The sequence below is a fragment of the Myotis yumanensis genome, unplaced genomic scaffold, assembly GCF_028538775.1.
Source record: "Myotis yumanensis isolate MYYU_CA2020_CCGP unplaced genomic scaffold, mMyoYum1.0.hap1 SCAF_2, whole genome shotgun sequence".
Taxonomy (NCBI): domain Eukaryota; kingdom Metazoa; phylum Chordata; class Mammalia; order Chiroptera; family Vespertilionidae; genus Myotis; species Myotis yumanensis.
The window spans coordinates 51650240-52803672 of NW_027223753.1; the positions used below are offsets into that span (position 1 = coordinate 51650240).

At 37.1% G+C, this 1153433-nt stretch overlaps 1 protein-coding gene and 3 pseudogenes across 1 annotated transcript; 1 reads left to right on the forward strand and 3 right to left on the reverse strand.

The window, feature by feature from the left end:
- The first annotated feature begins 13056 nt into the window (after nt 1–13056).
- LOC139004739 (small nucleolar RNA SNORA48) lies at nt 13057–13201 on the forward strand (annotated as a pseudogene).
- Nucleotides 13202–18057: 4856 nt separating this feature from the next.
- Nucleotides 18058–18202, reverse strand: LOC139004733 (small nucleolar RNA SNORA48; annotated as a pseudogene).
- Nucleotides 18203–65498: 47296 nt separating this feature from the next.
- Nucleotides 65499–66387, reverse strand: LOC139002410 (chromatin target of PRMT1 protein pseudogene; annotated as a pseudogene).
- Nucleotides 66388–86578: 20191 nt separating this feature from the next.
- On the reverse strand, nt 86579–963886 carry NEGR1 (neuronal growth regulator 1). The gene is made up of 7 exons (XM_070405386.1): nt 963366–963886; nt 631807–632039; nt 476345–476470; nt 398311–398442; nt 287781–287901; nt 268614–268765; nt 86579–90522 (listed from the first exon to the last, which is right to left on the reverse strand). Exons 1-7 carry the CDS (start codon nt 963539–963541, stop codon nt 90398–90400), a joined length of 1065 nt encoding a protein of 354 aa, XP_070261487.1. The 5' UTR covers nt 963542–963886; the 3' UTR covers nt 86579–90397.
- Nucleotides 963887–1153433: the final 189547 nt, after the last annotated feature.

The window sequence follows — 1153433 nt, forward strand, 5'->3', positions numbered from 1 at the left end:
AAGTCTTGCCAGAAGAGGTGAGATCTAAAGGATAAGAAAGGAAGAATGCTATAGGCAGAAGGGCAGCAAGTTGAAAGGCCCTGAGATGAGAATGGGTTTAGTATCTCTGAGGCATGAAATGAAGGCTAGTGTGGCTGGGGTGAGATAGACAAGGTTGAAACATTGATAGGACCAGATGTGGAAGAGGTAGGTAAGAGTCAGACCATGTAAGGTCTGGTTGGATATAGATAGGTGTTTAGATTTTTTTTTCTCTCTAAAGTCGATAAAAGGACATGAAGGTTTTTAAGCAGCAGAATGGATTGATCTGCTTCATGCTTTCAGAAGATGATTTTGGCTGCTGAGTAGAGAACAGACTGGAGATGGGAAAGCTGCAAGAGTTGAGGCAAGGAGACTTCTTAGGAGACTATTGCAGTAGTTGAAGTGAGAAATAATTGGGACTTGGACTAGGGGTGTAAATAATGGAGCTATGAGAAATAGTCAGATTTGGGGGCCATACCAACAGAAGTAGCTGAGAGGTTGGATGTGGGAAGTGAAAAAAATGGCACCTTGTTAGATTTACCACTTGAGAGATTAAAACCTACATAGCAATTGTCCTTCAGAATTTAGTCATGCCTTTATTTCATTTTATGCTTTCCTAAATAACCTGGAACCTCCTTGAAAATTGTGACCCTTCTGACCCTTCTTATTTATCTTTGAATCACCAATACCATTACATAGTTGTTGCTCAGTAAGTATTTGTGGAATGAATGGAAGACATGGAGATAACTCTAAAATTATTCAACTTAATAGACTAATAGCTGCTGTGTTAAAAAACATTTATAGGACATGTGTATGATATAAGAATAAAGGATACAACTTCTTGGAACACACTTTAGGGAATGAGATGATTCAGTAGATTCACACAAGCAAATGTATAATCTAGAAAGGAACCTGAATGTTTACAGGTGAAAAGCAAGTGTAAAACATACATATGGACAGGTCATATATATCTTCTCATTTGAATGCTTAAAGTTCAAAGTTAGGTAAGATGCAGGTCTTTCATTAATTGCTTAAAAGAAAATATAACTACCTTAAATATTAAACTATTATTTGCAATATAAGGGAGACATCTCTATTAATTAGAATACTTTTGGGTATAACTGACTTCCCAAAACTAAATGTTTTAGGAAGAGAGAATATTGACCCCTGTAACAGAAATCCAGGAGAAGGCCTACTTAGAAAACTGCTTACAAGGGTTTAAATGATGGGTTCCTTTCCCTTGTTTTATAGCTTTGTTTTTTACTCTTGCTTTAACTTTATTTTCAAAAGATTACAAGATGGGAACATCAACTCAAGAGTCACAGCCTCTGACTTTCAGCGGAGACAGGAAGAGCTTCAACAGTGAAACAAATGGCTTGACCCTGGCTCCCACATGCTCAGTTTGGATCATGTGTCCGGCACCAAATCATTTGTGTGGCATAAGGTAAGTGGCTCCTCAAAGGAACTTGTGGAACTATTGGGAAGAAGGGATAGAAAATGTCAAAATCTGTCAAACTTTTAAGCGTGTGTGTATGGCTGAAAAAATATATTTTGAGGGACATTTGACTTTCAGCTTCAAGAATACAAGAATTGACCCTGGCCAGGTAGCTCAGTTGGTTAGAGCATTTTCCTGATATGCCAAGGCTGTGGGTTTGACACCCGGTCAGGGTACATACAAGAATCAATCAATGAATGCATAAGTAGGTAGAACAACAAATTGATCTCGATCTCTCTCTCTTGTAAATCAATCGATAAAATAACATAAAAAAAGAAACTACAAGAACCTTCAGTTATTCCTGTGTCCCTGGGACTTAATGAGTGCATGATATAAAGTACGTACCCCATAATACTTGTTGAATGAATGAGTAAACACAAGACATTGCTTAACCTTACAGAAATCTTTGCTGGACTTCTCTATCAACTTGTGTGATAAAGCAAAATAAATAGTTTGGAAAAATTATTTATAGACTACCAAAAAAATGTAAAGATTAAATTGCTAGATTCAATTAATTATAGTAACCTGAAAAGGTTTTACAAAGAGAGAGATTTTGGCCTGTATTTCAAAATTTGGTTTCCTTTTGATCTCTCTCACCTTTTGAGTATAAAATAAACGCCATATTTCCTCTGGCATTTCAGATAACTGAACTTGATAATTCTGGCGATGCTACTTTGCTCTTTTGAGACATTCAACAGCAAGCACATGTGTGTCTGACTAAATGTCACTGTGCTTAAGGTTTCTGTAATTTGGATTTGGAAGCTGGCAAAAGGAGAGGGAAGATAGAATTTTTTAGTTTCTTATTAACCTATCCCATGATGTTTCTTTGTTCTTTTGATTCTAATGATTCCTACAGGAGTTGAAACAAAAGCTGGAGGATTGGCCTACCATGGGTTAATTACTTAGTGCAAGGGATATTTCTTGAGTCTAGTGGTGGGGAATGAGTGGGAAAAGACTAATTAGATAAGCTTCAAGTTCTAGGGAAATGGTAGTGGAACAGGTGAAAATAAACTGGTGATAATTGAGGGGCTAATTATCCTTCATCTAGGAATTGGCCACCAGTGTTCTGTAGTACAAAAAAGAAGGGACTGGCAGAGTGGCAGAGACTGTTTTGTTTAGAGAAAGGAGAACTGGTGGAGGGAGCGGAGGGAGGGAAGGCAAAAAAACAAAACAAAAACAAAACACACCAGAGGATTTAAAATCCATAAAACTGTGTTTCTTATATCTTTCACTTGTTTGCTACTTCATTGGATAGAAACTGGACCAAGGATATGTGCTGGTGTTTTGTTTTACTTATTTCTTTTTAAAGAACTTGTTCCCCTTTTTATCTGTATAATCATGATGTTATTAATGTTGGGTATACACATACATGTATTCTTGTAATTGAGTTTATTAATCACAATCTTGTCATTTAACAGTCTATATGGTGCATTTATTAGATGGAACTTTATTGGCATTTAGAAAGGCCAGGATTAATAACAGAATGGAAACCAACCTGTCTGAATTGTTATGAGCATTGGTTTTGTAATGACCAAACTTTCTTTTATTTGTGCTATATCAGAATGTAATGAGTTCTTAGACTATTTTTAGTGGTATCAAACTATTTCATAAAGGAACTCTCTTTTACTGTCCTAATTTGTCATTTTGAAAAAGTCAATATTCAGAATTCAGTAGCTAAACAAGGCTATCCTTGATGTAATATTTTATAGGTAACGTAAGTCAATTGAAAGATGGGGTTAATGATTACCATTAAAATAATATAATATCCCATTCATAAATAGTTCTACAAGACAGGAAGAGCATGACAAAGGCAGAAAATAATTTAAAATGGCAGAGTTTAAAAGTATACTGTAGCTCAGACATATGTGACTTACCGCGTGCTGTCCTTGTAACGCACAGGCTCATTTGGTCTAGAGCAGAGAGAGCATTGCCCCTTTGGAGCAGGCAGTTTCCTGTGGAGCTGACACCTGTCCTACGAGACCCCTCAGTGCTCAGTGGGGGTGAAGCTCTCAATAGTGATACTGTACTGGCCTAGGACATCTATGCTGCAGGTTGAATGATTGCTTTCAGGCTAACAGTTGCTTTTTGTTGTCTTTTTCTGCTTCCCCTGGCTTTGCTGTTGCATTTGGAAGGCAGAGCAATGTAAGAGTGACTTTGGGACTGGATTTGAATCATAGCTCTATCACTGACTAGGGCTGTGACTTTGAGAAGAGACCTTAAATTCACTGACTTTTGCTTTTACTCATCTGTAAAACAGAAGTAATGGTTATTGGCCTGGAGAGAACTTGTAAGTATTAAATAAAATGTAAATATTTTTATCATTAGGGTCTAAACAGAAAAATGAAACTACAGTGTAGTGTATACATACTATGAGTATACTTTAATTGAATGCAGAGAATATGTAACAAATGTAGTGGAGTCATTGAACAGCTAAACAAGGAATGGTTAGGCAACTTGGGAGTTAATCGCAGTGGGAAGCAAGTCCCACTCCTGTGCTGAGAGGACAGGGAGAGTGGGCAGTGCTATTGGAACCCAGGCATGAGGTCGGGCTTGGCAAGTCAGAATTGCAGCTGATGAGTCTCCATGGAGGACACACTGACAGTGATGCTCTCAGAAACAGAGAGGGGAAATACCCTGCTTCTGCTTGATCCTATCCTCCAGTCTCCATCCCTTGCCTCCCATCAGCTCAACATAGCCAGAAGCCCACCAGGCATGGGAGGCAGCCTGAGAAATGCAGCAGCCTGTCAACTCAATTCCCCAGAGATACAGAGAGAACCGGAGAAAGGCAAAGGGTGGCTCAGATAGCAGTAATCCAAGGACTGGTGCCCAGGACATGTTGCCTGATATGTGGTTGGTACTTAATGGAGGTGTCAATGGATCCATAGCTTTTCTTTCCCTTGGGTCCTGGAGCCTTGCAGCTTTCTTTCCTCTCCCTTACTCTGACCTTGTGAAGCCTGGAGAGGTCAGAGAAGAAACATCATCCTCTGCATACGGGCTGTATTCTCTCTAGTGCCTCTACCTTTCTATACCACCGACCTCCTTGGAATCCATCTCTTTTCCTCCATTTCTCTGAGAGAAAATAATTTATCCCTCAGATGAATACAAGGAGTGAGGAGTTTTTTAAGTCCTCTTTTCCCAGATTCCCAATTTGTCATCTTAAATCCAGCGAACCTGATTTACTTTAAAAGCACACATACAAATCATTTAATCACATTAGGTGCTAGAAAACCTTGCTATAACTGACTTTGATGAATGTTACTCTTCAGAACAATGCCCATGCCTGATTAAAGGAAGAGCCATTTTTAAATAGCTGCTAAAAGTTGACAAACTTAGCTACATTTATTATAGAGTTCTTAACAGGCTGGTGTATCTTTCTTTCCTACCGTCAGCAGCTCATTGTAACTGAGGACACTGTAGAGAGGTAAGGAGAATGGGGACAATAAAAAAGTACACACAGCCTTACAAGTAGGTCTGGATTTGGTGGAGAAATATCAAGAAAGGAAGAAGGAGAGCCAAAATGAACCAAACTGTGTTCCCTTGCTGGTCTTGATGTGGATGATGATCTTGAATAAAGGAATATTGAATTATTTTCAGCATCTTCTGGAGAAGGAGGCTGGATGCCTCCTAAAAGATTTTGAATAAAAAAAATGTTAAAGACTTAACTTAGTAAGAAGTAAGCCTCAGTTGTATGAATAATTATCTACTCTGGGTTATTTTGGTCTGCTTTTATGCCATTTAAATGAGGTATTACTCTATAGTAGAGCCTGCTTTTTCTTTTAAATAAGTTGCCCCACATAGAATCATCAAAGGTTTATCACTTTCTAAAAGCCGAACGAAGAGCAGATAACATTTGTATTGTAAAATAAATGACTTTTTTATTTTTCGGTGTTTACCATGTATGCAGAAATTAGACGTTAAAGATCAGAGAAAGACTACAATTGCCTTTTTTTTTCTTATTGTGCAAGTACCCATCTAAGAAGTCCTCATACTTAGAACTAGGCATCAGGAGAGGCATCTGTGGAGAAGGGAGTCATGGGGATTAAAAGTTAAAGATAAGAGAAGTCTGAGTGTGTATATCAATCCACTGGGGAAGCTGTCAGCAGCATAATTAGAAGAATAAGCTGCGAAGGGACCATTCAGAATACAGCTGCTAAACTACAAGTCTATGACAATTTAGAAAATCCATCTTTTTTAGTCTTAAAATAAAAGCTTTTCCCACATCAAGGACTGTCTGGAGAATATGTCTTCCGTAAACTCTGCACGAAGACCTATTTAAGAATGCTGAAATAAAAAACACAACGTATTTCATTGGGGACACGTTCCCAAATTAGAATAGCTTCTCTTTTACAGTCCTCCATCTTGTTAACTCTGGAGTTGCTTGAAGTTCTTGATTTTTGTATGGCTCATGTGTTCCACTTTTTGAAAAGATGCTTAGCAACAATGTAAAATATTCCAGAGGAAGAGTCAGCAATGGTTTGATTTAGTCAGCTCCAATAGCCTCCAATTCCCAAGAGAAAGGATAGGTGAATAAATCAGCTGAGTACCACACTAAAGCATCTAGACAGGCCAAAAGATCTATTACCAAGAAAGCCAGCACATGTCAGAGTAGAGGGAATGGTGACAAAGAGGTGATTATAGATGCTAAGCCAAAGTAGTAAATTTTATAAACACTATAAGGTTTCAGGAGAAAGCTTTATGTTCCCATTAGTTAAGTGTTATTATTGTTGTTTGCAGGTAATAAAAATTCACTGAAGCTGGCGAGACAAAATAATTTATCATAATATTAATTTTTGGTTATTCTTCTTTAACTTCTTTCTTTCCTCATTTCAAATAGATAGCCAGCTCTTTTTTATTTCATATCATTATCAGGGTCATTTGCGAGACCTAAATTAGAAGCTGCTTAAAAACAGCACTTTTTACCTTTTCTGAAAGCCTAAACTCCTTGAAGAGATTATGAAAGGAGGGCTGGGAAAGGGAATATCATTAAGAGAATTTAGAAGGGAGAGGGTGAGAGTGAGGGCGAGAGCAAGGGCTCTTTTCCTCTCTCAATATGGTGAGATGTGAGGGTTCCATGGGTAGTAGGGACTTTTCGATGCTTATGACAGTGACATCAGAAGAGGCAAAACCTCAGAAGGGATGGAATTGTGGTCATTGCTGGAGCTAGGCACAAGACCTCCAGCTTCACTCGTTTCAGACACTCTACGCTCTGCATGAAAGTTGCTGAGTCTCCAAACCCCAAGAAACCCTAAGGGCTGACATAACGTGTCTCAGGTGTAACCCCTCATGATAATGATAGATTAGTGAAGGAGCCTTTCAGAGCCATTGATGTTGTCCAAGATGCTAGAACTTTTACATAATACTTTGGGTGGATTTGAAAGTGGGAGCAATGACAAATGAGATCAAATTCCAGTCAGTATGGTAGGATAAGAGCAGGATGATCGATGTAAGTAGATTTAGAAACAAAATTTGATAGTTTTCATAGGTTACTGACTAAGCAGATTTAGACTCACTATACTTAGGCAGAAATGAAAAAGTTATCTAAGGATAAAATGATATCCTTTCCCTTGCTTATGTCTCCAAATCTATTTCATTCTACCACTCTCCTTCCTTACTGTACTCTAGACATGCTAATTGGTCACCAATTTACCGTGCTCCTTTATGCCTAAGTATCTTTGTACTTAAACTTCCTTTTTCCTGAAAAATGCTCCTCCAAATATTTGTATGCCTGGGTTTTTCTCACTTTCAGATCTTACTTTAAATGCCATTTCCTAGAAGAGGTTATCCCTGACCACCCTAATAGAAGGAGTCTTCTCTCACACCCACTTCTATGGCAAAGCACTTATTATTTTATTTTTTATTGATTTGAGAGAGAGAGAGAGAGAGGAAGAGAGAGAGAAACATCCATTTGTTGTTACACTATGCATAACAAACCGTAGAAAAGTCAAATAACATTAAGTTACTAGCCATCTATCTATGTCCTATCTCCTGTAATATTGTTGGCATTTGTTACTGGCTATTTTCTTTTCTTTTTTTTTTTTTTTTAACTATATTTTATTGATTTTTTACAGAGAGGAAAGGAGAGAGATAGAGAGCTAGAAACATCGATGAGAGAGAAACATCGATCAGCTGCCTCCTGCACATCTACTGGGGATGTGCCCGCAACCCAGGCACATGCTCTTGACCGGAATCGAACATGGGACCCTTCAGTCCGCAGGCTGACGCTCTATCCACTGAGCCAAACCAGTTTCGGCATGACTATTTTCTTTCATGCACTTTTCATTTTGATTTTACACGTTTGTTCTTCCTTTACAATCATTTTAATAGTGGTGTGGGCTAAATGTACAGATTCAATGTTTCATGTTTAATTTAAAGTCAGCTATGTTACTTTAAGCTTTGTTTAATATAACTTTAAAGTCCTAAACCCAGGAGAATTTCTTATTCTTCATTGTACTAAACTTCCATTCTAAGTGCTTCAACACATATATTTTTAAAAATTAATTATGTAAGAAGGGGTATTATTCAGGAAATTATAAATAGCATATTTAACATTGGCTCTTTTTGCTGTGGATACAGTGAAATTTTTACATACGAATCTGGGTTAATATAACAAAATGATATCAGGTTACATAATAACATTTATGTTGTTAAGAAGGATATTTGGCTCGAGGTAACCTTCAGTTTCAGTTCTCATCAATTGCCTGGACAGACCCTACCTATAGTCTACCAAAACCATCAGCTTGCTGTTCTCCAAAGAAAGCTTCACACATTTCAGCCTTTGTGCTCTTGTTTTGTGTATTTCTTCTTAGAGCGATTCATTCTCACTTGCTATAATCCTTTTCATTTTTCAAAGCCAACCTCAAAAATCACCTTTCCTGAGGCTCTTAACTAGATATTCTGTCTCTCCTTTTTTGTTTTTGTTTAAATCCTCACCTGAGGATATTTTTCCATTGATTTTTTTTTTTTTTTTTTTTTTTTTTGAGAGAGAGAGCAAGTGGAAGGGAGGGGGAGAGACAGAGAGAGAAAAACATCAATGTGACAGACATATCAATTGGTTGCCTCCAACACCTGTCCTGACCAGGGCCAGGGATCAAACCTGCAACAAAAGTACTGTGCCCTTAACTGGAATCGAACCCAGGACTCTTCAGTACTTAGGTGGATGCTCTATCCACTGGGCCAAACTTGCTAGGACTCTGTCTCTCCTTTGAACTGAGTATTTGTACTTCTGGTCCTTGACTGTAGTCAAGTTGTGAATGATCTTGGTTTATCTTTCTTGCTAGACTATAATAGTCTAGAAAACAGAGAAAGTCCTAGTCAGTTCTTTTTTGAGTGCTTTTCCATTTATTAAGAGCTCAATAAAATCTCTTTTTATTTTTTGACATTTATATTTATTAAATTTAAAATCATTAATAATTTTATATTTTACAGACACAGATATAATGACCAATTTGATTTCAATTTAACTCCCACATCACAGTAACTTTTATTTGATTAGTATTGGGAGGTATAAACGTTATTTAAATACTAGTCTCTACAAAATAGAGAGCTATTTGTTAATACTATTATGCACCTCCCACCCTGCCAAACTGAAACCCAAACCAAAACATTCTAAATCCAAAAATCATACTTAATTATCTTATGACATAGACAATTTGGGTATTTTTAAAAATTAGGGCAGTGTCTTAAGAACTGATTTCATAGATTTATAAGGAAAGGTTTTAGAACAAATTTCATGTAGGCTTAAAGACTGCCTGTTCAGTGTAAAAGACCTAAGGAGTAGCTTTGGTTATTATTAGAATAACAGAAAATGAAGAAGACATCTGTTTAAAAGATATTCCTGCTGAAGCAAAATTGGGAGCAGAGATCAGTAGTTTAAGAAGGGAAGAGAGCAGAACTAAGCAGATGATACATGGAGCAGTTTTTCCCCAAGAGGTTTGACTACAGAGAAGAGGTATTACCAATGTACTAAAAGCCCTTCAGGGAGTCAGAAAGCTTCAGTGCATTGATCTGTGCACAGAATTGGATATTGAGAGGCATGAAGATAGGCCGGCTTCAATAATTTCAAAAGAGTTTGACTTCCTCAAAAGCCACACACATTTCAATATAACAAATAGTATATTTTTTTCAACTTTGCACAGCATTCCTGAGTAATAACCAATGATTTCTTCATTTTTTTTCCCATGGCTATGTCATCAGGGAGAAAAATAAAGCATATTTTCTTTTTCTACATACTGTACACGTGAGCAAGTAGTGGCATGTCACAAGAAAATGAAAATAGAGGAGGACATAGGACTTTCACAAATTAAGCAAAAGGAGTGGCTAATAGACCAGTACTTTGTCACATGACAGGTAGGTAATAAATATCTGCTAAATAAATAATAGGTGAATGCCTCAAATCTGGTCACTGAAGACTAAGTAGTAATTGGTAGTTTTAAGATGATATGAAAGGAGTAACAAGAACAAATCAAAAAATATTTTTTTTATATATGGTGACAGCAAAACATGCTCCCTACACAGAACCACAGCATGTTAGAACAGGTTATAGCAAATAACTCATAGTTCCTCATTATGCCATTGGGAGCCTAGAACATGGGTTGTTGAAGTCTTGTCCAGTGCCCAAAGTTAGGACTAGAATTCCAGTCTCCTCCTTTTTTTTTTGTGGTGCATTTATCATGCTTTTTCTACTCTCTACTCTGCCAGAAACAAGCCAGGATTATTGAGCAATATATGCAACAGCTATTCATTTACCAAAACAAACAAACAAACAAACAAAAACTTTGAATACTTATTTTTTTAATCAGGACAATTTATATTATTCTTCACTTATCTGTGTGTGTAGTGGTATTTGTCTCCAACTAGAAGGAATGTCATAACCACATGCCTTCATTCATTCACTTGACCAATATTTACTGTATTCCTACTATGTGTTAGTCTCAGAAAAATCTACTGTTTCAGTTCATTGACGATATCCTCAACAATGATGAGTTTGGATACAAAGAGCTGCATCCATATGTTTTAAGGGGAAATAGGCTTTATAAAGCACATGACCCTGCTTTACTTAAGATCCTTGCATTTGGTACCCAACCTGTTTTATTCTTGGCTATAACCAATTCCTTTAACCTCAGGCAGTCCTTTGTAAACCAATGCCCTTAATTCTAGAACTATAGAGAATATGAATCATTGTACTTTAGTCTTTTACATGGTAAATGTATAGCAGAGTCATATTATTATGGACAGGGCTACAAGGAAACAGAACTGGTCTATATTGCAGATGCAATTTTCTTTCTTTTTCTTTTCTTTTTTTTTTTTAAAGAATATAGTACTAAACATAATGTTATATAAAAGTAAAGTAATCTTAATAGCTATTTAACTCTCTTCCTGGAACTTGGTCGTTGGGTGTTAGTAAGGAGCTTTTTGAGGACATCGGCAGTGGCTTTCTTTTTATAGCTTTCATGATTATAAGGCAAAAGCATGTCATGAGAATAGTAAAACCATGTCTTTTGATTCCTGGGCAGGTCTCTGTAAGCAATTTAATATGGTTCACCAAGAGAGGGTATGGTAGCTAGTCCATGTTAAGCCTAAACAAACTGCAGTAGAAATTGAAATGGTTGTTCCCGGCTCAATTCATGCCACTGGATTAAACTGAAATATTATCCATGTCATGTAGGGATATTGAAGAGAGTTGTAATTCTGTTGGTTTCAACTAGGTACTGCCGGCAGTAACTGCTATATGAAAAACAGTGAAAACACATTTCCTGAAGAATTATTAGTAAAAGGTGAAACTCCAACAAGGAGTGCAATTCAAAATAGTAATAAAATACAGAATAAAAAATTACTTTCCATCTATCTAGAAGAGTAAAATTATGAAAAGCTGTCATCAGTGAAATTACCCTCCTCATAGAATTACAGAATTGTTTAGATTTCTTTTACAGCTTCTGTTGAATAAGCCGAGTTTACATTGTTTCAAGAGACACACACGTTCTATTATTTATTTTTGTAAGTGGTAAAATTCCAGCATCATAAATAACTTTCTACAGCCTATATGGCTTTATTTAGTGTGTACATATTAATGCCTTAAATTACATTTCGATAGCACATTCAATGAGCATACTAATAAAACCACAGCCGCTTCAATGACCTTGAGACTGAACCCCAGTCTTTCACCTACAGAATTTTAAAACTACAGACATAGAGGAGGCATGGGGAAGATGCATGAGTAATTGTGGATTCAAAGCATATGTTTATCTCTGGGAGTATTTGCTCCCCAAATGCTATTAATATTTAAATATACTTTTCTGAAAGCAGCCATCCTCTAATAATGAGAACTCTTGCAACTAACCTAAGATCATGTAGGTGCTGATCTTTCAGTTGGTTCCCTTAACTGTGCTGGTCTCTGTAATAGTGATTGTCAGCTTGGCAATCCCTTTAATCACCAAAGCACTTCGCTAATATTAACCAGGAAATCTCACATAACTCCTTTGAGATTATAGTTCTCTTCCTTCTTAAAAAAGGAACGACTAAGCATAAGAAACTTGTCCTATAAGTGCAAAGGAGAGTGAGGGACAAGACTGGGATTAAAATTCTGGGACCAGCAACTACTAAACCCAACAATCTTGTATTAGCAAAGCCATTTTGTATTTTGATTCCCTAATGAGGAAAGGAGTATAAAGACATGAAGGTATTAAAGTCTATTTAGTTAAGTGTGTTCATGCTTTGCTTTTGCCATGTAGGTTTATGTTTCCTTAATTCCTAAGAGTGAGGTTACAATAAAGCATAATGAGTCCAACAAAAACCCTAAAGTAATGATAAGCTTTTTTTTACACTATTGCAATCTGGAGTATTCCCAAAGCTCACTACTACTCAACCCTCAGAAATACTTGAAAAGAATATTTTCTCTGAGAATATTATGATTGAGGACATTCCAGGGATGGGTGATGTGGATTTTCTGGTTATCAAATGAACTAAGTATTATACCTGTTATTCCTCATATATTTTTAGTCTAATAATACCATAGTATTTTATTTTTTGTTAACCCTTGCCCAAGGATACTTTTCCATTTATTATTTTACGGGGAGTGGAAGAGAGAAGGAAAGACAGAGAGAAACATTTATGTGAGAGAAACACATCTATTGGTTGCCTCCTGGGAGCCCTGATTAGTGCCCAGGCCTGGGAGGAGCCTGCAACTGAGGTACATGTCCTTGACTGGAGTCGAACCTGGGACCCTTTGGTCCGCAGATCAATGCTCTATCCACTGGGCCAAACCGGTTAGGGCTGTACCATAGCATTTTAAAAAGTAGATTAAAAATGCACTTTTTGGCCCAGCCAGCATGGCTCAGTGGTTGAGTGTCGACCTATGAAAGGATTCGCCCTTGGATTTCTGGTCAGGGCACATGCCCAGGTTTTGGGCTCAATTCCCAGTGTAGGGCGTGCAGGAGGCAGCCGATCAATGATTCTCTCTCATCTATCAATGATAGATGTTTCTATCTCTCTCTTCCTCTCCCTTCCTCTCTGAAACCAATAAAAATACATTAAATACACACACACATACCCCCTGGCAATGGGCAAGGAGACACCTGATTGGTGGTGTTGCTCTTATATCAGTCAGAGGCAAAGCAGATGTACAGTCCTTAGTTCATCCTAGCTTGATGCCTGTGTCGGTGGCCAGAGCTGTTTCATGCCTGAGGCACATAAAAAAAAAAATACACACACACACACACACACACACACACGTACTTTTTGGATGGTTGCTTTTTTACCTCCTGCTGCTTTGAGGAAAAATCAAAATTAAAAAATATATTTTTCAAAACATTTATATTCTACTTTGAAAATTTTTATTAAATTTAGATCATCATATTTTCATTGTGATTATAACATATACTTATAAAGCAGTATTATAGAAACGTAACAAAAATAGAAAATCTATCAATTAGGATAACAATGCAGGAAGAAGACAGAAGAAAAGAGAGAGACATGACTAATATTCTGGGCAATTATTAATGTGCTCTACTTTTTACAAAATTCTAAACCATAAGCTCACTGAATATTTTAGACCTAGAAGGACATAGATATTATCTTTTAATATAATGTCTTCATTTAATACTGCATTCTCAATACTTTAGACCACATTTTTTTTTCACATGTTAACACCCCTAATATTGAAGTGCATCTAACAATCGAAAGTATCTTATTATTGCTTTTGGGTAATGTTTCTAATTTTCCAATAGATATTCATCTTTGGAATTCATAAATGAAAAATCAAAATTTCTGGAAAAAATTAAGAATTGGCTTAATTATGTTATTCTGCATTTTTCATAATACATTATGTATTTTAAATAATAACCAGTGACCATAATAATAAACAATGTATCATTTTTCTGTATTAAGATTATACTAAGAGTTTCAGAGGTTTCCTATTTAAAAACGATAGGAAATTCATGGCTTATTGACATCATGAGTCAATATATTATAATAATTCATAAATGTCTACCTGATATAGACATCTCATAATAAGACACATTTTTGAAGCTAAATAAATATCATTTAAGATATAAAAAGATTATACTAGATATTTAATATTTAATATTACATTATTCTTAAAGTAAAATTTTAAAACATAAAGCATTCATTACTCCAATTGATAATCTTCATCTTTGTTTTGTAACAAATATTCCAGTTATAAAATAATTTCATTTTGTACTGATGTTGATCTGATCGAATGAATACTATATCCAAAGCAACCTCAACTTTGTCAAGTTTGTTAAGGAATATGTTGCTTCACATGAACTCTTTAAAAAAAAAGTGAAGATAATTATTTAGTTGGCCTTGATGTTGAAATCAACATTGCTTTTGCTATTTCTTATTTTAGACCGGTTTTTATTTCATATTGTAGTGTTCCACAACAATGTCCACATATTTTTGTTGCATTTCTTTTGTTAAACTATTTACAGGGAAGTGGACCTACAGCAAATATTAAAAAACTACAGAATGCCAGTGAGTATTACTGGGTAGTATGATAACAGGATTTGGATGTCCTAGTAGAGTTAACAGTACTACACAGATTTACATGTCAAAATTGCTTATTTAAGGATTCAAAATTTGTTAGTTTTTGGAACACCACACAGGACTGATATAAACATACTATGCTTATAAACTTCCCAATACTTATTTTATTTGCAAGAATAGCTCGCTATTAGCTGCAGAACAAGGTCACAGACTCATATACGACATGGAAATGACAACAATAATGATTGATTAGTAGTGGCTTTCCATTTATTGTTGAACTTTATTTGTTCCAGAGAATTATAATACTTTTCCTGTTTTCTCTATTGATTTTCTACAAGATTTTGGATTCAGAGATATGTATAAATTTCCTAAGGAATTTTCATGTGGAAACACTACTGTCAATCAGACAGCAGTTATGACACAGTTGCTGCCTATGCAGTTGTAAACATCAACAGAACCGGCATCAGAGTTTATAGAATGAGTGACATCAACTTAGAAGAAAATTCCAGAGATAATAGTAGAGCATTCTTTTAATTCTCACTCTAGACTAAAGGGTTGGGAAGAAAAGGTAGAGGAGGCGATGTATCATAAATGTTTGATAACATTGCTGAAGCGAGTTTCACAAGTAAGATAGTTCTACATAATTGTAAGGTGTGCTTAAAGCCCAACACTAAAGGCTTTAGTTTTCTTAGCATTTTTTTCTTTGAATGCTGCACCACCAATAATTTTGATGGCACGCAAAAGTTATAGTGTGGGGAAAATGGACATCAAATGACTTTGAGTCAAAAAGTGATTCAGAAAAGCTGGAGTCTGCAAGTGGAGATCTTTTAGAAGGACCTTAACCAATTTAGATTGCTTAAATTTTTCTTTTTAAGTAGGCATACGATAAATGATAAAAATGTTATAAACAATTAAGTCTGAGTATTAAAACATTTTCAAAGTGATGGAGTATTTTTCTCATAGTTTAATTGGTAGTGTTTTACTTTCTTAATGGTACATAAAATAATAATACATCTTATAATCAATGATATGTCTGATTTGATAAAATAGAGATGCAGGGATTGATACAGAGAATTAGATGACTTCCCAAACATACCAATACATGTGATGTTTTGATATACGTGCACACATGATGTGAAACTGTATATGTACATTTTAAATTGATCCTAACATTTTTGAGGTCTACCTATATTAATATATATGGATCAAGCACATTACCTTAATTATTGAATCGGATGATTACATGAATTTCCCACAATTTACCAAATCTCAACTGGTGAGCTTTTCCTGTGTCTCTTATTAACAATGCCACAGCAAGCATCTATATTGGTAAAGAAATGTTAGCAACTCTGATTACAAATCTCCAAATGTATCATGGTTTAAACGTGATAGAATTTTATTCCCAGATCACATAAAGAACAAAATGCATGTGGCTGATTAGTGGAGGCTTCCCTCCAAGTAAGAGGGACCCGGGTGTTTACATGTTAAAATTCCAATATTTTCATCATATAGCTCTCAAAGTCTCTGCTTGTTTGGTTCAAGCTAGTGGGAAAGGAAAGAGCATGGGGATTATGTATGGCTGTCTGTATTTTTATCAGGCAGGTCTGGAAGCGCTACACAGTAAATCCTCACTTATTATTTACTAGAGTTTATTTGCAGGGTCACATCTGATGAGGAGGAGGTGAGGAAATTTAGTCTTACTGTATGCCAAGGAAAAGGAGGATATAGGTTTAGTGACGTACTAGTCAACCTCTGTCCCAATGTTCTTATACATGTCTCCTCATACCTGCTTATGAGGGTCTAGCAGCCGTGGGCAAACTACGGCCCGCGGGCCGGATCCGGCCCTTTTGAAATGAATAAAACTAAAAAAAAAAAAAGACCGTACCCTTTTATGTAATGATGTTTACTTTGAATTTATATTAGTTCACACAAACACCCCATCCATGCTTTTGTTCCGGCCCTCCGGTCCAGTTTAAGAACCCATTGTGGCCCTCGAGTCAAAAAGTTTGCCCGCCCCTGACTAGGGCATATACCTAATGGGGAATTGTTGAGTCTTAGTGAATAGATCTGCAACTTATTTAGATATCAGTCACTGTGTAAGTGTGCTACTATTCTCATATCCTTGTCAGCTCTTCAGCTTATCAGCTTTTAAAATATTTGTCATTTTATAACTGTGAAACAATAGCCATGGCTTTAATTTGCATTCCCTTGATTGATGGAAATGTTGATAATCTATTTTGATTATTTGCTACTCAAGCAGCTTTATAAAGTCCCTGTTATTATTATTATTTTTTGCTAATTTTTTCTTTTTGATTATTATTTGTTCTTTATATATTCTAGGTAATAATTCTTTGATGGTAATTTCCATTGCAAACATATTCTCCCAGTTGTGGCTTATATTTTTATTTTATTTACGGCTCTTGATATACAGAAGTTAATTTAAATTTATCCTTTCCTCTATCTTTTGTGCTTTTTTGTGTTTTGTTTAAGAAAATTCTTTCTTCTCTGATATCATGAACATATTTGCCTATGTTCTTTTAAGTGTTTAAAGCTTTGGTTTTTTATATTTAGCTTTTAAATCAACATAAAATTTTTTATAGATAAGCATAAGGCAGTAATCTAATTTTTTCCATATGTATAGCCAGTTGTCTCAGCACCACTTATTGAATTATCCTTTCTTTCCCAACACATCAGTAATTATGTTCTATAACATGATTTTCCATATGTATGAGGCTGTTTCAAGTTCTGTTTCATTGAACCTACTGTGTAGCCTTTAATATTTTTCACAGAATGATATACTGATGTACATGCATCCTTAAAATGGAGTTTCTGCTATTTTTAATAACAATGAGATATGATATAGATATTACTCTTTGTCTTGCTCTTTTCATTTCACAATCCTTCTCTGAATATTTTTTCAAGTCACACTAATTCATCTTCTTGGATGACTACCTAATAGTTTCTGGTATTAATATGGGATATTAAACTATTGGCATATTAATGGAAATTTATTTTATTTCAAAATGTTTAACCTCTGAAAATAATACGGAACTAAACATTCTTGAATATATGGACTAAGATTCCTTATCTACAACACTCAGTTCAAGTAGCAGGTCTGAATTATATGGTAGCTAAATAGAAGATTTTAGCACATTTTTACAAATTGTTCTCCAGAAAAATGGTTTCAGCTCCCATTTCTATCAACTGCACATGGCATCCTTCTACCTCCTCTTCTCTTCTTTGTGCCCAGCAATAGCTATCACTGCTCTTTGCAATGTTCAGCAGTCAGGTGAAGGGCCTTGTTATTATGCTTTACATTTCCATTAATAATAATGAATTTTAGTATTTCATCATTTTTGACCATTTGTAATTGGAATTGTCAAATTGCCTTTTGGATTTTTGCCGTTTCTTAACATTTTGAAGCAGTTTTTTTATAGTATAGATATTAGCCTTTTTTGTCATTATTCCACATTATGAATTTTTCTAAATCTAACATATAATTATTTTGACTTTATTTGCAGTACCTTCTCAACAATATATTTTTTTTATGTGCCTCAGGCATGAAACAGCTCTGGCCACCGACACAGGCATCAAGCTAGGATGAACTAAGGACTGTACATCTGCTTTGCCCCTGACTGATATAAGAGCAACACCACCAATCAGGTGTCTCCTTACCCATTGTCAGGGGGTTAACAATATTTTTACTTCTTTTTTTAATTAAATTTATTGGGGTGACATTGGTCAATAGAGTCAAATAGGTTTCAAGTGTACATTTCTATGATACATGATCTTCAACTGCATTGTGTGTCCACCACCCAAAGTCAAATCATCTTCTATCTCCATATATTTGGCCCCTTTTATTCTTTACTACCTGCCACACCCCATTCCCTCTGGTAACCAAATTTTTGCTACAATAATTTTTTAAAAATATATCTTTGTTGATTTCAGAGAGGTAGGGAGAGGGAGAGAGAGATAGAAACATAAATGCTGAGAGGGAATTATTGATTGACTGCTTCCTGCACTCCCCCTTCTGGAGATCGAGCCCACAATGTGGGCATGTGCTCTGACCAGGAACCCAACCATGACTTTCTGGTTCATAGGTCAATACTCAACTACTGAGCTTCACCAGCTGGGTGTTGCCACAATAATTTAAATGTGAATATAGTCACATTTATTTTTTTCTTATTAAGACAGTCATCCCACTCAAAATAATGTGTTACTTCATACCTCCTAGGATGGCTATAATTAAAAAACACACATAAACAAGTGTCGATGTGAAAAAATTAGAACCCGTCAACATTGCTGATAAAAATATAAAATAGCCACTGTAGAAAATAGTTTGGTGGTTCCTCTAAACGCTGAACATGAAATTATCATTTGACCCAACAATTACACTCCTTGGTATATACTCAAAAGAATTGTAAACAATGACTCAAACAGATCCTTATATTCCAATGTACAATGCAGCTCATTCACAATAACCAAAAAGGGGCTCCTGGGCTAGAAGCAACTTGCTGACCCCTGCTTTAAGCTTCTAAGTTTTGTGATCTTGCCTGACATATCCTTCAGAACCCGCCCCCCCATGGATAATCTGCAGCTCATCACAGCAAATATTCCTAGAAATCCTGTATAGACACTTCCCATTTGCCAAAGTCACACTCCTTATAGTAGCTGTTCAAACTTCATCTTCCCTTTCTACTCTCTCTCTGCCAGATCCTAAGCCCTTTTATTTCCATCAATGTACCTCCAAGTTATTTGTTCTGTGAAAATATTTACTCTCTTATCACGTTTTCTTCCATTTTTCTTTTATTCTTAATCTCTGAAGGATAAAAGGGACCTGCCCACTTAGAAGATCAAGTACATAGGAAATGTACATATTTATCATTTACTTAGCACACATTATTTACTCATGCCAGTGATACTACCACTTGAGGCTATAAGAAAATTCTTAAAAGCAATGTTGTGTATTAAAACTAAACCCCTTTAAAAAGTAATGTTTCATATGGATAGGAATAAACAGAAGGCAGGATTGAGTCCCTCCTAATACCAAGGCAAGAAGAAATGACCACTAACTGATATATCATAGTTAAATGCAACCACAAACCCAGAAATATTTAAGGTGTGATTCAGCACTGCAAAAATTTTTAACTCCATTTCAATAGATACTGACGTTTAAACTGGAAGTGCACTGTGACAACTTCAGCAAAGCACTATTAGGTTACACACATCTGCACTTGTTCAGATAAACGTACTTACCAAACTGTGTAATTCCCTGCGGAGGGATAAGGAAGCCCATTAACCGAATCTCATCACTGACCAGGATGGAACTGGTTATCGTTTGTCAGGGACAGTTTATAACACATCCCTTGGTACCTAGAGCTACTTGATGTGCTGGTGGTATCTCACACTGTGGAATACATTTTCCAGTCTAATATCCAAATAAAATGAAGAAGGGTAAAATCGGGCTCTCCTTTCACTATTTTCTTTTCCTCGTAACATCCCTCATACAATTTTAATCTGAAAATCTTCTTTCAGAATATTTTCTAGGACAAAGATATGGATCAGGACATCAACCCACAGTGGTCAAGTCTAGTTAATTTTTAAAAAAATATATTTTATTGATTTTTTTTACAGAGAGAAAGGGAGAGGGATAGAGAGCCAGAAACATCGATGAGAGAGAAATGTCCATCAGCTGCCTCCTGCACACCCCCTACTGGGGATGTGCCTGCAACCAAGGTACATGCCCTTGACTGGAATTGAACCTGGGACCCTTTAGTCTGCAGGCCGACGCTCTATCCACTGAGCCAAACCGGTTAGGGCAAGTCTAGTTAATTTTGACCAAAACGACAGATGGAGAAGGAAAAGAGGAAAGAAGAAGAAAAGAGAAGGGGAGGGGAGAAAGAGGCGATAAGGCCTGAGAGAGGGCAACATAGGGAGGGGGGAGGTTAGGAAAAGGGAAACAGTGAGGAGGGCACAGGACAGAGAGAGTAGAACTTACATTAGAAAATAAGGGTTATCTTCTCCTAAGACCTCCTGGCTACAGAGGAAAGAAGGAGCTGTCTTAGATCCTGCCTGGTAGAAAAGGATTAACAAATTTAAAACTGCTGAAAGCTCTGTTTTATTGGCAGAGGAGCTGTGTCAACGTTAACAGCACTTTTGAATTGTTTGAACTAGGTTTTGTCCCTAGTTCAAAAACTTCGGAAAAGGGATAAGCTTTAAAAGTTCAAACAGGAAATACCTCAGAGACTGGGGTCTCAAGTGTTGATGTCGGGATACAGCGCGATGATTTCATCTTACCTGCCAACTGTCAGCACTTGCTCTATTCAGAGTGCTGTGCCAAGAGCCCTGTGCCACTTCTGGGTGTGATATTGGCAAGTGCACCATCCAGATCATTCTCTAAGGAAGGCTTTTTCTGTCCCCAGCTTCCAGAGAGCAGTTGGCAGACAGCTTCCAGCATTCAGCTGCCTCAGGGTCTGCCTCAGCTGCAGAGAATCATTTCAACCAAGGTCATGCCCTTCCCAAGGCCGCCTGCATCCAGTGATTGATTGTGGTGAGGCTAGGAGGGCCCAGCCATGTTTGTCCTATGGCAGCAGAACAACTCTGATGGGCGTATGCTCTGGAGTTTTCACAGTTGTTATCTGAGGCTTTGTCAGGCCTGCATCACACTCCATTTCTCCCTCTGCCTGATCCTGTTTCCTCCCCGTGGCTTCCATGGTGTTAATCCCTAATCAATAACCAGCACCCACACTCCATCTGCATCAGTGTCTGCTTCCAGAGAACCCAGCCCGCAGCACTTGCTTCAGGAAGAGAATGTTGTAATTGATTTGTCATGTCTGCCATGGGCCAGGGCAAGACACTTTTTGCCAGGACTTTACCATTCTTGTTCTTTATGCCTCAAACCATCAGGACAGAATAATCAGGGACTTTCTGGGCCCGAGAGTTAACATCAAGGGGAATATTGGAATCTTGTGGGAAAGACACCAGAAAGATTCAGTCATCTACACTAATAAAAGAGAAACATGGTAATTAGCGTACGACTGCTACCCTTTTCATTGGCTAATCAGTGAGTATATGCAAATTAACTGTCAGCCATGATGGCGGCCGGCAGCCAGGCAGCTGGAAGTGAACATGAGGCTTGCTTGCTGCAGTGAAGGAGGACTCCAACGTTCCCCGCCTGCCTTGCCGGCCTCTGAGCTGGTAGTTTGAAACATTCTAACAAATATAGAAGCTAAACAAAAGGCTGGGATCTCAGAGCTGGAGTTATACATTGTTTCGATTATAGAACGCTCAGCAGTGGAAGCCTCAGAGCTAGAGCCAGAGCTAAAGCTGGTCCAGAATAAAATAAAAAAAAAGAGAAAAAAAAGGAGAGGTTGGGAGCTTCAGTCAACAACCGCCAGCCTGAAATCAGCCCTCAGCCCCTCCCCCAGACTGGCCAGGCACCCCAGTGGGGACCCCCACCCTGATCCAGGACACCCTTCAGGGCAAACCAGCTGGCCCCCAGGCCTCTATCCTATATAGTAAAAGGGTAATATGCCTCCCAGCACTGGGATCAGCGGAGCTGCGAGGCCTCCTGGCACCGGATCAGTGTGACAGGGGACAGCGCCCAAACCCCCTGATGGCCCTGTGGCTCTGTGTGTGACAGGGGGCGGGGCCACAACCTCCCTATCCACCCTGCTCTGTGTGTGACAGGGTGCGGTGCCCCAACCCCCACCCCCCCCCACAGGCCCTGCCTCTGTGTGTGACAGGGTAGAGCCATAACCTCCCCATCGGCCCTGCCCTGAGTGTGACAGTGGCGGCACCCCAACCCCCTGATCTGCCCTGCTCTGTGTGTGACAGGGGGCGGTGCCCTAACTCCCCTATCGGCCCTACTCTGTGGGTGACAGGGGGGAGCTCCCCAACCCCCTGATGGGCCCTGCTCTGTGCATGACAGGGGGGAGCTCCCCAACCCCCTGATGGGCCCTGCTCTGTGCATGACAGGAGGTGGCGCCGCAACCTCCCCATCGACCCTGCCTTGAGTGTAATAGGGGGCGGTGCCCCAACCCCCCAATCAGCCCCACCCTGAGCGTGACTGAGGGTGGCATCTCAACCTCCCAATCCGCCCTGCTCTGTGCATGACAGGGGGCGGCGCCCCAAATCCCCAATCAGCCCTGCTCTGAGCCCGACCAGGGGCTGCACCTAGGGATTGGGCCTGCCCTCTGCCACCCAGGAGCAGGCCTAAGCCAGCAGGTCGTTATCTCCTGAGGGGTCCCAGACTGTGAGAGGGCACAGGCCAGGCTGAGGGACCCCCCCTTCTCCCCCGAGTGCACAAATTTTTGTGCACTGGGCCTGTAGTTTATTTATAAAACACTTGGTATTAGCTCCAAACTAGTTAGAATCTAGTAGAACATACTAACAATTAAAACTTAATTTAGCTTGCCAGGTGGTTCAGTGATTGAGCATCAACCTATGAACTAGGAAGTCACAGTTCAATTCTCTGTCAGGGCACATGCCTGGGTTGTGGGCTCCATCCTCAGTGGGGGGCATGCAGGAGGCAGCCGATCAACGATTCTCATCATTGATGTTTCCATCTCTCTCTCCCTCTCCCTTCCCCTCTGAAATCAATAAAAATATATTAAAAAAACACACCAAAAAAAACCCACACAAACAAAAAACATAATTTAATAGCTACTACCTGGGACCTTTTAAAGAGTGTGTGGAAGCATAGATAAAAAAGGGAAAACTTTGCTGAGAGAAGTTGGGAAGAGGAAATGACACCCATTTCCCTCTCATAGAAAGAATGTGGCAGGGCTCCTCACATACTCCAGGAGGAAGGTACACAGGTGGCGAGTCAGGCAGCATGCATGGTGGTTCAGCAGGATGGAGTGTAAGGTGGGGAAGCCTGTAGAGAGGATCAGGTGGGGAGGCCGAATATGAGACTAGAAGATTTGGTTATTGCCAAATGGAGAAGGTCTTTTTTTTTTTTTTTTTTTTGTCTGGGAATTTGGACTTTATCCAGCAGCCAGTGGGCACTTTGGGAGGGAAACTGATTATTTTGTGTGTATCAAGGTCTTCAATAGATGTTAGGCTTTTCTTGTGTTGTCTGGATTTTAATATTGTTGTCCTTGAGATTAGTTTACACCTGTGTGGGCCCTTTATCCCCTAAAAAGGGCAAGTGTTTCAGGGACCAATTGAAAGATGAGTAAAACATGACCTGTGAATCAGATGTCTGAATGAACTTTCTCTGTTATCCCAGAGCTGTAGGGAAATTGTGTGTAATGGTGTGTGTCTGGGCTGGACTGGGGGTGTCTCCCTGGTGTGCCAGCAAGTGGAATTAGGAAACAACCTGCTGGAAATCCTCCAATTGCTCTGGGCAGGCTGTCTCCTTCACCCGGATAGGATGCTTAGGGACACAAACAGATGTCCGGCCACATTGCCTGATTTGTCTGGGTCTCAGGAGCCTCATGAGAAAGTCCATAAACTCATTCACACTTAGAGTTCATTACAGATACAGCTGATAGACCCAGGGAGGGGGTGGGAATTCAGGATGGTGGGAGGGAGGCAGGATGGCGCGTGACTGGGGGAGGAGTGGACTTTCAGGAAGTATGATGTAGGAGAACCAACAGATAAGTGTAAGCTGAGGAGTACACTCAGCAGCAGGCCTACAGGTGGAGTCATTCAGGTACAATAAGAAGTTGTACTTAGAGCTGTGCTCACAATACTGCCTCCTGTGGAAACATATGCTCACTGGGACGGAGGAAGCTAGGTAATCAGATGGTTAGGATTATCACACAGGTAATTCTACCATAAACCCTCAGCATAGAGAGCTGGACTAGAGAAGGGCTAGATAACACCCCCAGCTAGAGTGACAGGTGTGGTCCAGAGACTGGGAGGCACTCACTGGTGTCATTAGAGAGAAAATAAGATTCTAATCTATGAATGAAACTTGACACTGAAGAGAGAGGAGAATGTAGGTGGTAACATTAATAGGGACTGGCATTAAATGTGAGGAGTGAGTGAGGCTGAGGATCTAACAATGTGTCTGTGACTCTTAGGTAGACAATGTTATAACAATTTAGTAAGGAATGCAGGTAAAAGAACCAGCATGAAGAAAAATGAGAAAACGAATGCATTTGTTTGGGGAAAGTTTTCATATGTTGGAGCATGTTGCTTCATTACCTGGTATCATGTTTGGGATACTAATACACCAGGCAGTAGGGTAACTTGGATTAGGAACTTTTAAGAGAGTGGCAGAGGAAGAATTAAAGTTGAAGATGGCTAAGAATAGAAGCCTAGAAAATACCATATTTAAGGAGCCATCAGAGACAGCGGGATGAAAAGGAAGCAGAGCGTGCATAACAAAAAACATAGGGGGAAACAAGGAGCTCCCAGGATGAGCACTTTGTGGAAGTTTTAGAGATTATTGCTATCCTGGAAATATATATTGGAAAGAGGAGATAGTAAGGGTCAGGTCACCACTGTGAGGTCAGGTGGTCATTCAGTAAGATCAGAAGGTGTGGCCCGTGAAACTGTTGATCTGTGGTCACAGAGCTGGGGAAAGTTCCTCCGATTACCAGGAGTATAGCTTGTGAGGATACGGACTCTGTAGCCATGTGACCTAACGCATTGTAGCGTAGAGAGAAGATGTTAAGGATCTGCTCTTAGGAACCAAAGAGAACGTCCAACCCTAAGAAACAAATGCAATTATTGAGAAAGGGAGGGAACACAATTAGTGCCACTAGGTTACCTACCCTGTTATTTTCCCTTTTCCATTCTCTGCTCGCGGCTCACAGCATGCCCAGGGGAGCTGCCTCAGAATCTTGAGGGGGTAGACATGGCACTGGGCAGGTGTGTGTAGTTTGACAAACATTTCTCAGGAGATTTTATCATGTGTCCCCATGGCTGAGAAACTCCTGCTTTAGACCTGCACTTGAACCATTTCTCAAGTGCCAGGGCTGAGAAGTGTTCTAATAGTTAGAGAGCCCAGATGGCTACTAAGTGAAGATTGTAATGCCTAAGGAGGAACTACCTTCACATGGTCACCAGTGCTTCAACGACCCAGCACTATGTAGGAAGGGCTGTACAACTTGGACATGCTGCTTTTCCGGGATTATTATTGGATTCAGATGCATTTTTGTTGAAGAGAAAAATCAGCTACCTCTCCTTTGTCACCCTTTTCAGACCCTGCCTTGGATGGCGCCATGCTTCAGGAGAATACTTGGAAGTCTCACCTCCTGCCTGTGCTCTCTCCACACCCCCTACCCCACCCCATTCCTTCTTTTCTGAGTATGCTCCAGGAACCCCAGCTCCTCCACAAAAATTACCACAACTGGGTATTAACACTGAAGAATCATAGTTTGCCTCTCTCCAAAGAAGGGTAGATTTTTCATTTTTCCTCAGATATAAGGAAGTAGACTAGTGCCATATTTTTTTTGTTTTATCATGCACACAAGAAGGAGAACAGCAGGATTTATTGAAGAAGAACATGCAAATATTTGTTGTTTATAGTGTGGAAAACTAAGTTAAACCAGCAAAGGCAATTTTGGCTCTTGTAGCCTCTGAATAATATTAACTTTTCTTGTAAATGATGTTTACCTGAGATCTGGTTTTCAAACTGCACAAAAGTAGAATTAATTAATACTTTCCTCTTTTAAAAAAATTGTGGCGTTGTTTTCAAACTTGATTGAGACATTTGAATCTATTAATAACAAAAATGTAAATGTTATTATTAGCATAAACTAAGCAAAACTGAAACTCCTTTATAAAATGCTCCTTACAGACGCAAGAGAGCTGCCTGATTAAAATCAATCACAATAAGTCCAGAAGTGTCTCTTCTTCCTGAGAAAAAAATAATGTAATTGTTTAGCCAGAATAGAAGAGAATAGCTCCTCTAAATTATTGATTAAAGTTCAATGAGCTTCTCTATAGTGTTTTGAAAAAAGTAACTATTTTGTAGGTAATGGAGACCTTCTGAGATAAATAAATGGAATTAGATAAAGGACACTTATTTATATTAGGGGGATCTCATTTTATTAGTCACTCACATTAATTGAAGCATAATAAAATGAATTCTTAGAAATTCTGATATAATTTCTTATGGTATCTTAAGGCACAACAGTCTATATGCTTTCCTGACATTAAAAAGATTCATTTATTTGTTCTCAGATATTTACTGAACACCCACAATGTTCCAGGCACTATGTTCAGAACTCTTAGCAAAAACCCTCTCAATTTAATTTTGCTTTATGAAGAATTAAGAGTGAAAACATTTCCTCTTATAATCATGCCAGAATACAACTTTCTTTTATCTCTTTTCATGCAGAAATTTTTTTTGGCATAAACATATTTTCACTTTTGACAAAACAAAATAAGTTTCATTCTCACAGCTAACAACAAATCTAAAGGCATCTTTTTAAGTTCTTGTCTTAAATTTGATTATCATTTGCTTTTCCTTTCAGGGTTCTCAGCATTACACAGGAATATACTTAACTTCCTTTCTTCTCACTCCCCTTTACACTATTCCCACTGCTCTCCTTAGAACCTTTGCTATGAACTCTTATCTGGCCAAACAAGAGCAAACAACCTTACTGGCAAACATAAACAGAGTCTAGTTAAACATGCTAACATCTCTAGTATATTCGTTTTAGAAATTGACAGCAGCTATAGCAGAGTTCACTTTAACCTTCTTAGGCCACTGGAGGCCACCAAATGCCTGTTTCAGTTTTATTTAACTGAGAAAAATTAAATTAACCAATCACATTTAGAAAGCAAATCAACCAACCAAATCAACAAACCAATTAACTTAGAGGAGCCCAGAGACCAAACTGGAGATGGCATTGTAGCTGATTCATGGGAGGGACCTCAAGAGAGAGTGGGTTGGAGAAGACAGCAAAGCCCTTCTCATAATCAGATTTTGCAGATCAGCAGTGAGAAAACTGATAATTCCTTAATGTATTGACAACTGAGTGAAGCTGAAATTTCATATGAATGGAGGTATGTGGTGATGTGCACTTCTAAGTGGTCTTTGTAGTGAATTCCTGACCTCCATTTCCTTCCTTCCTTCCTTCCTTCCTTCCTTCCTTCCTTCCTTCCTTCCTTCCTTCCTTCCTTCCTTCCTTCTTTCCTTCTCCTCATTTACTGACAAAACAACATTATTCTTACTTTATGAAGATGAAGCAGGAATAGATGAAAGCTTCTATATAGGGCTCCCTTGAGGTCTTAGACAGATGTTAATATTCTTGCCCTCAAAGAAGTCATAGTAAGTTTAGTGGTTAAAAACATGAATTTTGAAGTCAGATGAATCTAGGTTTAAGACTCTATTCTCTTGCTTATTATCTGTGTGACCTTTAGCAATGTACTTATCCTCTCTGTATCTCAGTTCCCTTCTCTGTAACATAAAGATAATAATAGTATTTACCTTATAGGTTTGTACTAAAAGGTGAATAATAAAAAGCAGCACTGCGCATGTTTTAAGACTTAGACAAATATGTTTTGAACATCTTTGAATGAAGAGCAATGACGCATGGCCCACGAGTACTTGAAAAAAAGTGCCCTGGAAATAAAGGCCAGGCATATGTAGAAGGGGTTTCTCTGCCATTTACTGTTTTCAGGGTCCATGACTTATTCATCATTGCATTCCCCTATCAAGCACTATTGTCAAAACAATAGTGGATGGACATTCAGTATTTGCTCAATAAATGAGTGAATGATCTTGAAGACTAAATAAATTTCATCTTCTGTGCCAAGTCTGGTTGGTAGGATTCAGGAAGAATTATAAGGGTACATATGTGCTTGCTGCACCAATCAGTCTGCCATGTCAAAGCATAGGCAGAGGGAGCAGTGGCTTGAGTGCTACTGAGGCATTGACCTAAGCCTTGGCCCCTAATCTAGTCAAAGAAAGAGATGAAGAGTTAGAATTGAGGCGATAGTATTTCCTTCTGTGTCCACTTGCTCTTAATTAGAAGAGACAAGTAATCTTACCACATTCATCTCGGAAGGATTGGCATCAGAGAAAGTTGTGTTCTTCACAATCTAAGGTCCAATTATGCAAAGCACAATCAGTACTTTTCTCATTATTTCTTTTAGACCCAGAAAAACAGATGTTTCTTCCCCTTTAATTCTGCCCATTATTTTTTAAGGTTCCTTTTCAATTCAGATACTGGGGTGTCTTGCATTTAATTTGCTTTCTGACAGGTTTTGCTCCACTAAGCTAGGTCAGATTTACCAGTAGAGATTTTAAAAAGTAACACTGGAGCACTGTTTATGTCTGGTTTTCTCTAAAGCTGAGGTGGCAGCCAAACACCCGCTCTCTGAAGAGTGTAGTGCAGTGATGGCGAACCTTTTGAGCTCGGCGTGTCAGCATTTTGAAAAACCCTAACTTAACTCTGGTGCCGTGTCACATATAGAAATTTTTTGATATTTGCAACCATAGGAAAACAAAGACTTATATTTTTGATATTTATTTTATATATTTAAATGCCATTTAACAAAGAAAAATCAACCAAAAAAATGAGTTCGCGTGTCACCTCTGACACGCGTGTCATAGGTTCGCCATCACTGGTGTAGTGTTGCTATTAATCATGTGGCATCTTATGAGCTGCATGTCAGTGATGCCTTTTATCTGTGGCCTATAATTCCATTGAATATTCAGTACAACCTCTTTTTTCTGCATTCTTTGAAGACCAAGCTGAGGTAAAGAGGGAAAATGGAAAGCAATTCCCCAAATATCTAAGAGGATGTGAGAGTAAACTCTGCCTTCCAAAGTTTAAGAGGCCTGAGATAGATAACTGACAAACTGGCATAAAAGCTCCAGTCTTCCCTGGAATTGGAGAAGAAGTTAACCAAGCTCCTGCTAGACCTGAAGACCACAGCTTCTGCCAACAATATCACTAATGTCTTATGCTTCATGGGAAAGTACCTGGAGGAACAGAAGGATAACAAAACCACCTGCAATTCCAGCTGGGATATCGTAAGGAATTAGAAATCAGGCCCAGGAGGAGGAAGACCCATTGGGAAAGCCTGCTGAAGTGTTAGGTAAATAGACCTAACATCTCAAGGCAACAAAGCAAGTCCTCCCATTATAGTAGGTCCCCAAATCAGCTCCTTGAAGCTCTTAATCTTCCCCATTTGCCAGAAGACTGCTTTCCTTCATTGGTGTGTGATATATGTTAGCAGTTTGGGCTACATTCTAGGGAGGGCAGGAGTAGGGACTGAATTCCCTGCTATTCTAAGCCCTGAGGTTTCAACACTACTGGGAGGCCATTATTTATACACCAAACAGTAAAACAGTCACACCCTTGGAATAATACTTGCCTTACCAAGTTTTCATGAAGATAAAGTGTAGTAACATTTGTAAAAACATGGAAGGGCTTGGTCCTTGTCTCTCTTATCTATCCCCAAAGCCTAGAAGAGTCCTTGAGAATATCTGTTGAATGACTAAATAAATGTTATTCTTCCTTTCCTCATCATCTGATCCACCTTAGCACTTTTACTCTATCTTTCTAATGACATTTATTATATTTTATATTGTAGTCTTATTAGCCATATAATCTCTTGCATTGTACAATAAGCTCCTTTAGCACAGGGTTCACATCTCTCATAGCTTTGTTCCCCTATAGAACATAACATAGTATCTGGAATAGGAGTTGAATGAATTTATGTTGCATGTATGTATTTCGCAAGTAAACCCAACACATCTTACCTAATAATAGACAAACATGTAAATTAACCATCCCTCCGCTACGCTCACCAGCCAATCAGGAGAGTATGCAAATTAACCCAACAAAGATGGCGGCTAATTTGTATACATAGGGGCGAAGCAGCAGAGCGAGGGCTGAAGGCTCCATCTGGAGTGAAAGCCTGGGTCTCAGGTGCTGGAGAAAAACCAGTGCCAGCAGCCAGGGGAAGGGAAGGCCTATTGCACGAAACTTTTCGTGCAATGGGCCTCTATATGTATATAAAATGAGTGCTCATCTTGTTATTTTCATAAGTGGTGTTTATTGGTAATAGAAATAGTCCATCCCAAATCTTCCAAGTGAATTTGGCAGAAAAGAGAATTATTGACAATATCTTACTTTTTTTTTCAACATTGTTGGATAACACTGCTTGGTTTTTAAATTCTTAATACATACAATGACTATTTCAATGATATTTAAAGTCACACAAATATATAAAACCTATTATAATAGGATTTTTGGAAACAAAAAGTTATTCTAAGTAGTGTGGTTCTTTTCTTTTTGCAGAATGCCTTCAGCATTAGGCTCAATGGGAAAGAAGGGAAAATTGGGTTGATGCCTTATTTTTAGCCTCTGTTAGATGATTGCAATTCATTATTTGCTAGGTTACCTGAGGGTATACTTTATCAACTTTGATGCATTTAGCATGCTGCTGCTTTGTGACTTCTGAGATCTAGGGTTTCTCAGCCTACCATTCCTCCTGAAATCTCCCCACTGTTTCCCAAAGAAGTAGTGTGTCAATATTATGCTTTTATTGATAGCCACACAATTCACATTCTACTTCTTTTCTTAAACTTTTTCATTATGTGATTATATCTGCTGGCTTAGCCCTTCCATGCTAGCCATTTGTTTTGCCCCCAAGCTTCTGGCCTTTAAAACTATAATGCATCTTCCTGGCTTATTAAATAAGAGATGTATGACTGTGTTTGTAGTCAGGCATGACTGTGCTTACACACTAAGTCTTGCTGAAGTACTCAGCTTCTTCAATGCTGTGTTAATTCTCATAATGGCCTGACAAATTTCCTACTTGATATGTGATTATTAAGGTTATGCTGCATTAAAAAAGTAAGTTGGGACTGATATTGGTTCTAAGACTAAAGACTTTAATCTCCTCCACCCCCAATATACTATAACGTACTACTCAGGCCATCAAATGCACATGCAAAGTTATTTTGTATAGTGATGAAGTGATACTCCTTATAAACAAAGAAGAAACAATAGATGTAAAATATTTAGTTTTCAGAAGCATTTGATTGTGCCTCATATCATATTTTCATTCACAAACTAAAAATTAATGGCTTAGAAAACATTCTTCTAAAATGTGAGTTCACTATTTACAAAATAATTATAGATACAGAGAAGGCAGAGAAGGCAATTATTTTTAGCTAATCTAAATGACTTGCTCTAAATGCTGTCAATGAGCCCTGGCTGGTGTGCTCAGTGCTAAGAGCGTCAGCTGACCCATTGAAGCGTCACAGGTTCAAATTCCTGGTCAGATTCAATCCCAGCATGGTCACGGCACATGTGGGAGGCAACCAATGGATGTATCTCTCTCACATTGATGTTTCTCTCTCTCTCTCCCCCTCCCTTCCACTCTCTAGAAATCAATGGAAAAATATAGCCTCCAGTGAGGATTAACAAAATAATAATAATAAAAAAATAAATACAGTCAATGAGTAGAAAGTGAGTAATGTTTGCTAAATATCAATGTATATTTTTAAATGTTATTTTACCTAAGTAATAGAGACAAGCTTAAGATGGTTTAAAAAATCTAGGGAAAAATAGGAATAGTATTTATAACTTTGATATTTTAAAAACATTAACTATAAATAACTCATAAAAAATGGTAGCATATATAGAGAGATGTACCAGCCTATATATAGTTGTAATATAAGGGGAAATAGATAGGCATGACTTTAAGAAATTTTTAAAAAGTGCTGGAAATCAGAGTGAAAGCCCTACAGGTTATTAAGCTATTAGTAGAATGTGATCCTCCAATTAGTACTTTAATACCTCAATAATAGCATATGGTAGCACTTACCAAAATGTATGCTAAAGGTTCATGTGTCCATTTCCCCCCATTAAACTGGAATAGAGTATACTATTCATTGTATCTGCAGCACTTAATCCAGTGCCTAACACAGCGCAAGTTTGCATTAATCTTTAAAATTAATCAATTATTATCAATAATTTAATGAATTAAATAAATATCATAACTAAAATATAAAAATAAATGTGTACTATAGTAATAGGGAAGTAAAATTAAGAATTAAAAATAATCTGTATACTATAGTTAACATTTGATGAACTTTTTAAAATGATGGGTTTAGTTTTAGAGTATAATTTATAAAAATAATATTGAGAAACTTGCTAGGTTGGAAGCAAGACAACATTCCTCTTGGAGGAGCTATGAAGCTTGTAATTTGATCAACTCCTCCAAAAGATTAGACAGATTCCCATGGAGTTTTGCTATAAGGATTTATAAAAGGGCAGGACTCTTAATTCCAAGATTTCATATATTTGGCTGTACAGTTATCCTTAAGGTTAAATTTTAAGTAGATGTTAGAATAATGATACTACTTCTATATTTGCTAAGACCGGGTTAGTTAGGCTGCCAGCAACAAAGACCTGAACCATTCACTCCGGCCCAAAAGTGTCTTAAGATGGACATTTATCTCTCATGTAAACATGACTACAGTGAGTTAGTCCAAAGTTGAGCAGCACTTTCAAAAGAAACATATGTTATTTCTCTCTTGTTTTATTATCTTTAGCATATTGACTATGATTAAAAGTGGTTGACCAAATCAGTCATGTTTCCATTCCAGCAAATAGGAAGAAGAAATCCAGAAAGTTCCATTCTTTTTCTTAAGGAGACCACTTAGAATTTGCATACCGAAGTCCTGCATATGTTTCATTGGCTGGGTTCTCTTTCTGTTAAAGAGGAAGCTCAGCCATATATTGAAAGGCAATCAGCAGTTCCTGTGACATGATTTTAAAAAATGCCCATGGTAACAACAACAACAACAAAAAGAAAATAAAACAAAAAACACACATGCACAAGAAACAAAAAACATACAAACCAATAATGTAGAAGGATACAGGTGCACAGTTGAAATTTCCCTGTCCCTGTCTAAGGGAATCTGTCATTGCAGTTTGCTTAGACTTTTTTTGAACACCTCTCATGTTTTCAAAAGAAGAGAAGAACAAATTTGTATTTTGTAGTTTTTCTTCCAGCCAGGATACACATATGTGATTTAGGTTATACCAACTGCAAGTCTGTATGAAGCTTTGATTTAGAACTAAGAGGTGGGGCTCAGGGCATCCATTTGCTGGAGCAAATTATGGCAGAGACATCGCTGTTCTGGAGTCAGTGGCTATGGTGACAAGTTCCTGGGTCTTCCCTCCCTGACTGGGGAACTGCTAATGTGAGGCTCTGGCAGTGAGGTTCTGGAATGGGCAGCCACGGGAGCAGCTTTTGGATTCAGCAGCTCCTTGATTGTTGCAGAGGCAGCAGCTCTGTTAGTTGGCCATTCCTGTTGGGTGTGTCTGGGCATCTTATGGACCCTCAGTTTAGGGGCTCTATGTTTGGCTTCTGCAGAGATTCTTTCAGCCTAAGAAATTAAACACTCCTATGGAGTTGAAGCTTCTGTGCAGACCCTTCCTGATCAGCATCTTCTTTAACTCCTTCTTTTAAAAAAATAATATTTTTATTGTTGATAGTATTACAGATATCTCCCATTCCCCCCTTCCCTTTACTCCCCTCCTCCCAGCCTCTACACCGCCCCTACTCCCAGGGCTTCACTACCCTATTACCCATGTCCATGGGCTATGCATATAAATGTTCTTTGGTTTATCTCTTCTGGACCCTCCAATCCCACATCGAGGTATGTCAGTCTATTCCATGCCTCCATGTTTCGGGCCTTATTTTGTTGGTCAATTCATCTTGTTCATTATATTCCACAAATAAGTGAGATCTTATGATTCCTTTGTCTTCTTTGACATCCAATTCTTCCCCACACCAAGATTATCACTGTCCTGAATTTGGTACTTATTATACCATGCAGTTACATTTTTTTAATATCTCTCTCTCTCTCTCTCTCTTCCTCTCTCTCTCTCTCTCTCTCTTTCTCTCTCTCTTTCTCTCTCTCTCTCTCTCTCTCTATATATATATATATGCATATATATATATTCTTACATATAAAATACCTATAAAATATTGTTTTATTTGAATTTACTTACCTATATAATAAAAGCCTAAGCAACCATTACAGTGGAACAACCAGAATGATTGGTTGCTATGATATGCACTGACCACCAGGGGGCAGACGCTCAATGCAGGATGTTCCACAGGGGGAGCGCCACTCAGCCAGAAGCCGGGCTCATGGCTGGCAAGTGCAGAGGTGGTGGCGGGAACCTCTCTCACCTCCGCGGCAGCGCTAAGGAGCAGTGAGCAGGTGGGCAGTGAGGAGTGAGGGGTCCAGGAATGCGAGAGGGATGTCCGCCTGCCGGCTTAGGCCAGCTCCCTGGCCTAAGCCGGCAGGCGGACATCCCCCCGAGGGATCCTGGGCTGTGAGAGAGTGCAGGCTGGGCTGAGAGACCCCCCCTCCAGTGCACGAATTTCATGCACCAGGCCTCGAATATATGAATAACATCATTCTTCAAGTGTTCTGTTGCTTTATCCACAACACATTATGTTCATGAGATTCACATGTATTGATTCATACAACTTTGGTTTATTCATTTTCACTATTGTATAACATTATATAAATTCAACATAATACATATCTATCTCATGCTAATGGAAAATTAGTTTTTGCTATTATTAATAAACCTGCTGAGAACTCACTTTTAAAAATCATATATGTACACTTGTGTATACAACCAAGAGTTTATTTAGAGAGTATGCCTAAATTTTTATTCTTTTAATAAAAATAAATTATAATAAATGTATTTACATATAATAAATCACATATATTATATAAATGTCAATACAAATAAATATTAATAAACATTATTCTCATCTTTTTACATACCCTAGATCAGTGATGGCGAACCTATGACACGCGTGTCAGAGGTAACACACGAACTCATTTTTTTGGTTGATTTTTCTTTGTTAAATGGCATTTAAATATATAAAATAAATATCAAAATATAAATCTTTGTTTTACTATGGTTTCAAATATCAAAAAATTTCTATATGTGACACTGCACCAGAGTTAAGTTAGGGTTTTTCAAAATGCTGACACGCCGAGCTCAAAAGGTTCGCCATCACTGCCCTAGATGTTTACATCAAATTTTGACAAGAACTGGCTTTAAATAAATATCATAACTAAATTAAATAAATATCATAGCTAAACATACACCAAACACACCTATAGTCATGATTGAATAATTGTACTTATAATCAATGTACACAATTGCTTTAATGATTTTTAAAATGTGATATTTTAAAGCAATACAGCTATAATTTTTGTGTGGAAGACAAATTTTTTTTAAAAATCACAGGCATTTATACTTTGAATAGTTTGTCATTTTTTGCACTTATATGACTTTACACTTACAAAATTATTTTCTGTCATAATAAATAAAAATTCATCTATTTTATATCAGATATGTCTCTGAGAAAAGAAACATTTTACAAACAATTTACAATAGAGTTCATATCTACTATGCCTACTAAAAGTGTTACATCAATGGGGAAATCAGTAATATTTTGCTAGTGGTGCAAATGTTATATTATTTGCTTCTAAAAATACTATATGTTTTATAATAAATTATATGTTACTTGAAGTTTGGGCTTGTTAAATTGTTCATGGTTCACACAGTATTTTCTATTAAGTTTTAAGCATCGCTTTGAAAATATGGCATGCTGACCCTCTTTGTATCTAGAGATGCAATTAAAAATAATGGCCAAAATATTCAAGTAGTAGAGAGCGTTGGCAATATGACACTGAGACTATTCATTTGACCTTCTTTTGTGGCTTGCAGGCATATAGTTTGTTTTTAAATGGATGGCACGTTAAAGATCTGCAGTCATGTCATTTTTCTCCTTGACAATTAGGAAGATATAGAAGGAGAAAACTTTCATGAAGAGAAATTCCAACTCAGCTACTACCCACAGATCAATAACATCTAGTGTTTCCATAATGTAAATATACTTTAAATCTCTAGGGACTGAAGAAAGATCAGCTTTGTGTACACGGGTTTTTCATTTGATAAGTAAACAATAGATAAAGAAAAACATGTGCCATAGTTCTTCATGGAGTGTTTCTGGGATTTAAAAGTGATTTACAGATATAATCAATTAAAAGATAAGTTACTTTAGTTAAGTATCCCATAATCTGTAACCATAAAAAAGATTCTGGAACCACATCAAAATTACAACTAAAATACTGAACAACTATCATTCAGAACTACCTAAATCTGGCTGACTGGAAGTCTTACAACTAGAGAAGTAAAGAAGAAAGCACACCAGAACTGGTAGAAGGTGCAGAGGCATAGAATGGGCTGGTGCAACACTCACATGTGGTGTTTTTTTTAATCAGGAGGGATATCTCAGCTGTGGAAGCCTTCCTAGAGGAGCAAGGAGTCCCAGACCCACACCAGCCCACCAGCCCAGGATTCCAGAGCTGGGAAGAGAAGTCCCTGTTATTTTGGGCTGTGAAAACCAGTGGGGCTTGTGGCTGAGTGACATGGAGGCAGCTGGAGAACCAGGCAGTTCCTCTTAAAGTGCCTGCACACAAACTTACTGGGAGTCACTCCCTCTGAGCTCCAGCACTGGGCAATGGCTTTGGAGGTTCCAGGGACATATGAAGAGGAACTGGATTGTCTGGCATCAGAGCAAGAATTCAGGGGCACCTTTTTCACAGACAGGGGTGTTTGCATGGGTCATTTTTCCTATGCTGAGAGAGAGCCTGGCCTGCATGGCTCAGTGGTTGAGCATCTACCTATGAACCAGGAGGTGACCATTCAATTCCTGGTCAGAGCACATGCCTAGGTTGTAGGCTCAATCCCCAGTGTGGGGTGTGCAAGAGGCAGCTGATCAATGATTCTCTCTCAGCATTTTTTGAAAATATATATTTTTATTGACTTCAGAGAGGAAGGGAGAGGGAAAGAGAGATAGAAACATCAATAATGAGAGAGAATCATTGATTGGCTGCCTCCTGCATACCTCCCAGCTGGGGATCAAGCCCTCAACCTGGGCATGTGTCCTGATAAGGAATTGAAACATGACCTCCTTCCTGGTTCATAGGTCAATGCTTAACCACTGAGCCATGCCAGAGAGCCAGGATCTAGTATTTATTCAAAGGAATTGAAAACTTATATCCACACAAAACCTTACACACAGATGTTTATAGCAGCTTTATTTATTAATTGCCCAAACAGTAACACCCTCTACTGATTATTTTTTTTAGCTTGAGGGAGGTGGTCAAGTATAACATTTTTTTTCTATTATAGTTGACATTCAATATTATTTTATACTAGAGGTCCAGTGCATCAATTTTCATGCACTGGAGGGGTGTCCCTCAGCCCAGCCTGCCCCCTCTCACAGTCCGGGAGCCCTCAGGGGCGGGAGGCAACCTGGCGATCAGGAGAAGGCGACGCCTCCATCACACCTCTGTTGCTGCCACTGCCGGCAGTGCAAGCCTAGGTCAGCCCTGGTTACCTGAGCCTCAGGCCGGTCCTTGGCAGCTGGGGGGCTGAGAGGACAGGGGGACTCCGGAGGCAGGTGTGCAGAGTGGCCAGGCCCACCTGGGGGCAGGCCTGGCCTTGCCACACACCTGCCGCCCTGGCTGGGCTGAGGGGACTGGGCACCACCATCTTGTGGCTGTGGGCATTGCCATCTTTGAGGGCATGGCAGTCAATTAGCATATTCCCTCCTTATTGGCTGTGGGCACCGTCATCTTTGAGGGTGGGACAGTCAATTAGCATATTCCCTCCTTATTGGCTGTGGGCGCTGCCATCTCTGCAATAGTGTGAGGGTCAATTAGCATATTCCCTCTTTATTAGATAGGATTAGTTTTATGTGTACAGCATAGTGGATAGACATTTATATAATTTATGAAGTGATCCCCCAGATAAGTCTGCTACCTACCTGATACCATAAAATGTTTTTACAATATTATTGACTATAACATATTCCCTATACTGTATTTTGCATCCCTGTGGATACTTTGTAACGACCAGTTTGTAGTTCTTACTCCCTTTGCTTTTTCTACCCAGGCCCTCTTCCATCTGGCAACCATCAGTTTGTTCTCTGTATCTATGAGACTGTTTCTGTTTTATTTGTTTATATTCTTCTTTAGATTCCATATATAAGTGAAATCATGTGGTATTTGTCTCTCTCTGTCTTACTTATTTCACTTTAAATTGTTCTTTCCTGAGAGTGCCCAGGATTTGTTCTGTTCTGAAGCTGTTCTCTTAATTTTATTACTGTTTGCCATCTGAAGACACTAAAATTTCAAAACTACTAAGTCCTGGATACTTTCTGTTTAAGAATTCTGATCTTTCTTTGAGGTTTTACTATAAGAAACTTGAAACCAGGTAGCACTTTCAGCATTCTACCTTGAAATCTTTTATAGCTAGGTCACTTGGCGAATTAGATACATTTTCTATTCTCTAGATTAGCATAGGCCACAGCATTGCTAAATTTTCTACCACTGCGTACAGGAACCCCTATGCTCTGATTTCCAAGAAAAGTTTTTATACTATCCTCTAAGCTCTCACTAGAAATTCCTCAAAGCCATCATATTTCCACAAATAATTTCTTCAACGCACTTTGCATTTTTACTAAAACTCTCCTCCAAGTCCCCCCGTTTCTACACTGCCCAAGAATCAAAATTAGTATTTGTTATCTAGTGCTGCATAACCTTTTGCTCTATAATATAGTAATTTAAAAACAACAGAAAACATACTGACATTGTTACATTTTCAGCCAACATGTACATAGAGATACACTACATTGGATTTTTGAGATAGTGTTGTCCTATAGCTGAAAGATAATATTGAAATAGCCTCGGAGGCAACTAGATTAACTTTTGGTCATAGAAATATATGCACAATGAATTATTTCTAGATCTATTTTGCCCAACTGTATTCATAGGAAGTCAGAGACATGTGCAAAATATAATGTGTGAGTTTTTTTAAAAATACAGAAGCTAAAGAGAAATGAGGGATTAGTCATTATCGCAATTCATAACTGCAAATAGACCTCTTAAAACTGGTGAGTTGTCTATTTTGTTACCATGGACATTAAGTGATTTGCTGTTTGAGTCTTATTTGTATTTGCTGGACAGCTGAAAGGAAAGAAAGACTATTTTATAAGAAATATTCTCTCGTTAAAAAAAAAATAACAGGAATTCAACAAAGTTTTTGTAATTTTGAATTGGTTTTGATAGATGAGGGTAAGGATGGGACAGGAGGAGGGAATCTTAGAAATTGCCTGCGATTTCTGGTAATATAAATGATGTACAACTAATCTAATTTAATTAAATTTAGAATCATAACAGACCTCTTTTAAGAGCTAGTGAATTGCTTTTCTTTTGTATATCTCCTTACTGCTGAAATGCAGTACATTAAAATGAATAAGAACAATAGAGAGTTCCCACGAAGCTCATCTGCAACTCCATCTGATCGAATGTGAAGATTTTAATTAAAGCTGGACTTTGTTCAAAAAGAGGAACTATTGTAACAAACCTTAATTAAGTTGATTTTTTTTCACAGTGCATGGGTCACACATTCATTTTTTATTATATTTGGTTCTCCTAGTGTCTTTAATTTTTTGTTTGTATATTAATAACAAATTATGAATTTTCTCTTTTTTCTATAACAAGCATTATTCATTCACCTCAGTGATGATCTGTCTTGAGATATTACATCCTTAGAAACTTTTGGACACCTTTCACACATAAATATAAAACAAATATTAACTCATTATGTTCCTGTTTCCTTCTATCAAAATTAAACATAATTATGAATATAACTTATTCGTCTAATTTACTTGACAATGTACAGTCCACACACACACACATGCACAAGACATAAAATATACTGTTTTTCCTCTATTTTATGTTCAGTAGTTCCCCCTATGTTATAAGTGTACCTTGTTTAATTTTAGTGGGGTCTCCAGGAATAACTATAATTGCAGCCCCCATAATGATCAAGGCCATGAAGCTTTGCCAATTGGTGCATTTCAGCAGATGTTAAAGTTACTAATATAATAATGAACGTCAACTGCAGTTAAAAAATCAAAATGAAGACAAAAAACAACAAAAAATACAGTTAAACTCTTTAATTCAGGTTCTTTAACACTCTAATGTTCACTTCTTTGGAATAATCTGTCTTTTTCCCCTCTAGCTTATTTCTCTTCAGGTTTGAGTCTGTTTTTATTTCTCTTGCTTGGGATACATACTAGTAGAGCTTCTCAGATCTGTATATTTGATATTTCCCCAATTCAGGAATATTCTGTCATTATCTCTTCAAGAATTGTCTGAAGCAGGGGGTCCCGAGGGGGTGAGGCCGACGGAGTCCTAACGAAGCATGCCTGACTCCGGAGACCGGTTCAGTGACGCAGATCCAAGTTTATTGTGTGAGTGCAGCAACATATATAACTTTCCAGACCAATCAGAAGTTTACAACATCCATAGGGCAACCAATAGTAGGAAAGATCAGGGTACTATGTAGGGGCTCTAGGGGGTCTGCTCAGGCGGGTGATGCCACTTCCTGGTGTGCCAAGGCAGCTTGTGCAGGCGGAGTGTGCTCACGCCATTGCATCTGCCACAGCACTGAGATAAATCTCCTGAGCTCTTCCCACAATTGTCCTACCTCGCTTTCTCTTTCCTCTCATTCTGAAACACAAATTTGTCATGTATTAGACTCATGTCTTCTAATCTCTCTCACATTTTTAATCATGTTACCCGTGCATTTCCCATACTATCTTATGACCTCTATTCAAACTCAATAGTCTATTCTTCAGTTATAGCTACTTTCCTATAAGCACATTGATAGTTTTAAATTTTAATAAATGTAACTTCCATTTGTAAAAGTTTTAATTATTACTTTTAATATAATGAGTCATATTTTAAAGTTTGATTGCCAATCTTTGCATTTCAATTCCTTTCATTTATTCATAGTTTGATAATTATAGTATCAAAACTTTCTGTATATTCTGCTGTATGACTTGCCATCTGCTTCTCACTCATAGTACTTTGTTCTCCTTTCAGGTTTGACTGTGATGTTACATTTTTAAGCTTAACTGTAAAAATTATTTGCATTCCAGGAGGAACACAGGTTACTTTAGAGTATATTTGATTTGCTTCTTCCAGGAACCTGGAGAATTGGTCTAGGGTTAATAAATTTTTAATTCTGTACGTAAAGTTTTTTGGACCATCCACAAAATATTCATTTTTATCCCAATGATTTGAAGAAATGTTTTTGGGTTAGGAATTCCTAAAGAAGACATTTTCTCTTCTTTATTTAGCATCAAAATTCAAGATGGAACTTTCCTTGTCATATTGAATGAAAACTGTAATTGAAAAAAATGAAAAAAATAAAGTACTAGTACTTTTCACTTGCAGTATTTCTTATGAAATTGTTTTAATTATAAGGGGATAACATTTTTTTTCTTATCACAAAGTAATGCAGAAAAATGGAAATTCAATCTCATAGATTCTATGTGAATGTAGAAAGATAGCTCATGTGTGCTAAGCTATCATACTGAGAAAGAGCAATGAACATGCTCCCTTTCTTTATATCTTTTGTAGGTGACCTCACACAATTATATGGGCTTGCTCATACCACAGTTTTGGTCAGGGAGACATTAGCTTCCACACTGAAGCTTATCTTCTCAGAACTCTCCCTCTTGGAATTCAGTATCCATGTTGTAAGTTAGTCCTAGCTCCCTTACTGGAGAGAAGTTATGTGGAGGGGCCCTGGAGGATACAACATCACACAACAATGGAGGTAACCGAGGCCCCCAGGCAGCAGCCAGTTCCAAGGCCCAGATATGTGAGAGAGGCCTTCTTGAATCTTCTGGCTCAGCCAACTTTTCCTTTTTTAAGATCAGTTACATTTTTAAAATTGATGTGTAATTGACATAACTAGCTCAGCCTATTTGGATACATGCAGTCTCAGGGTGACCCCAGTGGACAGACACTAAATGGAGAAGAAAAAGAGGCCAATCAACCTCAGAAACATGAAAAGTAATACATCTCTGTTGTTTTAAGGCACTCAGTTTTGGAATGGCTTATCATTCAGCAATAGAGAAGAAACATCATGTAAGACTTGATAAATTTTGCTTTCTTGCATAAAATCATGACATTAAAAGCCAAAATAAGTATGCATTCCTTTTATTTTGATGCTGTTTATTTCCAAAGTACTTTAAAATCTTTATTAAAATATACATTGGAGACCTTTTTCACATCCTCCCTCTTTAATAATATTTCACAGATATTTTATTTGTAATGAACCCATTTGGCAGAACTCAAATAATTTTATTATTATTTTGATCTATTTTAAGTAAAATATTATGCAAATGTTTGCTTTCACTGCTAAGAGCTGTCACGAAAAGATTTATATTCTATACTGATTAATAATCCCAAGGCTGTGTTTCATGCCCTTTAATAAAATTTTGACCTTATTTGCTCTTTAAAATATTTTCCTCTGCTCTCAAAGGCTGCAATTCTGTTGAATGATTTCTCAAATGCTTGAGGAGTCATACTGTGTAATATTGGCTATTCTTCACAGTATGCAACATTATATTGCATGTGTTTTACTATCGAGTGATTTTATTTTGTAGTCTTGCTAGTACCATCATATAATTAAATTGTAAACTCATGTGGTGTAAAGGTCGGGCACTTTAAATACACAAAAGCAAATGCTAGGTGGATTTAGGGTTCTACACTTTGCACACTGAAATCTGCATAAGGAATGAAAAAATCATGTATATTTCAATTGAAATTTCTAGTCTCTGGAGCAAGGTTTGGCAGCATCCTGTTACTATAAAGGAAATTTCCACAAATCCTTAAATTAAAAAACAGCCTCCAGTTTTTTTAGAATATTCAAGGAAGAAACACATTCCTATTAGATATTTTCAACCTTGTCAGGAATAAGACTGTTCACTGTATCTGGTGGCTGCTTTTTCCTTCTTAACAATTTCCCTGTAAATACACCTTGATTTTTGCTTTGTGGTTGCTTTCACAGCATGCCTTTTGGGTGACCAGAAATTTGGATGATCCTAGCTGACTTATTCTTCATATCATAGATCTTTTAAAATGGGTACAATGATTTGTAACTATTTCTAACTTTCTTTAAAATCCAAGAAAACATGTATGCATATACTAATTATATTTATTCTATGTTAATCCTTGTACCATGGAGATTCCAGAGAAATCAAAGCTTAACCAATCTTGGGCAATATTGTTATTAGATGGACCATGAGGCTGTTTATATAAATGGTCCTTTGTAAAAAATAAATATTCCAGTTATTCTTTGAGAACATTCTGAATTAAATTTAAATGTTCCAGGTGCTAATATGATAGAATAATCATATCATTCATACCACATTACCTTTTCAGAAGAAGAGCATTAGATTATTTATTCATTTACTTAGAATCTGAGAATTATCCTAGAGTAGGCATATATATATATATTAAAGTTTCATTTCTTCCCTTGATCATTGATATCTTCTACCTTAAGTCTTCATAACAAGTGAGTCCATGACAAGGCTTCCTGAGAAGTTCTATGTATATATCCATATATGTATTCATCTGGGAAGAATGTTCAGCACTTTCATTAGATAACTGCAAAGATGTTATGAACTTGATTGTCCACCTCAGGCTTTACAACCCAAATGTGAATACTTTCCATGATGAATAGTATGCAATTTCTTTAAATTCTTATGTTGAGATTAAATATATTTCCACATTTTTTTCTATTCCTAGTTCTATCCCTTCTAATAATTAAAAATAACTATTTTGAATATTCTCATTACTTGTGGATGATAGGTAATATAAGAAAGTATTTTAGAGTAAGCCCATTAATAATTTAATATCAGCAAGACCTTGATTTATGTGCAGTGATGGATGGAAATTTTGGCTTCATCTACTGTACTCTTGATTTCCTGTAAATTATTCTTTATTTCAGTTAGTGTATATTTCATTTCTGACTGGTCCTTTTTCATGCTGTTGAGATTCTTACTAAGTTTATTAAGCAAACTTATACCAGTGTTCTAAACTCTGCATCTATGCCTGGCTGTTATGACTTAGTGCTTGAGCGTCAACCCATGAACCAAGAGGTCATGGTTGATTTTCCTCATTGGGGCACATGACCGAGTTGTAGGCTTGATCCCCAGTAGGGGGCTTGAAGGAGGCAGCCCATCAATGATTCTCTCACATTATTGATGTTTTTTAAAAAATAAAAGTCCTGCCTGGCAGGTATAGCTCTCTGGTTAGAGCGCAGGCCCATTGCTTTTCTCCATTTTGTTTTAGTTCTTTTTCTGGAGTTTTGTTCTGTTTTTTTCATTTGGCACATGTTTCTTTGTCTCCTCATTTTGTAAGTGTGTGTGTGTGTGTGTGTGTGTGTGTGTGTGTGTGTATGTCTGTATTAGCTAGAGCTGCTACATCTTCCAAGCTTGGTAGAGTGGCCTAATGTAGTCAGTATTCTGTAGGGTCCAGTGGCACAGCCTCCATGATAACCTAAGCTGAGGACTCAAGTTTTAGCCACTGTGTGGGCTGTATAGACACTTTTGTTGTAGATGAGTCATCATTGCTATAGGCATGTCAGTGGGAGGTATTTACCTCTGGGCTAATCATCTACAAGGACTGGATTTGGCCATGGACCACTGATGTCTTACCACTGTGGAGGATCAGCTGTGCTGAAGCCCACCCCACAGAGCAGGACTTACCAGAGTAGGGCTCTGGTTCCCACTAAGTCTACCCATTGAGTGTGCTGCTTGTGAAGGTGATTGTGTGGTGGTGCTGTGACATAGACTGAAACTGTCCACCAGGTGCACTGGCTCTGGGGTGCAGGCCCCACCTTCCTGGAAGGTGCAGGCCAAGGTCAACCACCACCTGTGCCCTACCCAGGGTCACCCAGCATGAGCTACAAAGCAATCTGCAGATGGCTGCTACTTGTGCTGAACTTATGCAAGGCAAAACTATGAACTAAGACTGGTTGCTGCTAGTGCCAGAGCTTGGGCCACTTAGCAAGATGTATGGGGCACACTGAGACCAAATGCTGCTTGTTTGAGAGATTTTAGAAAAATCTGAAGCATGAGATAAGACAGGCCATTCATTTGAGAAGCCAATGGCAACAGCTTGGGTGGGCCTGGAAGCTAGGTGGGGCAGGGTCTCAGGGAATCACCAGGATGGGACAACCTGTGAGTCAGGTTGATGGAGTCTCAGATATGGTGCCCACCTGCCAGCTCTATGGGGGAAGGGCTTGTCAAAGGAATGATGGTCTCTGTCAGCTCTTCTGTCCCAGAGAATGTTGCCACCCCTACCCCCTAGTTCTCACCTTGATGCCAACTGTTCAGTTCCTCCATGTATATTTCTGGTGCCTTTCAAGCTGCTGTCCCAGTGCAAGAGCTCAGAGGGAGTGAGTCTGAATAAGTCCATGCACCACTCACTGGTTTGCACAGCCAGAGTTATGGGGACTTCTCTTCCTGGCACTGGATGCCTGTGATGGGGACCCTGGTATGAGGTTGGCACTCCTTGCTCCTCAGGGTGGACCTCTGTAGCTGAGATATCCCTCCCAATATTCATCTAGTGTGGAATCAGCCCATTCCAAGTCTCCTCCCCTCCTACCAATCTCCATGTGGCTTCTTTAATTCCCTTGTTGTAGGACATCCATACAGACAGATTTCAGATGTTTCATTCTGTAGGTCAGTTGTAATTTGTATGTGGTTGTGGGAGGAGGTAAGTACCACCTTTAACTATACCACCCTCTTGCCTGGAAGTCTAAGGTTTATTCTTAAAATAGATATAGTAGTTATATTTTAATATTAATATCTAGTCATAACCTTTCAAAAATAAATAATTGCTCTGGACTATATTTCAGGAAATATCTGAATATCACTAATATATGCACAAAGGTTACAGATTCTTAAAATTTTTTAAACATTTACCTAGAACTGTTAGAGACATACTCTGCAGAAATACTGATTTATATGTTGTGACATTATATGTCTTTCCCATTAGATGCTTTTGCTTTTGTTAGTGATTTTTGTTGTCTTTTTATTTTTATACATATATATATATTTTTAAATATATTTTATTGATTTTTTACAGAGAGGAAGAGAGAGAGATAGAGAGTTAGAAACATCGATGAGAGAGAAACATTGATCAGCTGCCTCCTGCACATCTCCCACTGGGGATGTGCCCGCAACCCAGGTATATGCCCTTGACCGGAATCGAACCCGGGACCCCACAGTCCGCAGGCCGACGCTCTATCCACTGAGCGAAACCAGTTTTAGCTATTTTTATATTTTTATAATAAATTTTTATTGATTTCACAGAGGAAGGAAGAGATAGAAACATCAATGATGAGAAAGAATCATTGATTGGCTGCCTCCTGCATACCCCCTACTGGGAATCAAGCCCACAACCTGGGTATGTACCCTAACCAGGATTTGAACCTTGACTTCCTGGTTCATAGGTCAATGCTCAACCACTGAACCACACCATATATTTTTATATGCAGATAGTTAAAATGTCTCCTGTATCTGACTGTACAGAGAGCATAAGAATATCTTTTTCATTCTGGGTCATTGTTCTAACTACATCTCATCAAAAGGAAGGAAAAGATGAATTTATCAACTTAAGAGCATCAGGATGTGTACAAAGAGTTGCTAGAAAATCTTGTTTAATTAGGATTATGTGTCCTATAAAATTGAAGTCAAGACCATTACATAGACATAATTCAATCATTTATAAAACATTTTAAATTTAGCATTTAATTAGAAGAAAGTTGTATTCAGTTTTTGCACTATTGAAATATATTAAGTATTTCTGAGGGACAGACAAAATGTTTCCTTTTGTATTATATTTTTATGGAAGAGATAATTTTATTCTGTATCTGGCTAAGTGTGAGAGCTTTGTTATATTATGAACACTATTATAAACAAATTACTTTGATAATTTACCATGATAATACATAATAATTGGGCATGCCCAATTTGATTTTTAAAAGAGTATATTTAGAGAGGTATAAAAATAGTGAGAAGATGAAGTTAAATCCATCTTCTGACACTAATTTTGATTCCAACCATCTGATATAAACATAATACTACCCTAAAATTAGAATATTTACTAGATCAGAAGAAGGTATCATTCACAATTACATAAGGATTATCTTCCATATTCTTAAGCTTAAAGACTTTGAACATCTTTTTTTATCCTTCCTGTGAATCTGGAAGGCTGACAGAGTTGCTTGGAGGTTACCTTTAAACAGGTTTCTGAATACTGCCAGAAAATGTGTTACTTATGTACTTGCCAATATTTGGCTCTACATTTTTATTTACATATCAAAAATTGTATCCCAAGGTGCTTTTGAAGCTATAGTTAAAAATAAATTAAAAATTGCTAAAATATTATTTTAATGAGCCATTTAGAAAATTAGCATTTAAATAGAATTAGCTCCCACATATTCATCACCTAGCTTCTGCAATTTTGCCAATTTTGTTTAATGTATTCCTTCATTTTTTTTAAGAAAAAAATATTTTTAAAGAAAATCTCAAAAGACATTATGCTATTTTAACACAAACAGTTCAGTATGCATCTTAAGTTGATAAGAACTTTTATTTTTAACTGCCATTCAATTTTCATACTTTTCACAATTCAAAAATAATTTTTTTTCAACGTTTAGCTATTGAAAAATATTAAATTTTCTGAAAAGTTGAAAGAAAAGTTAAATGAATACCTACATATCCTTCTTTCATTTAGAATCAGCACTTGATAAAATTTTCAATGTCTCTCAATTGTCCAGACGACCCACTATAGTTACTTATTTTATTCTCAATATAAGAGTTAATCAAGCATAATACTTTGTAGTTAGCCTCCATTAATCTAGAACATTTCCCAAGTTCTTTTGTTGTTGTTGTTATTGTTTTGTGTGTCTTTCATGACATTGAAGTTTTAAAATAGTCCAGACCAATTGTTCTGCAAAATGGCCTTCAATTTTCCTGGCCTTCAATGGCCTGATTGTTGCCTTATGATTAGATTTTATTTATTTATTTATTTATTTATTTATTTATTTATTGTTAATTTTCATCAGAGGATATTTTTTTTTCCCATTGATTTTTCTAGAGAGAGTGGAAGTGAGGGGGAGAGACAGAGAGAAACGTTGATGTGAGGCACATTGATTGGTTGCCTCTCATATGTGCTCCAACTGGGGCAAGGGATGGAGCCTGCAATCAAGGTACCTGTTTCCTTGACAAGAAATTGAACCTGGGACCCTCCAGTCTGTAGGCCAATGCTCTAACCACTGAGCAAAAAATAGCTAGGGCAATATATATTTTTTTTGGCAGGAACATTACATGGTGTTTATGTAATATTCAAGGGTTATATGGTATAAATTTGTTCCATTAGTGGTGATATTACATTTGCTCATTTGGGTAAGGTTGTGTCCACTAGATTTCTTCATTATAGTTTTTCTCATTATAAATAATAAGTAATATGAAGAATAAAACAAATAATATGTAAATATCTTATGTCCCCCAAATTTTCACTAAAATATTACTACCTATATTATATTACCTTATACACAATTTTCATATAAAGTTTCTTCTTTGCCTATAAATATTTTGAGTTTTTAGTTTAAATTATGATCCAGAGTTTACACATTTTCTCTAACAGTACCCCTTCCCACTTTCCTCACTCTCTTTCATATCCTTCATTGCTTTGTTACATAAATTGGATCAATTACCATGTAGAATGATCCTTTCCTTGTGTTGTATTCAACTTGAACTTTTATTTTCCTTATTTCTTGTAGACTGGTATTGATGTCTAGAGAACTGATTAAATTTAATTTCAGATTTCTTTTCAAAAGCAAATACTTTATGTGCTGCTGAAGTCTTCCCATTTGTGTCTTAAAGATAACATCTTAACTGGTTTTATTTTGCAACTAGAGCCCCGGTGCAGGAATTTGTGCACAGGTAGGGTCTGGCTTGCCCGCCCCGATCAGGCCGGCTGGCTTGTGGGAGGGACTCGGGAGGTTGGCTGGCTGGCCCCGCCCCCCAATTGGGGTGGGGGACTTCCGGGGCGGGCCTGCTGGAGGGAGGGGCTGTGGGTGGTTGGAGAGCCAGCTCCGCCCCCTGGTTGAACTCCTGGTCGAGGGGACAATTTGCATATTAGCCTTTTATTAAATAGGATAGTGTGACAACAGATGACACAGTTCCATTCTGTGAAGGTGGGTTCACTGCCTGTGTAGAAAGTGCCATTACTTTCAGGATCTGAGTAGGGACAAACATTCAAATCAACATTTTCTGGCTCATAAGCATCTTATTATGGCTATGACCATAAAATAAAGAGAAGAATAACAGAAAATACATCTGTGTATGCAAGTTTAAGACTAAAGTGGGAAAACTTGGAGCAACAACTACATTTATCCTATAAAAGTTGTATTTCATCTGCCTACATGACACCTGAAAGACAGAGAGGACTTTAAAGCAGAGCAAGAAGAAGTTTCCAGTTGAGTAGCTATGTAACATCTGAAGTTGTACTACTTTCATATACACAAATATAATGCAATGACCATTTTAAATAGAATCCTTAATTTTTAAAACTAAGAGGACAATGTGATTAGTCACCCAACTTTTGCCTGAATATCTCCAATGAAAGGGTGCACTCTTCTCTCTGAAAAAGACAATTCTATTGTTAAGTAGTTGTATTTCAAATGATACAAATTTTCCTACACTTTCTTAAAAGCTGTCTCCCTATAAACTCCACATTTAGGTCCTACTTATGCTTACTGTGAAAACTTAGAGTAAATTCATTTTCTTAAATGATTGAGAAGCACAGCAATAGCTTCTTCTTTTTAGACCACATATAACCAGAGCCTCACCCAGGGATCTGTCAGGTCACAAACTGACACACCTATGGAGAATAGCTGGTGGCGTGGAGGTGTGAAGTTGGCTGGGCTAAGATGGAGAATCCATACCTTTTGTAAAGAAGATAGGCAGCAGCATCCAAGATTGTCACCAAAGGGAATATGTGGGGTTTATGCTGCCAGAGCTTTTAATTTCAGAGAAAAATCTAGAAATATAATTTGTATGAGAAATCTTCTGACTTCTAAATATTAGTATACATTCTAAACTCCAAAGCACTGTGTAGTTTAGCATGGTCCAAGCCAAACAGAAGTCATTTGAATGGTCAGATTCTACTTGTCCACTTCCCCCTCTGACTTGTGTTTTAATAATTCTAACATTGAAAGAAATCCATACTCCTGGTCTTTTTCTTTTGGAGGTCCTGTAATTTATCCATCACCTTCTTAAAATATAGTTCATGGAGTTGAAACCAGTTTTGTTATGATGCTAAGATCATAAAATTGTCAGTTCTATTAATTCAGCTTAGGTATTACTCCCTTTTGCCACTTTATCATTCATTACCTCATTTCAGTGTGGTCTACTAAAATATCCAGATTTTTTTCACATAACCCACATTTAAGCCATGCAGTGCCTCTCTAATAGATATTCTTTCCATTACTCTAATCCTGCATCTGTTTTTAAAACTTACTGTTCTTTGTTATTTGAAAACTTTTACATGGCAGTTGTATGTTTTTCTTTAAATAAATATGTTTACCTTTGAAGAAATAAGAGTTTGTAATGGGAAAAATCTAAATAATATTTCTGTGTTTAACTTGAACAGAGGTTGTGTAGATCACAGAAATATGACAAAGATATTTGTTACATAAAAGTCTGATTGGGAAGAAGTGATGCTTTTCTTTTTCAGCTCTTTAAAGAAGTGAAATAAACATTTCCATAAAATAGAAACATGTTGTTTAATTTTGTATTTGGCAGGATAGGCTGAATCTCAATCTGATTATCTGATATAAACTATTGCAATATCCATTAAAAAGTCATTCTGTTAATGGCAACAAATGTGCAAATGCTGCTTCCTTTACAAACGATAATATACTACTATAATAGTTGTTATTATCTCATTAGCTAAGATAGCAAGCAGTTTTTGTTTTGTGGTTATTTTTAAAGTGTTTCTAATTTAAGACCATTCTCTGCTGGATGCCAGTGGAAATTCTGAAAAATAAGTAGTTTTATTTTTTTTACATGGTTACAATTGATCAATTTGTTTAAGGTCTTCAATACAAATTTGATTTTTAAGATGGAATTAATGAAAAATACCATCATATATTTAAATATCAAAACATGATGAACAACACCAATTTCTAGATTTTTCAGTAGTGTTTAGTCTTTAATTAAAACTACAATAAAAAAAAGAAAACAGAAAAATGGACACAGGACATGAAAAGACATTTCTCAAAAGAAGACATACAGAGAGCCAATGGACATATGAAAAGATGATCAACAACACTAATCATCAGGGAAATGCAAATCATAATCACAATGAGAAATCACCTCACACCAGACATAATGGCTATTATCAAAAAGTCAACAAATAACTTTTGGGGAAGAAGAGGAACGAAGGGAACTCTTCTGCACTGTGATTGGGACTGCAGACCGGGTCAGCCCCTACGAAAAACAGTATGGCGATTCCTCAGAAAGCTAAAAATAGATACATCACAGGAACCACAATTTTACTTCTGGGTATTTATCCAAAGAAAATGAAAACATGAATTTGAAAAGATATATGCACCCCTATGTTCACTGCAGCATTATCTACAGGAGCCAAGATATGGAAACAACCTATGTGTCCATCAGTAGATGAATAGATAAAGAAGATGAAGATGTAGTATATATTTATATACAATGAAATATTACACAGCCATAAAAAAGAATGAATTTTTGCCATTTACAACAACATGGATGGAACTGGAAGGTATTATGCTAAGTGAAATAAGTCAGGCAGAGAAAGACAAATGATATATGATTTCACTTATATATGGAATATAAAAACAAAACAAATAAAAAACAGACTTGTAGAAACAGAGAACAAAGGGATAGTTTGCAGAAAAGTGGGGATGAGTGAATGGTGAATGTAATCAATAATATTGTGATAAGTTTACATGGTGATAGATGATTACTAGAATTAGAAAGGTGATCACATTGTAAGGTATAAAAATGATGATCACTATATTGTACACCTGAAACTAATATAACCAATTTAAGATTGTATACCAACTATATATATATATATATATATATATATATATATATATATATATATATATATATAAGCCCAGGGACTGGAATGGTGGAATGACCAGAATGACTGGTGGCTATGACATGCACTACGGCCGCCAACCAGCCTGATCCAGGCCCCTATCGGCCCCCCAATCCCCTGGCCCAGTCCCCGATTTTCCCCCAACACAGAGATCAGGGGTGGGGCCAGCCGGCCAACCACCTGCGGCCCCTCCCCGCCACCAGCCTGGCCTGATGGGCCCCCATCAGAGCAGGCCAAGCTGGACCCCACCTGTGCATGAATTCGTGCACCAGGCTTCTAGTACTTAAATAAAAATAAATTAAAATTTTTAAAAGAGGAAGAAAAAGAAAAAAAGAAGCTTGAGTCCTATATTCTTATTTCATGTTTCAAAGTTCAAATTTATTTCTAATTTTTATTATTGCATATTTTGTCATATATATTTTACTTTTGCAAAGTAAAATCATAACATTATCTCACATTTTTTCTCTTCTCCTGTCATCTTTTAAAGTTCAGTGATGTTTGATATTGGGACTTTGTAGGATGAAAATCTGGTTCTATGGAATAATAAAATATGTGATAATAAAACTGGGCAATTGAAATTCTATTTAAGTTTTGAAATTTAAATTTCCCTGCCATTTGTAACACAAACACAACCAAAAGAGAAAGCACACTACTCTGAAAGCAGCATAATCATCAGCTCTAAAAGTGTTCACTTAAAGAAGAAAACGTCACATAATGTTGCCTGCTATTTTACCTTTGTTCTACTAAGTGTTCCAAAATTTTCATGAAAATAATCCTGATTATGAAGCCATTTTTATGCAAATTTAAAGTAAAAATGCAGTCAAGTTTATAAAAGAAGACTGAGTTTTATAAGTATGTATATCATGTTATAGTTGATATTGTCTTTATTCCTATCATCTATTCATTATGTTAGGTGTTTTTTTTTAAGTGCTAATAGAAAAATGCTAACAGAATGGACTTTGATAGTGTATGACCAGAATAGGGTCTGCATGTGTGCATTGCTGGGAAGCATAGATTTCCTACTTACACAGCATTTGCTATCAGTCTTTTTGTCCAAATATATTAAAGCACTTTGTTGATGATTAGAATTGAAAAGTGTTAATGACATAATGAAGCCAAATGCCAACTCCAAGTAGCAAGAATATAGGACACATTTAAAAACTTGATTTCTAAAGGTTAATTTTAAGGCAAAGAAGCATTCAATGGTTTCATTTAAAATTAAAAGCATAGGGAGTAGATTGTCCACTGCTCAAATTGTTAAATATTTTTTTTTCCTCTGAAAAAACAGTTTAATGACTTCTTGGTGGAAGAGGTGCAACAACTATAGTATGTTAGCCATTTCAACATATCCCAATGGCTGTGTTATTATAAAATGACTAAAAAGTTGTGAATGTTTCCATTTACTTTCAATCAATAATATTTGCGAAAATTGGTAAATTTCCATAAGCCTCCACAGATAAATATCCAGAACTCTGAAATTTGAGCTATTGGCTGGGTATGCATCCAAACAGAGGAGAAACAAGTGATATATAGTCTCCATCAAGTTCTTCAGTTCAGGGCCACCTCCTGTGTGGGCTGTGGACCAGTCCACAGGAAGAGGAGATGAGAAGTTGTATGTGGGCGATTAAAAATTGTCAGAGCATGTTGCCATTGCTGCTATTTTTAAGCACATGATCAGTGGGCTTGTCTGTTAAATCTAATCAGAAGTAATTGAGCTTATTTTCTGCTATCTCGCTGCATATTTTCATTTCATGTTTGTAATTTATTGTATCACATTTTACAAGGAGATGTTGAACAATGGATGGGAAATTAAAACAAACAAAACAAAGGGTTCTTCACCAAAGTTTGACAAGGACTGATCTAAATGTTAACCACCTGGGGCCTTGAGCTGTGTTACCCTCTTTTCAGAATCCACCAGGCAAGTAAGTGTCAGGGGTGACACTAAGCTACTGGATGCCTGGCTTCACAGATGTCAGCACTATGGAAGAATTGTAGTTATTAATTTTTAATTCACCCTTTCTTCTCTTATTTATTAAGATGGATTAGTTTAGAAAAGATGACAGACAGTGCCAAATGAAATCTGGAACAGTATTGATGTACTAGTAGGTTCAATCCTGTCTCCATTCCTCATTGCTGAGGCTCAACTTTCTTATCTCTGTAACAGCAGTAGTCTCTCTTGCAGGGCCACTGTAAGTACCAAGGGGTGTAGGTTATGCAAAGTACCTGAGACATAGTAGGTGCTCAACAAAGAGAGAAAGATTGGCCTTTTCCTTTTCCTTTCTCCTCTGAACACAACAGAGAAAGCTCAATTTTAATATGCATGGCTGAACCTGGGTCAGATGCTCCTGATCAACAGTTTTGACAAATGTATATTCATTTCTTAAGAAATCCTTTGGAGGAGCCCTATTTTATTTTGCTTTTATAAAACTTTTTATGAGTGCAGATTGCTATGAATATACAACTAAAGGAAAGATATAAATCAGTTAGATGTTTTTCTCTACCTGCTGATCCCTACAGGAAAGCTGTGACAATAGACAAGGGGATAATATCATAAGCCATTATTATTTTCTCTATCAATGAAATGATTTATAATGATCATTGGGCAAGCTGTGTGCTAATAATGAAGTCATTCGGTATAATTTGTAAAAGCGACATATGGTGATACACCACTTCCTACTGTTTTACATTTATTTATAGCTTAATTATCTGTTGTTATTGTTAAAGGGGTTGTTTTGAGATTGAACAGTAACTGAGCTCAGCTGATGGCAAAAAATGTGTAAAAATGTGTTTAGCTTATTTTGTCATGTCTCTCTTTGCGATGCAATGCCCAAATCCCTATGATTTGAATAAGTATTTTGTGTTTGGTTTATAGATTAGATACAGTATTTACTTTCAATTTCTATATGCATATAAAAAAGTTTTTATATCTGGTGCCATTAGTAACATGATTGCATTGTTAGATCCAGTCAAGGAATAAATTAGGCTCATTTGAGAACATTTCTTGTCTGCTGATAAGATACTGTTTCTAAAATTATTATGGTGGGTAATGACCACAAAAGTGTTAATGCCCTCAGCAATGTACCTCACTTACTTCCTCAATGACTCGTTGGAAATGTAGGTAGTCATATTTTCAATTTTTCCCCTTGAATTCCCTTTGGCTTGAGCACTATCATGCATAGCAGTTTTCCTTTTGTCTTTTGAGTGTGTATGTGCATGTGTGTGATGCAATTAGGTTGCACACTTTTTAACAGTAGTTTAACAGTAGTTACTTCGAGAGTTAAATAATTGATTGTGTTTTCCCTAATTTGCCTTTGTTCATAGTTATTTGATATCGTATCAAATTATTTGGTTTTAAAGCAAAACAATTAACAACACAGTGTTTAAATGATGTGGGAAGGCACTAGATAAATAGTTCTTCAAAGAACATTTTGGCAGACTGAAATGATTAAAACTAATTATTGGTGTTCTACATTCATAGTGCTGTTAGAAAATTACTCTCCATAGTAATATATCGTGCTATTTTGGCTTCCATACAAGTTGACTTCAGGGGACACAACCAAATTTATTATAGACGGTCACATCATTGAAGATACCACTGTCTAAGCAGAAAACAAAAATGCCTTAGTGGGGCATTATGGTATTCACACTACTAGCTAGAGAATGACGAAGTTACCATTCTTTAAATTAGAATACATTTAACAATTTTGTGTTGTGGAACTGTTTAATATATTAAATGATCTGCAAGATCCTCAGTTTATGTAGCATCCCCAAAAACATAAGGTTGTTCAATAAGGGCCTATGCCAGTGATCCCTGCCAATTATTAAAATGAATAAATAAGCACATTAGTTAAACTTTATAAAGCATTAAAAGTGTTATTTATTTAAGCTATGTTATGTCAGAAGCAAATGAATGGTCATCATTGTTGTGTTTGTTCCTTTATTTATTTATTTATTTATTTATTTATTTTTAATTTAAATTCTTTATTGTTTAAAGTATTACATGAGTCTCCGTTTTCCCCCATTGACCTCTCCCTGCCACTCCCATCCCCCAGCACATGCCCTCACCCCCCTACTGTGTATGTCCATTGATTATGCTCATATGCATGCATACAAGTCCTTTAGTTGATCTCTAAGCTCCCACTCCCCTGCCTTCCCTCATAGGTTGGACACTCTGTTCGATGCTTCTATGTCTCTGGTTCTATTTTTGTTCATCAGTTTATGTTGTTCATTATATTCCACAAATGAGGCTTATATTGCTTAACATAATGCTCTCTAGTTCCATCCATGCTGTTGCAAATGGTAAGAATTTCTTCTTTTTTACAGCAGTGTAGTGTTCCATTGTGTAGATGTACCACAGTTTTTTAATCCATTCATCTGCTGATGGGCACTTAGACTGTTTCCAAATCTTAGCTATGGTAAATTGTGCTGCTATGAACATAGGGGTGCATATATCCTTTCTGACTGGTGTTTCTGGTTTCTTGGGATATATTCCTAGAAGTGGAGTTACTGGGTCAAAATGGGAGTGTCATTTTTAATTTTTTGAGGAAACTCCATACTATTTTCCACAGTGGCTGCACCAGTCTGCATTCCCACCAGCAGTACAGGAGGGTTTCTTTTTCTCCGCATCCTCACCAGCACTTGTTGTTTGTTGATTTATTGATGATAGCCATTCTGACAGGTGTGAGATGGTACCTCATTGTTGTTTTAATTTGCACCTCTCAGATGATTAGTGACTTTGAGCATGTTTTCATATGTCTCTGGGCCTTCTGTATGTCCTCTTTTGAAAAGTATCTATTTAAGTCCTTTGCCTATTTTTTGATTGGGTTGTTTATCTTCCTTTTGTTAAATTGTATGAGTTCTATGTAAATTTTGGAGATTAATCCCTTATTGGAGGTAACATTGGCAAATGTGTTCTTCCATGCAGTGGGCTTTCTTGTTGTTTTGTTGATGGTTTCATTTTCTGTGCAGAAGCTTTTTATTTTGATGTAGTCCCATTTGTTTATTTTCTTCTTAGTTTCCATTGACCTAAGGGCTGTATTGTTAAAGATATTGCTATGACATATGTCTGATATTTTGCTGTCTATGGATTCTTCTAAGATTTTTATGGTTTCCCATCTTATGTTTAAGTCCTTTATCCATTTTGAGTTTATTTTTGGGTATGGTGTAAGTTGGTGGTCTAGTTTCATTTTTTTTTCCATGTATCTGTCCAATTTTCCCAGCACCATTTATTGAAGAGATTGTCTTGAATCTATTGTATGCTCTTGCCTCCTTTGTTAAATATTAATTGAGCATAATGACTTGGCTTGATCTCTGGGTTCTCTGTTCTGTTCTATTGGTCTATATGTCTGTTCTTGTGCCAGTACCAGGCAGTTTTGAGAACAGTGGCTTTGCACTATAGCTTGATATCTGGTATTGTGATCCCTCCAACTTTGTTCTCTTTTCTCAAGATTGCTGTGGCTATTCAAGATTTTTTTTTTGAATTGTTATCATTTGATACAAATAAAGAACATTTAAAGTCCATACATTTTTCTGGTCCTTGTGCAGAGTAATAATGATCCAAACCAGAACTATGGCCTGTAGTGCCTTGGTAGTAGTCCAGGTTCTCTTTAATCATCTTCTTAGCTGGTTGGGAGCTGATTCATATGGAGGTTATAGAATAGAGTATGTATAGTTACCTTCTCCCTGGAGAAAGGGCTTGGGCCTGATGTGGAAATGGAAGTATGTTGGGGGCCAGATGTAAGCTGGCAAGGTCCTTGCACCTGAAGGGGCTAGCAAGGCTGGGACCCTTACCCACACAGTTTTCCCAGACTTGTTTGGATGGCGATTGTCAGTAGAACGAGAACAGCCTTTCATGGCTTACCAAGAAGTCTGTAACTATTTACTGAGATATGCTGTACTGAGAACTTGTCCTTCTGTTCTGTCTCTCCCTTAGAGATAAAGAGGAACAAAGAATACATTCCTCTTGACAGACCTCCTATTCAGTGTGTTGTGTATAAATAGGATTGTATAGCTAATAAACTTGCTTCAGTTCCTCAAGAACTGGAGTCCTCCCAATCCTGCTTTCCTGTCTTTCTTTCTTTTCTCATTTCCCACCTCCCTACCTCAGCCCGGCTCAACCTGTCAGGCTGGCCCTGACAGAAGTAAGCAATGAACTTGGATCTCATGCTCCCTCCTGTGACTTCAAGAAAACATTTAGCACATTCACTTTCAACAGGGGGAGCTTGACCAAGTAAACTGAACCCTTCTCACCCTGGGTGCCAATGAACATTAAGTCAACCCAGCTATGGCTTAGACCAAACCAGAGCCTAGAAACCCAGGCCTGCTACTGCCACTTTTGACCTGGACAGCCATAGTGTCACTTAAGGCATTTTTAAAAAACCTAATAAACGTTATCTCTTTAGAACAGTTTTAGGTTCAACAAAATTGAGCTGGAAGTAGAGAGTTTCTGTAAATCCCATCTCCCTCACCAACTCCCCACAACCTGTCGCATTATGGATATCCTGCACCACATGAACTTACAGAGATACAGCACCCAATATCTATAGTTTGCATTAAGATGCTGTAAATTCTATGGACTTAGACAAATGTATAACAACATGTATTCACCATTGTATTATCATATAGAATAGTTTCAATGACCTAAAAATCCTCCTCGCTCTGCTTATTCACTCCTCCCTCCTCCTAAACCCCAGGCAACCACTGATCCTTTTACTGTCTCTATAGTTTTGCCTTTTCCACAAAGTTATCTTTTTCTTAAGATGATTGCAACCTCATTGAGATGATAATTTATCAATGGAACTTTGAAAATGCTAATGAGCTAACTGGAATATTTATGAATATGGCATGCATGAAAGTTACTATTAAATTTCTATAGGTTTGATTTTAAAAGCACTATACATGAAGAGTAAGTATGCAAGTTGTAGTAACACCTCATAGCCTTATTGTACCAACTTGCCATGGGGAAATCGAAGTATCATTACTTTATTAAAGTACCTAATGTAAACTGAAATTTAGTACAGGAATTAAAAAATATATATCAGATAGCTTCTTAATTAGGCAACACATAATTATTAATTGTTCCGTCCTTTTACTTGAAGCAAAACAATAAAACTAACAATATGGACTTACTTTTCATTTGAGAAAAAGGTACATACTGGGTTAACAAAATGCAATTACATTTTATAGCTACAAAATTATTTCAACAGGACCATTAATTGCTCTCAAGATATAACAGGTAAAATTTACTGCTAGCAACAGCTTATTTTGTAATAATCACATGGGAGAATTTTTCCTAAACTTTAATTTCAATAGATATTGCTTTAATTTATCAGAATTTGCCATTATTGTGTTTTTAAGTAAGGCATTAAGTTATTACTCAAACACAATGGTGTCTGAGTTCTTATGTATTACAAACTGAGTGAGCAGACAGAAACAAAATTATATCTCATTCTAGTAAAAATGACAGAAACATTTTTTTCTCTAATAGCATTCTACAGGAGGCCCAAACTGATTTGCAGTCTGCTCTCTTTGTATAGTTAATTAATCTAAAAGACACATTTATTAACTTGAGTTTTTAAAGTTTGCTTAACTATAATTTTTAAAACCCCTCTTAAGATTGCACATTATTTACCAGACAGAAGCAAACAAAGTTGATGTAGTTCCCTAAGACCCTAAAATGTACTTGATAAGAACATGTATTCCCAGTTGTGAAAACCCATAGTTTCCACCCTCCTCCCTATTCTCTTTCTCTCCCTTTCTTTTTATACTAGAGGCCCGGTGCATGGAATTCATGCTGTGCTGATGGCAATTTTGAATTCTCATCTCTGATCTAACCTTCTTATAGTGCGAGCTCTGTGAAGGCAAGCATTAGTCTTGTTCATTCTTAGTTCACTCATGGACTTTACCTGTGTCTATGCATCTATGCTAGCACTGCATGGTGACTAGTCATTTTGGTTGACATGGTCACTGCCTTTTTATATATATAGATAAGGGATAGGGGTGTCCCTCAGCCTGGCCTGCACTCTCTCCAATTCGGGACCCACAGGGATTGGGCCTAAACCAGCAGTCAGACATTTCTCTCGAAATCCAGGACCACTGGCTCCTAACCATTCACCTGCCTGACTGCTTAATGCCCCCAATACCCCTCCTCTGCCTGCCTAGTCCCCCACAACTGCCCTCCTCTGCAGGCCTGATCACCCCCAACTGCCCTCCCCTGCCAGCCTGATTTTTCCCCTAACTGCTCTCCCCTGCCAGCCTGATCACCCCTAACTGCCTCTGCCTTGGCCCCCACCACCATGGCTTTGTCCGGAAGGAAGTTGGACATCCAGAAGATGGCTGGTCAACTGGGTCTAATTAGCATATTACCCTTTTATTACTATAGATAGATTATATAGGATAGGATTGCTTAAATGGCAGGGGTGGGGGGAGCCTTTTTCAAAAGGAGGAGATGCTCTTGGCAGACAAAAATACATAACCCCTATATCAGGACTGATAGCCAGCTATATGCACTATACTGCCAAACCAGTCATTAAAAAATTGAACCGCTTTCGTACACCTTACACGAAACAGCTGTTGCCCTTAAAACCCCTCCCCAGTCCCCACCTTAGGTTCTGACTTAGCAGTTCACCCAGTTAGGTTCTGATTGGTTGGTTTCTATGCCAGTCAGCATCAAAAGCTCTGCCTCCTAGGCAGCCGTTGGCTCTTCTGGGAAATCCAGAAAGGCCCCACCATCACATCAGTGCCAGCTCTTCAGTCACGCCCCCAGTCCACTATCAGGTGTATCTCTGGTCTGTGCTGGTGGCAATTTTGAATTCTCATCCTTGACCTAACCTTCTTACAGTGCAAGCTCTGTGAAGGCAAACATTTGTCTTGTTCATTCTTAGTTCACTCATGGACTTTCCCTGTGTCTATGCATCTAGCATCACATGGTGACCAGTTGAACTGTCATTTCGGTCGTCACGGTCGCTGCCTTTTTATATATATAGATAAGGGATAGGGCAGTATAAAGGGAATTAAATTGGATATTGTACTGGTTTCCTATTGTGGCTGTATTACCACAAATGTAATTACTTAAAACAACACAAATTTATTTTCTTATAGTCTGTAGTTCAAAAATCCAAAGTGGGACTAATTGGTCTAAACTCAAGGTGTTGGCAGGGCTGCCTTTGTTTGTTTGTTTGTTTGTTTTTGTTTTTTTTTAGTGGCTCTAGGCAAAAATCTGATGTCTTGACTTTTTACTTATTTTTTATTGATTTCAGAGAGGAAGTTGAGAAGAAAAGAGAGATAGAAACATCAATGATGAGAGAGAATCACTTATTGGCTACTTTCTACAAACCCCACATAAGGGATCCAGCCAGCAACTGGGGTATGTTCCCTGGCTAGGAATCAAACCTTGACCTCCTGGCTCATAGGTCGATGCTCAACCACTGAACCATGCCAGCCTGGCTTGACTTTTTAAATAGTATTAAAGTGAGACTACAAAAAGGAATGAAGTATTTGAATGATATTTTAATACAATACTGCGCCTTAAAATTATACTTCCAAAGCTCATAATTAGTTAAGAGTTAATGTGATTCAGAGGCTGGACATTTGTACTATGGTTTCAAATTTAGAATATTTTAAGATTTAATCCCTTAATAAATGTTAAAATACAAGTTCTTCTGTCTCAGGTTATTAATACTAGACAGAAACTCAATTTCCCTAATGAACCATTTTCTTCCTGCAACCTTAAATCTGGTAAATGAAAGTTCCTTGTCACTTGCATTCTCTGTAGATGTTGACCTGAAAAGTCACATATAATGAGAACATTGCTAAAGTAGTAACCATGTCATTTTTATAAAATTTCAGCCAATAGTTTCCTGATATCAGCAATAGATTCCACAGATAGAAGAACAAGTGACTCTCCTGAAATCCTATGACCTCAATAGAATGTGAAAGTAATAAATGCATTCCTCAAGAGAGATGGTGTGGTTGAAGCAGCAGATGTTTACAATTTGTCTCTCAGCTCTCAATAATAAGAAATTACACAGATTCAATACCTAAATGAAATTAATCATTGTCTCTTTGTCCAATACAGTACATATAATGAGTTATGTATAAATGGCAATTCATACACAGATTTGACACAGATGGTTTATGCTCTGTTATATCTTAATTAATCATATCAATCACTCTAATGTACTAGAATTTTTAAGGTTTTCAAACATTCCATTTAAAAAATAAAATTCATGAAAGTAGTATAGAGTGATGATTAAAAGAACTGACCCTGGAATTAAATCATGCTAAAAAAAACTTATAAATTTTACTCACAATTAAAGAAGTTCAAAAAATTAGATTTTATGTACTTGTTTTAAATGGACATCAACTTTAGTCTTAAAGCTTGAAGAAAAAAGTCATAATTTTATTAATTGGAAATTTTATGTAAAAACTAGAGGCCCGGTGCACAAAATTCATTCAAGAGGGGTCCCCTCAGCCCAGCCTGCACCCTCTCTAATCCAGGACCCCTTGGGGGATGTCCAACTGCTGGTTTAGGCCAGATCCTGAGGATCTGGCCTAAACCAGCAGTTGGACATTCCTCTCACAATCCTGGACCGCTGGTTCCTAATCGCTCACCTGCCTGCCTGTCTGGTTGGCCCTAACTGCCCCCTCCCTGCTGGCCTGATCACCCCTAACTGACCCCCTGCTGGCCTGATCACCCCTAACTGACCCCCTGCTGGCCTGGTCGCTCCTAACTACCCCCCGCCGCCAGCCAGCCTGGTCGCCCCCCCTGCCAGCCTGGCCACCCCTAACTGCCCTCCCTGCCAGCCTAGCCACCTCTTACTGCTCCTCCTGGTAGTCTAACTGCCCCTAACTTCTCCCCCTGCTGGCCTGGTTGCCCCCAATTGCCCCCCTGCCAGCCTGGTCACCCCTCACAGTCCCCACTCTGGTCTGGTTGCCCCACACAGCCTGCTGTTCAGTCGTTTGGTTGTCCCTCACTAACTCCCCCTGCCGGCCTGGTCATAGGCAGTCATCTTATGAGGGTGTGAGGGTTAATTTGCATATTACCTCTTTATTATATAGGATACTCAAAGAAGTCAGTAAAGATACTAAAGGTATTTATAAATTTTATTAACTAAATATGTACATTACAGACTTTGAAAATTTCATTTTGTTAAACTTTTATGTTGAATTTAGCTTTCTTTTTTTATGGAATAAACTTTTAAAGATATATTTGCCTATATAAATGGACTTTAAGTAGTGCCATGAGTATAAATATGTTTAACACCTAACACTATATCCAAGTAGAAAATAAGATTCACTGAGACTAGCTTCTTGTGTGAAAACTTTTCCAAGTGTATGTACTTTGCCAATTCATCACATCAGGAAGTCAGTGAAAGGAGACATTTTTTAGTAGGGATTAGACACCAAAATCTGGGTACTTCACCTGAATGTAAGATTTGAAGTAGAGAAAATGGTCATTTTAGTGTGGCTTATTTTCAGCTATAGAATGAGTTATCTAGATATTGTCTTTGTACATACACATCCTTTCCATGTCTTTTTGATTAGGCTGTAAATCTCACTGTCTTATCTAGTACTAATATGGATTTTCTTTTATTGTTTTGTCAGTTTATGTTTTTATCCATTTTTTCTTCTTAATATGATAATTCTATAATTTCATTGCTATCAAATAATCATTTCCTTTAAACATAGAGTAAACTTGGAGTCAGGAAAAGATAAAGTCGTAGAACTAATAGAATGCAGTTTGTACAGGGAGCTCTGGTTTTTAGCTTTCTTGTTATAATAAGCCAGACATACAAGATTCTACTGAGACTAACTGCTGACAAAATACAGTTGACCTTACAAACCTTCAAGGGAAATAAGAGGATCAAACAAAGCCAATGTATGGAAAAGACTGGTTTGGGATAAACATAAGAATTACATCCAGCATGGGTATCTTTCTTTTACTTGTTAATCCTCACTGAGGATATTTTTTCCATTGATTTTCAGAGAGAGTGGAGAGAGGAAGAGAGAGAGAAAGAAACATTGATGTGAGAGACACATTGATTGGTTGCCTCCCGCACACGTCCTGACCAGGGCTGGGGGTCGAACCTGTAACCCAGTATGTGCCCCTGACCAGGAATCCAACCTGAGACCCTTTGGTGCACAGGGCCAATGCTCTAACCACTGAGACACCGGCCAGGGAGCATTGGTATCTTTTGACCCTCCCCAGCAGGTATCTGCCATAGTTCTCCCATCCCTTCTGAAGCTTCTGTTTTCCCTCTCTATTGAACGTAAAAGCCAACCCAACAGTACCCCATTCCATGATGCAAAGCCAAGAGGGAAGTTTATAACTCTTATTCCAGGGTAGAAAGTATCAAACCACACAATCAAACCAGCACACATTATGTGGTGTCAGTGCACATGGTAGCAACTTCAATCAAATCAGAGCTGCTACCATGTGTAACCTGTTATGTGAGCCTATAGCCAGGCCAGTGTTCCTAATTTACTATACTAAAATATCAACATGGCAGAATGCATTTTTGAATTCCAGATTTTCTAAATACTTCTAAGAGGCTATTAAAGTGATGTAGAACAGAACTGTATTTCAGAAAAACAGGCATGAGGGCGGGATATTGATGGATGCTTTCTGGGACTTTTTCAGGGGTACAGTGAGGAGCAGAGGAAATGTTAGAACACCACACCATATATGGCAGGTGAGGGGAGGCAGAGGTGGGAAGAGGGCTGACATATTCATGTTCAAAGAAAAGTCTGGGAGAAGAAGAAAAGAAAAAGGAACAAAACAACAAAAGGTAACCAAACCCAAGTCAGAGGAAAAAAAGGTTTCACACAGTACAATATCAAAAAAGTAACAGGGGGATGGGGGGTAATGTGGAGATAAGGACACATATGTAATAACTTAATGAAAAAAAAAGTAACAGGAACACACTAAATGCACAAGCTGGTGGTAGGTAACATTGTGATAGGTCCTTCCGGCATGGGCCAGGTAGGTTTCTTCTGATCTGTTATCTCAACGTTATTTAGAGGTGAGAACTTTAGCAAGAATCTCTCACGGGAGGACAGGCATGCTTCACTCATTGGTTCGGGATCTGTCTGTACCTTGTAGGTACCCAACTCAGCATCCAGGTGTCTTTTTTTTTTTTTTTTTTTTTTTTTGACATGCAGGCTTCCAACTGGCTGTCCAGCTGCTCCTTGATCAGTACAGGGCGAGCCAAGCACCTCTCCCTCGGCTACCCTGTCCTCTGCCTCCAAAGTCCCCTCTTCCCGACCTATCATACCTCGACCTCGACCTCGACCACTGATTCTGCCGCCTCTCCCGGACCTCCACGACCTTGACTACCACCTCTTCTTAAGCCCGTGTGGGGAGCTAAGGCTTGTCCACCTCGGAGCAGATTTTGACCTGGGAGAGACACCTAAGTAGGGTTCTTGCGGCACGTTCCCCTCACCCCGCCCCCCCCCCCGCCCCCCCCCCCCCCCCATCCTCCTCTGGGCACGCCTCTCTGAATTAAGGGCAGACCTCGTCCCCGGTCGCTCCCCTGGCCAGGCCTACGGGCCGGCCTAACTGTGCTTGGAGGTTCCTCTTACCCAGGCTCTGCTCTAAGCTCTTCTGCTTAAGTGTCAATGCTGCCAGGACAGAGGGTCAGCTTTCCACCTGCTGAGCCAGTCTTCTGATTCTGGCGCTGGCTCGCTGCTGCTGTTGCTGCATCGAAGTCCGAATAATCATGGGAACCGGCTTTTTGTTCTTCAGCTTATTAGAAAAGCGCCCATTGAGAGACATCTTGGTGGTGCGTTTCAGCACAACGTTCGGTGCAGCCATCTTCAAATTCTGAGAATGGGAGGAAAAGGACGCCAGTGTTCCTCCTAGGGCTGCCACCACTGTTGCAGAAGGCAGGCCAGGGCTGAGTAACCTGAGTTGATGGTGAGGAGGCTCTGGTTAAGTTGTTTGGGGTTGGATAGGTGTGTGAGCGGTACACTGCTAGGTTAGTTCGTTGTTATTGGCTGTCTGTCTGGTCAGCGAGTCCACCTGCTTGCCCCGCCTGCCCTTTCCTGCCTCTTGTCTGTGCCACCACAACCCCAGCCAACTTCTGCTTGGTGTCCAAACAAAATGCACTGTTAGTTCTCTTGCTATGTGATGACCTTGACTTACGCTGGCTCCTCAGATTCTGCTCCCATTGATATGTAGCAATGGGGCCTCATCCTATATAATAAAAGCCTATGTGGCCGTGTAAGGAGCAATCACCAGGAGGCTGCATGTGCAGAGGGTGCATGTGGGTGGGGGAGGCTTGATGCTGCCAGTGCAGTGCGAAGGTGGGTCCCCCGGCTCCCGTCTACCTCTTTAGGGCAATCCATTGGGGACTCCCGGATGGGTGGGCAGGGCCTATCTCTTTGGGGCTATCAATCCGGGGCTTCCGCACTGTGAGAGGGCACAGGCTAGGCTGGGGGACCCCACTCCCTCCCAGTGCATGAATTTCGTGCACAGGGCCTCTAGAGTTCAGATAAAGAAAAAAAAAGAAATAAAGAATATGGGGGAGAAATGATGACAGAAATTCTTCTTCCTTATTATTAGTAAGCCCTTTACAGAGTTGTACCCATCTAAACACCAGAGAAAGGGTAAATTATGGAGTTATCATGATGCCTCATGGGGCTGCCTGTGAGTTTTTACTATAGGTTGCAAAACCACATAGCATGCTTTCCCTAGAGCATGGCTATTATTTCTTGTCTTCATGGAGGACAAAATGTTGCTTTTATCTGCCATGGTACATCTTAGCCTTTGAGCTGGGAGAAGAACATATGCTCTTTGAATTGTGCATCTTTCTGATGAAGCTGTGCCTGTAAACCTAAAGTTTATGTTGTCATTATTGGTCATTTTTTAGTGACAAATGAAACCTATCAAAGGAAAAACTCAATAGTGCTTTGGTTCTAACCAGCAAATATGATTACAGAATACTGAGATTGGAAGAAATATATTGTACATTATGTTGATTACTGTGAAATCAGAGTTGGATTAATTATGCAGTTTGGGATGAAAATACACTTGATGTGTGAAGAGTTCCATAAAGCCTTGCTTTCTGTTATTTACTTGTTATGTATGTGGTCCAGTTTTTAACTCATGAAAAAAAATAGCACAAATTTCTGTTGTGATTAGCTTACCATGTCAGGTTTTACCATCTCAGTAGTGATGTTTTCAGATATTAATCAGTATTGCTTGACCTGTGTTAGAAGACAGCATTCACAAATAATATTCTATCAACATAAAAATAGAAGACTGGTTCAATTTATGTTTCATTTTTCCTTGTTCTTCTGAATACCTATTCAGCTCATCTCAGACAAACCTAATTATTATCTGCTGCCTGCACTTTTCTCTATCTGTGGATTCTTTCTTCAGCTCCTGAATACTTTTATTAATTTATCCAATTATGCCTTAAAATGTACACTATGTAAGTCAGATACCATAGAGCACTTACATTCAATAATGTTAATTTATTGACATTTAAAAATTTTTTCAATGGATTTCTGATGTAAAGTTGGATTTCTCACATACTTTGTTGGTTTTTTTCCAGTACATTTTTGTCATAGCTATGTGACCATATAATTTATTGACCACAACAGAATACTTTGGATTGAAAGGGAGAACTATTAATAATTATGCCATGCCAATAGATACAAATTGGACCTATCATGGGAAAACTATGGAACATGGACTAAAGACAAGTCAACACCTGCTTTTGAAGAGCCCACAGACTAAGAACAACTTTTACATTTTTCAATGGAAAAATGGCAAGAGAAGAATAATATCTCATAATGTGAAATTTATATAAAATAATTTGTGTTCATAAATAAAATTTTATTGGAACACGGTCACATCAAATCATTATAAATGGTCTATGGATGTTTTCTTACTGCAGTGGCAGAGTTGAATAGCTGCAATTCACCAATTGCTTAGGATATTTACTGCTTGAATCTTTAGAGAAAAAGGATACTGCCCCCTGAAGTAGAGTAATCCTAGACCTAGCCCAATTTAGATAATTCATTTCCATAGGGCAGGATCTTTTTTTATAATAGTCCCCATGAAAATGGCATATCTACAAATAATACTTGCATGTATTATTATCTATATATATAAAAAGCTATGTGACTGACCATCTGTCCGTCTGACCATCCAACTGACCAGCTGGTACATATGATGCGCACTGGCAATTTAAAAATAAATGTTAACTCGCACATGTGCGGTACATATAAGGCTCTCACTGGCACCAATCGCACGCTTGTGTTTGTATCTGTCATTGATTGTGAATTTGGTGAATTTTGAATATACTCGATGGAGATTTTCACACCTATTTGAGTGATGATTCCATCGATTCAACAGATGATGCCGAAAAGGAAAATTTTCCCATTGGATTTTTTAATAGTATTATACCTTCAGGAATGCCATGTCATAAATTAAAATTGAAAGTAGGTGCAATCATCATGCTACTGCCAAATCTTAATAGTAAATAGGGTCTTTGTACTGGTACTAGATTTATTATCAAAAGATTGTGACCTAACATAATTGAAGCTGATGTATTAACAGAATCTGCAGAGGGAGAGGTTGTTCTGATTCCAAGAATTGATTTGTCCCCGTCTGACACTGACCTCCCATTTAAATTAATTTGAAGACAGTTTCCCATGATGCCAGCATTTGTGATGACTATTAATAAATCACAAGGACAGCCCTAACCGGTTTGGCTCAGTGGATAGAGCGTCGGCCTGCGGACTCAAAGGTCCCAGGTTCGATTCTGGTCAAGGGCATGTACCTTGGTTGCGGGCACATCCCCAGTGGGGAGTGTGCAGGAGGCAGCTGATCGATGTTTCTCTCTCATCTATGTTTCTAACTCTCTATCCCTCTCCTTTCCTCTCTGTAAAAAATCAATAAAATATATTTTAAAAAAATAAATAAATAAATCACAAGGACAAACTCTAGATAGAGTCGGAATATTCCCATCTGAACCCATTTTTGGACATGGTCGGTTATATATTGCTTTCTCTTGAGTTTGAAGAGCTTGTGATCTTAAAGTTGTAAATACTTCATCACAAGGGAAATTAGTCAAGCACTCTGAAAGTATTTTTACTCTTAATGTGACATACAGGGAGATATTAGAATAAGTTTAATCAATTTATCAGTTATTGTTTTTATCAATGTTTTTATATCATGTTTTTGTTGTTTTTATATCATGTTTTTGTTATTTTTATGTCATGTCTTTGTTGTTATATCATGTTGTTATTGTTTATTTATTAATAAATTTATATATTATTTTCATATATATTTTACTAATTTTCTTTCATCTCTGACACTTTTATTATAGAAAAAGGGCAGATAGTGATATTAAAATATTTATTCTAATTAATTTTCTTTCAATGTGCACAAATTTTTGTGCACCGGGCCAGTAGTATATTTAATGCTGATGTTAATGATGATATTTCTGGTGATATATTTACCCACTCTGTAGTTGCCTATTGACAAATCTCTTCCAGGTCACATTTTTGGCTCCATCATAAAGTCTGCTAGAAGATCTTTAGTTCTTCAACAATATACTTTTATTTATCTTTTCAACAGTATACGTTTGCATGCAATTATTCAATTTAATTTTGATATGAATTAAAAATAGATTTTTCTTCAAGAACCATACTGCTTCTATTTTCTCTAACAAAAATTAGTAGGCAACCCTGAAAGCAGTTTTGGGTTTTTGTCTGAATGCTTTTAAAAGTGTGGGGTAGAGTAATCTTTTAAAACAACCTCATGCTGTCTCTTTGGTATTGAATCAAAAGAGCTACAGAAATTCAACCTCGTTGTCCAGTAGGCCAGATACATTTCTCTTTTAAAGCGAGTCATTTATTTATTGGTTAATTAACAAGTCAGGTGCTCTCATCAAAGCTGACACAATTGGAGTATGTGCATCACCATGTCTATGAAGCTTAGCTGAATGTGTGCTTATTGAGACTCTTCACCGATTTTCAGGTCAGGTTGGCTCTGTCCTAGGCATATGTGGAATATTTTTGAGACCAACATGAAATACAAAAATTATGTAGATCTTGAAATTAAGTTAATCTGAAATTACATTGTCAATAGAACAACAAGCTTATTGTTCTTGTACCTTTCATTAACCATTTGGATGTCCAAATGTTGACTTTTGTGAAATATGGCAGCCAGAATGAGCTGGAAGCCTGTTAGGAATGAGATCTGAATTAGTATTCTCTTGGCACCAAAAATGTGCCATTCATATTTTCTTTTGTAGCTCTAATTACATATAATAATTCTAGGTTTTTCGTTTTTAAAAGAGCCCTTCATGTATAGAATACTGTAAAACTATTCAGTTCATATGTCAACCCTAATTAAAACCTATCTCAGAATTCATTAAAATTGGATCAACTGTTTAACATCCCTTACAGCAGTGCACCTTTAGATGAAAAAAACTGCACCCTCCATTTTCCCTTTTCAGTTTTTGTGGTCTAATTAATAGAAACCATTAATTTGGAGGGATGAATTAAAAATGGAATGAATAGTATAGTCTTTGTGTGATTCTCCAAAGGTTTTCTATGCCATAATCAAGGTGAAGAAAAATATGCTTATTGCAAATGTACTGAGCTGACAGAACCATATATTTGGAATCATTAAGTCTGTGGTAACTAGTGAAAATAGAATGTATATAATGAGGATAAAATTAAATGGATGATAGATTCCAAGCTTTAATGACTCAAAGAAAAAAACAACAACAACTCCAGTTCCTAAGTCCATGCTAGTCAAAGGGAAATAAAACTCATTATTTCAAAAAAAAATTAGCAAGATGCTTTACGATTTTTATCCAATTTGTAGTGTGGTGATAGAAATTTGTTGAAGTGGCCCTCGTAGACATTATAAATATGTATGAAAAAGAATAATGAGTCTTTGCTATTCAGAGAAAATGAAATAAAAAATGTGATCAGCTGAGTAATTAAGAAAATATATGCTTTCCAGGAGGGCAGAAGTGTAAAAAGCTCTGTGTTTTCACACCAGTACCAGAGTGGTTGTCCTTCTATTTAAAAAAAAAAAACTTCGAGAAGGTGTTCATAGACAAAAGTCTGACTCCAATGGCTATGTCTTAGTCCATTCAGGGAAATTACCATAGACTTGGTATCTAAACAAAACACACAAAAAAAACATCTATTTTTTCCCAGTTCCAGAGGCTGGGAAGTCTAATCTCAAGTTGCTGACAGAGCCAATGTCTGGTGAGAGCTGCTTCCTGGTTCACAGACGACAGTCTTCTTGCTGTGTCCTCATGTGTTGGAAAGAGAGCTAGTTTTCTGGGGTCTCTTTTCTAGGGCACTAATCTCATTCATGAGGGTTCTACTCTAATGACTTTCACCTCCCAAAGGCCTAACCTCTTAATACCATCACACTGGGGGTTAGGATTCTGACATATTAATTTGGGGGACACAAACTTTCATTATATGCGATGGTGATAACTCTGAAGATGATTCACAATGAAGCCATTGCCATAGCTTTGCACAGATGATCTACTAGAGAATAAAACAAGTACTAAAGAGGCTAACATGATAATCAGAGGCTAAAGCTAGAAGTAATGGTCTAAGAAGTTATTCCTTTAAGAGATTTGTTGTGGGCAACCTCCATTAAAAAATTTTAGAATGGTTAAGCTAGTGATATTTTAATTTCTACTCCTGGTTCTGTCTTTAACCATTAGAAATAAATTATTTGTATGCAAAAATCTCCCAGTAAAGTAAGCTCAGATTATTATTCCTGACCTGAATCATTTTCAAAGTTGAGCTACTACTGGGAACTGGAATTTGTGCTTTAATGGGAAAAACTATCTTGGAATTTGATGCAATGGATACCAACACCATAAAGCCTCTGTCTGCACCCTAAACTTGCTCCTGGGACTTCTGCATGAAAAGAATTCTACACACTAGTCATTCATATACAAATTAAAAATATAACTTAACTCAATGATTTTGTACTTTCAACAAAGAAAAACTAATTTTGTCTTAGGAAACATGTTTCATCTGATGCTTAAACAGCTCATTAAAGACACATGGTTGATCTCAGTGATATTGTGAATTATTAATTAATTTCTTAAAAATTTATAAGAATGCATTCATATCCTTTTCTACTTCCCTGAGTCTTGAACACTTACCAAGTTTGGTATGGGTATATCATAGTGAAAACTGTCTTTCATGAGATAAGAAACATGTTCAGAAGGCATGATTCTAAACCCATGCCAAAAAGATAAGCCTGAATGAGTTTTTTATGTCTTCAAATTATACTACTTGTTGCTTATTTTTCATTTTTGGAAATCAAGCTGCTAATATTAGGGCAAGAGTTCTCAGAAAATGGAATACCCATAGACATTATATATTTCATAGAAGTTCTGAAACCTTTTTGTCATCATCATATTTGCTATCATATAACCTGAAAATAGGACAAAATAAAAATATTCTCTCCAGATAGTAACAATCCTTCAAAGTTAATAGCTATGGCAGAAATTGGCTGCTAACAAAACTGGTTTTCCTTTCTTCTGAATCCACAGATAGACATCATTTATAAGCCTTTCTTGAAGTTGGATGGGACCACATGTCTGATGTCTGGCTCCGTGGCCCGTAGGTTGTGAGTAGAAGCAATGTATCCTACTTCTAACTTGACTCAAAAATCAAAGTGAATGAAGTACAGAAATTTTGGAATTGAAAGAAGTGGGAAAATGGCTGTCACTACACTTCTAAAAATAGAAAATAAAATTGAAATACTTCTGGAGAATCCAATGGCCTATGACAAAGATCAGACCAAGGGTGTGGAATTCTTACTGAAGCAGGAATCAGACTTCCAAGGCCTCCACAGGCCCGAATGAGGACCTAATCGCCCACACCGACTTCAGATATGGTGATGGAGATGGTAGACATTTCCACAGGGTAAAGGAAAGGGCCAGGGAGAAAAATGGATGAGAGCTGTTCTCAGAAACTAAATTCAGAGTCTAATCAAGAAATATCCCCCTATCTATGTTTAGCAACCTTCCAAATATCTGCTTGGCAGGATTTCATAAATTCTTACCATAGTCACTTAATTTATTTATTTTTTCCTGAATGGAAGCTTTTATTGTAGTGTTTTTTTCTTTTCTTTTCTTTTCTTTTTTTTTACTAACTTTGTAAATTGGGCATGTGTATGTTTTGAGAGTAAGGAATGGAAATATACTGATTTATATTCATAGTGTTATCAGTCCATAAGGAACCACGTTCAGATTTAATGGAGAGTTTTTGCATCACCAGAAGATACTAAACTTCTAGCTAGATGAGAGACTAGACAAGACTTTAGGGAAATGTGAGAATGAGTTCTACATTTTGTTGTGGGAATAAAACTAAAATGAACATTTAGTGACTATAAGACTGAGGCATAAACTGGCTAAATTTAACAAAAATCATTTCTTCTTTCATTTTGGCACACATTTTCTGGTCTTTCTTATCACGCTTAGACATGGCATATAGAAACTTTTCATGTGTTCTTCTACACTTTCTCTTCTTCTGCCTTGCAGTTGATGTTGAATGCCTGAGTTGACTATAGAAGCCATGTTTTGAAGACGAAAGAGGCTTCATCAGCCTGGGCTATTGAACACCTGTATGGAGGAAAGTACCCCTCACCTCAACCATGATTTTGTATAAATGAGAAATAAACTTCATTTGAAATAAACCACTGAGATTTCAGCATTTATCTGTATATATATATATATATATATATATATATATATATATATGTATATATATATATGTATATATATATACACACACTAGAGGCCCGGTGAACGAAATTCATGCATGGGGGTGGGGGTCCCCTCAGCCCAGCCTGCACCCTCTCCAATCCAAGACCCCTTGGAGGATGTCTGACTGCTGGTTTAGGCCCGATCCTGGGGATCGGGCCTAAACTGGCAGTGGGACTTCCCTCTCACAATCCAGGACCACTGGCTCCTAACTGCTCACCTGCCTGCCTACCTGATTGCCCCTAATTGGTCCCCCTGCCAACCTGATCACCCCTAACTGCCTCTGCCTGCTGACCTGATTACCCCTAACTGCCCTCCCTGCCGGCCTGGTTGCCCCCAACTGCCCCCCTGCTAGCCTGGTCACCCCTAACTTCTCCCTCCCTGCCAGGATGGAAGCTCAATACTGCCCCCCCGCCAGCCTGGTTGCCCCTCACTGCCCCCCTCTGCTGGCCTGGTTGCCCCTAACTGCCCCCTACTGTCAACCTGGTCACCCTTAACTACCCCCCTCTGCCGGCCTGGTCACCCCTCACTGCCCACCCCTGCTGGCCTGGTCGCCCCCAACTGCCACCTCTGCTGGCCTGGTTGCCCCCAACTGCCCCCCCTGCCACCTGGTCACCCCAACTGTCCCCCCTTGGCTGGCCTGGTTGCCCCACACAGCCTGCTGTTCAGCTGTTTGGTCATCCCTCACTAACCCCCTTGCCGGCCTGGTTGCCCCACTCAGTCATCCGTTCGGTTGTTTTGGATGTGACAGCCCCTGGTTCTCTCTCTCTCTCTCTCTCTCTCTCTCTCTCTCTCTCTCTCTCTCCTTGTCAAAATACACAGCTTTTAAAAGTCCCACTTAAAATAGTATTTTTAAGATTAAGAAATCCAACATAGCATATTGCTGATTTTAATTGAGATTATGTTTGAAGTGATAAAAATCATAAAATTTTGGGTTATGTTATAATCTCAACAACTAAACAACTTTTCTGTTTTCAGTACTATCAATCTTATTGACATGGAAAGACAAGAGAGTCCTTTTTTTTTAAATATCCCAATGATAGTATTTTGCATGAATTTTTGGAAGGAAATAGAACATGAAGTTGCAAAAATCTCATTACAAATAAAATGAGTCTGTGATATATTTTTAGGAGAATTAGAAGAAAATTGGGAAACATTTTTCATAGCAAGAATGTTGGCATCCATTAAGGTTCAGCTCAGAAAAGTCACCACCTCAGTTCTGCAGCTGAAATTCTAGCTTGGGAAGGAATCAGTGGAGACTGTGGGACAGGGAAACTTTCCTTATGTATTACTAGTTTCCTCCTCCCAGTTGTACTAAGGGCTTCTGATTTGGCAAGAAATATACATATTCACACTGCCTTTTTAGTAGTTTCCTAAGAACAAGTGTGAGTCAATACTCAGTATTGAAATTGATTTCTATAATCCTGAGACCTTATGTTGCATTTTATTTATTTATCTATCTATTTATTTATTTAACAACTATTTATTGATCATCTATTATGTCAGACACTGCTTATAAATATTAGAGATACAGTAGTGAACACAAAATTCTGCCATTATGGAGCATACTTTGATGAGAAAGACAGAAATTATGAAAGATAAATCGCTAAATTATATATTGTTAGTTAAAAATGCTAAAGAGAAAAGCAAAGAGAGAGAAAAAAGAAGGATACAAATAATTGAGATAGAAATTATAATTTTTAAAAGAGTGGTAAGATTTCAATGAAAAGGTAAAATTTGAGGAAAGATATAAAGGAACTTTTGGACCTATCCACACTGATATGAAAGCAAGATCATTCCAAGTAGAAGGAGGAGCAAGTATGAATACAGGAATAGGTAGCATACTTGACATGTGTGAGGAACAGTAAGGAGGATCATGAGACCAGAGTTAAATGAGTGTGGAGGGAGAGTTGCAGGGAAATATTTATTGCAATTTACCATCAACATGAAACATATTGCAAGTTCAACTTCAATGTCACTTCTTTGAAGTCTTTTCTACCTTCTTCATACAGTTAATTATTGTGTCTTCTGTGCACCACAAATACTTTATAAACATACTTGCAATATTTGTGTTGTAATATTATATTGCAACATTTTCATAATTTGTGTTGTAATCATTTACTTATGTTTCCAACTCTTTCATTACATTGTGAGTCCCTCATCCTTATATAACAACACAGTGTTTTGGTAAAAGTGTGCACTCAATAAACATGTGGTGAATGAATGAATGAGTGAATGAATGAACGAATATCACATTATAAGTCAGTCTAAATGATATAGAGCAATGCAAAAAGGAAATTTATTGAGTGTTAAAAATTACCAGTAAATATAGGGTCGTCATTCACTTTTCTAAAGATGAAAGCCTGATAGGTTAGGGGAATAATGCTACCTCTTTTTTGACTGTAGCCATGCATTGCCATTATGAAATAAAGGACCTACAAAATAATTAGTCATGAATGTGCCATTCAACTAATAATTATGATTTTATATTTGTATTTTTCTAGCTTATAAATTTTAATCTTTTCTCATTATTAATATTATTCAAATTATTGAATTAATACCTTTATAGAGAACAGAGTTTAGATACAATTTTCTTTCTGAGGCATAAATCTGGAACTTGGTTCAAAGACTTTTTGAAAATGTTCATGTTATGAGAACTTATCAGTGTTCAAACTAACATTACTATAATCTCAATTTAAAAGAGAGACAGTTGATCTGATTTGGAATTCTAGGCTGTTCTATGAAGCTGCTTTCCCAAGGGTAATTAGCTTTGATATAAATTTTAATATGAATCTTACAATTTGCTCACACACATAATCTTGTTTTAGGCATTGAATTAGAATACAAGAAAAATGCCTCTTAAGACTAAAATATCAAACACATATATAAATCCTTTATGCTTCTCTACACTTTAAACAAATAATTGTCATGAACACCAAACTACTGTTAAGAAACCCCTTGTTTGAACTATGCACTGAAAGTGTATAGATTTAAAATGATATGCTAATTCTATTCTAAATAACATAAGGCAAATATTTTGAGTGAGAGAGTCTTTTTGTCTGTGTGTTTTAATTGCTCTTTTAAAAAAGAAAACTAAGCAAAGAAATTGCTTGCTCATTTTTTTCCCTACTAGAAAATGTCCTTCTTGAGGAAAGAAAAGTTGTTTCTATCTATCTATCTATCTATCTATCTATCTATCTATCTATCTATCTATCTATCATCGATCTATCATCTATCTAATCTATCTATCATCTATCTATCATCATCTATTTATAATCTATCATCTACCTAGCCATTCATTCTACCTCCCCAAATTGAATTTTTCACCTTTATGAACTATTAACTTCAGACTTTATGTAAACTACACTGTACTTGTCAAGACTACATCAAAGAAAATATAAAATTCTGATGAATTTTTTAATACATTCATTTTAATGAACAGCTGAAGAACTTTGGTGTAGAAGACCCTAAATATGAAGACATAATTGGATCTTTTTCTCTAATTACATTAAAATAGATAAACTTTAATAAATTAGTATGGCAGCAAACATATAATGGTATTCCATCTATAATTTTTTACACTCACCTACTTACAGGTATGTATAATGGACAATTTTTATATTTTTACTAACTTGTATCTGAACACCCTGTCCCTTTCTAAATGTCTCCAATGAATGGATTTTGGTTAAAAAAAAGGCCCTGTCTTTTGATTCTAAAACTTCAGTGGGGTAGATATTGCACGCATCTGAAAGCTTAATTCTTGAGTATATAAGCTTAGGTATGGCCAACTGCTCAGGACTATGGATCTTGGGAAAGTGAAGCAGATGGGAACAAATAGATATTACTTAGGGTAGCAGTAATAGAGCTGAGATTCAAGTGGAGGTGACAGATGTCCATGAAGGTAGTGCGCTTACATGTGGCATGACCTTAGCGGGGTTTGGATGCCTAATGGCTGCATTTTTGGTTGCATTTCCTGTCTTCGTGTCATCTTGTTCTCCTGATTTTCCACCATTGTGAAAGCTACCCAAAATTCTTTCAGTGAATTCCTTTTCTGCTCAAGTTAGCCAGTCTGTCTCTGTTGTTTGCAACCAAGACTGATGAAATATGACATGTGAATATACTGATAGCATAAATTTATGAAACACTGACACCCCTTAAAATAAAGTTTCACTTTAATTTGGTTTTGGAATAGATTTTCCAATTTCCCTTAAAGCCTGATATTAAGAATTAAATTCTTAAGGCTTTGGAGATTTCTTTTTTACAGACATCACCAAACGTTTATATCTGACCATTATAGATCTGACTTTACTTCACTGTGAATATTTATAAAGTGCTGACCTATCCAAATTCAGATGTTATTTTTTTGATTGAGCAGTTTTAGCAATTGTTAGGAGAATTCATCATTAACAAAGTCATAGAGCAATGGAATTTTTATCTCTTTTATTATGTTATGTGATGAAATAAAATATTGTCATATTTTCTTGAGAAATGGGTTCACTGCTGTCAAAATCTAATTTTAGATGAATAACAACTAAAATTTTAAAACTTAAAGGAAGCAAGAGGAGTGGCAACTTGAAAAATATAGAATACCAACCTTTATTCACATCACTGTGTTTACTAATTATAAATGTGGAAATTGAAATCATATTGCAAAGAGAAGATATTATTTTTCATGATAGATCCAGGGAGCAGGAAGTACACACACACACACACACACACACACACACAGGAAGTTTTTCCTTTGGCAATATTTTATTTTTTTTTAAGTTAAATTTTTATAGGTGACATTGGTTAATAAAATTGTATAGGTTTTAGTGCACATTTCTATGCTACATGGTCTGTATATTGCATTGTGTGCCCACCACCCAAAGTCAAATAATCTCTCACCATATATTTGGCCCCCTTTCTTTCTCTCCCACCCCTTTCCTCTGGTAATCACTATACTATTGTTTGTATCTATGAGTTTCACTTTTATATCCCACAAATGAGTGAAATTATATGATTCATGATTTTTCTCTTCTTTTTTGACTGACTTATTTAATTTAGCATAATATTCTCAAGGTCCATCTATGTTGTTGCAAATGGCTGTATTTTATCTTTTCTTATGGCTGAGTAATATTCCATTGTATGTATGTACCACATCTTCTTTATTCAGTTATCTATAAATGGAACCTTTGGTTGTCTCCATGTATTTGCCACCATGAATAATGCTGCAGTGAACATAGGGGTGCATATATCTTCGCAAATAAATGTTTTCAAAATTTTCTCCATGTCAGCATTTAAAGCAGTTTCTAACTTCTGATTAAACACAATATGTTACTTGTGCTACAATCTTAGTCAATGAATCTTAAACAGAAACTGTTGGCTTCACTCTTGTCATTTTTTTTCTTCTCCTTCTCCTTCTCCTTCTCCTTCTCCTTCTCCTTCTCCTCCTTCTCCTTCTCCTTCTCCTTCTCCTTCTCCTTCTCCTTCTCCTTCTCCTTCTCCTTCTCCTTCTCCTTCTCCTTCTCCTTCCTTCTCCTTCTCCTCCTCCTCCTCCTCCTCCTCCTCCTCCTCCTCCTCCTCCTCCCACTTCTCCTCCCCCTTCTCCTTCTTCTTTTTTTTAAAATTACCTAGAACATCACATGCCTGGCTTGCAAGCTTATTTTCCAGACCACTTATAGCAATGCGGGTTTGTGTTTGTGTGAATATGTTTTGTTTCATCAGCTAGCGATTTCATCAAATCTCTAGCTACAATTTCTTAAGGAGTATGTCATAAATGAGCTAATGACCACATTTATGCCATGTCACTTGTCAAACATGTGGTAGGGACACGTCGAATTTGGGGATGACCACAGTCCATGTTTAAGAAACTACAACCATGCTTGGGTGGGAATTGCTGTTTAATATTTAACGCTGCTGACTTGGCTTCTGTCATTATTTGCTTGCTATTTTGATTTTCTGAATTATATAAATCATCCCATTCGATTGAATACCCTATTGATAGTAATGTAAATATCCCATTGGTTGTGGTCATACTGGTTTTAGAAACCACATTCCTCTGTACCTGGAGACCAGGTCTGCACAATTACTCTAAATTGCCTCAGTTGGCCCTAACCGGTTTGGCTCAGTGGATAGAGCGTTGGCCTGCGGACTGAAGGGTCCCAGGTTCGATTCTGGTCAAGGGCATGTACCTTGGTTGGGGGCACATCTCCGGTAGGGGGTGTGCAGGAGGCAGCTGATCGATGTTTCTCTCTCATTGATGTTTCTGACTCTCTATCCCTCTCCTTTCCTCTCTGTAAAAAATCAATAAAATATATATTTTTAAAAAAATAAATAAATTGCCTCAGTGGCTACAGATAATGTGTTTCCATTGACTCAGTGGTCCCAAGACCCGATGGCTCCAGATAATGTGTTTCTGTCAACTCAGTGGTCCCAAGACCCAAAACTATAATTAATCTTTGTAGATAACTAATCGGCTCAATTTAGCTTCTGTAACAAACTGCTTTTTTGCAAACCAAGTTCCTCATTCCAAACCCCAAGATGTAATCAATACCTTTGTGATTTTTGCCTATATAAATCTGGTGGGGCTATGTGAGCACTACAAGATTTGGAGAGCAAAATGCCCCCTCTTAGTCCCGGCTTCGAAATAAATGTGACTCCATAATTCGACTTCTTGAGGCGTCCTTGTGTGATTCGCGGGGTACATTACAACATACTTAGAGAACTATGTAAGAGTTCTGTGGATCTTACCAGGTGCTTTAGAACCAGCAAGAAACCTTTGTTCTTTATTATTAGCATATTATAGTCTCCAAAGAATATTCTATAAGTCTTTTTTCTAAAATATAGTTCCCAAATTTTCCCAGGAAATTCCATGAGCTTGGAATACTTGCTTAAACACAACTCAGAACTGCAGGAGATAGAAGTATACTGTGGTTAAGTGTGAAGTTAACTTTTTTTTTTAATGTGAAAAGGTCAAAATTAATGAAGAAACTAGCAAATTCTAAGTTCCACTGAGGACATTCCAATGCTTTTAGCAATTCTCTTGAAATGGAAGAGGAAAACCACCCCTTAAACATTTTAAAGCTTTGAAAGACTAATGAGCCATGCTACCTCCTGTAGTTTCTACCAAGCCAAGATTTGTGCAAGGACTGGGCTCATTAACATTTAGGGGAAACAGATCATTCAACTCTTGCAATAGCTTCTTGAAATATTTTCATCATTACCCTTGTATTTGGTTGCTGAAATATTGCTTTCTCAACTGTTACTTCATATTTCTTCTTGTTGTTAATGTAAATGTAAAATGTTGATTTCAAGTCCCATATATGCATAACTTGTGGGCATAGACAATGGGGTGGAGAGGGCTTGGACAGGCGGGGAGATGGGAGCTGGATGGAAGAGGTTAATGGGGGGAAAAGGAGAACCTATGTAACACTTTCAACAATAAAGATTTAAAATAAAAAAATAAAATCCCACAAATTAAATGTCCCTCTCTCCAAATGACAAAAATACTTTTTCTTTTCATGTGTCTAAAATATATTCATTTTTCAACAAGATAGGTTCTTGATGCGAGTTGTTCCTGTTATAGTTTAATTGTTTACTTTTCCCCAACTAAATAAGGGAGAAAATAAGTAATTAGAATATACAGAAAATAGAATATTAGGTATATAGATAACTTATGTTTTTTTGATTCATTACAATAAAGGTTACTATATTATCAAAATATTAGCAATACATTTAACTCAACTATTTTTAAGATTTTCATATCTCATAATTTTAGGGAAAATTTTGTGTTGCAGTGAAAAACCCCTACATTATTTAGAACACACCCTTCCAGGTTACCTAATTCTAATTCTATGAGGACTTTAACTTTTATTAATTCGAGCTATTCTACAAGGTTTAAGTAAGTTATACTAAGGCAAAATGTACAGGGGGGTGGCAAAAGTAGGTTTTCAGTTGTTGGTATGGAAAATAATGCAATAATTAATACATAATAATAGAAGAATAAACTGTTTTATGTACTAGCAACTGTAAACCTACTTTTGCCTAACCTTGTATCTTGTCTATAGACATGTAAATAAATTCTGCTGGTTAAAGATTCAAGTGAATTCTCCTCCTTCTCTGGAAAAAGCCAGTTTTGTTCTACTAGTAAATTAATTTCAATATTCTAAATTTATAAATGTGTCTGTTACTTATTGTCCTTTTATCTGGTTGTAACATCTTACCCTGGCCTTCATTAATTAATTGTGTTCATTTTGTATCTCTTCATTTTTTTAAAAATATATATTTTATTGATTTTTTACAGAGAGGAAGGGAGAGAGAGATAGAGAGCTAGAAACATCGATGAGAGAGAAACATCGACCAGCTGCCTCCTGCACATCCCCTACTGGGGATGTGCCCGCAACCCAGGTACATGCCCTTGACCAGAATCAAACCTGGGACCTTTCAGTCCGCAGGCCGACTCTCTATCCACTGAGCCAAACCGGTTTCGGCTATCTCTTCATTTTTTTCTTCAAACTACGAAGTTATGTCCACAGGATTGGTATTATATTTGTCTTTTTACAACAAAAATACAAATGTATTTCTTAGGTTGTATATAATTTAATTTCTAAAATTAGAATCTCCTTCTTGTTTTACTGTCCCAGCACAAGCAGATGTGCATAAAATTAGTATTTTGACATAAATTGTCTGAAACATAACTCAAAATTAAAATCAGTATTCTATTGTGAATTTTAAAAAATGTTTTCATGTATTTTGATCTCCATTTCCCTAAGAATTCTGTTGATTGAAGATGCCTGGGAAATAATCTTAGTGGATTATCCCAAAATTAACAGGTCTTTTGCAAAATGCTATGTTAGAAAGATATATATGACTAGAGGCCCAGTGCATAAAAATTTGTGCACTGGCGGGAGCGGGGGGGGGTGTCCCTCAGCCCCACTTGTGCCCTCTCACAGTCTGGGACCCCTCGGGAGATAACGACCTGCTGGCTTAAGCCCACTCCCGGGTGGCAGAGGGCAGGTCCAATCCCTAGGTGCCTGCCCCGCAGCCCCTGGTTGGGCTCAGAGCAGGGCCGATTGGGGAGTTGGGGCACCGCCCCCTGTTAGGCACAGAGCAGGGTGGATCAGGAGGTTGCGATGCCACCCTCAGTCACGCTCAGGATAGGGCCGATTGGGGGGTTGGGGCGCTGCCCCCTGTCACACTCAAGGCAGGGTCGATGGGGAGGTTGTGCCTCCACCCTGTCACACACAGAGTAGGGCCCATGGGGGCATTGGGGCGCCGTACCCTGTCACACACAGAGCAGGGCCGATCAGGGGGTTGGGGAGGTCACCCCTATCAGGAACTGAGCAGGGCCGATCAGGGGATTGGGGCACCTTCCCCTGTCATGAAGAGAGCAGGGCGGATAGGGAGGTTATTGCCCAGCCCCCTGTCACACACAGAGCCCCAGGGTGATCACGGGGTTTGGGCTCTGCCCCCTGTCACGCTGCTCCAGGGGCCAGGAGTCCTCGTGGCTCCACTGACCCCAGTGCTGGGAAGCCTTGTGGCTCCGCTGATTCCGGTGCTGGGAGGCCGCGTGGCTCTGCTTGACACAGGGGCAGTGAGGCCTCACTGCTCCGCTGATCCCGGTGCCAGGAGGCCTCGCTGCTCCGCTGATCCCGGTGCCGGGAGGCCTCGCGGCTCCGCTGATCCCGGGGCGTGAGGCCTCGTGGCTCAGCTGATCCCGGGTTTGGGAGGCCTCGCGGCTCTGCTGATTCCGGTGCTGGGAGGCATATTACCCTTTTACTATATAGGATAGAGGCCTGGTGCAAGGGTGGGGGCCGGCTGGTTTGCCCTGAAGGGTGTCCTGGATCAGGGTGGGGGGCCCACTTGGGTGCCTGGCCAGCCTGGATGAGGGGATGATGGCTGTTTCCAGTTGGTCACACCCCCTTCAGGGTGGGGGTCCCCACTGGGCTGCTTGGCCAGTCTGGGTGAGGGGCTGAGGGCCGTTTTCAGGCTGGTGGATGACTGAAGCTCCAAGCCTCTCCTTTTTTTCTTTTTTTTTTTATTCTTGGATTTATTTACCTTCTATGGCTGTCACTGGAACTGAGAGCCGGCTTTCTCTCTGAGGCTCGGCTCCAGCTCTGAGACCTCGGCTGCTGAAAGCAGGTATCTGGTTTGTTTGGGTTCTATAATCGAAACACTGTTTCAACTCCAGCTCTGAGGCCCGGCTGACTGAAAGCAGGTTTCTGGGGTTTTGTTTAGCTTCTGTATTTGTAACAAAGTTTCTTAAACTGGAAGCTCAGAGGCCGGCAGCAGCAGGCAGGGAACGTTGGCTTCCTCCGTCACTGAAGCAAGCAAGCCTCCTGTTCACTTCAAGCTGCCTGGCTGCCGGCCGCCATCTTGGTTGGCAGTTAATTTGCATATCACCCTGATTAGCCAATGGGAAGGGTAGCAGAGGTACGGTTAATTACCATGTTTCTCTATTATTAGATAGGATGATGATAATATCCCCCATTTGGTGTGATGGGCCTAACATTACAAGGGCTGTGTGTCCAAAGGCAATTGCATTATATGTTTCATACCCCAAAAGTTTTAGATGAGATGTATACCATGATCTGCCTTTACACCACATCCCCTCTGAAGACATTGGAAAATAAAGAGATAGATTTAAAGAAAAATAATAAAGTTACTTATATGTATATAAATATACTTACAGTTGTTTGGGAAGCTAGAGATGTAATTACATCCTTCTTCTGTTCCTAAGGAGGCTAATGGAAATAGAAACACATTTTCCATTGCACATTTGGCTCAAACCTACCTCTTAGTAAAGTATAATCTTTAGCAAGTGACTTAAAATATCTGAATCTCGTTTTCATCAATACATAGCAATGTCTGCTCAAGTGCTCTGCCACTGGAAAATGTAAGGTAAAAATAGTTGTGGCCCATCAGGAGTAATTCTAGTGGCTGCATCTGTCTCCGAGGCAAAGCACATTTCTTAGATTCAGGTGTTGGGAGAGTCATGCTAGCCTTAGTATGATTGTGGGCGGAGCTTTTAGGAAGAAGACCGAACAGTGTTCCTTCTTCCTTCCTCTCCCACAGACTGAAAATTATTTGTCAATCTGTTCTCTTTCCTCTAGAAATGTGAATCCCTAAATATTTTCAGTAAATAGAATTGTTAGAAAAAGGTGCATATGAAGGTGAAATCATATTCATTTTGGGAAGTTCAGGGGAGGTACTTTGGTGTTTGGATCAAATTTCACTGTTAAATGAATTATTCTTGGAAACTTTTCTCTTAAAATTCTTACATTTCTGCCTGACACGCTAAAGTAAGTAACTATTTCCCAAATACCTGGGTGTGGTTTTGAAGTATCTGTGTTCTAATCCTGTCATGTTCAAAGAAAAAATAGCTCTCTTCACATGCTAGCTTGCAGGGTCTGAGACTTGATGCTTCTGCGTTCATGTGATTGTGATCAAGTGTAGTATAAAAGTTACAAGGGGATAAATAATGAGCCAGTGGGAAAATCAGATGTTTATTAGTGTGTTTTTATTTTTATGGGGGTAGGGGTTTGGTAGATGTGGTTTTCCCAGAATAGCAATGACATGCATATTTCAAAACAGCTTATTTCACCAAGCATGTATCTTTTTCAAAGGTTTGCTGTTTTGTTTGTTTATGTTCCTTTTTATTTGGTTGACCATCAGAGATGGACAGATTTGGAGATGTGGGCCTAAGTAATTCATTAGGGTGGCTCTCATTTGCATATTATAGTAGTCACAAACTAAGAGCTCTCAGAAAAATCATGTTTTACTTGGAAAGCAGTTTTTAAGAAAATTGTATCTGAATGCCTTGAGGTGGAGTATATGTTCCCTGTTTTATACCCAGCTGTCTTATAAAATTATGCTATCTGTCTGAATCCTATAGGCATTTGAGTTTTTGGATACTTAGCCCATAACACCAACAAGATTTTATCATCAGTCTCTTGAGAACTCTGCTGCTTTTCAGCAGATAAAAGTTCTAAATAATGACAATAAAATCTTTCCAGAAAACTTCTTCTTTAGGATGGATGTCAAAGCTTTTGGAAAGGCTACAATGTGGAGCCCTTTGATACTATAGCATCTCACATTTTCACCCTGTATTTCTTTGGAGTACCTGAAAGATGTGAGTGTGGTACAGTGGATGGATGAAAAACAAAGAAGGGAATAGCAGAAATATGTTTAAATAATTTTCTTCCTTTTTTTTTCTCTTAAACTAATAGAGTTTTAAAATAAATCAAATACATATTTTAATTGATAAACTGAATTTATATTCACCTATTGGAAACAGTACAACATATCTTACATCAGATTACGAAATATGGATGTTTTACTAAAAGACAGGAAGAGTTTTTCCAAGTCTTTAAAGTAAATACATATTCAAAGGATCTTAAGGCATACCATTTATTCATATTCATATCTATTGAAATACTGTACATCCACATACTTCAATAAATAGTTAAAAACCTGACCTCTTTTTAAATCATTTCTGAAATTCAAAAAACAATTTTTATTGAAAAGATTAAATAGGTAACTTTTGGCTGTGTCACAAAGCTAAACACAATGGATAAATTAACAATATTCAATAAATTTGATCAATATAGATGATTGGCTTTGATAAACTTCTCAGAGTTTTCACACATTGGGGTATTTATGTATATATAATTTGTCCTGAATTATCTGGCTAATTTTCTCAGTTCTCCAGTCTACTTTCTAGACATAGTTTAAATGTCATGATGAAGCATTAATTTTTCAGTTAAGTTTTAAATCCTCCAAAAGTAGCTTTAAGTTTGACATTCGCTCTCTCAAATCTTTTAGAGTCCCCCATAATACACAATACTATAATTTGGGTAGCACTTTTCATTATATAATTGCTGCATAATAGGAACTTCATGGTGTAACAAGACTTTTGTTTTGAATAGGATCACTGTAAAACATAATTACACCATTTTTAATTAAACCAAGAATGCAAATGAACTACCCTAATATTCCAGTTCTTCCTCTCTTCCTCCTATTCTTGCTTTCCTTCCTTTCTCCCTTCATTCCTTTCTTCCTCCCTTCCTCCCTCCCATTCTCCATTCTTCCCTTCCTTCCTTCTTTCCTTCCTTCCTTCCTTCCTTCCTTCCTTCCTTCCTTCCTTCCTTCCTTCCTTCCTTTCTTCTTTCCTTCTTCCTTTTATCCCACTGTCTTTACCTCCTTCACTTTCTGTCTTTTCCTTTTCTTTCTACTATCCTTTCTCAACTGCTCTTTATTTTTTTCTTTCTTCTTTCTTTGAAAAAGAAATTCAGGGCAACAAAAGGAATCCCACAAATGTAAGTTGTGGAAATATAATGCTGAAATGAATAGCTAGAAAAAAAATTATTATACATCAAAAGATAAATCAATTTCATAAAACTGCTATTCTGAAATTGCAACAATCTTGTACAGTCAGGACTGATAAAATGAAGTAATCAGACGTCTCATATGTCCATAAATGTAAAATCATCTACTTGAACATTATATGCAATACATTCACACAAAAAAGCAAATACTGTAGCCTTATTTGAACAATATTGAACTCATAAATACTCATGATTTCACTCTGTCCAGGGGTCTAGGAACTAGGAATGTTGCTGTGATACAGAAAAACATAGTGAATACCTCCTCTATTTAAAAATACCACTCAAGAACGTCTCTTCTAACATAAAGGCAAATACATATAGCTACTGAGCTATGACTGTACTTCTGTCACATTCTATGGTAATAACACCAGACTCCACAAATTTGGAATCATGACAACACTTTGAACTAATTATTTGGTTCATCCATAGTTTATGTCTCGATTTACCTCACATTTACCCTACAAACCTTACAAAGAGGAGGTATTTTTAACTCTAGGAAAGCGGTCACTGTATAATATGCATTCTTGATCTGTTTCTTTCTCCCAAACAATGATACTGATACTGATGGCTAACACTTTTGTGGTAGCACCACTATTTCTAGTAAGTAGATTATTATGGAGTGTGCCACTTTAAAGCTGCAATACAAAAACAAAAACAACAAAAAAAACAACTTTGTAATTTGCTCCCAAATTCCACAAAGGATATTTTAAAAAATCAAGTCAATAATAATCAAAGTTAGAATGTTGTATGTATTTAAAAGAACATTTTTAATACATCAGTCAAAATAATGTAATAAATTATTAGTGAGTAAATTTAATAGCATCATGCCATGTTATTGCCATTTTGTGAAAACACTGTATATTTATGCCTCCTCATTTAGGATTCATTTTTCTAATTAAAATAGATTTATGGTGTACTTTGGGACTAATTTTACTTGGAAAAAAACACAATTTCCAAGTTATCTCTTTCTGGGAAAAAATATGAGATATCCTAAATATGTATAATTTCTAAGGAATTTCCTGTATTTATCTTTATTAGTAAGTTTTTGGTGTTTTTATGGCTTGCAAAGGGGACTATTTGCAGAAATCTCCATTGGTGTAATGAAATTGGTAACTTTATCAAATTTGTAAAATGACTTTCAAGGCTATGGCCTTTTTTTAGTAAAGAATAAAACCATCAAACTATTCCTGTAATATAAACTACTTCTTAAAGTAACAGCATTTTCCTTAAAAAAATGTAGTTTTCACCGTGATATAATTTAATACTTAAGATAATTTAATAGTTAATATCTTAAGATATTCTCATCACTGGTCTTGTCTTCATTTGATCATATCATCCTTATACCATGTAAGAAAAAGATAAAGCATGGCAAAATTTTTTTCTTGGCCTTACTTGTTTGGGTTGACATGGCTATAGAGAATTATTACAGAATTTATTACAGAATTAGTTATTTCAGGGATTGATCTGCTACAGACCAGCATGAAACATTTGTTGTAATATATTTTGAACAATTGTTTTATATAACATGCATCCCAAACTATCAACTGAGTGATGTTTTCAGATGAAAAATATGCAAAATGCTCCAGTCAACAGGAGCACCTTCTCATACCACCTCTCCTGCCACGGAACCAGTGCTTACCAAGTCAGGTAATATTAGGTGATTGGAATTTGTGTCCTTTCTGAAAAACCTTCCTAGCCATTTTGGCTTGGAATGGTGAAAGGAAAAGATGGGTTGCGGGGCAATCTATTGGCTGGACTGTGCTGCCATTTTAAAGGGAATTATTTCCCAAAGTGGATCTAATATTTAGCTACATTGAAATAAATCATATGTCAAAGGTACCTGTATTATGTTAATTAAATTGTTTTTCATCACAAAATTGAGTTATTGTGGGGCAAATTTCGCAAACCCCACTGGTAATGAAGAGATTTTTACAGTCCTATAGCTACTTTACTCTTTAGAGATCAGATATGGTTTAACTTTATCATTATAGTTTATTTTTGTTTTCAATTGTAGGGTTTGGCAATATGTTTTTATTAGTCAAAGGCAAAGAGAGAAATACTTCATGAAGGCACACCCATGCTGAACTTACAGGAAAGAGAAGCAGAGCTGCACAGCCAGTTATATTACAAGGCTCATTCCTGAAACCTGAATATCATGCGAGCAGAAAAATCTAGATATGTGTGTGTTTTGAAGAAATGATCTGAAGGCAATACTATTTGCTTTTTTTTTTATCAAAAGAGAAAAAAATGCATCTTTGTAAATGCGGATTGATTCTTATTGAAAGAGGGAAATGAATGCTTGTATTGCAGCCTTAAAGAATCACATATTCACTGCAATATTCGTTTTTGTAAACTACAGCCTGCAACCCAGCAGACCATGACTGAATGCTTTTGAAAAGTTGTAGATTACAAACATGAAATCACAATTAATATCCTCTAAAAGTAATTTCAGAGCCTTCACATCTTAAAAAAAGGACAATGTGTACTGCTTCACAAGGTAATGTAGCTAATCAAAAAAAGAATAGAATTAAAGTATTTACATAATGAGCAATTCTACAGAAGGCGATCATCCCCTTGTAAGCACTGCTGATTATATCCCACGCTGCTTTTAACAAACTGTACCAGATTGGATCCAGCCATCAGCACTTTCAGAGAATTCTTAAGAGCCTTTTATGGGTCTTTAAACTTATTGTAGAATGGCATTCTTCAGGTGGAATATGCTGGTGAAAGAGGACAGTGTCAACACAAGGTACCAGCAGGAGAAAAGAACGTCGGCGCTCCCGGTAATTCCATACTGGGCTGTACTTGGAGCTGGAAAGAAATGGAGAAAGACTAAATCAAAATCTAATTCGTGTCTTTCAGGATCTTAACGATAATCAAAAGGCAGCTGTGTACATTGGGGAGAGCCCTGGTATTGGAGTCAGACAGAATTAGGTTCACATCTGTTTCTGCTGTAGGACAATGTGTGACCTATTCGACTAACCTTTCTGAGCCTCATTTTTCTTAAGGAAAAAAAACAGAAGTGATATAATCCACTTGGCAGGGCTGCAGTGAGAATTGGAGATGAAGTACATATAATAACACATTGCACTGGGCTGAACTCATGCTAAATACTTACTATTTCACAGCTAACATTATTCCTCTTATATGCACTGTTAATATTTGTAGTAGTGAACAATATTCACTCATGCATATTTTTCAAAAACATATTTTTATTGAAATAAAATTGATGTATGACATTGTGTAAGTTTAAGATGTACAACAGTGTTGATTTCATACGTTTATATATTGCAATATTATTACCACCATAGTGTTAGCTAACACCTCTATTATATCATATAATTATCATTTCTTTCCTGTGGTTGGAATAATTAAGATCTAGTCTACTAGCAATTTTTAAGGTTATAATATAGTACTGTTGACTATAATTACTATGCCGTGCATTAAGTCTCCAGGACTTAATCTCTTGATGAGTTCCAAGTTTATACCATTAAACAACAATCCCAAATTTCCCCACCCCTAGCCTCTGGTAAACACCAACCTACTCTCTATTTTTATATGTTCAGCTTTCTTAGATTCAACATATAAGTGACATTATACATGTATTTGCACATATATTTGTAAATCTTTTTTACTGGTAAAATATTGTACTAAATGCTGGAACAACAAACAAGTTCTCTCTTCCAACAATGTTTTTGGCGGTGAAGAAAGATATTCAAAAATATAATACAACCCTAGAAATATCAGAGTTGCATGTGCAAACTTCAATGACACAGAAATTGTGTATTTAAATCTGTCTGTGCAAAGGAGGGATGATTTAACAGAGAATTTTATCATAGGGGATGGTCGTTTGGGTAGAAGTTACAATATATTCAAAAGCATGAGGAAAAGAGAGAGCACAACATATATTCTAGGATCTAAAAGTAGATTAGTATTGTTGCACCATGAAAATGGAGGCCTGAAGTAGAGGGAATTAAAACTGGGACTCTAGGCAGATAGAATGATCTTAACTATAAAGAAAAGAGTTTAGCTCTTTATAATAAAGCAAATTTTGAAGAATTTGGAGCTGTTGAATGATATGATTACATTTATTTACACATTAGAAAGATCACTGTTTTATACATGAGAAGCTCATGTGGTACCTGGCTAACAGACATGTTGAATATTTACTGAGAGATTTCACCCAGAGACTGACCACACTTGGGAGTCTACTGAACGAATTCCACTTCATTTCACAAGAGAATAGTTACCTCTTTGAATGCGAATTAAATTGTGTTCCAGAAATTGAATGTCGCAGACATGCTCAGCCTTGCCTGAGACTGATTCTCACTTACCATAATAATTATAACAGCAATAATAAAAAAAACCTCACCAACATACTTTTAACTACTTTTTCTTAATGAAACCTGGATTTCAAGCACTGTTTTCTAATACAAAATAAATAATGTAATAAAAATATATTATTTCACTGCCAAATCCATAACTCAAACCAGGAAGCAGTTTTAGTCACTGAATTTGAATTACCAGCAGGTAGTTTTAATGGAACTTTCACCAAAGACTATATTTCCATGTTACAAGAAGAATAAATTGCCTTGTTTATACCTTTAAGAAATTAGAGGGGATGACAGATGCATTGGACCCTGCCAGTGGGAAGTTTTCTTCACATTACAATTGTTGGTTCCAGGTGAATGAGATTCAAGGGCTAAGATTACTACTCTTTAGTAAACACAGAGCAAAATCAACTATTTAATGCTTCTATTTGCATCACAAATGAGTCCTAAAGAATGAAAAGATTATGAAGAAAATACAACTTTATCATTGGACAAAGGTTTGATATATAACAAGTCTAATATAAAACCACAAAACTCCTTAAATTACTTTCTCTTGTTCAAGCTTAGAAAGATGCTGTATTTTTTAAAATATAAATAAATATTTAATTGGTCTGTTGCCTTCTCAATGACAGCTATTTCAGAGTTATTTTTGCTGTGGTTTTTAAAGAATCTTGAGTGCAATCAAACCAGTATAGCAGTAAAGGACTAATAACAAACAAAGCATATAAAATGATTTCATAAATAAGAAATAAATCTCAAAAACTAAGCATGTATAACAAAGATAAAATTTTATTATCTTGACTAATTAAATAGTGCATTAAGTGGGTAGAGTATAAAGGGCCCTCAAAACTCCATATCTATACTTTAAAGTGCATTTTGGGGGCAATCTCTTCTAAATCTCCTCTTCTCCAACAGGCTGAGTAGATTACCCTAATGTGTCATTAGGTCACTATATATATTTCTTTTTATACAACTGTAACACTGCACTGCTAATATATTTATACATAATCTATTTTACTAGATTGTAAACTCTCCTAGTTCATGTTTTATTTATTTTGATGTTTCCAGACACGAAGTCTGGCAAAGTCTGGTACCTAGTAGATGCTTAACAAATGTCTATTGAATGAACAATTCAGTTAAATAAATAAATAGGTCAGAATTAAAAGGGGTATTTTTCTCTTATAAAAGGACTTTCTTCTAAGGCAGTGGTTCTCAACCTTCCTAATGCCACGACCCTTTAATACAGTTCCTCAACCATAAAATTATTTTCGTTGCTACTTCATAACTGTAATTTTGCTACTGTTATGAATCATAATGTAAATATCTGATATGCAGGATATATTTTCATTGTTATAAATTGAACATAATTAAAGCATAGTCTTTAATCACAAAAACAATATGTAATTATATATGTGTTTTCCGATGGTCTTAGGTGACCCCTACGGAAGACAAAGGGGTCACGACCCACAGGTTGAGAACCGCTGTTCTAAGGCAAGCCACTTGCCTACAGGCTAGAGAATCTTCAATACACCTCTTTCAGTCATCCAGCAAATAGGTACTGAACTAGGTACCAGGCACTGTACAAAGTACTGGGAATACAAAGGCTAATATGATAAACATGGTTCTTTTGTTCCTTAATTCCATATATGGCCATACGTACTCTATATTCTCCTTTTTATCATATACCTTCAATGCCATCTTTTCCCCCTACATGCTTTTACCTTCTACCCAGTCTCCTATTGTCTTAGATAAAGGTATATCAATAATATATTTAAAAATTAAATACTACTTTGCAACTAACAGAGTATATATTTGTCCATTGATGTCTCATATTGATGTACTTTTTAGTCTTGTGAATGCAATACTTCTGTTAGTCTTAAAATAAAGTAGGAACCTTTTGCTGCATTGTTAGCATGCAATTACTATAAGAAATGAACTGTAGAATAGCTATTGACAATTAGTAGGCCAAAAAACAGAGCGGAGGTAGTCAAGGGAATGTGAGGTCAATTACCTAATGCCAAGTCATCTATCATGATTCATACTCCTTAAGTAGATGTTGAACATCTTTCATGTGCTGGAATTGAACACAGCTAAAAATTAATACAACTCAATCTCCACTCTAGGAAAGGTTCATTCTAGTTGAATATATAAATAAAAAATCAAATATAGAACATTAGAATATATATAGTGAACAAACATGAGAGGGCTCTCCAAAGAGTCATGGTAGAGGTGAGTAGTCTAGGCAGCAGATACAAATACAATTATTTTTCACAAAATGCAATGATATACACATCCTAGTACATGTATATCTCACTGTAAAAAAATGGTGGCATTGGGGTTCATTGACTTGGGGTATCCTATTACTATATAACCTTAGTTCCATTGACTGATATTTATTTTTGTTTGTTTGTGTGTGTGTGTGTGTGTGTGTGTGTGTGTGTGTGACTTGTTGACTCAGTGATTTAGAGCACAAGACCAATAGCACTAAACTTAGGAGTCTCAGTACTATTTGGACTAATTAGATTTGCTTGGCATGTTAAATCCCAATCAGCTACATAAGAAATTATAGGAAATCTTAAGAAATTACAGAAAATAACTGTTAGTTATTAGTTATTAGAAATTAACTTCAAGACCCAGTTCAAGTATCCTCTCCTTTAAAAGAGAAAACTCTTTATAAAATCCCACTTGCCAAATTAATTTGGCATCATTTTTGATATCTTATTTACATATCAATCACATCATATTTACATATCAATTTTTTTCATTAGACCGAGAATGTCAAGCCAAGATTTATTATATGCATCTTTGTCATTGGTATTGAACACAGAGTCTGATACTTAGTAAATGTCCAATAATATTTATTGAATACTGATAGTCCATTTCCCAAACTATCACCATAAACATACAAGGAGGTACAATGCCTTGAACACTTTTCCCAGAATAATATTGCTTTTCACCATTCATTGTTTACTTTCTAAGACTTGTACAGAGTCAGAATACTTCCCTTCAGTATTTGAGCAAGAAATAGATCTTGAGGCAGCCTATATAATGAAAGAGCAGGCACCCAACTTTGTACCTCATCCTTATTCAGCAAGAGACTGGGAGTATAGATAAACTTATGGCCCTTAATATACATCTGAATTTCTGAGGAGACATCCAACTGTGCCTTTGGGGTGGTCATATCTTTTGTATGTCCTTTGCCATGTTTTTAGTTGCCTGAGAATATCATACTGCTTCTCATCCTAAGTAAAATTAGGAGGAATAGGACATGTGAGGGTTTTGGTTTCATTCTGAGTGATATGGAAGCCTTAGGAGAAGTTTGAGCAGGGGAGGTTAGCTGAAAGTTTTAAATAATTGCTTGGGTATCTTGTGACCAAATGACTATACTAGCAGATGCGAGTAGAAGACTATGTTAGCCTGAAATCTTCAGGGGTCTCCACTGACTATTAAGGGAAGCCAAGGCTCTGTAGCTCAGTATTCAGGGCCTCTGTTATCTGGCTCTATTTAACTTATCCAAACTCATGCACACTCAGCTCCAGTCACACGAACCATTTGCTGAAAACATAAGTGTTTTTATTACTCCCTGTCATTTGCACACTCCATACCCTTAAGCCTAAATGGTCCTCCTTCCTATTTCTCTTCTTTATGCATCAAAGTCCTACTCATCCTTAAAGATCTAAAATACCACCTCCTCCAAGAGGCCTCCCTAATATCTCTAATAAGAAGTGCTAGTCTTCTTATTCCTGATTTCAGAAACAGTTCTTTTAAAATTTATTTCATATATATATATATATATATATATATATATATATATATAAATGTATAGCTTTCTCTTTGGTTTATAAAGCATACGGAAGTCATGGAACATTCCTCCTTATAATGTGAGCATCTGTATCTTTTATAAATGTGTTCAATAGATGTGTGTGACAATGAATATGGAAAAATGTTCTTAAATATGCATTTATCTAATTCAAGACAACTTCTATAAAATACTTCATTAGTTGCTCCTATGATTTTTTTTACTCTTAAGACAAAGTGTGTGAGAGGGAAACTGTTCTCTTTCTTTTCTACTACGTCTTTAATTGTCTTTTTTAAAAAAATTGATTTTAGATAGAGAGAGAGAGAGAGAGAGGAAGGGAGAGGGAGATATTTAAAACACACACACACACACACTCAGAATGAATTTGCTCATTCATTTAGCAAATTGGATGTGTGCTATGTGCTAGGCATTCTCTGAGCAAAATAGAAGTGGCCTCTGTCCCCATAGAGCTTTCTCTTTAGCTTAAGATGTTTTCCATGAAACAAGCATATTTTACTTCAATCTTAATCTACACTTGGTTAAGAAATCAATGTTTCTCTGCCTATACAAACTGTCCTGCAAGTTATCTGCAAAAATATGTATTCTCTTCATTTTCTGGGTTTATTTTATTTAATGCCATTTACTGTACTGTTAGATATTTGGCCATTCTCCTGGTTTTCAGGCTCCTTGAGGGCAAGGAGTATGACCTCTTCCTTTCCCCTTCCTCTGTCTTTCCCCGAAGAGAAGAGTGCGGTGTATGGCCTTTAGAAGTGGTTCCAGAGCTGATCTAGTGCTGTGTTTGGTTTTGGCAGGGCTCCCAGGCCTGGAGCAGAAGGGCCTGGGCTAGGTGTGGAGTCCAGGCCTTTGGGATCTCTCCCAGTTGTCAACAGGAAGATCCAATCTGTGTTTTAACACATATCTTACATCTTGTCTAATTATAATTATCACCCCCAATTACTTACAGCTGCTGCATATTATTTTCAGTGTTGGCAGTTTTCCCTTGTATTGCTCCAGTTTTTATTTTTAGGCAAAAGCCAATGTAACTGTGAAATATTTAGTTTTGGTATAATACCAATTACTTGCCTAGGCAATTTTCTTAAATTACTCAAGTTCATTACTCAAACTGCTAAGATTCTTGTTGCAATCTTAGGTAGAGTTACTTAAGCTACATTAACTTTGCTTCCATAAGTAAAAACTGGCCTCAACTTACGTTTTACTGAGGAAGATTATGCCTTAATGAAAAAGCGAATTATTTACACCTAAGTTAGACTAGACCATATAAAAGAGATTAATGTGGATTCAAAATACAGTGCACATTAGTTTACTCAGAAATCACGCACCACTGATTCTATCCAAAAGACAGTGAAACTCCGTTTCATTACATACTGTGGGAGGCGTTTGCTCCACAGATATTTGAGTCCTCTCTTCGGGGACATCTGCCTCTTAACCCCATCAGTAGATGGAGCAGATACCCAGAACCTCAGATGACCCCCACACTTTTTTTGTATTGCTTAATTCTGCCTAAATAGTTGGGGGAGATTAGGAAAGTGGAAGAGCCCTAGACCAGGATATGCTTTACAATAGACTGTACAACCTTGGGTGTGGTGTCTGGAAGAATCAGGCAAGTCTCAGCACAGATAACATCAAATCATTATTCCTTTTTATACTATTTCCTGGCAATCATATGGCCCAGGCCCTACGATGGGATGTGTTAAAAACACTGCACAAACCATGTCTTCTCATGGACTTTGCACATCTGGGGCACAGTGCCTTCTGAGGGAAGGGCTTTGTTTGTGTAGACATTGCAAGCTCCTGTACTTAGACCCTCAAGATCTTCTGCTTCCCCTTTGGCTTTGGGGTTGAGGAATGCCTGAGTAGCATAGTTGTCATGTGGCCGGGGCACCGATATATACACTTACGGATTCCTTTTACACAAAACACCTTTATTGTACAAATTTCATGCATGGGGGCGGGGGGGAGGGGGTGTTCCCCTCAGCCCAGCCTGCACCCTCTCCAATCCGAGACCCCTCAAGGGATGTCCGACTGCTGGTTTAGGCAGTCGAACATCCCTCTCACAATCCGGGACCACTGGCTCCTAACTGCTCACCTGCCTGCTTGCCTGATAGCCCCTAACTGCCCCCCCTTGCTGGTCTAGTCACCCCCAACTGTCCCCCTCACTGGTCTGGTTGCCCCCACCTTTCCCCCCCGTGGACCTGGTTGCCCCACTCAGCCTGCTGCTCGGTCGTTTGGTTGCCCCTCACTATCCCCCCTGCAGGCCTGGTCTCCCCATGCAGCCTGTTTGGTCGTCCACTCGGTTGTGATGGTCACTTAGGCTTTTATATATATAGATAAGCAGTTCTCAGACTGGTAGAATCAGGTTTAATTTATGAGCTGCTATTATCATAGCCAGCTTTGAATTCCTGCCAGTCAGCCTTTGTTTTTAACATTTTTAGAATGAATTAGGCTAACCAGTGCACATTGGTACATTTTTATGAAATTCGAGGTATAAGTTATAGAAAATCTGTATGTAGATGCTTATTTATGTTCATTGCAGCATTATTTACAATAGCCAAGATTTGGAAGCAGCCCAAGTATCCATCAGAGGATAAAAAAGCTGTGGTACATTTACACAATGGAATACTACTCAGCCATAAAAAAGAAGGAAATCTTACTCTTTGCAACAGCATGGATGGACCTGGAGAGCATTATGGTAAGTGAAATAAGCCAGAAAGAGAAAGAACTGCCACGTGATTTTAGTTATATGCAGAAGCTAATGAACAGAATAAACTAACAAACCAGATAGAAACAGACTCATTGATAGTGAATAAGCTGACAGCTGTCAGAGGCGAGGAAGGTTGTAGGGCTGGGTGAAAATAGTGAATGGATTAAGAAAAGACAAATACAAAAACACTCTGAGACACAGAAAAAAAGATACGTATTCTAACATTTTACATTTTTACTTTTTCACTTGGTCAAACTATCTTCAACACATTCCAACATCTTAAACAGACCAAGCCTTCACCAGCATAAAATTATAGAGTCCTTATTTTCACTGAAAGTATTTCCACTTTGATTTATAAACAATGAGGGGAATGGCTAGAGAAATCATACCATTCCTTTGTCTCTCTGACTCGTGGAATTTTCCTGGCAGCCTGTTCCCAGCCACCGCTAAGCTGTTTCTCTGGCAGACTCCCAGCCTTGAATCTTTTGTGCTTGCTGACTAGCCATGTTGCCAAAGTTCATGGTACACAGTCCTATTTACTCAACGTCAACTGCATTAGGAATATTAAGCATTTGTTTGATTCTGCTATTACCTACATTCATAAATCTGCCTATTTGTAGATAAATACTTTTATCTGCAAATAGCCAGCTAAAACTCTTCAAGAGAAACAAATTCTGCTGCCCTTTTCTGTCCTTCATATTCATTGAAAATGTTTCAAAGCTTGAATTGAATTGTTCACTGATATCTTGTAAATGTATTTTTTTGTTTTATTTTTTAGCAAGTCAGAAGTGATTTACAATCATCTATATATACTAGGTCTTCAGGAGAAGTGTGTTGCCAGAAGCGGTGATTTTGTAGAACCCTAACTGGTTCTTTGAAATTGAGCAAAGCACAGTTGTTCAGTTCAGGTAGGTTGCAGATGGATTTCTATATATGTGCTATACATATTTTGGAGTATGTGTGTCTATGTGTGTGGAAGGGAGTATGTGTGTTTTAAAAGCTGGCTTTTTGTGTATGAAATATTTACACAGACATACAATACAAATTGCCTTGACTACATAGATTTTAGTTTGGGCCTTTAAGGAATCATTTAGGTGAAGAAAAGAGGTTTTCACAGCAATAAAAATAGAAACCCAGCTGTGCTCTTAAGGTCACTAATAGTCACTGCCATCAGCTGTATCATCAATGTGACATTGCTAGTGTGGTAAAAAAAAAAGGGAGAAGTTGCAAACCAGTAAACATTGTTGCAAGTTGAAGGCATTTTTAAGGTCTGCATGTGAGGCTATGTGAGTGTGAAATTATTTTTGATATAAGTGTTTAAACTTGGAGCTTTGATGATCAAATTGTCTTGTTTATTACATTTTATTCTTTACCTCTTTTGTGTTGGGAAGGTTATCCTAAACTAGCTTCTTTTCTGTTATTCTGCAAACATTGTTCTTTAAGAATGAAAAAAGAATTTCAGAAGGTTTGATTATTTCTCCCATTATTTTTTTTTGGGGGGGGGGGAATACTCAATTTACCTTCCAATTTTTTTCTTAACTTTTCAAATGCAATAAAGCCAGTGATTACCTGGCCTGTAGTTCTGATTCACTTAAATTGTTCCAATTGTTATGCTCCAGGTTGATTTTCAGTGACTCTCAATGATTCGCTAATCATTTCCATTATACTTAGGCTATTTAAAAAACCTTCATAACATCCAAGGCCCTCTGTAATCTTCCTGAAAGTACCTCTGCAGCCCTATCGCTGACTGCCCTCTGACAGGGTCCTCTAGTCACAGGAGGCAGGAAGGCTCTTCATTCTCAGAAAATGGCCAGACACTTGTGAATTTGCTCACACACTGCCTTCCTCTGGGATTGACTTCTGTATCCTTTATTCTAGAGTATGTTAGAATAAAACCCATCTTTCTATGCCTATCTCAAATGCAAACTGCTCACAAAATTAGACTCTGTCAGAACTTTAAGGATTATTTATTTTTTTTAAATATGTTTTTATTTTTTAAATATATTTTTATTGATTTCAGAGAGGAAGGGAGAGGGAGAGAGAGAGAAAAACATCAATGAGGAGAGAGAATCATTGATTGGCTGCATCCTGCAGGCCCCCCCACTGGGGATCAAGCCCGCAACCCGGGCATGTGCCTTTGACCGGAATCAACCCCGGGATCCTTCAGTCCACAGGCTGACACTCTATCCATTGAACCAAACTAGCTAGGGCAGAACTTTAAGGATTGTGGAGGACAGCCTAGCCTGCTGCTGCAGGGGTACAGGAGTGGGAACCCTCTTGCTTGTGGGGCTCTTGGGGAGCCACTGAAATAGCATTTTCAGAAGCCTCCACGGCACAGAGTTATATTCCTTGGGTTGTCATGTCCCAGTTCTCCCAAGCCAGTCCTGAAAGAGGCAGCTGGGACTTCAGCGGAGCCAGAAGCTGGGCCAGTGTCCAGTTTCCCTTCCATGTTGCAGCCAGGTGTGGGTCAGCATTCAGGCCAGATTAAAGCCTATCAGTCCATCTGTGGAGCCCCACATGGCCCTGCACCATGCCACACAGGGAGCGCAGACCCCTGCAGCAGGCGTCCAAGAAGACAGGAGTATGAGAGAGAGAGAGAGAGAGAGAGAGAGAGAGAGAGAGAGTGAGAGAGAGAGAGAGACACCTTACTGGGCATGCGTCTATCTGGTCTTCCCTTTCACTCCTTTCCTGGTAAATATTAACAATGGCATCAGCGCAACCCTTCAGTTTTATAGATGAGATGAGGCTGGTGGAGATTGAATGATGTGCTTAAGGTGGAGGCAAAAATAAAACTAGAATTCAAGTATGCTGACTTTTTGTGCTTCCGTTTCTATGAAGTTTCCTGATTTGCTACCTAACTCTAGTTGGAATTAATCTGCCATTTCCTCTTTTCTCTTAGAGCCATTTGTTTTTACCTATACTTTATCACTCCCCTGTTAATTTCCTTCAGTAGAGTCTAAGTTTCTTGAAAACAAAAATCATATTTAATTTAATTTTGTATGACTCACAACACTTGATCAAGTGACTGGCACTGCAAAATATTTATTACAGAGAACTATAGAAAAATTGTTTTCATTTCTGCAGTTTAATGAGATTTTACTATACAGTTCAAGAAAAAGAAAGGCATATTATAGGGAAGGTAATATCAATGAAGAACTCAGGATTTGGAACCATTGATGACCATTGTAGAGGGAGACTGGTTCTATTTTACTGAAAAGAAGAATCTTGTATTCTTTAGATGTCTCTGACGATATCATACCATAAACTGGCAGAGCTACACACACACACACACACACACACACATTGAGAGAACTGTTGGAGAATCACTCTTGTCTGTGACTTCTATTTGAATGCATTAGTTATGGATGGAGACCTTATTTGTACCAAGCACATCATGTTCTAGATGAGCATTTCTAAGCCTCAGTTTTCTCAGCTGAACAAAGGCAGTAAAAGTATCTTCCTCATAGTGTTGCTGAATAAGCAAATGAGTGAAGAAAGTGCTTAGTTAGCTAGTGCTCATTTAAGTGTTCATTAGATGGTAGCTTTTAAGATGCATTAGTATTTGTACAGACCAATGCAAACCCCTACTTTGGCCCAAGAAGAAATATCCAGCCCTGGCTGATTTGGCTCAGTGGATAGAGCATTGGCCTGCAGACTGAAGGGTCCCAGGTTTGATTCTGGTCAAGGGCACATGCCCAGGTTGCAGGTTGATCCCCAGTAGAGGGCATGCAGAAGGCAGCCAATCAGTGATTCTTATCATTGATGTTTCTTTCTCTCATTTCCTCTCTGAAATCAATACAAATATATTAAAAAACAAACAGAAGAAATATCCAGTTGTTGGAATGAGGTTATGTGTAACTCAAAATTCTACCACACCAACAATACGTTACAACTGTAAAAATGAAGACCAGGAAATTCACTTATTAAACTAATAATGCCTGAGGATCTAAAAATACTTATGAGGACTTCTTGTGCTCTGTATACTGTTCTGTGGGCTGGGATAGAGTCTTCATATATAATTCTTCTAAGTAGAACACAATGCTCTGAGCAAACCATACCAATAACCCCTTGGGTTTCAATTCATGTTTGTTTGTCTTTTTTCTACTTGGAATCACCTTCTTCTACTTCTTTCCAAATTTCAAGCCTCCATGTAGAATGCTTTTACTTCTCATTAAGGACACAATTCAAAGGTTATCTCTGTGATAACTTATTTGGCCCTTTAACCACCACTTGTTCTCTCTGCTGAGGCCCCATTGGAATTCAAACCCCTCCCTCATGGCTTTGCTCACTGACTTGCCTTCTCACCCAGACTGAGTTCCTAAAGGGCAGGAACCTTGACTTTTCCATCTCTCTTTACTTCTTTTTTTCTTTTCCCTAGTGGCTAATACAATGACTGCACATAATAATGGTTTAATGAATAACTGCTTCTTTTCCCTCCACATAAGATAAATTTGCAGAATATATTTGTTTCACAGAACTTTTGTGTCTTACCTTACATCCTCTTATTTATTACCTCTTTACTTTAGCTACTGCTATGACAACCAGCTGTGTGCAAGGCAAACAATTCTGAGATATATTCCATATGGCTCCTCAGAGGGTCCCCAGAAGGGAGGGGCCCAGTGACCCAAGGACCAGCTCCATAATATGCTCTTGGACTGGCTTTCCCTTCTTCCCTGTTTAACTTGTTCCAATCTCCTTGAAATTCCTTTCCAAAATAATCACCTATAAGTGAGCTGCTCATTTTGGGAGGACCCAGACAAAGATACCACTCTTATATGAAGCAGAGAACAGCAGGTTATAAGTACCGTGCCTAGTGTAACTTCCTACCCTCCTACAATGCACGGTGCTTTGCACATAGTAGATGTGCAGTAAATTAACTTTGGATAAATTGATAAAAAGTAAACATCCTATCTCTTCATCTCCACTTTTTTTCGCCTTTAATAAGTCACTTGCGTTGCTTTTATGAGGTCTGCATTAATTATATTGTTAGCAGGCACATATTCTTAATAATGTAAAAGGGGCTTTAATTAAATCTGATTATTTTTTCCTCATAGATTTTTATCCCAGGAATATTACCCACTGTTTTATACCATCATCATTTTGGTTTCTGCTATACCAGCAACATTGCCTAATGAAAGTTCTGTCTCCTATTGTATTTCTTAAATATTTAAAAGCACCCATGGCTCTTATATTTTTTATTATGATTTCAACTATAAAATACTCATGTCCCTACAACCTTGAAAAGCTCATTTTCAAGGCTTCAGACTGCCCTACAGTTTCTGCCTAAGTTGATCCAACTTGTAAAATGGGAAAGTGGAAAGTACAACTGCTATGAAAGGAGCTTAAGGACGTGTGCACAAAAATTAGGTAATTAGAGAACTCTAGTGCAAAGATGGTCTATCTGAGGATGCAAAGAAAAAAAAGATAAATACATTTTCAGAGTGATTCTAGCACTGAACACGTTACCCACTATGGATTAATATTGATTTTTAAGGATATTTCGTCACGTTCTTTCCTCCAAGTAGAGACAATATGATGCTTATAATTTCTCTGGACACTAGTCAAGCTATTTTTTAAAAAGGGGGAAGAAGGGATAAAGAAGGGGAAAATTGGGGGACATCTGTAAACAATAAAATAAAATTTAAGAAAAAGAAAAAGAGGGCGAGAATTTTCCAAACTATTATATTAGAAAACCTTACCACTGCCTCATTTTTTTATAGATATGGCAAATTTGATCGCATTATTGTTTGAAAGAGTTTTTGACTATAGCTGAAGTAAGGCTTCCTGGAACTACATTAATAAGTTTTTCAGTCAATCATCTGATAAAATTATATCCACAGTTCCTTTGATCACAAATCACAAGGAGAAGCCTTGTCATTTCATAAGACAGAGCCTTTAATATATTAACAGAAGCCACACTTTAACAGTATTTTCCATTATCCTTAATCAAAATACAGCTGACCCTTGAACAATACGAGTTTGAACTGCACAGGTCCAATTGAGGATATTTTTCAAAAAATACTGTAAATGTATTTTCTCTTCTTTATGATTTTCTTAATATGTTATTTTCTCTAGCTTACTTTATTGTAAAAATACTGTATATAATACATAATATATAAAATATGTTTTAATTGATTTTTCATGTTATCAGTAAGGATTCTGGTTAACAGTAGAATATTAGTAGCTAAGTTTTGGGGGCGTAAAAATGATACGTGAATTTTCTACTGCATAGGATGTTAGTGCCCCAAACCCAGTGTTCAAGGGTCAACTGTATATACATTTAAACGTCAAACTGGAAAATTAATCTCAGACTCAAATAATTCAGAAACGAGTAACTTAAGAAGAACTGAGTTTTATAATATTAATCACATTATTCATTCAACAAATGCTTACTGAACATCTACTTTGTGTTAGGCATTGTGCTCAGTGCTGAATGTACAAAGATGAACAAGACTTACTCCTTGGCTTTGAGGAATTTTTATTGTCAAGTAGAAACAAAATATTCTACTCTGGAAGAAAAGGGATAACTTTTTACCAAATCATGTATTATTAGAATTCCAAGTTTAAAAGAAACTTTGAGAGACTCTATTCCCCTTTGTCAAGTATAATCAAATCAGAAATCTAGTTAGAGAAAGGCGTTGTAGGGTTATGCCATTTTAAAGCCAAAGGGACTGAAACCTAGACAGGAGAGAGCTGCACAGAGAATTAATTTAAATCTTCAGACTTTGAGGTTTGTGGCCTTTCCAGCACATCGCACTGCCCACATTAATTTTAGTATTGTGTTTCAGGTTTCTATAACTCTTACTGCTTATTAATATTGAATGAAGCAAATACCATCTGCAAGTGTTTCTAAATAAAATATGATCAAAATAATTTCATAATCTACTAAATTATCCAACAGTTACACATCACTTTAATTAGTCATTTCAAGTAATAAAACACAAATGAGTTTGTTCTATATACATGCTAGAAGTGATAGTTATTTTTCAAAATATCAAATCTTTGAAATAATTTCCAAGATATGTAGTAAATGTATGCTTTATGTATACCTATCATAACGTGTTCAACTTGCAATTTTTAATGCATCAAGCATATTGAAGCTCATAGTATTTCTTGATCAAATATTAGTGGTATCTGAATAATTGTCATATTAGAAATCTAATACGAATGGTTAATTTATTTGTATAAAGAAGAATGAGAACACTACCTAGAATCAAAATAATAGGTATCTAAAGTTCTGCAGAATGTCTAGATTATGTGTTGATTCTTCAGTTTCTCAAAGGTACACATGAATTCAGAAAAAGTAGCATTCAGAATATCTCTGCATAAAACACAGTGCTTTTTCTGTTTGCTTGTTTTGTTTTTAAGTAAAAACCAGTTTCAGTTTGTTATTCATGCTTGAGGTCAGGACTTGAAAAATGGAAAAGGAATTAAGGGAACTCTAGATTTTTAGAAAGTAAGGCCTGGTATAAAAACAATAAATGTGACAATTTGGTTTTATTGCATTAACAGTTTCTGTACACCAATTTCTAAATCATTGCTAATGAAATCAGAAAGTCACATGTAAATATATGTATTCTAATATACATTTTCTATTTCACACTAAATTTTTATATAATTGCAATGAATACATTTAGTATTATTCTAATGGTCAAAAAGAGTTTCTAAAATTTCCTGTAAATTTATGTGCAAGATTTAAGGAAAGCAACCATAAAGCCATTTCTTTTGTATTTTTAGAGAAATATCTTAATATAAAAAGGCTTGGGCTATGTAATTGAACTTGGATGTACTTTAAAAGTCTTGAAATTAGGAAAAAACAGATGATTATTTTCTCCCTTCACCAAAAAGGAAAAGTATATTAAATGTTAATATCACATTGTTACAACCCCCCCTCCCCCAAAGAAATGGCATATAAAAAGGTTGCAATAAGCACTGTGAATATTTCTACTAATCTTACCAGAATCTCCTCATATATTAAACCATTTCTTGCTTACCCTGTTTAAACTGTTCTTCTGATATTCACATATGAACAATATGATCCTTTCTTTAAGCATTATGGCAGATACCACATTATAAAAAAATAATAGAGCAGCCTTATCTACATGTCTGAATTAGGAACAAGAAACTCACCAATAGTATAAATAGAATTTTTTCATTAAGCAGCATTCCTATTTATTACAGAGCAACAATATTTTTTTTTTAGATTTCAATTTAACACTGAAAACAAATCCCAATTTTCCATCTCTTTGATGCAGCTGGCTGATATACAATGGCAGTGCCTATTGTTATAGAACTGGCTTATTTGTGTACTGAAAGCTTCACTCAAACTTGTATGGTTTAGAATTTCCATGAAATGCACACAATGACTCATTTCAGTATTCCCTAATTTGTCTTAATGTTTTTTTTGGGTGAGAATTTTTCTTCTTTTAGATAGCCACAATGCCATTTTTATTTCATAAGGAACAAGGTAACAATTCCTGTGAAATCTCAAAGTCTAATGCTAAAGGTAGGGTCCTAGGTCAAGCTCAAAGTCATTTATAGGACTATGAAAACTACCTCAGACTAAATCTGGGGTTGCCAGCTACGGAAAAAAAAAAGCCATGGAAAGACTTGTTTTATTGTTTGCTGATAATGAAGTAAAATATAACATGGACATATTATGAAGAGGATTTTTAAGTGAAAGGAAGTGGCTGAGAAGAAACAAGTTTTAAAAACATATTGAAACATAAACAATTCTAAGGAAGGAGTTGTCAAGGGAGATCCCATGATTAAAAGATTAGCAGAAAGACAATAATACTCATTTTGGCAACTTGCAAATACATCTCTGCACATTAGAAATTTTGAGTCTTTTCTACTTAAGGATGTGCTTACTAAATTATGAGTCTGGTAATTCCAACCAATCTTTGAATATCCATCCTAAAATACATGTTATACTATTGAATGACATTTGTGTTTGTTAAGTTACAGAAAAGGAGTCTTAAGTCAGTAAATATGGCTTAATCTCTAGATCACTGGATCATGAAAATAGATTCAAAAGCTGTATTTGTAAAAGAGAAAACTACAGATCCTGGGGGAAAAATTGAATGTCAGTATTTCTGAGGTACCAAGTAGAGACATATTTGTTTGTTGTTTATTTGAAGAGAGTACCTTTTTATCACTTCATTGGTAGTAATGATCAGAAGTCCTTTTTTAGTTGGTAAGACATAATGCTGGAAAAAACTAGACTCTTCTACTTGACATAGGTAACTTACTATTTTAATTCCTAATAAGACGTACTTCCACTGTTCAATACAGAGTGGTTATTGCAGTATTAATAATCATGGGTTATTGAGAGTATTGGGGGAGATAATGTTTGTGACTATGCTTTATAGTGTATACATCAGTTTATAAAAGCAATTTGGTTCCAGGCCATAATTCTCAGGTGCTGATAGTTGGGTCTTTAAAGAAAAATGTCCCTTTTAAATTTGTTGTCATTTGTTAGACAAAGAATGGTACTCTTCAGGTGATCAATCAACCCCCTCAAGGCCATAAGGTGAAGTATAATGACCATCAAAATCTTCTTACCTAGATGCTCAGCTTTATCTATTAGCAATTGGTGTGATGAGTTATCTTAATTCCAAAAGTATCTCTTTTATCATTCATTTGTTCATGCATTTGTGAATTAATTTAGGAAATATTTACTTAGCATCTACTCTGCAAGAATTCTCTGGGTGTGACAGGTAAACCCCATCTTCCAAGATTCCCATTTCTGGCTAATGAATCAAACACTAATCAAGATACTGCTGTGCATGGATTTTGTGAATATAGTTAAAGTCCCAAGTTAGTTGACCTTAAAATATGGAATGATCTGGGTGGGCCTATTCAAGTCTCATGAACTCCTTTAAAAGTAAGCTAGGTCTGCGTGGCTCAATGGTTGAGCGTGGCCCTATGAACCAGGAGGTCATGCAGGGTTTGATTCAGGTTGGGGCACATGCCTGGGTTGCAGTCTCGATTCCCAGCAGGGTGTGTGTGTGTGGGGTGGGGGGCGGGGCAGCCAATCAATGATTCTCTCTCATCATTGATGTTTCTGTCTCTCTCTTCCTCTCTCTTTCTCTCCGAAATCAATAAAAATATATTAAAAACCAAAAAGAAAAGTAAAAGTAGGCAGTTTTCTCCACTGGTGGCAGAGAGGAAGTCAGAGACTACAATCCAGAGCGACATTTCACTTGCTCTTGCTGGCTTGAGGACAGAGGCCCTGTGTTAAGGAACGCATGTGACCTTCAGAAGCAGAGAGCAGCCTCAGTCTTACAGCAGCATGGAAATGAGGACCTCAGCCCTATAACCCAAAAGAACTGGGGCCTGACACTAATCTGAATGAACCTGAAAGTGGATTCTTTCCTGAAGCCTGTAGACGTCTTGCAAAATTATACATGCATCTCACCAAAAACTTTCATTTCTTTTTAAAAACATGTATATTTTTCATTTTTAATTTATAGTCAACATACAATAAATTAGTTTGTGGTATAGAAAAATTATTCAGGGTAATTATTTTCTAGCGATAGAAAACAAATGCAACCAACGATCTCCTTTCATATTGGAACACATCACATAAAAAGCAATGCAAGGGTTAAGGAGACAAAATTTAGAAATAGGAAACCAAAAGGTGGAATGATTGAACATCGAATAAGCAGCCCATATAATAAGTGCTCTTAGTTACAAGAAAGCTGTTTCACAGAGGGCTGGACTGTTTTGAGTTCTTCCTAGACCAGGGTGGGTATAAAGCATGGGAATGCTTGGCAGGGCATAATTTCTCTTATAACGTCAAACAAATCTCCCTTTGAACCAATCTGTCTATCTTTAATTCATGCTTTTTTTAGGTGACAGTCTAGAATCCTATGCTGTGTCTGATGTCTGTGTTTTCTACAAACCTTTCCTCAGTTTTGCAAACAATAAAAACAAAGGTTCCAATCAGAGATTCCAGGGGTCAGTACTATTGTCCCATTGAGTTGAAAGGAAATAATCAGGAATCACTTATAAATCCAAGATTATTCCAATTCCACGCTGAGTCCTGAATGAGATAATATGTACATCTATGTAATCTCTACCCAGAGGACTGCACGAAAGCTTGACCAGAGCTGTGTGTGCATCCCCCTCACACCTTTAATTGTAAAAAGCCTACAACTGCATACTTATCAATGAATAACTAATCCTCGTAAGCACATAACCATGCTCATTTTCTAACCCCTTTGTGATCAAATAATGAATACAGATGCTACAGAAAATAGGCACCATGGCAAATTTGGACAAATAGCATTTAGAGGCAGAGACAGAAAGCTTTGTCAAGCATGATGCTAACAAAACATAAAGCAAAAATCTGGACCAAAAAATACAAAGCAAAACATCAAACAGTCCCCAGTGGCTCATGATTGCACAAGAGTCTGTATCTGGAGTCTCTTGGTTTAACATGACGCCCTCTATTTTTCTAGCAAGCACACTTTTAAGGCTAAAAGATGTTTGTAGTATAACACTCATTATTTACAGCAGCTATTGAAGCTGCAAGAATAAGTAAGTAAATAAATAAAATTAATAAGTAAATAAATAGATAGATAAATAATAAGTAAATAAATAAATACATAAATAAAATAAAGCCCTGAGCTCATCTAGTTTTCCCAAGGTTATAATCTAATTGTGTTTCCAGTGGGGGAAAAGGCACACACACACACGCCCCTAAAATGCTTTTTTAATAGACAAAAAGTAAAGCTGACGCTTTTTTTACTTGTACAATTTCTTCATTTAAGCTGCTATTTGCTTCTTTTCATGCATGAGTAGAAGAAAGGATGGAATGAACAAAGCATGGATTTTCATTGTTCCTGCCATGTAAAGTTACAGCAAATAAATTACACAGAGGAAAGAATAAATGTAGAAATAACTGAAATCTTTTTATGTAGATGAGGTGAAAAGCAGTCTCCTTTAGAATTGCTTCTCTAGGTTATAATAGCAATTTATGTTAAAAGTCGCTATGACAAATCAGCCCATAATTTATTTTAAGAAGTCAGACTAGCAAGATCAAGTGGACGGTAGGTGGTATTTCATCTTATCGTATTAAAACAGTCTTCCCAAATGTAAAAGATAATCTCAACTGCAGTGTTCTGTAAGCAAGCAGAAAATTATGTAAATCTGATTTCCTTACTAGGCGTTTGCTATCTCTTTAAAGCTTACTAAATCATATCCAGATTTGTAAACACAAAAGCACTGGATCCAAGATACATTTGCTTTTCAAACACTCAGAACGAAAAAAAGTAAAAAAGGGTATTTTGCAGGGTGTAATTGAAAATTTCCTATCTGTTTTCAAAAGCTAACAAATCAACCATTGTGTGAAATTTTAAAAAAGTACAAAACATCACCTCTTTACTTATTATGGGCTTAATTGCTTCCTCATAATGGAGTGTGATTGCAATAAGAATAGCGCCAGCTTTGAAAATTACATATCAAAGACATGCCTGTGAGGAGCTGGAAGCCTACCTGGCAGCCAGGCAGAAGTTCTTCATCTGTACCTTAGTTGGCACGACTCCCTACCCCATCTCCTTTGGGCCTGTTTAGGTTGATTCCTAGAATAACTGGTATTTACTGTGTAAGCTCACCTAAAAATGTCTGCACCTGTATGCCCAAGCCTTGAAACTCGAAGGCATGTAGGCACACCCAAGTAGTTGGGTATTTACCTGAGCCCAAACTCAGAAATTGTCTTCCTTCTAGACACACAAGCCCCCTGCATGGCCCAGGCTACAGCCTGCTTTTCCAGGGTAGAGAAGAAGACAGACCTTGTGAGCCAGATTGCATAAGCATCTCAAGTCAACAAGCAAGCCAATGGATGGACTGTCCTCATTCCCGCCCCCCCCCCCCCCCCGCCCCGCTTTTTTTTTTCTGAAGAAGAAAATCTTTTGATGTTAAGGTTAATTAGTTAAGTTCATTCCTATCATGGATTTGCATCCATTTGTGTTAACATAGCTTAATCTTTTTGTAAATGTATGTCTGAGCTTATATATTCTTTCACCAATGATTTCTTACTTTGTGTTTATAGCAAGAGAGAAAAGCCTTTACTTTTTCTATGAAGAGCTGACCAAGGGAAATAAATCAATAGGTTAAAAAAAACCATTTAAATTACTAGCTATGTTTTAGTTAATAGAGATGCATAGTATTTCCGGCACCTTTTAAAGATGAGCATACTAAAAACCAACTCCATTTCCAGATCCTGGCATATAATATGTTTAAGTGTTTGTTGAATAAATGAATTGTATTCAATAAATACAGTAAGCAATAAAACATAAATTTAATTTCTATAGTAAGGAATCATGTCAATTGTAAAATAAGTCCATACTCCATTCTAACTGTCTAGAATTTTAAGTGCTAGACTAAGACAATGACATGAAGAGAGTAATGTTGCACTTCAGTATGGCATGAGCCCTACAAGAACAATATGCAACAAAGAGTGTAGGAAAACCAGTAGAGATGTGCTCAAAGGGAACTATGCAGCCACATATAAGAACACACAGACTGCCAACACACACACACTTCTCATATATACCACCAGTTCAGAGACACACGTAGACACTTATCAAAGGGACAAAGGAAGACTGAGAATTACCATTATGGGTGGGGAGGGAGACTGCCCCAGCATTTTGTGTATAGGCTAATGCTCCAAAAGACTCCGAGCATCCTCCTGTATTTTCACAGCTGAAAATACGAACGGCAGTGCCAGCTCTCGGTGCTCGCCCTTCTGGCTGGATGACATTAAGCTGAGCTCCGTGTTTAGCCTGTGGGCAGAAGGGTTACACACCTGCTGCAAAGGCAGCCTGTGGTAAGTCTCATCCTAAATAGCAGACATGGAGAGACCAAGCCAAAGCTTCACAAAAATAAAAAGGGCTTGTCTCTTTATCCATAAAACAGCTACAGTGTGAAGGCACCGAGGATAAGCCCTAATAATTTCAAATGCTGGGAACATAATGTCAGTGAAATACAAGGCTAAAGAAAATAAAACAATTTACATGCTTGAAGACCTCTTGGACTTAGGACAAAGTAAGAAGAATAGCTGATTCTTTCATAGACCTATATACGATGTTTAACTATTGTTCTAAAAACTCTGCAAATATAAATTTATTTACTCCTCACAACAGGCTTATTCGCCCCAGTTTATAGATGGGACAAGCTGACACATGTAAGTGCTGCAGATCTCTTTTCAACCCAGTCTATATGATTTTGAGATCTGTGCTCTTAACCACTTTATCATGCTGCCCTCAGAGAGAAGCAAATAATCCAAAGGTAAAAAATGTTTAGAATAAGATCTGCCATTAAGAGCAAACAAGCGAACACACACACAAACAAAACCACCTTTGGAGTCAAATAAAGAAAAAGAAAAGAGCACTTTAAAAATATTTAGCACCTAGAGCTTAGGTACAGATAAAACCTTTTAAGACATCGCTTTTACAAACAAACCAGTATGAGTAAGGAGAAACCTTTGCGTGACCTACACATCATTTTTTTTTGTTTGTTTTATGGTTAAGAGGTAACATCTGGGTAGTTTCAGTATATTTTTCATAAACCACCTTGTCTTGCATTGCTGATACCACGCTATAGCATAGCCATGTTATTTTCAACGAACTTAGATTCAATGTACCATCTATTTCTAAAGAAGGAACAAACTACCACCCAGTGTTTAAATGGATTCTTTTACAAGTAAGAAATATACATTGCCTTGTACCACAGCAGTTTTTATTATTTTTAAGGTAAAATGAAAAAAAAAAAGCCTGAAAGATTAAGTAAAGTCTAAACTGCATTTCATTTTTAATTCAAATGTTCAGTGCATTGCAAGATAAAATCCTTAGTGGCGAAAATCTGGCTGAGTAAAACTTCCTTTTGTTAATAGCCTGAGCCAAATCACCCGGAGCCAGTGGCCTCTGAGGCAGTCTGAACAGAGAGCCATCCATCGGGGGCTCTATCCATCTGCCAGGCCCACTGTACAGAGCGTGCCATTTTGTTCTCACCCTGGGAGCTCTCTAGCCAGTCTAGACACTCCCCCCCGCCCCCCCACCTCATTATTCTGCAGCCAGACAAATGGGGGCAATTAGAACATAGTGGTAGGGGTGACATACGATGGCATGGTTGAGAAGGCCGTTCCATTAAAAAAACACACACAGGTTGTTTTGCTTAACACTTTCAGATGGAAACTTTGTGTTTGTTTTCAGTTCAAAGTGATTCTGCAAGTGAAATTTTTAAGAGATGTATTTTGTTTTATAGTGAAAATACATCTTGTGGGTTACCTGTGCTCATTTATGGAGGATTCACTGGTGTGTGTGTGTGTGTGTGTGTGTGTGTGTGTGTGTGTGTGGTGATGTACATTTGTTATTCAATGAAGTGTGTTTAGTGCCTACTATATGTTAGAGGCCCTTTGCCAGCCCTGATCTCTCTTCTCAGAATGCCAACTGCCTAGTAGGGCAGGGAAAACCAAGGCCTGAAAAAATGCTACACAAATACCAAGTCCCCAGGGCCACTGTTTATGGCCTCGTGCTGTAGTATCAAACGGGGACAATGTCCCTTTAAACCACTTGGGCAACTCATCTTTGCACTTTTGTTGTTTGGTATCTTTTGGCAAACTTTGGCCATTAGTTGGAAGATGCCTTTTCTCCCTTTTAGCGAATAGGAAGATACCTGTCAGATCTTTGGTTTGCTTTGGGCCTCAGCTGCTTTCCTGACCCGACCTCTGCTCCCAGGTTTTGCCCTAATACACCCTTTATCTGCAGCTCTCTGCTGCTTTTTCTTGAGGCTTCACTAGGTAACTGGGAAATATAATGTGCCTTTTTTCCTTGTTTTTATTTAAAATTAAGTTTTGTGTTTCAGATTTTTAAATGAAATTAAATACTGTGTAGTTAATGCAGTCATACTGTATTTTCACTGTAAAAACTCTTAGATGTGTGAAAGTCCTATACCACAGAATTACTTATAAAACATTGAAATTTTAGCTTGATGATACAGAAAATATATAATTCATACATATTACTAAATTTTCAGAAATAGTGTGTCTTATAACTTTTTTATAGCTGTGACTCTCCACATAAGAATAAAGATAGAAGTGATTATTTTTTTTTGTTCAGGCAATAAATACATATTCCCTGACATTGTTTAGATGTATTCAAAACCCACAAATACTGATTTGAAAGCAAAAGAAAATGTATCTGGAAATATGATGCAGCTATAAATCATGAATTCAGTTTAATATTAAAAAAGTACAGTTTGGATAAGGTAAAAAATGGCTATAAGATTCTAAGTTTTCTAGTAAAACATGCACTAATGGGAGAAGAGGAGATGAAAGATGTGTATGCAGGACCCTACAGAAGGATGTTCGTGATCAAGCCTCCTCATTGTTTCAAATATTTCATCCAGTGACTATAAAATGTCAGCTCTAAAAGCAGGTTTATAGTTAGCTTGTCTGATTAGAAAACTCTCTCATCTTTTGAACCTTTCAAAGTTTCCTTCAGGTCAAAATAAAATCAGGCATTCTTTTTACCTAATTAAATTAATCTAGGATTGCATTCATGTTATACAATATTAGGAATAATTTTAGGACAAAAGCTAATTTATAGCCCTCAAAGCAGAGTTGATAATTTTAAATTGTACTCAGAAAAAAATGTTATGTAGAAATTCCACGCTTCTGTATTGGAGATATTTTATCTGAAGAGAAAAGGATCCATATTTCATTCATTCATTCACCCATTTGTCCAATTATTTATTCACTCACCCATTCAACAGACATTTATTCAAGACCTACTATTATCCAGGTACTACTTACACACTAGGGATACAGCAGTAAACACACAAGTTTCTTGCAATTAGGGAGCTTCTATTCAGGCAGGGGAAGGGAGAAAAAAAATCAATCAATTAATCAATCATTAGGTGGTGATAAGTGTTGAGAAAATAAAAAAAATAGAATATGGGAATAGAAAGTGATCAGAAGGGTTGGGTGCTGTTATATGTATGGTCATGAATTTGGAGATTGTGACTAGAGAGTTGAATAAAGTAACAACATGAGCCATAAAGATATTTGAAGGAAAACTGTATTAAGCAGAGGGACCAGTTAGCATTAAGGCCCCAAGGCAGGAGCATGCTTCATGTGTTTAAAAACAAATAAAATGAGAACAGCTAAAATACAGTAGGAGAGTCCAGTGAGAGGGTGATTGTAAGAGGTGAGGTTATAGAACTGGGGACAATATCATACAGGCCACGGTGGAGACTTTGGATTTTATTTTTAGTGAGACAGGAAGCTACTGGATGGTTTTGAGCAGAGGAATGACAAATTTTAAATGTATCACTCGGGCTATTGGTGGTAAAGAGTAGATGAAGCTGGGGAGACAAACTGTAGTCCATAGGCATAGCTCAAGCGAGACATATGTTTTTGTAGTTGCTTTTAAGGAATCTTCAAAGTAGACACCAGTCACTGGGCTCCGCACTGTCCCATAACTGTCCTGGGCAATACAGCAGTATGACTCCTGGAGCACAGTGTGCATGGGAGACACACAGGGAGATTATTCTCTGCAAGCTTAAAGGTTTGTTGATACTGATAATAAACATGGTAGTTCTCTATATTCAGAACAACTTGATAAGCAAACAGAAACAACTGAAAAAAAATGACTAAAAATATGTTTTCAGTCAAATATATTTTTTTAAGAATTGAAACCATATTGAGGTTGTTGAATCAGTAATGACCCATCAACTTAGAAATAAGTCCTGTTTCAAAATGTATTTATATATGTCCTCAACTATATGTTCATTTTTAGAGCTTTAAATATAAGCTATATTAGTAGTTCTACAAACATTGTAGGTACACGACTGTAAATATATGGTTCAGAAAAAAATAATATGAAATATATTTATCTGCATAAAGGTAATCAGTAAAATCATTATAAAACATTATTATTCCATTTATATGAAATGTCTAGAATAGGCAAATACATAGAGACAGAAAGATTAGTGGTTGTAGGTCTGAAAGGGATGGGATGTTTTGGGGGGTGATAGCTAGAAGGTATAGAGTTTCTTTCATAGGTGATAAAAATTTTATAAAATTGATTGTGGCTGTGGTTGCACAACTCTGAATATACTCAAAACCATTGAGTTGTATGGTATGCAAATTATATCTCAAAAAAGTTATTACCTCCCCCCTCCTAATGGATGATGAAACTGATGGATGAAGTCTTACTCATTCATATAAAGCCATGGCCACATAAATTCATGTTAAAAAAAATCTAACACATTAGTGAGTCAAGAATTTAAAATGCTTTGCACCAAATATGAGAATGTTTACAAACTTTCTGTCCACTTTGCATTTATGAATGATTATGAGAAAATTGGGGACAGGGGAAGTCAGGCTGAGAACAAACTTGTTCGAAAGAAAAAGTATCATTAATCATCATTTGACTACCACTTATCATTAATTAACTGCTCCATGAAAATTAAGTGCCTGAATTTGTGTTTGTCTAACATATGTCTAGGAGATCTGTTTGAAGTATCCTTTGTGCTTATGGTAAATTTCAGGCAAGGAGACCTCATCAGGTCAGGCATCAAGAAAAAGTGTGACTTTCTTTAAGTCAATGGAAGATTTATAGTGAACATGTTCTTCTTAAAGCAGAACCGCTTTTTAGGGGCTTTAAGACTTCTCATTGTTAACAATTTTAAAATCTGGAGACACTTTCTCACAGGGATTGCATGCCCTGATGGACATGGTTCTTACATTTATTTTATTTCAGCAATAGCTACCAATCCGTGGTTCAAACCAGCTACCTACCAAATTACAATGCAATGAAGAAAATATTTATTTCTTGTTTTTGTTTTGTTTTAGGTTGAAAAAGTACCTAGGCACAATTAGTAGTTTAGTAGTTTGCACTGGTTTGGAGCACCCCACAAAGGGCCCTGGATTAAATGCTGTGATGAACTGGTCTCAATCCAAGCTCATGATTCTAGTTGTCAAAGGAACCTAGACATCTCGCACAGAATATTGCAAGTGAAGTGGGGCCAGACACTCTTGAGTGAGCACCTGGCCCCATTTGGCGCCAGGAGCTGAATATGCTGATCTGAAAGACTGGCAAATGTCCCTGGCCAGTGACAGAGCAGTGGAACCCTGCCTCTTCTTGGTAGCTCACAGGAAGAGCAGGATCCAGGGGTCGGAGGCAAAAAAAAGTGATTACTTTTGTGTCTGGCTGGATTATATTTCTTTTTGTCCTGCCCTGACCAGCAAATACCAGGTAGCTAGCTGTTCATTACCCTGTCTAAAATTCCCACAAAAAATCAAAGTTCCCCTACATAACTTTCCAAACAAATCCCCAAATGCTATTTCCTTTCTTTACTCCTGATTACATTTTCTATCACTGATTTTATTCTTCTCCAAACTACTCTAACTAATCACATCTTTCAAGCACTATACAGTAAGCCTTTACTTAATTTGTCAAGGTTCTTAGAACTGTGTCTTTCATCAAAACGATGTATAAGGAAACCAATTTCCCCATAAGCTAATTGATATAAACAAGAGTCAAGTTCCTTTGGCATATTTTTGGTCACAAAAACATCACCAAACTTCTTTTTTTTTTTTTTTTTTTTTTTTTTATTTTTCGCTTAAAGTATTACAAAGGGTATTACATAAGTGTCCTTTTTTCCCCCCCGCCCTTGACAAACCCCTACCCTCCCTTACCCCCCAGTGTCTTATGTCCATTAGTTATGCTTATATGCATGCATACAAGTCCTTCGGTTGATCTCTTACTCCCCTCCCCCCTGCCCCCCAACTCTCTCTGGCCTTAAATCCAAAATGCTTCTAATATTAAACATTGTAATAAATGTGAACTACACAAACATTTAAAGAAGATCAATAAAAACAAGTGAGATAATTCTTTCTTAACTTGCTTATTCCAGTTCAGGTCCTGGTTGGTTAGAGCCTGTCCCAGCAGCTCGGGGTGCACCGAGGGAACCTATACTGGACAGGACACCCTTCCATCAGAGGGCGCACTCATAGCCACACCCCAAATCACTCAGACTGGTACAATGTACATGTGGTAGTTCACCCCACATGCACATCTTCGGGATGTGGGAGGAAATCAGAGCACCTGGAGAAATTGCAGGCGGACCTGGGGAGAATGTGCAAACTCTGCACAGACAGTTGCCCTGAGCAAGAATTTCCCTCCCTTTCTTTCCTTCTTTCCTTCTTTCCTTCCTTTCTTTCTTTCCTTCCTTCCTTCCTTCCTTCCTTCCTTCCTTCCTTCCTTCCTTCCTTCCTTCCTTCCTCCTTCCTTCCTTCCTTCCTTCCTTCCTTCCTTCCTTCCTTCCTTCCTTCCTTCCTTTCTCTCTCTCTCTCTCTCTCTCTCTCTCTCTCTTCTTTCTTTCTACCCCCCCCCCCCCCATTCATGTTATAATGAAACAATGTTGAACTAAATGGCAGTTATTTGAGTAACTGCTGTATAGCACTGTAATCAATTTTGGGTAGGGCTCTGTGAATAAGAAGATCAACTGATTTTATAGAAGCAAAAACTGAGAAAGGTGAATGTGAACCATAAATGTTCAAATAGGAGCAAAAGTGTCAAGTCTATTATTTATTGGCTGGGTTTCTAGGGTGTGAATGGAATTTTATCATATTACCTTCCCTTCAATAAATTTTAAAATATACAATTATTTCCACTGATGCCCTATGTCCTTTCCATGGCTTATTAAAGGTCCTAAGCAGGACTCAGGGTGAGAAATTCCTATTTTCCCTTTTTTAGACTTTCTTAGCACTTCTGTCTGCTTCCCAAATTGTTTTACTGTTATTTGATGATCTATTTCTGTTCCCTGGTTTGTAAGCCTATTGAAAATAGGTGTCATGTGTCATCAACTATCACTGATTCACCTACAGTATCTACCACCAGGTAATATCCTGGTAGGTGCTAAATATTTTGAGTGAACAAAATAAGTGCCTTTATCCAAAATATATTGCACCTTATTCTACAAGTAAATCAATACATTTTGTTCATGGATAAACACAATGACTGATAGTTTATTATGAAGTGAGACATACTGAATTATCAGTAAAGTCTCATGAGCATTGATCCAATTTACCTGTCCAGGTGTAATTCTGTATTCATTGCCAATAACCACAGCCTGTAATAGAGTAATAAAGTAGTTGCTATTTGATGAACATGATTTTATTTTGATTACAGATCTGTTTCCAAGTTATAATTTCTATTCATTTTCAGCATACAAAAGTATCTCAGATCTTTGATACATGAAAAAAATCTTCAGTAGTCTACATGTTGAGTTCACTTCTCATTATTTTAAATGCAGTTATTACAAGACTCATGGATAAGGATTTTATTCAGAAAGGGCTATCTTTAGACCCTTGCCATTTCAGTGTGGTTTGAGCACCAATAGCATGTGTCTAAAATCATTGTTATGTAAATTAGTCCAGAATATATTTCTCCCAGGCAAAATTCATGGCCATGTCTGAGAATGTGATCAACCACATGACCCATGTGCTATGTGATCAACCATCACTTGGAAGTAAAGTGAGGATATCAACTACTTTGAAGTCAGTGTGACTGGGTACGAAAAGGAGTCAGTGATCAGAAAAACACAATCATGTGAATTTGTACGTAATTGGCCCCAATCCATTAGCCCTCCCTGTATCCATACCCTTTGCCATGTACTTTTCAGAGCCTCCCGCTGTAGGTAGTACTTCCCTGCTTATGACTTTAGTTCAGTCATAAGACTTGCTTGAGCCAATGATAAGATAGAATTGGCACTGTACCAGTTCTGACCCTAGGCATCAAAAGAACTTGGAGAACAGTGATGCGCAAGAGTGCATCATGTGAAGCTGGGGAGATGAGCAGAAGTCAGAGCATTCAGGGTCCTGTAGACAACAGTAATAGATTGGATTATATTTTTAGTGATGGTGGGCTTTTAAGAAATCCCATTCTACCCTCTAGCATAGGTATCTGAATACAGGTTATCACCTTTACTAGATTTTTATAGTCCCTTGATGATGGAAATCTATATAATCTATCATTGAACTCTTCTATGTAAGCACAAGATGAGTGTTTTGTAAGTATGTCAAGTGGTAATTGCAATGGTTATGTGTGTTAATATGCTACCAATAACACCATTGGGCAAGCATTTACAAAAAGATAATAATCAGATGGGGAAAAAACCTGAAAAAATATTGTTTATACTGACCACATCTTTAGTACTTTTTGGTCCTTGAAGATGGGAATCTAAATTAACCAACACTGAATACTCTCCATGGTTATCACAAGGTTGATATTTGGTAAATATGTCAAGTGGTAACTGAAATAGGTACATGCCATTTATAAGTCAATTTTTTTAAATTGCTGATTATGACATCCTATAAAAGAAACAGAATTACAAAATGGATGTGTTCATTTACCATGTTAGAAAACACATCTCCATGATTTACTTTGAATGAAATATATATATATTTTCACCTTTATATACTAGTAAATGTTTAGCAAATAGAAACTCCGCATGTTACATGAGCATTCATATATGAAGTATTTTAAATAGTTTTACATTACTTTCCAAAATAACACATAAACAACTTGCTGTTATGAAATAATTAGACATTTTAACTTCATGTGGCACAATCCTAGCAAACGTTTAAAACTGTAGTAACAGTAGGCCAAGGTAATGGGAATTAGTCTTAAAACAAAAACATGGGATCTGCCTACTGGGCCTTGTTTTGATAGAAGGTTATGGCTGACTCTGACCTTTTGTCAAACAGTTGAGGGTTGTTGTAGGCAATCATCTTCCTAGATGTTACAGCATTTTTACAGAAAAAATCCTATGTTCTTTTCCCCCTTTATTCAGGATACTAGTGTGTTCAAGTTAATCTGTTATCTGTACATTGAAAGGCTCAGATAGCAGGGGGAAAGAGGGAAGAATTGGTGATTTCTGCCACTGAGTAAATACTTGTTTACCATGAACCTCTTCGTGGGTCTAGGTCTAGGATCAGGGTCCAGAAAGCTGACAATTTTGCCTACTTTCTTCAGCTACGTAAATCTTAGATATATATTTATGCATCAAACATTTACTGGGTGTTATTTACCCTTGAAATTCCTTTGTAAATCTCTTCTCTACCAGGAAGCCTTCACTGATCATTCTAGGTCTTAATGATCCATTACTTCTCACAAGTCCCTATTTCTTGTATTACTTATTTGGCACTTAAGAGATATCGCCTTTGAATGCCTTCTATCTTAAGATTATATCAAAACATTTCATTGGGTCCACTTTTATTATCTATGTTATTTCTACAATTAAAGAATTGCTGAAGGGCAGAGGGAGCTCCTCATATATCTTTGTGTCCCCATAGCACTTAGCGGGGAATAGACAATATATATTTGTTGGTCAAATGCATGCATGCATGCATGAATGAATGAATAAATGAATGGCTTTGTGAGCATTATTCATTATTTTTTTTCATGAAATTATATAGTGTCTATTCTTGTGAAGCTCATATTTTAATTGGAAAAAGATCACATCTGTGTATTTTTATAAATAGGATGTATTTCACCTAATGCTAACAGTTTTCTATGATTTGTGAGAAACATACACTAGCCTATTTTTTTTCTAATAGATGTAAGTAATATTCATTTGATGTTTATTTATAGTTTTTAACAAATGGTAATATATAGCTAACTCTTGATTAAATGATGTACAGATTTTCTACATTTTTTCATTAGCAACTTCAACTGTGTTAGAGGGTTAAAATGAGAAGTAAATTTCAGTTTTTGTTGTAAAAAAACTGTTGTAAATTGACAGAAAGATGAAAGCCTAGCCCTATTGATTTCTGTGACCCTTTAACATCATCTGTGGACATCATTTATGCTTTTGGTTCTTGAATCAATAATTATCAGTAACTGAGAATTGTGTTCTGTATCTACAGATTCTCGCCAACATGTGTGGAAATACATCTTACTCTTTCTACTTGTACCCCTTACTACATTTTAACTATAGGAATCCCAGGGCTTGAAGATATGGAAATTGTTATAATCAGAGAATGTAAGGACAAATGCCTCCCATCATTTCCAGTCCCCTTCTGTAAATGTTCTGCTGTATAGTCTATTTAATAGTTGCAACTACTCAACTCTGTCATTAAAACACAAATGCATTCAGAGACAATAAGAAATCAGTGGGCATGGCTATGTTCAATACAACTTTATTTCTGAAAATGGACATTTTAATCTTATATAATTTTCAAGTGTCATGACTTTTGATTTAAAAATAAATATTTAGTGCTCGGCCACCATGGTTCAGTTGAGCATTGATCTATGAACTAGGAGGTCACGGTTCGATTCCCAGTTGGGGCGCATGCCTGGGTTGTGGGCTCAATCCCCAGTGTAGGGCGTGCAGGAGGCAACCGATCAATGATTCTCTCATCTTGATGTTTCCATCTCTCTCTCCTTCTCCTTTCCTCTCTGAAACAAATAAAAATATATTTTAAATAATATTTAGTAATTTAAAACCCATTTTAGCTGAAGGACCATATAGAAACAATCATTAAAAATATATAACAAGAGCAACAACTTCCGGCGAGCTGGGGGGGGTGGGGAGGGAAATATATATATATAACTACATTTTTGCTACTACTGCAGAGTTAAATCCTTGCAGCAGGGTTAAGTACTTGTGAGAAAGAACATAAACCCATAAGACAGAACTATTTACTATTTGGCCCTTTAACCCTTTGAGTGCCAACCAATATCCTAGGAATTATGCTAAAATTGCCAAGGCATTGTTGCTGATTTTACAGCAGTTTAGGAAAAAAATTATGAATCGCAAGTAAATGAAGTTACATATTCAAAAACTTAAGGAAACCTTTACTACATTTGTTTTCATCTTTGACATATATTGTTTGCTGATTGTATTATAAAATACTAGTAGAAAAAATTTGAACAAAACATATAATGTTAAAATAGAGGGACACCCTTCTCCAATATCTTCCACAAAATTGTCATCTTTACAGCAAGAATTGACATATTTAGCAATATCATCATCACTAATAAAAGCAGACTTAGAACCGGATGCCATTTCGAAGCTTTAGGGCTACAAAATCTGAGTAAACTTCATAAAATCGTAGTATCTGTAAAAAATTAGGCAGATAAATGCCAGTGGTCAATTTTAGAACCACAAACATTCGGCATCATAAGTAATCTGCACTTAGGTGCCATCTGTCAATAAAGAGTGAACTACTAGCTTCTAATAGTGACACTGCAGGAGGAGCGCGATCACGCTCCCCGGCACTCTAGGGGTTAAAAAAAGTTTGCCAATCCTTGGTTTAGATAGTAAAATAGCAGTAAGTATTCAAATGTTGTACAAAGTATAATATAAAATACATTTTTTGCCCCCAAAGCAACACACATTATAACAATAATATTCATGAACTCACATAATGTATTTTGAACAGCTACTATGTACCAAGCTCTGTTCTAGGCATCAGTTACTACAGCTCAATGATATAAATAGGCATAATATCCACCCTTATGGAATTTAAATTTCTGTTTGAGAGCCACATAATAACAAATAAACATGCACACACACAATGCATAAGGTAATGTAAAATGATTCCCACAAATACTTCTGGCTTCTGAGCAAAATTAGAAATCACAGAAGTAGTACCGACTATTTTATTTTAGGCTGTCCAAGCTTGGGGCTGCAAGCTGCCCATTTAAACTCTAGTTGGGGTTAATGACTAATGAAGAAAGCTTAAACTTTGTCTTGTCAGAAATGGCAATAAATCAAAGAGAAAATACAAGCTCAAGGTTAAGATAGAGCCTCAGTGTATTTTTTAATGAGTTTAAGCTTCAAAACTGTTTCAAAGCAAATATTTTAGATAATAGAAGAATATAATTAGAGAAATTTAGAATTCTCTATGGAGCCCTAGAAATAAATGTCTCTAAATATTGTTGCACTTGAAGTTAGTTGAAGATTTACGGTTATAGAGGAACAGATTGATAGACCATAAAAATGAATTAGAAATTATGACTGGAGACAGTAAGTGATCTGCTTGGGGCCTGACTCCTGAGTGTTCTGACTTTAGTTAAGTTTTCAAAGCAAGAAACTTCAATCTAAACTGTGGATACCTGAGAACAATTCAATTTATGATACTGGGAGAATAAGACAAGAAATATTCATGGCTTTAAATAAAAATGGAATGCTTCAATATGTTTATTCTTATGTTCTAGCAAGCAGTTGGCTTCCTGATGAGAACCTGCATGGGAGAAGTCCAACGGTCAAGTACAGTGTTTCAGTCATAGTTATATGACCTACTGGATATCTCCAAGGACATTTAGCAAATGCCCTATACAATGTGACTCTGTAGTGTAAAATCCCTGTCACTGAATGTCCTAGCTTTCTGTTGTAAGAATTAAAAAGAAAAGCACAAGAAGGAAACAAGATCATATTGTATCTTTATTTTCGAATCCTCCCTCATATTTTCACTTTACTTATTAGAGTATCCTTTTGTAAGGAATTGTCAAAATAGCACTAAAATGAACACTACTATTGTTGGTGCAACTCAGAATATAAAATTTCAATCATGTTGCTGTAAAGAGTGATGAGTGCAGAGGACCTCGTGTGGCCTTTGGAGCATCTATGACCACATTAGAAGATATTTTCTTCCTTATGAGAAGCCACGCTTCCTCACTTGAGATGAACTCATTGGAAATCATTTCACAGAAAACCGCGAGGAAAAGGAAATAAGAGGCATTTCAAATCAGTTGTGTACCAAATAGATTTCTGTTTATTTTGTCCTGAGACAACCATCTCAGAAAACATAGCCGGGGAGGTTTCTTAAATGTCATCAAATAGTGATTGTTTCATAAAATCGGAAACAAGCCTCTGCAATGTGCTCATTATTTTGAGAAAGTAAAATGAATTATTTTTGACAAGATTGACTTTTAAGAATTGTGCACAACACTATTGAGAAGGGGAAATAATTCAAAACTGACATGTTTTACATGGATTATGTCTCTATGACCAATTTCAGAGGCTACAAATTTAGTTGGCATGTTGTGATTTTAATTAAAGATGGCCATATTAGATTGTTGTTTGTTCAGAACAGACACTGGGTATTCATTATTACTTTTTCTTTTTCTTTTTAATGTAAACTTTTAAGTGAAGTAGAACAGAAATGTGCATAAATTGTAATGTATAGCTTGAAGAGTTTTTACAAAGGAAATATATTCACGCCACCAGCGTCCAGATCAAGAAGCATCCCTGAAGGAACTGTGGCCTCCTTCTGGTAACTATTCCAATTAAAAAAATATTTTTATTGATTTCAGAGAGGAAGAGAGAAGGAGAGAGAGATAGAAACATCAAGGATGAGAGAGAATCATCTATCAGCTGCTTCTTGCATGCCCCCTACTGGGGATTGAGCTCACAACCCAGGCATGTGCCCTGACACCATGACCTCCTGGTTCATGGGTTGATGCTCAGCCACTCTGCTACCTCAATCAGGCAACTGTCCTGATTTTTAAGAGTAATCACTATATTGATTTCTAACTGTGGCAATGTTTTAACTTGAAATAAGCAGAATCAAACAATATATACTCTTTTATGTTTAGCTTATTTTCATTCAATATTATGTGTGCAAAATTTATTCATGATAGTGTATGTAACTGTAGTTCATTCATATTCATTTCTATATAAAATTCCATCTGTTCTGTTGATGGACATTTGGGTCCTTTCTAGATTTGGGCCAACACTATTATGAATAACACTATTCTGTACATTCTTGTATATAACTTTTGGTAAACATATGTCTATTATTTCTATAGGTATATCTAAAAGTGGAATTGCTATGTCATAGAGTAGGAATATGTTCAGTTTAAATTAATACTGCCTAACAGTTTTCCCAAATGGCTGTGCCAATTTACACCCTTCCCCAAATGCTTGAGTCCTGCTTGTTTGATCCTAGCCAACCATTACACTCTGTCTTCTTCATTTTAACCATTCTGTTGGGTTTGGAGAGGTTTCAAATTGTGGTTTTAATTTTTATTGCCTGATGACTAATGACAGTAAGTGCCTTTTGAAACATTTATTGCTTATTTGGATGTGGTCTGTGTAAAGTACTTATTCACTTTTTTTTATTGATTTGTTGCTTGCATGTCCAGCCATAATTTTATTGTTTATATAAATTTTTCTATATGTTCAAGATACAAGTCCTTTGTTGAATATATGTATTACAAATATCTTCTCCTTAACTGGACAAGTGGTTTGTCTTTTTATTTTTTATTATGTTGTATCATATTATTGAATAGAGACATTACCACTTTTTAATATTATCTTCAATTATTTATTTACCAATTAATCATAGTAAAATACATGATTTATTTGAGTCTTATGAAGTCCCAAATAGAAGGATCTATTTAACCAGCATATTCAAGTTTGGCCTATATTGCAAAGTTCTATTCAGAAATTTTGCCCCTAAGGTATGATTGAAAATCAGGCTATATAATATGTTCTACCTTTTTAATTATCAAAATAATTTGGTCTCAGTGTTTTTTTTGTAATTAACTATCTAAATTCCTGTATTTAAAAATATGATCTTTTCCAATTTTGAATATAAATAAATGCTCAAAAGACTTGAAGATCATTGAAAATAAAAATAATTATATTTTACTGACTCTATGAGTATGAAGCTTTCATACCCAGTATTTCTATGCCACAACCTCTTCTTGCACTGTATGTGACTCCTTGGAGTCTGTTTTATAGTGCATTATCCTCTTGACTAGTATCCCTACATTGCCTGCTCCACCTCTGCCGGAAGCTAATTCCAGCAGGGCATAACAAAATGCAAGAAGTCCTCAAAAGGTTGATGGACTTCTGTATTCAGCAGGGCTGAATCATGTTATTGCTGCTGGAATAGCTGAAAGCATTTCCCCAAACCTAAAGATTTGCATATATTATTGCCTGCTGCCTGACAGCCAAGGGCAGTTCCCCCAACCTGACAATGCCTACTGTTTACCAAACTTACCTTTGATATGTATATCTGCTTTGCTATAGGGCAAAATGTGTGAATAAAGAGCCCTGGGTCTGGAGATAGAGAAAACTTGGTTGCTATAGCTAAGTCTCCTCTGGCTCCCCCATGTATTCCAAATTTATATTTCCAGTCTCTTTATTAATTTACATGCAGCCCCTTCTCCAGATTTCTGAACCCTTCTAGATGCTGAGAAAGACCCTGGCACACCTCCATGAAATATACCCTCCTTCCTGTTACCAGAGGTATCTCTATCAATGTACATTGACATAGATCACACCCCAGGTAGAAACATTCCTATGCCTTAAGATAAACATTACTTGCAATTCTTTAAACAGCCAGGGGTTAGAACTCTTCCACAATTAGAATGACTTGACCCTCCTTATTTTCTTTAAACTCTGACTCCTTTAAATCTCAGTTTATACACCTTTGTAAGGCCTTCCCTGACCTTCATAAGCACAATTGATTCCACCATCTGGGCTCCCCAAATATTTGAAAACAAGTCATATTTATCTCCCTGTTTATACATTTTTCTCCCTAATTGACTGTGAAATTTCAGGCAGAGACTAATGTCTTACTCATTTTTCTGTTCACATTGCTTGGAATGGGCCCAACAAAGTGTCTGGTATAAGTCTGTTGAGTGAGTAAATGAATGAACCATTATTTTCTGTAAGGTTTTTTCCTTTTCGAAATACTACAAAAATATTAATAAAATTTGATTGCAGAAATTATGTCTCCTATCACAAGGAATGATTAAAAATAAAGAATAAAGGCAAAGCTCTGGTCAGGTAGCTTAGTTGGTTAAAACTTCATCTTATATGCAAAGGTTTTGGGTTCGATCTCCAGTGAGGGCTCATACAAGCATCAACCAATGAATGTGTAAATAAGTGCAACAACAAATCAGTGTTTCTCTCTCTCTCTCTCTCTCTCTCTCTTTCTCTCTCTCTCTTCCTCTCTCTCTTCCTTCCTCTCTTTCTAAAAATTAATAAATGAAAACTAAAAATAGAAGAAAGCATACATTTACATGGATACTAAAAGAGGAAATTCTTCAGTAAACTTGCATTTTTTGATACTTTCCCAGAGCTGAACGTGAACCCTATGGGAAGGAAACATATGACCCTAGAGAAGGACATTCTAAGCTTTTTCCTTTCGTGCAGTTGGGCTATGTACCGGTCAATAAATGGTTATTTGAAAATTTTCGTATTTGGGGCCTTCAGTCAGTATTGAAAGATAGAAGTGTTGAAAGGAGAGAAGAAAGGCTTTACAGAGCTGAGAAGAAAGAGATGGTTTGCAGTGCCTGCTGAGAAAAAAAAGCCATTGTTCCTTACACCCTGTCAGATAAGAGAACTCCTTGATAAGAAGAGGCTGAGAGAGATTAGAGAAGTTGATGCAACATTCCAGAAGCAGAAAACTCTAAAAGCAGGTGGCAGGGCAAGGTCTCCCAATGGATGCAGGGCAGGCTTCCAACAACCACTATCTGACAAAAACACAAAGAAGGTTAAGGTGCTCCCCAACTGAAATGTAAGTTATACAATTGGCTCCAACTGTTTCATAGGAAACATTCTAAGTTACATCGCGAAGAGCTTTCTGAAATCTTCAAGTACAGTGACAACTGCACAATAAAAGGGCAGAGGATAAAAATCTCATTACTTTTTATTTTTTTCCCCTTTTCAGGAGGCTTATGTTTTGATGCTGTGTCTTTGTCAAATTTATTTGAGTTGTCAAAGAGTAACGTGAGACTGTCACAGAGATAGTCTTAAAGCATAATGCTTTCATGCCTAGTCCGTGTGCTATTCATACAGAGGTATCATGCTATTATCTACACTACCCATGCCATGTAGGTGTTAGATACTTCAGTGTCTCCCTCAATTCGAACCTGATCATAGCAGAATTCATATTGACTATTGCAATATCAAGGCTGGGAGAGGTATGAGAGTTAATCCAAATATTTAATCATCCAGCCCTGGGCGGTGTGCTCAGTGGGTTGAGCACTGTCCCATGCACCAACAGATCACAGGTTTGATTTCCCAGTCAGAGCACATGCCTGGGTTGTGGGCTCAATCCCCAGTAGAGGACCTATCATGGATGTTTCTCTCTCTCTCTCTCTCTCTCTCTCTCTCAAATCAATAAAAACATTTAAAAAATTCAATCATCCATAAGAAAATTTTACTGTTTCACAATATAAGCTAGACTGATTAGAAATCGCTAACATTTAATTACTTTGTCACTATTTACATTGACTAAAATTATATTCAATGGTACCTGCATTTTTGTGAATTTTGAACAATAAATTTTATGTGGAAAAATAAAACAGCACTACATTTACGGCAGTTATTTGAATAAAGGGTCACCATACTGATCAAATCTGAGCTTCAAAATTACCTCTGAATTTTTTAACTTGCAAGACAGACCATGCTGGTAATATTCATTTTAAGTTAGATTCTATGAACCATTATGCAATGACAGATACAAAGAACTACAATTCAATTTTTGGAATTAAATTTAAGAGCTACATTTTTATTGTTGTTCTTAATCCTCACCTGAGGATATTTTTTCCATTGCTTTTCCAGAGACAGTGGAAGAAAGGAAGGGAGGGAGGGTGAGAGAGGGAAACATTGATGTGTGAAACACATCAATTCCCTGCCTTCCATGCAGTGAACCTGCAACCCAGGTATGTGCCCTTGATCGGGAATCAAACCTGAGACCCTTCTGTGCATGGATGGACACTCTAACTTAGTACACTGCCCACAGCAAGAGCTAAAATTTAAGTTTAACATAAGTAAATTATGTGCTAGCATTATTTGAGTAGCTACTTCAAGTTTATAATACAATTTCATGTACATTACTAGTATATCACTTAATTCTCATAATACATTTTTCAGCAAATTTTACCCCCCCCCCCCTTTTTTATACATGGTAGAACTGAGGCTCAAAGAGATTGAGTCATGTGCTCAGGATTATACAGTAATTAATTAAATGGACTCAGGACTCACACTTATGTCTTAGAACTTCAAATCCTAAACCACATTGTCATCTCAGCCTGGACTGTCTTTTTTTCTTTTCTTTGTATTTCTATTGAGTAGCATAAACCCAGAATATAATTTAAAAGAATGAATAAATTTATATTTGCTGTTTTTTTAAATTAGGAGCTTATCATTGTATACCCATTATTTTTTACTAAGACTTCTTTCTGTCATGAGTTCAGTGCATATCAAGAAAGGATGTGATGTATCATTTAAATTATAAATGCTGTACATAACTAAAACATGAGAAACATTTTCTTAAGAGGAATTATTAATATGTTATTCTAAAAAGTAGATGTAGTTTCAATAGTGGTTATCTTTGGGTATTGAAAATATGGATGACTTTTTCTCTTTTATGTTTCTATACTTCCCAGATCATCTTTAATGACTATGTAATACTTGTGGCACTGGAAAAAATGTTTTAAAAGAAAGTGTATGGTCTCCTGTTGGTCTTCAATGTTTTGAAAATTTGAGCCAGCCCAACCTCTAGTGTATTGGACTTCAGAGAGCAGTCCAATTCTTACATCCTCTCCCCCAAACCTTTCATTTCTAATCAATTACACCAGTTGGGCATTTGGAAGATGCTCCTTCCAACTCTAGAATTCTTTAGCACTCCTTCGAGTAGGTCAGATCTGCTTGTTCAAGATAAGCTTTAAATAGAAGTTCTCAAATTGTTCCAAGACTGTTATAAAAAAAGTCTGAATTTCTTTTTTTATCCTACTCTACAGTAAAAACTTATTTCAGGAAAGAACCAGTAGAACCAACAGGTGCTAGTAGGTGCTACAGATTTCCTAGGAGTTGGAATCATCACTCATTTTACAGCTTGACTATTGGTCTTGAGGCCGATACTAAGCATGTAGAAACAGACAGGGCTCTGCCTTTGTCCTTGAGGAGACTGTGTGAAAACCATGTTACTATGTTTATAAAAGCAAATATTTAAAGTTCCTTTGAAAAAGGATACTTTAAAAATTGGTTATTCTCATTAAAAATATTCAACAATCCTATTCTATATTCTAGTACATAATCCTAAAAAATGAGTCCCAGGTGTGATTTTGTTTTTTAACAGGTAATATTCATTAGACTGTAAATTCTTTCAGGGAAGGGTCCATATCATATATATATATATATATATGTTTACACCCACATCCTATCTCCCAGCATCAGTAGGGACTGAAAATTATCAGCTGAATAAATTCCATTCAAACACCATGAGGCATCTTTCATGTTACACTGAAAATATTTATGATTTTATTGTGAGGAAAATAGTAGTTCCTGATAGCTGATAAATTGTATCAATTTATAAACTACCCCAATACACATACACACACTCATACACATGATTACCTTGAACCTCCTTGTATTTTATCCCTCCAAGTATTTATTTGGGTGGCTAATTCTCATCCCATTAGGTTTTATTAGTGCAGAGATGTGAAGATAATCCTCAATGATATCACTACACATAAAGCGCAACAAAATGTCTTAATTTTTAAAATTTTAATAAGATTTCCTGTTAAAGTAGTAATCTACATTGCTACAAGGATTGAAAATAATTTTTACCGTTTATAACTGATGTGGTGAAACTTCTCATTTAATGTTACAGATACAGCAAGGGTTTCCACAAGGGCAAGATAAAAGGGTTGCTTTTAGACATGCTCAGAGCAGGAGAAAATGCATTGTGAAAACAGTTCATGGGGGAAATACGGATTTGAGTAGTCATTAAACCCATGTCCCTGTCTCATCACAGGGCTCATACTATCACTTCAGTTAATGATTTTGAAGCCTCCTTTGCCTTTTTTCTCAGCCATCCAGTCATGTTAACACTCCCTACCATCTACCAAACTATGAAGTTTCAGATAAATGAAAGCAGTTATTAATGAAGAAAAGTTGAAGCCTATTCATTTAAAACAACTAAGGTGAGTAAAAAATAATTTCAAGGAAGACACAACGTAATAGTTCTAGCTCCAGCAATGTCATCTGTACTAACAACCTTTATAAAAGCACCTATAGCAGATTTATTGCAGTAGCATAAACACTGGAAGAGTCCTTTGACTTCCAAGAGGATGAAATAATTCGTAGGTCATGAATACATAAGGTTTATCTCTTTAACCGAAAGTATTTCACCACTTCAAGAAGTATTTATGAGGCAAATTACTGGAATAGCATGGAATTAAATTTGGTTTTATATAGCATCCTTCATATCCCAAGTACCTCAATAGCTTTTCTAAAATACAGAAATGCAGTGACAATTAGAACCTGAAGAAGCTATTATGCATTTAAGGACAGATGATATAGGCTTGGATTCAGAGAGTTGCTTTATGGATTTAGGGAATAGGATATTCTCCCACTCATCTTTGACAAATTCGGTGTCCTACCTGAGCTGCAACCAAAGACAGTCAGTGGGCCTCAGTGTAGTATCTCCCTTAATTAGAGAGTAACCTGTCCCTAGGGTTGCAGGGATGGGGTGGCAATATTAGACAGACTTTGGTTATAGGATTGGAAATCCTCAAATCTCTGGCCCTGTGATGAGTGAGTCATCATACTTGATCTAGCATATGCAGTGGAAAATACCAGTCAGTGCCCAGGCTATGAATAAATTTGCATTTAATTTCCTGGGAAGACGACAGTGACTAAACCAAGTTTTTTGCCAAGATGGTCAAGAAATGGGAAAACTGGAGACATATCAGCTTATTGTGAGGTGGAATTATAATTGTTGCCAGGCTGGAGAAAGGTCTGAAATAACAACAGCAGCCTTTTCACTAAGATGTGGGGAAAAGGAGCACAAACAAGTGCTATTGCCCTTCAAGGTATTTTATATGGCAGAACTGTTTGTAACTGGAAAGTATTGTTCTGTCAGAGAGGAACTCCCAGGGAAATGAAAAACTAATAAAGATCAACATGAAACCTGGAGTGGTTCTGAGCAGAATGTTCACTGATGGGGAACAGTACTAAATGGAGAAGGCCCCACACGCAGTAGTCCAAAGGTTAGAACTCAGCATTGTACACAAAAGAAATAACCTCTGCCCTTTACTCTAAAGTAAGCCACAATTGCACTGCAAATGTTAGTCTCACATTTGCCCACAAAAACTGGTGGCTGATATGGCCCCACTGTTTTCTTCTTTGCTGTTTCTTCTCTTCAACCCTAATTTGCGAGCTTGCTTTCTTATTTTTGAACTTATATAGCACATTCTATAGACTTGAATTCTCCATTTCTCAAGAATCTCCATAGCCTTAATTTATTCTCCACCCACCTTCTCAACTCTGTGCCAATCAGCATCAAATGACAATTTAAATGACTCATATTTCTGCCAAATTTAAACATTTCCTGTGCAGTTTGTGTTTAAGAAATTTTCACTAGAGTGTTTGCCTGCTCTTCTTTCTTCAGACCTTATAGTACTGTCTGTTGTCATAATTCTAAATCCAACTGGTTTTGTCTTGTTTGTTTAATACAGCTTCTTGTCCCTTTACTTGATAGGAAGAGTCTTAGATATTTACATTATCTTCCACATAGATACTGTTCACATATATTACCACTACTCTCTGAACATATTCTCATCTTCTAACATGTATTCACATCACTTAATTGAATCATTTTTTAATTTGTGTGAGGGGAGATGGAATTTATTCAAATATCCAGCTTTCCTTTGGAAATTTCTTTTATTTACCTTCCATTCTTACAATGTGGATCCCGAAACCCTGAATTGGGTGGAAAATTCTTGATTCTTGACAGGAGCATGGGAAAACAGAAAAAGCATCACATCTGTGACCAGAAGAACCACCTTCAGATTTTGGTCTCCCACTTAGTGTGTATGCTTCGGCAAATCACCCCTTTCTATTGCCTTGTCTAGAAAATTAAGATACTTATAATATCTACCCTACCTATACCACAGAGTGAATCGGGGAATCAAATGTGATAAATGCAAAGAGGCTTTGTAAACTACTGTAGTGGACATACTAGTAAGGTGTTATCTTACTCAGCATCCTTTCATAAGACACCATTCCTTCCCTCTTAGAATTTGTGGTTATATGAAGGTGGCTCTAGCCTCTTTCAGCCCTGCCTTGTGGGTAAGCAAACTATCCAAGTTTGTCCTATTAGATCTCATGTCAATTGCTTTTGAATGCCAGTGAACCAATAAGACTTAAATATTGAATAACAGTTGGGAAATTTATTGAGACCAATGATCACATTCTGAAGAAGCTATCTATTATTTTCCATGATGCAAATTCCAAGAACTGATCTCTGTTCTTTTGCAAAGATAAGTTTTTCAATATTGCCTACAATTCCATTATCCAACTTATCCAAAGTATCAACAGTATTGAGGTTGAGGAATTTTTTTATTGTTTAAAGTATTGCATGTCTCCTTTCCCCCCCTAATAACTCCCCCTGGCCACTCCCACCCCCAAGGGCAAGCCCCCACCACCCCAGTGTCTGTGTTCATAGGTCATGCTAATATGCATGCATACAAGTACTTTGGTTGATCTCTAACCCCCCCCCCCCCACACACACACACACACACCTTCTCCCCGAGGTTGGATGGTCTGCTCAGTGCCACCTTGTCTCTGGCTCTATTTTTGTTCATTAGTTTATGTTGTTCATTATATTTCACAAATGAGTGAGATCATGTGATATTTATCTTTCTCTGATTGGCTGATTTCACTTAGCATAATGCTCTCCAGTTCTATCCATGCTGTTGCAAATGGTAAAATGAGGTTGAAGAATCTTGCTCTAGAAAGTTGTGTAGTGCTGGGTATAAAATACACTTATTCTGTCACTCCTAACTCTCTCAATAAGTATTAACGGAATGACTATATGACTGACTGAATGAATGTTGGTGATCAGATGGAAGTCTATTATCATTAAACAGCTTGTTCAAGTTCATACAGTTAGCTTTTTGCAAAGGTGGGACTTGAGTTAAGTCTTTTGACTAAGAGATGGTGCTTTTATTGCACTGTCTTTGTTATCTTTTCATGTTTCCCGATTAAAGTTCTTAATTTATGATTAATCACTGTAAAATTATATATGTATGTTCTATCTCCTGCGACTTATAAGCTCAAAGACATAAAACTTGAGATTACAGTATGTGTATGTTTCACTGCTAAATTACAAAGTATTGTGTGTAACTCCTCAAAAATCCCAGTTGGTTCAGAATTTCAATATAGAGAAGTTCCCTTATTCATTACAAATACATTTTCAACAAAGAATATTCCTTTGTAATTAGTTCTCAATAAATGGGAATGCATATCATAAAAACGTAATCAAAATTCAAAACTAGAGTCAAATTAGAAGATTTCTAAAATCCCTCTAAGGTTTGAAGATATATTTAAATACTTGCTTAAGTATAATATAGATATATCTTGAGGGACTCTAAGCAGAGCACTGCGGAAAATCTGACCTGCAGAAGAAATCCTTGCTAGGTTCCAATAAGGGTGTTTTTTGTAGAATGGAGGATCTCACTGCTTGGTCCCTTTTAGTTCATAGGTAGGGAGAGAGCTTGTTGTCCAGTGTAATGAGGCATGCACAGATCTGGTCATACTATAAGGGACTTGATTATTTTGGAAGGCAGTAAATGTGCCCTAATCATTTTTTTCATCTTCACAAAGACTGGCTCATGGCAAAATATTTTCAGGAAATTTGTAGGCTGCTATTACACAAAACTCTGTGGAAAGTTGAGAGGTAAAGAAAATTCTGAAAAAGTTCCTATAAGACACACAAATAACTACAAGCACCAGTGAACATGTCCTGAAAAATTTACCATATAACTTGGCACAGATAAATCTCATTTTGTTCTTCTTTTCCTACATTTCTCCCTCCTTCTATGCTTATTTTCCCCAGTTTTTAAAATGTCTTATTTTGGCATTCCAGCAATTTCACTGTACCTCTGTGAAAGGGAATGAATGACAACTCATCCCAATTTATTTGAGACTTTATTCGTTTTAGCACTGAATTTTCCTGTCCTGAGAAGCTCTTTGACTTCTTGCTTCCCCGATAGGTTTTTATTGGGTACACTACTACCTTCCTCTAGTTTCTAGGAGTCCTCACATCTCTTTCATCCTCCTCTCTCTTCATTTGGTCACTAGGTCCTGGGATTCTTCCTTCTCAGGGCTCACATCTACCTCTTTCCCTCCTTCCACTCACGGTCTATGTCCTCCTCATTTCTCCCCAATGCCTGGACACCAGGATAATATTTGTAATGTAGCATCTCATCAAATCACTCCTCTCTGCTCAATGACTTTCAATGATGCGTCATTGACTAATAGATAAAGTTAGGATCCAAAGATCAGGAACAGCCTCCTACTTCAATTTCTAATATTTTCTTTCATTCCTTTTGAATGTGAACTCTGTAACATAAATGGATATGCTCAGGACACTCAAGTCCACTTTTAATTTTTTTTCAGTCATTTACCACATGTTTACAGTCCCTGTATGACTCAAAAATGGTGCTATGTCCTAGCGCAAGGATTTTCAATCTTTTTCATATCATGGCACACATAAACTAATTACTAAAATTCTGCAGCACACCAAAAATACATATTTTGCCAATCTGACAAAAATAGGTATAATTTTGATTTATTCATATTGAACAGCTATTGTGTTGACTGTTGTCATTTTTTTTTTTTATTTGACAATCTAAGGGAAAAGAGGTCAGTGCCCCTGGCTAATCAGTCAGGTATTGCATGTTTTAAACATTCTTGTGGCACACCAGTTGAAAATCATTGTCCGGGAAAAGAGGAAATGAGAGAGAAGGTTTCTGACCTTATATGTATTGTTGTCTAGCAAGCTTTTCTTATTGCAAATTTAGTGAGGAACTAACATTGTAGACACTCACACTTGAATTTACATGTATTATTTCCCTTAGTTCTCACAACAGCTATGTGAAGTGACAGCTTATTGTTTTTCCTATTTTATAAGAAAGGTAAATAAGACTCAGAGAAGCTACATTACTACCCAACATCACACATCACACAGATACACAAGTCTTCCCTTACAGTCATCATAGTCTCTAAACTCCCACAAACTTTTATTATCTGCACCAGTCCTTTGTCATTAGATTAAACATTGTCTTGTCTTAATATAGTGTGTATTTGTGTCTTGCAAACTCCGGTAAATTGAGAGCTCTTTGATGACAGGGATCGAGTGATATAATTTACAGTTGCCTCTGTAATGCCCACCATAGTAGTGCTTTACACATAGTAGGTTCTTATTAAACATTTATTTTCTATTGTCAGTTTGCATTGCCATGTTTTAAATAATTTCATTCAGACTGTCTCTTTGTTGCTCAATTTTGATATGGTTTTAAGTATCTCAAAAGTTGGAACTGTGTCTTTATTCACTTTTGTGAAGCCACTTCCTATCACGGGGTCTGGTGCACGTGACACACAACACATATTCCCTAAACGATTGGATGACTGAATTAGGACTCTGACTTCCTCATGGTAACAAGGGACACGTTTTCTACCTTCTTTTCCTAGTGTTAATCAACTACGTCTTTGACATAGAATTATATTGGATCCACAACTTGGTTATTTGTTACCTAAATGACTTTAACTTTCTCTTTAACAACTCTCATGCTTCAGTATCTCCCAGTTTCCATCAGTCTCATATGTCTCTGACAAAGTTATCTCCCCTCTGCCTCTTTGATCATGTCACCCTATTCCTCAAAACCTTCCCCTGACACACAAAACCAAACCAACTCGCAGACTGCAAGCTTCAGGTTCTTTATCAGTCCTGGCTACTTTTTCCACCCTCCTTGTCTAGTTTATCTATTTTCATTGCTTTAAGCATTTTCTTTCTTCAAGTAAAAATTAAACTCTCCCCCTTCTATCTTTTACTCAATATTTTGAAAACTACTATTTCAACTTGGGGATACCTTTTCTTCCAATTACATCCATTCTTAAATTTAAAAGATCAGCTCTGAAGGGGACATCTGTAATACTTTTAACAATAAAGATACATTTAAAAAAATAATAAAAGATCAGTTCTGAGATTTTTCTCTTCCAGAAAGTCTTCTCTAACCCTCTTCTAAGAAAACACACCCACAAAATAAAAAAAATTAACCCCCCCCCCAAAATCTCTCTAGGGGTACCAAATTTATCTCTCAAATGGTTTACAAATCTGAGATTAGAGTGCTCACACCTCAATTTTCATTTTTTTCTCTCATATGTGACTGCATTAATACATTTTATATCTTTAAATATGTAACTTTCACACTCAATATCTTTTCAAAATGTTCTGCTGCCCACCAAATTAGGCTTGCATTTAAAGCGCCTAATGATTGCTTTAAACTTCTATTTTACTCTGTACCTTACCTACCATTCCACTATCCTGGCAAACTTTGCTTTGTACCCCACCAAACCTTTTCTACCTCCGTTCCGTTGTTCTTAATAAACCCTTCAGCCAAGCATGCTCCCCTTACTCTACATCTGCATGTCCAGATCCTGCCAATCCACCAACACACAGGCTACGTGCCAACTCTTCCAGGGGCTTCCCTTAACTACCTCCACTGAGAATCCCAGCCTAAGCACTCATAATGTTTTCTCCACATAATCGACTATATTCTGCATTACATACGAATCACTCATGCTTGTGTCTTTCCCTACCTGCTATCATGCCCAGAATTTCCTTACTTTCCTCTTCATGTACTAATTTCTTCAACTTTTAGATATCACCTCAATCATCACTTCTCATAATGCTTCTAAGAATTATCTGAACAAGTCAAATGTCAGTATTATTGTCACTCACAGCACTATGTACTTGGTCATGACACTTGTCACAGTTGCAATTTACTTTCAGTTGAGCGATTATTTCATTAATGTCTGGCTCTCCCTCTCTGCCATAAAAGCAAGTCGCTATGTCTCTTTTGCTATGCCAATGTACACATTCCTAACTAGGCACAGTATTTGGATTGTAGCAGGTACTTAATAGTTGAATAAATGAATGAGTGATACATATATTTACAGGCTGAGGATAATGTTTCATAGAAAGAATCACGTATTAAAGTGATTTGTCACTTGATGAATACCATCAGTATTTCTGAGTTGGGGGGCACTGCTGAATGAGCCACACAGGAAGTGAGTTAGATTGCTTCAGTTCTTCTGAATATTTGTGTGACCATGGACAACAGAGCCCGGGATCTGGTGGGATAAGCAAGGCACCCAGGGCTAATGTATAAAATTTAAGTAGGTTCTTACATCTTGGAGAGTGAATGCCACACTAAATTTTACATTCTGGATACTTTACTTCCTTCACCCCAGTCTCTAAGCCTTGATAGACATTTTTCTTAACCTCTGTCAACACCGGTTTTCTTAATTATAAAAAGAGTATTAAAAAAATGTATCTACCATATAAAGTTGTTTTTAATATTCTATGAGACAAAATGATGGTGTACCTGGTGCGTAGGACTTGTCAATAGGTATTAGCTTTATTACCTATTGTCACCAAGACTAGAGTAAGGCCTTGAGACAAGGTAGGTTTAGATGGCATGATAAAGCAGGGCACATTCTGCAATTACCTGGAAAAAGAAGTTAGAAAGCACTACAGATAGTTAAAAGAAATATATAAAGAGCAAGAATAAAAGAAAGAGGAGTAGACAAGTGTCAGAAACAGACTCATTTGCTTACTTCTGAATAGGCCTAAAAAGTTTTATAGTGATAGTAAAAGCAAGTTTTGAAGTTTTGGTTTTTGGTTTAATTCAGGTTGTATAATTTAAAATAAACTAATTCCATATCATTGACAAATAAAATATTTTTGAAGCTGACTGGTGTCTGAACCTGACCTAACCCTCTCTGGTCTTCCTCATGGATGATGAACTTTCTATTTAAGTGCTTACTTGTCTTCTTCATGATTGAAAAACTGTTCCTTATTTTCAATCAATAAGTGTTCATCCAATGACACCTATTTACAATATCAACACTAAAACCCCTTATTGTATAAAAAACATTATTATCCATTGTTATTTTCAAGAAAGGTAGTTGTTCCACATCTTTGGCTAAATTAACAAAAATATAAATTTTTTCTTGCCAATTTATCATGTTACAAAGATTTTCCTCCCCAAATTGTACATCTTCCTAATGTATACTTCTTAAAATAAGACAGATCACTTCTAAATGATGGTCTTTAAGATTTGCATAATTAGCCAAACTAAATTAACATCCTGAACTTGGTCATGATTGCCAAATGTGAAGGTCTTACATCCATTTTTGTTGAAGAAGTTTGGATTAATTTATTCTCTTATAAAGTTTGGATGCATAATCAGATTCTAATTTGATTAAGCAAACTGGCCCAGAAAATTTTGCAAATTACTCTAATAGGTTCTCTTGGTATTTCCCACAGAAGGCCAAACGGATGTTGACAGAGGGACACACTGCTTGTTTATGTCTAATTTTCTCATCTGACTTATATAAATGTCACAAATGAATCTCAGACACATGGCCATTGTCAAATATCCATATGATGTCCTTATGAAGAAGCAATCTACATTTAAAGACTGATTAGGGAAGATGAATATTTAGCCTGAAAGAAACTGATTATTGAGGTGTGAGAATCAGGGACGGCATAACAGTATGGAGAGAACTTTGAAGAAAGGTGTTTATTCAGAAAGATATTCGGTGAAGATATTGTTGAGAAAATAGTCCACAGCATTTTCTCTCTGAATGCCATGTGCTATTCATTGTATGTAATAAAGGCTTTATATAACTCTTCCTATTTAATCTTTATGGTCTCTTTAGCCTATGAGGAAATGGGATCTTAAATAGCTCAAATAATAGCCAGTGTCAGAAAACTGGATTCAAACCCTGGTTTTCTTATTCCTGAAGTTACAATTTTAATCATCACATCATACATGGGTTTGGCTACATTAACCTACTAACCTTCATTCTTTAAAATGAGGTGTTACAGAACAGTTAACATTATTAGAGTAGTAGATAATTGCATAAAAAACCTATCAATAAAATTCACTTATCGGTAAAATCAACGATGTAAACCAATGCATGGAGGGGAAAAATACTCAGCAGCTTTAGCGTGAAACCCATAATTGCTCCTTAAGTAGGAATAGCCTAGGTTTGTTAGGGATGCCTTTTAATCTTCTTTCAGGATAGGACCCATCTTTTAAGATCAAGTAAAGATTTAATAGCTGGTATTAGGAAATTCAACAGAGCCTTTTAGAAGAGGAGCCTTTTCATGACAGTGTGCCAGTGAGAGAGCAGTGGAAATGCAAAGAGGAAAATCAAGCACTAATAGGTGCTCTCAAGGTAGTTTCCTTTTGTAGTGCAAAGCAGGCCTGAGACAGCAGGGCTGTGCCCAGCAGGATGACCTCCTGCCTGGCTGGTGACTGTGAGCATTAGGCCAATCATAGAAGATACTTCAAATGATTTTACCCTGGGGAGTGTAGTGAAAAAGGCTTTTGTATTAAAAGACAGAGGTTGCTGGAATCTAATGAACAAAATAAACTAACAAACAACATAGAAACAGACTCCTAGACAGAGAACAGTATATTTTCTTTTCTTTTTATTTCTTTATTTTATTTTTTTGAGGTTCAAGGCTGAGGTTTCTTTTTGTTTTGGTGGGGATTTTTTGTTTGTTTGTTTTGTTAATCCTTACCCAAGGATACTTTTCCATTGATTTTTATTTTTATTTTTTTAAAATATAATTTATTGATTTTTTACAGAGAGGAAGGGAGAGAGATAGAGAGTTAGAGACATCGATGAGAGAGAAACATCGATCAGCCGCCTCCTGCACATCTCCTACTGGGGATGTGCCCGCAACCCAGGTACATGCCCTTGACCGGAATCCAACCCGGGACCCTTCAGTCTGCAGGCCGACGCTCTATCCACTGAGCCAAACCGGTTTCAGCTTCCATTGATTTTTAGAGAGAGTGGAAGGGAGGAGGAGAGACAGAGAGAAAACATCCATGTGAGAAACATTGATTGGTTGCAGCCTGCAACGGAGCGAGGTGCGTGCCCTTCACCAGAATCGAACCTGAGACCCTTCAGTCTGCGGGCCCACGCTCTATCCTCTGAGCCGAACTGGCTGGGGCTATTTTTTTCTTTTGAAGGAAAATATAAGGAGCATATTTTTTTGGTACTTTTTATTTAAAACAGTCAATTGATTAATTGGTAAACAAGTCTTGACACCAAATTTTATTTATAAATTGTGAGTTTCAAAAGAAATAATCCATTCACAATGACCAACTTGAGAAGACTCACACATATGTGTGTTTGTGTGTGTGTGTGTTTATAGTCACACTAGATAATACATATGATGAAATAGGGGAAAACGTGGAAAGAAAATAAGATGAAGCTAGATATAGGCATGCCGTAAGGACTTGTGTAGTTCTTTCTTTTTACTGGATGATTCATTTACTTAACAAATATTTATTGAGTGCACCTTATGTACCTGACCCTTCTTTACATACTGAACGTTTGAAGTGAACAAGGAAGATAAAAATGTCTGCCTTCATGTAAATTACAATGGAGATTGGATGGGGCGGGGCGGGGGAGGAGGATGGATAAGCATAATAGCTCAGTAAATTGCATGCATCGTACACAATAAAGTAACAAAAACTAAGCAACAAAATTAAACAGCAGAAAGGAGGAGTTGAGGAATGCTGGGAGAGGGGTATAGAATTTTAAGTGGGGTGCTGTTTTAGGGGGATTCACAATATTCTTGTTCATCTGCTTCCAGAACTATGACAGGACTACACTGCCCTGCCCTGTTGAATTTTGTCATGGTCACATGACTCACTTTGACCAATAGAATAGGATCAGAAATGATGTGTCACATTTGAACAGAAATCTTTAAGGGAAGTTCATTATTCTCCAAGTTTTCTTTTTCCTAACATGGCAATCAGTCACTGATGGTACAGGTTCCTGAGTCCACGGGTAAGGACACAGGGGCAGTGCTCTCTGCTGACCCTGACAGTCCTGCAATGTGAGCAAGAAGCAAGCGCACTTGATGGCCATTTATTACCTCACTATTACACCCATCCTGAGAAGTATAAATGATCTGAGTCCATTTTAAATAGTTGCTGAAACCAGACTGCCAATGGGATGCTTTATAGCAGGAGGCTGCTGAACTATAGGCCAAATCTGACCCCACCATCTATTTTGTATGTTCTGCAAGTTAAAAATAATTTTTACATTTTTCAGTGGTTAAAAAAATGAAAGATAAATCCTGTTTTGTAACCCATGAAAATTATGTAGAATTCAAATTTTAGTGACTATAAATAAAATGTTATTGGAACCGAGCCACAGCATTCATAATGCAATGCTTCTGGCGGCTTTCCTGCTACAACAGCAGAGTTTGTCGTTGCGTTGAGATTGCAAAGCCTAACACACAATTAGGCCCTTTACAGAAAAACTTTGCTTAACCCTGCATTATAGCAGTCGCATGGCTACATCATTGCTGAGAAAATGTGGTGTTACTCTTCCTGGGCACGAGAACTCTAGTGTATAAAACCTTTCCATAGCTCCTGTTACAGGAGAACCTGTATTCATAACTCTCGAATACATTCACCAGGAGACTTTCTTATTTGCATTTCTTATTATGGCACATTGCAGATAAATTCATAGTTCATTAAAAGCAGTTCTACACTGGGACACAATGATGCAACTACATGTTTTGTGCAGGCTCTGTACTAGACTTGCTTTAACTCTCAAGGAATTTATACCCTAATTAGAGAGCAAAGGCCCCCAAGAATACTAACATTAAATAGACAGGGCCTATGCTAGATTATTTGTATGGCCAAGAACCCAAGGGAGACTTCATCAGTCAGAATGAGGCATGTCCCCTTGGAGAAGGTCAGAGTTAGACTCTTCTCTTTCATGGGCTGCTGCTGTTGCTGTTAAACCCCAGTTGGATTTCAAGACATCTGCAAAGGCTCCACGTAGTTAATAAAAGTAGATTAAAGTCAAGTTTTCATCCTCTATCAACAGATTGCTTATGTAGCCTCTTCATTAAAGAAACAGAGCAAAACAAATCAGATTCTCAGGTCAAAGTTGACCCCATATTGTGTTATCAAGTCAGGGTTGCGCAACTACTACATATGATTATTATTACTGGGTTGCACATTACTGTATCCAGTAAATATACTATACCATACATTACTCTGATTTTAAGTATGACTCAGAATGGTTAAGGAATATGGGAAATCTGTTGGATTAGGAAAGATTCAATGGCTTTTAGTTATTAGCAACACGGTTAAGTTTAAAAGAGAGAGCAAATGAACTAAAGAGAAATGTAACTGAACAGCATGCACCAAAGGAAAGTGTTGAGGGAATGATAAAGAAAAAGGCAATGAATGACATCTAGTCAAATTAGGGTCCAAGATTCCCCCCACTCCCCGCCCAATATGAATACCAAAATCTGTGGATGCTCAAGTCCCTTATACAATATGGTGTAATATTTGCATATAACCTACCACATTCTACTGTATACTTTAAATCACTTCTCGGTTACTTGTAATAACTAATACAATATAAATGCTATGTAAATAGTTGTCATACTATATTGTTTAGGGGATAATGACAAGGGAAAAAAAGCCTGTATATGTTCAGAACAGACACAACCATTGCAGGCCTAACCATACAGTACATGTCAGCAACAATGAAACTTTTTTTTTTTTTTTCTAAATGGTTTTGATCCTCAGTTGGTTGAATACACAGACCTAAACCTGTGGATCTGGAGCGCTGACTGGATGTATCCATGTTAGTGCCATTCCCCTTTTAACTTTACCAATTTAACTAAACCAATATGATTTTTAAATTGTCTAAAATGGAAAACTAAAGACACTGAGTTTTATTATAGAGTACCAAACCCTCCCAAGGATACAGTTGTACTGCAGGTGTAAGTGCATGCAGAACCTACATGTATATAAATTAAAGAGCTTTCTTTACAGACCACAGCAAATGAAGCACACCTGCAAGCCAATTCCTCTGGGAAAATGTGCTTTCCAAATGAAATAAAAGCATGCTGCCTCAATCCTGTGCACATCATTGACTAGACAGAGCACCTCACACTGGAAACTTGTTGAGGGAAGCCTACACCATGGAATCCTATATAATAAAAGGCTAATATGCAAATTGTCCCCTTGACTCAGAGTTTGATAGGGAGTTTGACCAGGAGTTTGAGTGGGGGAGGGGTCGACCTGCCAACTGCCCGTGGCCCCTCCACCCGGCCGGCCCTATTGGCCCCGATTGGGGTGGGCTGGCTGGACCCCACTCATGCACTAATTCGTGCACCAGGCCTCTAGTCTAAGATAATAAATTGAAACTGTGGTTGAAGCACCACCAAAGGCAGTGTGGTGGCACACAGTTCTACAGCCAAAAGGAGCTTGGCTGGTGATTCACTCAAGAAAATCCAAGTCAGCTCTATCTTCAGGAGAGGATTACATTTCTAAGACCAAGAAAGGCACTTCTCATCCTTCCTTCATTGGGAAAATATCTGGGGATGCTTGGATGCTGTTTCAGACCTTCAAATTTGCACGTTTTATTTCATTCACCATCTCAAATTCCCTCACCTACTGCAATGTTAATACAATTACAGTACAAATAATGGGAAACAATTTTAAATTAGAGTTTTTGTGAGATCAACAGCAATAAAAACAATAAAGTCATTTATTGAGGGTTATTTTGTTCCAGCTACTGAAGCAGATCTGAGGATGCAGCAATGAATAGGACAGTGTCTGCAGTTCCTCCTGAGTGGCTGCCAACACAATCCCTAACTTATCCACTTCATTATTGCAGGAGTGGAGCAGTGCTGGGCTGCACATTGGTCCTGCTGACAACTCGTCCCCTGTCTTTGTGATTTGGGTACTGGATCGACCCCCTAGTCTTCTAGAACTTATTTTAACAACATCCACACTTGCTGATTTGGAGAAAAGGAGTGACACATTTTTTTTGAAGACAGTGATGATATCAGGGTTGCAACTTATTTAAAGTTGTATATTTATGAGCCCATTAAGTTACATACACAACTCAATTTTGCAGTTTCATTACTCATTTTATCACTACTTTCTTCAAGTCCAACTTTCTTACCAGGATGGGCATTGGGGAGTGAATAAGTAAACTGCATCAGTGAATAAAGAGAAACTGTACTTAATGGGAACACATTGGAGGCCTCTGATCAGATTAATGGTATTATTATAGTTACACTTTAGGCAGAGGAACCTAGCACAGGTTATAGAATGGATAGAAATAGAAAAGAATATTATTTGGGGAGATATCTTAGTTTATGTTACAAATAATAGGTCCTTAAAATAGAACGTATATATACAGGATATTGAGGAAAAAATGATTATTATAACCGATTTCTGTCAAGTTGATATTAGAGATTAGTATTTTATGTGTTGTAAAATGATTAATAATATAATCTTTGAAGATTGACAGACCCACACTATACTCCTAACTCTCATTTCCTAGCTCTGAGAGAACTGGAACTCTTTGAATCTCAACCTGTATGCAAACAATAGGGACTACAAAAAGAAATATGACGATTTGTGTGAAACAGTTAATGGTGCCTGGCATACAATATATAGATACCAAGTGAGAGCCCTTAGTAAAAGAAGTAGCATCAGTAATGGTAGTAACAGTACTACTAAGATGCTATGTAGTTACATATAATCAACCAATGTCCAGGGTTTGATGTATATGGTCACTATTTTCAATCCATTTATTCAACAAATATTTACTGACCACTTACTTTCTGACAGGTTTTCCCTGCTCTGGGACCTGGGGACACATGTACTTAACATAGTACCCCAAATTCCTGTCCTCTCAGAGCTTAAGTTCTAGTAGGAGCAGATCGATTACAAAATTTACAATAATAAAAGTGTAATACGCTAATTAGACTGAACGTCCTTCCAGAGGACCTTCCGGATGAGGACGGGGCTGCGAGGGAATCCAGGGTCCCGGATGCCAGAGGGAAGCCAGTGCCAGCAGCTGTGAGAAGGAAGGCCTACTCTTGCATGAATTTTGTGCATTGGGCCTCCAGTACAAATCATGGGCAGCCCTTGAGCCAGCTCTCAAACAAACCTGGAAAGAGCTTTTTCACATCTTTCACGCTTTTTATTTTACAAGTCACAGCCAGAAGATTTAGTCCTTGTCCATGGTCAACTTTTATATAGTAATACTAAAACATGTATTCATAAAATATGCCTTATGAAATTAATAAAGGAAAGGAAAGGAAGATAAAATTGGCCTCTGTCTTCTCAGAAGTCATGCATTTGGCACAGAGCTTGAGGCTGAAAAATTGCCTTAGATTAGTCAGTAGGTTAAATTTAGAACTGGAATTATATGACTGGATCCTGAGGCTGTGTTGGTGTTTAAGGCCTGAGAGAGGCCTGCCTGAGTTCTGGTGATTTGTTAAAGTGGGTGACATCATGTGAAAATACAAAACACGGTAATAAACGAATGCTCAGATAATGATATAATCTGCATTGCTCTTGTTATCTATCTGTCATTCATGCTGTACTGCAGAGCCAAATTTCACTAATGCTTTAGGAACAGTAGGTGAAGGGTGCCTTTACTTTTTATTGCCATATTTTTAAAAGTAGAAGGTTTTTAAAATGAGAGGAAATTTTAACTAGTGAACTACTTATTTTGATCTGATAGAATTTTTCTCATTTGCATTTTGGACAATTATTTATGACTTCTATAGATAATTAGGGGTTGTGTGTTTTTTAGAATACTGAAAATAGCATTAAAAACATTAGCTGAACCAGTAATTTCAATGGAGGTATGAAGTACTTTATATTTTGACCTTTTAAACATATTGTCCTATTGGAAAAAATTGCCTGTCAAAATTATAGTTATCTTTCCAATTGATATCCAGCATTGTAAACAGCTCTTGACTTAGATATAACACATTTTTAAATCTAAATATTTGGTTGTAACCACTGATAATTGTCCTCATAAATCAAACTTCACTGGTTTTGAATATTTTAAATGGAATCATATAGTATATTGTAAATAATAAATTATCTTCTAGTGAAAATTCTGTGCTTTCCAGAATGTTTAATTATCATTCCTCTCAACATATCTAAGGGTGAGAAACTTTTGTTTGTTATCCCACAGACAAGAAAACAAAATAGATTACACATATAGAAGTATCTTATTAGCAACTTAAAATGATCCAGCGGTATCATTTGTCTTGTCCTTATAATCACATTGATGACTTGGGGGGGGGGGGTGGTATATTTTTTTTTATTATTATTTTGATGTTTCATCGGTTACTTCTATTTATTATGTTAGTTTAGACAGTGGGGCTATGGGCTATGTCTAACCATGACTATTAATGAATCTTCCACGCGGGATGAATCCATCAGTGTTAAAAGTCTTACTGCCAAGACTGAGCAAACACATTTCCTAAAATCTTATCAACCTTGACATGGAACAGATGAGCAAAAAGTTGAGCTGAACTGATGAAAAGTATCCCAAGTCATTAACTACTAATGATGGAGCTTGTAAAGTACCACATCTCTGGAGGAAGAAACTGGCTTGCCTTCTATGCATCATATTTTTATCTGCATTTCAATACTGCTTAAATATGTACTTCATTACTGGGCACAACTACAATAGAAGGGCACCTCCTAAGTCAGAGCCATAAAACAGATCTACAGCCTGCTGGCATGTAAAATTTCTCTAATTTATATTTTTTATGAAACTACCCTCACATTATGTGGTTGGCAGCATAAATAATAAAGCATGTTACTTAAGCGATTTTACATTTACTGTACTAGTAAGTAAATGCAATGGCCACCCTTATTCTCGAACAATAAAAACTACCCAGCCTTTTCATGAAAGATGATTGCAATTTCCATTGGCCTGTATGTGCAATAAAAAACCATAACTCATCAAAATTTCAGCTATTTTCTCTTAAGATAGAAGAGCATTTTGCTTAAACATCGAACGTGATATTAAATATTCATGAAACTGAATAGAGTTTAAGTACTAACTAAAACTCAAATTCTTTTCAACTAGATTGAAATTCTTTTGAACTAGGTAAAAACTGCCACTAACCTGGAGAAGTGTTCAAAAAATACCATAAAGCGATTGTACAATGTGTTCAAAGGGCTACAGTTATTTGGAATTGATTTTTCTGAAAAACGTGTTCCTCCTCTGAAATTGATTCATGATAACAGACTCCATTTGGGTCAAACAGTATTTAACCGCTTGTAAATTTTAATTAAATGATTTGTCACTTTGAACACATAGTTTGTCATCTTGCAACTAAACGATGTGTCTTTATCAGAAAATGACTCAGGGGGAAGGCATTCATCTAATTTGTCACTTGGACACCCATTAAGATAATTTGGTTGTTGCATAGGGATAAAGTTGAAAATTTATAAAATAGAGTGCACCACTTTTAGTAAGCAGGATCACATTGTAAACTATTAAAAAAACATAATTTTCTCTATAATTAAATTCTAATAAGTACTTTACTTCTGGTCATTTTTCATTAGCAGATGTTTAACTTTCTGAAAAGAGAAAATTCTCTGGCTGAATTTAGTATCTGCGTGAAAATATGGGGCTACACATGAAAAGCTATCCGCTGAATTACAATGCTCTGGGTTGGGGGGCACTCATTCATCAGAAGCATTTACATCATCACAGACCCAGCTGAGACCTTGTCTGCGGCCTGATTAATATGACCAGAGATAGCCTGGGACAGTGACAGGGACACGTGACTAGTTATTGAGATTGCAGAGATCATAAAGCCTTTCTCTAAAGAAGGGCATATTTGGCAGAAAGGAAGGCACTAAAATTATTCATTTAGTGCCCAAGAATTACTCAAAGGTTAGTGTATATACGTTTAAGTGCTCAAGTCAAATAGGCCAAAGCCGATAATCACTGTAGATGACAGTGCAGTGGGATCTTTTCCACACTGACATAGTGGTGACATCACCCAACAGGGAGCACACATATTAGCCAACATTACAAAACATGAAATTGCAGAGTAGAGTCTTTTTAGTCGTATTACTCTCAGGAAGTCCTGAACAACTCGGTGATAGAACAGGCTTGTGTGAAGTGAATTGGACCTTAACTATAATACCTTTTTCCAACTAAAGTCTAAGTCCCTTGAAGTCAAGGACCAAGCCTTAGATGCCAATATTCACCTTCAGAGTCTATGAACACAATGCATCAAAGTCTTCTGGGAGTGTTTTTATTTATTTATTTATTTATTTATTTATTATTATTTTTTAAAAATATATTTTATTGATTTTTTTACAGAGAGGAAGGGAGAGAGATAGAAAGTTAGAAACATCAATGAGAGAGAAACATTGATCAGCTGCCTCCTGCACATCTCCCACCGGGGATGTGCCTGCAACCCAGGTACATGCCCTTGACCAGAATCGAACCCGGGACCCCTCAGTCCGCAGGCCGACGCTCTATCCACTGATCCAAACCGGTTTCGGCATATTTATTTATTTATTTATTTATTCCAATGGTCCAATTTTCATATATGCAGGTTCAGATCTGGAGTAGGGCCCAGGTACAGGTATTTTCACATTCCGATTGGCAGCCAGGGTTAAGAAGCACTGAGCCTTCATAGGCAGTGCTCAAATAATGTGCAATGAATGGGGCAATCCTCATACAAGATGTGAGAAAGGCTTGTTTCTATTAGTAGAATAGGTGATCTCCTAGGCATTCACATTTAAAATTTAGCACTATCTTGAATTTTTATTTCTTCCTAACATCCTTTAATCATCCCTCATCCCGCCACCACCAGCCTACCAACTGTTTATTCTTCTTTGATCTCCATTTGTTCTCTCTCCTCATTATGTTTCATATATTCTGACACATTTACTAATAGCTATTACAAATCTGTTTCCCAGCTAATGCTGTTTTCTGTCTCTCACATATCTCATAACTCCATTAGTAAATGCTCCAAAAATCTTTGTAAAATACAACGCTTATTAAGTTATGCCTCCGCTTGGAAACCTCCAGTGGCTTTGGAAACTGAAACCATCTATCCCTACCTAGTTTACTAGTTACATTAATGTATTTCTCTTCCATTGTCTTTATTATCAAAGGAGATTCTTGCCTAATAAATAAATGATATTGTGCATTGCAGGGACTTCCTGAGAGATCCTTTTATTCTTCAGCAAAAAGCATCAGTAGTTTATATCCTAGACTTTTTGAATTCCTCATCTCAAAAGTCTCAAAATCCTCTCCTTGCTGTGTCCAAAAATTCTAAACAATTGTATGGTGATCCTTACCCTATCCTAACCAAGTCCCATGTTGAAAGGCCTACCCTAAACTATTCAGCAAGTTCTCAATAAAACCTAACCTGATCTTCTGCCTCTGGGGCACTACCAAATTTCTCAAGATTGTCTTTTTAGTTACCTACATGAACATCAAACTCAGCACTGTCTTATCAACATGTTGTGTTAGTGATATTTGGGAAGCCAGTATTCTACACTTCTTCAATCCCAGAAGAACCGTGTCCCAGCATTCCTTCCCAGCCTGGTATTCCATATCTTCCAGAGCAGAATCTCAACGATCTTTCTTATCTTATCACTTACAATTCTCCTTTACCTACTCCGTGTGTCAGACTATGTGGGCAAACTTCTACTCTCTGCAGACATCACAACCCTTCTTATTCCATGTTGCTCCCTCATACTAACATCTCTCTTCTGCTTAGTTTTCACCTGAACTAACATTTGAGGAGAATTTATAACACAGCTAAACAATTGGGATTAGATTATTTTTATGGTCCCTTTGAATCTTTTAATGTTAAGATCTATCATTGAGTCTATGCCAGCAGTGTGGGAAGGAGTGAGCAATAGAGGGATATTGGCTAAAAGGATGGAAAGATGTTGATTAATGATATACTATCAACCACAAAATCCCCTGACTGGCTATGATCTTTTTCTAATTTAGAGATATTTACACACTTGACTTTCACCTTATCTTCTTTCATTGTTTGTTAATGTCAGCCTTAGTATGGCTTTAGTGAAATTTCAATAGGTGAAGGTTTTGATCCCTCCTCCTCCAGGATCATGATTATGGCGTAAAAAAATGAAATTCAATTGGCGTAGTGAGATGTGTGCCTCCCAAAGACATTTTGATTCTTAGTACTCTAAGATCTCTTAGGCACTCGGACATTGGATGTACCTTGATTTATCTGTAGCTCTATTATCATCCTGGGCTGTAGAGCCAAGCTGACTGATCTGAAGTTCTCTTGGTTTCTATTTGTTTAGAAAGAATGGTGGATTTGAAACCTTTCCTTAGACTGGGGGTTGGTGGTTGGAAAAGCTATTTTGTTTTATTCTGAGTCATGAAAAGGCAGTACATTTATATTCTGTAAGTGATCATTCATAAGGCATTTGGGAAATGAGTATCACTTAGACACTTAGACATCCATTAAAAAAAGAAATTATAAAACAAAAACAGGTAGAAATAAAATAAAAGCAAAATATGGAAAAATATATGAGATCAAAAAGTGAAGAATTAAAAAAACCTTACTTTGGGACAGTAGGGCAGAAAAAGAAAAAGTGAACCATAGAATAAATTCACAGGAAGGGTGATAAAATAATTTTAAAATATGTGTTAATAAAATATATGTAAGATAAAATAAAACAGAAGGTAAATTGAAGGACTCCAACAATTGTATGAAATAGATTTCTGCAGAATAAAACAGGGAATAATAGGGAAGCAATACTTGATAAGAAAATAGATGAAAATATTCCAGAATTAAATAAGCATGAGTCCCAAGATTAAAAGTTCTCATTGAATATCAGAAAGATAAATGAAATTAAATACATACTTGACACATGAACATTATAATGAACCTGCAAAGGACAATAATAGGGAGAATATCTTAAAAGTTAAGAGAAATAGAGGATAGATTATCTCCAAAAGAGCAAAAATTAGACTGACAGAAAATTTCTTATTAGAGTAGATGTCAGGAAATCAGGAAAGACAGCTTGAAATTACATAGGGGGGAAAAAAACCCACTTAAAAAAAACAAAAAAAAACCTGTCAACCTAGACATACAATATCCTATAAAACAAATGGGAGGTAAAATGTTAACACTGAACCTATGATTTCCTCATTATCTATTGGGTTGGCAACTGGGGGGAAGTGAATGACCTTTAGCTTCCTTATAAAATACCAATGACCTTGAACAGACCTCTGTGCAGTATGATAATGGTAATCACTACAGATAGGGAGTCTTTATCTAGAAAATGTTTTTCATAGGATATACTTTGCGTAACTAGATTGCTTCTTGTAAATGAGCCTGGAGTTTATGGATTTATGGAGCATGGCTTGCTGGAGAATGGGGGGTAGTCATCTAAGCACTCCCCTATGTCTGTAATTATCAGAGTATAAAATAAAAGAGCTCCAAGTCCCTAATGTCTTATTTTATGAAAAATTTAGTATACAGGGGTTGGCAAAGGTAAGTTTACAGTTGTGAGTACATGAAACATGAAGTTTATTCTTGTACTATTATGTATTATTTATTATATTATTTACTTGTATTACAACTGTAACCCTACTTTTGCCTGACCCTTTATGCTGCTCAACATTATTCTGTTTATCTGAAATGGAAACACATCCTAACACAGGGAAAGGAACATTTTTAGAAGCTGCATATGTTGGTTTTGAGTTCTTGCAGGAAATGAATGTCTTGCCTGAGCTCTTGCTTGCCTGTATCCTTTGAATCATTAATCAAGTTTGGTGCTGGGTAAGTTCTATAATGTGCAGAATGTTCTTTGGCAATTCAACCCTTTGGGTTAACACAGCTATCATTAAAATATCCTGAATAAATTTTCAAGCATACCAAGAATAAGAAAGCTTGCCATCCACAGACTTGTACTGGAAGAACTAGAAGATGTTAACAAAAAGAAAAGTTAACCCAGAGGGAAAGAGGATACAAAAGAAACAATGGTGAATACAGAAAGTTATATATTTTGGTAAAGTTAATTAACTGTTAAAGGAAGAAAACAACAAAATCAGTGAGTGTGTACAGTCATGTGTTACTTTACAGTGGGGATGCGTTCTGAGCAATGCTTCATTAGTCAGTTTGTCATTGTGCAAACATAGATTTCACCTACACCAATGTAGGTAGTATAGGCTACTACACTATAAAGTATACCGCTGTCATATATGCAGTTCATCATTCATTGAAACACTGAGCATGTATGTGTGTGCATATGTGTGCATATGTTCATTTTTGTGGGTGTGTGATGCTTTATATAAACTCTCATGAGTTTTTCCTTATATCAACTTGACTTATCTAGAGAAAATATGAGCCAGTTGAATGATTTATAATTGAATGGCAGGAAAGAAAAAAAAAGTAAAGGAAGACCATACTAGTCTTTAATAGCTTTAACAGATTGTAGAGTCAATTCTTGACTCATGTCCCTTTTGTAGCATTCAATTGTCATTTTTGACAATACAAATTAAAATAAATTTATAAAACAATATATGGCCACTCATACTTTATCAGGTGTGTCTTAAACAAGTTAACCTTGCCAAAAGAGGAGTCTTTCCTTTGGTCTTTGCTTCTGGGAAGCCACATCTAAGACCTTGGAATAGTTGGTAGGAAGGTCTTTGTTTGCCTGGGAGTCTTGGCCAATGTAACAATGCGGCTTTGAGCCACATCAAAAATGTGATTGAGGGTGGGGGCTTTGGGTCACATGGTATCAGCTGTGTCTTCTGAAGGGCTGGAAGCTGAGATATCCTATGGGAAGTCAACAGTGTTTATGTGATATAGGCCCAGTTAAGGCTTGGGACACAAAGGTTCAGGTGAGCTTTGCTGGTTGGCAATACTCTGTGCATGTTTCACACATCAATGCCAGGAAAGGAAATCTTGACTCCCTGGGGAGAGAACAATGGAAACTCCACATTTGGAAGTTTTCCTGGATTTTGCCCCATGTTCTTCCCTTGGCTGATTTTAATGTGTATCCTTTAATGAACAGTAATGAACAGTAATTGCAAGTATAGCAGTTTTCAGTGAATTTTGTGAGTCCCAGTCTAGTGGATCATTAAAACTGAGGTGGTTTGGGGGACCCACCAAACTAATACTAGGTAATATGAAAGTACATAATGCATGCTCATCCACGTGATTATAAGTTTATTTCTTTCACCCTGGCTTGTCAATAATAAGCACATATTGTTGAGTATCAGCTTGATATGTACATGAAAAAGAATATTGTCTATGAATCAATTTTAATTCTAACCAAGGCTATTTGGTAATATTCCTTATATTAAAAATTGCTGAATGTATGCAATTTTATTATTTATTTATGTTTTTATTGAATTTATTGAGGTGACATCTACACTAATAAAAGAGAAACATGGTAATTAGCGTACAACTGCTACCCTTTTCATTGACTAATCAGTGAGTATATGCAAATTAACTGTTAGCCAAGATGGCGGCCGGCAGCCAGGCAGCTGGAAGCGAACATGAGGCTTGCTTGCTTCAGTGAAGGAGGACTCCAACGTTCCCCGCCTGCCTTGCTGGCCTCTGAGCTGGCAGTTTGAAACTTTGTAATAAATATAGAAGCTAAACAAAACCCCAGAAATCAGCTTTCAGCCACCAGGATCTCAGAGCTGGAGTTATACATTGTTTCGATTATAGAACGCAAACAAACCAGATACCAGCTTTCAGCAGCCGAGGCCTCAGAGCTAGAGCCAGAGCTAAAGCTGGCCCAGAATTAAAAAAAGAAAAAGAAGAAAAGGAGTGGTTGGGAGTTTCAGTCAATCGCCAGCCTGAAGGCAGCCCTCAGCTCCTCACCCAGACTGGCCACGCACCCCAGTGGGGACCTCCACCCTGAAGGGTGTGTGACCAGCTGCAAACAGCCATCATCCCCTCATTCAGGCTGGCCAGGCACCCCAGTGGGGACCCCCACCCTGATCGAGGACACCCTTTCAGGGCAAACCAGCCGGCCCCCAGGCCTCTATCCTATATAGTAAAAGGGTAATATGCCTCCCAGCACCGGGATCAGCAGAGCCACAAGGCCTGCTGGCACCGGATCAGCGTGACAGGGGGCAGCGCCCAAACCCCCTGATTGCCCTGCGACTCTGTGTGTGACAGGGTGCCGCACCCCAACCCCTCCCCCCCCCCACAGGCCCTGCTCTGTGTGTGACAGGGTAGAGTCATAACCTCCCCATCGGCCCTGCCCTGAGTGTGACAGTGGCGGCGCCCCAACACCCTGATCGGCCCTGCTCTGTGGGTGATAGAGGTGGTGCCCCAACCCCTTGATCCGCCCTGCTCTGTGTCTGACAGGGGGCGGTGCCCCAACTCCCCTATCGGCCCTACTCTGTGAGTGACAGGGGGGAGCTCCCTAACCCCCTGATGGGCCCTGCTCTGTGCATGACAGGGGGCAGCGCCCAACCCCCTGATTGGCCCTGCTCTGTGCGTCACAGGGGGTGGCGCCGCAACCTCCCCATCGACCCTGCCTTGAGTGTGACAGGGGCGGTGCCCCAACCCCCCAATCAGCCCTACCTTGAGCGTGACTGAGGGTGGCATCGCAACCTCCCAATCCGCTCTGCTCTGTGCATGACAGGGGGCGGCACCCCAACTCCCCAATCAGTCCTGCTCTGAGCCTGACCAGGGGCTGCACCTAGGGATTGGGCCTGCTCTCTGCCACCCAGGAGCAGGTCTAAGCCAGCAGGTCGTTATCTCCCGAGGGGTCCCAGACTGCGAGAGGGCACAGTCCGGGCTGAGGGACCGCCCCCTTCCCCCCCGCCCCCAGTGCACAAATTTTTGTGCACCGGGCCTCTAGTTGTTTAATAAAATTATATAGGCTTCAGGTGTACAAATCTCTAATGCATCATATGTATATTGTATTGTGTGTTCACCACCCCAAGTCAAGTCTCCTTCCATGATCATTTATGCCCCCCTTTACCCTTCTCCACCTCCCTTCCCCTCTGGTCATCACCATGCTACTGTCTGTTTCTATGAGGTTTTTTTGTTTGTTCATTTTTGCTTACTCCCTGCACCTTGTTCACCCAGCCCCACAACCCCCTTCAATGTGTGCAATTTAAAGTGTTACAAAAACAATAACCAGGCAGCTTTGCTTTATATTGATTATATGAGGCAGATATTTCAAAGTCTGCTTTTTGTGTGTGTGTTTTAGCAGCAAATTTTGTTGACTTTCACTGGAAGCCCATCTTTAGGGCAGAAGATTTTGGTGAATATTTTTGTGCAGCAGGTTTCTTGACATCTGTGTGTGGAAAGCTATTTTTCCCCTCTCACAGGGACTGGTCAAAGGCTGAGGTTTGCTTTCAGTGACATTGCGTTAATTGTCTCCCTTGAGGCTGCCAGAGCGCTGAGGGCAAGTTAGCATTTCCTGACTTCTGCTTCCTCTGGATTCCATGCTCCTTGCCTCTAATAGCACTGTTTATGCCTGCAGCGTGGCTGCTGCCACCTCCTGCTTGGCTGGGACTTGCTCTACTACCGTTTACTGATGCCTGTCTAGTGAACTTAAGGGAGAAAGTGTCCAGCTACTTTCGTCTAGTTAGCTGCAGCTCATGCTAGATGGACAGAGGGCTGGTTTCAAGGAGAAGCAGGGTTCCTGGACAGTGAAGCCCTTGCTTGAAATCCTATGACCCTTCTGCTCGAGGCATTTTGTTCTCTCAGTGGATTATAGAGCTTCGTTATATTTATTTTCAGTCTACATTTTGGGTTTGATCTCAAATGTCTCCCAGAGAGAATGAGGAGATATCCCAATAAACAGATCATGATATTATCCTCTGGGAACGGTTTTTTATTGTTTGTTTGTTTTGATGCACAAGATCAACACCTATAAGGAGACTGAGGGCATGAGGAATAAAAGAAGTCACAATGATCTTGCACATGTAGCACTTTATCAGTGTTTCCAAATAAACGGAAGCCTGTTTCTATTGATTTGGGATGCTTTTTCATAGGCTCCTCATAAGAGGAATGTAAGCTGTTATCCTTTGTCTCGCTCTGCTTTGTTCTCCAAGAACGGACACGCCGTATATTATTGATTTCTTTTGCTATTAAAAGACACAATGACTGTGGCACACTGAGGATGTGTGTGCTGCGCACATGTGTATGTGGCATAAAGAAATTCCGACCAGTCTACAAAGGTACAGGCTGAACATGTTATTCCCCTGATTAAAATCTTTCAAAATCCCTGATAGCAAGGAAAAAAAAATCTCAAATTCATTGACACGGCATTCGAAGCATTTCATGATCTGGCCCATAGACCCTTTTCCAGCTTCAATAATTCACAGTTACAATGATTATTTGTGAATATGACATTCCTCACTCATATAAAACATGTTTCATAGTAAATAGGTTGAACTTCTGAAAATGATTTTTAAGTCCCTTCCCAGTGTCTATATCCTTCTCCTTTGCCCATAGTAAGTTGATGTTTATCTGGAAACTGCACTCTTATCCTAGTCTCAGTTTGGGGGGGATTAATCCCCTATGTCAGCACATCCTATTCCTCTGGATAGTAAATAGTTAATGATCCAAATTGAGCCACAGAATAAAAGGAAGTCACAAAATATAGGTAGGATCTACCAGAAGAAATCACTTTTTCACCATTACCCCGACCATGGTATTGAAAGGAATTTTAGAGATAAAACAGGCAGAGTTAGGGAGTCTTAGGAATAAAGAGGGTCCATAGGGGAGGGATGCATAGGTGAGGAAGGCATACATGCACAGAGAATAGAATAGTGCCACAGGATAAGGGGAGAAGAAGGCATACACTCACAGAGGATAAAGAAAAGTCACAAAGTATTGGGAAGAAGGAAACATACTTTCACAGAAGAGAGAGAAATGTCTACAGATGCTGGAAAGAGGGAAACATATTTTCACAGGAGATAGAGGAATGTTGCAAGATAAGGGGGAGAGCAAGAGGGGGCACCACATGGGTTTTGGACTTTGAAGCTGATATTCTGCAGAAGGGTGACTAATTAGAAAGCATGGGGTCATAAAATGGAGAAGGGGTCCAATTAGAAAGGAGCATGAAGAGATAAAGAACTACAGCATTTATAAACCTTAGAAAAAATGGGGCTTAGTTGGTTACCCCCTTGGGAACCACTCCCTACGTGTGAGTCTGTATTTGCTTCCAATAAATTTCCACCCTTTTACTAACAAGACCTTTTAGTCTGCAAATTTTATTCTTCAAACTTCATGAGGCAAGAACCTGCAAGGGGGAAATCCGCTTTCCGAACCCCATGTTTTAGTAGTAAAACATGTGTGAGAATGAGAGGTCTGGAACTTGTCTACCACTTTGCTTCTACAGGGAGAGAGAATTTGATTTGTTGGATGTTGATGTAGGCATGTGAGGATGAAGCTGATGTCATGGATGATGAATAGACAGACACAGGGCAGAAGTAATTTCTCAGTGCTATTAAGAGCAGCTTGATCAAACCTTACCTGGAGCCTACCCTTATTTCTCCCCAGCTTTATTGCGATGTAATTGACACATAACATTGTATAAGTTTAAGGTGTACACTGTGTTGATTTGATCAGTTATATGTTGAAAAATATTTACACTATAGATTAAACCTTACCTAAAGACAGCACCCCTTATAATTTTTGGTTAGGTGAGCCAATATATTCCTTTTGTTATGCCATTTCAAATTTTTGTCTGACACTTTAAAATATAGCCAATGGTCCTACAAACAACTGCTTTGTAAAAACATATTAAAAGTACAGTCTAATTATAAAAGTTTCTTTATTGATAAAATATTTTCGGTATGAACCAGACAGAACTAATCATTTTACTTTTCTAATATAAAAATAATTTAGCTCAAGAAACCTGATTGGGCTTTATATGTTTTCAAATCTTTACTTATCCTAGATTCTGCTTAGCTGAGCCCGTCAGTTGAATCTGCTCTAATGATATTCCCTGTGCTTCTTTAGTTGGCCTGAACTTACTTCCTGCTGCATTAGTCTTGCTTGCTCCTTCCTTTACCTGCTGCACCTCTCTTAGGCACGTATGCAATACCCTGACATGGCATGAGAAAAGCAATCAGAAAACCAGCATCCCATTGTAGCTGGTTAGATGTAATCCAAATCAATTCACTATCTAGTAGAATCAATCAGCAGAAAAAAGTCATTATAAAAGTATACCTCACTTGCTTGTTTTCTCTCCCAGACAGGCTAAATATTTAATAGGAATCCAGGTGTTATTTATTCATTTTTATTAGGTTCTTCTGACACCCAATCCTACATTGTGATGGGCAATTAAGGTAAATATATGCATATGGAGAGAACTTTGCTCTGGGAAAGTATTTTTACACCAATCCCAGTCCAATTGAGTTATGGTTTAAGTATCTCTTGCTTAAAAACTTTATTTATAGACAGTATATATACCTTAAACTATTTGTATTCTTTTATTTGTGAGAAAATCAGAGACTCTGATTGGTAGTGAATCTTTTTTCCATGCCAATATGCAATTAATATTGTCATTGATTTTGTTATCTACAATGGTGTTGTTGCTTATTAAAGACTCTTAGTAGCTCAGTGATTGCTTGCATGTAAATAAATTACAACTATACAATTGTTTAGTGTGCTTTGAATATTTATATATATTTTTTACATGGTTTATCTAAATTTTACTTGATTATAAAATTTTCAAGGATGACTCATTTGATATTTTCAGGCTTTTAAAACATTGAAAATAAAAACAATTAGAAGGTCCTGAAAACAATGAAATTGGTAGACTACATTTCAGTCAACCTATATAATTACAGTGGCTATATTTCCCTAACTCCTATTAATAATAATAGCAATAATAATATTAGCCAATACCTATTGTTTATTTTTAATTTTTTTAAATATATTTTATTGATTTTTTTTTTACAGAGAGGAAGGGAGAGGGATAGAGAGTTAGAAACATCGATCAGCTGCCTCCTGCACACCCCCTACTGGGGATGTACCTGCAACCAAGGTACATGCCCTTGACTGGAATCGAACCTGGGACCCTTCAGTCCACAGGCCGATGCTCTATCCACTGAGCCAAACTGGTTAGGGCACCTATTGTTTATTATGTAGCAGGCATTATTCTGTTCTTTATAGGGAATATAAGTTTATATAAGTGCTTTATAGGAAATAATTCATTTAAGCATCAAAGCAATCTTATTAATGACAATACTATTTCCCCCAATTTACAGATGAAGAAACTAAGGCCAGAGAGATTAGGTAACTTGCTTGACCTTTTATTATAATAAGTAACTAATAAATAAAACTGCAAATCTCTCTCCTTCTTACTTTGTTGTACCCACTCCCCTTCCCCTCCTCCCTTCTCTCTCTCTCTCTCTCTCTTTTTCTCTCGTTCTTTCTTCTACCCTCCTCCTTCCTCCTCTCTCTTTCTTAGAAAATCTTTATCACTTTCTAATATACTGCATAGTTTACTGATTTATTATGCTTATTGTTTGTCTCCCTCTGTTAGAAGGAGAGCTCCATGAGGGCATGAAGTTTTGTTTATCGTATACCCGAGGTCTGGAGCAATGAGGGCACAAAGTGGGTAGGCAATGCCTGCTTGCTGAATGAATGAATGAATGAATGAAGTTGTAACGCCAGCAGTAAATAAAGGGTGTCTGGCATCAGAGTACTTGCTTTTATTCACAACTCTATCTCGACTCAGAACCAACTGGAAACAAGTAGAACTGGGCTCTACAGTAAAAGAAGAGATATTTAAAATAATAACTTATGAATCACGGCCACACCAGGACTTTTTGTATCCCTAACCTCTAATTCTCTCGAAGAACCTTACAGGTAGGAATAATTATTCCTAGTTTAAAATTAATGAAACAGGGGCTCAGAGATGTCAAATAACAGCTCTAAAAAGGTAGAAAATTACAGTGTATGACTAGTAAAGATGAAAGCTTGAGTCTGATGTGCTCTTTTCACACTCAGATATTAGGTTCCTTCTATTAAGCTGTAATTTCTTTATTTTATAAAATATCAATAGGTAATGTTTATTAAAAAATTAGAGGCCCGGTGCACGAATTCGTGCACCAGTGGGGTCCCTTGGCCTGGCCTGAGGGATCAGGCCGAAACTAGTTCTCCGACATCTCCTGAGGAGTCCTGGATTGCGAGAGGGCACAGGCCAGGCCGAGGGACCCCACCGGTGCAAGATTGGGGCCGTGGAAGGATGTGGGAGGTTGGCCATCTTGGGAGGGATCGCGGGAGGGCTCTAGGGCATGTCTGGTCTGTCTTGCTCAGTCCCAATCAGCTAGATCCCAGCAGCAAGCTAACCTACAGGTCAGAGCATCTTCCCCCTGGTGGTCAGTGCACGTTATAGCAAGTGGTTGAGTGGCCTTAGCATATCATTAACATATTACACTTTGATTGGTTGAAAGGCCAACGGGTTGACCAGACACTTAGCATATTAGGATTTTATTATATAGGATAAACACCACTATGACTGCTTTGCATGCTTATTTCATGTAATAAGTATTATTCCATAACTTCATAATTCAGGCACTATTATTAAGCCTTCACCAGGAAAGAAAATGAATATAGCATTTGATTGAGGTCACATAGCTAGTCAGTGGCAAAAGTACTTCAGAAAACCCAAACCCAGGCCTTTCCACACTGTCCTGGGCAGCCTTCTTCTACAAGTTCCTGCTAGAGCCCAGCCCAGTGGGTGCTCAGTCCATGCTCACCCACATGAAGAAATGAGAATTTTATATATATATATATATATATATGAATAAAAATATATGATAGAATTGAAAAATTAATTTAGCATCTATAGGCAAAATTTTTGCCAACTGAAAAATTTCTCTTTATTATAACCAATGACTCTTTTGGGAGCATAATCACTTGGGTAACAATAACCCTTTCTTGGTTTAGTCCATATATACTGAGTATTCTTGTAGGTGGCTCACTTTGCTTTGTGCTTCTCTTTTTAAAATGGTACAAATGATAAGAATGAACTCTATCATTTGAATATCAAAATAAAACAGAACTTTTGAGTGGATTGGTGTTCTTTGGAGCATGGTTTTATGGGAGTAGTCTTTAGCTATTTCTACCAATGAAGACTTTAGAAACTATCACAATTATTCACAGTATGACCTTTTAAAATAAAACTATTTTGTAAACTGTATTGCTAAGAGATAATGTATAATGTTAGGCACTGACTTTCTTAATCCTCCTCTCCCTGTTTTGTTTTTTCCTTTTAAGTGTTTATTTGAGCGGCTGCTTTTATAAGTATCAAATTTTATTTAAATTGTTTCCCTTTTCTATTCATTTGTTTGCCTGATGAAGAAATGCTTTTTTAGTCACATAAAAATTACATTCATGCCTTTGGTTTAAAATTTATTAAATTTACTTTTGTTGTTGTTTTTCTCTTTGTTTCTCTCTCTGAGCTCCATTTTTCTCATGTTCCCTGTATCCTTGTTTTCTGGACACTGGCCCAATCCTGAAGACCAGAGCCCAATTTCTGGAGCGAATTACAAATAATTGAGCCTTGGGACTAATGTACCATCTCATTTCAAGCACCAGGTCTTTTGATATTGATGAAACACTGAATCAGGAGCAATGAAGATTGAACCCCTGCTTATTTTTTAAAGTGCCATTAATTCCTTTTTACTGATACCTCTATACACTAAACAGCCAAAAGACAAAAACAAAACCCATGCCACAAATAACTTTTCATCTTCATTGCTGCCAATGCATAAACACATTAATATTAAATAACCAGTTTTCGAAACAGTAGCAAAAGGTATTTTCGGCTGAGTCACTGAGAAACATCTTGCATATATAGGATTTTTTTTAGCATTTAGGGGAAAAAACACCTGCCACAGCTCATCTCTCTAAACAAAATAAACTGTTAGGTAGGTGGTAGGAAACAGTGAGAATTATATTTGCCTAATACACAAAATCTTTTCTGATTTAAATATCTTTTTACATATACAAAATAGCAGTCACTATTTTAAACATAAACTCCAGTATCAAAATATGACTAAGACATGTTGTTCTGCCTTTCCATTTTTATTATTTATTTAGTTTTGACTTTTAAATTTTTATTGTTGAAAGTATTACGTATGTCCCCCTTTTAAGTTCTCATTTCTTAAGTCTTACATAGAAATTTGTGCCAGTAGAGAATTTTGTGATTGTTTATTAAGAATAAAAATATTTGGGTATCTATCATTTTTTAAAAATATATATATATTTTATTGATTTTTCACAGAGAGGAAGGGAAGGGGATAGAGAGTTAGAAACATCGATGAGAGAGAAACATCGATCAGCTGCCTCCTGCATACCCCCGACTGGGGATGTGCCCGCAACCAATGTACATGCCCTTGGCCGGAATCGAACCCGGGACCCTTCAGCCTGCAGGGCGATGCTCTATCCACTGAGTCAAACTGGTCAGGGCAGGTATCTATCATTTTTAAGCCACATCTAGGAAGTCTCCAAACTGAACATGGCGAATAGAAGTTGTCTTTACCAGGATTATCTCAATGCCTACTTCACATCCGTATTTCCCCTAGTCCTTGTGGGTGGGCATAACTTAATCCAGTGAGCCATGTAGGCATTAATTCAACAAATAATTGACAGGTAACTATATATCCTCTGCAATGGGTGCTGGGGATAAAGTCCTGAGTAAAGCACTGCCCTGAAGGACACTTCCATTCCAGTTGAGCAGGGGAAACACACTCTTGTAATGCAAAAAATTATTCAGTACAAGTGAGATAAAGACACAGATTAACCAGGGAAGATACATTGAGAATGGCTTGGTGGGCTGCATTTAGAAGGAGCCTGGCCAGGGTAGGACACACCGAGAGAGGACATCTGAGCAAAGACTTGAAGAAGTCATTACAAGGGCACATGGATATAGAGAACTGTATTCCAGGAAGAAGGGCAGCCAGTGTAATGGCCCTGAGACAGAGGCCACTGGACAAGTCATGTTCTAGGAATAACACAGAGCTTAGTCTGAGTCCACTGGATTGGCCAAAGGAGAGAGATTAGGAAATACAGTCATAGTAACGGCAGAGTGCCCGATGATGTACATTTATGGAGACTGTTACATGGTGCTGGGCTTTTACTCTAAGTGAAAGGGGAACCTATGGAGAGTTTTGAGGAAATAATCCACAATAGAGATGATGGTATAAGTATTATATTTTCACCTCCAGGGATGATTGGACTCCAGTGAGACGTATGTGTGTATGTTTACTTATATAGAGAGATAAGCCAAAGTAGGTTTACCATTGTGAAGCACAGAGTTTATTCTTGTATTTTTTTTTTTTAATATATTTTATTGATTTTTTACAGAGAGGAAGGGAGAGAGATAGAGAGTTAGAAACATCGATGACAGAGAAACATCGATCAGCTGCCTCCTGCACATCTCCTACTGGGGATGTGCCTGCAACCCAGGTACATGCCCTTGACCGGAATCGAACCTGGGACCTTTCAGTCCGCAGGCTGACGCTCTATCCACTGAGCCAAACCGGTTTCGGCTCTTGTATTATTTTTTATGTCTTTTTCCATATGAACAACTGTAAACCTACTTTTGCCTGCCCCTGTATATGTAACTATACATAGAGATGTATCAAACCTTTAAGGTGGGCATGGCTCATAGGTTTTATCTTCAGTGCCAACTCTCATCTGTTGGTAGTGGCTGCCAGGTGTGCTGTGATGAGAAAGAGTCTGAGACCACGTTCTGGCTCAGAGGAAAGTGTCCCACAGTGTGTGAGGTGGTGTGGAGGTGATATCAAGTATGTTCAGTCTCTGTTCAAAGGCAACTGTCACTAGTAGATTTTAAATAGCAAAGACTTTCTTTCTCTTGGCTTAGAACACATAAACTATCATTTAACAGTAATTTCTACAATAGCAGTACCTAAAAAAGGTTTTTAAAATGGCACTTTCACTAAGAATTTTCTTCATCAAGATATCTGTTCCTTAGCACTAAAGAACAAAATGTACCTCATTTTCTATACTCTCTGGAAAATAACTGATGTGTTCTTACAGAGTATGAACTTAAAAACCATACAGGCTTTTTAGGTAAACTAATTAACTATTACCATGTTCTCCTTAATATGACTATGGACTCGGAGCCCTGACTGAGAAGTACTTTTGCTAATATCAGCCTTCCATTCTGTTTCAGCTTTTGCAATGGGCTTCGCGTATACCAATTTTCATGATGATTTCAGAATTCTTAGAATGACTTCATTTGGGCACATGGATAAAATACAGGCTAGATGTTACCCTCTAGTACTATTGGGATAATATTCCCCTTCACATAATGTTATATTTTTCATCCCCAGGGCCAACTAATTTTATTTATTGCTACTTCCTGTAACCCTTAAAGAATACATATGAATCTCCATATACATGTGTATAAAATAAGGCCTTAAAATGATTTATTCAAAATAGCAATCATTTGCATTTAGCAGGCATCGCAAATTTATCTTTCTGTATAATGCTGCTACATCTTAAAAAGGCAATATCACAAATGAGATTATCCCTTCAGAAAGCAATCCCAGACTAAAATAAATCAAGATATGTAGACTTTACAAATGGCCTCTAATATGTTGAATATTACCAGAAAGTGTATGCAACTCAAATGTTCTAAGACAACAATTCATTGTGGAATTCTCAATGAAGGTTTTTCTTTAAAAATATATTACCAGCCTCAATCCAAGAGCATTAATAATCTTCTACCTTTTCAGAGCTGAGAAGATGGACATGGGATCGTACAAACTGAAGTCTTCCAGTCCAACTCCCTCTTTTTAGGGATGGAGAAACCGAGGTCCAGAGAGTTGAACAACAGTTTAGTGAGCAGCAAAGACAAGAAACTACTGGTGTTAACTCACTAAGGACTCTTTATTATACTACACTGACTTGGTCCAAATTTTCTTTGTATGAAACTCCAACTTCCTTGCCATAGAATAGAACACAATATACCTTTAATATGTGGAGGTGATAAATTGGCTATACCATTTTTTGGCTAGTGGAAATATTTACAGTGTTTTCCAATAGGAGCCAAAGTTATGAATTAAATAACCATCACCAAGATTGAGGTTATTTTAGTGAGATGAGGAACAGGATTCTGAGTTTGGTAATTTTCGTCTTTGTTTAGTTAGTAGATAATTGTGGGAGTCAATTGAGAAAGGAAAGCAAAGCAGGAGGTGTGGTGGGAGGAGACGAAGAAAGGAAGAAAGGCAAATTTACTCTATCACTTATCCTCTTCCTTTCTGGCCATAGCCTTTACCATATAATTTTTTTAAAAAATATATATTTTTATTGATTTCAGAGAGGAAGGGAGAGGGAGAGAGAGATAAAAAATCGATGATGAGAATCATTGATCGGCTGCCTCCTGCACTGCCCTCATTGGGGATCGAGCCTGTAACACGGGCATGTGCCCTTGACCAGAATTGAACCTGGGACCCTTCAGTCCTATCCACTGAGCCAAACCGGCTAGGGGCCATATGATTTTCAGAGTAAATAAAAGAAGACAAAATTCAACCTATCTGTCTAGGCAGGAGAAGAATATAAGAGGTTTGAGACAGACCTTTCTAATAACCCAGCTGATGCTTCAACTAGTATTAGCATATCCCCAAACAAAGTGACATTCAGACTCAAGCATAGCATACTGGGCACAAAACAGGCTTTGCCCTTTTAGTCTCTGAAACCTTTCTATTGCTAGTTCAGCTTCCACTGTTAGAAAGTTGTTTTTAATGGCATATTTTTCTGACGGTATGTTATGTGTCCTACACTGACATTTCAACATCCTTTCCCCTCCTGAATTCAAACCAAGTTTAAGAGCTAGAGATAAAATAAAATTATCACAGTTCCTGGCAACAGCATCGAGTGAAAAAATACTATTAATAATATTAACAATACTTTAAATTATAAGTAATAATGCTATTGTTTCTTTTTGTTATGTAAATTCATATAGTACCTAACATCTCCAGTTATTTTCCCCCCACAATGTTCTGTACCATCATCTTTTTTTTTATTTTTATTAAATCCTCACCCGAGGATATTTTTTCCATTGATTTTCAGAGAGAGTGGAAGAGAGCGGGAAAGACAGGGAGAAACATCCATGTGAGAGAAACACATTGATTAGTTGCCGCCTGCATGCTCCCTGACCAGGGCCCACAAGGAGGATCCTGCAACCGAGGTATGTGCCCTTGACTGAAATTGAACCTGGGACCCTGGGGTCTGCAGGCTGATGCTCTATCCACTGAGCCAAACCCCCTACGGCTGTGCCATAGTCTTGAAAGTTTGGTCAGGTGAAGGAGTGAGTATACTTGGCTATGCAAAACAGCAAGGCTGCACAGCAGTTGGAAGGGTCTTGACCACTTGTGCTTTATATAGAGACAGAAAAAATTAAGAGAGAGTGAATACCTAGAAGATTTTTACACTTCAAAGTTGTTTATAAATGAAAGAAGATTCATCCTAAAATTGGCCAGTCTTTCTTTCATAAGACCACGCCACACTTTTAGGAAATAATCCCTAGTAATTATTGTGAGAGCCCAGCAGAGAAGAATCAAGAATGTTCTTGATGGCACAGTCCTACCTACTAATGCTTTGTTTAAGGTGGCAGTGACATCTGAAGATGCATTCTCCTCTTCAGCTACCCGGAAACTACTTTCGCCTTTTTCCTCACTGCTGCCTCCCAGGCAGATGATTTTAGTATAATACCTGTAACTACTCAGGAGCTCCCTCCTGAGATGTGCTTTGTTCTCCAAAGCCTTTTCAGTTGCTTCCCTCTGATTCTGGTCCCAGAGCTTCGTGGCTCTTACACATTGTTATTGTAAATTCCACAAGTTGTTTATTCACTTATCAAACTCTCCGAGTTGCATACCTTCCTCCATACTATGTGGCCCTATTTTAGTAACATTAGTCAAATTTCCTACTATGAAAGATGCCAGGGTGGTTCAAAATGAAAATAATGAGCTAGCTGAGAAGTAAATAGTACTGATTTATAAAATGACAAAGTTTTGCTCAAAAACTTTGCTTATGGTGCGAATGGTTTATGTTGCCTAGATACCCTAGCATCCGGTAACATAAAAACAAAAATATTTTGTGAACAATGGGCAAAAGTTACCTTTTGTAAGCAAATGTACTTTTCCTTTAAATTTAAGAAACTTTTGTTTGCTCATTAATTTTTCTTTACATGTAACAAATTTGCAGCAACCAATCCTATATTCTTTATTTTTTAAAAAATATATTTTTATTGATTTCAGAGAGGAAAGGAGAGGGAGGGAGAGATAGAAACATCAATTATGAGAGATAATCATTGATCACCTGCCTCCTGCATTCACTACATACTGGGGTTCCAGCCCACAACCTGAGCACAGCTCTGACTGGGAATCAAACCGTGATCTTCTGGTTCATAGGTCAACGCTCAACCACTGAGCCATGCAGGCTGGGCTATTCTTTCTATTGATATGCATATTTTCTAAAACATGTTAAGAGTGTGGTCAATGGAACAGATTAGCTTACTTGTCATTTTTTTCCAGCATCTTCCTGATGGGTCTTGTACTACAGAGGCTGGAGAGCTAAAAAATGGCATTCACTGACTCACCTGGAGTTAGGTTCCCAGATGTGATATATAATTTGCAAATAGCTGTATATAAGATTCAACCTCAGCACTTAGGTTAACAGACAGGGAGGGAGTGGTATATGGGTCCCTTTTGCTCCTGTGAAACTTACAGGAATAGTGCGGTTCTGGAGTTGACAGTATGGCCTACCCCTTGCTGATCTCAAGATTCTAATTAAAGAAGGGTGTTTCCAGAGGCACCAGTTTTTTGCAGAATTTCCCAGATTCTCCAGCTTTCTAGCATTGGCTAATGTAGTAATTTTCTTGGAGGGAAGGTATGAACTGCTGTTCTAGAGCCAACCATGGAGGCCAGCCTAGAACCTGTTATTGCAGCCTTCCAAAAATTTTGTTAGCATAATTCCCTGTGAAAGTCACTTTCTGCTTATGATTCCACAGAGATGTTTTTGCCACTGAACTTTCACTGAATCAAGTTTGAGGTCCTAAGACTAGGGTTTGAGGAACTGGATGGTTTTGAATATTCTCCAAATTCACCATTCCATTCCTCAAAGTCTATTTTTTCCCCAAACAGTGCTATGATTTTCTGCCCATGTCGTTATTCAGTAATTCACAGAAGCAGATACTTCATGCAATTGTTGGCTAAATTAACCAAATGTATTTGCCACTTTTGCCACCATGTACCAAGAACTACTTGCATCCTTTTTATATTATAAACATATTTTCCCTGATTTCATACACAAGCCATTCAAATAACCCATCCCAGATTCCTGTCTTTGAGTGTCTGTTACCTGCAACACCAATGCACCAGAAAGATGATTCAATAAAATTAAAGGGTATCCCTCCACCCCCAAATATGGTGTTGTATAATGAAAGGATTGTAAAATTTGGAAATAAATCAATCTAAATTTGAAAACTGGCTTTACAATTTATTTATTACTAGAGGCCTGGTGCACGAAATCTGTGCACTTGGCGGGGGGCGGGGGGGGGGGTCCCTCAACCGGGCCTGCATCCTCTTGCAGTCTGGGAACCCTCGGGGAATGTCTGACTGCCAGCTTAGACCCGCTCCCCATGGGGAATGGGCCTAAGCCCGGCTTCTGGCTGAGCGGCGCTCCCGCTGTGGGAGTGCACTGACCACCAGGGGGCAGCTCCTGCACTGAGTATCTGCCGCCTGGTGGTCAGTGTGGGTCATAGCGACCGGTCGTTCCGCTATTGGTCGATTTGCATATTAGCCTTTTATTATACAGGATTGGCATGGCTTTAGAATAATTATTTAACCTTTTGGATTCTGTTTCTGAAGAGTTAAATGCCTTATAGAGTTCTTGTAAAGATTAAATGAGATAATATATTCACATGCATAAAGCACATGTTTTTCCTAGTGGACAATTATTCTTCCCCATTCTGTGAGGAAGTAGGAAAGATAAGCAGATCCTACAATAAAAGCCAAAGGAGGCAAGTATTTCCTTTGTTTTTATCAGGCCACATAGTGGACAGGAACAATGACCTAAATATAGTGAATTGAAGGTCTTTCCTGAGATTTTAAATCTTCCAGGTAGATTGAAATTTATTCATTAAAAATACTAAGAGGGTAAGTGTGGAGTCCTGCCCTCACAGTTTCATGCTGACTGTCCAGTTTTCTATTTCTTGTCCCTTGAGAATTCCCTTGCTTCCTGTCCATACTCAGGCCTGGTTCCTGTCTCTTGTTGATGCTGTTAGCTCCTAACTTTTCTTTCCAATAAATTAATTTTTTATTTAAGTTCTTCATAGTTGGTTTCTGTTGTTTCCCATAAGGAACCCTGATTGGTAGAGTATTCATTGTTCTACTCCAAAAGAGGAAACTAAGACACAAGAGGGTTTTGTTACTAATCCAAGGTCACATAGCTATGAGGTAGTAAAGCCATGATTTAAAGTTGGGTCGTTCAGACTGCAAAACCCCAGTAAAAGCTGTTTTTCTGCTTAACAAGAACTGTCTCACTAAGCCCAAATTTGTCCAAGTGATCTTATTTCCCTGGAGTATACCTAGGAAGCTCCTATTCAAGCCAGTTTGAGTTACTGTAAAATAGGAAGGACAGAAAACAAAAGGAGAAGGATTTGATACATTGCTTTCAATTCATCACACCTTGGCCCTAAAATTGGATAAAAACAGAAATGATTGCACTTATTGGAGAGAAAAAAATAGCCTCTCACCACCCAAATGAGGCAATAACCTTATGTTAATCCACAAATTAAATTGATTCACATTATCACTTAGGTTCTAACCTATATAACCCACTTACTATTTAAAAGTATGACATAATTTGAATAGATTCATACTATGTATTTTTCTTTACGTTATAAAATAATCATTGGACTGTCAATGTGATGTCTATAGTTCTATAATAGACACAAAGTTCTTGTTTTAATTAAAAAGTGTTATTTTCCAAATCATTCTTTTGTAGGACTATGTTTTTTACTTTGTACATACCAAGACTCTAGAAATCCAGCCAAAGGTGACAATAACTATTATATATTTGTTCTAATTTTGAAACACAAATTTAGAACTAATATACATTTTTACTCATCTAACTAATATGAAACTTCAATATTCTTATTCAAATAGTGCTTATGACAATAGGATACAGTGTTCATGGCCAATGACATTATTTTAAAAAGCAACATGTAAGACACACAATGTGACCTAAATGAGCATTATTTCTCCAACTTTTCATTGATCTGTTTTATCATATCTCTCTCTCTCTCTCTCTCTCTCTCTCTCTCATCTATATCATCTATCTCTATCTCTATCTCTATCTCTATCTCTATCTATCTCTATCTCTATCTCTATCTCTATCTCTATCTCTATCTCTATCTCTATCTCTATCTCTGTATATCTATATCTATCTATATCTATATCTATATCTATATCTATCTAGTTAATCTATGTGTATCTCAGATATATTCTTTCTTGTTGGCAGAGTCTAGTGACTCTGGGGTAGATCCCCATTAGTCTAAACAAGTCCAGGTAATGTTATCCCCCCACCCCCATTGCTTGAAGAAAGACCATGTGACTCAGTCTAGGCAATGATTGAGTCATATCTCAGCAATGCAGGACCGCTGGTGAGGTTATTCTGGGGAATGTTTCCTCAGTGATAAAAGGAACCACAGAAGAAGAAATGGCTCCTTTTTTTTTTTCTTCCTTTGGACATTGATGTGTCTGCATGCAAAGCCTGGAACTGTAGTTAATTTGTGATTTTAAGGGCCTTAACAGAACACAGAGCAGTATTAATGGAAAGAGCTGATTCCTGAGTCACTGAATTAACTAACTATGGAGCTGCTTTCTTGTTATGTGAAATAATGTTTCCTTATTGTTTAAGCAACTTTTTCTTGGGATTTTCTGTTATGTGCAGCCCAAAACATCTTAATTGATACATAAAGCAAGTATTTCACAGAAGATCTTAGCACAATGACTGGCCCATAGTGAGTGCTGGAATAGCATTTATTAGATAAAGAATGAATGCCAGGAGGTTAACATTATTTGGAACTCACAGACTTAAGCAAACACTAAGGAACCCATATTTATTTGGGCTACGGATGATAATAACAGTGGCTAAAAGAAAATAATGGATATAATACAAGTGATACAATTGAGGGAAATGCAGGAAAAGGAACATTTCAGAATCTCTAGTGACCGCCTCAGGGCTTGACCCTTTTTTTCTTGAGTGAAAACATGAACTCACAGCAGAGTGTTTTCTACTCACCGGTCATCGTAGTGTGAATGTCATTCAACCCTGCCACCGCAAAGGTGGCCCTCCACATTTCTAGCCTATAGGCACCACACTAGCAAACATGCTCTCATTCCCAAAGGGCTACATTTTCAAAATGGAAAAATAAGACAGCCGCCAAATGTGTAAAATATAAAACAAAACAGAAGAATGTGCTCATTGGCTTTTCTATCAGCATTCTAGGAGATAGAAATGTGTCTTTTGAAGGCTCATTTAATTGAGAAAAGAGAAAATATAAACTATCGTGGAAGGAAGATTCTCATTTGAGGGAGAAAGGTAGAGATAGCAGTGAAGAGCATATATGTTCCTCACAGAGAGAGCCTGACTACCTCTGTCCCTTAGGCATAGGGTATATTCTCCTTCTAATGAGAAGTTCTACCATTTGCAGTAATGTCAGTACCTCTTGAAAATTATCAATTAAACTTTAATTGAAAAAAAAAAACATTAAGGCTTTTTCTCTACCCTCATTATTAAAACCTCCCAATTAACCAGGCCCTTGATCTTGAAGCTCTGGCCTTCAAGTGTCCACACAATGTATGATCCTGATCTTTCTCCCCTACCTCCTACTATAAGGCTCTTAGTTCAGCAATTTCTCTCTCCCTTCTCCAAGCAGTCAGTACCTTCCTTTCTGTTTTTCTCTATGTCCTCTTAGTTTTTATATTTATGGATTTCTCTCAGAATTTTATCTAAGTAATTTAATATAAAAATATTTACTGGAACTGTTCAAGACACAAAACTGGTTTGGTAAAACAAAATAAAAAAAATGCTTAAAACTTTGACCCTACTCTCAAGAATGACAGAAGTAAGTTTAGTAGACAGATACTTAAATAGTCCAAATGTAAAAATTAGGAAAATTTCATAATGAAAAATCTTTAAGCAATGAAAATAGAAGGAACTGGCCTCCCACTGGAGTCTAAATGTAAACTGTTTCCTGCCTACTGCCTACTGAACCTCTTTCTTCATTTCAAATTCACCACCCTTAAGAACAGTGGTTCTCAACCTTGGCTGCACATTAGAATCACCTGGGAATCTTTTTAAAATCCTGATTCCTGGGCCTCATCCTCTGGAAATTCTGTTTCTTTGTTGTGGGGTGGGGCCACAACATTAGTAACAAACAGAATTTACAGAAGACGAGGCCCAGAAATCAGGATTTTAAAAAGATTCCCAGGTGATTCTAATGTGCAGCCAAGGTTGAGAACCACTGCTTAAAAAGGAAATTTACCATCTTTCCTCCAAAAATTGTTCTCCATTGTGATGACTGTTTCTACCAGTACTAGCAGTTTCACAGTTAGTCTAGTCACTCATGCTTGAAAGATGGGTATTCTTCACATTTTCCTCAGATTCATGCTCCCCATCTAGCCATTTACCAAGGTCTGTTCATTTTTCTTTAAAACATCTCTTTTACCCTCCTGTTCTATAGTCATTACCACCTTTCTAATACAAAATGGGATCACTTTACACCTATATTCCTGCAATTTCCTGGCAGATGTCAGTGGATCCAGGCCTTCCCTCACTTGAATCATTCTGTGTACTTCAAAACCCCCCCCCCAAAATTCAATTCTAAAATAGGAAGAGACATTGTCCTCTAAAGCAAACATTTCTACAAGTTAATTTGAAAATGCAGGTGAATAGCCATCTACTACCTGAATATTGATAGTAACCAACTACCTAAAAAATGTTTAATTTATAGATTATTTTAATTAATAACAAGTTTTTTATATTTCCCTGCCCAGTGTGGCTCGGTTGGTTGAGTGTTGCCCTGTGAACCAAAAGGTTGCCGGTTCCATTCCCAGTCAGGGCATGTACACAGGTTATGGGTTCAATCCTCAGTATAGGAAGCAACCAATGAATGTTTCTCTCTCACATTGATGTTTCTCTCTCCCTATACCTTCTCTATTGGAAATCAATAAAAACATATTTTAAAAAATTATTTTAAAAAGTTTCTTATATTGTTAGTCTATACTTTTTTTGATCTATTTTCCCCCATTAAATTTTAGTTTTGCTCATTTGAAATATAAAATCCCATCAGGCCTTTAAAGAAAGATATCGTCTTTTTTAAGCCCTATTTTTAAAAAAATGGCTAAATAGACACTTCCCATAATTGAGCCTGATAGAAATTTTAAGCCTCATCATTTTGATTGCCTTCTTTTGGTACTTTACAGTTCCCAGGATCATTTAAAATGTGGAAATAAAAATACTTTGGAATTTCTCAACATAGAATTTTTATCATTCCACTCACCCCACAAATTCAAGAATCTTAAATATTCTCAATTTTTATAGACCCAAAGCACAACTTCTGAATTACTGTCCTCTGTTCTAGCCCAACTTATTTCTCTCCACTTCTAAAATATCTCCTGCATTGCTAGATGGGCTCCTCACTTCAGTGTTCTTTCTCTTTCGTTCATTCACTTATACATCTGAGCCTTTCCTTATGTTTATTTTTTTTTACCTGAAATGTCTTATCTCCTGTCTTAATGTTCTCTTTCCTTTAAAACTCAGTTCTAGACTATGTTGCAACGAATCCAGCCTTGCTAAAAGAGAAGTCTAGATTTAGCCCTGGACCTTTGGAGATTTCTAGGCCTTTGGCATGTCCTGCTTGATAAGAGTGTCTCTGTTTGTCTGGGGGCTTTGGCCACTGCCAGACAGTCTAACAATATGGTGTAAAACAAGGGCTTTGAGGCCGTGCTCCATCAGTTCTGACCTCTGTGAGTGGGTGGAGACGAAAAGGCAGCCACACGAGCAGTCTGTGATTTTAAGCCCTAATAAAAAATTGGACACCAAAGACTTGAGTGAACTTCCCTGGTTGGCAGTACTCAGTGTGTATCGTCACACAGTGTGTCCAGGAGGAAGAAACGCCATTCATGACTCCAGAGGAAGAGGTCGTCCAGAAGCTATGATTTGGACCCCTCCCAGACTCTGCCCTATGCGTTCCTTCCTTTGGCTAAATTTCTGTATCTTTTTTTTCTGTAATGACCATAAGCACAATAGCTTTCAATGAGTTCTCTAGTCCTTCTAGCAGATTGTCAAACGTGAGGATGATGGTGGGGATCCCTGAATTCATTGTCATCTGGTCTGAAATGAAAGTGGCCCTGGGGAACCCACAAAATTACAGCATATGTCTAAAGTGAAGGTAATCTCGCAGGGACTGTTCTCTCAAACTGTACAATTGGTTAAACTCATTTCCTATTTAAAGCCTCCTTTAATTACTGTCTACTTCACTGATATCCTCTTCTCTTAAATAGCTATAATATTTACGTTGAGCATCATAAAATCTGTCATAAACATATACCATTGAAGGTAGATTATTAAACAGACATTAAGGTAAGTATCAGTAAAGGCTTGGATTTTGGCAACCACAGAAATTTAGTACTTTGATAACTTTTGCGATCAGAAGGAAGTGAAAGAAAAAGAGGGGGGACTATATAATGCTATGAAAAAGTGGGGTAAAGAGAAGATGATAGTAATATTGGCAATAGGATATTAAGTATTTTCATAAGAAACCATTGCATTAAAGGGATAGTTTAACAATTCTATCAACATTCAATGAGCATATACTAGGCATTGAAAATGTGCCACCAACTCTCTGAGGATGAATACTTGAAGAAAGTATCTAATAATTGTTATTATTTTTTTTGACAGAAATTTATTTTTGAGTCTTTAGGTTTCGAGAATCAATCTAGATCTGCCTTTCCCACATCTTAAATTTCAGCTGAGAGACTGTCTACATGCTCACTGCTTGTGACTGGTTGTTTACTTCTTAATTATAACTTTTTTTAAAATTAAAGTTATTGGTATTACATTGGTTAATAAGATCATATAGGCTTCAAATGTACATTTCTATGATACATGATCTGTATATTTCATTTTTTCCTATTTCCTTTTTATGTAAAAGATGCCAATGGTCAGTATGCAGCTCTTGCCCTGTTTAACAGAAAGGGATAATTTTAAGTAATGTAAGATACTCCAAAATAGAAAGAGTAGTCATGAATAGCACATAAGTAGAGCTCATAAGTAAATATACAGATGGAAATAGGGCATAAAAACCAGAAGGGATAGAGGAATTAGAGGGCCAGAAGTGATCTCATGTTGGCATCTGCAACTAGTGTGAGGAAGATATCCATGGAAACTTAGAAAAGTCCTGAAATTAGAAATGGTGATGGATTGATTCTTGGTTTGAGTACAGCAGCAGGTGGTGGAGGAGGGGGTGGGAAGAATGAAGGTACCCATTGGCCAGAAGTTTGATATACTCTTCTTGTATAATACACCTTGTTTTCCTGATCTTATTTTTACTTTTCTTAGAACTGTAAGGGGATCAGTTCCTTGGGCTAAGATTATGACAGATTACATTCTTATTTATTTTATTTGGAGGTAATGCTTTTCAGAAAGAAAATCATCTCAAATAGGCATCCTGATGAGTCCTGATGCATCTTAAATTGGGACAATTTTGTAAAAACAGAGTGTTTGATTTTCTGCATGTTCTGCTCAAATAACACTACAGACGCTGGCTGAGCTAGGGAGATGTGCAGTAGATTGGTAACAAAGCAAGAATTCATTGTTTACCTACCAGAGTCCTATGATTTATCAATGGAATAAATGTATAAACCCCTTCTTTAGAGGCAGTCTCCACATTCCACCAGACCCCTTCATAGATAGTTAAACCACTTGCAACTTTGCTAACATCCATCCTCAATACTTGAAAATTGATCAAACAAAGTGATACATTACATTTTGATGTGCTTAGTCTGGCTTCTGTTTGAAACATTAGCTTACATGAAACAGATAAGCTAGGCATATTGTGTCCAGTTTCTATAATGCTGATTCTAATACACTAGAAACAATAGGGAGACGAGCTTAATTAATAATGAGATTTCCAATAAGAAATGCATGTTTAGTTGAAGTGATACTAGCTAGTACTTTACATACTGGGCCAGTAAGTGCTGATCAATTGACAAATGAGGCTGTTCTTATGTAAAGAGAAACTTCTTTCTGATTGAAAGATAAGAAATACACTTATTCAGCAAAACACATATATCTTCATGATTTTCTGTGTTCCAATAGCCATCTGAAATAATGCCATATATATTGTGTATTATAAATACACATGGAACTATCTGAATTTACTCCGCAAATTGTTTGAAATGTGCATTTTTCTTTAAACAGAAATATTTATTTGTATTCCATAGTTTTAAAAAATTTCCAAATATGTTTTTCTCAAAACAATTTGAGAACCTTTTTTAAAACTGAGGGTTTTCAATCTCTTTTATGAGATCAGATGAATAAATTACTTTCAAGGCAGCTGATTCCCCAGGGTAGAATTGGTTTGTTGTTTCACTAAATTGTGGTGGTTTAAGAACTCATTTTTTTCAATATAGAATCGCAACTTCTTTAAGAAGCTAAATAAAGTGGTTGAAGAAAGAATGTAATTGCAAATATGTAGATGTAAATACATGCAGCATAGATATATAGACATGAAGATATATAGATCCAACAAAAATTCCATGTAAATAAAACCTGACACTAATGTGTTCTATAATTAGGACCTCATTTTCTATTTGCTAGTATTTGTTTGAATCAGGATAAGATGTTAAATTACATAATTTTTATGTTTCAGTCAGGGTAGGATGCTAAATAAAATATCATCTCCATCTTTTTTTCATAAAAAAACCAAATGGACGCTGAATTAAAACTTAAGAGCTAATAATCCTCATGGTCTCTAACAAAATACTGAAAATCAACATGAGTTTATTAATAATTATGTAAATGATATTGTTTCTGTAAGTCTGGGACTATCTAAAATAAATATGCAAACAGAAAAACATGGGCTGTTTTAACAGCTGATAGGTAGTGGTCATCTAGTATCCCCTTTTCTTGGAGTGGTTTAAAATTTCTCTGTATATATTAAGGTGAAGTTTGTTGCATTCAAAATCATAGCATCGTAAAGCATGCCTTTATCTTTCTCAAACACTTCCGTCTGGGTTAGGAAGTATTCTGCAGTAAGATAGTGTGTGATGGACTAGTTGACTTCCCAAGGTCTCTTAATCTATGAAGTGAAAATTAATATCCTTTCATCAGACAAGGCTGGTATCCAATTATCTGTAGAGCAGATGTTGTGCTTTTCTGCTGGGTATAAAGAAAGGAGATGTGCTTCTCATGCTTCAAGAGCTGTACCAATATGAGTAGGGCATTCTCACTCTGCTTTACTACCATCCTAAAGATAAATTGCTTGACTGTACAGCAACCTCCTACAATCCCTCCAAACAGCAGAAATGAAAAGCAGAGCTATGAAAGGTCCAGCTTGGCTCTCTTCGTCAGTAAATTATGGGAATATAACTCATACAGCTGTGATGGGTACTTCCTGTCTGCCAGATCCCTTTGCTTCCATTTCTTCTGCCCACTGGGTATAGCCAGTCATTTCCAGAAGCTAATTTGCAGTTGATTATGCAATCTGCCAAACCCAATCAACGTACATACTCATGACCACTCGTAAGATTATTTGCCTTAATCATAGGAGACCTCTAGGTCATTACTCCACCAGAGAGAATATATTCAGTGGAGTTGGTTGAGAGGGTGCCCATTGCACAGCTGCCTGCCAGGTCTCCTGGCTTCCATTATTTTCATCTCTTGGATGCTGTCAGTTCCATCCAAAGTCATTTCAAAGGCAAATATTTCCCATCAGTGAAAAAACATCTGCTGACTATTGCCTTCTGAGGCAGCAGGGTAAATACAAAGACCTTGAGGTCACTTCAGAATTCAGGCTTCTTTTTTTTTTTTTTTTTTTTTTTTACTTTTAAGGGATAATAATGTTAGTTTGGAGTAAGTTTATTTTCTTCTATGTAGCAAAATAAACTAACAGAATGTTTACAAACAGGTGTCTAACAGAATGGTCTTCTAAAAACCAGGTCTGTTGCCCTAGACCAGTGGTTTTCAACCTTCCTAATGCCTCGACTCTTTAATACAGTTCCTCATGTTGTGGTAACCCCCAATTTCATTTGTTACAAATTGAACATAATTAAAGCATAGTGATTAATCACAAAAACAATATGTAATTATATATGTGTTTTCCGGTGGTCTTAGGCGACCCCTGTGAAAGGGTTGTTTGACCCCCAAAGGGGTTGTGCCCCACAGGTTGAGAACCACTGCCCTAGATGGTTTGGCTCAGTGGATAGAGCATTGACCCTCAGACTGAAGGGTCCCGGGTTCAATTCTGGTCAAGGGCACGTACCTTGGTTGTAGGTTCCTGGCCCTGGTCAGAACACATGCAGGAGGCAACCAATTGATGTGTCTCTCTCACATCGATGTTTCTCTCCTTCTCTCTCCCTTCCTTTCACTCTCTAAAACTCAATGGAAAAATATCCTCAGGTGAGGATTAACAAAAATAAAATAAATAAATAATCAGATCTTTTACTATTGGCATTTGTTGGCCTATAATCCCTCTCAAATCACTGTTTGAAATTTTTATATTCAAGTTTTTTTTAAAAAATGAGTCAGATCATCATATTTTAGCAATATATATGTACACATACATTGTACATGTATATTGTGTCTGTTTTATGCTGGGCACTATTATGGGCACTCAGGATGCAACAGCAAACAAAAATGACAATATTCCCTTCCTCATGGTGCTTACATTCTAGTGGCAATTGAAACATTGGTACATTTATTGCAGGATCATTTCTTCCTGAGCCCTGACAGAGCCATTGCACCCTTCTCAACCTCTGCTTTGGATAGTCACTATTAATCAATAAGAGGGAACATTTAGAATGAGACTATTGGACATCTCTGTTCTAGTGCAGTGTATCTGCCATAGAGAAATAGCTCAGCCACAAAACAAAGTTCATTATATTGAAATACCTAAATCAAAATATTTACACCATAATAAATGCCAGATCAATCTATGGACCCTTAACTATCTAAGCTACACCTCTTCTCAACACTGAGTCTCATTGAACTGTCAAGAAAAGTGATTCTATTTATTGAATGAAACTTCAATTTTAAAACATATCCTAAAAGGCTAATTAACAAATTGTTATTAAAGAATTTTTAATAAAATTTTTATAAACCCCCAAACCAAACATAATACCAAAAAAATCAGTTGTATAGTTTCTTCATGGCTCTTCTTCTGTAAATATAAATATATTTCAAGAAAATAATCCATAGTTAAATTTTGTTTAACTCATTACATCATAGGTTAATTTGGCTGCAATTGTGTTGAATATATTATTGCCAGTGACATCTTGGTTTGAGCAGGTTCTAGCCTCAGCTATTAGGGTTAGAGTAGGTTGAGAATGAATAAAACTATGAGTGGACAAGTTGATGCTTGTAGAATTAATCTAAATGAGGAAATGACAGTAATAACTTTCTTCATTTTTTCCTACTTTGAACTCTTCACTAGGATCCCAATTTTATGCTTTTTAAAATCTGATATCTAAAGTGAAAACCCAATATTTGACAAGGATAATGTCTTGCTTTTGGAATTCATCAATTTCTTTTTTTTTTTTTTAAATATATTTTATTGATTTCCCACAGAGAGGAAGGGAGAGAGATAGAGAGCCAGAAACATCGATGAGAGAGAAACATCGATCAGCTGCCTCCTGCACATCTCCCACTGGGGATGTGCCCGCAACCCAGATACATGCCCCTGACCGGAATCGAACCCGGGACCCCTCAGTCCGCAGGCCGACGCTCTATCCACTGAGCCAAACCGGCCTTGGCCATCAATTTCTTTACATCTGATACATAAAGAAGTCCCATCTTCTTTGCTTGTATAAATGTTTTTTTTTAACTTCCAAAGAGTACTATCTTATCCTCAAAGAGTTTATCATTTCAGCCAACTGCAATAGACTCCTCTAATATCTATCAACATTAATGTTTGTAAGAATAATAGCATATTTAAATATGATAATTTAAAATCTTAAGTTATAACTTTCTTATGTGGTCTTTTGAAATTGTCACAGATTTTATTCTCCACAGTAGGATTGACATTAGTATGCATATGGTACCAAAGAATGAGTATGAGATTTTCCAGGTATTTATTATCGGCCCACATAATTATTATCTATTTACTGTATACACACATGTACACACACACAAACTTCTATTTGTGACCTAATAAGTTGATATTTAATAAATACACAACTTTTAATCACTTGACATATATATAATTGATTTATATTTTTAAGAAAACAATGGCATATTTTTTAAAAATTAATATATAATTTGGGACACATTAATGGTGATTCAATGAATAAATGAACATTAATCTTACTATAAAGTAAATATTTTCAACATATTTTTAATGTAATTTGGGATCTAAAGAATCCCATAGTCTGTAATATTGCTGAATGCCTCATCCATCAGTTTTCTGGTTATAAAATGGATTTGACCTGAATTTGAGAAACAGTAAAGTAGGCTTTATCATTTGATTCTGCTTCTAAAAGCTGTATGACTCTAGAAAAGATCTCTATGAGCCCTTTACAAATAAAAAGCCAATATTTTATGTTAATACAAATATGTGCACTCCCTGGTAACATGCCAAAGAATGACAAAATATACAACACGAGAGTGAAAAGACAGTGCTTATGAAAATGCAAATGGTAAGAAATTTCATGCAGCCTAAGTACAGATGAGGAGAAAAATACATTAGGGACATTTATATATCTTCCCTCAAAAGTGTTTATTACAGCTATTGCAAATCACATAAAAACATTTTGTTAAAATAAAGCATATTCATTCCTTGTTTATATATTCAGAAGTTAAACATTGATCAGCATCTTGCCATATGTACAGAGTTCTATTGACTTCTTTCTTACACTTTCAGAAGGCAAAACACATTCTACCTAAACTTCAGGTTTACCGTAAGTAAATTTGAATATATAATTAGGTATGCCCTGTGGTTATGCACTCACAGGCCAAATCTTTTGGAAAAGAAGATACACTCATACCTGAAGGTTGGTACACTGAGTGTACTCACAATTCCTTCTGGCTATGAATGTCTCCTAAGGCATAATTAAGTCTGTAAACTCTTGTGTTGCAAAAAATGGTTAAAATGCCCCCCTAGCCCACCCCTCCAAATCTAGGGTTGGCTTGATGACTTAGTACAGTGGTTCTCAACCTTCCTAATTCTGTGACCCTTTAATACAGTTCCTCATGTTGTGGTGACCCCCAACCATAAAATTATTTTCATTGCTACTTCATAACTGTAATTTTGCTATTGTTATGAATCGTAATGTAAATATCTGATATGCAGGATGTGTTTTCATTGTTACAAATTGAACATAATTAAAGCATAGTGATTAATCACAAAAACAATATGTAATTATGTATGTGTTTTCTGATGGTCTTAGGCGACCCCTGTGAAAGGGTCGTTCGATCCTCAAAAGGGTCGCGACCCACAGGTTGAGAACCGCTGACTTAGCAGATTCAGGCTATAAAGTTTTGTTGGAGTGTGACTTGGGAAGATGGAGCAAAATGAAAACAGAGCATTTTGTCAGCTTTTCGGGTACCTTAGGTACGACTGATACCAAGCCCTGCAACATTAGGTTTTGATTAATAAGAAAGGAGGAGTAGTATTCTAGTCATTTATTAGCCTTCTGTATTGCAGGATATCTCATAGTATCTACTGTGCTTAATGTATAACTTGAATTTTCAAGACAATGATATAATATGCAGAGTCTCCGAATCTATTTGACCAAGAGAACCATTTTGTCTCAAAATACGCCATAAGACTAGTATTTGCAGTCAAGTATATACAATGAGTGGCCAGATTATTATGACCACCTGACGTTTGTAGGCAAATTAGCTATAATTTCACACTGAAGTTGCTTGAGGGCCAGACCATTATAAATAGGGAAGCAGGTTGTTTACCACAAGAGTAGAAGTGATTTTTTTCTGAAGATATGGGTAAACAACGCGATTTAACAGCCTTTGAACGTGGGAGATTATATATATACTGAGTGGCCAGATTATTATGACCACCCTATCAGTACTTCGTTGGGCCACCTTTTGCCTTCAATACCATGGCAATGTGGCGATTCTTCTTGGCATTGACTCCACAAGATGTTGAAAGGTGATGCGAGGAATCTGACACCATGCCTGATGAATAGCACTGTCCAGTTCTGTGAGATTTGATGGTTGTAGAACCAGCTGCCTGATGGCTCTTTTAACTTCGTCCCACAAATGCTCAATTGGATTGATATCTGGTGATTGTGGGGGCCACCTAAGCAAAGTAAAGTCTCCCTCATGTTCTTGAAACCACTCCTGCACAATACGAGCACCGTGGCATGGCGCATTGTCTTGTTGGAAGAAGCCATCTCCATTGGGATACAGCATCAACATGATAGGATGAACCTGATCAGCAACAATACTTAGGTATGTTGTGCTATTCAGACGTTGTTCCACATGAATTAAAGGGCCTAAATCATGCCAGGAAAACATGCCCCAAACCATAACACTGCCCCCACCAGCTTGAAGGGTTGTACTCATGCATGTGGGGTGCATGCTTTCATGCTGTTTCCGCCAAATTCTCACTCTGCCATCTGCATGATGCAACTGGAAATGTGATATATCGGACCACATGACTTTTTCCCAATGCTCGTCTGTCCAATCCTTGTGTTCTTGTGTGAATTGGAGACGTTTTATCTTGGTAACTGCAGACAGCAAAGGTGTTCGAACAGGCCTTCGGCTGTTTTGCTGATACTCGCTCTATGGCTACGAGTGCCAGCAATCATCCCACGTTCAAAGGCTGTTAAATCGTGTTGTTTACTCATATCTTCAGAAAAAAATCACTTCTACTGTCGTGGTAAATATCCTGCTTCCCTATTTATAATGGTCTGGCCCTCTAGCAACTTCAGCGCGAAATTATAGCTAATTTGCCTACAAAGGTCAGGTGGTCATAATTATCTGTCCACTCAGTGTATAAACTCCCCTCTGGCTTCAAAAGCCTTTATTTAACTTTTACACATCATGTGTATTACATTTACTTGTTCATCAGATACTCAACCAAAGTGGAGAGGGTTTAGCTTCTGAGAGCCCAGAGACTTCCACAGAAGTTCCACAGGGTTGAAGCATTATTTTTAGTTATTGATTCTATGTAGATCAATGTCAGGATGTTGTAAAATCATCTGATAAGAAATGCTTTTGTGGTTCTGTTGAGATAAGCTTAATAATAATAAAAAAAGATATGGGCATTTTTTTTTTAACATTCTCATGGCCACAAACTCTCAGCATCTGTATTTGCACTGAGGTGATTGGTCAATAAAACAAACAAACCCATAGAACAAATGTTAAATATAACTGATGTGAATAAATGTGAATGTAAATACACAATAAGCACATCTTTCTTCTTTTACATCTAAACTTAAATCAGTCAAATTCTACATCAGGATTTTAGAAAAAATACCCTCACATATGCATCTAATTTAGGGTTTAGATATTATAAGTGTGATTATATTCTGTTACATAGGTAGATTCAGTGAAAATGTGTTAGAATTACTGGCATTTTAGATGCAAGTGAATTATAACATATGATGTATAAGGAAAATAATAAGAGTTTGCTTAAAGCATAATTATTGTTCTTTATTCTAAAACCAAAACTGATATTTTCTTCTCAAAATATAAATATTTCTTCATTTTTGTAAAACCAAGTGTTATATTTTAAGTAACTGTCAATTACACTAAAATAAATCTTTTGTAATAGTAAATGTTTTCAGTTGGAATTATTACATGTAAAAATAGTTCTCCCCCTCCATAACAGTGTTTACAAAGTATACCATACACAAAGACTAAATGTCAATGGCACACAAAATTTGTATAATATCTGTTCACAGAAAAATTATGTATGACATTCCTAAGCTAGGTTGCACTGAGAAGGAAACAAATATTGACAAATTTTCAAAAAAATTGTGTAGCCCTAACTGGTTTGGCTCAGTGGATAGAGCATCGGCCTGTGGACTAAATGGTCCCAGGTTTGATTCCGGTCAAGGGCATGTACCTTGGTTGCGGGCACATCCCCAGTAGGGGGTGTGCAGGAGGCAGCTGATCGATGTTTCTCTCTCATTGATGTTTCTAGCTCTCTATCCCTCTCCCTTTCTCTCTGTAAAAAAATCAATAAAATCTATATTTTTTAAAAAATAAAAGTGATGCCTTTAAAAAAATTGTGTAAGTAAAATAAACTATAGGCATAAGGTGTAATAGAAACTGTGAACATCAAGAAACTAATAGTTTTGCTATATATGTAACATGGATAAAAAATACCACATACACCGAGTAAACTAATAAATACAACAGAATAAATAATTTCCCTGATAGAGGAACTATAGAACAATTATATAAGTGATTTAGAAAGGCCAAATTCGGCAATTCTTGTCGAAATCAGTTTTATTACTTTATAAGCAGACTGTATATAGTAGCTCAGAGTGTTAAAGTCTGGGACATTTTTTGGTGTTGCTTAGGCATATTTAGTTCATTAGGTTGCTGAACATATTTTCCTTCCTGTTTTCTGTCTGATACTGAAATCTCTCCTCACCTCCACCTCTCAAAAAAAGTGAGCCATAGCCATGAGGAAAAGTACACAGTGGATTTTATCTTGGGAAATCTACCATTATTTAAGGTCTGGCTCTCAGTTTTGTGAGAAAAAAATCTATTTCTTCTATGTTCTTTAGTTAATAAAAAAAGGTAAAGGGCTCTTGCCACATAAATGCAGAAGAAACTGAGGTAGGTATGCCAATTTCTCAATCCTATCTAATAATAGACAAACATGGTAATTGACTGTACCTTCGCTACACCTCCCATTGGCTAATAAGCACGATATGCAAATTAACTGCCAACAAAGATGGCGGCTAATTTGCATACTGGAGGCAGATCCCGCTGCACCGCCCTGCCTGAGTCTGGTGGCAGCGCAATCCCCAGCCGCTGGCTGCCCCAGCGTGAGATCCTGGCCTGCCATGTGTGGGGCGGGCGGCAGCGGGATCCTGAGCCTCCGGCCTGTCCCAGCGCAGAATCCGGGCCTTGCCATGTTGTGCAGGTTGGGGTGGGCGAGGCGGGCGGCAGCACAATCTGAGTGGCTGCCCGACCCAGCGCGGGATCCAGGCCTGCCATCTGAGACCAGGGGAGATGGGGCAGACACCGTGGGATTGGGCGTGCCATCTGCCGCCAGGGGAGCGGGCCTAAGCCAGCAGATGGTTATCTCCCAGACTGTGAGAGGGCACAGGTTGGGCTGAGGGCCCCCCCCCACCCCCCCCCCGCGCCAGTGCACAAATTTTTGTGCACGGGGCTTCTAGTATATAATAAACACTTCGACTGATCAGCATCTTTCTCCTGAAGACAAAGCCAGCATTAGCACTGATATCTACCTTTATTACATACATTCGAGTTTATAGATATTTTCTTAAAATATCTCAAAGCCCTAATAGGTATGTTTTTATCTTCGGAAACTGAGGTTTAGGGAAGTTCAATAGCCTTTTAAGATCACACAACTAGTAATTCACCAAGTCATTCAAACCAAGGTCTTAGGCGGTTTATTTTGATGCAGTGTTTCCCAAACTGATATGTGTCTGAATTCCTATTAAATAGATAACATATTCTTGTGGACCTGAGACTGTTCATGGACCTGAGATTTTTAAAATTTAATTATTATTCATTACATAGGGGGATGTCTTTTTCATATCTGGCAAAATGATTCTCTAAGGATTGCCATAAAAGTGAAAAGAAACAAAAAAACAAAATTCTCATAGAATTTGTGGGCCCTTCAGACTATGGGTGAGAATCTCAGTTGAGAAACAGGCTTATTTTTTAAGATCACAGAATTTAGAGTCAGATAAATCCTTACTGCAATGACTCTCTCAGCTTCCCCCCCCCCCCCCGAGAAATTGCGATGAGAAGATCTACCCCTAGGGTTGTCATAAAGGTTAACTGAGATGATGTATTTAAAATTATGTAACACAGTGTTGGCTACAGAGTAATTGCTTAATCAATAGTCATGCTGTGATTTGGGTTTCCACCCAATGCTGGCCACTAGGACCTGCTGACACCCCCACCCCCAGTTACTATAATGTTGCTCTTATGTCTGGATTCAGACTCAGCCCCAAGCGTCCATGTCCTGCTGGCAGATCCAGTTCATTTGTCTGCCAGAGACATCTTCCCTGCACAGGGTTTAGAGAGACAATGTTTTGTCTCAAGGATTCCCTTGGCCTGTTACAAATACACACCCTACAGTCCGGAAGATCCGGAAACTGTGTACAAGGCAATCAAAGGCCTAAATCTTTTGTTTGTTTGTCTGTTTATTCAAGGTAATGCTTAAGCCTTATCTGTTTACTATTGGAAAACAGACTTATTTCCCAGTTCTTGATGTAACACTTCATTTTGGTTCCTGAGCACTACCTACAGTGAGAAATATCTTGTGTGAAAAAATACGTACAATCCACTGACCCATAGGTCTTCTCTAGTGGCACAGGCATAGCTGAGACAGGGAAAGGCAAGAGGGGAGAGTAGATGGAGAGAATGGGAAGGTGATTTCAAATCTGCCTTAAGAAGGTATGAGGAAAAAATAAGAAGATATGAGGTACCCTGCCTTTATTTGCCACCAGAAACTTTCTGTCACTCCATCCCAGTGTAGCAGGCTTTGAAGGGTTCATTGATCTGTGGTTACAGGCGCCCTCTGGAAATTTTTGCATTTGTACAAGACCCATGATTTTTGCAATTTTCCGGGGTAAAGGACAAGTTAGCTATGATTTGCCACGCTTGGGAATTTTAGTTAGTAGCCTAATAATATAGGAATCTGTAGGGTCATTTTCTCTCACTTGAGGTTTGTTCCATGGCCTCTGACCTGGAGCAGCAAGATCTGTGTCTGAGTTGAATCTTTTTCATTCTAAATTCCCAGATTTAATTCAAACGTTTCAGAATAAACTATATTCACAAAAGTTCTATGACCCTCTGACTGGGAAACAGTCAATTTAACTAAGCTCATAAGGAACAGCATGGCAATTTCACAGCTGATTTAGAACCATAGACCTTTTATACCTTTTTTGTAGGAAAGCCATAGAATTTAAGAGTTGAAAGCATTCTTTAAGATCATGTAACTCTATCACTCCATTTTTACAGTCTATTTTCCCAGGGAAATGAGAGTTCCTTGAGGACAAGGACCACATCTTAATCATCAACGTTCACAAATACGTTGGGACATGCCTGACACCCTAAACTAGTCACTGACTTGATTTTACATGTCCTAATAATTGTGTTGTATTCCCTAATTAGATTCTTTTATAACACTCAGTCCCAAACAAATGAAATGGTAAATGCAAATAGATGAGTGTGGCACCGTGCATTTCAACCACCAGGGAACGGGGTGGAATTTTTCATTTCTCAATTGGCTGTGGATAATGAGCAATTTCAATACATTACTATTAAGTCTGTCGGAGCAATCCTTGCCCAAGGGGTTAGTGCAAACTGTACTCTCAGGAATAGTACTGTAAGAAAAAAGCTCTTATAAAATTCCACCACCAGTCAGTATACGGAAAGAACACTTGTGAGTCTTCAGTAGAGAATACAGCACAGAGGTGCCACCTAGTGACGGCATTCTTCTGGCTGTGAAAAGCACAGGTTTGTTAGCATGGAGAATGTGATTTGAATATAGTTAGGGCATTTTAAAATGCATTATAATAGAGAATGTCTCTTCATAATTTGCTCTGCTCTGTCAAATGCAGTAGATAAGCTGGGTAATGCTCTGTAAGCCTTTGTAAGTCACAAAGGCAAACCAGTGTAAGATGTTTATCCAAGTGCTTTCTCCTTATGGGTGCACGTAGTCTCATCTGTAAATAAATCCAATAAACAGAATTGCTAACAGATGACATGATAAAAAGCAGAGGACGCATTTCTGCAACCACTGTAATATTTTAGGGCTACCTCCTAAGATTATTTTTTAAATATAGCACACTCTGTACCACACCATATACACTTGATAAAGGATGTTCAATGAGTGAATGCATTTATGAATGGATAACTACATGAATCCTTGAATTTAAGGAATTTCAAGAGAGATGACATTACCTTTGAAGACGGAGAGGTCTAATTTGTCCTCACTGTCTAGATGACCCGCAGTGAGACCACCATCTGGGTAGTTGGGTATAATCTCATTTGAAATCTGAGAGAAATTCTGAAATCAAGGGACTTTGGTGATTCAAGTTAGGAAAGGGGTAGAGGAAAAGGTAAAACTAGAAAAAGGATAAAAAAGTACTATGAATGAAATATAATTTGAGAATTGCTGAGATGTGACAGCAGAAATCACCGCTAATAGGATATATGCATTCATGGTGTGAACCACGTCAAGTTGTCATTATCAATTGTAAAATGTGTGTATAAGACCTCTCTCTCTTTCCCTCCCCCCCCCCCTCTCTCTCTCTCTCTCACACACACACACACACACACACACACACACACACACAGTAAAGGCCAGGCTCATGTGCTCACATGTGTGGTTTCCTAACAATTATGCACCTTGCTGAGTTGATTAGTGCTACTGTGATACAATAAAAAGAAATAAGAAAATGCACTGAGCAGTCCAGGAATTGAAAAGATTTTGAGTACCGGGCTGCATGATCAGAGGCAGAGGTCCATATGCCCAATCAGTGGTTTTTTGAAAACCATTAACATCATCTCTCTTAAAAACTTCTAAGATGCAAGATGTGACATTAAAGGATGACATTTGTTTGTTTAGATGAGCAAAAGATAGTTGATTCACTTAACAAGAAAACTAGTTGGCATATTACTAGGAAAAATGCCCAAACAAGGGCCTCCCACTCAATAATGGCTCAGATTTGTGATCATTATCAGGCAGACAATCAGCAGTTGAGTTTGGTTTGTTAGATTGCTGTAACATTGGGATGAGAATAGAAGTAGCACCCCTAACACAAAACAGAAAGACCCTTCCAAAGAAAATATTTGCTGAGTCTTTGGGTCATTCCTTGGGTAAGTTATTTAAACTCTCTGAACTTAAAATTCCCTTACTTGTAAAATGTTGATACAAATAATTCAGATATCACAAGATGCTTTTGTGAAGTAGATGTTGGTTGAAAATAATTTTAAAACTGTAATTCACTTTGTAATATGAGTTATGTATATCATCATCTTCAAACAAAGCACTAACAGCCTTGTCTATTTGTACTTGCAAAGCCTCTATTTCAGCGGTTCTTAATTTGTGGGTCGTGACCCCTTTGGGGGTAGAAAGACCCTTTCACAGGGGTCACCTCAGACCATCAGAAAACACATATATAATTACATATTGTTTTTGTGAATAATCACTATGCTTTAATTATGTTCAATTTGTAACAATGAAATTGGGGGTCACCAGAACATGAGGAACTGTATTAAAGGGTCGCGGCATTAGGAAGGTTGAGAACCACTGCTCTATTTAGTCTACTTAAGGTACACAATGGGTTGCAAAGTTGGCTACTACAGCTGAGCAGATGGTCAGGAAGAGGCCTAGGATATAGATTCCTGGATTTAGTGATTTATATGGCAACAAAAAGGCTCTTCTATCTGATAATAATCTCTCAATGTGCATGGTTAACTTTGAAATTTGCAACATTAGAAATAAATTATTTAAAGTTAAATAGGTAGCCTTTTTAAAAACACAAATACCCCTAAGAAGGTGTATAATTGAGGTTGTCATTAAGCCCATCACAAAAGCATACACTGATTTAACAACTTATCTATACTAATAAAAGGGTAATATGCAATTAGACCAGGAGACCTTCCGGACAACCTTCCAGGAATTAATGGCGGAGCACAGGCCGGGTGGGAAACACCTGCCTCTGCTCTGCCATTGATCCCAGAGCTCCAGCAGGGTGGGCAGGGCCTCCGTGTGGGCGGGGATCAATGGTGAGCCCAGGCCTGGTGGGCAGGGCCTCCCTGTGGGCAGGGATTAATGGTGGAGTCTGGGCCAGGTGGGGAACATCTGCCTCTGCTCTGCCATTGGTCCCAGAGCTCCAGCAGGGTGGACAGGGCCTCCGTGTGGGCGGGGATCAATGGTGAGCCCAGGCCTGGTGGGCAGGGCCTCCCTGTGGGCAGGGATTAATGGTGGAGTCTGGGCCAGGTGGGAAACACCTGCCTCTGCTCTGCCATTGACCCCAGAGCCCCAGCTGGGTGGCCAGGGCCTCCCTCTGTGCAGCATTGATCACAGAGCCCTGGCAGGGTGGGCAGGCAGGCAGGGGGAGGCAGATGGGTGTGAGCAGGCTGCCAGGGTGGGGGCAGTTGGGGGCGATCATGCCAGCAGGGGTGGCATTTGGGGGCGAGCAGGCTGGTAGGGGTGCCAGTTGGGGATGAGCAGGTTGGCAGGGTGGGGCAGTTGGGGGCATTCAGGCCAGCGGGGGGGGGGGGAGCAGGCTGGTGGGGGGGACAGTTGGGGGCAATCAGTCTGGCAAGGGGTGCAGTTGGGGGTGAGAAGGCCAGTGGGGGGAGGGAAGCTGGGGGTGAGCAGGCTGGCAGACAGAGTAGTTAGGAGTGATCAAGCAGGCAGGCAGGTGAGCAGTTAGGAGCCAGTGGTCCTGGATTGAGAGAGGGATGTCAGACTGCTGGTTTAGGCCCGATCCCACAGGAATTGGGCCTTAATCGGCAGTTGGACATCTCCTGAGGGACCCCAGATTGGAGAGGGTGCAGGCTGGGCTAAGGGACCCCTCCCCCCCATGCACAAATTTCATGCACCAGGCCACTAGTCTACTAGTAATAGCTGGCTGAAATTTGTTCATTTTCCCACTCTAGATATGGTCCTGGATTTCTAGTACAGTGAGAAGTTCTGGCTGCATACACCAACTGAGGATATGGATGCTCTACAGGAGGCCAGGGGCCACCTGTTCTCCAAAGGTGGTTGAGAACAGCAGAAATCAGATTGCTTATCTTCCAAGCAATTCACCCTTTATTCCTAAATGCAAAATCCCCATTAAAACACTTCTTTTCCTTTTCAGTTTGTTTTCTAGTATTTAGAATTGAAGTTAACTTAAAATAGATGCATTCCTACTTAGAACTAAAAACAAGCATTTACTTGTGGCTTTTACAGAATCTGGTGTCCAAGAACAAAGGAAATGTTTCCTACATGTATTAGTGAAAGACTAATCACTTAATTACACCAAAAGTCATTAACTCCAATTCTTTCAAGATTTACTAGCATTTCTGATTCTTTCCTGTATAGATTCTTTCTCTAATTGACCAGTGGGCCAGTTGGGATTTATTTTTAATGTTAAGATCTTTTAGTCTTCTCTGTGTGTGTGTGTGTGTGGGGGGGGGGGGGGGGGGGGGGGAGGGGGGTATATGTATAACATCAGCTTATTTGTTTTACAACGTAATATTGTTGCCAATAATGTGGCCTGGTGAGTGTGATCTTAATAGATATTTTTACCTCTTGTACAATGAAATAGATAACTATAAATATCTATAATAATAAAAACATAATATGCTAATTAGGCTGGACATCCTTCCAGATGTCCTTTCTTCCAGACAAAGCCGCAGCAGGTAGGGGCTGAGGCAGAGGCGGCAGAGGTCCCTGGCCACAGCGGCGGGCGGGGGCCGGGACCAAGGCCCTTGCATGAATTCCATGCATCGGGCCTCTAGTTTAACATAAAATCTAATGGTCAAATAGCCTGTATTCTCAAACTCATTACCTGCATATTAAAAAAATCCAAGGAGACTGGATTCTGAGGGGAAATATTAGATGTAGAGACAAAGAATGATTTGATTACCTGAGGTGTAGAAAGAATAATGGCCTCCAAAAGATGTCCACATACTTATGACTGGAAGCTACGAACTTATTATATTACATGGCAAAAGGAAGTTAAGGTAGCAGATGGAATTATGGGTGCTAACCAACTGACCTTAAGATAAGGAGATTGTTCTTTGTTATCTGGGTCCACTGTAATCACTGTAATCAGAAGGGTCCTTAAATGTGACAGTGGGAAGCAGTGGAGTCAGGGTCATAGTGATGTAGTATGAGAAAGACTTGAATGGCCACTGTTGGCTTTGAAAATGAAATAAAATAAACAAAGGAATGTGGGAATCCTCTAGAAACTGGAAAAGGCCATAAAATGGATTTTTTACTAGAACCTTCAGAAAAGAATGCAGTTTTGTTGATAATTTTAGCCAGTAGGATTTATTCTGACCTCCAGAACCATAAAATAATAAAATTGTGCTGTTTTAAGCCACTATGGTTATAATGATTTGTTGCAGCACCAATAAGAAACTCATGCACCTAGGAAATCATCCATCCATCCATTCATCCATCCATGCATCCAACAAATCTTGCATGACTCCTAAATGCAAGACACTGCCACATTCACCTACTCAGGGTTCAGCCATTGGAACTGCCTTTTGCTAACTTCTATTTTCTTTCTTTCCACTGGTCAACCAGGAGTGGTTAGATGAGTAAGAAATTTTCTCTTTTTCGTGGAGATTTTGGGAGAAAATCCTACTTTCCATCAGCCTTTGGTTTTCTCTTTTTGAGTAGATATATAATGAGAACTCTTTCCTAATGTAAACCTGGGCTCATGTTGAACTTAGAATAATGCATGTATTTTTCTTTTATAATATAAAATATAAAAAAATATGCATTTCAATTCTTCTAATTTTTCATCATGTTGAAATACTCCTCACATTAATTCACTCATCATTTATGTATTCATGCAATGAGATTGGATGTTTCAGACAATGTAAATAGAAAAAATAAAAAAAAAATATAAAAATCTTGCTTCCTTCTGTAAAGGGTCTTGAAATCTAGAGGTAAGATAGACAAATATCTCCAAATATAATGCAAGGCATTATTAGTTGCTTTGATGATTGTAACATAACTCTATAATGTATTATACAGTCCTATGCAATAGTATGTACTTGGTAAATACTTATTAGAAACTCTAATGTCTGTGTTATTTTATGTATATAGAGTAAAGTAGTGGTAGTCATTAGTAATCTTGATACTTCCGTTATATATAAATGATTTGATTTAACATTTTAAAGGCTTGTTACTAGTATGTATGTGCTTGAGGTATTAATCCCTATGCGTGGCCATACTTTACTTTGAGCCCATTGTAACTCAAAAGACCAATAGCCTAAAAATAATATCTTGAGAAAGAGCTGATGATATGTCAATGAAGAAAGGATTGAATAAACAGAGCAGAGAGCACCCCACTTTTCATTATAAAAGACCATGCTATTCTAAATTGCATGACAGATTTTTTGCTATACTTTTATCTAGAAATTAATCAACTAATTATGGGTAATTATAATTAATATCTGAATTCATTATATTCAGTCATATCATTAGAATTTGAAATATATTCTGAGCTGTCTTAAATTCCGTATACTCTAACAATCAGAGAATAATGGAAGCTTGATTGTTTCAATTAGAAAAACCCACAAACCTTAAAATAAATTTTGAAATAATATCACAAGTTTGATACTTATTTTGCAGGAACTCATCACCAGCTTTTACAGATATGTTTGTACTCAGATAACTATTTTCTTAAGAGATGGAACCAAACTTGTCCCTAGGACTGCACTTTTAGAGACTGCTTAGTGCCTACTCACCTCCATTCTTGATTTTTACAAAATATACATTAATAATATTCTCATTACACAAAACAGAACTTTGAATCTTTTCCCAAACAACAGGATAAAGTCTAAACCATTTGGTGTGACATTGGGGGTATTTTTGCTATCTTGGTTGGCATCCCCACCGTCCATAGAGAGGTGGGATTCATCCTTGCTTGACCCTTTCCTTGTCCTCTAAATCTAATCAATAACCAAGCCCTGATGAATTTTCTTTCTAAATAATGTTTGAGTTGGTCCCATTTTCTCCTTGTTACTACCACTGTCCTATATCAGGCTCTTATCTTTTCCCTGATGCCAGTCTTGCTCATATTAACTCATCTCTTACCTCGACCCTCAGAGTTACAGGAAGCCTAATAATCAGCCTATGTCTATGTTTAAATAGACCAAGCTTCCAAGCAATGGACAGAACACCCTTCATGAACTTTCCCATCCACTTTCCTAGTCTCACTGCACTCTGCTCAATTTACACTCCAGGTATTACTTGGAATTGCTCTCAAACACACTGTGCTGTTCTATGCCTCTCTTCTTTTGCCCATGCTGGGTTTTCCATGTAGAATGGCTTTCCCCCTTTACTCCTATATTTAAACTACAGAATTGAAAATTCACCTCCTTCAGAAAGCCTTTCTAACATTCCTCAGGTGGAACCAGAGTTCCTAGAGTGCAATACACACATCTCTGTGAAAGCATGTGTTGCATTATATTAATTCCTTCTGTTTCCATTCTCTCTGATCACCGGGATGTGAGGAAATTGAAAGACAGGCAGCGGGCCAATCACTTTGCATCTCTAACACATAAGGTAGGATCTGAAACATTCAGGTGCTCAATAAGCATCTTGCAGTTCTTGAGAACTGACAGAAACTTCACAAGCTGACTTACATGTTTAACTTCTACCAGTTTCCTCGCATTTATTATGCTCTAGTTCTATGAACCACATGTAAGTTTATCATCTAGTCATCCACCCATCCATCCACCCATTCATTCATTTAGTCATCCATCCATCCATAGATAGTCAGGTATATGCCTTTGATTTAAGCATTTTCTATTTAGTAAACAGCTGGGTAAATTACCCAGCCTTTTCTTGCTATCATGTAAGTACTTTATATTTATTATTTTCACCCTTCTCTATTCATGAGTTTTACTGAAGCACACGACTGTTACTTATGTTATTTTTCTTTTCAAAAATATATTTTATTGACGTTTTACAGAGAGGAAGGGAGAGGGATAGTCAGAAACATCGATGAGAGAGAAACATCGAACAGCTGCCTCCTGCGCGCCCCCTACTGGCGATATGCCTGCAACCAAGGTACATGCCCTTGATCAGAATCGAACCTGGGACCCTTCAGTCTGCAGGCTGGCGATCTATCCACTGAGCCAATCTGGCTAGGGCTATGTTATTTTTCTTATGTCCTAATCCTGAGGACTACCTATGAGTTTCTAAACTATTTATTCAGTTTTTCACTCATCCATTTCTTGAGGTAAGATAAACCCGTGACAAATGGACATTTTTATTTTCTAACATAGAACACGATGATGCAATTAAAAAGTGGTTTAATATGCTTTCTCAGTTACCATTGGAAATGCTAGAATATAAATATTTTTAGCCTTTAATATCTATAAACTGTTGTATGAGAGTGAGTTTTGGTTTAATTGGTAGTAAATTTGTTTTTATTATCTTTTTTTAGGTGTGTTTTAAAAATGATAAAAGATATGACCTAATGTAAACCAAAAGATGTTATGTAGTTAGTTGTCTATAAACTTTTTAACATTTGTGTGCAATTTTTGGTTCAAATGCTTTGGCTAGTTCAGCATTTTTGTTGAAGCCATTTGGCATACCCGGAGAACTTGATAAGTGCAAGGCACAGTAGATAACACGGATGAAGAAATCAAATCAGATTTCACCCTGATTTTTGTACTTTCTACCTCTTTGACTGTTTAAGGCTTTCTTTTGCTTGTGATAGTACCCACACTTTTTGTAACTATGCTTAATCTATGAAGATCCTGTTCATATATATATGGAGATCCTGTTCATATATATATGAAGATTTCCTTCAGGCAAAGTTGCCTATTTCCTTTTCTAGACAGAAATTATAGGCTATATTATCTTGAATAATGGTTAGTTACACACATGCCATTCTCTTTAATAGGTTATAAATCCCTTTAAGATAATAACCTTATGTCCCCAGCACTCAGTGTCTGATACAGCTGTTACTCAATTCATGTTTGCTAAATGATGAACAATAACCTTCAGAGGAAGAAAGGAAATGGGGCTTCCTGGTGTAAGTTGAATTAAGGCATTTCCTGTTTTAAAAAGTCCAGAAGAAACATTCTATTGTTTTTTCCCCCAAAAAATGATTTCTGGTGTTTAAGTGAGGTACACATAGTTGATGATCAACTATGTACTGGACATTTTCATTTTTGTTTTGCTGTATGCTTGCTGACCTTGGGTAAAAACAGTTGTTTCTCTCTTTCCTCAGCTGTAAAATGAAACTAGCCTTGTTGTGTGGACTTTAAAATGATGGCACAACACTGATAAGTACAATGTGCTATTTTAAAGTAACGACATTTTTCAAGGACAGTTTAAGCTTTTGCATTGAGTTTTTGTGTGTTTCCAAATATGAAAAAAATCATACTTCTTGTTTGTTTTTGTTAATCCTCACAAAAATATTTTTTCCATTTTTAGAAAGAGTAGAAGGGAGGGGGGAAGAGAGAGAGAGAGAGAGAGAGAGAGAGAGAGAGACATCCATGTGAGAGAGGCACATCAATTGGTTGCCTCCTGCTCATGCCCTGACCAGGCCTGTGTATCAAACCCACAACCCAGTTACATACCCTTGACCAAGAATTGAACTTAAGACCCTCAATGTGCAGGCCAACACTCTAACCACTGAGAAACACTGGCCAGGGTGGAGAAATCATATTTTTAAAGCACATTTTCATTTGTCTAAAGATTTATAAATAAGCCATTTTTACTACAAATAATAATGGCATTAATTAATTTAATTACAAAATAATATTTGTTTACTACTAAAGATTACTTCTAGGAACAAATTAAAGACAAATGTTAGGTGGGGCATCTGTAATGCATTAACAAACCCCAATTCTTTTTTTAAAAAAATATTTTTAGAAATATTTTTATTGTTTTCAGAGAGGAAGGAGAGGGAGAGAGAGACAGAAACATTAATGATGAGAGAGAATCATTGATCTGCTGCTTCCTGCACACCCCCTACTGGGGGTTGAGCCCACTACGGGGCATGTGCCCTGATAGAAACTGAACCCTGTGACTTGGTTCATAGGACGACATTCAGGCACTGAGCCACACCGGCCAGCCAACAAACCCCAATTCTTAATCTTTTGCCTACAGACTAAAAAAAGTTGGCTGAAGTAATGTCTATTAAATTTTTTGAGTCCACGTGAAGTCTAGTGAATGTTCATTTGGCTAGACTTTCACTTTTTGAATAGTCAGCTTAATGATCTGTAGATAGTTATAACCTAGAAATGTAAATTCAAAATTAGAGTGTCACTGTGAATTTGATTCTAGAGTAGGAATTTCAGCCTTGACTTGTTGGGCTCAAGGTCACAGTAGAGAATTCTTTTGTAATATATTCAGGCAAACATGCTGCTCTAGCAAACTAATAGTTTTAAAGATACTAGTTTGTCCTCTTCAAGGTTGACAGATTTCAACTGTAACCTCCTTTTCATCCTTTAACGAATAAAAGTCAAATATTAATCTTAAAATATACTTCAAAAATGATCACAAAAATGTAAATTAAAAAAATGAGAATGGTTAAATAGCTTTAATAAGATGCTATTGGTATTGGCCTAATGGCAAGCATTTTAGGACCACTACCCAGAATAGCACATAGCAAAGCAATTATAATAAAAGTAGTCTAAATTTTCAAATTCACTGCATATCTCATTTGTTGTAAAAAAATGCCCTGTACCTTTCAAACTTTGAGACTCTGAGACTGATCAAAGAAGAGTTTTCTTTTGTTCTTATTACTTACTATATTTCATGGCCTTTTCTTGAATAATGACTTTAATAATTCAATTTTCATTCCCATCAATTGAAACAGATTCCGACTTGTCAAGAATATAAAAATATAAGTTATGACTTTAGGACCTTCATTTCTTTAGAACTTATGGACATAAATGATATAAATCCACTTTTTTCAGTATATTTTCAATGTGTCCAATATTTTCATAACTATATCCACTTTATCTCTGCTTTAACTCTCAGGCAGTAATATTACAAAAATATGATCTGTCTTGAGTTATTTTATGTTCACTTTTTCCACTTATGTAAAAGCAGTAAATGAACTAGTTTAAAAATCTGATATTTCTTATCCCCTGAATACTTCTGTGAGAATTTTCATTTACTATTTTTATTTGGATAACATGTTTTTAAAGGTTTGTTTTAAATGACTGGGCCTTTTAACAGATTGGCTTTATTCACAGGATAAATTATCTTCCCATCTACCTTTAATGATCTTTTGCCTAGGGTTATATACTGCCAAATTTTTCATTTTTGTATCTTGCACAGCAGACTGCACATACTTTTAAAAGCTTTGTTTATCACTTATACCACTCTTTAAATCCTGCTATAACCACATGCTCTTCAGATCCCTGATGAAGCAAGCCAATCTCTGGATGCCTTTAACAAATTCACAATTAATGAAGGATAAGTTTCATTGAAAGCTGTGTTTGTTTTTTGATCCTTCTATTTATTTCAATTAAACATATATTTATTAATTTTTCTACAATAATTTTTTTAAAAGCTTACATTATCTCCATCAAAGACTGCAGTGATAAGGAGTTCAATTTTAAAACTACTTTCATGTGTTCATAGTTTTGAAACATTGAATCCTTGCAATAAATTGACCATTTTTGGGTCAGTGTCTGTTTGACTATTTTAATGTCTGTTGCTTTAGGCATTCTATATGCAGTGGCAATAATTTTAAGGTCTCAGAGAACTTGAGAGAGTACATAGCCCTATTTTTATATAATACAATATATCTCTATGTATATATTACATATATTAATATTTTATATACATATGTTATATGCATATTTTTTCCAAAATTTAATCTACACTTTTATCATACTTCCTATATAGTAGGTACTTTACCAATATTGACATACTCAATTTTCATAATAGCTCTATACAGTAGATACTATTATTACCCCACTTCAACCTATTTTACAAATGAAGAATTTGAAGCAGAGAGGTTAAGTAATTTGATTAAGTTTACACAGCTAATTCTAGGTAGCAGACCTAGGATTCAAACCCAGGCAGTTGATTGCAAAGTCCATGTTCTTAACCCTTATGCTATGCATTGTTTGAAGACACATGAATCTTTGTAGAAGCAAGAGCAATTTCTTTGTTTGCTTTATGACGTTAATTTTTTTGTAAGAGTCCCTGCCACTGAAAAAACTTTTGATATAAATGGTCTACTAAAAAAATCCTTAAGTCAACAAATACTATGTTACTAAATGACTCCACATACCACTTCTTAAAATATTTTGCATCCCATTCTTCTTTATCTGAATAAACAAGGAAGATAATCTACCTTTTTAATTTATCAAGACTTCCTCTAATAATTAGGACAATGGTTTAAGAAGAAAGTAAGTACTTATCTAACTTCATTTCAATCCATGAGGTGACACAATGATATGGAATTTACTTAATATCCTCTGTAAACTTGATGGAGAAAAAAGATAAAAAAGTTGACTGACAAGATTAACAACTCTAAGGTCTTATATGAAGCTGAGATTATATAACTCTGTGGAATCCATAGGTATTCATAACAATAAGACTTAGTGAGTCTTTTCATAAGTTAAGAGAAAATTAGATTCAAATGACTAAAAGTTCTAATTATATTAACATGGCATTCAAACTCAGGAAGCTATTAATCCTACCTTTAAAATAGAAAAATGTTATTAATTATATAACATGAACCTTGTCTATATCAACTATAAAATCAGTTAAAATAGACTACTCAAATATGTTTCAGCTGAGGGATTATGAAATGTATTCTATAATTTGACCAGAAAGTGTTGTATTATGAGATTCTTTAAATATATAATCATAGACTTACTTAAAATTGCTTCATTTGCGGGGTGGGGGTAATTCATAATCATCTAAAGTAATTTTAAGCATTTTTGATTGATTACAATTTGAGATATATTTTTTTTTTCATTTCTAAAATACTCAGTTTCTCAGATCAGCAAATCCTGTTTTAGACTAAAATTTAGAGGCATTTCTGGAATGAGAGGAGAAACAACTATTTAACCAACTTATACCTCTTCATGGGTTGGCAGCATCAACAAATTCTTTTACTCAGCAGTTACAAGAAAGTCTATGAACTTTCTAAAGCTAAATAACTTCAGCAGTTCCACTTTCTTCTTTAAAGAGCCAGCAGCCAACATTCAAAATGAACTTCTAAATTCCTATATAACAGGATAAAAGTTGTTTCTAATATCAATAGCTTTTATCTTGATTTCATGTCACTCAGAAATGTTCACAATAGAAAACAACGCTTAAAAACTCACTTATACCAATGGCCTATCTTTTCAGACTGAGTATTTCTGGTTGAATTAGGAACAATCTGAAAATAAAACCCAATTGAAAAAAATCCTTTGACTCGTCAGTTTCAAGAGACCCAAATCTCCCACTATTATATTCCAACAGTGGAAGCATAGGTATTTCCCCAGCTATTGTTCCGTTTAAATGCGCTAAATGCTGTCCTGTTTTGTAAAGATTTTATAATAATGAAATACTACACCTAAGTAAATAGTTTTTAAATAGCTACTCAGGAAACATTGCACACTCTCTACAGACTGGTTTGCAAAGATATTGCAGAAGCTAATTGCCTGGCAACTCTGACACAATGTGACACAGATTTACTGCATAAACCCTAAAGAATAAAGTAAAAGATATTAGTCTCACATCAGGGTCAGGTCACAAAATCCAAAGGGAAGACAAATCACAGACAGACGAGGACAAGTAACAGACGTTAGAGCAGCACCGCAAGCATGCGGCCCGTGTTCCACTCAGTTTATTTCTATAACAATGAAGAGGTCTTGTTTAATGGAGAAAGTACCCAGACATACTTTGTGAATGTATGTGGATACTGACCTGGACTTGTGACAGGACTAGAGGTAGTAGGCTCAATAATTTCTACAAAAAGGGAAAAGGAAAGAAAAGAAAAACATTTTGCGTATTAATCATACATAAAAGACAAACACTCATGAGACAATCAACGATCATGCAACATATACACAGGTGGTCTTTTATTTGAAGGCTTCCCTGACCTTGGGAACCACTGAACAAAGACCAGCCTCTGAGTTTACACAAACCCCATCAGTGTCTTTGATGTTAAGCCATCTTTCATACAGAGCCAACATTTAGGAGTCCTTTCTGCATTCTAATCCATGGCATCATGTTTGACTGTGCTAAGGTTAAGGACTGAACCTTAGAGTCCTTACAACTTCTTCCCAGAAAAACAATAAAACCTATATGTACAATGTCGTATTCTGAGAGAGCTAATGCCAGTTCCTATAAAGTCATTCAATCAGTTGTTGTTTCTTAATATGTACTAAAAAATGGGTAAAATTAAAATAAACTCAAAATGTCTTTTTGAAGATAAATATCATATTTTTACAAGCATATCAACAGAATTTGGTCACTTCGAGGACCAGTGATGTCTGCCTTTATGTCTCTACATAAAATGTAAACACACACAACCCACACATATGCAGAAACATGTACACATTTTGAATTACCTGAAATATATTCATGACTACAAGGCACTGCTGGTTGTTGTCTAGATATAACTATGCCACTGGTCTATCAACCTAATTTTCCAGCAAGTATCTAATAAATAATAAATCTTATCAAACTTTAAATTATGTATGTACTTTTATTTAAGATTTCTATTTTTAACTTTTTAAATAGGATGTTTCTTTTCAAGTGTTAAATGGTGGTGATCATAAGAATAATAGCAATACAAAAATTAAACACCATTATTGATAATCCTAAAGGCTATGAGCAATATTTATTGAAGGAGAATGCAAATATCAGGAAAACATGGCATTTTTGAGACACTCTAATGATGCATTGTCCTGAGAAATTTATTTCAGTACTAACTGCACACAGGTAATCTACTCCCTTTTAACCTAGTTAACAAACATGTCCCATAATAGTAAAAAAACCAATCTAGATTCTTAGAACTAAACGCAGTGAGTGTGGCTGTGAGAGGTAAAAGTATAGATGGTCATACAACATTTTACCTGTGAGCAAGATTTGCCTCCTTGCTCAACTATGTTCCTATGACCTACAAGAGAGTTTGTAGAGCACAGAAAGAAAATTTCCCTTTAAATTTGCTAACTCTAACTGCTTTGAGGCTCTTGCTGTCTTTCACTGATTCTTCCACTGATAAGGCCATGACAAATTCCATTCAATGGTGAATTCAAACTCCTTCTCTAATGGTCTAGTTCAGCTATTGCTTGGAATAATAAAATCCTAGTTTAGCAAGAATTATAAAATGGAGCTTCCAAAAATATTTCTGGGGGTTGATTTTTTGGATGAATTAAAGCCTGCGTGTGTTCCCGTCTGCAGGATTCCCTGGGTTGTGTTTTGACTGTTCTGAGCCAATGGGTCATGTAAAATGTTCAGGAGAGCGGATTCAGGTCACGGCTTAAGTGTCATTAGATCTGGGAAGGGGGAATATAACTTTTGAAAAGAGACATTGCAAAATAATTACATAACAAGTTACAATTAAAAATTCAAAAGTCTTGTCATCCATCTGGCAGTGAGACTTGATGTCGTCAAGAAGTGACAACTTACTAAGACAACTCTGCACTAGCTTACTTAAAAATGAGAGAATTTTTCTAATTTCCTTTTCCGAGGACAGCTATATGCACTAATGTAACACAATTAATATTTATTTTATGTGTCAAGCTATATTTTAGGCGCTGGGATTATAGTAGCTAATAAAACAGTTAAAATTCCTGATCTTATGGAGTCTATGGATTGTATAATGTAGGTTTTGAAAATATTACAATATTTCATTCTTATGTCAAAATTCCATTATTTATAGAAAATTAAAATTTAAAATAAAATATCATAGATAAATGCTACTCTAATTTAAAAATTATTCTTTTGTCAGGTTGCATAAATCCTCAATTATTTTTTATGCATTTATGGTTTTAATTTTTCTTTAAAAACTCCTTCAAAGAAAAGAAAATCTATGTTTAAATTTGTTTAATGCTACATAGTGGATCTCATTAATATACATTAAGAGTGTGTACTCAAATAAAAGGATTTTATAACTCAAGAGAAGATTGAAAGCATAAAATGGATGGAATAGTAGAAACTCAATCAGAATATTTATTCAGGGGGAAAACTAAATTCAGTAGGGCAGGGAACAGAGTTTTCTATGTTCAGTAATTTGGACATTTTCACTTCAATTTCTTCAACAGTTTGGCTTCCATAATTCTTATTTGAGTGTTCATTGGAAAAGATGGAGTGGCATGCAACTACAACTTCATCTCAGTGCAAGGATGGTAGAAGCAAACAACTGTCTCTGTAAAGCAAGCTCTTCATTGTGCTTGCTTATGTAGAGCTAAACTGCTTATGTAAAGCAACATTGTCTTTTAGAAAGGTCTTTTGCAAGAATACAAAACTTTAGTGCATAAAAAATTACGTTGTACATAGGATCCATTCCATAATTTCATAGTCAAAACATAATTTAGTTTCAGAGTCAATGCAAGATATTTGTCCCACATTGGCCTAGTAAGACAATTTTATGTAAAACAAGAATTGGGACCAGCTAAGTTGGTTGAGTTGAAGATTTCAGATTATAAAAAGCTAGAGGTCATCCATGGGGCTGGATGGACATGAGCGGAAGAGAAACCAGAGGAAGTGAGGCCAAAGCACCAAGATTAGAAACGGCTGGTGCAGAAGGTTGTGGATGAGAGTCAGCTCAATTATTTGATGTGAGACAGTTTGACGAGTTAGAAAGGACCCAGATTAAACTGGTATTAATTCTCAAATTTGCCATTATTCAAGTATGATGGTGAGCAACTTAACAAACCTATCCAACTCCAGTGTCCTCCTTTACTGACCATAGAAAAGAACTCCTACTTGGATGGTTGTTGGTAGGATTAAAGATATTTTATGTAAACAACCAAGTGAGAGTGAGTAGCAGAGTAGTTTTTGTTATTACTTATAAACGTGAATGAAAAAATTAATATCTGAATCAATGACAAGAAAAGTAGAGTGTTAGGATTTGGGGGGATCTAACTTTATTAGGTAGAGAAAGATGGAGAACACCATGAGCAGTCGAAACTATATAAATAACTAAATTCCACCTAGAATGTGAACATTGATTTTTTCCAATTAAAAAAGTTAATGTATTATGCTTTTGGGTAATTATTTGGGAGGCATATTGGCTCTTGGAAAATAACTATAGAATTCAAGGTATTTAACAGTTCTGATTTAAGTAAGAGTAGAAATTTATAGATCAAGATGTTACAAGTTTTGTGAGGGAGAAATGCACTTTAATTTTAAAATGAGGCTTTTGTGGCAAACTGTAGGCATACATTATTAAGATATACAGAGATATGTTAAAATAAGTCCCCCTTATATCTCCAAAGTATAATGATTCCACTAACTCAATATGGCCAAGTTCTTTTTAATGAAATCTTTTATTACACAGAAAATACATACAGCTTGGATAATAGTTGAAGCTGACTAGATCCAGTAAGTCTGCTATAGATTTCCTTATATTCTTCAGGTATTGATTCAATTTTTCAAGCACTACTTTTTAAACAGCTGTTAGAACAATAGTATTATTTATTATTATATTAATTAAAATTACTAACGTTTATTAAACTCTTAATATGTGCCAGGTACGGTTACATATATTAACTATATATTAACCAATTTCCTTATCTCAAAGACTCTAGATATGCACTATTATTAATTCCCCCTGTACAGATGAGACAATGGAGCACAGAGAGGTTAACTAACTTGCTCATAGTCACACAGCTAATAAGGAGTAGAAATGGGAGAGATGCTGCAATAGGATGTTTTAGCATTCCACTTTCTCAACCTTTCGGAAAAAATACTGTGCTGACTTTCATTACAGCTTTACTTCAATGGGGCATTCTTATACAAGGGATCTTACAATTAGTTACTCTTCTAACTTTCCCAGTAACAGGGTAAGTCTTTCTCTTAGAGGCAGGTAATAAAGGAGTGGCTTCTGTCACCAAATTGGAAAAGAGACATAGTCAATTTTCATTTTGGAGGCGTCTTTAGTAGAGGACTCTGCTTGGAGAAAAGGGTTCGTAACACATAATTTTCAAATCTTGTTCTCATATTCCAAGTCAACACTAAATATAGTTGTTCACTTCTGTATAAGCCTTCATGCCATAAAGGGACACTTCTCCAAATAGCTCAGAGGACATGGACATAACTGGATTACACGGTCGAATAAGAATCTTGACCTTGTAAACTCCCACTCTGTTAGCACAGTTTGACCAGATATTGCTTAGCTTTCAAGAGCGTTGCTGTTTTTATATGGATCGGATTTGAGCTGTTGTTTCATCTCAGTAATCAACTTGGAAGCAGTGAAATATTCTTCAGGAGGTGCCAAGTGGGCTCTCCTGATGAACAACAGTAAACGTGCTCAGTGAGACTTTCTCATGTGTCTCATTATGTGGAGAAGCAGAGTGAGCGCTCCAGGGTTAACAGCAGAATATATCATTGTAGGCAATTGTATTACTGTAGGGAATGGCCTCAGCAAAGAGCTGGTTTTAATTGTACATAAAACAGAGGTGAAGAGAAGTTCACCAAGACAAACATTGTCGACAGTTATGTGGAGAAAGGAGGTGTCCTGAAAAACAAGATTTTCCTTTGTTAGTAAATGTGAATTTGGCCAGGAGAGGAGGAAATGCTATTAAAACAAGGTGTTAAGGAAACAAGTGTATTATAAGCAGAATGAGCCTTTCTATAGATTTCAATACTATTGTTTACATTTTTCTAACCCTGCACACACAATATAGTGGTAGATTGTCCAGCATCAAACCTCTTGGTTCCTATGTATTTTGGAAGTTCATATTTGGTTTCTTGGTTGTTATTTTATCTTTATATTATTACACAGCCATGATGTGTGTGCTATCTTTTAGACTGTAGAGAGATAACATGATTTTGTGTTGAGACATGGCAGGAATTAATCCTTTTGGTTGCCATGGTTTCATCTGAAAGCTCTGACTCCCAATCGTTGCAGAGTGGAGCAATGTCATTTCACAGGAGAATAAAGAGGATGTTGCCCTGCCATGACCAAGGTTAGTGCTGATGGAAGCCGCAGAAGACAGCTTGTGAGCTTGGTTGGACACAGAAGGCAGAAAGGTGACTCTTCTTTTTACCTTTGCGGGGAGGCCAATAAAGGGTGTGCCAGGCCTCCTAGGGCATTGGAATAGCAGAGACTTTGTGCAGTGAAAACAATTTAGACATCACACTTTTGCCTCCAGAGAAGAAACACATGACCTGTGAACGTTCCTGGGGTTGTAGCTGACATCAGTGACCACACGGTCTCATACAAACAGCACTGTCCTGGCGATTAGGTTCCATCCTGTCTGCTAATCGGAGGTGTGTAATTCTAACCCGAGCCCACTTTTCTGACATGTAATTAAGAAGCTAGAATAGCTGGCCCTCATACTTCACTGAGTTATTTTTGTTTTCATCACATGGTTGTTGTTTAAAAGATGGTGTAGCACAGTGGTTAATAATAGAGGCTCTGCAGGAAACTTACCTAGGACCAAACCCTGGGTCCAAAACTTATAAGCCACTTACTCTCCCTAACTTTGTGCATTTCATAAAATGAAGATAACAATAATATCTACGATTCAACGTTGTAGTGAGGGTAAATGAGAAAATGCATACAAATCACTGTGCACAGTGACTGCCTAGCAAATAATTAGTCATGGCTCTATAACAGTTAACTTATATTTTTAATCAACATGATGATAAATGACCTTTAAAACTATTACAGCACTATCAACTATAATAACACGTATTATGTTATTATACGTGACTATCATATAATTCAACCTGAAAAGTATTTTTCCCCTCAAGAAAACCATTTCTTTTAATGAAAAAAATTGTAAAGGTATTTTCAAAATTTTATAAGGAAGAGCTTACATGTCAAAATTAGCTGCATTTGCCCTCCCAGAATTCACTGTAACTTTACAAATGAACAAGATTATTCTGCATTTATTTTGAAGAAGCTTTCGTGCCTAGTGGGAGGAATATGCTCCAGATAGCTGTTGTTTGCAGTGCTTGAGTGTGTGTGTGTGTATGTGACAAGGAAAAGGAGGATTCACAGAGGCATAGAATTAGAGTCTCATTGAGTATCTCTACATATGTGTTTAATTCCAGGATCCATATGAAGACAAAGCCCTGCATTGAAACTAAAATAAGCATGTCTGTTATCATCCTGATAAATCTGAGGGTGTATAAATGTTGCTGTACTTAATCTTGGTCAAAACAACTTCTTTGAATATAAAATATCCCCTTAGTTGACCCAAAGCCTGTTCTGAGTGAGGAAAACAGTTTCTGCAGTAGCAAAGGAGCATTAATAACAGATGGTGTACTCATATGCTTAATAATATTAATAACTTTCTAGACATATCAGTTGTTTTAATATAGTTCTTTACTGGGTCAGATTTTGAGAGAACAATTTTGGTCCATGTTATGCATTAAATAGATTGAAACGTTTGTTCTAAATAAACTACCAGCTTTCAGTAAATAGCATCATCTCAAAAGGCCACCAAAGAACTTTAGGTCTCAGTGAATATTTCAATAGCACTCTGGCGCCAGACTCTGTGACTTTTGTCATTATGTCAATGATCTCTGGAAAGGATCTGATGAGAGTGCTGTGCTACTTCTCAAACATCCCACCCAATATCACAGGACAATACATGCCTCAGCTTTCAGCAAACACACTTGGTTTTCACTCTCATGCAAATTAGAACAAATATCGAAGTCAAAAGAATGTAGTTAAGGACACAATACGGTTCCAAAAGAGGAGAATTAACCACTGATGTATTCATAAAAGTTCATTGTATTGATGTCATGCAAGGAAATGCAAAGCTCAGACAGCTGGTAATTAATACTTGGACCGTGTATTCTCTTAAACCTACAAAATCCTAATTACTTTCAAGGACTGAAATGCAACATGTGAGCCCTTTCCAATTCTTCCCCACGTATGGTATGACTGTCCAGAGGAATGGCTTTTAGTGACCGCCTCTGGATTTTGTTGGCACAGGGATCCCCAAGGAGCTTGCAAATGGCCAGATACTTTGTGATACTCATTTCACTGCATTAGCACGTTACTTTATCAGTTTGGTACACTGGATCTAAAAGGTAGTTCGATGAATTTAAATCAACACTATTACTGAGACTTAGGCACGTGAGGTATGCTTTTAATATGGTTGGAGTCAGAAGAAATATATTTAAATCTCTGCCATATACTAGCTGTGAGATGTCTTTTTCTAAAAATCTTTATTGTTGAAAGTATTCCATATGCCCATTGAGTTCTTCTAACCCATCCCCACCCATACCCCAGGCCTTTACCACCCTATTATTTGTGTCCATGGGTTATGCATATATGCATACAAGTTCTTTGGTTGAACACTTCCCACCCACCCACTCTCCCCTGCCTTCCCTTTGTGATTCAACAGTCTGTTCTATGCTTCTATGCTTCTATGCCTCTGGATCTATGTTCATTTAATTTATTTTGTTCATAAGATTCCACATATGAGTGAGATCATGTGATACTTATCTTCCTCTGACTGGCTTATTTCTCTTTTGCTGTGATATTTTGTATACGTTAATAATCATAGGTAAAATGGGGTTTTCAAAATGAAGAAACAAGATGAGACACCTAATAGAGTGATGGCATACGGCAGAAAGATACTAAAGTTTGCATGTGCGATTCCTTTCTTACTGTGATTAAAAAATTTTGATATCGTAGAAGAAAGCTTTTAGTCTCTAGCTATTCCTAGACCCTACTTGGGCAATATATTTGTGAACACTGGGCAATAAAGAAAAACACACACCTTAAAACTAGTAATAACAAGGCAGTCTGAGGATGGTGACAAATGTTCCTTGGAGTATTGGCTTCCCTGAAAATACATTAAATGTGTTTACCTGTTGGCCAGTGTGAAACAGCCTACAATGGCAAACTATGACCAAGAAGGATACTATGGAATATCTGTAATAGGCACTGAAGTGAGTTGCACTGACATGCAGCTTCTGTAAGCTGGGTAAGAACAGGTTCAACATAGAACAGCAGAAACAGAAAAGGCTGGCAGATCGTGTGTTCCTAGAGTCGCCCCATTGCTCTGTTTGAAGCCACATAGCAATGATACAACTTTTCGGATACCAAAGGTAGCAAAAATGAGGCCTGCTAAGGAGCAGCTATGCTATTCGCTCAGCTAAGAAAACAATACCAAAGGCCAAGGGCAAAGCCTTGAGAGATGATCACAGTGGGTTTCCTAGAGAAGAGGTGCATGATCACTGTCACAGTGACAAATCAAATTATTTGAAGATATTCATTTTTTTAACACACCTTTTGGGTATCTATTTCCATGACATTCTGCTAAGTGTGTGGGTTCAATGGTGATAAGACAAATTTCCTTCTCTTTAAAATACATTACATAAGAGATCAGCAATGAATAAAACAAAATAATTCATAGTTTACACTGTCGTAAGAACTATGGGAAACAAATACAGAGTACATTAGGAGCATGTAGCAGGGGAATCTGTCATGTAACTATGATGTGGGATTAGAAAAAAACCTGTTGGAGAGCCAATACACTAAATTTTAGTTTTCATATTTCACTCATGTGCCTTGTCCAGGCTGGTGACTGACAACAACACAAAGAGATGTCAGATGGATTCAATGCTGGTGCAAGCTTCTAGCAAGTAGCTACCACGCAGTCTGTACTGGGCACTGCTTTTGAGAATATGGGATGGTGAGAGGCCATGACATGATGGGCTCTCTAATAATCCCAGCTCGAAACAGATGATGCTACAGCCTGAAGACATCTTCAAGGCTATCCTGATCCCACTCATTTCTAACTGATGAGAAAATGAGTCCCAGACAGATACGTATCGTGATGTTCCAAATCACACAGCCCCTCAGTTACAGAGATGGAAGTAGAAGCTCTTTGCACTACAGATCCAGTGACAGTGAAGAAGAGAGAAATCTTTGCAATGCTCTACCCAGTAACATTACTCTGAAAATGGCAATCAAAGAGAGACAAGTCTCCTTAGTAATGTGCCAGGGTAGGTGGTATCATAATTTTACTACTGGCATAACGTTTGGTCCCATAACTCTATAAGGCAAGGGGAGTAGGTGACTGAGGGTCAAGGACTCCACAAGCAGTTTTACTTGACGTCAAAGCCTGACTCAAACAATTCTGGAACATATTCAACTTTGAAAAAATGTTCTGCTTTGTCTAAAATTGACTTAGAAAAGTGCAAATGTGCACATGTATATTTAATAGACTGTCAGGTGAGTGTAATAGAGTGCAACAAGAGAGTATGTAAAATTACACACACTCATACATACATGTATACTGTATATGTATGCATATATGTGTGTTGCATGATATGAATATACATATCATGGTAAGCCTCTTTGTTTATTTATTTCCTGTATTTATCACTAGAATGTAAGCATCATATAGGCAGGAAACTTGTTTTGTTATTGTATTTTCAAAGCCTGGAACTGCCTAGCACACAGTAGATGCTCAATAAATATGTATTATGTGAATAAAAGAGCATGTGTGCAATTGCATGTGCTTATGTGGGTGCATCTGCTCATGTGTAAATATTGTGATGAGGACATTTGCACATACATACATGTCATATATATGTGACAATTCTGCAAAATCCAGTGAAACAGGAGGATTCGTGACTCACAGACTCCAACCAAATATCTTAAGGATACAGTTTAAATAGATTGCCAAGATGAGAAGAATTCTATTACTGAGTCTGAATGGAAGTTTCAGCTTTGCCTGCAAAATAAAAGCTTTTTCTTAAAAAAAGATTTATTTTTAATTATGCAGGATTGAAGCAGTTACTATTATGCAAATTGAAATAGTAAGTCTGATCAAGATATTTGTTGTCCTGACCATATAATAATTTTTATATTTTATTCTCCTGCCATTTAACTCCAAAATGTTTCATTATCACAAAGAAAGAAGATTGATAATGCAGAAGGGCATAACGAATTAGACTTACATGTGTCCTATTTGCACAATCTAATGCACATACATAAAAGAGAAACATATGGTTATAGTCAAGTTTCGTTTTAAAGAACAAACTGTTTTCAAGCTCAATGTATTTAGTTATTACTTGGTCTGTATCTTCTAGTAGATGTTGTTAATATAAAGACCTTTAACATACTCAGAAACAATTTGAGCAAATATCAGTTATGACTGGTTTTTACCCCCAAATACATATTTCAGCAAAGCAAGTTATTCTTGGGCACACAGAATTAAACTCTTAGGAAATAAGTCCAGGATACAGCACCAGTTGATCAGGGTGGATAGAATGTTTAGCCATTCAAATCATATTAGGTTTAAGGCTTTATATGAATTCAAAACAGTTGGTTTAGCATTATTTGCTTATTTGACTTCCTTTCTCCACCACAGTATTTGAGGAAGATGCGCTCATTGAGACAATTGTCAGAAACAACATTATCTATGTGGCAGGCCCCTCCCCCTTTATCTGCAGAGGATACAGTCTAAGACCCGCAGTGGATGTCTGAAACCACAGATAGTACCAAGCCCTGTATATATACATTTTATTTTTCCCTATACATACATACCTGCTCACTTAAAGGAAGCACTTTACAGCTTCTCTTTGCCATAACTGAATTGCCAGCATCACTACTCTTGTGCTTTGGGGCCATTATTAAGTAAAATAAGGTTTACGTGAACACAAACACTGCAGTGCCAGAGCAATCAATCTGACAACTGAGATAGCTGTTAAGTAACTAAAGGGTGGGCAGGGAGCGCATACAGCATGAAGACACTGGACAAAGAGAGATTTCACATCCTGGGCGGGATGGAGCTGGAAGGCGTGAGATTTCATTACAGTACTCAGAATGGTGCGCAATTTAAAACAGATCAATTGTTTTTTGCTGAAATTTTCCATTTAATATGTTCAGACCCCAGTAGACAGCAAATAACTACAACCACAGAAAGTGAAATATCGGGTAGGAAGGACTGCTGTATAGTGCCTTGCCAAATTCGGAAACTCCTGGACCTTCCTCTAATACAGTGGTTCTCAACCTTCCTAATGCCGCGACCCTTTAATACAGTTCCTCATGTTGTGGTGACTCCCAATTTCATTGTTACAAATTGAACATAATTAAAGCATAGTGATTAATCACAAAAACAATATGTAATTATATATGTGTTTTCTGATGGTCTTAGGCGACCCCTGTGAAAGGGTCGTTTAACCCCCAAAGGGGTCGCGACCCACAGGTTGAGAACCGCTGCTCTAATGGTAGGCTCTCCCTTCCCTTCCTGCTCACTACATCTTTCTATCATTTGCTAAAGTAGTCTGTTGTAAGTGACTTATTTGTTTAACATTCATTTATCTAAATCATTTAAATAGAGCATTTTTTACAAATTAACATTAGTTTTGCATTAAAAGTGCCTAGAGGCAGTGGATGAGAAAAAAATAAATCCATACTAGAAGCCAGAAAACTTGAGTTCAGGTGGTGTCATTTACTAGTTTAATAATTTTCGATTAAGTCATAAATGCTTTGAGCCCCACTTTGTCACTTGGAAAAAATGGGGAAAGTAATATCTATCTCTTTTACCTCACAACGGTAAAATTGGTAAAATGGTAAAATTAAGCACTTTCTCTGGGCTTTGTTTTACACAACTGTAGAATGGGAAAAATAATGACTTGTCTCATAAGGGAATTGTGAAAATTAAATGATTTCTGTCAAGATTTTAGCATAGCACTCACTGGGTTCATAATAGGAACTTTAAAAAGTTAGCAATGATTATTAACTTGATGAAAATAAATTACATATGTGTCCTATATTAGTTATTAAAATTATTTGCATTTTCTACCTAAAGACAGCACAGGATGGAAAACTGTTGGGGAGGTGGATGGAAGGCAGTCTGAGTAGCTATGGTTGGAACGAATGAATTAGTTTACAATCTACAATTTCATTGAGATCCGGGTTACTTTGAACACAGCAAGTTTCAGTAGAAGGAAGGTAGACTATCCTGGGACTCTATCATGGCTGTGATTAACTCTGCAGCCCTGGGCAACTTACCTATGCCCTCTAGGGTGTTTCCTCAGTCAAAAAGTGAAGTGAAGAGTCAAGAAAGAGAATATAACTTATCAGCTGCCACAGGCTAGTTGTGATCAGAATTGAGCTCAGAGTTCAGGTTTTCTGACTGCCGGGTCAGGTCTCCTGCTTTAGAGGCTAATTGGACGCTGGCTCCACCTGAATCACTTCATTTATTAGCTCAGGCTACAAAATGTATTAATTATTATAGGGAGTAGATTGGGTATCCGAGATATGAGTGTGCATGAAGAGACAGAATCTCTGCCCCATGAAGCCTAGTCTAGTAGGGAGGAGTGGTTTGGGCTATGGAGTCCCATGTTGGATTCATAGAATCCCAGCTGAGCTCAAAACCACAGATCTGAACTGGTTTGTCTACCTTTGACCTGTCCGCGGAAGGAACAGGGGTACCTTACTGTGGCAAGCTGGCACGGCCATGGCATACTCAGCCCCAGGGCACCTTATGTGCCATGCCAGTTCATCCTGGTTCAGTGACCATGAGAGGGGGTGGTGAAGGATTGAGAAAAGACAGACAAGAGAATGGCTGGGTCTGGGTGGGACACTGCTCCCGGATGGAGAGACAGCACCAGCACCCACAAGCTGTGTCTTTATTTTATAGCAGATGCCACGAGGCAAAGTAAGGGTGTGGTCAAGATGTTTACAGCATTCTCCTGGGTTTCGATCCTACTCAATTACATGCACCTGAACTCTATCAAGCCCACATCACTCAGACACGGGGGCCACGTGTTCGGACCATAGGTTCAAGCTTACAACTATAGCTGTTGGTTATAATTGTGCTGGGAGGGCCCTGCCCTCCAAGCTGGGACTTGCACGTGGCAATGAGAGGACTGTGCCCTCTCCTCAGTCCAAGGCTTGAATCTGTCCAAAACATTGTAGCGGCTCCCCACACCTTATACTTTTATCAGGTAAGGGCATACTACACACGCACCTTACTTTTTAGGGGTTTCACTAGCGTCCATGGCAACTACCAAACAAGTTTCATGGGAGAGAAATCTCTCCTGAGCTATCCCAGCTTGGAGGTAATTAGACTCCTTTGGAAGCCAAAGCCCTGTGTTGACTTCAGTGTTTCATAGAGCCCCTTTAAATACCAATTTTGCAGATAGTCTACTGTCTTCTGTGTCTTCTTTCCTTTTGCTTCTTTTCGTCTCTTTCTCTCTTGACATATTCTTACCTTAACTTTTTTTCCTTTGTCTTTTAATGGGATGTGGGCCATGGCACTTTTGTACATGACTCATTTTGTGATAAATCTCCCAATATTTCCATTTCCTATGGATTTGATGAGCCACCTGGAGCAGGCAACCCTGGCAACTGCCTCTGCAGGAAGAATCAGACTTGGTGGGGGAAATTCAGGCTGTGTAATAGCTCATAAGGCATAACTTTGACAAGGATGGACTCTGTATTTACAACTTATTCCATGTATGTATTTAAAGACATCATGATTTTATGGACCAAATGGTTATATCAGAGAAGAGGAACTTGGGTCTGATAAGCATATAAGTGGTATCCTATCAAAAGGAAAAGTAATCTTTTATTTAAGATTTAAAAGAAATGAACACAACAGCTCTTCAGTCACTAGTGACTCTCCCAAACTATATAACCAGGGTTGGTTATAGTTAGAATAATGATAAATTGAGCAAACTTTCTTTAATCCAAATCAATAAGGAATGCCCATAGCATATACAATTTTAAAAAGGCTCATTCGTTCAATAGACGATAAAATAAAACTGTAACAGTGAAAAATAAAATCACTTGGTTTATCTATTAATTAGCTAATTAATGAATTAATCTATCTATTTAAAAGTTGACTGAGTTCCTACTGTGTGCCAAGTACTATACTATGTGCTGAAGATACAAGGATAAATAAGACAACACTCATTTTCAAGCGGGGGCAAGTTAATTAAAATAAAATCTATGTAACATCACATAAAACATAAGGAAGGCAAATATGTTTTTAAAGGTGGTGATTTTAGTAGTATGCATGAATTGAATACATGCATACTACTAATGTTCTGAATGCTTTAAACACATTAACCCTTTTAAGCGTCACAACAATTCAGGGAAGTAGATACTATGATGATCCCATTATTAAAGAGGAGAAAACTGCATGTAAATAAATTGAGTCACCTGTCTAAGGTGACACGGAAAGTAAGTGGCCTAGCCAGAATTCAAATCCAGGGTACGTTCACTGTAGCCTGTGTGCTTAACACTGAAGCCTTGGAAGGTATTATGGTTCTTAGAAGGTATTGGGGAAGGGTGGTTCTCAGTATAACTGGGTGGAAAAGATAGCCTACAAGACTTAAGGGAAGAAGATTTAATATCTGCATTACCAATGATCAGTTTTATATATGAAGAACTGCTCTATTGGTTGATGCCTCTGTAAGTCATTTCTAGCTACTAGCTAATCAGGTCACAAATTCAAATGGATCATGATGAGGGTGAAAAACTAGAGGGAGGCTGGCAAGTTGGCTTGACACCCTAATCACTGTAAACATTGCTCTTATTTTATTTTAAAAACATCTTTTATGACTATTACAGCTAATAACTGTGTCTACCAACTTACTTTTCTTCCATAATTGTTTTGATTATGGCCACTACTATGTTTTCATATAGTTAAAGTAAGAGGTGGAAAAATCCTTCATGAATAGCTCTCCTATTCTCCTTGAAGCTTCTTTGTTTGAATCCTCATTTTATTGCCTGTTCAAAGTAAGAGTCCCTTGCCTTATTGTCTGATACTGTCCCTCTAATTTGTTCATCTGTCAAGAGACACAGACAATAGACTGGAGAGTATTTGTTTGGGGATAATTAATTAGAAATTAGAGCACGTGTGTTTTGCAATTTAGCAAAGTCACTGGAGTAGAAAGAGGCTAGGCTGTGCCTGCCACACACAGGCTATTCTTATGTCTTTCCGATTTGGAAAGAGGACTTCCGAAAACTGGACTCATAGCTCTGCAGCTTTAAGATCTCTTGGAGAAGAATCAAACAAAAACGGTCCACTACAGAAAGAGAATATAAAGTGAGAGATACTTAGAGATGTACAAACATTGTAAAGTAAGCATGGGAGATTAAATAATAGGAAATTCTTCCATATCAGTGTGGTCCCAAACAGAAGTGGAAAAGGGAAGAGCGCTGCTTTGCCAGTTCCGCCAAAGCCAGCCTTCACGATGGCTTGTTAGTCACATCATTGTACCAGAGCTGGTGTTTGACCAACAGCATGTGGCACAAGTGATGGTATGTATCTTTGCTCCAGATGAAATGAGACAATTCAACTTCTGTCTTGAGCCACTGCCCACCCGCTCTGATCAGTAGCTTGGGGAAAGGCATCCTATGAGCAGCTCATGGAAAAGTCCACATGGAAGTGACGATCTCCTCCCAGCAACCACTCTGAGTGATCTTGGAAGCAAATCCACTAGACGCATCAAACCTCAGATGACTACAGCTTCAGCTGTCACTTTGAGTGCAGTCTCATGGGAGACCACCTAGCTAAACCACTCCTGAAATCCTGGCCCCTAGACACTGAGATAACAAATGTTTGTTGTTTTAAGCTAATAAGTTTGGGTGGTTTATTATGTAGCAAAGCATAACCTGAATGGTCCCACTATCTCTCTTCTTGAGATAGGACTGGTTCTGTGTTCATGGTAAGCCTTTCCATAGCTGGTGGCTTTTCTCAGCAGCAACATTCCTGCTGTTTGGGCATAATGCTTCTCTGAGATACCTTCACACTACGCGAGGTCCACGCTGCCTTCAAATGCAAGGGTTTGTAATAATGGATTTTGTAGGGCTTCAACCCTCCAGGCCAAAACAGTGCCCTCCAAATATCTCAACTTTCAGAAAAGAGGATACATAATACTTTCAGGCTTTGGGCTCCAGTCTAGATTTGACTTCAGCTTCTCGCTGTCTCAAAGACATCTTAGATTCTTGGATATTCTTGACGTTTGAATCATGTGTCAAGATGTTGTTGATTCTAGTGATGGCAACATTTCATCTCATATGCAGAGCAGATTGTTAAAACATGCTGAGGCTGTGGTGCTCCTTCCCATTCTGCTGTTCCCAATTTTATTGTCACTTCAGAAATAAACTACAACACAGAAAGGAGCACTGAGGAGGCGGCTGTAGGAGCCCTGGGGTAGAGCTAAAAGCAGCTCCCTTGATTTTATGTTTGAGCCATCTGGTGCTTACATCAGCTACCACTTGTTTTCAAATATATATTATTTGTGACTTTGTAGAGCTGAATAACACGAGTCCCTTTGGTACAGCAAATATTGTCAACGTACAGTGATTTAAATAAAAGAAGGAGCTAGTCATTTTATATAAGTCTGTGTAGAGAGAGGTTAATAGCTTCTCTGTACTGAGAATAGGAAAGTTGTAATACTAAAAAAGCCTAAAACTTCAACCTCTTGGACACCAGGAAAATAAACATTTTTAGAGACAGCATTTGAGTCTTGAGTAAAGGCTAGCATTTATCGAGTGCTTCCTTTATCCCACACACTGTGCTAAGCACTTCAAATGTTTTATCTGATCCAGAAAAAAGTGAGAAAATTCTGCAGTAATGAGAAACTTTTAAATATCAAGGAATTAGCTTAAATATTATTTGTTGTCTTGCTATCTATATATTCCACAGAGAGCAGGTTAATTTCTTGTTATTGTACCATTTGGAAAGAATAAAAGTTCTTCTTGATCAGCTTGAGAGGGAAAGAGACAGTGCTCTGCATTGGCTCTTCTACACTTTGATATGGAAGCCACATATACCATGATTGCTCAGAATATCATTGGTTGGAACAAGTCACATGATCTGGCCTACAGTCTTCCTATATGCCTGCAAGGAAAGGAAAGCCAGATCTAAGGTCTCCTTCTAGAAGTCTCTAAAATACTTTCTTTAAGCAGACATATTTAATATGTGAAGAAACCATAACACAGAGAGGTAAAGTGATTTTTCAAAATCATTTATCTAATAAGTGGTGGAACTGGGTCTGTTAAAACCCAAAGTTCATGATCTTCACCATTACATATGGAGGAAAGGATTCCTGACCTATAACAGCTCTAACTGGGGGATAGGTAGGGTCATAATATATCTATTCTGCCTGCATAGCATTATTTCATGGGTTGTTTCAGATGTTTATTTCATATTCCCTAAGTGAGTGAGGGCAGGGATCATGTCAGCATTTTACCACCATTGAAAGCTCAAGTTCCTAGTATATTGTCAGGCACATACTCTAGTAGCAAGTGCTCAGTAAATTTTGGTTGAAATCTATGGAATGGATGCCTAATTTGTGACAATTATGTACTAGTATTACTGTATATGCCAGCATCTGAAGAGCATAGTCACTGCTGCTTTAGGAAGAATAAGAAAGTTTCCAATAGTCATTTCCTTCCTCATTTGTACAGTAAAACAGTAAAGTTGAACTATATTAGAAAATTCTCACTCTTCCATGAATGTAGAAGCATTATGGGGCAATCATGTCTACTGTCTAAGGCCAAATGGTGGAGCAGTCAGTTCATGTTTGAGTTATTTTGGCTGCTGCTTTCCTTGTCACATGTGTCTTATTTGGAGCTCCCAAGTTCATCACATATTAACTTCTTCATCTACGACCATTTTCATTCTCCTTCTCATTGTCCTATTACTTTCCAAGCTTCTCATACATTATTTTGTTTTCACTTGTTCTAATGTATAAATAGCATAACATTTTCAAGTTGAGACTGTCTGGACCTTGCTATTTTATTCCTTCTGAGCTCCTTCCTCTCCTAGGTCCTGAAGTTGCCATTTCCCCAAAGCACATTTGCTTCAAGAGTCCATTCAGGCTCTAACTCACTTGCTCCTGTCAGAATCCTGAAGCTGACATTTTGCTGCTGACCCGATTTCTCTTGTCTATTGCTGTGAACATGACTTTTCTTGAATCCAGCCCTCCATGCCAGAACACTATGACCACAACTATGGGGCATTGATACTCTCACCAAAGCTTGAGACATTTGGATAAAAAATTCTTATTCCCTTCTTTATAATACCCAGTATCCATAGTCAACCTTTCCTCTAGCTCCCGAGACCACAGCCTAACCTGGTGCTCAAGGGCTGCCCCCTATTATTCACCTGCTGCTCCTTATCACTTGTCAGGAGAAATTGGACCATACTTTTTCCATGGTACAGAAATAATCTGCTTGTAGTACTTAGAAGACAATCAGTGTATGGAGAGGGATTTAGAAATTTTTGTTCCCTTTTCAGTATCCTGAAATATACCACCTAGGAAAGCTACGAAATTAGTCGTACCTACAAATTCATTGTTTTAAGAGTATAATACATCTCTCTGAGTATAACTTAGAACACCTACATCATGGGCATTATGTTGTCACAGAGACCAGCATTATAAAAGGAATTTATTAGACTACAGCGTTGTGCTCTACATTTTATGTTCTTATGAAGAATTTTTATGGATAATGTTTATAAGTACTTAATGAAATGATATTGTGTACTCTATCCGGATTGCCAATGGAATGTCTCTTATTTTAACATAAAAGTGCAAATATGACTATACTTTTACAATATGCAAACATACTCTTTCAAAGTGATCTTTATTTCTTATAAAATATAATCATTGACAGTTTTTGAAAATAGATCACATTCCATTAGAGATAATCATGAGGGAAAAATCAATCATAATTGAATTTAATTGGGATTTCAATCTCATTGTCTCTCTTTTATAAAAAAAAATATATTTTATTGATTTTTTACAGAGAGGAAGGGAGGGGGCATAGAGAGTTAGAAACATCGATGAGAGAGAAACATCAATCAGCTGCCTCCTGCACACCCCCTACTTGGGATGTGCCTGCAACCAAGGTACATGCCCTTGACCAAAATCGAACCTGGGACCCTTCAGTTTGCAGGCCGACGCTCTATCCACTGAGCCAAACCGGTCAGGGCTCTTATTTTTAAATAAATAATGAGAAAGGGAAGGTGAAAAATACATTGCCTGATACACCATATAGTTGAGTATTTCAAAGACATTACAGGCAGCCATACCCATATGTACACACGCATACCTGTTTACAGCATATGATTATGTACACAAACAATATATTCTACTAATACTCAGTGTAATATACAAAAGGAAGACTAGAAATCAAGACCCGTGGTCTTGTTCTTTTCTGCACTTATTCATGTTTAGACTCTTAGGTAAATTACTTAATGTTATTTAGCCAGTTATAGAATAAAAAAATTAAATCAGAGCAAAGAGCATGGATGCTAGTTTCTCCTCTCCTACATGTAGACATTGATCAGGGCACTCATTTCTGCTGCCAACAAGGCAGTCTCAAACCTTTTATAGTACAGCCGGCAGCTCTTCCAATTGATTTGATTTTACACTGATATAAAGTCCATTGGTCATCCCAGGAAGATGACTTTAAATGTTTCTTCTGCAATCTCATTAAAAAAATATATATTTACCATCTTTCATATTGAAAGAATATGCTAATGTTCTTGATAATAACTTATTCATAGTTATGTGGATAATAGCAAAACAAGTGATAAGAGTATAAAAACATCTATATCTTTAATTACAGATATTATTTCCTTCTCCTTCTTGAAATACATTGTATATAAATAGGCAAAAATGCATTTTACTTTACCACATAGTCTGAGTAGAATTCAGCAATTGAAACTCCCCAATTTCTTGACAACACAAAAAATGATGTTTCTTTGCATTTGACTTAAACATAGGGACATACACCAATATTTCTACTCATAACTTTTTGCAACACAGATTTAATTTATTTACATTTTATATCCTTCCACAAAAGAATTGAGTCAGCTTGTAAAAATGACATATATTTATGATGCAATTGCCTGCTTTTTTCTTGTTTCCTCCTAATATTAAAAATTCTACTGAATATACTTTCTAAATTAAGATTACATTTCAAAATACATTGTTCCCATAGAATATGTTTCTGAGCAGCATATACCATAGTATTTTATATTTTACTAGAGGCCAGGTGCATGAAATTCATGCATAGAGAGGGAGGGTATCTCTCAGCCCAGCTTGCACTCTCTCCAATCTGGGACTCCTCGGGGGATGTCCAACTGCCGGTTTAGGCCCGATCCCTGTGGGCCTAAGGGAACCACAGGGATCTGGCCTAAACGGCAGTCGGACATCCCTCACACAATCTGGGACTGTTGTCTCCTAACCGCTTGCCTGCCTGCCTGCCTGATTGCCCCTAACACTCTGCCTGCCAGCCTGATCACCCCCTAATCGCTCCCCTGCTGGCCTGATTGACACCTAACTGCTCCCCTGCCAGCCCAATTGCCCCCAACTGCCCTCCCCTGCTGGCCCAATTGCCCCCAACTGCCCTCCCCTGCCGGCCATCTTGTGGTGGCTATCTTGTGACGACGTCACAGGAGGGTGTGACACCACCTGGGCTTTTATTATATAGGATACTTACCTTCCTTTTGAGAGGCCAGTCTTATGTCTAAATTTTCCTGTATCTTTAAATAATGAGGCTATTTTAAGCATTTCAGAATGAGTAGTTAATTGCCTAGCCTGGAATCTGTCTGGTACCAAAGTATTAATGCCTGAATTAATTTTCAACTTATAACTGTTTTCATTTACACCTACTTCCTTGGTAGTTATTCAAGGCAATTTCATCTTCCCTGTCTGTGGCTTATATGTTAATGTATTTCATTTTAATGAACACTCTTTAAGCTGTAGAAGTAGGCCATACGCTATCAGAATGTGTCATATGTGGAGAAATCTGACTCAAAGATAAAGCTTTCAGATGAGAGGTTTAAAGGAATTGTACAGTGGAGATATTTTTAAGTCATAGCTGAGATTTAGTCATCTGACTTATATTTCTATAACAGGTTCCATCTTTTTCTAGGAATTAAATACAGATGAGGATTCATATAGGTTTGTGCAGTTTTAAAAAATTTTACCCGTGACTATAGTTGTGCACACAAAGCAATCTAAAAAAAGTATGCTGATAGCTTTCAAAATAACTTATTTGACAACTCAAATAGCTTCAGCCCAAGTATCTTTACACTATTAACATACTCCTAATAATTACATTTAATTAGGTACCAAATTTCTTTTCCTGTTTAACATATTTCTTTTGTTAGTGCCAAATATCTCATCATAGAACACTTTGAAAGTAAGACTTAATAGTAAATTGGGCTTATAAAAAAAAACTTTTTATTGTAATAACCAAGTCAGCATTCTAAATGAAGATTTATTGCTTTAATTAATACTTTTGATAACTAATGCAAATAATTTTGTTGTTTGGATTTCATCTTTATGCCTTTCAGATATTTTAGATGCTAGAGTAGGGAAATAAAAATGGTTTATCATTATATAAACATGTTTACTCAACTTTTGAGCCCTGACAAGTTTTCTTTTTTGGAATATTGATTATTTTCTATTATTGAAAAAGTGGGCATTAGTAAATATAAATGAGGCAGATGTCAATCAAATGCTAATTATAGACCATGTTATTTTGCTAATTGGGCAATATTGTATGCTAATTAGGGACATTATTTTCAAAGAATTAAATACTAATGTAAAAATCAAACACTTGTATTAACTTTCTTAATAATTCAGTCAGCAGAGATATTGGGGTTTCTCAGCCTCCTAAATCCTATTATTGCCTCAAACTCCAAAACATACAACACAGGATATTACATTTCTATTCTTGGATGGGACTTCTTTACAGACCCCATCTGTAAAGAAATTACAGTAGAAGAGTATTATTATCATACTCTTCTACTCTTCCTGGTAAAAAAGATTTGGACAAGTTAGAAGAAAATTCTGAGGCCCAATTTATCATTTCCCTTGATTAGAAAACAGCTTTAGAGCATGTTGTTCCTGGAATTTTTCTTCTCTGTATTTGACCAATTAGGTTGCCAGAATCAAAGATGCCAGCATGTAGAGCTGGCTAGAAGGTTGAAATTAGAGCAGCTCAAGTACCTAAAGGGGAAGGTTCAGTACACCAAAATTCCAGGAAACCTAGAACTTTAAGCTCAAGATCTTTCCAGTATCTCCGGTGAAAGACACCAATAAGTACCCCAAGTTACTCAACAGTTTTGTTTTTCCCTCCGTCCTGAAAGTGCACTCTTTCAAAGAATCATTGCCCACCCCCAAAAATAATTTGGGGAGAAGCCACTTGGAATTCAATTGGAGAGCAAGTATTCTAGCCTTTTGAGTCCTAAGTTGAGAAGCTCTCCTTGGATATTGCTGCCCTGCAGCGTCCTCACTCTCACATTACTGATATCATCTATTTTATGTCATACCTAGTTTAAACAGCTAGTCGTTTTCAAATATCTTTCAGCCAATGAGGATTTCTGGCATGCTGACTCTGATTGATTGGTAGTGTACATGGCTTAGTAGTAAAAAGGCCTGCCTTCCAGGGAAGAGGAGAGAGAAGATGCCTACATGCCATGTTAGCCCCCCACCCCACCCCTCGCCATAGGGAGAGATCATTTCCTTTCTGAATTTTGGTTTATGGTATTATTTGCCATATAAAAATGGGAATTTTTATAATGTTTACTACTTGCAAAAGATACATAGGTAAAGGAGCCTGTTTGTGTTCTCTGCCCACAAGGAAGGAGAAAGTGAAAATGTTATTCTAAAAGTGACCTGGAAGTGAGAACTCGATGAGTACTGCTGAGTATGCACAGAGCAGAGCACTAGCCAGTCTCAGGGATCAATGTTTAATATTTTGCCAAGTTCTATTCCTTTTGTAGGTAACTTTTAAAAATGAGGTAAACATAAATTCATTAAAATAAAATAAGTATCCTCTAGTAAGACTATATGCAGTTTATCTTTGAATGGGTGAAAGTCACTTTCTGATACTCCTTTGTTGCTATCTGTTACCCTAGGAGTTGAGAATATCTTCAAATGTCCTTCATCCTCACTGAGGTATTTGTAATATATAGGCTTGAGAATAAGATCCTTGAGGGATTTTTTAAAATTTTTTTTGGGTTTCTATCTGGCAATGTTCTTACATATTAGCCTGAAAACTCAGTGAAAGATATTTTTTTCTGGTGTTATGTTATCTATGAAAATATGACTATAGATCATCTCATATTTGATAGTACTAGATCATAAAAGATGGTACAGAGTTCTGAACTTGACATACCTAGTTAGAGAATATTATTTAATGTACTATAAAATATCATTTACCAGACCTCTTCTCTTGAAATGAAAATAAAGTAGTTTTTATATGAATTCTGATAGCCCAGATTCATCAAACCTTAATGCACAATAGCAGTCTCTATATTGCATCGAAAACTAGGATTTCCCTGCTGGATTTTAGCCTTTGAATTATAGAACTCATATTCCATGTAATGTGTCTGAAAAATCTTTCTATATTAAATGTCTGAAGCAGTCTGCTCATTACCTAGTCAAGAGATTGGCCAGACAGAAAGTGGGAAGTGTTTGCTGAAGAGAGGGGTGCATACAGCTCTATTAGTTAATAGGGAAGAATTTGACTGTTTGAAGAATTAATGCAATGTGGCCATTATGTCAAATTGAATGTTATGGTTTACTTTGCAATTCCAGAAACATTTACTATGATAATGTATAAATTCTTGTGCATACATTATCTTAGATAAACATAAAGTTCTAAGAAAAATCATCAATATGTAACATTTTATCATTCTATCCTTTCAGTGACAGTGTTTTAAAATAAAATTTTTCCATTTCTTAACTCTACACACAAGTGAATACACACACACAAACTCATACTCACACAACCACACTCAGGAAAAATAGAACACAAAGAAAGAGAGAATGAGAGGTATAGTCTCAAAGTGCAAATGTGAAGGGGAGGATACATATATATATATATATTTTTTTTTTTTTCTGGTTTTGAAGGTAGACATAAATGTTCAATTAACCTATTTCTCATGTCTTTTTTATGACTACATATGGTGACAAATATCTATATATATAAAAGCCTAAGTGATTGTTTGACCGCTCAACCATCTGACCAGTAGCTATGATGCACAATGACCACAAGGGGCAGACGCTCAACGCAGGAGCTGCCGAGCTGTGGTGACTTGGCAGCTGCGGTTCTCAGGTGACGCACTCAGAACTAGAGAGGAGGAAGCCCAATTCGGGGTGTGTCACCCGAGAACCACCCTCTCACAATCTGGGACCCCTCGGGGGATGTCAAAGAGCCGGTTTCAGCCCAATCCCCACAGACCAGGCTGAGGGATCCCACTGGTGCATGAATCCATGCACCAGGGCCTCTAGTTCCTAATAAGAGGATCACAGAACAACAGATGTGTAAAACAGAAACATGAAAACATCTCAACAGATGTATAATATTTATTTTGGGTGAAATAAATAGGAATGTGGACAGCACATTTTGCAAAGCAGGAAGAGTCCTTAAATTAGGAAGGCTATGTGTTGGGATGGTTTTAGACACGTTCTATGTATTGATTTGAAGAATTCAGGAAATACCTTTTCCACTGCATATTCCCAAATACTGTGAGACTTGACAGTTTGTAGTTAAAGAATTAGTTCTTTGAAGTAGATGTAGTTCATCTCCCACATTTCTTTTTGGAAAACACAAATGTCTTTGGGAGGGTACATTAGAAAAACAAACCATCTTAAAGACTGCAAAATAGGGGAAGAGACTGTAAAGAGAAAGGAAGGAGCAGAGTCTTAAATCCTGAGTTAGGTGAGGGCTTAGAATTGCTAATGACTTCTAAGTAGGGTGAAGCCTGAAAAATTTGGCTCTGTTCTAAACAAGTGTTAGCTGGAGGTGATATGGAACCAGGGACTGTCAAGCCCAAAAATGCTTTGATAGTTACATCAAGTATTGGAGGAAATAAACCAAAATGAGGGAGAAAGCAAATATTGGTAAACTATTTCTAGTTTTTCTTATTGTATTATTCCATTAGATTAAATTAAATTGCTTATCACTTTAATCAAGCAAAGTCTCTATTTTATACTAGAGGCCTGGTGCATGAAATTTGTTCACTCAAGGGGGGGTGTCCCTCAGCCCGGCCTGCATCCTTTCGCAGTCCAGGAGCCCTCAGAGGAAGTCTGACTGACTGCTAAGCCAGTAGCCAGACATTCTTAGTGCTGCCATTTGCTCGCCAGCTGTGAGCCCAGCTTCTGGCTGAGCAGTGCTCCCCCTGTGGGAATGCACTGACCACAAGAGGGCAGCTTCTGCATTGAGCATCTGCCGCCTGGTGGTCAGTGCACATCATAGTTACCAGTCATTCTGTGGTTCAGTCAATTTGCATATTAGCCTTTTATTATATAGGATATTTTTTTCCTTTAACTTTTTATTTTGAAATAACTTCAGACTTACAGAGGAGTTTCAATAGATATAATAGAGAGTCGACATATACCCTTTACCCAGCTTCCTCTGAGGTAAAATCTTATGTAGCTATGAGACAGTTACCAACTATAAGTTATTGATAATCAATATAATTACCAACACCAAGAAATTAACATTGCTACAATATCCTTAGTTAAACTAGATTTTATTCAGATTTCCCCTGTTTTTCCACTACTGTGCTTTTTCTATTCCAGGATTCAATCCAAGAAACCATGTTGCATTTAGTTCTCATGTTTCTTTTGTCTCTTTCTAAAGATAGCCTGTGATATTTCTTTGGTGTCTTTCACTACCTTGACACTTTGAAGTGTACTGCTTGGTATTTCACAGAATGTCCTTCAATTTGAATTTCTCTGATGTTTTCTCATGATTAGACCAAAAGTATATTTGAGGGAAAAGTATAGTTGTGTTTTTTTTTTTTTAGCTGGAGGTGACATGGAACCAGAGGAATGTCATGAGACAGAGCTGATATTCCCTGCCCTTCCCTTTCTACCATATCAGGGTACAGTCTATCAATATGTTTATTGCCAGTAATGTTAGCCTTAATTGTTAGGTTACAATAGTAGTTTCCATTAAGTTTTTCCACTGTAAAGTTACTATTTTTTTTCATACTCTGTTTATTAGCAGTGAGTCACTAGGTCCAGTCCATAGCAAATGAGAGAGAAATTAAATCCCTCCTTTTAGAGGGTAAAGTATCAAAGAATTTCTAGATTTACTAGTATGTTAATTCCTCACAAATTAATACATATTTTGGGGATGATACTTTGAGGATATGCAAATATTTTATTTCCATTTAAAACTTTCCCACTTATTTTAATACACATCTGCTCTTTTTTTTTAATGTATTTTATTGATTTTTTACAGAGAGGAAGGGAGAGGGACAGAGAGTTAGAAACATCGATGAGAGAGAAACACCAATCAGGTGCCTCCTGCACACCTCCCACTGGGGATGTGCCCACAACCAAGGTACATGCCCTTGACTGGAATTGAACCTGGGACCCTTCAGTCCGCAGGCCAATGCTCTTTCCCCTGAGCCAAACAAGTTAGGACTACACATTTGCTCTTACCTGCAGCATTTATTGCCATAGTATTCTGATGGTGGCTTTCTATTTCCCACATTTATGAATTAGAATTCTTCAATAAGAAAGGATTATGCATTACATAATTTATTTCTATCCGTATGGACACACAGATATTTATTTTATTTTTTGGGTTATAATCCATGCTATCAATATTTATTTTGTAGCTTAAATTGTTCCAGCTTTGGCATTTTGAACTCTTTTGGGTAGTTCCTATGTCCTTTTGACAATCTTTTCAACCTTTATTATTATTATTATTACTATCTGTACTCTCTTATCTATGGGCACCACAAAGTTTTCTAAGCCCATCTTGTATTTTCCCTGCCCATTCTTAGAGTCAGCCATTTCTCCAAGGGCACTTGGTCACCTGGTTCCTATTATTGAAGAACTAGAGGCCTGGTGCATGAAAATTCATGCAATGGAAGGGGGGTCCCTCAGCCTGGCCTGCTCCCTCTCACAGTCCGGGAGCCCTCAGGGGTGGGAGGTGACCTGGCAATCAGGGGAAGGCGATGCCCCATCATACCTCTGCTGCTGCCAATGCCGGCAGCACAAGCCTCAGCTGGCCCTGGTTACCTGAGCCTCGGGCGGCCCTGGGTGGCTGGGCAGCCACCATCCAAGGCTTCCCCGTGCCTCGGGCCAGCCCTGGGTGGCTTGGGGGCTGAAGGGTCTGGGGGTCTCCAGAGGCAGGTGTGCGGAGTGGCCAGGCCCGCTCAGGGACGGGCTCGGCCTTGCTGTGCATCTGCCGCCCTGGCAGGGCTGAGGGGACTGGGCACCACCATCTTGTGGCTGTGGGCGCCGCCATCTTTGAGGGGATGGCAGTCAATTAGCATATTCCCTCCTTATTGGCTGTGGGCTCCTCAATATTTGAGGGTGGGGCAGCAATTAGCATATTCCCTCTTTATTGGTTGTGGGCACTGCCATCTTTTGCGATGGTGTGAGGGTCAATTAGTATATTCCCTCATTATTAGATAGGATGGTATTAGAAATCAAGATCTAGGTGTGAGTTGTGCTCATCATTACTGGGGTGTCAGTGCTTCTAGGCCTCTCAGCAAGTTGTATTAGGGAATGTATCTATGTATACTTACTGATGTAAGCACACATATCTAATTTACTTATATATCTATTTGTATCCATATTGAAATCAACATGAGTTCATATTGATATTTCCAATCCTAATCAAGCACCACCATTAATTATAACATTTTGTCTTTGCCTATTTGTAATTTTTTCCTCAGACAATGGAAACGCTGACTCTCATTATCTATAAAATATTTACTTATTTTTTCATCCTAGTATACATGCAATATTGATTTCAATTGCTAACCATAATTCTATGAGAAATAAATGTACTAACTGAGTACAGTTTATTTTTATCTTTAGCCTTATAGTATCAAATCAAAAGATAATTTTAGTAAGTTCCTTAGATCTGCTCAATTCTTCCACATTAATTTCAGTGTGGTTATGTGATTCATTTGTTACTCAGTTAGATTCATTTGTCACAGTCTACATTCCATCTTGGGTTTCTCTGACATCCTGTTTAATTTTTTAAATTTACATAAAATAAAGTTTATTTTTCATGATGTACATTTCCATGGATTTTGACAAAGGCATAGAGTCTTTTTAAAAAATATATATTTTATTGATTTTTTACAGAGAGGAAGGGAGAGGGATAGAGTTAGAAACATCCATGAGAGAGAAACATCGATTAGCTGCCTCCTGCACGCCCCCTACTGGGGATGTGCCCACAACCAAGGTACATGCCCTGGACCAGAATCGAACCTGGGACTCTTCAGTCCACAGGCCGATGCTCTAGCCACTGAGCCAAACTGGTCAGGGTAAGGCATAGAGTCTTGTATTTACTACCACAGTATCATGCAAAATACATTCATCATCTCCAAAGTTTCCAGCAAAGTTTTCTGAAATAAACAACAACAATAGCAACCCTTTAAGTTTTAAATACAATTCTTAAAATTACTTTGTGATTTGCCTCCTAGGTTGGACTGTGTTAGCCTCTGGACAGATTCCACTATTTGCAGGGGACCTAATACTCCACAAAACACCATTACATGTACACATCTATCCACACTAATATCTCTTAAATCACAATATAATTCTGGTCAAAATAATCTACAGGGATTGTAAATGCTGTGAATATTTCATGATCTATAAAAGACTCCCAAGATCTAGCTTAGAACTGCTTGTTCAACCTAATATTTCACCTTATCACTTTTTCATACTTTATTTTACCCTCTCACTTTTCATACTTTATTCTGCCCAGTGTTCTCAAAGCATTGTCTAAAGATCAGCTGCCTCACCTTCACTTGAAGTCTCATGTCTATGGTTATCACCTGCATAGATATTGCCCTAGTCACAGAGAGGCTGTAGTGATGATGACAGTAAAGATAATGGTGATGATAGCTATAAGTCATTTATAAAGAACTTTTATAAAAAAACTTTTTACAGAATTTTTACAGATATTAAGTAAACCTATTATTACAATATCCACTTAAAGATGAGGAAATTGAGAATCAGAGATTATCTCCAGGCTAAAAAGCCAATAAATAACAGATCTAGGACTTAAATCAGGTCTTCTTTGTCAAAATTCTTACCATTTTCATTATCTTTGTTGAATCTCTTCAGTGCTACCACAGTGGGTGAAGGGGAGGGAAAGGGGAGAAGTAATAAAATCAATTTTCATCACATATTATCTTAATATATATCAAGTATTGTATAATTTTCCTTCATATATATTCTACAATTTACTGCCTTTCTTTAATTCTTTAAGGTTAATACGACCAGATGAGGACACCAGGACTCAGAGGCAGAACAGCTTCCCCAAGTCACCCATCAGACTTAACATCAAATTATGTGAGCAAAGACTGCATTTTCTTTCCACTAGATCACATTGCAATTTTGTTAAGGTGATTGGAATTACCCTTATCTCTGAGACCCAATGTTTTGTGTCTCATGAAGGTGAACATTTTGGACCCCCTAAAGGACCAGCCAAGACTCTAATGGGCACTAAATGAGACAGGATTTGATGCTGTATGAAAGAGCAAGCTTTATATCCATTCTCTTTTCTGATGTAGAAAAAAAATCTGACTTTTGCCTCCTAGCTTTCTAAAAGCTGCCCCTAAGGGAAAAATTCTCAAGAGCTTTAAAAAAGTAATATAGCTTTTGCTAGCTAGCTACAACTGGTTTTGAATCAGGTTTCACTATGCATTAACTATATGGAGTTGGACAGGTTATTTAATGTCTTTGAGATTAAACTTTATGTTCTGTAAAATTGGGAAACTATGTCATAATGTTGCAGTGACAACTAAGTAATATGCTGCATATGAAGTCCTTAGCATATTCTGTCAATGATCATGAGAGCAGGTATTAGGGTAGGCAACTCTCAATCTCTCTGAGCTATTTCAACAACCTCACCTTCCTTTTAGCCAATAAAGAGATTGAGTTTAAAGAGTTTACCAGGAACATAATTAAAGCAAACCTCTAACAAAGATCAATGGTCCTATTAATTTTGATTCAGCATTTAGATTCCGAATGTTCCCATAGCCAGTGTGATTATATGTCCTAGTTTGCCTAAGACAATCCTTATATAATTTTTAATAGAGCCCTGTTTTACTCTAGTAGCTTACTATATAAGTTTTTCAATTTGGATAGTAAGCTATGAGCTCACACTACTTCAAATGTTTTTGTGGGTTTTTAAAAAAGTCTACATTAGCTAGTTTCATTGTCTTTTACTCCTTAAAGATAAACAAAAGAGACTTACTGAACTGGATAAAATTACGTGCTCACTTGAATTTATAAAATACTAAGTCAAGGTAAATTTGAATTGATAATCCTAAACGTTTTGTAGAATAAAAATAAAGCTGCTGTTGAAATAGTCATATGAAATAGAAGTGCTTAGGGTCCAAAGTTTTCAATATAATTGTTCCTCCACAAACTTTGGATTCCAAATAGCTAAAGGCCAGCATAAACTGTGAATGCACAGACACTCGGAATCCTGTGTGGCCAATCATATTGAGGTCTAGAGTTTTCAGTGTTGAACAGATGGCTTAGGTGTCATTTTAGTATCTGCTCTGCTTACATCAAAAAGAGAAAAAAGTGACAAAGTATTTTTTTGGTTCTTTCTTTCATGAATATGCATAAATATAGCATTCATGAATCATTGAGATGTAGGAGACTGTTAAGTTGCACTTTTGCTAGAGTTTAAAAAACACATATGATTAACCATACTTTGAGTAATTACATGTCCTTATTTAGAAGACATTTTTTTTTTAATCTGTTCCACTGCTGGTTTTTTGGGTTGAAGCAAAATGTAGGCACAAAAATACACTGATGATGAATTATTAAAGGTGTTATTATTCCCCTGTGGCTAAAAGCTTTCAGGTGTCAATGTAAGTTCCAAAGGTTTGATTCCATTATCATGAATAAATCATATAGATTATTTGGAAAAATAATAGTTAAATTTTTAAAAATATGTATTTTTATTGATTTTAGAGAGGAAGGGAGAGGGCAAAAAATATAGAAACATCAATGATGAGAGAGAATCATTGATCGGCTGCCTCCTGTATGCCCCACACTGGGGATAGAGCACGCAACCCCCTGCATGTGCCCTGACCAGGAATCAACCTCCTTGGTTCCTGGGTGATGCTCAACCGCTGAGTCACAGCAGCCGGGTGGGAAAATAATAATTTTAAAAGATGATGATGAGTGAGTGAAAAGAGTACACTTTCTCAATAGAACTTATTCTGCATTGTTGCCTTTTCTGTTGTTATCTTCCCTACCATTTGAAAGCATAGATTTTCCTTAGAATCAAGAGAAATAGTGTTTCCTTCTTTAAAATACTGCATATAAATTTTCAGGTTTACTTTGGTATTTTTCCTTGTTCTAGAATAAGGTTAACAAATGTATTGCTGTGCTTACCATTACTCCCATCATACACCAGCAAATAATAATCTGTATTTAGGTCATATTTTAGTCTACAGTTGAGGGGCTTCATTTTACTTCCCTTTAAATCATTAATATGGGTCCTCTTTTGCTAGCCCATGCTATGGTAATAGTCTTAAAATATCAGTGCCTCCAAAAGAAAAAAATTATTTCTTACCCAAGTTACTTGTTGGCAGTAGGTGAACTGCAATTCTGCTCCTTCTCCATGTATCTTCCTTCTAGGGTCAGGTTCAAGGCCTATCTCTTACCTGGCTCATGCCCTTCTTATGTAGAGAAAAAGTCCAAGACAGAATTACTAATAGTTCTGGTGGCTTCTGTTCAGACATGGTGTACACTGATGTTGAGGGAAGGGAGGTCTTACACATCACTTAGAAGTGTTAAGATGTATAATCCTCTTAGAGGAAGGAAAGGGAGAATTCGTGACAAACAGTAGAATCTCCTGGAGACATATGCTTCCTAGTTGTTTGTTTTTTTTTTTTTTGGAGAGCTATTGCACCATGCAACATATTGGAATAGAAAGAGACAGAACTACCTTCTATTTAAATGCAGTCAGAGATTTCAGGTTTCCTGCTGACTCTGGGAGATACTTAATCTCCTGGAAAGACACATCTATGGCTTTTGACTAGAAACCAATAGATAAGTGGCCAGTGCATGAACCCAAGATATGGCTGATTTTTTCCCCTCGTGGTTTTTATGCTGCTTTGCACCTGGACTCCATGAGCTAGTTCAGAGAAAGCCCACAGAGCATTTTCGGAGAATAATGTTTTAAATGCCCACATAATTTTGATTACAGACCATGCTTAAATGGATAATTTAAAATATGCTCCAGTCATACAGAGAGAGAGTAAATTATCTTCTATTATTTACAGAAATATTAGAAAGACAAGTAAACAGTTGCTAGGTCTTTTGCTATCACTTGAAGAAATAAAAGACTATCAAAAATGGTAACACCATGAGCCTGGAGGAATGTAGGTGCAAGATATACTTAATTTTGTGTTACATTTTCTTAACAGTAGTAAGTCTGAATCAAGGAAAGATAGACTTTTACTGGGAATACTGCCTTTCCAGTGTAAAGGAGGTTGGCAACTTTAATCAATAATTTTTAGCTTTTGAGAACTGGCAGTGGTGGTTTCAAAAGAGAAAGAATCACAGTGCTGAATGAAAGTTTGGGACTTGTCTCAGCAGGTTGACATAAGATGACTTAAAATGATGCACTGTTGGTGTCCTTTGTCCTCACCATAGGTGATAGATGACTTTGATACAGAACAGGCACACGGATCAGAAAACAAAACAAAACATAAAGCCAAGTTTCCTATCTATCATTTCAAAGTAAAGATGAACTTATGCTCAAATGGGGAAAGATGAAGGACAAAGGCATTACGTTTATTAAATACCTGCTCCCTTGCTACTCACAGCTTTGGTGTTACCCAGGAGCTTGTGAGAAATACAGACTCTTAGGCTCCAGCTCAGACCTACTGTATCAGAATCTGCATTTTAACAAGATTCCCAGGCGATTTGCATTAACTTTAAAGTTTGAGAAACACATCTCTAGGTTGACCAGCTCCTCGCTAGGGAATATGTGTATATCATCTTACATAATCATTACCACACGGTCACAACCTTCCTTTCCAAAGGTTAAGAATAAGAGAACTTGTATCAGATCTCATAAATTTGGTAAGATCACATACATGGTAACCAGTGAATCCATTAGTTTTTATATCTCTCACTCTGCCACCTCCTCTTACTTTTATATTTTATTCTTTTTCTCTGAATATGGAAAAAAATTATAAGCTCTGCTTCTTTAACAACTCCATTTTTACACAATTCAAAACCCAATGCCCTCTCTACTCATATTTGCTCTCTTATCTCCCTCCCCTTCCTTAGAGCTGACAAGCACAAAGCTATACCGTAGGCACTAAAAACAACAACAAACAGACCTTCAAAAATCAAAATGATCTTTTGTAGTTCAAAGAAATAAGGAAAAGATTTATCCATATCTGTGCTTTATACTTATGGATATTGATGGTTTTCATAAAATTGCCAAGGCAACAAGTACTATGTGGCTATGATCGAATATTTACGTTCCACAAAGGTAAAACTGGAACTCAAAGATCATATAATTATTGAGTCAGAGCTAAAAAGGGTGTTAGAGATCATCTTATCCCATGTCTTAAAACCTTAGGTGACTCAAAGTTCACCTCTTATAGTGCTGTGTTTAAAATCCAGGTGTCCTGATCCCCAGCTTGGGATTCATCTTTTTCTACTACAAATCACACTACCTTTAAAGAGGACCCATTAGTTAGAAATCATTACAGAAGCAAACACATTGTGCATGGTATTTTCAAATAAATAACCAGTCCTAAGAGCCTCTCCTCACACCAGCCAATGACCCATTTATTGAGAGGTAACCGGGTAGAATAAAATGGTACTAAAGAGAACATTCTCTGATGGCTCCTGGGAGGAGGCCCTCCTTCCACTGCTTGGAGGCTTTCCATGAATTCTACCCAGAAACAGGGTTGAATTAGATCCCCACTGAGATCTTACTTGACTTAATCCTTGGCTTGGGGTTATTAGAGAATTAAGGCATATTCAAAAGAAAAGAAAAGGAAAAAATAAGCAGCTGGAGTTTGTGTGCTTGTGCATGCTTATATGTATATAGACACAATGGTGTAAACCTGACCAGGACGTCTATGATTCATGTCATTTCTTGTACACAGACTTCATCTCAGTTCTTAATGGTTTTCAGTAATAAGCTATTTGCTTAGCAAGAAAAATAAATGTCTCTCCCTATGATTGCCAACATTGTCCTGGTTCCTGTGCAGAGCACATTTCCTCTTTAAGAACTCAGGCCTGCTAAGTAGGACAGAGCAACAAGTACTGGCATGCAGACAGGAACATGCAGAGTGCCAGCTGACTGATAGTCTCTTTCCCAGATACACAGAAATACAGAGAAACAAATAAAACAAATAGCAATACACTTGAGAGAAGGAAAGGAACATAGACTAAATATAATGAATTAAGTGGAAGTCATGGATATTGAAAAAGAGAGAATACTCATGGGGTCAGTGAGGGAGGCTGGAGAAGACATTCTTAGAAAGAGGGTAGGAATGTCCTCTCTAACAAACTTATATAATATTTTAACACTTCCTAAATTTATGTTTTTATTCTGCATATTTTGATAATTCTTTCCTGCTGATCTATTCCCACAGTTAAGTCCATCATAAAAAATAAATGCTATGATTGAACACAACGTCTAGCACACAGGTAAAAGGCCACTGAAGACAGACAGAGATGGGAGTTATGTTGCCACTAGCCAAAAAACATCAAGGATTGTCGGCAATCACCAGAAGCTAGGAGGGAGGCATAGAGCACATTCTATTCCAGAAAGAACCAACCCTAGCAACATTTTGATTTTGGACTTCTGGCTTCCAGAACTGTGATAGAATAAATTTCTGTTGTTTTAAGCCAACTAATGTGTGGTAATTTGTTATGACAGCCCTAAGAAATTAATACAAAGATCTAAATGAATACATTTTGAATATACCTTTAGCTTTCAATGTATTTAGATTTTTAATATTATATTATCATTAGAAAAATGTGCCAACAAGGAAGAACAAAATATTTTTTAGTATTTTCTGTATTTTAAAGTTAGGAAACCAAGGCATAGAGAAGGCGACAACTAGTAATACAACTTGCAGGCAACTTTATTAGGAGCATTTATTGAACACTATTCTTCATCAGATAATTTGCTCTGGTGGTATTTGTGCATCTTCTCATTTATTCTTAGAAACAATACTCCCTGTGAGATGGGTATTATATTTTCCAGATTAAGTAACAATGTGAATAAATAACAGAGTTGGGTTTGAACCCAGGTCTCTTTAGTCCAAGTAAGTCCATGGTTTCAAACAGGGGTCAGAAAACTTTGTAAAGAACCAGGTAGCAAATACTTTTGGCTAGGCAGGCTAAATGACCTTCTTAGCTACTCTCCACTCTGGTCTTAGTATCTGCAGACAATGCATAAGCAAGTGGGCAAAGCTGTGTGTCCACAAAACTTTATTTATTGACATTGAAATTTGAATTTCATATGATTTTTCACTTGCCATGATTTATTATTCTTTTGATTCTTCCAATGATTTATAAGGGCAAAAATAATGTTTAGTTCATGAGCCATACAAAAATGGGTGGCTGAATTTGTTCTATGGACAATAGTTTCAGACCCTTGTTTAACTATAACAAGACAAAGGGGACAGCCATGAAAAATCCTGAGAAGTAAAACTAGAAATATACTCTAAAAGGACACAAGGATTTTACTTCATTGAATTTGAAAACAAATATTTCGTTTGAAATGTTTTCTTTGTAGCATCTCTCTTATAGCAGAGGTGTCTCCTCTTCTCCCTACCAGTGTGAGAGTCAAGTTCAATTGGCCAGTGAGGTCTTCTGTGAAAGAAAAGTGAATAAAGGTTTTGGATAGAAGCATAAAGCAGGTGTGGCAGAGGCCAGAATGAGGAAGGATTGGCTCATATTGAGGAGAAACAGGGAGAATGTTACACTAAATACTGTGTTACCTGGGACCTAATACAGAGGGAGTTATCAAAGGGTGGCCATGCAGGATAGAGAGGAAGTGGTTTAAAAAATGTCAGGTGAGTGGAGCATGGGGAGAAAACAGTAAAAGACCATTTTAGAGGGACAAGGAACCAATCTGGAGCTGCCTTCTTGCCTTCCTGCCTTCAAAATACCTGCAACCCAGACATAAACTAGTTGATCCTTAGCTTTGCCTGCAAGAGGAAAGTCCACAATTGTTTTTTCTAAGACTTATCAGTTGACTGCACTCATGACTGATCCTAGATGAGCAGGAGATGTCTCTGTCCCTTCTTGACTCCTTTCACCCATGTGGATACCGCATCACCATACTGACAGGCCATCTGGTAAGATCATAGGAAGCCGTGGCCTGAGACTCCTACATCTGATGTTATGGGAGCCAGAATGCCCAAGCCTGACATTCTTGAGCTGAGAAAATGAGTGATGCCTCTTATTAATATTCTAAATCAGTGGTTTCACCCTCATTGCTCTCTCTCTTTTTCATCACATTTAAAATTTTAAATGTAAGATAATCTGCTAGTACTCAAAACCTTTTTAATTGATACTGACTCTGAAGTAGAATATACAGTGAAGTATAGAATCAAAAGATTAGGCATTAAGAGTCTAGAAGAAGTGTTCTGATTCCCTCAGGGCAATTTGACAATAAACAGAGAAAAGAAAGCTATCAATTTTATTTAGAGAAATGCAGACCCACAAAATTATATTATTTGCTTTTTGTTGTGTTTTCTTTCTTTTATCCCTATTTACATTATATTTCAAAACTATTTACTTGAGATAAAATGTATTAAATAATGCAGAGTTTGGCAGTTTCAAAAGAGCATTTTTTATATAGACTCTGCTATGAATACAGTAGTTGAGTATTAGATAAATGACTCAAGGGAAGATTGTTCTAAAAATACTATTTTCCAGCAAAAGGCATAAATGATTTAGAATTGATAAGCATGTACTATTACCTATACTTTTATCAACTGTGGTTTTTTTTGAATAGTCACTTATATTTTCTAGTAATGAATGTTTATATGCAGTGCTTTTCTGCTTTCTCGATACTTAGAATATAACTCAGGTAAACCACTAACGCTTGATTTCCACATAATAAAGGCATATGAAAATTCAGAGTTTTCTGTGTTATTTATTCTAGATTTCACATTGTAATTGATTTGTCATTGTTCAGCTCAAAATAAAGTATATCAGCATATGCAATGTATAAGTTCAAAGATTCATAAAATGATAGCATTTCCATTCCACTCATTCAATCACACGGTGTATCAAGAGAAAAGGCACTTTTGTTCATTGTCAGTTAGATTGTTGATTTCCTTGCCTGTTTTAGGGAAGTCATTTTATTAACCTGTTTCTGAAGTGGGCAGATTAGAGGACTTTTAAAGCTTCCTTGACAGGGAATATTCATTCTACACATGAGAGCCCTAGGACCTCAGAGTATTATGAGCTCTAAGAAGAATCTTGCCAAATGTTTAGTCCTTGTGCCACTGATTCTATTATTTTCCCCCTGAGAGATAGTCTGGAGATGTAGGGAGAAAACCCAGAAGGCCAGGAACAGGGCTAGGTTTCCAGGAGTCCCCGAGGAATATAGAAGTTATATGCCAGATGTGAAAACCCAGAAATAAGTAATTTATTAATTATTAATCACTCAGATATTTATTGCAACTGCTATGTGATGAGTTCTCTGCTGGAAATTGGTTTTCTAATGGTAAATAGAAAAACATATTAGTGGGGATGTGAAGAACACCCTCCCAAAATTATAAAAATGTGTTCATATATAAATTTATATGTAGTTTGTATATATTGTATTTCCTATATGTGTGTATATCATCTGTGTTTTTAGAGTCAGGTTCAATTGGTCAATGAGGTGTATATATAGCATATAAAGTAAAATGATACATATTTCATATGTGCATAGGTATGTACATATGTATATATGAGTGTATGTGTGCATACAAACATAAATATATCAGTATATACATATATAAGGCTTCTTGTGGCAAGGATCTTGTATTATCTACTAGAGGCCCGATGCATGAAAATTCGTGCAAGAGTAGGCCTTTCTTACCCCGGCTTCCAGCATCGGCTTCCCTCTGGCACCTGGGACCGGGGCTTCCCTCCTCCCGCTGCCTGCAGGCACCCAGGACCCCAGCCAGCTTCTCTCGGGCCCCAGCTTTGTCAGGAAGGATGTCCAGATGTCCGGAAGATCATTTGGCTGTCCAGTCTAATTACCATATTACCTTTTTATTATTATAGATTGTTAGGAGTAATGAATGGATTTTAGAATGTTAAGTCACTTCACATAAGACTGGACCTAAGGAATATATTAATAATCTGGGGTGGAAGGAGGGGTTGAGAAGAAGAAAAGGGGAAGGAGAGTAAGTGAGCCAGCACACATCTGCTGTGCAGCTTTGTCAAGATGCAGATAGGTAAACATGGTACTTGGAATCTCCCACAGTGACATCCAAATTACAACGAAACTACACAACAACCATCATTCAGACTGCCTGAAATCTAGTTGAACACAAGTCCCTGAACTCAGGATATAAAGATAAAGCCACACATTGTCTAGGTGGTTAGAGTGTTCTCCCAATACATCAAGGTTGAGGGCTCTATCTCTGGTCAGGGCATATGCAAGAATCAACCAATGAATAAGTGGAACAACAAATTGATGTTTCTTTTTCCCTCTTAGTCTCTCTCTCTCTCTCTCTCTCTCTCTCTCTCTCATCAATCAATCAATAAAAAGAGGCCACATCAAGATTGGTAGGAGGGGCAGAGATGCTGAAAGGACTGGTCCCACACTCATTTGTGGCAGATAAAAATCAGGAGGAATATCTCCGCTGCAGAGGTAACCCCTGAGAAGCCAGGGGCCCTAGCCCTACACCAAGCCCTGCCCTGGGTTCAGTGCCAGGAATAAAAGTCCCCATAACTTCTGGCTGTAAAGACCAGGGGGGAACATGGATGAGTGAGACAGAAGCTCCTGGAGTCCCAGGGAGTTCCTTTTAAAGGTTCTGTATACAGATATAGACTCTCTTGCTCTGAGCCTCAGCACTGGGACAGCAGCCAGAAAGATACCAGGGAGATATGGGAAGGAGCTGAATTTTTTGGCATCAGGGTGAGAGCTGGATGGTACATCTTTCTTCCAGACAGAAGTGCTGGCAGAGGCCATTGTTTCTTTGATGAGCCATTTCCCCACAGAGCCAGCTGATGAATCTAAGTCTCCATCAACCTTGGCTAATACTGTTCACCCCGCCTTGGTGATTCCCTAGGAAACTGTCATACCCAATTTTTTGTCCCACCCAAGCCCTTTCCAGTGGTTTTTATGTATAAATGGCCTGTCTTTTCTCATATTGCAGACTTTTCTATAATCTCTCAAACAAGCAGCTTCTGTGTATCCCATACCTCTGGCTAAGTGGCCCAAGACCTGGCATTAGCAGCAGCCAGCCTTGGTTCACAGCTTGGCTTCTACTGGGTACCTCCAAGCCCAGCAGAAGTAGCAGCCATCTGCCAATCTCTTCGTAGCTGATAGCAGGTTTACTTTGGAAGACACAGGTGGCACCTCCTAGAAATCCCTAGAGCCAGTGTACTGAGTAGAAAGCTTCAGACCATACTGAAGCACTACCCATTCACCTCCACGAGTGACACATTGAGGATAAACTCAGCAAGTACTTGAGCCCCACCAAAGTGAATTCCACTCTGTGGGGTTGGCCCCTGCACAGTAGGTCCTTCATGATGGCCACAGCCAGTTCTCATAGCCAATTGGCCTGGGGTGGGGGAGAGGTCTCAATCAAGGCCCAACTACAACAAGAAAGTGTACACAGCCCACAGGGAAGGGTGCTCCCTGGAGCACCCAACTCAGGTGACTTAGGAAGCTGCATCATTGGGCCCTAGAGGGCACCTACTATAGAAGACCATTCTATCAAGACCGTGAGACATAACAGCTCTACTTAATACATAGAAACAAACATAGATAGTTGCCACAATGAAGAGACAAAGAAACAGGTCTCAAATGAAATAACAGAACAAAACTCCACTAAAAGAACTAAATAATACAGAGACATGCAATCTACTAGATGTGGAGTTTAAAACACTGGTTATAAGAATGCTCATTGGATCTAAAATAAGAATAGAGGAACTTAGTGAGAACTTCAACAAAGAGATAGGAAACATAAAAATGGAAATAGAAAAAAACAAACAAAAAAAACACTAGTGGAAAGGAAGGAAACACTAACTGAAATGAAGGATAATTTACAGGGAATCAACAGTATAGTAGAAAAGCAGAGGATCAAATCAGTGATTTTGAAGATAAGGAACCAGAAAACACCCAATCAGAATAGCAAAAAGAAAAAAAAAATACAAAAAATGAGGGTAGTATAAGGAGCCTCTGGGACAACTTCAAGCATATAATCATTCTCATCATAGGGTTGCTGGGAGGAGAGGAGAGAGAGCAAGAAATTTAAACCTATTTGAAAAAATAAAAACATTAAACTTTCCTAACATGGGTGAAGGAAAGAAAACATACAAGTCCAGGAAGCACAGAGGGTCCCAAGCAAGATGAACCCAGAGGCCCACACCAAGACACATCATAATTAAAATGCCAAAGGTTAAAATCAAACAGAAAACCTTAAAAGCAGTAAGAGGAAAGCATTTAGGTAGCTCCCATAACACTACCAGCTGATTTTTCAACAGAAACACTTCAGGCCAGAAGGGTTTGGCACAAAATATTCAAAGTATGAAAAGCAAGGACCTACAACCAGGATTACTCACTTTATCAAGCAAAGCTGTCATTTAGAATAGAAAAACAGATAAAGTGCTTCCCATACAAGAAAAAACTAAAGGAGTTTATCACCACCACCAAATAAGTATAATAAGAAATGTTAAGTGTTTCTTTTAAGAAGAAGAAGAAAAAAAGATAAAAATAGAAATAACAAAATGGCAATAAATATTTACCTATCAATAATTACTTTAAATGCAAAAGGTGAAATGATCTAATCAAAAGACATACTGAGGCTTAATGAATAACAAAACAATACCCTTACATATGTGATTTTGGACTACTTAATTTCTTGATGACTCAGTTTCCTGAAAACCAGAAAAAATAAGTGTTGATGCAAGATAATTTGAAGGACCAGATAAAGGATTTTTAAGTACTTAGTGTAATTCTGGCAATGTTATCTACTGCTGTTTTTCACAATCTTTTGACACACACAGGAGTTTTTCAGGGGAAGCCCATATTTTAAAAGGATTCTGGGAGAGAATAGCTTAGTAATTTTTATGTCTTTTATAGCAAGAAGTTGTTTTTAATTTGTTATTATTATAGACTTGGAATAAATACTTAATATATAAAAACCCTAATATATAAAAGCCCTGGGTCATAATGACCAGTAACGACTGAGGCTCGACCAACCAGAAGTCAGTCCTGCAGTCAGCGCTGGTTTGGCGTGGCAACCCAGCACTGACTGCTTTTGCTACAGGTGGGTGCCCCAGCACTGACTGCTGAGGGTGTGTGAATCAGGGCCAGAGAGAGGCCTGAAGAGAGAGGCAAGGAACTGATCCATTGCCTCTGTGGCAGCTTTTGATCAGCACTTGCCTCTCTCTCTCCCAGCCTGGCCAGAAGCTGGCCTTCATTTCTCTCCAGGCCTCTACTAGGGCTGCTGATCAGCCCCACTTTTCTGATCAGGCCCCATTGATAGGCCCAGAGACACTGACTGGCATAGAAACTGACCAATCAGAACCAAATCTGGGTGAAGTGTGAGAAACCAATGGCTGCCTAGGAGGCAGAACTTTTGACACTGACTGGCATAGAAACTGAGCAACCAGAACCAAATCTGGGTCAACTGTGAGGCGCCAATGGCTACCTAGGAAGTGGAGCTTTTGACGCTGACTGGCATAGAAACTGACCAATCAGAACCAAATCTGGGTCAACTGTGAGGAGCCAATAGCTGCCTAGGAGGCAGAGCTTTTGACACTGACTGGCATAGAAACTGAGCAATAAGAACCAAATTGGCTGGCAGAGAAGGGCAGTTCCGGCGAGATCAGGCCTGCAGGGGAGAGCAGTTGGGGGCAAGATCAGGGTGGCAGGGGAGGGCAGTTTGGGGTGAGATCAGGCCAGCAGGGGAGGGCAGTTAGGGACGAGATCAGGCCAGCAGAGGAGGGCAGTTAGGGGCAATCAGGCAGGCAGGCAGAGGCAGTTAGGGGCAATCATGCAGGCAGGCAGAGGGGTTAGGGACAATCAGGCAGGCAGGCAGAGGCAGGTGAGTGATTAGGAGCCAGCAGTCCCAGATTGCGAGAGGGATGTCCGATTGCCGGCAGTTGGACTTCCCCCAAAGGGTCCCCGATTGGAGAGGGTGCAGTCTGAGCTGAGGGAACCCCCATTCATGCACGAATTTCATGCACTGGGCCTCTAATATATATATATATATATATATATATATATATATATATATATATATATATACCACTTATGGTCTTTTATTTGACAAGTGGCACATAGTTACATTTGTACTCCAATGCCACTGACACTCTCACAGAACTTTATATGTACCTTCCCTGCTAATACTACTAGTATATAGTTCATTGGGGTCTGAATATATATGTTTTTCTTAATAGAAAAAATCATCATACTCCCCAAAAGAAAAGTAGCTGAAATGTTTGTAAGCTTTAACCAAATTGAAAGGCTAGAGAGTTAATAAAATATTTTGTTTGTAGCTAATACTTAGTCTAAAGCTTTTGTAATTGTTTTTTGTTGTTGTGTTTGCATGGTTTTTGTTGGTTGGGTGGTTTGTTTTACATTCATGGAAAAAGACTGTTTACTGATATGTATCTTTGATACTAAGTAAGTTAGCTCATTGTGAAATTAAACTGATGATGTTTCAAGAAGTAAAAAGTTTCCAGAAAACTAATCAATACATTAATGAGTGAAGAGCTCATATACCATGTGAGAAAATTCATATTAGAAAGTGGGGCACATTCTAGTAAAAAAATAGCATTTTATTATTACTTCCTTCTTAGTCATGAATATTTTTGAGGGCAGGCATATCTAAAGATTTCTGAAAATCAAGATGCAGGAGCCACACATGTTCAGTTGCCTCACAAAGCATGTTTAGGAAAGATGTCCTCACATTATTTAATCAATACAGGACTATTCCCTTAGGCACGAAAACATCTATTGTTAATCATGATCTGAGTCAGCATCATGAACTTACCATTTTAACAAATAAATAGTAGTTTTCTGTATGATTGACCAAATTGATTTTGCCATGACCCAGGTCAAACAAAATAATTGGCAAAAATGTGCAAAACTAATAGTAACAAAAACAATAAATAACTTTTAAAATCTGAAATATGAGATGATTATACAGAAAGCTGATATCTTCCAAGTACATTTTTTTTGGAAAATGCATTTTTTAAGAGTCAGTAGTATAAAACTGGCACAAACAAATATGCCTTGTCTACATCACAGCTAATTTTCATACCATGCTCAGTATAAGCATGGAGTGGGGCAGACAAAATTTCCAAATTAACTCCGAGGATCAGCCTTTCTCTCTTATATTAGAACAATGATGATTTCTGGGTTTAAATACACTTTATTTAGCTCAGTTGCAACTTGTTCATTAGAATTTAAAACTCTAACAGTCCATCAAAGCATTTGTGGCCTCTCTAATCTCTTCCATTCCTTATTCTTAATCACAACTACTGAAAATGTCCATAGGCTTGCAAACACATAAGTGTTTTAACCCACTTGAGGTTGGAATCATTGTTATGGAAACAACTCTAGGTAATAAATGCCTGACTGCACATATCACTGTGCTAGACACTCATAAATGAATAGAAATGGCACCTTGCCTTCTGGTTTGTTATATCCTCAAAGGAACCCCTAGAGGAGTAATCAATGAACAATTGAAATAGGATGGCCGTTTTACATTGGTTTGCTAATATCTTTTTTTTATCAAATATATTTTATTGATTTCAGAGAGGAAGGGAGAGGGAGAGAGAGAGATAGAAACATCAATGATAAGAGAGAATCATTGATCAGCTGCCTCCTTCACACCCCTTACAGGGGATTGAGCCCAAACCTAGGCATGTGCCCTTGACTAGAATCAAACCCAGGACACTTTGTTCCTCAGGCCAATGCTCTATCTGCCGAGCCAAACCAGCTAGGGCGCTAATATCATCTTTAAAGCAACTTTTAGTTCCCAAGAGATGACTTGCAAAGGAAGTGTCCCTAGAGGAGCCTGGGGCTGAAGGAAACCTCCAGAGATTTCTTATAGTGAATAAGAACACCTTTGCTGAAAGCCTCTCCTTCCCATATTTGAAGTCACATGATGTCACTGCCTCTGGTTTAAGAACACTGGGTTTGTTTAATATGGGTATGAATTGTTGTTTGCTAAGAATATAAATAGTTTGAGATTGGACTGAGGAAGTTTGTATTACTAAACGCATGCATAAGAAATAAAATATAATTCTACCTTTATATGCCACCAAAGAGGGCTATAAAGAGAGCTTGGTTTAGAAATAAACAATGGTCTCTATTAAAAATGAGACTCAGATAGATTATGATTGAATGGATAGAAGCACTGTATGGAGGGAAAGGAGGTTGGACATTGGGTTATTCACACTCCACATCTTCCTGATAGCAATTCAAAAGGTTAAAAGATTTCTTTAAGGCCTCTGTAGCTATCTGTTCACCAGCCAATGACATCCAGAGCTGTGAGATGTGTTGTGTAAACCAGCAAGCTTGCCAGACCAATTTGCTTTTATCTGACCCTGTGTCCCTTGAACTATGCCTCACTGTCTCTCCTGGGTAGAGGTTAAGCGTTACAGGAGAGAGCAAAATATCCATCTAAGGACCTGAGTCTACTTTCCATATTTTGTTTGCACCTGACCAACCTCTGGGTAAAATGCTTAGCTACAATAAAGATCAGAGGGACTTAGTTAGGTTATTAAAATTTCCAAAAATCAACCTATTTATTTAATCCCACTCCATTTCCAAAAACAAGGGCAACAAATTTCACAGACATGGAGTGACTGCTCAAAGACCAAGTAAGTGGCTAACCTAGGAAAAGAAGCAACCTCTTCTGAGTCCCTGGCCAAATTTCTGATTTAGGCTTTAAGAGCTCATTCTGTGGGAACAGCAATGGACCCAACTGAAAAACAAACTATACTTTCTAGCCTTCCTTACAAATAGAGTGGTTATGTGACACAGTTCAGGCAAATTGGGAAAGCTCCTAAAAAGATAGCAGATTCAGCCAGCCTATGGCCCTCCCTTCTTACTTGGGGCATGGTTGTGATGTTGGAGTGCTGTCTGCTATCTTGTATCAATGAGACAATAAGAACATGCTAAGAGAGATTGAAGGAATAGATTCCATGATCCTGTTAACACTGTGGTGCCAACATGACGGCCAGTTTTCCTATCTCTAGACTTGTAGTTAGTTGCACAAGGAAAACAAACCCACAAAGTTTTAAAGACACTATTTATCAGACATTTTTTACTAGCAATGAAAATTAATCCTTAACTGATATACATAAAGATATAGAGTATAAACACATATGTGTTCATATAAGAACATATTCACTAAAGTCTCTGAGTCTAACTTATAACACTAGGAATAGATGTTATCTTAAATTGGAACTCTGCCTACAATTGCAGGCATATTCCATTGCATAAGTAATTCTACCCTTGAGGCTGTGTTTGTAGGGAGAATCTGGTGATGAGGCTTCTGGTCTGGGCTCTGCCACTAACTCTCAGGGGTATGTTGGACTAGTTATTGGGCTGCAGTCTTCCCACCTCAAATATTAAGCTTAGATAAGATGACCTTTTTAGGACTCTTATAGCCTTGACACCTGAGATTTAACAACTAGATATTTTTCATTCCCCTTATCTCAATCAATTTGGGATCTCACTTTAAGTATATTTTGGACTAAACAGACTTTTGTGAACCTGGGAAAGTTTCTTTTGCTTTGGGGATTTAAACATACTGCTTCCTCTCCTCGAAGCCCTCTAGCCTCTCCTTTTTGCCTGGCTAACATTCACTCAATCTTAAAATCTCCGACTAGATACCAGTTTCTTTAGAAAGTGATGTCTGATCCTTGAGTGTTACATTGGTCTGATAACACATCTACATCTTCCACAGATTATACATTTCTTGAGGATTGGGGCTATGGCTGCCTTATTCCATTGCATCACTGGATATGGGTCCTAGCACAGAGTTCGTATTTAGCAATGAAAAGATGAATAAATGCATGTTTCTGTAGAGAAAAGATATTCCAACTTTCAAATACTGGGCTAATGAACCAATAATTTCCAGTGGAACATGGCTTACCTATGTGTAGAGGTAGTTTCGCTAGAGTAGATATATATTTATTTATGTATGTGTGTGTTGTGGTATGTATAAAATTAAAGACTTTTCATAATATTAAATCTTAGATACATTTTCTAAGTATATACAGGTCCTGACTGGGTTAGTCATAGAAATTAATAGGAATAGTATACAATATTTGATGTGGTTTGGACACTGATAGTGTAATTCATAATTGTGGCCTTCAAAGGCAACTTTCCTAAAAGCATTTCAAGGAAAATAAAAAGTTCATTTTAATTTTTTAATTTGAGTGTATTTTTTAAAATTTTTATAGAGAATCCAAATAATCAGTTGAATAAATAAGCAATGAGATGACTGTCTGGTCCTTGATTGAATGCTTTTGGATGGACTATGTCCCACCTCACCTGCAGAATTGAAAATGATGGAAATGAGTTTGCCCTCTGAAAGTTAAATGATGAAAGCAACAGATTGGAACAGATATATGCAAAATTACCTCTTAAAGATAGAAAAAGATTATACAGCAAATAGAACTCGACAGAAACCTGATGGACTATATTAATACCTCTAAACAAAGAGTATGTTACTCCTAAGGGGATAAAACATAGATCGAGGGTCTGGTCAGCTGCATGCATAGATAAAGGAAAGTCACAGAGGCCCATCTGGAAAGAGGAGAAATTCAGAGATAGATGTGATGCATGCACCACACAGAGAAAAAAGAGCCATGATTACTAAACTTTATGCATATTTTGTCCCATTATTAAAACTGCCATTTTTTTTAGAAGAATGAAGCAATACTGATTTGACCCTGATGCCATTAAATATTTGATTTATTTATCTCTCCTTGTTCTGATTCCAGGCTCACCAAGCAACCTGCTGACTATGATTTGGTGTCCCACGTGGGTTCCGCTACAGAGAGTGAGCCAATCCTACAGACTTCATGTATTTTCTGTTTTCACCCAGTGATTTCTGATGATGAAATAATAAAATGACTTCTGATTATGACATGGCTTCTCATGTAGCTTCATTTTAGGAACAGAGTGAGCTGGTCATGATAATATGAGTATTATAATTTAAGTCACTCTCTTATAATTAATAAAGCAGTATTCTGAGGTCTACTCAGGTATATGTGGTGGCCTCATATATTTTTAGTCAGTATCAGTCTCCATAGTCTTCTAAGTCCTAGCCAGTGGTCTATAAAGACTCTCTGGGCCTTTGAAATAGAGTCCCAGGATCTAGAACAGTGGTTCTCAACCTTCTGGCCCTTTAAATACAGTTCCTCATGTTGTGACCCAACCATAAGATTATTTTCGTTGCTACTTCACAACTGTAATGTTGCTACTATTATGAATCGTAATGTAAATATCTGATATGCAGGATGGTCTTAGGCGACCCTTGTGAAAGGGTTGTTTGACCGCCAAAGGGGTCGCGACCCACAGGTTGAGAACCGCTGATCTAGAATATGGTGACTGAAATAAACCATTCTCAGACCTACTCAGACTTCCCTCAGAGCCTTACTCTTTAATGAAGTGTGGTCCTTAAACTTGCCGCATTCGCATCCCTGGGAACTTAAAGAAATTTAGGATCTCAGCCTCTGCTGCAGACTTATTGAGTCAGTCTGCATTTACCAAGGTCCTCGGGATATTAGTGTGCCTAGGACAATTGGGAAGAACTCCTTTAGAGAATATATCCACCATGTTTATCTTTCCAACTCTACAGGCTGATGGGAGACACTCCTTCAATGGTCTTTCAAACTGGCACATGCTTTTTGGGAATGTTTAGAATACAAGGCCTCAGTAAATAATAAAGAATAAATGCTCTTTTTTTCAAGCCACTTCCTGTGGAATGAGGCAATGTCTCTCTCTGAGCACGCTTGGTTCCATAAGCTCAGCAATCTTCTCCTGTTACAGAAGCCATGGCAAGTAGAGCATCCATGTAGGCCATTCATGTTGCTCCTCTGTGAATTTGGGGCTCAGGGAACAGATGCAAACATAGAGACATCTGGCTACTGTGAGTAATACAGTCTTACATCTCTGACCCAGGAGTCTTACATTTTCTGCCAGCAGCCACGAAACTGTGGCAAGTTAACATTAGCTTATAAGCAGGGTAAAATCTCAGACTTCATAGGTATTGACACAGATGCCTTTTGCCTTTTTTATCATAGTTGCCCAAAATAAAGTGTTAGGAGAACTAATTTCATATCTAAATGTTGAAGTAATATATAGAAATGTTTAAAAATGCTTTGAGGATGCCTGGAAAATGTCTAAGAAAGGTTTAAAATGTTTGAGCTAACTTTCCTTGAAACTTAAAGCATGATATTAAGAACACACTCCTCACTGCCCTGAAGCGTGTGTCCCTCATAGATAAGGATTTGAACTTCAGTAAATAACTCAGAGTGACCTGTCAAAATAACCATCTGAGTGAGTGATGTACTCTCCCTGATAAACACATGTAGCCCCTTGCCCTGTTTGAGATAAACATGTGTGCATAGACGTAATTAATTGATAGCCACCTGGACTGCTGCAAGTGGGGTGCAGGCTTTAAAAGTGGGGGTCCCAACCAGCCTGGTGCTCATCAGTCGAGACAGCACAAAGGCACGTCCTCTTGCCAGTCCGGCAAGCGACACCACTCCACGCTCCTCTCTCTGAAAGATGACGGAAGAACGAAGAACGGCCAATACCTCCTGATTGAGATGCAACCGAGCTCTTGGGTGAGTAACATCGGCCGCCTGCATCCGGACCAGACCAGCCTAGCTGCTGGACCCCTGAGGACAGCACCACTGGGATCCCACTTAAGCCTGTACCTGCAGCACCAGGAATTGTGTGAGTAATAAAATGCTGTGTGATTTGCAACTGCATATGTTTCATGTGGTGTAATTCCTCTGGCAGTTAATTGAATTATTTTGCGTACACTTAAAGGTTAAAATTAAAGTTTCTGGTTTCCTTTTGGTCCTAAGCCTGCCCTCTGGTCCTGCTTGCATAGAGTAGCCTCTTTGCTAGCAACTACTTGAATGTCCCACATCTACACGGTTAAAGTTTATCTCAAGGGACACCTTGGATAAACACCCCAAATCCTTTCCCAGGATCTATTTGGGACACTAAGTTCTGCCATTAACTACATATGCCAAAGAATTGTATTTTCCTCTTCTCTATGAAATGAATGCTTCATGAATAAAATGAGAGGTGAGGAGAGAAGGATGAAGGGTTCATGAGAGTTTATAGATGCTTAGTTTCTTGAGGGCAGGGAGTATGTCTTCATAATATTTTGTTATTGTTCTCTCCTCTAAAATTCAGCATATTTTTTGAATGTTGGAAAAATTGATAAATATATGCCCTATTTTAGCTCAAGGGACTTGAGAATCTTTTATAGAACCCTATTAAGTTATTTTCCTTACTCATTATACTTGGGAAAGAAATAGAAAGATAGCCGGGACCGGTTTGGCTCGGTGGATGGAGCGTCGGCCTGCGGACTGGAAGGTCCCAGGTTCGATTCCGGTCGGGGGCGTGTGCCTGGGTTGCGGGCACATCCTCAGTGGGGGGTGTGCGGGGGGCGGCTGATTGATGTTTCTCTCTCATCGATGTTTCTAGCTCTCTATCTCTCTCCCTTCCTCTCTGTGGGAAATCAGTGGAACGTATTAAAAAAAAAAAAAAAAAAAGAAATAGAAAGATATTGGTCAAAATTGCAGTTATGTAAAATGATAAAGTAAAGAGAGCTAATGTACAGCATGATGACTATGGATAATAACACTGTATTAATTACTGGGAATTTTCTGAGTAGATTTCAGATGTTCTTATCACACAGACAGATTGTAACTATGTGAGGAGATATGATAATTAGTCAGACTGTAGCAATCATTTCACTATGTTTGTGTGTACAAAATCAGGTTGTATACATTAAATATATATATTAATAAAAATTAAAAAATACCACTGTTTTACCTGAAAAAAGAAGTGTAAGTGGTATACAGATTTTGGGAAGCATTTATAAAAGAAAATGGTGAGACCTCCTTTTCTTTGTTCTTCCCGCAGCCTGAAGTATAGATATGATGCTTTGAACTGGAGGGCATACCTTGGACCACTGAAGGAACTGGAGAACAGATGCTACAAAGTGGAACAAAGTCATTCAAGGAGGCCATGTCATTTATCTTATGAGGCCATGCCAACCTTGGACTCTCTATTGCTTTCACATGAGAGAAATAGAGTTGTATTTTGTTTAAGTTATTATTTTGGGTTCGTCATTCACAACTATTCCTACCCCTAACACTGATGCTTCAGAAACATTACCTAGAAAGTTATTCACGGACTTAAAAATTTTGTGTCAGTCCAGTACAAGTCTCACAAGATTTTAATATTAATGAATAAAAATGATAAATTAGTTTACAGAAGATTTTTCTCTACTGGTGGAGTCTCTAAGCATTTCAGTTCCATAGATTTTTAATGGTAAGGTAAAATGTAGATAAAATTACTTCCTTTTGTTTCTAGACATTTGTTTAGACATTTAGCTTCACGGGTTGTTTTAAATAAGACAAATGTTAGAATTCTATAGCTTTAAAGGATCATCTATGAAGAAGCCTATGACATGGCTGAAACTATCAACAATGTTTGGGGACAACCGAGCTCCTATCTGATGGTGTTTTAGAATGAACTATAACAATTATAAACTATACACATAATAATGGTCATGAAGAACTGAAATCAATATTAGGCGGTTTTTAATCTAGCTTTACACACACACACACACACACACACACACACACATACACACACACTGTTAAATTAATCATCTCTAAACATTATGATAGAGTCCAATTTATTGTTTTCTATTTATGTGGAAACCAGCCCAGTTTCTAGTCTGAAACTGTCCTGTATAAACTTGTCACTTTGTTGCATTTTCCTCTATAAATAACAATAACAACAGCATAACATTACATTTTTCAAAACTGTTAACAATTAGGCTACCTCACATTGAACTCAACTATTATAAATCACAAAGGGTAATAATGCTGTCCTTTATATTTAAAGAGAATGATTCTGAATCACTATCAGCAGAATACTTGCTAGAAGCTATGGTTTTGTTTGTTTTTTAGTACCAATACTCTCTCTGAACTGCTAAAGCCAAGCTTATCTTATCTAGACAGAGCACTGCATTACAATTTGCCTTTTCTCATTTGGTAGTTGAGCCTAGATGCTAAGTCTGATCTCACAACTAGCCATATTCATAAGCATTTATATCAATAGTGGGGCTGAATTTGTGCTAAAAATATCTTAGCTCTCTCACCTGGGGAAAGTACATATTATGCCAGATATTTCACTGGAAAGAAGAGACTGTAACTAAATTGGTAAAACTACTTTTATGATCTATTTTCCAATACATGGAAATAATTTTCAAGGGTAGCTATCAGCTGCTATTGTGAAATTACTAATCACGTGATTCTCAAATCAGAAAACAATGTGTTATAAATATATATAGGGAAGTTTCCATGGGGCAAGAAAATTTAATTTTATTATATATAGTACATAGAGATAAACAATTTTGCTCCCAAGTGTCTTTGGACAGCTTCTTGCCACATACTGTGTAATTGAAAGAAAAAAGAGATTAGACCAAACTATTATAGTGTTCATTACTGAAGAGATTAACAGTGTACTAGAAAACAAATTAGGAGAGGAGGGTAAAGTTTAAAAGGGTTAAAAACTTCATTAAATAGTTCAGTACTAATTATTTTACTATTTAATCAGCACAATAGGTCAACAGAGTAAAATAAGTGTTCTTCCTTTAAGTAAAAATTGGCCTGAGCATTTATGGTTTTCTAGAAATATATAAGGAGGTAATACATGGGTATATGTATCTGGGGAGGGCCAAAAGTGGCAGAGGAATTAAGACTCAGACCAAAGGTAGTCTTTATCTTAGTAACTGAACTAGTTTTACATGAGATAACTTAAAACGAAAGTATTACATAAATTCCAGGAGTAATTATTGGTCTCTTTTGTCAGTAACATTTAAAAAGCTATCAGTAGTATATAAAAATAGTTTTTAGATGACGACACTTCTAGAACATGCTAAAGAAGGTATTTGTTTACAAGGCCTTTCATGAGCCAGCATCTCCCTTCCTCCCCATCCTCATCTTTCCACATTTCCTTCGGTTGTCATCTGTGCTCCAGCCATATGGGATTTTTTAATCATTCATAATCTCTCTCTCTCTCTCTCTCTCTCTCTCTCTCTCTCCCCCCTCTCTCTTTCTTCCTCCCCCCCCCACCTCTACAAAGTGATCATGTTGTGTGGTAACTAGTTGTGTTCCCAACCTCCCCTTCCAACATAGCAGTCTTCAGAAGGTTAAGAATCAAATATTATTAGCTTACCTTTATATTTCCATCATAGCACAGGACCAGGCATTTAGAGGTCAATACACTTAATGAGTGAATACATACTGAAGTTTTAAAATGATGACATATGTCTCAAGGTATGCAGCCTATAAAATATGGTTTTCTTATTTTAAACAAAAAGAATGTGAAAATGAAATAACTTAAACATTTTGGGGGAGTCATATAAAACACACACACTGATCCCACCTATATAAAAAGCAACTTTTTTTTTCTTTCCCTCTTTCTTTTTTATCTTTAATGTTGAGAGTATTAAGACAACCTAATGAATGTGTATTCCTCCTCCTCAGACACTGGACAGATTAGAGGAGAGATAACATTGGATCTGAAATAGATTGTGAGGTTAATATAAGACTTTGAACACTTTTAATGACTAGGTGATATATTTGTCTTTCTGTTTTCATAGGATTAAAATATTATAAGAAAGCATCCTTCAAGGCTTTACAACTTTAATTTTAAATGTTGCTTAAAAATTGACATGGAGTGGAAATGAGGCATAGTGATAGAGTCCATTTTAAGAGGATGATGTGTTGTGTTGCAGCAAATGTCAACAAGGAATGTTTTCTGCATGTGTGGGCACTTAGGTATGCGTGAGTTTATCATGAAGACAGAATGAAATCTCAATTGTACTGGGGCTATTATATGAGTTTGAAGAGACTGAGTCAGATCATCCCTACCTTACAATAAAGTTCAAGAGAGTATAGCTATAACAAGGGTGACTGAAGCTATGGAGGAGAGAGAGGAAAGACAACTAATGAATCCCTACAAGGTGCCAGGTGCTTTACGTATATCCTGTTTAATATACGCTATTTCCACCTCTAGGTGAGCAAAGTAGAAAGAGATGTAATAACTCAAAACTCCCTTATAATTATATAATCTTATAATTAATCTTAATTATAAATATATAAAATAGGTACATAGAGATAGTAAGGTCTGTGTGAAAATAAAAGTAGTCTTGTGAGAAGGTTAGATACTGTACAATTAATATGCAATACAAGGGGTAAACACAAAAAATAGACATTTATAATGAAAGCCTGCTATGCCTTAGAAGAGTGTTTGTAATGTTATTTTGTGCCAATCTTAATAAAATATTTTGGAAGGAAGAGAGGGAGGTATCATAGAATGCAATGTTATGGAGACTATGAAAGGTTCCTTTGCTTCCATTACAGTAAACATATTCTTTTTTCAACTTCTGCTTCTAGAACTATAAATTTCAATATATTTCTGACATTTTTCTATATCTAATAGCACAATATCACATTGCCTTATTTCCCCCTCATTAATTTTCATTTGCCCTAAGTTTTAGTACATGTATCGAAGGATTAGAACTCATATTTTCAAAGTCTGGAGAGATTCTTTGGGAGAAGCAAAGTTTTCTCAAATCCAAACAAACATAAAAATAAGCAAAATATCCTTTGGACAGCCAATTCTCTGACTAAGAGAATATTTTTAAAAGTAAGCCTGATTTTTCCCGAGGAACATATGAGACAATCTTCCTGCAAATTTCAAGCACAACTGAGTTGCTTCCCAAATTGGCCATTTGCACTCCAGGGCTAAAGCTGAAAGTGCACAGAATTGCCTGAGTAATTCAATTGCAGCAGAATCAATGCAAGTGTGAATGCTGCCCTGGTCAAAGGTTGGCCCTTGGGCTGAAACTTAAATCAATTTGGGGTAAGCTAAGTTTGATTACATTTTCAGTGATGAAGCTTTCAAAAGCAATGTTGAGCTTGCCTATTCAGAAACTGCTTAGTTCTATACCAATCCACACTCCTGGTTAGAGAACCATCTACCTATCTGTTTTGGTAATGGTTAAGTCCTAGAGTTGAGGAAAAATGAGAGAAAGAAAGAAAAACAAAGGACATAATTCAGAAAGCAGAATATAAATAGCAGACAAGAGTCTGTCTCTAATAGTATGTGAGTCAGTGTGGTTTTTGTCTTTTGAAAAAAATATATATAATGATGACAAGAATAAGAGGGGCAAAGGAATCAGGGAGTATGCTAACAAGGAAAAGAAAGGTAAATCATAGATGGGAGATGATTATGATAGTAATATGTGTCAGTCTAAGGATATTTCGGCATATAAGACCCATGCTTTCAGGTGCTGCTGGCAGGAGGGATATTGGGGAAATACAGGTGGTTCTAAAGTATGAAGCGAAATGGGTGTAACAAAAGATGTCAAACATGGACTCCAACAAGCAGTATGCTAGCTTGAGAGAAATAAACCCTTTCAATTTATCTTTTTCCAGCAGAGTCAAGCCTGCAGGGTTGTGCAACCAAAGCTTATGCAAGTCTTCTTAAAATGTATTTACTCAGTTAAATAGTTTGATTATAGATATTATCTACATTTGGGTAAGCATATCATTATACCATAAACTACAGGTCTCCCAAGATGTTATGATTTATTTTTGGAGAAAATATAAATTTCCCTACAGGTTCAACCACTAGTTCTTAAAACATTAAACTATCATCCCACCAGTTTTAGGAAAATATGTTGTTATATCTTGAGTCATGAAGTACTTTAGAAACCCAGTGATTCCTTATAATTGGACAGAGTAGTACTCTAATGGTTCTTTGACAAGAAAGATGATCGGCCTCACTAATTAGGCTGCTCCACATATGCACTAATTGGATTGATTAAAAAATTAAAGAAAGTCAACAGAAGAGCATGTGACTGTCTAGAGTTGAGTAGCCTAAGTTACCTCTTTTCCTTAAAACTGCTGGGAGAGAAAGCTTGTAAAAAAAGGACAGAATTAGAAATATCCAACCTACTAAACATGTCTGGCCATGCCATAGGTGAAATAGCATTTCTATGCAAGCACATCTTGCTTGACTTATTCAAATATTACTTAAGTATACACTGGGTGGATATCTAATTTGCATCTCTGGAGAGAAATTTCCAATGAATTATATTTATAAGTAAGGAAACTGAGTCCATGCTGAATGGGCACATTCAATAAGGACATGGCATTTTCAGCCCCTTCCCCAGCAGCTTTATGGCTACTAAAATGGAATTTACAGCATTTTAGAGAAAGCACAGCCCACTAAAACATCATTGCTTTCACAATTAATTCTTTCTATTATTTTTCTTAAATCTGAAACATCAGCACAGGAAAAAAAAAGCCAATTTCACTTTATTTTTTTCTTTTGGTGATGTTCTCTATTAATTATGCTTGACATTGCCCAAGGAGAAATGGGAAGTTTTATAATAATGCCACTTAGTACTTTGTTATAATCAGTATATTCACACATATTCTTGAATTTTATAATAGGGGCTGCATTTCCATTTTTTTTAGAAAAAGAATCACAGCACAGAAGTGGAGGTGGGAGAGTAGATCAGAACTTATCATCTGATCAAACTATTAGATCAAACTTCAAATCTAGTCACAACTGCAGAGAAAGCATTGCATGATGGGTAAATATTCAAGAGACTTCTTAGAAATAATGGAAGGGAATCTCTCAGAGGACCTCTAATACGCTCTGTCAGAGTAAAGGCTGAGAAAGGCACTATTAAAGTAGATGATGGTAATTTTTTTTGCTAGAAATATTGGCATATTTTTATTCTTTCAATGTCTTAATAGGCACGGCTCCCATTTTATAGGGTCATGTTTGGACCTAGTTGGTTATAGGGTTTGAGCTTTGTGAAATAAAACAGCAAGCACAAAGGTCTATTCTAGTGCTTTTTCATAGGTTTTTGGGCTACAGAATTGAAGCTGTGAACATGAAGGAAATTTCCCTGAAGAGTAAAAATCTTTGCAGAGATGACATGATTAGGCCAGCGGTGCTATTGAGCTAAACTTCATGGAAACTCACCGCAGAGCAAAACACATAAAAATACAATTCTTTCTGTCAATAAAAAATAATTTTGAGTTCAACAACAAAAATGTACAGAAGGGAAAAATATTGGCAGTATTTCTACTTTGCTAAGGAGTAAATATAACTGTTTTGAATAACAATCAATAAATACTATTTTGAAACATATATAGATTTCTTAGAACTTAAAGCATTAGAGCTGAAAGAGAACTTGGAGGTTAGTTATTCTCATGACTTCATTTTATAGATGAGGAAACTGAGGCCAGAGAGTTAAGTATCTCTACAAGTAAAGGCCAGAACTTAAATAGTCTGACTCTTAAGCTAGGGCTCCCAATAAATTTTTGTGGTTAAATTTGAAACTCCTTTAGCTTTTGCTATATCTTTTTGGTACCTAATTCCCACACGGCTGCTACATTTCAAGGCTGATCAATGACAGTGGCAAATACCAAAGCTCCCCTCTCTCTTTGGCATTTACTGACCCTTTGTCAGCTATGGGGACGTATGTACAGTCTTAGTAGCTTGAGGATACAGCTGTCAAATTGCCTTTTAACCTGAGAGAAACACATTAGTAGAGTAATTAATCTTGTACAACCTTCTCCATCAACCTGACTACTTTTTTCATCATTGCAAGCGAATGCTTATGTGCATGGCTGATTTAATGAATAATTCTAATAAAAAAAGACAATATCATGGTGATATACATAAGTGCATTAGTAAATGAATCAAAGAACCGGTGCTGTCCTGGGATGCTCAGTGAGATACAGTTACACAGTTATTGAGGTGTGTAGATCTGGGAGTCTCTTGGCTTACCCTTCAATGTTTGGATTATACATAACAGAGAGGAAAGGAAAGGAAACTAACATTTAATGAGCACTTCCTTTGAAGTAGGCACTCTATCTTAGTCAGCTTATATATCCTACCTCATTTAATCGTCACAAAAATCCTATAAAATAAGTTTTCCCCCTCTTATTTTATGGGTGAGATGACTGAAGCTTAAAGATTGGGATTGAGAAAACCGTCAACATACTGAAATGTAGGATTGCGGTTTCAAATCAGATCTGTTTGATTCCAAAGCTTTTGGTGGTTGGCTGTACAGTGGAAAGAACACTGGAAGTAGAAAAATCTAAGTTACATTCTAGCCCTAGGTCTGCTGTGACAATGTACAGCTTTGAGTTCTGATTCACCTTCTTTGGGCCTAAGTTCCCTCACCTACCAAGAGAAATCTAGACCAGGAATTTTAAAACCTAAATTTCTGGAATACTATAACTTTTTGACTGTCCTGGGGTCACTGTATCATTTGATACAGAAGGAAAAAGAAGGAATTTTCCAGGTTTACCTCCAAACCAACCAAAGTAACCTCAATTTTATATTTGTTGTATAAAAAGTTTGCATTAAGTTTTATTTGGAGAAAGAAAGGAATTCATTGATTTAAAAAGTTTGAAAAAAGATTGACTAGGCAATATCTGACTTACTCTAGCTATAAGGTTATGACAATTGACATGGGTAACTAAATCTCTGTTAGTATTTGTATTTGGTTTTCACTGGTGGCAATTTGGCAAGCTGGGGCAGCACAGGTTCCAACAGTTATTCTGTTTCAAACTGTTGGGTTATTCGCGAATGGCACTGAAAGACCATTTTGTGTCTGGCTTCTCAAGAACACAGCTCTAGGTTTAAGTTTGGGAGGGAAAAAAATCCTCTTTTTTTTTTTTTTTTTTTTTTTTTTTTTGCTCATAGTCCATTTCAGCAAATTTGCTTGCATCCAATAATCAGTCTGCATTTCTGTTTAGTAGAGTGCAATTCCATTGGCAGATTTAGATATATCAAAATCTACCTACAACTGCAAACCTGATTTTTGTCAAATATTTTTTACTAAGACATCCACAAAAGGCTTCACATTAACATAAAGCTGTGAGGATAAAACAAGTTGCCTCACACAGCATGCTGTCTTCAACAATCATCAATTCTAAATTTATTACGGCCTCTTTCAACCAAAACCCCATCTCTTTTAAGTTGCAAGATGAGAGATCAATTTCAATCTAAAACATGAATCATTCAGATTTGTGGTATCACCTTTCACATGGAATCAAGGTTCATTATAATAGTCAAAAATAACAGAGAGCCATACAATTGCTAAGTGGCATGTGGAACATTTGCAGCAAGCAGAGAGATGAAATATTACTTACAAGGGCACAGCTGGTTCCATATTCAACAAATCAGTCAAAAAATAACGTTTGCCTGCATCAGTCAGATCTAAACAGGGAAAAACTGTTATGCTATCCACATTCACACTTTCTCCAATAGCCTCTTCCATTTTCCTTTCAGATATAAGCAACTGAGATATATATCAAAGAGGAGGTGTTCATCAAATTAGAAATATTTTCTAACATGAGAGGAGATTTTCTAGAAAGTTATATAGCACTGATTCTATAAAGCATTTAAAATTGGAACGTCATTATCGTCTCCACAGGATTGCTAAGGCAAGAAAAAGACAGTTTGGGTGGATCCTTTGGATATTTTATATGTAATATTTCTTAGGCAAATGTTTTACTATATGAATAAATGTGTGTGTGTGTGTGTGTGTGTGCGCGCGCGCGCGTGCACGCGCACCTGTGAGCATTAGAACTTATCTTCCAGCAAAAGACTTGATACCACACTTTTGGGAACATTAAATGGGGTGGGGGGTGGCATCCACACATTGTATTAGTATTATTGGTATCTATTTTGAACTGTAAACGCTCTGCTAATATTAAAGCTTGAATTGTCCCAAATATTTTCTTATATTAGGTTTCAGGAGAAGGTTGTATTAAACTAAGTTATGTACATTTTAAGCGCTTGGTTTATGTAGCTATGATCTCCTCCCCCTTAACTAATTCTTTTTCCTTTTCCTTTTAGATTGAGTCTTTTAATACATGTTCTATAAAAAAATCTGTTCTTTTGTGAAACTGGGAAATGAAGCATATATCAAATGTCTTACTTATACTAGTAGATGTTACTTTTATAGGTTATTAAATTGCTGATCAAAAGATGGTGTACATTTGATTAACTGGGCCCATAGATGGCAGGATGGGACCATGCAGCTCACATTCTTTAAGGAGAAGACTTAGAGGAATCATCCCTTTCAGTTGCTCAGTTCAGGAAGCAAAAAACACAGTTGAAAATAATAATAACATAACAAATAATTATGAACCCAATTTTTACTTAACAAAAATATTGTTTATGAACAATTGGCACACTGTCATCATTGCTAATTTTGTTAAAGCACTTGCTCCCTGAAGCTGATCTACAGATGATTTAAGTGACTGAAGAATATTTTCATCCTCTCTTTCTCTCTCTCACACACACGCACATACATGCACACACACACACACACACAAATACTTTTTAAAAATATATTTTATTGATTTTCTACAGAGAGGAAGGGAGAGAGATAGAGAGTTAGAAACATCGATGAGAGAGAAACATCGATCAGCTGCCTCCTGCACATCCCCCACTGGGGATGAGCCCGCAACCCAGGTACATGCCCTTGTCCGGAATCGAACCCGAGACCTTTCAGTCCGCAGGCCAATGTTCTATCCACTGAGCCAAACCGGCTTTGGCACACACAAATACTTTTTAAATGCAGACATATTTCAGAAATTTCTGGATAGACAATCTAAAAGATGAGGGATCCATTGTATACTAGCTTTCCTATAGTTTTTTTCATGATCCAGTTTGTTTTCCCCTTACTTGATAAAGTATATACTCTACCCGAAGTAATTATATAGATGAAATTACTAACTTCTGTACTTGGAACTACAGTCCCTCTTATAATTACAGTCTAAGGCCTGCAGGCCATGGAAGGCAAAGGCATTGAATCATATTAAATCAAAGCCTTTCTTCTTTACCTGGGACCAAAGAAGCATGTGAGAAAAGAGGCAAACTGGAATGAGGGAGGCTTGCGAAGCAGCAAGAAGCATGGCAAGTATAGTTCACCAAAGACTGACATTTTTGCATCTTTGTAGGCTAGAGACATATTGACAGACACACAGCAATTTGGCCTTAAGAAACCCAAATCAGACCAGCTGCTGAGGCATCAAGGCAAATCATCAGCCTGTGTTCTTCCTTTCATAGCTTAGCCTACAGAAGGAGAAGCTTACTGAAGTGTTTCTGTTTCCTCATCAACTTATTTAACCTTAATCCATAGCAATGTGGCATCAAATCTCAGTTTTCTATAGAAACTGGTCTGGTGAAGATCACCAGTAACTGCCAGTTGTCAGAGACAGTGGCTGCTTTTCAGACTTTCTCTGACCTGATGTAGCATCATCACTGCTGACCTTCCCTCCTCTTGAGCTGGCCTCCTGCCATGGCTTCCACAGTACTGATCCTCCTCTGGCATCTCCACTGACACATGCTTCTGTAGGATGTTTTTCTTCCACTGCACACTCCTCCATGCTCCTGATGTTGATTTTGCTTGGATTTTGGTCCTTGCTCATCTTTTCACTCAACTAAAGCTATGCAAGTTTTAAAGCTATGCAAGTTTTAAGCACTTGGTAGTCTCATAACCGAAACTACCACCTCTCTTGTGATAACGTCCTAACCATCTCCATTCTGGACTTCATATCCAGCTACCTACTGAACATCACTTCCAACAGATATGTCTAAAATTTAACTTATTTCTCTTCTTTCACTCTCTACCTTCTTCCTGGATCTAAAAGTGCTAATTTTCCTATCATTTTCTATCCTGGTTAATGCCATCCAAACTAACTGTTGGAAGTTACCAAGGTTCCTACAACTGCCTGCTATTCTCTCCAGATTTGGAACTTATCTAGAGTCCTACAATTCCCTTTCTAGTCTCTATTCACTCACTCCTCTCTCCTAATTATCTCTTAACTCTCTCATTCCTGCTACTCTTTCTGTGCAATTATCTCCTTTTGCCTTTATTATTGTAAATCTATAGCTTTCCACATTGCCTAAGAACATCTTTCAGAAACAAAATCTGTTTATATCCGTTTTTCACTCTCCAGAACCAGAAGGATAAAGTCCAAGTTCCTTCCTGTCCTAATTCCACCACCTTGTCAAGCCCAATCTTACAACAATCTCTTCTTCCACATTTTACTCTAATCATATGTCTTCAAATTATTTCATACTGCAATGAGCTGTTCCATATGAGAGAATTTCTCTATTTCTCTCTCTCTCTCTCTCTCTCTCTCTCTCTCTCTCTCTCTCTCAATACGATTCCAACACTCAGGCTCAACCCAAGCACATCCTTAATTCAAAGGTCATCTCCTCTATACCTAGCCCTGAGTCATTGAGACTGACTTGATCATTCTCTTATTGTGCTCATAATTATTGTTGAATAAATTCTGTGGAGTTCTGCCTCTAAAAATAAGACAGTGATGACTAAAATGGAGTTTGAGCTATAGCTTAGTCATAATGCATGTAGTGATATTACCTGCTCTAGAGGACATTGCTTTGATGATGCTGGAGACTGAATTATCAGCTTCTTCTCTACACTACTACAATACCATTGACTAGATTGCATTAGTTTTCTATGTTCTTGTCCCCATTCTATTATGAGTCTAAGAATTCTTTGAGGATGGGATTCCAGGTCTATTAACATTTTATTTCCAATATCTAGCATTTAGCACAATGTTTTGAACATTATAAACAGTCAATATGCATATTTGAAGAATGAATGTTGCTATTGAATGAATTGTCTGAGCCTGAATAGAACAATTGTTTCAGTTCTGCATTTACTCTTTGAATTTTTTAAATGTCTGAACTTCTATGCTGCAAACATCATATTAATCTGGAATTAGTGCCACAAAGTCTGTTTTGTGCACTGAGAAAAAATAGCTTTTATAAATTAAAGAATAGCACTTTAAATTATTAAAGAAAACTTGATAAAAGCTACAAGATGAACAAACATAATTACATGTTTATTCTTTCAAAGGGTATGTTGCAAATGACACAATTTACCTCTTACTCCCCTGATGGTTTTACATTCATAGTGATGGTGAAATGTAGGAGTGAAAAGCTTGGGCTCCAAAGCCAGACTGTCAGGATTCAAGTTTTTGCTTTGGCTTTATTATTTATTAACTTATTAAGCATTTGACTTTGGCCAAGCTTTTAATCTCTCTTTATCTTAGTTTCTTCATCTGTAAGAGGGGAATTATAAAATTTATCTTTTTAGGTTGTATGTGAATTAAATGAACAAGTTTATATGAAGAGATTAGAGTAGGATCTGGTCCATAGTGAGCTAACAATAAGTGCTGTGACATGATTTTGTATATCTAAATGCACATTCTACAGCTAAAACCCAGTTCATTAATTTATTCATTGTCCTTTCAATCACTTACTCAATGTTGAATTTATTTATTCATTAAAGATTTGCTGATTGCCTGTTAAATATTAGGCACTGTATTTGATTATATGAAATATAAAATATTAGATATGACCCTGTCTTCTCAACAAACGTAATTTGGTAAAGAGATGAAAATACATAAAAATAATTACTGTACACAGGAATGCAATAAGATCTTTAGACGAAGTTGTACAAGAGTATTATATATGAATATTTTTTTCAGACTTCAAGGGCTATGTTCATCATTATAGACAATGTGGACTGCATATTATGTCTTTAATCACAAGTAAAACAAATTGTGTTAGTACTTCATAGCACCTCTAAAATAGGAAGCTGGTGGCAAAGAGAGAGTGAGATCATTGAAGTCCAACCCAAAGACACCATGTTTAGAAGCCTTTTGAGCAGAGCTTCACTTCCAGATGATTGTACTAAGGTCCCCAGAGTGAAATAAAGGCTTAAATAAGTGTCATTTGTTTCTAATTTGTGGCATTCATGAATGCTTCAACTTTGAATATCAGAATGTGACTTAGAAGTTTAAATAGCAAAAGCTTAACATATTATTAAGTCTTAAATTTTCTTTACTTTGCCTTTCTAATTCAGTTATTCTTGCAGATTCTTGAATATTTAAAGCATTTAAAATATTAATAGCATATCGAAGAAATACCAATATTTACATTAATTTGGAATTCACAGTACTCTATAATATTTTCAGTGCTTTATATTATTCATAATTACACTAAATAAAGCATCCTCATGGAAGGAACTCCAGCAAGTATAAATGCCTATTGCATGACAAGCAATACTTTTCTTTCAGAGTGGAGATAATAAAAATATTAAGTAATAATATTAAGTAATATTAAGCTAGAAAAACAAATGAGGTAATATTTGAAAAGTGTATATAGAACAAATAATTTTTGAATGACTTTTTTATTAATAGCAAACTGACACATATATAGTATATATATTATTTAACATCAGAGGTTTTTAAATCATGGTAATTCAAAGTTTACAAATCATAAAACTTCTTATTATAGTAAATTTTAAGTAGTAGGACTATTATATATCCCATCCTCATTTCTTCAAAATGGAAATGATCATGTCTGTGATTAAATAAAAATATTTGCATTTTTCAGAGACAGTTTAGGATTATAGGATGATAGCATAAATATATACATCAGGTTTCAATAAAAATATAAGAGATAAGGATGATTCAGCTAACTGTGGAACTGAAAATACAGTGAATTCTCTGTCATCTCCTTTCAACATTTTGAGAAACACACCATTTCCAAATCAGGAATATCTAAGGGTTACAACATTTTGTTGTTGATTCAGCTACTAAAAAGCACTAAAATGAATTGCAGGAGGAAACATTACATTAGGTTGCAGACCCCTCAACTCATCCTCGTGTTAGCTCTTCTGTTTTCATTTTTAGCCCTTAGGAACTAAGATATATACTGTATTATATATATTAGTAAAACCTTAAGTTGTATTCTAAAATACACTTTTGAGTATAAATGTTCTCTTTATAGATAAAATATTCTGTATGTCATCATTTACTTACTATTTCATTGTGTTTATGGAATGTGAAATTCTTACTATTTCAAGATGAGTATCTAAAGAACATCAACCAAGAAGAGTACATTCAACCCAAATTAATCCACGTTTCAAGATAATATAACACATTTTAAAAGACAAAACAAAAAACAAAGAAAATCTCACTAAACTAAATATCTTTAGTCAGGAGACATTTTTCAGTGGATCTTATTATATATGCTTTTTTTTCCCCCTTTTCTCATCTCTAAGACATTTTTCTAAGCACATGTAGACTTCTATAGAGATTATAAAATTCTCAAGCACCCATATTATTTTGGGGCCAAGTTACTCTGTGTAAGAAATGTATCACATCAAGTTGTGTTCTAAAATGAACATACTCTTTTACGTTTTATCTCTACTGATAGATAGAAGCCAAGAGGCCCATGGGGGCATTTTGGCAACACTGTTACTTACGGTTGAGAGGCAGGCTCGCATTGGTTGTGCCTAGCTTGTTGGCAGCCACACAAGTATAGTTCCCGAAGTGCTCCTGTGTCACATTGGTAACGGTGAGAATGGATCTTGTGCTAAAATTTTGAATGATAATTCCTTGTTGGCCATTGAAGAGCCTAGGAGACAAAATAAACTATAGGTAAGTATGTATTATAAGTATCATTTTCATTTTTATTTTAGATGGGGTTGTAATGGCAACCCATAGACAGTTTTGACAACTGGCATTGGTATATAACGTGATAATGTTGAATTATATTTTCCTTTTATTAATAGATATTGGACAGAAGAGGCTGTATGACAACTGTAGACTGTTCTTATGGGATTATTTGCACTATTTAACAAACTGAGCTTAGATATGCATGACTGATTTATACATTGTTTTGTATTTTAGAAAATTAAACATACCAAAACAATGGCATCTTATCTGTTAAAGTCAAGAAAAAGTAGAAAAAATTAAATATAATAAATAGTCCATTAAAAGCACAAACTGATAGTTTCTAAGTAAACTGGTTGGGATATGTCTAGACCAGTGGTTCTCAACCTTCCTAATGCCACGACCCTTTAATACAGTTCCTCATGTTGTGGTGACCCCCAATTTCATTGTTAAAAATTGAACATAATTAACGCTTAGTGATTAATAACAAAAACAATATGTAATTATGTATGTGTTTTCTGATGGTCTTAGGCGACCCCTGTGAAAGGGTCGTTTGACCCCTAAAGGGGTTGCGACCCACAGATTGAGAATCGCTGGTCTAGACCAGTGGTCGGCAAACCTCGGCTCGAGAGCCACATGCAGCTCTTTGGTCTCTTCAGTGTGGCTCTTCCCCAAAATACCACGTGCGGGCATGCACGTACAGTGCGATTGAAACTTTATCTTTTCTGGGCCTTAACATAGATTCAGTTTTTCCAGATTCCACCTGGACTACCCATTAATCTCTCTCCAGACTACCAGCAGAGGCTCTCATTCTCTCACTCTGGCTGGTATAGCTTCTCACTGCTTGCTATGCCCAGACCTGTTTCACTCTTTTCCTGAATCTACACTCAATGCTCATCATCTTCTTTTATCTCTGCTATCTAGAGCCTTCCCTCCTCATTTAGGTCTGATCTAGTCCCATCTCCCTTTCTCTGATGCACCTTAAATGAATCTCCTCTCTTTCACTCTGCATGTATCTTACCAAATGGTTGTGGCATTTATAAAGCAAAACCATATCCTTGAATTGTTTTTTCTATCAATTCCTATGCACACAGGTCTTTTCAACCCAAATAAATTCAGGTTCCTCACAAAGCACAGCCTTATGGACATACTTTATATTTGAATCCTACATTGCACTTAATAGCGGTATCCTCAGTAACAAATAGTTCAGAGTCAATGGAGTCTGGGTGATGTCCCGACACCACAGGGAATGGTAAGCTTCTTTCAGTGCCCCTTCAGGAAATGCTCTCTCTCATTATGAATTCTGCTGTAAGGAGGATGCCAATCAGATAATAACTTCTCCTCAACTAGCCCCTCTGTTTATTGTGAAAAAAGATGTGCTGATCACAATATGGGCTATGTAGGCTCATGTTAGTTTTACCTCTTAATGTGTTTAAGTTTTAGCACTAAATATTTCTTTACTTTTAAAGATGCTAATAAACGGCATTCCTCTGAGAGTCTAGATTGAAATTCTTTGCATTATGTTATGTGACTTGCATCTGAATTTAGATAAAATACACTGCAGTTATATGCAGATAAAAATAAGCAGCCATCCTTGATTACTCTGGGAATTACTTATAGTTCATGTACTAGCTGGATTTGAATTATCTAAAACTCAAACTTTAATCAGATTAATAAAGCTTTGAGTTGAAAAAAATATTGAAAAACTTTAAATTGAGCAATAAACCTGATGATCTCAAACTCTGACACAAGAAATTAGGGCATAACAGCCTGGCTGGTGTGGTTCAGGGTTTGAGCGTGGACTTAGGAACCCAGAGGTCACTGGTTTGATTCCTTGTCAGGGCACATGCCTGGGCTGCAGGCTCAATCCCCAGAAAGGGCATGCAGAAACATCGGCTGAACAATGTTTCTCTCGTGATGTTTCTCTCTTCTCTCTCTCTCTCTCTCCCTTCCTCTCTCTCTAAAATAAATAAAAGTGTATTTACAAAAACTAGGGCATAACATATTAAGACTATGGCAGCTTTTACTCCTCTGTCTCATATTGTAAATCTATCAAAATGTATGCTAAATTCAGTGATATTGCATATTTTTCTGCAACACATTAATAACTTTGCCTTTAATGAATTAGTTTATGTCCTATATTAAAAAAATTACAGTTTCATTGTTTTTAAGAACATAAGCATTATAGCTCAAATCAATTTGTTCATAATTATGCTATGGACTTATTTTCCAGAGAACTTAGCAACTCCCTAGACTACTAAACCCCATTGTGCCCCATCTACCAAACCAAGATCAATTTTGTTGCTAGATACTTGAGAAAAAGTCAGTGTCTTCACTTGGCTAGACTCTAGGGAGAAAATCTCAAGGGAATATTGAAATTCAATATTCCCTTGAGTTACTTCAAGGCACTGTGGGCTTATGTTCCTTATGGCTATCGTTCTAAGCTGGCTTGTAGTTCTCTGTCCTTTAATGTTGCTTGTAGTTCTCTGTTCTTTAATGTTGCAAAGCCACAGATGTTGCTAGATCATGCATCACATCCATGTTCTGAATGTCTAGGCCCATTTTTGACTTCTGCCAGCAGTGCACATCAGTGCTCCAACCCTTGCTGCTCAGATCAGTCTGGCAGGTGATTATGGCCAATGAAAAAGAAAAGGATCTTCCCTGGGGTTGTTTCTTCCCTAGGGGAAGCCAGCTCTCTGAGATTACTGGAGAATCCAAGGCTTCCTTTCTTCTGTAGTTGGAAGTTTCAGAAGTGCTGACTCCTCAAGCATCACTTCAGAACCTATCTTTGCCTGGTGGATGGCTGCGACAGCCTTGGCAAAGCTGACCTTGAGGGAGAGTGACTTCTGAGATGGAGTGGATCTCTTAAGAGTATATCTCTGTGATTTTCTTGCAGGTATCCTGGGGGTAATAAAGGACTTTCTCAGCTATTTCAATTCTGAAAATAGTAATTGAAATGCTACAAAGATGAGTTCTGCGCTGTGATTAGGGCCTGGGCTGGGCAACACATGTTCTTTGAAGATTTTTGAAGGCCCTGGAGAAGATCAAAGCTGAAGATAAGAATCAGGTATATTAACAAGTGTTTACAACAGAGGGCATTTTAATCACAAGGGAGACCCTGTTAAGATGAACACATCTATTCTCAGTTACTGCATATAAAAATTTGAGCCACACCAGGAAGTCCTATCAATATGGCTCTAATGTAATTTTACTCCTTGATAAAAAACAAATAATAAAAGAGTTCTTTAATTGATGGAACTTATTTTTTCTTTAGGAAACAGATTTAGTTTAATATGGTCTGATATAATTATCTGTAAAGAGAATCATTCTTTTTTATCAGTAAAAATATATATTTTTCAAATTGAATTGTTATTATGTGTTAAAATTCTTGATCAGTTTGAAGCATGTATATATGAGCCTGTTCACAGATGATCCTGGCCCCATAGATTTTTCATATCCATTTCAGACTTGTTTGAAAGCAGACTTCCTTGCATCGGTGATGTGAAATCTGAAGTGGCAACTCAAGAAATTGTTTATATCTTTCAATAAAACCAGAGAACTAAATTCAGAATATTGCCTTATTTAGAGTTATGTATCTCTTTTCCATAAACACTTAATTCTTTCAAGTTCTAAGGGAACCATTTTTGTGTTGTCTTAGATTATAGAATGAGATATTTTTTCTCATAGTCCTCCTCCCCCCAAAAGAGAGAGTAACTAATTTTGCTGGGTTAGGGGTTAAATATGGCATTCCTTCCCTTTAGCAATAGGTCAGCAGCATATGGTGCTTTCTTAGAAATGTGTGGCCATCTTTATTTTTTCACATTTTTACCATTCAATGGATCTCATGGCTATAAGATTCTTCTATTGCTATGGTCTCCTACCCTCAGTCACCAATAGGAGTTTGTGCCACTATAACCTGAATATTTGTGTCCCCCAAAATTCATATGTTAAAATCCTAATCCCTAAAGGTGATGGTATTAGTAGGTGGGGTCTTTGAGAGGTGCTTAAAAGGGATTAGTGTTTTAAAAAAGAGGCTTCAGAGGGATCCCCAGCCCCTTCTGCAATGTAAGGATACAACAGGAAGTTTGCAACCCAGAAGAGGACAGTCACCAGAGATGCTGACACCTAATCGCAGACTTCCAGCTTCCAGAACTGTGAGATAATTTTCTGCTGTTTCTAAGCTACCCAGTCTGTGGTATTTTGTTATAGCAGCAGAAATGGACTAAGACACATACTGAGGACCATTGACCTTATTCTTATTCCTCTGCTTTGTGCTAATAAATGCCTCAAATCTATGAACTGCAGGATATTAGCTTTGCCAGAAGATGCTGCCAACTTATCAGTGACACAGCCTTACCAACTAACTAGTCCTGAATTAGGGCAGCCTCTTATATTTTCATTAGAGGCCCGGTGCATGAAATTTGTGCATGGGTAGGGTCCCTAGGCCTGGCCAGCAATTAGAGCCGACTGGGGCCTTCCAGCTGATGGCCGGGTCCTTCCGTTGTTCCACACCATCCCCTGGTGGTCAGTGCACATCATAGCAAGTGATCGAACTCCCGGTCTCCTGGTCGAACTCCCAAGAGGACACTTTGCATATTAGTAGCCATATATATATGTGCGTGTCAGGGAAGTATGGTAATAACTAGCAATACTTATATTTCTGACTCATGAAATGTTCAAAATCTTTACAATCATCACTTTCACTCAGTCTGTAGCTACCTAGGCCAGCCAAGAGAGTACACAGCAACACCACAGAGCAAACCTGACCACATAGCCATTGGCACTGATTGCTAAGATTGTGAAAATAAATGGACCAACTTACACCAGACCTCACCCATTTTATTTTTATAAATTCAGCCTCACTACACATTTTGAGGCTTTTATTTATTATCTGCCTTTCAAGTCCGCAGTAACAATAAATATTTCTAGAGATCTAACTTTCAGGTGCAAATAGTGACAGAAAAGCTCCATTGCTAATATAAGAAACATATACGAGAGTAGCAGATGATAATATTTATAATATTAAAATAACTTGGAATAGGAGTGGTAGAGATGTTCTCAAATAATGGTAGAACTTTCATAAGACTTCATTTATAAGGGATTAAGATAATAATATATTATGTTATATAACTGAATAAGCTCAATACAGTCTTATTAATTGATCTTTGGGTATTAGTATAGCATAGATGAAAGAAAGTTCTTAAATCATACAAGTCATTTTTACAGAAAGAAATGTAACTTCCTGCAATGGAGTGTATATTTGCAGCACTCAAGAGGTGGTATGAGCTAAAGATATAATTCAAACAAGGAAATTTAGAAAAAGTCATGGGTAATGGTGAGGCAGGTTAGAAAAAAAAAGAAAAGAAAAAAGGAAAATTCCTTGCCAGTGGAATGCCAGAACAGCTGAGCAATTAACAGCCAGCTAATAAATCACAAGACTCTATCCTACTCTCTATCCAAAGATATCTAAGAGCAGGTAGTTTAAATCACCTTAGTCATGGTGGTAGATAATTAAAAATAAATCAACACAGTTATAGTCAGATTAATCCAAGATAGAGATGAAACTAACCAATGTGCTCATTTTAATACATCCACATACTAAACAACATGCCCAGAAATCTAATGAATATTCTGTTGATACCCTTCCCTGGAATCTCCCCTAATATCCCCACCTATAGAAAATAGATAAAACCCTCAGGACAAAGGACCCCAGCAAGTGCTCTTTGACCATGTCCTTGCTCCCCTTTCCTCAGACATGCAATTTTCTTCTTCTATTCTAAGCTCTGAGGGTCTGCATGAGACTTGCACCCAGAGGAACAGTGGGCAGTGGCAGCTTCTCCTGGGCTTACCCCCTGATCTTGTCTCCAGGGGCCTTTCCTTTGCCACACTGTCCCAAGCTGCAATAAACTTACTCTCACTTTCACCTGGATTCATGTCCTGAATTTTTCCTGCAGGAATCAAGAACCTGGAGGTCGCCTGACAGGCACACACATAAGGGTCAGATTGTTCAGGTGCAGGGCCAGCCCTCAGCACTGAAGCAGTCCAGTGATAGTGGTAGGACTCTGATATGGTCTTAATGGAAATGAAATTTAATTTGGTCACCAAACGATGATTGAGTACCTCCTGTCCTTGAGACACTGGTTTAGAAACCAAGAGGAGGAAGAGATATGACATGGTTATTATCTAAAGGACCTTAGATCCACATGGAAATCTGAAGATGAGATTGAGATGGCATATAGATCCTTGCACAATACACTTCATAAAAGCCTCTCTCAATGACAGTATTCTCGCTTCAATATGTTTTGGCTCTAAATCACTGTTGTACTTCTAGTCTTCTCATTGTGAGTATGAATGTTTTTATTTGTGGAACATGTTAGCTGTCTTAACAGCTTATGACTGAAGTAATCTAACAAAGATTTTTAGCATTGCACAAAAAACGGTTGATGTTAAAAGTATGGAAAGTTGACATTCAGAAAACATTTAAACATTTTCAAATGTATGTCAACTAATCTTCATCTCAAGCTGAGGAGGTAAGTATTATTAGACCATTTTACAGATGAAAGATAAGAAGTTTAGAAAGATTAAGTTAATTAATCTTGCACCAACTGATATGTAATAAAACCAAAATTCAGATCCAGGTCTTCTTACTACTATTGGTATTCTCCCCAAGTAGCTATTGGCATTTAAATCACTAAGTAGGAACAAGAATATTGCTTTTATGTTTGGAGAAGTCAGAAATCATCTTGGTTCAAGGAAATCAACTCAAACCAGCAAATAAAACAAATGGAGCTAAATAAAGTGTTATGTGGCATCTGAAATATACAAATACCACAAATACCAAGTTCAATCCATGGAGTGAATCTAATGGGGTAGAAAGTCAAATATAAATGTAGGTTCAATTTAGGGAGCTATTTGGGGGTTTCCTTGGAGGTTAACTATTATTTTGGGGCTAGTTATGTGCATCAGTGCAGCCTCTTACAGAGGCTGTCTTCAGCCTCCAAAAGAGTCTGCCTCTCCAGGCTACTCTGAGAAACAAGAAATGAGTGTCGCCTTCCTCTCTTCTCAAACTATATCCCCCAACACACAAAACTTCAGTATCAATTAATGTTTGTTTTCTCCCCCTAGATTCACTAAATATTTGGGTGGTAATCTCACCCTATAGTATATATGCAATATGTAATTAGAATGGCAGAAAAATACAACCTAGATAAGTAGCAAGAATGCAATATTTTTAAGTAATTTCAAAATTGTTTCTAAAGTTCAAGTGCTAGTGATGCTACAGAGTTATTGTCAAGTCATCATCATATCAAATACTTCTCTTGGTGACACCACTTCAGTTGTAAGTTTTATATATTAGTATGGCTTTGATTGCTGTCAATATTCCCCTAGAATGCAACTCTACTAGGGTAATATTCCTGGGTGGTGTTGCTATTCACTGTATTCCAAGCATGCAGCATAGTGCCAGGTACTTAGTAGGTACACAGTGAGTAATTGTTATATGCCTGACTGAATAAATTGTTTTCACATTTTAATAATTTTTAGTTTTTTTCACCTGTGAAATTGGAAAAAAAATAAAGGCAATCTGAATAACGTGTTGATGTAAGAATGTTTTTAAAATATATAAAATGTAATATCTATGCACATATATATATCAAATGAAATAGGCACTAGATATATGATAGGTGTTATTATTGTTTAATGATAGGGTCTGTTTCTTAGAAATAACAGATACATTTCCTCTCAGATGGCAGCAAAATATTAAATATTGAGCACACAGGAAATTATTTTTAAAGAAAAGATGTAGGAGAGTGACTGAAAAGATCGTGGCATCATGATTTTAAGATGTGCCATGTTCTCTCAGCTACATGAGCATTATCAACCTCATCTAGGCTTTTCACAGATGCACAGGGTAGGTTTTAAAAAAGTTAAAAGGAGGAGTAAGAAACTAGAGAGAAATTAAAATTTTTGTGAATATGCTTCTATAGCAACCTATTGGTTTATCGTGTTGCTTGGTACCCAAGGCTCAAAAACAATATGATATCAGTTATTCCTAGAAACAGACAAGAATATCATGCATCACTGTCTTAGCCCCAAGGGTTATCTATCTTTAGTTGCACATTTGAATATATTAATGCTATTATAATATATTAGGATGCTTTAATGATTTAGACTTTATTAGGCTATTTAAAATGTCTTATTTACTTTGTCAATTTTAATGACATTGATAATTTTAGATTAGAGAGCTTTGAGCTGCTTTACTTGTGACAGTTTGATTCAGTTTGGGGGAGATACTGCCTTTTAACCCTACATCGAATAAACAAAGCCTACAGTGCAGGTGTCAATCCTCTCCTGACTGCAGTGAATCTTGTATCCCTGACAACCTGGCCTCTGACTAGATCTCTCCCCTATGCTTGAACTGCTTTGTGAACATCAATGTGTCCATGATTTTAATGTCAAATTTCATCCTACAATATACCAACACAAGCATTTTGCAGAGACCACATTCACATAATAGAAATCTTGGGAAGTCGGACTTGAGCAATAGAAACTGTCTTCCTTTCTGTAATCATATATTGGGTTGACAGCATCACAAAATCTAGGGTGACAGGATGCATTTGTACTAATATCCTCTTATCAGTTTGGAAGTGTATTAAAATAAGAATGGCTATACTTTGTTGTTATTACAAGGCCACACAACTCATTTTTACAACATAGTGTATTCCAAAACACCATGTTAGAGTCAATGAACAATGGTAAACAGGGCAGAATCCTCTCTCTTAGGTAGATTATAGTGTAGAAGGAGTGATGGACAAGTAAAAAAGGTGAATATCCTATATAATAAAAGCGTAATATGCAAATAGACCAAATGGAAGAACAACCGAACAACCAATCAAAGAGTAATATGCTAATGAATGCTAAGGCTGCTCAACTGCTCACTATGATGTGCATTGACCACCAGGGGGCAGATGCTCCCACTGATAGGTTAGTCCCTCAGCCTGGCCTGCGCCTTCTCACACCAGGACCCCTCAGGGAATGTTGGAGAGCTGGTTTCAGCTCAATCCTACAGGCCACTCCCATTGGGAGGGCGCCAGACACAGGGCTGATGGCTGATGAGTACTGCATGGCTGGCGAGCCTCTCCCAATCAGGACTGATTGGAAGTGGGACTGATTGGGAGTGAGCCCACAGCAGACACAGTGGGGCCCAGATGAGCGGGAGCAGCAGGTAGGAGCTGTAGGCAGCATTGGACTGTGGGTTTCAGCCCGATCCCTGCAGGCCACCAAGAGGGACCCTACCTGTGCATGAATTCGTGCACCAGGCCTCTAGTGCTTTATAGAGATAAGTTCATGGGAGTACTTTTGGAAAGCTTCCTCCAATAGTGAAAAAGGCTCAGGGTAGTTTTCCTGGAGAAGGTGACATCTCAATTGAGACTTAAGGACTAGTGGAATAAAGCAAGCCAAAGGTAACTAGGCAAGAGTGTGCATGTGGAAGGGTGTTATAGGGGTCAACATATGAAAAGGCCTGAAAGACAAAGACCATGCCACAGTTTGGGAAATAAAATATTTCAGATGGCTATCATCCCTATTGTGAGAGGGCAGGAAGGCAAGATTCACAGCCAGAGAGGTAAACAGGGGCTAAAACATGAAGGTCTACCATACCATACTGTGGTGTTAGGGACCTTATTCTAAGGACAATGAAGAACCACTGAAAGGATTCAAGTATAAGTTCAGACATTTATTTAAAAATTTAACTATAAATTTAAGAACATGAACACATTCCAGGGGAATGTGAGGCTGTGTATGCAGTATTGTATAGATCAAGAGCAGAATGGATTTCTTGGACACCTTTGACAATTTGGAGTCACTGTCAGCCATGACAGTTATGTCAAGTGCTATGTCAAGACTGAGGTTAATGGGATATAATGGAGGGGTCCTAAATGCCCAAAACCACAAGTCTGGATGCCTGGATAAGGACTCCATCTGCACACCAATATGAGTGGGACCTCCACCCCTGGTGGACTATAAAATCTCAGAGCTCCACCCACCCAGTGCTCTAGCTTGGCTGTACCATGGATCACACTCAGAGTCCTGCCAGACTTTCACTCCATGGGATGTGTGCCACTACTGCAGACACCTGGCTTAAGAGTGACAACTGCCTCTCCACCTTTGAAGGTGGCCAATAAAGGGACTCTGTGCCAGACGCTTGTTCTGCTTACTTCTATCAGCTAAGCTCTCTCTCTCTCTCTGTCACATGCATGTGACTCTATTGGCTTATTGAAGCTGTTTCTCCTAATAAACCTGGCATTATGGAAAGATACAAACGTGTGTGTGAGTCCTTTCAGGGATGCTCCCTTACTCAGGAGAAATATTAACATCTCGGTGTCAGTGTGTCCCAAACCAAACTCAGCCCGATCCCTCCCAGCCTCAGATAATGGCTTCACCATTCACCTTGCTATTGAGATAGAAAACTTGGGATACCTTCAGATTGTCATTTCGTTGTATCTAATCAGTCACTGAAATATACAAATACCACATTTCCTCTCTTGCTGTTTTTTATTTTCAACTGCACAACCAATACCCTAGCTTCAATCAATTACATATTTTCCCCTTCCATTTCTCCCAATTGCTCCAAGAAACATTTGTGAGACAGGGTGTGGGTCATTTTACTACCCGTGCAAAGCTCTTCAATGCCTTCCCAATGCCTAAGGAATAAAATTCAAATGTCTCATCCTGACATTTAAGACCTTCTGATTCTTGCCCTGAGTCTTTCTAACCTTACCTCTTATTACACCTGATTTCACATCCTGCACCACAGGCACACAAAAAACTCTTCACATCATGGTGTGTGATGTTGCCACTGTTGCTTCCTTGCCTGTGATTATTTTTGATCCCTTGCAATGTATGTAAAGGCTGCTCACCCTTCAGTGTCCAGCACAGAAGTTACCTTTCCCTGAAGCATGTGTTAATGATCTGACTTGAGTTGAATGGACTCTTGCTGTGCACTTTTACCAGACTCAATTTAGAGTTCCCTTAGGTTTTCTGACTTAGTACCTAATTCACTGTGATGAATTTTATGACAAATCATAGACTCTAAGTCAGGGGACACAAGCTGGAGATGGTCCATTTTCAATGTTGTATGACTAGACCCAAGTTTTAAATATAATGACGTGTATTTATGTCTTGCATGGACACGTGCCCTCCAGTTCTCAGTAATTGAAATGCTCCCACTTGTTTCACATATTTTTCCCTTATCTTCCCGACCTCAGATGACAAAGTCATCACAGAGGTGATGGAGTTGTGCTAATAAGAGTTTTGTTATTGAAAGAAGTGAAATATCAACAGAATGGAATTAATAAAATAACGTAAATAAATAAACACAGAAAAATAATAGAGAGGTAACATTATAAATTCACGTTCCTTCAATATCGGAACTTATTTCCTTTAAAAATCTTCAACTTATCTCACAGATAGTGTCCGAAACATGATGTTGAATGAAGTAAAATCTGAGCTCAGCAAGGAAAATCATTTTTTTCTTTTTTAAATTAAGGGATGATGAAAACACATATCGGCACAATTTCACAACTTGGTTTTGAGACTAGAGGTCCACGGAAAGTCAAGCAGCTATTACAGAAGATGAGGAAGGTTTTTGTTTTTGTTTTGTTTTGTTTTTAACATATTTTTATTGATTTCACAGAGGATGGGAGGGGGAGAGATAGAGAGAAACATCAATAATGAGAAAGAATCATTGATCAGATGCCTCCCACATGTACACCACTGGGGTTTGAGCCTGCAACCTGGGCATGTGCACTGACCGGGAATCGAACCGTGACTTCCTGGTTCATGTGTCAATGCTCAACCACTGAGTCACACCGGCTGGGCAAGGAAAATCATTTTAACATGGGTTCATAATGAAGTTATTTCTGGTATCATTCTAAATATAAACATGTGACTGCTCACTCTTAAGAGATGAAAAAGAATGAAAGAGTGATGGGGAAAAGATATATTTATAGTCTCTTCTGAGTAATCAAGGTTGTGGTGTGAAATCTAGATGAGGGATATTCTGGCACAAAAGACAGGAAATTAAGAGTTTGTCTTGTTTTCTGCTGTTTTAAAAAAATCACTTTATTGAGGTATATAAAGCTATATATATTTATATGGGTTTGGCAAAAGTAGGTTTACAGCTTTTCATATGGAAATAATACAATAATTAATAAATAATAATACAGGAATAAACTGTGTTTCATGTAGTCACAACTGTAAACCTACTTTTGCCCCACCCTGTTTTGTACATATGATGTATACAAGCCTACAAATATATTGAGGATATGTATACACCTGTGAATCATTACCAAGGCCATAGACATATTCATCATCTTCCAAGTTTCCTTGAAATTAGATTTTACTCCTTATCCAGCACTTCCCTCCAACAAGTCATATAATCTTTATGAGATACAGTCCTCCCTCAGGTGTAATTTAGTTAAAATTGTGCAAGGAATGGGTAAGATTATATGTGTGTGGTAAGATTGCAAAGTCAGCATGTAGGGTAAATGCTGCATGTCATTAAAATTGTCCTTGAAAATTCCTTAAACTTCCTCACTTTAAACTACCATACTTTAAAATAATCTCTAAAAGAGAGGGCAAGTACCCCAAGGGGGGGTAAAAGTAACTTTTTGGAGTGTGGGAAGAAAACAACAGATAGTCCATCTAAGAATGTCCATTGGCATCTTATCTTTTAAATTTGATCTGTTGTACTTCATTTAATGTATGCAATATACCAGTTCAGAAATGTATGTGCATAATTTGTAAATAAGTATGTATATATTGGTAGTTTTTGCTAAGGTTTAAATTATACTCATCAGGGTATAGGTTCCAAAAGTGTTCTAGTTGTAGACTATTGTTTTTATATCACTATCCGTGGTGGAGCTCCAGATGAAGTAGTAGTTTTAGAACAATGTTATATTAAATACACATCTTCAACATGAGACTATCTGTTAGATTGGAGAGCTACACTGTCAGAGGCATATGGAAATGAAGACCAGTTGAAGGAACAGCAAACTATGTCCCATTTTATGTCTTTCTGAAACTCATAGAGCAGTGTACACATCTGCACTATTTGAACTGTTATTACTATATGTTTATATCTTTCTTTTTTCTCTCTCTCTCTCATGCAACACTCCAAGTTTGAAGAGTTGACTCTATGTAAGTAAAATGTAAAAATGTGCACATTTTGCAAAACTACCATGTATAAAAAATGCTTTGAATATCACAATGTGTTATACAAATGTAATGTATTCCTACCTTTGACATAAATAAATTATATGAAAAACAGCAAAGAAAGAGGATCATTGATGCTACAAAGAACTATTTTAACTCATTTTCTGCTTTCCTTGAAAATAAAAGAAGGGAAGAAAACCCCCTCACTTATATTCTTTTATTAAAGTGAATACTACTCAGATAAAATTTATGGCCTTTCTAGATGATAGGGATGTATATATTTAGAATAGGAAAAATGAGAGGAAAGGTCACTTTAGTTCATTATGATTTCTCAAGTTCATCTCACCTCTGTAGAACCAAGAATGAAAAATCATCATTCCCTAAAGTAAAAACCTAACCTAACTGAAAAAGGTCAACATACCTCTGTGTAAAGGGAGCATGGCATAGTCTACATGGTTAATTTGGGGCATTTTCCTATCCATTCAATAATACCTACATACATTTTGTAAATATCTGTACATGCATGTCTTAGGCACATAGATAGCTAATCCAAAGCAAAACAGTAATGCTTATCACATTTCCTCTACAGCAGTGGTATAGACTGACTAAACAATTAACAGGATTCTGAAATGAGAGATATGCTGACATGATATTGGCTATAAAATGACTTAAAATGCATAGATTAAATTTAAATTTATTGCTTAAAATGTCAAAATATTATAGGTACTCATCATCAAATACAAAATATTTAATTTCTTAGGTACACATTTGTTTTTTAACTGATATATAAATAATTTGTAATGTTTTATTATATATTTGCTTTTCATTCATGGAGCTAATCTATATTTACCTCATTTGTAACTTTCGTATCCCTATCTTAAATTCTGATGGAAGATTAAGAAAGAAACCATGTTGTTATTAAAGAATTCCAAAAATCATTGCTGCTATTGGTCATTTGCCTGAATATAGGAAAAGTGAATAATGTACTTTTTAAAAAAAAATGCCTAGAGCAGTTAAATGTCATTAGAAACCAGTGGGCTTGTCTTTCTAGGCCTCAGAGCGGGATTTGAGGATATCCAAAAGAAGGAAGGAAATTCAAACAAGCAAGCAAATAGCAAAATTCCAATCTGAGACAAAGGGTAATGCCATCTTCACAAAGTAATGTAAATCCCATGTTTTTGCAAAATGTTAGTCCATTAAAATTTATGTATATAGTCTTAATCATAAATGAATGTACAGCTCTTAAGCCATAGATTAACTTAATTTCATGTCATCAAAAATATGATTTGCTTAATAGTACTTGCCTGGTTCAAAGTGTCTTTTTACTACATATATAAGGAATATATTTCTTCTTATCAATCTTCTCTATTACTAATAAAAACATTAATTTGTGGCTCTCTATATAATTGAACACACAACTCTGATTTCCCAATATTTAAATGTATCTGAAACAAAATTAAGTCTAATTGTACTATCCCTGCCAGGTATGCTAAAGAGATTACAGTGTTAAAAAAAAATGACCATTTTATAGCAAGGGAAAATATTTTCATAACAACTATTAAAACTTGAGTCATTCTCAATACTTATCTAAACAATGCAATGCATTACAGTCAAGTGGCTAATATTTCTAATACAAAATAATTATATTATCCATGATGGAGACAGTGTGGGAGTCATCTTTGAAGATGGCATCTAATGATTCTTATCTCCTGATATTTATGTCCCTGTGTTGCTCCTCTACATTGATTAGGATCACCCTGTGTAATCAATCAAGTATTGCAGAAATGACAGAGCATGGCATCTGAGACTTGGTCACAAAAGATACCTTCAGCTTCTACCTTGCTTTTTCTTGGATCACTAGTTTTGGGGCAAGTCAACTGCCATATCACGTTGACAGGCCAGCAGTCCTATGAAGACGTCCACATAGGGGTTAACTGAGACTCTGTCAATAACTAGCACTAACCTGCCAGGCATGTTGGAAGTGAGCTATCTTGGAAGCAGTTCCTCCAGCCCTCCTCAAACTTCAGATGCTGATGAGAGATCCGGAGCCATAAACATACAGCTTAGCTGACCCTGATTTCCTAACCCCAAAAACTGATTGAGATAATAAATGATCACTATTTTAAGCTGCTAAATTTTGGGTTAACTTGTTACTTGTCAATAGATAACTAACAATGCCAATACATACAGGGAAAAAGAACATGGACTAAGTGGTTGACAAATCTAAAATGTATCTTGATGGCAACTTAAAGTTGATAGACTCCAAAGGACATCTCAGTTTTGCCTTCAGTAAATTGAAAATAATAAATTGTACCTCACAGAGATTTGAGGACTAAAAAAGTTAAAAGTATTTAAAGGGCCTGGAAAAAATGATTTGTCTTCAGTAAGTATTTGCTTTTTTTTAATGTTCTTTCAATTGTGCTAAATTTGACAAGATTTTCTTTAAGGTTATCAAGTGGATTATTTCCAGTACATAGACATGGATTCCATAGAATGCAGAATGCTATGCAGAGAAAAGACTAGGGGTGGTCAGGTACTGTCTCTGTTTTCGTTTGTGCTTATTTGTTTATATTTATTTTATTGAAAATCTGACTTTGAACATTTAAGAGAGGTGACTTTTTATAAATATCCCCTTAATTAGAAATAAAAACAGTGTGTAAGTTATTTCTGAATATAGTTGTAAGCCCCAAGTATAAAAGATCTCTAGGAAATGAAGCTTCTCCAGATGTTGCGGAAACTCCCCTTGACTCTGACAGGGTCTCTGACAGCTTCGTGCTCTAGTCAGACACCTGGAGGTCAAGAAAACAATTCAGAAACATGCTCTATCTGTTGCTTCTCTGTGTGCCTACTCTGATTCCACTATTTTTGTGTCTTTGACTAAATAAATGGGGAAATTATAACTGGGTGTTTTTATGTGTCATATTTCCTTTTGCTAATTCATAATTGACTTGCAATGCCTTTATGTTTGGCTTTTAATGTTGACATTTCAATTGATTTTTGGTAGACTCTGAGGGGCCATAACTTAAACTAAGTTCCATAGTGTAGGGGTTAAACTCATGGACTCTGCACCAAGAATTGCAAGACTTTTTGGGTTCAAATCCAAGCTCTGTCACTAACTGTATCAACCTGTTCAAATTACTCTGAAAACACTCTGTTCTTTTATCTCTCCCAAACAAGTAGAAGAAAATGATGATATCTATCTTACAGGTTCATTATAAAAATAAGCTGGTTAATATTTATTAAAAATTTGGAACACTGTTTGTCAAATAGCAGTTGCTTGTGAGTTTTTCATTTTGATGAGGTAAATATTTGAATGGCCTGGGCTTTGAAACTACCATGTAGATCCAATTAGTGAGTGTAACAACAACTGCTCAGCAACAAGCATATTTCTTTCTCCTATTTCCTGCATATATTTAAGTGTGCTTTACTATAATATTGAGAGGAATTTGTATATTCTAATTATGTTTGAGAATTTGAATATTTCCTCAACTTCAATCCTAACAAAGATAAATGTATACTTTTCTCTGAAATGAAAATATGTTTGCTATTTACATATGCATTTTATTTCACAGCTCCTAGACTTTCTCTAGGTGTACAAGTATGTTGGGGAGTGACACTGATTGGGGAATATTAATCTATCTTTGATAGGAGTGGTTTTAAATTTCTTTGAAAATCCAATAATAGCTATAGTCCATCTCCTCAGTAGGAAAAAAAGTCACTGAAGTTATGACTATGAGCATCAATTGGCATTTTGCTATAATTGCTATAGGCCAAAAAAATGGACTAGGGATTATTACAGCCATTTTTTAAAGGTGCTGTATTTAGGAAAGGGAGAGAAAGAGAAAACAAGAGAGAGAGAACAAAAAACACCCCCAAAACAAATGAACAATCAAAAACTTCAGGACATCACCTCACAAAATATTGGAAGCAAAGTGGACTTTAACAAATGAGTTCTGATTTGCACTACTGGGAATAATTGTTTGTTAGCTTTTAAGAAAAATGTCAAAAATGACTGTAGTTTGTCATTATTTAAACTTTTTTTTTTTAATTTTTAATTAATTAATTATTTTTTTGTGTGGAAATTCAGAGGTGGGGCCGGGAGGTGTGGGGGGACTGCAAGGATGTCCCATGAAAGGGAGGTTTCTGAACAGGTGGAATTAAGGTTCTATTCATCCACCCCATATCTACCAGAGAAGTATTACTTTCATACTGTAGCTATTACTTTTTGAGCTTCTAAACAAGATTGCATTTGAATAAAGGAGTTCTTAACTTTCAAAGTATTGAGAACCACTTTTCTAGATGATTGTCCATAAAGATAATCACAAATTGAAGTTATCTCGCCCTGGCAGGTTGCTCAGCGGTTACAGCATCCACCTGCAAACCCAGCGGTCGAGGGTTTGATTCCTGGTCATGGGCACATACCTCGGTTGTAGGTCCCTCAGCCCTGGTAGGGAGTGCATGTGGGAGGCAACCGATCGATGTAGCTCTCTCACGTTGATATTTCTCTCTATTTCTCTCTCCCCTCCTCCTCCCACCCTTCCACTCTCTCTAGAAATCAATGGAAAAATATCCTCCGGTGAGGATTAAAAAAAAAGAAGAAACAAATATGCTAAAGAAAAAAACAAAAACAAACAAACAAAAAAACAAATTGAAGACATCTCATCTGGGTAACCAGTTGAATCTGAGAAGGTTGTATTAGGGGATATATAATCTTATAGGGTGCAACAACGGTGACCCAGAGAGGTTTGTCTTATTCTAAGTAAATAAAAACATGGGGGGCTTCCATGAAGCCACAGAAAGGTAGATTTAAAATTAGTAAAAGATTAATTGCTTAGTTAAAAGAATTAAAAAGGGAATATCACAAATGGTAGAAGAGATTCTATGCAAAATAGCTGCAAATTTTTTTTAAGTAAAACTACAGTCATGGTTGAACCTAACATTTGCTTGAATACATCCCTCCCTGGTTTTAAAGTGAAATATATATATATATATATAGTATGGCTACTACCCTTCCCTCTACATCCCATCTTCCAGTTAATCCACAGGGGTCCCGCTCTTCTTTTATAGCTAAGACCAGCTAAAGAGGTTTGAATGATCTTACTGGTTGAAAATAAGGAAAAAGTAGTGGAGTCCTGACTTCTCTTGTTCAAACGCTCTTGCCAAGGCCTTCTGAGGTTTCTCAAGGGGACAATGGTACAGAGCTGAAGTTAGAGGAGCCTTAAAATCACATTGGATAGTCCTTTAACCATGTACTTTATTTCCTCTACAGCCCCTTTAGTGACAGAATATCTAAAACACAGTGAGCTATAAAACAAAGTGTTAGAATGTCTTGAGGGAGAGCAAGGCAGGTGAGAGGGTTGAGTCTTATCAAGGAAGCTGGGCAGAGACAGAGGCTCCCATGGCTTTTGGAGTGCTCTCATGGAGTCTGTGCCCAAGTCCTTTAAGTGCTGGTTTACTTCCCAATTAAATGTGGTTGCCAGCAAGAGCAATGGTGTGCTGGTTCAGAAGGGAGAAGAACAAATAAAAGAATCAGCGATGAGGGATTTGCAGGCATCTCTCAGATCATATAAACCAAAGTGGACATTTCTTCAGGATGCTATTAGCTACTCTTCTTTCCCACATGGGACCCTTCAGTTTGCTTGCCTGCGAGGAGGCTGTTGAGAATCATTCAAGCCAGTTAAAGAAATTGCTTAAAGTAAGTATCTGAAACACAAACGCATTAGCTCAAAGTGCTTGGAACACAGTAACAATCACAAAGTCCTTACTTCTTTTCTCCTTTGTACCATTCGAAGGCTGGAGGCGGCACACCTGCACCTTCGCATCTTATCAATCCACTGCGTCCAGGGGCCACGGTACCGGATTTAATTTCCTGGATGGTAGGAGCAACTGAAAAAGAAACACACACAAATAAACCGGTGGGTAAGTAAAAAATAATCTTCAGCAGAAATATAACACACATATATTTCCATTCCTTCTATATTCAAAGCAATCTTACACCTGATAGGCCAATGCATCACATTTTCAGGGTGTTATGCTTCTAATACAAGACTTTCAGCTTCATTTTTCAAGTTGGACAATAGACGAATGTTCCCAGAGAGTGTAGAGTAAATGCAATACATTTTGGCCTTGCTTCCTATTGGAAAACGGCATTGGTGAGGGACACACTTCATCTACACTCCAGTCAAACCATACTCCAATAATAGCTCTCAGATATTGAGTGATCGCTCGAAGCCAGGCACTAGACTAGGTGATTTTTTGTTCATGATTTCCTCACAGCATTACCTTAAGCTAGATGGTATTATCCCTTTTTACAAATATAAAAATTGAAACTCCGAGAGGGTAAATAATTTGTCTAAGGTCACACAAGAATTTGAACTTGAAGTCAGGCATGTTGACTCAGAACCTAAGCTCTTTCAATATTCTATGCTTTTCCCTGTCTGCTCTTTAGCGATTTTTTAAAATGTGGTTTCTTCTACCTGGAATGTTGTTCTTCCTCATTTCCACAGATTCAAGTGCTAATTTAGGTGTCACCATCTCTAAACTCTCTCCTATTGCTCTGGCTACAAACAGTTTTACCGTCTCTAAGTAGTGTTTATAAATTTCCCACCCCAAACTATTTCTATCTTGTATTGCATTTATTTATCAGTAGCTCAGGATTCCTTGTTAGTTTCCTGAAGGCAGGGTAAGTATGTGATCAATTTGCATATTCAGATATCAGAGCACAATGCTTGGCACAAAATGATGCTTGAAAAGGTTTTCGGTAGAATAGTCATTCCTTTATTTATTAAATAGTTATTGAGCCATCAACTGTCAGGTATTTCCCAAGGCACAAAGCAGTTAAACTTCCTGACAGGATGAAGCTTATACTCTAGGGGATGGAGAAACAGAGTATAAGCAGTAAGTATCATAAATAATTAATTTAAATGAAATGTTAGAATCTGATAAAACATATGGTAAAACATACAGCAAAGTAAGAGACATTAGAGCAAAGAATGGATTGCAATTTTATGTAGGGTAATTTGATTAGGACTCATTGAGAAGGTAAGATTTCAGCAACACACATAGTCTTCCAGGAAGAGGGAGCAGCTTGCAATAAAGGTCTGAGGCTCCAGCAAGCTGATTTGTTTGAAAAAATATCAAGGGGATCTGTGTGGCTGAAGCAAAGAGACAGAGAGAGAGCAGAAGATGGAATGTGATGGGTAATTTTGTGTCATCTGGACTGGGTTCAGATATTTGCTAAAAATTACTTCTTGGTGTGTCCATGAAATATTAGCATTTGAATCAGTGGACTCAGTAAAGCATATTGCCCTCTCCAATGTGTGTTTGCATCATATAATCCACTGAGGGACTAAAGAGAAAAAAAGGCACAGGGAGAACTCACCTCTTCTCTGCCTAACTGCTGAGCTAAGATAATCTCTGAGTAGTTATTAAACCATTGGCTTCTCTGGGTTTCAGACTTTCAGACCAAGACTGAACTACGCCACTGGTTTTTCTGGGTCTCCAACTTATAGGCAGCATATTGTGGAACTTCTCAGCCTGTATAATCACTGAGTCAATCCCTTATAACATAATCACTATATATATGTGATTATATATGTGGCCCAGTGCATGAAATTCATGCACATTAAAAGGGAATTATTTAGAGGAAATATTTTAATATTGCTATTTTCCCTTTCTCTATAACAGAAGTGTCAGAGATGAAAGAAAATTAGTAAAATGTATATGAAAATCTTCCTCCTGTTAGAGTCTGGGGTGCACCGCGGGACCCAGCGTCAAGTCCCTGCCCACCTGCATGCTCCTCAAAATCACGCGAGATCCAGACCAAGTCGGCCCCACCCCCATCTAGCCCCGCAGGGAGGGTGGCGTGGCCTCAGGTCCCCCAACCCCAGGACAAGGGCGCAAGGGTGCGAGGGCATGAGGGTATGACAATCATTTGCATGTTAGCTCTTTATTATATAGGACATATTTATATAAATACTAGAAGCCCGGTGCACAAATTCATGCATGAGTAGGGTCCCTCAGCCTGCCCAGTGATCGAGGCCTATCGGGGGGCCGGCCCAGGGGGAGGGACCTCAGAAGGTTGGCTGACTGGGGGAAGGGGTCCCACCCCCAATTGGGGTGAGGGGTCCAATTGGGGGTGGGGCCATCCAGGGGGAGGAGCCACAGGCAGTTAGGGGTGACCTATTGGGCCCAGATCGGGCCGGTTGGCTACCACAGTGCACGACATAGCAACTGCTCGTTCTGGTCATTCTGATCGGTCCACCATTAGGTCATTGGGCTTTTATTTTTTTATTTTTTATTTTTTTAAAATATATTTCTTTTTTGATTTCAGAGAGGAAGGGAGAGGGAGAGATAGAAACACCAATGATGAGAGAGAATCATTGATAGGCTGCCTCCTGCACACCCCCCGACTGGGGATTGAGCCTGCAACCCAGGCATATGCCCTTGGCTGGAATTGAACCCGGGACCCCTCAGTCTGCAGGCTGATGCTCTATCCACTGAGCCAAGCTGGCCAGGGGGCTTTTATATATATAGATATTTGTGTGTGTGTGTGTGTGTGTGTGTGTGTGTGTACACACATATACATACATATATACATAGGTGTTTGTATATACAGTTGACCTTGAACAACACAGGTTTGAACTGCATGGGTCTACGTATATGCAGATTTTTTTCCAATAAATTCATCAGAACATTTTTTTGGAGATTTTCTTAGTACTCTGAGGCAAACATATCAATTACACTAGGCTAGCATAAGGCAATCATATTGCTGCTTCTTTATTACCAATGCATGAATGCCTATATATAAATACCAATTTCTTTTTCACATTATCTTTTCATTTCTGATGTCTACGAAGCTCTTTATTTCACCTTCAATGTTAAATGGTAGCCTTTCTGGGTAATCTTAGTTGTAGCTCCTTGCTTTTCTTCATTTTGAATATTTCATGTCAATTACTTCTGGCCTGAAATGTTTCTGTTGGGAAATCAGCTGACAGGCTCATGAGAGCTCCCTTGCAGGTAACTGTCTTTTTCTTAATTCACTTAAGATTCTCTCTTTATCTTTAACCTTTCCCTTTTTAATTATGATGTTTCTTAGTATGGGCCTCTTTGGGTTCATCTTGATTGGGACTCTGCTTCCTGGACTTGTGAGTCTTTTTTCTTCACTAGGTTAGGAAAGTTTTTAGCCATTATTTCTTCATACAGATTCTCGATCATTTGATCTCCCTCTTCTTCTAGTACCTCTAGGATGTGGATGTTGCTATGCTTGATGGTGTCCCAGAGGTCCCTTAGACTTTCATTTTTTAACATTTTTTTGATGTTGTTGGTCTGTTTGGGTGTTTTCTGTTATCTTGTCCTCTAAATTGCTGACTTGATTCTCTGCTTCTTCTAACTTGCTGTTGATTATTCCTAGTGTAGTCTTCATTTTAGATATTGTGTTCTTCATTTATAACTGTTTCTTTTTTATTGTTTCTATGTCCTTTTAAATATTTTTTATCTTCTTGTTTAAATATTCACCGAGAATTTCCATTGTTTTCCTAAGGTCTTTGAGCATCCTTATAGCCATTGTTTTTTATTCTGTATCTGGTGTCTTGGTTGCTTCCATTCCATTTAGTTCTTTTTTATGGGGATTTCTCTTCTTCTTTTATTTGGGGCATATTTTTTGACTCCCCATTTTGTCTGACTTGTGTTTATTATTGTGTATTAGGTAGATCTGTGATGACTCCTAAACTTGTTATGGTGGTTTTATGTTGTAGGTGTCTTGTGGGGCTCAGTGGCTCAGTCATCCAGATCACCTGAGCTAGGTGCTCCAGGAATGTCTCTTATGTGGTTTATGTGCACCCAGCCAGTTATCGTTGAGTCCTAAATGATATGGGTGGGTTTAACCCTCGGGCTGACTGACTGTAAGGATAAACCTTGATCATAGTGGAGGAGCTGTCATGTGGGGGCTGTGCCCCTGAAGGGAAGTTGTTTTAGCAGGGTCTGGTGCCTGCTAAGATCTCTCTTTGGGTGTGCCACTTTTGTGGTTAGTTGGGTCAGATTCTGGTCTGCTCTAAAGCCCTCCACTCATTGTGTTGGTTCTGAATCCACTTGGATAGGGTTCCAGTGCATGTTTATATTGGGTGCTTCCTGTAATCAGCCTAGAAATACCTGCCTGGAACTACCACACAATTCACTGTTTGTGGCTGCATCTATTGGGTCAGAGTTTGCATAGGAGAGGCCAAGCTGTATACAAGGGTCAGCTTCCTCCAGCTCTGAGCTGAGGGTAGATCAGTAAAAGTTCCAAGGCACTGTGAGCTCTACTTCATCCTCTTGGACACTCTCTATGTGATTTTTTTAATGTGATTTTTTTTTTCTACCTGAAATGCTGTTCCTCATTCCCATACCCTGAGGTTGACTGGTCTGTCTCAAGAACTTTCCATAGAAAGATTGTACAGTGGGCCCAAGCTGGCTTCAAGCCACCGACCCTTACACAAGGCCCAAGCTCCAGAGGGCAGAATATCCGAGGGTCAAGAGAATGGGGCTAGTGGATCTCTGCTTGCGGGCAGTGTGGAAGGATGAAAGAGCAAACAGGACCTTGAGAGTCGTTTTAAAGACTTAACTTTCCTCTGAGTGAAATGGTGAACCTCTACAGAGGAAGGACATAATGTGACATTTGTTTTAAAGGTACCACTCTGGCTGTTGTGTTGAGAAAAGACCAGTGACGTCAGGATGAAATCTGAAAACTAGTAGAAAGCTATTGCTGTAAGCAAGGCAAAGCTATGTTGACAGCTCTGACTGGGGTCGTAGTACTAGAGGTAATGAAAAGTGATTGGCTATAGTCTATTGTAAAGTTGGAGCCAATATGATTTCTTGACATATGTGAAACAAAGAGAAGAATCACTTTGGAAGGTGAGAATACCGAGAAGGAGAAGACAGTATAAGTAGAAGAAATTGAAAGGAAACATTGGCATTGTAAGCATGTGTCCTTTTTTAAATAGAATTTTAAGAGCAGTTTTAAGTTCACACACAATTGAGCAGAAGGTACAGAGATTACCCATATATTCCTTGCCCTAACACATGCATAGCCTCTCCATTATCTACATGCCCTACCAGAGTGGTACATTTATTGCAATTGACAAACCTACATTGACACATCATTGTAACCTAAAAGTCCACTTCCCTAAAATTTTTCTGTACTTTATTTATCTCTACCACCCCTGAGAATCATTGATCTTTTTACTGACTCCAGAGTTTTACCTTTTCCAGAATGTTATATAGTTTAAATCTTATTATATGTAGCCCTTTCAGTTTGGCTTCTTTCCCTTACTAATATGCATTTAAAGTTTCTCCATGTCTTTTTCATGGCTTGCTAGCTTATTTCTTTTTAGCATTGGATAATATTGCATTGTCTGATGTACCACTTTATCCATTCACCTACTGAATAACTTCTTTGTTTCTTATAAGTATTGGTAATTATAAATGCAGCTATTCACATCTGTGTGAAAGTTTTTGTGTGGACATACGTTTTCAAGTCCTTTGGGTAAATACCAAGTCCTTTGTATCATATGGTAAAAGTATGTTTAGTTTTCTAAAAAAAACCAACTGTCAAACTGTCTTTCTAAGAGGTTGTACAATTATGAATTACTACCAGCAATGTATGAAAGTTCCTATTGCTCCAATTCTTACCATCATTTGGAGTTGTCAGATTTTAGTTATTCTAATAGGTGTGTAGTGGTATCTCATTTCTTAAATTTGCATTTCACTGATGCCATATAATGTGGAGTGGCTTTCTACATGCTTCTTTGCCATCTGTGTATCTTCTTTGGCGAGGTGTTTAGTAAGGTCTTTGGGCCATTTTTTAAATTGGGTTGTTTATATTCTTACTGTTGAGTTTTAAGTGTCCTTTGTATATTTTAGATAACAGTCTTTTATCAAATATGCCTTTTACAAATATATTCTCCCAGTCTGTGGCTTGTCTTTTAATTTTATTGATAGCACTTTACACAGAGTGAAATTTCTAATTTTAATAAAATCTAGCTTATCAATCATTTCTTTCATGGATCATGCCTCTTGGTGTTTATATCTAAAAAGTCATCACCAATCCCAAGGTCATCTAGATTTTCTCCTATGTTATCTTCTAGAAGTTTTATATGAATGTCTTTTTTCATATTTTCTCTTCCACCAATATTTAAAACATAGAATACATTTTAAATAACATTATGAGAAAAAGTTCAATATAATAAGAACCTTGAGGATGAAAATACTAATTCATTCAGATGAATGACCTGAGTAAATGTGCACTTTGGATATATTTTAGGCTTCTTTAGAAAATAAAAAAGTACAGAGTTTAATGATTTTTCAAAATGTGGTGAATATGAAAACTATAAACACTCTTAAAACAGAACATTTCCTTTTCTTTAAAAAATGCCCTTGCAACTTCATCATTTTCTGTTAAGGGTGATACTTCACTTTGAAATTATAGACCTCTACATGTCTGTGGTATTTTTATTCTTAATAGTAAAAGTCTAACTTATAATTCTGAAAAAAAATCAAATAAATATTTTTATTGAAGTGCTTGACAATAATGCTAAAAAAAAAATAATGAACATATTTACCCAGAAAGTCTCACCCATAAGAAAATGTGAGATAATATACATACACACATTTTTTATATATGTATATATGTAAATATATACTACATATACAGAGTGTCCCAAAAATGTATACATACTTTAACAGCTGATAGCTCAAATTTTAAAATGAATTCTACTTTTAATAAACACCACCTTTATAATTTATGCAAAGTGTCTATATACATTTTTGAGGGATACTTTCTCTCTCTCTCTCTCTCTCTATATATATATATATATATGCATAAGTACAAACACTCAATCATATTAGGAATCATTTTAATAATGGTTTCTATGTTAAGCAAAGATCCATGTTCTCCTATAAAAGGAAATAAATATACAAAAGACATCTATAAATAAAAACCCACCTATTAGTCTATTATTATGACACTGTTTTGCTTGTGAAAAGTATAGATCAGATTGTATTTTCACTCTTGTCCTCACAAAATGCCATCTCTCTTTTTCCCTGTCAGACTAAGGGACCATAATCTTTTATGATATTCAGTTGTTATTGAAGATGAAATAACCATATGCATTAGGAGACCCATCACAAGCTTCTATTGATAACCTGGTTAGATCAATTAGTCTCTTGTTTGTCAAGGGGGCTGTGACTCATTACAAACTAAACCATGAAATCTGGAACACTGCCTGAAAACCCAGGTGTAATGAACTGAAATAAAAATCTAATTTGTCATTAGAATGCTTTTATGCAGTACAGTGTGCATATGGCTCAGCACTAGGTGTTTCTCCACACAAGTCAAAGGAACATGATGTTCTTGTCTAAGGGTTCATGGGCTGCTGTGATGAACACCAAAAATGTCATATGGAAGTGTATAAATAATGAATCAAAAATTAAAATTGAGCATAATAAAAAAGTCCCCAGAGTATTTTTTTTGTGTTACAGAATTAAAGAGCTATGAGCTATGGGTAATCAATATGGAGAGGAGAGTCTCACATAGATTTCATTTTGAGGATAAAATTCTTAACTTGAACTTGAAGGCTCTATTGATTATTCTTGGAACATGAATAAACTCTTATTCATGTTATTCTGCCTCTTTTGTAAATGACTACTTAAGAGGAAGAAGATTAATCCACTTATTTGCTTTTAATACCTTCATCAATTCAAAAAATATGTTTATTATGGGCCACATTGATAAAAATAATACTCCTGGCCTCATAGAAATATTAGTTTTGAGATTTAGGACTTTGGGGGTTTATTTTTTTTGGGGGGGTATATATACATGTGCAAACAGTAAATATATTTTTAAATTTATATAAATAATAAGAGATTGATATGAACTGAAATGAAAACTGAACAAGGTAAAAGAACAGACCCTTACTGATAAGACATAATTGAACAGAGCCTTGAATGATGTGAGAAAAGGAATCAAGTAGTTATCTGTAGGAAATTAGTAAAGTAAGAGGAAACAGAGAAGTCAGAGACCTGAGTTGAGAGCATGCTTGAGGTAGAAACGTGCTTAACAGATTAAAGGAGGGACAAGATGGTCTTTGAATTTTATTCTAAGGAGATGAAGTTTTAGATATTTGTAGTAGAGGAGTCACATGGTTTAATGAACATTTTATAAAGATTCTTTAGCTGATGTGTGAAACACAGTCTACAGAGAGCAGCTAGAAGTCTATTTTTAGAATGATGAGAAAGTCATTGGCCAATCCACAAGAAAGGTGGGAATTGAGATAATTTTAATTAATTACATCATTGGTCACGAATCAACTCATTTTAGTTAACGGGCAGTGACAGGACATATAGTCAAATTTCCAAGTTTACATCATTCTGAGCCCTATTATTTTGCATACATAAAAGAGTTATGTGGCCACAAAAATGTCTGATTATACCCAGTAAGTTTCTTTTTTAGAGCATATCTCAGAAACTGTGATGTATGAATTTCTTATCATATGGAAACTTTTTCCAAACATATGAGACCACAAAATTGCAAAAGTTTTTATATTTGAGTTTTTGTGGGTCTCTATTTCTTGGGACATATTCTGGGTATACTGGACAGTTGGACTAGTAGATTTTTAAGGTCTATTCTACATGCTATGTTACGTGATCCATGACTTTTCAGGTCAAAAATCATCACAGATTCAACAGGCTCATGAGCTATAATATATTTATGAATTTTACATGAGGAGAAGACCTCAATTATTTGCATTATCAAGATACTTACTTGCCAGAAATATAGAATTCACAACACTTATGACTAATTAATTCTACAACTGGAGCTATAACTATATATATAAAAGCCTAAGCAACTGGACGACTGAACAACTGAGTGACCAGTCGACTGGTCGCTATGATGCGCACTGACCACCAGGGGACAGACTCTCAATGCAGGAGCTTCCCCCTAGTGGTCAGTGCACTCCCACAGTGGGAGCACTGCTCAGCTAACCAACAGGCACCAGACACCAGGCTCAATGCTGGTGAGCGCAGCTGCCATGGTGGCTAGCCTCTCCCACCTCTGCGGCAGCGCTCCTGAGTGGCAGGCACAGCGGGGCCAGGATGGGCGGGAACTCTCTGGTGCCCAGCCCTGGCTTGGGCTCCTCCCTGGCCACCTGCCACTTCATGCACTGCTACACTCCTCGGGGCATGTCGGACTGCTGGTTTCAGCCCATTCTCCACCTGGCCTGCGGGGATTGGGCCGAAACCATCAGTCTGACATTCCCCCAAGGGGTCCCGGATTGTGAGAGGGCACAGGCCAGGCTGAGGCACCCCATCAGTGCACAAATCCATGCACCAGGCCTCTAGTAGTGAATTATAAGCATGCTTGACTAAGTCATACAAAGCACTCATTTCCCACTAAAATGTTCCATGTCCTACGAAATCAAATTGGGCCCTTCCTAGAAAAGACAATCACATAATACAACCTGAGTGATTGTTCCCAGAGCCTATTTTGTTTACCACCACACTCTATTGCTCTGTGAATTCTGGCCAGGACTAGCAATACAAGTTGTTTTTATAGGGAGTGGGAGTGTAAATGTGTGCATCTACATGTGTTTGGGTTTCTGGAACTGTTTTTCTTTCCATGGAGATAGTTTTTTGTTCTGCTCAGATATAATGTCTTCCAATTACATCAAAGAAGCAAAGAAGACTTCTCAAATTGATGAGTACAAATGGCATCCTTTGGAATAAACTGATTCATCTGTATTGCTGAAATTTAGGGATACTGTCTTTATGTCAGATTATAGATGACTATGAGCTGAAACAATTGAACCCTAAAACAAATTAATTTCAGAAGAATGTTATTATAGAGATGTGGGGAACAGCAAAGAACAGATGTTGGGAAAAGTCAGGAGTGAAAGGGTGTAGAAGGAATATTTAACTCCTGTGTGATTAGATGCTTAGAAAGGAGCATTCTTCCATTTTCATTTACTCAATGGGATTATTTCCTTTCATTGTTTAGCCAGCAATTTCAGGATGAAGATAATTGAAGGTTCTTCATCCCAAACTCCAGGCTCTGCAGGTGCAAGCAACAGAACCTTAGCACTTGGCACCCAATAAGCCTAATTGAGATTCAAGGTTTTTTTTAGTTACATGACACCAGCCACAAAGACCTTCTTCCTTTCTTGCCATCCTCAATGGGAACGTTGGTTTTGTACAGTCTTATTATTAAAAAAAAAAAAAATAAGAAAGAGTGAGCCTTAGTTGAACTGAGATAGTTGAAATGAAACGTGAGAGTTCCAATTGCAAAAGTATTTTGAACATTACCCTTTCCCTCTCAAAATGATGGACAATGATGAAAGTACCATATTAAATAATTACAACAATAAAGAAGGATGGAAATTAGTAAAATAAAATAACTCATTAAGAAATTCATTCTGCAGAAACTACATAAAAATCACTGTGCTAAATAAGCATGTTGACCTTGGTCTAGATTCTAGAACTTGTGAGCTACACTAAAACAGCCTTGATAAAATAGATAGTCTTTAAAAAAAATCTAAGGTTTCTAGTACCTATCAGAAGAACACATCATATAGGATGTGTTCAGTAAACTATTGTTACAGATGAAATTGATGATAATTGCATAATTTGACAATCTTTCAAAGGTTATCATAGATCCCATAGAAATGGATCACAAGTTCAATAAACAACTTCTATGAGGCAAATATATCCTTGCATTATGGACTAATTTGTTCTCACAGAAAACTAAGAACTCCATGTTATTGCTAAGAGAACCATTTTAAAAAATAATTTATTTAGTAAGATTTTTTTGAAAAAAATCACACTATTGAAATACAGCTGAATCATAATCTTCATAACATAAAGGACTTTCACATTGAATAACATCCCTGGCTGCTTTCTCAGGGGATGAAAATAATCCAGTTTATAATGTATCTCCAGCTTCCCCAGGACCTTAAACATTTAGCCAGTGGCAAAAGAGTGTGGTGAAAAGGATCTGCCTTGCAGTCAAACAAAAGTGGTTTTAACATTCATTGTTTACCTAACCCTTCTAAACCTTAGTTGTTTTTCACCTGTAAATTAAATAATGCCTACTTTACAGGATTGCTGTACAGACAACATAAAACACTACATGGAAAGTGCTTACCTCTGTGCTTTTCACTGAGTTAGAAGTAAACATTAGCTATTATTAAACAGGAATTATTACAAGTTTATAGGGTGTCATAGACATGCTTCATTTAAAAGCATGGAATCATGATAAGGAATGGATAGAAAAGGGAACTGATTATTTAAAAAAACACATTATCTAAGTACTGTACATGTGATTAATTTAATTACAATCTGGACTAGTCTATCATTTTTACTTTCCCAGAATTCCATCCATATTCTACTTTTTAAGTGTAGTTAACCAAGAAAATCTCTTTGAAAGGCATTTGTGGTAAGTCTTGTCTTATTTCTTGTTGACCAAGAAGGAAGAGGCATGAGTTCATAAATGTGATACAAAATAAAAATTGTATGGAACACAAAGGTATCCTCTCATGAAAGACACGCAATGGTGAAGGTATGTTATATGTTAGGGCATACAGATTATCATTGTAAGGCATAAAAAGATCAATGTATTGATTCAGTTAAGCATGTGATGAAATCATTTTCTCTTTCACAGGAAAGACAATAATAAGTGGAATTTCATATATAAACTTGACTTCAATGGCTTTATTAAACATGCATTGTATTAAGCTGTTATCTCGGATCACTTATTTTTGCACAGGTACATAAAAACAAAATATTCTGTAAAGCATTTCAGAGCTAAGATAGCAATTGCATATTAAGTCTGATTTTAGGGGCATTGGTGAAGGCCTTTGCATTGGTCCCCTAAACCAACAACAAAAATATCTGTGCATTTTTAAAAACTACAACATCAGAAATTCTTTCCCTAAATTTATGGTTGGATGCTTTTATAATAATAAATGTGTTCAAAGTGGTTAAATGTATGCAAGCTCTCACTAGTCATTTATATTGTGGTGTGAATGGATCTGAAAGGGTGTTGATTATTAATGTGTATCTGCTAGAAACCATTGAAGAATGAACGGTGGGGTTATCTGTGACTCATGAAATCGATAAAAGAATAATAAGGAGAGAAAGGGTTATAGAATGAGGAGTTTGTTGGTGCTTAGGCAGAATTCATTCATATATAATGTTTTTGGCAAGCGGTAGCACTAGTGAAATTACGGCTTGAAGAAGCTGTCCCCTTATAGTCAGCAATGTTCACTCCACTGATGCATCAACTGTAAAATGCCTGAAATGTTTTGGGCCACCAGCTTTATCAATAGGAATCAAACGGTTCACTGTTTTCCTAGCTGGTGAACCCAAACTGTCTTTCTTTAGACTTCACTCATGATTTGATCTCTTCTCTGTTGTCAGTCATGCTGAAACTATCGTTGTATATGATTGATTTGGATACAAGGGACACATTTGCAAGAACAGTGAAGTTGGGATTTCCAAAGGCATCTCTGTTCTCAGCATGTGCTATCTTGTAACAAAAGTTGCCCATCAATCCAAACCTTCTGATTTCTTAAACATTTGAATGCATTATTTTCCTATTAAATCTATTATACATTTCCTAAAATAAAAATTATTTTTCAGTGAATCCCCAAAAAATAAAGATTAGAAGAGTTCAAATGTTTTCTTTAGATTACCCATAAGACATGAAAATATTGTTAGGAATTTTTTTCTCATAGGAAAATTTTCTAGTTGTAGTAATCAGTCAAGATATGTTATTTAAACCTCTATGTTTTTTGTTGCTGCTCTTGTTATGTTTTAAGTCATGGTTCATTTTAAAAGATTAATATTGATCTCTCAGAGTATAAATAGATTAGCCTTATATATAAATTTAAGATTTTTGCAGTCCATCTATGTAAAAAAATGACAGCAATAAAGATGTATTTGGTAATAGATGGGGATAGCACCAGCGGGATCTTTCCTTGGGCTGGTTTCTCACCAGACCTTGTTTCTCTCTGGCCCCAGGGCCAAGTTCTTCAAGGGCCTAATAGTACATGTGAAGGCACAGGGAGCCTTGGGCTGGGATGGTGTTGGCCCTATGCTGAGTAATCACTGGATCAGATTTTTTAGTTGACTGAATGGCTTATTATTTCTTTTTGTTTCTGTGGCCTTCAATAGTCTTAAAATAGCACACTTAAAAAGCTGATTAAAATTGTTTAATTCTAAGAAAAATGAACAATTCATATTACTAATATATTCTGAAGAATTACTTTCCAAACATATTCTTGGAGAAAAGAAAGCTTTTGAGTAGATAAAAAATTAAAATAAAAAATAAGTTTTATATTATAGAAATACAGTTGTAAACTATTCTTTTCTCCCTGCCCACCATCCTCAAATGCATGATAGAGAATGTTAGACGTCTAGCAAGAATATAGGAATGTGTTAAGTGAATGACATTTTCCAAAAGTATAGGTACAGATTCCCTAGTAAGAAAATGAGCATTGAACTGAACCATTTCTCCTCTCCATGTATTTTGAGGTGGCAATCAGCTGTGTCCTTACACCTGCGTCATGGAAGTTGCATTGCTCTAGTATTTCTGTGTGATTTAAAGAGTAAAGCAACAGAGGTCATGACAGTGACACAGATGTTCTTCATGCATAGACTTGCCATTTTCTTATGAACAAGTAGAGAAACAACATAGCAGAAAGGGATACTAGGTGTAGAATTGAGAGGTAATTTTTCTTTGCATTTGTAAAACACAGTTTTGCATACTTCTATGTATGAAGAAAGTTAAATCACAGCAAACATAATATGTAATAACTAAGAGCAAAAGATTAAGAAGACATAAAGTAAGGGAGACATTTTACCCACAGATAGTATATCTTAAAGAAATCAAATGACCCGGGAGGAAGGGTGGTAGAAGCACTGTAATTTTCATAAATAATAGTATGAATTTATTTGAGAGTATGAATGTTTTACAAAGAAAAAAATGTCATCCTTCAAAAAATCATTAAGCTAAACATGGTATGAGAAAACTCCAACAGCCAAAGTAATTTGACAACTAAAGGGTGTGTCAAGAAAAGAAAAGTCTGACTAACAAGTAAGAAATTCCATGTCAGCAACAGCAGCACACGAATGTTTGGGCTCTTTCTTCCTTTGCTCAGAAAGAATATATATATTCAGCTGCTACCTTCCTTATAATCTCAATCTTATTTAGTGCCCCTTAAGTCAAAAATCGTGAGATTCCTCTCTATTTATTGCACTCATCCTGTAAAACTTATCTGAGCCTTTGATGAACAGTTGCTATTACTAGTCCATAAATGTCGTTACAAAACATTCCCAAGTCTTGAGAGACTCTATAATTTTGTAGGTCTGGCTTTAAAATGCATCTTATCACTCCTCACCACCTTATAACTACCATGATGGTGCAAGCCCACATTATCTCTTGCTTGGAAATCTCATAACTGGTAACCCCTGGTTTTGCCTTTCCTCCCTCTACAGGCCATTCTCAGTGTAGTGGCCATCATGTTTCTGTTAAAACAAGAGACATCCTCCACCTTTACTACTACACACAACAATGCTCTGGCTTCCCCCTTCACTCAGAATACAAGTCAAATGCATTACAGCTGTCCACAGATCCCTAAATAATCTGACTTGCCTGCTCTTTCTCTGACTATACTTCTGTCCATTTTCTCTCTTGCCCAATCAGCTCTGGCTACACTGAACTGACTACTAGATATTCATGGAACATGTAACAAGAGTGTTCCTACTTTAGGTTCTTTATACTTGGTAATTCCTCAGTCTGGAATACTCATCACTCCGATATATGTATGTCTTGCTAGCATCTTCATTTCCTTTTAGGCCAGCGGTTCTCAACCTGTGGGTCTCGACCCCTTTGGTGGTCAAACGACCCTTTCACAGGGGTCGCCGAAGACCATCTTGCATATCAGATATTTACATTACGATTCATAACAGTAGCAACATTAGAGTTATGACGTAGCAATGAAAATAATTTTATGGTTGGTTCACAACATGAGGAACTATATTTAAAGGGCCAGAAGGTTGAGAACCACTGTTTTAGGCTCTACTCCAATTCCAACTTAGTTAAGAGGACTACCCTGACCCTGTATATAAAATATAATCTTATCCTCTTACCTACACCCCCTTCCTTCTTAATCTTCATTATTGTTCTCATTAATAATAATCTCCATACAACATAGTAGATATTTACTTCTTTGTTTGATGATTGTCTTTTTTCCCTCATTAGAAAGTACAATCCATACAGGAATTGTGTGCCTGTAAAATGAATAATGCAATATCTGCAAATAGGTGACCTTCATGTTTTTGCTATATAATATAACCTTATTTTTTCATCTCTTTAAATTTAGATGAATATGTAAAATACATATATTATCAATATATAATCAATAATAAATGTTTAATATATTTATTATCCTGTATAATAAAGAGGTAATATGCAAATTGACCATCATACCCTCACACAAGATGGCTGCCCCCATGTGGTCACAAGATGGCCACCACAAGATGGCCGGCAGGGGAGGGCAGTTGTGGGAGATCAGGCCAGCAGGGGAGGGCAGTTGTGGGAGACCAGGCCAGCAGAGGAGGGAGAGCAGTTGGGGGGGGGCCGTGACCAGGACTGCAGGGAAGGGCAATTAGGGGTGAACGGGCTGTCAGGGGAGGGAGGGCAGTTGGGGGGGACTGAGCCGGCAGGGGAGAGCAGTTGGAGGTGATTGGGCCTTCAGGGGAGGGAAGTTGGGGACAACCAGGCCTGCAGGGGAGTGCAGTTAGGGGGACCAGGCCTGCAGGAGAGGGAAGTTGGGGGTGGCCAGGCCTGCTGGGAGGGCAGTTAGGGGCAATCAGGCAGGCAGGGAAGCAGTTAGGGGTTGATCAGCCTGGCAGGGGAGTGGTTAGGTAGTGATCAGACTGGCAGGCAGAAGCAGTTAGGGGCAATCAGGCAGGTGGGCAGGCAAGCGGTTGGGAGCCAGCAATCCCGGATTGTGAGAGGGATGTCTGACTGCTGGTTTAGGCCCGATCTCACAGTCAGACATCCCCCAAGGGGTCCTAGATTGGAGAGGTTGCAGGCGAGGCTGAGGGACACCCCTCCCTGAGTGCACGAATTTTGTGCATCGGGCCTCTAATATCTATTTATGTATTTAATTTAATTTAATATATTCCTTATAGTACTTAGATATTATTTGAAACAAAGCATCAGAAAGTAAATGGTTAACTTTAACATTTTATTCTTATATACAATATAATATCAAATGTAACACTATATAACTTGGCATTAAAATACTATATTTCTGGACAGCAGAGTTCTAGAAAAAATTCAAGCAGTGTTTGTCTATGGCTTCTACCAATATATTGTGACTCAGAAAGCAATTACTGATAACCTTTGGGTTTATGCCATATTTTAGTCAGCTATTGCCACACTAATACTATGTAACAAAGAACCACCACATCTTGGTGACATATGACAGTCAACATCTATTTCTCACTCATGTGTCTGCTCCCTGTCTTATCTGTAATGCCCATTAGTCAAAGCAGTCACTTGGTCAAGTCATCAATGAGCCATTCTGGCTGAAAGTCTCTTCCATACTAAAGTCACAGAGAGTTCAATGGGTTTACCTTGAAAAGTTTATTTTCCACTAAGGATTTCTTCTTACTGAAGTAATCTTTTGAGATAGCCTAGTCATAGCATCAAAATAAATTATTTCAATGTGTGTGTGTGTGTGTGTGTGTGTGTGTGTGTGTGTGTGTGTTTTAGCTGTTTCTTCCAAGCTGGAAATAAACCTGTAATTGGTAACTAAACCAAATGTTCACAGGGCATTTTAAATGCATAATTCCTAAAAACCAAAAATAGTAAAACAATAGACAGACTCTACTGACATTCATTTAGCTATAGAAAATATGCAAAAACAGTAGGTAGAACAGGTTTTGTCTTTTAATATTTTAATAAGCTTTGGAAATTTCATGCCTAATAGTTATGTTGCCCTAATTACTCATTATATTTCTAATAAGCATTTTATATTTAATTGAAATGCTTATAAACATTTGGTATGGATAGTAAATTATTATAACGAGCATGTGCATAATGATTATGAACTAAATTTATTAACTTTGCTACCACCATTCAGTTCTGGTAACTTTCAGTTTCACCTTGGTGATTAACCACATTGCCAAGTTAAACAAATATTTGCATAGAATTAATTGTAAATGTCAAAAGCAGTGTCCTCTTTTTTGTTTCTTGCCAATTTTCATCAAATTTTATTTTTATTAGCTATTAATTGAGACAAGCTCATTTAAAAATATTAAAGTATTATTAATTTTTCTTAATTATTTAAAGATTGTAGGCTTGTTAAGACATTTCAACAGGGGGCCCAATGCCAGGTGATTAGAAGCTTTCTGCTAGATAATAGTGAGTGGTTTGCTGAGATGTCAGCTTATTTACATCCCAAACACAGAGGTATGCAATGAAAAAATGGTAATTCTCATGTTTTATAAACAATGAGAATAGTTGACTTATATCAATAAGAATTTCTTTTCCCATTTGGCATAAGTATTTCCACAACTCTCAAATGTTCATTCTTTATCAAATTATTTAAATTAAAAAATACTGCCGAGCCGGTTTGGCTCAGTGGATAGAGCGTCGGCCTGCGGACTCAAGGGTCCCGGGTTCGATTCCGGTCGGGGGCATGTGCCTTGGTTGCACGCGCATCCCCGCTGGGGGGCGTGCAGGAGGCAGCTGATTGATGTTTCTCTCTCATAGATGTTTCTGGCTCTCTATCCCTCTCCCTTCTTCTCTGTAAAAAATCAATAAAAAAACATATTAAAAAAATACTAATAGCTGCAGATTAATTTTCTACCTTGAAATTTAGTTCAGTGTTTGAGTCAAGTAGGCAATCAATACATGCTAGTTGATTATTAGGATGGTAATAAGATTTCCTTGTAAAAATTCACATTCACTTAGAGATAAATAAAAATAACCTGAACTTGAATGTTAATGAAAACATATCTTTGTCAGTGGAGGTCCATATTTTTGGACTCCAGATAATCTTATTCCTGACCTGGGTAATATTTACCTTCAGTGAACAAGGGAAGGTATGAAAGACAAAGGTCATGCAAGATAAGCAAGGAGGATTTTATCTAAAAAATTCCTTGATATAAATATATAGTATAGCAGCTAAGAGCTCTGCATTAAGAATTCAGTTAGGATCTTAGCTCATAATTAGTTACTAGTTGTGGAATGTTACCATATATGTATATGGTAACATTTTAAAAAGTTTAATAGTTTTAAATATTTTTATATAAAGAATGACTACATAAGTATATAAGGAAAAGCCTTGAAAATGCTAGGTACTATCACAAATACTACTGCCACCCCGATTCAAAGTGATTATTTGGCAGAGCAATGCAGGTAACTTAACATTCACCTTTATCAAATTCTCCAGGATCATATCATTTATCCATTGATGAGTGAAATATATATTAGTATATATATATATATATATATATATATATATATAATCATGTATATGTGTATGTATACATAAATATGTCTATATTTGCATAATTTTTAAATCACTTACATGTCATCAGTTGACCATTTAGAATATAGATATAATAATCTCATATATCATTCCAGTGTTTACTATGTACTTATATTCTAGTTTGCCTTTTGCATTACTTTTATGAAAGCAATATTCTCAAGACTTGTATGCTATTTATATATATAAATTAATATTGTTTAATTTCTATGATAGCAGTGTTATTAATAATAAAACCATTATATATAACCATCGTATTATTTTATGCAAATTGTGGTATTTAAGTATGCATAGAAAACACATACAACTGCATATTAATATAGCATATTGTTAGTATAGCATCACTATTAGTAATAATGCTATTATCTCCATTAGTACTTTATAGTCTCTAAGCTATGGTTTATTTCTTAGTAATCATTTTTTCTGTAAATAGCAAACATTTATTGAGCATTTGCTGCTTGTCATTTACCATGACCTTAGCAGCAAGAACTATGCTTTGCACATAATAATTTCTATGATTTGAGTAAATAAATTAATGAATTATAGTTTTCTTATTGTGTACTCTGTTGACTTACAATAGGAAAGCTTTTTCAAGATTACTTTTACTTAATAGACTGAGTCTAAGGGTAAGGGGAAAATAACAAAGTGATAGATAAAACTTATTAATCCAGTAAGTGTTTTCATGGCAAGATTCTCTGAATATTTATTTAATTTCATGAATTAATTAATAAAGCATTTTGTTAAGAAATATACATACTGCATAAGTCCTTTGAAGTATTTTTAACACGATTTAGTTCTAAAAACTTAAGTTACTTTGAAATTGAGTTTGGGCCAAATTGTATATTCTTCTTGGTAATATAATAATACATAATATTAGAATAAATAAAAAAACGTTTCCTGTTTTTCTACCCATTTTTCTGTCATCTATGCATTTGATTGTGCATGCCCAATCTCAGATTTTCGTAACTAAACAGTCTGTACCTTGTCTATGCCTGGAGCTCTTGGTTCTTGCCATCAGGAATTCTTTGTCATCTTGTCAGTAATTATATATTATAGTCCCTTGGCAGTCACATGTTAATATTTACATTTCTCAACTTTCCCTGAGAGATTTCAAAACCTCATTACTTGTATTGTTATTTTTCTGTGATGCAGAATTGAATCTTGTATAATTCAATGGTGGGTAGGGTGGACTAGAGGAGTTTGGGTTTAAAGGGGTGGAAATTGGCTCAGTTCAGTTCATCATCCAGGGCTGAACTATGGAAGTGTCAACAGGATTGGAAAGTCCTGGGGGAAATGATTGACTAAATATGAGATTTCAGGAGAAACATCCATTCTTAGGGAAAGTCAAGGATGAGGAGAGATTTTAATTTCATATATTTGGCTTCTCTCTACCCACTTGTTCACTCCCATCCATAGAAAGGAGAAAGACTGATATTTGCAAGTAGAGAGGGATGGTCATTTATAGATTGACCACATCTCTCTCTTTCCTCTTAAGTACCTAGCTCTCAGAAGGACATGAAAGCTTTACAAAACCAGGCAGCTCATGTGGGGAGACCTGCACTTCCCCAGTATGTCGCTGACTGCAAGATAAGTTCACTTCTCTTGAACATTACAATCTGGTGCACCGGACCAGAAACCTTGACGAATAGACAGGAGAGAAATTTAAGGCACAAAATAAGCATTCAAAGACAGAGGGTTTTGGCAGGACCAGGTTGCTTTGGACATGAGTTACACGTACTCTGTGAGCAATTTCTACAATTGTGTAGCTGTCTTGAATAGCTCTGACCAAGAGTACAGCTTTAGGTCTTAAATATGCACTGTATGGGATATTCACACTAGCTTATGGGTCTTTGTCCTAAGAGAATTATTTTTATGATACAGATGAGCAGAAATCTTATAGTCATTTTTAACCGGAGTGCCTTGGATTATGAATGTTTGAGTCAACTGTGCAAAGGTATTAATTGATGTTATGGGTAGGAATGAGATTGCAGGATTGAGAGAGAGTTTTTCAAAAACTGGTATCTCCTATTTTGTTCCTCTCCATCTTAAGAATACTCCATATTGTCTATGCCAGGCTAATAATATAGTATCCTGTTAGCAATAATATTTTTTTGATCTTGTCCCCGGAGAAATGATATTGTATACAAGCAGAGAATGTTAGACATAAAACAAATAGTCAAAGAGAAACTAAATCTAAACTAGAAGTAATTGGTTGTTTTTAAAGTACTCTTAATCTTGTGTGCAAATACTTATCTGTATTTTTTTTTAATATATTTTATTGATTTTTTAAAGAGAGGAAGGGAGAGAGATAGAGAGTTAGAAACATCGATGAGAGAGAAACACCGATCAGCTGCCTCCTGCACATCTCCTACTGGGGATATGCCCACAACCCAGGTACATGCCCTTGACCGGAATCGAACCCGGGACCTTTCAGTCCGCAGGCTGACGCTCTATCCACTGAGCCAAACCGGTTTCGGCAACTTACTTATCTGTATTATACAAATATAGGTGATTCTTTCATACCTTTTAAATATTTTCTGAATAGAAATCCTTAGAATGGTAGTGCTATAGTAGTCCCAGAAACAACTAAATATTTTGTTTAAAAATGTATTACAGTAAGTTCTGAGAAAGAAGATTGTTGGACTTTTCAAAGAGAAAGTAAATAATTGGAAGCAATTTTAAAAAATCCAGATACATGAAGAAAATAATTTCTATTTCTAATTGGTTTCAGGAAAATTAATAATCTAGAAGTTCTATGTATATTTCATACCTTCCTACTCTTTTGTAAACCATTTCATTTTTATTTTTTATTTTTATTATCAAAATGGTGGTAATAGTTTTCTAAAAGGCAAAGGTAAATAGACTTTCATGTGACAAGGAAAACTATGAAAGATTAGAATTACTATCGGGGCAAGGTTTATCATGGAATGATGGATTTACAGGAAATAGCACTGAATCATTGCCATCAAAGGCAAACTTCTCCATTTTGAGAGAAAATTCCATAAGATTCTATCAGATTCTAATGTTTTCTAAGAGATATCATCAAGTAATATTTTCCAGACGTCCATGGCATATTGGTATTTGATTTTATAGAATGCCTGTACTATTTTGAGTTAGCTATCATATAGTTAGTGATTTTCAAAAAAAATTATTAAAACAACTATTATCATAACTGAATGCTATTCAATGGAAACTTTAGTTACAAGCATAAAACATATGTGTTCCACTTAGCAACAATCTGGATAGTATTTATAAATGTGCCTGGGATTCTTTAGAGGAGTCTTTTCCTATATCCCTAAGGTCCTGTTTCTGTAATAGTATCCCAGGTCCTCCAAGTCAGGGAAAGGACTGGAGTAAATGTCAATGCAGATGCTTACAAGTATTTATGTGGGGAACAGGAGTAGGGTAAATAAGGAGACATTTATTGTATGAACTGTATGGCATACAGACTATCGATAAAGATTTGTTCTATGTTTCCCTTTTTATGACAGAGAGGAAAAGTTGGTATTACAACATTTCCCATAGTTAGGGGGTTCTAATAACATAGTGTAAGTATCTTAACACACACCACTAATGTGAACTGCTTTGATATACACTCCCTTCATATGCAGAGGCCTAACAAGCCAAATAAACCAGGACATTATTACATATCATCAATCTCCAAGTTTTTTAGGAACAAATACTCATCAACTAATTTATACATCCTAGAAATTTAGGACATTTACAGGTGAATGAAACAAATTTTTTCAGTTCAAAGAGTTAGGCTTTTCCCATATTGTTGTTTGATTAGAGGCCTGGTGAACAAAATTCGTTCATGGGGGTGGAGGGTGTACCTCAGCCTGGCCTGCACCTTCTCTAATCTAGAACCCCTCGGGGGATGTCTGACAATCCCTCTCACAATCTGGGACTGCTGGCTCCTAACCACTCACCTGCCTGCCTGATTGCCCCTAACTGCTTCTACCTGCCAGCCTAATAGCCCCCTAACCATTCCAATGCTGGCCTGAATGACACCTAACGGCTCTCCTGCCGGCCCAATTGCCCCCAACTGCCTCCCCTGCCAGCCATCTTGTGACCACATGGGGGCAGCCATCTTGTGCAAGGATGTTGCAATCAATTTGAATATTACCTCTTTATTATATAGGATTATATGTTTAATTATATGTGATCATACAAAAGTAAAATATCCTAATATAAAATTAAGGGGAAATAGATTAAAGGAGTGCTTAATTTAACTGAGATGGACTTTACAGTGATGATTATTTTTAGGTATATAATTTGGTATGAGGCAATTTAATTTCCATGGATAGCGAAGATAGTAGTGATAGAAAAAAGTCTAAATGTTTTCTGCTTACAGAAATTTTAAACAATCTATATAAACTTTCATATTCTATGTAATTTTAATCATAATGAAGATAGAATGGGAAACAGTCACATTGATGTCATTATGGCTAATCAATATTTACTAAGTATTATAAATATTTAGGAGAAGGAGAAGAAAAGGATGAAGGGGAAGAGGAGGAAAAGAAAGGGTTAGCCGACACTTACCTTGGTCACTTAACCCATGTTACTATCTCTGGCACCATAAACCCATTCTGTCGTCACTCATACAGTCCCTAGCTAAGTACTAATAATGAGAATTAATCTAAATTAAGCATATATTAAGTGTCAAATACAGCAAAGTTCTTTAAATGCATTATCTTAAGAATACATATATCTTAAGAAGTCTGAAGCTATTTTATTTTATTTTTATTTTTTTAAAAATATATTTTATTGATTTATTACAGAGAAGAAGGAAGAGGGACAGAGAGTTAGAAACATCAATGAGAGAGATCGATCAGCTGCCTCCTGCACGCCCCCCACTGGGGATGTGCCCGCAACCAAGGTACATGCCCTTGACCGGAATCGAACCTGGGACCCTTGAGTCCGCAGGCCGACGCTCTATCCACTGAGCCAAACCGGTTCGGCGAAGCTATTTTCTTTTTATCTTAAGGATGAAAAAGTTGAAATTAGAGAGGTTGAGTCACCACTCAAGTTCATTTAGCTGACAAATTAGATTCAAATCCAGATCTTCCTCACTCAAAATTTTTCATTATACAGGTAAACATAAGATATTCCACAAGCAGTTTGGACGTGGCTATCTCGGTTCATTTAATTTCATTGTGAGAGAATAATCTTTTCATCTCAATTAAGTTTGCCACCTCCTCCTTGAGGACCACATAAATCCTCCCAGAAAGATATCATCCCTCCCTTCAGCCCGATCTCATCTTGTGGATCACATGGGCCTGTTCACATGGCAGCACAGTATAGCTTTAGAATGGATTTAAATTCTGTGAGTCTTTGAGCTCCACAATCCTGTTTACTCCTTGGTAAAATGGGAATACGCACCTTCATTGTAGAGTTGTTGTAAAATTAGATTATAAACGTAAAGCACTTAGCAAGTTTTTAATGTTTGGTTCTCTAGATTGAATGTGAATTGGACAGTGATAAGAACATAGACATTCTTCATATATTTAAAATTAACAAGAGGACCCAGCATATATGAGTACATGAAATTCATATATGAGAAAATGAAATTCAGCCCATTATTTCCAATCCCAATGAAGGACAAGGGACATGGCAAAAGCTAGCATAGGTTGAGCACTTATTTTGTGCCAGGAACTGCTCTCAGCATACACAGTTCATGGGCTAACGCATTTCACTTTCACAACAATTCTATAAGTACTATTATGATTTCCATTTCACAGCTGAGAAAAGAGAAGCAAAGTGTCTGAGGTCACACTCTTAACTGCTACCGTTTTATGGGTAGTAAACCTTTTGATTTAAAAACTCTTCATATTCATAGAAAGGATCTTTATTAACATACTGGGCATTTCCCATAATGTTTCCACCTGTGTATATGCTAACTGTATTTTCTGAATCCTTTAAAAACACCATGTTCCCAATATTCAGAATCTGTCACTGGATAATACCACCATGTCAGAATACTGAGGGAAAAAATGGCCAGTAGATTTTAATAACTATACTCATACTCATTTCACCTGGTACAAGGGGAAGGGATAAAATAGAGATATCATGAATGAGAATAAGTCTATACCCCAAACTCACACCTCATGTGAAAGCCCAAGTCTCTCCTGTGCAGGTACCATGGTGTCAAAGGGAAGGCATGTTCATTTCTCAGCCCCATGAGCCAGTGCAGAGCACTGTGCAAGTAAACAGAAAAATAGACCATCTTTGCGTGCAATGCTGCTGCATATTTGAGGAAAAATATATGGGCAGGGGTGGGGGGAGGCACAGAGCAAGTTCCCCACGCCAATCAATGGCTTTGTCAACTAGGTGAGTTTATGCTTTATCATTTTCATCAGCAGAAAAAAAGAGTTGCAATTACTGAGCATTTTCACAACTCTTCAATGTGCGGCTACAAAGAGCTCCTTCAACAAAGCGCCTTTTCATCACAAAGGTTTGTGCTCCTATTTCTTTTGTTGCTCTTGCTGAAGACATTTTGTCAATATTTTCTCAGTCTTTGTGTTTTGGGTAGTATGAAGGTTAGTGTCTATGATGGTCTGGCAGTATGATAGAAGAATGTGTGTGTGTGTGTGTGTGTGTGTGTGTGTGTGTGTTGTGTAGGAAGATGGAAGGTGAGGTATAGTCCTTTGACGCTATTATTTTTTAAATGTTTTCTCAGAGCAAATACTGCACTGCTGGTGAAGAGAGAAATCAGAGTCACCAACTATTATTCATTTGTGTTTGGGCTCCAGGCATTTGTGACCTGCCAAGTAATGTGGTGTGGGCCCAACAAGCATGTGTCGTTGATGCACCTGAGTACCTGAGGCAGCATGAATAGAGATGTACATTTCATCTACAGTGACTTCATGATGTATTAGCAGAGGGGTTGAGAAAGGGGAGGGGAGGACACGAAACCAATCAGGACTCTCCAAGGAGAAAAATCAGGTCACTCAGTGCACAGTTCCTCACTTCAGTCCTAAGGATGATTTCGACTGTTTTTGCCAACAATCATTCATGCATCCAGACAGAACTGCTCTTCTTTTTTTCTGAAATGCTCAATTCCAGGCTTATGTATTGCCTGCCCTTATGACTCATATGTTCATTTATACAATTATGGGCCAACTATGTAGCTTCTATTATTATTCTCTAAGAGCAAGTAATGCTTGTAATGTGAATAAACTGCTGTTCAGTCAACAGTTTCCACTATGGGTTACCTCATTGCAGGAACAGATTATGTGTTAAATGCAATTCAACATGGGATTCTCTCTTGGTTGCTCTGGGGCCACACTGCTATCATAATGGGCACAGAAACCATGGCCATGGAGAGAGCTGTGCATATGCAAAATTGGCTCTGTAGAGACTCATGGAGTTCAGGACTAATCTGCCTGGAACATGGAGCTTCCCTGAAACTGAAATGATGCTCTTGGCTTCAAAAGATACAATGCTGAGGAGATGTCTCAGAGTGTCAAAGTGAATTATTTCTCTTCACAGCATTCTCTAGTCACCCCTAGTGATTCAAACCAGGAAGCAGCAGAAATGGAATATCCTGGCTCCTTTTAATGGTAGGAAGTTCCTGTCTTAATGAAAGTGATAGAGCATGAGAAGTGGTTGGTAAATTTTAAGTCTTGGGAATTGAGTATTCCCACCCATCTAAATCTCTCCCAAGGTGACAATTACTTGAAAAATAAAGTTCTTCATTAATAATTTAATATCAACTAGAGGAAATTATTTCAAGAGCTGAATATATATAAGAGCTTAAATATTCAACCTCAGTTTGGAAGATTAAAAAGTCATTTATAATTTACTAAGAAATTGAGAGCTTTTGACTACAACATAAAATCTAATGACTAACTTGGAGTCACCAGATATCTGCCTTATTAATAGATTGAAATGAATGGATAAAAAAAACCCCAGACATTATTCTGGGTGTGTGTGTGTGTGTGTGTGTGTGTGTGTGTGTGTGTTCCCAATACACTCATGGAATGGATGGTGGATAACTCCTCACCATTGGGCAATTAGCCAAAACTTCTCAAACAAAAAAGTTCCTCCAAAATCTTTGTAGAGAACCAGCTGCTAATTCTGCTGGTGTTGATTTTGCAGAACCCACACAACAAAGTATGTAAATCCACGAACTCAGATGGCGTTTCTGAGGACACTGCTCATTACGACTGTATAATAAATGGGAGTGCACAAGTCACCATTAGCACAGAACAGATTGTTTGGGTAGCAAAGACAGCAGCTGTCACAGCTTGACAGCTTTCTTGTTAGTAAATCAGCTTTACTGACAGCCTATTTGATTGAGAACCACTGTTCACTGACAGTGTGTTATAGCTGATATACATATGTATCTCATGAAAAATGAGACAGTTGCTGAAAGTTTGAGGAGCTACTACCCTGTGAACTACATTAAAAAAGAATGAACTTATGAAGCAGGTCTACTAGTGCATAAAACATGTTGTGTTCTGAAAAACAGAATGTTACTAACCAAAGTACACATGAAAGCAATGATGGGTGACCTAGTGGTCTCGTTTCTGTGCATTGTTTAAATGTCTTCCTGTTATAAGAATTTTATTTGCAACCAAATGAGGCCAAAGTGAAAATAGAACCTTTGGGAGAAGCCCATTCATCCTACTTATTAAATCTTGGGATGGTCACAGGATAAATGTCGGGGGGCGGGGGTGGGCATCCCTTCTCAGATTTGCACTTGGGATAGATGTACCATGAGCAGACAGGGGATGACATCAGTAAGAAGAACCAGTCAGGGATAAGGCAGGTGAGTGTGGTGTACACTGCCTAGCACAGACTTGGCGATGCATTTCAATGCTGAAAAGTTTCTGTTCAGCCAGAGTAGAGATATAGGAATAAGAATAGTTTACATATTTTTAAAAAGTGACAAGAATGACATTTCACTGGAACAGAAGTACCGCTTTCATTCATTTGGTCTTCTCTGTGAGGTTCACTAATCTATGGTCCCTAAGCTTTTCTTTAGAAAGATCCCCGTATGCTTGGGGCCTTAGGAAATATGGTGAGTTAATGCATTTACCCGATCATGTTGTCCAAGTTCCCATTTTCATCATTACCAAATTAGGCAGAGTTTCTGGCTTCTATGCAAATGAGAGGCAGGATTGGAATAATCAGCATGCTTGCAGGTCAGGTAGCAGAGCAGCTACACTCAGACATTGATTGAAGTAGGCTGGCTGGGTTGTGCCTGTCACTACTGGCAAATCTAACTGTTCTTGGTGCAGGTGCTGCTAATAATGCCTGGCAACATGGCCAGAAAATAAGTGTTTGAACAAATTATAAAATGTTTAAACCATGAAATAAAGTATAAAGCTGATCATGTTTAAAAAGAGAGGAATATTAATATATAATTTGATGTGTGTATAGAAAGAAAGAGAAATGAAGGAAGGAAGGAAGGAAGGAAGGAAGGAAGGAAGGAAGGAAGGAAGGAAGGAAGGAAGGGAGGGAGGGAGGGAGGAAGGAAGGAAGGAAGGAAGGAAGGAAGGAAGGAAGGAAAAGGCAAAAGTAGAAAAGGGAAGTGAAGGGGGAGAGAGATGGGTAGAGAGGGGGAAATAAAAGGGGGAAGAAAGATAAAGAATAAGAAAGAGATCATGGGTATATCAATGAAATATTTTAAATGGTTAAGGAGATCACAAATTAATTAGGGCAGCAGGGTTTTTTTGTTTTGTTTTGTTTAATATGTTCATTCATTCACTAAATTCACTAGAATTAATAAAATAGGTTGTTCTTGCTCTAGTATTTAGTATGCAGTGGGAAATCTATAATGTTTCTTATAGCTTACAGTAGGCAATATATAAATATCTGTTCTATAAAAGTTGAATGTGTTTCTTCCTCATCTCTTTCGATATTCCTTCTTCTGAGAGTCTGTAGCAGCAAGAGTCTCAGGCACAGAGTCACTGTTTTATCTAGTATTGGACTTGTATTACTGTGACTTTTAGGCAGGGCTAAATATACTCGTGAGTGAATAAGAAAAGTTAAAAATAAAAAATAAATAAACAAAAAAGAGAAGTAAAATCAAGCAGATAAAGGAGCACAACCATAAATTTGGTGTTGCCAATCCCTTTTAATGAAGATGATTGCTATTCTATTTTGGGCAACAAGGTCAGCCTGATTAAGTAGGGTGCCTCTTCTTCAGTGAGATGTAAGATGATATGAAATGGCCTGTACCTCAGATATTTCCCCTACCCTCCTCTGGCCTGACCTGGTTTCCCCAATTCTTCCCACAATATTAGGCTTGTCAACAAGTCTATAGAATACAGTTTCCAAAGTTCAACCTTTTGGACAGAAGAGACCTTATGTTTCAAGCAACATGTCTTTTGAGTGATCATGGTAATGTTGGTGAGTTAGTGATTGTAGGAGTATCTCATGCTAGAAAAAAATGAATCATTGGAAAACTGGTGGTTGAATTTGAGAATAGATTGCAAAGTCAAGCAGCAAATGTTGCATCAAAAACATTAATTTCATTGACTTTTCAACTGTACTGGGCTAAACGTAGCTGAAAGAAATATATTGGCCCGGCCTGTTATGCTGCCTCTGTAATTTTCTAAGACCCACTCTTAGGAAGCCAGATAGATGAGAAAAGAACCAGTGTTTAGGAGTGGGAAGGATATTGTTATTCTTTACATTGCCACTACCCCAATCATAATTCAAACTCAAATGCATATGCATGTGGGTGGTTGCTACAGTTTGTAAACTTCAAGCTTCTTTGAATTCTGGTTCAGAAATATTGTAATTTTTCCCAAATCCAACAGGACCTCATAAACAATCTATACTACTTCAAGTGGTAAATAGAATGCATTTAGTACTGGCATTTGATATGATTTGGAATCATAAAGAGTCAATAAAAATAATTAATTAGCTTTTCTCATGGATTTTGTAAAAACTGAATCATTTAAATGAATAATAACCAATTTGTGGTGGTTTTTATTACTTAACAAAAATGTTTCATGTGGAAAAACATTAGGCCAGAGGGGAGGGAACACAAAGCAACAGCACATTCTTTTCTTGCCCAGTTAGAGCTTCTTCCATGCGCTGACAGCGGCAGAGCTCCCAGCAGCCCAAGGGAGCAACACATTCAACTCGGAGCAAAAGCCATCATCACTCCAATGGTTCTCACCCACCCAGATTCTGACCCTGTGACTCTGACTGCTTCTCCTGTTCCCTGTCTGCTTTCAGTCCTCTGCAACTGCATGAGTCTCACCTTCAGGCCTCAGCTCTAGGTTTTTTCCCTGGAGCTGAAAACATTCTTCCCTAGATAGCCACCTAATCACCTTCTTCACTTCTTTCAAGTCATGGCTCTAATTTTCTCAAATAGTCTATAGGGAAAACTCCATTCATAATATAATTCCCCACTTGGCCAGCGTGGCTCCATGGTTGAGCTTTGACCTATGAACCAGGAGGTCATGGCTCGATTCCTGGTCAGAGCACATGCCTGGTTGCAGGCTCGATCCCCAGTAGGGGGTGTGCAGAAGGCAGCCAATCAATGATTTCCTCTCATCATTGATGTTGCTCTCTTCCTCTCCCTTCCTCTCTGAAATCAATAAAAATATATTTAAATATATATATATATATATATATATATATATATATCCTATCTAATAAAAGAGAAACATGGTAATTAGCTGTATGGCCGCTACCCTTCCCATTGGCTAATCAGTGAGATTTGCAAATTAACTGCCAACCAAGATGGCAGCCAGCAGCCAGGCAGCTGATGCGAACAGGGAGGCTTGCTTGCTTCAGTGACAGAGGAAGCCAAGCTTCCCCGCCTGCCTTGCTGGCCTCTCAGCTGCAACTCTAAGCAACATTGTAACAAATATAGAAGCTAAACAAAACCCTGGCTTCAGCCAGTAGGACTGCAACATTGTTTCAAATACAGAAGGTAAACAAAGGCCAGAAACCTGCTTTCAGCAGTGGAGGTCTCATAGCTGGAGCCGAGCCTCAGAGCTAAAGCTGGCCTAGAATTTAAAAAAAAGGAAAAAAGGACAGGTTGGGAGCTTCAGTCACCCGCCAGTCTAAAAACGGCCCTCAGCCCCTCACCCAGGCTGGCCAGGCAGCCCAGTGGGGACCCCCACCCTGAAGGGGGTGTGACCAGCAGCAAACAGCCATCATCCCCTCACCCAGGCTGGCCAGGCACCCAAGCGGGACCCCCACCCTGATCCAGGACACCCTTCAGGGCAAACCAGTCGGCCCCCACCCGTGTACCAGGCTTCTATCCTATATAGTAAAAGGGTAATATGCCTCCCAGCACCGGGATCAGTGGAGCAGTGAGGCCTCCCGGCACCGGGATCAGCGTGACAGGGGGCAGTGACCAAACCCCCTGATCGCCCTGTGGCTCTGTGTGTGACAGGGGGCGGGGCCACAACCTCCCTATCCGCCCTGCTCTGTTCATGACAGGGGGGAGCTCCTCAACCCCCTGATTGGCCCTGCTCTGTGCGTGACAGGGGGTGGCGCCACAACCTCCCTATCGACCCTGCCTTGAGTGTGACAGGGGGCGGTGCCCCAACCCCCCAATCAGCGCTACCCTGAACGTGACTAGGGGTGGCATCGCAACCTCCAGATCCACCCTGCTCTGTGTATGACAGGGGGCGGCGCCCCAACTCCCCAATCGGCCCTGCTCTGAGCCCAACCAGGGGCTGCACCTAGGGATTGGGCCTGCCCTCTGCCACCCGGGAGCAGGCCTAAGCCAGCAGGTCATTATCTCCCGAGTGGTCCCAGACTGGGAGAGGGCACAGGCCAGGCTGAGAGACCCCCTCTCCCCCCCGAGTGCACAAATTTTTGTGCACTGGGCCTCTAGTAATTCCCAACCATTGACTGTCTGTATCTTTAATTTTTACCCAAAGTGCTATCACATTCTAATATATAATTTACTTTTTTGTTGTTTTGTTTTTTCATGCCAGTCGTATATTATCTGTCATATTTTACTAAAGTGAAAACTCAGTAAAGCCAGGTTCTAGTTTATTCACTCATGTATCCCAGGACTCTAAGAGAGTGTCTGCCATGTGATAAGTACTTAATTAATAGTTGTCAAATGAGTATAATAGGTGTGAGATCTTGGGAAAGGCACTGAAAACACATAACTCAATTTCTACAGCTTTTAATTGGAAATGATATTGATGTAGTGAGGATTGAATAGGAGAGGTATCAAAATGCTTACCCTCAAGCTTGGCACATCTACAATATCCTTATTATTAATAATAAAAGGATCTTCTACATCCTCTTGTGTTACTTCCAGTACCATAGTGATCCTTATCCAGAGGCTTATTCTGATAATTTTCCCAGATTAGAGTCTGTTCATACACTGAGTGGCCAGATTATTATGACCACCCCATCAGTACAATGAAGTGAATTAGTTATGCAAATAATAATAATAATAATACCTTGAGAGTATTTGCTTAGGAAGTTTTCAATATTCAGTATTTTTGGAAGTGTCAATGAAGTACTGATGGGGTGGTCATAATAATCTGGCCGGTCATAATAATCTGGCCCCTCAGTGTATGAACAGACTCTAATCTGGGAAAGATTCTATTGTTAGTGAAGGATTCTGAAGTCTACTAGAAAGAACTATTTTTTTCACCATCAAACAATTTCCCTCTTCTGTGAGTTTCCTACAAGCTTTTCCTACAGGCTGTTCTCATACCATTTATTCATTTATACAAGTCTATATCTTATGCCATTGTGCTACCTTGATAAGCTATATTAAGACATTCTCTTATGCACTCTACCTCTCAAACACAAATTAGGAACCTACCCATGCAATAAGGCAGGTTTGCATCATGCCCTTTCAGTTTTCTATTTTTCAATTCTAGCAGAAATCTTAGATTACATTTGAGTTTAAAGTTATTTTTAGAGCAACTTCACATTTTCTGACTTTTGAAAAATGCAAGCACTTTTAGAGTGCTTTGCACAGAGTATGCTTGGAATACACATTTGTTGAATAGTAGGTAAATCAAGCTTTGTGATATATTTTGAGCATAACAGCTCAGAATACTAAATATCCAAGTCAGCAGTGCCCCCACAGTTTATGGTTTAATCCTTTAATGCAGAAAGAAATATGAGCACTTAATAACAGCACTACTTCTCACATATTACGCTTTATTTACATAACATAGTTTTAGGAATACAACATATTCCTGAATTAGGTGGTATTTTTTTATTTGCACAGCAGCAAACAAGAGTAGTCTCTCAAAAACTATTTTTATAATAAAGTAACAAATGAGTGAAATAAATCATTACCTTAGGACTTTTTATGCTTATTAAATATTCAGTAGAACCATTTTTGAAGCCCATGGTAAGATTTAATTTCTCTTACAGAAAATGACTAAGCCTGAAGTTTCTGGACATTTGAAGAATATACGAGAAGCAAAAGAGGCTAACATTTATCTCCACATTGTCTGTAGTTCCTTGACAGATTAGGTAGAATAGGAAAAATGGGTTTTAAATTTTATTCAGGGTTAATCAGTGGACACATATTCGGTTGCTGAGAAGTTGAGTAATGATTGAGAAGTTCCATATTTAATCATTGGTTGCCCGCCTTGCCCTGCATAGGTCATGCCCTCTAGACAGGTATTTTTAGATTGTAACATTCTTACGAAAGAAAAATTGCTTCTCGGAATGTGATCCTGTTCTTCTACTGCTCCCATTATCTTACAGAAGTGGAAATAGTATTAGCACTTTGCCCCAAAATGTGAAAGTTTACCATTATAATATTTGGTCTTTGCAGACATGGATTATTTGCCATTTCCAACAATGTGTGTGCATGTGTGTGTGTGTGTGTGTGTGTGTGTGTGTGTACATTTACATATATACATTGATGTACATCTATATATTACTCATATACATTAATATTTTAAGCAGTATTTCATTATTTTTCTTTGTAGTTTCCTAAGAAATAGTGAATCTAAATCGGTAGGTCACTCTGAACTGCCATAGTATCTCTTCTAGAAAAGCAGCATTGCCTCATAATTTAACTATAACTAACATGAACCCTCATTACAAAGGAAAATATGCCAGAAATATCTATAAGTGAACTGATCCTTCCCCCTCCCCCCCAAGAACTATATAGTACATGGCAATTAAGAGAAAGATTGATCTTAGGGCACACTTAACACATGGGTTCATCCTGGCTCTCTGCAGGAGGATGTGTATCAGAAAGCAAGGCAATCTATTCATGGTAGGAGAGAATTATTAATGAGCACTACGTATTTGAAAAATGGTTTCTCTCTTCATGTTTAAAAATACATATATTATTTCAAAGTAAGGCATAATGGAGTCTGTTTGTCCTTGACCAGAAATCATATTTAACTTTAGAGAGAAAACTGATCTGTTATGCTTCTGCACTGCTGAGGGGGATCTTCAGGGCTTTCCCACAGGAACACTGCAAGGTTGTAAATGAGACCAAAGCAGAACTATTGAGCTAACGTTTCTAACTTAAAATGTTGTCCCTCATTAATATTTCTACTAATTATTATTATTATTACAGATACTGACTATAAGTGAATATGTTAAGGAACTAGTTAGCTATGGATATGGTATTTCATTTAAAAAAATGATCTTCATGCTAACAATGTGTGGCTCTAGCCATGTCACATTTATTTAAAATGTATGCCAATGAAATAACTTATTTATCCAATAAAAGAAAAACCAACGGAATTCTTTATATTGTACCAAATGTGCTCAGGACTCTTTTGGTTCACCTCCAGTCATTCTTCATATGCTCTTTCCAGTCCAAGTCTAAGCCATAGGAACTTTCTTTTGCCACCATTTTCTATCGTTGGGAACCACCGGGGAACACTGATTCATTTGGAAGGTTTTCTAAATGCTTGCATGCAGTCATCACTCTTTTCTAACTCAAGGGTCCATTGACCAGCCAAAATTCCACCGTCTCCACAGAGTTTGCATTGGCCCCATCCCTGGTATGGAAGGGCAATCATATATCTTTCTTACAATCTTATCTATATCATTATTGGTGAAGAAGTAGTCATTTGCTTACAATAAACATTTGAGGCCGCATATAAGTACTTTGATTCTGTGCTAATAGATGAACTACCTATTAGCCATTTTTCTTTTTTCTTTCCCCTCCCTCCTGACAAGCTCTAATGACCATTCAATGACTCAGGAATGAGATTTAATTCATTTGTTATTTTCTCTGTGGGAGTGATAGATTTATACTGATTCTTCTACACCTTTTTCTTCATTCCCCTTTATGCATAATGTTACTCCTTGCAGCTAGGGGTGAAAAGAATCAAAGAACAGGAATTGAGTGGATGATCTCAGCCTTATTAGCAGCATACACTGATACCTACAAATGTCAAACAATCTGCCTTCAGACAGTGTCTAGCACACTATGTGTGTGACCATAACAACGACACATTTCTATGGAAATCAAATTATGTCATGTCTACTACAGATATTATTCATAAGAGCATATGCAATACGGAAAGAAGGTAAAAAATATATGAGAGAAAGCAATGGAGAACTCCTTCAATTCCAACACAAAATATTTAATGTATTATACTAGTTTTTCTTGAGCCAGAAAAATATGTAGTCGACTGGCACTGTTCCCATTCACAGTTGCTTATAAGTTTCTTAAAATAATGCTTTGGGGCTAAACTACCTTATAAATCATCTTGGTCAAGAAACAATTTTGTTCAGAAATTCAATTTAAAACAAAAACCAGACCAGTTTCTGAATTATCTGACCACAGGGAAAAAAGCCGTTCAGCTATCAAAGAATGTATATGCAGAGAAACACTTTTTTTTTTTTTTTTTTTAAGATTGGCATGGCCCAGAAAGCAGAGAACTTGATTGCCACCAATAAGCAGGTTAAATCCAATAATTTTGACCAAAGCAAAAAAAAAATGTTCATGTCTATTTGGTTCTGTCTTCTCATTTTAAAGATGAGGAAACTGAATTTCAGGGAATTTAAATAATTCATTCAAGGGCTAAACATAACACTACAACTCTGTTTGCTTAGAGATATTTTAGTCCTAAAAAATTGTGCAGCGATCACTCAGCTGAGAATTAGAAGGCCCGAATTCTACTTCTGGCTCTTCTAACAAGATGAGAGCCTCGGCAAAGCCCTTACCTGCTCCGTTTCCTCGCGTGGAAAACTGCGGAGTGGAGCGAGAGCATCTCCAGAGGATTCTCCCAACTCTGAAGAGCCATGATTCAGCCACAGAAATGGCTACGTTGTTTCTCTTTCTTTTCGTTTGTTTTTCTATGAGCCTTTAAGGGTGCCCTGACCACAAACCATTCCTGTCAATTACTCAGGGGACTGCATATGGAAAGGTTCACTCGCCTTTCTCTGACTTGTTCATGATTTCTCTCCACCATGTTCTGTTTTCAGTTACCATTCCCTCTTGTCACCTAAATCTTTTTCACTTCTTCAGCTCATTTTTTTTTCTGTTCAGCTCCACACCTCAGGTAATTTTCCAATGACTGTCGAGACTATGGCTAAATGCTTTCTCTGATCCTCTCAGCTGAAATTGACCCTTACTTTCTTTGCGCACATTTTCTGAATTTCACCACTCTCTAGTTATTTAGATATATGTAGAAATGTCTAAGAATCATGTGACAAATGTCCATTTTACTTTTAATCAATGCAAACTGAAATCAGATGTCACATTTTATCTATCAAACATGAAATATTATACAATGATAATATTCAGTGTTAGGTAGGGGAGGCTGGGGGAATGTCAAGGGTGGGGGGAAATATTCAGTGTTAGTTGTGTGTGCAGGAAAAACAAAAGTTTCATGTTCTCAGAGTATCATTTTAAAGTGGCACAGCCTTTTCAGAAGGATAATTTGCTAACACATATCAGAAGGCTTAACATGCATTATCTTATGACCCAAGAATTTCAATTTAAAGAATTTATTCTAAGGATACAGATAAAGATATACAAAAGAGCAAGTGCTAGAATTATCATCTCATCATAGTATTACTATATAACCAAATTGAAAACAACCTATTAAAAAACAAAATGCTGTTTTAAATTGTGGTATACCAGTATAAGATACCATTTAGCAATTTAAAAGCATGTTTATGAAGATTAGCTAATTGTATGGGGAAAGGATAAAATATATTGAAATGGAAAGGGTACAAAACTATATACATGGAATCTATAGAAACATAAAATTAAAAATTTTAACAGTGATTATTTTGGGATGAATATTATTTTTCTCTTTATTCTCTGATTTGTAAAACCCATGATGTACTGCTACTACCTAAGAAGTCAAATTGTAAATGTGGAGATACGTTATGTTTTTCCTGGCAGGGTGTCCTGGTCCAGGCAGTTTGAATGCTGAAATGAATGCTAGGTGGGAAGTCAGAGTCTGTGGCTTTACTCTTAGGTTTCTTCAGTGTGAACTAAAGACAAGCCAGACAAATTTTTTGACCTTCAATCTCCACATTTCTAAAATGATGTGATTGGAGAAAAGTGACCTTATACAAAATATACAACAAAATTGAATACACATGGAAGTATACAGTAAGGAGTTGCTGAACATTTTATTACTAAGTCTGACACTTAAGATTTTTCAGTGCTCCCATATAAAAATAAATAAATAGATGTATGACAGGAAAAAATCGTATTTCTCTTTTGTCTATTTATTGGTGGAAAAGTTTTAAACGATCGAGTCAGCCTATATGGAAATGCTGTGATGTTAAATAGAGATTTCAGTGACCCTTGCATAACAGGATCCATGATTGCCAGTTTCTTTCTGGTTTGAACTGGAAGTTGTAGTTTACACTATTTATGTGCATAATGACTCCATACAGATGGGGAAATCAGATCAAGTGGAATCAGAACTTTGGGTTCTAATTAGATCCAGCTGTTCAGTGGAAGTTGAATCTTTTATCTCTGAGGCAAAAAACTAGTAAGCACAAGTTTCACAATTTAAAGAGCATTTGGAACCTGTGAAGATATAAATGCAGAACTAGCAAATTTTGAAATGTAGAACTGTGTCTTTATCATAAATGAATCCTGTCTTTTTATGTTGTTATTGAGAAAAGATCATAGGAGCTTTCTATCTGCAGCTTCCGTATGAGAACACTTTTCTTTCTTTTCCTTTTGGCCTTGCATATTTTTCCAAAAAGAAAACTTTCTACCAATAAAGCTTTATTTTTTAGTTGTATTTTTCTAAGTTTTGATTAAAATAACTACACTGTCATCACTGTATTTAGAATTGTGATTTTTAGTGTAAAAAGAAAAAATTAAAAGTAAATATCAACTATATGGAGATCTAATTTTGCTTTCTAATGACTTTGAGGCATCAGCTTTTTGACACCTTTATTTAGGAGAATAGAATAATACTTAGATAAATAACTTTGTGCTCTTCTATGAGAGAAATATTAACAGTGTTTTGATAATACACTCTTACCTCAGTCTTAAAAATAATTTTTTCAAAAAGCAAAACCAACCAAACAAACAAAACCCGACTACTATGTGGCAAATATCTGATCTGTGTTCCTTACTGATGTATGTCATTCCCTGGAATGGTGCCTAACACACAATAAACATTCAAAAATATATTTTGGCCCTGGCTGGTTTGGTTCAGTAGATAGAGTGTCAGCCTTTGGACCAAAGGGTCCCAGGTTTGATTCCAGTCAAGGGCATGTACCTTGGTTGCAGGCTCCTCCCAGGCCCAGGCCCTGGTTGGGCTCCTGCAGGAGGAACCAATCAATGTGTTTTTCTCACATCAATATTTCTCTCTCTCTTCTACTCTCTCTAATAATTAGTGGAAAAATATCCTCTGGTGAGGATTAAAAAATACATATATTTTTTGAATGAATAGAAAATGAAATTCAAGGATATAAGTATTTTTTGATCAATGAATGAAATATGCTATATAAAATTATTTACATTGAAGAATAACAATTGACCTCTCTATGTGGGGTTAAGCTTCCACTAAGCTGAGCTTGTGGAGAGAGTCTGTATAGCAGAGTGATAAGAACATTGACTGGGGGGATGGGAATGGTATGAGTTCAACTCCAGGATAAGCATTTTGCTTATATAACCTTAGGAAAGTCACTAATCTTTTGAATCCAGATTGCTTTACTACAAAGTATGTATAATAATGTCCAGCACAAGGAGTTGCTTTGAGGTCTGAATAAGAAATGTACAGATTCCATAAACAGCGTCATATTAAGTTACTGCTCCCTGAACATGCCTATCTAACCCCTGTTTCTCTCTTTTGCTCTCATCCTTTATCTTTCATAACATTCAGCTCCACTAATTGAAATACAATTTATTCTACCCAGTTCAAATGTAATTTCTCTATGAATCCTTTCCTGATTCTCCAATCAGATTTAATTTCTCTATCTCTGTCATAGCATTATCACATTCTATTCTGCATATTTTGAACTCACTTTTGAATGTATATATCTTGCACATTACTGTATTTAGTAGTGATAGTAACAACAGCAGCAGAAACTAGTATCAATTGAACACAAGTGTTTAAGTATTTTTCACACATGATCTTATTTAATTCTCACAATTTTACATAAGGTACTATTATTACTTTTTTTTCAGCATTCTATGTTAAAGTTACCTAACAACTAAATAACTACCTATAAATTCTTTAAATGCACCTACTCTATTCCAGGAATTATACTAAGTGCTTTATTAAAAGCTCTTATGCTTGTTATCTAAACCAATTTTATGATGTAAGATACATCTATATTTGACAAGTAGGGAAACTAAGGCACAGAAAAGTTAAGTAACATAATCAAAATTATGTAAACATAAATGACACTTAAGATTAAAAATTAGGTACATCCAACTCCAAGTCCAAAATCTGCATTCTTCCACTTCCCAATAAACAAGAGCATATTATTTCTACCAATTACTCAAGAAATACTTCTTTGAAAAAAACTATATTTCTTCTCACACATAATTATTCCACTATTTGCACGGTGTCATAATATGGATCTGTATCATTATTTGCACGACTTGTCAGACTTTAGTAAAAAATAGTTTGATTAGTCATTTTAGTTTGTAATCTGAATAAAATGTTTTCAGGTTAATTCCACTCTTTATCTCATTTTCTAACCTATAAGTGAGCAAACTGGTCAAATCCAGCCATCTGAATAAAGTAAAGTTTTATTGGAGCATAAGGTAAGCATCTGTTTACATATTGTCTGTGGCTATTTACACATTACAGTATCAGATTTGAGTGGTGGCCAAAGAGACCTAAGGGCCCACAAACCTAAAATATTTATTATTAGCCCTTCACAGAAACAATTTGCCAGGCCCTGTTCTAAATCATTATGGGTTCTATATGATAGTCTCATCTTTGGTAAATTGTCTCCTTCCCTCTAATTCAATATTTTAAACTATCTTGGCAGATGCAGAAATTCATTGAGTCATTGACTCCCACTACTCCCCAAGGCAAAGTAAATTCATTGACACTAGATCAAGGCTCTGTATTAAGTACTTCAAATATCAAGTATAACCAACATCAATGCTAAAAAACAATCTGTTTGCTTCAATTTTTATGTTTTAAAATCTCAATTTTCAGGTTCATAATTTATTATAATCCTTTTTAGTAAAAGGCTGAAAGAATAAAAAGTGGCAATGGTGACTGTAAACATAGTCTATGAATCTGTAACTCTTGACTTTCCTGTCAATCTAATATCTCTGATCTCACTAAAACATTCTTTGGAGTATACTTAGTAAACATGAAATATTTTAAATATTTCAGAAATGCCTAATATCCATGTGGTACTCCAACTCCCCCCATCCCCGAAATTTAAAATTACATTAACAATTTAAAAAACTTTCTATTTCAAAAATTTTTGCTCAACTAGATGCATTACATAAGGATTCTTTTTCCACATCATTCACTTTCTATTTTGCTTTCATATTTCATTGTATAAATTAGCTTAAAGTTTTTTATATTTGTTTATTGTATTTTTGGACCATTGACTTAACAGTATTATCTGATTGCTAGTATTACTCTACTTGCCTGTATTTATGAAATAAGTGATGTTTATTAGAAGCAGACCTTTATCACTGAAACAATGTTCTTGTATGCCAAGCATGGTACTACTACTTACATGGTCATCACAGCTCCTGCCTCTGTTGTCAGCATGATCGGGTACTGTGCTAAGGCTTTACATGTTGTTTTGTTATCATAACCATTTCAAGGTGGATAATATTTCCATTTGAGAGATGACAAAACTGCAGCTCTAAGATCTTTAGTAATTGCTCAAGCTCACGGCTAAAACATGGCAAAGCTACTTTTAAAACCCATGGCTCTAAGGCTCCAAAGTCCTATTCTTTTCATTACATGCCACCTTAGATAACCCCCTTTGTTATTGAAAAACAATCATTATAAAACCGTCTGTGCATTATTTAGCACTTAAAAGAGATAAGCTGTCAAGACATGACATGGACAAAACTTAAACACACATTGCCAAGTGAAAAAAGCTAATTTGAAAAGACTACATCTGGTATGACTTTAACCACATGACATTCTTCAAAAAACAAAACTATGGAGACAGTAAAAACATCAGTAGTTGCCAAAGTTTCAGGAGAAAAGGATAAGGGATGATTAGGTGGAACACAGGACATTTTTAGAGCAGTAAAAACTATTCTGAATTATTCTGTTATGGTAGGTGAGTGACATTATGCATTTGTCAAAACCCAAAATATCTAGATATATAAACCCTAGTATGCAAATAGACAAACAGCAGAACAACCAAACAACCCATAGCTATGATGTGTGCTAACCACCAGGGGGCATGTGCAGAACATGGCAGGTGTCTGCCATGGCGGGATGGTGGAGGTGAGCGGGGACACCAGACCAAGGTGGGGTGCCAATCACTGTCATTGGGGAGAGCTTCTGGTGGTTACTGAAAATTCTTTGGTGCTCACACCCACTGCTGGCGCTGGTCCCGCTTGCACCCGCAGCTGGTGCCAGAGTCACTGCTCACACTCGCTGCCGGGGTCCGGCACCAGCTCCATCAGCAGGTGCGAGCGGTGGCTGCTGGCCCCAATTGCCCTGAAGGCTTCTCCACCTCCCCCTGCTTCTGAGGGGTAATTGGGGCAGCAGCCGCCACTTGCACCCACTGCTGGTGCCAGCTGCAATTGCTCTGCACCTTCAGCGGGTGCGAGCAGGACCTGTGCTGTCAGCATGTGGGAGCGGAGGCGAGAGTGCTGGTTGCCAGCAGACAGGGAGAGGGCCATGACAGGAGGGGCCGGGCAGGAACACAGAGGATGGGCCAAGACCCACCCCTGTGCCCAATGCAGCCTCTCAGTCCACAGTTCCTTTCAAGGTACATGAATTCGTGCACTGGGACCTTAGTACAAAATATTAAGAGTAAACCCCGATGTAAAGCTTAGTTATTATTAATATATCAAGATTGGTTTATCAGTTGTAACAATTATACCATACCAATGCAAGATACTAATAATAGAGGAAACTGGTGGTAGTGTTAGAGTATTCAGCTAGTTAGGTACTAAGCAAAGAGAAGGGAAAAAGCTAGATAATCTTAATCAAGTTAGGAAAAGAGCTTCCCAGATACTCCAGGGGATAGCCGCATGGCCCCACCAAGGAATTAATGTCCCTCTGTCTCTCCACTGGAAGGACTGGCTTTCCAATCAGCTGAGGGAGCAACCAGTCCCTTTGTCCAGATTAGGGTAGGGAGAATAAATGATAAGGAGAAATTCCTCTGCTCAGGCATTCCCAGGAGACAAAATGGTGACTACAAAGGGAAAGAGACAAACCTGGGAAAAGGGGATTGGACAGGGTTAGGCCCTAGCATAGCCCTGAGAAGACCCAGGAAAAAGACTGGATAGTGTGAAAGAAAGCCTGCTTTCATCCAAGCCCAAGGAAATATAATCAAAGCTTAACAAAGGCCGGAGGCATTCTTACTCTGGTGGCCATGCAGGCTAAAGTACTCAACTGGATCTCAGGCAGGATGGGAACAGAGAAGGTGCTGGACTATTGGAGCCCTGAAGCCAGGCTAATGGCACGCAGCTCTGGGGCCTGGGCCTCCTTCTGGGCTTGGTGGGGACAAGTGCAAGTCTGTGGCTCCAGAGGCTGGACTTCTCAACTCTTTGGAGCTGAGCCACCTGGTGGTGGATGAGACATCACCTAAGTCAGTGATAGCGAACCTTTTGAGCTCGGCGTGTCAGCATTTTGAAAAACCCTAACTTAACTCTGGTGCCATGTCACATATAGAAATTTTTTGATATTTGCAACCATAGTAAAACAAAGACTTATATTTTTGATATTTATTTTATACTAGAGGCCCGGTGCACAAAAATTTGTGCACTCGGGGGGGAGGGGGGTCCCTCAGCTCGGCCTGTGCCCTCTCATAGTCTGAGACCCCTCAGGGGATGACCACCTGCTGGCTTAGGCCCACTCCCCAGGGGATTGGGCCTAAGATAGCAATCAGACATCCCTCTGGCAGCCCGGCAGCCCTTGGGGGATGTCCACTTGCCAGAGGGGAGCAGGCCTAAACTGCAGTCAGACATCCTTAGCGCTGCTAAGGAGGCAGGAGAGGCTCCCACCACCACCGCTGTACTGGCAGCCATCAGCCTGGCTTGTGGCTGAGCAGAGCTCCTCCCATGTGAGAGCACCCTGACCACCAGAGGGCAGCTCCTACATTGAGCGTCTGCCCCGTGGTGGTCAGTGTGTGTCATAGTGACCAGTCATTTCCAGTTCCTTCTGCTGTTAGGGTCAGTTTGCATATTACCCTTTTACTATATAGGATAGAGGCCTGGTGCATGGGTGGGGCCGGCTGGTTTGCCCTGAAGGGTGTCCCAGATCAGGGTGGGGGTCCCGCTGGGGTGCCTGGCCAGCCTGGATGAGGGGATGATGGCTGTTTGCTGCTGGTCACACCCCCTTCAGGGTGGGGGTCCCCACTTGGGTGCCTGGTCAGTCTGGGTGAGGGGCTGAGGGCTGTTTTTAGGCTGGCGGGTGACTGAAGCTCCCAACCTCTCCTTTTTTCTTTTTTTTTATTCTGGGATTTATTTACCTTCTATGGCTGTCACTGGAACTGAGAGCCAGCTTTAGCTCTGAGGCTCGGCTCCAGCTCTGAGACCTCAGCTGCTGAAAGCAGGTACCTGGGTTTGTTTGGCTTCTATAATTGAAACACTGTTGCGGCTCCAGCTCTGAGGCTGGCTGACTGAAAGCAGGTTTCTGGATTTTGTTTAGCTTCTATAATTGCAACATTGTTTCTTAGAGTGCAGCTCAGAGGCCGGCAGCGGCAGGCAGGGAACCTTGGCTTCCTCCATCACTGGAGCAAACAAGCCTCCTGTTCACTTCAGCTGCCTGGCTGCTGGCCACCATCTTGGTTGGTAGTTAATTTGCATATCGCCCTGATTAGCCAATGGGAAGCGTGTCGGAGGTATGGTTAATTACCATGTTTGTCTATTATTAGATAGGATATTTAAATGCCATTTAACAAAGAAAAATCAACCAAAAAAATGAATTCGTGTGTCACCTCTGACATGCGTGTCATAGGTTCGCCATCACTGACCTAAGTCCTTCCTTTGTTTTCACTCCAATAAATCTTGCCACTATACCTCAAATCCTGCTATGAGTGTATCCCTGAAATGGATTTTCTGTGATACCATATAAGAAGAATCCTATTTCCCCTGGCAACAGTCAGAGGGGAAATACAGGAACTCTATATTTCTGCACAAGCTTTCCCAACCCAACACAACCTAAAATGTAAAGACTAGGGCTTCTGGTTTTTAGTGCTACACACAGTTCTAAAAGTGAGTAAAAAAGCTGAATAGACTGAAAAAAACAACAACCTCTTCTTGGATCCTAAGAGAGGGAGGAAAGGTGGGGAGGGTGGGGCTGCTGCACCCAAGGTTAAAGAGACACAGTTAAATACAGGAAATCACAGCTTACAGGAGCAGGGACCCATCAGATGAAACCACCCAGGGAAGCTAGGCCATGGTTCAAACACCTGAAATGTAAGCGATGAATTGTCCAAGGCTCAGTGAGTAAATTCTGAGAGTTAAAAACTCCAGGGGGATGCAGTTATTAGTGGGGAGGTGGGGGCACAATATTGTGAGATTTACGTTCAGGACTTTGACTAGGTTCTGGCAGTTAGTATCTGAGTCAAAGCCCCTCAGGCTTCCAGCAGGCAAAAGGGAAAGGAACCATTCTGAAATGCACCAGAGCGCTCATTTCATTTGAACAAGGCCAGCCCTCAGGTGAAACTAGTTAACCAAACTGACATGAGCAGAGCAAGGATGATGGGCCAGGTACAGAAACTCACCAGGCAGAAAGCCCCGGATGCCTAGCATGGAGCAAAAGTGGGAAAACAAGAATCTTGCCTCCAGGGTTTCCTTTCCTCCCCTAGCTTATCACTGGTCATGAGACTTGGACCCCTGAGCTTTCATATCGCTGGTCACGTGGCTTAGACTCCCTGAAGATAACATCTAGGTCTCAGTTATATTTCATTTCCAGGCCCAGAAAAGCAGCGGAACCAGACAAGTGGCGCCATGGCTACCTCAGGACCAGCTGCACTGACATTGATTAATGACTCCCTGCCCTGGCACCGACCAGTCAATGGAGACCATGACCCTGAAAGAGCACTCCTGGAGAGCTGATGAATATTCTATTAAGATCCGCCCCTCCCAAGATTTCTACCTGCAGGAAAGAAAGAAGGAAGGAAGGAAGGAAGGAAGGAAGGAAGGAAGGAAGGAAGGAAGGAAGGAAGGAAAAGAAAGAAAGACTCTCAGGACAAAGGACCCAGAGCAGGTATTCTCCCTAGGGGAGCATGCCAACCCCATTCCCTTTTCCCCTCTTCCCTTTAGGAGACCCCATGACACTTGCAACCAGGGGAGCAATGGGCAGCAGCAGCTTATCCCGGGCTAACCCCCCTGAACCTGTTTCCAGGGCCGCCTTTTCTCTGACTTTCAGTGAGTCAGAGCAGCCCAGTCTAGGCTTTCCTGTTGCCTCCTCTATGCCCTTCCTTATTTCATTGTCCTAAGTATATTTTTGCTGCCATCATGGACCCAATACCCTTTGGCTCAGTGATGTGTAGCCCTTCCCTTTGGGTATCCCCATCCCCACTTCATTTCCCTTAAATAAATTCAATTTCTTTAGTCTGTGATGGCTATTTAGCCTGCCCACACATCACAGACTTGAACCTTTCTCAACACCTAACTTGCTGAGGTATAATCAGAGCCTAACTGACTTGGAGGGGAAAAAAAAATACCTGACTCTAGACCAATCTAGACATTCTGTCCCACCAAAGGGAAGAAACACTTGTGAAGTTCACAGTCTAGAGGCAGAGACAACTAAAAGACAGACCTAAACTTCAGATTATAGAGCAATCCCCTCCCCCCCACACCTCACCACCATATTATAAAAGCCTACTTAATGCAGTTTATCTTATCCAGTACATCATGAACAGCTAGCAAGAAAAATTATAAGGTATACCAAAAAACAAAAAAACCCACACAATTTGAATAATAAGAACAAGCATCAGAACCAGGTGTGGGAGGGAGGTTGGAATTATCAGACCAGGTAACAACTATGATTAATATGCTAAGAGTTCTAATGGATAAATAAGACAGCATGTAAAGATGGGCAATGTAATCAGAGAGATGAAAATTTTAACAAAGAACCAAACAATAGATGCTTATGATTAAAAATAATTGTAATAGAAATAAAGAATGCCTTTGATGGGCTTATTAGTAGACTGGACACAGCTAAGGAAAGCATCTTTGAGCTATAGGATTTATTGATAGAATTCTCGAAAACTTAAAAGCAAAGATTTTAAGACTGAAAATAACAGAAAAGAATATCCAAATATATAGGACAACCGCAAAAGGTAGAATATATGCATAACAGAAATATTAGAAGAAGAAAGAGAAAAAGAAACAGAAGAAATATTTGAAGCAATAATAACTGAGAGTTCCCCAAATTAATGTTAGACACCAAACCATGGACACAGGAAGCACAGCTCAGAAAGAGCCAAAAATGATAAATGCCATAAAATAAAAAAGTAAAAATGAAATATATCTAGGCATGTCATTTTCAAATTTAAAAAAATTAAACATAAAGGAAACATTTTAAAAGGTGCCATAGGAAAAAAAATACATCTGCTTACAGAGAAACAAAGGTAAGAATTATGTCTGACTTCTAATAAAGCATGTAAGCAAGAAGAGAGCAGGGTGAAATATTAATGTGTTAAGGAAAAAAAGCAACCTAAAGTTGTATGCTCTGTGAAATTATCCTTAAGAACTGATGGAGAAATAAAGACTTTCTGAAAAAAACAAAAATTGAGAGAATTTGATAGCAGTACACGTGCTTTGCAAGAAATGTTCAAATAAATTCTTTAGAGAGAAGGAAAGTTATACAATTGAGAAACTTGGATCTACATTAAAAAAAAGGATAAGGAAAAGTATAATAAAAACAACTTTTTCTTATTTTTAACTGATTAACAACTAACAGTTTGTTCAAAATAACATCAACAAAGTATTTGCTTAATTTCGTTATGTATGATCCATGCACATAAATGTTTATATATATATACATATATATATATTTGTGATTATGTATGCTTATATATAAGTGAAAAAATGGTAGCAATGACATGAAAGAAAGGAATTACAATGATTTTGTTATTATTCCCCTACCTGTGAATAACAGTTACTTGAAAATAGATTTGGATTAAATGAAAATGTATATTGCAAACTCTAGGGTAACTGCTTAAAGAAGTAACAAAGAAAAAAGAAGTATAACTAATACATTAATAAAGAAAGAAAATGCAATCATATGAAATGCTCAATTAAAATCACCAAAAACAGTTAAGGACATGATAGATATTAACCCAACTACAAAACCACTCTGAACATCAAAGGTCTATATGCAGCAATTATTCTATAATAATAAAAGGGCAATATGCTAATTAAACCGGGTGTCCTTCCGAATGTCAGGATGAAGCCGAAGCTGGGGCTTGAGTGAAGCCTGGGTCCTGGGTGCCTGCCGGCGGCCGGAGGACAGAAGCCTGGGTCCCAGGTGCTGGGGGGAAGCCAGTGTCAGCAGCCAGGGGAAGGAAGGCCTACTCTTGCACGAATTTTCGTGCATTGGTGGTCTAGTATATATATATATATATATATATATATATATATATATATATATATAGATTGTGAGTGGATCACAAAACACAACTATCTTTGTAATATAGGAAATCCACTTTAAATATAAAGACACATAAAGGTTAAAAGTAAATGGATGGAGAATAATGTAACAGTAATTTCAGATGAAACAAACTTCAAAGTAAGGAAAGTTATCAGGGATAAAGGAGGGCATTGAATGAAAAAGGAGTCAATTCTTGAAGAATATATATAATCCTTAAAATGTATGCACCTAACAACAGAGCATCAAACTACATGAGCTAAAAACTAATAGAAGGGAAAGGAGAAAATGATAAACTCACTATCATAGTTGAAGACTTCAACACTACTCTCACAGAAATGGACAGATCCAGCAGTCAGAAAACCAGTAAGGATATAGTTTAACTCAAGAGCACCCTAAATCAACTTCATATGATTGACATCGATAAATTATTTTATCCAACAATAGCAAAACTTGCATTTTTTTCTCAAGATCACATTGAACATTCACCAAGATATACCACATTTTGGGCCATAAAATATACCTTAATACATTAAAAAACATAGAAATTATACAGTAGTTGCTCTATAACAACAATAAAATTAAACTAGGAATCAATAACAGAAAGATTAATAAAACGTCCCTAAATACATAGATATTAAAATCATACTCCTAAATAACACATTGGTCAAAAGAGAAGTCTGGAAAAAATTTAAAATATTTTGAACTGAATGATGATGAAAACACAAGTTATCAAAATCTGTGAGGCAGATTTTAGAGGGAAATTTATAGCATTGAATGCATATATTAGAAAGATCAAATATCAATAATCTAAGTTTCACCGTAAGAAACTATAAAAAGAAGAGAAAATTGAATCAAAAGTCATTAAAAAAAGAAAATTATAAGAATTACAGCATAAATCAATACAATTGAAAACAGGAAATAGAGAAAATCAATGAAACCAAAAGTTGGTACTTTAAAAGAAATCCACAAAGTCAGCAAGCCTCTAGCCAGACCAACAAAGAAAAAAGAGAACCACAAATTACTGCTATCAGAAATTAAAAAAAAAAATGTGGTGTCACTACAGATCCATGGAAATTAAAAGAATGGAATTAAAAGGATGATACTCTGAATAACTCAATGCCCACAAATTTGATAACTTAGATGAAACAGACCAAACCCTTAAAAAACTAAATGGAAAAAACACACAAAAAAGAAAAAGACAATCTGAAGAGTCCTACATCTATTAAATCAATTGAACCAATAATTAATCACCTTCCAAAACAAAATGTGCCAAGTCCAGGTATGTTCACTGGTAGATCTATCAAACATTTTAGGAAGAAATTATAGCAATTCATTATAATCTCTTTCAGAGGAGAGAATTAGAAATAATACATCCTAACTCATTATATGTGGTCCTATTATCAACTCAGCCTGAGACAGTATAAGAAAAAACATCATACCCTAATATCTCTCACGAACATTGATGCAAAAATCCTCAACAAAATATTAGCAAATTGAGTCCAAAAATGTTTTAAAATATTTATACAGCATGTCCAAGTGGATTAATTCCAGGCGTTCAAGACTGGTTCAACATTTAAAAAATAAATCAATATAATTCATGCCATCAACAAACTAAAAAAGAAAAATCACACAATCATATCAATAATGAAGAAAAAAAGCATTTGACAAAATCTAACACCCATTCATATAAACATTCTTAGTAAACTAGAAATAGATGGAAAAATTCTCAACTTGATGAAAACTATCCAGAAAAATTCTACAGCTAGCATTGTACTTAATAGTGAGAAATTCTTTCCCAGTAAGACGAGGTATAAGGTAAGGATGTTGTCTCCCAGCACTCCTTTCAATGTGATACTGCAGGTCCTTACTAATGCAGTAAGGCATGTTCACTGATTGAGAAGAAAGACACAAAACTGTCTTCATTCACAGATGACAATTATCTATGTAGAAAATCCAAAAGAATGGATAAAAAAAAACACTACTGGAACTAATAAGCAATTAGAGTAAGATTGTTGAATACAATGTTAATATAGAAAAGTCAATTTCTTTCCTACATACCAACAATGAGCAAGTGGAATATGAAATTAAAAACATAATACTATTTATAAAAATTAAGCATTTAGTTGTGAATCTACTTAAATATATACAACTAGAGGCCCGGTGCACAAAAATTTGTGCACTTGGGAGGGTCCCTCCGACCAGCCTGTGCCCTCTCACAGTCTGGGACCCCACAGGGGATGACCACCTGCTGGCTTAGGCCCGCTCCCTGGGGGATTGGGCCTAAGCTGGCAGTCAGACATCCCTCTGGCAGCCTAGCAGCCTTCGGGGGATGTCCAGTTGCCAGCGGGGAGCAGGCCTAGCTGCAGTTGGACATCCTTAGTGCTGCTAAGGAGGCAGGAGAGGCTCCCACCACCACCACTGTACTGGCAGCCATCAGCCTGGCTTGTGGCTGAGCAGAGTTCCCCCTGTGGGAGCACACTGACCACCAGAGGGCAGCTCCTGCATTGAGTGTCTGCCCCCTGGTGGTCAGTGTGTGTCATAGTGACCAGTGATTCCCAGTCGCTCTGCTGTTAGGGTCAGTTTGCATATTACCCTTTTATTATATAGGATAGAGGCCTGGTGCATGGGTGGGGGCCGGCTGGTTTGCCCTGAAGGATGTCCCGGATCAGGGTGGGTGTCCCGCTGGGGTGCCTGGCCAGTCTGGGTGAGAGGCTGAGGGCCATTTTCAGACTGGCCGAACCCCCTTCAGGGTGGGGGTCCCCACTGGGGTGCCTGGACAACCTGGGTGAGGGGCTGAGGGCCGTTTTCAGGCTGGCCACAGCCCCTTTAGGGTGGAGGGTCCTGCTGGGGTGCCTGGCCAGTCTGGGTGAGGGACTGATGGTTGTTTGCAGGCTGGCCAAGGCCCCCAGTGGGGACCCTCACCCCATGAAGGTGTGACCATCCTAGGTGAGGGGCTGATGGCTGTTTACAGGCTGGCCAAGCCCCCCAGCTGGGACCCTCACCCCATGAGGGTGTGGCCATCCTGGGTGAGGGGCTGATGGCTGTTTGCAGGCCACCCAAGCCACCCAAGCTCCCAGTGGAGGCTGGCTGGAAGCAGGTGTCTGGGATTTATTTATCTTCTATAATTGAAACTTTGTTGCCTTTAGGGGAGGCTACAGCTGGCCAGGGCAGGCGGGAAGCTTGGCTTCCTTCATTGCCCCGGTAACCAGGCCTCCTGCTTGCTCCAGTCTATGGCTGCTGGCCACCATCTGGGTTGGGTTAATTTGCATATAGTCGCTCTGATTGGCTGGTGGGCATGGCTTGGGCACAGAGAAGGTACAGTCAATTAGCATCTTTGTCTTTTATTAGTGTAGATATCTATAGAGGAAATTATAAAACTCTGATGAATGAAATCAAATAACTAAATATACAGCAATATATTTCATATTTATGAATAGGAAGACTTGATGTTTTTAAAATGTTAGTTCTAAATTGATCTATAGATTTAATGCAATCCAAATCAAAATCCAAACTGGTTATTTTATTGGTATCAAAAAATAATTCTGGAGGAACCAAGATGGCGGCGTAGGGAGCGGACCTGTGTGTGCTGCTCTCTCACAGCATCATTGAAACTATCAACTATGATGTAAACAACCGCCACTCAGAACCATGGGGAAGTTGGCCCAGTGGGAGATCTACAACTGGAAGAAAAGAAAGAAGCGCAGTGAGACTGAGTGGGAGCTATGGAGGCACCAAAACCAGAGGAACGCCTGGAGATTTTGTCTGGTGGGGAGCCGCCGGCAGGGGACAGAGGGCCAAACTTCCTGTTTCCCCGGTAAGGCTGGGATGGCCCCGGTGAGGTCGGGATGGCCCCGGTGAGGTTGAAACGGCCCCGGTGTGGTAGGGACAACCCCGGTCAGGTTAAAACAGCCCTGGTGTGGTAGGGACAACCCCGGTGAGGTTGAAACGGCCCCCGTGAGGTAGGGACGACCCCGGTGAGGTTGAAACGGTCCCCGTGAGGTAGGGACGACCCCGGTGAGGTTGAAACGGCCCCGGTGTGGTAGGGACAACCCCAGTCAGGTTGAATCGGCCCCAGTGTGGTAGGGACAACCCCGGTCAGGTTGAAACGGCCCTGGTGTGGTAGGGACGGCCCCGATGAGGTTGAAACGGCCCCCGTGAGGTAGGAACGACCCCGGTGAGGTGAAACAGCCCCGGTGAGGTTGAAACGGCCCCCGTGAGGTAGGAACGACCCCGGTGAGGTTGAAACAGCCCCCGTGAGGTAGGGAAGACCCCGGTCTGGTAGGGACAACCCCGGTCAGGTCGAAACAGCCCCGGTGTGCTAGGGACAACCCCGGTCAGGTTGAAACGGCCCCGGTGTGGTAGGGACGGCCCCGGTGTGGTAGGGACGACCCCGGTGAGGTCGAAACGGCCCTGGTGAGGCTCAGACGGCCCTGGTGAGGTTGAGACTACTCCAGTGAGGTTGGGACAAATAAAGGGGACCAGTATGGACTGATGAACAGGGTAGATACAGAAGCAGAGCAACATTGAACAGAATGTTAAACTACAGTGGGAAGCCTGGGGAGGGTTGGGGGGGGATTAAGAGACCAACTGAAGGACTTATATGCATGCATATAAGATTAACCAATGGACACAAGACACGGGGCGGGGGGGGGCGGGGGGTAGGGGCCGGGGGAATGTCAAGGGGGGGAAAAAAGGTGACATATGTAATACTCTTTGTAATACTTTAAGAAATAAAAATTATTAAAATATATAAAAAAATAATAATAATTCTGAAGTTTATATGGATAGACAAAGGACTCAATCTAGCCAACACAATATTGCAGAAGAAGAGCAAAGTTGGAGGACTAACCCTAGCTAACTTCAAGACTTACTGTAGCATGATAATAAAGACACTGTGGCATTGGTGAAAGAGTAAACAAGTAGATCAATGGAATAGATGGCTCAGAAACAGATGCCATAAATATAGTCAACTGATCTTTGACAAAGAATCAGAAGCAATGTGATGGAGCAAAGACAGTATTTTCAACAAATTGTGTAGAAACAATTGAACATTTTCAAGCAAAAAAAAAAAATGACACAGACCTTACACTCTTCACAAAAATTAACTCAAAACATATCACAGACCCACATGTAAAATGCAAAACTATAAAACTCTTAGAAGATAAAACAGGAGTAAATCTAAGTGACCTTAACCATGTCTTTTTAGACACAACACCAAAGACACAATCCATGCAAGGAAACATTAGTAAGCTGGACTTACTAAAATTAAAAAAAAAAAAAATTCAGCTCTGTGAAACACAATGTCAAGGGAAGTAGACAGACTGGGGGAAAATATGCAAAAGACATATTTGATAAAGGACTGTTATCCAAATACAAAGAACTCTTGAACTTCAACAATAAGAAAAACAAACAACCTGATTTAAAAAATAGGCCTAAAAATACCTTAAGAGAGACCTCACCAAAGAAAATATACAAATGGCAATGAGCCTATGAAAAGATGTTCCACATCATATGCCATCAGGGAAAGGCAAATTTAAACAGGAGGTACTATTATGCCCCTATTACAATGACCAAGATGTAGCACACTAACAACTTCAAATGCCGGTGAGGATGTAGAGCAACAGGAATTCTCATACATAGTTGGTCGGAATGCATAATTTTACAGCCACTTTGGAAGGCAGTTTGGTATTTTCTTACAAAACTAAACTTACTCTTAACACTAGATCCAGTAATCACATTTCTTGGTACTTACCTAAAGAAACTGAAAACTGATGTTCACACAAAAAATATGCACACAGATGTTTATAGCAGCTTTATTCATAATTGATAATAATTGGAATCAACCAAGTTCTTTAGTAGGTGAATGGAATAAATAAACTGTGGTAATCCAGACAATGGAATGTTATTCGATGTTAAAAAGAAATGTGCAATCAAGCCATGAAAAGACACAGACAAACCTTAAATACATATTTCACTAAGTAAAAGAAGCCAATGCCAAAAGGCTGTATATGCCTATCAGTAGATGAATGGATAAAAAAGCTGTGGAACATTTACTCAATGGAATATTATGGAGCTATGAAAAAGAGAGATCTCTTACCCTTTGAGACAACATGGATGGGCATCTAAGACAAATATCACATAATTTCACTTATTGGTGGAATATAATGAACAAAACGAATTGACTAACAGAAGAAGACCCAAAGCATGGAGGCATGGAATAGATGGACATACCTCATGTGGGGGTGGAGGACAAGGAGAGATAAAGCAAATAACTTACTGGGTATATACATATATGAAAAGTATTTTTTTAGTATAAGTATATACTATAAGTATATACTTATAGTATCATACTTTGTATGATACTATAATGATAGATATATGTGCTTATGCTTTGTCTAGATCCATAAAATATTACACAAATAATAGGATGGTGAAGACCTGAGAGGGTGAGTAGGGGCTGGGCAGAGGTGGGTAAGGGGGGTATGTGAGACAACTGTAATACTTTCAACCATATATATATATATATATATATATATATATATATATATGGTTGAATGATTTCAACTACAGTTGATTTTTGCAGAACCTGGGTGGATAGGAGTACCAACCCCCCCCACCCCTATGATTAGTTGAATTCAAAGATGCCAAACCAGGGATACAGGGGGGAGGGCTGACTATATTTTTATTGGGGGGGGTTGAGGAGGGAACCCATGCAGTTCAAATTGTATTGTTCAAGCATCAACTGTATATGGCATTTGGGAAAAAGGCAAAACCAAACCATGGTGACAATAAAAAGATCAGTGGTTTCATAGATCCTGGTCATTCTAACAGGGTTGTACAATGATATCTCCTGCTTAAATTTGCATTTCCCTGAGGGAATTTGCTATGGAACATCTTTTCATATGCTTACCTGCTGTGGGAACCCTGATCAAAGTATGCCGGATGTTCAAGGCCAATCTGAGTGTGGGGGCCCTGTCCAAAGTACCCTAGATGCTCAAGGCCAATTTGTCATATGCAGGTGCAAAAGCAAGGACATAGTGATTACTATACGCAATGTGCAGGCATGCCTTTCTGTAGCTCAAATATTGATGTCACTATTTGGCAAGAAGCCACTTTTTGTCTAAGTTAATATAAAGATGTGTTGTTGACCACCTGGTGTGAGGCTGCTTGGTATGGCTCCTGTGTTTGCTACTGTTAGCAAGGGCTGCTTTGTGCGGCTACTTCGTAAACTTCTTTGAAGAACTGTTTTGTCTGATGGCTCCTTAGTAGTGATGGCTCCTTAGGCTACAATAAAGACTCTCCTATATACCTAAGATTGTTCATATCTTCTCTGTCTAATACCCGGCGTCCATGAAGGTCCAGTTCCTCGCAGAGGACATGTGCACCCCACAATTGCCATTTACATACCTTCTTTGGTGAGGTCTTTCTTAAGGTTTTTCTGCATATTTTTTTAATCAGGTTGTTTTCCTATGTAGAAGTTTAAGAGCTCTTTGTATTTGGATAACAGTCCTTTATCAGATATTCTTTTTCAAATATTTTCTCCCAGTCTGTGGCTTATCCTCTCCTTCTCCTGACATTGTCTTTCACAGAGCTGATTTGTTTAAATTTTAATAAGTGCAATTTACCAATTTTTTTCTTGCATGGAATGTAAAGATGAATAGGCAGGGCACTGTGGATTTTTAGAGCAGTGAAAGTACTTTGTATGATACTATAATGATAGATATATGTGCTTATGCTTTGTCTAGATCCATAAAATATACAACACCAAAAGTAAATCGTAGAGTAAATTTTGGGGTTTTGGTACTTATGAGGTGTCAATGTAAGGTTCATTCTTGGTAAAACATCTATCAGTCTGGTGAGTGATGTTGATAATGGAGAGTGATATACATGTGTTGAGGCAGCGAGTCTATGAGAAATCTCTGTACCTTCCTCTCAGTTATGCTGTAAGCCTGCTCTAAAACAGTCCACAAAATAAACTCCACTGAAATATAAAATAAATAAATCATGAATATGGTTGTGATTTCACTCATAGTTAACTCATTTCCTTCGTCCATTATCTGTTCTTGAAAGTGCATATTCTGTACTCGGAACATATTCAGTAGGGTGTGAAAAGGCAGTGCCAGCTATGAGATAGGATGCAAGATTTATTGTTGGTTAATATCAACTAGGTCAAGTGATAGATAATTTCTGAACTCATTCTGACAGAAATGACAAGTGATACTATTAATGCAAGTGGATACATTCTAAACATAAATAAAGTTTTGACATTATGGGGTTCTGGTTTTCAATGGATACATAAATTTGGGAAAAGTTTTCTAACACATGAGTTCAGTAATAGAATACTAAGTATTTCCCACTGACAAAAAATTCCCTAGATAAATGGTGGTGAAAAAATGCAAGATATTTTATATTGTGAGTTTTAGTATTGAAGTGTAGTAAAATCACCCATCACAGATAGGCTATACATATTTGAATTTGCATGTTTGTCAATGGAATTTTCAGTTCTGTGCTTGGCTACCTCCATTCGAAACTCTTCCTATGGAGTCAAAACTACTTTTAATTTCATTCAGAAGAGAATTTATAATGTGTGCTTATATGCATTTATTCAAGAAGTTTTTATTAAATATCTTCATTTTGGCAGAGTCCAGAACTAATTACTGAGTTGAGAGGTTTAAAAAAATATATATAGTGATGTTCTGAATGTTCAAAGGTCTTACACAAAGTTGAAGAATAGCTTAAGCTAAGGAATTAATAGCATATACTGGGAAGATGAATTTTAGGGCCTTTTGTATTGATATGTCTGAAGAAAAGAGTACTAAATGTACTAAACAGGTAAAAATAAATATGAAAATATCACCCTTTGTAGCCTAAAGCCTATCATAGACTTAAAAACAATAAGTTCCTTGAATAAAAATTTCATTGAAAAATTTACACAAATGTATTTTCAAGAAATTTGTGGACTCCCATTCTTCCTGCAGTGAATGATTCTTCAGTATTGGGAATCGCCTAGCCTTACTATATACCAATACAGAAATAGCTAGCAGACCAGCTGTATCACACAGCAGTATCTGTGTGATACAGGGGTATCTGGTGAAGTACCAATTACTGTTTTTGCAAGTGCTTGGGAAGAACTTGCAAAATCTGATTCAAATTCCTCTCATCTACCTGCATTGGGAATAATCTATAGTTTTGCAGTGTGATCCAGGGCATGGATTTCTGAACACCCACTTCCCGCCATATACTTCCCTACTCGACTCTTCCTCTGCTGTTTCAGAGTCTGAAAACAGAACAGTAATACCCCCATGTATTGTCTGTTTGCCAGGCACTGTGCTGCTGGAGGAGTCACTTGAGGAGTAGAATGGTAAGCAAGGCAGACCAGTCCTTGTCCTTCTTTAGGTGTAGAAGGCACTGAGCAAATTATTACACAAATGATTGTTTAATTAGAGTTGTAAAAGGCACCAGAAAAGGGAAGGAAAAACTGCCAGCCTATTACAAAGCATAGTCTCTTAATTCTTATCCCAAGATCTCCTGAGCAGTTACCCTAGCAAGCTTTGGCTTGGTAACATTAAGTACCATTATTATTACACATTTAATGTTGCTATCTCTTTGAAGTGCATATTTAATACAGAATTCTAAGCTAGAAAATATATATATATAATAGCTTTCTTAATCCTGCACACAATCCCATTTAATTTCCCCCATTTTAAAAGTGAAAAAGTGAGTAAAGCCTGTCCAACTCCAGAGTATTTATCAACCAGGATTGAGTTCTCACTGAGCCTGATTGACCCAAAGGTCGATCCCAGCGCTCACCTTCCCTATCCCAATCAAGTGCATTGCCTATTTCAAAAATCTAGTGCATTGATGTAAAAATGGCGTAATTATCATTAAACCCTCATGGTACAGTGAAAAGGCAGCATTTTATATTAGAAGGAAAAACAGTTCTGCTGGCCCTTCTGCCCCTTCTGCCATCAGAGAGAAGTTCTTAACATCTTCAAGCCTTTGTTTATCTATAAAATGAGAGGTAGGACTAGATATCTCTTAGCCTTTTTCTATCATTGAAATTATGATAAATTTTGTTAATTAGATTCTACAGCCCTGACATAAGGGGAATTCTCCTCTGAAGAAGAGAATTTGGTGATTTATCTTTATTAATTTAAGTACCACCTTCCAAGTCTCAGTTATCTAGATATATCTGGTAAGTTCTTAGAGAAGGTTTTGACCTGGATTTTCCAAATAGTTGTAATGTGCCTCTAATTCATTTATTAACACATGAAATTGGTGTCCCCAAATTGGCTCCAAGGCCATGCTATTGCAGCATAGACATCTAATAATACTCTTCACTTCAAAAATAATAACTAGGCATTGTTACACGGTACATAGAAAGATGCAAGAGTATTGAGCAAGGAACCCCATGGGCCACTGTAGTTTGATAAGGAGATCTGAAACAGCAGTCCACAAAGAATGTCTTGAAATAGCTTTACACTCAGACAGTGAAGCACAATAGTATAAAGAACTAGTGAATTCTTTAAAAAGCAAACAAAACCTCATGTTTCTTCACAGGAACCATCCCTGGGATTGGGCTCTAACAATGGTTCAAAGAGATTCTATCTCGACCTTTACGAAAACTGTAATAAGTGTTGGGAAAGGCCTGAAATCAAGAATAAAATAGAATTCTCTGCCAAACATCTGTTCTTAGTGAATTAAATACTCGTTTTGGCTCTAAACTTCATACTAGTAAACATCATCTGTACACTGATTTATTTGTTGCTTTATATTACTATAAAACCAAATCACTAATCACAAAAGATGCCCCCAAATTGTGCTAATGTACTTAGAAATAAATATTCAGTTTCTTCCTAAATGTCCAACATGAAGAAACTAATTTAGAAACTAGATCTTTCTAGAAAGAGTATTTTAATAACGTCAAGGATAAAAAAGAAAGACAATATTAGGGTCTGGCAGGAGAAGGGAGCAGATGCCAACAACTGAGAAAAGGAGCTTACAGAGAGCAGGCTGGGAGCCTGCCTGAACTTTACATATGCCAACTTTGATGGCTTGATTGTCCCTGGGGGCTCCTTTGTTAATAGATAATAAGGATGAAGTTTGTTACAACTATTGGGGATGCTTTATAAGTGCTTTCATAATAGAGAAAAGAAATGTTTTCAAAATCTATAGTTAGATTTAGAACTAAATTAATAACTACAACAGCATGGCTGAAAAACATATATTTTATTCTTGTGTAGTAACTAACTCAAATAGGTTTAGTGACTTGTCCAAAGTCCCTTGACTACACATTATTTCTTTTTCTACCAAATGACTAATCTTTTCAGTCATATTTCAAATGTCATTTCCCTCAACGATCCCTGCACAGCCCATCCAAAGCATAATTAATTGGTCTATGCATCCATTATATCATATGTATACTCCCACATGTTTTATTTTGGAGCGTGAGCTTCTTAGGTGCAGGAATTGTTCATTTATCACTTGATCCACAATAGTTAGCACAGTGTTTGATGGGTAGAGATTGCCATGTCAAGATTATTTTTGTTTATATTCTTTTTAGGGATAAATGGGTATATAATTAAATCTTTAATTGAATGAACTTATTTTTGTTGCCTACATGCTTTATGATTTATTCATTAATTTGGCAATAATTACAATTTTATATGGGCAGGAATAAACTACTTTTTTTATCTGCATCAAGGATTAGAAACCTGTATTTTCAAGTCTGTGCCAAATGCCTTGTAAATGTGCCAAACTTCTGAATCGCTTAATAAGGGCCATGTGTTAAAGAGCTGCAGAATTGTTTGTTATGGCAAATGGTGGCTACTGCACCTCTGTGTCTTGCATGGAATCTTTTTTCTTCTTCTTGACAAAACATTTTTAAGATGAGGCCTCTGATTACATCTGACCTATATAATAAAATAATAAAAAACAGAAAAGTGTAAAATAAAATTAACCAGAGTTTATACAGAAATACACATTTTACCCACTTTAAAATAACTCTGGAAGGCTAAAACTCTCAGAGAACTACAGCCTTCTGAATATATTCTATGTCTGTAAGTTTTGTATTTGACAATTAATGTGAAAATATTATTATAGGCCACAAAATTATTACTCAAAATAATTCTTCAGCAAACCCAAAATGTAAAGTTGGAAGTCTCAATAAGGAGAGTCTTAAGGGTTTAGACAATTATTTTTGTGACACAATTGTGCAGGCTAAGAAATGTTCATTTTTTTGTAACTAGTTTGACCCAATCTGATGAAGTGGAGATACTGACTTTATGGAAAGACCACTGATCTTGGAGTTGGAGGTCTTTTGCTGACAGTCAATTTTCAAGACTTGCTAGCTATTTGACCTTATTTAACTACTTCTCTGAGTTCAGTTTATAAACAGCCAATAAGATTCCTAATCCTCAGTTATTTGAATGGGGAAACCAGAAACAGTTGGTAGTTTGTATGTTGCATAAAGGCACCCATACAGGAGAACAAGTTGGCTTAAAATCCAGTCTGTTCTTCAACAACCAAATTGTGAGTCCTGGAGTTGGTCTCTGTGAATCAGGAGGAGGGAGGGTATTCTCCTTTGCAGTTTCTTTTGCTTACCTAAGCTTATACCCCCCCGGGCTGCATCTGCCCAGAGAAGGTGAACTTTTTCTAGTTCACTCACGGTTGTCCTATAAGCTCCTGTGATCCTGATTGTGAAAAAACAAACCAGAAGCTGTATCTATAAATTCTACACACATAAAAAACATTATTAATTTTAAACAACTTTGTGGGGTTTTTTTTTGTTTTGTTTGTTTGTTTTGATGTGGTCTTTTATCAAACATGTTATAGGAGTGGATTACCAATCTATTGAATAATGAATTATGCTTTAAATTTTTATCATTTAATGTAAATGATGAATATTCTAAGGTTAGTACAAACTTTATAGTTCTATATATAACTACTAGAGGCCCGTTGCATGAAGATTTGTGCAATAGTCTTTCCTTCCCCTGGCTGTTGGCACTGGTTTTCCTCCAGCACCCGGGACCCAGGCCTTTGGTCTGGCCACATCGGAGAAGCCAAGCCTCAAGGCTAGGCTTCTCCACTTTGGCCTCAGCGAGGCTTGGCTTCTCCGCTCCGGCTGCAGCAGTGAGGCTTGGCTTCTCTGCTTCAGCCACAGCGGAGATGCCAAGCCTCTTCAGTCTTCAGTCGTCTTCAGTCTTCACTCGGGCCGGAGCCTTCAGACTTCACTCTGCGCCTGCATATGCAAATTAATCCGCCATATTTGTTGGGTTAATTTGCATACTCATCCTGATTGGTTGGGGGTGTAGTGGAGTGATGGTCAATTTACATATCTCTTTTATTAGTGTAGATTATTATGCCCACTTCAGAAGAGAACTGAACTCAAATGAGAGAAGTAAATGTGCAAAGTCAGATAGCTAATTTGTGAAAAAATGAGAATTCAAACACAAATCTACCTGATATTCAGTCCTATGTCCTCTTTCCCCTACCCTACCATACTGCCTATATTAGTAGAGTTGAAAGTATTTCTCTCTCCATTCTGAATCTTTTTTTTTTTTTTTTTTTTTTTTTGTTTTTTTTTTTTTTTTAGTATTGGCAGAATATTGGCTAAATTTCTAATTCTTCTGCAAAAAGATATTGGTTTTTTTTTTTTTTTTTTTTTTTTTTTTTATTTTTCGCTTAAAGTATTACAAAGGGTATTACATAAGTATCCTTTCCCCCCCCCCCCCCTTGACAAACCCCTACCCTCCCTTACCCCCCAGTGTCTTATGTCCATTAGTTATGCTTATATGCATGCATACAAGTCCTTCGGTTGATCTCTTACTCCCCTCCCTCCTGTCCCCCAACTCTCTCTGGCCTTCCCACTGCAGTTTGACAATCAGTTTGAGGCAGCTCTGCCTCTGTATCTATTATTGTTCAAAAGTTTGTAATGGTCTTTATTATCCATGAATGAGTGAGATCATGTGGTATTTTTCCTTCATTGACTGGCTTGTTTCACTTAGCATAATGCTCTCCAGTTCCATCCATGATGTTGCAAATGGTAGGAGTTCCTTCTTTTTAACAGCAGCATAGTATTCCATCGTGTAGATGTACCACAGCTTTCTAATCCATTCATCTACTGATGGGCACTTAGGCTGTTTCCAGATCTTAGCTATGGTGAATTGTGCTGCTATGAACATCTGGGTGCATATATCCTTTCTGATTGGTGTTTCTGGTTTCTTGGGATATATTCCTAGGAGTGGGATCACAGGGTCAAATGGGAGTTCCATTTCCAATTTTTTGAGGAACCTCCATACTGCCTTCCATAGTGGCTGCACCAGTCTGCATTCCCACCAGCAGTGCACAAGTGTTCCTTTTTCTCCACATCCTCTCCAGCACTTGTCGTTTGTTGATTTGTTGATGATGGCCATTCTGACAGGTGTGAGATGGTACCTCATTGTTGTTTTGATTTGCATCTCTCGGATGATTAGTGACTTTGAGCATGTTTTCATATGTCTCTTGGCTTTCTGAATGTCCTCTTTTGAAAGGTGTCTATTTAGATCCTTTGCCCATTTTTTGATTGGATTGTTTATCTTCTTTTTGTTAAGTTGTATGAGTTCCCTATAAATTTTGGAGATTAAGCCCTTATCAGATATGACGTTGGCAAATATGTTTTCCCACGAGGTGGGTTTTCTTGTTGTTTTGTTGATGGTTTCTTTTGCTGTGCAGAAGCTTTTTATTTTGATGTAGTCCCATTTGTTCAGTTTCTCTTTAGTTTCAACTGCCCTAGGAGCTGTATCAGTGAAGAAATTGTTTTGGCATATGTCTGAGATTTTGCTGCCTTTGTATTCTTCTAGAATTTTTATGGTTTCCTGTCGTACATTTAAGTCCTTTATCCATTTTGAGTTTATTCTTGTGTATGGTGTAAGTTGGTGGTCTAGTTTCATTTTCTTGCATATGTCTGTCCAATTTTCCCAACACCATTTATTGAAGAGACTATCTTGGCTCCATTGTATGTTCATGCCTCCTTTGTCAAAAATTAATTGAGCATATTGGTTCGGGCTAATTTCTGGACTCTCTATTCTATTCCACTGATCTATATGCCTGTTCTTGTGCCAGTACCAGGCAGTTTTGAGAACAGTGGCTTTGTAATACAGCTTGATATCTGGCATTGAGATCCCACCTACTTTGTTCTTTCTCAGGATCGTTGCAGCTATTCTGGGTCTTTTTTTATTCCAGATGAATTTTTGGAGAGTTCGTTCTAGATCTGTGAAGAAGGCCATTGGTATTTTAATGGGAAGTGCGTTGAATGTATAGATTGCTTTGGGTAGTATGGACATTTTAATGATGTTGATTCTACCAATCCAAGAACATGGTATGTTCTTCCATCTGTTTATGTCTTCCTCTATCTCTTTTTTCAACGTCCTGTAGTTTTCTGAGTAGAGGTTTTTAACCTCTTTAGTTAAGTTTATTCCTAGGTATCTTAATTTTTTTGGTGCGATGGTAAATGGGATTGTTTTTCTGATCTCCCTTTCTGAAAGTTCACTATTGGTGTATAGAAATGCCTCAGATTTCTTGGGGTTAATTTTGTATCCTGCTACATTGCCAAATTCATGTATTAAGTCTAGTAGCTTTTTGATGGAGTCTCTAGGGTTTTGTATGTATAATATCATGTCATCTGCAAATAAGGACAGTTTTACTTCCTCTTTTCCAATTTGGATGCCTTTTATTCCTTCTTCTTGCCGAATTGCAATGGCTAATACTTCCAGTACTATGTTGAACAGGATTGGTGAGAGTGGGCATCCCTGTCTTGTTCCTGTTCTTAGGGGAAATGGTGTTAGTTTTTGTCCATTGAGTATGATGTTGGCTGTGGGCCTGTCATATATGGCTTTTATTATGTTGAGGTATGATCCTTCTATTCCCACCTTTCTGAGAGTTTTTATCAAAAATGGGTGTTGGATTTTGTCAAATGCTTTTTCTGCATCAATTGATATGACCATGTGGTTTTTTTCTTTCAATTTGTTTATGTGATGTATCACATTTATTGATTTACGGATGTTGTACCATCCTTGCATCTCTGGGATGAATCCTACTTGGTCATGGTGTATGATCCTTCTGATGTACTGCTGGATCCGATTTGCTAAGATTTTGTTGAGGATTTTGGCATCTATGTTCATGAGGGATATTGGCCTGTAATTCTCTTTCATTGTGATGTCTTTACCTGGTTTTGGTATTAGGGTGATGCTGGCTTCATAGAATGAGCTTGGAAGCGTTCCTTCCTCTTGAATTTTTTGTAGTAGTCTGAGGAGGGTAGGTTTTAGTTCTTCCTTGAATGTTTGGTAGAACTCCCCTGTGAAGCCGTCTGGCCCTGGGCTTTTGTTTGCTGGAAGCTTTCTGATGACTGCTTCAATTTCTTCCATAGTTATTGGCCTATTGAGGTTTTTAGATTCTTCCTGATTGAGTTTTGGAATGTTGTATTTTTCTAGGAATTTGTCCATTTCCTCCAGGTTGTCCAGTTTGTTGGAGTAGAGTTGCTCGTAGTATTGTTTAACAATCATTTGTATTTCTGTGGGGTCTGTTGTTATTTCGCCTCTATCATTTCTGATTTGGTTTATTTGGGACCTCTCTCTTTGCTTCTTGGTGAGCCTGGCTAGGGGTTTGTCAATCTTGTTTATCCTTTCAAAGAACCAGCTCTTGGTTTCATTGATTTTCTGTATTGTTTTTTTGGTCTCTATTTCATTGATTTCTGCTCTAATCTTTATTATCTCCTTCCTTCTGCTCACTCTGGGGTTTTCTTGTTGCTCTCTTTCTAATTCTTTGAGTTGTAGAGTTAGATGATTGACTACCATTTTTTCTTGTTTTTTGAGATAGGCCTGTAGAGCTATAAACTTTCCTCTCAGGACTGCTTTCATTGTGTCCCAGAGGTTTTGGATTGTTGTGTTTTCATTGTCATTAGTGTCCAGGATGTTTTTAATTTCTTCTTTGATGTCATCGGTAACCCAATCAATATTTAATAACATGCTATTCAGCTTCCAAGTGTTTGAGTATTTTGGGTTGGTTTTATTGTAGTTTATTTCTAACATTATGCCATCGTGGTCTGAGAAGAAGCTTTTTATGATTTCAATCTTCTTGAATTTGTGGAGACTTTGCTTGTGACCCAATATGTGGTCTATTTTTGAATATGTCCCATGAGCACCTGAGAGGAATGTATATTCCGCAGCTGTGGGGTGAAGTGTTCTGAAGATGTCAATTAAGTCCATCTGATCTAGTGAGTCATTTAGGATTGCTGTTTCTTTGCTGAGTTTTTGTCTAGTGGATTTATCCAGTGATGTCAGTGGTGTATTAAAGTCCCCTACTATGATTGTATTGTTGTCGATCTCTCCCCTGATATCTTCCAGAAGTTTTCTTATGTATGTGGGTGCTCCTGCATTGGGTGCATATATGTTTACCAGGGTTATATCTTCTTGTTGTATTGATCCCTTTAGTATTATGAAGTGGCCTTCCTTATCTCTGGTTATGGCCTTCACTTTGAGATGTATTTTGTCAGATATAAGTATTGCTACCCCAGCTTTCTTTTCCTTTCCATTTGCGTGAAAGATATTTTTCCATCCCTTCACTTTCAGTCTGTGTGAGTCCCTTCTAATGAGGTGGGTCTCTTGTAGACAGCAGATGTATGGGTCATGTTTTTTTATCCATTCAGCCACTCGATGTCTTTTGGTTGGAGCATTTAGTCCATTTACATTTAAAGTTATTATTGAAAGGTATTTGTTTGTAGCCATTTCTTTTTTGTGTGTGTGTATGTGGCTGTTTTCTTTCTGAGCTTGATATTTCTTCTTTTTACACCAGTCCCTTTAGCATTTCTTGCATGGCTGGCTTGGTGGTGATAAACTCCCTTAGCCCTTTTTTGTCTGTGAAGCTTCTTATTTCCCCTTCAATTTTGAATGATAGCCTTGCTGGATAGAGTATTCTTGGATTCAGTCCTTTGCTTTGCATCACTTTGTAGATTTCCGTCCATTCTTTTCTGGCCTGATGTGTTTCTGTTGAGAAATCATTTGATAATCTAATGGGAGATCCCTTGTATGTTACTTTCCGTCTCTCTCTTGCAGCCTGTAAGATTCTCTCTTTATCCTGAACATTTGCCATGGTAATTATGATGTGTCTTGGTGTGGGTCTTTTCGGGTTCACCTTGTTTGGAACTCTCTGGGCTTGTGTGACTTTTTTCTTCCCCACCTCAGGGAAGTTTTCTGATATTATTTCTTCGAATAGGTTTTCTAATCCATGTTCGTCTTTCTGTTGTTCTGGCACCCCTATTATTCGTATGTTGTTTCGTTTCATGTTGTCCCAAAGCTCCCTTAGGCTCTCCTCCTGTCTTTTAATTTTTTTCTCCATTTGCCGTACAGTTTGAGTGTGTTTTGCTTCCTTGTCTTCTAATTCACTAATTCGGTCCTCCGCTTCTCCCAGTCTACTGTTGATACTTTCAATGGAGTTTTTTATTGAAGCTATGTCACTCTTCATTTCTTCTTGGGACTTACTTAAGTTGTTGATTTTTTCATCTGTTTCTTCTAGCTTCTTGCATAAGTAGTTGAGTTTTTCATCTGTTTCTTCTTGCTTCTTGAACATGTGGTGCATGTACTCTAGGAACCTTATTCTGAATTCTTTTTCCGTCATGTTGCATATCTCTGTCTCACTTAGCTGCTTTTCTGGGGAGTCCTCCTTTTCTTTCCTTTGGGGGTTTCTTTGCCTACCCATGTTTGATCTCGCTGACATATGTAGATGTTGAGATGTTCAGTGGCTGCTCCCTGGGTGGCAGGGGCTCCTTGGGTTGTGGTTGCTGCTCAGATGGTTGCGGTAGCAGCTGCTTTCCAGTTGGCAGCAGCTCCTCTGGTGGGTGTTGTTCACAGCTGTGTTGGCTCTTCTGGCTGGTAGGGGGAGGCTTCAAGTACAGTTGCTGTTCCACAGACAGAGGGTGTGGTGATCAGGAGGCTGTGGTGATCAGGAGGCTGCGGTGCTCAGGGGGCTGCTGTTGCTTGGATCTGCGGTCTGGGAAACGCTCCTCTCTTATGGGCACTGCATGGTCTGATCAGTTCCTCAGGATGCCCCCTTTAGTCTCAGTTCTCCGCAATCACAAAATCCAAATCTCAAATCTCCTGGCGCCAGCAAACCCGCGGAACTCCTTACCCTGGTCAGGGTCTGTGTCTGTCCCAAGAGACGCGGCTGTCTGCCATGCGGTCTCCCTCCGACCCTCTGGGCTCAGGTCTGGCAAACTTTCCTGCCCAGATCCCTGGTTTTTAACCTTTCCAGGGGAGGTCTGCCCTTCCAGGCTGCAAGCCGTCTCACCAGCTGAGTAAATTTGCCAATTCGGGGTGGGTGTTATTAGTTTCAGCTGCTTACTCCGTTTGCTCCGGGACAAGACCTGGGACGCGTCTGCCTATATCGCCGCCATCTTCCACCCTCCCCATTCTGAATCTTACTAGTTTTCTGGCTTAAGGCTAAAGGTTTAGAAGAAATGTAACATGGAGATTAAAATTTTAGGCTCAGGAATCAAAGACACGGGTTTAAACTCCAACCCTGTCACTAAAATTGGGAAAATGAGTCCTTCTTTGTAGAACAGAGATAATGATAGTACTTTTTAGAGTTATAAAGATTAAATGAAATAATATATAGAGAGCTGTTAGTTAGCACCATGCCTGCATATAATACATAATCACTAATCTTTTCTAATAGGGAGTAAGAATTTGTAGTTTAAATCTCAGTTCTACTATTGACTAAGCACAAAGCCCTGAATAAGTTATTTAACCACTCTCAGCCTCAGTTTCCTTTATTAGTAAAAATATAATTAATTGCCAGTACTTATCTCATAGTGACTTGGAAAGAATTAAATAATCAAATATAATTAACAAAGTATCAGCATCATTCTAATCTGTAGATAAAGCTTAGATGTTTTTGCTATTCTCACTCTGAAATTCAGTGGTCGCTAAAGGAAATGATTATGTATGGACCATGGAATTGAAAAGCAGCTATTGATATAGACAACTCTCCCACCCATTTTGCAATGCAGCATCTATTGAGAGATATTCAGGTACTATCATGTCCTACCTAGACTTGTAGACTGAATCTTGGTTATATCGCTCACTGAAAAAAATATTTAAATTTTTGCCCCAGTTTTCTCAACTGAAAAATTAGAGTTTTAAATAATAGATATATCACATAGTTACTATGGGTATCAATACTTTGCATAGAGTAAATTACAATGCAAAATGTGATCATCTTTATAACTTAAAAAAATGGGAATTCAGAATATATAACTAGTGCAAAGTGACAATGAAAATATACATCCAAATCATTTCTGTGAAAATTGTACTCATCTGAAATTCCTCAGTATTTTTTAGGTTAATTTAAAAATAGAATTAGAAGTAGTTCAGTTGTATTAAAAGAATATGTACACATGAAAAAATTTTGATTTATATAGAAACACCTCAAATATATCAGTCTTGCTATTTACTTTCTGGAATTAATTATTTTTAGCACTTTTGATTTTTAGTATTTATAGTAGTTACTTGTATTACTTAAAAGAGTATATTATTTCCACTGATTATATTTAAATTGTATATATTCACTCCTGGGGATGAAAGATGAATAGATTAGAAATTAATCCTTCTTTCTTCTCACTTTCCTATATCTTAATTCTTGTCATGTTATTTTATATCATCACTGTTTGCAACATACTTATCTTTTATTACCTATAATTAAGTTTTCTTTCCCAAATCTTGAACCCAGTAATTTAAAATCAACAAAATCCATCTTTGCAACTTATGAATAGATACATATTCTTAATTACAAACAGTAATTGTGTTTTGCTATGCCATTAAATTCTTACTCCTAAAAGAAGAAATTCCAAAATGCCAAAGTCTACTGGAATCCCATTTAATTACTTTTGCATTTTCTTTGCTTTTGCCAGTTCAATCAGTTGCCGTTTCTTAATTTGTCTCGTGCCATTTTATTTCTTATAGCCTTTTAAAATTTTACTGGAGTACATCATTGAGAAATTGATCTAAACTCTGTGCCTTTGCCTATTTGAAATGAAATGTCTTTATTTTGCCTTGATAGTTTGGCTTGTATGGAATTCTACTAGGTCCAAAGTATTGGTTTTAGTTGTATTTGCATATTATTAATGTACTTGGTTTAATTACCTGGGTAGCAGTCCTAGGTTTTCTTTAAAGGTAAGTCAACTGTCTCCCTATCTGACTTCTGTGTTAAAAAGGTAACTAACTCTCTTGAGAGATAATTATGGTGTCTATTAAGTGGGCATACTAACTGTATACTGACTGGCCACTTCCATTTTAGGATGTGTGAGGGTGAAGCTGCTATACATGCTGAGTCCTTTAATTGTTAAAATAAGAGACCATTGTAGTTCAGTAATGAATAAAAAACTCCAGTGCATTTCCCACTGAAGTACAACTGACCTCTTTGTTTTCTTTTTTAACTTGTGCTCTTCATACCTTTGTTAATATCTAGCATTTTCAAAAATAATTTCTGTCTTCCTTAGATCCCCACACCCACATCATAAGTTCATAATATGCAGAAAATTCTCTCCTTAGAATACAATTCCTGGGTTTTATTTATATGCCCAGTGGAAGCCAGTGGGATGAAATAATAGAGTTCTACTATTCTACAAGCAGTTCTTTCATTAATTACCTTGATGATTACCAGTGATCTGTGATTTCAGTTTCACTTCTGAAATTGGCACATGATGCTTCTGAACTTGGGAAAGATGGCTCTTATCCTTGTATTTGTTATTTCATTATTTTCAACTTCAATCCCATTCTATGTAATATTTTATATTCTAAGATTTCCTCAAAATTTCATTTGCGATTTTCCAGTTCTTCTTACACACACATGCACACACACACACACACACACATACACACAATTTTTTGTAATTTCATTGGAAATTTGCAAGATAAGGGAGTTAGATGTGTGTTTCAAGTCTGTTATTTTGTACTGAAATAAATAATGTTGAATCTATTAATTTTGTTTTTGAACATAATTTGAAATGAAGCCTTGTGAGACTTCAACAACTTTCTTTTTCACACAATCAATCAAAACTTTGCCTTGTGTTACTTGGCCTCTAAGAGAAGAAAAAAATCACACCTCTCTGGCAAGGTTAAGGTATATTGTACAAAATATCTTTTTGTGTTTCTGACACTCTTTTTCCCTTGATCTGTTTAAGTTGATCCTATTATTGCAGCAGAATAGGAGAAGAATAGTAGCCTGCCATTTGGACTTACTTTATCTAGAAAAATGTAAGTTTCTGGGATAGATAACCTTTAATAAGAAGGTATAAACACACATTTTCCATCAAATCTTTTTTGGAATGACTATCCAAATGTGGAAATGAGTTAAATCCGACAAGATCGGGCCAAAGTAAAATAACTGTCAAAAGGTTAGGTCAGCAAAAGAAAATTTAATAACAGCATATCAAATATTTACCAAAGCTATTTGCAAAGTTAAATCATTCATGAAAATATATTAAACACTTTAAAATAGGCTTTCATATGACAGATGAGAAACACTTAGGAAGTAAAAGTAGAATATTCTGTAATAATAAAAATAATTTTTCTAAAACTATAGTTTCCTTTACACACAATTTTCATTTATCTTGGCTGTCTGGGGACAAAATACATATTATTTTAATCCCATGTTTAAGTTCAACATACTTCCTATTGACTTTAAATTATAAGGAGTTAGTGGGGCTTATATAAACAAATGGATATTTGGGTTCAGAGGGGAAAATGAGCAATATCCCTGAGAGATTTCTATTGAGCCTGAACTATATTAATTCCATACATATTTGGAATCTTATCATGTGATAGATATGAATATACATGCAAGGGATAAACATGGTTCCTGCCTTTTAGGAACTCACACTCAACTTTGCTTGAATACTTGCAGTGATGTAGCACACACTCAAAGCATGCAGTTTGTTCCAATGTAAAATATTTATTTCCCTTAAATTGAGCCCCACTGTGCTTCATTAAACTCTCATCCACACGTTCTAATTCTTTGCTTTGGAACTACACAGATATTCATTCCACTTTTCATTGAATAAAACTTCATATACTTTGAGACTAATTACAGCTCCCGAAACCTTTATTCTTCTGGATAAAATATTACCAGTTATTTCAATTGTTGATAGAACATGTGCTCCAGAGTTTTTACACCTTAGCTATCTTCCTTGAAGGCATGCATTTTATTTTTTAAACTTTATAGGTTCTCTGGTGCCTACAACATAGAGTCCAACTTCTACTATAGGGCTCACTCATCCTTAAAATATTAAATATGTTTATTTGACAGATTCTGTGCTGGGCATTTTGGACACAGTGGTAAACTAGAGCTAGTCCCTGCCTTCAAAAAGTTAACAATTTAGTGATCAGTCTCATTTTATGTTATTCTCCACACACATTAAACACTGACCCTGCTCCTCAATGTGAATGTGCCAATGAACCTAAATGCTTCAGAGAACCTATCGAAATATCTTGGTCACTCAAGTACATTATTTATGATCTACTTCCAAATAATGGTCTTACCTTTTAAAAAAAATATTTTTTTATTGATTTTAGAGAGAAAAGGAAAAGGAGAGAGAGAGAGAGAGAGAGAGAGAGAGAGAGATAGAAACATCAATGATGAGAGAGAATCATTGATCAGCTGCCTCCCGCATGCCCCCCACTAGGGATCAAGCCCACAACCTGGGCATGTGCCCTGACCAGGAATCAAACCATGAACTCCAAGTTCATAGGTTGATGCTCAACCACTGAACCATGCCAGCCAGGCAGAAAAGTCTTATTTTTTATACCATTTCCCTGTTCTGAAAATAGTTTAAAAACTTTAGGATAGTCAATACCACTGCAGACAATACTTATTTGCATTAAAAGCATGGGTCTCAAAACGTAAGTCATTCCTTCATGGAAGCCACATGCTGAGAAAGCCCTTGAGGGGGTTTCACTTGTCTACCTTGGATTGCAGGGTGTGGAGAAAAGACCACCATGGAATAGGGTAATCAGCTCTTTTAGAAGCCAAAGCATGGGCACTCAATCAGCATTAAACATGACACAAACTAGCATCCATTGTGGATCTATTACTGCAGAAATTTATTTAGGCTGGGGCATAGAATAGGCAGTGTTCATCTTTGGAAATGCCAGTCAAGCCTTTCACAGGAAAAAGAACCACATTCATGGTGAAATATTTCAAGCCCAAACTGCAATTATGTTGAAATTTACTACAAATCCCTCATCTAACAATATACCTTCTCAGTAGTGAGAGCTTGCTCTCCTTTTGTTCTGTAAATCTATGCCAAAATATAGTTCTCATTATTACTTCGGAAGCGTTACATACTGGAGAAAGTTGTGCAGACAGGGCTGAAGAACGTCTGCACTTCATCACTCTTTAAAATGTAATTTTGAACATTTTTTTAAAGTTGCATTGTAAACCACATTACAAGCCAGGATTATTTATTTTGCTACCAAAGCCATTCTATTATTTCCCAACTACAGAGTCTATAGAAAAATGTCTCGTGAACTCATATTTAACAAACCAATTGCAGTATTCTGAAAGCATCTGTCTATAGGCATTAACAAATATTTGACCAGGTATTAACATTTCTAATATTATTATAGTGTACCTTTCTATAGAAAAATGTTAATTATTATATGTCTGGTTATAAATTGAAGTCCATAAAGCAAAAGAAAACAGAGTAGGCTGTACTGAGGAGGCAGTGCATTTGACCAATGTTGGGTTCCCTAAACAAGGTGGAAACCATATGTTAAATAAATAGAATCTTATCAAATGACAAAATAAAACAATTTATTTCTTGACAGATTTAAGGCTAGAGTTACAAAGGTTTGGCTTTCAATGTGAGTGTTGTCAGTTAAAAGGTAAATTCAGAATATTTTGAGCAATCAATGCAAACTGCCACAGTGACATTAAAAGCTGGTCTCAAAGACATTGTAATGAATGAAGCTTTTTCATGTAACTATGTAATAAAACCAAAGTCTGTGAAATACACACAAGTGAGAATGTGAATAATAATTCCAGAAATATGGTGCCAGATGGGCAAATTAGTGCTGCAATCTGGTGACATGGCGGACAGAGGTCCAGATGGGGTCAGGAGATCTGGGTTCTAGCTGCAAAGCTATGCCTTGGAGAGAACTATCTAAATGGGAAGGAATACAGTACAGAAGAATTATGGGACGGTTTTAAGGAAAATCTTTACCTCATAATTTTGTTAAAAGAATCCATATAAGGTGTCCCAATAGTGCATTGTTTGATAAAGGCTTTACTAAAACTCAGCTATTACCTTTAAATTTAGTCTAACAAAATGAATAAGGGCACAGCCTCCTAAACCAGACTATCTGGGTTCAAATACCTCCTTATACCTACTAGATTTGTGACTCTGAGCAAGCTATTTCACCTCTCCTAGTGTCAGCTTTTGCACCTCTAAATTAAGCTTCATAGTAGGTTGCAAAGAATTAATGCTGTTCAGTGCTTAGAACAGTGCATGGCATGGTTTGGGCACTAGATACATTTTAGCTATTAGTATTATTAACACTATTAATATGATTAATCTACATAAAAGTAGCAATGGATTATATCTAGCCCACAGGTTTACTCTTCTTTTTTTTTTCTGAAATACTCAATTAAAAAAACAACAACACTTTTTTCCCTCCTCTTCGTATTTTTTTTTTTTTTATATATGTATGTGCTAACAGTTAAAATCATTATTTTGGTTGGGTTGAGCCAAATATAACTTTCAGATAAGAATCTTTTTGTGTGTCATTTGGACATGTCTGACCAGCTCACAGAGAATCACAGAGGTTCATTCATAGTGGTAAATAGCCCATTACTCTCGCTCCTCTTTCTCATGGGAGAACAATGCGTCCTTATTTGACCAGAGGAAGCTGAAACTCCTCACACTCTCCTTTGATGGGGGAATACCTGGGCAATTACTGCCTGTGTCATTCCCAGGGCAGCAGTGGAAGCAGCCACTGAGAGCTGCTAAAGCATCATTTTTGTGACTGTCAGGCTAGAGGAGAAAAGAGCCCGGTGCTTTTTAGCACAAGCATGAGGGTACAGGACTACTAAATGTTAGAGTTACACTCATTCTTAGATAACTATTTTCATTTACAACTGATAAAATATTTATCTTTGAAAGATATGTATCATTAAAGATGTTACTAGTATTGGAAACAACGGTTCCATGGTTCTCGTTAATGGGAAGATAGAATGTGATGGAGAGGACTAATATTCTCTTTTTCTTGGGAACCTAGAATCCACCCTTTACCTAGAGCAGTGATAGCGAACCTTTTGAGCTCAGCATATCAGCATTTTGAAAAACCCTAACTTAACTCTGGTGCCGTGTCACATATAGAAATTTTTTGATATTTGCAACCATAGTAAAACAAAGATTTATATTTTTGATGTTTATTTTATATATTTAAATGCCATTTAACAAAGAAAAATCAACCAAAAAAATGAGTTCGCGTGTCACCTCTGACACGCATGTCATAGGTTCGCCATCACTGACCTAAAGCATGAAAAAATCAGAGTCACCTGAATAACACCTGGGAATTCCTGGAGACTTAGGGAAGAAACACAAGGAAGGATGACTTGTTTAGAAGAGTTGGTGTTTTCTAACAAAAGTGGGAAGAGTCTTGCAGAGAAGGACCCCGTGGTTATAGTCAGAATATGAGGCTGGAGAGCCAGGCCAGGAATGGAGAGAAAGTTTCTGAGATCAGAGAGCTTTGTGTGAGACAACAGTTTAGGTCACATATGTTTTCTGCTGTTCCCATATGATTGTAGATTTGCCAAAATCTTTTAAAATTATATTAATTTTTAAATGTATTTTGATTCTATTTTGAGTGCATGCAGATTTAGAATTTTGATGTATTCTTAATAGTAGACCTCTTTATCATTAATTATGAAATGTCCCTCTTTATCTCTAATAAAGTTTCCTATCTTAAAGTCTAATTTTTCAGATACCAGTAAAATTATGAACACCAATTCTCTTTTGGTTCATGTTTCATGGTATATCTCTTTCTATCTTTTTGTATTCAGAGCTATATCTTTGTATTTAGGTTGTGTCTGAACATCCCTAGTCTTTGAATCTTAGTATATATTCCATTTACTTCCATTGAAATATTTGGATATATATCTACCATCTTACTATTTTTTCTCTAACCTGCATATGCTGCATTTTATCTTCTTTTTAATTTTTCTGAATACCTTATTGAAAATATTTTTAATATTTTATTTTTTCTGTGTCACTTTTTTGTTGAAGATGTTTTATTATCCTTTTGATGATGTTTCTAGATATTAAAGCATGCAACCTGAGCTACTGCAGTTTAATTTAGATGATTACTTTTACTATTTTACCTATAATATTAGGATCATAGAACACTTAGCTTTACTACTTACCTACCATCTTTTGTATTGTTGCCATCATTTTAATTCTAGGTATGATTTTAATATTCTAAGATGTTATTAATAGTTCATACAGTCAATATTCACTGATATGGACTTCATGTTTACTCTCTTTCTTATTCTTAATTCCTTCCTGCATTTCTGTGTTACCATCTGTGATCATTTTTCTTCTACCTGTAGAACATTTTTTATGTTTTCCTTTAGTGCTCATTTGCTAGTGATGAATTATCTGAGTTCTGGTTTATTTGAAAGCATTCTTATTTGACTTTATTTTTGAATAATCTTATTGGGGTACACAGTTCTGGTTTGATATTATTTTATTTCAGCACTGTAAGTTATTTGCCCATAATCATTATGTATTTTTTATTTGAAAAATTAGGAGGGATAAAGGGGGCAAAATATTTGATAGTGGAAGATGATTTGAGTTTGGGTGGAGGACAAAAGCAATATACAGATCATGTATCATAGAAGTGCATACTTGAAACCTGTATGATCCTATTAATCAATATCACCTCAATAAATTTAATTAAGAAAAAAGAAAATTTATCTGATTGTCTTATTGATGCTCTTTTGAAGATATCGTCTTCTTTTGGCTGCTTTTAAGATTTCTTTTTTTTTTTTTTACTGTCTTTAGTTTTCAGAAATTGGCCTATTATGTACTTTGCATAGAATTCTTAATATTATATATCTTGTGGCTCATACAATTTTAAAATTTTGATTCCATCACTTCCATCATTTTGGAAAAATCTTAACTATTAGAGCAAAATATCTCTTCAAGTTGTTCTTCTGGTCCATTATCTTTCTAGTCTTCCCTTGGAATTTCAATTATCCATATACATTTTGTACAATGTCTACTATGACTCATATTCTTTTCTGTACTTTAGTGCTTTCTCTTTGAGCTTTACTTTGAATATATTCTATTGACCCATCTTTCTATTCACTAATTATCTCTTATTGCATGTTTGACATGATGTTAAACCCGTAGGTTTATCTCTGAATGTCAGTTATTATATCTTTTTAGAATTTTCACTTGATTATTTGTATAGAGTCCAATATGCTGATAAGATTCTCCATCACTTCATCTATTTCTTTGAAACTATTAATCATAATTACCTTATTGTCTTGTCTATTACTCCAGCGGCTTGGTTATGTTTATGTCTCTTTCTCTTATCTCTTTTTAATCTCTTGGGTTTAGCCATTTGTCCCTGTCTTCAGCATGCTGGTTTTTAAATTGGATGCCCTACATTGTGTATTAAAAATTACAGTTTCTAGAACATACTTTCTTCCTCCAGAAAACTCCACTTTTCTTCTAGAAAAATAAGGTCAGAAACTGATTATGTTAATCAAAAGTAAGTGATCTTCATTAATGTTTTTTAAAGTCTCTACATATCTCTGGTTGGTTCCCACTCATGGGCATAGCCATTTGTGAGTTCCAAACGCAAGTCAGGAGCTTACCAGGGACCTTCCCCTTGGTATCTATAAAAATACCAAATATTTTCTCAGTGTAGAAAGATTGGTAGAAACTCAATTCGGTTTTCTTAAGGCTTTCCATTTAGTTTCTAAAATTTCCATGTTATTCTTAAAATTTGCCACATATATTTTTTGGGGAAAAATCCTGTTAGGTGTAATTCCTTACCTGTCTTTTCTCACCTGCATATTGAACATTAAAGCCCCCTCTCACCCAGTTTTGTCTCCTCAGCATAGTGAGGTCTGAAAAAAATCCCTCTGCTCAAGAAAAACCTAGATTTCTAGCTTCCAGTCCTGAACCTTAAATCAGCAGAATAAAATGGCTAAAAATGTTAACTCATAATATCCTCCCTTCACAAATGTTTGCCTCAACAACTCTTTAATGCCTTTAAGTAATTCTTTGGTATTTTTTATATTTTCTTCTTGTGTTTCATCTTGAGCACAAGTCTACCTCAAAAAATTTCATCCTTGTTGAAAGTAGAACTCTAATAATCTGTTTTTAATATACTAAATATTAATCCTCATTCTGTTATATTGTGTTATTTTAACTTTGTAGTAAAGAACTTTATATATTTACTAGAAGCCCAGTGCGTGAAATCATGCGGCTCTGCCCACCCGCTCAGGCCCTGCCTGCTCACCTGCAGCCCTGCCCACCCACCTGGAGTCCCACCATGCTCGCAGCCCTGCCCACCCATGCTGGTCTTTGGTCGTTACAGCCACAGGCCTTTTATAACATAGATTATTATTAGGGTTTTCTTTTGGTCTAATTGAGTTTGATGCGGAAAAATGATGAAGTAATGTGAAAGCAATTCCACTTCATTTTTGGTGAAGTTCCAGAGATAAATGACTGGTGTCTTGTAATGAAGTTTATACTCTTGCTCCTGTCTATAGCCAACAGGTCAACTCAACTGTAAACACTGGGGAAGACTTATGAGGTAAATAGCAACATTCAAATTGCTCCATAGTTAGTAAAATTCAACTTTAAGAGGAAAAAAATTCAACTTTAAGAGGAACATGACAAAACCTTGACAACAATTATGAATAATAATTGAAAAAAGGGAAATTATAGGAAACAACTGTAAGTGATAGAGTTTGAAAGACAATGATTTTAATAAAGAAGATATAAAATGTATCTAGGAGAAAATTACTTTATATGGGAAACATATTTTAGGGTATTGTTCTCAAGCAATGCTATCTAGTGTATTGTTTATAAGCCTGCCACCTTGCCAAGTTCATCATACACTCAACTCTATCTTAGTCTCCAATCTTTCATCCTTCAGTTGTCTCTGCTTCCATTATATTCCTCATTATGTATGGCTTGATCAATATCATGGTCAGGGTCATTCTGATTATCCTTTATTACAACCAACTCTTCTTCAACTGCATTATTAGTTTGTAAATCATAGGTTCATGATAGTGTTCAATGAACCACACTTACCAAATTCCACTTTATCTACCTCACTAGATTTATTATTCTTGTTTCACATTTCTAAGACAGATTTTCTTCCTGTCCTATATATATTTGTACCATCTCATAAATTACTTTCTTAAAAGTTACTTTAATAATAAGGGTCATGCCAAATAACTGCTATGGATGGCTAAGTATATTGAAGGATTAAACTTACCAATTTAATACTGATTCCTAAAGTTAATATCTTGCTTCTGAGAAAATTTAGGGCAACATACCCTTGTAATATTATTATTCACTTGATTAAATTTTTGATGTGGAGACCAAGTGAAATTAAAGAAAATTATTATAGTCATTAAAAATTAACCAAATGCCATCTTTGTAGCTTTTAGACAAAGATAAAAGATACTGTGGAATAGCATTTTTAAAAATGTATTTCAAAGAACATCTACTTCTTGCTCAATTGTACGTTCTACTAAGGCAGAAACCATGTCTGCCTTGTTCGCCACTATGTATCCAGATTTTTACACAGTGGCACATTTTAAGTGCTTAGCAAATATATGTTGAATCAATAAATATATGAAAGGGGAATATTGATGTCAATCATGTCAATCAATGTACTCTTCTTCACAACCACTCAGAACCTTTCATTGAGGAAGTGCTCTGAGATTACTCAAAAGCAGGATAGATTATTCAGTGTTTTCTTAATGTAGCTTTCAAAATAGCATGCTGTAGTAATCACTTTGATAGAGGATTATTATTATTACTAGAGGCCCGGTGCACAAAAATTTGTGCACTCAGGGGTTCCCTCAGCCTGGCCTGTGCCCTCTCGCAGTCTGGGACCCCTCAGGGGATGACCACCTGCTGGCTTAGGCCTGCTCCCAAGGGGATTGGGCTTAAGCTGGCAGTAAGACATCTCTCTGGCAGCTCGGGAGCCCTCGGGGGATGTCCACTTGCCAGCGGGGAGCAGGCCTAAGCTGCAGTCGGACTCCTTAGTGCTGCTGGGGAGGTGGGAGAGGCTCCTGCCACCACTGCTGTGCTGGCAGCCTTCAGTCTGGCTTGTGGCTGAGCAGAGCTCCCCCTGTGGGAGCACACTGACCACCAGGGAACAGCTTCTGCATTGAGTGTCTGCACCCTGGTGGTCAGTGTGTGTTATAGTGACCAGTCATTCCCAGTCCTTCTGCTGTTAGGGTCAATTTGCATATTACCCTTTTATTATATAGGATAGAGGCCTGGTGCATGGGTGGGGGCCGGCTGGTTTGCCCTGAATGGTGTCCCGGATCAGGGTAGGGGTCTTGCTGGGGTTTCTGGCCAGCCTGGGTGAGGGTTTGAGGGCCATTTTCAGGCTGGTCAAGCCCCACAGTGGGGACCCTCACCCCTCTGGGGTACCTGGCCAGCCTGGGTGAGGGGCTAATGGCCGTTTTCAGGCTGGCCACACCAGCGGGATGGAAGCAGGTATCTAGGATTTATTTAACTTCTATAATTGAAACTTTGTAGCCTTGGTTCGGCTAGAAGCTTCCTGGCAACTCAGCACTTCCTTGAGTGGAGGCCATGGCGACTGGAAGCAGGTATCTGGGATTTATTTAACTTCTATAATTGAAACTTTGTAGCCTTGAGCAGAGCCCACAGCCGGCCAGGGCAGGCGGGAAGCTTGGCTTCCTCCATTGCCGGGGGCAACCCGAGCCTCCTGCTCGCTCCAGCTCCATGGCCACTGCCATCTTTGTGATGGAGTGAGGGTTAATTTGCATAATACTCTTTTATCATATAGGATTATTATTATTATTATTATTATTATTATTAAACACAGGCCTATTCTTCAATACAAAACTAAATTAAACCTGGGGGTGGGGGGGAGCAGTTGTCAATAAATTGTAAGATAATAAAACTAAAGTTGAGTTAGGATGAGGAAATATTAAATTAGGATTTTTTTTTTAAGGCATATCATACCACAATTAGCTGCATGGTAGGACACTATGGAGGTCACTAGTAAACCCAACAAATGCCATTCAGTGCTTGTACCTACATACTATGTCCAGGGCATCAACTTATTAGCATACTAATGAGTAGTTTTGTCAAAGTTGACCAGGCATTGAGGTATAGTAGACAAGAGAATCCAAATGTGTTATCCTTTGTTCACACTTTAATATTCAATAGGAATGTGTTTAGTGCCATCATTGTGTCAATTACTGAAGGCACAAATATAACTTGGTTCCTGTCTATTTTGAATTTATGAATTAAAATACTAGTACTAATATTTTATTAGTCCAACAATGCTATTTCGGTTGGTACTTAATGTGAAAAAATATTCTCTTAATATTTTCTTTTTCAACACTGAAAACAAAGAAGCTTTAGAAAATGCATTTATTTCTCAAAAAGCATATGCTTGTAATGAATAGCATCATTTGTTCCCACTACTTTAAAGATAAATGAGAGATCTACACACATTTATCTTTCCCATGTTTTTAATAAAAAATGTTTCCAGGAATTAACTAGAAGTCTAACTTCTTTCCACCTAAAAGAAAGCATCCACATAAAATCAATACTTACTACTATCTTAAATAGGTCACGATTTTGAAGTAAGCACAATGTTCATTTTTCACCCACAGAAAGATCTTGAAAACTGCAAAATGAACATTAGACCAAAAAATAATATATATAGAATAATCCCAAATTAGGACATGTTCGCACTTCCTGTGCATTTATTATTGCATTATTGCATTTATTTGAAGGTATCGTTCCACTTGTACTACTCAACTCTTCCTTACTTATAAAAAATGATAAGTTCTTTGTTGCCTATTCTATTTATATTTCATATTGTACTACATATCTAATGCTTCTATGCAGTAAATCAGTCCATAATCTTATAGGCTCAATTGGTCAACAGATCCTGGAGTACACACACTGACACCAATACACACACATGTGCTCTACTTAGTACTGTAATTTAGTACCAGGTGTCCTCCTGGATGACCTTCCAGACAAAGCTGTGGCAGTGGGGGCCAAGGCAGTGGTGGGGGCCAAGCCCCTTGCACAAATTTCGTGAATTGGGCCTCTAGTCTATATATATAAAAACCTAAGCAACCGAATGACCAAACGACCGAATGACCATTTGACTGGTTGTTATGACGTGCACTGACCACCAGGGGGCAGACACTCAATGTAGGAGCTACCCCTGGTGGTCAGTGCGCTCCCACAGCGGGAGCGCTGCTCAGCTGACTGATGGATGCCAGACTCCAGGCTCATGGCTGGTGAGCACAGCTGCAGCAGCACAAGCCTCTCCCGCCTCTGTGGTAGTGCCCTACCTAGCAGCAGCAGCCATAGGCACAGTGGGCTGTGATGAGTGGGAGCAGCGTGGTGCCCAGTCCGGGCTCAGGCTCCTCTCCAGCCGCCTGCAGCTTTGCATACTACTACATCCCCTGAGGGGTCCCGGATTATGAGAGGGCGCAGGCCAGCCTGAGGGACCCTACCAGTGCACGAATCCATGCACCGAGCCTCTAGTGCAGTGGTTCTCAACCTTCCTAATGCCGCGACACTTTAATACAGTTTCTCATGTTGTGGTGACCCCCAACCATAAAATTATTTTCGTTGCTACTTCATAACTGTAATTTTGCTACTGTTATGAATCATAATGTAAATATCTGATATGCAGTATGTATTTTCATTGTTACAAATTGAACATAATTAAAGCATAGTGATTAATCACAAAAACAATATGTAATTATATACGTGTTTTCCAATGGCCTTAGGTGACCCCTGTGAAAGGGTTGTTTGACCCCCAAAGGGGTCGCGACCCACAGGTTGAGAACCACAGCTCTAGTGTATTATAATAATTATGCATTGAAAACTAACATTGTATAGATAAGATTGCCTTGAATGAACAAGCTAAACACATAGTTTTCCCCATCACATTCTCCAGTGAAACTCAAGTAGAACCTTACCAGAAGGACTTCTCTTACATAGCATTTCTGTTACTTTCTACTTACTATTTATTTTTTTCCTTGATAGCATTAATCAACACCTTACGTACTATGCATTTGCTCATTGTATGCTTTTACTCAACAGAATGTAAGTGCCTTGAAACTTGTCTGCTTTGTATCCTTAGTGACACCAGCAGGGTGACATTCTAACACTAGGCCCATTTGAAATATTGGATATATCTCAGATGTTTTATGCACATTATACGGAATTCTTAGAAGTAATATTCAAAGAAGGCCTTAGTATGCCCAATTAACAAATAGGAAACAAACTAATTTTAGGAACTCTTAAGTTACAGAGTTGGGCGTCTGGTCTTGCCTGACACCAGAACTACCACTCCCTCTGAATGAGTCTTCTGGAATGTACAGGTACTCAAGAGTCCTTCCACAGAAACATTCATGGCATTGAGCCATTCTGGGGGAGCAGTATAGACAGTGTCCCATTCCCACTAGGCCAGTGGTCAGCAAACTGCGGCCCCTTGAGTGTGGCTCTTCCACAAAATACCACGTGTGGGCGCGCACGTACAGTGCGATTGAAACTTCGTGGCCACACTCAAGGGGCCAAAGAGCCATATGTGGCTCACCAGCCGCAGTCTGCTGACCACTGCATTAGGCCATCAAGGAGAGGAAGGTGTCTTGTTTTAAAGGGTATGACAAGAGCTGTTCTTGGCACCTGGAGTTATGAGTTTGAACTTGGATTGTATTTTCCAAAGGAATAGTGAAAAACCAATATTTACTACCAGACATATAGTTCAGATGCAATAAATTAATCTCTGTGGCCAGCTGCTAACCAAACATGCATGTGGCACATAGTATACAGCACACAAGTTCTATATATATATATAATATAATATATATATATTAATATATATATATATTTATATATATATTATATATAATATATATTAACATATATATTATATATATATATATTAATTGATCTCAGAGAGGAAGGGAGAGGGAGTGAGAGATACAAACATCAATTATGAGAGAATCATTGATTGACTGCCTCCTATATGCTCCCCACTGGGGACTGAGCCCACAATCTGGGCATGTGCACCCTTCAGTCTATCCACTGAGCCAAACAGGCTAGGGCAACACACAGTTTCTTTATACTGATAATAAAGAGTGATTGGACTCCCAGCACATCACTACACTTTTATAAAAGTCAGCTAATCTATTTGTAAAACAGGAAAAATTCTATTGGTAACATAGAATAGTTGTGAGAGTTAAAATTATATAATTTAAAGTGTTTTTTAAGGTCTACATTTTAATTAATTCTACTTTTTATTTGGGAAAAGTGTTCCAAGCCATGAAAGACATTTTGGGGAGAACACATTTGTAAATTGGGGACCATGATTATTCTGTAAATTACTGTTAAGAATAATTTCCTGCCCTAACACATTTGGCTCAGTGGATAGAGCATCGGCCTGTGGACTCAAGGGTCCCAGGTTCGATTCTGGTCAAGGGCATGTACCTTGATTGCGGGCACATACCCAGTAGGGAGTGTTCAGGAGGCAGCTGATCGATGTTTCTCTCTTATCGATGTTTCTAACTCTCTATCCCTCTCCCTTCCTCTCTGTAAAAAATTAAAAAAATCAATAATCTATCTATCTATCTATCTATCTATCTATCTATCTATCATCTATCTATCTTCATATATATATATATGAATAATTTCCTTTTCCTATGCGTTAAAGGTTTTGTGGTTTAATAATGAAAATAAGGAAGGTAAATATCTTCTAAATGTTATCTCTCGGTTAAAAGACTATTAGCATCTGGTAAGAAAAACAATTATCTTCTGGGCTTATATCATTTTCTCTGAGTCCCCAGTTCCAATGAGCCACATTCAATGCAAATACAAGTGACATTAGAATGAAATGATTGCTGGAAGACAAGAAAAACCAATAACAACCAACTGTGAGTGACCTCACATGAAGTAGACTATTTCTTCTCCATCTGCACTTTCTTCAATCCCTGTTGAGTGCCTTGTTTGGTAAAAATATCCCATCTAGTAGTCTCCATTGCTTGCTAACTAATATCTCTTTAAAATGTAACCCAAAAGGTGCATCGCAGGACCTTTCTTATTGTGTTTTTTTTTTCTTATAAGATAGATCCATCTGATAAAATAGATGAAAAAATAAAGTAGTTTACTCCCTAAGTCTCTCTTACAAATCATGTCAGAAGAAAGGGGAAAGATCGAATTAAAAGAACGTTGAGGGGAGGAGAACATGCCTAGAAAAAGACATTAGAAGGAAAATTATAACACAGTAAAATTGCAGGTAGCTCCCTTGGTAGATTCTCAATAGAGAGAGTGTAACTGATAGTTCATAGCTTTAGTTTTCCAATCAGATAGATCACACCCCCCACTGCATTGCATGAGCATGTGTGGGTTAAACTCTCAGAATTTTATTTCCTTCATTTTTAAAATAGAGATAACATTAACTAGACCCTTAGATTATTGTAGAGATTAAATGAGATAATGTGTGCAGAGTGTTTAGCTACCGGCTGGGCTGGCACATTGTTAGCCCTCTATCCTGGTGGTCATTATTCTGCCCCACATGCTCAGAGCCAGCACTGTTTCCATTTCCATCCTCCATGATTCATTGGTGGTGACAGGAGCCATTTGTTCCCACAATCTGCTCCCTGGATAGGAGAAACTCGTAACTCACCACCACCCAGGCAGCATTATCTTTACTGCATGCTTTTTAATGATTCACAATCAATTACAATATCATCCTTTAAATTCAATCCAAAGCAGTCAAATAATTATGTACTATAATTAAATTAATGATATTGAACTTTAATTTTAGTTGCATGGCTGCCTTTGTTTGATGTCTGCTGTACTCTCATTGAGCGAACATTGGGTTCTAGTGTGAAGTTATTGCATTTGTTTTCCATTCACAAAAGAGCAAACCTTTAATATAATTTAAAAAGATAACCACAAATAGAAGTATTTCCACATGAGCCCATTTGGAGGTTCACATTTGCTACTCATTAATTTAGGGATTGAAATTTTAACATAAATTAAAATAAAAGCCTGTCCCACAGAGCATGTGTCTCATTCTTCATGTCTCAGCATGACCACACTGATTTTGGTGTTTAGTAATTTCCTTAAACATAATTTACGAATGAGAAAGTTAGTTGGGCTGGAGTAATGCATCTGTAACTTGCAGTCTAGCTTCCCAATACATTAAAATCCTGTTAATCTGAGACTCAAGTTGTAAAGAAAGAATCAAGATTATCAAGTAAAATGTAATGGAAAATGTTAATAAGATTTATTGTAACAAGACATTGGGTTATAACTTATCCATTTTAATATTTTAAGTCAATTTGGAAATTGGTCTCAAAAGTTATGTCCCGATATGGACTGAGCCTCAAATTCTATTAAGTTTTCTGGTGTGTGTGTGTGTGTGTGTGTGTTGTGTTGTGTTTTTTTACAGAGCACATGCAGATACACAGTGATAAATTTATAAAGTACAATAATAAAGGAAAACGATGTACACACCTCCAAAACAATTTATGTAAACAAGTAATGAAAAGTGTATGCATTATTATATTTATATTATGAGGAAAGATAGGGGGCTGGCTGTTTATGTCTGGTTGGAAGTAACAGAAAGGGGATAAAGGTAATTTAAACCAGATACATTTCTTATGTGTATTTGGAACACTGAACAGCTATGATATATGGCAAAATGAATATTCATATTAAAAGCTTGTCTCTTTACTATATAACACTGAAGCTTAGCATCTATTTCATCAGTCAATTACATGGCATAGTAAGAATGTGATTTATTTTATGGCAAAATTGGTATAATGCAGGAACTAATGAAGTGTTTATGCAAAATTTATCTTAACGTGGACACATTCTGAGTGACTGACCATAAACAAATTTAATAATATCCCCTTACAAACTGCTTGTCAGGTCGGTCTAGAGCAAGCCTAATGTAATGGCCACATCAAAGAACTCAATGTATATTCAATAACAATATGCATAACACCTCTGTGGAAATTTCCTTACACTGTGAGCAGGCTACCAGAATGTGCCATCTTTTGGTCTTATTTATTGAAGATTTCATACAATAGTTATCTATTGGGTGTCAGGCACAGTATTTAGGGCAGAGTAGAATTCACCCATCAGTAGTAGGGCCGAAAAAAAACATCTTCAGGATGGTGCATTCATACACTCAGAGTTAAGAAACCATGGTGAACATTTATTAAGCACAGAGATTCATCTTCCACCATTTCAGTCTAAGTCCCTAATAATAAGAAAAATGTTCATATTTTTAAAATGTACTAATTTGTATTTAATTTCAAACTTACTGTTGGTTAAATAACTATTGCATGTTAGTTACCTGTATCTGCTATCTGTACAGATTTTCAATAAAATTTCATTTGGAAAAAAGAAAAAGAGAAGAAACCATGGTGAATTCAGAAAACTGTGAGTACCTCTGAGTGGGTGGGACACCATACTAAGAATGAGAAAAGAGGAGCCTGGAAGAATACCCGGCAAACCAGCAGAGGCCAAATCAAGAAGGGGCTGGCAGATTGCAAAAGGCTGATATAATCCTGAAGGAATAGAAAGCCGTAGGAGATTTTTAAGCAGGAGAGTGACAGTATCAGATTTGTACTTTGTAAAGATTACTCTGGAAGTTACACGGAGAAGCTTTGAAATAAAACTAGATTTGAATTTCAGCTGTAATTTGCCCATTACTTAGTTTCTGGTCTCTATAAAATATTTAGTGCTCTACTTATCATTCTTTCCATCAACCTCACACCATCTACATTACAATGCATGTTCCCCCCCGCCCCCCAAACACACACACACTTTCCCCCCTGTCTTCTTTAGGACTGACTTGAGTTGTCTTGGCTTCTTTCTTCTTCATGTCAATTTTAGAATCAGTTTATCCAGTTTGACAAAAATATCTGTTGGAATCTCAATTGAAACTGTGTTTAATTTATAGATCAATTTGGGGACAAGTGACATGTTCACTGTATTTGCAATACTGAGTTTTCAGATAAAAAAAAAATAAAGGAGACCACCCTAGCTGGTTTGGCTCAGTGGATAGAGCATTGGCCTGCGGACTAAAGGTCCTGGGTTCAATTGTGGCCAAGGGCACATGCCCGGATCCCTACTAGGGGGTGTGCAGGAGGCAGCCAATCAATGATTTTTCTTTCATCATTGATATTTCTCTCTCTCACTCTCCCTTCCTCTCTGAAATTAACAAAAATATATTTAAAAAAGTACAGCAGACCTCTCTATTCATTTAAACTCTCTTAAGTTCCTTCCAATAAACTTCTATCCCAGTTTTGTTTGTTGTTGTTTTGTTTTTTGGGGTTGTGGTATGTTTAAATTTAATTATTCAAATTTTCATATCTGGAAGCTCTATACAATTTTTATTCAAAACTGCTTATTCCTTACTCATATTTAAACTTAACTTTTTCTTATTAAAAGTATATAGTTACAAAATTCAGTATCTGAAGATTCTGTAAGTTTACTTTTCTTATCAGTTGTTTTTGCTAATTGTCCTCTATGTCTCATTGTTTCATTGTAAGTTGTATGATTTTTGTCTCTGAGATTTTAATTTTACTTGACATTTTACTTATAGAGATATTTTGGAGCCTAGAATGAAGTTGTAATTCTTCAGGGAAGATCATCATTTTGTTTTTAAATTTAACCCTTTGGGGGGTCTTACTTTCATGCAGGAGGAGTCTCCTATTGTTTTAATGGGTCTTGAACTTAATCTTCTCTATGAATCTGGTAAAGTCATCAAAATGGGCATTCAAAGTCTCAATAATTCAGCAGATACTGTGAGGAAAAATGAATGTTTTATACTTACTTATCTCCTAGTTGTCCTAGAACATTAATTTTAGGGCCAAACATTTCTTTTTATGTCCACTCACAGTCATGTATTGTATTTATTTGTTTTTTTTTCTTTTTATTGAATTTATTAAGGTGACTGGTTAATAAAATTATGTCGGTTTCACATGTACAATGCTATAATACATCATCTGTGTATTATGTGTTCCCTATCCCAAGTCATTAATCCCCATTTTACCCTCTTCAACCGCCCCCAACTCCCCTTTCCCTCTGGCAATCAACATACTGCTGTCTGTGTCTGACGATTTTTGTGTTTTTTTTTTTCCTTCATTTTTTCAACTTTTTCACTCCCCCCTCCGCCAACTCCCCTTTCCTCTGACAACTCTCAGTCTGCTCTCTGTATCTATGAGTCTGTTTCCATTTTGTTTGTTAGTATATTTTGTCCATTAAATTCCACATATAAGTGAAATCATATGATACTTGTCTTCCTCTGACTGGCTTCTTTCACTTAGAATAGTGCTCTCCAGGTTCATCTATGCTGTTGTAAAAGGTAAGATTCTGTTAACATAGTGTACTTGCTCCTGCTATTTCTTAAAAGACACCAAATAAGTTATCTAAGGTTTTTTTCAGAGGTTTGGAATCTTGTCATTGTGGTTTGGGAATTAAAATTTGTTATTAAATTTGGATCAGAACATATGACTCATACTATTTATGCTTTGGGGAATTTTTTGAGATATGTTGTAGCTAATTTTTGTAGATAATTATAATTTATAAAAATTCTGTGGCTGCCCTGAAACATAGTCTATTCTTTGAGAGTGCAAAATCAAGTATATATATATTCAATATCACTAAAATTATCAAAATTCTTTATTTTCTTATTTACTTCTACTTGATCTGCAAAGGATGAGAGGTTTAAATAAAACCTTCTGCAAGCATTGGTAAATTTGTAAATATTTCCTACGACTTTATACAGAGGATCTTCAAGTTAACAATGTTTCAACTTACTGCCGAAACCGGTTTGGCTCAATGGATAGAGCGTCGGCCTACGGACTGAAAGGTCCCAGGTTCGATTCTGGTCAAGGGCATATACCTGGGTTGCGGGCACATCCCCAGGAGGAGATGTGCAGGAGGCAGCTGATCGATGTTTCTCTCTCATCGATGTTTCTAACTCTCTCTCTCTCTCCCTTCCTCTCTGTAAAAAATCAATAAAATATATTTTAAAAAAAACAATGTTTCAACTTACAACTTTTCAACTTTATGATGGTGCAAAAGCACTACTTAGTCATACTTTGAATTTTAACTTTTGATATTTTCCTGGACCAGCGATGTTCAGTACAATACTCTCTCATTATGCCAGGCACTGGCAGCAAGATGATTTTGCCCAACTGTAGTCTAATGTAAGTGTTTCAAGCCCATTTAAGGTAGCACATTTAAAGTTCTTGTTTCATCCTAGAAACACATATAAATTAGATATAAGTTCAGTGTCCTTCAAAATAATTCATCTTCTCTTTCCTAGTTTTCATTTCTTTGGCATTTTCATGTATATTTCAGAAGCATTCTATCTTAGTTTTACTATCTAGGCAATCACCCCTAAACAATGTATTGTTTTCTTAAATTTATTTTGGAATTTTATTTAAACAAGGTCATGTTATATATATTTATCTATTTTCCTTTAACTTAATATTAATTTTTGAGATTCATTCAGACTGAATATAGATTTCTTTCATTTCTGTATAGAAGTTTATTATATGGTAAGTTTTGTGTTGATGAACATTTAGGTTGTTTTTAGTTCTGTTGATACTATAAAGAATGCCTCTACAAACATTCTTTATGCCCTCTGGTTGATACATATACATATTCAGGGAATATACCTTGAAGAGAAATTGCTAAGCTGTAGGGTATATACATGTTCAATTTTACTAGGTGATATAAAATTGCTTTGCTAAATTATTGTTTAAATTCACATTTCCTCAACAGTATTTAAAAGTTCTTTTTGTACTATATTCTCACAAAAATGTAATATATTAAGATGCAGTGTTCTTAAGCTGTTCTTGTATAATGATATGTGATTATAGTTTTAATTTGTATTTCCATAACAAACATGATATTGGACATCTTTATGTATGATCCAATAGATTTTCTTCTGCTATATATTATAGGTTTTCTGGGCTCTTTTTAAAAAGCAAATTCTTTTAATATATTTTCTGTATATTTATTCTTTGTAGGCTTTATGTACTTTAATACCTTTCCCAATTTGTGTTTTTTCTTTTTGCTATCTTTCATAAAAACCTTAATTTTATTGTGGTATAATATATGTCATTGCCTTAATAGTTTTCATTTTCCTGTGTAGTTTAAGAAAATTTTTCCTACCAAGAGTTGGAAAGATAGTCTCTTATATTATCTTTTAGAGGTTTTTAAAAATTTGCCTTCTACAATTACATACTCAATTTATCTGAAATTAATTTTTCTTACGTTGGGAGGCAGAGTTTCCTTTCATTACCTTTTACTTTTTACTTATGAAAACTATTTGCTCCAAAATGATTCATCTTTTCCCTTCTGCTCCATAATTTCTTCTCTTTTATATATCAGAATTATATGTATGAATGGATCTGTTTAGGGGCTCTCTGTTCTACTCTAGTGGTGCACTTATCTATTGTACTGATACCACACATTTAAATCTCCGTAGAGTTATATTGCATTTTGATATCTGTTAGGGTATCTTCTCCCCCAGACTTTTTTACTTCAGGCATTTCTTACATTATTAATATAAAATTTAGAAGTAATTTTGAAGTTTCATGAAAACAAAAGTTTGATATTTTTATTTGAATTCTAATGAATCTGTATTTTGTTTGAGGGTAATGATATCTCCAAAACAACTCTAAGTATGCTATGCTTCTCCACTTAATTAGGTCTAGCTTAATGGATTTAAATAATTATATATATTTCATTAGATTTACCCTTAGTACATTTATATTTTATTGATATTCTAAGTATTATTTTTCTCAATTGGACGTGCTCTTTTTTTGGTTTATAGCAATACAATTCAATTTGGTATGCTGATTTTATATCTATTAATCCTAATAAACTCACTTACTTGTTAATTTATCAGTACATCCTTCTAGGTTTTATATATAGAAAATGACATCATCTTGGAGTAATGTCAGTTTTAATTTGTATTTTCAATACTTTTACCTCTAATATTTTCTTGTTATTATTTTCCTATCCTGACTATAAAAAAGTAATGAAAGGGGTCATCCATGTTTTAACTGATCTTAAAGAAAATGTATTTATATTTCATCCATGTGTATGACACTTACTATAAATTTTTACTGATGCCCTTTGTCAGCTAAATGTATTTCTACTTAGCAAAGAGATTTTGTAGAACATTGATCAATTTGGATGGCATCCTATTCTTTCATGATACTTTAATTCCCTTTTCATTTCTGTAAGCACTTTAACATCTTGTTAATATTCTATTTGCAATATTTCCAATCATTATATTATGTGTATTTATTTTAAAGTTTGTTTGTATTTCTGCTGCTGGCTTGTTTTCTCTTTTGTGCACTGGATTTTTTTTATTAAGAATTCGTGATTCTTAAATACCACTTATGAAAAATTGCAGCTTAGGTTTAAAATGTTTTTGACAGAAAATATTACTTTTTCCTCTGTAGACATCTGAAGGGCCATACCCTAGCACCACTTTAAATTCAATTTTCTACTTGGCATTTTTCAGGGTCTGGTGTGTAAAGTCAGCCCAAATCTACATGAGTGAACCTTGTGATATGAAATTATCAGAGCATAATTTTCTTTTTTATAAACCCTTTCTCTTGCCCCACTGCCCTGTATCAAGAGGGGGATAAGCAGATAGAGCTTTTGGTTTGTGTCCTGATTTACCACTTTTTCCTCTTTATGGTTTGGTGATACCAGTTTTTGTGTGGCAGAAATGTCTTCTGGTTTCATATGTTTAAAACATTTTTCTTGCCCGGCTGGCATGGCTCAGTGGTTGAGCGTTGACCTATGGACCAGGAGGTCACAGTTCCATCCCTGGTCATGGCACATGCCTGGGTTGTAGGCTTGAACCCCAGTGTGGGGCTTGCAGGAGGCAGCCAATCAATAATTCTCTCTCATCATTGATGTTTCTATCTCTCTCTGTCCCTCTCCTTCCTCTATGAAGTCAATAAAAATATATTTAAACGAAAAACAAAAAAAATTCTCTGTTTTACTATAGCCAATCATTTAAATACTAGTTTTTAAAAATGTGTTTTCACTTATTCTAGTGCATATTTGCATATATTCTTAGGGTTCCCCTATCTCTTTCTGAGAAGTGCTCTAATTTGAACGGATGCTTTGCAGTATGTAGTTTGTAAATACCCCACTCACTGTCTTCCTGATTTCTAGTTGGATGCATTTCCCAGGCCATAGTGCAGAGCGTGTTTATGGTCACAACTGTTCTCTCCTTTCCTGGGCTTACCAGGGGCAATTCAGATACACTTTTCAGGACCAAATTGCGTTTCTTTTCTACCAGTAATTTCTGATACCACAATAGTTGGAGCCAATGGAAAGCTATAATCCCCAACAGATCAGGTTCTAGTACTCTTCTCATCTTTTTCCTCCCACATATGCAATTTTAAATTGTGGAAACATTCCCTTTGAAATGTAATGGACCAGTGGATAAAGGAGGGTAGGATGAAAGCAAGGGAATAATACTCTGTATGTCTTCAAACGCTGCAACCATATACAGAGGGGAGATTTCCCAGTGTTGTCTTTGGTGCAGTCTGGAAGTTTTTAAGCTAAGCAGTGGGACGGCAGAGTTGTTTCTTCCACTAGGGCTAAGCGGGGTATAGCATTGTTTTATTTAATTGTGTGTGTGTGTGTGTGTGTGTGTGTGTATGTGTGTGTGTGTGTGTTATAATTCTGTGAGCCTTTTACTTTGTTGAAATTCCACCTGAATACTACTGGCTGTGAATTACTTTTTAAGTTTTGAAGGATTTCCAACCATTGTGCATTTTTCTTTGTTTTTAAGTCATATTTTGTCAGGAAAGATTATGTCAGAGGTACGTGGTGAGATGCTATTTTGAATCCAATTGTATTTTTGAGTCAAATCATACATATAAAGCCTGAAAGGCATGATATTCATAGATTATTTCTTCATGAATGACAAAATTTGCAATTAAATTTAGTTGGCTATGCTTCATCTAGGAGGAAAAAGAGATCCATTATATCCTTACTCTTCTAAGAGAGCTTTCAATCATTGTTTCTGGACTATATTTTTTAAAGAAAGATATGAGGCAAGTATTTCTACTCTACACTGAGTATTTGAGTCTATGTAATTAATTGTATTAGTCAGGTGAGACTAAGCTGTGGTATCAAATCAACCCAAAACGTGCAATGAGTCAACAAAAATGAAGGTTAAATATCACTCACCTAATAGACCATAATGTTTCATTTCAGTGAATGGTTAGGAGTAAAATGAGGTACAGGGGTAGGGACATTCTTCTTCATACGATTACTCATGGCATCAAGATAACAGTAGCTGTGTTCACGTCAACGTATAGCTTTCAATGTCAAACTATGGCTTACTATCCATTAGCTAGGAAGGGAAACAAGCATGAAAGTGTGCATGGGGCTTTTTTACAAGCCAAGCCTGGAAGAGGCCCAGTCATTTCTGCTCACATTTTGTTTGCTGGAAATCAGTCACAGTGCCAAAACTACCTGTTTGTTTGTTTGTTTATGTTTAATTTTCAATTACATTTTACATTCAACATCTTTTGTATTAATTTCAGGTGTGCAGCATTGTGGTTAGCCAATCACATATTTTACAAAGTAGTATCCTCTGATATTTCAAGTATACACCTGGCACAATACATAGTTATTGCAATATTATTCATTGCATGCTGTATTTGACATCCCTGTGACTATTTTGTGACTACCAATTTGTACTTCTTAATACCTTAAGCTTTTTACTCAGTTCCCTAATTCCCTTTCACTCTGACGACCATCAGTCTGATCTCTGTATCTATGAGTCTATTTCTATTTTGTGTATTCATTTGTGTTGCTCTTTAGATTCCACATTTAAGTGAAATCATATGGTATCTGCCTTTCTCTGTCCCACTTATTTCCCTTAGCCTAATATCCTCTAGGTCCATCCATGCTGTCACAAATGGTAAGATTTCATTATTTTTTATGGCTGAGTAATATTCCATTGTGTAAATGTACCACAAATCCTTTATTCACTGGTCCATTGATAAGCACTTGGGTTGCTTCTATATCTTGGCTATTGTAAATAACACTGTTATGAATATAGGGTGCATATATTCTATTGAATTAGTGTTTTGTGTTTCTTCAGATATATACCCAGAAGTGGAATCACTGGATCATAAGACAGTTCCATTTTTGATTTTTTGAGAAATATCCATAGTGTTTTCTACAGTGGCTGCACCAATCTGCAGTCCCATCAATAGTGCGTGAGGGTTCCCTTTTCTCCACATCCTCACCAATACCTGTAATTAGTGGATTTATAGATGACTAGAGGCCCAGTGCACAAAAAATTGTGCACTTGGGGGGTACCTCAGCCTAGCCTGTGCCCTCTTGCAGTCTGGGACCCCTTGGGGGATGACCACCTGCTGGCTTAGGCCTGCTCCCTGGGGGGATTGGGCCTGTGCTGGCAGTCAGACATCCCTCTGGCAGCCTGGGAGCCCTCGGGGGATGTCCACTTGCCAGCAGGGAGCAGGCCTAAGCTGCAGTTGGACATCCTTAGTGCTGCTGAGGAGGCGGGAGAGGCTCCTGCCACCACCGCTGTACTGGCAGCCATCATCCTGGCTTGTGGCTGAGCAGAGCTCCCCTTGTGGGAGTGCACTTACCACCAGGGGGAAGCTCCTGCATTGAGTGTTTGCCCCCTGGTGGTCAGTGTGTGTCATAGTGAGCAGTCATTCCCAGTCATTCTACTGTTAGGGTCAATTTGCATATTACCCTTTTATTATATAGGATAGCCATTTTGACAGGTGTGAGGTGACATCTCTTTGTGGTTTTAATTTGCAATTCTCTGATAATTAGTGATGTTGAGCATCTTTTCGTATGTCTATTGGCCATCTGGATGTCCTCTATGGAGAATTATCTATTTAGTTCCTCTGCTCAATTTTTAAATTGGAGTGTGTGTGTGTGTGTGTGTGTGTGTGTGTGTGTTGAGCCACAACTAACTACACACTATAGTCGAAGCATTGGGGGAAGAAAGGAGGTAAAATATATGTTTTGATAAACCCACTTAAAATTTCTACCACACTAAAAAATCTATAAAATTCTATCAGGGCACTTAAGTCTTAGTCACAGTTATGCAACTTGATCCTTAAATAATTCACAAATCATCAGATCCTTCTATTTAGTAGTGAACTGTGCAGAACATTTCAGGAGAGACTTTATCAAAGACTGCATGTGCATGTGAATTGCACTGAGTCCAAAGTCCTTTTGACATCCACAGAGAAAAATAGAAGGATTTGCAAAACCAATAGGCTCACAAATATGAAACAACATTAACAAGTAGCGTTTGTGAACTTTAGCTCAGTACTGATGTATTAGTACTTCATCCATCTGATAATGTAAATCTAGTTGCACTAAATGCAGAAACATCCTGAATATCTGTTTTAGGCTACAGAATGCTGACTTATTTGGACTAACAATAAGTATAACTTACTGGAGAAAAATTAAAGTGCATTAAGCTACTGTGGCCCATTATATTATTTAAATATTAGAAATTTTATTAAGTTTCTAACTCTAACTCTGAAACAACTGGGGAGTTGTCAACGAACTACTTTTAAGTTGTTGATAAATTTAATAGAACAGACCTCAAGGCAATAAGAGCAGAACAGTGAAACTTTTTGTTTTGTTTTATTTGTTTTCTTCTGGTTAAAAACACATTTTATTAGATGTTGTGTTTAGAATATATTTTCATTTGTATGTGATAAGACTTATCAATATTACTATCAATATTAATAGCAGTATATGGTATTATTGTCAACATTTCAGAAAGAATTTTACACTTACTTTTCCTCAGTTGAATTTTAACCCCCCCCCCCCCCCCCGACACACACACACATACACACGCACACACATTATTTTCAATTTAGGGGTGTTGACAAAAGGCTTTATAAAAAATGAAATTCTATCACAAGAGTAAGTTAAATTTAAAGACATTATCTAAGAAATTCTTCTCATATGTAAACTATCATTCATTATACAGAAATAAGAATATTGTTTCCAGATGCCAGTTATTTATTGATTTTTCTATTGCAACTATTTTTGAGCACATATATAAATTCCAGAGAAAGTATATGGAAAAAAACTTTAGAAATTCTGTAATAGCAACATCCTTTCCAATGTAATCATCATCATTATCTCTAGATAAATACCATTTGAATGAATGTTATTTGATAAAATTGTTATGTACAGGGAAAATGGATTCTGAATGCAGATTAATCTGGCTTTGAACCCCATTTTTTTAACTAAACTTATCTTAGATAAATGACTTTTACCTCATTAAGGCTTCATTGTCTATATGTTAAATAAAAATAACTTTTTGGAAGTCTAATGAGTATAATATATGAGTAGATTATGGCATATTTTGGCATATAGCAGGTGTTTAATAAGTACCACTAATTTAGTGAGGATTATAGCGGTTCTCAAAGTGTCATGTGAGGATGTCTCATGGTTTCTGACATACTTTAAGAGAACTATTTATTTGTCCAGAAAACTATTTTCATTCTAAGTTTCCATTTGAATTTTCACTCACCCATGTATAGAGGAGTTTCTCTGACACTACATGATGTGTGAAGACTTCATTGCTCTGACTTATAAGTCTAATCTGCTTTGTGTTTATTTTAGTTATTTTTTAGCTGTGATTTAAAATATAGAAAACATAATGTAATCTACTTTGTGTGTTTTTTTAATTTTAACTTTTAATTTTAAATATAGGGAACATGAAGAGATGTAATGTATATAATCAAAAGCTATTTGGGGATCTCAATAATCTTTAGGAGTGTAAAAGGGTAGTAAGATCAACAATTTGAGAAAGCTGTGCTATAGTCTCAAACACAGGGTCCTGCACATATTGTGATGCAGCTCCCAATACGGAGCTCTGAGTGTGCGAGGATGTTTCATGGAATGGACCATGACTGCATGGCGATAAGAACAGAGGAGTGAATCTTAAACATGAAACAAATACAGATTGTTCTAAATAAAACATTATCATCTTTCATTTTAATTATAAAAACTAGAACTGTTTAATGTCCCAGCAGAATGGGCTTTTTTGTTTGTTTCTTTATATTTGGGGTGTGTGTGTGTGTTTGCACTGCAGTTAACTTCACTGTGCAGCAGCAAGCAGGCAGGCTGCCTGACCCTGCCACCATTACATTCACTATTAAACAAAAGCTCTTACTTCAGACAATATGTGAACAAACCAATTCTGAGAGCAGCGTTATTCCCAAGGATTGTTTATTGTGATTATCTTATCTGTTCACTTAGAATCCTAATTTCCTTGGTTCTTCCCTTTATTTCAGTGTCAGCCATCCTGACAGCTAGCACCTGTGTATATTCTGGTTATTCAAATCCTTCCTGCATCACACACAATGATCCTGCATTGTTACCCTTCAGATTACATACTGTCTTTCATAAAGCCGCTGGAGTTTATAGGGTTGACTAAAAAGAATTACATTCCATTTTTGTTTACATGGAGGCAGGCTGATATAATAAAATAGCCTTCTCCTAATAATTAGGATCTCAGGATTCCATTCTGAGCACTCCTGTGAACTCTAAGATCTAATTTACAAAATTTTGTGAATGCAAATGCATATATCCATCAGGGGAATAAATCTGGGAGATTTAACAACCATTAACCGTAGAATTCCATGTGTTCTTATTTTATATTAATTAATTAATTCATTCATTCATTCACTCAACCGATAGACATTCATTATCAGGCACAGTGTTAGGGATTGGGAATAATAATAATCTGCACTAAACATTTTCATGTATTACTTTCATGTAATTACTCATACTCTCCACCTAATCATTTAAGAAACTGGCACACAAAAGCTTAATAATTTGACGAAGCTCTCAGAGTAATAACTGGCAGAGCTAGACTACAAAGCCAGAATGACCAGCTCCAGAGCTTGTCCCTGTAACCACTAAGCGACACTGCCTCAAGCACAAAGGTGAGTAAGAGGAGTCGCCCTCTTGAAAAACTTGAGGCCACAGAAGAAGGCAGACATGTAAACAAATAGGGCAATGTGGCAAATGCTACAAACTAATATTTTTAGAAAGACACTTGCCTTGTGCTAGTCACTCTGTTGTTTCAATATATTATGACATTTAATCCTCAGAACAGATAGGTATAATTATCTCCATATATATATATATATATATAGAGAGAGAGAGAGAGAGAGAGAGAGAGGGAGAGAGAGAAGAGAGAGAGAGAAACTGAGGTCCTGAGAAGTTAACTAGCTTTCCAGTACTCCATAGTTAGTAAGTCATTGAGCTGGGACTAGAAAACATGTTGTCTGATTCCAAATCCTCTATCAGTCTCCATTGCAGGTACAACATTTCTACTTTGAAATTCTCTGAAATTTATTTCTCTTTTGTTGTACTTATTCTTTCCATGTTATTAAAATTTTTAAAAGGTTGCCCAAATTTGCCAACAATGCATGAGAGAACAAATTATCACCTTTATAAACAGCTGAAAGAATTCACAAAACAAAGAATTGGGTTGCCTGGAATCATTAGACACTGAAGGCAAAACAGTTGCTTTAAACTTTTGCTTCCTGCCTCCTGGGAGTTGAATCCATGCAACCCCTAAAAACCTTGAACTTTTGGATCATGGAAACACATCGGTATCTCAGATTTAAGGGAGACAGTAGAGATGCTTTTCTCATTTTAGAAAGGGGGGTTAATATCTAGGAGTTTAAGTTCATTGTCCAAAGTTTTATAATTAAATGAGTTAAACATAGAATTCAGACCTCCTGTCTCATACTCCATTATCCAGTAATCTCCAAACATATATGTTTACTAGAGGTCTGGTTCACAAAATTCATACACTAGGGGGGGGTCCCTCAGCCCGGCCTGCACCCTCTCACAGTCCTGGAGCCCTCAGGGGATGTCCGACTGATGGCTTAGGCCTGCTCCCAGGGGGCCAGAGGGAGCAGGCCTAAGACGTCAGTCATATATCCTTAGCACTGCCGTGGAGGTGGGAGAGGCTCCCACCACTGCCACTGTGCTCGCTAGCCTTGAGTCTGGCTTCTGGCTAAGTGGCACTTCCCCTATGGGAGCGTACTGACCACCAGGGGGCAGATCCTGCATTGAGCATCTGCCCCCTGGTGGTCAATGTGCATCATAGTGACCGGTTGTTCTGCTGTTTGGTTGACTTGCATATTAGCCTTTTATGCCTGCAGGATTGAGCCAAACTGGCTCTCTGACATCCCCTGAGAGGTTCTGGATTGTGAGAGGGTGCAGGCAAAGCCAAGGGACCCTACCTGTGCATGATCAGGGCCAGGGAGGGATGCAGGAGATTGGTCAGCTGGGGAGGGACTGCCAGACGGCCCCAGAGCATGTCTGGCCCATCTCACTCAGTCCCAATTGGCTGGACCCCAGCAACAAGCTAACCTACCAGTCGAAATGTCTGCACCCTGGTGACCAGTGCACATCATAGCAAGTGGTTGAGGGGCCTTAGTATATCATTAGCATATTATGCTTTGATTGGTTGACCAGACAACCAGACACTTAGCATATTAGGCTTTTATTATATAGGATTATTATCACCAAGAAAATTTCTAAAACATTTTACCCATTTGTTTATAAGGAAATATAATATAGACCAATTCAGCATACTGAGTGGTTATTTAGTAATCTGTATATTTAAAATGTTTCCAAGATGATTGAATAAAATTCATTGCTAATTCTCATTATATACATGTCTTCCAAAATTGGTTTAATATTATTGTATATGTGGGTAGAAATAAGGGGAAGAGAAAGGAGGGAAAATATAATGAGCAAAGAATACTAATGGACAAGAAAGAGAAAATGAATATACACATGAAAGAAGGAATGAGTGGGGACAGGCAAAGCAAGCTCAGAGGTACAAAGGGAGTTTCCCCAAAATGTGGGCCCTTTTGTTCAAAATGTATCTACCACAACTCTTTTATATACTGCTTTCATTTCTACCATTCTATTCCCCTAATCACTCCACCTTCACTCTCTTCATACACATGCACGCATGTACACAAAATATACAAATATGTGCAATAGCAGACCTAAGAACACCTGACAATTCCTGTGGATTCTCATGTTAACAATATGGAAAAGACCCAAGATTAATTCAGTGTTGCTCCCATTCTATGAATAGCTCTTAAGTGTTCAGTTAGAATGAATTCAATTCCATAAATTATCATGCTTGATATGTATACTCACTGAGGAAATATGCTGATGAAGTTGAACTTAAGTAAATACAGGTTTATGAACTGTGTGTTTGTGCAAGGTTTGAACTTTCGATCAGCTTGAAGAATATATTCATAAGAAGCCACCCTGAATTTTTCAGAGTTTGACACTTTGATATCTTACTAGAGCATGAATCTAGATGAGTACACCATCAGAGAAGCACACATATAAATGGGAGACTATACATATATTTTTTTCCTAACTTCACCTCCTAATTTGGCATAAAATAGTTTTTAGTCCAGAGCATTTTACTCTGTTAGAATTGCTTTCTTACTGTTATCTAATGGCCAGACTTTATCATGCTATTAATTAATATACATTATATATGATTTATATAAATACTAGAGGCCCGGTGCACAAAAATTTGTGCACTCGGGGGGGGTGGGGAGGGGGGTCCCCCAGCCCGGCCTGTGCCCTCTCGCAGTCTGGGACCCCTCGGGAGATAACGACCTGCTGACTTAGGCCCGCTCCTGGGTGGCAGAGGGCACGCCCAATCCCTAAGTGCAGCCCCTGGTCAGGCTCAGAGCAGGGCTGATTGGGGAGTTGGGGCGCTGCCCCATCATGCACAGAGCAGGGCGGATCGGGAGGTTGCGATGCCACCCTCAGTCACGCTCAGGGTAGGGCCGATTGGGGGGTTGGGGCACCGCCCCCTGTCACGCACAGAGCAGGGTCAATCAGGGGGTTGGGGCGCTGCCCCCTGTCACTCACAGAGCAGGGCCGATCAGGGGGTTGAGGAGCTCCCCCCTGTCACTCACAGAGTAGGGCCGATAGGGGAGTTGGGGCACCACCCCCTGTCACACACAGAGCAGGGCGGATCAGGGGGTTGGGGAGCTGCACCCTGTCACATTCAGGGTAGGGCCAATGGGGAGGTTATGGCTCTATCCTGTCACACACAGAGCAAGGCCCGTGGAGGGGGGTTGGGGCACCACCCTCTATCACCCACAGAGCAGGGTCGATCAGGGGGTTGGGGTGCCGCCACTGTCACACTCAGGGCAGGGCCGATGGAGAGGTTATGGCTCTACCCTGTCACACACAGAGCAGGGCCGATCAGGGGGTTGGTGTGCTGCACCCTGTCAAACACAGAGCCGCAGGGCAATCAGGGGATTGGGGAGCTCCCCCCTATCAGGCACAGAGCAGGGCTGATCAGGGGGTTGGGGCGCCTTCCCCTGTCACGAACAGAGCAGGGCGGATAGGGAGGTTGTGGCCCCGCCCCCTGTCACACACAGAGCCACAGGGCGATCAGGGGGTTTGGGCGCTGCCCCCTGTCACGCTGATCCCAGTGCCTGGAGCCTCGCTGCTCCGCTGATCCCGGTGCCGGGAGTCATATTACCCTTTTACTATATAGAATAGAGGCCTGGTGCATGGGTGGGGGCTGGCTGGTTTGCCCTGAAGGGTGTCCTGGATCAGGGTGGGGGTCCCCACTGGGGTGCCTGGCCAGTCTGGGTGAGGGGCTGAGGGCTGTTTTCCAGCTGGCGAGTGACTGAAGCTCCCAACCGCTCCTTGTTTTCTTTCTTTTTTTTTTTAATTCTGGGCCAGCTTTAGCTCTGAGGCCTTGCTGCTGAAAACATCGATACAATGTTGCGGTCCGGCTGGCTTTCAGTCCGGCTGGTTTCTGGGGTTTTGTTTAGCTTCTTATTTGCAACATAGTACATAGTTGTTTAGAGTTGCAGCTGAGAGGCCGGCAAGTTAGGCGGGGAACGTTGGAGTCCGCAGTCACTGGAGTAAGCAAGCCTCCCTGCTCGCTTCAGTGCATGGCTGCCGGCCGCCATCTTGGCTGACAGTTAATTTGCATAAGGATATGCTGATTAGCCAATGGGAAGGGTAGCGGTCGTACGCTAATTACCATGTTTCTCTTTTATTAGTGTAGATATGTACATTTTCTAATTGATAAATACCAACATAGAAAGAACTATAAATAAAACAAAATAAACAGACTCACCTAGCAAACAGTTTTGCTCACATATAAAAGCAAGAAAATTATTTCATCTTCCAATTATAAAGAAGATAAATAATAAAAATATGTACATGCAGTTACTACAGATGCATTTTAATGTTCCATGAGCACAAGGGTGAAAAATTACTAATAGACTTTTAACACTAAAACTCCTCTCAAATCCTAGATAAAACTATGGAAGAATACATTTAAGTTCAATTGAGTAGCAGACTCATTAAGTAAAAATAGCCTTGGCACACTTGTCATTAATTGAAATGTAAGTCTAAAATTTAAAATAAAGGATCAATGATGTCTCCTTTAATAGAAGGAATCATGTATTCCTTAACTGAATGTTTAACAACAGTTTTACTTCAACTGAGGGATTATATAAACCATAGAATTAAGTCTGTACCATAAAGTCCCAAGGTGAAAATGTTTTACTCTTAGATATTTTGTTTTTCTATTGAGAAGAAAGCTTTTATTTAAAATTATACTAAAGGCCCGGTGCATGAAATTTGTGCGGGGGGCGGGGGGAGAGTCCTCAGCCCACCTGCCCCTTCTTACAGTCCAGGAGCCCTCAGGGGATGTCCTACTGACTGCTTAGGCCCGCTCCCTCTTTGGTTGCTCCAGCTCAGTGCAGTCTGACAGACCCAGCAGTGACTAGTCCCCTGATTTCTATGAGGCTAAGCAAATGCTGCTGCATCCGTTTGGGAGAATACTCTTCCCACCACTCCCTCCCCCAAATACACACTTTTAAAAATAACAAATATATCTCAAATTCAATTTTGTCCTTCAGACACCATCAGGTTCAAAGTATCTTACAAGCTTCCCATGATACCTCTAGGCTGTGTTTGGTGCCCTTCTGATAGCCTTGAGCAACACCTTATGATTGGTTTACCAAAGCACGTGCCACATTGCATTATAACTATGTGTTTCTTTTTCTTTTCCTTTCCTTGATGGTGTACTTGAAGGCAAATATCCCAGGCCCTAAGACCTTGAGTCTCATGGTAAACAATAAGTAAATAGGTAAATGAATATATAAATATAGATTTGCTGAAGTGCTTCATTATTACTCTAGAAATGGCATATGAACTAGTACTTTATTTAGAAGACAGCAATAGGCATTATTTACACCCTGAGTTCTTCCAAAGAAGTGTCAATTAGCCTATAAAGAAATATAAGATATAGGGAAAGAAGGTAAATTTTAAGCAAATGGGAAAGATGAAGTAAATGGAAAGTGACGTAGGGGCATAAAATGAAGCCAGAAATATAAACTAAGGTGATAATTATAAATTCACATAAAACCATTTCTCTCTGGTCATGATAGTATCTTTGCCCTATTCAAACTCTAAATGCAGAGATTTTATCTTTATTTAAAGAAGATCTGTTTGTCACCTGCAATTTCTTCTAGTCTTAAGTCTGACATGCTTCCCTAACTTGCCCAAAGTTTTGGAGACAATTTTATGAAAAACTTAAGAAAACTGCTCAATTCATTAGAAGCCTTGTCCTCCTCCTTCTCCCAGTGGCCCCTAAATTCAGGCTTTGATACAATTGTACTAAGTTATACTAATTGGTACATTCTATTCCATATGTTTAGAGCTAGTTATATTGAAAGATAAAGTGCATATTTGCATATATAAATATGCATCAGATGCAAAATAATGCACAAATATATGCCAGTGATTTATTATATAAAACCTTAGTTCACAGTGTACCCAAAAATATCTTCACTATTTGTCAATAGGAAGTATAAATCAATTCTATTTTACTGGAAATTGTGTACAAAAAGTTTTCTCAAACCAAATAAAATGATCAATGCATAAATTTGACTGTCATGAGTGAAAACTGAAATGTCTAGACCTATTTTTATCTCAATCTGGTTTACACTATAGTTTTTCTGCTTAATTAATACTTTCCATTATTCATGTCTGTTTTGTTCTTGAAAATCAAAGAAGTTATTAAAGGTTAGAATCTCCCCGAACTTCAATATTCTTATCTGTTAAAAAATGGAATTAGTGTTTCCTCTCCTTGGGTGAAAGCACTATCTAAATATTAGGCTACCTTTATTGAATCCACCTGAACAATTTAGTAAAAAGAAATATCAGAAGTAAATTATTCAACATACTGATTTCATGTTTTTCTTGGGAAAAAAACACACAAAACACTTGAAAGTGTGGAGAAAACCTAATATCTTCTTCCTGTTTTGTCTAGTAGAATGATTCCCTTAAAGAATGCTAATCTTTTTAATAATTAATTTATTCAGTGAGTATTTTGGGGGTGTATCCTCTGGACCAGGTGATGTTCTACATGACAGGAACACATCATTGTATAAAGGAAAGGAAAATCCCTTACTACACACACACACACACACACACACACACACGAGAGAGAGAGAGAGAGAGAGAGAGAGAGAGAGAGAGAGGAGAGATTGATTTTATTCAGTTGCCTACATACATCAGGCACTATAGGCTTTGTACTAGTATGTACATCATTTCATTTAATCTTTACCCAAACCCTGAAATTTTTGTATCTTCGCCCTCAGTGTACAGAATTTGAAACAGGCTCAGAAAAGTAAAGTGGTGACCCAAGTTCTCAAAGCCCAACAGATTATAGAACAGGGGTTTAAATAAGTTATTTCTGAGTATAAGGGCCACATTTCTAAAACAGTTACCCTTAAGTGAGAGAATGCATCTAAATAGGGTGGAGAACAATCAGCCCCTGACAAGATCAGAGCACCCTATCCCTTTTACTAATAGTATTCCTTTTGAAGGGCTAGGTCATGTAGGCTTCCCTGATTTCTAATATCTGGGAATCTGCTCCCTATAGAGGGCTACATTACTTAATTAGTCTATGATACTTCCTAATCTTTCCAGATTCCAGATTTAGCTTCAAATAAGTCACCTTTGCTGGTTTTATAGAATCTGAGTTCTCATCCCTAACCAGACTTTCATAGCTCCTGTTTTTCCCGTTTCAGTTGCACCCATGGGTTTTCTGGAAGTCATTCATTCTTCCAGTGTGTGTGTGTGTGTGTGTGTGTGTGTGTGTGTGTGTGTGTGTTTAACAATAAAAATTGTGGAACTACGATAAAAATAGGATGCTCTAGGCTGCTTCTGGGATAGAATACAAATGCAAAAAGAACAAAGAAACTGTCCAACTCTAATCCACTAGCTCCCTCTGGCTTAGCCTACCAACTGGTCCAAAATTTTCTCTCTCTTGCTATGTGTATGTGTATTAATCTTTTAAGGTCTAATTAACATACTGCCATAATTCCTTTTTATTATTTAGGTGTTTTTTAAAAATTTTCATGAAATATATACATATGTTAAGTGCATGTATATATGAAGACATTTTTATATATAATTATGAAATACAGATAAATACAAAGAATAGTCACCTACAAAATCTGTAAATAACTCAAAATTAGCCATTTTATTAAATCAACTAACTAGTCCAATCTATACAAAATACGTCAATTATACCAATCACTTCACTACACAGCTGTTTGATTAAATTGAATAGAAATTCACATAACAGAGTGGCAAATATGATGTTATTTTTTATATGGCAAATACGATGTTATTTTTATTATATGTGTGTGTTTTATAATACAGTGAATATGGCAGAAGTATTAGATAAATAATTAACATCAAACATTTCTAACTTGCAAGGAACCTAAATCTCTTTCTCAAATTGACTTAACACATAACTAAGTTTATTAGAGCTTATAAAAATTTATTATATTTCATCTTGAACCCAATTTGGGAAAAAGGACAGAAGTTCTCTTCAAATTATGTCACAAAGCGACTGCAGTTATAAAAGCACAATCGATATTGATTAATAACGATGAAAAGAATGGCTGCCTTGAACCTGGCACAAGTCTATCCTCAGGGACTCTTGGGGCTGTCTGGGGATGAGCAGTTCTGTGCTGGTAACATAAACCACTCTACTCAATTGTGATCATTGACAAAATAGAGTTTGCTCTGTAGGGTTTGGCTCATTTCCTTTGGGAAATCATCCCAGTAAAATCCTTAGATAGTGCTCAATTTTTTAACTTAGAAATTCATAAAATTAACACTTTTCAAACCTCCTCATAACTAGGAACAACTACACACATACACTCACACACCTAAATGACTTAGACATCATTGGTATATGTGTGACACAACTATTCCAAACAAAGGCAAAATTTAGGTCTTGACCAGAAATCCTCTCTTACATTAAATACTGATTCAATAGATATGAATGCAATTGATCAATCAGTATTATATACAATTCTTCATGGTACATTTAGGAAAAGGTAGGCTATCTTAAGTATAATTTTGGAAGGAGCAGCAGACAAAGTTGATTGTTTTAAATTATTAAAAGTTCTATTGGGTCCATTTTTTTAGTGTGAGCTATGTTAATATCATGTGTGTACAACGATTTGCACTTAGGACTGACTATAATTTAACTGAAATTAGTTCTTTAAAAAATAAAGGTTTCCTGTGTTCTGATTTTAAAAAGCAACCTCTTTTACTTTTACTCTAACTTTCTCTTTTTCTTTCCTGTTTCCCTTCTGAAGGTAAAGTTGGTTAACAAAGTCTTCTTTCCTACCTATCCTTAGGTGTCTGACACGCTACAAAGCCCCTGAAGCACACTTTTCAGCTGATGCAACGTCTCCAGGCCCTGCTTCAAACTTTCCTGCTCCCATCCTGTGCTGGAAAACAATTACCCAGGGGCCTCTTGTGTTTCTGCATGTCTTGTGAGCAGAGGCACTGACAGCTTTTGTTCCCAGCTGTCTTTTCAAAAATGTGTGTAATAGTGAACAGTCTCCAAAGACAGAAGAAGTAGCTCTCCTTATGGAGCAAAGGGCAGGTTTGTTTACAGTCAAGTATAATAAAGATAATTGCTCCCTCTGTGGTAAAGGGCAGGTTTGCTTGCTGCCATTATAAAAAACACACAAACAAAACAAAACAAAAAACACACACCAAGTTTCCTAAGCTCAGGGAACCTCAGCTATGACATAAACTGGGCATGTAGGTGTCACCCAGCCCTCATTGTATCACCCTGAGTGTGCCTGGGGAACTGCTGCAAGATGACAATACTTCTGCCTACTGCTGTTGCTATGAGTAATAAACTGCCCTTTCTCTCTGTCTCCTGCCAAGATACATGAAACTGTGGAAGATCCTTCACTGTTCTAGGCATCTTGTGTCCCTAGTTTCTGTCCTTCTGTTTTATATAAGGACTAGAGGCCTGGTGTATGAAATTTGTGCATGGGGGCAGGGGATGTGTCCTTCAGCCCAGCCTGCACCCTCTCCAATCTGGGACTCCTCTAGGGATGTCTGACTGCCCGTTTAGGCCCGATCCCACCAGGACATCCCTCTCACAATCCAGGACTGCTGGCTCCTAACCGCTCGCCTACCTGCATGCCAGATTGCCCCTAACTGCTTCTGCCTGCCAGCCTGATCACCCCCTAACTGCCCTCCCCTGTAGGCCTGATCACCCCCTAACTGCCCTCCCCTGGTGGCCCAGTCACCCCTAACTGTTCTCCCTTGCCAGCCTGGTCACCCCTAACTGCCCTCCCCTGCCGGCCTGGTTGCCCCCAACTTCCCTCCCCTGCCGGCCATCTTTGACCACATGGGGCGGCCATCTTATGTGTTGGAGTGATGGTCAATTTGCATATTATATCTTTATTATATAGGATTCTCTTCTCCACCCAGATCCTGTAGATGATGACTCATTGGTTGGTCGGTCAGTCATCTCTTAATCTTTCAATTCAGTTTCTCTCAAATTTCTGCCTCCTTAGTCTAAGATCTCCCCTTGTGTGGAAAACACAGAATCAAATTAAATAGTAAGTGACAATGAACTAAAGTCAGGGGGATAAAAAGGATGAGAAAGAAAGTGTAAGTACAAAGGGAAATCTGGATTATCTGTGGAGGATGGGCCAAGAGAATCCTTATAGAAGCTGGATTTTCGATGCCATCCCCACTGGAGACATCCCTCGCGGGTCTGGGGTTTTGGAGTGGGATGCCTTGCTGGGCTGGGTGCCTTGTTAATTTAACAGTTTACTCCACCTTTTCATTTTTTTGTACTCAATGCTAAATATATTACTTCCATAGCAGTTCTATTTCTTACTTCCCTTCCTACCACTTCAACAATAAAATCAGTAGACTAATACTCAGATAAATATGGTTAGTAGTCATGATTTTTTACCTCTAATTTTAGAGAGTTCAGGAGGGATGAGCAATAGCAATCTGCAACTGGAGTCATGAGACTCAATGGCTACTTATTATAAATGCAGATCTGCAGGCCGTGTATGCAAAGGATTTTGATTCAGTAGGGTTGATGTGGAAAAACATAAATTTTCCATTTTTAATGAGCTTCGTGGATAAATCTAAAGTTTGTCTGCAGGTCATATATGAAAAATTCTGCACCTTTGCTCAGTCTCACGGAGATAGTTCAACCCCAAATGCATAGATTAGACACTGACAAATCTTACTTTATGGCAGTGATTTGACTTGGCTGATGCTCTACTGCCAGGGGTATTTAGATAATTATTTTTGGCCCATGAAATGGAAAGATATATGTTAATATGAAAAACTTCTTTGTTCTAAAATTTTGGCATATATTTGGACATTTTTTTTCTGATCTATGGTATGATATATGAATTATTAACAATAGCCATCAATAGGAAGATGTATAAATAGAATGAAAAAATTGAAAGCTATAACTTGTACTCACTTGGCAAAATACTAGTCCCTCCAAAGTACTTTATTTGAATAGGTTAAATAATGCAAAATTTTTTGAGGAAAATACTAAGGGGGTATTTTTAAAAGTTAAGACTATTGCATCAGATAGTGAGATCATGTGATACTTGTCTTTCTCTGACTGTCTTATTTCACTTAGCATAATACTCGCCAGGTCCCTCTATGCTGTCTGAGGAGCAAAACAGACCCAAAGACATGAAAGCTTGGAATAGACGGACTAATCTCAGAGGAAAGAGGGGCAAGGCGGGAAGAGATTAATCAAAGAGCTTATATGCATACTAGAGGCCCGTTGTACGAAGAGATTCATGAAATAGGCCTTCCCTTCCCCTGGCTGCCAGTACCAGTTTTCCTCGGGCATCCGGGACCCAGGCCTTCTCTCTGGCCAGAGCCTTCAGTCTTTGCTCTGCCACTTCATGCGCACATATGCAAATTAACCGTCATCTTTGTTGGGTTAATTTGCATACTCTCCTGGCTGGTGAGTGTAGCAGAGGGATGGTCAATTTACATGTTTGTCTATTATTAGGTAAGATATGCATAACCCATGGACACAGACAATTGTGCTGTTGAAGGTCAGTGAGTGGTAGTGTGAGATGGAGAGGTCAATGGGGGAAATAATCCTTTCAACAATAAAGATAAATTTTTAAAAACTATTTCAGTTATGGCTGTTGAAATCATAAGGTATAAAATAGGGTGTTAATGAAAAATATTTTACATCAACAGTTTGAGATGCATTTAAAGAAAGGGCATGGCTAGTGACATTGATAGTTCTGCAGATATCTCTCACTACACCAACTTCCTAATAATGATGTTTATGAGAAAATTTATTTTTCTCCATGTTTTTTAAATTAAATAACCTAAGTAATAGGAGCAGCACAGTAACTGCTTTCTTTGTTGAGTACTGACCAGCACACTTCATTTCCATCAGGTTTGATTAGGGGTCTCACAGTTACATTAAGTCAAAACAAGCTACAGTTGAAAGCTACAAGAATGACGAAAATACCATGTGTCTGCAGTGCTTTAGAGGTAGGGATACCACTGTTTAGAATGGCAGGGACTCGGGGGATAGAGGAAATATTTCCATCTGCACATTCAACTGAATGATGATGGGATTATTGGGGATAATTGATGATACATAAAACAATTTGACCAATATTTTAACATATACGCATTTTTCACATCATTAAGTGGTCTTTATCAATAGACTATTAAAAACAGCAACATAAATTTCAGACAGCATTTTTCCTCTGAGGTTGTTTTGATAATAGTTGATGGGACTTACAGTTTACGACGATTTTTACTTTCTTCACATCCGGGAATGACACATCGTTTTCTGCACTGCATTCATATTCTCCAGCCTGGTCCCTGGTGATTCCATAAATGTCCAAATACTGTCCATTTTCAAATGGTTTGGCTACAAGAAAAAAAAAATTAGAGCATGTTTAATTGTAGCCACCTAAGGCTTCATTCAAGTAAAACAACAAACTTGGGTCTTCCTATTAGATACTGGTGACAAAACAATTTCAAATGAAACTGTGGAATTATTAAAACCTTTGTTCTCCTGTGTTCAGAGGAAACGTCAGAGAAAAAAAAGCAAAAACCGAACAAGGGGTTCTATAACAATACTGTTTCCCCAGAATAGGATATACATGTGTTCTTTTTAATTGATTGTGGTCTCCTAACCTTGTCACGCATCAAATAGAGCTTGGCACATTTCTGTAATTGAGTTCAACAACCTCCTAGCAGTGCAGATGAAGTTCGCTAATATCACTTGGTTCCTATTGACTTTTATACACTGTATGCTAGCAACCTGACACTTAACCTAACTAAATGTTACTTTCCTTTTGGGGAAATCTCATTCTCAGTGTTTCAAGCCAGATGGCTTGAAAATAGTAGAGAGATATAATAAATCATTACCATGTTTCAGTTTCCAAAATTATTAAATTTTTTTCAAGAGAGGTACATCTTATATACTATATATGACTCACACAATAAACCTCAAAAAATCTTTATGGCTCTCAAATGAAAAGTTATAGTGGTCATTAAAAGCACACTAAATTATCTTTATTTTTTAATATTTCAGGGGAAACATCCTATTTGACTAAAAACTGCAGCAGATTAAAAATATAAAGACATAATCACAGGTGAAAGAATATCCCCAATGAGTTAGATTGAAAGAAAGAACGATGCCTTCTGAAATAATGGAATTTTTATTTATTTGAAAGCAGAGAAACCTGGGGCGGGAAAGGCTGTGATTATCATGGCAAACGAAATGTGAATTTCAAGAGGTTGCGACCCTTCTCCCTTCTTGGACAAGTCTTTTAAAATTACATTTCGAGGCATACCAAAGAAGACTGGAAAATAAAACAATGATTCCATTAAATGGTCTGTTTCCAAAATCATCCTTAGTTTCGTTTTCATCTTACTTTGTCACCAAAACTATTCTAATAATGTATGTTATACAACCAGTAAGAATATTGAATTTCATGTGAATGAAGCAAAATAAAATTTAGTTATGCTTCCCCCAATCTAAAATCCACGTCAATTAAAAACAACAACAACACTTTTATTTTTTTCCTGTGGGCTCTGTTACCTGGCCCTAAATCAGTTACTGCTCTGTCTGCCTTCTAGGTTACTAAGACTTTGTTAGTTGCAACCTGGAGTGTTTAGGATGTATATTATTAAGGCATTACTTCTTTTTTTTCTGGTTAATCACAAAGTGTAGACAGAGGAGAGTTATACTTGGATGGTGATTGGCTGGTAAGCTATTTCAGGTATCAGAGGAAAACTTAAAAAAGCAGAAGTTGTCTTCAAAGTCCAGATACAGTGGGGCCTTGACTTACGAGTTTAATTCATTCCAAGACCGAGCTCGTTAAGGAGCTCGTTAACTCAAATTACTCTGTCAACTCAATGCAAAAAATCGGCCGAGAGACAGCTGGTATCTCAAAAAACTCGTTAGTCGGGACACTCGTAAGTCAAGGCCCCACTGTACTTAAAATCTGATTCTATAATCACTTTTTTGGTTCCACCCAGTGTCCTTACCTGACTCCAATATACAAATAAAACATTGATTGGTTTTCTATTGTTCCCGTCTTCTTCTCTTATTTTCACTCTTATTAATGAAAATAATCTAAGCTTATATGTATCTGTAAAAACTACTGAAATATAGGGAGGGCAGAATCCTTAATCACATCCTAGAATTTTTAAAGTATAACTTGAATTAATGCAAGAACAATATTAAATGGAAATTAAAGTATGGAAGAATTGATATACTGTATCAGAATTAACCTGGATAGCAATGAAAAATGAAGCCAATCACGTTAAAGGTATCCTACTGTGAAACATTGTAAAAAAAAAAAATTATTAAGGCCTAACTTATTTTCAGCATTAAAATATTACTTGAATATTTCTATTTTTGTGTACTGAGATAATTTAAAAAAATGTATCCTCCAAAATGAATTTTTTGATAAAAAATGTACATTATACCTGTTTGAATAATCAACTATTTTCTAATTCTTAAATAAATAATTAAATATGGTGTGTGTGAGTTTCTGTATTACTGCCTTTTGCTGTTTAAACATTGTAGATATATGAACAATTATTCTTAAAGTATTGAAGGATAAAATGAAACACATTAGAAAGGTATGTCTACCAGGAAAAAATAAAAAAGGCTCTGAAAGATTAAAAGCAACTATAATAAGCTGTACAACAAAGATATCTCCAGTGTCAGAACCACTACATCAGTCAACTCCAAAGAACACCATTTATAACTAGTGAGTGTTTATCTCTGGAGCTCACTACACAATCTACCTAACCCTATTTCGGGATCCTTCTCAACTCCACCAAAGAACAATGTCCCTATTTGCAACTACCAGGATTAGCAGTAAGTGTGTATGCATTTCTTAATTCAATGCCTATAGAACCCGTGAATGAATGGTATGGCCAACACTAACCATCGGTAATACAGCACTAATATAAAGACACTTATGGGGCGGGGAAGTATAACTTCATGGTTAACTTTATTTTTCCCACTTATATTCAACATACTATGCATCAGCTCTCCCTGTATGTGTGCTCTAAGTATTCCCTTGTGTTTACACAAGTAGCACTGAACTCTTCCTTGCTCTCTTCTCAGTCTGATCTCACCAGGCATAAATTTCAGGTTTGAAACTTGGAGTAGACCATCAGGACTCAAACTCTGAAGCTTCCTAGTTGTCCGTACTTGGCTTGGCTGCCTCTGGTTTTTGTTGTCCTATTTTCCCCAATAGTAATTTTTCACCTTAGTTGTGGAGCCCAGGAAACCAATCCTCTTTCATACTTGGCTGGGTTGCCTCTTTTTCCATCACTCCTGACACAAGGGGAGAGGATTTGAGCATAGTACATTAAAATGCAAAGAACATTTCAGTCCATGCAATGTAGCTCAACTACTTTCCCCAAAGGGAGGGTAAAGGGCAAGGCTGAGTAATATAGGGAGCTAGAGACATGAGGACCATCACCAACACCAAGCCTTTACAATGTTTATGAGGATATTCACTACCTTCGGGTGCTCTTATAAATTTAGATGAAAAATAAAAACATTATGCAATATTTTCTTATCTTCTAGGATACCAATATAAATAAATGTCAATGAAATACGGCAGCCCTCTCTGGTCACAGATTTTGCCAATCTCTGTGAGTGCAGTGACAGTTTCTGTTTTGTTCATCTCTGTGTATTCAGCCCCAGGGGCATGACTGAAACATCATATTCTTGGTAAATATTTGAGTAAATAAATAAGGTCACTTATAAAATGAATGAATAAAGTCCAGTAAAGATAAGAGCACAGAAAATCAAAACTAAGCACTTACATTTCAAAGAAGTTGTCACTTCCCTTTCTGAGTCCAGGAGAAGGAAAAGGAATTTACAAAGCATTGCCATCTTTGCTGACATCCTGAAGTGATAGGTGATGGCCGTGGTGAGAACAGACTACAGCTTTCATAGATCCTTTGCAAAATCATAAAGACTAACAAAAACTTCCAATATGTTTGAAGAAAAAGGGATAAGTACTGCCTATACTCTCAACAATAGTTCTCTTTTGTGTGTAGTCTCTTCCAGGCATAGGTAGACTTGTCTCAAAAAATGAAGAACTGAAAAGATTCCCCATGCTTTTAATAATGCCACTATTATCACCATTTTCAAAAGGAAAGCTGAAAAAATAGGATGTAGCTAAGCTTTATAAAATCTCTCTCATCAGATTTATAAGAACCTGGCCAGAAATATTGCTATGGTGGCCATGAAAAGGGTGTTAAGACTTAGCTTCATGGTTTGATAAGTCATATGAACCATACTTTATATTGCATATAAAAATTGTTAGCAACAGCATCAAATTTCTACAAAGTACTAATAAGTTTCAGGAAAAAAACATTTGACAAAATAAATCTTGCTTTTCTTAATTTCTAGGACATCATCTGTCATGAGTTTTCCTTTCATCTTTCTGACCATTTGCTTTCACTTTTTCAAGAGAAATCCTTTACTGTTTCACATCCCTTAAATACTGATTTAGACCTTTTTTCCCCTCACTGAGGACACTATTTACAGGGAATCTTGTTCATTCATTTGCATTTCATTACTATTTATGTATTGATAAACCCTTGATTGATCTACTTAGTCCATATCTATATCTTGAAACTTAAATACATTTAATCGGACATCTCCATTTGGATGACTCACCGACATCTCACAGTTGACACACTCAACACAGCCTGCCCTTCCCTGCCATCTCTGCAGCTCCTCCTGTGCTTCAAGACTGTGAGTGCTTTGACCATCACCCAGTTGCTCAAGCCAGAAACCTCATTATTAACTTTGACAATACATTTTATCTCAGTGCCCACAACCATCAGTCACTGTGTCCTGTAAATTTTGCCTCCTAAGTAATTCTCAAACCACTTCTAGAAGCCCCGTGTCTCAGTTACTGGTATCTGAATGCATATACTCAGGTCAGTGATTGTATATTGATTTGCAGAGTTATTTCAATCGTTTTCCAAAACCCTTGCTCAGAAGGAGTCATCTACTTTTCAAGGTTTTACTGCAGGAGTATATTTTGTTAGGGTCTCATAGCCATTTATTACTGAATGGTCACCTGCAAGTGAATTCTCAAAATATCCTTTGAAGGGTTTATTTACATTTATGATTGTTATTTTCTGTCAGCTTATTATCCACCAGCATATTTGGTATCCTGCAAGTATTTCTTCTACGGACTGTACCATACTGAGAAGTTAGGGATGTGGGTTCTAGAACTGTCTATCTGGCTTCAAATCCCAGCTCTGCCGTTTATAGATATATTATACAAGAAATTTAACAGTTAGTTTACTCATCTGAGATGTGTGAGGATAACAGAACCTGCCTCATATGGATGTTGTGAGGATTAATTGGGTTGATGGAATTAAAGCACTTAGAACTCATCATAGGAATTAAAAAATGCATTAGCTGTTACTACAATGCACAGGTTTAGGCATGCCAGGAAGGTCAATTTAGATAAATATTGTTTCCATAGTGAGAAGTCACTATATTCGAGAATTAGTGCTTCTGTCTTAACATGTTATTCAAGGGAACAAGAAGTTAAAGTAAGAAAGTCACTCAAGTAGCATTATTAGAAATTACCAGTTCAGTTCTCATATCACTGTAGGAGATCAGTACACACATCTGCCCTGTAGATCTGTAGGTGGAGTTGACAGTTGATCTCATGTGGGGTCACTTTCTCTGTCTGAATGCCCAAGGGCAATTTAACCTTCTTTATTCACTCCACTTCTCTCCTTTCTTTATATATATATGTATATATAATATATATTATATAACATATATAATATATATAATATATAATATATTATATATAGTGAATATTATATATAATATATACATATATAATATTCACTATATATATATAGTCTTCCTTGAATAGTCTCTGATCTGAAAACAATATTCAAAGATGGCTTTTAGCTTTGAGTTTGTGAAGGGAATTGTCAGCTGAGTGAGATAGCATCCCTCTGGACTTTTTTTAACTTTATGCACTTTATTCTTGCTGCCTGAAACACCTTATCCTTCAATTCACCCTAATCACTGCTTCTCATCCTTCAGGTCTCTGCTTATGCATTACCTCCTCAGAGGAACCTTTCATGACTTACTCACAACTCAGTCTAGTAGCTCCATGTTACATGTTTACTATATATAGATATCAATAATGTTATGTGTTATGTACATGTTTCCTATTACTTATTTAATTATTAGTAACTTTTAAAATATTTTTTGTGTTACACTGTAAGTTCTGTGATATAAAAAGCCTCAACGTATTCCATGTTTAGTATGGGCTCTATATATTTGTTGACTATATGATTAAAGAAAGATAACAATAGAAAGTTCAGAAAATTTGACATTTCATTAGAGAAGGTAGATTAATCTTCTTATTTAAATAATTATTAACCACATCACCATAAATAAAAATAACAAATACCTTTTATTAATTCCTTATTGTGTGTAATGTATTGTGCTTAATGCTTTTATTATGGATTCCTCAGTTAAACTTATGTATACATATGAGGTAGATTTCATTACATGTAATAAGACTAGAGGCCCAGTGCATGAAAATTTGTGCACTGGGGGGGGGGGGGGGCCCTCAGCCCAGCCTGCTCCCTCTCACAGTCCGGGAGCCCTGAGGGGATGTCCTCTGTAGGAGGTGACCAGGCTGATTGGAGAAGGTGCCGCCACCATAAACCCGCTGGTGCTGCCACTGCCGGTTAGGGCAGCTGCGAGGCTTGAGCCCCAGGCCTTGCAGCCACTGTGGTTTTGTCCGGATGGATGTCTGCCCTAATTAGCACATTATCCTTTTATTAGTATAGATACTAGCATTTAAAGAGGTTACATTTCTTGCTGATGAGCCCATTGACAGATACGATATTCAGAACTAATTTCAAAACCTATATGCCTGATCTATATATCATTGAAATGCTACATTAGCATTAACTTTGTAAATGGTGATAATAAAGATGCTTATTCTCTATATGCACTAAAGTAGGTCACGTCTATGTAATCCTTGCTCTTAGAACTACAAAGTAATATATAGATATTAATTTAATTTTTGAAGGATGTTATTGGTCTTATGTTAGTTTTCTATGGCTGTTATAACAAATTACCACAATTTTACTGGTTTAAAATCATAAAAATTTAGTATTTAGTTCAGAAACAGCACAGGTCTGTGATAATTAGAATAATGGGTCCCCCAAAGATATCCATACCCTAATCACTGGGGTCTGCAACTCTATTAGCTTGCATGGCAAATAAGACTTTGCAGATTTGATTAATGTCAAGTACCCTGAGATGGGCAATTAATTATTTGGAAGGGTCCAATCTATCACATGTGTGTGTAAGAGTAGGACAGGAAGAAAAAAGAGTGCACTGAGAGATGTGACGGGATTAGTCACTATGGCTGACTCTGAAGATGGAGGAAGTGAGGTACAAGCCAAGGACAGCAGTGGCCTCTAAAACAGGGAATGGCCCTCAGATGACAGCAAGGAATTGATTCTCCTCTAGAACTTACAAAAAGGAACACAGCTTGTCAACACGTAGCTTCTAACCTGCTGATACTGGTGCCAGACTTCTGACCTACAGAAGTGTAAAGTAATACATTTGTGCTGTTTTAATCACTGACTTTGTGGTAATTTGTTACAGCAACAACATGAAATGATACAGGATCTCATTGAACTAAAACATAAGTGTCAGCAGTACAAGATTCCTTCCTGGAGGCTTGTTTTGCTCCTTCAGGTTGTTGGGAGGAGTCTGTTCCTTGCAGGTGTAGTGCCAGGATCCCCGTTTCCTTGGTGGAGGGTTATTCTCAGCTTCTAGAGCAGCGGTTCTCAACCTGTGGGTCGGGACCCCTTTGGGGGTCGAATGACCCTTTCACAGGGGTCGCCTAAGACCGTCGGAAAACACATATATAATTACATATTGTTTTTGTGATTAATCACTATGCTTTAATTATGTTCAATTTGTAACAATGAAATTGGGGGTCACCACAACATGAGGAACTGTATTAAAGGGTCGCAGCATTAGGAAGGTTGAGAACCACTGTTAGAGGCTACTCTCATTGCTTGGATCACAGCCCTCTTCCTCCACCTTCCAAGCCAGCAAATGGTGGGTCAAGTGTCTCTCTAATTTAAATCTCAATTGCCTCCAGTCTCATCTCTCTGAGCCACTCTTCTGCCTTTCTCTTCTACTTTTAAGGACTCATGTATTAAATTTAGTCCACCTGCCTGATCCAAGATAATATCCTTAATTACATCTGCACATTCTCTTTACCATGTAAGGTGACATAGTCACAGGTTCAAGGGATTGGGGCATGGCATTCCTTGGTATCATTATTCTGCCTATCACAGTTCTTCACTAGACTTGGCAGTCCTACTTGCATGTACAAATTTTAATTTGTTTATAATTTTCAAAGACAGCAGGAAAAAATAAGTGGCCTTAGTTATAAAGTTGTTGAGTTTATTAATACCTCTGAAAATATGAGTGAAGTTAGGAAAAATAAATCTAATAAGACATTCCTTTGAAGCAAATTATTTTCATGAGAATGTACCACAAATCTAACAGGTAATATGATTCTGGGAAGTTTTGTTAGAGCACAGAAATAGTGGGGTTTAAAGGAGCAAGAAGAGGAGGGTGTATGGTCAGATGAAATTATGGAAATTATATACTAAATGATTGAAACAAAGGTATCAGAAGCAAATAAATGCAACCAGTGATTAAAAGCTCAAGGTTTTTATTGTTTTGTTATTATAATTTATCATAGTACGCCAGATAGCACTGAAGGAAAGCTCTCAATTCAGCTCTTGATCAATTGCTGCTTTCTTTCCTGCCTGCATTCTTTCCTCCCATTCAATAGATATTAATTATGTGAGAATCTCTGACCAGTGAACAAGATTTTTCCCATTAAAAAAAGCGCATAGTTCATTGGGGAAGCAAAAGTATAAGCAGGCAAGTTCAATAAAGTGAAATAAGTATTATATTTGGGACAAATATAAGATGCTATGCCATCATAATTGTGCTGTCATAATTTCAAGTAAAATTTCTAAAAGTTTGGCCTGGCCAGTATGCCACAATGGTTGAGTGTCAACCTATAAGCCAAGAGGTCCCAGGTTCAATTCCCAGTCAGGGCACATGCCCAGGTTTTGGGCTCAACCCCCAGTAGGGGGAGTGTAGGAGGCAGCTAATTGATGTCTCTTTCTTTCATCAATGTTTCTATCTCTCTGTCTCGCTCCCTTCCTCTCTCGCTAAAAATCAATAAAAATATATTTTAACAATATAAAAAATTTTAAAAGTTTGGTTAGGTAAGAGCATTAATTTAGCAAGAATGGGTAGAGGTGAGGCTGGTATTTTAAGCAGAGAGCAAAGTCTTTAAGGTCTTGGACAATTTTTTAATGAATTTGTTTGAATTTTATAACTTGAGGAAGAATTACACTACTATAACCAAAAGAGTATGACACATTTGAATATTTTTAAACAGATAACTCTGGAATTCTGCTTCTAGTTACATTTAGGAACAAAGACCAGACTTACCTTTTTTGCTATAAACCACTAGAAACATTGATAAATTATTTGAAAGAACTTTTCACACATTCACAGCATATGAATTCACAGCACAAGGTGAGCGCCATGGCTGTCTATCTGAAAGCAACTTTCACACCCTAAGCTCAGAGAGGTGGAAAGAACAGCCCAATGATACCATTGAGCTAAACAATGAAAGATTAGAATACAGGCAGGCCAAGGGCCCTGGAAGTAGTGGTACAGAATTCTAAGGAGAAGAAACCCACACAAACAGCTACAGAAATCAACATTTGTTTCCTTGCATGTACTGAGGCCAAGGCTTTACATGCATAGGAAGAAACACCAAAAAAGTTGGAGAAAGAAGAATGAGTTTGTAAGCAGGAGAATTCTGAGAGGTCAGACAAAGAAAGCAGACATTTGATCTCTGACCATCAAGAACTGGGAGGCTCCTATAAGTACCAGAGCATTCAGTGGAGGGCTCATGTTTAAGTAGTAGGGCTGGTAAAAAACAAAACAAAAAAACCCCAAAAACAACAACAACAACAAAAAACACAAAAAACAAAAGTAGAGTAAAGACTTATATAGACTTCTTTTTAATTTTTTTAAAAATATATTTTATTGATTTTTTTTACAGAGAGGAAGGGAGAGAGATAGAGAGTTAGAAACATCGATGAGAGAGAAACATCGATCAGCTGCCTCCTGCACATCTCCCACTGGGGATGTGCCCGCAACCCTGGTACATGCCCCTGACCGGAATCGAACCCAGGACCCTTCAGTCCGCAGGCCAACGCTCTATCCACTGAGCCAAACCGGTTTCGGTGACTTCTTTTTAAATTTTAAAAGCAAGTTTCAATGGACCAAATTTATCTTTAAGCAATGCAGCTTCTTATGAGAAAAAAAATCCAACACTTTAAAAACAAAACAATATCTAGACATTCAACAATGTAGCAACACAAGGTCCAATATTCAATAAAAATTACTATATATTCCAAGAAGCAGGAAACTAAACATATAAGGGGAAAAAAAATCAATAAACAGAAAGAGATATAGGAATGATAGAGATGATAGAATAATCAGACAAAGGTTTTAAAGTAGCAAGCTATTAAAACTATGTTCAAGTATTAAAGAAAATACATGAATATAATGAGATAAGTGGGAAATAGAAAAAAATGAAAACTTGATATAGGGACACAAAACATTTCAAATAAAATATTAATTAGCTGAAATCAACAGCAGAGTAGATACTGAAAAATTATTAAATTTAAGAGCATAGCAAGAGTATTTCATATTTATGCAATCTGAAGCAAAGGGAGAAAAATACTAATAATGAAACAATCAGTAATAAGTGGAACAGTATAAAATGTTTTCATATATGGATACAGTAGGTCCTCAGGTTACGTCGGAGATCCATTTCTACTGTTCCACATAACGTGATTTTCACTGTAAGTTGTAAGTTGGAACCCACTTACATAAGCACCTATGTTACTCACATGGAACACATACACAGCAGCAATGAAGTGAAACAGTAAAAAAAAATTAAAAGAAAGATAACAACCTCTGACCTTTACTTGTGGTAAATAAATATTAAAAAACATAAAATACATATGTACATACGTCGAAATGACGGAACTTTTTTATATATAAATAAATGGGAGATGGCGACGGAACCACGAAACCACATATGTCCAGTCCGACGTAACCCGAGGACTGTATGTATTGGGATCCTATGAAGGGGTTAGAAAATATATTTAAAGAAAATAAGGCCACATATTTTCTAAACTTGATGCATACAGTAAAATGGCAACTCCAAGAATCTTACAAACTTCAAGCAGTATAAACACAAATAAAATCACTCAAAGGCACTTTATAATTAAGCTGCTGAAAACCAGAGAGAAATCTAACAAGTGGCCAGATATAAAATATACACTGCATACAAAAAAATAGAAATAAGAAATTTTCAGATTTCTTATCTAAAACTATACAAGCTTGAATACAATGGAAAGACAAGAAAAAAGAATAAAAATTTTAAATTAATCTCATAAGCTTCAACCCTACAAAGCTAGAAAGAGAACCAATAAAACCTAACTTTAAGTAAAATTAAAAATGGGCAAAATAGAATTAATGAAACCAAAATATATTCTTTTAAAAATTTACTGAAATGGATAAATCTTAGCCAGATTAATAAAGAATATAAAGAACGATGACACAAATTAATAATATCAGAGGTGAAAGAGAGGGTATTACTATAGTTATAAGAAAAAAATGAATGGCTACTAATCAAATATTAAGAAAAACTTCCTATCATTTAACACAGTGGTTCCCAAACTTATTTGGCCTACCGCCCCCTTTCCAGAAAAAAATATTACTCAGTGCCCCCTGGAAATTAATTTTTTTTAAAATTTTAATAGCAATTAAACAAAAAGATATATGTATTAATGTTTCTACCTTTTTCGTAAAATATAGTAAAGAAAGGTGTAAATTAGAAACATTGAAGTTTGAAATTATGAAACTATTTATTGAACTCAGAATAGAAAGGTAATACAAAAAAAAGTTAAAACAAATGCACCTGTGGCCATCACCGCCCCCTGGATCACTGCAGCGCCCACCAGGGGGCGGTAGCGCCCACTTTGGGAATCACTGATTTAACACCATAATTTAAATTAAGTAGACAAATTCCTTGAAATACACAAATATCCAAACTGACTTAGAAAAATACAAAATATCAATATTTAATATGCATGAAATTCGAAGAAATTAAATTTGTAATTACCCACAAAGAAACCTCCAAGGTCATGTTTATTAAGATTTTAAGGAAGACATATCAGTCTTACACAAATTCTTTCTGAAAATGGACATGGAAAACTCCTCAATTCATTTTATGAGGCTAGCATCATCTTAATATCAATACTAAAGGCAACACTAAAGGGAAAAAGTAAATATGTACACAAATATTTTTAAAATGTGCAGTAAACAAATCCAGTAATATTTTAAAATTATAACACACCAAACCAACTGTGTTTTTTTCAAGGATTGAAAGACTTGTTATATAACTGAAAAAATAAAGCAATATAATTCACTATATTAAGAACAACAACAGAAATATACAAGTATTTCTAGATGCCAATTACTCATTGAAAAAATTTAACATTCATTCAAGATAATAAAACAGTTTCAGAAAACTGAGAATTAGAGGGAACCTTTTTAACCTGACAAAAAATTGTATGAAAACCCTATATCTGACCTCATATTTAATTATGTAAGAATAAATGCATCCCCCCTAAGATGTGGGTCAATGTATGGTTGTCTGCCCTGACCCATATCTTACATATTCTACATAAATTAACTGAACACTCATCATTGACCTAAATGTGAATCCATACAGCTATAAATATTCTAGAATAAAATGAAGGAGAATGTCTTTGTGACCTTGACTTAGGCAAAGAGTTTTTAGATATGATACAAAAGCACAAGCCACACAGAAGATATTGATAAATTGGATTTCGTCAAAATTAAACAAAATGTTTGCTTTATAAACACCATTAGTTAAAAAGGCAAGCTACATAATGAAAGAAAAGTTTATAAATCACATTAGACAGAGGATTTGTATTCAGAATATATAAGGAACTCTCAAAATTCAGGAAAAATATACAACTTCATTAAAAAAATGAGCAAAACACTTAACCCTCACACCCTCACAAGATGGCTGCCTACAACCAGGCCAGCAGGGTGGTTAGTGAGGGACGACCAAAAGACTGAACAGCAGGCTGTGTGGGGCAACCAGGCTGGCGGGGGGCCATGAGGAGTGACCAGGCTGGCAGGGGGGCAGTTGGGGGCAACCAGGCCAGCAGGGGGTCATTTGGGGAAGACCAGGCTTGCAGGGGGGCAGTTGGGGGTGACCAGGCTGGCGGGGGGTGCAGTTGTGGGCAACCAGGCCAGCAGGGGGGTAGGTGGGGCCAATTAGGCTGTTGGGGGGGCAGTGAGGGGCGACTAGGCCACTGGGGGTGCAGTTGGGGGCAACCAGGCCAGCGGGGGGGGGGGGGGCAGTGAGGGGCAACCAGGCTGGCAGAGGGGGGTAGTTGGGGGCAACCAGGCCAACTGGGGGGGCAGTAAGGGGTGACCAGGGAAGCAAGAGGGGCAGTTTGGGGTGATCAGGCTGACGGGGGGCAGTTATGGGTGATCTGGTCAGCACACAGAGGCAGTGAAAGGCAATCAGGCCGGCAGGGGTGGGGGGGCAGTTAGGGGTGACCAGGCAGGCAGGCAGGTGAGTAGTTAGGAGCTAGCAGTCCTGGATTGTGAGGAGGATGTCTGATCACCGGGATCAGGCCTAAACCGGCAATCGGACATCCCCCAAGGGGTCCTGGATTGGAGAGGGAGCAGGCTGGGCTGAAGGGACTCCCCCCCACACCCCCCCCTGCACAAATTTCATGCACCGAGCATCTAGTATGTATACAAATGTTTATATTTACTTTATTGACAATTATTAAAACTGAAAACAGCCCAAATGTCCTGTAATCAGTGAATGTGTAAACAAATTGTGGTACATCTATTAATGCAATAACACTAACCAAGAAAATTATTCATATATGCATAACACGAATGAATCTCAAATACATTTTACTAAATGAAAGTAATAGACCCAAAAGGCTACACGTATTATTTCATTTATCTGACATTCTGGAAATAGAAAAACTATACAGGAGAATAATAGATCAGTTTCTTTTGTTCAGGGTTGGAGAGGGGAGGACAGTTGACCACAGAAGGGGAGTATGAGGAAATGTCTTAGAGCAATGAAATTGTTCTGTATGTTGAGTGTGGTGGTGGACACATGAGATGTGTTTGTCAAAATCCATTGACCTTTACACCACAAATAGGGTCCATTTTCTTTATATAAATTTAAAGAAAATCCATATTTGTATACTACTACATAGCCAATAAAATGCCCCAAATTTAAAAGATTTTATAATACCAAATGTAAGTGAGAAGATGGAGCATTCAGCACAGCTCTCTCCTCAAAATGCACAGTCCTTTCCTGACCCTTTCCGCTCTGTAGGGAAGGAGTTTTAGCAGTAATCTAATTGGTTCTTGGTCAATCATATTTTAGCAATTTCATAGAGGTGATATGAATTACAACGCACTTTACTGTATGTTGCCTTAGGATTCCAGCTGAAGGTTTCATTTTAGCATCCTGTTATATTAGCTTTGTGACTCAGAGCTCTCTGTGGATAATATACTCTGTACTCCAGAGCCTGGCCAGAGAAGAGAACTTTGACTTCTTTAGTGTTTAATTATTAGCACACATTCATGCAGAGAAATAGAACTCATCAAGGATTTCATGAGGAAAATTCATTTAATTCTTCAGCTATTTAATATTTTTCATTTCAGAATAAGCCAGATAACTGTACTCTTTCGCTACCACATTCTGGTTTCTATTAAAATTTCCTTTACCAAACTTTCACTGAGGGACATAATAAGAAAGGCCATATGGAATTTCCTATTACATTTTTATCATAAAAGTTATTGAGTTCCGACGGCTATAATCAATGTGTCTATTTACTAAGGACCCCTGGGAGAAATTCTTTGTGCATCTTAGCACCAGGAAAGGCTCTACTTCTGACATGCTAATTTGCTTTGATAGTATGATCCATGATCTTATAAACTAGTTGTTTCTCTTTTTTTATAGCCCAGTAGAAAATTTAAAGCCACAGTAAAGGAAAATACACTTTTGATGTTTCTATACCTAATGGTGTTTTGAGGATCATTAAGTAATATGTGGATAGATCAGAATATCATAAATAAGAATATAAACCAAAGAGATTTGGAAAATAGTGATATTACATATATTGGTAATAGAGCAGAACTCCATTAAAATCAAATGGATTAGATGAGTTCCTATTAGTTATTACCACAGAGACTTTGGATCTTACTTTGTTTACAAGCAGAAATATTTTCTGAGGACACAGAAAACAAAGAAGCATGATGTCTAATAGAAATGCTGTAATAATTCTGACACCACCTTGAGAATATCAGATAACATTCAAGTAACTAATCATAGTGAGGCTTCTAAAAGTCACTCAGCATTTTGAGGGAGTAGACAAATACCAAAGTTCACTCTAAAACAGTGGTTCTCAACCTTCCTAATGCCGTGACCCTTTAATACAGTTCCTCATATTGTGGTGACCCCCAACCATAAAATTATTTTCGTTGCTACTTCATAACTGTAATTTTGCTACTGTTATGAATCATAATGTAAATATCTGATATGCAAGATATACTTAGGCGACCCCTGTGAAAGGGTCGTTCGACCCCCAAAGGGGTTGCAACCCACAGGTTGAGAACCGCTGCTCTAAAACGTGTTCATGTGAATTCCTTTATAAAAAGAAGGACAAGAGAGATAATTATGCAACAGTAATAGAGGAAGAAGTAACTAGGAATATGGGCTTCAGAGCAGATGCACTGGGTTTCATGTGATGTGAGGTAACATTTTGAATCTCTCTTGGGGTCAATTTTCTCCTATGAACAAAGAAAACAATACCTACTTCATAGGAGTAATATGAGCATTTATTGTTAGAATACATCTAAAGCACTATATAAAATACCAAGAATTTTTTTAAATTTGTATTGATAAAAATGTATTAATAAAATAGAAATGATGACATGTTGTTCATTGCCTATAGCATTTGTACTTAAAAGGTAAGAATTGTGTCCTCACATATCATGACATAATTTGATTTTGTTAACCAAAGCTTACAGAGCCAGGAAAGCAGTTTAATAGTTTCAAGCGGAAGAAACAACACATATGCCTATGCCCATCAGGTAGGGATTATATTCACTCAATATTGCACTAACAGATCCTCTCTACCAGCCGTTACCCATTTTGGAGTTTGTGACTGTTTTTCTGGCCTCTCTGCATTTGGTGGTCTGAGACCCATTTTCCCTGGGAAATAAGTGATTTAATCTGCAGTGGTAAGTTTAGTCATTTAGTTAACACATTGTACGTTATATTGGGGAAGAATTACCCCCTCCTCTCTCTTTCCTCCTCTGCCCTTAATGTAAGCACCTTGCTCAAGAGGGGTTAACTTTGAAAAGAAAGTGCCTGCAGAGAGAGGAACCAGCTGTTACTATTTACATGCTTGTTTGCAGCTAAGTTCTGTTCAGACCAGGTTGAGGCACTGCAATATTTACTCTCTCTGAACAAAGCCATATGTTATTGGTCTGCACTATGTGAAACCTCTATTATGTTCTATTTGAACGTATTGTAACTTATCTGAATGCACTAGTCTACATTGGCTGTAGTCTAATAAAGCTATCTTCTCCAAGTAACAGTAGTTTCAGTTATAGAAGGTTAAACTGGGTACCAAAAAAATATTGTTTACACTTCCACTATGCCTATAACTCACTCTATGGCTTTAAATGTCTCTTGATATATTTGCTCCTTATTTTTGTATCTGCAAAACAGAAAATGTTTTGTTCCTACTATTACTTTGCTAGAGTAAATCCCATTCACAGATGCTGCTCTTCACAGTCATGTGAAATAGCCCAGTGCCTATGTAGATCTGAAGAGCTCATTTTATTTTATTTTTTAATAAAATATATCTTTATTGATTTCAGAGAGGAAGGGAGAGGGAGAGAGAGATAGAAACATCAATGATGAGAGAGGATCATTGATTGGCTGCCTCCTGCACATCCCCCACTGGGGATCAAGCCCACAACCCAGGCATGTGCCCTTGACCGGAATCGAACCTGGGACCCTTCAGTCCGCAGGCTGACACTCTATCCTCTGAGCCAAACCAGCCAGAGCTAGAGCTCATTTTAATTATGTGTCATAGCTCTCCTATGTGTCTATATATTTTTCATAAGTTTCATCAAGGTCAAAACTTAATATATTGATATTTTTAAGGTACATGTAATATATAATAGTGTTCTGTTTCAGGAACAAAAATATAAATCTTCAATGAATGCTTTTTGGTTAACATTGCTTCATGTTATGGGCTGAATTGTGCAATTCCTAAAATACATAACCTCTGGTGCTACAGAATGTGACCATGTGTTTGGATAGGATCTTTAAAGTGGGCCTTTCATTAATTTAATATTAGGTCCTCAGAATGGGCCTCAATCCAGTATGACTGGACAGAAACATGCACAGAGAAAAGACTATGTGAAGACACAGGGAACTATGGTAATCTGTAAGTCAAGGAGAGAGGTTTGGAACAGATCCCTTCCTCATGCCTCTTACAGGGAACCAACATGTTAACATCTTGATCTTGGACTTTTAGCCTCTAGAGCTGTGAGAATACACATTATTGTTGCTTAAGCCACCCAATCCGAGGTACATTGTTATGGTAGTCCCGGTAAACAAATACAGATGTCTTATGAAGACAGTAAAGGCAAAGCCTGCCTGTTATGATACATTACTTATATTTATAATGCTTGAAATGGGACATATTGCCTCTTTTAACTTTTATTCTATGCCATTTTTCACAAATTCCAAATATTTGTTTCTACTATTTATCCTTAAACAACATGGAAATTATCAAAGAATGTAGATAAGAGCCTGTCATTTTTCAAAAGCACTCAGTTGTTTGTTGTTCCTTTTTTTTCCTGTGAAAAACACTTGTAACATATAAAAAAACCAAAGCAGTAATCCCTTCATTATTCCATTTCTGTCTCCTTTATATTCTCCTTTGTCTCTATTCTAACACTCCATCCTATTCCCACTAAATAAGGTATCCCCTTCTGTATGCTTAAGAGTTTGCCTATTTGTACCAAATCCCTTGGTCCCTCTTATAGAATTTCAGTCAAAAAAAAATCTATAATATTTCTATTATGAGCAAAAAAAAAAAAAGAAGAAATACTGATTATCTAATATCTGAGGTTGGTGTTGGAAAATAAATAAAATAAGAGTTTGAGCTTGAAGATGTCATGAAAAAGAGTTTGAGGAAATAAATTGGGCCATTCTCTGGGGAAATAGTTTTAAAATCTTTTGTTTTTACCCCAAATATATCAAGCCTTGATTTCTGCCAATAAATATCCTTTGAGTTAGCCCTTCTTGAATGTGAACTGACATGATGATATATAAAGCTTAATGAGAGGTTCTGTTCTTAACTTTTACTCTCTCTACAGTCAGTATCTAAGAAACAGAGAACTCCAAAGTGGTGGCTTATTAATACACTAGAGCAGGGGTGGGCAAACTTTTTGACTCAAGGGCCACAATGGGTTCTTAAACTGGACTGGAGGGCCGGAACAAAAGCATGGATGGAGTGTTTGTGTGAATTAATATAAATTCAAAGTAAACATCATTACATAAAAGGGTACGGTCTTTTTTTTTTTTTTAGCTTTATTCATTTCAAACTGGCTGGATCCAGCCCGCGGGCTGTAGTTTGCCCACGGCTGCACTAGAGGCTCGGTGCATGAAAATTTTTGCACTTGAAAGGGTCCCTCAGCCTAGCCTGCACCCTCTCACAGTCCAGTACCCTCGGGTGATGTCCAACTAATGACTTAGGCCTGCTCTCCACGGGGAGCAGGCCTAAGCTGTTAGTTGGACATCCTTAGTGCTGCCACGGAGGCGGGAATGGCTCCCACCTCTGCCGCTGTGCTGGCCAGCCATGAGCCGGCTTCTAGATGAGTGGTGCTCCCCCTGTGGAAGCACACTGACCACCAGGGGCAGCTCTGCCTCCTGGTGGTCAGTGTGCATCATAGTGACTGGTTGTTCCTGGTCGTTCCACCATTAGGGTCAATTTGCATATTATTCTTTTATTATATAGGACTAGAGGCCCAGTACACGAAATTCATGCATAGGGGGTTTGTGCCATAGCCTGGCCTGTGACCTCTCCCAATCCAGGACCCCTCAGGTAGGTTCCCTAGCAATCAGGGTCTATTGGGGCTTTCTTTCCCCCAGCTGTTGGCAGCTTGCCCCGCCTCCGCCACTGCCACTGCTTGCCATCTGTACAGCACTGCCCCACCCTCCCCCGCCACTGGTCACCTCCCTCTGCAGGCAACAGGCGTGGGGTGCTATCACTTGGCTGGACTGTGCCTCCTTCTGTGGGGCAATTGCAGGCCGGCTCCACACACCCACCACAGCATCGCTGGCCGGTGGCCTGGGCCTCCCTCTGCGGGGTGATCTATTGTGGGGCTCTGCAATCAATTGCCCAGTAGAGGGAGGCCCTTCCCACTGGGCCGGAGCTTCATGATCAATCACTGCACAGAGGGAGGCTCCATCCACCCATTGCAGCGCCACTGGCTGGGTAGCCAGGGCCTCCCTCTTTGGGGCGATCGATCGCCGGGTTCCATGATCGATTGCCCAGCAAAGGGAGGCCCTGCTTACCCAGCTGGTGCTCCATGATCAATTCCTGTGAAGGGTGTGGCCTAGGTCTCCCTCTTTGGGGTGATCGATCATGAAGCTCCCCCATCGATTGCCCCCCAGAAGGTGGCCTGGGTCTCCCTCTGTGGGGCAATTGTGGGGCAATGGTGGGCCCCCCCGACCAATTGCATTGCACCTGCCTTGCTGGTCTGGCGCCAGTGTGTGTCATAGCATGGTCATCCAGAAGGTTGTCCGGACGGTCATTCTACTGTTTGGTCGTTTCGTCAATTTGCATATTACACTTTTATTACTATAGATGGGCAGTGTTTATTGTATTTGTTATAGAAAAAAGTCAAAAGTTATTGAATGAAAGAACAATAGAATAAACCAAGAATGAATTTACAAAGTAATGAATTTCCTGGTCATTTTAGAGTTTCATTGTTAATGTACTTGCCTCGAGGCCTGATATATTCAATATATTGGTGGATCTGAAATTGATATAAAAAATGGAGCTAACATAATTGTTATCATCATCTGGGATGACCTCATGCTAGCAGTAAGAGAGAAATCTTCTACCATCATTACATTCCCAGATCTTTCAAACATTTCTGGACAGACCAAATAGAGCCCACTATTTTTGAAATGTCAAGAGCAAAGTGAGAAATAGAGACACTGTAGAGTACTTAGAATGAAAAACAATCAAGTTTGACCAAATGTAATCTCATGAACTTAGAAAGAAGCCTGTACTCCACATGATGACTATTTCTCATATAATGCCCATTCACTAAGAAAAAGAAAGCTAAAGTGAAAAAGGCAGTTGTAAAAGTCTATGATGGAATAAAATCATTCTTTCTTTAAATTTTTAGATGTTACTATATGATTATAAGAGGAAATAAGGAAATGACAGCTATTTTAAAGAAAAAATGAATACAAAGACGGTAGATATCCAATAGCAATGACAATTTTAAAACAAAGCAAATATTTCCATTTTACAATATTGTAACAATACATGAAGGGATATATTGTGATATAAAATAGGTGATAGGAATATGCTGGTTCAATAAAAGTGATACAATCTATTAACTATATCACTGCCACCTCTATGCAACAGGAGGAAAAAGAAACTCTGTTGAGGCCATAACTGTCTTTCTCTGTGTAGCTGAATCAGAAGCAATGTACAAATAATCCACACATATGCATGGCGGATGAGACGTAACAGGCATCAAAAGCTTTGCCAACTATCAAATACATGTATTCAATGCTGGTTTTCCTGTGACTAACATTCCTGTCATCATCACTGATTCTTTTAGTTAAAGGCATTTTCCCCCCTAGAAACTCTTGCTTAAAATGTAAATGCAATAACTAAGAAGTAAAATATATAAACCTACAGGTGCCCTATTTCCTTAAGAGATCTAAAATGAAATCCTAGCTCCACCACTCTGTGAGCCTAAGCAAATTCCTCGATCTCACTTTAACAGATTTCTGCATTTGATAAATGGCATACCAAAGTGACTACTAAGGATAAAAAATATTGCACAAAATAGTAGAACCAAGTTTTCTGTGAGGGCTAAGAGAGAAATGCTTTGATGAACTCCAAACTTTCAGTTCCATCATAATCTGCCCAAATACGAGCACCACTATTCACAATCCTTGTGTCTTCTGAATTCTTTCTCTGTAGGAAATCAACAGTTAAAACTATTACTTTTACTGTGAACAAGGAGGTCAATAGTTATTTCTCCAGAGAAAATATCAGCTCGCACTGCAATATCTTTTCAAATATAACAGGTGGAAGCAAGTCAGATTAGATAAAAGTGTTAATTTATTTATAGAGCAGCAGAGAGAAAATCAGAGATACAACGAGTTTGCACATTTAAACACAAATCATTGACCCTGCCAGAGATTTAGGCAAGTCGATTTATTTCACAAGCTATGAAAAGAATTTTACTCAAAAATGGTGTGAGCTTGGCAATCTTCCTTCCCTAAAGATTTCTGGTATTCACACCACTTTTTTATTTCTATTTTCAAACTGGGAGAAAGTTGATTCCCCTGTCCTTTAGTCTCAAATCACACTCTGACAAAACATTTATTTAGCTCATTATGGTGGTCAGTTGAAGAAATATTCAACAAGTATTTAATATAATGAATATATTGATTGCCTCTATGAGAAAAGGTGTGTGGCATTCAATCATTCAGTAAATACTTATTGATAAGAAGGGTCCCAGGTTCGATTCCAGTCAAGGGCATATGACAGAGTTGCAGGCTCGATCCCCAGTTGGGGGTGTGCAGAAGGCAGCTGATTAATAATTATGCCCTAGCTGGTTTGGCTCAGTGGATAGAGTGTCGGCCTGTGGACTGAGGGGTCCCAGGTTTGATTCCGGTCAAGGGCACATGCCCGGGTTGTGGGCTTGATCCCCAGTAGGGGGCACGCAGGAGGCAGCTAATCAATGATTCTCTCTCATCATTGATGTTTCTCTCTCTCTCTCCCTCTCCCTTCCTCTCAGAAACCAATAAAAATATATTTAAAAAAATACTTATTGATAAAACATTCTGTGGTGGGCATTACTTTAAGAGCTGGGAATGTAAGAGTGAACAGCATACCTATTGCCCTTGTTCACACTGGACTTTCGGCCTATGAAGGAATAAAAAGATGAAAGAGAAAAGTAAACACAAAAGAGACTATCAGATAATTATACATGATGGGCAGGGAATTAAAGTGGAGCATGTTATCGGAAATTTTGCAGTACTAATAGGTTAGTCATATAATTCCTGGCTATAATATCAGTACACTGTACAATGTTTAGAGTTTCCCTGGCCTCTACCCACGAGATGCTAGTAGCAGTCACCCCATCTCAAAACTTTTCCCACACATTTCCAAATGTTCCTTACGGGACCACACTGGCATCTCCAGTTGAGAACCACTGAAGTAATGTGATATGATAAAGAGTGTCTACCTAGTCACTGGATGAATGGGCTTTAATGATCACAATAGGCCATTTAAACTGAGCCCCTAGAGCAGTGGTTCTCAACCTTCCTAATGCCGCGACCCTTTAATACAGTTCCTCATGTTGTGGTGACCCCCAACCATAAAATTATTTTCGTTGCTACTTCATAACTGTAATTTTGCTACTGTTATGAATCGTAATGTAAATATCTGATATGCAGGATGTATTTTCATTGTTACAAATTGAACATAATTAAAGCATAGTGATTAATCACATAAACAATATGTAATTATATATGTGTTTTCCGATGGTCTTAGGCAACCCCTGTGAAAGGGTCATTTGACCCCCCAAAGGGGTCGCAACCCACAGGTTGAGAACTGTTGCCCTAGAGCCACCTTTGTAAAGACTTCAGAGAGAGCCATCCATTCAAAAGAAACAGTGAAATGGCTGTAAGGCAGGAACAAGAATGCCTGGTTTGAGGGACAGAAAGACGGCCAGTAAGGGAAAGAGAAGTGTGAGAGGAGAGTGGGGAACAGAAGTTAGTTTACACATGGTTTTCCACCAGGTAAGGAATTATATTTTATTCTACGTGTAAGGAATATTACCTGGCTTATGTTTTAAAACGATCACTTTGGCTTCTGTCTGGAGAATGAATTGAGGAGGCATAAGTAGAAGATGGAAGACTAATTAGGAGGCAATAACTGTTGAAACAGTGAGATGATGATGGTCTCAATGATCTGCAAATATCTGTACACCTTCAGGAATCATGATTGGCATGTACACATTGCAAATGTGTGTTTTCTTTCCAGACCCTTCACTTGTGCATAGGCCACCTCCTCTCTTTCCTAGCATCAGAAATATCATATATATATATATATATATATATATATATATATATATATATTCCTATTTCATCAATACAATAGGCCATTACATTTTTCATTTATTTATATAACATTTACTTTATACATTTATTTACTGAATAAAATTAAGCTGCATTAAGGGATGTAAGAGATAAGATCCCTGTCATTAGAAGCTAACTTTTCACTGAGCATAATGTTTCATATTATACTACATTGATTCCATAATTTTTGCTTCCTACAGTCAGGAAGATCTTTTATAATTTTCTCATTATGTCTGTATGACAGCAAGGAATAATAGGAATAAATAAATGGGCATTGAAGTCAGATATGTTATGTTTTGTTTTAACCCAGAGGCAAGCCTTTTTAACATTGCTTGAATTCTTTAATTGTTTATAAATCACAAAACCTATATATTTTGCAAGGTTTTTTATTCATTAGAAGAAAACTTTTTTTTTGGCCATTTAATGTATGTTTTGTTTTTATTTTAAACAGTTTCATCCAGCTAATACTGTCATGTAATAAAATGTACATATTTAAATACAATTTAATGTTTTAACATTATAATACACCCACTAAACTATCACCCCAGTCAACATAATGAGCATATCCATTGCCCTCTATAGTTGCTTCATGCACCTGTCTAGTCCTTCCTTCCTGCTCTGCCTGTCCTCCTACATTCAGGCATACTGCTTCTCCTGTCATCATATACATTAGTTTGTGTGTCCTAGTATTTTATATAATTAGAATCATACTGTTGCTTACATAGTTTCTGACATAAAATCTTTTGTCATTCTTATCTTTGTTCCTCTATTTATACTGTGTCCTCTTTCTCTGGCTTCTATTAAGATTGCTCCCTATTTTCACTGTTTTTTGGCAATTTGTTTATGATGTGTCTTGTAATATTTTTCTCCTTTCATCTTTCTTGGGCTTGGATTTCACTGAACATCTTTGGTTTCGGTGTGATATATAGAAATATATTTCCTCTTTGTCCCGAGTTCCTGGCACAGAGGTCCCAAAATGCGTGGTATTTCATGAGTGATAAGAAAAAATAGGTATATTTTTCGTTCTAATGAATTCACTTTTGGTGGGTCCTTAAATTTCTTCAGGACAGGAGTTGGTGATCAGAAAGTCTAAATGCTGATTAGAAGCTTGGAACTTTCAGGCCCCCTCCCCTACCACACCACATCCAACCTCCAGGCAGGGAATAGAGCCTGGAGACTGAGTTAATCACTAGTGGCCAATGATTTTATCAACTGTGTCTATATCAAGAGACTTTCATTAAAAAATGACAACCTAAATGATGGGGCTCAGAGCGCTTCTAAGTTAGTGACTGCATCCACATGCTGGGAAGGCTGTGCATCCTTGCTCCTTGGGGAAGAAGCTCTTGTGCGCAGGTCATATTTTCCTGCTTATTTGTGTGCCTTCTAATTTCTTATCAGATGGAACACGTTGTCAATTTCACTGATGGATCATTAGATAGTTTTGTATTACTATAAATATTCTTCAGTCTTGTTCTTGGGTGCACTTAAGTTACTTGAAAACAGTTTAATCTTTTCCAGTCTTGCTTTGAATATTTTTAAGGTGGGACCAACACAGTATTCAATCTAGGACTAGTTATTCCCCACAGCTCCAGACACTGTTACCTTTAATTCTTTTAGTTGATTTCACCCCCTACTCTGTGTTTTTCTTCACATGAATGTGGGAAATGTGCTAATAATATTCAAGGGAAGACCATTTTTCCAGACTCTTAGCTGCATCTTTTTATCTCTGTGAGTGGGCGAGGCTTTGCTTAGGTTTCACTTCCCTGGACCACAGACTAGTTGCTCTCTTAAAGCAGAAAGCTGGGGAAACTGTATGGCTTTCCTTCCTTATTTTCTGTCTCTGAGGATTCATCATTCTTCATTACTCAATGTCCATTATCTTCCAAACCATTGTTTCATATATTTTGTCAGTTTCTTGGTTTGTCATAGGGAGAACTAGTCTCTATTATTCCTTGGCTGAAAATGAAATCAAGATGTTTTCAAAATATCTGGCCCACAAAATGATCTCAACAATAATAAAACCTAAAATTTAATATACTTGGTATTCTAGGTATTTAGGAACCTATACTAGGTCCTTTAGGTGCATGGCATTTTCTCTCCATGACTCTCTCCCTAGCACTCATTCACTGGGAAGTTCTGTGGTTATATACACTCACCTTGACACTTCTTTGCAATGATGCAACTAGGCACCTTTATAAGCTGTACTTGAAATTTTATTTTCTGTATCACCATGGTGAAACTTTGTCATTTGTTCCTCTATATTTCTACACAATTCCTTTTGGTTTCTTATCTAAATGCTCTTCTATTTCTATTTATTTATTTATTTATTTATTTATTTATTTATTTATTTATTGCTGGTAAAATTTTAAGATAATTCGGGGTTTAAATCTCCTTCATGCTGATGAAGGTTAAGAATGTAGGTTAACTACATTATCATCAGTTAATCCTGTGGCCCTTTTTTAGTTTTCTCTGTAATCTTTGCTGAGGAGCAGGTAGTTGTATCATAAGTGAAGGGAATATGCTGAACTTTAAGATTAATCATTTCCTATTTTAACTGTATCTTCAAATTTTTAAAAAAGGAAAATAAAACCTGTTTAAGACACAACGTTAGCTTTTAGCCCTAGGGAATTTATTTCCAGAGTACACGCTCAGGAAATCTCTGTAGACAGGGCTTTTATTGTTATTATTCTCTTTGAGAATACTCTGAGAGATCTAACTTTCTTTTCTCCTTTTTTTTTCTCAGTTGATACATTTTAGGCATCTTGGATTATGGCACAATTTCTAGTATTTACTCAAAAGCTCAATTAGGATGATACCCTATGTCAAATGAGGACAGTATCCCTGCTGCTTCTCTGTGATGGAAGAATTGATGTTATCTGCTCCACATCTCTCTACTTCCATTTTTGTCCTCGTGTCTGTCACAAGTTGGTGGAAAAAAAATTAATGAATATGCTATCTTTAGGAAATGGGCATGCTCTGAAGAACCGATCAAAGATAGCTTCTTAGTACTGATGCCTGTGAAGGATGTTGGATGACAAATTGCTGCTGTTGTGAGTTATTGGAGTTAGTATTTAGAAAACTTTAAAAGTACTTCCCTGATACTTATTTGAAATACAGCTGTCACTGTCAAAGCTGGAATCCTTTTTAGTCTGTGAAATCCGACTCTGAGTGTTTCTTTTATACTTTGTGCAAGTAATAGTAAAGTATCAATTTTTACTCCCCCCTAGTTTTAGAGTGAGTAGAAGAAAAAGAGAAATTGTGAGAGATTTTTCTTACTTTGCTCTTCAGAGTATCACATGATAACTGCATTAGCTCTGATTCTGTTCTTTTAAGGTGACAGAAATTCATTTTAAGCTACTTAAACAGAAAAAAATATAATTTACTGTCTCAGGCAATTGAAGAGTCCAATGTTCAGTCACTTGAACTGAGACATTTATCATCAGAATTCATAAGACCTACATTTCTTGGTAAAGCTTCCTTTTCTGTTTTTTATTATCAGACAGGTTTCTCTATGTATCAGGAAAGAGAGACAACCCCCTCTTTGAAAAGAGGTGGAAATTAACACATCTTAGTGTGCTTAATCTCAGAAGGATTGAGACCCTTTCTTTCTGGTATCCAATCAATTCAACCTAAAATTTCTGATAAGCCCGGATGTGGTGATGTGTCCATCTCTAGAGCAATGTAGTGAAGGAAATCTATCTACATATATAAAAGCCAAGCGACCAGAATGACAGAGCGACCAGAACAACCAAAATAACCGGTCATTATGACGTGCACTGCAGCAGCCAACCGGCCCGATTGGGGCCCAGATTGGCCCCCCAACCACCAGTAGTCCTTCCCCCTAGTCATCCCTGCCTCCAATTGCTCCCCAACCCCAATTGGGGGCAGGGCTGGCTAGCCAATTGCCTGTGGCCCCTCTCCCCAGCTGGCCCCACCTGCAACCATGCCCCCTTGATTGGGGGTGGGGCCAGCAGGCCAACCTCCCGGTTCCCCTCCCCCTCCACCAGCCAGGCCCTGATTGGTCCCAATCAGGGTGGGCAGGCTGAACCCCACCTGTGCAAAAATTTGTGCACTGGGCCTCTAGTGATATAATAGAACTGATGAAGCTTCCATTCCATGATCATTCTGGAGGAGATACAGTGAATCTGTATATCATACCACCTAGAACAGTTCTTTCCCCAAAATATTGACTTTCATTACCAATGGAGAAAAAAGAAATGGTTGGCACACTTTATCATAAATATCTACTATTAAACACCTCAGGTATACTTCTGTGGCATGCCTCACTTGATATCATCAAAGCTTCTAGTGCATAGCTTAGTCTTCTTAGGTTCAAAAAACTGAGTCCTTTACTGTGGTCAGCAAATGACTGAGGGCTTTGACATTAACAAGATGCTGGACTTTCTGCCATCTTATTTATTTCTGTCCCTTATTAATCATCCATGATTCAACTAAGCACCCTTTATAAGCTGAACTTAAATTTTATTTTCTGTATCACTATGATGAAACTTTGTCATCTGTTTCTCTATATTGCTACCTACTTCCTCTCTTTTTCTTATCTAAATGCTCATCTATTTCTTATAACTTTCTTTTTCCTGTTAAAATTTCTGAGTATATATAAGTTTAATATATGACCTAGAGAGGTAAACAAATAATAACCATTTTGAGTGAACATCAATAAAATAAATCCAGGCTATGCCAAAAAATCCAGGAAAGTGGTGAGGTAAATGGCTCATATGTTGATAAAGAATTTTTCAATTAGTCATACTTCAGGCATTAAAAATCTATTAGGGTCCTAATGAATAAAAAAAAATCAAGAGAAGTAGATATAACTCATCTACTTCTCAAAGATATCACATTCTGATTTGGAAGATGCACAAGCATCAATAAAATAGATCCAGAGCATGCAACATACTGATGAATCTCAAAGGGAATGGGAGGGTACAAGCAGGAAGAGCTTAACTAAATAACTTATATGCATATAATCATAGCCCATGGACACAGACAATAGTATAGTGAAGGCCTGAGGAGGAGGCTGGAGTGGATGGGGCGGGGGGAGGGGCGGTCAATGGAGAGAAAAATAGGAGACATCTGTAATACTTTCAGCAAAAAATAATTTCTTTAAAAAGCATAAATATTAGAACAGATTTTTGTGTGCTGTGGTGTAAACATTCATAAAATCTCAAAAACTCTCAGAATGGAGCACTCACTGAAGACTCTGAGGGAAAAGCAAGACTTGTACAGTCTAAAAAGATGAGTTGCCATCATGGAGGGCATTTCCAGTTAACAGTGAAGGAAAAAGGTTCATAGGCAAGAATGATCTTATGGCTCTAGCCAGTTTGGCTCAGTGGATGGAGCATCGGTCTGTGGACTAAAAGGTCCTGAGTTCAATTCCGGCCAAGGGCACATGCCTGGGTTGTGGGCTCAATGCCCAGTGTGTGGTGTGCAGGAGGCAGCCAATCGATGATTCTCTCTCATCATTGATGCTTCTATCTCCCTCTCCCTCTCCTTTCCCTCTCTGAAATCAATAAATTAAAAAACAAGAATGATCTTATGTCACATGTGGTAGAAACAGTCCTAAATCTGCTTGAGCAGAATGTGGGGTTTATGTTAAAGAGCAGTGAGAAATGCCCTGAGAACTGCTGGTGGGGTATGAGGCCTTATCAGTATGAAAAGTTGGGAAGCACCCTAACCGGTTTGGCTCAGTGGATAGAGCATCGGCCCAGGGACTGAAAGGTCCCAGATTCGATTCCGATCAAGGGCATGTACCTTGGTTGCGGGCACATCCCCAATAGGAAGTGTGCAGGAGGCAGCTGATCGATGTTTCTCTCTCATTGATGTTTCTAGCTCTCTATCCCTCTCCTTTCCTCTCTGTAAAAAAATCAATAAAATATATTATAAAAAAAAGAAAAGTTGGGAAGCAATAGCACAGGCCAGGATTAGATGTTAGAAAGAGGCAAACAAAGTTTGGCACAGTGCAGTCATGACCCTGAACCACCCAATCTGAGGAGAGGTGTCTGAAAACCATGCAGTCTGCTCAGTACACAGGCTTCTGGTTTGAATCCCAGACAGCAGAGGCAAGGTTCCTATGGTGCGCAGGGGAATGTGACTAGAATGTTCAGTCAGAAAGGAGTGCACTGCCTGGTCTGTGTGGCTCAGTGGTTGAGCATTGACCTATGAACCAGGAGGTCATGGTTTGATTCCAGGTCAGGGAACATGCCAGGGTTGAGGGCTGGATCCCCAGTGTGGGGTGTGCAAGAGGCAGCCAATTAATGATTCACTCTCATCATTGACTAGTGGCCCGGTGCACAAAATTTGTGCACGAGGGGTGTCCCTCAGCTCGGCCTGCACCCTCTCCAATCTGGGACTAAACTGGCAGTCAGACATCCCTCTTGCAATCTGGAACTGGTGGCTCCTAACTGCTCACCTGCCTGTCGGCCTGCTTGCCCCCAACTCCCCCCTCCCCGCCAGCCTTCTTGCCCCCAGCTGTTCCCCCTTGCTGGCCTGAACACCCCCAACTGCCCCCCAACTGGTCTTATCACCCCCAACTGACCTCCCCTCCTGGCCTGATCACCCCTATTAGCCTCTGCCTTGGCCCTGCCACCATGGCTTCGTCTGGAAGGACGTCCAGAAGGTCTCCCAGTCTAATTAGCATATTACCCTTTTATTAGTATAAATGTTTTTATCTCTCTCTCCCACTTCCTTCCTCTCTGAAATCAACAAAATATATTTTTTTAAAAAGAGAGGAGGGTGCTGACTGAAGTCAGTTGCTTATATAGGTGAGGATCGAAGAGGCCAGTGGAGGGTGGGATGGTGGTTCATTTCAATTCAATTAAACGAATATACAACCGGTTCTGGAAGTAGGAGACTTGTGCAAAAATCTGTAGACAAAGAAGGAAAAACAACCTCTGGGGTCTTACCCGAATGAGTTAGAGAGAGTAGGGACTAAGACACAGGACTGACCTTGCTACTGAGAAAACTCCTGGTGAGATTGATCTTTTTTTTACTGCCCTCTGAGATGAAGACTACAGACCAAACACATTAAAACAGTTCTATGTTCTGATTTCCCTCTCTTTTATTGCGTGTTCTTAACACATCTTTTATTGATACCTTATAAAAATTATTTCAACGGAATTAACAATTTGTTTCTCCCCTTTATTTTACAGTGGGCTGTACTGGTTGTGTGATTTTAGGCAACTTACATAATCCCTCTGATCTTCATTCCACTCATCTTCAAAATGAAAACAATAATGACTGACTGTCTCTCAGAGTTTTGAGGATTAAATGATATAAAATATGCCTTAGTACATAGCACAGAGCTACCCAAGTGCATGTTTATTAATGCAAGTTTTCTTCAGTTCTTCACACCCTACTTTCTTCCTCCTTTTTTCTATTTCAAAAAGAGGTGGAAGTTAAGAAAGGCAATGAGCAGCAAAATCAAGTTATTCTCCCATAGTGATGTTCTACCCTGAGAGAAACCTGATAAGAGAAGGATGAAGGAGCTGAGAGGCAGGTATTTTCTGTGGTTTTGATGTGTGATGGAGAACCACTACCCAGCTCTGCAGGAAAGCCTGATAAAAGAAGAAATGTAAAATCTCCACAATGGCCTAACAGCTATTACTGATCTGACCTGCTCTCTGATCTTTCAGATTTGATTTTCTCACCTCTCTCCTTTGTTCTCTCTGCTCTAGCCTCACAGGTCTCCTCACCTCTCTGCAGACCTGAAACTCTCCTGTGTCAGGGACTTTGCTCACGTCTTTGTTCAAATGTCACCTTCCTAGTGAGGCTACATTTTAAATGGCAACATCTTCCTTCCTGCTCCAGCATTACCATTCCACTTAATCCGGTTTTACCTCCCCACTCCCTACCCATCTATTTAATCTGCTTCTAACATACTATGTGATTCCATATCTATTATTTATTGTCCATCTTCCTTACTGAAAAAAAAGGCTCTGCAAAGAATAAAGCTTTTATCTATTCTATGCACTCCTCTGTCCCAAAGTCTGACACCTGGTAAAATATTAATAAATCATTAGTAATTTAATAAATAAAAGTTGTACTTTACAAGATAAATCTGAGTGACCTACATTAGTAACTTAACAAAACTCATTAAGAGATATGGCTGAATGGTTTTAATGAGAAAACAATTAATTAAGATTTTTTTTTCTTTGATCAGAAGACAATACTTATAAAGGTGTGTCCAAAACTAACTTAGAAATAAAATTGGATAAAAGTCAACCAAAGTAATTAGAAAACAGGAAAATCTCTGTTCAATCTAGTAATTGGAATGGGACCAGGAAGATGAATTCTGGAACAGACAAAAATTCTAATGTCAAGGGGCATAAGAGGCTTCCTAAAAAAATGTTTTTTACAATAAGAGGATACAGACAACCTAGAGTAATTTATTGGAGAAATAACTGGCATGTGTACAGATTTCTTAGGAATAAATAATGCAGTATGGGATGGTGACAACTAGAGCCTCAGAGAGAGCTGCTAAAGTGCTTATTTTTCACTCTGATCAAGGAAAATGATGATAACAGCAATAGAGAAGAAACAGGAAATGATTTAGAGAAATAGATACAATTCCGAAAGTCTAGAATAAAGGTCTACATGTCTAAATTGCAATTCACGCTGAGATAATAGTAATAGATAATGATGCCCATGATTTTTAAAAAATATATTGTTTTGGTACAGTATATATGTCTTATTTAACCAAGGTTTGTGAAAGAGAGTTTTCACAAGAAAGTCCTATGTGATGCACACATCAAATCATCATATAATTTTCATATATATATATATATATATATATAATTTTTTTCTTTTTTTTAAACCTGGAAACTATATATGATTTTCCAAACTTGAAAATGCCTTTCTGAAAAGCATTTTAGATTCACTGCCACATTTTCCAAAATATTATCAAATAGATGATTAACATCTATAATTATTACAAAAAATCACAAAATATAAATAAAAAGTTCTTTCCAATATTCACAAACTTTTTTTGCTTTCATTTAGATTTAGTAGCCAAACTGTTTGGCATTTAAACCTTCTTGATCCATCCATACCAACAGATTCAGATACACATTTGCTGCTAGGGTAGAGAAGCACTGGTATTTCTCTCCCTGTGTGTGTGTGTTTGTGTGTGTGTAGTGGTGGAGTGTATTTCCTTTTATAAAGAAATTACCATGGAAAAGAAAGTGATCCAACAACAAAACAAAAAGGCAACCAAATGAATGCGAACAACAGCTCAGACAAGGGGTTAATATCCAAAATATATAAAGAACTCATACAACTCAATACAAACAAACAATCCAATTAAAAAACAGGCAGAGGACCTGTTTTATTTTTCTCCCAAGAGGATATACAAATGGTCAACAGATATATGAAAAGATGTCCAACTTCACTAGCTATTAGTAAAATGCAAGTGGAACCAGAATAAGATACCACCTCAAACCTGTTAGAATGGTCATTATTGACAAGACAGGTAATAAAAAGTTCTGGAAAGGTTGTGGAGAAAAAAGAACCCTCATTCACTGCTGATGAGAACGTAAAATGATACATCCACTGTGGAAAACAATATGGCAGTCCCTCAAAATATTAAGAATAGATATAGCATATGACGCAGAAATTCCTCTATGGGGTACCTATCTGAAAAAAAAATGTTTATTCACAAAGATATATGTACCCCTAATTTCATTGCAGCATAATTCACAGTGGCCAAGACATGGAGACAACTGAAATGCCCTTCGATAGAGGACTAGACAAAACACAATGGAATACTACTCAGCCATTAGAAAAGATAAAATACTGCCTTTTGTGACAACATGAATAGACCTTGAAAATATTATGCTAAATGAAATAAGTTTTCAGGAAAAGCTAGGAACCATATGATTTCACTCATATGTGGAATATAAAACTGAAACTCATAAATACAAACAATAGTATGGTGGTTACCAGAGGGAAAGGGGTTGGAGGATGGTAATGAATAAAGGGCGCCAAATACATGTAACAGAAGATGATTTGACTTTGGGTTGTGGGTACAGTCTGAAAATACAGATCATGTGTCATAGAAATGTATACTTGAAACTTATATGAAGTTAATAACTAATGTCACCTCAATAAATTTAATTTTAAAAAGTGAAAGAGCCTTCCACCAAGCCTGCTGCTTCAGCCACAGGCCCGTGTGACACAGTGCCTGGACCCTTTGGTGAGAGAAAAAATGGGGAGATAAAGAAACAACCCCCAAAGGAAATAAAAGGAGGAATCACCAGAAAATAAACTAAATGAAATGGAGGCATGCAATCTTTCAGAAAAAGAATTCATAATAAGGGTCATAGTGTTCCTAAACCAGCTGAATGAAAAAATCAACTTATGTAAGAATCAAGAAGAAATCAAGAATGATATAGCTACAATAAAAAAATAATGAAAAGTTTCAATAGTAGACTAGAAGAAGCAGAGGACTGAATTAATGAGTTAGAAGACAGGTCAGAAAACACACACAATATGAACAGCAATTGGAGAAAAAAAATTAGAAAGCAGGAGAGCCTAATGGAGCTTTGGGACAACATGAAACAAAGCAACATATGTATAATAGAGGTGCCAGAAGGACAAGAAGAAGAGCAAGGATTATAAAATCTATTTGAAGAAATAATGACAGAAAGCTTTCATGATTTGAGAAAGAAAAAAATCGCACAAGCAGAGAGAGTCCCAAAGAAGATGAACCCAAAAAGACCCACACCAAGACACACTGTAATTACAATGGCAAATGTTAATGACAAAGAGGTAATCTTAAAGGCTACAAGAGAAAGATAGAGAGTTACCTATAAGGGATCTTCCATTAGATTATCAAATGATTTCTCAACAGAAAAACATCAGGCCAGAAGGGAATGGAATGAAGTATACAAAGTGATGCAAAGCAAGGGACTGAATCCAAGAATTTATCCATCAAGGCTATCATTTAAAATTGAAGGGGAAATCAGGAGCTGCACAGACAAAAAAAAGGCTAAGGGAGTTAAGCACTTCCAAGCTAGCAATGCAAGAAATGCTAAAGAAGAAATAGAAAGGGAAGAAGGAACACAGGCATAAAGAATAAAAATGGCTACAAACAAGTACCTATTAATAACAAAAGAAACCATCAACAAAACAAGGGAGCCCACTGCATGGTGAACATATTTGCCAATGTTATATCTGATAAGGGTTTAATCTCAAAAATTTACAGAGAACTCATACAACTTAACAAAAGGAAGCTAAACAACCCAATGAAAAAATTGCAAAGGACCTAAATAGATACTTTCTGAAAGAGGATATACAGAAGGCCAAGAGACATATGAAAACATGTTCAAAGTCACTAATCATCCGAGAGATGCAAATCAAAACAACAATGAGGTACCATCTCACACCTGTCAGAATGGCTATCATCAACAAGTCAACAAACAACAAGAGCTGGAGAGGATGCAGAGAAAAAGGAACCCTTTTGCACTGCTGGTAGGAATGCAGACTGGTACAACCACTGTAAAAACCAGTATGGAGTTTCCTCAAAAAATTAAAAATGGAACTCCCATTTGACCCAGTAATCCCACTTCTAGGAATATATCCAAGAAAACAGAAACCCCAATCAGAAAGTATATAAGCACCCCTATGTTCATAGCAGTACAATTTACAATAGCTAAGATTTGGAAATAGCTTAAGTGCCCATCAATAGATGAGTGGATTAAAAAACAATGGTACATCTACACAATGGAATACTATTCTGCTGGAAAAAGAAAGAACTGTTACCACTCACAACAGCCTGGATGGACCTGGAAAACATTATGCTAAGTGAAATAAACCAGTTGGAGAAAGATAAATATCACATGATCTCACTCATTTGTGGGATATAGTGAACAACCTAAACTGATGAACAAAAATAGATCCAGAGACAGAGGACCATCAAACAGAACATCAAACTTCAGAGGGAAGGCAGGGGAGGGTGAGTTGGGGGTAAGAGATCAACCAAAGGACTGTATACATGCATATAAGCATAACAAATGGACACAGACACTAGGGGGGTGAAGGCATGTGTTGGGAGGTGGGAGTTCAGGGAGAGGTCAATGGGGGGAAAAGGAGTCATTTATAATACTTTAAACAATAAAGAATTTTTTAAAAATGTGAAAGAACAATAGCAGGTAAAAAATGATTTAATTTTGTCACTATTAGACTTTTTACTTTCTTTTTCTCCTAATAAGCATGGAGGCTCAGAGAGCAAGAAAAGTAATTTGTCAGATTTTGTTCTTAGGTGGATTAGTGATTTCAGCAACTTAAGGAAGGTAAGACCAAGGAGATCATTCTTATTAACAAGACAGTATAAGTCAGGAAGGTAAATTTCATGTGATGAATTTTAGGTGGTATGTGTTCTACAGCCTCTCTCCTCCTCATTTTTTAAGCCAGCATATGCCATTTTTGTGGAATAAAATACATAGAACTCAACTCTCAGCATTACCCTTGTAGGAGCTCCCTTTACTCAGATGGCACTATTGTCAATGGCCATCACTGCATGATTACATGATGGTGGCATTCAGCTTCTGTGATTAGCACTTAGGGTGAGGAGTGATCGCTCTGACATCTCAAATCATACTTTCCAAAAAACACATGTGTTTTGTTTTTTTTAAGAAGAGAGAATATAGCAAGATATATCATTTAAAAAGTTAACAAAAGTATTGCTAATTAGAGGTAATTTTTTGGTAGAAACAATAATATAGGGTGTCCCAAAAATGTGTACAAACTTTGAATTATTATAAAGTGTTTATTAACATACAGTTCATTTTCAAAATCTAAAAGAGCCTACAGAAATGAATATTTTTTGTCAATGCCTATTTTCAAACTTATGATCATTCTGGTCCAGGTTCTGCTGATAAAGCGAAGCAATGGAATCGCAAGCGTCAAGAATAATTTTGGTCGGTATTTATGAGCCCTCAATTTGACTGTTGCTCGTGTTGTACCTTAAACTTTATGTTTTATGTATCTCCATAGAAAAGTCTAGAGGCACATTAGGATGAATTTTCTTTGTTCAAAGCTGTGTCTTGGTTCACCCATTATTTCAAACCAGTTAAGCCTGGAGAGGAGTGAAAATTAAATGATTTATCAGCTGTTAAAATGTATATACATTTGGGGGGGTGCCCTACATAATGGAAAAAAGACAATTTCTTCAATATAGAGTATAGAGACAGGAATTCCTTTTTTGTTGTTGTACCAATTTCATTAAAAGACAATTACACATTGCTTCTCTCTTGACTCCCTCCAGAAGAGCAGGCAAAATTGGAGTTGCCTAAAGTGATGGTTACAGTTATATGCCACTGCAGAAAATACAAAACTGACATATTGTTTTCATATACAGTGTCTTCTGAATACTAGAGCTTTACTAGCACATAAGCATTACATGGAATGAGTATACAATTGTTGGAATTTAATTTTCAGATAGTTTGAAGTTCTGGAGTAGTACTTCTATGAAAACTTGATATCTGCTCCTATTCACAAATGAACAAGGGGAAGTAAATGAGGAGAATCAATAAGCATGATTACTTGTTAGGCTTCCATTTACACTTTCATTGTAAAGATATTGATTTAGAATTGATGCCTCCAGTTTTTATAAGACAGAGGTCCTTATCGGCAATGAATAATAAAATATTACATTTCACAAGTCTATACAGACTGTAGATAACTTGATTTTCTATCAGGGACAATGTGTTAAGGCAATGTGTTCGATTTTATACTCATCAATTACTATCTTTAATTCATTAGTGACACATTCAACACACATTACTGAATGCCTCTTTTTTGCCACTTTCCATGTTTTATACTAGAAATATAAAGCATGTAAACTGCTTACTTAATTAATATGCCTGTTCTTCTATATTGCAGATATTGTTTTGTCGTTAGCCCAATATTTTTAATTTTAAAGAGGTATCTGGGGGGAAATGTAATGCAACATTCAAGTAAAACTTTGGGTACCAATTTCCTGAGATTGCATTTCATAGTTCTTTTGAAAGGCACTTGCATTTTATATTACTAATACATAAATACTCAAGAATCCTGACTTTTCTCCGAACTGCTATTGTTCCAAGAAGCACAAATCAGAGACTGCAGCATTGCACAAAATGTATTTTCTGTTTTTTTGTTTGCTTGTTTGTTTGTTTGTTTTGGAGGGGGGTAGGAGAGAAGAAAACAACCGCCTTGAATAAAAAACATTTTATAGGACATGCTCTTGATAGGATTATAGAGAACATGTTTTCCCATTTTCAAATAACTTTGGGAAATACTGGATTAAACAGAAGAAGCACATTTTCAGATTCTGGACTTCTTAGAGCCTTTAATATGGGAATGTGCACTGTGACTCCTCAAGACAGGTGTGCTCAGCTTTCCTCAGGTCAGTTTGGTCACAGGAATTTGTTTCCTGTAGATCATCTACTGGTTATTGTCCCAAAGAAAACACTTTGGGAAAGCTGCCCAGTGTGCTGATTAGCTTCAGAGATTAGACCGAGATCTAAAAGTCAAGCTTATCTCCATCTTAATACTGAGACATCGGATATGTGTACTGCTGTTTGGAAGGAAGCACATTGTCTTTGTAGAAAATGATAAGAATTGGAGAGGGTTCAGAGTGTGGAAGTCACTCAGATTGTTTGTGGGAACAGTTTTCAGCTGTGCATTTTAGCATCTCAGAGGCAGCATTCCTCCAGGGGACTTGAATATATACACTGAGTGGCCAGATTTATTATGACCACCTGACGTTTATAGGCAAATTAGCTATAATTTTGGGCTGAAGTTGCTAGAGGGCCAGACCATTATAAATAGGGAAGCAGGTTGTTTGCTACAACAAGTAGAAGTGATTTTTTTCTGAAGATATGGGTAAACAATGCGATTGAACAACCTTTGAATGTGGGATATATATTATGAGTGGCCAGATTTTTATGACCACCCCATCAGTACTTCGTTGGGCCACCTTTTGCCTTCAATACTGTGGCGATTCTTCTTGGCATTGACTCCACGAGATGTTGAAAGGTGATTCGAGGAATCTGACACCATGCCTGATGAATAACACTGTCCAGTTCTGTGAGATTTAATGGTTGTGGAACAGCTGCCTGATGGCTCTTTTAACTTTGTCCCAAAAATGCTCAATTGGATTGAGATCTGGTGATTGTGGGTGCCACCTAAGCAAGGTAAAGTCGCCCTCATGTTCTTGAAACCACTCCTGCACAATATGAGCACCATGGCATGGCACATTGTCTTGTTGGAAGAAGTCATCTCCATTGGGATACGCCATCAACATGATAGGATGAACTTGATCAGCAACAATACTTAGGTATGTTGTACTATTCAGACGTTGTTCCACACAAATTAAAGGGTCCAAATCATGCCAGGAAAACATGCCCTAACCATAACACTTCCTCCACCACTTGAAGGGTTGTACTCATGCATGTGGGGTGCATGCTTTCATGCTGTTTCTGCCAAATTCTCACTCTGCCATCTGCATGATGCAACTGGAAACGTGATTTATCGGACCACATGACTTTTTTCCAATGCTCGACTGTCCAATCCTTGTGTTCCTGTGTGAATTGGAGACATTTTATCTTGGTAACTGCAGACAGCAAAGGTGTTCGAATAGGCCTTGGGCTTCCATATCCCATAAGATGCAGTGTACAGCTAATTTGCCTACAAACATCAGGTGGTCATAATAATCTGGCCACTCAATGTATATATATATATCCCACATTCAAAGGCTGTTAAATCGCATTGTTTACCCATATCTTCAGAAAAAAATCACTTCTACTGTCATGGTAAACTACCTGCTTCCCTATTTATAATGGTCTTGCCCTGTAGCAACTTCAGTGCGAAATTATAGCTAATTTGCCTACAAACATCAGGTGGTCATAATAATCTGGCCACTCAGTATATTATATATATATATATATATATATATATATATATATATATATATATTAAAAGAAAAACTTTCTTGGCAATTTTAGTCTACTTTCTAACTGAAGGTTACCCTGTTCAATTTTTCTCTTATTCATCACCCTGCCTCCAGTTTGTTCAAATTGTAAATGTCACAATTTAGATTAAGTGAAAGTAATGTAGATCTGATACATTATTTATATTTCAGCTTCATATCACACTTTTGGCTGAAGAGCCCAAGGCTGTAAGAACTTTCAATAAAGCAAAAGTAATAGAAGTTAGTTGGAAAGTGGAGAAGCTACGGCAAGGAGAATGAGAATGAAGGACCCAGAAAAAGTAAGAGTAAATCCTGACAAATAATTCAAAGTTCATTTTTTAAAAATATCAGAGTATAAAACAATCTATATATATAAAAGGCTAAGTGACTGACCATACATCCATCCAACTGTCTGACTGACTGGCCAGTACATATGATGTGTACTGGCAATTAAAAAATAAATGTTGACTCATGCATGTGCGATATTTGTCCCTGTCTGACACTGGCCTCCCATTTAAATTAATTCAAAGAGAATTTCCTGTGATGCTAGCATTTGTGATGACTATTAGTAAATCACAAGGACAAACTCTAGACAGAGTAGTAATATTCCTACCTGAACCCGTTTTTGAACATAGTTATATGTTGCTTTCTCTCGAGTTCGAAGAGTGTATGATGTTAAAATTAAAGTTGTAAATACTTCATCACAAGGAAAATTAGTCAAGTACTCTGAAAGTGTTTTTATTCTTAATGTGGTATACAGGTTGATATTAGAATAAGTTTAATCAATTTATCAGTCATTGTTTGTATCAATGTTGTTTTTATATCATGTTTTTGTTGTTTTTATATCATGTTTTTGTTGTTTTTATGTCATTTTTATGTCACGTCTTTGTTGTTGTTATATCATGTTGTTATTGTTTATTTACTAATCAGTGTATATATTATTTTCATATACATTTTACTAATTTCCTTTCATCTCTGGCACTTCTATTATAGAAAAAGGGTGAATAGAGATATGAAAATATTTCTTCTAATTAATTCCTTTCAATGTACACGAATCCATGCACCAGGCCACTAGTAGTAATATAATATAACAAAATGAAATGGCACAGAATTAGGTATATCTTACAAACGTATGTATAGTATGAATTCCGTAACAGAACATATCACTGACAGTCTCTTACAAAGAAGAAACAGAGAGTCAGATGTTATGCGCCTCCACCATAGACAATTTATTCATTCCTTTTCAACCATCATGTTGAAATTTCCTAAATTGGAAAGTGTTAAATCTTTCAACAAGATTAAATCTTTCAACAAGATTAATATCTAGAAAATCTGGTTAATTTTCATACTTCTGTAAGATTCTCATAAAAAAACACACAAAAAAACCTAGGCTTTCTCATATTACTGAGAGCCATTGATTCCTTTATGGTAGTGTGGGACTGACACATTCCAAACCTTGCCTGGGACCCTAAGGAAGGGACAGAGTACAGAATTCACAGAGATACACCAGGTTTATTTGTAGAGCTGGGGCTCTGAACCCAGATGGCCTCAGTTCAAGTTGTATATCGTTCCTTTCTGTTAGGGTGACTTGGGGCAAGTTTGTTAACCACTCTTAGCCCAGCTTCAATGTCCTTATCTATAAAAATGGGTATAATAATAGTATATACACCTTGTAGAATTGTTGGAGGATATACTAACTTATTTTTTAAATATGTTTTTATTGATTTTAGAGAGAGAGGAAGGGAGAGGGATAGAGATAGAAACATCTGCTGCTGGGGATTGAGCCCGCAACCCAGGCATGAGCCGTGACTGGGAATTGAACTGGTAACCTCAGTGATGGCGAACCTATGAGACGCGTGTCAGAGGTGACACGCGAACTCATTTTTTTGTTTGATTTTTCTTTGTTAAATGGCATTTAAATATATAAAATAAATATCAAAAATATAAGTCTTTGTTTTACTATGGTTGCAAATATCAAAAAATTTCTATGTGTGACACGGCACCAGAATTAAGTTAGGGTTTTTCAAAATGCTAACAGGCCGAGCTCAAAAGGTTCGCCATCACTGCTCTTGATTCATGTGTTGACAACCACTGAAGCACACCAACTGGGCATACTAACTTATTTTACACAAAATGCTTTGAATAATGCCTAGCATTAGTAATAGCACAATCAATAATTATTCTCATCATTATTTTGATATTATAAGCAACTTTTATCTATTAATTATCCTCTTTCTTCTATGTCAATGTCTCTACACTGTCTTCTCCCTTTTAGTCTGATTTCCCCAAAGTGAAAATAAATGTTCCGTGAGCTATGCTTCTAACTTAATCATCCATTCCATTTTTCTCCTTCTCTTCCTGCCACACTTCATTAAAGTCTCATTCCTCCCAAACGCAATCGGTCCTTAAACCTCTGTCATCTTAGTGAACCAGGAAACAGCTTTCACTCAGTTCACCAATGGCCTCTTAGCTTTAAATGCATTGAGCCTATGCATAGTCTTGCCATCATTGTCTTTGATAGGCTTAAATGCCTTGTTAGCCTTTTTAAGGGAGCATGTTCCTCTTCAGTCACTTAAGTGGTTCTTCCCTCTCTTTGCCACTTAATTTTAGTCATCCTCCTAAGCATCTTTCCTCGGCATTTTTAAGTTCAATATATATACTTCCTACCTGAGAATATCTTTTACCCCTTCAGTTATATGTTACTCACTTCCAACTTTTCTTCACTAGATGTGGCCTATTTTTTTATTTTCAGTTACTAGTCACATTGACATTTCCACATGGATGCCCCATCAGCACTTCTAACTCAGCATGAATTTCCCATTTCTTGATTCTGTTTCATCCATTATAATGCTGCCAGATTTGGTATTCATCTTTCAGTGCACACTTCAGATAGACCCTCCTTTACAGATCCTTCTAAGAGTTTCAAGTTAAATTTTAACAGAACCCCACTCTTTGTTTGAATCTCTTACATATATGTGGTTAGTTTTTACATATATATCCATTTTTAACCCACTACTGACTATAAGCTGCTGAGAGCCCAAAACATTGTTATAATTTTTAAAGTTCTTAAAAAATGACAGATGAACAAAAATATTATAATTAATAAATGGTTGCTGAATTGAATCGCTAGACATAAAAGGAGGTATTACCTCTTAAAATGATAAATGAGACAGAGTGATTACATGATTTGTACAAAAACATATAGGAGCATAATACAGTTGCAGAAATTGGAGTAAAAAATAAACAAGATTCTAATGACTATGATAAGAATAGCAAAAATGAATATTTATCTATAGATTTTTATATATAATGTATACACATATAATTAAGTATAAAGAAATTTAAAAGCATAAAATTAATTATATGCTTATATTATACCCAAGCTACTTTTGTGATGATAGGTAATAGAGGGCAACAACTAAACAATGATTCATCCTAGAATAATATTATGTGCTCAAGGTCATTTAAGAAAAATTAATTTTAAATTGTTACATATGAATCAAAGGGCTAGAAAGGACTGAGAAAGTCATCTACTTTATACTCCTGCCTCAGGGGTATAGAGGGCTTAAAGTTTTTACATTCTATTGAAATGATCAATTAATATTCAGTGAAAGAGGCTATTCATAGAGCTTCAGACAATGTGATTCAGGGTCTCCCTAGATTGTTATTGTTTCAATATTTTCATCACTCTCTGTGTAAAAAGCCTAAAATTACCAGGGATGTTGACCAAAGCCAGATTAGCTAACTAGATAGAAACTCTGTTTTATTTTTTATAAAAGAAAATACTACCCTCTAACTTTTGAAATTAAATGAAATTTTTCTTACTGATTATTTTCTGTTATTACACATAACCTTTGTATTATAGTATTAGATTCTCCTATTTTTTATATTTTTGGAAAATATTTTTATGAATCTTATGACCAAAATAGAATCTGGGTTTTGATATTTAAGAATTTGTAAAAGAATATATACACATATATGTATCTTTACAAAAATTATTTTTTCTTCTTTTTTATGTATACATCCAGAGGTTATGAAAGTATAAGCAATATATTTTATTTTACATATCAATTTTACAGTTAACCATTACATTAACATTCAAAATGCCCATTTTCTTTCAAAGTTTGTGCAACAACATTAGAGAAAATCATATGACTTGAAATAATCAGTAATTTGTATATGATAATTGGTACAGAGTACAGTTTCTAGATAAGGTACAGTTCTTATCTAAGCCTCTCCAAGTTGTTCAAGCCAAGAAGCCATCTACTGGTTGCCTCTAGGGCATAGTTTGAATGGAATCAGGAGAGTCCTCAACCAAAGTTTCCACAAGAGATTACCTGACAGCCAAGCACCTTCACTGTCATCATGCCTTCTAGTATCTGTCATAATAGAACTAAATGTTTGCTGGAGAATTAAATGCACTTTTCAAGATGAAGGAGGAGAAAAAAATGTGGATAACTATCTGCTTTCTCACAAGTAAGAAAAGCCAACTTCTGCAATTCTATTCCAACCAAACTAAAAATGCCAGGTGATGTTTAACATTGTGAAGGCACATTCTGGATGGGCTCTGTAAGAGGAGATAGGAAGGAACACTTGAAAATGCAATGCAGTCAAGTTGGGTGCTTCCTAAAATTGTTCTCTAATATCTGGATGGGAAGAAATCAGAAACCATTCATACATGTTTTAAGCAAAAAGAAAGAAAAGTATGTGAGAAAAAAACACACAATTCTTTCAGCTATAATAAACTCCAAGCAAAAGTAGAGATGTTACCTGAATTTTAAAATAAGTCCTTTTGATTTTTCAACTTATGAAAAAGGAAATGAAACAAGCTCAATTATATTGTATCCAAAATGTCTTTAAGATGTGACCTTTTATTCAACCAGTTTTTTAATAGTTCTAAAATTACAAATTCTAGTCCTGACTTTTCTGTATATTTCCTACTCAATCACCTTTGGGATGGAGGTAAGAAAATAACCTTTTTTCTTGTAGAGGAATACTAATGCTGGCTAAAAGCCATAAGCCTAAGTTTGTCCCATCCTTCAAAATGGAGATAAAGGTGGATAAATGTTATTGTTACAGTAACAAAGATAAGAAGAAAGTAATAAAGTGCTAAGAGTACCCCCTCACAATGCAAGTTACCATCAGTTTTAAGGCTTTTTGACTATACACATGACAAACGAAGTGGGGAGTAAAATATGTTTTATACTTTTCCACTCTTCCTTCAGACAAGGCCAAAATAACTATATGTATATTTCAAGTGAATTTTCCTACAGTGCCATTTACTAAGAAATTAAAAGTTGGATCTAATAGCTGCCTTTTCATGAACAGGTAATAAACACCATCACCTCCTCCCTGACCCATTTTCTGGATCTCTCATATCAGGCTTATAGCCCCCATGGCTGGCAAGGGTTACAATCCTTTTAGGCAACCCTGTATCTGCCCAGAATCAATATTTGCTCCTTCCATCAGATGACTTCCTTCCAACAGCTATGGGAGGGAGAGGCCTTGCTGGGGTATGAAAGTCTTGTAATCCCTTTTTTCTCTCCTTTCTAGGTTACTACTATTCCATCTCTTTCCCCTTAAGTAGGATTCTAAAAATCCTGAAGACTTTGTCCTCTATGAAAAACCTTCTATGAACCTCAAGGTCTTTATTTTTAGTTACTGAGTATACATAGAATTGCATGATATGAGCTCCCTGCTTTTCCTATCTAATTCAAATTATGGCCTCTCTGTTTATTAGTAGGAACTAAAGAGACAACATAACAGGAGAGAGAGAGAGAGAGAGAGAGAGAGAGAGAGAGAGAGAGAGAGAGAGAGATCAAAACAAAAAAATCAAAAACCAAAGTCAAAAACCCTCTTAACCCTCTTAAATCATTCTTATAAATGACTGGATAATTCCCTCATATTCTACTTTTGTGCAATTGCACCTTTTCCACAATGAATTCTAGGAGTGTCTAAAATAAAAGCTTACTTTTCTTTCATGACCTTCACAAAATCAGGAAATTGATTCATTCACTCAATAAAAACTTTATTCAGAACATATTAAGATCTAAGTGACATGAATATAGTAGTGAACCAAAAGAATAAAGTCAACCATCTTCATGGAGTCAGTAGATTTTTGTTTACCTGCTTCCACATCCCTATTGATTGCATATTTATAAAGCATAATTCAACTTACGTTACTTCACTGCTCTAAAATATTTAATGACTTTCCAGTTTTACCACATAAAAAATAAGGTCTAAGCTTCCCACCATTTGTCCTAAATATCCTCACTGAATTCCCAAACACTCCTTGCATAGGACCATTTGATGATACCCTACTCCAGACTTTCCCTCCTCTCTCATGAGCTCTACTATTGGGAGATCACTTCTAATTCAAATACTTCATGATGTCAGAATTTTATGTGTCCCATCTAGATCTGGTATACCACATCTATGCCTTCCCTATAATTGTATTAATTATTTCTCTTAGGAAATGTACATCATTCATTTCTATAATACAACTATGTATACCTCCATCTTCCTAATACACTATAAACTTTTAAAGGCAGTCAACCTTATTTGTATAATTTTTCAGCCATTCTTCATTATGTGGGCCTCTAATAAAGCATAACATATAGATAGTTCTCATCAAATTGTGAATGAATTATCCCATTATTGCTGTATAATATTTGTATTATTCTTTAAGCTTGCTACTCTGTACCATATATAGATTCTGTATATAGAGATTAAAATAAGTATGTTTTAAGAGAGGAACATGTAATGGATTTAAATATCTAGTTCACCTAAAAAATACAAAGCCTACTTTTCCTCCTGGATAACCCACATCCTAGGAGCAAGGTTGGGACCTTAAGGAAATGAGCTTATATGATATCATAAAGATGTTTCCTGGGACGATAATGGAAGGGCTTGTCTGCTTGCTGTACACAGGAAAATAAAACAAAAAATAAAATAAAATAAAATAAAATAATAAAATAAATCTTGACCAACTGAGATTTTGATTTATTGAAAATTCTATGTAATAAAAGCCTAAGTGTCTGTTACAGCAGAATGACCAGAATGATCAGTTGCTATGATGCACACTGACCACCAGGGGGCAGATTCTCAACACAGGAGCTGCCCACTAGTTGTCAGTGCGCTCCCACAGGGGATTGCCACTCAGCCAGAAGCCAGGCTCATGGCTGGCAAACACAGCGGTGGTGGCGAGAGCCTCTCCCCACTCCATGGTAGTGCTAAGGAGCAGTGAGCCAGCCGAGCGGTAAGGAGCAGCGAGCAGGCAGCGGTAAGGAGTGATGGGTCCCGGACTGTGAGAGGGATGTCTGACTGCTGGCTGAGACCCACTCCTCAGAGAGTGGGCCTAAGCTGGCAGGCAGACATCCCCCAAGGGGTCCCAGACTGCGAGAGGGCACAGGCCGGACTGAGGGAGCCCCCCTCCCAGTGCATGAATTTTGTGCACCGAGCCTGTAGTTTAATATGTAAGGTATACCATTTAACATCACCCCAGGCAAATTTCAGGGGACCGTATCTTTGGTGCCTTTTGGAACCAGAAAGCAGACATACTAGTACTTTAATATCATCATTTTATTACCTTCATAAATAAGTAATGGGGATGTTTTAACAAATAATTTTATTGTCAAGCTAGGCCACTGGATGATTCAGAGTTGATAAGTAAAAATTTATTTTCAGGAATTATTTTGTAAGCCTCCTGCTTCACTTCATTGTGACTCAGAATACTGAAAGAGACACCCTAGAGATGTTTCCTCAAGTACCCCAGTAACCATCAGAACATGGGGTCTAAATTACTCACAAAAAAAATCTGACCAAATGATTTATTTCATTTACTGTGTCCCTTTTAGGCACTCAACCACTTGACATTGTATACTAAATTCCACACATTCATTATTGCTCTAAGGAGAAGACACCCAGAGTCTTGGGCTGATCTGTTAATTCTTTATGTGGATCCTTTTTGGGCTGGAGGTTTAACAACTATAGTTGCAGAACATAGTGCAAAGTTACACTAAAATTAGGGCTCAGAAAATATCTTAAAATCTTTCTAATGATATGGAGCTCTGAGCATCTATGAACACTATAAAATTAATAGGAATGATGATGAATATCATATTTGTGTTTATCATCTTTTGCCATTACTGATCAATTTATTTTTAAGTCATGTGATAGTTGCTTTCTCATATAACCTTATCCCTTCCATTCCTTTGTGTTTCAAAAGTAGATATTCTGTGCTTTAGATCCTCCAGGCTCATCTTCTTGGGAAAACTAATTCAGCTCTCCAAATATCCATTCATCCTTTATGTAAGTATTTGCCAAGTTACCTACCACATGCATTGCTTCTTAAGTTAAGAACTATGGAGGATCAAAAATATATAACACAGAATTATCTTTCAAAAAGAAAGTAATATGTCATTGAATATACATGCAAAATAACCTTTGCAGAGGTAGAAATAGTACAGAATTGCAGTTACCTGATTTTATCAGTAAGATTTTTATTTGAATAGTTTATAATTCAGCTGTCATTGATTTCTTCAGCCTAAGAACAATTTCAACTAAAATTTTCATAACTGGGTCAGCCTCTTTGTTAACAATGAATCTTAATTTTAACTAATGCTTAATATGTTGAATCTGAAAATGTCTTTCAGTGTGGTATTATTAAAAATAATGTCATTCATGTTCAAAATGAGCCTTACTTATAGATTCCCTTTAAATGCTATTGTTCTGTCAGACTTCCAACTCAGGGCCTAATAGCCTATAAAATGATCTTCAGTGAGGTGTCAGTGTGGGTGAAGATCAGCCTACAGTTGAAGAGCTCTATTGCCTTTCTGAGCATCTTTCTACCCTGAAGCTGGGTATCATGCGTGACTTTCTCATTTAGTTAATTGGAACTTAGGTCTTGTGAATTGAAATGTCCTTTCTTAGTCAGATAATTGAAGCAAAGTAGACTCTACTCTTAGCTTCTATTTATTCATGCATCATCTCAACACTGAAAATTACATCTATATATATAAAAGCCTAAGTGACCGAACAACTGAACGACCGGTTGACCGGTTGCTATGATGCACACTGACCACCAGGAAGCAGATGCTCAATTCAGGAGTGACCCCTGGAGGTCAGTGCGCTCCCACAGCAGGAGTGCCACTCAGCTGACTGACCCATCCTGGTGGCCCACCAACCTACCAGCAGCCACTCACTCCCTCAGTAGTCCTGCAGGTACAATCTCCAGAGAACAGGCCAGGCACTGACAAACCAGTGCCACTGGCATGATCCCAACAGCACAGCTGGCCTCCTGGAAGTTGGCTTTGGGCACCGTGGCCGCTTCTCCGCCCTAGATGCTCCACAAGGAAGAAACAATATAAAAGCGGCTTCCAGGTGGCTCCCGACAACCAGTGCGAATGTCAGCAGGACAGATCTGGATTGTGGGCCGGCAAGGTCATCCCACTGCCCACCGGGAGGGTCAATTATGTCCCGGCCCCCCCATCCCTCTTGGGATGGGTGCTAGATGTAGGGCTCATGGCAGGTTAGTGCTCCTGCGGCAGGCGCTAGCTCTCCTGATCGGGACTGACTAGGCCCGAGTGTGAGGGCCAGGATGAGGGGATGAGCGGGAGTGGCAGGCAGCCTTGGACTACAGGTTTCAGGCCAATTCCTGCAGGCCACGCAGAGGGACCCCACCCATGCACAAATTTGTGCAACAGGCCTCTAGTATGAAATAACTACCTTCTTAGTCAAGAATTGGAAATATGATTGGTCCTGCAATTATTTTTCTCTCCTTTCTGGTTAATTCTATAATCCTCTTCCACCAGCAGCTTGGATGACTTTAGGATTTACTAACAAAAAAAAATGCTGATTTAGTTCTATATCTGGGGAGCAAAAGTTGTCAACTAAGCCTAGGCAGATGACATTTGGAACTTGTCATTATTGTTTTAAGCCTTTGACTATGATATAAAGAAAAAGAACATACATTTTATAGTTAGAAAGCTCAAATTCCAAGATCTAATTTTGTTCTTCAGACTTAACTTCTCCTCTGTAAAGGAGGGATGATCATAGAATGTTTATGATAACTAAGTAAGATAAAAATATAATGTGCTTAGCAAATGTAATGTAGCAAGTGCTCCATAAATAGTAGCAATAATGATAATAGTCCATGTAAGATTAAAAACACATAAATCAATATCAACACCATATATCCATATCCATGACATGCAGTTTTAATTAATGCATATATGCTCATCTGTCATCTCCAATTTTAACACAGGAGTCAGGAAACTTTTACAGTAAAGATAGGGATGGTAATTATTTTAGGTTTCCTGGGATATACTATCTCTGTTGCAACACTCAACTTTGTTGTCCTAGCATGGATGCATGCTTCAGTAGGTTGGATTTGGAAAGGGAGCTGAGGGTGAATGTGGTTTGCTGACTGTTATGAACTGAATATTTGTGTCCTCCACAAACTCAAATGTGTAAACCTAATTCCCAAGGTGCTGATATTTGGAAGTGGGGCCTTTGGAAGGTGATTAGCTCATAAGGGTGGAGTCTCATAAATTGGATTAGTGCCCTTATAAAAGAGACCCACATATAAATCCAAAAACACAACTCTTTAAACAAAAAAATGATAAAATAGACTAAATAAATAAATAAATACATACATACATACATACATACATACTTCTGCTCTGTGAAAGAAAATGTCAAGAGAATGAGAAGACAAGCCATAGGACTGGGAGAAGATATTTGTAAAAGACACATCTGATAGCCCTGACCGGTTTGCTCAGTGGATAGAGCACCGGCCTTCGGACTCAAGGGTCCCTGGTTCAATTCCGGCCAAGGGCATGTACCTTGGTTGCGGGCACATCCCCAGTGGGGGGTATGCAAGAGGCAGCTGATCGATGTTTCTAACTCTCTATCCCTCTCCCTTCCTCTCTGCAAAAAATTAATAAAATATATTTTAAAAAAAGACACATCTGATACAGCACTGTTATCCAAAATATACAAAATGCTTAAAATTCAACATTAAGAAAATAAACAAGCCCTGGGCCAAACACCTGAATACACACCTCACAAAGAAATTATAAGAATGGCAAATAAACATATGAAATAATTCTCCACATCATTTAACATCAGAGAAATGCAATTTAGAAACTATAAAATACCATTACACAACTATTAAAATGGCTGAAATATGGAGCACCGATAATACTAAGTGCTGGAGAGGATAGAGAGCACGTTGGAATTCTCATACATTGCTGGTGGAAAGCAAAAAGTGGTGGTATGCATCCACTTTGGAAGGCAGTTTGCTGTTTGTTTTTGTTTTGGGTTTTTGTTTTTAACTAAATAGACCCTTAGCTTATGATCCAGCTTATCATGTTCCTGGGCATTTACTCAAAGTAGTTGAAAACTTATGTCCACATAAATACCTGCACACCAATGTTTGTTGTAGCCTTATTCATAATTGCTAAAACTTGGAAGCAACTAAGGCAGGCTTTAGTAGGTAAATGGGTGAATTAAATGTAGCACCTCCAGATGATGAAATAGTATTTAGTGCTGAAAAGAAAGAAGTTATCAAGCAAATGAAAAATAAATGGAGAAACATTAAGTGAATATTACTAAGTGAAAGGAGCAAATCTGAAATGGCTACATACTATATGATCTCACCTATATGCATTTTAGAAAAAAAAACAAACAAAAATATGGAAATAGTAAAAAGATAAGTCATTGCCAGGGGTGAGGGGTTGGGAATAGGTAGAGCATTGAGAATTTTTAAGGCAATGACAATACTCTGGTGATATTTTAATGATGGATACACATCATTATATATTTGCCCAGACCCAGAGAATGTACGGCACTGAGAGTGAACACTAAGGTAAACTATGGAGTTTACGTGAGTATGATGTGTCGATGTAGGTTCATTTTTGTTAACAAGTGTACCACTCTGGTGAGTGATATTAATAATGGGTGAGGTTATGCATGTGTGGAGGCAGGGGGTTAGTGGGAAATCTCTGTATCTTACTCTTCATTTAGTTGAAAACTATACTACTGTAAAGAGTAAATTATTTAAATGAAAGAAAACAAAAGTTAAATCCCCAGAGAGCTCTTTTACTCTCTTTCCATCATGCTAGGACATAGTGAGAAGATGGCTGTTTATGAACAAAGAAGTTAGTTCTCACCCAATTTGTCAGTACCTTGATCTTGGGCTCTGTTTCCTCCAAAAATGTGCAAAATAAATGTTTGTTGTGTAAGCAGCACAGTCTATGTTTGTTGTTGTTGCTGCTGTTACAGCAGCATGAGCTGACTAAGACACTGTCCCTATTGTAAATCACAAAATGTTTTCACAAAAATCTTCAATCCACATCTCCTTAACATAAATGTTCATAGATCCAACTAGTAAAATGACCAATGTCTGTCCCTGGTAAAGTTTTACTAGAGAAATGAGAGTACATAATGAGTTTTTTAAAAGACAAGTAAAGGTTAAATTAAAGCAACTTCTTTTATTTTGACAAACTGTTCTCTTTTGTGTTAAAGCATTTAATTGAGGACTTGATGGTGACAGATGATGTAAGTTAATTTTAAAGATTTTATTTGATCTTATAAAATGCTGACTCTATCCACAATATCACTCACCACTGTGGACCAAATAATAGAAATTGCATGGCCACCAAAGGTAGTGCAAAATTATTGTTTTAATTTCTATAAGAAAATACTTCATTATTAGTTTGTAAAATTATATTTCTAAGTTGAATAGGAATTTTAAGGACTTTTTGTCCAACCACTAGCTTATACATAAATTGTCATTCTAGCATACCTTATATATTCCAAGCAACTGAAATGCCCTCTTTGAACACGTCACGATTTCAATGAAAGCTTGCTTTACTTTTACAGCACTACTGGAGTGTGTTCTCTTTTACATAAAAGTAAAAATCTACCTTCCTGTAACATTTAGAATACACATAGTCTTTTGTCTACCATCCAGGATTACACCTAAATGATTGATAGTCATCACAGAACATCCTTTTGATATTTGAAAACAGCTCTCATTCACAAAATAAAATAGAACAAAACCATAAAAACCTCTCTTCTAGTTAACAAGATAAAAATTTTCCCAGTTCTTTCCATTTTTCTTAATTTTTACTTGAGAGAGACAGACAGAGAGAGAGAGAGAGAGAGAGATTTCTTGTTCTACTTATTTATGCATTCATTGGTTGATGTTGTCTGCACCCTGACTAAAGATTGAACCCACAACCTGCCATATTGGGAGGATTCTCTAACCAACTGAGCTATCTGGCCAGGGCATATCTCTAATACCTATTTCTTAGCCTCACTCTTAGTCAGTAATTTTGCTTTGTAATTGCATTGATAAAATACAGTGAATCTGATGAGAAATATCAGCTCTGATAATCAAATATATAGGCTTATCAGCATTTGAATCTATAATCATTACATTGAGATTTTTAACATTTAATTAAAGATGATAAATTAAGATAGGTACTAGTATAAGAGAAGGAATATATCGTGCTCATAGATAAATAAATGACTGAATATTGAAAACATGCCAATTCTACCTCTTTAATCCTCAAAAATTCCTCTGGGCAATTCGTTGTTTTTGTTGAGGAACTTCTCAAAACTTTCATATGTACTTACATGGAAGAATGAAAATCCAAGAAGAGCTAAAAACAATTGTAGCCCGGCTGCTGTTGCTCAATAGCTGAGCATAGACTTATGAATCAGGATGTCATGGTTCGATTCCTAGTCAGGGCACATGCCCAGTCCCTAGTGGGGGGAATGTAGGCGGCAGCAAATCAATGATTCTCTCTCATCATTGATGTTTCTATCTCTCTCTCCCTCTCCTTTCCTCTTTGAAATCAATACAAATATATTTTTAAAAATTGCAGGGAGTGATTATCACATCATAGCTAAGGTGCTATAAAGCCATTTAATAAAACATATGGCAAATATAAAGGGCAGACAATTAGTCTAGTACTCTGTGTCAGGCTTTATATAAATATGTACTTAATGAATAGATAAAGTTATTAAATTAATTGCTAAGGACTGCAACATGAAAGGATAAAGGCTACCTGGAGGAAATAGTGCAATTACAGAAGACAGCGAACTAGGATAGGCTGTTCCAGCACACCTGAAATACTCTTTTGTCTAAATTATCTTGTTATACCTGAAAGCTATTAAATACCCTGAATTCATATTTTTTTAAAGCAAGAAAGAGTCAGCTATCTTAAACTTCTCATTATCTAAATCCTTAAGTGACTACCAGTTAAGATTTTTTTCCCTATTAACTCTCGCTGGAAGTTAACTTCCAAAAATACAGGTAAATTAAATTTTCTCAAAGTATGTTCTCTGTTCTGCCACTCTGTCATAACATTCACACAATATCAACTCACCTGAAAAATTATATATATAGTTTGCATATTTCTAAATTTTCCAAAAGGAAGTTAATGGATGTTTTCTGCAATTTCATCCCTCTTTTAATTACATGGTATACTCCCTCTCTAAAATGCCTTTCAGTCTGCCTAGGTATTAGCCATTGAAAATGGAATATTGCTTGTCTCAATTACGTAAGAAGCTTATCTGATTCTAAGGGTCACTGAAGTTTCTAACCCTCTTCCGAAAATAAAGGATATAGAGAGCGTAAATGATTCCGTTGCATTACTGGCTTTCAAATGACAATTAAATTGAGTGTAGGAGGGAGGCTCTCTTCCCTAAGACTATTTCCTCCAGTGAGTAGTAAAATACATCAGCTTTTTATTACATAAAGAGGCAATTGACTTAGTGACAAATAGACACAGTTGTAAAGAGCTATTCTGAAGTCAGGCATATAAATCTCATTTTTAAAAAGTGAAGTATTTCCTGTATAGATATTTACCAGAAGGGATTCTAGGTAGGCATATCAGTCAGCCAATCTCCTTCCATTAAACCCAGCTCAGTATAGCACATAGAATCAATATTAAAACATATAAATATAAATGTTGGAATCAGTGTCACTTCTGAGTGAAAACAGGCTTGGGGAAATTTTCTTTTCATCATCTTTATATAATAATAGAAACCTTAACAGAAGAGTTGGGGTGGGTTGATTTTTCATTTTTATAATATTATTTTTAATCCTATCCCATCCTTACCCCACACTTCACCCTGGAGTTTTACACGGAAATTTTATTAGGGAAATCTAGATTACAAAGTTTTAGGGAAGAAAATAGAAAGAGTTGGAAAGTTGAAACTACTTCCTAGCTCCCAGGTTCTTTCAAATCCAGTTTTGTAAGACACAACATGTCTCCTAATATCCTACTGATGCTTGCTTCAGATTGATTTTCAAAATGCTTTTATGTTGATTATTCCATCTTGTCTTCAAAGTAATCAATTTGGATAAGTATAACTTTTCCCATTCTGGTTCAAGAAAATTAAATTCCAAAGAGGTTAGTTTACTGGCATAGGCACAATTTGCAGAGCTGTGAGAGAAAACAATTCTGTTGACTCCCATTCCAGTGCTCTTTTTATTTTCCCTACTTCACCCCAGAGAATACATCACGGGGTCTAATTAGCCTTTTAAGCAGGAGTCTGTCCTTCAATGTCAGTGTTACATGTTCCTTGATTATTGATTATGCTGGTTTACAATGTAGTTCCCAAGGGTAAATATGAAGCTCATTCCTGATAAAAAGTACAAGTAGGACTGAATGGACTCATTGAGTAAATATAAGTACCTTCACTCTTGTTTTAATTAAAAGGTAGACTGCTATCTGAGTAAATATAAGTACCTTCACTCTTGTTTTAATTAAAAGGTAGACTGCTATCTTTTGGTGGAAATATGATGATATATTAAGACATTATCAATGACTCATGATGTCTGTAACGTGGAAAAAAATAAATGAAAAGTTTAAAGGTTATGCCCTTTGTTTATGTTTATGTATTTGGTGTGTTCATCCCTTTTAATTGACTAATCTAAATGAAATTAACTTTCTTTTCAGCCTTTAAAAATTTTTTATGATCATTTTCAGAAAAAAAATACCCTGGGACCATTTGGTATTGACATAATGGCATAATTTAAAACAAATGAAATGAAACAAATACATTTCACTTTGGTTTGAAAATGGACAGTGTCTCTAATACTTGGAGAAACTAAGTTCTATAAAGGACCATAATATGCTTCTTATGATTCACACGAGAGGAGAAAAAAAGGCCATTTAGAGATTGATCAAAGAAAACTCTCTGAAAAGAATGGAATCAAAAGATTGCACAATGAGAATGGGAGCAAACTAGAAAAAAGGCTCACCATAAATATAACAAGATCGTGATGCTATTGTTTTTCTTGAAATGAAGCAGAGTTTAACTTAAAATAAGAAGGATGTTTTTACTATGTGCTACCAAAATATACTTATTTGACCCTGAAGTAACAAACAACTTATTCATAATAACAGCATCTGGAATAAAATATTCTGATGTAATATGTAGGGGGATATTTAATTAAGGAAACAGTTCTCCTTTTTACCGCTATTACCAAGATATCACAATTATTCACTGAATTACCATTTGGCAAATTTCATTTTGAATAAAATACTGAATTCAATGTTACCTCAATATAAAAACACTCATATTTTATGCAGGCTAACTACATAGCAACAGTGTCTCCTAATTTAGTATATCCATTTAGTTATGTAAACCTCAGTTTCTTTGTGAGTCAAATAGACATGATAATAATAGCACATCTTCTTTGCATTGTTACAAGAATAGGTAATATGGCACACTTGAAGCACTTAGCATAGTATCTGTCATGCTATCGCTACTAAAGAAAGGATAGTTATTTATACTTTCAAGCTTTTGTCTCTGATATCCAATCTTTGACTGCTACTTGGGGCCTCTAATTTGAATTCATGTGTCCTGTCCCTGTCCTTCCTGCTGCAGCTGACTCTCAGCTCTAGCTCCACTTCCTAGAATCTGGTAAAATAGTCCCAATCTCACTTTTACATTTCTAAAGGGCCAGTCCAGTTCCAAATTTGAGACAAGTGGTTGTGTTGAACCCTTTTCTTCTCCCGCCTTTCAAGGCTGTATCTCTTTATTAAGTCAGGTCACTGTAAAGCGGCACACCTTTAACATTCATCATGGAGCAGTGATGGCAAACCTTTTGAGCTCGGCGTGTCAGCATTTTGAAAAACCCTAACTTAACTCTGGTGCCGTGTCACATATAGAAATTTTTTGATATTTGCAACCATAGTAAAAAAAAAAGATTTATATTTTTGATATTTATTTTATATATTTAAATGCCATTTAACAAAGAAAAATCAACCAAAAAAATGAGTTTGCATGTCACCTCTGACATGCGTGTCATAGGTTCGCCATCACTGTCATGGAGTAACATAGAGACAGTCATTAGAGTTCCATTGACCATTTAGTGCCCTATGGTTACAGACATTATATTGGCATGTAAAAATTCTTCTCAAAGCTCACAAACAAATCAATCTCTCAGGATGCAATGTTTTGCTACCTTCTTTTGAACAGCAAGATTTATATAAGCTATTGTAATGGTCTCTGTGCCCTATGTGTGTTAATCAGCTCTGATTTCAATTTTTACTGAGCTGCTATTTATTTTCCCAGAAAGCAGGTCTATTACTTAATTTTTATCTTTCATACCCCGAAGTATTTTAGTTCATAGTCAGATCAAGACTCTGTGTATGTGTGCTCATGTATGTAAATTTCATGTATCTGTATTTTAGGACAATGTAATGAGACAGAATGTTGTATGCCCCATCTACGGAACTTAGCTTAACTAGATATACAGAATTAAAGAACTTTGGCAGGACATGCCTTAGAGTTTCTCATATGCCTGCACTTTAGGTGTAGGAAAGCTGTGTTCTTAAGAAGCTAAGGGGCTTGCCCAAGAGCTCATAGTAAGGTGGCAGGGCTTACACTTAGGACTTTTTCTCTTTTCATTAGCCATGCAGTCTTGCTATAGAAAAGATGTTCTATCAAATGAGAAAATTGTGAAGTGCTTGGTGTACATCTCATTCCTGCTTTGTGGGTTTTTGTTTTCTCTTTTAGCCTGCATCCTCTAACACAGAGTAATATCCAATGTGATTAAGGAATTCAGTGGTTTCAGGTTTTGTCTCCTTTTTCTAAAAGTGATGAACTCTTACCTAAGGTCAGCCAGGAGCTTCCCCAAACCTGTCCTTTTAATTTGCCATTTCAAACTTATATACACAGTTTACGTATTTCACTTTTAGTGATAGTGCTTATTATAGTTTAGATTGCTGTATAATTTGAACACATCTAGATATGTATTTGACTGCTGGAACAGTCAATGATCAACATTTAACACAACGAATCCCCATTAAGGGCATATGAGGCTCCGCTGGGGATGTCTCTGAAGATCAATATTATTAAATCATACATTTTCCCATTGTTTGAGTTCCCAAATCTCAAACAGAGGCCTTATTGATTTTACTAGGCAACCTTTTCCCCCCACGGTTTGTTTCTTGTGCTTTTCTCTACCCACTGGATGTTGATCAAGCAGTGACTTTTATCTTACTGCGTGGGAGCTATTCAGCCTAGAGCTGCTTCTGTGGCTGTCATTCAATGAATGCCCACAGGCCTCCTGAGCAAATGTACAAACTTCTTTCCCAAGAAAAAAATTCTGCCTCACTCAAAGGTAGCTACATAAATTGGCTTAAAGCAGCATTCTTCCTAGAGAGAAGTCCAGAGACAGATTTTCTCTGTCTAAAGAATAATGTAATCAAGGATGTGTCCATTCTGAACTCAGTAATATAAACCATTCTTGGAATAGATATGGAGGTAATTGTGTGAATGTAGTATCTATAAAAACATGAAAATCTGAGATTTTACATTTTAAGAATTTGAAGAAAGGTCAGTAGTCATCTGGTTGACCGAAGCTCCGCAAAATAAAGCAAAAATGGATGCATTTAAAGAATTAGTTGAAGAAATAAGGATATAGTTCTTACTGGAATTATATAACAGTTAGGAAGTACTAACCATGAAATCAAGTATTGGCCTCTAGAAATTCAGCAGCAGTCCCTGTTTGGTATAATACTAAGGAGGAAATGGGATCGTTTTATAATCTATAGCAGGAGTAAGAACATGGGAAGGACCAGATAATAAATATTTTCAGACTTGCAGACCAAATGGTTTCTGTTGCAATAACTCACATTTGCTGTTGTAGCATGAAGGAAGTCATGGACAGTACAAAAATAAGTGGGCGTGGCTGTGTTCCAATAAAATTTTACTTACAAACACAGACAGAAGAAATTTGTTCTACAGGTGTGGTTTATTAATTCCTGATCTAGAGAAAATATACAAATTTGGTTTAATTGACTTGATAGATAAGTAGATAAGAAGGGTATCTAATGTAAAATTATCAATGATCTATTTTTGCATAGCACTCTTTTATTTTAAACTAGTGGCCCAGTGTATAAAATTCATGCACTCAAGGGGGTGGTCCCCCAGCCTGGCCTGTGCCTTGTCACTATGCGGAACCCCGCGATCCATCACCCCAAAGAGGTAGGCCCTGCCCATCCATCTGGGGCTCCTTGATGGATTGCCCAAAAAGGTAGGCTGGAGCTGGGGGTCTTGCCTCCATGCTGCATGAAGCTGTGGGTCCCTAAGGCCTCGCCGCACAGAGCCAAGGGACCTCCAGGTCTTGCTGTGAGGAGGCCTCTGCCGGGCCCCGCCCCAGGGCCGGGCCATGCAGAGGTCTCCAGGCCCCCGGCAGAACCATGTGTAAGCGTCTGCCGGGCCCCAGGCCTCCTGGTGATGGATTGTGATGGCGTGACACAAGTATGCAATGCTGCAAGTCCCTGCCCACCCGCGCCTGCTGTGCACGCAGCCTGCGGATTGGTCATTACGTGTGATGGCGTCCCAACCATTTGCATATTACCCTTTTATTAGTATAGATGTGCATCCTTTCTTCTTTTTTGCATTTACATATTTTAATGAAAAAAATGATACTAAATTACAAAATTTTGTTTAGTATAATATATAGCTAATTATACATTAAGCAAATTTTATAATTTAATTAAATTACAAAATTTATAATTTTAATATATTATCCTATCTAATAAAAGAGTAATATGCAAATTAACTGTCACTTGTGACAAAGATGGCAGCTCCCATAGCAGCTGGGGCAGGACGCTGGCAGCATCACCCTGGCAAAGTGAGCCCAGCAGGCAAGTGAGGCCCGCAGGCAGCACCCAGCAGGGTCTGCTTGCCCATCACAGTGGTGTGGAGCAGGCAGGCCCCGCAGAGATCAGAGAAGAGAACCATCAGTAGGACATCCCCTGAGGGCTCCCGGACTGGAGAGGGTGCAGGTCGGGCTGTAGGGCCCGCCCCCCATGCATGAACTTCATGCATCGGGCCTCTAGTATATTATAATATCATATATGTATACATTAAACAAAATTTTACCACTTGTTCTCACTTTTATTTCATAAAAAAAGATATGTTAGTAAAAAAAAGAAAACAGGGTACACATTTAGAATAAAAGACAGTGCTTTGTAAAAATGGCTAGTTGATTACATATACATTATATACACAATATGTCTATTATATCTAAAATATATAATTGTATCTTTTTCTGTGGAGAACCTTGACTAATACACTGGCCTATAAATACAATATCATGGTATTAATCATTAGTGCATTCTCTCACATTCATAGGTAATATTCCTCATAAGAGATTATGTATTCTTTATTACTATCCCAGTAATAGGGAGTTTACTACCTAATAGGGTCTGGACTTCATTTTACAATAGCTCTCATTATTAGAATTTGTTCCAGAATATCGTGTCCATTTTGAGATTAACACTATTCTATAACAGTAAGCCCATAAACCAGAAATTCTAATTCTATTACTAGCAACTCCATGTAGCCAATACTTCATACCCCATATGCTCCTTTTAGTGATGGTTAATAGCTTGGGCTTTGGAGTCTATTGAAATTGATTGTGATTTTTAACTCTGAAACATACTATTGTAGTTCTGGGGAAAATTACTAAAATTTAAAGACCAGGTTTTTTTTAGACTTTAAATGCAAATAATGCCACTTATAGGATAGAGTGTTTTCTTTTTGAGGTTTACTTAAGGAAATGAATATAAATTGCATGGCAGATAATAAGTGCTCACCTAAAAGGATATTACTGATATTATTGTTGCTAGTGGAAATAGAAGAGATAAAATTATTACCCAAAGTCACCAGAAACATATTTCAGTTTTTAAGATTCAGTCAAAAAATTTAAGCACCTACTATATTAAAAGCACAATGAAGACAAAGATAGAAGTGTATTCAGCTCTTATGGATCTTTTACAGTAGCAGAGATATTCCTGTACCCATATGGATCCTCAAATGTAGGCCCTGGTTAGTGGGTTTGTTAAATCTCAGTTTTGGGCCCATATCTGAATACTTCCAAAATAATAATATGCATCTCTATTAGCAATCACAGAGGTACATACTGCCCTTTTCATCATTCATGATAGGGAATCACTGAAACCAATACTGTCTTTGCTTGTGGACTGTTAACAAGATTCCTCCACTGATTTTCTAGTGATTATATATACCCTTGTTTGTATTTTGGAAATGGGCTTTTCCCATGTACATTGTAGGTCCATATCACCTATTATAGATAGGTTTTAAGATCGTGAATGTTTTTAGAGATATAAATAAAAAATAATTTTAAAATAATAAAATTGAAAGGAGTGTATAAGAAAACTGATGCTAAGACAATCTCAATTGCATATCTTAATCCAGGCATGTTTGATGTTTAGTCTAGACATCATGATTAAAGATAATTATGTCAGGGCCTTAACAAGCTCAACATGTGTCCTTCTTTGCTTTAGTGGGGTTTGGAGAAATCATATTCTATTCAACCCCTTACATCTGATTACCCTACCATCTGTAGAAAGAAATCCTAGAGAGGATAAATTTGAATACTGAAACCTGGTAAAGGTGGGTATCTAATTCCATTATCAAACTGTCTAAATCAGAATTTTAAATCCACCTTAATTCTTTCAGATTGTAGTCTTGGACTGTACATGGATTCAATTTATCACAAGCAATATTTGAGGAATTCAACACAAATTTAAGAATCTATCAAATTCACCAAATATACCATCTTAAAAAGTTTACTTTTTGGCTTATAGACTCAAATTGTATTTGACTGATTATTTTCTGTATTCAGAGTGAGCCAGTATACTTTTTACTGTACACATCAGAATCAACAGGTGTGTAGATTGTAACCTTTTTTTTCTCTAATCATCTGGAAACTACACCAAATCACTTCCTTCTTCCTGATTTAACTCTGTGGATCCAACATATGCTCTGTAACATTTCTGAATGGTGATAGGAACATTTGGCAATGTGAGATGGCTGCAGAGCAAGAGAGCACCTGGGAAGAGAAAGGCTGCCTTTTTTGAAGGCTGCACCTCTGTTAAAGAAAGAAAGGAAAGGAAAAGAATAGTGATTCCTTTGAGCAATAAACTGCCAGGTGACATTTCCAGGCTGGTGCCATTCAGAGCAGCAGATGCCTGGGGTGATGAATTGGGCATAGAGCACACACAATTTCTGGACAAAGCAATGGAACAGAACTAAGAGACAGGGCATGTTATCAAAAAGAGGAGAATAGAAGCTTTCCTGAAAGAGCTGGAACTGAGAAACTTGGTGCTCCTCATAACTGACAGGAATGTTTCGATGACAGAGCTGAGGGAATGGAGCTTGTGACCAGCACACAATTCACACCTGTGAGTTTTTAGCTCTTTGTGAACTCTGTTGATCACCTTGGGTTGAGGTACAAAGCATAAAGAAGGAGGCACCACTTTTACAATCGCTACTACTTCTGTTTTGTTTTTATGATCTATTGGAGTTTAAATGTTCGGCAATTACTATTACTAATGAACATTTTAACATAAACATTTTTGTGGTTTAAAAGAACCTCCTTTAAGTTGGAGAAGGCAACACAGATGAACAAAATTAACCATGCATTGATAATTGTTGAAGCCAGGACAATAGGTTTGTTATATTATTCTGTCTCTTAAATCTTATACAACAGTTGAAACATCCCATTACTCTCCTCCTGTCACTAAAAATTTCTTGAAAGGGATAAAATTTCTCCACTGGTTCTCCACACCACACCTCATTCCTTATTTAACCCACCCTATCTGGCTTCGTTTCCCATAGTGTCACAGTTTTATCAACATCAGAGTAATTTCCACATTGCCAAACACAATAGACACTTTTCTGTATCTATCTTATTATTCCTCTCCTTACATTTCAATTCATTAGATATTTGTTCTAATTATTAAAACAATCTCCTCTCTGAGCTTTATTCTTCTAGGTCTTCATCTCTCAGTCTAGCAACCCTTCCTAAGTCTCATTGCTCTCTTGTTTTCCAAATTCTCATTGACCATGGGTGACCTTCTTGTGTCTCTCTACTTGCCTCCATATACAGGCTTATACTCATGACAAGTCTTATTTCTTATTCTGGCCTCTTCCTTAAGAATGAGCCTCATATATCAAATCATTCATTGACATTTCAATTTGCATGTCTAATATGCCTTACAACTTAAAATGATCAAAATTTTAATTTTTCTCCAAAATATATTTTTCTCCTGGTTTGCCTCACCTCAGTTGACAACACGCCCATTCTCCAAGTTGAGAAAGCCAGGAAGCTAAAATCCACTGCCCATCTCCCACCTCTCCAAGTCTTCCGATTTTACCTGTATAATATGGCTTTCACCTACTTTATTCATCTTCACTGCAATCACCCTTGTTAAAGTCAACATAATTTCCCACTTCACCTGCTACAGTGGTTTCTTAAATGGTCTCCTGCTTCTTCTGATTTAGGTTCCCTGCAATTTGTTCTCTACATAGCACCACAAACTTCTATAGATTAGCAGCAAGTCATGCCATTTCTGTGCTCAAAAATTCGCCATGGTTTCCTTTTGCATTTAGAAAAGAAAATCTTATCTCCTCACCATGGCCTACAATCAATCCCTAGTTGATATGAACTCTCAGCTAATTTCCAACCTGACCTTAAGCCACTCTCCCCCTTTTTACCAGCTAGTTCCAGGCTTTCTGTTTTAGAGCACACCAACTTCTTTGCTGCCTTCAAGCATTTACGAATGCTGTGCTCGCCACAGCGCTGCTAGACACAGCAGCCTCCCTCTCTTCAACTTCAAGGTTCAGTTTAGAAGATAACTTTTCAAAGATGCCTTATTGTGTAAGCTTTCCCTATGGGGAGCAGCCCTCACCATTCTCTTCCTTCTTTCCTTCCCCTACAGGCAAGCATCTCCTAAACTCTAAGGGTCCCCACAAGACTTGCAACCAGGGGAGCAATGGGCAGCAGCATCAAGTTCCAGGCTAATTCACTGAACCTGTCCCTAAGGCCCCCCTTACTCTGACTTCCCGTGAGTTAAGGCAGCCCAGCCTCAACTCTCCTGTTGCTTTATGCTAAGCCCTTCCTTGTTTAACTATACCCAGCTTTAATAAATGTACCCTCATAGTAAAAAGAGAGAAAGAGGGAGAGGGAGAGAGAGAGAGAGAGAGAAAGAGAGAGAGAGAGAGATGCCTTATCATTGTGTTCAGTCTTTAGTAAATGTAGTATTGTCTCCCTCTTTTTTTAATATTTAGACATTTTTTAAAATATATTTTATTGATTTTTTATAGAGAGGAAGGGAGAGGGATAGAGAGTTAGAAACATTGATCAGCTGCTTCCTGCACACTCCCTACTGGGGATGTGCCCGCAACCAAGGTACATGCCCTTGACCGGAATCGAACCTGGGACCCCTGAGTCCGCAGGCCAACGTTTTATCCAGTGAGCCAAACCTGTCAGGGCTATTGTCTCCCTCTTTACCTGACTATTTGCAACAAGATTGTGAATCCCTTAAAGGTAGCAGCTGTATATTTTCCTCTTACAACTGTATACTCAACGTTTAGCAAACTGTATAGCATGTGAGTATTCAATAGATGATATTAGAAGAAAATACATTTAAAATAAATATTCAAAATATAACCATTATGTGATGAGTTAGAGATGTTTTACTTAAACAATCTACTCTTTGTAAAACATGTAAGCCAGGCGGAACACTTGAAACCCTGGATGTGCTTGTACTATGATGAAATTAAGAGTTTCTCTGTGTGTTTTTATAACATATGAGATATATCTAAGAAAAACTTACGCTTGCAATAAAACTTATTGATCACTCATGACAACTCAATCTAGTGGAAACAGTTAGGAGCTGGCTAAAAAGAGTTGTTGATTTTCTCATGAGTTGCCTGCTGATCACCTTTTAGTCAGCTATTGTATATCTTTACTTGTGTCTTAAAATTTAAAAAGTGTCAATAGAGACTTTATTTGAAAGATAAATATTTTTCATACCTACTTCATTTTAATAAATCAGTTTCTAGGTTAATTGTATACTGTAGGTTTATCTATTAAATGAATAGCATTGCTTATACAACTTTCCCCCAAATCAATTAAATGTTTCCCCGCAAACCACCAGTCCTCTACTGTTCAAACACAGGGTAGGAAAGCCTTTATCATTACAGATGCGTGTTCAAAATCCATAATTATTCCTTGTCATGTCACAAAAGAAAAAAATGGTATATATTTCCATGAAATACCCGGTTGTAATAAACTCCACGGAGAGTCTTGCTCAGAGAGTTCTCTCCTTCTCTTCAGTCGGTTCTTTTGTCCTGTAATTGAATTGAATTTGCTCCTCGCCCCATTCCTTCTAGACAGCTTCTCATTTGAGGGCTCTGAAGATGTATTACACTAATATATCGTCTGAATGACAATGCTATGATGATGCATGGGTATAATACATCTTCAGGGCTTCAGCACTGTCCAGAAACAATGCAGCTGGCACTTGATTAAATTTAAACCTAATGCAGGAGGAAACACTAAAACACCACTACTGGCTAACAAGGAAGGCAAAAAAAATTAAGAAATAAAATAAATAAAAAACCCACACTAAATGAAAAAGTTATTTCAATGAACTTCATAATCCTATATACTTTGAAGACAAGTTTTCAAGACTTTAGCATGGCTTATTATCAATTTGTCAAGTTATGCAAGACTATTCTTTATGTAAATTTATAAAGATGACAAAGAAATGTGGCCCGAGTTAAACAAAAATACACAATAAATCTAGTTATTTAAATCACAATTTCTTCGGCAAAGCGTACATATAAAATTTTATGTAATAAAAGTTTCATTTTGCCTCTTTTGTCAGTCTGGCAAAATTAGTCTCCACATTTCAGGAGTTATTTTCATTATGCATTATACTAGGAGACATTTCATGAAGGTTGAACTTCTTCCCTTAGGACAAAATTCCCTTTGAAACATTTTCATAAAGAGTCAAAGTACTGTCTTCTGAAAGAAAATATTTCATAAATTTTAGGAAACTTTAACAGGCTGAAATTGGGTGGCATAGTACTAGGATAACTTATTGATGATGATGATGATGATGATAATAATAATAATAATAATAATAAACAGAAAAACATAGCACTATTATTCATGTTCTCCTGGTCATAGTATCCTTTTTATTCTTTATCTTGCCTTTTTTCAGGCTAGTAATCAAACCGAACTCTTGAGAGACTTGGGCCTTTATTATAAGGGCAACCTCTCAGTAATATATAGCTGTTTAAAAGAGTTTTATTTTGTTCTTTATTTTTATACATTTTTTATACCAAAAAGTAAAGCAAAAGAAAAACCCAAAGGTATCCCTCTAATGCATTGTGTTTCTTGTCCTTTCCTCTCATCAATAGCCTTTTATGAGAACCCAAATAAATAATTAAAACTTTGTTTGTAGAAGTTATTCTGGTAGTTGCTCAGTAAACAATTCTCTTCTACTTTCTATGTAGAGACAACTACAAAATAACATCTCACTAGTGTAGGAATGCAATCATTACATTGCATTTATCTGATTTTAATCAAATAAGAACACAGTGTTTATCACTGACATCTTTTATCATATGTCCTCAAGCAATTTTTACATAAAGATAAACTGAAATAAATTTTGATAATAGCTTAGAATTTGGCACTCTTACTTGTGTTTGCTTTAAATACTTACATGTACTATCTCCTTTATATAATAGCCCTGTGATATGATTATTTATTATTATTATTGTCACCTCCATTTTGCAGATGAAAAAACTGAGGCACAGAGAGCTTAAGAAATTTGCCCAGGATGACACAGTGAGTGGCAGAGCAATGATTTGAAGCCAAGTAAGTCCAAGTACTAAGCATGCCCTTTTAAGCACTATGCTATGTTGCCTTAATAAGAGTTGGAAATTATAAAAATGTTATTAGCTTTTTCTACAACCTCATTGGGGAATAATAGATTCACAATTATTATAAATGAAAATAATTAATGGTAATATTAATTTTTTAAAGACATTAATCAGTAAACATAACTTCATTGATCATGTAAAGAATTTATAGTATTCTAAAACATTGTCATTTAACAGTTAATTATTGAGAACCTACTCTGTAGCTATATTTGCCTGGTAAATAGATGTTAAAATGAGAGCACCCAAATAATGAGATAAATAGTGTTTATCATAGTTTTATTGATCTATAATCCAATATTATTAAAATCATTCTAATTTTACACTAGTGAGAATTTTTCCTAATTATGGTCAAATTAATCAAGAAAAATATAATTTTAAAACAAGCTGGAGTATAATTAAAAATGCAACAATAACATATCCATTTTGAATGAAGAAAAATGGTTACAGTGCTTCTTTACATAGCAGGTCATAACTCCTCTATAAATAATTATTGCAAGCCAAACATATGCTCATGTCTATAATTGTCAAGGACATTTTGAGTCTTGATTTAAAAAAAATCATTATTAACATATTTTCCTTTTATTATCTATGTATATTTTCATAATTATCCTGTAACAGCTCTAAACTTCCAGTTGGCCTTGTTTGCATACAAATGTAGCCTTGATGGACATGATCATACATTTATGGGGAAGTAAAACCAAGTTGTACCTTCATTGACTGCCCTGGCTTCAAAGGAACATAATGCACTTTTCCTCATGAATGTGATACATGAAGTTATAATACTTCACATGTAAACTAGTGAATATATGTTAACCTAAGATCTATTAGAACAGTGCCTGGAACACACTAAATGCTAATGAATAATACTTAAATACTTTTTGGGTTCATTTTATACATTCACAGTACCTACTGGTGCTCTTTCTGCATCTTTTTGGGATCTATCTCAATAGTATGAGTGGAATTTTTACCCAGGAAGTCCTACCTCAGCATGAATTAGCATGACATTTACAACCAAAGTAAAGCTGCATTTTCTAACTTTCATTTGTCTGTTTCTAAAGCCCTCTCTACTTTTATTCAGTTAGTGGTGGGCTCTCTGTATTCAGAACCTTTAAACAAGCCCCTAATTTGTTTAGACATAACCATTTATGTAAAACCTTTTCCTAATACATGCAACATGCCACTGACATCACTTAGAAAAAAGACTCTACCAAAACCTAATTCCTAGAATATAAACACCCGAATGCCAATCTTTAACCCCAAATTTAGTCCATTAAAGGGAGACAAAATCCAGATCTATTATGAAATGCTTTGAGATGCTTGATGGATTCCTGTTTCCTGTTTCATTATGGATAAAGCACTTTCCTCTTAGAACAGTGGATTATTTTTTTAAATTAATGCATCGTACCATCAGATCCATTGTTTAACCTTATATGTGTCTTAAAACACTGAATATTTTCTTGCTATGTACAGTCATATAGTAGGCGTTATCATCGGGTCCATTGTTTAGCCTTGGATTGGTCTTAAAACGCTGAATATTTTCTTGCTTTCTATAGTCATATAGCAGGCATTAACAGTTCTGAGTACAGAGAGCCCACCACTAACTGAATAAAAGCAGAGGGGGCTTTAGAAACAGACAAATGAAGGTTTAAAAATTACTATAAAGACAGATTCAGAACAAAGAGGCAATTGTAACTGCATACATAAATTATTTGTATGCAATCTCATGGTAAAAGTTTAACTTGCCGTCGTTATGTAGATTCATTCATTATATAATTTTCTTTTAGTAAAGTCATGGAAGCTCCCCAAAGCTCTACATAGAGTGTGGCTCTACAATGGAAATGGAAGCATAACTTGTAATCGGAATATCTGGTATTGTTGAAATGGCATGAGCATAAATTGCTGATTTTACTGAATTTTTTCTTCCTAACACTAAATAGCAAAGTGTAGTGTCAGGATTGCAAACCTGAGAAAATGTTCAAAGAATTAAGTGTTAGGGTGATAGGCTGCCAGCTTGCAAGGAGCACACACACAGCCTCTTCATCATCACACTCTTCGTGTTGGCCCAGCACCCAAGTATTTCTTTCACAAGAGGAAATTATAGTAGAATCAAGAGCAATAATAGAAAGTAGTACTTTCCAGATTATACCTGTGATGATTTAAACTATTATCAGAATTATTAACAGCAGATTTCAGTAGTATACATGAGTTTTAGATAGTAACTTTCATTTTACAGCCTTTTATGTGTGTTTTTTTCTGATAATTAGTAATTAACATTTTCTCTCTTAAGAATGTATTTAATTCTCTTTAAAGGTTACAGAAGCTTTAATGTGCTAACATTAAACTTGTATGTCTTGCAGCTGTGAAACAAAATGTAAAGCACCTCTTTTAAAATATTTAATGCAGGGCTCAGCAAACTTATCCTTAAAGGACCAGATAGTTTAAGTTTTGTGTAATTACTCAACTCTATTATTATAATACTAGAGGCCCAGTGCATGAAATTCGTGCACAGGTAGGGTCCCTAGCAGCTGCTGGCTGCCAGCCGGGGCCTTCCTTCATTCTGAGCCACCCCCTGGTGGTCAGCACACGTCATAACGAGCAATCCAACTCCGAGGGGGGGGGTTGCACTTTGTGTATTAGGCTTTCATATATATGTAGATGACAGCAGCCATAGACAATATGCAAAAGAAGGAGTGTGACTGTGTGCCAACAACAACTGAAACTCCATTTATGACAATAGACTGTAGGCCAGTTTGGCCCACAGACCTTAGGCTCCTGACCCATGGTCTAATGAATATTTGACCTTGTTTATTGTGTTTATTCGGAAATAACTCTCATTTAGTAATCTCAAAGTCCTTAAAATTTCTTCATTTTGAATAATTTATTGTATTCCTGATTGAAAATTTATGTTATTTATCTTATAGAGGAGACAAACCCATAGCAATACTTGTAGGAAGCATACTTATGGAAAGCATAGGGAATATTGCCTTTTATCTTTCAGTTTCTATATTTTAATCCACATGATTTCCAAATAATGTCTTTGGCCATTTTATGGCTACTTCGATGTTAAATGATGACTGACAGTATTCTATCCCAAGCAAAAATATACTTCAGAAATGAAGGCAAAGCAAGATATGCACAGATGAAGACTGCTAAGAGAATTTGTCTCCAGAGCATAATTTGTGCCTGGCCTTGTGCTAAGCCATGGGATACAATAGTAAACCGACACTGTTTCCCAACATAAAGAGTCCCCTGTCCCATAAGCCTTCGCCAGTGGTTCTCAACTTTCTGACCCTTTAAATACAGTTCCTCATGTTGTGACCCAACCATAAAATTATTTTCGTTGCTACTTCATAACTGTAATGTTGCTACTGTTATTAATTGTAATGTAAATATGATATGCAGGATGGTCTTAGGCGACCCCTGTGAAAGGGTTGTTCGACTGCCAAAGGGGTCGCGACCCACAGGTTGAGAAGCGCTGTCTTAGACAAACAAAGTCACCAACTATAATTCTGAAAAATAGTTCAACTCAAGTGGTGCAACTAAGGTACAAAAAGCACCCCACTTTTCCTGGGGTGCTTAAGAATGGTTTTATTATGGATTGGATACAGGGATAAAGGATATTCCTAATAGCAAAAACAATGTGTGTTAAAGTAGAGAAATCAAATTTCCATCTAGACCAGTGATGGTGAACCTATGACATGCATGTCAGAGGTGACATGCGAACTCATTTTTTTGGTTGATTTTTCTTTGTTAAATGGCATTTAAATATATAAAAAAATATCAAAAATATAAATCTTTGTTTTACTATGGTTGCAAATATCAAAAAATTTCTATATGTGACACGGCACCAGAGTTAAGTTAGGGTTTTCAAAATGCTGACATGCCGAGCTCAAAAGGTTCGCCATCACTGATGTAGACTAACTGGATGCATAGTTTTGCCTCACATCTAGTTCTTCACTGCCCATATGCTTTTAAGCCTCCACCACTGAGTTTCTGGCCCATTGTCACTGAATTGTCACATGATCACCAAACAATCCAATGCAAAGGTAACTATTTGGCTCTTCTCTGACCTGATTAACATTGCTCACTGCACAGTGCTCCAGGAAGTGTTTTCTTCTTTTAATCTCAAAATCATGGCTTTCTGTTTGCAGTCTTACATCTCTGACCCTTTGTTTGTTTTCTCCTTTATAAAGTTTAATAATATTTTTATTAAACAAAAGTGATCCATGTCAAAAGACTGCATTCAGGAAATAGTTTAAATTTGGGCAGTGGGAGTCAAAAGGAAAAGAAGAGTTTAAAGAGGATATTAATGAAATAAGAATCTAAAATAATGGAAAGAGATGTAATCCAGAACATAACAGGAGAAAGGTGCCTGAACTTATATTGAGTTAGGTAATAGCTTTAACTCCTATGGATAATTACGATGCGAATATCCTGACAAAAGGCATGAGGCAATTGGAAATTAGACAACAAAGAGTCTGAGACATACAGCCATTGTTTCTCTCATATTTTAGCTTCAGAACCAAAATAATATCTTCATCAGATAATAAATAGCAGCAGGATAGAGTAAGAACATACCTGGAGATTTCAGATATCAAAGAATAGGAATACACTAGGTAACAGTGATTAAGATAAACAGCAATGACTAGTAAGTGAAGATTTGACAGAGGCTTTAGAAATATCTCAGGTTTGTAAACTGCAATGTATCATTTAAAAATTTATCTTTTAACTTTTCCTATTTTTTTCTGACTGAATCTAGATTTATTAATAAAATGATATGTGGTTAAAATGTTTATTTTGTCATTGTATTCAAAATCAGGTGGCTTATGTAAACTGTCAATGTTCTCCAGGAGTTTGAAGTGATTTTTGGCTTCATAACACACTCATTTGAGAACAGTTATATGAATTGCATTTAAGAACTGTAAATAGCCCCCTCACTTTCAAAAACAGGCTTGGAAGAGTCTATCTAGTCAACATTAAACACATTTGAGTAGTCCATTAATAGTTAATATTATGGAATATTTGCTCTAAGTTATGAACTCTTTTCAATACCCTATGCCATTCTATTTAATCCCCATAATACTTCTATGAATTATTATCATCACTTATTACTTAAAATTAAAGAGGTTAACAATTTTGTCTAAGATCTTACACTTGGTATGAGAAGACCGGTGTCTTAAATTCAATTCTGATTGTCATCAAAGTTCATGATCTTTATCCCTGCTATTCTGGTACTACCTGGTGCATAAGAAATCACTGATAAGAATAAGAACAAATCATAAATTTTATGTTAGGGCTTTGGGAAAAACCTTAAAAATTTTCTGAGTAGGTAAGAAACTAGTCAGAGATTACTTAAAACAATTGGATTTCTTATGAACAAGGATGTATGAACCTATTTAAATGTCCAGCAATAGAACAATTTCCTACTTATATTTTCCTTAATATAAATATTTTTACTATTAATTCCATAAGCATTTTTGTATACACACAACATTGCTGGCCCCGTTCCATGCTAATTGTTAGAATAAACCAAATAAAATACAGTCTACCCTTTGAACTGAGGTTATGTCAGGTCTTGTGGTTATAATATCACAGGAAGTAGCCTAGGCCTCTGAGTCTCTGATAATTTTGCTCTAAGTCAGACTAACTGTTAGCTCTCTTAAACCAATATGTAATGATATTAACCCTAAGTGTATGGTTTCTAATCATTTGCAGTAAGTGAAGTGCTTGATTCCAGAGCTGGGGCAAGAAAGACACAAGATGAGTCTGGCATATTTTATCATCAAGGAAAAATGAAAATGCTAAAAAAAAGTAATGGCACATATCACAACAACACAAGAGTCAGAATGAAATCACCCCACTGGCCAAATAAGGGACGATTTGAGCATCAAAATAATTAGAACAGTAATGAACTATAATAATTTTTAAAAGTTAGGAATACATAAGTTTATGTCATAATACATAGATAAATAAACAAATAAATAAATAACAGGGGGAAATGAGGTTCTTGTTGACAGCAGAATGCCAAGTGCTAATTGGTGATAGTAAAAGGAGTACTTCAGCTTGAAAAAATCCTCTTTGATGATTATTAGGGTAAAGATTGGTTCACAAAGGAATCACCGGTCCTAAGTGTAAGGTGGACAAGTAGCAGATATTTATATGTTATGACCTTAAAATCTTCCCCTACTGCTTATTGGTAGCATAGGGCAAGAAAAAATAGCTGCACAGTACAGAAATCAGACAACATCTTGTTGGGTAATGGAAATTAACATAAAAAATAAGGAACAGATGGATATCCTGTGCCTCTAGATATCATTCCTTGAGAAGGTTACAACTTCATTTATTTATTTCCAGATGGGCATAACTAGATTGCAATAGTGAAGAAATGAGCCAAACCCAAAATGAGAAATACTCTGTTTTAAACACATTGTTGAAAAATATCAGTGTTCAGTAATGACAAAGAAAGATAAAGAGTTAGTCCCCAGACGAAGGAAGGCTTAAGTGATATGACAACTACATACAAAACTTGGATTCCATACAAGAGAAAAAAGAATTCCATAAAGGACACTATTCGATCACTATTCTCACATCTGCCAGAATTGGAAAATGGATAGTAGTGAAATACAAGTATAATGACAATGTTAGATGTAGGAACATCTGTGGTTATGTAATAAATGTCCTAATTCTTCAGAAATGCACACTGAAATAACTGGGGAGGAGAGAGCATGATGAATATAGGTTGCTTTCAAACAATTCAATGAAAAGATATGATACATGTATTTTCATACATATTCTACACATAGCAAATGATGAAGCAAATGGGAAAATGATCATGAATGAAAATTTTGATTAGCGCTTCAGAGTCCACAGATACAGAGGGCCCACTGTATGCGCTGATCGTATAAGTCCCCCATTTTATATAGCGAACTTAAGCATCTGCAAATTTTGGTGTCTGAGGGTGGTGGTGGTCCTGGAACCCATGCTCCTTTTATAACGAAGGATCAAGTTAAGTTTTGAGGAAGTAAAAATGATAAGGCATGAAAATATAATACATGTATTTTTCTACATATTCTACACATAGCAAATGATGAAGCAAATGGGAAAAATGATCATGAATGAAACTGAATAAAGGATATAGTGTGTTCTTTAAGTGATACTGCAATAATTTTTAAATATAAATTTGAAATTAATCTCTGACTATAGACTAGAAAAAATAGAAAGAAATCACCGGTATATGTAAACTCTAAGGAAACTCATATATCCAAGACAGTTCTCAGGAGAGATGAGTTTTAGGAAAATACACTGAGTTGTTTGAACTGAAAAGTGAAAGAGCAACTCCAATGGCCTCAGGTGATTAATGTCTGCGGTGTGGTGGAACACACAACCTAAGTTTTCTGTAGATTAGGGAGAAGCTCTGTGGAGTGATCATTCTGTTACTACATATTTCTTGTTAATTTTAAAAATGGAAATAGACCATGAATGAGTTGGCAAAAATTATCAAAGGTATTGATAAAAAGATCAAAACAAATCACACAAGTACAAAAGCTAGACATCTCTTCCAATGTTGACAGGGAGGACCGTTGACCCTGGAACTGCATGGTTCCACTTACATGTGGATTTTTGTCAATCAGTTCCCTGTGCTAATTTTGATGAGTGCTTCAGAGTCCACAGATACAGAGGGCCCACTATACGCATGGATCTAGGCCATTTTACATAGGGCCTGAAACTTTTGGTGCTATCAGGGTGGGGGGTGGGGTCCTAGAATCAATACCCCTAAATAACCAAAGGATAAGTTAAGTTTTGAGGGAGTAAAAATTTATAAGTGGATTTTGGGATGCACAGTGCCAGCACCTCTAACCTCTGCATTGTTCAAGGGTCAACTGTGTATCTGTTTTTAACACTAAACTTTGCTCATATGGTGACTGCTGTTTTGAGCTACATTTCTTTCATGAAATAGCAAAATTCAAAAAAAGAGAATATACAAAATACTGATATTTCTTAGGTAAAACATTAACATATATGAATTTTACAATTTAGCATTCAAATATCTACACTAATAAAAGAGAAACATGGTAATTAGCGTACGACCGCTACCCTTCCCATTGGCTAATCAGCATATCCTTATGCAAATTAACTGTCAGCCAAGATGGCGGCCGGCAGCCAGGCAGCTGGAAGTGAACATGAGGCTTGCTTGCTCCAGTGACTGCAGACTGCAACGTCCCCACCTGCCTTGCCGGCCTCTGAGCTGGCAGTTTGAAACATTCTAACAAATATAGAAGGCCGGGATCTCAGAGCTGGAGTTATACATTGTTTCAATTATAGGACCGAAACAAACCAGATACCTGCTCTCAGAGCTAGAGCCAGAGCTAAAGCTGGCCCAGAATAAAATAAAAAAAAAGGAGCGGTTGGGAGCTTCCATCAACAACCGTCAGCCTGAAAGTAGCCCTCAGCCCCTCACCCAGACTGGCCAGGCACCCCAGTGGGGACCCCCACCCTGAAGGGTGTGTGACCAGCTGCAAACAGCCATCATCCCCTCATCCAGGCTGGCCAGGCACCCCAGTGGGGAACCCCACCCTGATCCAGGACACCCTTCAGGGCAAACCAGCCGGCCCCCAGGCCTCTATCCTATATAGTAAAAGGGTAATATGCCTCCCAGCACCGGGATCAGCGGAGCCGAGAGGTCTCCTGGCACCAGATCAGCATGACAGGGGGCAGCGCCCAAACCCCCTGATCGCCCTGTGGTTCTGTGTGTGACAGGGTGCGGCGTCCCAACCCCCTGATCGGCCCTGCTCTGTGTGTGACAGGGTGCGGTGCCCCCAACCCCCCCACCACCACAGGCCCTGCTCTGTGGGTGACAGGGGGCGGTGCCCTAACTCCCCTATCGGCCCTACTCTGTGCGTGACAGGGGGGAGCTCCCTAACCCCCTGATTGGCCCTGCTCTGTGAGTGATAGAGGGCGGTGCCCTAACTCCCCTATCGGCCCTACTCTGTGCATGACAGGGGGGAGCTCCCCAACCCCCTGATGGGCCCTGTTCTGTGCGTGACAGGGGGGAGCTCCCCAACCCCATGATGGGCCCTGCTCTGTGCGTGACAGGGTACGGAGCCCCAACCCCCCTGATGGTCCCTGCTCTGTGAGTGACAGGGGGCAGTGCCCCAACCCCCTGATTGGCCCTGCTCTGTGAGTGACAGGGGGCGGCGCCCCAACTCCCCAATCAGCCCTGCTCTGAGCCCGACCAGGGGCTGCACCTAGGGATTGGGTCTGCCCTCTGCCACCCGGGAGCAGGCCTAAGCCAGCAGGTCGTTATCTCCTGAGGGGTCCCAGACTGCGAGAGGGCACAGGCTGGGCTGAGGGTCCTCCCCTTCCCCCCCGCTGTGCACAAATTTTTGTGCACTGGGCCTCTAGTAAATATATAAATGGACAAAAGCTAATAGAATTATCAGGCATGTTACTTAAAGCAGGAACTCCACAGTTCTGCACATTTAAATATAGATAGTTAACAAATTATAATTTGAAAATATTGGAAGCATTTATAAAAATATCAGCCATGTCTAGCTATTTATTGGATAATAGTTGATACTTATGCTAATTTTTCTAATTTGCTCTGTATGGCAGGAACAGGAAAACAAATCTATGTACAGTTTAACTTATAAACCCAATCTGTCTTCTTTCAGCTTCCTGATGTTATCCATTATCATTATTCTAATAACTTCACTAACCAATATTCATGCTATTAATTAAACTAAAATGTACCCAAGCACTTTAAAAAGAAGACTATGCATAATAACAAGCACTGCAAAGCAGGAGAGTTAAATCCAACATATTAATCTTAAATTGTATAAAGATGGAGATTCTCTGCCTCGTTCTTACAAAAAAATATATTACCATATCAGATTTAAATCCCTGGAAAGATGATTAAGAATCAGTCATACATTTGCGTATCATCTTATACTTTATAAAGCACGTTTAGGCCTAGTATCTATTTGCAGTCTCACAATAGCCAGGGGTTGTTATCATTTGATTTTGGAAAGTAGGAAACGAGCTGAGAATAACCGAGGCTAAGCGATTTGCGCTAGCATTGGTTGCACTGATGACTAGGGAATTGGCGATGGGAACACATTTATCCCAACTGTTAGTCCTGCGTTTGTCTCACACTCCACGGAGAGCCCTGTCACTAATTCAGTGCTCACATGCCAGTTTTTATGATCCTGTAGCGACTCTAGAGAGTGGAGCGTTTGCAGTCAAGAGCGCACTCATGCTTTAGAAACATTATAGAGGCCATAATGCATATCGTATAAGTGTATACTGCTGTTATATTGATTTCCTTCTCACATTAATAGTAATACTAAGCATATGATGTGAGTAAGTCTCATCAGACCTACTGCATAAATGAGGAAACTGAAAGACACTTAAGGATAAGTGATATTAAAGAAAGCATTAGCAGATCAAATAGATGTTCCAGCTGTCCTCTTCCTATGCCTCTATAAAATGTGTCTTTCTGATTTCTTTAAAAGCATTTTCATCACAATAGCCTTGTTGAAACTATTTCCACTAAAAATATAGAACAAATAAAAATCAATTTTCATTATCTGAAATGTTGTGGCATCCTGCTCATTAAAAGCATCGCCTTCACTTCCATGGTAAATTTAAAGCTATAGAGTTCAAATGTTAAAATCGGACACAAGCTGATGATTCTGTTAGAGTCGCTGCTGTGAAAACAAAAGTGTTTTGATGATTATCCTCAGTTTCCTAGGGTGAACTTCCCCTCTTCATGTCACGCCCCTTAATTCCACAGAGGTACATGGTCTTGTACAAGTCGCTTAAACTCTTGGGTTTTAAGATCTCTTCATCACTGGAAATGTAATTCTAACTACCAGATCCTTGATTCTGAACTGAATTTTCAAATTAGACCCAGCAACCTCATAATTTGTATAATGTGATTTCCCCCTGATTACCTTAGCCGTTCATGATGGCCTATTAACATGTGCATGCGGACAGAATAAAAAGCCTTACACATGTCAACGAAAATATTTCACTTGGAATATTTCCATTTGGGCTTTTTGTCTATTGATGTGCAATTCTCCAGGATACTAAAATGAAAATAACCTTGACTAAGAATCATGAGACACGGGTTCTATTCCAGGCTCTGACAGGAAATGTTCATTTAACTTTTGTGAGCGACAGCATATTTAGGTATAAAGAATAAGTATAAAAATATGCGTCCTGCCTACCCCATGAATAAGATGTAAGAGAATAAATTGACTCAAGTTTGGAACAAGTGAGGTTAAAGGAGAATAGTGAACAGCACAAACAACACTGGCATAGTTCTGCTTTACCTGACGGGGAGATGTGCCGCCAAGAAATGGTAGGCTCTGGTTTCCCAGTGGCCAAACAAATTAGGGTGACATTGGTTCCTTCATTGATGGTCATATCACTTGAGATGTCATATATCTTCGGAGGAACTGAAATGGTAAAACATGCAGTGGTCAGAAAAAAATATATAAAATTCTGTTGAGCTATATATGATAACTCCATGATCTCATGCACTAAAGCTGGGGTGGTGAAATGCACTTGTGGCCTATGATCATGATCAGTACCCCAAAGATAGATTCTCTAGCTCCTCAAGACTCTCCCAGAGTTTTCTTTGTTAGTTGGTTAGTTTTATTTTTTTCTAAATTTTAGATGTGTAATATTTAATAACAAAAATGTTTGTGTTGCTTAAATTAAAGTTTTATTGTGGATATTTTTTATTGTTGTTGTTAATCCTCACCCAAGGATATTCTTTTTCCACTGATTTTCAGAGGGGGGGGGAGAGAGAGAGAGAGAGAGAGAGAGAGAGAGAGAGAGAGAGAGAGAGAAATATTGATGTGAGAGAAACACATCCACTAGTAGCCTTCCACCTGTGTCCAAACCAGGGCTAGGGATTGTGTCTGCAACCAAGGCATGTGCCCTTGAGCAGGTTGAATCCATGACACTTCGGTCCACAGGCCAACACTCTAACCACTGAGCAGAAACCGATAGGGTTATTGTGGATATTTTGTATTAAATAAACTGGAGTATTCATAATCAATCTGTTCTATCCATGTATCTTCACCATAATGATGGTTTTCTTGTTGAAAAGAGTAACAAAAGTGGAAACTTAGAAGAAACTTCAGCTAAAACAGTTGTGCCTACATCTTGATTCAAAAGCTGCGTAAGATAAAAATATGTGCAGGACTGGGAAGTAAGATTCCAGGTTCTCAAGGCATTTTGGGCCTCAAATTTCTATCTGCTAAATAGTAGGGCTGGAGATTGCCAGCATTTATGTTCTAAGGGACACTATTATTAGGGGCTGTGACACTTGTGTTCCACAAGAGTTTTCTTGTCAGTGATGGCTGGAAATCACTGGTTGAAACAGTTCTTTGCTTTTGGATTTCTTAGAACCTCTGTTATGCCCACTGTACCTCTCAAGAGTAAAGGGGAAAATATTATGTTGTATTTTTTTATTTTCTCTGATGTATTGGACTATGGGAGCTTTTATCCCAGCAGCATTTGGTAAAAAGTTTACAGACCATGGAATACAAGTTGGGAAAGTTGTTAATTTAATCCTTAAATTAACTTCCGGGATTAAAAGGTCCATTACTCTCTCAAATACCAAATGGTCTCATTTAAACCTCAGACAACATGGATATGAATCCTGGGTCCTCTACTGGCTAGTGAGTTATCTAGGGCAAGTTACTTAATGTGTCTCAGACTCTGTCTTCATCTGAAACTTGGAAGTAATAATACAAACCCCATGTAGCTGCTGGGAGCATTCTATAAGTCAATACATGTTAAAGGACTTAGAAAAGTACTTGACATTATTAGCTATTATTTTTAGATGCCTTAAAAGACATATCATATTGTATTTAATTTCAGTACTGTCCTTTTCCCATGCCTTAAACTGCTCTTAGAACTTCATCACTTTTTTAGTGTATGACTGGCTTATAATACACATTTTGGTTTACTATATAAAAATTATAGTGTACTGAGAGAAACATCCACTGGTTGCCTCCCAATGGCAATTAGATACCTTGATAACTATTAGAAAAATATGCTTTTTTTACTGAAATATTTTAATTGTTAGAGTTTCTTCATGCAAGAGATATTTAGACAGTTATTTAAAAAAAACAGTAACTAAAATCTATCTTAAGGATAAATTAAATTACCTATCCTGTGAATATCATCTTTGATTTTTTAAATGAAATCATAACTCTACTATAAGAAAAATCTAGGATAATTATTATGGGCATAAAGCATTTAATTATATGTAACTGTTGCTATGATTGAAGAAAATGCTTATTCCTAAGTGATATACTATTGTAACTGTTTCTAAATGACATATTTTTAATGAGCATTTAAAACATGTTATCATTAAGCTCTTCAGTGAACTATTCTCAGGCAAATAATAAAAAAAATAAAAACCATTTTAAACAGGTGCTCTTTTTAGCTTAACTGACACAGAACAAAAATATAGACATTAAGATACTATAGACAGAAATAGGAAAAAATGTGAATTATCTATTACTGGTGAACAGGAGAGTTAATAAAAATAAAGTTACAACATTAAATAGGAATACCATTAGCTATGTGGATGTAGGTATAAATTTGATATGGCAAACTATGAAATACATGTATAAATATGTGAGAATATACAAATATACACAAATGCACATACACACAAATACATATATACTAATGCCCACTATTAATAAAATAAAAGAAAAAGTTACTTAGTACTTTCTCCTTTATATGGAATATAGTACACAGAGATCAGCCTAGGATTGTTAGTTTATTTATATATTTTAAACACATAACTGATTCAACTTTAGACAGAAGTTGTGTGTATATTTAAGAGAAATGATGAAGTGTCATAAGACCATACATCCTATCCTCTCAATTACATTATTTTGTCAATTCTATCAGATTTTAAAGTAGTTTAGTTTCACCTTATGCATCTGCCTGTATTTTAAGCAGTAAACATGAGTGGTACACTGATATTAAGCACAATATTTGACTTCACAAAGAAACAACAGAGTTTTTTAGCCATAAACTTAGATTTGACATTTAACTATGGGAACTTAGTAAGGGAAGAGTACTGAATTCCAGGTGTGGCATGTCATCTCAGTGATTGCAATCACCTCTTGGGGCCTCATGATTCAGGATATGCTACAGGGAAGGAACATATGGAAAGAGGAGGGAAATAAGGGAAATCCCTTTGGCAAGGCTCTTCTCCCCAGAATGCATCACCTGTTGGCACCAGATACTGTGTGTTAGGGTGCGAGGTGGAGGCAATGAAATCTTTCACATGCACTGTAGTTTGTGGAGGCAAAAACAGATGTTGCTTCACTGAATATTCAAAGCATGTGTCCATTCTGTTTAAGAGTTCTACCGAATGTATGAAAGGTTAATTCTGGACACACAGCAAATGTAGACATTTCAAAGCATAATCCTTGCCATCAAGGAACTTAAAATTAAGAGAAGGAGGCAGATAGGAATGTAACTAAGATAAGATAAATATTTTCCACATTTTTCTTTACCATTTTACATGAATAACACATATTTAATAGCTATGCCTTCTGTGTTCAAATCGGCAAAGATTGGTTTATTTTAATGTGAAACATGTAGAACAACTTATGCACAAAGCTATTTGGTCCGGTGCTATTTATAATGGAGAAACACTATTAATAACCTCAAAGTAGGACAACACAAATGTAGACATTGTCAGCTCTATATCCAGAATAAGGCATGGTGCTGGGGAAGGGTTTGGGATCATTCCAGGTGCATCAGGCTAAGGGAAAATGGAAGAGAAAAGAGATGCTTCTACGTTGGGTGGCAGGGACTGGGAACAATGCTGTTATCTCAGGCATCTTAAGACCATCTGGTCCTGGGTTACAGATTGTGTGTAAATGATCCACAAGCACACAGGTGGGAAGGACTCTATTGAGACTTCTGAACGACAAAGCAAGCAGTGTGGCTTATGGTATGTCCGATATGCTGTGCTCTAGCATAGAAAAACAAGAGTTAAAATAACTTACTACTAATTCTAGATGCATGTTCCTTTTCTATATAGTGCATTCCAAACTTTCTCAAATGCTTTATTTAATAGATTTTTATTGACTTCAGAGAGGAAGAAAGAAGGAGAAAGAGATAGAAACATCATTGATGAGAGAAAATTATTGATTGGCTGCCTCCTGCATGCCCCACACTAGGGATCAAGACCACAAACTGGGCATGTGCCCTGACAGGGAATTGAACCTTGATCTCCTGGTTCACAGGTTGATGGTCAACCACTGAGCAACACCTGCTGAGCTCAAACACTTTATTTAGAAATTTAATTTAAATGATGTGTTTACAAAGGAGCAAATATGTTAAATCAATTCAATTATTTTAAGTAACTATGAATATTTATAAGCATTTTGGACTTCTGTGATATTATTAACGTATTTATGACCATAGTAGGGCAATAAAGAAATATGTTATTCGTCTAAATGTAAACTTGTTCAATTTACAGTAAATAATTATTATAACATTATCATTACTCTCATCATCAACATGACACCATAAATAAAAACAGTAAAGGACAGAAGTTCTAGATTTCATACAAAATCATAGAATATCTCTGTCCTAATTGGACTTTAATTGGGGATATATGAGATTTTATTATTTTGTTTATAATTATGTGTTGTGTATGACCAGTGAAAGAGATTGTAAAATATCAGAAACTTTCCAAAAACAGAAGTTGGGGGAGGAGAACCAAAATAGAGGTGTAGGCAAACACCTGTACTTGCCGCCTCCCACAACCACATCAAAATTACAACTAAAGTACAGAACAACCATCATCCAGAATCGCCGGAAAGCTGGCTGCATAGAAGTCCTACAATGAGAGAAGCAAAGAAGAAAGCACACAGGCTGGTAGGAGGTGCAGAGGCGCAGAACAGGCTGGTCTGGCACCCAGGTATGCTGCTTTTTTTAATCAGGAGGGGGATCCTCTCTGCTGAGGCCTCTGGAAGGAGCAAGGGGCCCCAACCCACACCAGACTCTCAGCCCACAGTCCCAGAGCTGGGAAAAGAAGACCCTACAGACAGTAAGAACTACTGGCTATAAAAACCAGTGTGGATTGGGGCTCAGTGACACAAAGGCTGCTGGAGACCCAAGTGCTCCTCTTAAAAGGCCAGCACCATGAATTTAACTTACAAGCTCCTGCTTCCTCTGAGCTCCCATGCTGGGTGAGTCTCTGGGGGACACAGAAACATATGAGGAGAAACTGGACTGTCTGGCATCGGGGCAGGAACTCAAGGGCAGCTTGCTTTCAGAGGAGGTGCTCGCAGCAGTCGTTGTTCCTGTGCTGGAACCTTCACGGTGTCAGAGCTGACTGACAGCCATTTCTGTTTGCTCCGCCCTGGTAATTCCCTGAGACCCTGCCTCATCCAATTTACAACCCCATCCAAGCTGTGCACTGCAGCTTTTGCATATTAATGGCCTTTCCTTACTTACGCTAAAAAACTGTCAAACAAGCTTCAGCTGAGTCAGGGAGCCCCAAACCTATCGATAAAAGGCCTAGGACCCAGCACCAGGAACAGCCTGCCTTGCTTCACAGCTGGGCCTTGTCTGGGCACTTCCAAACCCAATACAAACAGGAGGAATCTGCAGATGTCTCTATAGCTCCTGCTGGATGGGCCCAGTCAGTGGCTGACTTTGCACCCCCCTGGAAACCCAAGAGCCAGTGTACCCAGTGGTCAGTGTCAGACCATACCAGATTACAACTCTACACATCCATAAGTGACACACTCTAGAGGCAGACGCAGTGAACACCAAAGCCCCACTGAAGCAAGTCCTGCTCCATAAGGGTGTGCCTTGCACAGTAGCTTTCCCACTGTAGTCACAGCTGGTCCCCACAGCCAATTGGCCTGGGGGTCAATTCCTCCTAGTGATACCAACAGCAATCAAGGCTCAACCACAATAAGACTGTATGCACAGCCCACAAAAGGGTAGACCTGGAGTGTCCACCTCAGGTGATTGTGGAGGCTGAGCCCCTGACCCCTATAGGACACCTACTACACAAGGCCACTCTATCAACTCAAGGAGACTTAGCAGCTCTACCCAACACACACAGAAACAAACACAGGGAAGCAGCCAAAATTCAGAGATAAAAAACATCTCACAAATGAAAGAAATGGAAGAAAGTGAACTACTGAATATAGAGTTCAAGACCACCATTATAAGGTTATTCAAGAATCTTCTAGAAACCTCCAAGGGACTTAGTGAGACATTCAAGGATCTTAGTGAGAATGCCAAAAAAATTGAAAAGGACCAGTCATAAATTAAGCATACACTGACTGAAATAAAAAATATTATACAGGGATTCAACAGTAGACTAGACCATGGACCACTGGTGGTCTCTGAGGTCCAAAAGGTTGGCAACCACTGGTTTAAGTAAACCTTTGGAGCAGTGGTCACCAACCAGTGGTCTGCAGCCCATCAGTGGTCCGTGAGGTCTGAAAGGTTGGTGACCACTGAACTAGAGGGTGCTGAGAATCAAATCAATTATTTTAAATATGAGGAAGCAAAAAATACCCAACCAGAAGAGAAAAAAGGAAAAATAATCAAAAATATGAAGATAGTGTAAGGACTCTCTGGGACAACTTCATGCATAACAACGTCCAAATTATGGAGGCGCCAGAAGAGAGAGAGCAAGATATTGAAAACATATTTGAAAAAATAATGACAGAAAACTTTCCCTACCTGGAGAAAGAAATAGACTTACAAGTCCAGGAAGCACAGAGAACCCAAAACAAGAGGAACCCAAAGAGGATCACATCAAGACATATCATAATTAAAATGCCAAGGGCAAAAGACAAAGAGAGAATCTTAAAAGCAGCAAGAGAAAAGCAGATAGTTACCCATAAGGGAGTACCCATATGACTGTCAGCTGATTTCTCAACAGAAGCTATGCAGGACAGAAGGGAGAGGCAAGAAATATTCAAAGTGATGAATAGCAAGGACCTGCAACCAAGATTACTCTACCTACCAAAGCTATCATTTAGAATTGAAGGTCAGATAAAGAGCTTCACAGACAAGAAAAAGCTATAGGAGTTCATTACCACCAAACCAGTATAATATGAAATGCTGAAGGGTATTCTTTAAGAAAAGGAAGAAGAAGAAAAAGTTAAAGATTAAAAAATATGAACAACAAAGTGGCAACAAACACCTATCTATCAACAAGTGAATCTAAAAATCAAATGATTAAAAAATCTGATGAACATAATAAATTTGTGAATAGAATAGAATCAGGGGCATGGAAATGGAACAGACTGACGATTCTCAGAGTGACAGGTGTATGGGGCAGGTGCAGGAAGAGATTAGACGAAGATCTTATGTGCATGTATGCATTAGCTATGGACACAGATAATAGGGTGGTGAGGGCCTGGAGTGGGGTGGGAACCGGGTTGAGGGGAGCTATGCAGGAAAAAAGAGAGCTATCTGTAAAATCTCAACAATAAAGATTTTTAAAAAAGAATCAACCAATGAATGTATAAATAAGTGGTAAAACAACAATAAATAAATAAATACATTAATAAACAAAGCTATAAAAACAAAAACAGAAGTTGGAAGTAGATTGAAAGTTTGTGTTCAACTTAAATTTTTTATAAAATTTCCATATACATTTCTTCCTCTTTATTGAATTGATTAGGGTGACATTGGTTAACACAATTATACAGGATTCAGGTGCACAATTCCACAATGCATCATCTGTACACCATATTGTGTGTTTACCACCCAGTCAAGTTCTCCTTCCATCACCATTTATCCCCCCTATACCCTCCTCCACCTGCAATCCTCTCATTGCTGTCTGTGTCCTTGAGGGTTTTTTTTCCTCTTTTTTTTCCCATTTTTGTCAATCCTTCCATCCCCCCTTTCCCCTGAGAGCTGTCAGCCTGCTTTCTGTCTATGGGTCTGTCTCTATTTTGCTTGATCATTTTGTTCATTAGATTCCACATATGAGTGAAATCATATGGTACTTGTCTTTCTCTGACTGGCTTATTTCACTTAGTATAATGTCCTTTGATGTTGCAAAGGGTAAGATTTCCTTCTTTTTTATGGTCCAGTAGTATTCCACTGTGTAAATTTACCACAGTTTTTTTATCCACTCCTCTACTAATGGGCATTTGGGCTGCTTCTAAATCTTGGCTATTTTAAATAACTTTGCAATAAATACAGGGGTGCATATATTATTTTGAATTAGTGTTTAGTGTTTCTTCAGATATATTCCCAGAAGCGGAATCTCTTGGTTGTAAGGCAGTTCAATTTTTAATGTTTTGAGGTAACTTCATACTGTTTTCCACAGTGGCTGCACCAATCTGCATGTCCCCCAACAGTGCAAAAGAGTTTCCTTTTGTCTACATTCTTGCCAACACTTGTTGTTTGTTGATTTATTGGTGATAGCCATTCTGACAGGTGTGAGGTAATACCCCATTGTGGTTTTAATTTGCATTTCTCTGATGGTTAGTGATATTGAGCATCTTTTCATATAGATCCATGAAGAGAGTGCAGAAATAAACCTCACATTTATATGTAGTCAATATTTGACAAAAGAGGCAAAAACATACAATGAGGTAAAGATAGTCTATTCAATATATGGTGTTGAGAAAATTGGACAGATACATGCAGAAAAATTAAACTAGACTATTTTTTACACCACACACAAGAATAAACTCAAAATGGACTGAAGACTTAAATGTTAAACATGAAACCATAAAAAACCTTGAAGAAAACATAGGCAGTAAAATCTCAGACATTTCCTCATAGCAATATTTTTCCTGATATATCATCTTAGACAAGGGAAAAAACAAACAAACAAATGGAACTATGTCAAGCTAAAATTTTTGCACAGCAAAAGAAGCCATCTATAAAATGAAAAGATAACCCACTGAATGGAAGAACATATTCACCAATGATACATCTGATAAGCGGTTAATATCCAAAATATAAAGAACTTATAAAACTCAACACTAAAGAAACAAAGAATCCAATTACAAAATTGTCAGAGGACTGGAGTAGAAACTCATCCAAAGAGGACATATAGATGTACCATATGCATTTAAAAAAATCACTCTGGATCCCTCAAATTAATAATCTGCTTTGATTTTAATTATTCAAGGGTCTCAAATGCAACTGCTACCTAATATACCCTGTCTTCAACTCCTATTCAGTTACTTCCATCATGAGAGAATGGTGCATATTTCAATGTATCTATAGATTTAGATTCATTAAAGGTAATTTACATCTCTTGTTGGTTTCACTTTCTCCAAAAAAGTAGGCAATGTGACCTGCCCCAATTGCCTTTTGCCCATTTGAGTCGTCTATCGTAGTGTCATTGGGCAGGGTATAAAGCAGTATCAGCAAGGAAAGTCGGATAAATCACATTCAGACCAAGTACCAGTTGGTATCATTCCCTACCGTGTGCAATATAATGGGCAATTGAGTTTGTGAGAGGTTGCATGGTTTACTTTGTTGTTGTTAATGTGTACTTATTTCCTGAGCTATATAAATAGGTTTTTGTTGGTTTAATCAGCAGCCTTCACTGATTTCAATTAAATTTCTTCCAATAATTCATCTTGTAGTCTGGAACATAGCCATTAAAAAGTCAACACGAGGATGACTAACCTACACATCACAGGAGTCATATGAGCATAGTGTTTTATTACACTAAAAGTCTGTTCAGATGTTTGTTTGTTTTTTTTAGAAATAATATATAAAATAAAGTTTACACCTGTACTTAGTTGCATGAGATTCAAGTCTAGGTCATACATAATATTGAGAACCATTAGAGGATGTATTTGATGGTGAACTTAACTGTAAATTCAAGACATGGACTATTTGGATCTGTAAATTTACATCGGCTCACTGGAATCAATTACATGCACCATCGAGTTCTTAAGTTGTAATAGACCATGAAACACCACAGATACTAATCCATTGGAGGCCTTCTTTAGGCTGCCAGGGATAAATGTTGAATAGAGTATTTATTTAATCCAACATACATAACATTTATTTAGTTACACTCACAGATTATGAAAAAAAATCAGTTTAGCATTTATTGTAACCATGATATTCCTTAGTCAGGGTGTAAAATTCATGTTTTAAAGGAACACACACTGAGTGTACTCCCACTCATTCTCTGAAGTCATAGACTCATTACAAAAACCTTTTAAGTTTTTACTATATCTGTCTGAATTATGCACACAATCACTAGATCTCTCCTTCAAACATGTTTTCCAGGCCAAACAAGAAATAAAAACAAAAGTGACTCTATCTTTTTGGGGTCCTGCTTGACAAACCTCTTCACAGTGAATTCTTCTACCCTAAAAACCTATCAGAAAGACAAAAACACTGAAATGTGAATTTTGTAGTGAATGCTAAAAGGTTAAAATTTCATTTTAAAACACTGCATCACTGATAACATCAATCATCTTAAAGCAAGACCCAATTTTTCTGGGTATGTATCTTGCTGAAATAACCATTTGCACCCATAACCCCCTGTCCCTTATCACTCCTCTTTTTCTTATAGTCTTTTTGTTATAGTATGCTTTGCAATATGTCATTGTCATTGGTTTTTATTTACCTGTTCATTGCCTGTCTTCTCTTCATAGAACATAAGTAAAGTCCTTGTTGTAGAGACACCGTCTGCTTTATTCAACAGCATATATATCACCAGCACCTACAAAAGTGCCTGACATATATGGGATATTCAACAAGTATCTGTTTTATTTTTCTTTCCTGTACTGAGCTAATATTTCTTCAATCTCTTAAAGATTTCCCATAGAGTTTCATACTCTGGAGAAAATGATGTAATAAAAACTCTGAGAAGATAGTAAAAATATAATTATAAAGCCAGGGGTTCTATGTGACTTTTTCAAAGATCTTCTCAGTTTGGGGATTCAGTATTCCTTTTAACTCTTCTAAAAAAAAAAGGTACTTTTCTATTCCATTACCTACCATATTTTTTGCTGTGCAAAAATCAGAGAAATAATTGGATGATGGTCCTATATACTGATTTTCAACAGAATGGGCTGGGGCACCTTAGGCAGCACTGTGCACACTGGTTACATATTCATTGATTTTTACTTGAGAAGTCATGCAAATTTAGGGTCAAAAGGATTTGACTGTACCTATTATTTTTGCTTTTTTCTCCCCTCTCCACAGACTTGGAATCTGATTTCGTTGGAATAAACAATATCTCTGAAGCTTTTTCAAACTGTTTCAGTGAACAAGCTAGACATAACTATAAATCTGGGGAGAACTGGCGTTTCTTGCACTCCATATCTGGAAATGGCTGGCAATATCAAAAGAACAGTCCTACTTTCCCCTGGCTGCCACTTCCCTTCTCTGTCTTGGCCAGCCCCCAGAAAGCAAATGCGGATCTACGTTACATAACAAACCTCCTGGAAAAGGTGTTGTTCTCAAACTGAAAGAAGAAATTGTTTCATGATTTTTTTTAAATTGGTTTGCTTGCAGGTGCTGGATGATTTCCTGGCCTGCATCTAACTAGCAACATTGTTTTCTCCAGTCACGGACTCTAACTGACTTTTTGTAGTTTATGACATTTCACAGACTTCTATGGCTTCTCCCCTCATTCCATCACACAGGTAGTGACAGGAGGAAAAAATATCCAGGCATGACTTGCAAATGCAGACTTGCCAGATTTGTGAATTACCTGCTGATGGAATACAGCAGAACTACTTTTGGGGGCAAAGAACATGTTTGAGGAAATATCTTTCAGACTTTGGTTCAAACTTTGAATCATGTTGCTTAGTGGTTTTTCATTTTTTGGAAACCCACAAACATTTTTTTTTCTCAATTGACTGTGTCTTTCAAGGGGTCAGTATATAAAACGGCAAAACAGTCAATGACCTATTTTAATCACTCCATCCCTCCATCCATACAAATATTTATTGAGCACCAGCTTGATTAGGCAGAATGATCTTAAAGAGTACATGTTTAAAGAGTTAGAAAGACCTAATACTATCCTATATAATAAAAGCCTAATATGCAAATCAACCAAACAGCGGAACGACTGGCCACAACTACTGGTTGCAACAACCGGTCACTATGATGCTCAATGACCACCAGGGGGCAGACGCTCAACACAGGAGCTGCCCCCAGCCCACAGGCCCTGACTGGTGGCGGTGGGGCGGGGGGGGGGGGGGGAAGGGGAGGTGAGGCTGTCAAGAGGTGGCACCAGGCCAGCCAAGGTGGGTGCCAGTAGGGGGCCCCCAATCTCCCACCAGTTGTCTCCCCGCCTCCCACTGTGGGCAACTGGCAACTGGTGGGCAATCAGGGGACCCCCCACTGGCAGTGCCAGGCCAGCCAAGGTGGGTGCCAGTGGGGGTGCCCCAGTCACCCTGCCAGTCACCCCGCAGATTGGCCCTGATCACTGGCCAGGCCTAGGGACCTTATCCATGCACGAATTTCATGCACTGGACCTCTAGTTAATTATAATATGGAGTCATAAATCCTACAAAGTGGATTTTGTAACTACAAGGTGTTTGGGAAACACAGAGTAGTAAATATAACTCTGCCAATGGAGTCAGAATTGGAGAAACTAGAGAGGGCTTTATGAAACAGATGGCATTTGAGTGGAATTTGATGGTTAAAAATAGTTTTCTGCATCCAGACAATCATCAGGCTAATCTAATGAGACTTTTTCAACCCTAGGATTGGGAGGAGGGCTAACTCAGGAGATCCTAGACCAATAGTTATTGAATAAGTTACAAAATCTATAGGTTTGAAAACTGATTACAAGGTACCAGAAAGACCACTGCACACACATTTCTTATTTATTTAAAACCTCCACTCTAATCAGGAAGGCCTTCCTTCACATCCTCAGAGCATAGTTATTTACCTTCAGGGGCCTAATCTATAATAATAAAAACATAATATGCTAATTAGACTGAATGTCCTTCCGGATGTCCTTCCTTCTGGACAAAGCCACAGCGGGTGGGGGCTGAGGCAGAGGTTGCAGAGGACCCGGTCGTGGCAGTAGCAGGCAGGGGCAGGGGTTAAGGCCCTTGCACAAATTTCATGCATTGGGCCTCTAGTCTATATATATAAAAGGCTAATATGCTAAGTGCCCCTCCCTCATCTGACCGGTAGCTATGACGCACACTGACCACCAGGGGGCAGATGCTCAACGCTGGAGCTGCCAAGCTGCAGTGACTTGGCAGTGGCAGTTCTCAGGTGATGCACCCCAAAACCAGAGAGGAGGGAGCCCAATTCCTCACAGGGCCGCAGGATTCTACCTTCGACCATGGGTTATGTTGTTGCTGGGGCACTTTTGGCCCTGAATCTGGTTTACTGCATACTTGTGTTTGCGTTCCATACCTTGTATGATAGCAACTTTGCAGAGTGCCCTCTTGCACTCTGGGACCCCTCGGGAGATGTCGGAGAGCCAGTTTCAGCCTGATCCCCACAGGCCAGCCTGAGGGACCCACCTGCTGGAGGGACCCTGTTCATTCCACCTACGCCCTTGGAGCCATGGCACCACCCCAGGTGCGGCCGGCTGGGGAGGGACCTGGAGTGGTTGGCTCCAGGGTGTGTCTGGCCCTTCTTGCCCAGTCCGGCCATCCAGGCCACCTTCTAATTAATTTCCTTTTAATGTGCACGAATCCGTGCACCAGGGCACTAGTATTAAAATAGAACTACCCTTAGAAGAGATGAGACTTGAGTAGCTTGATTTCTTTTCATACTTCCTGAGAGCAGCACGATGGAAGTAAAGAGGGCTTCAGACTGGAGGTGGAAAGTGCCATGGGCAACTTGTCCCCACTGGGTTATTTTCCCTTGAGAAAATGCAGACTCCATTTTTCGTAGCAGTGAGCGAGACAATCAGCAGTGGAGAGAAGAAAGTAAGCATCTAAGAGGAATCCCCCCACAGGATATGTAGTTATGGAAACCTCTCTTTCCCTTTTCTCCATCTCGACTTAATCCTAAATCCTAAATTATACATCGAGTAGGATGAGAAAAAGTAACTACTTCCTAACTTTTAAGACAGATTTCTTTTTTCTCATTGAAGAAAGATGCAGTTATTTGCTAGGTAGATTTTCAGTGGCAAATACACACACACACACACACACACAATCTCATGAGGCTAATGGTTTAGAAAGGATAGGTTTTGGTAGCATAATATTTATTTAATGATTTTAAGTTTTTTGATTGAAGGCAACTTTTTTACCTGCTATCTAAACATTTTGAAGTAAAACATGCAACATTGTTTTACAAGTTTCAATATTTTAGACTATAAAGGTGTTTCTTTTGCTTCATTTTGGCTAGAGGATCAATAGATAGTCTTTACACATGAGTGTTTATACAGCAGAGTGCAAATCCCTGCTGTACCTCAGACTAGCTTCAGCTCCACTTATTGGATGGCTCAAAATATAAAATACTGCTTCAAATCAGAACCATAATAGTAGATACCCCCTCAGGCGGCGGCAGCAGTGGCAGCAGCAGCCGCAGCAGAAAGGCCAGAGCACACTTGCAGCCGGTTGTATATCACAGGGTGTCTACCATGCGTGCTTAATTCACCCTCCTCCCTAGCAGAAAGCAGGGACAAAATACAAAGGAACAATGCCACAACTGAAATACCTTAGAGCACCCAAATGCAGGTCCCCATACCTAGTGAGGCAGAATTCTTAAGGAGCCAACTTTATCTTTAAAACCAGCAGCGATAGTAATATTTTATTAAGAATTAATAATGAGCTTTTTTCCTGGAAACAATTTGGCAGTATATTTTAAGAACTTTGAAAAATTCCAACCCAAATGAGCCAATGATTTCTCCTTCCAGGAATTTATCTTGAGGAAAGCAGGTACCTTTTGTGAATATCGTCAGTATTCCCATAAACCTGGTGGCCGGCTCCACTGTTCTGTTTGGAAATGTGCCAGAAAACACCCCCTGAAGAGACCCGGGTGAACTTTTCTTGCCTCATCCTTGGCAGTGAACTCTTCTCCACATAAACCAGAGGAAACAGCCCAGCTGTGTCATACTAGGATCCAGCTGCCTCCTTTTGCAAACATTTCCCATCTCTAAAAGCTTGCTTTAGAATTTTTTTTTTTTTTTTTGAAACATGAGTCCAATGTCTACCCTTGGACTCCTAGAGTTATAATGTAACACCTGGCTTCTCCTTTCACGAGGTAAGTCTGTTTCTATTATATATGAGTTCCCCTTGATAAGCTCAGGTTTTTATAAATGTATTTTGGCAGATTTCTGTATCTAAAGGCTGCTAGGTTTTAGGGACTTGCAGAGCTGATGTGTCATTGCAGCACAATCAGAAAAATCATGCCTTCTATAAAGTACTCTGGTTTCTTTGTTCTTTGAACATATTTATTTTCCTAATTATGAAGGCAGTACGCACCTCTTGAATAGAATGTGGAATTAGATATCAAGAATGAGGGGGGGAATCTATTAGGTTGAAACATCGAACATTGCCTTTTGGCAGGTTGAAATCAAATGGCTGCTGGTAATATCATGTGAATCACTCTTAATTGTTTGATATATTTTACTTTGTATTTTTATGCAGGTATTTTTACGAAGATCCATGAGGCCCAACAACCTCACCAGAAAATTGTGCTTAAGCCTTGGCTGAAAATAAAGTGTCCTTTTCTCTAAGACATGCATCCTCTAGAAACTGAGCTAGAAGGTAGTAGGAGAAGGATTCAAAATCCAGCACTTTAGTTCTCTTCCTTTTCTCATTGGACACAGGTCTAACAAAAGGATATCTATAGCAAAGGTTAATATTTGTTGGACGTTACTATGTGTAATGTAGTGAGAGGTTAATCACTTTTACTTTGTTGACTGAGTGGGGCCTATCATGGGGCAAAATTTTACATATCCAGTCCCCCATTTCTTCTTCCACCCACCCACTTACTTCTTTGTGAGTTGGCTTATGTGACAGTTTTATAATGTGGTCCCAAGTTCTTCCCCCATTATAAATGGGGTCTTTGTATTTTCTTTGCCCCATCCTCAGTTGAATTTGAGTAGGCTCCTGGATGCTTCAAATAACAGAACTGAGAAGAAAAGCTAAGTGACTTCCAAGACTGAATCATAAAATGTCATTTGTCATCTGCCTTGTTTTCTGAGGACACACTGACTCTTGGCGGTCTGAGTTGCCACATAATTAGCCTGACCACCATGGACCCACCATGCTGGAGAGAATGTGTGGAGACCCCACATGGCGAAGTTCGGACACAACAGGAACAAAAAGAGAACTTAGGAAGCACCTCAACACTCTAGGCCCTAACTGTTGAAGGCATCCCAGTGAGACTTCAAATACCTTGTCCAAATTGTGATATTGTGAGCAAAGTACATACTGGTAGTTGTTTAAAGTGACCATGTTCGGGCATGGTTTGAAAAAGAATGGTGAAAGTTAGAGGACTTATGCTGGAAGCCAATTCCAGCATGTCATAATTTCAAGAGTTTCATCAAAAGGTTGATGGAACTTCGGGACTCAACAAGGGCTGAGTCACATATGTTGTCACCTGTTGGGAATGGCTGAAGGCATTTCCCCAAACCTGAAAAGGGATGATTGTTTGCTGCCAGACAGCTCAGAGCATCTTAATCTACATGTTATTGCCTCCTACTGGCCAAACACCTGAACAGCCATAGGCTAATTCTCCCCATTCTGACAATGGACTCTATATAGGAAACCCTGACCCTTTGAAGTATATATCTCCACCTCGCCTCAGGACAATTTGTGTTAATAAAAAGCATGGGGTCCTGAGGTGAGGAGATCTTAGCTCCTTTTAGCTAGGCTCCTCTGACCCCCATATTCCTTTCAAAATTATGCTTCGTCTCTGGACTCTTAAGTTACACACAGCCCCTTTTCCAGATTCCTGAACCCTTCTTGGTGCCGGAACAAGAATCCTGGCAGACTTATACTAACTGACTTCAAGACATTATACAGTTACAACAAAGTGTAGCATCAGCATCAAAATAGACAGTGGGACAAAATAGAGACTCCAAAATAGATGAGTACACTTCCCATGAGGTCCAAAGCCCTGGTTGCTTATATTAAAAACTATGATACCTAAAGCAATGCATACACAACATCGTGACTGATGTAGGCGAAGAGAAAATGTGCAGATGTGCATTGTGCATTGTGAGTGATAGAGCCTAGTAGGGAGCACCGGTCTAAAGGGGGCAGTATCACTGATAATTTCCATTTAGGAAATAGATGTCTAGGTTTTCCCATCTTTCAAACATGAATTTTTCCACTTTTTTTAATGCCATACCAAACTCATCCAAGTATCTGTGACTTACCCTGGCCCCAACCCAAAGGGTACCATTATGGGAATTAGAAAAATTTGCCACTTACTGAAGACACTTGATCACCACATACTGGGAAACTGTCATAATATAGAAATCTACATGGGCTATGAAAGCAAACAGGGCCCACGGATTTATGTGTGTACAAAATCCTCACCATGTGTTCCAAACCTTGTGCAGTCTGGATTCAGTCTTAAAGTCCTAATCTTGCCATCACTGCCTTCCATCCCTCAGGCTCTTCGTTTACCTTGTAAGACCCAAGGATTCTGTTTTCACATTTACATTGCTTGGTTCCTCATCAAAGCTGTGCATTTTCACACTAATGTGTGGCTGCTCACCTGTCATAGAATAACCATGATTAGGTCTCCAGAGTGACCAGAGTCCTGGCTTAGGAAATATTCTGAGAATGAAATTTATCCAGAAATTTAAATAATAAAAACATAATTCACATTAACATCCTGCCCCCCCCCCAATAATTATCATCTACATTTTAAAAATCATGTTACTTTAGATACTTTTCTCAAATGCTTTATTTATGTTTTCTGAATGAAACAGCCAAAGGTTACTCTGCAACTATATGCCAGGAGATCTCAGTAGAGTCCTGTTTACATGCACAAATTCTCTCTAAAATTGGGTTAAAAGGCAATTTGCCATGTTGCCAGTCCCTAGATCATTAGTCACAGTGGCCTAAGTGCATTCTGTTATAATTCAATACCAAAGAAATTGCTTTTATGGCATTAACTATATTATATTCAAAATTGTATAAATTATTGAAATACTACTATGATTACTGCCAAGATATAAAATGGTTCACATGGAAAAAAGTTGCATTTTTAATTATTCATTGGAAAAAAGTCAGACTCTTGCCAGAAATTATTTTATACTTGGTCTAGCTTCTGGGACTTACATTTAAATATGAATCACAAAAACTCTGAAAATTTCATATACTCATAATTATCTTGCTTTAAATAAGAGTTTTATCTTTTTAACTCTTTAATTTCTATCAAGTGGGTTGAATATTATAAATTGTCTTGTATTGAGGTGTTATGTTAATGAGCATTTCATTAGTATCAGAAGACAAAGTAATCAAAGGTAATTCCTTTTAAGTTATGATAAAATGATATAGAGGATTCATATAAAAATACTGAAATTTTATAACTAACATTTATTCAGTATTTTAAGTACAATACAGAAATTATATAACCAATTATATATACAAACACATAAACTATAGTATACATCTATGTGAATATATATTCATATATTTTGTAGTGATATATATATACATTATATTTAATATGTGTGTATATCTTTTAAAGTCATAGTGTTCCTCTGTTTATGCTGAAATATGGTAATAAAGTGGTAATTGTAATTATAGAAAGCTAACCTCAAAAGATCTCTCTATATAAATGTATATATATCATTTATTTGGTCAGAAGATATGTTTTATCACTTGCTATGGCACCAGGAAATATGGTAGGTTCTAGTTATTTAAAAACTAATAAAATAGAATTGCTTCTTTTCAGCAATTTATATATAATGGGAGAAAGCAAAGATTGAAGTGAATTACAATTACACGAAGTTATAAAAGAGACAAATATATGAAATATTAATTCTAAAGGGAAATCACCTCACCTAGATGAAGGTAAAAGCATGGTGATGGAGATGCAAAGATGCACTTTGGAATAACATGTTATAACTATCTGAACAGAGAAGTGTATTCCAAGTAGAGGCACAGAGTTGGGAAACATCGGGACTCATCTGTAGACCATGTATTCACCACTGTGGTTGCAACAGTTGAATGAACTAATTTAGCTGGAAACAGCTAAAATTATTCCTTCTTTTCACTTTCAAGATATGAACAAATTATTTTTTCTGCACATTTCTAGAGAACTCGCATAAATGTAGGAACTATTTTCTGTTAATCCCTGATTACTTTGCAGAATCATACTTAGTATACAGTAAGTGCTCAGAAAGTGTTGAATAAGAAGGTTTTCATCAATTCTAAATTTTCCTTATTTGAAAAGTTAGTCTTTAACACATTCAATGAAAATACTTTGTGAGTAAACTACTCCTTGGGTATCCTATATAATAAAAGCCTAATATGTTAAGTGTCCGGTCGGCTGGTCGGCCATTTAGCCAATCAAAGCATAATATGTTAATGATATACTAAGGCCACTCAACCACTCACTATGATGTGCACTGACCACCAGGGGGCAGACAGTTGACTGGTCAACCAGTCACTATGATGTGCAATGACCACCAAGGGGCAGATGCTGCGACTGGTAGGTTAGCTTGCTGCTGGGGTCTGGCCAATCAGGACTGAGCGAGATGGGCTGGACACTCCCTGGAGCCTCCCATGGTCCCTCCCAGGCTGGCCAACCTCCTGCATCCCTCCCTGGCCCCGATTGTGCACCAATGGAGTTCCTCAGCCTGGCTTCCATCCTCTCACAATCCAGGACCCCTCGGGGGATGTCGGAGAGCCAGTTTCAGCCTGACGGCAGAATGACCAGTCGCTATGATGCGCACTGACCACCAGGGGGCAGATGTTCAATGCAGGAACTTCCCTCTGGTGGTCAGTGCATTCCCACAGGGGGAGTGCTGCTCAGCCAGAAGCCGGGCTCATGGCTGGCTAGCGTAGCAGCGGTGGTGGCGAGAGCCTCTCCTGCCTCCATGGTGGCACTAAGAATGTCCAACTGCCGGCTTAGGCCTGCTCCTCCAGTGGGCCTAGGCCGGCAGTCAGACATCCCCTGAGGGGTCCGGACTGTGAGAGGGTGCAGGCCGGGCTGAAGGACCCCCCTGAGTGGACAGATTTCGTGCACCAGGCCTCTAGTTATTAAACAAGAAATATTCATTTATTTAGCCTCTCCAAGGTACTAGGTGTGCATTGTTATATTACAGTTGAAAAGTACCATTTACTATTATTTTTGCTTCTCAAATAATATAATATTATATGTTTAAGAACTTGAAAATGCAGTTAAGACTGAGAAATATATTCCCTTGGGCACATGTTCTATCGCTACATCTCCTACCTGCTGAACTTTCTTGTTTTAAACACTCCAGTCTCATCCCTTGGCAAAACCTCCCAAAACAAGCTAAATCCTCTCCTCTTTCTGAAAGTTGGAACACTCAAATAATCTACACAATAAAAACTAGCTATTTTTTTGCTATATATTTTTGCCTACCCTTAACTATCATTATTTATTCTTTTATTACAGCTACTACTATAGTGGAAGGGTAGAAAATATATCTACATTTTTGGGTTGAGTGTTGAGAGAAATGAAGGGCTAGGTGTAGCCATGTCAAAATAACTAAATTTACTTTTTGGATAGGTTAACTAATATAGTAGATAAATGAATTCTATGAACATATGGAGTTTATAAAGACCTCAGGAGTCATTGACAGTTGTTAATGATAGTTCAAACAACAGAAGGGAGACATGGGGATGAGGAACTCACACAGCCAGGAAGAATCCTGTCTGCTTAAGTAACTACAACTAATGTTGGCGGGTGGATTCATGTCAGTATGAAGTGAGAATGTTAGAGATGTACCATAGGAATCTGTGCTTTGCCTCCTGCTTTCTTCATTGTTAAACAACTTGGATGAAATTCTTAGAGACATGCTTATTGATAAAACCATACCAGAGATCATGTGTTCAGTCATAATCACTAGAGTTTAAGAATGGAACACTGATATGTTACTTTACAATTTAGTGGTCAATCAGAAGAGTCAAGTGCCCAGGCACAATACCATGTATAGACACAGCTGAGGTAGCTACATATTTACCTAAAGATAAAAAATATAAGAAAGAGAAAATTTTGGATTGATTTGTGCATTTATTCTTAGTTGTTCTGGTGGGCAGAATAATGGTAGATTTCTGGTCATTATAATAAAGTATCCTAATAAGAAGTGCCCTCACAATGAAAGGGATTATTTTATCTATAATAATAAAGGCATAATATGCTAATTAGACCAGCCTGCCAAACGACCTTCCGGACGTCCTCCTGGACGACCTTCTGGACGAAGCTGAGGCTGCGAGGGCTGGCCGAGGCTGCGAGGGACTGCAAGGGCAGACCGAGGGACTGTGAGGGCCGACTGAGGCAGCCAGGGCTGCAAGGGCCGTGCCCCTTGCATGAATTTCGTGCATCGGGCCTCTAATAAGAATATAAGCTCCCTGTCATCAAACCATTCTCAGAGAATATTGAAGACGAGTAGGATTAGGGAAGGGATTTCTATTTTGAGTTGGGTGCTTGGGTCAAATGTGTTCTTATGATTTTTCAACTGTTTGGTTCTTTACTCTTTGCTGCATGGTATATGGTTATATGATGAAGCAAATCAGAGTAAAACAAATGAACATAATAAAGGGTCTGGGTAAATGGTTATTTCCTATATTTCCTCCAAGTGCTTAAGATAGAATAGGTCCAAATAAGTTCTACTGGATTTGTGGAATGGAAAAAAAATATTTGATTATTATTTTAGGGGAGAAAAGGAGATGATTCTCTGCTATTTGAATATTGCATTGGCCAATTTTATATTTGCCTTTCCAAACATATGAATATTGCATCAAGTGTTTATACCTAAGCAAATTTTTGAGTTTGTGTGCATTATACCAGTCACAGTGAATGCATCCAGATCAATGTGTTAGTATAAGCAGATGGAAATATGTTTCTCAGTTGATGAGTAACATTAGAGCTCTTCTCATCCTGTTTCACCAAACACCTAAACTCACACACTTTCTGCCCTGGTTTCTCTTTTGTTCCACATTTATCTCTGAGTTGCTTTTAATCTTCAGAGACTGGATGACCACCTGCCCTGTAAAAATATTTTTAAAACAGCAGTGACTATGGTTTATTTTGCCAGCCAGTTATTTTATTGAAGAAAGCATGTACCAAATGACAGCAGAGTCACCAGCTGATGAGAGGAATTATTATGTATATAACATTGTGCTTTTTGTAGGGAGTCAGCACAACTGTGCTGTGATTGCAACATCAAATAGTTCCTATCAGGCTGAGAGATGTAACACTCAATGGTCCCTTACAAAACTGAGTGGTATGCTTGATGCTGAATGGTACTTTTTTAAAAAAAGTGGAATTAAATAAAATTCACAGGAGAAGAAAATAAACTTTTGTAGTAAAGATATATAAACTGTTCCTTTCTGGGTACAGCAAGCGTGCTAATTGATCACCAAATTCATTTTCTCTTCTTGACATACAATTAGATTGTGTTTCCCAGAATATTTTGCAGTTACTTATGACTGAATTTTAAACAATGGAATCTGAGCAGATATGATGTGTGTAAACTTCTATGCTTGGCCCACAAAAACTTTCTTTCATGGTCCTCCATTTTATTTCCCCCTTTACAGCTATGCACGTAACTTTCAAAACTGAAAATCATATTTGGAAGATGACAGAAATACAAGATAGAGAACTGGTCTCTATTAGCAAAAAGTAGCCTGACTGCTAAGGCTCAGTGGTTGAGCATTGCACTATGAACAGGGAGGTAAGGCATATGCCTGGATTGCAGGCTCGATCCCCAGTGAGGGGGTGTGCAGCTGATCAATTACTCTCATCATTGATGTTTCTCTCTCCTTCTCCCTCTCCCTTCCTCTCTCTGAAATTAATTAGAAAAGTGTTTTTTAAAAAAGTAAATAATACACACAGTTTTATAGAAGAGATCTACCAATATTTAAAGGAATAATCTCTGTTTTATAACCCACTCAAAAGTAGATTTATAAAGCAGAATGTAAAGAAATAATTGGTATAAATCATTTCCTAAAAATAAAAAGAGAAAAACCTCACCGATTCATTTTATGAAACCAATATAATATGACATTAAATATGGACAAGGACTGTCCAAGAAAAGTAATTTCACTTATGCACAAAGAAAAATTGTAATTATAATACTGAATCTATCAAGTGAATCCAGCAATGTATATTAAAAATCATGCCTTATTCTAAGACTGGGGATATTAACAATTTATCAACTTAGTACTCCACAGAAATAATTGAAGGAGAAATGATCATGTCAATAGATTTAAATAAAGCATCACATAAGAAAAAAACACTAAATTTATAACAAAAATGTTGCAAACTAGGGACAGAAAGTTTTTTTCATAATGTGACTAAAATGATCTACCAATAATTCCCAATTATCATTATCTTTAATTATGAAGTGCTGGATATATTTCATAAAAATGGAAACAAGGTTAGAAAGTCCATTTTCACTACTTCTATTTTACACTGTCCTGAACTTCCTAAGCAATTCAATAATTTAGGAAATAAGTTAGAAGTGCAAGTATTGGGAAAAAAATGTCTAAAACAGTTATTGATAATCTATATATATAAAAGCCTAAGCGACTGGCCAACCGGCAGACCAGTAGCTATGATGCACACTGACCACCAAGGGACAGACAATGCAGGAGCAGAAACCACAGGCATGGAAACAAGGAATAGACTGATGAATCTCAGAGGGAAGGGGAGAGGAGGAAGGGTGGGAAGAGATTAACCAAAGATCTTATATACACACTAGAGGCCCAGTGCATCATGTACTGGTGGGGTCCCTAGGACTGGACTGTGTCCTCTCTCAATCCAAAGAATGTCAGAGAGGCGGTTTCAGCCCAATCCCAGCAGGCCAGGCCAAGGGACCCACAAATGCACAAATCCATGCACCAGGCCTCTAGTATCCTATATAATAAAGAGCTAATATGCAAATAGTCATCACACCATCACACCATCACACCTTAATGGCTCAGACACTCAAAACTGGGGAGAGAGGAAAGGGGACCAGCCAGGCACAAATGAGCTCACAAGAGAGGAATGGGGACCAGCCAGGCACAAATGAGCTCACAAGAGAGGAAAGGGGACCAGTCAGGCTTCAGCCCAGGAGAGGGACAAGCTGCCTGTCCCCCAGTCCCAGGAGCCAATGGCTGTGCCTGCGCCTGTGGCCCAGGAGAGGGACAAGCTGCCTGCCCTGTGGTCCCAGGCACCAGAGGCTGTGCATGCAGCTTGGGAGAGGGACAAGCCACCTTCCCCATGGCCCCAGGCACCAGAGCCTGCACATACAGCCCAGGAGAGGGACAAGCCACCTGCTCTTCAGTCCCGGGTGCCTGCATCTACGGCCCGGGCAAAGCCACCCACCCACGGTCCCCTGCACCTGTGGCCAGCCTGGGTGAAGCCAGCCCGGGTCCTGGATTACTGCGACCGGCCGGAGGAGGGAATCCTGGGTCCTGGGTGCGAGGTGATGCAGAGGCAGTTAGGGGCAATCAGGCTAGCAGGGGAGTAACTAGGGGTGATCACATAGGCAGGCGAGCGGTTAGGAGCCAGCGGACCTGGATTGCAAGAGGCAGTTGGACATCCCCGACGGGTCCTGGATTGTAGAGGGTACAGGGAAGGCTGAGGGACGCCCCCCCATGCATGAATTTCATGCACCGGGCCTCTAGTCCTATATGATAAAAGCCTAATATGCTAAGTGTCCAGTCGTCTGGTTGGCCATTCAACCAATCAAAGTGTAATATACTAATGATATGCTAAGGCCACTCAACGGCTCACTATGACATACACTGACCACCAGGGGGCAGACAGTCAACCAGTCACTATGATGTGCACTAACCACCAGGGGGCAGATGCTCTGACCAATAGATTAGCTTGTTGCTGGGGTCCAGCTGATCGGGACTAAGTGAGATGGGCCAGAGACACCCTGGAGCCCTCCCAAGGTCCCTCCCCAGTTGGCCAACCTCCCGCATCCCTCCCCGGCTCTGATAATGCACTGGTGGGGTCCCTCAGCCTGGCCTGCACCTTCTCGCAATCAGAGCTGAGGGACCCCCCCCCCCCCCGAGTGCACAAATTTAGTACACTGAGCCTCTAGTATAATATAATTGTCTTTGCAGAATATTCAGGAGAAGTTACATATTATTGAAACTGATAAAAATGGTGAGACTTTAGCTAGCATACAATAAAAATACCTTAATTTTTCCTCAATACATCCAAGAATTTTAAATTACATTAAAACTTCCATTTGTATTCACAGAGTTCAGCAAGGTTAACCTGGTATTAATATTGAAGGTTAGAGGACAAAGATTAGCCACAACCACCTTGACTAAGAGAAAAAAGAAAGATAAATTAATTCTTTCACACTCTTAAAAATTATAAAACTCTGGTGGAAAAATACATACCAGAATGAAACTGATTCATACAAAACACATAAAATGCCCAGAACAAACTCACTCAAAGGTTTAGATAATTAATTGCTACAAATTAGGGGAAAGGAATGTATAATTCAATCAGTGGTATTAAGAAATTCAACTACCTTAGGAAAAATACAAAAGTGGATCCTGACCTCACATCATGCATATAAATAAGCTGGACATATATTAAAAGCCTAAATATAAAAATTAAAATATTTAAATGTTTAAAAAATATAAAGTAACTTTATTATATTGAAGTTGGGAAGGAGTAAGAGAGAAAACACACACCATAATGAAAAAAATCAATAAAGGTATCCATGTTAAATTTTAAAATGTGTACATGTAAATATATGTATACATATATGTTTGTGTAAAACATGCCATATATATGTTTACATGCATAAACATATACATGACATATTTATATATGGTATAAATATATGACACCATAAATAAATGTAAGTGAAGTGGCAGCTTTATCGGCAATATTTATAATGAATTTACACACACAAAAAAAGATTAGTATTCTAAATATGTAAATAATTTCAATAAGTTTTAAAAAAAAGAAAGAAAAAGAATATGTTATTAAAAATGGATGAAGGAATTCATAAAAGAGGAAAATGTGATGACTCTTTAAGTAGTGAAACTTCATTAATAGAAAAAATTAAATTTAAAGAACACAATTTCAAATCCATAAGGTGAAACTTTAAAAATTAGATAATACTTAGGTAATGAGGGTGTCAGAAAATGGAATGTCATATGATAATGAAAACAATATAAATATCTGAACAATTTGAAAATAGCAAATCAAACTGAAGATGCACATATATCTCTACAGTTTCATTTCTAAGTATTTACATTCCCCAGAGCCTTGTTACTTTAAAGTGTGGTCCTCTATCACCTGAGAGCTTGTTACAAATGCACATCTCAGGTGCACCCAGATCCACTGACTCAAAAGCTGCAATTTAACGAGATCTCTAGGTAATATACTATATGCATATTAAAATTTGAGAAGCAGTGTCCTAGATAAAAGTAGTGGTTCTCAAAATTGGATGCACATTAGGAAAACCTGGGATGTTCATAAAGTATTCCAATGCATGAACCCTAATCCAGACAAACTGAATTGCCAACCATATATTATATTCAAATAAATAGTAACTTAGAGCAGACAGAACAAGGAATCAAGAAAGGGAAATAGAAAGTAAATGTTTAGCTGCAAATATTATTTCCATTTTTAAGTGAAGTGAATTGATATCATCAAATGGTTAAATTTGTGTATTGGTATAATGATGTTGATATCTTTTCAGTTATTTGTATTTTTCGAATTTCAAAATAACTTAGAAATTTAAACAAAATGTGTACTAAAAGGGGCCTTATTTCATGCGGTGTTGTGAACCTGAAAAGGGACGTGATGCTTGAAAGAAGAAACGGTTTTGTAAAGTAAATGCTATGTAAGTATTAGCTGTCATTATTAATAACAATTCTTTTAAGAGAAACTAACAAAACACACTGATTAACTTTTTTTTCTCATAAAAAATGAAACTCATATAAAAGGAACTAAAAGCATTCATCATTTTTCAGTCTCTTTCTTTTTTTTTAATTACTTGCTTAATGCTTATGCATACGACTTATTCATTCATTGCTTCTTCCATTCTCTTTTACACTTTTCTTGTTTCTCTCAACCCATTATAAGTGAGATATGCAACAATTCCACAAGTACATTATCACATGGTTTTAATAAAGAATTTCTGTACATCAAACATTAAATGTTTTTGACACAACATATGATTGATGTTACAATAACATTGAATTATTTAAAACCAACAATCACACAAAACGAATATAAGCAAAAATACAACAACATCGATTAAAAAAAACATTAATTTATCTTTTTGTTGGCTTCATTTTCAGGAAGGAAATGATGTTTGATGTTTGGTACCACCAAATATAAAGCCAATGGATTGAGACCAAGGGGGCATTAAAAAGATATACTTTCCCCACCTTATTTGGAAACTGAAAGTTCACATCCTTCAGGAAAGAAGCAGTGCTTTGTTTAATGGTATACTGTGACAGAAAGAACAGCTATCATTTGGATCAAACTAGCCATTGGGGATCATTTCAAAAGACTCAGTCAGTCCCAGAGAAATGGTGCGTTTCTCTGTGTGCACACACAGGTCTCAGATAAGCCAACTTTTGGTCATAAAAATCTAGCTTTTGTAGCAATGCTGATGCTAACCTTGGTCTCCTGACTGCACATCGATACAGCTCTAAATTCTGATTGCTAAACATTTGGTTAGCCTGAGTTTCTATCCAATATCTTGACCCTGGCCACCACGGACAATAGCACAATTTTCCTTCTAAGTGTATGGCTGCCTTTTTTCTGTGTGCTCTACCTCCTCCATTGCACAGTCTGGGCCTGCTTTAGACAGTGCAGAATGAGTCGTATTATTTACCCATCTCCTTGTCTGCAGGTGCTTTTGAGAAGATTTTCTGCCAATGTATAGCATTACCATTAAACGCATTCCTCCCTTTATTTTGAAGACAATGATAAAGTTACTGTGTTTTTTCAACTCATTCAAAAACAATACTGAGTTGGTGCTTTTTTATCATGTTTAAATGATCTAGAAAATGGAATGAGATTAATAGTCAAAAGAGAGGTTCAAGCAATCTGTATGTAGCAAAACCAGGGGTGACTGAGTTGCTTGTTTTTTTTAATTTATTGGGGTAACATTGGTTAATAAGATCATAGAGGTTTTAAGTGTACATTTCTATGATACATGATCTGTGTATTGCCTTGTGTACCCACCATCCAAAGTTAAATCATCTTCCATCTCCATATATTTGGCCCACTTTACCCTCTACCACCCTCCCCATCTCCTTCCCTCTGGTAACCACCATATTCTTGTCTGTCTGTGTCTCTGAATCTGAGCCTTATATCCCACATATGAGTGAAATCATGTGATTCTTAGCTTTTTCTGACTGACTTAATTTGCTTAGCATAATATTTTCAAATGGAGTTGCTTGCTTTTAGTACAGCACATAATTAGCTGAAAGAATTTTTCAAAATGGATTCCAGTGTAAAAAAATACTTCATTAATTTTATCCATCATAAAGTTGGTAAATACCTATCATGCACAAGGCAGTGTTCTCTCTTAAAAAAAAAAAAAAAAAAAAAAAAAAAAAAAGCAGATGTCAACTTCCCATCAATCTCCTAGGGAACCAGGAGCCATGAAAGTACAAAGAGAATCACAAAGGGAGACAATTTCCCAGACAAAATAATGGGATACCAATCAAGTTCTGGAAGCATCGAGGAGCACTTTAGCCTGGAGTGCTAGGGAAGACTTTTCACACAGGGGCCTGATATACCAAATTAGGAGCCTAAAGGTAAGGACCACGGGGTTGCAACTTTTACAAAAGACACTAACTTATTTACTTGTCTTTATTTCCTCTTAATAATGTGCAGTGGGTGCTGACTCCTCATCTAGGATTAGGCCTTGCCCCATAAACTATGTCATACATTTTCTATTTGTATTCATCATCTATTTGGAATATTTTTAGAAAAAATAAATAGAGCTTTTTTATTTCACTTTATTTTTTATAGTATCTGAAAGGGCGAGGACTAGGCCCTCCACCTTGCCCCAGGGTAAGGGCTAGGCCCTCCACCTTGCCCCAGGGTAAGGGCTACGCCCTCCACCTTGCCCTAGGGTAAGTGCTCCATCTTACCTTGGCCACGTGCTTGGCAAGGAGCTTCTTCCCGGAAGTCTAAGCCTCTGCTAGCCACACCCAGGAACAAGACACAGACTTGTGCCTGGCCAATCGGCAGAGCACAGTCCTTTCTCCTCCCCTTCCTCCAACTCCCCCTATATAACCGGTCTCCACACAGAGTTATCTCTCTCTCTGCTTCCTGTCGCTGCGTCGGCAAGGTGGGGGAGCCGAGCTAGCTCGAATAAAGACTCTTATGCTTTTGCATCGGACTGGCTGGCTCCCTGATGTGGTTTCTTGGGGATCCTGAAATCTGGGCATAACAGTATCCAGTTATAGAATTTGCTCAAGTATAATATCTCTATGTTTTTTTCCCCGTTAAGTATAATTTCTTGTCATTTTTTAAAAAAAGTATGTTTCTTTAACATCAGCCAATCGGTGGCAGACATTAAAGGATACTGAGCCACAATAGTCCCCTTTCAGATCCAGGTGTTCTCTTTTCATATAAAGCAAACAGAACACAGCTGGGTGGAAGCAAGAGCACAGAGAAGCCAGAACCCAGAAGATATGAGTGGCTTTTATTTTTATTTTTTATTGTTTAAAGTTTTACAAATAGTAGTACATATGTCTCTTTTTTTTTCCAATTGACCTTCCCCCAGCTTTCCTTACCCCCCAGCACATGCCCTCACACCCCTCCCAGTGTCTTGCGTCCATTGGTTATGTTTATATGCATGCATACAAGTCGTTCGGTTGATCTCTTACCTCCCCCCATGAGTGGATTTTTGTATTGTCACTCACTCCAGCCCATTTAGAGGGTAGAATCAGACTTGGTGAAGAAGGGAGTGTCCACAGTTAGCCCAAAGATAAAACGCAATTGAAAAGATAAAAAAATAGTCTTAAATAGAAACTTCATGGTGAGGAATCATCTTAAATGAGAAATAAAAGATGCAAAGGGTAGCCTGGCCAACATGACTCAGTGGTTGAGTGTTGACCTATGAACCAGGAGGTCATGGTTCGATTCCCAGTCAGGGCATGTGCCTAGGTTGCAGGCTCTATTCCAGTGTGGGGCATGCAGGAAGCAGTTGATCAATGATCCTCTCTCATCATTGATGTTTCTATCTCTCTCTCCTTCTCCCTTCCTCTATGAAATCAATAAAAATATATTTTTTAAATATGCAAACGGTAAATATAAAAATAACTCCTACTAATGAGTAAGAAAAATATTATAAAAAGGAAAGGTGACAAAGCTAAGACACTGGGTAGAAATCCTATATAATAAAAGGGTAATATGCAAATTGACCCTAACAGCAGAACAACTGGGAATGACTGGTCACTATGACACATACTAACCACCAGGGGGCAGATGCTCAATGCAGGAGATGTCCCCTGGTGGTCAGTGTGCTTCCACAGGGGGAGCTCTGCTCACCCACAAGCCAGGCTGACAGCTGCCAGCACAGCGGTGGTGGCGGGAGCCTCTCCCGCTTCCTTAGCAGCACTAAGGATGTCCAACTGCAGCTTAAGCCTGCTCCCTGCTGGCAAATGGACATCCCCCGAGGGCTCCCAGGCTGCCAGAGGGATGTCTGACTGCAAGCTTAGTCCCGATCCCCAGGGAGCGGGCCTAAGCTTGCATGTGGACATCCCCCGAGGGGTCCCAGAATGTGAGAGGGCACAGGCTGGGCTGAGGGACCCCCCCCCCCCGCCCGTGCACAAATTTTTGTGCACCAGGCCTCTAGTTTAAAATAAAATAGTAAGACATATAATCTAATTTTGATAGCATGTTCACTATGTGCTGGACACTCTTCCAATCACTTCTATATATTAAAGATTCCACCTTCACAGTATTTATGAGAGACGCCACTACTTCCATGATAATGATGGGGACCCTGAGGCAAGATCATTGACTTTCTCAGATCATCTACCTGTTAATTAGGAATCTAGGATTCAAAGTGAGGTGTTTCGACTCACACCTGATCTTGTCTCTAAGACTATATAGCAGAAAAATAAATAAATATTAGAGATTTATAAAACAAACTCTGAAGAGAAGAGAAGCGCATTACATATAGAAAACGTAAAAGCGTTAGGGAAGAGTATTGGCAACCTGCCACTATAATCCTTTTTGACCTTCTATTTTGTGAGCTTGCCCATGAATGCCTTCATGACTTGATGTACTATATATGTTGCATATAGTAGCTGAATCTACTATATTAAGATATTTATTACTCTGCATAATTAAATATATATCTTCACTTGTCTGCATTACCACACTGTGGGCCTCTTGAGGGTAGAGAGAAAGATCTTGTATTGATTTGTGTTCTCCATCATCAGGAGGATGTCTGATAATATTGTAGGTATTCAAAACTCCTAGTTTGCTCTTCTCTTTATCCCTATTCCTTATTCCCATGGCACACCATTCATATCCTCATATTCCACTTTCAAAATCATTTGTTTTCTCTCCACATGGAAATTCTCTATGCGCTTATGAACTTATGCACTGCCTTCTTCCTTTTTAGCAGACATGTTCCTCTGTTCCTGTACCTGCCTAGTCCTCCAATGGGCATGGAACCCAGTCCTTTCAATGGCTCAAGAGATTCATTATATCAATTATTCTGCTGTCTCCTACATCATCCAGTATTTCACATTTATTGGGTCATTCATATAACATGTGCTCTAATTTCTGGAATCTTCAAAAACAAAAAACAAAAACAGAAACAGAATAAAGCAACACAAAACCTCTTGAGCACTCTTTCCCCTTCAAATATTACATCACTTTTAGAGTAAAAGTCCTCAAAATAGAGTCTATACTCACATTCCCAATTGTCTCAATATACTTCTCTCTTGATTTTATTTTAATTAAACTTCCAGCACCACTACAACTCTATATTGCCTTCTCTCTTATTACTCCACAGTGATTCATGTTGTTTCATCCTGTGGCCAGTTCTCAGTCCCCATTTTCTTTTATTTATTTTTCCTCCTTTAAACACTTTCTCCATTTTACTTCCAGGTTATCACACTCTCTTTTTTTTTTTTTTTTTTTCAGTGGCCTCACTTCCCAGTCAGCTCTGATGGTCCTTCCTATCTCACTGGCCTCCTGATGTTAGCGAATCTCAGGAATGAATTTTTGGGCCTGTTCTCTGTCTACATTATTCCTTTAGTGATTCCATCAAATTGCATGGTTTTAAACACCACTAGATGACAGATCTTCCCTGAATTATAGACATCGAGATTTTTGCTAAATTATAGATCAAAAAATGTATACACACTTTGAATAATTATAAAGGTAGTGTTTATTAAAATACATTTCATTTTTAAAATGTGATAGAATCAGCTGTAAAAGTGTGTATACATTTTGGGGGGGACGCCCTGTATAGGACTGCCTGCTCAGTATCTCTACTTGAGTTCTGACATATACTAGTACCTCAACCTTAATGAGCCTAACAAGAATTCTTATTATTCCTACTCAAATGTTCTATGCTATCAGCCTTAAATCATAAATAACGATAATTGGTGCTTCCAATGTGCTCAAACCAAAATCCTTGAAGTCATACTTAGATTCTCCCTTTTTCTCACACTTCACACCCAATGTCAGCAGAACTTTTTCACTTTGTTTTCAGAAACTCCTAACTGCTCTTTCTGTTACCATTCTTGTCCTCTTATTATCAATTCTCAACAGAGAAGCCAGAGTAACTTTTATAAAATAAAGCAGACGCATTGCTATTCTGCTCAAAGCATTTCACTAGTTTTCCATCCCTTGTGTACCGCATTGTGTTGTTGATCACAATGTGGATGCTAAAGGCAAGTCCTGTGAGAGCTCAGAAAGAAAAGAGCTGTACAGAAAGCTTCTATTATCTTCTAGAATACATTTATCATTATGAATGGATGTTCTTAGAAATATGAGCATTAAGAGTGCTTCTGATGAGGTGTCAGATGAGAATGAGGAATATGCTATTGGAAACTGGAGAAAAGGCTATCCTTGTTATAAAGTGGCCAAGAGCGTGGCTGAATTGTGACCTATTTTGTGAAAGGTAGAACTTGCAAGCTATGAAGTTGGGTACTTAGCAAAGAAGGTTTCTAAGCAAAGAGTTGAAGGTGCAGCTAGGTTCTCCTTATGACTTACAGTAAAATACAAGAGGAGAGAGATGAAATGCAGAAGGAATTGTTAGGCAAAAAGATACTAGAACTTAAAGATTTGAAAAATTCTCAGCCTATCTCTATTGTCAAAGTGAGAAAGTGTGTTCTGGAAAGAAAACCAGGGGTGGGACTGGATCATCACTCCCTAAATCCATTTCCTATGCATTTAATCAGCCATCTCAGCAGAAGCCGGGATGAAGCAATAGAGCTATTCAGCTACCAATCTGCCTTACCTTTCAAGAAAAGGGAACCTGTGGCTTCAGAGTTTACCCGGGCTGCCACTCCCACCACAGGCCCAGAGCATCCAGTCCCAGAGGACAAGGCTGCTTCCACCCATTTCAGAGGGTGAGGCCACATCCTGGGTTTTGTGTCCCAGGATAACCTTGCAAAGAACCGTGGTGCAGGGCCTTCTCAAAGAGCCAAGGAAATGGAGCAGAAGCCTGGGGCTATGGAGGAGACATTGCAACCCCAGTGGGCCCGAAGGGCAGAGCATCCAGCCAGAGAGGATCATTCTTAAAAATTTAGATCGAGTAGAATTTGTATTGCTAGGTTTTGGATTTGTTTGGGATCTATTACCCTTTCCTTTGATCTGATGTCTTCCTTTTGAAATGAGAGTGATTAACCCATCTAACCACTGCATTTTTTGCACAGAGGAAAGGCCATGTGAAGACATAGCAAGAAGGGGGCTGTCTGCAAATCAGGAAGAGAGGCCTCACCAGAAACCAACCCTGATGATAGTTTGGTCTTGGATCTCCAGCCTGCAGAACTATGACAAAACCAAATGTCTGTTGTTTAAGTCATCTAATCTGTGATAGTTCATTCTGGTAGCTCCAGAAGACCATCACACCCAGAGAAAAAGGTAAAGTCATTCCAATGCTAACAGTGGCCTTTCCCTTCTCATCTTATTACTTTTTCAATATCATATGTTACTCTGCTCTAGACCCACTAGCTTCTTGCTTTCTGGACTTCCCCTGCCTTAAGGACTATAATTTGCAGTTCCACATGTTTGGACTCTTCCTTCAGATATCTGCAGAATGTCTTCCTGTACATCTTTTAAATCTTTGGTTAAATGTCACTTTAGGGAAAATCTTTTCCAGGGTCATTGTATTTACAAGTTTCACCATTCCACCTTCCTTAATAAAAATTCCTTCATAGAACTTATCTGAATTATTTACGCATTTTGTTCTTTGTCCACTCTCACATATTTTTATCAATATTTGTCCCTGTGAAATCCTCATTACCTAGAATAGATTCTGTCACATTGTAGATGCTTAATAAACATTTATTAAATTGATTGAAATATATTTAAATTTCCTTCTTTGAGAGTCAAATAATACTTTCATCTTTGAATTTCAAGTGCCTATAGGGTAAATATAAAGTATTAAATTTTATGTTAAAATAATTTATATCTTATTAAAAAGAGTCAAAATAAAGCAATACCTCAGATATCAGTCTTACATGAAAGAATGAATGTTTGATGATATTAAGGAGAAGAATTGGGCATCTAAAATCACAACACTACCATTGCCATAATTTCTGATATGTATAAGAACATTTTAAGTAATTTTTGAAAATTATTACTAAGAATCTGACACTTATTTTAGACTGTTTGTTTTTTCATGTGTTAGAAACTTGATAATAAACAGCAATCACATGCCTTGTTGCCAATCTTCCCAACGACTGTGAACGTTGCTAGGTGGATTAATTAGTAAGAACAGATGTAATGCAGTTCTAAGAGATCTGCTGGCCATGGTCCAGTAACTGGCCTCTTAGTATAGTCTCAGGAAAGTACATTTTCATATGTAGACACCATCCTATTTACATTCACGTGTGAAATCACAGAGAAGGCTGTATGTGATTTTTGAATATCACTTTCAATGATAATAACACTCTAGCACAATTTTAGAGATAATTGGAATGTTGTGTGTTGCTGGAGATTTCATTGCAAGCTCATTACAGTTTGCAAACAATATTTACAATTTTTCATGTTTCTCTTTGTAAAAATGCTTAACTACTTGCCTACTGTAATGTATAATAGGAGGAAAATTGAAATCCATCTGCACTTGGTTTATTTAAATGACAGATTTCATTCATGTTCTAAGTAATAGGTATTGGAATGGCAAAGAGAAATTAAGTGGTTAATGAAAAAATAATGACTATAGAAAATTTTCTTTTGCAAACCTCTCAAGCTCTCATTATCAAAATAAAAATGATTGAAAATAATCCCCAAAGAATATAAAGATTTCAAACTACTACTTTTTTCAGTAATTGTGTGTGCAAATTAGCTGCCACTCTCTTACTATGAAATTTTCATTATTATTTTTAATATAAAGAAAGATCTAATTCAATAATTTCAATTTTGGGTTGGATAATACATAATTATAAATATGTCATGAAAAATCATGTCACAATAAAAAAGTCTTTGTAACCCCAGTTTTTCCTGGCTTAATCCTTTTAATCAGTTGTTTCTGTTTAGCCAAGAAACTATAGAAAATATGATATTGAGATTGTAAAGAAAATACTTTATAAAATATTCACAAATTTAACACCTGAGGCTAAACATCTTTGGAATGAAAAAATTATCTTAAAGTTCTCTCATACTGGATTAAGAATCCCTATAACTTGGGGCTTATATGGTCAAAGAGTAAAGCTCTGTGGTAATAAAGTTTTTACCACTGTAATATAAAAAGTATCAAATGAATATGTAGTTCTATGCAATGTAAAAAAAAATTAATTACAACTCAAAATCATTTTGGAAATACCCTCCTTATCCCTCCCACAATAAAAAATCCATCAGGTATTTTTCTCACTTCAACTATAGCTTCCTTGTGTTAGAGCCATAAATTGGTTTGAAAAATTGTTTTAATATTAATATTAGTTCATATTTATAGAGAAGTTAGTATTTTCCCAGAATTGTAGTAAGAAATTTCCATACATTATCTCATTTAATTCCCACAATGACCCAAAAGGAGATATTCTTAGTATATCTATTAAATAGGTCTTTTAAAAATGAGTAGATAAGTAATCTGCCCAAGTCATGAGGCAGGTACATATCTGAGCTTGGCTAAGATTTAGATGTCTTTTGGCACTAAGCTCTTTGCTTTTATTCACTATTCTATAACTCGAGTATATCACACAAATGTAAGTATCACACAGATATATTCATCTACTTTTGCAATGAATGGACTACAGGATGTTTTGAAGAGTTACTGAAAAATATATAATTGAATTTTGTGTAATTTGGCTAATCAAGGCTTACAACTTAAAATTTAAAGTTTGAAAATTTATAAATTGATAAATTGGCCCAGAAAGCATGCTTAGTGGTTGAGCATTGATCTATGAACTAGGAGGTCACAGCTTGATTCCCAGTGTGGGGTGTGCAGGAGGCAGCTAATCAATGATTCTCTCTTGTCATTGATGTTTCTCTCTCCCTCTCCCTTCCTCTTTGAAATCTGGAAATATATTTTAAAAATAGAGAGATTGAACATTATCTGTAAGAGGTAAGAAAATATAAATAAATCAAACATATAACAACAACAACAACAAAATATACTGAACAAAGACTAACCAGTAGTGTATACAAATAGAAGTAACAATGGACAAAAACAGAAGTAAGGACAATGATATTACATTACAAATCAATGATTTAATTCCTTGTGAAGAAGAACTGAAGTTAATAGAAATCTTTCATGTTTAACTTCATATGATGCTTTATGCAATTCTTATGCTATGTTATAGATTTAGGCCCAGTTTATGTTTTTTTTTGTTGTTTTGTTTTGTTTTGTTTTTGTTTCCAAAATACTAGTATATGATAACAAACCATATCAAAATTTTCTAAGTCAACATTTAAACCCAAGAGATCCATTTGAATTCTTAAGATACAATGGAGAAAAGAAAGCCTCTTCAATAAATGGTGCTTAGAAAACTGAAAAGCCACATGCAAAAGAATGAAACTAGATTATTGTTTGTCCCATATACAGAAATTAAAAATAGATCAATGACCTAAATATAAGACTTGAAACAATACATTACATGGAGGAAAACATATGCAATAAACTTATGAACCTTGGTCTTAGGGAAGAATTTATGAATTTGACTCCAAAACCAAGGAAAGTAAAAGCAAAAATAAATGAATGGGAACATATCAAACTAAAAAGCTTTTGCACAGCAAAAGAAACTGCTAACAAAAAAGAGGTAGCAAACTATTTCGGAGAAGATATTTGCCAACAACATTTGCAACAATGGGTTGATATTCAAAATATATACATAATACATACAACTCAACACCAAATCAACCAACCAACCAACCAATTAAAAAACAGGCAAAGGACCTGAACAGACACTTCTCCCAAGGAGACATACAAATCATTAACAGGTACATGAAAAGATTCTCAACTTCACCAGTTATTAGAGAAATGCAGATCAAAACTACAACAACATGATTTTTGTACAAACAAGAGAATGTACTTCATCTTCCCTGAATCCAAGGCAATACTAGTTCTTAACTTCTAAAAGCATTAAAGTGAAAATAAATAGAATCTTTCGCATAATTACTTTCCCCAACTCCCAGTTACATAATGTTATTTTAGATGAAAGGAGAGAACAATAGGAGAAAATGAGAGATTTTTCACAGAGTGGTAAAGCCCAAAAAGGATATGTGATTTTTTTTTTCTCCCCAGAGAGTAAATTATCTAAAGCTTTTAAATCAATGCATACCAAATTGGCTCAAAGCAAATACAAAACAACAACAACATCCATCTATGTGTAGTTTGCTTTCCATACATGGCAATTCCTCACTGGCTAGCGAAACCTAATAAGAATGTTGTTTGCCATTTACCATGATTAGATCCACTGTGATTGAAAAGCCTCCCTTTAAAGATCTCCACCTATTGCTTATTAAACATACACCTCCATGTGAGCTAAAGCGGCAGCAGCAGGGGAACTGACAAGATAAGTGATGGCTGCAAAGGAAAGAAAAATGGCTATGCCTCCATTCACTGTTTGCTCCCAGTTTATTGGTGTTGCGGAAGCATGTGGGTCCTTTTGGAGAGCTGTGCTTTTCTGAGCTTTTGATTAACCTGGATCATCATGCGTCTCCCATCATCATGACACAAGGGAGCTAAGTAAATAAAGATAATAGGTGGTGGTTTTGTCTCTGGAAATTTATTGCTATGGATAGTCAGCCAGTTATCTCATTTACCTCTCTTTTCAAAGAGTGATTTAAGTGTCACCCACATGGTGCAACAATAGTAAACTAAGTCGCCATAATCATTCATTCATTCACAAAATATTCCTTGTGCATCATCTGTTTCTCGGGCTCCTTCCTAGGCACTGAGGTTATGAAGATGAACGGAGCATGCTTTCCAAGTCCTTTGCAATGTACTAGGTGTACCAGTTAATAATGCAGATTTTTTTTTTAATAGATGGAGTTACACATATGTTGATATATATGCGATTTGATATGTATGCTATTTTGTTGTATTGACAACAAATTTCAAAACTTCATACGTCAAATTTGCTGAAGGTGTTAACATCATAGATATTTTTACACTTAAAAATGTTGAATTTTGTGCCATAAAAAAAAGCATTTGCGGGAAGTTTTAATTCATTACTTTATTTTGAAGAGAACTGCTGCTGAATACTTCTGGAAGCTTATGGTGAACATGCTCCATCTCAAGATAATTGTGAACACTGGTTTAAACACTTTAAAAGTGATGATTTCGATGTAAAAGAAAGAACGTCCAGGTCAACCAAAAAAAATTTGAAGACCAACAATTACAAGCATTATTGGATGAAGATGCATGTCAAACTTAAAAACAACTTGCAGAAAGATTAAACATTGCTCAGCAAACAATTTCCGATAGTTGACAAGCAATGGGAAAGATTTTAAAGGAAGGAAAATAGGTGCCATATCAACTGAACGAAAGACAAATGGAAAACCAAAAAGTCATCAATAAAATGTTGCGTCAACGGCATGAAAGAAAGTCTTTTCTGCATCGAATTGTGAGTGGCGATGAAAAGTGGATTTATTTTGAGAATCCCAAATGCACAAAATCATGGGTTGATCCAGGTCAACCATCAGCATCAACTGCAAGGCCAAATCGCTTTGGAAAGAAGACAATGTTCTGCGTTTGGTGAGATCAGGAAGGAGTGGTGTATTATGGGCTTCTAAAAACAGGTGAAATCATTAATACTGATTGCTACCCACAACAAATAATCAATTTGAACCATGCTGTGATCGTGAAACAACCAGAATGTTCCAGAAGACACAGCAAAGTAATTTTGCTTCATGATAACGCACCATCACACACTTCAAAACCAGTTAAAGACACATTAAAAGATCTGGCCTGGGAAGTATTAACCCACCCGCTGTATTCACCAGACCTTGCTCCTTCAGATTACCACTTGTTCTGATCAATGGCACACACACTTTCTGAGCAGCACTTCAAAACATACAAAAAAGTAGAAAATTGGGTCTCTGAATGGTTTGCCTCAAAACAAGAAAAGTTCTATTGGAATGGTATCCACAAATTACCTGAAAGATGGGGAAATGTATAGCTAGTGAAGGCCATTACTTTGAATAAAGCACTTTTGATGTTTCTCTTGAAATTATCATGTTTTTCTTTGATTACAAAATCCACATTATTAACCGGTACACCTGGTAATGAATCCAGATGATAAAAAATACTCATTAAAGATCCAAAATTATTCTCTTTTTCAAAGGTATTCATAGCAATAATTAATGAAAATAAATAATTTTTCTGTTAACTATTCATTGAGTTTATAGAGATATCATTGTTATATACAGCATATAGCTTTCTTTCTGCCAACGGGAAGCTGATATATCTGATTTGGTACTGAGAAGTGTATGTGTGTAGACACTCAACACTCTAAAAGAACATCATTTGTACAGATACAAAAATGTAACATGACTACTCAAAGTTTTTTATTCTCTTTGGATCCTAAAACATCTGTATCTGTAGTTTGGAAATAATTTCTTTAAGCAAGTCAAGGGAAACCTATAATAATAAAAGCATAATATGCTAATTAGACCTGGTGTCCTTCCAGATGAAGCCAGGCTGCGAGGGAAGCCCGGGTCCCTGGTGCCAGAGGGAAGCCGGTGCCAGCAGCCAGGAGAAGGAAGGCCTACTCTTGTACGAATTTCGTGCATTGGGCCTCTAGTATAAAATAAAGAAGAAAATATGGTTGTGTATGAAAAGAAACTGAAATCATCTCAGAAAAATAGTAGTAATTGTAAAAAGATTTTACAGAAGGTTTTATTGTCACTGAACTGGGATGGTTGATCCAAATGAAATTGATTATGAACCATGAGCTGCTTTAAGTTAGAGGAAATAATACATTTTCATTTAGTCAAGCTAGCAATCTGCACTATTAATAGTTACTAATACCCTGACTTAACTGGCAATGGCAGACAGAGGGGCAGTTTGGGGGAAGGAAGAAGGCTCCTACACTGAGGTTTAGCTTGCCTTTGCATGCTGGGGCCTAAGGGTGGCTCTCCTATTTGTTTTAAATTAAAACAAAGTTATTTGAAATGATATTATAATGGCATTTTTAAAAATCATAGTGTTTCTTCTACACAGAGAATGAGATTAACAGCATGGTGTGCTTTCCCTCCAGAAAATCTAGTATATATTTGAGCTACTCACCTTATTGTTAATTTTGTAATTTTCCAGTCAGGTAATCTAATCACCCTCATGGATAGAACTGGAACAGTATTAAAACTGAATAAAAAATATTGAATTGCAGTAAAAGCTTTTTAATGAGTTTACTGAAATAGAAATATTGTACAAGACTTGCAAAATATGTTAACCCTTGTTTATGAAGTTATGTATTTCTCAAATTTGCTTTTCTACAAAAGGGACATCCATAGGCCAAATATCAAGAAAAAACTCCCATGAACATTGTGGTGGTTTTTAACAAGATGTACAATAGCAGAATATTCCATTGTAGGTTCTGTGAAGCACTTTATGGGAACTTCAGTGTGACCCAAAGGAGTCAGTACAAAAGGTAGATTAGAGTTACCCTTAAATCTTTCAGGAAACTGTACCGTCTCTGTGAAGAAATACTGAAGGCAAATCCCATTTTAATAATTACTATCTCCAAGGCACTGTGCCATATATTATTTATTTTTATAGTAACCTCTAAGAGAATATTATCACCATTTATTACTGAAGGAATTAAAGCTCAGAAAATTTAAGTTTCTTATCTCATTTGACAGAGCTACCCAACTTCCCCTTTGACTGGAATACTTCTTTTGTGTAAGTGGTTCCTTCTTGTCATTCAGATCTGAGCACCAATGTCACCTTCTTGGAGAGGCCTTGCCTGACCACTTTATGAAATAGCAGCTGCATCTCTCAGTCCAAGTCAGTGACTATCTCATTAATTCCTTTTATTTATTTACGGTACTTACAACTTGAAGTGATTTTACTTATGTCCATATGCATGCATGTATATAAGTATGTATGTATGTATGTATGTATCTTTCTCCCTTTTCTACCCCGCCACTAAAATGTAAGCCTCTGAAAGAAGAACTTTTTAATTTGTTATTTGCTGTTTACCAGCCTTTTGAAAGGTGCCTATACTTAGTAGTTGTTAAATTAATATTTGTTGAATAAATGTATGAATGAATGGATGAGTGAGTGAATAAATGAATGAAGTAATAAAGCCAAGATTCAAATCCAGGTTGTTGGATTCAATCCTATATAATAAAGGGATATATGCAAATCAACCCAAGGGTGGAATGACTGGTTTCTATGATGCACAGTGACCACCAGGGGGCAGATGCTCAATGCAGGAGCTGCCCTGGTGGTCAGTGCGCTCTCACAGAGAGCTCCGCTCAGCCACAAGGCAGGCAAGCGCAGCAGCAGTGGTGGGAGCCTCTCCTGCTTCCATGGTAGCACTAAGGATGTCTGACTGCGGCCAACATTCCCTGAGGGCTCCCAGACTGCTAAAGGGCACAGGCCATGCTGAGGGGACCCCCCTACCCCCCGAGTGCATGAATGTCCTGCACCAAGCCTCTAGTATTTAATGTTCTTTTACTATATATCCTGTTGCCTGCAGATACTCTAAATCTGAGGATTCTAATCAGGGTTTCTGTTCCTTGCATTTACAAAGAAAACAATTCTTCAGCCCACTATGCTATTGGTAAAATCTGTCATCACTACCCTCTTTCCTTTTCTTTTTCAGTATACCTATCAGCTTCTCTTTCCATTTAAGTCAGCCAGTGATCTCTGATAAACTGGATCATAATTAGAGATTGTAAAAGGCTCAACCTATTTCTCTTTCTTGAAATTTGTCTTCCTTTTCACAATCAGTCAACACTACCCTTATATCCTTAATTTGCTTTTTACTCAAATTGTATTTCAAAGTGCATCAATAAGATCAATTCCTTTCAAACACCCTAATTTCTTCACTCACATTATCCTTTACGACATTCGTCTGGGAAAACTCAAAAACCCAGTAAAATCAAAGTATTGCCTATATACTTGCTAGCTACTGTGAATTCAAATTTATGTCCACAAAATTACATGAGACCTGAATGGGTGCAATCCGAATCACTTCCCTCGCATCCTGGCTTTCCAGTGCTCAACAAATCCATAGCTTCTCTTTCCTCAGATCTCCTATATGATTCCCTGCCTTTTTACCCTCCTCCCCAATTACATGCCTCTAGTGGAAAATTTGTAGGAAATCTCTTCTCTTCTTACCCCCAAATCTCTCACTTAATGTGTATATGTTTCTACACTCTGCCTTCTGGACTATTACCATGGATAAAATATTTCTGATCCTATCAAAGGCCAGCCATTTGAATTGTACCTGTATTACATCCATTATGCTCCTGAAAAGCTTTCCTTTTCAAATCATGTCCTATTTTTTAGAATTATCTTTAGTTACCTCTTATTAAAAAAACAAAACAAGCTTTATATTTTGATGTAGTCCCATTTGTTTATTTTTTCCTTTGTTTCTCTTGCCCTAGGACAGCGGTTCTCAACCTGTGAGTTGTGACCCCTTTGGGGGTCAAACGACCTTTTCACAGGGGTCACCTAAATACATCCTGCATATGAGATATTTACATTACAATTCATAACAGTATCAAAATTACAGTTATGAAGTAGCAACGAAAATAATTTTATGGTTGGGGGGTCACCACAACATGAGGAACTGTATTAAAGGGTCACGGCATTAGGAAGGTTGAGAACCACTGCCCTTGGAGAAGTGTAGGCGAAAATTCTGCTATGTGAGATGTCTGAGATTTTACTGCCTAAGTTTTCTTCTAGGACTTTTATGGTTTCACCACTTGCATTTAAGTCTTTTATCCATTTTGAGTTTATTCTTTGGCATGGTGTAAGCTGGTAGTCTAGTTTTATCTTTTGCATGAGATAATACCTCATACCTGTCAGAATGGCTGTCACCAATAAATCAACAGACAAGTGCTGGCAAGGATGTGGAGGAAAGGGAACTCTAGTACACTGCTGGTGGGAATGCACACTGGTGCAGCCCCTACAGAAAACAGTATGCAGTTTCCTCAAAAAATTAAAAAATGTAACTGCCATTTGACCCAGTGATCCCACTTCTGGGAATATATCCTAAAACTCTGAAACACCTATCAGAAAGGATATATGCAACCCCTATGTTCATAGCAGCACTATTTACTAATAGCTAAGATTTGGAAACAGCCCAAGTGCCCATCAGTAGATGAATGGGTAAAAAAGCTTTGGTACAAAATGAATTGACCAACAAAATAAGACCTGAGGCATGGAAGAATGTGACAGACTGACATATTTCTGTGTGTGTTTGTGAGGGGAGGAGGGGGACTTTGAGAAGAGATCAACCAAAAAACTTATACATTTATATGCATAGCCAATGGACACAGACAATAGTGTGGTGAAGGCGTGGGGGTGGGAATAGGGGCTGGGCAGAGGGGAGTAAAGGGGGAGAATGGAGGACATCTGTAATACTGTCAATAATAATATATATATACTAGAGGCCCGGTGCATGAAAATTCATGCACTGGAGGGGGGTCTCTCAGCCCAGCCTGCCCCCTCACAGTCCAGGAGCCCTCAGGGGTGGGAGGAGACCCAGCAATCAGGTGAAGGCGATGCTCCCATCACACCTCTGCTGCTGCCACTGCCAAGCCTCGGCCAGCCCAGGTTACCTGAGCCTCGGGCAGCCCTGGGTGGCTGGTTGGCTAAGAGGACTGGGGGACTCCGGAGGCAGGCAGAGGCCCAGCCTTGCCACGTGCCTGCCACCCCAGCGGGGCTGAGGGGACTGGGCACTGCCATCTTGTGGTTGTGGGCGCCGCCATCTTTGAGGGCATGACAGTCAATTAGCATATTCCCTCCTTATTGGCTGTGGGTGCCACCATCTTTGAGGCGGGGCAGTCAATTAGAATATTCCCTCCTTAATAGCTGTGGGTGCTGCCATCTTTGCAATGGCGTGAGTGTCAATTAGCATATTCCCTCTTTATTAGAAAGGATATATTTCAATAAATAAATAGATTAAAATTTAAAAACAATAAAAGCCCTCTTTTTCCCCTTTTCTAGCCTCCATTTATTCATTTGCCTTCATTGTAAACTGACTTTCCAACTTTCTGTAGTTGCATTATCTCCTTAAAACTCTCCAATTAAATTTTTGCTTCCACCATCTATTGGAGACTCTACATGGGAAGGAGACCTATGGCCTCTGTGCAGACATGGAGTGTACTTCCTCATTTCCCTCAAGAAAGGACCACTGTGCAGCGGCCAGGGGTTGTGGTCAGCAAGTTGGCCAAATATTTCTTAGATATTTGCTGCAGTTTGACAGTTTCTTCCACTTAGTCCTGCTTACTTTCTCCTTCATTTCACAGGTGTTGTTCCCTAGTAAATATCTTATACCCCCAAATCAGTATCTGCTTCCAGAGAACCCAACCTGTGACAGTCAGTACCTGGAGGGATTTCAGAATCCAGGCTGTAAAATGGGGTTCAGTCTTAGGAGCTGAATCACAAGTCACTAGGCAGCCATGGCAACTCATCACTAGCAAGGGGAAACACAGGTGTTGCCTTGGACAAAGTGGCTGTGCAACTAAAACTTTCAACTTTGGTAATTTGGTTGAGCATGAGGATATATTGATAGACTGGCATATACTAGCAAGTGACTCCATTGCTGTTATTGAAGTGTATGGAGAAAATACTCTATCCTATATAATAAAAGGGTAAAATGCAAATTGACTGAATGGCAAAACGGCCAGTCTCTATGATGTGCACTGACCACCAGGGGGCAGACACTCAATGCGGGAGCTGCCCCCTGGTGGTCAGTGCACTCCCACAGTGGAAGCGCTGCTCAGCCACAAGCCAGGCTGAAGGCTGGTGAGCACAGCAGCGGTGGTGGGAGTCTCTCCCGCCTCTGCAGCAGCACTAAGGATGTCCAATTTTGGCTTAGGCCGGCTCCCCATCAGTCGGACATTCCCTAAGTGATCCCAGACTGCTAAAGGGCACAGGCCGGGCTGAGGGACACTCCTCCTCGTGAGTGTACGAATGTCATGCACTGGGCCTCTAGTATATGAATAACAGGATTACATAGCTCTTGCTAAGCAACACAGGTGCCCTGTAACCATACAGCCTAGTAGAGTAGTGGCTCTTATGTACTTGAAATCTGGCTATTCCAAACTGAGATGTACTATATGTGTAAAAATCACACCAGAGTAGAAGACTCATTACAAAAAAAAATCATAACTCATTAATTTTTCATGCCAATTACATGTTGAAATGCTATTTTAGTTATACAGGGGTGTGCAAAAATAGGTTTACAATGATGAAACAGAGTTTATTTTTTCAAGTTAATAAACTCTGTAATAACCAAAACCTGAGTGTCTTTCCATACACACAACTATAAACCTACTTTGGATCATCCCTGTATTGAATTAAATAAAACATTATAATTTCATGTTTTAGTTTATTTTGTTTAGTTTCACTTTTTAAAATGTGACTACTAGAGATATTTTAAAGTATATATGTTCCTTGCATTATACTTCTATTGTACAATACTGCTCTATGGAAAAAAATAAACACCTGAAATTGAATAACAGGCAGTTTAAAGTTAAATTTAGAAGCAAATGGGCTTTTTGTTTTTATACAAAGAAACTAGAATTGTCCCTAGGGAGAGGTTGGAGAAAGCTGAGGGCCCAATTCTGGATTTAATAGTCAGATTGTACAAACATTACAGAGGTTTAAACATCAACTTAAGGCCAAGGTTAGGATGGAGACATCTGGGTACATTCCTCTAAAAAAGATCACTCCCTAGATTTTTTGAGTTTTGTGAGCCTGTGGTAGGACCTACCCACCTACTGGGAGTTTGCACCTGCTGCCAGCCCTGTTGAAAGAAAATTTAAAGTCCTCTCTCATTCAGGGAAATATGTACCCACTTCAGGACTTGTCCTTCTCTCCTATGGCACTGGGCCTTAATCTATGATTGAGCCACAGCATAACCCAGGTAGTGATCTGTACCCTAAAAGAGCTACCAGACCCAACCAATGTGTCCTAAGTGGGGTTGGATAAATGAATGTGGGACTGGATTCCAAACAGGGTTATTCAAAGGATCTGCAATATAAAATTGGACAGGGAAAGGTTTATTGACTTGTGTGTGTCTTCCTAAGGTACAGGATTTAACTAGCAAGGTTTCTCCCCAAAAAGGTTGTGAACGCCTTACTAGGACGACTCCTAAAAACTAGGGGAAAGTGATAGGACACACCGAGCAAAGCTGAAAAGCCAGGATGTCATGGCAGGTGCTGGAAGAAGGATATAGGAGGCTCAGACAAATGCTCAAATGAATATGCATTGTACAGCTGGAAGACTCATCAGATGACTACATTCCACACTAAGGCCATTTTCTAAGGCCATGAGGAATGTGCTAAAGGGATGGCACCAGCATCAGTGAAAGTTCATTGGTAGCTGTCTGGACAGAACTGGAAGAGAGGAGTGATGTTACAAAGCTTTGCTCAATAACATCAGTGCAGGTAATTGAACTGAAAAACAAGAGAGACTAAGTGGCAGTGCTTAACTACCATTATCCAAGAGGCTTTCATTTTGTTGTAGTGAATGAATAAATAGCCAAGGAAGCCTGAACCACAGGTGGCCATGGAGATTTTAATAGAACAAGGCATCCTTAGGGGTCAAGTAGATGAGCTGTCAAAGGGAGTACTCAGCTTGTACCAGCAAAATAACTCAAGGTTAGATGAGCAGGGCATGACGGCAGCCATACTGAAAAAAAAAAAGTTATAATCCTTTGCCCAGTTTCTAAAATTGAGATAGTTTTCAACCAGAAGACCCATTCACTGAAGATGGGATAGGGTTTCCAGGTGAAAGGTCCTCACTATTGTATGGAAAGTATACATGGTGATGATGCCCCCAGTCCTTCCTCCAAAAGACTGTGGTCATTTACTTGGGGTAAGCAAATGCCTAGATATTTGACAACTGTTAGACACAGGGTCTTGGATGACATTGATATCCAGAGACCATCATAATGGTCTTCCTGGTAAAGTGAGTGTAGATAAGGGCCAGATGATAAATGATAAATGTAGTCACGGTCAATGTCCATACATATCCACTAATGGTATATCTCCTAATGGTCAATTCTCCAATCCTTGAATGTATAATCAAGAATGGCACTTAGAAGTGTGATAAACATTTTTGTTGAATCTTTGACCACTTGGGTAATAGCTACTATATTGGGTAAGGTCAACTGAAAGCCCCGAACCTGTTCCATCCCCTCCATAGTCATCAGGAATTGAACAACATTGTTGAACTGTGTGAGTGGGGGAAGAGATTAAAGATTAGTGCTGCTTTTATGGATCTAAAGGATGAAGGGACATTTGTTTCCATAACATCATTATTTAATTCACTAGTCTGAACACTAGAGAAACAAGATGGATCCTGAAAGATAACTGCAAGCTTAACCCAGTAATAGTCCCTTTGCAGCTGCCATGCCAGATGTGGTATATTTGCTAAAGCATATTCATATGGCCTCAGGAACTTGGTATGAAGCCAATATTCTGGGACATGTATTCGTTTCTATCTCAATCAGAATAGACAGTCAGAAACAGTTCACGTTCACCTGGATTGAACAACAATATTAATTTACAGCTTTGCTCACAGCTATGTTAATTCTCCCACCCTCTGCCATAATCCAGTCTGAGAAGATCTGGACCATCTGGACAACTCATAATACTTCAAATTAATCCATTACATCGATGATATTATACTGATCACGCCAGATGAGCAAAGAGGTAGCATTCTGGAAGCCTTGGTAGAACACATGCATTCCAGAGGGTGAGAGGTCAAAACTCTGTAGATGAAAGGGCCTCCCATGTCCAAAACAATTTACAGGGCTCTAAGTAAAGGACAAATCACTGTATATTGCACAAAGTAACACAAAGAAGGAATCATAAAGTCCTAGCAGGTCTTTTAAAGTTCTAAAACAAAACATATTTCTTCCATAGCTAGAAATGTACTGGTTGGCACACACAAAAAAAGACATTTAGGAAAGCTCAGAACAGAAATGGGCTTTACAGCAGATCCAGGCTAAGGTGCAACAGCCCCACACTTGGGTCACAGAATATGGTGGATCCTATGGTGTTGGAGCTATAAGTGGTGAGAAGAACACCATATAGAAATTGTGGGAAACTCCAGTGACAATCATAACACATTCCCCTGGATTTCTGAAGAAATGATATACCATTTGCAGAGGAAGAATTGTATACTTCTTGAAAAACATGTGCTGCTTGGTCCTCGCAGAGACAAAACCCCTAATCATGGGACACCACTTGATGTGTAGAAATTACATGATCCTGAGATTGGTCCCTTCAGATACACTGAGACCTAAGGATTATTTCTGGACCTCTCCCAGCAATGATAAAAAGATGAAAGTGGTGCATGTGGGGTGGAGAATGAGCAGGACAAGAAAACACAAGCAAGATAGCAGATAGCTCATGACCCCACAGAACCCAGCACTACTGCCACATCACCCCTTTCTCCAGCCCACTTCTAGGGCACATGGAGATGAGATACAACCAATTGATAGAGGGTTTACAGAAGTGTTGTCTTTGTTTGCAAGTCAAAAAATATAGAGCAGCTGAACTACAGGGTTAGTGTACGGGGTACCTTAAAGGATAGTGGTGAGAAAAAAAATTACTTTCCTGATTTGGGACCTCAGGCAGGGCAACTGGTCACGTACTGTGTGTGAAAATAGAAGTATCCCAAATGACAGTTGAGAGGTGGCCTGTGCAAATGTCCTGGAAGTAAAAGACTGGTACTCTAGCCAAGGAGTAATGAGGCAGGGGTATATAGATGGACCCATAGGAATGGGCACAACATGAGATCTTTGTATCACACATTAAAATCCACTAGAAAGCATCCACAAGGGAAGAGGTATTAAACAACCAAGCAGATAAAATTATCTGGCCACATAGGTAACATGACTCATGTGTCCTTGGCCACAAAGTGCTGGCACATAAACAAAGTAGCTATGATGCCAAATATGAATATTACACATGGATCCAAAAGCATCAGCTCCCACTTATCAAGGCTGCTCTAGCTACTATTGCTGCCAACGGCCCAACTTCCCACCATAGAGACCAATGCTGAGCCCTGGATACGGCACCATTTCTTGTGGACAAGTTGGCTACGTTGTTTTACACCTGGGAAGACCACTGGTTTGTTTTCAGGAAAAGGCATTCATTCCCCATATAGGGTTCCTTTTCTTGCCAATAAAGTCTTAGCTAGCCCCACTATCAAAGGCTCACAGTATGTTTGAGCCACTGGCATGGAATCCTACTGACCAGGGACCCCCTTTTGTAAACTTTATTTATTTAGTAAATAAGATGCAAGAGTGGATCCATGACCCCAGGCCCCACTGGTTGTATCACATACTTCACCCAGACTGCTGACCTTAAGATGTGTTTGAATAGCCTGCTGAAGTGCCAAGTTGCAGGCACTGTTCTGCACGGAGGGGGTACAGAATATGGACTAAACCCAAAACCTTTATATTTGCTATGGTACTGACTGGAAGAATAGGTCCAGGAGTGGAATCACTTGATCCTAATCTAACTCTATGGAGACAGGACAGCTCCCTAGACTGCTGGAAGAGGTGCCTCCGATTCAGCCTCAAATATCTCAGTAATGGAGATGCCTCCCTCCAAAGTCCAAATTTCTGCTCATTTCTTACACCAGGTGATACACTTTTTTACAGGATGATGGATAGTGAGTACATCCATTCTTTTCTGAAGAAAAACAAATTTCCACTCAGTAGGATATAATCTTTTCCCAATCTTGTGAATGGGGTTATCACAAATTATTCCTAAATTGAGCACGGTTTATTCCATTATGTCCACAAAACCTTGTTGTATCCTTTCTATAATTCTGGGTAAAAACAATTGTGATAAGGAATAGAAGTTAAGAGATAAATACATTGTAATTTTTTGGGGGAAATTTTTTTTTTTAAACAAGATAACAAAATTTGCATTTCCAGGGTAATTCTGTCAAAAGTTATAGAAAATAAACTTGAGGTTTTTTATATATTTTATCTTCCATTCTCTGCACACTTTTTTTTCTCTACTTCTCAGTATCTCAGAACTGAATCTATAAACCTTAGGACCTATTTCCTAAATTTCAAGAAACTTAGGCCTCACACCAGCGTTTTCAGTCAGTATTTTGTTTCTTCTTTCATATTTCCAGAATTTTCATCTCTTTGGGAAATGTCTGTGCAGATAAAGTGTTGGGAAAACACCAGCAATGATAGCAGATTTACCACCTGCCCATTTACTGCCTGCAGATTTATGGCCAATGCAGCCTATTTTGCCATCTGGGTCAAAGTCATATTTTCACTGAAAATATTTTGGTAAGTTATCGCTGGCATTTTTTACATGCAGGTGGTGATTATACAGGTTTTATGGCACTTTCATAACTGTGCGTCTGACTGAAGTGCACAGAAGCTGATCTTTTGTGAATGTCTACAGAAGCGATTTGATGAAATGGAATGCACTCTATTCATTACATTTACCAGTGTATGGGGAACTCCTTTAACATAAAATGTAATCTGGAAAAGGAGCCAAGTTATCTTCCCTGGCTGTATCCAGAAGTATAGATTATGGTGCTAAAAAATAAAAATGGACTACTCTTGGACATTGAGGCTAGAGTCATCTGTACAAAGAGATTTTCAGAGTTGGTCTGGGCATTTCTCCAGAAAAGCACCAAAACTAGTAAATTTTGATGCTTTGGCCTTTGCAATGTTCTCATCTTTACATTTTTATTATTAAAGAAGATGTTTCAGTCTGGTGTATTTTTTTATAGTTATGTAGCTACATTGTGAAGGAGAGCCTTATGATTATATAGGAGCTATTGGAAAAAGATAAAGGCATGAAACTTGAAATAAGAAGACCCAGAGTAAAAAAAAACAACAAAAAAAGTGAAGGGACTAGCAAAAACAAAGGAAAAAAACAACCTACAGACATAGAAAACAGTATGGTGATTGCCAGAGGGATAGGGGGTGGGGGCAGGTAGGAGAGGGTAAAGAGGGCATAAATGGTGGCAGAAGGAGACTTTACTTTGGATGGCAAACACACAATACAACATACAGATGCTATATTATAGAACTAAAACAGATATAATTTCAGTAACCAATGTCACTCCAATAAATTCTATATTTTTTAAAAAGAAAGAATGAGACCTGAATTTGATGTAAGTTCTATAACTCCAGAGCCATAAATCTTACCTTATCCTCTCTGAACCTCAGTTTTCTCAGTTGTAAGTGGAGGAAGAGAGTAATAATAGGAACTATATACTTTTTAAAAATATATATATTTTTTATTGATTTTTTACAGAGAGGAAGGGAGAGGGATAGAGAGCTAGAAACATCGATGAGAGAGAAACATCGATCAGCTGCTTCCTGCACACTCCTCACTGGGGATGTGCCCGCAACCAAGGTACATGCCCTTGACCGGAATCAAACCTGGGACCCTTGAATCCACAGGCTGACGCTCTGTCCACTGAGCCAAACCAGTTAGGGCGAAACTATATACTTTTTAAAATGAAATTATAACTTACATGTACAGATATCAAGTTTTCAAAACAATGAATTTTGACTTCTGCACACTTCTGTGCAACCACCATCCAAGATATAGAATATTTCCATCATCCCAGAAAACTTGGTCATGCCCCTTTCAGTCTATCTATCCCTGGCTCCCTCCACACATACAAGAAATTACTTACTGACTTCTGTAGTCATAGACTAGTTCTGCCTTTTCTTGTACTTTATGTGAATAGAATTATCTAGTTTCTATTGCTCAATAAAATGTCTTTAAAATCTGTCCATGTAACATATATCAATCATTTGATCTTTCTTATTGCTGAGTAGTATTGCAATATATAAATATACAACAATCTGTTTATCCATTCTCCTGTTTAAGGATATTTGAGTTATTTTAAAATTTGGACTTTTATGATTGAGGTTGCTATGGACATTCATATACAAGCTTTTTGTAGAGATATGTTTTTATTTATCTTGGATATATGTCTAGGTCTAGGTACCATTTTACACTCCCACCAGAAGTTCTAGTTGTTCTACATCTTTGTCAACACTTGGTATTATAAGTCTTTTTATTTTTACAACTCTCGTGGGTATAAAATAGTATTTTATTATTGTTTTAATTTATATTTCCTAGATGAAGAATAAAGCTGAACTTCTTTTCATATGTAAACCTCATAGAACTTAAACATGCTTTAAATTCCCTTCAGAAAACAGTCTAATATATGAATTCTTTTTTTATTTTCCCTTGATATTTTATAAATTACCTATGAAACTTTGAAAAATAATACATTAAAGGTGTATAATAGAAATATACACTTGAAATCTCTATGATCTTATTAACCAATGCCAACCCAGTAAATTTTAACGAACAAACAAACAAATTAGTAAATTAGCACATGTTTTTAATTCTACTTGCAAACATTTTAATTCAGAAGATATGGCATAAGGCCTAGAAATATGACTCTGATTAAAAAAATAAACCAGTGGATTATGTTACATGTATCTGAATAATGTTATCAATCTGTTTATTAGATCATAAAAAAGTAATATAATTTTTTTTATTGATTTCAGAGAGGAAGGGAGAGAGATAGAGAGATAGAAACATCAATGATGAGAGAGAATCATTGATCGGCTGCCTCCTGTATGCCCCCTACTGGGGGGCATCGAGCTGGCAACCCGGGCATGTGCCCTGGCCAGAATCGAACCTGGGACCCTTTAGTCCGCAGGCCGATGCTCCATCCACTGAGCCAAACCGGCTAGGGCATCATAAAAAAGTAATATAAAATTAAGAGCATAGACTTTAAAATAAAGAAGACTGGATATCAGATCCTAGTTTCCACTTACTGAGTATGTGATTTTGGGCAAGTTGCATAATCTCTCTATATCTCAGGTTCTTCATCTGTAAATTGAGGGTAAGTATAAGACTTACTCTATCGAGTTTTGAAAATCACCAAATGTGATGATGCATGTAAAATCACTACCATTGTGTCAAACTCATAACATATGCTCAATATGCCTTGGAAGGAAGGAGAAAAAAGTGAGAATTTTTTGAAAAAACTAAACAAATCAGAAACTTAATGTCGGTAATTTGATATATGCCTTTACTACTACTGTTTAAACTATTCATAAACTGTAGACAATACTCTATAAAATGTTTCTTACTTTGTTTCATCTTTCTTTCACCTGTATCGTCTTTGTAGACTGACATGTTGTCCCAAGTGTTGGTGTCCCCAATTTTCATAAACTTCTCATGTGATGAGTAGTAGAAGGTGTGCTTCTGTCAAGCTGTTAATTAACCAGTACAATGTCTCAGGGATGACCTCTGGTTTCCTCCTGCGTCTCTGTTTTCATCTGATGTTCTGATCTAAATTGCTTGGTTCTTGTTTCTGGATTCTCAGCTCTTTTTCCTTCCCTTCACACATTAAATGAAAATATGCAACCAAGCATGCTCTCTCTTTCTCTATTATTTTAAATCTACTTATCTGTATATTTCCATTCCATTAGCACACTCATGATGATTTTTAAAATTATTAACATAAAGGTTTCCTTTCATATCACAACCATGACTCTACCTATGAATTACTTCATTCACTAAATGTACTCTCTCCTTTTTAATGAAAACATCCGTTTTACACATTTGAGATTCATTCTGCTTCTGTCTGTTTGTTTGTTTTTGTTTGTTTTGCTTTGTTTTATTTTACAAATCAGCTGCACTGTCCCTGAAAATGGAGGAAGGAAAACTCATCAAAATGGAGGCAGGTAACCATGAAAGGCGAGTGTTCAGACACTGCCACTCATTGCAGCTTTTATAACTAGCAAGAAGAGAGATTTCTTCCCAGCCTGCCTCAGCAACAGAAACAGCACTCTCTCCAGCACCAATAAGAAACCACCACAACCCCACCAATAGGCTTCTGTTCAGTACAATCCTCCCCAGTTTCCTCCTGGAACCCAACAAATGCTGAGTTTCCTTTCATCTCTTCAGATTTGCCTATGGATTGACTTGGTTTGCAAGTCTCAATCTGCAAATCCTCTGCTATTCCCCAGTAAACTCACTGATCAGATAACTGTTTGCTGTTTAATTTTTAAGGTTGACACTTCCTGTTTAAATGGGGTTTCCTTCCTTTATCTGAATAATTTGTAATCAGCATGACATACATTTTCTAAAAGGAGATATAAGTAGATTTTCATTTCATTAAGATTATATATGAACACATGGAAGTAAAACAGCAAGATTTCCTCCCCTTTTCTCTGTGAAAAGAAAGGTGTAATATCTTGGTTTCAACCACATAAGAGCGTTGTCTGTTACTCATTTGTACAAATGTACACAGTCCAAAAGGGAAAAGATTTTTGAGTTATTAAAATTTTCTTTTTGTTGATGAGAGCAGGGTTAGCTAGTAACCAACATTACTATATTTCTACAATATAAAAATAAAATGACTCTCTTTATAGAGTACTTTTTAATACATTAGTGAAGCCTAAGGATAATGAGAAACATAAGAACATCCTTTAAAATAAATGAATATTTGTCAGTAGTTAACATTTTATTAATGATGATAGTCCACGTTCCTTTATTAAGGGAAGGTGAAAACAACTATTACAGATGTCCTCTTTGTTTTTTTGTGTGTGTTTTTATTTCCCTATTGACCCCCTCTACCCTGCACACGCCACTCCCAGGGCTTCCCCATACTATTATCTGTGTCCATGGGTTATGCATATATGCATACAAGTTCTTTGGTTGATCTCTTCCCACCCACCCACTCACCCTTGCCTTCTCTCTGAGATTCATCAGTCTGTTCCATGCTTCTATGTCTCTGGGTTTATTTTGTTCATCAGTTTATTTCGTTCATTAGATTCCACATATGGGTGAGATCATTGTCTTTTTCTGACTGGTTTATTTTGCTAAGTAAAATACGCTCAGGTCCACTGCTTTTAAACTTATGCTTTTGCTCAGAGCGGTTTTCACTTTTGGCATTTCTCTTTTGACAAGTGATTTCTAAAAACATGAGAGTAATGGTGAAATTTAGATTGCTATGAGAGTTCAGTAAATACCCAATAATTATATAGAAAATTAAAGAAGTCTTTGTTTTATATTTTACTTATTCAAAAAAATGGAGCAGAGAGGAAAAGGAAAAGGTTTTGCTTGAGAAATAAAGTGTTTTACTACTGAGCAATAGAAGCAATCCGAGCTTTACCTCTGATGGGTGAAATTTGGTAGACTGCTGAAAATTCTCACAAGAATGTCTAGCTTTCCATTTTCCATGTAAATTGAAGGGTCTACATCTCTTACCAACAGTTATTTTGTCACACAATCCTATCCAATCAATGGATAGGCTGAAAGACTGACTGTAGATAACCATTCTTCAGATTTTTATGCCATAGGTTTTTCTGCTACAGTTTGTAAGTCAGTGTTTTCGGTTTTATGGTAAATGCCAATAGAGAGTGGGGGGGGATAGAGACAGAGAAAAATGACTAGTGCCAGGACTTGCTGAAGTCCCTTATTTATATACTAGAGGCTCAGTGCACAAATTTGTGCATGGGTGGGGTCTGGCTGGCCCAGCCCCAGTTGGCAGATCAGGGCTGGGCCTGTTGGGAGGAGGAGATGGCAGGAGGTTGGCCGGCTGGCCTGCCCTGATTGGGGTGGATCAGGGTTGGGCTGGCTGGGGGGAGGAGTTGTGGGCAATTGGCTGGTGGGCCCCACCACTGAATGGGGCTGGGGGAGGAGCCATGCTAGGTTGGCTGGCCAGCTCCACCCCTGGTTGGTGTGGTGGGGGCTGATTGGGGTTGGGGCCGGCCGGGGGGAAGGGCTGTGGGTGGCGAGATGGCCGACCCCGCCCCTGAATGGGGTTGAGGGGGCTGACTGGGGGCCTGCAGCCTGGGGGAGGGGCCCTGCCCCTGATCAAAGCGGGGGGCTGATCGGGGGTGGAGCTGCCTGGGGAAGGGGCAGTAGGCTGATTGGGGTGGTGGGGGCACATCTGGAGCAGGGCCAGCCTGGGGGAGGAGCTGCAGGCAGTTGGCCAGCTGGCTCTGCCCCTGATGGGGATGGTGAGGCCCCATCAGGGGCGGGGCAGCTAGAGGAAGGGGCTGCTGGAAGTTGGCCAGCCAGTCCCACCCCCTATTGGGGTGGGGGGACAACCAGGGGTAGGCCAGTGGTAGGGGATGTAGGCCGATCTGGGTGTTGGTGGCCTATTGGGGATGGGGCCAGCCTGGGGGAAGGGCTGTGGGGGGGTTGGCTGGCCACTCCACCCTCGATCAGGATGGGAGAGGCCAATCAGGGGCGGGGCCAGCTGGGGGGAGGGACCAAGGGACGGTGGCTGGTGCCCCCCCCCCCCCCCCCATTGGGCCCGTTTGCTGGCTGCAGTGGGTGTCATCACAACCGGTCATTCTGGTCATTACAGCATTCTGGTCACTGGCTATATATATATATATATATATATTTTTTTTTTTTTAAAGACTGTTCTTAATAGATCACCCAGAAAACACAGACATTAAAAACAAATGGCAACATAGAACTCTTCTCTAAAACATGTTTCCAGAGTTAACTATCTGAAGAGAAAAACAAGCAATACACAATTCTTATTCTTTTGATTTCAAAACTGTTTCCTTCTTAGAACAGAATTGTTATGTAACTATACCAAGAGATAAACATTGCATTAAAAAATACCATAATGTCCTCAAGATTTTTATCTCCACCTAAATTGACCCAGATAAAAATACAAACCCCTTGTCTACTATAAATAAGTAAACAAGAAAAAGAAGAACAACATGTGAAACCAAATGTGAGGTCATGTCAAAAGTTAAGCTAATAAATATTCAATTTCTGACCATTTCTAGAATAATTCACAATTCCTTTCTAATACAGCTAAAGTTTCAAAATCAGATAAAAGACAGAAATTTCTTTTACAGCCAAAGGGGTATTCAAATTTTAGAATTATGCCATTATAACACTATCCTATATAATAAAAGGCTAATATGCAAATAGACTGAGAGGTGGAAAAACTGAACAATCAGTTGCTATGATGTGCACTGACTACCAAGGGGTACGTGCGGAACATTGCAGGCATCAGCTTCGGTGGGATGGTGGAGCAGGTGAGCCAGACCAAGGTGGGGCGCTGGTCGCTATCATCGGGGCGAGCCTGTGGTGGTCACTGAAAATTCTTTGCTCCCACGAGCTGTGGTCCCACCGGGCGCTCACACCTGCTACTGGCACCAGCCCTGCCCCTCGCAGCTGCTGCCAGTGCCTGGCGCCAGCCCTGATCACTCAGCACTGTCAGCGGGTGTGAACAGCAGCTGCTGGCCCCGCTCGCCCCTCAGGGCTTCTCCACCTCCCTCTGCTCCTGAGGGGCAATTGGGGCCAGCAGCTGCCATTCGTACCCACTGCCTGTGATGGCCCAGCTCACACCTGCAGCCAGTGTCAGAGCTGCCGCTTGCACCCACTGCCAGCACCCGGCACTGGTCCTGATTGCTCGGCGCTGTCAGTGCGTGCGAACAGTGGCTCCAGGCCCTGATTCCCCTGAGGGCTTCTCCACCTCCCCCTGCTCCTGAGGGGTGATCGGGGCAGCAGCTGCTCATCCCACCTACTGCTGGTGCCAGCCCCAATCTCTCCGTGCCACCAGCGGGTGTGAGTGGGGCCAGTGCAGTCAGTGTGTGGGAGTGGCGGTGGCAGGAGCAGGGCTGCCGGCAGACAGGGGATCAGGGGCTGTGGCGGGAGGGGCCAGGCGGGGGCGTGGAGGATGGGCTGAGACCTGCCCCTGTGCCCACCGCAGCCTCACAGCCCACAGTTCCTTTCAAGGTGCATGAATTTGTGCACTGGGCCCCTAGTGTACTATAAGAAAGATATGGACTAAATATGTTGGGGTAATTGAAACGGAATAAATAACTGATTGTAATTACTCTGTACTATACTTCTTCATCTCTCTTACTCTACAACTAGACTGAATTTCAGAGCAATGTGTGTGTATTCATATGTGTCCAATATGTTTAATTCATTTCTATGCGTATTGTTAGTATTCAATAAATGTTTAAAAATTTTCTTTAGTCTTGCATTCGTTCTAATTTTCATCCTTTAAATGGAAAGCAGTGGTAGGAACAGAAAACAAAGAAAATGACCATAATAAAGAGAAAAGAGCAGTTGTATTTTGGGCTCCTAAGGAGCAACACAGAAACACACCCTGTTGCTGTTACATAGGCTTTTGACCTTTTCTTTTTCCTTCATTACAAAAGACAGGTTTTCTTTTCTCTCCTTTCTTTTATTATTTTTTTTTAAATGTTCACCTATACAATCCGCACAGCTCCCCACAATTCCACTCTGTCTTTTTACTCTTCTAATGAGTATGTCGGTCATGTCTGTGGGATACGAGTCTACATTGCTTCCTATTTCCCAGTAACCTCGGCCTATTGCCATCAGAGACCAAATTCTTGAGTTTCTAACTTTCTAGCAAAGTACACCTGCTGTCCTGCACTCCACAGGAGCTGCTGTTTGTTCTGATTCTGTGTCATTATTTATTGCCTGCAGTGTGAGCTGTGCTCCCTCAAGGAAAAAAAGGTTTGGCTTATGTTTTCCTCCCAATCAATGCACAATAAATACTACTGACGGCTGAGCGATGAGAGGAGGCTAAAGCCTGAGGGTCAAGGGCCTGTCTATGTGTTTCAGAACAGGATCCATTCACAGAGAGAGAGGAGGGACATACAATCATAATTGGAAACTGTGCAACATGAGTATAGTTTCACCCTCCTATCTCATGTCACAGTCCATTGCTATTATCTGAAGTCTGAATCCATATAAGTTGGAAACAAGACTTCAATGTATTTCATGATTAAAAAAAAAAAAAGATTCTTGAGTTTGGAGGAAGTTTGGATTGGACTATTATGTAAAATCAAACTGAAGTCAATTATAATTAAATTTCCCAAGGTGGTTTTTTTTGGTCATATTCCTTTCAGTTTCTTTTCTATGACAAATTAAATTAAAATCATCATTTCTTTTGAGGTCGAAAAGATATTGAATCCAGCCTATCTCTGGCATCACCGACCTGTAAGGAAGACTCTGCTGCACTTCCAGCAATACTCCAAATCTCAACGCAATAAGCTCCTATCCATGTGATGAGGCAGACAGCTCACTGTTTTCAGAGATAGCACACTCCAATTACTTCTGGCAGGGGCCCTGATATATAATCAGAGCTGCTGCTACTGCACTACGTCAGCTCAGGATTCTAAGGTTCCAAACACTCTTTTGGTCTCTTGACCATTATGTCTGACTCATAATTATGTGCTCATTTCCACCAAAATAGCAACAACCAAAGTGTGATGATTCACATGTTTATGTTCGGCTAAAATTCACATGTCAAAATCTTAACCCCCATGTGATGGTATTGGGAGATGGGGCCTTTGGGAGGTAATTAAGTCCTGAGAGTGGAGCCTTCATGAATGGGATCAGTGCCCCTATTAGAAGAAGCATGACAGAGCTTGCATCGTCTCCCTCCCTCCTACCCTTTCTCCCTCTCTCTCTCTCTCTCTCTCTCTCTCTCTCTCTGTCCTTTCTGCATGTGCCACCTATAAACCAGGAAGAGAGATATCACCAGAATCTGACCATGCTGACACCTTAATCTTGAACTTCCACCTTCCAGAACTGTGAGAAGTAAATGTCTGTTGTTTATGAGCTAATTAGCCTGTGACATTCTGATATAGGGGCCTAAACTGACTGGCAGATCAGGGTTCCCCTCCTTTCTAACCGTAGGTCTTTAACACGCTCTTTCCAAGAAGAGATATCTCAGAGTCCCTAGGGATTCACAGTGGGTCCACAGTGAAATGTCTAGTTCTACTCGTGACATGCACCACCACCCTTCCCAAGGCGGCGGGGCCAGGAAATGTCAGGCACAACCCTTTAATACCCAGAATAACCACTTTCGTAAAGTAGTTCCACATGTAGCCTACCCAGGATTCTCAGATTTCTCCTCTCAATGGTGATTGTATTTCAGAACCTTAATTGACTTTCTACTCTAATCTTCTTTAAAGGCACAGGCCATGAAAAGATGCTTATACAAATCTCTGCCAATTGGGACTAAATTCAGATTCTCTTCCACAGCACTATGGGTCCCCTATAGATCCAGGGATAGGACTAGACATCTATTTCAGAGTCTCTAAACATTTCAAGATACACAGAGGGCCCTGGAAGGCATGACGGAGTATTATCTAACAAAGTTTTATCTCTGACTCATGTATTTATTATTTCATTAATTCATATAATAGACATTTACTGAATATCTAATAGGTGTCAGGCACTGCTCTAGACCAAGGATGGGTAACATCTGGCCCTCAGGCTGTAGAAGGCCTGAAAATTCTTTTGGTCTGGCTCTGCTAAGGCATTAGGGGTGAGTTAATTAAATGTCTGACCAAGTACACCAGGCTAACTTTTAAGCTGATAATTTGGTACGGCCCTCGAATGATGTTATAAATATCCAAATGTTCCTTGGCAGAAAAGAAGTTCCCCACCCCTGCAGTCTGGACCAAGAGTTGAAAACCTTTTCTGGGGTTTTGTTTGTTTCAATACCTGTTTAAAGTTTCTCCCTGAAATGTGTTTTCATTAGAGATGTTGAATTGGCTTCAATGCTTCTTTGATTATCCTTATCGGATATTGCTTAACAGTCCTATTGATGAACACTAAATGCAGCTTAATGGCATGTAAGAGAAGAGTGCATATCTCTCTTCCTGTGCTTATTTTCATGGTCTCCCTCTTAGACATATGTCACGGTGGTGATGTTTTCAGCATTCTGAGTACAGCTCCTATGTGAATGTTAGTTGATAGTTTCACTGATGTTAAGGAGTAAGACAAACATAAACAGTGGAGTCATATGTTGGAACTTCTTTCATCTGTCAAGAATGTAAGTGGATGCTGAATTAGATAATAGTTTTGAAGACAAAAACATTTCAGTTTTTGTGCTAGTGGCAGTAAAACAGCTATAGGCAAGACACACTTTTAAATTAATCTGTATTTTCAACATTTTCTTAAATCTAAAAATCAATAAAATAATAAATTCAGCCCTTAAAAAAAAAGAAAACCTTTTCTGCAAAGGGCCTGATAGTTAATATTTTTTGCTTTGCAGGGCATAAAGTCTCTATTCAAACCATTCAATTCTGCTTATTGTAGCACACAAAAACAGCCATAGCAAACATGTAAGCTAATGGGAACGGCTGTGTTCAATAAAACACAAGGCGGGAATGTTTATGTGGGCAGGTTTGAAATACCATTCCATTAGGATAGTTCTCTAGTTTATCCCATATTGATATTTCCTTCTCTGAGCCACTACTAAAGCTTAGCTCTTAGCTGTGATATCTAGTCATTCACTCCACAAGCATCCCCTTAGTGTTCACTGTGTGCAGGACACCATACGTTATAGGAAAACATAATTCTATAAGCAACATTTTCTGCTGTTAAGAAGATCACACCATACTTGCAGGGGAAAATTGTGTACCATTAGCATCCTCTGGATCCAGGAGTTCTGGAGATATTTTAACCTGTTAAATTAAGAAGTGTTTCCGAAGGCTGACTCGACATTTCTCAAGGTGGCCTTAAGCAGGGGCACTTTACATGGGCGAAGGGAAATGAAACATACAGCAGCTTTCTTTGGTTTGATAGGTCCACACGTAAAGATGCAAACAGAAAACCAGCATCCTGTCCTTTAGGACAGTGTTTTAGCTCAGCCAGCAGTTGCTGTGACAGACACAGAATCTTGTGCTCTGGAAGCCTAAACATTCAAATCCCAGGTTCTCAGTTACCATCACTGAGCTAGATTCTACTAAAGGATCATAGGGCTAATTATATGTGGTTTCTGTCCATAAGGAGCTTTTTGGAAGAAAATAGTTACAAATGAAACAGATTGCTTCACTTCATGAAAGCTCCTTCATCCTGGGGTATGCCTGTTTATCATTACAATCATCTTTAGATACAGGGCATATCGCTAAACTTTTCTTTGGTTTAGAGTTAAGTATTTAGAAAGGAAGAGTTTTAAATACTCCAACAAGTAGTCAATGAGAAGCTACTTCCAGGCAAATACTTCTGGACACATAGGGTTACAGAATTAAACAAATTAAACAAGGGACTGTTTCTGGCGTCAGAGGGCTCATTATTGAGTGGGAGACACAATCATGAGAATAGACAATTATAGCACACAGTGATAGGTGCTGTTACACAGTATTAATGGTTGCTATGGAAGCACAGGGGATTTGAGTGTGGACTGAAGCTGTTAGAGAAAACGTTGGGAGAAATGAAACTTGTGTTGATCTCTGAGGATGTTAGTAGGATTTCAAATAAGAGAGGGGATGCTGAGGCAATTTTGGGTTGGAAGGAAAACATTCAAAAAGCAATGAGGCAGGAATAAGCATGCCACTTGGTGTGGTATCCAGGTGTACTGGGACAAGTGGGAGCCCTGGTGTGAATGGAGTAGGATGTACCAGTTTGAATGTGTTTATCAAATGGTAAGAGGGAATGACTCTAGGTTATTCAACAGGAAATAACAGAAGAACAGTGGAGCTTTAGGAACATTGGACTGGTATAATTATGAACGATGGGTTAGAAATGGTCAAGACTGGAGTGAGAGAAAACAACTGAGCATCCTTGTGAGAATCACAAGCCTAGATGACTGAGGTGGTGATGGGAAAGGAGAGGAGGGCAGGAGCTGAGAGACAGTTCAAAAGCGGAAATGACAGGATGCAATGACAGACTGAATACTAGGTTCGAACGAGAGGGAAGAGGAAAAGACAGTCGGGGAGAATGGTGAAAGCAGTGACAGAATCAACACAGCCCCTGCAAACTGACAGGCAGAGGATCAAAGTGACACACCACTAGACGCAGATGTCTGAAAGCTCTTCATCAGAGATACTAAGCTGAGAGGAAAGTTTCCTCTAGATTTTTCTCGCACAGGAGTACATGGATACATGATGAACTTTACCAAAAAAAAAAAAAAAAAAAAAAAAAGGTCCTGTAAGGCTGTAGCCAATGTGACCTCATGTGTCAAGCCAAATTAAGGCCCGCAGAGTAAGAGTCAGCTCTGATGTCTATACAGTTCAAAACTTCAGATAGGCATTGCATTCTCCTTGTGAAGTTTCATCCAGGTCACCTGTAAACTATAATAAAACATCAAATAACAATACCTGGTAGGCCTTGAATAGAGATGTGTTGAACTGGACTGAGGACTCGGGGTTAACAACAAGTCAGTGGGGAGTAGGTCTAACTTTTTAACACCGCCCACCATGTAAGCGGAGTGGAGAAAGAACAGCTTTAAAAAGCCATGAAGCCAATGCCCAGTGAGGTGAAATGTGATGGCCTTCGAAAAAGCAAGTGCTAAGTGCATTGCAATGAGTACATGGAGAATTTCAATCAGGAAAGCCCATCCTATCTGGAATTTGTTCCCTTCTCTATTTAAATGTTTGGCTTTGTCCGAGTGGTCCTGATTGCAAACATGTTAAGAACATATAGGGCTAATTAAATAACTGGGTATCTACATATCTGTGAACTCAACGTGGAAAGAACCTGTCATTCTTTGGGCTCTGAGGTCACGTTTGATACATGGAGATAAAAGCATCATGAAAAACAGATTCAGAAACTGATACAGAGGGAATGCATTTTCATTACTTAATCAATAAAGAGAAATTATCTGTTTTCCTTGATGCAAGCTATTGTTTTTGAGGTGATCAGAAACAGATTTTGTACTGCCTATTATGTATTTATTCACAATAACATAAGTCAACTACATGTGTTGTTGTTGTTTTTTTACCTGAAAAACACTCTGTGCACTGGGCAGTGGCAAGGTGTTGGGACTTTTCTTTGAAACAGGAAAATGAACTGTATCTTGTACAATTCTGAGTCAGATCCTATTGTTTTCTAAAGGCAAAAGCCATTAACTTCTATCAATGTTTCCTTCTCAAGAGTTAGAAAGAGGAAATTATACACTGTGAGAGAAAAAAACACACATTTATTTTTCAATGGTTGATCAAGCCTAGAATGTGTTACAGAGAGAATCTTTCTGGAAGAGGCCAGCATTTTTATGGGCTGGAGATAATGGAGAGGAAAGCAGAGCTGCATGCAAAATAAATGGCAAATGTCATTTTGAGTTGGTGGCTCTCGCATGCTGGTACCTGGTGTGATTCTCTATTCTGTCTCTGGCAATATATAAAGCTGGGTCAATCTTTTAGTATTTGTCTTTGGTTTATGGCTGTAGTAGAATTGGTGTTATAAACCAATTGCACCAAATATACTAATACATTGTGTTCTCTACAGAGTGGGTTGAAGAAATGTGGGTCCAAGTCCCATTCTTAATATGCTTACTTATTCTGACAAATTGTTTTAGAATTTTATGTGTATTTCCCTTTAGATCCATAGCACTCTCACTGCAATATAAGTATGGCATTTAAACCAGGAAATTTCCAGTTAGTCTACATCCTTGCGAATAACTCGCCTTGTTCTGCCTACATTATTTAGCTTAGAGTTCTTTCTGAGATCATGGATTCTTTTAAAATTAATTTCATAAAAATGCCAAGCACAGGGCCTAGCATATGGCAGGCACTTAATAAATGTTTGTTGAATAAATAAATGAGTTTGCTTCAGTCTTGGATTTTGGCCTATCTTTTTATAATGTTATCCAAATAAACTGGCTTGTGTTGGAGTGAAGCCAACTCTATGGATATTGGAATTTGCTTCATAAACATCTTGATTCATGCTTTAAACATCTGGATTGGAAGTTAGGAGAAATTTATATCTAGATCTTCATTAACTGTTAATTACTTAACTTGTTTTCTTCTGGGCAGGACAAGACCTGGGCATAAGGTCATACAACTTGAGAGTAAATACTGGCTCCCACCATTACTATAACTATAACAGAGCTTTGTTAGCTCTAAATGCTGTCTTTAGATTTTAGGCAATCATATTTATCACTTATCTACTGCTGCATAAGAAACACCCCAAACTCCCAAACTTAATGGCTTATTTGTTTTTACTCATAAGTTTAGAGAACATCTGGGCAGTTTTGCTGATTTAGGACAGGCTTGGCTGGTCTCAGTGAGGCTTCATTGTAGTCTTTGCCTTATAGCTAGTTAGCTGTCAGCTAGGGCAATGAAGCTAACTGGGTCATGCATTCCCATCAACATTTTCTCATGGTATGGCAGAAGTTCAAAACAGTCTTCTTTTTTAAAATATATTTTTATTGATTTCAGAGAGGAAAGGAAGAGAGAGAGAGAAACATCAATGATGAGAATCATTGATCAGCTGCCTCCTGCACGGCCCCTACTGGGGATCAAGCCAGCAACCAGGGCTGCTGCCATGACAGGGAATTGAACCCTGACCTTCTGGTTCATAGGTCTACACTCAACCACTGAGCCACACCAGCTGGGCTGCCCTCAGTCTTCTTGAAACCAAATTAAGAATTTAGCAAAATGTTGCCTCTGCCACTTTCTATTGTTCAAAGCAAGTCACAAGATGAGCTGAAATTCAAGGGTTGGGAAAATAGATTCTATTTTTAAAAGATATGTATTTTTATTGATTCAAGAGAAGAAGGGAGAGAGAGTGATAGAAACATCAATGATGAGAGAGAATTATTGATTGGCTACCTCCTGCACGCCCCTCACTGGGGATCGAGTCCATAACTGGGCATGTGCTCTAATGGGTAATCGAATCATGATGTCCTGGTTCACAGATCAACGCTCACCCACTGGGCCACACGAGCCAGGCTAGAGTCTATCTTTTAATGTGAATAATTGTAAATTCACATTGCAGAGGCGTAAGGACAGAGAGGACAGTAGAGAACTGTGATCATTTTTTCAATCAACCACAACCTAAGAAGTTGTTCATAGTACCTGCATATATGCATTTAATAGAGAGTATTTATTGTTATTATTAACCTACAACCTGTGCTTTCTTGTTAGCCTTTTTCTTTCACTCACACCTTATTCCTTTTATGTGTGCAATTCCATGGTATTAATAAAAATCTATGATTGCTCAAGTAAAATTTTGTTTATCCCCCCTATCAGGTCTCTGATATAACTAAGAAGTAATTACAGAACAACCTATAGCCATAAGGGATGACTCCTGTAATTTTATTTAATTCTCCAGTTTCTTGATCTTATAATTCACTGTTGAAGTCAAGTGAGGCATTAATGGCAGCATGGTTAAGCAATAGTCACAGAGTTAGAATTATGACTGACAACTCATATCTATGTAATCTTGTACCAGTTAAGATTTTTATACTTCAGAGTTATAGAGTTACTGAGACGTTTAAATACAAGTTTTCTATATATTTGTGTGTAGTATATAGGGACCCTGGTATGTATGTGTGTTTGTATATTACATTTAATTAATTAATTAATTTCAGTGAGAAATAAAATCATGAGTCTGGTCTCTTGGATAATTAGCAGACGTGGCAAAAATAGTGTTGTGTGGCTGGTTGACTGGGCCTACTCTTTTTTCTCACATTGACACCAATCCTAATCTCTGACTATGTGTGACAAGTTATTGACCTTTGAGTTAAAGCCAAATAGGCAAAAACCCATGAATGTTAAACCTACATATTCTATTTTTAAAGAAAATCTAGGCATGTAATTAGACTTTATTTTTCTTAATTTATACTATACTAGAGGCCCAGTGCACTGGAAAATTCATGCACTGGAGGGAGGGTCCCTCAGGTGGCTTGTCCCCTCTCACAGTCCAGGAGCCCTGAGGAGCAGGAGGTGACCCGGCCATCAGGGGAAGGCGACGCCCCATGACACCTCTGCTGCTGCCACTGCTGGCAGCACAAGTCTTGGCTGGCCCTGGTTACCTGAGCCTCGGGCGGCCCTGGGCGGCTGGACAGCCACCATCTGAGGCTTGCCTGCACCTCGGGCTGGCCCTGGAGGACTGAGGGGACTGGGGGACTCTGGAGGCAGGTGTGTAGAATGGCTGGGCCTGCCTGGGGATAGGCCTGGCCTTGCCGCACACCTGCCACCCCAGCAGGGCTGAGGGAACTTGGTGCTGCCATCTTGAGGCTGTGGGTGCCGCCATCTTTGAGGGCGTGGTAGTCAATTAGCATATTCCCTCCTTATTGGCTGTGGGCACCACCATCTTTGAGGGTGGGGCAGCCAATTAGCATATTCCCTCCTTATTGGCTGTTGGTGCTGCCATCTTTGTGCTGATGTGAGGGTCAATTTGCATATTCCCTCTTTATTAGATAGGATTCTTTTGTTTGGTTCTGCTGTTCCTGAAGTTTTGTTTTCATATTTTTATTTATTTTATTTTATTTTAATTTTTAAATCTTTATTGTTGAAAGTATTACATGTGTCCCCCTTTTCCCCACTTACCTCTCCCATCCTGCCCCCACCCCCCAAACCCAGGCTTTCTCCACCCTATTGTCTGTGTCCATGGGTGATGCCATACATTATTACTCTCCACCACACTTCTGAGGAAAGCATGTTGGCCAAATCAGACCAGATGATTAAATTCCCTGCACTTGCACAGAGCTAGATTTAGCAGCATTTCTAAGAAAGAAAGGAGAGAGGGCAGAGGGGGGAAAACAGAAACAAAAGTTGTACCTCATAGTATTCAGAAAATTTGAATTATGTTGAAGTTACCCATGTATTTGTATATTAAATAAAGAACTGACAGATCTAGTGTCTTCTAAGGTCAGGCAGACTCTTCTTGTCTTTTCCAACCTCCACCAATACTAATCTGCCAGCAAGCAACTCCATGATTAACAACTCAAAGAGGCCTCTGTATACTGCTTTGGAACTGCTTATGAGGAGTGTTTAATAAAAACAGTGGAAATAATACCAACTGTTATTTATAGAAGTACTTCTTTATATGTCTGATACTCTTCTAGGTGTACACTTATATTATCCTTGTTTCTAACAACAGTCTTCAAAAATAAATATTATTCTATATTTTGCATAGAGGACAGATGCAAAGTTGACGAGCTTATAAGATAAGGACATGGATTCAAATACAGATTTGTCTCATCCACGACTTTATGCTTTTATTGTAAAAAATACTTGAACACAGTCGTTATATTTCTCTTCATGGCTTTTACTTGAAATATATTCATTCTTTATTTTTCCCAGAACATTCACTCATGTTTGTGGTCCTCTTGTTAGCACTCTCCTTAGTCTCTATCTCCCTTTTAATAAGGGGACCCAATTGAACCTAGCACTCCACTTATCCCATAGTAAATAGTTTTATAACCTTATGTTTCCCACATGAAATGTTCTTTTAATATTCTTAAGCATGCCACTGCAATTTTCCCCTCATTGACACAGCCTTAATTAACATCCCTTTAAAACAGTAAAGCAAGATCCATGAAATAGATATTGAGTTAGTGTTAATCATTCACAATTGGGCACTCATATAATTAGGAAACTACTGAAAGATATAATCTAGTTCTCTCATTTCTTTTCTAGATAAGTCAATAGGAAGAACATTTCAAAAGTTAGATGAGTTTGGAATCTCCTTGATGTTCTAAATATATTACTGTCAGAGAAAACATACATTAAATAAGACTGACAGTAATTATTTTACTAAAAGTTTTATAATCCTGGATAATATCCTAATTTTTCACATTACATGAAGTACATTTATGAAACAAATCTGATCTTATATTTTTCAGTTTCTACAGTTTAGTTTTTTTCTTTTTCATCCAAAACAGTATATAGTCAAAATATGTATTTTAAAAAGTTACCTGGAAAATCATAAGTATATGCATTTGAGAAAATGCTTTCTTTACAAGAAAATGAATATGGATGATACAAATAACTCAGAGGTTAGACACCATGGAGAAAATATTAATGTTATATTAATGACAAAGGTGAATTGTATCTTAATTGTTTTTAAATATAACCACATAAGAAAGCACAAAATTCTATGTACTTTGGGAGCTATGTATTCTTGGAAATTAATTATAACACTGAGTGATTCCTTTCTTCAGAAAAAAATTCATTTATACATATATACAAAACCATTAGGGAAAATCATTATTAATGCTAACTAAAGGACTCCTAGTTTTGGTGAAAGTAAAATCATTGATATGTTTGGATCTCAGGATTCTACTGGAAAATATTTAGGTAAGAACAAAAGGCTGCATTTAGCTTACTGATGAGCTAAATTGGAACTATTAATGCATATTGTCTTTAAAAGTGAGAGTGAAGTGTTTTGTTTCATTCAGAGTAGTCTTGAACTCCAGTCTGTTAAACATCTTCATAAATGATCTGCAGTTAGTTTTTAATGACATTAATTAAATTCTCAGATGAGAGAGGATATCAAGTGATGAGATATCATATAATAGTACAAAAAGCCTAGAAAAAATGGCATGAAATTAATCAAATGAGATTTAATCTTGCATTGCATAGGCCAGTATTTGATTAAAAAATAGATCCAATAAAAGTTGAAGTAAAATTAAAAATTGGTTTCAATAAAGAGATTCTAATAGTTAATATAAAGTTGATTTGATATTCTGTAATGGGCTTTGAGAAAATGCAAGCTGTTTTTAAAATAGAAATGAATATGAAATCCTCATAGGAATCATCACCTAAAAATTCCAGTGGCTGGCTGGCCACATTGGGAAAGTTGAAATGTCATGGACAACTTGTGCTGTAACAGAACCTTCATGACCATTAGACACCTCTCCAGCAGAAGGAACCCAGGACCCCACAAGGACTCTTTGGAGAAGAAGATTGAAAAAGAAGTACAGCTGGAGGAAAAGGCATCTGATTTGTTATGACGATTTTCTACAAACTTTTCAAAGGTACCAAACTTTTCTAAAGAAGTAGTAAAAATTAAAATAATGGGGAAAATCAAGATAGATAAAAATATATAGCTTTGATAGATTCCATTTTGATTGTGATAAAATAGGCTGCTTCTTCATTAGCAGAGCTGAACACATCACTTGCAAATATTAAAGAGGATTTTATTTTAATGAAGGCATTTAAACTCTTCTCCATAATAGAGCCTTCATCCTTATTTATGCAAATATTCGAGTATGTATTGGGAGAAAACATATTCACAGAGGGTTCTTCAAAGTGTTGCTTTTGCAATAGTTTTTAGAGCCTTCATATTGTTATTCTTTGAAGGAGATGCTGAAACTCCAGCTTCATAATTACAGCGTTACAAAATAAGTGCTTTCTTTTGAGGGTCTTAGTGGCGATTTCTTCTTACTAGTATTAGGATAATGGCAACAGAACATAGCTGCAGGTGATGATGTAAAATAGATACCAAACAAGATTGTACCAAAGCTTTTCCATTTTTAGCAAATGTGATTATATGTATTATCTCTAGAGCGGGTTTCACCTTTTCTGTAAATATAATTCCTGAAGGAGCTCACTTTATGGAAGGACTATAGACGTGTGCTTTTTTTTTTTGAGTTTCTCTTTCATACATTACTTAAGTGAGCCAGGACACATTGGACATCAACATCTGAGGATTATGTTCAATTACAGCAAACATGTTTAAAGTTTCACTATCATAAAAACTCTAAAGTGTTCAAAAATACAATGTCATTAGATTATGTTAAACATCAGTATTTTTATATGTTCCGAAGTAATTTTTTATTTTATCTACATAATTTAAACAATAATAAAATGATTTCTATTAATTTGATTAACTCTTCAATGGGGTCCATTCAAAAGACTGAATTCCTTTTCATTGACAGTAATAAGTTTCGGTGGCTTTTCAGATATGAAAAAAAGGCTTTAACTATTCTGTTTTGCCACTGCTATATTGAAAAATTAGTGATTTGGTATGCCTAATTTAATTTTTACTTTAAAAATGTAGACCTCACTCTACTAAAAATAGGATATGATACTCACAATAATCACCACCTAAAAAATTCCAGTGGCTGACTAACCACATTGGCCGCTTGGAATGAGATATACTAGTATAGGTTTGTGCTACAATAAAACCTCCCTGATGACTTATGTCTCAATTGGGCTAAGTCACAGTGCCCAGGTATTTGGTCAAACATTGTTCTGTATGTTTCAATTAGGTTGTTTTGGATTGGGATTAATATTTAAACTGGCACACTTTGAATAAAGCAGCTTGCTCTCTACAATGTGGATGAATCTCCCCCAATCAGCTGAAGGTCTGAATGCAATAAAAGATTGACCTCCTGCAGCAAGAGGGATTCTGCCAGCAGAGGGCCTCTAGATTTGAACTACAACATAAACTTTCCCCTGGTCTCCAGCCTGCTGGCCTACCCTGCAGATTTGGGATTTTCAGTTCCTTAAAATAAATGAGCCAATTCCTTAAAATGAATCTCTTTTTTCTATAGTACAGTTGACCCTTGAACAATGTGAGGGGGTAGTTAGGGGTGCTGATCACCCATACAGTTGAAAATCCATGTATAACTTAAGTCAGCCCTCTACTCATACTTGGAAAATTCCCAGATGAGCGAACCCACATAGTTCAAACTGCATGTTCAAGGGTCAAATGTACATACATTCTATTAATTCTGTTTCTCTGAGGAACCTTTGATAGTACAAACAAAATGCATGACCATCAGGTACCCACTCAATGGAAGGAACGGGGGTTACATGAGAACTCTTTGGCAAAGAGTATTATATAAAATATAAATGTTGTTTCAGTTTCTGTATAAAAATATAAATTACAAATATACATTTAAATTTAAACCCTTATTTTGAGAAAAAAAATGAGGCCCTTATGGGAAAAAGGGTATGGCCACTTTCTATAATTCCAGTATTCAAGAGCTAGCTTTTTAAAGATATATCCAACATGGTGTCAAATCCCAAATTTGAGAGACTGAGACAGACAAGCACTTATTTGTATCTGGCAATAATGATCCCCCCATTTACTCTATTTCACAGACATATTTGTACATACCTTTCCCCCCTCTGGACAATATACTATAATGTGACTCAGTATAATGTGGTAGTTATTAGCGCCCATCCTGGTGTCATGATGAGGGAAGGTCAGGTAACCTCTCAAACCACCAGGTTCCTCATCTATAGAATGAGACTACCAATACCTACTCCACGGGGCCAATATAAGGATAACATTGCAGTGCTCTTCACATAGAGCATCGTAGGATCTGATTCTTCCTTTTAGCCTCCTTAAGGAGCAATGGTGGTTTCTTACGTACATTCCAACCCACCCCACACATCACCTAGTTCAGTGTTTTCTATGTGGTCAACTAGATAATAACTAAAGATAATAGCTACCAAATATTGTGTGTTTATGGTTTATTAAAAAATGTAGAATTCTCATAAATTCCTATTTTCCCCATTTTTTGGATGAGGAAGCTAGTGCTCCAAGAGTAGTAGCTCTGAATGTCACACACAGCTTCTCAACAGTAGAGTCAGCAATTAATTTGAGTCTAAATCAAAACTGTGCTCACCGTGCTTTGCAGCACGCTGTCACTATCTATTAGATGATGGGTAATAGGCATTTGTTAGTTCCCAAATCGCATGGGAAGTTGCCACTGATCACAATATTCTGTCCTTTTATTTCCTTTTTATGCTGCTTGATGATATGGCTCTGTCCCACTTTGAAAGCTAGGAGTCTGACTGTTTTGGCTTGTTAGACAGTGTAACAGAGTAAAAAAGAAAGTTATGAAAGCATCTTCCTGTTGATTCTTTTGAAGGAAAAACATACCATCTATTGAGCTTAATTTTTAGATTTCTCATGCTTGGACAAGATATAAACTTGTCATGGACAGCATCTATTTTTCAATGCCTCTTTCCAGGAGGCTAAAGATAAGTATTATATATGTTTTGAAGATTCTTACAGACCCCCATGTCTATGATCTTAACAAAATAAGAAATTTCTCTAAAATGTTTGAAAATGTTCTCCATTATGCCTAACAAATACCACACTAATATACACTGGGGAGATGTTCCCATGTACATTGTTAAACATGTGTTTCAACTTTTCATGGAGCATTTTTCTGCATGCATTTCAGTTATAATAGCATTAGAGATTTCATGTAAAAAGAAAATATTAGTCTAAATATTAGTTCTATTGTATGTTCTTGCCTCCTTTGTCAAATATTAATTGAGCATATTGGTTCAGGCTGATTTCTGGGGTCTCTATTCTATTCCATTGATCTATATGTCTGTTCTTCTGCCAGTACCAGGCAGTTTTGAGAACAGTGGCTTTGTAATACAGCTTGATATCTGGTATTGAGATCCCACCTACTTTGCTCTTTCTCAGGATTGCTGCAGGTATTCGGGGTCTTTTTTTATTCCAGATGAATTTTTGGAGAGTTCATTCTAGATCTGTGAAGTATGCCGTTGGTATTTTAATGGGAAGTGCATTGATTTTATAGATTGCTTTGGGTAGTATGGACATTTTAATGATGTTGATTCTACCAATCCATGAACACGGTATGTTCTTCCATCTGTTTATGTCTTCCTCTATCTCTTTTTTCAATGTCCTGTAGTTTTCTGAGTAGTCTTTTACCTCTATACAATGGAGCCAAGATAGTCTCTTCAATAAATGGTGTTGGGAAAATTGGACAGATATATGCAAGAAAATGAAACTAGACCACCAACTTACACCATACACAAAAATAAACTCAAAATGGATAAAGGACTTAAATGTACGACAGGAAACCATAAAAATTCTAGAAGAATCCAAGGGCAACAAAATCTCAGACATATGCTGAAGCAATTTCTTCACTGATACAGCTCCTAGAGCAGTTGAAACTAAAGAGAAAATGAACAAATGGGACTACATCAAAATAAAAAGCTTCTGCACAACAAAAGAAACCATCAACAAAACAACAAGAAAACCCACTGCGTGGGAAAACATATTTGCCAACGTCATATCTGATAAGGGCCTAATCTCCAAAATTTATAGGGAACTCATACAACTTAACAAAAAGAAGATAAAACAATTTCATTCAAAAAATGGGCAAAGGATCTAAATAGACACCTTTCAAAAGAGGACATTCAGAAAGCCAAGAGACATATGAAAACATGCTCAAAGTCACTAATCATCCGAGAAATGCAAATCAAAACAACAATGAGGTACCATCTCACATCTGTCAGACTGGCTATCATCAACAAATCAACAAACGACAAGTGCTTGAGAGGATGTGGAGAAAAAGGAACACTTGTGCACTGCTGGTGGGAATGCAGACTGGTGCAGCCACTATGGAAGACAGTATGGAGTTTCCTCAAAAAACTGGAAATGGAACTCCCATTTGACCCTGTGATCCCACTTCTAGGAATATATCCCAAGAAACCAGAAACACCAATAAGAAAGGATATATGCACCCATATGTTCATAGCAGCACAATTCACCATAGCTAAGATCTGGAAACAGCCTAAATGCCCATCAGTAGATGAATGGATTAGAAAACTGTGGTACATCTACACGATGGAATACTATGCTGCTGTAAGAAAGAAGGAACTCTTACAATTTGCAACGGCATGGATGGAGCTGGAGAGCATTATGCTAAGTGAAACAAGCCAGTCAATGAAGGAAAAATACCACATGATCTCACTCATTCATGGATAATAGAGACCATTATAAACTTTTGAACAATAATAGTTACAGAGGCAGAGCTGCCTCACACAGATTGTCAAACTGCAGCGGGAAGGCCGGGGAGGGTTGGGGGGCAGGAGGGAGGGGGGTAAGAGATCAACTGAAGGACTTATATGCATGCATATGAGCATAACTAATGAACATAAGACACTGGGGGGTAGGGGAAGCCGGGGTATTGTCAAGGGGGGGTGGGGGAAGGACACATATGTAATACCCTTTGTAATGCTTTAAGCAATTAAAAAAAAATTTAAAAAAATAAATAAATATTAGTTCTAAGATAGAGTGATTTCCTCCATTATGAAACACTTTTCAAATTCCAGGGAGTAAAACCTTTGATTTCAAAGATGTGCCTCACAATGCTATCATTAAATTACCATTGTTATTCCTTAACTCAGGAAACTCTGTTATGAAGTCCATAGACTGATTTTTGTAACCAATAGATCTGTTACTCTCACATACTGAATTTTGTCACCAAGTTAACTATAAAATGACCCTCTTTGTGAAATAGAAGATTACAGCAATTTCCCAAATCCATGGTACTATTGCTAGTTTAAAAAGGAACTTTTTAAAGCAATATTTCTGCCTTTTTTATTTTTGTAAAATTATTTTACAATTTTCAGGGTAAGTAAGCATGGCATTGCCTCAAGTGTCACATCAGGTACATCTAAATGGCAAATGCATGTCAGTACCGTACCCATGAGGGCACTCACTTTGATTAAAGAGGACATCCATGGACAAGGAGGGCTGCTGTCATCAGCTCCCCAGCGCCCTCCTGTTTGCAGTGCAGGGGGCAAGGAAGGACTTTTATGATTTCTTAGAAACACAGCTCTAATCTTTGCAGGGAAATAGACATAGATATGGAAATAGAGCATCCAATGGAAAAGCAAACCAATAAAAGCAACAAAACTTGCAATTTGTTTGGAGAATTTTAAATAAATCCATTTCCCATTAGAGTACAGAAATTGGGGGTATTGTCTGTAGTGCACTGAAATGGAAGTTAACAGGGTGATTTTAGTGGCTATATCCTGCCAGAGACAAGCCTACTAGGCAAGGGTTTGTCACAGGCCAGTTTTGCATCCTTTATATGTTCTTAACATTAGAAGGGATTTCTCTTAGAGCAAAATTAAAGTCTCATCCTGTTGTTACAAAGGACAGTGAATAAGGACCAGGACCAGAGAAACAATTGTAATAACTCTAAAGACCAAAAGAGAAGGAAGTAGTGTCATTAGTGAGACCTAAAGCCAACTCCAGAGCCAAGCCTTTTGAATATAAATCTTAGTTCAGCATTTGAAAAATTTGAAATTGGCCTATTTTTTACACCTCATTGTTTTTCTAATTGAAAAGGCAAGCAAGACACATGAGATGCGTTATCTATTAGGGACAGGATTGCTCCATTAATTCAATATTTTAGTGAAACCTTAACGTGTCTAATTGACAGGAAGCGTAAAGTTTAAAATCTGTGGATGTGATAGGCAGCACTTACTGTGCTGGGATATTGAACAGCTCTCTCCCTACATTTGCTTCAGTTTCTCCAGAAAATCAGGCTATCTTTCTTTTAATTGAACTGGGGATGGAGGGGGGAGAGGATGTCAGACCTCTCCCACTGATGAGTGTCACATCCAATTGCCACTCTTACCAGAGGGAATGAAACTGGGTTAAGGGGACAGGTTCTGTATTTTTTAAAAATTACCTGCCATGTATTTTTTTCCCAAATGTCAGGTGGCGGCCTCTATTAGAGGTATACCATTAATCAAACTAATGAGAACCATGGATGTAACCATCCCTTAACAAAATCATAATGCCTCAATGCGGAAAGGAGCAGAATGGAAGAATTTTATGAAGTAGACCTTTCTGCATAAACACTTGCGTTTGAGTCACTCCAGGGTGTGCAAATCAGGGCCTCCTGATCCCTGCAACAGTTTAATGTTCTCTAAAGGAGAACACTGTGTGACTGAATCAAAATCGTTTTGCTTATGGTTCAGAAAAAAAAATCACACTTGCTTTGCAACGATAAGGCATTTCAAAATTATTCTTAATGATCTCAGTCTTATTGGTGATCCTTCAGGTTTTTGAAGACTATGCTAAAGAGAGAGGAAGTATTTTTAGGGAAATATGATCTTGTAATCAGTGGTAATGTGGGGACTGTTCTTGATTTTTTTTTTTTTTTTACATCTCTAAACTACTCTGAGTTATTCTGTCATACTGTTAAATGTAGACTAGCAAGAATGGCATACAAATCAGAATTTTATGCCTGCAGGCCTGAAAAGAAATAAATTAAAAGTTCCTCATCAGATAGTTCAGCCTAATAGAAGAAGCAGAAAAGAGTTGAGAGATGCAAGCAAAGAGCAAAGTCAGAACTCTAACACGTAGGGACTTGCCTTGGCCATGCCATGGACAGAGACTGTCCTGACCAGCTACACATCATGATGAATATCTTTGAAGAGGCAGGACTGCCAGAGGTGAAAATCCATATATACTCAAGAAACTGCATTTCAATAAGAGTTTGCATTTGCAGATAGAGATTATTTTTCTGTTTTCAAGGTTTTGGAAATGTGTCTTTAAAAGTTTACTTAAAATTTGACTAGACTTAAACTAAAGTTGACCCATCATTCTGAGGACAAGCTAGAGAGAGGTTTTTATTAAAGTTAAAAATAATATAAATAACTCTTTTCTTTTCAAACTAATCAGTGGAGTCACTAAATATTTGTGGAAATTATTCTTAATACACAGTGACTTACATAATATTAATTGCAGAGTATTCAGTTATAACACATTTCCCATGATAATGCCTATCTAACCTTATGGTCAGAAAAAATAGCCTATTTTTGTCTTATTTTTTTCATAATGGATTATAGATTTTTATATGTCTCTACAAAACAGATTTCATGCTATAGAAAATAATGTTATACACATACGAATAGGCAGAAATAATAGTCAGTTTATTAAATAGTCAAAATGTAAATTATTATACTTAGAAAACCAGAATGAAGAGTAGGAGAAAGTAAGAGAAAAGATAATGTCTCACCTAATAAACTCCATAAAGACTTTGTTCTCTAACCCAGGAGAACAGTCTTCCACTTTCTTCACAAGTAGCACTAAAACTAAGTACCAAAACAAAGTGATAATGAATAATGATATCTATTAAGCACTTACTCCGTGCTATGCCCTATTCAAAACACTTAAACATTGAACTCAACTTTCCCAATAATCTTATTCATAGCTGAAACTATTATCCCCATTTTTAAACAAATGAGAAAACTAAAGCACAAAGAAATTGTTTGACTTAATTCACACAGCAAAAAGACAGCAGAGCCAGATTCAAACCAGGTACAGATAGTATGACCCCTGGGCCTGTGCTCTCTGTTATGCATCTGGGAGCCAGAAATGTTCCTGTTTTCTCTGCTCTAAAGTTGGCCTTACAATTTGGGTGAGTGAAAGGCAAGTGTCTCCTCTCAGCTAAACAAAAATTTAACTTATATTGCTTGTCTAACACCAAGTACCAAGAAGTACTATTAGTCACACCTACTGAAAATAACAAGAGGGCTTAACTACTGGTATGTGATTATCTCCATTGGTCCTCAGAGCTTTAAACACACACACACACACACACACACACACACACACACACACTAGTGTAGGTTATGGCATTTAAGATTGCCAACATGTTTTCTGAAGTATGTTTTCTGTGCCAATAAAAGTGAGCAAAGAGTAAAGTTAGTCATTGGCCACTTCCTACCTTCTTTTCTGCCTCATTGCACCCTACAACACAGAGAAACTCAGCAATTCTATACAGATTGCTCATTAGCTGTCTTCTCTTTACCATCACACACATTCAAACATCATTATCTTGTTAGACTACACTCTACTTTCAAAAATGAATTCTTCCTTCTTCTTTTCATATAACTACTTCTCTTCACTGGTATCACCTAGCAAAACCTCTCATCCCTCACTATAAAATGTTTGACCCAAACCGACTGCAAATTCTGAATCAATAACACAAAGGTTGGGAATATTTTACTACAACGGGGAATAAGGCCTCTTAAGGCCTTATCACATCTCCTTTGGTGTGTTGACATTGACTATTTGGACTATCACTGAAGATTTCTTCATTTTAGTGCAAAATAAACTCCTACACAGCCCTATTAGGAATATCCTCTGCCAAACCAATCTGAATTCCTACTAAGTGAATCTGTATATATTAGTATCTACATGTTATTTTTTAATCTTCTTTTTTTGGGGGGGAGGGTAGGATGATGAGAAATTATTCATAAATACGTGGGCTTTTGATTTTATAATATTTTTTCATGTTAATATTGAGCAAAGAGAGCACTGAAGTATGAAAAATTGGCATCGTGTCATACATTCGGATGCTCTAATTAAACTATAGGGCATCTAGAGAATGTAATCTAGATGACTATCTCGGGGTGCCATAATTGCCTATAAAGATCCCAACACTAGTTTTAGTAAATGTCCTCATTAAAGTATACTTAAATGCTCAATCCTGAAGCACTGCAGGTTGAGAGTTCCCTGAGAGCAAAGGGTATAGCTCAAAATCACTTTTTAATCAGAGTCTAGGAGACAGTAGTCTCATGGACTATATAACATCAGGCTACCTGTATTTATCTAACCACCCCTGATGGTTTCCAGTTTAGTGTGTTTCCTGTGAGCCCTCCAAAGTGCTGAGCTGGGCTATTTGAGTAGAGAAGAGAGTTTTCCTAACAAATAGCTTTGGCTATCTACATGACAGCAAAGGAATATTTTGGCAGGAAACTACAGAACACAGCAGGATACCAAGGTTTGAACAAAATGTTTTTATGCACTGTGTTACCAGGGGAATTGGTTTACATGTTGACACTACCGCCCACACAGAAGCCCCAGTTTATTTCCTGACCAAATGAGTTTTTCCTCCTAATGTTTTACAAATACATCCTAAATCTAATTTTTATATAATTTAATGAATGGTTTTGATGGCTTATATTGAACTAAGATTTTTTAAGCACTTCCAGCAAGAGGTGAATTTCTTTTAAATAGAGTTTCTTTTAAATTAGTATTTAGCTACATTTAGACATAGCCTACTCTTTGTATCAGGAAATACAAAACCCTGCAATGCTATATTTCTCATTTCAATCAACACAGTTTTATAGCTCCAACTCTGAGCAAGGGGCTTTGCATGATCACAATAAATTGATATTGGTTAGTAAAAGAAGTAAGATCTGTATGCACATTTTAACACAAGGTAGATGAGAGAGATGCAGGTACAGTCATATGGAAGCTTGGTGGAGATTACTTCTGGTGAAAACAATCAACTAGAAGTAAGTTTTTTCTTTCTCTCATCTGGAGCTTATGCATGCCAGTCTCTACCACTCCCTATTGTTTATTCTACCCACTCCACTCATTTTGTTACCTACCTGGCCCTTTTAGGCACTTGAGTTTGTGACTTCTATAGACAATGGGTCATTGTTGATTGTATTGTAATGGGGGTGGGGAGTTCACAGGTATTTTCAGGACTATAATATATCTGCAATTTTCAGATCTGGTTAGAAGAAGGACAATACCGAAAATAAATAAAATAGAAGGTTTTCAGTAGTATAAATGATAGGTAAAAAAGGTGTCATATTAATGCAGAAATGGCCAGAAAAGAATTCATATAAAATTTATTCCAAAAGTATAATCATGAGGATTTTGATAACTGATTGGGGGAAAAAGAGAAAAAAAAGATTAATATTACTAAAAAATGACTGGTGTGCTTAATAGAAATGGGATAAACCAAAATATGACTAGAGATTACAGATATTTCAATTTGGAACATAATAGTGAATTTGGATTTTTAAATTTAAGGAAATTTCCAATTCTCATGAGTCATGGCAAAAATCAATGCTGACCTTCAGAAATATTTGCAGATTCTAATCAATGACAATAAACTGACAATGATGGGATTATATCTATTCATGTCGTCTCAGAGCTTGACAAAGTGTATGTATGCCCTCATTTTTATTTAATTAAATTATAGATAATATGTATACATTTTTATCAATCATTAGAGTGCTATCGTATTTTCACAGACCCTACTCATAATTTTTGAACAATTAAAAGTAAATTTGTCATTTTCAAATCTACAGAATAATGAATTCTCAGATAGAACTCTGCTCTTGTTAATTATTCCATGTGAAGTATAGGAATTTAATGTGACTTTGCTGAATGATGATTACAAAAATTCTGAGCTATGTTTAGAAGTCCATTAAAAGATACATGTTAAAATTTTCAGAGACAATTGTGTAATGTATAATGGAGTAGAATTCCACCAAATTGTGTCTTTGTCTTGAGATTTCCATGAGCATATTAGGGATTTGATTCATTCAAAGTAGCAAAAAGAGGCAGAAATAAGAAGCTCCTGCTAGAGAAAATTGAGGGCTAATGAGAGAGACATATCTTGATTCTCTTTGGTTCATTCTTCTGTGACTGAATTTACAGGGTTTCTGCTCACAACAGCCAGATCCAGAAAGGCTAAAGAGACAGAAGAAGAAAGTAGAGGAATAAAGAAGCTTTCTGTTATCATAATCCAACTTTGTTTTTTACAAAAAGTGCCAAAACTTGTCTATGCTTTCCTTGGGAGAGGATTACATTTACAAAGCAGTACCCTTTTGGTTGTTAGCACTGCTGAAATCTGTTTTAATGTAAATGTGCTTAATTCATAGCAAAATGGAGTAGTCATGAAATGTGCAAAATGAATTACTAAATGAGACAAGACTGGTGGTTTTCAGACCTCAGTTCAAAGGGCAGAGTAAGTGCCAGCTGATATTGCTAATTCTGTATTGTGGTCCATTAGGGAATTTGATTTTTACTGAAAATGATTTCTTCGAATAGTTAATGTAATATTAAATCTCTTCACCTTCAGATATTTTGTTCATTCTGATTTGCCCTATTCCTTGTCAACCTGGAAAACTCTTATCCACTCATTAAAACCCATTACAACCCCTATATCTTCTTTAAAACTATCCTTAATCCCTTCCTTCAAAATTTATTGGGTAGCTTTCATATACCTCTATTTCATATACCTCTACTTAACATGCTGACTAGAATTTACTTCCTCTGTGAGCTGTAAATGTGAAATCTTATATTTCAAGCCCAAGTTATAGTTATCTCGATGTTCCTAGTATAGTACTAGAATACAATAGGTTCTCAATAAAGTCATGGTGGGCAAATGAATGAATGAATAAAAGTATATTTTATGTACCCCCAATATCTAATACAACCTCTGGTATTTAAAAAAAGATGGAATGAAAATAGATTCATCTCAATACCATAAATCAGTTGGTCAGTCAGGAATTAATGAGAACCAAAAAGTTGTAACAGCCAATGTCCCTTGAAGCCAAGACCCAAGCAATTTTAGGATATTACAACAGAATAAGGTCAGTTATATAAGTCTTTTGAGTTTACCCTTTTCTTGACCTATGAGTTTTGATGCTTGAATTTAAGCTCTTCCACACTTCTTATCGTTAAATACTCCCCAGTGAATATCACATTTAAGCATGTAGAGGTTCTATAAATCACTTTCATTGCCCAAAGTCCCTTTCTGAAAATGTACCTCTGTTGTATATTTCCCCATATGCAGTCTGTCAGGTCAAACTGCAACCCATTTCATTTTCTTTCAATAAACTCAAATCCCTGACCTGCCAAGTTCCTTGTAAGAAAATGTGGCAATTAGAAGGCAAAACAATGTTTATTCAATCGATATGTATTTGCTGACAAATAACATTTGTATAATCTCTCGTTTTCCCTGATGGACCTTGAAGAAATTTCATTTTTTTCCCACTAGTGAGGTTATTTAGAAGACCCTTAATAATATATTTTTTTCTTTTAAAATAGAATAAATGAATCTGGGTGCTCCCTCAGTCCTAGGAGAAAAGCAGCTGATTTATGAAGCAGAAATAAGCCAACCCAATTGTGGAGGAAGCTGCCAAAGCCATTTATCCTCTCGGAGAAATACAGAAAGTCCTTTAGAAGATATGTATATTGACATTTAGAAGATGCCGAAAAATAATTTTAAAATGTTTAATATTGAGACTTAGAATGTATTAAAGATAATGTTTATTTTTTGATTATGCTTAATCATCTTTATGGTTTAGTAACTATAGCTTTGAATTAAGTATTTTAATAAATCTTGAAATTAAATTTACAGTATATTTTTCTTCAAGGTACTCAAAGTATTTTGGAGGGCACAGGTAATAATTGTTATCATGAAAAAAATCATTTTAATAGATGATTACGGTGGTGATAAGGTGAGTTAATTCTATTAGGAAATGGCTGGATTCACAAAAATACATTCAACGTGTCTCATATTGGAAATTTTATTCTTAAAGATATAATTCTGGATCATGATTCCAGTAAGCAAATATCAGTGCATTCTACTCTCCAGCTGTACTTTGCAACCCTTCCACTTACTCCCAAAGATGCCTTTTTACAATTCTGTGTCTTGACATGCTGCATTTGCTATACTTGCTATACTTCTTATGCCCACCCTTACAAGCCCCTCTGGCTAAGAGTAAGGATGGGGTAGAAAAAGGCAGATATTTTCAAAGTGTTCACCTTCATAGTAGTAAAGTCAAAATAATGAGTAAAAAATAGTGCCTATTTTCAAGGAAGAATTGGTCTAGTAAGAAGACAGTAATCGCCCTGACCAGTTTCGCTCAGTGGATAGAGCGTCAGCCTGTGGACTCAAGGGTCCCAGGTTTGATTCTGATCAAGGGCATGTACCTTGCTTGGTTTTGGGCACATCCCCAGTGGGGGATGTTCAGGAGGCAGCTGATCGATGTTTCTCTCTCATTGATGTTTCTAACTCTCTATCCCTCTCCCTTCCTCTCTGTAAAAAATCAATAAAAAAATAAGTCAGTCAGAGAAAGATAAATATCACATGCTCTCACTCATTTGTGGATTATAATGAACAACATAAACTGATGAACAAAAACAGATATAGAGACAGAGAAGCATCGATCAGATGCTCAAAACTCAGAGGGAAGGCAGGGGAGGGGGAGGGGGAGTGGGAGAGATCAACCAAAGGACTTATATGCATGCATATAAGCATAAGTGATGGATGTGGACAACAGGGGGTGAGGGTGAGGGCAGGATTGGGGGGATGAGAGGACATTGGGGGGATGAGGACACATTTATAATATACTAATCAATAAAAGGAAAATAAAAAATACAATAACTATATATATGTGTATATATATATTTTTTTTCTCAAAAAGAAGACAGTAATCTACCCAATTAAGTGCCCTACCAAGTAATATATACTTGAAGAGACATTGGTTCATAAAGAGCCATTTATACAGTATTGAGCGATCTCCTATAAGGAAGCACACGGTCCCAGAGGGAACTGTTGTGTCATTAACAAACATGTATTCTCTGCCATGTGCCAGATACAGTGGTCAGCAAGATTTAGTTCCTTGTTTAAAATAACTCACAGTCTAACACACGTCATATTATGGAAGCAGATAGGTTATGCACCTAACAGTTCTTGGCTTAGGCAGGGGAATATAAAGAAAGGTTTCAAAGTAAAAGTAAAGCAATAGTGAGATAAATAGAATTCCAGACTTATTGCAAATATCATCCATCTTTTTACTCTTTTGTCCATTTTCATACTTACTATCTATCAGCCTGCTTTGGAGTCAAAAGAGTTGGGTTTTCATTATTATTTCCGTATCTAAGATTTAGTTTCCTCATCTGAAAATTGGAAGAGCAAATGAGAGAGTGCAGGCAAGGCTTAGAAACAGGAAAGAGTAATGTTCATGGTGGTGGTACATGATTCTTTACCTCCAACTTCTGGGGGATTATAAAACTCCAATATTGTTTTTGAAAACAGCATAGAATCCATTGATTTGAAAAAGAACATGGGTATTTAAAAATACCTTATTTTAGAATTTTTAAAATACGGGGTTGAAATTGTGGTTACAAAACCCTTTGTCATTTAAATTTCCCGAGCCAAGGTTTTCTCACCTGAAAAATATTCTGACCCATAAACATTGCTGGTTTTGTAAGAGGATGTATATAAAAATGCTTTGTGAAGTGTTAAGCTTTGTAGACATATACGGTGCTATTATTTACCTCTTGGCTATGATAAATTAATTATATCCAGCTTAGTTTCAACAAAACATTCACTTTCCCTTTATCTCAAATATTCTATAAATTCCATGCTTTCCTATAATCTCTAGAGAATCTAACTAATGGGATGATTCTTCTTAAAGGCTTGCTGTAGTAAGTCTTTCTTCTTTTTTTCCCTTGAAAAACTGAACATTCTTACAGGACTTCCTTTCCCTCAGAACATTCTCTAGGGCATTGGCTTTGGCAGATTCACTTTCCCTTTCAACTCTCTAACACCACGTGTTGTAATTTGGCTTTCACTTTCTTCCATCCGAAATTCCATTTTTCTAAACATATTTTCCCTAGTGTTCTGCTGAAGTGGTGATCATCGGTGGTCAGTTTGCAGCAGCACAAACATATTTTTGATTAGTTGATCCTTCGGGTCAACAGCCTAGAGAGCTACTATTCAGATGTTCTTCTCACATGCTTATCCAAAGCTCCCGATGAAGAATGCTCTTCTTATTTTGATTCTTTTCTAAAACTCAGACTCCATTGCTCACAGTGAAGTTTCCAGTTAGTCTTGCTGCTAAATTTTAAAAGCCATGATGGCGTTTGCATTAGGTGAAACAGACTGCCTGCAGAGCAAGGCATTTGTGTAACCATCTCTGAACTCAACATGTAAAACCTGAGCTTTGTGGATTTTAACGGGAAATTATTACAGTGGAACTTTGCTAATTCATGTTAGTGATGAAGAGTCCTATTTTAAATTGCTGCATTTCTCAGTGATGATTGGAGAAAAGTAAAGAGAATTGAAAGGAACTTAGCTGCTATTTTCCTCCTGTTTCAGACTGCCTGCATATTCACAGGGGACATTCAAATCACAGCCTCCTTATGGAAAACAAATGAACAAATAAAAACATCTTTAAATCCTAATTAGTAAACACCTTATGTCTAGCCCAGCAGATGTATATGGAGGACAAGTTATTCATACCACAACTATACTTGCATGAAAGTAAGAAATACTGTTTTATTATTCCATTTCAAAATGACATTATTTTATTTCCCTACTCTAAATAAATGTGACATTCCACTGAAAATCAGGTCTCTATTATTATCATTACTATTTTAAAAAATATATTTTATTGATTTTTTACAGAGAGGAAGGGAGAGGGATAGAGAGTTAGAAACATCGATGAGAGAGAAACATTGATCAGCTGCCTCCTGCACACCCCCTACTGGAGATGTGCCAGCAACCACGGTATACCCTTGACCAGAATCAAACCTGGGACCCTTCTGTCCACAGGCTGAGGCTCTATCCACTGAGCCAAACCGGTTAGGGCTATCATTGTTATTTCTTACCACCTCTACTACTATTTCCCAAGCCACTGTCTTCTCACGCTTAATTTTCACAACATTTCCTAGAAGTTCTCCCTGCTCTGGCCTTATTCCCTATCAATGTGTTTTCAACTCAGCAGCCACAGAAAATGCTGTTCAAATGTTACATGGGATGTCACTTGGGCAAAACCCTCCAAATACCTCCCAACTCACTCAGAATACAATCAAAGGACTTACGATGGCCTCCAAGGCCTTACATGATTACTTGATACCTTTTATCCCCAATTCATGATCGCCTGCCTCTCCCACCTTATTCACTCTGGGCCTTTCTGCTGTTTCTAGAATATTCCAAGTATCCTCCTATCTTAGAGCCTGTGAACTTGCTATTGTTTCAGCCTAGTATGGCTTTTCCTTAAAAGCTGCATGGCTTCCTCTCTCATCTCCTCAGTGCTTTACATAGATGCTACCTTTTCAGTTACTTATCCTCTGATCATTCTATCAAAAATATATCCTGTTCTTCTTCTCCTTTCTGGCTTTATGTTTAACCATACAACTTACTAGAATCTAATTCAGAGGTCAGTAGAAATTTTCTGTTAAAAGAAAGATCCAGATTCTGCAACCAGTCTGTACTAACACAAAAGCAGGTAAATGAAAGGGCATGACTGTGTTCTAATAAAACTTTATTTATATAAGCAGGAAGCAGGACAGATTTAGCTCACAGGGCCTAATTAGCTAACCCTTGACAAAACATATTATATATTTTACTTATTGTATCTCTGATCTGTTTCTTGCCACATTTTGGATATGAACTTCATGAGGGCAAGGGTTTCATGTCTCTACCACCATGGCCACAACCGTACCTGGAACACAGGTGACACTCAATAAATTGACCGTTCAGTAGAAGTTTTTCATTTATGTATCTAAATCTCAAGGTAACAACTCACACTTTAAATGAGGACAGTGGAAGAGGAGGACCTCTGTCTCCATAGCCCTGTTCCTACTTTTTCTGGAAAATAACACAAGGACCATCTGCCATACTCATAATGATTAATAAAGAAAGAAGAGGTGCCAATAGTCTGTTTCCAGATCCCTACTGCTTTGTAAATTCTTGCAATATGCCTGAGCATTCCCTTCCAAATCCTGCCAATCCAGGTCAAACATACCCTGCTATCCTTATTGTGGTCATACCAAGAAGCTAGTAGGCCTATGATATATGTACTCATGTGGCTGGGGGAGAAATTCCACTCACTCATGAACTACCCATGAAGGGAAAGTTTGTGAGAGACAACAGACTTTTTACTTATTTCCTTTTAACACGCATTTCTGAAAACATGACTTCGCAAGTCTCTTAGAAAGTAGATCATCGCACTGAACAACCATTCTTTTATTACACTCTTTATAGTGCTTTCTTCGGCAGCCTATTCACAATCTTTGCCCAATGGATCTTGGGGACCATCTAATATTGTCTAAGTATAGTGGCAGGCTGTTTAGAAGACTTTATGTTTCAGGAAACTATGATTTAAATTTACATTAGAGCAACTCTTTAACACAAATGTTTAATTCAAATAGTTTTTAAAATCATATATTAGAATTTAGATGATCACTAAATATAATGAGAGACTGTAAGATTTACTAGAATTTACTGTGTGCAAAATACAGTGATGGGTAAGTACCCAAATTATAACAATATAAAGCTTCAATTCCATTCCTATGTAATTGCAGAAGGATAACATTTTAGAGTTGAAAAATCACTAAGGATTTGAATTACACCTTTGCCTTTTATGTACAGATGAAGAAAGTGAGCCCCAGAAAGGATAAGCAATCTCATAATTCATAAAGAATTTCTGTGGTTAGGAATAGAGAACACACCGACTTGAAAATATTGGATATTATTTTTATAGAATAGCATATTTGCATAAGCAATTTAAAATATAATAATTTGGCATCTGATAAAACCAAAAGTAAGAAGAGGCCATAGAGAACAATTACTAGTTTGCTAACAACTGAAAGCTACAAGTTACTCTCTTTTAACTATGGTTTATTTACATCCTACGATAGGGAAATGGATGATTTGAGAAGGCACACAGCACAGTGCTTCTGATCACAGGCTCTGGAGCCAGCAGCTTGGATGTGAATGACAGTTTCAATACCCAATAGCTGTCTGATCTTGGGCAGGTTTCTTAATCCCTCTGTGGCTCAGTTTCCCCACCTGTAAGACGAGGATGATAATGGCACCTACTTCCTAGAGTCATTGTGAGAATTAAATGTGAAACACTTAGAAGAGTGCCTGGCACACAATAACCACCATACACTATTATTATAGTCTAAGGGGGGTGGACTGCACAGCTACGTGGAGTGTTCAGAGGGCTTCTGTACTTTTCTCTAGAGGCAGTTTTGGTTCCCTCCATTGGAGATGCTAGGAGGCACTGAAGTGCCTACAAGCATTGGAAATAGCTGAGACAGAAATCAGATTTTCAGGCCCCAAATTCAGTTATCTGCAGACATATTTCCATCCCATGCTGCCCTTCCATGCCAGCAAGAGCAGGAGAAATAGATCTGCCTGCATCTCTAGCCTTGGCTTAATTTGCACAGTCTAGCAAGTAATGAGAAAGGGATAGCTTCGCTAAGAAAGATGGCTAACCTTTATAAATAAACTGATTGTTTGCAAGCATAAAATGAAATTAATTTTGGATTATTACAGGGGAGACATGAGTAAACTATACTTATTAGGGCATAATGTAGTCACATTAATTCAAGATAGTGAGTAATTATCACTGTTTCCATTTTTCATTTTAACCATTGAAGAGGTCTGACTCAGCAGAGTTAAACTGAATGAAATAGATTTCCCTCCATGAAAAGTAAAACCATGTATTTAGATAAAGTAGCTTCTGCCAGGACATCATTTATAAAGATCACATCCGCTTTTCTGTGACATGATGTAGGTTTTACACACACAGAGGTGACAACCTGCAGAAATAATTTAGTTACTCAAGACAAAAGAGCAATATTTGAGAGGTTTCTTTTTGCATTTTGAGGGTGTTTCCCCTGCATTATGCGTGATTCATAAATTTGGCTTAATTTCTTTTCAATGTGTATAACAGTTTTTTGAATGCTTATTATATGTAGGTCCCCCACCAATCATTAAAAAAAAATCACTTTCTTTAATTTTCCTGCCACAATGCCCCTGCCACATTTATTAGATGAGGAACTAAAAGGGATGAAGGACTCAGCTAGAAAAGGGCAAAAGAGGGAATTAAATCTACAAGTGCTGACTTTATACCTCACACTCCTAACTCTTTATGTGACAAAGCTATGCTCAAGTTCCCATTTCACTCTCATTTCTGATGTGCCATAATTCACCCATTTTAAAAAAAAATTACTATGAGATAACTTCTGTTCCTTCCCTCACTCTCTCTTTTCCTAGATGTCTCCTACACAAAACTATTCTGGCCTAGTGATCTTACAAAATCATCTCAACCTGCATCCTGAGGTAAATCTTGGCACTGCCCATATATTCCTCTGCTCTGCACTTCTATTAAAAGATCAATGTCTTTCCATTCTGTTCTGTGTACTGTCCCATACATTTTAGATTTTATTGCACTATAACCGATCAATTGACATATCTGAGTGCCTCTCAAAAGAGGGGCATGTCTTTAGATATCTTTAGGAACTCAGTCGCTAGCACAGTGTTAAGCACACAATATGCCCTCAATAGATGTATTTGAATACATGGGCGATTGAGAGAATATTGGTTATATTTATTTTGTTTATTTGTTTTTCAATTAGAGTTCCTACACGTTTATTAAGTTCCCAAAGCAGATGTCATCTTCCACAATCAGGAATAGAAAGTGTGTCTCCCGCAGCCTGCTCAGGGAGTAGAACTGACTGGTCTGGCACCAACCCAAAGTGGTGATTACACATGATGAACAGGAAGACTGTCCATTATTAACAGGATGTTAAAAGATCATTTCTTATGAATTCCTATGCGCTAATCACTTTACAACTGTTATCTTTAAGATGGCATTTTTTTCCATGGGTCTTTTATAGATGAGAAAAACGAGACTTGGCAAAGTAAATGAGTCACTAAGTCACACAGTACTGCTCAGAGACTACCTCAGATCTCTCTGGCAAGATCATTTGATGCTAAATTGGATTCCCTTTCTGGCTTTTCCCTCACTTATGGTGAGCAGTATTCACTGGTGGTGACCACATGGTTGCCAAGGAGCTATAATAGCATAAGGCCCCCTGGTCCATAGGCTCCATGGTCTCACCTTTGGCATTGCTCATGCTAAATCATTTTCTGTTATTGAGACTGCACAGCTAGTCCTTCTGGGAGACACAGGTCTGCAGTTCATGGGCACAGTTGCTTCCTGGAAGGGAAGTTTTATCCCCTCCGTCACTTCATCCCCAGGGCTGTGTGACATGGCCTGAATGCTCTAGCTGTGACTAGAATTTAAACTTTTAAGAATATTATGTGCATAATTTGCTGGCCTTCCCTACAATTTGATTACACCTAAAAATTAGAAGGTCATCAGAGAAAAACAAGAAAATAAATTTCTCTGTGAGGGAATTGTGACTAAAGTAATTTTTCTTGATATATTGACGAATGTTGTATAGTAGGTGAAAAAAGTGGCAGATGACATTTTTTATTTCCTTAATTTATTGACACAAGTGCCCTTCAGCCTCCAAAGAACCTTCATCTGACAGAAATTAAACAAAATTTCAAAGAAAAGGGCAACACAAGACAGACGCTATGTCCAGTGCTGAAATAGAACAGGAACCACACAGTAAATAGCAAAATCCCTCCTACAAAGCATACAATAAATAAAACATCAAAAGCACAAACAGAAGAACTCAATTAAAGGAGTAAAGTTTCAGTCTTCCCCTGAAGGACATAAATATTATTATTTATTATTTATACGGTGCTCTACGTGCACATGACTTTATATCCGAGGTTGAATAACACACGAGAGAAAAATAATTATCCTGTACTATTTCGGTTTTAGGAACACATTGCGAACAGGAGAAATGCATAGGCTTTTTCATATGAAGAAAAGCAAATATACTGAAAGCAGTTCTACAGTCCCCTTTGTAGAGAGGACAGTTTCTAGTAGGTTTTGAGAAGAAGAGAAGTTAAAGGTCAGAGCTGACTGGGTGTTTGCGTTACTATAACAACTATTAACATGGTGAATTAAAACATGGCAAGTAGTAGGCCTGATAATATGGCCAGAACTTTCCAGTAGCCACTAGCTGAATTCCTTCCCATCTTTCTTATTTTTAGCATTTGTCCCCTGGTAGATCAGATCTGAAATGTCTTTCTAGCCATGCCTGGAAGCTCAACATAGAACTTCTCCAACAATCTCACAAGCACTGAAACCCCTGCATAAAAATCTCCTTGGGTTTGAAATATTTTGAGTGTTTTCTGTACAGAACAAAGACATGTACATGTTAAAGATGTCTTATGAATAATACTATTATATTCTATTGTTCTCCTTCTGTGCTGAAAGTGTTATTTTAAAAATGGCAACATCTAAAATATACCACAGTTTTCCTAACCCAGGTTTGAAATACCCTCATGTTCTATCATTGAGCATGTGCAAATAAGGCTACAAACAGAAGTCTTCTTTCCCCTTACTTAAAGGAAAGGATGAAGAGAGAAAAGAGGCAAGTTAAATGCCAAAGGTAGTTTCTCTTGGGGGAAAATCTATTTGAATAATATAAGAAAGACTTAATTGAATAAGTATCAAAGAAAAAAATTGAGAAGAACAGTAAAATATCTTCTAAGTAGACCATTAGCAATTACTAGAAAAAATAAATTTTGGTTTCAGAGGCAGAGTTGAAATTGTTTTTGACATGATGTTCCACAACATCATATCATCCATTATAATGTCAGTAAGAATAGGCTAATCAAATAATAATAAAGAGCAGACACTTTCCCAACTATTTAATTCTTGTAATATCACAATATTTGAACAATGATAAAAGGCCATAGCTATTGTGAACAATGTAAGCTGTACTTTAATGACACAAATATCTGACCTTACCAAGTTTTGCACATTTTACTTAAAATGGCTAAGATATTAAATTGTTTCATCAGAGTTTTCTTCCAATATTTTGACCCTTTAAATATTCTGTACTGTTTAGCAACTCTCACCAATGTTACTGGTAGTTTATAGATTCATCTCTGGACAGGGCTACTTTTGTGTTAAGCTTGTGCCTGATTTTATGGTCAGTAAACAATATTTATAGAAGGAAATATAATATATTTTAACAACTATAGTATATTTAAAAATAAATTTGGTGAGGAGAGAAAGTATAATGGGATGCTTTCTGGATGTAGTGTCAAAGATTCGTCAGGGTTCTATACCTAGAATTATGAATTTGGCAAATCATTTAACCTTTCTGAATTGCAGTTTCCATATCTGAAATATGGGAATCTAGCTAATTCCTTTTTATTGCTCTGATTAAATAAGACAGTGTAAGTGAAAGTTATTTGTGAGGCATAAAGTTCATAGAAATGATAAGTATCAGTTTTATTGTACCTTGAAAAGGGAAATAGTGAACAGAGAGGTACATTATCCCTATCCTAAAGGGATTTAAATCTATTGAAATGGATAGAATTAACCTAAATTGTTTGACTAATATGTCATATAAAGAATGATGAAGAAATTGGGGTTGTTTAAATTAGGGAAAGAAATACTAAAGAGGGATTCAATCTCTATTTAAAAATATTTGAAAGTTGGTAAAATAGAATAAGGAGTTGACTTCTCCTTTGGTGTTTCAGAGAACTGGTACATTAATTATCTTCTGATCAGAACTTCCACACTGTTAAATAGTTACTATAACTTTCTATCCACAGAGACATATTAGCAGTAATGAAAAACTGCCACACATGCTAAAAAATAGAATAAAACATTTTATAGATATGGACATTTAAGTCTCCTTCCAACTTTAAAAGTGCATAATCCCTTCAAAAACTAGTATGTATGTGAAGTAATATCAAAACAGCAACATTTGTTAGTTTTTATTGAGTCTCCATATTTTAGAGTAAGTTAATTATTTTACATACAAGCAAATAAAGGAAAGCACACAGGTTGATTTAAAGAAACATTATTTGGGGAGGCTTCTTCTCTCTTTACAAATTGAAAACCAAAAAACGACCAAACAAAATAAAACTCTACCCTTTACTTGGAAGATAGGATTTCCAAAATTCAACTCAATGTCACCTTTAAGTAGTAAAATTCTACATGTGTTAGGAATGGTCTATTGGAAGTATGGGGCACTGATGAGAAGATAATTTAAAAATAATTAAAGAGTTGAGATTTCCTTTGAAAATAAATAATGGTGAAGTCCATTCTGAAAAAGGACTGCGTGCAGAGACACATCAGATTAGGAAGCAGTGGTAAGGCGAGCAAATTTTTAAGTTTAGCTTGATCTGGAGAATCCAGATTTGAGTTTATAAGTTAATCACTGTCAATACATAATTTACCATGTGAAGGTGCATACAGGCCACAATAGAAACTGTTAGAGGAAAGGGCTCAAACTAGTGACGCCAAGACAAATACCATAGAATTCAGTAAGGAGAGAACATTGAGGCTGAGACACTGAGGAAAGAATTCATGGATTTGGTGAATTATCCTGGTCTTCAATTTGTAAAGGCTACCACTGTTTGAGCACAACTGTTAGCCAGGTAGGGAAAGATCTACGACAGTGGTTCTCAACCTTCCTAATGCCATGACCCTTTAATACAGTTCCTCATGTTGTGGTGACCCCAACCATAAAATTATTTTCATTGCTACTCATAACTGTAATTTTGCTACTGTGATGAATCATAATGTAAATATCTGATATGCAGGATGTATTTTCATTGTTACAAATTGAACATAATTAAAGCATAGTGAATAATCACAAAGACAATATGTAATTATATATGTGTTTTCCAATGGTCTTAGGTGACCTCTGTGAAAGGATCGTTCGACCTCCAAAGGGGTCACGACCCACAGGTTGAGAACCACTGATCTAGGATTTTTGAGGGGCTTTATACAATTTTGGTGTCCCTCTGTAATAAAAATAATACAAAATTAGAAGAATAAAATTCAGACAGAGAATTACAAATTTGTAATACCTGAGAAATATCAGAAACATCCAAACCCAGAAAAATATTATATTATTTAAATATCTGACTCACATAGGAAGTCATTCCTCCTCAGCCTTTATGTTTTAGCATAGACATCACCTTTTCTCATAACTTGTATCCTTTACCAGTTTTTACTTTCTATGAAGGCAGGATCTTTCTGTGTCTTGTTTATAAATTAATATTTAGCACTAAGTAGAGTTTCTAGATTAAAATAGTGGTTAAGTAAATATTTGATGAAAGACTAAATAGATGAGAGGAAAGAATTCTAAATGAAATTAGGCAAACTAGTTATTTAAATCAATTGATACGTCTTCCAAATCTGACTTTTATATGGAAAGAAACTGGTACAGATATTTTAAGAAGATATGAATGATTATAGACTAGAGAAAAAAAGTCCTAGAATATAGTGCCATGGTTTTAAATAAATCTTACTAGAAAACATAGCGGGCAAAAGTGATTACCTTTCCAGAATCCTGGGAAACAGATAGTCCATAAGGGGAATGCAATTAGACTCACACTTATTTAAGGTGACGGATACTCATTGCTCGATAACGTTGATAGTGCCACATCAGGCTCATTTTCAGGTAATAGAGCACCGTGGTGGCTAAAAAGGTAGTATAGGTTGGGAATTTGCCCAGACAATATTTGTATAGGTAAAGATTATGACATGATAATAAAAATAGGGAATATATGTTCAGCTCCTAAGAATATAATAGCTCTACAGTGTATTTTGATTTCCTTTTTCCTCCCTTTTACTTAATAGGCAGAAACTATCAGTATTTTTTCCAATAATCTATGGTATATAGCAGTAGCCTTAATATATATTAATGGATTCTTCAAGCTCATTTGTAGTTGCATCAAATATTTCTTTGAAGTATTTGTCATAAATTGAGCACTCTGAATATACCAGAACTGAAAAAAACACACTTGCTTTAAACATTTTTAAATCTTGGAATGCAATATTGACAAAGATCTATAACAAAGGCTACAATTTTAAAAGATTAATTTAAATAAAGGAATTAAAATAGTTCATGGATACTTATATTAGTTAAAGGAACATTTAACAGGTTATTTCCTGCTCTTTGGCAAAACAACAGATTAGTTTGAATAGGTCACCAGTAGTTAAATAAAATTCAGAAATTGGATGAGAATATATACACATATATTAAAATGGCCTAAGTTAAATTCGTATTTTATTTGCACCACAATTAAAGCTTTGTCGGGGTGAGGGAGTGATTAAGTATAGCTGCCTGTTATTTTTAATTCCAGAATTTTGTGTTATACTGTCTTAAAGATTAGGTAATAATTTTACTATTCATTCTTACTCTTGTGAAATTATGCTGGCCTACAGCTAGGTTGAAAAATCACAGGCCTATGCATGTGACTATTATCTGGCTCTATAAGTGCCTTTTTATTCATTCAAATCTGTGTGCTCAAATTTGAGTTCATATCACACTCATGCAATGTTTTTTAATGAATGTGCTAACCTGAAGGGGTGAATGTTCAAAACACTGGAGAGGCAACATTCACCCAAAATGCAATAAGCTAACAGATTTTGTATGTGCCTCGCCTAAGCAGAGTCTTGAAAATTCACCCTGAAGGCTGGAATATTTTGTTTGTAAGAATCTCAGCTTTCATACGAACACTTGGGGATAAGAGTGCCGTGAGAAGCAAGTCTAAATAGAAGTTAAACTCTATTGCAGAATTGCATTAAGTAGAAGAGCCATTCAGAAGTTCTCCTCAGTCTTAGAGCTCTTTCTCCAACATGTGTCAAGATTATCAAGTACTTGACTATTTATCATCAATGTTTTAGTGACTTGGGAGTACAAAGTATATGTTATAAAGTGCCATTTATATAAAGGCTTACAAAAGTAGTGACATATTATGCTGAGACATGAAAAGACATAGCCCTAAGGAATGGACTCAGAAGTGAGTGACCTAGTCATTTTTAGAGGTCTTACCTAAGTCTTAGATCTCTAAAATTGCTATAGTTCTTCAGACTCTAAATTGATAGAACAGTATTTCTGGTAGACTATATGTGAGGACTACAATGTTTTGAAATAATTTTGCCTTGTCAGGGCACCTCTCATAGCGCTATTATAAGTATCACGAGAAAAGTCAAAATAAAAGTGACTGGCTTAGGACTACACAACTTTTTTTTTATGTGGTGTCTCAGTTTTTCTGGTTGCTTATGTTCATTCTGAGCCGAGAATGCATATTGAGCAGCCCTGTCAGTTGCAGACACTTTACACACCTTGTACATTTGTTGTAAGCCATGAGACAATATGCTTTATATTGGCATGCCACTGCATGACAAGTTAAACTAATTTGTACTAGACAAATAAGAACCTAACAGACTTTGAAACCAGTAATGAAAGCTTTAAATCACATTACCATCTTTTCTGGCAATAAAATAGCTTTTTTTAAAAAAAAATCAGATTTAAATGTATGTTCCTTTTATTTGTTTCAGAAGAAACTTATTTTCTATACTGCCCACAGAGGGTTCTTGTTTTCATAAGGTTTCATTCATGAATTAAATTTTCCATGAACTTGAGCTCTAATAATCTACTAGTATTTGTGTTTGAGAATAAGGGAGATATCAATTTATTCTTTCTGAAAAGAATTATGTGAAGTATTACTCACAGCAGATTTTCTTACTATAACTTGCACAAAATTAAACACTCTCTGCAATACTAACCTTGGACTTTTTGTCTATGAAATCTACATAGTATTCTGGCCAACTCAATGATAAAGTGGAAATAAAAATAAATGGTGGGAAACATAGGAAATATCACAAAACTAGTGAAAAGCTATAGTATATTCAACTGTTAAAGAATTTCTGAATCAATCTGATGATAATTATATAATTAAATATTGCCTCAAATTTGCTATGAAGAGGTGTGGCATGTAGAAAACCAATGATGATTCTGTCTAAGTACACTTAAGTAGAAGCCTGTGTTTTTTTCTGAGATGGTTTTAATATATTCTACTAAATTAACTACTTGTGTTTTTAAGCTCTATGGTTCCCTAAGACATGGTTGTATGGATTGTTCTAACAATTAAACTTGTTGTGTTATAGACAGGAGCGCTGTTAACCAAATTTATCTGTGTCAAACCAGTTACAGGGGTCTCAGGACTCAAAATGAGCAGAGGGGAATGTTATCAGCAGAGGTGATGTGTGTCACTTCCTGGTTGGTTGGAGAGCCTCTAAGGCAGGGGTAGGGAACCTTTTTCTCCCAAGGGCCATGTGACTATTTATAATGTCATTCACTTAATATAAATTTATGTTGCTTGAAAAAAGCTCTTAGATTTACTGAATGTCAAGTCCCGCCTGTGGTTGCCTTGTCAAGGACAGACCAAATGAATCTGGGGGACCTTATACAGCCTGCAGGACAGATATTCCTACCCCTGCTCTAAAGCATTCTCTCTTTTCCCTCCAGCATAGTATCATGTTCAAGATGGTGGCCGATCTGTTTTCTTGGATCTGCGTCTATGATGAAAGATCCTCAATCTAGCACAACTCACATAGAACATGAACAAAAAATAAAACTTGGTTATTGTAAGCCACTGAAAATTAAAGGTGTTAAAATATTGCAGTGCAATTTATTTAGCCCATTCTGACACATATGGGCTGTATCCAGTTCAAATTTCAGCAACATACTTCTGGCCACACTGCTGGGAAAGCAGTTTGTATGAACTTAGAACAAACGTAGGCAACGGTTTATAGTATCTAAGATTTTGATGGTATAATAAACCAGCAGTACCACTAGTTCTCATTCTTGTTTGTTCCCATGAGCACATTGTTGTCTCTCTTTTTCTACTTCATTTCTTCTGTATTGTCTTCCTGAAAATGCTTTAGGAGGTTAGTGGAAGCTGGGCTACCCTTAGACTTCACCAATGTTCTACATTCAGACAAAAGCACCTGCATTTTATGACTCAGACATACTTTTTTTTTTTCTTTGCCTCTTAATTCTTATGCATTCTTAAGATGTAGAAAAAGCAAATAGGTTATTCTGAGATTTTGAACAAAAAATAAAATCAGAGGGAAGTGTTTTCAGCAGTGTTTTAATGCAAGCATTTACTTACTTATCCAGAATAACATTTATGTTTATAAAGAAATTTGAGCTTCAGACTAAAAAAAAAAATGTTTAAATATAAAAATAAATATATGAAATATATAAAACCATAGCAAAACATTATTTCTAAATTCGTTTTGCAGTGTGGAGAAGCTATAATATATGCTAATGAGAAAAAAAACTACAAAATTTTTAAAAGGAGAAATGTTATTATAGTATTGTTTAGTGAAAAAGTTTTGGAATAAAAACATTAGGGTAAGTCCCTGATATAGAACTTTCTTACTATACGACCCCATGTCCATTAATTAATATATGTGAATTATTGCCTCTTTCACTTTAAAATATGGGGAAAAATGACATCTACCTTACTAATGCGTATGGTAGCTGTATGCAATTAAGAAAAAATATATAAAGACATTGTGCATATTTCAAATCTGCATATACATATGCAAAATTATCATACTTCTCATGCCTCTACTCTCAATCAATGGAAAATATGAATTGAGTATGATGGGTAATGCCACCAGTGAGTCAAGCCATGGTGGGTGTTACTGTAATAGTTCATATTCATCATTGCTATGGTTGAAAATGTGCATTTAGTTGAGGTTGAATAGTTCACATCAAAACAAAATCTCATCTGTATGACAGAAAATGTTGTGTTCGGCTTTGAACATAATCCAAGACACTCAAGACAGTAGCAAAATTAGGCAATTGGAAAAATCAGAATAAAAAAGGCATTTCTCATGCTTATTTGCTTCAAAGGATGCTCTGATTTTGTTAATTGCCTCAAAGAGTGCTTCGATTTGCTATTTTCTGCAAACAGTATTCTAATCTAGTTTATCCTCTGAGTCGCAGCTGTGTTCAAGTATCCTAATAGATTTGGTGCATGCTGAACTATTTTTCTGCAATTAATTCACTTGGTTGTTCATGTGAAATGATTTATACCTATTTAGATCTAAATTGGAAGCATTGCTTATGAAGTCATTAATATAGCTTTTAGATGACATTAATTTGCACTTAGTACCTCTCGTATAAGGATCTCAAAGCATTTTATGAAAATACATTGTTAATGGAAGGAAAAAGAAGAATGAACACTGTACTCAGGAATGATGTGCAAGGTACGAAATAAAAGTTTATGTTTTAGTGTAAAATAGTTCTACAACCTCCAATTTCTCATTTTATTCCCCTGTCTAGTAAGTTTGTGGGTTTCTGTTTTCTTTAACCACAACCCTGTAGACCAATCTCATACTTACAAGCCAACATTGACTGATTCTTTTGCCAAATGATGTGTCCTCTCCATTATTACTTCCTGCCTTTTAAATATACCAACCTAATATTATAATTTGCCTGCTCTGAGAAATATTGAAAGCATGCAAATTACTTTGAAGTGGGTCGAAGCTGCCAGGCCTGCTTTTTAAGCATGGTCGCTTTCTAGAGGTCCAAGTGTCTTCAATTAAAAGATGCTAAACACTAGAAAACTTGGGTTTTTATTCATCACCATAACATCAGAAGAAAATGTTCTGCAGATATTGATTGCTGAGGAAACTTTTGGTTTCCATAGAATTTATTTCCTCTGTAAAATATGCCTTTATTAAATCACAAAGACAAATGTGAATAAACTGGTAAGCCTTAAAAATGACTTTGTAGTAGATAACACTTCATAAGGAGTCTTGAGAAAAATGAAGTCTAGCCCCAATTCGTCATCCTCCTCTCTGCTATGTTAATTTGCTTTAATTGTGCTGAAAAGCAGGTCTCTGTTTTAGACCATAATTAGAATATTCTGTATTGTCTTTATGAATTTGTCCTTATCCAGAAGTGTCCACCAAGTAAAGGTAGTTATACTGCCAAGTTAGAAATTTTTTATTTAGTCTTAATCTCTCCTGAACTTGGTTTCCATACTCTGCGTATCCCCTAAGATTGCTACTCTCTATAGTTCTCAAATTTTTAAGCTAATGAAGATAACAAGAAGCTTTTTTTGGAGAGTGTCTTTAAGCATTATTTTAACATAGTAAACGCCCCCCCCCCCCTCAAAAAAAACAAAAAACAAAAAACCAAGAAATTCTTGAATATAGTGGGGGGTTTTTCTTTGAACTGTCCAGTACTATTCTATAAGGTTAGTATTCTATAATTCTAAGCTAGGAATATGAGAAACAAATCAGTTCACTATCCATTGCTAAGTTAATGATAAATATTAAAGGTATTTCAGAAGATGAAGCATAGGCAACAGTGCTTAAGAAAGATCTTAGGAGAAAGTGGAAACTTGAATTAGACCTTAATGGACATTTCTCTATAGATTTTTAAAAATATTTTGTAGATATAACCATTCATTCATTCATAGCAAGCAATCTGAGGGTCTTAGATTTGTCTGAAAGTTACATAGAAAGACAACAGGAATGAGGAGTATATTTTAGCTGCAGTGGAAAGCTCACAGGTTTGAAATCCCTGACTATAAATAGTATGTGGAGGACAGGAATAAATGAAATTGCTATAAGTCAGAGTTTCATTTGGGACTTATCCTATCTAATAAAGAGGGAATATGCTAATTGACCCTCCTGCTGTCGCAAATATGGTGGCGCCCACAGCCAATAAGGAGGGAATATGCTAATTGACTGTCCCACCCTCAAAGATGGTGGCACCCACAGCCATAAGATGGCCAGCAAGGAAGGGCAATTAGGGGCGACCAGGCCAGCAGGGGAGGGCAGTTGGGAGAGACCAGGCCTGCAGGGGAGGGCAGTTAGGGGCAACCAGGCCGGCAAGGGAGTGGTTAGGGAGTGATCAGGCTGGTAGGCAGAAGTGGTTAGGGGCAATCAGGCAGTCAGGCAGGCGAGAATTTGGGAGCCAGAAGTCCCTGATTGTGAGAGGGCACAGGCTGGTGTGAGGGACACCCCCCTGCCACAGTTCAATAATTTCGTGCACCAGGCCTCTAGTCATGTAATAAATGGGAATAAAGCACTGGTTTTAAACTAAACAAACTGGAAAATAGAGAGGATGAGGAATTTAATGTGATAAACCAGTTTTAGAATACACATGCTACCTGCATTTTGGAGACCAGGATAGATTGACAAGAGACTTAGAGAAAGTGTACCCTATAGAAAGAAGTTTTCATAGCCCAGAAAAGATATAACAAACTATGGCAGTAATATTGAGAATAGAAACATCATGTAAAACTCTAGCAACAATGACTGTGCAGGGTCAGGGGTAAAATGTGAAGTAGTGAATGATAAAAGAATCAAAACAATTTCAAAATAATGCTAGCACAGTGGAAAGAGACAAACAAACTAATAATAATCAAGAGAGCCAGCTCTACCTAGAAAAAATTCCAGCAGGGGACCAGAAGTAGCTACATATGGCCTTAGAAGAAGGAGTAAGGATTATAATCAATAATAGTAACTGTATTAGTTTGATAGGGCTGCCAAACCAAGTACCACAAACTGGTGGCTTAAATAATAGAAATTAACCATCTCACAGTCTGGAGGGTAGACTTCAGAGATCGAGGTGTCAGCAGTTTTTCAAGGTGTTTTGGAGCCTTTCTTCTTGGCTTGTAGATGATTATCTTCTATCTCTATTATTTACATGGTCCCTCCTCTGTGTCTGTGCTAGTTCTAATCATCTCTTCTTCTATGGATACTAGTCATAGGAGATTATGCTTTACCTTCATGATGTCATTTAACCTTAATTACCACTTTAAAGACCTATGTCCAGATACAGGCATTCCTCTTGATATTGTATTACTAGAGGCCCGGTGCACAAAAATTTGTGCACTCGGGGGGGAGGGGAAGGGGGGGCCCCCAGCCCGGCCTGTGCCCTCTCACAGTCTGGGACCCCTCAGGAGATAATGACCTGCTGGCTTAGGCCTTCTCCCAGGTGGCAGAGGGCAGGCCCAATCCCTAGGTGCAGCCCCTGGTCAGGCTCAGAGCAGGGCCGATTGGGGAGTTGGGGCGCCACCCCGTCATGCACAGAGCAGGGCGGATCGGGAGGTTGCGATGCCACCCTCAGTCACACTCAGGGTAGGGCCAATTGGGGGGTTGGGGCACTGCCCCCTGTCACACTCAAGGCAGGGTCAATGGGGAGGTTGTGGCACCACCCCCTGTCACGCACAGAGCAGGGCTGATCAGGGGGTTGGGCACTGCCCCCTGTCACTCACAGAGCAAGGCCCGTGGAGGGGGGTTGGGGCGCCACCCTCTATCACCCACAGAGCAGGGCCGATCAGGGGGTTGGGGCGCCGCCACTGTCACACTCGGGGCAGGGCCGATGGAGAGGTTATGGCTCTACCCTGTCACACACAGAGCAGGGCTTATCAGGGGGTTGGTGTGCTGCACCCTGTCAAACACAGAGCCACAGGGTGATCAGGGGATTGGGGAGCTCCCCCCTATCAGGCACAGAGCAGGGCTGATCAGGGGGTTGGGGTGCCTTCCTCTGTCATGAACAGAGCAGGGCAGATAAGGAGGTTGTGGCCCCGCCCCCTGTTACACACAGAGCCACAGGGCAATCAGGGGGTTTGGGCGCTGCCCCCTGTCACACTGATCCTGGTGCCGGGAGCCTCGTGGCTCCACTGATCCCGGTGCCGGGAGGCATATTACCCTTTTACTATATAGGATAGAGGTCTGGTGCACGGGTGGGGGCTGGCTGGTTTGCCCTGAAGGGTGTCCTGGATCAGGGTGGGGGTCCCCACTGGGGTGCCTGGCCAGTCTGGGTGAGGGGCTGAGGGCTGTTTTCCGGAAGCGAGTGACTGAAGCTTCCAACCACTCCTTGTTTTCTTTTTTTTTTTTTTTATTCTGGGCCAGCTTTAGCTCTGAGGCCTTGCTGCTGAAAACATTGATACAATGTTGCTAAAGCCGGGCTGACTGAAAGCCGGTTTCTGGGGTTTTGTTTATCTTCTTATTTGCAACATAGTAATAGTTGCTTAGAGTTGTAGCTCAGAGGCCAGCTAGTGAGGCGGGGAACGTTGGAGTCCGCAGCAAGCAAGCCTCATGTTCGCTTTCAGCTGCCTGGCTGCCGGCCGCCATCTTGGCTGACAGTTAATTTGCATATACTCACTGATTATCCAATGAAAAGGGTAGCGGTCGTACGCTAATTACCATGTTTCTCTTTTATTAGTGTAGATTAGTGTAGATGCTTTATTGTGCTTCACAAGTGTTGTCTGTTTGACAAATGGAAAGCAAGACTAACAGAATGGATCCAGAGACAAGGAAGCAAGGAACAGAGTGCAGAATCTCAGAGGAAAGGTCGGGATGGTGCGTGGGTAGGAGGTGATCAACCAAAGAACTTGTGTGCATATATGCATAACCTGTGGGCCCAGGGCGGTGAAGGCCTGGGGTGGGGGGACAAAACAGCTCATATGTGATACTTACAACATTAAAGATTAAAAAGAAAAAGAAAACAAGACTCTTCACCAGCACAAAGGCTGGCTCCCTTCACTGTGATATTTGCTCTTTTACGGTGGTCTGGAAGTGAACCTGCAATGGCTCTGAGTACAGTCACATTTCTAGATGCAGCGGGTCAGGACTTCAACATGTAATTGTTGGGGTGGGGGACACAATTCACTGTTAACAACCAATAAAGTAGACTTGACAACAGTGGAATTGTCCTGGTGTTAATTTACTATTTATACTTTTACAATAATGTGCATTACTTTTATAAGATGAAAACAATAGCATAAACTGATGGACAAAAATAGACCCAGAGACACAGAAACATCAAACAGACTGTCAATTCGCAGAGGGAAGGCAGGGAAGGGTGCAGTGGGGGAAGAGATCAACCAATGAACTCATATGCATATGCATATATACATAACCCAAAGACACAGACAATAGGGTAGTGAAGGCTTGGGGGAGGACGAGGAGAGGGAGAGGACAATGAGGAGGGAAAAAGGACATATGTAATACTTTCAACAATAAAAATTTATTTAAAAAAAAGAAAAAAATTGGGGAAAATTATTTGCCTCAGCAGATAGCCTGAGATGCCCCAGGTATAAGTACTTAGTCCTTTATGAAGGTAGTCTTATTAAGCTTTATATTATAACTTAAAAACAACAAAATATAGCATACCCTGAACTTTATTTAGACTTCCATTAGTTATATCAGGGTAATCATTTACTATTTTGCTGTCTCTAACTCATATTAGAAATGACTCCAAAATCATCCTCTCCTCATAATTTCAAACAATAGGAAAAATCCATTCTGACTTTTATTTGGTGGGTAGAGAATAAAGAAATACTTGAATGACTTTTTTAAATTAATAAATAATCTAAAATCTATTCTGGCCAATTTCAGTGGTCAATGTATTCTTTTACATTTATGTTTGCTTCCCTTATAAAGCTGTTTTGCAAACATCTCTGAATAAAGCCCTCTCTTTATGCTTCCCAGCAGTTGTTCTCACTTTGACATAAATTAGAATCACTTGGAGGGCTTGATAGACTATTGCTGGACCTCACCCTAAGTTTCTTATTTGTAGTCTGTAGTGAAGCCTGAGATTTTTCATTTTTAGTAAGTTCTCGGTAATGTTGATACTGCTGGTCCAGGAACCATTCCATGAAAACCTCTGCTCTACAGTCATATTTGCAACTAAAAAATCAAATTATTCCATTTCACTTTGAAAAAGTATTTTTTCAGAATGAAAATATATAGTTTTAATTAAATAAATTAGGTCACCATTATGAATGATGAGAAACTGATGGAAATAATTATGACATGCATGGTATCTAAGAGGATATGAAATTAACCACTGCTATCACCACCAAGAACCAAATGAAGAGGTGAATAACTCTAAGAAGTCAGTGTTCATTTAAAGTATTTGTTGCTTGACCATGTGTCACCTTAGTCTTAGCCACATTAGTGTGAAGCTAATAAAATCAATATCATAACTATCAGTGTATTCCTCTATTAAGAGCTATAGCTAGGTCAATGAAATAATTGTCTCCATTACCATTACAGATCCAGAGACAGAGAAGCATTGATCAGAATGTCAAACCTCAGAGGTAAGGTAGGGGAGGGTGGGGTAAGGGGAAGAGATCAACCAAAGGACTTGTGTGCATGCATATAAGCCTAACCAATGGACACAGACAACGGGGATGAGGGCATGAGTGGGGGGGCATTGGGGGGAAAAGAACACATATGTAATACCTTAGTCAATAAAGAAAAAAATAAAATAAATTAAAAAAAAAACATTTTGAACACGAAAAAAAAAAAAAAGGATGATAAGTGGTGAGAGGTATTTCTTGTTGCCCTTGATTGAAGCTAAGGGCACTGTGAGAATAAGAGATGATTCTCACCAAACATAAAAAGAGAACTGAAATGAAATACATTGGCAGCCTTTAAGGAGTTAATATCTAAGAAAAGAGAATTGTTTTGAGAAACTAAGTTTGCCTTTAAGGAGATGAGAATTACCAACAAGTTGGCTCAAGCCCAGCTATTTTTAGGGAGGCTAATCAACCACAGGAGACATTTATGGAAATGTGGACTTTTCTGATGAACCTTATGCTGACTCTATGGATGGAGAGATAATTAAATGCACCATGATAATTACAGAGCAAACTCTTGCTCAAGAGTTTAAGATCCCTAAACATGCAAAAAGTTCTAGTTTATCAAGAGTTTTGAAGATTTTTTTTTCCTCTATGGAAAATGTCTTAACTTTTTTGCTCTTTATTAAAGTCTTTAATCTTTTTAAAAAAAATCCTTACTCTAGGACATTTTTTCTGTTGATTTTTAGAGAGAGTGGAAAGGAGGGAGAGACACCAAAAGAAACATGGATGTGAGAGAGACACATCTATTAGTTGCCTCCTGCATGCACCCCAACCAGGGCCGGGGATTGAACTTGAAACCAAGGTACATGCCCTTGATTGGAATTGAACCCTAGATCTTCAGTCTGCAAACTAACACTCTAACCACTGAGAAAACTGGCTAGGGCACATTTCCTCTTCTATCAATATGTTTCCTAGTTAAATGTACTTATTGTTCATATTTCAAAGAAGGAAGGCTGCATTTTGAAGTGCAGTTTGTACCATCTTCATAAGTTTAATAAAATTATTACTTTAATCCATTTAAAAATATATTTCTAGAGATAAAAATGATATTCCCTATTACCCAAAATAATTCTGTAAAAATATGTGAAAACTGTGTGTTAGCAGAAGCAAGTATCTTTGTTGATGTCTTTTCCTTTGTTGTCCTCTGGTCAAATTTAAGACAACCTTTGGTCCTAGATGAGTTTTCTTTTTGCAAACATTTATTTTTTTACTCCTTTGAAATGAGCTCCCAATATTTTGATAAGATAAAAAACCTTATAGTTTCAATGAAGCTTTTTAAAGTACTCTTCTACCCTCTGGTAAAATATTATTTTGCAGCCTCCTACCAAGATAACCTACTGCCTTCAATTCTGGCTGTATGCATAAATATTTTTCTTCTTCCCTAAAAATGCAACACCTCAAAAAAAAGGTTAAGAGCATTGGACAAAGGCTCTATGCTTCCAGCTGTTAGCATTTTCCTTAAGACCTCATATCTTCTTGCTACAGTGAAGAATAAGTAGTGGAGGGGCCTTGATGCTTAATTATTAATATTTATAAAAATTTAGGTTAGATTTCCAGCTGAAATTAAACATTTTGGAGTTCTGTGAGAATGATAGGCAACATATCCAGTAAATATAATAACAATGGCAAGTGCTCAGAATATTGAAAGAGAGATGTTCTCATACTTAAGACATTTATTTTATGGACTCATCTTTCCTTGGTATCTCACACTTTTTATCTAAAAAGGACTCTCAAGAGAGTTCTGTTCAATTAGAATCTTTCCTACAGTGCAGTGTGTTTCAGAGAAATTTCTCCTCTATAAATTCTATAGATAACAGGATCCCTAAATATGCAAGTGTTTTATGAAAAACGTTTGTTTGGGACAATAAGAGTCTGATGTAGAAAAGGATTTTTACCAAAAGAAGAAGAAGGATGTTTAGGAAGGGAAACTAATTTGCTTTGGGGCAAATTCAGCTTTTCATAAGAATACTGATGGTTTCTTCCGTACGTTCTGGTGACATCAGCAAGCCTTCTGGTGCTTGCATGCAAATTCTTTAAAGAGTTTTAAATCTTAGTCTAAAATAAATCATAACTGTTAATTTTTTGGCAAGTTTCACCTCAATTAGGCCTTTGCACAGACTTCTACATTTACATTTCTCTAAACTTGTTATTATGTACGTGTATTTTAAAATATACAGACTATTTACGTATAAAGCTGTAAATAAAGATCTTAGCTAAAGGTTCTGCAAGGTACATTTGTTTTCTTGATTTATTTTCACTTGATTATGGATTATTACATTTAAATGGGTGCATTTTTACTATAAAAATGCATGTGAGAAAGAAGATGGGTGCAAATATTTCTTGACTATATAATGAGTATAATGTGACTTTCATCTATTGAAAAATGTGCCAGGCCACAAGTGAGTTTCCAACTGAATTATTTTAGTCCTAATATGTTCTTTTTTGAAAGTCTCTCCCCTTCACCCAACTGTGTTTTTTCCTTATAGTTTTGAAGGTATGTGCTTAATCTTACGATTTCAGCTATATCTGTACTGTAGAAGGCAGCCAGTTCTTAGAATGGCTGATAAACTAGTTGACCTCTGTAATCTACATTTTTAGAGAAATACATTTCAGCTGCAGATGTTTCCAAAGGTAGAAAATCTGGGAAGAAAATTAATCTGTAGCCGACAGATGTTTTCATATTAATGCAGATTGGAAATACTCTCTTCCAAACATGTTGCCTTCCTGTGGAATTCAAGAGCACTGTTATCTCACTCCCCTAGGCTCTCAGATCCTAAAGCCTGGCACCAAGATGGCCCCTCATCTAAATAAACAGATTCAAGCCTTGCTTTAAAGGGTGCAACTTAAATCTGTTGACTTCTACATTTGCTCCTTTCCATTTAATTCAATTAGTTGTATAACTGGTGATAAAAATATTTCAAAGTCCAGTAGAAGGCACAGTGAGTTGCTTATATCAAAACTCAGAGTCAGTATAAATGTTGCCAGAAGATCTCATCCTATTTGGGCATTTAAAGCATCTTAGGGAATTGTTTTTCCCCCTAAGGACTTTATTATTAATGGAAGCTGCCCATGTGCTCTAAGGAAAGGATGGACTTCCTCAATTAGAAGACCTTTCAATAGAGTTAACCAAGAATTTATTTTCTCATTTAGGGAAGAGAATGTTTCCTAGAAGAACACTGAATCTTTCATGGCTGCCTTTCTTGCAAACACAATATGTAAAAATTTTAGTTCCTTAAAAATTAAACACACACTGTGAAATTTAATAGGGCCAAAAAGGAACCTATTTTAGTATTCCTGTTTTCTCACCCCCGGGTATTCGTCATAACAGGTTATCAGCTCCACATACTAAAAAAATTAATCTTCTTCAGAAAAAAACAAAAACAAAACAAAACAAAAAGACATGTTAGGTACTTCCAAAATATTCAATTTCAGTGGTACCCAATCTAGATCTGAATGAGGTTACAGGAATACCTTTTGTATACCATTTACTATGTGATTATGAATAATTTCCTTTGCCTTCTGCTGATCTGTTATTTGAGAGCCATATTACCTACTTCACAGAGTCTGAAAGATTAGAAAAAAATTATCTAGAATATCTAGCATATGATAGGTATTTAAATGGATAATTTGTAATGGTTCATCAACTGCCAAAATATTTATTTCTGTTTAACTCAATATAGGTGAACTCTAAAAGTATAAGTTCAGCTTTGTGTCTGTTTGGACTTAGAATGTTAATCTTTTGGGAACTCAGTTTTTTTCTATGTATAAAATATTACTTCAACAGGTATAAACTACACTTTACTCACTTCATCCATAGCACTATTGTAGGGTTTATTCATCACAAAAATATATTTCCTTAATTATACTTCATTCAGAACATAAAACTGCCACCTTTTATAATGTTACACATTGCATGCAATAATGAAATGATTTTAATAATTTCCTTTAGATTGAAATACCTGACTAACTATATAATCATTGTATATGTTTACTTCTGTGATTTAATACTAGAGGCCTAGTGCATGAAAATTCGTGCACTCCAGAGGATCCTTCAGCCCGGCCTGCACCCTCTCTCAGTCCAGGAGCCCTCAGGGGAGGTCCACCTGCCAGCTAAGGACCACTCCCTGGGGAATCAGGCCTCAGCTGGCAGTTAGACATCCCTCTGTCAACCCCGGAGCCTTCAGGGAATGTCAGACTAATAGCTTAGGCCCGCTCCCCATGCTGGACATCCATAGTGCTGCCGCTGCTGTGCTGACCAGCCATGAGCCAGCTTCTGGCTGAGCGGAGCTTCCCTTGTGGAAGCACACTGACCACCAGGGAGCAGCTCCTGCATTGAGCATCTGCCCCCTGGTGGTCAATGCACATCATAGCAACTGGTTGTTCCAGGTAGTTCCACTGTTAAGGTCAATTTGCATATTACCCTTTTATTATATAGGATGCTTTCATGTTGACTAATTCTGGAATTTTAGTTAAATAAATAGAAAAATCAAAATGCTTATTTTTTTTTTCAACTAGAAGTTTATCACAGATAGATAATTCAACACAGAAATCTGACCATTTAATAAACTCCCCAGAGGAGAAAGTTTGTCTAGCATAATGATAATTAGAGGTTATTACATTGAAATATAGTTTTCAGTGATATAAAGGAGATATTTTTTCCTAAAGTTAAAATGTACTCACTTGATAACCTCACATAACACAAATTGTTTGCTATTATTGTTAGAAACAATACAGATTTAAATGAGATAATTTTTCTGAAAAGTGTAAAGAGAAGAGCTAACAGCAGCCTAATTAAAATAATTCTCTGTACTTTCTTTAGTATTATGACTCTTGTGTCCTTAACCATAATGCTATTCTGTCTTTATGCTTTACTCAAATCAATAAAATGATGTGGTTCAATTTCTCCATGGGGCCCCTTAAAATATACAAAAATAATTTCATTTATTCTCTCCTAACACAGATATCTTTCTTAACATTGTCTTTAATTGGCAATTGTTTCCCTCTGTGGGTGGTGAGCAGCTTCTATCTTTACCTTACTTTTCATTGTTGGTTCTTTCTTTTGTTTCAAGGGTGATATTTTTCCTCATTTCTTGGCAGAAGGGGTATGAAAATTTTTCAAAGAATTTCAATTGTTTTGCAAGTCATCTATTATTCATTGTAACTGGACTACCCACACCCTCACACACAGACTCAACCACAGTCTAAATTTATACCATAACTGATCACTGCACATGCGAACCATTCAAATATTAGTGCACTGGATCAATTAGTTTATAAATACTTCTATTTAATAAGTTAATCAACCAAACCAAATCAACAAGTGATTAAAATCACAGAATTTGAAAACTGAAATATGTCTTAAAAATCTTCTAGATCCAATTCAAATGTCATGTTTCTCTCTCCGAGTAGAGAGAGGGTTGAATTTCTTATTGTACACCTATGGTATGCAAAATCCTATACTTGGCATGTGGGAAATGGAGAACTAGATGATACACTCACCACTTTTATGAAGCAAGTACAACAAAGCGAAGTTATATTTTGAAAGAGTATTTAATGATTATTCAGAATGAAACTGAAAGACATGTCAGGAGCTAATACTATATGATAAAAGCATAGTATGCAAATTGTCCCCTCAATCGGGAGTTGTTCAGGAGTTCAACCAGGGGGTGGGGCCAGCCGGGGGAAGGGAGGGAGGCCCTGCCGGCAGCCGGCAGCCACTAGGGACCCTATCAGTGTACGAATTTCGTGCACTGGGCCTCTAGTCACATATAATGATTCAAAGCAATTGCCTGGTTGTTGGTTTAAATCACTTTGAGAAAGGCTGGGTTTGCTCTTGATCTTATCTCTTTTTGTAAACGTTTTTTCTCTGTATGTTTCAGCTGGTAATGTGAAAGAATCAGAAACAATTTACTGAGAGTTCCATTTTGACAAGCTAAGACCTATGCCAAGTGCTTTTAAAATCTTGTTCATAAATCTCAATGGCCCTTGAATCCCTCTGCCTTGGTCAAAATGGAGTTAAACTGTGGAAGGGTGAGTTTTTCTTAGCACAGGTACTGGTAATTTCAGTCCAATATCTCTCCACCTGGGTGATTCTAAGGATGTCACAAAATAATGAGCACAGTAAACAATTAGCATCATCCAAGAAACAGCGCTCAAATAGTCTGTGGCATCTGTTTGGCCCTAGCTCTAAAGCTAATAAGAGCCAGGACTCTCCAAGGTACCTTCCTTTTCAGCTTCAAGTCTAATTACACTTCCTGCATTTCAAACCAGTGAGGTACTTACGGCTAGAGAGAACATTCACATTATTTTATAGTAAAACAAATTAAGAAACCCTGCATAAGTGGGCAGAATGCCAGCTTGCAGTTCTCCCAGAAGACCTGACTCACATAGCTATGGTCCTTGTAGGAATTCTACTTGTTTAGATTTTTTTAAATATTTTTTCCTTATTACAAGGAAAATTTTAACATTAGCTCTTTTAAAAACTTCTGTAGTAAAGCACAACATTAACAATGCAACTATAAGAAAGAGGATCTGAAGGAATAGAAAAACACATGGAGTTTACAAATAATAGCCAAAATATGCAATAAAATATCCAATCTTCCTAAAAATGGTTCACAAGCCATTAATTAATCACACTGAACATGATTTTTTTAATATACACAGAAACACTAGAGAGTAGGGAAGTACTCAATATTGTAGGGAATTCTTTATCTATGATCACACACATTAGCATTATTATGATGTGTCCAACTATCTAGTAACATACTGTATGTTTCTCTTGAAACCTTTATCTGTTCTAGGTTCACTTGGATATTTTTCATAACCGGACAAATGGGTTTTTACACACAGCATGGACATTGATATGTTTTTCACAGAAATACTAGGTGTGTTTATGTAATAAAATGGGTAAGATAGACTCATGCTTTTAATAGGAAGGCAGGCAGAAGACTTAGTTTAAAAGATTTAGACTTAAAATACTAATTAAAATCTTGAGATGAAGTTTCTATATCAAAAGACAACAGCATTTTCACTTATGCATGTCTGGGAAAAGACTATCAACCATTAACAGTACTTACAACAAACTTAAAGTCTGATGTTTGCAAGCTTTCAAAGGAGTTGCTAATAATACATAGAGGAACAAAAGGTTTTGGAATTTGGAACAAAAGGTTTTGGAATTTGTAACAAAAGGGTTTAGACTAGTCCAGGGAAGTTTCTTGGAGTCAAAACCTGCTAAACATGTTCTAACCTTGAGAATTATGATTACTAGATATGCCTTAATAAGAATAGTGAATGAAAATGTTATACCTATTTTGACAATGATAATTTAAGAACAGTAAGACCTAAAGCTTATATTTTATTTTTCTTCCAAGGTATTAACCCATAGCTACTAGTGTCATATTATATATTATGTATCTTTGTGGCCTCTGATTATACTACAACTAGAGGCCCGGTGCACAAAATTTGTGCACAGGGGGGCGGGGTGTCCCTCAGCCTAGCCTGCACTCTCTCCAATCTAGGACCCCTCGGGCCTAAACTGGCAGTCGGACATCCCTCTCACAATCTGGGACTGCTGGCTCCCAAACGCTCGCCTGCCTGCCTGCCTGCCTGCCTGATTGCCCCTAACCGCTTCTGCCTGCCAGCCTGATCACCCTCTAACCACTCCCCTGCCAGCCTGATTGACGCCTAGCTGCTCCCCTACAGGCCCGATTGCCCCCAACTGCCCTCCCCTGCCGGCCTGGTTGCCCCTAACTGCCCTCCCCTGCTGGCCTGAGTGCCCACAACTGCCCTCCCCTGCTGGTCATCTTGTGGCGGCCATCTTGTGACCACATGGGGGTGGCCATCTTTGACCACATGGGGTGGCCATCTTGTGTGAGGGCGTGATGGTCAATTGCATATTACCTCTTTATTATATAAGATGGTCTGTGTAGAGTATTTAGTCAAGGATTATGGAACAAATAAAGGAAGGAAGGGACAGATGGGAGCAGGACAGATAAATTAGTCTTTAGTTTATCTTGTGTTTATCACATCTAATGAGGTAAATTATTTGTTTTAGGTGAAAGACTCACCCTCACTTTTTAATATCAGTTGGCTTCTGAAATGGCCATATAGATGGTAAGAGGCATTCTAAAGCTTCTTACCTTTCACCCTCTTCCCAACTTGCCTTAAACAGAGAGAAAGATAGAGCACTACTTGAGAGGCATTGTATAGGTATTGTATTTTTATATGTATTTTATTTAATAATTTTCTGAAATAGAGGCCAGAGAGATGCTAAGAAGTGAGGATAGGAGCAGAGAGGAGAGGTTGTGTCTACTGCTGTTATCACTTAGTTATTTTGCACAGACCAGTGCTAAGCACAAAATTCCACTTTGGGTGTAAAATATTGACCTATTTATCTACAAACAGAACAAGTTTTAAAAATGCAAGTCTGTTTTATTTATTTTTTCTTTCTTTTCCTCCTTATTCTCATCCCACTTATGAGGTCAGGAGCAAATATCTACTCCTTTGTATTAGACTATTTTTTATTACCTCCCCTTTCTTTACTGCCACAGTTCTTGCTCCCCAATATTCATCTTTGTTACCTAAGGATAAGACTGGTGTAAACTAACCTTCTTTATGTGAAATTCCTAATCTAACTGCTCCCACCCCCATCCAGAGTCCCATTCACTTATCTGTATGTTTTTTAACTTTTTGTTATATTTTATTTTTATTGGTGACATTATTATAGATGTCCCCATTCCTCCCATTGCCCACCTCCACCCAGACACCACCTTCTCTTCCCTCTGGCCTTCACCACATTGTTGTCTATGTTGCTGCAATCTTCCTGGTGGGTAGTACCAGAGAATGTCAAGGTAGCTTCACCTTTTGAAAGGCCACACATTTACACTCCTTAAGAATGACAAGCACGTATATGAAAGCCTGACAGTCTCAAATTTATTAATTTTGCCACTGGCCCAGAGTAGAGGTTAGCCTAAGTACTCTACTATTTTGAGTTATCTCTGTATAGGAAAAAAAAAAAAACTTATTTGGAATAGGGGAAGTCAAAACACAGAATCTATTAGTATTTTCTTGAGTACTACCATAAGTTCAAAACAAAAACATTATTAATAGTTCAAGAATAAGAGGAGGTACATTTAAACAGGAATAGGGAATATTTGCAGCATCTTTCTAAAATTAGTAACAATGACAGTATTTTCTATGTACTGAGCAGTTACCATGTAACAAGTATTACACTAAATTATTTGAATGGATGATACCACTTTCCCTTAAAACAACACTGAAATGTATGAATTACTCTCCCCAGTTTACTGATAAGAAAAAACAAGTTCAAACAAGATAAATAATTATTGAGATACTGGTTGATATTCAACCAGCACTAGAGGATCCTGATTACTAAGTTAGCTTACGTGTTAAAGACAAAGGTCTTTTAATAAAACTTGAAATCATTTACTGAGTTTTAACTTTTTTAAAGAACCTACACAAGGAAAAATAAGGTCATACACAATTTACTAAAATCTCTCTATATAAAAGACTAATATGCAAAGTGGCCCCTCAGGAGTTTGACTGGGAGATCAGGAGTTTGATCACTCACCCTGATGTGCGCTGACCACCAGAGAGCAGCATGGAACATGGCAGGCAACCAGTGGTGGTGGCAGCACATGGGTGGCGGGGGAAGGAGGAGGCGGGGAGGCAGGGAGGCGGGGGACCTCACAGTGGTGCTGCATAGGGAGCAAGGGAAGGAGGAGGCGGGGAGGCGGGGAACCTGATTGGCCCTGATAGCAAGTCAGGCAGGCCTCAGGACCCTACCCATGCACAAATTTTATGCACCAGGCCCCTAGTATATAATAAATGTCTATAAATTGTTTCCAGGTACTTCTATGATATGATTCTGGAGTTAACTGTCATTATGGACTCAGTAGAACATTTTGTAAATGGTTGGATGGAAGAGACTTGAGTAATAGGTAAATTAGGTTTTACTTTGGGTTCTAATGTATTTCCTACTTTTATGCCTCAATTGGACCAAGGTTTTGTTATTATTGTCATCATCACTATCAACTAACTTTAATAAATACTTATTATTTAATAGATACAGTCCTTCCCTTTTCATATATTAGCTCACTTATTCTCACAATAACCCTTTTAAGTGGATTTTAATTTTTATTGAGATATGACCTATATAGCACAAAAGTTACCCTTTCTTATGTACACTTTCATTGTTTTTAGTATATTCACAAAATTATACAACCATCACCATATTTTCATCAACCCCATAGAAATGCCATAACCATTAGTATTCACTCTCCATTTTCCCTTCCCTCAAACCACTGATTTATTTTCTATTTTTATGGATTTTCCTACTTTAAATCTTTCATTTATATAGTCTTTGGTGTCTGACTTATTTCATTTAGTATAATGTTCTAAGATTCAACCATAATGTAGAATAATAGTACATTATTCTTTTTTGTGGCCAAATAATATTCCATTCTGTGAACATATCACATTTGTTTATCTCTTTATCAATTAGTGGACATTTGTTTTTTTTTTTCTCTTTGGGGTTGTTATCAATAAAGCTGTTAAGAATATGTACAATTTTTATTTGGATATATGTTATTGATATATATAATATCTGGGAGAAAATGTAATTATACAATAAATGTAATAAAAAGTTCATAAAAACTTTTGAGTTTAAACAACTTAATCTAAAATTTGGTCAATCTTCATAGTATTAGATCCTTGTAAATAATTTGGGAAAATATAACCAATAATTATAGTTTCACTGTATATTTATCTAATAGTTTAGATAAATATTGCATTTTAAAGGAAGAGATAGAATACAATATATTCAGGAAGCCAGGAGAAAACCATTTCTGATTTAGAAATTTTAAATAACAATTTTAGCTCTTTTAGAAAGTTAATAGAGGTTTTTGGCTTAGGTATGGGATTTCTTTTTGAGGAACTGATGCATTTTAAGTCCTCAAATGTCACAGTTACTAGTGTGCCATGTCTAATAATGGAAGAAGACTCATTAACTAGGAATTACCGAGAGTCTGTAAATAGTACATAATTTATCTTCTAAAATTTGGCTAAAGGCACTCAATGACATTTTGAAGTCAGTCTGATTGGTGTTTATAATATCAGTCATTAGGGAAGTTAACATATTCTTTCTCAGTGCTATGGCTGTGTCATTTTTTTTTTCTCTCTCTCTTTAAATCCTCACCCAAGGATATGTTCTTATTGATTTTAGACAGAGAGGAAGGGAAAGGGAGAGAGAAAGAAAGAAACATCACTGTGAGAGAGAAACATCAATCAGTTGCCTCCCACAAGGGCTCTGACTGGGGATCAAACACACAACCTGGGTATGTGCCCTGACAGCCTTCAGTGCACAGACTATGCTCCAGCTAACTGAGCCACACTGGCCAGGGTTATTTTCTCTTTTTAGTATATTTTATCCTCTTTATGTAAAAAGGATTTATCTTAGAAAATGCTTAAAGACATAAAGATCAATAGGTTTTTTTAAAATGAAAGGTCCTATACAGTTTATATGCTTGTTTCATATAATATTTTAGAAGTCTAAAGCAAAGCTTGAAATAATTGAGTTCCAAAGGTTCTGCTTGGGTGAAAAGAGAGCAATCTTTCACATAGATGCCTAGAACTACAATAGGAAAGATGTTTGTAAAAGCAAAATTCCATGGTGAACATGTCCATTTTTAAAACCTCTTTCAGGAAACTGAGAAATTAAACCATTGTCTCCTGCATTGATGCCTGATAAGCAGTTGAATGAAGGTTTGTCACTGTTTTCTAAACTTCCTACATAGATATCTGAGTTCTGAATATAGACCTTAGACTGAGACCCTGGGAAAGGGGGAGTTCAGTGTTATGTCAGTACTGATCTCTGAATTTCAGGGTATGGAGGATGATCCAAGAGGGAGAGAATAGGAAGACAGTGATAATAAGCCTATGGGCCCTGGTCTGAAGATAGGGTCAACAAACATTGGCCAGAGATTCTTGGATACCAGACCTGGAAAAGAAGGTTAAGAAAAGAAGTGAGGAATTATAGCCTGAGATTCTCTGAGATTCCAATAGAAAGGAAGAAATACTGAAGAAGAAACTGTTAAGAGCACCAATTCACTAAGACCTCCAACTCCAGGAACTGGTTAAAATTTTACACAACTTGCATTTTCAGTTTTACAGTTTCTGCCTATAGGTTCATTTACCCAAATTAAAACCAATATTTATATTCTAATTAAATGTGATTTAATTTAATGTAGAAATAGTTATTATTAATGTTGGAATGTCTTTAAAGCAAGGTCATATTATTCATAACTAGTGGCCTGGTGCACAAAATTCATGCACATTAAAAGGGAATTAATTAGCGGAAATATTTTAATATTGCTATTTGCCCTTTCTCTATAATAGAAGTGTGAGAGATGAAAGAAAATTAGTAAAATGTATATAAAATAATATATAAATTTATTAATAAATAAACAGTAACAAAAGGATATAACAACAATGGAGGCATGATATACAAACAAAAACATGATATAAAAACATGATATGAAAACAACAAAAACATGATATAAAAACAACAGTGATGCTAACAATGACTGATAAAGTGATTAAACTTATTCTAATATCTCCCTGTATACTACATTAAGAGTGAAAACACTTTGACTAATTTAACCTTGTGATGAAGTATTTAGAACTTTAACTTTAACGTCACATACTCTTTGAACTCAAGAGAAAACAACATATAACTGACCATGTGTGAAAACGGGTACAGGTAGGAATATTACTACTCTGTCTAGATTTTGTCCTTGTCATTTATTAATAGTCATCGCAAATGCTGGCATCATGGGAAACTGTCATTGAATCAATTTAAATGGGAGCCCAGTGTCAGATGGGGACAAATCAATTCTTGGAATCAAAACAACCTCTCCCTCTGCAGATCCTGTTAATACTTCAGCTTCGATAATGTTAGGTCGTAATCTTTTGATAATAAATCTAGTACCATTACAAAGACCTCATTTATTATTAAGATTTCTCAATAGCATGATGATTGCACCCACTTTCAATTTTAATTTATGACATGTCATTCCCGAAGGAGTAATACTATTAAGAAATTTGATGGGAAAATTTTCCTTTTCAGCATTATCTGTTGAGTCAATGGAATCATCACTCAAATATATGTGAAAATCTCCATTGAGTATATCCAAAATTTCTTCATTTAATTTTTGAACATGCTCATTTTTTGGACAGATAATCACACGTTTAGATATATTTTTAATATTATCTATAGATAAACTATTTCCAAAGGTAGCTTCAATAATAGATCCATTACAAATAATTTCATGGGGGATTTCAATAATATCCATTCCTAAATGAAAACTGCTATCAACTTTGCCATCTCCAAGTTTTACTAACCATTCACTATAAGCAGAATCCTCTGATCTCATATTTGTTGTAAGAGATAACTTTCTGAAACATCCCCAAACATTACAGAACTTTAAACTTGTTTGTACTATGGCCAATCACATAGCATGCGGTACAATACTGAGACATTGTCGAAAATCCCCTCCAAGAAGGAGAACTTTCTTACAAATACAACATTCAAATTCTTAATTTCTCTTAGTAATCTGTCTATGGCATTTATAGCATGACTGGATGCCATGGTGCTTTCATCGATAATGAGAAGTTGGGCCTTTTTAATAGTTTTAGCAACTTTACTGTTTATATCGAGTCTAGAAATTGAAGTTTCATTTAGAATGGTAATTTATATTGGGAATGAAAGGTCCTTACACTGAGAAGTAAATTTGCAGCAATTCCTGTAGACGCTGTGGGTAAAACAGTACTGCCATGACCTCTAATATAATGTATTAAAACTTTATATAGATATGCAGGTGAAAAGGATTCCTAGCTGGCAAACCCCTGACAGCAAGCTGGCCACCTATCGATTCAGTGAGGAATGGGGCTCCCTCCTCCCTCTTGTCAGGGTCCGGGGTGCAGGAGAATGGGGTTCCTGGCTGGCAGGCCACTGACAGCAAGGTATGCAACAGCAGATTCTGTGAGGAATGGGGCTCCCTCCTCCCTACTGTCAGGGTTTGGTTTGAAGGCCGGCCACACCCCCTGTTGGACCAGACCCAGAGTTCTACCACGCTGTGGCCTCTGCCTCAACAACCCAGGACTGACTGCTGCTGGGTGCTACTGGTGCTCCCAGGGTGGGTTCTTTTCTCAGGCTTCATGGGAAACAATTGGGGGAGGGTGCAGCCCTTGGCAACACGACCCAGGACTCAGTGCGTTCACGCTCTGAGGGCAGGTTCTTGCCTCAAATCTGGCCCTCATGGGAAACAGCTCCCGGAGGGTGCAGCTGTTGCCAAGACGACCCCTGCAGGACTGACTTCCTTCTGGTTGGTAGAGCCTCAGATGTGACGCGTTACACCCAGGGTTTTTATATAAATAGGTTAGAGCTACTCCATTCTGGTCAGAAGCCATTTTATTCCTTTTCATAGCAGGTTTGTCTGAAATTTTCCAGATGTTCCCATTTAGTTTCCTCCGGAGCTCATCAAACATGTACTAACGTTTTCTTCCACCAAGTGTCCAAATGACAGTACTACTGGCCAAAGAACCTCTCTCACTGGTGCTGATTTTTCTCTGGCCCTGCAGCCCTCCTTATGTCCTTCCAATAGGATAGTTATTGGAGTACTTGAGGGCTTTCCAAAGGGCTACAGAGAAAATGGGGCTTGTGAAGGAAAACATTTGGGTTCGATACAACCAACAACCCCTCATCGTTGCACTGTCTGCTCAAGTAGTTTTCCATTTTTTCTACTTCCGACCAAATATTACAGTATGCTATTTAGTATGCAGTCCTGCTTAAGGAAAGTCCTAAGCAGTTTCTTTGACCTGATATATGAGGATTTCCTCACAATGATAAAAGCCAGGGGTTTAAGAACTCTTATATTAGATGCTACAGTAGAGTTAGACCACATTTAATCACATAACTTATGAACTAGAGGTTTAGAAGTATAATAACCTATGCTTTCCCCTATTAGTCTCTGTTTAATATTTACACAATACATTCTTTATCCAAGTCATGCAAATAAGCACATTACTTACTGTTATGAATTAAAATTATTTATTGCATTCACTTTATTATGTTGAATTGTCCAATTATTTTTGAGGCAATTTAACAATGTAAAAATCCCTAAGCATATTTATTTAGTTTTGGAAACAGAAATAGTTCATTTTCATTTAATAATATTCAAATCATCTTAATTGCCTTCACTGATACATGTAATGTTTTGAATCTTAATAATTAGAGTTATTTAACTTGCAGGGTAGCCAACTATGTACTGGAAAATGAGGGCAGGGCTCCAATTAATATGAGAAAAGAATGTTTGCATGTTTTAATAACTTTTAAGAGGGAACATAAGATTTAAGCTGTAACCACAATTATAGAAGCTAGCGATAGCACATTTATTTGCTTAACTTATCTCTCAATATGTACAGAATTATTGTGTACATATTGAGCTGTTTTGTTTAAATAATATTAATTTGAACTGGGGAAGATATATTGAAGTGAAGAGACTCTGAAACAGAGAAACAAGATCTATTACTAGGCTCTAATTGTATTTAGGTATTAAATAGAGAAGAGTGAAAGAAAATATATAATCATCATCATCATCATTATCATCACCATAGCTAAGCAGTACTAATATGTTTAAAATATTTCCTGATTAATATTCATATAATGTATAATAAAGTTATTTCAACACAGATCCATCTGACCTTAACACTCATTTTTTTACACTAAAGTCATCTGATAAAGACATTAAATATACTTTCAAATACATATTAAATTATAAAAAGTTAGTATTTTTCTGGGTGAGCTTCATTTGTAGATTATGTTTCCATGTGTTCTTGTGATAATAACTTATTGGCTATGTTAGTTAAACAAAAAAAAAAGAAAAACAACTATTGAGTCTAGGACATACTAATGAATCATTGAAATACTATGATTAATCCTCTTTTATTAGCTTTCCATTTTTATTTTTTATCTATCTATGAAATTTACTTCTGCTAAGTCTAGGATTTTTACATAAAATAAAAAGGAGGAAACAATCCATAATATGTAAACCTCTAGAGACCTAGTTGAAAAATTAGAAAACCAAGTTCTCTTCACATTACTATTACTTAAGCCCAAGTTCACCGTTGTACACCCATAGAGGCACTGTTGACTTTTGATACCACTGTGGTGATATCTAACCATTTTTATTTCTGCTCATATTTTTAGTATGTTTACTGAATTAGAAATGTTATTTAGCTTAAAATTATTTTGCTCTCCAGATAATTAAAGCAGGAATTTTATTTTCAATGCTATTTTTATGCACTTCACTTTATAAAACATTAACCAAACTTGACAAAAAAATTGTTATATGATGATAGCATTTCAACTAATATATTTAATATGTCAGATATTGTTAGTCTTAAATCAGTCAAAGAGCACCATTTTGACCTCAATCTTTCAACTAGAGATATAGTAAAAGTTCCCTGACTAAGGTTATGTATTTAATCATGTGACAAGAGTGATCATTTATGGAGTTTGGTATGTATCCAAATACATTTCCATTTTATGTTTTTTCTCTTACTTTGAGGGATGTTATATTTATATCTATATCTATCTATATCTATCTATCTATCAAGTATAATTATTTTCCTTTTCTGTAACCAGGCAGATATGTGATAGGCATGCTATTATTTATTGAGCTTAATGTTAGTGTACAGAAACAAAGTTCTGGCCTTATAATTTGTATCAGTCATATTTGTTCATTTAATAACAATTGATTTATTACTTTGCTTCCCTATTTATACAATACAAGAGCTTATTATGATGAGTCCATGTCATCATTCTGCTATGTATTATATTAAAATCCTTTAGTCTATCTTTTATCTACCCAAAATGAAATTCAGTATGAAGCAGTGCCTCAGGGAACAAAAGCAATTGTGATTCCATCACTAAGGACAGCAACTGTATTTATCAGCATTACATGAAAATGAAAAGAGGGGGCTTGGGCATGTTTATTAATAATGTGATTTCAAGTAGATACTACTTACTAAAATTATAATATTGATGAAGAAAGTATATTACAAATTATAAAACAGCTTGATTAATAACTTTTATGTGCCCATCTACATAACTGGACAGAAATGCTTGACAATTGTGGTACAATTTCCAAAATCTAATTGAGTTTGCCTTATGGTACTACACAACACTATCATTCTTAAATGAAAGATAATACAATTGCCATGGTAGAGACAGAAAGTCTGATAAAGTAATATAACTTAATATAGTAGCAATGTTCCTTAAACTTTTGAACACTGTCATTCAAGATTTATCTCTGTGTCTCTTCCAATATAGGACTTGGCAAGACTAACAGTCTCTTCTTAAAAAGAGAAGTAATGTCTGTCTGGAAACTTGTATAAGCCAATCTCTATACAACTGCCTGTTTCTGCAAGCAAACTCATTAAAGAATGATCATGTTTATTAGTATTTCTCCTCATTTGGTACCTACCCACTCAATATGTTGTCTGGAAAGAGCTCACAATGTAGATGATGGTGGCATCTGGCAATTTTACTATCAACACACACACATTTGCTCAGAAGAGCATGATTATGTGATCCTACCATCAGCAGTGTGGATTCTAGCATGTACCATGCCCAAGACTGCAGCTTGCCTGTGAGTCCTTATTACCAATAGAGACAATAGTAATTCAATCCATTCCAAATACAACTTCTGAATGAATGCTACAGCAGCCACCTTAATTCTCTCCGTAATTAGAATGCTCTCAAAGGACTGTGAAATATTCTTCTTCTTTAACCAGGACATTTTGTATAGCTACCTGGTTTGTTTTGTTTTCACAGTTTGTAACTTAAGAATAAAGATATTTGATCCAATATTTTGGTTGAGACTTTTGAAAAAGTACTTAGTGTCAGTTATGATGTTATTCTTTGATTTAGTTTTCAATTCAGTTTTTAATGCTTACTTGTCTGCAGACACAAAACAAAAAAGGTTAACTATTTTCTCTTAAAAAGCTATGTTTAGATATAGCTCATTTATTTTAAAATCATATTTTGAGAAATCCAAGGTACCTTATATTTTTACAAACATGCCTTTATTTACATTTACGTATTATTCATACCAAGGAAATTCATATGTAGTTGACATTTTCCTCTTATGCAGAATCTAATTCTTAGAACAATGTAAATATGATCAATAAGAATAAAAATCATGAAGATTACTTATTAAGTTAAACAATATGAAATTCATTGGTCATTAATTAGTCCTTTGCTGTATTGATAGAGCTAATGAAGTAAAATGTAGCTCTGAATTTAACAATAGTTTGAGATAGCCTCTCTAATATAGGAAAAATTAGAAAGCTAACAAAAAAGAGAATATGTTTAAAATGGGATCCACTGATCACTGCTTTCCAAAGAAATTAAGCCACAGGTGATAAGCGATTTAACACATTATGCTCATGGGTAAAAAGAACAGGAATATTACAATACACGTATAATTTACAAAAATGACATTTTGAAGGCTCACTAGAAATATATGACCTATTAACTCTTTCCCTCTGCCAAAATAAAAACTAACAAAAAAAAAACATATAGTACAAGGTGAAGTATACACTTGGCATCTTGATAACTTGGATTTCAGAAAGTGTTTCTAGAGCTAAACTAGTTTCTATCTCTTAGCTACACCCAACTCTTACCTAGCCTTAAGAAGCAATTAGTAAAGGAAGTTATCAGGAAGTCAGTTGCAATTCAGAAGACTCTCCCTTTGTTTTCTTGCTTTGATTGTTACTGCCACCAGCCTGCTGGTTAACTCTGGTTAACTCCAGGGAAATTGTTAGAGATCAGTCATTTTGTCTTGGTTCTTGACCCTCATGGGGGTCAGTCCTCTTACTCTCTACCTGCACTTAATTTTATGTGAAAAAGTTTAAACTAAAAGGGATGATCAATATTTATAGAATATACTGTTTCTAATTTAATGGAGATGATAAATGTTGCTCAAAGAGAGCACTTTCATGAAGATTTAAAAGTAATGTCTAGGTCTATTCTCTGTTTTCATTACTATATCTCCATAGTAGTTGGCACTTATTGGCTCTAATTTGTGATAATATGATTGGCCAAAACTCTGAATTACCCATTGTTACAAATATCAATTAAAAGATTTGGAATGGATGCAAAATTATCTGAGGAAGAATCTGAAAAAAGACACCAGTTAAGTCCATATGAAATAATTGCTGAGTCTCTTATATACAACACTAGAGGTCTGGTGCATGAAATTCGTGCATGGGGGGATCCCCTCAGCCCAGCCTGCACCCTCTCCAATCCGGGACCCCTTGGGGGATGTCCGACTGCTGGGGATCGGGCCTAAACCAGCAGTTGGACATCCCTCTCACAATCCTGGACTGCTGGCTCCTAATCGCTCACCTGCCTACCTGCCTGGTTGCCCCTAACTGCCCCCCCCCCCCCCCGCTGGCCTGATTGCCCCTCAGTGCCTCTGCATGCTGGTCTGATCAGCCCTAACTGCCCCCCACTGCTGGCCAAGTCGCCCCCAACTGCCCCCTCCCTGCCAGCCCTGTTGCTCCTAACTGCTCCCTGCCCCCCCCCCGGCCTGGTCACCCCTAACTGCCCCCCCCCCGCCAGCCTAGTCACCTTTCACTGCCACCCTGCCAGCCTAATCGCTCCCAACTGCAGCCCCCCACCAGCCTGGTCACCCCTAACTGCCCCTCTTTGCCAGCTTGGTCACCTCTTACTGTCCCCCCTGCCGGCCTGGTCACCCCCAACTTCCCCCCTCTGCTGGCCTGATCACCCCCAACTGCCCCCTGCCGGCCTGGTCACCCCATGCAGCCTGCTTGTTCAGTTGTTTAGTCATCCCTCACTAACCCCTTTGCTGGCCTGGTCGTAGGCAGCCATCTTGTGAGGGAATTAGGGTTAATTTGCATATTACTTCTTTATTACATAGGATGCCTTAGAATCTTTTGTAGCACAGTTTTCATTCTAATTTAATGCAAACATTTCAAAAAGTATAACCACAATTATACGTCTGAATTATGGCAAGGTTTAATCCAAACATAGACCAGTTCTAGCAAATGTGCTAGAGTTGAAAGAACTCCAGACAAAGAGAAGAGCAGAAAGGGAACGGAACTAACATGAAATGAACATTCCATGTTTGACAGGAACCCTGTTACATACTTAAATGTCTTAAAGGTATCAGAACCCCATATAACATCCTCAGAGATAGGCAATGAGCCTCAAAAGGTTGAAGAAAGGAGGCTGCAAGAGTTCCTCCAATTAGGAAGAAGCAGAAACAGATTTTAAATTTAGATCTACTTGACTCCTTGCTACCCTATAACTACCAAAATCATTCAACTAATATGAGTATTAGTGGCCATAGCTGTGAATTGAGACAGTTGATGTCTAAAACTTCTATGCATAAGTTCTATTATCTTAAGTCCATCTAATCAATGCCACAGTTATTAACCACTCAGAGCAGCATATATTACTACTTTTCTCTATTCCAAACTAACTCATGTGTTTTGTTGTTGTTGTTTGCTATTGTTACCAATGTAGACACTAAATAATTTTTAGTTTATTTCTATTTCCTTTCTTTTCTCAAATCTAAGAACATAAGCCAACTTATATGCCCTCATTTATTACATACATATATATGTTTAAATAGTGCAAAGTTTAACACTGTTGACAAAGGACAACTCATTTGGAAGCACTCAGGATTTTAAACTTGGAACTCCCAGTAATGTTATTTGAAGTTTAAAGACTCTTGCTGCTGAGATACTTGAAGAATTCCCTTTGGATTGCTTGTGAGGTTTTCAAAACAATTAAGTCTACACTACAGTGCCCTGAGGACATAATCCTAAAGATGAAAGATGCAATGATTAATTTATAGAGAGTAGGCTTTAGAGAAGGCATTGCTTCATGCTGTCATGTATAGCGCACATGGGCAGAAGCCCATTTGAAATAGCTGGTGTTTGTTCTTTCATAAAGTATTCCACAAATCAGGCAAAATAGAATTGGAAATGAAAGAGTGCGAGGAAACTGGAAATGATTGTAAAAATACAACTTTATATTTCTTCAAAGATATATCCGGGAATAAAACAGCCTTTTAATGTTCTGATGTTTGTTGAACATGATTGCTTTGTCATTGTTTGGTTGATCTCACCAAATCACTTCTAAATTATATATAAAATTTTTCTTCTATCTTGTTCTTTTTGTTCTGAGCTAGGACAAGATGATAACAGTGGCTGACATTAGTGAGTTAATTTTATAACCAAAACTGACATCCCATTCAAATACCCACAATGTAAGAGAGTAATACATTGTCAGTTTTAACTAGAAAGGGGTTTTTATGTGATTTTTAGAAGACTTCTGAATATTTATTTTGTTCCACTTTACACAAATCTATATAAGATTTATCTCATTAGTTCCAAATGTATGTCTCTCTTGGACAGATTTAAAAATAAGTTAGACTTCACAAACATTATAAATACTGAATCAATATGTTAATATTGAGGAGGTGTTTGAAAGATATATTAACACAAAAAGAAAGCATATATTACATCAACATTATTAAATATATTTAATCAAAGTCATTTATTGTAGGTATGCATAGACTATAAATAGTGGAGGATTTACTTAAGTATATTATAGATTCAGTGGAATTTATCATATGATTAGATGCTTACAGAAAAAAAAAAAGGAAAAGCATTAAAACTAAACTCGACGGAGTAGGATAGCACATCTTGGTTTTATTTTTAAAGGTTATTTTCCTCATCACTGATTTTTAAAAGTAACTTCACAAAATCAGACATTATAATTTAGCCAAAGGACTTTCAGTGATGATTCTCACGCATTCAACCAATATTTAACAAATGTTTACTGGAGGCCAGACCCCATGCTAAATGCTGATGATAAACTTCAAGTAACATATCATCCCAAACTTTAAGACATTGAGAACCCAGTGGGTACATAAGCAAACAAGCAACTAAAATTGAAGTGTGAATATTTAAATACTGGAATACTTAGAAAGGCTTGTAGTCCAAACCAGTTTTAAAGGTGCAATTTAAATGAAATACTTGAATGCCTATTAGTACCAAGAACCCTCAAAGACAGGCCTGATTATCCTCATTTTACAGATGATTAAACTGACCCTGCCTGATTATAACTTGAAATTTTTCACTGAAGGTACAATGTTAATCATGGTAGAGTGGGAATTGAAGTCCACGTAATTTGACTCAAAAATCCATTCTATTTCTGTTTTACAGCTCTGCCTACCATTCTAATCAATTAATAAGTGAAATTACATTCAAAGTTACATTCAGTTTATTTGACAAAATCCTAAGCTTCTGGAGTAAGTTAAGAGACCATGTCTAAGGCTATCCTAGAGCCTTGGCTTCTAGCCAGAATTTCCTGCAGAGTTTAAAAAATATATATATCCAAGTATTAGCACCACCTTAGCAAGACAAATATTATTTTATTGGTTTACTTTCATTGAAATCCTTCTCCAGATGTAAACATATCAAACATTTACAAAGAAAAACTAAGGCACTATGTTAATCAACATTGCTTCAATGTTTTTGATTAAAGTGTGTATTTACAGGCAATATACTAATTTTGTCAATTCTTAGATTTGTATAAAAATAAAGCATTTTGAAAGAATTTTGTATTGTACTATTTACTCAAGAGGTAGATCACATCCTTTAAAGACCTGGCTCTGCTATTCTCTTATACATAAAACTAGAGGCCCAGTGCATGAAATTCGTGCACAGGTAGGGTCCCTAGGTTTGGTCAGTGATCAGGGCCGATCTGTGGGGCCAGTGATGGAGGGGCCCCTGCTGGCACCCGCATTGACTGGCCTGACACTGCCCGTTCACTGGCCCCACCCCTCATTGCTACCATCGGTCGCCTCTCTTTGTGGGGCAACCAGGGGGCTATTGGGGAGGCCCCCCACTGGCACCCACCTTGGCTGGCCTGGGGTCTGAGAGCTGGGGGCAGCTCCTGTGTTGAGCATCTGCTCCCTGGTGGTCAGTGCACGTCATAGCAACTGGTTGTTCAGCCAGTTGTTCCACTGTTCGGTTGATTTACATATTAGGCTTTTATTTTATAGGACTAGAGGCCCGGTGCACAAAAATTGGTGCACTCAGGGGGGTAGGGAGGTCCCCCAGCCCAGCCTGTGCCCTCTCGCAGTCTGGGACCCCTCGGGAGATAACAACTTGCTGGCTTAAGCCATCTCCTGGGTGGCAGAGGGCAGGCCCAATCCCTAAGTGCAGCCCCTGGTCAGGCTCAGAGCAGGGCCGATTGGGGAGTTGGGGCGCCGCCCCCTCATGCACAGAGCAGGGCGGATCGGGAGGTTGCAATGCCTCCCTCAGTCATGCTCAGGGTGGGGCCGATTGTGGGGTTGGTGCACTGCCCCCTGTCACACTCAAGGCAGGGTCGATGGGGATGTTGCGGCGCCACCCCCTGTCATGCACAAAGCAGGGCTGATCAGGGGGTTGGGGCGCTGCCCCCTGTCACTCACAGAGCAGGGTCGATCAGGGGGTTGGGGAGCTCCCCCCTGTCACGCACAGAGCAGGGCCGATCAGGGGGTTGAGGAGCTCCCCCCTGTCACTCACAGAGTAGGGCCGATAGGGGAGTTGGGGCACCACCCCCTGTCACACACAGAGCAGGACGGATCAGAGGGTTAGGGAGCTGCACCCTGTCACACTCAGGACAGGGCCAATGGGGAGGTTATGGCTCTACCCTGTTACACACAGAACAAGGCCCGTGGAAAGGGGTTGGGGCGCCACCCTCTATGACCCACAGAGCAGGGCCGATCAGGGGATTGGGGCACTGCCACTGTCACACTCAGGGCAGGGCCGATGGAGAGGTTATGGCTCTACCCTTTCACACACAGAGCAGGGCCGATCAGGGGGTTTGGGCGCTGCCCCCTGTCACGCTGATCCCAGTGCTGGGAGCCTCGCTGCTCTGCTGATCCCGGTGCCGGGAGGCATATTACCTTTTTACTATATAGGATAGAGGCCTGGAGGCCAGCTGGTTTGCTCTGAAGGGTGTCCTGGATCAGGGTGGGGGTCCCCACTGGGGTGCCTGGCCAGTCTGGGTGAGAAGCTGAGGGCTGTTTTCCGGAAGCAAGTGACTGAAGCTTCCAACCGCTCCTTGTTTTCTCTCTTTTTTTTTTTTTTTTTAATTCTTGGCCAGCTTTAGCTCTGAGGCCTCGCTGCTGAAAACATCGATACAATGTTGCTAAAGCCTGGCTGAATGAAAGCTGGTTTCTGGGGTTTTGTTTAGCTTCTTATTTGCAACATAGTACATAGTTGCTTAGAGTTGCAGCTGAGAGGCCGGCAAGTGAGGCGGGGAACATTGGAGTCCGCAGTCCCTGGAGCAAGCAAGTCTCATGTTCGCTTCCAGCTGCCTGGCTGCCGGCCGCCATCTTGGCTGACAGTTAATTTGCATATACTCACTGATTAGCCAATGGGAAGGGTAGGGGTCGTACGCTAATTACCATGTTTCTCTTTTATTAGTGTAGATGGGGATAATGAAAACTGTTCGTGGTACTTAGGGAATTGTTGTAAATAATGCAAATAAGATAATAAATGCAAAACAGTTTTAACTATAGACATGAATAAAGCTAAATAGTGGACACTAAGACCCATGAGTGCAGGGGCCGTTTTGGGGACATAAATACCTGATGAAATTGAGGGTAAGAAAATTGTTTAGCTAGGTTATATGGATATTTAATAGCAAATTTGGAGTTAGAATCTTAAGTATAATCTCTTTCCATTGTATTACCTATTCTAAATATAAACAGGTATAGTTGCAGAGAAATGCAAAAATGAAGAAATAGTGCCAAGTAAGCTTGGTAAAAGCTACATTGAAAAATCAGAAATTTAAGGCATAAATTTTGTAGTCAGTCTTTAATTTGAATCCTGGATCTGATACTTCTTATTTACATTATTTTGTCTAATTATCAAACCTACAAGAGCACCTTTCCATAATTTCCTTGTTCATAAAATAGGAGTAATTACAATATTTATATTTTTTGTGATTTGTATTGATTATATATAACATAATGGAAATTAAGCAGTTTTCATGGTATCTGGCATATAGTAATCACTTAAACACACACAACTGACATATTAGTTGTCTTTAGCTGCTGCAAAAAATTACCAGAAACTGTGCCTTAAGGCAACAAATACACTTATTATCTTACAGTTCTATAGTTTAGAAGTCCAAAAACTGGTCTTATGGGGATAAAATCAAGGTGTAGGCTGGTCTGCATTTCCTTATCTTTTCTAACTTCCAGAGGCTGGCCACAGTCATTGGCTCTTGGCCCCTTCCTCAATGTTCAAAGTTAAGTCAGTCCTCACATCAAATCATTTCGATCTCATTTTCTTTTCTGTTATTTTTAACTAGTGGCCCAGTGCATGAAATTTGTGCATGAGGGGGTCCCCTCAGCCCAGCCTGCACCCTCTCCAATTGGGGACCTCTTGGGGGATGTCCAATTGGAGATCGGGCCTAAATCAGCATTCGGACATCCCTCTCACAATCTGGGACTGCTGGCTCCTAACCACTTGCCTGCCTGCCTGCCTGCCTGATTGCACCTAACTTCCTCTGCCTGCCTGCCTGATCACCCCTAACCTCTCTGCCTGCCTACCTGATCGTCCCTAAATTGCCCCTAACAGCTCTCCCCTGCAGGCCTGATCTTGCCCCCAACTGCCCTCCCCTGCTGGCCTAGTCTCTCCCAGTTTCTGTCTCTCTTTGTTTTTCTTAGCAGTCCTCCAGGCCTCCCTGTGTCCCTCTTCCTCTTTCCTGGCTGGGAGGGGGCGGGGCCAGTAGGGGCTGCTCCACCCTCTTCGAGCCCTCCCTTCCATCCAGACCTCTTCAGGCCCAGTCTGTTTTGTTTCCATCTCTCCATTCCAGTCTCTCCCAGTCCTATCTCTCTTTGTTTTTCTCAGCAGTCCTCCAGGCCTCCCAGCCTCCCTGTGTCCCTCTTCCCCTTTCCCAGCTGGGAGGGGATGGGGCCAGTGGGGGCCACTCCACCCTCTACCAGCCCTCCCTTCCATTCAGGCCTCTTCAGGCCCAGTCTGTTTTGCTTCCTCATTCTGAGAGAGGCTCTGAGAGCAAGCTGGGAGGGAGGGAAAGAAAGGAAGAAAAGGCTGTGAGCTGGTGGGCGCTGTATGTGTCTGTGTGCCTGTGTGTGGTTGTGAGTGTGAGTGCTGGCCCCACCTCCCCCATCCCTGTCTCCGGTGCCACAAGTCTCCACCCACCAGAGCCTGCTGCACGTGCAGCCTGGGCAGTTAAGTTGAGTCTCTGGTCATTGTGGATATGATGGACCCAGGGTTTTTAAATATTAGGATTGAATTTTGAGAGAGAGAGAGAGAGAGAGAAAGAGAGAGAGAAACATGGATTTGTTGTTCCACTTACTTATGTATTCATTGGTTGATTCTTGTATGTGTCCTGACTGGGGATCAAATCCGCAAACTTGGCATCTCGGGATAATGCTCCGAGGTACCCGGTCAGGGCTTGACCTTATTTTCCATCTTTGTCTTCTATTTATATGGATCCTTGTAATTTCATTGAGCTTACCCATATAATGTAGGACAAACTTTCTATTACAAGTTCAGCTAATAAGCAATCTTATTTCCATTTGCAACCTTAATTCCTTTTACATGTAAAGTAACATATTCACAGACTCCAGGGATCAGAAGCTGGACTCTTTGGAGACCATTATTCTGACTACCACAGATGCTATGATTTAAAATAACTGCTTTTATTTTATATGTATATGTATTTACTATATATATATATATATATATATATACACACACACACATATATATATATGTATATATACATATATATATGTATTTCAGAGGAGAGTGTATTTCATTTACACACACACACACACACACATATATATATATATATACACACACATATAAATTTACTTTAGATTGAATATTTTCATATACCTTATAATAATTCCAAATCTCACTATTAACAATAATCTTATTATTCTCTCATATCTTTAACAGTAGTTTTAATTGTTTGATACATGTGCTCAGTGCAGTTCTCTGGAGGGAATTTTTATCAATTTGAGTAGTTTTAAAAGTATACATTAGGTGCTAAATTCATATATTTCTAACCTCATATATTTACTAAAATATGAAAACAATCCGTGCCTACATTACATTTTCTACTCTTATTTAGAGTAGACAAGAAAAGAAAAGGAGCCCACATGATGTCACTTCTAAACCCATATTTTTGAGTGATATTCCATGTTCTTATTTTGGGATTTCTCAATCTTAGAGATTAGATTTTGAAGGATGAGACAATATGTAAAACTGAAAGAAGATCCAATGCCAAATGACATGCTTTCGTCAACTGATTAGAATTTTTCTTTCCTATTCATTTTACCCTGATTTCATTTCCAATTATTTTCTTTCTAGTTGTTCAGCACTTTTTAATCTTTCATAACAAAGGAATAGATGGCACATACACACAAAAGAAAAAAATAGAGCTGCCATTCCCGAATTCTATTTTACAGTCATTAACACATGGTTGTAAACTCTGGTAACACAAAATGCTTCTCCTAAAGAAAAGGGAAAATGGAAAAAAAAAGAAACACACAAAAACTGCTAAGTAAGTATACCCCTTGGTGTATGCAAGACATTTTTAGGGCCTGTCTCTAATCCCTCAGTGGTATAAGCTTCTCTGTGAAGAGCTGATCACAATACCAACATCCTCTTCATTAACATAACAAATGCTAAATTTAAAACAAAGACATTCTAATTTCTTTGAGAAGATTGTGAGATACTTCTGACCCTTGAGATCAGAGTTTATGGTCAATCTAGAATAAGATATTGAGACACCAAACCTGAGTAAGAATTAACTCTTTCTGAACCAACCTGAGCACTATCTATATCCTGTAAGAAGACACTGGCAGGGCACCCATTAACATAGGACCCTGGGGTCAGTCTCATCACAGACAGACTTGATCCATCCTTTACTTCAACAGTCAAACTGTAGGTAATTGCTACATTAATGAATGATCAACCTTATTTTTTCTTCCATCCCTATTTAACAGAAGAGTAAATGAGGCACAACATTATTGCTGTGAATGCATAAATTAACTGGATATATCACTTGCTTCTGGATTTCCAAAGCATGTCATAAAATTTCTACAGGCTCCCTCTCAGGAGACAATAAGAACAAAAAATAATACTTACAAAGAAATCTGACAATTTAATTAAAAAAAAAAAAAACTAAGCCAAGCAAAGAGAAATAGGCATATAGATTTTCCACATTAATCAAAACTTTTGGAAATTCATACAAAATGAATTTATAGGGGTGCAAAATCTTTACAAATTAAGTCGAGATTTATTTTTTAAATACTACACTATGGTTTTATGTTCCCTTCTCCCCTATTAATTTCCCAAGAGTATGGAACATCTGCTGATTATGGTAGCGGTCCAGGCAATGAAGACCAGATGCTTTAAATCAGCGCTTCTCAACCTGTGGGTCGCGACCCTTTGGGGGTCGAACGACCCTTTTCACAGGGGTCTCCTAAGACCATCGGAAAACACATATATAATTACATATTGCTTTTGTGATTAATCACTGTGCTTTAATTATGTTCAATTTTTAACAATGAAATTGGGGGTCACCACAACATGAGGAACTGTATTAAAGGGTCGTGGCATTAGGAAGGTTGAGAACCACTGCTTTAAATCATTATGATTCATCAGATCAGCCCACCTTATATATGATTTTAAACTTGATGCTATTACTTGGTGCTGTCTGTCCCATTTACCATTAAATGTAAGCTCCCTCTGTCTTTTCTGCAGCAGTTCAGAGGTCTTAGTTTATTACTTCTATAATTTTCCACAAACATCTAAGTACTACAGCACTTCTACTTGGTCCTATGGAAAAATATGGTTCTTCCTTGAAAATAATTCTTGCATAGTATTCTGATGGGATATAGGAGCTGGGAACAACCACAGTCTAATGTAGTCTCTCTCTCTCTCTCTCATTATGACTCTCTTTATGTCTTAATATCAAAATATTAAGAAAACAGTTTGCTTCCCTTTTGAGTAGTTCCATACAGAGACCCATGCTGCCATCATTTCACTATAAAATCTGCACATATTATTGCCTATTTTAACAGTTGGATTTAAATGCTCTTGTCTTCTTATTCTGGCTATTGTTAATGATCACCATTGTGTATGTAAAAGTCTTTTGACTACTACTAAGTACTTTCTCTTCCTTTAGGTGGCATCAAAAGCAAAGAACTTATATGCATATATACATAACTCAGGGACACAGGCAATAGTGTGGTGAACTCCTGGGGGTGGGTGGCTGTGGGCGGGCTGGAGTGGATCAATGGGGATAAAGGGGGACATATGTAATACTTTCAACAATGAAGATAAATTTTAAAAAAGTATTTCCAACAATATGGTCCGTAATTACTGTTATTACAAAAGTTAGAGGCCACACAATAATGTCTTTTTTTTTTTTCATCGCTTTGTTGGGCTGGGAGATGATTGATTTAAAATTAAGAATTTGGCAAAAATTTCATCAATTCTAATAACGTGACTGGGTGGCATTTTAACAAATTTAGGTTTAACAAGAATGTTTTGTCATTACAAAGGGAAAACTGGCTTGACATATGCATTTTTCTATGTTGTGCTGTCATCCCACTCCACCAAACAACAACAACAACAACAAAACAAAAACACCTAAAACCTGAGAGTTAGAGAAACAGGCATTTAATATTTGTACAGATGATCTTCGGTACATCTACTAAAGGAGACAGAGTGACATTGCAGAGGAGTAACCGAGGATTAAGTCACTGATTATTTTTTTAGTAACTATGAACACCCATACAAATGTCTTCAAAGACTTCCATTACAAATAGTAATAATAGCCTCATTCATTGAGTACGGATGGTGTTCAATATTTAATACATTTCATCTCTTAATTTTAAAGGTAATGCTGTAATATATAGGTTTCATTATCCACAAGGCCTCCCAAAAGATCAAGTGTCTTAATCCTGAGTTTACACAGAGACTAAGAGAGAGCCAAGCCCCAGGTCCAGACATCCTAATGTAACACTTTAGATCTTTCCACTGTGTAAGCATCAGTGATGGGATCATACTTTTGGAGAAGCCATTTTCTCTACAAAGCATGATTCTATTAGCTGACTCATATTAGTTATGCTCAAAATAATTAATTCATTATGAAAATATTTATTAAATATAAATAAAGCATGTTGCCTATTCTCATGTGGTTTATATTTTGGCCTGAAGCACAGACATATTAACATATTGGACTATGATAGAAGGGGGAAAGGGTCAAAGAGGACTCAGAAAAGAGGTGATTGATTCTAATTAAAGGGAAGGAAGAGGTATTCAAGAAGAAACAACAATGTAGAGATGTGAAACACCAGACTTTTTTAAGAGAACAGCAAAATGTTTAGTACATTCATAAAGTAAAGTTGGGCAAAGGAGAGGAGAGGGAGCACGGTTGTTGCACTGAGGGGAGCAGGTCATGAAGGGTTTGCTTGCCATTCTGGCTAGGCTGCTATTTAGAGAGAGATATTCAAAATATAATCATTTGTTTAAAAACCCATTACCTATTATTTGATGTTCCATAAGTCCATACACACACACACACACACACACACACACACACACACACACTCTAGAGGCCCGGTGCACTAAATTTGTGCACTTGCAGGGTGGTCCCTCAGCCGGCCTGCATCCCTCAAAGTCCAGGAGCCCTTGGGGGATGTCCGACTGACAGCTTAGCACTGCCGCGTAGGCAGGAGAGGCTCCCACCATCGCCACTGCGCTTGCCAGCCATGAGCCCAGCTCAGGGCTTCTGGCTGAGCAGCGCTCCCCCTGTGGAAGTGCTCCAACCACCAGGAGTCAGCTCCTGAGTTGAGTGTCTGCCCCCTGGTGGTCAGTGCGCGTCATAATGCCTGTTTGTTCTGCTGTTCAGTCGATTTGCGTATTAACCTTTATTATATAGGATTTTTAAATTATTTTCTTTTTTGAAATCAGATCATTTTTTAAATATATAGTTTTATTGATTTCAGAGAGGAAGGGAAGAGAGAGATAGAAACAACAATGATGAGAGAAAATCATTGACTGGCTGCCTCCTGCATGCCCCCCTCCTGCATGCCCCCACTGCAACCTGGGCATGTGCCCTTGATTGGAGTCAAGCCTGGGACCCTTCAATCCGCAGGCCAATGCTCTATCCACTGAGCGAAACCAGCTATGGCAATCTTTATATTTTTTAAATTTTAAAATGAAATAAATTACAAACTGCAAAACAAAATGAATCTTATTAGAAACAAATGCCTTTTATTTTTCCTTACTAACCACCATAATGTTAGGTAACTACCAAATTTGTGGTAAAATCCCAGTTGCTGTGGAGATCCTTTAAAAATGTCCCATTCATCAATAAACAATCAAAATGTAAAGATACATGTAGAGCCATCAAGTCAGAATACCAAATACCAGAGATTTTTCTATCTCAAGTACACACTATTCTTTTCATTAGACTATTCCAAATGGTAGGCCTAGTGTTTTATTCAGCCATCTACAAAGTTTTCAGTCTGGGCTCAAACAAAGGGGTTCCATGGGGCTGTAAAGGATGGGCGATTTTTGAATATTTGCTTGATAGGAGTCTGGAAAAGAGAGAAAGGTAGAGGTTGCTGTAAAATTTTCTTCTTGATGTTTCATGTGTATATGTATGACCTCTACATCTCTAGCTGTGTCAGTGTTCTTAATTTTATGGAATAGTCAGAGAGGACTGAGGCCACAGTAGGCAGAGGGCACTGCGCAGCATTTGGTGCCTATGGCTGCTCATAAATATCACCATGGTGATGATATGGGATGTTAAGTACTGCAGTGGGACAAGGAGAGAACTGAAAATTTATGGAGCATATTAAATCAAACTGGTATATTCAGTTATCTTTGAACAGTAATATAACAATTCTATAATAAGTAGAACAAATAACTCCTATTCTTTCAGAAGGTGATGAACCAGAGGGCTGACCCCTTCATTGACCATAAAGAAACAGAACAGGGGATAATTTTGCTTCAGAAATATATCGCTCTTCCTATTTGATTAACTCCATATTTTAAGCCTTGTGCATGAATTGAAGGGTCGAGGGACTCATATATTCCCTCCCTTTGATCTTCATAAGGCCATGTTGATTTTTTAACTACATGCAAATGCAAAGAGTAAGTCATACCACATTTTGGCAGCAGCCAAAGTGAATAACAAACCACACTTCAGAAAGCACAGATTGAGTTAGGTTGCCTTTAAGGGGACCACACTGCTGTATACTCCGAAGTTAAAAGAGGAACATATCATGCTGTCAAAGACGAGTGGGCTGTGAGAACTGCAAGCTCAAAAGCCTTGCAGTAATCCCAACCACATGCCAAGTCTCAGAAAGTGGGGCAGTGTCTCCTTTGGAGATGGGAAACAATACTTCAAGGTATGCAAAGCTGACAACTCCCCATGAGAGATGGATGAGCCATGGAATGTTTTCTGCCTTCAAATAATTGTTCAAATGCTCTGCAAGGCATTTTCATTAGCTAAATAAATGCCTTTGAGAGCAATTTTATTTGTCTAGATAACATGTAAAGTAACTCTTTCCAGGAGTCTTAGGAGGTCAGGAGCTTAGAGGGTAAATGTATGTTACTTTAAAAAATACACATAGCGATTTCTGTTAAAAACGCTCTTTTAGGTTTACGCTAAACCTAAAAAGAAAATGAGTATGCCAATCTTACAAATTTGAGTCTTCTCCTTGTGTTGTTCTTCTGACATTTCATTCTTGGTCACTCAAACCCCAATTCACTAATATACTCTAAACCTGACTCACTTTACCTCATTTCATTGTTTGCTCGGAACAAATTATATAATAGGCAAAGATTGAAGGTCAAGTTTATCAACTAAAACCCATAGCAATGTAGCATCTATTAAACCAGAGTACACTGACTCCCTTGTGGCTTAATCCACATGGAATTTTTCTAGATGGAGTGAGTGATTTTCACAGATATCAGCAACATTGTAAGATTTCAACACAAAGAAATATTACTAGATATATTATAATTTGAAAATTAAAGTGCTCACATTCACAAGTTTGACATCTCTACCTTCACACCATTTCTTCCATTTCCACAGTATCCACACTAGTTCTCAGAGCCTCACTCAAGTGTAAAGCATCAAAATACTTTTCCAATTTGATTTTCTTTCTCAAGTCCTTGTATCATACATTTGTATCACCCAAATTAAAAAAAAATAAAAATCAGTTACTTTGCTTCTATCCACCCCACCCCCTTTTAACTGAGCTTATGCTGGTTCAAAAAGATGTAAATTAAATCACTAATGCATGAAAATATGTTATTTCCCATGATATTTCAATAAGAAAGCCTCATAGTAATGCTAGTCCATGTCAACATGATTATTACACAACTCATCAAACAACAGTGCCTTTTGTAGATAAGTTGTTGACAGATGTTACCAAGTTCTCTATTGGTTGACCTTCTTTTCTGGCTTCTTGATGAAAATGTCATAGTGTTTTAGTGTCAGGAACTCTGACAACAATTAAAAATGATAGTCATTCTTTCCAGAGGAAAAATATCAAAATATATCAAATTTTACATTTACTCTCATGGATTTAACAATAAATGAATCCCTCAATTTATTTATTTTTTAAATATTTTTTATTGATTTCAGAGAGGAAAGAAGAAGAAGAAGAAGAAGAAGAAGAGAGAGAGAGAGAGAGAGAGAGAAAATTGATGATGAGAGAGCATCATTGGTTGACTGCCTCCTACAGGCCCCCACTAGGGATAGAGCCAGCAACCTGGGCATGTGTCCTGACCATGAATCAGACAGAAATGTGACCTCCTGATTCATAGGTCAATGCTCAATCACTGAGCCATGCCAGCTGAGCAATAGTTCCTCAATTTAAACTCGTGTCACCTTGTTTTAGCTAGTTAATAGCTATTTTTAGGGTAAAAATGATCCTCAATAAATAAACAAAAAGCCACACTTTTTATCAGCTAAGGAAGGATGTATCAGAGTTTGAGAACATTTTTTATTTAAAAATCTCCAACAAGAGTTTGTCAACCTTGTCACTATATATAAGACTGTGTTTCCACCATTGCCAACTGCCAAGATGATAGAGCTGGATGAATGACTCTAAAGTTTCCATAGGATGATACTCAAAAGTGCTGCTTCCCGTGGTAGCTTCTTAATCTGAGGAAGCTTCAGGCCATGGCTCCCCAGGGTTCCCTGCTCCACAGCTGCTCCTCTCAGCAATGAATGCCTCCTGTCAGCAGTTGAGCCCAGCAATCGCAGCCTCCCACAGCTGCTCCCCAAGTCCCATTGCTTCTCACATGTTCAAACAACCTCCACCAGCTTCTTGATCTCTCAGGAGCTGCCCATTTGAACATTTCTTTGTCAGCACCATTCCTAAAAGGTGTCCTATGGCAATATTCTAATGGAGCCATTCCCCCAATCTGAAGAACTGGTCCTGTTCCCAAACCACCAATCCCTCAACCCTCATTCGATTTTATGGAACAAAACCGTGTGACTTCATACTTCTAACTGCTCCTTCAGCCCTTGCTGGGTCTCAAAGTAACTTCTCTTTTAACTTTCCATGATTTATTATGCACACTTAGAGCAACTTCCAAGCAGTTTCCTACAGCTAACCGTCAGTTCCTGCCTTGTATTCAAACCTCAAGCTCTTCTCCCAGTCAACTTCTTCACTGCAAAAGCTGGGGTTGGCCCTCCATAAAAAGAGGACCACTTCCTTACTTCCTTTCTATGCAACCTGAATATGCATCTGTCCTAGCTCCTACCTAACTTTAGTGCATTTATTTGCCTCATGCCAGTATCGCCCCACTGGTTTATAAATTCCTTGAAGGGTAAAGCAAATTCCTATTGGTGGATTTTTGTTTCACTAACAGCTAGAACAATGTTTACCACAAGACAAATGCTTTAAAAATGTGCCTACGTTGCATTAGAGTTAGTGTCCAAAGTCAGGTAACTGGTTTATTGGAGAAAAGTCCCAAATTGCTTTTTATTGTTTCCCTACAAGGCACAGGTGCAGCTATAAAAATCAAGGCCCAGAATATTGCTGGCCAGCTCCTAGCTCCCAGGGTAAATGTACAGCAACACTGCACAGCCTCTCTGTATGCTATTTTTCTTAAAGTTACAGTCTGTGTGGATAATGAGAGACTGCCATTACCACTCATGCCATTGTGTATGTGTAGCTCTAATGTTCATTAAAGATGCGACTGAAATGCTAATGATAATTGCACCCAAAAAGGTAATAAAGACAAACCCAAGGCTCACATAAATGCCAGTATTTAATGAGTATGCATACGTTCATCTTTTCTCCCTAATTTATCTTACTTTCTGATAATTAGTTTAGTAAATCTGAGATCCCAATGTATGTGTAATTAACTTTAAAATTTGTTTTATATTTGTTTTTTTATACTCAGAATATATACTCAAGAATAAAATATATTTTTCAGGACATAAAAAGGTAGTTATCGTTATATAAAATGGTTGCCTATATGAGAGATACATGTGAAAACATACCTTTTGTGATTATCTGAAACTAGGAAACACTTGAAATTTTAGAGAAAAAAATCTGTATCAGTCAGAATCCAGTTAAGAAACTAGAAAGTGGCCCAGCTGGCATGGCTCAGTGGTTAAGCATCGGCCTATAAACCAGGAGGTCAAGGTTTGATTCCAGGTTAGGGCACATGCCCAGGTTGCGAGCTCAATCCCCAGTAGGGAGCATGCAGGAGGGAGCTGATCAATGATTCTTTCAACATTCATGTTTCTATCTCTCTCTCCCTCTCCCTTCCTCTCTGAAATAAATAAAAATATATTAAAAAAAGAAAGTAGAAACTGATTTAAGTATTCCAAATAAACAGGGTTTAATCCAGGGAGTCATTCGCACAGTGATGAAGGGCAAAAAGCCAAAGCATAGAGAAAATGAGGACATTTGTAACAAGGAGCCACTGACTCCTACAAGGAGGTGTCATTACCAGAGCCCAGAGGTCAGGGCTGTTCCCCAGGAACTGACCCCACAGCATGGAACTGCCCAGTGTGAGCTGTGTCATTGGGAGGATGGGTGTCCAGCAGAAGCTGGGGCCAGGGAAGAAAGTCCTTGCAGGAGACACAATCTGTGGCAATAAGGAAGGGAAAACAGCCTGACTTCTTCCTCCCTCCTGTCCCTGATCTCTTTCCGGTGTCTCCCACTGGGTGAATCTGCCAGAAACCTGAACACATAGCAGCCTGAGAACACACTGTGAGTATGAGCCAGCCCCATTGTTTAAAGCACAGCATAAGAGGTACAAAAAATGGCTCTGAGATTAAATGGGCAAAAAATGATTGTCACCATATCTTTTCCTTAATTTTAGGCAGTAATTAGTTATTTTTAAGTAGAAGTCTTTTCAATTATTATAGCCTAAAACTTTAACACTGGTATAAAATTTATTATATCTTTTCACATGGAACTTTTCCACAGAAAGAATAATTACTTTTATTAACATTTTACAATTAACTTTATTACTTATATTCTAAAATAAAAATCACTTGGAATCAATGAGAACAATCTCAATTATATCCTAATTCAAACAGAGAAAAAGGAAAGGATCTGTATGTTATTAGCTCACTGGAAAAAGACAGATGGTAACATCTATTCAATGCCTACTCTGAATCAGACACTTGGAGACATTTCTCATATAACTAATTGTTTTTTAAAATGCTCACAGCAATCCATAGAGTTGGTTATTATTTTATACTTCTCAGAGAATGAAAATGAAGCTTAAGGAGATAGACACTTAACCAAGTTTACAGTCTTTATAAATATCAGAGCTGGAAGTCACCTGACATCAATCTTATGCCTATGCCACACTAAACTAGGAGAACACAAGCAATTATTATTTTTAAAGGGAAAATCATCCAAACCATTACTAAATGAGAAAAAAATCAGAAGAATTGTATCTGGTCATTGCTAGCTTGTACTCCCAGGGGACTTCAGTCATTCATTGTATCATTTATTAAACATTTATTTTATCCCCAATTACACACCTGTCCTTGCTCTAGTCACTAAGGGTAGGGCAGTAAGATAGATAAGATCCATACTTACATGGAGCTTGCCACAACCTGCTAGGCGCTGGAACATTTAAGCATGTGTCTATCTTTTCTACTAGTTCAGTGGTTCTCAGCCTAGAATGATGTTTGACTCCAGCAGACATTTGACAATGTCTAGAGATATTTTGGGATGCCACAACCAAGGGATGACACTGGTGTCTATGATGTTGATGGCACTGTTTTCTGTCCATTCAGGCTGCTATTACAAAACATCATAAACTGGGTGATTTATTAACAACAAACATTAATTTCTCACAGTTTTGAAGCCTGGGAAGACCAAGATCACCTCACTGGAGATTTTGTCTTGTGTTAACCCACTCCTAGATGACCATGTTTTCATTGTTACAATTTCACATGATGGAAAGGGGGAGGGATCTTTGTAGGGTCTTTTTGATAAGAGCACTAGTCCCATTCATGAGGGCTCTGCCCTCACAACCTAAGTATATCTCAAAGGCCCTAACTCCTAATACCATCACATTGGGCATTATGTTTCAATATATGTACTATGAGGGACACAAACATTCAACCTATAGCAGTCAAAGATGTTCCTAAACATCTTATAACATAAAGGATATTTCCTCCCTTCCTATAACACAAACACACACACACACACACACACACACACACACACACACACATTATATGGTTCACAATGTCAATAATGCCAAGTTGAGAATGTCTCTCCCAGGTGTGTATGAAGGCACCTTTATTTTTGAGTGTGTATTAGTTTTCTTTCAGTTGCCATAAATTCCTATAAATGGAGTGGCTTGACACAACACAAATTTATCATACAGTTCTGTAGGTTAGATGTCCAATATAAGCTCAGTGAAAGTCGACATGTTGCCAGGGCTATGTTCCCTTCTGGAGTCTCTAGTCAAGAATCCATTTCCTTACCATTTTCATCTTTAAGAAGCTTCCCATTTTCATTGGCTATGATCCCCTTTTCTGTGTTTAATGGGGGGTTGAGTCCTTTCTACATTACATCACTCTGACTTACTTCTACAGTCGTATCTCCCTCTAATTGCCTTCTCTCTCTCTTTTCCACTATTAATCACTTTTGTGATTTCATTGGGCCCACCTGCAAAATCCAAGATGATATCCCTATGATAAGATGAGGTGATTTGCAATATTTATCCCCTTTGTCTTGCAACCTCACATAGGCACAGGCTCCTTGGTTATTTTTTGGTACCATTACTCTGCTTGCCACAAAGAGGAATGCATGTGAAACTTTTAGCAAAGTTATTTGCACAGAGTGGGTACTGAATTAAAATGGAACTACACGGTATCCCATGAATTAAACTAGATGCATCTTAGAAGTCCTTTTAAAATGGACCACTTTTACATGAAAGGGTCATAGTACAGGAAAAACAATTCACATGTCTTGCCTTCCTCTGCACTGATAAAGAGAGCTCTGAAATATTCTTAAGTCACCAACATGCCATTTTAAAATGTGTCCATCCATCAACTTGCTCAAATCAAACCTGAAAGAATGGGTAAAATACGTGAGAGGACATTCTAATTTCCTTATTTTTGGCCCTTTTAAAATATTAACCCCTTGTATGGGTTTGGCATTAGGAACTTTGGTTATAATTTTTGTAGCTAAGACTGTCTGTTCCATATAAATATTATGTTCTCAAAATAACATCCCAAGGAGAAAAAAAATCTGCAAAATTTGGTATCTCATTTATTATTTCTTCACTACAGCATGGTCTGCATTTGTGAAAACATGGGGATTAGCAAGAGGATAAGGATGCTATGACCTGAAATGAAAATAAGCAACCTAAGTCATGAATGCCTAACTAATCCTCTTAATTTAAAATTTTTCCTGTTATGTCAGCATTCCTGGTGTTATGCCCCAAAGATAACATCAATACATTAAGTCACAGCTTAAGCAAAAGTGATTGGCATGAAGTTGGGAAAAAAAAATAAATCTTTATTGAGTCCCTAACATTTGTCAGGCATTTTCCTGAATATTTGAGATTAAGACCCAGTTCTTACCCTCAAGGAGTTCACTGGGGTTCTTATTTGAAGTACACACATAGATTAGAGAGTTTGTGATCATTCTGTTCAATAAAACAACTTTTTAAAATGTTAATCGTATATATTTCTAGAAACCAGGTCTACCAGCTACAGCCAGATTTTCAAATGGGTTCATTATCAGAAAATGTTTAAAAACCATTGGTCTAGATGCAAACCTACTAAGGTGGGTTAGAAATATCTCTGACAGCCAAGTGCAGGTGCATGGTCCACTCTTCCCGAGTCTCTCTACTGCTCTCTCTAGATAACTGACTAGGAGATGCTGAAGGAATGGGAAATGAAGTGGTGTGGGGCAGAGAGACCTGGGGACAGAGAGTCAGTCTGATTCTGAAAATTGAACTTCGCTACCAATTTTAATTATGCCATTTTCCTCTTGGCAGTATACATAATTAATTCTTATTGTTCCGCTATAAATCATAAGATAAACACTATCATTAGCAGATTCAAATTTTCTCCTCTGCTAACTTTTATCTTTGTCCTACATAAAGGTTACTAGGGGCATGGCATTTAGAATTTAGTTAATGAAAACACAAAATCTTAATTGCATTGGTGTAATTTCTTAACTACACACATAACTTAGGGACAAAAACAGTGAAATCATTTTATAGATTAAATCTTATTGCAATAACTTCCAAGGAGAAGACAAAGTATTGAACTAGACTTAGATTTCACTTGCAGGGTTTCTCAAAATAAGTTGACCAACTAAAGGGTGGTAATCTTTTATTTATAGAGAAATGTTTCATGCTGATAGTGTACATTGCATTGGTATTTGACAGGTATTACACAGTTATTGTCTTTGTTTTTTTAGGAAAAGAATAAAGATAATCTAAAATAGGCAACAAATATAACTAGTTTACAATGTAATATGCAAAACAAAACTCAGAATTACTACCAAGAAAATTTAAAAAAAAATGTGATCAGTCTAAGCTTTGAGACATCAAACTATCTGCTTCAAGAGCTAGAATAAATATTTATTAATCACTGAAGGGACTTTTAAAGGGCAGCAACTTTTGATTAGAGGGGTAATTCCTTCAATATCTGTCAATTTTATTTTTTCTTGCTATTTCACACTTCTCTTTCATTTGTAAATAACAGCATATTGAAAGTTGATAGGAAAATACCATCAATATTTCATTCCCTCTGTATAGTAGGCAGTACATTAAAGATTTTTACATAGTTTGATGAGTAATACTACCCTAATAAAAGATTGTGTTAGACTATATTAAATTTTCATATACTAATTTTTTTGTTAGGAAAACATGATCACTACACTTACAGAAAAAAAATGTTTTTCAATGAAAAAACTATTCATTATAACCTAACATCTTTTCTGCTACTGTTTTAATCTCAATCACAGAAAAATAATGGCATATAGTCTTTAATAAAGACTATATTTAAAAAAAAACAAGGATATTTAGGAAAAAAGAAAAATGCCTATCTTGGAAAAAGTGCCAATATTCAAATGAAAATTTTGCTGAAAATGTGTTCAATTAACCTTACTTCTTATGGCCCCTAACAGTTAAACCAATAGCGTAATTAATGTCAACAACCTCCCAGATAAAAGTGAGGTAATGGCTTCCTAGAATCTGTCCTGATACACTGCCATGTAACCATAGCAATTGTAGCCAAATTGAAAAAAATAAAAATAAAAAACACCATGAAATAATGCACCTGAAAAATGCATTAAGTTTTAAAATTTTTATGAAATACTTCACTGCTTAAAAAAGCCTATCTCATTTAAGTCCAGATTAATAGACCTGAGTTTGTCTGTGAGGGTATGTTTGAGGAAATAATTTTACTGAAGTCTAGATCAGAAAAGACACCCAAAGGATTTATTTTTCTCAGGTTTCACTAATTAGGCATAATTGTTCTAAATTGTTTAGATGCCAGACTATTATCTGTCTGGACATCAACAACACTGCCTCATATATTTCAACAAATTAAATGCTTCCAACTGGATAAAGACAATGAGAGTCTGATTAGCTAAAGAGGCATATGTCTTAAAATGCTTAACATTCCTTTCTTCCTAACTTGCAAATCTGGACATTTCAGATCAAAAGAAAGAGAAAAATGGGAGGTTTTAGATATGGTTCCAGTGTTATTACTACATCATTGTGGGGGACATCTGTAGGGCAAATACCACCGTATTTAAAGCCTTTAATCTACTCAGTTGGTCTTTGACCCACTGATCAGTATTTACCTATTGATTAGTCTGTATGAGCTCAGTATATTTTGGCTCCCATTGAATTGGGGTAAGCAAAAACTTATTTATGGTAGAATAAGTAAAACATTCCTGCAGAAGAAATGAGTATGAGTATGTATACCCTTATCCATGTAACCTATTTGATATCAATTACTTGATACCACTTATAACCTATCAATTATTTTATATCACTTATAACCTAATTTTAGAGAGTAAATGATGTAATATATATGTATCATCCCATATAAGGTGATCTTAGAAATTAATCTCTGTTATCTAGTTGATGCAATAAAGATATGGATCATACAGAAAAATGAAGTCCCTTTTAGGGAATATTCTTCTTAATATTTTTTCTAAAAAATAAAAGAGTTCATGGACACAGAGAACAGACAGGTGGTTGCCAGAGGTGAAAGGGGGAGAAATGGGTGAAAAGGGTTAAAGGTTCAAACTTCCAGCTATAAAATAAGTCAGGGGAATGCCATATACAGTATGGTGACTATTGGAGGAAGTCATCTAGAGAATGTGATGGCAGCTTGGTTCTGGATCTGAACCTGGGCAGTCTGAGGGTCATTACCCCTCCACTGTGCTTGGAATGTAGGTTCTGCCCACTGTTCCCACACTAGGAGCTGTTACAAAGATGCAGCCTTGAGAATAAGGTGTCATTGAAACTACCTGCACTTAATATATGACTGAACCTTATTATCCTTATTAACTGAACCTCTATATAAACGTTCAATCTTCTGGCAAAAGGGTCTGGAGATCTACTTGTCTTACAACCACACAAGACAAGCCTCGTGTGTAAGTTCCTTTACTCATTAAACCTTCCAACTATCTACCACTCTGCCTCTTTTTTGGTCTCTCCTTTCCCTCCATATACCAAGGCCAGTTTAAGATTTCACCAGGGGAACTCCTAAGGTTTCAAACCAACAATAACTATATATCCTATCTAATAAAAGAGAAACATGCAAATTGGTGTCACTCCGCTACCCTTTTCATTAGCTAATCAGGGTGATATGCAAATTAACCGCCAACTAAGATGGCAATTAACCGCCAACAAAGATGGCGGTTAATTTGCATATGTAGGCACAATGCAGGGAGGCTAAAGGGAAAGCAGGAAGAAGCTCCCTGCTACTGACAGTGATCGGAAACCCAGGGCCACCTTTGCACTGCCCCCCGGCCATGATCAGAGAATCGGGCGGCAAGCGGGAAGTAGGGGTGGAGCCAGCGATGGGAGCTGGGCACGGTTGTAGGGGTCCCTTGCCTGGGCCTAAAGCGGAGCCCGAAATCGCGGGGCCGCTGCAGTTGCGGGTCCCTGCTGCCCAGGCAGGACGCTGCCGCCTTTGCCCTGCCACCAGTGGGTGATCCGAGAAGCCTGGGGGGTGGGGCAGGGAAACGGACACAGACAGCGATGCAGAAGCCGGATGCAGGGATAGGGAAACGGCTGCCGCCAGCTTTCCGGCTTCCCTGCCCTGCACCTGGCTTCTGCGATCAGTGACCCCAGAATCACAGAAGCTGGATGCAAGGGCAGGGAAGCAGCCCATCCCCAGTGCAGCTTCCCAGCCCCCCACCCGGCTTCTGAGATTGGAGACTGCAGAAGCTGGGTGCGCCAGCTTCCCGGCCCCGCACCCAGCTTCTGCAATCCATGACCGCAGAAGCTGGGTGCGGGTCAGGGAAGAGTCTGCTGCCAGCATCCCCAGCCACGGCTTCCCTGCCAAGCACCCAGCTTCTGAGATCGGAGTCTGCGATCTGCGATCCCTGACCACAGAAGCTGGGTGTGCCAGCTTCCCAGCTGTGGCTTCCCTGCCCTGCACCTGGCTTCTGGGATGGGTGACCGCAGAAGCCCAGTGCAGGGGCGATCACAGAAGCCAGGTGCGTGCGCAGGGAAGCAGCCTCAGCCAGCTTCCCTGGCTGGGGCTTCCATGCCCCACACCCGGCTTCTGCAATTGGTGATGCCTATTTCTGCATGACACTTAACTGACTACCCTCCCTTGAAGCACAGAAGAAGAAGAAGCCCCCAGAAGAAGAAGCCGCCCACCTTTGGTCCTGGCGCCTGCGCCTGGGGCTGGCTGCAGCCCAGCAGATGGACAAGCTACTGGCCAGAGGTCCCAGGCTGCAGCCACCCAGAGAAACTACCAGCCCTGTGGTCCAGGGCACCAGCGCCTGTGGCCAGGGAAACAGGTTCCCTCTTCTCCTACTGTAGTCATTACTTCAATATTCCCCTTCTGAATTTCTCTCCTGTGCTGCAACCCAACTCCACTTTTTATAGGAAGGATACGGAACAGAGAGAGCAGTGTTAAAAGCTTACATTTTTAAGCCGGTAAGGTTGGTACTTAAACATATAAATGGAAAACTAGAGTCCTTAAGGTAACAAAGACTACAAAGGACAGGGACAGCACATGACCTATTATATCCAGCAATCCATACGGGGACTGAAAACTTTGCAATGATGACAATTACTGAAGATATGAATCAACTATTGTCAGTGTTGTGCTGTAAAATGTTTAATAACTGAGGGACACCCCCCCCCCCCTCGAGGGCACAAATTTTGTGCACTGGGCTACTAGTATATATATAAAAGGCTAAGTGACCATCCAACCATCCAACCTGCTGGTAGGTATGACACACATTGACCACCAGGAGGCAAACGTTCAATGCTGGAGCTGCCAAGCTACAGTGCCTTAGCAGCGGCAGTTCTCAGGTGACACACCCAGAACCAGAGAGGACGGAGCCCGATTCCTCGTGGGCCTGGGCAATTCCAACAGGCTGTGGGACCCCACCTGCTGGAGGGACCCCGCTCACTCCACAGACCCCCTTCAAGGGACCACGGGAGGTTGGCTCCAGCGCATGTCTGGCCCCTCTTGTCCAGTCCCGCCCCACTGGCCACCTTCTAATTAATTTCCTTTCACTGTGCACAAATCCGTGCACCAGGTTACTAGTAGTTAATAATACTGTACTGTACATTTAAGAGTTGCTAAGAGATTAAATCTTAAAAGTTCTAATCACAAGAAAATAAATGTGTAGTTATGGATGGGCCTAGTCCTGAGCTATCACTGCATTCAGCCAATGACCATTTTAACATTTTGGGGCTCTGTAAAACTTTTCCTAGTGCTGATAATTTTTCTTTAGTTAATTTTTTAGCTTGTTGAAAGTCTGAAATATTTACTGTTGCAGAACAATGATTTGACTTTCCTAATATATTGGACATTTTAATGGGCTTTTTGACCTTTATAGCTGTTTCCTTCTTTAGAACTTTTGAGGAAGGCAGGCCTATGCCTGTGATGCCATGTTATTGCCCATAAGCTCAACTTGGAACAGAAGTGTGGTGTCTTCCTCTTCCAGCATGTACCTTTCAAGGCTTTATGAATCATGAAAAGGATGTTAACATTAGATTAAGATGTGCTGGTCTTTACAGAATATGGCTCTATGCTGTAGTCAGATGGAATAACTACTCCCAAGATATTCATTAGTAAGTATAATTTTGAAATATCTGTACCTAAGTTCCTATTCAAAGATCCAACAAGGGAAATAATATTTGTTGAGGTTTGACTCAGGAAGGACAGGTTCTAAAATTTACTCATAGATGAACTAGCATCTTATTGATTTTATCTTTCGATTTTTTAATAATGTTTTAACTTCCCTATACTTTGGGCTATATTGAAACATGTTATAAGGAACAATCTTATGAAAGAGTACTGTGAGAACTACACACTTCCTGTTGAGTTGTTCCTCATAGCTTGCAGTGATATTCTGAGATGACTCAGTGGAAATCCTTCTCCATTCTGAGTAACAGGATCAAGGAAGTAAGAACTAGAAGTTTTAACCTTATGGACCATGAAATGAATAACTGATCCTGTTTCTCTTGTTGTGTCAGCTGCTATAAATCTTAGAATTATTTTTTTACCAAGCTTCCAACATATATAGAAATCATGTTACAAATGTTATGATCTAACCTTATCATTTGCTTCAGATTTCTCCTATTTATCTTGATTTACTAAACACTTCTTTAAAAGCTGCTTTAAATCCCTTCAGATATAAAACAGACTGTTAATAATAAATTATGTTTGAATGCATTTTCTTTCCACTCTACAAAGCCTTTTTCAAAACAATGAGTAAGCCTAAGGCAAGCATCTAACATAGCATAGTTTAGTGTCTTTGGGAAGTGAACAATAAAATTAGATGGAGTTGACAGTACAGGATATTTTTTAAGGGATATCCTTGTGATAAATCCCTGGAGAAGGAAGAAAGTAGGATTGAATAAAGCAAGATGATAAACTGCAGTACATACTGCTCAACAGCTTCAGCTGCCTATGGCCAAATGGCCCATCAGAGTCACTTTCCTTAGGCTGAAAGAGAGGGGCCTTTATGCTTCCTGCTCACTCAGTCATCAGATACTGGTTGCTCTAGGCAGAGGTTGACTTTGGGCAAGGTGGTTCTCTAGGCTACCTTCAAAAGGGTTGACCATTAAATACCATTTGCTAATGTCATTTGCTTGACACCGTGTAAGCCCATCCTTGTAAAGAGAAGCATAGCACACCGTCTATCACTGAACAATTAGGTAACTTGATTTATTAGCATCATCCTATATAATAAAAGCCTAATATGGTAAGTGTCCAGTCGTCCAGTTGGCTGTTCAACCAATCAAAGAGTAATACTAGTATGCTAATGATATGCTAAGGCTGCTCAACCGCTCACTATGACATACATTGACCACTAGGGGGCAGACAGTTGACTGGTCAGCCAGTTGCTATGACGTGCACTGACCACCAGGGGGCAGACGCTCTAACCAATAGGTTAGCTTACTGCTGGGGTCCAGCCAATCAGGAGTGAGCAAGATGGGCCAGACACGTCCTGGAGCCCTCCCACAGTCCCTCCCTGGCTGGCCAACCTCTCACATCCCTCCCTGGCCCTGATCATGCACCAGTAGGGTCCCTCGGTCTGGCCTGCACACTCTCACAACCCAGGACCTTTCAGGGGATGTCAGAGAGCCGGTTTCAGCCCGATCCCGCAGAACAAGCAGAGGGACCTCACTGGAGCACGAATTCGTGCACTGGGTCTCTAGTATTACTTATAAGTAATTTTTTCACTGAGTTTGTTAGCTAATTTCTAACCCTTTAAGCAAAACCCAAATTCACCACATTCTTCAAATTCCATGAGTACATGCATTGTTCGGCTCAGTTGGTGAAAGAAAAACATGGAGATAAATAAAGCACACTTGCAGAGTAAATACAAGACGCTACTGTCTGAAAATTGTTTTGTATGGTGCACAATGGAAGTGTTCTACAAATGCTATGAATATATGTTTTTAATTTTTTAACTGAAATCTCTTTTTTACCTTTCAAATCAAAAGCTAATAATCACACTGGATTTTTTACTTATTTATTTTTTGGTCATCTGTCTTTTTGGTTTTGACTGCCATGGACCTTAAGACCTTCTGAGGCCTCATCTTTCCAATGAGAACATTAGAGTTTAGAGAGGCTTGATAATTACCCACTTTATGAAGAAATTTTAGAATTGAATCCAGGTTTTCCAACCCATATCCCAGTGTTTTTTCTCCCTCATTGCTCCATTCATTAGAGCTATTGATATTAATAGCTCTAATAAATCAATAGCACCAACGAATTTCCCATGCACAATGTCAGCCTTGGCATGATATCCCATTTATTCCCCCTTTCTAAAATGATTTTAAGAAGCTTCTTTGAGTACATAGTTGCAACAGTTAAAGATGAGCTTTATTTTTTATCTGCCAATGTTTGTTTGACATCAGTGATTACTACCCTTCTTTCAATTGCTAAATTTCTTTTTCTTGGTGAGTAAAGGCTTAACAAATTGTTTGGCAAAGAACATACACTTCAAAACTATCCAGATACACTGAGCACCAGACAACAGAACAAATTCAGAGACTGAAGAGATGAGCACATCAGTTTATTTCCGTTCTTCGAGAGGAAATGCAGCTTAAGCAGCCTTGACTTTTCATGACATTTGCTTAGTTCTTGAATTGACTGACAAGCCTATTAATGGATTCCCTGAACTTTATTAATGTAATTGGAAAACTGCTCACATGCCAATCAACTTCTAATAAGTAATTATGCTCATAAATATGTAAAATTATTAGCTTTTAATTTGTCCCAAGCACATGCTTTCAACATAGTAACCAATTTTTCTTCTAGAGGAACAAAACGTAATACTGGTAAAACATTCAATGAGTGTGTTCCTAATAGGCATTCCCTGAAGTGGTACTCAAAAGTTCACCATCATCAAATGGCCAGCAAAAAAGAATGCCAGAGTAAGGCGTGCGACAGCTTTTAAAATGTGCATAATATTAAACAATCTATGTAACATAAGGTTATAAAGAAATCCTATGGAAATCAAACAAGTTTCTAGGCAGGGCTTATATATCCATAATCTGGTTTAAAAATCTCCTCCAAACATGGAACAAGAAAGAATGAGAGGAAATGAAAGAGAGATATATTCACGATCTAAAATACAGCATTTAAATCTACAATAAGCAAAAATTTTGTATATCACGGCACTCAAATATATTATTGTCCAAGTTTACTTTTTCTTATGTAATAAGAATCTTTTGTAGTCTCTGAGCTAGAAACACAAGTCAAAGGGCACTGAACTACACAAGAGAATCAGATTAGGCCTAGGTACAGAAGAAATGTGTTTCTGACTTATAACCTCATGATAGTTTTTGAAGCTGGACAAAATCCTGCCCTCTGGAATCTCTGGATAATCTCTGAATAAAGGTGGGCTTTGGTGAAAAGTACTATCTTCTCCTATGCTTTTAAAGAAGGGGCTTCTTACAGTTAGCAATGATCATAATAAGAAAAGCCAATGAGAAAATTCACTGATTTAATTCTCCATTATACTTTCTTCCTTCAAGTTAATAGCTTAATTAATAAATTTAATTTTTATCACAGTTAAAATATTTACTAACAATTGAAGTTGTATTTGAATTCAGGTTTACATTTATATAAGGAAATAGATTAACAATCTTTTCCAGATATAAGCCACTTGCATAAATTAACACTTATTAGTAGTGTAAATTATTAGAAGGGTTAACTCGGAGGTAGTACAAATAACTTGCTTACTCAGCATTCCTGTTAGGAATAAAACATGTATTCACTGGCACCACATTATCATACAATTTGTTATTAATTTTACTTAGAAATGCTGCAATGTCATTTTGAGTGCCACAACATAATATTTCTATGCAACCAAACCATGATTAATCTAAAACGCACGAGGAAATAATGTAAATGGCAAAAATATACATTTTCCATTCTATTTGCATTATAATTTCATTTTTCTTGAGAAGCATTTGTGTTCAGAATAAATATGCTCTTACATTTTAGTGTGCAAGAAAAATAACATAATTTGATGATTCTGTTTGTATTTGGAGATTGCAAGTTAGCTAGCATGATTTATGATCTACTGAAAGTATGGCAAAGTAGAAAGCATTGTGTACCATATTTTTTCAATTACTCTATATTTAAATTAAGTATTTCTAGAAGGCTGCTTCTTTTCATTGTAACTTTAATCAAAGTAAACAGAAATTGGATTGAGACAGAATGTTGGAAACCTGTGGAATTACTTTTAAAGAGTTATTCTCCATATTTTAAAAAGTTCTAATATTTTAATGCATCCCTCATGGGTTATCAGATGTTTATTTTAATGTATCAATCATGGGTTCTCAAAGATTTATTGAAGGGGTAACTCAAAGGAAGATAAGAAGTGAATCATACACAAAAAATCACAATGTGATGTGAATTGATTTTATCTTGGTATGTGGTGATTCATATGACTATAATACCCATTACACTTAATGGAATCTAGGAACATAAATCCCTGAAGACTATGACCACATGTCTTTCAACATTGTCAGTTACTTCTGAATAATTTTGCTATCTAGAGATTGAATATTTCTGCCCTAGCCGGTTTGGCTCAGTGGGCAGAGCGTTGGCCTGAAAACTGAAAGGTCCCAGGTTCGATTCCAGTCAAGGCACATGCCCAGGTTGTGGGCTCGATCCCCAGTGGGAGACTTGAAGGAGGCAGCCGATCCATAATTCTCTCTCATCATGGATGTTTCTATATTTCTCTCCCTCTTCCTTCCTCTCTGAAATCAATAAAAATATATTTTAAAAAATAAAAAAATAAAGATTGAACATTTCTAAGCATAGTCCCTCCCAGTAATAGCAGTTATGGAAATGCATACCTTGCACAGTTAGATGCACCTGCATTGTTCTCGGCGTATGTTGAGTCTGAACAGAACACGTGTATGGGCCATCATCTGTCACATCCACATTTTGTATCTGGAGGCTGTAGTCCCTTTTGTTCAATGTTGAAATTGAAACTCGAGGATCCACGGACCACTTATCACCTCCCGCAAAAATAATACTTGACCGGTTCAGCCAGGCACCCTTTGAAGCTCCATCTTCCAAATAACACCTACAAATTACCAGAGACAGAACACTATTAATCAAATGAAAATGAGAGACATTATCTTTGTTCTGACTGTATTCTCATCTGATGAATTATAGCACTTCATCACATCCTAACATCAGACATAAACACGGGAAACATGAACACACTGGTAGGTCTCCATTCCCAATACAAATGTGAAACAATACCTGCATACAGTTTTGTTTTGTGAGAGCATGTGTGCGTGTGCTTTCATTGAAAGCCAGTCAAAATCAGTTTTCATTCTTTCTGTGTGACAAGTAAATTTAATAAGGCTAAATTAGTTCATGTAACAATTTCTGACATTAAAACACATTCTGTTCTTTGAAATAATAAATAGGAAAGGTGTACAAGTGAGCCTCTTCCAACCCAATCCAATTCTGAATATTATGTACCAGATGCAGAAAGCAAAACATAGAATATAGTACCATACACATGTTTATTTTTAAAATCTCCTGCATTTTCAGAGTGGTAAGTTTGCACACTAAAATTATAAGCTACATTTCACTGATAATATTGCTGCTGTAATTAAATGTAGCAATTTTAGTAGTAAATTTTTGCTGCCTTTTCAATGAACCAACCAGCAGTTTTTCCAGGTAACATTCATTTATTCAATAAACATTTATGAAGCATCGACTACTTATGGGTTAAAAAAAAAGATATTATCCTTGCTCTTCTAAATGTTTAGTCTAGTAAGGAAGACAACCAAACAATGTAGTTAATACTGTACATTAATAAAAATAATGTTATTAATTAAAGCTAAGGTCCATGAGAGACAAAAGAGGGTAACTTGACTCAATAAGGGTGTTGGGGTATAGAAAATGGCTTTCTGAAATAGGATAGGATAGGAAATGTCCGAGCTAAAGCAGTGAGAAGTAGAAGACGTAGCCTTTTAGACAGAGGTACTATACGTGTGCAACACCAGGGAAAGGTGAGAGAAACAGGCATTCCCAGGATGTACAAATAAGCATGAGCTATAAGGGAAAGATGAGAGAGGCAACTGGAATAGTAAACTGGAACCAGAGGATGATGATAGTAAGCATGATGACAGTAGATTTTGAGGCCAAATTTGAAGGCATTTATTCAAAGTTGTACTCTGTAACAAGATTCAACTATATAGCTTTGACTCTGATAGAAGTCGGGCACATCAAGACTTAGAACAGAAGGCTCTGGTCATATGTCAGTGATTTTGCTGAGGCCTGGAATTCTGTTTCATCTGGAAAACATTCTGATACAAATTAAAGACTGGTTCTCTTAAATGAGTACAAAGCGCAGCTACAGAATGAAAATACACACACATCGAAATAGTTTGACAGCATTTCGACAGAACACCTTGGGGGACTGAACACAGTGGTTGAGATTGCTCCAAAATTGCAAGCTGAATGCAGCAGGGGTAGGTTGCTGCCAACTGCATGAAACTAATCAGTGGGGGGAAAAAATAAGGAACAGGGTACATTGCAGAATCTCATTTGTAGTCAGCTTCACCATCCACAGAATCCAAACTAGTGGAAGTCATGAAGGTCACTGTTCATTGAAAGGTTTTTCTTTATATATGTAATGAAGAAAATAAAACCCACTTTAATGATATAATCAAACAATTATAGTGTATTTCTATTCTTTAAATATGCAGAAAGAAGATAGAGGATGCCTATTTCCCATTTCACAAGATCGCATTTATACTTTTGGGTACAATACTAACATACCACTACTAGGGTTGTGATAATTCCAACGTTTGTATTTACCATACAGATTTGTGAAGTTTATTGTGTGACCTCTCCATTCATGGCCTTCACACATTATCTGGTGCTCATAACAACCCTGTGGTGTATGGATTGCTATGTCTAATTCATCACCAGGAAATAACTGCAGCTTTGGTTATATGACTTGCCCTAGCCACACCAGTAGTGAGTGGCAAAGTTGAATATATAATTGAGTCAAATATTTCTGCATCCAATGCCCTTCCCACCATAATGCATGCAGATCAAAGACTTTTCAAATAGGTTTCAGAAATGGGAAGATGATTAGAATGTTGCAGATATTACTGCAAGTAATTTCTTATTTACTGAATATGACCGACTACTTAACCTGTCCTATTCTAAAGGAAGCAGAACATTAATTATTAATGGATATTTGACCATGAAAGTCTGATTTTGAACACTCTGCTCTCCATTTCCCTCTCCCTAGAGGCAGAAGCAGCTTTTCCTTTATGTGGGAGGTATGAGAGAACCACGGAGATTAACTAGCCTTTAGACACGAGCGCTTTCATAGACCTGATCTGGGTTGTAACTTCTAGTCTTAGCATAGCACTGTTCCTCTGTTCTGGCATGTCAGGGACCATCAGGAAGAACAGAAGTTATGTTCTACTGTGAAAGTGAAAAAATGAGCACTTATGTCCTCTGGATTTAGGTAACTATATTTCATAATTGCTATTGGTCCCAACTCAAAGCTTTTGAAGACATACATTAGAAAAATCCTCAAATGAGACTCAGAAAAAAGAAGAAAAAAAAACCCACATTTTTTTGTATTATTTCCTCGGATTGCTGCATAATTATTATCAAATTATACTACTGAGTTAGAACTTAAATAACTCGACTACATATGGATTTCATAAATTGGAAGTAGCAAGTCTTTCTATTTCATAAAAATCATAAGATACTTATATAGAGTTTATATATTTTAAGGTCAACTATAAGATGATTATATAAAATATATGAAATATGCCAAACAAATAAATCTGATTCCTTGAGAATAACACCTATGTCCTCTACCTCCACATTCACCCTAATTTTTTCCCTTTACAATACAAAGGATTCTGCCTGCCATGTGTGCTGTATTAAGAAAGAATTCTGGAGAGAAGGAAGGAAGGTATCATGAACAGAGCCAGTCAGCTTGAACTCTTAACTTTGGTGATAGACTATGCTATGCATTCTTAGAGTCGGACATCAGCAAGGGTGGGAGATTCTACCTGTTTAGGATGGAGTAATTCCTGTGTGAGGGAGAGGTTGGTGAAACAAAGACAGTCATGTAATTAATGAGAGCAGGATGAAGCCATAATTCTAGGTAACAAACTCAGATCTTTTTATCCTCTCCATATTTCTAAAGGGAACATTTTAGGAGCCAGTGAGCTTAGGATCCCTGTAAGTCTAGACAATAAAATAATAATAAAAATGTTTAATAATGAATACATGCTTTAACTGAGTATGGCATGAATTTTCTTGAAAGTGTTTTCTTTATTTCTTTTTTTAAAAAAATCTTCTCCATTATCTACTTTATAGGGAGATGAGTGAAGCAGTTCAAAAATACACTCCTCAGCATAAGCTGTGTTAGCACCATGACAAATACTTCAATTTTCAGTCAATCATCCGGATGTTTTGTATACATAGTTCCAAACATCTGGTTGTTAGAAATATGACAGCTATGTGGGGAGGATGGGTGAAGGGGTGAGGGAAAAAAAAGAGAAAGAACCCATTGACCAGGACAACAGTGTAGTGATTATGGGTGGGTGGAGGCGAAAGAGGGTATACGGAGAATAAATGATGATGAAAAAAATAAAATTTAATTTAGTTTCATAATTTTTTTTAAAAAAATAAAGAAATAAAATAGCTGGAATATTTATTTTGTTTCACGATTGTTAATTATATCAACCCAACTTTGGGTTGATAAAATTAACCCAAAGTTAACGCTTTTCTAATCAGAATTGCATTTACTTCTGAACTCTCTGAAGGAGCTCCTTTATAAATGACATTACCACTTTTGGGAGCAATAAGTTCTATTTGGTGTTCTGCTAGTTGATCAAACTGATGTTGGAATATTCTAACTGACTCTGTCTGTGATATTATCACCTGTGGTGATTAAATATGAAAGTTGGACCTCAGAGAGTTTAGTAGAAATTAGCATACTTAGGTTATTTATTATTTTTTAAAGCTCTATTTGGGAAAAAGCCTATGGCTGCTGAGGAATGATTTGTTTCACTTTCATATCTCTAATGCCCTATAACATGTTCCAAAAACATAATCCTTAGCACCATTACCAGTACGCTACACACCAGGATTTATTCAAGTTTATGGAAAGAGACCAGCTTTTCTCTAGACACAGTGATTAATGAAAGTTCTCATCAAAGGTACTAACTAAAAAAAAGAAGAAATTTTCTTTTATTAATTTCCCTTGGATTCAAAACTATGCCATGTGAAAACAATATTGCTGTGAAGAAACTGGCTAGCTACCTTCATGGCTGTCTTTTCATGGTATCACAAAGTTCTAAATTTGACAGGAGAACTTTTAAAAGAATACAGAAAAAATAAAATAAATAAACTCAGAACCCATACAACTTCCATGCTAATTCTTGCATGCAAAGAGAGCATTGATATCCTGAAGTCCAGGCCACAATGAAAGGAAGTAAAGCATAGATTAGAAGAAAAAGAACAAATTCTATCTCTCTTTTACTTGTCTTTATTTTTAAGGCACTCTCTTTCTTAATGTCTTTCATGCCAGTTATTCACTTGATATCATCACAGGTAGACATAAACATAGAGACAGAGATGGAGATGGAGATGGAGATAGAGATGATAGAGATAGAGATAGAGATAGATATAGAGATAGAGATAGAGATCAATGTATATGAATGTAGATAGACATGTGTATACATATATACATAAATAATTTTATGATTATATATTTAATATTTTCCAGATAATCATATCATTATATATAACATTATGGTTGACTTAATACTTTAAGTTCTCTTTTACTACTATTATGACAAAATCTTATTTGTAGCAGAAACAATTATTGTTAACTTCTATTTCTTGGCAGGTGTAGGAGGTATAAGACTTTGTCAAGGAAAACCCACACAATCAACAGTTTGTCCAAATGAGTTTCAGTTACTTAATTAAGTACTCGTGCCTTCTAAATAATGAGAATTGCATTTTATATAAATACCTATGTAAAATGTACTTGTGCAGGTAACAGCTAAATACTATTATGTAGAAAATAATAGACTAACATTATTGTCTGCCAAATATTCTTGTAAGGGTATTACGTACATTTCTCACTCAATCTTTACAACAACTCTTTGGGATAGGCACTGTAAAGTACTATGATAATGCTTATTTTACAGAGAGGAAACTAAGATACAGAGAGGTTAAGTAACTTACTGAAATGACTTTCTTATTGAAATTTGTACTGTATAGAAATAACTTTATTATGACAAAATTGAATTAAACCTTCAGGCATAAGCTATCTAGTAATATCAATGATACATGTACAGTGATTTTTAGAATGGAAATTATGATATGTTGGGCATATTCTACTTCATGTAGCATAAAAAATAAAACTAATTTCTAATTTTTTAGAGAATGAAATCCATTTCCTTTATATTTCCTTCTGGCACTTCTTTATAATAATAAAGATATATTAAAATATATTGGGTAAGAGACTGAAAGTTATCAGCTGGTTTCTAATTATAAGAAAAAATTCTCAAACAACTTAAGTATTTTAATATTTTAAATCAAAAGAAAATAATAAAAACTTTTCAAGTAAAAAAAAAATAAAACTTCTTGCTTTTTTTTTTATGAGATCTAAACCTAATTCCTAAAAGATGGGAACTTTATTTTTTTAAATATATTTTATTGATTTTTTACAGAGAGGAAGGGAGAGGGATAGAGAGTTAGAAACATCGATGAGAGAGAAACATCAATCAGCTGCCTCCTGCACACTCCCTACTGGGGATGTGCCCACAACCAAGGTACATGCCCTTGACAGGAATCGAACCTGGGACCCTTCAGTCCACAGGCCTACGCTCTATCCACTGAGCCAAACCAGTTAGGGCAAATATTGGAACTTTAATGCAATCAAATGATAATGTAAATTTATGTATTTTAGTCTTTCTTTACTGTGCAATTTAAATTATTTAAGTCTTTATTAAAAATAATATTTACTCAACATTTTCAATGTCTAGGAAATCATTAAAAGTTGGTTTTGGATTAATCTCTAAATTTCAAACATTAAATTCACTTATTTCAACTTGTAATTAAACCATGTTTTTCTATAATACTACAATTTTATTTATCTTACTCCTTCCACTGGCTTATGTAAGTTGAACCTCCATGTAAGCAAAATATCAATGTTTAGTAATGGCAACACCAAGGAGTTTTTACATTTAGAATACTTGAATACATTATTTGTAAAACATTCAACATATAAATTAGCATTTATGAAGTAAAATAAGTATGGGTAAAGAGAGCCTGTACCTTATCCTATATAATACAGAGGTAATATGCAAATTGACCATCACTCCAACACACAAGATGGCTGGCAGGGGAGGGCAGTTGTGGTGATCAGGCCAGCAGGGGAGGGCAGCTGGGAGGGACCAGGCCTGCAAGGGAGGGCAGTTAGGGGTGACCAGGCCGGCAGGGAAGCAGTTAGGTGTCAATCAGGCAGTCAGGCAGGTGAGCGGTTGGGAGCCAGCAGTCCTGGATTGTGAGAGGGATGTCCGACTGCCCGTTTAGGCCCGATCCTGGTGGGATCGGGCCTAAACGGGCAGTCGGACATCCTTTGAGGGGTCCCAGATCAGAGAGGGTTCAGGCTGGGCTAAGGCACACACACCCCTGTGCAAGAATTTTGTGCACCAGGACTCTAGTAACTAAATAAAATAGGAAAGTCTGATTGGTAAAATGACTTCATTTTTGGCATACTACTGAAGTCTAATCATCATCATCTTGTCTTGATAATAATAAAAAGTTTCATTAGCTGATTGATAACTATGGATGGACTAAGGAATGGAAAATACTTTAATGCTTAATCACATTTAACATTCACAGAGCCTTTTGAAAGGTAGGCAGATCTTATCTTCACATTAAGAGTGGTGCACGCATGAATGCAGGCTTGATGAATGAGGCAGAGATTGTAAAAAGGACAAGGTGTTACATATTGAGGAAGTTAGTTTAGGACTAGCTTTGTTCAAATGACTTTAAGCATGAATAGATTTGGAAAATGTTTCTGTTGTTTCTACTTTTTGTTTTTGAATCCAACTAAACCAGCTTGCTTTCTCCCACGTGGACTTGAATGTGAGATACTTGGATCTGGAAGGGCTTCAAGATTTCTGTTAACTAGCAGGTGCTCTGAACCGCTGTGGGGAGAATTCTGTCTGCAGTGCTGCTCCCTGGCAGATGCTTCCTGGAGAAGTTGGACTTTCACCTCAGGAGCTATAAAGGGAGTGAGCACTACATTCAAAATGCATGCAGGAGACATTTAATGTAACTGCATCTGAGAGGGAGAATCAAATCAGCCCAGAGAAGTGTCCCGATAAAGCGCTAAGCTCCAGGCACACCTTGCTCTTCTGTCCTCCCTGGGAGAAAGCCAGTACAGACACCTCATTCTCAGAACCAGGGAGAGTTCTGCATTCAAACAGTATCAGCAACTCTACTGCCTCGTATCAACCATCTTTGTGTCTAAGTCATTTAGAAAATATTCTATTTGCATATTAATACAATTGATAAAACAAGAAACATAAAAAAAATAGATATACAGAAAGGTATATGCTTCTTTATAGCATTGGTGAATATGGACATTTAAAAAATAAATAAAAATATAAGAATCATTCTTTCTATGTTGATCTTTAAACTTTCTGCTGGTCACTGCTGGATTTTTCTTTCATTTTTTTCTACTAAAATATATTCTGAACACAAATTTTATTTTATGAATAAAAATGGATGCACAGTACAATTAATTGAAGCCAGACTTGCAATAATTAAAGTAACCATTAATCCATGTGTATATGTCCTCTTCTGATAAAATTGACTAAATCATATTTCGATATGATCTATACCTTCAAATATTTTAGGCAATGTACCTCAGAGGGAAAAAACAAAATGCAGTTTGGTTTTCCATGTGCTCCCTGAAAACAAATTTAAACTGATTATATTTTTGCAAAAGATGTTAAATGTTAAAAATAGTCTTAAATTTTAACTCTTAGCTAGATCACATGGACAATTCTTAGAGACTGCACATAATGTTGAGAGTTTAATATTGGAGTTCAAATGTTAGCTTTCTTGTACACTATCCCTGGAACCTGGAGTAAACTTTACTCACCTTAGGTTTCTTATCTTTATTGTGGGATTAGTAAAATCATTGATCTAAAATCATTATTATGAAAATTAAAATAGTTTGTTTAACATGTCCAGGATGGTGCCAGGTACCTGGTAAGCGTGTAAATAAAGGCAACTTTTATTAACCTACCTTCCTATGGTTAACTTTGTTTAAAAAACAAGACAAAACAAACTACCACCATCATCAATGACAACAAAAAGCCTGTGCTATAAAATATAAATGGAAGAAGGAAAATATGGAGGGGGGATGGGACACAATTGGCCCTCTGGGTGGGTGGTGGGATGCCCTTGCTGGCCTGAGATCTGGATCCATCCTGCTGACGTTCCTGCCGATTGTCAGGAATCACCTGGTGGCCGCTTTTATATCGTTTCTTCCTTACAGAGTGTCTAGGGAGGGGAAGCGGTCACGGTGCCTGAGGCTGACTTCCAGAAGACTAGCAAGCACTGGTCCACTGGTTCCTGGCCTTTTTTTCGGAGATTGGACCTATTGGACTACTGAGGGAGTGAGTGGCTGCTGCCGGGCTGGTGGGCCACCGGGATGGGTTGCTCAGCTGAGTGGCAATCCACTGTGGGAATTCACTGACCACCAGGGTGCAGATCCTGCATTGAGTGTCTGCCCCCTGGTGGTCAGTGTGTGTCATAGCGACCGGTCAACCAGTTTTTTGGTTGTTCTGTCGCTTAGGCTCTTATATATATATAGATGCTTACATGGAACTGGGTCCAGAATTAATTGTGATAAATCCAGTTTTCTTAAATTAGACTATGGGGATGGAATGAGTCCTGTTATAGAGATGTCACTCAAATCTTTTACTCCATCAGAGAGATGTAAGTACTGTCACCAAAATCATTCCTAAGGCTCTGTCAGTTTATAACCCTATTATAACTTCCTGCCAATATGTTGAAAAGCAATTTGGAAATTATTCATCGTCTCAACATCAACACCAATATTTTAAATAAACTTCTTGTTTTATTGTGTGAAAGTTTTATACTTTGGGCCATACTCCGTGATATGTTCCAAAGATTTTGTGAAAGAGTATTTAAAAGCAGGAGGTATGAATTGGAACAAATCCAACCACAGACCTACTCTCAGGTAGGTCACTTTTAGGGGAAAATATATAAAAAATTAAGAACAATAAAATTTTAAAAACTGTCAGTTCCTACATAGGCCTTGCAAAATCATTAAACACCCTTTGGGTATTTATACCACAGTTTAAAACGTTTTGATATCTAAAATTCTATATTTCGTGTCTTTTTCTGCTGTTCAGCTATTGAACTCCTTATTTAAAGCTATCAGCATATTTGTCTCCAATTTTTCTCCTTTTCCAACTTCAGATTCTGTCTGCCTCGGGGTAAGGAAAACAGAAGACTGGATTTGTGTGAGAATTATTGGAATGTTAGTTTACAAATTAATTTTAGTACCCCAAAGACGTTATTTATAAAGAAAAGGTCCTTCTTAAATATAATTTCAAAAAGTCTTTCACTTTTGTTGATGTTTTAAGATTATGCTTACAGTTACTAAAAATCTGTTGAATACAAAACAAAACTTGGTTGAGACAGGCTATATTATAATTGTCCATTTATCAGTAAATTAAAATTATTTACCTCATCTCTTAAAACTAACAATAATAATATCTGAATTTTGCTGAATTCCATGAGTTTGATTATTTATTTGTATTTCTTAATATTTAAATACACTTGAAAATTTTAAGCCAGTACCCATGGATTTTAAATTTTTCTTTTTAAACATAACTTTGGTAGTCTCTTGAGTTTCTTCTCCTTTTGAGAAATCTAAAATATACTTATCTTTCTAGAAGATCAACTCTTTTGTTATTGTTAAATCTTTGCTGCCTCAAGATATGTGTGTGTATTTCAAGAGCTGTGTTTGTGTATATGTGAGTGTGTGTGTGTGTGTGTACGTGTGTGTGTGTGTGTGTGAGAGAGAGAGAGAGAGAAAGAGAGAGAGAAAGAGAAGACATTTGATGCAAAAACTGATAGGAAATGAAAATGAATATTTATAATTATAAGGATGGAAATTTTGAATATGTAACCAACATTTAATTTATATTCATTACATCTGACTAGTTGCCTACAGAAAATTCCAGAGCCACCAACTCTTGCTGGAGGATCCATCCAGCAGTAGTCTCTAGTGGACAGCTGGACCTGTCATATCTCAGTGCCTGGCTGGCTGAGGAAAGGAAGTGCCTCCAAGGGATGTAAAATTCCACTGTGATCTGTGAAAAGCTGAAATTCCAGCCATGAATTTCTGGCTGGGCCTCTGTTTATTAGATCACTGTTTATTCTCCTACCCCCATGACTGAATTCTCAAGGTCACAATTCTGTGATATTGGCCATTACCTTCTTGAGCCACTCTAAATAGTGAACCTCAAGAGTCAAGAAGAAAAGTATCACTGTAATGTCCTCTAAAAACAGGTGAATTGGAATCTGGTGAAACGTTGATATGCTTTCTCCAAGGATAACTGTACCCTGAATTCAAACAACATGGGGTTGAATCACAATTCTTCCTGACTCCTACTAACCTTAGAAATTTGGAGACTATTTAATTGTTCTTCTAAGTTTTCACACTTGATTCTTTAAAATGAGGAAAGTAATAGGTCCTTGAAAGAGCTATTTTGAAGGTTAACTGAAATGCCCCATATGATAATACCTAAGCACTTAACCTTAAATACCATTGCTTTGGGAAACTCATCCTGACATCTCTATTCCATGCCCCAAGGCAGGTTTAATTGACCTCTCCTAAAGTCTGCATTGCCCCAGCACATTAACCATCTTGTTCGCCCCTTGCTGTGAAATAGTTTTTATTTATTTATTTATTTTAAATATATTTTTTATTGATTTCAGAGAGGAAAGGAGAGGGAGAGAGAGATGGAAACATCAATGATGAGAGAGAATCACCAATTGGCTGCCTCCTGCACGCCCCTCCTTGGGGAGCCAGCCTGCTACCCAGACACATGCCCCTAACTGACCTGAAACCCAGGACCCTTCAGTCCACAGGCTGATGCTCTATGCACTGAACAAAACCAGCTAGGGCTAAAATCGTTTTTTTAAATCAGTTATTAACTATGCTAAATCGTAAAGGACCCTAGTAGTTGACTGGTTCATTGTGATGTCCTGCAACAGGTGCATTTCTGTCACATAGTTAATGCCTAAAATATATTTTTAATACTATGAGAACTCTACATAAAGTACTGTGAGAATGGTGCAAAAAAGAAACAACAAACTGCTGGGAACAAGAATGGGGTGGGACCAGCACAGAGCCAGCATTGACATTCGCCTTATTCCCATTGTACTTCAAACCTTTGCTCTTGGTTATCCTTAAGGTAAGAACACACAGAAATCTCTGGATTTCCTCCATGGTTCAAAAAATGGAATATAGCATGTGGAACAGAAGGCTGTGCTCACTATCTACAGAGGTTACTTGTACCCGCCCCTTCATTTTACCATAAAAATAATTTAGTGACGCAAAAATCTAGCTTTGATGTACGGAAAGTAAAACAAACCTCCATTTGTCTCAGAAAAACAAATAGAAGCCACTCACATAGTGTTGTGTTTTCTCAGGACATGTGATCAAAACTCAGGAGCTAGTTTAAATAGATAGTGAGGAAGACTCATAAAGAAAACTTACTTGGTACATGAATAAATATATTGTTTAATTATGGGAGAAGCTTACTCATTTGGTTTTAATTTGATTGGAACAATATGATATTTTTAGATTATTAAATTTTTGATGATCTACACACATGTTGATCATAAAATATTATCAATGTTTATGTCAATTAGGTCAGAGTTCTTACTTTATGACAGTAAGTCTTTCACTTCTTAACCAAAGAAAAATTTATTGTTCACTGTCCTTAAAATTATCTGCATTTTCTTGCTGAACACACTAGTCATTACTGTTAGTATCATTTGTAGTTAACATAATTCATATTTGGGTAACATCATTAAACATAATAAATGTACATACTAGTAACTTAGAGAAGAAAAGAGTAAGAATGGAAATTTAATACATTTTTAATTAGAAATATAAAATGTAGTACCTCTGAAATTTTAAGGGTTATTACATTTATTTTTTTTTTCACTTGAGATATTTTCCTTCTCAAAGACTGTTTTGTTCCTGAGCTGGTTTCCTGTGTATGAAACTCCTTACCGTTTACTTTACAGTTCTCTACCTTAGCCATTAATCTCTCACATGAAGCTGCCAAAAATCTTTTATGAAAATCGAAGTGTACTATATCCACTTTTCTTATCTTTCACAGCGCATTATTTTCAAGCAGCCCAGCAAGTTAGTTAAGCATAAACTGCCTTGTAAAATTCATGTTGGAAATACAACCACGCTTTCCTCAGCTTTTATTCTGTTACCAATATTTCACAATTGTCTTTGCAATCAATACCGAACACATGAGGCTATTGTTTCCTGGCTTGCTTGTCTCCTGAGCTCCTTAATTCATGACTTGCTTCTAATTCAAAAGCACTTCCTAGATGTCATACTATATATACACATGCATCCTTTTTTCTCTCTAATTGGCCTTTCTAATTATGAGCTCTTAAAGAAAACTATTATATTTCTTTGTGTTCTATAAAACATTAGCTTACCATATGTATGTTTTCAGGATTTCAAATCAAAATTGTATAATTCTTTGACAGTCTACCTTTGTTTGCATGTACTTAATACAAAAGAAAAAAAGATGAATTTAAATATATATGACTTTATGAAGAGCTAATAGGTTTTCAGGTGACATTTTATTGAGTTGTGAGCAAATGAATGAATAAATTTCCTTTGAAATACACACCCACCCAACAATGGAAGTACACCATTTTTGCCAAAGCATACTTCAGATTTTTTAAAACCCCAAACTGTCCCAAATTGTCTTACAAATAATGAGAAACATTTATTTTTCATCTTTAGTAATGACTGAAAGTCATGATTATCTAATAGATTCTCAGTGACCCTTGTGAAATGAGTTGGTCATCCCAATCAGTTATTAATGGACAGGCAACTATAGTGGAAAATCACCAATAGTATCATTAAATAAACTCCACTTTATATTTAAACACAGAAAATAAAGTGAAACTGAGCTATATTTGTCTAATCTCATTGAGAAATAATCATGCTTCAAAATGCATTCAAGATTGTTATTTTGAGATAGAGTCTGAGTTAGTTCCCATTTCAATCCCCCTTGCAAATTTACTTTTTAGTTCTAGCTATGTAAGTATACTAGAAAATTAAAAGACAAATACAAAAAAAAGGTCCCTGCTTTCAATAAGCTTACTATCAAGAATGGAGGATATGCAAAATATTTACACCACGATAGACATGATAGAAGTGTCATAAGAGACAGAATGGTATAGAACTTTTAGACGGTGAGAATATATCTCATTGCATTAGAAGAATTAGAAAAACTACTAAAAATAGGGAGGGAGGAAGGTAAAAAGCCAAATAGAAGATAAAGAGGGAAAGCATAAGTCTCCCTTGTGTAGCCTGAGTTGAAGTTAGGATTCTTAAAACAGACAGAATATTCAATTAGAAGCTTTTATCTTCACCACCAATCATGAAAGACTAGTCTAACTTGTCAATATAGAAAATTCATAGGAGAAGATAGATGGGAGAGCCATGATCAAGATGAAATTGTTAGTCTTGAAAGAGGTGGGGGGGTCTAGTATAAGATAAGAGTGAACAGATGGCATTCTTTTCAATTGTAGAAACTTGTATATCTAGAAATATCCAAGTACTCCCTAAATTTGGGGAAATTAGAAAGAGGACTTGGCTTGAGGACAGAGATAATAATTATTTTTTAACATATTGCATTTGATACATAGGTACCATCACCAGGAGGAGATGGTCAACAAGTCATTATAAATGCAGTCATTAGTAAATAGACATATATGGAAATTATTCACAATAGGTGTAAGTATGGTCATGCTATGGGGCATTATGAAGAAAAAGGAGTTTCAAAGACAGAAACTTAGAGTGATACCACTAATTTTGGTACTGAGAATGATAGGACAAAAACATATTTTAACATGAAAATCAAGAAAAATTTTAATAAGGAGTGTCTTTAAGTGTCTAATACTATAGAGAAGTCAAAAGGGATTGAAAACATGTCATTAACTAGAAGATTACTTCTCAGTACATTATTGAGAGCTGTTTCAGTGCAGTGATGAAGTAAGGATGTAAGTATTTTAAGAGGTTTTAGTGGAGAAGAGAATCAACAGAAAACTATAATTTTATAGTTTTTATAATGCATAGTTCTTTTATAAGAATTAGATTCATGTAAAATTGAAACTTGATAGCTTTCTCAAGCTTCCTCCCTTTCAATCTCATTGCATTTTAATGTCTCTAAGTATTATTTCTTTAGCCTACTACCTATATACAATAGGCTTTCATTAGAGAAAATAATGACTAATTAGATGATCTTGTGCATCCCTAAGCTGTAGCCTTTGAAAGTGTAAATGACAAACTCACACTTTGGTCCTGTTGAATTGGTAAGCATTATTTAATTACCAATAATACTATTCTGAAATTTTTATTCAAAGTTTGTCTTCAGCCAACTAACATTTTTGTACAAGTTTCTTTAGAGCCTGGTCAATATTTCTGTCCTCAAAATAATACATTTATTGGATATTTTTTCATCTCATTTAATTTATTTGGATAATTTTAAATGTATAGATGCAGGATAGCATCTGACACCATTTCCTACTCACTTAGGACTTTAGAAAAGATAATGCTTAGATTGTTTATTTCTTTCTCATCATTAAATTTTCAATTAGTGTGTGGGTGGTGGGGTATTTTTAATCCTTAAAATGTATTTCTCTATTTCCTGTCGGTATAAAAAAATGGTTATTTAATAGCCAGCTATATTGTGTATTTTTGGAAAGCAAAGACAAACCAAGGAAGGGAGAATTTCTTTAAGGAAAAGGGCTTTGACATGAATTGATTTACTGATTATAATGAATCCAAATTCTTTACCTTTCTGAAAGAACATGAACTACAGTTCATAAATTAAGACTTTGAAAAATTGAAAGAGGTATTCTAAAGTTGGTTGGATATAAGCCTAAATAAAATGAAAACATAAAAAAATTATACTGACCTAAGCAATTACTGAGATAATTCGCATAAATAATAAACTGAGAATCAATGGACATTAAATTGAAGCTGAAGGAAGTGTTTGAATAATCATTATGGTCAAGGATCCATGCTTTTCTGACTTCCAAAAGGGAAATTCCAGGGATCAAGATATTACAAACAAAAATCCATACCAGCACATTGCAGAGAATACAAAGTCTAAAAATAAAATCAATCCTAATAAAAGTATTGCAGTCTTTTAGCTGTCAACCACATGTACATAATCAAATAACGATTACCATCATTTCATCATTAGTGATAAACTAAACACTAATCAACTATACACAAGTACTTTATAAAAGCTGAGACTTGGAAGGGCTGCAATGGAAAGGTTAGGGGAAAAAAAACTAATGGCAAAGATTTGTCATCAGAGACCAACGCAGAGATCATCATACCCTCCCACTTCCAATTACTATGTACGGATTCGAAAGTTGGGCAGTGAAGAAGGCTGGTAGGGAGAAAATGATGCTTCCCTTGAAATATGGTGTTAGAGGATAGCTCTATGAATATCCTGGACCACCAGAAAGCTGAACAAATGGGTCCTAGAAGAATTGAAGTCTGAAACATCCCTGGAGGCAACATGACAAAACGGAAACTCTCCTCTTTTGAGCACACCATAAGCCAGGAGGCTTCTTTGGAAAAGATAAAATTATGGGAAAAGTACAGGCAGTAAGAAAAGAGGAAAAGCAAGTATGAGAGGAATTCACTCCATAAAAGAAGACATAGGCATGGATAGACAGGAGCAGAGTAGGGCTGTTCTGGACAGGAAGTGTGGACATCACTCATTCATACAGACCCCAGGAGTTGGAGCTGACTCAATGGCACGTAATACACACACTTCATAAAGCTTTTGCTGTTCCTATACTTTACAGAAAAATGATATGGAAATTAATATTATAATACTACACACTAAAAACGAAGCTGAAATTTGAACTCAAGGTATAACAATCCAAATACCTGCCCCATTCTACTAGATTTTCCAAACTATTATGAAACTACAGTTTTCATAGATATCTTTCAACATACCCACAAGCAACACTTTTTTTTTTTTTTTTTACCTAGCATGTTACAAAGAATTATCTGAATAAGTCCATAAAATAAATAATATATTTTGGTAGGCCTTCATCAGATCTTGAATTACTGGGCCCAATGACACAGTAACAGAACAGAAAGGCAAATAATATTGTGTAGAAAGTGATTCTCTTATGTGGAAGTGGATACATTCTTTTTTATTATTATTATTGTTTTCAGAGAGGAAAGGAGAGAAAGAGAGAGATAGAAACATCAATGATGAGAGAGAATCATTGATTGGCTGCCTTCTGCATGCCCGCCACACCACTGGGGATTGAGCCCGCAACCCAGGCATGTGACTTTGACCAGAATTGAATCTGGGACCCTTCAGTCAGCAGGCTGACACTCTATCCACTGAGCCGAACCAGCTAGGGCTATTCTTGAATGTTAATATTGTCCTTTTCCTAGCCTGCATATATAAAAGGCAGTGAATTCGGGCTCTGATATCCTCTGAAAGAACAGATTGCAGACAGCCTGAAGGCAGTCTTGAACAGCAAATGTCAAGCTGGCCACACTGCGAAACAAAGGAAGAACAGTAGAATGCCTCTATTCTCTTACCCGCTTATGTCTTATAAACATTGTTTGTTTGTTTGCTTTGCTACTGCAGGGACCATGAATAGAGTCCAATGCCTTACTCTGACCAATGTATCAATATTGGTCTTTAGTGATGTGCTTTAGATCAGACTTCAGCTTTAGTGTTAAATGAAGGCATTTATTAGTTATTGTTTGAATTCACTTTTTTCCCAAAAGAGTTAAGCATTGAGAATTGTTAGAGTAAGTTTTACTAAAATATCCACACCTCAGGTGTAGGTCAGCAGTGGCACAGATCATGATACATATCTCTTATGTCAGTCTCTTTCTTGATTTTGTGGTGAAATCCATAAAATTCAGTTTCCACAGAACCTTCAGCTGGGTTCATTTAACTATGCTGTTGTTGGGGAAAGAACAGGCTTATATTACCCTGACTGGTTTGGCTCCGTGGATAGAGCGTCAGCCTGCACCCTGAAGGGTCCCAGGTTGGATTCTGATCAAGGGCATGTACCTTGGTTGCAGGCACATCCCCAGTAGGGGGTGTGCAGGAGGCAGCTGATCGATGTTTCTCTCTCATTGATGCTTCTAATTCTCTGTCCCTCTCCTTTCCTCTCTGGAAAAAAATCAATAAAATATATTAAAAAAAAGAACAGGCTTATAAACAAATCACACTTCTGTGTGAAAGCTTATGTTCACACATTGTCTGTAGAGAACATTTGCCCTGTTTTAAAGATGAAGATGTGCTGAAGACAGCATTAAAATGGATAAATTCAATTTCTTTTCATTTGAATTCACTTGTAAATCAGGTATATCTCAAGATACAAGCAAATATTTTAAAAGGCAGAGCAAATACTGAATAGTTTGGGCAACCAAAGGATACTCCAACAAATATATACTGTATACATATATGATCTGATTTATTGCAACACTAAACATAGTTTCAATACTTAAACTTGATTATCAACTCCTGGAGTTCAAGGATATTCTTGCTGCTGATAGATTCAGAGCCCAGCACAGTGCCTGATATCTACAATGCCTCAACTTTTATTGCTTGAATAAATTATTAATTAAATAAATCATCTTTCAGCATGATTATTAGCATACATTACAAATATATCATATCCAAAGAAATCATGGTGCAGCAGCATTCTCTTACAAAACTAAATTCTCACCTTTCTTCTCTTTTAATTATTTTTATTGTTAAGGCTGCAGGAATAGTGAAGGTGCGAGCACTCTTTCTGTACATGATAAAAGTAACGAGCAATAAGAAACCTAAGGCTCAATTAGTAAAAATTTATTAAAGTGAAAGTGAGAAATGAAATCATTGTTTTATAACACTAATAATTTTAAATCTATACAATGTTTATGAAATTTTTTATCAATGCATGCCAGTCATATCAGGAAGAAATATTCACATTTTACTTTCTGTGAATTTTAATGGTCATGTAGGTATATACTTGGTCTAAAGTGTAACTGCAGAGAATGTGGGGTTCTTGGTAACACAGCCTAGCATATATGGTTCAAAAATAGAATCTGAAGACTTGGACTCTAGGTATTATTGTCCTACCAACTATCTGTTATTCAGGAACTAGTGTCTGTAGACCTAGGTTTCCTTATCTGTGAAGTGAGATTAGTATTTTCCAAAATGGGTGCCATGGAGATACTTCCTTGGGATATTAAAAGGCATCTCTTCAAAATGTAGTTCCATGTACATACAAATAAACTAAAATATCCTATCTAATAAAGAGGGAATATGCTAATTGACCCTCACACCATCTCAAAGATGGTGGCGCCCACAGCCACTAAGGAGGGAATATGCTAATTGACTGTCCCACCCTCAAAGATGGCGGTGCCCACAGCCACAAGATGGCGGCTCCCAGTCCCCTCAGCCCTGCCAGGGTGGCAGGCACACGGCAAGGCCGGGCCTACCCCCACGCAGGCCCAGCCTTGCCACGTGCCTGCCTCCAGAGTCCCTCAGTCCCCTCAGCCTCCCAACTGCCCAGGGCCAGCCCAAGGCGCAGGTAAGCCTTGGGTGGTGGCCGCCCAGCCACCCAGGGCTGGCCTGAGGTGCAGGTAACTAGGGCTGGCTGAGGCTTGTGCCGCTGGAAGTGGCAGCAGCAAAGGTGTGATGGGGCTTCACCTTCCCCTGATCGCCAGGTCATCTCCTGCCCCTGCGGGCTCCCTGACTGTGAGAGGGGCAGGCCAGGCTGAGGGACACCCCCTCCAGTGCATGAATTTTCATGCACCGGGCCTCTAGTATTACCTTATAGTAGGGATTCTCAGAACATTTAGTGAATTAATGTCCATGAGGGCTTTTCAAAAAAGAGAGAGAATACATAGGTATATCAAAACTTATTTGTCTCTTAACACCCTGTCCAAGATTAATCTTGCAGAATTAGTGTCTCAGAGAGGGAGAAAGATGACAAACTGAAAGCCATGCCTATAGCCCACTGCGTACTTCAGCAAGGCTCACTTTGTCCATTCTGCTCATTTAGAAACTCGGTCTATATACCAGAAGACTAAATGCCAATAGCTATAATACTAGGATTAAATTTAAAGGTAAACATGATATTATCAGATATTTTGTTTTTACCTGGGTAATCTGAAGCTCTCAAATCCAGTATCAAAAGCACCAAAGTTATATTAAACCAATTTTAGACAAATAATTAGTCCACTCTTTATAAAAATGAATCAAACCAAATAAGTATAGAATTGGTATTTTTTAGATAAATACAAATCAATATAATGACTAATAATATGCAAATAAAGCATTTTGAAGATTTTAGCAACAGAATGCTTTTGTTTCTGCAGTAGGGAGGAATAAAGCATATACTAATTAAGTTATTGTGTAAAATATTATCTTCTTATGAGACCAAAACATTTCTCAATAATCACTTTTAAATAATATCACATGAATGTGTCAATTGAAATTTGGAACTCATTCAACATATCTATCCATCTCATTGGTATTGTAAAATTGTTTAACATAGACAAAATGTCCATATGAACAAAATCTTGTTGTTGGCAAGTCAATAATTGTTTAAAAAATGTATATGACTACCACGTGCAAAGGGAAACTCAGTAAACTTATAGAATAACATATCACGTTATCATCAGATAACTTACAAAAACACCTTACTACCTTACTAACATTCTACCCACTTTTATTTGATTAATTGTTCTTAAATTATACTTTGATTATGCAATTCTTCATTGCCTACAAAATCAGGACCAAAGGCATTATCCTGGAATCAAATATATTTTACTTACTTTACAAATTTGTGCACAGGTGGGGTCCGGCCTGCCCGGCCCCATTTGGGGCAGATTGGGGCTGGGCCTGTTGGGAGGAGGAGACAGCAGGAGGTTGGCAGGCTGGCCTGCCCCAATCAAGGCTGATCAGGGCCAATCCAGTTGGGGAGAGGGGCCACGGGTGATTGGCTGGCAAGCCCTACCCCCAGTTGGTGTGAGGGGGACGAATGGGGGTGGAGATGGCTTGGGGGAGGGGCCACAGGCCAATCAGGGTGAGGAGGGCCGATCAGGGGTCAGCAGGCTGGGGAGAGGCTGTGGGAGGTTGGCCAGCCAGCCCCACCCCCAATTGGTGTGGGGCACCATTGGGAGCAGAGCTGGCTGGGGAGAGATCAATGGGGGAAAAAAGAGACTTACATAATACTTTAAACAATAAAGAATTTAAATTAAAAAATTTACAAAGCAAAAATAAATAAATAAAATAAAATAAAAAATAAAAAGACTTGTGGCTGTATTAAGCAATAAAAGAAATTAAATAATACTTTTATTTTCCTGGTAATACAGAAATAAATTAACTTCAATGAATCTAAACTTTTTCAATATCTTTGTTTCCCAAGATATACCCTCCTTTGTCAATGTTTCTTTTTGGTTGAAGGAATGTTTTACGAATATGCATGGCAAAGTATTTTAAATATAATATTCACATATGGACATGCTAGATTCAGTTTGCTGTTTCTCTGGAGTCTGATTAATTTTGGGTCTAAGTAAATTTAAATGAATAGTTAGTTTTGTTACCCTCTTTTTAACAAATGTATTTCCTAATAATTTAATTGCCTATAATTTATTTTTAGTACTTTTAAAATTTCATACTTATTTCTTCATATTTAATTCTACTTTATTTTCATGACAAAATTCCTTTACACCTCCTAATAGTTATTAATTTTGACTGACACTTTCTGAATTGAAAGTCTTTACACACATGAAAACATTTTCCCAATATGTTCCATAGATAATTTTGATAAGAATCCAAAATGAGCATCATCAAAATTGAAAATGCAGTCCAGATTATCTTACATTATATATTTCCTATACTAGCTTTCCAAAAATTGCACATCATAGAAATGATAACAATGTTAATTTATGTAGACATTCCCCTATCTCTCAAATCTCAAATAAATAATTTTCATAGGTAGGCACTAAGGCAAGTATGTATTCACTCTGAAAGGTATCAAAAATTACATCCGCCTTCATGGATGGATGGTATTCTTTCAGATTAGCAAAACTGACTTTAAAACCTTTTTCAAACACAATCTCTGGAGTGTTTTTTGTTTACATAAGTGTTGAAGAAATCTCAAACATTCCTTTTAAATGAACTCAGTGACATTTACTGAACACCTCCTATGTGGAAGACATTGTGCTTGCCCTATGAAACTTCTTCGAACCTGTTTCTTGAAGAGAAGTGTTTTTCTAATTGTTCTGTTATAACACTAGAGGCCTGGTGCAAGGATTCGTGCACCGGTGGGGTCCCTCGTCCTGGCTGCACCCTCTTGCAACCTGGGACCCCTTGGGGGATGTCAGACTGTCAGTTTCAGCACAATTCCCACAGGCCAGGCCGAGGGACCTCACAGGTGCATGAATCCACGCAATGGGCCTCTAGTATGCATATAAGATTTTTGGTTAATCTCTTCCCGTCCTCTCCCTCCCCTCTCCCCTCTGAGATTCATCAGTCTATTCCATGTTTCCATGCCTGTGCATTGAGCATCTGTCCCCTGGTGGTCCTTGTGCGTCATAGCTACCGGTTGAATGTCGAATGATCTGACAGTCACTTAGACTTACATATATATGTATTGCTAGTTTCTTTGTACTTTGTTTTATAGTCAATGGTCAAAGTTACAAGATGGCATTGGTTCTACAGTAGGTCCTTTAAAGAAATGTTTATTGTCACAGAAATTTGAATCTGATACAAAGCAACTGGATATAATTTTATAAGAGTTTTATACTGTCTAGAAAAGTATCATAGTATAAAATACAAATGCAAATTTCCTTTATTTCCTATTAAAGTTTAATTTTTTATAGCCAGAGCAGATTCTCCAATTAATTATATTACTGTCATTAGGCTTTCATTTCTTGTATCCTCCTAAACTCTGTCCAGCATCCCATGAACATTAGTGGCTCATTAGAAGGCTCAGAGTTAATCCACAGGGCTAAACATTCGTTCCATCATTAAGGTCTGCTTTTCCCAGACTTATAAATAAGCAAAAATCTAATTTTAGTTAATTTTATTGCCTAGGTCACAGCAGTAAATTCAACTCATTCTGGAAACAACTCTTATAACATTACCTTTTATTAAAATGGACTATATGTTTGTACAAATGCAAAAATGTTCCCATGGAGACAAAATTCCTTAAATGCCAGAATATAAAATAAAATTATGCTTATTTTCCTTAGGTATCATTTGGTATAATATTAACTCCATGGTTTGTATAATTTGATGACTCCTAACTCTTCCATAAGCAAATTATACTAATACTCATATATCAGACTTTTGTCAAACACACACAGGGGAGAATTTTATCATATTCTCATTTTGCTTAAGCAATTCCCTGATAATATTTTAGGCTCACTGTGAAGCATCACTCACTCATTGCAATATACTGGATGTTTATGTGTCTCCAAAATTAATATATTAAAGCCTAATTCAAAATGTGATAGTATTAGAAGTTGAGGGCTTTGGGAGATGGGATTAGTGCCCTTATAATAGAGCCCCTAGAGAGCTTACTCACCCCTTCTGCCAAGTGAGGACACAGCAAAAAGATGGCTATCCATAAATGAGGAAGCAGACTCTCATCAGACAACAAAGAAATCAATGCCTTCACCTTAGATTTCCCAACCTCCATCACTGTGAGAAACACATTTGTGTGCTTTTTTTAAATTAGCAATTCAGTCTATGGCATTTTTGTTATAGCACCCCAAAAGAACTAGACTCTCATGAAGTCCACAAATTTAAGCTGAACTTTAGTTTTTGGTGTGCAGAAGGCTATGCTCAAATCCAGTAAGTGCCTGTTAGTTAGTACTTTCATCCCACAAGTTTGTGACTGATATCAAAGTCCAGCATTTCATCTTCCTATTTCTTATACTAGAATGCTTGAATCAAGACTGATACATACTCTATTGAATATTACTTGTCTCTAGCAGAGCTTCAAAGTGAAATTCTACATTTATAGATGACACTAATGCCAAAAGGAAATGATTTAAATAGCAGGTATTCTTGTAAGAAAGGACTTTGGAGTCAGTAGAGTAAGATCCAGCCCTTGACACCACCACTTATTATTTGTCACTTGACCTCCCACAACATCTGGTTTCTCAGCTGTATACATGACAACATTACTAATTCAGTCCTAGCCCGTTTGTTGCAGTGGATAGAGCAGCAGCCTGCAGACTGAAGGGTTCCGGATTAGATTCCAGTCAAGGGCACAAGCCAGGGTTTCAAGCTCAATCCCCAGTAGGCACTGCATAGGAAGCAGATGATCAATGATTCTCTCTCATCATTGATGTTTCTGTCTCTCTCTCCTTCTCCCTTCTTCTCTGAAATCAATCAATATATATATATATATATATATATATATATATATATATATATATTTTTAAAAGATTACAAATTCACTGACCATACAGGTGGAAGTGAGAATTAAATTAGGTGATATATTGGGTGTAAAATCATTAAGCCATGTGAGTCACAATGGAAAGAGTCATGGGAATAAAAATGCCAGAATTCAAATTTCAGGTCTGTCACTTACTAATTCTGTTATCTTGGACACTCACTTCATTTATCAATCTTCGTTTAATATTTTTGCAAAATTTCAATACTAATAATGAACTTTGGAGTTGTTGTATGACCAAATGAGTTGACATCCATAAAAATTCTTGGTAAATGTTAAAAGAACTTTTCGAAGACATTATCCTTATAAGTATGATATGGATAATAGCAGATTTGGAGTCAGACAGACCTAGATTAGAATTCTATTTTTCCACTTAATGGTTATGTGACTTTTACAAGTCAGATAACTTCTCTGAGCTCAAATTATTTTCACTTGTAAAATAACTCTGAATCAGTTATTTTAAAAGAACTGATGAAATAATCATAAATTGGGGGGCAATGTCTAAATATGCTACTTTATTAATATTAATCTTCTTTAAAAATTCTTAGGAATGAAGGAACTGACAAACTCAGCTGTCAGCCAGTAATGCTTTCATGAAAAAATCCAATACAGTCTTAAAAAGTGAAGAATGCCAAAATGTCATATAAGACAAAAGGAAAGGGATATATTATAACAACCCATTTCATGAAGAAAACAGTACAATGTACTCTTGTCAACATTAAAGGTCAATACTTTTGTGGGCATCATTTAAGGGCTATTGGAAACAAATCAGAAAACATGATTTATTTTTTGGTTTTACACAGATGTGTCAGAAATGATAATAAAGGAAAGTGTATAATTATTGTGACAAAAATCCACAGCATTTGTGTTTACATACTCTCTTCAAAAAATGATTTCTTCCCTTATTAAACTACCATTTTACTTCCTCTCAAGTAAAATGAGCAGGAATGAACATTTACAAAGGAAATTAAACCCTCTTGATCTAGCATGGTCAGTGGTCAGATGGTATAAGTGGGGAATTAGCCAGCAATCATTGGTATAATGATATCTCTTTATACTGAAAATCTGTCCTAGTTGGCTCTATTCTATATACTTAAAAATCCTTTAGAAATTAAGATTCACCTATCTCTTAGATAATGATATGTTAAAGCGTGTCTCATTATTGCATTTGTAAATGCTGATTTGAAGAATAAAAAATGTCTCCTATTGATTTCCCTTAAATAATACACTGTAAAAATATCTTGGGCTTTTACTTTATGTCTTCTAAATTCCCATGTATTTTTCTGTAAATATACATTTTTCTGCTCCCTGCTCTCGCCTAAAAAGATGAATCACATTAGTGACAGTTGTTCTTAACCCCAGATGGACATCATCATCAACTTTATAGCACTTTAAACAAAAAAAAAATATACTAGGCCTTTGTTTTAAAAACAATGAATGCCCGGTTTTTTCCCCCTGAGGTGATTTGTTTTACAACAAATCATCTGTACACTGTATTGTGTGTTTACCACTCCAAGCCAAGGCTCCATCCATCACCATTTATAATTATATAGAAATAATCACACCTTACTTTAAAACCCCAGTATCGCTCCCCCAAGGAATTAACTATTTCTTACATGTCTTTCTAAAAATTATATAAATTAGAATACTTTTCTATACCTATATCTGTTTAAAATTTTTAACATAAATAAGTTAATCTTATATTATAAATACTTTGCTTACCTTTACAGCATATATAAAATATCTTTGCATAATGCATACATTAGTGCTTAAAGATTTATCCATGAACTATTTACAGGAGAGCCCCTATATGATATTTATCAGGGGAAGGGGTATACTAAAGAGAAGCCAGCATACTAGATTTGAGAGGTCATGAATAGTCATTCTGTTTTACAAAGGGAATGCAAATCACTGTTAACTTTGATGTCTTCTAGGTTAAGTTTCATTAATTATCTTCTAGTAGACAGTTGTTAATCCAATGCTGCTATAAATAGACTTTGAATGTTAACAATGTGAGTACAGCTAAATCACAAATTAGTAGAAGTGAAATTGCTGGGTCAAGGCTATGTGAATCTTTAATTTTGCCAAATTGTCTTCTCAACTATTGTGTTAATTATTCCTTTCATCATCCCTGTCTTGGTGGGTATGTTTTAAATATTTTGATGAATATTTATATTGAATTTAAACATAGGTACAAGCCAAAATAATTAGAATTTCTGTGATTGGGTCTGAAGATTTTATAGCTCATCCCCTGGTATTCACCAGTGATTGCTTCTAGGACCTTCATGGTTTCAATATCTGTGGATACTTAAGTCCTTTATATAAACTGATGTAGTCTTTGCATATAACCTATGTCTACCCTCCTGTATGCTTTAAATAAGCTATGCATTACTTATAACACCTAATACAATGTAAATGCTATGTAAATAGTTGTTGCATATTGTATTGTTAGAGAAAATATTTAGTAGTCACTTCCTCTTATTTAACCAGGCTAGAGTTGTTATATACACAGTACTTGTGGAAATTTCTCACCAGAATTTGTGATACAGTAAATAGAAACTGAGATCCATGAAATAACACTCCATATATCTCTCTGGTGCTTTGTACAGCTATGTTGTTGAGAAATTATGGCTATACATTACATCAGAATCCATTCTGCAGTCAGATTTATTAAGTAGCAACGAAATGAGGGGTAGTATTCTCTTTTTTTCTTGTCAAAGCAGACCTTGAATTGTTGTACAAAGTTTATACCTGAGAAGTTTAAAGTAAGCTCAATCATAGGGTCTATACCAACTTCCACCTAAATTCTCTACACCTTCCTCATGCTACTTGTGGCAGACTATATTTTCCAAAGCTAGAAACAACATCTTGAATCTCACATACTCTTCTGCAATAAGATCTTGCCAACCCCTGATCAACTGGTGGAGTCTAAGTTCCCTTCTCTTAGTCTTGGGTAGGCTTAATGATAGGTTCTAACTGATAGATTGTGGTGGGAATGATGAGTCAAGAAATTTTGAGGCTAGATTTTTTAAAAAGCCATATGATTGCTATTCTGTTCTTTTATAATTCTCACTTTTCAGATTATTCCTCCCAGGATTTTTTTCCCATTTGCCAAGGAAAGGCTATGTATAGATGACCTGGCCAGGAGTCCTGAATGTGCCCACCTTTTGATTCCTACCAACAGAGGTGCCAGACTTAGGAATGAAGAGGCCTCCAGTCATTTGGGTCATGCCCGGCTATTCAGTTCTTCCAAGCTAAGGACCCAGACAATTCTGAGCAAACATAAACCAGCCCAATTGTTCCCTGACTAAATTCATGATTCACAGAATCTGATGGCAAATTAAAGTAGTTGCTATTATATGCCATTACGTTTGGGGTGGTATTGTTATGTAGTAATAGGTAGCTACATTACCAAAAGACTGTTTTATATTTGCAAGTGTTAGAAAAAAATATTTACTTGTTGCATTTACATATAATCACATAAAAACAAAATGTTTTCCAAAGCATTGTTTAGTGAGTGGGAGTTTGTGAAAGCAGTATTTCACACACACACACACACACACACACACCATTATATAACCATGATTCTCAACTTGAGGAAATACTGAAATCAGCGGACACTGTTAGGAGCCTGTTGTCTACCCAATATCCCTGGATGGTTATAAATAATTGGTCTAAATGAAACATGGTAATTATAATCCCTTTGTTAGTTATTGGTTTAGTGGCGAGCTTGTATCCCAGTGCTCATAAATGAGACCAGACTCAGACCCAATGGAGGGGTCTGGGAAATATTTTCTTTCCCTGATAAGATAATCAAGGGAATATTCATAATGTTCTGGCCATTGTACCACCATGATCACTGTGTAATCACTGACTTTGTGCTCTTAAATTTTTCTACATGAAGACTTGAGCCCTGATGTCTGAAGCAGTGATGGCTATCTTCTAAACATAAGGTTTAGGCCAAGGGAATAATGGAAGCTCTGAACCAAAACATAGGTATGGCATCACTGATCCACCAAACAAAACCTAGAGTCACATATCTCTATATCAAGCAAGACAATGTATGTCTGTATGATTTAATCAACTTTAGTGAGTTTTTTCTATGCCTACAGCTGAATGCATTATGAATTCTACCCTTGGTTCAGATGAAGTGTTACCCTCAGCAGATGGCCACTTAGGCAATTCTTCATAATCTATGATGTGAATGGTATTGATGGATTTGTGTAGTGTAGTGGCCCTCTCAGTATGAATTCTAAATCTTCCTTTGGGGATAAAGTATTTATGGGTTTGAAAGAATAATTTAACTGCCAACCACAACATTTTTCTTTTGGAGAGACATTGTGGTCTGAAAAACATCTTTGGGAAAGTGTTTTGGAGTCTCTTTCTTATTTTCTAAGAGGGTGTCCTGACCAATTATACATTCTTAGACCTAGGATTTCTGCCTTGAATTAAAGTTTGGTGAGGAGCACGGTGATGTGTTTATTTATCCATGGAAAATGGTTAAAGAAAACATAAGTTGCCCATCTACCCATTCTCTCTTATAATTTGGAATTTTAGATATAATTTTCTATGTTAGAATGTATGGTTCATTTTGATTAAGAAAATGTTTACCTTTTTAATAGAACGCAATATAATAAATTAGAATTTAGATAGTTACATTTGGGAAATGAATATTGAACTCAGATCTAAATCACCTAGAAATTATTTTGGAACATTAATCTTTCTATACCTTTTAACCATCAGCTTCATTAATTCTGGCAATAAAAAGGGAAAAACTAATTTTCATTTTGCATGTTTAGAGAGTAAGAGGTTATAAATGAGTCAATGTTTGTATAGTATGCCATGTCATAAAAATGGCCAATCTAGAAACAATTACATTATTGAATCTGTTAATTCATTGATTGATTTGATAACCATGTGCAAAACATTAATGTAGAATGCTAATACTATGTCACTAAAGTTCAATAATTCCCCTCATTCATTCAACTAATATTTGCTGTTAGTAATAATATTACAGACTCAAACTTTAAAAGTATATCTGCATGTGTTTTTTAGTTTAAAAATAACTGCACCTCCTGGTTCTTAGTATTTCATTAAATGTAGATATATCTCCCTTTCATTATAGCACAACTAACTCTTCAAATGACAGCTAGTTAATCTGACAAACTCACTCAGGTTAAGGTTTTAATATTAACGAATTAACACTGGTCTTTTGTCCAAAGCAGCAGTTTTTTGTTAATATGTGCATATCTCCAAAATGTCTTAAGTTATTGGCATTTCACATACCATGGCAAAAAAGTGAAATAAGCCCTAGTGTTCCTTCAACCAAACTAAGTAGATAGCCACTTATGCTGCCCATACATGTTTGAGCTACGCTCTTTTCCCACCTACTGATGGTTGCCCTCTGCTAAATTCCTCAATAGCAGGTTTTAAAATATATCTTATATTTTGCTTTCCAAGTGATTTTCAAAGTGGAAGATTATAAATTTCTAACTGTAACTTATGTATAAAAATTTCCATTTAAAGATCTAAAGAGTGTACAATGTTTCCCATACTGAGTTTTCAGTATAAAGAAGGCATCGTTTGTAGTACACTGATAGTCAGCCATGCCTCAATCACATCCGCAGGCAACTCAAAAATTCCTGCAGGTGATGACAGCCAGTGCAGATGGTACTTCTCCCCTCTGATGTTCTGCTCTGTGGCACAGAAACAGATATTAAAGGAGTTAAAAAGCAACATACGGCTTGAGACCATAGAAAAGTGGTTGATCATGCCTAAAGGACAAGAAAATAAGCAGCTTTGAAAATGCTTCATAATATTTAACATGCTCACAACTTGGAAGAAGGGAGCAACTCAATTTTATTATAATCTTATATTCAGTAGCTAAGTCTGGGCTCCACCAGCTGGGTTGTTAATACAGGTCAAGGAATAATTAGCTGCATTTGTTTCAGTTTTAGAAAACCTAAATGAGCTCTTAGTATATTCAAGGATAAGAAAGAAACAAGATTTCTTCACTGATGTAATAGGTTCTGACAAAAACATGAGAGCAGAGAGCAGAGGATTATTACACTAAGATGCACTTATGAAAAAATAATGAATGGAGAACTGATATTATACTTGCAAAATTCAAATAAATGCCACAACTCTGTTATAAATGGATGATGACAGTGAGGCAAGTCCATGCTGGGTGTTCCTACTCATAGCAAGCAGGCATATAAAGAAAATAGAGCAATTCAATCTAACCAACATCCAAAGGCACTAATAATTTTTCTTCTTTGGTACTCCCAGACAATGGTACATTTAAATTTTATATCACCACAGGCCTTTGCAGAGAAGGAGACCCTGTAAGCTTGAATTTTAAAGAAATATGATCCTATCTTACTTGAAAATTTTCAACAACATGAATAAGTTGAATAGCAGGAGATTGTATGTTATTATAATTTTTTAAACATAGAGTTTTATCTCAAAGCAAATTCATCTGCCATCATAATTTTACATATAATAAGTGAAGAGTATTTCCATGAAATCAACAACTCTGGCTTGGCAAATTCTAAAATAAACATAAAATAAATAAATGAATGTACCCAGGGAATAGTACTAGCCATCATTACCTTCTTCATTTTCATCTTTTAGTTCAAAATAATCCATAGGTACTACATTTGTTTATGATGTGAATTAAGCAAATATTTGATGGTACAGTAAATCATTTTAAAAATCATATGAGTGGAGAAGTAGTTACATAGTCTTATGTCCAATGCATATATGCCACATTCTTCATATTACTTTGTTTTTTACTCATAGACTCATGTGCTGAAGTGAGAAACCATTTTGTAATAATGTATGGTGATTAGTCAGTCACACAGAAGACTTATAGCCTCACTGTCACTATTGAGAACAGCATCCAGGGAGCCAAGCAAATTTCTCAGATTGTCATGATTTAAACAAATAAGATTTAAAGGTTATCACTTTCACTCCTCAACCTGCTTACAAATTACTTCAACTATCTGTTCTCTCTAACAACTCTGAAGCATTATCGACTTTTCATTTAGAAATTAAATTTGTATAATTATAAAAAATGTACAAGTTGTACTGGAAAGAGGAAACATGGACGTGTAACTGAATCCTTCCATTTGATCCTTCATACAGGAAAAACTTCTGAAAGGACTCACCACTCAACCAGTGAGAGACAATACCTCAGTGATAGTTGACCATAGCTCAGATGTCACACATTTAAAACTGCAGGTGTATATATACACCATCATGTTCTAACAACTGAGATTCCTCAGGGGGAATCCTGTTATATAGCATTTCACTGCCTCTGACATCGTGTGGCTGGTGAACATTGGAGGAAGCATACAGTGCAGGTTAGGTTCTGTACAACCCTGGGATGCAGGCATGGCCATGACCAACCAGTTAACACAATCACCTTTGAAGTCATGACCGTCCTATTATGAAATCATTACTTGCTTCCCTACCTTTCTCAGTATATTTTAACACTTACCATTGAAGTGGGGGCTAATTGAATTAGACATGTAAATATGCTGTCTGAATTCTTAAAGGGTGATTAGAAAGTCCTAGATTCATGAAGAAAGAGCAGGAATAAGGACACTGGGGACACACTGTTTGATAGTCATCTGCTCACTGGATGCCCAGATGTGTTTCCTTCTTGAGGAGCAGGGTGCCAAAAAGTCAGAATAAGCCTTTTTGGAACAATATGAAGACACTGAGTCATAAGTGCTAGGCAGTTTTCTGCCTCTGCTTTATCCCATGCATAAAGATATTCTGATTTCAATTTTTCACAAATTGCATTCATTTATTCTTTCAACCTACATGTAAGTGTCAGTCAGTATTCAAAATGTAGCTGAGGATATAGTTGTGTGACTTGCCCTCACAAATGTATAGACCATTGAACAAACAATCACAGCAGGCACACAGGATAGGGTAGGCGTTGCACAGATAGCCATGGGAGCCCATAGCAGATTCACCAAACCTACTCTAGGTTGTCAAAAAGGACAGCCCATCAGAAGTGGCTAAGTGAGACCAGAGAGGAGGCAGAAGAAAAAGGGTGGCAGAAAGCTATGTAGATGGAGGGAACAACATGGGGAGAATCTTGAAGGCCAGAATGGGTAGAGCATAATGAGTTGGGAGGGGAGAGGTAAACAGGAGCTGAAGAAGGCAGGGGCCAGATCCTGGTGGACGCTAAATATTACTTTAAAGAATGTAGTTTTCATTTTAAAGTTAATAGGAATGTAAAAACACATTTTTTTTTTTTGCACAGGGTGATGGCATAATTTGTGTTTTAGAAATGTCACTCCAAATTTAAATGATGCTGCTCTGTGACACATGGCCTTGGGCATTCTTACATGTAAAAGAAAGAGAAGATCTACCCAGGCGATTATAATGGCTGCTAAATAAAATATGTACCAAGCACAGGCCCTGATACAATCATACAGATTTAAGGGAACAGACTCTGGATTATATTTGTGTTTATATAGCAGTGATGGCGAACCTATGACACGCGTGTCAGAGGTGACAAGCGAACTCATTTTTTTGGTTGATTTTTCTTTGTTAAGTGGAATTTAAATATATAAAATAAATATCAAAAATATAAGTCTTTGTTTTACTATGGTTGCAAATATCAAAAAATTTCTATGTGTGACACGGCACCAGAGTTAAGTTAGGTTTTTTCAAAATGCTGACACGCTGAGCTCAAAAGGTTCGCCATCACTGATATAGAGCCTCCAGCTCCACACCAGAGTGAGGTGACTAGTCTCACCCCCCTACACCCACCACCAAGTTCAGTTCTGCTCAGAACTTCAGAATGTAACCGATTTGCACATAGAGACTTTGCAAATGTAATTGGTTAAGGACCTAGAGATAGAATCATGTGTGTGTGTGTGTGCGTGTGTGTGTGTGTGTGTGTGTGTGTAGGAGATAGAGGGTGGGTGATAAATCCAACAACAGGTGCCCTTATCAAGAAAGGAGAGAAAACATAGAGACACACTTTTTAAAAGGAGGGAGAGGTTGAAGTTACCCCCACCAGAAGCCCAGGAATGCTCGGGGCCAATAAAAGCTATAAGAGACAAGAAAGTATTCTTTCATAGAGCCTTCAGAGATATCTGTCAGTAATTAGGTTATGGACTTCTAGCCTCTAGAACTCTGTTAGAATAAACTTTTGTTTTTGGTTTTTGTTTTGTATTGTTTATTTGTTTGTTGTTGTTTTCAAAAAAAGAGACCCAGTCTGTGATACTTTGTTATGGCATCCTCCCTAAAAATCAACAACAACAAAACCTTTGATGTGCTGTTGAGTAAGCCACACAACTGTCTCATTTCGTAATTTACAGGGATATTATGTGAATTGTATGAGATAATAACTGAGAAATACTTAGAGCAGTACTTTGCTTGACACAGACTGAATAATGAATTCTAGTTCCTATAACTATTACAAAAATACTAAGTAAATTAAAAAAATGGTTAAACTATTTTGACTTGTAAAGCATCACATTCAAATTGATAATTACTTCATAATTTTGTTCAATTATCCATGCCACACTTAATGATATTTAATATTAAAATATTTACTATTACTGTCAAATTATTAAAAAGAAATTCAGACTTTAATAACAATGCAATTGTGCTTTAAAAAAAACAACAACTCTGTCCTTAAAGTTGCATATTTCATTTCTATCAAAATATTTTCAAATGCATTTGTTAACACTAAATGCTTCCTTCCCTGAATGCAGTTTTTTCCTCTTCATGTAAGAACATCATTGACACAATATTCTTACTTTAAGAAGATACTCACATTTCAATATAATTCTCTCAAGATTGTTTTAAGGAAAATAATAGAGTAAATGACAGAAATGAACTATCCATTGCAGTATAATTTATCATGGAGTGGTGCATACCACATCTGAAAAAGATGCAGTATAGTAATCACTTGGAGTAGTGATAATGCATAATTGTATGCTAGTCATAAATTATAAGTGAATGGCAGTTTCAGCTAATGAGTGCCAAATAGCAGTGCAGGCACTGGAGTGATTAGATAAGATGTGGTTATGAATGCATTTATTACTGGAGGATTACAAAGCTTTTCAAATTAGAAATGGCAGCTATGTAAATAGACACCATGCTGGAACACTTATATCTACAACATAAAATATCTAAATCAGTGGTTCTCAACCTTCCTAATGCCGTGACCCTTTAATACAGTTCCTCATGTTGTGGTGACCCCCAATTTAATTGTTACAAATTGAACATAATTAAAGCATACTGATTAATCACAAAAACAATATGTAATTATATATGTGTTTTCCAATGGTCTTAGGTGACCCCTGTGAAAGAGTCATTCGACCACCAAAGGGGTCGCGACCCACAGGTTGAGAACCACTGATCTAAAGATACAGATATTTACCATGGACAGAGAGAAATGAATGAAAAGCAGAAACCAAGGACAAAATAAATCCCACTGCTGACATGCCTTTCTTCAAAAACACTTCTGTCAGATTGAACTCATTTCATGTCACTTTAGGAAAAAACATGTACATACCTAACTTCAGCTGTATTTGTTCTCTATTACATCTTAAAATTAACTTGTGTTGCTTATCTGACATGGGAACAGGTCACTCTCCACTGGTTGGCAGTATTAGTATTTGTCTCTCTAGAGAAGATTTAAAAATTCTACAGAACAGCTACTATTTTATTCCCTGCTTTATAGATACTTTTTTACAGGGTGGGCAAACGTTGCTATTCAGTTGTGAGTACACAAAACATAGAATTTATTCTTGTGTTACCATTTATCACTTATTGTTTCATTTTCCATACAAACAACTATAAAGCTACTTTTGCCCCAGTCTGTATATTCAACTAGTCCCTGTTTATACTTGAGATGCTATGAGATTTCTATATATTTTGGTACAGCAAACCCAAAAAGATAATTTTATGAGATATAACTGAGAATAGATTATTTCAGCAGTACTATTTCTTCCTTAGTTAATTCTTCACTTTAAAATATATTTTAACTATACTTTATTGCTGTCTTTTTGTTGGAAATAGAAACTCATTTTTTCTTTATTTTTTTTTCATCACCATTTATCCCTGCTATGCCCTCTTCAACTACCACCAATCCCTGTTCCCTCCACCCCTCAATCACCACATTGTTGTCCTAGTCAATGAGTTCTTTCTCATTTTTTTCTCTCTTTTGCTCAATCCCTCCACCTCTCCAGCTCCCCCTCCACAGCTGTCAGCTTGCTCTCTAGAAAATCATTTTTAAAACTGTAGGACAAAATAATAATGTTTCCCCTAAAGTCTCATCTTAAGAGCTATTATAAGTTTCACTTGCTGAGGTAAGTGAACAGATTCATACATATTTAAAAATAGAGTAGCCCTGGCCTGGCCACTGTGGCTCTGTTGGTTGGGTGTCATCCCGTGCACCAAGAGGTTACTAGTTCAATTCCCTGTCATGGCCCATGCCTGGGTTGTAGGTTCCATCCCTGGTAGAGGGCATGCAGTAGATAGCTGATTGATGCTTCCCTCTCACACTGATGTTTCTCTTCCTCCCTCCCTCTCCTATACTATCTTTCTTAAAAATAAATACATTTTTTAAAATAGAGTAAAGTGGAAGATTTAAAAATATAAATTATATAGTTTTCTTTGAAATTATAATAAAATGAGAAAATGCACAAAATTAACATTTTAATTACTTTTATTTGCCTACCTTTGCCCTACAGTCCTTACATGGTTTCTTTTAAACTGCCTTTCTATTAGATTTATCTGACTATATTTTGTTTTTATTTGAACAAAAATAAATAGATATGTGCTAAAGTAAAAATGGCTTCTTCTGGAAAAGCTTTTATTTCTGAAAATTAACTTCAAAACTTTTTTTTTCAATAAATCAACTGTTGGCACAAAAGCTATAACATTTTTAAGATTTTTTCCCAAAAAGTGCTTTTTAAAATTCTTAAACTTAATTCAAATAAAATTTAAGTGTATTCTCTTTTCGTAAATTTAATATTTCCTTTCTCAAAAATATAGGAAATGTTATAGTAGAACTTCCAGTTCTATGTGTAAGGGTTTTAGTAGTCACAATGCCATTATAACAATGAATAAGAAGCTGAAAATCAACAATTCTTTGATGGGGAAGAAAAGTGAGGACATGGAAAACTGCTGCCCCAAAGATTAGACAGACAGTCAAGCAAATACCAAGAGTCATAATTTACCAGAGCAAAAACTGATGAGTGGAAACCACTGCCAAGGTGGGAAAACCTGACCTGTAATTGAAAAATTGGTAGAGGCTCAGTACCAGTGGTTGGCAAACTCATTAGTCAACAGAGCCAAATATCAACAGTACAGCGATTGAAATTTCTTTGAGAGCCAAATTTTTTAAACTTAAACTATATAGGTAGGTACATTGTTATTAACTTAATTAGGGTACGCCTAAGGCTTAGGAAGAGCCACATTCAAGGGGCCAAAGAGCCGCATGTGGCTCGCGAGCCGCAGTTTGCCGACCATGGGTATAGACAAATCTGAGAGCTAAAAATTTCATGAACATCCACCTTTGTGAGCTTTATCTCCAGAACCCCAACCATCTTTTCATAGTAATATTGGAGAAGAAAAAACAAACAAACAAAACAAAACAAATACTGTGCTTCTATTAAGGGGAAAGAAAAAGGAACTGTTTTTGCAATACACCAGAGCATTCTATTCTTATAACATGGTCTTTCCTCTGGAGAAATTATTTAATCAGAACCTAATTTGCTGGGGTTTTATTAGAGTCTAACTGGCATGGAAAAAGTGAGACACCAAACTCCACCAGTCCCAATCTTCCACAAGAGAAAAAGGGAATAGTTAGTTCTCACCCACTCTGGCCTTCTATATGGGAGAAAGTAAATATTCAATTCCATGCCACTCTAAATATTCTGTACCACTTATTGGAGGTGAGGGAGTAAGGGGAGACACTGAGAAGCACCTGTGAAATCAAAGTTCAGAGGTATAGTCTTACTAAAAATCTGAGGTCTAATCATATGACTATAGAACACTTCCCACCCACCCCCAAAATGTCACCACCACATTACTAGAAGCTTACTTAGAGCAGTTCCTTTTATACAGTACACTAGAGGCCCAGTGCACGAAATTTGTGCATAGCGGGTGTGTGTCCCTCAGCCCAGCCTTCACCCTCTCCAATCTGGACCCCTTGAAGGACGTCCAACTCCCCATCTAGGCCCAATCCCACTGGGCTAAATGGGCAGTCGGACGTGCCTCTCACAATCCAGGACTGTTGGCTCCCAACCGCTCGCCTGCCTGCCTGCCTGATTTCCCCTAACCACTTCTTCCTTCCCGCCTGATCACCCCCTAACCACTCCCCTGCCAGCCTGATTGATGCCTAACTGCTTCCCTGGCAGCCCAATTGCCCCTAACTGCCCTCCACTGCCAGCCTGGTCACCCCCAACTTCCCTCCCCTGCAGGCCTGGTCCCTCCCAACTGCCCTCCCCTGCAGGCCTGATCCGCCCCAACTGTCCTCCCCTGCAGGCCTGGTAGCCCACAACTGCCCTCCCCAGCTGGCCATCTTGTGGTGGCCATCTTTGACCACATGGGGTGGCCGTCTTGTATGTTGGAGTGATGGTCAATTTGCACATTACCTCTTTATTAGATAGGATAAGTACATCATGTCTGGCTACCAGATAGATTAGATGATAGATAGATGATGATAGATAGATAGATAGATAGATAGAGGATAGAGACATAGAATACTGAAAAGCAAAAAAACGTACTTTGAAGAGACAGAATAAGCATCAGATCCAGAGATGGCAGAAATGTAAATGCTATTCAAAATGATAACACCAAAGATTAATGTTCTTAGGGATCTAATGGGTAAAGTAAACAGCATGCAAGAACAGGAGGACAATGTAAGCAGAGAGATGAAAATCCTAAGGAAAAACCAAAAGAATTGCTATAAATTAAAAATATATAATTGCAATAAAATGATGAATGTCTTTGATGGGCTCATTTGTGGACTAAACATTGCTGAGAAAAGAATCCTTGAGCTTGAAGATCTATCATAAAACCTCTAAAACAAAACACACACACACACACACACACACACACAGAACAATAGCTAATAAAAACAGAACAGAATATTCAGGTCACTATAGGACAACCACAAAGGTGCAGCATATTCATAATGAGAATACCAAAATAAAAAGAAATGAACAGAAAAAATACTTGAAACAATAATGACTGAGAATTCCCAACACCAAACCACAGTTCAGAGAACACCAAGCAAGATAATGTCCAAAAAAATGAAAAAGTTCAAGGATAAAGGGTGGCATAGCATAATAATAAAGGGGTTAATTCTCTAAAAAGACATAACAATTCTTAGGCTTTGCATGTGCTTCACAACAGAGTGACAAACTACATGCAGCAAAAATTGATAAAACTGCCAGGAGAAACGGGTGAATCCACTATCATACTGGACATTTTAACACCCCTCTCAGAAATGGACAGATCCAGCAGGCAGAAAATCACTGAGAACATAATTAAACTCAACAGCACCATCAATCATCTGGATATAAATAAAATCTATAGACTACCTTATGTAACAAAAAGCAGAATACATATACTTCTCAAGCTCACACAGAACATTCACCATGAGAGATCTCATTCTGAATCGGAAAGAACACTGATAAATATTTTAAAATCTTACAATGTCTGCTTTCAGACCACCATAATATTAAAGTAGAAATCAGTAACAGAACGATAACTGAAAAAAAATCCCCAAATACATGTCAAGTAAACAATAACTTCCAATTAACATATGAGTCAAAGAAGAAATCTAAAGAGAAATTTTTAAATATTTTTAATTAAATGAAAATAAAAACACAATTTATCAAAAATCTGTGAGAGGCAGCAAAAGCAGTGTTTAGAGGAAAATTTATAGCATTAAATAATATTTTAGAAAAAATAAAAGTAATAATCTATATTTCTACCTTAGGACATTAGAAAAGAAAGAGCAAATTAAATTCAAAATAAGAAGCAGAATCAAAATAATATGATTTAAAACAGAAATCAATGTAATGGAAAACATAAGTCAATAGTGAAAATCAATAAAAGCAATAGCTGGTTCTTTAGAATGAGCAATAAAACTATAAGCCAAGCTAACTAAGAAAAATAGAGAAACTAAATTAGTAATATCAGATATGAAAGAGGGTCTGTCACTATAGATCTCATAAACATTAAAAGAATAATAAAGGATTTCTATAAGCAATTCTTTGCCTCAAATTTGATATCCTAGATGAAATGGACCAATTGTTTGTATGATACAATATGCCAAACCATAGGAAGAAATATACAATCTGAATAGGCCTATATCTATTAAAGTAAATGAATAAATAATTAATAATCTTCCAAAACATAAAAGATCTGGCTCAGATGCATTCACTGGTGAATTCTACCAAACATTTAAAAAAGAAGTTATAACAATTCTCTAGTCTCTTTCAGAAGTAAAAGTCCTAACTAATTCAATGAGGCCAGCATTATCCTAATACTAAAAACAAAGACATTACAAGAAAATGTAGCTACACAACTATATCTCTCATGAAGATCGATGCATAAATCCTCAACAAAGTATTCGTAAATTGAATCTAGCAATGTATAAAAAGAATAAATATACCATGACCAGGTTCATTTGTCCAAACTCAATGAATGACAACACCAAGAATGAACTCTAAAGCACACAATGGACTTTAGGTGATAATAATATGTCAATGTAGGCCCATGAAATGTAACAAATGTATCATTCTGGTAGGGGAGTATTGATAATAGGGTGCTATTTATGTCTGGGGCAAGAACTATACAGGAAATCTCTGTACCTGCCTCTCCATTTTTACAGGAATCTATAAGTGCTCAAAAAAATAAAATCTAAAAAAAATAATAAAAATAACTTTTAAGTGTAAAAAAATGCTCTAATACTTTGATTTTTAAGTACTTTTCTTTGTATAAACTAATTATATACAATTTCCTTTATAAAGTGTGTAGTACTTTGTTTGTTAATCTCATTTATCTTCATATCTCTAACATGTTTAATGTATAACCTTGAACAGTAGTTATTCTATAAATATTTATAAAATAAACCATTTTATATATAATGCATAACAAAATCCAACATTTGGCAAAATCTAACATTTCAAGAAGTAGAAATATGTATTATATCTGTACTGCCCAGCTGATTGGGTTGATACCTTAAAGTTTTAAATATCTGATCAACAAACTGATAATTTTCTAATTATAAAAATAAATGTGAGAGAATATAAATTTTTATATCATACTAGTGGTATACACTCAAAATTAGAAATTAAGCTAATTTGAATGGGTCAATATAAATTTAAATATTAATAAGATGTTTAAACACTATAAAATTGCTATAAGTATAACTTACTGATCACTTTTTGTGTCTAGAAATGGTAAAAAGAACTCTTTACATTTTAAATTTTAACCACAATTTCATGAGATAGGACCTGGAACCATCTTAATCATAGCCTATTCGCATGCAGGTCACTTTTAGAAAAGAATACTCAGCAACATTTAAGACCAAGAAATTGCTGGAAACTACATGCTCCTGACTAGCCCTTAGAACATCATCATGCACCCTAAGGGTAGTTGTACCATATTTGAAGCCTTCAAACTACTGTATGGTGCCTGAAATTCTATGTCTTATGTATTTTATTACTATTGGAATTATTTACCTAATGCCACATAGCTAAGTAATGGGTGCTATAATTCACACCCGGGTCTATCTAACTCTGACATTGGTCTTTTCAGTCCTTTTGCTCTGTTTTCCATGGATATGTTGATTAGATCTCATTGGATTGCATACCAAACAAAGTAATTTTAAATAATGAAAACAAAATATGTTTTCCTCTAAATGTGTTCATATTCTAATTCCTAGAACTTGGTAATATTACTTTATTTGGGAAAAATTCCTTGCAGATATAATTAACTTAGAGACTTTGAGATGAAGGGATCATCCTGAATTACCCAGGTGGGTCCTAAATCCAAAGAGTGTCAGTATAAGAGACAAACACCTGGGCTGTGACAGATAGAAGAGGAGGTGGCGGATGATAATGGAGGCAAAAATCGCAGTGATGCTTCCACCAGCCAAGGAATACTTGAATGCACCAAGAGCTGGGGGAGACAAGAGACAAAATCTCCCTTAGTGCCTTAGGATAAAGCATTGTCCTTCTGTAGCTTCAATTTGGACTTTCATCCTCTGGGCTGTGAACAAATAAATTCCTGTTGTTTTAAGCCACCAAGTTGGAAAACTAATACGGATTTTCATTTTAACCCAGAAATGTTGGTGTTTGTAATCTACCATGGAGAACAGAAGGGCAAAGTGTCTTATTTAAAACATTTATCTCTAAGCAATGTTTGAAAATTACTTGGGGAAAGGGGAATGATCATAATATTTTTTTCCATTGCTCAGCAAAATGAATATCACAGATGATAAACAGCCAAATGTGTACTAAAATATAAAACAATCCATTTTCATCTTTACTTGGAAGGATAGGCACAGAGCATAAGAACAGGGTATTAGAAACGAAGAGGATGCCCTGAAGAGACTGCCTGGTCCCAGGGCTGATCCATTACATTGCCTGTTGCTTCTTGTGCCTGCAATACTAACTGGACAATCTATTTTTTCTCTTCTCTTTTTTCTCCCCTTTTCTTTTTTTCTTCTTTCCTTTTCCTTCCTTCCTTCATTTCCTTCCTTTTTATTTATTTATTTTTTGAGCACTCTGGGAGCCCATTCCCATGTTCATGCTGCATTTGCATTTGTTCATTCATCGTGCAAAAAATTTTTTAACAGAGGAATTTATTTTTTTTACAGAAGGCAGTCAAGGAAGTAGGTTACTTAGTAAAGCAGTCACCTCTACACACCTGGCGCTCTTTATCTTCTCACTGCAGACATTCACACCACTGCCTCAGAAACCCATGAACATTAACCACATGCCCTCAGGATATTCAGCACTATTGATTCTGACATGCTGATTTTCTCTATAAAATTGTTCACTATCTGTTTGATATTAACAGTAGTTAAGCCAAAATAGGTTAGGCCCTGATTAATAACATGTATGCTTATCTGAGTACATAAAATGAATAAGTCATAATCATGATTCTACACTTTGAGGATATCAAATGAATTTATTTATAATTTTTAGAGGATATTATTAAAATTAAGGTTTCTTTTTTTGAGCTTTTCATAGATTATTAAATTAAACTATTTTAATAATATAATTATTTATATAAAATAGTCCACAAATTATGATGAATATAATTAAACACACACATTAGTTTTGAATTGAGCACTAATGAAAAAATGATAAAAAAATTAATGAGTAATAGGCATATCTCTTGATTTGCTTGCAATATTTAAAATTATTTAAGGGCAAGTTTTTCTGAATCTTATATGACTAATAAATCTTTTCATTTTAAAATTAGTCTGTTTTATATCTGATTATATATTAATTATTTTTGCAAATGTCTACATCTGAATTCAGTTACTCAACATCAGAGATTAGCATATCTTGCTTATTTCATAAATATGAAAGAATAATAGTTATATCTTAATCATAATGTTTTACCATCTTTTATTCAAGTTCTCACTGAAATTAACAGAAGCTTTAATTAGTTCAAGATTAACTCAAGACTGAGAAGTAATGATTTCATCTTGTGTCAGTGTTTCCTTCAGTAATGTACTTAACGGTCCAGTTTGGCACTCACAGAAAAGACTTCATGCTAATAGGAATCTAGTGGAAAAGTTTACATTCGGAGAAGACATACCAACCCTTTTTTTCTGTCATGGTTCTGAATTTCAGAAGTAGTTATATTCCACTATATACATGTTGAATCACTTATTGAACAAGCATTACAAATTTCAAAGAGGAATTCATACTTTTTCTAAGAATCACATAAAGAAGAATCTTAAATGTATTTCTATGGCAAGGCAGAATACAGTCAACATAATTTTAGAAGTAGAACAAGTAATGTAAGGTTAGTCTTCAGGAGGTATGGGGGAGTTGAAAGTGGCTCTGTTCTTTCTGGCACATTTCTTCTCATTACTTTTGCCTTCTTATATTTGTTTTTCTCTTCTTCACAGTGTGTCTAATATACTATACTGAGGATATGTCTTAGAACCTTAACTTACTGCAATTTAATGAAGTACAGATAATTAGAATAAGAAGGATGTGGAATAGGACCAATAGTATGACACTGTTATCTACTGCTCTTCTGTCCCATTTTTCATGCAAAATTTGGAAACCAGTAATATTTTTAAAGTGGAGTCTGACAGTACTTTTGCAAGAGCTCCTAGATCTGTGCAATGAAATCAACATAGGCATGAGGTAATATTAGGTAATTGTTAGAAATTTTCATTAAAACATATTCTATGCAGAAGAAAATATCTCTGACTTCGAACCTGGTCTTTTTCACTCTATTGAACTGAGTCCTAATTGAAGATCCCTATTAGCCATGTGACTGGAGGCAAGTCCCTTAAGTTCTCTGTGGCTCAATTTCTTCTCTATAAAACTAAGATTTTAGTTGGACTAGGTAATCTCTAAGATCCCTTCCAGTTCAAAACTTCTAATTATTAAATTTATTTTATCATCTGGTCAAATTCTCCTATCATTTTGGGAAGAGCATATCAATAAATTTAATCACCTGATACTTGGAAAGAGAAAACTACTTATTTCCAGTTTCTCCCAATTGAATAGCTCGTGACTATCTTGTGCAGTTACCATCCTGAACAAAGCTTGAAATATAATAGGTGCTCAGTAAATATGTTTTTAACACATTGAGTCTCTATTAGTGCTTCAGCATTGGGCTCCATAACCACATTTATTATGAAAATAGAATAGCTTACATAGTAGACTCATGCATAAGCACAAAAACTAGAATAAATTAATCTAAAACAACCCAAAGGGACATTTATATTTTCATGTGTTTTGCTTTTGGTTTTGTCTTCACTTCAAGAACTCACATTACCACATCATAACTTTGAAACACAGTTATGAGATTCCATCCAAAAATAAAGCAATGATGCAATTTGGATCCCATCCGCTTATATAATATGGGCGTGAATGAAAAGCTAAAAGAGTAATGAGGGGGTGCCTTTGACAGTCCTCTGAAATTTCAGGGCTATTGTTTTACTTTATGATTTACTGGAATATTTTCTTTGAATATGCATACTTCCTAACGCATTAGATTCGGCCAGAGAGTTTCCATTTCATTTAATTTTAATACCTGATAAGTGAATCTGATTGAGGGAGCCTGGCTGGTAGTTATAAGCTGGCAGAATTTTTTTTTTTTTTTTTTTTTGGGTGATCTCAATTGTAAACAATTATCTCGAAGTTTTTGGGAATGAGTACAGTTTTTTAAAAAGTTACTTTTAAAACAAAATTCTGAGATGGTAAGAAAAATAAATAAATTTTGTTGTTCAAATTTCTTTTTACAATTTGTTTTTAGCCTTTGCATTAAGGTTTTTTTGATTATCTGCTGAGATGTGGGAGAGTTAGAGAATATCGAGGCGTCATGGATCAGAATGAAATAACTGAAACTTGTTCTGCAGTTTATATGCATGCTGTGAACTATTTAAAGATTTTAAATACACACCTAGATTGGAGCTATTCAGTTCTCCTTGGAAATAATAAATCACGTACATTAGCATTGTGTACATTGTGGAGGTAACAATAATGTTTAATGACTTTTGGATTTTGTTTTTTGTTTTTGTTTTTGTTTTTTGGGGAGTTGGTTTTTTTTGCATCTAGTGAGCAATTTCCCATTAACAAGTAATTTGTTACATTGTTGTTATCTGGTTCTTTCAATTTATTGAAGAAATGAGAATTTCAAGATAAGTGAGAAAAAAATACAATAGAGCATAAAAGCCTACTTTTCAAAAATGAAATCTCCCTTTCTTTGGGCTTTAAAAATTCTAACTAAAGACTACATACAAATATGGGCTTATTTTGAACCTATAAATATCCAAGTTCAATATAAATTAATAATCATATGAATTTACATGACTTTTTTTTCTTCTAAGCACTTTGAAAATATCACTCCCCCAAAAAAATCTCTCATTAATCCTTGCCAACTTCTGGTTTGAAAGGGTAACATTCTTTTATACTGATACTAGAGGCCTGGTGCATGAAGATTTGTGCACTCGGGGGTTCCCTCAGCCCGGCCTGTGCCCTCTTGCAGTCTGGGACCCCTCAGGGGATGTCCACCTGCCGGCTTAGGCCTGCTCCCGGGGAGATCAGGCCTACTATCAGTCAGACATCCTTAGCACTGCTGAGGAAGAGAGGCTTGTGGCTGAACAGAGCTCCTCCTATGGGAGCACATTGACCACTAGGGGCCAGCTCCTGTGTTGAGCATCTGCACCCTGGTGGTCAGTGTGCATCATAGCAACCAGTCATTCCTGGTCATTCCACCATTAGGGTCAGTTTGCATATTACCATTTTATTATATAAGATTTGGCATAGCATAGAAAACATAGCATCTTTATGGCTCAGTACAGCCACCTAGAATCCCTGCTTCTTTAATTTTAGTTCATATCTTTCTTCACGCCCAGCCAATGTGGTTTAGCTGTTGAACACTGACGCAGGCACCAAGATGTCACGATTTGATTCTGGGTCAAGGAACACACCCCAGTTACAGGATCTATCCCTGGTGGGGGTGAGGGGATACAGGTGGAAGCCCATTGATATTTCTCTCTCATAAATGTTTCTCTCTCTCTCCCCCTCAATCTCTCTAAAATCAATAAAAATATATTTTAAAAATATTTTTTCACAAAGAAGTGATTCCAAAACACTCAAGTCCTGTTTTCTAGATCCTTTCCTGGTTTCATGAAGTAAACAACTGTATCTATGATTTCCTTCAACAATTCCACCATGCTTTTCTCATTGCAATACAAACAACAGGGGTTTGATAAATGTTGACTAATTAACTTGAAGCTGACTGCAGTGTTTGGATACCTGTAAAACTCCAACTGGATTCAGATACTCAGATAGAGGGACAAACAATGCAAAATGATTTCATTAAACTAAGTTCAATTAGACAGTGCCTGCCACAAAGATTAATGAATATAGCAATACATATAAATGAAGCATAATTCACCAAAGCCTATTTCTAAGGAGAAAAATCATTGAAAGGCTAAACACACAAGATCAAGAAAATGGTGATCTTCCTTGTATCAGGACAGATGGAAAGATACATGCATTCTACTTCACTTATGTACAATTCAATGGGAATATTTCTCCTCTAGGAACTCTCTTTGGTGTTCACGTGACTTTGCATCTTTGTAGTTCTTATAAATCCTGTACATTAAACAAAATCTTACACATGCTAGTTGGATTTGCTAAGTTTAGCTAATGAATGTTTTTTTTAAAAACTATACTTAATAGTTTAATCATAGAGAAAACAGCATGAAGCATAATCATTTGTTAATGATTAAGATCACTTTGCAATTGAAATTATTTAGCTGATTGTAGGCTATATCTGCAAAGACTTAGAAAGAAATACTTATTTATAGTTAAACTCAAATTATTAAAAGTATTAATAGTTATATAACTTACTGAAAACTTATTTTAAAATTGCTATTAAAGATATCAATTTTACTTATATGATGACATAAATAATTCTACATAATGATATTTGGGAAATGAAGTCGTAGAAAACACATTTCTTTTCCCAAGACAAAAATCAGATTAAGTAGCTATTTTTCAATCTAGTAACAAATAAAATAGGATTTTTTTTTAACTACCATCACTTACTCCTCTGGGCTATGTAAGGGAGGGGTACTCTGCAGTTGCAGAGCAGAGCATAATTTACCACCTTCCAAAAATGTCTGCATCCTCCACAGGAGCCATGCTTTCATCAGTCTTACTTTAAGTAATGTGGACAAGGGGCCACATGCTGACCTGACAAGCTCAGGGGAGGCCTGCAGGGCATTCTTGCAAACTCAGAGACCTAAAGTAACCACAAAGGATGGACTGAAATTAAACTTTAAAAGCAGTTATGGTGGGGAGTTACATCCTAGGCTGGTATCTTCACTGACAAGGTCAACCTTTACGTTAACTGAGCCTATCTGTCTTTTTGCATCTATGATAATATACCCTTGAAATGTCTAGGTCAGCAGTTTTCAACCTGTGGGTCGCGACCCCTTTGGGGGTCGAACGACCCTTTCACAGGGGTCGCCTAAGACCATCAGAAAACACATATATAATTACATATTGTTTTAGTGATTAATCACTATGCTTTAATTATGTTCAATTTGTAACAATGAAAATACATCCTGCATATCAGATATTTACATTACGATTAATAACAGTAGCAAAATTACAGTTATGAAGTAGCAACAAAAATAATTTTATGGTTGGGGGTCACCACAACATGAGGAACTGTATTAAAGGGTCTTATTAGGAAGGTTGAGAACCACGGGTCTAGGTAACTTGTAACTTCCTTTCCTGGAGCCCCCGGGGCACAACCAAATGTGCTGGGTGCCAGGACAGATACCACAAATTCCTTCATTATCATGTTAATTGTTCCTGCACCCACCTAAGTATGTGTCCATCATTTTACTTTTTATCCAATCCCAGGGGTTTCCCCTGCTTTGCTTTATCCCACCTCCTTAATCTATCACCAATGAATTTCATATAACCCACCTATGTCCCTCCTTTGATTGCAATGTATAAATACAAATGTAACCCGTCATTCTCTGGAGCATTATCTCAATTTGTTGAGGTTCTGCTTTGAGGTTCTGCTTCCGGGCATATGTCTACAGTTTGGCTCAAATAAACTCACAAAAATTCTTTACAGGTTTCAATGGGTTTTTTTGTGTGTTTTTTTTGTTTGTTTTTTTTACGTTAACAGTAAGTAGAATCAAATGAAACACACTTCACACTTCTGCAAATGCTCTTAGTAAGTCTTTGGGCAGCTTTTTGGACAACCAGAGACTCAGAAAGAAAAGACCTATTTAGAGTAAATGAGGCCTGGCCTGTGTTCCCAGTGGGCAGGGGTGGGCAAACTTTTTGACTCGAGGGCCACAATGGGTTCTTAAACTGGACCGGAGGGCCGGAACAAAAGCATGGATGGAGTGTTTGTGTGAACTAATATAAATTCAAAGTAAACATCATTATATAAAAGGGTACGGTCTTTTTTTTTTTTAGTTTTATTCATTTCAAACGGGCCAGATCTGGCCTGCGGGCCATAGTTTGCCCACGGCTGGGTTAGAGAGTCAGGCCTTGCACTGTAGGGTCACAGGTTCAATTCCTGGTCAAGGACACATACCTGTATTGCAGGTTCAATTTCCAGCCTTGGTAGGAGGCAGCCAAACGATGTGTCTCTCTCACATCAATATTCTCTCTCTCTCTCTCTCTCTCTCTCTCTCTCTCTCTCTCTCTCCATTCTCCCCTTCCACGCTCTCTAAAAAGCAATGGAAAATTTTTATCAAAAAAAAAAAAAAAAAAAGAAATGAGTGAGCTCCATAAAGGGAGGTTGAACAATGTGCAAGTCATGCATATGTGTTCACAAATATAAAACCAACTGATTCCAATAGCAATGCATACAGATAATTAATTAGAGCAAACTTCACTTTTATTATAATTTATTAGTTCATTTTCCTATCTATAACTTTAAAATGTAGTCAAGAAATTAACCAAATGTGATTTAAAATATTCATGAAATTCTGTGAGTCATAAAATCATGATGTCAAGGGAGTGTCAATGCTTTCATTAATCCAGCTATGATAAAATGTCTCTTTGAAATATTTGGTGTCATTGCATTCTGTTGATGTAAATCTAGCCCTGAATACAAGCTTTCAGAATTTAAACTTTGCCCTTTCAGTTATCTCCATGCCACTTTTTGGATCTCTTCTCTCTTTTCATTCCTTCCCTTTGTACTGCATCCTCCCACCCACAGCAATGTGGTCTTAACTTTCACTGGTTCCACCGCTCAGTCATCACCTATTGTGTACAATTCCCTGAGGGTTCTATTGCTTAACAGAATATTCTGTTGAATTAACTGTTAACATCCATTTTTCTCACTTGTAAAAGTAACACAGCCATTATGGAAAATTTGGAAACTATAGAAAAAAATTATAAAATTTAAATCTGTATAATGTTATGTAGGCTCTAGAGTTAGACTACTTTTTTTTGGATTCTGGTGGCCTTAGACAAATAATGTAACCTCTGTTATTCTCAGTTGGATCATCTACAAGATAGGCATAATAAGTCTTACTTCATGTAGTCATGGTGAGAAATAATTGAAAGAATCTATATGAAGTGAATATCAGAACACCTTACATATAGTAAGAGTCCAATAAATGTCTATAATTCATTTTCAGAAAAAATCCTGATATTTTAATAGCAATATAAATATTTTCAATCACAAAAACCAGAATTCTCAGTTAGTCTTTACTGCTTTCTAGGTGCATAAACTTAAGCATACTTTTTAATAACAAAAATAATGATATAAAAGCAATAGCTAGTTCATATACAGTACTTACTATGAACAAGCATTTTATAAACCTTTTATGTATATTACAACTAAATCCTCATAGCAATCACAGGCAATAAGTACTGTTACTATTCCCATTTTACAGATGAGGAATCTGAGGCATGAAGAGATTAATCACCTGAAATCACTCAGCTAGAAAGTGACACCTTATGCCAGAATTTGAACTCAGGATCTGAGTTCTGAAACTCTGTACCACATTACATTAATCTCTGTGAGCTTCAGATTCCTCTTTTATATTATAAGAAAAGTAATCTCTCCCCCACAGGCAAAATCATAATCCTAAGTACAAATCAACGGAAATTACAATAATTTGTGAAGTATGACAAATACCAAAGTCTTTGGAATACTGTAATCATATGAAGATGGGTTGGATTTCTCTTGAACTTCCTCCCCTCATTGTACCTTTCAAATTGTGAGGGCATTTCCCTACAATTCTGTATAATAAAAATATCCAGAGCATTGTGGTAAGCACTTTATGTGTTATAGTTCATTTAATCTTCACAGGGTTGATGTACATGAGGAAACTGAATTGTAGAGAGAGATAAAATTACTTGCCCAAGGTTAAAACACAGATAAATCTCTGAATTAAGATTGAAGGTGGGCAGCCTAACACTAGATAGAGTCCACAAAACCATGTTATTTTTTCATAGTTTCTATAGGAAATGGAAGGAGTGTATTCATGCCCTGGATGTTTCCTTCAATGGCTTTGAAAATGTATAGACAAATATATTAAATTACACATATCTACAGTTTTATGGTATCTATATATAACCAAAGAGTAATGCACAGAAAAGAAGCGAAAGCACTTTATCTATTTGAATCTATTACGCATTCCATTTATTTTACATCAGTGGCTCCCCAGACTATCTATAAAATTAGGGGATTTGATAGACTTGTCTATTCACTCTCTAATTGGTAGACAACCTGCATTGCTTCACCATACTTGGAAGTGCATTATACTTGATGAAATCATTTTCTTCAACCACCAGGGTTTCTCATGTTTGAAATGAGGATAACTTTACTCATGAGAAGAAAATTGGAAAAGAGAGCACTTGAAGTACATTAGCTGAGAGAATATATAAGAAAAGACTGTTGAAGGGAAAGGGAGACAGAAATCTTTAGTACACATAAAACTAAAAAATGTTCACATATTTATATTTATTTGTTCTCCAATCTCATCTAAAAAGACATAGCTAATTAAATTTGGTTTCACTGTGTGAGAATTCTATACAAGGCAGAGTAATTGTTTTTTATCATTTCATAAAATAATTCTTCGCTACGAAAGACATTTAAACCTCTAAATCCAAGATATTTATCACTAGCTTAAAATTGGGCTCCAGGCCTTAACAACAGCTGGTAATTCATCTACCAGATATATTCCACATGATAGTGCATTATGAGATTTTAAAGGAAACATTTGTCTTGGCTGAGTGAATGCTGGAAAGTTTTATTTTCCAGTTTTTTTGGGACCCTACAACTCAGTAACACTAAGATCCCCTGCCACATCTGGCCTGCCCTATAGACTACTCTTTATCTTCTGCTTCTTCCTTATCCCCTTTTGCAACTTTCCTGCTTTCCCACTTGGTCCTGCTCATAGCCCCCCACCCCTTATATTCTCTCCTCCAAGAAATATACCCAATTCCAGAGACGTGCAGAGGCTCACGATGTTGATCAATGGAATAAAATAGTCTAGTAGGACTGTGGATGTTTCACAATAATTTCTAAGTGCCTGTCTCTCTGAGCCACCCATTGTATGACAGCCCCTCCCTTGACATCATGACCTACCCTAGGTGGCTTCACTGGACTGTATCAGATTTGCAGATTTGCAGACCCCACTTCCAACCAGCGTCTCTGAAGTTCTACTTTCCAGTAACTCCCCTGTCAGAGATTGTTCAGAGTCCTCCTGTCCCGTGACATTTTCCTATTCAAAGTCCTTGAGACCAGAAAGGGAAGGGTAATTCTTCTGTAGGAGGAAAATACAAAAACTAAATAGTATTACAATGGTCTGTGAAAATAAAAAAAATTGCAATGTCTACCTTGATATTGATATTTTAAGGGAGAAACATTTAACTCAAGGGTTAAGTGCTTTAAAAGCAAAATGTTGAGTGATTTTGTGAGCAAGAGGCATTGGAAGGGGCATTTCTGTGCAGTCTCGAGAAACAATCTGCTTAGAAAGGAACTGCCTTGCTTTTTCAATAGGATGGCCTCATCAGACGCTAGAATTCCTCAGGAGTTCATGTCCAGTTCTCTCCGGGACCTACTTAATCCTGCTTGTTCTACAACCTTCATTTACTGCATCCAGATAAAAGGGACAAGATGTAAGAATAGCAAGTGGTGAAAGAGTTACTCCAGTGTTGAAGTCAAGGCCTGGTGTCAGCTTCATGTCTGGCCTACAGAAAAGAGATAAAGAGACAGACAGGAGAGAGAGTGGGAAGCAACAGCTCCCAGGGAGCAATGCAAACCACGCACATGACAGTGATCTATGGAGAGGGTAGATGGAGGGGGAGTCAGTGCAAACATGAGACTAAATATCATCAACCGAATAGCCCACCACTGAGTAAAGAAAGAGAGGGGCAGACACAGAATGCAGGGCACTGACCCTCTCCCTGACTGCTGCTGGAGCGTGAATGTACCTAGCGGTGTTCAATGAGCCAATTTATTTGAGTGCACAGGATAGAACACACTGGAGAAGACACCACAGAAGCACATTCCTCTCAAAATTTCAGCTACCATTGAGCAGGGGAGCGGGGGGGGGGGGATAAACACCCCCATTTGTGGTACAAAAGGGAAAAATTATATCTATTCATGGCCTGGGGAAAATCTCTAGAATATTATTATGAATTGAGGAAATCAGGAGATTTTTATAAAATCTGCTTTATTAAAGCCATTTATTTCTGACTCTCTTCTTAGTTCCTTCTGTATACAATTAACTCAGTGAAAAGATGCGGATGAGTGTAAAACAACATTGCCGCATGGAATTTGAAAGAGTCGTCCTGAAAGGATGCTTTGGGGGCTGATCAAAACCTCATTTGGAAATTCTCCTCCAGCTTTAAGTCTCTAATAAAGACAGACACTGTTTCTTTTTCCCTAAGACCACTTCCAGGCTACAGATGGACATGCAGAGGAGGGGCCTTTGCCTCTTCATCCCTAGGGAGTTCATGCCAGGCAAAGGATTGTTTTTGGTCACTAAATTCCCTAAGAGAGATGAGTCTTCCATCCAATGCACAAAGGATAAAGCCCCAGGCATAGAATAAAGGAGAGAGAGAAAAAAAATAAAGTGTTCTGGGGATGATATGAAGAGTCAAAGAAGATAAGATAAAAGGGAAAAGAGAATTATAAATGTTTCAGGTGAGGGAAATATAAAATGAAAGAAGGTATAAAATTCAAGAGGGAGAAGAGTACAGTGTTAAATATACATATAACAATAGTATACACACAAAGAAAGTCTATTATCAAGAACCATGTGGCTTAGAGAACTCACAGAGAATGAAAACTTGCTATAGTTTTATGTGGCTTAATTAAAAATAAAATGGCTATGATAAAGTAAATGGGCATATATGATTTGGAACACAAGGGGATTCTACATATCCATGTCTCATTCCTGGATCATCAACCATACCTGGTATCACATCTTATCTCTTTGTGCTAAGTACTGCCGTATTTGGAAGTCCACTTTTTTTTTTAATTGCTTAAAATATTACAAAGAGTAGTACATATGCCTTCTTTTTTCCCCCCCTTGACCTTCCTCCGGCCTCCCCTACCCGCCCAGTGTCTTGTGTCCATTGGTTATGTTGTAACACATATTACTAGCCCAGTGTGAATTAATTTGGGAATTAGAAACAGAATATTGGGATTGGGAAGTAAAATAGGATAGAAGTGGCTGACATAGCAGGAAAAAAAAAAACAACTATGAAGTTAAAGTACCTAAAATACACAGAACTGTCATTCTTTGTCCTGTGACTCATAAGGGAGGGACTGAACATGTGGGATGAAGATTCACAATGCAAGACATTGGGCTCTATCCTGCTGGGTGTAAAAACACCTTCTGTGCACTAGGGAAGGTTTGGGGAGATACATAAGACTAAGAAAGCAAAATAATGTAGTTGCAAAGTGTTTGTGTGTGTGTGTCTGTGTTTTCATCTTTAGCATCCAAATTACTCTGTTTCTCTGGGGCTACCAAATGGCAGGAAGAGTAAAATCTAAAATGCCTGGAGGTAGATGCTGAAAGAGGAGGGAGAGGGAATAAAAAGATGTGAAATGCCGAGGACCTGTTTGCATCTAAACAAATTTGCCGAGCTGATCCTGCAGGAGTGTACATAGAGGTGATATGAGTCCCAAAGCACATGTAAACCTAAACACATGTTTACCAGCTGTCCTCTTCCACAGATGTTCAATGAGAACAAAATAAATTAGATCAACATTTAAAAAATGCATCCAGTAGCTATTTGCCCAGGGAAACAAGACAAGTGGCTATTTCAATAGTTGATGTACCAGGTCAGAATACTCAATATATGATAAAAATTAATGAGCCAGTAAGTGATCCAGCTGCAGATCTGATCAATTCAGCAACTGCATTCTGTGTTGCCTAAGTAGAACAAATGAGTAATGGCATTTTATGGCATGAGCTTATATAACTGCAAATATTATTAATGATTTTAATCCATCTTTAAAAATGACCCAAGTCCATTTAAAAAAGATCCTTCCAGCATGATCATTCTGTCAAGTTGGGGAAAATAAAGCCTCACCATAAATTGCACCGGTAAGTATATTACTGAAATCACTACTAAGTATTTCTACTAAATTGTATTGGTCAGAATATTTCTAACAAATTTAACAACTAAAAGCCTCTATTTTTCTTTTATAAAATATAAAGCAGAATAAAGAAGATATTGGAATAATTTTGCATCATAGATTTCACATTTGTAACTCTCTCAACCAAAACTTGTGTAGATTTTCTCATTTATATGCCATTGCAATTCTTGTTCTCCAATCACTCATCATATGTAAATCTTAATGCACTTCTAAATATCCTGGCAGTTTTCTCTGAACCTTTTTGATCTCTAATATGCCTTAAAATGAAATAATCTAACTCGGACCATGTACAATGAGGATGCATCATTTGATATGGAGTCATTATATCATTTTACTATTAAAGGTTTTCCTTTTCCTTGTGCGCAAAGTGCTTTTGTTATTAACTACTGAGCTGCAGTAGAAAAGTGTCTTCAGTATCTGCAGTACTATGTTCCTTACAGAATTCAAAAGGTTGCCATATAGTTTTAATAGTTTAATCTACAAAAAGCAGGTCAGATTTATAAAAGCTGTTCATCTTATATAGACAAGTTGAATTCCATCTGTCATACTCACCTGATTCCTCAGAATGCTTCAAGTTTGTTGAAACATCTCATTATTAGTTAATATCAGTAAACAAAACACTACCTTTTTCTTTGGAATACACATAGATTTTTCATATACATATTCATATTTGTATAAGGGACAATTAAAATAGAGAGTTATGTATTTTGATAACCTTTTTATGAGCCCATCCTCTCTTCATAAGGGGCATCTAAATATGTGATATCAATAACAATTATGGTATGCTGGAAAATTGCAGTTCCTAGCTATAAAATGCATGCCAATAAATATATTTCTATATTTGATTTACATAAACAGGAATAATAATGTGGGGACCCATCATTTACCACTGGTAAAATGATAACTTAGTAAAATTATGAAACATCTGTCTTTTAGAACAACCCTGGCCTACAAAATCCATTGATTATATTACTAATTTTGAAAAATGCATCCTAGGTATTCTCTAATATCATCTCTAATATTTGTCAATTTTCATCAAAAGACTTAACTAATCCCCAGGCCTCTGTTCGTGTCACTCTGAATTTTTTTTCTGAGAAAGCTCAACCCACAAACACATTGATATAACTTTTTCTTAAATGATGACTCTCATATTCTCCATCTACAGACCCATATGTATAATTAATGACTAAATGATCACAGACACCTCAAATTCAATGTCTTCAGACTGAACACTTTTTCCCTGTACCAATCCTGCATGCTTCCTTGTAATCCCTATCTTTGAAAATGATATCCTATAACCCAAGACAGAAACCTGAGTGCTATCCTAGATGTCTGTGTCTTATTTACTCCCTGCCCTACCTCTTACAGAATGCAAGTTCTTTGGCGGAAGTCATCATAAATTCTTGCTGGCTATTTGCAATAACTTCCTAGTTGACTTTCTCACCTCCACTCTTCTTTCCCTGAAATCTACCTTCTGATGTTTTGTCAGAGTTAGCTCACACGTTGCAAATTTCCCCTCCTTCATACTCATTATTATTATTATATAATGGATCTCTTATTTTTAGGATCACATATTTTATCATCATCCGTCCCAATCTCAGCTCTTGGCACAACTCTCTTCCCTTTCAGCCTCTCCCACCAATAACAAACACATCCGTTGGTTAAGCCATAGAAAATGCATTGATTTCCTAAATAGGCCACATTTTATGCCTCTGTAACTTAGCTAATGCTAGTGCTGGGATGTTCTTACCTCTTCTTCATCTGAAGAATATTAACTGGTCTATGAAACTTCTACAACTTAGCAGCCACTCCTCTGGGGACACTCTCCTACCTTCTTCACTCTTACAGCAACTTATGTTTACTTCTATCAAAATGCATTTCTTTTTTACATTCTCACTCTCACTAATATTTGTTTGTCTATTTAATCTAGATTGTGAGTTATTTGAAAACACGAACTAAGTTTGTCAAACTTTATATCCTAAACCTAACATATTATAGGTCTTCATGAGATGTTAGTGAATGCACAAATGAGTATATAGTACTACTATATATAGAATATTATTGTCTATATATTATTGATACAGATAACATAAGTTGTTCTTGAAGAATGCTATTAATATCATGATATTATTATTTAGAATTTTATATACATATATGTTTACTATAGAAATTAAATTACTAGCAACAATTCAAGAAAATATAAAAATAAATATAAAATGAAAAAAATAGTCTTTAAATAAAAAATACTATAGGACTCCAAATCTTGAACTACAAAAATTTTCTTAAATATTTGAAAGCATCACGAATGCATGGTCTTCCTTAAGACATCCATGATTACATGTCTAAACGCATCACTAGTAGAAATATAATGCCAGTCACATATGCAGCTACTTTGAGGAAACAGTGAAAAGAAGCATGTGAAGTTATTATCATTATTTTTAAATATATTTTTATTTATTTCAGAGAGGAAATTAGAAGGAGAGATAGAAAATCAATGATGAGTAACAATCTGCCTCCTATACTCACACAACCCGGGCATGTGCCTTGACTGGGAATCGAATTGTGACTTCCTGGTTCTTTGGTCTATGCTCCACCACTGAGCCAGACCAGCTGGGCTATTTTTATTAACATTTTACTTAGTTTAATATTTTTTAAATATCATTTCAAAATGTAATAAATATAACATTTTGATGATATATTATACAAATATTTTTTGATACTAATCTCAAAATCTATTGTGAATTTCATACTTATAGCACATTTCATTCAGGATAGCTGCAAAGTAAGTGTTTAATAGCCAGGTGTGGCTAATGGCTACTGCATTGGTAAGTTTATAAGAACTGTGAGGTTAAAATTCAGCTCTGAATGAAATCTGAATTAGGCTAGGAAAATTAGTTTTTGTTTGTTTTTAAGTAGTAACTATGACCAAAGTAAAGTTTACATCACTTTAAAGAAATTAACCTAGAGTGTATCGTCCATAGAAAATAAGGATGACTCCCGAAGTGTAGCTGGGGTTTCCTTGTCACTATCATAAGGAACACCAAATGAACAAAAAACACCAACTGCAGACTTGAAAGTAACGTATGGAGGGCCAGCTTGCTCTGCCAGAGATTTCCTGAGGCAGGTTTTTATGCAGCACATGATTTATTCTATGAAGAAAAACTGTTCAGCAGGTTACTTTATGGACAAATTTGGTGCGGCTAATTCTGGCAGTTCACACTCTTCTCAACTGAGGATTTTAAGCTTCCATCCCCTAGTCATTGCCCTGAGTCAAGCTCCACATTATTATAATATTATGTATCCCCTAACAACTCCCTTAGAATGACTAAAAGAAGTTTTCAGGCAGAAAGGTAATTCTTTGAAGCAAGTGAGAATGGTGTAATGGCCAGAGAACAAAGAAGAGAGTTAACAGAGTTAATTTCTGGCTAACGTTGCCCACTGACTGACAATGTAGGCAAGCCAGTTAACTTCTCTGTGCCTCACTCTTTACACATGGCTAAACTTGGGAAAATAATGCCTCATCTATTTACCTGACCAAATTTACCTATAAAAATAATGTTAACTGTAAGACTCAAATCTCCAAAAAGCCAAACATTACATTACAATGGGTTGTTTTATTAAGATAAGCATTGTTATTATTTTTAGTGAGATAGTGAAAGTTGAAGAACATTTAAGAAATAATAACAACATTAATACAATCATGATAATAGCCACATAAGTACTCTCTGCCATAAAATGTGCTAAATGCACCACCTGGCTTAGCCTTCACAAGCTACCCTATAAAGCAGGCATTATTATTATATCCATTGTACAGATACACTAAATGAGATAACAGACTAAAGAATCTCCTCCATGTCATGCAGTTACCAAGTGCAGATTTGAGATTTAATCTCTTAACTCCAATGCCCTGATCTTAACCAGAGTTACTGTCTGAAAGCTACCCGTGGTCACTTAGAGCATTTTCCAAATCCAACCATTTCTAAGGAGTTCTTCTTTTCTATCTGAGCATGTCCAATCTGGCCCAATTGACTACCTATTATAAAGGAAGGGAGAGGGAGAGAGAGAAAAAAACAAACAAACATGGATATGAAAGACAAACATTGATCGCTGCCTCCTGCACACCTCCTACTGGGGTTCCAGCCCTAAACTCAGGCATCTGCCCTCACCAGGCGATGTCATTTTATATAGAGGACTTAAGCCTTCAATAATTTAGGTATGGACATGCATTTCCAGAATCAATCCTCCATGAATAGTGAGGAACAACTAAGTTTTCAGGGAGTCTAAATTTACATGCTGAGAAACAGAAAGAAGAAATAAAATAGAGTCACGATAGTCAACCTGCTAAATTATTAAAATCAAGTAGATTCTTTTGAGGAAACTATTCTATTCTTTTTTAAACTAGTTTAGCAACTGAAACTTTTGAACATTCCAGTCCTGACTCAATGTCTGAATGTACATCAAACCTCCAGATAACCCTCTGATTACCCTTTGAAGGACTAAAAAAAAGTTAAAATATCCAGACCACCTGACATCCATTATACAGCCCATGAGTCATCAAGAGAATTACATATGGGACCAATCAGAGGCTAGGAATACAGGCCTGATTCTTTCCAGAATGTGGCTTTTACTATAAGAACTCTTAACTTTTCATTCTTTGGAACACTTTGGGTATTGCTTAGTTGTGTTTCCAGTTGCAAACCTAAGGACCCTTGAATACATGTTTAACCTTTAACTACCAGACACTTTTTGAGTTAGTTTGACAAGACAGATTTTTGCTGGGGGTGGGGGAGCATAACTCCTGAGCTGTTCAAGGGTCAACTGTATATATTCACCCACTTGCAGCCAAACAAAATTATTTTTATTGAGACAATTTAGAACCATGCTATCCTACTACAAGTGGAAGCTCGCTATTTCTTCTGCTTATTTATTCGTTTTTATCTATTATTTTCTCATAGACATGTTTCAACCCTTTTCTAAAACCCCCAAGGATCCAATCAATTCCATCATTTTAAATAGATGACTTCTCTTTCTACAGTGTGGAACAATCAACATCATTAAAGTGGATACTCTGACAATCTTTCTAACCACCTCAAAAATATTTCTGATTTTTCATTCAACTTTCCTTTCAGAACAACTATCCTCACTTCTAAGGCTATGTTTTGAACATATGATCTTGATGTCATTCCTTCTTAACTGCTTCAATCAATCCTTGCCTCTAAGAAATGTATATATATTTTTATTCCTGTCTAGTTTTGTATTAGGCAGTTAGATATACATGAATAGAACAAGAACATTGAGTCAGGTACAGAAGGTCATCAAGGCAAAAAGCAATGTGTAAAACTGGGAAAACAAGGACCTTGCCCCCAGGGTGACCTTTCCTCCCCTGGCATATATGCCGGTCGGTCATGTGATTTAAACTCCCTGACCTTCCCTATCACTGGTCCTATGGTTCAGACCCTCCTTGGACTTTTCCCTCTTGGCATATAGCTAATCATGTAGTTTTGAGCCCTGTTAGAGGAGGAACAAGGAACTGGAGAACAGCCTCATAGAATCCCATACAAGCCCTTGCATAACCATTGCCTTAAGCATTAAGCCCTAGAGATAACATCTAAGCTTCCATTGTGTTTCAGGTCCAGGCTCAGAACAGCAGCAAGGCCAGAGGGGTGATATCATGGTTGACTCAGGACCAGATACTATAACTAATCACCTCCTGTCCTGGCATGGACCAATCAGTGGAGACCATGACCCTGAAAGCACACACCTGGGAAGCTCATGAATATTCTATTGAGATCCTCCCCTGGAACCACCCTTAAAAACCTTATTCTTAGAAGCCCTTAAGATGAAGGACCCAGCTCAACTCTCAAGCAGGCCTGTACCTTTCTCCCAGTCCCTTCCCACAGATGTTTTCCTTGCCTCTTTCTGCCAACCTCCAAGAGCCCTTCTTTTGTCTCTATAACTGGTTTCTTAAGCCCATTTCTTCTATGGTTCAATTCTAACTCTGTGAATATATATTATTCACATATATATTATTGATTTCAGAGAGGAAGGAAGAAGGAGAGAGATAGAAACATCAACGATAAGAGAGCATCATTGAATGGCCACCTCCCACACACCCCCCACTAGGGACTGAGCCGGCAACTTGCATATACCCCGATCAGGAATCCAACTGTGACCTCTTGGTTCATAAGTCAATGCTCAACTACAAAGACACATTGGCCAAGCTATCTCTGTGACTTTCTAAACAAACTTTTGCTTGTATTTGAGTCTTGGCTCTGAATTCTTTCTTAGGCAGAACTCAGGTACCAAGTACCGAGGTCGCTGTTTCGCCTCCGACGTTCTAGTTACTATGGAAGGACCAGGATATGTAAAAATAAATAAGATGCTTTTTGCTTTCAAAGCTCATTTTCATTGTCATAGCACCTCTAAATGTTGACCTTTGATCCTTACATTCTAAGTAAAGTGCCTCTAACTTTACTAATGAACTTTGAATTTACTTATTCCCAGGTTTTGTTTTCCTTAATCCTCTTTGAAACATGCTCCTTCTTTTATTTCTACAATATAGTATGTTCAAAAATTCCTCCTCTTTGCTCTCTTTACCTACTTACTATAATCCATCAAAGAAAAGTATACTCCATTTCTTTTTTAAAATCAGTTATTAGACAATATGTGTACAGTTCATTAATGCCACCTCTATTTAATGTTATTTCAAACTAAATATCCAGTCCTCATTTCTATTCTCAGGTTCAGTTTTATAACTCAAAATACCTGTTGGATAAACTGCCATTATCTAAAATTTGACTTGGTTAAACTGATGTTCTCATTTTACCCATAAAATTATTTGCTTCTGAAGGAGGACAAAGTTTGTTCCCCCAAAATATACCTCTTTGGTACAAGAATTATATTTTGATGATTATTTTCAAGAAATAGACACGTGAAAAGCTCTAAAAACCCAGGAGTTACCCTTTTATAAGGAACATTGACATTTATAAGGTAAATTAGTAAGGGTTTCTCCTTCTATGTAAGAGGTATAGAAAAATACTAAATTTTTTAGAAAATTATAAATGAAGAAGGCAATAACATAAATCTGTATATTAACCTTATGCTAGTTTACTGTGCTCTCCCTAAGTTTCCCAAAGTTTTTCATAACTGGCTCCCCTATCCTCAACATCTTCTTTTGTCTTTTGATGGAGATAGTATTTAAGGTGGTGCCTTTGACCATTTTAAGGTGTTAGTTTTTCTCAGTATTTTCCATATATACAGAAGGTATCATGTTTTTTGAAGATTAAACAAATTAATGCATATTCAATGTTTTCAATGATTCTTTGCATACAATTCAATAATTGGTGTGTATTTTTATTCATTAATTTCATCTTACTCCAGATATTCTAGGCAGAAGGCTGTTTCGTTGAAAATAATTTCATGATATGCCTGTAAAATAAACCAGTTCATAAAAATCCAATTTCAAAGACTACCCTGGAATTATTTTTTTTGCAATGTCTTCTGACTTTGTCATTTAAGTAAAGCCCCCATTTTATAGTGTCACTATAATATTAATGTGTAAAAGAAGCTAGAATTATTCAAGTAACTGTGTGGTTTCCTTCAAAACTTGGTGAATTATTGTGATTAACAAAGGTCAGTTTTTTTTTTAAAAATGGAAGAGTTCTCTATGAAAACACATGAGATCTTCCATGACTGAGTTCTCACTTTCCCATTCCTATCACTAATACCTGAGTAAAGACGCCTATCATCTCTAACCTGGACTATTGAAGTAACTATCTAGATACTACACTCTGCCCTCTCCCCATTGTTATCATATTTATCTTTCTAAGACACAGCCTGATCATGACTCTCTACTGCTTACAACATTTACTTAGCTTTCTACTGCTCAGAAAATTAAATTCAAAATTGCTGGAAGAGAATTCAATACCTCCCACAATAGAAGTCTAATTTATCATTCCACCTTATAATGCCATTGCTTTTCTCACACACATACACTAAGGCCAAATAAAAGTCATTTTATATACTTTTAAGTCTCATGTTTGGGTTTTTTTGTTGTTGTTGTTGTTCTCCTTACAATGCCCTTCCTGGACCCACTCTTTATTTTTCTATACAGATTCTTACTCATACCAAAACATACCACTTAAAAGATCATATCCTCCACAACATGTTCATATGCTACACCCCCATATACTTGTGTATGTATATATAAGTACATATTTTAAATATATTGCATAATATGTCTTTAGAATATAAGTATACATATAAAATAATGTATAAATATACACATAAAGGTTATATACATATTATAATCAAAGAGTGTAGAAATTTATATAACACACATACTTGGAAGTATAATAATTCACATAAAAAACTTTCTCTTCTATTAGGTCATAAGCTCTGTGAGACATGTATCTTAGCACAGCTTCTGGTACATATTAAATTATCAATATAGTTTTCTTAAAGGTGTGAATATGTCATCCAATGAGTTACCTTTTGTTTTATCATCTATGAAAGACACAAACTCCAGTCTTTATAATGGTTTTCAGCAATGCCTCATGGACAGATATCAATTTCTAAAATGTACTTTCTGAGTCCCAAGTATTTGACATTACAAAATTATAGGAGTGAAAAGGAATATAACAATGCCCACTCCAGGCTTTGATGGGGCCATCATTAATTAGCAAAACACCTTCTCTATTTTAAAAGACTTCAACATTGAATAGAATTTCATAGCCTGCCCATTTGCTCATCCTACATAATAAAGAGCTAATATGCTAATTAGACCAAACAGCAGAACGACCATCTGGACAACCTTTCAGACAAAGCCTGGGCTGTGAGGGCTGGCCAAGGCTGCGAGGGGCTGTGAGGGCCAAGCCCTTTGCATGAATTTCATGCATTGGGCCTTTAGTCTATATATTAAAGCCTAAGCAACCAGTTGACCGTTCAACCAGTCTACTGTTCACTATGACATGCACTGACCACCAGGGGGCAGGCGCTTAATGCAGGAGCTTCCCCCCAGGTGGTCAGCATGCTCCCACAGTGGGAGTGCCACTCAGCTGACCTGCATGAGCAGGGCAGGATAAGCGGGAGTGGCTCCTCCCCAGATCCTGGCAGGCCATGCCGAAGGACCCTACCAGTACACGAATAGTGTTTAATAAGGTCCACTATTAATTCCTACAATAGTTTGGAGATTATTTTTCAAGGTAATTGAAGCATTAATTACTGTTTTTTCCCCCCTGTCTGGGAAGATGACATATAAAAGAGATCTTGAGAAAAGTTAAAGGTAACATTATAAGCAAGGACTATGACAGATGGGTCTTGGCTTCAGAATTAAAGCACCTCATCTATTTACAAATATCTATTTTTACTTGGGTTTGTTGATTCTGCTTTTTGAAAACTTTTAAGATACACTCTTTCTCATTCCTAAGATTTGCTATATTTGCATTTTGGACAAGGCAACTTCCCCCCTCCCCCTTGATGTCTGAGCCTTGGCTTTCTACACCTTTAATCACTGAAAATAAGCACCTTTCACTTAGTTTATAGACTGTTAACACTTTTTTCTCACCTGAGGACATGTTTATTCATTTGAGAGAGAGAGAGATCCAGTGGTTGTGTTCTGTAGGCACCCCGACCTGTGATTGAACCCCCATACCTAGGTATGTGCCCTGACCTGAAATCAAAGCCACAACCTTCTGGTATACAGAGGGCACTCAACCAACTGAGCCACCTGACCAGGGCATGGCACTTTTTGAGCTTTGAAGGTATCAGTCTTAATACCTAACCCTTGTTAGGTGTAATGATTTGCTTACTTTGTCATTAATTAATCTGCCTTCATTTTTTCTTGTTCTAGTGGCCCTGGTTTGTATCAAAAGCAGAGTCTATAATTGAGTCTCTATTTTGTGTTGGTCACTGTACTGTGAGCTAAATAGCCATTATTTTGTTTCGTTCTTATAATAACCCCTTGAGGGAAGTCATCAGAAGACATAACCACCAGTGACCTGAGAACTGGACCCAGGCAATTGAAAGCTTCTCACCCCCTCCCCTGTCCTTGGAACATGCATTTCACTTGCCTTCCCCAGAAGCCACTCCAAGGACACAGCCTCCAGATAGTCATGTGGTGATGAGACTATTCAGACTGGGTATGTGACTGAACCCAGTTAAGGCTCCTGTGTACATAACTGAACCCAGTCGTTTCTATAAACTTTTAAGACTCTGGCAGGTGAATGTGGAAAACTACCTGTGACCACCTAATACAAATCTTTTAAGTTCCCTTGCTTGTTGAACCTGCCCCCTAGCAATGTGGAGCTGTCTGAATTTTTTGTTGGTCTCTCCCTGTCCTCCTGGTAAGAGGCCAGTTTCAGATTACATTTGGCAAGCTCCCTGCCAGAGCCTTAATTAAACCAAGGCTCATTAAGGCTAAACAATGTAATCAAAGTTCCTGGTGTACACTCAAATTTGACCTCAAAGCCTACATTTTTAAATCTCCAAGTTATTCTGAAAACTGGAATATCATAGTGATAACTGTCCTAACAATGTCATCATATATAACCTTTATTATAAGATTCCTTTTCTTCCTTCTTAATTTTGAACTATGGACAAAGGTAATAATTATGGGTATAATGTGGAGAACAGTATGGAGTTTCCTCAAAAAACTAAAAATGGAACTCCCATTTGACCCAGTGACCCCACTTCTAGGAATATATCCCAAGAAACTAGAAACACTAATCAGAAAGGATATATGCACCCCTATGTTCATAGCAGCACAATTTACCATAGCTAAGATTTAGAAACAGACTAAGTGCCCATCAGCAGATGAGTGGATTAAAACCTGTGGTACATCTACACAATGGTATACTATGCCACTATAAAAAAGAAGGAGTTCTTAACATTTGCAATAGCATGGATGGACCTGGAGAGCAATATGCTAAGTGAAATTAGTCACATGATCTCATTCATTTGTGGAATATAATGAACAACATAAACGGATAAACAGAAACAGATCCAGAAACAGAGAAGCATCGATCAGACCATTGAACCTCACAGGGAAGGCAGGGGAAGGTGGGGATAAGGGGGAGAGATCAACCAAAGGACTTGTATGCAAGCATATAAGCATAACCAATGGACACAGACACTAGGGGGGTGAGGGCACGAGCAGGAGAGTGGAAGGCAATGGGGGGATAAGGACACATATGTAAAACCTTAATCAATAAATAAAAAAAATTAAAGGGAATACTATTTATTGAACACTTATTACATGTTAAGCATATTACTCATAATCATTTTTATACTCACAATAATACTGTCTCTATTTTATAGATACGAAAATCGAGTTGGAGGAAAATTTTTTAAAAAACCATCTTGGTGCAGTTTAAATTGTCATAACTTCAGAAGTGTAAATGTTATTCTCTATGAGTTTATTTAAATTTGTTTAAAATATATTTAGTTTTGTGAATTTAATAATACATTCTTTTTTACTTTTTGTTTTAGTCATTGAGAAAATGAATGCATTCATTTTCATCATTTCACATTCTCAAAAGTAGCTTATTAATTTTTTTCTATATTGTTATATCCTTATATCCTGATGAACAAATGAGCAATTTCTCAAGCTACCCCAAGGTGAGGGTGCTCTGCAGCACCAATTGTTTATTTTATTGTAATATCTACTTCATTTATTTCCTATCTTTAAGGGTCTAGCTACTTAAAATCTGCATCATCTGAGATTTATTAAAAATGCAGGATCGCCGAAACCGGTTTGGCTCAGTGGATAGAGCGTCGGCCTGCGGACTGAAGGGTCCCGGGTTCAATTCCAGTCAAGGGCATGTACGTTGGTTGCGGGCACATCCCCGGTGGGAGATGTGCAGGAGGCAGCTGGTCGATGTTTCTCTCTCATCGATGTTTCTAACTCTCTATCCCTCTCCCTTCCTCTCTGTAAAAAATCAATAAAATATATTTTTTTAAAAATGCAGGATCTTGGGCTTTCTACTAGAATCTTGATTCAGAATCTGCAGTTTAGCATGTTCACTGGGTGATGCGCATTAATGTTGAGAAGCACTCATTTAGGCATAGAATTTGATCTATAATCACAAGATCATGGCAAGTGAATGCTCTGGACTAACCACAAAGAAAAAAAATGCTGAATATTAACATATAACCATTAACATCAGACACCAACCAAGAAAAGCAGAAACAAAATGAATGATAGACAATTAGGTATTAGTCAAGTCCTTTGATATTAAGAAGAGCATTTTTAATATTGCATGCAATTCTATGGATAGCAGCTAAAATGCTAGCCAAGGGGAGGGTCAGAACTTCACAGGGTTGAAGAGAATAGAAAAGCAATTGCCAATAAAGCATAGCAGGATTTCATCTCCATAGAGACTACCCTAAAAGGAATATACTCTTCAGTAACTTAGTCTCATTTGAAGGAAACTGTGCTCTTGTGTTACATAGACTATGAACATATATACGTTTTTCTTTTAGTGTTTCCCCAAATATTGACTTGATAATTCATTGCAGAGTTTTCCTGGGGGTTGCAATGGATTTTCAAGTTTTTTTAAATCAATTTTTTCTTTTTTTTTTTAACTGGTGTATTAATAAAGTTCTAGATTGCTGTTTTTTGTTATTTTATCTTTTCCACACTGCTTCTCAAAGTTTAATATAATCAGTTTTTGGTCATACAAAAAATTGTTGAAATTCTTTAGGGAAAAATTAAATTAAACCTAGAGTTATATTCACTTCTTTTCTACCTTTAAATTGTGCTTTGATACAATAGGGGAAACAGTAATGGGGTAACTTTTATTTTGTTTTATTTTTTCTATATTTTTTTATTGTTGATAGTATTACAGATGTCCCCCTTTTTTCCCATTGACCCCTTCCACCCAGCTCCTGCACCTCCCCAGGCCTTCCCCACACTATTGTATGTCACTGGTCTATGAAATATGTATAGAAGCTCTGGTTAATCTCTTCCCACCCTCCCCTACCCTCTTCCCTCTGAAATACATCAGTCTGTTACATGTTTCTATGTTTCTGGATCTGTTTTGCTCATCAGTGTATTTTGTTCATTAGATTCTATATATAAGTGAGATCATGTGATACTTGTCTTTCTCTGACTGGCTTATTTTTCACTTAATATAATACTCTCCAGGTCCCTCCATGCTGTCTCAAAAGTTAAGAAATCCTTTTTCATAGCTGCACTAGAGGCCCGATGCATGAAATTCTGCAAGGGGTTTGGCCCTCGCAGCCCTGGCTGCCTTGGCCCCTGCAGCCCAGGCTTCATCCGGAAGGTCATCCAGGTTGTCCGGATGGTCATTCCACCATCTGGTCTAATTAGCATATTAGCTCTTTATTATATAGGATAGTATTCCGTTGTCTAAATGTACCATAGTTTTTTAATCCATTCATCTACTAATGGGCACTTGGGCTGTTTCCAGATCTTAGCTATTGTAAATAATGTTGCTATAAACATAAGGGTGCATTTTATTATTATTATTTTAATAAAGTTTCATATAAAATCACAAAATGAAATTTTTTAAAAATTTTTTATAAAATCACAAAATAAAAATTTTAAGTATAGCAAGGTGATACTATTGTCTTTAGTTCCCTCCATTGAATTCCTTAACCTTCCCCAAACCCCCAAACCCCCAAACACACACACACACACACACACACACACACACATCCTAGAGAGAATGGGTAAAATGCAACTCACAGTGCTACTTAGGCAAATAAAATGATGACTCTAATGTCAACTAATAAACAGGAACTTGTAACAATGTGATAGAATCTACAGCCTCAGGAAGGAGCCTGTGGTCCAATGACATGATAGATATGCTGATTAGAGAACAATAAAAGAGAGCATGTAATGCTTCAAGAGTAAATGTTCAACAGAAGTTTAAAAGAGTGGGTGGAAGAGTGTTGGAATAATGAAGCCATATAACATGAGGAAATGATATTTTCAAACTTAGCATTCATATTGCTAATCAATAATGTCATATGGATTGTCTACTTTTAAATGTAAATCAATACTAACTTTCAAAAATGCAATTCAGCAATTCATTAATTATTCTTTACAAATTGCACCAGAGAGTTGACCACAGATCTTTCATGGTTTCCTTAAATCAATGCAAAGAACACATAAAATGTAAAATGCTCCTTGTTTCTAAGCTTACTAAAAATAATTTCTGCTAATGGGTTACAATTTTAATAGCCCATGAATAAAAACATTTGGAGGGGGTTACACATGTTATTAACCTGTAAAATGGCTTACAAGTAGCATTTAAAATTAGGCAGCATTCAGATGGACTCTTTCAAGGTTAGCAAATTACAGCTGAAAAACAGAGATTTAGAGAAAAAGCTAGAAAGAAATCCAATTCTGCGTTCAGGTATTTGCTTCCTTGACACCTCAGATTCAGGAATACTTATGATGCTTATTCAAATGCCTAAGGTATCCTTTCAGCATTGATGCTTTCAAACTCTACCTGAAAAGTTGGGCCTGCAGGGTAGGCTTTACCACCCAGCTGCTGTTCTGCTCTGCCTGGTGGAAACTGACTTTCACAGGATGCTTTGGAAATACCAACATTTCTGTACCTCAACTCAAGCTGAAGCAGTACAGCAAAAATGCAGCCTGTCAGCAAACAGGCCATGCCACTCTAAAAGGGGCTTGACAGAATCCAATTAGAAAGTTAAATAAGCAAGGAGGAAATATTGGTGGAAAAGGAAAACACAAGAAAGAGGCGAAGAAAGGCACTGCAAAAGTAAAGACCTTAAAAAAATAAAAAGCTAATAGTCTCATATTCCAAGCATTTAGAAAATGGATAACTTGGAAAAGAAAAAGGTCATGAAAAAGGCCATGAAGTTATTGGAAGATAAGATCAAATTTTGTTTTAAGGCCATATTAATTGAACTTGATTATACTGATAGACTTTCCTTATTGTGTGGGCTTATATAAATAAGCATGGTACAATGAATGATATAAAATCTCACATGGAAACATCAAGTTAAAGGAATATACACTGCATTTTTAGTTTTGTAGAAGCTATTCAAGTAAAACCTGGGAGATCAGAATGAACAAAGCTAAAATGTTTTATGCCAATTCAGAATTCTTATAAAGCACATAATTTATTTATTTGTGTTATAGTTTAGTATTATCAACCTAGTACCAGAGATTTACAGTTTATTTACATGAGGCATTTACATGTAGTAAGGGGGAGATGAATGGATAGATACTAGTAAGTGATTGAGAGATTAATGGGTGGAAACATAAAGGTAAGCTTTCCTGCCATTTCTTTTAGGTTGTGTGATCAGCGTGCCTGGTTAGTTGAAGAGGAAAGAGCTTTAAATAAAATAGGTATGTTAGTTCCTTCAGCAACAGAAATTTATTTCTCACGGTTCTTGAGGTTAGAAAGTCAGATCAGGGTGCCAGCACAACCAGGTTCCAGGGGGAGCTCTCTGGCTGGTTTGCAGACAGCTGACTTGCTGTGTTCTCACTTGGAGAGAAAGAAAGCTCCCTCATGTCTCTTCTTGTAAATGCACTAATCCCATCAAAAGGGCTCCACTTTCATCACCTAATTATCTCCCAAAGTTCCAGTTCCAAATACTATCACTTTAGGGGTTTTGAGTTTCAACATCAGGATTTGGGTGAAACAGAAACATTCTATTCATAGTGAAAGGGGTAAATATACTTCCCCTAAGAAACATCTGCTTTAAACCACAATTTCTTTCATCCTTTTCTTTTCTTTTTGCCCAATTTGTGTGTGTGTGTGTGTGTGTGCGCGCGTACACACACACACACACACACACACACATGCCTGTGATAGTGGTGATGGTGGGGGATGTATAATAAATAAAATCAAGAAGTAAATCATTAATATATGTATATGCATGACTCTAAGCGATAAATACAAGTCCTAATGGATGAGATACTCATTTGATATTAGAAGCAATGTTCATATACGGTTTATTTAAATGAGCCATTTTCATATGGCAAGGGAGAGATGAATGGGGGGATATATATATACATATATATATATATATATAATTAGAGGCCTGGCGCACTAATTAGTGCACAGGTCGGGGGGTCTGGCCGGCCTGCCCCGATCAGGGCCAATTGGGCCAGGCCGGCCTAGGGGAGGGGACATGGGAGGTTGGCCGGCCTGCCTTGCCCCCGAAGCGGGGGGGGGGGGGGGGTGATCAGGCCAGGCTGGTCAAGGGAGGGACCACAGGAGGTTGGTGGGATGGTCCCACCCCCTGGTTGAACTTTGGTCGAACTCCTGGTCAATAGGACAATTTGCATATTGCCCTTTTATTATATAGGATACAGGGTGGGCAAAAATAGGTGTAAAATTATGAGTATACCAAACATAGAGTTTATTCTTGTATTATTATTTGTTAATTATTGTATTACTTTCCATATAAACAAATATATATTTCTCCTTATAAATTTTAATTATTAAAAATATGATAAAGTATCAAGACTTATTTTTTAAAAAACTAAGCATTTACATTTTATAATTAAACACAGCTAGATGTGTATTTCTTTGAAATTTATAACAAGTAATTTTAAAAACCTGGATACAAATTACTTTAAATAGTTTTAGTTGAGTTATAATTAAAACATGGTCATAGTAGTTTTTTAAAATAAATCTAGCTTCCATATTTCTTTGATTCAAGTAGTAAGTTGATCATCTGTATAATGTCTGTAGTGACTTTGATATTTTGAAATATTTGGCAGTAGACAATCATGAAATGATCAGAAAAGAATCATTTATGAAAAACAATTATATAATCACCTATATTTTGATTCAATTCATCCTTTAATTCTCCTCTCATATTAGTAATACAAATAGTAATTATGAAATATATCTTTCAGTGGTTAACCTTTTCTAATAAAATTTTACTCATTTTTACAGGACAAATATCTTTTTACCAATAAGTAAACAGGCTTAAAGTTCTATGAAAATAAAAATTTATGATAGGCTACAGAGTTTGTGACCACTATGTCTGTCATTTAATCATAGCATTTATTCAAGTTCAAGCCTTCCTCAGTGTAACTCACATATATTGGAAACAAAATATGCAAATAAAGTCAGTCTCTGGAGAAGGGTAAATTCAACCGTGAAGCAGAATAGATTTTCATTTTCCTAATGCACTTTGGCACTTCTGTGTGTCCACTTACATTAGCCTATGAAAGTATCTCCAGTTCTGTCAGCCCCCAAGAATGTGTTAAAATGACATGGTAAATTTAGAGTTCTGAGAGTAAATAAGCTTTGTGTAATAAAGGCCTTTAATACCACATAGGTATAGCAGAAACATTCCATGCATTTTAAATGCCTATAATCATAATTCTCCACCACAAAATGTAATATATGTTCTATCAGAATTATTATTTTCCTCTATAAGTATCAGTGCCACCAAACCAACTGCTGTACTCACATTCTCTCCTGGTCAGTACACAGTGTAATGCTGCCAAGAGTGTTAGGAAGGGAAGAAAGGAATCCATTAAGGTACATTACACATTTTGACATTAAGCACCCTAGTAATTAGCCAAGTACCTAACTGTATAATGTGATAAGGGAGAACATGACAATTAAGTTAGAAGAAAAGTGTTTCAGAAAAGTCCCACTAAAAGGAATAATACTAGCAACCAACTAATGGGGAGGTAAATCTTTTATAAATTTCAAATAAATACACATCTAGATTTGTTTAATTATAAAATGTGAATGCTTAGTTTTTAACTTGTTTCATTGTCTTTAATTAGTAGATATTATTTTTTTCTTTATTGATTAAGGTATTACATATGTTTTCTTATCGCCCCATTGCCTCCCCACCCCCACCCTCACCCCCACTCATGCCCTCACCCCCCTGTTGTCTGTGTCCATTGGTTAGGCTTATATGCATGCATACAAATCCTTTGGTTGATCTCTCCCCCTTACCCCCACCTTCCCCTACCTTCCCTCTGAGGTTCAATGGTCTGATCGATGCTTCTCTGTTTCTGGATCTGTTTCTGTTCATTAGTTTATATTCCACAAATGAATGAGATCATGTTATATTTATCTTTTTCTCACTGACTTATTTTGCTTAGCATAATGCTCTCCAGGTCCATCCATGCTGTTGCAAATTGTAGGAGTTCCTTCCTTTTTATAGTGGCATAGTATTCCATTGTGTAGATGTACCACAGGTTTTAATCCACTCATCTGCTGATGGGCACTTAGGTTGTTTCCAGATATTAGCTATGGTAAATTGTGCTGCTATGAACATAGGGGTGTATATATCCTTTCTGATTGGTGTTTCTATTTTCTTAGAATATATTCCTAGAAGTGGGGTCACTAGGTCAAATGGGAGAACCATTTTTAGTTTTTTGAGGAAACTCCATACTGTTCTCCACAGTGGCTGCACCAGTCTGCATTTCCACCAGCAGTGCCGGAGGGTTCCTTTTTTTCTGCATCCTCTCCAGCACTTGTCATTTGTTGATTTGTTGATGATAGCCATTCTGACAGATGTGAGATGGTACCACATTGTCATTTTGATTTGCATCTCTCTGATGATTAGTGACTGAGCATGTTTTCATATGTCTCTTGGACTTCCTTATGTCTTATTTCGAAAAAATATCTATTTATGTCCGTTGTCCATTTTTTGATTGGGTTGTTTATCTTCCTTTTGTTAAGGTGTATGAGTTCTCTGTAAATGTTGCAGATTAAACCCTTATCGGTGATAACATTGGTAAATATGTTCTCCCATGCAGTGGACTTTCTTGTTGTTTTGTTAATGGGTTGTTTTTTTGCTGTGCAAAAGCTTTTTATTTTGATGTAGTCCCATTTGTTTATTTTTTCTTTAGTTTTCATTGCCCTAGGAGCTGTATCGGTGAAGAAATTGCTTTGGCATATGTCTGAGATTTTGCTGCCTGCTGATTCCTCTAGTATTATGATGGCTTCCCATCTTATGTTTAAGTCCTTTATCCATCTTAAGTTTATTTTTATGTATGGTGTAAGTTGGTGATCTATATATAATAAGTTTTGATACTTCACCACATTTTTAATAATTATAATTTATAAAGAGAAATATATATTTGTTCATATGGAAAATAATACAATAATTAACAAATAATAATACAAGAATAAACTCTGTGTTTGGTATACTCACAACTTCACACATATTTTTGCCCTACCCTGTGTGTGTGTGTGTGTGTGTGTGTGTGTGTGTGTGTATCCCTATCCATTCACCTATCTCTTATTATATAAAAATGGCTCATGTAAATAAACTATATATGAACATTTCTAAAGTACTGTCATGATTTACTGTAGTAAAAACTATGTAAAAATAAAATGGCTGGCAAAGAAAAGGCTAGATTGCCTTTAACAAGTCCCTCTGACCCAGTGTCAATAGTCTCTGCTGCATCCTTACCTCCCTTACTGAGCACAGTGGGAATAAGTACATTGTTAACCGCTTTTTGATGAGAGTGTATAAGGAGAGATCAAGGTCAAAGTTAATGGTGTAAATTTTTGTTTGTTTTTGTATGTCTTAATACACCTGTGTTTCTCTACATATCTCTTTGCTGTTAGTGAGGTCTAAGTATTTTCCTTCCAAAGCTTAAAATTCTCCATCTAAAAATAAATACTTGCTTCCATTCATGAGAAAGGAGTAAATATTAACACTAGGGCAATGAAAAACAAAGGACAGGATATCACTTAACTATTTGGGTTTCCCCTAGGTGCACTTGCATCATAAATGTCTTTGGGCTCATTTAGGAGAGTGACCATTTCTTTCATAACTGCTCATACATTCCTACCAGTCTAAAGTTTTATTTTTTAAAATTAGCATACCAGTGAATTTAGGCATTAAATTCTTTTAAAACTTTTTTTTCTCTTTCTAAGTCAAAGGAATAATAAAATGATAAGGAAATGATAACCTGACCAATTTTCTTATTTTTTTTTTACAGGTCAACTGATCCAATATATATATATATATAATTGATTTTAGAGCGGCAAGGAGAGGGAAAGAAAGGGAGAAACACCAATGATAAGAGAGAATCATTGCTCTGCTGCCTCCTACATGTCCCCTACTGGGGATCAAGCCCTCAACCCAGGCATGTGCCCTTGACCAGACTCGAACCCCAGACCCTTCAGTCTGCAGGCCAATGCATTATCTATTGAGCCAAATCGGCTAGGACTCTCTGTCTTTTTTTTAAATCATTTTAAATCTTTATTGTTGAAGGGGTCAATGGAGGTAAAAAGGGGACATATGTAATACTGACTGATTTTCTTTGTTTTAATATATATTATTGCTTTTTTTACCGAGAGGAAGGGAGAGGAATAGAGAGTTAGAAACATCAATCAGCTGCCTCCTGCACAACCCCTACTGGGGATGTGCCCACAACCAACGGACATGCCCTTGACTGGAATCGAACCTGGGACCCTTCAATCTGCAGCCCGACGCTCTATCCACTGAGCTAAACTGGTTAGGGCTTGACTGATTGTCTGGGTCACACTCACTGTTGGCAGAAGGGGAAGCCTGGGTGCTTCTGAAGAAGGAAGGTCACTTCTCTCCACTAGCTGAGACCCTTTTCTGCCACCGCCACGCTACGTTACCACTTGTCCTACAGCTACCAGTTGGGAAAAATACATATAAAAATCTAGTATCAAAGCCAGTATAAAAAGAGTAGAGAACCGAAACTGTAACTTCCTGTATAAAAAGTGAACTAGTTAAAAAACAACATTTGCTATCATTTTCTTTGATTCAAAGCTACACATTTTAAATTTGTCACATTAAAAAAAACTAATATAAGTCTAGAAAATATACTCAGAGGATAAAAGCCATTTTCTATCATATATTAATAATTATATCTATTTCTTCATTAAGTACATTAGTACTTTGACCAAAGCTTGACTTTTAATTCTTATAAGTTTCCCAGAGAAAACATGTCAAGTGAGTCATCTTATGGTTGGGTAATAGGCATATAATTAGAGAGAGAGACTGGTTCTGGACTATGAAGAAGAATTAGGACAGATATGATAAAACTTCGAATTTTTTAAAAAGTAAATCTGTATGTCTCAATATTACATTTTGCTTTAATTAATATTTGGAGATAATTTTATTTAAAAAGATAAACATTACTTTGGAAAGCTAAAGAAATAATGATGGTATGGATATACAAGTTCATTGGTGGTTTTTATTGGTGTCAATGGTTATCATTCACATTTTTATAGAATAGAACATTGAGTTTAGTTAACATCATATACCCAAAGCCACAGTTACTAAATAGATCAATCAAAGAAGCGTTAGACATTTCCTTCCAAGGATCCCAAACTAGACATCTTCTCCTATGAAGCCTCTGTTTTTGTTTCTACAAAGAAACTTTCCTTTTTACTCTAATAACATAGGTGTATTTGGTCTGTTTGTAATCTACCAGTATGCATCATGACATTTTCCCTAGTCTATATTTGGAGTTTCCCATTCATAAGTCTAGGACGCAGGGTAAGTTGTAAGTCATGTCACTACACCAAACTCAAATTTCTCATCTGCAAATAGGAATAAAAATATTTACCTCACTGGACTGTTTTAAGAATTAAGAGATAGTCTGTGTTAAGCACTTACTATAGGGCCTGACACACAGTAAATGCTCATAAATTTTAAACATTATTATTCTGAATCTCCATATTCACATCAGATAGTAACCTCACTACAAGTTGAGACTTGACCTATATAATTCTTTTTGTGCAGTCCCATGATTGAGTCAGTGCTTCATATAACTTGTCCAGGAGGACAGGTGATGGTAATACAAAACATAAGTCAAAACTCGTAAGAGCAGTATTTCAACTTTATATTATCTTCATTACAATGGCCTATAGTGTCTGTTAAATGCACACTCCTGGGTTATACCACTGATGTTTCAGAAAACTTCTTCACAAAAACTTTAGGGAAAAGATGAAAGTCAAAAATATCTGCATTAAAACCAGGTCCTTGCACAGACCACTGCTAAGAATCATGAAATCTATCTGAACAACTTCTCATCTAAAAAAAGGGGTGGGAAGAAAAGGGGAAAGAAAGGGTAATAGTGTTAATAATATCAACCTCACAGAATTATAAAGTGGATTAATGATATTTTTGCCAAAGAATTTTATGTAGCAGATGATGAACAAATCTAGTATTTCTTTCCTGCATCTTTTTCTTTATCCTTCATAACAGAAATAATCAGAGCTCAATATAAGGAGGTTCTTTCTTGTCAGAGACAGAAACTGCAGGAGACTCCTCAAACCATTCATTTGCCTCTACATTTCAGGGACTGTTCCTCTTTAAGTTCTCCCAGTCTTTGTGAAGGTTAGCATATGGATTCTTATATAATATTCTAATTTTGTTTTCATTTAAATACAAAATTAGCATAGTTTTCCCAACTTCTCTTTACTTTTCCCTTTTAAAAAAAAAAATCATTCAACTTTTCAGTGCAAAGTTTTTGTTTGTTTATAAAAAGTACAATCTCGAGAGAAAAATAATCTTTGAACAAAGTAGTTCTCAAAGACCCTACTGCCATCAACAAACACAAGTAATAACCTAACAATTAGAGCAGGAACTATTCTATGACAGATTACATGTAACCTAAGGGGTTACCCATTCAAAATTCCCAGTTTGTCTCCCCACAGCTCTGCAGTTTATTCACCTGTTTTGTATCTAACTGGCCACTACACGCTGAGCTATTCAATAATAGGAACCGCATGTTATTCATATCTTTGGCCCCAATACCTGGCAGCACTGGCATATCATAGACATTTATGTTCTCAAAGAATGAATGAAATTTAGGGTAGATATGTGTAAATTTGGAAACATAGCTCAATACAAGGGTCAAACAGTCATTCTAAGCTTGTTAAATCTGGGAAGTGAAAAAAAAATCTTAGTTATTAAATGCAAAAAAAAAAAAAAAAGAATGTATAATAAAAAGAATCTCAGCTGTCAAAAACCACATGGAGGAAATGACAGCAAGAAAATCCAGTGGCAAAAAAAGACAAAAATGATTTGACTAAAAACGAAGTCCCCTCTGCCACTGTTCAGCCAGCCTGTCAGTTTAATTTGCCAATGGAGAAAAGAAGGGAGATAAGTCAAAACAGGTGTTTGGTATTTTTGTGGGTTTTCCCCCTTTCTAATGGGGGAAAATGAAGTGCAAGCACAGCTCTGCCAGCAATGAAGAGCTGCTGACACTTTTGGTTACCACGTCCCACACTCAGGAGATAGGTCAGAAGCAGTGACAGAAGCTGATAAAATGAGGTGCCGATACAGGTAGGGAAAGAAGGCAGAAGAAAATCAGTGCTGGATAAAAAAAAAAAAAAAAAAAAAAAAAAAAAAAAAAAAAAAAAGGAAAAACAAATGGAAAAACAAATGGTGCTCCTAAAATGTCCAATTCTAATATGGCCTTTTTTATCTTTGTTTTTCTAATTAGTACAAAGCCATACTCTTTTTCTTTTCCCTCCTTCTGTTCAGGAAAGAAACATGATGAAAATGGTTAAAAATGAAATGTTTGCCTTATGTGCAGTATACAAATCCATATACCTGCCAGGCTCAACGAAAGCCTTGCAGTTTTTTCCCCCTGGATATTTTTATTCGTTCATCCCCACCCCCCGCCCATTCCTTACCCTCCCACTCACACCAGGGCAGTGGGGAAAAAAAAGAGATTTACTCTCTGTGAGCAGAATTGTGCGGAACTCAATGGGAACTTGCCTTTGGCTACAATCCTGAGGGGGCACATGGGCAAAAACAAAGGCATTATTTGCTGATAGAAACCTGGTAGAGGACTGGGTAGATGGGAGTGGTTCTTTGATCAGAGGAGGTCATCATGACCATAGTTAGACTTCTAGATACACATGGCAACCGTGCCAGTGTGCGCCCTAGCCTTCACCAGTATCTTCATTCATGAGACTTCTTGTTCAATGAGGCCCTAGAAATAATATTGTGGTGCCATTAAACAGTGGAGAATGAAAAGATGATGCCATAAGAATGATTGTTTTAAGCTACAGAAAAAAGCAACAGAAGGAAAACTAAGTATGTATTTAAAACCAATATTCCTTTCAAGTGCCTGTTTTTTTAATTATCTAATGCAGTAGCCTCTGCATGATTTTGGTCATGTCAATAAAGATCAATTTGGGCACCATGGGGGCTGATGAACACTCTGATGCTCTCTCCTGAAAGGGGGCTCTGAGAGAACATAAGAATTCAAAGGATATTACTGGGCTCAGCATGTCTGAGAAGTTCATTACCAGCAAGTGCCTGAGTCAGATGCAGTTGGTATTAGAATAATTCAGAAAATCAGTGGGTGAGCTGATATCTTGGGGAATGAGAAGTTTAGGGTTTGAAAGGACAATCTTTCAATGTTATGCAATACAGAGCATTCACATAAGAATGCCGACTTAGCAAAGCAAACACTCTCAGGTACTAGGTGGAACACTTAGAGGGTTCACACATTTTTAAGGTTATTTTGCCAAATGGAACTATTTTCTAATACTCAGTGGGATCAAGCACAACCGGAGACAGAGCAAAATGGTATAGGGATGCTAGAAAGGAAGCACTACACCACAATATTTCCCCTTAAAAAAAGCTGATATGCCTAGGGACAAAAAGGCATTCAAACAGTTTACTAGAATACAGCATGGTCACTGCAAATATTAAAAGCAATCGATCCTGTAAAATGGGAATATAGTTAATTGGCATTAAATCCAATTTTTGATTCGGGGGTTAGAAAATTCTTCTAGAACTGGTGATGCCTAAGTGGAATCTTAAACACTGCGTTGGAGTTAATCTGCCCATAAGAACAATATACACAAAAGCAGAGAAGCAAATAAAAAAAATATGGTAAAGTGTGCAGGGACCTATCAACACCTAATTAGTGAGAGAGCAGACATTGATGAAGGGCATGCAGGCATCTGGTGGGATAGAGAGTGGGGCATGTGCAAGGCTGGAGAGCCTTGTGCTGTGTCCAGGTACTAGGAGTCACCCTGAAAGCAAAGGGGAGTCAGCTTTTTATTAAAGTGTGTCCCTGTGGTACAATGCACGAGGTGTATTCATCTTCCAAACCCCAGGGGAAGACAGTACTTCAGATCCTAAGGTTTAAATTTCAAGTTATATATGTAACTTTTGACCCTTTAAAACAGCCTGTTTTTCTTTCAATCAATTGTATATGAAATGAATGAATTTTTTGGAGGAAAGATAGTACTCATCTCTCTTCTTTGCTTTATAATTTTTTTCTTTAAAAAGGAAACAGTTGAAATCTAACTAGAATCATGACAGTATATAATCTCAAGCACTATCATGTAATATTTCTGCTAGCATAAAGTAGCTATAAATAAATTGTCTCATTTATTAATAAAAGAACAATTATTAATGATGTAAGGTATTAATTGATATTATACTCTGGCGATTATGAGCACTTGCAAAATGGGAAGACTAATTTTGGTGCAGTTGAAAACTTTATTCCTAAAATCCTGGTTATCAGACTGTCATGTTCATGAAAGAAATTTTTTAAACATTCACTGTTCTGACATTTGACATTTAGCATTTAAATTTTTTAATACAAGCAGTTGAAAACCTAAGCAGTATGAATTTTACATGAATTATGATTAATAGGTAGATCTTTATCAAGATATCATTTAGGAAAGTGTGTGGGAAGAACCCTAGTCCTAAGAGATGCTCTGTGGGGGGAAAAAAATATATGGCTTCATAGTTAATTAAAGTTGGGAATTGTAGAATTTTAAGAGATTCACAATGCACATTAGCATCTCAAAGCTCTAAGAAATGCTGGGGGTGGGGGTAGCTGTTCATCGTTTTTGTATGCAACATTTTCAAAATTTCTTTAACCATATAACTTCTTTAATTTTAAAGTGAAACTTATTAACATTATCATCACAATACTATAATTTATTGAATGCTTACTCTTTGTCAAGAATTTTGTACTACAAATGCCATTTAGTGGTTATTGTATCTCTTCTAATATGAGGAACCCAAATATAAGGAACTGGCCTGAAGCCCCAGGAGTGGTGGGAGAGCAGGGATTGAACCTAAAACTGTTGAGTTTCACAAATTGTACATTTAGACATTTATGTAATACTGTTTAACTTTAAAATAGTTTTTTTTTTTAAAAACTCACTTCAAAAATGGTTTCTGAGATACTTGACACAACATTCCCCAGTAATATCAGTATTACCGCTACTACTAACCTCACTTTAAAATTCAGTATACAGCGTTAGCCTGTTTGGCTCAGTGGATAGAATGTCGGCCTGAAGACTGAAAGGTCCCAGGTTCAATTCTGGTCAAGGGTGCATGCTCAGGTTGTGGGCTCAGTCCCCAGTGGGGGGCGTGCAGGAGGCAGCCAATCAATGATTCTCTTTCATCATTGATATATATATATATATATATATATATATAAAAATTCAGTATACAAATTTTAGTTCACATATATTCATGTATGTACCATAGCGTGTAAAAGTTATATATTTTTGAAACTACTAAAAGAATGAATGTCCAGAAGTTATATTAACAATATTATATTCACATACCAAGATTTAGTTAAATAATGTTCAAATAATTATTTCCAGCTTGTAAATGCAATATTAACATGTAATGCTCTCATTAAAGCCGTGTAGATATTGAATTTTTAAAGGTCTTCATTTAACTATGATGTCCTCATCAAGCCAGAAATGCTTAATACTTTTTACCCATTACAACAAAGACAGTCTTTTTCATAGCAATTATTCACAGCTCTTGGTGTGAGTAGAAATGCAACAATTAAGAGGTCTCTGACATACAACAAATGAAGGTATTTCTTCATAAGTAATACACCAAAAGTGTAGGCATTTGGTTGTCATTAAAATTATATTAGAGTGCATTTTTCACAGGGTTGTTTTCTAAGTATCTATTTTAAGAAACTCAAGTAAATAAGGCTGTGCTCCGTATATGCTACAGCTAAACCTCATTTGTTCCAATTATTTCTAATATCCAGGAAACATATTTTAGAGAACACACTAATATGAGTCAAACGATAAAATAAAATAAAAAAAAAATAGATACTTTTTGGAAAAAGTAACTCCTTGAAATTGTCATGCAAACATAGAAGAAACATCCTGAATAAAAGTCCCTTTTGCTGCTGTGTTTTTAATGAACATAAATAAAATTGGTGGCCGAAACCGGTTTGGCTCAGTGGATGGAGCGTCGGTCTTCGGACTGAAGGGTCCCGGGTTCGATTCCGGTCAGGAGCATGTACCTGGGTTGCGGGCACATCCCCAGTGGGAGATGTGCAGGAGGCAGCTGATCGATGTTTCTCTCTCATCGATGTTTCTAACTCTCTATCTCTCTCCCTTCCTCTCTGTAAGAAATCAATAAAATATATTTTAAAAAAATAAATAAATAAAATAAAATTGGTTACTCTGTTTTGCCTGGAATCTTTTTTTTTAATTTAAAGTATGCATTGTGGGATTTTGCCTTCATCAAAGCAAATACATTGATCTATTAGAATTTTTGCATCACAAAAATGCGCATTTTAATGTTCCATGGGCTTGAGCACCTATGCTATTCTACTAAAGTTGTGAAAAAAATAGTTAACCTCTACTAGTAAGTCATCTGCAACCTTTCTTCCTAGAGTTTACCATGGATAAAATGATCATTAAGATTTTTAAGGTAAATTGCTACAAACATCGATGTCCATGGGCAAAATCCTAAGAATATCAGAGTAGAAACAGGTCTCCAAAGTTATCTAGTCAGTTCTAATGGTGAATACAAATGTAGGCTGACATTTTGTTTGCTCCAAAGAGAAATGAGAAGAGCAAGCATACTGCAGTGACTTTTATATAAAGCTAAATTTTCTCAATTTATGAAATTGTCTTTCATTCTGAGATCATGCCATCTTACAATTTTGTATTCAGTGACCTTTATTTATTTAGAAAAATTCCTCATCATATCACTGATAGGTTTGGGTCCAATCTTAGAGGAGCAATAACAAAGACTGACCCCAGTGAGAACAGAAGATTAAACTCAAAGTAAACAATGCAATGTGCAAGAAAGAGAGATACAAGAAGTAATTAACACCTGTTACCTACCATCCTTTACAAAGAATTTCTAATGTGATCATCTAAAAAGACCTGCAAGGTATAAACTGTGTTACTATTGAAAGGCAGAAAAACTGGGGATTAGAGAGTTAATACTTCAAAGAGGTTGCGATAGTGAACCAGTTTGGAAATTCAGGCCTGTATGCCCCTGGAGCCCATGCTCTGTGTCCTAAACTCATTGCCTCCCCAAATAAAAAGGACCAGAAAACCATGCAAGAGTTAAAGGAGTAGGCAAACAATGTAAAAACTTATAAAATTCCTGACATTTCCTCCAAATACTTCCATAATGAAGATAACAGAATTAAACACAAGGTGCTTTCCTCTTAAGTATTAAGATCTTGCTAACATGTACAGGGGAAATACCCACCTATAAGCCAGGAAGATATGTACAGCAATTTATAAAAGTCCATGTTCCAGGAGCTCAGGTGCTTGGGTTCCCTCTAAGAAACACTGCTCTGCCCTTATCTCAGAGGGAAGGCACATGGTTCAGCAAGTTGTGTTTGATATGCAGTTGTTACAATGTTATAACCATTTTGATCTGTTCAGAGATTTTTGTTTTACATCCAATTAATTATAACCTCTGGTTCTTTTGTCTTATACCTGAGCACCGTTATTTATTTAGCTTTTTTGGAAGCCTTTAGTATGATATGCATTTATATTATGGGACTTTGTTCTAGATTTTTATAACTATAACTATTATAGTTATTTTAATTTATTCTATATAATTTGATAAAATATATGTATGGAGTAGATGCAATACAATATGAATATAAACATATGTAAATATAATATACATATAATACACATGTATAAGCCAAAGGGAGTTAAAAGAATGGGCTACATGAGTAGATAAAGAACTAGAATAAAAGCAGACTGTGTCAGTTGACATCAAACAAGCTGAAGACAGGGTATAAGCTCAATTCTCATTGTTTCCTTGCAATATGCACTGCTTGTTATATATAACCGCTGACATAATATTTGGTATTATTTCTTCATGAAAGTAATACAATAAAATAAGCTTCTTAAGAGCAGAGAACATGTATTATAACTTTATAACTTGGCAAACCACCTAGCAATATTTAACCTGAGAATATCTGTTGAATAGATGAATGAAAAATTAAATGATCAGTTTGTGCAAAACTCAAAATAACTTTTAAATGATTCCAGCACTTATGCCTTCCTGTATATCCCAGAGCTATCACTCCAGCTGGCTTTATTCTGAAAGCTATGAGCTTTTCTTAAGACAGATGTAGTGGGTCTTATAAATCTGTAACAATCCAATTGTTTTCTTATGCAGAAGACTGGTTTTCTTTTAATTAGTCACAGTTTGAGAAAGAATCTTCTAAAATTACTTCAGAAAGATGTGTTAAAAAGCAGCACAAAAATAACAGTTTCAATTACACTGAATTACAGGAGGATTCCTTAAATAATGCTATGAATAGGCCCAAAGAAGTTAAGGGACTTTTATGAAGGAAGCACATTATATAATGAAAAATTCTTTAAAAGAAGATAGATTTTCTTATTTCTAAAACTACACTTATCTACTTGATGAGAATGTAAGCTCCACAAGGGCAGATATGTTTATTTATTTTACTCTTGATCTGAGATCCTAGAACATTATGTGGTTCATTAAATGCACTGAGTATTTCTTAAATGAATGAACAAGCTAATGAGGAAATGGGAGGTATAAAGTTTACTGAATTACATAGAGCCAATGGTGTATATTTGCTTGCACATTCTAGATAGAAAAGACTAACTAAATATATTTTTTAAAAATTATGAACAAATATTTATTGAAAGCTCACTACGTGCCAGGCATTAGTCTGAGAGCTGGGAGCAGAGGAATGAACAAAATAGATAATGCCCTTGCTTTTATCGAGCTTACAATCTACTGAGAGAACAAAAGAAATTCACAGTGGTTGTCAACTGGCTGTAGAGTTTTTAAAAGTTGCCAATGCCTAGGATGTCTCCCTTCTCTCACCCCACCAAGACATATATCTATGTAAAATGCTTCTGGCAATTCTGGCATTTTTGACGTGTAATTTATAATTTTAATAACTTTTCAGGAATTGTTGATATGCAGCTAGTTTAGAGAAAATCCACAACTAACACATGCTCATAAAATATAAGCCAGGCAATGATAAGTGCTGTGAAGCAAAATAGCACAGGCCAAAGGCAAAGGAAGTGGCAGGGACTGCCCTCCAGCAGTGCATGTGCCTACCTAGGGAATGACGTTTCAGGAACTAGCAGAAGGCCAGTCTGGCTAGGCTGAAGCAAAGAGAAGCATGGTAAATATTTTTCAAGGAAATAGGGGCAGCATGGTAAATATTTTTCTCAAGGAAATAGTCAGGGGCCACGACAAGGATTTTATGCTTTCATTTAACTGGGATTAAAAAACATTGGAGGAATCTTAGTGAAAGTGAGCGTGATCTGGTGTAGGTTACACAGACATCCTTCAGGCTGCTCTGCAGAGAATATGCTGTAGAAGAGCAAGAGTAGAAACAGCAAAACAAGTCAGGAAGTATGAGAAATGGTGGTGACTTTTGGGTGGGTGGTAGCACAGGGAACGGTGATATATGATTCAATATGCATTTTGATGTTAGAAATGAGGATATGTTTGCATGGATTGGACATGATGTGAGGAAGTCAAGGATGATTCCAGGGTTTTTAGCTCAAGCAGAGAATAGCAGTGCAGTGGTCATAAATCTTGAAATTTCATGTTTATGTATTTCTATCCAACTGAAAACATAAAGGAGATGGGTCTTGGTTCTAAAACAGGATGGTTAAATAATCTATCCAGAGTTCTCTTTCTCTTCCACATGTATATACAGGAATAGTCCTGTCATATGGACATAGCATAGACACATTTTTGCATAAGCAGATTCACAGCCTTAAAATGCTCTTAAGTTTAAGGAACGTTTTCTTGTTCTACACTGGAAAACAGTGACAGAAAAAAGAAAATAGAATACAATGTTGTTTTGAAATGCAGCTAAACCATATCATGGATCCATCAGTATGAACCTGAAAATCTTTTAAGAGTTCCTAAACGTTAGAAAGAACTAATAAATGAAAGTATATCATCAAAGACATAAATGAAACATTGACCAGATCAATAAATCAATTTCAAACAAGTAGAAGCCTGGAGACAGTAAAGGCATTTTAAATTGGTTTTCTCTTAATTTTAAAGTTGCCACTTCCATTTGATGAAAGTTGAATAAAGGTTGAGCTTCATTACTGTGCCTAATTTGCCACACAATATCATACTCCCTCATGATGTTCCATGCAGCAATGCAAATTTGAAGCTATACATTTTATTTTATTTTTAATATTTTTATTTTTATTGATTTCAGAGAGGAAGGGAGAGGGAGAGAGAGATATAAAACACCAATGATGAGAGAGAACCATTGATCAGCTGCCTCCTGCATGCCCCCTACTGGGAACTGAGCCCGCAACCCAGCATGTGCCCTTGACTGGAGTCGAACCCAGGATCCTTCAGTCTGCAGGCTGAAGCTCTATCCACTGAGCCAAACCAGCTAGGGCTGAAGCTATATATTTTAACCTCAATTCATTCACAGTGTCAATAATAGTTTGTGTTTTATCACCACCAGTTCCTTTTTGAAGGCATCCCTCATTTAAATACACTTTTTCACTTAAATCTTTGACTATCCATATCAATCACATTTACTGAGTATGTGGCTATCAGTGAGCCAAGGGTTTCACATATTTTAGTTATAATAAAATATATAATGTTGTAAAGCAGGTATTAGAATTTCTGTTTTTTAAATGATAAAACTGAAGGACTAAAGTAAAAAAAAAAAGTTTGCTAGGTCACTTCTTTATTTTTTATCTTTATTATTGAAAGTATTACATTTGTCCCCTTTTTTCCTCCATTGACCCCTTGTAGCCCACTCCGGGCCCTTGCCCCAGGCCTTCACCACACTATTTTCTGTGATCATTGGTTATATATATGCATACAAGTTCTTTGACTGATCTCTTTCCACCCACTTACCTTCCCATGCCTTCCCTCTGAGATTCCACAGGCTGTTCCATGCTTCTATGTCTCTGGATCTATTTTGTTCATCAGTTTATTTTGTTCATTAGATTCTACATATGAGTGAGATCATGTGATACTTTTCTTTCTCTGACTGGCTTATTTCACTTAGTATTATATACTCCAGGTCCCTCCATGCTGTCTCAAAGAGTAAGAGATCCTTTTTTTTTTTTTTACAGCTGCATAGTATTTCATAGTGTAAATATACCACAGCTTTTTTATCCACTCATCTACTGATGGGCACTTGAGCTGTTTCCAGATCTTAGCTATTGTAAATTGTGTCGCTATGAACATAGAGGTGCATACATTCTTTATGTTTGGTGTTTCAGGTTTCTAAGGATATATTCCTAGAAGTAGGATCACTGGGTCAAAATGGCAGTTCCATATTTAAGTTTTTGAAGAAACTCCATACTGTTTTCCATAATGGCTGCTCCAGTCTGCATTCCCACCAGCAGTGTGCTAGGGTTCCTTTTTCTCCACATCCTCACCAGCACTTGTCATTTATTGATTTGTTGATGGTAGCCATTCTGACAGGTGTGATACCACAGCTTTTTTTATCCACTCATCTACTGATGGGCACTTTTAAAGTTTCCTTTGCTATCTAACATTTTTAATATACATACTTTATTTTTAAATTCCATTTTGCTTTGGCAATAAAGCATAATAGATTTTGAGGAAAATAGTTCCAATACAGATCACCAAAAAATACTAGTTAGCAGGAAATTTGGGGACAGAAAGTCTGCCCAGGGGCCAAAACTATAAGAATGCTTGAAGAAAGAGAAGTAAATCATGAAAACTCTCTTAAATTGATTGGCCTAATTTGGCTACCTCAAGCCACTCTTGAAGGCAATAGACAAAACACCTGGCCCAGAAAAGGTGGAAGATTGAAAGATTTTGCTCCCATAATATCAGACCTCTGACAAGCAACAATCTAGGTAAATAAATCAAGAAAAACACTCCTTCCAGAAACAGAACAAACACACAGAAAAGTAGGAAAACTTGCTAGTTTAGACCAGACAAAAAAATGTTAGACTAGCTAAAAGAAAACACAGCCTAGCTTTATGCTCTTTACAAGACAAATTGGATAAAAAAAATACACTGGAAATTAAAAGCCAAAGGGCAGAAAAAGGTATATCAGGCAAATTCTAAACAACAGAAATCTGATATAGTTATAGTAACATCAAAGTAAACCATAAGATAATTTAGTAAAACAAATCAACAACAACAAAAAATCCTATATAATAAAAGCATAATATGCAAATAGACCTAATGGCCGAACAGCGGAATGACCACCCGGATGACCATTCAGATGACCATTGGGGACCACGCTATGACACCCACTGGTGCCAGGTCAGCCCAGGCAGGTGTGATGCGATTGGTCAGAGGCTCGCTGGGGCGATTAATCCGGGGCCTTCACAATTGCCCGAAAGCGCCCCAAAGAGGGAGGCCCAGGCCACTGACCAGTGTGCTGTGGTGGGTGTGTGGAACCTCCCTCTGCGAGGGAAGCCAGTGCTGGCAGCTGGGGGAAGGACGGCCTACTCTTGCATGAATTTCATGCATTGGGCCTCTAGTAGATACAATAAAAGTCACACAAGTTAATATGTTTTAATTTAACACAAAGATATAAATGTCTAATTTTAGATGGTCTTATAGGATAGCCACAAAATGATTAAATAAAAACATGACACAGTTACTAGAAAAAAAAATTCAAGCATGTCTTTATAGTTAATTGTTAGATCATGCAGACAAAGAAAAAATATTACAAAATTATGCAGATGGTGTGAAAGTTATTATTTACGCTTACATAATAGTCATAAATGAACTGTTTCCATGCCCAAAACACGTTCAATAAACTTAGTATTGATTTATAAAAGAACTTTTAAAAACTGAAAAAGGATATATAAGAAAAATCTTAAATTTATAAAGAGGATTAATAAAGGGAACAATAATATTATCCATAGTGAAAAGCTAAATGCATTTTCTTTGGAACTTGACACATATTTGCTATCATCAGTTAGTTTTTAAAATCTAACAAATATTTTAACCAGTACAATATGACAAGATAAAGAAATAAGTGGTATAGCTTGTGAAAGAAGTATCCAAATGGTCATTATTCACAAATGATATGCTTATCTTCGTGGAGGCACCAAAAGAATTACAAATTCATAATTAAACTTAATAACTGTTCAGCAAGGTTGCTGTACATAAAACCAACATTATAGAAAACAATTGAATTTTTGTATTGTAGTAGCAAGTATTTAGAACCTTTCATTTTAAAAAGTATCTTACACAACGACAAAAATATAAGGTATCTAAGAAAAATTTTGATAACATTTAAAAGTTAATATAACACTTAGTGTTAGATAGCCCCCCCAGAATACTAGACCCCCAGAGCAAGGACGGTGGGTCAGGTACAGAAACTCGCTAGGGCAGAATGTCCTGGATGCCTAGCAAGGGGCAAACCTGGGAAAATAAGAACCTTGCCCCCAGGGTAACCTATCCTCTCCTAATACATCACTGGTCAGGTGGTTTAGACACCCCGACCTTTTCCTCCCTAAAGATAACATTTGGCCTCAGTTTTAACTCTGGGCTCAGAAAATCAGACAGGTGGTGTGGTGGTGGCTTCAGGACCAGCTATATGGAGACCATGACCCTGAAAGAGCACACCTGGGAAGCTGATGAATCTTCTATTAAGTCTCTCCCCTGAGACTTCCCTAAGATTTCCACCTGCAAGGAAGGGATAAATATGCTCAGGACAAAGGATCGAGTGCATGCCCTTTTTCTGAGGAGCACACCTGTGTCATTCCTCCACTGGCACCTTTGCCCCAACCTCTAAGGGACCCCATGAGACTTGCAACCAGAGGAGTAATCAGCAAAGGCAGCTCGTCCCTGGCTAACCCCTGAATCTGTCTCCAATGCCTCCTTTTTTCTGTGTAGCCCTTCCTTTTGGATATCCCATCTCCTATCCCCTTTTCCTTAAATAAATTCAATTTTTCTTTAATCACCATCTGAGATGGCTATTTAGCTTACCTGCTCACACCATCCTCCATGTTAATCTTTCATTTAGAATAAAACAAATATAATAAATCTATTGGATTTTGAAAAGCTCTTAAGAAGCAATGATAATTTTAAGGTTTTATATTACTGTGTCCTTTAAAGGTTCCAAAGACTCATAATAAAAAACAATAGAATCACTCAAATCAGCTAAGGATAAAATCTTTACTATCTTATTCCTTTCATGAAATGTTATTTTATTTACACAAATAATTGCATTTCAGTGCAAGAAAATGCCCTGAAGTAGTAAAAATATGTCAGAAAGTAAGAATGAAATCTGTATGTATCCAACTTCTTTCATTAAAGAGTATTTCATTTCCTCAATTTATTTAATTTCAGTGTCATCAGCATTATCATTTCTGTGGTAGAAGTTTTTAAAAAGAAAGCTGACATAAACCCTAACTCTTTCTCTCTGTGTGTTCAGGCAAATTTACTGGGCTTATATTGCTACTGGAGGCCCAGTGCATGAAAATTCATGCACTGGAGGGGGGTCCCTCAGCCAGGCCTGCCCCCTCTCACAGTCCAGGAGCCCTTAGGGGCAGGAGGTGACCCGGCGATCAGGGGAAGGCAACACCCCCATCACACCTCAGCTGCTGCCACTGCCGGCAGTGCTAGCCTCGGCTGGCCCTGGTTACCTGAGCCTTGGGCTGGCCCTGGGCAGCTGGAGGACTGAGGGGACTGGGGGCCACCATCTTGTAGCTGTAGGTGCTGCCATATTTGAGGGCATGGCAGCAAGTAGAATATCCCCTCCTTATTGGCTGTGGGCACTGCCATCTTTGCGATGCTGTGAGGGTCAATTAGCATATTCCCTCTATATTAGACAGAATTGTGGTGTGACCATGGTGGTATTGGAACCTAGGCAGAGGCCTTGACACTGGTCTGATTCAAATTAAGCCCAAACCCTTTACATAAGTAAAATTACCTCATTTTTATTGCTTATGTATCTGTAACCACTTAGCTAAGTGTTTACTGTTTCTCCCCATACCTATTTGCTGCCTGAATCCTAAAAGCTGATTTATCAGGGGGGTATTAAAAAGGCTTAGTGCTTTAAAATGCAGATGCAAATTTTCCCATTTAGAGAGTCAAATCGGCCTGTTCTTGTGTAAATGAGAATTAGGCTGCTAAATCCTCCATAATGATATTAGAAAATATCTTGTAAATTAAAGCAAGGGATTTTTAAAGTTAATATAATGCTTCCCTGATAGATTACAACCCATGTTTAAAACATTTTAATAAAAAAAATCTTAGCAAATAACACAAGAACAATAATTACTCAAACAACAAATTAAAGAGCTGAGCTATATAAAGGCTTTCAAATTCACTGGGGATCAATAAACATTAAAATGAGAAAGAAAACGGTTTAATGAACTAACAAAATAACATAGTAGGAGTATTAGGACTAGTAAATGTCATTATATTTTATTATACTCTCCTTTGAAATTATGCCATGTTTTCCTATCTTGATACACTGTACTGTTTAAACAAAAAAATAATCATATCATAGACAAAGATAGTGAACTCAGTGGGTTGCTTACAACTCTTACCTTCATCATATTAGTAATAACCTTTAAAAGGACCATCATATTTTTTAAAAATCAATTTTTATAACCCAGCTCCAACATACAAGTTATTAATCCTCTCTAATACATAGCATCACCCTTACTAAAATTTAGAATAAAATATTTTACTTACACAGATCATTTCTCATATAAAGCCATCTAGCTGCATGACTTATTACTGAAATACATACCAGAAATTAATTGAAAAAAAGTCTACATACTAAAGGTTTTTAATCACCTCATCATATATCTCTTACCTCCATCTAAAATAAAAACTAAAATATCTGTATATAGTATGTATCATCTCATGTTTCTTAGTTGAAGCAAGAAATTCAGCAATTACTTTTGCTTACTCAATTTTAAAGGAAATTTTTCCTGTTAAAACTTTTGATGAGCTATAAAATAAAATAAATAATTTTAAAAAATTGATGGTAAATAGTGTCACAAAAGCACCATGACATTTACAACCATAAACTACATGCCCTTGGAAAAATTATGTATCCATTGGTCCATTTTATTAGGCAATGCAAACAAAATGCTTTTCTGCCAAGCTATTAATGAGCAAATTTCCAAATAATTTCCTGAGCTTGTTATGAACTCCACATAAAGATGTAAAAAGCCTTTACTGAACATTGGCACAGCCATATTTTATGTAATCAAGGTTATCACTATATTCAGCTCTGTATTTACTGTCAAAGAAAAGATTTGATCATTATCATGAAATGTAAGAATGCTTCAAGCTCCCAGAACCTGACAATTGCTAATCTTTAAAATCTCTCTTTACACCAAACTTGACAGCTATAAGCTTGCTTCTTTAAAAAGGAAATATACCTTGATGTATTATAATGGTAAATTCAGATTTCTGAGCGCAAGATGAGCATTAGCATAATATAATTGTTTCTGCCTTTAGGGTAGCCAATCAGATTGTGCGAATGCACCTAATCATGGAACCCTTGAAGTGATTTGCCACTTGGGGGTTATAGTGAAACAATCCAATTTCACTTTTCTACAAATGAATTATGATCCAAAAATCAAGAAAGTCTATTAAACTTTTAAGAAACACTTTTCAGTCTAGACACCAAAACGTAACTCATAAAACATATTGCTATGTTTTTATATCTCATAGAGTATAACCATTAAAATGACCCCTCCAAAAAATAAAGCCAGAAGCTGCTCAAATTCTATATATTTTCAACATTTTAACAATATGGACTTTATAGACATTAAATTTTATATTGAACCATAATTATCTCACAATATTCTTACCATATTGGAGACTAGATGTTTCCAAAGTTCCTACTGGCTACGCAAAACAAAGTAAAAATGATTATTTTAACTAGCTTAATACTCTTCTATCATGGTTTTTAAAACACTTATTAAGTAATAAAATATATTGATTGGTTCAGTAAATACCTAGAGAATACCTTCAAAGTTTCCAGCCACTGTGCTAATCCCTGGGAGTCAAAAGTTAAAATACCATCATGATTAACCCCACACCACTCAGTAGTGCCAAGACAGGAAGATAGGTCCAGGGTTAAATTGGTAAAAAAAAAAAAAAACACGTAAAGTTTTAATTTCAGGATCTACCTGGAATCATGTACTGCATTCTGATTTTCATTTAGCAGCATTTAAATATATCGCTGATGAGAGGCAGGGTAATTTTTGTCCTCCTTTGTACTTCCTGCCAAAAACAAAGCTGCAGTTCTGGAAAAGAGCGCCCCACTTTCCAGAAGGGACATCATTAAAGCAGATGGCTCATTGGATCAAATAAAGGAGTGTCCCTGCTCACTGTGAAGTGGCTCTCATTTTGACTAATTTACTAGTAAGAACAGAATAGATGGGAATACAGAATTTCAACTGGTTGATTTAAGCTGTCATTTTTCCAGTTCCATTAAGTGGAATATTAATGGAAGACTGCACCTAAGACCCTAGTATCTACTTCTAATCTATTTCTTTTCCTATGGTAGAGTCCTCTGCACAGAAAAAGAAGTAAAAGTAGTTGCCAGCAAAGTTGAACTTTGACATTAAAATATAATTTTAAATATGAGTTTTTATCAACTATTTCACTCACTGTATATTGTTCCCAATTAAATTCCTTAAGCAAACAAAAATCAGTATCTCTTTATCCCTCCTAATCCTTAACCCTCAATTCAATCTTCAAGCCACAGTTATCTGGCTTCTTCTGACTTCTGCCTCTGCTGAAGTTGCCTGGAAATGGCCACTATCTGCATAACAGCAAATATTCTGCATATAATGGATACTATCTGGAACCCATCTTAATTTCATTGACTGTGCCTTGTGATATTGCTGACCCATTACTCCCTGAAATGCTCTTTTGTTTTGACAGCAGACACCTGAAAAATTCCTGACCTTATTTCTTCTCCAGCAATCCTCCATTTGCTTAACTGGTTTCTCTTTCTCTACTCATCTCTGAAATGTTCCTGCTTAATAGGAATCAGTTATAGGCTTTACTATTTCCTTTCTCATTTTATGTGCTTTCTAGATTCAAGTACCATTCCCCTGGCCAAGGAGGCTCAATTGTTTGAGTGCCATCCCATGCACCAAGAGGTCACTGGTTCCATTCCAGATCAGGACATATGCCTGGGTTTCAGGCTCTCTTTATCCCCGGTGGAGGGCATACAGGAGACAACCAATCAATGTTTATCTCTCTTTCTCCTTCCCTCTCTCTCTCAAATTAGTAAAAACATATTTAACAAAACAAAAACAAGTGCCATTTATATGAAAGTTTGTGTTCCTTCAATGGCCAATTTGCTTGTATCATATTTTAATATAGGTTTTATCAGGTTTCAGCTGCCTCCAATAGGCTCAAAACTTGTGAATTTATATCTCTAGCTCATATCTCATAGTTGAGTATTAAATTCAACTACCTGTTAGATCCTTGCTAAGCAAAGTGTGGTCCATGGACAGATATTATGGCCATCACCCAGGTTCTTGTCAGAACTGCAGAATCTCAGGCCTCACCCTAGATCCACTGAACCAGAACCTGCATGTAAAGAGGACTCCCCAACGATGTGTATGTGCATTAAACTTTGAGAGCAGAGTACTCAAATTTCCCATCAACACTTCATTCTCATAAAACTTGCTTTCCCACATATTCAACATTTCCCTCCCTGCTCTGATTCCAACTCTTTCTCCTGAAATTTCTATCCTAATATCTGGCTCCACAAATCCACTCAGCTAATCAAACCAGTTATTTCAGAGACATCTTCACTCTACACAACAAATCACTGAATCCTATTTAAGCTACAGCTTAAACCATACTAAAACTCTCTCTTCCTCTTTTTACCACAGCATAGCAGTAATATAAGCTTTCATCAACTCTTGAGTTAGCTATCTCAAGCTTTCAAATTGACTCCATCATCCTTGTTCTAATCTAATCTGTTCTAATCTGACTCAATCATCCTTGTTCTATATTGGCATTGTGCCAAAAGCATGGATTTTATTTATACTCCCCTGATTTTATTTATACTTCACACAAATATATCTGGTTTCACGTAGGCATAAATAGATTCTACTATTTATTTACGTTCATTTATCAGGAGACCTGACAAATGAACATAAATAAATGTACGTAATTATTCCTCTCTGCCTATAGGATAAAGAAACAAATAACCCCCTACCGCTCATCTCCTGGTACCTACCTACTTTTGACCACTTTACCCACAGATTTCAGTTTCCTGAACATATCACACTGGGGTTGAAGCATTTAGTCATTCATGTCGCTGTCTTTGTGAACACTGATATTTTATGTAAAATGTCTTCTCCCCACCTTTTTAAATCAGTAATATACCTATTCAACCTTCAAGAGTCCTCTCAGATATTTCTGTCTTTGTAAATTATTCTGATGTTCTGCAAATAAACTTTATCACTTTCTTTATATTCTCACTGTATCCTACACATCTCTTTAATATAGCACTTTGAAAATTACAGGAGTTTCAATGTTTATTTCCCTTATTAAATCATGAATACTTTGAAGGTGAAAACCATGCTTTATATTTCTGACTTAGGGTCTGATGATTAATAAAATGTTTAATAAATGAGTGAAATAAAAAGGTGAAAAAATGTACAATTATAAAAAAGAAATTCTAAGAATATGAAACAGCATAAATATCTCTAAATTGTTCAAGGACAAAGAAAATTGAGTCAAATGACTAGTTAAAGAAAATATCAGAACAACTAATTATATAGGTTGATATGCAAAGATTGACTCCATAAAAATAATTTGAAAATGTAGAAAATAGATTTGTGTAAAAGAAAAATGAAAGACAATGAGGAAGACATTTATTTAGAGAGAAGGAAGAAAAGGGAAGTGACCTTAGTATTGCTTTATATGCTAATGAAGTTACTAGAGAAGGTGAGCAAGGGGCAAGGCTCCTTAGCAACTGGAATGGCTGTATGAGCTGGCAGTTCTGGATTATTAGTCTGTGGCACTCATAGGATGGATCACTTAACAGTCTATCAAGTATTGTGTGCTTATCACGGAGTCATTGTGATGTGTTTATTGACAAGTAATGCTGTCTCCTATGGAATATTAAGCATATGTCATTGAAAATCATGGGCTTTTAAAGAGAAAACATCATGCCAATTTAAAAAAATTATACTTGTACTTCAAAAGTTATATGCAACAAAATAGAAGATAACAAATTTGAATAGCATGGGATAATTTAAAGGATGAAAACATATTTCAAGAGATTCACAACATGCAAAAATTGTGTTTATGCATGATTAATTAAGGGAGTAATACTATCTGAAAGATAAGTCAGTCAGAGAGTCAAAATATAGTAACACTATTCAGTCTTTATGCCTTGTCTAATTTGGCAATTGAAGTAGATTTCAGTATAAAAAGTATGTGAATATAATAGGATTATATTCATACTAAAAGACCATGAACCTGTTGTAAAAATTGTTACTGATTTTTCTCCCTTCCACAAATCCTAAATGTTAAGAAATTTTGAAAAGAGCTACAATGTGGAGAAATGCTTACAGCTTTGCAAAGATAGCAAAAAACATAAAGCCAGTCCTCATATAACTACAAAAATGTCAAATTCACATTTGCTTAAGTTCATTGGCATAAGTGAAAACCTACATTGTAAAGTTCTTACATGTAAGGTCCCAACTGGGGATAATATAGACAGTAGTCTATGGAGAGGCATATTTAAGATAGAATACCACAAGCTAATACTTAGTGTTCAAGAACTTCATTCTAAGAAACATGACTTTGTCATTTAAAAGGTACAATAGCATATAATGTATAGTTCTTTATTTATGGAGTAATAGAGTGATCCTATCAACTGTATAAGATAAAGCAACGCAGGCTCTGCTCAAATGTATCCACCACACTAAGAAATAGAAAAAAATTGAAAAATATGTATCATATATAATTAAAACCACATGGGAACATTAACTAAAAGCAAATGTAGTTAGAGTCATTGACGTTCCCAAGTGTTTGGGGTTAACATGCTCTTGTAAAGGGTGACAGAAATAGTTGCATGCTCACAAGAATCACAAAAAAACATTGGCTGAAAATTTTACATACTTTCTTGGGAAAGGGGACACTGAACTGGGACCCAGGACAGAAACCAAAGGAAGAAAAGAAGCTCCTCACATAGCACCCTTGAAACAATTATGTTTTCTTCATTTTTCTTAAAATTGGGTTATAAATGTTTTCTATTACATGTGCTGTTTAATATTCATCTTCATTTTAGTAAATAAAAGTAAAGACTATAAAATCTGACCACATTGACTAGAAATCTTCCTACCTATGTGGCCTTGGGTGGTTTATTTAAACACTCTCAGACAATTTCCTCATTTATAAAATGGGAATGAATGAATGAATAAATAAATGCCTTCTAGGTCTGTTACAAGGATTAACATTTCTAATAACTCATGTATTTAGATCAGAGACTGCGCCTGACATACAATAATTGCTAAATAAGTGTTGGTTATCATCATCATTATCCTTAAAAAGTATACTAGCAGCTGTAAGAAGAAAATCTTACCATTTGCAACAGCATGGATGGACCTGGAGAGTATTATGCTGAGCAAAATAAGCCAGTCAGAGAAAGATAAGTATCACATGATCTCATTCATGTGTGGAATGTAATGAACAAAATAAAACTGATGAGCAAAATAGATCCAGAGGAATAGAAGCAAGGGACAGACTGTTGAACCTAAGAGGGAAGGCAGGGCAGGGTGGGAGGGTAGGAAGAGATCAACCAAAGAAGGCGTATGCATACATGCATAACCCATGGACACTAACAATAGGGTCCTGAAGGCCTGGGGCAGGGGGCGGGGGCGGGCAAGAAGAGGTCAATGAAGGGAAAAGGAAATGTATGTAATGGTTTCAAACACAAACAATTAAAAAAGAAAAAGAGCCCTAGCCAGTTTTGCTCAGTGGATAGAGCGTCGGCCTGCAGACTGAAAGGTCCTGGGTTCGATTCTGATCAAGGGCACGTGCCTGGGTTGAGGGCTCGCCCCAGTAGAGGGTGTGCAGGAGGCAGCCAATCAATGATTCTCTCTCATCATTGATGCTTCTATCTCTCTTCCCCTCTCCTTTCCTCTCTGAAATCAATAAAATAAATATTTTTAAAAAAAGAAAAAAGGAAAAAGGATCAACATTTCACAAAATACAAACATAGTGCAAAGTTTCAACAGTTATTCACAGCATCAAAATTCTACTGCAATATAGCAGATAAGTTGAAGTATAATCGAAGAGCAATTCTGAAAGCAAAAAATTAAACTTCAGGCTTTGCCACTATTATAAATTAATATATTTACTTAACCTAGGAAATTATGAAATCTTTTAATATATGTATGGGATATGCCTGGCATGATAAAAAGGACTGTACTATTTCAGTAATCACATATTTTATTGAAGAGCCTTTGGGCTATTTTAATATTCAAATCAGTTGAATATTTAGTGGTAATAATGTAAGATTAATATTTGTTCAGGCACTTGCTCCTTTAACAGCAAACATTACAGGCAAGCCATTAGCCCGCTATAATGGAAAGATTTTTTAAAGCACTATCAAAAGGGAGGCTTTTACAGGTTGGAATTTCATTCTGATACCATATATTTCCATAAATGATGCCATTTCTGAAAGTATGAAACATTTATCATCAACTTTCCCACGATTACGCCTTCAAGTAAATTCATGCACCTTAAATTTCAACCGCATTACCACAGGCAATCATCTTATGATCATCTGTCTAGTTTTAATTGTTTTTTAAGAAGTTCGCCAAATTTTTGAGACATCAATAGTATGAGACATCTAACTGGGTTTACAAATTAAACAGCTTTTCAGAAATTGCATTTTATACTCTACTAATGTGTTGCCCTGTGTATGCTGCCTAGTAAAATTACAGGTCTACATTTTCTTTTTATATATAAATTCTATTTCATAATACCAACACAGTATGCCAAACAGTGTTTTTCTGGGGGATTATTACATGTCCCCAAAGAGGACAAAGCCACTAGGACTCATGCTTTAAAATACCCCCTTAGGTATGCTATAATGACCCAGAACATTGGCCTGCCTTGATTTATTGCCTAATTTTCACATTTTTACTTTAAACAAGGAAAGCCACAAAGTATTCTTCTTTTATAAGAGAATGCATGTGTTTCAGGACAGTGGAACAAACCTAAGCAATATTATTTTCTTGCATCCAGTCTTAAAATGAACACAGCACAGCAGCCGTGGAACAGAGGCACCCTTGAACACATGCAGAATGAAATGACACTTTTTTCCCAGATGAAATTAACTACAGAGTATACTTATTTGGAAACATTTGGCCAATTACAACACATAGAGGCACTAGCCAAAAGCACACAGGTGTGTTACTTCCTGGCAGTGTCGTTTTATTTCTTTAGCCCTTAAAAAACACCAGAAGGGGTTCCATTGTGCATGCAGGTGTGATCACCTACTGTGGAGCATAAATTGTATCTCCTTTTAGATGAGCAGAAAAGGAAAGGGAAGAGTGTTTGGAGTATTTACCTCTTGGCTTGTTACTATGTTACTTCTTAACTAGGTTGGTCCATTTAAAAAATAAAATCACACCTTCTGCATATCTCAGTTTCTCTCTTCTCATCCACAAAACCTCATTTTGTCACGTTCTATTAAACCGAATCTCAAATAGACAGAGCAGGTAAGAAATATTTTTGTTCATAAGGAACTGGAATATTGGTGGACAATTGCTGCTACCTCCCTGACTCAAGGGCCCCTTAAAAGGTTGGGAAAAGTATTTCCATTTACTGGGACTTATTGTAGAAGGGCAGTAAGACATCATAGAGTAGTTGATGATGGTTTACAGATGATTTTCACATTAGCAGGACTGAAATTTGGCTCTCCCCCAATCTCACTGAACTAAGTATTATTTCCCTGTGTTTATGGATATAGATAGGGCTCGGGAAGTTAGAATGTTTTGCTTAAATTAAAACGGGAAACAGATCACAAAGTTCAGAATCCAAATCTTATTTTTTAGAATTTATGCCTACAGTTATTTTTATACAGATGTGGGTGAGAGTGGCAGGAATGTCAGTGGCACTGCTGGGAAAGGGTATTCAGAACGAAAATATTTAAAAGTTTGACGTATTCTACAAAAATTAAAATCATTACCAGGAATTGATAAGGTCTCTGAGCCAGATCTTGTGCTTGACACTTTATTATTTTAACTAGAGGCCCGGGTGCACAAAAATTTGTGCACTCGGGGCCGGGGCGGAGGCGGGGGGGGGGTCCCCCAGCCCGGCCTGTGCCCTCTCGAAGTCTGGGACCCCTCGGGAGATAACGACCTGCTGGCTTAGGCCTGCTCCCGGGTGGCAGAGGGCAGGCCCAATTCCTAAGTGCAGCCCCTGGTCAGGCTCAGAGCAGGCCGATTGGGGAGTTGGGGCACCGCCCCATCATGCACACAGCAGGGTGGATCGGGAGATTGCAATGCCACCCTCACTTACGATCAGGGTAGGGCCAATTGGGGGTTTGGGGCACTGCCCCCTGTCACACTCAAGGCACGGTCGATGGGGAGGTTACGGCGCCACCCCCTGTCACGCACAGAGCAGGGCCCATCAGGGGGTTGGGGTGCTGTCCCCTGTCACGCACAGAGCAGGGCCCATCAGGGGTGTTGGGGCTCCGTACCCTGTCATGCACAGAGCAGGGCTGATCAGGGGGTTGAGGAGCTCCCCGCTGTCACTCACAGAGTAGTGCCGATAGGGGAGTTGGGGCACCGCCCCCTGTCACACACAGAGCAGGGCGGATCAGGGGGTTGGGGCGCTGCACCCTGTCACACTCAGGGCAGGGCCAATGGGGAGGTTATGGCTCTACCCCGTCACACACAGAGCAAGGCCCGTGGAGGGGGGTTGGGGCGCCACCCTCTATCACCCACAGAGCAGGGCCGATCAGGGGGTTGGGGCGCCGCCACTGTCACACTCGGGGCAGGGCCGATGGAGAGGTTATGGCTCTACCCTGTCACACACAGAGCAGGGCCCGTGGGGGGTGGGGGGGGTTGTGGCGCCGCACCCTGTCACACACAGCCGCAGGGCAATCAGGGGATTGGGGAGCTCCCCCCTATCAGGCACAGAGCAGGGCAGATAGGGAGGTTGTGGCCCCGCCCCCTGTCACACACAGAGCCGCAGGGCCATCAGGGGTTTTGGGTGCTGTCCCCTGTCAGGCTGATCCCGGTGCTGGGAGGCATATTACCCTTTTACTATATAGAATAGAGGCCTGGTGCACGGGTGGGAGCCGGCTGGTTTGCCCTGAAGGGTGTCCTGGATCAGGGTGGGGGTCCCCACTGGGGTGCCTGGCCAGTCTGGGTGAGGGGCTGAGGGCTGTTTTCCGGAAGCGAGTGACTGAAGCTTCCAACCGCTCCTTGTTTTCTTTTTTTTTTTTTTTTTTATTCTGGGCCAGCTTTAGCTCTGAGGCCTTGCCGCTGAAAACATCGATACAATGTTGCTAAAGCCTGGCTGACTGAAAGCCGGTTTCTGGGGGTTTGTTTATCTTCTTATTTGCAACATAGTACATAGTTTCTTAGAATTGCAACTGAGAGGCCGGAAAGTGAGGCGAGGAACGTTGGAGTCTGCAGCAAGCAAGCCTCGTGTTCACTTCCAGCTGCCTGGCTGCAGGCCGCCATCTTGGCTGACAGTTAATTTGCATATACTCACTGATTAGCCAATGAAAAGGGTAGCGGTCGTACGCCAATTACCATGTTTCTATTTTATTAGTGTAGATAAGTTGCTACCAAGGCTGAGTTCCTTTTATAACTTCTATTTGACATATATGGAAACAGAGACCAGAAAGTTAAATATGAGAAAGCTCATATGGCCCTTGAGCAGAATTAGGATAGGTTCACGTCTCCCATCTCCCAGTGGCCATACTCATTATGTTAATAGTGTTTAATAGTTTCACGCGTTACAGATGGGCAGATTCAGGAATAACTTTAAATGTAAGGAATCGCATCATAGTTGAAATTTATTAAGGTACACGATTCAAAAGCTGTTCTCCAAAATAGTGTAAATGTTTGATTATTTCAGGTTCCATGTCAACAATGCACAAAATCTAAAATGGCACTCTTAGTATTAGTACATTTTAGAGAGTTCTGATGTAATGCTGTTAGAAGAGAACTGTTTACAGCAATCTATCTCCTAGACTGATTACTTAGATATTCCATATACATTATTTATTTATATAGAAATGAATTCAGTCTTGAAATATAAAACCTCTACATAAAGTGTCAAGCATTCCCAAAGCATTTAATATTTCTGAATGTCACAAATGTTTATACTGTTCTGCATCTTCCCAGTCTATGGTAGATAAAAATATGCTCATCTACAGATTCACAATTAAAAGCAATATTAAATTACACAGATGGGAAATTAAATATTTATGTTCATTTGAAACTGTGTTCTATTATTCTATTACTAGAGGCCTGATACACGAAATTCATGCAAGAGTAGGCCTTCCTTCTCCCAGCTGCCTGCACTGGCTTCCCTCCAGCACCCAGAACCCGGGCTTCCCTCGCAGCCCAGCTTCATCTGGAAGGTTGTTCAAAAGGGCATCCAGAAGACGTCCGGTCTAATTAACATATTATGCTTTTATTATTATAGATGTTAGGATGTTCAAAGGGAAAAACACATTTCTAACCTGTTTCTCTGTGCTATAAAGCCTGTATAAGAATATGAAAATTAAGGATAGTATATAGGCCAAATAACTACAAATAAACAATAGTTAATTTTCCGTTTGTTTTTTTAGGAGGTGCATAATTAAGTATATATTAATTTAAAGTGTGTATACCAACTAAGTACGGAAAACAATAAAACAAGAGCTTTAAAAAAATTGATGATGATAACCCAGTTGGTGTGGCTCATTTGGTTGAGCTTCGTCCCATGCCCTGAAAGATTGCTGGTTCGATTCCTAGTCAGCGCACATGCCCAGGTTTTGAGTAGAATCCCCAGTCAGGATGCATTTGGGAGCAACTGATCGATGTTTCTCTCACATCATGTTTATCTCTCACATGGATGTTTCTCTAAAAATCAATAAAGATATATTTAAAAAAAGAAATGCCTTTAAAAATTCGATGCTGTAAATCTTGTATTTTTTACTTACTAGGAAAATTGCTACTTTTTCAGACACATTTTCAATTTACTTGATGGATCATGAGTGATGGTGATGCTTGAATTTTGTGTTCTTGCCTGTGAAAATATCCTGCTACTTCAATATCTATCTCTGTCATAAATTAATCTGTATCTGGATATTTACATTAAATGTATATTTTTACCACCTCTGATATGTTGAGCATAAAATTGAAGAAACATACATTGAGACTAACTTGAGAATTACCAAGATATAGTTTACTGGGAAAAAATACAGCATAAGACTATATTTAGAAAAGATAACTGCTATGTTTTATTGAGCACTTACTATATTTCTGGCACTACTAACAATATTTTTTATAATAATGATCCCATTGAATCCTTACACCATGATGAAGTCAATATTATTGTTATTCCTAGTTCACAATGAACAATTATGCATTTACTCAAGTCATTTGTTTAATAACTGATAGAGCCAGGTAATAAACCTAGATGATTACTTATCAGAGTCATGGTTCTTTTGACCCTTGGTTTAGCAACAATGTTGTATAAGTTATTTGAAGGCATTCTGCTTTTAAAAGATCAATTATAATTTCCCTAGTTATAATTCTTTGCATTTAAAACAACCTTTATAAACATACATAGAAAAAATAGAATTCAACCTTTTCATATTTAAAATCAAGCTATAACCTATTTCATGCTTATTTGTTTAAAGGATGATTCAATCTGGACAACTGTAAACACCTGAAAGTAATTTCATCAGTGTGTCACAGATATGAATCCATTTTTATGTACCATTATGTAACATATAAAAATACAACTCTCTATTAATAAGTGTACTTCTAGAATGTAATCTTTGCCAGGTCATTTATCGGTATTTGCTCCCTGAACTGCCAGTATTTTAAAAAGCACCATTTTTTTTTTTTTTTGGTATTTATGGTTACCATCCAAAGTTGCTGCCACCTGCTGATAGTATTCTTTATTATAAAAAAGTTCAAGTTCCTTTGGTTAAGCATATTTCCTAGCATTAGTAATTCTTAGCCATTTTCTAAATACTATGTCCTCATAGGTCAAAACGTAGCAAAGGTGTCACATAACTAGTAAGAAGTATAGTAAAGTTTGAAAGGTTTAAAGCACAAATCCAAAGCTGTTAACCACTATACTATAGAGGCTTCCTCCTTAGAAAAATCTTTAAATAAGTGTGTTATATCCATAGTATCAAATGTCCTACAGTGGTAAATAAGAATAAGCTAGTTATACACACACTGACAAGAATAAATACCTATGACATAGTGTTAAGAAAACAAAAAGAGATTGCAAAACATTATGTACATAAAAATATGCTTACATTTATTTAAATAATGAATTATAGATCAATAGGTTTAAGCTAAGGATGGAGCTGGATATATTTCCATAGGATGCTTATATATCTTTCAATAAACCATGATGGTTCAAGAAAATGTAGTTTTCAAGGTCAAGGGATTTATTCAATAAGTCAGGAGTCTTTGCTGAGATACTGTGTTCTGCCACCAAGCATACAAACTGATGCTTTTTAAAAAAAAAAAAAAAATCTCTCTTGTATAATATCTCCATCTGCAAATGATTTCTGCTAAAGACATTGGGGTACAAAAAATGAAACCTATTATATCTTTCTTCAAAAAGCTCGTGACTTTTTTCCAAATCCCTTCATTGCAAAGATCTTTGTGTTCCAAGAAACAACATTAGAAAATATTATGGATGCTCCATGAGTCAACATATTATAATAAAATAAAAAGATTCCAATGTCATACTGAATAAAAGGCACTGAATATCAGACACTTCTAGTTTTTGAGGGATCCAATAATCAGGTCATTGAAGATTCCATTATTGAGTAGAGGACAAGAATATTATATTTAACAAGCATATGTGTCAGATTCTATAATATGAATCAAACAAAGAGTGAATATGTGAAAGGGACATTTTCCCAAAGAATGAGACAGTGGAATCTGAAATAATGTTTGTAAAATTAAGACATTTTCAGGTAACAAAGTAGGAAATGGCCATTCCAGGCAAACAGAACAGAAGGAATCAAGGCATGGAGGTGGAATAGACCATGAAAAGTTCAGAAAACATCAAAGTATGCATTGGAATTGTAGTTCAGTATAGTTAATATGCAGTAGATTATAACAGTGATTGTCTGATGTTGAAGAAATGTAAATATTATGGTAAGGAGGATAACTTCTTTCCTGTAAGTATGAATAACCCACTGAGATTTCTGATTAGGAAAGTGACATGGACATTTCTTAATTTCAAAGAGAACATCATATAACCAAGATTAAGGGTGGATTAATGGATGTGGAGTAGCTTTTGCAGATGCCCAGACATAAGATCATGCTAGCTACAATAGGAAGTTAAGCAAGAGAAAATATGAGATATTTCAAAGATAGGCTCTTGTTAAAATTATATAATAAAAATTTACATTTCTTCTGGCTTCTGATTTTACGACATTAATGTATTTTGATTTGACAGTAAGAACTCTCTGAGTCTTGAAGAGTCAACAACGACAACAACAAAATCCTCTCTGTTACTGGATACCAGCTGCATATTGTGATCAAGAGGACAAAGAGGATTTTGGATTTTCTACTATGTAGAATCCCAGAAGGATATAAAACATAATAGAGGAACTCTCCGCAGCTTGATAAGAGGAATGAATATAATATCAAAGAATAAATACTCAAGGACTGTCTTCTCGTATTAAGTGCAAACACCAATTGCATGTCAAGAATGTAGAGAGGGGATCTTCAGATTCACAGAAATATGAAATTCTTTTATGATCAGAGGAGTATACAGGTTTATTCAGTTTTTACTTATACTGATAATAGTTGGCAATATGTTTTATTTTCCAGTGAGACGAAATGCTGCTTGTAGGCATTTAACTCAGAAATGCATTTCCTATATATCATGAGGTAAAGAAAGAAATATTCAATATACACAGCTGTGAAATGTAATTGCTAGATACACATGCAGCTGCAAAGAAATAAAATATTAAGACATACAAACACTGTCAATAATTTAATTTCCTGAAAAACTAACAACTTATACCACATATTTTTACATTGAACTATTTGTTTTCTATAGATTTGCTTTTATATATCATAAGGGTCAAGTCCACAATATATTTGAAACTCTTTTTGGGTAAAGGCTTTGTCAAAGTCTTCCTCTGAATCCCACAGAGTGGATCCCAAAATGCTGAAGGATAATACAAGTCAGATAAACACTTGTTACATTAGAAAGAAAATTTTCACATGAATCTGCAAGAGACAAGAGCATCACAGTCGCCTAGAATCACTTAGAATGAACCATTCTACAGAACCACTCCCTATGAGCATTGCATTCACAGTGCACAGAAGCCAGCAGTTAAGCACCACTTAAATAAAAAACACCTTCTTGAATGAATTGGTAACAATAGACCTTGAGTATAAAATGGAAATGGAATAGATGCTGATAATGATGAACTTGTCAGCCTGCTAACTCTCAGCAGTTACACTGGCAAGTGTAGTAAGAGCAGTGACAAAAATATCAGAGAATAAGTCCATCAACTCTGAACCTTACTGGAAGGAAATTGTGTGTGTGTGTGTGCATGTGTGTGTGTGTGTGTATCTGTCTGCATGTGCATGTGCATTCAAGAAAGAAAAAGAATCTAATGCCTGTTACAAGGTTCTTGCTATAAATGAAATATGTGATTAAGTACCTGCAGATTATAATAAATATAAAAGGAAACACCAATGCAATTTGTCAAGAACAGCACTTTGAATTTGGTTAAATATTAAACCTCACCCAAATACCATCTAGCAACCATTCTAGGACATAATTTTCATAATCTTCAACATTCCTCTCTCCACTAAAGACCAAAAGTAAAGGTAGACCCAATCACAACAGTCTCCCCACTCTCTGGCCATCAACCTAATAATCTGGTTTCTGTTTCAATTCATTCCTATGTCAGTATGTTTCAGGTAGTCGATGCCCCTTTATTGAAATTTGTTACAAATTGGGAATTGTTCCATGTATCTAAGTTAAACTTTGGCTGTCAACTTTTTTTGTAATAGGTTGAATCTCAATCCTTTTGTCCTAATCATTTGTCCTTTATTTTCTTCTTCTGTCCCTTTGGGTCTCTTTCTGCATGTTTTGCAAGGATTTGGATTTCTTCATGTGTTTAATTCAGTTAATATATACCTGTAGTATTTTGTTGTCTTAATTACAAATACTTACATTATTTCTAACCCATATATTCTCTTTCTCCTTTTGTCTCCCAAAATTACACATTCCATTAAAATGGGATGTGTTCCTTCCTGAATTGTGTGCATATTCAAAGATGGAGAATTAAAAAAATGAATAGCAAGGCTCCCCAGTGTTCCAAAGCAAGATGCCAAGTAACATCTATGCTATTGCTTCCAAGAGAGGAATCCAGTGCTGGTTCTGTGATTCCAGACAGATTCCCCTTGAGACTATCATGACTGATTTTGAAGAAACTGGCAGAGGATTTTTTTTTTTTTTTTTTGAGAAATGTTTCAGGTCTGTGGGGTACATTTCTTCACCTGATGTTAGGACCTTCAACACTCATAGTATGTGGAGTCTTTGACCACAGACACAAAGGGAAGATATTAAGTCTACCTTGTTCCTCAAATAGCAGGGGAAGGTGAGGTGGCCATGTAAAGAATTCCCACACTTGCTGAGTTTCTCAAAGCAAGGGTATTTGGACCATTTGTAGAACATAATGGAAAGCAAGCAAACCTGGGATGACTTAGAGGATTCGACTTAGGAAACTTGCTTCTCAGGTCATGGCAAAGCTACAAAACTACTATAGAATGAAGGGGCAAATTAAAAGAAACGGTCCAGAGAAGGCATATCCTGCATAAGAGGAAGTGCAGTTGGGTAATTCCAGGAAAGACATGTCCAAAGAAAACATTCAATGAAGTATTAATTTTGAACATCTGCCAAGAACAGAGAGCACTGATATGACATCACAATGACACAGTCAAAAAATAACTTCTTTGTATCTTCTCTCTCCTCAGTCAGTAATCTCCTTCATTCACTCAAGTTAAAAAACAGTAAACGTTAAATTGAACACAGAATCCTCTAAAGCAACGGTTCTCAACCTGTGGGTCGCGACCCCTTTGGGGGTCGAACGACCCTTTCACAGGGGTTTCTAAGACCATCGGAAAACACATATATAATTACATATTGTTTTTATGATTAATCACTATGCTTTAATTATGTTCAATTTGTAACAATGAAAATATACCCTGCATATCAGATATTTACATTACGATTCATAACTAGCAAAATTACAGTTATGAAGTAGCAACAAAAATAATTTATGGTTGGGGGTCACCACAACATAAGGAAGGTTGAGAACCACTGCTCCAAAGTGTATATTATATAGCAAAACGGTTATATAATTTCTTTAGTACTGTTATGAACCAAACTGTTATATGTTTGTATTCATATGTGATTTGAGTTTGTTTGTTTTTAACCTTCTCAACATAATTCTGACCTTGTTCAGCATAACATAACCTCGTCAGAATTCCGCACAATTAAAATCTATTCTTTTCATAACTGGTACAGAATATCTCTATTGATTTAAAAAAATATTTTAATGAGCACTTGTAAATGCATCCTCATAGCAAAAAGAAAAACACTATTATGAAAAGGTGTCTATTGCTACATTAAATAATCTGTAAAAAAAACTAGAAACAAACAAGCTTGTTAAATCAGCATCTATCTTCATGTCTATTTGAAGAACCTCCAAATATGCCATACTTCATAAGTTCCTCTATTATCATCAACAGATCAAATTCAATACCCCAAAATGGGAGATTCAGAAGAGAAGAGCTTAGAAAAGATTAGAAGGAAATGTATATACTTTTGTATGAACCTATCTACAAAGTATTTGAAATATCTTAAAATGACAAGAGAAGTCCAAGTGTATTTTTTGGGACTGTGGTTTCATCAGATGTGAATTCTTTTTTGTAAAAAATCAAACCTGCTCATTTCTGAAATAAGATAATTGAGGAGAAAGAAAAGCATCAATGGCAAATCTAATGACCTACTAGGGCAAATGGAGACAGAAAGACTCAGTGTCTTAAAAGAGAAACATTCATGGGAAACACAAACAAACAAACACCTGCATTTCTGAGTGTCAAACTAGTCATTCAACCACAAACTTCATGCCTACATATATAACTATTAGCCTTAGTCTCAAGGAATGTAAGTGTCCTATATTTGAACAAAGAGTAAAGTTTGAGAGAAAGTAAATACTGAAACTCTAGTAAAATAAATTTGACAAAGGATGAAATGATAAAAATTAAATATTTTGGAGATGCACCAAGAAAAATAAAACCAAGAGAACAAAGAACATACTGAGTGAGGTAAGTGTATATGGATATAATTTTAAGTTACTTTCTTAGGAAAATATAAAAGGAACGCTAAATTGGCTTCAGAAAGAGATAATGCTTTTATTCAATTCAATGACATTGTGTTTAGGTCATTGCAACCCTTCAAAATAATAAATTATCAGTTCTAGATTATAGCCAGATGAATGACCTGAAGCAACATGTATCTATTTTATATTAAATCAGATAAATAGTTTAACTTATTAATTAAGTAAATAAAATAGTTCGACTTATTATTAAGTAAATAAAATAATACTTAGTTGTTGAAAAAATTTGACCATTTAATAAACCTTTTTCCTATGATAAAGAAAAGTATGTATAGAGCTTTTACAGGGGTCTATGTGTAGTGTGCTTTATTTTACCAGAATACAAACATTTTAAATATGCCAGACATTAGAGAGAGGAGATATTAAGTCAAAATAAGGATATTTGCTAGATACTTAACGTATAACAAATGAATCCTAATAAAATGATTAGAAGATCTACAGTAAGATACAAAGAAAAATGTTGCAGGCAAGAATATTGGAATGTTCTATTATTGACAAGCTGCAGTCTGTGCTCTACAAACATCCATCCCCTTCTAATATCTTTCATTTTTAAGTAGGCGGAATGGTACACAGATTGCAAGAAAAGATTAACCACCCTCCCGCACTTCCCATCAAAAAGCTCTGATTACTTTAAAGTGAGCATTCTCAGATTCCTGGCTTCTGTCCAAGTTCATTTTAAAGATTACTTTCTCCTGTTTTCTCTCTTTTTTTTCCATTCCAGCAGTCTGTTCTTAGCCTTTTAAATATCTACTTAACCATTTTAGCAAGCATTTCAAACATACAGAGGAAAGATGATATTTAATATTAATAAGATATTGAAAGTTAAAGCCCTAGAAACAATTTCAATATTTATCTCTGAATATCTTTTGTAACCCAGAATATAAGAAAATTAAGGGAGCATTATCTCAATTTATTGAGGTTCTGCTTCCTAGCATATGTCAACAGTTTGGCTCAAAAAAAACACAAAAATTCTTTAAAAAAAAAGAAAATTAAAAAAATGGAAGCAGAAATAGAGTTAAAAATCTAAAGAAAGGTCATTGGATTCTAATGAGTAATTATGTAAGATGATTCCATTTCCTAAAATAAGCACAATCCATGATTTTTAAAATCGTGTATTGAAAAATAATTAAAGAAATATGCACATTTTAATATAAAAATATGATAGCTTAATATCATGCATAATTCAGATATCACTAAATATGAATTTCATAGATTATCAGTTATTTATTAAAACTCAAAAAAAGTTTTCCAGTCTTTCATATGATGCTAAAATAGATTCCAGAATTATCTCTGATAGGTTGGGCCGATCACTATTTATTTTAATTCACAGGAAGTATTCCTATTATAAAGAGTCATTCAACCCTTATGTGTTAAAGACATGGAAAAAAAATAGAAATCAAAATTTTGATGTAAGAAATTTATTAACAAAGGTTACTATTAATACCCTAATAAGCATTTGATTTAGCAATTAACACTCAATAGTTTTATTATAAACTGATGGCCATTAAGTCTTTCTCCCTCAGTAGATGAAATAATTATCCATAGAAGTATATAGCACACCAAGTGTATAAGTTCTCTTCATTTGCACAGAAGGCCCTCCAGAATTTAGCCTTATCTGTAACCCATGAGGCAGCCAAAATGGACCAACTACTTAGCATCCCTTTGATTCATTTCTGCTTTTCCTGGCTGGGAGTTCTCATCTACCTTCAATGTTCTTCCCTATCTTGTATCTTCCACTTCTTTAAGTGTTCAAAATCTAGCCAACCTCTCTATCCTTGAGAATTCCACTCAAACACGAAATTTGTTTCTTAAGATTTTTTTTTATTATCCCCTGCCAGAAGAGGTATTGACAGCACTGGATTCTCATAGGACTTATTCTTTGTCATAATTTATATTATTATATAGTATGTAAAGTTGAAACAACTTTAGTTTTCATTTCTCCCATGACTCTTTTTTTTTACATATCAGAAAACTGAAGTCTCTGTTTAATGAATTGCTTAAGAGTCCATCGTTTGAGGCAAAAAAGGACCGTATCCCTTCTACTTGCTTGCCTCCCCTGTATATTGAATAGCTCTGCATGTAGTTCATCACCCCTTTAAATGTAAAAGCTTCTTCAAGTTTCATATTTTCTTAGTATATATTTACACAGCAACTTTTCTATAAAGGGCGACCATTGAATAGTTAATGAGTGAGGTGGAAAAGGGAGTGCAGGCATGAGTAAGTCTTGATTCCACTAGAGAGTAAAAAAATTCTCTAGAGACCCCAGAAGGAATACTATTATTTCTAAGAAGTTTTTTTGGTCTTTTCCCCAAAACTGCGGTGGTTAATCCTTTGACATCTTCAAAGTGAAATCATATTCAGAACATTAGTTCTTTTCTGCATTTACCACATTCTTGAGACATTCTGAAAAACGAAATCAAACAATCAACAACCTTAAATAAACAACAAAAAAGAACATCTCAGAGCAGGGATTCTCCCAATACAACCTCTATATCACTTGCCCCAAATCACAAATGCTGACCTTCCATGCTAATGATGAAGCCCATAAAGTTATCAGAAATAAGTAAGAAAATTAAGATCGTGCAATTGTCTTTAGGAGATATAGAAGGTAATGAAAAAATAACTTGGGGACCACTTTAGAAGAACTGGTCATTAAGATTTAACTAAGAAAGAAACATTTAAACTGAGACTGGAAGAGGAAAGTGAACTAAGCGCAGGAAGAATTTGAGGAAGTTTATTTAAGCCTGAGGAAATAGTAGATGCAAAGATATATTTACATGACCTTAGGTGGTAACAAGGCATATCTATCAGAAACGGAATTTTTCCATGGTTTCAAATAAAACAAAATAACCATGTAAAGTGGTAGAACAGAAAGTTGTTTGCACACATTCTTTTTTTTATTTGGATGCAGAGCCCAACAGCACAGAGCATCCTCAAGCTCATTCCTCTGTGTCTCCACCATCATTGTGCACGTGGCTAATACACACAACTTAACCAGGGAGTAGGCTAAATATGGGCATGCCAGTTTCCTCTACTAACAGGTGAATTTTTGAGGGGAAAAAAACATCTCTTAGTCATCTTTGTTCTCCAATTCTTAGCATATTGCAGGAAATTAATAAAATCTGAATTGTTGATACATTATATTTCATTTTACTCCATAAGGTAGGCTACAGTCCAGAATGGTTGAACCTTTCTAACAGCAAGTTTGGGGGTATAGGCCTCTGACTAATATGAAGACAAGTACTTGCATGCTTTGCTACTGCATCTGGCACAGAGACATTTTGTTGATTTATAAATAATTAAGTATTTTTGCATTTGTTTGGAGAGAAATGACTGCTAATATAGGATAAAAATAAATTTAAATTACATTATAACAATGGATTCCATTAAAGTCCCTTGCTTTTCTAGACGAAGGACTTTTTGTTTCTATTCTATTCTAAAAAGAGAAAGGTAAAAAAAAACAATGCAGGAAAATCATAAAAATTTTAAAATTAAGTAATATGATATATAAAATTAGATAGATAATGATTAATATTAAAAGTATACTTGGAAAATTAAAATCTTTAATAAACTAAATGCTTTATAAATAAATTAGTAGATACACATAATGACTCACTGATTGAAGGCTACTTATTTCTTTATAAAAATGTTTCATTTAAATTGATTTTAATCTCAAGTTGGAAACAATGATTGTCATAAAATTGTGTGATCTATACAATTTCAAACAAAGGAATGAATAATTATTTTTGTTCTGTGTACGTTTTGTTGAAAGATTAGTTGCTAGGTCTATTTGTGACTTACTGCTATCCCTTAAAGAACTGAATTATTCGCTAAAATGTTTTGTCCACTTAAATTCTGACATAAAGACACACTTTTATCTTACCCATGGGTGACTATTCCAGATGTTCCACTTGTGTGATGACAGTGACGGTCCAATATTGGATGTAATAGTCAGCCTCCAAAATAGCTCGCAATAATCTGCCTCCTGGTATTCATGTGCTGTTCCTTCCCTCACTGAATAAAGCTGACTGTGCTGCCAACAGGATATTAGGAAAAGGACTACCTGTGACATCTGAGGCTGGGTCATAAAAGGCATTCTGGCTTCTACCTGGTGCTCTCTTGCATTGCCTACTCTGGGGGAAGTAGTATCATGTACTCCAGCAGCCCTATGAAGAGGGTCACACAGAGAAGAACTAAAGTCTTCTTCCAGGAGCCGGCACCAATTTGCTGGCCAGCTGCATGAACCAGCTTGGAATGACATCCTTCCTTCCCAATCAAGCCTTCAGATCTGACCTTAAATAATAACAGTCTCTGATATTCGAAATTTGTTAAGAGTGAAACAAAAACTTGTCTTCGCTTGACATAAGAACTACTGTTCCTAGTTAAATAAGGAAATAGAGAAAAATCTACACGTTTGGTATTTGGTTTGTGGAATTTGGGAGCGTGTTCATTGATCCTCAAGTTTCTCATATTCTGGAATTCTTCTCTACCATTGCCCTGATAAGCCAAGTTTTCCACCCCATTAAAGGACCCACTCTCCTTAAACTCTCACAGGCACTTTCCAATTTTTGCCTTTGCATGTGATATTCCCAATGCCTTTTAAACCCAATCATTTTCTGAATGGCTAGTATGCCTACACATTCATCATTAAATTTCATAGGACCCATAATTAGCATTTAATGTACAACAAGAATATAGTGAAAGTGTGAGGCCAAACATTTTGATGAAGCACCTTGCATTTGTCCATCATGAAAATACACAATACAATCACATATACTGTCATGAGAAGACAACTTGATATAAAATGGAAGCATCTGTACTTAATCTGGATTTTTCCAACGTACAAATATTTGTTTTAAGCATTACAATTCCAATCATAATAAGAAACATTTCTTTTGGAAAGTGACCATGATGATACTATGAACCCTGGAAAGAATCTAGCTCATTTGTGGTTTGGAACAAAATAAGATATTTCACCAAATCTATAAAATGATTGGCATTTGTATTATGATGTACAATTTTTATAGTATTAAACATTTCCTTTTTTTCTAGCAACCCCCCACCCCCATTTGAATCATAAGGGCCACTGACTCCTCGAAAGTGTGCAAAGTTTCTTTGCCAAGATAAACTTAGCTTGGAAAACAACAACAACTCAGTAACTTGTAGCACAGACGGAGCACCTGTGAGGCTTGGCACCATCCGTGGCTTTGCTGCCTTGGTGCAGAAAGGAGCCCCGCACTTGACTGTGACTCACTGCTTTCTGAGTTGGCATGCGCTGGCGATAAGCACACTGCCAGCCATCCTGAGAGGATTTTTGTCTACTGTCCTAAAAGTTGTCAACTTTATCAGAGCCAGAGTCTTGAATTACTGCCTTTTTAAGAAATATGTCAGGAAGATGGAAAGAGAATACAGAGTTCATCTCTAGTAAATAGAAGTTTGCCAACTTTCTAGAACACATGTTCCAAAGCCCTTGATTGAACTTTGAGGAAAAAGTTCAAGAGAAAGATAGCTCATCCTTAGAACAATTTTATAGAGTGCCTTGGTGGCTTGATTTACTTGGGGAGTATTTATGGCCATAAGAATGAATAAATATTCTCATGTAGGGCCTTGTGACATGGTTTTGGATGAAGTATGTTATTTTGTTTAACTTCCTAATTGGGGAGAGAAGTTTGAGGTGGACAACTACATGAGCTTCCAAATGCTATAAAAAGCACTTATTCAGGGGTAAGGAGGGTCAGGGCACAACCTTGCTAAACTCCTCCGGGAAAATATCTTTAGGTCTCTGGAGTCACAACAGAACTCTTGATTACTGGTTATGCTGAAAAGCTTTTTACATTTAGCACACTGAATAATTCTGATATTGGCTTTTAAAAAATTAGAGAAGCAGACCTGGTCACATCTGACCCCACCTTGTTCATATGAACTCAAATAAAGACTCCTGGAAAACTCCGGTGTTATAAAAATAGCTTCCCCTAATGGACAGTGCTGACTATAGGAGCCCAGCCTCCTTTTGACTGCCCCTCCCCAACCCCACCCTGAGGGACTTGTGTTTGCAGGAAGAATGATTTTATGTGGGATGATATTTCCATCTCCTTTACTACTAGTAAAGGAAACTGATCTGGCAACTGGGTAAGATCAAACACGTATAAACAAATTATGTGACATTTAACTTTTTGTTTGTTTTGTTTTTTTACATAATACCTAATCAACTATTAGCTTTAAATACACGAAAAATATTTTACACAATATTTAAATAAGAATCAGTACCCTATACATAAAAAGTAGTAATTAAACCTTTTCCAATTAAATTAAATTTTATGTAGCATGGAAAAATGTTCTTAAATCACCTTTTAATTTTTCACATCACAGTTTGTGCTTGGTTCTAGATACAATTCAGTTGATCCATTCTTTAAAATTAATTGCCAGAAACCCTGGTAAAGTAGTTAACATTAAACTCAAAGTCCACGTATCTCCAGCCAAATTCTATTTGTAATTAGCTAAGTACTCATTTAACTTACGGAAAAATGAGAAATGTTAAATTATTTAGATACTGCACTTGTTTTCAATCCCTTTGTGCCCATACTAGTATCATATTTTGTATTTATGGAGAATTTCAATATCAAAAGTTTTTCATATATTAATTTTAGAGATAATATCCCTATCTCTAAAATTAATATGGCCATTTTTTCCCACTTTAATTTTATTTAAGATTTTTAGCCCTGGCTGGTGTGGTTCAGTTGGTTGAAGTGTTGTCCCGTTCACCAAGAAGTAGCAGGTTCCATTTCTGGGTGGGACATAGAACCTGGTTACCAGTTCATTCTCCAGATGAGAGCATTGGGAAGGCAAATGATGGGTGTTTCCCTCTCTCTCTATGTCCCTCTCACCTTCCTTCCTCCCTCCCTTCCTGTCTCTAAGATCAATAAGAAAAAAAAGATTTGTATAACTTACACATATTAGAGCCTCAACTAAATGTTTGTTGAACCTCATTTAATACTACAAATATTCTGAATGAAACCATCTCTTCTGACAGAAAGCATTGTTCAAGCAATTAGAAGAGTATAAAGCCATAAGGTAAGATGATAAAATCTAAACTTGCCAAAGTTAATTAGCTCTGGGGAATAATTTTTAAATAATAGGTACATTAGCTAGAGAAAATTACAGCAAAATATCTCCTGCATACAAAATAGAGTGTGTGGTTAAAATAAAATTGTGAAGCAAATGTCTTTTCTAACCTAGTACAAAGTAGATCCTCAGAGCTTTTTCATATTAAACCGGAAACTCTCCAGTGTGCAGGGAAACCCCTCAGGAAGTACGCCATCACTGAGCAAATGACTGAAGTTTGTGACTGTCTGAATATTTATATCCATAGCCCTAGCATAGCACTTTGCATCTGTGTTCTCTCTGTCTTTTTTTTTTTTTTTTTTTCTGTTTGAAACCCTTTTCTGAATCTTCAGTCTTAGACTACAGATTCTTTGAAATAGTTTATTATTCAACTTGCTTGGCTCAATTCCACAAACTAAGGTACATTATTTAAAACTTTAAATAAATTTTATTTTCAAAATGAAATTGTGTCCCAGAACACATCTACTAGTAATTTATATCTACAAATACCGTGATACCTTATTTAGCAAAAGATATTAATTTCATTGTTTTGATGACAGACTTATTTTGTAAGTCTTTGCCACATCAGGGTAGTATTCACCATAAATATCTCATTAGTAATTAATTTGCTGTGAGATTTCACCCAACATTTGATTTTCCAAATATGCTAGCTATACAATTAAAATAACACCTTTTCAGCAGTTCTCAGCCTGTGGGTCTCGGCCCCTTTGGCGGTCGAACGACCCTTTCACAGGGGTCGCCTAAGACCATCCTGCATATCAGATATTTACATTACGATTCATAACAGAAGCAACATTACAGTTATGAAGTAGCAACAAAAATAATTTTATGGTTGGGTCACAACATGAGGAACTGTATTTAAAGGGCCAAAAGGTTGAGAACCACTGGACTAGATCATCATTTCTTTATCTGTACATAAAATAAAAACTTTCTCCCCATATTAACTTTTAAAGAGTTCTCTGTATATATTAGTAGTTGGAATGCTAATATAAGTTTGAGAAGTTACGATTTACAAAATTAGAAGAAGGCGGAACCACTAATTATCCCTGGAGATCAAAAGCTTAGTATTTCATTTGCAAATACATTTAATTTATGGATGCTATAGTACTCAAATAATAATATTAACACATATGGCACTTCTCATCTTCAAAGCCTTTTTCCAAATACTAAGTAATTAGTGAGATTACACATTCAATAGGTGACATGTAGACCACATGTTTTTTTTTTTTTCAAAAAACATGACTTGTTTATGGTAAACTACATACATATTTTCTTCTTGCTGCTACCAAATGCCATTTTTTTTAATATATCTTACTCATTGTGAATATCTTCTCCAGGTCATTAATATAAGCATATTTAACAAAGGTTAAATTCTTAAATTAAAGATGAAGTATACATTATCTTTGTCCTTAATGATATACACCAGGCCTTTTGATGGAATTATTTACAGTTAGTTTCAATTATTGCAATGAAACAAAATTACTTTACCCTTTGCTGAGCAAATGATTGTCTTTATTTATTGTTTTCTCTATCTTCACTACTGTAAAATGCTGATTGACTTGGCCCATTCTAGAATTCTCTGCTGTTTTAATGTATACTTTCCCTTGATTCTTTGGAGATGATTTTTTAATTTCATTAACAAAGTGGTGGAAAATAAAATATGTCTGAATATGCAGATACACAGATTATGCATTGATTTAGACAAGTAGAAACACCAAGCAGTATTTATTAACAAATTTATTTGAAAAGAGGGTACTATCCTATTCCCAAATACATTAAATGCTTATAGAAAAGATATAACAATTTGGAAAAGTAAATACCAATTTATATGTATTTTGAAAAATATGAAATATAGTTTGATAAAAATATTTTAGAAAATAGAGTTCATATTATACATGTTATCTGTGAAACCTATTTATTCAATTCTCTAAAAATACAAAGCACAAGAAAAAAAAGGGAGGTTACATACCTAGAAATCTGGCTTCTAATACTAGGTCTGAAAGTAAGTAGCTGTGAGCTGTGTTACTTTAAGTAAGTTACTTAGTCTTTCTGGCTTGCTGTTTCATCATTACTAACAACCTGAATTTAAGTCTATAATTTTAAGATTTGAATGTGTATTTTTCTCTATTTATTTCTTATATATTATTTCTAGTTCATTGGTAAATCAGTTACTTCTTTGAGATATCTGCGTATATATTATGTGGGATTTGAATACATCTATTTCCCAAAGAGTCATTAGATATAATGAGTTAATAATACTTCTTGATGTTCTTATGTTATCTAATAAGCTACTACTCTCAATGAGTTAATCAAATCTTTATTTTTCTCTGTGTGGGTCTTGTTTGGTTCAGGGGAGAGGCTTACTGAAGAGAGAGACCTTAATTTTGTACATTCCCAAACTAGAATGAGTAATTATTTAGCATTCATTTTTTCTGGCAGTTCATGGAGGGTTACTTTGTTAATGATGACTAGAGGATCAAAGAGTTTTAGCTAAGTCTGGATAACAATATGAGAACAGCTTTTTCTTTGAAACCTCTCAGAATTAGTACTGCCAGTGCCCTTCTGGATTCTATGGTGGAAATTGCAATTAGAATAATCTATCCAGTAAGTGAAGTTCTTGCTAGAATTATAGTGCTTTACTTTAAAAAGCTCACCAAAATGATAAGGATATCATTAGATTCTCACTGAGTTACTATTTTAAGACACAAATGTCCCCTATTGCTCATTAATAAGATTTCCACTGATCTATGTCCCGTGATTACATTTAAGATGTAGAATAGTAGCCAGTAATTCATTTTTATTGAATTAGTTCTTTCTCATTACACATAGCAATGTTTTAAGTAGGAACTAATAGGATGTAAAGTTAACTTTTGTTTTGAAGTCTATTTGAACTATATTTTCTCTACTTGCCCACTAATACATCCTATTAGCCACTCGTTTCTATTTACTCTGCCTCCGAACAATTGTTCTGATTCCACACAGTAAATTACACATGGGTCCTTCCATGTCCATTAATGTAGTTACATTCTTTGTCAAGCCTACCTGTACTGAGGCTGAGCCAGTCCTCACTGCTTTGTGCTCCATAGGCCAAGGTACTTAGTTTCTACCTCAGCAGTTTTCATTCTTCCTTAAAGCCACTGCCCTCTTCCCCCTGTCCACCTCCCACTACCGTCCCCCTGCTGAGAATTCCTGAAATTGGTGGGAGCGCCTTAATAGATCTCTAAGTGCATGGTATTACTGCTGATACATAACGTTATTATTTCTTTAAGGGAAGGAAGAATAGGCGGATAAAATAATGAATTACAAAAGTTTTTTACCACACTCAAAACATTAGAAAAAAATTCCTCATTAAATTCTGGCTACAAAATGTAGGTTGTGCATTAGAGGAATACAAGTAAATTGAACTTCAAGTTTTAAGTATTCATTTAGTTTTGTGCATCTTAGATTGTCATGGTTAACACTGTGTGCTAGTTCAGGTAGCTGGGTTCTACAGAAACACACCTATTATAGCTTCACAGTTTTCTTGGGTCATGGTTTTAAGTAAGGAACATGTTCACAATTCACTTAGCTTAAGATTTAGCAAACAAAGAAAAGATGGAATCAACATTCTTCACTTCCAGGCCACTGATATGGCTGAAAGTCTGCTGGCCTAAAGGAGCATGAGATGTCCTCCTCAGATCTGCATACTCTAGAGGAGAAATCCCCTCCCCCAATATACACCGTATCAGTGCACTACGTCTGCCATAATAAAATACCATAGACTGGCTGGCTAAACAACACTTTTCAAGTTCTGGAGACTGAAAGTACAAGATCTCAATGCCAGGAGGGTCAGTCTCTAGTGAGGATGCTCTCCTCAGCTCATGGAGAGCTGACATGACTGTGATCTCACACAGCAGAGAGAGGGAGAGCACTCAGTTATCTCTGCCTCCCCTTATAAGGGCACCAGCTCTATCTGCTCAGATCTCCACCCTTATGATCTTATTTAGCCTCAGTTACGTCTTACACATCCTATCACCAAATACACTCACATTGGGTGTCGATAGTTTGGGGTTTGGTGCTTCAACATAGGATTTAGTCCATGACACATACACACTCTGATTTTCTTTAAAATGTATTTCGCTGCTATTTCTTGAGTTAATTGGACACAGCTGGACACAATTGAACTAACAGGGCACACATCCAGTTGTACAAAATACATCTGCCTTTGGGGTTCAGGACCTGGGCATTCCCTTCGCATGCAACTTCGCTATGCCCGGTATAAGCTGGACCCTGCATGGAATAAGACTCAGTCTGGAAATCTGGGGAGAAGTGAAGGAGTCACCACAAATGGTGCTCACAAACGTTTGCATTTGAAAGTGCCCAAGGTAGAGGAACTTGGCAAAGACTACCAAGAGAAAGGCTTCCTTTATAATCTAACATTAGAACTCCAAGCACGCTCCAATTAGGTTCTATGATATCTGTCATGCTATCTGATTAACGGCAAGTTGAAGCGTGTGGGGATGTTGGTTCTTTTGAAGGTGTCTGGGGATTCAAGTGGTCTCTAAGTAAAGGGGTAAATATTATATAACAGTAGGGAGTTAGAACAAAATTTTTAAACAACAGTTTTGTCGATGTCTAGTTTGTTTCATGCATTCCTTATCATCACAATGACTAGGACTCATTTTATTATACAAATATTAAGTTGGTAAGCTAGGCATCGACTATAACTATCACTTTAGTTTTGAGTTATCAGGTAGGAAAATGTTTTATTTAAACAAGGTTAGCTTTACATTTAGTGTCATTTCCTATTTATTACTCACCAAAAAAAATCAATATGTATTCTAAATTACACATATAATTGTTTTGTGTTTTGGTGCTTAATTCCTCTCCTTGAAATGCACAAAAAGAATTAAAATGTTCAAACTGTTTCCTTTAATTCCTTTCATGCACGTTTGTGGGGGAAATTAACCTCCACACTCTAAAATGATTGTATGTGTAATATTAAAAATGGAACATCTCATTTCCTTTTTATTTCTGCTGTGGGGATTGTAAACACCAGAGGTATCTAATGAAGATCTTACTTTTACAACATCACAAAATGAAAAAGGCACATTGGAAATACAACTGGAAGCTTGTCTTTTAGATTGGTCCCCAGACCTCCTGCAACACATTGATTTTTTCCCCCATTTTCTTGTTGCCTTTTTCTTACTTCAAGTTTCTAGTAAATTTAATGTGACAAGGTGTCAACAAAGCAGCCACAGAGAGACCAGCATCTAGTTACAACTTAAGCCTTCTCTATCAGGCTCCTTGATTTTCTCATGTTAAGCCTGGGGGTAAGGATTATCTACATCCAATGCCACTAAGTACTGCTAAAATGCAATTCCACAATAAATGGTCTAATCATCACTAACATTGCAGACCTAAGTTTTTTTTCGGACCCTGCCTCTATAGACTCACAGACCATTCATTCTTTGTGGAGGGCATGAGGGTAAACATTTCTTTGCCTTAACAGATCAAGTCGTTGCTTATCAGATACATGCTTTTAAATGAAATAGGATTTACTCATTTCACCTTTTAAGTAATAATTATTAAAAGTTTAAAATTGTTTCCTTTTTAGCATTGTTGACTTTATCCAATACACAATTATAAGCACATGGCAGTCTTGCCACCACTATTTTTTTTTTTATAGTACACAGATTTAGTGGATATTTTGAATCATAATATATAACAAGTAATGATGACAGAGAGTAATATCCTGCCTTTCGGTTAGTTTTGCTCATATATGAGGCAGAATTGTCGCATTAGTCTACTGCAGGTTGAATGATCCATGAATATTCATCCAATAAACATGTTTTAATAATTATAAAATTAAGTGCATCTAATAAATGTATACACCATGCATGTTAAATATTAAATCATATTTTACCAACTGATATTTTTAAAACATAAAACAAACAGGAAAGATCACACTTGGAAAACATTCCTCCCTGACTTGTAATTCTTACTTCACACATAAAACCTGTGTGTCCCTTCTATGACAGAGCCTGAAGCACTTCAGATTTCAACATTATTTAGATGGAAACTCGAGCTTTAAAGAATCCATCTGGCAATCCTATGACAAAGTAATTGGTTGGAAAAATTATAATAAAATTTTCATAAAGTTCTTATTTATGAAGTGACAAAAATTGCTTTTAGGAAATTACAATATTAATAATTTATACACATATCAATAGCATTCTCAAATACCTCAAGCTCTCTACCTTGAACATTATAAGCACACTTTGATTTTTCTCCCACACACAGACAGTTAAATATGCTGAGACACATTGAGATATAGATACAGATTATTCATTTAAGAAGATAGCTCCTTGTTTAATTAGAGATTTATCATCTTAACTAGCCGTACTGTTGCTCTGAATTAGTTTTCCAGGGTTTGCAGAATTAAAGATGGTAATAATTGATGAACCTTAGCTGTATTTCCCCCCGAAGGGTACAAACTTTTATTACATTTCAGATGCAAAACACAATTAGCCTCTAACCTAACCATGTTAATCTCCTTGAGTTAAGCCTATATGTTTCTGTTTGTCTAGAAACTTTTAATGAAAGATCTATGTCTTTTACAGCCAATTTTAATAACCTCTTTATTTGCATCCCTGCCCTTGTTTAGAGGAGGAGTTAATATGATAAGCTCCTGGATTACAGAACACTCTTTTAAAACTGAGCATAAATAACATTCTGTGACATTCAATTGAAGCAGCACTCAGCAGGAGATGGACGTCAACAATAAACATTATTCAAGTTCCAAAAGTTTGCATGTAATTATCTAAGATGGCTACATTAGTGTCATCCATTATGTTCCATTCTGTAAACTCCGGACTCCTGACCATTAAGCAGGGCCATTTTAACAAGACTGAATTAAAAAAAAAATATTTACTTCATGGATAAATAGTTCTTTAAGTTTTAAAGGTGGATTTTTTTCTTCTTCTCAGCAACAGAATGGTTGCAACTTATCCATACTTTACAGTGGTTCTCAACCTTCCTAATGCCGCAACCCTGTAACACAGTTCCTCATGTTGTGGTGACCCCCAAGTTCATTGTTACAAATTGATCATAATTAAAGCATAGTGATTAATCACAAACACAATATGTAATTATATATGTGTTTTCCGATGGTCTTAGGCGACCCCTGTGAAAGGGTCATTCAACCCCCTAAGGGGTCGCGACCCACAGGTTGAGAACCGCTGCTATGTGTTTTTCACAGCACGATCTCAAATGCTCACCTGCTCCCAAACTATATTTTCTGCTGAGCAAAGGCTTTGGTGTGGTAAATATGCCCTGTCTCAAATGGAAATAAATGATCACTGTGGATTTCCTCACTCTGGGCTAGAATCAATGACATAGCTACTTCCTTACTCCTGATAAAATGGCTGATAACTATTGTGGGCACTCTAGTTTTATCTTGTATGAAGGATTCATGTTATAAAAAGGAAAGAAAAAGAATATCAACACCTTCCATTTCCATGCTGAACTACAGAGGTAAAAAAAAAAAATGTTTTCTGTGGTTCAGAACTGTCTAAAATAAAAGAATGCAGTAACCTTATTAACCTCTCACTGAACTGATGGTTTAGCTCAACGTCTTCTATTTCATTACCAGCAGTGTGAAATTATTTCCTCAAAATGTAATGGAGAAATCATGTCCAAAAATGGATTTATTTTGGACATTTAATGATAATTTTTCCAGAAACACCACACCACACCACACATATCATTTCCAAGCATAGAATCATTATGATAGTTTCTAACAAATAGCATCATTTATTGTCAGACTCTTAATAGCGAGATGCCCACAGCCAAAGGTTGTGTCTCATTCAACATCCTGCACTTAGCCTGGTATCTAACATATGAAGACAACCTATAAAGATTTATTGAATGAAAACTGAATACATGATTGAATGAAAAGAAAGATTTTTACCCACTCACCAATACATACCTAGAACAAGAAGAAAAAATAACTTTTAAATGTATGATTTTCATAAAAAGTTGGCACAGAAATTTTACCCTCACCCAAGTAACTTATCTACAATCATTTCTATTAATGATGTAAGTATTCTTACCTTCTGGAAATGCTTAATGTTCTACAGTCAATAAAATCCCATTCTATGAAGCAGGAGCTGCACTACTCTGACAGCAAATTGTGAGCTATGTCTAGCCTATTGTATTCCCTTCTCAGGTTATTGCATGATTTTTATAATAGACTCCTTGCCTGCCATCTCCTCTTAGCCCAGTCTCTAACCCCAGGCTACTTCCTACATTGCTACTGGAGATAATTTTCTGCAACATGGTTTTATCCTTGCCTTTCCCTAATGACAGTTTTCAAACAGCTAGCATATCATTGCTTCAGGAATGAAGTCAAAGGGACTCACCACATCATTCAAAACCCTTTCCAAATGGGCCCCAACTCCATCATCTTGAACTGCAACTCTAAACAAAATATACTTACTGTCTTCATATAAGGTTACCCCCAAGAATTATGAATTTAGCTTTCTCTCAGCCTTTATTTTTGTTTCCTCTGTTTAGAAAATGTGTCCCAGTTTCCAATCCTCTGTATTGAACTGGCAAGCCCAGCTCCAACATCACCCATTCTTTGAAGCCTTACAGAATCCTCCAGGCAGAATTAATCGCTCCCTGATCTGTGATGCCATAATATTTGCTATGTATTTCTATGACAGCACCAAGCATGCTCAATATTAGTAGTATTTATTAGATGTTATGTCTTGAACTACATGCATTTATGTGTCTCCCTCTTCTGAAGGGAAAAAGACTCTCCTCATTCATCTTTGAATGCTTAGCTTCTAGAACAGTGTGAAGATGCAGAATGAGTGCAATAAATATAAATAGAGCATGAAATAAAGTGGTTACAAAGGACTTTGGGGACACACATATTTTTCTTAGTGACTAGACTGATTAACTCCCAATAGACCTGTGTGGCTTCTTGTAATCTTTCACTCCCAGTGTCAGAGAAGGGGGGGTCTGCGCATGTCCCAGTAGCCTTTTTTCTGGCAAATAGCTTTTTTGATCTAAAGTAAATGTGGACTAACTGCTTCTCCAACACCTGAGGCAGGAGCTAACTTGTCAACTTAACTGACCATGGTGGTCTCTGCCTACCCAGCCTCCAGTGGGTATGTTTCCTCAAGATAGCTTGCCCTGAAGAGGAAACCAGGGCCTATCCACAGGGCCTTACTGACAGGTTCAAAAATGGGTAGGCACTTTCAGAGAGAATTTATCTCCAACTCCATTCTTCTTCCTCTATTATTAGGATTAGACTGAGTGGAACACTATTTATCAGTGGTACTGAAAAGTGGAAGGAAAGGCAAACAAGGAGATTCTGTATGTGCTTTTGAAGATGCATTTATTTTGGAAATTATAATAAATCAGGATACAATATTTACTTTTAAACAAATGAGCTGTTTAGTGGATCAGTAAAAATCTTTTTATGTAATAAAATGATAAGTATTGAAACTAAATAGTCTGTCTGGGGCATTGATCATCCCAATCAGCTAATGGGCACTGTGTTTTACATATAATTTCTTTAATCCTTTAAAATTCCTTACAAGGTAAGACAAGGACACTGGGACTCCCATAATTTAACTGACTTTTCCTAGGTCATATTTGGTAAATGACAGAGCCAGAATCTGAACCTGAGTCTCAGATATGCTAAAACCACTTTTATTTCCAGCACTCTCTGAATGTAGGGCGTGATTTCTAAGTGTAACTATGTAGATTTAAATATGTAGATTACACATGGCAAGCAGTTTATAAAACCATCTCACATGCCATCCTGCAAGTAGCACCTGGGAGTAACCCGCTAGGTACCTAGGTGCACAATTTGAATCATGACTGTCAGTCCACCAGGTAGCAGCCAGTGACAAAGCCCAGACTTTGGCGTTAATTACCCTGGCTATGTGCTCTTCCTAAGACTTATACTCACAGAATCTCCTTCTAAGATACAGGCTGCCAGGTGTTAGGTTTAATGTCGTTTTTGAGAGCCACCTTCCTGTAAAATAATTCCCAGTGACAAGGTGGCGTCATAGACTCCATTTCAGCTTAAAGAACAATTCAAGAGGTGCATTTTATAATTTTTTTTCTACATTGAAGCAAAGAGAAACATCTAGAAGTTTAAAAAAAGAAACTTCCTCCTTCTTGAATTTGTTTTGCTCAACATTATGCCAACTAAGAGAACAAGGTGTTAAGTTGGATGCAGAGAAGTGATGGGTAATTAAATCTGTGTCATTTATTTTATAGCAAGACGAAGCTTTTATCAGGAATTGCACTGCCTTTCCAGTCTCTCAGAAAAAAATATTTTCACTTCGCTTTTTTTCTCTTCAGTTACTACAAACAAGCCCTCCAAATACAGAAACCAGACTCAGTTACCTAAAGAAAAGAAACCTCTAATCCTCTCTCCAGGCATGTGGGGAGCTGAGGCTCCTTTGCCTCTGCGGCTTTGTTAGTGCCCCAATAACTGAAGCAAGATAAACTCGGACAGAACAAGCAGTATGTTGATAGTGTCTGTGCAAAAGCTCCTGTGGATCAGCCAGCTGGGATCAAACCAGAGCGCAGTGGCCCTGAGCACTACAGCTTCCATTATGCTGGCCCCATTCTTTCACCAGCGCTGTCCAAATACAGTCATTCTAGTCAATTGATGATGCATTTAGTTTAACTTTCTTCTCAGAATGGACTTTTAATGGGATCTGTGTTTCCAAGGAATATTTTCTACAAAAAAAGCAAAATGTACACTGTGTCTCTTATTCATCTGGGATGAGAATCATTGATATTTTTGTTATTGCCACTAACCCTACATAATACCTGATATTTAAATTGTTCCTTCAACATTGCAAAGTATGTTTATATTTTTTTGCCTGGTATTATTCCTACAGTAGCCTTATGTGATAGGGGAGGTCTGTCGTCTGGTTTCCTTTAAATAAATGAGGAAACTAAGAAACAGGGAGTGCATGGCACTTCATCTAGGCTTCTAGCATGTACTTACAGTGTTGGGATTAAAAATGACTGCTAACTCCAGGTTTTGTTTTGTATTATTATTATTATTATTATTATTAGATTGCATATATAACTATATATCAAAAGCAAATATCAAACACTCTGAGGAAAGCCAATCCCAAGCCTCTCAAGATAGCCACTGTTATTTTGGTTTATACAGATACTAGTGGCCCAGTGCACGAAATTCGTGCATGGGAGGAGGGTGTCCCTCAGCCCAGCCTGAACTCTCTCCAATCTCGGACCCTTTGGGGGATGTCGACTGCTGGTTTAGGCCTGATCCCAGGATGTCCAACTGGGGAAGTGGTTTAGGTGGCTGTTTGAGCCGCCAAGCCCCCCCCCCCCCCCCGCCCTCGCCACTCAGGGCCGCACACTGGGGTTCTGGCTGGCATTGGGGCTTAGGCGCCACACGGGCTGGATGACAGCTCCAGCTGGCTCTCCCTGCCTGCAGTATGCAAATTAGCCGCCATCTTGGCTGTTAATTTGCATATCACCCTAATTAGCCAATGGGAAGGGTAGCGGTCGTACGCTAATTACCATGTTTCTCTTTTATTAGATAGGATAGATGTATACATATGTATATTCTCATACACACACACACACACACACACACACACAGTCAAAGCAAGCAGATAAGTTACTGTCATCATACAAGGTTATAAAGTACTTTTTCACTTTTTTTAAGGAACATGTTCATACCTACATTTTGCACCCTTGTTCTGTCACTTTCTAAGGATAAATTGCAGGATGTATAACTTCTGGGTCAAAGAAGGGGCACAATTAGAAGGATTCTAATCAGCCTATCGACCTGCCATTAAATCACCCAGTTTCTCCTTAAAACTTTGTATTTTCTTGGAAATCCTTCCTCTACTGTACCCATTATTTAGTGAATGGCCCTAAATGGGCTAACTTGGATTTATTTTATCAGAATATGATACCCATTCAACTATTACTTTCCCATAGATTTGGACATGAAACACTGCCTTGTACATAACTTCCCAAGCATCAAACAAATAAACAAAATCAATCTGCAGAGACTGTTTTGGAAGCTGAGAACCTTCTCCACTTGCTTACTCAGAAATGTCCCCAAAAGTAGAAGGAAAAATTTGAATGAAGTAATGGCAGCTGAGGGAAATAGGCTATTGTTTAGGTTTGGCTGAATAAAAAAAAAAAAAGTATGAAGCATACACTTAAGAGATGTTCATCTTTATATTAATCTACACTAATAAAAGAGAAACATGGTAATTAGCATACGACCGCTACCCTTCCCATTGGCTAATCAGCATATCCTATGCAAATTAACTGTCAGCCAAGATGGCGGCCGGCAGCCATGCACTGAAGCGAGCAGGGAGGCTTGCTTGCTCCAGTGACTGCGGACTCCAACGTTCCCCGCCTGCCGCTGCCAGCCTCTCAGCTGCCATTCTAAGCAACTATGTACTATGTTGCAAATAAGAAGCTAAACAAAACCCCAGAAACCGGCTTTCATTCAGCAGGGCTTCAGCCCGCTGGACCGCAACATTGTATCGATGTTTTCAGCAGCGAGGCCTCAGAGCTAAAGCTGGCCCAGAATAAAAAAAAGAAAAAGAAAAAAAGGAGTGGTTGGGAGCTTCAGTCACCCGCTTCTGGAAAACAGCCCTCAGCCCCTCACCCAGACTGGTCAGGCACCCCAGTGGGGACCCCCACCCTGATCCAGAACACCCTTTAGGGCAAACCAGCCAGCCCCCACCCATGCACCAGGCCTCTATCCTATATAGTAAAAGGGTAATAAGCCTCCCAGCACCGGGATCAGTGGAGCAGCCAGGCTCCCAGCCCCGGGATCAGCGTGATGGGGGCAGCGCCCAAACCCCCTGATCAGTCCTGCTCTGTGCATGATGGGGCTACGCCCCAACTCCCCAATTGGCCTTGCTCTGAGCCTGACCAGGGGCTGCACCTAGGGATTGGGCGTGCCCTCTGCCACCCAGGAGCAGGCCTAACCCAGCAGGTCGTTATCTCCTGAGGGGTCCCAGACTGTGAGAGGGCACAGGCCGGGCGGGGGACCCTCCTCCCCCCCGAGTGCACAAATTTTTGTGCACCGGGCCTCTAGTACTTATATAAGTGAAAAACCATGAGTAATTAATTCTTATTTTGTTCCCAACAATGCTCTAAACATTTTTTCTACAATACCACATTTAACGCTCACAACATCCCCATAATGTGCTATTTTTTATTGTCATTTCACCCGTAATCAAAATTATACTTAGAGAGGTTAAGTGACTTACTTCTCAGAGGACATCCTGCTAGGAAGTAATAGAGGAAGGATACAAACCGAGGCAGCCTGACACCAGAATCCATACATATAACCAACTTGCAATTTAAAACATTCAAAAATAATTCTTCACTTTAAAAAATAATCAAAGTACTCCTTTAAACATCAGAATGTAGAGAAAATATCATCAATAATAAAAAACAGGCATTTACTATTTGCCAGAATATTTCTAATACTTTGTGAATCACTTTTAATGTGTTACTTCTACCAATATTGTACATCAGAAGACTCAGGTTAAATAACTTTCCCAAGTACTCTCAGCCAATGAGTGGTGGAACTAAAATCCAAACCGAGGCAGTGTGGCCTAGATTTGTGGGCTTAACTACCAAACTATAGTGCGTCTCATTGACATTTATTTCAATTTAACCATTTTTCATGAGTAAAATAATTGTGTAAAATAAGATCTAAAGGTAAAGAATTAGTCTAATACACATAGAAGCCTATAATGGATACCAAGTCTTAAGTTTCAGAGTAACAAAAGAAAGAATGAAAGTGATAGGCTATTATTGACTGAATCGTGTCCCTTCACAAGTCATATGTTGAAGGCCTAACCTTCAATGTGGTCCTAAATGGAGACAAGGCATTTAAGGAGGTGACTGAGGTTTAATGAGGTCATATGAGTGGAGCCCTAATCCAATAGGACTGGTGGCCTTAGAGCAGTGGTTCTCAACCTTCCTAATGCCGCGACCCTTTAATACAGTTCCTCATGTTGTGGTGACCCCCAACCATAAAATTATTTTCGTTGCTACTTCATAACTGTAATTTTGCTACTGTTATGAATCGTAAGGTAAACATCTGATATGCAGGATGCATTTTCATTGTTACAAATTGAACATAATTAAAGCATAGTGATTAATCACAAAAACAATATGTAATTATATATGTGTTTTCTGATGGTCTTAGGCGACCCCCGTGAAAGGGTCCTTTAACCCCTAATGGGGTCGCAACCCACAGGTTGAGAACCGCTGCCTTAAAGGAAGAGAGAGGAAGAAACACCAGGAAGGTGCATGTACCAGAGAAAGGCCTTGTGGGGACACAGTGAGAAGGCACCTGTCTGATTGTCTGCAAGCTGGGAGGCCTCAAGGGAAACCAAACCTGCTGGCACCTTGATGTGGACTTTGAGCCTCCAAAACTGTGAGGAAATAAGTTTTAGTTATTTAGGCACCCAGTCTGTGGTATTTTGTTTTGGCAGCCCTAGCTGACTAAGACATCGACCAACCTCTAATGCAAATTTGGTTACTAAAGAACAGTTAAGTGTTAGAGAAGGTCTGAAAAGAGAATTTTAAAAACTAGATAAAATTCTAGTGATATATTTCCAGAGCAGAAAAAAATATATATATTTTAGGGCATCCCAGCACTCATTCTAATTTTTGCCACAAATTCCCAATATGATCAAAACTTATATCTATTTCATAATATATGTATTGCACCTGGTAAAATAAGTAAAAAAAAAAATAGTTGTAGCAACATTTGGTGACAGAATAACAAGTTCTGAAACATGGGAAAGATCAATTTGATTTGTAAACCAAATTATATACTTTTTAATTTTAAGATTCCCAACTCATGAATCTTTCATACTTGGTAATATCCTGTACATTAGAGATTTAAATTTTGTTGTGGTGTAACTGTGTCTGTATATGTTCAATTTCCATTACTCTTAATGAGCGTTCTGCTCAAACTGGTTTGTAAAAAGTTCACAGTGTGAAATGCATTTTGATTTTATGTAAAGATGATATTCATCTTGTCATACCTCAAACACCAAGTAGAAGATAAAATGCATATTTTAACACCATAACCATTTCTTACTAAAGAAAAAAAATTGACTAGATGTCTACTCCAATTTTAGGAAATACAACTTATTCAATTTATAGAACTTTGAAGATAAGGTACTGTAATTTACAGACAATTTACTTGCTCCAAATCCTGCCTGAACTGTAGTTTTACACTGACTGAGTTTCCTAATCTATGTTCTAGCTTGTCAATTTGTTGTCCACTCTAACAAGAAATATAATCAATGATGCATAATAATATCAGGTTGTGGATTTGAGTAGATATGACAACCTGGGGAAAATAACTTGTTCTTTATATACATGAATTAAAGTGTTTAAAGGATTTATTTTCCTACTTAAGACATACAGAAATAGCTGGTATCTATTTTTAAAGGTTACTCTGAGTATAATACCTATTGTTATTGAAGATTGTATTCATTATAAAATATTTGATAGACAACATGCCAAATAGAATGAACCAAATTATTGTTCCTGTGTATCTTATGTATGGGTTTTAGCATTAAGGCATGAAATGCTTATTGACAAGTTCTTCTCTAGCACCATACTACATGGGAAAACCAGCACTACAAGAGATAACTCTTTTAAGTTACCTCACAAATTACAATCAGAGGGTCACTGATTATTGCTTAATTCACTCTATTATGTGAGTGGATAAATCAATGGATAGGAGAATGAAGGATTAGGTAGTCCATGAATTTTAGCATGTGCGCTTCTAAGTCAGTGCTTTAAAAAGGTTGCATAAGGCAACAAAACTTCTTGAAGTAAATACAACTTTATAAATTCAGGCTATTTTAATAGAGTACCAGTATAAGCAGACTGAAAATATTTTACCTGAATTAATAACATTTATAGTTATTGTTAGCAATTATAAAATAATTTTATTAAATGCTAAAATTCCATCAGCTTGGAATGATTTTTGAGGAATGTGTTATATTAAGTATATACTAGTGTCTAAATATTTAATTATTCAAATTTAACAAATTTATTGTCAATAATATATATACTTAAAAGGAGAAATTTTTAAATATATTAAAATAGTTATATGTTGTTCAATTAACACTTGGAAAATGTGTTTTTCTTAGAAGAGTCATCATGTTGTCTGATTAATATCATGGGTAATAGAGAAACCTTCAGATTTTAATCAATAATTAAATAATTAACCAAAAATAATTTCGTTATATATATTTGAGTGTCTACTTATGTTTGTTAAATAAAGGAATCTTAACATTATTTTTATCACATTATGTATGCATATTATAAATCTATTTCTGCTACCTCCCAAATAAATATCCTCCTCTCTCCATCTCCCCGTTACACACACACACACACACACACACACACACAATATTTCTATCTGTTTTTTTCTTTCTCTTACTATCCAGTACCCCTTCCAAGTATTCACCCCTGAAATGACACTGTATAGAGCCATGAGAATGGTATCCTACTAAAATGAATCCATTTTGTATCTGTAATCAAGTCCTATAATGTGAACACTGCAACTGCTCTGGAAAGATCTTTGACTATACCACCAATCATACATGCAAGAATGCGTGTGGCACACTAATGAGGAAGTTCTCTCAGAATTGCATCAGATATGACTTGGCAGTTTTGACAATGTAATCCTTCTTTATAGGATCTGAAACAAAGAAGATAATTTCAAGTATCTTTAGGTCTATTAAAATAGGCTGCATTAATTTTTCACATAGCTATATATGACACTTATTAGTGTAGTGATGATTTAACTATATCATGATCTATAACTCAGGATAATTAACAGTGGACCTCACATGACGGGTGTAATTTTAAAATTATTTTAATTTCAAAATTAAATAAATAGAAATGCATTTTGCTTTTAAAATAACTATTTCAAAATTCTATAAACTTTGAAAAGCTGATCCACAGATTATTGATTTTAATAGTGTACAAAGAAAAGCAAAATTAAATAAACAAAAATGTATTTTGCTTTTAAAATAACTATTGCAAAATTCCATAAACTTTTTGAAAAGCTGATCCTCAGATTATTGATTTTTTAATAGTGTACAAAGAAAAGTAGATTGGTTTCATTAATTAAATTGGCTTCAAGCTTTTTAGAGTTCTCCATAATGTGTGTTTTTTTAAATATAGCTTAATGCTTCTTTCTAGTAAAACTGAAATTTCTCTCCTAATGGCTGTTTTGTGTATTTTCTCTTTTCCCAAAAGACTCATAGGATTCTCATTTTCAAGTTCTGTCAATACTTGATATCAGTGATGACTTGGTTAAGAAAGTTTTCATGTTTAATACTGAAATTTCCTATGCTTCAAAAAAAATTTAAAAAAAGAAATTTCCTATGCCTCAATTCATATTTTATTACTACACGTAGCAGAAGTTTTAGATATGATAAAAATTGAGAGCTGTACTTATAAGTAATAAAATAAGGATTCTAAAATTAATATCTACCTATTTAGATAAAAGTGTTAAAACATGAGACATTTTATATTAAGTGCTATGGCAATAGAACATCAAAGGTAGGCTAATGCCATGGATGTGAACACTGGCATTGGCAATCCCTGACTCCATCATAAAACCAAGGACAACATAAACACCCATCCAACTAAGCTGTGATAGCTGAACTTCATTTTTGCTATCTACTTAGGATATTTTTTTAAAGTCTTATTTATTTTATAGTGTAGGTTATACCATATTTAAAAATGAAGATCTTTAAAAAAGCACATATTATTTGTTTTTAATAAAGGTATTCAATGTAAAATTTTATGTCACCTCTACCTTGTAAAATGCCCCTTTTCATATAAATGTGTCCATTCTAGCAATTTTTAAGAGACAAAAACTCAACCAATCACTATTTTACATTTCATTCATGTATCCTGCAAGATAAAGTAGAGCACTGTTTTTGTTAAAAACGACAAAGCAGAACCCACGCTTTAAAGTTCTTTGAATAAGAGAGAAGTGATACTCTCTTGTGATACTACACCTTTACTTCAAAAATTCTTAGTCAAAAATGAGTACACGGGTCTTGGTATATATGTTCCAGCCCAATAGCATGTTCATTTAAATGGCAATATTACTGAAAGCAACTAGTCATAATTAACTCAACGTGTTTCAACCATATTTTAGATATCAAGAGTCTAAGACGGAAAAATCAACGTAGTCCAGGCAAAAAACTACATTAGCTGTTCTTTCTTGCCTACATCTCAGCATCCCCACTAGATTCTGTGTATGTACATGCTGCCTATGATGATCCCTGATAAAGTATTCTTCATCAACTCTACACAAAACCTCAGTGCCATCCTTGATTCTCTTCTTCCTTTTTATTTGCACTATGTCCAATTACTCTCCTATTCCCTTTGATTCTACAACTGAAATATTTTTTGCATGTTAAAAGGGTCTGTTTCTATTTCCACAATCCCTCCTCTAGTTAGAAACATTAATCCTCTCTCTACAACCAATGTTATAGTCTCCCTGACACCAATGTCTTCATTCTCTAGTCTTACTCTCCCAGCATTCCTCTGCGCTACATGCTTTCTGAAATGAATTTAAACATCATGCTCTCTTTCTTACAGAACTTTTGATGGCTCCCATTGAAAGGATTTAGAAACAGGAGAGGCAGTTGGGGTAGGATTCATAGGAAAGGAATGCATACATGATGGATGGAGCCAGCTCCAAACCCTCAGAATGTTTATCTTACAAGAGGAGGGGGGCACCAGGTGAGCTTTGAAACTTTGAAACTGATACCAACCAGGGAAAGGGGAAATAAGCCAATTAGCAAAAAACAGAGACATAAAATGAGGAAGGGTCCAATTAGAAAGTAGCGTGTGCAGACAAAGAAGCTGCCAGCATTTATAAACCCTGAGACAAAAAGACTCACTCATTTTTCCCATTTTGGGGACCCCTCCCCAGAAGGGTTTTTCCATTTTAGGGATCCCTCCCCAGGGTGGAGTTTGTGGGAGTTTGTATATGTTTGCAGTAAATTTCCATGCTTTTGCTTAAAATCCTTTTGTCCCCAAATTTTATTCTTCAAACTTTGAAGGACAAGAATTCCAGCTTGCCATTCACCATATCACTATGGATTTTAGGATAAATTTCAAAATCCTTACTCTGTCTTATTATTTTTGTTAATCCTTTCCAAGAACCTTCAGAGAAAACTCCTTCCTATAAATATATTATTTTTACTAAGCTCAGTTACATGGCATTAACATTGACTTTGGTTATTCATTTTTCATTATTTCCTTTTTATGACACTCTTTTATTTATTTCAACTAGTTTCTTTTTTTTTTTGTCCAGATCAATTGAGATAAAATTGAAGGTTGTAGGTATTTTCACCAATAGTATCCTATATAATAAAAGTTAATATGCAAATTGACCTTAATGGCAGAACGACTGGGAATGCCAGGGTTGGGGGGAAGGGAGTGGGTCTAAGCCAGCAGGTGGAGATCCCCTGAGGGATCCCAGACTGCGAGAGGGTACAGACTGGGCTGAGGGACCCCCAGGAGTGCACGAATTTTCATGCACTGGGCCTCTAGTCTTTGCTGTAAACATTTGCTGCAAGAATGCTCACAGCAAACATTTCCTATACATATAATCCTTCCCTCAAAATAAAGATGAAGAAATAATAATGGATTTGATCTAGCCTCTGCAGGTACTGGGTTTGAGTCCCTAGGTAAAATAAAGGCTGGGTGTCTTTACTTAGTACTTTATCCATCTGGTTCTCAAATGCATCTTCTGAGTTCATTTCACAGCACTCCCTGTTCCCTACTTTTTTGAAAGAGAATTCCTTTTGAGTTAGAAATAGCATGACCTATCAGGGCAGTGTCATTCAAATACTGCTAAATAATTGCTGGAGAACTAGGCCTGATTTCTTCATTCACATGCAGACAATAATGACAAAATATGCCCTCCTGGTGTTTTGAACCCCTGGATGAAGATAAAGGTTTATGTATTTAATTTGTAAATTTTCCATCAGCTTGCTGTCCAGTCTAAGCTTTCCAAGGAACAGACTCCTAAGTAAAGATTTGAAAGCAGGGCATTTATTATAGGAAATGCTCCTGGAATTAAACACTTCAGGGGGTGTGAGGCCATTTTGAGCATGATACAAAAAACCTCAGCCAACCCCACTGAGATCTCTGGAGATATGATAGACCTTCATAGTTATTCCTATTTGTGTCAAGGGCATCAGGCCTGCATATGCCCTGTGATGGTCAATCATTGGTTTCAGACTTTAATAAAAGAATGTCTGAACTGGAACAAGGCAGTTGTCTTCATGGGCTATCTTTTAACAACATTTCCAGGAGTTAAGAAAGTAATTTTCGTACCTGAAACTGATTTGGGTGATACTACATGCTGTGCCTATTTCTTCCATGACCTATGTTTCTATGTGTCTACGTATCAATCTTAAAGTATTAACACAAGATAAGGAGAAACATAAAGCTAACTTTTTAAAAGAGGTATACAATTTGACACATCAATTTAAATAACATTTAAGTATTTAAATAACATACATTTCACATTGAATGCAACATCCATATGTTCTTAAACTGCTACAAAATAAACAGATTAATGGCCAAAGTTTTTCTAAAATATAGCTGATAAAACTCAAGCTTTCCTGAGTTATACCTCAGACAGAGATGTCCTTAAGAGTCATTAAAGGGCTGCTGTTACAAAATATTTTTTTTTTCATTTTACAAAATAAGAAGTGACATGAAAAAGCAAAATGGAAAATTATGGCGTATCTGTAAAAATTTTATGATATTGAACTTCAAACAATACAAACTAATATCACAGAATGACAAGTAATATTTGATGTTAAAATACACACATAGAAAAGTCTTAAGGCTCAAATATGCAAGATTAAACATAACAGATAGCATATTAAAACAATAGCATATTTGCTAAGTTTTAAGATGTACTCTTCCACATTTTGTCACTCCTCAAATTAGTACAGAATTTAGAATTAATAGAGGGTCATTTAATTGGATTTCATTCTTTCATAGGGATATCCTATACAATGAAAGCCTAATATGCTAAGTGTCTGATCAGCCGTTCAACCAATCAAAACATAATATGCTAATGATATGCTGAGGCCGCTCAATCCCTTGCTATGACATGCACTGACCACCAGGGGGAAGACACTTGACCGGTCTACCAGTCACTATGATGTGTTCTGACCACCAGGGAGCAGACACTCTGACTGGTAGGTTAGCTTGTTCCTGGGTCCGGCCGATCGGGACTGAGCAAGACGGGCTGGACATGCCCTGGAGCCCTCCTGCAGCCTCACCCTGGCTCCCAACCTCCCACGTCCCTCCGCGGCCCCAATCATGCACTGGTGGGGTCCCTTGGCCTGGTCTGTGCCCTCTTGCAATCCAGGACCTTTCGGGGTATGTCGGAGAGCTGGTTTCAGCCTGATCTTGCAGGCCTGGCCGAAGGGCCCCACTAGTGCAAGGATTTGTGCACCGGGCCTCTAGTATAAAATAATATGTCCTACAATAGAGGATATCATAGATTTGATGAAATATGGTATTAACTTCAAGGGTGATAAAAGTAAAAATAATAGATTGAGTAGAGATGATAAATTTATTTATGACTGCACTTATACACCTAAAGTTTATTTGTTAGCTTTCCCTATAAAATTAATATAAATAATTGTTACATTTCTATGTACCACCTATACATTTATATAGTTTAACAATACTACTATTGGTATATTATTTGTTATCATTTGATATGCAAATTTATCTCATATATTGTGGGTAAAAGAAAATAAAACATTTTTCCATCCATGGCTGTTCCAGGTTCTAGAATGCATTCTTCTACCCTTATGACATTGAAAGAACACCAGCTTTCTGATGAAAGGGAAAGTCTAAATTTGAGATTGGTATGCTAACCTCCTATAATACCTATACAAAATTATGAATAAGCATAGATTTTACTTATTTTTACTTTATTTTATATTTCCAAAAGTCCTTGTTACAGTGTAGCATTTATAAAAGATTATAATTTTCATATTGTAAAACTAAAAACAAGTAATACTTTCTCCATTTTATGGCCCTGCCATTATATATTTTATTCTGAATTTATGATTTTATGATTCCTAAGTCTTTTTTATGCTTCTTAATGTTTCAAATTAAAATTGGTTGAAATCTTTTGAGACTCAGGCATATAGAGTGCATATTTCACATGGCATTTCTATATTCCACTTTAAGGACATGAATATAGGCAATCCTGAACTTGAAATATTGTAGCTTGAATTAATTTTATGCCTAACAGATATGACACTTGAAACATGGAATAAAATGAGTTAACTTTTTTTCGTGTAAATCACTTTTCAAGAATGCTAGAAAACATTACAATATTTCAAGCTACCAAATAGATATACAGAAGTTTAGCACATATTTTATTTTTACAAATAAGAAACCCATGTTATGTAATTAAAGTGGAAAATTATCTTGGTAGCAAGTAAGTGATACAGGTTTCACGAATTCTTCAAGAGAGTTTGCTTTCTCTCTGTGATTTACCTATAGTACTACAGAAAATAGGCAAGTCAGTCTGAGAAAGGTTGACTACTCAGTTTAAATTCTGAGTTACATAAAAAAGCTTAAAATAACATTACATATGTGATGATTAAGATTATATACTGGAATTTAAACAATTTATATGTAAAAGGTGGTTTTTCTCCCTGTTTTTTTTCTTTCAAAATAAGAAGAACTCTGAGCTTTCAGGCACATTTTTTAAAAAATCATTTCAGCAGAGTCAAGCTGTGAAGCTTCTACAGCTCATCTGCATATACTAATTTTCATCCAAATTTTTATGGTGCTGACCATCTGGATGAATGAATGCTACAGATGACTACCCAGGTCCTTTCAACAGAAGCTAAAGTTATGCCTGCTGCTATGGAAAAATATATTTTGGTTGATCCTCAGGAAGTCATTTGTCAACATGCTGGAAAGTGAAAATGTGCCTGGGTTTGTTCTGCATAGAATTTCTCTTCTACATATTAATTTATAATTCTGTAGACTATGAAAAAGAGTGTCAGTTCCCAATTACTAGTAAAGAGGTTAAAGAACTAAGGTTAGAATCAGAGTCCTTGGGTTTGAGTAGGATTTAATACCTTTATTAGTTGTTTGTTATTTATTGTGTATGGCAAATCTCAAGCTCTCTGAACTCCAGGGTCTTTATCTTTTAATAGGATAACAATACATGGAATGAAAATATAGAATACCAATCTGAAACCATAAAACTAGAAAGAAAAGCAAAACAGCTTCTTGACATTGGTCTTGGCAATGATAATTTTGGACACAACACCAAAACCACAAGCAGCAGTAGCAAATCAACAAGTGGGACTACATCAAAGAAAAAGCTGCTCATCAAAAGAAATCATCAACCAAATCAAGTGGCAACCTACAAAAATGGGAGAAAATATTTGCAAACCATCTATCAGATAATGGGTTAATTTCTAAACATATAAATAACTTATACAGCTCAATAGCAAAAAAAAAAAAAAAAAAGAAAAAGAAAAACAACCCACAAAGAATCCAATTAAAAAATTGGCAAAGGGCCTGAATATATATATATATATATTTTTTTTTTTGAAAAAGAAGACATACAAATGGCCAATAAGTACATGAAATCAGTGCTCAACAATACCAATCATCAGGGAAATATAAATCTAAACTACAATGAGATAACAACTCACACCTGTTAGAATGGCTAATATAACAAAGCAAAGATAATAAATGTTGCTGAGAATGTGGAGAAAAGGGAATCCTTGTGCAGTGTTGGTGAAAATGAAAATGGCTCTGAAGACTATTGAAAACAGAATGGAAGTTCCTCAAGAAGTTAAAAATCGAACTACCATATGACCCAGCAATCTCACTTCTGGGCATATATCTGAAGGAAAGTAAATTATTGTCTTAAAGAGATATAGATACCCTCAGTTCACTGAAACATTAATTACTATAGCCAAGTCACAGAAACAAGTGTCCATTGATGGATGAATGGATAAAGAAAATGTGAATGGATAAAGAAAAAAGCCAAATTCATAGAAACAGCGTACAATGGTGGTTGCCAGGGGCTGGAGAGTGTAGGAAATGGTGAGATGTTGGCCCAAAGATACAAACTTCCAGTTGGAAAATAAATAGCTCTGAGGATCGAATATTAAGCATAGTGATTATAATTAACAATACTGTATTATGTACTTGAAAGTTGCTAAGAGAATAGATCTTAAATGTTTCCACCAAACAAAAATAAAATAAAAAACAGAAGTGAATTACTTAAGTAATTCACGACATAACTAACTTTATTGGGCTAAAATTTTTGCAATGCAAATATGTGTATCAAATCATCATGTTGTAAACCTTACAATTACACACTGTCTTAAGTTAATTTTGTGTCTGGTATCTTTGCCATAAGCATCTTTGCTGTAAATATCTTTGCAGCAAGCATTTTTGCTATGAACATTTTCACTTTACAACTAATTGGCTGTTAAGGCTATTTTGCCTTAAAAGATAAAATAACTGGTTGACAGTTTGGTTTTCATGAGACAGATTTAATGTAGTTAAACTTGTTATTATTTTGGTTTCATTTCTCCATTGACAAAGTTTTCTCAGTATTCCCATTTTTATATTATATAAATCTTAGCCCTCACAATGGTTTATACCAGGGGTGGGCAAACTTTTTGATTCGAGGGCCACAATGGGTTCTTAAACTGGACCGGAGGGCCGGAACAAAAGCATGGATGGAGTGTTTGTGTGAACTAATATAAATTCAAAGTAAACATCATTACATAAAAGGGTACGGTCTTTTTTTTTTTTTTTAGTTTTATTCATTTCAAACGGGCCGGATCTGGCCCGCAGGCCGTAGTTTGCCCATGGCTGGTTTATACAGTAATGAGTTAATGTGGTGGTTTTAAAATAGTGTATGATAACAGCTATGTATAATGCCAGATTGCAAAGCTTTATGTAAAGCCAGATTGCATACTATACTAGAAAATGCTAGCACACCAGTTTGCAAATCCTAAGTGAGCAGTCATCCCTCCCACAAAACCAAGTTTACCAAACTGACAAATATAAGAGGTGGTTACTCATCCACAACAGTGCTGGAAAGATTTAATTATAAATTCTTTAGTTAGAAACAGACACCGCTCTTAATGAAAGAAGGAATTGTAGCAAAAAGGAAAAGGGCAATGCTGAATAAGATGAATCATCAAGCAAAAAAAAAAAAAAAAGTCTAATACTAATGAATGAATGACTTTGAAAACAATGCCTTTCATTTTTCATAATAATCTGTTTGTTATAAATTTTTCATGATTCATTTTGTACCTTTTAGTATCCCTTTTTCATATTTTATTTTTTTACAAAAATTATCTTACATCTATATTAGTTGTGCTCCAAAAGTGATTGCAGGAAAAAAAATGCTTGCAGCAAACATTTGTAGCAAAAATTCTCAAGGCAAAAATACCTAGAACCACCCTAACCGGTTTGGCTCAGTGGATAGAGCGTCAGCCTGCAGACTGTAGGGTCCCAGGTTCGATTCTGGTCAAGGGCATGTACCTTGGTTGCGGGCACATCCCCAGTAGGGGGTGTGCAGGAGGCAGCTGATTGATGTTTTTCTCTCATCGATGTTTCTAACTCTCTATCCCTCTCTCTTCCTCTCTGTAAAAAATCAATAAAATATATTTTTAAAAAATACCTAGAACCATCAGTTATATCTCAATAAAGCTGAGGGGCGGGGAGGAGAAAAGAGAAATTCAAGGAATCCAAATAAGTGTCCATTGAAAGGTAAAAGAATACATAAAACATTAGCAATATTTAAAAGTCATAAACAATGAGTGGAACTAATTTATGCAAATAAACCTAAAGATTTAGGCAAATTAGAGAATATTCTAGGGAAAAAAATGTTACCAAAACTGACTTATGATGAAAAATAAAACCTGACCAAACCTATGGCTATAATACATGTACTATAACATAGAACAGAAGAAACCCAAACAGACTTCTGAAAAACTGCAGAATTTTATTGGTATTCAGGAAAATGTAAATAAATTAGTCCTCCACAGATATTAATATTTTGTCATTCCAAATATCAATAAGGGCTTGACGTCATAGAAACACAGATTAATTATTGGTTCCTCTGAGACAGGGTTGTCCCTTATTTACAATACTGTAACAAAACCTTCTATCCCATGTCCCCTTTGCTCAAGTACAAGATTTCCTCTAAGGAAGGTATCTACAAGTAGACTTCCTGTCTGAGAAGATACTATATGTCCAGTGTTACTAAGTATTAATGAATTTTCTCTCCAAATTGGTTGTACAAACTTACACTTTTACCAGTATGTGTTTCTATGATGTCAAGCCCTTATTGATATTTGGAATGACAAAATATTAATATCTGTGGAGTACTAAGGTCCACTGGCATGGACTGTCCCCCTACATGGTCTTTGGCTGTAAAGGCGGATGGGGGGTTAAGCCAAGCATGCTTGAATGAGCTTATTTTGAAACAAAATTATCCAGTGGCATGTTGCCTTTTCTGTGTATTGCTTTTTGTTACTTCCACACATAGCAAAGCTTTTCAAATGCACAAACCAATTTATCAAATTTGAGCTGTCACTGGTATATAAAGAGGCTACTATGGTGACAATTTTGGGAGTTTGCAAAGAATTTGGGCCATGATGTCAGGTTGCCTTTCCCAGCCGAAAGATACCTCTGTTTTGTCATGCTTCAACCTAGATCATGTGATTTTGGACTCCATTTACCTTAGTTTTTTGTTTCATTTTTCAATTGGTTAAAAACCTTTATTGGGCTCCCTCAGATACTCTATCAGTATATTTTGGCCAAGAAGCATGAATAAAATATTCTCAAGAAAGGCAGCTAACTCTTCACCCATAACCCACCACATCAACAATAATGACAAAACAGAGGTATCTTTGCTATGTGTGGAAGTAACAAAAAGCAATACACAGAGAAGGCAACATGCCACTGGATAATTTTGTTTCAAAATAAGCTCATTCAAGCATGCTTGGCTTAACCCCCCATCCGCCTTTACAGCCAAAGACCATCTCTAAATTTTACTGAATGTTAAAGTCTAAACTGAATGTCCAAACTCAAAAGAGTGAACAAAAATGAGAGAAAATGTGCATACTCATGCTCAAGCTCTGCCTTTTAAAGATATAGTTTCCTTGTCTGAGGATCAGCCTCTTGCTTCCATGAGTAAAAACTCCTCCCTGTGTAGGGGGACAGTCCATGCCAGTGGACCTCAGAAATGACGGACCAGTGGCTTTCAAGAGAATAGGTTTAACTAATATCACCACTGGGCTCCACATCTTCGCTGTGAAGGTGGTTCCTCTTCTAAGTCAATAAACTTCGGAATTAGAGCTACCTTTGTTCTCATTCCCATGACAATGTTGCCTTTTACTCAACACTTGTGATCCTGGTCAATTTGGAAGGTAAAAGATACCCCCGCTTGGTGTGTTCCAGAAAAAGGCTTAATGCAAAGAGACATCTTTCCTGCCCCATGACTTAGACAAGGCCCAGAGATTCCTCCCTTGTTCACCGATGGCAAGGCTAGACGTAGAGCTGAAGAATTCTCATTCTTTGCCTCATAAATAATTTCCTAACTAATCTACCCCCACTGATCTATAATTAAGAACAAAATCTTTGTTAACCAAACTTTCCCCCACACTATGGGACCTTGGCTTGCTCTCAATCCAAGCCAGCATAAAACTCCAGAGAATAGGTTGACTTAAGGGTCAAAAATTCTCTGATCTACTGTTTTATCACACTATCCTCATTCATCCTGCTTCCCCCAACTCACTTCTTGCTAGCTTTGTTGACTCTTCCTTACTAAAGAAAAGCCCTTTTCTACCTAACTTTTGAGATGCTTGCAGCTCTCATGGGCAAACCATAATGCAGAATTCCCCATACTCTTTTTGCAATAGTCCCTTTAGCTTTCTTGCAATAATCCTTTTGAAAAAAGTTTCTCCTTACCGAAGTCCCCATTTGTTTTCTTGTTGACACTAGTGATAATAGCCTGTGAAGAAACTTCCAGTTTCCTCCAATATTCATTCTCCCATTTTCTACAGCAAAAGAACTTCTGATTTCCAACTTTGAAATATAATCTACACCTCCCAGGATCCCTTGCAACTAAATGCAATCATATAACAAAGTCTGAGGAAAGAGACATATACAGAACTGGTATTCAACTTTCAAAATGCTAAATAAAGGAAATGCATGATTTCTTTTCATACCCTGTACTCTTGTTAATGGAACTTGAATGTGATGTCTGCAATTGGAGCAGCACATTGGACAGTGAGACTTCAGCCATGTGTGGAAGATGGAGAAACAAGACTGAAGGAGCCACTGTTTTGGGAGGAGTTTTATCACCACATCTCCTGATAATTGAATTACATAACTTAAAATCTCCTTTTCTCTACATAAATCCTCTACTAAAAATTTAAACAAACCTTTGCCACCTCATGATAAATCCCACTTACTGAACAAATATTCTTAGAACTGCTCTTTTTCAAATCAAGCACAAAGAATTGAAAGAGAACTTACTAGAAATGAACAGTGGACAGTCCCCTAGTCATTACTACAAATTATCTGTTGATGCAAGTCTTTTTCTACAGACTTTCTTTATTAGACTGTAATAAATAATTAGAAATAATCAGAGCACAGTGAAAATGTGGCACAACTAATGAGTACCCTGTTGAGAAGACGCATATTCCTTGTTTATTAGCTTGGAACTAACAATGTCTTGCTTCAAAAGAGTATAATTCTGACATCCTGTCCATTAGACAGCCTGTCTTTTTACCCATGCTCAACTATGAGTACTAATTTATTACTCCCTAATTTAACCCACAGAGTTATCCAAGTTGCAGCCAAAATGAAACAGCAGAGACGTAAAATGTAGTGTACTGATATGCAAACATAAAACCAGGAAAAGCAGTTGTAGCATAGCAATACCTCAAAGAATTTACTTTATTATAAGGCCACAAAAAGATTTAAAGTAATCTGGGTACCACTGATATCTTCACCTTTGACTTTTGAGCTGAAAAATCTCATTAAAATGTATACACAGCTGTTTGGAAAGCACATGCACACAAATATACACACAGATATAAAAACCATAACCTTGAAGACAAGAGATTTTATGGATCCAGCTTTGTCTTTGGATATGTGTTCATAAATTTCACTGATATCTGTAGAAAGAATATGTACTTATTTAAGTATGAAAATTCACCGTCACTATAAATTAAAATTAAAATGATATAAACATTTCTATACATGTATTATTTTATCATATAATTATATTAATTTTATTTCCCATTCAATCTATAACTCCTGTTCCTGAATATAAATTTACTTCAAATTATAGATAAAGCTATGGAAATGCATATAAAATTAAAATGAGTTAATTATGTTAATTATTTAGATAATGTGAACCTATTTAATAATGTCACATACAATTGCACATTTTAAATGAGATATGTCAACAAGTTAATGTCATATGTAATATTTACATGTCTATGTAACTAAACTAATACAGATTCAAGTTAAAATGTAACAGTAACTTCAGCATTATTAATACTCATTTGTTCATTTAAGAATATACCTCCCTAAGTGATTTTTGAGTGATATAATTGCTTGGTAATCAGATTTTACTTTCCTAACAACTCTACAACATTACATCAACTCTAATTTACAGTAAATCTCACCTAATTAGTATACCAATGGGAATAGAAATATACCTACTAAGTCATTGTCCCAGATATAAAAATCCCATAGGAGAAAATTAAACTAGCTAGTAAACATTTTTTCTTGAATTTTTAAAATTAAAAGCAGTATCATATTTAAGAATATATCAGTCCTATTTAACAATCTTAGTACAAGAGCAAAGAAAAATTACAGAGGAATCCATATTTTTTCTTAAGAACTTAATAACTAAAATAATGTCAGTCATTATAATAAATATATGTTTACATGTATTTCATATTCAATATTCAGTTGATACAGGTATAGATAAGATGGAAGATGTGTGAGTTATTTCAAAATAATTAAAATTTGGGCCATTAAATTTACTTTTGAATTTAGAGCAATTAAGAAACAAAATAAAGACACATACATCTCAACAATTTTCTATCTGTATAAAGAGAATCCCAAGCTCTGCTTTTGAATATGAAAATTTATGTCCATGTATTAAGTAGTGAACTTTGATAGTTTCAAAATAAAGTTGTTTTAATTAATTTAGTTATATCTATTTCTAGGTAGCTAGATAGCTATGTCTATGTATTAATCTACCTACCTATCTAGAGTAACTTTGATCTATTTTTTTTCATTGAAGATCCCTAAATGAGAAACTTAAGTTTTTGAATTCTATTTCACTTCATAGATGATCTTAATAGGATCCAAGATTGTATTTATTAATTTGAAAAAATATTTCCCCAAAACTACTATCGTGTTTTTTTTTCAACAGATGGAGAACCATTAGCTTGCTTGAGTCAATAACCCTCCAACTATTATATCTAGCAGCCTACCAGTAAAATATTTTTGACAACGTGTAAACTCTATAATATTTATATGTTGGTGCCATTATTGTTGGTTTTTAGAATGGAGATTTGATGTTACAAATACGCCTTGTAATTCTTCTAGAGTCTAACATCAGAGGTTTTAATTTTAAGTAAAATGTTTAATATCATGACACATTGAAAATAAGCTTGTATCTTGATAAGCAGTCAGTTTCTTGAATGTATTAACTATTTATATACAAAAATCCAGGTAGTTTGTTTTTTTAATATATTTGTATTGATTTCAGAGAGGAAGGGAGAGGGAGAGAGAGAGAGAAACATCAATGATGAGAGAGAATCATTGATTGGCTGCCTCCTGCACGTTCCCCACTGGGGATCAAGCCCACAACCTAGGCATATGCTCTGACCAGGAATTGAACCGGTGACCTCTTGGTTCCTAGGTCAACGCTCCACCACTGAGATACACCCGGCTGGGCCAGGTAGTTTTTTATTGAGATAAAACTCATTCTAGATTTATGGTTTTAAAACTTACTGCATATATTAAACATTTTTCAGATTCTTAGATAACATACAAAATTAATTAATGTATGCATTTATAAAACATACTCTCCTTATTACTGTGGATAATTAAAGAATGATATGCAGCCTGCTAAAAAGGTTTTTATAGTTAAAAATGAGGACTAGATATTTAAATTTTAAAAATTATAATAAACTTAGGATTAAGAACTATATTGAGATAAATCCAGTGTTATGAAAACATAGAATGAGAGTGTGATGCTTAACTGTTGAGATTCTAGAATTATCCTATATAATAAAAGCCTAATATGTAAATTGACCGAATATCAGAACAACTGGTGGAACGACCTGTTGCTATGATGTGCACCGACCACCAGGCCTCTAGTACACTTATATTCTGCTCTGGTCATGTACCTACTATAGGAATTATTTTCCCCATTTGGGAACTAAAAAGAATAATAAAATAACCTCATAAGGTTGTTATGAGGTGTCAATAAAATGAAAGAATGAAGCATGCCTAGCACAGAAGCTCATACATACAAAGCACTCAGTAATTCCCCTGGTGGAATCAAGGAAGGCTTCCTGGAAGTTTTGGTAGATATTCTGGTTCCACCACTTAGCAAGATACCTGAAATGAATGAACAAATGCATGCATGAAACCATAAATGGATCTCTGAATGGGAGAGGTAGTATTTCAGACTAAGATACTAGTTAAACCAGAAAGAATAGAAATATGAAACAGCGGGTTCAAAGAAACAATTAGTAGTTTCATGAAGCTGTAATATAGTAAAGATGAAAAGATTCACTGTGGATAGGTTCTAACTATTCAGATACTTGTACTTCTCAGAAAAACACAGGCAGGACTTGGGTTCAAATGGGAAGTCTCTCCTGGGAAGAGCCATTATCATTATGAGCCTCCAGTTCAGGACATTCTAGAGAAACCAAATAAAACTATAGAATAACTGAGACAAGACAGCTTCCTCAAGCCTCGCCCTACCTTAAGGCTACCACTTACTACTATCACTGCTGGTGCTGCAAACATTTCTTTTACTCAGCAGGTGTGTATTGTAACTTCAGATTGCTTGGTTTCCTTTATCATTAGGACTGTTCAAGGAAACTTGAATATGCTGATAGGCCTATTTAAAGGTGCTGAGTCTATTGTGTGTGTGTGTGTGTGTGTGTGTGTAAGCCATTTTGATGTAAGATAATGTTATATTTATTATCGACACATTTTTATTATATTTTAAATTTGTTTCTAATTTTTGTTAATCATCCAATCTCTAATAACATTATATTATTCTATGTATATTTAATAACTTTTGACTAAAGATAGTTTTAACAACTTTTCATGGCAACAAAAACAAGTTGTTAGACAGTACAATAAACAATAATTGTGATAAAAACACATGGTTAGGGTTTAAGGAATTTGTTTTAATTATTGCATAATATCTCAATACTAGGATGAGTTGTGTGGTTGTTGGTAAGACCCTCTATCAGTGGTTCTCAACCTTCTGGCCCTTTAAATATAGTTCCTCATGTTGTGACCCAACCATAAAATTATTTTCGTTGCTGCTTCATAACTGTAATGTTGCTACTATTATGAATCATAATGTAAATATCTGATATGCAGGATGGTCTTAGGCGACCCCTGTGACCCTGTGAAAGGGTTGTTTGACCGCCAAAGGGGTCGCGACCCACAGGTTGAGAACTGCTGCTCTAGATCCTCTTTATCTTTAAAAAGAATGGTATGAATATACAAAATCTAAAGGTCTATAAATACTTAGAGTATTTGGTTTAAACTCAGTATAAGAAAAGCCATATTCATGAAGAAAGGTTATATTTAAAACATTTAATAAGAGAATGTCATTTAATAATCAGAACTATATTTGCAGAAATAAGTACAACCCTATAAGAACAACTTTTACTTAATATGGAAGAGATGGCCTGTATGGCAGAATAAAGGAAATGACTAATGAGAAGCAGTAAATCTCTATGTCCAAAAAAATAGATGTACCTCAAGTTTCCAAGAAATTCTCATTAGGTAGGTTTTTAATCCCCTCATTCAGAAGAATCAATTCACTGACTAGTTTCTAGACTCGGAGCTTTTTTGTGTAGAATGGGATTGGTGTAGTCTACAGCCTTCCTTAATGGCTAAGTAAATTAATTTGGGACACTTTGTTGGTAATCAATGTAGATGAAATCAGAGAGGAGGAAAAGTGACTTGTTAGTGTGGTCCCTAGACCAGTAGTAAGAGCATCCCTCTGAGCTTGTTAGGAATGCAGAATCTCAGCTCTCATCCCAGATATACTAAAGTCAAAAACTTGGAGGGATGGGGCAACAGTCTTAGGTTCAACAAGTAACAAAGCGATTCTAATAAACACTAACCAGGAAGAATTACAGACTTAGGCTATCATAGTGGGCTGCCATTATGATAAAAAAAGAAGACAGCTGCTTAGATGGTGTATTTCAGATATATTTGTTCTGACTCATCTCAAGTTCTATAGGTTAGGAAGCAAAAATTAGGTAATCTGCGGGCCAGCAAGCAAGAACTGAGCCAGCTGAACCCAGATCGGCCTTAAACAGTTCATATGTATAACCAGTATTGCTTCCATTAAAAAAGCAAGATCAAGAATATTAAACTAATGATTCCTGGCTTAATACCTTAACATTTAGCTTTGAATTTATATACCATTTTAAAGATGCTGGCCCCAAGGAAATTTTCAATTTCTTTAAAAAAAACAGAAACATAAGTTATCAGTTAAGAATATAAGACCATATATAATGTAGTTCTAAAAGAAGTTTTTACTTCTTTCAGAGGCAGTAGTTACAAAGCCATGCTTGTCCAACTTTAATAAATAACCTAGGAAATCTTTTAAATGCAGAGGTTGAATCATTAAGCCTGCGATGGGGCCTAGAATGGCATTTCTACCAAGCTCCCAGAGCAGTGACTTTCAACCCTTTTCACCTCATGGAATCCATAAGCAAATTAGTAAAATTCTGTGGCGCACCAAGTAATGTATTTTTTGCTGATCTGACACAAAAAATGGGTATAATTTACATTCATTCATACCCAATGGCTATTATTGTGTCAGCTGCTGTCATCTTTTTATATGATGATCTAATGGAAAAGAGGTCAGTGCCCCTGATTAAACAGGCAGGTATCACATGTTTTAAAAATTCTGTGGCACAGCAGTGAGCCAACCATGGCACACTGTTTGAAAATCACTATTCTTCCATAGAACTCACTCTGTGTAGCAAAGTTATGGAGGTGGGATCTGAACCAGCACAACCATTTATAACCATGAATGTATGAGTAATTAAATACATTTTTCTGGGCCCCATCTGTAAAATCTGGATAGGAATAGTGCCTATCTTTTAATGAATGGCAGATTAAAAGAGTTACTATATGCAAAATGCTTAGAATAGTGTCTGACACATACTTATCATACAATATTATTTTTTAGTTTTTTATATTTAGACCAGGGAGTTACCTATCATAAATATGTAATTTTCAAGCAGTATTTCAAGTGATTAATTCATATAAAGTAATATATAAATATTGCTTTTGAAACAGAAAATCCTGCAGGAAAAAAATGACTAGTTTTTAAATTAGTAGAATAATGTTTTGTTTCTTATGAAATACTGCCTGACTCCTAGCTCATATTATATATGCTTACTGCTCTCATATTTAACCATCATAGATAATATCAATAACTTCTACCAAAACATTTCCTTTTCCTCATACTCTTTTTTTCTATTCTTTAACTCCATCTTATTAGTTACAGCCTATGTCCACTTGGGCATTTTAAATAATTTCTTACCCAAAGACAGAAGATTAAATTGTGGGCTATTAAATATATATACTAATTAGTCCAGTGATTAATTTCAAATTTAGTTGAGATAAGAAATCCTGAATCATACCTAACTTCAGGGATTTATGGTTGGATATTCTCCTAATTTCTTAAATAGGAAAATGATTACTACTATATTTTATGAGCCTTTTAATCATGTAAATGGTCAAATTGGAAATTAAAGTCGGAAGTTAGGTATCTGCCAGAGGACCAATAGCTTACCATTAGATTTTAACCTCTATCAAAAAAGTGAGGTAAAGATGTAAAATAATTCCTGACTGCTGTAAATAACTCACATTTTCATACTAAGAGGATAGTGCATATTTCTTTCTTTAAATATACACAAGAGTAAGAGACCTTAGAGATTTAATCACTCCCCTGGGATGTTGCCATTTAGAATCCTTTGGGTATATAGCCTTTATATTAAGGAAATAACCTAAGGTGAAAAGTTCATCAAAGAGTAATTATATATCTGCATATCTGGAGCCAGAGAAAGAGACCTAAAATATTCCAACTTCAGTTCACAGAATTATCTTTTTTTCTTTCTTAAAAAGTAGGAGTGTCTGCCATGGAAATAAAGGGTAGTTTAGTGAGAGTTTACTTTGTAATTAATATGCATGGGAATTTACACAGTTAATTTACATTCACATTTACAGGAATTACCTCTAACCTATATATTGACAGAAGAGGCTCTTTAATTTTATGAGTCCAAGAAACCTATCTAAGTGCCTAATTTTTTTCTCCATTGCTTTTAATTAAAATAACTCCAGGATCATCTACCTGATAATTTGGATAATTTTTTAACAGGAAGCAAGTTTGCTCACTGGACACATTTGCTAGGCTTGCCTAATGACAACTTTAGATTTGAAAATTAAAAGGAGCACATTCACAGCAGGCAGCAGGTCCATTCACAGGAAGTCAGAACACCTGTTTGCTTGCCTTCTCCCTGGTAAACCAGACAGCTGTGCGGCTGTGGGTGAGTCATCTAACACCCTGACTCTAGTATTCACATCTGAAAAATAAGGAACTGAGCTAATCTCCAAGGTGCTATCAAGCTGAAATAACATGAAATGTCATGGTATCCCTAAAAAATATTTAGGAATTCTCTAGGAGATAATTTTAATGCTTTCCAGTGTCCATAATGATGTAATTCTAAACTATGGAGCTTTTTGGAAAAAACCCATGTATCTTTACCTGCCTCTAATTCATTAAAATATTTAAAATTAATTGGACAATCCTCCACCCCCAGAATTGTAAAAGATGGTTTCCACTGTTTTTTTGTTCATCCTTCTCAAAAACTAGAGAAGTTTCACTAAAAGTAAGCACAGAGTAAGAGAATATGCCATACTTACATGTTTAACATCATATTCTCTCATACATACTGAAGCACCCAATGTAATGTTTAATTATATCTCTGATGACAGTGATGATCATGGTATTATGGCCTTCTATTGATCAGATCTCTCATTTTCCTTCCTCTTTCTCTCTTCATCCCTCTGTCTCTTCTCTCTTTCCTTCCCTCCTTCCTTCCTTTCTTCTTTCTTTCCTTTCATTCCTTCCTCCATTATTCCTTCCTTTCTTCCCTCTTTCCTTCCATCCTATTCTCCTTCCTTCATTTGCACAAGACTGAGCTTGATATATTTAAGGGCATCACAAACCCATAGGAAAGGCAAGAATAACTAAATCATTGCAACGATAGAAAATGCAGTTTCATATCACAGCTTTATGTAAGTCAGCTGAGAGTACAGAGCAGGGAGGAACACAGTGATGGAAAACCTATGACATGCTTGTCAGAGGTGACACGCGAACTCATTTTTTTGGTTGATTTTTCTTTGTTAAATGGCATTTAAATATGTCAAATAAATATCAAAAATATAAATCTTTGTTTTACTATGGTTGCAAATATCAAAAAAATTCTATATGTGACACGGCACCAGAGTTAAGTTAGAGTTTTTCAAAATGCTGACATGCCGAGCTCAAAAGGTTCGCCATCACTGGATGTTCGGTGACTTACCCAATGCCCCACAGCTCTCTGGTGTACCAGGGAGAAGGCAAGCAGGAAGGATGGCAGGAAAGACATCAGAAGCTTTGCTGAGACAGTTTAACTATCTTAGTCCTACAGAAATAACCAGACCAATTATATTAGTTGGCTGGGGCTGCGATAGAAAGATACCATAGACTGGGTGTCCCAAATAAGAATTTATTTTCTCATAGCTCTAGAGGCTGGGAAGTCCAAGATCGTGGTGCTGGCAAGGTAGGTTTCATTCTGAGGTCTTTCCTGTGCTCCCAGGACCTGTCCTTTGTGTGCCAGCAGATTGAGTAAGTTCTTTGGTCTCTCTTTTTATAAGGACACCAATCCTATCAGATCTGGTTTCCCACTCTTATGGCCCCATTTAACCCTGTAGGCCCTATCTCCAAATACAGTCACATTGGAGATTAGGACTGCGACATATATACTGTGGGAGGACACATATATTCAGTCCATGACAACGATGAAGAAGGTGAATTTTGCATCAGTCTAATTGGGCTGTGGAGTGAGAAAGGGTTCTGTGTGCCGGGCAATATAAAAAGTTCAGTACAACTAGGGTAGAAGTAATATGTCTGAAATTTTCAGAAAAAAAAAAAAAGACAAGAAATGTAGGCTGGCTGAAATCCTCAAATAATAAGGCATAAAACAGGACTATGTTAGGATCCTCAGCAATGTGTTCCAGCTAATTTCTATCTGGTCCATATTTTCTCTCTACTAACCAGTGAAGGAGCTTTCTGACTCAATGCACTCCACTTCTTGTCAACAACACACTGAGAGGTAAAGATGGATTTGTAGTAGGTGTCTACCTGAAGCAGAAATATATCTGTTTATTACATATTAAGCTTTTTTCTGAAATAAACATACTTTGAAAACTATGTTGCCCTATAATTTTAACTTATCTAGCACAGTTTTATTTCACACAGAGCACATAACTAACAAGTAAAAAGCAATTATGCTTTTTCTTCAATTCCAATTAATAATGAACACAACAGAGATGAGCTCGCTTCTTCTTCTTAGATTACAATGTACAATTTCCTCAAATACTTATTATTGCTGGTGAGTTTTTAATTTTCTTTTAGATATTTTTAAAGCCTTGTATCTACTACACAAGTTCCTTAAAAACGAGAGAATCAAATGGTAACACAAAACATAGAACAAATTAGGGATATGAGTGTAACAATTTCACATTAGTATGTTCTCTGAGTAAACTTTAAATGGACTCTTCAAGGATTTGAAGAAGAAAATATTTACAAGTCATATTCACACTTATCAGTAGTTTACAATTGTGTAAAGGCAAGATTATCCTGTGGCCATTATGTTTTTCTAATGTCAGGGATTTATTATTCTAAAGAAAAGCTACATTTACATATTAAAACCTAATGAGAGAATTGATAGAAAAAACAAGATGGCTGCATAGGCAAATGCCTGTACTCACCACCTCCCACAACCACATCAAAATTACAACTAAAATACAGACCAACCATCATCCAGAACCGCTAAATGGAAGTCCTACAACTAGAGAAGTAAAGAAGAAAGCACAATAAGACTGGTAGGAGGTGCAGAGGCCAAAACAGGCTGGCCCGGCACTCATGTTGGCTGCTTTTTTAATCAGCAGGGAGATCCCCTCTGCAGAGGCTGCCCAGAGGAGCAAGGGGTCCCACCCGACACCAGATTCCCAGCCCAGGGTCCCAGAGCTGAGAAAAGCAGTTCCTATGGGCAGTAAGAACTACTGGCCATAAAAACCAGTGTGGATTGGGACTCAGTGACACAAAGGCTGCTGGAGACCCAGCTGCTCCTCTTAAAAGGCTGGCACCATGAACTTAACTTACAAGCTCCTGCTTCCTCTGAGCTCCAGTGCTGGGCGAGTCTCTGGGGGACTCAGACACTTACGAGGAGAAACTGGACTGTCTGGCATCAGAGCAGGAACTTGAGGGCAGCTTGCTTTCAGAGGAGGTGCTCACAGCAGTCATTGTTCCTGTGCTGGGACCTTACTGGTCACAGAGCTGACTGACAGCCATTTCTGTTTGCTCCACCCTGGTGATTCCTTGAGACCCCGCCTCATCCAATTTATAACCCCATCCAAGCTGTGTGCAGCAGCTTTTACATATTAATGGCCTTTCCTTGCTTAGGCTAAAAAGCTGTCAAACAAGCTGCAGCTGAGTCAGGGAGCCCCAAACCTATCGATAAAAGGCCCAGGACCCAGCACCAGGAACAGCCTGCCTTGCTTCACAGCTGGGCCTTGTCTGGGCACTTCCAAACCTAATACAAAGAGGACGAATCTGCAGATGTCTCTGTAGCTCCTGCTGGATGGGCCCAGTCAGTGGCTGACTTTGCACCTCCCTGGAAACCCAAGAGCCAGTGTACCCAGTGGTCAGTGTCAGTCCATACCAGATTACAACTCTACACATCCATAAGTGACATACTCAAGAGGCAGACTCAGTGAGCACCAAAGCCCCACTGAAGCAAGTCCTACTCCATAAGGGTGTGTCCTGCACAGCAACTCTCCCATCATAGTCATAGTTGGTCCCCATAGCCAATTGGCCTCAATTCCTCCCAGTGACACCAATAGCAGTCAAGGCTCAACTACAACAAGATTGTGCACACAGCCCACGAAGCTGTGCACCTAGAGTATCCATCTCAAGTTATTGGGGATGCTGAGCCACTGGGCACTATAGGATACCTACTACACAAGGCCACTCTATCAACTTAGCAACTCCCCCCAATACATAGGAACAAACACAGGGAAGCAACCAAAATGTGGAGACAAGAAACATGTCACAAATGAAAGAAATGGAAGAAAACAAACTATTGGATATAGAGTTCAAAACCACAGTTATAAGGTTACTCAAGAATCTTCTAGAAACCCCCAAGGGTCTTAGTGAGACTTTCAAGGATCTTAGTGAGAATGCTAAAAAAAAAAAAAAAAAAAAAAAAAGGAAAAGGAAAAGGACCAGTCAGAAGAAATCTAGTGAGACCCTCAAGGTTATGAAAAAGGACCAACTAGAAATTAAGCATACACTGACTGAAATAAAGAATATACAGGGATTCAACAGTAAAGTAGAAGATCCTGAGAATAAAATCAACAATTTGAAATATGAGGAAGCAAAAAACACCCAACCAGAAGAGCAAAAAGAAAAAAAGAATCCAAAAATAGTGAAGATAGTGTAAAGAGCCTCTGGGACAACTTCAAGCACATCAACATCCAAATTACGGGGTGCCAGCAGAAGAGAAATCAAGATATTGAAAACCTATTTGAAGAAATAATGACAGAAAACTTCCCCTATCTGGTGAAATAAATAGACTTAAAAGTCCAGGAAGCACAGAGAACCCCAAAAAAGAGGAACCCAAAGAGGACCACACCAAGAAACATCATAATTAAAATGCCAAGGGCAAAAGACAAAGAGAGAATCTTACAAGCAGCAAGAGTAAAGCAGTTATTAACCTACAAGGGAGTGCCCATACAACTGTCAGCTCATTTCTCAACAGAAACTATGCAGGTCAGAAGGGAGTGGCAAGAAATATTCAAACTGATGAATAGCAAGAACCTACAACCAAGCTTACTCTACCCAGCAAAGCTATCATTTAGAATTGAAGGTCAGATAAAGAGCTTCATGGACAAGAAAAAGCTAAAGGAGTTCATCACCACCAAACCAGTATTATATGAAAATCTGGAGGGTATTCTTTTAGAAGAGGAAGAAGAAAAAGATAAAGATTAAAAATTATGTACAAAATGGTGGCAACAAATACATATCTATCAGCAATTGAATCTAAAAGTCAATAGAATAAAAAATCTGATGAACAGAATAAACTGGTGAATAAAATAGAATCAGGGGCATGGAAATGGAACAGGCTGATGATTCTCAGAGGGACAGGGCATGGGGGTGTGAAGGAAGAGATTAGATAAAGATCTTATATGCATGTATGCATTACCTATGGACACAGACAATAGGGTGGCAAAGGCCTGGGGCAAAGTGGGTACCAGGTGGAGGGGAGCTATGAGGGGGAAAAAAGAGGAGCATCTGTAATAATCTCAACAATAAAGATTTTAAAAAATAATAAAATAAAATAAAATCCCCAAAACAAATAAGAAAACCTAATGAGATATTGCATTATATTAGTAATGTCTTTTTACCTAGAAAAATATTTGTAAATAGTGAGGTTCATGTAGACCATTACTTATAAGTCAGTATTTTACTAAAACCAAAGCTTGGTTAAATAAAATTTATAAATTTTGTTAGTAGATATTCTCAACTTAACATTTTGATTTTTTAATGAGCTTCTTACAATAGCAAAGGTTAGATAATTAGCATGCTGTTATTCAAGCAAGCTTTAAGTAGAAATCACAAATGCAATTAATTCATCTCTTACAATATTGAAAAGTATAACAAATTTTGCAGAATTTTGTTTCTTAAAAGTCAGTAACAATAAGGTATCCAGGTATTTTTCCTTCTTACTATTTAATAACTAATAGTGTAACTTCTCACTTAAAATATCAGACTCGGCCTCATATGATTTAAAATAGTATGCATCAGTCTGCTAGTGCTTAAAATTAGGGGAAATGACTTAAAATGTAAGTTCATAAAAATTCATTATTACAAATATGGAAGACATTACGAAGGAACATATCAGAGGGTTATGTTAAAAAAGAAAATAGCAAGAGAGACCTAATTTATGTTTGGTGGAGGATTATGGAAAAAAGTCTAAGATTTCAGTGATTAATAAGTGTATCCAGGGAAAGAATTGGAAACATTACGCCAGGCAGAGAGAATAACGTGTGCAAAGGCCCTGAGCTGAATTAGAAACGAGGTTCTTGCTCTTTCTATCTCAATGAGTACAGAGAATTCACACACATCGTATGTTGTCATAATGTGAATTGGCAGTAACTGTACTGATTAATTATGGAGTGTGATTTTCATTATGAAAGTATGTTGTAACCCTCATCTACAACAACTGAAAACCTCAGACAAAATTTATTAGGCTGGCATCACAATCACTTTGTCTGGGTGGTTTGTTGTTTATTTATCGGCGATATGAATTTTAAGAAAAGAGGGCTGATAGAATGCTATGGCAGGGATGAGAAGAGAAAGGCCATTACACTTGAGCAAACACTAAATCTAACCAAAGGCTGGATTTTCTCAATAATTCAATTGTCTAGCTCATTTTAGCTACAGAATACCTTTATTTCTAAAATTCCTCCAGGAAAAAAAATGTTTGCCATTGAAACTCTGAAAGTCACTGACTGCTTTTTAATCTAATTTTCTCCATTAAAACAATAATTTCTGAAAGTGATTATGGATAACCTAAGGCTCCTTAGAAAGACAACTATATTTAGTGAGTACTGGGACTCAATCTTGAAGGAACTCTGTCTGACACAGATAACTCAGCAGTCTAGCATAGGAAACAATACATCTTCCTAACAAACTACGCTTCCTCCTAGCTGGGACTCACCCTTCTTCCATAATATCTATGCTGTGAGCATTTAACCATCAGATCTTAGTTAAGTGCCCAGCATTCACCCCATGTACATCATCATCTGTTTATTTTAGCATCTGTTTCTCTTTCTTATATTTTCTTGTTCTATCACAACCCAAGAGGTTCTCCTCAGAGTTCACACTCATATGACACATATCCATTAACAGAGTTCAAGTTATTGCACTAACTCCAGAGTTACTTTTTCCTAATACCCACAGAAATGCTCTATTTCTCCCCCTGGTTTTTCTCCTCTGCCCCTTTGCACCACAAATCTCTTCCCATAAATAGCTCAATAATCGTTCAAATTCATTTTGTTCAAGTTAACATTCCCAGTACTGTCACATAAAAAAAAAACAAAAAATAACCTGAATGGGCTTCTTCTAAGAAGGATGTGAGGGTTGTTTTTTGTTTGTTTGTTTTTCTTCTTCAGTGTATGCCTAAACACTAATAATGGAACCAAGCAAACCATAGTGCCAAGTTACTCAATGGCAATGTCTCCATAGGAATTACTACGTCATCAAAAGTAACTTTTGTTAAAATGAAAAACAGAGGCAACCCTTGAAAATTCCCTGAGCTGACAAAACCAGTCTTATCATATAGACAAAGCTTAAGTTAGCTTATTTTGCAAGACTTGTTCTATCTGTGTAATTTCCTGCTTATGTCTCTGGAAATCCCAAACAAAATTTGAACTGTTTTCCAAATTTGATATGAGGTAACTTCTGTAAAGAATAAATAGTCACTGCTTTCTCACTATATGAGTTGCTTTATAACAATATACCCGCGAACTTCATTCCATGTTTTAGTTTGATTGGTGCTGGTTTGCAAACTGTCTTTTTGGTGTGTGCACAATAAACCTATACTAATTATTACCTCAGTGATTCATTGATTTTACTTCTACAATTCCTGAGCTTTTGATATTTTGAAAAGTACGAATGTGTAAAGAAAACAAATGTTAGGAAACTTACTAGTAGGAAATATAAATGTTTATAATCACATAAGGTGGGCCAAAAGTAATATGAGTAAATTGATAAAATAAGCTAGTGCAATACAACTTCCAAAATAAGTTGAAGGAATGAATTAATGGTTCTGTATGAATGTCAAATAAAACTTCACCTCATGAGTTTCTGTTTTAAATATAGAAAACTCCAGCATTTTTCTAACTACTACAATCCACAAAAGAAATTATTCTATCTGTGAAGATGCATAAAAGCTAAAATGTACAATTTAAAAATAATAACATTATATTATGTAAACATGAAAATTAAATGCAATGACACGTCTCAACCTGGCTGATGTGGCTCAGCTGGTCGGAGTGTCATCCCATACACCAAAGAGTTGTGGGTCTGAATCCCAGTCAGGACACATACACAGGTTGAGGTTTTGATCCCATGTCCTAGCGTGTACAGAAGCAATGATCAATGTTTCTCTCCCTCTCCCTCTCCCTTCCTTTCTCTCTAAAAATCAATATAAAAATATAAAAGAATATTCTCAGATGGGGACTTAAAAAATGTTTAAATGAAATAAGACATCTAATTTTTCAAGCTTGCCTTTTTATATTATTGATATAAATCTCCATTAAAACTTACATTTTAGCATATATACAGAGATGAATGGCAATTTCAGATTAAAATACTGTTTCAAATATCTTGGTAATAATTCATATGTTTATTTTGCACTAAAATATGGATATTCCTTTGAAAATTTAAAATAAAAGTCTATTATATGCTGCCTGGGAGAATACAGCCATAGTTTCCTTACTTTAACAAGGCTTTGCTGTTTGGTATTTTTTTTTTTTTTTTTTTTTTTGAGCAAAATTATACCACTTGTGAGAGTGTAAATCTTTTACTGTAGGAATCAAGTGAAGATTCAGGAATACTTCTGCTAATTGATTAGTGTGGTAAATTTCCCTTGAATGCTTTTTATTAATTAATGAATCCCCTGCCTCTTACTTACTACTTGTAATAAAAATTCCTGTTTAAATTACGTTCTTTTCTTTTGTGAATGCCAAGTTCAGCATATTGGCTACATTTCTCAAACTCAGGATATCTCCTTCCCAATATCTGACATTACCATGTGTGTGTTTTTTAAATTAAAACTTTAAGAGAAAATATTATTATTTAAATCTTTATAATACAAGTATGCATCTAATAGATTGTAAAATTTGCCATCTACAAACTCCAAAACTGCTGCAATTTTGATAGTAAGCCTTGACCCAAGCCAATCTCAGATCGTAAATGCTTATTAGGGTTTATCTACACTAATAAAAGAGAAACATGGTAATTAGCGTACGACCGCTACCCTTTTCATTGGCTAATCAGTGAGTATATGCAAATTAACTGTCAGCCAAGATGGCGGTCGGCAGCCAGGCAGCTGGAAGCGAACATGAGGCTTGCTTGCTGCAGTGAAGGAGGACTCCAACGTTCCCCGCCTGACTTGCTGGCCTCTCAGTTGCAACTCTAAGCAACTATATACTATGTTGCAAATAAGAAGCTAAACAAAAGCCCAGAAACAGGCTTTCAGCCAGCCTGGCTTTAGCAACATTGTATCGATGTTTTCAGCGGCGAGGCCTCAGAGCTAAAGCTGGCCCAGAATAAAAAAAAAAAAAAAAAAGAAAACAAGGAGCGGTTGGAAGCTTCAGTCACTCGCTTCCGGAAAACAGCCCTCAGCCCCTCACCCAGACTGGCCAGGCACCCCAGTGGGGACCCCCACCCTGATCCAGGACACCCTTCAGGGCAAACCAGCCAGCTCCCACCCATGCACCAGGCCTCTGTTCTATATAGTAAAAGGGTAATATGCCTCCCGGCACCGGGATCAACGTGACAGGGGGCAGCGCCCAAACCCCCTGATCGCCCTGCGGCTCTGTGTGTGACAGGGGGTGGGGCCACAACCTCCCTATCTGCCCTGCTCTGTGCCTGATAGGGGGGAGCTCCCCAAACCCCTGATTGCCCTGCGGCTCTGTGTTTGACAGGGTGCAGTGCACCAACCCCCTCATCCGCCCTGCTCTGTGTGTGACAGGGTGCGGTGCCCCAACACCCCCCCCCCCAGGCCCTGCTCTGTGTGTGACAGGGTAGAGCCATAACCTCTCCATCGGCCCTGCCCTGAGTGTGACAGTGGCGGTGCCCCAACCCCCTGATCGGCCCTGCTCTGTGGGTGATAGAGGGTGGCGCCCCAACCCCCCTCCACGGGCCTTGCTCTGTGTGTGACAGGGTAGAGCCATAACCTCCCCATTGGCCCTGCCCTGAGTGTGACAGGGTGCAGCGCCCCAACCCCCTGATCTGCCCTGCTCTGTGTGTGACAGGGGGCGGTGCCCCAACTCCCCTATCGGCCCTACTCTGTGAGTGACGGGGGAGCTCCTCAACCCCCTGATCAGCCCTGCTCTGTGCGTGACAGGGTACGGAGCCCCAACACCCCTGATGGGCCCTGCTCTGTGTGTGACAGGGGGCAGCACCCCAACCCCCTGATGGGCCCTGCTCTGTGCATGACAGGGGGTGGCGCCGCAACCTCCCCATCAACCCTGCCTTGAGTGTGACAGGGGGCGGTGCCCCAACCCCCCAATCGGCCCTACCCTGAGCATGACTGAGGGTGGCATTGCAACCTCCCGATCCGCCCTGCTCTGTGCATGACGGGGTGGCGCCCCAACTCCCCAATCGGCCCTGCTCTGAGCCTGACCAGGGGCTGCACTTAGGAATTGGGCCTGCCCTCTGCCACCTGGGAGCAGGCCTAAGCCAGCAGGTCGTTATCTCCCTAGGGGTCCCAGACTTCGAAAGGGCACAGGCCGGACTGGGCCCCCCCCCCCCCCCGCCTCCCCGAGTGCACAAATTTTTGTGCACCCGGCCTCTAGTCCTATAATAAAAAGCTAATACTCACAAATTGACCCTAACAGTGGAATAACCAGCTGCTATGACACACACTGACCACCAGGGGGCAGACACTAAGCATAGGAGCTGCCCCCTCGTGGTCAGTGTCCTCCCACAGGGGGAGCGCTGCTCAGCCAGAAACTGGGATCATGGCTTGCGTGAGCAGTGGCAGTGGTGGGAGCCTCTCCCACCTAGAAGAGCTAAGGACCCCTCGGGGGATGTCCATCTGCTGGCTTAGGCCCACACTTTGGACATCCCTCAAGGGGTCCCGGACTGTGAGCGGTGCACGCCAGGCTGAGAGACCCCCCCACTACCACCAGTGCACAAATGCCGTGCAACGGGCCTCCAGTTTGTAATAAAAATAGAACTGTTCTCCTCTCTCTCCAAGTTAGCCATGAAAGCATTTTCTTTTCAATTCTCCCCACCACCTCATATCTCTGCTTCTCCCACTCCCACATTTACATTTAATAATTAAAATTATGGGTTATAGACATTGCTTTTTCTTTAAGCTTTGATCCAAAATATATGATTCTTAAAGTATGAGTAAGCATCTTGCTAAGACTTTCACAAGGCCTAAGGCCCAGTTTGTAGTACTTTTCTTTTCTCTGTGGAACACATTTCTTTACACTTCAAATACAAAGTCTTATATGATCAATTTTCCAATTAAGGATGAAAAACACCAAATAATTAGAAATGATGTTTGATGTTTCAAGGTGAACCTGAACTTCACTTCATTTTAAATGTTCTTATAAAGGCAAATGCCTCCTTTATTCCATTCTTTGGTTTATGGAGATCCCAGACCTTGAGTAAATAAAAACTTGAGCAGATAACATAATGAAGCAAAAAATTATTTTATAGTATTTCACTACATTAAAAAACCTCAATATAAGATTTCACTGTATGAGTAACTCATTGTATTAGTTGAGTTCTTCAGTAAACTTTTAAAGGTAGCTATCAAGTTTTTTCCAGCTTTGTTTTATTTTTATATAAAACAGAGTTAAAACAAATGTGACCTAATATAACAGAGTACATTAAAATATAGTTTTTATATAAATCAGAGACTCATAAACACAGTCACTAAATAGCCTGTTAATTATAGTTCCTGATATTTTTAGAGTTTAATTCATTTAAACTCTAAATAATACATTCATGTATGAAAATAGTTTTCATTTAACATATCTTCAACAAGTCCATAATACTAGGTAAATATTTTTAGACATTTTATATTGAATCTTCAGTTAAAATAAAATTGTATAAAGTCTTGCATAGATTGTCTTAGGTTTTTTTGTGGGGGTAGTTGTTTTTTTGTGTGTGTTTTTTCTCTTAAAATCCCACTAACCTGAAAGACATCATATTATTTTATCTCCTTTTTTTTTTACTTTATAGAGGTATAACTGACAAAAAAATGAAATTGCAATAAATTTAAAGTGTAAAATGTAATGATTTGCTAACTGTATGCACTATAAAAGGATTCTAAAAATCAAGTTAATTGACACACCTCCTTATCTGAAAGGTGGTGTTATATAATGGTTAAAAGTAAAGACTCTTCAGGTTGGGTTTGAAACCCCCACCCCCCAAACAACAACCACTACCACTATCACCATCATCATCTACTAGCTAACAGATATTAGGAAGTTATTTACCCTCACTCTATCTCAGTATGATTGGGATTATAATAGTATCTTTCTCTTAGTGTTGTTGTGCGGGTTTAGTAATATATGAAAAACAGCTATTCTGTCTTACACCCACACTAAGCATAAGTATTAACTATTATTATAAAACTATTCAGATTATTTGATAATACGGATGGCTAAGGAAAGACCACCAGGACCCTCAGTTGTGCCTCGTTATTTTCCTCTATCACATGGGCTGTGATTCTTCCATGGTCTAATTCAGACCATCGATTTCTCTTTTTAGACAATGACATTGTAAATGGTTTAATAGAAAAAGGTGAACTGGGCCTTTATTTGAGTTCAGATATTTTTAATCACTGAAGAAAAATGTTGGACTGTTGTTTTTCTCTGTCCGCAAACCTTCCCATTTCATGTTTTACAAAAGACCTAGAGAGTGGGAAGATTCTTATAAGCTTCAGTTCAGAGAATAGCATGAGAATTTCACTAAGACCAGAGAATGGCTGGCCTGAGAGATCCATGAAATTGATTATATATATATATATATATATATGTATATATATATATATATATATATATATATATATATATATGCCTCATGAGTTGACTAATTATTAGGGGAGGAATGTCATAAATGCTACAGAAAGATGTCTGAGATCATTAGGATTATCCTGAAAATGATCAAAGAAATCAAGAATATAGGTAATTTGTCTAATACTTCCATTTCTCTTTCTGTGTGCTCTTTGCATTGGAAATTGTAATCTGTTCTCTTTGGTTTAATTTGGGGCATATTTTGACTCCTGGTTTTAAAAACTTTGATTATAAACCTTCTTCTACTATTTGTCTATATTGTAGAATCAAATGTGAACACCAGAGTTTTAAATGCTGCTGCACAGCAAGTGTCCTGTAAATGGTTCTATAATCAATCTTTTAACAAAAAGAACAAGAATGTAGAGCATTTCCTTCAATACATCTATCTATGACCATGGCAAATCAAACAATTGGGTAGACCTTGATTGATCATATCCTTGGACCATAATGGTTTATTGTCCAATTCAGGCTGAAGATATTTTTTCTAACCTAGTAAAAATTCATTGTATATTTTCATGTATTTCATTCCTTAAATGTGGTGAGATGCTGAAGAGGCGTGTCCTATTCACTACTTAGGAACTGTAAAATTTTTGAGATTATGATTTTTTTCTTCTTAAATGGAAATGGCAAAAGGGAAATTGTTTCAAGGAAATAAATTAACATATTTATAAACAGATGGATGATATAAAACACTATAAAATGAGTAAAACTCTTTACATTCATGAATTTTCTTCTTTAATAGTACACATAAAATGAAACTGGGCCTGGTAAGTAATCTTCGTGAAAACATTTCTCTTTACAGGTCTAATATTTTGCTAATTTTGTACAATGATTTGGCCATTTATACAGTATAACTTTGATTTTTATCACCCAATTAATTCTCACTGATGTAGTTAGCCTCTAAACTATTTTACAGATGAAAAACTAAAACTTAGATGTTACTTTTAAATATTATACATGCAAGTTTATTTTGTCTTCTGCCTAGAGATCATTAAATACTTTTAGCTGACATGATTTTAAAAAAGGAAAAAGCAAATATTTTGATGTAGATATGTAGCAGTATACAATTGAATTTTAAGTGGATAATATTCTTATATTTAGTACTGCATGGCCACTGAAATATAAGTAAAGCATCAATAGTAATCTTGGCATTGCCAAGATAGAAGACTGAAATTTAAATACTATGATGCTAAAAATAAAATACGTTGATTCTCTTCTAAGGGCTAAAATACACTTATATGTTCTTTCTGACCAATTCTCTGTTTTGAGGAATAAAGGAACAAATGTGGAACTATAGTAATCATCAAGGGCCCAAGCGTGTTACTTGAAATCAAATCAATACTTAATTTTAAAACATCCACAAGGAAAGTTTCTGTACTAGTCCATGCAGAAAACTATGTACTAGTACATGGATGTCCTTATTTTTACTTAAAATTGATTTTATCTAATTTCAGTACTTCTTCCTTTTTTTAATTATTACAATCACCCCAAACCATTAACTCATTACATCTCTACTCATATAAAACACCAGCACAACATCTTAACTATGTATTTGTTCAGGATACTGCAGAGTTGAAAGTTTTGGTGCCCTTCTAGAAGTTAGTCACTTCAGTAAACAGTGAATTTGACTTACTGTAACCACATTAACTTTAAGTGTGATTTATTGCTATGCTCCAGTTGTGGAAGGAGCACTGCCTGGTTTCCATCATACACACATATAAACAGTTCTCAATGATGTTTATTAGTTAGAATTACTTTCTGTGTGTTTCATCAGGCATGGAACTTCATCTACTGAGGAAAAAATGTGCTAAGACTTAACCACCAGGTTTTTGCAGTTATAATCATACTGTATGTCTTATTAGACTGTCTGTGCTGCCATAATAAAATAGTGTAGACTGGGTGACTCGAACAACAGAATTCACTTTCTCACAGTTCTAAAGACTAGAATCCCATGATCAAGGTGCTGGCAAAGTCGGCTTTCCTGCCCTGCAGATGGCCAGCTGCTCTGTGTGCCTCCTATGGCATTTCCCCTGTGCACCTGCAGAGAGAGCTCCAATGCCCTCTCTCTGTTATAACGACACCGATATCATTGCAGGAGAACCCCACTCTCATGACCTAATTCATTCCATTGCCTCCTAATGGCCTATTTTTGTGTTAATTGATTTATTGAGTTTTAAGCAACATATTATGTTGCTATTTTAAATAAAGTTTAGATCTTTACATAGTTTCAATAGCCATCTATCCATCCGCCTATCTATTCTTTCATCTCTTATGTATTCCTAAGGCTCACACCAAAAATGCCATGCTGACTCTGCAACGCTAAGAAGCAGCATTTCGATCCCTAGAGGACAACAGTTAGCAGATGAGTTACTCCTGAGAAAACTAAGGATCCACTTAGTTTCCACAACAATCCTCAATAAAGTGTGCCTTACACAGAACAGTGCCGCTAATTCAGGAAAAAAAGCATACTTACAGAAAGTTTTATTCGTATGATGAAAAACTTTTGTGTGATGTGATGAGTTAGATGACACAGGTGGTATTTCAACCCCCACTCCACCCCTCCCCCCCACCATCCAGACAATTCAATTATGCTCTAAAAAATTCAGAAGCCTCCATGGTCTTTATGAGTGTGACCTTCAAAATTAAAATGTTAAATTAAAAAAAAAGCCAATTTGCATTAAAGTTGCATTCCTGTTATTTTATAAGTAACTTAGCTATAGGCAATATTTTATGCTCTAACTGTAACTTGTACCTATAAAATGCAAGAAAATTGCATTTAAGTTCCATGAACTACTCACATTTGGAAGATACTAAAAACAGCCCAGGTCTGTAAACATGGTAACTATAATATAACTTCCTTCTAATGAGGCTGTAACTGTAAAGCTTTTAAAGTGGGGTTTTTGCTAGCTGAATCCTTACCAAAGCAAACTGAAGTGTCACATCTCATTATTCAACAAAGCAATAAAATATAATGTACTAATATATATGCACACACATATTTTATATCTATATTTAATATTATGAAGCTATTTATATTTACTTACATAGTAATTTTCCCTAATTATTGCACATTTTATGGGTAAAGCAATAATACAGAAAATCAAATGAATCCACATCTAAATAAATACTAGAAACATTTAAGAGGCAAGCCTCTTCAGCAACAGACTTACTATAAGAAATAATTTTTCAAAAAAAAACAAACACCTGCTGTATTTGCTGAATGGCAATTGCTTTCAATCAAAATAAAGTGAACAGATGGGGGTAAAAAGGTACATAGTCAAGCACTCTTTGATCCTTTCTTGTTCTCATTCTGCAATGTCCACAATTGCTTGAAACTATTCTTATTTATTTTTTGTCTTCCTATTAAAAGTGCTTTTCTTTAAATGTACAACATCAAACCATGTCTTTTATATTTGCTACAAAGTAAAATGAAATTGTTTAAACAGCTCCACTGATCATGGGCTTTCCAATTAAAAAATAAGGATGATTAAGCTGGCATTGTCTTATAGAACAAAAAGATATCAAGAGATTTTTAATAAACGATAGCAGATTTGGGGTTATTGCTAAATAAGTAGTTAAACAGTAGTAGTAATAGTAATAGATGTAGTAATAAGTCCTTGAGTTATATTGGAACAGTGGAAATTTAAAAAAGAAAGTAAAGTGGACATTTATTGTAAACAATAAAGAAACAAGGAAGGTGTGACACTGGAGTAATTATTTGGCATTTAAATAGTAGTGTCTAGGATAAGAATTGTTCCATTAATCACAATTTACTGAAGAAGGGGGAAGTTATATACACCCAGCAGCTAAATATTGAAGAGAGAGATAAAGTCGGGTATATAGAGGTGCAGTCTACTCCATAGAAATGATAGCTAAGTTATTTAGGTTATGAATAAGAGTCAAGGGAACAATATGAAGAAGGCCTGCATTTAAGGAGTAGCTAAAGGTAAAGAATAATCCCACTGAAAAATACTGGGCAGATTGGTGTGGCAGAAACAGGGGAGCTCAACACATATTCCTTGTGCTTTACCAAACTTCTCCTTGTAGAAGGATCACATGACTTGTTCTGGATAATGGGCTATGGGAGAAATGACATGTGATTTTCCTGGTTTGCAGTATTAAAAAAAATAGCAGTCAACCTCCAGTGTTTCTTCCTCTGAACCAATAATGATATTTCTGTGTGTTCCAGGTGATGTAGCTATATGATTATGAAGTCTTCATCACCGGGATAGCTTGATGACTATGTATAGCAGAGTTCTGTCACCCTGAGTATAGAGTGAGTAAAAAAGAAACCTCTGTTTGTTAAAACTAATGCAATTTGGAGGTATTTGCTACTGTACTGACATGTCCTGAAGAGTAGTATATTATAAAGGAGCTACAGAAGTACATGAGGAAGAGTTTTAAGCAGAAGAAAATCACAATCAATGTTGAATGTTTTGAAGATGATGGATGGGTGTATGTGGTGATTTGAAGTTACCACTGATACTATGAAAACAAGTTAAAAGCAAGGCAGGAGTCTGACTACAAGGAATAAGTGGTGAGGAAAGTTTGGCAGAAGACAGATTATTTTACCAAGGACATTTTGAAGGTAAGGAAAAATATTGACAGAAAAATAAAAACAGTTATAAGAATTATCAGGGTTTGCTGAAATCTTCCTTAGGATGTGAAAACTTGAGATTATTTCTAAATATAAAGAGAGAGATACTTACACAGGTAATAATAGCAGAAGAGGACTAGGGCATTAATGAAAAAAGTATGGATTGGAAAAATAAGGAAGGATGGAGGTGAAACAGCAATGAATGGCAAAGTTGATCAAATGCATATTCAAGGCCTTTATCTTGGTGGAGAAAGTTGATTTAATAACTGAGAAGAAATTCAGTGTTAAGTTTATTGAGAATAGAAGATTTTTGGAAATGTTTAATGGAAAACAAATGGGAGATTCATAAGAAATTCTAAGGACAGTGAAAAATCCAGAAATAACTAAAATAAATATGAATGTACCCCTGTAAAAGTAGGATCTAAACAAAGATTTTGAGCAGGACCAAAATTAGATCACACCTTTTCTAAAATGATTGCATTGGATTGAAGAAAATGTAAAGAACTGTAAAGATAATTACTAGCTAATTCATTGAGCGTAAGCTATAAGAAACAATAATGGAAAGGTTAAAGAAGATTTAATAAAGGTAACAATAACATACAGTAAAAAAGACTCATTATCTGTAAACAATATAAAAATATGACTAGGTACAAGGAAAAGGTTTTCTCTCAGTGCTAGATCTGAAATTTCAGTTAACTTTTCTTGCTTCACTATTCTGTAGCATGACAAGCTGAGAGGCACTAGAGCACTCAGATTCAATTTGAGGAAGCAGTGACCCTGGAACACTCGATGTGAAAATTTTACTGTCCACTTCCCCAAAGTGCTTTGTTCACAGGCATGTCTCATTATGCACGAAAAGTTCAGTAGACATTACTATGTTAGTTTAAATCACTCATATTAAATTTCGGATATGAGTTCTCCATTCCAATTATGAAATCAGAGGCAAGAAGAAGAAAAAATGGATTTGAGTGATAAGGTTTTGATTTCTAGTATGATTGGATTTTGCCTCTAAAATGGCAGGTTATCAATTTATTCCCATTGCCTTGAATGAAAAAGTAAAATAAAAATATGACTAAGGAAGACAACCATGCATTTTGAATAAGAAACTCATCACTTTGTCAAACTTTTTGACAAAGAAGAACTGATGACCAAGAGCAGTGGTAGTTTAGAGGTGAATTTACTACATGAGATTATAAATTTTGGATAAATCATTAGACACAATTGTGGATGAAGTTAGTATTTTCAATGTTCCCTCTCTATCAAAATCCAAAGTGTCATTAAAATACAGATATAAATATGGATTTAGATATATGAACCATTCCTGTTTCCTTTCATGGCCTTAGTAAGAGGTGTTCAGTTGCTTTTTGTAACAACTCCATAAAATTCACATTATAAAAGATTCAAGCTTGATTTATGCAGCTTCTTTAAGAAACCCTTTTTTTTCAGATAAGAAGTTTTCTCTTAAGACTATATACGATGATTTGAGTGAAATATCATTAAAGTGGGAAATAATCACACATCTTAAAAGTAGGTTACAATGGATCAACTGATTGCAGAACTGCTTTGCAATGATAACATAGAAAGGAGATTATATTGGGATATTATAAATTTCATTACACAAAATTACCACAGTACAGATTTGTGGAATCATACTTACAAATAGAATGATCTATTTCAGAAACTTCATAAGTCCTACATATATTTCAGCATACCTAATTACTAGAGAACAGGCCTTACTTTGGAAGAGGGGACTTGTATTGACACTATGAAAAAATTGGCCCGGGAAGAGTAGAATAGAAGCATAAATGTAATTTTCAGAAGTTTTTATATTAAATGTTAAAATATGCTGAACGGTTTTACCTACTTAAACCCAAGTTTAATATGTTCTCTTGGCTGGGTTTCTAGTTTCATTTCAAAGAAGAGATAAATTTAGCATTTTTTAGGCAAAAATATGTCATATCCATTGTGCTTTGGACTTAAAACATGTTTACTTATTCACAGCATTCTCTAAAACTCATCTTTCTACTCTAAAGTTATTTTACTTAGTTTATTTAAATACATAATTATATCAACATCAATCACACACACACACACACACACACACACACACACTCACGAACATATAAGAAGTCTATTTCATTCTACACAGGCCATTTTTCCTCAATGCTAGCTAGCATTAGGCTGAGCCCTTATACTATTTCATCCCTTTCCTGAAATCTGTGGTTCAGTCTGCTAGATACATCTAATTTATAAGTCTCATAATTTTTTAAAGCACAATAGGGATTTCTAGAAAAGAAATAATAATCAATAAAGACCAAGTTTTTAAAGAGAATAGAAAACAACAACAACACATGAACTTTATAACCAAATAATTGCTAGAACCTCTCAAAGGGTAAGTAAAATAACTGAATAGGTATTACAAATAATATTTTTTTAAAATCACTTTGCACTGCTCTCTCATACACTCATTCACTCAACAGACCAGAAATTATGACAGGGATTCAGAAAGACTTTCTAATTTTTACAAATAATTATTGTGTTCATTCTTACTTAAGTATGATTTCAATACCATGAACTGTTAACATTCTCCCCTAAGTTCATTAAAGGCATTATCAGTGAGACCCTCCTAGTGGTAATTTACATTTTATCTCATGATCACTTGAATTCCTTCAGAAGTATAGCATTACATAAGCAAATATGATCTATATGCAATATGATTACCCATTCTAGAACTAAATAAATGATATGCTATTTATAGTTTATAACTTAAGACTAAGAGTCTGAGGATATGTAAATAATTCAATATGATTCATTTTACAAATATAAAATTTTAGCAAAAGGAATATTTCATATTATCGCAAAGATATAACTTATTTATATAAGAAAAACAGATTATAATTTAGAGAAAGCACTTCATGGAATCAAGAATATATAAAGAGTTATTTGCCAAGGAAAGCATAATTATGAGAGGCAAGATATAGAACAGAGTAGAAAATAGATATTGCAACCTCCTTAGGATTTCAGAGAGATACTTAAAGCCACAGAGGTGGATAGTGGCAAAACAGAGACCATGAACCAAGCCTCCTGTTCCCGCTTCTGGTTTACTATGCTTGGCATTAATTTTAATTCAATGCATGCCATAGTTAAGCATTCACTTCTAGCTTTTTTAAAAGACTAGTTTTTCCTTTCATTTAAAACACCACTATAATTAACAGATTTTTTTCTTGTTAATCTTCACCCAATGATATTTTTATTGATTTTTTTTGAGAGAATGGGAGAGGGAAAGACAGAGAGAAACATCAATGTGAGAGAAACACAACAATTGGTTGGCTCCTGCATGTACCCTGAGCAAGCCCAGGCTAGAGAGAAGCCTGCAACCAAGGTACATGCCCTTGACTGGAATCAAACCAGGGACCCTTTGGTCTTCAAGTGGATGCTCTATCCACTGAGCCAAACCAGCTGCGAGATTATAATGAACAGATTTTAATATTATAGTTTTCTTCTCCTGGTTGCAATGAATCAATAACTTCCCAGGTGAGTAAGTGCCATTATTAGACACAGTTATCATGGTATAAAAAGCATGATATTACTTTAATATCATTTTCACACAAATACATTTGCAACTAAACAACATACAAAATAATTTTAAAAATGTGATTGTCTGGACAAATTCCTTATATCACAGCAGCAAGCCTAGAATAGGTAGCTTACAAAAAATAGTAAGGATATCAGATACATTTTTAAAGTTGTGTTAAATGTTAAGATACAATTCCAGAAGGCTGGGGGGAGGGTAGGAGCCAGGTGGAGGAAAAAGGGGGGACATCTGTAATACTTTCAACAATAAAGATAAATTAAAACAACAATAAAACACAATTAAAAGAAGATAAAATAATTCAGAATCTATGCTATTATTTCACACTGTTTTATCTGAATCTTTTATTTCAAGGGAGATTGGGGCTAATGGTTCAGAGGGAAAAAAAAGGAAGAGTCATAAATACAAATACATCTAATTCTCAACATGTGATAAGTACAATGCACTCATGCCTGATTCTTTTTAACACCCACAGAGATGAGTATTATTAATGAAAAATTTTCTTGATAAGTAGCTACAGAAACTTATTAACCTTCAATTGATTCTATGGAGTTATTTTGAGACAAGTATTATAATCACTGTTTCTCTTCCAAAATTACAAATGTGCATTATTCTTTCTTCACCTCTCTATTTGCTTTGGAAATGTCATTCTTCTTGCTATGAAGCCAGAAACTTGAGAATTGTCTTTAATTCCTTCCTAAGATCAGGACCCACTAAAAGAAAAAGAACACTCACTGATTTAAGTGGCAAACTTCTAGCTAGCTTAACCAACCCACCCAAAATTTGCATGAAAAATATTGATTTTCATGTTTGTAAAATAAGGAAATATGACAATTAGGACATAGAAAAAAATTTGGACTGGTTTATGCCTGTGTGTAAAATCTTGCACGTATTGTTAGGAATTCTTTAAAAATGTATAATTAGAAAACCTTTCTTCTCATTTTTTTCCAATCAAGCTAATATATAAAAGAATGAAAACACTGATGTTATTGCTTAGAAAGCCACAATATGGACTTTCCATTATATCAACTGATAGGAGTCCAAAGGCTTAAAGAAATGAATACTCCTAGAACTTGTCCATTCCCAGAGAAAAATAAATACCATATAATCACACTTAAATGTGGAATCCAATGAACAAAATAAACTGACAAAGAAAACAGAAACAGAGGCATGAATACATGGAACAGACAGACAGCTGTCATAGAGGAGGGGTTTGGGGGGCTGGGTGAAAGAGGTGAAGGGATTAAGCCAAATATAAATAAAACACATAGACAGAGACAATAGTATGGTGATAGCCAGAGGGAAAGCAGCTTGTGGGGGAGGTGGAGGTGGGCAAAGGGAGGGAAAATGGGAACAGAAAGAAACTTTGTTTGGGGCGATGGACACACCATGCATTGTGCAGAAGATGTTTTGTTGAGTTGTATACTTCAAACCTGTATGATTGTGTTAAACCAATGTTAACCCGATAAATTCTCTAAAAAATTGGAAAAATATTTCTCATATTTGCTTAACACTTTATTATGCTCTCTCTGGAAAGAAGTTATTTTCCATCATTAGCCACTTTTTGATGCTTGTTTTTTAAAAGTCAGGTTAATGAAGAATTTAAAAATATTATAAATCAGAAGAGATCTTTTCTCCAATCAAAACTATATAACCAACTCTTAATTATTTCAAGTAGTATTTCTATGAATTGAGAAACTTAAGGATACTATATAACCTATGAATAAACATGCTAAGAAGTACAATAGTGTATACCTGGCTTTCACAACTTTTTATCCTATTTCATTTTATATTTCATCTATTGATCTGTGATTTCTATCTCTATATGTTAACTCCAATAATATACTATTATTTGTAATTGTCATAGTAAAAATATAGATATTATCTTTGGGAACCTGAAAATAAATAGAAACCCAATGTATGAGTAGTTATTCTATCATGTTGCTTACATTATTTGCTTTACTGAATTTAGTTTTGACTTATTGAGTAGGAGTCAATAATAGTTACACAAATTTAATAACTGTATATAGCAATGTGCAGATTTTTCAGGCTCCAGTGTATAGTGAATTGAATGTGAGTTGCATGTCCTTGGGCTGGTTATTAAACTTTTCTAAACTTCAGTTTTCTCATTTGTAGAATGAGGGTAACAGTGCCTATCTTATTGAATTGTTGTGAGGATTAAGTCATGTAACCCATAAAAAGCAGGTACCGCAGGTCTGGCATGTAGCTGGAGCGAAATAATATTAGTTATTCTAATTATAATTATTAGATGTATTTTGTCTTCTCATACTAGGTTTTAATAGAAATTAACCACTTGCCTCCCTTTCTTTTCTCACTTCTCAAAGCATAGCAGAATATGAACCTAACATTATGAGAAAAAATGAATCATTAATATAATTATACCAATATGCATAAAGTACTGTTATTAAGTCAATTTATTTTAATAAGCATTAGGCACAGCATTAGACATAGTACAGTATGAGAAGATGAGTAAGATAAAACATGGGTGTGCAAAGACATCAGAGTTTAATGGAGACTAACAGATAAAGAACACTCATGACAAATGAGTAATGATAAATATAAAAACTCATTTTCTTTTCTAATCCAAATTATGGAAGTTCTCATAGTTTGCAGTCATAAAAACCTTTGTTCCATAAAAACCCCTTATTGATATGAATAAGAGAATAACTGATTTTGCAATGGAGCTTCTGAAAGTCAAACAAAGAATTGCAGAGAATAGTAAGAATTGTTGTGCAAGTTCCTGAAATGTTTGTGGCAGGAATTTGCACACTTACATCTCTGCTTCCTACAAGAGATAAGTACAAAAAGATAATATGTTTTTTCCTGAGCACCTATCATGTGCTTCATTGTTTTCATTTTGGTAATGATCACCACATTTTCACAGTAATTCTGTGAAAAGACATTATTTTACAGACAAGAGAGTGAGATTTAGAGTTGTTAATATGAAGAATGCCACACAGTGGTTAAGTAGCAAAATGAAATTTAAAATTAATTTATTTTATTCCACATTCCATGGTCTATCCGTAATACAAGGCAGTCTATTTCATTTCTCCATTTTCATTTTCCAACTTGAACATTAACAAAATAGACCTAATTCTTCACAGTTTTTATTTATCTTAAGAATATTAATGGCTCTGAATCTTATATTTCTCTTTTGATAAAAAGGAGATAATACCTCTTTGGCTTACTTTTTTTCTTATGTAATTATCTGAAAATACAAAGTGGCAATGAGAGTCCTATCTTAGTATATCTTCATTATAGTTTATATATTAATTATATTTTCCACAATTTATCACTTCTTCCATAATATATCCAATGTTATTATTTTTTTATCTTCTAATACCCTAATGTTTTGTTTTGTCTTCTAAATTTCCATCAAGTTATGCAGTCATTGATTGATTCTGAATTGACATATTATATCTATGGTGTAGCCAATAACTATTTGGTTTCTTCCCCCTTTTATTGAAGCAAAGACCCGATGATTTATTTTATTTTTAAATATGTTTTTTTGTTTTGTTTTGTTTTAGAGAGACAAGAAGGAAGTGGGATGGAGAGATAAAACATTGATGAGAAAGAACATCGATCAGCTGCCTCCTGCAGGCCCAGTATTAGTGATCGAGCCCTCAACCGGGGCATGTGCCTTGACCAGGAAGAGAACTGGTAACCTCTTGGTTCATGGATCAATGTTCAACCACTGAGTCAAACTGGCCTGGCAGAGCCATTGATTTAAAGGAACATGAGGCCCTAACCGGTTTGCCTCAGTGGATAGAGCCTCAGCCTGTGGACTGAAGGGTCCCAGGTTCGATTCTGGTCAAGGGCATGTACCTTGGTTGCGGGCACATCCCCAGTTGGGAGTGTGCAGGAGGCAGCTGAATCAATGTTTCTCTCTCATCGATGTTTCTAACTCTCTATCCCTCTCCCTTCTTCTTTATAAAAAATCAATAAAATATATTTTAAAAAATAAAAAAAAGGAACATGGGTGTTGGTTACAAACATTAAGGGAGGCAATTTTTTTCTAACTAGAAAATAATTCCCCTCAGTTTTCAGTTATAAAATTATTATGTTCAGGGAATCTAATGCATAGCATGGTGACTATAATTAACAGTGCCATATTATGTAGTCGAAAGTTGTCAGGAGAGATCTTAAATGTTATCACCACACACACACAAAGCTAATATTGTGAGGGGTCAAAATGTTAACTAACTTAATGTGGTAACCATCTGTAATACATACATGTATCAAATCATCATGTTGTATACATTAAAGTTACATATGTTGCATGTCAATAATATCTCAATCAAAGTTGAAAAAAGAAGACACTATTGTAATCTATAAAAATGACACTATTGCATTAAATAATTTAAAACCTGAACTGCGGTGATGCCAAATGAAATTTTAAAATGGTGTAAACATAAAAGATAGTAGCAACAATGTGAAATAACAGGGGCTCTGCCACCTCACTTATACTGGTTGGAATCCAATTTGGTCCTTCTTCTGAGCAACATCTAATTATGTCATTTAAGCGATCAAAGGGTATCTGTAGACAGAATACCATCCAAAAAACATTAATTTTGCCCTAGCAGGTTTGGCTCAGTAGATAGGGCTTCGGCCTGCAGACTGAAGGGTTCCAGGTCAAGGGCACATTCCCTGGTTGTGGGCTTGATCCCAGTGGGGGTCCTACAGGAAGCAGCCAATGATTCGCTCTCATCATTGATGTTTCTATCTCTTTCTCCCTCTCCCTTCCTCCTTGAAATCAATAAAAAAATATTTAAAACAAACAAAAACACATATTAGTTTTGTAAGGTCTAATTTATATCTGGACAGAGATAATTAGTAACAATTTTGAGGCCTACCTAGCAATTCAGTGGGAATGACCCACCTACATACATGAAGTGACATACCTAGATGGAGTGATATGGTGAGTGATGAAAAACATAGAAGAACAGAAAATAATCTCCCCAGGCTGGAGGATGCAGAGAAGTGGGGAAAAAAAGAGAAAGCAGTCTATAAGATACAAAAGAGAATGGATCTTCCTAGGATCAGAAATGGGAGTGTCCAATGTCCCAAGAAGGAAAAATACATCAAATTCTCAATTTGTTGCTGATTACACTTCCTGGGACCTCTGCCTTTTCTCCTCCCCTCTCCTGCTTCCTCTGACCTCTTCCTGAAAAAACCCTCTGACTAGGAATGGCTTATTAAAAAAGATGTAATGGTTTTGGATCTCAGCTTTTGAGAACACTTTTAGAGTATTTGGGTGATTTATCCGTTAAGTCTTAAGTGATGTCCTCACTGAAAATCAACCTCCTTTTCCAAGCCCCTCTGTCACTATCATCCTTAGCAAAGGCATAGCTTGCAATCCTGCCAGTTCTCCTCTTTTTTAAAAAAATATATTTTATTGATTTTTTACAGAGAGGAAGGGAGAGAGATAGAGAGTTAGAAACATCGATGAGAGAGAAACACCGATCAGCTGCCTCCTGCACACCCCCTACTGGGGATGTGCACGCAACTCAGGTACATGCCCTTGACCAGAATCGAACCTGGGACCTTTCAGTCCGCAGGCCAAAGCTCTATCCACTGAGCCAAACCGGTTTCGGCCAGTTCTCCCCTTAAATAGGTCTTTGTTGAGTAATTTGGGGTTTCTCCAAAACTTCTATATACCTACTTTTTCTAGTGTTGCTCTTTTATTGTCCTTCTCATGTTCCTTTGTTTACCATCACCTCCATGACACACACCAAAATTTTCTTTAATTCTTCCTTCTGTTTTTCAAGAAGCCATCTGAACTAATGTATCAGAATGAATCTCTGACCTATTTCATTAAGTGATCTGAATTTTAATGTATTCATTCTTCAGCAAAGTGGGAAGTCAGGATTGCATGTTTAGCCCTGCCCCATGAAGCATCTAGGAAGATTGGACCCCAGGCAAACGAGCACCCAAGTTGCCAACCTGGCTCATGAGAGGCACAGAGAGCCACTAGACCCAAGGATTGCATGATAACCGCGATCATTGGCTTACCATTACCAACAAACTGTCTGGACCAATGCTTAAGTCAGAGTGCCTTATGAGACTGAAATTGTGAGTGAGTTTTGGAGTTTGAAAAGCCAGAAGCAAAACTGGGTTTACAGCCAACCCAAGTGAATGGCGACTCCAAATCAGAAATTCATATATAAAGTAGAGAAAGCAAAATAAGATTTATTTGTTGCAAGTCTGTTAATCCTCATCTGGGGATATTTTTCTATTTATTTATTTAATTTTATTTTTTAGAGAGTGTGGAAGAGAGATGGAGAGACATAGAGAGAGAAACATCAATGTGAGAGAGCCACACTGATTGATTGCCTCCTGCACACACCCTGATCAGGGCCAGGGATCGAGCATGCAACCAGGTAGGTACCCTTGACCAGAATAATACCTGGGACCTTAAATCCGAGAGCCAATGCTCTATCCACTGAGCCAAACCAGCTACGATTATTTGATGCAATCTGAGCTGGTGAAATAAAATTTATAGCTGCTATCTTTAGAGAGTGGACTTGAATGATGGAGTAAGCTATTATAGGGAAAATTGTGTGTGTGTGTGTGTGTGTGTGTGTGTGTGTGTTTAGAATAGAAAGAATACTAGAGCAATGCCAGAGAAAAGGAAAATCATAAGTAGAAAAGTAAGCAAGGAAATGGGGAAAGTGTAGTGAAGGATGAGAAATGCTGAGGAATTGTATCTACTTTAGTTCAGTATTTCAAATTACTTTTTCTAAGAAGATTCAGACTGTGATCTTCCCTTTATCCTGGATTTTCTTCCCTCTCAAAGTTAGGTGGCTTTCATTTTCCTCAAATACCATCAGACTCTCAGTCAGTACAACCTCTCACAACACTTAAGCCTGGATATAACTCTTGTGTATGACAGCACCATGAAGATTGCTTTATCAAGCAGGGCACTATTGCTGTTCTATCGTGCTTACTCTTCTACCACATGGCCCACTGAGCCAGCCATACCTCTATTTTCTCTTTGTGAAAACATTTGTATAAGTTCATGTTATAATTTACTAATCATAAAACAATGTAAGTTATAATTTTATACTTAAAACTTTCAGAATTCATCAACTCATTGAATGCAGTAGTTAATTTTATGTGTCAATTTGGCTGGGCCATAGAGCCCAGATATCTGGTTAAACATTATTTTAGAATTTTCTGTGGAAAAAAATGTTTTTAAATGAGACTAACATTTAAAGCAGTAGGCTCTAAATAAAGCAGATTATCCTCCATAATGTGGGTGTCCTCCATCCAATCTGTAGAAGGCCTTAAGAGAACAAAAAACAAGAAGGAATTCTCCAGACAACTGCCTTTGGACTCAAACTTCAACTTTTCCCAGGGCCTACCCTGCAGATTTGAAACTTGGCAAATTTTCATAATCATGTGTGTCAATTCCTTAAAACATCTCTCTCCTATCTCTACCCATCTCTCCTCTCTCTCTCTTTCTCTCTCTCCCTCTTTCAGTCCTGTCTCCCAGTTTCCAAATTTTTTATATAGCATATGAGTAGAAAAGAGTCATATAGGCCAGAGTAGAGCTCCCTGCCTCCCAAGTCAGCAAGCCCTTTCCTGTCCAGGACCTATGTCCAAGGCCAAAATGAACATACAAACAAGCAAGCCCAGACTGAAGTCCATCCCAGGACTTACTATGCTTCACCCTTCACCTACAGCCCTTCAACTTACTAACTGCAGTCAGACCAGATATATCTATACACATGATATATAGATAGAAATGTAGAAATAGATCTAGCTCATTCTCATTGATTTTATTTCACCTGATAGCCCTAATACAATGAACATGAAAATCAGACTTGGTATCTATGTATATAAAAGCCAAGTATCCGGAATGCTGAAACAACCAGAAGGACTGATTGCTTTGATGTGCACTGCAGCCCTGATCGCTCCCCCACAACCCGACTGGGGGTGGGGCTGGCCCGCCAACTGTCTGCAGCCCCTCCCTCCTGCCATCCCGGCCCCCGATCGGCCTCCCCTGACCCCAATTGGGGGTGGGGCCAACCACCTGTGGCCCCTCCCCCTGGCCAGCCCTGCCCCCAATTGGCCCCCTGACCCCAATCAGGGGCAGGGCCGGCCAGCCAACTTCTCATGTTCCCTTCCCCCCTGCCAGCCTGGCCCCGAACGGCCCCAATCAGGGCAGGCCGGCCAGACCCCACCAGTGCAAGAATTGGTGCACCGGACCTCTACTGATTACATAGACAAAACTGATTCTTCTTTGAAAGGAAGCTTTCCACTTCCTTATAATATTTCAAATTATGAGAAAATATTTTAGAAGACATTGCTTTTTTTGTTTTTAAATAAAGAGTACAAGAAAAATGTTTGAAAATATCATTTATTCTATTTCCCACCATCCTTGGGAACAGAAGCACCTGACCTAACTGATCACCTAGGAGAGTCACACTGCAATTCATTGAACTTGCAGATTATTAATGAAGGGAAATTAGAGTACTCATGAAAAGTTTGAGTTTTTGACCAAGTTAATTCTTGTATGAAGATGTAGTATAAAAATGGCACTGTTGTTTTTGATGCCAAAATGGGATCAGTAGAATCTTGAAAAAACTGGCTTTCCAAAACCAGATGATTTTTTTGTTTGTTTGTTTCCTGGAAGACAGAGATTGAAACATGCCTTTGATTCAGAGTTTTGCTTTGTTAAACTTCCTGAAGTGAGCCTTGGAGTTATGTCAGTAAAAGGCAAAGAACTTCACTAGGAATAGAAGTCCTTGAGAAGCTGTGAATGATGCATTGATTTTTGCCTTTTATATTTTTATGTCACTTTTTTTCATTGAGCATATAAAATAATGTCGCACTGCTCTGGGTTGAGAAGAACACTTTCTAAAAAGAATGTGAGCCTCACCAGGGTAGCTCAGCAGTTGAACAGTGACCCATGAACTAAAAAGTCACAGTTTCAATTCCTAGTCAGGACATGTGCCTGGATTGGGGGCTCAATCCCCAGTAGGGAACTTGCAGGAGACAGCCAATCAATGATTCTCTCTCATCTATGTTTCCATCTCTCTATCTCTCCCTTCCCTTTCTCTAAATCAATAAAAACATTTTTAAAAAAGGTAATTCCCACCATAAATCATAGATCAAGAAAATATGACTGGCAATAAGTTTGATAATGCTACCTAATAGCAAGTTTTAAGTTAATTCATATTATAGCTATCATCTCTTCCTTCAATTTATGCAAATCTTTGTTCAAGATTTCAGCCTGGCCTTCAAACTTGTCATGGCCAGTGGGGCATTAGCGTCAGTGACTCAAGTGATATTACTTGTGCCAGAAATTCTGATACCATCAATGGCTTCTGGACCCAGCAGATATGAGCAAATTGCAGCCTAACAACGCAGGCTATACACATGGATTTCAAATGAGAACAACACCTGGGAGGTGCATATGTGGAAGGTAAGGAAGGGTAGTGTTTTTTATTGCTTCACTAGAGAAGGCTCTAGGCATTTAATGGGTGTGCCAGCGATAGAATTACTCCTGCCATATGCAGAAAGTACCACAGATAACAATACACTGACTAATCTAAACCCAAGTAAGGGGCACGCACTAAAAGAAAGGAAATTAAATGTGGATTCTGAATCTTGAAGGTGTAGGTCTTACCTCTTCTGCCATGCCATCGTGATGGAGAAAAGGGTGGCAAAGGAGTTCTGATAACACAAATGTAAGCTCATGAAATCAAGAGAGCAATTAGGGTTCAACCAGTAATAGGACATCACTTAAGAACATCTGGGTTAATTTAAAGTTTAGAGGGTCTTTTGTGTGTAGCCTGAAATTAAGCAAAAGTTGATCAGCCTCTTTGAAACATAAGAAACATATTAATTAGGGAAACAATCTCGGGCAATATTATTATGATTCTCAACTCAGTTTGGAGGGTCAGCAAAGAATAACAGAGATTTCCATTTTCAAGACATACTGTAAATAAAAGTTTCACTCTGGGGAATGCAATGGAGATGGCGGTATTGGTGCAAAACTTTTATTTTTTATATGATACCATTCTATACTTTCTTATTTTATAATGTTGTGCACATTAAAAGATATTCAGAAAGAAAGTAAAGCCATAAATTTTAAGTTTAAATATATCTATCTATCCATCAAATATCTTTCAAAAGTAACTATGATCTGTAAAGCAGCAAATGCATTAGTAATAGCATTTAAAAAGAATTGCTTTGCAAAACATAGATCCTTTTGAATTGTGAATGATAACATTCCATTTACAACCTCAGATTTCGCATTTTGGATTTCCTTAAAGTCATATGCAGCCTTCATGCTAATTAAACACCTTGTTGTACATACAGAAGATAATCAACCAATATCTGTTGACTAAAATAGTCAAAAGTGGTTTTAATTACACTTCACTCAATCCCTACCTCATAGAAACAAAATATCCCAACATGATTCCCACCCTCCTGGCACACCTGTGTGTGTATGTCACACACACACACACACACACACACACACACACATTTATTTGGTAATGATATGTATTAACAATAAAAACTACATTATTTTAATTAGTTTGCTTTAAGTAGAATAATTATACTGACTTTCAAATAGCAGATTAACACTTAAAAACATTTAAATTATATAAATAAAGATTAACATAAATCTTCAATTGATTAAGTCTGTGAAAATGTTTAGACTAGTTATTTCCACTTATTTCTTCAGAAATAGTTTGCTAACACTAAAATATTCTCCAATGTCTACATCCATAGGAAGTTTTATTAAAACATTTTCATTGATCTTGATAACAAAAATATTGATTGAAATATTTTAATAAGTGACACGTTAAAATCGTTCCCTCATAGCTTAGTTCCATATGCCTCTGATGATGTATCTTTGTCTGAGCAGTTTATTTCTGGTGTAAAAGCTCAAGTGAAAACTTAGTCATTTTCTGTGAACTCTGACTCATAAAACAATCGATGTATTGCAAACCATGTTGAGATTAATCTATTCCATCTTCTTACCATCTTTCTGCTTGATGAGTTTTACTGACAAATATTAAAATAGAGTGGAACAACGGAGTTCCATTCTTTTTACATGCTATAATGCACATTCTGGGAATATTTTATGTAGTTTTTAATGATGTGTCTAATTAAATTCATTAATTTTATTAGACCAAGAGGTGTTTTGCATGGTTTCCTTTTGTCCTCCATGATCCCTAATAAAAGGACTTAGTGGTTACCCTTGCTGCTTTATCATTCACAGAGGCAGTAGGGAATTACCTGATTGAGAATATAGCTTTAATGTAACATATAATTTAGCAACAATGACACTGCTTTCTGTGCTTTAATCTGCTAGCATTCTAGGCACAACAGAAACATCTACCAAGAGATCTTCGACTTTTCTCTCTGGAGGAATACAGAGAAAACCCCATTGTGCTTGGATAGGCTTTGCAGCAGGACAGGGGGATTTGGAACAGACTTTCCACTTGCACACACTATGTCCCTGACACTGCTAGTATTTCAGGAACTTCCCTCTGCTCCCCAATCCCGTAAAGTCTGAAATATATTCCCCAGTGCAAAAGAAATACCTCTTTTTGGTTTGTGGGCAAATGCTTCCGAGAAAGGACACCTGCTAGTTTAACATTCTTTATATAGGCCAGACTGTAAGCAGAGGGATGTTCACTTGCCTCAGGGTATTTTTGATTCTCAAGTGCCACCTGCTCTAGAAACTGCAGCCAAATGTTATCTAAGAGAAGTGGAATGAAGTATGGCACAGAAATCCTGTGGCTACAGAAGACTCTATAAACACTCCAGCTCCTAACTCTAGAAAGTCACCTGCATCGGTCTGATGGAGATGAGATGGGACCGAAGCCTCGGGCACTGCTGAGAATTCTCTTCAGCAACAAAGCACGTTCCTCCTCCTACTTCTCAAAGCCAGATGCAATTTTTGAGGGCATGGAATTATTCCTATGTGTCCAAGACCTGTGTCCTTACAACACTAAGCTCAGTGGCTTGTACGTAATAATGGATGAAATGTACTAAGAAAAAATATAGTATAATATTTTAAATCCCCTTAATAGGTTGATCTATAAAACACTGGCCCTAGAACCGCACTATTTGTGGTTGAATCCAGACTCTGCCACTTAAAAAATTATAGTGGATTCGGATGGGTTTCATCTGTCTTTCTTCTAATCCCTTTTTTCTGCACCATTTTGTACTGCAGAGAATGTTGAGCTAAAAACTATTTCTGACACTCCCTTTCAGCAAGACTCCAGCAGTGACTGAGGTTCCACCAATCAGGTTCCAAATAGGAAGTGGAAAGAGAGGTGATGGGCCACACCGTACTTGCTTTGGTAGTGAAGGTTGAGCAGGTATTTTGTGACTCAGGTGACAATAATCCTGGCAGTGGCTAGGGTGGCATGTTCTTGGAGCAGGTAGTGAGAGAAGTTGTGTCTGATTATTTTACTTTGTAATTGTAGTAAACTAGCAATTCTACACTCCTAACCACTCGCCTGCCTACCAGCTTGTCCCTAACCGCTCATCTGCCTGCCTGATCTCCCCTAACCACTCTGCCTGCCTGCCTAATCGCTCCTAACCACCTCTGCCATGGCCCCCACCACCGCAGCTTCATCTGGAAGGACATCTGGAATGATGTTGGAAGGTTGGCAGGGAAGGGCAGTTGGGGGGGACCAGGCCTGCAGGGGAGGACAGTGAGGGGAAACAGGCCTGCAGGGGAGGGCAGTTGGGGGCGACCAGGCCTGCAGGGGAGGACAGTTAGGAGTGACCAGGCCTGCAGGGGAGGACACTTGTGGGGGACTAGTCCTTCAGGGGAGGGCAGTTGGGTGTGACCAGGCCTGCAGGGGAGGGCAGTTGTGGGGGACCAGTCATGCAGGGGAGGGTAGTTTGGGGGGACCAGGCCTGCAGGGGAGGGCATTTAGGGGCAATCGGGCTGGCATGGAAGCAGTTAGGACTCAATCAGGCTGGCAGGGGAGTGGTTAGGGGGTGATCAGGCTGGCAGACAGAAGGGGTTAGGGGCAATCAGGCAGGCAGGCAGGCGAGCGGTGGGGAGCCAACAGTCCTGGATTGTGAGAGGGATGTCGAGAGGGATGTCCGACTGCTGTTTTCAGGATCGGGCCTAAATGGGCAGTTGGACATCCCTTGAGGGGTTCCAGATTGGAGAGGGTGCAGGCTGGGCTGAGGGACACACACACCCCTGTGCACGAGTTTTGTGCACTGGGCCTCTAAATATATATATATATAATTTTGCATGTGTTTCTACATTCCATTTCTATTTTGGAAACTATTTTCAAAATTTTAAGTAAATGTATTTGTGATGCTTAAATATTTCATTTCTTAAGCAACTTTTATAAAATCGAAGCCACATAATAAAGTCAATTGAGTTTTTCTTGATCTGGTGAAAAGTCTTAATTCAGAGATTATGTCTTGGGATCTTATTGATTTTTATTATAGCTAATCTACTCAGAATTTTAACTAGTTCTAAGATTTAAGAAAAATAAAGGTTATATTATTTTTGCCTAACTATCCCATCCATCAGGTTTCTAACATCAGCTATGACAATGACATTGATATTTCTTGTACAGCTACCATGTAGGGTAGTAAGCTGGATATTTGCCATTTGATAATATTTAATCCTCAGTTGGAAAGTGAACATTATACATGAATTAATAGAATTTTGAACAGATAAATAATAAGTTGATAGGTATTTACTTCATTCTAGTATTGATATGTTACAGTCACTTAACAGTAATAAATAAATTACAATGTGATATAATAAATGTAGTTGTAAATGTTTGAACAAAGTGTTCTGGGAGCATAGATGAGGAAGATATCCTTATTCCTAAAATGGGTTATAGAAGCCTCATCAGAATGAACAGCAATGGGGTCTTGAAGGGTGAATAGGAGTTCTACATACAAGGAAAGAAACTATGAGTATAAATATTGATTTAATGAAAGATAATGACATTGTCTATTATAATTTCACAGTGCAATGAATGGGACAAATGGAAATAGGTATATATCAAATAAATTTAATGTCCTCAGTAAGTAATAGGTATGCTGAAATGAAAATTATACATATAAGAATCATTATTTATTGTCTTGATAATAAAACTAGTCTAAATTAGTTAAATAGGCAAACATGACTAAGGCTTATTAGTAAAAGTATTTATATTAAAATTTATGAATATTTTTCAAAATTTCCTTTAAGAAGTGGTAGAAGACCAACCCAGTCCACCCTGAAATGTAAAATATATGAAAAAACTCTAAGACTAGAATACTTTAGTATTTAAAAAAGGGGGGGATGGGTAGTTATGAGGAAGAAAAAAAACATGTTGTTTGTGTGGTACAAAAAAAAACCTGCTCAGGTTCTCATATTTGCATAAATAGTTCAGAAGGTAGATTTTGTATTGCTGTGAATATCAAAATATCTCAGTGGTTCTCCATGAGGGATGACTTTATCCTCTCTTTCCTGCCTCCCTACCCATGGAGGACCAATGATAACATCTGGAGCTATTGGGGGTTATTAGAGCTGGCATATCATTGGTATAAGATTTGTATACTGTTAAATATACAGTCCCAGAGAAATCCTGGAATTTCTTCAGAGAGGGCTTTTCATAGTGAATATGCAGAAAAGTGTCTCAGTCTTCTTCTAAGATGTTTGGGTATGTGGAGGAGAATAGCTTAGCTTAACTAGAGCTTATGGTGAGTTTAAAATAAATATGTATAAATGATTAATAAGAAGGACTCAAATTAATATACAATCTTGAGCCATAACCTGACAAAGTGAGAAGCTTTGGGTTATACATAATTTAAATCAAATAGGTCCTTAGCTCATCTCATAGCTAACCTATTTCCAGAGTAATGTTGATGACAAACACACAAATTATAGGTTGGTGACCCTTAGAGAAATATGAAAATTTGAAAATATTGTGACTGCTTTGTGTATCTGAAAGTTCCTAAGAGAGTAGATCATAAAAGTTCTCATCAGAATAAACTACAGGAGGTGATATTGTATATCTGAAACCAATATGCTATATATCAACTAGATTTCCATAAAATGGGGGGAAGATAGATACAACCTCCATCAAAAAAAACTACAGCTGACTTATTTAATAGTAAAATATTAAAATTCTCCTTCTGAGGTGACAATTAAAAGACAAAAATTAAAAATGATTCAAATGTCCATCATCAGGAGAATGGAATATTAATCCTATATAATAAAAGGGTAATATGCAAATTGACCCTAACAGCAGAACGACTGGGAATGACTGGTCACTACGACACACACTGACCACCATGGGGAAGATGCTCAATGCAAGAGCTGTCCCCTGGTGGTCAGTGTGCTCCCACAGCGGGTGCTCTGCTCAGCCACAAGCCAGGCTGACATGTGCCAGCACAGGGGTGGTGGCGAGAGCCTCTTCCACCTCCTCAGCAGCGCTAAGGATGTCCAACTGCAGTTTAGGCCTGCTCCCCGCTGGCAAGTGGACATCTCCCGAGGGCTGCTGGGCTGCCAGAGGGATGTCTGACTGCCAGCTTGGGCCCGATCCCCCGGGGAGCACAAATTTTTGTGCACCGGGCCTCTAGTCTATCATATATTCCTATAATGAAATACAAAACAATAATTTAAAAAAATGAACTACTGATTTACCCAACAGCATAGATAAATCCTACACCCTGTGTTGAGCAAAGGAAGACATCATAAAATAGTTTTATTTTATGTATATTAAATTCAAGAACAGGCTAAATGAATTGATGTTTTTAGCATCAGAAGAGTGATTACGTTGGGTGACTGGGTGAGGCGTCAGCAGAGAACTTTTCTGAGATAATAGAATTGTTTTATATCTTGATCTGGATGTTGGTTGCTCATATGCTTTCATATGTTCAAAGGCATGGAGCTATATGCACTTCATATTTGTACACTTTCCTGTCTCATATGTATTTTAGACATAATTTAAAAAATGTTAAACCTCAAAGAAGATAACACTGCACATAAATTTTGGGGAGTACATAAGTACCAGAGGGGGGCGCAACAGTAAGTTTAGCATTGTTTGTTTGGAAAATAAAACAATAATCTATATCCTATCTAATAATAGACAAACATAGTAATGAACCATACCTCTGCTACACTTCCCATTGGCTAATCAGGGTGATATGCAAATTAACTGCCAACCAAGATGGCGACCAGCAGCCAGGCAGCTGAAGCGAACATGAGGCTTGCTTGCTCCGGTAATGGAGGAAGCCAAGGTTCCCCGCCTGCCGCGGGCGGCTGGGCTCTGAGCTGCACTCTAAGCAACAATGTTGCAATTATAGAAGCTGAACAAACCCCAGATACCTGCTTTCAGCCGCCGGCCTCGGAGCTGGAGCCGCAACAAAGTTTCAATTACAGAAGGTAAATAAATACCAGAATAAAAAAAAAAGAAAAAGAAGAGAGACTGGGAGCTTCAGTTGCAGGCTTGGCCTGCCTGAAAATGCCCCTCAGCCCCTCATCTAGGCTGGCCAGGCACCCCAGTGGGGACTCCCACTCTGAAGGGGATGCAGGCAGCCTGAAAACAGCCATCAGCCCTTCATTCAGGCTGGCCAGGCACCCCAGTGGGGACCCCCTCCCTGAAGGGGATGCAGGCAGCCTGAAAACAGCCCTCAGCCCTTCATTCAGGCTGGCCAGGCACCCCAGTGGGGACCCCCTCCCTGAAGGGGATGCAGGCAGCCTGAAAACAGCCATCAGCCCCTCATCCAGGCTGGCCAGGCACCCAAGCAGGACCCCCACCCTGATCCGGGACACCATTCAGGGCAAACCAGCTGGCCCTCACCTGTGCACCAGTCCTCTATCCTATATAGTAAAAGGGTAATATGCAAACTGACCCTAACAACAGAAAGACTGGGAATGACTGGTCACTATGACACACACTGACCACCAGGGGGCAGACGCTCAATGCAGGAGCTGCCCTCTGGTGGTCAGTGAGCTCCCACATGGAGGAGCTCTGCTCAGCCACAAGCCAGGCTGATGGCTGCCAGTACAGCGGTGGTAGTGGGAGCATCTCCTGCCTCCTCAGCAGCGCTAAGGATGTCTGACTGCAGCTTAGGCCTGCTCCCCGCTGGCAAGTGGACATCCCCCGAGGGCTGCTGGGCTGCCAGAGGAATGTCTGATTGCCAGCTTAGGACCAATCCCTTGGAGAGAAGGCCTCATCCAGCAGATGGTCATCCCCCAAGGGGTCCCAGACTGTGAGAGGGCATAGGCCTCGCTGAAGGACCACCCCCCCCGAGTGCACAAATTTTTGTGCACCAGGCCTCTAGTATATATATAAAAGCCTAAGTGACTGTTACAACCTGGGTCGACCGGTCATTATGACATGCACTGACCACCAGGAGGCAGATGCTCAATGCAAGAGCTGCCCCTGGTGGTCAGTGCACTCCCACAGCCAACTTCCCACAGTCTCCCCCCCCCACCCCCCCCCCCGCGGCTTTCCAGCCATGATCAGCCCTGATAGGGACTGGGCGAGACGGCCCTGATATGCCCTAATCGCCGGCTAGGCTGAGGGACCCCACCCATGCACAAATCCGTGCACGGGGACTCTAGTTAATAAATAACAATACAAGAATAAACTGTTTTGCCTACTCACAACTGTAAAGCTACTTTTGCCCACTCCTATAGATTGCAGTAAAAAAGAATATTAGGAAAAGAAAGTTAAGCATGTTTTATTTATATCCAAAAAGTAGTTTGACTGCACTGCAAAAAGGAAAAGGTCAATCTGCACAATATATTTTATGGATAGAAAAAATGATTTGGTGATGAAGTCGAATCCTTAGAAAAAAATGTATATGTAATTCAAGAGTATAACTGAAAATATAAGAAACTGGAAAGATGCTATGTATCCTGTAAATAAACTTAGAAATTAGAGATTAGCCACCCAATACAAATATCCTATTAATGTTTTATATATCTGTGAATAATTTAATACTTCTTAAGATGCTCATTTAACAACCTCTATTTTTTAAAAGGAGAAATTAGGTCTATTAAAAATTCATTCCATTTTTCCTTACCCTTTGTAATTTACAGTGATCCATGTATCATTCTGAAGCTATATAATTTAAAATATTTTTATAGTTCACTTTAACACACAATGTTATATAAAACTTTTTTAAAAAATGATCTGTGATTGAGGTAACTATAGTTGATTAAACATAACTCACTAGGATAGAACAAATTTTTGCATATGTATATATATATATATATATATATATCTCAAGATTATGTTTAAACTTCTTTGTAAACATTAAATTTTGGGGTGCTCAAAGAAGTAATTTTTCACATGACAGGTATTTTCTTACTCTATATATTTTGTATATAAACTACTTTCATTAAATGCTGCTATAACATATGATAAATCATCTCTTTGTCCCATTTAAAGCTAAATAAGTTCAGGTTTGTGCTGACAAAACCAAAATTTTACTATAGTGTTACAATACATCTCTTACATTGACATTTACGACCACACACACACACACACACACACTCACCCACATCACATCTACACATCCCCACATACCAAAAAACAAAGGTCAATTTTATAAAATATAAAATATCAAAACTTATCCTGCTATTTTTTTAACTTGCTAAAAATTAAAAAAAATGTATAAAATGCTGAGCCCCAAATTTTTAAAAGTCAATACTATATGTATAAGTATGGTGTAGCATATTCAAGCTTTTACATGTTATGTACTAAAAGTATAATAAATGTCAGCCCAGCCAGTGTGGCTCAGTGGTTAAACATCGACCTAGAAACCAGAAGGTCACAGTTCGATTCCTGGTCAGGGTACATGCCAGGTTGCAGGCTCGATCCCCAGTGCAGGGTGTGCAGGAGGCAGCTGATCCATGATTCTCTCTCATCACTGATGTTTCTATCACTCTCCTCTCCCTTCCTCTCTGAAATCAATAAATATATATATATAAAAATAAATATCATATCTAAGCATCTAGATTATCTTTAGCTATGAGAAAATGAAAAATAAAGATAACTCAAGTTTTCCTTCATTATGTTCATAAATATCTCTTAAGCAGTAAAAGTGTTGCTTAGGATTATAAAATAGGCAAAACTATAAAAGCAAAATGTGTTGGCAGACAAAGTAGGGTGAACTTTATTCTATCCTCCCCTCACCCCTTTTTAAATTTATTTTTCAACTATAGTTGACATGCATTCTCTTCCCCCTTTTTTTCAGAAAAATGATTATCTAGATATTTAGTCAAAATCCACTCAGATAAACTGTAATAAGGAGAGTTTACCAACTGATCTATGATTATGAAAATATTATTACTATTTTATTTTATTTTTATGGGGCAATGCAGAGAATATTTAAGGTATATATCCAAATAATCTTCTACTATTTTGATGTAAATATTGTTTACCTGGATACCAAACTGAATACTAATTGCTTTCCTAAAAGGAGGTTTACTATAAAGCATGCATGATTACTTTCTTCAGGAAGAATTTATAATTATCAATAATACCACCACAGGAACATATTTCCTATGCTTGTTCAAAAAATAAAAAACACCCTATATTCCCTCAATAAGCTGAATTTTGCTACAAATATATCAGAACATGTTGTATTCATCTATTTCCAGAAAGCCTTAAACCACTGCTCTCAACAAGCTGTTCTCATTTATAATACAGTGCGTTTTTAATGCTGGCAAATGGGAAATCCCAGAGCAGGTGAATAAACCGGAAGCTTCATCTAGTGCTAACAATCCCCCAGGACACTATTTGTAAAAAATGGCCTTTGTAAGAACATGCACAAATGTGCAGTTTGATAATGGGCAGAAAACTTGTGATATTTTAGTCCCAATCCATTTAGTAACTTTATGCTTTTTTCACATACACAAACATATATAAATTTGTGACCTTGGTCATGTTTATGAAACTCTCTCTATATATACATACTAGAGGCCTGGTGCACAAAATTTGTGGATGGGGGGGTGCCCTCAGCCCAGCTTGCACCCTTTCCAATCCAGGACCCCTTGGGGGGGTGTCCGACTGCCAGTTTAGGCCCGATCCTGGGGATCGGGCCTAAACTGGCAGTCAGACATCCCTCTCACAATCCTGGAATGCTGGCACCTAACCACTCACCTGTCTGCTTGCCTGGTTGTCCCTAACTGCCCCCCCCACCAGCCTGATTGACCCTCACTGCCCTTGGGAGCCGGCCTGATCATCCTTAACTGCCCCCCCTGCAGGCCAGGTCACCCCCAACTACTCCCCCTGCCAGCCTGGTCATCCACAAAAGCCCTCCCCCCTGCTGGCTTGGTCGCCCCCAACTGCCCCTCATGGTCCCCCGCCAGCCTGGTTGCCCCACACAGCCTGCTTGTTCAGTCGTTTGGTTGTCCCTCACTAACCCCCCTGCTGGCCTGGTCATAGGCAGCCATCTTATGAGGGCGTGAGGATTAATTTGCATATTGCCTCTTTATTATATAGGATATATATAGAGGCCAGGTGCACAAAATTCATGCACAGGAAGGGGGTCCCTCAGTCCGGCCTGCACACTCTCGCAATCTGGCACCCCTTGGGGGTGTCTGACTGCCAGTTTCGGCCCAATCCCACAGGGATCCCTGCAGGATCAGGCCTAAACTGCCAGTCAGACATTCCTCTTGCAATCGGGACTGCAGGCTCCTACCCACTAGCCTGTCTGCCTTCCTGATCACCCCTAACCACTCTGCCTGCCTGCTTGGTTAGCGCTAACCACTTGCCTGCCTGCCTGCCTGTTCGCTTCTAACTACCTCTGTCTGACTGCCTGATCACCTCTAATCACTTGCCAGGCTGCCTGATTGCCCTTAACCATTTGTCTGCATACCTCATCACCCCTAACAGCCTCTGCCTTGGCCCCCACCACTGTGGCTTTGTCTGGAAGGACATCTGGAATGACATCCAGAAGGTCATTCGACTGTCCAGTCTAATTAGCACATTATGCTTTTATTATCCTATATAATAAAAGGGTAATATGCAAATTGACCCTAACAGCAGAATGACTGGGAATGACTGGTCACTATGACACACACTAACCACCAGGGGGCAGACGCTCAATGCAGGAGCTGCCCCCTGGTGGTTAGTGCACTCCCACAGGGGGAGCTCTGCTCAGCCACAAGCCAGGCTGATGGCTGCCAGTACAGCAGTAGTGGTGGGAGCCTCTCCCGCCTCCTCAGCAGCGCTAAGGATGTCCAATTGTAGCTTAGGCCTGCTCCTCGCTGGCAAGTAGACATCCCCCGAGGGCTCCCGGGCTACCAGAGGGATGTCTGACTGCCAGCTCAGGCCCAATTTCCCAGGGAGCGGGCCTAAGCCAGCAGGTGGTCATTCCCCCAGGGGTCCCAGACTGCGATAGGGCACAGGTCGGGCTGAGGGACCCCCCCCCCCCCAAGTGCACTGATTTTTGTGCACTGGGCCTCTAGTTATAGATAAGTATGCATGTAAGTATATATACATATATAGATTATACATCATTATGCATATATGTGAATGATATACATGTGATTTAGCAGCATTCTTAAGGCTTGTAGAATGAGCTCTCTAATTACATAAAATATTAGCATGGCATAAAATGGAGTGAAACTATGTGCACAGGTGGAATCCGGCTGCCTGCCCTGATGGGAGCCGATCAGGGGCAGGGCCAGCCCGGGGGATGGGCCGCGGGAGGTTGGGAGTGGCATCAATTGGGGCCAGTTGGCCACTGCAGTGTGCATCACAGCAACCAGTCACCGGTCATTCCGGTCATTCCATTCGTTCCATCGTTCTGGTCACTTGGCTTTTATTTCTATGACTAGAGGCCCGATGCACGAAATTTGTGCAAGGGGCTCAGCCCCTGCAGCCACGATGGCTGCCTCTGCCTCAGCCCCCGCTGCCGCAGCTTCGTCAGAAGATCGTCCAGAAGGTCATCTGGTCTAATTAGCATATTAACTTTTATTATTATTATAGATAAGGTTTATATTAAAGTCAGAAGGTATTCTAACTTCTTACATGTCACTCAATAAAATGTCAGTTATAACCTCTATAAACTGTTTTGAAATGAGTGGCAGCTATATAAAAATGGTTTTGCTAAATAAACTCCTGTGATTGCATCTCATTCAAATTTCATATTATATTGCTCTTACAAAACCAAGAAAATATTGAGTAAGAAATATAAAAAGCCCTCATTCTGACCAGGAACAACTGAATGTCCCAGATAGAGGGTTACGTAAGCAGGGGCATATATAATTTAGTTATTTTCACTATAAAATTAAAAAGTTGTATTTTAAAATTTATTCACAGCCTCTAAAATAGCAATAATGGTAAGAATAACACAATTTTTATAGCACTATCATTACTACAATATGCCAAAAGACGTATAAAGGCCAATATAAAGTATAGCCAAATAAAAATTTAAATTTAGTCCATAAACTATATATTGAATTACATATATTGAATATCTATTGTTATTTGTAAATCAGTTATAAAATTTCAATATTAAAATCCAATGGCATTTTATTCTATTTTATGAATATAACAAGAAAACATTATTACTATTATGGATATACACAGATCACAGATAGTGTATTACAAAGACCACATATAGCAATGAATGCTTATTGTATTCAAAATATGTATGAAGTAATGCCATAGGATAATACACCAATGCCACTTTTGAAAGCTTTTACACTTCTCACACAGAATCAAGAAACTTTAACTATTATAATTAAATAGTTCCTTTAAAATTATTGAAAGTAATCAAACTTTTTCCCCCACAGCACAAGAAAGTAGGTGGCATGAAAGTTAAGTAACATGACAATGATCAGGTGGTGACACAGGTGAGAACAGAACTTGGTGTCCAGAATTTTAATTACATTTTGTGTTCCTCAAAGACAATTTCCCAACAATGAAATAATTCTAGTTTATAATAGTAATATTATGAAATCCTTAAGAAAAACCACTAGGACTACTAGGGTTAGTTTACTATGTGATGTGATTCTTCCTGTAAGCCATCAAAAAATACAATTGTGTGTGTGTGTGTGTGTGTGTGTGTGTGTGTGTGAGAGAGAGAGAGAGAGAAAGAGAGAGAGAGAGAGAGAGAGAGAGAGAGAGAGAGAGAGAGAGAGAAAGTATTTTGTGAGAAAAAGCCAGTGGTGTAAATTAGAGTGTTTCATTTCTATCTCCATAGTCCCCGATCTTTGCAAATTCCAGGCATCTTTTCCAAAATCAAAGTACAATTTTAAAACTAAAGTTACAAAAATCTGAAATAAAAATTACAATATTTTTCAAATGTTCTTTTATGTTAGCTTTACTGAAGATGTAACTGAGTCTTAATGAATACATATTATTTTATTTTTGCTTCATTAACTTTTCATGACTATAATGAGCTGCCAGAATGAATCCTGACCGTCTTTAGTTTTACTGACTTCCCAGGAGATCATCAATTTAAATTACCAGAAGGAAATGGGGGAGTGGGGAGGTAGCAAAGGGCATAAAGGGGATAAATGGTGATGGAAGGAGAGGACTTGTGGTGGTGAACACATAATACTATATGTAAATGATGTGTTATAGAATTGTACACCTGAAACCTACATAATTTTATTAACCAATGCCATCTCAACAAATTCAATAAACATAAAATAAATAAATAAATACATAAATAAATAAATAAAAGTATGTCTCAACCATAAAAAAATATATAAAGAAAATGTAAAAAGAAATTTAAAAAAATCATGGGCTTAAAGTCCACTCCCTAGAAGCAGCATCACAGTATGGCAAAAGCCTAGGACCAGAGTTCAAGTTCTACCGCTGTCATTTATGGCCTCTAAGGCTTGAAGCTAGTTTTCTGTTGTGTTTTTTCCCCCGCCCTGAGCCTATTATTTCTTCTGTAAAATGATGGTGGTGTCAACTGTCCAGGGTCAGAGATTTTATTCTCCACGTAAACTAATATGTCAGCCAGCCACACTTTTATAAAGGCTTCCAGTGGACAGGAGACTGTTGGGTCAGAGAAAAAAATCAACTTTATTTTGCATTTCCTGAACTTCTTATTCTCATCAGTTCCTTTTCCACCCAAGAACCGTGGGACAATGCTAAATGGCCCAGGAGGCTACTGCAAAGTGGGCTTATCACAGCGGAGGTTGTCTGAATTTAGGAAACCCCCAATCTTAAAAAGGGCTTCCAGTAAGCCTGCCCATTATTTGGCCCAGAGGAAGATCTTATCTTAATTACACTGGACTAAAAAAAATACCCCTTCTGCCCTGGAGGGAGATACCACTTCAGAAACCTCCTCCAAAAGGTAGTCAAGAACACAAGTTGTCACAAATGTATAGGAATACTATGGATAATTGCCGCCCAACAGGTAATAACAGCATCTTTGTGACTATGAACAGCCAGAACGTATGAATGATAGCACTTAAAAATGCAAAAGTTGTCATTTGTTATGTAGTGTTAGTTTACACCACTAGAAATGTTCTTTAAAAAATAGCTTCAGTAGTGACCGCTGAAAATTAAAAGCTTCTGAAGATGGTAAAATAGTCTAATTATTAAAGTAACTCTCAATAAAGCCTGACACCTTGAACATATGTATTTCATCTATAAAATAAGCAGATTAACAAGTAGCTGTTGTCTGTCTTTAGTGTTCTCAAGTCTTCAATAAAACAGTATCTGGAAGAAAAGTAATTCATCATAATCAAGGAATAATTGACTCACAATGTTTTTGTTTCTAAAAGGGAAAGAAATGTCTTTATATACAATTATATATTTACAATCCTGTACATCTTTTCTGAAGTCCAGAAGAAAAAGGGGATGTAAACATTGTTAGCTCTAACTGGTTGAAGGACAAAAACAACACAAATAAACAAAATAGCTAACAAACATGCATTAGAGAGGTTTTTTAGGAAGAAAGAAAATGGTATGAGAACGTAAGTTTCTATCAGTGAAATGAATATAAATAATCCCCAGGAACAGTGATCCTACACATGCTTAGCAGAATCTTACAGAACATTTAATATGACCTAAAAATTATCTGGATAAAAATCTTATCTTCCTTTGATGACCACACTAAGTAAAGCATGAAATATTTCTCATTTGCTACAGGAAGTAGGTTGTTACAAGCTCAAGAAGTGTAAAACCATAACAAGCTAAGATTGCATTATACAGTATAATCACACTGGATCATGATAAAGCATTACATTAAGGGTTTGCAATGGTGTTAAATCTCTTTAAGAGAAACACATTCATAGAGAACAGGTGTGGAACATTGTAGCAACTGAGACAGACAGTATTATTAAAGTGCAGCAATAAATCATAAAATTGTACATCTGAAAAATTAATAGCCGCCCCTGAGTGTGAAATTTAATAAACAGAGGTGCCACTAAGTAAACATATCAGTTACAACTCAAAATTGCAACAATAACAGACAATATCCATAAGTTGTGTAAAACAAGATTTTCAGAGATAGGAATATGTTTGGCAGTCAGATATAAGTGACCATGCTAAATCTGAAATAGTTTTGAAAATTCTATATATTTTTAAGGAAATTATTTTGCAAAAAGGTGATAAACATTTTCTATTAATTTACTCTGATTTTGGTATGTTTAATCCTTTTCAATGCTATTGTTAAGCTTCTTGAATAAGTATAAGTACTTCTAAAGTCACATTTCTATTGTTTAATTCATATATCATTTACTCACTTGACCAGGATGTATTTAATTTTCTAAATACAGCAAAATAAAATAAACTACATCCAGTTACTATTTAAGTTATAATATATTTTTATTCATTAATAGAAACATAGGTTTGTAAATTACTTTTTGCATACCAAAATCAGTGGAAGTGGGTCACAAATACTGAGAAAGAAATGTAGAGCAAAGACTTTTTGGTCAAACAAGGAAAATAAGTTAAAGGTAAAAAGAGTTTCCTAAGAGATCAGAATAATAAAATGCCGCAATATGGGCAAGCAGAAAACATTTGGAGGTCCAATTTATTTTTAGTGTTTGGAGCAGAATCAAATTGCAAATTCTAAGAGAAAAAATGAAAAGCAATGTAAGTAAATAATATTGACTATTCTCTCAATTAATGACAATTCTATTCACTTGAAGTTGTTAAAAAACAAACAAACTTGGAGCTCTCACACTTCATATCCAATTTGTCAAAAAATACTTCTACCTCTGCCTTCAAAATATATTCAGAATATAACACATTTTCACTATCTGTACTATTAACACTCTGGACCAATTCACCATTACATCTTGCCTGGATTATAGCAATTGCCTGAAATTTGGTACCTTGCTTTGATAGCTTCACCCTTAGAGCCTTTTTCTCAATCCAGCTGCGAGAATGATCCTATTAAAAACTAACTCAGATATTGTAAGTTCTCTGCTCAAAATAGCCAATACTTCTCATTTCATTTGGAGTCAAATCCATCTCCTTACAATGGTGGACAGACAGTTTGTGCTCCCCCATCCCCATTATCTCTGAGACCTGATCTTCTGTTTGCCTCCTGCTTGTTCCAGCTATTCTGGCTTCCTCAGTGATGGCTAACTGCCCCTAAATCCCTGACTCACATCCCTAACAGAATATAAGCTCCATAAAGGCAGGGCTGTTATCTCTCTAACACATAAAGTAATTCCCAACAACTAGTAAATGCTTGATAAATATTTGCTGGTTGGATGGATGGGGAATAAGAGAAAGAAAGACAACTAAAACAACTGAGAAATTCTTGAAAGAGAAACATCTGTCTACAAGGATCTAATGTTCATAACACAAATTTTCTATTGCACCATTTGTTAGGTCATGCTTGTATCCGTCTAACTGGCAAACACTTTTACATTATAAACTCTGTCTCCTGAGTGTCCCAATTAGCTTATTTAAAATTTCCCTTAATCTTGATCAAGCTCCTTGATAAGGTTAACTCTATATACTTTAACATCTAGAATTCATCTACTTTATACGCTTATTATTGAATTTATGTGACAATACACATTTAACAAACATGCATTATGTATTTATTATGGTGTCGCAGACACTCTGATGTACAGAAATAAATCAAGAACAAGAAAAAATACCTCTCCTTGGGATCCCATAGTATAATTGAGGAACAAGTCATGCACACATAAATGATGATAGAATACAAGATAAAAAAATGGAAAAATTAAGACAAAAAAGAAATAAATTCCAACTGGGTGGGGTTAGAAATTTCTAAACAAAGATGGCCCACGGTGTAATAGTCTCATGAAAATTTCATTCTCAAATAAACTACTTGTAAATTTGTTGGTAACTTGAAAATGAATAGCAATTGTAGAGATTACAAAATTTGTTTTTATGACGTCAGAAAGAAATATTATGGAGACTTTTAGTGTTGTATCATTTCCAGATAAACTGTTTAAATAATTTTAAAAATCTAATAAATTGATTTTAAAGACAACCTTATAATATTAATAGAATTAGTTGATAAACCTAGAAATACATTATACATGTGAGTTTGATGTTTTTAGATTCCACATATAAGTGAGATCATACAGTATGTTTCTCTTTCTCACTTAGCATAAAGTCCTCAAGGATCATCCATGCTATCACAAATTACAGGATTTCCTTCTTTTTTTAGACATATAAAATTCCCATATATCTCTATCTCTATCTCTAAACCTATATCTATACTTATCTCTGTATCTGTATTTATATCTACCTATATTTATATCTTATATCTTCTTCATCCATTCGTCTCTTGACAGACACTTATGTTGTTTCCATATCTGGCACTTATGAATAAAGCTGAAATAAAGATGGGAGTGTAGATGCCTCTTCCAGATACTATTTTCAATTCTTTTGGATATATACTCAGAAAACATACAAATGGCCAACAGGTACCTGAAAAGGTGCTCAACTTCACTAATCAGGGAAATGCAAATCAAAAACATACTGAGATAGCCATTCACACCTGTTGGAATGGCTATCATTAAAAAGACAAGACATAACTAGTGTCAAGAATTTGGATAAAAGGGAACTTTTGTGCACTGTTAGTGGAAATATAAAGTGGTGCAGCAATCACAGAAAGCAGTATAGAGATTCCTCAAAAAATATATTTAATTTGTGTCAGGCAGCGGAGCTTCTCTTCCACTCAGTTCTGTGTTCTCCCAGTTGCACCAGATGTATGACATGTGTTTGATTCTTGGTATTCTGTTCCTAAAGAAAGTGACATATAATTAAATATTCACTTGTATTTGTAAGTGGACTCAGTGATCAAGTAAGTAAAAATGTAAAATGCAAAGAAATATGATATAAACATTTTTAGATAAAAGCTGAAAATATTTTAGCAGATTCTCTAGCACATAAGTAGCAGAATCAAAAATGTCTTCTGTTTTGACTTTATGGTTAATATTTTTAAAAGGCATTAACTATATATTATACTTTAGTCATAGTATACTTAACCCATTTGAGTAAAATAAGTTATGAAACTTTCATATAAACATTGCAATGATTCTTTAATTTTAAAAGAATATTAAACAATGTTTACATATTTCCAAATTCTGTCAAAATAATGCTTTAATGTTCTGCATAGATAAAAAGACCATCTATTTTGTAAAAAATTCTTTTGTTACAAAAATTTATTGAACTATCGTTTAGAAAGAAAAAAAACTAAGATGGTATTATAGCACTATACTTACTAAAAGGTTATTACCATGAAAATTTACACATTATCTTTAAATGCTTCCACCAACAGTGCACAAAAGTTCCCTTTTATCCCAAATTCTTAACACTAGTTATGTCTTGTCTTTTTAATGATAGCCATTCCAACAGGTGTGAATTAGTATCTCAGTATGTTTTTGAGTTGCATTTCCTTGATGATTAGTGAAGTTGAGCACCTTTTCAGGTACCTGTTGGCCATTTGTATCTTTTCTGAGTATATATTTTTAATTCATAACTTGCTTACCTCCATTAAGGTTATATTTAAGTATTACTACAACTATGAAAATAATAATTTCTTTTTGAGGAATTTGCTTATGAACAATATCCTCAGGATCTATATATGACAATATTAATACTTTATATTCAAGAAAATTTTATTACTAAGCCAGGATTTATCCTAATTTCTATTATATTTGTGGTCTAATATTAATTTTTTCCCACTATTTAAAGCAATAAATAAGGATTTACACTTTAGACTAAGATGGAGTAAGAGGACTAGATTTATGCCACAAGCGAAAAACCAGACATAATGTAAGAAACAACTTGAAGACATGAGATTTAGACTCTGAAGGACAGTGATTCCTGGGAGATGGCAAACAAACGAGTGAACTCTATGAGTGCATCAACTTGCTGCCTAGTGTCCTCACTGTGGCACAGGGGGAGTAAACAGAGCTAAATGAGTTGATGTGACAGAGCTGAGTGACTGGGATTTCTTAGGCATGAGAGTTTTCAAGATAGAATAAGAAAAAGAAACTCACGGATATTCAGAGGGCCCTCCTTAAGTACTCAGCAAAGTGCTGATCAGTATAAACATTTGAGGAAACTACCCAAAAGGAGGGAAGAATCTTCTGAAAAATTAAAGGGAACAGTACTTGGCACTCGCATAAGTCACACAGAACAGTGACAGTTTCCACTAACCACATGAGAAACCTCATAATTCACAGAGTATTTGGTGGAACAGCCCGAAGCTTGTGCCTTAGTGGTGGGGAATAATTTGCCTGAGACTGAACATCTCTGGTTTGCCTAACATACTTTAGTAGTAAAACCCTAAAGGATAACATTGTTTCCAAGTAACGAAAGTGCCAGGAATGGGTTAGAAAACTGACTGGCTAGTTTGCAAGAGCGCCTGGTCCTCCCCAAGCCTGAGACAATAAAATCAGAGCACAAAAAAGGCCTCGGGCCAGGTAGCGCACATTGGCCTGGTAACGTGTGTTTGTTGGCCTGTTCGTTTGCACATTCTCTCATTCTCTCCTCAGAGCAAGCATGCAGGCCTAGTGGCGCATGCCAGGTCCCGAGCACTTGCTCCAAGTGTGGGTGGCTCTCAGTGCGAGCCTGGGTACTGCAAGCAGCACCAGCCAGAGGGCAGGCGGGAGCAGAGGCTAAGCTACTCGGATGAGGACAGAGAATGAACTGGACGAAGCTTTGGCACGGACTGAACCAATGGCACAGTATTTCTGGACCCTGGCGCTTTTCCTGAAGACAAGGCTGGACTTCTTTCACAGCAGGACGAATGGAGATAAGACACAAGGAACCTGGGGGCATTCTTTTATTTCTATTCCAAATTCCAATAAATCTCCCCACTACATGTCACCCTCCCCTATATGGGTCCCCGAAATGCTTTACTTGTGACCTTGTGGAAGAGCCCTATTTTTAGTAATACATTTTTAGAGACATTCTATAATACATGTACATTTAATTTAGGTAAGTTAGTTTTATACCAAGTAATATAGCAATAGGAAAACTGCTTTTCCTTAAACATTGTTACCAATCTAATTTTTCTTTCATGCAAACTAAAAAATATACATATATTTTAAATGAACTTAAAAAAAATATTTATTGTTGAGAGTATTACAGATGTCCATCTTTTACCCCCCATTGCTCCCCTCCACCAGGTTCCTGCCCTGCCCCAAGCCTTCAGCACCTTGCAGTCTGTGTCCATAGGTAATGCATATATGCATATAAATTCTTTGGTTAATCTCTTCCTGCCCCCCTCCTCCTTCCCTCTGAGTTTCATTGGGTCAAATAAAATATATGTATTTTTTTATTTTAGTAAAAAAATAATATAGTCAAACAAGTACATGTATCTAATATATACAAATAACCAATTTTGATTCTTGAACAATGTGGGGGTTAGGTGTGCCAACACCCCTCACACAATCAAAAATCTACATATAACTGACTCCCCAAAAACTTAACTAGTAATAGCCTACCATCACTTGAAGCCTTATGAACAACAGAAAAAGTCTATTAACACATATTTATATGATATATGTATTATATGCCATATTGTTATAATAAAGCTAGAGAAAGAAAAATGTTATTAAGAAAATCATAAGAAAGAGAAAATACATTAACAGTATTTACTCAACAAAAATATGCATATAATTGACTTTTGCAGTTCAAACCATCTTGTTCAAGGGGCTATTCATCAATTAGATGCTAAATTATTAATAACTAATATGATATGTTTAGATAATAAAAAACTTTTTCCACTTAATCATTTTTTCAGTATAACTTTTTAATCGGGACTTATATTTAGATTTGTAAGGGAGTTAAAGTTGTCAATTCTTTTCAAACAAAATTACAGTGAATGCCTAATATGTGCCACATAATTTGCTGCATGATATGGATATAGAGATTAAAGATGTAGACCCTACCATTATATATGCCATTATATGTACACCACATAATATTATATATCCTAACACAGAAGAACTCACAAAGTGCTTGAGAACATATTAAATTAAGAACAGTATATTGGAAAAGGGGAAGGAGAGAGGCATTCCAGGGAAGAACTCAAGTATGTAATCTATATATAATCCATATGGTGGAATCAGGGAGCCACAAAGTAGTTCAGTTTTATAGAAACACGGGCCATGAATATCAAAGATGCAACTGGAAACACATGGAACAATCTTCTGAGGATATAAGAACACTTTGTGAAATAAGCAAATGTCTGAATATGTAATTTCCCAAACTTTATGGAAATATAAAAGATACATTTTATCCAGATTTTCTAGTACTGATATATGAATTTATGCCAGGGAATTCTATTAAAAGATAAGAAAAATTACACATTCAATAAATACAATATCCATTCACCCTATGGTATGTATTATCCTGAACTTATTTAGAAGCTATTTATTAAAATTTGAATAAGTCATTCTCTTATTAAAGTATTCTGTAATCAATGGGATCACCAGTAAATTTATTGGGAACTTTTATTAAACTTTAATATTGGTCAATGGATAACGTCTTAATTATAGCAAGGTATTTCTCTAGAATCTGGTTAGTGGAACTCTGTTTAAATGATGTTAACTACAGCTTTTTGACAAAATCTATTGGCCCTCAATAAACAGTTCCTTTATAAACCTGGAAATATACATATTCCCTAGGCTAAAGACAACAAAAGGAGAAGGGCCTTTCTTTTTAAAATATGTTTTTATTGAATTTGGAGAGAGAGGAAGGGAGAGGGAGAGAGAGTGAGAGAGATAGAAACATCAATGAGAATCAAACATCCATTGGCTGCCTCCCACATGACCCCTACTGGGAATTAGGCCTGCAACCCCAGGCATGTGCTCTGACCAGAAATGGGAATCAAACCAGTGACTTCTTGGTGCATAGGCTGACTTTAAATCCACTGAGCAACACTAGCAGAGCGAAAGGGCTTTTCTTTAATGTACTGTGCCCCTTGCTGTATGGCTGTCTATATGGTACAAGTTTAACAAAAGTAATCTCCACAACTGCTAGTCAAACAATGACAATTACTAGAAGTTTTATGCAGTGCTATCAAAGTAATAATTAACAATTTATATCAAAAAGGGAAAGCATGATAATAAAAGTCATAAGCTAATAAAGAAAAGGAATTAAGCCGAAACTGGTTTGGCTCAGTGGATAGAGCGTCGGCCTGCGGACTGAAAGGTCCCGGGTTCGATTCCGGTCAAGGGCATGTACCTGGGTTTCGGGCACATCCCCAGTGGGGAATGTGCAGGAGGCGGCTGATCAATGTTTCTCTCTCATCGATGTTTCTGACTCTCTGTCTCTCTCCCTTCCTCTCTGTAAAAAATCAATAAAACATATTTTAAAAAAAAAAAAAGGAATTAATAACTGCATGAACACTGTCCCCATGCAATCATCATAAGTAAATTATTTTAACAAAGCAACTCTGTACCAGAGAATCAAATAGCAGAAACTGGAGGAGACCCATAGTTCATCATTCATTCTACTTCACATGACTCCAACTCCATGCCCTCCGATCAAGGAGGTAATTGGTACTTAGATTTTATAATTTAATGCTTTGTCAAGAAGGTTTCACTCTGTCAGAGTGTGATTTTTTAATTTCCTCCTAAGCAAAAGGTAATTCTGAATGATTATCAGACACACACGGAAACAGAGACACATAGACATGAAAAATGTAAGACTGATCTTCAACAGTCACCCAATTTTCATCTATTGAATATAATTTTAGGACACAGTGAAGTTCATACTACAAAATCATTTGGTTCACAACCTGCTATGATGTTGATAATTTGTCATAAAAGACACATTTTCCCACTATCAGTGTTATTTCAGGAACAAGACAAGCCAATAACTAATCAGAATAATCTGAAAGACACACAGACAGACAGACAGACAGATAGAAAGGAAGAAAAGAAGGATAGAGATAGAGATATAGAGAAACATAGACAATACATACCAGTTTTTGGTTTAAAAATACCTTAATATATTTTGTCTCATTTAAACAAAAGAACTAATTTGTTGAATACTATTTTTCAGAGAAGCTTACATATGCAATCTTGTAATCCTAAAAGTATCAGGGACTCCAATACCCAATCATCCTTAAACTTTGTATTTTGGGGTTCCTGGTCCAATCATCTTTACATTAAACCATATTCTGTTAGTTAAAATGTATGATACTTAGAAAGGAGAGGATATAAGATCTAAGAATATTTCTCACTAGCACATTCAAATTAATTACATTATTTGATTATTTTATATTTTTCCTGTGGAAGATATTTTGTGCTACTATGAAGAAATATGTAGAGTGGTTCATAAACTGTGTGTGTGTGTGTGTGTGTGTGTGTGAGTGAGTGTGTGTGTGTGTGAGTGTGTGTGTGTGTGTGTGAGTGTGTGTGTGTGAGTGTGTGAGTGTGTGTGTGTGTGTGTGTGTGTGTGTGTGTGTGTTTGGCAACTGTGTGTCAAAAGCTGAGGGATGTCTGAGAGAGCACTGGCAAGTGGAGAATGAATGGGTGGCAGGCGGTGGAGATGGCTGGTAGGTTTAAACTCAGTGGTGCTGAGGACATCTCTCTCTTTTTGTCTATTGTTTTATTTCCATACCTGGTACAGTTGACTGGAGAGTAGGTGTTCCACAAATATTTGTTTAATGACTTATCGGGATCAGAATAAAGTTCACCTCAAGATACAAATTTCACAAATTTTGCTATTCCAGCACCATATCAAATGAGATTCCACACACGAAATTTTTTTTTTTTAATTTTGTTAGCTTTTCACAATAAATGAGCAACTAATTCTCTGTATAAACCTTAGTCCTTCCTCATTCTCAGGTAATCAAACTCAGGCAACCTCTGATTCTAATACATACTTAGCACAGAGATTAACATGGGGTGAGATAATAAAAGGTACATGAAGAAACACAATCTAATGAATGCATTAAAATACTGCTCATTATTTAGAAAAAAAATACTTCTTCATTACCTATTAGAAAATGGTGAAAAAGACCACAACTTGACTAGAAAGTAAAATGATGGTAATCATTACTAACCCATAATCATGACTATTTACACAAGGCTTTACCAAGAGGAAATATTACATCTTTTAAGATTATAGACTCTATAGTCATACCACCTGGCTTCATAATCTAGCACTGAAACTTATTATTGTGTAATATATGGCAACTCATTAACATCTTTTGGGTCTTCATTTCTCTTGTGTACAATGGGGATTTTAATATGTCTATTTTATGATTGTAGTGGGGATTGCATTATTATTATGCAGAATTTATGTTCAGCCAAATAAATTAGTACTTAATCACACTATACACATAATAAGGTAACTTATGTTCAAAAATGGTCAAAGTATAGACTTCCACTTACTAGTATGAGCTACTAATTTTCAGGTGGCAAGTGATCAGCTTTATATAGGTGAAATAAATTAACAGAAAAATTTAAAGGTAATCATTGGTCAACAATGATGTAAAACTTACTACATTCTTTTGATTTTTTGAAATTTAATGACATGTAGATTTTATTTATTTATTTATTTGTTTGTTTGTTTTGGTAACATGTAGATTTTAGCATAACTAAACTTCTCTCACAATTAAAATCCAGTAACAAATACTGAGATAGGTTTTTCAAATTGTTATTAAAATGAATTTATTTTCATCCCACATTTAAGTGCCCACAGAAACCTCATAGTTTAAAAGTGTGCTTAGCTAATGCACTCATTAATTCAGGAGATGAGTACAGAAACCTTATCATTTGCCAGGAACATACAAGATATTCTGTCAGTATTTGTCGAATATGCTTTGCAAGGCTTTTTACCAGTTCTGCCAGACAATAACACAATGCGTACACACTTATGATAAAAGATAGTATGACTTGGTGAAGTGTAAAACCAGGTGGATGTATAAAAGTAAACACTTTATTGAGAGAAGCATTCAGACAGCTAGACGGAATACCGTTCCTCGCAACAAGGAAGCCAGGATCAGACGGTTTCCAAAGATTTAAAGAAAAATTAATGCTAATCATCAAATTCTTCCAAAATATTTAAAAGGAGGGCATACTTCCTGACTTATTTTATGAGGCCAGCATTACCCTGACACTAAGTTTCATGACTAAATATTCACTTTTTCTTATTCACAAAAGAATGTCATTTTAAAGCTGCCATTTTTTTTACGCATTGGTGAATATACTTTAAATAAGTATGGAAAGCAAGAGAAAAACCTTGCCTAGGTATATATTTTACTAAATATTTACAATATTTTAGTATCTCATTATGTTGTAAATTGAGTCCACTCAGGTTTTATTCCTAGATAATGTGCTGACAAAAAAAGAAATTATATATATATATATAATTGATTGCTTTTAATTGGGGAAGGACTGGTAAGAATACCTGGGATTTTCTTGATTTTCTCTATGCCTTTCCCCTTTTATATCAATTCCATTTTTAATGGAGAATGTTGTATCTCTCAGGTTTTGGAGTAGAATCAAAAAAATGAAAAATAACTGCTTATGTACATAGGATTCAGAAAAATAAGCACAAAACCAATTCTGAGTTGAATGTTCCAGACATACATATTTCTGCTCACTTTAAGATATGTCAACCTTATATTCATTGTAAATTATATCTAATTTATTCATTTATTTTTATTAAATGTGTATTATTGAACAACCAGGCATGTGTTAAGATTTGGACATACATATGGAGGTACAGTGGTGAATGATAAGACAATCATTAATAGCAATTTATATTTTTCAATATTATTTGCATTTGAGATGTCTAACTAATGTAGAAAATATGTAATTGCACAACTATAAGAAACACTGTTAAAAGTGGATTAAGTAATGAACCATACATATGCACATATACTATTGTTGCCATAGGAGGTAAACTGGAAATTCAGGATATAGAGTGAATGTGCATGGAGCACACTCTTATAATCATATGTCCACATATTTCACATGTGAAAGAAGCCAATTACTGTAATAATATTTTAGAGTTTTACCATAGTTGGTACTCCTTAATACTCCACTATTGATTTGCAAACTGCATAGATTTGAACATTTTTCCCACACAGCTTCTCACCCCTCTGATAAGAATATATAAATTTCAGAGATGAGAAGATCATTGAACAAGGGCCCATTGATTCATACAATTTAGTAGGAAGGAATCTGTCTTGTTTTGAAATGTAGTTTTGCTTTTCTGACTGTTCCCCCACAATCCTCAGAACCAAGCCCTTGTTCTAATTTTTTTCCTGATTTGTTTATAATATCTCTTAACTTAGAAAATTGGAAGGGAAAACTTGACCTTGGCCCTTCATTCAAATTTACATATGCAACTCAACCCCCAAGGTTTGTATTGTTCTTATATAATATGTATATATTACCTGTCTATCTTCAAAGTGAACTGTTGTTAAAAGCATGGACTGTCAGAGTCATGCAGTTGTCATTTTTAACAAAAACTTATATGAAAGACATTGTAATTCACAATGGTCAATCTGGAGTTTTATAAAGAGTGAATAAAATATGTCCACATGGTCTTCAAAGAAGAAAACAAGCCCAAGCTGGTTTGGCTCAGTGGATAGAGTACCAGCCCATGGACTGAAGGTTTGATTCTGGTCAAGGGCATGTGCCTTGTTTGCAGGTTCCCCGGCCCTAGTCAGGATGCGTGGAGGAGGCAACCAATTGATGTGTCTCTCTCACATGGATGTTTCTCTCTCTTTCCCTCTCCCTTCCACTCTCTCTAAAAATCAATGGAAAAATATCCTTGGGTGAGGATTAATAAAGAAGAAAATAAAAATTCATCAGGACTTATGCTAACATCCTCTTCAATTATCGGGGTTAAGATAATACTAATACACCTCAAATATTCTGAATAGTAAGTAAAAAGACCTGCTCAGTAAAAGGTATCCCGAGTTATCTACTTAAAATTTATATCCAGTGTGTTCTTCTGACTTTCATTTAGGTATGCCCATGTAGTTTTATTTTCACTCCATGTACATTCATCATTGAGAGTTCATTTCAAGTGAATCAGGTTGTTGAACAACAGTTTGTCAGCTGCGAACTCTAAATGTGATAGCAGAAAATATAGTTTGCAAGGTGGTGTGAAGCAGAGTTTTGAATGGGGCACTGAAGCAACCATGTGCAACCTTTAAGGTGATAGGAGAGCATGCATGCATCATGCTTTTCTAAAATATCTGTTGTTTTTGCCTGCCCTATGAAGTGAGATATGTTTTGATGGGTTAGATTGATAAAAATTGCTTTTCTGTCTCTCCATAGGTAAGTGGGCATTTCATAGTATGAGACACATTTCACAAGACATAGGTCATCATAGAAATATTTTGTTTTGAATTTCTGTTTTTCTGTGTGATTCCATTCAAACATTTATTCTTCACTTTCATTAGTTTCCTTTTTTCTTTACTCATATTAGCATAAAAAAACACTGCTAGAATATCACTCTATTTCTTCTTTAAAGGATTGTTCCTTTAGTAAATGTTATTCCAACTAGGGCTTATTTTTATTTATTCCACCCATTTTTCATATCGACTTTTATTTTCCACTCAAATATTAAGAACTCAATCTGCTATGACTTATATTATCACTCTGGAATTGAATTATTTTTGTCTTTCTTTGAAAGTTAAAGAACATTATTATTCAGAATTCTCAGGTTTGTTTTTGTTTTTTTTTTACTTAGACACTACATGATTCCCATCATTTCTTTTTTCTGTTGGCTAGTCTTGGGGAGTCAAATAAAATGTCTTCACAAAACTACATAAATTCATGTCAGAGCAAATTCTTTCACTGTGTCAATAAAAATACTATATCTGTAAAGCTGTTTAATTTGCCATTTTAAGACTAGTGGGTAGGTCGCATAATTGATTGCACATAGCACATGTTGTTTGTGTACCTTCACACAATTCAGAGACTACATTTATAAGTAGAACTTATGGTGGAACTTTGGGAAAAGTAGAATTTCCTACTACATGATGGTGTGCAATTTCTTTCAAATTCACAGGGACTTATTATATACTCTCTTCATTGACCTGTAGTTCTAATTAATGCATTTTGGTTATGGCTGACTTAACTAATCTCTTTTACTATGAGAAACCGCTTACAATCTGGGACCCCTCAGGGGATGTCGGACTGCCGGTTTCGGCCCAGTCCCCACAGGCCAGGCCAAGGGACCCCACTGGTGCACGAATCCATGCACTGGGCCTCTAGTATGCATATAAGATCTTTGGTTAATTTCTTCCCACCCTCCTCCCTCCCCCATTCCCTCTGAGATTCATCAGTCTGTTCCATGTTTCCATGCCTGTGTGTTGAGAGTCTGCCCCCTAGTGGTCAACGTGCATCATAGCTACTGGTTGAAGAGTCTAATGGTCAAACAGTCAAACGGTCAAACGATCACTTAGGCTTTTATATATATAGATAACTGTAAGACCAGTTTATAACTTGAATGTCAGACATATTCAGAAAACCTGTCACACATATCTTTGTGTTGTTCTCTTCATATATCACTACTCTGAATAGTCTCATAATTTGTCTTGTGGAATCCATTATGGTCTATAAAGTCCCAAAGCTGAGTGTCTTAAACAGAGAAGATGCTGCACATTTCCTCTACCATTCATTTATTAACTTTAATATTAATTTGAATTACCACCAGCCCTGACACCTGTCACAAAGCACAAGCCTTCCAAGCTACAAAGATACTATGAATGTGTAGCTGACACGCATTGACTTGAGAAGAAAAGCCAGTCATTGTATCTTTAAAAAAAAAAAAGAAAGAAAAGAAGAACATATGATAAAGGAGGAAGCCTGGCTGAGATGTCTTCTAAAGAGTGTGATGTTTAAGAGACTGTGATATAAATTCTAACTTCTATACTAACCATTGCAAAATAGACTTAAGGAGGATAACATTTCTAATAATTATTTGATAATTGCAAATAAAACAAAACCAAATAAGTTTACTTGGCAATGTCAAAGACAATATATCCAATTTCACTGTGTGTATTTCAGATCTGAAATGTTGGCATAGAGATATTTTTGGTGGTGTTTGGTTAGCATCTTGGTAAAATGGATCATCCTATAATGTGGTTAATTAGAGTTTGTGGAAGAGCTTTGACTCCTGTATCCACAACTGGCCAGGAAAATGTAACAAGTTTAGATTTGATGATGCTCTTTATATTTTTTTAAATAGGCACATTCACATTAATGTCTATACCAGAAAATGAGATTCTAAAAGTTGTATAAAGGCCAAAATGGTCATTTTAATTATTTACATAATTTTTGTAATACCACTCTATAACCTGAGCAAAAAGGTAATAATAACACAAAACTTATCACCATCTCCTTGATTCACATGCTTTTTGTTGCTTGGTTTATTTCTTGGTCCATCAAAACTTCTCTGATTCTTTAGCAAGTATTATTAAGAAATAAAAGAAAATAAATAAAATAAAAGAACAACAAAAAACAACCAACTAAACATGTAAATATCCTTCTTGTAAAATACTGACTTTAACAAATTCAGAGAAATATTTTGTTAAAATAAAAACAAAAATACCCCAGAGAATAGTGATCAAAGTTTTGCATAATGGTTCTCTCATTATTTATTCTTTAGTACATATCAATGTGATTCTGACTATATATTTATTTATTTATTTATTTATTTACACTTTTTTTAATGTAGTTAATACTGAATATCTACCATATATCAAGCAGTATGTTAGTCAATGGAGATATGATGGTTGTCAAAACAAAAGAGATTCCCCTAAAGAAATTTATAACTTATGGCTTTCTGGACAGATAAATAAGAAATGAGCCCTAACTGGTTTGGCTCAGTGGATAGAGTGTCGGCCTGCAGACTCAGGGGTCCCAGGTTCAATTCCGGTCAAGGGCATGTACCTTGGTTGCAGGCACATACCCAGTGGGGAGTGCACAGGAGGCAGCTGATCGATGTTTCTCTCTCATGGATGTTTCTAACTCTCTATCCCTCTCCCTTCCTCTCTGTAAAGAATCAATAAAATATATTTTAAAAAAAGAAATAATAGCAGAGTATATAAAGTTACATGTAAACACATACACACATACAGTAATACTCACATATGTGTGATACTTTATGGTAAAATATGAAAAACACTTTGTGTTTATGTTAAACACTTTAAAAGAGTCATTACTACCATTACTACTATACAAGGTGTATTATAAGTCTAATCAATGCAATAAGACTAAAGAAACAAATGGGAGGTATAATATTATAAAAGAAAAATAAATGATATTGTCACAGTCTTAGACAATATTGAAAAATATGTCTATGACCTCAGAAAGAGTTGATTTTTTTAAAAAGACAAAAAATCAGCCAAATAATAAAAATTTTTATTTTACTATATCATGTGTCATTATATAATGAAAAAGGGGTCAATTCATTTGTAAGATATAATAATTCCAAAGATGCATACACAATAAAATAACCAATGTTTTACACACAAAAATTCATAGAACCAGAAGAAAATATATATAGTGATTACCAAAGTAGGAGATGTCAATATGCTTCTCACAATATTGATATATCATGTTGAAATATAGTACAAATATAGATTATTTAAAGAACACGACAACATAGGCTTAATGGAGATATATGAGTCATACAGAGCATGCTCATTCTCTCAAGTTTATATCAAGCAATTTCAAAAGTGTCCATGTACTAGTAATTAAGCATAGAACTGATCTAAAGAAATGACAGAATCATGTTTTATAACCATAATTTTTTTAAAAAATGAAATAAAAGAGTATTAAATTTATATATTTGGAAATTTAAAAGTACATAATCAATGTGATAAATCATAATGGGATTTTAACACATTTATAATTGAATGATAACAAAAATCACTACACATCAAATGTTGATGAGTAGAGTGAAAGCAGTACTTAAAGGGACATTCATAACTTTAAATATATCAGTAAAGAAGAAAGGCAGACATAAATAAGCTAGTATCCAACTTAAGAAGTGAGAAAATATAATAGTGTCTACCTGTGAAAACTAAATGGATCAGAAAAATGAAGCTACGAAGAAAAAATTTATGAAATTGGTAACAATGAGACAACTGAGCAAATCAGTGATGCCAACAGATGATCTGGAAAAATGTAAACAGCTTTTCAGAAGCCTGGACAGAGGTGAGCATGTATATATATGCTAACAAATATGAAGCAATAAAAAAGTAGAGATTTAAGACACAGGAGTACACATTTTAAGGCATAAAATGAAATCCCTGAGAAACCAGGAATTTGTTTCAAGCAAATTCAATGACACCCAAAATCAGAACCCAAATAATTTTTCTGGTCTCTAGTTCATGATGGTCTCATTCCTGTTGAAGCCAGTCTTCCCAAAGCCTCTTCCAGAATTGATTTCTGTCATCAAGGTAGCTCAGGAAGCTCTGTCTCCTTCAAGTCGCCATGGGGCTATTTAAATTTCTAGAGCAGGAGCATAACAAACACCCACCTACTGGGAAAGATTGTAGGAATGCCCAACCCACGTAGAAACTCACCAACTCTGAAATATTTGAACTGATCAAAGACCAACAGAGTGTTAGAGATTGTGCACCTCATGAAAATTTTACTTCACTCAGAATATAAATGTGTGTATAGAACTTTATAATGACATCTCAGAGTCATATCCTAAGAAGGCACATAACTTTAGGTTAGTATTTTCTGCACATGATTCACAGGGCAAATCTGAGCCCTGCTGTTTTGGCAGTTATTAGATGTCCACAGGTCACTGGGTACATTAATACATTAATAAATTATCCTTCAGAATGAATGTCAGCATGCCATATTTCAACAGAATGGGTGAAGGATGAGACTATTATTAGAGGAATGGCTATGAATAACTTTATGGCTTGGATATAATAATACATATAAAACATAACATAAATAATGATAAATATTAGAGAATAGCTCTGCAAATTTGTCCTCCAGGGGAAAAAAATACATGGCAGAAAATATAACAATCCTTAAATAAATTTTGTCATTTGTTCTTTTATTACTTTAATTCTACTTTTTCTTCGATCATAATGTACCAGTAATTCATACATCTCAATTATGCCATGAGTACTTTCTAATTGTTTTAACCTTATCATCATTGCTGAAACAACCACACCGACTCTCATTCCAGTAGTGATTCCAAGAGCATTTCTCTTCAGTAATAAAAATGCTCACTTCAAATGTGAGCAGTTAAAGGACACGGAAAAATCAACTCTCAAGTTCAGGGAAAGAAGACCATCTTCCATAATATTTACAAGTCACAATTTAAGGGAAGAAATCTCATGAGCAGCCTTGTACCTAGTGGCCTAGACAATTATCCTAAGGACAATCAGATTTACATTTTGAAATAATTACCGTTTTAGCAAGTGACTGCATCATAACTCAAATTCTTAAAAAATGATATATTAACCACATTGTGATTCTCAAGACGGGTATTTTCACCTACTAAGATTATTCATTGAACATAAAATATTTATTTTCATCCTCCTATTATCTTAATATATTTACTAAGCGCAGAATAATTATACCAATATTTGTAAAGCCAGTTTAGGCTTCAAGTTCTTTATAGGCAGAATAGTGTTAGCACTGTATTAGGGTTTGGGAGTCAACAATGCTAGCTAGCACTTTTTTGAGGTTTCAAAGAAATTACTCAACATAGGTCTTAAGTAAGAACAAAAATATTATTGCAAGCAATGGAGACAAAAATCATCTCATTCCTTCTATATAAACTGTTTTACCTTTCCAATGGAATTGCTATTAAGCAAAATAGTCTTCCTTTTCCATAGCACGAGACTGACTTTTCTTGATAGAATTGTGCTGGCTATGACAGATTCTATACATACAAACTATTTCTTCAATAAATACAAGAGTTACATTCTTTTCTTTTTCTTTTTTTTAATTGTCTAAAGTTTTACATATGTCTCCTTCCCCCCCGCCCCCAGGAATGACCACCCCTCCCCTCCAGCCATTTCCAACCCCAGGCAAGCTCCCACTGGCCCAGTGTCTGTGTCTATTGGTTATGCTAATATGCATGCATACAAGTCCTTTGGTTGCTCTCTAACCTACCCCCCCTCCAGCTCCCCTACCATTTGTCTCTGGGTCTATTTTTGTACATCAGTTTATGTTGATCATTATATCCCACATATGAGAGATCATATGATATTTATCTTTCTCCGACTGGCTTATTTCACTTAGCATAATGCTCTCCAGTTCTTATTGCTGTTTTTTGTCACTGCTATTATTATCATAGTCCTTTTTTAAAACCAAGACACTACAATGTTTCTGATATGTCCTGCTTTCATTTCATAAATTATATCTGTTATAAACCAGTTAGCAGCAGTAACAGTCTAGAACAAATGAAAGAGAAAAAAATTTTGACTAAAATGAATAAACACAATGACAAATGCTTTCCTTTTTTATTTTTAAGATTAAAAAATGTTGTTTGATATCACCTGATTTTTAAAAATTTGATGATCACAAATAAATTATCTATATTTGATATAAGATTTTCTACCCTTTCAGATTATTTTACTCCAAATAAAGAGCTTGCACTTCCAAGCTATAAAGATATTTTCATTCGTACAACAGTGATAAATTTTACAAAAAAAAAATATTTCCTGCAAAGATTAATCCAATCCCTAATGTCAGCATTGTGATCACTTTTATGACAGTGAGGTCCAGATTCTGCATGTTGTGACTCTCATGTGCACATCTTATGCATAGGTATGTGCCCTTTACACGTAGAGCAGCTGCACAATTATAAAACACTCTTCCTAGTAGGAGGAGGGTATTTGTTAAACTTGGGCAAAGCAAGGTGAAACTTTCTATCTGATGTGAGCATGTCAGCTGGGCCACCATGATAAAAACTTCGACAGAAGGAATGCAGTGGGGCCCTAGTCACAGCCTCTGCTTCCTCTGGCTCCAGGGCAGCACCACCTCATCATGTGACACTAACTGCAAGGACTGCCATTCATCAACACTGACAGACGTGCTATTTGCTCCCCTTTGAAGATATCCCCATTCCCTTTTACCGGTCAAGCACAGATGCCAATCTATCACCACCACAAAGCTATCCTTACCACAAAGCTAGCACTACCACGGAGCTACTTGAGAGCAAAACTGAGTGCATTATGCCCTATCTAAGAGGACAGAACATAGCCTTTTTCAGAGCAAATATTTGACATTATTTTCTGGAGACAATTTCCCACATTTTTACCATATGATCCATGGAAGTACTGTAAGATAGAGCCAGGGCTCCCCACAGCCAGAGCGCAGGCCTACACATGACACTGCATGCAAAGATTATGGAAGGGATTCTATCATGTTCCTCCAGGAGCACGTTTGTAAAGCTCTACAGTAGGGCCAGGCATTCTTTGCCTCCTGAGAGAGTGTCTATGTTGTCATCAATGAAAAGTGGGCACTTAAAGTCGTTGAGGTGTTGGCTCAGGGTCAAAAGACATCCTGAGGAAATATTCTGTGAATATAATATTCTGTAATATTAGCAGGGTGTAAAGTATCTTAGATGATGTAGTACAGGAAACAGGATAGTCTGTGAAAACGCTTCCCTGCAGTGTAGCTCCCAAATTCTGGAGTAGTTCTTGCCCAGCTACCCTATTGGCAGGCCCAGACGGCAGGGCCCACTGTGCCACTGATGTCGTTGAAGAAGCTAATGCTGGAGAATAGTTTTATACTTTTTATTTGGCACCGTGTCCCGTCTAGTCCCACTAGCTTACAGATATCACACTCTATGATCCCTGCCATCTTCTGTTACCCGTTCCCCTCTTCCCCTCCCCTGCCTGATGCATTTAGCTCGAACATTTTGATTTTAATTTTAAATCAGATAGAACTGAAATAGAGCTGTCTCTGCAGAAATGAAACGGGAGCCCTTTTTCTAGGTCACCACATTCCAGATTGGAGACCATTTGTGCAATAAACGGAGCTATCATCTAAATATGAATAATAAAAACTTATTATCTACAGTATACATTACTTGATCAAGTTTCCCAAGGTCATTACATTGGTTAAGTTTTAAAACATGGTGACCAGAATTGAAGTGAAACCAGAGATTTTTTTTTTATTTATCATAAATCCTCTGTGGCATGAATTGTCTAAGAATTCAGTTGATAAAGATGAGCCCTAAGAGGATCTAAATCAGCATGTTAAACATAACCCGAAATAAAATCAAACACAGGTGGAAGGTCCTTATGAGGCTGAATAATGCATCTGCTGAGGCTGCAGGTGGTATGTACTTTGCCTAGATAATGTGAAATGAGTATAATAGATCCTAAATGTCTACTAAAGGTTAGACATGAGCATTTTTCTTCCATGCTTATAGGTGTCTATTGCCATTCCAATTTTGATACTTTGGTTTAAAAATCCACATAGGTTATAGTCTCAGCTGTAAACTTTTATTTGTAAGAGAGAAGCAGAGTATTTAGGATTAGGAAGAGTCTTCCCAATAATCTCCTTACTTTTCAGTAACTTCTATCCTTCATAAATGAGAAGAAACTCTTATATCTAAGAAAGCAATAGGCCAAACCATATAGGTCTTGGTTGACTGAACACAACACTTTGAATATCACTCCCAGGTAACATACAGAGCTCAGATGCAATATTGGGTTCACATGCGTAAGGTAAACGAGTCACTGAATTCTGCACAATACAAAACCTCCCCATGCTCTTCAAGGACTCCAACTATGAAGTATCGCAGAGCTTCAGTAAGATGGGCAATTGCCGTCTAACTTCGAACATTAAATACTGCAAGTAGTGTCACATACCCCATTCTCCTCAAATTAAACAATTTGGTCTCGATGAGTTTAAAGACTAGAAGAATGGAGAGCTTTGCTTAGGTATCACATATTTTAACTTTTTGTGTCTGCCGCCACACATTTTCTTTGATTTGCCTATAATTTAATATTAAGTGCTGTGGTTATTTTCTATCCTTTTAAATATTTGGGGGTGGGCAAGGTTATGCATATTTAAATGAGGTACCCTAAGGAAGACACAGATGGGTATATGCGCAAGTCTTATGGATAAAAGAATATTTTAAGCTTTACATTTTATATATTTGAATTCATTTAGCTTTTGAATAAAAACAAAATTACATATAATTGACTAACCTGGAATTAAGATATACCGTAACTTCCAAAAGAGTTTCCTGCCTCTTTAACACTGACATACTGTGCAATCATAGTTAAATTAAATGGACTTTACACAATCTATTCATTAAATTATCGTTTTGGAAACTCTTCTTTATATTTTTTTTATTGCTATTCATTTTTGAATGTCTAACCAATGCTCCTGCAAACAATGTATCACTTTCCTCAAAAGATAAGTTTGATTTTTCCAAAGCTGGCATAGCTCATTATACAGTAGTACTGAGTGTGACACTATCAAAGTTCCATTCCTTTTCCCAACTCAAACAGCTGCTACCATCTCCGAAGAAGCAGGTGTTGATGCGTGAACAATATTAGCACTAAAAGGAACAGACCGTTTGGTGATGACTTTTCTCACTGGAATATTATAACAAAATACTTTTAAATTCCTTAAAGTGCCCAGGTGGGAAGGCAAATTAAACTTTAAAACGTCTAAAAATATCTTAATAGTTTCATTTGTTCACCTTCCCCTTACAAATCCAATATGCAATTATCAGAATTACAACTTGAAAAAGAATATTACATTTCAGGGGTTTTATTGTTCTTATCACTCTGCATGAAAATATTTTTAAATAAAAAGGTCAATTTCAAAAGTTAAAATGCCCCCAAAGTAGTAGATGTAAGTCAAGTAGTGCAAGCATTCAAACCCAAATTTGGAACTTTAAAATAAACCCAATTTACAATAATATTCTCATGGAATTTATCATGATACTGAAAATACTAACAAAGGAAATTTTACTAACAAAGAGAAGATCATTAGAACACCTTTTAAATAGATGGAGCTTTCTCAGAATGTTAGAAAGTGCCATTTAGGTAACAAAGCATTGTTTCTGAGGCTAGAATTTCAGACTATTGGAAGTTAGAAGAATGTCATATAAAAATGTGTGAGCAGGTTCTGCCTCCTAAGGCTAAGACTTGGATTTTCTATTTGTGTTGTCAGTCCTTTGGTTCTGTGGGAAAAACAAACAAATGAAAACACCCGGTTGAAACTATTATTTCAGTCACTCCAGAGCATGAATCTACCCATGTTTCATGGCAGACTGCATTCTATGAAAGAAACAGAGAACTGCTGTGTTTAGTAATGTCAATTAGGTGAATACCTTTATTACATGTTTACTGAGCTACAAATTGTTACTTTGAGCAGTTGTTTCAGGAACTCCAAACATGACTGAAAAGAATTACTGCCAAAGGGTCCTGCAGCCCCAAGAATCCCTTTACCATATTCTGAGATGGATTCTGAGAAGTGATTGACTTAAAGGACACAAAGATCCATACTTTGGAGAGAGGCTACACCTTGGGCAGCAAAAATTACCAGGTGGTAACCGTTAGTCTTGTCTGGATTCTTAGGTAAGTGATGACTTGATGTATTTCTAGGGTTGTAGTAAGCTGGTCCACATCCCCTAGATTAGTGGACCTCAACCAGGGATTTGCCCCAAAGTGGTATTTGGCAATGTCTGGAGACACTTTTTATTGCCATGACTTGGAGGACCAGGGTTGCTTCTACCACGCATAGAGCAGCCACCTCTTGAAAGGATAGCCAGTCCATGGCTGTTGAGAAACCCAGCCCTGGGTGCAGGGCAGGCATCATGCTGCTCTGTGTTTGTGCTTTCCCTTAAAGGTTTGTTCAACCAGTATTAAAAGTTACACTTTAGGCTTAGCTGTGCTCTCAGAAATTATGGAAAAGTTAATAACCACAACTGGCTTTAGACAATATCATTCAGTTAAAGTGAACTCGGTATTGAGCGCACAAGGAAATGACTGGGGCACCAAGGGAAGGCATTGCCTCACTGCCCATCTGGAGAGACAGGCATCATGAAAACTGCTGTGCCCAGCAAAGCACTGACATCTTGTGTGACAGCAAACACAGCAGTGAAGCCAGGAAAGGGGAGTCCAGAGCAGAACAACATGAAAAATGTGTTGTTAGAAACACATGAAACAAGCCCTGGGACACTCCACAAACCAGCAGGAGATCACTGAAGCACTGAGACCAATGGAGCCTTGAATACTAATAATTTAGGCACTAAGGGCCATGGTGATCTCATTCCATGACCTCATATAAACTGCAAAGGCTAGAAGCATTTAAGTGACTTTTTGCTCAATAACAAATACTTATAAACCTATATTTAAAATAAAATAAGCAATTCCTGAGCCGTAAGAACACAGCAGTTTAAAACAGAAACGTTCTTGCTCTTTTGAAGGTAGTATTAGATAGGCATTGCAATAATGTAGACCATATTTAATTAGAATATCATTAGTGAAATTTTCATATTTTTTGAGAGTGATATAGTTTTCTGATAAGAATGCTATGTTTTAGACAATTTTTGAAAAATATTACAAATTGCTGATTTTTGGAAAATATAGATTTATTTCATCTCTCATTTATTTTGAATTCGTGAAATAAAACTACATATTAAAATTTTATAAATGGCATATTTTCTTTGGGAACAGAATTAGAACAATATTATGAGATTCACCAAAAATATTACAATGCACTAATTCATCTGTATTCTATCATTATGCCAACCTAAATTTAACCATGCTGTTCAATCTACAGGAATTTTTTTTACAATAAATATATGAGCATGATTAAACATATTGAGCAGTCATTATATTGTCACTTCATCCTTGTGACAGGTACTATTATTATTCCTACTTTACATATAAGGAAAACTCAACATATAAGGGTGTTACCAAAATGTATATACACTTTAGTAGCTGATAGCTCAAATTTTGTCTTTATAATTATTCAAAGTGTACATATATTTTTGGGACACCCTATATAACTTGCCATAGGTCATATTTTTGCTAATTTATGAGGCCCATGTCTTACCCTACCCTCAGAGCCTCTACTGCTAACCTGTGACATAAAGTTAAGCCTTAGCAGTAAAGCCTTTGTTTAATAATTACATGCTTTTAAAGCATTCTTGCTATTATTTTATGCTAATTTTTTATTTTACTTGCTTTCTTTCTTCCATGCCCACATCACACAAAAAAATATATATATGATTAGAAAAAAATAAGCTACTAAAAATAGCCAAGTTAGAAGTCTGAAGACCACGCAGACCAAATGGAGGCGTGAGAATGTCATTTTGGAACAAATTTGTTTCTAATCTAGGCTCTGAGCAGTTATACCACTTTATCTAATTTATAAATTATCTGAAGGTGCCTCTTTATAAAAGTCAAGTCTAAACTTCTCAAAATGCTTTTGTGTCCTTCTCTTAAAAATGTCAAGGCAAATATTACACCATATTACTTGGGTCAAACATGCACATTTTTTTTCCAGTTCTTAACATAAGAATGTGTAGAGTGTGTTGTTTCATTATTTCACCATGGGTCATTTTCCCTATTAGGAAATGAAAAATAAACAATTACAAAAACAAAATAACAATACCACAGACAGTGAAACTTTTCTGGTAAGTTACGCGTTTATGCCTGACACGCAGAGATACCATTGGAGCAAATACGCTTAGGATACAAAGAGTATAAAGTGATTCTAACTTACATAAATCTCCAGAGAAGCATTTTTAAATTAAATAACAATAACAAGCAAAATAGAGACAGACTCATGGTAGAGAACAGGCTGACAGCTGTAGGGTCAGAGGCTGAGTTGGGGTGGGGGTATTGAGCAAAAAAGAAAAATAAGAGACAAAAACTCAAGAACAAGAACAAAAGTGTGGTGATTCCCAGAGTGGAGGAGGTTGAGAAGGATATAGGGAGAATAAATGGTGATGGATGGAGACTTGATTTGGGGTAGTGAACAAACAATACATTGTACAGATGTTGTGTTATGGGATTGTGCACCTGAAGCCTGTATAATTTTGTTAACCAATGTCACACCCCAATAAATTCAATACAAAGTAAAAAATACTAATCTATTGCCCTGACCAGTGTGGCTCAGTGGCTCAGTGGATAAGAGTGTCGTCCCATGTACTGAAGGGTTGCAGGTTCCATTCCCAGTCAGGACACATACCCTGGCTGCAGCCTAGATCCCCAGGAAGCAACTGATCAATGTTCCTCCCTCATATAGATGTTTCTCTCTCACCCTCTCCTTTCTCTCTCTCTCTCTCTCTCTCTCTCTCTCTCTCTCTCTCTCTCTCAATGAAAAACCATATCCTTGGGTGAGGATTTAAAAAAAAAAAAGAACAATATGTTGCAGCAGATTAAATGCATTAGCCAATATAAGAATCCAGTCCATTTTAATTAGGTTAGCCGTCAGGGAAACTTGAAAAAAAATAAAGTGGAAAAAAAACACACAAAAAAATACAAAGTTAAATTAAAATAAAGCCATTTAAAACCAGAAACCAGAAGGGTAGATGCCAAGGCGGCTTCCATCAGATCCAGCGAGTGTGCAGGCCCCAATGTATATCATTTTACTCGTACACAAACCATAAGATCCAACTGAAAAGCTCATGAAGTTTGTGCCATTTAAATATTTCTTTTGCTCTTAGAATTCACACCTTTTCTGTGGAGGACCTAATGCTTAGTATCTTCTAGATTGTCAGTGTCCCAAGTGATTATATTCACAGCTCCGTTTTTTGTGTTGCCCGCCTGACCCGTTTTCCTTACTCCCAAATAGAATATTAAATAAATATGTTAATACTACTTAATAAAATATGAGTTCATGCAGACAAGTGAAGAATATACACAGATTGCCATTGGCAGTTTTAGAACCAATGATTCTAATGAATCTATGCCACCAAGTTAACTAGGCCTTTAATCCAATAGTAAAGAGAGTTCTGGAGAGTATGAAGCATTGCAAATGTCCTTCAGCTTCAATCTGTCTATATCTGCATCAGTACAAGAAGCATTTCCTACTCTGTTTTCTTTCATCGCCATACTCCTCTCTGGTCAACTCTCCTTTCTTCTACCAATCTCATTCTCTTTAAGCAATTGCCTTTTCTTTACCAAATCTGGCTTCTTGGAAGCTTAAAATAAATTTTGTAGCAAGGCGCCATGCCGTCTACCCTCAGTATCTAAATATTTGTGAAACTGTCAGTGGCACTAGGGTTGCTAAACAGAATAACTTTCTTGATGTGGGAAGCATTCTCCTCACTATTCTCAATCTGTAGGTGCTGCTGGTTTGGGAAATAGATTAGCAAGAAGAAAAAGACTATGGATATTTTCTCAATATGTGTCCCCTTCCAACTATCACATTGGCTTTTGTTTAGATAAGTAAGTGACATTTTTGTTTGGTTAACTATCTTATTAAGAACTTTGATTTCTAGTATCAGAAATTCAACTTGAACAACCTTAGGCAAAAAGAGTTTACATAATTAGGAGGCACAATGATATAGGCAGAGTTGATGGAATTACAAGCCGGCACTTTTTTCTGTTTTCTCTTCTTTACTCTGTGTGCCTTGTTCTCTTAAACATAAAATCTCAAAATAGAGATTCTTTATAAATTGGGAGACAGAGAAGCTTTGGGCTCACCTCTTGAGTTTTATCAATAAAAAGGAAAGGAACTTTTACTGCCAAGTCTGAGGTTTAAAAGATTCTATCCCAGATAAGAATTGAATAACTTGGTTCAAATCACTATCTCCTAAATGTATGTTTAAGGCCAGATGGCCAAGTACTATGATTGACCTCCCCCGAGTGACAAGCTAGTGCCTTGGCCAACCCTGGGGGGTAGAGAGATGAAACAATATTGTGAGCTTGAGGTGGGAAGCAATTCCTCAAAGCAAGAAGATGCTGTTCAAAACATAAGAAAGGAATTCTCTCTGGGCAAAGTACAATGTTTCCTTAAGCTTTACTCTTTATAGTAGAAAAGTAATTAAAATCTCACAGAATGAAGAGATTTTTAAATGACATTTATAATACAGGAAAGTTAAAGGAAAACAAAACATTGGAAAACATAATTTAAAAATTATTGAATTGTGAGTAACTAAGCTATTGAAAATTAAATAATTTCACGCAGTATTACTATGTTTCTAAGTAAACAAATTTTAGTCAAACAAATCATTGTTCAAACCTGCATATATAGTGATATACAACATATGAAAATTAGTATAAATTAATATATCTAAAGTAAAAGTGTTTTCAGTGCCAGTGGAGTTCTTGGGGTGTCAAGAGGCCCCCATGGGAGAATGGGGTCCTCCTGGAAAACTTTATTGATGATGCAAAATTAAGAGGGCTTTCCTCCAAGGTCCCACCTCTGTCTGTCCCACCATGGGAAAAGCTCAATCTTGCCTTCAGCAGGACCAGAATTAAGGCCACTGCCCAGAATTTCTGCTCCATATTAAAGTAGAGGCCAGCCCAGCATCTGGCCAGCTTAGCTTGTGTTCCCAGATGCAGTTCATTGGGCGTGGGGTCTGCATGGCCATGGGCAAGCAGCTGCTTAAAGGCCACATGGGCATGGAAGAGAACAGGCAATCTCACCAGAGAGTGTGGGTCATGGAGCAAAATCACGAGAATTCTCTGTCTGGGGATTTTAACCAGAAGCTTCTGCAAACAAACCAATTAACTTTTGGAAATGTCATGCTCTTCTGATGGGGTCCACCCCCTAGCAAATCCACTGTCCCCAAGGCTAGACTGACAGGCAAGCACCTCCCCTGTACCACCCCAACTTTCACTGCACATTTGCTTTTCTCTCCCCTCTCCCCACTACAATCCAGTACCAGATGGGGAAAGGAGGGTGTTAATACCTTGGAGGAACAGTGCTGTGTGAAGCTATAGCTTCCTGGTGACTCTGCTTATGATGTCTGACTTCCCCTTGCTTTCTTTCCTTTATTAATATTACTAGCTAGTTACAATGATAACAAAAGGGGGGAAAGTTTTATTATAGTTTTCTTTCTAGTGCTGCTTATTGTCACTTAAAAATGGCCTCTAACTCAAGGTTTCTTCCATCTTTTCAACAAAAAAACTTCTGTCTGCCAAAGACATAGTTTCCTCTAATTGAGCTCTAAAAAATGAAATATAAATAAACCTTGAAAAAGTTTTGCTTACTATCCTGATATGAAATTGTAAGCATTACATATTACTCTCACTTTTTAACCAATTAACCAATTGTTTTCTTTCAAACTAATGCCTCACTGTATATTGATTAGTTTATAGAATTCATCTCTAATGTATTAATTGTTCCAAAATTACAAAGGAAGCTTTTCAAAATTTTTTCACTGACTTCTATAAGGCCTTTATTTAGAAGGTATTTACATGAAATTTTGGAGAAAAACTGATGAAATAAAAGAAGGCAGTCTCTTTTCTTTCTTTCCCTTCTCTATTCCTCTTCTCTCTGTCCAAATACATACGCAAGTATACATAATCAAACAATTTTGAAAGGAGGAGAATTAAGAGATTTTCTGTCTTTAAATTTTATTTTATTTTATTATTTTATTTTTTGATCTGAACAATGTGGCTGTCAAAAAAAAAGTTAACACTGCTCTGAGTACAATTATTGAGATTATCCTTTCAGGTCAAGGGAGGAGAAAGCACCTTGATCTACTAGGTACTAGCCATGAAGGAACCTCAATCTACAGAAAGGGTGATGTACAGAGACCGTGCTATAAATTTGGTAAAGGTTTGGAAACTTTATCAAATGCATAATAGCTGAAATAATTAGGATGACACTGAGAATAATGGGGTATGCAAAAGAGAAAAAGAGGACATGACAATGATTTTGAATTAAAAAAATACTATCATAAGAAAAATATACTAAAGTTATTCCCTACAATTAAAACAATCAATATAATTAGTAGGAAGTTGCACAGTCAGATATTCATACATATTCAACATTTATTATTAAGAAAATATATTAAGTGCTGTGTTGTTGAACAAAATTCTCATAATGTCTCTATTAGAAAAGTTTTAAATATAAATTAGACCTTTAAAAATGATATCCATATTTTCAAACCACCTTTAGAAATTCTTCCCCTGAAAATCAGCAAGGTGAAACTTTCAATACATTATTAAATATTGCCTTAGTGGACCTTAAAAAGGCTTCAAATGTTCTACATAAGCAACTTATATCATATATTAATTTAAAATAAATAAAACTACTGTATAGTATTTTAATTCTGATTTTTAAATTAATTATATATTCTAAGATAGTTTGCCTCTGGCCTGGACTTAGTGTGTAAGCTTATAATTTTGGAATTAAGTACATTGTCTCTACTGAATTTTTTATGGTTTTTAATATTATTTCTGCTTCTGACCTTTTACATGATTCAACAGGTTAATGAAATATAAACTCTCCAATGCTTATTCTTATGCAAAGAATAATTATTTTCTGCAAGGGTTTTTATGTGATCCAGAATTTATGTCAAAATCTCTGTTTAATCTCCATTAAAAGGTTCTTAAATGAGGATTTCATTCTGACCCATTGTTTTATTTTGTTGCATGTTGTTTTTTTGTTGTCATTTAATCCCTTTTCACCCAGCCCCTCAACTGCTTTTAACAAAGAATTAGATCTGACACTTCCTAATCCCTGAGATCTTTTCCAAATTTAGTGAACTTTAACAAATGTCAGCTAAAGGTTCACTGGCAAATTGGAGGTGAATAGAAAACAAATGAAAGACTCAATACACAAATGTTCAACAGAAGAGGAATAAGAGATATCTCATGAGATCGTCATATTGAAAAATAATTAAAGTGTGGGACCACTAATACTGGTTTTAGGAGTTTAGAGCGAATCAGAGAATTCAAAATTATATTTCCTTATACTTTATATACATTATTTTATTTAGATACACACAAAATACCTTTATTATTTTGTATTTGTACCTTTTTTTTAAATCTCTACGCAATATTCTAATGATATGTCCTGCTAGGTTATAAGCCTTTGGTAGTTCTGTGTTCCTCTGAAGTACTGAGGGTCTTACACATCCTAGACGCTCACAAATATTTTGAATTAAGAAATGAATATTTCATCTATATCTCTGTAACTTTTTAACCGACATGAATCTACATTCCAGACCTGTCCTTAAATAACACCTTTAAAGACCTTTCTTGGACATCCTACTTGAAATTGCAAATCCACTCTTATTTCCCCCGATTTATTTTATAGAATTTATTTCTACCTAACACACTATATGTTTTACCCATTTATCTGTCTGTCATCAGTTTCCCCAGCTATAATGTAATCTCCATTAGGACCGGGATTGAGCTGTTGTGGTCTTTACAACAATGCCAGTGTTTAGCCCATGGTAAGTGTTAAAAATGAGATGTAGGATGAGCCAATAAATGCAAATTTTATCATTCCTGGTTGCTAAGCCAGGAAAACCCTTAATCTTTTCAAAGTGACTCCTTACAGCTCTATGTTTATTTTCATTGAGCAACGGAAAAAAAAATCTTTTTCTTTTTTTTACAGTTTGACATCTAGATACCCAAATTTGCTAATTTGTGATATCCACTGTGCTATAGTTGCAGGTATGGCAGGCTAACCTTTCCTATGGTGTCCTAGTTCAAGCATCACCTGTTGTCTTTGGGTTTCCATAGAGAGTCCTTGGATAGGATCGGAGATATCTCAGTTCTATGCAGCTGTTATTACACAGGAGCCCTAATGAAGTGGTGGTGAGATGTACTGTGAAAGGAAGCACTCAGTATTCCTATGATTAGGTGTCAGTCTTTTATTGAGCCTGTGCCTTGACTGCAACCTCAACAAGTACTTTTCATTCCTCTGCCCCTGCCATCCACCCTTACAGGAGACAGGGAGGCTATAGGGACTGGAGTTGGGTCCTTCCAGGTCTGTTAGACTCTAGTAAAAAAACCCCACATAGCTAGACTCTGGTAAGATAGTGTCCATTGAAGGGAGGCCTAGTTAAGAACAGAGTTCTCTGGGTGTTTTTCAAAATGGCTTATTTTCCCCTCCCCCAGCCATATGTGATATTATTTGCTTGTTATGCTAAACATATTGTATTATTTTCCTATTGCTGCTGCAACAATTTACAACAAACTTAGTGGTTTAAAATAACACACACTTATATATCACAGTTATGGAGGTCAGACTACTGAAATGGGTGTCACTGGGCCTAAATGAAGGTGTCACCAGAGCTGCAACCTCTGGAGGTTCTAAGTGGGTACCTGCTGCTTACCTTTTCTATCTAACAAAACTCCTTGGCTCATAGCCGCTCCTTCCATATTCAAAGCCAGCATCTTGGGTTAAATCCTTCCATGCTGCCATTTTTCTGTTTCCTATTCTTCCACTTCCTTCTACCACCTTTAAGATCCTTTGTGATTACAGCTCGCCCACCTGGATCATACAGGAGAATCTCCCCACTGTAATGCTAACTTTTAGCAATGTTCATTCCATCTGACATTTAAACTCCCTTTTGCCACCCTAGCTTGTGTGGCTCAGTGGATAGAGCAACAGCCAACTGACCGAAGGGTCCTGGGTTCGATTCCAGTCAAGGGTACATATCTCCATCGCAGGCTCCTCCCCAGCCCAGGCCCTGGTCAGGGCATGTGCAAGAGGTAACCAATCGATGTGTTCCTCTCACATTGATATTTCTCTCTGTTTTTCACTCTCTCTTTTACTCTCTAAAAATCAATGGAAAAATATCCTTGGGTGAGGATTAATAAATTAATTAAATAAATAAAATAAACTCCCTTTTCTCACATAAACTAATGTAGTAACATGTTCTTGGTATTAAATTCATTTTAATGCAATGTAATTTCATGTTATATTGCCAGCTTTCATGGAAATTTTGTAAATATGTTCTTGAAAGTATGACATTGAAAGGGAAAAAAATGTCTGCAGTAATTACTTCATCTTTGTTTTTCCTCTTCCTCAGTTTACAGGCTACCTAATCTCTAATGATTTAATCTGAAGTTTAAACCTTGGCTACACATCACAGAACATCTTTTCATTATTATTCCTGTTCTATTAAATAATAAAAGATGAATGAAAATAATCTGATAGTGAAGTAGTATTTCATAATTATAAAGCACTTTCATTTTCTTATTCAATTGCACAACAATCCTCTCACATAGGCACACTAAGCATTTTCTTTTCAATTTTATCTATGGTTTTAATTTAAAGGTATAAAGTTGTTAAAATTATTGTCCTGATTTTTAATGTATAATTTATTTTTAGAAGAGTTTTAAGCTCACAACAAAACTGAGCTGAAGATAGAGAGATTTCCTATATATTTCCAGCCCCTTAATGCATACCGCCTCCCCCACTAGGAAAATCCTGCACCAAAGTGGTGCATTTGTTATAATTGATGAGTCTATATTGACCCATCATCATCTCCCAAAGTCCATAGTTTATGACTCTTAGTGTTGTACATTTTATGAGTTTTGACAAGTGTATAATGACATGTATCTGCCCTTACAGTATCATTCAGAATAGTTTCACTGTTCTAAATATTCCCTCTGCTCTGCCTATTCATCTCTACATTCCTCCTTATCCCCTGGCAACCATTGATCTTTTTACTGTTCCCATAGTTTTGCTCCACTGGCATTTTTAAATCTTATGTTACAGGTGAGTTAACTGAGACCTTAAAGATTCACCACCATGCCTCAAGCCACCTAGCCAGTCAAGTGTCTAGAATTAAATTAGAACAAATACGTTTTGAATCTACTAAGTTAGGTGGATTTATCTTAAATCACGTTACTTTTTCCAAATGATGTAATAAGTTCACACCCTAATGTCAATAGATCAAAAGGCTAGGAAGTTATTCTATGTAAAACTTTTAAAAATAGAAAAGAAAGTCTTTTTACAGCTTTAAATCTGTGTTTTATTGCATTACCATGAAACAGGGGAGGCAGTGTGGGATATTGAATAAAAGAAAGCACAGAATGAGAAGGCAAGCGTTCACTCAGCTTTGGCAAATTTTTTAGACTTTCTGAGAATTTATCTGCAATGTGAGGATAATATTGTCAATCATTAAGAACCGTGTAGGCTAAGTCCAGACTTGGTACATTTAAACTCAGTTAGCTAATAGTTAATAAATGAGTGGAAGTTAATCAGTCAACAGTGGGTATAGGTGAGTCTTCCGAGGCAAGGAGATATAGATAAAAGCATTGGCTTAAGAATAATAGCTTGTCACTCTACAAGAAAAAGAATAAACACTTTGTCATGGCGAGAACATAAACTATGATGCAGAGTGGCAATAAGTGAATTTGGAATTGTAAGCATAGACAATCAAGGGAGGCCTCCATACCTTGACATATACAACTCAGAAGACTACTGAGAGGTTTTAAGCAGATAATGAAATAGCCAAACTTAGATCATTTTAGCAGCTACAAATTAGGAGCTGGACTTCAGTGGGAAAAGAAACAAAGTTCAGGAACAGTTAAAAGTCAGTTGTAAGGTGGATTTAATGAACATTCTGCATATAAAATGAAATGCTTAAAGGATTACACCATCATCTTCACAATAGTGAAAAATGATGCTGATTGAAGAGCTATTATCCGTCAGACACTGATTGAAGTGCCACAGTCATATGATCTTGGTTAACCTAATGAGTTAGGTCCTCCTATTACGTTTATTCCAGAAAAGAAGAAACTGAGGTATGGAGAAGACATAAAATTTTTTTCATGGTACACAGTTAGCAACAGGCAGAGTCCAGATTCAAACCCAGGCATATAGGGTGTGATATGCTGAGTGAGAAAATAGGAGTAGTAATAACAATGTCTAGTTTCTAGCTAAATTTACTCCAATCAGTGCCACCAACTGAGGTTGAGAAGCAATGGAGAAGCTCATTTTTTAAATATGTACTTTTATTGATTTCAAGGAGAAAGGGAAAGGGAGAGAGAGGGAGAAACATCAATGATGAAAGACAATCATTGATTGGCTGCCTCCAGCACGCCCCCTAATGGGGATTGAGCCCAAAACTAAGCATGTGCCCATGACTGGAATGGAACCTGGGACCCTTGAGTCCCCAGGCTGAAGCTCTATTCATTGAGTCAAACCACCTAGGGTGAGAGAAGTTCATTTTAATCTTTTAGTATACCACAGGTGAACCATTTTCCTATCACTGGACACTCATTTCATTTATTTCCAATATTTTATTATACTACATTGAATATCATTGTACGTACATAATTACATGTTTTGAATTATTTTCTTGTATATAAATTAATTATAATTTTAATATTAATGCTAATAGTATATGAAAGTAATAATGTCTTAGTATATGAAACTAATATTATCTATTTTATTTCCTTACCAACCATTAATATCCTGACCTTCTGGATAAAAACACAAACCTCTCCCCATACACACACACACACACACACACACACACACACATCCCACACTATTTTAATGTAATTGTACAATATCCTTCTCCATCCCCCCTCCACCATGTCTTCTAAAAATGTCAGTACATTCACAGGTTATTTCTCAATCACTAGAAAATACCTAAAATGGATACAGTGCAAGGAAGGATAATGATGTCTGTTGAGAAGGGCACACTGACGCTGAGATGAAGCATAGCTACCGCTTTTCAGATCCTAGCTATGGGCTCTGAGAAAGTCATACCTTTCTAGAAACTCAGCATCTTAAAAATTAAGAAGGAGAGTTTTAACCTAGTTCTCAAAAGTCTTTAAAAGGAGAGGGTGTGTGTGTTTTTAATACAAAGAATTTATTTAATAGAGTGAAACTGGAGTCAAGGATATTGCACACATATTTTCTATTTCCAACTTTGTTTTTGCTCATACTTTAGGGGGAGGTATTTAAAGAGAACAATTTATCAAGTTTAATTAAAATAGTTACCACTCTTTCCTCTATGCTTTTATTCTCAACAATTAATTTTATTTTTGAAAAATCAAAGATGTTGAATTTGGGATCAATACCCAATTGTATTTTCTGACTTTTATGGCCATTCCCTAAAGATAGAGCATCCCATTAGCTAGTCCACTTCTCTGAAACGCGCACATTGTTAACTTGCAGAATCCCAATTAATTCTCCTCTCAGTGGCACCGTGTCACAGCACTTCCCTTGCCCTCTATGGATTCTGCTTGACAGCTGGCATGAACAAGTAGCTAAATCAGGACACCATGACTCACAGAGGCTTGAGGACTCTTACAGCCCTTCTAGCTTAGCTTCTGTCTAGCAATGTTGTGACACTGCTTTTCTCCTGTGTGTTAGGGGAATCCCTAGCTCTAAAAATTATCAGCTTATTAGATGTGTTGGTCACATTTTTTATTATCGTGCCAGATACAAGATACACTGAAATTTTGCATATGATTTACTCAGCTACCTGATGAAATAGAACAAAGGACGGTGTTGTTAAAATGCATCAGAAATAGGATTTTCTAAGAGGTTCTAGCATTGTATTTATCATCATCATCATCATCATCATCATCATCTCAACTGCATTAGCTCAAAAAACAGAAAGTCTACACACTAATGATGTATGATTTGAGTTAAAAGTTTTTAGTAGCTGAAATGACAACTGCCTCATTATTTAAAATACTACATCAAGAATTAAATGAAAAAAGGTGCACATGAAAATTGAAAAGTACAACTTCTGTAAGTACTAATCTACTTCAAAAATATTGTGTGTTCATTCAATAAAATGGTGTGCAGATAATTCAATTATTTAATTATGAGCACTATTAATTAAATAAATATATCATTTGTGAACCTATTTGGCTCTGTGTTTGTGTGTATATAAAACATATATTTCACATATGTAATAATTATGGAAAAGTGATAGGTTACACATAATTTCTAGCACCTATAACAAGACTTGACAATATTTGTGGATTTAATTATTTAAACAATAATAGAAAGGCAAGCTAATAGGGATTGCAGGATGCTTACATGAAGGTTTTTCTGGTTTTTTTAGATATAGTCTACATAATCTTGACTTATTACATTTTTATAATTTTACAGTAAGTGATATACTACTATATGAACTATATTTGAAGTTTTGATAGATAACCAACACATGATGTAAAACATAATCTAATTAAACTTCAAATCCATTCTGTTATCACTATGATATGTATTGCTTCAAGTAACTTTTCTTTTGCCCAAGATTATAACGAACAAAACTGGATATTTTTGCATATATGAGTGTTGATCTTCCACTTTACCACAAAAGTAATGTCAAGAAGATGTAAACGTCGGGTAAACACTCAAATTCTCCTCATGAAACTATCTTCAAAGACTTATCCCTTCTCTTTCTCTTAGAACAAACTACTGACCCCAGTCTCTACTGTGGTAACTACTGTTCTAGTTTACTCATTTCTAGACTTCTGAATGGTCTACTTTATTTTTCTTTATATCTTCTACTAGAGGCCCGGTGCACAAAAATTTGTGCACTTGGGGGGGGGTCCCCCAGCCCGGCCTGTGCCCTCTCACAGTCTGGGACCCCTTGGGAGATAACGACCTACTGGCTTAGGCCCACTCCCGGGTGGCAGAGGGCAGGCCCAATCCCTAGGTGCAGCCCCTGGTCGGGCTCAGAGCAGGGCTGATTGGGGAGTTGGGGCGCCGCCCCATCATGCACAGAGCAGGGCGGATCGGGAGGTTGCAATGCCACCCTCAGTCACGCTCAGGGTAGACTGATTGAGGGGTTGGGGCACCGCCCCCTGTTACACTCAAGGCAGGGTCAATGGGGAGGTTGCGGCGCCACCCCCTGTCATGCACAGAGCAGGGCTGATCAGGGGGTTGGGGCGCTGCTCCCTGTCACTCACAGAGTAGGGCCGATCAGGGGGTTGGGGCGCTGCCCCCTGTCACTCACAGAGCAGGGCCCATCAGGGGGTTGGGGAGCTCCCCCCTGTCATGCACAGAGCAGGGCCCATCAGGGGGTTGAGGAGCTCCCCGCTGTCACTCACAGAGTACGGCCGATAGGGGAGCTGGGCACCGCCCCCTGTCACACACAGAGCAGGGCGGATCAAAGGGTTGGGGCACTGCACCCTGTCACACTCAGGGCAGGGCCAATGGGGAGGTTATGGCTCTACCCTGTCACACACAGAGCAAGGCCCGTGGAGGGGGGTTGGGGCGCCACCCTCTATCACCCACAGAGCAGGGCCGATCAGGGGGTTGGGGCACCGCCACTGTCACACTCAGGGCAGGGCCGATGGAGAGGTTATGGTTCTACCCTGTCACACACAGAGCAGGGCCCATGGGGGGGCAGGGGGTTGGGGCGCCGCACCCTGTCACACACAGAGCCGCAGGGCAATCGGGGGATTGGGGAGCTCCCCCCTATCAGGCACAGAGCAGGGCTGATCAGGGGGTTTGGGCGCTGTCCCCTGTCACGCTGATCCCCGTGCTGGGAGGCATATTACCCTTTTACTATATAGGATAGAGGCCTGGTGCACGGGTAGGGGCCGGCTGGTTTGCCCTGAAGGGTGTCCTGGATCAGGGTGGGGGTCCCCACTGGGGTACCTGGCCAGGCTGGCTGAGGGGCTGAGGGCTGTTTTCCCGCTGGCAGTTGACTAAAAGCTCCCAACCGCTCCTTGTTTTCTTTTTTTTTTTTTTTTATTCTGGGCCAGCTTTAGCTCTGAGGCCTCGCTGCTGAAAACATGGATACAATGTTGCAGTCTGGGGCTGACTGAAAGCCGGTTTTGTTCAGCTTCTTATTTGCAACATAGTAATAGTTGCTTAGAGTTGCAGTTGAGAGGCCGGCAAGTCAGGCGGGGAACGTTGGAGTCTGCAGTTCCTGGAGGAAGCAAACCTCCCTGCTCACTTCAGTGCATGGCTGCCGGCTGCCATCTTGGCTGACAGTTAATTTGCATAAGGATATGCTGATTAGCCAATGGGAAGGGTAGCGGTCCTACGCCAATTACCATGTTTCTCTTTTATTAGTGTAGACTAGAGGCCCGGTGCACAAAAATTTGTGCACTCGGGGGGGAGAGGGGGTCCCTCAGCCCGGCCTGTGCCCTCTCGCAGTCTGGGACCCCTCAGGAGATAACGACCTGCTGGCTTAGGCCTGCTCCTGGGTGGCAGAGGGCAGGCCCAATCCCTAGGTGCAGCCCCTGGTCGGGCTCAGAGCAGGGCTGATTGGGGAGTTGGGGCACCGCCCCCTGTCATGCACAGAGCAGGGCAGATGGGGAGGTTGCGATGCCACCCCTAGTCACGCTCAGGGTAGGGCCGATTGGGTGGTTGGGGCACCGCCTTCTGTCACACTCAAGGCAGGGTTGATAGGGAAGTTGCGGCGCCACCCCCTGCCATGCACAGAGCAGGGCCGATCAGGGGGTTGGGGCGCTGCCCCCTGTCACACACAGAGCAGGGACCATCAGGGGTTTGGGGAGCTCCCCCTTGTCATGCACAGAGCAGGGTTAATCAGGGGTTTGGGGAGCTCCCCCCTGTCATGCACAGAGCAGGGCCGATCAGGGGGTTGGGGAGCTGCCCCCTGTCACGCACAGAGTAGGGCCAATAGGGGAGCTGGGGCACCGCCCCCTGTCACATACAGAGAAGGGCCCATAGAGGGGGGGTAGTTGAGGTGCCACACCCTGTCACACTCAGGGCAGGGCCGATGGGGAGGTATGGCTCTACCCCGTCTCACATAGAGCAGGGCCCGTGGGGGGGTTGGGGCGCCGCCACTGTCACACACAGAGCCGCAGGGCAATCAGGGGGTTGGGGCGCCGCCCTCTATCACCCACAGAGCAGGGCTGATCAGGGGGTTGGGGCGCTGCCCCCTGTCACGCTGATCCCGGTGCCGAGAGGCCTCGCAGCTCCGCTGATCCTGCCCGGCAGGGTCACAGATCCGGGTCCCAGACCGCAGACCGCCTTGCCTGCTGCCGCCTGCCTTCAGTATGCAAATTAGCCGCCATCTTGTTGCTTCAGGGTGGGGGTCCCCACTGGGGTGCCTGGCCAGTCTGGGTGAGGGGCTGAGGGCCGTTTTCAGGCTGGCGGGTGACTGGAGCTCCAAACCTCTCCTTTTTTTCTTTTTTTTTTTATTCTGGCATTTATTTACCTTCTATGGCTGTCACTGGAGCTGAGAGCCGGCTTTCTCTCTGAGGCTCGGCTGAAAGCAGGTTTCTGGCCTTTGTTTTCTGTATTCGAAACAATGTTGCGACTCCAGCTCTGAGATCCCGGCTGACTGACAGGAGGTTTCTGGAGTTTTGTTTATCTTCTATAAATGTTACTATGTTTCCAACTGAAGCTCAGAGGCCAGCGGGGAACGTTGGAGTCCACAGCAAGCAAGCCTCATGTTAGCTTCCAGCTGCATGGCTGCCGGCCACCATCTTGGCTGACAGTTAATTTGCATATACTCACTGATTAGCCAATGAAAAGGGTAGCGGTCGTACGCCAATTACCATGTTTCTCTTTTATTAGTGTAGATAGTCACTTATTCTTTTGTTCTTTCAAAACATATATCTCGAAAGAGGGTCCTTTTAGGTCAACAATACCCTCAAAAAGTCAATCACAATGGTTTCTTAGATGCATTTGCAGTATTTCGGGAAATTACACATTTAAAAATGTATTTGCTCTTAGTTTCTGTTTCTACTCTTGGTGTCCTGATTACCACCCTTCTGCTCCTTTTAGGGTCATTCTCTTCATCTTCCTCATTCACCCAAATGCAGGTTATGCTTGAGGCTTCGTTCCTGACCCCCAGATCTCTTTCCCACTTATCAAACATCCAATATTTACCTCATAGTTTCAACTCTCACCACGTGGCAAATGATGCCTAAATCTTCTATCCTTCTCTTTATGAACTCCAGCTCTTAATTTCTAATTCTCTTTGGGACAATTCTATTTTTATATTACCCTATTGTTAATCTAAAACTCAACAGCCCCCCAAAACCAAAATCAGTATCTTTCTCTTGACCAACTCCGACCCTCTTCTGAATATTCCTGTTTGAGTGCATAGTTTCACTATGCTCAGGCTCCAAACCTTGAGGTTAAACTTAACTATTTCCAGAATTTTCCCCATTCTGGGATAAGTTAGCAGGTCTATTTACTCTTCATTCTCAATGTATCTCACATAGTTCTTCCTTTTAAAAAAAATACCACCTAAATCTGGGCTTCCTAACATTACAGTTATGCCCAATAATAGCCATCAGGCTGTTTATAACATTCAGTGCTTTCCAAGAGGCCAGATTAATCACTGACCCTGGTTTCTATAATCAAATAGTCTGTCTCTTTTTAAAAACATTATACTGGCTCTGGTCTCCTCATTGTCCTCCAAGCATGTGTACATAATGGCTGTTTACACTCCACTATCTTTTTATCTCAAATGGCATCACTTATTTTCTCTGACTATGCAAATTCTAGGCATATTTCACAGTTGGCTTCAAGCTCTACATCCCATGATAGTGACTATGTTTCTATGCCACAATAGCAAATTTTCAGTAGCAAATAGAAAATCTATTTTTTTCTTAAATCATATACTACCTGCATGCTCTGTTTATGTGAAGTTATACTAATGTCATATCTTCAACTATATATAAGGTTCCTGGAATTTGGGGAGGCTTTTAAATTGTTGTGTCTCAGTTTCCTCATCTGTAAAATGGAGATGAGAAAATTATTTGTCTCTTAGCATATGTATTATTTTGCATTATTGGTCTCAATAACTCATACCTCCATATAGTCACACACTCTGCCATGTAACTTTGCAGACTATACACTGTGGACATGGCTCACTTCCCTGTATCATGACTACTCTGAGCTTGTATTGACCAATAAAATGAGGTTGACAGTATGCTAGCTCTGATCCCAGACTTTATAATGCCTTCAGTCATTTCATTTACCTACTAGCATATATATATTGAATTCAGAGAGGAAGGGAGAGGAAGAGAGAGATAGAAACATCAATGATGAGAGAATGTAACTGATTGGCTGCCTCCTGCAAGCCCCACACTGGTGACCAAGCCTTCAACCAAGGCAAATGCCCTGATTGGGAATTGGGAATTGAAATGCGACACCTCCTGCTTCATAGGTTGACGTTCAACCACTGAGCCACACCAGCTGGGCATTTCTTGCACTCTTGCCCAGGCCAGTCCACTGATCCCAGAAGTAAAATTAAAGGTACATGAATCAGATGCATCCACCACACAACCACTGGTCTGTGAATGAACCAAACTGAAACCAGAACAACACTTCAACTGCTTCCAAAGCCACAATTTAAAAACTTTCTGGAGATTTGTTGCTTAAACATATACTTATTCTTAAATGCTGCTGAGATTCTGCAGTTAATTTCTACACTGAACTGTTATGGCAATAACTAACCACAACAGGAGAGTTAGGAGTAAAATGCCTGTGGAATGCTCAGAACAGTGCCTACTACATAGTATGTGCTCAATTAGTATTAAAACATTATTTAGTTATTTAAATTTGTCCTTCCAGAATATAAGAATGGTTTTATAAGAAAAGTTCAATAAATTTTAATAAAATTATATAAGTCAATCTACACTAATAAAAGAGAAACATGGTAATTAGCGTATGACCGCTACCCTTCCCATTGGCTAATCAGCATATCCTTATGCAAATTAACTGTCAGCCAAGATGGCGGCCAGCAGCCATGCACTGAAGCGAGCAGGGAGGCTTGCTTGCTCCAGTGACTGCGGACTCCAACGTTCCCCACCTCACTTGCCAGCCTCTCAGCTGCAACTCTAAGCAACTATGTACTATGTTGCAAATATAGAAGCTAAACAAAACCCCAGAAACCGGCTTTCAGTCAGCCCCGGACCGCAACATTGTATCGATGTTTTCAGCAGCGAGGCCTCAGAGCTAAAGCTGGCCCAGAATAAAAAAAAAAAAGAAAACAAGGAGCGGTTGGGAGCTTCAGTCACTCTTGGGAGCTTCAGTCACTCGCCAGCCGGAAAACAGCCCTCACCCCCTCACCCAGACTGGCCAGGCACCCCAGTGGGGACCCCCACCTTGATCCAGGACACCCTTCAGGGCAAACCTGCCGGCCCCCACCCGTGCACCAGGCCTCTATTCTATATAGTAAAAGGGTAATATGCCTCCCAGCACCGGGATCAGCTGAGCAGCGAGGCTCCCAGCACCGGGATCAGCGTGACAGGGGGCAGCGCCCAAACCTCCTGACCGCCCTGCGGCTCTGTGTGTGACAGGGGGCGGGGTCACAACCTCCCTATCTGCCCTGCTCTGTTCATGACAGGGGAAGGTGCCCCAGCCCCCTGATCGGCCCTGCTCTGTGCGTGACAGGGGGTGGCGCTGCAACCTCCCCATCGACCCTGCCTTGAGTGTGACAGGGGGCGGTGCCCCAACCCCTCAATCGGCCCTACCCTGAGCGTGACTGAGGGTGGCATCGCAACCTCCTGATCCGCCCTGCTCTGTGCATGATGGGGCGGCGCTACAACTCCCCAATCGGCCCTGCTCTGAGCCTGATCAGGGGCTGCACTTAGGGATTGGGCCTGCCCTCTGCCACCTGGGAGCAGGCCTAAGGCAGCAGGTTGTTATCTCCCGAGGGGTCCCAGACTGTGAGAGGGCACAGGCTGGGCTGGGGGACCCCCTCCCCCCCGTCCCCTGAGTGCACAAATTTTTGTACACAGGACCTCTAGTTAAGTATAAAGGGCTAGATAAGCTATTTTGTTTTTCAGTCAAAAGGTAAGATTGTAGTTTCTATTTCCAAATTGAATGTTGTAGTAAAGAATGCACTTCTTATGAAGAAACTTCCCAAGTAGGAATCTATACCCAAATTTCTAAATATACCACTCACTCTTTAAAACTAATATCTTATTGTGTATAGTCTGAATTTAAATGACTGACAATAACAACTACACAGCTACATTATCTATATATTAAAGATAGTTAAACATATATGGTTAATAAAAGAAGAGGACCAATAGGAGACTTGCTTGTGGCCTAAAAGAATAGCCCTGTTTGTGATACTTTATATTTACCTTAAAATGGAAACAAAATATTTTCATAAATATTATAGAGAAAAAAATTCAGGCAGAAAATGGTATAGTGGTCATGCAACTAAGGACTAAAAGCAAGACCAAAATCTAGGTTTGCTGCCTCATACTTTAGTATTATTGGCATAATGATTTTCAAGGTAAGTGCTCCCTCTTTTAATATATCAAGTGGCTAATGAGATTAAAGAGAAATATTCGTATTAAAGAACTGCATGAAGGTGGAAAAGGTGGGCCCCTCCAACCTCCCTTTAAGAGGTTCTGCTTCCAGGAGTATAGTTAAGTGACAATTCCCAGCTCTGCACCTTCAGATCATCATGGTATTTACTCCAAGGACAAATTTTCCCACATTTCTTCCAGTCAATGACCAAGCATGGGGGTACCAGAGCTTGGCCATTTTTTATTGTCAGGGTCTCTTTTGACCTTGGCTCAAGGACATGAAGTCAAGGTCAAGACTGTCTTCAAACTGTGCTGTACTCGGAGGCTCTTCCTCCATCTTTCTTCCTTCCATCTCCCCTTCCACAGATGTCAGGACTGTGTCAGTGTCTGAAGGCTCTCTCTTTCTACTTCCACTCCCTCCCCTTTGTCTTTCTCAATTGTTGTCTCTTTAAGCATCATGCATCCAACCCTGGGTTGATGACTGCGTCTCAGAGGACCTAAACTGAGCTGTAATAAAAAACAACATATATGATTATTCTAATTGATTTACTTTCTTCAAACTTTTTCTTGACTGATAAATGCCCCTTCCCTCTGAACAACTGGTTAAGGAAAGAACCTCAGACTTTATAGAGAAGATAGGTTTTTTGCTGCTATTGGAAGGAAATTTTAGGGAAAGTCAGAGTTTTTCTACATAATAGTTCAACAAAATATGGTCTAATCCATGAGCTGAACTCTTCAAAGCAATCAATCAAATATGAATATGCTTCTTGTGACTGACTTCATAAACTTAGCAATTACTTGCTCAGGGTCTGAGAACTGAACAATAAGACCTGCCTTTTCCCAGGAGAGCTGTAGAATGGCTGAGTGATAAGTAGGATAAAAACTGCACAGATGAAAAGGAATTAATTGAGTTGTCTCCATGCATTGAACAGGGCCTTCTACCATTAACATTGTATTTTCTACTTGATGTCACCATCATGGTTGGGGGAGGGAGGAAACTAAGTTTTTAAAAAATCCCATCTAATTTTTGATTAGGTCAAAAGCTAAGATGGAACGCATATCTGGTGAGAATAATTCTTAAATTACTATTTGGGTGTTCCCTAAATTTTGCTCAGCTGTATAGTAAGTGTAGAAGTGCTAAAGACCTACATTTATAGTAAGTCTTTCCATATCCAAACCAACTGAGATGATTCATACAACCTTTGTATCACTTAACTGTTACATACACACTATATTCACCTAAATGGGAAAATAAATGCTCTACTCTGGAATTATGTGATTTCATTCTTTATACCTGAATTCATATGAAATACAGAAAATAAAAACATTTACTAAATGCTAGTTATGACCTTCCAGATCATCAGACATGGTTAATTTTTACTCATTCTGTAACTTGGCAACCCAAGAAATTTCTCTTAGTAAAAAAAAAAAAAAAATAGTAGATCTAAATCCACTCAGCAATAAAACATCTTTCTAGAAGAAGCTGCTCTTCTCCAAAGCTAACTTGGAACATCTCATCTAACAAAGTTGAGACCATTCTGCCATCTGTTGATTTGTCCCAAACTAGCTAAAATTTAGCACACCATTCTCTCAACTTCCCACATGAATTGGGAAACGTTAGCTATAATCAAATTCTATTTCAAGTTTTTTCTCTATTCACAGAAAAGCATGTATAAATGCTTCTCAATAGGATTCTTGAATATCCATAATCTTGTTTTCCACTCATTCTGTTCTCTACTCAATCAAAGTGGCTTTCATTGGAGAATTTGTATCCTTAAGAATGGTTCATCTTAGATATTGTATAAATTCCTGCCTAAAATACTGTATATCTTAAGCCAGTAGCTCTCAACCTGTGGGTCGCAACCCCTTGGGGGTCGAACGACCCTTTCACAGGGGTCACCTAAGACCATCAGAAAACACTTACATAATTACATATTGTTTTTGTGATTAATCACTATGCTTTAATTATGTTCAATTTGTAACAATGAAAATACATCCTGCACATCTGATATTTACATTATGATTCATAACAGTAGCAAAATTACAGTTTTGAAGTAGCAATGAAAATAATTTTATGGTTGGGGGTCACCACAACATGAGGAACTGTATTAAAGGGTCTCGGCATTAGGAAGGTTGAGAACCACTGTCTTAAGCCATTCAAGAAGGGCAGCAACACAGAGGGAAGGGGACTGAGATGAATGACACTCTACCAATGCTAAAGTCTCAATTTTGCTACTTACTAGACATAGAACTGAGACAAGCTGAAGTAATTTTATAATTATAACTAGAGGCCCAGTGCACAAAATTCATGTACAGGTAGGGTCCCTAGGCCTTCCAGCTGCTGGCCGGGGCCTTCCTTTGTTCCACGCCCCCCCGTGGTGGTCAGTGCATGTCATAGCGAGCAAACGAAGTTCCAGTCTTCCAGTCGAACTCCCGAGGGGACACTTTGCATATTAGCCTTTTATATATATAGACTAGAGGCCCAGTGCATGAAAATTTGTGCACTGGAGGGGGTCCCTCAGCCTGGCCTGCCCCCTCTCACAGTCTAGGAGCCCACAGGGGAGTTCACAGGGAGCAGGCCTAAGCCGCAGTCTGACCTCCCTCTGTGGGAGGTGACCGGGCTGATCAGGGGAAGGCGCCGCCCCCATCACCCTGCTGTTGCTGCCACTGCTGGCCACGGTGGCTGCAAGGCCTGAGCCCTAGGACTTGCAACCGCCGGGGCTCATGCCTGCCTGAGCCCCGGGCCTCGCAGCCGCTGGGGTTTTGTCTGGATGGATGTCTGGATGGATGTCCAGAAGACTTCTGCCCTAATTAGCATATTACCCTTTTATTAGTATAGATGAGTCTTAAGACACTACTGAGACTCTTTCTGTTCATTTGCATAAACTCACAAAACCAAAAAAACTAATTAGCAGTAAAAATCTTCTCTTAATCTGAAGCTTTCCAATTCTATACGTTTTACTCTTGGAGGAATTGCATCCTGTTCTGTCTTAATAATGTGCTTCCTCATCTTTAAAATAGGAATAATAAAACCTTATAGGGTTAGTTGAGAATTCAATGAGATAAAACACTGAACTTTGAAAACTATAAAATCTTTTGCCAAAGACTGTCATGAGTCATCTAGTAGTACTCCTTGGGGAGTGTTTCTGGGATCTGCATTCGCAACAAGAGGGAAGTGATACCCACATTGTTTTTGTTTTTATTATGTTTTGTTTTATTCTTTCTCTCTCTTTTAGTTGAAGTGCTTTCCAACTTTATTCAATATGAAAAAAAAATCTAGGCCAATTTTATTTTCTTTCACTGCTTCAAAAGCAACCACTACTATGGCTTAGTACTCTGAATTTAGGATGCTGTCTTTTTAACTAGCCAATCTCAATGCACTAAAATATATTCTTCCCCTTTCCCAAAGAAGTGGTGTCTAGTTCCCAGTGCTTTTCTCTTTAGCCGGAGGAGGGCTTTCTTTATTTGGGGTTTATCCTTACCCTTAGCAATTTATCAACTGAGATTTCTCCCCATCTATAGAGCTCATTCTTTAATAGAAAGTTTCTTACCCTTCAAAACTTTACCATCAAGCTCTACATTTTTTGTCTCAAAAGAGACACTAAGTTTTGTTTAATTTATATTAGATTTTTTTTCTAGAAAATACTAATTAAAATAATATAGGAGGGTTCTTAACACAGTATTAAAATCATCTCAAGTATTCAATGTTTACTTACTAAATTAATTATCAGTTTATTTGATTTGACCAATTAAACCAAAGACTTGGTCTCAGAACTTTCTTGAATGTTATATACACAGTTTACAACCTTAGGGGCATCGCCTTCGACACTCCCCTAGGTCTCCTGTGGGGAAGCATGAGACTTGGTTGGAAAGCTTATAAGAAGGATATTCCGAGAAAAGCGAAGTGTGTGGAAGGCTGCCTGCCCTGTTTATCGGAATTTCCTCCAACCCAGTCTCATGTTTCCCCACATAACTGAAAATACAAACTAGTCTAGGTTTTACTGTTTTCTTGAATTCAGGCTGTAAGATTTTGAGCTTCTTCTTCTACTTTTTATTCTTTACGGAATGTCCAGGACAAAAAAAAAATAAAACACACCCAAATATTATTTTTTAAACATGCCACATAATACACAATTGAAGGGACCAGCATCCTGCCACCCTACAATTGTTTTTTGGGATATTAATTTTAAGATGTTTCTTAAGAAACAAAGGACGCACAACCTTCGACCCTCCCCCCTTTCCTACCCAAGAGATTCAGACGGAGAAATCTGTTCCAGGAAAGAGGTTTTAGGATGCTGCCCTCGCCTAATTTAAATTAAGTGTTGTACATAAAGGGCTTCAGGCAGGCGCCTGTGAGCTAGATACTCCCTGTGCCCCACTGTTTCTGAGTCCAGCAAAGATTATTCTGCCATGTGTGTTCAGCTCTTCCTCAACTACCTGCAAATCGCCCATTCTTGCTTCTGAAATCTACGACCCCCTTACCCACCTTTTCTCCTTTGTCCAAAATGTCATAAATACCCAATGTTGCCTCACTGGATTTATCATCTCCATGTTAATTCCCCATCCACTTGGAATTAAACTTTGACTTTCTGCTATTAATTTGACTCTGTTAATTTGGTTATTAGCCCAGCCAGAAGAATTTAGAAGGTGAGAGGTAAAGTATTAAAATATTTTTAGCCTGCACACAACTCAAAGCTAGGATATTTTAAAGGAATAATAATAACAACAATAAACATTTACTGAACCATAGACCAGGTAGAGCACTAAGACCTTTCCATGCATTACTGTATTTAGTCTTCATCACAATCCAGTTAAGTTAGTTAGCATTTTTAACTTCTATTTTGAGGACTAGGTAACTGAGACTTAAAGAAATGGAGAAGTAGTGGAGCCACTACTGAAATTCAGACATGTAGGAAAAGTCTTAGTCACTATGATATATATCCTTATTTGCATTATATGCTTCATGTAATGTTCCTACTGATCATTTTACACTGGTCAATTTAGTCAATGAATACAGAAGAGTTGCATCGAGTTTAATACTATCAAGCACTTAAAAATCATTCTAAGGCTCAGAACAGTTTTGGTTCCTTGAGCCAAAGGAATGTTAAATTGATGTTAGATGCTGATCTATTTGCTCTCTGGGATGAATATGAAGAGACTCACACTAGCTACTTCATGCCATTCTCTAGCTGTATCTTTACCTGTGCTTGAAAGTGGCATAAGTTTCGAAGCCAAACTATTTTAGAAAGATGAACCTTTGGAAAGGGTCAGTTATTCTGTAAATTATGAACTTAGAGAGATCAAGCATTAGGGATTTGTCTCAATAACGATGGTCATAAGTTTATCTTTCAATGTGACCACCAATGGCACATCTTTTAAATCTTCATACTCTTTATATTTAATACTTTAGCTGCCTTCATGTCACTTCCCTTGTGGACTTGTCATTGCTTAATTCTTGGCAATAGTTCATTAATTGGAATAAAATAAATCACATTCTTCCTTTCAGTCCCTGTACTTATATTTCTTAATATATTTTTTATTGATTTCAGAGAGAGGAAGGGAGAGGGATAGAGAGATAGAAACATCAATGATGAGAAAGAATCATTGATCATCTGCCTCCTGTATGCCACCTACTGGGGATCGAACCCACAACCCAAGCATGTGCCCTGACCAAGAATTAAACCATGACTTCCTGGTTCATGGGTCAACTCTCAACCACTGAGCCACACCAGCTGGGCCAGTGCCTATACTTTCAAAAATGAGGTTTTTCAGTAAATTTAATTTAAAGATTAATTTATCTGAGATACTGTTTGTAGCTTTTTGCTTAAGCAAGAGTCCTATACAATTATTATTACTCATCCTAGGAAATGTTTGAAAATTGTACATATTTACCCATGAGACACACAGATCACAAAGAACAACGGTTGGCATATTAAACTTAGCTGTCACCCTTCTGCTTCATAGTGATATTAAATATGGATTTACAAACAACTTTCCTGAGCTCTACATTTCTACTATTATAACCAGAATTAAATTATTATTTTGATTTTATCTAAACAATAGTCAGGCCATCAAGTCAGGATAGGCACTTCAACATTGAAGGGGTTAGCACTAGCCCCAGATAGCAGTTAGAAACAAAATTGGAAGGGAATTAATTCTCAACATGTAGTCTTTCTTCAATATCTGCTCTTAGATCCATAAATATACGTTCATTAGGCACAGAGTCTTTGCCTCAAATTTCTGACATGAAAATATATTTTATAAATGTAACACATTTGCAAATTTCAATAGTTTGCCAACTGCCAGCTTGATGCCCACCAGCTCATTTTTCAGCTTCAAAAACAGTATCTATGTTTGAAAGGTAAATTTACTTCTTGTCACATTGTAAAATTCTATGTGTGTATCTTTCCTTTAAATACATAATTATGTTATTGTGCTATATACTCATTCTTGGAATGTTCTCTCCCAAAAGCTGTTCAATGTAGCAATTTTTCCTTTACCTTTCCATCACACTTCACTTGCTGTAATATACAACTGAAGTGATTGAAATATCAAGCTGTTTCTCACCTCTTTAGATTTATTCATATTAATCTCATACTCTGGAGAGTTCCAATTCATCTTTTTTTTTAATATATTTTATTGATTTTTTACAGAGAGGAAGGGAGAGGGATAGAGAGTTAGAAACATCAATGAGAGTGAAACATCGATCAGCTGCCTCCTGCACACCCCCAAATAGGGGTGTGCCCGCAACCAAGGTACATGCCCCTGACCGGAATCGAACCTGGGACCCTTGAGTCCACAGGCCGATGCTCTATTCGCTGAGCCAAACCGGTTAGGGCCCAATTCATCTTTTAAAGCTCAGCTCAGTAATCAGATTTTTTGTTGTTGTTAATCCTCATCCGAGGATATTTTTTCCATTGATTTTTAAACAGTGGAAGGGAGGGGAGGAAGGAAAGAGAGATAGAAAAAGAGAAAGAGGAGAGAGAGAGAGAGAGAGAGAGAGAGAGAGAGAAGAGAGAAACATTGATGTGAGACACATAAATTGGTTGCCTCTTGATTGTGGCCCAACTGGGGTCAGGGATATGCCTTTGACCCCTTGACTAGGAATAGGACCCAAAACCCTTCAGTGCAGAGGCCAACGTTCTAACCATTGAGCTTACTGGGCAGGGCAGTAATCAGATTTTTGAAATTTTCTTGACTTCCCTATGCTGTGGTACTTATCATCTGTTCCGGACTCCCATAATAATGTTGTCTTATACTCCCCTCTCTGTATATAAGTCTTTCATTCTTGAAAACAAGCTCTTCAATGCTTAGATGCATTTCATTTATCTCTATATATGGAGTGACTAGTATTATTGAGGTCCAAATAGGCCCTGGAGAAATGATGTTTAGATTGACCAGATTAGTGAAACCATAAATTATAGCCTGCATAAGAAGGTAGGTGTTATATTGCTTGAAATATGTTTATTTTCATGTTTTATAAATGTTCTTTCTATAAAGCAGATAAATATAATAATGACAGTCATATAATAGGAACTGCCATTATGCTGTTCATGACACAAGACTGTATTCCTCAAGTCTTCTGCTGAAGAGCATATAGTCATTTAGAGGTTGAGAAAAGATTCAAAGTCAGGTCTTTCTGATTTAAAAAACCCTACCTCGGTCTTTACTGTCAGATGGTAATATACAATGCCTATCTTTTCAGTTCTTCTCTCCTTTTTTCTTGTTTCTTTTCTCAGCCCTCATTTACTTCTTTCTTTAATTCACAGCATTAAGAAGTCATTGCCTTAGAATTATTTTAAGAGCAAAGTTTCCTATTTCTTTATTAAAAAATATTTTTATTGATTTCCGAGAGGAAGGGAGAAGAAGAGAGAGACAGAAACATCAATGAGAGAATCATTGATCGGCTGCCTCCTGCACACCCCACATTGGGGATCAATCCCGCAACCTGGACATGTGCCCTGACCATGAATCGAACTGTGATCTCCTGGATCATGGATCGATACTCAACCATTGAGCGACACTGGCCAGGCAGCCTTAGAATTTTTGTCTTAACATAACAAAAGTTTTAAATTTTCTGTTAACAAAGAAATATTGGCACATTAGGCAATATAAATTATACATGATTAGGAAATTTTAATTTCATTGTTCAAATATAGCTATATTAAGTATAAACTGAGGAGAAATAGAGTCAGAATATATGGACACATGATGTATCTATGCCAAATATCATGTTCATTTTCTTATTTTCAGCTGTATATGTGTACGGGTGTGGTTACTTCTATGGAAAATAATATAACTGTATGCAAGTTTTTGTGAGAATGTTGTATATAATTTATGTGAAATGACTTGATAAATGCTAAGTATATGGAAAATGCTTGCTGATGATTACTAAGGAATTACCTTTAACTGAGCAACTTAAATGGAAACATGACTTTATATTTCTGAATATTTATTCAGATATTTACTTTTTTTTTGTATTGAAACTGGAAAAATAGTTTTGGTAACTCATATGCAGAATAATCACACATTTTTATTTTTTGCCAACAAAAAATGGTGTTCCTAAACATTTGTTTCTATTTAGTTTTATTTTCTACTAGAGGCCCAGTGCACGAAATTTGTGCACTCGAGGGTGTCCCTTAGCCTGGCCTGCACCCTCTCGCAGTCCGGGAGTCCTCGGGGGATGTCTGACTGTCAGCTTAGCAGAGTCAACCTAAGCCATCAGTCGGACATCCTTAGCACTGTCACAGAGGTGGGAGAGGCTCCCGCTACCACTGCTGCACTCACCAGCCGTGAGCCCAGCTCAGGGCTTCTGCCCCCTGGTGGTCAGTGTGCATCATAACAACCAGTCATTCTTCCATTCGGTCAATTTGCACATTAGCCTTTTATTTATAGGATGATGTTACTAGAACATATCAATCAAATGTTATGTCACTAAATTAACATGTTGGTTAAAGTTTTTATATAAGCAAGAAAGTATATGTCTGCTAATATAACTGAATAAATAATAATGATGAATGATGAAACTACCTAGTGTCATTAAACTACTCTTTGGAAATACCTGCCATTCCCATTAGGTGCAATATAACTACTTAATCATTTTTGTTACTTTTATAAAAATTCATTTAAATGTTAATATTTGACAATACATGGTAGGCAATAATTAAAACCCTTCAACCCATTCAGTTATTCTGCATTTACTATTTAGATTCTATGTCGTATAGATTCTCCTATGTATAGATTTTTTTGTCATTTTGCTGGCTTTGACACTCTCAAGTATGTATAAACAGTGATTCAATTAATTTTACAGGTTTTTCCATTTTAGTAAACGTTTACTTAAGAGCCAGTAAAGGTTTACATGATAACTCAGTAACTATAAATTCCTGTGCATACAGATCATTTGATGTGATTCCTTAAAACTGCCAATATACATACAAGGTTCTGTATGCATAATATTCTGTTAACATGCTCTAAATTAAGTTATTACATATGTGTCCTTATCCCCATGTTACCCCCTATTCACCCCACTCATGCCCTCACCCTCTGCTGTCTGTGTCCGTTGGTTAGGCCTATATGCTTGCATATAAGTCCTTTGGTTTATCTCTTCAAGGTTTCTACGTGGTCAAAAGTCCATGGATGATTTCTTAAGCTAACTGTTACCATTTTGAGGCAATACCTGATGGATTAAGTGGAGACTAAAAAAAACACACACAGGCACATACAAGAAAGAAAAACTTATAGAATCAAATGCTCATTTTAACTGGCTGGTTTTCATAAGCACATAAAAGTTTAAAATGCTTCCTTAGACGTCAGGATGTTTCTTATTTAAAACACAAACACACACATGCCCTAATGGTACGTGTATAGTCACAATAAATAACTCCCTAATGGAGACTGTTTAATAAATTCTCAAATCAGTTTTTATCTTACTTACCCTTACCAAACTCACACGCATATATAATCATTTTATAAATAAAGTTTGTCAACATTCATGTAAAAGACCACCTTTAAACTGTGATTGAAAACAGGCAGTCTGCAGCCTAAATGGAACACTGCAGGAAAGATAACGTTTTGCTGAGCCATTCATGTCAACTTAATCTCTGCCCTTTTGATGAGGAGCTAGGAAAGCAGAGTGGGTGGGTCCAGCACGTACAGTCACTTGCAGCACCTGCTTGCAGTGCAACTTGCCTCTTCCACGAATCAAAATTCAGAAGCAAAAGTCTAGTCCCTAAGATAACTCAGGTAACCCTCCCTGAAGATCTTTCAGCTTACCACTGAATATAGACCTTTCAGCTCGTTTGAAATTATAGTGTTTGCTCATTTTATTTTTAAATGCTGCACTTAAAAAATAGTTTTGGAACAGTACAAACATTTTATTTAAATGGGTGGCTCAAGCATGTTGGTTTAAATTAAACCACATGCTTGGGATATTCATGGAGCTATGTAAGGACTATATTTTATGAAAATGCAGGATGCTGAGCTGCAAAATTTAATCTGGAGGGCACTTGTCCTCAGTCAAGCGAGACAAGATGTATTAGCCGTAAATGAATTGCAGCAGTGCTACTTGCGTTTCTTTAATTTTCTAAACCAAGATTGTAAAAAGAATCAGTGGTATTGAATCCCACTAGCTATGGTGAAAAGGCAGTGCTCAGAGATAAAGAGCAATTTATCTTCTGCTGTAAAAAAAAAGAAAAGAAAAGAAAAAGAGCAGTTTTGGCAGAAAGTAAAATGCATCACAGTATAATATACTCTAGGAAGAACATTACAAAGTATGGATTTTTTTCTTTAAGTTTTATGAGTACTGATTCAGTATATAGTCCCAAATAAAAGAAGAATGAGAGTGTTAATTGCAAATTAGAAATATTAAAAATGTAAATTACAGTCTAGGAGGGCATATGCATATGTCTTCATGAGACACATCCTTAGCAATGAATCAGTAAGAAGAATATATTTCATTTATGTAACTAAAAATACTAATTAAAGCTTCAAAAATTCCATGCATTACCACTATTAAATCAAACTAAGTATTGACAATGTGGAATTATCACTTTTGTTGGGTGTTACTTTGACGTACCAGGTTATAGTTTACAGATTATAGGGTTTATCACATTCAGATTTTTAGTAAATGCCTGATGACTCTAGCATTGGATGGTAGGATAGTTTTGCCTCAGCTTGAGATCCTGATTTTTATAGTGTTTTTCTATGTATAAGGTTATTAATGACTGATTATGTCTCTCTTCTTTATTATTCCTATCAGTACACCAATAATATTTAATACATTTTAAAGGAAAAGTATATTCATGTCTAGGCTATGACTTTTGAACTCTATGAGGATGATGGATATATTTTTTTCTAAAGTCATGAAGCTAGTGAGTGATGGAACCACTCATTAACATTGAGCTTTAAGTATATACTTAACATTATGTGCCTCAGATAACAGAAGCAAGAACTTCTGTAAGACAACAGAGATATTAATTTTTGTCTGATTTTTCAGATCATTGAACATGAATAATTTTTAATTTGTCTGTGTCACCAAGGTAACACTGATATTAGGATGCCTTATAATTGAAAAGCAAATCAAAACACGTTTTTCCTTGTCTATCTTTGCAATAATTTCATACAGAATAGTCACGAAAGTTTCAGTAAATCAATACAAACATAATGCAACATAAAGTGTCAGTAAAACATGCATATAATCTGTAATATCTCTCTTTAATGTTAGTATCTGTGTGACTCAAAAAGGAAATTTTAAGAACTATAACATTCTGTCACTCTTCCTAAACACCCATATTATAGAGATTATTGGCATCAGGGGATTATATACACAAGATCCTTAAAAGGTAGAAAGAAAATATATTTTAAGGTCAGCAATGTCATTTAATCCTCTTTCTAATTCAGTATCACAAATATGATTTTTTCTTTACTCTTAGATTATATTGTATTATTTTATTATAGGAAATTAGATGCATATTTTGTAAAAATAATTTATTTCGGATCACATACAGATACACTCCGGGTCAAATTATAACCCTGAAGACATGTCTGTCATACATCATTTTAATTATTTGAGACTAGCCCTGTACATCAACTATGGAGGACTTACCATCATAATATAATGCCATATCTATGAAATACAAAACGTAAGGATGATATCAAATTTTTTAATGATACTGGTCTAAGGTATTATTTTATTACACTAATTCAATGGGCATCATCCTTACACAACATAAATAAAATAATACATAAAATATACATTTTAATATTATGAACATTTGAAAAGAGTGCTAAACTGGCAAATCTATTAAAATCAACAGAATTTAAATATATCACTTGAAATTACAGGATAAATTATTCTACCACAATATATAGCATTAATATTTGTCCAAAGGTCTATTTCCCTTACAACATTTCTGTATATATGAAAAGAGAGGCCTATTTCTTTACTATATTAAGATAAACTTTATAGAGGTACAAAGCCTTGCTCTTTCTACATATACATGTATCAGAATGTTAAAGGGAATGGTACTAATATTTTTGTAAGTTTATTTTGTCTAAAGTACTAATCAATAGGAAGAAATAAATTAGGAGTTTTTTTTTATTTTTAGTGGTAACATTCTGTTCTAAATAAATATTTTATTCGCCATCTAACTTTGAATCTCAAAAGTAGAAAATGTAATTACTAAGAAGTAATTTCTTTTAGAATCAAAGTCCAGAGCAAACACGCTCAGGGAAATTGCCAAGATTCTCTAGCTGGTTCTTTCAAAAACACAAAAATCAATTATAGGACTCAGAACTAGACTGCAAGCAGGTTTATACATCGGCTTTCCAAGGTGATAGCAAACAGAGAAATTGATCTTGAATCTCCACATCCCTGACATACAGAGGTTTTTTAATTTCTCTTGCTTCTCGTTTTTGCGAAAATTCTGGTATCGTGACTACATGTCATGAGAATGGTAAAAGAGCTTTTCAAAGTGCTTAATTGGACCTTCATGTCATATCACGAGTTTTCATTGGTCCCAGCTCTTTCCAATGTCCTGGAAGGCTGTGCAGATGGGTCCGAAATAGGGAAAATGCCTTCCATGTCATCTGCTGTATGGAGTGATCTGCACAGTCATACAAAGAGGTACAGTGCTGCAGAGTTTGTTGTAACTTGAACATTAAAGGGACTTCTTTCTCATGCATGTATTTGATGGCATCTTTCTGTTCAATATGTCACTGTTCCATCACGACAATGAAACAGGAGTTTATCAAGGATTAATAGCACTGCATTCAATATCTATGCTTAACCATTATAATAGGCTAATGGCCTAACGGAAGGAGGCTCATAGCTATGACATTGTTTAACAAAAACCACAAAAGTACTTTAGGAGAGTGGATATATTGCTTTGAGGATGAAGAGCTCCTGCTCTTAGTGTTGCTTATTCATCCTTTCCTAATAATTTCAAATTTTACCACTTGTTACTCTAACAACCCATTCCTAATTTCCAGTACACAATTCAGAAAAAAATCATTTCTAGAGGAGGATAGGCCTAAACTCCTTCTACATTTTTGTACAAGTTGCCAAGCATAAAATTATTGATAAACATATGTTAAGTTTAATTAACATTCTCCTAAGATGTAATAACTTAGATATTTTTCTTATCCTATCTAATAATAGAGAAACATGGTAATTAGCCGTACCTCCGCTACCCTTCCCATTGGCTAATCAGGGCGATATGCAAATTAACTGCCAACCAAGATGGCGGCCGACAGCCAGGCAGCTTGAAGCGAACAGGAGGCTTGCTTGCTTTAGGGATGGAGGAAGCCAACGTTCCCTGCCTGCTGCTGGCCTCTGAGCTTGCAGTTTAAGAAACATTGTTACAAATATAAAGCTAAAAAAAGCCCAGAAACCTACTTTCAGCTAGCCGGGCCTCAGAGTTGGAGTTGAAACAGTGTTTCGATTATAGAACCCAAACAAACCAGATACCTGCTTTCAGCAGCCGAGGTCTCAGAGCTGGAGCCGAGCCTCAGAGAGAAAGCCAGCTCTCAGTTCCAGTGACAGCCATAGAAGGTAAATAAATCCAAGGATAAAATAAAAAAATAAAAAACATAAAAAAAGGAGAGGTTGGGAGCTTTAGTCACCCGCCAGCCTGAAAATGGCCCTCAGCCCCTCACCCAGACTGGCCAGGCACCCCAGTGGGGACCCCCACCCTGAAGGGGGTGTGACCAGCTGCAAACAACCATCATCCCCTCACCCAGGCTGGCCAGGCATCCAATGGGACCCCCACCCTGATACAGGACACCCTTCAGGGCAAACCAGCCGGCCCCCACCTGTGCACCAGGCCTCTATCTTATATAGTAAAAGGGTAATATGCCTCCCAGAACCGGAATCAGCGGAGCCGCGAGGCTTCCGGAACCCGGGATCAATGGAGCCTCTAGGCCTCCCGGCACCAGGATCAGCAGAGCCACGAGGCCTCCCGACACCGGGATCAGCGGAGCAGCGAGGCCTCCTGGCACCGGGATCAGGGGAGCAGTGAGGCCTCACTGCCCCTGTGTCAAGAGGAGCCGAGAGGCCTCCCAGCACCGGGATCCGTGGAGCCGCAAGGCCTCTTGGCCCCTGGAGCAGCATGACAGGGGGCAGAACCCAAACTCCCTGATCACCCTGAGGCTCTGTGTGTGACAGGGGGCGGGGCCACAACCTCCCTATCCGCCCTCTCTGTTCTTGAAAGGGGAAGGCACCCCAACCCCCTGAACGGCCCTGCTCTGTGCCTGATAGGGGGGAGCTCCCCAAAACCCTGATAAGTCCTGCTCTGTGTGTGACAGTGTGCGGCACCCCAACCCCCCCATGGGCCCTGCTCTGTGTGTGTCGGGGTGGAGCCACAACCTCCCCATCGGCCCTTCCCTGAGTGTGACGGGTGGGGGGTGCCCCAACCCCCTGATCGGCCCTGCTTTTTGGGTGACAGGGGGTGGTGCCCCAACCCCCTGATCGGCCCTGCTCTGTGTGTGACAGGGGGCGGTGCCCCAACTCCCCTATCAGCCCTACTCTATGCGTGACAGGGGGGAGCTCCCCAACCCCCTGATTGGCCCTGCTCTGTGTGAGACAGAGTATGGAGCCCCAACCCCCCTGATGGGACCTGCTCTGTGTGTGACAGGGGCAGCGCCCCAACCCCCTGATCGGCCCTGCTCTGTGCGTGACAGGGGGTGGTGAGGCAACCTCCCCATCGACCCTGCCTTGAGTGTGACAGGGGGCGATGCCCCAACCCCCCAATCAGCCCTGCTCTGAGCCCAACCAGTGGCTGCACCTAGGGATTGGGCCTGCCTTCTGCCACCCAAGAGCGGGCCTAAACCAGCAGGTCGTTATCTCCCTAGGGCTCCCAGACTGTGAGAGGGCACAAGTGAGGCTGAGGGACACCACCCCCCACCAGTGCACAAATTTTTGTGCACCGGGCCTCTAGTTATGTAATATAATATGTTAGTTTAAAAACTAGCACCCAAAGAGAAATCAATGTTTAAGTTTAGAAAAACATTATGTAATTTTACAGAAAAATGAACAAAACCCCACAAAATATTTGTTAAAGTAATAACTGGTTTAATCAATCATTTAATTCAGGCATCTTTTCCAGAATAGTAGATTACTATAGACTAAAGATTAAATATTTTAAAATGACCTTTTTAACAGCAATTATTCGTTATTCATTATTGATCAACAATGTATACTTATAAACCTGCCACTTCATTTGCTGGCATAGAGTCAGCCACTGTCCAACACTTAGCAATGTAAACTTCTAAGTGCTGAAACTTTCTCTAGTTTCATCTTAAGAAAAATTGTTTTCTACATAATATGCCAACAAGAAAAAACATTTGGATTCCCAACCTACAGATCTAAGAATAAAAAACCACAGCAAAGAACTTAAAATGTATTGCTCAAAAGTGGTGCAAGACACTTCTACATTTGGTAAGAGTCTATGACCTAAAACCAAAGTAAGACTTTTTCATAGCTACAGAATAAGAAAGAGTGAATTTAGATTATTCACATCAAAAGCAGATTTTAGTGAAACCAGTTAAAATTCAGTTTAGTATTTAGATTTGTGTTCTTTGATTTAAAGTGGCATGGTTAGTGCATTATACAACACCATGAGGATCCCTCACAATGAATGGTAATCCTGCAACTGTTTAAAACAAGTGGTACTTTAAGTACCAAGCACAAAATTCATAACTAATATATATTTATTAAATAAAAAAAACACATAAAAACAAATAAGGAATAACTAAGTCTTGATAGTAAATTAATTTTGTATAATCCCAACATTTTAAGCCACATAAGACAAAAGGTCATCTCTCCTTGGAGAGTATAATGTGCCATTGCTCTCCTGGTTCCCAAAAGATCTGTAATTGGTGGGAGGATGAGGCAGAGGCAGCTGGCATTTCCAGTAAGTACTTTCAGCTAGGTACTTCTCTAGCTGAAAGTACCTACACTTTTTAGATGGCTGCACCCAATAAAGATCACATTTCTCAGTCTCCTTTACTAGGGGCATATATCTGGCCTAGTTCTGGCCTAAAAATTGGGGGTGGAAGAAAGGGAAAAGGTAGCTTGTCTGGCCAAAGGGGAAAGAATATGAGTTTCTCCTTTCCTGTCCTCTTTCCTATAGGCTCAAATGAGATGTGATGTGGAACTAGAGAAACTTTAAGCCATGAGGTGGAAGGGACCTGGGTTGGTATGTGATAATCAGGAACTCCAAACCAGCCCTGAATTACTTACCTCTGGAAATTGATGTGTGACAGAATTCAGTTTCTGTCTTGTTTTAACAGCTGTTATTTAGTATTTTTTATCATTTGGTAGTCAAACCTACTCCTAAAACCGAAGTCAGTAATCAATTTGATTGTTTTCTGGCTTATTGTTTTCTTTTTCTATCTTTTTCTACTTTATGCTGTCTTTGATTAGGAGAACAACTAGAAAGGTTAAATAGATAATACCAGCTGAGAAAATATTTTTTTCCAAATTTAGAGAAACTTCTGGCCAGCAAATGTAACAGAGGTGATGAATGACATTGACTTATACTTAATCAGAAATGTAATATAAAGTACAAAATTCATCACCCCAAATATCTGGAAGTTAAAAACATCTGAGGATTTTTACACTATTGTAAAAAGGAGAGATTACTACTTTGAGTTATAATAATCTTTCAACATAATTTTTCAATAGAGAATTGTTCAGTTATTTTAGCTTTTACATAGTCCACAAATTCTAAAGTACTCTTTAACCACCAGATGGAACCTTCCTTATATATTACTAGTGATAAAAATTCTCCCTATGTACTATTATAAAATGACTTGGTAATAGTTATCGTTAATATATACGTTTTTTAATACCAGCTCTACAAAGGATCTGCCAATGCCTATTGTGTTCATTTACATTGTGTGGAATGTCAGACAATTATATTACAGATATCTCAGTAACTAACAGCACATCCTCAGTTAATTGTATCTTCCTTTGTTAGGTCTTATAAAATACTTGGTTATAGTTTTGAAAGAAAGCATATTAATTTCGCCAATATTGAACATTTGTTGCAATAATATCAAATTTATACCATTTTTTCTTTTTTCATGTCTTCTGAGAATATAATACTCTTAATTTCACTTTAAATTACATATTATTGTAATAATTGTAGACATTTTAAGTGGCAACTAAACTCCATCCCTGTACTCAACAATGCACACCACTCAGGAAAATTATGAATATTTTGGATGAAGTTTGTACATGCACATATAAGCACAACAGTGTCATCACTACTGCCTGTCTGACCACAAGTGTAAGATTCCGTGGCTTTGAAGATGTGTCATGATTTCAGCAATCTTGAGATGTGGGAGAGGTAGAGGAACTGTCTTAGAATCAGTGGAATGCAGGGTATGTGTATTTACTAAGTAGTTATTTTGTGTTAAACATTGATTAAATTACTCTCACTGAAATATTAATTTTAATAGAAAAGTACGTATAGTAAATTACAATCAGATGTTCATAATCACCAAATCCTCCAACCTTACTATGAATTTGGCCTAATTCTACCAAAGATGCATACATATAGTGAAATGTCAGGATACCAACTAAAACACTACAAGGCTAAAACTTCAGCTCTCACTCATTTGTGGAATATAGAGAACAACATAGCCTGATGAACAGGGACAGATCCAAAGTCAGAGAAACAGTGATCAGACTATCAATCCCCAGAGGGAAAGTAGGGGAGGGTGGGGGTAAGGGAAAGAGATCAACCAAAGGACTTGTATGCATGCATATAAGCCAAACCAATGGACACAGACAACAGGGAGATGAGAGCATGAGTGGGGGGGGTGGGGGGGGAGGTTGGGGGTTAATGAGGGGATGAGGACACATTTGTAATACCTTAACCAATAAAGAAATTTAAAAACAAAGTCACAGGGATAACTTTGTGATAGCTTGAATTATGTAAATTACTATATGTGTTTCTTGACTACAACCACACAGATCATTCAATAGGTTCCTTGTAAAGATCTTTAAGTCATCTAAACTCACCATTTAATGAGAAAAAAATCATTTCCTTCTTCCTCACCATTTTTTTCCTCACCAGCATGCACTCTCCAAATAAGATCAAAATTGATTTTAAGAATAAAAGAATCTTTACAGAAGTAAGCCATAAGCTAATACATGATAACGAACCCAGCCATTATGGTCAATAGTTGTATCAGTAGAACCTCTGTGTTTTTCAGTTCCCCACGCAGTGATACATAAAAGTCAAAGAATGTTGAGTTTTCAGGGGGGAAACTGTTGATGCTTGCTGTCTTTTACAGCTTGGAGGATTGCTTACAGTTCACAGCATGTGAAACAATGCAATCTGTTTTTCATATATCCAACCTAATTACATCCTGACTTCCTTCCAGTATTGCTCCAGTTTGGGATTCAAGCACACACAAAAAATCTGTATAAAAATAATTTAGTCAGTTTCAATGAGCTATATAATATATACTGATTCTCATTTCTACTTTAAAGCCATTATGCAGAATAATTAACTCTTATGTTTAATTTCATAATGAGAATAAAATGTTATGTAATTAAAGATGTTAGGATGTAGCCCCTAATTCTGATTTGTGAGAAACACTAGAAATATTTCCCGTCTCCCTTCTATAACTTGTCATGGCAAATTTAAATCAAGTCGTCACGTCTGTAGTGACATATGACAGTGCTTAAAATAAAATTATATGACTTTGTGGAATGCAATATAAAATAAGCAAATATGAGATTATTGATTATAGGCAAAGCAAACTGTTTGGAGTATGGAGAAAGTATTATACTGAGAATGTAGGATTTTCCTCTCATAAGGTCATAAATGGGAAGAGAGCAAAAACATAATTTTCCTTAGGAGAAGAAAATCACCAAATTAAATTGCTAATATGTAATCTGAAAGTGATTTTGAGTTAAAATAATGAGGCTTATCTTCTAGTGACCAGAATCTTTGATTTTATATTACTTTCCCATTCTAACCCAACCCACTTATGAATACCAGAAGCTCTCTAACATTATAATTACTATCTGCTTGAATTTCCAGGTATGGGAAAACCACATTGAGTTAAAATAACAAGATTCTAAAAGCCAGAAGAGTGAAGGATACCTCTTTGGCCTTCATGTACATAAATATTACTTTGAAGATGACACTGGATCAAGCAAATGCTAAAATTGCATGTTCAAGACTAGTTGTAGTTCTATTAAACTGGAATGAGAACATGGATGTTGTTAATCTTCTAATATTTATTTTACATTCACAATTCTTTGCTACTTAACAATAAAGCTTCATACTAGGAGTGCTATGTAAGAGTTGATTTTTGTTAATTAAAAAATATTTCCTTTAATTGTTTTTCAAATTAATGCAGATACTTTCTATTGAATATCTAGTATGTGTGAGACATGTCAGATGCTGGAGATACGGAGATGAATGAGATATCTCTATTCTCACGAGGACATGGTTTTGTAGAAAAGACAAAGAAATAAACAACTAACTCTAATATAATATGATGTGAAAATGTTATATTAGAAGCATGATTAAATACAATATGAGCACAGATGGCATGATTATTTCTGTGGAGTGGGAAGGTCGGACAATTTTGTGTGTATGGGAAATGCTATTTTTAAAAGCATCAACTACATATTGTTACCAGATCATTATACTTGAGTCTTAGCACAAACTTATTTCTTAAAAATGTGGTATGGTATAAGAAGAAAACACAAATAACTTGAACATTTATTAAAATATCTGAACCAATAGCAACACTGAACATTCAAGAAATACCAGTGTCCTAACATTCATTGCACACAAGTACCCAGTGATACTAATTTTGTGTTAAAGTTCCTCACAATTTGATACTGCTATTTATAAGACTTGCTAACTTTCTACATTTACAATCTTGACCTTATTTAATAGCTACATCTCCCAATAAACTAACCTTGACATTTTACTTTGTTCTCACTCTACAGGCTGATTTCTTTCCATACATGGGGATGAGTAATGAGTTAGAGATTAAAGAAGCTGGGTCCTCATAGTTGAGACAAGCATTAAAAGAGAAGAGGGGAAACAAGTCATGTTACATTTTATGACAGCAAATCTCATTTTCATTTTAACCCCTATAGCTAGTGTTTTAAAGTGACTTATCTTTATTTTGTTATCAGTGAAAAGAACTTAAATAATGCTCCTGAGTATGTCTCTCTTTTAATTGCATGAAGACCACACGATAAATATTAGCCCTCTTTCTTGATTATGTCTCGCTCATTTTAAAGTACTTTAGTAGGTATATATTGGATCAGGTGTAAAAATGAACATATACATATACATTATAATGTAAAGTGAGCTTCACACAAGTTGAAAATTAACAGCTAAAAAGTAAAACCATAAATGTGCATTATATTTATACTGTGTTTATGTTCATTATTCCAAAATGGTAGCTATATGGAAACAAAACAAAAATATTTCTAAGACACTAGTTTTAATAATAAAATATAAATAATTTTAATAATTAACAAAAATAGCATACAAATAGATCCTTTTAAATTAACCAGAAACTGTAAAGCCAAGATAAAGAATTCAAAAAGAATGTAACCATATATTTCTAAATGAATATATCTATGAAACTTATTAGAAAAAAATGTTATGCCAGTGTTAAGATTGTACATATACACAACAAAGATTGTTAAAAATTTGTACTTACCTTCATGTTCTTACATGAAATGTTAAAAAATATTATATATTAGTTTTAATATAAGTACTTACATCATTAGTAAGCAATTAAGTACTTTCATAAAGAAGTCAAGACCTGTTTCTAATTAATAGAAAATATTGAATTTATTTTTATCAACTCTGGACATACTACTGGAATGCATTGCCAACACAATTAAAGCCCCAGACATCACCATTTCTTATATACATGATGTTTCTTATGATCTTATCCATTTTTTTATTTTATTGATTTCATAGAGGAAGGAAGAGGGATAGAGAGATAGAAACATCAATGATGAGAGAAAATCATTGATCAGCTGCCTCCTGCACACCCCCACACTGGAGATCGAGCCCTCAGCCCAGGCATGTGTCCTGACCAGGAATCACACCGTCACCTCCAGGTTCATAGGTCGACACTCAACCAATAAGCCACGCTGGCCAGGCTTATCCATTTCTTTAAATAATTCCAATACTGTGTCTATGAGCTGAATGGGAAGATTTGGTATGTAACTTTTAGGACAAAATAATTTTGGATTGAGCCAGGCTGTAGTGATAGCTGATTTGGGCATTAGTATACCATTCACTTGGAATTGAGCATTCATTTCCCAGAAAGATTATGCCTAGAGATAGAGACTTGCTAACAAAAGTGAACTTTAAAGTACTAAAATTTCTGAGTGGTCAAAAAAAAAAAGGCTAAGAATGGAAATCTGGGGATGCATTTAGTTTTATGCTAGGGAAGAAACAGAAAATCCACAACCACCAAGAGTGAAAAAACAAACAACAAAACAAAGACAATGGGATTTGAAAAATACAAAGATAGAACCAGAAAAGTAAATAACAAATACTTACAAAGGACATATGGAAATATACATATTTTAAAGGGTTGGTTTGCAACAATGTAGATATTACATGTATATACCAGGGAAAGAAGAATTAGTTATTCTTAGTAAGTATAAAGACTGTAAAAAATTGAAGCATATGTTATTTATTAGCAGGTGTTTAGAACCAAAAGATGAAGAACAAACGCAATGGATGAATAATAATATCTTGATTAAAATGGCTGTAAAAGACAAAGGAAAGATGCTGTAAGTTTGAGAAGAGCAAAAGACAAAACAAAACAAACTACAAGCCAATATATAGACTCCTTAAGCAGGCAAAAAATAAAGTAGATGTCCTACAAGCATGCAGGAGGCAGCCAATCAATGCTTCTCTCTCATCCATGTTTCTATCTTGCTATTGCTCTCCCTTCCTGTCTCTAAAATCAATAAAAATATATTTAAATATATATGCATATATAAAATAATGTATACATTATATGTAATATATCCATATCTATAAAGAATTTGGCAAACTATGAAATGCTAATATATATTACAATATTAGTTTAAATATCAGAGTAGAGATAAATCAGAGAAAGGATACTTTTTTGTCAATATATCTCTGTTACATTGTGATAAGATTCTGTTATTAACTCTCTGAATAGAAATTGGATTTTTATTTTACAACATATTTATTCCCTCAAATAATGAACTAGATACACATATTTTCAGTTCTCCACTGAAATATTCAGATATTTTTTCTTCCCATATATTGTTATGTAGAACTTGAAAATGTAGAATAGTATCTTTAATGAGGCTTCTTTAGAAAAATAAGAATGGATTAAAAAACTGTGGTACATCTACACAGTGGAATACTATGCTGCAGTAAAAGATGGAACTCTTACCACTTGCAATAGCATGGATGGAACTGGAGAGCATTATGCTAAGCAAAATAAGCCAGTCATAGAAAGATAAATATCATATGATCTCACTCATTTTTAGAATATAATGAACAACATAAACTGATGAACTAAAATAGATCCAGAGACATAGAAGCATCAAACAGACCATCCAACCTCAGGAGGAAGAGGGGGAGTAGTGAAAGGGAAGTGGGGGAGAGATCAAACAAAGTTCATTGATGTAGTTTAAAATTTTACATCGCAATGAACCATTTTGAAAACACCACTTGTCAAGTTTTGTCATCCTCTTCAAGTCTATATTTGGTGAGGCTAATTTTCTTTCTATATTCAATCAAATATCATGTCAGAGATTGAATGCAGAATCAGAATGAGGATCCTTTTGTCTTCTATTAAGGCAGACATTGAAGAGATGTAAAAAAAATGTAAAAAAAAAGACAATGCCATTCATCTCATTTTAATATATAATTTTATATATAAATTATATAATTGTATATGTTGTTTACATTAATGTAATGGGTTTGTCTGTCATTTATAAATGAATGATAAATATTTTTAAATTTCTCAATTTTAATTTCTAATATGATAAATATGATAAGCCACATAAGCAGAATCTCTTTGGTATCCTAGGTATATTTTTATGAAGGTAAATTTATAATCTAGATCACTACATAACACTCACCCTTAAATATAACTTACATTCTGAGCATTTGTTTATAAGCTGTTCTAACTAAGCAAGGATAATAAAAATTAGGAGGTGATAACCAAAATAGTCAATGTCCATATGAAAACTGTGTGGAAGGTAATAAATACAGGCTGGGGCAAAATTAGGCTTATAGTTGGAAGTATGCAAAACAGTTTAATATTGTATTATTATTTATTATTGTATTAATTTCCATATGCACAACTGTAAACCTACTTTTGCCCCACCCCATATAAAATTAGGAAAAAAATCACATGAAAGTTTTAAAATCCTTCCATTTACACAAAAGTTAATGAACATAAGATAAACAGAACTGCCTATGAACTATATTTAAAAAATATAGAGAAGACCTCCACCCCTGAAACTTACATTTTAATGTGAGTAAAACTTACAAAGTTGTCATAAAAAGTACAAAAGAAAGAGTCTTTAAAAAAGAGATCGTACTATGTGTCAGGTGTATGGTAGGAACTGAGGAGCAGTATGAAACAGTTGCTGAAGACTGGGTAAGACAATTGAGGTAGGCAATCAGGAATGTAAGATTTGTGGCTGGATGAAAGGGTGCAAGGGCATTCCAGTAAGTAGGCAAAGCCAAAGGCGTGGAAATAATAATTCTGATGAAGAGGAATAAGCCTTAGTTAAGTCAATGATACATAAAAATTCTAAAAATTCTAAAGCTATTAAATTCAGACAAATATTCATATTCTTTTCTGGTAATTTTCTGGGGAGCAGAAGACAGGGTGGACACTTACAGAAGCAAGGTGCAATTCACAAGAATGAATGAAGCCAAATTCAGTATTGATGGAATTAGAAACATTTTTGTCCTGTTTGTGTAAAACATTTACAGAGTTGACTCAGTCTTTCCACATGCTTTGAAGATCATTTTGTTGCTGTTTTTGTTTTTCCCAACAACAAAAAAACACACATGGATTTGATATGATGGTAAATTATGCAGTTTATAAAAATCCATAATAAAATTTTTATATTAGGTATTATGAAGACATTCATGCACATTATTCACAAAGAACATACTTTCACTTATAATCACATAATAGTACCATCTATTAAATCACCTTTCTATGAGAAAGTATCCAGCTATATTATACTGCAAGGGGAAATGGAATATTGAAAATGAAATAGTCCAAACAACAAAAAACATGGCCAATCCTGACATTTTCAAATATTGTTCATATGTCATACTTTTTTTAGTGAAAATAAAAAAGATATTTAATCATATACTATGAATGTTTATTTTCAAAGATATAAATATTTTCTAATAAAATATAATTACAAAGCAATTTGCAGTTCCACAAACTTCCACATATTTACACATAAAGAAATTGTCCCTGTCATCACAGATGAGGAATCCTATTGCAATGTCCAACTAACCTCACAGAAACACATACACAGCACAAATCAGGATGGAGACAGCAGTCTCTTAGGTGAAGCCTCATCTTCCTCACACATGATGTCTTCCTTCCTCACACCCACATAGCACCTGGCTTACCTGTAACACAGAACTCATCGTACTGCACTGACATTGCACAAGTACATGTTTCCTTACACTGTGACATCTTTGAGGGTGGCATTCAGATCTGTGTTTGGCTGTAGGTATCCAACAACTTTTTTTTTGAATGGATGAATAGTGACTAATGCCAGAGCCATAAAATCATTACAAAATAATCATCTCGAAACAAGTCAAATATTTCCAGCCTGTACTTCTTACCATGGATAATAAATATGGTCAGTGTTAACATTTTCTACATTTTAAAGTGTTAATTAAAGTTGATATTTATGAGAGAAACCAAGATGGCGGCATAGGTAAACACCGGAGATTGCTGCCTCGCACAACCACTTCAAAAATACAACTAAAAGACATAACGGACATCATCCAGAACCACAGGAAGGCTGGCTGAGTGGAATTTCTACAACTAGAAGGAAAGAGAAAAGCATACCAAGACTCAGAGGAGGTGCGGTGCTGAAGTAAATACAAAGGTGCGGAGGTGTATGTGGAGAGGGCTGGAGGCTGAGGACACGATTGTCTTTTTCAATCGGGAGGGAGTCTCAGGCTCTGAGCTCCAATTCCGGGCGAGTCTTTGGGGACCCAGACTCACACAGGAGAAACGGGACTGTCTGGCATCAGTCGGAACTCGAGGGCAGCTTTCTCTCAGAGGCACTCTTGGCGATTGCCAGGACCTCTGAAGGCAGGACTGAGCAGGCCTACTGCTGGCTCGCTCTGCCCGCCCTGTTGATCCCCTGGGACCCCGCCCCGCCCAAGCCGTGCACAGAGGCTTTTGCATATGAAAGGCCCGGCCCTTTGTAATCTGAAAATAACTTAACAAACTGCAGCTGCCCCAAGGCCCCAGGGCAACTTGCATTGCTTTACAGCTGGCTTCTGCTGGGTAGCCTTAGGCAAAGGCTAGATTAGCACCTCCTTAGATCCAAGAGCCAGTGTACCCAGTGGTCAGAGTGGGACCATCCAATTACAACTACTCAGATCTATAAGGACACACTCAAGGGGCAGACTCAGTGAGCACCAAAGCCCCACTGAAGCAAGTCTTGTCCCATAAGGGTGTCTTCAGCACAGAAGTTCTCCCACTGTAGACACAGCTGATTCTCACAGCCAATTGGCCTGGAGGTCAAATCCTCCCAGTTTTACCTACTACAATCAAGGCTTAACTACAACAAGACTGTGCACAAAGCCCACAAGGGGGTGCACCAAGAGTGTCTACCTCAGGTAATTGGGACACTTAGCACAGAAAGCCACTCTATTGACACAGCGAAGCACACAAAAATGCCGAGACAAAGAAACAGGACACAAATGACAGAAATGGAGGAAAGCAAACTGCTGGATATAGAGTTCAAAACCACACTTTTAAGGTCTCTCAAGAACTGTCTAGCCCTGACCGGTTTGGCTCAGTGGATGGAGCGTCGGCCTGCAGACTCAAGGGTCCCAGGTTCGATTCCGGTCAAGGGCATGTGCCTTGGTTGCAGGCACATCCCCAGTGGGGGGTGTCCAGGAGGCAGCTGATCGATGTTTCTCTCTCATTGATGTTTCTGACTCTCTGTCCCTTTCCCTTCCTCTCTGTAAAAAGTCAATAAAATATATTTTAAAAAAAGGACTGTCTAGAAGCCGCCGATAAATTTAGTAAGACCCTCGAAAAGACTGGTGAGACCGCTGATAAATGTAGTGAGATCCTCAAGAAAGCTAGTGAGACCCTCGATGTTGTGATAAAGGACCAACTAGAAATTAAGCATACACTGACTGAAATAAAAAATATTATACAGACTCCCAACAGCAGACCAGAGGATCGCAAGAATCAAGTCAAAGATTCGAAATACAAAGAAGCAAAAAACACCCAACCGGAAAAGCAAAATGAAAAAAGAATCCAAAAAATACGAAGATAGTGTAAGGAGCCTCTGGGACAGCTTCAAGCGTACCAACATCTGAATTATAGGGGTGCCAGAAGAAGAGAGAGAGCAAGATATTGAAAACCTAGTTGAAGAAATAATGACAGAAAACTTCCCCTACCTGGTGAAAGAAATAGATTTACAAGTCCAGGAAGCCCATAGAACCCCAAACAAAAGGAATCCAAAGAGGACCACACCAAGACACATCATAATTAAAATGCCAAGAGCAAAAGACAAAGAGAGTATCCTAAAAGCAGCAAGAGAAAGAAAATCAGTTACCTGCAAAGGAGTACCCATACGACTGTCAGCTGATTTCTCAACAGAAACTTTGCAGGCCAGAAGGGAGTGGCAAGAAATATTCAAAGTGATGAATGCCAAGAACCTACAACCAAGATTACTTTATCCAGCAAAGCTATCATTCAGAAGTGAAGGTCAGATAAAGAGCTTCACAGATAAGGAAAAGCTAAAGGAGTTCATCACCACCAAACCAGTATTATATGAAATGCTGAAAGGTATCCTTTAAGAAGAGGAAGAAGAAGAAACAGGTAAAGATACAAATTATGAACAACAAATACACATATATCAACAAGTGAATCTAAAATTCAAGTGAATAAATAATCTGATGAACAGTATGAACTGGTGATTATAATAGAATCAGGGACATAGAAAGGGAATGGACTGACTATTCTTGGGGGGGAAAGGGGTGTGGGGGGTTCGGGAAGAGATTGGACAATAATCGTGCACCTATGGATGAGGACACTGGGTGGGGAGTGAGGGTGGAGGGTGGGGTGGGAACTGGGTGGAGGGGAGTTATGGTGGGAAAAAAGAGGAACCAATGTAATAATCTGAACAATAAAGATTTAATTAAAAAATTTAGTTGATATTTATTATAATTGCCATATTATATAATATATTATATCTAATTCCTTATGTATAATAATAATGATATATATGCTGAGTTATTTACTTTATGGTACCATGGAAATCTTATTATTTCCCAAGTACTTTCTTTGTAATCAAAATTAGCTTAAGCAATCTTATTCTATGAATTTCATGGGAAGAAAATATTGGTTAATAATTTATATTGAAGTAAATTAACTTATTTCAGAGTTCACTGCTTATTTCTAATACATCATTTTTTTTCATGTAAGTCCTAACTCTGAACAACATAGATTATAATCAATAGGCATGTTTATAATTACATGACTAGGATCTTAAATATGGCTATAATATAGTCAACTCTAAACTTGACTTCTGTTATAATTACATTGATGAACAGTGAAGGAGCATAACAGTTGAACAACCACTTTGAGATAGTAAAGAGTTTATTATTTGTCTATCACATATATAATTTGTCACAAATTATTTGTTTTGGTTCTACAAGTAAAACTGATATTGATGGCAGTTACCTACATCTCCTTAGCTATAAAGACAAACTGCTTCTATGGTTTTTTCATGCAATTTCAATCTAACTATTGCCTTAAGTCCCAAATTCCATTGACTACATTCTTACTGAAGTTCTTCTGTGTACATAATTTTATACTAAATACTATCCCCATGTGAATATTGATAGTAATTTTTACAGTATGCAGTTTGAATTTACTAATAAGCTCACATTATTTTAAAATATATAATCACTCTATAGTTACCTGTAATTCCCTACTGAATCTTAGAAAAAATATGTTAAAAATTTTACATTGGGCAAAAATAATTTTCTTAAGAGAAGAATTCACTACTCTACTAAATTTTGTAAAGTAGAATTCAAATAATAGAAAAAGTTCATGTACAGATAGGCTTTTTCGGGAACCAAGGTCAATATAACAGACTCAAGGGATTTTAGAAATAGAATAAAACTCAGTTTATCATTTTCCAAATTTTCCTTCTGTGTAACTTTAATGTTACCAGATATGAATAAGTGTTAATTTAATAAGTCACACCTTGGTAAAATACAATTATTAAACATGGCATGCAATGCCACTTTGGAAATTAACCTTGAACATCAGCATACTAAAAACTATGAAAATCTCTAAGTGTTAAATTTTATTTAAACAAAGTCTCCTTTGATCACTGATTCCATTCCCATCATGTTTATAAATATCTCATTTTCCAAAGCACCATGTGTAACACGACTTAGTTCATGGTGGTTCTAAATCCTGGCCTCAGCATCATTGACACTCCTCCATTTATAGGCAGGGTCTATATCTTCATACCTTGAATCTGAGTCTGGGTGGGCTTGCTATTGGTGGGGTTGTTATTTGTCCAATAGAGTAAGGTGTGATGACCTATATGAGTCCCGAAGCTAAATCCTAATAGACCATGCAGCTTCAGCCTGGTCCAAGTGCAAACGCTTGAAAAACCCTCTCAGAACTCAGTCGCTATGCTGTTAAGAACCCCAAATGTAAATGTCATATCTACATACTTTAGTCAATAGTCTCTACTGTTCCTGACTTTTAACTCATCCAAGAACAGGTGTTAGATATATGGGTGTAGATGCTTCCAGATGACTGCTGTCCAAGAGAACATTCTGTGATGATGAAAATGTTCTATATATTAGCACTGTCTAATAGACACTAGCCACATTTAGCTATTGAGTATCTATTATATGGCTAGTGTGACTGATGAACTGAAAAACGAATTACATTTCATTTTAATTAGTGTAAATTTATATACAAACTAGAGGCCTGGTGCATGGATTCATGCACTGGTGGGGTCCCTCAGCCTGGCCTGCACCCTCTTGCAATCCAGAACCCCTCGGGGGATGTTGGACTGCTGGTTTTGGCCCGAGGGATGTAGTAGTGCATGAATTGGCAGGTGGCGAGGGAGGAGCCTGAGCCCGGGCCGGGGGCCATGTGCTCCGGCTCATCCTGGCCCTTCTATGCCTGCTGCTGCCTGGTAGCGCTGCTTTGGAGGCAGGAGAGGTTCACGCTGCCACAGCTATGCTCACCAGCCATGAGCCTGGCATCTGGCGCCCATTGGTCAGCTGAGCAGTGCTTCCACTGTGAGAGCACACTGACCACTAGGGGGCAGCTCCTGTGTTGAGTGTCTGCCCCCTGGTGGTCAGCGCATATCATAGTGACCAGTCAAACAGTCTATCTATTTTATATATATAGATAGCAGCTACTCCATTGGACAGTGGGCATATAATTATAGCCCCTAGCTATTTGCATCACCCTCTGCTGACTCCTCAGACATCACAGAGCAAAGATAAATCACCCTATCTAGCCCTGTCCAAATTCATGACCTAAATATCCCATGATCATTTCTGTGTTATCAAACAACATTTGGAATAATTTTTCATGCAGCAATAAATAACTAAAACAGAATTCCAACCTCCTAAGTATTAGAAATAACCAAACTAAGGTCCAAAAACTGCACTTCGCACAAGTCCATGACATGTTTGCTGAAAAACTTAAAATATAATGCAAAAAAGAGAAGTTTGAAACTATTATCAGAAATGGACTTTTTTAAATAAAATTGTTAAACTCGGTAATCTAAAACCCCGTGATGAGTGATAGATGGTTCTCATTTACATAATGCATTCCTGAAATATATTGTATAAGTAGCCATAAGTATAACTGAAATTCCATTAGTCAAATAAAGGTCCTGCCTTCTTTATATGGTCTTCCCTTAAAAATACAAAAATTTGAAATAAAGTTACTTGCATAGAAGTTATACTACGAAATAGCAAGTGATGCATATTTGTTAAACATTGACCAAAAATAACATTACAATAATTCTGATTCTTCTCCTATCCCTCAAAAAATGCCATGATTAGTTTACTAATAAATAAGGTATCAGTAGGACAACCAATACAATTTCATAAGTAAAATACCTTTTTCATTCCTGATGTATTTAGTATATAAGTTAAAGGTGTCAGAATAAATTAGAAACACAAATCAGCAACATCCCCATTTCCCAGCAGCTTGACAGCTTTGTTCTGGTTTAGATTCTCCAAGGACAGTCTCAGGACCAAGATATTGATTTGCACCACTGCACTTTTCTGACTAATTATTACCAAAGCAGACCCTCCACTTAATCAGCTCATTCTCACAGTAAGAATGGCCTTCAGTTTAAATTCATTAGGCTGATAAATGACAACATTATGGCTGCATAACAATTGCTTTCATTAAAAATATTTTGACAAAGATTAGAAGACTATTGTATGCTGAAGTATACTAAATTGACTACCTAAGTCTCTGTCCCCTAAGAATTTCACCTTTCAGTGATGTATGCATTCAACATTTTCTAAGTTTTGAAAAGGAGTTTCCTCTTTCATAACATTTATCTTAACAACTATGTCAGTAGGATAACCATGAAAAGAACACTGGTTGGGAAAACTGTCAAATTCATTGACCTTTTTTCCTAATTCATGTCCAGGTTACTTAAGATGTAATGAAAGGATATGGGAGAGTAGAAGATGCTATTTAAAATAGGGTTAGGGTCCCAGCCGGCAGGGATCAGTAGTTGAGCATCGACCTATGAACCAGGAGGTCATGGTTCAATTCCCGGTCAGGGCATGGGCTCCTTCCCCAGTGTGAGGCATGCAAGAGGCAGCGAATCAATGATTCTCTCTCATCATTAATGTTTCTATCTCTCTTTCTACTCCCTTCCTCTCTGAAATAAATAAAAATATATTTAAAATAAAAATAAATAAATAAATAAATAAAATGGGGTTAGGAAAATTCACTGTTGAACTATCTTGAGTATCTGCAAGAAGAGTTCCATGCAGGAAATACATAAATGCAAGTACACTGAATTATGTGCTCTTTACATGTAATATTCGATATAATTCTCATAACTTCCCTATGAGGTAGGTCCTTTTATTATTACTACTGTACTATTCAATGTATGAATAAATCCAAGTTTACACAATTAAGTAACTTGCTACTTGCCCAAGGTTAAATAGGTAGTCCGGTGCAATCTGAATTAAAAGATGTTTCTTTTTAGATATTAACCACAAAATGATGTTTCCTCTAATACTTGAGAGAGACAACAAGGCAGAGAGAGACTGAGACAGAGACAGAGAGACAGAGAAATAGAGACAGAGACAGAGAGACAGAGAAATAGAGACAGAGAGACATCTACTCAAGAATACATTTGAAATATACTTGAGACTTTATTTTCATCTGGTGTAGTCTAAGGACAGTTTGTTTCTGGTACATTTACACCATGGAATACTATGCAGCAGTAAAAAAGAAGGATCTCTTACCCTTTGAGATAGCATGGAAGGACCTGGAGAGTATTATGCTAAGTGAAATAAGCCAGTCAGAGAAAGACAAGTATCACATGATCTCACTCATATGTGGAACCTAATGAACAAAATAAGTTGATTAACAAAATAGAACCAGAGACACAGAAGCATGGAACAGACTGTGGAATCTCAGAGGGAAGGTGGGGATGTGTGGATGGGTGGGAAGAGATCAACCAAAGAACTTGTATGCATATATGTATAACCCATGGACACAAACAATAGGGTGGTGAAGGCCTGGGGTGGGGGCCGGGGGCGAGCTATACAAGGTCAATATGGAAAAAAGGGGACACTTATAATACTTTCAAGAATAAATATTCTTAAAATAATAATTAATTATTTAGTTTAAAAGGACAGTTTGTTTCTAGTTTTGAGTATTATAATATATCCAAGATTGGTTGAGTAAACAGCATATACAAAGACATGAATGATGATTATAATTATTAATTTAATTAACATGTTATGTTCTAGGCTATATATTTGTTTTTACTTTAAAAACTGCATCAATTTATTTTGTACCTTCCTAATAGTCTTGAATAAAGGAGTGAATGAAGACATTTGAGTAGCAAGGAAAAACCTGATTACAAAGCTGAATCTTATTGACCTTTGTTTCTCCACCACAGAGCAAAAATTTAACAGGATTGCACTAAGTAAGTAAGTGCCCAGGCTCTTAAACACATGCTGGTGCTATTAGCTGAGGCCCTCAGACCAGAATGTATATCCTACAGTCAAGAAAATGACTGCTTATAATTTAAACAATAAGAGCATTATTCATTGTTTTTAAGAATTCTCTGTTCTTGCTTATGAGTAAAAAGATAAGAATGTATAATATTTTTCATTACAATTCTGTCCAGAAAAATTTTAAATGTTTTAATATATTTTGTTTACTTAGCAAACAAATTGCTTAAAAAGAAAATATCTAGGATTTTATTAAGATAATCATAATATATCTAGAAAAATTAGCTATATTAAAATTATTGATTCACTATTATTGTAATTGCAGGGTGCTGTGTATATACTTCATATAATTCTCACAACAACCTGTGGAAGTGCCTATTATTATTTATAGATGAACTGAAAAGCAGAGAAGTAACTTACTAAAGATCCCCTCACAAATAAATGCTAGAACTTTAACTGAACCCAGGATTATATGATTGAAGTGATTGTGAATTATTAGCCACATCACACTCTTTCTCATTTCTCATCAGAGCTGGATTAAAGGAGGTAAATATCTGGCATGTCTTTAATAATAAAGTTAGTTTATAATTGTCACACTTACACTGTAAAGCAAACAACTTTATTTAAATGAGTTTAGTACTGATACTATATTTGAAAAGTATCTTGTTAGTTTTTATATTTCTTTTTTTTCACTTAATTTATCTTTATTGTTGAAAGTATTACAGATGTCCTCTTTTCCCCCACTTACCCCCTCAACCCCTGTCCCTCTTCTCCCCACCAGGCCTTCACTGCACAATTGTCTGTGTCCATTGGTTATGCATATATGCATATAAGTTATTTGATTAATCTCTTTCTTAAAAATAAAAGTTTATTTCTAATATCTTATGAAATATGGAATTTATAAAAGAAATTCTTCACCAGGATTCTCCTAGATTTCACATTGTACAATGCAGATTATATCTAAAATAGAAATAGTTAACAGGAACTAGGAAATAAGAAAAGCATATCATTAAAAAACTGAGACTAATTCTAAATATTTATCATTTATAAATTCTTTAATGAGCATCTAGTATTTGTTTTTTAACAAAGGGGCTCTAGTCAAATATTAATAAATTGACTATCATATAGTAATGTGTATTTCTTTTTCAGAAATGATCCTTTCTAAGAAAGTGTGTAAGACAGAAGAAAATCAAACTAAATTCTCTTGGGCAGGATAATTACTCTTTACAATGATTAGTATAAAATATAATCCAGATTAACCCCCAGTTTTAATTAAATATTGTGTTTGAATATTATGAAAGATAATAAGTTTTTGAGGATGTATAAAGTTATATTAAGATGTAAGTATATATTTTGAGGAAGTAAAGAAAATAATATTGTACAGTAAAAATCTGAAAGAAGGTAAAGTTCAGAAAACAATTTGTGGATTAAATGTATTGTAATTCAAATAGACATAAAACTTGCTTGAGTGGAAGAAAAACAAATCTTCAAAACATCAATTATACTAATCAGTATTTAGACTTTTACAGAAATGGGTATTTATGTTAGATATCACTAAAATATAATTACAGATTATGAAATTTTTACTCAAAAGAGAACTTTTATTAAAAACAGAAAGTTGTAGACATATTACAAAATTTTATTTTACTATCAGATTTTGGGGAGAAAAAGAACTTCAGGAAGAAAGGCTATAAAAATATGAGATCAATCAGAAACTTAAGCATCAAAAAATTACAATTTTGTTCCAAGACAATACATCATAGAGGGCATATATCTGTTTTCTGAATCATGAGTGTCACAGGGCATAGACTTTACTGAATATCCAGGGAATAATTACCTTCTCAATGGCAAATGTTATGACCTTTAATTCTTAATTATCTATGGAGAGTTTATTTGGACTCCATACATAAATTCATATATTCAGAAATTCTCAAGTTGCATGAGAAGATTGATTTGGCCTTTGGTCATAACCAACTATATTTATCATTTACATACCGTTATTAAATATAAATATTTAACAGTATGTTCACTATATATTCTTCAAATGTTATTTCTTGATAACATGATGATATTTACATTCAAAAGCCTTTTGAAATTCAGATAAAAAACTGATTCAGAAACTAAATTATTTTTTTCATGTATATTTATTTTTATATTTATGAGCTCTATAGAATGAAAACAAAACAGAGCATCCTTTTTGTCACTCCTGTCACTTTACTAAGAGCCCTAGCCAGTTTGGCTCATTGGCTAGAGCAGTGGTCGGCAAACTCATTAGTCAACAGAGCCAAATATCAACAGTACAACGATTGAAATTTCTTTTGAGAGCCAAATTTTTTAAACTTAAACTATATAGTTAGGTACATTGTTATTAACTTAATTAGGGTACTCCTAAGCTGGCCTTTGCTAAAATTGTCCTCAATCTGATTGAGGTACGTTTGCTGAGGTCGACCCCTTCCAACTCTCCCATCCACACTAGTCTTGTATACTTGTTTCATCTATCTCCTTGCGTGCATCCTCTCTATATGTCCAAACCATCTCAACATACCTTTCTCAATCCTTGACACTACATCTTCTTTCACTCCACAACGTTCCCTAAAATTAACTTAATAAACTTTACTTAAAGTTTTAAGTCAACTTTGCACTGTACGTGTGTGCCCGCATGTGGTATTTTGTGGAAGAGCCACACTTAAGGAGCCAAAGAGCCTCATGTGGCTCGAGAGCCGCGGTTTGCAGACCACTGGGCTAGAGCATCCACCACAGGACTGAAGGGTCCCGTGTTTGATCCAAGTCAAGGGAACATAGCTAGGTTGCAGGCTGTATCCCTGACCCTAGTTGGAGCACATTCAGGAAGCAACCAATCGATGTGTCTCTCTCACATCGATGCTTCTCTCTGTCTCCCACTTTCTCTTCCATGCTTTCTAAAAATCAATGGAAGCCCTAACTGGTTTGGCTCAGTGGATAGAGCGTCAGCCTGCAGACTCAAGGGTCCCAGGTTCAATTCCAGTCAAGGGCATGTACCTTGGTTGCAGACACATACCCAGTAGGGAGTGTGCAGGAGGCAGCTGATCAATGTTTCTCTCTCATCAATGTTTCTAACCCTCTATCCCTCTCCCTTACTCTCTGTAAAAAAAGTCAATAAAATATTTAAAAAAGGATTTTAAAAATCAATGGAAAAATATCTTTGAGTATTAACAACAATAATAAAAAATGGTACTGAGAGCTATAATGGCTTAATTATTGTTATACTAGAGGCCCGGTGCATGAAATTTGTGCACTGGGGGCAAGGGGTCCCCCAACCTGGCCTGCGCCCTCTCGCAGTCAGGGAGCCGTTGGGGGATGTGCAACTGCTGGCAGTCAGACATTCTTAGCGCTGCTGTGGAGGTGGGAGAGGCTCCCGCCACCACCGCTGTGCTCGCCAGCTGTGAGCCCAGCTTCTGGGTGAGTGGTGTTCCCCCTGTGGGAGTACACTGACCACCCGGGGGCAGCTTTTACATTGAGTGTCTGCCCTGGTGGTCAGTGCGCATCATAATGACTGGTTGTTCCGCTGACGGGCAGAAACCAGCTCTCAGACGTCTCCCAAGGTGTCCCCAAATGTGAGAGGGCACAGGCCAGGCTGAGGGACCCCACCGATGCATGATTGGGGCCAGGGAGGGATGCAGAAGGTTGGGCAGACAGGGAGGGATTGCGGGAGGGTTCCAGGATGTGTCCAGCCCATCTCATTCAGTCCCAATCAGCTGGACCACAGCAGCCAGCTAACCTACTGGTCAAAATGTCAGCCCCTGGTGGTCAGTGCACATCATAGTGAGAGGTTGAGTGGCCTTAGCATATTATGCTTTGATTGGTTGAACAGCTGACTGGACAAACAGACACTTAGCATATTAGGCTTTTATTATATAGGATTAGAATAGGCAAAATGGCTATCCATTCCATTTTCACAGAACAGCTATGAAATTGATCTCCTTTGGAGAAAAATTGAACCTATATGCATGCAAAGAATTTAATCACAATATGCTATGGTTAAATAATGGATCTAAGAATATTCATGACCTGAATGAGAAGAAAACATTGGAAAGAATTTGAACTTTGAAATCAAAGTTGGGATACACACTGTTATACTTAATGGTTCTGAAACTTCGAACAAGCAAATTAATTTTCTTAGAACTTAGTTTACCCATCTCTAAAATGAGAATGACAAAAGCCTACTTAATGGCAAAGTTAGGAGAATGAGAAGCAATATTATAAAACAATGGCCCATAAGTAATGAGCACCTAATAATAAATAAAGTTTTAAAAATTGGATCATTCTGACTGCTATTACCAGAGTCCTCTAAGAATGTGAAGTACTTGTAGGGGAGAATATTTTAAAGTTAGATGGCTTGAGGTAAAAAGTGCAATCTGAAAGTAAAGCAACAACAGAAGGTATGAAAGAAAAGGCTAGGAAGAAACTGGTTTGCAGAAGACACGAAGAATCATTTTGCTCCCAAGATGGAAGGACCCAGAAAACCAGGGTATTACAAAACTGGAGATCAGAATTTTTTTTAAGTTTTTCAAAGAAGGGTCTGAGTAGTACTTAGCTTTAATCCATTTCTTCCTCTTCCAAGTGCAATGCAGGCATTCAGTAAAATTAAATTACTAACTGAATGAACAAATGTTGGGGTTTACATTTCCATTTGTATAGGGTATTAAATCATCAACTATGTTTTTAAAATCATTATCAAAACTATTTTCCCAGCTCAACTTGTAGAAAAGCCATAAAGTCTTGACAAAAATAGTATCATCCCATGCTATTGCAATGTTTAAGCAAGTTGATACTGAAATCTTTATTATGAGTCATTATTAATATTTTCAGTGTATAGTCAGATAAATGCAGACACCTATACATGTACATAAAACATTATTCTGATTGTAAATAATACATTAGTTATCAAGAGTTGACTCTGTCTTTTAATATTTTTAAATAGGCCAGAGTTATATACTGAATTTCATATTTTTCCAAAGTAAACAATCTATATTTCCCAAAATATAACATTTATCAATTGAGAGTTTTAAATATTCATTGCAAAAGCAGTGATCAAAGCTGGGAAAAGTAAAGTTATAATCTGGAAGATACACACTTAAACTAACTGTTAAATCCTTTAATGTTATATCATATGGCTATAACAATATTTTTATATTCTTTCTTTATAAAATAGATTTTTAAAGAGAACTAATGATGGCAGTTTCTAATCTATGTATATAAAAGGCTAATATGCTAAGTGTCCATCCAGGTAATGACATCACGTAGCAATGCCCAGCTTCCTCTCCCTGGCAACTAGCTTCCTTGGAGTTTTGTCAGCCCAGGAACACGACTTGCTTTATAGCCAGGTGGAAACATTTTACACTGTAACTAAATGTCTGTGAAGCATTTTCCCCTGCCTCATCTCATTTGATCCTCACAGAAGTCCTGGAGTAAGTAGATAGGAGAGTCGGTGGAATCCTATTTTCATTTCATTAGCCGGAAAATGGAGATTTAGAAACTTGACCCACTGAAAAGACGTAAGAAATGGTGGACCTTGAAAATGACTTCAGGTTTTCTCACAGCACAGAATATAGTCAAACACTGCTGCAGTTAAATATTTTACCCTTGTTCTCCCTGAATGATCTACAATAATAATGTGCTTCATGTTGATATTTACTGCTGTGTTGCTGACAATTACCTGAAAGAGAAAGTTGGGGTGCTTCACTGGGCTGGAAAAGTTTAGCTAAATCAGAAAGCAGGTCTAATTAAGCAAGTTTATTCTATATCTATAAAAGACTAAGTTGACTCATGCATGCGCAATACATATAAAGCTCTTACTGGTGCCAATTACACGCATGTGTTTCCATCTGTCATTGTCAATCATGAATTTGGTTGACACTTCTATTATAGAGAAGGGCAAATAGCGATATTAAAATATTTCTTCTAATTAATTTCCTCTCAATGTGCACGAATTTGTGCACAGTGCCACTAGTGTTTTATTAAATGCCTGTAAATTAAAATTTGTTTAGAGGATTAGATTTGCCCTCTGGTTTTAAAGATGTTTGCCCAAATAAGAAAGTCTGTTCTAGCATGTAATGAAAATTACATTTCTAAATTCCACAATCTTCTAAAACATTCTCCTTTTATCAAAAGCAGATTTTGTATAATGAAGGGTACACTGTGTAATTTTTCCACACAATTTCTTTAAGATGTTAGTAAAATGAACAATCAATACACATGGTCTTTACATAGTTGCTCAGCATATTAGAATAGATCATACAGATAATCATGAGTTTAGTGGGAGTTTTCTGATTGTAGAGGATTTAAGCAACTACATTGGGTAGAACACTTTGCAAATTTCACTGCTGGAAATCTCACACATGAATAATTTGACAAAGTAATTCTAGCAAAGCAAGCAGTCCAAAGTTTACACTAATAGTTAAAGTCTGCTCTTTAAGAATTGAGTTACCTGTCTCCCTCACAAGTTATCTTTGGCATAATGATATGATAGTTGATTTGAAAATTATTTGTATATAATGCCTAACATTTAAAAATAATGTAGTATTGATTGGTACAAATGTCATAGGGGAAGTTATTTGTATGGCTTTATTGCTAGAAATAAATTTGGTAATTTAAGGTAATACCAGATAGGATTCAAATGCATTGTACATGTCATCAAATATGTAAATCAAATTATGGTGTTTTATTACAAACAAAAATCTCAATTTCTGCTGAGTTATTATAAACAAAGCAATAGTCTTTGGCTAGTCCTTGAATTTCTTTCTAAAACATTATTAGTAGCTAGTCATTTTCCATCTTTTTATTTATTTATATCCAATCTCAATTAGTTCTATTCATCCACAATAAAACTGAATATATCTCTAATTTATCAAAGTTAATTCAAATTCTAACCTTACAGTATCCCGATTCTATCAAATGTGTCCAACTTCCTGTCAGCCAAAATTTAATGCTCTTGTTTAGCCTCCCAAACAGTAAATTATATAAAATAATATTGATCCTGGAACTGCATCCTTCCATCTAAGATTTAATATAGACTTTTAGGTCAACATTGAGTCATTCACAAATATACATTGTTCAGCTATTCTAAAACATGTGCACTTTGCTAATAATCATTAGTACTTCTAAAAACTTTTGCTATGATCTCTAAAGATTATGGAAGAATTCCAAAGGTATCCAAGAGGGTCCTCATTCCTGAGTCATGCTCTGACAAGAATACCATAACAAGCTCATGATGAATAAATGCATGAAACTGTTGGCTAAAGGAGCAACCAAGGAGAACAGGGTGATAAAAGTGATAGACTGTCACTCTATTTATACCCATTTCACATCCCGTCCTTCAGACTAACTCTGAAGACAGGCCTGCCAGCAACTTCCATAGCTTCTTTTTGTATTTACCCTTTTGCCTTTCTTTTCTCTCTTTTTGTAAAATGATTTTCCCTTTCCTTTACTATATGCTGAAATGTTGCCTCATCCATAAATTCTTTTGAAATTCTTTTGATTAAAAGCACAGGTTCTGAATCAAGATTGCTTGGATCTGATCTTTGCTCCACCATTCGAGACTGAGGTCTGGGACAAGTACATGTCTTCATTTGGCATCAAGTTCCTCACATTTAACAAGGGATAGTGGTATTACTTACCTCAGGATTGTTCTAAAGATTGAATGAGTTAATGTATAAAAAGGACTTACAACTATAGTAAGTACTATGTGAGTATCTGAAATTATTATTCTTATTGTAATTATTGATGTTATATGAGATGTTGTCCACCTTTACAGGATGTATTACTTTATCATGTTTCTTCCTAAATAGCTTTATACATATCTATTATGACATTGTGATAATTTTGCTTGTTGATTTGAGCGGTTCTCTGCCTATACTGTGAATAACAAGAGAGCAGAAGCCATCTATATTAATCTCTTGATCTTCTGATCATAGATGATCCTTAAATAATTTATTTTATTTTTAGGAAGAATGGCAACTAAAACAAATGAAGGGATACACAGGGCAGAGCTTTCTAAAGGAGGAAAGACGCTGGCTTTGCTTTTATTGCACAAAGTCAGTTAGGTCCTGAGATAATTCACCAATACACAACCTCTCTCACAGAGATGCAAAGGAAATCTACTAAACATTGCTTCATGAGTTGCCTGCATCTGGATCATAGGGGGATGGGCATTTTAAAACTATAAATAAAACATACTCTCAGCTACTGATCAAGATCTCAGAGAGTGGCCTCGGAGTTGATATTTTAACAAGCTTTCAAGTTAATTTTAACTCACAGCCAAGCACATAAATTACGTCTATGCTACATTTTATTCCATTTGGGTAAGGACATCCAGCTTCCTTAGAGAGAAGGTGAGAGAAGACTCACTTTAAGTAGCTGAATGAGCTGTGTTACCAACCATTTCCATGGCCATAACTGTGTAATAGCCTGGTCCTGAAAAACAATGTCTGTAAAACTGTGTGCTGTGATTTTCTTAGGTGATACATTTTCCTTAGAGTAATAGAAAATAGTTTGAATTGTGTCATAGAGCCTATTTTTTTTTTTACTTTTATCAAGTGTTTTTGTATATCTGAAAGGATAAGAAAAATGCATTCCATTATGTGGAGCTGGGCAGGGGAGACACAGGGGCAAAATAGAGGACTAAAGCAATCTAGGTTGTTGCCCATCCTTAAATTGCCATGGACTTTGTCCTGTTACCATACAAGTATGAGGTTATCTAACCTCTTTGGAGCCTCTTTTTCTGCCCTCAAAAGCAAAAAACATAGGAAACTATAGAAGGACATAAAAAATCTAAAAGGCAGGGAGATGAAATTTAATTTAAAAGAGGTAAACAGTGAAGTCTTGAAAAACAGCTAGCTAGCTATGTAGCTAGGTATTCAGTTCTCAATTCAGATAGTTATGGGGAAACATATCTCCATCACATGCTTGCTTTCACCAAATGTTAACATTGCATTTATTATAAAATTATGTACAGAAGAATATAGATATACTGAAACACTGTAGCTTCTATCCTCAAGGAACGGAAAATATGTAAGAAGATGTTGACACATACATAAATACATATTAAGGTGCAGTCCCTGTTAAAAGCAAAGTATAAAAGCTAAGATAGTCTTGAGGAAGTAGCAATCTGTTATTGTTGTTCTTATCGAGAAAACTTTTACATAGGAGGTAATGTTTCTTCCTGGCCTAAAAGAATGTACTGAATATAAAAAAGAATCAGTAGAGGATGGATAAAAGAGAGTTATCTTGTACATTTTGTACATTTCAGCAGAAAATTGTGAGATAAGGTGCAGAAATGGGAGACCATAAGATGTATTTAAGGTATAACAACACACGGCGTGGCTGAATTATCAAGTGTCAGTGAAGGTTGGTATGTGGAGAATGAATTGGAGGGTAGCAAGAAAATATGAAACAAAATCATATTTATAAAACAATTAGCAAAATGTGAACTACAAAATATATGAAAAACAATACTATTATTTTCATGAAGAAGGAGAAAAAAGTAAGTGTGACATAAAGGCAGAATATATGGTATTTTGAATAGCAAAAGGAATTACTTATTGAGAACAGAATGTCATTCTTAATAAGAAATAATGGGAAAGGAGAATAAATCTCTAAGGATTCCAATACTAACTTCATTGATAATAGGAACTACTTCCTTTGCATGAAGTAACATGATTAAGATTATGTGTTGGGACACAACGTTTGAAACAGTTAAGACCTGGGAATAATCTTAAGCAAAACATATTTATGAAAGTAAATATTTTAAAGTAAGATTATGGAGTATAAAAAAATGTGAGGATTATGGATTATATACAATTTTTGAAGTACCTAAACTAGCACCTAGTCCATCATTGGAAATAATTGATTCCAACTTAAATTATAATCTTATAATTGTAGTATTAATTATCATGGGCTATTTCTCTGTGAAAAAGTTTTCTTTATCCTGTAAGAGAGAAATAAGGAATGAAAGGTATTAACAAGTTTATTTTTGGATTCTCTTTCCACTATATATCTGAACAAGTCACTTTATGTTTGCCTAGGACTTTTCTGATCCGATTAGTTTCACTTTTCTAATTATTTCAGAGTACTATTTTCATTTATATACACAAAATAATCTATAGAGATTTCTGTTATGAAGAAAGAGTTATTATGATTCAAGTGACACTGTGTGCTATGCAGCTGGGTATTCTAACTCAGGATAAAAATATTTTGTTATTCCAGTAGTTTTTGTTTGCTGAGAATAGTTAAAAAATGTTTCCATGCCATGCAGATTTTTTTCTAATAAAACATATATTCCTAACTTTAATATAAAATGAAAAATTCCAAGCTTTGTTATTTAAATTTTATTTATTCTTTAATGTATCATCTTTCATTATTTTTCCCAATAATCATTTATGAAGGTTAAAATTAGGAAAAGTCATATCAGTATATAGATTCATCAGAGACCTATGCCACATTAGAAGAAAAAGTCTGATAGAATATTGAATAAATATTTGACTGTTTAAAGGAATTTATAACATATACTTTGATTTTTAAAGGATAAGATCTGCATAAGTAAAAACAATGTCAATTACAGAATTATTCATCATTTAAAGCAAGTGTGATTTTACAGTTTACTATGGGATCCATGCTTTCTCTAACTAGTGAACTATACTCTATTACATGTGAAGATTTGTTTATAGATTAGCCATGAACTAGTGGGGATTTAAATGCAAAGAATCAAAGGAGATTTTACTTTGGGTGGTAAACATACGATGCAATGTATAGATAAAGTTTTATAGAACAGTACACTTGAAAACTATGTAATGTTATTAACCAATGTCACCCAATAAATTGAATATTTTTTAATTACCAAAACTTTTCTAATGTCATGTTTAATTTTGATATAAAATGAAATAATTTAAAAAATCATTTCCAGGAAAAATAATAAATAAAATCAATACCAATTAAATGTCAGTCAGACTAAAAAATTTGATTTTCACATGTTACAAAATATTTTAAAATGGGAGGCATTGTTACTGTTTCCAATTATTAAAAGTGTGAAAGTGAAATGCCTTTCATGTTCTTATGTTAGACCTTTCTTTCCAGAGTATTTTGTTTTATTTTTAAAAATTTTTATTGATTTTTAGAGAGGGAGGAATTGAGACAGGAGAAGAGAGAGAGAGAGAGAGAGAGAAAGAGAGAGAGAGAGAGAGAGATGAAAGAGAAACATCAATCAGTTGCCTGCTGCACACCGCCTACCCAGGATCAAACCCACAACAAGGGCATGTACCCTGACTGGGAATTGAACCAGCAACCTTTAGGCGCACTGGATAACACCCAACCAACTGAGCAACACTGGCCAGGACCACAGTATTTCATTAGGGACACTGGATGCTATAGAGAAATTTGGGATACCTAAAGATCTGTGTTCTCACTTTGGTTTGACATACATTAGTCATATAGCCTTAGGCAAGTTACATACAAATGATATATATGTGCAATGCAGTGAATAACCTCCTTATGTTGGGTTGCTGTAAGCATTAAATGAAATAATTTAGCAAAGTTCCAGTATAGCACCTTGTGCACAGTAGGCACTCAGTAATTGTTTTCCTTACTACTTTCTCCCTCTTTCACCTTGAAGGCCATATTTCATTTCTTGCCTTACTACTTAAAATTAGTTTTTATTTGTTATTTAAATGTCTGATAATCTGCAATTGGTTGATTTCCATCAATTACTCTGCCACATGTAAAATCCCTACCTTTACTATACAACCCATTGAGTAAGGACTCAATAAGACATCACATTCTCTTCCCTCCTTCATGAAACAACAGCCATTTCCTTGGCACTGGGGTAAATGTTAACAATACGAAGAGTAATAGCATATGATCTCGGCCCCGTAAGAACCTCAGCCTCTAGTAGGAGAAACAGACATTGAAACAAATAATTAAAATATAAATGAATAAATGATCATTCAAATACATGAAAAATTTAAATCCCTCCTTAATTTTAATATGTATTCTTTAAGCCACACTAAATACCCATATCAAATTGATTTCCTCATTACTGCTATGTGTTAGGCTGATGGAATTAAGCAAACAGACAAACCAGTCTCTACCAGAACAAGAGGTTTTGGAACCATAAGGAAAGTCAAGCAGTTTCCCACACAGAGCTATCAGTACAGTGCTCCTGAGGCACTGATGTCACCTTCCATCTGTCACTGGAGATTTAGCAATGTGACTTATGATAGAGACCCTTGTGTCCTACAGTCCTCATTCCTTTGATGATGCAATCCTGTGCATTTCATCTGAACTAATAGGCTTCTGTGCCCTCCTTTCACTTCCTCATAAAGAGCCTGATGCTGGTACAGTTAAGTACGACACTTGTCTTCAAAAACTTACACAAAATGCAGAGTAAATAACAGAGAAATTAAAAGTACAAAAATTTAAGGAAATAAAGCCCCTGAGGCATAAGCACTTAGTGTACTTCATATCATGGAGCCTGCTGATTAGATTGAATTTTAGAAAAAAGACACTTCCCAGTAAACTACTTTTTCCAAAAGGTCTACATTGCATTCTCCTTCTTTCCATTGTCCATGGGCCTCATGTCAACCAATCACTCTTTGGTATGGAAACTTAATTTTGACATGAGGAGAATGTATCCCTAATCTTTATGCCTTTTCCATAATAAATTACGTTTATCCCTAAATATATCAAATTGCAAATGAAAGCAGTCAACTCTGCATTCAGGACAATGACATCCATATATATAAAAGCTTAATATGCTAATTGTTCCTCCAATCGTTCAACCATTCGACCAGTCACTATGATGCGCACTGACCACCAGGTGGAAGATGCTCTGACTGGTAGATTAGCTTGCTGTGGGGTCTGGCTGATCAGGACTGGGCGAGATGGGCCAGACATGCCCTAGAGCCCTCCCGCAGTCTCTCCCTGGCCCTGATCATGCACCAGTGGTGTCCCTCAGCCTGGCCTGCACCCTCTCACAACCCGGGACCCCTTGGGGGATGTTGGAGAGCAAGTTTTGGCCTGATCCTTGCAGGCCAGGCTGAGGGACCCCACCAGTGCATGAATCTGTGCACTGGGTCTCTAGTAGTTAATAAATAATCATTGAATATTTTTAAATATATTTTATTGATTTTTACAGAGAGGAAGGGAGAGGGATAGAGAGTTAGAAACATCAATAGAGAGAAACATCAATCAGCTGCCTCCCGCACATCCCCCACTGGGGATGTGCCCGCAACCAAGGTACATACCCTTGACTGGAATCAAACCTGGGACCCTTCAGTCCGCAGGCCGACGCTCTGTCCACTAAGCCAAACCAGTCAGGGCAATCATTGAATATTTTATTTTCAGTCAAAAAATTTTTAAATTCATCCTAGAGACAATTAACCATTATGCTTATTTTGTTTGTAATTTTGTTTGTTTTTTAATTTTAAAAAACTTTAGAGATAAACAACTTTGTAAGTATCTCAACAAAGTGATTTAGCATTTTCTTTTTGTGCTACTTAATTTTGTTGTTTTGAGTAGCTAAATACTGTTCTAAAATTAAAATATGAAAAGGAAATATGAAGTGAAATTACATAATTTTTATTCAATAAAAAATACACAGTTCCTCAAATAAAATGACAAAAATATATCAAGAGGAAAAATAATAAAATTAGAAATAGTATTTACCTAAAATTTCCCCAATAGCCTTCCACCATTTGGGTTAGATGGACACAAAAAAAAGGGATAAAATTGACTTTTATTCAGTAAAACAAATAAAAAGTTGGCCTCTTTCCATAATCCACAAAAATGCTACATCAAAAGAATTAAGATGAAAATTAAATTAAGATAATTTTATGAAAACATTTGGTCCTTAATATGAGAAAATTTTTATAACATGGTATTTGGATTTGCAAATTAGATTGTATGTGTTGCTATACTTATGGTCATCATGAATATAACTTTAGAACTAAGGTCTTCCCTTGTTTGTTTGTTTTAATAAGAGAAAAACACTTGAGTCCCATAGATTAAGTGAATTACTTAAATTCAAATAAAAAATATTCAGATAGGATCAGATCCCAAATTTCCAGACACAGATTTTTTCTCTCTACCACAGTATTACATAGACTAATTTGGCATGAATAAATGAATTAATTAATTATATGTGAGAACTTTAGAAGGTGTTTATGTATTTTTTCTTTTGAATTCTGAATGTGGGAAAACTACTTATGTTCTATAAAATGCATGGAACATGGCCCACAAATACTTTTCTTCTTACACACTAACCCTGACCAATAGTTAGAAGCCACCTAAGATGTGTTAAGATTCTAAAGCTGTGCCTTGGTTAATCAGTAGACAATAGTTGTATAATCACATCAGGTAGAATGATATGTCCAAGCACTTTAAATCTTTGAATTCTTTATTCCTCAAGCTGTTATGTTACCCAGAAACCATCCAAATTAGAAATCACTTTTATCATAGAATGGAAGAAAATTAAAATGAGGAACAGTCCTAATGTGACCAGATTTTACAATAATTAATACTTGTATAGACCTATTGAATCAACTAATGAGTAGCCAGTATGAAAAAATCCTGTATCTACATGATAGATCTAATGTATATAATTAAACAACCTTTGGAATAAGCTTTACCATATTTTACAGTTAGGAAAAAAAAAAAAAGCATTTTTTAGGATTTTTAAATAAAAACAATTACAAAGATGACTTAAATCAAAATTTAGTGGATCCTAATATTCTTCTCTTTCCAGACCATTAAAAATTGAACAATTTCATATTAGAGACAGCACAGCATAGGTAGGGGTAGTAAGAATGCAAATTCCGGAGCTAGCCTTGAACTCCATCCAGGTTAGCAGATTGTGAATGCAGTCACATGACTTAGCCTAATTTTATCTCAATTCTTCTACCTGTTGTTGTGTTCAATAATAACACCTACTTGAGAGAGACATTTTGAGGATTTAATAAGATGATATGATACCTGGAAAACCCTTAGAACAATACTTGGTACATATTAAGCATTCAAAACAAACTAGGTACTATGTAAAGAAAACAGCATTTTTGTCTCTGGTGAACTCTTACTGTTAGAGCTTATTATAATTTTTATTATTTGATATTATTTTTATTTTTATCTAAAAGTTAAAGAAGGATGGGAGGGATAACAATGTGGTTTATAAAGTAAAATATCAAGGTGATGGCAAATAAAATAATGACAAATTCATCATGATGTCATAATCATAAAGTATACTTGCTGCCCTCTAAGTTATTATTCTTCATATATCACCCATTTAATATTCAAGGTGAATTACAATTTAAAGCTGTTATACTTTTGAATATTATTCCTTTAAAAACAAGCAATTTCCACAAGTCCTAGTTGCAGTATAATGAATTAGATAATAAAAATTCGATCTGTGATGGGAAAAAAATTAAAGTACAAAGCATTAATAGTCACATACCACAAATGTAATAGATTTATATATAAATATATGCATATATATGTGTGTATATATATATACATAATTTCTACTTAATAATAATAAATGCCTGTTATTGGTTAAAAAAGATAATTCATACAAATCATATCTAATTATTTCTACACTATAAAGGTACACCTCTAACCAATAAAATGTCCTTATAGATGCTGAACATGCCCTTACAGATGTTAATGTTAAAAAGGTTACTTTGTTTTCTTAGAAGAATATATCTCTTAGATAGCAGGATGGATAGCTTTAATATAGTGGGAGAACAACATTATCTATTTCACATGGTTGATTGAGGATTAAATGGTAAATAATCTGGAATTTTAAGAATTTTTTTAAATTTTGTTTTATTGCTTAAAGTATTACAAAGAGTAGTACATATGTCTCCCTTCCCCCCCCCCCCCCCCCCCGACCTGTTTTCACCATTGGAATTTGAGGCAGTCTCTCAAAGTCATGTTTCTGTGCTACTGTCCAAGGTACCTTTCTTAAGTAAATAATAAAAATTATGTTTCCTATAAGTATTATAAAAACAAAGATTGACTACAATTATAACAATGTAGAAAAAGATGCATGAAGTGTGTATACTTACTGGATTATATCCATTATAATTATTAACTCTCATTACTTACATGCATTAAGTATCTAAAACATTACATGATTTATAGTGCTCATTTATGCTACTTTATATTATTTCTAAAAATAAGTATATTAATTTCTGTGTGACATGAAGCCTGAATAAATATTGTCTGATTAGTATATAAAGTGATCAAAGTTTTTAATTAAATTTGAGTTGGAAATTAAATTCTCCTTGTTTTAGGTTAATAGGAGATTTATAGAGAAAGCTAGATTTATCCTTTTAGACTTATCTAAGTATAGCATCTTAATCTGATCTTCCAGTATACCATATTTAGTCCCTGATCCCAAGTTAATTCTCTGTCTCATTAACAATTTATTTTATTTGTTTTTTATAACAATATGTAGTAGAGAACTTCCCATATACATGTGAATGAATTTTCTATTTATTCATAATCAAAATATATATTCTAGGATGCAAGAGAGGATTACTGCATCCAGGTTGCTTTTAATGCCTTAGCATTTTGATTATTAATTACAAGATGTATGCTTTTTAAGAACTTTCTATCTATGAAATAACCTATCTTTTTTTAATATCCAAGAGATTAATAAATTTTAGATCTGTTACATTTTATAAACCTGTTCTGTCTACTTTGTATAGTGTGATAGGTAATTCAGGAATTTTCTACCCACCTATATGAATTTTATGTACATTTTCAACTTTGTTTTAGATATATAAAGCAAAACACTGTTTGCTTGTGTATCTTCTATCTCACATTGTTAAGTTACCACGTGGGAATTGCAAATACAGCCAATTCTCATTACTCGTGGTAGTTATGTTCTATTAAGGTGCTGCAACCACTGAATCAGCAAACACCAAACCATTGCTCCTAGGGGAAATAAAGGATTAGGTTCCTGGGAGCCTCTGGTTACAATATTTTTGTCACCTGATCAATATATGACCTTGTTTTATGTATGTTTCTGTTTAAATATGCCTTAACATTTAAGGCTTTAAAAATCATGGTCTCGACCGACATGAATTAAGGTCTAATTAGCTCATTGAACTCACAACCAATAGCACTATAACTCATGCCATAATGAAATTTACCTAACACATGTATTTTCTCCCTAAGACCATCACAGCCCTTGTATTGAAAACATTACTTCACACTTCAGCATCATGCATGGGGGCCATTTTAAATAGTGAAATCACAAACAGAAAGCAAAATAACAGAAAATGTGGCCCTAAATAGACTGCAAAAATGACACTTGTTTACAATATGTTTACAGTATAAGCTGAAAGAAATGACAGACAACGTGTCTGACCTCACGTTGGAATGTGTGCATGGGTCCCCTCAAAATTTTTGCTGCTCTGTGCATGTGTACAAATGACTGTGAAGTGTCCCAATATTCGTTTTGGCTTGCAAATAAGTTATAGCAAATTTGCAATTATGAAATCTACAAATAATGAGAATCAACTGTATGTTGTCAACATTTCTATGCTGGGTCATCCAGCCAAAAAACATTTTCTAATTGATTAAGAAGTGATTAGAACAGATTTTAATTAATTTATTGAGCAAATCAACCAAAAATTACTAAAGCAATATATAGGACTACAAGGTTGGTAATGCCATTTTTACTGAAACAATCTGTGTTTGTTACAAGTACTATTCAACTTTTGAGTCAATTTTATAGTTATGGCACCATTAATAATTCATGAAAATTGCAGAACATTTAATGTAATATGGAATAAGTTTATATATTAATAACTTTGACTTTGCAAATAGTTAAATAGGCATCATCTTTTAAATTATATCATTTTAAAATAATATAGTAGAATATGAGTATTGGCTCTCATAAAATAAAATATTTTGGCTATTCATTTGAAGACTCAAACATTAATTTTAAATATAGAAGAAATACATAGAGATGAGTTAAACATTTTAACTTGGTATAAAGTTTTCTGCATAAACAGTGATATAATATATTATTAATATTTCATTTAAAGAAAATTGCTAAATAAATATTCCATTAATCTAAAAGTAACTCTAAAATTCCAGACTTTATATTTCGAAAAGTTCATTTTAAAACCTGACACTCAACCTAAGTTTCAAGATGTTATTGACACAGAACTATGTTATACAAAACTAAACCCTAAGTGGTGTTAAATGTATAGATTATACAAATTAAATACAAGTTTTAAAACAAGAAATCAAAATATTAATTACTTAATACCCTAGTAATATCGTTACCAGTATTTGTCATAAAGTACTCCCTTGAAATATTTAAATTCCATTATTACAATGAGATGAATTATAGTTATAGAAAGTGTTTTATTTCATCCAATAAAATCAATTTTTTATCTATCCATTGTTTGTTTACAATAACCTGAACTAATGATCCCACTTCCAGTCTTTTGCTCTCTCTTCTATCAATTACTTTTCTAAAATATAATCCTGACTAGATCATTCTGATACTTGAAACAATTCAAAGCCAAGAAAATAAAACCCAAACTATTGCCAGTCTTAAAAAACCCCTTTATGATCATATCCTTGTCTAGTTCTTAAGCCTCACCTCTTGCTATGTCTCCTCTACATAAGGTATCTGAACAATAATGCAGTAACTTTAATTCACCCCAAACCACTCTGTTTTATGTCTCTATGCCTTTCATCCTTATCGTAGAATTCATTTTCCTTTAGGCTGCCTACAGAACTCTTACTTATTTAAAAATCACTCTGAAGTGTTGCCTTCCCTATAACTCTTTACCCAACTGCCTTGAGAAATATGTTATCATGTTTCACTTTAGAACTGTTCACATCTATTTGTTGTTGCCTTTTATCATACAGAAGTAGGTTTCCAAAAGACTTAGAGTGCCATTATTTATTAATATTCTTTATTTTGTATTATTTATTTCATAAGTCAAATACTAACGCAGTGCTCATCACAGAGTGTGTGCTAAATAATGTGTGTGTAGAATGACAAAATGAAAAAGACCCGCGACCACTCCACACTCACTGTCAATCTGGTATAACACAGAATACAACCATGGTGTGATCCTTCACTCAATAAACATTCATTGGTAATAGAAAATAGGGAAATATTTTCATTATACATATTAGCAACACACATTAAAAGGATTAAAAGTATTCAATATGTCACATAAAGTTCATCAAATACCACTAACTGAACTATCCCAAGCTATATTTTTATTTTAGATTTATATACCATCTATTTTCAAAAGAATTGAAACATTGTGTTAAAGTATAAATTAAATACATTCAAATATAGAGAACAGATAACAGTTAACAAAGGATGCTTTTATCAGCTAGGCACTCTTCTAAGTACTATAGCTATATTGATTCATTTGATCTTCATGGCATGAAATGACATAGGTGTTATTTTCTCCATCACCATTACAAAAGAAATAAAATGAAGATACATATCACATGATCTCACTCATTTATGGAATATAATGAACAACATAAACTGATGAACAAAAACAGATCCAGAGACAGAGAAACATGGATCAGACCATCAAACCTCAGAGGGAAGGTAGGGGAGGGTAGGGGTAAGGGGGAGAGATCAACCAAAGGACTTATATGCATGCATATAGGCCTAACCAATGGACACAGATAACAGGGGGGTGATGGCATGAGTGGGGGGAATGGGGGGCAATGTGGGGATAAGGACACATATGTAATAACTTGATAAAGAAATTTAAATTAATTAATTAATTAATTAAAAATATTTTTTAAAATGAAGATACAGAAGTTAAAAAATAAATAAATAAAGCAAAACAGTTGCCACAAATTACTCAGCCAGTGTCTGAGAGAGCCAGAGTCAAATCATGTGGTCCCACTCCAGAACTCATGCTCTTAATCATACCTCAACACCTCCCCTACCTCAGGTGACAGAATGAGGAGGCAGATATCACTAGACCCTCGCTATGAACTTAAAGCTAGACTTGAGCATTAAATTACAGTCTGCATTTTCTTTGGCTCATTGCAAATACAAATATTTTTTGATTATTGATATCTTGTCCTGGACCAAGTATTTTACATATCTATAATAATAAAAGCATAATATGCTAATTAGACCAGACAGCCAAACAACCTTCTGGACGAGCTGGGGCTGTGAGGGCTGAGCTCCTTGCACAAATTTCGTGCATTGGCCCTCTAGTTATTCTATAAAATGATTTCTGTAAAATAACATTTTAGTATATGGCCATGTAGTATATCTTAATGAATACTGTGTCAACTGACTGGATAAGAGAGAGGAGTATTAAGAACAGATTTAGTATCATTTTATTTTTCAGAAAAAAAAAAAAAACAATAACAGCAAAGTTAGGTAATGTTTTCATTGTCAAATGGTAAACAACTGTACCAAGATGGAAATTGATGTTTCCAAAACATAATTCCTTATTTGATGTAAAAGTTATATGTTAAACTGAGTTTCAGTGAGTGTTTATATTTCTGTAAGTAATTAGACTCAAATGCCACAAATGCTTTGCATTCTGATGTTCTAATTTACTATAACGGATATAGTCTGAAGTACCTAGAGGAATGAATAAAGAGTGTACCTATTAAACCATCTCTCAAATATCTATTCATTCTTTCAACAATGTTTATTGCACCTTTTGTGGTAGATGCTTTTGTAAGTGCCAGGGACACTTCAGCAAACAAATCAAATGAAATTCCTCCCCTCATGAGCTTATACTCTACACCCAACACTAAACAAATAAATATATAAAAAATTGGTATGTCAGGTGGTTATGAACACTAAACAGAAAAACGCAATTGATAAGGTGACCCCAGATTAGAAACCAGAAGTAACAGAAGTGGATGACTGTGGGAGCAATGTTTCAAGATTAAGCAACATGAACAAAGGTCCTAGGGTAGAGCATGATTTTCTATAAAAGTACATAATCCATTCATCATCTTATCCTATATTTTTTGTCACCATGTATTCCAGAAAGCTTGTTTTTATTGCTACTCCATAATTTGTTTTCACATGTTCAAATTCAATATGAATGGGAAAACATATTTGCCAATGATACATCTGATAAGAGGTTAATATGCAAAACATATAAACAACTTATAAAACTCATTACCAGAAAAATAAACAATCCAATTTAAAAATAGGCAAAGGACCTGAATAGGCATTTCTCCAAAGAGGACAGACAGAGGGACAGCAGACATGAAAAGATACTCAGTGTCACTAATCATCAGAGAAATGATATGAGATATCAACTCACACCTGTCAGAATGGCTATCATCAATAAATCAACAAACAACAAGTGTTGGCAAGCATGTGGAGAAAAAGGAAACCTCACACACTGTTGGTGGGAACACAGATTGGTGCAGCCACTGTGAAAACCAGTATGAAGTCTTACCTCAAAAATTTAAAAATGGAACCACCTTATGACCCAGCAATTTCACTTGGAATATATCCCAAAAAACCTGAAACACTAATTTGAAAGAATATATACACTCCTATGTTCACTGCAGTGTTATTTACAATACCCAGGATCTGGAAGCAGTCCAAGTACCCATTAGTTGATGTGTGGATAAAAAAGCTGTAGTACATTTACACAATAGAAAACTTCTCACCGTAAAAAAGCAGGAATTCTTACCCTTTGTGACCTGGAGACTATTATGCTAAGTGAAATAAGCCAGTCAGAGAAAGACAAATGTCATAGGATTTCACTTAAATGTGGAATGTAATGAAGAAAATAAACTAACAAAATAGAAACAGACTCACAGAGAGAACGGACTGACAGCTGTCAGAGGGCAGAGGGGTTGGGACGCTGGGTGAAAAAGGTGAAGGGATTAGGAAAACAACAACAAAAAACAAAACAACAAAAAACCTCATAGACAGAAAACAGTATGGTGATTACCATGGGAATGGAGGGAGGGAGGAAAAGGTAAAGGGGGGGTAAATAGTGATGTTAGAAGACTTGACTTGGGGTGTTGAACACACAATACAATATACAGATGATGTAAAAAAACACACGAAGATGTGGGTTTCCTATAAGTACAGGAGTTAGGGAGACAGTAGTGTGAGCTATAGCATACTGTAGAAGCTTCTTGAAAGAGAGTGAGGCATGATATGGATTGTAAGACATATGTAGAAAAAATAAAAATATATAAATGACCCAGGCATGTGACTCAGTGATTGAGTGTTGACCTATGAACCAGGAGGTCATGGTTCAATTCCTGGTCAGGGCACATGCCCGGGTTGCGGGCTCAATCCCCAGTGAGGGATGTACAGGAGGCAGCTGATCAATTAATTCTCTCTCATCATTGATGTTTCTCTTTCTCCCTCTCCCTTCCTCTCTGAAATCAATAAAAATGTATTTAGGAAATCTGTATGGAGATATTCTAGGGACAATGGTTTAAGTTGGTAGTGTTGGTACATAATGTTGAAAAATTAGAATAGAACCAAGATTATTTATTATTTCAATTTAGAATAGTATCAAGATCATATTTTCTATTTGGAAGAACATAAAAGTCACTTGGTTATTTAAAAAGAGAGAGAGAGAAAGAATAAAAGAAAGAACACATTCAATGTGATGAATATTTTTACGATAGTTCCTGCCATCCTTAATAGTAAAAATATGCCATGACAGTAACGTCACACATATTTATTGATAACTACTGAAAAGCTTAATATTAGTAAGGCATCCTGAGGTCTAAAAAAGAAATAAAATTGAACTCCTCACCCAAAGAAATGTAACACACTGTCATGTGAAATATAAGATAGATAAGTTAAAAAATTGGAAAACAATTAAAGACCAAACTGTTTAAGTTAGATTCCATTTAAACAGGGAGAAAGAGAGAGGAGAGGAGAATTGCAATTATAGGTGAAAAATAATAGGTTTTTAAAAAGGAATAATACAACACACTGGCTAAAAAGGATCAGTTTTACTATTATATCTGATTCCTTTTTGTTACAAATGCCCCACACTTTCTATTCATTATTTGGGATATTGGTATTGACACCAGAAATAACAAAAACTTGCCCTTGACTACCTGTATTGCTTACTTTTATAAGTCTAAGTCAACTTGTCTAAGCTATTGTGCTCAGTTGATTGTTCAAATACTAGTCTAGATTTTCTATAAAGGTATTTTTCAGATGTGATTAACATTTAAACCAATAGACTTTTTAAAAACTTATCATTATTGTTGAAAGTATTACAGATGTCCCCCACTTTCTTTCCCATTGACACCCTCCATCCCACCTCCCAGACCTTCACCACACTACTGTCTGTGTCCATAGGCTATCCCTATAGCAGATTATCCTCTGTAATGCGAGTGGGCCTCATCCAATCAGTTGAAAAAGGTTGAGGTTTCCCAAAAAAGAAAGAATTCTCCTCAAGACAGCAACAAAGAAATCCTGCCTAAGCCTCTACCCTTCTGGCCCCCACACAATCCCATAAAACAATTTCTTAAGACAGATCAAACTTATGCACCCACCCCTTTTGCCCTCCTCTGATGGATAAATCAATGAATGGCTGAATGGATGCATAGATGATAGATAGATAGATAGATAGATAGATAGATAGATAGATGATAGATAGATAATAGATAGATTGATAGGTGCACAGAATTTACACATACATAGAGGATGTACACATATATATACTGGTTCTCTTTCTCTGGAGAACTATAATATACTACCCTTGAACTATAACTAATTACCATTTTCTCTACCTAGTTAAAACCAATTTAACCTTAACATATGCATGCATATTGTGATATTCAGACAACAGAGAACTGATAACTCATTAGAAACAAATGCCTGATTAGAAATGTAGCTATTTTGTTTAATTAGGAACAATAAAATACAAATACCTACATTATAATAACAAAATAATCACATATAAACGGAATATGAAAAACAAGCCAATGAAGAATGTCTACTTTCTTATTTGCCATTATGTCTAAAGATACAGCATACATAGCATAAAATAATCTTTAATAATCTTTGAATCCTATAATACCTTTATACATTAGAAAACTTCAATAATAGAACAATACATTTTAACTGCTAACGTTCTTTTCTTTTGTCCATTTCATCTGAAAATTTACAGTGTTAACATGTGCTTTTTTGACATAGAGTCTCAAGCACTGATATATATTCAAAGCAATATGGAAACCAAGAAGAATGTGATTTTCCCTGCCAGCAGCAATCTGAAATAGGGCCATATCTATATAGCCTAAACAGCTCACCCCCACTGGGAAATAGCAACCTCCCTGTTATGGAGATGGCATTATTTTTCAAGATGATCTGCTCCATGTACTGCTACTCAGCATGCTATCCATAACTCTCCAGATAAATTGAAGGGACTGAAAGATTTATGAACTCATGAATTCTTTTCTTGTAGGGAACCCCAGCCGAATTCACCGGAGGGTTTCTTATGCCTATGTGAGAATCCTTTGGCAAAATAGGAAACATGTGGAAAGAGTAATGGGACATTAAAATCGACTCCTATTTACTAGAAATTCTCCTGTGAATGTGTACAAGAAGAGTAGCCTAGGACCATACTATATCTTGCTAGGTCGTACTATATCTTAAAAGGGGGCATATTATGTATTGTTGACCAATGTACCTTTTCTTTAACCATTTTAACATTGTCTTTTTTAAAGCAAGGAATTAGTTTAAATAAAAGCTTTGTATATTATGTAGATCTTATTCTGCCTATGAATTATTTTGTCATAAAAATCAGATTAGCAATATATTGATAGATACTAATTGTTATTTATTTAAAAAATATATATTCAAAAATATATATTTAAAAATAACACAGAAATAAAAGACTAACAAAAATACACACTATTTTGTTTGAATGATATAATTATATCTTTATAATAAAATAATTTTCTTACAATGTTTATTCAAAACAATTTTTCTTTGCACTAAAGAATGCAGTCCAGACAAACTTATGAAATTACTTTCTAGAAAAAATAAAGATTAATCAGAGAAGAGAGTTTTATTTACAAAAATTTCAGCACATTATTTTGTAGATATCATGGTTTTTGCTACATATAATTGGTTAATTACAAAAGCACATTTTCTCATTAACCACATTTTATTTGAGTTTCCCAAGGGCAGCCATTAGTGAATTTTTACATAAAAATATGTGCAATCTAACCTCTTATCTATTTGTTTATGGAAACCAGTGAATTATTTGAGAATTCTTTTACCACTGTAGTCTTGAGACAAGTTCCTTATCAGGGCTCAAAAACCACTTCAAGTATTAGTGTACCAAACTCTAGAGCCAGAACTTGAGTTTGGTAAACTCAAGTCTCAGTTAGCAATTCTAACTGTATCACATTTGTTATTTCTCTTCTTCCACAATTAAGTTCTGTTACTTTAAAATTCCTTTGTAAAGTTAACTCTATAAATTAAATAGTATTAATTGACCTTTTAAAATAATTGTGAGGAATGTGTGTCTATGTGTTTACATGTGTGTAAATATGTGTGTGTTTGTGTTTGAGAAGGAGAGCATGATTTTTTTTAAAAAAAGTGCTTCTCCAAATTAACCAAGATGACTGCTCATTTGGGGGTCTATAGATATAACTCCCTAAAAGTGGCATAAAATTTAGAGTATACAGTCGTATATAACCTCACATCATCTAGTTCAGACCTCTTATTATAAATGGTCACATTTAGGGCAAAGTAAATTTTTCTAAGTTTAGAATTAAATTAAATTGCTAAGGAACAATAAATTGATAGTGCCTGCCTAAGCTAGGTATATGTTTGCATTTCTTTTGTTGTTGCTGTTGTGCTTGTTGTTTTAATTAAAGGACATTTTTTAGTTTGGCAAGCATCAATACTGTGGCCAGGGGGTGGGGGGCTCATGTAATTGGGTGCATTGGCTCTTATAGGCCTAAATATGTAGAGATTTTTCAAATTATCTGAAAACGTACATTCATAATTTATACTGAATTTGTTGGACAGTATTTTTTGTTAAGATATTAAGCTATAAACCTCCACTGCCTCATCCATCATCTTTTCCTCACTGTCAGCAAAGAATGGCTAATAGTTCCATTTTCATTCTCTCTTTTGAAAGTACTTGAAGAATTGCAAAGTTCATGTTAGAATGCTTTGGGGATTCTCTAGGAAATCCTTCCATCTCATTAGGCTTGATGCCCAGAAGTTTAGGAATGAAAGTCACACAACACATTTCAGATCAAGTCACAAAATCAGAATACTCTTATGGAGTGACAATAAGACTGAAGATGGATTAAATAACAAACCAACATTCATCTTCACTGCAATATATTATACTTTCTGTCATATCTTAGGACACAGCCAAGTACAGGTCTTTTCCATTCAACTACAGAAGAGAGCATGGAGACAGAAAATTGGCCTTAGGAAGAAGTGGTATATAGGAAGTGTTCATACAGAAAAAAGTAAAGGCTAGAACATTGTATTATCAATAGAAACAAAAATAAGATATCCATAATAGATTTTAAAATAATTCCAAATGGAATAGATATAAAAGTGAGGTACAGGAAATTAATCCAATATCTACATCTATAGTTGAAATCAATAGAAATATTATTTGGATATCAGGATTTTAGCAACAAACTTAATACCAAGCATAATAAATGTGTACTGAAACTATGATATTGATGTAGAAATTTCAGGAAATTGGGATTGTGTTGGATATGTTATTGAAAGAAGAATTGGCAGAAACGCTAACTGATACTGAAATGCAGATTAATTCAACATGAAAGATTGAATATAGAATTTTTTTTCAACTCCATCATATTAAAGATAAAATGTTGAAATCTGAAGTGGTAACAAATGAATTTCCCTAGGCAAAACAAATGAATTTCCCAAATAAGAATTAGGTGACATTCTCTAACAGAACAAAGACTAACCTATGTTCTCTCCTAACCCAAATTCTATACATACTCAAAGGTTCACCTCAAATCCCACTTCACTCCTAGGTTTCTATACCATATATACTCCCCTTTCTCTGGATATAAGTATCATGTAGTATCTTTATAATGACTTTACTATATATTATGCTGTTAAATCTTTCACGGGTGTATTTCTTACTGCTACCATCAAAGATTCTTCTAATGGACACCATCTTTATAACTTTCCAATACCTAGTAAAATTATATGTATTTACGAGGCACTCAAAGAATGTTTGCAGCTTGGAGGAAATGAAGGAGGAACATCAAATTAAAGTTTTGAAAGCTTTTGTGTTTTCAAAAATGAGACCTTGGCTCTCATTTAATGTATACATTAAGAAAAAGCATTTTATTCAACATATGGTTCAACATGTTTCAATAGCCAGTAAAATGTTGAGACATTTTATGTAAAGTGTTGCTTTATTTTTTCCATTGAACTACATTTGTCCTTTCTTTAAAAAGCGTCTCTTTTCCTTTTTTTTCTAGTGAGTTTTTCCAGAAGCTTTATGGCCATTCCTATGTCTTCAGATAGCCCCTTAGAAAAATTATATATCCACCTCAATATATGCAGTAAGATGTATATGTTTCTACAACATTTTAATATATGTTTATGTTTTTTTCTCATTACCCACATTAGGTTTTATCTTCACAAATGCTCATATAATCTTTCATTACTTCTATTCATTGTATTTATGATTCATCACAATCATATGAAAAATAAACCCATAATCAGGTCCATTTTTGCGTAGAAAGTACAGGTTGGTTAAATGCTTACCTTGTGTATTAATGCAACATGCACATCATGAATTATTTTTTTTTAAATCCTCACCCGAGGATATATTTTCCATTGATTTTGAGAGAGTGGAAGGGAGAGAGAGAGAGAAAGAGAGAGAGAGAGAGAAACATCGATCTGAGAGAGACACATCAATTGATTGCCTCCAGCAAACGCCCCGATCAGGAGCCAGGACCACGCTGGCAACTGAGATAGGTGCCCTTGACCTGAACCAAGCCCTGGACTCTTCAGTCTGCAGGCTGGCACTCTATCCACTGAGCAAACTAGCAAGGGCCATGCACATCATTATTAATAAAATTTTATTTACAGTTGAAGTAATTGATTTTACTTATAAATGATTTGAATAAAATAATACCATGAATGATAATTCCATCAAATTAATTAAAACCAATTAGTTTATTTTCAGCAAAATAAAATGACAGTTAAACAGCTGGCACACAGTAGGTGCTAAATCTATATTTGTTAATGAATAAATAACTGTCCAGAAGACAATAAAAACATCAGGATACAATCTTATCTTACTGTGGATATTAATGTGTCATCTGATTCATGGATGGTACTTCAAATTTGCTCATTTAAGAATGTCTACTATGATTTATCAACAAATACGTATTAATTTCAAAACATTAAACTTCCCTATGAATGTAGTGAATATTTATTATTTTTCTCCAAATTAAAAATAATAGCTTAAAATTATACTAGGGAGCAATCTAGAAGCTTATATGTTGTGCTTTATATGGTAATTAACCCACTCAATAAAAATAGTAGACATTGAAGCTTAATTACTGGAAAACATATATTTTATAAAATAATCCACAGCATCTGTTTTGTTTAAAGCTATACTATCACCAAAACATTAAGTCTTAGAAGTTTGTAGTTTAGGTTAACAATTGGGCATGCAGTGCACACACTGAATAGATTTTTACCTTTTCTACTAAAGAGTAAAATTCACCAGATGATAATTATTATCTGCTAAGTGCTCTTCAGACTAACTTGGTATCACCAAGAAATATCACAAAAATGTTGACACGATGCTCATCCAGCTGGGGACTCCAAACAAGTCTATTTTCCCTGCCATTTACTATACATTTTAACTGCACCAGCTGGCCAGAGCCTTTCCCTTACTCTACTCTCAACAGAAGAGAACAAGAATGTGTTTTTTGTTTCTTGGTTGGTTTATCTTCTTTATCTAGTTTACATTGATGAGGAGGTAGGAAATTCACATTTAAAATTAAGTTATGCATTATAATTACTCTGACCCGGCAACTTCATTGTTTTATACATATCAAATATATTTATTTCCTAACATCTATTTCATTATTGCAGTTCACAGAGAGAGAGAAAAAATGAGCTAAACTTTATGTATAAAATAGAATATAGATTCTGTGCATAAACAAAATTTTTAGTTTTTATTTACTGGTTTTAATCAAAATTTGTGTACTTGATTAGATGAATAACACAGTTTACCTATCAAATTTGAATTTATATTAAAAATAAATATAATGAAAATGGAATGCATATGAAATCCATGTATTTAAGTAGTTAACTAAATACATTCTAGAGTAAACCAAATCCAGATTTAAACACAAACTAAGATCTGTAGTTTAATGTCTTTATCTGTATTTTCTTTAAGCAAACAGATAAGAATAGCTCATAATAATATTTCTTAACTTACAAGGTTGGGTAAGCAGTGAATGAAAAAAATAAATACATGTGTAAGTTTATTTACACAGTTCTTGGCAAATTATAACACTTGATTATCATCACTGTTTTTATTAAAATATTAATATAAATATACACATATAATATCATATTGGTTTACATCCCATATGTCCATCCTCCATATATTTTGAGATTTATATCCCCATGCATTTTTGGAGTAGACATTTTTCTATTGCGAATAAATCGAAGGGTAAAAAGGGAAAGGCAACTCAACCTCCAGTATCTCCTTCCTAGTCACTGGTGCACATCTCTTGTTCCCTCCTTCATGTCCCCAGTCCAGAGATGTTAATCTCAGGCTACAATGGTTGCCTAATCATTCTTCACTTGGAATCAAAGCATGTGAAGACTAGATATCTTAGGCCCATAAGGAATGAAAATCAAAATGTTGTATATTTAAGAATAATTTCCCCCAGATAAATCACTGAACTCTTTTAGCAGAAAAACCATATTTAAAATTCTCTAATTTAGAAAAAGTTTATTTTTGTAATTGTTTTATGGTAAAGGTGATGGAAAAGACTTAAAGGATACTAAGAATGGCAGGAAGTCACAGATATTCTCCAATATTCCCAATCCTTCCCAAATCTCCATTTATGCAGGTTGTCTTAGCCTGAGGCCAATGAATCAAGGACCACTGGACTATAATTCAATGGCTCTCAAACACGGGTGATTTTGCCTACCAGAAGACATTTGACAATACATACATGGAGATCTTCTGGATATCATAACTCAGGGTTGGGTGCTACTAGTATCAAGTGGATAGGGGACAAGGACATTGGTCAACTTCCTCACCAAAAAGGACTGCCCATACAACAAAGAATTCACCAGGCCAAAAGATCAATGGTGCCAAGATTGAGCAACTCTGGCTGGGCTTTTAGAGGCACCGGGTAGCTATCTGTGTGCATGTGGACATCTGCTGACCCTCCCACACCCAGGGCCTCTGATTCTATTAAGATTATCATCATTACAGATGAGACAAAACTCTCCAAAAGAAAAAAGAGATACATTATACAAAAATAACTATAGGCATTTCTGAAGTAAAATTAGCTATTACCCTGAGGCCCATCAGGTATTGTGACTAAATTATTACATGTAATACAAGTTTGTAACAAACATGGCACAAATGCATAGAAAGAAGGTTATTAGTCATTTGGAAACTCTGCCTCAAAGTTTACAGAAAAGATAATGAATACTGAGAAATTAGCCTATAACTGGAAAATAATCTAATATGTTAAATTATAATGTATTGTTGTGCATTAAAATTCACCTATCACCTTTTTAGTTCCATGATAAAAACAGATTAGGTGCCAGGATATCTCATTTTAAGTTGTTTACTCAATAGTTGTTTACTAAATAAATAACCAAATGACCTTGGTTATTTTATCTCTTAAAATTCTTCCAAAGTTGATTCTTTCTGAGGATCACAAGAAAGATTAACTTATGGAAGTTCTTTAAAAAGTGTATCTCAATATAAAATATAATGATGTTTTTCTGCTGACTTCCAAGCCCTTTATTGTTATGCATTTTTGAAATATTTTTTATTTTCTGCCTATATATCATGTGATCTGAACCATGACAGGACCAAATAAATTATTTTATAACTAGGTTTAATCAAGCTAAAGTTTGCAACAGAGGGAGAGTTTTATCTCATTTGTAGTAAGAGGAGAAAGGTGTAGTACTTTATTACATTCCACAGCAACATGGTGCCGTTTTTCAATATATCAAACCTATTACAGAAAGGGAGGTTATACATAGACAGAATACACCTCATTATATCCTTTTAAAGGGTAACTATTATGTTATTTAATGGGCCAGTACAAGAGCACGAACATGAGTAAGCCTAATAAATGTTCTTTGACAATAATGAGGTACAAATAAAATGGTTCTTTTTTGTAGTTCTGTTAAGCAAAATTGCAATACAGGCAAAGTTTATCTTTTGTTATCACTAATCTTTTTTATTGTTTTCATTCTTCAGTTCCCAGTAGTAATTCTTTCACTTTTTTCCATATGATTTTTGTGTTTGTGGATTTGCTTTTTCTTTTCATTTAAAATATTTTTTCTGAAATAATTAGCTATAATATGAAGTTAAAATAATAATAGTAATAATATAAAAAATCTATCAATTGCTTACACTGTATCCTATAATGAACTGCCTTATGTAAATTTCCTCCTTTTATCCTCACAGCAACTCTAAATACAAATTCAGTTCCATTTTATAGATAACAAAACCATGTTTTTGAGAGGTTAAGTGAACTGCCTGAATACCCAATAGCTAGGAAGTAAATGAATCTACATTGGTCTGATTTTGAAACATATGGGCTTAAAAACTATACTTCCCTGGAGGGTGTTTATATAAAGACTAGAGGCCCAGTGCATGAAAATTCGTGCACTGGGGGGTGGGGGTCTCTCAGCCCAGCCTGCCCCCTCTCACAATCCGGGAACCATCAGGGGATGTCCTACTGAAGGATGTCCTCTGCGGGAGTCAACTGGGCCTATCAGGGGAAGGCGCTGCCCCCATCACCTCGCTGCTGCTGCCACTGCTGGCCCTCACAGCCACTGCGGCTGCCAGCCCTCCTCGGCCCTCGCAGCCATTGCAGCTTTGTCCGGAAGGATGTCCGGAATATGTCCAGTCTATCCAGTCTAATTAGCATATTACCCTTTTATTAATATAGAAATCCTTCATCCTTGGTTTTACCCCAAACCAAGATTTTATTATCTATTGGTAAGTCCAGTTAGTATGAAGAATATTTTCAAACAGAAACTTTATTCTCATCCATTAAATTACATGGTCTATATTAGCAAACAGCATGTAATAATTTACTAATATTTACTAAGCATTTACTATGCACCAGGCACAGTTTTAAGTAATTCACAAGTTTTTTATAAAGTGAATCCTCATAACAACTCTCTATAAAATATGCACTAGTAGTGTCGCCTGTTTATAGATCAGAGCATCTGCACAGGGATTAAGCAATCTCTCCAGTCACACTTACATGGTAGCAAAGTTGTGATTCAAAATCAAGCAGTGAGAGTCTAGAGATAACACAGTACACTAAGATCCTGTTACCCTGTCAAGTACTCCTCAAACTAACTCACCCCAATGAAATACCCTTTGGACGAAATATACATTATTTAAAAAGTTGCTCAAACTGGAAAATAAAATTTTAGATGAATTCCTTTTGGAATTCAATGCAACTTCACACTTCATTCAGTATTCCATCATACAGTAAGAGAAGCAAGATTCTTAAAAACTGATATTTGTATGCAGATTGGGTAATTGCATTCCTTTCTGATAAGTGAAAGAATTATAAAAAATACTCTAGAAGCAAAATATAACCAAAACAATTCTGGTGCCAGGCACAGGGTGATATCTGGGTAGAGGCGGGCAGTGAGGGGAAACCGGGGGGATATCTGTTATACTCTCAACAATAAAGAAAGAAAGATAAATAAATAAATAAATAAATAAATAAATACGGTGGATTAAAAATGATCAATTTCAAGCAGAAGCTTAAAAATAAAATGTTTGAACATGTCAACATACTCTTCTGAATGATTCAGAAAGATTGTAAGTTATAAGTATAACATAACTGATACAGTTATAAGATTATGAATTTTGTTTTATACAGTGAGATGTATTTTAGAAGGACCACAAGTCATAAAAATATTTATCTATTGTTATCCAAGGGGAAACTTATATTTTACAGTGATGTCAAAAGTAAACAAGGAATATTGAGAACTAATATGATCCTAAATTGATGGCTATGGGAATATACAGCTTTTGCACCACCATTTTACATATTTATATTTGTCCTCATTTAAATCAATAACCAACTTGGAGAGCAACATTTTGGCACTTAGCATGATGTGCTAAAAATATTTTCAATTTGATCAATTTTTAGAATAAAACTTATTACTCAAACCTTCTAATGGATATATGTTTCTCAAACTATATTCTGCAGAACAGTGATGTGAAGAGATACTTCTCAGAAAAAAAATACAAGAAAAATAGTTTTGATAAAACTAAATATTTTATAATATGAATATTTAACACTGTCATGTTAAACACAGAGAAGTCCTATAATTAAAAAAAATGAAACAATTGAAAAAAAAACCCAACTTCTATTTTTAAAATTTAGTTTTTTCTGTCAATAAAACTTTACTGAGCACCAAGTGTTGGTTCAGGCACCACTTTGGCCCTGGAGATAAAGCTGGGTAGAAATTATGCAAGGTCCCCACTTTTACATAATACTAGTGAGACAATGACAAGCATGACCACATGGAAAACATATCAGAGGCAGGAAATTGGCATGTCATGCCCAAACCCAGTCATGTTTACTGAGGGTTCTGCCCCAGATCAGTGACAGGGCAGGTTCCTGTGGAGGTGCCTTTCAAGCTGAGACCTGACTAACAAGAATGATGTTAGAATACTATTTAGTTACCTATCAGAAAGTTAGGGAAATCAATTGCAGTATCAAAGGTAAAAGTAAAGAGTGTGTACGAAAGGCCAGTTGGTGGAAGTAGATTGGGAGATGAGGCTGTGGACCCTCAGTCCAGGGGGCACTGAAAGCTCTCCTGAAGTGGAAGCAAGTCATATAGTATTTAGTTTCTACAGCCTCAGGAAACATCCAGATGCAACACTCTAAGAGAAGAATATTGTTTCCATTACCTTCTCCCATATTAGGAACCCTGTTTCCTTCTCTAGTTGTTTTGTTTTCCTACCTCGATAGATTTACCTGACAGAGTATAAACTCCATGAGAACAGGGATTTTTTTTTTTCATTTTTGTACCAATGGATCCCAAGAACCTAGAATGATAACCTCATATACTAAATCCTTAAGAAATATTAGTTATACCAATGAATAAATACCGCCTGTCCTAAGAGAGCAAGAGGCAGTTTCTCTTTTCCTCTATAAACAGCAATTTTAAACTGTAAATTTTAAAATGTGTAGTAAAGGTGCTCATTAAACACCATATGAAGACATTAGCTTTCCCAAAATTTCCCCATAGCATATTCTTTAGGAGCCTCTTATAAGATAAAGATCATATTGGTCAGTTCATCAAAAAGGAATTTATAATGTGCATACCCAAAATATTTTGTTTTCACTTAAACATGTATATTCACATGCCAGTATTTAAAAATTAAGGCAACTTCTGTTGTTAGCAAATATGACTACTGACTAAAGTTCCACAGTCTTTCTTGTGCCATATACTGCTCCAATTAAGATTATCAGACTTTTAGTTTCTGGTTCTTCAAAATGGGATGAGAATTTAAAGAATCTGTGAAGCATTCTGAGTATAGAATGCATCTACATTTTATTATTTTCCTACAAATATTTTACAGTTACTTCATCTACATCTAGTTAAACCTAATTGTTTTTAATGATTGCCTTTATCAAATAGCTTCTAAGCATTCAACATTATTTTTTTAGAAGCAAATATCTTTTTTGATCACACTCATTTTATTTTTTTAATATATTTTATTAATTTTTTACAGAGAGGAAGGGAGAGGGACAGAGAGTTAGAAACATCGATGAGAGAGAAACATCGACCAGCTGCCTCCTGCACACCTCCTACTAGGGATGTGCCCGCAATCAAGGTACATGCCCTTGACCAGAATTGAACCTGGAACCTTTCAGTCCGCAGGCCGACGCTCTATCCGCTGAGCCAAACCGGTTTGGCGATCACACTCATTTTAACTGACTCTGCTAATCTCAGAATTCAACTGAGAGGAAGAAAAATCATGTAATTATTAAAGAGAAATATTGCATGCTGTAGGCACCAGTTAGAATTTTGTAAAGGAAATTAAAGAGTACTTTCCAAATACAGGTCAACTAAAAGAGCTTCTTTTGTATTAACATTGTATAGATTAGCTTTTCCCATAAAACCATTTGGGGAAATGCTGATCAAGAGTGATCAAAATGCGCTATTATTTTACTAGTGGAAATTACCTACCCAAATTGAAAGTTTTATTTCTCCAAAGGGGATGTTCCATGTTTTTAACATGTAAACAGTTTTTTTATGAAAAACAGAAGGAATATCTATTGCCAAATTTAAATAGTATATGCTTAAAAAGCAACCTTAAATATTTAAACAATTAAAAATATTGATGGCTAGTCTGGAAGATGGCTGCCGACGGGAAGGCAGACTGCAAGATAATGTGAGGGGGTAAAAGCAAAAGGAGAGTGTGTGGACATACGGGAAGTGTATATTTGTGGGAAAGGGACAGCTATACTCCAAGGGACTGTTGGGGACTTCTGGACTGGGCTCCCCTGACCGGGCAGCCTCCACTTCTGCTGAAATCTCTCCTGAAGTGACAGCTCTGCCACGGAGACTGCACCATCTTGAAGGGGAGAGTGGCTGTTATAAGAAGCCTATACATCCCGGGTCTCTACAACCACAAAACCCAGCAACCACCTGTGAACCCAGGAATACCGGATCTCTAGCAGCACGAATATGCAGACTTGGATGAGTTCTGCACCTTTTCACAGAAAGGTAAGATTTTGCCTAGGGAAAGGAGAGAGAGTACTATAAAACCAGACACCCGGAGAAGAGAGATCATGGGGAGACAAAGAAACAGCCCACATATGAAAGAAAAGGAGGCATCACCAGATAAGGAAGTAAACAAAACGGAGGCAAGTAATATGTCAGAGAAAGAATTCAGAGAAATGGTCATAAAGTTGCTGAAAAGAATAGAAGACAAATTCAACAATATGTGCAAAAACCAAGATGAAATGAAAAATGAAATTGCTGCTATAAGGAACTAAATAGAAAGCATCAAGAGTAGACTAGAAGAAGCAAAGGACCACATCAGTGAGCTAGAAGACAAGGTAGAAAACAGTACCCAAGCAGAGAAGCATCTAGGAAAAAAACTTAAAAAACGGGAGGAGAGCCTAAGAGAACTTTGGGACAACACGAAATGAAACAACATCCGCATAATAGGGGTGCCAGAAGGAGAGGAAACTGGGCAAGGAATAGAAAACCTGTTTGAAGAAATAATGACAGATAACTTCCCTGATATAGGGAAGAAAAAAACTCACACAAATCCAAGAAACTCAGTGTCCCAAACAAAATAAACCTGAAAAGACTAATACCAATGCACATTATAATTAAATTGGAAAACACTAATGACAAAGTAAGAATCTTAAAAGTGGCCAGAGAGAGACAGAAAGTTACCTACAAAGGATCCCCATCAGACTGGAGACTGATTTCTCAACAGAAACACATCAGGCCAGAAGGGAATGGAATGAAATATACAAAGTAATGCAAAGGAAGGGTCTGACTCCAAGAATACTGTATCCAGCAAGGCTATCAATATCCAGGAAGGCTATCAATAAAAATTGAGGGTGAAATGAGGAGCTTCACAGACAAAAAGGGACTAAGGGAGTTTATTACCACCAAACCACCAATGCAAGAAATGCTAAAGGCTCTGCTGTAAAAAGAAGAAATAGAAAGCAAAGAAGGCATAAAGAATAAAAATGGTGACAAACAAGTACCTATCAATAATAACTTTAAATGTAAATAGATTAAATGCCCCAATCAAAATACAGGGTAGCTGAGTGGATAAGAAAACATGACCCACATATCTGCTGTCTACAGGAAACCCACCTCAGAAAAGAGGACTCACACAGACTGATAGTGAAGGGATGGAAAAAGGTTTTTCAGGCGAATGGAAATGAAAAAAAAGCTGGAGTAGCAATACTTATAACTGACAAATTAGATCTCAAAGTGAAGGACATAACAAGAGATAAGTAAGGCCACTTCCTAATAATAAAGGAAGCAATCCAACAAGAAGAAATAACTCTGGTAAACATATATTTACCCAATACAGGAGCACCCAAATACATAAAAAAACTTCTGAATGATATCAAGGGAGAGATTGACAGCAATACAGTTATAGTAGAGGACTTTAATACCCCACTATCACTGTTGGAAAAATCTTCTAAACAAAAAATCAGCAAAGAAACATCAATCCTAAATGATTCACTAGATCAGATGGAATTAATTGACATCTTCAGAACATTTCACCCCAAAGCCACAGAATATACATTCTTCTCAAGTGCACATGAGTAATTTACAAAGATAGACCATATATTGGGTCACTGGCAAAGTCTCTTAAATTCAAAGAAAATAGAAATCATATTAAGCATCTTCTCAGATCACAATGGTATAAAACTAGAAATCAACTACAATAAAGACAATAAAAAAATCAAACACCTGGAGGCTAAATAGCATGCTATTAAACAATGACTGGGTTACCAGATAGATCAAAGAAGAAATTAAAAGCATCATGGCAACAAACGACAATGAAAACACAACAATCCAAAATCTATGGGACACAGTGAAAGCAGTCTTGAGAGGGAAGTTCATAGTTCTACAAGCCTACCACAAAAAACAAGAAACAATGGTAATAAATTACCTAACCCTACAACTCAAAGAATTAGAAAGAGAGCAACAAGAAAAGCCCTGCATAAGCAGAAGGAAGGAAATAATAAAGATCAGAGTGGAGATAAATAAAAGAAAGACCACAAAAACAATACAAAAGATCAACAAAACCAAGAGCTGGTTCTTTGAAAGGATAAACAAGATTGATGAACCTATAGCCAAGCCAGGCTCACCAAGAAGCAAAGAGAGAGGACCCAAATAAACAGAGGACAGCTTTACAGGGGAGTTCTAACAAACATTCAAAGAAGAACTAAAACCTATCCTACTCAGACTATTCCAAAAAATTCAAGAGGAAGGCACACTTCCAAGCTCTTTCCATGAAGCCAGCATTACCCTAATTCCAAAACCAGATAAAGACACCACAAAAAAAGAGGACAGGCCAATATCCTTGATGAACATAAATGCTAAAATCCTCAACAAAATTCTAGCAAATCAGATTCAGCAATACATTAGAAAGATAATACACCATGACCAAGTGGGATTTATTCCAGGGATGCAAGGATGGTACAATATCCATAAATCAATAAATGTGATACATCACATAAACAAACTGAGAAACAAAAATCATATAATCATATCAATTGATGCAGAAAAAGCATTTGACAAAATCCAACAACCTTTCTTGATAAAAACTCTCAGCAAAGGGGGAGTAGAGGGATCATACCTCAACATAATAAAAGCCTTATATGACAAACCTATAGCCAACATAATACTCAATGGGCAAAAACTAAAACCATTTCCACTAAGAAAGGAACAAGATAAGGATGCCCACTTTCACCACTCCTGTTTGACATAGTACTAGAAGTACTAGCCATAGCAATCAGACAAGAAGAAGAAATAAAAGGCATCCAAATTGGAAAAGAAGAAGTAAAACTGTCTTTATTTGCAGATGACATGATACTATACATAGAAAACCCCAAAGACTCCATCAAAAAACTACTAGACCTAATAAATGAATTTGGCAATGTAGCAGGATACAAAATTAATGCCCAGAAATCTATGGCCTTTTTATATACCAATAATGAACTCACAGAGAGAGAAACGAAAAAAAACAATCCCATTTACCATTGCACCAAAAAAATTAAGATACCTAGGAATAAACTTAACCAAGGACGTATAAGATCTATTCTCGGAAAACTACAGGACATTGAAAAAAGAGATAGAGGAAGACATAAACGAATGGAATAACATCCCATGTTCATGGATTGGTAGAATCAACATCATTAAAATGTCCATACTACCTAAAGCAATCTATAGATTCAATTCAATACCTATTAAAATACCAACAGCATATTTCAAAGATCTAGAACAAACTCTCCAAAAATTCATCTAGAATAAAAAAAAAACCCCGAATAGCCACAGCTGTCCTGAGAAAGAAGAACAAAGTTGGAGGGATCACAATACCAGACATCAAACTATATTACCAAGGCACGCTTCTCAGAACTGCCTGGTACTGGCACAAGAACAGACATATAGACCAATGGAAGAGAATAGAGGATCCAGAATTGACCCAAGCCATTATACTCAATTAATATTTGACAAAGGAGGCAAGAGCATACAATGGAGTCAAAACAGCCTCTTTAATAAATGGTGCTGGGAAATTTGCTCAGATACATGCAAAAAAATGAAACTAGATCACCAACTCACACCATACACAAAAACAAACTCAAAATGCCTAAAGGACTTGAATGTAAGATGGGAAACCATAAAAACCCTATAAGACTCCATAGACAGCAAAATTGCAGACATATGTCATAGCAATATCTTTACAGACACAGACCCTAGGGCAAGAGAGACTAAGGAGAAAATAAACAAATAGAACTACATCAAAATAAAAAGCTTCTTCACAGTAAAAGAAACCATCAACAAAACAACAAGAAAGCCCACTGCATGAGAGAACATATTTGCCAACGTTATCTCCAATAAGGGTTTAATCTCCAACATTTATAGGGAACTCATACAACTTAAAAAAAGGAAGATAAACAATCCAATCAAAAAATGGGTAAAGGACCTAAATAGACACTATTCAAAAGAGGACATTCAGAAAGCCAAGAGACACATGAAAACATGCTCAAAGTCACTAATCATCCAAGAGATGCAAATCAAAACAACAATGAGGTACCAACTCACACCTGTCAGAATGACTATCATCAACAAGTCAACAACTGACAAGTGCTGGAGAGGATGTGGAGAAAAAGGAACCCTCCTTCACTGCTGGTGGAAATGCAGACTGGTGCAGCCATTGTGGAAAACAGTATGGCGTTTTCTCAAAAATTTAAAAATGGAACTGCCATTTGACCCAGTAATACCACTTCTAGGAATATATCCCAAGAAAACAGAAACACCAATCAGAAAGGATATATGCAGCCCTATGTTCATAGCAGCACAATTTACAATAGCTAAGATTTGGAGACAGCCTAAATGTCCATTAGTAGATGAGTAGATTAGAAAACTATGGTACATCTTCATAATGGAATACTATACTGCTATAAAAAAGAAGGAATTCTTACCAGTTGCAGCAGCATGGATGTAACTAGAGAGCATTATGCTAAGTGAAATAAGCCAGGCAGTGAAAGAAAAATACCACATGATCTCACTCATTTATGGATAATAAAGAACATTATAACCTAATGAACAAAAAATAGATACAGAGGCAGAGAAGCATCGAATAGACTGTCAAATTACAGCGGGAAGGCTGGGCAGTGTTAGGGGCAGGGGCGGGTAAGAGATCAATCGAAGGACTTATATGCATGCATATAGGCATGACCAATGGACACAGGACACTGGGAGGGTGGGGTGAGGGCATGTGCTGGGGGGTGGGGGAGGCCAGGGGAAGGTCAACGGGGAAGAAAGGGAGACATGTGTACTATTATATGTAGTTCTTTAAACAAGAAAATAAAATTAAAAAATATATATATTGATGACTGTAGCTAGTCAAAACAGACAAAAATAAATACATCCTGATAATTTAAAGTTGTCTTTACTTGAATATTTTTATATTCCTTGAAAAACTGCTATGTAAGCATTTCTTTCTGCAAAAAATTCTCTCTCTCTGGCTTTCTAGCTCCCAAATTAATTGTGCAATTGGCTAGATAACCAGCATTAATAGATATTCATTCTTGCCTGATAATTCCTTGTTTTGAGATAGAGAGTGAAATAAGGTAGAGAGTTTAATGTAAAAAATAAATTTACAACAATGTATGTTTTAGTGATTTCTCCATATAAAAAAATATGTAATTGGTACTTAAAGGTAGATGATATAGGAAAGTCTAGATATGGTCTTCCAGAAACCAAGGGATTTTATACGTCAGATATGAAGAGAATTTTTAGAATGCCCCAAGAAAAGTCTGAAAACCAGCTCCTCAATTATTGAGATTAGAGAGAAGTGTCATTCATTCCATTGAGGTTAGGAGGCTTAGGATAGTTTAAAAATGAAGTAGCAAAAGCACAGACATGCTATTTCAATGAAGAATTCTTTGCAGACGAATTTCAAATATTGTTTACTTTGATGGTCAAACAGAAGATCATGTGGCAATCATGAAGGGTTCATTACATATATTACCATTCCAACCAAGAAAAAATGATAATGCAAGTATAGTGAGAAAAGTGTAAGATTTTAGAGGAAACGTGTAATGTTGGCAAGAAGATTTTGAGGCCAGCAGAAGAAACTGAGAGAAAGAAAATATACTCTTCATGGACATTCAGAATATGTCAAAAACTGGCAAATTTAGGGGGAAATCCATGTACAGAAATATTAAGGAGAGGACAGTAAAAAGGCAAATTATTTTATATGAAATAAAAATGAGTCCAAGAAATAAAAACTACTGAATGAGATAGTCATCTCATGTTCCAATCATCTCTACTTTTCTAAGAAAGCTGCCTTGAATGAAAAACAGGTGAGCCTCAGAAATTATTAGAGAACAAATATAATGTCTAAAGCACAATATGACATGAACCATCCCTTTAACTACATAGTCCTGGCCATAAGTTACAGCTATATGAAAAGATGGATGAGGAAGGTAAAGAGAAAAGACATTGACATTGAGTGTCAACTGTGTGCTGAATACCACTTAGGACACATTCACATATGTTATTATCAAGATTGACAATAAGTACAGTATAGGAGTAGCTAACAGTATTTTCATTTTACCAACAATAAAACTGAGTTTCTTTAAAACCAAATAACTTGCTTGTGACCAGAGAGCCAATAGATGGTAAAGTAAAATGTGAAACATAAGTTCTTTACACTACCCAATACTGTTTAAAACACAACCAGTTCAACAGAATGGACCTTATCTCTTATTATCACTATATTTCAAACTTATAAAAAAGTGTCTAGTATATGACAGGGACTCAATAAACATATGCTGGAAAATGATGAATGAAGGTCTGATAAAACACGTTCCTATGAAAAAAACACACCTCCACAATAAAAAAAAAAAATAAAGAAAAATCAATTCAAGTATTCCAGAATTCAGTAAACATATTCTATACAAATACTAATACACAAAGTTCTGTGAAGGATTTGTGATAACATAAGTGAAAGACTGTTATATAAGATAATGGCTGTTATATTCCTTTACAGAATCATAATAGACAACAGTATACTGTAATATAAAATTGATGGAATAAACATTTAAAATGGAAAGTTGTAGGAATTCAAAATTCAGAAAATAAGGAGTTAGAATTGAACTAGAGAAGGCTGAAAATGTTCTTAAATACTATGAGACAAAAATAGGACTTTATGTTAGGAAAGCTTTGGATAGCCAAGGAATGAGACATCAGGAAATTTACTCTCCTCTTTGGGACACATGTAAAATCTGTAAAAGGTGAATACGAAAACACATTAAAGAAGATTCTTAAAAATCTTATAAACTTATAACACTTACAAACTTATAAAAATAAGTTTCCACTCAGATTATAAACTATATAGCATATCTCTTCTACAGCTAGCACAAAAAGGCAACCCATCTACTTCCCATAGGTTCAATTTTATACACTGACTGCAATTAAACAATTAAGACTTTATAACATATTAACAATATGTTTAATAAAATTGGAATAAAAACATCTTTTTTGATTCCTGAATTTTTTAAATTTATTTTCCCATCTATCTTGGAAAATAATGGTGCTTTACTCTAGGCTGCCTAACCTTTTTCAAGGAGAATTTTAAATCAGTTTGATTCATTGTTTTAAAGTTATACCAGAATTCACAGTCAAATGATTAAATTGAGGACTTGGTGAACTACAGAAAGCAACCTACAGCTTTTCCTTTTTGTTAATAACTACAGAATACAAAAAGCCTCAGGAAATATTGTGCCTTAAGTAATAATAATGAGCATGGGCTTTGGAGACACACAAGTCTAGGACCAAATTATGGTTATGTCATTTACTACCTGTATGAAAGTTCAGAAAGTTATTCGTCTTCTATGAGATTGTTTCTCCACTTATAAAGTAGAAAAAATGTAGGTTGTCTTGAGGATTCATCAAAGTAACCAATGTATAATGCCTAACTATAAATGATGTCCAAAGTTGTTTTTCTCTTGTATTACCAGTAACTTATAATCATTAGGGATGAAATCATCTTAGATGAAATGTTTTTTCCAGAATATATATGGTTTCAGACAGATAAAAAGAAAAAGAAAAACCTCGTGGACGTAGACAACGGTGTGGTAACTTCTAGGGGACAATAATATGGTAACTATTTGTAGTTTTAGATTGAACAAAGAAGAAAAGAAAAAGAGAAAAAAACTCATGGACACTGACAACAGTGTGGTGACTTCCCAGGAGCTGGAGGAAGGATAGGGGGATAAATGGTGATAGAAGGAAACGTGATGTGGGGTCGGGAACACACAATACAGTGTACAGATGATGTGTTGTGAAATGTGCCTCTGAAACCTGTATAATTTTGATAAGCAGTGTCATCCTAATGAATTCAATAAAAGGGGGAGAGGGGAGAGAATTCACTATTTTCCAATCTAGTGAATGATTATTACTATAATGTTAAGTACTAAATCTCATTTAAAATAATTTAACATTTCCTTAAATATATAATGCATTCTTGTTTTTTATCATTGTGAATTTAGCAGTATTTTAAAATGGATATGGTACTTATTAAATGTTAATAATTGGATAAGCAATAAATTTATCATTTGTTTTTTATCTTTTAGTGAGAATCACAGATTTAAAAAGTCACGAGGTTTGGGATAAAAGGACCTAGATTTGAATTCTAGCTCAGCCACTACTTGTTCTACCCAGGGCAGATTACCTTACCTTTCCAAGCCTGTGTTTATTTGACTATAAAACCAGACAAGTTTTGCATACTATTGTGATGGTATGTCATATATAGTAAGTACTCAATGAAATTTGAATATGAATCATGATGTTCAGAGTTGTAACATGATTATGAACTTAAATCATTCTGCTGTGCACTTAGCAGATATGCAGAATTAAAAGAAGCATTCATATTTTCTGAGCTTCTACTGAGTTTATTGCCTGTGGATAAAATGGCAATATAGATAGAAAATTCTGGCCCATACAAGTCTGCTTCTGAACCCTATTGTCTTCAGCATAACATAGAGATTTCATAAGGGTCATAAAAGCATAGTTGATCCTGAATAATTATTTGCTGTCCCATCTACAATTCACAGTTGACTATTGTTTTTTAATCTAGGTGTTGATGGTAGTTGATATCTCATTGTTTCAATTTGCATCTCTTGGATGATTAGTGACTTTGAGCATCTTTTCTATTGGCCATCTGTATCTCCTCTTTGGAGAAGTGTCTATTCAGACCCTTAGCCTATTTTTTTAATTGGATTGTTTGTTTTTGATATTGAGTTTTATAAGTTCTTTATAAATTTTCGATATCAACCCCTTATCAGATGTATTATTGGCAAAAATGTTCTCCCATTCAGTGGGTTGTTTTTTTCATTTTGCTCATGGTTTCCATTGCTGTGCAAAAACATTTTAGTTTGATGTAGTCCCATTTGTTTACTTTTCTTTTGTTTCCCTTGCCTGAGGAGATATATCAGAGAAAAATGCTGCTACAAGAAATGTTTGAGATTTTACCACCTATGTTTTTTTCCCCAGGATTTTTATAGTTTCCAATCTAACACAGGTTCTTTAATCTATTTTGTTTATTCTTGTATATGGTGTAAGAAGGTGGTCTAATTTTGTTTTTTTGTACATATCTGTCCAATTTTCCCAGCACCGTTTATTGAATAAACCATCTTTACCCCATCGTATATTTGTCAAATATGAATCAACTATATAGATATAAGTTTGTTTCTGGGCTCTCTATTCTGTGCCATAGATCTATATGTCTGTTTTCATACCTATACCATGATGTTTTGAGAAGCTCACAACTGTCAAAATGGCTATCATCGATAAATAAAATAACAAGTGTTGGCAAAGATGTGGAGAAAAGGGAACCCTCTTGCACTGTTGGATGGAATGTAGATTGACCCAGCCACTGTGGAAAATAGTGTGGAGTTGCCTCATGAGATTAAAAATTGAACTGTCTTATGACAAAGCCATTCTATTTCTGGGAATATATCCAAAGAATCCTGAAACATTAATTTGAAATAATATATGCATCAGTATATTCACTACAGTGTTATTTACAATACCCAACATTTGGAAGCATCCCAGGTGTCCATCAGTAGATGAGTGGATAAAAAGCTCTGGTACACTTACACAATGGACTACTACTCGGCCATAAAAAGGAAGGAAATCTTACCCTTTGCAACAGCAATGGATAGACCTGGAGAGCATTATGTTAAGTGAAATAAGCCAGTCAGAGAAAGATAAGTACCATATGATTTTACTCATAGGTGGAATCTAAGGAACAAAATAAACTAACAAAATATAAACAAACTCATAGATAGAGAACAGAATAATGGCTATCAGAAGGGAGGCGGGTTGTGGGCTGGGTGAAGGGACTAAGAAAAAAATAAAAATAAAACACTAATAGCTCATAGATGCAGACAACAGTATAGTGATTACTAGAGAGAAAGGGTAAAGGAGGGATAAATAGTGATGGAAGGAGACTTGACTTTGGGTGGTGAACACACAATACAGTATACAGATGACATATTATATAATTATATACCTGAAACCTATATAATTTCATTAATCAATGTCACCCCAATAAATTCAATACTTTAAAAAAATGATATCGCTTTTATATGAACTATTCTAATGTTGTCATCAGTTGTCACCTCTTCCATTCTAAACCCTGTCACAAATATTAATCTTCACCTTCTAACTCTTTCACTGCCATCATATTGTACTTTCTTCTGTCTCTTCTCATTTCTTCTTCAGTCCTCATACTTCCTATGATCATCCAGTTACAGTAATGCTTTACCTCTGGTAAGTTAATTAAATCAGCATCAATCTGTTCAGCATAAAATTTATGGTTCTTGTGCTATTGAGTGGTCTTGGTCTGCACCCTAATAATTAAAACCTCTTTTGCTGTGTTTTGACTTTCCAATTGGGAGTCATTTCATTTGCTACTGGGTTAACAATAATAAATACAAGTTGTCCATTAAATAGACTCTTTGAAATATAAAATGTCAAGAGTTTAGCTGAATTACTCCATACTGTTGTTTCCTTAGCATTCATTTTGTGTGGCCGAAAGGCCAGCAGGGACCTTGAACTAGCATCAGTCCTTCCTTCAGTTCATACCCTACATAATCACCTGAAGAATCATAGTAAATTGAAGTGCCTGATATCACTTCCCCAGCAGTCCTTGAAATTAGCCTCCCTGTCTCTCCGCTTTTGCCTTCCCTTTGTTCTCACCTCTCCCTCTCCCTCTCCCTCTCCCTCTCCCTCTCCCTCTCCCTCTCCCTCTCCCTCTCCCTTTCTCCCTCTCCCTCTCCCTCTCCCTTTCTCCCTTTCTCCCTCTCCCTCTCCCTTTCTCCCTCTCCCTCTCCCTTTCTCCCCCTCCCCCTCCCCCTCCCCCTCCCCCTCCCCCTCTCCCTCTCCCTTCTCCCCCTCTCTTTATGGTTTGAATTGACCTATTCCATTTTCATCAGCAAGCACTCCTCCTAGGACCTTAGTAAAGGCATATGTCCCAGGTCCTGCCACTTCCTCTGCCTGCATCTGGCCTTGAACTCCTTGTGTGGCCCTTGGAGGCATGCCATGTGTGTCCTACCGAACTTGTGAGTAATAAACTTCTCTATTTCAATTTTTCTTGTATTCTTTTGAATTGGGGCTCACCATCTGATACCCCAGGAAACTACTCATCAAATGTTATTTTAACAAAATCACTATATATATATATATATATATATATATATATATATATATATATAATGATTTCACATATAATTGGCACAGTGGTATGATGAAAAATATATGTCAGTAATCAAATTTCAGATTGATATCAGGAAAATAAAAGAAGCACAAAATCATTAGCTAATATAAATTGAGTTCTTACTATGTAGTAGGTACTGGGTTAGCATTTTACAAGCATTTCTCACATCATCTATGTCATTTTGCTAGGGAGGTCCTAAGTGAGGATGAGGCATTTGTTCATGTCGCATAGCCAGTAAGCAGAGAAATAAAAACTCAAACTCCCATCACCCCTGTTGTGGATACCTCAAAGCATGATGGGTTTTTCAATGCAACTATACAATTATAATAAATGCTAAACTCTGTGCATAAGCAAAAGTAATTCCTTATATCTATTTCACATTAATGACATATGAGCAAAACATTGATTAATGGCATATTCTCAGGAAGAGAAGTGAGCAATTATTCAAAGATTTATACATACAGAAATTTATAAAACATTGGTCCCTGATCCCATTGGAGGCCAAGGTATAGAGCTACTATCTATCTTTTATAATAAACATAAACGGACCAGCAACTTTGGAGGCAGACATATACCTGAGTGTAAAATATGATGTAGGTCTAACATTATTCCAATAATAAAATGAATTATTTGAACTGAAATTCATTTCTTTTATTATAATTATTCCATATAGTAAAATTTGTGGGCTTAATTTTTTGTCATCACAGTGAGGTGATTTTGTTAGAAATCACTCATATAGCATAACATACTTACATCTCTTCCTTCCTCCTTCTTTCCCTTTCTACCCCTTCCTTCAATTCCTACTCAGCATTCAGGTTTTGAGCACTAATAATATGTCAAGCAATATGTTAAACAGTAGAAATGCCATTTTCTATTCAGCTTATCAATTACCTAGACATTAATTTGAAAATGGGTTACTCGCAAATAAAATATATCTAAGTTTGTCCTCCTGTAAGAGATATTATATCTATAAGATTAGGAAAACTTTATGACCCCTTTGATTTATTCACTTAATATCCCAATACAATGGTATGTAATGTTACTGGAGAGAATATATAGGCAATACTCTCTTGCCTTCTGATTACAGCTCTTACGTTCACAATATCTCCTAAATCCTGTTAATATCTCTAAATTTAATTTAGTTCCATGAGAGGAAAGGAGTTTCTGGAGACAACAGAACACATTTTTTCCCATGGCCTTTTAGATCAGCCAAACCTTTCAATACTTTATGGCAGGAGCTAAAGCTTTAAAGAAAACTTATTTTGTAGCATGAGTATGGGCACTAACCTGTGTCTAAATGACTTAGTGAAATACAGTAAAGAATAATTTAGTTCTGGATTGAAAAGGGTTATAAACATCTCTCTTAAATTGAACAAATTACCAGCTATCCAGAAAGTATAATATATTGGCTTCTGTTCAAAAGAGCAACACTTAATGTTGGCAACACTGCCAAAGTCTTGCTTTCTTATATTCCCCTTTTCCTAGAGAAAGTGATTAAAAGACCAGTTCCCATGCCAGCTGGATGCTTCAGAGCAGCAAAGGTCCTCTCTCAAGATTCAGAACTTGATATGGCTTAGAAACCACTATGCTAATAGATAACCTCCCCACCGTTATAAATCAAAGCCATATGACCACATTAAAATTCTATCAGCTGTAGCAACACCCTGTGGTTTATAAAGTACTGTTGCCCTAACTCTGGAAGACATTTGGAATGATACAAAAGTTCTGCCCTGGTTTGGGGTGTGTAGCTACTTTTCACAATTGAAAGCTTTTCATCCACAGCAAATGGCCAATTCTCTCTACCTCTTTACTTTTATTGATTTTATTTAATTGAAACCTTAAGAGAAAGGAAGAGGAGGCTCCAGGCATTGAGGTAGAAACAGAAAAAATGTTTTGCTGTTTTGAACTGTCCTTGTTATCTGCTGATTATAATTGCAAATAGCAAAAGCCTTCCTATATAATTTAAAAGCTTGGGTCTTCTTAAAATTATAATGACATCTCAAAAATCTTCCAATAAGTATCCCATTGCATTTCAAACTTTTTCTTCTGAAACCCTCAGTGAGACATACACATCTAAAATCTTGACACAACACTCATAAAACACACACATCATAAAAGCTTAATCGAACAATTCTTAACTTACCTTTATTATATATAATGCCTTTTACTCTTATGAAATACATTTTATTTTAAAAAATACTTTTAGTATACTTTTTCTTCAAGGCACACTGTAGTTTGTATCCTAGTTTAAAGACACTGATTGATTCCAATGTGTCTTATCCCTAAATTAGAACTTTTGCAGGAATTACTTAAGGCAGAGGCTCTTCATATATAGATTCAATAAAAAGTGCTTAATCACTATAAGCATGCAGATCCAACACAGTCTGAGAGATATTACAGTTATTAAAATCTGAAACAATTAATGAACTAAAAAAACAAATACATTTATTCTTTCATTTCTCCTTCAGTGGAGTCATTAATTAAAAATAGTGATGTCAGCCTGATCTATGCAGAGTTATCTGCTCAGCCCTAGGGATAGATGAACAAGTTGTAGTGTTTACAAACCCAGGTGTTTTGTCAAACAAAATTAATACAGCTAAGAACAGAAAGTACATTTTTTAAAAGAATCAAAAATAGTACTATTATTAAATACATTTAACCACATTTTCAATATGGTGAACTAATTAAAATCCAATTTGATAATGATTATAACCATGTAGAAAAATGTTCAATGTTACTCTCTAGTAGTATGGGAAGTTCTTTTTTGTGTTGATGAATTTGAAACACATAAAACACCTAATCAAAGAGCATCTTACCCAATTTTAATTTAAAATTTCCTTTACAAAAGCCAAAAGGCAGGTAATGTTATACTGCTCAGGTAAAATAGAACAGTAAATATAATTTTCTCTTATACCTATAAAGCATCAATGATAATCTATAATGAATCAGCAAAACTTTGAGAAAGATGGAATGGCAGAGATCAATTAGCAACTGCCCTCCCAATTCAGAAATCCTTTCTTGAGCATCTTTGAGATGTTCAAGATGCATTAATTAACGATGGCTTCAATTAAGATCTTTCCTGTGAAAGTGTGGGAAAAGGTACCAAATAGTAGGGCTTGTTTATATTGGAGCCAGGCACCTAAACAAATATCTTTCAGAAAGTATTTTGAAGAAGCTAGGGGAAAAGTCAGCACATCATCTAATAGTCAGTTAAGAGGGAGAGTAAATTAAAACAAAACAAACAAATAAACAAACCAAAAAACCACAATATCCACTAATGAAGATCCCCTTAGCTATTCTATATAAGTTATGTGATGTCCATAATGTCTTAATTTATGCTAATTTGAACAGGATATGGTAGAAAAGTGATTTGATTTCTATTTAGAAGATTCAAATGGTTTGAGAGACTAATTTCTACAGTAGTCAAATACTTCAGTACTTGAAACATGGGCATCATTTTGGTCATACACTTCATAAGAAACTGAAAACTCCTTGGGTATTAAGCTACATAAAAGAAAGGCCTTTAATTCCCATTGATTTAAATAGGCAAAACTGTAAGAATTATCTCAGCATTTTGATCACATAGCCACAAGCAGAGTTTAGCCCTGGTTCTCTTTTGCTCAGTCAAAAAAAAAAAAAAGATATAGTATTATTGAATCTTGCTAATATATACCCATCAACTTCTTTATTTTTCCCTCCCATAGCAACATTACATATTTTTTTCACTAAACTTATTGATTCAATTGTAAATTTAATTAAATATTTACACATTTGTTTTATTCTCATTATAATCTGGGTATGGAAAAAAACAAACAAACAACTATCCATCTTTCTTGTTTGCAATATCCCCCAATGTTGCTATCCAATGCTAGCAAGCAACATTATGGTGCCATGGGTGAAGTAGTAATTTAATCAAATATAATTAAAATCACTGAAACCATTACTTTTCACTTTGTATTAATAAGGACTCTACCAGAAAAACCTAACACATTCTGGATATTTAAAACAGAGGGAATTTAATGGAGGGAGCTGATTACAAAGGGATGGAAAAGCTGAGAAGCCAAACCCAGCAGTTAGAACAGCAGGAAACCATTACTGCTCCTAGCATGAAAGAACAAATGGATGAGGCATAAACAGAAGCCCAAGAGCCAGTTATGAGGTGGAAGATGGAACAAAGAGGTTCCAGTGGGAGATGGAGACATTGCTGTACATTGCCCAAAGCGATGAAGAGGGGGAGAAACAAACACTCTGGCCTCTCACTCATTATGTCCTCCATTCTCCCAAACTGCCTATTCTTGGCCAACTGCAGCTTGAAGACATGGCAGACTGAGAAATATGGCTGAGGAATTAGCTCTACCATCTACCTCCAACAGCCCAGAGCAGCAGAAGGCTGAAGGTTGGATCTGGTCAATTGGGTCCAGAACTGTCACATGTAGGATGTGAACATTTCTTGAAATGCTTCAGAAGTCAGGAAATACAGAATTAATTTATTTCATGGAGCAGTTTAATTACAAAGCCAATCTATTTAAAATAAGTACTTTATTGCCGAAACCGGTTTGGCCCAGTGGATAGAGCGTCGGCCTGCGGACTGAAAGGTCCCAGGTTCAATTCCGGTCAAGGGCATGTACCTTGGTTGCGGGCACATCCCCAGTAGGAGATGTGCAGGAGGCAGCTGATCGATGTTTCTCTCTCATCGATGTTTCTAACTCTCTATCTCTCTCCCTTCCTCTCTGTAAAAAATCAATAAAATATATTAAAAAAAAAAAAAATAAGTACTTTATTAACATGTTTGTGTTCCAAGAGTTCTATAGCTGCATGGGCTTACCAATTCTTCAGGACGAAAAGACTGTGGGGGAAAAAAAATCTTTATAAATGTTGAAAATACTATTGTTCTTAAGTATAATAAATGATTGCATATTGATATATCAAGTATTAATTAATGCTAATAGGACAGCTCAGAAAAATCACAACAAGTAATATTGTAGCAATTCATTCCATATTCTGAAACACAGTTTTCCAATTGACCCAGTATGGCAATTTATCACCCCTTCTTTTTTTTTTAAAAAAAAAAAAGGAAAAAATCAGAATTTTAAATATACTTGTTCAATGGCACTATTTAATAAGCATATAGGTTTTTAAATAATGCCTTAATGTTTCAAAGTTGAAATATCTATATACTTGAAAATGTACCTGGAATGTGTAGGGATGACTCAAGAGATAATATGAGACTTTTCAATGATATTCTGAAAGTACAGCATAATTGATTTCTATTGCTATTGGTAATTCTCCATTCTCATATGTAAATCATTTACTTTCTTGCATCCAAATAAAATGAATTAACTTAATCAAAGGCAAATGTATAGGACAAATAAGCTGAGAAGTAACAAATACTTGTCATATCCAGTTATAAGTCCACTTATAAAAGTTTTGTGTCTTCCAACGGATGTACCTTCTGTGGAAATGTGCTTTATGTTTTTGCTTTAAGCAAAAGTTTTCTTCCTTTTACAATATTATTAGGATCTCATATAAGTTCCATTTCAATAAACTACATTAACAGACGTGTGTTCAACTTTGCTCATGTAAAATATGTCACATTTAAAAAAAGACTCTCCTTTCCTTTGGTTAAAACATGACAAGCACAGAAGAGAATAATTTGAATTCATATCAGGAAGGTGACGTAAAATGTGCAGAATTCATACAGAAGAGTTGAAGTAGAAACATATTGAAATAATTTCCTTAAAATGACTTGTGTTTTTAAAAATGTTCAGACACTGGCAGGATATAAATGAGGATGTTCCTTGTATTGTTTCCAAAGAATATTAAACATCTTGGACATGTTAACATAACTGTGTTTGTTAATAAGGTAAGAATAAAATAATTTAGTCACATTAAGACAACTGTAAAACTATATTTAAAAAGTCATCCGAAATTTATGTACTGATACAGAGCTGAGTTACGTTCTCCTTGATTTTCCACATGTAGAAATACCAGATCCTGAAGTGTGATCAGTGTGGTTCTATCATCCCCTGTCCTTTGCTATGTGGCCCCATGAAACATTAACTCAAATCTTCTACGTACTGCAAAATGCAATATGAAGACTGGAGAAAAAGTTAATTTCTCCATATGCAGTTTAACAAGTTTTGTTAAGTATAAAACACTAATACATATAAATGTAGTTGCAATCAAAGTCACTTTTGAAGAAATTAATGAATGTTTAATTTGTGCTTGTAACTAATTACAATGTACTCTAGACATCCCTGCATTCATTTGAATCCAAAGTTTAAGTAAGAGATACCAAATGTTACTTTATTGAGTAGGTGCATCATTAAATACTTTATGTAGGTCCAAAGAGCTCAACTGAATCCTTCAGAGACTTATCAGTGCATAACATCATTAGAAGAAATGGACATTTTGACATTTAATGTATTGTTTTACTAACTTTAAAAGCCAAAGTTAAAGTGATAAGATTGCTTAAATTAGTAATTGAAATTTCATACTAAGTCCTCTATTTAGGCTAAACAGAGAAGATGGTTTACAAATTATAGATATGGGTAGTGGACCAGAGAATGTATTTCCCTTTTACATTATAACATGAGTTAAGGAAAGTTTTGTTTTTCTTGATTCTTTTCTCTAAAACAGATATTGTGGCATTTTGGAGATAAAAATGTAACATCCGACCTTTAAACTTCTGTTTCATTAATGTAACCACAAGCAACAGAGTCACTGACTGACATGTTTGCACTTTCAGGCCTTTGGCTCTTAAAGTTATTTGATAACTGTTATGCCACTATTTGCTTTTTATTGGAGACACCTTGAGGAATGTGTTAGATGAAAAATGGAGTATATTGTGTAAAACTTAATAAATGATATAATGTAATTCAGTAAAATATTCTCTTGAGCATTAGATTTCTGTACCTTAATTGGGGGCTGGAGTCTATAGTTGAGGGTAAATTTTGTTTATTTTGTTTTGTTTTCTAATGAGTTACAGAATAACATCAAACACAATTCTAAATATCCAAAGCAAAAACATACTATATAACTCTGTAACATTACTTTTGATGAAATATATGTCACCTGACTTAAACTCAATTAGTCTTTTAAGTTCTGTCTATACTGGTCTATGAACAGAGTCAATATCAGTTGCAGGAGAGGAGTAAAGAAAAATAACTGAGAATTTCTTGTAAATATATATGTAAAAACAGTTAAAAATCCATGGACGATGTAAAAAAATAAAATAAAAATGTGATGCTCCCTAGAGAATTCTAGAATTACTATAAGCAAATTACTTTGGATAAAAAATAATGCAGCTCAGATTTCTACTGCATATGACAAAAAAAAGGATTGTTTTTATTTTTTATAAAAACACACAGTAATTAGTTAGAAATATCATTTAGAAAAGACAGAGATTCTAGTCTGTTTAAAAATTTTAAAAGTCAAAAGTTCCCTGAAATAGGATATTACAAAGTCAGGACATAGAAGAAAAAAACCAGGAGGGGGTGAGGTACAGTGCATACAAGTAAACAAGGACTGCACCACACCAGCAGCACTGGGAAGATACCTTTCGCACTAGTTAGAGAAGCTTTAGTATTGAAGCAATGAGCAAACTAGCCATAGGTCTCCTAGAAGCAAACCGTGGGTTCAGCTATTTTAATTAGCAATAGTATTTACTAGATTATCCATTAGAAGCAAAATGCCAAGGTATATCCTCAAAAGACAAGCAGTCTAGCAAATTCTTTAGTTTGAAAATATTAATGCTCATTACAAATAAGCAATATGCTTCTACAAACATATAAATTATAACTCCCATTATATATGTTTGCAGCCTCTGAAAATAGTGTGTCATCCTTACCACTATTGTTCAAACTTCTAAAACAAACTTAATATAAAGAACATACATATGGGCTTAATTTATATCCTCTATGTGACAAAGAGTTCATTGCTTTTACCAACAATGAAGAGGTATTTTACTAGGTTATTAAAAAATTATGCATTACTTGTGTATATGCCCAGTGACATTCCGTGTTTACAGCAAAGATAAGAAGATATGTTATAAAAGCACATTAATAGTTTATATTAGATACTATAATAGTATTCCACACAAATTTGGACTCATAAGTATGTTTCAGAAGCTGTAAGTTATATACCACACCCAGATCCCACATCATTAAATTTAAAATATGTTACATGATCCAAACAGAAACATATCCCACTCTTTCACTTAGCCATGCCATGTATACTTATTTTGTGCAATCCACTCTTAGAAGCCAACTACCACCCAGTGGAGAGAAAGAATATCTTTCAGGCAGATCTGAGGTGTACATCAGGTGGGGGTGTGAGGGGGGGGGGAAGGGAGGGCGATGGGAAAAGAAGGAATAGGGGCGTTTAGCCTTGTTTAGATCTAAGTACTGCTGATCATCCATTTATATTTTCACAAGAGAGAAAAGGTATCCAGAAGCTCACTCGGCAGTGTTGCTTAGCGGTAGCATCAGGCTATGAATGTTCATTAATGACAAAACATTTCAATGCTCAAGCTTAGGGGAAAAGGGGGGAGAAGGAAGAGTGAGAAAAAGAAGTAAAACTGAAAATTGAAGGAGGGAGGGAATAGAGAAGAAAGAGGGAATAGAGAAAATGAGACGAGAGAGAGAGAGAGAGAGAGAGAGAGAGAGAGAGAGAGAGAGAGGTTGTACACATGTGTGAGTGACAGCATGTGGATCAGTAGAGAAGTGTGTGCCTTTTGAACAGTAAAAGAGAATCTGAATGTGAAAGTGGCTGTTAGACCATGGAAGAGCCAATGTGTGTGGGGATGTGAAGTAGAGAGTATGTGAAGGAGTGTGTTTAAGAAAAAGAGATTTGCCAGGGTGAAAAAAAAAATAGTACTGGAGGGTGTTAGAAGGAAGATGCATGTGTATGTGGCAGCGATAGGGAAAGAGATGGGAAGTGGGGCTGACAAGATCACAGAATAGGAACATTAAGGAGGAACAGAAACAGGGAGTGGGGGGGGGGGGGGTGAAGCGTGGAGGAAAGGAGGTTAAATAAGAGAATGCAGAATTAGAATGGAGGTGATAAAAAAGAGAAAATTGAGGATAAAGTCGGAATAGAAGGAAAGAATGGAGAGAAAATAGAAAAGGGAAGGAAAGAGGCAATGGATGGGGGGAGAGTAAGAAGAGGGTGGGGGAATGAAAAAAAGAAAGAGAAGGGAGAAAAGGGGGAAAACGGTAAAAGCAGTAAAAGGAAAGAAAGCTGAAGAGGGAGAAATTGAGCCGAAGTGTCCAACTGAGAGGGAAAATAAATGGGAGCTGGGAGCTAGCAGTTGGAAAAAGTCTCTTAGACTAGAGCCAAACAGCAACAAACCTGATAAACTTGTCAGACTCTCCCAGAGTACCCAATGCCAGTAAAACAGAGACCTTGTGAATGGAGTTTCAAAGTACCACCTGCCCCTCCTAACCCGCACGCTCCACTCATCCCGGGGCTACTTGGTGTCCGGGCAAAGTGCGTTAGCATCAGGAGCCCAGCTCACTACCTGCCCCAGCGGAAAGGGAGCAGGCAGGGCTGGGGCAGAATTAGCACCTGGGTGTCTTGAGATGTGGTCTTTTGATAACGATCCCCATCAGCGTTATTACCCGGTTTAAAAAAAAAAAAAAAGGCAAAAAAAATAAATAAAAACAAAAAGGTGGAAAGAGAGAGAGAAGGATAGACCGAGACAAGTACGAAAAGCACGCCGGCCGTTCTTCCTACCTAAGCACCGCCGTGTCCCCTTTTCTGACCATCATGTTGTCCACGGCCGCCCAGGGAAAGTCCACACTCTGTCCAGCCGGGAGGCAGGAGGGCAGGAGGCAGCACAGGCTGAGGAGCACCGCCGCCAGCCACTGGTTCGAGCAACAAGCACCCTGCACCAACAGCATCATGTCCATCCCTGCTAGGGCTGCTCACTCTCCAGAAGCTTTCAGCTCGCGCTCCCCCACCCCCTGGTGCTGGCGTCTTCCCGGGAACCAGGCGGCGCGCCACAGGATTTTTTTTTTCTTTTTTTTGTGTGGATGGGTGGGTTTCTTTTCTTTCTTTCTTTCCCCTCTCTAGTTGTTGGGTGTTGTTTCTCTCTCTCTTTTTTGCCTCCCCGCCTTTTCCTCTTCGCTGTCCCTCCCTCCCTCCCCTCCCACCCCCTGGCACTACACTACACCTCCTCTCGGTTGCTTTTGGCCGAGTCCGGAGCGTGTCTGATTCTCGGGCGGCTCGCACACCATCTAGCGAGGAGGCGAGCGCGCGGCGAGTGAGGGAGGAGGCGCGGCGAAGGCGGAGGCTGGGCGAGCGGCGGCGGCTGCAATCGCCGCAGCAGCAGCAGCAGCAGCAGCAGCAGCAGGAGCAGAAGCAGCGCGGGGCGCAGCGGCCGCCGGCGGCCCCCGGCTCGCGCGCGTTGCCAAGCGGCCGTTTCCTTAGCAACCCCGCCCGGGGATTGGGGGATGCAACAGGGAGGGGGGGAAATGAATGGAGGAAAAAAAAGAAGAAAATGAAAATATCTATCAGGAGGAGGTATATCACAATTACGCAGACTGCGGGGGAAAGAGAGATGCCTCCTAGACAGAAGGCTTCCCTTCCTGGCAGATGCCCTGCTTTTGCTAGAAAAGTCTCCGTGTCGGGCCGAGAAGGAGAGAGCAGAGGAGCGCTTGGCTTTCCCTCTCCCATGCGTTTCACCTTTGGAGGCACCGTAACTTTCAAGTCCTCCAAGTTGTGGCCGGCGCCATCATGACGCCTGGGACTGAGAGGATTTGTTGTTTCTTTTTTATTTGTTTCTATTCTCGCCTGGGCGGCTGTGCTACAGTTAACAAGCAGCCAACTAGTTCACTGTTTACCTCTTTTCGGAAATAGGTAGGGACAGTGGGTGGGGCTGCTTTTTGAGGGGACGCGCGGGAGGTGCATGCAAGGCTTTGCAGTGGAGCAGCTGGAGTGTCTATAGGGTCAGTCAATACGGTTTGGAGGACGCCTCCCTCCCCCGTGTGTGTTGACACTAAAGTGTGTTTGTGTTTGTGTGTGCGTGTGCGTGTGTGTGTGTGTTGAAAGTGTGAGCGTGTGCATGTATGTGAGTGTATGCCATGCGCGTGCTCGTGTGCGCGCGCGAATCGTGCACGCCGGGCCAGTGCGCGCCCTGCACGCAGGCGCACTGAGAGGGGCCGGGAGGGTAGTGCGGGGATGCGGAGTCGGGAAGAGACTACAATCTAGTATTTTAATTGTGTAGAGCCAGGCCGTCCTGTTATGTAAGAGGCAGTTTAGCCCGTTGGAGATGATCAGCGCATCTGTATCCAGGCAGGGCAGGGTTATCGGGTTTAACGAGTCACAGGATTGCATTTTTTAACAGCCTCCAGGCCAGGATGGACAGGCTTCCTGCTCGGTGGCGCAGAACCGCTCCCCCGCCTCCCCCGCCGCAGCCCCTTAGCCGCTCGCCCCGCGGCTGCGAGCCTCTGTCCTGGCCCACGGCAGAGTGGGGTGCTGGGCATGGGGCCGCCCCCTTCATTTTCTACTTCTTCCCCTCTTGAATGCATGTCCAGCTTTAAAGAACCTTTAGCTATTCCAGGTTGTTTGCAGATCAATGAGAGAGAGAGAGAGAGCCGAGGTTGGAGTCAATAGCAGTTACACCAATCAGCCAATCAATCTGGTTCAGATTGAGGAGTTTGGAAAGCAAAGCGGGGGAGTGAAGGGGAGACACAAGTAGAGTAATTAAAAAACAGGCTCAGCACCCCCTTCCTTCTTCCCTTCCTCCACCCCTAGCCTCCTTAAGCAGCCTTTAAAGATGTTCTTCGCCTGATGCCAGTTCTTCTTGGAAGAGATAAATAAAACCTCGCACGTCCCTAACTCGTTTTCCATAATGCTAGCAGGGTCCTTTGGCAAGGCGCACAGAAACAATAATCTCTGCAGGGGTCAGCATCCGGCTGCCTCCCCAGACTGAGCTCTTTACGAGGCGGGCAGGGAGTCGTTTTGCTTGGCGGTAGCCGCGCTCAGAGTGATTTTTATCGCGGTGCACGAGGATCTGTGCAGAAAGGGAAGGGTTCCATCACCTGTGACCACTACACTGGCTGATGGAAGAGCCCCTAACCAGCATCACCTCCCCGCTGAACCGACACTCCAAGGCTTGGCAATTAACCAAAACGTTTGCAGCAGGAGTTACTGATGTTATTGGCATTCAAGCCTAACTCTCAAACCCGGCTCAGAAATTGAGAGCGCAATGGTATTCAACCGCATTTTGAAACATCAATAAAATGTTAGTCATTTGCGGGTGAATGGAAACATTCTCCTTACAGTCTTTTACGCTAGGGAGATAATTGTCAAATGAGAGACTCCTGCTAATATTGATGCCAGATAGCTAGATCACACTGTCATGGTGTTAACTGCAATTTTTTTTTTCTTCCTCGCGTGGTACACTGATGGATAAAGCTTAAAATTATCTAGGGCAAACGGGGGATTAGAAAAATCGACATGTCATGTCCATGGGCAAAATTATGCAGCGTTATTTAGAATTCTCTCTAGAAATAATTGAGATTCATTTGAAGAGAAGCAGAAGACAGCTTCCGGCATTCTGACTCAGTTTAGCTCTATTTTATGCAGGAGTAGGGTGCCAGCGTTTTCTAGTACAAGCTATGAAAAGCATCCTTTTGTAACTGCTGTTTCCCAGAGATCTGACATCTTCTGGGAGGAAGGAAGAGGGAGCTGGGATTTCTGTGACCAGGAATGGAGCTATGCAGCAGTTTTAATATGTACAACAACCCTTCAGGCTTGTAAAAGGAAACTAGAACCACTTCTATTTAAAGGCAAAGAGTTTATTTTGTTTATTTCTAGGTGTTTTTTTTTTTTTAATCAACTTCCATTCACTGATCACAATGCACTTAACTCTCACAAAACCCACAGGGAAGCAATAACTAAACCTAGTTTATAGATAGATATGTGGGCTAGTGGAGAGATTATTTACATATATGCGGGGCTGTAACTACAGTACTTTTGCTGTTCTAGGGAGGAAAATGATTTTTAAAACTTCTAGGACTTCCTTCTCCCATCCCAACCTTTCTAAAGGAATATATTTGAGAGGATTTTACAGGGTTTTGAGATCCTAGATTTCTTCCCAGCATAGACTAAAATCCTGGCAATCTTGGCTCGTTCTGAGAAAAATAAAATAAAAACAAGAATACGAAAGAAAGGAAACCTCCCTGCTTAATTAGCACATAGGTCCTTAGTATAATTTGTTTTTAAGTATCAAGAATAGGTAACAGCATTGTTTGAACTTTTTAGTGGGTGCAATAGAATGGTCCCTTGATCACAGTTTTTAGGAACTGACATTGGAATGAATTATTACTTCCTTTGAGTCATGTACCTTTATTTTGTTTTCAAAGCTCAACTTCTAATATTTGAAGAAATGTGATAACCAGTATGGAGTGAGTTTGGAAGGAGAAAGGTGGAGCCTGAGTGTGATTAGTGACTATGACATCATGTAGCTTGGTTTATACCCATGTTTTTCATGCCCCGTGACTTCAGTGTTGTTGAAAAGATAAAGTTATAAGGAACCTTCTTAAACTTTCTTAGTTTAATTAGCTTGATTTTTTATTCCACAGGGCAAATGAAATTATTATTAGGGAAAAAAATTTAGACTATAAGTTCACATTTGTTTTCTGATACTGAATGAGTAAACCCAGGAACATTTTTCATGCTATTACCGTCTAGGCATGAGAAATTTTAGGCAAACAGGTCTCAGGATCTAGTGGAAAGAACTAATGAGATACCTTTGTAATTCCTGAGTCAGACAGGAGGCTCTTATAAACAGGACATATGGATAATAACTCCTTAACTCGGGCCATAATTGATTTTCTATTTAATTAAGCTAGTTTAAGCTTGGAGCACCTTATCAAATTAAACTGACCTACAGTGATGATTTGCAGGTCACTGTCAGAACTAAGATGTTCAGGGAATTTGTCGGGGGTGGGAAGGTCTTCCTTTATAGAAAGGTTTCTCAACCCAGGCACTTTAGGTATTTGGGGCAGGTAATTGTGGTCAGTACTGCCTTGTACATTGGAAAATGTTTAGCAGCTTCCCAGGCCCCTATGCACTAGATGGCAATAGCACCAGTAGATGGCAATAGTTGTGATAACCAAAATTTCACCAGATGTTGTCTAGATGTCCATGGATTAGGGGAGAGAGGGCAAAAATCACCTCAGGTTGCGAAACTCCATTATAGATTACATTTATAAAAACATACCATCTTGTGCTTTCACAGAAAATAGTAAAGCAGGTTTGTAGGGGGAAAAGTATTTTATTTGAATTCAATAGCTACCAAAGTAGCTCCCCCTCATCGATTAAATCTCTACATTCACCTGCCATGTGATGGAGTGACCTAGGTTAGCAAAGATGTAATGAATTTAAAGGTTGATTATAAATCTCTTTCTATGATTTCTCTGTGGGAGCTCTTTTATTTAAGCCAGAGTTGAAGTGATAGTCCTTATTTTTAAAAGAAATTGTCATTTTTGCGGTTGTTTGAATAAAAATATAAGTAGATGGTGAGCTTCTTTCTTGCAAGAACTAACTTAAAACTTTGTATTCTTTATATAGTGGCAGTTACAAGTTGCACAGTCAGGAAATGGCTATTAAATAAAAGAAAATGAAAACAAAGTCAGTTCCCTGTTAAATCACTCTATGTAAAATAAATCATATGTTCATACATGTACCACTTTTAAAAATATCAACTTACCTATTAAAATGTAGATGATAGGCAAAGAGGTAAGAAGTTTTTTTTTTGGGGGGGGGGCGGAGTTGCAAGGATACTATACTGTCTTCAAAGCTCTTTAAATTATTGTCATAGAATCTCACTGAAAATTTCACCTAAGTATTTAAACCAGAAAGAGAAGTCTTATAATAAATGTGAGTGGTTGTTTGTTTCCAAGCTTTGGCAATTAAGAATAAAGCTGCCTCAATCATCCATATGCAAATTTTTGTGTGGACATAAGTTTTCAACTCCTTTTGTTAAATACCAAGGAACATGATGCTGGATCCTACGGTAAGAGTACATTAAGTATTGTCAGAAACTGCCAAAGCAACTTAATATTAATATGAAAATTGTCTGAACCACATCAATAAGCTGACCTCCAAAGTGGCTGTACCGTTTCGCATTTCCATCAGCAATGTATGAAAGTTCTTGTTCCTCAATATCTTCACCAGCATTTGATATAGTCACTGTTCTGGATTTGGGCCATTCTGACAGGTCTGTAGTATCCTATTGTTTTCCTTTACATTTCCCTGATGACATATGATGTGGAGCATCTTTTCATATGCTTATTTGCCATCTGAACATCTTCTTTGATAAGGTGTCTGTTAAGGTCTGTCAACCAAACTTTATTCAGTGTGAACAGCTTAATTATGTTACAGCATGGAGGCCACTCAGTCGTGTTACAGCTCAGTTATGAGACTTGCACAGCTCTGGAACAGCACAGCTCTGGAAGAACATGGCTCTGAGGCACCCCTAGGGCAAAGTGGCCTGTGTCTAGGTCTCCCTAGGGTGACTTGCTTCTCTGGTTAGACAGCAGTGCGTCTTTCCAATATGGTCGAGTTCACTCTGTCCTGCTCCAGTTTGATCTGGATGCACACTCTGCTTCACTCTGTTCTACTCCTCTCTGGCCCTGAGTATAAGACATACCCTGTGTTTCTGATTCAGCTCCAGCTTTCCTGGAAAGGGCAAGTGCACTCTCTGAGACAGAGGGGAACTAATTTATATAAAGAAAGGTTCCCCACCTCTCCTCTCTGATCGTCTATTCTCATGCAAATGAGACTTCAAATCCTCACAGTTTGGTCCAAAAAGCAATCTTCTGATTGGTCAGAATTGAGCCACTCTGATTGGCCGGTGAAGATGATAGGGACATACCTGGAGCGCTCTGATTGGACAGGGACAGTCTCAGTTCTATTGGTTGAAATAGAATTCCAGGAACTGCTCTATAAGGGCTGACTCAAACTGCAGGAACAAAGAGCAGGCAGGCATTTTAGTGCAGGAGGCAGGCAGCTTAATTCAGGCTTCTTCCTGAAGTGAGGCTTGTGTGAGAGCTCAGCAAACAAACGCTATTTCTTCAAAAAAATTTTCAGCTCCACCCTCTTTATCCTTACTTTCTGAGACTCCAATGGCATAAATGTTAGCTCTTTTGTTATAGTCCCCTGAGTCCCTCAGATCTGTTTTATTGGTAGTTGTTTTTTTCTAGTCTATTCTCACTGTTGTTCATTGGAGGTAATTTCTATTCTACCTTTGAGTTTACTTAGTCCGTAATCTGTCCTCTCCATTCTGTTGTTGATCCCATTCTTTGAGTTTTTATTTTTGATTATTCTATTGTTCTGTTCTACATTATTATTTTAGTTCTTTATAACTTTTGTTTATTTTTTGTTGAGACTCTTTTTCTTTGCTGACTCTGTTTCTTTGTTGAGACTTTTTTTTTCTTTTCATTTGTTTCTATCATGTTCTTCATTGTTCAATGAAACATTTTTAAAATAGCTTCTTTAAAATCCTTTTCAGATAATCCTGACATTAGTGTCACCTTGGTGTGGACATCTATTAATATCATTTTCTAATTCAAGTTGAAAGTTTGCTAGTTCATGGTATGTTGATTTTTTAATTGATTATTTTGTTATCATGAGACTCTGGAAAATATTAAAATCATCTTTTTAAATAGTATGCTCACAACCTCCTCCTAGGAAAAAGGGCTAACGTCTCTAGAGTGCCAGATCAGGGTAGAAGTCTATGTTCCCAACCGTAGGGGGGTGTTTCTATGTTATTGATAGGCTGATGTGGAAATTCAGGTTCCTGCTAGGCCTCTGTTGCTAGTACTCTAGCCACACTTCGTTCTTGCTCCCCACATGGTCTCCACTGACACCATAGTATAAGGCCTGGTCTCCTTACTTGTAAGTGGTAATGAAACTTCTGACTCACCACGAGGCCTCCTCTAACATACTGGCATGTGTTATCACTGCCTGGTGGGAATGGACATCCTGGCAACTCAACTCAACCATTTTTAATACCACCACACCGCCCTCATTTCCACTCCTGACCCCAAGGAAGGAGGTTTAAGAAGCTTTGTGCAGCCAGATTTGTTTTGGGGAGTATTTGGCTGGGCTTGAGCAATTATTGTTTAAAAGCTTTCTTCTTGCCAGGATGCCCCTTTTCTGGTACTTAGGCTACACTGAGCAGGCTTTTGTTTGGGAATTTTTGTCCATGCCTTTTGGCACTTGTAAATTGCCAGCCTCTCTAGCACTCAGTCTGGCTTAATGCATGAAGCAAAAGGAAAACCCAGGGAACACACAGCCAGGTCACTCCGTAGGTCCTCAGGCTCCTGGCCAGTCTGTTTTTTTTTCTCAACATTCAGAGTTATCTTGTGTTTGTTTTACATTTAATGTCAGTGTGTTTAGTACACTTGGTGGGAAGAACATCTAATCCATCTTTTCTAATACATCATGCCATTAATTTTTTTCATTATAAATTTTATTTTTCTAGTAAGCTCAACCTAGATTTTCATCTCTTCTATCAGAATGTTACTTGAACAGAGCTTGTTTTTTACTACTATAGAATGTAATGAAAGTAATATCTATTATGGAAACATAAAAGTTTAAGGAAGAAAACTTTAGTGTATAATAAACTTTCTTAATCACAGAACTTCACTGGCCAAGTGAACATTTTCAGACACCCAGGCTGTGTTTATATGATACCACTGAAATGGCTATGTTTCTATCAATCTATATTTTGTGTTTCCATCATTATTGTTGATTGTCTATGCCAGTGGTCGGCAAACTGCAGCTCGCGAGCCACATGCGGCTCTTTGGCCCCTTGAGTGTGGCTCTTCCACAAAATACCACATGCAGGCGCGCATGTACAGTGCGATTGAAACTTTGTGGCCCGTGCACAGAAGTCAGTATTTTGTGGAAGAGCCACACTCAAGGGGCCAAAGAGCCACATGTGACTCGCTAGCCGCAGTTTGCCAACCACTGGTCTATGCCAATCAGAAACACTTAATGGCTATATAAGTAAATGTGAAGCTGTTTACATATAGTAGAAAGACCTTATGGTTTAAAATGAAGGAAAAGTAAAATTTGTTATGGATGTAGCTAATTTTAAATCAGTATTTTAACATTGCATAATGATTATAATTGGAGTGAAAACTGAAATAGATGACAGGAGACCCTAATTTTTGGCAAATTTTAGCCACTAGCTGGTGAAGGATCAAAGACAAATCTTTTCTTGGCTCCATTCCAGTTGTTGCAAGGCAGAGGGATTGGAATAATATGTAATCTCTAAGGTTCCTTCCAGAATAAAGTGATGGACGACGGGTGTTTACTGATTGAATCGTGAATTAATGCTACCTGCTCACAGGCCATCTCAGTCCCTCCTGGATAGTCAATACTAACATTCCATTTTTCAATTCCTCTGGATACAATGACTGGATAGCAGTTGTCCAGTCAATTAGTTTCTGTTTTATTATTATGTTAAAGTTTACAGTGTACATTACTAAATATAGGTGACATATAAGCTCAATTAATTTTTTCTCAGAGTTTAAGGGAGGGATTTATTTGGACTATGAGGTGAGCATTTGTACACAAATAGAGTAATGAATAATGGACACCGAGTTGAAGCTGGCTTTATAGGGTTGAAGGAATTAGAATTTCTTTAGATGTTGGTGGGAGAGTAAACGCTTTCCTTTTTTGTTTGGTACATATTCTTTCCTGGTGTGCGCATTCAAGTGCAGGTGCACAAACACACTTTATTAATAATGCAGTATATTTAAGGATCAGCATTGGTTTAAAGAACATGTTAATGGAACACATGTAAGTAGTTTTAAAAGTAAGACAATTCTTGGGGGGGATGAGGACCCATTTGTAATACCTTAACCAATAGAGAAATTAAAGATTAAAAAAAAATTAAGACAATTCTTCAGTCTAAAGAATGTTTGCCCACCTCCCCACAATTTCTCCTTGAGGCATGTACCTGATCGTGTTTTAAAACACATAAAATTATGCTCTATTTCTATAATTATAATCTAGGGGCTACACTTACACTTATTTGCCAATTTTAATGAGATTTACATGGTAAGATTTATGTGTGATCATTTATGATCTAATTTTCCATTACCCCGAAAGCAAATCCAGATGCTCTCAGGAACTCTTAATAATATTTAGTCCTGACTCCTTTGAGAAAGAAGAGAAGGATTGTGGCCAGACAGTAGTAAAATGTCTTACAGTCTGATTAGCTAATTTTTTCCAAATGCTTTTTCTGCTGGCCATATCTCCATTCAGAATCCAATTTTGGCATTCCCAAATGACTAATTTATCTGGATTATTCATATATAATGAGTGTGTTATTTTTCGGTGCAGGATCACATGGCTTTGGAGACTGAAATCAAGTTTATTTCATTAGAAGTGATTTTCTAATTTCCACACAATTTTCACTGCAAAATGGGGGCAGCAGTATGAAATAATGATAGATTAATATTTCTCATATTCTCAAATAATTGCTATTTATATTTATCATGATTCCACCTCACAAATGTATTTATTTCAAAACTATTTTCATTCTAGATGATTAGTGGATTCTCCAGGTTATCTTGTGACCTGTGACACCATTAACACAGTTAAGTTTAAGAAGCTGTGAAGTCAAGAAATTTAAGATAAAACAGATATAATGTCTGAAAAATCATAATATAAAAACTCACCACAAACATTCACTGAGAACTTATTTGCCAAACATGGTGTTTTAATTATTATCTTATTTTATACTAGAGGCCCAGTGCACAAAATTTGTACATGGGAGGGGGGTCCCTCAGCCCAGCCCACACCCTCTCGCAATCTGGGACCACTGGCTCCTAACCGCTGGCCTGCCTGCCTTACCTGTCTGCCCCTAACCACTCTGCCTGCCTGCCTGATTGCACCTAACTACTCTGTCTGCCTGCTTGATTGCCCCTAACTTCCTCTGCCTGCCTGATCATCCCAAACTGCTCACCTGCCTGCCTGATCACCCCTAACTGCCTCTGCCTCGGCCCTCCCAATGTCCAGAAGGTCATTTGGCTGTCCTATCTAATTAGCGTATTACACTTTTATTATTATAGATATTACTACAGGCTGGTGCATGAATTTGTGCACCAGTGGGGTCCCTCCACCTGGCCAGTGATGGGGGATAATCAGGGACATCTTGCCCAGTTCCAATCAGGGCCGATGGGGGCTGGCCAGCTGGGGAGGGACCGCTGGAGGGCTCCAGGGCGTGTCGGCCCCTCTTGGCCAGTCCCGATCTGTTGGACCCCAGCAGCAAGCTAAATTACCAGTCGGAACATCTGCCCCCTGGTGGTCAGTGCGCATCATAGTCAACGGAATTGTCAACTGATCAGTTGGACACTTAGCATATTACGCTTTTACTACATAGGATTTGTTTGTTATATGTACATTATTTTAGAAAACTGAATACTAAACACAGAAGTACTTACATTTATTTTAAAATATTTGTTAATTATAGCTGCAAAGTAAAGCATGGAGTTATTAATCAATTAACAAAATTGTTTCATTTCAACATTTCTCTGAAACATATTACTGTTTTCTTTTTATGTTAGTTAAGTATAATAAATTTGTCATTATTAGATTTTCATCATTAAGACCTCTACCATATCTCATTTAATATTTGAAATCAAATTAATATCCAAACTTATTTTTATTGAGCCTATAGTTTGATTTAGAAGAACAAATAATAAAGTTTCATTTGTTTGCAATTTATCAGCAAATAGTAATTGAAAATTCTCCATCTCTGCTCACCATAAAATAATGATTCTCTCTTGACTAAATAACTTGTCTCCAACATTCCTTTTTCCTTACCTACAACCTCATATTTCAAAATAATTTTTCTAAAACACAGAAGTTATTTCCTCCCTCTTCTTATTCTTTTATGGCTTCATATTATCCTCGGGAAAATAACCAAATCCTTAATACAGTCCACAGACTGCAGGAACTGATTTATCTCCTCCTTTATGATGTAGCCTACCATAATGTTCTCATATACAAATTATTGTGCAATATATCTGTTATTCAATGTGGGAGGATACTCTTTGAACACCAGGAGGCAAGATCAGTCAGAGAGCAATCTTAGAGGCTGGCAACTCCATATATTTATTTGAATTTATAATATTGAAATGATATCTGTGTGTGTATATATATATATATATATATATATATATATATATATATTTAGCCAACTTTTCAAGTCACTAACATACTTCTAAACATTATGTTTAGTTACAAAATACTTCATTGTGTAGCTATGTGTAGTTCTAATTTTTTTACATATTTCTTATTGAAACATTTAGGTAATTTTACATTTTGCCATGTTAAAACAATCAATGAGCAGATTTAATTTCAGTTTAAAATTTAGTGTTGAATCTTTACACAAAAATAAACTAATATGGATCCTTAAAATGCATTACTAGAATTAGACTATCTTGGTCCAGTGGCATAAGCCTAAATGATAAGCTTTGGATATGTTGGAAAATTGTTCTCCAAAAAAATTATTTCAATTTATTTTTGTATTAACAGAGAATTGTGGGTTGTGTTTTTCTGATTTGATAATCAATGAAAACTCTTGCACTTGTTTTAATTAATATTTATTTGATTACTAATTCTGCTGAAATTATTCATAAGCTCATTGGTGATTCATATTTTGGAAATTGCACATATATATATATATATATATATATATATTTGTAAGTGGATCTATACAGGGTGGGGCAAAAGTAGATTTATAGTTGTGTGTATGCTAAACACAGAGTTTATTCTTGTATTATTATTTATTAATCATTGTATTATTTTCCAAACAAACAACTTTAGACCTACTTTTGCACTACCCCATACATATACATATACATGTACATAGATTTAATTTTTGAAAATTTTCTTTTTCTATAAATATTTAGAAGACATTACATACTAAAACTATAAATATTATTTTATTATAAATTTATTGTTAGAACTGTTAGATTTACAGAAAATTGAGGAGGTAACACAGTTTCCCTTATACTAAAATCTTACATTAGTATGAATCACTATTGATATATTATCATTCAAGTCAATACTTTATTCAGATTTCTTTAGTTGTTACCCAATGTTCTTTTTCTGTTCCAGGATCTCAACTTGGATCCACATTACCTTATTGTCACATCTAAGGATCCTCTAGCCCTGACAGTTTCTCAGATTTTCCTTGTTTTGATGACTGTTCAGTTTTGACCAGGTGTTTTGTAGAATGCTCTTCTGTTGGAATTTTTCTGATGTCTCTTTTATGGTCAGACTAGGGTTATAGCAGTGGTTCTCAACCTTGGCTGCACATTAGAATCACCTGGGAATCTTTTTAAAATCCTGATTTCTGGGCCTCATCCTCCGGAAATTCTGTTTCTTTGTTATGGGTGGGGCCACAACATTAGTAACAAAGAAACAGAATTTCCGGAAGATGAGGCCCAGAAATCAGGATTTTAAAATGATTCCCAGGTGATTCTAGTGTGCACCCAAGGTTGAGAACCACTGGGTTATAGGTTTTTAAGAAAAAGATTTAATAGACAAAGTGCTATTTTCTTGGCATCATCTCAAGGATATATTCTATCAAAATGATTTATTGCTATTGATGTTGACCTTGAACACCTGGCAAAGTGGTATTTCTTTAGGATTCTCCATGATAAAGTATCTCTCTCTCTCTACTTTTGTGAAGGTGGCATATATATGCCTAAGTGACAGAAGAACCGAACGACCGGCCACTATGATGCACACTGACCACCAGAGGACAGAAGCTCAGTGCAGGGGCTGTCCCTGGTGGGTCAGTGCACTCCCACAGCCCCTTCCCCCGTCAGCCAACCTCCCACAGCTCCTGCTCCCCGGCCAACCTCCTGAAGCTCTGATCAGCCCCAATCACCAGCCAGGCCAGGGGACCCCACCCATGCACAATTCATACACCAGGCCTCTAGTATCTACATAAAATATTTATAATTCCTCTGCATGGGAGATTTGATTTATCTCCCATATTTACTTATTTATGCAATCATTTTAATTTGTTTATATTATTGTGGGAACCCTGATATTTATTTCATAGTTTGGATTACAATCCAATGTTACTTTATTTTATTGCTCAAATTGTTTGAGGTTTGGACATTGGGTGGCTCTTTCAGTGGATCCTTTGACGTATCCCTATCAAACTCGGTTTTTTAGCTTTTGTGTTTTTTTGTTAATCCTCACCCAAGGATATATTTTTTCCATTGATTTTTAGAGAGGGGAGAAGGGAGAGAGAGAGAGAGAGAGAGAGAGAGAGGCGTCGATGTGAAAGAGATACATGGATTGTTTGCCTCCCCGTATGTGCCCAGATCAGTGGGGACTCAAGCCTGCAACCAAGGTATGTGCCCTTGAAGGAATCGGACTCAATACCCTTCAGTCTGCAGGCCAACACTCTAACCACAGAGCCAAACCAGCTGGAGTGACCTTTTGTGTTTTCTGGTAATTTCCTTACATTTTGGCACTACTTGATGCTTTAGATCTCCATATTCATCTTTTATATTTCCTGCATCAGTTCTAGAGACAGGAATTCTCCATGAAAACTTTTCCTTTCTTTTTTTTTTTTTTTTGTAATTGGAAAATGGTATGAGAAACCAAAATATGGATACTGGGTATGCTTATTTCTACCAGGTTATCATTGTTTCTAGCCCTATCAACTGATGGGACAAAGAAATCCATGTGTATCCTAACCAGTGTTATAGAAATATTTATACATATGTGTAAACATGAGTTCATACTGATATCTCCAACTGTAATTTATTAAAATATAGATCATTCTAAATTTTTCATCTTAACTATGTACTAATTCCCACTACAAATAGTGAGAAACATAGTTCCCACTATATGTTATCAAGTTACTTAATTGCAGTATATATGTATTGTAGTATCAGAATTGTTAGCCCATCCTTCCATGGAAAACTACTTTATTAACCAGAGTACAGGGCTTAGGTGGAGTTCTTTTGACTTTAGTGTTATGATTCCACTCATTTCCAAAGCTACTTGCATCAGCACCTTTTCCTCCAACCCAATTCAATGAGATCGCTTTATGCATTTTAAATAACAAATTCTTTTGTCATCATCTGCTTTTTATTCTGGGATCCCTTGATGTTTTAAGTGAGATTCTTTGAAATTTGCATACATTAACTTTTACTTTTTGTGCTGTAAAGTTTAATAGGTCTTGACCAATGCATAAGGTCATATACCCATAATTACAGTATCACAGAGAATAGTTTTGTTGCCCTAAAAATTCTCCTGTGTTTCACCTATTTAACCCACTTCCACATCCTTAGCAACCATTGACCTGTTCAACATCTCTATAGTTTTCCTATTTCCAGAATGTTATATACCTGGAAATCTTATAGTATAGAGTTTTTTCAGATTTCGTTCACATAGCAATGTATTTTAAAGGTTGACACATGTCTTCTTGCGGCTTATTAACTCATTTATTATTAACTTATTATCACTAAACTAGAGGCCTGGTGCACTAATTTGTGCATGGGTGGGGTCCAGCAGGCCCGCCCTGATGGGGGCTGATCGGGCTGGGCTGATACAGAGGGAAGGGCCACAGCAGTTGACCTGTCAGCCCCACCCCCAATCGGGGTGAGAAGGCCAATCAGGGGAAGGGCTGCGGGAGGTTGGGGGGGTGATCAGGGCCCCAATCAGGCTGGTTGGACACCACAGTGCTTGTCATAGTGACTGGTCGTTCCGGTTGTTCTGGTCGCTTGGCTTTTATATATATAGATAATATGTCTTTATATGGATACACCACAGTTTATTTTTCCATTCACCTATTGAAGGACATTTTGGTTGCTTTTAAGAGATTTTGAATAAAGCTTTACAAACTGTGTACAGGTATTTATGTGAACATAAAATTTCAACTCAATGGGGTAAATATCTAGGATCAGGATTGTTGGTTGATCTTATAAGACTATGTTTATTAAAAAAAATAAACCTGCCAAACTGTCTTCTAAAGTTGGTGTGCCGTTTTATACTTTGACCAGCAATGAATTAGAGCCCCTGTGGTTCTGTATCCCTGTCAGCATAATTCTTTGGATTTTAGCTATTCTAATAGGTATAAAGTGGTACCCAGTTGTTTACATTTATAATTCCCTCATTACAGACGGTGTTCAGCATATTTCCATATGATTTTTTTTCATGTTTATTTTCTCTGGTGAGGTGTCTGTTCAGACTTTTTGGCCATTTTGAATTGAGTTATTTACTTTCTTATCATTGACTGTTAATGATTTTTGTTTTATTTGGATAAAACCACATTATCATATAAATATGTCACAAATATTTTCTTACAGTGTGTGGCTTGTGTTTTCATTCTCCATCTAGTGTATTTTGTAGAGCAGAAGATTTTAATTTAATAAAGTCTAACTTTAACTTTTTTCTTTCATGGATCATGCTTTTTGTTTATATTTGAAAACTCATCACCAAACCCATAGGCACCTCGATTTTCTATGTTATCTTCTAGAACTTTTTTAATCTTCCATTTTGTATTTAGGCATGTGATCCATTTTGACTTTATTTTTGTGACAGATATAAGGTTTGAGCCTAATTTCTTTCATTCATTCTTTTTTTTTTTTTTTACATATAATGTCTGATTGTTCCAGCACCATACGTTGAAAAGAGCTTTTTTCTTCATTGAATTTCCTTTGCCCATTTGTCAAATATCAGTTGATTATACTTGTGGGGGTCTAGTTCTGGAATCTCTATTTTTGTTTCATTGACATATATCTCCTTTTGTTTGTTTTTTTTAACAATACCACCCTGTCTTTTTAACTGTAGCTTTATAGTAAGTCATGCAATCAGGTAGCGCGAATCCTCCAATTTTATTTCATTTCTTCAGTATTGTGTTGACCAATGTATGTCTTTACTTTTCATCTAAACTTGGGAATCAGTTTGGCAACATTCACAAAATAAGTTGCTGGAATTTTAATTGCAATTTTATTGAATCTATAAGTTAATTTTGAGAGAACTGTCATCTTAACAATAATGCCTCTTCCATTACATGAACAATGAATATAAAAATAATGTCTTTATCTATCTTAACTTGTGCAAAAATATATGAATAGTAATTTGTATTGTAGTTTATATTAGTATAATTTGACTTTTTATCTGTTAATATATAAATCCATGAAGTTTTTGGTGTGTGTTTTTTTTAATGAGATAATGAAGGAATTAATTTTTGGTTTTGTTTCATCGTCTAATTAATAAATTCATATTTATCAAGTACTAATTTTTATACACCCAGAGATATCTTTTTTTCCTTTCTTTGTAGGATGGTTTTAATAGTTATGGCTTTCTTACACTTTCTGATATTTATCAAGACTGATAACCTATTGCCTAATTTTATGAAGTCCAACTAGAATGTTAGAATCCAACAGTGTTACTTTTTATGGGAGTCAGAAAAATACTCTCTTTCCCCAGAATCCCTGCCTCGCCCAACCAATTTTTGTATTTATTCAAATGGTTTTGCCTATTGCAGTGATGGCGAACCTATGACATGCGTGTCAGAGGTGACACGCGAACTCATTTTTTTGGTTGATTTTTCTTTGCTAAATGGCATTTAAATATATAAAATAAATATCAAAAATATAAATCTTTGTTTTACTATGGTTGTAAATATCAAAAAATTTCTATATGTGACACCGCACCAGAGTTAAGTTAGGGTTTTTCACAATGCTGACACGCCGAGCTCAAAAGTTTCGCCATCACTGGCCTATTGGATGGCAATTCTCCATAGGTCTCTCATGTTTTTCTGCGTGTCTTTTGAGCAGAGACACTGTCTGCCTTTGGTTTAGACTACCTTTTCAAGGAATTTTGTATAGCTTACAGACTTGAAAGAGATAATCATTACCTCATCCCTCATATCCTTCCCTGACAAAAGGCAGGTTTCTTTACTGTCGAATATATTAAACATAATGTCTTCTGGGGCTAAATCTAAACATACTTGCTGCTCATTATAACAAATATAGGCTCCTTAAGCTTAGAATTCCACTCCTGTATGCACTCCCCTGTGTGTGTGGGTGTCACCTAGCCCTTTTCAAATCCCCCTTTGGGAAAGGGAATTTGAGAAACTTATATGCATGCCAATTCTCTGGCTACTGCTCTTCCTGTGATTAGTACACTGTACTTTGTCTCTGACACAGAAGTCATGTTGTTTGCCAGCATCCATGAAACTACGGCGTTCTAACTTAACTTGCAAGTCAGGAGAAATTTCAGAGCATTCTCCATTCTTGGCACTGTCTTTATTGCAAACATGTGAAGAAATAAATACATAAGGACAAATCAAGAAAGTATCTAGCACAAAATTCCAAGATGTCCAGCACAAAACTCAAAGTGTCTAGCACAAAATTCAATTCCCCCTGGGAGAGGGTAGCAAGAAGGATTTGATGAGGGAAAGGTACTTGGTCAAGTTTCTGGTGCATGACCAATACCCCGCTTCTTTGCCTGAATAGTAGTTAAATGGATGCTGAATTTCTAGTTTTTATTTAAACTATGAATGTGTTTTATGCATTTTTCTCTATGTTTTCATAATGAAAATAGTTAAAATGATAGATTTGGTACTCACTGTACATAATATATATTTAAGCACTTAGAACTTTGCATATAGTAAATGCTAGAAAACATTTTTTTTAAAAAGCAGGATGTACATATTTTATATTTAGTATAATACTTAATTGTATAAAATGTAAGGCAATAACCTTAGAGGAAAATGAAGCCAAATGCTAATAATATTTATCTCGAGTGGTATGAATACAGACTGTTTCTTTTGCCTCCCACCTTTACATTTAATTTTGCAATTTTTTGATACTATGTAAGTGAGATGGGAAAATTTCCTTAAATTAACAAAAACAAAATATAAAAGAATCTTTACAAATTTTTCTATCACATGTACCACTAAACTATGTGCATACACCTATGAAATATGCTAATAATGAAGCAATTATCAATTTGTGAGATAGTAAGATACTAGGAATCATACACAATTCTTCACACTGTAGATATAAGGCAAGATGAAGAACCAGAAGAGTGAATTCAATCTAGAAGTCTGAATCAGAAACCATCCCCTCCCACTCTGAAAGGACTAGACTGCCTACAGGGTTTTAAAGCAAAGTGTACGCCTTCCAAGGAAGTCTCAGATTGGTCATTAAAATGCTCTTTCACTTGCTTTAGTAATAATAATGATGGATTAATAGAATAATAATGTCTTTAATATGTAACAAAATATCAATAGGTAACATTTGCTATTCATTTTGCCAGTAATTCACATGTATACTCTCATTTAATTTTCAGCACAACTCAGTGAAAACAGACAGGTCCTAGTCCCTCCCTTTTTACAAATGTGGAACAACTAAGATCAGAGGGCTTCAAAGTAATTAGTCTTAAGTCACACATATAGGATGTGAGGAGCCATGTGACAGAAACCCACACTGACTAAATATGAAATAAAATCTGAAAACAGTCAGGTATACTGGCATACTTTTTAAATCATTTAAATGAAAAAATATACAAAATTATACCCTTCTCTGTCTTATCCATTCTTTATCTTGGGTATGAATTCACTTTTTATTTTGTTTGTTAGGTTAGGAAGACAGAATAAAAATGAAATTCTTCCTGGGAAACACGGCATGAAAATGTAGTGTTATAAAAACCTTTCCCAATTTTTGACTGTTGTTTTTTAATGCTTGCTAAAGTCAGATAAGTATGGTATAGAATCCTCTTTCTGCCTTCAAATCCCTGGTCAAGTTTTAATAGCTCATTGATACTCAAATTATTTATTTGTAAAATTTTATAATAAAGTGTATAGGTTATGAATACTAAAGCTGAACCATTTATATGAAAAATGCTTAGTTTCATAAATAATTAGTGATACTATTTTTCTGTTTGGTAGAGGAAGTGACAGGATAATGCAAAAGTGAAGGGGAAAAGCCTTAGCTTGTTGGAGCCTCTCCATACATTCACATACCTTCTACCCACAACACCTTTGAATAAATTCTCCTCTTACTCAAAAATTAGGCAACATTATTGGTTGTGAAGCTGGATTGTTTTATGTGAAAATAATAAGCTGAAACAATGTTTTGTCACTATACTTTAATATGTGTGTGTTTTTTCCACAACAACAAGTAATCCCCAACCCCAGCTCCTGTCCTACAGTTCAACTCAATTCTGACACTATCTACCTGGGACACTATTATCTCTCCCAAAGGTTAGGGGCTTAGTTCCACAAAACTGCCTGAACCCCCACTTCGGAAGCCAACCTCAAATACTGTGCTTCTGACCAAACTGCTATAGGTCAGAGGTTCCCATGACCCCCTCCATGGGTTGTATTAATTTGCTAGAATGGCTCACAGAACTCAAGAGTAGCATTTTGCTTACTGGATTACTGGTATATTGTAAAAGGATATAACTCAGGGATAGCCATATGGGAAAGATGCATAGGGCAAGATAAGGGGAAAGGGGCAGAGCTTCCATGCTCTGTGGGTGTGCCATTCTCCCCAAATTTCCATGTGTTCACCAACTCAGAAGCTTTCTGAACACAGTCCTTTTGGATTTTTATGGAGGCTTTATTACATAGGTACTGTTAATTTAATCGTTAATTATTGACAATTGATTCAATGTCCAGCCTCCTCCCATACCCAAAGGTTAGGGGAGTGGGAATGAAATTTCAAATCATGTTGTTATTGGTTCCCCTGGCAATAAGCCCCCACCTAAAAGGCATTCCAAATGTCACCCCATTGATAAATTTTCAGGTGTGGTTGAAAGGGGCTTGTTATGAATACCAGTACACCTTTATAGCTCTTATCACTTAGATAATTCCCAGTTCTAGGAGCTCTGTGGCAGAAACAAGGACAAAGACCAAATTGCATCCCATGTACATATGTAGATTATGTGTTTATGTGCGTCTAATCACATCCAAAATCTCTGAGGTCATAGAGAAAAATATTAGCTCAAAATGTTAAGTTTAGGTGGCTGAAAACATGTTCCGAAAACAATAATAATAATTCTGCAACACTGAACAACAACAACAAAAATCTGTCCAGGCAGTGACTTCAGAGAATGAAGAGGAATGGTGGAGAGACATTGTACTTAACGAGTGGATAACAGGAGCCTTACCCTGGTTGTCGGTTTATAAACCAGGGATAGAGAATCTAGGCTTTCAGTTATTACATTATATATCAAAATAAACACAAATGAGAGCTAACGACCTTGGTCCATTACCTCCCAAGTGGAGCAGCTTGGGGGCAATAATTACCTCTGGAATCCTCAAATTATTCACTTATTTGGTTTAGTATCTACCCCTGAGGCCCAGCAGATTGCTCAGGCTTATTTGATAATATGCAGGACATTCTGTCCAAGAAGCAGAATTATCACACACTTTCTATGCCTGAGCTACCTTCCATCTTTCTTTTCCGCTGACCCCACATGAATTGTGATGGTGTTTGTGGAGCATGTGTGTGCTGTTTCTGCTTATGCAAGGTGTTGGCGGGGAAATAAAGAAATTTCTGAAGTCTTTAACTTTTGTTTTCAGATTGACTCTAAAGTAATATTGGGGTAACGCTATCTTTATAAATGAAATGATTCAGATCCATGATTTGTTTTTGAATTTCAAATTCCACAAAATATAAAATGCAGTAACAGTAACTATTATGTTATTAAGATATTAATAAAACTCAGAACTTAACTAGTGACTTTAAGAACCTCATTTTGGTAACAGCTCACATACCTTAAACATGCTGAGTTATGTTTACTAAACAGCTTAATAAACTGCTGCTGAAACCACAGGATATGATCATCTCTAGCATGGCTTATTGCACAGGAAACGCCATAGGAGATAGGCTTATAAATGCTGATGTGAAGTATAAAATACTTATAAGCAAATGACTAAATGACTTAGATTTAAACTACTTTATAGAATTTTTTGAGATTTGTTGTTGTTTATCCTCATGGGAAGATACTTTTTTCCATTGGTTTTTAAAATTAAATCTTTATTGTTGAAAGTATTACATTTGTCCTCTTTTTTTCCCTCATTGACCTCTTCCAGCCTGCATCCACTCCCCATGCCTTCACCACCCTATTGTCTGTTTTTGTTTTTGTTTTTTGTTCTTTAGAGAGAATGGAAGGGAGGGGAAGAGACACACAAAGAGAAACATCAATGTGAGAGAGACACATCAACTTGTTGCTTCCCTCATGTGCCCTGACCAGGCCGGGGATGGAGTGTGCAACCGAGGTACATGCCCCTGACCCTTGACCTGAATTGAACCTGTGACCTGTCATCAAAAGGCCGATACTCTAACCACTGAGTGAAAATGGCTAGGGAGACACTTTTTTTAACACTAGAAATAAAGGACTGAGTAAAAAAAAATGGAGAAAACAAAGGTTATATCATACAAAATCTTGGAATATAAATATCGCTGACTTTGTTTATGCACCATCACTCAGATGGTGAATAACTGCAGCCCTTGCTTATATTTTACTTTTCTGAAAATTTAAAACACCTCAAGGTAAAGTATTTTGAAGAAAGGACTATGTGTTATTAGCATGAAAGATTGATGGTAAAGTAGAAAACAAGGCAACAGAGATTACAGTGGAGTGAGGAAAATCCAGCAAAGAAAGAAAAACATTGCACAGAAGGCTGCACATTTCTGATAAATTGAAAGTATTTCAACTTACAGAATTAGAACATTGACTGTAAGTGTGGTAATTGATACATTGCTTGTAGGAAATGGTGACATAACATAAACTAGTATGTAGCAGTTTGTTTTTAAGAGCAATTTTTTAATACCAGGTTCTCCAAATGAGGCTGTATTTTATAGTAAGTGGTAGAAAGGTTTCAGAGATTCAAAAAATGAAAGAGCAATGGTTTCTAATTAATGGAGAAAAACAGAAGGCAATGATCTCAAAATAATTGTCTTGTTCAATGTTAGAAAGTTATATAAAACCTAGAAAAATAATCTTAATAATATTGCTGATTGTCAAGAACTGTGAAAAACCTGGTATTTAATCTTACTTGCTAGCTTATAAGGTATATTGCCATGACTTCATGCATGCTAAGAGGAGACATGAGACTCCTGGGTCAGAGACAAGTTTCCTGTTCCCAGCATTAGTAATAGCCAAAGTACAAATACTTTCTTGTACCCATTCTCCAAGCCCCAATTCCCACAAGAAAAAAAAAAAAAAGCCGATTTATATCTGCAAACACAGTTTTCTTCCAGACTATCTTTTCAAGAATGTTTGCAAAGTGAACAACCTTGAAATATAGAGGTAGTGTCTCCCTCCTTATAAAAGGAAAATGTGTCTACTATCTATAAAATAATGTCTCCTTTTGGGGCAAAAGGAAGTTCATTATAAAGATTGGGTTTCCCTTAGCTTGGATTGCTCAAGTGTTCTCTTTGCAAACATCCTTGAAAAGAGTCTGGTAGAGAACCATCACTGCCTCTGCTCTCAAGATGCAGAAACGAGAGCTCTCTGTAGAATTGTCTCCTGATACTGACATCTCACTACGTGTTTAGCACTGTTTTAACATTTTGTTTCTATTAACTGATTTTCTCCTTAGGACAACACTATGAAGTTTTCCTCATCCTTATTTTAGTGAGGAGGAAAATGAGGCACAGAGAGGTAAGTCACTGCCAACTGGTATGTGACAGTCTGGTTCAAAAAACATAATCAAATCCCTATGCTATCTTGTAGTGGGAGTGTTCTTAGGAGAAACTTTGGGTAAATTCAATATACATAGGAAAATACACAACATCTTGGAATAGCCACTTCTTCCACTATATATACTAGAGGTCTGGTGCACAAAATTTGTGCATGGCTAGGGTCCCTAGGCCTGGCTAGAAATCAAGGCTGATATGTGGGGTAACCGGCAGGGCAATTGGGAGGCCCCCACTGGCTCCCACCTTGGCTGGCCTGGCTCCACCCTGCGGGCTGGGGACAGCTCCTGCATTGAGCGCCTGCCTCCTGGTGGTCAGTGTGCATCGTAGTGATCGATTGTTCTACTAGTCATTCCCCCATTCAGTCTATTTGCATATTAGGCTTTTATTATATAGGATATAAACATATATATGTGTATATATATGTATATTTAATAATACATGGATATGTCATTAATATCAGAGAGGAAAGGAGAGGGAGAGAGAGATACAAACATCAATGATGAAAGAAAGTCATTAATCTGCTGCCTCCTGCATGCCCCACACTGGGGATCAAGCCAGCAACCCAGGCATGTGACCTGACCCTGAAAATCAAACTGTGACCTCCTGTTTCATAGGTCAACATTCAACCACTGAGCCACACTGGCTGGGCCCACATTATATTTTGTGTGACACATGTGTGCAATAAGAAAAAACAATCAGAATATCCATGTGCCCTAATATTTGGGCACTTATAAAAATACTTGAAAATAAAGAGAAAATAATGGGAAGTTGGATTGAAACATAAAAAAAGAGACATTTCAGTGAATAATATATAATCAGGAAAAGAAAAGCAAATAAATGAAGAACAATTAAGTCCCCTTGTTTGCCAGTTCCTACTAAGGAAATTGTAGGAGTTAATATAGAAAGACAATGTAGTATGATGGTATATTTGGTATGATTTGGTCTACATTTATATTAAATTAGATGTTTAATTAGTTGAACCTTTATGTTCATAGAATGGCTTCAATATTCTCAACCTAGCCAGTATTCTAGGTGCTGGGGCATATGCACAATGGTGAATAAGACAAGGTTGTTGCCCTGGCCAGTGTGGCTTAGTTGGTTGAGTATTATCCCATGTATCCAGAGGTCACTGGTTGATTCTCAGTCATGGCACATGCCTGGGTTGCAGGCTTAATCCCTGGTAGTGGGCATGCAGAAGGCAGTCCATGGATGCTTCTCTCTCCTCCTTTTCTCACTCTCTGACCATAAAAAAATAGTTTTTAAAAAATATAAGGCTGTTGCAATTTTTGAACTTACATTTTAATGGGAGAGACAGACAATAAACAGATAACCAGATATGGAATAAGTTTTCAAATAATTAAAGCACTATGAGGAAAAATAAACAGGGTAATGAAAAAGACAGTAAGTAACTGATATTTTAATTAGGGTGTTCATGTAAAGCCCCTATAAGAAAGTGTTTTTTGATAAAAAAAAATTGCATAAAATGTCTCCTTAAGGGCTTAACTAATTAATTGGTTTAGGTAGTGTAAGGGAGAAACACCTATACAGGTGGACCATATAATCACATCTAAAAACTGTGTTGTGGGCCATCTTTTTTAGAAACATTGGCAAAAACACAGTGTAATTGGTGTGAAAATTAATAATCAAGATAGGGGATGTAGTCTTAACTAGGAGTAGTCAGTAACTTTTCCAGCTAGTTTGACTTTTGTAATTGATTCACTTTTGATTGCTTAGTTTTGTTTTATTCTAAGCCACAGCTCCCACTTATACATATTCTGAATTGCCTTGTCATTGCACATAAAGTCAACTCATCACTCTTCCTTTTGTGTATGGGCAGAAATGAATGCCTTCCTTATCTGTAACGTAAACTTTGTTCCCCTGCATCCTAAGTGCCATATGATCTTCAGAAAACTTCTTAGCTCTTATTACATTATCGAGAATACTAAAAGTGGTTCCAGGACATATATCTCTTCATGTGTTTATAAGCCAGAAGCCTTCACTTATATATAACCCAGAGGAACTTGAATTCACTTTTAATTAGGTTCCCCAAATAGTAGAGATGTCAGAAAAAGACATTGTGGTAATTTTGAAAGAGTAGGTCAGATTAATTAAAAAGGCCTAAATTTAAGAGGACCAAACAGACATGGAGCTAGTCTGATCATCTCTTCGACTCTGCCACTATAGAGAAGCAACATGATTTACTTTTGAAATAGCACGTTATTCCCTAATATGATTATATATTTGTTTATTTATTGTTTATTTTATCCTTGAAGCAGGAACTTTGCTTTGTTTTTGTTTTTGTTTTTACTGCATTTCCAGTATCTAGCAAAACTTGGCACAAAGTAGACATTCAAAAAATATTTGCTGAATAAATGAATAATTCTGTAAACTTTCAATATTCAAGCATTTGAATCAATTTTTAAACATAATATTCTAATTTGTTCTCTACCGTTTTATGTTGATACAAAAATTAAAATTGCAAAGCTGCAAAAAATAAAGCTAGCCCAATTGTAACCATTTTCTTTATTCAAGTGGGTTGGAATTGCTAAAGAAAGGAAGAAAAACTTAAATGTAAGTCGTGAAACCATAAAAATCCTAGAAGAAACCATAGGTAGCAAAATCTCAGACATCTCTCCTAGCAATATGTTTACTAGTGCATCTCTTAGGGCAAAGGAAACAAAGGAGAAAATAATAAATGGGACTACATCAAAATAAAAAACTTCTGCACAGAAAAAGAAATCATCAACAAAATGAAAATGGAGCCCACTGTATGGGAGAACATATTTGCTAATGAAACATCTGATAAGATGTTAATTTCCAAAATATATAAAACTTAACCAAAGGAAGATAAACAATCCAATTAGAAAATGGGCAAAGGATCTAAATAGACAGTTCTCCAAAACAGACATACAGATGGCCAAGAGACATATGAAAAAATGCTCAAAGCCACTAGTCATCCGAGAGATGCCAATCAAAGCAATGATTTATCAACTACCATCAAATCAACAAATGACAAGTGCTGGGGAGGATGTGGAGAAAAGGGAACTCTAGTACACTGAATGTGGTAATGTAGACTGATGCACCCACTATGAAAAACAATATGGAGTTTCCTCAAAAGAATAAAAATGGAACTGCCATTTGACCCAGTAATACCACTTCTAGGAATATATCCTAAGAATCCTGAAACACCAATCAGAAATAATATATGCACCCCTATGTTCATAGCATCACTATTTACAGTAGCTAAGATATGAGCCCAAGTGCCCATCAGTAGATGATTGGATAAAAAAGATGTGGGAAATTTACATAATGAAATATTATGCAGCTACAAAAAAGAAGGATATTTTAGACTTTGAGACAGCAAGGAGGGATATGGAGAGTATTATGCTAAGTGAAATAAGCTTGTCAGAGAAAGACAAGAATCACATGATCTCACTCATATGTGGAATCTAATGAACAAAATAAACTGATGAACAAAATAGATCCAGAGACATAGAAGCATGGAACAGACTTAAAAATCTCAGAGGGAAGCGGGGAAAGGGGTGCTGGGAAGAGATTAACCAAAGAACATATGTGCATAACCCATGAACATAGACAATAGTGCAGTAAAGGCCTGGGCATGGAGGGACTGTGTGGGGTGGAGGGTGTCAATAGAGAAAAAAAGGGGGAGGACATCTGTAATACTTTCAACAATAAAGATAAATTAAAAAAAAATAAAATAAGATGAAGGAAGAAAGGAACATAGGAAGGAAAGGATGGAAGGAGGGAAAGAGAGAAGGAGGAAGAGAGTAAGAAAAGAAGGAAGGAAACACAATATAAAACAAAAAGAATAGCTTAACAATAAAGGGACAAACAGAAAAACTAAGAAAAATAAGCAACATTTAAATGAAATAACAGCTGATACAATTTTGAAATTAGAAACTGTCACAACATGACATTATGAAGTAACAGTTGAGAAAAAAGAGTGAGCATATAAACAGCAATTTTTTTTTTTCAATTACTGGTTTGTAGAATCTCCAACTTTTTTTAAAACCTATTGCTCTTCTGGGTTCCTGTCAAATTCTGCAGAATCAACAATTACTTTAATGGGCGAAATATAAAAGAAGGTAATGCCTGACTAGTGTTGCTCTGTGGTTGAGATTTGACCCATGAACCAGGAGGTCACATTTCGATTCCTTCTTGCAGGCTCCATCCCCAGTAGAGGAGGTGTAGGAGACAGCTGATCAATGATTCTCTCTCATCATTGATATGTCTATCCTTCTTTCCCTCTCTCTTTCTCTCTGAAATCTATAAAAACATATTGAAACAAACAGAAAGTTGGTTATAATATTTACTTTGGAACAAAATTAAGTTGGTTTTGAATCCTGACTCTGACACTTTTTAACTGGTGACCTTGTACAAGAAACTTACTTATCCTCTCTAAGCCTCAAATAAAGATAGCAATAGCTAACTCAGAGTGTTGCTGTGAATACTAAACTTGGTTAATCATATGACGCATTGCCATTTACTACCTAATTATTGATCAATAACTAGCATTTCATATTGTTATAGGGAATGTTCTAGACAGACACATAATGAAAATTGATTCTAACATGGATAAAATGGTTCTTCTTCATTGGTGTTAATAACACTGAAAGACCTTGGGGCTTAGGGAAATAGGGAGATTAGAAATGTACATGTGAAGCTCTCTGTCACCACTACTGGGCCTTATTAACTGATTTTGTATTAGCATCATATTCTGAATTTAAATTAAGGGTCAAATGTGGGTGGAAGGGAAAGGGATTAAGATACTCTGTGCACTTGCTATGTATTGAATGAGGCACCATTCAAGCTACATGACAAGTGCTATCTCATTTAATTAATTTCTCAGACTGACACATTTGTCCTCGTTTTTCAGAGGAGAAAAATATAATTCAGGGTAATAAATTAACTTTTCCAAGAACATGCATATTGTTAATAAAGGATTTGGAATTTGAATCTAGAGCCACCTAGTTAAAAAAAATATATGTTCTCTTTTATACTCCGATAGGTTAACTGAATTTCCCTCTAATTCTGAAACATCTGTATCAGGGATGAGAAATCAAGGGAAAATGATTGTTTCCTGCCAGAAAGCAGCAAAAAAACATATGGTGAAATGCAGATGTGGTCCAAATTCCCAAAGTATGTTTTTTGCCCAAGTACATTTGTTTATTTTAATATCTTATTTTAAGAGCATGCATTTATTTTCAGAATGTAGCCTTATCTTATTTTCTCTACAGAGGAACACAAGAGAATACTTGTATTCTGCAAGGCTAAGGAGGCTGCCTACCAGGCATTGCCTAGCTGACTGGGAATAATGTAACACCCCAAAGCCAGATATTTACCCTTGTAGAGTTTTAAAAATGACTTATGGGCTCAAAACAATGGCCTCTCACAACTAGTTTTTTTTAAAATGATGCACATTTTATGACTGACTGTGCATAACTGAAACAATCTGAGACAACTTAAGGATATGATGAATTTGTAGGTTATATATTAGGGTATTTCACAGAACTTGAGCACAGGAATGAAGCCAGAACTCAATCAGAGGGGCTCAATTTGAATATGGAAAGTACTCCAAAATTCACTCTCTTTTATCTCTGCTTCTGTAATATTATGAAATAATTTTCTCTCTGTGTTCACTGTGTGAAATATGGATGTATAAAGTACATATGCATATATGTTACATTTTGGAACATACAAATCTCTAGGCACTTACTTGCTGTGTCTGAATCCTAATACCAAATTACTGGGAAAGAGAATCTGAATAGTTAGAGCTTAGGTCAAGAATTCAATCATAATACAATCAACTGTAGCCATGGGGCTGGTGTCATGTACAAACAAAGCATGAAGGACTCATGCTTGTAGGAAAAGGAATGCTCTCTTGGGAGGGGAGAAAGCTTCTTCAATGGAAATAAGTTACCTAACTTCTCTACAACATATGTGCATAACAAATGTCTATAATAATAAAAGGGTAATATGCTAATTAGACTGGACATCTTCTGGATGTCCTTCCTGGCAAAGTTGGGCCAGAGGGAAGCCAGCTGGGTCCCGAGTGCCTGCAGGTGGCCAGAAGGAAGCAGCCAGGGTCTCGAGTGCCTGCTGGCGGCCAGAGGAGGGAAGCAGCCCGGTCCCAGGTGCCGGAGAGAAGCCTGTGCTGGCAGCTGGGGAAGGGGAGAGGGGGGAGAGAAAGGCCTACTCTTGCATGAATTTTTGTGCATCGGGCCTCTAGTTTTACATATAATTTCAGACAACTTACTAACCATTCAGAGATTCAGATTTTAAAAAATCATTTAAAAGAATCCTGTCCTAGATCCAAAATCTGCTTGCAGCCCTAGCCATTTGTTTTGCAAAGTATGTACGTGTGTATATTTTAATGGTATAGAAATTGTTTTGCCTCATTTTGCAAAAGTAGAGTATGTTGCTTTAAACAGCAGCTGGATCATTTTCTGTGTATAAACATAGAATCAATTTACAGAAGTAAAGAGAATTTGGGCTAGAAAAGGAGAGCAAAGAGCATGTCCAGGAAGATAACTTGTGTGTAATCACTTGAGCTTTCCTGACAGATGGGAGCTCAGTAAACAATAATGTTTTAATAATATTTGCACCCTGTGCAATTCCACGCTGCTTCCATCTTGCCTTTGCCTTTGCTGAGGTCAGCAAATATCTGCCTTTGCAAAGTGAAGTCAGAGGTTCCAGCTGTAGTGAAAGTGAGACTGTGGTGTAGATGCCTCTCTATTAAGAACCAAGCAATGGCATCTACATCCTTATGCATGCCTGCTGACAGGCATTTATGATAATGACTTGCAAGGTTTGCTGACCCTGGTTGACTCAATCTGTTCATTTCTGATTTATCCATTCCCATTAGAGTGCTTGTTTATGGATGCAAATATTATTGCTAAAGAGAACACTATTTTTTTTTAGGGAAAATAAAGTCCGAGCAAATGCTACTTTTTAAGTCTATAAGCTTTTGTTTTCCTATATAATGACTACTTGAGTCTTAAAATCTAGATAGTAAATTACCAAAAAGGAAACATTATTTATATATAAACAACAAGTCATGGTTTTTAATAATATGCCTATCATTATAGCAAAATTAATTTTATGGGAGAGGTCCTCTTTATTCAAGTGATTATTTTTACTTATCCATAGAATCAAATTCAAAAGGTATGTGTGTATGTATCCTTTCTAAACAAAAAATAGATATCTTATTTATTTTTTTAGTTCTAAAGACATGCATGTATATAAATATATTCAGCAAAAATTGTAATTTGGATTTATAGTAGGCAGTTCATCATACCAATATAATGGTTAGGGATTAGGTTTCCACTCTTAGCTCTGCTTCTTCCTATAAAATACTTAAATTTCTTTGCATCAGTTTTTCCATCTGTAAAATGGCATATAGAATTTGACAGCTGACAAATTTAAGGACTTTATATATTTTATATCATTGACATTAATAATGATTACAGTGATAATGTAAAATTCAAGATAGTATTAATTAATAATTAGTGATACATTGATAATGCTACCAGTAATAAACCAAACAAGAAAGAAATAATGCATTTTAGAAATAGGATAATACTGTTCAGTAAATATATTCATTCCTAAATACATTTCATTGCCCACCTCCCATCCCCAAATTAAACTGATTACTTTAATGATGCACTGAATTTGAGTAGAATCTAAACTAAGAACATTTATCTATTGTTAATAGTATTGGTTGAAAAAAAACAAGCAAACTACAAAAAAGTAGAATACAGTATATTTATCCTAAAGACTTTTTATGAAATTAACACCGAGTGAGAATAATAATAAATAAATTTGGTCTTATATAAGTCTTGAAATTTCTGAGGGAAAAATCATACAATATTTTAAGCTACACATAAAAATACTCTATTAAAACAGACTTTTCACACCTGGGAGAAATTTAAAGGTCACCTAAACTATTCTGTCTTATAAAACAATTCAAAGAAGAACATAGGGGAAAAGGAGAATGCAATAGAAAATGAACTCTCATTTATTAATTTCTTTTCTCTGAAATGGACATAGGGAGCAACATGAACCTAAAATGACTAAGACCTTAATGAAATGGAGTAATTGATTTACCTGATAAATCTAATGTCATAAAGATGCTCACAGAGGTCGGGAGAACAATGTATGAACAAAGATATAATTTCAGCAAAGAGATATAAAATAACAAACAGAAATCATATAGCTGAAGAAATATATTAACTGAACTGAAAAATTCAATAGAGTGGTTAAAATCAAACTAGATGAAGGGGAAAAAAGGGTCAACAAACTCAAAGACAGGGCAGTGGCATTCATCCAATCAGAGGAGCAAAAAGAAAAAGAATGAAAAAGATTAAAGATAGAGTAAGGACAAATATTAATATATAAGAAATAAAGAGCAATAAATAATAGTAGGGAAATTCAATACCCCACTTTCAACATTGGAAAGATCATCCAGAAAGAAAATCAATAAGGAAACATTGGACTTAAATTATATGGTAGGCCAAATGTACATAACAGACTTGTGCAGAACATGTTATACAACAGCATCAGAATGTATGTTCTTCTCAAACTCACATGAAACATTCTGTAATATAGAACATATATTAGGCCACAAGCAAGTCTTACTAAATTTAAGAACATTAAAATTATATCAGACATCTTTTCTGATCACAATGATATGACATGATATTAATTCCAAAAAGAAAACTGGAATTTCCACAAATATTTGGTGATTAAACAACATGCTACTGAACAACTGTGTCAAAGAAAGACTCAGAAGAATAATAAATAATTTTAAGGGAAATAAAAATAGAAATACAATGTACCAAAATTTATGGGATACAGATATGGCAATTTTCAGAGGAAAGTTCATAGTAATAAAGGTTTACATTGAGAAAAATAAGATCTTAAGTAAACAACTTAACTTGACACCTCAAAGAAGTGGTAAAAGAAGAATAAACAAAGGTCAAATTTAGAAGAAGGAAGACAATATCAAAGATAAGAGTGGAAATAAATGACATAAAGACAAAAGAAAATAGAAAAAAATCAATGAAAGTAAGCTATTTTTTAAAATATACTAGTAAACAAAATTTATGAACATTTAGCTAAACTCATAAAGAAAAGAGAGGGCTCAAATACATAAATTTAGAAATAAAAGAGGAGACATTACAACTGATACCACAGAAATACAATGAATTATAAAAGACTACATTTGACCCTCGGACAACCCAGGTATAAACTGCATGGGTCCACTTATATGCAAATTTTATAATAAATACCTGTTTGTTTGTTTTTTCTACAGTTGGCAGTTCACAGACTTAGAGAGCTGACTATATGCAATGATCTATGCCATTTTATATAGATGACTTGAGTACACACAGATTTTGGTATCCACTGGGGGGAGGCTTGTTCTAGAATCAGTGCCCCAGGGGTACTGTGGGAAAACTTAAGTTTTGGGGGAGTCAAAAGTTATTCATAGACTTTCAACTGTGTTGGACATAGCAACCCTAAACCCCACATTGTTGAGGGGTCTACTGTACTATAAACAATTATATGCCAACAAATTGAAAAACCTAAAAGAAATGGATACATTTCTAGAAACATACAACCTACCAAGACTTAGTCATGAAGAAGTAGAAAATCTGAACAGACCAATTACTGTTAAGGTGATTGAATCAATAAGCAAAAACCTCCCAACAAACAAAATTACAAGACCATATGCCATCACTGGTGAATTCTACCAGACATTTGAAAAAGAATTATTACAAATTCTTCTCAAACTATTAAAAAAATTAGAAGAGGAAGGAACACTTCCAAATTATTTTACACTAATAGCATTACCATAGTAAAACCAGGCAAGGACAGGACTAGAAGGGAACATTACAGGTCAATATTCCTGAATATAGGAGCAAAAGTCCTCAACAAATATTAGCAACTGAATTCAACAATTAAAGGGATTAGCTAAAAGGGTCATAAATATGATTAAGGTGATTTATTCCAGGGATGTAAAGATGTTTCAACATGTACAGTTCAATCACTGCTATACACCATATAACAATATGAAAGATAAAAGTCATATGATCATCTCAACAGATGCAGAAAAGCATTTCACAGAATTTAGTATCTATTCATGATAAAAACTCTTAACAAACTAGTTAGAGAAGAATTTACCTTAAGCATATTTAATAAATCCAGAGCTAATACACTCAGTGGTAAAAAGCTGATCTTGATCTTTAGCTCTATGATCAGGAACAAGAAGACAACATGCCCACTCTAGCCACTTTTATTCAAGAGAATACTGAAAGTTCTAGCCAGAACAATTAAGCAAGAAAAATAAATAAAAGACACCTAAGTCAGAAGGGAAGAAAGAAAACTCTCTATTTGCAGCTGGCATGATATTATATATTGGAAACTCTAAAGTCCAAAACGCTGATAGGACCAATAAACAAATTCAGTAAATTTTTAAGAAAAAAAAATCATTATATAAAAATCAGTTTTGTTTTTATACACTAACAATAAACTATCAGAAGAGAAATTTATAAAACAATCCAATTTACATTAAAAAAATACTTGGGAACAAATTTAATCAAAGAAGGGAATGAACTATACACTAAAAACTATAAGATTGATGAAACAAATTGGGAAGACAAAAAAAATAAATAGAAATATATTCCATGCTCATGGTTTGGAAGAATTAATATTCTTAGAATGTCCATGCTGACTAAATTTATCCACATATTTAATGTAACCGCTGTCAAATTTCCAATAGTATTTTTCACAGAAATAGAACAATCTTAAAACTTTTATGGAACCACAAAAGACCTTGAATAGTCAAAGCAATCTTGAGAAAGAAGAACAAAGCAAAAGTGATAACATCTTCTGATTTAAACTATATTGCAAATCTATAGTGATCAAAACAGTATGGTATTGGAATAAACACTAACAGAGATATGAATGCAGTAGAATAGAGAGTCCAGGAATAAATCCACACATATATGGTCAATTAATTTATGACAAAATAGACAATATACTAGAGGCCCAGTGCACAAAAATTTGTGCACTCTGGGGGGTCCCTCAGCCCAGCCTGTGCCCTCTCACAGTCTGGGACCCCTTGGGGGATGTCCACCTGCTGGCTTAGGCCCGCTCCCCGGGGGATCAGGCCTAAGCTGGCAGTCAGACATCCCTTTGGCAGCCCGGGAGCCCTTGGGGGATATCCACTTGCCAGCGGGGACCAGGCCTAAGCTGCAGTCAGACATCCTTAGCGCTGCTGAGGAGGTGGGAGAGGCTCCTGTGCTGGCAGCCATCAGCCTGGCTTGTGACTGAGCAGAGCTCCCCCCCTGTGGGAGCACACTGACCACCAGGGGGCAGCTCCTGCACTGAGCGTCTGGCCCCTGGTGGTCTGTGTGTGTCATAGTGACCAGTCATTCCCAGTCATTCTGCTGTTAGGGTCAATTTGCATATTACCCTTTTAGTATATGCCTGGCGGATGAGTGGGTGCTGGCTGGTTTGCCCTGAATGGTGTCCTGGAACAGGGTGGGGGTCCCGCTGGGGTGCCTGGCCAGCCTGGGTGAGGGGCTGAGGGCTGTTTGAAGGCTGGTCAAGCCCCCCAGCAGGGACCCTCACTCCTAGAGGGTGTGGCCAGCCTGGGTGAGGGACTGATGGCTGTTCTCAGGCTGGCCACTGCCCCCAGCCACCCAAGCTCCCAGTGGAGGCTGGCTGGAAGCAGGTATCTGGGATTTATTTATCTTCTATAATTGAAACTTTGTTGCCTTTAGAGGAGGCCACAGCTGGCCAGGGCAAGCGGGAAGCTTGGCTTCCTTCATCGCCGCGGCAACCAAGCCTCCTGTTTGCTCCAGCTCCGTGGCTGCCGGTGACCATCTTGGTTGGGTTAATTTGCATATAGTCACTCTGATTGGCTGGTGGGCGTGGCTTGGAGTGTAGCGAAGTTACGGTCAATTTGTATGTTTCTCTTTTTATTAGAATACACACACACACTAGAAGAAGCCCAGTGCATGAAATTCGTGCACTGGAGGGGGGTGTCCCTCAGCTCAGCTTACACCCTCTCCAATCTGGGATGCCTCAGGGGATGTCTGACTGCAGGTTTAGGCCCAGCAGTCGGACATCCCTCTCACAATCTGGGACTGCTGCCTCCTAACTGCTCGCCTGCCTGCCTTCCTGATTGCCCCTAACCACTTCTGCCTGCCAGCCTGATCACCCCCTAACTGCTCCCCTGCCAGCCTGATTGACACCTAACTCCTCTCCTGCTGGCCTGATTGCCCCCAACTGCCCTCCCCTGCTGGCCCAATGGCCCACAACTACCCTCCCCTGCAGGCCTGATGGCCCCTGATGACCCCCAACTGCCCTCCGCTGCAGGCCTGATTGCCCCCAACTGCCCTCCCCTGCCGGCCATCTGTGACAATGTGGGGCCAGCCATCTTGTGATGAAGCAAGGGTGTGAGGGTCAATTTCATATTGCCTCTTTACTATATAGGATATATATATATATATATATAGTTTCTTCAATGAATGGTTGAATGGTGTTGGAAAACTGGATAGCCACATAACAAAGAATGAAACTGGACCCTCTACCTTGCACCATACACAAAAATCAACTCAAAATGGTTTTGAATTAATGGTAAGACTTTATAATAAAACTTCAAGAAGAAAACATAGGGGAACTACATCAAATTAAATGTGGATTTTACAAACTCTCTCCTTCTATGGTGGTAAAATCTGAGGAAACCTGGAATTCTCAAAGCTGTGTTTGTCCATGGTGGAAGATCTTTTGAGCCGGTACTTAACATAGAGAATTTAGAGCAGAGTGATACACAGACACATTCTGAGGACATCGCTTGCATATTCCCATAGCCAACTTACCCTTTTGACATGTAAGTTAAGGAGACAATACATTTTATCTTTTTCACTTAAGGTAGATTGAATTGGGTTTCTGTTACATCCAACTAAGAATACTAACTAATATAACTATATGTCAGCTATCTCTTCTTGAGGTTGAATTTTGAAAAATAAAAACAAGACAAAAAACAGATCTCTATATGTTTTCTATTCTTCAGTTCAGCAGTCATGTAGGACACTAATGTTATTTCACTTGGATTTTGTTTCCTTTTTTTGAAAATGAGTATGATTTAAGAGAAAAAATTGGGGACACTACTTAGGGAAAAAATAAAAAAGTGTTCAGTGTAAACCTACTCATGACAACAACTTTAATGACTGAATGTGTATAACGCACAGGGCATGCTTTTAGACACTTCATACTTACTATTACTTCATTTATGCATCATGATATACTCTGCAGGTTTTTAATTAATGGTATAGTTACCGGCATTCTACAGAGGAAGAATTTGAAACTCGCAGAAACTAAAGAACATTAGTAACTTTGCATGTCTAGTAATTCACAAGATCAAGTTTCAAGTCTAGTCAGTCTGGTTCCAAGGGAAAGTCATGATAGCTTAGAAATAGTGGCATTTTACGAAGAATATTTAATTCTGCATATATTAAAAGTATATGTCTTTAAAACACTGCATGTCTTTGCAGACAATATTGTTAGATTTAGCCATGATGGCAAAAAGGGCAGTTTCCCCCTACTGCTTACAATTTAGTATTAAATAGAGACATGGCTATAAATATTTGTAAAAGATTTCTCGTTAAAACCATCTGTCATATTTACATCTGCATAGCAATTTTAGGTGAACTGTATACCATAGTGGGACTAATTGCACAACGCAGAACAGTATAATTAAATACTTACTGAATGTTTGCTTGTACTAGGATTTTTCCAATCTGCATACCTGAATTCACAAAACTAAAATATCTCCATTCTATGTTTGTGTTATATTGAGTATGATAAATACAAATAAGAATTAAGATAGGTGTTTATATTCCAGCAGTAACTCCTACAAAGAAAGCCTATTGATCACAGAATTAAGCTGTCACTTCCTAATTTAGAAAGAACTATTTTACTCTAAACCAGCAAATGAAAATATTAAAAACAATAAAAATAAAAAGCTTTAGAAAACAAAACACAAGGCAAATATCTTCTAATTCTGTTGTCATCTGAAATTAGGATTACCTTTCACTTTATATATATTTTCTATATGTAACAAGTAGATGTGTCATTTAGCAATAAGAACTAACATGTTTCAAGTAAACCATTTCACACTGAATCTTGCTGGAATTGTGTACTTACCTGAAAAGTGTTAAGACTTTTTCCCAAGTTCAAATATCCTTGAAGGAAAATTTATAGTTAATCTTGGTCATGCCCTTGAGCTGTCTTCTAGTTCACAGGAGTGAGCCAAGCAAATGAAACTCAGATGTACATGTATAAAATTTGACACAGTACTCATTGGACTACTTAGATTTATGAGATAACTTTCATTGGCTAAACATATTCAGTTTAGAGCTCTGAGGTAAAGCATTTTCTGTGCATAAGGTTAGCAGTTCGCTTATTTCTGTCACCCCCGCCAAAAACAACTACAGCAAGATCCTCTCAACAATACCTGATATAAAGTTGGAGAGGGTTGAAATGTGTTTTCCCAAGATTGCTTTTCAGTTATTTATTTGGGTGAGTTACTGATAAAGGACGGCAGGCCAGCCAAATGTTCATGTTTCTATGTATATGGAATAATGCAATCTTGCTTAGTATGTTGTAATCTATTATCTTGAAAGAAAGAAGATAAGAAATATACAAACATCACTAAAGTATCATAAAGTTTTCTCTATAAAAAGAATATGTGCTCATGGGCACTTTAAAAATGGTAGTGTAAATTATTGAATCTTTGCATTTCATTTGGCTAGTTGGAAAAATTAGATAATTAAAGGCAAGTGTCTTCCAATTTATGGAGGGCTCAAGGGTGGCCATTTGTTCAGAGCAAAATAGCTAAAACCCTATATGATCTTGATGGAGAAGCAAAGTTTATGTACCTGAAAGGACAAAAAGGAGAACTTTGTGAGAGGCATAGGAAACCATGATGACTCATTCCTTCTAACTGCCTCTCCCCATTAAAAGAAAAAAAAAAAAGGAAATGGCCAGGACATCCTATAGTAAGTGTGATATAGCGAAGATTAGGCCAAATTTAATTATATATATGACTTTTCAATATTGGAAAAATGGAAGCTGACGCTGTCTGGGTACTGAATACAATTTCCTTCATAATCAAAGGCATCAAGAGATAAATCCTGAGCTCATCATCTATGTGATTAAAACAACACAACACAACACAACACAACACATTGCAAGTTCAGGGGAACACAAGAGGAGAGGGGCCCTGAATCCAGTACTTTCTGATTGGTTTCACCCTGTGATTTTTTTTTCCATATTTTTAAGCCTTAGGTACCAAAACAAATGTTGCCAGTCAAAATGGGGTCCTTTCGCAAAGTCTCAAGGAAAACATTTCCGGAGACCCATGCATGGGTGATTGAGGTGTTGTGGTAATATTTACTGGGATAGAAATAGAAGGCTGCGCCCATGTTCTATGTCTCATCTATGTCCGTCAGTCCAGCCTTTACTTTGTTAAGCCAAGAACAAAGGCCAATGTCCAAGAGTTCTGTGCCGTGTCAAAGTTTAGTCCACTTTGGCCTTTGTCCCGTCTGCCTACCTGTGCTCAGCAGACGCTGTGTTGCTATATCCAGGTTTGTGCTTGGAGCCCACACTTGGAGTCTGCAAGGTTGCTGAGCCACAGGAGACTTCTAGGCCCACATGGCTGCCATGAAGAGAGAACTCAAGAATGAACAAGGCTAGCATAGGCTACCAACCGAGAAAGAATGAGGTTGTTAAGCTTGGATTATATGATCTTGGGCTTGAGAAGGACCAGGAACCCTTTCAAACTAACCAGTCAACTTTCCAATCTTTCCTGGGCTTTGGATGGGTCCTCCCTTTAACCAATCCATTTCCTAGATCTTCTGAGGTTCTGTGTCTCTTATCCAATCCAATCCTTTTCCCAGATTAGACAGACAGGCCTTCATGGTCACCATCTTGACTCCTGATGCACATGCCTTGTAGTAGAAAACACCTCCCCCTGTGCCCTTGGCTTCTACTGGGCATGAACCCAGCAGGGGAATTTCTCCTGTTCTTTTTATTCCTCCCTGAGTAATGACCAGTAACTATCTTTCTTGCCCCCTCCTGGATTAGATCCAAAGGCAGAGGATGCAAAGGTTCCCTGGGGAGTGTGTGAAGCTGTAGCTTCCTAATGAAGCAAACTTCTTAATGTCTGATTCCTTTTGCTACCTTCCTTTATTAATATCTTGCTATCTACAGTAACACATAGACCTCCCAGTCTTTATAAGTTTCATTTCAAGGGCTAATCATAAATAGTTTAGGAAAAACAAATAAACAAACAAACATGATCTTTCTTTTCAATACATCTACCTTGATGTTTTAATGTGTTAGGCAAAAAAGTATTCTAAAGTTACCGTATGACACTTTCTAGGACAATGTTTTGTGACAAAAAGTCAACTGGTAGGCGTATAAAAATAATGATGAGAGAAATATGTGCATGGAATAAAGATATAAGTGTCTTCACAAATCTATGATAAGTATAAATAACTTTGACTAGTAATCAATAAATCAATATACTCTAAAATGTTCATAGAAATAAGGTCTTGTACTAAATTATCTAAATCTGAGTTTGATAATCTTTACAATGAAGCTGCCTGAGCTTGAAATTTTGTATGATTATATCTTCATGAGTACAAGGATTTAAACAAATTCTGGCACTACCTCCCCATTGATAGAATCATCATTCACAGTTTCAGGGCTTAGTCCATAAGACTGTCTTCCAATTTAAACCAATAGCTGTAAACCCAGGTTATTACCTGTGCCTCTGACCAAGTGGCTATCAATCTGAGGTCCTCCCCCACCCCATCCCTTCCTTAAATTTGATTATTTGGTAGAACTGTTCATAGAATTCAAGAAAACCTGTTTACTCACCAGATCACCAATGTACTAAACAGGATATTAAAGAATAAAAATCAATAGCCAGATGAAAAACTACATAGGGAAAGGTCCCCAAAAAAGGAGTTTCCATTCTCTTGGAACGTGGGGCAAGACAAGGTGGCATGTGGAAGGATTCTGTTTCCCCATCGTGGAAACCCTACAAAAAGGTGCGACAAGCTGTTCTTTTGGGTTTTTATGGAGGCTTCATTACATAGGCAGTATTGATTAAGTCATTTGCTACTGGTGATTAAGCCCTGGGCTGAAACTGAAAATTCCAATTTTTTAACCCAGTAATTTTCAACTAGTGTGCCACAAGAAATTTTAAAATAGCGATATCTGACTATTGTGAGAGGCATTGACCTATTTGCCCTTAGATTGTCAAATAAAAAAATGCCAACAGCCAACACAACAATAGCTACTTGGTATTAACGCCTTGTCTTGACCCATAACTATGTAGGTCATATAATAGAGATGCATCTTATTGGTCATGTCACATAATAAGGTTACATGTGATTGGTTAATTCTTGGTACCAGAAATCCTTACATATAAGCACAGGCACCTGATTTAAAAAAAAAATCACTTTGGAGCAAAAAGCATAGGTAATTACTTTTTTTTTTTTTTGGTAAATCTGTCAAAATTATACCTATTTTTTTGTCACATAGGCAAAAAGTTATAATATATTTTTTTGTGAGCTGTATAATTTTAGTAATTAGTTTTTGTGTGCCATGAGATAAGAAAGGTTCAAAATCACTGCTTTAACCATATTATTGGCTCCTATTGGCAACCAACCCCCAACTTCGGGTGGGGTCCCAAGTCAGCTCATTAACATAACAAGAAACACTATTTTCCTTAAATTCCAAGTGGTTTGGGAATTGTTAGCCAGGAACTGTGATCGAAGACCATATATATATGAGAAATTTTGGTCATCTAAATCACGTATATATATCACATTTCAGAGGCACTTTCAATTTCTATGAGTAATTCTTTTGGATCCCTCTCCTATTACTAGGAAATGGAGCATTTCCTACCCTTCCCCTTGCAAAAGGGAGAAGAAAACCAGGGTGAATTCTTGTTAACCTCTGGCTTTCTCTTACATAAACAGGAGTTAGGTAATGAATATTGACATTGGAAAGATCAACTAGGTGCTTTTAATATCTGGCAGAGACATTTCTAGATAATCTGTAGAGATTGTTGGGATACTTGCCACCCATTTTTCCTAGAGTTGGAGATTCTATCATGAGTCTAGAGTAAATAGATCATTTAAAATCCTATTACAATATTTTTGACTTGAGAAGGAACATGCTCTGATTTATATTTTCCAAAGATCACTCTACTTGGTGGAGAATAGATTGGAAGTAGATATTAAACCTGCAAGACAAGTTAGGGGACTTCAGGGTAAAGTAGGCCTTGCTATTTAAAGGAATAGCAGAATAAAGTCTCCTGGGGAGCTTGTAAAAAATAACACATGTCAGGCCTTACACCAACCTAGTAAAGCAGAATATATATTTTAGCAAGATCCTCAGGTAATTTGTATGTTCATTAGAATTCATGAAGGGCTTGAAGGGTACTGCAGCTAAGAGGATGAGTCTGGAATTGATGAGAAGGGAACAGATAAAGATATATTTTTGAGACATAATTTCTGATGACTTTTTGTGAGGAGTGAGGAAATGGAAGAAACCCACAATGATGACTTCAGTTTCTAGTTTGAGAAGCATGATGGTGGCTCATGGCCTTTGGGAGAGGAATATTCTTGGTAGAAAGGAAAGAGAAGGTGTAGATTTGGTCACATCAATTTAAAATTGTCAAGAAAACATCTTGTTATGCCCCAACCCATCCCTACCTCCTATTGCTATTCCACCCTTTGTCTTTCTGCTGCAGTGTAACTTCCTAGTTGAAAAAGTATGATTAGTCTGGCCAATTACAAATCTGAGTAGATCATTCTTATGGTTTTCTTATTTAAAAAAAAAAAAACACCACAAAACAAATATAAAGTTCATATACCAAAGAATGCTCTTTTATTAATTTTTAACTATTTGACACTTCTATTCTGATAGTCATTATTTAGTTAATGGTACCTTTTTATCCATTGCTTTTATCTTCTGTGAGTTAGAATCATTGTCCAAACAAGACAAAACTGTTGCAGATCCTCATTTTAAAGAACATTTGAATTTTGAAAGAAAAACAACCAAGTGATTGCTCAGAAAAATAAAAGAAAAATGAAGTAAATATAAAACAAAATCACCTGTGTGTCTAATATAATCATTCTTTCCTTTTTTACAGCTTGCAAAATCAATGGCAACAATTCAAAATCAGTCCTATTTCTGAAAGGGTTAGTAGGCAATTTGTGAATAGCCCTTTATAGAAGTAGATAATCCTCTCTAGTTAGAATATATTAGACTTTACATCTTTATAATTACTATGTGTTCTCTGGCTACCTGGTCAACAAAGAGATACTTACCTAATACCTACAAATCACAATATATCACCATTGCCAGGGCAACATCATGGTAATAAATCTTGAGGCAGACATCATAAGGGTTCTGTGATTTCCATGGTGGCTAAAGGAAAATTAAAAAATGATTCTCTAAGGTGGGCTATGAGAAAGCTACAAAATGCTATAAAATAACCCTTTTGATGTGCACTATTTTATTACTAATACTGTGTGTTTAATGAGTTTTCCTCTATGGGGTTTTCTTTCTTGTTTTGAGCTACATTAAGAATAAGGATGAAATAAACTAGTTCAAGCAACATGGTAAAAAATGTTAAAAGCAATCAAAAGTTAAAGTAGATTTTCAGGTCTAGTACAAAATATTAAAATAGGAGCACTATTTATATTTAATTTGAAAATGAGGACACAAACTACAGGGAGCCTAAATAACTTGTTCAAGCTCATTCCACTCCTAAGTAGCAGAGCTGGATTTGAAACCCATGCAATCTGGTTCCTGAACTGTATTCTTTTTTTTTTTTTTTTTTTTTATATATTTTATTGATTTTTTTACAGAGAGGAAGGAAGAGAGATAGAGAGTCAGAAACATCAATGAGAGAGAAACATTGATCAGCTGCCTCCTGCACACCCCCCACTGGGGATGTGCCCGCAACCCAGGTACATGCCCTTGACCGGAATCGAACCTGGGACCCTTCAGTCCGGAGGCCGACGCTCTATCCACTGAGCCAAACCGGTCTCGGCCTGAACTGTATTCTTAACCTCAAGCTAAAACTGCCTTAGCTGGATAATGCAAGACACATGCACACACACACACACACACACACATACACACACATGCACGCACACACATACAAACTTATTCTGTACGCAAAGTAGGTATAGAATCATTTCATTGATGTCATTAAAAACTTGTTCTCTTTATGAAATGTTCAGAGAGATTTTCATGTCACATTAGATACATTTTCTTTGTTATATGTCTATCAATCTCCATCCTTAGTAAGCTTGCTTTGAAATTACATAAATGAGCATTTTGATCATGATTTAATGATTTTAAATAATACTTACATAGCCATTTCCTTGGAAATTTATCTCTTGATTAGATGCAAAAAATCTTTACAAATAATTTGGCTGAGTGAGATGATATAGGAATCCCCAATAGAGTAATTTTTTTAAGTTTACATTTTTAAACTACAAAGTATAGACTGGCTTAGGGTCCTATATATTATAGAGCAAATCTACTCCCAAAACATTAAGCAAATCTACTTCCCAAAATATCTATTAAATTTGAGGCAATGGTTTCCTTCTTTTAAGCATACAGTGGGATCTCTATTAGCAAATTGAGTGGGGAAATTCTTCGTTCTGCAAAGCTTTCACAAATATTGTAGGACATTTAGCATTTATATTCCCTGGTCAGTGCAAACCAGTAAAAACTGAAATTTCCCCCACATTATCAAATGACCCTGATAGAAAACAATCAAACAAATTAGGGGAAAATAAGAGATAATAATTCTACCACTCAACTATCTACTCTTCTCTCTTTCCTCATACACAACAGACCAATTTGAGCACTCAGTAGGAGTCATTTAAGAAATGGGAAAGAGACCTATTATGTATACTTGAGAAAGAATGAAAAGAAGCAAATGATAACATCTCTCAAGAAAGGTACTTTATGATCCAGGCATTCTCTCTCATGATGGATGCAGCTGGATAGAGACAACTTATTAATGTCCACTTTGGGACCATGATTTGAAGGCTCTAGTGTCCCCTCTTCCAGCAGTTTGTTCTTACAAGTAAATATTATGGAATTATCATCCAAATAAGCAAGTTGTACACAACAGTATCCCCACTTCTTGTCAAGGTTTTAGTCCTAACTTAGTCCTCTTTACATATCTCTTCGAATCACTTTGCTTTTGTCTATCACAGCCATCATGGTCAAGGCAACTCTCTTTCAGCATTTGTTTGGGAACTTAGTTCTTATTTTAACTGATTTGCTTCATCATAATTAGACAGAGATTTAAATATTTTCATTTGTATTCTCTTTAACCAAATTTCTTTTTAAAACCCAAAGTTTAAAACGTAGTTTATATCTCAATTTAATCTAAACTTAAGTATATTCAGTGTGATTTTCAATTTAGCGTTACTAACACGAAATCATCATGATGCCTTTGTAATAACCTGGTTATTATTTAACAGGAAAGGAGGAATATAGGCATGGCATTTATACAATTTTGCCAAAAAGCTGCATTTAAGCCTGTCCAAGTCTGTTTTCCAGCTCATTGATGGGGGATGGACTAGGCAAAGGTGGTTTAAAGGCATGCCCAGTAAGATCTGAGTGACATGGAAGGTCCTTGCCTGTCAATCATACCTGGGAACAAATGAGCAGCCAGGATGGGCGTGGTCATTGCAAGTGCTTAAAACCTGAATATATAAACTTCTAGACAAAGAACCGCATTCTATTGGCTCTAGGGCTCCTGTGACACTTATTTCAGGGACTGTGCTCCCCTGCACCCACAGGCTAATGGGCCTTAATTAGCCTAGAATAGATGCTGCACCACCACACCTGGCTGCAACATGGAGCAGAAGCTCTGGACACTGGCCTTACTGTTGGAATCCTACCTGCACCTCTTTCAGGACTGGCATAAGGGGGATAGGACTTTGGAACCTGAGCAATGTAACTTCACACAAATAAAGCCTTTTTCTACATCTTATTCTCCTGTGTGAATCTTAGAAAATGCATTTTCTGAAGATATTGCAAGAATCTTGCTCCCATGTGCAAAAGGGGAGTTTGATTCTCTCGTAACAATTATGTACAGAGCACTTAAAGCAATCATTCTCTACTTAGGTTATATTAATCATGAGCCAGTATGTCAAAATTTTTTTATCTTGAGCTGTTATTGGAAGTTACTTAACTTTTCATAGATTGTAAGCTCTCCGTAATCAGGAACTGTGTTTTATGCTTCCTGTGTTACCCACAGCCCCTGGCACAGGAGATAGAATACTCACAATATGTTTTTATTTGAAATATTTGTACTTCCCTTCAGCTTTCAGACATGACATGCAAGAATTATCTTCTGTGAAATCTCTTCACTCTTCTGCACTCATCCAAAGCCAATTCTTGAGACATCTATGCTCCATGTCAATAAGATGTACAGCATTATGATTCACCAGCCAACTTCATTGTTAGCTTTGGCATTGTCAGGTGTTTTTTTTTAAACAAAGTGCTAACAGATAAAGTAATAAGAGTATTAGAAAATATATTGGCTGCAGGAGCTGTTGTTATTGAGGGCAAAATGAAAGGGACTTTATATATTTCCCAGAAATATTAATAATTAAATATTCCCTTAAATCAGGGTTGCTTGTAGCTAAAGCCATATCTTAATTTTTTTTTAAATTTGCTGTGGCCTATTTTTTAAGCTTTATTGTGCAACCTAATCATAACTTCTATGCCAGTTCAAGGTGTTTGAATATATTCAAATATATTCATCGTGATGAGTTGGCACATGGTCATTTTTCAATTACATTAATTTAGTTAAATTACAGATAATGATAATGTCAATAAGACCTCTTTTGTTTTTCATATATAAATCACAGCTAAGTCTGGAACTACTTTAAAATCTGTCTACTTAAAAAAAAACAAATATCCTTATTTTGCATGAGGAGTACATTTTGGTAGCATAGCCTTATTAGTTTAATTTTTCAAAAAGGAAAGTGATGTCCTAAACATGGAATAAATAAAGAAGAATTAATATTCCTGGCTGTTGAGGCTTGCCTAAGCAAAATTGTGAACACCCTGGAAAGGCCATAGGACCAGCTGCTATTGTGAAAACATGCGTAATTGTTCTCCAGTACAAGCACTGATAGTTTCTCAGCTTGGGCCAGTCTCTGGACCAGCTGTCATATTCGCATCTAATTTGCCATATCACTATTAAGGCTGCCCTGTTTTGTGTTGTACCTGCTCAGAGTTTTTCTGTCTTAAGAAACTAACATAACATACATCAGCTAATGATTTCACACATAAATCCATTAACCCATTCCAGGAACCATCATTTACTCTTTGACACAAGTTGAGTGGAAACCTAAGCATCTGCTCTCCCTTTCCTGGCGGATTTAAAGAATAACTAAGTACCTGGCACACCCAATTCCCCCTTTGAAGCAAGTGAGAAGGAACAGGGTCCTCTCCACAAGCAATCATGTTGTAATATATTGGCCTGAGAATCTGCATCCTAGCAAAGACAACCATTTCTGAGCAGCTCCATAGTTTTGCCTCAAACTAGAAAGGGGCCAACTGATAAAATGAGGTCATATCTCTTGAGGCATTGGAATACAAAGCAGAGAGAGAAGGAGAGAATCATACTAGGAGACAATAGAAGGAGATAGTAGCCATAGAGGCAGAAATGTGAAAAGGAGGGAGAATGAGTTATTGTGCTGTGAGTCCCTAGAGTAGGGCTATTACATGTTTTCTGCGGAGGGAAAGACAAGTCACCAAGACTGAGACTGATGTCCAAGTCTACTACTGCAACCCGGATGGCAAAGCATATTGATCTAATGTTTCTGCTGAGATATTTTCTTTGGTTCCTTTTTTTTCCCATGTAGCTTTATAATAAATCCCTTTATATGAATTAATTTCCACATCACTATTCCATTATAATTTATGTAAAATATCAGCTAATAAAATTCTTCCATTTGCTCCTTCACTAATACCTGGGTTTTATAGCATTATATAATTTGTGTTCTTGCAAACACGTAATTTCATACCAGAGCTCAGGAGAGCCTCGCTGGCTAACTGGTTGCCTCTGTTCATTTCATGTACCTCTCAGGTATCTTCAAAGTTATAATCCAGAAGTGCTAGTGCTTTAGATTGAGATTTGTGCTTGTTTGTTTTGCCTTAATAGTAACTGTTCTAATGCACAATCATAGAATTATAGTTGCATCTATTAAATGCTGCTTTTGTCTTTATTCTTGTGTCTGAATCTCCATTTTTATGAATAATAGTAAATGCTGAGAAATGTAGAATGTGACTTTTACTTACTTTGCAAGCAGCCACTATCAATGCTTCAACCATATCCCCTTGGCACATCATAAGTGGGTACCATACTGCCTCCTCTAGTCACAGGAGTGTGCTCAGCCCCTCACATGGAGCATGTGAAAGTTCACAGAACACACCCAGGCGCAGCTCTCCAACAATGCTCCATGAGAGTTGGCAAGTAGATACACCAACTTCCAGGCCCCTCCAAATGGAATAATTTCTACCTAAGGTGGACTATGTTATATATGGTTTACCAGATGTTCCCTAGTTGTTGAAAGTAATGCCTTGCTTATTAAGTACTTATATTAGTTTTCTTAATCTCTTTTTGGTCTTTCCCACTACTCTACTGATAACGTTCTGGGATTACTTCAAGTATTTGTCTCAAGGTCTGTTTCTGGAGAACCCAACTTAAGATACTTTGTTCCCTTTCAATACCATTTTATAATTGAAGTTTAGACAAAGCTCCCATATGCATAGTCATTTCTTTATTTTAAGAGTAATGAGTACATCTCCATCAGTGAGAGATAGTTGGCAAATCATAGATTCTATCTTATACTTAAGCAAGTACTTGTATTACTAGTTTTATTAAAGTACAAATACGGGCAAACATACATCTCAATACTTGTTTTTCTATAGTTTCTTCAAGTTAAACTAGAACAGGTAATTTCTAATTTAAGTTATCATCTAGAGAAGCAGCATCCTAGCAGAATAGCTGCCTTTGCTATGCCTACTGAGGCAACTACAGAGAGATAGTTATCTTAGTAGGCAAATCTCATTTACATTTAACAATTTTGTTTATAAAATGTCCCTATTTCAAATATCATTTAATATCATTAATTTTTAAGAGTTTTAAATTATGTTAAATTCTGTGTTTAGTTAAGATGTTTTTAGTTTAAGTCAGATGTCATTGTGAACAAGTTTCTTTGATAGTTCTTTTTCTTACTCTTTTTTTTGAATTAGAATTTCAGAGGCATATCCCATGGTTAAGGAAAAATGGGAAATAAAAGCTTCTGGAATTATAAATAATTTTCTATTAACACCAGTATAATCTGTAATGGAAATAATATTAACTATATGTTATACATATATTAAAATATTTGTGGATGGGCAAAAAAGATATTCACATTTAAGTTTTGACACCTCATTTGCTTTTAACTTAAATCTTTGCTAAACTTCGTTTTATAAGGATAAGTACTGTTTTTCTGATTATTAGTCTTTTTTAATACATGCAGAATAAGGTAACTAGTAAGGACTTCCTTTTCAACTTCTTGTGCTGGAGATACCATTTAAGTACTTTATTACTTGTTGACAGGTTGCCTGCGTATCCTGTTTAAAACATTATGTCTCCTAGAAATAGATTTGTTCCAAGGAGGTAGTTTGACATGGGCACGTCTCTTATTGCCTGCAGTAATAAGCAACACAAAATGTAGACAGGTCAAATGTGACATCACAGGAGCAGGATATGAGAATGAGCATTCTACGGCAAATATTACATTTATAGCTCTCGTTTCCAGTAACAAATACTGTCAACAAGAAGCTCAATTATTTTGCTCAAATTGGAAAATACAAAGTAAATAAATACTTTAAAAAATAGTCTTATTTGGGAAAATAGTATTGCCTAAACTGAAAAATTGAAGGGAAGTGTCAGATTTTGACAGAATAGTTTCCAATGTACCTTTCCAAACGTAAAATCTATTCACGTTCACCCTTTCCCAAATCCTTCTCCTTGATATATCCTGCTTCCCCGAATGCTGTAATGAAAACCAGAGTTCATGGCAAAACTCAAGCCTCTCTGAGCTCCCTTACCTCTCATTAGTTGAACCCAGCTTTGTCAAATTTTATTCCTTCAGCCGTCTCCCGTGGCTCCAATGAAATTCAGACATCTATTGATATAAAAAATGTAAAGGAAATACCAGGGTAATTTCTTCCCAAAGGAAATATAGTGTACTTTAATAATATATTGGGAGCATGTGGCCAGGTCAGTCTGTTATTTATCCTTTTGGCTAGGCTATTTCATTTAGAAGTCAGCAGAAATAAAACAATAGCATTCTATATAGAATAATTCACTTACCAATCGCTAGTTTCTGTGTAAAAAAACAAAACAACAAAGCAACAAAACCAAACTGAAGAAAATTCTTCTGTGTTTTCCTCATTTGATTTGCATTTGCTTAAAATTCACCTGAGAGAGATTAGAAATAAAATGGAAAATGTTTAGAAATATACTGAAGGAAATTTCCATATGGAATAATAGAATATGATTTCTAATAATTAAACATTTCTAAAACTAGAATAGGCTGCCTAGTGAGTCAGTAAAAATAAAACAAAACTGCCAAAATACATATTAAAGCACTTGTAAGTACCGTAGAAGGAAGGACTTCTCTCTGGAAATCTCTGCCCCCTCACAGAACTTTTTCTTCTGGAATCTAATATCACATTTCTTTTCCTTTTTTTTTTTTTTTTTATATATTTTATTGATTTTTTACAGAAAGGAAGGGAGAGAGATAGAGTTAGAAACATTGATGAGAGAGAAACATCGATTAGCTGCCTCCTGCACATCTCCCACTGGGGATGTGCCCGCAACCAAGGTACATGCCCTTGACCGGAATCGAACCCGGGACCTTTCAGTCCGCAGGCCGACGCTCTATCCACTGAGCCAAACCGGTCTCGGCCTTTTCCTTTTTTTATTGTCTAAAGTTTTACATATGTCTCCTTTTTCCCCAATTGACACCCCCCCAGCCATCCCCACCCCAGGCATGGGTATATTTTTTAATATCTTTACAAGATGTAAGTACAAAGTTGGTTACATCCTTTATTCATTTTATTTCATCACCAATCCTTGCTCATACCAGACTCTTATAAATATGTTTAGTTATAGTAATACTAGAGGCCCAGTGCATGAAAGTTGTGCACTGGGAGAGGGTGCCCCTCAGCCCACCTGCAATCTCTCCAATCTGGGACCCCTCAGGGGATGTCCGACTGCCGGTTTAGGCCCGATCCCTGTGGGCCTAAACCAACATTCGGACATCTCTCTCACAATCTGCAACTGCTGGCTCCCAACCGCTCACATGCCTGCCTGCCTGATAGCCCCTAACCACTCCCCTGCCAGCCTGATCGACACTTAACTGCTCCCCTGCCAGCCCGGTCACCCCTAACTGCCCTCCCCTGCTGGCCATCTTGTGGCTGTGGGCGCCGCCATCTTTGAGGGCGGGAAAGTCAATTAGCATATCCCCCTCTTTATTAGATAGGATTAATGTGAACCTTTTATCAGACAATATGTTGTACACTTTGCATTAATTATGTCATTGAATATTTATAAGAACTCTATAAGACAAGTACTATTTTTAACTGTTTTTATCAAAGAACTTAAGCATTAGGGATTTCAAAAGAATGCATGCATGAATAAATACAGAGGTGGGCAAAAGTAGTTTTACAGTTGTTCATATTGAAAAATACATGCAGGTTATGATCATTATAATAGCTTTATTAACGCTGTGTTTTGTGAACACACAATTGTAAATCTACTTTTGCTCTCACCTGTATATAAATTAATTAGTAAATAAACATGGGCAAATGAATGTTTAAGTGGGAAGTTGGACTAGATAATATATGATATTCTGAACATAAGAGCTTTATATTCCATGTCTATGAATACAAAAGCTATATATATTAATGTCTAATGACACAGTCATGTATATTCATCACCACCCCTTTAATTTCTCCTTTTAGTATCTTTTGCATTGCTTCTCACAGGTGCCATACCTCAATAATTGTATCTTTGTTGCTGTAAAAATAAAGCAGAGTAGAGAGTACAGAGATAAATTATGTAGAAATTAATACAGCATCTACATATGCACATTTACTAACAGACTGTTGGCTTTACTCCCAATTAAATTCCTTTCAGTAAACATTTAATGGGCCTCTGCAAGACACTGAATAATACAATGAAACATTCTTATTACTGAGAATTGTAGGTTGTAGACTCATTGAAATGGTCTCTCTTGGAGTTGTATGTGACATCAAATAGCCCCGCTGATTTGTTTTTTATTAGATTACAAGTTGCTTGGTATTATTGAACAGCAAGAAAATGAGTCTCTTTTGAAGACCAGTGTGATACTCTTTGACGTAATGGAAAATAATGTAACTTCATAGCAATGTTGATTTGCCCTTAAGTGGCTTTATATATTTTATTTTTATTTTTCCTGTGTTATTAAGCATGTGATATTATAATTTTATACTTGGAGGATAAGTTAAATGTAATTTTCAAAGGCTTTATTTTTTATCTTCAAGTGTTATTTTTTTTTCCTATCTCAGAAGGAGCCTGATGATTATTTGAAGGAAAGAAAATATTTAGAAGCGTCTGTGGCAATTCAATGGAAGTATAAGTAGGGAGGAGGTTGAAGTTTGTCAGAAAATGGACTATTTAACAGATACCTTAAATAATATCAATAAGATTAATAAGTATTGGTTCTGACTATCTGTTGTAACTATTACAATCCAAAATAAAGCTGAAAACTTAGACCTCTGCCACCTTAAAACAAACATTTGTTTTCACTCCCAAGAGTATTTTGGGAAAAATCACAGCTTTATATTCTGAATTCATCATATTGTTCCTTATTTGATCTGTGAACTTGGTTTTACTTCGTAAGCTCACTGAATCTCTGGTTTTTCATCTCTAAATTGGAAAATATTTTTCACTTAATAAGGCTGGCAGAAGAAGCACATAATGAGTATAAAATGCTAAGCACAGTGCTAGATATGTAGCTGATGTTTATAAATAATACACATTTTTACTCTTGTTTTTTCATTATCCAAACCTTTCACCACTTTCTAATCCAACCTTCATGAATCTTTTTTTTAGCAGTCCAATTCATAATGATGTTACTATCTTATGATCACTTTTATAATTTGAAATCTGTGGCACATGCACTTACTTATTATTCTGCTTTCTCATGAATTATTTATAACTTTTTTCATGTATACTGCACTTTAGGTATAGAAGAATGTGATGATATTGGGACCCAGAAATACTTGGTCAAGATTTATTAAATGTGTAATCTCTGGTAAGTTATTTAAGCCTCAGTTTACTCATCAGTAAAGTAAGGGTTGTCATATTGCTCCATTGGATTTTTGTGATATTATTCAACGTGTTAACATTAGTGAACTCCTCAAGTAAAGTTCCAAACCTAGTGGAAGTACTTAGTATTTACTAGCTTCTCTCCCCCCTCCCCCACCCTCCTTAATCAACCAGCATTTTGCTCCTTGGAGACAATAGCCAGGTCTTATCTATCATGGCTCCATTTAAGAAATTGATTTGTCTTTGTGCAGTGCTCACACTTGACCTTCCCTGTCTCTAAGGCAGTGGTCCTCTCAACCTTCCTAATGACGCGACCCTTTAATACAGTTCCTCATGTTGTGGTGACCCCCAACCATAAAATTATTTTCGTTGCTACTTCATAACTGTAATTTTGCTACTGTTATGAATCGTAATGTAAATATCTGATATGCAGGATGTATTTTCATTGTTAAAAATTGAACATAATTAAAGCATGGTGATTAATCACAAAAACAATATGTAATTATATATGTGTTTTCCGATGGTCTTAGGCAACCCCTGTGAAAGGGTCGTTCGACCCCCAAAGGGGTCTCGACCCACAGGTTGAGAACCACTTCTCTAAGGCAATGTGTTTCAAACTTCAGTGTGCATATGAAACACCTGTGAATCTTAACAAACTGCAGAGCAGATTCAACAGGTTTGAAGATTCCGTACTTCTCAGGTGAAGCTGATATTGCCGCTCCCAGACCGCACTTTTATTGCAAGCATTTAACTAGGTTGGAGGAGGTAATCAGAGGCTGTGACCCTGGGTTGACCCGTGACCTTAACTGACCCGGGCAATTGGAGATTTCTCACGCCTCCCTGCCTTCAGAATGTAAGTTTCGAGCACCATTCCCACAGTAGGAGCCCTTTTCAAGGACGCATCCTTGAGGGATTCTGAGACCCTCTGAACCAAGTAAGTGACTGAACCCAGTTAGGCCGCTATATAAGCTTTTAACTTTCTGGCGGAAGGTGCAAAGATGTACTTCTCTTGTAGCTGCCCCAGGAAAGTCTCCTATGTTAGTATTAAGCCTACCCCCAATCTACTGTCGTCTCTTTCTTCGGTCTCTTGCTGCTCTCTGCGCTTGGGGCCCAGTTTGTGATACAACAAATTATAATTTTGGCCAGAAATCTGTTGTAGTTCTAAAAGCCATTCTAATGATACAATAAGTAGGAATAAAACCAAGATGGAGCAGTACTAAGGATTGTGACATACTTTTTTTCACATAGTCATTTTTGATTCTAAAAGTTAAAAAAATTTTTTTATGGGGGTGTTATTTCTAAGACTGAAATCCTCTTTTACAACAGGGTCCACAGTTCTGTATGTGATAGTCTTTCTGTTTTGTTTTTTAAAATCTAACTTCGGCTTTGAGTGCCTCTAAAACCCTTTTTGTATTTATGATTCCCTTCAAACTGTTTTCGCCTGGGGCTCCTCTCCCGGTGACCCTATTCTAGCCTGTAGGCCCTCAGTTTAGTGACAGCCTGCGGGCAAACACCTTATTTGCAAACAAACCCCCAGTTGATCATCTACTCTTGTGGGGAGTGTTCTAAGAGGCTCTATAAACTATTGTTTTTTTGAACAGACCATCTTGGGAGAGCGAGGAATTGTTGCTGTGGGTTTGGCAGGCAGATTTTGGAAGCAAGGCAAGTGTAAGAAACTGAAGTGGCGTGAAATGAGTAAGTACAGTGCCTGTTCTTGGTCTGACTAGTGTGGCTTCTGGTTTCTTCATTAATATGTTGCCTACTTTGATCTCTTAGCCACTCCTACTCCAGTCCCTAAGGTATAAAATATGACCATATTGTTGGTATAATTGGATTTTTCCCTTAGGTAATATATAAGTGCTTACATGCCTAAATTGTCAGGTTCTGAAGCAGAAATTATGTGTCATATAAAAATAGCTTTAACATGTAGGATATTAGACAAATTGGAGAGTATTTTATAAAACCATATGGTAAATAGAAGATGCATCTTTCCTAATGTTGTTATAGAAGCATAGTCATAGGCAGGGGTCCTCAAACTATGGCCCGCGGGCCACATACAAATACAAATATTGTATTTGTTCCCGTTTTGTTTTTTTACTTCAAAATAAGATATGTGCAGTGTGCATAGGAATTTGTTCATAGTTTTTTTTTTAAAAACTATAGTCCGGCCCTCCAACGGTCTGAGGGACAGTGAACTGGCCCCCTGTTTAAAAAGTTTGAGGACCCCTGGTCATAGGCATGACAGCAGTACTTTCCTAGGAGATAACAGCTGTATCCCATTCTGATGCTGTGATTGCAGAGTTGAATTGATAGGATGTGAAAATGTATTTAATTAGATAATATGGTATTAGTTAGATTATTATATTGGCTTCATTCTGATGTCTTTCATTAGTGATAATATTGGTTTTAAGTAGGACATTCAACGATTCTAAGGAAACTATATTTTATATAGCCACTTTGTGATGGATCAGTACTTGAGATGGGATCAGACAAGACAAATTGTTTGAAAACTGAAAGCTTTATTTTATTTTCTGTGTGGCAGTGGTGTGAATAGTGGTTATTTATTTATTATTAATAGTATTTAGGAACAATCTGTTTTTACCCCCCATTAAGTCAGTGCAGACTTCTGAGCTACCATCTAATCCCTTTATTTCCTACAGTTTAGCAGACACTATATGGAATCCAGGGGATAAATTAATTCTCTAATTTTTATAGAATTATTTTGAGGAACAAAGTTTTGGTGTTGATAATTAGACCATAAAACAACTAAATGATAAAGGGCAGGGGAAAAAAAATCAGTCCACAAGTAAACTGACAATAATTATTCTCTAGGTTTATTTCTGAGTGTTCTGAGTATTCTTATGTGCTGGTGAAACCAAAAATGTGGTGTTTTGAGTTTGAGTTCTTATCTGGTGAAAACTGAAGAACGAAGTCACAGACAAAAAACAATTAATGGGACGAAAATTTATTGGGAGAAGCCAGTCCTGGAAAAGGTTCCAGGAGCAGGCCAGTGTCCAGACCTTCTTTTCCAGGTTACAGTCGGGAGTAGTTTAATATCCAAGTTAATTAAAGTCTAATAGTCCATGTGTGGAGGCCCATATGGCCATAGGCCACCTGGGCGAAGGGGGATGTTCTCCCTGCATCAGGAATGTCAGGTATCCATTGTGCACTGGCCAGGGGAGAAAGGAGAAAAGGAGCATGCGCTTTTTTGTGTGTATGTTTGCCTCACTGCCTTGTGATTGGTTATCTGCATGCTGTCTGTCTTAGTAATAGCCACACATTTCAAAGTTCGTGCTTCTCAAGTGCACCCTTCTTTCCTTAGTAACTCCGCCTAGCTATGTTTCTGGTTTCACTTCCTCCTCCCATGGTCCCGCCCCTATCTACCTAACTTTTTTCTGTCTCACTGGGTCATGAAGTTAGTCAGAAATGCAACCTAGGATATACTATTTAGGATTTTTGTTTTATTTATCTATTTCTTCATGACATTTAAAAATATATAATGTGGTAGCAAATACATTCTTATAAATGTACATGTTAATGGAAAAATAATGAAGGCCCTGACGAGAAAACAAAAGAACACAAATGGCCTCTAAGCAGAGAGACATATGTTCAATATTACTAGTAATTGAATGAGAAATGGACAAAAAAGAAATTTAGTCTCAGACAAAAAAATGTTTTCCATATTGAAAGTGATTTTGAATAGGGGAAATGAAATCTACAAATAGTGCTAATGGTAGTGTAAATTTTTTTAGCATTTTAGAAAAAAAAATTACAGCACATTTAAAAAATCTGAAAATTGTGTCACTTTTTATTTTAATAGAAATTAATCATAACGGTAGAATTTTAACTACTAGGATGTTAGTTTCTTTTAAAAAATATAATAGCAAAATTTTGGAGGTCACTGAAATTTTGAGTAGCAATAGGAAATTAATAATTATATACCATTATATAGGTTTTCCCCATTATTTGAAAGTAGGGCATTTCTATGAAGCCTTTTGTAAGCTGAAATGGCATGAAGCGAAGAAGCAATTAGCTAAATGCTATTTTCACTTTTCACCTTTTTCGTAAAATGGAAAATCTTTGAATTTCTTTTCGTTAGTGAAAATAGGTACTAATTACTGTAGGTCTTTCATAAAAGTGATGTAACAAATTCGGAAAAGCAGGGGGTGAATGTATTATAATATTAAAATGGATTGTGTAGCAGAATATTTAATGAAATAAAACTATATGGCACAATTTTAGCAGAAAGAGAAGATAAAAAAATCTAAATATTATTATCTTGATTTCAAAGTTACATACAAAAATTTCAGTGTTCATTAATTTGTCAATTCATTAATTGAGTAAATAGTTTTAGCCACCTATTATGTATAAACTATTTTTAAATGATAAAATTATGAATTCTTTCTTCTTGTCAACACTTTCTAAATTCTCTATACTAAACATGAGTTTTATATTCTTTCAAAATAAGGCACAATGTTTATAAATCAATAGAATACATTTAAAATGATTTTAGTGTTCATGTATAGTTCCTTACACTTGAATCTGGGTTTATTCTGTGATTTGCTTTGGACCAATAGAATATTGTGGACGTGATGATGTATGATGGCAGCGTCAATTTCATAGGAAGCTTAAGCTTCTGCTTGAGCCTCTCGGGACCCTTGGGTAGGATTTTGCCTATGAAATGTTCTTTTTTTTGAACCACGTGTCCATGCTGTAAGAAACCCAAACCACAGGGAATGGCCAGGTGCACACACTCTGGTTGATACCCCCAGTTCAACTTTAAGACCAAAAGCCAACACCAACTATCAACTGGGTGAGTGAACAGTGTTAAATAAACACCTAGCCCAGGTAAGCCTTCAAGTAACTGCAGGTACAGTGGGCATCTGGCTAACACAGCATGCTAGACCCCAAAGACAACTACCTGGCTAAGATCAGTCAGCCCACAAAATCATGAGAGATATGAATACATTCTGCATTAAAGCACTAAGATTTGGGGCGGTTTTTGCTCACTAACCAGAACAGGAAACTTTTTGACCTAAAATACTTAAGAAGTCTTTTGTGCCTTAATGTAATCTGTCATCTGATTGCCTCTTAAAATAGATTTATCATTCATTCCCCTCACAGAGCTCTCCTTCTGCTCTGATCCACATTGATAAGTGCCCCCCACATGTATGAAATGCTTTTTTCATGACTCTCTGTGCTCTTACCCTCACACAGAGTATCTATATCTATTATCAGATATTCTGTAGGACTTAGACATGCTCAGGACTACTGAAGGGCAGTTTATGAAGTAGGGGAGGACCAGCTTTTTTTAATTCCCTCTGTTCCAAGTATCCCGTTGGCTTTCTTTTTGAGTACTCTGTGAGAGAAGCCTCTCCTCTCTTATGTATCCCAGACTCTGCCTTACCTACTTTTACAGAAGTGAGAATCAAACCTTACAATTATGCATCTAAAACAGAGAATCTTTGTTTCTTATCTTCTCACATTTAGAATGTGTTTCTACTTCAGTGTGAGTTGAGAAAATAAATTGACCCTCAGAATAAAAGTGGGAGAGGGAGGGAAAAGGAAGTACACAGATACAGATAATACTCAGGTTAATGTTTGAGAGACAGTGATACAACAGTATATGTTTTCTTTCAACGGAAGGGTAACCCCTGTAGACTTCTTGATGCATTTTTCTCTCTTCTTTACTTTTAACAGGTCAGAATGATTCAAGGCTTATGAATCATATCTTTTCTCCTCTCTTTTTCATTCTCAGGACTTAAAATATCTTATATTCATGGCAATAAGGAGTCTGAACTATACGTAACCAACTTAGACCTTTTTTCTGGATTTCGGGTTCATATTAAACTGTCTTCCACACCTCTATTTGAATTAGTACAGAAAATGTCATGTGTAATTGAATTTCGGAATTCCTATTCCCCCCAACCAGTGTGCCTTCACATAAAATTAGAGGTTTTAATAAATAGCCGCTCTGTTCTTCCAGTGTCAGGCCAAAATCTTAGAAGCTATTCTTGATTGCACTTTTATTTGCCTCATACCGCCCCATGTAGTCATCCTAATTGATTTTCATCCTTCCATATTTGCCTTTACCCCCACAACTCTCTCCACAAAATACATACGAATCCTAACAAAAATCAGATAATCTCATGCTTCTGCTTAAAATTCTAAATTATTTGAACCAGTCTTTTGAACCAGTAAAGCTACAGTGTAAATACATTATTTCAACTTCCTATAGGCTGTGTATTTGTCATATCATCCTTACTTTTTCTCTATGTTAGTGTTATTTTAGGTTTTATTTGTCATTTGGTATGATTTATAGGTTAATTTTTTAATGTTTTTTGGGTCTGAGAATGCTCAATTTTTTCATATAAATTAATGGTAATTTGCTTATTTGCTTTATTCCATTGGGACTTAGGAAAGGTTTCATGGAAAACTCTACTTTTGGATAGTGGTGAAAACGTGGGTGTGCCTGTACCTTTATGTGTATGTACTTACTTGTGTATTTACCTATTTGAGCATACACAGTGATAGAGAAAGCAATAGCAACCCTATCAAAATTGTATCTTTTATGTGTTTTTCTAATTTGAGAGAGAGATATTGTGGAAAGAGGAAGATTGTGAAACATTCATCTAATTAGAATAACAATGCACTGAATATTTAGAAAGTTTTGGGTTATATGGAAAAAGATTTAATGGAAGTAACTCATAGAATGAAAGATTAATTATCAAGGTTTTCAAAGGTACTTTTAATTAATTTAGGCTGAACTACTTTTCAATTTAAGTGACTAACTTTAGTATTTGCAGTTTATACATATTTAGAAGATAGTCATTTAAAAATGCAGCTTAATATTTGATTCATAAGCCACTTTAGCTAATGTTTGTTTATCAGCTACTTGGTGTTCAGTGAACAGCTGTACAAGACTTATTAAAATTCAGAAGCCAAAACTACCCCCACTATGCATGATATCATGGATGAAAACAGTATGGGATAATTCAAATGAGCCAGTTAATGTGAAACAGCAAAAACTCACTTGGAAGAAGGGTTTTAGTTAAATGCCACTTAATTATTATAATCAGATTCTAAATAATTTCATAGGTAAATAACTGTGAATTCAGTTACTTTTGTTCATTATATCAATCAGGTAAGTTTATAGTAAGAGTAAATATTTGCTTAGAAACTTCTACATGGTCATAATTTCAAAATCATGATTCACTAATGTTTCATATTTTATTTTAAAACTGTATATATGCCATATATTAAGAAATATACTTGAATTCAGTATATTCCATAAACTATTTTGTATTTATTTGTTATTTTAAGGTGATAGTGTTATATTGCAAATCTTTCTTTCCTAATAAAGTGTATTTTTTATATAAGTACAAAAAGTGCTTCCATGATTGAGATCACTTTTTTAAAAAGGACCTCAGTAATGCTTTGCAAATAAATTCACAAAGCTATTGCAATGCGTTAGAACATATCTAAATATCAGTGGGCTTAAAGTTAAGAAAATTTTGCTCTCTGGGAAAATTCAAGTTTTGTAAAATGTACACCAACCAATTTAGCACCCTGATATTTTTCAACTACCTCTCATATTTCTGATATTCATGAGGTGTATTGTTAACTAAGACAAATAAGTATGTAGCATCTATACTAATAAAAGGGTGATATGCTAATTAGACCAGGAGACCTTCCGGACGACCTTCCAGGGATTAATGGCAGAGTGCAGGCCGGGTGGGGAACACCTGCCTCTGCTCTGCCATTGATCGCAGAGCCCAGGCCTGGTGGGCAAGGCCTCCCTGTGGGCGGGGATCAATGGTGAGCCAAGGCCTGGTGGGAAGGGCCTCCCTCTGCTCTGCCATTGATCCCAGAGCCCCAGCCTGGGGGGAAACGCCTCCCTCTGTGCAGCATTGATCACACAGCCCTGGCAGGGTGGGCAGGCAGGCGGTGGGGGGCAGTTGGGGGTGAGCAGGCTGGCAGGGGGAGACAGTTGGGGGTGAGCAGGCTGGCAGTGGTGGGCAGTTGGGGGTGATCAGACCAGCAAAGGGGGGCAGTTGGGGGTGAGAAGGCTGTCAGGGGGGCAGTTGGGGGTGATCAGGCCAGCAAGGGGGTCAGTTGGGGGTGATCAGGCTGGCAGGGGAGGCAGTTGGGGGCAAGCAGGCTGGTGAGGGGGCAGTTGGGGGTGATCAGGCCGGCAAGTATTGGCATCTTGGGGTGAGCAGGCTGGTGGGGAGGGCAGTTGAGGTTGAGCAGGCCGGCAGGCAGAGTGGTTAGGGGAGATCAGGCAGGCAGGCAGGTGAGCAGTTAGGAGCCAGTGGTCCCGGATTGCAAAAGGGATGTCCGACTGTTGGACATCCCCTGAGAGGTCCCAGATTGGAGAGGGTGCAGGCTGGGCTAAGGGACACTCTCCCCTTCCCCTGTGCATGAATTTCATGCTCCAGGACACTAGTAAATAGTATAAAGTCAGAGAAAGAGTCAGCATAGCTCCCAAAATGGACGTAGAACATGAAGAAAAGGGTAAAATTTTAAGTGCAGAATGCAATCCAAGTTTGGGAAAATTATGAGAAATAGAAAGTGATCTATTTGGACTAACAATAAGTGACCTATTTGAAACAACTTCCTAAATAAATATTTTTCCTTATACAGCTTAAAGTTTGTTGCTATAAATAACACTAGGACACAAATGTAATTAAAGACAAAGTATTAAATTCAGCCGGTGGCCTAATTCAAGTAAAGAAGGGAAAATGATATTTTGTTCATAACTTTAAACTTAAATTTTCTTTTAATCTCCTGCTACATTCAGGATCTCTTTCTAAACATTTTTTTTTTTTTATTTTTTCCTTTTTAAAACTTAAATTTAGAGAGAGAGGAAGGGAGAGGGGATTGAGCCCACAACCCGGGCATGTGCCCTGACCAGGAATTGAACTTGTGACCTCTTGGTTTTTGGGTTGACCCTCAACCACTGAACCACACTGGCTGGGCAAGATCTCTTTCACCTTCCTGTTACTGTGGTCATTAGTCATCCAAATGGATTAAAAGAAGAAACAACTTCCTAAATACATAATTACAGTGGCTACACTTTAGGTGCTGTGCTTAAACTAAAGATGAATTCCTAATAAATCCAGGTGGAAAGTGAAGGCATTCTAAAGCAAAAGCTTTTAGAATCCATTGTAAGCACTTCCTCCCTCCCTCCCTCCCTCCCTCCCTGCCTTTTTCTCTCCCTTCCCCTTTCCCCTCCTCTCCCCTCTCCTCTCCTCCCCTCTCCTCCCACCTTCCTTCTCTTTATCACATCTCTTTCTCATATACACTTTCTACCTCCTTTTTCCATTTTTCAGAAGCTCTGTCTAATTGGCCTATTCAAATAATCAAGGACAATATCTCTGTTTTAAGGTCACCTCAAGTCATGTTTGCCATAAAAGCTAATGCGTTCACAGGTTTCAGACATCTTTAGGATGGGGGTGGGACATTTTGCCTACCACAATGAACACTACATTAGACTTATTTTCCATATGCTTCTCCACCAATCCTAACATGACAGAGAGTTGAAAGAAGGAATTTATAAACCAAGAAGATGGAATTTTTATTCTTTATTTTAAGACACCTATTTATGAATTATGTAAAATGTATTCATACAGATACTATTTTCTTGGTTTATAAAATAAAATTAATTATTTGTGACACATAAATTCTCCATTGATGTGGCATGTGCCTAAAAGAACTAAATCACCCCTAAAAATGATATGACCTCATGTCTGATAGAAGGTAACTATTGAATCTGAAGCCAAACTTTCATGAGTTAACTGGTTTTCTTTTGATTCCAGGTGGATTATATACTTTATCAGATGCATATATCCCAGTCTTAAATATATTTACTGAATAAATAACTTTTTAAAGGAAAGGTACTATATTTTATTTCCTTTTGTAGTCTCAATACTCAGAATAAGAGTTGGTATTTTTTTCCCCTCAATATATTTAGATTGACTAGATTGACATCCAAATGATATTCAGATTTTTTAACTTACAATTTTTACTGCTTCCTTCCATTATTCATCCAAAGGGTTTTTGTTGTCACATTTACTAAGAATAGGTCAAAGCAGTTTAAAGATTAATTGAGAGATATAAAATGTTTTAAAAATACTTTTTCAAATAGTATGTAGAGACCATTCTGAATCAGGACTATCTTTGGATCAGGAAAGCAAAAACTGCCTTTTACTCACAATGACTTCAGAAATGAAGTTTCCACATATGAAGATAAGTAAATTCTAATTAGCCTTGTCTATCAGCTAACTGTTTCTATATACTTAAACCCATCAGATTATCTTGACAACCTCATTGTATTTAAGTGTATCGTCCTAAGACCATAAATTGGTTTAAAATACGAGTTAATATGAATTCTATTTTTGCAAAATATGACTACATATTAATATAAAGTATTAAAAATGTTAAAACTTATCTCATGGAAATAAGGTGAGAAATATGAAAGAAATGAAAAAAGTTCTGAGTGAATCAAAAGTTAAATTACTTTCTAAGCTCTGCTTGGTAGGCTAAGCTCAATTATTAGGAAACTACTAATTGTTATTCTGCGAAGAACCAAGTATGCGCCTTTCTTTTGTATTTGTTACAAGCAGATAATGAGCTAAACTTGCTATGAAGCAAAAAGTTTTGCATAGTGGCTCGTCAAATGATTTTGAGTCTAAATTTAGCCCTTTCTTTGATTGTTTTCTAAGATTTGATTATATAAAAAATGATGAATATATCTTAAAAATATCTGTGCCTTCTTCATGTGTTAATTTGGTAAATATGCCCAGAATCAATGATTTTGTTGTTTTTCATAATGAAAAGTGTTCTTTTTCTCATTATGAATGTAATATTAACACTGAAAAACAATTCAAATCCTAAATGGAATGAAAAAGAAAAATAACAAAAAACAAACAAAAAAAACCTCACTAATAATTCTATCATCTAAATCCTTTTAGGTATTCCCTTTATGGACATAGGAATTATTAAATTATCAAATGATCATATTTTACATAACATGTATAACCTATTTATTTAAAAATTGTGGATGCTTTTCCATGGCAATAACATATATCTATGTTATCATATAAGTGTTGCATTGTATGGCTATGACATTACTGCTTTAATCAGCTCCTAAATTATTGAGATTCAGATTGTTGCCAATATTTTTAATTATGAAGAATCCTGGAGATGCATACCCTTGCCACTATTGTTCAGCTGTGCAGTTAGCGCTTAGGAATAGAATTAATTGATCAAAAGATATGCCCTTCTAAAATTTTTGTGGGTATTTGGACTTCTAGTGGTTTATCTATTCAATCACTCTTGCCAAAAAGAATCAGATTTGTTGTGCTAAGCATTTTGTTTTCCTGTCTGATTTATGAATTTCAATTTTGAAAATTATTATTTACCTCCTACTAGTCCTTTTTTTCTTTTGTGTAGTTCTTCCCTAATTTATCAAGATTAATATTTAATGTAACAAAATATTTGTGAGCATGGACCTGGAGCCAGAACACTTAGGTTTGAATGCTAGTTTTGTAATTTACTAATTTGGTGATGCTGAATGGGTTTTTTAATCTCTGTGTGTCTCAATATCCTGGTCTGTGCACTGGCAATAATAATAGTATTTACCTCTTAGGTTTTTGGTTGATTATTTTGGAGAGCATTTTATAGAAGTTGAATTTTGGGGTCATATTTCAATAATTCATTTTAATTTTACATATTAGGAGCAGAAACTATAGCTTATTTAAAAGAAAATTAAGTTGTTTTCATGGTTAAGTAGATGATTTTTAAAAAAAGATTTTTATTTGATAAATGAAGGTTTAGATCAATTGTATTTTTTAGAAAATTTAAACTAAGGAAAAATATATACTGTGTCTTTTTCCCTTGTGAATGCTTTTGTTCTTAGATTCCACTGTGCTGGAAACATTGCCAGGATTTTTTTCTGTCGTTTATAGTTGTCTAGGAATCTTTTGTTCATCTCTTATTCCAAACTTGTTTTTATCACTTTATTTTATTTTATTTTTTTTGCTAAACAACATATGTATAGATTTTGTTTTTACCCATTCTAACAATTATCTGTCTCTAATCTAGAAATTCACCATGTTCACATTTAGTTTTATAAATGCTATAATTGTTTTTATTACTTGCATTTTATTTTATGTTGGCTATTTATTTTACTTTGCTGTTTTCATTTTTATTATTTTTCTGGTTTTATTATACTTTTATTATTTTCCTTTTTTCCTTGCTAATTATGTTCTACTATGTTTTTCAATATGGATTTGCTTGTTTTTCCATTTCAAACCATCAGAATTTAATATATATTTTCCCTTTATTATGTTATTCACTGCAAATGACAATCCAAGACAAAAACTTTAGAACACATTAAATTCCCCACTTTTTTTTTTTTTTTGCCTCCTGCATTATTCAGAATAAATGAAGCTATGCTATGTGGAGCAGAGTCCCCAAAGCTATGTTGCTTAGCACATTAAAGTTTTCACTTTTTCAAAGTCTAGAAGCTTTAGCATCTCTGAAGGGAAGCTCCTTCCGAGTGGGGATCCAGTGATTTAAAGTGTTTCCATCTTTTGACACAACCATCTCAACCTATGGGCCCTCAGTGACTGTGGCAGAGGAAGAGAAAGCTGAAGCTTCAAGCAGTATGTTTATAGCCTCACTACCACTCACATTTCATCATCCAATTTTGTCACAGGGTCTCACCCTCACTCTAAGGAAGTCTGGAAAATAATGTCTTGACTTGTGCTCAAAGGGAATGATGGGAATGCATAGCACTGGTCTTGCTTTCCCTTCCCACCCTTCTGAATTCTTCATTTTTTTTGGAATAACTTAAAACTTTTAGTTTCAGGGTTTATTATTTTTCATATATCTAATGCCTATGTAATTGAATAATATTTGTATAAGAAAATAGGAATCAGAAAGAGAAGTTATTTTTCTTAAGGAAAAAAAAGTAATAGGTTTATATATTCTAAATAGGGAGGCATTAGGAAAAAACAGTTAATAGGGAGGATACAACATTAGTTTATGATCTTTCACTCATAAAAGTGTGGGTCAAGAACATAGATTTCACCCAGCCAGAGTTGCTCAGTGGTTGTGCAGAAACCTATGAACCAGGAGGTCAGGGTTCAATTCCAGATTGGGGCACATGCCTGGGTTGCAGGCTTGGTCCCCAGTAGGGGGCATGCAGGAGGCAGCTGATCAATGATTCTCTCTCATCACTGATATTTCTATCTCTCCCTCTCCCTTCCTCTCTGAATCAATAAAAATATATTTAAAAAAAGAAAACCAGATAAATGATAGAATATATGGATGAATGCTTCAAAAGCGAGTAGAGAATATGTGCTATTATTTACTCTCTTACCTCTTATAGGGATAGTAGAGGCTCAGTTGGAATGGCAGCTAGATAAAACAGTGCAGAGTAGTGAATCAGGGATGCATAACTGTTGTGTTAGACACTGTTTAGAAGCCTCAATATTTTCAGGAATTTCAAAAGCATGTGTCTAGGTGGTTTTTTGTTTTTGTTTTTTAAATCATACTTGAGTCTCAATGATGCCTTTTTATATAAAGAATCTAGTTTTTTAAAAATAAAAATAAATAGTCTTCTATTTGCTTATTTGTTACATTTTATTCTGCTCATTCTGGAATGTCTATATTGAAATGTCATATCTTCTGAAGATATCCAGGATTCTCATCTTTCCCTTCAATTGTTTTATTGTTTTTTGTTCGTCATATGTTTTGATCCTACACTAGTCAGCGGTTCTCAATCTGTGGGTTGCAGACAATGAAAATACATCGTGCATATCAGATATTTACATTATGACTTATAACAGTAGCAAAATTACAGTTATGAAGTAGTAACGAAAATAATTTTATGGTTGGGGGTCACCACAACATGAGGAATTGTATTAAAGGGTCGCAGCTTTAGGAAGGTTGAGAACCACTAATTCTCAATATTGATCATCTTTTTTTTTTTTTTTAATTTGTTGGTTGAACTTTAAATTGTAAAATTATTTTAAAATATATTTTATTGATTTCAGAGAGGAAGGGAAAGGAGAGAGAGATACACATATGGATGAGAGAGATACATTGATCAGCTACCTCCCACACAACCCCTACAGGGGATCCAGCCCGCAACCCAGGCATGTGCCCTGACTTGGAATTGAACCCTGACCTCCTGGTTCATTGGCCGATACTCAACCATGTAGTCACAATGGCCGGGCTGTAACAGTATTTTTAAAACACATTATAAACAAATCTTATTCTTATTTGAAAATGTTGAGATTTTTTATTGCTTTATAACAGCCGTGGGCAAACTACGGCCCGCGGGGCTGGATCCAGCCCTTTTGAAATGAATAAAACTAAAAAAAAAAAAAAAAAAAAAAAGACCGTACCCTTTTATGTAATGATGTTTATTTTGAATTTATATTAGTTCACACAAACACTCCATCCATGCTTTTGTTCTGGCCCTCCGGTCCAGTTTAAGAACCCATTGTGGCCCTTGAGTCAAAAAGTTTGCCCACCCCTGCTTTATAATCTCACCTGAGTCCCTAATCAGTTTTATTTACTTGTTCTAAATGTCCATCTTGCCCTTCCTTTCTCTGCTTCTCTAATGTCTTAAATTGTTACTCCTCTTCACTTGCTCATTGTTTCGTGTGGTCTCACCTGCCAAGCCAGTTCATTAGTGATTGGTGGCCAGCACAGCAATTTAAAACTTAAGGACTGGTGGTGAATCAGGGTGAACTCAGACTATCAGGGATCCCTCTCCAGGTATTCACAAGTCATCAGGAACAGGTTGTTCCAGAAAAATATGTGACCATGTTGGGGAAACAAGCCAAGAAAGGCCTTATCAATGCGATTGATCGTTTTCTGTTGTATCCTGAGCTCTTTCAATGAATCACATCCAAGAACACCATCTATGGTTATATTGGTGTCACACTGCGTAAGAATGACCAGGTTGCACCCTTCTGATTAAGCCACAGAACCAAGAAAGGAGTATAACTGGATTTTTTCTAATATACAACAAAATCCCACATGGAATAATAGTGGTCCTGTTGAAAGCTTTGCCCATGGTATCAAAGCTAGGTCAGCCCCCTTTTTGCTTCAAGACTCTCAGGTCCCACCAGGATTAAAAGAGAACATGTCTTTTGATTTTTTTGTCCCCTAAGGTTGTAGTAGACCTGTTTAGTGAACCTTCCAGGTTCCTGCTATTGTTCCTAACCAGGTGATAGTCTCACAGCAGAAAGAGTAGAAAAGGCAGCTATCTAGTTGGAAGAAAAATTCAGGGACATCTAAAATATGTTGTCATCTTGATAAGATCTACACATTTTATTGCTTTTAAATAGCACTTCATTAAACACAAAGTCCTTTATCTGTTATATTTTCTACATATATATTTATCACCATTTGCTATATTTTATTCCTGTGGTTTTATTTATTTTTCTTTTGGAGAGAGAACTTGTTGTATATCCTATCTAATAATAGACACACAGGGTAATTGACCATACCTTCCCTACACCTCCCATTGGCTAATCAGCGTGATATGCAAATTAACCACCAATGAAGATGTCGGTTAATTTGCATAGGTAGGCTCCAAGCCATGGAGTGAAGACTGAGGCAAGCCAGAGCAGCGAACACAGAAGACGGAAGGCGGCTCCGGCCAGAGCAAAGGCCTGGGTCCTGGGTGTCGGAGGAAAACCGGTGCCCGCATCCAGGAGAAGGGAAGGCCTATTGCATGAATCTCTTCATGCAACAGGCCTCTAGTATGAATATATTTGAGTGTATATGTGTGTTTATTGTCATATGTCATTTTAAAATTTTAAATGTACCAGTAGTTACCTTTATGACTTCTAAATTGGACAAGAGATGAAAATGTATTATACCAACTGGTTCTTAACAAGTGTTTATACACACATATAGACCCACCTGACTGATTTTAATGATTGTATAGTATTTCAATATATGTATAATTTAAGTGATCCCCTCTTGGTTTACATTTTTTTGGTAACATTTTATTATTTTTCAATACTGTTATAATGAGCCTTTTGTAAAGTTATCTTTTCACAAATAGCATGAACAAATATTTATTGAATATATATCAAGGATCCAGGAGATCAGAGAATAAAGAACTAGTTCTTTATATAAATGCCTAAAAAGAAATTTCTGGATCAAAGTGCATATTACTTGAAAATTTCCAAAATATTATCAAAATTTTGTGTGTTAGCAACTACTTACACAGTTCCCCATAGTATAAAATATTGCTTGTTTCTTCATAATTTTCTCATAGAGGATTTAAAAAATTGCTCTTTTTAATGTTGCCAATTAAAAGGTGAAAATGATAATGCATTGTTGCCTTAATTTGCATTTTTTTATTCGAGTTTGTGATCGAGCATCTTATAGGCTTGGTCTGGTCATTATAAATATATATTCTTAACTAAATTGCTTTTTGTAACTGATTATTTATCTCATGATTATTGATTTATGAAAGTTCTTTACACAGTAAAAATAGTAACTCTCTGTCATGATTAAACATTATGTTTCCCTGTGTATAACTCAAGATTCAGTGGCAGAGAAGAGCTAACACTAACTGGATAAAGAGAGAGGGATTCATGTGGCTTACAGACCACAGGTCTGAGGAGCATCTGAAGCCTGAGCTGTGAGAATGACACCAAAGTGGACTGCCATGGGTGTTGCTTTTTTGAATAACTCATTTGATGACCAAACCATATAGCTTCTGGTATTACTGGCCCTCCCACACACTACATTTAAGCAGGACCTGAACTCAGTTCTTACTATGTTTAATTGCATAGGAAAACCCAAGTTCTATCCAGTAGCCTAGTTGCTCAGGAGCAACTAGGTAAATATACAGGCCCTGTGAACAACAACATACATGAGAAACAGGTTATAAAGAATACTGTGATTGTAATTTGCTTAATTTTATTTTTAAAATAAAGTCTCATGAGCCATGCAGGAATTTAAGTCACCAATGTTTTCCTAGTAGAAACAATTGTTGTAATTTTCCAGAGAGTAATCACACATTTTAAGACACATATATGTTTTCCTTCAGAATTATTTTTAAAAATATTTTGAAATATTAGAAAATATTTTTTAATTTTTCTACATTTGCAAAAATGTTATAAGGAATATAATGAATTTTTATGTACTATCCTGTTGCTCCATCAATTAACTAATATTTGCTATGGACTGATTTAAAAATGAATTAACTTTATTGAGGAATAAATCACAATATAAAATCCACTTTTTTTCAGTATACAAAAGTAATATTTTAGTACATTTACAGAATTGTGCAATCATAATCACAATCTAATTTTAGAACATTTGCAGTTATATTCCTATTCACACCCCAATCCCAAGCTACCCTTAATCTAGTTTCTGTCTCTAGTTTTACCTTTTCTGGAATTTTATGTAATTGAACTACAGTATGCAGCCTATTGGTTCTAGCTTTTTCACTTACCACTAGAGGCCCTGTGCATGAAATTCATGCACAGGGGAGGTTCCCCTCAGCTCAGCCTGCACCCTCTCTAATCTGGGTCCCTGGGATCGGGCCAAAACCGGCAGTCTGACATCCTATAACAATTCTGAACTGCTGGCTCCTAATTGCTCACCTACCTGCCTGCCTGGTTGCCCCTAACTGCCCCCCCCCCCCCCGCCCTTGCTGGCCTGATCGCCCCTCACTTCCTCTGTGTGTCAGCCTGATCACCCCTAACTGCACCCCCTGCCGGCCTGGTCACCGCCAACTGCCCCCCCCCCCCACCAGCCTGGTTGCCCCCACGCAGCCTGCTTGTTCAGTCGTTTGGTTGTCCTTCACTAACCCCCTGCTGGCCTGGTCATAGGCAGCCATCTTGTGAGGGCGTGAGGGTTAATTTGCATATTACCTCATTATTATATAGGATGTTTTTTAAGTTTATCTATGTTTTAGCAATATCAGTATTTTGTTCCTTTTATCCATTTTTCAGTTGACTGACATTGAATACTTTCCAATAATGAATAAGTATTAACACTCATGTACAAGGTTTGTATAAACATTTGCTTTCATTTATCTTGGCTGGATATTAGGAGTTGAATTGTTGGGTGTAGCAGACAGAGCAGTGGCCCACTGAAGATGCCCATGACCAATCCATGGGAACTGTGAATAGTAACCTTTCAAGGCAGAGTCCTTTGCAGATGTGATAAACATTTTTAATTTGGCAGGTTATCCTGGATTTATCCAGGTGGGCTCATAGTAAACACAGGGGTCCTTATAAGAGAGATGCAGGAGAGTCAGAGTGAGAGAAGGAGATAAGGTGATGGCAGCAGAGGTCAGAGGACCAGGGAGAGAGAGACTTAAAGATGCTACATTGTTGATTTTGATGATGGAAGCAGGAACCATGAACTAAGGAATTCTGGTGTCTTTTAAAAGCTGGAAAAGGCAAGAAAATTGGTCTTTCCATAGAACCTTCAGAAGGAATGCAGCACTGTAGACGCTTTATTTGAGCTTACATTTGGACTTCTAACTACAGAACTGTAAGATAATAAATTTGTGCTGTTGTAAGGCACTAACTCTATGGTAATTGATTACATCAATAATAGGAAACTAATACACTGACTATACAACATAATCCTATATAATAAAAGCCTAATATGTTAAGTGTCTGACCATTCATTCATCCATTCGACCAGTCGCTATGATGTGGACTGACCACCAGGGGGCAGATGCTCTGACTAATAGATTAGCTTGCTGCTGGTGTCTAGCCTATCAGGACTGGGAGAGATGGGCCGGACATACCCTGGTGCCCTCTTGCAGTCCCTCACTGATCATACACTGGTGGGGTCCCTCGGCCTGACCTGTGGGGATCAGGCCAAAACTGACTCTCTGACATCCCAAAGGGGGTCCTGGATTGTGAGAAGGTGCAGGCGAGGCTGAGGGACCCCACCGGTTCATGAATCTGTGTACCGGGCCTAAAATTATATTTATCTATATAAGAAATTGTTTTGCCAAATAACTGCACTGTTTTTATTCTCACCAATTATGTCTTAGGGATCTAATTTCTTCACATTCTTATGAACACTTTCTATTGTTTGTCTTCTTCATTATAGCCTTTCTAGTGGATGTGAAGTAGTATCTTACTGTGTTTTTATATTCATTTCCATAATGACTAATACTATTGATCATATTTTTATGTGCTTAGTGGACACTTGTATACTCTTTGTTGAAATGTTTATTTAATATTTGCCTTTTTAAAAAATTATGTACTTATTGAGTGTAAGAGTAACATATTTTGAAAATATAAATTACAAATAGTTTCTCCCAGTAAAGGGCTTGTATTTTCATATCTTAGTGGTCTCTTTTAAAGCATGGACATTTTACATTTTTATGTCTAATTTGTTCTCTTTTCTTTTGTAGTCCTTCCTAAGAAACCATCTAAGAAATACAAGGTCAAAATATTTACTTCTATCTTTTCTTTCATGAATTTTAAGTTTATTCTTATGGTGAAGTCTGCAATTCTTCTACTCAAGAGTGTTTTGGCATTCTTGGCACTTTAAATTTCATACACATTTTAAGGTCAACTTAATTTCTTCAAAGAATATCTGCAAAATGTCAGCTAGGATTTTGATAGGGTTTGTGTTAAACCTGTGGATCAATTGGGAAATGTTACTATCTTAACAAGTCTTTTACTTTTTCCATGTAATGTTAAGTAGTTTTAAAAGTATAAATTTTGACTTCTTTATTAAGTTTAATCTTGGATATTTTATTGTTAAAATATAGAAATACAACTAATGTTGTGTAATGATCCTTTATCCTGTGATTCAGCCAAAATTATTTATTTGTTTTAGCAGTTTCTTTGTGGAATTGATTAGGTTTTTAGAGCACAATGACATATATAAAAAGAACAGTTTTACATCCTTCTTGATTACTTTTATTTCAATTTCTTCCCTGATGTCACTGAACCCTCAATGTACTGCTCAATGGTAGTTGTTAGATATGCTTATGTTCTTCCCAATTGTGGGGAAAAGCATCCAGTTTCTCAATATTAAATAGAATGCTAACTTTGAGTTTTCTTAGATGCTATTTAGCAGATTGAAGATGTTCTATTTCAAGTTTTTGGAGCTTTTTAAAAAAATTTTTATTGTTTAAAGTATTACATAAGTCTCTCCCCCCCCACCACCCCCATGACCTTTCCCGGGCTGCCCCCACCCCCAGCACATACCCTCACCACCACCCTGGCACCCCCATCTGTGTCCATTGCTTACGCATGCATACAAGTCCTTTGATTGATCTCTTACTCACCCCTACTCTCCCTCATAGGTGGGACAATCTGTTTGATGCTTTTATGACTCTGGTTCTATTTTTGTTCATCAGTTTATGTTGTTCATTATATTCCACAAATGAGTGAGATCATGTGATATTTATCTTTCTCTGACTGGCTTATTGCACTTAGCATAATGCTCTTCAGTTCCATCTATGCTATTGCAAATGGTAAGAATTCCTTCTTTTTTACAGCAGTGTAGTATTCCATTGTATAGAGATAAACCACCATTTTTTAATTCACTCATCTGATGATGGGCACTTAGGCTGTTTCTAAATCTTAGCTATTGTAAATTGTGCTGCTATGAACATAGGGGTGCATATATTATTTCTGATTGGTGTTTCTGTGTTCTTGGGATGTATTCCTAGAAGTGGGATTACTGGGTCAAATGGAAGTTCCATTTTTTAATTTTTTGAGGAAACGCCATACTGTTCTCTACAGTGGATGCACCATTCTGCATTCCTACCAGCAGTGCAAGAAGGTTCCGTTTTCTACGCATCCTCTCCAACTCTTGTCATTTGTTGAATTGTTGATGACAGGTGTGAGATGATATCTTATTGTTGTTTTGATTTGCATCTCTCAGATGAGTAGTGACTTTGAGCATGTTTTCATATGTCTCTTGGCTTTCTGTATGTCCTCTTTTGAGAGGTGTCTATTTAGGTCCTTTCCCCATTTTTTTAATTAGATTGGTTATCTTCCTTTTGTTAAATTGTATGAGTTCCTTATAAATTTTGGAGATTAAACTCTTATCAGAAATAACATTGGCAAATAATGTTCTCCCATGCAGTGGGTTTTCTTGTTTTGTTGATGGTTTCTTTTGCTGTGAAGAAGCTTTTTACTTTGTTGTAGTCCCATTTGTTTCTTTCCTCCGTAGTTTCCATTCCCTAGGAGTTGTATCAGTAAGGATATTGCTACAACAAATATCTGTTATTTTGCTGCCTATGGCTTCTAAGATTTTATGTTTCCCCTCTTATGTTTAAGTCCTTTATCCATTTTGAGTTTATTTTTGTGTATGGTGTAATTTGGTGATCTAGTTTTATTTTTTTTGCATGTATCTCTCCAATTTTTCCAACACCATTTATTGAAGAGACTGTCTTGATTCCATTGTATGCTGTTGCCTCCTTTGTCAAATATAAATTGAGCAAAATGGCTTGGGTCGATATGTGGGTTCTCTGTTTGGTTCCATTGATCTATGTCTGTTCTTGTGCCATTACCAGGCAGTTTTGAGAACAGTGGCTTTGATATCTGGTATTTTGATGCCTCCAACTTTGTTCTTATTTTTCAAGATTGCTGCAGCTATTTGGGATTTTTTTTTTTTAATTCCAGATGAATTTTTGGAGAGTTTGTTCTAGGTCTTTGAAATATGCTGTTGGTATTTTAATGGGGATTGCATTGAATCTATAGATTGCTTTGGGTAGTATAGACATATTAATGATTCTGAGTCTTCCAATCCATGAACATGGTATATTCGTCCATTTGTTTCTGTCTTCTTCTATCTCTCTTTTTCAGCATCCTGTAATTTTCTGAGTACAGGTCCTTTACTTCTTTGGTTAAATTTATTCCTAGGTATCTTAGGTTTTTTTGTTGCAGTGGTAAATGGGATTATTTTCTTAGTTTCTCTTCCTGTCAATTCATTTTCTACATTATAAAAGGCCAGTGTCCCTAACAACCTCAATGGCCAGATAGATGACCCATCACCATGAGGTGCATTGAGCACCCTGAACCCCTCCCCTTCACACCCTTCCCCCCACCCTCCTCCCCATCCATGAGCAAAGGCTCCAGGCAGAGGGGTGGGGCGGCTCTCCTGCTCCTGGAAGCGGGGCGGGGTAACTCACAGAAAATTCAAACAAGGAGGTAGGACTGAGGCAGCAGATCAGATTTTAAAGTAACTGCTTTTGTGCCACAAATGTGGAGCTGGAAAAGCGGTCCGGGCTCTCTCACTAGAATGATCATGTGTTCTTCCTCCAGCTTGCCCAATGTCAAGCTGACTGGAGGTACTGATTCTTGGCTCCAGGTGGCGGGGCGGGGCGGGGCGGGGCTGGATGGCTGGAGGCTCCCAGTGGACAGCTCGCTCAGGGCTCCCTGCTGCGGCTAGCCCCTCCTTTGCAACGTCCCACCCAGCAGTGGGGGAGGGGGCAGCCTCCCTCCTTTCCAGCCCCCAACACCCTCTGAAACTGGGAAGAGTGCCCGCCTGCCAGCGGGACCAGTGCCTCAGGCTCCCCACCCTCTTGAGCCCACACCCAGCCTCACCAGTGGCTGCCGCTCCCTTCAGCCATCAGCCTGCCGGCTCAGGAGGAGAGGAGAGGAGGAGGGAAGCTGTTGGTGAGACTCTGTGGGGTTCAGCCGGCCTGCCCGAAAGCTCTCCCCTTGTGCCTCTCTGCCCTGTCTCTGCCAACGGGACCCGGCCCCTGATGAGTATTCATCAGGGTTGCGGCCAACTTGGGAAGGTCAACGCCCAGCTGACTGCCAAGGCTCAGGCAGTAGATGCCCCGGTCGCCAAGACAAAGAGGTAACGTTGGGTCAAGACCCTGCCTCTGGTTGATGCAAGTGCTGTGGGAGCAAAGAGACCACAAGAAATGGTTACGTCCAATAGCCATCTAACTCCACACGTGATGTGCGAATTAGTCATTGTTAGGACCGAATTTAGTACTGGTATGCCCCATTTTAAGCAGATCCCCCAAACAGACTTACCATGTTGATAATTCACTTTACTACAGAAAGAATGCACAAAGATTCTTGAAATAAACAAAATATTTTGCACCTCATAGTACAAAATGTTTAAACATCATTGAACATAATCTCTGTGAGTAAAAGGAGTTGATTAGCAAAATCTAATACAGTGGGGCCTTGACTTATGAGTTTAATTCGTTCCGTGACGGAGCTCGTAACTAAAATTACTCATATGTCAAATCATCAGTGAACGAGTGAGACACGTGATGCTGGGCTGATGATGTGGCGTTCACTGTGACATTCGCTGCACCAAGCACCGGTGGGGTATCTGAAGCTAGCTGGTAACCGGAATTTTAGCTCGCAACTCAAAGCAAAAAATTGGCCGAGAGACAGCTCATATCTCGAAAAACTAGTTAGTCGGGACACTCGTAAGTGAAGGCCCACTGTATACCCAATTCAAAATGTCATTCAGAAATACATCTACTGTGTAAAATCAAAGTATAGTACCTAGGGTTTGGAAAAAGCAACTTTACTCCTCTCCACCTGCTCATCCCCTTTGCCTTATGCTTTGCACAAAAGTCTCAACAAAGAGATGTAGCAGCAGGAAAAGTAATGCCTCAACACACTGAAATTTATCAGTTTCTTCAACAAATATTTATAAAAGTTGTATTAACTTTGTGCTTGTATTATAGAAACACAATACAGCTCTGTCCCTATCTTCAAAAGGCTTAAAGTCTCTGTGAGTTCCCTGCAAGGTAAACCTGTAAACAGCCAAAGAAAGGAGCAGGTTCCAATACAATTCTTGTTATAAAAATTACAGAGTTAAAAACTGTCCCCCACTCCCCCCGCCCCCCCCCCCCCCCCCACACACACACACAGGGCCTCTAGTAAGAAAATAAATCACAAATAACTGTAGGCCTGGGGAATCTGTCCCTTTCTCTTTTAAATCATTTCAGGCAGGTTATCCAAAATGCTGCTGGTTGCAACTTGCTTGCTCTCTCCCCCAGAACAAATCCAGTCCTCACAGGGCCTCTGAAGCTTCCTTAGCTTTACCATAAAACAAACAAACAAACAAAACAACAACAACAATAACATTTTAACAACATCCCTTTCTGGACAAAATTCTTTCTTTTTAAATTTTTTAATTTTATCAAAGTAGTAAATACATAGTTCGTAATGTATCTTTTTTTCCCCCATAATAGGTGCGTAGTGTAGTGGTATATTATTATTGTTGTTTTGATTCTATTGTTGACACTATTATAGATGTCTCCCATTTACCTCCCTTTACCCTCCTCCACCCAGCCCCCCACCTCTGGCCATCACCACACTTTTGTCTATGTCTATCCCCCTCCCCTCTGACCTCTGTCAGTCCCTCCCATCCTATATAATAAAAGGCTAATATACAAATAGACCAAACAGTGGAACAACCAGTTGCTATGATGCACACTCATCCCTAGGGGGCAGACGCTCAATGCAGGAGCTGCCCCCTGGTGGTCAGTGCGCTCCCACAGGGGGAGTGCCACTTAGCCAGAGCCCTGAGCTGGGCTTATGGCTGGCAAGCGCAGCAGTGGTGGTGGGAGCATCTCCCGCCTCCATAGCAGAGCTAAGGACGTCTGACTGCTGGCTTAGTCCCGCTCCCCCTAGGACATCCCCTGAGGGCTCCTGGGCTGTGAGAGGGCACAGGGTGGGCTGAGGGACCCCAGCTTTATGCATGTTGGGGGCGACTAGGCCGGCAGGGGAGGGCCATTAAGGGCGACCAGACAGGCAGGCAGAGGTGGTTAGGGGTGATCAGGCAGGCAGGGGAGCAGTTAGGGGCATTAGGCAGGCAGGCAGGTGAGTGATTAGGAGCCAGTGGTCCTGGATTGCAAGAGGGATGTCTGACTGCTGATTTAGGCCCGATCCCTGTGGCCTAAACCAGCTGTCAGACATTTCTCAGGGGGTCCTGGATTGGAGAGTGTGCAGGCCAGGCTGAGGGACCCACCACCCCCCATGCACGAATTTCGTGCACCAGGACTCTAGTTGCTGTATAAAAAAGCAATATATTTCTGGGTGTTAATTTAGTACCCTGCTACATTGCCTAATTCATTGATTAATTCTAGTCATTTTTTGATGGAATCTTTAGGGTTTTCTATGTACAATATCATGTCATCTGCGAATAATGACAATTTTTCTCCTTTTCCAATTTGGATGCCTTTTATTTCTTCTTCTTGTTTGATCGCTATGGCTGGCACTTCCAGTACTATGTCAAACAGGAGTGGTGAAAGTGGACATCCTTGTCTTGTTCCTGTTCTTAGGGGAAATGGTTTTAGTTTTTGCCCATTGAGTATGATGCTGGCTATAGGTTTGTCATATATGGCTTTTACTATGTTGAGGTATGATCCCTCTATTCCCACTTTGCTGAGAGTTTTTATCAGGAAAGGGTGTTCAACTTTGTCAAATGCCTTTTCTGCAGCCATTGATATGAGTATGTGATTTTTGTCTCTCAATTTGCTTATATGATGTATCACATTTATTGACTTGCAGTTATTGTACCAGCTTTGCATCCCTGGAGCAAATCCCACTTGGTCATGGTTTATGATCTTTCTAATGTAATGCTGGATCTGATTTGCCAATTTTGTTGAGGATTTTATAGCTTCTGTATTTATCAGGGATATTGGCCTGTAATTCTCTTTCTTTGTAGTGTCTTTATCTGGTTTTGGGATTAGGATAACTCTGACTTCATAGAAAGAGCTTGGAAATGTTCCTTACTCTTTAGTTCTTGTTTAAATATTTGGTAAAACTCCCCTGTGAAGGCATCTGGCCCTGGGCTTTTATTTGCTGAAAGTTTTAGATGACTGCTTCAATATCCTCCACAGTTATTTTATTTGTCTTCTGAATCTTTCAAAGCACATTGAAGTTATTATAAACACCATGCATATTTATTAATTTTTAATATTAATATTCTTTGCTTATGAACTTATATATTCATGGTGAAATTTTAACATTTTTATTAAGAATATTCAATCTGAGATAACATTTTTTTTCCATATCATGTGTGTGAGATCCCTTGAATGTTTTGGTTTTTTTTTTGCTAGCCACCATATGAATCTTCTTGAACTACTTGGTTCAAATTATATTTAGTAGATCTTCTTTAGGCTGTGTGGGACTATGTTATAATTAAAGTAGAGATTATTTATTATTCAGTTTTGGCTACTTCACTGTGTTTCTGAAGACTTTCAGAGAGAGGAAATATAAAACTATACATATTTTAGAACAGTCACTTCTGAAGTTTTTGTGTGTAGTTATTGACATCCCTCAAAGTCCTTGTCACATGGTAGACATTCAATATATTTACTAACATTGTTATCTTGTGATATCATTTCCTAAAATGTCTTTACATGTTTTAGAGGTTATCAATTATTTTTCTGGAATAGTTTTGAAGTTCTTAAAACAAGACAATAAATCAAATGAAAACACTAATCATTACTACTTATTATATATCTGATATGTGCTAGGCATTATACTAAACATTTGACTTAATAATTCTCATTTAATTCTTATAATGTCCTATATTATCTTCTAATTTCTACAACTTTCAAGTAGTGAATTCAAATTCAGGTTTGTCTCTCTCCAGAGACCATACTCTTAATTATTAGGTAATACAGCTACTTAGAGAGAATTAGTGTTTTTGCCATGAAGGCACAATCATGTTTACTTTGAAAATATTTTTCTAAGATAGTTTTGAATTAGAGAGTAGTGTGTTTTGAAATGTCATGATTTAGAAAATTATTAGTGGCTGAAATATTCCTACTTGACATCATTCATTCATTTATTTATTCAACCCATAATCATATCTTGTGTTTCTTATTCTGGGCAGAAATAGTAAGACTCATGAAAAAGATATAAAAAGGACTTATTTTCAAAGCTTAGGTGAACCACTGTGTATTGTAATACAACTGTGGAACTATTATATAGTTTATGAAAGAGAGGGACACTATTTTAACTTTGATTACTCAATACCTTTCAACTAAGCTGTTAACTTTCTACTCAAATATTGCAAGATAACAGTTTCCAAGATTGGTTTATAATCTCTCAATGACAATTTAGCAATTTGTGTTTTTACTACCATTGTGACTGCTTTATTTGACTACTTAATAATGCCTTCTACTTCATTTCTCACATACATGCCAGCATTAAAATCTTGAAAAAACATCATTTCCTTTTCAAAAATATATTATTTATAATATGTATTTTTTAAAATAATTAGACTCTGCTTTTTAAATAATGGGCTTCTTTTTATAGTTTTGGATCTTATAGTTTTCTGTGTTCAAAGCAGACAAATATATATATTTTTCAGTCACTGATCTTAACTAATTTCAAAAGCTGATGGATTCATGTTGCTGAGGTATGCTATCTGTACAAGGACAAAATGGTCTTGTGGTCAAATCATAACATCCATTAAAAATGATGATTCTATTTGATTTCTTTTTCTAACTTGTGAGGACATCTCTCTTTATGTGGCTTTATTCTTTTTTAAATTGCAATATTAAGTATGCCGTCCTCCCTTATCTCAAAGAAATTTCAGAAAGCCTCTTGTGCTAACTCGAGGTAACACAAATACCCGACTAGGTCAAGTTACAAGACATACATATTAAATAAGAATTAATATGCTTCCAAGATTATCACCCCCCAAATATGAATATTGGATGCTAAGAATCTTATATTTCCATAGCCAAATTCATTGCTAGGAGAAAGAAACATGATAAAACACCATATGAGAGATGAATGCCAATTATCACTCCAAGGACCAGACACAAATTTTCAGAAAGAATATGATATGCAATCAAGAAACTAGAACAAAATTGTATTATCATTGTAGAGAAAGAATTTAAATCTTCCTACATTTATACATGTTGATGGAAAAATGTGTGACTGAACGACTGTCAGTATAGATGGATTGGTCTATAAGTGGATACATTTTGAAGGATTTTAATGATCCAGTCTGCATTCTTTTTAGTGAGCTTCATCAACTTGTTTACCTCAACAATGTAATGAATTCAAAGAATCTTCAATTTAAATCCTTATTTTGGTCTCTTGTGCCTATGTGTAAAATTACATAATGTATATATCTATGGGAAAGGGTATATTTGACTACCATTTTGATGAGTGTATTGAAGTAAATAAAAACGTGGTAAAAAAATAGAGAAATTATTTTCAAAGTGGTAAATATCATAGAAATAAGTTACTGACTTCATATCCACAGCACTACTCATGATACTTCAGGATATTAAAATATCAAGACCATTGCAGTTTAAAGGATCATGGAAACTACTAGCCTTGGATTTTCTTAGTGCATACGGGATATTTACACTACTTTGAGATTTGAAATCCACAACTGTGTGTGAATGAAAATTTAAAAATTTAGATCATGTTATAATTAATTATATAAACTACATAAAGATTTGGGGTGTATAAATCTAAAATGCTCAGGTCAATTCATATAAAAATTCCAGTAGTTCACATTTTAACAGTTTGGATTTATGATCCAGAGTTATGCCTGAAGTACTAAATAGCTATAGTTAATAATTTATTACTTTTGTCAGTGTACTCAGGCACAACTCTAACAGGCAGTATAAACACACTTTATTAGTGAATACAGAAAAATGTGATGAAAATAAATTTTAGAATTGCAAAACTCATATGATACTTTCTGTGTCTAAGGGGCATAACTTTGGGTTGTTTTCAATGTCCAATAGGGTCATATATTTTTATTGGATACTAGAGGCCCAGTGCACGAATTTTACACACCTTCATCCAGGACCCCTTGGGGAATCTCTGGGACCCCTCACTCCTTACCACCTGCCTGCTCACTTCTCCTTAGCACTGCAGTGGTGGAGGGAGAGGCTCCCGCCACCACTCTTGCGCTCACCAGCCATGAGCCCAGCTTCTGGTTGAGCAGCACTCCCCCTGTGGAAGCTCCTGCATTGAGCGTCTGCCCCCTGGTGGTCAGTGCACATCATAGAGAACAGTCATTCTGGTCATTCTGCTGTAACTGTTGCTTAGGCTTTTATTATATAGACTAGTGGCCCGGTGCACAAAATTTGTGCACTCAGGGTGGGAGTCCCCCAGCTTGGCCTGTGCCCTGTCACAGTGCAGGAGCCCCGCGATCCATCACACCAAAGAGGTAGGCCCTGACCATCCATCTAGGGCTCCTCAAAGGATTGCCCCAAAGAGGTAGTCTGGAGCTGGGGGAGGGCTGTGGACCCATGGGCTGGGCCACAGCAGAGGCCTGCGGACCCCTGGTGCAGGCACATGGAGAGGCCTCCACCGCACTCCGCCCCGCCCACCCACGCCTGCTGCACATGCAGCCTCCAGCTGAATGGTCGTTACACTTGAGGGCATTCTGACCATTTGCATATTACACTTTTATTAGTATAGATTTTATTCCTGCAGCAATATGTGAATGTGTGAGTGCTTTAACAATACTGTGGGTAGTGGCTGAAAATTTAAAATTGAAGTCTACATAATGAGCTTAAAGGAATTTTCTGTCAGAGAGTGAGTAAAAACACACTTCCAGAACCTGTGGGTATGGAAGCATCACTGTTTGACCCACATCTGTATCATGGTTAGATACTATCAAATGTCTTCAGGGAGTATGAAAACAGATGATTTTTATCCTTATCTTAAAAGAGAGGAAATTAGTAGGTTATTTTCAACCTTCCTTTAGCTCAGACTCTTACAGTGACCTGAAGACTAAAAATATATTTCAAATTACAATTCTATCATAGAGAGCTAAGAAAGCAACAGGATAGTTAAAGCATGTCTTAGTTGAGTTTTCTGGAAAGGGGTAATGATAGTAGTAGAAATATTTTCTCTGCAACCCTAATCTGACTACCACTAATAATAATAGAAAATGTGATAGATATCAATCTAAAGGTTTTAAATCAGACCCAAAACCTCAAGCTATAGTCAACATCTGATTAGCCTGAAATATTCAGCTCTGATTTATTTATACTTTCCTCTGGTGCAGGGGCAGACTTAATTATTATTATTTTTTCTTTTCTTATTTATTGTGTGTGCCAAAACCATCAGTTTCATTTGTGGACTCGTATAGTATACCTTCTGCAAGTCAACAATTAATGAACTGAGCAGATCTATGAGTTAAGAAATTATGAAATGATTCAAATTGATGATCCAGTTTAATTTGCCAAGCATTCTCATTGATCTTACCTGACTACGAATCAATTTGTTGCCAAGTATCTATGTGTGTGTTTCAGTTACACTACAAGTTAAAAATTGATTTTTTTCCAGAGATTTGGTTTTCAACAAATTATCCTAGTTGACTTGAAGAGACTCTTCCTGAAAAAATAAGTTAATATCGATTTTGTAAATTTGCATGAAGATCTTATTTGAAATAAAGACAAAGTTTTCAGTTGTCATTTGTGTTGAGTATTTGAAGAAGTGGTATTACAATGAAGAGTGTTTTTAAAAATTTTAATTATAATATGTGGTAAAAGTAACATAGGCAATCACATCTAACTACTTTACACACCTATCAATCTAAAAAGGACACATTTGATTATTAAAATTGCTTCCTTATGAAAATATTAGCACTATAATCAGTGACTATTCTTTAGCTTCATAAGTTGAGGCTTTTATACATTTTGGATTAGATTTTAGAATGATAAATCAAAGTTCTACAGAGATCCCCAGTTCTCAGAGATTCAGTTTTTATACCTGTATTGCATTTTTTTCTACCTTCAAGGTTTCTTGGTGATTTTATACAGGATTGATCTACCCTTTCATTAATACTGTAAACGTATTTGGTTTCTTCCCTAAAATTTGAATAAAAAGCTAAATATTCAGTTTATCTCACTATCACTTTCTGCCTTATATTTAATTTTCTACAATTCCACATGTGTACATCATCTCTCTTCACACCATCTCTTCCTGGTGACATGAATCATGCCATTGGAGAACATGTTAGTTTCTTCCCAATGCTGTAACCAATTACCATAAACTTGGTGGCTTAAAAATACAAATGTATTCAATTACAGTTATGGAGAAAAAAGTCTACCTGGGATAAAATCAGATTGTCAGCAGGGCTGTATTCCTTTTTGTTATAGCTTTGTTTTAAAGTCAATTTTGTCTGATATAAGTATTGCTACCCCAGCCTTTTTTTTCATGTAAGTTTGCATGAAATACATTTTTCCATCCTTTTACTTTCAGTCTGTGTGTTTCTTTTGATCTGAAGTGTGAGACTCTAGTAGGCAGCATATACTGTATATAGGGCTTGTTTTCTGATTCAGTCATATACCCTATATCTTTTGATTGGAGCATTTAATCTGTTTACATTTTTTTAAAAAAATATTGATTATTATTTTTTAAAAAGAGAGAGATTGATTTGTTGTTCTACTTATATATGTATTCATTGGTTGATTCTTGTATGTGCCCTAACCAAGGAGCAAACCCACAACCTTGGCATGATGGGATATTGCTCTCACCAACTGAGCTACTCAGCCAGCTGATCCATTTACATTTAAAGTAATTATTGATAGGTATCTAGTTATTGCCATTTTATTATTCATATATTTGATCATTCCCCCCTTTCTTAAATAAATTGCTTTAATATTTCTTGTGATACTGGTTTGTTGGTAATGAACTCCTTTAGTTTTTTTCTTGTCTCAGAAGCCCTTTATCTGTCCTTCAATTCCAAATGAAAGCTTTGTGGGTAGGGTAATCCTGGTTGTAGGTCCTTGCTTTTCATCACTTTGAATATTTCATGCCAGTCCCTTCTGGCCTGCAAAGTTTCTGTTGAGGAATCAGCTGGCAGTCATATGGAAGCTCCCTTGTAGGTAACTGTTTTACTCTTGCTGATTTAAAGATTCTCTCTTTGTCTTTAACCTTTGGCATTTTAATTATGACATGTCTTGCTATGGGCCTCTTTGAGTTCATCTTGTTTGGGACTCTCTGCACTTCCTAGGCTTGTATGTCTATTTTCTTCACCAGGTTACTGTTACCAGACTGAAGGGGCCTATTTCCCTGCACACATCAAAGCCCAATGAGACACTAACAGAAATTTGCAGTCAAGAAAGTAAGGGCTTATTAGTTGAGAAAGTGGTGCCAGACCTGTAGTCACAGATGAACTAGTTCAAAGACCTGGCTCCCTGATGGTTTCCAAGGGATGGATTGGATCGTTAATCATGGTGACTAAAGCAGTTAGGGTCATGCTCTCTACTGATTGGTTGGTGTTAGGGTAGGTGGTAATTGATCATTGTATCTGGTCTTGATGTCAGTCATGGCATTGCTTTGTCTGGTTCATTTTGCTTTCCTGGAGCTGGAGTTAAAACACAACTAAAGCCAAGATGTTATTTTTAGTTTGATTGAAAACTCTTCCCTGTGGTCAATAGAACCAAGACCTTGTTTCTAAGACTATTGACTGTTGACCAGAATCTCATTGTTCTGAAGTCTTAATGTTAAGCAAGGTAAAGCAAGTGAATTGTGGTGCTGGATGAGGCCAGTTTGAGTCAAAGGATAAAAACAAAAGGAAAGATCAGATTAAAGAAAATAAGGTTTCTTCATGGTTACACCAGGGAAATTTTCATTATTATTTATTCAAATAGCTGTTCAATTCCTCACCCTCTCTCTTCTTCTTTTGGTATCCTTATGATGTGATTGTTCATAAGTTTTATGTTATTCCCAAAGCCCTAAAAATAGCCCCTTTTTTAAATTCTTTTTTTTTCTTTTTGCTATTAAGATGCAGTGTTTTCTGTTCATTGGTCTTCCAAATTGCTGATTTGATCCTCTGCTTCATCTAATCTATTGTTGATTCTGTGTAATGTGTTCTTCATTTCAATTATTGTATTCTTCATTTCTAACTGATTCCTTTTTTATATTTGATACCTTCACTTTTATATTTACTATGTCTTTGTTAAAGTTCTCACTGAGTTTATCTACTCTTCTCCTAAGTTCATTGTGCATCTTTATAACCAGTGTTTTGAACTTTGAAACTGGTAGATTGCCTGTCTCCATTTTATTTAGTTCTTTTTCTGGAGTTTTGTTCTGTCATTTCATTCAGCACGTTTCTGTGTCTCTTCATTTTGCTACCTCCCTGTGTTCGTTTCTATGTATTAGGTAGACCTGCTATATCTTCCAGTTTTGGTTGAGTGGCCTTAAGTAGTAGGAACCAGTGGCACAGTGTCCTTGGTCACAGGAGCCAGGTGCTCCAGGTGTGTATCTTGGTAGTTTGTGTGTGCCCACCTGTTGTATTTGAGCCTTGATTGCTGTTGGCACCTCAGTAGGTGTGAATGACCCTCAGGTTGTTAGTACTGGCCCTATCTACAGCAGAGGATCTCTTGTGCAGGGGCTGACTCCATGGATCAGAATTTGTGTTAGTAAGGCTCTGGTGCCTGCTGAGTCCTCATCTTGGTGTGTTGTTTGTGGAGATGGTTGGGATCTGAAGCTATCTACCAGGTGTGTTGGTTCTGAGGCCTCTCGGGAAGGGCTCTTGTATAGACCAAATTCAGCTGCTGCAAAGTGATCTGCAGAAGGTTGTTGCTTGTGCTTGGCTTGGAGGTGCCTTGTAGAGGCTTAGCTTCTATTATTCTTGGGCTTGGGGCCACTTAGCAAGAAAGTATGGTGTGTACCAAGGTCAGACTCTCCTTATTAGAGATTTGTAAACCTTTATGAAATTTTAGGAAAGCCTACAGCAAAACAATTTGGGTGGGATGGGGTCTTAAGGAATCACCAGGGCAGAGTGAAGGTTCTTAGCCAGGTTGTTGGAGAGACTCTGTCTCACTCAGCCATAGAGCTCCTCAGCCACAGGTTCTGCTGGTTATCACAGCCAGAAGTTATGGGCACTCCTCTTCCCAGTACTGGAACCCTGGCTGTGGAGCCTAATGTGGATCTAGTACCCCTCACTCCTAGGGGAGACCTCTGAAGCTGTGATATACCTTCATATTCTCAACTGCCATACATAGGTGTGGAATCAGCCTATTCTGCATCTCTGTCCCTCCTACGTGTCTCAATGTGGCTTTTTCTTTATATACTTAGTTATAGGATTTCTGTTCAGTTAGACTTCAGGCAGTTCTCAGTGAAAGTTGTTCTATAGTTTAGTTGTCATTGTGATGTGGTCATGGGAGGAGGCAAGCATAGTATTTTACCTTCTCTGCTCTCTTTACCAGAAATCTATCATGGATACTTTTTATCTTTTCCTACACTGAAAGCCATAAAATGTTGTGAAAGGTTTTATTGTCCATAGTGCCATTTTTGTGAGGGTCTTGCAAAAGTTGGCAGTAATGAACCAAAGGAAGATATTTAAACTTGTGCTTGCTTCATTGTTCATATAGCAGAGAAAAGTGAATAAGTCTTCATCAATTTTATCAGGAGATGAGATTTTTGTTTTTCTATGGGCTTCTATCATGTTCAATATATAATATAAGCAGTGAACATTTTGAATAGTCATAAGAGAAACAAGTGATTTTCTCCCTCAGGAAAATATTACTCTTTCCATTTATATGTTTATATTTATAGAGGTTTTCCACATCTTCTCTTTGCATACAAAGATGGGAGGATATAAGTAAACTGACATTTAGTTAGTTCCTATTGTAATAAAAGAAAATATTTACTAACCTCTTTCTGTGTGCCAGACACTTAGTATTTTACTACATATACATATTTAATCTTCAGAGCATCCCTATGTGATAAATTCCACTTTACAATTGTTGGAACTGGGAGATGCAATTTCAAACAACTTTTCCAAAATCATATTAATGGCTAGTAAATGTGAAGTTGTGATTTGAACCCAGGCAATCTATTTTTCGAGTTCATACTCTGACCTGCTATGTGGATCTGCCTTTAGAAGTCATGTATGGGCCACGTGCTTCACCTCTCTTTTATCATTTAGACATCATAAGATGCTCCCAATTCCCAAAGTCTGAAATCATTATAATGCAAAAGAAAAAAAAAGGCAGCCTGTGATACACTTCAGAGATGTGCCAAGTAGCTTAACACCACAGATTTGGGGCATTTATGCAAGTTTGCAATCATTCCAAACGAGTCATGAACAAAGTTCTGTGCTAAAGGCTCTGAGTGATGTAAAGGTAGACTAGAGACTACTATTGCCTCCGAGGAGCCCATATTCTAGTAGGTCTGGTATTACTTGTGGATAATCTCTATAACATTGTACCAGATGATTTTTGTTCATAGTGTTTTCAACCCTCCTTTCTCCACAACCATAGTCTCATTCTTGCCAGTTCCAAACCTGTTGGACTTATCACTAAGTAATCCTTGCTACTTGAGTAGACTGCCTCATTCCTGTTTAAGAAATTTAATATCTGCCTTATTTTTTTACCTTTAGGTACCTGAGTCCTTTTATTGGTCTGCTTGGCATGTAAATTACTATAGACTAGATGCTATTTTAAATTTTCCCAGAATCCCAAACCAAGGATAGTGGTTCTGATATGTAATTATGGTCTGGTGACTGGAATCTGAGGACTGGCTGACAGATGAAGCTGACTTCCTGCTTACTGTCCTTCCTTTCTAAGTAGCATCCATTCTTGTATTTCTATTCACATGCTCTGGCTCAGTTGAATTCAGTTCAACAAAAACATATTGAGTGAAAAGACTTAATATTCAATCTCCAGAGTTAATTCTTGACTCCATCATTTCTACTTGTGTGGCTCTGAAGCAACTATTCACCTTTTCAGTTCTAGTTTGCTCATCTCAAAATATCAATAATAATAGCAGTGATAATAACACTAACCATATTTGGGCTTTTCTATGTGCCATGAAAATAAGGAAAAATTAGAAAATCAATGCTGTAAATGAGAAACTCAATAACTGTGTCAAAATATATGGGATTATACAGAAATGAAAGGTCTACAAATGTATGCATATAACCTTTCTGTTTCTCTGTGTGGGGTTTTGTGTTGGAGGTGTCATGTTTGGCATGAAATGGGATGTGGTAAGATGGAAATCAGACAAGAGTACAGAGAAGTGAGGGGATGCTAAAATTCAAAAGGGGGCATAGACGTGGGGACAAACCATGGACATTTGTGGTTTGATAAAAAAGGAGCCGGGAATAGAAGCCAAGTTGAGTTACCTAGGAAATCAGGTGAGAGGACTGGAAACTGCACCCGGGGAAGCGATCACTAGAGCTGTTTAATTATGAAGATTGACATCTCTTGCCTCGAGCTACTTTTAATGAGCCTGGAGTCTGGGGTGTCTGCGCCTCCTTTGGCAGCATTACTGTCAGATGCTGCCCGACACCTAGCAGAAGGAGCAGCATCTCTAAATCCTGGGTTCATTGTAGTGTCAGAAATTCATACAGTCACACAAACGTCTTTCATTTTCTTTTCCTACAAGAACACACATTTCTACCATGTTAGGGTCCATTTCATTCTAAAAGTTTAAAATGTTTTAGAGATTCTTATGGCCAACATGGGATAAAGGGGATACGTGATCTGTGCACAGCCCCCTATTGATATATGGATATTGATTGATATGGATGCTCTCACCAAATCAAGTTTTACCTTTATATTGATTAGAAGAGAGAAGAAAGGTAAATTTCCACTTTCTAAAATAAACTTAAAAAATAAATTGCTGTAACATAAATTGGGATCATGAATTTACATATCTGTAATGGTTTTCGCTGCACTTTATGGAAACAGTGTCAGAATTTTTAACTCAAGGAAGATAAAAGATTCTGTTGTTTCACAAATGAAGAGGATATCAGTTTTAGACTAAAGAAACAGCGTTGTCACTTCTTTTTTTAAGAAGGAAGATGTGGGAGGTATGAAAGTATGGGGGTGTGTGTGGGGGTTGGGGGTGAGGCGAGTGGGGACATAAGGGTGAGATCTAGAGTCATCAAGTGCAATCAGTAGTAAACTCCAAATGAACCAACTTTTATGAACCACTTTCACTATTTCTGAGGGCTCATGTGGATTGTATAAGTCAATGAGCTTCCTTCAAGGCCATCACTTCATAAAAAAATAAAGGAAAATGTCAATGCAGTGGCTGGATTGCTGTACATATTAGAAGTGATTTGCTGCATTCATGAATCTATAATCGCACCTGCAAATGAGGAAGGAATCTATAGAAATAGGAAGCATTTCCAAAGCCATGAATATGCATGCCTGCCGTCTGTGTTGCCAGAAATATCATAATAAAAATAGTTTGTAAGTATCCAGGATCCAGCAGTACTGCTTTTATTTTCCAGATGTCAGAACTCAGCCATGAACGAGAACAGATAATAAACATGAAGTTCAATATTTAAAAGTCACTGTTCGTGACTTCGTTTTTAGAAAAGCTAGTTTTATGTGTATTGAAGGAATACAACTGATTCTGAGAAGTAGTGTCAGGGGTACCTGGAAAGTTCAGTGTCTCAGTGTCTGTTTCTCTCCTCAAAAGAATGTCTATATGCTGTCTGGTGCCTGGACCTCCTTCACTAAACGTTACTTTTAGTTTACTAAGACTTTGTTTATAAATACAATTGAAAAATATAAGAGAAATCATATCTACAAATTTAAAACAAACAAACAAACACATCAGCAGTCTTTTAGCCATTAGAAAGAATTGGACCACAGATTCTCACCATGGATGTGTAGTATTCTGGCATCCTGTTTGTCCTACCAGGAAGAGAAGAACAGGCTCTCTTAGTCTCTCGCAGACTTGATCTCAACTAGCTGCTTCTGCTGACTCATCACCCTCAGTCATGTACAACATGGTCTCCCAAGCCATGCCAAGAAGTTGACAAGTATACCACAAAGGAGCAAGCCAGGAGCAATGACTCATTGGTGGCCCAGGATTGTATCTTGGAGCTATAACTGCATGCGATGGCATTTTCTGCCCCTCCCTATTAGCAGTTGGGATACAGCCCAGAAAGGTGGAGACAGGAAGAAGAAAATCTAATAAAGCAACCATAATCCATGAACTTTTTATTTTTCAGGAGTAGGGACAGACAAATTTGTATCAGACCAGTCACTTGTGATTGCCTTGTTCTATTGTAAGGTCTATTTGAAGATAGTTGGCCAAGGTGGGAGAAAGGTAGCATGTTTGGCTGCACAATAGAATAAAACAAACTGGTCCAACCTCAAAAAAAAAAAGAAGATTCTCTCTTAAGAGGTATTTTTCACAGAGAGTATTAGAACAATCATGAGGTCTTTCAGGTGTTGAGCACCTGGGTTCAAGGTATGTTGGTAATATTGTGATTCAGTCCAGTTAAATGTATTTGGATACCTGACACACAAAAAAACACTTTCTGTCTCTAATCCAGCGGTTCTCAACCTGTGAGTCGCGACCCCTTTGGCGGTCGAACGGCCCTTTCACAGGGTTCGCCTAAGACCATCCTGCATATCAGATATTTACATTACGATTAAAACAGTAGAAAAATTACAGTTATGAAGTAGCAACAAAAATAATTTTATGGTTGGGGGTCACAACATGAGGAACTGTATTTAAAGGGCTGGAAGGTTGAGAACCACTGCATCTATTCATAAGACTGATTTTGCATCTTCATTCTTTCATGAATAATGGTAACTGAGAATGATGGGTGTGTGAAAATGAGGTTTGTTGAGAAACAAACAGAAACATACTTAAGTCTTCAGAGAGATTGGGAATTAATTTTCTTTCCTTTTAATCACATTGGTTTTTCCTTCAGTATATTTAGAGATTAACTTACCAGCTTCTTTGTGAATCATACATCGAGGTCTTCAATACTCATTAGTGTTACAAACCTCTGGGGGAAAAGCAGTGGCAGTCTTGGATACATACAGTTTTTTGGAACAGTGATTAACTTAATAAATATGTGCCAAAAGGGAGAATCCTCTGGAAGTGGCTGTTTCATTAAAATCCATACTTTGTATTCTAATAGATCACTTTGCTATCTGGCAAAGACATGCTAATTAAAACAACAGGAACTATTTCTTCCCTTTAACAAGTTAGGTGTCTTTTTTTCACCTATCGATTTCTGTGTGCAAAACTTCATGTTATTTTACCTAATTTAATCAGGAAAGAAATTGAGTGATAATGAAATGTGATCCTAGTATTGAGATATTAGTTCAGTGGTAGAATCATATGTCATGGAATATGAGAGTGAAAAGCAATTTTAATTCAATAAATATTTACAACATTGCTCCAGGCCAGTTGCCGTATGGTGTCTTAACTGTTCAGTGTTGAACATGAGGAGTTTATGCCCTTATAGATTTCAGACTCTGAAAATGACACCAACAAATAACCATTCAATACACAATATAATGTGGTACCTGATATTCTAAGGAAATGCAAGGTACGTGATGATATATACTTGGAACATTTAAACCACTCCTGTGAGTAGAGAGTGGTAAAGGACAATTTTCCAGAGCAAATTACTTTAAGATAAAACCTGTGCAATATACAGAAAACATAAAAAAAAAAAAGAAGAGGTAGGATAAAATGTTCTAAGGGAAAAAAAAAATCATAGGCAAGGCCTGCTATGTGAGCTATCTTATTTAGGGTTACTCAAATAAACTATTTGGTGAGGTGTTCAGAATCAGAGCAGAGCCTGAAGGAACAGGAATGGACCATATAATGCAGATCTTTTTAAAATTCAGACCTCATCTTTAGATCAACAGACAGGATGATAGGATTTTAATCCAAAACTAGCTGTGTTGTCTCAGCTACTCTGAGTCGAAAGTTTTGACTTCTGTCTACAATTTGGAGTTTATCAGTGAATGCTCTGTATTGAATATAATTTTCTTTCTCTATTTTTCTCTCCCTTCCCCTTCCTTTCTCATTATCCCTTTCTGGCTTTTGGTCTTTATCATTTTTTTTTTTCTCTCTCTCACAGAGTTACTGATATTATCCTAATGAATAAGTTAAAGCAGTAGGTATATACGGTCAGTCATTGATTTATATCATGATACATGTTACATGACAAATGCAAATATCTCAATGCCTATAAATGGACTAATCAAATTCAGTAATGACTAAAAGAAGGTACTAAATTTTTCTAGCATAATTTAACATGCAAAAATTTGACTTGATATAAATAATAATGAAAAATAAAACTTACAGTGACAGAAGCTATTATAACTTATTTTGAGTAGGGATATAATTATTAATAAATTATATCTTAATTATGATTTACATAGAGAATAATGAATCCTAGTAAAATATATTTTGGTAAAAGAAAAAGAAAAATATGCAAATTGTTTAGTAGTACTTAATAGAAAAATGATCAAGCAGTTAAATTGGCTCAATGAGTTCATTACTAAAATACTTGATAAAATTCATTACTCTATAAAATTTCAATTGCAATGTTTGCATTTTCTGCTGCTGTATAAGATGGGATGAGATTTATCTTTCTGCCTGAAACAAAAATGGATAAAATATACAGAACATTGTTTTTTAGAAATCAAATATTAGGTAATGAATGACAGTGATCACTGAGAAATGGAAAACAGAAAAATGGATCAATGGAACAGAATAGAGAGCCCAGAAACAGACTCGCATGAATATAGTTAACTGAATTTGACAGAGAAGCTAAAGTCATTCAATGGTGAAAGAATAGAGTTTATATCCAATGGTACTGGAAAAACTGGACATCCACATGCACCCCACTCCACCCCCCAAAAAAGAAACTAGAAACAGACTTTACATTCTTTACAAAAAAATGTAAAAAGGAAATATACAAGACTCCTAAAAGATAACAAAGGAGATAATCTAGATGACCTTGGATTTGGCAATGACTATTTAGATTCAAGAATGTGTGATTCATGCACAGGACAAAAAGAAGGCAACAGAAACTGCCTATGAGGGAGGGCTCAGATGTCAGACTTAGAAAATATTTTAAAAAAACCATTATAAATTACTCAAGGAACTAAAGGAAAAAACAGTATGATGAAATTGTTTCATCAAACAAATAATATCAATAGAGAAGAATAATTTCAAAGATACAAATGGAAATTCTGCAATTGAAAAATACATGAACAGTAAATTAATATTCACTAGAGGATCTCAGTTGTAGATTTGAAATGGCTGATAATAAAGTAGTAAACTTGAAGATAGACCCTGTAACCTAAGACCCAGAGAAAGTAAAATAATGTAAAAATGAACAAAGCCCATAGAAATGTGGTGAACAATTAAGTGTACCAACATATATATAATAGGAGTATCAAAAGGAGATTATAGAAAGAAGGAAAATGGCTGAAAACTTTCTAAATTTGGTGAAAAATATTAATCTATATTTCCAGTATCTCAATAATCTCCAACAAGGATAAATGGAATTAGATAAAACAAACAAACAAACAAACAAATAAAAAACACCCAGATATATCAGAGTAAAAATGTTGAAATTCATTTTTTGTAAATTCTATTTTTTAGTGTGTTCCTTAGACATTTATATTTTGTATATAGATAGTACAAGGTTACAGGATACAAGATCTATATATATGATAAATTTAAAAATTCAATAATATTTTATACACACAAAATAAAAAATCTAAAAATGAAATTAAGAAAACAATTGCTTTTATAATAGATTCAAAACTAGGAAAATACTTAGGAATAAATTTAAATAAAGAAGTGCAAAACTTACACTTTCAGAACTGTAAAACATTGCTAAAATAAATTCTAAAATTTATGCAAAGAAATTCAGTTAAGCAAACCAGCTTTATAAAATAGTACATTGAGAGAACTAAAAGTACATGACTTCAAGACATTTTTAGTTAAGTGTTGGTGAGGATGTGGAGAAATTGGAACTCTCATGCACTGTTGGTGAGAATGAAAATGATACTACCACTTCAGAAAAAAAAAAGCAGATTCTTATGTTAAATACTGTATATTTCTACCATATGATCCAGTCATTTTACTACCAATTATTTACGCAAGAGAAATGAAAGTATATAATCATACCAAGGCTTTTACATTGATATTCACAGCAACTTTATTTGTAATAGCCAAAATTGATAGAAATTCAAATGCCAAAGTATAGAGGGGTGGACAAGTAAACCATAGTAGATTTGCACATTGGACTATCATTCAACAATAAAAAGGAATAAACTACTTATATACATATCAGCATGCATATATCTCAAAATATTTATTTTCTGTGAAAATACCACAACCATGTGAGTAGAGGTGTATGATAACATTTATGTAAAATTTGAGAATATTTAAAGTAATTGAGAATGACATAAACAATCAGTGGTTACCATGCCATGGTAGCAGGGTGAGAGCAGAGATGTACTTGAGGTAAAGATTACAAAGAGGCATGAGGATTTTGAGGGTGGTGAATATATTTAAATGTTTGTTGTTGAGGTGGTTTTACAGATGGATATATATATACATATATATATATGTATATATATATGTATATATATATATACACACATATGTATATATCAAACTTGTCACATTATGTGCATTAAATATGTGCAGTTTATTGTATAACAACTATGCCTCATAACTTGTTTAAAGATCATTTGCATTTAACACTTTTTCATAGGTAAAAACCAAAGAGTAACAATATGACCATTGCTAAATTGACAGATTGATATATTTGAGTCATTTCTGAAGCAAATAAGTGACACAATCAGAGTTACACTGTAGAAAGTTATTTTTGTTTTCATTTTTATTGCAAACTAGTTATGCAGAGATCACTTCAAAGGCACTTGCACTAAAATTCAGGAAGAAATGATGGTGCATTGAACTAATGATATGTTTAGGGGCTTAGAGAGATGTGAATGGTGTCCAGAGATATTTAGAAGGGAAATCATAGTTAAGACTTGATGACTAATTTGTAGGTAATGAATATGAATGAATCAATTCATAATTTCATTTGGGGAACTGTGTAGGTGGTGCTTTGCATATAAGACATTATTGCTTTCATAGCTAATTAATTTGTTTCATTTTAGTCAAGGAAATGGAGAGAATTTAGTGACATATTTAAAGAATCAATTTAATATTGTGTTAGAATATAGAATATATAAATCAGTAGAAAGATTGAAATAGATTAGGTTGGATGTCCATACATTTTTATTGTCTGGATTATGAACAAGACAACAGGGATATGAGGTAATGTAGGATTTGTTCATTATAAGATTTCCCCAACAACCATCCCACAAATCTTCAGTAGTGGGGAGTAGGGAGTCGAAGTTGGGTGTCAGCTCTCTAGGTGCTTTTATGTCATCTAATGCACATCGTACCAAGTGGAGGCATCTACTCCATAATAGCTTCAGTAAGGGGTTATTATTCATTTGCTTAAAATATTCAGTGACAGGAACTACTCTCTGAGAATAACAGTTTGTTTCAACCAGCTTCTAAATTATTGAAAAATTCAATTTTTATATTAAATTCCAAATATATAACCTCAATCATTTAATTAGAACATTTTTGAAGGTCTATTATATTGTAAGTACTACACAAAACACTATGATCAAATAGGGTAAGGAATAAGAAATAAATTGTACCTCTCTTTGACTGACTGATAGCCTACTTTATTTCTTACTGATTCTTCTTTGTCTATCAGAGCACAAAATTTAAGGTATGTTTATTCTACATATCAGCTCTTCAAGTATTTAAAACAGTGCTCAAATGCACCCTAGGCTAAATCTTTTCAGTTTCCCAACTATACTTAAAATACCATGCTTTGAATTCAACCTGGTATTTATTATATGGAAATGTTTTAGTTTATCAATGTGACTCCGCCTAAAAGTGTTTGGTTACCAACTCAAATAGGACCTGCAGATATTAATGTAATCTAACATTTCAGATCATGTGGTGAGAAAAATCATTGTCGTGTCACATTCAGCCCTTAAGTAAATGAATATGGAGTGATGGAAAAGCAGCTGCTTTATTATTTAGTGTTATTACTCATAGTCAACAGATTCCACTCAAATTAAGCTGAAAGAACATTATTTAGGGATATAGATAAGTTACTGAGTCATGGGAGGGCTAAAGAAACAAATTCTAGGCTGAGCTTCCTGGGATGACCTTTTGCCAGTATAGCACTAGTCCTTCACAGAGGCTGCTGCCTTTTCCATTGTAAGGAAGGTCTAACCCAGGAGCCGACCACAGAGCTGTCATAGCTACTCATGATAAATTAGGAGCTGACACACCAGCTGCCAACATGACCTGGGATGATGAATATTCAATAAAATATACAGATTATGCATTAGAGAGTTGTATATCTGAAACCTATATAGTTGTATTAACCAATGTAACCCCACTAATTTCAATTTAAAAAAAAGAATATGCTTTCACTGCTATAATCAGCATGAAAAATAATAGATATCTCTGGGTTGTGTGATGACATTTAGATACAGTACCAAAGGCACAATCTATTCAATAAAGAATTGATAAGCCAGACTTCACTAAAATTAAAAAAAAATTACTGTGTGAAATACACCAGCAAGAGAATGAAATACACCAAAAATAAGTGACAGACTGGAATAAACTATTTGCAAGAGACTTATCTGATACAAGACTTCTATCCAAAATATACAAAAATCTCTTAAAATTCAAGAATATAAAAACAACCTAAGTAATAAATGAGCCAAAGACGTTGACAGCTCACTAAAGAAGATATACAGATGGCAAATAATCATATGAAAAGATGATTCATGTGCTATGTCATCGGCAAAATGCAAATTAAATAAGAAGATATCACTGCACATCTATTAGAATAGTTGAAGTATGGAACACTGACAACACCAAATGGTGGTGAGAATGTGGAGGAACAGGAGTTCTCAATTCATAGCTGGTATGAATGCAAAATGGTACAGCTACTTTGTAAGACAGTTTGGCAATTTCTTACAAAACTAAACATACTCTTGACATATGATCCAGCTAACACACCTCTTGGTATTTACCCCAAAATGTTGAATACTTATTCCACATAAAAACCTGCACATAGATATTTATAGCAGCTTTATTCATAATTGCCAAAACATGGAAGCAACCAGAATGTTCTTCAAAAGTGAATGGATAAACAAACTGTGATACCTCTTGACAATGGAATTTTGTTCAGTGCTGAAAAGAAATGAGCTATTAAGCCATGAAAAAAAATATAGTGAAAACAAATGCATATTTGTTTTCATCATCGTGAAAGAGGCCAATCTGAAAAGGCTACATTCCACATGATTCAAACAATATGACATTCTGGAAAAGTCAAAACTAAGGCAAGGTTTCCTTAGTTGCTCAAAATTATGATCAGGTGTTGGAAGAGAATACATAGGTAGCTCACAGAGAATTTTTTTTTTTGAGCACAAAGATTTTTAGAGCAGCAAAACTAATGTATAAGACACTATAATAATGTATATATGTCATTATACATTTGTTCAAAAAACACAGAATATACTACACCAATAGTGATTCTAAGTAAATCACAGACTTTGGGTGATAATGATGTGGCAATGTAGGTTTGTCAATTATAACAAGTATGTCACTCTGGTGGGGGATATTGATAATGAGGGTGGTGATGCATGTGTATGGCTAGAAATCTCTGTGCCTTCTGTTTTATTTTTCTGTTAAATTGATCTAAAAATTGTCTGTTTTTTTTAAAATAGGTGGCTCATTGTGTGCTACTTTATCCATGAAACTCAGCTCTAAATTAAAGTCATGAACATTGGCATATGATTGCAAAAACCCAAGTCACTCAAATGTGTCCTAGCTACTGGGGAGTCAATGTAGTTTGATTCATTACACTTTGGAATGATGAGATTTACACTTTATAGAACTATAAGTGTGGGAAGAATGGTTAAAAATATTTGAGATATATTTGACCCAGTGATCCCACTTCTAGGAACTTATCCTAAGAATCCCGAAACACAAATAAGAAAAATACATGCACCCCTATTTTCATAGCAGCACAATTTACAATAGCTAAAACCTGAAAACAGCTCTGGCTGGTTTGCTCAGTGGATAGAGGATCAGCCTGCAGACTGAAGGGTCCCAGGTTCGATTCTGATCAAGGGCACAAGCGTGGTTGTGGGCTCGATCCCTAGTGGGGGCATGCAGGAGGCAGCTGATCAATAATTCTCTCTCATCATTGATGTTTCTCTCTCGCTTTCTCTCTCCCTCCCTCCCTCCCTCCCTCCCTCTCTCTCCTTTCCTCTCTGGAATCAATAAAAATATATTTTAAGAAAAAAGATTTGAAAACAGCCCATGCGCCCGTCAGGAGTTGAGTGGATAAAATTTACACCATAGAATACTAAGCAGCAGTAAAAGGGAATGATCTCTTACCCTTTGAGACAGCATGGAGAGACCTAAAGAGTATTATGCTAAGCAAAATAAGCCAGTCAGCAAAAGACAAATATCACATGATCTTATTTATAAGTGGAATCTAATAAATAAAATAAACTGACAAACAAATGGATCCAGAGACATGGAAGCATGCAACAGACTGATGATTCTCAGAGGGAAAGTGGAGGGGGAGGTGTGGATCGAGAAGAGATTAACCAAAGAACTTACATGCATATATGTATAACCCATGACACAGATAGTAGTGTGGTGAAGGCCTGGGGGCATAATAGGGGTAGTGGGTCAATGGGGGGGAAAGAGGGACATATATAATGCTTTCAATAATAAAGATAAGCTAAAAAGTTTTTTGAGATAAATTGATATTCATTATAATCCTTCTCAAAGCTGTTCAACCTAAGACCAAATGTCTTTACATGTAAAATACAGTTGCAATGGAATAGATTCCTGCATATATTGACCATAAGTAAATCCTCTTCGTCTTTTGTCTGGCCTTCCCTAGAGGGACCTGTGGTAATTTACTAGTATGACTTCACACTGGACAATGAGTGGTACTCAGAATGTACACTACATAAACTATATTGACTCTAAATTGATGTTTATCACTAGAGAACTGAAAATGAAATAATACAAAACAAATAAACAAAGATACTGTTTCAATGGTCAGCTTCAGGATTTATAGAATCAGGTCAATGGACTTTCCATTCAATTCATCTTACAGTGAACCACTGACCAATCCCATGGTTGTTTCCAGTCCCAGAATGTATATTGGTCATACCTGGCAGAAAACACACGAGTTCCTCAGCTAGTGTGAGGACTTTTATGGTAAAAAGGGCCTAGTATAAGTCTGAAATAATCTTGCCACCTATACCTCCTTCTAAAATTGTAATACTGTATCCATGGGGGAAATTGTAAAGATGAGTATCACATTTTAATAATTAAATATTCTTGGAAATATTAAAAATAGAGCTGCCATACAACCCAGCATTTCTAGTTCTAAGTATTTATCTGAAGAAAACAAAACACTGCTACTTGCATCTTCTTATACTCACACCAAAATTACATCAAACTACAGAAGAATTATCATCCAGAGCCACCTAAAATTTTGCTAAACCAAAGTCCTACAAATAAGGACATGAAAAAGAAGCCACATCAAGACTGGTAGGTGTAGAGGAGATGCAGGATGGACTGGTTCTACACCCACCTGTTGTGAATAACAATTGAGAGGGATATCGTGGCTATGGAGGTCCCCCCTGAAGAGTGAGGATCCTAGCCCCACAACAGGCTCCCCCAGCACAGAGTTCCAGTGCCAGGAAGAAAAGTTTCCATAATTTCTGGCTGTAAAAAACAGTGAAGGTTGTGGCTGGGTGAGACAGAGGGCTTCTGGAGTCCAAGGTATTCCTCTTACAGGACCTACACACTGTATTACTCAAATTAACTCTGTCTGAGCTCCAACACTTGGGCAGCAACTTGAAATGAACCAGGGACATACAGGAAGGAACTGAATTGTCTGGCATCAGGGTGAGTGTGGAGGGACAGCTTTCTCCCAGACAGAAGTGCTGGCAGAGGACATTGTTCATTTTCTGAGCCTTCCCTCTGCACAGACTGCATGAGGGTGCCATACCTGAGTCTCCATCAACTTGGCTATCTCTGTTCACCCTACCCTGGTGGTTTACTGAGACCCTGCCCACCCAATGTGTGGGTCAACCCAAGCTGTTTCCAGTGGCTTTTCTATACAGAAAACCTATCTTGGCTCATGCTTCAGATGTTCCTAAAATCTCCCAAACAAGCAGCATCTGGCCTTGGCATGTTCTGTATCTCTTACCAAGTAGCCCCAGGCCCATCACTACTAGCAGCCAGTCTTGTTATGCAGCGTGGCCTCTACTGGCCATCTCCAAGCCCAGCACAAGTAGGAGTTCTCTCATATTGCTTTGTAGCTTATGTGGGTGGCCCCCGCAAAGTACAGGAGGCTGACCTTGGTCTGCACCTCCCAGGAGGCTCCAGCACTAGCACAACTAGTGGACAGCTTTAGACCACATCAACACATCACTCAACCACCTCCAAAAGCAACAACTTATGGGGCACCTCAGTGGGCACCAAAGCCTTGCTGAAGTAAGTCCTGCTCGGGGGGTGGGTCTCTTCAGAATTGATCCACCACAGTATTAATGCCAGCCCTTGCAGCCAATCAGCCTGGGGGTAAATACCCCCATTGCCTGGCCAACAATAATCAAGGCACAATTATAACAAGACAGTGTACATGATCACACAAGGAAGGGGGCACACCTATTGTGCACAGTTCAGGTGAACAAGGAGGCTGTGCCACTGGACCCTACAAAACAATTTGTGCATAATGCTACTCTATCAAGCCCAGGAGATATAGCAGCTCTACCTTACATACAATAAACACAGGGAGGCAGCCAAAAAGAGGAGACAAAGAAATGTGTCTAAAATGAAAGAACAATACAAAATTACAGAAAAAGAATGAAATAAAATGGAGACAGGCAACCTATTAGATGCAGAGTTTAAAACACTGGTTATAAGAAGGCCCAGTGAACTTAAGGGAAGGGTACATGAACTTAGTGAGAACTTCAACAATGAGATAGGAAGCAAAAATGTAGGTAGAAAACATAAAGAACCAGTCAGAAATAAAGAATACATTAACTGAAGTGAAGACTACATTATAGGGAATTGATAGTGAAGCAGAGGAAGCAGAGGATCAAATCAGAGATTTGGAAGGTAAAGAAATAGAAAACACCCAATCAGAAGAGCAAAAATTAAAAACAAAATCCAAAATAATTATGATAGGTTAAGGAGTCTCTAGGACAACTTCAAGAACACCAACATTTGCATCATGGGGATTCCAGAAGGAGATGAGAGACAGCAATGAATTAAAAACTTATATAAAAAAATAATGACAGAAAACTCCTCTAACCTAGTGAAATAAATAGACATAAAAGTGCAGATTCCCAAACAAGATGATCCCAAAAAGGTCCACACCGAGATGCATCATAATTAAAATGCCAAAGGTGAGGGATGAAAAGAATCTTAACAGTAGTAAGAGAAAAGTAGTGAGTTATCTACAAGGGAGCTCCCATACACTGTCAGCTAACTTCTCATTAGAAACTTTTCCGGCCAGAAGGGATGGGTAAGAAATATTCAAAGTGATGTAAAGCAAGGACCTACAACCAAGGTTATTCTACCCTGCAGGACTATCATTTAGAATCAAAGGACAGATAAAGATCTACCCAGACAAGAAACATCTAAAGTTCATCATCACCACCAAACCAGTATTACATGAAATATTTAGGTTCTTTTTTAAGAAAAAAGGGGAAAAACAGATTGAATATGAATAATAGAATGCCAGTAAGTACATATCTATCAAGAGTTGAAATTTAAAAAACAAAATAAACAAGAAGAACAGAAACACAGAACTCGGATACACAGAACATTTTGATGGTTGTCAGTTGGGAGGGGATTGGGGTGATGGGTGAAAAAAATGAAGGGATAAAGCAGTACAAATTGGTGGTTACAAAGTAATCACAGAGATGTAAAGTAAAGAATATGGAGTATATCAATAATATTGTTATAACTATCTATGGTGTCAGATTGGTATGAAATTTACTGGGATGATCACTTAGTAAGTTATATAACATTTATTCTCTATGTTGTATACCTCAAACTAATATCATATTTATGTCAAATATAATTGAAAAAAATTTAAAAATATTTAAAGTAAAGAAGTAAATATAATACTAATTAGGAAATATATATGCACCCTTATATTCATTTCAACATTATTTACAATAGGTAACATATGGAAGTAACATAAGTATCAGTAGATGAGTTGATAAATAAGTGATATAGGGTGTCCCAAAATTCACGCAAGAAGTAATTTTGATAGAAAACACAGGTTTATAATTAAAAATTGTAAATTTTTTATTGATTCATAAAGGATACAGTATAGGGTTATGTATGGAATAGTACATTGGGTAAACGGCCTCCACGGCTTTGCTGGCACATACACAAAGCAGTGGTCTTCATTGGTCTTCATTGTCCCTGCTCCTGGGCCATAATTGGTACTTGGTAATGCTTATCAAATTGAAGGGGTTGAAATCAAAGGGCAACAGATATTTGAATCTGATTCAATAAACCAAGTAAAATTAGGCTTTTATTTTTGTTTTGTTAATGCTCATGCAAAATTCAAATCTTGCGTGAATTTTGGGACACCCTATATATCTACATACAATGGAATATCACTCAGCAATAAAAAAAGAATAAAATTTTTCTATTTGAGACAACATGGTGGACTTAGAGGATATTATGCTACATAAAATAAGCCAGACATAAAAAGACATACTGTATGATTTCACTTATATATGGGATCTAAAATCATAGTACACTTAAATAAACAAACCAAAATAGTAAAATACTCCTAGATATAGACAACAAGTTGATGTTTGCCAAATAGGAGGAAGTCAGGGATGAGTGAAAAAAGTAAAATAAAAAATGCAAACATGATGATCCCTATCTCATTCTTATTTTCTCTTATTTGTCCTGTGAATAGACCAGATATGTTTGGGGGAATACTCAAATGCAATCATATGGTGGTGCCAATCACAACTCCAATTACAGATCTAGTGTCTTTGTATGAGCAAATAAATATGGCCCCTAGTGCCTATTACCCAGTTTCTAACCCGGAAACAACGCTTTTCCTTCTTATACTTAGGAGAACAGGTAATCAGAAGTAATGGTTGAAAAAAAAGTCTTGCCTTATACTAGGTCAAAGACCTTGCTCTCGGTCATAATGTAGGCTGTAGAGATGTTAAGCTCCATGATATCTCACAGGTCATCATGCTCATCTGCTACATTGATAACATTATTTAAATAGGACCCGGTGAATAGAAAGTAGCAAGAACCTTAGGAGCCCATAGGTGAGGTTTCTAGTCTAGTTATTTGGGGATAAGGTGACAATCTACTTTAAAATATAAAATGCAATGGTGCATCTTGCATACCTGACACAAGTGAAGAAGCAAAAGGCTAGTGTGCCTCATATTTTGAATAAAACATATATTATGTTTGAATATACTGCTCTGATTCATTTACTGACTTACCTGTGAAGCTCAGCACTGACTTGATCTCTGAGCAAGAAAGGACTGTACTTTGGTTCTAGACAATAGTTCAAATTGCTAGTCACTGGGGCTCCGTGGCTTAGCAGACCCACGGCATTGGGAGTGTTGTGGTAGATGGAACAATCGTGAGGAATTTCTGAAAAGCTGCCATAAAGGGATAAGAGCAGAGACCTCTTAAGCCATGCATTTATCTACCAATAACTATTTTCCACTTGAAATGTAGCTCTGCTCTGTTACTGGGAGTTTGTAGAGTGAACACCTGTTCATGGGATACCACAACTATGCAATTTTTTATTGCACATCATGAATTGTGTGATCTGATCCACCGAACCATAAAATTGGATGTGCACAGTACATTCTATTGTAAAATGAAATTAGACTTAGCCACATAGGTCCAGGAAGGCAGAAATAAACTGTATAAACAGATGGCTTAGAATCCCATGGTATTTGCCACTACTGCTTCACTGACTCTCCCTCAACTATCGACATGACCTCATGAGGAGTTCCCTATGACCAGTTAATGGAGTAAGAAGAAATGAGTCTGGTTTTCTGTTAGATCTCCACGTTATATTGGTATTGGCTGGCAGTAGACTGCCATTGCTTACAGTTGCACTCACTGACAACCCTTAAAAACAGTAGTGAAGAGAAATTTTTCTGATGTTTCAGTTCCTATAGAAGAAGAGATGGCCTGAAATATGTATCTATAGTTATTTATGACAAGTGGCTAATGAATTGGCTGGGGGAAAAAAATAAATATTCTCCAAAGAGATCTGGACAAAACCAGTAAAAGGATGGAAAAGATATTTCATGCAAATGGAAATAAAAAAATATCTAGGGTAGCAATACTTATATCACACAGAATAGACTTCAAAACAAGGCCATACCAAGAGACAAAGAAGGACACTACACAATGATAAAGGGGTTGATCCAACAAGATGATATAACCCAACATAGAAGCACCTAAATATACAAGGCAAATCTTCATGGACTTAATGAGGAAGATTGACAGTAATACAACCATAGTAAGGGATTTGTACACCCATTTGGCATCAATGGATGGATCTTCCAGATGGAAAATCAACAAGGAAACAGCAGCCTTAAATGACACACTAGATCAGATAAATTTAATTGATAGCATGAGAGCATTTCACCACAAAGGAGCAGAATATACATTTTTTTCCAAGTGCACATGGAACATTTTCTAGAATAGGCCACGTGTTAGGATACAAAACAATTCTCAATGATTTTAAGATGATTGAAATCATATCAAGCATCTTTTCTGACAGTAGTGGTATGAAACTAGAAATTAATCACAAGAAAAAAACCTGAAAGACATGGAAGCTAAATAACGTATTACTAAACAATGAATGGGTTAACAATGAGATCACAGGAAAAAAATCAAAAGATACCTTGAAACAAACAAAAATGAGAACACCACAATCCCAAGTCTAGGGGATACAGCAAAAGCGATCCTAAGAGGGAAATTTATAGCATTACAGACCTATCTCAAGAAAGAAGAAAATTTCAAGTAAACAATTTAACTTTACACTTAAAAGGAACAGAAAACAACAACAAACAAAGCCCCAAAGAAGTAGAAGGAAGGACATAATAAAGATCAGAGCAGGAAAAAAAAATAGAGTAAAAAAAAACAAACCAATGAAACCAAGAGCTGGTTCTTTGAAAAGATAAACAAGATTGACTAACAAACAAAATAGAAACAAACTCATGGATACAGAGAACAGAGTGACAGCTGTCAGAAGGTAGAGGGATTGCGGGTCTGTGGGGTAAGGGGGGGGGAGTGAAGGGATTAGGCAAAATAAAACAAAAGGCATAGACACAGACAATAGTAAAGATTACTAGAGGAAAAGGGGAGTCGGGGGAAGTTGAGAAAAGTAACAAGGAGATAAATAGTATGGAATTAGATTTGACTTTGGGCAGTGAACACAATATAATATACAGAGGATGTATCAAGAATTGTACATCTGAAAATTATATAATTTTATTAATAATCAATTTCTCTGCCAGTATTCAATGAATTTTGTTTAAAAAGATAGAAAATAAGTAAGCAAATAAAGAAGTAGAATAGGAATATTGTGGATATTTTAGAGTGGACATAGTATGGAGATATACATGTCCTATCTAATTTTCCATTAAGAAAATGTCTACTTTGGTTGAAAGTGCCTACATTTTGTTGGACAAGATGATTCATTTTGTGGAAAATAGTGTGGTTTTCCCCAAAGTCATATCTCTTGCAAAATGAGTCCATGAACATAATGGCCATGATGGATACTGTGTATGCAATGGACAATATAGGTTTACTCTCAACAGTGCTGGTCTGAGTGCCTAATCTGCCCAAAGCAGACACTCATGTGTTTCCAATATTGAATTATTCTCTAGGAGTCCAGGCGTCGGTTTGAAAAAGGTTGATTATTTTCAACTTTTTAAAAATCATTGTTGAACATCACTTGTAATTTATAAGAATAGCCTGAAGCACGTCTATCAACACTAACCTTCAAAAATTTAGATAATCACTTATGTGTTACTCTTTTATCTCAATTACATCATACCTGATTAGAAAACAAACTTTACAGGAAATGTGGTAGGTAAAGATACTCATGTCAAAAGTATTCACTAGTCTTACCACATGACCTGAAAATAGAATAAACCTTTTGAAGGCTCAAGTATACTGCCTGATTAGAAATAACTTCTGGTATTATATGCCTTAAACAGATGGTTAAACATGTTATTCTCCTTTCCAATTTAATGGAGAAAAGTAAAGCTCATAAATGTGTGAAGTGGTTATTGCACTGATATGTCCATGAAGCAGCATGACTGGAATATCAATCAGTATTTATAATTTTAAATTTATAATCTTTTATATAAGATTTAAAAAATCTTCAATTTTTATCTAACCTATCTATTGAACTTCAGCTCTCATGAATACTTTCAACTCACCCTGTGTTTTATTCCCATCAAAATGTTTATTCTCCCCACCCACCCCCCAAAAAAATTAATGTACACCTTTCTGTTGCAAAGAGTCTCTGATATGCCAGGGTTACAAATATAAGTGTGAAATTCCTGCATTCACGGAATGCACAGTTTAGTTTGTAAACTGTCTGGCTGTGTTAATATGAACATACTATATCTTACTTCTTCAACAACTATTTACCAAGCATTGACTATAGAGACGATAATGTGGTAGGTTGCAGGGTAAATAGAGATGAACATAATTAAAATTATTTAATCTACACTAATAAAAGAGAAACATGGTAATTAGCATACGACCGCTACCCTTCCCATTGGCTAATCAGCATATCCTTATGCAAATTAACTGTCAGCCAAGATGGCGGCCGGCAGCCATGCACTGAAGCGAACAGGGAGGTTTGCTTGCTCCAGTGACTGCAGACTCCAATGTTCCCAGCCTGACTTGCCGGCCTCTCAGCTGCAACTCTAAGCAACTATGTTGCAAATATAGAAGCTAAACAAAACCCCAGAAACCGGCTTTCAGACAGCCGGGCTTCAGCCAGCCGGACCGCAACATTGTATCAAATACAGAAGGTAAAGGCCAGAAACCTGCTCTCTGCAGCCAAGGCCTCAAAGCTAAAGCTGGCCCAGAATAAAAAAAAAGAAAAAAAGGAGCAGTTGGGAGCTTCAGTCATCCGCCAGCCGGAAAACGGCCCTCAGCCCCTCAGCCAGCCTGGCCAGGCCCCCCAGTGGGGACCCCCACCCTGATCCAGGACACCCTTCAGGGCAAACCAGCCAGCCCCCACCCGTGCACCAAGCCTCTATTCTATATAGTAAAAGGGTAATATGCCTCCCAGCACTGGGATCAGCATGACAGGGGGCAGCGCCCAAACTCCCTGATCTCCCTGCGGCTCTGTGTGTGACAGGGGAAGGTGCCCCAACCCCCTGATCAGCCTGATAGGGGGGAGCTCCCCAACCCCCTGATCACCCTGCGGCTCTGTGTGTGACAGGGTGCGGCGCCCCAACCCCCTGATCGGCCCTGCTCTGTGGGTGATAGAGGGTGGCGCCCCAACCCCCCTCCACGGGCCTTGCTCTGTGTGTGACGGGGTAGAGCCATAACCTCCTCATTGGCCCTGCCCTTAGTGTGACAGGGTGTAGCGCCCCAACCCCCTGATCGGCCCTGCTCTGTGTGTGACAGAGGGCGGTGCCCCAACTCCCCTATCGGCCCTACTCTGTGAGTGACAGGGGAGAGCTCCTCAACCCCCTGATGGGCCCTGCTCTGTGCGTGACAGGGGGAAGCTCCCCAACCCCCTGATCAACCCTGCTCTGTGTGTGACAGGGTATGGAGCCCCAACCCCCCTGATGGGCCCTACTCTGTGAGTGACAGGGGGCAGCACCCCAACCTCCTGATTGGCCCTGCTCTGTGCGTGACAGGGGGTGGCACCGCAACCTCCCCATCGACCCTGCCTTGAGTGTGACAGGGGGCAGTGCCCCAACCCCCCAATCAGCCCTACCCTGAGCGTGACTGAGGGTGGCATCGTAACCTCCCGATCCGCCCTGCTCTGTGCATGACAGGGGGCAGTGCCCCAACTTCCCAATCGGCCCTGCTCTGAGCCTGACCAGGGGCTGCACTTAGGGATTGGGCCTGCCCTCTGCCACCCGGGAGCAGGCCTAAGCCAACAGGTCGTTATTTCCAGAGGGGTCCCAGACTGCGAGAGGGCACAGGCCGAGCTGGGGGACCCCCCCTCCCTCCCCCCCGCCCCTAGTGCCCAAATTTTTGTGCACCAGGCCTCTAGTCCTAATATATAAAAAGCCAGGGGCTGTCATGACCGAAACAACTGGATGGACAACCGAACAGCAGGCTGTGTGGGGCGACATGGCTGGTAGGGGCATTAGTGAAGGACAACCAAATGACTGAACAGCAGGCTGCATGGGGTGACCAGGTGGCAGGGGGGTTAGTGAGGGATGACCAAATGACTGAACAGCAGGCTGCGTGAGGCAACCAGTCCGGCAGGAGGGCAGTTGGGAGGGACCAGGCTGGCAGGGGGGACAGTTAGGGGCCATCAGGCAGGCAGGCAAATGAGCAGTTAGGAGCCAGAGGTCCCAGATTGTGAAAGGGATGTCCGACTGCCGAACATCCCCCGAGGGGGATGCCAGCAGTTGAACATCCCCCGAGGGGTCCCAGATTACAGAGGGTGCAGGCTGAGCTGAGGGGACCGCCCCCCCCCCCCCCCCCCCGCACAAATTTCGTGTACAGGGCCTCTAGTTATTTAGTATCAAAATATACTTAACAGGAAAATCTTAGTACCAGATAGAACGTAACAAATGGTCATGAGGAACACAATGTGAAAATAGAGAGTTTATATCAAGCTGTGTCATGATTCCAATTTGTGATTATTCTGGATGAAGTTTGTCTTTTGAATTAAGAAAGGACATACTTATTTCCTATGTCTTCTTTATCAGCTGTAAATGGCAAAACACAACAGTGAAAAAGGCTAGCATACCATCCTTAAATTTCAACCTGTTGGCATATGTCAAATAACTTATAATTTAGACTAGTTTAAATATAGGTTGATAGTTTCATTTTTATTTCTTTTTAAATAGAAGTAATGGATGGGTGAATCTTTTCAAGTGATAGGAAATGGAAAAACTTCAGTATAACTCTCAAATCTTAACTTAACATACCAGTTTAAGTCATTAGTATAGCTCAGCTGGAATTCTTTTTAAAGTATTTTGAAAATAAAATTTGATAGAGAAGATGTGGGAGAGAATACAGGATTTCCATGATTACATATAATTATGTGTTAATGGTGAGAAAAATAATGAATGTATTAGGCTATTGAGTCATTGTGGGTGGAATTGTGGAGGAGGAATTGAAAAATAATGTTTTTTTAAAAAATATAATCTCTAAATTAGAAGGAATATGTGTGAACATTTATTACTCAGAGCTTGACCATTATTACCCTTAGAGTCAGAATGGCAAACACCACATATCAAAGCTAGATAGTTGGCCACAGAGCCAAGATCTTAACACTACAGAAATATTTTAAGATGAAGTTTTGATTTGCTGGTTTTGATTTCTATTTTTAAATTTTTACTAAGATGGTAAAACCATAGCAGCTTCCTTGTTTAATATTATGAGTCACTAATTGTTTAATCCTGTATATTAAACCAGTGTATTCTATTCTATATATTAAACCAGTTTTATGAGATACATCAAAGACTTTTATGCCTGTACAAGTATCCTATAAAAATATATGAATCTTTAGCAATGTCACTAGAAATAACATTTTTGACAACTTAAGAATTTTATAATAATCTAATAGATGATAAAATCTGACATGACTTTTTCTAACTACTTTCTTGAAATTAACCTCTGTAAAAATAACCTAATTTCTGAAAGTTTATTTTCTGGACACTATGCTTAACACCTGAGTAGAATACCTACTTTGAGTCTCAAAACAACTTTTCTTCTTCCTTTTTTTTTTTTGATCTTTATTGTTGAAAGTATTACATACCTTATGTCCCCTTTTTCCTCCCCATTGATTCCTTCTAGCTTGCCCTTGCCCTCTGCCACAGGATTCACCACTCTGTTGTCTGTGTCCATCGGTTATGCATATATGCATACAAGTTCTTTGGATGATCTCTTCCCACCAACTCTCAAACAACTTTATTATCCTCAGTTTATTTATTCAGGCTCAGAATGGTTACACAATTATTATGATGTGGAGCCCATACTTTGTCAAAAGCAATATTCTATATTTCTGTTCTTCCTGTTCGTCTTCTACATTTCAGTATTCTATCAAAGCTTTTATTTTATCTTTATTTGACTAGCCTAGATTTCTTCCTATTTTCATATTCCCCCATGTTCCAATCCATATTTCCAGAACCATTACCTAATCTGCTATAAATTTTACCTGAACTGCTATATATATAAAAGCCCAGCCACCTGAATGGCAGAACAACCAGAATGACCTGTGGCTATGTCGCGTACTGCGGCAGCCAACCAGTCTGATATGGGCCTCGTTTGCCCCCCCCCCCCCACACACACCCGGCCAGCCCCCAGCACCCGGATTCGGGGTGGGGCTGGCCAGCCAACTGCCTGTGGCCCCACCCCCCTGCTGGCCTAATCAAATGGGCCCCCATCAGGGCAGGCTGGCTGGACCCCACCTATACACAAATTCATGTACCAGGCCTCTAGTGTTAATATTTTAATTAAAGCACTTAGTACATAAACATTTGTGAATTAAAATCATAAATGTTACACCATTAAAAAATTTTAAAAAGTTGAATATATGAAGAATTGTAATTCTTTTCCTAAATAGAACTTCCTCAAACTTCTCCATTTGTACAACTTACACAATCAACATAATTTTACCATGTATTCATATATCTTTACTTGAATTTATACTTATATCTTCAATTACCAACTTTTCTGTATATTATTTATTATAGATAATTTATACATACAATATAAATTTTGCTATCTAGATTCTAATTTATAGCTCCTCATTATTTCCAACACTAAGTATATAAGAATATTCTTCTTCACCTTTATGAGTTCAGATTCTCTTCCACTGAACTATATATTTATTTCTCAGGTAAATCTTCACCAGGTATTAAAATGATAAATACATACTTCAGTTGTTTAACTCTAAACTCTTTCCTGGACTAAGAGAGGAAAAAATACTGGCAAGGCATTTATAGTGAAAAAAACAACACAATTTTCAAATTTTAATTCAATATAAATTTCAGAGTCTTTGAAAATAACCTCTTGAAATTTCCCAATTGAAAATATTTGCATACATTTTTAGTAATATTTCCCAACATTATCTTTAAAAATAATTTGTCTTCAAAGGTAATTAGATATATGCTATTTATATTAAAGTTAATATTTTAAAAACAAATACTCTTGTTAAAAACTAGGCAACAGAGTTTTATATTTTTATATGCTTAGTTTCACCTTTATTTGGATAACAAAGGACAGCTATTGAAATACTCCAAACCATCATACAGAAACCAGAGATTTATATTCACATGTAACCAGTGGCCTGAGCAAATGGAGTAAAATCTAGTCCAAGAAATGGGACTGGAAAGAATTATCTCACTTAAATAATCTACTTCCCAAGTTTACTCTCTGGATTTAGGGTAGTATTGATTTTGGACAATATTTGCTTAATTATTCCCTGAAATAATTTTGAAAAACTATGTGCCTCCTCACACATTTTAAAAATGACACATAAAAAAAAATCAATTAATATTTTTACAGTTAGCCTGGCAGGGGTGGCTCAGCAGTTGAGCATAGACCTATGAACCAGGAGGTCAGGGTTCAATTCCTAGTCAGTGCACATGCCTGGGTTGTGGGCTCAATCCCCAGTAGGCAGTCAATCAATGATTCTCTCTCATCATTGATGTTTCTCTCTCTCCCTCCCTCTCCCTTTCTCTCTGAAATCAATAAAATATATATTTTTTAAAAAAGCCTGTTAAACTTAGATGTTGCACTTCCAGTGCTCTTGATGTCACCAGGGACAATACTGAAAGGGAAATGCCAGTTCAAAACTGAGCTGAAATGTTACTCAGAAGAGTTGGGCTGTAAATGTGAAGCTAATTCAAGAATTCTGTAACCAATTGTTTTTGCGTATATTTTTATACATAAGAGTGAACTATGATAAAAAATAAATGTCTGAAAGAAGTTTAAAATATTTCAAAAAGTAAAAACAAATGTTCTAGGAGATTAGGATATGTTGTATTGTTTAAATGGCCACATGCATTATACTATCTTGGTTCTTTATAGTAGCGTTTTTATTTATACTCTATGTCTCCCGATACCCTTTGGCATTTTTGATGTTATGAAATAGGCAGTTCCTGTAAGTATTTGAGAAGAGGATGGTTTTGAGTTGATGAGACTGAAGACAAAATAAATGCAGATAAGGAATTCTTGAAATGTTCTTAGTGAGTAATGATTATTATGAGCCTAAATGAGGAACATTGGGGGTTTGGATGAACAGGACAAGGAAAATCTGAGAGAGCTATATTGGAAGCAAAACAGAAAAAAACTGAAGTGATAGATTTATGTGCCATGGGTGAGAGAGGAAAAAAAAAATCTATCTTCCTGGACTATTAATAATTATTGGTATATTTTTGATATATTATTTTTAAAATATTAAATACGAGTAAGGACACAGTGCAAGAATTCCATGGTTGAAAAAAAAATATAAAAAAATTGGAGTACAAAGCAAGGCCAAATTTTCTGTTTGGGTCTGAGTTCATTGTCTCTCAAAATCAAAAAATGAGTTCACAGACAAAACCAGTTTAGCAGAAGCAAAGTTTATTGAGAGAAGGCAGTCCTGGAAAAGGTGCAGCTGGGGTTCTAAAAGCAGGCCAGTGTCCAGAGCTTAGGCTCCATATTGCAGCCAGCTGTAGTTCAGCATCCAGCTGTAGTTCAGCATCCAAGCTAATTAAAGTCCATTACTCCACGTGTGGAGGCCCGTGTGGCCACATGCGCTCAGGTGCCGGAAGCCGGTCCATCCTTGCTGCTTGACACAGTCACTGCAGGGAAGAAACATCTGCACAGCATATGTTTCAAGGGACCTGGCGTATATGGAATACTGTCCTTAATATGTTTGCTTCCCTTCTTAGTGCTACGTGTTTTAACCAAGGTCACCTCTCTGAGAAAAGCTGTTTCCCCAGGTGGGGATTTTTTCCCTGGAGTTAGGGATTAACAGGACTAAGGAAGAGAATAAATCAGTGAAACCCCCTAGTGTTACAGAAATACCATGTACTACTTATGAAGAACTTGGACTGAGACTGTTGGCAATAAATTTGGGACTTGTTGGGCCCACATCCCCAGGGGTCTGCCCACCAGGGAAAGCACCAAAGCCTATACCCCTGGAGACTCACTGACACAGAGTAGTTCCAGGAAAGGCAAGCAGCGAGGTGGGGAGGACATAACCTTTACTGAGTAGGATATTCTCCTTCAGTCACTTGTAGCTTCTCAGTAGAGCAGTAACCTTGGAATAGCCCTTATAATGGAACACAGAGATTAACCTAGACAGGATTAAACTAAACAGAACTAGATTAACAAATGCCCTAACCTTTGGAATAGAATGGATAGGATAAAAATCAACTGGTATAAATACAGATGTAACAGGACAATAAAGAACCGAACCTGGCAAAAGAACCTCACTATGCTGATAACTGAATGATGTCTCTGTGTCATTCCTTCTTTGCCAACTCAATCCACACCTTTGGGAACCCCTGGACCTTCTGGGGCTGGACCCCAACACACAGGGGAGCATATCCCCTGCCATAGGAGAACCAGGAACCCAGTGCACCAGAGAGAGAGGAGAGTGTGCTTCCTTGTCTAAGGGTAGATACATGCCTTGCTAGCTCCTGATTGGTCGTTTCAAAGAATTCTGCCTTAGCAACATCCTTGGGATTGATTATATGCCTCACTGCCTTGTGACTGGTTATCTGCAAGCTGCCTGTTTTAGTAAGATTTTAAAGCTCACATTTTCCTTACATGTATGCTCTTCTTTCTCTGCCCAGCTGGGTTGCCTTAGTAACTCCTGCCAGTCGGTTCCATTCCCGATTCTACTTCCTCCCTCCTTGGTACTGTCCCTGCCCACCTAGTCCTTTTATCTCCTCACAAAGTGTAGTATACCATTGATTACTAGAGGCCCGGTGCACAAAAATTTGTGCACTGGGGGGGGGGGGGTGTCACCCAGCCCAGCCTGTGCCCTCTCACAGTCTGGGACCCCTCGGGAGATAACGACCTGCTGGCTTAGGCCTGCTCCTGGGTGGGAGAGGGCAGGCCCAATCCCTAGGTGCAGCCCCTGGTCGGGCTCAGAGCAGGGCTGATTGGGGGAGTTAGGGCGCCGCCCCCTGTCATGCACAGAGCAGGGAGGATTGGGAGGTTGTGATGCCACCCTCAGTCACGCTCAGGATAGGGCCGATTGGGGGGTTGGGGCACCGCCCCCTGTCACACTCAAGGCAGGTTCAATGGGGAGGTTGCGGCGCCACCCCCTGTGATGCACAGAGCAGGGCCAATCAGGGGGTTGGGGCGCTGCCCCCTGTCACTCACAGAGCAGGGCCCATCAGGGGGTTGGGGAGCTCCCCCCTGTCACGCACAGAGTAGGGCGAGTAGGGCCGATAGGGGAGTTAGGGCACCGCCCCCTGTCACCCACAGAGAAGGGCCAATCAGGGGGTTGGGGCGCCACCACTGTCACACTCAGGGCAGGGCCGATGGGGAGGTTATGGCTCTACCCCGTCACACACAGAGCAGGGCCCGTGGGGGGGGGGAGGTTGGGGCACCACCCCCTGTCACACACAGAGCAGGGCCGATCAGGGGGTTGGGACGCCACACACTGTCACACACAGAGCTGCAGGGAGATCAGGGGGTTTGGGCGCTGCCCCCTGTCATGCTGATCTGGTGCCAGGAGGCCTCGTGGCTCCGCTGATCCCTGTGCTGGGAGGCATATTACCCTTTTACTATATAGGATAGAGGCCTGGGGGCCGGCTGGTTTGCCCTGAAGGGTGTCCTGGATCAGGGTGGGGGTCCCCACTGGGGTGCCTGGCCAGCCTGGATGAGGGGATGATGGCTGTTTGCAGCTGGTCACACACCCTTCAGGGTGGGGGTCCCCACTGGGGTGCCTGGCCAGTCTGGGTGAGGGGCTGAGGGCTGCTTTCAGGCTAGGGGTTTTGATTGAAGCTCCCAACCACTCCTTTTTTTCTTTTTTTTTTTTTCTTCTGGGCCAGCTTTAGCTCTGGCTCTAGCTCTGAGGCTTCCGCTGCTGGTTTGTTTGCCGGTCTGTAATCGAAACAATGTATAACTTCAGCTCTGAGATCCCAGCCGGCTATATTTGTTAGAATGTTTCAAACTGCCAGCTCAGAGTCCGGGAAGTCAGGCGGGGAACGTTGCAGTCTGCAGTCACGGGAGCAAGCAAGCCTCATGTTCGCTTCCAGCTGCCTGGCTGCCGGCCGCCATCTTGGCTGACAGTTAATTTGCATAAGGATACGCTGATTAGCCAATCGGAAGGGTAGCGGTCGTACGCCAATTACCATTTTTCTCTTTTATTAGTGTAGATAGTAATGCTTGTTTAGGGTAAGGATTGGGAGGGGGGTCAGAGATTAATAAATCAATCTGTTTTGACAAAGATTTTTTTTTTGTTTCTCTCTTTATTTGAAGGCAGTTAATTATGTGCAAAGAAAGCATGTTCACCAAGGGCAGTGTTAGAGTGAAGCTCTGGAATATATTAAAAAGTATCTAAAAATTAATCTAACTTTATTCATCTAGTCTTTTGTATTTGGAAATAAATAGTGAATACTCTCTCTTTCAGGGTCTCCTATTTCATGATCTAAATAATTTCACAATACCCTACCTATATATACATTCCTAAAATGTTGAAATAAAATCAATTAACAGAAATGCTACATTCTCTAATCACTTATATTCTTGAGTTTTTATTTAATCTTTTTAAGTATTTTATAATAAAACTGTTTCCTACCTCTAGTTTAGTGTTAGAGCTTTGCTTCATTGATTAGGGAGTCATGCCTCTAACTAAAAGAAATATGCATGATTTGTTTTGAAGATGCTTTATTCTCACATTGTATTAAGGTCAAAGGGCTGCTCTTTTAGCTGGGGCATTGGTCATTGTTTCCTAATGGGCAGTACAAACTGCCAAGTTTATATTCATCGCTAAGGATTTCCCAGTCCTTTGGTGAAAATGCAATATGATTTGTTTGCTCTGTACATCTGGCTAAGAGGTTTTCAGATTTCTTTGGGACTGAAAATCACTTATCACTCTTTTGTTGGCTTGTGTAATAACAAGAGCTCATTTATCTCATAAAATGTCTTACATTATAAAGTATCATACATTTTCCCAAACAAAGTTTTAATTTGCCTCTAAGCTTTAAAGGCTATAATGGATATTATTTTGTGAATTAAGTAGAGTTAATTTTCCTAAGAGAGAACATAGCCAAGGTAAAAGAAAATGGGGATTTGTGTTAGGTACATGTGTTATCCAGATATATGAAAACATGAGAGAGATCTGGATGATCATGAGAATGGAACCATGCAACTTTAATGAATTGTTTGGTTGTGCTTTCAATCCAGTTCTTTATTATCAAATCATTTCTCTGCTCTTGGGCCAGCCTTTCATATTATTAATATTTTCAGTATTCACCTTCCACTTTAACTTGTTCTCTTGGGGAAAATGAAGAAATCTTGTCACTACACTTTGAACTCGTGAGAAAAATGGATAATACACCAAACTTTTTTTCTTGAGTTTGAAAACTTTCAAAGACTCATACAATTTTGAAATCCCATTGTGCATTATTTATAGCGAATTCAAGATTAATTTTTACATTCATTTTCAATAGATTAATAATTCTTCATAATCTCCAAAATGTTTACACAGTCGCAAACAGCAAAGTTCTCCAGGTGCCATTCAGATAGCCTTATTGGGGGGAAGGGGAGTAGCACGGGGAGAAAAAGAAAAACAAGGGAGAAGAAAAGTTATCAAACATTTTTGTTTTCCATTTATTTATTTATTTATTTATTTATTTAATGTCATCACCTTTATTTAATTTATTTTTTAATATATTTTCTTATTGAGTTCAGAGAGGAAGGGAGAGGGAAAGAGAGATTGAAACATCAATTATGAGAAAGAATAATTGATCAGCTGCCTCCTGCATGTTCCCACTGGGGATTGAGCCCACAACCTGGGCATGTGCCCTTGACCAGAATCGAACCTGGGACCCTTCAGTCTGCAGGCTGATGTTCTATCCACTGAGCAAAACTGGCCAGGGCTGTTTTCCTTTTATATACAAGATTGGTTTTTAAAATTTCTCCTGTTTTATAAAAGCTATTTTCTCTAAGCAGGGGCCCTTATTTTTTATTTGAAAACACTGAAAATTTTGAACATAATATGAGAACCAATTAATTACTCTTAAGTAAAATAAGACCTAAATCCAAGAATTAGTGTTTACCAAATTCTCATTTGTTAGTGTCATATGCAAGAAGGAATGCTGGTGACCTAAGCCACATTTGGGTGACCATCACATCTCAGTTTCTTTGCACATTGCTCACTGTGTAGGAATATCCTCAAAACAATATAGTAAAATTGGAAAATTGATTTTCAGTAAGCATATTAACTATTGAGTATTTGATCATGATGTAATGTTTTAATATTTTGAAATATTCTATGATATTGTCTATGATTGATTCATTGTTTAGCAAACATTGAGAATTTTGTGTTTAATGTATTGATACCATAATTTGAAAAGGTACCAAAATATTTTGCAAAGTGTAAAACATTTAGTTTTACTCAAATTTTTTGAAATTTAGGAGTGCTGCTACTTGGCAATCTATATGAATGTAACATTGTCTACTATGGGCTTTGACTTCTTTAAAGCTGTTTGCTCCAGTGCAATCTGTAATCAAACCATCCATTGATATAAGAAAATTATCTTTAAAAAGTATTGTTCTTACATTTTTATATTTTCTTATTTTATAATAAACTTATTACAAACATTTAAATAAAATGCCATATTTCTATTATTATACACAATGTTGTAAATATGCTTAGTTGTGGGTATAGAACTAGTGTTGGGCAGGCCTAGACCAGGATAGTTAAAATTGATTCACTGGTGATACAATGTATAGGACAATATGATTTTTATAAATACAAGTAGAAAAGAAAAAGAAAATATCAAAGAATTTGACAAAAATATAGAAGTTGGGCTGTTGAATTTGGAAGTAAAGGGTAAGTTAGGTATTTTCTTACTAGTGTCTTTCTATTTTTTAAATTTTAATTTATTGTTAAATTAGGTTGTGAATAAATGAATAGGGAGTTTGGATTTAATCTCCCTCCCCTTTTCTTTATCTGCAGGTTCTCTCCTTCCCATTTGTGTCATATTTCTCACAACTTCCTAGTATAACCCTGCAACTGCTAATGTGCTTGCATATTTGGCCAATCACTTTATTGTCCCTCACAGCACTTTATATTAGAAATATCCCTACTTCTAAATTTTTTCTTATAGCTAGTCCTTTTCATTATTTCCATTCAAATGCTATTAATTAATGGATGGTCATTTGTCTCATACACCCACCATTCCCAATGATTCCAAACCCACTGATATTTTATTTATTCAAACTCTCATACCATTGGATTTATTTCTAAATTTGGAAATTGAATACAAACTTTCTTGTACATTACTTAGACATTCATGTTACAGTTGAGAATTGTGGGGTTTTTTTTAGGAACAGCTTAGATTACATATTTTGTAATCCTTCTAAACAAAAATATCACAATGTTGAATATAGAGTTGGTCTTTAGTATATATAAGAAGTGATTTGGGAAGTGACATTTCCATAGTTACCAAGAGGTCTGACTAAAATCAAAGGGGTGAAATTGTTTGCTCTTGTCTAAATTTACCCCATTAATATATACAAGACTTTTTTTTTTCTTTTAAAATTTTATCTTCATTGGCTCTATTAATTCACTGGGTAAAAATGCATTGGTGGGTATTCACATCCTTCCCATCAAATTGGCTGCTTGCATACAACTGAAAGGGATAAAGACTGAAAATCAAATTAAAGCAGAATGAGTGTTCTGATAAGCCTTTTTTATACTTCACATAATATTTTGATGCACTTTAAAAGGGAATAAATCTGAAGCTTTCTCAAATGTGGTTAATTTTAAAGATAGATATCTAAAGCCAGCTATAAAATAGAACTATGCCAATAAAGTAATAAGGCAATTATGTATTGCCTCCATGCATATGTCTGCATGTTCTTCACAAAAGACTTCTAAAAACAAGCACTCACATGAAATTCTTAGCTCAATTCACAATAACTTCATTGACAGAGTGGAGCTGTTAGAAAGACATCAGCATAGCCATTATAAGAAGCTGATGATTAATAATAACTTCTGACAAATACATAGTAACTATTTATTGTGTCACTAACTAATGATTATGTACGAAGTCTACGCCGACTGTACAGTGATTCAGTATAAATTCAATGAATGGTTTTCTTGTTAAGAATTCTAAATGCAAGTAACATTGGCTATATTTATATAGCTAGAAGCCAATCAAACAAACACCTTCTATCATTCAAACCAAAAGCTAAAGGGATACTTTCATTGTGCTGCATTTTTAGATGGACATGTAATATTGGGTCAAATATCTTTTCATTAAAGCACCAGGTAGTCTTAACTTTTATGGCATGATCAACTTCTGTCACAAAAAAATAGCCCACAAAATCTCTTATAAGGTTAGTCATGTGCTATACAAACCTAACAATGCCTTTCATTTTTCTTTTTTTTTAAAAAGTGATAATCAATTCTTACCCTCAAAGGAGAAATTGCCCTTAATGTAAGCTTATAATACAAGTAGAGCTATGCACACAGCCTCAAGCATTGACTTTTTCTTACAAGCAAAATAGCAGAGATGTTTTTTCATTTATTTTGACAAGCTAAAGGCAGATACTTCCCAGACATTTTTATAATGAGAAAAAGGAAAACTTTGATTGGTTTGATTAAAAGACATTTACTCAACCCAATAACAAGTTATTGTTAGTATTTATATGCTCTGCATACTCTCATTTTGAAGGATACCAATGTGCTTTAAAGCTCTTCTAAATAAATATCCCCAAGTACAAACTGCACAGGAAAACATGCAGAGTGAGCCCCAGGCAAAATTGACATAGAATAAAACAAAAATCAACCTTTGATACCTTCTTATATACCAAATTAGTTCTCGCTTTTATTGTTATGTCATCCACTGAAGGAAGACAATTTTTAATTCCAACTCCCTGTTATTAGTAAGGCCTGACATCCTCATAACCTCATCTGAAGTACTTCTACTTACCAGTAGGTTCAGTTTATCTCAAAGCCCCCGAACCTCTAATTCCATCCCTTCACCTGGGGTCACCACCTGTGGTTCTAGGCTGTGTATGTAGGGTTGTTCTCTGCATCAAGGCACCCAGTTAAGGGGTGAATTATGAGCAGAAATCCATCCAGCCTTCCAGTTGCCAGGTCAATGGTGGTCCTATTTCCATCTTTTTTTTCCTGTAGGTTATTTTTTTTTTTTTATGTAATAACCCCAGAGTTTTCTGAAATCTATTTCTGAAAAATACCCTTGTGTAGTGATGGCTTAACTTGCTGAGTTATATCTTCGAAAGAGCAGCATTTTAACATGTGAATTCTGGAAACTTACTTTCATAAGCTAACAAAAATCAAACCTCTAAGTAGTGAAATTTAATAACCGGGGTGGTCCGATATGGCGATTTTTGTAGATCTGTGGATAATGTAAGCTTACTAGTTATTAGTTTCTGATTTTTCTTTTAAAGCTGAAGATATATTAATTCTTTTTATTTTTGGTGTAAGGGAACCAATAAACTCTTTACTTTAGCTTTAAGATGATGTAAACAGAACCAAGAAAACTGTTCAGCTGCTGTGGCTAAGCGGTTGAGCATCAACCCAGGAACTAAGAGGTTGCTAGTTTGATTCCTGGTCAGGGCACATGTCCAGGTTTCGGGCTTGATCCCCAGTGGGGGCCATGCAGTAGGCAGCCAATAGATGACTTCCTCTCTCTATCTCTCTATCCTCTCCCTTCTTTCTCTAAAAATATATGTATATGCATATGCATATGTATATGTATATGTATATGTATATGTTTTAGAAAACAAACAAACATGAGAGCTTAAGTGAATCTAAGATGTTAATAGTCTTCTTGGAAAAGAGAGTCTGTGCTTATAAAGCACAACAATGCTAACTGCTTTCTTACTAATTATTTTTTCTCACCTTTAAACTAATAGCCAATGTGTCCAAACATAGAGAAGAGAATATAATTCCTGGGAGAGAGGTCAAACTCCAATATTATGTAGAAATGATACAGGAATTTTATTATGTCTACAAAACAAACAGAAAATTCATTTACTGCCTAATATTATTCTTGCCAGATTGTGTGGAACGCATTTGCTGTAACAGTAGGTAGGCTGTGTACTTTTTATTCTCACTAATGAACAGTATTTAAATTGCTGAAATACCTCCCATCATTTTTTCTATTCCCTTCTAACCTAATTTTTCTCTCTTATTCTAATTAGAACATGTATTGTTTGATCGAGTCTCTATTTTACCACTTGGTTCACCTTTGCCTTTGAGCTTCTTAGAAGGAGAAAACACTATATTTTTTTAACAGATGCTTCGTTATGAGAGGTGAGTAGCTGAGTTACATTGCCATCCCACCTTTTCCCCATGTCTGGCAGTTGTTGTGGGCTGTTAAACAGCTTTAATAGAAGATGAGACCAGTCTCTAGCTCTGAGGGCATGAAAACTTTTTTTTATTGGTCTCTCTATCTCCATGGTTCATTAAATACAATGTAGAGTCATTTTACTGCAGTGAGTGGACCCTTAGAAAGACCTGACAGTTAAATGAAAGCTGTCAGTCTTCCTTCTGTTCTAGCTAGATTGGATAATAAAAGGGCAGAACCTAGAAGTGAGGAGCAGAACTGAGATCAATGTACCAAACAAATAAAAGAAATGTGATGAGTTCTGAAAAAATGCAACAGAAGAAGGCGTGGGCATTTAAGTGTCTAGCCAAATAGAGGCCAGTGGTAATGAATCTATAACGAATGGCTTTAAGAATTGCAACTGTGCTTTGCATAATAGGTGAGTGGAAAGCTTGTGGCCTAAAATTTACAAAGAGAAATTCTAATACATTGCAATGGAAAATAGAATTTGCGTATAGAAACTATTAAAAATTATGGTTCATCCCACATAGAAATTGTTGATATCTATTCATATTCAAAAGGAGAAGCAATGCTATAGTTCAGTCCCAGTCTGAGTCTGAAGGCATGAGAAGACCAATGCTCCAGCTCTAAGATTGTTGGACAGAAAGAGCAAATTATACCTTACCCAGACATTTCCTTCTATTCAGACCTCCAATGGACTAGATGAGTTCCATCCACATCGGGGAGGGCAATCTGTACTCAGTCTACTGATACAAAGTGGATCTCATAGAGATACCTACAGAGACATACCCACAGTAATGTTTAACCAAACACCAAGGCAGCTGGTGGCCCAGTCAAGTTGACACATATAATTAACCATCATAGCTGGTATTAGGAAAATGTTTCTTCCTTCTTCCCTCTTTCTTCACTACTTTCATCATTAATATTCAAATGAAAAAGGCTTCTTTATTCAACTAGTTTAACTATGACTCCTCTACAACAGATATAAATATCTGGAGAGGTTTATAACAGGAAAAGAACAGCCTCCTGAAATTGTAAGTTTCCACACACTGTTTTTATTCTGCTCTCTGATTCCTATCTTTAACACAGTGCTAGAATTATTTCTAGCATATGATTGGTTTTGGAAAATATACATTGACTAAATTAATTAATTAATAAATAGCACCTGGTATTGTTAAATAGTACCCTGTTGGATAAATGGTCTCAGCTACTGCTTTGGCTTTTTACTCAACTCTCATAAACTTCCTGTTTGATGTATATCCCCAAGTGACTTTGATTTCTAAATACATTTTGGAGCAGTGGTTTTAAATATTTAATGTACTAGTACATATGAGTCACATCTATTAAAGTGCAGATTCATTTGATAAATAGAAGGGGGGTGGTATTCTGCATTTATAACAAGCTTCCAGTTAAGGTCAACAAAGGTGAGAAGACCACAAAGGTGTCAATAGCAAGGATCTTCAAGATACTCTGAAAGAAGAAAAGGATCAGAACATTGTTTATAAAAATAGTCATTATAACATTTAGCTTGTCTCAGATATGGGGAAATTAAGAATCTTCACAGAGCAAAATGTATTCATTGACTCATTCAACAACTATTTCTTAAATTTCTAGTATATGGCAAATATTGCACTAAGCCCAAGACTAATAAAACCACAATTCCTGCTTTCAAAGTGAATATAGAGATGTGTAATGGGGCTGGGGCGGGAGGCTGTCAAAAGCAAACACACACACACACACACACACACACACACACACACACACACACACACAAACACAATTAAATAGTTCTTTTAAAGGGTTACCAATCAACACAGGATGTTATGGAAGTTCAAAATTGGGATAATTATTTGAAACTTAGTACGTTCCTAGTGATATGGTGTCTAACTTATGTTTTAAAGAAAGAGTAGTGATGATTTAAGGAGTGCGTTCTAGATAAAGATAGGACCTTAGTAAATAAATGGAAATGACAGGAGGAGGACATATATAAGGAAAGGCTGTAGATGGAAGTTTATAGATTCACATCTCATGTCTCCTATTTTTATTTTTGTAATGAAAGATTTGATCAACTGCTAAGTAAGGGTAGAGGTGCAGTGATGGCATAGGGATTTGAGAAGAGTGTAGAAAGTGGATTGATAAAGGAGACAGACCATGCCAAAGTCCCAGCTGAAGTTTAAAGCATAAAGTTGTATTGTCACTAAGATGTATGGTTGCATGTGTTTTTTGTGTTTTTTTCCCTCCTTCTTGGCTTTCAGAGAAGAAAACATGGTTAGTTCATTGGATTGATCTTAGCTTAAGATTTGACCAGAAGGATATAATAGGAGAATAAAAGTGCAAAATGTACATGATTTTTTCTATAAAGGGCATATCTGGAACCAGGGTAGAAGATTGAGTAAAATTAAAGGAATCAATGGATGATAGGGTGGAAGGAGACAGAAAAATATGTGTAAAGTGACTGAGATATCTGACTGGTAGATTACAGTTACAGAAAGAGAAGTTTGACATTGAGATTTGAGAATTTGTATAATTTAGAGATGCTGAAAAGGATAATTCAACTGGAATTGAATCCCACTGTATTTGTCCCTAATATGTATACTATGAACTAACAAACTCTACTCTCTTACAAATAAAGGTCTAACTGGTGGATAGAGTGGAACAAGGGGGGTTTAGTTTTGAACATGGCTTTTTTTAGTAAATATTTTGAATGACATTAATTATTCTTATGTCATGATTTTTTTCTTGAAATAAACAATACCCGTGTAAGTGACAAAAACATTTAGTGACTTATAACCTCACTATTACAAGAATTGTTGTGGCACGCACCTTAAGATATTTTGCTTGGCAAGTATGTTATATTTCTGCTGCAGTTCTACTTTTTTTTTTCATTTCTGGAATTTACACTAGCAGCAGACTTTTGAATTTTTCCTAGGGAAGGTATTGGATTCTTCAACACAGTAGTCTGGAATCATAACTCAAGGAATCAGAACTAGAGTCCAAGATGGAACATATTTGTCATTTTAAAGATGGTATAAATGAAGGTAGAGAGGCTTGTCAAAGTTCATATGACAAAGTTAACAGCACTGTTAGGACCTTTATATTTTTGCCTTTGGTGAACATGTTTTCTGAACCTCATATCAGGTGATTAGTGCATTTTTATAAGCAACTAGTGACCCGGTGCACAGATTCATGCACATTGAAAGGAAATTAATTAGAATATTTTAATAACACTATTCACCCTTTCTTTATAATAGCAGTGTCAGACATGAAAGAAAATTAGCAAAATATATATGAAAATAACATATAAACTGATTAATAAATAAACAATAACAATATGATATAACAACAACAAAGACATGATATATAAACAACAAAAACATGATGCAAAAACAACAAAAACATGATATAAAAACAACATTGATAAAAACAATGACTGATAAATTGATTAAACTTATTCTAATATCTCTCTGTATTTCACATTCAGAGTGCTTGACTAATTTCCCTTGTGATAAAGTATTTACAACTTTAACATCACACACTCTTTGAACTTGAGAGAAAACAATATAAACTGACCATGTCCGAGTTCAGGTAGGAATATGCCTACTCTGTCTAGAGCTTGTCCTTGTGGTTTATTAATAGTCATTGCAAATGCTGGCATCATGGGAAACTATCTTCAAATTAATTTAAATGGGAGGCCAGTGTCAGACCGGGACAGTTGTGCCAATGTTTGGTCTTCAGACATATTCTGTCGATGATGCCGCTTTCTTTCAGCATCAGGATGTCAATTAAAAAAACAACCAAATTCATGATCAACAAAGACAGATCGAAACACATGTGTGCGATTGGCGCCAGTGAGAGCTTTATATGTATCACACATGTGTGAGTCAGTGTTCATTTTTAAATTTCCAGTGTGTGACATATGTACCTGCCGGTCGGTCAGTCAAATGGTCGGACAGATGTACAGTTGGTCACTTAGCCTTTTATATCCTATATAATAAAAGCCTAATATGCAAATAGACCGAACAGCGGAACCACCAGGGGTACAACTGGTTGCTATGCTGTGCACCCACCACCGGGGGCAGATGCTCAACTCAGGAGCTGCCCCCAGCCCACAGGCCCCAAGCCAGCCAAGGCAGGTGCCAGTGGTGGCCCTCCACCCCCCCCAATCACCCCACAGATCAGCCCTAATCACCAGCTAGGCCTAGGGACCCTACCCATGCATGAATTTCTTGCATTGGGCCTCTAGTATAGGGTGTCTCAAAATTCACGCAAGAACTAATATTGATAGAAAACACAGGTTTATAATTAAAAATTATAATTTTTTTATTGATTGATAAAGTATACAGTATACAGTTATGTATGGAATAGCACATCGGGTAAATGGCCTCCACAGCTTTGCTGGCACATACGCAAAGCCATGGTCTTCATTGGTCTTCATTGTCCCTGCTCTTGGGCCATAATTGGTACTTGGTAATGCTTATCAAATTGAAGGGATTGAAATCAAAGGGCAACAGATATTAGAATCTGATTCAATAAACCAAGTAAAATTAGGATTTTATTTTTTGTTGTTGTTGTTGTTAATGTTCACACAAAAATCAAATCTTGCGTGAATTTTGGGATACCCTATATATAGATAGGGTAGAATGTTTAGAAATATAGTGTTCTAAAAAAATTCTTGGGTCTAGATTGGTATAATATAATCTACAACTCTCTTTTTCTATTGCACTCTCTTACTCTTAAAATTTTCAGTCAATACTTTGATTTTTATTGAAACATCTCTTTACATATATGTAGATTATAAATTCATTGAAGGCAGGAAACAAATCAAAGTGGATTCTTTTATAATGAAGACTCAAAGATGGATTATTAAATTATTTTACATGGCTTTAGTAAACAGAAAACATTAAACAAAAAGAAAGCATTCTTGAGGATGACCAAAAATATGCAATTTTAGATATGTTCCCATTAGATTAGATGCCTTCCTTATTTCCAGGCTTCCTGTGTTTTTAGGCCTCCATTTTCCTTCTAGATATAAATTAATTTCTCACTAGGAAAGCCTGTCTGATAGTCATAGTATATTTACAGCAGACATATAAGTAATAAACCCCCCGTTGATTGAAATAATATTTATGTACAAGGCAATTGTCCTCACATCATTTAAAACTTCCTGCACTATTATTTTACCTGTATTCCTCATTTTGATTATTATGTCACATATGGGTGGCAGGCTTAGAAGAAACATATATCTTTTATATTTGAATGGTTTTGAATAGCTTTTCTCTCTTTCTCTCTGCCTTTTAAAATTATCGGTAATTTGCTAAGAAGCAAAAGATGCCAACACATTTTATTTTTGATTGAGATAATGTTATTTTACCTAATGTAGTCAAGTCCATGATATGGTCAAACATTAAGGATGGGAAGGCCTATTTTTCTGGTATAAAATGTGCCAACTTTTATAACTGACCTTAACATTTCCCACTTAAATTAACAAAATAAATACGTAAACAGCTCAACTTATATGATCCCTAAGATAATTGTGGTCATACTGTTGTCTCTCAGTCCCTCCTGCTTATTAGGAAATCAAGGCCCTGAAAAGATAAGTTGTGCAAATTTTGTCGGCTAATATTTGGTAGAGCTAGAATCTGAGTTTCCTGACTTAGAATTCATTGCTTTTGCTACTACACTATGGTACCTTCCTGTGTATAAACATAATTATGCCTAGAGGCCCAGGCATTCTTTCCCTTTCATAGTTTCTACACAGCTGTTCACTGTAGCACATTAGTTGTATAATATTCTGATTAATTATGTTATGAAGGAGATGCTCTTTTAAGAAGTACATGTTTATTTGAGCAGATGCTCTAATGTCTAAAAATTATTGCTAAACTTATTGGTTATTTTAATGTTGAGAAAACTGGAGACTTTGTATGTGAATTATAGGAGGAAAATCTACCTCCTAAAAATGGTTAAAATGCTAAAGGCTGGCTTTTGTCTATCACATACCAGTAACTATTTGAAATTTATCTTTCACTTTTCCTTTGAAGAGGTCACCACTGGCTATAAGAAGGTGAAATCTGAAGATACATGTGTGAAACCATTTCTATGCTCATATATCAAACACTCTCCCTATCAATTACATACAAAGCCAAGGTAGAGCTAGAATATGAAAGAATGAATGACATATGTATTTTCGTTGACTTTAATGTAAAATAGATTAGCCTGCATTTTAAATCCATTTATTTTTCTAAAGCGAGTTTCTAAGAACATTATCTCTGGGGAATGTGAATAGGTTGTCTGTGGGAAGAAAAGAAAATAGGTTTTTAGATTCTGGTTGCTGTTGCACTACAAACTTAAAACAGGTTTACTTATTCTAGGACATAAGAATGTACTGAGGGATCTCAAAATGGGAAAGACCTTCTCAGTGTTATTTGAATATGTAAATAAAATGTTTGTGTAAATTATCTCATGGTTACTCATTTACCTTACATATTAACATAGGATATTTTTTTCCTCTGGAAGCAATTTATATAGTTCAACTTGACCATGCAAAATCTAAATTGATGCTTCTGCATTTGATTTTTCCAGAATTCATTCTTTTTATTTTACATTTTCAAAGCAATGTATTTTTAAAAAATATATATTTTATTGATTTTTTTTACAGAGAGGAAAAGAGAAGGATAGAGAATTAGAAATATTGATGAGAGAGAAACTTCGATCAGCTGCTTCCTGCACACCTCCTATTGGGGATGTACCCGCAACCAAGGTACATGCCCTTGACCGGAATCAAATCTGGGACCTTTCAGTCCTCAGGCTGACGCTCTATCCACTGAGCCAAACCGGTTAGGGGAAAAGCAATGTCTTAAATGAGGAGTATAAGAATAGCCAAATGACAGTTGTTTGGGTATTAAATAGTAAGCATAATTCACATTCTATTTTGTCTTCATTCACAAAATAAATTAGAAACACCTGAACTTTTAAATAAATCTACCTGCTTCTAATAATAGCATGAATTTAAACTATGTAATCAGAATATTCTAATATTTTTCTTAAAAGAAAACTACGCAGCCTGGCTTTTGTGGATCAGGGGTTGAGTGTCGACCATGAACTAGGAGGTCATGGTTCAATTCCTGGTCAGAGCGTATGCCCGGGTTGTGGGCTCTATCCCCTGTAGGGGGTGTGTAGGAAGCAACTGATCAATGATTCTCTTCACCATTGATGTTTCTATCTCTCCCTCTCCCTTCCTCTCTGAAATCAATAAAAAATATATTTTAAAAAAAGAAAAGTAAGCAGAAGTATTAACATATTTCTATAAATTTATCCCATGGAAAATGTCCCTAATTATTTACCTATAAAAATAAGTAAGCTATTGCATATTAATTCCCATTTAGGAACTAACAAAAATAAAACAATGCTCTAAACCTGTTTCTCCATCTTCAAAATAGGAAAAATATTCACTGATCTGTTTTTGTGATCAGTAGTTATAGTTAATGTATGTTAGTGTAATACTAAGAATATTGTAAGTCTCAACATCCTCAATATAGGCTATTTTTGTTATTATTTACAATAGTGAAATATAAGAGACATTTTATGAACATTACTGGAATGTATTAATGTGTTCATTTATACCATTTAGCCAAATAAATTATATGTTGAACAAAGTAGACAAAAGTCCTTATCTTTATTGGAGAGTACACTAAAATTATAAGACAATAATAAGGTATGTTTTAAAATGATCAGAACCAAATAACAAAGAAAAAGGATGCCCATTAGAGAAATGGCTGTTTGAGGTAGGAGTGTTTACTATTGTAGGGGGGGTGGTCAGTGAGCAGGTGACTTTTTAGTAGAGTCTTGAAGGCAGTGACATGTTGATAGTTGTGTCTATGTAGAGGAAAATTATCCAGTCAGATAAAGAGCTCTGCAAAGGCCTTAGGGTAGGAGGATGCTGACAGGGAGATATTAAGGAGGTCACTAAAACACAATGAACAAGGGAGAGGAGTATAAAACATGGCCATAAAAGTAATGAGGAGTTAGACCTTGCAAGGATTGGTGGGGCTTTGGCTTTCACTCTGAGTGAAATGCTGAGTAAAGGAGGTTTTAAGTATAGGGATGATGTTATCTGGCTTCTATCTGGAATGAACTTTCTGGTTACTTTGTCAAGAATCTATTGTAGGGGAGCAAGGTGATTGCAAGGAGGCCAGTTTGAAGGCTAAGACAGTATTCAGAGATGATGAAGATAATAAAAATGGTGACTTTTTTGAATCATTTTATAGATAAGAAAATATTATTTCACCTTTTCTGTTCTTATGTCTCATTAAAGTCTCCTTGATTCATTGTGTTTACCTTACAAGTTTTGTAGGGGTTTTAACTTTATTTTGTCAGACAAAATTCAATAAACAGTTCATGAAATAACAGAAATAGAATAAACTGACCCAATATTTCCACTTCTGAATATTATCCTAATTTTATATGAAAAAAATGACTCATGTACAAAGGTAGGGCTGTTGAAACATAAACAAAAAAGAATAAAGAAAGGAAACATTCTACATTTTCTACATTTTGAGTTTTAAAATCACTTAGTACCTTTATATTTTGTAATATTTTATAGTTTTTAAAAGTAATGCATTGGGAAAGAAAGAAAACACAAAACAACACACAGGAATACAATATTGCACAAGTGAAAAAATATAACATAAAAGTACTTAAATGGTGTATTAGTTTCCCAGGACTGCTGTAACAGATTATCATAAACTTGGCAATTTTAAACAACAGAAATTTATTTTCTCACAATTCTGGAAGCCCAGTGTGAACAGGGCCAATGCTCCCTCTAAATCTGTTCACACCTCTTTCAGCTTCTGGTGGCCCCAGGTATTCTGGACTTGTGGCAATATAACCCCAACCTATGTCTTGTACTTAGATGGAAGTCTCAGTTTATCCCTCTGTGTCCATTCCTAGTAAGAACACCAGCCATTGGATTTAGGGCCCACTCTATATCCAGGATGATTTTACATCTGAATCCTAAACTAAAAAACCCAATTTCTGAATAAGGTCACATTATGATCTTCTAGGTGGACATTACTTTTGGTATATGCTGTTTAGTCAACTATATATTGTATTATTGCAATACTTTCATATATTATGCAAAACTTATGTTATCCTATATAATAAAAGCCTGGGTGGCATCATGCCCTCGCGTAATGTCGTCACAAGATGGCTGCTGCAATGTTGTCACAAGATGGCCGGCAGGGGAGGGCAGTTGGGTGTGACCAGGCCAGCAGGGCAGGGCAGTTGGGGGTGATCAGACTGGCAGGGGAGCAGTTAGGTGGCAATCGGGCTGGCAGGCAGAAGTGGTTAGGGGCAGTCAGGCAGGCAGGCAGGCGAGCGGTTAGGAGCCAGCAGTACCGGATTGTGAGAGGGATGTCCAACTGCCAGTTTAGTCCCGATCCCACCTAAACCGGCAGTCGAACATCCCCCGAGGGGTCCCAGATTGGAGAGGGTGCAGTCCAGGCTGAGGGACACCCCCCCATACACGAATTTCATGCACCGGGCCTCTAGTATATTATATAAAACTAGAGGCCCGATGCACAAAATTCGTGCAAGGGCCTTGGCCCCCGCCGCAGGGGCAGCCACCTCTGCCTCAGCCCCTGCCTGCCGTGGCTTTGTCCAGAAGGAAGGACGTCCAGTCTAATTAGCATGTTACACTTTTATTATTATAGATGAGTGGAAGAAATGTGTCTAGCTTGATTTTGCTTTAAAAGTAATATATTTTACTTTTTCATATTTTTTAGATTTTTTTTCATTTTTTCCAAATAAATGTGGAAAATTTATTACACTTGTTGAAAATTAAAAACAATAAGAATTCACTGGTCAGCATGGGTCAACAGCCAGTGATACCAAGCAAAAATAATTTACTTTAGATCAGATAACTAAGTAAGATTGAGCATTAACATTTTGCTAGGAATGAGATGTGAGATGCTCTAACTACTGCTATAACGGTGTCACAATGATGCAGTACTGAGAAAAGGCCACAAGGGATCAAGGATGAGGGTGGAAGCAAGTCTGGATGCTTCCCTTGTACTTATCCAGCAAGTATATATTGTTAAGGTATCAGTACAGAGTGGTTCCTCAAATCTTCATGTCCTGTGTCCTGCCCCTCCAGCATTTTGTAAAAGTCCTTGGTGGAAGCTACACTTGTTATGTATGATGCTCTAAGATGACACAAATCAGAATGGGGTGGCCATTTGATTAGCTGACAATTAAATTTCAACATTTTTTGGTTGCCAAATAAGATACACCAAACTGGGTAGATTCTTGAATTTAGGTTATTGGATGAAAAATGTATAATCAATAATTATATTATTTTGAATCTGTAGCAGTTTTATAGTGTATTAAATGCACACTGGAAGGTATGTATCTAGATTTAATAAACTATAGTAATTGGAGTGTTCCTTTTTTGAGATTTGGTTAAATATAGTAAATCCAGAAAGAAATTATTATTTTCTGTGAGCAAAGAAACATCTGACATTTCTGACAGATATTTTTGGATTATACACAAATCCTGAATTCCACCAGTTCAACAAATAAAATGAAATCTCCCTCTCATATTATTTCCAGTCCTGACTCTTACATAAGACATCAGATAGTTTGTCAAAAATTATGTCACAAGAGGCTAAAGCAGCTGTTATTTATGCCAAACTAATCTGTGAGGCTAGCTTCAGCATAAGAAGTTCAAGTCTAAGGGACATAGGAGGCCTCCCAGTTGCCTGCCTGTCATTGCTAAGGGAAAGAAGGTTACAAAAGCAGCTGCTAACGGCACCAGAAGAGCTGCTTCCTGGGCATCACTGGGTTTTTAGCAGTGATTGTGAATCTGACCTATTCAATGTGGTTCACTTAACAAATATAACCTCAGAGGGGAGTACATATCCTCTGGTTTTCAATTTACCATGGGCAATGTAACAGGGAAAGTAGAAAGCAGATAGTGGAAAGTTAGTGAAAGTTACAGGCATTTCCTTCTGGAGAAAAAAAGCCAATGTATAAATTTATACATATATGCACATATATAAAATAAATGGAGGAGAGGATGTTATATTTGCCATATATTAATGGGATATTTTTTTAAAATAAAGATATTTTATAGCAACCATATATGATTCAATTAAAATAAAATTAATAAGTGAATGTTTTTTTTCAAATGTAGATATCAGGTAAGAATTTGGGAAATATGACTCTGGAGCTCAACAGAGATGTGAGAGCTGAGAATCCATATTTTCTCTAGAGTACTTGCTAAAATTAGCAGCTCAGGAGCCAAACTGACAGAATTTGAATCCCTGAGCTGCTATGTACTCACTTTGTAAATTTGGCCAAGACACTACAATTCTCTAGTAAGTATTCAGTTTTTTCAGTTGCTAAGTGAAATTTAATTTTGTCCTGAGGATTAAATTACTCAATACATTTAGTGCCCATTTCTGTATTATTATTATTGTTACAAGAGCCCCGGTGCACGAAATTCGTGCGGGGGGAGGTGGGTTGTCCCTCAGCCCAGCCTGCACCCTCTCCAATCTGGGACCCCTCAAGGGATGTCTGACAGTCGGACATTCCTCTCACAATCCAGGACTGCTGGCTCCCAACCGCTTGCCTGCCTGCCTGCCTGGTTGCCCCTAACCGCTTCTGCCTGCCAGCCTGATCACCCCCTAACCACTCCCCTGCCAGCCTGATTGACACCCAACTGCTCCCCTGCAGGCCTGGTCGCCCCTAACTCTCCTCCCCTGCAGGCCTGGTCGCCCCTAACTCTCCTCCCCTGCAGGCCTGGTCACCCCTAAATCTCCTCCCCTGCAGGCCAGGTCACCCCCAACTGCCCTCCCCTGCTGGCCTAGTCACCCCTAACTGCCCTCCCTTGTCAGCCTGGTCGACCCTAACTGCCCTCACCTGCCAGCCCGATTGCCCCTAACAGCTCTTCTAATCTCCTCCCCTGCCGGCTTGATTGCCCCCAACTGCCCTCCCTTGCTGGCCCGGTCACCCCTAACTGCCCTCTCCTGCCAGCCTGGTTGCTCCCAACTGCCCTCCCCTGCAGACCTGGTCACCTCCAACTGCCCTCCCCTGCAGGCCTGGTCACCCCCAACTGTCCTCCCCTGCTGGCCTGGTTGCACACAACTGCCCTCCCCTGCTGGCCATCTTGTGTCCACATGGGGGTGGCCATCTTGAGGGTTGGAGTGATGATCAATTTGTATATTGCCCCTTTATTATTATTGATTAATGATGATAAAAGCCGATTAGATGAGACTATCTAGTAAGTATAAATTATTTTTTTAAAAGGACACAGAACCCTGGAAAACTGTCATATTTTGAAGTCAGGAAAGGAAAGATGAGGCAATAAAGGTTAATGAAGGGAGTGCTCATTGAAAAAGGAAGCAAATCAGGAGTTTGTGCAGTCTTGTACAAGAGAAAAAATGTTTTGAGAAGGGAAAATTTGGCAGGCTGGCATGGCTCAGTGGTTGAGCATCCCACCTATGAACCAGAAGGTCAGGGTTCAATTCCAGTCAGGGCACATTCCTGGGTTGTGGGTTTGATCTCTAGTGTGGGAGAGAGGTGGTGTGCAGGAGGCAGCCAATCAATGATTCTCTCTCATCATTCATGTTTCCATCTCTCCCACTCCCTTCCCTCTAAAATCAATAAAAAATACATTTTAAAAAAATTGAAGGGGAAATTGGTCATTGAAATTGCTCAGTGTTTGAGGAAAATGAAGGAAGAGGATTGTTCAAAGAGTTGATTCAGCAGAGTGGATTCATTAGCATATTGGATAAAAGAGATTTCGGTGGATTGGTGGTGGGGGAACAAAGCTGTAGAGGAGTGATGGGAAGGGGACCTGGAGGCACAGTAGTCAGGATGGAGTGTAGAGGCAACTCTGGAATTCTATTCCAAAGGTGAGCACAGGAATGCGAAGGTAGCTATAGAGTAAGATGGTATCAAGTGAATTGTTTCTTCCCTCTAAAATGTGAGCATTTCTGTGGGCTGATAGAATTAATACAATAAACAGCAGGAACCAGGTTTCTGAGTTGGTGACAGCAGATAGGATCCAAAGTACAAGCAAAAAAGTTGATTTTAAATTTGTGCACCAAACTTGCAAAGATGGCAGCATATTTGAATACAGATGGTTTTTGGTAAATTTGGTGGTGAGAAGATGATAGTTTTTTTAAAAAGTTGCTTATATTTTCTCAGTAAAATAAATAATAAGCAAGACCAACTATTGAGACTTGAAGGGGAAAGACTATTAAAGTTATAGTTTTTTTATTAATACATTTTTATTGATTTTAGAGAATGGAAGGGAGAAGGAGAGAGAGATAGAATATCAATGATGAGAGAAAATCCTTGATTAGCTGCTTCCTGCTCGCTCCCTACTGGGGATGGGGCCAGAAACCCAGGCATGTGCCCTGATGGGGAATCAAACCTTGACCTCTTGGTTCCTGGGTCGCAGTTCAATTACTGAGCCACATTGGCCTGGCTAAAGTTATAGTTTTGAGGTAAAATTGAGGCTCACCATGTCCCCATAGTTTCTTAATGTATTTCTTGTATTTTTTCTATAATGTTTTGAAGTGTATAGACAGGTAAAACAGAAGGATTCGCAGATATTTGCAGATAGGGTTCTAAGACAAATACGTATGCCTTGTACTTTAATAAAATGTGGAATAAAAAAGATGAGGGGAGCCCGACCGGTGTGGCTTAGTTGGTTGAGTGGGGTCCCCTGCACCAAGAGGTAGCCAGTTCGATTCCCAGTCAGGGTACATGCCTGGGTTTCAGACTTCATCTCCAATAGGAGCCATGCAGGAAGCAGTCAATCAATGTTTCTCTTTCATCAATGTTTCTATAAAAAAATAAATAAATAAGAAAAATAAATAAAAACATATTTTTAAAAGAAGGTGAGGGGAGGCTAGATATAATTAAGAAATCATGGCCATCCTTGATGTGGATGCAGTTATCTACAGAGAGCATAAATAAAAATAAGGAGAGGACTGCATACAAATTCTTGAGCAATGCCTCTATGTATTTAGAAATTGTCGGGGAAACAAAACAGAACACTGGAACAAAGTGGTCAGAAGGTTAGAAGACAGAGCAGGAGAGAGTAGAGAGTAATAAATAAATACCAGATTTCAAATAAGATTGGTCAGCGTATGTAGTTTCAAGTGGTCAAATGATAGTGTTAAAAGGACATTTGATTATTAATGGCTGAAGATAAAGCCATATCTCATGAAAAAAAGTCATGAAACTAACAAGAGGGGTCATATACCAATCTGTAGATTTTGTTGAAATTCATAAAACATTCAGTAAGAATATTAGAAGTTCAGGAGCTTCTGTTGGCATATAAAGAATTAATTGGTGCCAAGAAAGAGTAATTAATCAATATATTTAAGGGGTTCTAAGGTTTTCAATGAATGGTCACAAAATGGACATCGCAAAAGCACAAATAAATGAATGAACAAAAGCATAAAAAGTTTGGAGTCATCAAGTAACTACCACATTCAGATTTGTTCTTTAGTCAGATAGCCAGGAAGGCAAATTTTACATTATTCTTAAATAAATAAGAAACGTTTCCTGTAAGACTAAATATATTTGTGCTCTGTACTCCAGGCTTATTACCCTGGGAGAGGTGCATGTCTCCTTCTGTAGTTGAAAGGCCTTGCCAATAAGGTAGGCTGTTAAGTGCCCTGGGTGTTGGTAAGGTTAAAGGATGGGAGAAACTGCCCTAACCCGTTTGGCTCAGTGGATAGAGTGTCGGCCTGCTGACTCAAGGGTCCCAGGTTCAATTCTGGTCAAGGGCATATACCTTGGTTGCGGGCACATACCCAGTAGGGAGTGTGCAGGAGGCAGCTGATCCGATGTTTCTCTCTCATCGATGTTTCTAACTCTCTATCCTTCTCCCTTCCTCTCTGTAAAAAAAAAATCAATAAAATATATTTTTTAAAAAAAGGATGGGAGAAACTAGATTATATATCTTGTAAAAAAACAAAACAAAACAAAAAACCAACAAAAAAACAATTCTTTGTAATTGGGTGGTTGTTCTTCAGATTGGAAATAAAAAAAGGACATATTATCTGTTAGGTTAAATCTACTTAGGTAGTTCAGGAAAACATAAAGTCATGAAAACAAACACACAAAAAGCCAGTAAATTGATGAAAAGTGCTGATTTGAGCTAATTCAAACTTATAAATTAGTTCCTGAAAAACTTCTAAGATAAACACTGCATCTTAAAATTAAGTTATACATAGTCAGATGAAGTAAAAAAGAGGTATGATTTTTCAGATAGATGTTAAGTGCCTATAAGAAAGCATGATGGCTTAACAAATTTATCCCAAAGAAAATTGTTAGTGGAATGTCATAGGTTGTTTGAGCTTTTATCTTCCATAAAGCTTTTAGAGATATATCTAACTATTGTGCTGACTTTAAATTTAATGTCCTAAACTAACCCTAGTACAGACTATATGTATAATATAAAGTATCTTTTATAAAAACAATTCAAAGTGCATACATGCTTCTCTGGAGTTGTGCCAACAAATTTTAGGGAGCAGATTTGCAACTTATAAACAGTAAGATGTAATCACAGCTGGGTTATTTTTGTGTTTGTGTGGGAAAGCAATAAACAGATATATAAATAAATGTATCTCATGCGATTTCCAATGTGAACAGAAATTTTTTAAAAATGATTTCAAGGGAAGGAAAAAGACTTTGTGATTAAATATAAAGCTTTAAATACGGTTCAGTCTATGATGAGATTTTAAAAATTATTTTTACCAAGACTCAAGTTTTAAGAAAAACTTAGCCAAGTGTATCTGTGTGTCTGTGTATGTGTGTGTTTAATATGTTTTTATTGATTTGAGAGAGAGGGAAAAACATCCATGTGAGAGAGAAACATTGATAGGCTGCCTCCTTCACACCCCCTACTGGGGACTGAATCTGCACCCTGAGCATGTGCCCTGACCTGGAATCAAACTAGCACACATCATTGCACACTTCAGCCAAATGCGCCACACCGGCCAGGGCTGGCTAGGTGTTCTTTCCCTTTCAGTCTTTGCTCTCATCTGTAGAACTTGAGTTATTGGGTTTTGGAAGGGACTGGAGCAAAAGAGAATGGGATATCTTCTTCTTACATCAACTTCAAACATTTTTTCTTCCTAAGAGAGAGAGAAAAAGAGAATTAGCATTTATTGAATCTACATATTCACCTTTTTGTCATTCTTTAGATACCCTAAAATCACTATGCCATTAAAATCTGTCTGTAACTCCCTGACCCACACTAAAGCTGTTCCTACTAAGATCACTATGTATGGTTCTAACTTGCTTAAAGCAAAAGGCATTTTATGGTGATATCACAACTAGAATATTAAAAGGATATAATTGTTAATCTCTCCTTTTTATGATGTTTATGTTTAAATGTTCATCTCTCCTTAAAAGACTTCATTCTCCTTAAAAGACTTCATTCTCCTTTTGTCATGATATCACACACTCCTGTTACCTTTTTGCTTACCAATTTTATTGTTTTGCAGGTTATGTTTCCTCTGCCCATCCCTTAAATATACTAGATCTCAATTATTTATATGCCGAGCTAAAGTAGTTATATCTAAGAACTAGGTCAGAGTTCCAGTTACTAAACCCATTGACAGTTTTACTTGATACCCCCTGGGCCTATTTTAAAGTAAGTCCTTCATCTTCACCCTGCCACTGCGCTTCCTGTCTGTCTCTGCTCTTCAGTGCAGCTTGTCTAACCTAGATACTGACCCAGGAGTGAAACTTCACTCTTTATCCTCCCTTATTCCTCTCTCACCTCTGAAATCCAGTCTATCCCCAATCCTCTAGGTCTCATTGCAGAGAAGATAGTTCTGCCTGGCTCTCTGCTCACCCACTTAAGATAATTCTATAATTTCTTACTCCTCCCAAAATAAGGTATTATAATGCTGATGGAGCAGAGTCTAGACTCTAGGCTGTTGATGCATTAATGGGCATGGTCCCTGTGCATGATTGCAAATGGTACATTTTGGTTCTTCTTCTTTTGTGTGAACATGATATTCCATGGTTTGGGTTCTCATAGACAGCTAGAAGGTACCATGATAATAAAATTTGGCTTTGGATTTAAGGAAATTTAAGACATATATAAACCAAAATTTAACTCTAATTCTTCTTCCTCAATTATGTGCATTATGTATTAGAGACTCAGCGCATGAATTCATGCACCAGTGGGGTCCCTTTTTCTGGCCTGCAAGATCGGGCCGAAACCGGCTTTTCAACATCCCCTGAGGGTTCCCGGATTGCAAGAGGGCACAGGCCAGGCTGAGGGACCCCACTGTTGCATGATCGGGGCGGGGAGGGATGCAGGAGGTTGGCCAGCCAGGGAGGGACCGAGGGAGGACTCCAGGGTGTGTCTGGCCTATCTTGCTCAGTCCCGATCAGCCGGACCCCAGCAGTAAGCTAACCTACTGGTTGGAGCGTCTTCCCCGTGGTGGTCAGTGCACATGATAGTGAGCAGTTGAGCGGCCTTAGCATATCATTAGCATTATGTTTTGATTGGTTGAACAGCCGACCAGGCGACCGGGCACTTAGCATAGTAGGCTTTTATTATATAGGATATACATATATGTATTTATTTTTTCAGAAAATATTACCAATAATCCAGTTGGCTCATAAGAATCTTGGCAATAATCTTTTAAATTTCTTGTTCCCTTCCTCTTTCCTTTATATTTAATTCACCTATGGGTCTTATACTCCATTAATATATATCAAGTCAACTAATTTCTTTACTCTTCAGTATCTACTTAATCTAAGTGATCATCTTCTCTAATCTTTATTATTGTAACCCCCTCTCCATGGTCTCTGTGCTTCCACTCTCACCCTCTCATGTGGCAGTGAGAATGAGATTCATTAAGAAGTGAAAAAACAACATGCTACTGGTAAAAGTGAAAAGAAGTAAGAGAGAAAAATCAGTATTTCATATATGCACTTTTTTCTGCTAGTAAACTGGCCATTATTCTTTTTCCTGAAACTATTCCCCTTCCCCCTAAAATCTTGCTATACACAGCAAATAATATGTACTAAATTCTCACTTTTCCCCTCTGAAGCTCTGAGGCATTTTCTTGTACTTTGAAATGATTTCCAGCTACAGTCTTATCTAATGTCTTTCTAGAAAATCAAAGATACCCCATTTTCTGATCTGTTGTATTTGTTACAATATCTCCCACTGAATTCCTGAACCAGTGACACAAATATTACATTTATATCTAGTTATAGCAATAACTCAATTTAAGATTCAATGTTTTCATTAATAATAATAGAACTAATTGCTATAACAAATATATGCCAAAATATATAATACTTCAAATAATATAGAAGTTTATTTCTCAATAATCTAAAAGTCAAAGAGGTTCCTAAAATAGATTGGGGAAGATTTTCTCTATCAGGTGGTACAGGGGCTCAGAATATTTAATTTTATTTTGAGGATTATCCATCCTCTGAGAATTTACCATCATACGCATCTAGATAGCACTAGGAGAAAGAGGCATTGTATCACACCTTTTACTTAACAATGTTGTCCTTGAATAATTTCCAGTCTCATACAATTGGAGGAAACTCAGCCATGTGGTCCTGTCTTCTGTAATGGTGTCTGCGCATAATACTGCTGCTCTGTGTTCAGGAAAAATGTAGGTAAATAAATGAAATTTTTGCTGGCAAAAGGTAGTAATCATTCGATTGAGAAAACATGACTTAACTTTTAGAATAATCTCTAAAAGCTAAAAACCAGAGTTTTGTGTTTTACAATTTAATATCAGGAAAAAACAACAACCATCCAAGATGATAAATTTAAAAAATATATGTCAAGAAAGGCCAGAAAAAAATGAAATGATGGGACAAATAAAAAGAACAAACTAAAATAGATTAAATCTAAGTATATCAGTATTTGCATTAAATCTAAATGTATGAAATATTCCAATTAAATAAAATAGTTTATAAGATTGAATATAAACACACCAGTGAAACTCTAAAATAAACAGATGCAGAAGGAATGAATACAAAACAATGAAAAAGTGTATAAAATGGAAATAACAAAAGAAATCTACCAAAGCTCTTGTAATATTTTAAAAGTATAATAGAAAAAGCATAATTAGAAATAAGGAGTGGATTTTGTGACATATATCGTACAATTTTCTGTTCATTAAACTTAAATTTAACATCAGACAAAAATATCAGAATATATAAATATCATAATATTTGAATATTATTATAAACAAGTTTGACCTATAGGACATATAGGAAACAATGTACTCAGCATTTAAAGAACCCATATTTGAGACCATATCAATTTTAAAAAATACACTGTAACAAACAACATTTTAAAAACTTTCAAAAGATTTTAATCATACATAGAGTATTTTCTGACATTATTATTACAATTTTTTACATATATTAGAATAAATGTAATTATAAAATTCTCATATGTTTGGAAACTTTCATTTTAAAATGTTATTTTAAATTATTCATTGGACAATAAAATAATCAGAATGGAAATTAGAAAATATTTTAAATTAATTATAGTGAAGACTAACTGGTTAGTGTTTTAACCTTTCTAAATGTAATTTTCATCCTTGAATGCATTTATTAGAAAATATGCTTAAAAACTTAATGAGCTAAGCATTCAGTTTATGAAATAATAATAAATAACTCCCAGCAACATAAATTTCAAAAACAATGGAAGTAATATAAAATTAATGTTAAAAAAGAAATTAACAAAGTGGAGAAAATGCTGTAAAGAGATTAAACAAGCCAATTTGGAAAGATGAGTTGGTAAATTTCTGGCAAGATCTATGATGATAAAGAGAAATAAAACAAATAATCAATACTTTAAATTGCATAAGGAAATCTTTCTACAGAGAATACAAATAAAAACAAATAAAAGGATATCTTGTATAATTTTATGTCAATAAATTAGAAACTACCTTTCCAGGTTTCATTCAAGTAGCCAAATGATACAGAGTATTAAAAGGAAATTTGATTATTAATGGCTTAAGATAAACCCGTATCTTATAACACTTATTGCATTTTAATTGTCTTGTCTATCTCCACCACTGCATTGTGCAAATTGGGTCTTATTGGTATATTCTTAGAGCTTAGCTCAGAGCTCAGCTCACATAGTAGACAATAAATATTTTCAGAAGGGGAGAGGAAGGAAGGAAGGAATTGGGGTAGGAAAAGAAAGAAGGAAGGATAGGAATGAAGAAAGGGAGGAATGGAGGAAATGTTAGGAGGGAAGAAGAGGAAAGGATGCTTAATGCATCAGGCAATGCAATAAGAGAGTGGTTGACAAATGCTTCTTGTAAAGGGTCAGGTAGTATATATTTTATGGCAATATGGTCTCTGTCCCATCTATTCAACTCTGCCATTGCACCACAAAAATATATCACATTATAATAAATCTGTATTTTCTGAAATAGGGAGCAGGGTGGATTTGGCCATAGTTTTCTGGCCACTGCATTTGGGGCTTTACTTACATTATTTAATTAATTCTCACAATAACTGTGTGATCAATGAGCCCCAAACCAAAAGATTATATAATTTATCCCCAAACCAAAAAAACTAAGAGTGGTGAAGTTCAAGGCATGCTTAACTCTACAGAGAAGAGAAAATGAGAGTCAGAATACTATTGACTATCTACTTTGCATCTCTTTATTGTAAGTTAGAAATCTATAGATTAATAAAAATGTGCACAAGATTCGATAGATAGTATTTACTACTAATCTTAGTTCTTGTTAACTAAAGACCTCAAGTTCTTAACTATTGTCACATGAGTTTATTAAATTAATAACTTTCTCATTTCTGATTTTTTTGCTCTTTGTTGTGAAAAAGCTTTTATAACCATTAAAAAGTCTATTGTTATTTATTTTGGTCCTTTTAATACAAAATACCAGCTAAATTAATGATTTCACTATCACAGGAAAGTAGGTAGTCATATATTGCTTAGCCTTTACATGTATACAAAGCAAACAAATAAAAAACACCCACATATTATCAAGCATTCAGGAGTAGGAATAAGCATAAAGAAAGAGTATACTATTTTATATAGGTTCAGAGATGTCTATTTGTCAGATCAGAATCTTAGAGAAAGGGTTTGCATTTTTTAAAATTATAGTTATGTATCTATGACAATGAATAAAAATAATATGGAAGTAGACACTGAATAAAGCTGAGAAGTATCAAAATAAAATGGCTGCTAAATGTATCATTGTATGTTATACTCAATGTCTCTTAGGTTCAGTCTGTGAGTGAAGACATACATGTATTGGAGTTAATAGCTCAGTAACAAAATATGAAGAGCAATTACTGTAAGAACTTATAAAGGACCGAAGAACTGAATTTGACTTCCTAAACTTTTAAAACTGTTGGGCCATAATCTCTTCCCTATTACTATGTATGGGGCTTTGGACAATAAATTTAGCTACTCTAAATCGTGATTGACTAATCTGTTTAAAACAATGTAGAGTGATATTAGGACCTGAATAGACACATCTCCAAAGAGGACATACAGATGTCCAAGAGACATATGAAAAAAATGCTCAAAGTCACAGAGAGGCAAATTAAAATGACAATGAGCTATCACCTCCCACCTCCCAGAATGGCTTTCATCAACAAATCAACAAATGATACGTGCTGGCAAGGATGTGGAGAAGAAGGAACCCTACTACACGGCAGGTGAGAATTCAGACTGGTGAAGCCACTATGGAAAACAGTATGGGGTAACCTCAAAAATTAAAAATGGAACTGCCATTTGACCCAGTGATCCCACTTCTAGGAATATATCCTACCAAACCTGAAACAACAATCAGAAAGAATATATCCATCCCTATGTTCATAGCAGTGCAATTTATAATGGCTAAGATCTGGAAACAGCCCAAGTGCCCATCAGTAGATGAGTGGATAAAAAAGCTGTGGCACATTTACACAATAGATTACTATGCAGATGTAAAAAAAGATGGTTCTCTTGCCCTGGCCAGTGTTTCTTAGTAGTTAGAGCCTGCTAGAGCACTTAAGAGTCTTGGGTTTGATTCCTGGTCAAGGGCATGTACCTAGGTTCCAGGTTTGATACCCAGCCCTGTCAGGGCATGTGCGAGGGGCAACCAATTGATTTGTCTCATGTTGATGTGTCTCTCTCTCTCTCTCTCTCTCTCTCTCTCTCTCTCTCTCTCTCTCTCTCCTCCCCACTCCCCTTCCCTTTCACTCTTTCTAACACAGCAACAGAAAAATATCCTGGGTGAGGGTTAACAAAAAACAAAAAAAAAGGAGAGGAGGAAGGATCTCTTACCCTTTGAGATAGCATGAAAGGACCTGGGGAGTATTATGTTAAATGAAATAAGCCAGTCAGAGAAAGACAAGAATCATATGATCTCACTCATATGTGTAATGGAAGGAACAAAATAAACTGATGAACAAAATAGATCCAGAGACATAGAAGCATGGAATATACTGAGGAATCTCAGAGGGAAGGATGTGTGAGGTGGGGAGTGGAGCAGGGTGGGAGGTGGCGGGGGTGAATGGGGAAAAAAAGGAGACATCTGTAAAACTTTCAATAATAAAGATAAGTTAAAAATCGCTGTTATAATAACAATGGCAGCTGAATCCACTGATCCCATCCTTACTTAGCTTTATTAAAGAAGCAAAATTGTTTTTGTTTTCTTTCATGTTTGATTTAGGCTAAAGGCGCCATGAGTATATTTATCACTAGGGACTTCAGCTGACAGACAGGTGTGGCAACAAAAATATGCAACCTGTGCTTTTGGAACAAAGCTTCTTAAACAGAATTGATTGTTTCCTTTTAGTAAACATGGAGATTGGCATATCAGCATAGCACTACTATGCATAGTTTAGGGTAGGAGAGACAATGGAGGGGATGAGTGTTTCCAGGAATGAGGGTAGAGACACTATATATTCTTTTGTAACCAATGAGAATTAAGAGTAAAACATCAGCCAGGAGAAAGAGCAGCGATAATGAGGATCTATAGCAAGATTATAGGAGAGTTAATGGTGTAGAATTAATGGTGTATACATATATACACATAAATATATATGTACATCTATAATAATAAAAGTGTAATATGCTAATTAGACCAGACAGCCGAACGACCTTCCGGATGTCATTCCGGACATCCTTCTAGACGAAGCCACCGTGGAGGGGACTGAGGCAGAGGCAGTTACGTGTGATCAGGCAGGCAGGCGAGCCATTAGGGGCGATCAGGCAGATAGGCAGATTGGTTAGGGGTGATCAGGCAGACAGACAGATTGGTTAGGGACAATCAGGCAGGCAGGCAGAGTGGCTATGGGCGTTGAGGCATGCAGGCGAGTGGTTAGGGGCGATCAGGCAGGCAGGTAGGTGAGCGGTTAGGAGCCAGTGGTCCCAGATTGCGAGGGGGATGTCCGACTGCCAGTTTAGGCCTGATCTGCAGGGATCCCGAGGGGTCCCAGATTGTGAGACAGTGCAGGCAGGCTGAGGAACCCCCCACCCCTGGTGCAAGAATTTTGTGCACCAGGCCTCTAATATATATATTGGATGTGTATACATATGTGTGTTCATATATATATATATATATATATATATATATATATCCTAATAACTAAATACTAATAAAATTCTACAATATACTCATATAAGTGAGAGAAGACTTCAGTCTCATGTTTCCTGGATAGTATAATTTAAAATTTAACTCAGTTCTAAGAAGCTTGTTTTTGGTCCTGACATTACTATTAATTATATAGTTTTCTATACATGGTTAATTGTGATAAACACAAGTACCTTGACTGTCCAATTCTACTGTTAACTCAAGAAACTTGTACTAGGTAATATCAACTCATGCTAAATGCCTGGTTAAGTACTTTACATGCATTATCTCTTAATTCTTAACACAATTCATATCGAATACATGCTTTAACCATTGTCATGTCATTGTTGAACAGACTGAGAGTGATGGAGCTGAATTACCCTTGCCTAAGGTCGCTCTGCTGGTATGTGATCCAGAGATTTCTGACTGCCAAAGCCCATACCTTTAGCCATTCTACTATATTTCTTTAAGAGGCGTATTATTTCAGACATGCTGCTGCCACTTTAACATTTACATATTCCATAAGAGTTTTTGTGACTGCTATTATAGTTATGTAGATGAAAAGCAAAAAAAAAAGTTTCTGATGAAAACTGTTAAAGCACAAAATTCAACTGAGTGAATTTGAAGATCTAATTGGCTCTATTAAGCAATTCATGAATCTGGCAGCATCCCATCTCGCAACCAGAAGGGCTGTTCAAGGGTCTGTACCAAATGAAAGGTTTTTATGGAAAGGAGGGTAGCACAAGGGAGCTGTTAGCAAAAGAAAAGACAGGATTATTTTGAGGTCAGGACACCTTTTTTGAGGAGAAGGGAATGGCAAGGTTTTTATTATGCAGATTGCCTCTTCTTTCTCTGAGGGACTTGGAGGGTCCATGTGACCGATTACTTCATTGGTGTTGACCAGAAAATACCAGACTGGTGGAATAAGATTACATTTCTGGTGACAGTTGGAACTGCTGTTGAGTCAGGCATTAAGTCTAGATTTGTTATCACGGGCTTTTAGCACCAGTGACTCCATATTGGGCCTGTGGCTTTTCTCTTTAATAAACAATTGAGCAAGCCACTCTTGGCTGATATTAGTGAGCAATGCCAGGTGAGACATCATTCACATGGTTGTTATAAGTGACTGCAATTGAAATTTGATTCTCTATTTGGCAAAATAGTCTATAATTTAAATATGGCTGGGGGAAAAAACTACTAAAAGGTAAATTGTTTACCCAGAAAACACAAAACCTGTTCCTTTTACTATTCCTCTTTCAGCAAACTGTCACACTAAACTTAACCATTCCTACAAAACATGCAACTAAATTTGTTTGAGCAAATTCAAACATTTGCACAAATAAATAGACATAGCAATGTGTCATAAAATTTTGCCAATTTACAATGCCTATATTACTTCACAACAAGATATTTCTTTATTTAAGAGCTGTTTTATTTCCTCTTTACAATTTCCAACATGCATTTCTCTTCCCCTTTAAAAACCAGTAATGTGTGGAGGAACGTGTCAGTTTAAGCATGGGTTGTAAGGGTCCCAATTTCCAGTGAACATAAACCGCACCGATACAACTTTCTGTGGCTCCTTTTTGCATATGTTTGAATATTATTCACAATGGGAAATCTTTTCTATAGAAACACTTTAAAATACGATGGCTGACTGTTACCAGGTGAATGCTTCTTTTTTAAACATAGCCTTTTATAATCACATATACTCTTTCTCCTTTTCCATGTCAGTCCAGTCGTGGTAAAAATGAACAAAAATACAAAATTCAGTATAATTTTACCTTTCACATCAGCAAGGGAACAATGGCAAGTGGCTTTGAACTGTTCTTCCACCCAGCATTTCAGTTACCGTTGAGATGAATAGGTACAATAGGGGTTGAAATTTTCCGGGCCAGAGTGTAATGGTGCCCAGCGCTGCTCCTTTCTGAACGAACCGTACACCTATGGACAAAGCCTCCTGTCAGTTACCATGGCCCTGAATAAAGTGGCTGATGAGCACGTGAGCCTGTTTCAAGTTGCAAAAAGGAAGAACTTACATTCCAGTTAACTGCACTGTCTCTTCCTGGTACGGATTATGCCAGCTGAGATAATCAATAACTTATCAGGCTGCCGAGAGCCCATTAGCATATGGTTAACATGCTGGCGCTCACAGCAGTGCTCTTAAATGTGGGAGGTGGCCCTTCGGTATAACACACACTTTAATAGTTTAAGCTCAGTAATCATAATTCCTGTTTAACATGGTATTAGATTGATGATTATAAGTGAGAAGATTGTTTTCATGATCTATGTAATCTACTCTATCAATAAAAATAGAACTGAAGGCTCTTGGCACAATTCATTTCTCACTTCCATTTACAAGTGGGCTCTAAATATAAGGAATCAGGCTGGCCCAATTAATCATAGCACTGAACAATGTGTCTACCTGAAAAGAATGTAAAACCACTGCTATACGAAAGTTTAATTTAAACCCTAGGGCTAAATTAAACAGCCTTTCAAATACAGAGATTATTGTCCATTAACAGCAAAACACTATTATGTCTTTTTTTTAAAATTCCATTTTAGGAAATTATTTCCAGAAAAAAGGGAAATATAACAAATTTGCTAAACCATTTGGAGGGGTTCGAATCATATTGTTGTCACATGTTAGCATGAACAAAATAATGACAAGAAGAAATAAAATCAGTCTACTAGGAAGCATTTAAGATCCCAAATTTTTCATTTGCATCCTCTGAGGTACAAAGACCAGGTTTTGCATCTGGTGTCTGTGAACTAACTGCATTTGCCACTGTCTACTCCTTAAATGCAAAAACAATTAAGTGAGTGAGCAGGATGCAATATTTCAAGTACTGTTCCCACGTTGGGATTGTCATATTGCATCTGTGGGATTAAATCTTTTAAGGAGTTGTCAAATTTAATTGGCGATTTGCACAGTTCTGGTTTGCTGGGTACATCACACCACCAAGATCTTTTTCTTTTATCGCTTTCTGTTAACTCCATGATTTAAATATTGCCATCTGTGAATAAAGCCTGCAGAATTAAGCAAGCAGCTTTAGTAAATTAAAATCTTAACTGATGCATAATTTGAAGGTTTGAACATTGCTTATTTGATGTTTGGTATATTTACCTTTCTTTTCTCATGGCAGGTATCATATTTTGTACATGTTCAGTATAGTAGAATGTCTTATCAACATTTTGGTAAACTATTCAAAAAAGAGCAACATCTTTAACATCACACAGTGCTTTCAAGAATAAGGACAAATACTGAAAATGATTACTTCAAATGAAATCCAACTTTTCTCCCCAGGTACAAAATCTGTATTGTCTGAGACCTAACACTCCACTGGCATTACACCTGCAAAGTTTGCTTTCACGGCCTCACACATCCACGTTCTTATGTTCTTCATCTCTGTGGCTTCTCTTCGGGTCTTGGCTTACATTCAGCTTCCACAAGATGTACAGACAGCTTCTCAAACATCCTAAGCTTGCCCCGTCCAGTTGTTCTCAATTCTGCCCCAAAGGTGTTCTCCCTCAACATTATTAAAAGTTATAATCCTATATTTAAAATTGTGTTTCTTTGTATATTACATGTTTACTCACAGAATGTGCATTTCACAAGGAGAGGGACAATGGTTTTTTGTTTATTTCTCCTAATATAGATCCAGCATCTGGTAGAGTGCTGGCAAGCAGTAGTGGAGATGGAGTGATAGGGAGAGTACAGGAAAGTTAACTAATAATAATAATATTTATAATAGCTAACATTTTCTGAGGTTTTTTTTTTAAGCCAGGCACTGTGCACGGGGATTTACATTATCTCAGTTAATTGTTAAAGTAATCCTTGGAGGTAGATGCTACTATTATCTAAAGTTGGCAGAGGGAGACTTGAGGCTTAGAGAGGTTAAGTAACTTATTCAGGGTCATAAAATTAATTATGTTAGCACCAGGATTTACACCCTGGCCATCCCACTCTGGAGCCCACATGGAAAAGCTTGCTGTATTAGTGAGTGAATGTGTGAATAAAGGAGAAGAGAAAGGAAGGAAAGAAGGGAGAAAGGCAGGAGGGAAGGAAGGAAGGAAGAAAGGAAGGAAGGAGGGAAGGGAGGAAGGGAGGAAGAGAGGAAGGGAGGAGGGAAGGAGGGAAGGAAGGAAAAGGAGGATGCTACAATGTATAATATGCTGAACTTTTTTTTTTCATGAATTCAGACCTTTAAATACCTAGCAACTTTAATAACCTAGCTTTTTAAACTCTGGGTTCTCAGAATGAGAGGTTAAAAGACACACCAAATAATGCTTTCCGGTGAATAGAATACGCTAACATGTATAGCTATCCTGGTTAACCATCGTAACACTTGAGAATCAACATTGTAAGTGAAACACCTAACCATAGAGCAACTGTGGCTATTTCACTAAGCCCCATGAAAGGTAGAGCATTTCAGGCCTGACACAAGTTATAGAATGGTAACAATGACTAATATTGAATTACTCTTCATATGTGTTTAGTTTTGCACTAAGCACCTTACTTCGGCATTAACCCTCAAACAGTCATAGGAGATAAGCACAGAATCACAAAGCCAGCAAACCTCGAACTCAGAATTCAGACCCAGGCATTCTGATTCCAGAACTATAATCTCTTAGGAAAAGATCATCTTTGTGTAAAATTGGAAGTCATGGAAATAGGTGGGATTGTGAGAAATTGTTGTTTATTGGTAGACATTATACATTGATTACCTCAATTAATCCTCACAACAACTTGCATTTTTTTGTATTTGACAAGTTCAGCCAATATATGGCAGAACTAGGATTTGTTCTTAGTCCTGTATGTTTACAAAGCCACAAGTGGGTGGAGCTTAATGCATTCTGTAGTCTTTTCCAGATAGGAAAAGCAGCTGTTGCATGCTATAGTATTCAAAGTGCCCATTTGAATCATTTGAATGCTATTTCTGGTGTAACTTTGAATAGCTGAAACACCTTGATTTACTCCTTTAAGAATGGTTATATTCTTTAGATACAGCATATATGCAAGTTCAGGAACTGCTATGAAACGATGGTGATGCCCTGCTATCTAGTGCCATCTGAAAGAGCAGAATTTGAATTGGTAAATTGAATGTTAAAAGTAAAAAATAAAATAGCTTTATTTTGAATTTGCTGATTCAAAAATATATATAAGCATAATCATTATTTTTACAATTATCTATACATTGTTAATAAATGAATTACTATTTGAAATAAGACTTTTGAAAGGTAGGATTTATAAGCACTGATCTATAAATGTGGAGATTCAGTAGAAATCTCTATAATTAAAGTTCTATATTATGAAATGGATATATTATACACCCAAGTTAAATAATGAGTAGTGGATTATTGAGCAGCTCATATGATATTCACCAAGAGGTGATTAAATAATTAGATCCTGAGCTATTTGAAGATATTTAATGTTATAAAAATTGTGTTGCACTGGCCGATGTTGCAAGGTGGTTAGAGCATCAGCCTACATACCAAAAGGTCATAGGTTCAATTCCTGGTCAAGGGTATGTACATGGGTTGCAGGTTCAATCCACAGCCCCGGTTGGATCACATGCAGGAGGCAACCAATCAATGTGTCTCTCTCACATTGATCTCTCTCTCTCTCTCTCTCTCTCTCTCTCTGCCTGTCACTTTCTCTCTCCCACTCTGTCCCTCTCTTGCACTCTTTATAAAAAATCAATGGAAAATTTATCCTCCAGTGAGAATTGAAAAAACAAAAAATGTTCTGTGCTGAATTTAAGCAGATTCCTATTTAAGGACTGCTTTGAAGACTTTTCTGACTATCTTGGACATCAGAGTAACAGCGTAATACTAAACACAGAGTAATACTAAAATAAAATGCCTACAGATCTCAGCAGCCATCATGGATTTTAGCAGCTGGATCTGCAAGTGGGATGGAGAGAAGATGCACCATTCTGAGTGTTCTCTTTCAGGTGGGAGACAGAAGTGGAGCTTACACTCAACATTCCAGTGTACTGCCCAAGGTAAAAGGGCAGGCGGATTTTAGAACCAATCATGGTTCTGTGGAATTTGGAGAAAGAAAATAATCCTGAGAATTCTCTCCTCAGAAGGGATAGGAAGTAGTGGAACATGCATATCCATTAAAAAATAATAATAAAGAAGGATTGAGAGAATCCCAGATTCGCTAGCTAGGTGCATTGGTGACAGCCTTTCCCTGCCACAGCCAGTCCATGAAGACAGGAAGAGATCATTGTCTCATCAAATGCACAGAAATCAATACAAAGCTACAGGGAACATAACGAATCTGGGAAATATGGCACTACCTAAGGTACAAAAGTAAATCAGGAGTGAAGAACCCTAGAGTAATGGAGATCTATGAACTGCCTGACAAATAATTCAAAATGATTGTCTTAAAGAAGCTCAGTGAGCTATAAGAAAGCACAGATAGACAAGTAAACAGATTCAAAAAAATGGTACATGAACAAAATGAGAATATCAACTATGAGATGGAAACTAAAAATTAACAGAATCCAGGAGCTTAAGAATATAATGACAAACTGAAAAATTCTGTTATAAGAGAGATTCATCAGCTGACTTAATTGTGAAGAAGAATTAGTGACCTTAATGATAGGTCATTTGTAATTAATCAAAGAAGCAAAAAAAAAAAAAAAAAAAAAAGCAAAAAAGAATGTCTAAGTTAGAGAAATAGATGACAGCAACATTACCTAATCAGAACTAGCATACTTAAGGCTATAATATCGGGAAAACAATCTCCCCATAAAATATTGGTAATGAGACTTATTACCAAGAGGGTAGTAGGAAGTAGGAACCATAGGCCAAAAGGAGATATTTCATGGGAATCACACTCGCCAATACAATAGATGGTCCAGATTCAGAAATGCTTCTAAGGCCATAATACATCTCAGAGTTTTTAGAGAGGAGCTGGATACATCTTTTATACCTCATCCTATATAGTAAAAGGCTAATATGCAAATCAACCAAATGGCAGAACAACTGGTTGCTATGACGTGCACTGACCACCAGGGGGCAGATGCTCAACATAGGAGCTGCCCCCTAATGGTCAGTGTGCTCCCACAGGGGGAGCGCTGCTCAGTCAGAAGCTGGGCTCACAGCTGGAGAGTGCAGCAGCAGTGGAGGGAGCCTCTCTCACCTCCGTGGCAGTGCTAAGGATATCTGTGGGGAGCAGACCTAAGCCATCAGTGGGACGTCCCCCGAGGGCTCCTGGACTTCAAGAGGGCTCAGGCAGGGCTGAGGGGCACCCCCTCCCCGAGTGCACAAATTTTGTGCACTGGGCCTCTAGTTTTATATAACTACATGTAGAAATATGTGTAGTATTAACTATTCCATTTGATGCATTCATTTCCAGTAAAATTTTATGTGAATATGACAATATCCAAATTAAATAATAACTGAAAATGTTGTTGTAATTAGATCCTGATAGGGTTAGATTGCACCTAAATATTAGAGCCTACAATAAATATAACTAAGAATACTTTCGGTTTTATGTATGTATGGAAAATGATAACAGTTATTTAAAATGTTAACTAATACGTAGTTAAAAGGAATGTACAATGGGATTTAAACTGTGGAATAAATAGTGTATCAAAACTAGTATTATATTTTAAATAATGAATGCATCCTTTAAAAAGTTATAGATTCCTTTTACATGGAATTTTAGAATTAATAATAACATAAATTATCCACAATCTTATTTATAATATTAATTTTTCACTTTATTTGACCCTGAATCTGTCCAATTATTCAGGCTTTGATTTCTTTAAGAATGTGACTTTCTTATATGTTGGTGAAAAAATCTGAAAATTATGGAAAAAAAATGCTTATCTGAAATTTGGAAGACCTAACCTACAAAAAAATCCATTTTCAAACCCTTGGTTATCCATGAAGCTTTTTCAAATCCTTTTGAACCAGAGGCAGTATAATTTGATTTTAATCCTTAGCTTTGAAGTCAAACATCGCTTCAGATTAGCACAAAATAAATGGTGGGGGATCAGTGGAGAAATAAAAACCCCGTTACAATATATGACATCATCTTCTCGGTTGCATAACTTTCAACTATCACATACAGTAAAGATGTTTAAGTTGTGCCCTGATTTGATTTTAGATTCTACCTAAGCCCATTTCAATATGGAATAAATAATAAGAATTCTGATTCCTATTACCAGTTTCCTAAAGTTGAGCAATTTATATTTTGTCACTGCACTTCAGTTTTTCTCTTCTATCATATGAGACTATACTATTGTTTCCCAAATACAACTGGCACATAGTAAACACTCAGTGAATGGAAGTGATTATTAAAATTCTCATTGTATATTTTCTTCCTTTGAACTCCTGCCCTTCCCCCCCCCCCCGCCCCCCCACAACATTTTCTGGCATTTATCTCTGAATCCTAAGCTCCTTCAGCCACTCAATGAGTATTTGATGCAGCTTGGTATAGTGCTTTGGTTTTCAAATATCAGCATGCACAGAACCAGGAAAGGTTGTTAAAAATACAGATCCCTAGCTTGTGCCCCTATGCTTTCTGACCAGTAGGTCTATGGTGAGATCTGCAAATTTGTGTTTCTCTCACTTTCCTAAGTGATGATGTTGCCGCTGGTCTGGAGACTGTATCTGAGAACTATTTATATATGGTGAGAAATTGAATTGACATTGGAGTGAGTTATACTGGTACTAAAATCCTCACTAAAGTACATGGTAGTATTTTAAAACTTAGTAAGTTACCTCAGTTCCTTTAGTGCCACTCCTCTCTTGCAGGTAAAGAGAGTAGATATTCAGTATTAAACCCGCTTTGCTTAGAAACTCAGTGAATTAACTGTGCCTTCCCTGGTCCTAAGGTTGGATGGCCTGGGACACCCCAACAGCCCCCTCATCAGTACCTTTCTGAAGCCCTGTTGCTCTTCTGTCCTCCTCTGGACTATTGATAGCTCAGTAGAAGTTCTGCTTGTAATTCCCAGTCAGCCCCCATCCCTGCTCCCCTCTAACCACCCTCCAGTCCCAGGATGGGTCTGATTTTATTCATGCTTTTGTTTCTAACCTTGATTACACTCTCAGCTGGACACTGACTCAGAATCTACTTCCTACTCAGAGACTATATGACCCCAGAACTGTGCCAGGTATTGTACTTGGGGAATAAAACACCTTTTTGAGCAGTAGATGGTCTAGTGCCGTGGTCGGCAAACTGCGGCTCGCGAGCCACATGCGGCTCTTTGGCCCCATGAATGTGGCTCTTCCTAAACCTTAGGAGTACCCTAATTAAATTAATAACAGCGTATCTACCTATATAGTTTAAGTTTAAAAAATTTGGCTCTCAAAAGAAGTTTCAATCATTATACTGTTGATATTTGGCTCCGTTGACTAATGATTTTGCCGACCGCTGGTCTAGTGAATTCAAGAGAAAGGTTAAAGCCTAAGTAAATAAATGTGCTAATCCTATACAGTGATATTTGTTATAAGAAGAGGCTTCAAATTCCCAGGAAGAGAAATAGTACAGTGCAATGAAGGGCAGACACTTAGAAGGAAACCGCATTTCTCTGGAGTTTACCTAACTACTGCGCTACTAACCGCTGCAATTGTTAGTCACTCAGGCAGTGGAGAGGTCACTTGTAAGAGTTCCTGAAAAAATATCTGGTCTCTGGCCAGAATCACCTGTAACTATTGAGACGGTCTCGGATTTACCTGGTACTGTTTGGAGTACAGACATCACAATCCACTTTCTCTTCCATCCCATGGGAGCGGGCTCAGCTCAGTCAGAGACCCCATCGTTTTAAATTCATCATTTCACTGTATACTGACGACCGGACAACAAAAATGTGTCCTCACATTATGGGTATTTTCACCTTTTTTGTTTTGTAAAAATTCTTAGCCAATAAGTGACAAGCTGAAAATCCGACTTTATTTTGGTTTGTATTTTAAGGACTTCTGTATTGGAGCATATCTACATGTGGACAATACTAAATATTGCTGTTTGTCATTACTTCCATTTCCTTTTGCTAAAAAAGTCCAACATGACTGTAGCCATTCACTCTGAGACGTTGGGAGATAGTGACTCCCCGTGAAGTGAGGCGGAGGCATCAACCAAGGCAAAGGCCCACATCTTCAAAGAGCTGGCAGGAAATGTATTAATGAATTATTTGTTTCTAAGGACCAAGTGCCTTAAGGCACGTTCAGGATCCAGACCCCAGTGCTATGTATTTTTGAAAAACTAAAAGTGACAGGGCGGAATCTGGATAGCTTTTAACTGCGGGAAACAGGTGCATGCCATCGCTTGCATTTCCCTGACATACGTTCGGCGCTATTCATCAACCTGGTTCTTTTCTTCTCTGGCCTAACCTTTCGGTGACAGTAAACATGACTTGACAGAGGGTCCGACACAGAAATTACATGATCTTTAACCTTTTTCTGATTTGTGACAGGTTTGGGACACATCTGGACTAATCCATCAGGGAGGAAAAATACCCTTGGAATTATAATATGACAGTGATCTTCAAGAGCAAACAGCCTTGTGTTTGTGTAAACTCCCTTCCAGATTAAAACGAAATGAACAGAAGAGTACTTTTCTACCTAACGAAGCTCATTTAGTTAGAGTAAAAGGAACATTTTCCATCACACGAAAGGCAATAATAGTTCAGCATGCATTTTTGAAGTGCTCATGTAGCAACAAAGCCTCTTGGAAAATAGATGATAAATTAATTCTCTGACTTTAATATTAAATAGAGATGTGTGTGTAACTGAGAAAACAAAGAGACTGTAGACATCTGTGGAATTTAGGCATTTAAAGAGTTGAGATGATTGATGTAAATATATCTGTAGGTGAAAATGTCCTTATAAATAAGAACATTTTGACTTTCCTGAAAAAAAAATTTGCTCGATAAAAATACAAACTAAATGAAAGGGGGAATTATATTCAATTGTAAACATTTAAGGTTCTCCTATACTCTGGGGTAGAAAATAGGTGTTTTCTAATTTCCTTTATTTTTTTCTTTTTATCAGGAAAATTTGTATAATCATTTGGAACTAGAAAAAATCTTGGAAATCCAGTTTAGTAACCTCTCAGCAAAAGTAGAGAAAATAAAGCATTTAACCTCTATTAAACACTGCGCTTGCTTCAATGCTTTTTTACTTATGCTGCATATAACTGTATATATTCAACTACCAAACCACCATACTCACACAATTAAGCAAAATTTTCCTATCCCTTATCCTTCTCTCTACATTGGTATCATAGATTATTAAAGAACAAACAGACAGTCTCTGCAATCTTAAGTCCTGGGATCATTGAACCCTCCATTTTCTTTATTAGTATAAAGTCCCTACACATATGATTTCAATAATAATTTTAGTAACACTTTGAATGCTGAATGCAGATCATACTTGAGCCACTTAGCAATCTGTCACTCAGTGTATGCCAGAAAACTATCTTCCTAACGGGCAGAATTCTTGGTGAAAATGCTCTGCCCAGCCTCAAACAAATTTTAGCAGCAATTATACCTAGAGCTGAAATGTATGTGTTCGGATTGTAGGCTATAATAAAATTAATAAGGATTTTAAAACTGATACTGACTAAATGGCCAAGTTATTTTTTTTTCCAAAGATGGAAATAAAGAGGGAAGTTATGCAAGTTCCTACTATGCTCCGGTGATACTGTCCATCCAACTATAGGTTTATTTCACTGCGTTCTTCAGCTCCTTTCCTTAGATTACTCTAAAGATGTATTTTATAAGTAAATATTTTGGACTTCAGATTGCACTTCTTGGTTTCAAATGAAGGCTTTGTTTTGATTCTGGCATTCACTCAACAATATATACTTGTAAAATAGTATTTAAGTACATGCAGAGATTTCTAATTTAAGGTGGAATTCATGAAAGCCTCTTTTAGTCCATATTTAGAATTAATGTAACATGCTGCATTTTTAAGTCAAAATGACTTACTAATTAATCACTTTTTACTAGCTGACTTTTAAGGTACAGTGAAGAATATTTCTATGTTGCTACAAATTCACTACATCAAATCCATAGGATAACGAAAAATATTCATTTGTAAAATTACCCTCATGAAATACTCTTAAAGATTGTGTAGATTCTGTGCATAGGAGAGGCCCAATGGAAAGCAACTGGAATAGTGTTGGAGCATATGTCCAGGGATAAACAAATGTTGGCATTTTGCGTAGAATTTATCTTGAACTGTTTATAGAAAATATAACTGACTCTCATGATTGGTCATGTTGTGTGGATAAGACCAAAGGGTTGGCTGGGGATTGTGTACTGACCAGTATTTTGATAACAATATCAGCTTCAGATTAGGGAATTCCTGCAGTCTCCCAGTGAGTCAACATATCTGGAGATTTGAAAACATCTCAATAAATTCCCTGTGGGCGTGTGCCTTTTCTGATGGGTTCATCTTTCTAAACCTATTCCAGAATTGCACACAGTGTTGGTAGAGATGTGTTTATATAATCCCTTATATGATGTCATTAGACATCCCTTCTATGATGTCTCACCACCACAAATAAACATACCTCCTGAGTCAACTAGCATCTTTGACAAGCACACATCTTCAAGAGTGAAGTTTAAACCTAGTTTTCCACAGCAATTCCACTTCTGGGGATATATCTAAAGGGAAAAAAAATCACTATCCTGAAGAGAATTGTACCCTCAGATTCTTTGCAGCATTTTTTATAATAGACAAAGTATGGATACAATCTAATTTTCCATTGATGGATGACTGAACAAATATGTTTACAAATATATATATATATATATATATATATATATATATATATATTCATCCATGAAAAAGGAAAGACATTCTGCCACTTATGACAACATGGATGGACTTTGAAGGCATTATGCTAAGGGAAATAAGTCAGAAATAAACCCCACTGCAAGTACTATATGACCTCACTTATATGTCAAAAATCAGAAAAACAAACTCATAGTGATGGTGATCAAATTGGTGATTGCCAGAGGTGGGGTGGAGGAAGGAAAATTAGATAATGGTAGTCGCAAGGCTCAAACTTCCAGTTATAAGATGAATAAGTTCTGGGGGTGTAATGTGTAGCATGTATAGTATATTTGAAATTTTCTAAGATAGTTCGTAAAGGTTATCTTCACAAGCAAAAGTAAAGTAACTGTAAGGTGATGAATGTTAACTACACTGACTGTGGTTATCATCTTGTAAAATATACATATGACAGATCATTATTCTGTCTACTGTAAACTTATACAATGTTATATTTCATTTATATCTTGTCAGAAAAATCAAAAACATAAGTTCCCCTTTCATAAAAATTCTGAAGCTTTCCACAATGGTACAGGGTAGATGCTCTAGAAATATTTGTTGGCTGAACAAAAGTGTTATTGAGTGGGTGAAAAGCATAGGGGGTTAATGGACCAAACTGCCGGTTTTTAATTTAAAATCTTAGGATTTCTCTTGGGTTAGTGTAAGGAAAGGGAAGTAATGTGCTTATAAATGTTTTAAAAAATGGCTGTAAAACCTAAGTGAGTGACCATTTAAGCTGAATTAAATTCTATGAACTCTTTATATTTGTAAGTTACTATGAACTAATGTTGGATGATTGACAATATTCAGAATTTTTTCTGGTATGTAGCATCAGCAAACAAAATTAAATCAGTGTTTTTTTCTAAAGAATTTTCAAAAATATTTAAAGAGGACAGATTTCTGCCTGTTAATAAATGTAAAAAAAATGACATTCTCTTTTTTTGGGTGGGAAGGGAAATTTCTGAGTTTAGGATTATAACAAAGGATAACAATATATAAAAATAAAGGCAACAGTATTTTGTAGGTATTAAGCTAACTTATTGAAAATCCCTTAGTGTTTTCTGTTAATAGTAGCCTGTGAAACAAGAAGAACCAATACATTTGTACCTACTACTGTAGCACTTAGAATAGGAGAATATGCTTCATTTGATACACAAAACACATATACAGGGTGGGACAAAAGTAGGTTTATAGTAGAAAACAATGCAATAAATAATAATACAATAATAAACTCTGTCTCTTGTACTCACAACTATAAACCTACTTTTGCCCTACATCTGATCAGAAAATGAATGGTAATAAGGGAAAATGATATGTGATAATTATTGAATCCTAAAGTTAGAATTAGTTTGCCATTGACCTAATTTAACTTGCCCATACCAAAAGCTTTTTCATGTGATTTCCTACCCCCCTAGAAAAAATTCAGGGCCTAGAGATCAATTTTATAAGTGTAATGCAGACTCAGAAAAAAGTTGTACCCAACACTTTTAATACTAGTGATGAAATTTCCCATTATTGATTTTGGATTTGATCTAGAAAATACTAGCATGTGTAATCTCTTAGAAATTGGAGATTTACCTTCTTGGTGTATTCTTAATAATGCACTTGTTAGAATTGTAATTTATCATTGGAGGACTTCCAGTTTAATGCTTTTAATAAGTAGATGGAAACAGTTTTTGAACTTTGTCTTATTGGCTTCACTAAAAATTATATACATATTCTAAAAAAGAAAAGTCATAAGAAATTTTATAAATTTTAGGTCTTGATTAACACTACGGTGTCGGGTGAATTTCCCACCAAAATATAAGATGGCGCGGGCAATTATTTAGGTTTCCCGCGCAAAATCAGGGATTTTTATGATACCTATTACCCCAATGGGTATGAAACGGTTCGCATACGCAGGTAGGTATCTTTGTGAACGGCAAACAAACAAATATTTGGTAATACGCAGTTACAATCGGCCCGAGTTTACACGTTTCCCGCACTCCACCGCAAATCTATATGAACCGAGTTAAGACGGCTCCCGCGGAGTACGCGCAATTCACACGAGCCGACTTAACTCGTTTCCCCCACTCCAAGTGTTAAGAGAAGTAGAAGAGGGCTTCTATAAATCATTGATACATAGTAATAGACCTTGCCTGTTGCTGATTTTCCTGTGACAAGACAAATACATATTGACTGTTGAGATCTAGAGGGATAGTAGAAGGAAATAGCATATGTACATAATTGTAAACTGTATGGCTTTAGGTAGTACTGAGAACAAAGTAATATTTGAGTTTGGAACCAGTGGAAAATAGTGTATCACATTTAATTTATAACACTAAGATCTTACAAAAAATATATGTCTATGCATATTAGTATTTTTAAAAGAAATGCAACAATAATACACTTGCTAAAACAATGAACAAAAGGGTCCCTCTTTGGCAAATATTCCACAGTAGAACCAGTCTATACCTTGCTTTAGGGCTTCAAAGGATATTGAGCAAGTTTGGGTAAAAGCTTGGTGAATTATATATTACTTACATAGGCCAGGCCATAATATTTTAAGGTATCAGTGGATTTCTTAGCCCAGGGGCTATCCCAGACCTCAAGTAATTCCTCAAGTTGGGATTGGTTAACTACACAGGACTGAAAAACAAACATTCATTTGAAAATGATTAGTGTATGTTGGATACAGGAGATGTCAGGTATTTCAGAAAACAGTCAATCTGAAAAACACTTGATTTAATAGTTACACTTTATAAAGTATTTTTTAATCCTCACAATGTCCTTGAGGACATTTTTTTAATTGATTTTAGAGAGAGGGGATGGAGAGGGAAAGAGAAACATCAATGGAAGAGAGAAATATTGATCAGTTGGTTCCCATAAACACCCTCACCTGAGTTTGAACCCACATCCTGGGTATGTGCCCTGACCAGGAATCAAACCCATGACCCTTTGGTGCATGGGATGACTCTTCAATCAACTGAAGCATAGCAGCCAGGACTAATAGTTACATTGAAAAGGAATCTCTCAATAATAAATGTGTTTGTGCTTTCATAAAGAAGCAAAGTTGACTCACAGGAGGGCTGATAATTACTGTTGCACATAGGATTAGGAGAGAGCCTGAGGGATACTTTAAAATCTACCACTTCAGTAGTCTAAAGATTCCTAAAGAGATCTACAGGTAGTGGTAGGACTTATAGTTGACAGAATAGCCACTCTGCCATTTAGAAAGTTATTATTAGAGATGTTTCCCTTTAGTGGTTTAACATAATCACTGGGAATTGGGTGCTATAGTCTCCTTTGGAGCTCCTATCTAACTCTCAGGCACCTCTAGTTCTTTGCTGTTTTTTATTAAGATGGCACAGTCCATTTTGCATTGGCCCCTTTGTCTACAAAACCAACAAATGTCTTGTTAAATGTTTTTTTTTTAATGTTTCTTAAGATTGTGGCAGTTCTCCATTCAACCACTTATTTTTAAATCCATACTTTGAGGTTGAGGGCTCTTTTTTTCTAATTAAATATTCTTCAAAGCATTCTCCCAAAGGCTAAAGTTCATACAATGGAGTGATGGGCAATTCAGTTTTTCTTCACAGATCAGATCAGGAATGTCTGGTTTCAGGCCATCTGCAAAAATGTTGGAGAGGGCAGTAGAAATGTCAGCATTTAGGCCAAAGGCTGAATATTATCTGAAGGCACTAATTAATTATCTCTGAAGTCTCCTATGGATTCACTATTTTGCTGTTTGTAAGATTGAACTGAAGTTTATATTATTTAGCCAGACCTTAAATATAGTTCTTAAAATAGGTTATCCTAACTACCGTACACTTCAATATTTCATTAACCTTCAAGTCCTTCTCAGGGTTCTGTAATTAGCCTTTTCCAAGTCAAGTTTTTGCATCTCCTGGCTCCACCAAAAGATATACTAATTTATAGAGGTCAGCAAAGCCTCAAGTGTATGTGCCCAAGGCAAGTCTAAATATTTTAATAAAACTTTTTTCCTCTCTGTGGGGGATTTTGGAAGTCCTTAACAATGTCACAGAGATATGTAGTTGATTAAGGTTTGAAGTCCTGTACCAGGAATCTTCTTCAGGGGTAACTTAAATTTTTAATGAATGTTTCAAGAGAAAGAGAGGATGAAAGATTCAGAAGTCATTGACTTGAATTAAATTTGTGGTTAGAAGTGGAGATAAGATAAAAGTGAGAAATAGGAAAGGTAGAACTGAAATTGCCTCTTTCTTTGTTCCTTTCTAGGGAGCCTTTCAGGGAAGCAATATTCCTCTTTGGATCATATTTGAAAGCCTCCTCATACCGGTTAAGGAATGCAGACCACTGAAGTCAGGATTTCATTCTTTTTGGTTCTAAGGCTCCTTCCAAATGAAGATTCCTTTTAATAGTTGAAAGTTCCAAAAAGTGTCCATAGTAATTTGAAATTGTCTTTCACCAATGTGAAATTACCAAATTTAGTGGGGAGGTATTCATGGACTGGCAAAACAGAACTCACAGGAGTTCTAATGGACACAAAGACACGATTAAGGACAGTTCTTACAGGGTTTTGAAAAGTTGACAGAGGGCTAAGTTGATGTAAAGTACACCACTCTAATGAAATGCACTGAATTCTAGTATCTGACTCTAACATGAAACTTACTGACCAGATGTCTGCCCACTCACTATTGACTTCTTCATGCAGTAATTGCCCTTGATCTGTGGAGGACACATTCCAAGACCCCCATGGAATGCGTGAAACTGCTAATAGTATCAAACCCCATGTTTGTTTGTTTTTCCTATACATACATACCTATGATAAAGTTTAATTTATAAATTATGTACAGCAGGAGATTAACAAAAAATAATACTATAATAGAACAGTTATAAGAATATACTGTCATAAAAGTTACTTGAATATGGTCTTCCTCTGTCTCTCTGATAACTGATCTGCTAACAGAGATGGCTACTACATGATTAGCGGGTAGGTAGCAAATACAGTGTGCGTATGCTGGACAGAGGGATGATTCACATCCAAGTGGGATGGTGTGAGATTTCATCACACTACTCAGGACAAATCACAATTTAAAACATATGAATTGCTTATTTCTGCAATTTTTGGTTATATATTTTCAGATGGTGGCAGACTGTGGGTAACTGCAACTGCAGAAAGTGAAACCATGGATCAAGGGGGTTAATGTATAGACAGACAAAGCTAGAGAAACTGTGCAAGCAGATGGACAGTAGGAGAAATGTTAAAAGTCAAAATTTTCAAGGTAAAAAATATAATTTGCTCAGAATTCAAAAGCCAAGAATTCAAAAATAAATATAAAGTTATGACTAAATTGAATTTTATAGAGCAGATTCATTACAAACTTATTTTGTGTCTCAAACAATTTAGCCTTTAGCAGGTGGATTCTAACGAAGTGTTAGATGTACATCCTATTAGTGTGTCCTAATCTTCAGTGACAGGTGTCTTCACTGAATTTTGGTGGAATATCTATTTCTGTTGAAGCCCAACAGCCAAGGATGATCAGAAACACCCAGGAGAACCTTGGGGGCCTCCCAGAGAGGTGAGGGGAATGGCTTCATAGGTTTGGGCTTGTGTCATGTTCTGAGCACTGTTCCTGTTCTGTTGGAAATATCATTATCTGATTGTCAGCACGGGTGTATTTTCAAATTCTCACACTAATGCAGTCCTTTGAAATGCACTAAGGCACTATTTATGGGTGAAGACAATGCTTTCTCTACCCTGATTGTTATTAACCTAAGTCCTTTAGGTAGTATACAATATGAGTTTGTGTAACATCAAATTTCATTTGTTTTCAATTCTTTTATTTACTTTTACCACATGCCAACCACTGTTCTAAAGTTTGGACATATAATAGAGTTTAAAACAAATAATCAAAAAGAAAATTCTTTCTGTGTTAATGGGCCTTGCATTCTAGTGTCCTAGTGGTAGAGATAGAAAACAACCAATTTATAACTAAATGCATTCGGGCAATAATAAGTGCTAACAAGCAGATGAACAAGGGTAAGGTGACAGAAGGCTACAGATTGGAGTTTGGTAATGGTGTGCTCTTTTAAACAACCAACAGGTGGCTTTTCTGAAGCACTGACTTTGAGAAAAGATAGGGGTGAAGGGAAGGAGTGAGCATTTTGAAGATCCAAGTGAATAAATTGTATTGCAAGCAGAGAGAACAGATTAAGGTTGACTGGTTAGGGCAGAATAAGATGAAGAATGTCATGAGAAAAGGTCAGGGAGATAAGCAGTAACTAGGTCACATGGTGTCATATGTTGAATGTGATAAAGAGTTCAGATTTCTGTGGGGAGCAACTATAGGGTTAAGCCTCAGACTGACCTGTTGGCAAAGTCACAAACAAGTCCCAGTTTAGAGGGCACAGTCCTCTTAGCATAATTAGGCTTGACCTTATAATGCTCCCTAGATCTTATCTGGGAAGCTAATGGGCTGAGGGAGATGCAGCAAGTGCTGCCAAAACAAGTGAAACTCACAAGAACAAAAACAAGTGAAACTCAAAAGAACAGTGTAACTATGTTTACCTCTGACTATAAAATAAAGGCTCAGCTTGCCGCTGTATCTCTCTGTGTGGCCTCAACCAGGCACAGGGAAGATCCACGGAGACTAAAGAGAGCTATGCTGATCATCTGAAAGCTGTCTACGTGTAAATCATTCTTTGCTGACTCTGTCCACACCTTTGGGAACCCCTGGCCTGCTGGGGATGGATCCCGGCAGATTTCCTCTTCAGTCTTGGGAGTTTTTGGGCAAATAGACATAATCTGGTTTATTTTTTAATATATTATTCTGGTTGCTGTGTGTAAATTGGTAATAGAGGGTATGAAAGGAAGAAAGGGATAACAGTTGTCTGCTGCAATAATCAATGTGAGAGATGACAGTGGCTTGACCAGGATGATGATAGAGTCATCAGATGTGCTTGTCAAGGTGTGACTTGAAACTGGAGTCAAAAGGACTTGCCAATGGATAAGATATAGTGATGATACAGTAAAATAAAGGATGATCCCTGAATTTTGGGCCAAATAAACTGAGTGAATAGTGAAGCCATTTCAGAATGGGGAAAACTGGGAAACCATGGAGAGTTTGGGAAAAAAATCAAGAGTTCTGTTTTGGAAATGCTGTGTTTGAAATATTTCTTGTACATCCATATGTCACTCTCAGCTAGGCTCACAAGAGAGGGAGGAACTGGGGATGTGCTGGGAGCCATCAGAGTACAGATAGAAATTCAAGCTTTGAACAGATAAGGTCACTTAGGACAGGTATTGTTATGGGTTGGCTCAACGAGATAGACCACCAACTCCGAATTTAAATTTGAAAGCCTTTTTATTAAGCTGGCCAGCTGACCACAGCCCGTACCTTCCCCCTCTGGGAAGCCTCGAGGCATGTGGCAAAGAGCAAGTGTGCATTATGATTTTTATAGCAAAACAGTGTTACCTTAGAAGCTCACAGAAAGTTCATAAGCACAAAGGGGGGGTAAACAGAGTCACACCTGACTAGTCTAAGACAATCTAGCAATTTTTCTTCCATGGTTCCTAACCCTGCAACTCCCCTCCATACGTCAGTCCCTCCTCCCAGCACATACACAATCCTCATATCCTGGCAACACAATTCTTCCTCATACATCCCCCTCCCTCTGAGCACATTCAATTTCTCATGTCTTATTTCCTCCCCTTAGCACATTCTGTAACATTCTGTAACCCTTCCATGCCGCAGTCCCTCACCCTAGCACATTCCCTACTGGTCTTATGCTCAAATCAAATCTTTGATTCAGTGCCTTCCTCTATGATATGAAATTGAGGAGGCATTTGGCAATGTAGGGGTCAAGCCGCTGGGGAAGAGTCTGGCATTTGATGGTGAAGAATTGGCCAGGGTCTCGGCCACTGACATAGAGTCTTAGTTCCCATGTCTTTCTCCTTCCCATTGGTCAGTTCACCAGGTGAGAGGCATGAGGAAGACGGGGTTACAATTTCTGGTGCCTCTTTCCTGCAACTTTGATGGTGGTTGGAGTGCTCAGCACCACCTGGTAGGGTCCATCCCATCTAGGTTCTAGGCTGCCAGGGTCGTGACGTTTCACCCAGACGAGGTCACCTGGAGAGAAGGCAGGCTGCGTTGGACTGGTTCTCAGTGCATCCTCCTCCCGTGCGGCTCTCACCACCCGTTGTGCTGACGTGGCGCTGCTCTGCAAAGCCTGTAAGGACTTAAGCAAACTTTGGGTAGACGGCTGGGCAATTTCTTCCTCCCCCAACCTGGGCACCAATGGCAGCGGTCGCCCAAACATTATCTCAAAAAGGAGTTAGCCCTTGGATATATGGGGTGCACCTAGCTCTGAGGAGAGCAAAAGGAAGGAGACTTGCCCAGTTTTCGCCAGTCTCTAATTTTAACTTAGTTAATGTTTCCTTTAAGATCCAATTCATCCTCTCTACCTGTCCAGAACTCTGTGGTCTACAAACACAATGCAATTTTCAAGTAACTCTTAGGGCCTTAACTATGGATTGTAACTTTGGCGATAAACGCCAGGCCATCGTCGGACCGCATGTATAGTGGCAGGCTAACCCGGGGGACAATTTCAGTGAGGAGTTTTCTAACTACTACCTGTGCTGTCTCTGCCTTGGTTGGGTATGCCTCAGGCCAGCCAAAGAAGGTATCAATGAAAACCAGCAAGTATTTATACCCTCCTTGTCCTCCTGGTATCTCGGTGAAGTCCACTTCCCAGTGTTCTCTGGGGTTCTGACCTCGGAATCGCTGTCCCTGCACGGCCACAACAGGGGGCCCTTGATTCACCCGGGCACACACTTGGCACCTTCTAGCCAACTCTTGAGATATTTTCTGGAGCCCTGGGATGTAAAATTCTCTTCCCAGTAGTTCTGATAGCTTCATTCCCCCAGGTGGGTGCTCTGGTGGGTCTGGAAAGCGATGGTCCGCCCCAGGGCTTCTGGCATTATAGGCCTCCCATCTGGCAGAATTAGCCATCCAGCCCCTCCTTCCTGAGCCCTAGTTTCTCAGCTAGCCTCTGCTTCTCTGGCAGATGAGTAGGCTTCTCTGGGAGCCTTTGTGCTGGCAGGGCTACGAGAACTTCTAGGGGCCCTACTGGTCTTTTAGTCAATTCCTTGGCCCCTATATGGCTGCCAGGTGGTTAAGTATCTCAGGAGCTTTTTCCTTTCCTCCTGAGGTCAGGAGACTTCTTTAAGGTGGCTCCCGTGTCCTCCTGTAAGGGCAGTGTGAGGAGATATATCCCTGTAGTCCCTGGGTAGGACTGGCAGGGCCAGTGCCAGGGCGCTTACCAAGGCTTCTTAGATCTCTCCTGGCTCCTCCTCATGTGCCCCTCGCTACCGGGTACCTTCCTCTATGAAGCTGCTCCCATCGTCCGTGTAGAGGGTCTCATCCGGATTCTGCAGGGCTGGTCCACAAGGTCCTCACGGAGGGAAGTAAGGGTAGTCAGTGTCTCCTCGCAGTCAGGCAAAGGGGCCTCTGCCTTCTTGTCAGGGAGGAGTGTGGCAGGGGTCAAGGTAGCTGTTTTCAGGAAGCTGGAATGTTTACTCTTTTTCCCTTTCCCTACCAGAGGGCCTGAGTGAGTGCTATGAGTTCCACAAGGAAGTCCACCTTTTGGCCCCCCACTGTCAGGGTCATTCTGGGCTCCTGGGGGCCAGCTGAGCCCCGACAACCCCAATCTACCTCCTCCTCCATGGGAGGGAGTCGGTTCCCTTGCACGTTCAGGGCACTCCCTTTTCCAATGTCCTTCCTTTCTGCAAAATGCACATTGATTTTTCCCAAGCCTGGGTTGGACTCCTTTTCTTCCACGAGGCTTTTCTTTGCCCTTGTTGTCTCTCCAGCCCCTTGGGCCTTCCTCCTCGCTCAGGGCCAGGAGGACCTTGGCCATCCGGGTGTTTAAATCTGCCGTCGGGTCCTCCCGATTATTGAAAACCTTCTGGGCCACCTCAACCAACTCAGAGATTGATTTCCCCTCAAAGCCTTCTAACTTCTGTCATTTTTTCCTAATATTTGGGGCCGACTGGGAAACAAATGCAACATTGACAGCCCTCCGACTTTCCAGGGCATCAGGGTTAGGCCCCTGGACTGTCTCTGTCACCTTAGAGAGGTTTGTGGGTCTCCAAGCAGCAGCTCGGTTGCCCCCTAATAGAGTCTGGCAATACCGATCGAGAGCCTCCTTTCCCCTGTCACTATAGGGGTTCCAGTTGGGTTGCTTGGAGGGAAACACAGCCTTTAATCTGTCTTTTATTTGTTCTTTCAGAATGGACTAAAGGAGCTTTATTTCCCTACAGGGTCTTATATGTCGCAGGACCTCACAGGGTCTGTAATTCCTGTAACAGAGGGCTAGTATTCACCACTTTATTAACCCCCTCTGTTCTAGACAGGCCTTCCCCAGTTTCCTACAGTTGAGGTTTTGTGCCACCCCTGACATGGGCATGGTCACACAGGCCTGTAAGACAGTATACAGGTTGCTAACTGTCAACTGTCTCTCAATAGAGACCAAAATTTAATGGGTATTCTTCTTTGCCCACCTGGGCAACTGCCCTCTCGGCAGCTAGACACCCTTTACTTTTTGGGTTCATTCCACATAGCCTTTTCCCAGGACAGTTTATACATAGGGCAGTTCTTCTTTCTAGCCACAAATACAGTTTGTCCAATTTCCTTAAAATGTATTCTGGCACAGGAGAAAGTTGTTTTGCTGTACATAGGTAGCTTAGTCCCTATACAACTGGGCTTGGACCTCTGCCTAGCAAATTGCAGTCTATAAGTTCAATATGCAGCCTCCGGTCCTCCTAACCCAACGAGGTTTCGGCTAGTCTCTGAGTCAGACTTCTCCTCTCTAGGAGAATTTCAAAGTCCTGATGGCTTTGTTCCCCCCAGGTCCAGGGAGAGTGCCCTTTTCTTAACTCTGTTTATTAGTTACAGGGCCCTGCTTTCCTTGTCTTCCCACCAGTCCCCTTTATGGCAGAACAGCGACCAGGCCTCTTAGAAGGGAGTGCACTGGAAGGGGATATCAGCCCCTCCTCTTCCAGCAGCAACAGGTACTAAACCCTTTCAGTACATTTGCAAGCAGAGAGCTTGTACTAACTCTATCTGCAGCTCTCATAGATCCCAGGCTTGCTGCTCTATTCCTGGGGCTGTAGGAAGGCTGGTACCAGTCACTGGCTTCTGGCTTAACTGCTGTAGCCTGCAAGCCAAAGGCCCAAGTCTTGTACTGCTTGTTGTAAAACACTCACTTTTCACTGGGCAGCAGCAGAGAGGCAGCTCTAGTGTCAGGTAAATTTCTGCTGTTCTCTATTTTTTCGCTGCTGCTGCTGCTTCTTTTTTCAGGGCCACTGCAGGCAGCTCAGGCATCCAGCCCCCCTTCTTTGTTCATTCACTCCCCAATCTGGTCTGGAGCTAAGAAATAGCGTCTCGATCTGCCTTGCTTCCCCAGAGGGCTGCTTGTTTGGCCCCAGATCTATAGAGGGCCTGCCTGCCATAGTGGCAACATAGGAACTGCAGGACTGGCGGATGTCGCAAGGTCCTGCAGTTCCCTCCCCCCCCGCTCTCTCTCCCTCCATACACTGTCCCTGTCTAGTATGGGACGGACTGAAGGGGTTGAAGGATGACAAAGCCCCTCCCGTCGGTGGGTGTGGAGGGAAGACAATTGGCATCAGTGGAGGCAGGGGCTCCGGGTCAAGAGCTGGTGGCGTGGCCTGGGACTGAGGCCCGGGCTCACCCAGATCCGGCGCCTGGGGACCATAGGGGCGGCCGGCTAATGGGCTCTTCCTGCTCTCCCTGAAGGACCGGGGGAGCTTTTCCCTTCTGGGGCCCGGCCAAAAGAATTGTCTGTCCCAATTTTTCCCTTGGGAGGCAAGCCCTCATTTACCGGGGTTTCTTGGACAATATGTCAACCCAGACCTGAATATATGGAATTTGATTAGGTTGCCCTGGGCAGCCGAGTATGACGTAATGGACCCGGTAGGCAGTGGTCAGATCAAAAGACTCTGCATCCGACCACCCCTCCTGGAAAGTGGGCCACTCCCATTCACAGAATCGCTGTAAATCAAAAGCATTAACATTATAACCTTTAAATCTACCCTAGAACTTCAGTTTAATACAGTAAATTACAACCTAGGTAAGAGCAGCTGATAGACAGAAATCTTTATTAACTAAGTGGGCTAATTCTCCTTAACAGTGAGCAAAAGACTCTGAGAAAAATAATTCTCGCAGCTGCCGAGAGACTATTTGCAGACTGCTAAGGGGCCAGCCCAAACGTTCAGCCAAGCGTATCAACAGAAAGCAGAATAAATCAAAGTAGCTCTTACTTTACACAGACCAGTAATGATTTACACTTTCTTAATAGACCAGCCCAGGCTGGAGCTGTATCCAGTCTCCCTTCTCTGTAGTAATTTGGCTAGTCCCAAACAAACAAACTTTGTCCCGACCCCATGATAATCGGTGGCGAGAGACAGACAAGGGAAGGGGTGACCTGTTTTCACAGATCCTCACTCAGATGCCCGCCTGGCCGCATCCCTTGGGAGCTTAGATTCGTCGTAGCTAAGGTGCACCCGTATAAACCCCAGGCCTGGTCACCTCCACATGGGGGTGAGTCACCGTTATGCCATATGACGAATCGCGGAACCGCAGGTTGGGGCCCACTCGGACTCCGTAACCGAAGTCGTGGAGCCACATAAAGGAGAGGAGAGGGCAGGCCCCCTCCCTCCACACTCACACACTTTCACCAGACATTCACTCAGAGTTTAAACAATCCATCCAATTCCTAACAATTTCCCAATTCCTGAGGGAGCTCTGTAGCTTCCCGGGAGGTGATCAAGCTCCCCTTCCACTCACCCGGAGTGGGCCTGACTGATAGGGGGTCGACAAAGATGACTGACCCTATCCCATTTGACAAAGACAAAGACAACAAAGAACAAAGACAAAATAAATCAGCCAAATGCAACCTAAGGTTGCCCGGAACCTGCAGCTTGCTCCTTGAAGTCCTGAAAATTTTCAAAAACATTGCAGCAGGGTGTACACAGAAGCAGACAACTCTTTGACAACAAATACCAAGACAAACAAATACCAGACAGACAAACCCAGTGCAGCCTACAGCCGCACGAACAAGGGACCCCGGCCACCTTCGTGGCCGCGGGTCAGGACCAGGAGTACCGCTGCGTCCAGCCCTCCGTATAGGTCCTTCCGTGGGACGTCCCAATTCCTGTTTAACGACCGGTCCCTTACCTCTCTCGAGAGTCCAGGTGGCTTGGTTTCCGAATTGAAAGTTTTGGGTGGACTGGAGGCCTCCTTGGTAGTCATTCTCCACAGGTGTGGGGTATCTCGCTGAGTGCCCGGCGACAACTGGGGGAGAACCTCCTGCCTTGAATAGGGGGTCCCTCTCCTCCCTTCCGGGGGAGAGCCTCCTGCCCTAAACAAGGGGTCCCTCTCACCCCTGCCGGGGGAGAGCCTCCTGCCTTAAATAGGGGGTCCCTCTCACCCCTGCTGGGGGAGAGTCTCCAGCCCTAAATAAGGGGTCCCTCTCCTCCCTGCCGGGTATCTCGCTGCGGGCCTCCAAATGTTATGGGTTGGCTCAACGAGATAGACCACCAACTCCGAATTTAAATTTGAAAGCCTTTTTATTAAGCTGGCCAGCTGACCACAGCCCGTACCTTCCCCCTCTGGGAAGCCTCGAGGCATGTGGCAAAGAGCAAGTGTGCATTATGATTTTTATAGCAAAACAGTGTTACCTTAGAAGCTCACAGAAAGTTCATAAGCACAAAGGGGGGGTAAACAGAGTCACACCTGACTAGTCTAAGACAATCTAGCAATTTTTCTTCCATGGTTCCTAACCCTGCAACTCCCCTCCATACGTCAGTCCCTCCTCCCAGCACATACACAATCCTCATATCCTGGCAACACAATTCTTCCTCATACATCCCCCTCCCTCTGAGCACATTCAATTTCTCATGTCTTATTTCCTCCCCTTAGCACATTCTGTAACATTCTGTAACCCTTCCATGCCGCAGTCCCTCACCCTAGCACAGTATAAATAGACATAAAAATAAAATTGAGTTTTGGGGAATCCCAAAATATAGAATTCAGGGAAGAGGAAGAGATTCTAGCAAAAGGCACAACATGAAGTAGACAGGGAGGTAAAAGATAATCCAGAGTATATACCTTCTTGAAAGCAACTAAGTGAGTGGTTCTGATGGAGGAAGTGATCAATTAAAAGTTCTGGGCCCTTCTCTGGGCTGTTTCAGGCACCTTGTAGAATCTTTCAAAATATTTCTCTCTGTGTAAGCAAAAGCATTTCTATTATATTACTCATATATTACATATATGTATGTAGTTTCTAATCAGTTCCATGTTAATTTGATGACAAATGGGTTGTTTTGTGCTTTCATATTATTAAAGATTTAGGTAGATAAGGTTGGTTGGTTAAATTAGGTAATGATGATTGAAATTAGGAAAAAGTCATAAAGTGATATCTGCTTGAATCTTCTCTATATCATCCTCCCTAGACCCCTATAGACTATTTCAACATGCCTGGTAATCTTATACTGCTAATAACTAAAATCGAAGTGTACATACTACTAGCAAGTTTTAAAATTATTATTTACAATTTTCAGAAACGCTTTATTAAAGGCACATTGTTATATAAGTAAATTCCAATACTTAGCTTTGAAGGTTTCCCTTGAAGTAAAATAGAATAGGTTAAATTCTTGTTCATTTTTTCAATTCTTCAAAAATTTTGCTCATATTAAGTCTCCTCTAAGCAATATGTGACATGTATTTAACTACCATGCTAACCAACTTGTGGCCATCATCCAATTTGTGAATTTATCTTTTAAATGAGGTTACTAGAATGGACAATGGAGCTAATTAGGGCTAACATCCCATCTTTACTTTTTGGGGGGCAATATATTTATATTAATGTACCAGTCACATTATTATTATTATTAGTAGTAGTAGTAGTAGTAGCAGTAGCTTTAGCATCTGCTGCTGAAGATGTAATACTAGTAGAATAGTTTTTGTTATTATGTTCTTGTTTCATATATATCCCTCTCTGTATCTTTTGAGCCTTCACATGAGTAAAACTCTTAAGTGTATGTTCCATTTCAACCAGTTATTATGAACAGCCACATTTGTTCCCACACTAGACTTGTGCTAGCAGCTTTTTATGTGATATCCCTTTAATTTCCATAACCGTGATTTCTTAGTTTCACCATTAATCACAGTGGGCAGTAAAACACAGTAGTCAGGAATATTTTCTTGGGACTAGTTTGAAATCCTGGACACAATATTTACTGTATAACTATGGGCAAGTCAATTACATGTCTGTACCATATGACTTCTCCATCCATAAACTGAAAAGGACATAAAGATTTAGCACCTCTTATACTCCTGGGATCCTCTTTTTGTAAGTCAGTTTTGCAATTGTTTGTCCTGTACACATGACTGCAACTCCAATAACTGGCCTTCTATTGCATTCATTCAAACTCAAGTCCCTGCTTTGATGAACCAGATAGTTCTCTTTGACTCTTGTCAGTCTTCAAAGCACTGTTGTTGGATTCCTTTGATGTCCCGGTAAATTTTATCATTAATGTACCTACATAGATAACTACCAGGCTATGTCCTGTGCCTTCTCTGTCCTGATAAAAACAATCGTATCAATAAGAATGATGTGTTGAGGATTGGTATATACCATCCTTATGAGAAAGTTTTATCATCTTATTTAATTTTCAAAACTAAAGAATTAGGTTCTATTATTTTCTCTTTATAGATGAAGAAAATGTGACTTGAGGAGGTTAACTCAATTGTCTAAAGTTATTATTCTCAAGTTATAAAACCGGATTTAAACAATGGGTATGTGACCCCCAAATCTAAAAATTGGACTAATTTATACTGCCTCCATAAAGGAATATTGAACTTGCACACACCTGAACTGTAAACGTCTATGTTAGTAGATTCTTGTCTACTAAGAATCTATAGGAATCTTATGTTGACATATTTGTTGCTTTTATGGCTTTGAGAACTGTTTTCAGACATCTTGCTCTCATCTTACACTGAAAATATAACACTCTAAATGTTGGATTAGCCCAGCCAGCATGGCTCAGTGGTTGAGCATTGACTTATGAGCCAGGAGGTCACAGCTCAATTCCTGGTCAAGGCACATACCTAAATTGCAGGCTCAATCCCCAATATGGGGCATACAGGAAGCAGCAGATCAATGATTCTCTCTCAGCATTGATGTTTCTATTTTGCTCTCTCTCCCTTCCTCTGTGAAATCAATAATATATATATATATATATATATATATATATATATATATATATATTAGATTAATTCCAGTTTCTGCCATGCTCCTACTCTTGAATGAGGTATGCTTTTCTTACCCTAGTTGAAGAGGTCTGAATTGCTGGGTAACTGGCTTTATAATCTAGCCAGAAATCCACTGATTTTATCTCAGAAAGTATTGCAATATTGTGTATCACTTTCAACCTAAAAATAGAACCAGGAACTTGAAACCTAAGGAATATACTATATGTGGCAAGCACTTTGTCACTATTAAATGTAAGCTTATTTTCACCGTTCATATTTTTCTTCTGTGTCTATATTTTACATAAACTGAAAGATGCTTTTTCTAACAAAAATGTTTCCTGTCAAATTCCAGCACCATTTGGGAAAGTCATTGAATAAACTAATAGTAGGCTTCTGAGCCAAGAGTAATTATGTCACATTGCTCTTCTCTTCTTCGGCAGGGAGCTATTTTGTCCTGTAAATGAGGCACTTTAACATAAGCACACTTTTACACTGTAAAGTGAAGGAGGATTTGATGCAGATGTCTTTCAGGTGAGATAGAAGATCCTATTTTTCCCACTTCTAGATTAATGTAATGAAGTGGTCAATCAATCAATCAACAATTAATCAATCAACTCACTTTTCCTGATAATCACTGTAGCAGATGGTGATGAGAAATGAAAACATACACCTGTAAAAGTTATCTCTTCTTAATAGCTGAACATTACCTGACATTTTATATTCAAAAAATACTTTAAGATTATTCATATTAGTTTTTCCTTTAAGCCAAATTTTGAGGAGAGCTATTTCTCTGATTGCCATTTTTGGAGGAGCAAACTGTTTCAGGAAGGTTAAATAATTTGCCCAAATATAGTTAGAACCTTGATGGCAGAAGTGTGCAGCCCATCTAGTTCAGCATAGGTCATTGTAACAGGTGTTTCATCTAGATTTCTCATTTTCTTCAGAAGAGAAACTCAAAGATATCATGATCATTTATGAAGTCGAGTTTATACTTTGTGAAGGTCAGTAAAAGCCCATTTTATAAATTTATATTAACTTATAAAGACTATAGGAGAAAAGACTAAGGGTTTTAAATACATATTTCAACTACAAAATTTTTCGAACATAGAGATTAGTTTGAAGGCCGTAAAATGTCTTCAGGAAATAATACTAATTATGGCTAGCTAACATGTATTGGTAGTTCATAAAATAGCATTCAGTACGTCAAGCACTTAAATGATCTCATTTGAATCTTATTAAACACTATGAGGCGAGTACTGTTATTATAAAGTGAAAAATGAGGATGTATGCCATTTCCTCAAGGTCTCAGATAAAAGGGTTGGAAACGGGGAAAAAAGTCTTTTTTATTGTTCTAAAGACCAAATACTTAATCATTATAGGACATTACTTCAGAACCCACCATGTTCCAGAAAATATGCTATGTGTATTTCTACATCTGTGTCTTACCCAGTTAGAAAATGCACTTGTTTGTATATGTAATAATATTATGATGGACAAGCACATAGTATACATCAGAAATAAAGCCACAATTAGTCAAATGAATCCTTTGCCAGGCCAAAAATTTGGCACAACTTCAAGCAGATAATAGCAAAATGTTTATTCAGTATATAACCTGCATTGAGATTGAGTGCTACTCAAGATCTGTTTGGGAAGAACTTGGGGCAATATTTGTTCTCTGCATTGCCCAGACCCCGAATTTGCACCCTTGCCCCCCCCCAAAAAAAACAAAAATCAAACAAACAAAAAACACAGAAAAATACAATTAATAAGAACTACCATTCTTACCATTGCTTTAGGCACTTTTACTACTTGTTCATATTGTCCATAGCCTCATGCTGACCATCCCCACCCAAAGCACCTTAAACTTAATTTTCCTTCTACTCACATAAGTCCTCTTCCTGAGAGGAGGTTTTATTCAATTGATGTAATTCCAGTGATACATAGTGCCTTTGTAGATTAACACATTGGTCAGGGGTCTGCTTGACCCACATAAGTAAGTTTCTTTTAATAGAAGGGACTGAGAAGACTTTCCTAAGATGTAACACCCATCAGTTAAGGTAGCACTAGCTGCTTTAACAACAAAGAATATAATGACTTTACACAGTGAACACTTACTTCTTGAATACATAAAATGTAAATGATATTTCTGATTGGTGCGTGGCACACATTCGAATGAGGGCACACCTTTTCTTCTTGTGAACCTGCAATTATCTAAGTGCTTAGATCCTCGAAATCCATCCTACAGATAGGGAAGAAAGGATGCGGGGTGGGGTGGGAGCATATCCCTTCACGCTTAACCACTTTGTCAGCAAGAGATGCATCAAGCTGCTCCTATCCCATTGTTGGGTATAAGTCTCAGTACCTCACATCGATTCCAATGGGGCTGGCACATGTTAAAGCTGGAGGGCCATCCCCTTCTTAGCAACAACTCTACACTATGAAAAAGAACAACACTTAACTATTGTCTCTGCCAAAGGATGCAGAGTGGCATGAGATAATTGGGCAGGGCATTCCAGGGAGAGGGAACAGCATGCTTGAAGATTGTGAAAGCATAATTATGTAATATTGTTACACGAGTGGGAGCTCAGAAGAGGCAGTCAGTAATTCCAAATGTGATTTTATGAGGAAATATTGAGCACTACACATGTGCTCAGCATTTTGTAGCCGGAAGAGAGAACATGGAGTTTACTAAAATGTAGCCCCTGCTATAAAGATGTGTCTGATTCCTGTGCAAGAGGTAGAGAGTCACCCAACTATTATTCACAGGGTTCCTTCTACTTTTGATTTCTAATACATTGTGAGTTACTAGTCAATGTTAATTTAACATTATGAATTCTGGGAAAATTCTGAGCTAGCTATTACTTACTTAATTTATCAAAATCTCACGTAAATAGATTTTTAACAAGAGAGAAGGGAGAAAGGCCAAAGAGAAACATAGATATTCATCTGTGAGCTGCCTTCTGCACACCCTAGGAATTGAGCCTGTAATCCAGGCATGTGCTCTGACTGGGAATTGAACCGGCAACCTTTTTTTTTTTTTTTTTTTTTTCAATAATAATTTTTATTTCTTAAAGTATTACAAAGAGTATTACATATGTCTCCTTTTTCCCCCCCATGACATTCCCCCGGCCCCTACCCCCCGCCCCCCCCCCCCCCCCCCCGTGTCTTGTGTCCATTGGTTAATCTTATATGCATGCATATAAGTCCTTCAGTTGGTCTCTTAATCCCCCCCCAACCCTCCCCAGGCTCCCCATTGTAGTTTAACATTCTGTTCAATGTTGCTCTGCTTCTGTATCTACCCCTGTTCATCAGTCCATACTGGTCCCCTTTATTTGTCCCAACCTCACTGGAGTAGTCTTAACCTCACCAGGGCCGTCTGAGCCTCACCAGGGCCGTTTCAACCTCACCTGGGTCATCCCTACCTCACAGGGGCCGTTTCAACCTCACCGGGGTCGTCCCTACCACACCAGGGCCGTTTCAACCTGACTGGGGTTGTCGCTACCACACCGGGGCCGTTTCAACCTGACCGGGGCTGTCCCTACCACACCGGGGCCGTTACGACCTGACCAAGGTTGTCCCTACCTCACCGGGGCCGTTTCAACCTCACCGGGGTTGTCCCAACCACACCGGGGCCGTTTCGACCTGACTGGGGTCGTCCCTACCTCACGGGGGCCGTTTCAACCTGACTGGGGTTGTCCCTACCACGCCGGGGCTGTTTCAACCTGACCGGGGTTGTCCCTACCACACCAGGGCCGTTTCGACCTGACTGGGGTCGTCCCTACCTCACGGGGGCCGTTTCAACCTAACCGGGGTTGTCCCTACCACACCGGGGCTGTTTCAACCTGACCGGGGTTGTCCCTACCACACCGGGGCCGTTTCGACCTGACTGGGGTCGTCCCTACCTCACGGGGGCCGTTTCAACCTGACCGGGGTTGTCCCTACCACGCCGGGGCCGTTTCGACCTGACTGGGGTCGTCACTACCTCACGGGGGCTGTTTCAACCTCACTGGGGTCGTCCCTACCTCACGGGGGCCGTTTCAACCTGACCGGGGTTGTCCCTACCACGCCGGGGCCGTTTCAACCTCACCGGGGTCGTCCCTACCACACCGGGGCCGTTTCGACCTGTCTGGGGTCGTCCCTACCTCACGGGGGCCGTTTCAACCTCACTGGGGTCGTCCCTACCTCACGGGGGCCGTTTCAACCTGACTGGGGTTGTCCCTACCACGCCGGGGCCGTTTCGACCTGACTGGGGTCGTCCCTACCTCACGGGGGGTGTTTCAACCTCACCGGGGTCGTCCCTACCACATGGGGCCGTTTCGACCTAACTGGGGTCGTCCCTACCTCACGGGGGCTGTTTCAACCTCACCGGGGTCGTCCCTACCACACCGGGGCCGTTTCGACCTGACTGGGGTCGTCCCTACCTCACGGGGGCCGTTTCAACCTCACCGGGGTTGTCCATACCACACCGGGGCTGTTTCAACCTGACCGGGGTTGTCCCTACCACACCGGGGCCGTTTCGACCTGACTTGGGTCGTCCCTACCTCACGGGGGCTGTTTCAACCTCACCGGGGTCGTCCCTACCTCACGGGGGCCGTTTCAACCTGACCGGGGTTGTCCCTACCACGCCGGGGCCGTTTCGACCTGACTGGGGTCGTCCCTACCTCACGGGGGCTGTTTCAACCTCACCGGGGTTGTCCCTACCACGCCGGGGCTGTTTCAACCTGACCGGGGTTGTCCCTACCACACCGGGGCCGTTTCGACCTGACTGGGGTCGTCCCTACCTCACGGGGGCTGTTTCAACCTCACCGGGGTCGTCCCTACCACACCGGGGCCGTTTCGACCTGACTGGGGTCGTCCCTACCTCACGGGGGCTGTTTCAACCTCACCGGGGTCGTCCCTACCACACCGGGGCCGTTTCGACCTGACTGGGGTCGTCCCTACCTCACGGGGGCCGTTTCAACCTCACCGGGGTTGTCCCTACCACACCGGGGCCGTTTCAACCTGACCGGGGTTGTCCCTACCACACCGGGGCCGTTTCGACCTGTCTGGGGTCGTCCCTACCTCACGGGGGCCGTTTCAACCTCACTGGGGTCGTCCCTACCTCACGGGGGCCGTTTCCACCTGACTGGGGTTGTCCCTACCACGCCGGGGCCGTTTCGACCTGACTGGGGTCGTCCCTACCTCACGGGGGCTGTTTCAACCTCACCGGGGTCGTCCCTACCTCACGGGGGCCGTTTCAACCTGACCGGGGTTGTCCCTACCACACCGGGGCTGTTTCAACCTGACCGGGGTTGTCCCTACCACACCGGGGCCGTTTCAACCTGACCGGGGTTGTCCCTACCACACCGGGGCCGTTTCAACCTGACCGGGGTTGTCCCTACCACGCCGGGGCCGTTTCGACCTGACTGGGGTCGTCCCTACCTCACGGGGGCCGTTTCAACCTGACCGGGGTTGTCCCTACCACGCCGGGGCCGTTTCGACCTGACTGGGGTCGTCCCTACCTCACGGGGGCTGTTTCAACCTCGCCGGGGTCGTCCCTACCTCACGGGGGCCGTTTCAACCTGACCGGGGTTGTCCCTACCACGCCGGGGCCATTTCGACCTGACTGGGGTCGTCCCTACCTCACGGGGGCCGTTTCAACCTCACCGGGGTCGTCCCTACCTCACGGGGGCCGTTTCAACCTGACTGGGGTTGTCCCTACCACGCCGGGGCCGTTTCGACCTGACTGGGGTCGTCCCTACCTCACGGGGCTGTTTCAACCTCGCCGGGGTCGTCCCTACCACACCGGGGCCGTTTCGACCTGACTGGGGTCGTCCCTACCTCACGGGGGCCGTTTCAACCTCACCGGGGTTGTCCCTACCACACCGGGGCTGTTTCAACCTGACCGGGGTTGTCCCTACCACACCGGGGCCGTTTCGACCTGACCGGGGTCGTCCCTACCACACCTGGACCGTTTCAACCTCACCGGGGCCATCCCAGCCTTGCCGGGGAAACAGGAAGTTTGGCCCTCTGTCCCCTGCCAGCGGCTCCCCACTAGACAAAATCTCCAGGCATTCCTGGTGGTTGCACATCCAGCGCTCCTGCCCTCCACCAAGTGCACAGACTGCCTGTCTGCTGTCCCCCAGCGCCCCACCAGAGACTGGGACCAGTGGGCATGTTTGTGCGCTTGCTGGTACAGCAGTTCCACAGTGCCGGCCGAGTCAGGCCCAGCCCTGGCCGGCCCCGGACCCGACTCTGCCCCCCGATTGCGTCCCTCCCAGATGCAAGGAGCTGAAATCTGCAGCCTGCTGGGATGGGCTCTGTACATGGTGCTTCAGCACATCCTACTCAGTCTCAATGCGTTTCTTTCTATGCGAGGAGTTGAAATCTGCAGTTTGTTGGGTTGGGCTCTGTACTTGGTGTCACATCCTACTCAGTCTCAATGTTCTTTCTCTCCTTCCAGTTGTAGAGCTTCCACTGGGCCAAGTTTCCCATGGTTCTGTATGATAGGTGTTTGTCTGATATTCGGTAGTTTCGATGTTGTTGTGCGAGGTAGCACGCACAGGTCTCTTCCTTATGCCGCCATCCTGGTTCTCCTGGGTCTGCTTCTTGAGTGTGTCTCTCGTGGCTGCGAGCAGTTGAAGTCTGCAATTTGTTGGGATAGGCTGCAAAAGCGCAGGTGGGTCTTTTTGTGCACCTGGCACAGCTTGGATGGGGATGTAAATTGATTAGGGCTGAGTCTCAGGGAGTCGCCATGGCGGAGCAAATAGCACTGGCTGAGTCTCCGCGGCCCCTTGACTCTCTGCCAGGGCTTTGTGTCCCCCAGTGCCGGCGAACAGCTGTGCAACAGAGTCTCCCTCGCTTTCTGATGGCTGCAAGGCCGTGCTGCCTCTCCCTGTAGGGTCTGGTGCTTCATCTGAACCGGCAACCTTTTGGTGCATGGACAACACCCAAGCAACTGAGCCATAGCAGCCAGGGCCCAAACTCACTTTTTTTTAAAATCTATTTTTATTGATTTCAGAGAAGAAGGAGAGGGAGAGAGAGAAATAGAAACATCAATGATGAAAGAGAATCATTGATCGCCTGTCTCCAGCAAGACCCACACTGGAGATTGAGACATGTGCCCTGTCCAGGAATCTAACCGTGAACTCGTGGTTCATAGGTTGACACTCAACCACTGAGCCACACTGACTGAGCACCAAACTCACTTTTCTAGAATGCTTTCAAAATGCTGAATTGTCTTATTGAAAGGAGAAAAAGTGGTAAAGAAGATACACAACATCCCAGCTCTCATGGAATCCTATAATTGTGGAAGTTTTATGAGTTGAGGATAATTTCTAAATTGACTGATACCTGGTTTGAGTTTGAAGTAGGCATACTGATAATACAGACATGGTGTCTTATTATATGAGGCCCTTCAAGTGTAGTTTTCCATTACAATTTTACTGGTTTCCAGAAGATTATTTTTCAATAAACAATATCCTATATAATAAAAGCCTAATATGCTAAGTGTCCAGTCGTCCAGTCGTCCATTCATCCAATCAAAGCGTAATATGCTAATGATATGCTAAGGCCACTCAACTGTTCACTATGATGTGCACTGACCACCAGGGGGCAGACAGTCAACCAGTCAACCAGTCACTATGACGTGCACTGACTACCAGGGGGTAGATGCTCCGACTAGTAGGTTAGCTTGCTGCTGTGGTCCAGCTGATCGGGACTGAGTGAGATGGGCTGGACATGCCCTGGAGCCCTCTGGTGGTCCTTCCCCAGCTGGCCAACCACCTGCGTCCCTCCCTGGCCCTGATCGTGCACCGGTGAGGTCCCTCAGCCTGGCCTGCACCCTCTCTCAATCCGGGACCCCTTGGGGGATGTCAGAGAGCCTGTTTCGGCATGATCCCTCAGGCCAGGCCAAAGGATCCCACTGGTGCAAGATTCCGTGCACCAGGCCTCTAGTTATAAAAATAATACCCAAAACCAAGATTCACATAGGAGGCTATTTAAAACATACATTGTTTTTCTTTGTACAATACCAGGAAATCTAAAATAAATATTAAAAATGAGACTAGAATAAACTACTAAGTGAACATTTTAAGCTATTTTGGGGAGTAGGTATTTAATGACTAAATTAGAAGTGAGCTAGACATTTCATTGAGAGAATTAATCTGATGCATTTTATATTTAGATTAGATCTAAACATTCATATATGTAAAATTCAATATAACTTCAAAGGCAACTTTTCAGCAAACACCTGATTTATTTTAGTTGATCCCAGTAGCTGAAATCTGAATTAGAATTCATTTTTCCATTTAAATGCAGATTCAGATTTTCTACCTGAGGTGGGTTGGGGAAGTCATTTCTTTTAACAGGAATACTAATACATAGGGAAGTTTCATTTACATGAATATTTCTTCTCAGCACAGGAGTTCTTTTCTTGTGATATCTAGAATATTTATTGGAATAATTTTATAACCTTCTTATATTTACTTCATCATTTTATGCTATAATTTCATGTGCTAAATAATGCAGATAAATACAAATTAAACTTTCAGTGGCATTGGAAAGGTGTGTGGGGATTTAAAATGGAAGTGGTGAATTAAACACCACTGAGTGACAAAATCAAAATTGAAATAGAAAATACTGAAAAGCTAGGTGTGTTAATATATTGACAGAGATATAACATGTAGAGCCATCCTATGCCTTTTTATTTATTTATTTTTTTTACTTTTTAAAAATTTAATACTTATAAGAGTTTTAAATAGAGAGCCTCGTGTTATGTATGCCCTCTCATCAAATCAAATTCATACCTGAAAGGATGCTACATTTATATCTAATACAGAGATTTATAACACAGGGGAAATCAAGGAGTAGAGATTAATCATTGTAAGAGTTATATTGGCAGCTTATTAAATGATTTCTTCTTGTACCCAGTAATAGCTAATGAAATAATTCCATTTTAGTTCAAATATATGACAATTTTTGCCTGTTCAAATGCTATCAGGATCTTAGTCCAAATATGTATATATACAATAGCAATAATTTTAGGATATTTACATGTGAACAAAATTTAAAGTTAGAAAACTATATTTATCTTAGATATTTAATAGAAAACTTTACAAAGTTATTTTTATAATGTATCTCTTCCCTCAGAGGAGATTCCATCTGGCAAAGTATTATTTATGGCAATAGTACAGTTTGTCATTATCAAAGCTTGAACATTTACATGCATTCATTAAACAATAACAAAAATTGAATACACATTATGTGCTCAGTGCTAGAGACTTAGAGGTTAAACACACAGTCTCTAAAACATGTAGCATACAACCTAAGTAAAAAGCAACTTTTAATACTCTGAATTTTATAAGATTTAAATTGAAACATAAAATCTTACACACCCTAACCTTGGTTTCCCTAACACTACCTTCTTCTGTTTTTTGTGATTTCTCTGGGGATTTCATGTGTGTGTGTGTGTGTGTGTGTGTGTGTGTGTTTGGTAGTATTCCATATCATTCGGAACAATGTGCGCTTACTATACTATACTTCCTGTAAGTCATATTATCAAGGTGCCACCTTCATCCATAATCTCTCTCAGGGATTATCAAACTTGACTGTGTGTAAGAATCATTGGGGTGCTTATGATAAAGTAGGATGTGGTAGGTTTGATTGGGGCACAGGGTTTTTTTAAAATATATTTTGATTGATTTCAGAGAGTAAAGTAGAAGGAGGCAGAGATAAAAACAGCAGTGATGAGAGAGAATAATTGATTGGGTGCCTGGGGCATGCCCCACACTGGGTGCATGTGCCCTGACTGGGAATAGAACCATGACCTCCCAGTTCATAGGTCTATGCTCAACCCCTGAGCCACGCAGGCCGGGCAGGGGGCACAGGATTTTGAACATGAACTCATGGTCATTTTGATACAGGTCATCTAGAACTACAATTTGAGGAACATCTATGTACAAACTAAAAATACCCCAATTTATTGACGAAATCCAGATCTCTTATTTGGGCTTCACTGACACATAATCAACTACCTACTAGAAATTTCCTCTTGATTGTTGCAAATGCTCCTCATACCCTACAAACTTTCCCTCATCACAATGCCACTGCCTCAACATATTTTTTTCTACTATTTCCCTGGCTTAGAGAATTCAACCTTAATATTCCCATATGATAAGCTAAAATGTAGGTGTTATCCCTAACTCTTCAATCCACCTTATTCCCCTCATATAATCCTATATAATAAAAGGCTAATATGCAAATAGACCGAATGGCAGAACGAACGGTCACTATGATGCACACTGATCACTAGGGGGCAGACACTCAATGCAGGAGCTGCCTCCTCGTGGTCAATGTGCTCCCACAGGGGAGTGCTGCTCAGCCAGAAGCTGGCAAATGCAGTGGTGGTGGCAGGAGCCTCTCCCGCCTCCGCAGCAGCACTAAGGAAGTCTGACTGCCCCCGAGGGCTCCCGGACTGTGAGAGGGTGCACTGGGCCCCTAGTCACTTATAAAATCCTATTTATAACTCTTAATTTGTTCTCTTCTCTGTGCTTACTCTACTCTTACATTACTGCTACCTCTCCTGTTTACAATAATCATTTCTCACATCCTATATAATAAAGAGGTAATATACAAATTGACCATCATGCCCTCACACAAGATGGTCGCCCCCATGTGGTCATAAAATGGCCACAACAAGATGGCCCGCAGGGGAGGGCAGTTGTGGGCATTCAGGCCAGCAGGGGACGGCAGTTGGGGGCAATTGGGCCGGCTGTGGAGCAGTTAGGCATTGATCAGGCTGGCAGGGCAGTGGTTAGGGGGCAATCAGGTAGGCAGGCAGGCGAGCGGTTGGGAGCCAGCAGTCCCGGATTGTAAGAGGGTTGTCCCAGATTGTAGAGGGTGCAGGCTGGGCTGAAGGACACCCACCCACCCCCAGTGCACGAATTTCATTCACTGGGCCTCTAGTATATTACATATGGACTTCAAAATTTTCTCTGACCCTCCTAAATTAAACTTATACTAGACCAGTGGTTCTCAATCTTCCTAATGCTGTGACCCTTTAATACAGTTCCTCATGTTGTGGTGACCCCCAACCATAAAATTATTTTCATTGCTACTTCATAATTTTGCTACTGTTATGAATCGTAATGTAAATATCTGATATGCAGGATATATTTTCATTGTTCATGACCCACAGGTTGAGAACCACTGTTGGACACTGTAAACCAAGTGAAACTTCAAGAAAACAAATTAAATGTGAATACATGAAAATGCCTTAACATAGTTATTTGTGCATAATAGAGCCCATCTTAACTATTCAATCCCCTGTCTCTCCTCTCTCCTTGCATGATTACTGAACCTACTACAGTCCTCCAAATGCACTTTACTCTTCTTTATCTTTTGGTCTTTGCATGTGCTGTTTTCTTTACTTACAATTCTCATTTATTAGTTGGCTAATTTCTTCTCCATTTAGATGGCACATCTTTGGTGAAGGCTTCCTTATATAAGAAGTTTAGATTGGAACCATTTTCCATATGTGCTAAAATTGCCTGTTTTAGCCTATCTTTCATTTCTCCCATACAATATCTGGAAGATACTTATACTAAAAATATTCATTGCTTATCTGAAATTAAACTTAACTGGAAGCTTATATTATGTCTGGCAACCCTAACATGTACCCACATAATTTGTTATATTACAATTGTCATTTTATTTCTTTGCTATTCACGTGTATCTTTTCATAAATTGTAAATTCCTCCTGGCAGGAATCATGTCTCCATTTTTTTTTTTCTACATTGTGTCACTGCACTTTTAAGATAGTACTTGGTAGTTAAAAAATATTTGATGAAATCATGTACCCAATATTCAAACCTCACTACTTCCGGTTTTCACTATGCCATATTGCTTCTAAATCAAAATAAGAGAAAGCTTGCATTTATTACATGTGAATACTCCAAATATTAAAAAAATACTGTTTATTTCTTGACAGAGACTAGAATGTCGCATCATAGCAAGGCCTATGAATGATTATACATTGGGGTTAGTTTACCCCTGTACCACAAATATAATTCAGAGAATCATTCCATGAACCCAAAGCTTTTCTAGTCCAGTTTTCTGAAAGACACAGGAAAGCATTAAATAATGATATATACTGTCATTCTTAGAGCTTATTTCATTCAGAAAGAAGACTTTTTATTCATAAAGCATTAAGAGGGAAGTTGATTTTTTTCCATTTGTACTCAACAAAAGAAAAATCCATAGTTCTCAATTCTCAGATTTTCAAAATCTTAAACAATGTTCTTTGAAAATAGAGCCATTTAAATAGTTTTCTTAGTTTATGTATGCTAGTCTCTGTATTGTGACTGAACACAGTGATCTGGATATTCTGAGTAAGTTCTGAAAATAGAAAATACCAATATCAATTATAGGGCCATTAAAACAAAGCTTTTCATAATTGACTGTAGCAGCAATTGATCTTCAAATGTCACAAGATGCCATGGGGCTCCTAGAATTGATGATGGATAGCAATTTTAGCAGAATTAGGCAGATATATCACAAAGCAGAAACAGCATCTGTTACATGATAAGGAGTTATTGGTGTATGAAAATAGTTGAAAAACAATATTTTGGGACTAGTTGGGAAAAATGTGCATTTTCTCTCTTTAGTGGTATTTGAAAGTACAGAAATAACAGAAAATGTTAAATGGTATTTATTCATTGAACACGAATTTATTGGGGCTCAGTGTGTGCCTGACATTAATATTCTCTGCTTTGAGTGAAATTTAGATAAGTAGCAAACAAGAACAGATTAACCAACTTTTGATTCAGAAACAGCAATTATATTCCTGTTCATGATTTGTAAGTTCTAGATTTGAGGACACTGTGAATACTGATGGACACCAAGTTTCTGTTTTGTGTTCAGTGCTTTTGTAAATAAAACAAATTAGTTTATCCCCATCTAATAAACAAATTAGTTTATCTCCGTGATAGTCTTCATTCAAAACCCAGGCCCTATGCTGTTATGTCCAACAGAAATCTTGCCTACACCATCTCTTTTCAATAATTCTCTTCATCTTGCTCCTTCTTGCCATTTATACTGCGGTCCTTTCTGTGGAGACTGTCTTTTATTCTTTTTTGTTGTTCTAATTTTCTATCTCCTATATTATAAGTCAATGGACAAGCATTTGTCCTTCTAGCTCATAATTGCAACTTCCATATTATTTTAGCTTCTTTATGAAGCAGATTTAAAAATCAAAATAATAGTGGCAGCAAAAGTCATTATTTTGAAAGTCATGTCATTCACCTTAGTTACCCACTACTCTCTCCTCTATGTCTTTTAATCTTGACCTTTTACTCATTCTTTACATTAACTGAAAAATTTATTTTATAGTCTTTCCCTGCATCCTTACTCCTGTTTTCATTCTCATGACATTAATATTTAGGTAAGTGAAACATCCCTGTTTTTATTTTCTTTATTTATTTACCTCCAATGAATGTTTTCTTTTAACTTCTTTTCAGTCATTCACTTCCTTGGATGTGAGGTACACTCTCACATTATCATTAGCAGAAACTGTGCCACCTCTATTTTAAATATCTCCCTTTCCAACCACATTTTTCTGTTCCTTTGACTCACCTGTTGGATTACCTTTAACAACACAATTCTTTGGTTACATTGACCTTGACAATTCATTAAGCACAATTGTCTCACTTTCTACCTTCTCTCTTGACACCTATATCCCAGTCATTATAATCAGTTCACCATAAATACCGTGAACTTACCTGTCTCCCTCTGTGTCTCACTCACTTGGCAATTTCCCAGTATTGGATTACTTATACACCTGAAAAACTAAGTCATCTTGGAAAAAAAAATAATGTGATTATTTTAAGCTGATTGGTATCACTTTAAATTTAGCAAGAATCATCGTGAAATGGACTAGCATTCTTCCACATTTTGTTCATTTAATCAACAGATTTGCATTGGTAACCTTCTATGTACCAGGAGCTCTTCTAGTTAAAAATGTCAAAGCAGATTTTGTTTTATGAGGCTTATATTCCATTGGGGTCCTGAAAGAAAGACAGACAAAAACTGAATAAAGACATAAGCATACAGTAAATAGAAGATAGTACTGAAAGCTTACTTATTCAGGGAACAAATATATACTGAGCACTTACTGTCTATTAGGCATAACATTACAAAAAATAGGGTAATGGTATAGAAAGCCCAGAGGTGGTAGAAGCTTATTTTCAGGGGGGAAGATTAGCCTACCAAAGCCCTGAATTGGAGAAAATCATGTTCTATCCAAAGACTGGAAGAAAATACTAGTACAGGAGGAAAGTCAGGGTGGCTGGAGTGTGGTCCTGGGAAAGACTGATGTAAGCTGAGGTTGGAGAGGCAGGGAGGGACCAGGGTGTGATACATCAGTCAGCCATATATATTTTCCCCTTTGGTTATAAGCCAGGGAAGAAATGCCAACTCTCCTTCCTCAAACATTTTCAATCTCTGTTCATTCTAAATTCTAAGCTAATGCCTTCATTTAGAAAATAGCAAACATCAAATATAAAATACCCTCCTCAGCTCTCCACCCATAAGCCTACCATATTTTATTCTTCTATCCTGTTACAATGGATGTTATGTCATATCTTCTTCAATTTGTAGTTTTGACCTAACTCCTACACTTTCCTTCACAGACTCTTCTGTTCTCTGATGATATCCGATGTCATTAATATCTATCCCCATCATTTCAATCAGTATTAAAACCTATCAAGTCAGAATACAATTCCATCCTTAACTCCCTCCCTCATCTTCCTCTAAATAAATCTCTCACCCCAATAAACACCCAATATATCTGCCTCAAAATTATCAACAGTTTCCTCCATGTTTAAATTAAAGGACTTTTCACCACCTCCTATTTCCATATTACTTAACCTCTCAGCAGCATTCCACACAAGTGAACACTACCTAGTAAAATAACAGACAATTTTTCTTCCTCAGTGTTCACAAATACATTCCTTCTCTCTCTCTCTCTCTCTCTCTCTCTCTCTCTCTCTCTCTCTCTCTCAATAAAAAGCTCTCAGACTTTTTGGTATTTGTTCTCTGAGTGGTTAAGTAAGGCCCTGTGTTGAAAAGTAAAAGATCTAGTATGGAATAAATTTATATTTTAATAAAAAATATCATTGACATCCCACTTTCTACAGTACAATAAGCATATGGAAGGGTGTGTGTACGTGCATAAATTTGTCTTCTAAGGTATTTTAAGAAAATATATATATTCATCTGCATAAGATAATATAAATATAAT

Coding starts and splice junctions, on each gene's coding strand:
- NEGR1 (XM_070405386.1), bottom strand. CDS start 963,541: ATGGACATGATGCTGTTGGTGCAGGGTGCTTGTTGCTCGAACCAGTGG. Junction 398,443..476,344: donor GCGGCACATCTCCCCGTCAG/GTAAAGCAGAAC, acceptor TTTTTCTTGTAG/CCAAACCATTTGAAAATGGA. Junction 268,766..287,780: donor TGGTACAAAGGAGAAAAGAA/GTAAGGACTTTG, acceptor TTTGTCTCCTAG/GCTCTTCAATGGCCAACAAG.